Source organism: Lissotriton helveticus, chromosome 5_1 (genome assembly GCF_964261635.1).
Source record: "Lissotriton helveticus chromosome 5_1, aLisHel1.1, whole genome shotgun sequence".
NCBI classification, from domain to species: domain Eukaryota; kingdom Metazoa; phylum Chordata; class Amphibia; order Caudata; family Salamandridae; genus Lissotriton; species Lissotriton helveticus.
In genome coordinates this window covers 50,003,657-51,157,089 of record NC_136065.1, presented here as the reverse complement: position 1 = coordinate 51,157,089, position 1,153,433 = coordinate 50,003,657, and the positions used below count along the sequence as shown (strand labels likewise).

The following is a 1,153,433-nucleotide window of genomic DNA, read 5'->3' as shown; positions in this document are numbered from 1 at the left end:
TGACTTGAGGCACGCAGGCAGAGCCTAATGTGCTCGAGAAATAAGCACAGGGCTTGTATTGTCCTGCTTGGTCTTGTGTGAGAACAGATAATGCAGTACCATCTCGTTCTGTGACAAAAAGTGTAAAAGGCTTACTGTAGTTCGGTATTGCTAGAACAGGTGCTTGACATAAGGCTTTCTTTAACTCATTAAAAACAAGTGTATGTTCCTGGGTCCAAGGGAGGACAGTCGATACGGCTGCCTCCTGTGTCGTTAACTGTATCAGTGGCTTGGCTAGAAATGCATACTGAGGAATCCATTGTCTGCAGTAAGAGGTGAGGCCGATAAAAGCTCGTACCTCCTTCTGTGTCTTGGGCTGTGGAAGACGTGCTATTAACTGGATACGGTCAGGTGTCAACTGCCTACCCCTCTTGGACAGTAAGTGTCCCAAGTATACCACTTGCTGGACACAGAATTGTAATTTGGAAGGGGACACCTTGTGCCCCATCTCGGCCAGAAAATACAGAACTGTAAGTGACGCTCGCTCGCAGTCACGTTCAGAACGGGCTGTGATCAGTAGATCATCGACATACTGGAGCAGGGCAGTGTTAGTTGGCATGTGAATATTGTCTAGTTGTCTCTTAAGTGCTTGACTGTAAATACTAGGGCTTTCTGTAAAACCTTGAGGAGCTTGTGTGAATTGATAGCTTCTTCCATTTAAACAGAATCCGAAAAGATACTGGCTGTCTGGATGAATGGGGACACTGAAGAATGCGTTCTTGAGGTCGATAACTGTGAAGAACGTAGCTTCAGAATCAATGGCTGTCAAGAGGGATGAAATATCAGGGACTACTGGATACTGGGGTATGATACATTTCTTAAGTTCTCGAAGGTCAATCACTAATCGATATACTGGGGGTGCATTTGGATCAGTACGTTTCAAGACTGGAATGATAGGAGAATTACATACGTTGGAGTCAGTTTCTACAACCACTCCTTGAGCAATAAGCTCGTCAATAATTTTGGATAAGGCTGCTACAGCCTCAGGTGGCAATTTGTACTGTCTGATTCGTGGCAAAACTACACCTTGCTTTAGAGTCACACGATGGGGTGTGATATGCATACAACCTACATCAGTTGGACCTTGCGCCCATAAATGCTGTGGTACATTCAATAATCTTGGATCAAAATCACGTAATACATAATGACCTTTGAAGTCTCTCAAGAACAGGCGGACCCCCTCTGGGGAACAACAAATTACTGCTCCTAATTCTTTCAATGTTTTAATGCCTAACAAATTTTCTGGACAAGATTTCGTGAGTAACAAATCAGTAGTTCGGGACAATGGACCAACTTCTAGAGTAACTGGTTTCGATATTTCATTAACAATAGGCTTTCCTGAAAATCCAAGGGAAACATTTCTAGAGCCTGAGAGCGGAGCCCCTGGAACCTCGTCATGACTGATGGTAGTCCTACTTGCCCCTGTATCAATCAGAAACTTTCTGTCTTTCCCTAATACTTGACTGTGCACATAGGGACCCTCTTGATCTACAGGTATCTCGATGAGAGGCAAGCCTACCTCCCTCTCTAGGCTGTTTCATGAATACGGCTGATAATCTGGATACTCTGTCTGTGCATACTGGTACATCTGCTGTGTAACATGATGTGTTGCAGCGATAGGCTGCGGTGCTGTAACTGTCTGTTGTGCATTCTGTGGTGGCTGAGAAGTCTGTGGAACTTGTTCTTGTCTAGGCGGACGTGGTCTTTCTTTAGTTTTACCAGTAGCTATGTTGTGTTTCAGAACTGCACACTCGTTTATAAAATGACCTGGCTGTTTACAGTAATTGCAGGTCCCTCTAACGGGAGCTGCAGGATGACTGGCTTGATTCGGACCCCTCTTCTGACTGTCTTGTGGAACAGATTGTGCAACTAATACTTTCATTTTCGTGTCTTTCATACGTCTCCTTTCGTGTTCCTGCTCTTCCCTGATTCTGTTCTGGTGATACTGGAGCATTTGTAACATCTGTGACGGAGTATTAGCTTGCCAGGTACTTTCGACTTTCAATACTCTATTTTTAACTTGCGGACTTGAATTCTCGACTAGTTTGGTAACAAAAAGATGAGGGTATGATTCACTACTTGTTTTCAGACCACTGTTAATAATAAAACATTTTTCAAATCTAGAATAAAAATCACTAGTGTCTTCGTCTTGTTTCTGTTTACAAGCTGAAATGGCATCCCAATCTTCCTTTTTCGTGGCTAGTAATCTTGGCAAAACTTGTATCAATAACTCGGGCAAACCTTTAGCTTTTTCCCCGAGACCGGTAACTGGTACTCGTGTATTATCTTCAGCTTCTAAAGCTGTCCAATCTATCTTTTTCTCTCCCACCTCCCATTCTTTTTCCTTGAGTTTTTCATATATGCCTGCAGGCAACAGGACCTTTAACATTTTAATGATATCAGGATACGTGTATTCTCCCATACGGAGCATGTCTTTTAATTCACGGTGGAACCCTGCTGGATCTTTATCGTGACAGGGAATTAGCTTTTTCATCTCTAAGAGTTCCATCTTTGTGATAGGGGTGTAAACAAATACTCGTTCTAGATCACCACCCGTTGTCCTAACTGGGTGTACTTCTCGTAACGGATTCTGTCTATCTATGTAAAATGATTTACTTTCTGGGGGTGAGACGTGAACAAAATGTGGATTCAGAAACGTTCGATATTTGTGGCGCTGTTCTAGAATGATACTAATTAAATCAGTACCTAGACCTCTCCATCTATACTGGAGTAACTCGTTCAATACATCATGTAGCGGACCTGGATCAGAATGCTGTCCCTCATACAGTGTAATGAGGTGCTGGATCATATACATACCCACCAGTCGCTGCTCGGCTGGGGGCAGTTTCAGAAACATTTGTGCCACTATTTCGTCTGGAAAAGTGATAGAATCAGTAGTCCACCGGACTGCTGATCGGGCTAGTTCTTGTTCATGCATTGTACTAAGCTCACTATAGCCTATTCGTGATTTCAGAACGTAATCGGTAGCTTGGAATACTTGCTCAAGAGAACCCTGTTCTGGTGCTGGAGGAGGAAAAACTTTCTTGTGATCTAGGCGTGAATGTCGGTCGGAAAGTCTAGTTCTACCTACATACGCTATTCTGGAGGGATTCTCGTCGTCTACCTCTTCGGTAGGAGAGTCGTCTTCTTTCTCGGTTGCTTGTGTTGCTTCTCGTTTCTCGTGTAACTTTATTATTTCCCTACGAATTTTCTTGTACATACTCTCTATACAGTTCTGTGTCTTGTGTCTTCCCTCGGCTATATGGTCACTCCACTTGGTCAGAACTTTCATTTCTTCTTGATCTTTTTCTGGATAATCTTGTTCTCTAATTAAACAGTTAATTAAAAACTTTAAAAGCATGAGCTGAGTCTCGACTTTTCTTTGAATCATGGCGTCGCGAACACTTTCTGGATCCACTCCTGTACGGATAAAACGATATATTCTGTCTAGATGTTCTCTCATATCGGGCAGGGTGTCCAAATAGTCGGTCACCCGTCTTAAACGTAATGAATATATGACCATAGTACCCTCGCCTGGAACTGGATCATAACGACATTCGGTAAGTGCTCGCTTGATATCTGTGAATGTATGAACTTTTGGCGTATGCTGTAACGCTAGTTCATGTAGCGTCATACGTCTGTGTTGAGGCGGGGTACCAGGAGGACTTCCCCCCGCGGCTCCTAAACTAGAATCGTCGGTGGGTACTGTACGTGCTGGTAGAGTGACTGATGTAGCTGGTACATGTACTGTAGGCTGGGCCGGGGGTGCTGTAACAGATGTTGTAACGGGTGTGGTAACGTGAACTGTACCCACGGCCCCAGTGGCTGGAGGAACAGGAATTACATTATTTACGGGAGCTGGCGGAGCAGGATTTGCATATTCTGGGACTGTGTCGTCCAAATAGGACGAGAGAAAAATATCAGTTGCGGTCGGTTTGTGACGTAGCTTAATCGGGACTAATGGTGGCGGAAAATTACAGGGTGCTTCCGGGGTTGCTTTTGGCAAGCCCTCGGCAAGAAGAGGATACATACCCTTAATAAGGGCATTTCTCTGTCTGTCTGACTGTTCTGCTTTAACTCGTTCACCTACTTCGATCAATTCCCTTTCTTGGGCTCTTTCTGAGGATTCCCTACTTAATTCTGTTTTTCTGATCTCTTTTTCGGTTCTTCTATGAGATTCTTTGCGCCATAACTCGATGGCATCTTTCTGGGACTGTCTGGCTTTCTTTTTCCATAATGCTTCTTCTACTCGCATGATGCACTCGGCATCCCATGTACCTGATACGGGCCATCTATATTTCTCGTCTAACTCCTTGGTATAGTCCACCCATAAGTCTAGATATAATATGGCACCTAAGCCATGCTTATGATACATAAAATGACCTGGACTGTCCCTAGGCGGGACAGGAACTGCTTCCTCGAGTAACCCTTTTCTGGTCTTTAACTGACGTAACTTGGAGAATAGAGGCATTCTATACTTGAATCCGAACACAATACAATACACGAAAAACACAGTAATGACTAGAAAAACAAATCACTCATACCACGACACTGAAAACACATTGAATAACATTTAGAATAACAGTTCGGACAGAATATTACCTGGTATACTGAAAACAGAACACATGAATTTCTCGAGAACGAAACTTACTAGAATTACTAGATGTACTGCTAAAACAGTACGAAACATACCGGTCCCATAAAGAGACACGTCAGGACCCGTGTCCACCTAGGTGAACACTTCGGACTGGATCTGCGTACCCAAACCCACTGGACCAGAGACAAATTAATTGACCCTGTCTAGATACTACCCCAGCAACGGTACTCACCGGGCAGCAAGAACGGAAGGCCTCGGACTGGACTGGACTGCTACGACGTCGGACTACGAAACTTCGGACTTCAGTTACAGGTGGGCCTCCGGATACCTCGGACCTTGTACTCTCGGCTTGGGCTCTGGTCGGGACTCGCCGCGTTCCTCACCGCCTCGTCTGGATGCTGGACCGCAACCTCCGTCTCCTCCGTGGGCCTGAGGGATACTTGAAGCAGAAATATCTGCACGTGCACGGTATGGTTCCGTCGCGGCTGCAGAGGGTCAGGGGGCCTGCGTGGCTTCGCCGGCGCGTGGGGAAAGGGCAAGTCCCTATTCGGGCGCCATTATGTGGTAAATAAATAATTAATTACCGGTACTATTTTTGAATACAGTGAATAAAACAGATATCTCAATAAATAAGAGACAGGATTCGATGTATCGGAGTCTTACAGGCTTTAATCAGGCATAAGGGAAGGGACAGGAACTGGATAGCCTGCACGGAAATAGAATGAAGGCAGCTGCAATGCTTCATCGACATTGCAGCATATATATAGTAAAATACATTTCATTACATTGCATACAATAGGCGTAGCAGTAGGCGTAACTCGTAGCAGTCGCGAAAGATAAGAGTAAAATGGGTGTAACAAGAAGGCGTGTACAGGGCGTATGCATAGACATGTGATGTAAACGTAACAGAAGTGTCATGAACGGGGCGGAAACATGGAGGGGGCTACCTGAGCAGCTGGGACCTTTAACCTAGTGGTGCGCGCAAACGGGCAATGACGTGTTACCAAGAGGAACTGGGGGCTATGACTTCTGCGCTAGAAGAGGAGACTAAAGTCTGCAGTGTCAGAACGACTTGTACCTATAGTATATCTAGTATCTGGTGTTTGGAGTACATGTTGATAGAATCCAAAAGTTATCAGGGCAAAGGCTACTTGACACTAAGAATAGTGCGTGCATAATTCTACATGTATTGCATGTGCTAGGAATATTCTATGAATATTAATACAGTATTTCTCTTACATGGGGACAGAAAGGCTAGACCATGGCTGAAACTATTGATGCGATTCAGTAGCTTAGGAATGCAGAGAAGGAGGGCTGGACTGATAACTAGAAGCATAACATACTCTTGGCAGACTGGGAGGCAGAGCCAGGCCGGGCCGGGCACTGCGAGGCAGGAAGTAAGTGAAGGGTCAGGGATGCAGGTGGGGGCTGTATCGCTCCTCGGAATGGGTTCAGGAGACTGGAGCTGAATCTGATGTCCGGGCCCTTTTGAGGCCTAGGAACGGGGACAATTCAATGAATTAACGTGCACAATGTGGCAACATAGGCCTAATACTCGTTGTTTTCACGAGAACTGGAAACTGGCATACTAGAGATGGACACAACTATAATTGCGTCTTTAATCGATCATAGGGGGATACATGCATATCGATCATGCACATATAGCATAAAATGGGGAACACGTAGGCACATATAACATGGCAAAATTTACTTTTCCACAGCTTAATGAAAGTATAAAAAGCAAAACTACAAGATCCACAATGCTGTTGTCTGAAAAGTCAGTAATGGCAGATAATATCATATGTCATAGTGCTACTTGGCAGACTTATGACTGACTTTTTTCTTGTATGCTATCTATAGTAGGGGTGGGCGGAATTTGCGTAGTCACGCTATGCAAAATTCAGCGAAACGGTAAGAAATCTCAGCGAACACGCAGAAATTCTGCAAATTGCTTGTTCGCGATGCTTTTTTCCTGATCGCGATCGCTGTTTCCGAGCTCGGGGGGAAATATCTCACAAACGCACATTTTAAGAACGCGAACAAGGAAGAAATTCCGTGAAGCTGCGGAACATAGAATTTTGGGCATTTTTGGGTTCTCCGCGGAACGCGAAATTATCCAAATTCCACGAGCGGAACGGAATTTACTGCCCAGGTCTAATCTAATCGCCAAGTAGGTGAGAGGACAGAAATAGCCTTTCAAAGGCAAATACAAGCTTTTCACTACTAATGGGTTAACATTAACACTCCCTGTAAATGAACATGCTAACAAAGGATGCTATTTACCAGAACAGTGCAGCAGCAGCAGAAGGACGGCGTGTCCGCAGACACATTTGGAAAGAAAAAACAATATGCTGACACCATTCTTCCTGAGGGTAATTTCAAATGATTTAGAAGGGGCATCTGCATCTCCACTTTGATCGATGCAATCTGCCATGAACAGGTGCAACACTTGCTGCAGGAGTGCCATGATGATCTCTTGCACTAATGACATTCCAGAGTTATACCCTCAGCAGGGGTTGCGGGTGACCATGGCCGAGGGTGAGGTTGGTGATTATTGGGATGCCTCTGTCCTTCCTATCTGAGCACTGTCACTGTGCACGAGGAGGCCCAGCCTATGCAGCTTACCAGTTCAGAAGTAACAGCAGCACCAATTTATAAGTATGGCTTTAGTTTTATACTGCTCTGCTCTGCTGTCAATCAGTAGGTGCCTGTATGCCAGCCTGCTTCCTATCCACTCAACACCGACAGGCCAGTGATGGCATTCGCCAGGTCCTGTACTGTTATGCACTAGGGCTCAGCCTTGATTTGCTAAGTGAATGTTATAATGGATGGTGGCACTCATTAGGAATGACAATTGTCAGTGACTGTAAGTCACTTGTGCCTTCTGGGATTTCCAAGGCAGCACACATTGGTGATGTTCAGCGGCGGCTCCTCCATTGGAGCGGAGGGGCGTCGCCCCACAGCTTTCTCACAGTGCGAGAAGCAGAAACATCAAGTGGTAAAACTACCATTTTATGTTTTTGCTTCTCACACTGCGAGAAAGCAGAAGTGCCAGGTTGGGGGCGGGCGGGTGGGTGGTCCTGCTCGAGCGTAGCGGGGGAGCGGCTTGCCCACTGTTGTGGACCCTGACTGTTTGGTCCGCCTCCTGGGGCCGACCAATCCTGTCATGCGCACTCTCACTTTTTTTCTATGTAAGTTGCATGCATCGGGGAGAGGATGTAGCCGTACGCCTAGAGCGGTCGACTTCGAAGCTGGGGAATCGGGTTCGAGTCTCAACAACGACGATCAACATCCTGTGATTCTGGGCAAATCACTTAGGGCCCGATGTAGGTAATTCCGATTTACCGACTCTTAAATACCGAATCATACCGATTCAGTATTTTAGAGTCGGTAAATCGGAAGTAGGCAGATGTAGGTAATTTTACTTTCAAAATTACCGATTCTGTGTGATTCGGTATTTAACGAACCGGTAAATACCGAATCGGTATTTACCATTGATTCCTATGGGCCTTGAAGCCCATAGGAATCAAGGGGAAATACCGAATCGGTATTTACCAAAATACCGAATCCTGGCAGGGGGAACGGGGTGTCACTTTGACACCCTGTAGCACCCCAATGTCAGGCTTGTGTGCCATGTGGCACACATACATGCCCTAAGGGCATGTCTGTGTGTCACATGGCATATCTGTGCATATACACCTGAATTCGTTATTTACCATGCAATAGTATTACATGGTAAATAAAGAATTCTTAGGGGCCTGTGGCACTGTTGAAAGCGCCACCTACATCTGCATTTACAGATTCAGTATTTTTACCGAGTCTGTATTTACCAATTCGATAATTTTACAGATTCGGTAAATACAGATTCTGTAAAAATACCGAATCTGTAAATACATGCCCCCTACATTGGAAAAGTGGTACAAAAGGGGGTGGTGATGGACGGAGCATCTGAATCAATCAAACACTCACACCCAGTCAAAAGATCTGGGTTTAATCCATCACCGTTCTTTAGCCCACTCTGCCACCCCAGTTCAGACATGGCTATATGCAAATCAGATTGACTCTGTGCCTCATGGGAACAGTCCAGCCTGAACTGCCAAGCCATGTCTTCCCTGGACCGGAAACAAGCTTCCGAGGACCGGTTTCTGGCATTCAAGCCATCTTCAGCCCGGCTTGCTTGAATCCAGTGGCAAAGTGAGCAAGGGACTCACGTCTGAGCATACCCTGCCACACTTATGGCGGCCACAAGTGGTACAAAAGGGGGTGGTGATGGACGGGGCATCTGAATCAATCAAACACTCACACCCAGTCAAAATATCTGGGTTTAATGTCTGAAATGGGGTGGCTGAGTGGGCTAAAGAATGGTGATGGATTAATCCCAGATCAGTTGACTGGGCGTGAGTGTTTGATTTGCTCAAACACTCCGTCCATCATCCCCTTGTGTATCGCTTTGTTCGCCCTAAGTGTGACAGGGTATGCTCAGACGTGAGTCCCTTGTTCACTTGGCCACTGGATTCAAGATAGCCTGGCTGATGAGGATTATGAATCCGAAACCGGTCCCAGGATGCTTGTTTCCGGTCCATGGAAGACATGGCTTGGCAGTTCGGGCTGGACTGTTCTCACGAGGCACAGGGTCAGACTGATTTGCATATAGCCATGTCTGAAATGGGGTGGCTGAGTGGGCTAAAGAATGGTGATGGATTAAACCCAGATCAGTTGACTGGGGGTGAGTGTTTAATTTGCTCAAACACTCCGTCCATCATCCCCTTTTGTATCGCTCTGTTCGCCCTAAGTGTGACAGGGTATGCTCAGACGTGAGTCCCTTGCTCACTTGGCCACTAGATTCAAGATAGCCTGGCTGATGAGGAATATGAATCCGAAACCAGTCCCAGGATGCTTGTTTCCGGTCCATGGAAGACATGGCTTGGCAGTTCGGGCTGGACTGTTCCCACGAGGCACAGGGTCAGACTGATTTGCATATAGCCATGTCTAAACTGGGGTGGCTGAGTGAACTAAAGAATGGTGATGGATTAAACCCAGATCAGATGACTGGGGGTGAGTGTTTGATCTGCTCAAACGCTCCGTCCATCATCCCCTTTTGTATCCCCCTACATTGGAAAAGGCATTTACCGGTCGGTAACGGCCGAATTCCGCTGTTACCGACGGTAAATGCCTACCTACATCGGGCCCCAAATCTCCACGTGCCTAAAAAAAATGAATTGTCCTCATGTAACATAACTGGTGCTTATGTAAAGCGCTTTGATACTCGATGTCTCACGTATAGTTTGCGATATATAAAACTCTAAAACAAAAATGGCCTCCCTACAGGCGCCCGCTTGCCATTGCAGCATTGTGATTGGCTTGGGGGGGGAGGCTGCAGGTGGAAAACGAAAACGCAGAGCCAGCCAGGAGCAGCAGGAGCTGAGGCAGCGGCACGTGATCCGGGGAAGGTTAGTTTTTTTAATTTGAATTACCATCCCCCCGCCCCCGTGAACCCGCGCGACCCTCTCTCCCCCCCCACCCCCCCCACCCCCCGTCATGCCGCGTCTGGGGCTGTGTAAAATACAACCTGTCTGTAAAGTACTGCGATGTCGCAGCACAGGGGCTGTATGATGTGTAACGCGCCACGAGGCCCGAGGATTTCAAGGGCTCTGCAGCGTGGAACCTGCCCGTAAAGTGCATTGAGGTCTGGGGAAAGTAATGTAACGGTTGGGGTCAGAAGAGGGTGTTTAGCATTGAATGCGACTGTAAAGCGCATTGACATCTGAGGATAGAAGAAGCTGTCTGTATGGTACAGACCCTTTCCATATAGTGCTGCGAAGTCTGAGGATAGTAGTGACTGTATAATCAGAACTGTTGGATAAAGCGCCGTGATTCTGATGACAAAATGAGCGGTTCAACATTCCACATGCCCGTAAAGCGCACTGCTATCTGCGGATAGAAGGAGCTGTATGATACTGCACCTGTCAGTAAAGTGCTGTGAAGTCTGAGGATATAAGGAGCTGTTTTATCAATGAATGTCTCTGCACAGAGCTGTAAGAGCTTAGGATTGAACGATATGTCTAATGCAGAACCTGTCCAAAAGGGCTGTGAGGACTAGTGGTAAAAGGGAGTACTAGGGGTAATGAGGAACGTATACTGCAAAGCGCTGTGAGGACAAGCAGCGTTGTATAGTGTGAAATATGTAAAGGATGGGGCAGAGGGCTGAGGTAAGAATACACAACCGTCCTACTGCCACCCCAAATCCCATCTCCAGAAACATTCATTATAATATTGTAAAGCGTCCAAGACTGTAGCTGCACCCACTGCCACTGTATACTTACCCAATTGGTTTGCCTCTGCTATCCTTGGAATAACATCTGTTCCTATCAAGTTACACTTAGTCACTGGCGGGGAGCTCAGTTACCCTGGACAGGGGCCCCGGGGCCATACAGGCACTATCTGGAGGCTGCGGTGGCCCCTTGCAGTGCAGAGTTTCTCATGGTCTGGCGACTCCGCCGCTGTGGCATGAAGTGCCCGGGGCATGGGCATTTGCTTTGCTGTGAGGGTCGTCCCATCTCTTTGCTGCAGTCGCTGCTCTGCGGCCCTCTGAGGAATTCCATGTGGCTCGCGTCAACAAGTGTTAAAAGGTTCTCTTGTTTCTCTCCCATGGTGCGTTTTCTATTAAATTCCACGAGTAAACATGACTCTTTAAAAAGGAAATGCATGCTGGGGCACACGCCCTTCCGTCAGAGGGACGTAAGTGTCAGTCAGGGCATCGTGTGATCCTGGGCCCTGCTGCAGGGTCTCTATGGGCACTCTGGGCCTTTTGCCCTGCTGTGGGGTGAGGCTGGCATTGAAGGATCCCTCTGTGCTAGCGCGTGCTCTGCGATGGCAGAAGAGTTTACCAAGTGTAAGTGTTTATGTCCTGCTCTGAGACAGGGTTGGGGTGAGAGGGTCAGAGGACACTCTGGGTTTATTATGGCTTCTTCGGGGGGAACAACCTTTACAACGCTTCTTTTACAACGCACTACCTTTACAATGAAACTTTTACAACGCAACATCCATTACAACGCATGCCATTACAACGCAACCATTACAACGCATGTCACTACAACGCATACCACTACAACGAATGTCATTACAACGCAGTCATTACAACGCATACCATTACAACGCATACACATAGTACCCTTACACTATCCAACACTTACCCTACTGTTGCACCCCCTGGAGTTAGAATAGTAATTTTTACCCCTACACTATCCAACACTTACCCTACTGTTGCACCCCCTGGAGTTAGAATAGTAATTTTTACCCCTACACTATCCAACACTTACCCTACTGTTGCACCCCCTGGAGTTAGAATAGTAATTTTTACCCCTACACTATCCAACACTTACCATACTGTTGCACCCCCTGGAGTTAGAATAGTAATTTTTACCCCTACACTATCCAATACTTACCATACATGCCATTTTTATTGTAATGCGTAGTAATGGTAGTATGCGTTGTAGTGGAATGCGTGTAAAGGTAGTTTTTAAAGATGCGTTTTAATGGCATGCATTGTAATGGAATGCGTTGTAATGGATGTTGCGTTGTAAAAAATGTGTTGTAAAGGTATGCGTTGTAAAAGTATGCGTTGTAGTGACATACATCCTTTCTTCGGGGTGTGGTTGATTTCAGAGGGCATACTGTGAGGTAAGGTCCTACTCAAAGGGTGAGCTGGTTAGAGCGGACATCTCATAGGCTCGGCCTTTCTCTAAGTGACTCTTGGGTATGCAGGGTTGGAGCAGGATAAAAAATTGGTCCACATTTGCGGATTCTGTCTTTTTTTCAAAACACAGCTTCAGTGTTTTAAGTGTTTTAAAAGGGAGGGGGTTCGATTAAAGAGCCATGTTTCTCAACTTTACTAAGATAAAAAAAGAAAATGTTGCCAAGACTCTTTGTGCATGGATTAGCTCACAATGGTGAATCACAGCCAAATATAAGTGCTCAAGCCCCCTGCTAAATCTGCATACATTAATGGGCTGGCCAGCAAGAGACCGCGAATGACACCTCAGTGCAGTAATAGAGGCCCATCTGCCACCAGAAAGGCTGCTTAGGCCCCCACTGTGTCGGTGGCGTCATCTGAACTGCACAGACACATTCAAAATCGGCCACCCTGCTGGCCTAAAAAGCAGCCCTCATCTGAAACACGGATACCAGCCCATTGCCCCAGTGCCCACCTTCCCAGTTCAACCCTGGGTGTCAGAGAGCAAGCATTCTTTGGGATAAGGTTGTGCAATGGTGTGGGTTGGATCTTCTATGACATAGGCCCAGCTCAGGGGTGTGTACGATGTCTAAGGGTATCCTGTGGGTCTCGCGTCAGTGGGATATTTGGGGCTCAGGTGTTTCTACTGCCCTTTCTCTTGAGGGCCAGACTGGGCCCCTGCCTTAAGAAAGGACTGGAGGCGCGGATGAGGGATAGTGGGGCTTCCTGTGACTTTGACCCTTGGCACCAGAGGATAGATGGCCGAATTACATGCCACGCTGATGGCTCCGTTCACATATATAGTGGTACATCATGTTCGTCGCCACTCACCCAATCTTCCCTACCCCGCCTTTCCACAAGTGAAACGCATCCCCTTTGTTCCGGGGGGCCATGGCTCGTTCAATATTCCCGCCTTTTCTTCTCCGGGTCGCCTGTATTTGGAATCTCAGACACACCTATATAAACAGCTGTTCACATTTACATAAGAATACACCTCTATAGCTTATAAAAAGTGGCACATTTTTAAATGATAAATAATTCAATCGTATTGCTTTATTAACCTTCCTGCTTCCTCAAATTTGCTTGAAAATGCACCATTCATCCACTCTTTTATCAAAATGTTCTCGTCGGAGAACCCGGTCTGAAACCCCCCCACCCACTCCAACCACTTGCACATAAACAATCTATAAAAAAAATCACATTTTGTAACTTCCATGTGTGCTGCATTAAGCAGCACACTTAAAGGACAAAACGGCATTTAACGTTTGTTTATGTGCAGGAAGGGACTCCTTGCTACACATAAACAATCTTCCCTTGCAGGCTGACAACCTGGGCATGCATTGGCGCTAGGCAGCTAAGTGTAGCGCCAGCGCAAGAGGAAACACAAAGCTGCACTATATTCTTGTAACTATAGTGCAGCCTTGCATTTCTGAAGTGGTGGAGTGAGGCGTTAAGCCAAGACGGCTAACGTCTCACTCCGCCACTTCTTTGTACATATGCCCCTTGTGAGCACAACACCTTGAGCCACTAACATCTATATAAATGAAAATGTAAATGTTTGTTTGTTCAATATCGTAAATCTCTGAAAGTTCTTCACCGATAGCTTTGAAATTTTGACACAACGTTGGATTAGAATACGCGTGTGTTTTTATATACACAACGTTGGATTCGAATACGCGCGTGTCGAATACGCGCGTTTGTAATCGAAAGCACGACAAGACACATAAAATGGCAATGTTCGTTTGTTCAAATTTTTTTTTTTTTTTTTTTGGTAAATCTTTTTATTAAATACAAAATTACAAAAAACAGAAAAAGAAAACGGAAAACAAGGCAGTACATTACAATGCGGTGTTGGGGGGGGGGGAAATATCCTTCAAATCAAAAGTCAGTGATATACAATAAGAATGGGGGGATTTGTTCAAAATTTTAAATCTCCGAAGGTTCTTCACCGATTGCTTTGAAATTTTGACACAACGTTGGATTCGATTAAGCGCATGTTCATATATACACAACGTTGGATTTGAATGCGCGCGTGTCCAATACACGCATGTTTTTAATTGAAAGGCCGAACAGACCCTATCGATTTGGTTGCTGCGCAACAACTACAAGGGACGCATACAGACAATAGTCTACGACACCCAGCTGATCCTCTCCCTCACCAACGACCCCGCCACCGCCAGAACCAACCTTCACGAAGGGATGAAAGAGGTAGACGAATGGATGAAGAACAGCCGCCTGAAACTGAACTCGGACAAGACGGAAGTCCTCATCCTGGGAGCCTCACCCGCCGCTTGGGACGACTCCTGGTGGCCCCCCGCCCTAGGCAGCGCACCCAAACCAACGGACCACGCACGCAACCTGGGCTTCATCCTGGACTCCTCCCTCTCCATGACCAGACAAGTCAACGCCGTCTCCTCGTCGTGCTTCAACATCCTGCACATGCTACGTAAGATCTTCCGGTGGATCCTCACCGAGACCAGGAAGACGGTCACTCAGGCCCTCGTCACTAGCCGTCTGGACTACGGCAACTCCCTCTACTCGGGAACCACCACCAAACTCCAGAAGAGACTCCAGCGGATCCAGAACGCCTCAGCACGACTCATCCTGGACATCCCCCGTCACAGCCAAATCTCCAGACACCTGAGAAACCTGCACTGGCTCCCGGTCAACAAGAGAATCACCTTCCGTCTCCTCACCCACGCACACAAAGCCCTACACAACCAAGGCCCAGGATACCTCAACAGCCGCCTCAACTTCTACGCTCCCAAACGCCAGCTTCGATCGACCAGCCACGCCCTAGCCGCCGTCCCCCGCATCCGAAGAGCCACCACAGGGGGACGGTCCTTCTCCTACCTCGCCGCCAAGACATGGAACACGCTCCCCACCCACCTCCGCCTGACCCCGGACCACCTCGCCTTCAGGAAGCAACTCAAGACCTGGCTGTTCGAGCAGTAGCGGACCCCCCTCCCCCAGCGCCTTGAGACCCTCTGGGTGAGTAGTGTAAAAACAGGTCAAGGACAACCGATATTTGCCCGGCGGTATCGCCTCTTTAACCCACAAAATATTAATCAATGAAGAGGCAGGCGCTGGAGACTGGAAGGCAGGAAACAAGGTTTATTCTCTCCGGAGGAGAACACATCAGTTCGGACAGCCAGTATCGTCACGAGGTGCTCTAACCGCATCTCTGAGGCCTGGCCTCTTATACACAAGTTTATGAATTTTATTGCAGGTAACACATTCTTGCAATGCTTTGAAGTATGAAAGGACATCCTCGGAATCTCCACTTCAGGCCCGTTCCCACACACATTTACAGTTGAAGTCCCCACCCCGGTCACAACAGGTGATGATTATCGCGCAGCTGGACATTCCGCCGATTCACGGAATGTGTGGGGTTGATCGGATCTCATAGGGTGGGGGCTTTGATCAATTCGAGGGTCCTTTAATGGGGGAAGCTTCCTACTGTACGGGGGGGAGCAATAAACAGTGTCTGCAGGGCCAGGTGGCGGCCTGGGAACGAGGAAGACAAACGGGCACGCAGGAAAGGGGGTTTGTATCAAAGGGCCTGGGACCATGAAAGGAGTGAAGGGAGGTGTCGCACTGGGAACAGGATGGGGTTCTGAGGCAGAGCTGCGCTGAAGAGGGGTTTATGACCCAAGGCATGTGAGAGCGGGGGGGTGGCCAGTGCGTGGGGGCTTGTGAGGGCGAAGGGCTGTGCTGGGGGCCAGTGGTGTGCAGAGGGTGGTTCTGATCGAGGCACCTAAAATGGCGGGTGCGTATGACAAAAAGTGTGGCATCAGGGGAAAAGGCAAGATGGCGCAGATAATGTTTACCAAATCGTACTAATTTTCCACAGTCCTCCCTTTAACATTTCCAAGACATCTTGCTGGCCTATTTCCTATCCATGTCTACTGTGGCGGTCATAAGTAAAGAAGTAGGAACCCAGGTGAAGGAGCTATAAACATAACATTTAAAATCTTTCGTCTTAGGAGGCGGGCCTATCGATAAGCTCGTTTGCAGGAAAGTCATAGTAATGCAAAATCGGACAAAAACGATTCTGTAGTGAGAGCGTTGAGTACATTTCATAGATGCTTATAGTCATTCGGAATATGAACTGATAGGTTATTACATATGTAAGTTCTTTTCGCATTCGGTTGGAGCACAATCAATACAATGGTGGCTGGGAGAGAAATGAGACGTAGTAAAAACGATAATCAGGGGTGTCATTGTTCAAAGGGGAAGTCCTATTGTCATGGACCATTATTAGTGAGTTCTCAGCATTCTTTGTCGTCTTCTGTTGGCACTGTGGAGCACCGGCGGTGGAGCTATGTGTCCAGCTCTATTCTAGGTCCCGCGTTGCAGGGCATGACCTTTTCCTCGCTTTCCTGGTCAAAAAAGGTCCTTTTCGCCCTGTGTCCTTTTGAGTCGATTGTCAAAGAGTTCAGGTGGAAGAAGGGGGTGTGTGAGTAGTCCTTAGGGTAGGTCGGAGGAAAAGGGGATGGAGCAGGGCCAGATCGGGAACAGACCAGGGGGACGGAAAATTTTAGGTAGGTGGGCCCATGACCGAGTTCAGAGAGCTGGGACTTTTCGGCACATGTTGATCATCGAGCAGGGGCATCAGGTCAGCCCTTTCCTCTCATTTTGTCGGAAACAGTGCCTCGTCCTGCGACTCCTTACTGTTGCGGTCTCGCCTTGGCCAATGTCGCAGATGTTCCACGATCTGTAGTCAGGCCGCGTGCTCCCACATCCGGTCTCTCTCTCCTCCGACAGTGGTACCCTTAAATGAGTTTGAAAAGACAGTCTTTAGAGAATTGGCAGAGGAAGGTAATCACATAAGTCTATTTCTCTCCCAGTTCCAAGCAAATGAGAAACATCCGTTACATTGGGGTTCACAACCAACCTATAAATAATTGATGATGGGCTTGCTGGATTTCCTATAACTTTCCTTCGTAACTATTTCGTTGGTGTTTGTTGGTGTTACATTCATTGTCGTGGTACGAGATCTGGTACCTATTCATTGCATTTTGCTTATTACAGTTACGTCAGTTCTTCTGGCAGAGACCCACTTTCCTAGTACGAGCCTTACGAAGCTATACCATTCTCCAGGGTTTTATATTTTACGAAAAAGTGCAACGTGCTATCACCATGGTCTGATAGGTATCTTTCTGAGGAACGAACATAGGCTAAACAATTTTCCATTCTATCAATGCATCCTACCTTTCAGCTAAACATTTTACTTTTAACAGGGTTTATTGCAACAATTTCTTCATTTTGGTCTAATCTTAACTTTGCAACCATCATTCTAATTCCTACATAGTCTCTTATAACCTGACTACTTCATTAAAAAACCGGGGGCTTGCGATAACTATCTGACTCATTCCTTGGGGTGACCGGGGTCTTATGGAAAACAACTAGGAACATAGCAAACTGTGGTGAGGGACTATCGTCTTGCTTTGTGTCATGAGGGCGTTATCTAGCAGAAGGCCACAGTTCAGTTGGTAAGCGTTCAGTGACATTTCTCGAATTCTAAACTCTGTAGCTTGCTCATCAACAAATCATCTCTAGGAACAACGGCTGGCCTGGGTTAGTCGTAAGTCGACCCATCTCTTACAACCGGGGGTGAGGGACATTTTTTTAAAACTCTCGTCCGGGGCAGCTGATACAAAACTGGGGGTGTTCTGGGAAGATGGGGATGTTTCGATCACTTTTACTTGTTTGGGTATTGAGACAATTCGGGACGGGGAAGGTCGCGTTATCTGAGGCATTTTTTTTATCATAGAAGCCACTGACATGTAGTTCCCTTATTACGGGTCAGATTTAGGGAACCTCAGTCGTCTTACCTGTCCTTTCCCTTTTGGCCAATTCTAGGTTTCATCAATATTTAGCAGAAAGGAGAGGTAGTGACATGGCATCAAGGTGATTTTATTTAAGACAAATTTGCGCAAATACTTGCGGTAGTTGGAGCCAATTGGGTGGTGCACCAGGGGTGGCGGTTTGCCAATTAGGTGCTAGTTGTTCAGAAGAGTGAGAGTGTGGAGAGAGAGAGAGAGAGAGAGAGAGAGAGAGAGAGAGAGAGAGAGAGAGAGAGAGAGAGAGAGAGATGTGCAACAATAGGCTAAATAGTACACGTGCGACATGGGGAGTGGCCGTGTATTAAGATAGGCTATTCAGCGCACTACACAACATGAGACATTACGGGTCTGTTAGAATTTCGAAAGCATGCAGTTTGGGACGGACGAGCATTAGGCTGGGTACAGGGGACATGCATTGAGTAAAAGGCACCATTGTGTCGCACTTCTCGCACTCTCGGTCCTTTGACTAGTTAAGTCAACGCTTCAGTCGCATAAAAACATTTTCTCATAGTTTCAGACATACGTGACATGTGCCCATTCACGCAACACGGATTAGGGGTGATCGTGTTTCATCATATCATACAACTTATTGGCTCTTTCGTTACAAGAGCAGTTTGTGGGCGTGCTTAGGTGCCACCTTGCAGCGTTAGTCCGCTTCATGTATCAGACATGGCGAGGCTTCAGATCTTCACCATACCTCAGTCATGATTCCAGTGTAACCTGTAGAGGGAGGAAAAGAGGGGAAGGGAGGAGGACAACATTCGAGCATATCAAATGCATGGGCACGAAAGTCCTTTACTTACCACATACTCGTCTTATCTCCTCGGGATAGAATCCCTGGGGTCTTGGTTTCTGAAGCCAGGGGGGGGGGGGCAGTGTGTCCTTATAGGCCGGGTGTAGGGAAACGTTAAAAATCAGAGGCACTTAGTGCGAGGTATCTAGTTGGTAGATGTATCTAGCTATCGGGGTCCTTAAATCTTTTTCCAACGCTGTGATGTTCTAAGGCATATCAGCTCTTCGGCCAACTCTGTTCCCTAGTGCCTTTGAGTGCCGTACCTTTATAACATTCTATCATTTACACCGCTTCACTTTACCCGTCCTCAGAAGTCGAGGTCCTTCTCCATGCGTTAGTTCCTAAGCCAGTCGCATACTTGGAGGCAGAGTATCGTGTCTTAGATTCGATCCTCCATCCGGGGCTGAGCAACCATCTTCTAATAACCTTAAAAAGAGAACAAAACAGGGTGCACAGAAAAACTCTCCCGCTGATCCCACATTTAAAAAAGCATGCAATACCTGTTCATAGTTTGGAAAACCTTTATTTGCACAATCGTTCAGCATGTAGATATGAGGGTGCAATCGTATTTGGCCGGACACGGCGGTGGCTGAAGCACGTACAGTAAGGGGGGGTATTTTGCAGCATTAAAAACATTTAAAAGGGTTTATTTAGTCATTTGCAGGAAACTAAAAAGGTCTATCAATAGGTGAGGGATCAAGGGGCATTCATTTCATAATTGGAAGCACAGTCAGACTAGTTGTAATCAAATTTCCTAAATGCATACCGTGGGCGTGTGTCACAAGCGAGGTTATGTATCAGTTACAATAATATCATAATAAATCGTACATTGAAACCAACATTTTTAACGGGGTCCTTTTACATGTTCGTCGAGTGAACCCTCCCTCTTTTTCGTCAAGTGTACAAAGGATCATATACATATCTCAGAACATCAAGTCTTATAAGCTAAAAAAAAAAACACTACGAGGTGTTCGTAAGTTCTTATTGACACCGGTGCCATTTTGGGCGGGGCCGGGTTAGTCCGGAAGTAGCATCAGGGACAAAATGTTTCCCACAACCGGCGGTTGGACCAGAGTCCTTTTCGGCAGTTCAAAAAACTCGTGCTAACAGAAGGGGTGGCTATGTCGTGGTTATTTCGTTAGCGACCAAGGCAGTTGTTCCTCACCGGAAGCCTGCAGGGGCCGAGGGCTCCGGGGACTTTTGTAGAATCTTCAAGGCTGTGGGGATGCTGTCGGAGGTGGGGGCTCGTGCCCCGGTGGGCAAGCGTCCGAGTTACATTGCTGGTCAAAGTTACTCTAGCGGCCTAGACCCGCCTTCCAGGGGGCCCAGACGCCATTTTGAGACCCTGCAGCAGCCGCCCTTCGTCGAGTCTGCAAGAGTGGAAGAGACCCTTTGGGGTGAAAAAAATGGAACACCGTGCCGTAGGAGCAGGACATTCGGCTAGGGTGCAGCTCTGGTGCCCCCACCTGGGGGGGCGAGGGAGACTCGTTCGCGCCGTCTCCCTCTCCCAGTGCACCCCACGCCGCCCCTTCTCATGGGCATACATGAAGGCCACTCCACATCCCGTGCTCCACAAGTACACTTGAGGGCCATCGTATGTCTTGTGCTGCGCAAGTATGGCCGGCGCCATCCCATGTCCTGTGCTGCGGAAGTATGGCCGCCTGCGGTGCATGTCCTGTGCTGCGGAAGTATGGGCGCCGCCGTTGCATGTCCGGTGCTGCGCAAGTATGGGCGCCGCCGTTGCATGTCCGGTGCTGCGCAAGTATGGGCGCCGCCCGGCTGGAGGATTTCGGCGCCGGGCCGGGGGCTGGGAAACCTCCTATCCGGGGAGGTGGGAGAGGCTCGTCCGCGTCGCCTCTCCCTCCCAGCCCACCCTGTACCAATTTCAGCAGAGGTATTTGTGATGGCCGGACCGGGGCTGGGAAACCTCCTATCCGAGGAGGTGGGAGAGGCTCGTTCGCGTCGCCTCTCCCTCCCAGCCCACCCTGTACTAATTTCAGCGGAGGTATTTGCGATGGCCGGACCAGGAGATACGAGGGAGGGGGTCATCTGCACCCGCCCCCTCCCTACTCGTGGCCCGGGGGACGCCACCCCACGAAGAAGAGGATGGGACGGCCATTTCATGCCGGGCCCGTGGTGCCTCCTGGACATCCCACTGGCGATCTTTTCGATCGATGGCTGTCAGCAGGCCCCGCCCCACACGTGCTGTGTGTTTCACCTTCCGGATGGGCGTGACCGGTGACCTGCGGCATTTCGGGAACTTCCGGAGTGGGGGTAGGTATTTTGTTTGGACAGGCATGTCTGGGTAATGGGGGGTTGTCTATGCAGGCCTGTAATTGCTCTCTTTTTTACAGAGTGGGGGGGGCAGCAGAGAGTAATCAGTCCTATTGCACTCGAAGTTTGAGTTCATTAATGGAATGTATACTAATCTGTCCGAGACTACTCTGTGTATTGTTTCTGTAGGTTATCCGAAAAGGGTGGCTTTTTTTTTTGTGTTAGGGAACAGTAGCAGTAGTACGGGGTTCGTCACCGGGTAACTTAGAGCTAGACTGGGTTTCTCGTCTTAGCGTTGTTCGATCTATGAGGACTCAAACATGTCGCTGAAATCGGTCTGGCGAAATCTGTGCCATCGGGCATAATCAAACGTGGTGGTTCTATCTGGCCTGTCCGTGTCAGTCTGATTCATCTTTGTCTCACGCCTTTTCCCTTTCTGCCGGCCTGTTATTTCTGTCGGCCCTCTGCTCCTACCCTCGTTCAGTAGAGTCGGGCATTGGGCTTTCCAGTGCCCGGAATATTTACAAAAAGCACATTGGTTTTGCCCTAAGTCTGGTCGTCCTGTGCGTAGTGTCGGGGGATTACTTTCGGGTCGTTGTGTCTTGGGGTTGTCCTGTCGATATATTCCTTTACCTACTCTGACTTCGTCTCTTTTCTTTCGTTGCATTGCTTCTTTGCGCCACATACCGAGACTGTCGAGCATAATAGGCGTTGTCTTATTACTACAAAGGGCTATTTCTAACGTTTCTATTTTATCAAGATCGAAGGATCCTATCAGTGGCCACTGTTTCTCTTGATTTTCTTTGGTATACCTGTGCCACAGCTTACTATAGGCTATGGTAACTAATCCATACTTTGTGAACATGTCTTTATTAGGGGTGCCTTCCAGCGGAGCTAGATGGTCCACCTCTAATAAACGGTCCGGGCTGAACCAACTACCAATCAGTGGGGAGAAGACAGACATGACGGCTCGCAACGAGGACAAAAGTCAGCACTGCCTATCTTATCACTGCGTGCAAAGACTAGACAGAATATTTCTATTCTACGTTGTTTGCAGGCAGTGAATACCTCATGAACCAAAACAGTCAATAAACAATCAGTGGGGAGAATAAGTAGGCCCGCAAAAGGTCTGCGTCCTCTACCCTTTCACTATCTGCAAAGAGGAACCTGTTCTTTCCTGTTTGCAGACAGAGAATCTCCAGAAAACAATCCGCGAACAGTAGTTCGGGGTCAAAAACAATTAATCAGTGTGGGAGAAGGAAATCTCCCGAAAGTTCAAAACAATCAATCAGTGGGGGAGAAAGATAGGCACGATGGCTGCGTTACCTATCCTTCACTGTTTGGAAAGAGAGAGAGCCTATTGTTTCTCCGTTTGCAGACAGTGAATCTCCAAACAAGTCAACAAAGAGTAATACTAGTATTTTCCGATCAATCAATCAATCATTTCGCAATTCGTCGTGTTTACACGACCTTACCCGGACCGTATGGACAGTTTCTTATCTTCCGAATCCAGCGCCCGATCGTCCTCTTTTCCTCGTATTCCTCGCGGCACTCCTGATGATTCCCAGTCAGGACCGTAGATCACTCGAGAGAGGTCTGTTCGGAACCAGTGAAGTTCGGATGATCGGCTGCCAGACGAGGGTCTATTGGGCAAGAGCTCTCCCGATCGTTGCAGTCGTTCACTCTGTCGTCAGGACCTCTCCCACTGGATCCACGTGTCGCTGATGGGCCCCACGCTTGGGACGCCAATTGTAAAAACAGGTCAAGGACAACCGATATTTGCCCGGCGGTATCGCCTCTTTAACCCACAAAATATTAATCAATGAAGAGGCAGGCGCTGGAGACTGGAAGGCAGGAAACAAGGTTTATTCTCTCCGGAGGAGAACACATCAGGTCGGACAGCCAGTATCGTCACGAGGTGCTCTAACCGCATCTCTGAGGCCTGGCCTCTTATACACAAGTTTATGAATTTTATTGCAGGTAACACATTCTTGCAATGCTTTGAAGTATGAAAGGACATCCTCGGAATCTCCCCTTCAGGCCCGTTCCCACACACATTTACAGTTGAAGTCCCCACCCCGGTAACAACAGGTGATGATTATCGCGCAGCTGGACATTCCGCCGATTCACGGAATGTGTGGGGTTGATCGGATCTCATAGGGTGGGGGCTTTGATCAATTTGAGGGTCCTTTAATGGGGGAAGCTTCCTACTGTACGGGGGGGAGCAATAAACAGTGTCCGCAGGGCCAGGTGGCGGCCTGGGAACGAGGAAGACAAACGGGCACGCAGGAAAGGGGGTTTGTATCAAAGGGCCTGGGACCATGAAAGGAGTGAAGGGAGGTGTCGCGCTGGGAACAGGATGGGGTTCTGAGGCAGAGCTGCGCTGAAGAGGGGTTTATGACCCAAGGCATGTGAGAGCGGGGGGGTGGCCAGTGCGTGGGGGCTTGTAAGGGCGAAGGGCTGTGCTGGGGGCCAGTGGTGTGCAGAGGGTGGTTCTGATCGAGGCACCTAAAATGGCGGGTGCGTATGACAAAAAGTGTGGCATCAGGGGAAAAGGCAAGATGGCGCAGATAATGTTTACCAAATCGTACTAATTTTCCACAGTAGTGCGCTATATAAATGCGATGATTGATTGATTGATTGACATATATTAGGGTGGACAGTTGGTGTCAGGATGGCAGACCGGGAGGTGGGTGGAGGGAGGGGGAGGAGTTGGTTCACTCTGCAACATTAGCGCATGTTTATATATACACAATGTTGGATTCAAATACGCGCGTGTCCAATACGCGCGTGTTTTTAATTGAAAAGCCGAACAGACCCTATCCATTTGCTTGCTGCGCAACAACTACAAGGGACGCATAGAGACATTAGTCACAAAAACATATTGTATACCCACAAGCATTGTGAAATGAAACAAATTAGAAATGTGCGCTTACTCTTTTCTTTCTCTTCCATTTAACCAGATTGAGCCACAGCAACGCGTGGTCGGGTACAGCTAGTAGTTAATAAAAAGGAAACTCTCCTCTTCGACTCTTTTCATACAAAATCTTCTAAATCATTTACATTTGAAACATTTAATAAGCATCTCATTTGGTTTTGTGTGGAACTGCTAATCTTCAGGAGAGCTGGAACCTGCATGTCTCCATCTATTTTAAAACTCAAAATAAGACCCATAGGGGCATATGTATCACCCGTTTTTATTGTCGCAAACGCTGCGATTTGCAAAAAAGCAGCGTTTGCGACTAAAAAGTCAGAAAATGCGATGTATGATTAGAATCGCATCGCAAAATTAAGGAATCACAATATTTGCGATTCCTTAATTTTGCGTAAGTATTTAAGGAATCGCAAATTGCGATTCCTTAAATGCTATGTATGAAGCACCCAAGTTGTGCAATTTCTCATTGAATGGGAAAGTATTCCTTAATTGCGATTTTGCAATTTGCTAATCGCAATTAAAGAAAATTAAGAAATCGCTAAAAAATTGCGATTTTTTACAAACATCTCTTTTTGCAATTCTCAAATAGCGATTTCTAAAAAATCGCTATTTGAGAATTGCAAATAAGGGTGTTGATACATAGACTGTTGTTGCTTTTATTTACCAAAACTGGGCAGTCCAGAATATAATTTGGTACTTAAGGGCATATGTATCTAAAAAACCTATTTGCGATTCTCAAATAGCGATTTTTTGAGAATCGCTATTTGAGAATTGCAAAATGGTATGTATCTAAAAAAATCGCAATTTATTAGCGATTTCTTAATATTCCTTAATTGCGAATTGCAAATTGCGAATTCGCAATTAAGGAATACTTTTCCATTCATTTCTATGGGCCAGGAGGCCCATAGGAATGAATGTGAAGTTATTCTCAATTTGCAATTCACAATTTGAGAATCGCAAATTGAGAATAATTTCAAGGGTGCAAGAGTGTCATAAGGACATCCTGATGCACCCCTGAAATTTACATGTGTGTGCATATGGCGCACATACATGCCCGCATGTATGTGCGCCACATGGCACCTTCAACAAATGGCAAAAAGTGTATTTGTGAAAGAAATCGCAATTTACCACCAACTTCAAGTTGGTGGTAAATTGCAATTTCTTAATTAGAAATCGCACAACTTGGGTGCTTCATACATAGCATTTTTTAAGGAATCGCAATATGCGATTCCTTAAATGCTGACGCAAAATTAGTGAATTGCAAATTTTGCGATTCCTTAATTTTGCAATGCGATTTCAATCATACATCGCATTTTCCGAATTTTTAGTCGCAAACGCTGCTTTTTTGCGAATCGCAGCGTTTGCGACTAAAAAAACGGATGATACATCTCCCCCTTATATCTTAACTTTTAAGGATACATAACAGCAACCAACTCTGTACACGAGGCGCACACACACAACAACACACGCACTCACATTGCATGCAAACACAAACATGAACACAGAGACATGCCATTTAAGTCAAGGGCACACACTCATACACTCACACAAACAAAACAAAAGCATGCAAGTGCCCAAACACACACACATCCACCTAATGAATGCCCTCACATATGCACCCACAAACATGCACACATGCAAACACACAGAAAAGTGCCATTTAAGACAAATGCACAGGCACAGACACTTGCAGAAACAAGCGGAGGCAGGTGCTTGAATTAAAGTATGAGGATATAAGACATGCGGCCCTCCACAGCACACAATGAAAGTGACACAAAGGCATAAATGCTTTTTCGCAGACACACACACACACAAATATATGCTCACAAGTCACAACACACATATAGCCAGGGCTCGAGTCGGGGTACCACGCGGGTAGACGGCGTCCCCCCACTTATTTGCCAGGAGGGACGCCGTCCCCCCTGCTTACTTATTAAAACGCCGTCCACCCGGCTCCTTCAAAATGCCATGAAGCGCACACAGCGCGCACCGAGCGAAACACGCATTTCCAGGTGAAGCCTCGGACTGCATGCTAATCACCTTCTTAACCTTGCAGACGTCACTGGATGGATGGGTGTTTCTGCACCTCAGCAATCCCGCCCTTGTGCGCCATGCCCTTTATTTTTCGGGCCTTTCTTGCTCTGGCTCCTTTACTTTTTGACCGGATCCGGATATCGACGCGGTTCTCAGTCCTTGCCTGGCCTCGCCTGCTGGAGACTTCCCTTCCTGCATCTACCATCTACACCGTCACCTAGGAAACCATTTTTGGCTTGGTGACAGTTTCACTTTTAAGGTAAGTGTAAGTTTAATGGCTCCACTCGTTTTTCCCTTGTTTTTTTGTGCCTTTCTGCCCTTTGTTCCCCTCGTTTTTCCTTTGTTTTTTGTGCGTTTCTGCCCTCTGTGCCACTCGTTTGTCCATCGTTTTTTGTGCCTTTCTGTCTGCTGTGCCACTCGTTTTTTGTGCCTTTCTGCCCGCTGCGCCACTCGTTTTTTGTGCCTTTCTCCCACTGTGCCACTCGTTTTTTTAGGTCGAGCGACCTATCTCAATGCGCATGCGCATTGAGCGGGAGCTCGATATATAGTGGCTTAAACAGAGCTTACCGAGATCAGGCGATTCCCAGGCGATTTCTTGCAGTGCATGTGAAAGCGCGTGCACAATGCCACCAGCCGCTTGCCTCGCATTACCACATCAAAGGCGGCCGCGTCTCAGGCCCCTGCTGCTTCACACCCTCATGCCGCTCTCCCCGCTCCGCCCCCTCCCGCCGTGTCGCATTTCTCCTCCGCCGGCCGTACTTTCACTTTGACGGCCGCAGGCCGTCTCTCGTGTTTCTCCTTTTTTTTCACATTACTATAAGCTTTTCGCGGTCAATGCTTGTTTTAAACCTCATTGGACTGTTGCATTTTCAAATTGGGAACAAGCGCTGCACACGGTTCATGGAATCCTGCTTAATTTTATTTCATCATTGCGGCCGCATTGGAAGTATTATGGGCCTTTCTTTTATTTTCATCAGTTTTTGGTATTTTTAGCTTGGCTGCGTTTTCAGCACTTCCCACAACTGAACACGTTTTGCTTTATTTGATCAACGTTGATCTCGCTTCACAGCTGCTGCACTCCAACTTCCATTATTGCGGTCGCCATGGAACACTATGCCTTTTTCCATTTAATTCTGCATGTTGGCAACAAAAAGCGTTCACAAACGTGTATGTAACAAGCAGAACCACTTCAGAGACGTTTTCAACAGTGTAAAATGAAAAAGAAATTTGCGTATTCTTCACGTGGCATACATAGTTTTTGTATTGAACCCGTTTGGGAGTTTCAGCAAAAGTAATACAGTACAAAGGTGGAGTGGAGGTCGAAGACAAAATGTACAACTTTATTATAAACATAAGCTGCGCACTTGATTGAAAGCAATGCTTTTTTGCATCAAAATCGGAATTAACATATTAAACTCAGTGGTAAAGTTTCACTGCTGCTCAATCAGCCAGGATTTTGGTCCCAAATCCCAAGTCTCACAATTCTAAATTCCACAACGCACATTAGATAATAGCATAGAATGTATCTCACTCTCTCTCCCTCCCTCATCACTTCACAGATAAACACACGCGATTTCCATTTTACTAAGTGTACTTAATAATTTTGACCTCATTTATGTGAAACGCATAGTACACACCCATGCTGTCTCTCACTGCTACTTCACCCATCCTCCCCCGTGTCCATCACTCCTCCTCTTTCTAGTCATTACTTGTTTTGTTTGCTGCTAATTGTCTCCAGAACAGTTTCTGTACACGTGTCTGTTCCGTGTATGTCCCTAGACCGATTTAGGAAGATGACTTCCGATTTTCGTAAGCAATACCGGCTTTATTGTGGCCCTGATGTTTTTTCAAAATATAACACTTTCCTGTTTTAAAACGAACGTGTATGTTAATGTAAATTTACTGCTGAAGGGCGCACTGCAGACCCCTCCCGCCTCCCACCACAGCCTGCACCAGCGCCATCAGCAGTGCCTGCAGACCCCTCCCGCCTCCCACCACAGCCTGCACCAGCGCCATCGGCAGTGCCTGCAGACCCCTCCCGCCTCCCACCACAGCCTGCCCCAGCGCCATCGGCAGTGCCTGCAGACCCCTCCCGCATCCCACCACAGCCTGCACCAGCGCCATCGGCAGTGCCGTCAGACCCCTCCCGCCTCCCACCACAGCATGCCCAAGTGCAGCATGAGTTACATACACACGGATGTGGGATGTTCATAACTAAACTGCAACTAACAATCGTTTTCCAGTTTGTTTTAATAACATTATTTTTGTACCTTACAAGTTACGGAATTGGGGGTGTTTTGTTTGGATGCAATCACTAGCGCGCTAATGCTGCTAGAGTTAAAACGTGGGCGCTGAAACTGCATGCAAGCATCACGTTCTCAAGACGAATGGAAATGGAAGTGTGCGGCCGATCCCTGCACCCAGCCCATGTGTTTGAACCACAGCACGGTGTAAGGTGCAACACCCATTATTTTACTCGTTATAGCAAGTACGTAGCTGAATTTGAACAGACTCGTTCTTTTATTAGATGAATACATCTAAGTCACGTACATACAAAACATGTTGCATTACAAATGCTATAGGTGTCACATTTGAAAAAGTTTAAAGTATTGGCAATGTAAATGACAAAGCTATTAATTTTGCTATTTTCAAGACCAACACATTACAAAAAAATTGTCATTTACAAAACCAATAGCTCCAGCTTTTCTAATGCGAGACCTATTGCATTTCCAATGCTTGTTTGTGCTTTTCTGCCCGCTGTAGTACTCATTAGGTCTCGTAGAACCAACGCGCATGCGTTGTTCTTCGAGAGTATTGTACTCAAAACAACTCTTGAAACCAGCAAGGATTGTCCCCAATGCATGTGAGGTAATCAACCGTGACGCTTCGCCAGCGTGCGCCTCACTTCTCAAACTCGCTCGCACATCAAAGGCTGCTGCTCCCCCACCAATGCGCTCCCGTCCCGCCCCCCACAGCAATGCTAAGAGCTTGTTAGGCTTGTTTTATTTGCTGCTCAACACCTCAGTGTGCCTTCCTCAATGCTTTGCCCCACTACGCCTGTGTCTTGCCACATGTTCTGGAGCTCTGCCCACATCCCTAGCTGCACCTTTCAATAACCCTCGCACTGCCCCATACCGTGCACAACATAAGCCCATCCCCCTTTGCCCGCCTCCCGGCCCCCCCAAAGATTCTCAGCCAACAATACGTGGATGGTTGTGGTCGTTGTTGGCCGCAGATTTATTAATATTATAAATTCTACTGGTTTAACATTTGTCATTTGCGAACTGCCCTAGATGGGTCATAAATCATACATGTCATAACATAACAAATCCTGGCCCGCTGCTGGGCCGCTGCTCTTGTGATATTTGTCAGTTCGTAAATGGCACCCCTAAAACCAGTTCAGTTCCTTTCGTTAGTTCCTGGTAGTCCTCTTTCTTGGTTATTTTCGGGACCACCCTTTTTGGTTGAGCGCCCACGCCCTCTGCGTGTCGTGGAGGGTAGCTTCTGTCCGTGGAGTTAGGCCCCCAGCTCGCTACCTTTTTGTGCCCTGCCGTCCAGCGGGGTCTGGGCTGCGAGCGCCGTCTCCTTTTGCTACTCCCCTCCTTGGCGCGGCCACCTCACTCTGCCGTGCGGCATCCCAAAGTGAGTGGCCCCCATCCTGCCCACCGCCCGTCGGTGTGTCTTTTTAGCCAATCCTTGCACCAACTTCCCCAAACACCCTTGCCACTGACCAGCCCTGCGACGCTGCTGTTCCTTAGGTGTGGGTGGGTGGGTTTCAGCAGATCTTCCGTCGGTGCGCCACTCGCCCTGCTCCCCGAAGATGGGAGCCACCTGGGCGAGTGGCGGCTTATATCCCCAATTCCTCCAACCTGGGGTTCAGGTGATGCCCCCTGATTGGTGGGTTCGAACATCGCGGCTTGCTCCCGTTGGTCGCTTCCTGGCGCCCTCTTCCGTGTACCTGGGGTTCAGGTGATGCCCCCCCCTGATTGGGGGGTTCGAACGCCGCGGTGTCCGCCCATTGGTCGCCATTTGGCGCCATCCGCTGGTCACCAGATTTTGGCGGGAGGAGGATGCCTCCGCTCTTTTGCTTCAGGGCGCTTGCAAAGCGCCCTGAACCGGTTTGTCCCCTTGGGGCACGGCGAGGGTTATGGCGCCGGCCCCTGAGCCTCGCCCCCCCTTCGGGAGGGCGAGGCGGCCTCTGCAATAACCCTCGCACTGCCCCATACCGTGCACAACATAAGCCCATCCCCCTTTGCCCGCCTCCCGGCCCCCCCAAAGATTCTCAGCCAACAATACGTGGATGGTTGTGGTCGTTGTTGGCCGCAGATTTATTAATATTATAAATTCTACTGGTTTAACATTTGTCATTTGCGAACTGCCCTAGATGGGTCATAAATCATACATGTCATAACATAACAAATCCTGGCCCGCTGCTGGGCCGCTGCTCTTGTGATATTTGTCAGTTCGTAAATGGCACCCCTAAAACCAGTTCAGTTCCTTTCGTTAGTTCCTGGTAGTCCTCTTTCTTGGTTATTTTCGGGACCACCCTTTTTGGTTGAGCGCCCACGCCCTCTGCGTGTCGTGGAGGGTAGCTTCTGTCCGTGGAGTTAGGCCCCCAGCTCGCTACCTTTTTGTGCCCTGCCGTCCAGCGGGGTCTGGGCTGCGAGCGCCGTCTCCTTTTGCTACTCCCCTCCTTGGCGCGGCCACCTCACTCTGCCGTGCGGCATCCCAAAGTGAGTGGCCCCCATCCTGCACACCGCCCGTCGGTGTGTCTTTTTAGCCAATCCTTGCACCAACTTCCGCCACGCCGCAGGGGGGCGCACGTCTTCCTGCGGCTCCCCCTCCTCCGGTAAGGATTGTTTTTTTTTATTTATTTTTTTTTTTATCTGCAACCTGTGAGGGCCAGTGCTCCCCATAGGTTGTCCCAGAAGACCCTCATACCACTGGCGGAGAGATGGACCCCGTCCGGTCCATACAGTTCTGGACGTCCCGGGTGTATCAGACCGTGTCTGATGGAGTCCAGGCCATTGATCTGGCAAAATTTGTGCATCGCGGTGTTCAGCTTCCTCCTGGCGTTGTCCACCGCCTTGTTGGATTCAGCGCCTCTCCAATGTTTCCTGCTGATCATCTCGGACCATACAATTGTCGTGTCCCCGAACCGCGTGGCCGCCCTGGTGAGATCCGACTGGATGGCCAGCCCCAATGCCCTGCGCCCCATCTGGGCCAGGTCATTCCCCCCGAGGTGTATGAGCAGCACGTCCGGGTGCCATGCCGAGTCCTCCAGTAACTCGTCCAGTACTGCGGGTAGCTGGTTCCACTTCATCCCTGGCTGCCCCATCCAGCGGATGCAAGTTGCCCTGGGTCTGTTCTGTGCCTTGTGCCCTGTTTTTTGCCACCAGCGTTCCATCCTGGCCACGAAGGAGTGACCCACCACCCATACCAGCCGCGGGCGGCTCCCTGGAAAAAAGAAGAGGACGTACATAAGGTGGCCTGCTGCGCACCGATTATCAACTGTTTCAGTTTTACATCAGGTGTGGGCGCACATACGTTTTGTAAGCTTGTGAGCGCCACCTGCCCACAGCTCTGATCCCCTCCTCTGGCATGCCATGCTGCGATGCCGAGGTGGCTGCGCCGATTCTGAAAGAGTGCGAGGCAAAGATCTCCGGCTGTAGCCCGGCTCTCGCTAGGCCCTGGCGCATCACGGCTGTGAACTGGAACTTGCTCAAATTGCTGCCATTTTGGTGCTTGAAAAGTGGTCCCTCGCCTGCCGGTCGTGCTACCATGTATTTAACCAGGCAGCATACCGCACACACGCTGGACTCTGGGATGCACCGTAGACGAATGATCGCCCCCTTTCCTGACTTATCCGTTTTCGATTTTCTTAGTGTCATTTCCACCATGCCCCCCAGGGGTTTGACATCCGTGGCTTGGAGGCACCGGTGCGCAGCACCCTGCCTGCTAGGTGCCACCAGTTCACTGATGCGGAATGCGCCAAAGAATGCTGTTGTAAACGCTGCCCTGAAAAGTTTAAGTTCAAAACTGCTGTTTGTCACCTTCACCAGGGCCTCTAATAACTGTCCCAGTTTCTTGAAATCAATGGGGCGCCTGGAGTCTGCTCTCACCCCCTCTGCTCTTCTCCACCCCTTTAATGCTGTTTTGACATACCAGGATGTTGTGGGGTCCCCCCCTGTGTAGATTTTTGCAAAATGTGCCATGGCCGCCAGGTGAGCTTGAGCCCATGACCTGCTCTTTTTGTTATCAAATGCCCACTGGATGAATTTTTCCACTGCTGTCTGTGTCTGTGTCTTATCACCGAATGATTGCATGCCCCCAATTCTCAGTACAGTGGAGGCATATTTTTTGTATCTTCTAGTTGCCTCGGGGGTGAGGGACTGGTGTATCAGTCTAGACAAGTCTATCCCCCCAGGTCCCACAGGTATGCTGGAAAAGGGGTCATCTCCCTGTCCGCCCCTGGCACGAGCTCTCTGAATTGCTTCATCTGGAAGCGAGACAAGGCGTCCGCCGCCGTGTTCTCCGCTCCTGGCACGTGTCGTGCTTTCAGCTCCAGGTTCCCCTCCAGCTGCAATTTAATCAACTGACGCATTAGCCTCAACGTGTCAGGGCACCTAGCTGCGCCTCTGTTGATGGCCTGCACTACCCCTTTGTTATCCGACCAGAGGGTCAGCTTCATGTTTCTTAGCTCCTGTTTCCATATCGTTAGTGCCACTACTATTGGGAATAGCTCTAGGAATGTGATATTCCCCGTGGTGCCACGCCTGTGCCATCTTTCTGGCCATTGGCCTGCGCACCATCGGTTTCCCAGTATCGCGCCGAAACCCAAGCTCCCTGCGGCATCCGTGAACAAGGCTAGTTGCCTAGCTGTCACCCAACCCTCTCTCCAAATCAGGATGCCGTTGAAATGTGTGAGGAAATCCCCCCATATGAGTAGGTCCTGCTTCACCCCGGCTCCCAGTCGGATGCGGTGGTGTTTGTGCCTGATGCCAGATGTCAGCTGCGTCAGGCGCCGTGCAAAAACCTTTCCCGCGGGAATGACCCTGGACGCGAAATTGAGTTTTCCAATTAGACTTTGTAGCTCGCGGAGTGTGGCCTTGTTACGGCCGCACAACCCTTTGACCTCACCCCTGAAATCCTCCACTTTCTCTGGGGGGAGGCTCGCTGTCCCTGCAATGGAGTCTAGCTCAATGCCCAGGAACGTGAGTTTTGTCGACGGGCCCGTTGTCTTTTCGGGCGCCAGGGGGACCCCAAGTCTCCTGGCTACTTCCTCAAAAGCGGCCAGGGTGTCCCCGCATATGCTAGAACCCGCGGGGCCAGTAAACAGAAAATCGTCTAAGTAGTGCAGTTTTCCGCCCGCCGGGTGTCGGTCGTGTACTGCCCATTCCAGAAATGTGGCAAATTGCTCAAAATATGCGCACGAGATGGCACAACCCATGGGCATAGCCTTGTCAATAAACACGTCCCCGTTCCACTGGAACCCCAGGAGATGGAAACTGGATGGGTGTACCGGTAAGAGGCGAAAAGCGGATTCGATGTCCGCTTTGGCCATCAATGCCCCCTTTCCTGCTGCCTTTACTAGGTCAATTGCGTCATCCACGGACGCATATCCCACCGAGCAAGCCTCGGGAGCGATCCCATCGTTCACGGAGGACCCTTCGGGGAATGAGAGGTGGTGTATGAGCCTGAATTGTCCAGGTTCCTTCTTGGGGACCACGCCCAGCGGGGAAACCACTATCCTCTTGTGCAGCTGTGCGGGGAGGGGGCCCTCAATCCTGCCTAGGGCCTTCTCCTTATCCAGTTTTGTTCTCACCACCTCGGGTTGTTGTTGTGCTGACTTCAGGTTTTTGGCCCCTTCTCGGGGTAGCGGGCCCCTAAAAGGTATTACGAAGCCCTCCTCGAATCCCCTCAGTAAGACTGTGGCGTCGGTCCTGTTCGGGTATTTATTAGCTAATCTGCGCAGCTGCTGTGTAATGATTGGGGTTCTGGCCAGCTGGCAATCTCGAATGTCACTCAGGACCCCGCCTGTTTCCTCACTGCTACCGTTTTTTGCTCCTATCCTTCTTATCTTTTTTGGACTCGCGTTTGCTCCGACAGGCCGCAGCTGGGTGCCCTCCTCCGCAGCTTGAGCATATGTGTGAAAATTTACATGCGGCGCCCCAAGAGCAATCACCGGCCTCGTACTTCCAGCAGATGGCCGCGCCCCCATTGGGGGACGAGGGCTTCCCTGTGCTATGTTTTGATCTGTGAAATGTTCTTCCCTTCTCTTTGTGGTGCGGGCCCCGAAAGGACTGGTCGCCTTTCCCTGCCCATACCCTCGCTTCCTTCGCCATTAGCATCTTGTGAATAAAACCAGATACATCTTCTTCATTCCATTCCATCTCGGGGTGGCGCTGCATCTTGAGTCTGAAACCTTTGTCATACTCCAGCCACGCGTCCCCGGGGAATTGCCTTTGTGCCCAATGGATATTAGCCTCGTAAAGCCACAAATCCGCAGCGCAGTGTGGGAATTTCTCTACTATAATACAGGCCATGATTCTGAAAGCATCTAGCCAGTTGTCAAAATTTCTTTCCTTTCTCGCACCGCGCCTTTCCCTTTTATCCTCGTCCCTCTTGTCACAGGTGGTCAGATCCAAGCCGTCAAGCTGAATCTCGAGCAGGGAGAAAATATCTATGAATTCTTTTCGCCATATCCTCTCTTTGACTGGCAGAGGGATAAGGCAGGCTAGCCCAGTGGCCTTCGTGGTCAGCGACGCCGGGCCGGGGGATGGCCTGGTGTAGGGGTCCGTGACCGAACCCTCTGGTTGAGTGAGGCCCGTATTGGCACTGTATCCCCATGCTGCTACCGGTGACCCCTGCTCTCCTAGCCCTGTTTGTGCCCCCTGTCCCTGTATTCTTTCCTGACGCGCTTGGCCTGGGTCGAGTAGGTGCCATGGCAGCCCTGCCGTTTTCTCTGCGCGCTGCGCTTCTGACCTTGTTACCCCCCGAACTGTCCCCTCCTGTGCTGACAAAGACCTAAGGCATTCCTTCAACATGCTCGCAATATGCTCACCATTTGCCATGCTGTTGTTAGCGTCGTCAAGGTCCCTCGTCCTCGGTGCTGAGCCCCCGCTCGGTTGTTCCTTCCGTGGAGGCTTCTTCCTTGAATTCTTCTTTGGCGGCGTGATCTTGTGTTTCTTGGGCGCAGGAAGGGCCGTTTCGTCGGTTCTTTGCGGGTCTGGGCCGGCGCCGCCGGACCGCTCCCGGTGTGGCATCAACCACTCATCGCCGTGTATTGCCGATACCTCGCGGATTCGTTTCAGGAGTTCGGTGACCTCTTCCGGCTGACCCTCGGCCATTTCCCGTGCTGGGTTCCCCGCTTTGGGCTGAGGGCTTTCCGCCGCTCTGCCGGCCTGCCGCGCTCTAGCTGTTCCTGCCCCCGGCCGGAACGGTGATTTTCCGAATAGGAGCTGCCTCGATCGCTCTTTGCGCTGCCGAACAGCAGGCTTGAGGCGTGCAGTGCCCGTCCAGGCCTTTCCTGCCCACGCAGATTGCTCCGGCCTCTCGTCCGACGTTGTGGTTCTCACCTCCCTCCGAGCGGCACAATGCGCGCTGGGGAGGCTGAATACCGCGGAGGCCTACCGGGCTTGAAGCGGTCTTCCCGTGATTCTTTCCGGCGCACCGATGCCCCTCGATGGTCGTCAGCTGGTCCTCCTGAGCAGAGCCTCGCCTTCTTCTTTCAGCAGATCTTCCGTCGGTGCGCCACTCGCCCTGCTCCCCGAAGATGGGAGCCACCTGGGCGAGTGGCGGCTTATATCCCCAATTCCGCCAACCTGGGGTTCAGGTGATGCCCCCTGATTGGTGGGTTCGAACATCGCGGCTTGCTCCCGTTGGTCGCTTCCTGGCGCCCTCTTCCGTGTACCTGGGGTTCAGGTGATGCCCCCCCCTGATTGGGGGGTTCGAACGCCGCGGTGTCCGCCCATTGGTCGCCATTTGGCGCCATCCGCTGGTCACCAGATTTTGGCGGGAGGAGGATGCCTCCGCTCTTTTGCTTCAGGGCGCTTGCAAAGCGCCCTGAACCGGTTTGTCCCCTTGGGGCACGGCGAGGGTTATGGCGCCGGCCCCTGAGCCTCGCCCCCCCTTCGGGAGGGCGAGGCGGCCTCTGCAAGAACAGCGATTTCATCTTGCTCATTCCTAGTCGCTCCTTGTTCACCCTCGTAAATATTCAAATCTCCCTCTGCAGGGCTCCAAGTGCCCTCGGCAGTTATCCGGGTTCCCTCAGACTTCAGAAATGCTCTTCTGCCTTCATCTGTGCTTATCATAACTCAGAGGCGGGCTGTGCGTGCGCTCGGCTGCTCTCTACGGTGCCTCCGCCATGGGGTCCGTGCCCTTCCTTCTCGACGCTCCGTCATTCATGCCTCGCTCTCACTCACCCAACTGCCACCTCACCCGAGCCTGGCTCTTCATACCCTCAGCTGTACATGTAGCCACGCTGCACACTCATTTTACTTAATCCCCTCATCGCCGGTACTCTGCACCACCTCAGGTGAGTTCTGCGCTCATTTCATGTCTGCTGCTGTCAATCACCTCAGGTGAGAGGAGGGCTGCACGTCTACAGTTCGCCCACGTAGCCACGTCCTGCGTGCCCGGTGCATGCTCTCTGGGACCCGGGGTCACTCACCTGCGCTCTCCAAGCCTCCCCCTCCTTACGGCACACGGTCATCTAAGCCCTGCATGCCCACATTTTACAGTGAGCACCCCATCTGTCCTCTCTTGCACCCATACAGTTGCACCTCACACTTCCTCCCTGGCCGTTTGATACACAGACACATGAACACACCCATGATGTGTGCAGACACAAACAAATGTCTGCACTACCACAGCTGGGTTCTGTACGACCTATCGTGCATCATCAGTCGTAAAAAAAAAATTGTGAGGGCTGTGAAGGAATGTACAAAAAGAAAACAGTTGTCGATTTTATTTTGCCACTCCCAGACTCTGCCTTTGAGCTGCTGGGCGGTTACAGGTGTCTTGACGCATCTTCCTGTGTGCACAAATGCTTAAAACCTGCTACGCCGTACAACCGACTACTTCTAATTTTGACTCCCTGGTTCTCGAATCAGAACTAAACTATCTTGATGGACCCTTATATTTTTAATGTTCTTGCAATATATACTTAAAATTGTTTTCAAAGCTGAATATTCTGGAAACACGTGACAAGAACGTTCTTAAATATATTCTAACAGAAAATGTACTGCTTGTTCACCCCATTAGCATACATCTCTTAACATGAAAACATCTCACGATGTCTGCGCTCATTGTACAATGAAAATTATCGGCCCACCGGGCCCAGATGCAAAATATCACACTGTTAGCTACTAGAAGGGCACAAAAGCAGTTCTCCATTATTCCGTAATTGAGGTTATTCAGGAAAGTAAACAATGAATCAATCATGTACAAGACGCTCCACCCCCTAACTCCACCCCCTAACTCCACCCTCCAAATCCACCTTCCAAGTCCACCCTCCATGTCCACCCTCCAAGTTCACCCTCCAAGTCCACCTTCCAACTCCACCTTCCAAGTCCACCCTCCATGTCCACCCTCCAAGTTCACCCTCCAAGTCCACCTTCCAAGTCCACCCTCCAAGTTCACCATCCAAGTCCACCCTCCACCCTCCAAGTTCACCATCCAAGTCCACCCTCCACCCTCCAAGTCCACCCTCCAAGTCCACCCTCCAAGTCCACCGCCCACCTTCCAAATCCACCGTCCACCCTCCAAGTCCACCCTCCACCCTCCAAGTCCACCCTCAAAGTCCACCCTCCAAGTCCACCCTCCACCCTCCAAGTCCACCCTCCAAGTCCACCCTCCACCCTCCAAGTCCACCCTCCACCCTCCAAGTCCACCCTCCAAGCCCACCCTCCACCCTCCAAGTCCACCCTCCAAGTCCACCCTCCACCCTCCAAGTCCACCCTCCAAGTCCACCCTCCACCCTCCAAGTCCACCCTCCAAGTCCATCCTCCACCCTTGAAGTCCACCCTCCACCCTCCAAGTCCACCTTCCACCCTCCACCCTCCAAGTCCACCCTGCACCCCCCAAGTCCACCCTGCACCCCCCAAGTCCACCCTCCAAGTCCACCCTCCACCCTCCTCTTCCACCCTCCAAGTCCACCCTCCAAGTCCACCCTCCAAGTCCACCCTCCGCCCTCCAAGTCCACCCTCCACCCTCCAAGTCCACCCTCCGCCCTCCAAGTCCACCCTCCGCCCTCCAAGTCCACCCTCCACCCTCCAAGTCCACCCTCCAAGTCCACCCTCCACCCTCCAAATTCAAACCAGTGTTTGTAATATCAATACATGTAATTCACATAAATACAACACATATTGCATTACAAATGCTATAGGTGTCACATTTGCAAAAGTTATAATTATTAGCGTTGTAAATGACAAAGCAATTATTTTCACTATTTTCCACAACAAAACATTAAAATAAAATTGGTCATTTACAATAGCAATAGCTCAAACTTTCGAAATGAGAAACATATTGCATTGCATTTTAACTCCCTGTTAACTTCTGCTGATCTGATGCTCACTTTCACCACACCTCCTTCTCCACCTCCCTATTCTATTCTCTTCTCCTGTGCTGATCTGCTGCTCTCCTCCACCCCACCTCCTTCTCTAACTCTCTGTTCTCTTCTGCTGTGCTGATCTGTTCCTCTCGTTCAACAAACTCCTTCTCTAAGTCCCTGTTCTCTTCTCTTCTCCCGTGCAGAACTGCTGACTCTTCCACGCTGCCTCCTTCAATAACTCCATGTTCTCTTCTCTTCTCATGTGCTGATCTGCTGCTCTCTTCCAACCCGCTTCCTTCTTTAACTCCCTGTTTTCTTCTCCTGTGCTAATCTGCTGTTCTCTTCCACTCGCCTCTTTCTCAAACTCCCTGTTCTATTTTCCTGTGCTGATCTGCTGCTCTCTACCACCCAACTACTTCTCTAACTCATTGTTCACTTCTCTTCTCCAGAGCTGATCTGCTGCTCTCTTCAACACCACCTCCTTCTTTAACTCCATGTTCTCTTCGCCTGTGCTAATCTACTGCTCTCTCCCACCCACCTCCTTCTGTAACTTCCTGTTCTTTTAGGCTGTGCTGATCTGATGCTCTCTTCCACCCCGCCTCCTTCTCTAACTCCCTGTTCTCTTCTGTGCTGATCTGCGGCTCTCATCCACCCACCTCCTTCTCTAATCCCCTGTTCTCTTCTATTCTCCCGTGCTGATCTACTGCTCTATTACACCGCCTCATTCTCTAACTCCCTGTTCTCTTCTTTTAGCCCTCTGCTAATCTGCTGCTCTCTTCCCCTCTGCCGCCTTCTCTAAAGCACTGTTTTCTTCTCCTGTGCTAAATTGCTGTTCTCTTTCACCCGCCTCTTTCTCCAACTCCCTGTTCTCTTCTCCTGTGCCGATCTGCTGTTCTCTTCCACCCTGCATCCTTTTTAACTCCATGTTCTCTTATCCTGTGCTGATCTGCTGCTCTCTTCCACCCCGCCTCCTTCGTTAACTCCATGTTCTCTTCTTCTGTGATGTTATGCTGCTCTCTGCCACCCACCTCCTTCTCCAACTTCCTAGTCTCTTCTCTTCTCCCGAGCTAAACTGATGCTCTCTTCCAACTGCCTTCTTCTCTAGCTCCCAGTTCTCTTCTCTTCTCCTGTGCTGATCTGCTACTCTCTTCCACCCGCCTCAGTCTTTAACTCCCTGGTCTCTTCTCCCGTGCTGATCTGCTGCTCTCTTCCACCCCACCTCCTTCTTTAACTCCCTGGTCTCTTCTCTTCACCTGTGCTGATCTGCTGTTCTCTTTCACATGCCTTCTTCTCTAATTCCCTTTTCTCTTCTCCTGTGTTAAACTGCAGTTCTCTTTCACCCCGCCTCCTTATTTAACTCCCTGTTCTCTTCTCCAGTGCTGATCTGCTGTTCTCTTTCACCCGCCTCCTTCTCTAACTCCCTTTTCTCTTCTCCTGTGCTAAACTTCTGTTCTCTTTCTCCCCGCCCCTTCTCTAACTCACTGTTCTCTTCTCCTGTGCTAATATGTTGTTCTCTTCCACCCACCTCCTTATTTAACTTCATGTTCTCTTCTCCTGTGCTGGTCTGCTGTTCTCTTCCACCCGCCTCCTTCTTTAACACCCTGTTCTGTTCTCCCATCCTGATCTGCTGCTCTCTTCCACCCTGTCCCCTTCTCCAAAACCCTGTTCTCTTCCACCGCCTACTTCTCTAACTCCCTGTTCTTTTCTCTGCTCCTGTGCTGATCTGCTGCTCTCTTCCACCCGCCGCCTTCTTTATCTCCCTGTTATGTCTCCCATCCTGATCTGCTGCTCTCTTCCACCCCGCCCCCTTCTTCATAACCCTGTTCTCTTCTCCCGTGCTGATCTGCTGTTCCCTTCCACCGCCAACTTCTCTAACTGCCTGTTCTCTTCTCCTGTGCTGAACAGCTGATCTCTTCAACACGCATCCTTCTTTAACTCCCTGTTCTCTTATAATATGCTGATCTGCTGCTCTCTTCCACATACATCCTTCTGTAACCGCACACTCGCATACATACAACCATGCACGCACACACATACAACAACACACATACAACCACACACACACAACCACACACATCTATCTATCGCCCTCACTCTATGGCCCCCACTCTATCTATGGCCCCCACTCTATCTATGGCCCCCACTCTATCTATCGCCCCCACTCTATCTATCGCCCTCACTCTATCTATCGCCCTCACTCTATCTATCGCCCTCACTCTATCTATCGCCCTCACTCTATCTATCGCCCTCACTCTATCTATCGCCCTCACTCTATATATCCTCTATCTATCTTTCGCCCTCACTCCATCTATCTATCACCCTCACTCCATCTATCTATCGCCCTCACTCTATCTATCGCACAACAACAGCATCACGCAGTGGCACCACAACATCACTATGCGCTACCACAGCATCACTGAACGCACAGCATCACTTGTCGCCACCACAACATCACACAGCGCCACCACAGTATCAATCTGTGCAAACATTCAACAACTGGTTCAAATATGTTCTCTCAATGTTTCAAGCTTTATTACAAACGTCACAAAAAAATGTTGATATTTCACATCTGTTTAGTCACGATAAAATACACTGAACATAATCTTCACAAAAGTTATTTACAAAAGTTTAAGCTATTGCCATTATAAATTACAATAACTTTCATTTAAGTATTAATTATTTTTTTTATAAAAAAAATTGTTATTTGTAAAATCAATACTTCTAAGTCACGTAAATACAAAACATGTTGCGTTAAAAATGCTATAGGTGTCACGTTTTCAAAAAATAAAAGTATTACCATTGTACATGACAAAGCTATTAATTTCACAATTTTCTAAAATAACACATAAATAACAAATGTGTCATGTACAGGACAAATAACTCAAACTTTCCTAATGCGAGGCCTATTGCATTGCAAATGCTTGTTTTTTTGTGCCCTTCTGCTTCCTCTTCTCCTCATTTTTCCCTTGTTTTTTGTGCCTTTCTGCCCTCTGTTCCACTCGTCTTTCCCTTGTTTTTATTGCTTTTCTACCCTCTGTTCCACTCTTTTTCCTTTGTTTTCTTGTGCCTTTCTGCCCGCTGTGCCACTTGTTTTTTGTGCCCTTCTGCTCCCTGTTCCCCTCGTTTTCCCCTCGTTTTAGTGCCTTTCTGCCCTCGGTTTCCCTCTTTTTTTTGTGCCTTTCTGCCCACTGTGCCACTCGTTTTTTTGTACCTTTCTGCCCGCTTTGCCACTCGTTTTTTGTGCCTTTCTGCCCGCTGTGCCACTCATTTTTTGTGCCTTTCTCCCACTGTGCCACTCGTTTTTCCCTTGTTTTTTGTGCCTTTCTACCCTCTGTTCCACTCATGTTCCCTTGTTTTTGTGCCTTTCTGCCTGCTGTGCCACTCAGTCAATGGTCCTGTTGCGCTATTCAATGGCCCGCTGCACTATTCAGTCAATGGCCCGCTGCACTATTCAGTCAATGGCCCGCTGCACTAAACAGTCAATGAACCTGCTGCACTATTTAGTCAACGAACCTGCTGCACTATTCAGTCAATGGGCCGCTGCACTATTCAGTCAATGGCCCGCTGCACTATTCAGTCAATGGCCTGTTGCACTATTCAGTCAATGAACCTGCTGCACTATTCAGTCAATCGTCCTGCTGCACTATTCAGTCAATGGCTTGCTGCACTATTCAGTCAATGAACCTTCTGCACTATTCAGTCAATGAACCTGCTGCACTATTCAGTCAATGGTCCTGCTGCACTATTCAGTCAATGGCTTGCTGCACTATTCAGTCAATGAACCTGCTGCACTATTCAGTCAATGAACCTGCTGCACTATTCAGTCAATGGTCCTGCTGCACTATTCAGTCAATGGCCCTTTTGCGCTATTCAGTCAATGTCCTTGCTGCACTATTCAGTCAATGAACCTGCTGCACTATTCAGTCAATGGTCCTGCTGCACTATTCAGTCAATGGCCCTTCTGCGCTATTCAGTCAATGAACCTGCTGCACTATTCAGTCAATGGTCCTGCTGCACTATTTAGTCAATGGCTTGCTGCACTATTCAGTCAATGAACCTGCTGCACTATTCAGTCAATGAACCTGCTGCACTATTCAGTCAATGGTCCTGCTGCACTATTCAGTCAATGGCCCTTCTGCGCTATTCAGTCAATGTCCTTGCTGCACTATTCATTCAATGAACCTGCTGCACTATTCAGTCAATGAACCTGCTGCACTATTCAGTCAATGGCCCTTCTGCGCTATTCAATGTCCCTGCTGCACTAAACAGTCAATGAACCTGCTGCACTATTTAGTCAATGGCCCCGCTGCACTATTCAGTCAATGGCCCTGCTGCGCTAGGGGCCTGTTGCACAATTCAGTCAATGAACCTGCCGCACTATTCAGTCAATGGCCCGCTGCACTATTCAGTCAATGGCCCGCTGCACTATTCAGTCAATGGCCCGCTGCACTATTCAGTCAATGGCCCGCTGTACTATTCAGTCAATGGCCTGTTGCACTATTCAGTCAATGAACCTGCTGCACCATTCAGTCAATGGCCCGCTGCACTATTCAGTCAATGGCCCGCTGCACTATTCAGTCAATGGCCCCGCTGCACTATTCAGTCAATGAACCTGCTGCACTATTCAGTCAATGGTCCTGCTGCACTATTCAGTCAATGGCTTGCTGCACTATTCAGTCAATGAACCTTCTGCACTATTCAGTCAATGAACCTGCTGCACTATTCAGTCAATGGTCCTGCTGCACTATTCAGTCAATGGCTTGCTGCACTATTCAGTCAATGAACCTGCTGCACTATTCAGCCAATGAACCTGCTGCACTATTCATTCAATGGTCCTGCTGCACTATTCAGTCAATGGCCCTTCTGCGCTATTCAGTCAATGGCCCTGCTGCGCTAGGGGCTTGTTGCACAATTCAGTCAAGGAACCTGCTGCACTATTCAGTCAATGGCCCGCTGCACTATTCAGTCAATGGCCCACTGCACTATTCAGTCAATGAACCTGCTGCGCTAGGGGCCTGTTGCACAATTCAGTCAATGAACCTGCTGCACTATTCAGTCAATGGCCCGCTGCACTATTCAGTCAATGGCCCGCTGCACTATTCAGTCAATGGCCCGCTGCACTATTCAGTCAATGAACGTGCTGCAGTATTCAGTAAATGGCCCGCTGCACTATTCAGTCAATGGCCTGTTGCACAATTCAGTCAATGAACTGCTGCACTATTATGTTAATGGTCCTGCTGCACTGTTCAGTCAAAGGCCCTGCTGTACTATGCAGTGAATGACCATGCTGCACTGTTCAATTAATGGCCCTGCTGCACTGTTCAATTAATGGCCCTGCTGCACTGTTGAGGCAGTGGCCCTGCAGCACTATTCAGTAATTGACCTCGGGGATTCTTCGGGCAGTGCTGCGATGCCTGCCTTTGCACAGCACATGCCATGGGTTTCCGTTCGCGTGGCACTTGGCACTGTGAGGGGAATTCCGCATGCGCGCATTTTCCCTTAAGATGGTCGGATTCTTCCACAGCACCCGTGTCAGTGCTGCCAGATTCACAAGGAAGCACTGACTTGCATATTCGGATGGGAAGACACTGGCTCGCGCACTGGGACAGGGAGGCTGGGACAGGGAACAGTGAAGCACGCAGCAGGACAGAGAGATACTGGCTCGTGCGCTGGGACAGAGAGCTAATGACATGCAGGATGGGACAGGGATCAGTGAAACACGCAGCAGGACAGAGAGATACTGGCTCGTGCACTGGGACAGGGAGGCTGGGACAGGGAACAGTGAAACACGCAGCAGGACAGAGAGATACTGGTTCGTGCACTGGGACAGGGAGCTACTGACACGCAGGCTGGGACAGGGAACAGTGAAACACGCAGCAGGACAGAGAGATACTGGCTCGTGCACTGGGACAGGGAGCCACTGACACGCAGGATGGGACAGGGAACAGTGAAACACGCAGCAGGACAGAGAGATACTGGCTCGTGCGCTGGGACAGAGAGCTAATGACATGCAGGATGGGACAGGGAACAGTGAAACACGCAGCAGGACAGAGAGATACTGGCTCGTGCACTGGGACAGGGAGCCACTGACACACAGGATGGGACAGGGAACAGTGAAACACGCAGCAGGACAGAGAGATAGTGGCTCGTGCACTGGGACAGGGAGCTACTGACACGCAGGAAGGGACAGGGAGCAGTGAAACACGCAGCAGGACAGAGAGATACTGGCTCGTGCACTGGGACAGGGAGGCTGGGACAGGGAACAGTGAAACACGCAGCAGGACAGAGAGATACTGGCTCGTGCACTGGGACAGGGAGCTACTGACACGCAGGATGGGACAGGGAGCAGTGAAACATGCAGCAGGACAGAGAGGCATAAACGGTAAATGAAACATAGATTACCCGTGGTTTCACTCAGTACATCAAGTCACTTTTCATAAAAAAATATATTTCACTCATAATAACACTGAAAAGCACACAGGATAGTGAAGTCAAGTGTAGGTCACGCAAAACTGGTAAGAATTAGAATGACAGGGAATTGTGAAGCTGTTTGTAAGCAAAATATTTTGGGCATAATCACTGATTGAAATGCTTTTTAAACTCGACCAGAATTCAAGTGCTAACAATTAAAGGTACTATAAGTATTGATTACATGAGATGAAAATGTCACACCTCTGTAGGCAAGTGAGGGTATTTGGCAAATTCAGGCTAAATTGGATTAACTGCAAATGACTGTCCTCCTCACAAGTCAATATGAGGAAATGGCACATACAGATGTTTTTTTCCTCATATTACGAACAAAAAATCAAGCAAAATAAAACATTTGAAATCGTTTGCTAACAAACAAAATCAAAACATTGAAACAAATCCCATGGTAAAAAAGTGTTTTTTCCGCTTATGCAGATTCACAGAGAACATGAACAAAGGAATGCTAGAATGACAGCCATGATAAGTGTGGCCTTCAGTAGATGTAGACAATGGCCACATGAGTTGCTGCCAATGGTCTTTCCTTTCCACAGTGTTTCTAAGAGCTGCCACACACAGCGGTCACTTCGGTCACTTGGGGCCCGCGTTTGTAAGCTGAACAGTCACAGACGATTACCCAAACAGAATCCCGGTATAGAAAGCAAGACCACTAACCACGGATCGCCGTAATTAATTGAAGGACGATCTGGACATAACAGAGGGAACTAATTAATGAGAAATACCCGTCTTTTATGATCGCTGACTGGAATTGATAGACGGTCTGGGTACCACTATGTAAACGTACGGAATAAGAAACGTCGATCCAAACTAACCACCGGAGGTGCAATCTTGAATGCTACGGGGATTCATCATCCTAGAGGAGACCATAATCAACGTAGTTCCGTGGTGTTCAAATAACAAAGGGAACAGAGGCGCAACATCACCACCCTTCCCCCGTCCTGAAGAAGACCCGCCAGAGACCGACAATTAAGGCGTCAACAGGGTCGAAACGTCGACAAAAAACATTAGAGGACCAGCTAACAGAATCCAACATCACAGCCAATTAATATGGCACGCTGGATTCAATAACCATTAAATTATAGACTGGCCCCCGTGATTTCCCAAAAATTCCTTCCTTCCCATATCCTTCACTTACATGTATATAATTCACATATTATTATGTCACCCAGTCACAATGTTTTCACGATATGTCACGTTTTCACTTAAATGAATGCACGGTAGATTGTGATTAATTTCTATGCATAATTGGAGGGTCTCAATGAAAATTCAGTGAAAACCAAGTCATGAATGAAAAAAAAAATCAATGATTAAAACGTTTATTGACCCTCTCTTTTGTTTGGATTTGCACTCTATAACTTGGTCTAACAGTCATAATAAGTAATATAATTATGCCTGAATATAGATTGAAACATGTGTACATGCTCTGAAGCAATCAGGTTCACACCCGACAGAACCGCTGTTAATATTAACACACACAGCAGAGCAAGCACTGTCATAGTCAATATGCCTTGACATTTCTTTTTCGAGAGCTTTATATAGCATGAACTTGACCCGAAGGTATCAGGTATCAGAGCCCTTTACATGAGCACCAGTTACGTTACACAATGACACATTCATTTATTTGTTAGGCATGGGGAGATTTGCACATAAATGAGGTTGCCAAACTGTACATTTTCATATTTATTTCACTGATTGACGCAAACTCATACTTTGCTGTCTGTCAAGTTTTAGCTATTTAAGCTGGCAGTTATTATATAACAATCAATCCACTGCAATACCAGTCACAGGCTTAAGTACTGAGCAGCTTCAATTGTTAAATCTTGCAATATGTGCAAATGATAGATCTGCCTCACATGTCATGTCACTTCCTGCCGTGATGTCACTTCCTGCCGTGATGTCACTTCCTGTTGTGGTGTCACTTCCTGTTGTGGTGTCACTTCCTGCTGTAATGTCACTTCCTGCCGTGATGTCACTTCCTGTAACACCACCTAAATTGGAGAGTCCCCCCACTTCTTTTTTTAGGACTTGAGCCCTGCATATAGCGTACATACACTCAAATAAAATTCCAATAACGCTTTTACTGTAAATCACTTTTTAATTGTGTTTCATAAAATAACTCCCCATCTGGAGGCATTTCCTGCATATGAGGGGTGAAAGGTCTCCCAAGATAATAGCTATATCTTAGGCAAAGAATGAGTAATTTAAGGAGACACGTAATAGGTATATGTTTAGCGATCAGTAGGAGATGGCCGAGCAAGGAATCAGCTCATTTCGTTAATTATTCCCTCTCCTGTCTCCAAGAGGTAAGGGATTCAAGGCTGTTTATGTGTGTAAAATAACATACCCAGGCAGATAAACATTCAAGGCTGTTTAAACATCACCCATCTGTAAAGCGTGCTTTTCTAGCAGCAGCTCTGCTCGGAGCGCTGCTGCTTCTTCCTGCTGGAGCCGAGGGGCTCCTCCCCCGAGGTGGGCGCAGCTGCTCCTGCTGGAGCCGAGGGTCTCCTCCCCCGAGGTGGGCGCAGCTGCTCCTGCTGGAGCCGAGGGTCTCCTCCCCCGAGGTGGGCGCAGCTGCTCCTGCTGGAGCCGAGGGTCTCCGCTCCCGAGGTGGGCGCAGCTGCTCCTGCTGGAGCCGAGGGTCTCCGCTCCCTGGGTGGGCGCAGCTGCTCCTGCTGGAGCCGAGCGTCTCCGCTCCCTGGGTGGGCGCAGCTGCTCCAGCTGGAGCCGAAGGTCTCCGCTCCCTGGGTGGGCGGAGCTGCTCCTGCTGGAGCCGAGGGTCTCCTCTCCCTGGGTGGGCGCAGCTGCTCCTGCTGGAGCCGAGGGTCTCCGCTCCCGAGGTGGGCGCAGCTGCTCCTGCTGGAGCCGAGGGTCTCCTCTCCCTGGGTGGGCGCAGCTGCTCCTGCTGGAGCCGAGGGTCTCTGCTCCCTGGGTGGGCGCAGCTGCTCCTGCTGGAGCCGAGGGTCTCCTCTCCCTGGGTGGGCGCAGCTGCTCCTGCTGGAGCTGAGGGTCTCCGCTCCCGAGGTGGGCGCAGCTGCTCCTGCTGGAGCCGAGGGTCTCCGCTCCCTGGGTGGGCGCAGCTGCTCCTGCTGGAGCCGAGGGTCTCCTCCCCCGAGGTGGGCGCAGCTGCTCCTGCTGGAGCCGAGGGTCTCCGCTCCCGAGGTGGGCGCAGCTGCTCCTGCTGGAGCCGAGGGTCTCCTCTCCCTGGGTGGGCGGAGCTGCTCCTGCTGGAGCCGAGGGTCTCCTCCCCGCCGTGGGCGCAGCTGCTCCTGCTGGAGCCGAGGGTCTCCGCTCCCAGGGTGGGCGCAGCTGCTCCTGCTGGAGCCGAGGGTCTCCTCACCCTGGGTGGGCACAGCTGCTCCTGCTGGAGCCGAGGGTCTCCTCTCCCGAGGTGGGCGCAGCTGCTCCTGCTGGAGCCGAGGGTCTTCTCTCCTGGGTGGGCGCAGCTGCTCCTGCTGGAGCCGAGGGGCTCCGCTCCCTGGGTGGGCGCAGCTGCTCCTGCTGGAGCTGAGGGTCTCCTCTCCCTGGGTGGGCGGAGCTGCTCCTGCTGGAGCCGAGGGTCTCTGCTCCCTGGGTGGGCGCAGCTGCTCCTGCTGGAGCCGAGGGTCTCCTCCCCCGAGGTGGGCGCAGCTGCTCCTGCTGGAACCGAGGGTCTCCTCCCCCGAGGTGGGCGCAGCTGCTCCTGCTGGAGCCGAGGAGCTCCTCCCCCGAGGTGGGCGCAGCTGCTCCTGCTGGAGCCGAGGGTCTCCTCTCCCTGGGTGGGCGCAGCTGCTCCTGCTGGAGCCGAGGGGCTCCTCCCCCGAGGTGGGCGCAGCTGCTCCTGCTGGAGCCGAGGGTCTCCTCCCCCGAGGTGGGCGCAGCTGCTCCTGCTGGAGCCGAGGGTCTCCTCTCCCTGGGTGGGCGCAGCTGCTCCTGCTGGAGCCGAGGGTCTTCTCTCCCTGGGTGGGCGCAGCTGCTCCTGCTGGAGCCGAGGGTCTCCTCCCCCGAGGTGGACGCAGCTGCTCCTGCTGGAGCCGAGGGTCTCCGCTCCCTGGGTGGGCGCAGCTGCTCCTGCTGGAGCCGTGGGTCTCCTCCCCGAGGTGGACGCAGCTGCTCCTGCTGGAGCCGAGGGTCTCCGCTCCCTGGGTGGGCGCAGCTGCTCCTGCTGGAGCCGAGGGTCTCCTCTCCCTGGGTGGGCGGAGCTGCTCTTGCTGGAGCCGAGGGTCTCCGCTCCCTGGGTGGGCGGAGCTGCTCCTGCTGGAGCCGAGGGTCTCCTCCCCCGAGGTGGGCGCAGCTGCTCCTGCTGGAGCCGAGGGTCTCCTCCCCCGAGGTGGGCGCAGCTGCTCCTGCTGGATCCGAGGGTCTCCGCTCCCTGGGTTGGCGCAGCTGCTCCTCCTGGAGCCGAGGGTCTCCTCCCCCGAGGTGGGTGCAGCTGCTCCTGCTGGAGCCGAGGGTCTCCTCTCCCTGGGTGGGCACAGCTGCTCCTGCTGGAGCCGAGGGTCTCCTCCCCCGAGGTGGGCGCAGCTGCTCCTGCTGGAGCCGAGGGTCTCCTCCCCCGAGGTGGGAGCAGCTGCTCCTGCTGGAGCCGAGGGTCTCCTCCCCCGAGGTGGACGCAGCTGCTCCTGCTGGAGCTGAGGGTCTCCGCTCCCTGGGTGGGCACAGCTGCTCCTGCTGGAGCCGAGGGTCTCCTCTCCCTGAGTGGGCACAGCTGCTCCTGCTGGAGCCGAGGGTCTCCTCCCCCGAGGTGGGCGCAGCTGCTCCTGCTGGAGCCGAGGGTCTCCTCCCCCGAGGTGGGAGCAGCTGCTCCTGCTGGAGCCGAGGGTCTCCTCCCCCGAGGTGGACGCAGCTGCTCCTGCTGGAGCTGAGGGTCTCCGCTCCCTGGGTGGGCACAGCTGCTCCTGCTGGAGCCGAGGGTCTCCTCGCCCTGAGTGGGCGCAGCTGCTCCTGCTGGAGCTGAGGGGCTCCTCTCCCTGGGTGGGCGCAGCTGATCCTGCTGGAGCCGAGGGTCTCCGCTCCCTGGGTGGACGCAGCTCCTCCTGCTGGAGCCGAGGGTCTCCTCCCCCGAGGTGGGAGCAGCTGCTCCTGCTAGAGCCGAGGGTCTCCGCTCCCTGGGTGGGCGCAGCTGCTCCTGCTGGAGCTGTGGGTCTCCTCCCCCGAGGTGGACGCAGCTGCTCCTGCTGGAGCCGAGGGTCTCCGCTCCCTGGGTGGGCGCAGCTGCTCCTGCTGGAGCCGAGGGTCTCCTCTCCCTGGGTGGGCGGAGCTGCTCTTGCTGGAGCCGAGGGTCTCCGCTCCCTGGGTGGGCGGAGCTGCTCCTGCTGGAGCCGAGGGTCTCCTCCCCCGAGGTGGGCGCAGCTGCTCCTGCTGGAGCCGAGGGTCTCCGCTCCCTGGGTGGGCGCAGCTGCTCCTGCTGGATCCGAGGGTCTCCGCTCCCTGGGTGGGCGCAGCTGCTCCTCCTGGAGCCGAGGGTCTCCTCCCCCGAGGTGGGTGCAGCTGCTCCTGCTGGAGCCGAGGGTCTCCTCTCCCTGGGTGGGCACAGCTGCTCCTGCTGGAGCCGAGGGTCTCCTCTCCCGAGGTGGGCGCAGCTGCTCCTGCTGGAGCCGAGGGTCTCCGCTCCCTGGGTGGGTGCAGCTGCTCCTGCTGGAGCCGAGGGTCTCCTCCCCCGAGGTGGGCGCAGCTGCTCCTGCTGGAGCCGAGGGTCTCCTCCCCCGAGGTGGGCGCAGCTGCTCCTGCTGGAGCCGAGGGTCTCCTCCCCCGAGGTGGACGCAGCTGCTCCTGCTGGAGCCGAGGGTCTCGGCTCAGGAGGTGGGCGCAGCTGCTCCTGCTGGAGCCGAGGGTCTCCTCCCCCGAGGTGGGCGCAGCTGTTCCTGCTGGAGCCGAGGGTCTCCTCTCCCTGGGTGGGCGCAGCTGCTCCTGCTGGAGCCGAGGGTCTCCGCTTCCTGGGTGGGCACAGCTGCTCCTGCTGGAGCCGAGGGTCTCTTCTCCCTGGGTGGGCGCAGCTGCTCCTGCTGGAGCCGAGGGTCTCTGCTCCCGAGGTGGGCGCAGCTGCTCCTGCTGGAGCTGAGGGTCTCCGCTCCCTGGGTGGGCGCAGCTGCTCCTGCTGGAGCCGAGGGTCTCGCTCCCGAGGTGGGCGCTGCTGATCCTGCTGGAGCCGAGGGTCTCCTCTCCCTGGGTGGGCGCAGCTGCTCCTGCTGGAGCTGAGGGGCTCCTCTCCCTGGGTGGGCGCAGCTGATCCTGCTGGAGCCGAGGGTCTCCGCTCCCGAGGTGGGCGCAGCTGCTCCTGCTGGAGCCGAGGGTCTCCTCTCCCTGGGTGGGCGCAACTGCTCCTGCTGGAGCCGAGGGTCTCCTCTCCCTGGGTGGGCGCAGCTGCTCCTGCTGGAGCCGAAGGTCTCCGCTCCCTGGGTGGACGCAGCTCCTCCTGCTGGAGCCGAGGGTCTCCTCCCCCGAGGTGGGCGCAGCTGCTCCTGCTGGAGCCGAGGGTCTCTTCTCCCTGGGTGGGCGGAGCTGCTCTTGCTGGAGCCGAGGGTCTCCGCTCCCTGGGTGGGCGGAGCTGCTCCTGCTGGAGCCGAGGGTCTCCGCTCCCGAGGTGGGCGCAGCTGCTCCTGCTGGAGCCGAGGGTCTCCGCTCCCTGGGTGGGCGCAGCTGCTCCTGCTGGAGCCGAGGGTCTTCTCTCCCTGGGTGGGCGCAGCAGCTCCTGCTGGAGCCGAGGGTCTCCTCCCCCGAGGTGGACGCAGCTGCTCCTGCTGGAGCCGAGGGTCTCTGCTCCCTGGGTGGGCGCAGCTGCTCCTGCTGGAGCCGTGGGTCTCCTCCCCCGAGGTGGACGCAGCTGCTCCTGCTGGAGCCGAGGGTCTCCGCTCCCTGGGTGGGCGCAGCTGCTCCTGCTGGAGCCGAGGGTCTCCTCTCCCTGGGTGGTCGGAGCTGCTCTTGCTGGAGCCGAGGGTCTCCGCTCCCTGGGTCGGCGGAGCTGCTCCTGCTGGAGCCGAGGGTCTCCTCCCCCGAGGTGGGCGCAGCTGCTCCTGCTGGATCCGAGCGTCTCCGCTCCCTGGGTGGGCGCAGCTGCTCCTCCTGGAGCCGAGGGTCTCCTCCCCCGAGGTGGGTGCAGCTGCTCCTGCTGGAGCCAAGGGTCTCCTCTCCCTGGGTGGGCACAGCTGCTCCTGCTGGAGCCGAGGATCTCCTCTCCCGAGGTGGGCGCAGCTGCTCCTGCTGGAGCCGAGGGTCTCCGCTCCCTGGGTGGGCGCAGCTGCTCCTGCTGGAGCTGAGGGTCTCCTCCCCCGAGGTGGGCGCAGCTGCTCCTGCTGGAGCCGAGGGTCTCCGCTCCCGAGGTGGGCGCAGCTGCTCCTGCTGGAGCCGAGGGTCTCCGCTCCCTGGGTGGGCGCAGCTGCTCCTGCTGGAGCCGAGGGTCTCCTTCCCCCGAGGTGGGCGCAGCTGCTCCTGCTGGAGACGAGGGTCTCTGCTCCCTGGGTGGGCGCTGCTGATTCTGCTGGAGCCGAGGGTCTCCGCTCCCTGGGTGGGCGCAGCTGCTTCTGCTGGATCCGAGGGTCTCCGCTCCCTGGGTGGGCGCAGCTGCTCCTGCTGGAGCCGAGGGTCTCCTCCCCCGAGGTGGGCGCAGCTGCTCCTGCTGGAGCCGAGGGTCTCCTCCCCCGAGGTGGGCGCAGCTGCTCCTGCTGGAGCCGAGGGTCTCCTCCCCCGAGGTGGACGCAGCTGCTCCTGCTGGAGCCGAGGGTCTCGGCTCAGGAGGTGGGCGCAGCTGCTCCTGCTGGAGCCGAGGGTCTCCTCTCCCTGGGTGGGCGCAGCTGCTCCTGCTGGAGCCGAGGGTCTCCTCCCCCGAGGTGGGCGCAGCTGCTCCTGCTGGAGCCGAGGGTCTCCGCTCCCTGGGTGGGCGCAGCTGCTGCTCCTGCTGGAGCCGAGGGTCTCCTCCCCCGAGGTGGGCGCAGCTGCTCCTGCTGGAGCCGAGGGTCTCCGCTCCCAGGGTGGGCGCAGCTGCTCCTGCTGGAGCCGAGGGTCTCCTCACCCTGGGTGGGCACAGCTGCTCCTGCTGGAGCCGAGGGTCTCCGCTCCCGAGGTGGGCGCTGCTGCTCCTGCTGGAGCCGAGGGTCTCCGCTCCCTGGGTGGGCGCTGCTGCTCCTGCTGGAGCCGAGGGTCTCCTCTCCCGAGGTGGGCGCAGCTGCTCCTGCTGGAGCCGAGGGTCTCCACTCCCTGGGTGGGCGCAGCTGCTCCTGCTGGAGCCGAGGGTCGCCGCTCCCTGGGTGGGCGCAGCTGCTCCTGCTGGAGCCGAGGGTCTCCGCTCCCGAGGTGGGCGCAGCTGCTCCTGCTGGAGCCGAGGGTCTCCGCTCCCTGGGTGGGCGCAGCTGCTCCTGCTGGAGCCGAGGGTCTCCGCTCCCTGGGTGGGCGCAGCTGCTCCTGCTGGAGCCGAGGGTCTCCTCCCCCGAGGTGGGCGCAGCTGCTCCTGCTGGAGCCGGGGGTCTCCGCTCCCTGGGTGGGCGCAGCTGCTCCTGCTGGAGCCGGGAGTCTCCTCCCCCAAGGTGGATGCAGCTGCTCCTGCTGGAGCCGAGGGTCTCCGCTCCCTGGGTGGGCGCAGCTGCTCCTGCTGGAGCCGAGGGTCTCCTCTCCCTGGGTGGGCGGAGCTGCTCTTGCTGGAGCCGAGGGTCTCCGCTCCCTGGGTGGGCGCAGCTGCTCCTGCTGGAGCCGGGGGTCTCCTCTCCCTGGGTGGGCGGAGCTGCTCCTGCTGGAGCCGAGGGTCTCCTCCCTCTGGGTGGGCGCAGCTGCTCCTGCTGGAGCCGAGGGTCTCCGCTCACTGGGTGGGCGCAGCTGCTCCTGCTGGAGCCGAGGGTCTCCTCTCCCTGGGTGGGCGCAGCTGCTCCTGCTGGAGCCGAGGGTCTCCGCTCCAGAGGTGGGCGCAGCTGCTCCTGCTGGAGCCGAGGGTCTCCTCTCCCTGGGTGGGCGCAGCTGCTCCTGCTGGAGCCGAGGGTCTCCTCCCCCGAGGTGGGCGTAGCTGCTCCTGCTGGAGCCGAGGGTCTCATCCCCCGAGGTGGGCACAGGTGCTCCTGCTGGAGCCGAGGGTCTCCTCTCCCTGGGTGGGCGCAGCTGCTCCTGCTGGAGCCGAGGGTCTCCGCTCCCGAGGTGGGCGCAGCTGCTCCTGCTGGAGCCGAGGGTCTCCTCTCCCTGGGTGGGCACAGCTGCTCCAGCTGGAGCCGAGGGTCTCCGCTCCCTGGGTGGGCACAGCTGCTCCTGCTGGAGCCGAGGGTCTCCTCTCCCTGGGTGGGCGCAGCTGCTCCTGCTGGAGCCAAGGGTCTCCGCTCCCTGGGTGGGCGCAGCTGCTTCTCCTGCTGGAGCCGAGGGTCTCCGCTCCCAAGGTGGGCGCAGCTGCTCCTGCTGGAGCCGAGGGTCTCCGCTCCCGAGGTGGGCGCAGCTGCTCCTGCTGGAGCCGAGGGTTTCCTCTCCCTGGGTGGGCACAGCTGCTCCTGCTGGAGCCGAGGGTCTCTGCTCCCGAGGTGGGCGCAGCTGCTCCTGCTGGAGCCGAGGGTCTCTGCTCCCGAGGTGGGCGCAGCTGCTCCTGCTGGAGCCGAGGGTCTCGCTCCCGAGGTGGGCGCTGCTGCTCCTGCTGGAGCCGAGGGTCTCCGCTCCCTGGGTGGCCGCAGCTGCTCCTGCTGGAGCCGAGGGTCTCCTCCCCTGGGTGGGCGCAGCTGCTCCTGCTGGAGCCGAGGGTCTCCGCTCCCTGGGTGGGCGCTGCTGCTCCTCCTGGAGCCGAGGGTCTCCGCTCCCGAGGTGGGCGCTGCTGCTCCTGCTGGAGCCGAGGGTCTCCTCTCCCTGGGTGGGCGCAGCTGCTCCTGCTGGAGCCGAGGGTCTCCTCTCCCTGGGTGGGCGCAGCTGCTCCTGCTGGAGCCGAGGGTCTCCTCCCCCGAGGTGGGCGCAGCTGCTCCTGCTGGAGCCGAGGGTCTCCTCCCCCGAGGTGGGCGCAGCTGCTCCTGCTGGAGCCGAGGGTCTCCTCCCCCGAGGTGGACGCAGCTGCTCCTGCTGGAGCCGAGGGTCTCGGCTCAGGAGGTGGGCGCAGCTGCTCCTGCTGGAACCGAGGGTCTCCTCCCCCGAGGTGGGCGCAGCTGTTCCTGCTGGAGCCGAGGGTCTCCTCTCCCTGGGTGGGCGCAGCTGCTCCTGCTGGAGCCGAGGGTCTCCGCTTCCTGGGTGGGCACAGCTGCTCCTGCTGGAGCCGAGGGTCTCTTCTCCCTGGGTGGGCGCAGCTGCTCCTGCTGGAGCCGAGGGTCTCTGCTCCCGAGGTGGGCGCAGCTGCTCCTGCTGGAGCTGAGGGTCTCCGCTCCCTGGGTGGGCGCAGCTGCTCCTGCTGGAGCCGAGGGTCTCGCTCCCGAGGTGGGTGCTGCTGATCCTGCTGGAGCCGAGGGTCTCCTCTCCCTGGGTGGGCGCAGCTGCTCCTGCTGGAGCTGAGGGGCTCCTCTCCCTGGGTGGGCGCAGCTGATCCTGCTGGAGCCGAGGGTCTCCGCTCCCGAGGTGGGCGCAGCTGCTCCTGCTGGAGCCGAGGGTCTCCTCTCCCTGGGTGGGCGCAACTGCTCCTGCTGGAGCCGAGGGTCTCCTCTCCCTGGGTGGGCGCAGCTGCTCCTGCTGGAGCCGAAGGTCTCCGCTCCCTGGGTGGACGCAGCTCCTCCTGCTGGAGCCGAGGGTCTCCTCCCCCGAGGTGGGCGCAGCTGCTCCTGCTGGAGCCGAGGGTCTCTTCTCCCTGGGTGGGCGGAGCTGCTCTTGCTGGAGCCGAGGGTCTCCGCTCCCTGGGTGGGCGGAGCTGTTCCTGCTGGAGCCGAGGGTCTCCGCTCCCGAGGTGGGCGCAGCTGCTCCTGCTGGAGCCGAGGGTCTCCGCTCCCTGGGTGGGCGCAGCTGCTCCTGCTGGAGCCGAGGGTCTTCTCTCCCTGGGTGGGCGCAGCAGCTCCTGCTGGAGCCGAGGGTCTCCTCCCCCGAGGTGGACGCAGCTGCTCCTGCTGGAGCCGAGGGTCTCTGCTCCCTGGGTGGGCGCAGCTGCTCCTGCTGGAGCCGTGGGTCTCCTCCCCCGAGGTGGACGCAGCTGCTCCTGCTGGAGCCGAGGGTCTCCGCTCCCTGGGTGGGCGCAGCTGCTCCTGCTGGAGCCGAGGGTCTCCTCTCCCTGGGTGGTCGGAGCTGCTCTTGCTGGAGCCGAGGGTCTCCGCTCCCTGGGTCGGCGGAGCTGCTCCTGCTGGAGCCGAGGGTCTCCTCCCCCGAGGTGGGCGCAGCTGCTCCTGCTGGATCCGAGCGTCTCCGCTCCCTGGGTGGGCGCAGCTGCTCCTCCTGGAGCCGAGGGTCTCCTCCCCCGAGGTGGGTGCAGCTGCTCCTGCTGGAGCCGAGGGTCTCCTCTCCCTGGGTGGGCACAGCTGCTCCTGCTGGAGCCGAGGATCTCCTCTCCCGAGGTGGGCGCAGCTGCTCCTGCTGGAGCCGAGGGTCTCCGCTCCCTGGGTGGGCGCAGCTGCTCCTGCTGGAGCTGAGGGTCTCCTCCCCCGAGGTGGGCGCAGCTGCTCCTGCTGGAGCCGAGGGTCTCCGCTCCCGAGGTGGGCGCAGCTGCTCCTGCTGGAGCCGAGGGTCTCCGCTCCCTGGGTGGGCGCAGCTGCTCCTGCTGGAGCCGAGGGTCTCCTTCCCCCGAGGTGGGCGCAGCTGCTCCTGCTGGAGACGAGGGTCTCTGCTCCCTGGGTGGGCGCTGCTGATTCTGCTGGAGCCGAGGGTCTCCGCTCCCTGGGTGGGCGCAGCTGCTTCTGCTGGATCCGAGGGTCTCCGCTCCCTGGGTGGGCGCAGCTGCTCCTGCTGGAGCCGAGGGTCTCCTCCCCCGAGGTGGGCGCAGCTGCTCCTGCTGGAGCCGAGGGTCTCCTCCCCCGAGGTGGGCGCAGCTGCTCCTGCTGGAGCCGAGGGTCTCCTCCCCCGAGGTGGACGCAGCTGCTCCTGCTGGAGCCGAGGGTCTCGGCTCAGGAGGTGGGCGCAGCTGCTCCTGCTGGAGCCGAGGGTCTCCTCTCCCTGGGTGGGCGCAGCTGCTCCTGCTGGAGCCGAGGGTCTCCTCCCCCGAGGTGGGCGCAGCTGCTCCTGCTGGAGCCGAGGGTCTCCGCTCCCTGGGTGGGCGCAGCTGCTGCTCCTGCTGGAGCCGAGGGTCTCCTCCCCCGAGGTGGGCGCAGCTGCTCCTGCTGGAGCCGAGGGTCTCCGCTCCCAGGGTGGGCGCAGCTGCTCCTGCTGGAGCCGAGGGTCTCCTCACCCTGGGTGGGCACAGCTGCTCCTGCTGGAGCCGAGGGTCTCCGCTCCCGAGGTGGGCGCTGCTGCTCCTGCTGGAGCCGAGGGTCTCCGCTCCCTGGGTGGGCGCTGCTGCTCCTGCTGGAGCCGAGGGTCTCCTCTCCCGAGGTGGGCGCAGCTGCTCCTGCTGGAGCCGAGGGTCTCCACTCCCTGGGTGGGCGCAGCTGCTCCTGCTGGAGCCGAGGGTCGCCGCTCCCTGGGTGGGCGCAGCTGCTCCTGCTGGAGCCGAGGGTCTCCGCTCCCGAGGTGGGCGCAGCTGCTCCTGCTGGAGCCGAGGGTCTCCGCTCCCTGGGTGGGCGCAGCTGCTCCTGCTGGAGCCGAGGGTCTCCTCCCCCGAGGTGGGCGCAGCTGCTCCTGCTGGAGCCGGGGGTCTCCGCTCCCTGGGTGGGCGCAGCTGCTCCTGCTGGAGCCGGGAGTCTCCTCCCCCAAGGTGGATGCAGCTGCTCCTGCTGGAGCCGAGGGTCTCCGCTCCCTGGGTGGGCGCAGCTGCTCCTGCTGGAGCCGAGGGTCTCCTCTCCCTGGGTGGGCGGAGCTGCTCTTGCTGGAGCCGAGGGTCTCCGCTCCCTGGGTGGGCGCAGCTGCTCCTGCTGGAGCCGGGGGTCTCCTCTCCCTGGGTGGGCGGAGCTGCTCCTGCTGGAGCCGAGGGTCTCCTCCCTCTGGGTGGGCGCAGCTGCTCCTGCTGGAGCCGAGGGTCTCCTCGCCCGAGGTGGGCGCAGCTGCTCCTGCTGGAGCCGAGGGTCTCCTCTCCCTGGGTGGGCACAGCTGCTCCTGCTGGAGCCGAGGGTCTCCGCTCCCTGGGTGGGCACAGCTGCTCCTGCTGGAGCCGAGGGTCTCCTCTCCCTGGGTGGGCGCAGCTGCTCCTGCTGGAGCCAAGGGTCTCCGCTCCCTGGGTGGGCGCAGCGGCTTCTCCTGCTGGAGCCGAGGGTCTCCGCTCTCGAGGTGGGCGCAGCTGCTCCTGCTGGAGCCGAGGGTCTCCTCTCCCTGGGTGGGCGCAGCTGCTCCTGCTGGAGCCGTGGGTCTTCGCTCCCGAGGTGGGCGCAGATGCTCCTGCTGGAGCCGAGGGTCTCCGCTCCCTGGGTGGGCGCAGCTGCTCCTGCTGGAGCCGAGGGTCTCCTCCCCCGAGGTGGGCGCAGCTGCTCCTGCTGGAGCCGAGGGTCTCCTCTCCCTGGGTGGGCGCAGCTGCTCCTCCTGGAGCCGAGGGTCTCCGCTCCCGAGGTGGGCGCAGCTGCTCCTGCTGGAGCCGAGGGTCTCCTCTCCCTGGGTGGGCGCAGCTGCTCCTCCTGGAGCCGAGGGTCTCCTCTCCCGAGGTGGGCGCAGCTGCTCCTGCTGGAGCCGAGGGTCTCCGCTCCCGAGGTGGGCGCAGCTGCTCCTGCTGGAGCCGAGGGTTTCCTCTCCCTGGGTGGGCGCAGCTGCTCCTGCTGGAGCCGAGGGTCTCGCTCCCGAGGTGGGCGCTGCTGCTCCTGCTGGAGCCGAGGGTCTCCGCTCCCTGGGTGGCCGCAGCTGCTCCTGCTGGAGCCGAGGGTCTCCTCTCCCTGGGTGGGCGCAGCTGCTCCTGCTGGAGCCGAGGGTCTCCGCTCCCTGGGTGGGCGCTGCTGCTCCTCCTGGAGCCGAGGGTCTCCGCTCCCGAGGTGGGCGCTGCTGCTCCTGCTGGAGCCGAGGGTCTCCTCTCCCTGGGTGGGCGCAGCTGCTCCTGCTGGAGCCGAGAGTCTCCTCCCCCGAGGTGGACGCAGCTGCTCCTGCTGGAGCCAATCGTCTCCGCTCCCTGGGTGGGCGCAGCTGCTCCTGCTGGAGCCGAGGGTCTCCTCTCCCTGGGTGGGCGCAGCTGCTCCTGCTGGAGCCGAGGGTCTCCTCTCCCGAGGTGGGTGCAGCTGCTCCTGCTGGAGCCGAGGGTCTCCTCCCCCGAGGTGGGCGCAGCTGCTCCTGCTGGAGCCGAGGGTCTCCGCTCCCTGGGTGGGCGCAGCTGCTCCTGCTGGAGCCGAGGGTCTCCTCTCCCTGGGTGGGCACAGCTGCTCCTGCTGGAGCCAAGGGTCTCCTCTCCCTGGGTGGGCACAGCTGCTCCTGCTGGAGTGGAGGGTCTCTGCTCCCTGGGTGGGCGCAGCTGCTCCTGCTGGAGCCGAGGGTCTCCTCTCCCTGGGTGGGCGCAGCTGCTCCTACTGGAGCCGAGGGTCTCCTCACCCTGGGTGGGCGCAGCTGCTCCTGCTGGAGCCGAGGGTCTCCGCTCACTGGGTGGGCGCAGCTGCTCCTGCTGGAGCCGAGGGTCTCCTCTCCCTGGGTGGGCGCAGCTGCTCCTGCTGGAGCCGAGGGTCTCCGCTCCAGAGGTGGGCGCAGCTGCTCCTGCTGGAGCCGAGGGTCTCCTCTCCCTGGGTGGGCGCAGCTGCTCCTGCTGGAGCCGAGGGTCTCCTCCCCCGAGGTGGGCGTAGCTGCTCCTGCTGGAGCCGAGGGTCTCATCCCCCGAGGTGGGCACAGGTGCTCCTGCTGGAGCCGAGGGTCTCCTCTCCCTGGGTGGGCGCAGCTGCTCCTGCTGGAGCCGAGGGTCTCCGCTCCCGAGGTGGGCGCAGCTGCTCCTGCTGGAGCCGAGGGTCTCCTCTCCCTGGGTGGGCACAGCTGCTCCTGCTGGAGCCGAGGGTCTCCGCTCCCTGGGTGGGCACAGCTGCTCCTGCTGGAGCCGAGGGTCTCCTCTCCCTGGGTGGGCGCAGCTGCTCCTGCTGGAGCCAAGGGTCTCCGCTCCCTGGGTGGGCGCAGCTGCTTCTCCTGCTGGAGCCGAGGGTCTCCGCTCCCAAGGTGGGCGCAGCTGCTCCTGCTGGAGCCGAGGGTCTCCGCTCCCGAGGTGGGCGCAGCTGCTCCTGCTGGAGCCGAGGGTTTCCTCTCCCTGGGTGGGCACAGCTGCTCCTGCTGGAGCCGAGGGTCTCTGCTCCCGAGGTGGGCGCAGCTGCTCCTGCTGGAGCCGAGGGTCTCTGCTCCCGAGGTGGGCGCAGCTGCTCCTGCTGGAGCCGAGGGTCTCGCTCCCGAGGTGGGCGCTGCTGCTCCTGCTGGAGCCGAGGGTCTCCGCTCCCTGGGTGGCCGCAGCTGCTCCTGCTGGAGCCGAGGGTCTCCTCCCCTGGGTGGGCGCAGCTGCTCCTGCTGGAGCCGAGGGTCTCCGCTCCCTGGGTGGGCGCTGCTGCTCCTCCTGGAGCCGAGGGTCTCCGCTCCCGAGGTGGGCGCTGCTGCTCCTGCTGGAGCCGAGGGTCTCCTCTCCCTGGGTGGGCGCAGCTGCTCCTGCTGGAGCCGAGGGTCTCCTCTCCCTGGGTGGGCGCAGCTGCTCCTGCTGGAGCCGAGGGTCTCCGCTCCCGAGGTGGGCGCAGCTGCTCCTGCTGGAGCCGAGGGTCTCCGCTCCCGAGGTGGGCGCAGCTGCTCCTGCTGGAGCCGAGGGTCTCCGCTCCCGAGGTGGGCGCAGCTGCTCCTGCTGGAGCCGAGGGTCTCCGCTCCCGAGGTGGGTGCAGCTGCTCCTGCTGGAGCCGAGGGTCTCCGCTCCCTGGGTGGGCGCAGCTGCTCCTGCTGGAGCCGAGAGTCTCCTCCCCCGAGGTGGACGCAGCTGCTCCTCCTGGAGCCGAGGGTCTCCGCTCCCGAGGTGGGCGCTGCTGCTCCTGCTGGAGCCGAGGGTCTCCTCTCCCTGGGTGGGCGCAGCTGCTCCTGCTGGAGCCGAGGGTCTCCGCTCCCTGGGTGGGCGCAGCTGCTCCTGCTGGAGCCGAGAGTCTCCTCCCCGAGGTGGACGCAGCTGCTCCTGCTGGAGCCGAGGGTCTCCTCTCCCTGGGTGGGCGCAGCTGCTCCTGCTGGAGCCAATCGTCTCCGCTCCCTGGGTGGGCGCAGCTGCTCCTGCTGGAGCCAATCATCTCTGCTCCCTGGGTGGGCGCAGCTGCTCCTGCTGGAGCCGAGGGTCTCCTCTCCCTGGGTGGGCGCAGCTGCTCCTGCTGGAGCCGAGGGTCTCCTCCCCCGAGGTGGGCGCAGCTGCTCCTGCTGGAGCCGAGGGTCTCATCCCCCGAGGTGGGCACAGGTGCTCCTGCTGGAGCTGAGGGTCTCCGCTCCCTGGGTGGGCGCAGCTGCTCCTGCTGGAGCCGAGGGTCTCTGCTCCCGAGGTGGGCGCAGCTGCTCCTGCTGGAGCCGAGGGTCTCCACTCCCTGGGTGGGCGCAGCTGCTCCTGCTGGAGCCGAGGGTCTCCTCTCCCAGGGTGGGCGGAGCTGCTCCTGCTGGAGCCGAGGGTCTCCTCGCCCGAGGTGGGCGCAGCTGCTCCTGCTGGATCCGAGGGTCTCCGCTCCCTGGGTGGGCGCAGCTGCTCCTCCTGGAGCCGAGGGTCTCCTCCCCGAGGTGGGTGCAGCTGCTCCTGCTGGAGCCGAGGGTCTCCTCTCCCTGGGTGGGCACAGCTGCTCCTGCTGGAGCCGAGGGTCTCCTCTCCCGAGGTGGGCGCAGCTGCTCCTGCTGGAGCCGAGGGTCTCCGCTCCCTGGGTGGGTGCAGCTGCTCCTGCTGGAGCCGAGGGTCTCCTCTCCCTGGGTGGGCGCAGCTGCTCCTGCTGGAGCCGAGGGTCTCCTCCCCCGAGGTGGGCGCAGCTGCTCCTGCTGGAGCTGAGGGTCTCCTCCCCCGAGGTGGGCGCAGCTGCTCCTGCTGGAGCCGAGGGTCTCCGCTCCCGAGGTGGGCGCAGCTGCTCCTGCTGGAGCCGAGGGTCTCCGCTCCCTGGGTGGGCGCAGCTGCTCCTGCTGGAGCCGAGGGTCTCCTTCCCCCGAGGTGGGCGCAGCTGCTCCTGCTGGAGACGAGGGTCTCTGCTCCCTGGGTGGGCGCTGCTGATTCTGCTGGAGCCGAGGGTCTCCGCTCCCTGGGTGGGCGCAGCTGCTTCTGCTGGATCCGAGGGTCTCCGCTCCCTGGGTGGGCGCAGCTGCTCCTGCTGGAGCCGAGGGTCTCCTCCCCCGAGGTGGGCGCAGCTGCTCCTGCTGGAGCCGAGGGTCTCCTCCCCCGAGGTGGACGCAGCTGCTCCTGCTGGAGCCGAGGGTCTCGGCTCAGGAGGTGGGCGCAGCTGCTCCTGCTGGAGCCGAGGGTCTCCTCTCCCTGGGTGGGCGCAGCTGCTCCTGCTGGAGCCGAGGGTCTCCTCCCCCGAGGTGGGCGCAGCTGCTCCTGCTGGAGCCGAGGGTCTCCGCTCCCTGGGTGGGCGCAGCTGCTGCTCCTGCTGGAGCCGAGGGTCTCCTCCCCCGAGGTGGGCGCAGCTGCTCCTGCTGGAGCCGAGGGTCTCCGCTCCCAGGGTGGGCGCAGCTGCTCCTGCTGGAGCCGAGGGTCTCCTCACCCTGGGTGGGCACAGCTGCTCCTGCTGGAGCCGAGGGTCTCCGCTCCCGAGGTGGGCGCTGCTGCTCCTGCTGGAGCCGAGGGTCTCCGCTCCCTGGGTGGGCGCTGCTGCTCCTGCTGGAGCCGAGGGTCTCCTCTCCCGAGGTGGGCGCAGCTGCTCCTGCTGGAGCCGAGGGTCTCCACTCCCTGGGTGGGCGCAGCTGCTCCTGCTGGAGCCGAGGGTCGCCGCTCCCTGGGTGGGCGCAGCTGCTCCTGCTGGAGCCGAGGGTCTCCGCTCCCGAGGTGGGCGCAGCTGCTCCTGCTGGAGCCGAGGGTCTCCGCTCCCTGGGTGGGCGCAGCTGCTCCTGCTGGAGCCGAGGGTCTCCACTCCCTGGGTGGGCGCAGCTGCTCCTGCTGGAGCCGAGGGTCTCCTCCCCCGAGGTGGGCGCAGCTGCTCCTGCTGGAGCCGGGGGTCTCCGCTCCCTGGGTGGGCGCAGCTGCTCCTGCTGGAGCCGGGAGTCTCCTCCCCCAAGGTGGATGCAGCTGCTCCTGCTGGAGCCGAGGGTCTCCGCTCCCTGGGTGGGCGCAGCTGCTCCTGCTGGAGCCGAGGGTCTCCTCTCCCTGGGTGGGCGGAGCTGCTCTTGCTGGAGCCGAGGGTCTCCGCTCCCTGGGTGGGCGCAGCTGCTCCTGCTGGAGCCGGGGGTCTCCTCTCCCTGGGTGGGCGGAGCTGCTCCTGCTGGAGCCGAGGGTCTCCTCCCTCTGGGTGGGCGCAGCTGCTCCTGCTGGAGCCGAGGGTCTCCTCGCCCGAGGTGGGCGCAGCTGCTCCTGCTGGAGCCGAGGGTCTCCTCTCCCTGGGTGGGCACAGCTGCTCCTGCTGGAGCCGAGGGTCTCCGCTCCCTGGGTGGGCACAGCTGCTCCTGCTGGAGCCGAGGGTCTCCTCTCCCTGGGTGGGCGCAGCTGCTCCTGCTGGAGCCAACGGTCTCCGCTCCCTGGGTGGGCGCAGCGGCTTCTCCTGCTGGAGCCGAGGGTCTCCGCTCCCGAGGTGGGCGCAGCTGCTCCTGCTGGAGCCGAGGGTCTCCTCTCCCTGGGTGGGCGCAGCTGCTCCTGCTGGAGCCGAGGGTCTTCGCTCCCGAGGTGGGCGCAGATGCTCCTGCTGGAGCCGAGGGTCTCCGCTCCCTGGGTGGGCGCAGCTGCTCCTGCTGGAGCCGAGGGTCTCCTCCCCCGAGGTGGGCGCAGCTGCTCCTGCTGGAGCCGAGGGTCTCCTCTCCCTGGGTGGGCGCAGCTGCTCCTCCTGGAGCCGAGGGTCTCCGCTCCCGAGGTGGGCGCAGCTGCTCCTGCTGGAGCCGAGGGTCTCCTCTCCCTGGGTGGGCGCAGCTGCTCCTCCTGGAGCCGAGGTTCTCCTCTCCCGAGGTGGGCGCAGCTGCTCCTGCTGGAGCCGAGGGTCTCCGCTCCCGAGGTGGGCGCAGCTGCTCCTGCTGGAGCCGAGGGTTTCCTCTCCCTGGGTGGGCGCAGCTGCTCCTGCTGGAGCCGAGGGTCTCGCTCCCGAGGTGGGCGCTGCTGCTCCTGCTGGAGCCGAGGGTCTCCGCTCCCTGGGTGGCCGCAGCTGCTCCTGCTGGAGCCGAGGGTCTCCTCCCCTGGGTGGGCGCTGCTGCTCCTGCTGGAGCCGAGGGTCTCCTCTCCCTGGGTGGGCGCAGCTGCTCCTGCTGGAGCCGAGGGTCTCCGCTCCCTGGGTGGGCACTGCTGCTCCTCCTGGAGCCGAGGGTCTCCGCTCCCGAGGTGGGCGCTGCTGCTCCTGCTGGAGCCGAGGGTCTCCTCTCCCTGGGTGGGCGCAGCTGCTCCTGCTGGAGCCGAGAGTCTCCTCCCCCGAGGTGGACGCAGCTGCTCCTGCTGGAGCCAATCGTCTCCGCTCCCTGGGTGGGCGCAGCTGCTCCTGCTGGAGCCGAGGGTCTCCTCTCCCTGGGTGGGCGCAGCTGCTCCTGCTGGAGCCAAGGGTCTCCTCTCCCTGGGTGGGCGCAGCTGCTCCTGCTGGAGCCGAGGGTCTCCGCTCCCTGGGTGGGCGCAGCTGCTCCTGCTGGAGCCGAGGGTCTCCTCTCCCTGGGTGGGCGCAGCTGCTCCTGCTGGAGCCAAGGGTCTCCTCTCCCTGGGTGGGCACAGCTGCTCCTGCTGGAGTGGAGGGTCTCTGCTCCCTCGGTGGGCGCAGCTGCTCCTGCTGGAGCCGAGGGTCTCCGCTCCCTGGGTGGGCGCAGCTGCTCCTGCTGGAGCCGAGGGTCTCCTCTCCCTGGGTGGGCGCAGCTGCTCCTGCTGGAGCCAAGGGTCTCCTCTCCCTGGGTGGGCACAGCTGCTCCTGCTGGAGTGGAGGGTCTCTGCTCCCTCGGTGGGCGCAGCTGCTCCTGCTGGAGCCGAGGGTCTCCTCTCCCTGGGTGGGCGCAGCTGCTCCTACTGGAGCCGAGGGTCTCCTCACCCTGGGTGGGCGCAGCTGCTCCTGCTGGAGCCGAGGGTCTCCGCTCACTGGGTGGGCGCAGCTGCTCCTGCTGGAGCCGAGGGTCTCCTCTCCCTGGGTGGGCGCAGCTGCTCCTGCTGGAGCCGAGGGTCTCCGCTCCCGAGGTGGGCGCAGCTGCTCCTGCTGGAGCCGAGGGTCTCCTCTCCCTGGGTGGGCGCAGCTGCTCCTGCTGGAGCCGAGGGTCTCCTCCCCCGAGGTGGGCGTAGCTGCTCCTGCTGGAGCCGAGGGTCCCATCCCCCGAGGTGGGCACAGGTGCTCCTGCTGGAGCCGAGGGTCTCCTCTCCCTGGGTGGGCGCAGCTGCTCCTGCTGGAGCCGAGGGTCTCCGCTCCCGAGGTGGGCGCAGCTGCTCCTGCTGGAGCCGAGGGTCTCCTCTCCCTGGGTGGGCACAGCTGCTCCTGCTGGAGCCGAGGGTCTCCGCTCCCTGGGTGGGCACAGCTGCTCCTGCTGGAGCCGAGGGTCTCCTCTCCCTGGGTGGGCGCAGCTGCTCCTGCTGGAGCCAAGGGTCTCCTCTCCCTGGGTGGGCACAGCTGCTCCTGCTGGAGCCGAGGGTCTCCTCTCCCTGGGTGGGCGCAGCTGCTCCTGCTGGAGCCAAGGGTCTCCGCTCCCTGGGTGGGCGCAGCTGCTTCTCCTGCTGGAGCCGAGGGTCTCCGCTCCCAAGGTGGGCGCAGCTGCTCCTGCTGGAGCCGAGGGTCTCCGCTCCCGAGGTGGGCGCAGCTGCTCCTGCTGGAGCCGAGGGTTTCCTCTCCCTGGGTGGGCAAAGCTGCTCCTGCTGGAGCCGAGGGTCTCTGCTCCCGAGGTGGGCGCAGCTGCTCCTGCTGGAGCCGAGGGTCTCTGCTCCCGAGGTGGGCGCAGCTGCTCCTGCTGGAGCCGAGGGTCTCGCTCCCGAGGTGGGCGCTGCTGCTCCTGCTGGAGCCGAGGGTCTCCGCTCCCTGGGTGGCCGCAGCTGCTCCTGCTGGAGCCGAGGGTCTCCTCCCCTGGGTGGGCGCAGCTGCTCCTGCTGGAGCCGAGGGTCTCCGCTCCCTGGGTGGGCGCTGCTGCTCCTCCTGGAGCCGAGGGTCTCCGCTCCCGAGGTGGGCGCTGCTGCTCCTGCTGGAGCCGAGGGTCTCCTCTCCCTGGGTGGGCGCAGCTGCTCCTGCTGGAGCCGAGGGTCTCCTCTCCCTGGGTGGGCGCAGCTGCTCCTGCTGGAGCCGAGGGTCTCCGCTCCCGAGGTGGGCGCAGCTGCTCCTGCTGGAGCCGAGGGTCTCCGCTCCCGAGGTGGGCGCAGCTGCTCCTGCTGGAGCCGAGGGTCTCCACTCCCGAGGTGGGTGCAGCTGCTCCTGCTGGAGCCGAGGGTCTCCGCTCCCTGGGTGGGCGCAGCTGCTCCTGCTGGAGCCGAGAGTCTCCTCCCCCGAGGTGGACGCAGCTGCTCCTCCTGGAGCCAAGGGTCTCCGCTCCCGAGGTGGGCGCTGCTGCTCCTGCTGGAGCCGAGGGTCTCCTCTCCCTGGGTGGGCGCAGCTGCTCCTGCTGGAGCCGAGGGTCTCCGCTCCCTGGGTGGGCGCAGCTGCTCCTGCTGGAGCCGAGAGTCTCCTCCCCCGAGGTGGACGCAGCTGCTCCTGCTGGAGCCGAGGGTCTCCTCTCCCTGGGTGGGCGCAGCTGCTCCTGCTGGAGCCAATCGTCTCCGCTCCCTGGGTGGGCGCAGCTGCTCCTGCTGGAGCCAATCATCTCCGCTCCCTGGGTGGGCGCAGCTGCTCCTGCTGGAGCCGAGGGTCTCCTCTCCCTGGGTGGGCGCAGCTGCTCCTGCTGGAGCCGAGGGTCTCCTCCCCCGAGGTGGGCGCAGCTGCTCCTGCTGGAGCCGAGGGTCTCATCCCCCGAGGTGGGCACAGGTGCTCCTGCTGGAGCTGACGGTCTCCGCTCCCTGGGTGGGCGCAGCTGCTCCTGCTGGAGCCGAGGGTCTCTGCTCCCGAGATGGGCGCAGCTGCTCCTGCTGGAGCCGAGGGTCTCCACTCCCTGGGTGGGCGCAGCTGCTCCTGCTGGAGCCGAGGGTCTCCTCTCCCTGGGTGGGCCCAGCTGCTCCTGCTGGAGCCGAGGGTCTCCGCTCCCGAGGTGGGCGCAGCTGCTCCTGCTGGAGCCGAGGGTCTCCTCTCCCAGGGTGGGCGGAGCTGCTCCTGCTGGAGCCGAGGGTCTCCTCGCCCGAGGTGGGCGCAGCTGCTCCTGCTGGAGCCGAGGGTCTCCGCTCCCTGGGTGGGCGCAGCTGCTCCTGCTGGAGCCGAGGGTCTCCGCTCCCTGGGTGGGCGCAGCCGCTCCTGCTGGAGCCGAGGGTCTCCTCTCCCTGGGTGGGCGCAGCTGCTCCTGCTGGAGCTGAGGGTCTCCTCTCCCTGGGTGGGCACAGCTGCTCCTGCTGGAGCCGAGGGTCTCCTCTCCATGGGTGGGCGCAGCTACTCCTGCTGGAGCCGAGGGTCTCCCCTCCCTGGGTGGGCGCAGCTGCTCCTGCTGGAGCCGAGGGTCTCCTCCCCCGAGGTGGGCACAGCTGCTCCTGCTGGAGCCGAGGGTCTCCGCTCCCTGGGTGGGCGCAGCTGCTCCTGCTGGAGCCGAGGGTCTCCTCCCCGAGGTGGGCGCAGCTGCTCCTGCTGGAGCTGAGGGTCTCTGCTCCCTGGGTGGGCGCAGCTGCTCCTCCTGGAGCCGAGGGTCTCCTCCCCGAGGTGGACGCAGCTGCTCCTGCTGGAGCCGAGGGTCTCCTCCACTGAGGTGGGCACAGCTGCTCCTGCTGGAGCCGAGGGTCTCCGCTCCCGAGGTGGGCGCAGCTGCTCCTGCTGGAGCCGAGGGGCTCCTCCCCCGAGGTGGGCGCTGCTGCTCCTGCTGAAGCCGAGGGTCTCCGCTCCCTGGGTGGGCGCAGCTGCTCCTGCTGGAGCCGAGGGTCTCCTCTCCCTGGGTGGGCGCTGCTGCTCCTGCTGGAGCCGAGGGTCTCCGCTCCCGAGGTGGGTGCAGCTGCTTCTGCTGGAGCCGAGGGTCTCCTCTCCCTGGGTGGGCGCAGCTGCTCCTGCTGGAGCCGAGGGTCTCCGCTCCCTGGGTGGGCACAGCTGCTCCTGCTGGAGACGAGGGTCTCCGCTCACGAGGTGGGCGCAGCTGCTACTCCTGGAGTCGAGGGTCTCCGCTCCCGAGGTGGGCGCAGCTGCTCCTGCTGGAGCCGAGGGGCTTTGCCCCGAGGAGGGCGCAGCTGCTCCTGCTGGAGCCGAGGGTCTCCGCTCCCTGGGTGGGAGCAGCTGCTCCTGCTGGAGCCGAGGGTCTCCTCGCCCTGGGTGGGCGCAGCTGCTACTGCTGGAGCCGAGGGTCTCCTCTCCCTGGGTGGGCACAGCTGCTCCTGCTGGAGCCGAGGGTCTCCTCGCCCTGGGTGGGCGCAGCTGCTACTGCTGGAGCCGAGGGTCTCCTCCCCGAGGTGGGCGCAGCTGCTCCTGCTGGAGCCGAGGGTCTCCTCCCCTGAGGTGGGCGCAGCTGCTCCTGCTGGAGCTGAGGGTCTCCGCTCCCGAGGTGGGCGCAGCTGCTCCTGCTGGAGCCGAGGGTCTCCTCCCCCGAGGTGGGCGCAGCTGCTCCTGCTGGAGCTGAGGGTCTCCGCTCCCTGGGTGGGCGCAGCTGCTCCTGCTGGAGCCGAGGGTCTCCTCTCCCTGGGTGGGCGCAGCTGCTCCTGCTGGAGTCGAGGGTCTCCGCTCCCTGGGTGGGCGCAGCTGCTCCTGCTGGAGCCGAGGGTCTCCTCCCCCGAGGTGGGCGCAGCTGCTCCTTCTGGAGCCGAGGGTCTCCGCTCCCGAGGTGGGCGCAGCTGCTCCTGCTGGAGCCGAGGGTCTCCGCTCCCGAGGTGGGCGCAGCTGCTCCTCCTGGAGCCGAGGGTCTCCGCTCCCTGGGTGGGCGCAGCTGCTCCTACTGGAGCCGAGGGTCTCCTCTCCCTGGGTGGGCACAGCTGCTCCTGCTGGAGCCGAGGGTCTCCGCTCCCTGGGTGGGTGCAGCTGCTCCTGCTAGAGCCGAGGGTCTCCGCTCCCTGGGTGGGTGCAGCTGCTCCTGCTGGAGCCGAGGGTCTCCTCCCCCAAGGTGGGCGCAGCTGCTCCTGCTGGAGCCGAGGGTCTCCTCTCCCTGGGTGGGCGGAGCTGCTCCTGCTGGAGCCGAGGGTCTCCTCGCCCGAGGTGGGCGCAGCTGCTCCTGCTGGAGCTGAGGGTCTCCTCTCCCTGGGTGGGTGCAGCTGCTCCTGCTGGAGCCGAGGGTCTCCGCTCCCGAGGTGGGCGCTGCTGCTCCTGCTGGAGCCGAGGGTCTCCGCTCCCTGGGTGGGCGCTGCTGCTCCTTCTGGGGCCGAGGGTCTCCTCTCCCGAGGTGGGCGCAGCTGCTCCTGCTGGAGCCGAGGGTCTCCACTCCCTGGGTGGGCGCAGCTGCTCCTGCTGGAGCCGAGGGTCGCCGCTCCCTCGGTGGGCGCAGCTGCTCCTGCTGGAGCCGAGGGTCTCCGCTCCCTGGGTGGGCGCAGCTGCTCCTGCTGGAGCCGAGGGTCTCCGCTCCCTGGGTGGGCGCAGCTGCTCCTGCTGGAGCCGAGGGTCTCCTCCCCCGAGGTGGGCGCAGCTGCTCCTGCTGGAGCCGGGGGTCTCCGCTCCCTGGGTGGGCGCAGCTGCTCCTGCTGGAGCCGAGGGTCTCCTCCCCCGAGGTGGGCGCAGCTGCTCCTGCTGTAGCCGAGGGTCTCCTCTCCCTGGGTGGGCGCAGCTGCTCCTGCTGGAGCTGAGGGTCTCCTCCCCGAGGTGGGCGCAGCTGCTCCTGCTGGAGCCGAGGGTCTCCTCTCCCTGGGTGGGCGCAGCTGCTCCTGCTGGAGCTGAGGGTCTCCTCGCCCGAGGTGGGCGCAGCTGCTCCTACTGGAGCCGAGGGTCTCCTCTCCCTGGGTGGGCGCAGCTGCTCCTGCTGGAGCCGAGAGTCTCCGCTCCCTGGGTGGGCGCAGCTGCTCCTGCTGGAGCTGAGGGTCTCCGCTCCCTGGGTGGGCGCAGCTGCTCCTGCTGGAGCCGAGGGTCTCCTCTCCCTGGGTGGGCAGAGCTGCTCCTGCTGGAGCCGAGGGTCTCCTCTCCCTGGGTGGGCGCAGCTGCTCCTGCTGGAGCCGAGGGTCTCCGCTCCCGAGGTGGGCGCAGCTGCTCCTGCTGGAGCCGAGGGTCTCCTCTCCCTGGGTGGGCGCAGCTGCTCCTGCTGGAGCCGAGGGTCTCCTCTCCCTGGGTGGGCGCAGCTGCTCCTGCTGGAGCCGAGGGTCTCCGCTCCCGAGGTGGGCGCAGCTGCTCCTGCTGGAGCCGAGGGTCTCCTCTCCCGTGGTGGGCGCAGCTGCTCCTGCTGGAGCCGAGGGTCTCTGCTCCCTGGGTGGGCGCAGCTGCTCCTGCTGGAGCCGAGGGTCTCCGCTCCCGAGGTGGGCGCAGCTGCTCCTGCTGGAGCCGAGGGTCTCCGCTCCCTGAGTGGGCGCAGCTGCTCCTGCTGGAGCCGGGGGTCTCCTCTCCCTGGGTGGACGCAGCTGATCCTGCTGGAGCCGAGGGTCTCCGCTCCCTGGGTGGGCGCAGCTGCTCCTGCTGGAGCCGAGGAGCTCCTCTCCCTGGGTGGGCGCAGCTGCTCCTGCTGGAGCCGAGGGTCTCTGCTCCCTGGGTGGGCGCAGCTGCTCCTGCTGGAGCCAAGGGTCTCCTCCCCCGAGGTGGGCGCAGCTGCTCCTGCTGGAGCCGAGGGTCTCCTCTCCCGTGGTGGGCGCAGCTGCTCCTGCTGGAGCCGAGGGTCTCTGCTCCCTGGGTGGGCGCAGCTGCTCCTGCTGGAGCCGAGGGTCTCCGCTCCCGAGGTGGGCGCAGCTGCTCCTGCTGGAGCCGAGGGTCTCCGCTCCCTGAGTGGGCGCAGCTGCTCCTGCTGGAGCCGGGGGTCTCCTCTCCCTGGGTGGACGCAGCTGATCCTGCTGGAGCCGAGGGTCTCCGCTCCCTGAGTGGGCGCAGCTGCTCCTGCTGGAGCCGAGGGTCTCCTCTCCCTGGGTGGGCGCAGCTGCTCCTGCTGGAGCCGAGGGTCTCCTCTCCCTGGGTGGGCGCAGCTGCTCCTGCTGGAGCCGAGGGTCTCCGCTCCCGAGGTGGGCGCAGCTGCTCCTGCTGGAGCCGAGGGTCTCCTCTCCCGTGGTGGGCGCAGCTGCTCCTGCTGGAGCCGAGGGTCTCTGCTCCCTGGGTGGGCGCAGCTGCTCCTGCTGGAGCCGAGGGTCTCCGCTCCCGAGGTGGGCGCAGCTGCTCCTGCTGGAGCCGAGGGTCTCCGCTCCCTGAGTGGGCGCAGCTGCTCCTGCTGGAGCCGGGGGTCTCCTCTCCCTGGGTGGACGCAGCTGATCCTGCTGGAGCCGAGGGTCTCCGCTCCCTGGGTGGGCGCAGCTGCTCCTGCTGGAGCCGAGGGTCTCTGCTCCCTGGGTGGGCGCAGCTGCTCCTGCTGGAGCCAAGGGTCTCCTCCCCCGAGGTGGGCGCAGCTGCTCCTGCTAGAGCCGAGGGTCTCCGCTCCCGAGGTGGGCGCAGCTGCTCCTGCTGGAGCCGAGGGTCTCCCCTCCCTGGGTGGGCGCAGCTGCTCCTGCTGGAGCCAAGGGTCTCCGCTCCCTGGGTGGGCGCAGCTGCTCCTGCTGGAGCCGAGGGTCTCCTTACCCTGGGTGGGCGCAGCTTCTCCTGCTGGAGCCGAGGGTCTCCGCTCCCTGGGTGGGCGCAGCTGCTCCTCCTGGAGCCGAGGGTCTTCGCTCCCTGGGTGGGCGCAGCTGCTCCTGCTGGAGCCGAGGGTCTCCTCTCCCTGGGTGGGCGCAGCTGATCCTGCCTGCTGGAGCCGAGCGTCTCCTCTCCCTGGGTGGGTGCAGCTGATCCTGCTGGAGCCGAGGGTCTCCGCTCCCTGGGTGGGCGCAGCTGCTCCTGCTGGAGCCAAGGGTCTCCTCCCCCGAGGTGGGCGCAGCTGCTCCTGCTGGAGCTGAGGGTCTCCGCTCCCTGGGTGGGCGCAGCTGCTCCTGCTGGAGCCGAGGGTCTCCGCTCCCTGGGTGGGCGCAGCTGCTCCTGCTGGAGCCGAGGGTCTCCTCTCCCTGGGTGGGCGCAGCTGCTCCTGCTGGAGCCGAGGGTCTCCTCTCCCTGGGTAGGCGCAGCTGCTCCTGCTGGAGCCGAGGGTTTCCTCGTCCGAGGTGGGCGCTGCTGCTCCTGCTGGAGCCGAGGGTCTCCTCTCCCTGGGTGGGCGCAGCTGCTCCTGCTGGAGCCGAGGGTCTCCGCTCCCTGGGTGGGCGCAGCTGCTCCTGCTGGAGCCGAGGGTCTGCGCTCCCTGGGTGGGCGCAGCTGCTCCTGCTGGAGCCGGGGGTCTCCTCTCCCTGGGTGGCCGCAGCTGCTCCTGCTGGAGCCGAGGGTCTCCTCCCCTGGGTGGGCGCAGCTGCTCCTGCTGGAGCCGAGGGTCTCCGCTCCCTGGGTGGGCGCTGCTGCTCCTCCTGGAGCCGAGGGTCTCCGCTCCCGAGGTGGGCGCTGCTGCTCCTGCTGGAGCCGAGGGTCTCCTCTCCCTGGGTGGGCGCAGCTGCTCCTGCTGGAGCCGAGGGTCTCCTCTCCCTGGGTGGGCGCAGCTGCTCCTGCTGGAGCCGAGGGTCTCCGCTCCCGAGGTGGGCGCAGCTGCTCCTGCTGGAGCCGAGGGTCTCCGCTCCCGAGGTGGGCGCAGCTGCTCCTGCTGGAGCCGAGGGTCTCCACTCCCGAGGTGGGTGCAGCTGCTCCTGCTGGAGCCGAGGGTCTCCGCTCCCTGGGTGGGCGCAGCTGCTCCTGCTGGAGCCGAGAGTCTCCTCCCCCGAGGTGGACGCAGCTGCTCCTCCTGGAGCCAAGGGTCTCCGCTCCCGAGGTGGGCGCTGCTGCTCCTGCTGGAGCCGAGGGTCTCCTCTCCCTGGGTGGGCGCAGCTGCTCCTGCTGGAGCCGAGGGTCTCCGCTCCCTGGGTGGGCGCAGCTGCTCCTGCTGGAGCCGAGAGTCTCCTCCCCCGAGGTGGACGCAGCTGCTCCTGCTGGAGCCGAGGGTCTCCTCTCCCTGGGTGGGCGCAGCTGCTCCTGCTGGAGCCAATCGTCTCCGCTCCCTGGGTGGGCGCAGCTGCTCCTGCTGGAGCCAATCATCTCCGCTCCCTGGGTGGGCGCAGCTGCTCCTGCTGGAGCCGAGGGTCTCCTCTCCCTGGGTGGGCGCAGCTGCTCCTGCTGGAGCCGAGGGTCTCCTCCCCCGAGGTGGGCGCAGCTGCTCCTGCTGGAGCCGAGGGTCTCATCCCCCGAGGTGGGCACAGGTGCTCCTGCTGGAGCTGACGGTCTCCGCTCCCTGGGTGGGCGCAGCTGCTCCTGCTGGAGCCGAGGGTCTCTGCTCCCGAGATGGGCGCAGCTGCTCCTGCTGGAGCCGAGGGTCTCCACTCCCTGGGTGGGCGCAGCTGCTCCTGCTGGAGCCGAGGGTCTCCTCTCCCTGGGTGGGCCCAGCTGCTCCTGCTGGAGCCGAGGGTCTCCGCTCCCGAGGTGGGCGCAGCTGCTCCTGCTGGAGCCGAGGGTCTCCTCTCCCAGGGTGGGCGGAGCTGCTCCTGCTGGAGCCGAGGGTCTCCTCGCCCGAGGTGGGCGCAGCTGCTCCTGCTGGAGCCGAGGGTCTCCGCTCCCTGGGTGGGCGCAGCTGCTCCTGCTGGAGCCGAGGGTCTCCGCTCCCTGGGTGGGCGCAGCCGCTCCTGCTGGAGCCGAGGGTCTCCTCTCCCTGGGTGGGCGCAGCTGCTCCTGCTGGAGCTGAGGGTCTCCTCTCCCTGGGTGGGCACAGCTGCTCCTGCTGGAGCCGAGGGTCTCCTCTCCATGGGTGGGCGCAGCTACTCCTGCTGGAGCCGAGGGTCTCCCCTCCCTGGGTGGGCGCAGCTGCTCCTGCTGGAGCCGAGGGTCTCCTCCCCCGAGGTGGGCACAGCTGCTCCTGCTGGAGCCGAGGGTCTCCGCTCCCTGGGTGGGCGCAGCTGCTCCTGCTGGAGCCGAGGGTCTCCTCCCCGAGGTGGGCGCAGCTGCTCCTGCTGGAGCTGAGGGTCTCTGCTCCCTGGGTGGGCGCAGCTGCTCCTCCTGGAGCCGAGGGTCTCCTCCCCGAGGTGGACGCAGCTGCTCCTGCTGGAGCCGAGGGTCTCCTCCACTGAGGTGGGCACAGCTGCTCCTGCTGGAGCCGAGGGTCTCCGCTCCCGAGGTGGGCGCAGCTGCTCCTGCTGGAGCCGAGGGGCTCCTCCCCCGAGGTGGGCGCTGCTGCTCCTGCTGAAGCCGAGGGTCTCCGCTCCCTGGGTGGGCGCAGCTGCTCCTGCTGGAGCCGAGGGTCTCCTCTCCCTGGGTGGGCGCTGCTGCTCCTGCTGGAGCCGAGGGTCTCCGCTCCCGAGGTGGGTGCAGCTGCTCCTGCTGGAGCCGAGGGTCTCCTCTCCCTGGGTGGGCGCAGCTGCTCCTGCTGGAGCCGAGGGTCTCCGCTCCCTGGGTGGGCACAGCTGCTCCTGCTGGAGACGAGGGTCTCCGCTCACGAGGTGGGCGCAGCTGCTACTCCTGGAGTCGAGGGTCTCCGCTCCAGAGGTGGGCGCAGCTGCTCCTGCTGGAGCCGAGGGGCTTTGCCCCGAGGAGGGCGCAGCTGCTCCTGCTGGAGCCGAGGGTCTCCGCTCCCTGGGTGGGAGCAGCTGCTCCTGCTGGAGCCGAGGGTCTCCTCGCCCTGGGTGGGCGCAGCTGCTACTGCTGGAGCCGAGGGTCTCCTCTCCCTGGGTGGGCACAGCTGCTCCTGCTGGAGCCGAGGGTCTCCTCGCCCTGGGTGGGCGCAGCTGCTACTGCTGGAGCCGAGGGTCTCCTCCCCGAGGTGGGCGCAGCTGCTCCTGCTGGAGCCGAGGGTCTCCTCCCCTGAGGTGGGCGCAGCTGCTCCTGCTGGAGCTGAGGGTCTCCGCTCCCGAGGTGGGCGCAGCTGCTCCTGCTGGAGCCGAGGGTCTCCTCCCCCGAGGTGGGCGCAGCTGCTCCTGCTGGAGCTGAGGGTCTCCGCTCCCTGGGTGGGCGCAGCTGCTCCTGCTGGAGCCGAGGGTCTCCTCTCCCTGGGTGGGCGCAGCTGCTCCTGCTGGAGTCGAGGGTCTCCGCTCCCTGGGTGGGCGCAGCTGCTCCTGCTGGAGCCGAGGGTCTCCTCCCCCGAGGTGGGCGCAGCTGCTCCTTCTGGAGCCGAGGGTCTCCGCTCCCGAGGTGGGCGCAGCTGCTCCTGCTGGAGCCGAGGGTCTCCGCTCCCGAGGTGGGCGCAGCTGCTCCTCCTGGAGCCGAGGGTCTCCGCTCCCTGGGTGGGCGCAGCTGCTCCTACTGGAGCCGAGGGTCTCCTCTCCCTGGGTGGGCACAGCTGCTCCTGCTGGAGCCGAGGGTCTCCGCTCCCTGGGTGGGTGCAGCTGCTCCTGCTGGAGCCGAGGGTCTCCGCTCCCTGGGTGGGTGCAGCTGCTCCTGCTGGAGCCGAGGGTCTCCTCCCCCAAGGTGGGCGCAGCTGCTCCTGCTGGAGCCGAGGGTCTCCTCTCCCTGGGTGGGCGGAGCTGCTCCTGCTGGAGCCGAGGGTCTCCTCGCCCGAGGTGGGCGCAGCTGCTCCTGCTGGAGCTGAGGGTCTCCTCTCCCTGGGTGGGTGCAGCTGCTCCTGCTGGAGCCGAGGGTCTCCGCTCCCGAGGTGGGCGCTGCTGCTCCTGCTGGAGCCGAGGGTCTCCGCTCCCTGGGTGGGCGCTGCTGCTCCTTCTGGGGCCGAGGGTCTCCTCTCCCGAGGTGGGCGCAGCTGCTCCTGCTGGAGCCGAGGGTCTCCACTCCCTGGGTGGGCGCAGCTGCTCCTGCTGGAGCCGAGGGTCGCCGCTCCCTGGGTGGGCGCAGCTGCTCCTGCTGGAGCCGAGGGTCTCCGCTCCCGAGGTGGGCGCAGCTGCTCCTGCTGGAGCCGAGGGTCTCCGCTCCCTGGGTGGGCGCAGCTGCTCCTGCTGGAGCCGAGGGTCTCCGCTCCCTGGGTGGGCGCAGCTGCTCCTGCTGGAGCCGAGGGTCTCCTCCCCCGAGGTGGGCGCAGCTGCTCCTGCTGGAGCCGGGGGTCTCCGCTCCCTGGGTGGGCGCAGCTGCTCCTGCTGGAGCCGAGGGTCTCCTCCCCCGAGGTGGGCGCAGCTGCTCCTGCTGTAGCCGAGGGTCTCCTCTCCCTGGGTGGGCGCAGCTGCTCCTGCTGGAGCTGAGGGTCTCCTCCCCGAGGTGGGCGCAGCTGCTCCTGCTGGAGTCGAGGGTCTCCTCTCCCTGGGTGGGCGCAGCTGCTCCTGCTGGAGCTGAGGGTCTCCTCGCCCGAGGTGGGCGCAGCTGCTCCTACTGGAGCCGAGGGTCTCCTCTCCCTGGGTGGGCGCAGCTGCTCCTGCTGGAGCCGAGAGTCTCCGCTCCCTGGGTGGGCGCAGCTGCTCCTGCTGGAGCTGAGGGTCTCCGCTCCCTGGGTGGGCGCAGCTGCTCCTGCTGGAGCCGAGGGTCTCCTCTCCCTGGGTGGGCAGAGCTGCTCCTGCTGGAGCCGAGGGTCTCCTCTCCCTGGGTGGGCGCAGCTGCTCCTGCTGGAGCCGAGGGTCTCCGCTCCCGAGGTGGGCGCAGCTGCTCCTGCTGGAGCCGAGGGTCTCCTCTCCCTGGGTGGGCGCAGCTGCTCCTGCTGGAGCCGAGGGTCTCCTCTCCCTGGGTGGGCGCAGCTGCTCCTGCTGGAGCCGAGGGTCTCCGCTCCCGAGGTGGGCGCAGCTGCTCCTGCTGGAGCCGAGGGTCTCCTCTCCCGTGGTGGGCGCAGCTGCTCCTGCTGGAGCCGAGGGTCTCTGCTCCCTGGGTGGGCGCAGCTGCTCCTGCTGGAGCCGAGGGTCTCCGCTCCCGAGGTGGGCGCAGCTGCTCCTGCTGGAGCCGAGGGTCTCCGCTCCCTGAGTGGGCGCAGCTGCTCCTGCTGGAGCCGGGGGTCTCCTCTCCCTGGGTGGACGCAGCTGATCCTGCTGGAGCCGAGGGTCTCCGCTCCCTGGGTGGGCGCAGCTGCTCCTGCTGGAGCCGAGGAGCTCCTCTCCCTGGGTGGGCGCAGCTGCTCCTGCTGGAGCCGAGGGTCTCTGCTCCCTGGGTGGGCGCAGCTGCTCCTGCTGGAGCCAAGGGTCTCCTCCCCCGAGGTGGGCGCAGCTGCTCCTGCTGGAGCCGAGGGTCTCCTCTCCCGTGGTGGGCGCAGCTGCTCCTGCTGGAGCCGAGGGTCTCTGCTCCCTGGGTGGGCGCAGCTGCTCCTGCTGGAGCCGAGGGTCTCCGCTCCCGAGGTGGGCGCAGCTGCTCCTGCTGGAGCCGAGGGTCTCTGCTCCCTGAGTGGGCGCAGCTGCTCCTGCTGGAGCCGGGGGTCTCCTCTCCCTGGGTGGACGCAGCTGATCCTGCTGGAGCCGAGGGTCTCCGCTCCCTGAGTGGGCGCAGCTGCTCCTGCTGGAGCCGAGGGTCTCCTCTCCCTGGGTGGGCGCAGCTGCTCCTGCTGGAGCCGAGGGTCTCCTCTCCCTGGGTGGGCGCAGCTGCTCCTGCTGGAGCCGAGGGTCTCCGCTCCCGAGGTGGGCGCAGCTGCTCCTGCTGGAGCCGAGGGTCTCCTCTCCCGTGGTGGGCGCAGCTGCTCCTGCTGGAGCCGAGGGTCTCTGCTCCCTGGGTGGGCGCAGCTGCTCCTGCTGGAGCCGAGGGTCTCCGCTCCCGAGGTGGGCGCAGCTGCTCCTGCTGGAGCCGAGGGTCTCCGCTCCCTGAGTGGGCGCAGCTGCTCCTGCTGGAGCCGGGGGTCTCCTCTCCCTGGGTGGACGCAGCTGATCCTGCTGGAGCCGAGGGTCTCCGCTCCCTGGGTGGGCGCAGCTGCTCCTGCTGGAGCCGAGAGTCTCCTCCCCCGAGGTGGACGCAGCTGCTCCTCCTGGAGCCAAGGGTCTCCGCTCCCGAGGTGGGCGCTGCTGCTCCTGCTGGAGCCGAGGGTCTCCTCTCCCTGGGTGGGCGCAGCTGCTCCTGCTGGAGCCGAGGGTCTCCGCTCCCTGGGTGGGCGCAGCTGCTCCTGCTGGAGCCGAGAGTCTCCTCCCCCGAGGTGGACGCAGCTGCTCCTGCTGGAGCCGAGGGTCTCCTCTCCCTGGGTGGGCGCAGCTGCTCCTGCTGGAGCCAATCGTCTCCGCTCCCTGGGTGGGCGCAGCTGCTCCTGCTGGAGCCAATCATCTCCGCTCCCTGGGTGGGCGCAGCTGCTCCTGCTGGAGCCGAGGGTCTCCTCTCCCTGGGTGGGCGCAGCTGCTCCTGCTGGAGCCGAGGGTCTCCTCCCCCGAGGTGGGCGCAGCTGCTCCTGCTGGAGCCGAGGGTCTCATCCCCCGAGGTGGGCACAGGTGCTCCTGCTGGAGCTGACGGTCTCCGCTCCCTGGGTGGGCGCAGCTGCTCCTGCTGGAGCCGAGGGTCTCTGCTCCCGAGATGGGCGCAGCTGCTCCTGCTGGAGCCGAGGGTCTCCACTCCCTGGGTGGGCGCAGCTGCTCCTGCTGGAGCCGAGGGTCTCCTCTCCCTGGGTGGGCCCAGCTGCTCCTGCTGGAGCCGAGGGTCTCCGCTCCCGAGGTGGGCGCAGCTGCTCCTGCTGGAGCCGAGGGTCTCCTCTCCCAGGGTGGGCGGAGCTGCTCCTGCTGGAGCCGAGGGTCTCCTCGCCCGAGGTGGGCGCAGCTGCTCCTGCTGGAGCCGAGGGTCTCCGCTCCCTGGGTGGGCGCAGCTGCTCCTGCTGGAGCCGAGGGTCTCCGCTCCCTGGGTGGGCGCAGCCGCTCCTGCTGGAGCCGAGGGTCTCCTCTCCCTGGGTGGGCGCAGCTGCTCCTGCTGGAGCTGAGGGTCTCCTCTCCCTGGGTGGGCACAGCTGCTCCTGCTGGAGCCGAGGGTCTCCTCTCCATGGGTGGGCGCAGCTACTCCTGCTGGAGCCGAGGGTCTCCCCTCCCTGGGTGGGCGCAGCTGCTCCTGCTGGAGCCGAGGGTCTCCTCCCCCGAGGTGGGCACAGCTGCTCCTGCTGGAGCCGAGGGTCTCCGCTCCCTGGGTGGGCGCAGCTGCTCCTGCTGGAGCCGAGGGTCTCCTCCCCGAGGTGGGCGCAGCTGCTCCTGCTGGAGCTGAGGGTCTCTGCTCCCTGGGTGGGCGCAGCTGCTCCTCCTGGAGCCGAGGGTCTCCTCCCCGAGGTGGACGCAGCTGCTCCTGCTGGAGCCGAGGGTCTCCTCCACTGAGGTGGGCACAGCTGCTCCTGCTGGAGCCGAGGGTCTCCGCTCCCGAGGTGGGCGCAGCTGCTCCTGCTGGAGCCGAGGGGCTCCTCCCCCGAGGTGGGCGCTGCTGCTCCTGCTGAAGCCGAGGGTCTCCGCTCCCTGGGTGGGCGCAGCTGCTCCTGCTGGAGCCGAGGGTCTCCTCTCCCTGGGTGGGCGCTGCTGCTCCTGCTGGAGCCGAGGGTCTCCGCTCCCGAGGTGGGTGCAGCTGCTCCTGCTGGAGCCGAGGGTCTCCTCTCCCTGGGTGGGCGCAGCTGCTCCTGCTGGAGCCGAGGGTCTCCGCTCCCTGGGTGGGCACAGCTGCTCCTGCTGGAGACGAGGGTCTCCGCTCACGAGGTGGGCGCAGCTGCTACTCCTGGAGTCGAGGGTCTCCGCTCCAGAGGTGGGCGCAGCTGCTCCTGCTGGAGCCGAGGGGCTTTGCCCCGAGGAGGGCGCAGCTGCTCCTGCTGGAGCCGAGGGTCTCCGCTCCCTGGGTGGGAGCAGCTGCTCCTGCTGGAGCCGAGGGTCTCCTCGCCCTGGGTGGGCGCAGCTGCTACTGCTGGAGCCGAGGGTCTCCTCTCCCTGGGTGGGCACAGCTGCTCCTGCTGGAGCCGAGGGTCTCCTCGCCCTGGGTGGGCGCAGCTGCTACTGCTGGAGCCGAGGGTCTCCTCCCCGAGGTGGGCGCAGCTGCTCCTGCTGGAGCCGAGGGTCTCCTCCCCTGAGGTGGGCGCAGCTGCTCCTGCTGGAGCTGAGGGTCTCCGCTCCCGAGGTGGGCGCAGCTGCTCCTGCTGGAGCCGAGGGTCTCCTCCCCCGAGGTGGGCGCAGCTGCTCCTGCTGGAGCTGAGCGTCTCCGCTCCCTGGGTGGGCGCAGCTGCTCCTGCTGGAGCCGAGGGTCTCCTCTCCCTGGGTGGGCGCAGCTGCTCCTGCTGGAGTCGAGGGTCTCCGCTCCCTGGGTGGGCGCAGCTGCTCCTGCTGGAGCCGAGGGTCTCCTCCCCCGAGGTGGGCGCAGCTGCTCCTTCTGGAGCCGAGGGTCTCCGCTCCCGAGGTGGGCGCAGCTGCTCCTGCTGGAGCCGAGGGTCTCCGCTCCCGAGGTGGGCGCAGCTGCTCCTCCTGGAGCCGAGGGTCTCCGCTCCCTGGGTGGGCGCAGCTGCTCCTACTGGAGCCGAGGGTCTCCTCTCCCTGGGTGGGCACAGCTGCTCCTGCTGGAGCCGAGGGTCTCCGCTCCCTGGGTGGGTGCAGCTGCTCCTGCTGGAGCCGAGGGTCTCCGCTCCCTGGGTGGGTGCAGCTGCTCCTGCTGGAGCCGAGGGTCTCCTCCCCCAAGGTGGGCGCAGCTGCTCCTGCTGGAGCCGAGGGTCTCCTCTCCCTGGGTGGGCGGAGCTGCTCCTGCTGGAGCCGAGGGTCTCCTCGCCCGAGGTGGGCGCAGCTGCTCCTGCTGGAGCTGAGGGTCTCCTCTCCCTGGGTGGGTGCAGCTGCTCCTGCTGGAGCCGAGGGTCTCCGCTCCCGAGGTGGGCGCTGCTGCTCCTGCTGGAGCCGAGGGTCTCCGCTCCCTGGGTGGGCGCTGCTGCTCCTTCTGGGGCCGAGGGTCTCCTCTCCCGAGGTGGGCGCAGCTGCTCCTGCTGGAGCCGAGGGTCTCCACTCCCTGGGTGGGCGCAGCTGCTCCTGCTGGAGCCGAGGGTCGCCGCTCCCTGGGTGGGCGCAGCTGCTCCTGCTGGAGCCGAGGGTCTCCGCTCCCGAGGTGGGCGCAGCTGCTCCTGCTGGAGCCGAGGGTCTCCGCTCCCTGGGTGGGCGCAGCTGCTCCTGCTGGAGCCGAGGGTCTCCGCTCCCTGGGTGGGCGCAGCTGCTCCTGCTGGAGCCGAGGGTCTCCTCCCCCGAGGTGGGCGCAGCTGCTCCTGCTGGAGCCGGGGGTCTCCGCTCCCTGGGTGGGCGCAGCTGCTCCTGCTGGAGCCGAGGGTCTCCTCCCCCGAGGTGGGCGCAGCTGCTCCTGCTGTAGCCGAGGGTCTCCTCTCCCTGGGTGGGCGCAGCTGCTCCTGCTGGAGCTGAGGGTCTCCTCCCCGAGGTGGGCGCAGCTGCTCCTGCTGGAGCCGAGGGTCTCCTCTCCCTGGGTGGGCGCAGCTGCTCCTGCTGGAGCTGAGGGTCTCCTCGCCCGAGGTGGGCGCAGCTGCTCCTACTGGAGCCGAGGGTCTCCTCTCCCTGGGTGGGCGCAGCTGCTCCTGCTGGAGCCGAGAGTCTCCGCTCCCTGGGTGGGCGCAGCTGCTCCTGCTGGAGCTGAGGGTCTCCGCTCCCTGGGTGGGCGCAGCTGCTCCTGCTGGAGCCGAGGGTCTCCTCTCCCTGGGTGGGCAGAGCTGCTCCTGCTGGAGCCGAGGGTCTCCTCTCCCTGGGTGGGCGCAGCTGCTCCTGCTGGAGCCGAGGGTCTCCGCTCCCGAGGTGGGCGCAGCTGCTCCTGCTGGAGCCGAGGGTCTCCTCTCCCTGGGTGGGCGCAGCTGCTCCTGCTGGAGCCGAGGGTCTCCTCTCCCTGGGTGGGCGCAGCTGCTCCTGCTGGAGCCGAGGGTCTCCGCTCCCGAGGTGGGCGCAGCTGCTCCTGCTGGAGCCGAGGGTCTCCTCTCCCGTGGTGGGCGCAGCTGCTCCTGCTGGAGCCGAGGGTCTCTGCTCCCTGGGTGGGCGCAGCTGCTCCTGCTGGAGCCGAGGGTCTCCGCTCCCGAGGTGGGCGCAGCTGCTCCTGCTGGAGCCGAGGGTCTCCGCTCCCTGAGTGGGCGCAGCTGCTCCTGCTGGAGCCGGGGGTCTCCTCTCCCTGGGTGGACGCAGCTGATCCTGCTGGAGCCGAGGGTCTCCGCTCCCTGGGTGGGCGCAGCTGCTCCTGCTGGAGCCGAGGAGCTCCTCTCCCTGGGTGGGCGCAGCTGCTCCTGCTGGAGCCGAGGGTCTCTGCTCCCTGGGTGGGCGCAGCTGCTCCTGCTGGAGCCAAGGGTCTCCTCCCCCGAGGTGGGCGCAGCTGCTCCTGCTGGAGCCGAGGGTCTCCTCTCCCGTGGTGGGCGCAGCTGCTCCTGCTGGAGCCGAGGGTCTCTGCTCCCTGGGTGGGCGCAGCTGCTCCTGCTGGAGCCGAGGGTCTCCGCTCCCGAGGTGGGCGCAGCTGCTCCTGCTGGAGCCGAGGGTCTCTGCTCCCTGAGTGGGCGCAGCTGCTCCTGCTGGAGCCGGGGGTCTCCTCTCCCTGGGTGGACGCAGCTGATCCTGCTGGAGCCGAGGGTCTCCGCTCCCTGAGTGGGCGCAGCTGCTCCTGCTGGAGCCGAGGGTCTCCTCTCCCTGGGTGGGCGCAGCTGCTCCTGCTGGAGCCGAGGGTCTCCTCTCCCTGGGTGGGCGCAGCTGCTCCTGCTGGAGCCGAGGGTCTCCGCTCCCGAGGTGGGCGCAGCTGCTCCTGCTGGAGCCGAGGGTCTCCTCTCCCGTGGTGGGCGCAGCTGCTCCTGCTGGAGCCGAGGGTCTCTGCTCCCTGGGTGGGCGCAGCTGCTCCTGCTGGAGCCGAGGGTCTCCGCTCCCGAGGTGGGCGCAGCTGCTCCTGCTGGAGCCGAGGGTCTCCGCTCCCTGAGTGGGCGCAGCTGCTCCTGCTGGAGCCGGGGGTCTCCTCTCCCTGGGTGGACGCAGCTGATCCTGCTGGAGCCGAGGGTCTCCGCTCCCTGGGTGGGCGCAGCTGCTCCTGCTGGAGCCGAGGAGCTCCTCTCCCTGGGTGGGCGCAGCTGCTCCTGCTGGAGCCGAGGGTCTCTGCTCCCTGGGTGGGCGCAGCTGCTCCTGCTGGAGCCAAGGGTCTCCTCCCCCGAGGTGGGCGCAGCTGCTCCTGCTAGAGCCGAGGGTCTCCGCTCCCGAGGTGGGCGCAGCTGCTCCTGCTGGAGCCGAGGGTCTCCCCTCCCTGGGTGGGCGCAGCTGCTCCTGCTGGAGCCAAGGGTCTCCGCTCCCTGGGTGGGCGCAGCTGCTCCTGCTGGAGCCGAGGGTCTCCTTACCCTGGGTGGGCGCAGCTGCTCCTGCTGGAGCCGAGGGTCTCCGCTCCCTGGGTGGGCGCAGCTGCTCCTCCTGGAGCCGAGGGTCTTCGCTCCCTGGGTGGGCGCAGCTGCTCCTGCTGGAGCCGAGGGTCTCCTCTCCCTGGGTGGGCGCAGCTGATCCTGCCTGCTGGAGCCGAGCGTCTCCTCTCCCTGGGTGGGTGCAGCTGATCCTGCTGGAGCCGAGGGTCTCCGCTCCCTGGGTGGGCGCAGCTGCTCCTGCTGGAGCCAAGGGTCTCCTCCCCCGAGGTGGGCGCAGCTGCTCCTGCTGGAGCTGAGGGTCTCCGCTCCCTGGGTGGGCGCAGCTGCTCCTGCTGGAGCCGAGGGTCTCCGCTCCCTGGGTGGGCGCAGCTGCTCCTGCAGGAGCCGAGGGTCTCCTCTCCCTGGGTGGGCGCAGCTGCTCCTGCTGGAGCCGAGGGTCTCCTCTCCCTGGGTAGGCGCAGCTGCTCCTGCTGGAGCCGAGGGTTTCCTCGTCCGAGGTGGGCGCTGCTGCTCCTGCTGGAGCCGAGGGTCTCCTCTCCCTGGGTGGGCGCAGCTGCTCCTGCTGGAGCCGAGGGTCTCCGCTCCCTGGGTGGGCGCAGCTGCTCCTGCTGGAGCCGAGGGTCTGCGCTCCCTGGGTGGGCGCAGCTGCTCCTGCTGGAGCCGGGGGTCTCCTCTCCCTGGGTAGGCGCAGCTGCTCCTGCTGGAGCCGAGGGTTTCCTCGTCCGAGGTGGGCGGAGCTGCACCTGCTGGAGCCGAGGGTCTCCTCTCCCTGGGTGGACGCTGCTGCTCCTGCTGGAGCCGAGCGTCTCCTCTCCCTGGTTGGGCGCAGCTGCTCCTCCTGGAGCCGAGGGTCTCCCCTCCCTGGGTGGGCGCAGCTGCACCTGCTGGAGCCGAGGGTTTCCTCGTCTGAGGTGGGCGGAGCTGCTCCTGCTGGAGCCGAGGGTCTCCTCTCCCTGTGTGGGCGGAGCTGCTCCTGCTGGAGCCGAGGGTCTCCGCTCCCTGGGTGGGCGCAGCTGCTCCTGCTGGAGCCGAGGGTCTCCTCTCCCTGGGTGGGCAGAGCTGCTCCTGCTGGAGCCGAGGGTCTCCTCTCCCTGGGTGGGCGCAGCTGCTCCTGCTGGAGCCGAGGGTCTCCGCTCCCGAGGTGGGCGCAGCTGCTCCTGCTGGAGCCGAGGGTCTCCTCTCCCTGGGTGGGCGCAGCTGCTCCTGCTGGAGCCGAGGGTCTCCTCTCCCTGGGTGGGCGCAGCTGCTCCTGCTGGAGCCGAGGGTCTCCGCTCCCGAGGTGGGCGCAGCTGCTCCTGCTGGAGCCGAGGGTCTCCTCTCCCGTGGTGGGCGCAGCTGCTCCTGCTGGAGCCGAGGGTCTCTGCTCCCTGGGTGGGCGCAGCTGCTCCTGCTGGAGCCGAGGGTCTCCGCTCCCGAGGTGGGCGCAGCTGCTCCTGCTGGAGCCGAGGGTCTCCGCTCCCTGAGTGGGCGCAGCTGCTCCTGCTGGAGCCGGGGGTCTCCTCTCCCTGGGTGGACGCAGCTGATCCTGCTGGAGCCGAGGGTCTCCGCTCCCTGGGTGGGCGCAGCTGCTCCTGCTGGAGCCGAGGAGCTCCTCTCCCTGGGTGGGCGCAGCTGCTCCTGCTGGAGCCGAGGGTCTCTGCTCCCTGGGTGGGCGCAGCTGCTCCTGCTGGAGCCAAGGGTCTCCTCCCCCGAGGTGGGCGCAGCTGCTCCTGCTAGAGCCGAGGGTCTCCGCTCCCGAGGTGGGCGCAGCTGCTCCTGCTGGAGCCGAGGGTCTCCCCTCCCTGGGTGGGCGCAGCTGCTCCTGCTGGAGCCAAGGGTCTCCGCTCCCTGGGTGGGCGCAGCTGCTCCCGCTGGAGCCGAGGGTCTCCTTACCCTGGGTGGGCGCAGCTGCTCCTGCTGGAGCCGAGGGTCTCCGCTCCCTGGGTGGGCGCAGCTGCTCCTCCTGGAGCCGAGGGTCTTCGCTCCCTGGGAGGGCGCAGCTGCTCCTGCTGGAGCCGAGGGTCTCCTCTCCCTGGGTGGGCGCAGCTGATCCTGCCTGCTGGAGCCGAGCGTCTCCTCTCCCTGGGTGGGTGCAGCTGATCCTGCTGGAGCCGAGGGTCTCCGCTCCCTGGGTGGGCGCAGCTGCTCCTGCTGGAGCCAAGGGTCTCCTCCCCCGAGGTGGGCGCAGCTGCTCCTGCTGGAGCTGAGGGTCTCCGCTCCCTGGGTGGGCGCAGCTGCTCCTGCTGGAGCCGAGGGTCTCCGCTCCCTGGGTGGGCGCAGCTGCTCCTGCTGGAGCCGAGGGTCTCCTCTCCCTGGGTGGGCGCAGCTGCTCCTGCTGGAGCCGAGGGTCTCCTCTCCCTGGGTAGGCGCAGCTGCTCCTGCTGGAGCCGAGGGTTTCCTCGTCCGAGGTGGGCGCTGCTGCTCCTGCTGGAGCCGAGGGTCTCCTCTCCCTGGGTGGGCGCAGCTGCTCCTGCTGGAGCCGAGGGTCTCCGCTCCCTGGGTGGGCGCAGCTGCTCCTGCTGGAGCCGAGGGTCTGCGCTCCCTGGGTGGGCGCAGCTGCTCCTGCTGGAGCCGGGGGTCTCCTCTCCCTGGGTAGGCGCAGCTGCTCCTGCTGGAGCCGAGGGTTTCCTCGTCCGAGGTGGGCGGAGCTGCACCTGCTGGAGCCGAGGGTCTCCTCTCCCTGGGTGGACGCTGCTGCTCCGGCTGGAGCCGAGCGTCTCCTCTCCCTGGTTGGGCGCAGCTGCTCCTCCTGGAGCCGGGGGTCTCCGCTCCCTGGGTGGGCGCAGCTGCACCTGCTGGAGCCGAGCGTCTCCTCTCCCTGGGTGGGCGCAGCTGCTCCTGCTGGAGCCGAGGGTTTCCTCCCCCAAGGTGGGCGCTGCTGCTCCTGCTGGAGCTGGGGGTCTCCTCTCCCTGGGTGGGCGCAGCTGCTCCTGCTGGAGCTGAGGGTCTCCGCTCCCTGGGTGGGCACAGCTGCTCCTGCTGGAGCCGAGGGTCTCCGCTCCCGAGGTGGGCACTGCTGATCCTGCCTGCTGGAGCCGAGGGTCTCCTCACACCCTGGGTGGGCGCAGCTGCTCCTGCTGGAGCCGAGGTTCTCCGCTCCCGAGGTGGGCGCAGCTGCTCCTGCTGGAGCCGAGGGTCTCCTCACCCTGGGTGGGCACAGCTGCTCCTGCTGGAGCCGAGGGTCTCCTCTCCCTGTGTGGGCGGAGCTGAAACTGCTGGAGCCGAGGGTCTCCGCTCCCAGGGTGGGCGCAGCTGCTCCTGCTGGAGCCGAGGGTTTCCTCGTCTGAGGTGGGCGGAGCTGCTCCTGCTGGAGCCGAGGGTCTCCTCTCCCTGTGTGGGCGGAGCTGCTCCTGCTGGAGCCGAGGGTCTCCGCTCCCTGGGTGGGCGCAGCTGCTCCTGCTGGAGCCGAGGGTTTCCTCGTCCGAGGTGGGCGCAGCTGCTCCTGCTGGAGCCGAAGGTCTCCTCGCCCGAGGTGGGCGGAGCTGATCGTGGGCCCGTCCGAGAGGTCCTATCAGCAAGATCTCTGAAGACGGCCGAAGCCAAGGGATGCACGATCCCCTGGGGATACCAAATATTACACAACATAGGCTGTAGAGGATAGGAGCACTGGGTATAGAGAAGGAAGGGCAGCGGGGTACAGATGGGAAGCAGCTGAGAGGAGGAGACACAAGGAGATGAGGACTTGAAGAGGTCAAGGAGAGGCGAGCATGAGGACGGTGTGTTGAGGAAGGCACAGTACATGCAGTGGAGGAAGAAGGCATGGGATTCACATTCAGGGGAGGAAATAACCTGGAAGGATGGGGAGGGAGTAGAAAGTAGTAAGGGATGTAGTCGGGAGTATAAGGACGCTTAGTAGATGGTGATGAAGGGGAGAACCGTGGAAGATGTAAACTGTAGACCGTAGGGTGAGATGAGGGGGTCGAGGGTCTCACGTGGGCCGAACCAGGTATTCGTTGTACGTTCCCTTCTTTTCTTTCTCCTTCGCATGCGCGCATCCTCAAATGTCTGAATGAGCCCAGGCATGCGCCCTCGTTACCTGGGACCCTTGACACTCAAGAGTCCACACCAGACCCCTACTCTACCATCATCATATCCTCTTCTATCTAGGGGCTCACAACCACCCTATACCTTTTCGGGTTTCCCTGCCACATAGTCTTATCTTGGTATGAATCAGAGGGAATAGAAGGTGGTCTCTGTGATCGAAGGCGACTTTCGGCCAGCAGCCTTGGTGTTACCCTGGTTACAGGGTTGTGGTTCTTTCTTCTCAGGACATGGGAAGAATCCAACGCAAGAGTAACTGTTAGTGGTGGAAAACCTTGTAGTGGGACTCGAACCTTAGCATGGCTTTGCCACACTTCGCTTTTTATCGCCCTTCTGTTAAATATTCCACCGTGTGACTCCATAAAACATTCTTTACAAACCCTTCACTGGCTCCCTGTACATAAAACTGCTACATTCAAGTCCTTCTGCATCACTCAACGTGCACTCCATCTTAGAGGCCCTTCAAACACACAACGTACATTTTTCTGGTACATTTCACTCACCTGAACTGCTGTTCCCTGATTGTGCTCTGCGAGCTAAACGGCTCATTGCTGCCTGTTCTCTGCGCTGTCAGAGAGGATTCATCTACTCTTCGTGTTCCGTGTTGCTGCCTCCCCGTGGACTCGCTGGTGTGAGCGAGAGCTGCTGTCTGCACGCTCTGTCCTACGCTCCCAGCTCGAGTCTATAGGGTTGAGGCCAGGGCATAAAACTACATCTAGCCCGGGGGGCTGCGAGGACCAGCAACCCCTGCCTGGAGCAGCTGGTTCCTCTTCCCCCAGGCGACACGCCCACGGACACGCCCACCGGCGAACCAAGAATTTAACTTCGTGACACCCGCTTCGCGGGCGCCACTCACCTGAACTGCTGTTCCCTGATTGTGCTCTGCGAGCTAAACGGCTCATTGCTGCCTGTTCTCTGCGCTGTCAGAGAGGATTCATCTACTCTTCGTGTTCCGTGTTGCTGCCTCCCCGTGGACTCGCTGGTGTGAGCGAGAGCTGCTGTCGGCACGCTCTGTCCTACGCTCCCAGCTCGAGTCTATAGGGTTGAGGCCAGGGCATAAAACTACATCTAGCCCGGGGGACTGCGAGGACCAGCAACCCCTGCCTGGACCAGCTGGTTCCTCTTCCCCCAGGCGACACGCCCACGGACACGCCCACCGGCGATACGTATAAAATAACAACTAGTCCCCCGCGACGCGGGACGCGCGCGGGACCAAGCGCGGAGCGAAGCCCGGGCAAAGGGCGGGCCGTCTGTGGCCGTCCGAGGACGTACTAGGACGGGACGGGCCACCCTACCAACATCTGCTCCTAAAAAGTAAGGCTAAATTGTATTGGAACATATAAACAAAGCACATTTCTGTTCCCTAAGTACGAGGGAATTGAAGCTCGATAGTAACATCAGATTTTGCGCTAAAGGAAATGGGGCTTAAAAAATTACGATCACGGACTATCTTTATGAAACGTATGGGCACAGAGGATGCTGTACGGAAAACTAAAGACAAATCAGTAAAACAAGGTCGAATAATGCGGACCCCGGCAATCAGTGAATATTTTTCTGGCCTTACATCTAAGGATGAAACTGATAAAAAAATTATGGACACAGAAGAGACAAACATCTCTGTAGTACCCGCAGGGTTAGAAGCATGTTTTGAAATTGCATCTGGATCAAATCTAAATTTACATCTGAGTAATTTGGTTTCTGACAATAAGCAAAAATCTATCAATTCCTCTAACAAACTACAATCCCAGGATCAAGAGGAGATTCATCTAGTATCCTCTACACCCAAAAAAAGCTCTGGAAATATATGTCAACTAGAAGAACTTTGGGCTAATAAATCAAAGATATCAGAAAAACTATCAGAGCCCAAAATAACTAATAGTTCCCCTCAGTTAATAAACCAAGCACAACCTTTCTCACTTGAATCATCTGTAGACCCATTCAATATAAAAACCAACTACTCAGCTAACATTGTTACACCAATGTCAAAAGCCCTTTTCTCGCTACATGATATACTAGAGTCGGTCCTTTCCTTTCTGGGAAATATATTAGAAAATTCGGACCAAACCTTGGACGTTCAAATTGGAATCCTTAGGCATCTAGTGGAGGAAAAGAAGAGAAGAAAATCCCCTGAAATGGAAAATAAACATTCGAAACCCAACAATAATGATTCACAAAAGAACAATACAAGTAACTACAACATTGAAAAGGAGACACTAAAACACGACTGTGGTACTCAGACATCAAATGTACCAAAACGAAAAAAGGGAAAACAAGAAAGTCAATACGAAACACCAATACTCTCTCTAAAAAAACTGTTTACGGAAAAACCTCCAAGTGAAAGGCAATATCCAATTTTCACAAAAGCAATCAAATCAAATACACTAAATAACGATGATTTGATTGAAAATACTCAAGAAGTCAGTCTCAATAATACACTAGAAAATGAAAAAGGTGGTAAACCTTATATTAAGATAGAAACTGAGCAAGTAGAAGGTAAAAAAAAGAGGAAAAAGCCACTAAGACGCATCCACAAAAGGAAAAACCGCAAGTTGAAATTCCAAAAGTCCATAATTGTTAATAAAATACAAGAAGTACAAGAAGCTGAATCCGTAAAATCAGGATTGATTGAGAATATGGAAACCAGCTACAAAAAAAAGGAAGAGAAATTACAACTACTAGACCCGGTAGCAAAAGAATTCCATCCATACAAGCTCTTTGAAAAACCAGTACACCACGACACATGTGAAAGAAACAACGAAGAAAAAAATTATTATGGAGCAGAAATGCGTTATTCCAAAACATTACAACTTGAAGAACTTTTCCCAATGGATACGGTACCTCTTAACAGAAGCAGGGTCATCAATCTCCTTCACCATATAAAGTCACTGGAAACCCTAAATAGCAATGAAATTGATTTAGTAATTTTCCCGCAACGAGATAACAATAAAAAAGTAATAGTAACATTTTGGTCATATGTTATTCCTGAGATCATACTCAATGAAAAAGAGACATTACACAAACATGGATACGATGTTATCGCAGTAATGAATCCAAAAGAAAATAGAATCCCCACAGGATACGATGAACAAATACGATCATTCTCTAATTCTCAATATAAAAATCGCCTTAGACACATTGACGTGCCTAGAGCGTCGAATTCAGGAACTAATCTTTCAGGGAAAGACATTCTAAAAATAAAGGTGGAAAATGGAGAAAGGGCAGTATGGCACCAAGATTTAAAAGGAAAAGACTTCAGTGAAAGCATAAAGTCTTGGTCATGGGTATCTGAGAATTTGAATAGTAAGAAATTTTCTACAAATCTAGGACAATCTGTTTAACAACGGCCTAAAAATAACATCATGGAATATGGCGGGGAAAACTACGACCAAATTGAAGGAGGCAATAAGTAACCATCCAGATATCTTGATGCTACAAGAAACCTGGGCAACTGATTCATTTTTCCAGAAAAACTATTATGTCTATGACACCACAGCCATAGCCACCAATCGGGGCCATGCAAAAGGTGGTTTGGCCATTCTACTGACGGAGGAATACTTGTGGGGCCAGGAAGTTATTCAAACTAAATCATACCACCTGCAATGTATAAAGGTCTTTTTAAAAATACATAACACAGCATCCGAAAAGGCAATCTTGCTTTTCAATGCATATGCCCCTCCTGGCAAGAATCAAGATATCACATTCGTGGAGATAATGGACACCATTATGCAGATAGTAGAAGATCAATTACATATTCCATACATAATAACAGGTGATTTAAATGGTAAAATTTCCAATTTAGAAATTAGTAAATGGGTTCAACTATATAAAGAGGAATCTGTCGAATTCTCAGCCCCACAATTCCCTAAAGGTCTAAAATCTGATAAAAGAGGAAAACTATTACTATCAACATTACCTACTTTAAATGGAGTAATTTTGAACGGCAATATAGAAGGTGATATCCCGGCATCATACACCAGACGGGGTAACGGAAGACTATCCATTATTGACTACATCATCTGCAGTATGAATCTATCGGAGACTGCTACACACTTACAAGTAAAGCTAAGCCAAGAGAGTGACCATGCGCTGATGAATCTAACTACTGAATGGAAGCCTCAAACAGCATCAGATAGGCAATTAATTTTTCATAAAAGTTCTGTCTTGATAAATGGAGAACAGCGAAGAATTTTCTGGAGCTCTAAAATTCTGGACAGAATATCGACATTGATTGAGCACACTGAACTCCTAGCAAAAACAATTTCGGAAGACCTAATAGAAAATTTTGAATACATAATTAATGAGCTCAAGAATTTTCTATTGGATAAATTACATCGTGCTTCCTCAGGAGTTAACAGGTGGAATAATCAAAATCTCAATAAAAATAATATACAAAATACCCAAAATTCTATTACGAAGAAAAAATTTAACAAACTTGTACGTGTACAATACATGAATGCGTCTATATCTACTGAGAAAGAAATCAATAAATTAAAAAATAAACTCAGGAGAGAGAAGCAAAGAAATAAAAAAGAAATTCAAGACCGTAACTGGATTGACATTCAAGTAGCTGCAAAAGACTCTAATCAACGCAAATATTGGTCCCTCATAGCCAAATTAACCGGGACAAAAAAGAAACTTCAACCAATACCTGTTCCCCCAAAGGAGTGGGAAACTTATCTTTCTGATTTGTACAAAGCAAACCCGATTATATCTGATGGGATAAGTCAAGGAAAAAGTAAAAGAAAAGGTAAAGCTGACTTACAAACTTTCAGAGTTACAGCTATCTCAGTGGAATGGACAATCAGAAAAGCAAGAAAAACAGGTGCCTCTGGCCCAGATCAGATTCCTATAAAGATTTATCCAGCAAATCCAAGGGAATGGAGTAAGTTGTTATCGGATCTATTTAACTTCATCCTCAAAATCGGACAAATACCAAAATCCTGGCAGGGGAGTACTATCATCCCAATACATAAAAAGGGGAGTAAGACAATTGCTGGAAATTATCGGCAAATTGCACTAATGGATGCTGCGGGAAAAATCTTTGCAGCGGAAGTTCTACAAAGACTAAAAGATTGGGCTTTTTCACTGGATAAAATTCCAATGTTCCAAGCTGGTTTTAGGCCAAAACATTCAGTTACAGACAATATTGCTATCATCCAAACAATATTAGATAAATATGTAACAGGAAAATCTCAGACAGTATACGCAGTGTTTATAGATTACTCGACTGCGTTCGACCGTGTTGATCGACCTACTCTATGGCATAAACTCAGGGAACTTGGAATTCCAGATCAATTACTGCAAACTATTGTGAATCTTCATACCAATACCTGGTGCCAGGTACAAATGGGGGGAGAAAAGGGCCTAACAAAAAGGATAAAAACAGCTAATGGTCTAAAGCAAGGGTGCCTTTTGGCCCCACTACTATTTTCTTTATATCTCAGCGACCTGCCCAAACAGCTACAGCAGGGCTTAAGTTTATCACCTAAAATTGCTAAGCAAAGCATACAAGTATTACTGTATGCTGATGATATAGTGATGCTTGATCTTACCCCTTTCGGTTTGCAAAATTCTCTGGACATCCTTTACACTTACTCAAAAGCAAACTTCTTAATCCCGAGCTTAAAGAAAACACAAATTGTGGTTTTCTCGAGAAAGAAATTTAGTGATAAATACAGTTGGAGCCTAGGGGGAGAAAAAATAGAAATAGTGAACGAATATCCTTATTTAGGCAGGATACTATCAAAGAACATCTCAAATGTAAAACATATAGAAAATTTAATGAAGAAATCTGAAGTTCACACTGAGGCCCTCTTAAGACTCTATCGTTCTACTGGGAATCGGCACTTCTCCTCTCTGATAAAAATATATAAAGCAAAAATTCCACCTGTGCTATCATATGCAACCGAGTATATTCCGATAAAACAGTGGACCTATATGGACCGTAAAGAGGGGAAAATCTTAAAAAGAATAATGAAGGTCTCTGATTCCGTACCAGTTCAAGCATTACGTTTGGAATTCTCGATCACAAGTTCTTTCGCCACAGCGGTAGCCAACGTAATCAGGTGGAGCTACAATCTTCTCCATGCAAAGGAGGGCACATTAAGACACTTACTGAAAAAAGAAGTTTTCGATGGTGAAACAAAAAACCAGACTTTTTCAAACAATATGAAAATTATATTCCAAATGGCAGAAATTACCCCGGATATTTTATGTAGCTGGACAGCAGCTCAAATGAAACTCTTTCTAAAATGCTACACCCCGAAGTTAAGCTATGAATTAGACTATGATCACTGCAAAAAACTGAAAACATATAAATCCTTCGTGGACTCTTTGGAATACAAGCATATTCAACCATATATCGGGTTCTCCCTGACTCACGGAGCAAGGAGGTCAATTACTATGTTAAGACTGGGCATTCTACCAGTACTAACCTATACAGTAAGATGGTTGCCAGGAGGATCGTTGCTATGCCCCCTGTGTGAAGGGGGAGACCAAAACATTGAGCATTTGCTGTTTGTGTGTCCTAATACAAATGTATCTATTGCACGCACAAGATATCTCGCCCCGATTTATCAAATTTGTAGAATCATCAAAGTGAGTGAACTATTGCAGTCGTGTAAACAGCCACCAAATGAATTCGTTTGCTACAATTTCTTTAAGTTTTTAAAATCCTTTTTGCCATTGTACTGATTATATGTGAAATTTATCTTTTTTTTTACCTTTGTAAATTGTATATTTGTGGTCCTCTGTCGAGTACCAATACAAATAAAAATTTTTGACTACTTTGGTACATTTCTTTCCATACCTGCTGCTCCTCACTGATATATCCCAAATCAATCTCAGTAGGCAAGGTGGCAGATCTTTCTCATACCTTGCTGCAAGAGCTTGAAATCGCCTGTGTTGGTCCATCACCAACCATTACGTAACTCAAAACCTGGCTCTTTCAAAATTAATTATATCCCTGGAAGTAGAGCATTTGCGCTCTTTGCAAAATCAAGATCAATATATATATGCTTAAATCTTGCAGAATGCACTGCCTGCTTAGATGTTTGTGCTTTGCATCTTGAGTAGAAGCCTGCTCTTGTATTCACATGTAGCATGCGTTAGGTGGCATGTAGTACTCACAACTTTGTCATTTCATCCAGAATCTCTTGCGATTGTTGACTCTGGCACAAAATTGCTAGAGAGTGGGTATTGGAAATCTGAAAACCAGGCTCACCAGAGAAAGGCACAGGGAATCTTACATCATTTTTGCCCATTGACTGAAGGAAAAGGAAACTCTGGTTTACCCAATGTCTTAGATGTTGGACAGCACATTGGTGGGTGAAGGAGAATTGTTATTGTTTCTTGGACTGCTGTGTGGAAGGGAGATGATATGTTAACAAATTCTAAAGCGCACAAATACCCATAGGTGTCTCGGCGCTATCGACTGGAAGGATAAGCAGAGAGCTGGATGCTTATTGTTTAAAGAGCCAAGTTGTTGTGAAATGTTTTTGAACATCTTTCTCCATCCATTGGAGGATGGATCAGGCTCTGATGGTTTTGTTAGAGATGTGTCTGAGAGAGAGCTAGTCTAATTGGTAACCAGTTACCTAAAGGGCGCTCAGCAAAATATTTGGGAAAGTACTCTCGGTGCTACCAAGGGGGACGGGTTTGGTTTCCATACAAACCCAACTCAATCCACAGAAGTAGACAGTACTAAGACAACATTGTCCTCCCTGAGCACTCAAAATAATACATTTATAATGTCCACATATCAAAAAAGAAACATTCATCTGGTTGGCACAGTCCAGGTAATCAGTTCATACCCAGTTCTCATATAAATCCAATGCGCAAATTTCATGTATTCCAAATTGTCTCTTTATTTTCCCAAACATCCATAAACGCAGCCAACACGTGTTTCTTTGTGCTGCATAAAGCACTATGACTTCGTCAGGGCTGATCTATCAGTAAATTTTCAACACTAGATCGTCTGTTCCACCGCTTTATCTCTTCAAAAGTCAATTACCCTATAAAAGAAATCCACAGCCGTACATTCATATGTTTCCAATATCACTAAATCCGTTATTCAAACATTGCCGGTATATTGCCTTGGTTTCAAGAATCAAGTGTAAAACGTCCTCTTCACTCCATCAGTCCAAACAGTGTTCCAAAATCTCACTGAGTACGGGGTCCTGTATCCATGCGATTCAGCATAACCTCGTCCTCTCTCCTCTACGGCAGCTGGCTGCTTTATGCAGCACGACGAAACACGCGTGTGCTGCGTTTATGGATGTGAATTTGGAAAAATAAAGAGACAATTTGGAATACAAGGAATTTTTGCATTGGATTTATACGAGAACTGGATATGAACTGATTACCTGGACTGTGCCAACCAGATGAATATTTCTTTTTTGATATGTGGACATTATAAATGTATTATTTTGAGTGCTCAGGGAGAACAATTTTGTGTCTGAGAGAGACTTCTTCAGTCCTGCACTGTGAAGGAGAAGCTTCCATGATGGAAGAGAACACATCCACCCTTCACAGGGGGCTCCAGCCCCATCAGTGTAATACATGGGATAATGCACTTGAGGGGAAGACGTGTTAACGGGAGAGAGAGCTGGAGGAATGGGATATTAATGTTGCCAGAAACCTTCCCTCGCAGTTACTTCATTCACCAGCTCTATCTTTTCAACCTCTGCCTCCTATTCTGAAACATTACAATCCACCTTCCTCCTTCAGCTTCCTCTTTTCCCCCTTCCTATCATAGCCTTTCCTCTCATCCCCCTTTCAGTCTCTTCTCTCCCCCTTCCATAACGCCACTTCCCAACTTCGCCCTCCCCTTCCTTATTGCTATACTTGCCCGTACTTCTCTCACTACTTTTTCCTTGTTCCAACTTGACCTTTCTCTGTTTGCCTTATTTATTTCAGCATCCCTCCCTCTGTAGTCCCCACTTGCAGAACCCCCCTCTCCACTTCTCACCCTTCCTCATTCTCCCCTTTATCACACCTCACTATCACTGCTCTTATCTGTGAGCCTGCTTTATTTGCCTTGCCACCCACTCCCTCCTCCTTACACCTATCACTCCCTGCAGTTAGTATTCCTCTCCTTTTATTTACTCTTTTCCCACCATGCTTTCTTTTTGCCTCCTAATTCACTCTTGCTTCTTGTTTCCCCTCCTCCCATTGCGGTCTCCACTTCTGTTAGTTCTCCCTTTCACTCTTATGTTTTTTTGTTTACCCCTTTACACAGTTCTACTTCTGGGCTGCCATGGAGCCCCAGACCAGAACCATCCACATTCAGTTTCCGCACTACAGCGCGGGCCTCCGGCTGGAGGGGAAGTTATGCGACTTCAGTGTGCACGAGCCGCACGTGCAGGGCCGCGTCTTCCAGGCACCAAACCTCCTCCCCGTCCTTCCATGACAAGCTGCTCCTCGATGACCCAAGCTGCGCGGCGCTACCCGGCGCCATTGAGCCCGACGCCTCGAAAGCCTGCCGCAGCTCATCTGCTCAGGCCGGCTACGGCTGAATGTGGAGGCTTTGCCCAGTAGGGTGACCAACTGGCATGGGTGCAAATTCAGGACGGGGAGTGTAAAAATTCAGGACAAAGGGTCAAAATTCAGGACAAAAATTCAGGACAGAAGGTCAAAATTCAGGACAAAACATTGGGACAAAAGGTACGTTTTACAGACACATCAGAGGAGGTTGCACAATAATATATAAGGAAATAGACAACCAACATAAGTACAAGTCAAAATATTTTTATATTAGGTTGAGACAATTGTGCATGTCACAGTTTTTCCTGCAGCTTTGAGCAACTGGGTAGGTGTTTTTGTGGTATTTCATATGATCATGATCTATTTATATAGTTACTGCGCTGGGTTGTCCAGTCTGATATTTCATTTACAGTTCATGGTCCTGAGAAGGCATGTTTGGTGACAGAACTGGTTGGTTGGATGGTCTTCGTTACCAGCATCTCATATCGGAGTTCCATTGTGAGATGTAAAGCGGCACGCATAGGATGCAACTAATTGGGACCTGCAGTGCTGGACTAGAGTGCAGTCCTCTGAGTGGCCAGCGTTAGGTCAGATTGCTTCAGGTATTCCATTTCTGTTCAGCTGGTGATGATTGGTTATGGGGCTGGTACAGTACTGAGTGATGGATAAGACCTGTAGCGCACAGGTCTTATGTGAGGGTAAGAGCGTGAAGCAGGAAAACAGAGTTTTAACCACCCTGCATGAGCTATGCTTGGCTGCACACTGCTGAGTGGTATGGCATTATTGTGGGCCTGAACGATTCGATAGTAGTTGACATTACTATATAATGTCCTGGCTAGCCATATATTAGACCTCCTTATTTTACCTATATATGATTGGGCTGTTTCATTTCTGTAAGGTTTAAACTGCAGATTCTCACTAATGCACAGACTACAAACTGTATACGTTGTTGAGGCATTATTGTAGGTCAGAAGGAGACACTTTCTTTTACATACAGAACATTTTCTTTTGAAATTGAAGAACAATGCCAACATGCAGTTTTACTGATAAAACCAAAGAGTGCACAAATAATAATGTTTGGAAATGTGGTTTCAGCACATATGTATCATTTGTACATCACCAAGTAAAGTGCCTTGATTGTTTTATCCTATTAAAACTTTGTTGTGAGCACACTTCTGAATTACAAACAAGTGGTCCATTTGTGGTTTCCTAACTCTTGACATGTTTTGAGAAATTTGCACAATTCATTGACTCCACAGCCAACCACACAAAGGAACTCTTCAAAATAGTCAAAGAATTCTCCAAACCGACAGCCATGAAGACCATTCACCCCTCTCAGAGTACTTCCACAGCAAGACCACCATCTACAACAATTTCAACATCCAACCTACAACCCTCAACCACGACGACCTCAACCAACCAGCCAAAACATCACCACCTGGTCACCGCTCACCACCCTGACCACCTCAGCCATCTTGTCTACCATCCACTCAGGGACGCCTACCAACTGCAGCCTCCACCACCTCTGGAACCTGGCAATGAACCCAATCAACACGCAACTCACCAGCATCCTTAACTCATCCATCTTCCCAGACAGATGGAAACTCAGAGACCTCAAACCCCTCCGAGAGAAACCCTCCGCTGACCACAATGATCTCAAAAATTATCATCCAATCTTCCTACTCCCTACCTGGCCAAAGTTCTTGCGAAAGCTATTAACCAACAGTTCACAGAATTCCTGTAACAAAACCATTTACTAGACGCCTCTCAATCCGGATACCGTGCCAACCACAGCACTAAGCCCTCACTGATTGGCGCCACAGACAACGTCAGAGCACTCCTCAACCGTGGAGAAACCATGGCACTGATCCTCCTCGACCTCTCCACAACTTTCGATACAGTCTCCCACAACACCCTCAGAAACCCACTAAACACCTGCGGTCCTCTTCACTCGCCCTCGTACACACACCTCAAATCCGTTGCAGCCTCAGCAGTAGCCTTTCCCTCTCCTACATCGCTGTCAAGACCTGGAACCACCTTCTCCTCCAGCTCCGTACAGCCCCTTCCCTGGCACAATTCAGAATGAGACTCAAGACCTGGCTCTTCGACTGAGACACAGCGCCCATATACCCCTAGGGGTGACAGGGTTGCAATTTACAATTGCTGTTTTATTTGTATGATTTGATTTACAGGTATTCAAAGGTTGTTGAGTGTTACAAACTACTGACAGCTTACAGCCTTTGTTTTCACACCCCCAAGAAAATGTGGGAATGCATGGTGCATTCTACAACACATTTGTCATTAGATATTCAACTGTATTATCTTCTACAGCATAGTAAATGATGACCTTACTGTGCACCAGGATAGGACAATCTTTGTTGGGGCTCTTCAGCGATTCCCTCACTATCACCAACGTTACCTCCTAACTCTTCTTAGTCCCTCTCTCACATGCATTTAATTTGTTTTATGGCCCTTCTCCTACCAGTATAATGTGTCGGAGCACTTTACATCACACACACAAACAGAGACAATTAATCATACATGTGTAAATCAGTGTATAAAAAATGCTACATAGGGCAAAGGAGACTACAAGGTGTAGGATGCACATGTCACCCATACCGGTAGGCATTTTTAAAGTGTGTTTGGTCTGTAGAAGCACAAACTCAGGATTCAGAACATAACATCTTGGTTAGGGTTGACTTTAATTATATGAATTTATTTCAACCCAAACATGCATTTTTTAGCAACATCGGGCTAATGAAAGACTGGGAAGAAGCCATAACTTTCTAACCTATACAAAGCTGCTCTTTGATGGCAGTTCATAGCTCACTGTGCTAGATTATGATTGTAATTTATGAACTACACAATAACTAAAGAATCTCTGTAACAAAAGCAGTAACCCAGTGAGCTGCGTACATAAAATACTGTATTTTGATATGCACAGTACACATTATTTGCAGCAGGCATATTAACCCTCTGCACTACCTTATCAAAACTGCCTCTGGACAAAACTCCCATCTCTCCCCAGCAAGTACATTAATCACCATAGTTATTGTGACACTTTTATTGTTGCCTGAAAACTGCTGGATATACAAGGAAGTTAGCAATGCTTTCAAAACTACTACACTGTTACAAAACCGGCCCCCATAACAAAACCAGCCTCCTACCCTTCCAGCCTCCTGTGGAAAATCCTGATGCCTGGTACGGCCCATCTGCCAATGGTGCACTTCACCTTCACCTAGACCTTCTCTCATGGGTATTTCATTTCTTGTAATGTATTGTATCGTATTTGCATTTTATAGCGCTTACTACCCCTGTCAAAGCGCTTTTTCGGCGAGTAGCACGCTACTCTGGAACCCATAAAGGATTAGTGGTGAATTAGTATAGTGAAAAATTTGAAAGTAATTTGAGTGGTGGATATGTTTGTCAGTTATTTGGATTGAGAAGGATAGTGGAGGGATAGAGAAGGGAAAACGGTTTGCTTTCTATAGCGCTTGCTACCCCTATTGGGGTGTTAAAGCGCTTTTTTGGTGAGTAGCATGCTACTTCGGAACCCATAAAAGATTAGTGGTGAATTTGTATAGTGAAAATATGAAAGTAATTTGAGTGGTGGATATGTCAGTCAGATTATTTGGATTGAGAAGGATAGTGGAGGGATAGAGAAGGGAAAAAAGGTTTGCATTTATATAGCAGTTGCTACCCCTGATGGGGGGTTGAAGTGTTTTATTTCGGCGAGTAGCACGCTACACTGGAACCCATACATAGTGCTTGTCATGCCAAGTATGTAGGGCACGGTGTCAGAGCACGTTAAATCACACACAAATTATATTGAGACAATGACCCATATAAATGTGTAAGTCAATGCATAGGAAATGTTACATAAGACAATGAGGACTACAAGGTGTAAGAGTCGAATGTCATCTATATTGGTATTATATCTTAAGAGTGGGCGGCCTGGGTAACTGTAGAAACTCAGAATTTAAAACCTAACATGTTGGTTGAGATTGCCTTTACTAATAACTATTGTTTACATTGACCTATTTAGACTAACACAACAGATAGCAATGGTTTGCAAATGAAAAGATCAGGAATGGAAACATGGAGCCAGGAGGCAGGGCCAGCACTTCATAAAGCTAGGTAAGACAGGACCTAGCTCATGAACAAAAATGGCCCTCCATGAAAGGGTTTGGGACGGAAGGTGGAACCTACAACACCAAGATATTTTTTTTAACGGGGCCGACTTTTTTTTCTGCAAAAATTTTTCCTAAATATGTTCTTTGAAAATAGTTGCATTTTATAAAGCACACTAAAGATACATCTGGCACAGTGCCCATGAGCAGTGTGAAATAATGTGCCTACACTTTGCCTAAAGGTGATAAACTAAATCATTTAATGGTGGTGACCACCTGGACTAGCTTCAGTATGGTCGCTCCACCACGCTCCTCCTCATCATCTGCTGAGACGCTCCCTGGTATCGTTTTCTGCGCGTTTTATACAGCACTGTTGTAACCTGTATTATAGCGCTTTACACGCATAGCGCCACTGTAACTTTTTGCATAATTTAGCGCGACCTCGCTCAAGCTGTTGGAATAATATTTGCCTGGGTGTGTGCATTTGTCTCTACTGCTCACTCGATCATTCTTGTTTGGGTCTGTGCATTTGGTAGGATTGCATTTCTCTCTCGACGCATTAGGGTTTCTGCTGCCCCTGTCTGCCTTTCCCCTTTGACCCTCCATTTTGTTGTTGTTATCCCCTGGCCCGCCCCTCATCCACACTACCGCCTCCCTGCTGCCCCTCCCACCCTCCGCCCCCTCCAATGTCAGATGGTCCCACGCGCAGCGTCCACGCGCTACGGCCGCGCCGAAGGTGCGCCAAAGGTAAGCCCGTCTACGCCCGTCCGCGCCTGGACCGCGCCCAGCGCCCGTCCCCCTGCCCTATGCCGCTCCCAACCCCCCAGAGTAACTTATGATGCCGCTACTCTCCTCGCCTTCAACGCCGGACGCACCCCACTATGCTGCGAAGCTACCCCAGGACGTACCCACGGCCCATTCTCCTGCCTCTCCTGTAAGTTCAACTGCTTCAGGACCCTCACCAAACACACTTCCTCCACACTCAGCTCCGAACCCAACGACTTGAAATGCATCCTACTGAACACCCGCTCGGTCCACAGACACGCAACCGAACTCTGGGACCTAATCGACACTGTGTCACCTGACATCGCCTTCCTCACTGAAACTTGGATGAATGCATCTTCTGCCCCCGACATCGCCATAGCCATACCGGACACTTACAAGATCATTCGAAAAGACCGCACCGATCAAACTGGAGGAGGCATCGCCATCGTCCATAGAAACACCATCAAAATTACAACCAGCTCTGACGACAATCTTGCAACCGCCGAACACCTCCACTTTCAGATCCACACCGACCCCAGGACCACCCTTAGAGGCACCCTCATTTACAGGCCCCCAGGCACCCGATCTCAATTCAGCGAAGACATCACCGACTTCATCAGCCCGCACGCCCTCGCCTCCGAGAACTACATTCTTCTAGGAGACCTCAACTACCACCTTGACAACATTCTCGACAACAACACCACCACCCTTCTGGACAACCTGTCCAATCTCGGACTCAAACAACTTGTTGACACCCCCACTCACACAGCCGGACACACGCTCGACCCTATCTTCACCTCCAGCAAGCACATCTCCTTCGATCACACTACAGCTCTCCACTGGACGGATCACAGCTGTGTTCACTTCAGCTACAAAACAACCCTGACCCACAACCGTCCACAACCCATTCCCCGAAGAAAATGGAACAAAATCACCACCGACCAACTCCTCGCATCCCTCAGCCAAAACACTCCCACCCTAACAACGGACCCAGACCAAGCGGCCACAAACCTCAGGCAATGGATTACACACAGTGCGGACGAACTAGCACCCCTGAAAAAACACCAGTTGAAATCATTCAGCAAAAAGGCTCCCTGGTTCAATGATGACCTTAAAAAATCCAAGAAGACATGCCGCACCCTGGAGAAGAATTGGAGAAAAGAACCAACCTCAGACAACATGGCCTCCCTCAAGACAGCCACTCGCAAACACCACCAACTGATTCGATCCGCCAAGAAATCTGCATTTAAGGACCGTCTCGACAACAATTCTCATAACAGCAAGGAACTCTTCAATATCGTCAAAGAATTCACCAACCCTCCCGCAGCATCCAACGACATCACTAACTCCCAAGACCTCTGCGATGCGCTATCCTCCTTCTTCTACAACAAAACTGCCGACATCCACAACAGCTTCAAGAATACTCCCAATGACCAACTCACCCCACCCCCTTCTGATCCCACCCCTCCAACTAACTACCTCAACTCCTGGAACCCAATCACCATTGAAGATACCATTCGCCTCATGAACTCAATCCACTCTGGCTCACCTTCTGACCCCTGTCCCCACTACATCTTCAACAAAGCTAACTCCATCATCGCTCCCCAACTCCGCGATGTCATCAACTGCTCCTTCAACTCCGCCACCTTTCCAGAAATATGGAAACACGCCAAACTCAGCGCCCTTCTGAAAAAACCAACAGCAGACCCCTCAGAACTGAAAAACTACCGACCCATTTCCCTCCTCCCTTTCCCGGCCAAAGTCATCGAGAAAGCCGTCAACAGCCAACTCGCAGCCTTCCTTGAATCCAACAACTCCCTGGATCCCTCACAGAACGGCTTTCGAGCCAAACACAGCACCGAAACCGCCCTCATTGCGGCGACCGACGACATCCGAGCACTCCTGGACAACGGTGAAACAGTGGCCCTCATTCTACTCGACCTCTCCGCCGCCTTCGACACTGTCTGTCACAACACCCTCATACAACGCCTCAACAACATCGGCATACAAGGAAAAGCCTTGGACTGGATCATCTCATTCCTAGCCGGGAGAACACAGAGAGTCCGACTCCCCCCTTTCTACTCAGAGCCCACCGAAGTCATCTGTGGCGTACCTCAAGGCTCCTCACTCAGTCCCACCCTCTTCAACGTCTACATGAGTCCCCTCGCCTCCATCGCACGTCAACACAACCTCAACATCATCTCCTACGCCGACGACACCCAGCTAATCCTTTCCCTCACCAAAGACCCCAACACCGCCAAAAACAACCTTCACGAAGGTATGAAAGAAGTAGCCGAATGGATGAAACAGAGCCGCTTAAAACTCAACTCAGACAAAACGGAGGTGCTCATCCTTGGATCCTCCCCATCAGCTTGGGATGACTCCTGGTGGCCTTCCGCTTTGGGATCAGCGCCCACACCCACTGACCATGCACGTAACCTTGGCTTCATTCTAGACTCCTCTCTCTCAATGTCCAGACAAGTCAACGCCGTATCGTCCTCCTGCTTCAACGTCCTTCGCATTCTCAAAAAGATCTTCCGCTGGATCCCCCTCGAAACAAGAAAGACTGTCACCCATGCACTGGTCACGAGTCGACTGGACTATGGCAACACACTCTATGCCGGAATTACAACAAAATTGCAGAAAAAGCTCCAGCGCATCCAAAACGCATCAGCGAGACTCATATTAGACATCCCGCGCCAAGAGCACATCACCGGTCACTTAAAAAACCTCCACTGGCTTCCCGTCAACAAAAGAATTACTTTCCGCCTTCTTACCCACGCACACAAGGCCCTTTATAATCTAGGACCCGAATGCCTCAACACCCGACTGTCCTTCTACTATCCCACCCGCCAACTAAGATCATCCAATCAAGCCCTCGCCGCAGTCCCGCGCATCCGAAAAACCACCATGGGTGGCAGATCCTTCTCCTTCCTGGCTGCCAAGACCTGGAACTCACTCCCCACCCACCTCCGCCTTACTCAGAATCACATCTCCTTCAGAAAAGAACTGAAAACTTGGCTATTCGATAAACAGTGAACCCCTCCCTCTAGCGCCTTGAGACCCTCTGGGTGAGTAGTGCGCTTTATAAATGCCTAAACTTGAACTTGAACTTGTGGTGAATAAAAACAGCATGCAATCTGGAAAGACCCTTTCTTGCAAATTAGACCAAACATCGTGTTCAGCTTTATTATGATTTACTTGAACTGCACATGGGTCCCCACATGCCTTCCTTAACTGTCCAGACTTTCCCATTGTCATTCTGTGTGCGACAATCAGCCGGCATACAGAATGACAATGGGCCATCACAGTGTGTGAGAAGCTGGGGAGGGGCTGCTCTTGAGCCGAGAGGGGTGTGAGGTGGCCCCAGGAGGGAGCTCTCAGAACACTGAGGCGCCACAAAGGTGAGCAGTGCAGGTCGCAGTAAACCCCCAAATTACGGACAAACGGCGTCCGTAAGAGGGATCTTAACGGACAACGGACATGAGGTCCAATTTACGGACTGTCCGTGAAATTTACGGACGGTTGGTGTGAGAAGTTGGCCTGATAGGTGATGTTTCCAATTCTGGAACCACCTGTTATCAGACCAAACAATCCCTTATGGTGTCTGGTTGTAAGTCAACCTTATTAGACAAGCTATCCTAGGGGTAGCATGGACTAAGCAGCCTAAAGGCTTAACTTAAGAGGTCGTGTTAAGCGAGCTGTTTTACCAAATACAATCCTGTATATCAAATGAAAGGACACCACACAAGTATATATTATAAAAATATATGTATTTATTACTAAAAACAATCCCCAGTATTCTTTATGAATAAAGGGGCACAGGCGTTAAACCAAAAGCACAGTATAACATACAAAGTTGCACAATTATGGATGAGGGCGAGGGGCCACTCAGACCATATACTAAACAAGTGGTATAAGAGATACCAATCGAACAGTGGTTAGGCCTAGGGCCTAGGGAATCGCTGGGAGCAGTCGGGACAAGCAATGCTGAAGTCGGGAAAGGCCCACGGGATTCGGGTGCAGTGCGGAAAGCGCACGCATGCACCAATGTTAACCAATGGTGCGTAAAAGTTGTAAAGTTAAAGTTTAAGGACACTTCCGCTGAACCTAGAGGAACAAAACTTAAGACACAGACCCAAGAGATGTGTACCAGTGTGGGAACACCGGCGGAGCAAAGTTACCTCACCCACAGGAAGCGGGTGCACAGGGTCGAAGTTGAGTCGGGTTTCGTCGCGCAGGCTCTTGGTGCTTGAAGCTGAAAGGGCTGCAGGCGGGGTGAAAGAGAAGTGTCCGGTGGAGTCCAAGGGTGGACTCGAGTCGAAAAGTACCTGAAAGCAGAGGGGACAGAGTCTGGGTCACTCAGCAGTGACCAGGGTGGAACCAGGACGGAACCAGGCAATGTCGGGCGCAATCAGGTGGTCGTCGAGGAGCTTCTCTCCGCTGTCACGTGGGCTCTGGGGCATCTTCGACGTCCAGGAGCGGGTCACGATCTGTCCCACGAGGGCTCTCACCATCGGCGCAGTCGGCTTCAAGTTTGGAGCAAACAACACTTGGCAAGAGCAATCCACGTGGAACCGGGAGATTGCTTCTCACTCGAACCAGGAGGGTCAGAGTGGGGGCTCCTTTTTAGGGGAGCTGGTGCAAGTCTGGAGCTACCAGAATCGCAAGTCGATTTTCAAGTTTCGTCGGCACAGGGGCCACTAGCCGGCTGGCAAGTGACCGGGCCAACGCATTGAGCCAAAAGTAGCAGAAGGGCCCCACGCAGCACTCGGTGAGTGTAGAGGGGTGAGCTTCGGTGCAAGAGTGGCTCAGGGTTGGGGCTTCTCAAACCCCGGTGTACAGCTTCGAGGGTCACTCGTGGGCTGCACGGTCAGCGTCTCGTGGTCTTTCCAAGATGGCGTGCCCCACGCTTCCGGTCGCCTCCACGGGTCTCAGCTCTGCAGTGACTGTGGATCGGGCTGATGGAGGGCAGGCAAGCTTGATCTCGTCAATCTCTGTCGCTCGAGTTCCGGCGGGAAATGCAACAAAGCAGACGTCGATGGCTGGATGGTGCCTGTTTGCACAGGGTGGTCACTCCTTGACCACAAGGGAGATTCTTCGGGATTCTACGTCGAGTAGGATGTCGAAGGGTCCAGAATTTCGTTTCTTGTGTTTCTTCAGGATAATCTGAAGTGCATTGGCACTGCTCCCATTCTTATACCAATCTAGGGGGCTGGATTACCTGCTAGGTCCCCTCCTATGGGTGGGACCCAGGAAGTGGGTGGATACACCCCCTTCCTTTGATCCAGGCCGCCCTGGCACGAGGGCTGGAGTGCCCCAGAACCGGTTTGGCCGGATTATGCAAGGGGCAGCCTTGTGCGCCCCAAGCAGTGTCTGGTTTCTTTCAAACCTCCCTGCTACAATCCACTATCTCCTGTCTGGGGAGGTGGGACACCTCCCTGCGACAGGAAACCCTTTGTCCAGGCCCCCTTGGCTGAGTTTCGGTCAGCTGCAGGGGGTCAGACTCTTGTCTGTGGCAGAGGCATCCATTTTGTGGATCCAAGGTCCTTTTAGAAATTAACCGCATTTAAGTAAAGTAACATATCTTACCCCTCTAGAGGGGTGGAATGCTATCCCGGTCGCCAGAACTGGCGAGGGGATAGTATTCCAAATCGTATGACACCTTACACGACATGTTTTGATAAAGCCAAACCAGAGTTACTATATAACCGCGAGGATTATAAAGCACTTAAGAGTATATGGTATGGCATTATCCTGAAACAGCTTAGGGAGTTGTTCCCGACGGCTGCAGACAGGCTCAGCTCATGCTAGAGCTCCATCTCACATTAAACCACGCACTCTGCCTCCAGGATTGATGAGGCCTTCCATAGGAGTGGCTCACAGGTTTATATGTGTCCAGATATAGGTTTAGATATAGGCATACTATATCTAAGTAAGGGGTGATTACACCACCTTACCCCAGCTGAGTGATCAGCCAGTTGTGTCAATTTAAGAACCAGCCAGGGGTGGCAAAAGATATGCTGCAGCCCCTGGTAGGCCTTGGTGGCCCCTATGCCCTGGGCACCTATAGTGCATTATACAGGGGCTGACAAGGAGTCCATCTCCAATTGTGGTATGTACCTAGGGTACATGGAATCCATTTTACAGAGAGAGCAGATGGCCTGGGGCCCTGATTAGCAGGGAACCAGGTCAACTAAGTCAAAAACCAGCTAAACACTAGGCAAAAAATCTGGGGTAACCATACCCTAATATGCATCTTTCACACTTAGCTCGGGGACCGCCATTGCACACGCACCAGCGCACACCTCCACCAGCTCCGATCTCGTCCCAGAGAGGCCAAAAGACTGAAGTCCAGCTGTTTGGCAGGGGGGATGGCGTCCACCCAGTAAAATAAGTGGGGGGACGCCGTCCACCCGCGTGGTACCCCGACTCGAGCCCTGTAAAAGTGCCTGTGAATAGTGACAATTGCCAGCGAGGCGAAAGCGCACAAAAACACACGAAGGTACATTTCAATAGATGTGAATGTAGCTGTCAACAGTGACTTGTGAAATGGCTTGGCGAAGGTTGCAGACTGTGAAAGGACGAAGCAAAGGCTGATTAAAGTGACCATTGAAATGTTGTCCCCAGTGGGTTGCTCCATGTTACCCAGGGAGCGAGGGGTGTTCCACAGTTAGACCCTGTTACATAATGATGTGGGCTGGCCCGGTGTACGCTCGGCCAGCACGTATGTGCACTAATACATAGCCCATCGTTCCTGGGTGTAGTATGTTACTGGCCACTAACTGAAGCACCTCGTATGGCCCTCCGTGTCCTGGTGGCTAGGCCCTGTACCGCAACACTACACTGTCAACGAGGTGGTCTCTCCACCATGCAGTGACTCACCGCACCTGTTGTGCCTGCACCTTCACCGCGGAGATGCTCCGGCCGCGTCTCCCGCACCCCTGCTAGGCACATTGTGCGCTCTGTCAAGCACCCACTGCTGACTCCAAGAGTCCCTGCAAGAGCGCCGGCCACGGCCTGCTCTGGCAGCTGCGCCTGCACACACGCGTGTGGGCAGCTTCACCGGAGGCCTACCTATATCCGGCACTCTCTGCAGTGGATTTCCTGCAACCGTCATGCCTGTGGTAAGAGCGGCGATGCCTGCGGTAAGAGCGGCGATGCCCGCTCATGGTCAGTCTCCTCCCAGAGCGCTTGTGCCACGTGCATCCTGCCACGACCCCTGCTGGGCTCTTTTTCTCTCACCTTCAGTCGTGACCACTCCTGGCAGCTCCCGTTTGGCCTCACGTGGCGCCACATAGCAGCACACGCTGAGTTCACACAGGCCCACAGCGATTGGAAAAAGCTTACCTGAGCCCAGTTCTCGGCGCACTCCTGTGCCTGTACACACCCACCTCTTGTGACACGCCCCTGGCATCCCCCCAGCTGCCATCAAAGCCTGCGCTACTCTACAACGCCCACTCTACGCCTCGCCTGCCACATGCCCGGCCTACTAGTGTCTAAATGTAAGTGGTTTTCTACCTCTGGGGTGCCCACTACCTCACCCACATGTTGTCAGTCCCACGTTTGGAGCCATTCACCATAACAGGCCCCACACCCTCCCAGGCAGCGCGCTGGAAGGTGTGGGTTGAGCACCTTGAAATGTTTTTTGACGCCACAGACATCCCTGCTCCACAGAGAAGGCCCATGCTCCTTCACCTCAGAGGGGCAGACATCCATAAAATATCTAAGACTGTGCGCGAGGCGGGCCCCCAAGGAACTACGCCTCGATGCGTGACGCCATCATGGCCTATTTTGAGCCATTTGCCAATCCTGACTAAGAAAGTTTCTTGCTGAGACAGGCGCGCCAGCTACCAGAGGAGTACGTGGATATTTTCTACGCAAGGCTAAAAGAACTAGCAAGCAGCTGCACCCTCCCAGATGAGGACGACTAAATACGGGCCCACTTCATACAGGGTTGTGCATCCTCCAAGCTGCACGAACGAGTCCTGCAAGAACACAGCATGTCAATGAGGGACATCTTGACGCTTGGTCGCTCCAAAGAACTGTCTAAGGCCGAAGCAGCGCACATGAACCCCAAGCCAACCACCACGATCAAGGAAGAACCAGTATGTGCCCCTCTCACCCATGTGCAAGAACCTCGACAGAAGACAACGCGGCCGAAAACAGCGTCCCAGCTGAGCTCACGTAGTCGCCCATGCGGGTTGTGTGGAGGCCCGTTGCCCCACGATGGAGCCTACACCGCGCAAGGCAAAACCTGCAGCGCTTGTGGGAAAGTGAACCATTTCTTCAAAGTATGCCGAGCGACGCAGAGGAGGAGGCAAAATGGCCCGCCACTGCGAGTTTGCGCAATTGCACCGCCCCCGCCCCCGATGGTCCATCCGGCAGTGACATGGACGACGATGAGGCCGATGCTGCCACTGTCCACATTGTCAGAATGCTGAACACTCTATCGGCTACCCAACATGATACACCCATGTGTACAGTCAAAGTACAAGAACATGCTGTAGCTGCCCTCATCGACACAGGTGCTACCATCAATCTCATGACTGCCAGTGTCTATGAGACTTTGCCCAACCCTCCCACGCTACGATCTACCAGAGTACAAGTCTATGCCTTCAGCACCCGGACTCCACTCAAGCTGTGTGGGGTGTTCCAATCCAACCTCTCTCATGAAGCCGCATACCAGCAAGCTAAAGTCTACGTCTCACAGGAAGGTTCAGGGTTCTTACTGGGCTGCAGTACCGCACAAGACCTCAACCTGATACCCTTCGAATTCACCATCCATGCCAGCGACCTGCTGAAAGGTTTCGAAGTGTTGTTCGATGGAATCTGATGCCTGAAGGGCCCAGTGGTCCGATTGCACATCGATGAGTCAGTTGCCCCTATCGCCCTCCATCACAGGTGGATTGCATTCCGCCTCCGCCCCTAAGTGGAAGCTGAACTCCAACCTTCTGGAGAGATCAGGAATCATTGAAAGGGTGCGCGGCCCTACCCCATGGGTGTCACCCATTGTTGTTGCAAAAAGAAACGAAGCAACCAGATGCAGTCCACATCTGTGTGGACATGATGGTCCCGAACCTCGCCATCAAGCGGGAACGCCACCTGACTCCGACTGTAGACAATATCATCGAGGAGTTAGTTGGCTCCATATGGTTCTCAAAGATGGACCTTCGATCAGGCTACCACCAGATTCCCCTCCATCCAGACTCTCGCTCAATTACTACTTTCTCCACCCATGCAGGACTCTGGCGCTACACCCGCCTCAACTTTGGAATCTCTAGCACCACCAACGTTTTCCAAAACATAGTCAGGAATGTCCTCCAGGGGTTGGAAGGTGTGATCAACATGAGCGTTGACATTCTGGTACATGCACCCACCCTGGAAGAGCATATCCAGGGTCTCCAAACCCTGTTCTCCCGCATCCAAGACAGCGGACTCACCCTCCACCGTGAAAAGTGAGAATTCCTGAGGAGAGACATCAGTTTCTCCGACAAAAGCATTGGCCCGACCCTGACAAAGTAAAGGACATACAAGATGCCCCCGCCCGACGTCAGTGTCCGACATCTGCAGCTTCCTGGGCATGGTCATATATTGTAGACGTTTTATCAAAAATCTATCTGACCTGATCTCACCAAAACCACCAGCGACAGGGTGTGGGGAGCAGAGCAAGAAGATGCGCTCCGCCTCACGAAAGCAGCCCTCTCAGCGGACACGATGCTGGTGTACTTTGATCCCCGAAACGAGTCCCAGTTAGTAGTGGATGCCAGCCCCACTGGCTTAGGAGTGGTCCTAGACCAACAGCAGACCTGTGGAGAATGGGCCCCTGTCGCCTACGCTAGCAGCACCCTCACGCCCACGGAACAACGCTATTCTCAAATTGAGAAAGAAGCTATTGTGATGCTGTGGGGTTGCCGCCACTTCCACATTTATCTGTACGGACAACCTTTCACAGTTGTGACCGACCACAAACCTCTTATTACGCTCTTTCAAGGATCATCATCGCGTCCTCCCCCACGGATAGAGAAGTAGGTGTTGCAGCTAAAAGAATTTCATTTCACCGTGGAGTACAAACCAGGCACCCGGAATCCGGCAGATTTACTGTCTAGGGACGCCAGAATCTGCAGAAGCAGCAGCAAGTGAGGACTACGTGCAAATGATCATCGAACGGTTCAGATCGCTCCCATTCTTGCTAGATGAAGTGATACATGTCACAAAAGAGGATGACTGCATTCAGATCACCATCCAGGCAATCACCTCGGGAGATTGGAGGCTGTTGCAAAACCCAACACCCTTCCGCACAACTGAAACCCAGACCAACTTGAGGGCTCCACACCAAGTGCGCCACAAGTTGTCCGTATCTGCGGATGGTTACCTCCTGAGAGGTCCTCACCTTGTCCTGCCAAAATGCCTGACTCACCAAGCCGCCCTCCTTGCACATGGAGTGCACCAGGGAATTGTGAAATCGAAGAACTGCCTTAGGAGCAAAGTCTGGTTTCCCGGTCTAGATCAACAAGTCAAGTCGATCGTCCAGTGCTGCCCAGTTTGCCTCACAACCAGCCTGTCAAGCAGACCAGCGACTGTAATCATGGAGACAGGCCCCGAGGCCCCATGGGAAAAAGCCAGCGCAGATTTCGGCAACCTACCAGGAGGAAAGTACATGTTAGTAGTCATGTACGACTTCTCACGATGCCCGGAAACCGTAATCGTCTCCTCCACAGCAGCAGGAGAAGTCATTCCCGAATTGGAAAAAATCATGGCAACCCACGGCCTGATTGGAGAGCTTCGGACGGACAATGGTCCGCCATTCACCAGCACTGAACTACTAGAGTACCTATCGTCCCACCGGATCAAACACCGCCGCATAACCCAAAGGTGGCCCCAAGCGAATGGGGAAGTGGAGCACCTAATGAGAACATTAAACAAGACGATCCAAATAGCTCTAGCCGATGGATACAGCCTGGAACAAGAACTGTACCAGTTCCTCCGTGAATATCGCCTCAGGCCCCACTGCACTAACAGCATCTCCCCGAGCCGCCTGTGTTTTGCTAGAGCGGTCCGGTCACATCGAGACGCAGAAAGCGATCCAGCCGGCAGCTATAACTATGACAACAGGGAAATTTGAGCCATCTGCGGAAGCCTTTCATTTAACTAATTTGGCCACAGACCAGAGCATGCCGGCCTACCCTGCAGCTCCCCAGCCAGTCCTGGCATTGAAACTACAAAACCAAACGCCCGACCCGCATGGACAATGCGATGGGGAAGCAAATAAAGTCCCCCCAAGTGACCGCGAGCCTTGCCCAAAAAGTCACCAGCGCGCTGCTCACACAAAGACCAAAACGAGCAGAGTGACTCTAGCGCTACCAGTCGCTAATAAATCATCAGCGACCAACGTAACGTCGGAAACCCCTCAGCGTGCACCCCAAGGCACTCTTGGCCTGAAACCCGAGCAGGTTGGGGACCGGTCACTCTACACCAGACCACTTAGCCCACCCCTTGTGGTGGCACCTCAGCCAGCCTAAAATCGGTTTTATCCACACTATGTGTGGGAGGGTATACTCAGACGTGAGTCCCTTGCTCATTGAACCATCAGGATTCAAGCAAGCCGGGCCGAAGAAGGCTGTGATGCCAGAAACCGGTCCCAGGAAGCTTGTTTCCTTCCCAGTATAAGAATTGGCTTGGTAGTTTGGTTTGCCCTGTTCCCATCATGCACTGGGTCAGGAACAGACTAATTTGCATATAGCCAGGTTCTGAGCTGGGATGGTGCATTGAGCTAAAAAACGGTGATGGATTAAAAAAAAGATCTCTTGACTTGGTAAGAGTATTCTGCATCATTCAGAAACTCTGTCCATCACCACCCCCCTTTTCTAAAATCGGTTTTATCCACACTAAGGGGCTCATTAGGATGGCGGACGGACTTGCGTCCGTCCGCCACCCTAGAGTAGGAGGGACCGTCCGCATGGGCTGCGGCGGTCCCTCCGTGCAAATTAGGATGTGACCACCATCCTGGCGGTCACATCCTGGATATTTAACATTGCGGCGGGTGCAGCTTCAAGCTGCACCCGCCGCAATGTTAAAAAAGCATACATTGCATATGTATGCAGCAAGCAGCAGGCACCACGCGGTGCCTGCCGCTTGCTGCATACATATGCAGGGGGGTACCATAGGTACCCCCCATGTGCACCCCCCACCCCCCCTTCACCTAGGGGGCCCGCAACGGGCCCCCGCAGTGAAGCACCGTATGCTTTTACACGGCGGAATATCCGCCGTGTAAAAGCATTTCTTTCTGTGCATCCTAATATGGTGGACGGTGTCTGAGAGACACCGTCACCATATTACAGCTTTTCCGCCGCGGTTGTAAGCCAACCGCGGCGGAAAAGCTGCGGACGGAAACCAGGACCCACCAGCCATCCTAATGTGGCGGTGGGTCTTTGGTGGGTCCGCTGCGGTTTTTCCGCATCCTCCGGGCCGGCGGTGGATTCCGCCGGCCCAGAGGATGCGGAAAAACCGCAATCCTAATGAGCCCCTATGTGTGGGAGGGTATACTCAGACGTGAGTCCCTTGCTTATTGCACCATCAGGATTCAAGCAAGCCGGGCTGAAGAAGGTGCGTACCCCTGTGATCATGGGGGTACGCACTGTATCCGGGGGACCGTTCCGTACCTGTTTCAGCGCGAACTCTGCTTTTACGGCTGTTTACAGCTCCCGTAGAAAAAGGGTCGTACGGTGCGTACCCGACACGTATCGTACTTGCTGGGTCGTAAAAACCAGCCGCGAACCGTACAGATGTCGCGTACAGCGGGTTCCGAGGGAGAATCGTACAGAGATTAGAGTCGTACGGTGTCTTGTACGACTCGTACGGAGTACGGCTCCTGGTACGAATCGTACTTCGTCGTACGTACGGGACGTTTACAGGTACGATTCGTACGGGGAAAAAACACTCCGTACGACGATTCAGAGGGCTTCTTACCGGATCGGAATCGACCCCTATGTGTGGGAGGGTATACTCAGACGTGAGTCCCTTGCTCATTGCACCATCAGGATTCAAGCAAGCCGGGCCGAAGAAGGCTGTGATGCCAGAAAACGGTTCCCGGAAGCTTGTTTCCTTCCCAGTATAAGAATTGGCTTGGTAGTTTGGTTTGCCCTGTTCCCATCATGCACTGGGACAGGAACAGACTAATTTGCATATAGCCAGGTTCTGAGCTGGGATGGTGCATTGAGCTAAAAAACGGTGATGGATTAAAACCAAGATCTCATGACTTGGTAAGAGTATTCTGCATCATTCAGAAACTCTGTCCATCACCACCCCCCTTTTCTAAAATCGGCACCTCAGCAAACAACAGGGCCAATAAACCAGGTATTTAATAATTTGCCCAGGGCGGGACAGCCACCGTTCACTGGCACACAGGACATAATCTGGAAGGACGCGAACGTTGCCAATAACCCAGTTCAAATAACATCCCAGGAGCGGAAAATAATGTTGTACCCTGAATACACCACACAGGGTAAGTGGGACATCCTCAACCGTGGTAACATTTTAACACTATGCGCAAACATCCCAGGTCTGGAAGGGATAAAAACTACAGATATCGAGACTATTTCCTTCCTTCCGCCGGATCCGGAGGAGAAAAATGAAACTACGGAGCTAACTTTCTTCAGCCCAAACATGGTAGAGGCCCTGAAGAGACAACATACCCTATTGGAAAGTTGGGGCATAAAAATAAAGTCCTACCCCGTGTAAAAATACCCATTAATCTTAAAAACTCACCACCCACTCTTTGGCTCGGAAAACCAGGAACAGCCTACGGGGGGGAACACACGTTTGAACGCTCTCCCTGATCGCGCCCCCCAAGTGGCGTCAATTCTCCAGGGGTCCAAATGCAGCACGAGCAAAGGCTTTACCAACGGATCTCCGCTTAAGATAACAACAAACCTGAGTCAAGGCACACGCTTGTGCGTAACAAGGGGGTGTGTGAGTAAAGACTGGTCTTGGCTGCCGTTAACATTAAACCCCAGCTCCTAACACGCACTGTCTTGGAGAAACGGGCCGCTTTTCTCAGCACACGACTAATGGGCAAGTGAAATATATAAACCAACCCGCTACCATCAAGACCTTGAAAATCATGACCTGGAATGTCGCAGGATTTAAATCACTGTTACAAAATCATGACACAGTGACATTCCTGGAAGAGACAGATATTATCTGTATACAAGAATCATGGGCGACCAATCCTCTCTCACTAAGAGGATATGCAGAACATGGCAAACCTGCAACAAAGACCAACATATTCGGAAGACCATCAGAGAGGGACGTGTGTCTATATCAAGCACTCGCTGGAATTAGAATTCAAGGAAATAAATAGTTTGCCCAACATGCTCCAGGCGGGCATCCTGAAAGGCCCCCTTTTGATCAATGGAACCTCTTCCATTTTGGTGATCAACATCTACTATAACCCGCACGGATCTACAGCCGATTTGTCTACGCTAATAAACCATCTAGAGGCCCTGTTACTACAATTCCCGGCATTGGATTGCATCATTCTTGGTGACCTCAATATCCACAATATAGGAGTCATACCTACACAAAGTCACCAATCCGGGGCCACCAAGGCACTGAACGCCCTATTAATATCTTACAAACTGGCGACAGCACATTCTGTCCATCTAAAGAACCGGCCAGGGGCCTTTGTCGCTCCCACGTACAACAACCAGACCACGATTGACTACATCATCTTAAGTGGCAATCTGTAACCTTTGATGTCGGATTATTCTGTTCACCAGCGCGGCGACAGTGACCACGCCGCTTTAATAATTACACTGAATTTGACAACAAACACACGCCGTAGGCTACAACACATTGGGGCTGCAAACATCGAGGAACTGATAAAGCTACCTAGAAGAATTAAATGGGGGCAGGCAGCAATCACCATGTTCAATAATTGGACAGACTCGTGGGCAAGCTGGCCACCGAGTGACCATACAACTGGCGCTATAGCAACATGGGACGGAATCACCGGGAACCTAGCGGTGATACTTCTGTGATGTATTCCTATAGGTTCTGTATCGATCCCCCTATTTCTGACCCTGGTCTGGTTAATAATTAACTAGCAGCCATCCCACGGTGCAAAAACCGCTATCTGATTAAGCCACACCAAGGCACAGAAACGCGTTATCTGATTAGGTCATAACGCATGCCATCTAATTAGGCAAGCACTATTCCTCCAGCCCCTGATAAGGCATACGGAGTTCTCAAAACAAATCAAACCTATGACAACCTGGGAAAATCCCTACAGCCATTGTTTTGATTTCACCGAGAACTTCAGTAAAGAATGTGCTAACGACCAGTTCGTATGACATCCTTATTGACGTATATATGTCCATCCTTACGTCAATCTCGGCACCTTTCAGGTATAAATATTACCGACATTGCCTTAAGCAAACACACGCGGTGGTGACGAGATCGGAGCAGCGAGACTTGCCGAGGAGCCCAGCAGAGAGCGAAGCCCACTGGCGCTGCCCTGCCTTCCTGACGCGCTGAGAGAGAGACGCTGCCTTTCTCCTGCCGAGAAATCCGGCGCTTCCAAGCAGCCCTTGCAGGCAGCTGGAATATCAAGACCAAAGACAAGAGATACCAGCCCTCAACCATTCTAGATCTCAGGTACAGAACTGAATAACCCTTGCAGAGAATTCTTGAGTCAGTCCCTTGGCAAAACAAACTTAACTTAAACTGCTACTTATCTACTCCCGCCCACGTATTAGGCTTAGGTCAGGTACACCGGGGTAGGCGTGGTTAGAAGCACCAGTTGAGTACGATTAGTCAAATGTATATATGTATGTATCTATTTTATCCATTTTAAATATCATATGGCTTAGAACCCATATCAATGCTTTTACAGTATTATTTTATAATTCTGCTTTTACTGTATGCACTCTACTTAACCATAAGTATTGCAATAATATCGATTCATTTCGCTTGTACGAGAAAAGAGACTGATCAATAAATAACATCTTTTATTGAACACGCCCGTCTCTTCCTTTTCTCTACAATCTGGTGAAACTAAGAATGCACTGAACTGACTGAGTAAAATAAATGGTCTTTTGTTTTCACACGACTCTAGAGATACACTCTTGATTAGGGGAGAGCAAAGTTGTCATGTTCTATGGTTGTCAGAAACTAAATCCCTTCTTGTCTATCCAGGGAGGTTAAACTCCTCCTTGCCTATTCGAGAAAGTTTCTAGTGAACTCTGAGCTAGCTGGCAAACACAAAACTTTAAGTCTAATATCGTCAGTGCAAGACCTAGTTAACCTCTGCCCTAGGTCTATACTATTGAAGGTATTATTCCAATGCGCAGAGCCTATTGGGATAATAGGAACTACACTACATGGCGCCCAACGTTTGGATAGGCGATAAAACTATCGCAAGACATTAGAGTAACTCAGTCGTGCTTTTTCACACAGAACCCCTTTTTTCCCATAATACTCCAAAGACGTCTGGAGTGGGTGAAAGGTCATATCCGCCAAACCTCGCAGGAGGAGACTCCTATGTATGGTTCTTGGTTTATTCAACGTTGAAGGATGCACTGTTCCAAAATATTGTGCATCTAATCTTTGTTTCCGTGGAAACCTGATCTGCAAATATACAAAAACCTTCCTGTCGGTAAAATGTCAGACAGTGAAGTAGAAAGGGAGACAGTTAGAATAGCAGCTGAACTCCTAGCAGCTGACAATAGTCTCCTACAGCAAGACCCGGATGCAACTCTCATCCCGGTCAGCATAAGAAAATCTATAACCTTGAAACTTATAGAAAATGGACTGACACCAAGAGGTGGTACAGTCATATTCGTAATTGAGGAACACGAATATCGGCAGACAGAGGTATTCTATTCATGGATAAACTTTCCAGCAGCAAACGCTGTGACGAAGGAGTTCCACTATTACAAAACAGAGGAACCTCTTAATGAGTACACTCCTTTCGAGGAGGTGGAAGTACACTCAAATTCCAAGAGCACCTGCTCTTGTTTAATGGCGCCCTAAAACATAATAATCACATCACCAGGCTCGGTCCACTAGGTAGACAAGGAGCGACGTGGCCGGTCCTAGCCGGATACACACCACATCCAGACATTGAAGAAATGCCTGCAGCAGACCTTTTAGCACAGCTAAAACAATTAATCAAAATACATAGACAATTAGTCCAATATGTAATGCAGACTTCAACGGTACAACCAGTAATTAAACTTCCACAGCTGACCCCTCATCAGGGGAACACAAATAAAATTACACCACAGAACATACAGTCCTGCCTAGGTAAAGTACCAGCTAAACGGGAACAAATTCCATTCTGGTTAGCACAAAAAATCACTCAAATAGAGGCGGTATTTCCAGACACCACTCCTCTTGAGAAACACAGGATTCTGACTATCTGTCTTCCAATGGGAATCGCACCACACGTGGAGGACTGTGACACTTGGGGTACAGTCTTTGCTTCCATTTACACAAAAACACAAGGGGGCATATTATCAAGGAGGTTTATCTCCGCTTTTTTGACTTTAAAAGCCAAGAAAGCGGAGATAAAATTATCTCCCTATTACCAAGCTGTCGCTAACACCAGTTAGCGACAGCTAATAGGAGATAGCGACCATCTTGGGCCCCGCTTTGCATGTCAGTGATATTTATCACTAATGACATGCAAAGTGGGCGTGCCAAGATGTTAGCGACTGGAAACAGTCGCTAACATCGCTATCTCCTATTACCAACTTTTGGAGATATTCGCGCTAAGCGCGAATATCTCCAAAAGCTAATACCTGCCCTGAGCAGTTCTTAGCCATGTTAACCAATGGGAGGTGGAGAACATGGCTAAGAGCATTTGCTCGATAATGCATGAATATCGCTGACTTTTCAGCGATATTCATGCATTGCGGCCGTTTTTTAACGCATTTGCGATAAACCTTGCTAATAGCAAGGTTTATCTGCGATAAAAATCGCCGATGTGCGGCGATAATTTTTGTCTCTAAACAAGTTAGAGACAAAAATTATCTCTATTGGTTGGTAATATGCCCCAAGGTGTTCCATCCATGTCAGTAATACCAGATGTGCTAAAACAAATTCAAGATGAATACGGTCCAGAATCCGCTTTAACTCTTGGTATGAAATTACTGAAAGACTTCAAGCAGGTCTCGGCAATATTACTAGCCAACATAAAGGGAGAAGCAGCGAGTGTGGCGATCCGCCAGAGGTTAAAAGAGACAAATATAGCAGACCAACCAGCTGAAATTGCCAGAATTATAGAAAAATCCTATGAGGAACTAGGTAGAGATAGTTTGGGTGGGATACCGATAAAACCCCAACTAATAGAAAGTCCTGAGAAGGTATTTATTAAAAATACTTTAAACACTCAAAAAAAGAGCTGGGATGGAAACAAACAATCCAATCCTAAAGAAAAAAGATTCCAGTCCAGAGGAAGGTCTCCTCGGCGGAGAGAAAGATCTCCGAACCAAGGACGCAGGTCTCCCCAAAGTGAGCCCTCTGGGAAAAAATACAACCTTAGAAATAGGGATAATATAAAGAAACCTGATAGATATCAAGATATTGATACACGTCCCTCTCAATCTTTTCAGACTTCCTCGCAGAAATCGGAAAGAAGAGGACGATCAGAACACAGGGAAGAGCACGTCAAGTCCAAAGACAAGGAACCTGCTCATCCAAATAAAAAATTACAATTTCCAAAAAAGAAGGTAGCCAGCATTAAAATAATCAACGATGCCGAGAATTCTGAGGACACAGCTGAAAAACGGCGAATGGGCTCAGACAATGCTAGACAGCGCAGCAGAAGTGAGCATAGCTCGCAAAGTCCTTATGAATCATCTGGAGACAGTGGACACGAATGAATACATTCAGGTGGAAACTGCAGATACCAGAGTTAGCAAACCTCACAAAATATATGAAATAAAATTACGTATAGAGGGGGATAAGACTAGAAAAATAAGGGGTTTATTTTGGGATAATCTCTCCAAGGGCTATGACATCCTTCTAGCTGAAAAAGACAGGCCACCCGAGTTTGTCAGGGAGTGCCCACATGGCGAAGAAATAATTATGCCTGCCTTCTCAAATCATATTCCAATTCATAAAAAATATACACTTGCAAGAAAGTGGGCAGTAGCTCAAGCTCCTGCTTTATATAAAAATCATGTAGGATGGGATGAGGACTCTCCTCCTCACAAAATCCAGTTAAAATCACAACCTACTGCACAGAGGCAGTATCCAATTAAGCAAGAAGCTAAAAAAAAGGTAAAAGAGATCCTAGATCAACTTGAATACCAGGGGGTGATTGAAACTTGCACCTCACAAATGAACAACCCTTTGTTTCCTGTCTCCAAACCAGACAATTCATATCGACTTGTTTTGGACTACAGACACCTTAACTCATGTTGCAAAACTTTTGCAGTACAAAACTCGCATAGTGCTGCACTAATGAACAACATAGTGTGCAAAAAATACAAAACAACATTAGACATCTCTAATGGATTCTTTTGTCAGAATATAGCACCAGAGAGCAGATATTTGACCGCGTTCTCAATAAATGGCGCTCAAAAAAAATTCTGTCGGTTACCCAAGGGGTTCAAGAACAGCCCAGGATTATTCTCAGCGAGAGTAACAGAGTTATTACAAACCTATGATGACGAGGCATTATCTTATGTCGACGACATTTACCTAACAGATGATGACTTGGATACTCACTTGAAGAGAGTGAACACCATAATACTTGGGTTCGCAGCAGAGGGTTACAAATTCAACTTTAAAAAGTCAAGAATTGCCCATCTAACAGTCCTGTTTTTAGGATATGAATTATCAAGTGAAGGCAAAAGCCTGGCTGACAATTTCCTAGAGAAATGTGCTGTACTCCAAGCACCTAGAACACTAAAAAACTTACAATCAATTCTAGGCTTCCTAAATTTCGGAAGAACGTACATTGCAAATTACGCAGAAAGGGTCAAACCCCTTTATGATCTAATAAAACCAGATTTTAAAAGAATCAATTGGACTCAAAAACACACAGAAATTTTGAGATCCTTACAAACAGACATGTTAATTAAAACAAAATTACAAACACGTGATAACACACGCAACCTTGTGATTCGAGTCATCCCAGGAAGATGCATACCTGACCTCTAATGAGGGAGAAAAGGTACCAATTGCATACAAATCACACTTGGACACAGAAGCTGAAAAGAAGTTAAGTATTAAAGAAAATATTGTTCATGCAGTTCAAACGGCAATAGCTAGAGAAAAAGACAAAGCTGACGGTAGACGTATCATAGTCAGAACAGCAGAATCAGCCTTTGAGGCATTAACAACCCCATGTAATTTACCAACCACAGCATTGAATCCCACATGGATACAATGGGTGAATTCAATTACTACAGAGAAAGTATACTACTATTTTGATCCTAAATTGAAAGAATTAAAATATCTAGAATATGAAAGAACATACCCTCTGCCAATCAACATTCTGCCCTTACGACAGTACGCCTGTGTAATCTATACAGACGGCCATGCTCAACCACCAGGGTGGGGAGAACAAGCGTACAACCCCACATGTGAAATTACAAAAGAAGTGTGGCGCGGAGGGAAACTGAGACCTCTGCTAATAAAAACACACTCAGTAGAAACTAATTCAGAACAACAGACTGAAATAATAGCATTGAAAAAGGCGCTAGATAATGCCGATCGCGAATTCCCGACACTTATAATGTGCGATTCGTATTACTGCGTCAAATCATACAACATGATTTGCAGAAATGGATTCGAAACGGTTACAAAGATGACACAGGTACAACAATAAAGCAAAAAGTGCTTTGGAAACAAATAGTTATTTTACAGAAAGAACTACCAAAGACTCACGTGATACATACACTGAGTCATCAGCGTGATGGCGTTCACGTTGCAGGGAATTCATTGGCTGAGAAAGCCACAGCGGTAGCAACTGAATCGGCTTCCGTAGCTAGAAAAAAGCGTGCAGTAAAATACATTGACGGTGAAACAGTGCTGGCGGTGAAAACGTCATCAAAAGGCGACTGCTCAGCGCTACCGATCAACTATCCACTCAATTATACATACATAATCGATGCAAACTCCGTCCCTTTTGCTCGAATCCCTGGAGTGGGGGATAGAGTAATTCCAAACACGGACAGGAGAAGCTTGTTAATAGCAGACGCACATATGGGTGAGGGTCTTAGTCACCTCAAGCTTAAAGATTCTCTGGAAGAATTACAATCAGTATACTGGTGGCCAGGCATGAGCCTGCATCACCACATTTTTGTAAAAAACTTCCCAGACTGCAACAGAGATCGCAGCGGCGAGAGAAACGGTATATTACCATGGCGTTTCACTCCAGAAGGGCTAAAAAATAATCAATAAAACCAGTATGAATAATGCGTCAAATTAACATATAAAGACTAGTTTCCACTTGTAATGTAGACCCCAGCACTCGGCTGACGTCTGGACTGTTATAAAAAGATTTGCGAGTCTATAATGGCATATACGCTAGAAGCATGCTACGTTTGGCTAAAGTATTCCTTTAAGCCCTAAAGTTTATGGGGAGGCATGGGGAGGCATGGCCAAATGAGCATTGCATAGCAGGACTCTTCTCACTTCCTTCCTGAGGGATACGGGATGGTGTAAAGAAAAAACCAAGGCATAAAGCTATCTATAACGGAAAGGGTATTAGGTTCGGGAGCTGGGTGGGTCAAACATCTCATAAGTGTCCAACTTAGTCTAAATAACCTGCCAAGAAATTCTCTGAGGGGATTCAGTCCGTACGAACTATTGTCGGGACTAGGATGATGATCTTAGATCTTGATAGTCAGACTTCAGTGGTTAAACAAAAAAGCTTTGATATCAAAGATCGTTTGGCTATTTTGCAGGACTTAAACGAAACAAGGAAAGACCTGAGCAACATAAAGTTGAAACAACAGCCAACAACCACTGAAGAAAAACCACCTGTCCCAGCGAGAACTGTCTGGATTCCAAAAGTCGGGGATCTAGTCAGAGAAAAGATCGCGGTAAAGAAGGAATTTGGGCCTTCTTACAGAAAAGCAGTTCCTGTCTTGTCTATCAACGGGACAAGATCAGTAGTACTACCGCCCCTTGCTGGTAAAAAGGAGAACAGAGTTGTATCAATCGACCTGGTAAAACCACAATCATGTGGCCGATAACAAACAGTAGGCCAAGTGGACTCCCGATAAGTAGTAGAACACCAAGGTTTGCTACAAATACAGAGGTTCAAACTAAGAGGCTAATCACATTCGAAATGCCTACAGAACAACAACAAGGACTATGCAACAAAGCAATGGAACTTAAACCTCTAAAAACCCAAATAAAAACATTTAGTCGAGACACACCAACCTACAATGAAGTAACATATGACTATGCTGATGAAACAAAGGAAACTTCTAGAACAAAAAGTAATCCAGAAGCAATTGGAACAATTGACAGAACAGCATCCGGCTACTTCATCAACTTCCATGATTCCTCTGAAGATCTGAGTGAATCTAAGAAACAGTCATCAACAAAAACTTTTAAAGATAAAGCTAAGGAACTTTTTAAACAGCTGAAAGAAACCTACCTGATTTCTCCATGGATTGAATTTTGGGTGGCCTTAGGTGCATTTATCCTCATACTTTGGCTCATCATGGTACTATGTTTGGGACATTTCATTGAGGGAAAATATGCTAAAATGGACACAGCAAGCCAGAAAATCAACTTGGTCCTCAAACCACACACATCTTCACACGTCGAGAAAAGAGAACTTTCTTCAGTCAACTTCACAGCCAATCCTATACCCGGCGGGGTAGCATGGGACAATACTGATTATGAAATCTATGGTCCGGTTGAAATCCTGAAGTATCCACACCAAATTAAGATCTCATTAAGTGACTTTGTAAAACCAAGCTCATTTGCTGATGATTGGGACTTTGAAAGTATTAATGATATGATGTCTGACCTAGTGATGTCTGCTAAATTTACAGAACATGATTATTTGCAGGGTTCGTCTAATTATGATGAGATGTTCTGCTACAACCACTATGGTAACCATTATCTACATAAATCTGCACAACCTAGAAATGTTTTAAATTATAATCAATGGGAACATTGTGCAACCCCTCCAAAAGGTAGCTCAAGAACTTTTTTATGACAAATATTCATATTTTTCAGGGTTCAAGTAATGCAGAAACATTTTATTTCAAATTGTCAAATAAGACGGGTACAAAGACCATGCTTACAAACACAAAATTGATATATTCAGATTCATTTTTTGAGCAAATGAATACATTTGGTTTTGATTTCTGGAACAAAAATGTTGAAGCAAAAACTGTTTGGGGTACAAAAGAATGGCAAGTACAAGGTATAGAATCATTGTTTAGAGCCTGCACGATCCCAGAACAAATTATATTTTTGAATGACACTATTCAACAAACTACCTGTCTTGGCCTAGCCAAAATCAAAGATTTAAACAAACTGTCTATTCCAAAGCCAACAATGAACAGTAATAGCTCTATAGATGATGAGATAGACGTAAACCATATATTAAACCAAAACAGAACACATCCTGATTGGAAACAATGGTTGATCTGGCCCACAGATACAAATAACTGTCAAGACATATTCCTGAACAAAATACAGGGGTTCACGTTGACCAGGCCAGACCCTAGATATTCCCAAAGACAACACCCAGGGATAATTACCACGTACAGTGTGGGCAAGCTCTGCCTTCAATGGCTACAAACATCCACACTGGCAGAAATTAAGCAACACCTATCTTTACTTACTGAAGGTGCTGACTTGCGTGATTTCATTATGGGACCACGCAAACAGCGTCAAAAACGTTTCATAGCGGCCTCTGTATATGCAGCTTATAACGAAGCCTGGAAAATAACTCAAATTGAGACAGCAGAGAGAATACGGGAAATTGACCGTATTTATTTGGAAAAATCACTTTCTGTAGTGGACAATGGGTTAATGACTCTGCCCTCCAGAATATATTCTTTGAACAGCATTGTGTCTTCAGCAATCGACATAATATCGCAAGACTTACTGTTGTTACAACACGGTCAGTCCCAATTGCGTTCTATTGTACAGCTTGGCTGGACGTTACAAAATCTGCGTTCAGGCTATGTGCCTTGGCGTTTAATCAACACAACGTCACTATTCAATATCTTTAACCTTACTGATAAACAAATCAGTATGGCACAGAAGGGTGCTGATTATACAATCCTGAGCATTGAGAAACTCGAGAGATTACAATTGACAATGTCAGAACGACCTGTCATTGAATGGATAATACATGGGATAATTAATATTCCAATATCTACTTTCAGGTTTCAATACTGCCAAAAATATATACAGGCAGGCCAGTATGAAAAGATGGGTAAAGGGTACATTAAGTCAGCATGGAACTTGCCCTATACACATGCTTGTGTCAGTAATAAAGGCCAGAAAGTGTTTCTTAGTGGCAATAATTGTGCGATGTCACTAAGTGGTACACTTCTGTGTCAGGGTATTAGTTTGCATGGAGCCTGTGAAGGGTCTTCGAATAACCTTTCATGTCACCAGCTAGGCACACCTGCAACACAAATAGAACCATTCTTTAGGAGACTCTCGAACGGGAGTTACATTCTAATAGTAGATCGCAGATGTTGTAGTTTGCTGCCCAGAAAACCTTATCTCATAACTACGACTGCGAAGGTCATGTGCTGTGAACGGGTATTGTTCCCCAGCACTTCACCAGACAGGGAGGCAAGGTTATGGCCCAATTTGAAAATTGCTTCTATTCGAATTGATACTTTAAGCAGAATGAAGACAGTGCTCCTCCAGACGCCGACCAGGCTAACGTCATCAAAAGAAACGTATGATCTCCAAGTTGCAAGGACAACGGCAGAGATTCATTCACTGTTATCAACTAATTCCCCAATACATTTCGCAGAAATACTGAACGAAATCCTAAATATTTCTGATACCACTGGTGTCTCCAGTGTATTTAAAGCAGTGTTTTCGGGTGCTTTAACTCCATTCAAAGCCATCCTGGGTATTTTTCCAGACTTTGTCCATTCCATCTTTGGCGGACTTCCTCTCCTTTTGGGACTAGTGGCAGGAATCCTATTTTTGATCCTGTTATTTTGCTATGGCAAACCGTGTCACAGACAAAACACCTGCGACAAGAGAAGAAACAATCCTAGCCATTGGCTACCGGGACCGGATATCTAAAATCCTTGGACTTTCCCGGCTAAGAGACCTAAACATGACTTGGTTTCTTTCATTTAGACCGATGTGGCAACGTTGTGTTTTATCTGTATTAAGGTGCTTGCTATGCGGAGAAGACTGCGTGTTGGACACCTGTCTGACGCTACAATCGGATGTGCCAATGGACGCAGAAACCTTGTTGGGTCCGGTAACGGCTCATGCATTGTGCTGTCCCCAGCGGCTACCAATCCTGATGACGGCATTCGTGGAGACTCCACCACTACGATTGAGGGGTAGTGAAGTACGAGATGAAAGCAGCATCGATCAGGTACGACCTTCTGTCAGCTATGCTGATCAAAACATCAATGAAGGCAATCATGCTCATGAATGCATGGTAACAACTTTTTCCGAGTTAGTGGATCTTTCACAGGAAGCTGTTGACAGCTTTTTCGACAGTCTAAATGATATGATGTTCTCACCAGAGCAGAAATAATGACTTTTGAGCAAGCTAGCACACGGCGTTCCCAACACCCTGAATTTGGCCTTCAACTTTGATAATAAAATAACATGGACAATTTTTCTCCAGTTTACGGACAGCGGAACATAATTTTTTCAGCAGCCCCAAAATATTTTGCAATTTTTCAGGACACTTATCTTCTGCTTAAAGTAGAAACTATTCTTAGAGAACTAAATTTCTATTTTAGGAACTTTAGAGACATTAGCTGCCCTCTGGCATGTTCATAAATATTTTATTTTGTGATGAAATGGTCTCGCACTTTTTCTTCTGTATTAAGAGCCATTTCATGTGTTATTTTCATATTTTATTAATAATGATGTATGAATATGCGTAATTGGTTTAGCATTATTATACTGCTTGAGTGCATATAGTGCATATAATTATCTTTTCGTGTATTTCATGGTTTCAAAATGCATATGAATGTATTTTGGGGTGGTACGGTATACACATGCACTACTAGTATATTTACTATGCCTAGATTTGTAAATATGGACATAGTCTATGTGGAGTGGGTGTGATGTATTCCTATAGGTTCTGTATCGATCCCCCTATTTCTGACCCTGGTCTGGTTAATAATTAACTAGCAGCCATCCCACGGTGCAAAAACCGTTATCTGATTAAACCACACCACGGCACAGAAACGCGTTATCTGATTAAGTCATAACGCATGCCATCTAATTAGGCAAGCACTATTCCTCCAGCCCCTGATAAGGCATACGGAGTTCTCAAAACAAATCAAACCTATGACAACCTGGGAAAATCCCTACAGCCATTGTTTTGATTTCAGCGAGAACTTTAGTAAAGAATGTGCTAACGACCAGTTCGTATGACATCCTTATTGACATATATATGTCCATCCTTACGTCAATCTCGGCACCTTTCAGGTATAAATATTACCGACATTGCCTTAAGCAAACACACGCGGTGGTGACGAGATCGGAGCAGCGAGACTTGCCGAGGAGCCCAGCAGAGAGCGAAGCCCACTGGCGCTGCCCCGCCTTCCTGACGCGCTGAGAGAGAGACGCTGCCTTTCTCCTGCCGAGAAATCCAGCTCCGGCGCTTCCAAGCAGCCCTTGCAGGCAGCTGGAATATCAAGACCAAAGACAAGAGATACCAGCCCTCAACCATTCTAGATCTCAGGAACAGAACTGAATAACCCTTGCAGAGAATTCTTGAGTCAGTCCCTTGGCAAAACAAACTTAACTTAAACTGCTACTTATCTACTCCCGCCCACGTATTAGGATTAGGTCAGGTACACCGGGGTAGGCGTGGTTAGAAGCAGCAGTTGAGTACGATTAGTCAAATGTATATATGTATGTATCTATTTTATCCATTTTAAATATCATATGGCTTAGAACCCATATCAATGCTTTTACAGTATTATTTTATAATTCTGCTTTTACTGTATGCACTCTACTTAACCATAAGTATTGCAATAATATCGATTCATTTCTCTTGTACGAGAAAAGAGACTGATCAATAAATAACATTTTTTATTGAACACGCCCGTCTCTTCCTTTTCTCTAAAATCTGGTGAAACTAAGAATGCACTGAACTGACTGAGTAAAATAAATGGTCTTTTGTTTTCACACGACTCTAGAGATACACTCTTGATTAGGGGAGAGCAAAGTTGTCATGTTCTATGGTTGTCAGAAACTAAATCCCTTCTTGTCTATCCAGGGAGGTTAAACTCCTCCTTGCCTATTCGAGAAAGTTTCTAGTGAACTCTGAGCTAGCTGGCAAACACAAAACTTTAAGTCTAATATCGTCAGTAGAAGACCTAGTTAACCTCTGCCCTAGGTCTATACTATTGAAGGTATTATTCCAATGCGCTGAGCCTATTGGGATAATAGGAACTACACTACACTTCGAGGGGACACAGCAAGGGTAACCCGCTGGCACCCACCATCCACACTCGGATTCAATTGGGCAATCAAAGAAAGCACCCAAAATCTGAACAAAAAACGAAAAGCGCACCAGAAAAACGGCACAACCTCAGACAAAAAACAGCTACAAGAGGCCGTAAGAAGCCACTCGAAGAAGGTGTGGGCCGCAAAACGCAAACATTGCGAAGCACAATGGCTGAAAATCTTTGACCTGCTGAGCCCTGGGAAATCGCAAGAATTCTGGAGCTATTTAAGCACTCTCGGACGAGGTCCAAATCACAGAGAAAATTCTCTTGAGGCCTCCACTTGGGTCGCCCACGTACAAACCCTATACAATGAAGACCAAACCGCCCTTTACTCTAAGAATGTATTCACAGCAAGAGAAGAGTCAGATCCCATCACCCACAGAAAGGCCCCGCCTGGAAAACTACTAGTGTCCAAATAATTTTAAAAAATCAGGCACAACAGTGCCCTGGGCCCAAACGGCCTCCCAGGACTATTGTTTAAAGCGAACATAGAATTCTGGGCTGAAAACCTGACCCATCTATATGCCGAATGCTGGTTCCTGGGGGATGTGCCAGACTCCTGGAGAGGTTCGCTCTTACACCCAATCCATAAGAAAGGGCCTAAATCAGACCCGTCCAACTATCGAATGATTTCCCTCCTGGATATCGAGGGCAAAGCCTATGCCAGTGCCCTTATGACAGATCTCGCAGACTGGGTAAGTGAAGAAGGTCTTCTGCCCCTCGGCCAAACCGGATTCAGACCCGGGTCTTCAACCGTGGATAACATCACCACTCTTTCTTACCTGGCCCACCAAGCACGGTTGCGCAAGTGTCTCCCTTTATTCGCCTGCTTTATCGACTACTCTGCAGCATTCGATGGGGTAGACCGCGCTATCCCATGGAGAAAGCTGGCCCAATGGAACATCAACCCGACTCTGTTAAGAGCAATCCAGTCGTTGTATCAAAAAACGTGGGTCCGAATTAAACTCTCGAGCGATTTTGCATCCGAGAAGATTGACACGGATCGAGGTCTAAAACAGGGGTGCGTTCTAGCACCCCTACTGTTTAATTTATACACAGCAGACATGGAGATAGCCCTGTCCGGGGCAGCCTTAGCCACTCCAAGGATCGGTGGAACCAAAATCCAGTTCATGCAATACGCTGAAGATCTGGTACTCCTGGATCACACCAAGACTGGCTTGCAAAAGGCGCTGACCGCCTTGGCAACTTATAATGACCAGAACCGGCTGGTAGCTAACCCCACCAAGTCAAAGATAGTAATCTTCGGTCGCTACCCAAACAAAAAACTAGCCAAATGGAGGCTTGGTCATCTGTCTTTGGAAAGCACACAGCAATACACTTACTTGGGTGTCTGCTATCACGAGTCTGGGCTTTCCGGTGCTCATTTAAAGAAAATCCAAAGCAAAGGGAAAACAATCGCCTATGCGTTATGCAAATTACAAGCGACCTTACATAGCCCATCGACAACGGCCATCCAAAGAGTAATTAAGGCAAAACTAATGCCGGCCCTCAATTATGCCCAACAAGCGTTCCTGGGCAAATTCAACAAGGAACTGGAAAAAATCAACTGCAGAGCGTATAAGAAATTATTCTTATTACTGAAGTGCACCAGAAACACCCTTTTCCGCTTAGAATTTTCGCTCAAACAACAAAAACTGGAAGAGATGGCTGCCCTGTGCAAATATTACTATCAAATAACAGCGGCACAAGACAAGACACTGAAGGCAGTCCTGAAACATATTTTCACGGAACCCGGGAACCCTTGGTCAACCACCTTTAGCACGGCGAAGGCACTCCTCAATCTCGCCACCGATCATTGGAATCCTGAGCTAGTTAATTATACGGCAATTAAAAACGCCATAAAAAAACAAGTTTGTATCCGTTCCCAGGAACTGAATTTGGAGTCATTGGCAAAACGAGATTTCCCTGAGTCCCTATGCCTGCCGCACATAGTGCATAATCCCAAACACCATCTTACGCAGGCTGTGGGCCGCACAGCCCTTCACAAGATTTTAGCCTACAGACTACACCCCTTGCCCATTAAAGAACTATATGTACTCAAACGCACAGGACTGGGAGTCCCGGAATATAGGCTCTGCAATTATAAACGAGAGTCGCTGGCCCATCTATTACTCTGCTGCCCAGCCCTGCGCGCCACGCGTAGCCTTTATCTCAGGCCAATCCTACGACAAATGTGGACACGTACCGCAAAGGAGGCGGTCCATCAACTATATACTTTGACCATAGTAAAACAAATGGCCTCCTTTGGAAAGTTTATCCAACAGACACGGTCTAAGCTGATGGCTACCCAGAGCACAAACGATTAGAGTCTTCGCAGACGCATGTGGAGATGCCTTTGCATAGTCACTATTCGCTTGAGCTTACCAGTGTCTAGGGATCCACTACAAAGACTCACCAGCTGACTCACTTGCTGTTTTAATCCTTTTGTAATTTTGTACTCTGTTTTTTAATGTAATGGTTTTGAGTAACCAAACAATAAAATTAATCACAGTTGGTAGAGCGGTGACAGACACCATCCCACACCACCCAGTGTGGGCAGAGTCTCCGAACCCTCCGAACCTGTCCCTTGCCAAGCAGACGAAGACCAACCTTGAGGCGTCCCAGAGAAGGCATGCAACAGACAACTCAATCACCATCGGCGACTGAGTGCTTGTGCGAGACCACCATTCGGGTGGGAAGTTCAAGCTGCCGTTTGAACTGAATCCATGGACAGTGACCAAAGTGAAAGGCAAATGGTGACAGCATCCCGGGGACACGAACGCGTAATCCACAACGTGTCATTCTTTGAAAGGGACCCAGCAGATGACGCAGAAGAGTTTTCGCAACTCAGCGAGCCAAGGACGAATGAGCTGGACAGTCCTCGCAGATCCGAAGAGAGCAACGGCCATCCCACAGCCATCACCGAAGAAGTTGACCAAAGCACCCCAGCTCCTGAGAATGCCCAGGACCAAGACCTCCGGAGCTGTTGGCTAACACTAGAAAGTGACAACCCGGCAGAGACTTCACCGACCCCGCTGACAGAAGCAGCCAAGGTCGTTACAGCCTGCGGCCCCATCCCAAGCCGTCTCAGAAGTATCAGGACTTTGTAGCCTGCTGTCGACCGTCAGGCAAGAGGTACAGAGATGCCTGCAGACCAAGAAAGACTGATCCATAAGTACCTAATTTGTCATGGACTGATGCTTGTGGCTATTGGTTGTTTCTCAACGTTTGGTTATTGTTGTATTCTTTGGGTAAAGGAGGAATGTAATGTTGTCTCCAGTGGGTTGCTCCATGTTACCCAGGGAACGAGGGGTGTTCCCCAGTTAGACCCTGTTAACTAATGATGTGGACTGGCCCGGCGTACGCTCGGCCAGCGCGTGTGTGCACTAATAAATAGCTTAGGGTTCCTGGGCGTGGTTAGTACGTTACTGGCCCCTAACTGAAGCACTTTGTACGGCCCTCTGTGTCTTGGTGGCTAGGCCCTGCACAGCAACACTACAACCATGTCCTATGGTTGCTGAGAGTGAAGCGGGTGTGACTCACGACAACGATAGGTTAAGTGAAATATCTGTGGACAGTGAGTGGTGAATGCTTAAGGTATGGTTAAGGCCTTACGGTTGGTAAGCAACCCCTGAAATGACGCAGCATCGCTTGATTATGCGGCGTTCTCAGCAGTTACCGCACGTGCAGTGGGGGAGGCCAGTGTGCAAGTGCTCTGTTACTAGCACAAACCACCAGGACATAAGCGGGTTGCTCACACCACTTGTGTTTTCGTGTTGTTTACTGGGACATGCGCCCATGCACTGCGCCCGGAGGCGGGCTGCGTGGAGAGTGCGATGGATAACAAATGGCAGAGTAATGAGGGGGCTCTCCGCTCTCCCGTGACTAGACACACGTGCACTGTGTGAATACCGCTTGTTTTCACTGAAAAAAGGCCGCAAGCAACCTGGGTCCATTCGGCTGGAAAGGTCGGTGGGGGCACCGCATGCCTGGTGAGGGTGGCAGAGCTCCACAGTAAAGCTGGACAGGGTTGCCGAGCCGGTCATTGCAAAGGTGTGAGAGAAGGTAACAGGGGTTAGACTTGTAGAGTGCAGTGCACCCACCAGAGACCAGTGCTTCCCACAAAGAAACACAATTCAAAATCTAAATATGGGAAGCTGGGGGCATTTGACCTTCAATAAAACTGGCAATGGCATGGAGGTAAACAACAATGACTTCTGTCCAAGAATGGCTGGGCACAAGGGAGATGTAAAGATGCCTACGGGCAATTGTACGCGCTGTATAAATCTCAAAAATAAATAAATAAATAAATCCCTGGACGATTTGGAGCTGTTTCTCACTCAAGAGAAATCCCAGTTTATAGAGATGCTCCAGAAACTGAAAATCTATTCACAGCATATCGAAAACAGTATTAAAGTGATAAAGGCAATGACGGATGACGTCAAGAGCTGCATTATACCAAAGAGAAAGAAGTACACAGTATGGGCTGCTGGCTAAGAAAAGTGGAACATTCAGTGCAGAGTAAATGTTAGCTGGTTAGAAAACTGCATGTACGTCTCAACTTTGAGCGAGTATGGTGGACAGCACCCCTCAAATCTGCCCCAAATCTCTGCATTTACCTACCAAAGGTTCCAGTGGAAAGGGAGGAGGCCTGAAGACAGTCCCACGTGAGCTGTGGCATCTCCGATAGAGAGATCTGGGTAGAAAAAGCTGCAAAGAAGTGGCAAATGGAAGTGGGAGGCTCAAGAGTGGATCTATTCTCTGCACTGAGCCATAATACAATATGAGAAGGAAAGACTTGTAAGTGACACATAAGGACCTGCTGTCGAAGGGCCTTGCGCTCCTAGCCAGTTTGCTTCTATGAGACACAAGGTGGAGTTGTGAGTTTTCTAGTCCTTGGGGCAGTTCGCGATATTTTAGATTTTCTGATGGCTGAAAGGAGCCCATGAGCATGCTGCAGAGGGGACACTATTCGAGCTGGTCACAAACTGCAGGCACGTGGCTGTTAGTTCCACAGAGCAATGGATCCTGTAGTAACATGCTATGCAAAAAAAGGAGGGGACCCCCTCTGGAAAGGAACTTTTGAGGTCAGGGAGAAGAAGGGAGAGGCAACATGAATTCAAAATGGGCTGAGCATAAAGTTGTAACAACAGCAAAGTGCAAGAACATACACATGTTCATCTGTCTTAACATTGCTTATTTATTTTGTTCCTTTTATTAAAATAGTTTTTATAATTTTGTTTATTGCTATAAACAAAACGATGAAAACAATTTTGTAGGGAGGTATGTGAATTAATAATATGCCATCATAATTACATAAGAAATAATTATATAAGAAAACCGGTAGGACCCAGTGCGTCCAGAACCTGTAGATCGAGTTCACCAATGAACCCCTCGCATTCCCCTCTCAGAGGCTCACGGCCTCGTTTACAGAGTTTGTCTCTGCCTTGGACCTCGGAAAATCAGACTTTGTGCAATATATTTAAATTGGGATTTGTAAAACAGTACCTGCCCTTTCAGAACCAAAAATCACTCCAACTAATTAATAAGAGATGTTTTAATACATGGGCAAAGTGGGCAATTACCCAGGGCTCCCACCTTCCTAGGGGCCCCTGGGAAAATGACCTTTTTCTCTTTATCTCACCTCATCTATTTCATTTTCTGAAAAAGTCTCATTTTTCTGCCTGCCTTTACCTCTCTCACTCTCCCTCTCTGTAACATTTGTCATTCTAAGGAGTTTTTGACCCCAGGTAAGAAGTATTTCATCCGTTTTTTTAGGACCCCCCATTTGTGAAAGGATAATTGTTACATATTGCTCATGCTTTACATTTCCCTCACTTAGATTTCCCCATTGCTTAGCCATTGCATGTAATAGAATGTTTGATGTCACACTAGAATGTTAAGTACCTGACTGCTCTAGGTAGAGACAGTTGATGGCAGACAGGCTGAGCGAAAGAAGATCTGCTCCCGGTGGGACCTTCTCCCTTACTTCTACTTACTTTACTTTTATCTATTATAACCAATAAATACCAACTTAATAATACCAACGTCTACTGGATCTAATTACATGAATAAGTACCATATATACATTGCAACAATGGCGACGAGGACAAGCGAGAAAGAACTACGTGTGCAGAAATTACTTTTAAAACATGGAATTGAAGAAATGGAAAATGAGAACTTTAAAAGAAGACAAACAACGCTTTTGATGCCCCACCGGTGTCATGTCACATCAGACAGCCTACAGGAAACATCTACAAAGGTATGTTTCAAGCGTTGTACTTTGAAATTTAAATTGGCAGATTTATTAACAAAAGCATCAAGAATTCAAAATATGACGAGTGTCAGGGTAGAACGATATAGAACTTAAATATATTTCATACCGCTATATTCAGAGCCAAACTTGAATGACTGTATAGTTTGAAGGAGAGAAGATATAAACCTTCCAGCAATCTAAAATAAATATTTATAATTCAAGAACAAGGAAGAAAAATTTGAAAAATTATTTGAGACAGCTACTTTCAAATTGTCTAAAGCTAGTAAAGATGGATGTGACAGAAATCTAAAAAATTCAAAAGTGAGTTACAGCTATGAAGCAAGTGAGAGGCGATTTTGAGGAAAGAACGCTGTTTATAGACTAATTCCCTGCAGATGTATGTGCAAGCGACGAGCAGTATTAAGGAGGTGATTAAATGCTAGCCCGCTCAACTTGACAAAACATTTCATGTGAGACTCCGATTATTTCATGTGGAGCGCTGACACTCACCGTCCTGTTTGGAGATGACAGTTTAAATGTCGGTTGGTTCGCAGCCATCCTTGTCCTTTCCCTGCTTCAGCCTAAATGATGACGTATTCAGAGAGCTCCGAGGAGATGGCGATGTGAAGCTCTCCTCGCGCTCTGATTCAGACGTCAGCCGATGAGTCACCGCTGATGAGTCACCGCATCTACTGAAGCGCATTTCCGTCGCGCTCTGATTCAGACGTCAGCCGATGAGTCACCGCTGATGAGTCACCGCATCTACTGAAGCGCATTTCCGTCAAACCATCGAGCAAAAAACGAAACGGACAGCGTGAAATTACTACAAGATGCCGTCATTGATCAAATACCTCTAAATACTTTACTTCTGAAGTAATCTACCAAAAGCTTTCAATTATTCAACATTTCTGACCAAATACTTTACTATTGAAATTAATTACCATCGTATTCGTCTTCAAGTCACAGCGATTGACACGCTATGATAAAATTAAACCCTGCAAGTACCAGAGATATTTTCATTCATATTTCAAGAGACAAGGTACTGTTAATATTCAAGCCTCGAAATTCATTACCATTAATATGACAACGGTGACTACTTTTATTATTTTAAATTATTATTTTCCATCAGTCACTTTTATATATAAACATTAATCTACATGTTGCGTTATAATAATTTAAGGAACAGTTATGTATTGCAATTGAGAAATTAGTTTATTGATTTATTTAAATTCTTAATGACTCAATTAATTATATACAGCTTGGATAGTTAAATACTGAAATTGATGAATTAATTTATTTATATTATTTTCTTTAATGCTTAAATTTAAGAGTTTAATGAGTCCTGACAAAGTTTGAATTTATTAATATTAATGAACCACATTAGTGCTCAATTAATTTGAGGCGTTCATTAAGTGTTGAGATTTATTATACTGATTTTGATGAACCACTTATTTAATAGTGCTCTAATTTAGATAGAGGAGTTCACGTTATACTATAAAAAGTCTACGTTTATTACTTGAACTTTGAGGAGTTCACATTTACTGCGAAGAGTCTACAATCTACATTTATTGCTTGAACTTTGAGGAGTTCAATAATGGTGTATATTTTCTTAAACTTAGAGGAGTTCAATACCATACATTGAGGAGCCACATCAGTGCTCGTTTTGAGGTGCTCCATTAGTTTGATATAAACTCTGAGGAGTTCAATTGTTCTATTGTTTTGGAGAGCAATAGTTGCTAAATGTCTTGATATGGACTCTGAGGAGTTCCATTTTACAATGTTATTAAAGCCACAAGTTATTCTATTGGCCATTATGAACCACGAAAGTGCTCTATATTAAGAGATGTTCATATTGTATTTATTTTCTTGTGAAGAGCCACAAGTTACTCTATCTGGCTCTCATATTTTTAATTATCTAACCCATCCATCCCATTCTTATGGATATTATGGTGTTTTTATTCCACATTTTCCATTCCTGTGGATTTTATTAAGTTATACTTGTAATCCTTATTTTCATTGTAGTGGAAAAAAAAAATGTTACTCTTTAGGAAAGGGATGGGACCTTTAGATTAGGAAGATCATTAAATATAAAACTGGAATCCTTCTTGCATTTCAACAGTTAATTAAGAATGCTATATAATGTGTTCATTTAGTCATCATATTTTAAAATGAAAATGCAATCCACCTTATTGTTCAATTATTCATTATTGTTCAATAATTATATTTTTATGAATGCAATGCAATTTATTACATCATCATTATTTGTTGTTTTATAAGGAAGGGGGATGTGTTACATATTGCTCATGCTTTACATTTCCCTCACTTAGATTTCCCCATTGCTTAGCCATTGCATGTAATAGAATGTTTGATGTCACACTAGAATGTTAAGTACCTGACTGCTCTAGGTAGAGACAGTTGATGGCAGACAGGCTGAGCGAAAGAAGATCTGCTCCCGGTGGGACCTTCTCCCTTACTTCTACTTACTTTACTTTTATCTATTATAACCAATAAATACCAACTTAATAATACCAACGTCTACTGGATCTAATTACATGAATAAGTACCATATATACAATGCAACAATAATTCAATAATGTTTTGCATTATGTGTGCTGGAATTAGCAGAAAATGTGTAGTAAAATACAAAGTTGTTTGGAACGGGGGTGCCAAAATATATCTTGCCCATGGCCCCAATAATCCCTAAAATAACACTGGAATTAATAGCACACACGTGTACAGTTTCTTGGTCTTTGCAAGTGGCCAAGGCATACTATCTTTAGCCCTTGGTAAATAGTCATAAAGTTACATTAAAGGAGGAAACAAGTGATAAACTGATAATGGGCCAACAATCCAGATGTTTCATTCTGTAGGGGGTTTATTTAGCATCTTCCGCTACTGTTTGATCCAGTCGTTTGATCGCGGCAGAAAACTGGAAGGCATTTTTGTTCGCTTTTCATCCTCTGGTCTGCACCAAGGACTGTGAGGATCCGCCTGAGCTCCCGCACAGAGAGCAATTTGAGTCACAGCGCCCTCTTGTGAAAAGAAATCTTCCTGCACCAGCCAAGGTGTCGGTGCAGGGTGCTGAGCCGCCTTTGTCCCTTGTGTTTACTCTGGTTTGGCCTCCTCCTCCTCCATTTGAGGTAGTTCAGCTTCTTTTCGTACAGGCAGGGGCTTGACGGTGCCAGCGTCCTCTATGGCTTTGGGTTCATTTGCGTGGTACGAGCCCTTATAGTGCTGGAAGAACAGGAAGAGCATAGCAAGGAGCGCGATGAGTAGACGCGGGAGCAATATCACCACAACTGTTGAGGAGCGCGAGAGACAAAAACATGGTGAGAATACTCTTGAGAGCCTGGTGCGATGTTGCACTTTGGTCTACATAAGAATATCCCCGTTAACAGCACTCAAACCCTGTCATTGATACCTTTAATCTAGCTGATAGGTTTCTTTCCATCATCTTTCACTTTGTCTGCATCATGCAGCAAGGTCTTCGAGATCCATATGCAACTTTGCCTTGACTGTACCTGAAGGCAGCAGTCCAGCCTGCATTGCTAAGCCACATCCTCTCTGTACGAGAGCACAAGTCGACAAATGGACTGGGTGCCATGGAGTTTAATGTCCACTTCCAGTAGTTCAGAAGCATTGCCACATGTATTTCTATCCATCCCATTCTAGTCATCTTGGTGAGCCAAAGGTAGCTCCTGATATGGGCATCGAGCTCACTGTACCTATGAACGGAAACTGGACCACGCCAATGAGATTGAATGAGACTGAAGTGCACCTAAGGTTGCTTGTGGCCCCATGTCGAGGAGATGCTGCCTTACAGTTTAGACCAGACTGATCCTCATGGTCAGGCCTCCTTCTTTAATGGGGCACACACAGGTTAAAAACACAGGAATGGAATGGAACGACTGTCCATAATTGACTAAAGGGACTTCGATCCACCAAACGATTCATCATTGGTTCTTACAAGACACAATCAAGCATTCTAAGGCAGTGTAGAGGTCCATGTGTCATGAATCAAAAGTGTCATCTTGATCAATTGAAATAAGATTGCCTCCTGATAGTTCTTTCTGTGTGTCGCGAGGCTGTGTGGTAGAAGAGCAGCCTACAAAGCAATTAGGTATTTCTTAAAAGAATTGTATCACTGAAAGCCCAGTAGAGCTGAGGCAGAGTCAAGTAAATGTTGGAATAGTCCAATACAGGAAATTGATCATGTTTGTTTGCCATCTCAACTTTTATATATTATGAATAGCTTTAGACTTTACATACCTGTGATAATGATTATTAGGCTGTCATCATGAATGGAAAGAAACTCTGCAGAATAAGGGAAATGATAAAACCATACATCAAATGTGTCATATGTTGCATTTCAGCTGCTATGAAAAGCAATATTGCGTTGGTTTGTACAAGCTTGTTGAGAGTCAACATTGCGCAAACCAAATGCTGCTAAGGTACCTGATCAGAATTATATATAAAAACTGTGTTAAGCAATAAGGATTGGAACCCAAACTTTGAGGAATTCCAAGCTTTCTTCAAGATGTCCTTGTAGACAAAAGTACAAAAGTTGGATATTGGTGCTTCAAAGTAACCCTAAGTTGAGAATGTCAGAATTATATGAAACCCCAAATCGATAAACATACATTACATTTACTTCTCCTATTATTTTCAAACAACATAACTTGGTCCACCAATACTCTGTGGAAGAAGCTGAAGTAATTCATTCAGCCTGTCCTGCAGAATAATATTTCTTAGTGTCTGTTACAACCCTTGCCAGAATGTAATCCAAATACAGGGCTACAGAGAGTCGCGTCAATGAACACACAACATTTAATGAGTAAACCTTAGTCAAACATAGACAAAGGCAGAAGATTGGGGCCTTAGGCCCAGCTGGCCATCCAAGAGCTCTGGGTTTCCACCATTCACCCCTTCACTTTCTTAGTAAAAGACTCAGACCAAGCACCAGCCCTGGCAATCCTAGCCCAATCCTAGCCCAACTCATAAGTCCACACACCGCTCTTCCTTTCTTGCCCCCCTCCTGACAGCTTCTATCAGCAGCATTCCTCTCTAGAGAAGTCTTTCCTATGCTAAAACACTTTGTGGTCACCCTCCTTATTAAAACACCCTGTCTCAACCCTGCTGACCCTACCAAATACCGCCCCGTAACTGGCCTCATCTGAACACCTAAAATATAGGAAAAAGCAGTATCCTCCCAACCACAAACCTACCTTAAATCCAACCACATTATTAACTCCTACCAGTTAGGCTTTTACCCTAATCACTGGACAACAACTGCCCAACTGAATCTAAAGGAAAACCTGCTGCAATTTTCAGACAAGGAATTGCTACGCATCCTCATCGCTGCCTTGGCAGGTTGGCCATCAGCATTGTACTACGTCTTATCCAATCAGCAGCCCGTGTTTCTGCCCATTCTCTGCTTTGGATCAGATCTTTCCTCAAGGACCATTCCAAGTAGTTAGCTGGAAGAGTTCTCTTTCCTGTAAACCTGTAATGTAAATGCTCTCCCTCCTCTTTAAAATGTATGTAAGTCCTCTCCTAGACCTTATTCTTTCCGTCCATCTACATTTCCACTCTTGTGTTGATGACGCTCAAGTTTAAGAGTCAAAGATACCCAGAACCTAAAAATCCCACAGTAGTGCAAAAATGAAATTGCCAACAGTGAATTTTCCTGGGCAAAAGAGACGATTGCTTCAATTACCGAAGCGTATGGCGTGTTACACCTAAAGTGGGGCCCACTGGCGTAACGAAAATCAAGGGGGCCTCCATGCACAGCATGCAGAGGGGCCCCCTCCAGGCTCAATCAGGAGCTCTCTGGGCAGAGTGCAGTGCCGAGGGGGCCCTCTGGAGCTTAGGGCCCCCCCCCCGCACTGCGGGGGAAGCAGGGGCCTGTGTTACGCCCCTGGTGGGGCCCTCAGTCCCTTGAACCTAAGTTAGACAAGAAAGATCTTAGGAATCTGGGCTTAGAAGGTTCTCAAACCCTTGATCAAGAGTTCTTATCACAGAATAGTTCAGTCTCCCATATGGCTGCAGCATGGAAAAATGATCTACATTATCCGTATATCGACAGGTTACCTAGTTGCCAGCTAAGGCGCGAAGTGTTACATTTGGGAATTGGGATAAACCCTTGTTATATGAACAAAGGGGTAAAAACGTTATGATAAACAGTAATGGAAGATGCACTTGCACTTTAGGTACTGCGTGTGATATTTTACATATGTTGTCAGATTGCTGGAGGACGTTAGATATTCGAAGAGAGATTTTAGGCCCGATTTTTTAAAATATGATATTAAAAATAGGATGCAAGGTGTAAATCTCCTAGTGGGAAGGATGCATTTAGACATAGCCTGTGCCATTGGTAAATATCTAACTAAAGTTAAAGGGTTCCTTAAATGTACATAGTATTGATGAATTAGAGATCTTTTAAGCAATAGGGAGTATGAGGTATTTATGGATAGAAGTATGGTGTAAGACATACTCGAAGGTCGATATGACCCACGAAAGGACTGCTTGTTTTTAAAAGAATAGTTCTAAAGAAATTAATCTCTTAGTTTACGAATATGTGAAGTATAAGAAATGTATTGTACATTCTATGGTTCTAATTGCTATTTTATTGTTTGATATGCTGCTTAGTGTATACTTTCATGGTTGTAAAAAACTAATAAAGTTTTATTGATTGATTGATTGGAGTCAAAGATACCCAGAACCAATCTGATCATGTATCCAGTGGTCTCAACGAACCTGCAACACAGATGAGCAACGCAGACGACAACCCAAAGGCTCCAAGGCCAGACTCCTGGGCCTAGGATTCTCTCCATCGCCTGAAACATTAAAACCAGTGAGAGAGAGCACATTCTGGGATGCAAACATCACCCTCAAATTAGAGTAGTAGTTAAGTCCACCTGTCATCAACTCAGGATGCTCATAAATGCCTCACTTTTATCCCAAAAATTCACCACGCCCCTGCAGTGGGCACTGTTGTAATCTCCATGCTGGACTGCTGCGCCTCTCTATATTATGGTTTGCCAGCATACAAAGTGAATATACAAAAAGCACCAGCCTCTGTCTCATACATGGCCTGAGGAAAGCCTAATACATCACTCACCAATGTAGAAACCTCCACTGGCTTCCAGTCAAAGAGAGAATCGCATTCAATATCCTCTGTCTCACCATCAAAGGCCCCAGAGGCTCAGCTTTGACTTACATTCATGATAAAATAAAACAAAATGCAACCTCCAGGCCTTTACTGTCTAACAAACTTAAAAGACATATGCTTTTCATCAGCTTGGTCTTAGTTGTGAAGCAGCCTCCCGGTCCACCTGGAATACTCTGACAATCACCTCACTGTCAGGAAACAGTTGAAAAAATGTTCTGAGTCTTCAAGCTCCTCCTGCTCCCACCTTTTCAATTTCTTTCACACCTTAGGCAATTTACATATATTTGTGACAGAAGTCTGAATAAATAAAAATGAATAAACTTGGTGTCATATTGCCATGGGGAAATCTTTTCATCTAAACTACAAGCAGTCATTTGATGAGGGTCAGAGAGTGCAGCACACACACTGTTTTGTGAAGAGACCATATAGAACACCCTGTTCTTACCTGGACCAGTATAGCAGAGATCCAGTTCTGGAGGGGCACCCACCATGGTCATCGGCATGCATGTCGTACTCATGGACTCAGACGCCACCAAGGTCCAACCAGAGAGTACCCATGACTCATTGAGCACAGAGTTAGTGACACCAGTGCTGTTAGGGGATGCCACCTGCGATGAGGCGTGTCCAATGGTGTGGACTCCTCCACATATTACCCAAGACACAGTTCCACATCTGTGACCTCCTGGACCACAATGTAGGACTGAGGCAGCGGTCTGCACGGGCCATTCACCGAGTGTCTGCGGCTTTGGTTGGATGGCCCCACCAGCCTGCGTAATTCAGGTTAAGTGGCACCACGTGTCGCCGGCATGCGTTGAACTGGGTTAGTGGCACCGCGTGTCGCCGGCTTGCATTGAACAGGGTTAGCGGCAGCACGTGTTGCCGGCTTGTTCTGAACAGGGTTAGTGGCACCACGTGTCGCAGGCCTGCGACATGGAATTATGCCTCATTGATCGAAGGGTGTCTGGTGCTGTGGCCACTGCCACGGACTTGGAGTCACTGCCATTCAGGACTCAGGACACAGTTCCACATGTGGGACCTACTGGGCCAAAGAGGACGTCGTGGTGTATGCCAATGAGAAAGGAGTAATGTGTGCCAGCGTGGGGGGGCCAGCGATGATCTGCAGAGGTCGCGGGACTGGTGCTTAGAGCTTGCACCGACACGTGGTGGGCCCTCTTTGACGCACTCTGGTGTAGGCAGGTGAGGGGAGCCTTGGTGGTGAGCTAGGGTAGGCATGACAAGTCTGGGTACCTGCGGCCTGGGGTGCAGCAGGTGCATTGGGATACAGGCCCCGCCGTGCTCGGCACAGGACTCGTAGCGGGATGAGAGATGCGCATCCCTGGCAGATGCGTTGTACATTCCATATGGGAACCATGAACAGTGTGACGGGCTATGTGTTCATAACTCTAGGCAGGCCTGGCATACGCAGGTCAAACCCACTGTGCACGCGCATGCAGGAGGGGTCGGAACGTGTGCGACATTTCTGCGTTTTGCCCCACAGCCTGTGGGGACATGGTAGCGTCCACTGGCCACTACACTCCATGCACCAGCAGTTTATCTCCAAATGGCCATTTCCGTGGTTTGCACTCTGTGGTCTGTCTGGCATCTCCATGCCACACCTGGCAGTGGGTAGGTTCACATTCCTTAGTCACTTGCCGCTCTCGCACATGCCTGCTCCATGCCTCTCCTCACATCCTGCTATTGTGTGTCTGTGGTGCCATGCCGTGGCTGGGTTGTGTGGCACAAAAGGGGGTGGTGATGGACGGAGCATCTGAACCAATCAAACACTCACACCCAGTCAACAGATCTGGGTTTAATCCATCACCGTTCTTTAGCCCACTCTGCCACCCCAGTTCAGACATGACCATATGCAAATCAGTCTGACCCTGTGCCTCATGGGAACAGTCCAGCCCGAACTGCCAAGCCATGCCTTCCCTGGACCGGAAACAAGCTTCCGAGGACCGGTTTCTGGCATTTCAGCCGTCTTCAGCCCGGCTTGCTTGAATCCAGTGGCAAAGTGAGCAAGGGACTCACTTCTGAGCATACCCTGCCAACTTATGGCGAACAAAGTGGTACAAAAGGGGGTGGTGATGGACGGAGCATCTGAACCAATCAAACACTCACACCCAGTCAACAGATCTGGGTTTAATCCATCACCGTTCTTTAGCCCACTCTGCCACCCCAGTTCAGACATGGCCATATGCAAATCAGTCTGACCCTGTGCCTCATGGGAACAGTCCAGCCCGAACTGCCAAGCCATGCATTTCCTGGACCGGAAACAAGCTTCCGAGGACCGGTTTCTGGTATTTCAGCCGTCTTCAGCCCGGCTTGCTGGAATCCAGTGGCAAAGTGAGCAAGGGACTCACTTCTGAGCATACCCTGCCAACTTATGGCGAACAAAGTGGTACAAAAGGGGGTGGTGATGGACGGAGCATCTGAACCAATCAAACACTCACACCCAGTCAACAGATCTGGGTTTAATCCATCACCGTTCTTTAGCCCACTCTGCCACCCCAGTTCAGACATGGCCATATGCAATGCAATGGCTGGGTTGTGGGCATGGCAAGGCTGGATTCCCAATGAAGTTGTGTTGTCGTGTTGAATGTAGTTATGCTGAGTGCCCATTGGCAATGTCATGAGTTGCATGACTATGGGCTGGAGGTGTGTGGTATGTTTATTTTGGACTTACCAACTGGCACTGCGGGCACTGCATTTCCATGTGTGTCATCCTTGGGCGCTGGGTTATGATGGACTGTCAGGAGAGCCTGGAGAGTTGGCCACGACATTGTTGAGGATTCGCGGGCGGTCCACTATTGCCTGCACATTCATGGTATGCGTGTGATTTCTATTGTAGTAGTTCTGTGCAGTGTGGGCAGGGGGCACAAGGGGTACATGTGTGCAGTTGATTGTCCCTGACATGGGAGGGAATCCAGGTATGACGGGTCCTGGGGTGGTGGCAGGCCTGGGGTGGTAGCAGTGGGTGTTGTGGCCCTCATGGGTATCCGCATTGCTTGATCATTGTCTCCATGGCAACTGTGGGTCTTCAGGTTTGGCTCTTGGCTGGTCTTCATTTTATACTGCAGGTAGTCAGCCTGCTTAACACCAGCAAAAGGCTTGTATTAATTCCCTGCTGCTACCGCGACTTATCGCCTGTGTTTGATTCGCATCACAGATCTGGCAGTTCGTTGTGAAAGGGTTTTTCATGTGTTTTTCCACGGGAACGCCTACTCTGCATCTCATTAGGGTTTTTTGGTGGTGTCCACCGTGGAGATACATTTTTGGGCAGTTAGCGCAGGAATACTGGCGATGTCTGCAGTTTGCACCAGGTGATGAATGGGGTGTTAGATCTATCTTCACTTTTGATGCGTTAAGGAGGAGATAAATCAGACATAAGTCCTTGTGAATATCCCCTTTGTTTGTTATGTATTTCTATACCATAATGCTGAAATTGGTTTATATCAATTTGTTTTTGAATTTATAACTAAAATCCTTGAATTGGTTGAGTGAGTTAATATGTAGCCATTCACCAAATGGGGTCGCACACTGCTAATACACCAGCGAGATCGCCCCTAAGGACCATGGTAATTGTAGTACCGTTCTCTGCGATGCATCTTCTTTCGAATTCTCGCATATCTTCAAATCTTCGCCATCCCTGGACACGAGTTTCGGGGTATTTACCCCTCATCAGCAGGGATTAGGCTATCTTCTGGGGTTGCTGCGTGCTGCCAAATATTACCAGGTATAGTACCACACAAAGGCGCGCAGGTGCGGGGTCCCGAGCTCGTCAGCTCAAAGCTCCAAGGAGCATAAACATTCACCAAATGGGGTCGCACACTGCTAATACACCAGCGGGATCGCCCCTAAGGACCATGGTGATTGTAGTACCGTTCTCTGCGATGCATCTTCTTTCGAATTCTCGCGTATCTTCAAATCTTCGCCATCCCTGGACACGTGTTTCGGGGTATTTACCCCTCATCAGCAGGGATTAGGCTATCTTCTGGGGTTGCGACCCCACCCCCTTTTTGTAACATTAAGCTTCCTTGAGCCGCTGGCTGACGAGCCTGGGACCCCGCACCTACGCGCTTGAGTGGTACTATACCTGGCAGATATTTAGCAGCCATCGGCAACCCCAGAACATGGCCTATCCCTGCTGATGAGGGGTGATACCCCGAAACACGTGTCCAGGGATGGCAAAGACAGCGAAGACAGCAGAAGATCGCAAGATGATGCATCGCGGAACACATAACTACATTAACCCGAGTCCTTAGGGGCGACACCGCCGGTGTGTGAGTAGTGTGCGACCCCACCCCCTTTTTGTAAAATTAAGCTTCCTTGAGCCGCCGGCTGACGAGCCTGGGACCCCGCACCTACGCGCTTGAGTGGTACTATACCTGGCAGATATTTAGCAGCCATCGGCAACCCCAGAACATGGCCTATCCCTGCTGATGAGGGGTGATACCCCGAAACACGTGTCCAGGGATGGCGAAGAAAACGAAGACAGCAGAAGATCGAAAGATGATGCATCGCGGAACACATAACTACATTAACCAGAGTCCTTAGAGGCGACACCGCCGGTGTGTGAGTAGTGTGCGACCCCACCCCCTTTTTTTAATATGTAGCCAAATTGGTTACACTGTATTAAATTGAAATGGTGAATGTTTTCTCCCTCTTACCTCTGAAGCAGGTAAAATGGTCTTCAGAGTTATTGGGATTGTTTATATGGGCCAATGCTCTATCACATATCTGGTGCAGTTTTCATATAAAAGCTCTTTTTATGCAACATATTTCTGCAAATTTTCGGGAGATTCAGACAGAATGTTAAGTATCCTATACAACCCAACAATTTGTGTGTAAGTGTTTCCCCTTAATTTTTTACTGCACTACTTTCAACTCTGATTACTCTAAAACTCCCATTTCCACACTTTCAGTAGAAATTGATAATGTATATGATGACTATTTGGGTAATTGTATTTTAATTTGTATCTTTGTAACTCATTTAATGCCTCAACATTTGTCCTACTTAAAAGGTTTCTAGTAGGCGGTTTTGAAAACTACCAGTGCATTAGTACTCCGGATCACCCACACAATTTTCTGTTTACAATAGAATTGCATGAATGTCAACCAGTACTATTGATGTCTGTGGGGTCCTTCACATAATGTATCATTCTTGGTTGTCCATCTGACTGTAGAAATGTATTTGTGCTTTTGCAACTTGATGATGGGTTTGTCCATTGTCAATGTTTGCAAACCATTGTCTGTCATGCAATGCAGGACAAAGTGTGTCACTGTTAGGATAGGCATGTGCTTGGTGTAATAAGATGAATAAATGATGAATAGACAAGGTGTAGCATAAGTAGGATGCTTTATTCATCTTATGGCTGAGCAGCAAGAACTAGACCACTTCACTTGGCCAGCAGGATGGCTCTCTTATAGACAGACATACTTTTCAGGGAGGGGACCTGGTGGGCCTGACTTTGGTAGTTTGTCCATATTTTCTGTAGTAAGTCCAAACTGTTGTTGTCCTTGCATGAGGGTGAATTGCCTGTCTTGTCCTGCTAATGAAATGCTGAGCATGTTTCTCTTGTCAGTTACTAAAGTTTGTGAATTACTGATTTAAAACATAAATTGTATTGACATTTTATAACCAGTGTGTAGACCTGGCTCTTCAGGTGACTCGGACCTGCACTCCCCACCCCCAGCGCCTTGAGACCCTCGCGGGTGATTGATTGATTGATTTAGCGTGCTAATTTTAGAAATTCCATACTTACATCATGAAGGCAGTATCTCAGTGTAGTCATGTCAGTGGCATGATAAGCAGCGTTTCAATCAAGGCTAGGATGCCTGAAATTCTGATGTCTCAAGTCCTAACACAGTCTAATGATGTCTATGCAGCCTGGTCCTTGCCCTTTCCTGAATCATGGTTGGATTGTGAGCTTATCCAGGCATATGTGTACTATTGAATATTGACAACAACAGCATTTTGGTGCAAGAAAATCAAGGGACAAATTAAGTGTGTATAGGGAAGTGTAGACATATGTGGTAAATGAATCCTCTGTCTTTTCCCTCAGTACTTCTCCATCAGTATGTCCTGTGACATCATGTATTGTAATGTAATGATGTCTTGTAAAGCGCACGAATCACCCCACATGGGGTCGCTCCGTGCTGTAGACCGCTTGGGAACCCGTCCTGGCTTTCCCTGGCTTTCCCTGTGAGATGGTCCCTACTGGGTATCTCCAAGGTGATACCAGGCATCCCCGGCGTACGTGGGGGGCCGTTGTGGAGATGAGGCAAGCTAATGCCCAGAGTTGCCGAGTGTGATCCCTGGTTAGAGTAGGCACCGAAGCGAGAATTATTGAGTCCGCTGACCCTGGTCCACAACCCTGCCGCGTCGGGAATTGAACCCTGGCCCCGGGCCGTCCTCTGCTTCCGGGTCTGCCGCCTCTAACCAGTGAGCCACACCACTCCACATCAGTGAGCCACACCACTCCACTCATAGAATGTTGAGTGCCTTTCTGTGACTAGATTGCCAGTTAGCCATCTCAGGCTGAGCAGCTGGTAGCTCGCTCCTGGTGGGTTTTCTCCTTTATATCTTCTTACCTTATAACTTGCCACCTATCTACCTGCTAATAAAGAGGGATCTACTACTACACCTGGACTACGAATCATCTTTTATGTACCACAGTTTGGCGACGTTTTGAAGCGGATGAACCTACGTGTGAACTAAGGACAAGGGTCAACTAAGGAACTAAGCAACTTTAAAAGAAGGAATTTAAACTTCAAATTGAAACTAAAAGGTAACGCCCAGCTGACCCCAACAGTGTCCGTTTCAACTTGGACAGCCTGCACCCTGGGCGTTTGTGTTGTGAGAGAGCTAACTGCCATCTTGATGCCATCTAGAGACTGTCTGTCTCCAGCTACTGGAGCCACTGTCTCAGCGGGCCTGATCATCCTGTTGTGCCTTCCGTCTGCCCTGTGCGTCTTGACAGCTCGCCCTCAACATAACCACTGTGGAACTGGTGTCTTTTCCTACAGTGTGGGCACTTCTCCTCCTGTGAGCGCTTGCTGTGTTTGTTCTTCCGGAGGTGCCCTGGCGCTAGCAGTTCTCTTTATCACAACAGCCGTCATCTGTTAAGTCATGTCTCTCCCCTACTTCTATGTTGGTGAGTGTCTTTTCAAGTTCCTTTTAGTGAAGTTTTCCCTGAGTGCTACTACGGTCGTTGGGACTGACTTGCTCAATGTGTCACCTGTGTGTCACTGTGTCTTGGCGAGTCTTGGCGTGAGAGGCACCCTCTCGTCCAACATGAGTGGCTGCCCCTTCATCACCATTAAACCGACATGTTTTAATTTGAAAGTGCGCACTTGCCACGCGCATCTTACCTCTTCGCATTCATCTCACGTTCATCTCTCTATGACTTTTGTCTTCGTACGTCACGCCCTTGCTGCCCTGAGACGTTGTGGCGCAGCGGCGCGACGTGAGCCTCTCGGCGAGCGTCAGGCAGACACACCACCATCTTGGATTTGGTATTCCTTTGTCAGTCTGCGGCAGCTTCTAGTGCAGTTTCCTAACACAAGCGTTGCCTACCACAGTTTGTTTACGGAGTCAACTTTCCAGCGGTGTCGATGTATTCATGCAGCAGTCTTCTGGACCTCTTTGTCAACCCTTCGGAACTTGCCTTAACGTCATGCTATGTCCCTCATGGGAACATCTCATCTACCTACAGATTATGGACAGTCTTGGGTGAGAGACATGCATCACTGGAACACTGCAAGTGCCTTAACCACATCGCGCTGTGCATTCAGTGCTCGATATTTCCTGGAGCTGTCTATGAAGACCCCGGGTGAGAAATCGTTCACCGGAGCTGAACATCACTTTTTACTTTGGTGGCGAATTGCGGTGCCAACTGTGGAGTGCTGAGTATGGGGATCCCGGGTGAGAGATCGCTCACCGGAGCTAATGTCTTTTGTTTATTCATCTGCTTATGCTTGAACTTATTAGTATCTATGTGCATGTTGTGGGTGGGCGTATATTTGGAGCATAATCTCTTGTTCTGATTGGGAGGTTCTTCAAGTATTTTTTTGTTTTATTTTCACATTGTGTATTTTGCATATTGTATCTTCTGCTGTTGTGGTTGCATTGACATACACCTAGAGTTACACAGAACTCTCTCTAGGTGGTCTAGTACTTTATGTTGTACCCTTTTGGTGGGGAGTTTGGTTTCCTAGGGCAACATCTTAATCCTACGGTGTACCCTCGGTTGGGGAGGTTGTGGGGCCAGCCAAGGCCCGATTTTGGTTTCAAGGGTGATGTTGTTCCTTATGGTGTACCCTCTATAGGGGATGTTGTTCTCTTGGTCTTACAGGGTGTGAATCCTCGGTTGTGTTGTACCCTACTTTGGTAGCTAGGGTATCTTGTAAGGTGTACCCTTTTGTTAGGGGAGGTTATTGACTTGGGTCTACTTTGTTGTGTCACACTATTCTTGCGTTGTTTTGCAAGGTGTACCCTTTTATTAGGGGAGGTTGTCAGTGACGTGGTTTACCCTTTTATTAGGGGAGGTTGTTGTGTCTACTCTGTTGTGTCACACTACTCTTGCGTTGTGTTGCAAGGTGTACCCTTTTGTTAGGGGAAGTTATTAGGTTGTGTCTACTCTGTTGTGTCACACTACTCTTGCGTTGTGTTGCAAGGTGTACCCTTTTAAAGGGGGAGGTTGTCAGTGTGTGACTACTGTGTTTTTCCTTTCTTGGGGAGGCGCTGTGTGTGGTCAGCCCCACTATTTGGTCAATTTGCGTCAAACAATTTTAACATTGTTTGCATGTGGTACCCTTTTCTTAGGGGAGGTTGTTAGGTTGTACCTACTATGTTCCTTGTTCCAGGTGGTTAATATCCTTTGGGTACCCTTCCTTGGGGAGTTGTCTTTTGATTGCACCGTTGCCAAAATGTTTTTGGGAAAGGGGAGTTGTCTTTTGTTTGCACTGTTTCAAAAATATTTTTGGGTGCATCCTCATGCTTGAAGAGTGTGTGTTGGTTTAGTTTTAATTCTGCTGTACATTTTCATTGTGCCTTCTTACATCTGCACACTTCATCACTTGGTCGTCATACCCTCTTCGGACAACCAGGGTTTTTACCTTGTTTTTCTAAGGAGGGTGGATGGGCATGTAAGATTGTAATTTGCATTCTTGTGTTTCTCACCATTTGTGCATTTTATACATCTTCCTACATGTCTCTCTTATTTCTTTTGCTTCCGGTTTCACACGTTTGTTTCCATCATTTGCTCTTGTGTCTATAGCTTACTCTGAGTGCTTATATTCGGACTTCACATCTTTCCTGTTGTTGTTCCTTAACGAAGGAGGATGTGTGGTAAATGAAGTCTCTGTCTTTCCCCTCGGTACTTCTCCATCGGTATGTCCTGTGACATCATAGAATGTTGAGTGCCTTTCTGTGACTAGATTGCCAGTTAGCCATCTCAGGCTGAGCAGCTGGTAGCTCGCTCCTGGTGGGGTTTTCTCCTTTATATCTTCTTACCTTATAACTTGCCACCTATCTACCTGCTAATAAAGAGGGATCTACTACTACACCTGGACTACGAATCATCTTTTATGTACCACAGTTTGGCGACGTTTTGAAGCGGATGAACCTACGTGTGAACTAAGGACAAGGGTCAACTAAGTAACTAAGCAACTTTAAAAGAAGGAACCAAAACTTCAAATTGAAACTAAAAGGTAACGCCCAGCTGACCCCACCAGTGTCCGTTTCAACTTGGACAGCCTGCACCCTGGGCGTTTGTGTTGTGAGAGAGCTAACTGCCATCTTGCTGTCATCTGGAGACTGTCTGTCTCCAGCTACAGGAGCCACTGTCTCAGCGGGCCTGATCACCCTGTTGTGCCTTCCGTCTGCCCTGTGCGTCTTGACAGCTCGCCCTCAACATAACCACTGTGGAACTGGTGTCTTTTCCTACAGTGTGGGCACTTCTCCTCCTGTGAGCGCTTGCTGTGTTTGTTCTTCCGGAGGTGCCCTGGCGCTAGCAGTTCTCTTTATCACAACAGCCGTCATCTGTTAAGTCATGTCTCTCCCCTACTTCTATGTTGGTGAGTGTCTTTTCAAGTTCCTTTTAGTGAAGTTTTCCCTTAGTGCTACTACGGTCGTTGGGACTGACTTGCTCAATGTGTCACCTGTGTGTCACTGTGTCTTGGCGAGTCTTGGTGTGAGAGGCACCCTGTCGTCCAACATGAGTGGTTGCCCCTTCATCACCATTAAACCGACATGTTTTAATTTGAAAGTGCGCACTTGCCACGCGCATCTTACCTCTTCGCATGCATCTCACGTTCATCTCTCTATGACTTTTGTCTTCGTACGTCACGCCCTTGCTGCCCTGAGACGTTGTGGCGCAGCGGCGCAACGTGAGTCTCTCGGCGAGCGTCAGGCAGACACCCCACCATCTTGGATTTGGTATTCCTTCGTCAGTCTGCGGCAGCTTCTAGTGCAGTTCCCTAACACAAGCGTTGCCTACCACAGTTTGTTTACGGAGTCAACTTTCCGGCGGTGTCGATGTATTCATGCAGCAGTCTTCTGGACCTCTTTGTCAACCCTTCGGAACTTGCCTTAACATCATGCTATGTCCCTCATGGGAACATCTCATCTACCTGCAGATTATGGACAGTCTTGGGTGAGAGACATGCATCACTGGAACACTGCAAGTGCCTTAACTACATCGCGCTGTGCATTCGGTGCTCGATATTTCCTGGAGCTGTCTATGAAGACCCTGGGTGAGAAATCGCTCACAGGAGCTGAGCATCACTTTTTACTTTGGTGGCGAATTGCGGTGCCGACTGCGGAGTGCTGAGTATGGGGATCCCGGGTGAGAGATCGCTCACCGGAGCTAATGGCTTTTGTTTATTCATCTGCTTATGCTTGAACTTATTAGTATCTATGTGCATGTTGTGGGTGGGCGTATATTTGGAGCATAATCTCTTGTTCTGATTGGGAGGTTCTTCAAGTTTTTTTTGTTTTATTTTCACATTGTGTATTTTGCATATTGTATCTTCTGCTGTTGTGGTTGCATTGACATACACCTAGAGTTACACAGAACTCTCTCTAGGTGGTCTAGTAGTTTATGTTGTACCCTTTTGGTGGGGAGTTTGGTTTCCTAGGGCAACATCTTAATCCTACAGTGTACCCTCGGTTGGGGAGGTTGTGGGGCCAGCCAAGGCCCGATTTTGGTTTCAAGGGTGATGTTGTTCCTTATGGTGTACCCTGTATAGGGGATGTTGTTCTCTTGGTCTTACAGGGTGTGAATCCTCTGTTGTGTTGTACCCTACTTTGGTAGCTAGGGTATCTTGTAAGGTGTACCCTTTTGTTAGCGGAGGTTATTGACTTGTGTCTACTTTGTTGTGTCACACTATTCTTGCGTTGTTTTGCAAGGTGTACCCTTTTATTAGGGGAGGTTGTCAGTGACGTGGTTTACCCTTTTATTAGGGGAGGTTGTTGTGTCTACTCTGTTGTGTCACACTACTCTTGCGTTGTGTTGCAAGGTGTACCCTTTTGTTAGGGGAAGTTATTAGGTTGTGTCTACTCTGTTGTGTCACACTACTCTTGCGTTGTGTTGCAAGGTGTACCCTTTTATTGGGGGAGGTTGTCAGTGTGTGACTACTGTGTTTTTCCTTTCTTGGGGAGGCGCTGTGTGTGGTCAGCCCCCCTATTTGGTCAATTTGCGTCAAACAATTTTAACATTGTTTGCATGTGGTACCCTTTTCTTAGGGGAGGTTGTTAGGTTGTACCTACTATGTTCCTTGTTCCAGGTGGTTTATATCCTTTGGGTACCCTTCCTTGGGGAGTTGTCTTTTGATTGCACCGTTGCCAAAATGTTTTTGGGAAAGGGGAGTTGTCTTTTGTTTGCACCGTTTCAAAAATATTTTTGGGTGCATCCTCATGCTTGAAGAGTGTGTGTTGGTTTAGTTTTAATTCTGCTGTACATTTTCATTGTGCCTTCTTCCATCTGCACACTTCATCACTTGGTCGTCATACCCTCTTCGGACAACCAGGGTGTGGCATCTTGATGCTACACCTTTTAGATTAGAATGTTCTTACATCAGTGCCAGCAGCCTGATTAGAATGTTATGATTAGAAAGAGTTTGGAGTTGGAGCTGACTGGCTGTATTGGGATTTGTAACCTAATGGATGGGATCCTTTTATAAGAATAAATCATACTTTTAACTATTTACAAGAAGTGTTACTTCTTTACACTTGGCGACGAAGACGGGATAAAGAAGAAGAAAGGATCTCAACATCTACAAAAAAAATTTTTTTAAAACAAGGAGAAGAGATCAAGTTATCAAGTTTGTGCTTCCAATAAGCTGCTACTTTACAAGACCCCAACAAGGCTTCTGAACTTCAAAACGCCTCAAGGTACTGTCTTAAACTTCAAAAGTTTAAAACTCTTGCATTTACACTTTACAACTTTATTTAAATTAAGCGCTTTTATTTTACTCTTCTTATATCTTATGAACTTCTCCAGCGTTTGAATAATACCCATCACCTTGACCATCACTGTGACTGAGATTTAATTCTGTCAACCTTTGGCGCTGTCTACTTTATTTAGACCCACATGCGCTTATGTTGCTTTGGTCACAATTTGGTTGGAGTGGTTCTGTGCACTTTCACGAAGGGTTGTGCACTTTCATGAAGGGTTTTAAGTTCCTGTTACTGGCTTAGGCGGAGAGGACACTACATTTTTTTTTAAACTAATAAGCTATAACGCGGGTTTTGCGCTTCCCGTGTTACTCGCCTAAGTGGAGAAGCCAGTGCATCTTTTAAACTTACAAGCTGTGACGTGCATGCTGCAACGTTCAAGCGCGCGTCACTTACCAAACTACACGAGCGTCCTTCATTTCTTCACGGAAGCTCGAACGTCTGCAGTGCGGATATTGACAGCGCGTGTACAGCGTGTCTGCTTACATCATCGCGCTCAACGTTATGGCGGCCATTTTGGTAAAGTGTTGAAGGTTGAAGCGTGCTGTTTCAGTGGCACGCACACTTTGCTCAAAATCTTCGATCTCACAGCAGTTTGGCGTGCCGTTTCAGTGACACGCACACTATTGTCAAGTTTATCATTCCTGCATCACGACTTCCAATATTTCAGTGACACGCTCACTTACTTCAAATTTTTGCAACGTGCTGGACCTCTTTGCGTGTTACTATTATTTCAGTGACAGGCACACTGTTATCAAATACTCTACGCTATTCACATATATATTGATGTTAATATTAATATATTATGTTCTTTTTGGCAATTGAGTGACTTTTGGTTTAAGCACGTTCCGAATTCTCATTGTTCCAAGCGTATTCTTTATTTATAATATCGAAATTTATACTGTCATCTATAATATGGAAATTTGCAATTTTATATATAGCTCAAAGTGCTTTTTCCTTTAGTGAAGGTGATTTTAACAAATCGGTTGTATACTTTGGTATCATTTCACCCTTCTTCTTTGGTCTCAAACACATTACTGTTTTTCTTTACTGTAGTCTTCAAGGCTAGTGTGTATTTAATAATAACTTTGAGCATATAGTAATTGTTTATTTATTTAATTATTTTTTTTCTTCCCTTATCGACATGCAGAATGTCACATCACCGCCATTTTTTCTATCTTCTCCTGGAGACCCTCCCATTAGATGGCAAAAATGGCGCAAAGTTTTTGAGCGATATGCGAGGGTTTGTGGTTCCAGTCTTAGTGCTGAAAGGAAAACAGCTCTATTATTACACTGTCTTGGTTCTGAAGGACAAGACGTATTCGATCATCTTCCAGAACATGATGACAGTTCTCTAAATGAGTATGAAATTTGCATGGCTAAACTAGATAAACATTATTTGCCGAAAGTCAGTACCATTCTAGAAAGGTATCACTTTGGTCGCAGGGCTCAACAAGAGGAAGAGAGTATTGAAAGTTATATTACAGCTCTCAGGAAACTTGCTTCTAGTTGTAAATTTGGAGCATTAGTTGATGACCGTATAAGAGATCAGTTTATGTTAGGTTGTATTAGTGAAAAGGTTAGGGATGAGCTGTGGCAAAAGGATGAGCCGTGTTTGGATGATGTCATCTCAATAGCGAAAAGGATTGAACATTCCATTAAATGTGTAGAAGTGATTAAAAAAATGGCGAGACAAAAAGTAAAGATGTAATTCAAACTGTTAAGTTAAATCACAAAGTCAATACTGCTCCGAAGGTAAATAGAGAAGAAAATGTGTCAAGTAGTGTGCTTTCTAGAAAACCTCAGGGTAAATTCAATTTTTCTCAAATTAAATGCTTTAGATGCGGCAAAATGGGACATTTCGCCAACGACAGACAGTGTCCAGGTTGGAAAATGACCTGTGGTAAGTGTAAAAAAAAGGCCATGTATCCTATCACCCAGACTGGATTCCGTAAACAAATGGGTACAACATCAAACATGTTAGCTCTTTCACTCCTTATCGACGCCACAAAAGCAGCAAATCTACCCCTGTATGTATGCTTTATCGATTTCACCTCAGCTTTTGACACCGTTAACAGAAACTTACTATGGTCAAAGCTGGAAAAAAGGAACATTCCATCAGGCCTGCTCACCCAGCTGATCTTACTACACACGGACACATGGGTCCAAGTCAAGCTAGGGCCAGGTGACCTCCTCTCAAGGAAAATAAAGACCACGAAAGGGTTAAAACAAGGCTGCGTCCTAGCGCCAACATTATTTAACATCTTTATGTCCGACCTTGCCCAGCAGCTGGACAAAACTAACTCTCATGCTCCTAGCATAGGCGGTCTCACTCTTTCTAACTTAATGTACGCTGACGACATTGTCCTAATTAGTAGAACACCAATAGGGTTACAACATCTGATTACCAGTACGTATAAGTACTCATCAGATAATAGCTTAAGCATCAACCTATTAAAAACCAAAACAATGAGGATCAATGCAAAAACATCGTCAGCTGGATTTCACTGGCACATGGGAGGGACCACACTGGAAACAGTGGAGGAGTACAGGTACCTGGGGGTAATCTTCGACAGAAAGGGCTCATTCCACCAGCAAAAGGAAGCAATAAAACGGAGGGGAATTAGCGTAGGGATCGCGCTAAGGAGCCTTAAAACAAAGGCAGTTGGCCGAAGCTTCACCCCCCTGCTTCAAGTACTTCAGGCAAAATTAACACCGGCCCTAACCTACGGGAGCCAATGCCTCCGAGGAAGGGACGCCCAGCAACTGAACAGCACCATCGCGAAGGCCATGAGAATAATTTTCAGCCTGCCCAATTACACCTCTCAGGCGCAAATTAGGCTGGGATTTGGCCTGAGAAATCAAACATTTGAGCGAATGGGTGCCTACGCCAAAAGATGGCACAAGATCCAGAGAGGAGATGCCACAAGCCTAAATCACCATCTATGGAAAGAGATGGAAAGAAAGAGCAACAGTGCGGCTGCGATATATCTCAAGCACTCCATAAACTCCTTGTGCCTACAAGAAGCCTGGAAGATCGGTGGATCTCATAATACCTTTAAACAGTTAGTTAACAAATCAGTTAGATCTATGTCATTAATTGAGGACAAAGCAAGTCTAGCAACCCGGGCCCACGGTTGGACAGTTATTCGAAGCTACAAAAGCAGCCTCTGCCAAAGCTACTTAGTAGTTGGCTTTACCAGGCGCACAAAGGAGAAGTTTCTACGCCTACGGCTGGGCCAACTTCCCATACAAAACCATCTCCCTCCATGGAAAAGGCCCCAAGAAACAATCAATTGCCGAGTCTGTGGGAAGGAAAAAGAAGACATCATGCATCTACTATGTACATGCAAAGGACTGGACATAGAACGTAGATACCATCTAAAACAGCACCTCAACAGGCTGGGAATAAGAACACGCCGGCAGGCGGTAAAGGCCTGCTTTGATGGGACGAACACCCAGCTAGCAAGTCACGTTGTCAAATTCTTGGAGAAAGCAGAAAATAAACAAAAATGACAGAGGGCAGAAACAAGCTGACACCAACTTACGAAGTGAAACCCAAACGGACATTGACAAGGGATCAATCACTCGTTATGAGTATTGGACCGCCTCCTGAAGGATAAATAGCAAGGCGGTATATAAGTGCCTCACCTTTTTCTTCTACGCTTAGCCCGAAACAAATTCAAATTCCTGTACTAATTAATACTTTTATATGTAGTCATTCCTATTTTATATTTTTACACACTAACTGTATTTAGCTAATGGTTTTATTTGCTAACAATTGCAATGGTTTTAATTAACTGAGCAATAAAGATGATTACTTACTTACATATGTGTAAAGGGAAAGATTATAAAGGTAAAGTGAATGAAATCTATTATGACTTTGATGAATTAGCAGAAGATATTGAGGAAGTTGACTGTGGTCAGATTTTGGTACAAGTCATAAGCAGTCAAGATAGCAAAAATTGTCCTTCTGATGACATTTTTGTTGATGGGCATCAAACCAATGTCTTATTTGATTCTGGAGCCAAAATAACTATAGTTGCAAGAGATTTTTATTTAAAGAATTTAAAAGACAAGACAAGTTTGTCTCGCCCTGATATCAGACCTTTAGCATATGGTAATAAGCCCATCAAACTACTTGGCTATTTTATGGGACACATTAATTACAAAGAAAGGTTGACCACGACTAAAGTCTATGTGTCTCAAGAGGGTGACAGCATTATAAGTTGGTTTGCGCAAAGAGATCTTGGAGTTATGTTAGACCCGAATTTGTCACCTCCAATCATTTTAAAAGAACCTTTTAATCAAGATCTCAAAGCTGTTACGGTTGATGATCTGGAATTTAGTCGTGGTCTGGAGAAAAAATTCCCTAGTGTCTTTTCACAAAAATTAGGATGTCTAAGAAACTATACACATCATATTAAGTTGAGAGATAATCCTGTTCCGGTGTGTTGTAAGGTGCGTAATGTACCCATTGCTGTCAGGGATCAGGTGAAAGCAGAGTTAGAGAAACTTGTTAGGGAAGGCATCATAGAAGTTGTTGAGGGGACTGAATGGGTCGCCCCCATTGTCGCAGCGAAGAAATCGGATGGTTCTTTACGCCTCTGTGTAGATTTGAGAGAATTAAATAAGAGTGTAGTTAGTGATCATTACCCTTTGCCTAAGATCTCTGATATGTTGATCCTTTTGGAAGGTGCTAAAGTTTTTAGCACAGTAGATTTGAGATCTGTCTACCACCAGATTAGTCTGGATGAGAAGTCAAAAGATTTAACAGCATTTATCACACCCTTTGGTACGTTCCGTTTTGTGAGGCTGCCATTTGGGCTAGTTTCTGCTGCCTCCGTTTTTTAGCGAGCATTGGAGAATGTACTTAAAGGCTTGAATGGTGTCAAGATATATCAAGATGATATACTAATTTTTGGCTCAGACAATGAGGAACATGATCTGAGACTTATGGAAGTTTTGGAAGCATTATGTGTTGCTGGACTTACTGTAAAAATTGAGAAGTGTAAATTTAGGAAAGACTCCATTGAATATTTAGGTCACACTATCTCAGAGGGAGGTATTCTGCCAAAAGAGAGTTTAGTATCCACCATTTCCAAAATGTCTTCACCAACCAGCAAGGAGGAGTTAATGAGTTTTTTAGGAATGGCAGAGTACTATGACAAGTTTATCAAGGGTTTTGCTTCTCTTTGTGTTAATATGAGACTTTTGCTCAAGAAAGGGTGTAATTTTGTTTGGAGTGACAAGTGTGAGCAAGAATTTCTGTTATTGAAAGAAAAATTGAGCTGTGCCCCAAAACTCAATAGTTTTGATCCTGCTCGGAAGTCTATTTTGATCACTGATGCCAGTTTAAAAGGTCTGGGTGCTGTTTTGGTCCAAAAAAGTGAAAGAGGAGAAGTAGTCATTTTATTCTTGTCAAGGGGTCTAAGAGGTGCAGAATGTAGATAGTCTGTTGTTGAGAGGGAGGCATTAGCAGTGTATTGGTCTGTCAAAAAATTAAAGAAGTTATTGTGAGGAACTTCTTTTGAAATAAGGACAGATCATAAACCTTTATGTGAAATTCTAATGAAGAAAGGTATAGATGCTATGTCTAGTAGAATCACTAAGTGGGTTGTAGGGTTACAAGATTATGATTTTGAAGTTAAGTATCTTCCTGGAGTAGAAAATAAGGTTGCTGACGCATTGTCTCGCCTTGTTCCATCTGGAGAGTCTAGCGAGAAGGATGACTTTGATGAAGAAGATGAGTTGGTGTGTTCCATACAAGATAGTATTATTGACAGAGAAAAATGGGACAAAGCCTTAGAAGTTGATGCAGTTTTTGTGGAAGTCTTGAAACGAATTAATACAGGTTGGAGGTGTAGAAACAAAGGAGATGAGATGTTAGAAAAGTTCTGGCATGTCAAAGATCAGTTGGCGGAACATGATGGTTTATTAATGAGGGGAACAAGGTTAGTTCCACCACAGTCCATAAGGAATGAACTCATTTCTTTAGCTCACATTGGTCACATGGGCATTTCTAAGACTAAGGAAACGTTAAGATCTTCCTACTGGTGGCCAGGGATGGATTTAGAAGTAGAAAGGACAGTTAGGGATTGTGTTCAATGTGCTTTAAGTGACAGAGTAGCCAAGCCAAAAACACAATCCATGATCATTAGAGATCGTCCAGATTCACCTTGGAAAGAAGTAGGTTTAGATATTCTAGGGCCTATTTCATCATCAGGATCTGATTGGTATGTTTTATTCTTAGTTCATTTTTACTCAAGGTGGCCTGAGATAGCTATCACGCATGGAATTGAAACAAAACATGTTATTAACTTCCTTGGAAAATTATTTGACAGGGAAGGTATTCCTGACAGTATACTTACTGACAATGGTTGTCAATTTGTCTCAAAAGAGATGGAGGTATTTCTTTCCAAACATGGCATAAGACACAAGAAGTCATCTTTATACCACCCAGAAACCAATGGCATAGTTGAGAGGTTCAACCGAGTACTTAAAGAGACTATTAGGATGGCTAAATCTTCAGGTACCGACTGGAGGTGTGATATCTTTAAAAAGGTTAAAGTGTATAGATTGTCTCCACATGCCACAACCAATAAGTCTCCCTTTGAGCTTTTTAGATCTAGAAGAGCCAACACATTGGTAACACCAGCATGGGTTAATGATTTACAACCCAGGTTGAATTCTACCAATGATCCTGTTGACTGGAAATTACGTGAAGCTCAAAGAATACAAAATACGAAAAGACTTATTGATGTGAGGAAGAATGTTAAGAAAACTTGTGTTAAAGTGGGAGATTGGGTTCTCATAAAAAATCCATCTAATAAGAATAAGATGTTGTCTGCTATGTTCATGAAACCTATTCAAGTCATCAAGGTTTTCCAAAATGCAATTAAGACGGCTGATCATCGTATTTGGAATCTCAACAGAGTGGTGGTCATCAGAAAGGATTTGATCTACGGTGGTAACCCTTCTGATTTAAATCTTGATTCATCTTTAGATTCATCTCGTCATGATGGACCATCTCTGTGTCTTCGCAAGTCGTCAAGGATCACTCGTGAACCAGCACATCTGAAAGACTTTGTTAAGTAGTTTTATATATTACTTTATTGTAGGAAGGGAGATGTGTGGCATCTTGATGCTACACCTTTTAGATTAGAATGTTCTTACATCAGTGCCAGCAGCCTGATTAGAATGTTATGATTAGAAAGAGTTTGGAGTTGGAGCTGACTGGCTGTATTGGGATTTGTAACCTAATGGATGGGATCCTTTTATAAGAATAAATCATACTTTTAACTATTTAAAAGAAGTGTTACTTCTTTACACAGGGTTTTACCTTGTTTTTTTAAGGAGGGTGGATGGGCATGTAAGATTGTAATTTGCATTCTTGTGTTTATCACCATTTGTGCATTTTATATATCTTCCTACATGTCTCTCTTATTTCTTTTGTTTCTGGTTTCACACTTTTGTTTCCATCCTTTACTCTTGTGTCTATAGCTTACTCTGAGTGCTTATATTCGGACTTCACATCTTTCCTGTTGTTGTTCCTTAACGAAGGAGGATGTGTGGTAAATGAATTCTCTGTCTTTTCCCTCAGTACTTCTCCTTCAGTATGTCCTGTGACATCATAGAATGTTGAGTGCCTTTCTGTGACTAGATTGCCAGTTAGCCATCTCAGGCTGAGCAGCTGGTAGTTCGCTCCTGGTGGAGTTTTCTCCTTTATATCTTCTTACCTTATAACTTGCCACCTATCTACCTGCTAATAAAGAGGGATCTACTACTACACCTGGACTACGAATCATCTTTTATGTACCACAATATACTATAACTAACTCCTCATCTAAGTACCCTGAAGATATATGTACTATGTAGGTACATAAATGTGTCACATTCACTTCAAATAAGGAAATAAGTGCATACTGTATGCTATACTGGACTGAAATATGCAAGGTACGGGAATACAAGAAAAATCAAACATGAAAATATGTATCATACAAACAATAAATCCAGAGTCAAGCATGGACACTTTATTTTCTTTTGTTTTCAAAATCTGATTTGATTTTTGCAGTTACATATATTTAGTTGGCAGTGTCAGTGATGGATTCTACGCTACAACGCAATTTAAAGCGCAATTAACATTTTTCATCTCCCGTTCTCTGTTGCCTTTTGCAATGGTTACAATGAATGCGCCTGAAGGCTGCCGAATACAACCTCATATAACCAGCACATGTCATATTCTTTTGTCAGCAACAGAGAGAGCCTTAGGCATCGGCCCCCACCAGGCAGAAGGAGGAAAAAACATCAATTGATTTTGTTGCTGCCTCTAAGTATTGTATTGACTTTGAGCGGGCAACTCTGGCCAAATACAGCCCATTGGAAGCCCTCAGAGACACCTTATGACCTTTATACTCGAGCTCAAAGTCACAGTCGGGAGACGTCTTGTTTTTGGCTGCCCTGATGGCTTGATCCCCGGATCCTGGGCGCAGACATAGATACGCGCCCTGGTAGTCGGTGATGTCCACCTTCCCCCCGTTCACGACGCACACCTGCAGCCAGGTGCTGCTGTTCCTCTCCAGCTGACCCACGAACCCCCCGGACGTCGAGCTCCAGTACTGGCCGATGTCCAACTGCAAGGAGAGCCCCCTCGGGGTGCACATGAACCCACGGGAACCATCTGTAAGAGGAAAGATGGTTTATACTTCTCATACTTTTGTAAATAAATGTCATCTTACCTAATAGTGCATTTGTACAGATTATAGATGAGGCCGCTCATTGGTTAGTAAAATAACTCCGGCCTCACATCTAGGTGAATAGACCTAACACATTCGCACAGCCACCCAAGCATTCCAAGCATCACAGGCACCCAAGCATTCCAAGCATCACAGGCACACCGACATATCACGCTCAACACTCACACTGGCTGAGCAGCAGGGAGGGAGGTAAACTGGGATACATATACTTAAATAAACAGGATATAACACTTTCAACTTTGAAAAGGGATGCATGAACAATTACAATTTAAATCAGTGCACCCATTCAAGTGTCAAAAGCAGAACGGCCAATCACATTTCTCGGAATGTAGTCTTTAACTGTTGTGTAGGCCCACAGCAGACATCTGACAATTTAGAGGAATAGGAGAAAGGTGGGTGGAAGGAGGATGACAGGAAAATCTATCAATCAATCAATCAATCAGTACTTGTAAAGTGTGCTAATCACCCCGATGGGTATCCAGGCGCTGCGTGAGGCGGAGCTACTTCAACAGCCAGGTATTGAGTGCACTCCTGAATTTGGTGAGGGAGGTAGAGGTTTGGAGGTGGAAGGGGAGGTAGTTCCAGGTTTTGGCTGCGAGGTGGAGAAGGATTATCCCCCGGCTTGGGTACAATGGATGCGGGGGACAGTGGGAGGGCCAGGGAGGCTGACCGCAGGTGTCTGGTGGGTTGGTGAAAGATGAGGCAGTTGTCCAGGTATTCTGGTCCCATGTTGTGTAGGGCTTTGAAGGCGTATGTGAGCAGCTTGAAGTGGCATCTCCTCTTGATAGGGAGCCAGTGCAGGCTACGGAGGTGGGGGTGATGTGGGATCAGCTGGACAGGTCCAGGATCATTCTTGCTGCTGCATTCTGGATTGTTTGAAGGAGCTTGAGTAGGAGTGTGGTGGTACCTGCATAGAGGGCGTGCCGATAATCAAGTTGACTGGTGATGAGGTCTTAAGTGAAGGTTCTTCTGGTGTCGGTTGGGATCCATCTGAAGACTTTGCAGATCAGTCTGAGGGTGCTGAAGCAGGTGGAAGCAACCAAGTTGACCTGTCGTCTCATGGAGAATTTGCTGTCGAGGATGATTCTGAGGTTGCGGGTGTGGATGGTGGGAGAGGGTGCTGCAGGCCACCATCCCATAGTGAGGGGTGTTCCGAAGAGTAGAACTTTGGTTTTGTCAGTGTTGCGTTGGAGGCAGTTGGCTCTCATCCAGTTGGCGGTGTCGGTCATGGCATTCTGGAAGTTCGCCATGGTGGTGTCCGTGTCTTTATTGAGGGAGAATATAAGCTGGGTGATAAAGCTCAGGAGATGATGTTGAAAACGTGGCTGTGAACGATGGGTGCCAGCAGAGTCATATAGATGTTGAACAGTGTGGGGCTGAGTCAGGAGCCCTGGGGTAAGCCGCAGATGATGCTCTTGGGATCAGAGGTGTACGGCGGGAGACAAATTCTCTAAGTTTGTCCGGTGAGAAAAGAGGATAGCATCTTGAAGGTGTTGCCGTAGATGCCAATGTGGTAAAGTCTTTGGATGAGGAGGTGGTGGGAGACGGTGTCAAAGGCAGGTGACAGGTCAAGGAGGATCAGGGCTGCAGACTCACCGCATTCAAGGATGGCTCTGACGTAGTCCATGGCAGCTATAAGGGCGGTTTCTGTGCTGTGGTTTGAGCGGGTAGCCGCATTGGGAGGGGTCAAGCAAGTGGTTGGATTCCAGGTAGACTGTAAACTGGCGGTTGACTGCTTTCTCCAGTACCTTGGCTGGGAAGGGGAGGATCGATATGGGGCAGTAGTTCTTGAGGTCGGACTGCTCTCCAGGTTTCCGGGTAGGCAGCGAAGCTGAACGTCGAGATGAAGATTCCTTTGAGGGAGGGTCTGATTTCTGTCCGATGGTGAAGACGCGGTTGGGACAGGGGTAGTTTGGAACTCCGCCTAATAGCACCATGACTTTGGATATAGTCAATCATGCTAGTTAGTGCCCAGAACCTTGTTCCCACCTGCTACTCAGTAAGTCTGATAAGAGCCAGTTGTGATAGTTATTGGTTGGCTCTATATATACTAATGCTACATTAGAGGAGAGCTGTTTTCCCTACAAAATGTTTACGGGAAGCAGGTGTTGAACTCTTGCTGAAGGCATCAAGTCTGCCACCTTTAGTGTGCCCTAAAGTACCTCTTGTGATATTCAGGTACTCCTTAGACATGTTTGAGTGAGTAACAGTGCAAAGAGATCATTGTTGTGCTTATGAACTGTGATTGTCTTTGTGTTAGAGTGTATATGTTCTTCAGGATTCCAAAAACAGTTAGCCTACTTCAGTATGCAAGGTACATACATTACAATTGAAAACAAATATTATGATGCAAAAATATTGTGCCCTACATTATCATTGTCAAGGTCTCAATAAATTATTCTCTTGCTCCCCTCTTGGTAGTTGGTACGAGCATGCAGGCTCAACTTAGGAGACAGGTGTTTAAAGCATTTAAAAAGACTAATACATTAAATGAGTAAGATCCAACACATAATAAAAATCCAAAACCAATTTATAAAAATAGGAAAAATGTGTAAGGTTAAAATGGCACCGAAACAAACAAAATCCAATGTGGGGAAACAGAGAGATAAATGTTTAGTGTTTAAATGTTTTCTAGTGCCTAAAAACAAATTGCGATTCAGGAAAGGGGGTGGTGATGAACAGAGTGTCTGAATTAAGCAGACCACTCTTACCCAGTCCAAAGATCAGGGCTTGATCCATCACCGTTATTTAGCTCACTGCCCCATCCCAGCTCAGAACCTGGCTATATGCAAATTAGTCTGTCCCTGGCCCAGTGCATCATGGGAACAGAGCAGACCAAACTACCAAGCCAATTCTTCACCAGAAAGGAGACAAGCTACCGGGGACCGGTTTCTGGCATTTCAGCCTCGTCGGCCCGGCTTGCTTGAATCCTGATGGAGCAGTGAGCAAGGGACTCATGTCTGAGTATACCCTGCCACACCTATAGTGGCCAAAAACGATTCAGAAAAGGGGGTGGTGATGAACAGAGTGTCTGAATTAAGCAGACCACTCTTACCCAGTCCAAAGATCAGGGCTTGATCCATCACCGTTATTTAGCTCACTGCCCCATCCCAGCTCAGAACCTGGCTATATGCAAATTAGTCTGTCCCTGGCCCAGTGCATCATGGGAACAGGGCAGACCAAACTACCAAGCCAATTCTTCACCAGAAAGGAGACAAACTACCGGGGACCGGTTTCTGGCATTTCAGCCTCGTCGGTCCGGCTTTCTTGAATCCTGATGGAGCAGTGAGCAAGGGACTCATGTCTGAGTATACCCTGCCACACCTATAGTGGCCAAAAGCGATTCAGAAAAGGGGGTGGTGATGAACAGAGTGTCTGAATTAAGCAGACCACTCTTACCCAGTCCAAAGATCAGGGCTTGATCCATCACCGTTATTTAGCTCACTGCCCCATCCCAGCTCAGAACCTGGCTATATGCAAATTAGTCTGTCCCTGGCCCAGTGCATCATGGGAACAGGGCAGACCAAACTACCAAGCCAATTCTTCACCAGAAAGGAGACAAGCTACCGGGGACCGGTTTCTGGCATTTCAGCCTCGTCGGCCCGGCTTGCTTGAATCCTGATGGAGCAGTGAGCAAGGGACTCATGTCTGAGTATACCCTGCCACACCTATAGTGGCCAAAAACGATTCAGAAAAGGGGGTGGTGATGAACAGAGTGTCTGAATTAAGCAGACCACTCTTACCCAGTCCAAAGATCAGGGCTTGATCCATCACCGTTATTTAGCTCACTGCCCCATCCCAGCTCAGAACCTGGCTATATGCAAATTAGTCTGTCCCTGGCCCAGTGCATCATGGGAACAGGGCAGACCAAACTAACAAGCCAATTCTTCACCAGAAAGGAGACAAGCTACCGGGGACCGGTTTCTGGCATTTCAGCCTCGTCGGCCCGGCTTGCTTGAATCCTGATGGAGCAGTGAGCAAGGGACTCATGTCTGAGTATACCCTGCCACACCTATAGTGGCCAAAAACGATTCAGAAAAGGGGGTGGTGATGAACAGAGTGTCTGAATTAAGCAGACCACTCTTACCCAGTCCAAAGATCAGGGCTTGATCCATCACCGTTATTTAGCTCACTGCCCCATCCCAGCTCAGAACCTGGCTATACGCAAATTAGTCTGTCCCTGGCCCAGTGCATCATGGGAACAGGGCATACCAAACTACCAAGCCAATTCTTCACCAGAAAGGAGACAAGCTACCGGGGACCGGTTTCTGGCATTTCAGCCTCGTCGGCCCGGCTTGCTTGAATCCTGATGGAGCAGTGAGCAAGGGACTCATGTCTGAGTATACCCTGCCACACCTATAGTGGCCAAAAACGATTCAGAAAAGGGGGTGGTGATGAACAGAGTGTCTGAATTAAGCAGACCACTCTTACCCAGTCCAAAGATCAGGGCTTGATCCATCACCGTTATTTAGCTCACTGCCCCATCCCAGCTCAGAACCTGGCTATATGCAAATTAGTCTGTCCCTGGCCCAGTGCATCATGGGAACAGGGCAGACCAAACTACCAAGCCAATTCTTCACCAGAAAGGAGACAAGCTACCGGGGACCGGTTTCTGGCATTTCAGCCTCGTCGGCCCGGCTTGCTTGAATCCTGATGGAGCAGTGAGCAAGGGACTCATGTCTGAGTATACCCTGCCACACCTATAGTGGCCAAAAACGATTCAGAAAAGGGGGTGGTGATGAACAGAGTGTCTGAATTAAGCAGACCACTCTTACCCAGTCCAAAGATCAGGGCTTGATCCATCACCGTTATTTAGCTCACTGCCCCATCCCAGCTCAGAACCTGGCTATATGCAAATTAGTCTGTCCCTGGCCCAGTGCATCATGGGAACAGGGCAGACCAAACTACCAAGCCAATTCTTCACCAGAAAGGAGACAAACTACCGGGGACCGGTTTCTGGCCTTTCAGCCTCATCGGCCCGGCTTGCTTGAATCCTGATGGAGCAGTGAGCAAGGGACTCATGTCTGAGTATACCCTGCCACACCTATAGTGGCCAAAAACGATTCAGAAAAGGGGGTGGTGATGAACAGAGTGTCTGAATTAAGCAGACCACTCTTACCCAGTCCAAAGATCAGGGCTTGATCCATCACCGTTATTTAGCTCACTGCCCCATCCCAGCTCAGAACCTGGCTATATGCAAATTAGTCTGTCCCTGGCCCAGTGCATCATGGGAACAGGGCAGACCAAACTACCAAGCCAATTCTTCACCAGAAAGGAGACAAACTACCGGGGACCGGTTTCTGGCATTTCAGCCTCGTCGGCCCGGCTTGCTTGAATCCTGATGGAGCAGTGAGCAAGGGACTCATGTCTGAGTATACCCTGCCACACCTATAGTGGCCAAAAACGATTCAGAAAAGGGGGTGGTGATGAACAGAGTGTCTGAATTAAGCAGACCACTCTTACCCAGTCCAAAGATCAGGCCTTGATCCATCACCGTTATTTAGCTCACTGCCCCATCCCAGCTCAGAACCTGGCTATATGCAAATTAGTCTGTCCCTGGCCCAGTGCATCATGGGAACAGGGCAGACCAAACTACCAAGCCAATTCTTCACCAGAAAGGAGACACGCTACCGGGAACAGGTTTCTGGCATTTCAACCTCGTCGGCCCGGCTTGCTTGAATCCTGATGGAGCAGTGAGCAAGGGACTCATGTCTGAGTATACCCTGCCACACCTATAGTGGCCAAAAACGATTCAGAAAAGGGGGTGGTGATGAACAGAGTGTCTGAATTAAGCAGACCACTCTTACCCAGTCCAAAGATCAGGGCTTGATCCATCACCGTTATTTAGCTCACTGCCCCATCCCAGCTCAGAACCTGGCTATATGCAAATTAGTCTGCCCCTGGCCCAGTGCATCATGGGAACAGGGCAGACCAAACTACCAAGCCAATTCTTCACCAGAAAGGAGACAAGCTACCGGGGACCGGTTTCTGGCATTTCAGCCTCGTCGGCCCGGCTTGCTTGAATCCTGATGGAGCAGTGAGCAAGGGACTCATGTCTGAGTACACCCTGCCACACCTATAGTGGCCAAAAACGATTCAGAAAGGAGGTGGTGATGAACAGAGTGTCTGAATTAAGCAGACCACTCTTACCCAGTCCAAAGATCAGGGCTTGATCCATCACCGTTATTTAGCTCACTGCCCAATCCCAGCTCAGAACCTGGCTATATGCAAATTAGTCTGTCCCTGGCCCAGTGCATCATGGGAACAGGGCAGACCAAACTACCAAGCCAATTCTTCACCAGAAAGGAGACAAGCTACCGGGGACCGGTTTCTGGCATTTCAGCCTCGTCGGCCCGGCTTGCTTGAATCCTGATGGAGCAGTGAGCAAGGGACTCATGTCTGAGTATACCCTGCCACACCTATAGTGGCCAAAAACGATTCAGAAAAGGGGGTGGTGATGAACAGAGTGTCTGAATTAAGCAGACCACTCTTACCCAGTCCAAAGATCAGGGCTTGATCCATCACCGTTATTTAGCTCACTGCCCCATCCCAGCTCAGAACCTGGCTATATGCAAATTAGTCTGTCCCTGGCCCAGTGCATCATGGGAACAGGGCAGACCAAACTACCAAGCCAATTCTTCACCAGAAAGGAGACAAGCTACCGGGGACCGGTTTCTGGCATTTTAGCCTCGTCGCCCGGCTTGCTTGAATCCTGATGGTGCAGTGAACAAGGGACTCATGTCTGAGTATACCCTGCCACACCTATAGTGGCCAAAAACGATTCAGAAAAGGGGGTGGTGATGAACAGAGTGTCTGAATTAAGCAGACCACTCTTACCCAGTCCAAAGATCAGGGCTTGATCCATCACCGTTATTTAGCTCACTGCCCCATCCCAGCTCAGAACCTGGCTATATGCAAATTAGTCTGTCCCTGGCCCAGTGCATCATGGGAACAGGGCAGACCAAACTACCAAGCCAATTCTTCACCAGAAAGGAGACAAGCTACCGGGGACCGGTTTCTGGCATTTCAGCCTCGTCGGCCCAGCTTGCTTGAATCCTGATGGAGCACTCTTACCCAGTCCAAAGATCAGGGCTTGATCCATCACCGTTATTTAGCTCACTGCCCCATCCCAGCTCAGAACCTGGCTATATGCAAATTAGTCTGTCCCTGGCCCAGTGCATCATGGGAACAGGGCAGACCAAACTACCAAGCCAATTCTTCACCAGAAAAGAGACAAGCTACCGGGGACCGGTTTCTGGCATTTCAGCCTCGTCGGCCCGGCTTGCTTGAATCCTGATGGAGCAGTGAGCAAGGGACTCATGTCTGAGTATACCCTGCCACACCTATAGTGGCCAAAAACGATTCAGAAAGGGGGTGGTGATGAACAGAGTGTCTGAATTAAGCAGACCACTCTTACCCAGTCCAAAGTTCAGGGCTTGATTCATCACCGTTATTTAGCTCACTGCCCCATCCCAGCTCAGAACCTGGCTATATGCAAATTAGTCTGTCCCTGGCCCAGTGCATCATGGGAACAGGGCAGACCAAACTACCAAGCCAATTCTTCACCAGAAAGGAGACAAACTACCGGGGACCGGTTTCTGGCATTTCAGCCTCGTCGGCCCGGCTTGCTTGAATTCTGATGGAGCAGTGAGCAAGGGACTCATGTCTGAGTATACCCTGCCACACCTATAGTGGCCAAAAACGATTCAGAAAAGGGGGTGGTGATGAACAGAGTGTCTGAATTAAGCAGACCACTCTTACCCAGTCCAAAGATCAGGGCTTGATCCATCACCGTTATTTAGCTCACTGCCCCATCCCAGCTCAGAACCTGGCTATATGCAAATTAGTCTGTCCCTGGCCCAGTGCATCATGGGAACAGGGCAGACCAAACTACCAAGCCAATTCTTCACCAGAAAGGAGACAAGCTACCGGGGACCGGTTTCTGGCATTTCAACCTCGTCGGCCCGGCTTGCTTGAATCCTGATGGAGCAGTGAGCAAGGGACTCATGTCTGAGTATACCCTGCCACACCTATAGTGGCCAAAAACGATTCAGAAAAGGGGGTGGTGATGAACAGAGTGTCTGAATTAAGCAGACCACTCTTACCCAGTCCAAAGATCAGGGCTTGATCCATCACCGTTATTTAGCTCACTGCCCCATCCCAGCTCAGAACCTGGCTATATGCAAATTAGTCTGCCCCTGGCCCAGTGCATCATGGGAACAGGGCAGACCAAACTACCAAGCCAATTCTTCACCAGAAAGGAGACAAGCTACCGGGGACCGGTTTCTGGCATTTCAACCTCGTCGGCCCGGCTTGCTTGAATCCTGATGGAGCAGTGAGCAAGGGACTCATGTCTGAGTATACCCTGCCACACCTATAGTGGCCAAAAACGATTCAGAAAGGGGGTGGTGATGAACAGAGTGTCTGAATTAAGCAGACCACTCTTACCCAGTCCAAAGATCAGGGCTTGATCCATCACCGTTATTTAGCTCACTGCCCCATCCCAGCTCAGAACCTGGCTATATGCAAATTAGTCTGTCCCTGGCCCAGTGCATTATGGGAACAGGGCAGACCAAACTAGCAAGCCAATTCTTCACCAGAAAGGAGACAAGCTACCGGGGACCGGTTTCTGGCATTTCAGCCTCGTCGGCCCGGCTTGCTTGAATCCTGATGGAGCAGTGAGCAAGGGACTCATGTCTGAGTATACCCTGCCACACCTATAGTGGCCAAAAACGATTCAGAAAAGGGGGTGGTGATGAACAGAGTGTCTGAATTAAGCAGACCACTCTTACCCAGTCCAAAGATCAAGGCTTGATCCATCACCGTTATTTAGCTCACTGCCCCATCCCAGCTCAGAACCTGGCTATATGCAAATTAGTCTGTCCCTGGCCCAGTGCATCATGCGAACAGGGCAGACCAAACTACCAAGCCAATTCTTCACCAGAAAGGAGACAAGCTACCGGGGACCGGTTTCTGGCATTTTAGCCTCGTCGGCCCGGCTTGCTTGAATCCTGATGGTGCAGTGAACAAGGGACTCATGTCTGAGTATACCCTGCCACACCTATAGTGGCCAAAAACGATTCAGAAAAGGGGGTGGTGATGAACAGAGTGTCTGAATTAAGCAGACCACTCTTACCCAGTCCAAAGATCAGGGCTTGATCCATCACCGTTATTTAGCTCACTGCCCCATCCCAGCTCAGAACCTGGCTATATGCAAATTAGTCTGTCCCTGGCCCAGTGCATCATGGGAACAGGGCAGACCAAACTATCAAGCCAATTCTTCACCAGAAAGGAGACAAGCTACCGGGGACCGGTTTCTGGCATTTCAGCCTCGTCGGCCCAGCTTGCTTGAATCCTGATGGAGCACTCTTACCCAGTCCAAAGATCAGGGCTTGATCCATCACCGTTATTTAGCTCACTGCCCCATCCCAGCTCAGAACCTGGCTATATGCAAATTAGTCTGTCCCTGGCCCAGTGCATCATGGGAACAGGGCAGACCAAACTACCAAGCCAATTCTTCACCAGAAAGGAGACAAGCTACCGGGGACCAGTTTCTGGCATTTCAGCCTCGTCGGCCCGGCTTGCTTGAATCCTGATGGAGCAGTGAGCAAGGGACTCATGTCTGAGTATACCCTGCCACACCTATAGTGGCCAAAAACGATTCAGAAAAGGGGGTGGTGATGAACAGAGTGTCTGAATTAAGCAGACCACTCTTACCCAGTCCAAAGATCAGGGCTTGATCCATCACCGTTATTTAGCTCACTGCCCCATCCCAGCTCAGAACCTGGCTATATGCAAATTAGTCTGTCCCTGGCCCAGTGCATCATGGGAACAGGGCAGACCAAACTACCAAGCCAATTCTTCACCAGAAAGGAGACAAGCTACCGGGGACCGGTTTCTGGCATTTCAGCCTCGTCGGCCCGGCTTGCTTGAATCCTGATGGAGCAGTGAGCAAGGGACTCATGTCTGAGTATACCCTGCCACACCGATAGTGGCCAAAAACGATTCAGAAAAGGGGGTGGTGATGAACAGAGTGTCTGAATTAAGCAGACCACTCTTACCCAGTCCAAAGATCAGGGTTTGATCCATCACCGTTATTTAGCTCACTGCCCCATCCCAGCTCAGAACCTGGCTATATGCAAATTAGTCTGTCCCTGGCCCAGTGCATCATGGGAACAGGGCAGACCAAACTACCAAGCCAATTCTTCACCAGAAAGGAGACAAGCTACCGGGGACCGGTTTCTGGCATTTCAGCCTCGTCGGCCCGGCTTGCTTGAATCCTGATGGAGCAGTGAGCAAGGGACTCATGTCTGAGTATACCCTGCCACACCTATAAAGCCAAAAACGATTCAGAAAAGGGGATGGTGATGAACAGAGTGTCTGAATTAAGCAGACCACTCTTACCCAGTCCAAAGATCAGGGCTTGATCCATCACCGTTATTTAACTCACTGCCCCATCCCAGCTCAGAACCAGGCTATATGCAAATTAGTCTGTCCCTGGCCCAGTGCATCATGGGAACAGGGCAGACCAAACTACCAAGCCAATTCTTCACCAGAAAGGAGACAAGCTACCGGGGACCGGTTTCTGGCATTTTAGCCTCGTCGGCCCGGCTTGCTTGAATCCTGATGGTGCAGTGAACAAGGGACTCATGTCTGAGTATACCCTGCCACCCATATAGTAGCCAAAAACGATTCAGAAAAGGGGGTGGTGATGAACAGAGTGTCTGAATTAAGCAAACCACTCTTACCCAGTCCAAAGATCAGGGCTTGATCCATCACCGTTATTTAGCTCACTGCCCCATCCCAGCTCAGAACCTGGCTATATGCAAATTAGTCTGTCCCTGGCCCAGTGCATGATGGGAACAGGGCAGACCAAACTATCAAGCCAATTCTTCACCAGAAAGGAGACAAGCTACCGGGGACCGGTTTCTGGCATTTCAGCCTCGTCGGCCCAGCTTGCTTGAATCCTGATGGAGCACTCTTACCCAGTCCAAAGATCAGGGCTTGATCCATCACCGTTATTTAGCTCACTGCCCCATCCCAGCTCAGAACCTGGCTATATGCAAATTAGTCTGTCCCTGGCCCAGTGCATCATGGGAACAGGGCAGACCAAACTACCAAGCCAATTCTTCACCAGAAAGGAGACAAGCTACCGGGGACCAGTTTCTGGCATTTCAGCCTCGTCGGCCCGGCTTGCTTGAATCCTGATGGAGCAGTGAGCAAGGGACTCATGTCTGAGTATACCCTGCCACACCTATAGTGGCCAAAAACGATTCAGAAAAGGGGGTGGTGATGAACAGAGTGTCTGAATTAAGCAGACCACTCTTACCCAGTCCAAAGATCAGGCCTTGATCAATCACCGTTATTTAGCTCACTGCCCCATCCCAGCTCAGAACCTGGCTATATGCAAATTAGTCTGTCCCTGGCCCAGTGCATCATGGGAACAGGGCAGACCAAACTACCAAGCCAATTCTTCACCAGAAAGGAGACAAGCTACCGGGGACCGGTTTCTGGCTTTCAGCCTCGTCGGCCCGGCTTGCTTGAATCCTGATGGAGCAGTGAGCAAGGGACTCATGTCTGAGTATACCCTGCCACACCTATAGTGGCCAAAAACGATTCAGAAAAGGGGGTGGTGATGAACAGAGTGTCTGAATTAAGCAGACCACTCTTACCTAGTCCAAAGATCAGGGCTTGATCCATCACCGGTATTTAGCTCACTGCCCCATCCCAGCTCAGAACCTGGCTATATGCAAATTAGTCTGTCCCTGGCCCAGTGCATCATGGGAACAGGGCAGACCAAACTACCAAGCCAATTCTTCACCAGAAAGGAGACAAGCTACCGGGGACCGGTTTCTGGCATTTCAGCCTCGTCGGCCCGGCTTGCTTGAATCCTGATGGAGCAGTGAGCAAGGGACTCATGTCTGAGTATACCCTGCCACACCGATAGTGGCCAAAAACGATTCAGAAAAGGGGGTGGTGATGAACAGAGTGTCTGAATTAAGCAGACCACTCTTACCCAGTCCAAAGATCAGGGTTTGATCCATCACCGTTATTTAGCTCACTGCCCAATCCCAGCTCAGAACCTGGCTATATGCAAATTAGTCTGTCCCTGGCCCAGTGCATCATGGGAACAGGGCAGACCAAACTACCAAGCCAATTCTTCACCAGAAAGGAGACAAGCTACCGGGGACCGGTTTCTGGCATTTCAGCCTCGTCGGCCCGGCTTGCTTGAATCCTGATGGAGCAGTGAGCAAGGGACTCATGTCTGAGTATACCCTGCCACACCTATAGTGGCCAAAAACGATTCAGAAAAGGGGATGGTGATGAACAGAGTGTCTGAATTAAGCAGACCACTCTTACCCAGTCCAAAGATCAGGGCTTGATCCATCACCGTTATTTAACTCACTGCCCCATCCCAGCTCAGAACCTGGCTATATGCAAATTAGTCTGTCCCTGGCCCAGTGCATCATGGGAACAGGGCAGACCAAACTACCAAGCCAATTCTTCCCCAGAAAGGAGACAAGCTACCGGGGACAGGTTTCTGGCATTTTAGCCTCGTCGGCCCGGCTTGCTTGAATCCTGATGGTGCAGTGAACAAGCGACTCATGTCTGAGTATACCCTGCCACCCATATAGTAGCCAAAAACGATTCAGAAAAGGGGGTGGTGATGAACAGAGTGTCTGAATTAAGCAGACCACTCTTACCCAGTCCAAAGATCAGGGCTTGATCCATCACCGTTATTTAGCTCACTGCCCCATCCCAGCTCAGAACCTGGCTATATGCAAATTAGTCTGTCCCTGGCCCAGTGCATCATGGGAACAGGGCAGACCAAACTATCAAGCCAATTCTTCACCAGAAAGGAGACAAGCTACCGGGGACCGGTTTCTGGCATTTCAGCCTCGTCGGCCCAGCTTGCTTGAATCCTGATGGAGCACTCTTACCCAGTCCAAAGATCAGGGCTTGATCCATCACCGTTATTTAGCTCACTGCCCCATCCCAGCTCAGAACCTGGCTATATGCAAATTAGTCTGTCCCTGGCCCAGTGCATCATGGGAACAGGGCAGACCAAACTACCAAGCCAATTCTTCACCAGAAAGGAGACAAGCTACCGGGGACCAGTTTCTGGCATTTCAGCCTCGTCGGCCCGGCTTGCTTGAATCCTGATGGAGCAGTGAGCAAGGGACTCATGTCTGAGTATACCCTGCCACACCTATAGTGGCCAAAAACGATTCAGAAAAGGGGGTGGTGATGAACAGAGTGTCTGAATTAAGCAGACCACTCTTACCCAGTCCAAAGATCAGGCCTTGATCAATCACCGTTATTTAGCTCACTGCCCCATCCCAGCTCAGAACCTGGCTATATGCAAATTAGTCTGTCCCTGGCCCAGTGCATCATGGGAACAGGGCAGACCAAACTACCAAGCCAATTCTTCACCAGAAAGGAGACAAGCTACCGGGGACCGGTTTCTGGCTTTCAGCCTCGTCGGCCCGGCTTGCTTGAATCCTGATGGAGCAGTGAGCAAGGGACTCATGTCTGAGTATACCCTGCCACACCGATAGTGGCCAAAAACGATTCAGAAAAGGGGGTGGTGATGAACAGAGTGTCTGAATTAAGCAGACCACTCTTACCCAGTCCAAAGATCAGGGTTTGATCCATCACCGTTATTTAGCTCACTGCCCCATCCCAGCTCAGAACCTGGCTATATGCAAATTAGTCTGTCCCTGGCCCAGTGCATCATGGGAACAGGGCAGACCAAACTACCAAGCCAATTCTTCACCAGAAAGGAGACAAGCTACCGGGGACCGGTTTCTGGCATTTCAGCCTCGTCGGCCCGGCTTGCTTGAATCCTGATGGAGCAGTGAGCAAGGGACTCATGTCTGAATATACCCTGCCACACCTAAAGTGGCCAAAAACGATTCAGAAAAGGGGATGGTGATGAACAGAGTGTCTGAATTAAGCAGACCACTCTTACCCAGTCCAAAGATCAGGGCTTGATCCATCACCGTTATTTAACTCACTGCCCCATCCCAGCTCAGAACCTGGCTATATGCAAATTAGTCTGTCCCTGGCCCAGTGCATCATGGGAACAGGGCAGACCAAACTACCAAGCCAATTCTTCACCAGAAAGGAGACAAGCTACCGGGGACCGGTTTCTGGCATTTCAGCCTCGTCGGCTCGGCTTGCTTGAATCCTGATGGAGCAGTGAGCAAGGGACTCATGTCTGAGTATACCCTGCCACACCTATAGTGGCCAAAAACGATTCAGAAAAGGGGGTGGTTATGGACAGAGTGTCTGAATTAAGCAGACCACTCTTACCCAGTCCAAAGATCAGGGCTTGATCCATCACCGTTATTTAGCTCACTGCCCCATCCCAGCTCAGAACCTGGCTATATGCAAATTAGTCTGTCCCTGGCCCAGTGCATCATGGGAACAGGGCAGACCAAACTACCAAGCCAATTCTTCACCAGAGAGGAGACAAGCTACCGGGGACCGGTTTCTGGCATTTCAGCCTCGTCGGCCCGGCTTGCTTGAATCCTGATGGAGCAGTGAGCAAGGGACTCATGTCTGAGTATACCCTGCCACACCTATAGTGGCCAAAAACGATTCAGAAAAGGGGGTGGTGATGAACAGAGTGTCTGAATTAAGCAGACCACTCTTACCCAGTCCAAAGATCAGGGCTTGATCCATCACCGTTATTTAGCTCACTGCCCCATCCCAGCTCAGAACCTGGCTATATGCAAATTAGTCTGTCCCTGGCCCAGTGCATCATGGGAACAGGGCAGACCAAACTACCAAGCCAATTCTTCACCAGAAAGGAGACAAGCTACCGGGGACCGGTTTCTGGCATTTCAGCCTCGTCGGCCCGGCTTGCTTGAATCCTGATGGAGCAGTGAGCAAGGGACTCATGTCTGAGTATACCCTGCCACACCTATAGTGGCCAAAAACGATTCAGAAAAGGGGATGGTGATGAACAGAGTGTCTGAATTAAGCAGACCACTCTTACCCAGTCCAAAGATCAGGGCTTGATCCATCACCGTTATTTAACTCACTGCCCCATCCCAGCTCAGAACCTGGCTATATGCAAATTAGTCTGTCCCTGGCCCAGTGCATCATGGGAACAGGGCAGACCAAACTACCAAGCCAATTCTTCACCAGAAAGGAGACAAGCTACCGGGGACCGGTTTCTGGCATTTTAGCCTCGTCGGCCCGGCTTGCTTGAATCCTGATGGTGCAGTGAACAAGGGACTCATGTCTGAGTATACCCTGCCACCCATATAGTAGCCAAAAACGATTCAGAAAAGGGGGTGGTGATGAACAGAGTGTCTGAATTAAGCAAACCACTCTTACCCAGTCCAAAGATCAGGGCTTGATCCATCACCGTTATTTAGCTCACTGCCCCATCCCAGCTCAGAACCTGGCTATATGCAAATTAGTCTGTCCCTGGCCCAGTGCATCATGGGAACAGGGCAGACCAAACTATCAAGCCAATTCTTCACCAGAAAGGAGACAAGCTACCGGGGACCGGTTTCTGGCATTTCAGCCTCGTCGGCCCAGCTTGCTTGAATCCTGATGGAGCACTCTTACCCAGTCCAAAGATCAGGGCTTGATCCATCACCGTTATTTAGCTCACTGCCCCATCCCAGCTCAGAACCTGGCTATATGCAAATTAGTCTGTCCCTGGCCCAGTGCATCATGGGAACAGGGCAGACCAAACTACCAAGCCAATTCTTCACCAGAGAGGAGACAAGCTACCGGGGACCGGTTTCTGGCATTTCAGCCTCGTCGGCCCGGCTTGCTTGAATCCTGATGGAGCAGTGAGCAAGGGACTCATGTCTGAGTATACCCTGCCACACCTATAGTGGCCAAAAATGATTCAGAAAAGGGGGTGGTGATGAACAGAGTGTCTGAATTAAGCAGACCACTCTTACCCAGTCCAAAGATCAGGGCTTGATCCATCACCGTTATTTAGCTCACTGCCCCATCCCAGCTCAGAACCTGGCTATATGCAAATTAGTCTGTCCCTGGCCCAGTGCATCATGGGAACAGGGCAGACCAAACTACCAAGCCAATTCTTCACCAGAAAGGAGACAAGCTACCGGGGACCGGTTTCTGGCATTTCAGCCTCGTCGGCCCGGCTTGCTTGAATCCTGATGGAGCAGTGAGCAAGGGACTCATGTCTGAGTATACCCTGCCACACCTATAGTGGCCAAAAACGATTCAGAAAAGGGGATGGTGATGAACAGAGTGTCTGAATTAAGCAGACCACTCTTACCCAGTCCAAAGATCAGGGCTTGATCCATCACCGTTATTTAACTCACTGCCCCATCCCAGCTCAGAACCTGGCTATATGCAAATTAGTCTGTCCCTGGCCCAGTGCATCATGGGAACAGGGCAGACCAAACTACCAAGCCAATTCTTCACCAGAAAGGAGACAAGCTACCGGGGACCGGTTTCTGGCATTTTAGCCTCGTCGGCCCGGCTTGCTTGAATCCTGATGGTGCAGTGAACAAGGGACTCATGTCTGAGTATACCCTGCCACCCATATAGTAGCCAAAAACGATTCAGAAAAGGGGGTGGTGATGAACAGAGTGTCTGAATTAAGCAAACCACTCTTACCCAGTCCAAAGATCAGGGCTTGATCCATCACCGTTATTTAGCTCACTGCCCCATCCCAGCTCAGAACCTGGCTATATGCAAATTAGTCTGTCCCTGGCCCAGTGCATCATGGGAACAGGGCAGACCAAACTATCAAGCCAATTCTTCACCAGAAAGGAGACAAGCTACCGGGGACCGGTTTCTGGCATTTCAGCCTCGTCGGCCCAGCTTGCTTGAATCCTGATGGAGCACTCTTACCCAGTCCAAAGATCAGGGCTTGATCCATCACCGTTATTTAGCTCACTGCCCCATCCCAGCTCAGAACCTGGCTATATGCAAATTAGTCTGTCCCTGGCCCAGTGCATCATGGGAACAGGGCAGACCAAACTACCAAGCCAATTCTTCACCAGAAAGGAGACAAGCTACCGGGGACCAGTTTCTGGCATTTCAGCCTCGTCGGCCCGGCTTGCTTGAATCCTGATGGAGCAGTGAGCAAGGGACTCATGTCTGAGTATACCCTGCCACACCTATAGTGGCCAAAAACGATTCAGAAAAGGGGGTGGTGATGAACAGAGTGTCTGAATTAAGCAGACCACTCTTACCCAGTCCAAAGATCAGGCCTTGATCAATCACCGTTATTTAGCTCACTGCCCCATCCCAGCTCAGAACCTGGCTATATGCAAATTAGTCTGTCCCTGGCCCAGTGCATCATGGGAACAGGGCAGACCAAACTACCAAGCCAATTCTTCACCAGAAAGGAGACAAGCTACCGGGGACCGGTTTCTGGCTTTCAGCCTCGTCGGCCCGGCTTGCTTGAATCCTGATGGAGCAGTGAGCAAGGGACTCATGTCTGAGTATACCCTGCCACACCTATAGTGGCCAAAAACGATTCAGAAAAGGGGGTGGTGATGAACAGAGTGTCTGAATTAAGCAGACCACTCTTACCCAGTCCAAAGATCAGGGCTTGATCCATCACCGGTATTTAGCTCACTGCCCCATCCCAGCTCAGAACCTGGCTATATGCAAATTAGTCTGTCCCTGGCCCAGTGCATCATGGGAACAGGGCAGACCAAACTACCAAGCCAATTCTTCACCAGAAAGGAGACAAGCTACCGGGGACCGGTTTCTGGCATTTCAGCCTCGTCGGCCCGGCTTGCTTGAATCCTGATGGAGCAGTGAGCAAGGGACTCATGTCTGAGTATACCCTGCCACACCGATAGTGGCCAAAAACGATTCAGAAAAGGGGGTGGTGATGAACAGAGTGTCTGAATTAAGCAGACCACTCTTACCCAGTCCAAAGATCAGGGTTTGATCCATCACCGTTATTTAGCTCACTGCCCAATCCCAGCTCAGAACCTGGCTATATGCAAATTAGTCTGTCCCTGGCCCAGTGCATCATGGGAACAGGGCAGACCAAACTACCAAGCCAATTCTTCACCAGAAAGGAGACAAGCTACCGGGGACCGGTTTCTGGCATTTCAGCCTCGTCGGCCCGGCTTGCTTGAATCCTGATGGAGCAGTGAGCAAGGGACTCATGTCTGAGTATACCCTGCCATACCTATAGTGGCCAAAAACGATTCAGAAAAGGGGATGGTGATGAACAGAGTGTCTGAATTAAGCAGACCACTCTTACCCAGTCCAAAGATCAGGGCTTGATCCATCACCGTTATTTAACTCACTGCCCCATCCCAGCTCAGAACCTGGCTATATGCAAATTAGTCTGTCCCTGGCCCAGTGCATCATGGGAACAGGGCAGACCAAACTACCAAGCCAATTCTTCACCAGAAAGGAGACAAGCTACCGGGGACCGGTTTCTGGCATTTTAGCCTCGTCGGCCCGGCTTGCTTGAATCCTGATGGTGCAGTGAACAAGGGACTCATGTCTGAGTATACCCTGCCACCCATATAGTAGCCAAAAACGATTCAGAAAAGGGGGTGGTGATGAACAGAGTGTCTGAATTAAGCAGACCACTCTTACCCAGTCCAAAGATCAGGGCTTGATCCATCACCGTTATTTAGCTCACTGCCCCATCCCAGCTCAGAACCTGGCTATATGCAAATTAGTCTGTCCCTGGCCCAGTGCATCATGGGAACAGGGCAGACCAAACTATCAAGCCAATTCTTCACCAGAAAGGAGACAAGCTACCGGGGACCGGTTTCTGGCATTTCAGCCTCGTCGGCCCAGCTTGCTTGAATCCTGATGGAGCACTCTTACCCAGTCCAAAGATCAGGGCTTGATCCATCACCGTTATTTAGCTCACTGCCCCATCCCAGCTCAGAACCTGGCTATATGCAAATTAGTCTGTCCCTGGCCCAGTGCATCATGGGAACAGGGCAGACCAAACTACCAAGCCAATTCTTCACCAGAAAGGAGACAAGCTACCGGGGACCAGTTTCTGGCATTTCAGCCTCGTCGGCCCGGCTTGCTTGAATCCTGATGGAGCAGTGAGCAAGGGACTCATGTCTGAGTATACCCTGCCACACCTATAGTGGCCAAAAACGATTCAGAAAAGGGGGTGGTGATGAACAGAGTGTCTGAATTAAGCAGACCACTCTTACCCAGTCCAAAGATCAGGCCTTGATCAATCACCGTTATTTAGCTCACTGCCCCATCCCAGCTCAGAACCTGGCTATATGCAAATTAGTCTGTCCCTGGCCCAGTGCATCATGGGAACAGGGCAGACCAAACTACCAAGCCAATTCTTCACCAGAAAGGAGACAAGCTACCGGGGACCGGTTTCTGGCTTTCAGCCTCGTCGGCCCGGCTTGCTTGAATCCTGATGGAGCAGTGAGCAAGGGACTCATGTCTGAGTATACCCTGCCACACCTATAGTGGCCAAAAACGATTCAGAAAAGGGGGTGGTGATGAACAGAGTGTCTGAATTAAGCAGACCACTCTTACCCAGTCCAAAGATCAGGGCTTGATCCATCACCGTTATTTAGCTCACTGCCCCATCCCAGCTCAGAACCTGGCTATATGCAAATTAGTCTGTCCCTGGCCCAGTGCATCATGGGAACAGGGCAGACCAAACTACCAAGCCAATTCTTCACCAGAAAGGAGACAAGCTACCGGGGACCGGTTTCTGGCATTTCAGCCTCGTCGGCCCGGCTTGCTTGAATCCTGATGGAGCAGTGAGCAAGGGACTCATGTCTGAGTATACCCTGCCACACCGATAGTGGCCAAAAACGATTCAGAAAAGGGGGTGGTGATGAACAGAGTGTCTGAATTAAGCAGACCACTCTTACCCAGTCCAAAGATCAGGGTTTGATCCATCACCGTTATTTAGCTCACTGCCCCATCCCAGCTCAGAACCTGGCTATATGCAAATTAGTCTGTCCCTGGCCCAGTGCATCATGGGAACAGGGCAGACCAAACTACCAAGCCAATTCTTCACCAGAAAGGAGACAAGCTACCGGGGACCGGTTTCTGGCATTTCAGCCTCGTCGGCCCGGCTTGCTTGAATCCTGATGGAGCAGTGAGCAAGGGACTCATGTCTGAGTATACCCTGCCACACCTATAGTGGCCAAAAACGATTCAGAAAAGGGGATGGTGATGAACAGAGTGTCTGAATTAAGCAGACCACTCTTACCCAGTCCAAAGATCAGGGCTTGATCCATCACCGTTATTTAACTCACTGCCCCATCCCAGCTCAGAACCTGGCTATATGCAAATTAGTCTGTCCCTGGCCCAGTGCATCATGGGAACAGGGCAGACCAAACTACCAAGCCAATTCTTCACCAGAAAGGAGACAAGCTACCGGGGACCGGTTTCTGGCATTTCAGCCTCGTCGGCTCGGCTTGCTTGAATCCTGATGGAGCAGTGAGCAAGGGACTCATGTCTGAGTATACCCTGCCACACCTATAGTGGCCAAAAACGATTCAGAAAAGGGGGTGGTTATGGACAGAGTGTCTGAATTAAGCAGACCACTCTTACCCAGTCCAAAGATCAGGGCTTGATCCATCACCGTTATTTAGCTCACTGCCCCATCCCAGCTCAGAACCTGGCTATATGCAAATTAGTCTGTCCCTGGCCCAGTGCATCATGGGAACAGGGCAGACCAAACTACCAAGCCAATTCTTCACCAGAGAGGAGACAAGCTACCGGGGACCGGTTTCTGGCATTTCAGCCTCGTCGGCCCGGCTTGCTTGAATCCTGATGGAGCAGTGAGCAAGGGACTCATGTCTGAGTATACCCTGCCACACCTATAGTGGCCAAAAACGATTCAGAAAAGGGGGTGGTGATGAACAGAGTGTCTGAATTAAGCAGACCACTCTTACCCAGTCCAAAGATCAGGGCTTGATCCATCACCGTTATTTAGCTCACTGCCCCATCCCAGCTCAGAACCTGGCTATATGCAAATTAGTCTGTCCCTGGCCCAGTGCATCATGGGAACAGGGCAGACCAAACTACCAAGCCAATTCTTCACCAGAAAGGAGACAAGCTACCGGGGACCGGTTTCTGGCATTTCAACCTCGTCGGCCCGGCTTGCTTGAATCCTGATGGAGCAGTGAGCAAGGGACTCATGTCTGAGTATACCCTGCCACACCTATAGTGGCCAAAAACGATTCAGAAAAGGGGGTGGTGATGAACAGAGTGTCTGAATTAAGCAGACCATTCTTACCCAGTCCAAAGATCAGGGCTTGATCCATCACCGTTATTTAGCTCACTGCCCCATCCCAGCTCAGAACCTGGCTATATGCAAATTAGTCTGCCCCTGGCCCAGTGCATCATGGGAACAGGGCAGACCAAACTACCAAGCCAATTCTTCACCAGAAAGGAGACAAGCTACCGGGGACCGGTTTCTGGCATTTCAGCCTCGTCGGCCCGGCTTGCTTGAATCCTGATGGAGCAGTGAGCAAGGGACTCATGTCTGAGTATACCCTGCCACACTCTATAGTGGCCAAAAACGATTCAGAAAGGGGGTGGTGATGAACAGAGTGTCTGAATTAAGCAGACCACTCTTACCCAGCCCAAAGATCAGGGCTTGATCCATCACCGTTATTTAGCTCACTGCCCCATCCCAGCTCAGAACCTGGCTAAATGCAAATTAGTCTGTCCCTGGCCCAGTGCATTATGGGAACAGGGCAGACCAAACTAGCAAGCCAATTCTTCACCAGAAAGGAGACAAGCTACCGGGGACCGGTTTCTGGCATTTCAGCCTCGTCGGCCCGGCTTGCTTGAATCCTGATGGAGCAGTGAGCAAGGGACTCATGTCTGAGTATACCCTGCCACACCTATAGTGGCCAAAAACGATTCAGAAAAGGGGGTGGTGATGAACAGAGTGTCTGAATTAAGCAGACCACTCTTACCCAGTCCAAAGATCAGGGCTTGATCCATCACCGTTATTTAGCTCACTGCCCCATCCCAGCTCAGAACCTGGCTATATGCAAATTAGTCTGTCCCTGGCCCAGTGCATCATGGGAACAGGGCAGACCAAACTACCAAGCCAATTCTTCACCAGAAAGGAGACAAGCTACCGGGGACCGGTTTCTGGCATTTCAGCCTCGTCGGCCCGGCTTGCTTGAATCCTGATGGAGCAGTGAGCAAGGGACTCATGTCTGAGTATACCCTGCCACACCGATAGTGGCCAAAAACGATTCAGAAAAGGGGGTGGTGATGAACAGAGTGTCTGAATTAAGCAGACCACTCTTACCCAGTCCAAAGATCAGGGTTTGATCCATCACCGTTATTTAGCTCACTGCCCCATCCCAGCTCAGAACCTGGCTATATGCAAATTAGTCTGTCCCTGGCCCAGTGCATCATGGGAACAGGGCAGACCAAACTACCAAGCCAATTCTTCACCAGAAAGGAGACAAGCTACCGGGGACCGGTTTCTGGCATTTCAGCCTCGTCGGCCCGGCTTGCTTGAATCCTGATGGAGCAGTGAGCAAGGGACTCATGTCTGAGTATACCCTGCCACACCTATAGTGGCCAAAAACGATTCAGAAAAGGGGATGGTGATGAACAGAGTGTCTGAATTAAGCAGACCACTCTTACCCAGTCCAAAGATCAGGGCTTGATCCATCACCGTTATTTAGCTCACTGCCCCATCCCAGCTCAGAACCTGGCTATATGCAAATTAGTCTGTCCCTGGCCCAGTGCATCATGGGAACAGGGCAGACCAAACTACCAAGCCAATTCTTCACCAGAAAGGAGACAAGCTACCGGGGACCGGTTTCTGGCATTTCAACCTCGTCGGCCCGGCTTGCTTGAATCCTGATGGAGCAGTGAGCAAGGGACTCATGTCTGAGTATACCCTGCCACACCTATAGTGGCCAAAAACGATTCAGAAAAGGGGGTGGTGATGAACAGAGTGTCTGAATTAAGCAGACCACTCTTACCCAGTCCAAAGATCAGGGCTTGATCCATCACCGTTATTTAGCTCACTGCCCCATCCCAGCTCAGAACCTGGCTATATGCAAATTAGTCTGCCCCTGGCCCAGTGCATCATGGGAACAGGGCAGACCAAACTACCAAGCCAATTCTTCACCAGAAAGGAGACAAGCTACCGGGGACCGGTTTCTGGCATTTCAGCCTTGTCGGCCCGGCTTGCTTGAATCCTGATGGAGCAGTGAGCAAGGGACTCATGTCTGAGTATACCCTGCCACACCTATAGTGGCCAAAAACGATTCAGAAAGGGGGTGGTGATGAACAGAGTGTCTGAATTAAGCAGACCACTCTTACCCAGTCCAAAGATCAGGGCTTGATCCATCACCGTTATTTAGCTCACTGCCCCATCCCAGCTCAGAACCTGGCTAAATGCAAATTAGTCTGTCCCTGGCCCAGTGCATTATGGGAACAGGGCAGACCAAACTAGCAAGCCAATTCTTCACCAGAAAGGAGACAAGCTACCGGGGACCGGTTTCTGGCATTTCAGCCTCGTCGGCCCGGCTTGCTTGAATCCTGATGGAGCAGTGAGCAAGGGACTCATGTCTGAGTATACCCTGCCACACCTATAGTGGCCAAAAATGATTCAGAAAAGGGGGTGGTGATGAACAGAGTGTCTGAATTAAGCAGACCACTCTTACCCAGTCCAAAGATCAGGGCTTGATCCATCACCGTTATTTAGCTCACTGCCCCATCCCAGCTCAGAACCTGGCTATATGCAAATTAGTCTGTCCCTGGCCCAGTGCATCATGGGAACAGGGCAGACCAAACTACCAAGCCAATTCTTCACCAGAAAGGAGACAAGCTACCGGGGACCGGTTTCTGGCATTTCAGCCTCGTCGGCCCGGCTTGCTTGAATCCTGATGGAGCAGTGAGCAAGGGACTCATGTCTGAGTATACCCTGCCACACCGATAGTGGCCAAAAACGATTCAGAAAAGGGGGTGGTGATGAACAGAGTGTCTGAATTAAGCAGACCACTCTTACCCAGTCCAAAGATCAGGGTTTGATCCATCACCGTTATTTAGCTCACTGCCCCATCCCAGCTCAGAACCTGGCTATATGCAAATTAGTCTGTCCCTGGCCCAGTGCATCATGGGAACAGGGCAGACCAAACTACCAAGCCAATTCTTCACCAGAAAGGAGACAAGCTACCGGGGACCGGTTTCTGGCATTTCAGCCTCGTCGGCCCGGCTTGCTTGAATCCTGATGGAGCAGTGAGCAAGGGACTCATGTCTGAGTATACCCTGCCACACCTATAGTGGCCAAAAACGATTCAGAAAAGGGGATGGTGATGAACAGAGTGTCTGAATTAAGCAGACCACTCTTACCCAGTCCAAAGATCAGGGCTTGATCCATCACCGTTATTTAACTCACTGCCCCATCCCAGCTCAGAACCTGGCTATATGCAAATTAGTCTGTCCCTGGCCCAGTGCATCATGGGAACAGGGCAGACCAAACTACCAAGCCAATTCTTCACCAGAAAGGAGACAAGCTACCGGGGACCGGTTTCTGGCATTTCAGCCTCGTCGGCTCGGCTTGCTTGAATCCTGATGGAGCAGTGAGCAAGGGACTCATGTCTGAGTATACCCTGCCACACCTATAGTGGCCAAAAACGATTCAGAAAAGGGGGTGGTGATGGACAGAGTGTCTGAATTAAGCAGACCACTCTTACCCAGTCCAAAGATCAGGGCTTGATCCATCACCGTTATTTAGCTCACTGCCCCATCCCAGCTCAGAACCTGGCTATATGCAAATTAGTCTGTCCCTGGCCCAGTGCATCATGGGAACAGGGCAGACCAAACTACCAAGCCAATTCTTCACCAGAAAGGAGACAAGCTACCGGGGACCGGTTTCTGGCATTTCAGCCTCGTCGGCCCGGCTTGCTTGAATCCTGATGGAGCAGTGAGCAAGGGACTCATGTCTGAGTATACCCTGCCACACCTATAGTGGCCAAAAACGATTCAGAAAAGGGGGTGGTGATGAACAGAGTGTCTGAATTAAGCAGACCACTCTTACCCAGTCCAAAGATCAGGGCTTGATCCATCACCGTTATTTAGCTCACTGCCCCATCCCAGCTCAGAACCTGGCTATATGCAAATTAGTCTGCCCCTGGCCCAGTGCATCATGGGAACAGGGCAGACCAAACTACCAAGCCAATTCTTCACCAGAAAGGAGACAAGCTACCGGGGACCGGTTTCTGGCATTTCAGCCTCGTCGGCCCGGCTTGCTTGAATCCTGATGGAGCAGTGAGCAAGGGACTCATGTCTGAGTATACCCTGCCACACCTATAGTGGCCAAAAACGATTCAGAAAGGGGGTGGTGATGAACAGAGTGTCTGAATTAAGCAGACCACTCTTACCCAGTCCAAAGATCAGGGCTTGATCCATCACCGTTATTTAGCTCACTGCCCCATCCCAGCTCAGAACCTGGCTATATGCAAATTAGTCTGTCCCTGGCCCAGTGCATTATGGGAACAGGGCAGACCAAACTAGCAAGCCAATTCTTCACCAGAAAGGAGACAAGCTACCGGGGACCGGTTTCTGGCATTTCAGCCTCGTCGGCCCGGCTTGCTTGAATCCTGATGGAGCAGTGAGCAAGGGACTCATGTCTGAGTATACCCTGCCACACCTATAGTGGCCAAAAACGATTCAGAAAAGGGGGTGGTGATGAACAGAGTGTCTGAATTAAGCAGACCACTCTTACCCAGTCCAAAGATCAAGGCTTGATCCATCACCGTTATTTAGCTCACTGCCCCATCCCAGCTCAGAACCTGGCTATATGCAAATTAGTCTGTCCCTGGCCCAGTGCATCATGGGAACAGGGCAGACCAAACTACCAAGCCAATTCTTCACTAGAAAGGAGACAAGCTACCGGGGACCGGTTTCTGGCATTTTAGCCTCGTCGGCCCGGCTTGCTTGAATCCTGATGGTGCAGTGAACAAGGGACTCATGTCTGAGTATACCCTGCCACACCTATAGTGGCCAAAAACGATTCAGAAAAGGGGGTGGTGATGAACAGAGTGTCTGAATTAAGCAGACCACTCTTACCCAGTCCAAAGATCAAGGCTTGATCCATCACCGTTATTTAGCTCACTGCCCCATCCCAGCTCAGAACCTGGCTATATGCAAATTAGTCTGTCCCTGGCCCAGTGCATCATGGAAACAGGGCAGACCAAACTACCAAGCCAATTCTTCACTAGAAAGGAGACAAGCTACCGGGGACCGGTTTCTGGCATTTTAGCCTCGTCGGCCCGGCTTGCTTGAATCCTGATGGTGCAGTGAACAAGGGACTCATGTCTGAGTATACCCTGCCACACCTATAGTGGCCAAAAACGATTCAGAAAAGGGGGTGGTGATGAACAGAGTGTCTGAATTAAGCAGACCACTCTTACCCAGTCCAAAGATCAGGGCTTGATCCATCACCGTTATTTAGCTCACTGCCCCATCCCAGCTCAGAACCTGGCTATATGCAAATTAGTCTGTCCCTGGCCCAGTGCATCATGGGAACAGGGCAGACCAAACTATCAAGCCAATTCTTCACCAGAAAGGAGACAAGCTACCGGGGACCGGTTTCTGGCATTTCAGCCTCGTCGGCCCAGCTTGCTTCAATCCTGATGGAGCACTCTTACCCAGTCCAAAGATCAGGGCTTGATCCATCACCGTTATTTAGCTCACTGCCCCATCCCAGCTCAGAACCTGGCTATATGCAAATTAGTCTGTCCCTGGCCCAGTGCATCATGGGAACAGGGCAGACCAAACTACCAAGCCAATTCTTCACCAGAAAGGAGACAAGCTACCGGGGACCAGTTTCTGGCATTTCAGCCTCGTCGGCCCGGCTTGCTTGAATCCTGATGGAGCAGTGAGCAAGGGACTCATGTCTGAGTATACCCTGCCACACCTATAGTGGCCAAAAACGATTCAGAAAAGGGGGTGGTGATGAACAGAGTGTCTGAATTAAGCAGACCACTCTTACCCAGTCCAAAGATCAGGGCTTGATCCATCACCGTTATTTAGCTCACTGCCCCATCCCAGCTCAGAACCTGGCTATATGCAAATTAGTCTGTCCCTGGCCCAGTGCATCATGGGAACAGGGCAGACCAAACTACCAAGCCAATTCTTCACCAGAAAGGAGACAAGCTACCGGGGACCGGTTTCTGGCATTTCAGCCTCGTCGGCCCGGCTTGCTTGAATCCTGATGGAGCAGTGAGCAAGGGACTCATGTCTGAGTATACCCTGCCACACCGATAGTGGCCAAAAACGATTCAGAAAAGGGGGTGGTGATGAACAGAGTGTCTGAATTAAGCAGACCACTCTTACCCAGTCCAAAGATCAGGGTTTGATCCATCACCGTTATTTAGCTCACTGCCCCACCCCAGCTCAGAACCTGGCTATATGCACATTAGTCTGTCCCTGGCCCAGTGCATCATGGGAACAGGGCAGACCAAACTACCAAGCCAATTCTTCACCAGAAAGGAGACAAGCTACCGGGGACCGGTTTCTGGCATTTCAGCCTCGTCGGCCCGGCTTGCTTGAATCCTGATGGAGCAGTGAGCAAGGGACTCATGTCTGAGTATACCCTGCCACACCTATAGTGGCCAAAAACGATTCAGAAAAGGGGATGGTGATGAACAGAGTGTTTGAATTAAGCAGACCACTCTTACCCAGTCCAAAGATCAGGGCTTGATCCATCACCGTTATTTAACTCACTGCCCCATCCCAGCTCAGAACCTGGCTATATGCAAATTAGTCTGTCCCTGGCCCAGTGCATCATGGGAACAGGGCAGACCAAACTACCAAGCCAATTCTTCACCAGAAAGGAGACAAGCTACCGGGGACCGGTTTCTGGCCTTTTAGCCTCGTCGGCCCGGCTTGCTTGAATCCTGATGGTGCAGTGAACAAGGGACTCATGTCTGAGTATACCCTGCCACACATATAGTGGCCAAAAACGATTCAGAAAAGGGGGTGGTGATGAACAGAGTGTCTGAATTAAGCAGACCACTCTTACCCAGTCCAAAGATCAGGGCTTGATCCATCACCGTTATTTAGCTCACTGCCCCATCCCAGCTCAGAACCTGGCTATATGCAAATTAGTCTGTCCCTGGCCCAGTGCATCATGGGAACAGGGCAGACCAAACTATCAAGCCAATTCTTCACCAGAAAGGAGACAAGCTACCGGGGACCGGTTTCTGGCATTTCAGCCTCGTCGGCCCAGCTTGCTTGAATCCTGATGGAGCACTCTTACCCAGTCCAAAGATCAGGGCTTGATCCATCACCGTTATTTAGCTCACTGCCCCATCCCAGCTCAGAACCTGGCTATATGCAAATTAGTCTGTCCCTGGCCCAGTGCATCATGGGAACAGGGCAGACCAAACTACCAAGCCAATTCTTCACCAGAAAGGAGACAAGCTACCGGGGACCAGTTTCTGGCATTTCAGCCTCGTTGGCCCGGCTTGCTTGAATCCTGATGGAGCAGTGAGCAAGGGACTCATGTCTGAGCATACCCTGCCACACCTATAGTGGTTAAAAACGATTCAGAAAAGGGGGTGGTGATGAACAGAGTGTCTGAATTAAGCAGACCACTCTTACCCAGTCCAAAGATCAGGCCTTGATCAATCACCGTTATTTAGCTCACTGCCCCATCCCAGCTCAGAACCTGGCTATATGCAAATTAGTCTGTCCCTGGCCCAGTGCATCATGGGAACAGGGCAGACCAAACTACCAAGCCAATTCTTCACCAGAAAGGAGACAAGCTACCGGGGACCGGTTTCTGGCTTTCAGCCTCGTCGGCCCGGCTTGCTTGAATCCTGATGGAGCAGTGAGCAAGGGACTCATGTCTGAGTATACCCTGCCACACCGATAGTGGCCAAAAACGATTCAGAAAAGGGGGTGGTGATGAACAGAGTGTCTGAATTAAGCAGACCACTCTTACCCAGTCCAAAGATCAGGGTTTGATCCATCACCGTTATTTAGCTCACTGCCCCATCCCAGCTCAGAACCTGGCTATATGCAAATTAGTCTGTCCCTGGCCCAGTGCATCATGGGAACAGGGCAGACCAAACTACCAAGCCAATTCTTCACCAGAAAGGAGACAAGCTACCGGGGACCGGTTTCTGGCATTTCAGCCTCGTCGGCCCGGCTTGCTTGAATCCTGATGGAGCAGTGAGCAAGGGACTCATGTCTGAATATACCCTGCCACACCTAAAGTGGCCAAAAACGATTCAGAAAAGGGGATGGTGATGAACAGAGTGTCTGAATTAAGCAGACCACTCTTACCCAGTCCAAAGATCAGGGCTTGATCCATCACCGTTATTTAACTCACTGCCCCATCCCAGCTCAGAACCTGGCTATATGCAAATTAGTCTGTCCCTGGCCCAGTGCATCATGGGAACAGGGCAGACCAAACTACCAAGCCAATTCTTCACCAGAAAGGAGACAAGCTACCGGGGACCGGTTTCTGGCATTTCAGCCTCGTCGGCTCGGCTTGCTTGAATCCTGATGGAGCAGTGAGCAAGGGACTCATGTCTGAGTATACCCTGCCACACCTATAGTGGCCAAAAACGATTCAGAAAAGGGGGTGGTTATGGACAGAGTGTCTGAATTAAGCAGACCACTCTTACCCAGTCCAAAGATCAGGGCTTGATCCATCACCGTTATTTAGCTCACTGCCCCATCCCAGCTCAGAACCTGGCTATATGCAAATTAGTCTGTCCCTGGCCCAGTGCATCATGGGAACAGGGCAGACCAAACTACCAAGCCAATTCTTCACCAGAGAGGAGACAAGCTACCGGGGACCGGTTTCTGGCATTTCAGCCTCGTCGGCCCGGCTTGCTTGAATCCTGATGGAGCAGTGAGCAAGGGACTCATGTCTGAGTATACCCTGCCACACCTATAGTGGCCAAAAACGATTCAGAAAAGGGGGTGGTGATGAACAGAGTGTCTGAATTAAGCAGACCACTCTTACCCAGTCCAAAGATCAGGGCTTGATCCATCACCGTTATTTAGCTCACTGCCCCATCCCAGCTCAGAACCTGGCTATATGCAAATTAGTCTGTCCCTGGCCCAGTGCATCATGGGAACAGGGCAGACCAAACTACCAAGCCAATTCTTCACCAGAAAGGAGACAAGCTACCGGGGACCGGTTTCTGGCATTTCAGCCTCGTCGGCCCGGCTTGCTTGAATCCTGATGGAGCAGTGAGCAAGGGACTCATGTCTGAGTATACCCTGCCACACCTATAGTGGCCAAAAACGATTCAGAAAAGGGGATGGTGATGAACAGAGTGTCTGAATTAAGCAGACCACTCTTACCCAGTCCAAAGATCAGGGCTTGATCCATCACCGTTATTTAACTCACTGCCCCATCCCAGCTCAGAACCTGGCTATATGCAAATTAGTCTGTCCCTGGCCCAGTGCATCATGGGAACAGGGCAGACCAAACTACCAAGCCAATTCTTCACCAGAAAGGAGACAAGCTACCGGGGACCGGTTTCTGGCATTTTAGCCTCGTCGGCCCGGCTTGCTTGAATCCTGATGGTGCAGTGAACAAGGGACTCATGTCTGAGTATACCCTGCCACCCATATAGTAGCCAAAAACGATTCAGAAAAGGGGGTGGTGATGAACAGAGTGTCTGAATTAAGCAAACCACTCTTACCCAGTCCAAAGATCAGGGCTTGATCCATCACCGTTATTTAGCTCACTGCCCCATCCCAGCTCAGAACCTGGCTATATGCAAATTAGTCTGTCCCTGGCCCAGTGCATCATGGGAACAGGGCAGACCAAACTATCAAGCCAATTCTTCACCAGAAAGGAGACAAGCTACCGGGGACCGGTTTCTGGCATTTCAGCCTCGTCGGCCCAGCTTGCTTGAATCCTGATGGAGCACTCTTACCCAGTCCAAAGATCAGGGCTTGATCCATCACCGTTATTTAGCTCACTGCCCCATCCCAGCTCAGAACCTGGCTATATGCAAATTAGTCTGTCCCTGGCCCAGTGCATCATGGGAACAGGGCAGACCAAACTACCAAGCCAATTCTTCACCAGAGAGGAGACAAGCTACCGGGGACCGGTTTCTGGCATTTCAGCCTCGTCGGCCCGGCTTGCTTGAATCCTGATGGAGCAGTGAGCAAGGGACTCATGTCTGAGTATACCCTGCCACACCTATAGTGGCCAAAAATGATTCAGAAAAGGGGGTGGTGATGAACAGAGTGTCTGAATTAAGCAGACCACTCTTACCCAGTCCAAAGATCAGGGCTTGATCCATCACCGTTATTTAGCTCACTGCCCCATCCCAGCTCAGAACCTGGCTATATGCAAATTAGTCTGTCCCTGGCCCAGTGCATCATGGGAACAGGGCAGACCAAACTACCAAGCCAATTCTTCACCAGAAAGGAGACAAGCTACCGGGGACCGGTTTCTGGCATTTCAGCCTCGTCGGCCCGGCTTGCTTGAATCCTGATGGAGCAGTGAGCAAGGGACTCATGTCTGAGTATACCCTGCCACACCTATAGTGGCCAAAAACGATTCAGAAAAGGGGATGGTGATGAACAGAGTGTCTGAATTAAGCAGACCACTCTTACCCAGTCCAAAGATCAGGGCTTGATCCATCACCGTTATTTAACTCACTGCCCCATCCCAGCTCAGAACCTGGCTATATGCAAATTAGTCTGTCCCTGGCCCAGTGCATCATGGGAACAGGGCAGACCAAACTACCAAGCCAATTCTTCACCAGAAAGGAGACAAGCTACCGGGGACCGGTTTCTGGCATTTTAGCCTCGTCGGCCCGGCTTGCTTGAATCCTGATGGTGCAGTGAACAAGGGACTCATGTCTGAGTATACCCTGCCATCCATATAGTAGCCAAAAACGATTCAGAAAAGGGGGTGGTGATGAACAGAGTGTCTGAATTAAGCAAACCACTCTTACCCAGTCCAAAGATCAGGGCTTGATCCATCACCGTTATTTAGCTCACTGCCCCATCCCAGCTCAGAACCTGGCTATATGCAAATTAGTCTGTCCCTGGCCCAGTGCATCATGGGAACAGGGCAGACCAAACTATCAAGCCAATTCTTCACCAGAAAGGAGACAAGCTACCGGGGACCGGTTTCTGGCATTTCAGCCTCGTCGGCCCAGCTTGCTTGAATCCTGATGGAGCACTCTTACCCAGTCCAAAGATCAGGGCTTGATCCATCACCGTTATTTAGCTCACTGCCCCATCCCAGCTCAGAACCTGGCTATATGCAAATTAGTCTGTCCCTGGCCCAGTGCATCATGGGAACAGGGCAGACCAAACTACCAAGCCAATTCTTCACCAGAAAGGAGACAAGCTACCGGGGACCAGTTTCTGGCATTTCAGCCTCGTCGGCCCGGCTTGCTTGAATCCTGATGGAGCAGTGAGCAAGGGACTCATGTCTGAGTATACCCTGCCACACCTATAGTGGCCAAAAACGATTCAGAAAAGGGGGTGGTGATGAACAGAGTGTCTGAATTAAGCAGACCACTCTTACCCAGTCCAAAGATCAGGCCTTGATCAATCACCGTTATTTAGCTCACTGCCCCATCCCAGCTCAGAACCTGGCTATATGCAAATTAGTCTGTCCCTGGCCCAGTGCATCATGGGAACAGGGCAGACCAAACTACCAAGCCAATTCTTCACCAGAAAGGAGACAAGCTACCGGGGACCGGTTTCTGGCTTTCAGCCTCGTCGGCCCGGCTTGCTTGAATCCTGATGGAGCAGTGAGCAAGGGACTCATGTCTGAGTATACCCTGCCACACCTATAGTGGCCAAAAACGATTCAGAAAAGGGGGTGGTGATGAACAGAGTGTCTGAATTAAGCAGACCACTCTTACCCAGTCCAAAGATCAGGGCTTGATCCATCACCGGTATTTAGCTCACTGCCCCATCCCAGCTCAGAACCTGGCTATATGCAAATTAGTCTGTCCCTGGCCCAGTGCATCATGGGAACAGGGCAGACCAAACTACCAAGCCAATTCTTCACCAGAAAGGAGACAAGCTACCGGGGACCGGTTTCTGGCATTTCAGCCTCGTCGGCCCGGCTTGCTTGAATCCTGATGGAGCAGTGAGCAAGGGACTCATGTCTGAGTATACCCTGCCACACCGATAGTGGCCAAAAACGATTCAGAAAAGGGGGTGGTGATGAACAGAGTGTCTGAATTAAGCAGACCACTCTTACCCAGTCCAAAGATCAGGGTTTGATCCATCACCGTTATTTAGCTCACTGCCCAATCCCAGCTCAGAACCTGGCTATATGCAAATTAGTCTGTCCCTGGCCCAGTGCATCATGGGAACAGGGCAGACCAAACTACCAAGCCAATTCTTCACCAGAAAGGAGACAAGCTACCGGGGACCGGTTTCTGGCATTTCAGCCTCGTCGGCCCGGCTTGCTTGAATCCTGATGGAGCAGTGAGCAAGGGACTCATGTCTGAGTATACCCTGCCATACCTATAGTGGCCAAAAACGATTCAGAAAAGGGGATGGTGATGAACAGAGTGTCTGAATTAAGCAGACCACTCTTACCCAGTCCAAAGATCAGGGCTTGATCCATCACCGTTATTTAACTCACTGCCCCATCCCAGCTCAGAACCTGGCTATATGCAAATTAGTCTGTCCCTGGCCCAGTGCATCATGGGAACAGGGCAGACCAAACTACCAAGCCAATTCTTCACCAGAAAGGAGACAAGCTACCGGGGACCGGTTTCTGGCATTTTAGCCTCGTCGGCCCGGCTTGCTTGAATCCTGATGGTGCAGTGAACAAGGGACTCATGTCTGAGTATACCCTGCCACCCATATAGTAGCCAAAAACGATTCAGAAAAGGGGGTGGTGATGAACAGAGTGTCTGAATTAAGCAGACCACTCTTACCCAGTCCAAAGATCAGGGCTTGATCCATCACCGTTATTTAGCTCACTGCCCCATCCCAGCTCAGAACCTGGCTATATGCAAATTAGTCTGTCCCTGGCCCAGTGCATCATGGGAACAGGGCAGACCAAACTATCAAGCCAATTCTTCACCAGAAAGGAGACAAGCTACCGGGGACCGGTTTCTGGCATTTCAGCCTCGTCGGCCCAGCTTGCTTGAATCCTGATGGAGCACTCTTACCCAGTCCAAAGATCAGGGCTTGATCCATCACCGTTATTTAGCTCACTGCCCCATCCCAGCTCAGAACCTGGCTATATGCAAATTAGTCTGTCCCTGGCCCAGTGCATCATGGGAACAGGGCAGACCAAACTACCAAGCCAATTCTTCACCAGAAAGGAGACAAGCTACCGGGGACCAGTTTCTGGCATTTCAGCCTCGTCGGCCCGGCTTGCTTGAATCCTGATGGAGCAGTGAGCAAGGGACTCATGTCTGAGTATACCCTGCCACACCTATAGTGGCCAAAAACGATTCAGAAAAGGGGGTGGTGATGAACAGAGTGTCTGAATTAAGCAGACCACTCTTACCCAGTCCAAAGATCAGGCCTTGATCAATCACCGTTATTTAGCTCACTGCCCCATCCCAGCTCAGAACCTGGCTATATGCAAATTAGTCTGTCCCTGGCCCAGTGCATCATGGGAACAGGGCAGACCAAACTACCAAGCCAATTCTTCACCAGAAAGGAGACAAGCTACCGGGGACCGGTTTCTGGCTTTCAGCCTCGTCGGCCCGGCTTGCTTGAATCCTGATGGAGCAGTGAGCAAGGGACTCATGTCTGAGTATACCCTGCCACACCTATAGTGGCCAAAAACGATTCAGAAAAGGGGGTGGTGATGAACAGAGTGTCTGAATTAAGCAGACCACTCTTACCCAGTCCAAAGATCAGGGCTTGATCCATCACCGTTATTTAGCTCACTGCCCCATCCCAGCTCAGAACCTGGCTATATGCAAATTAGTCTGTCCCTGGCCCAGTGCATCATGGGAACAGGGCAGACCAAACTACCAAGCCAATTCTTCACCAGAAAGGAGACAAGCTACCGGGGACCGGTTTCTGGCATTTCAGCCTCGTCGGCCCGGCTTGCTTGAATCCTGATGGAGCAGTGAGCAAGGGACTCATGTCTGAGTATACCCTGCCACACCGATAGTGGCCAAAAACGATTCAGAAAAGGGGGTGGTGATGAACAGAGTGTCTGAATTAAGCAGACCACTCTTACCCAGTCCAAAGATCAGGGTTTGATCCATCACCGTTATTTAGCTCACTGCCCCATCCCAGCTCAGAACCTGGCTATATGCAAATTAGTCTGTCCCTGGCCCAGTGCATCATGGGAACAGGGCAGACCAAACTACCAAGCCAATTCTTCACCAGAAAGGAGACAAGCTACCGGGGACCGGTTTCTGGCATTTCAGCCTCGTCGGCCCGGCTTGCTTGAATCCTGATGGAGCAGTGAGCAAGGGACTCATGTCTGAGTATACCCTGCCACACCTATAGTGGCCAAAAACGATTCAGAAAAGGGGATGGTGATGAACAGAGTGTCTGAATTAAGCAGACCACTCTTACCCAGTCCAAAGATCAGGGCTTGATCCATCACCGTTATTTAACTCACTGCCCCATCCCAGCTCAGAACCTGGCTATATGCAAATTAGTCTGTCCCTGGCCCAGTGCATCATGGGAACAGGGCAGACCAAACTACCAAGCCAATTCTTCACCAGAAAGGAGACAAGCTACCGGGGACCGGTTTCTGGCATTTCAGCCTCGTCGGCTCGGCTTGCTTGAATCCTGATGGAGCAGTGAGCAAGGGACTCATGTCTGAGTATACCCTGCCACACCTATAGTGGCCAAAAACGATTCAGAAAAGGGGGTGGTTATGGACAGAGTGTCTGAATTAAGCAGACCACTCTTACCCAGTCCAAAGATCAGGGCTTGATCCATCACCGTTATTTAGCTCACTGCCCCATCCCAGCTCAGAACCTGGCTATATGCAAATTAGTCTGTCCCTGGCCCAGTGCATCATGGGAACAGGGCAGACCAAACTACCAAGCCAATTCTTCACCAGAGAGGAGACAAGCTACCGGGGACCGGTTTCTGGCATTTCAGCCTCGTCGGCCCGGCTTGCTTGAATCCTGATGGAGCAGTGAGCAAGGGACTCATGTCTGAGTATACCCTGCCACACCTATAGTGGCCAAAAACGATTCAGAAAAGGGGGTGGTGATGAACAGAGTGTCTGAATTAAGCAGACCACTCTTACCCAGTCCAAAGATCAGGGCTTGATCCATCACCGTTATTTAGCTCACTGCCCCATCCCAGCTCAGAACCTGGCTATATGCAAATTAGTCTGTCCCTGGCCCAGTGCATCATGGGAACAGGGCAGACCAAACTACCAAGCCAATTCTTCACCAGAAAGGAGACAAGCTACCGGGGACCGGTTTCTGGCATTTCAACCTCGTCGGCCCGGCTTGCTTGAATCCTGATGGAGCAGTGAGCAAGGGACTCATGTCTGAGTATACCCTGCCACACCTATAGTGGCCAAAAACGATTCAGAAAAGGGGGTGGTGATGAACAGAGTGTCTGAATTAAGCAGACCATTCTTACCCAGTCCAAAGATCAGGGCTTGATCCATCACCGTTATTTAGCTCACTGCCCCATCCCAGCTCAGAACCTGGCTATATGCAAATTAGTCTGCCCCTGGCCCAGTGCATCATGGGAACAGGGCAGACCAAACTACCAAGCCAATTCTTCACCAGAAAGGAGACAAGCTACCGGGGACCGGTTTCTGGCATTTCAGCCTCGTCGGCCCGGCTTGCTTGAATCCTGATGGAGCAGTGAGCAAGGGACTCATGTCTGAGTATACCCTGCCACACCTATAGTGGCCAAAAACGATTCAGAAAGGGGGTGGTGATGAACAGAGTGTCTGAATTAAGCAGACCACTCTTACCCAGCCCAAAGATCAGGGCTTGATCCATCACCGTTATTTAGCTCACTGCCCCATCCCAGCTCAGAACCTGGCTAAATGCAAATTAGTCTGTCCCTGGCCCAGTGCATTATGGGAACAGGGCAGACCAAACTAGCAAGCCAATTCTTCACCAGAAAGGAGACAAGCTACCGGGGACCGGTTTCTGGCATTTCAGCCTCGTCGGCCCGGCTTGCTTGAATCCTGATGGAGCAGTGAGCAAGGGACTCATGTCTGAGTATACCCTGCCACACCTATAGTGGCCAAAAACGATTCAGAAAAGGGGGTGGTGATGAACAGAGTGTCTGAATTAAGCAGACCACTCTTACCCAGTCCAAAGATCAGGGCTTGATCCATCACCGTTATTTAGCTCACTGCCCCATCCCAGCTCAGAACCTGGCTATATGCAAATTAGTCTGTCCCTGGCCCAGTGCATCATGGGAACAGGGCAGACCAAACTACCAAGCCAATTCTTCACCAGAAAGGAGACAAGCTACCGGGGACCGGTTTCTGGCATTTCAGCCTCGTCGGCCCGGCTTGCTTGAATCCTGATGGAGCAGTGAGCAAGGGACTCATGTCTGAGTATACCCTGCCACACCGATAGTGGCCAAAAACGATTCAGAAAAGGGGGTGGTGATGAACAGAGTGTCTGAATTAAGCAGACCACTCTTACCCAGTCCAAAGATCAGGGTTTGATCCATCACCGTTATTTAGCTCACTGCCCCATCCCAGCTCAGAACCTGGCTATATGCAAATTAGTCTGTCCCTGGCCCAGTGCATCATGGGAACAGGGCAGACCAAACTACCAAGCCAATTCTTCACCAGAAAGGAGACAAGCTACCGGGGACCGGTTTCTGGCATTTCAGCCTCGTCGGCCCGGCTTGCTTGAATCCTGATGGAGCAGTGAGCAAGGGACTCATGTCTGAGTATACCCTGCCACACCTATAGTGGCCAAAAACGATTCAGAAAAGGGGATGGTGATGAACAGAGTGTCTGAATTAAGCAGACCACTCTTACCCAGTCCAAAGATCAGGGCTTGATCCATCACCGTTATTTAGCTCACTGCCCCATCCCAGCTCAGAACCTGGCTATATGCAAATTAGTCTGTCCCTGGCCCAGTGCATCATGGGAACAGGGCAGACCAAACTACCAAGCCAATTCTTCACCAGAAAGGAGACAAGCTACCGGGGACCGGTTTCTGGCATTTCAACCTCGTCGGCCCGGCTTGCTTGAATCCTGATGGAGCAGTGAGCAAGGGACTCATGTCTGAGTATACCCTGCCACACCTATAGTGGCCAAAAACGATTCAGAAAAGGGGGTGGTGATGAACAGAGTGTCTGAATTAAGCAGACCACTCTTACCCAGTCCAAAGATCAGGGCTTGATCCATCACCGTTATTTAGCTCACTGCCCCATCCCAGCTCAGAACCTGGCTATATGCAAATTAGTCTGCCCCTGGCCCAGTGCATCATGGGAACAGGGCAGACCAAACTACCAAGCCAATTCTTCACCAGAAAGGAGACAAGCTACCGGGGACCGGTTTCTGGCATTTCAGCCTTGTCAGCCCGGCTTGCTTGAATCCTGATGGAGCAGTGAGCAAGGGACTCATGTCTGAGTATACCCTGCCACACCTATAGTGGCCAAAAACGATTCAGAAAGGGGGTGGTGATGAACAGAGTGTCTGAATTAAGCAGACCACTCTTACCCAGTCCAAAGATCAGGGCTTGATCCATCACCGTTATTTAGCTCACTGCCCCATCCCAGCTCAGAACCTGGCTAAATGCAAATTAGTCTGTCCCTGGCCCAGTGCATTATGGGAACAGGGCAGACCAAACTAGCAAGCCAATTCTTCACCAGAAAGGAGACAAGCTACCGGGGACCGGTTTCTGGCATTTCAGCCTCGTCGGCCCGGCTTGCTTGAATCCTGATGGAGCAGTGAGCAAGGGACTCATGTCTGAGTATACCCTGCCACACCTATAGTGGCCAAAAATGATTCAGAAAAGGGGGTGGTGATGAACAGAGTGTCTGAATTAAGCAGACCACTCTTACCCAGTCCAAAGATCAGGGCTTGATCCATCACCGTTATTTAGCTCACTGCCCCATCCCAGCTCAGAACCTGGCTATATGCAAATTAGTCTGTCCCTGGCCCAGTGCATCATGGGAACAGGGCAGACCAAACTACCAAGCCAATTCTTCACCAGAAAGGAGACAAGCTACCGGGGACCGGTTTCTGGCATTTCAGCCTCGTCGGCCCGGCTTGCTTGAATCCTGATGGAGCAGTGAGCAAGGGACTCATGTCTGAGTATACCCTGCCACACCGATAGTGGCCAAAAACGATTCAGAAAAGGGGGTGGTGATGAACAGAGTGTCTGAATTAAGCAGACCACTCTTACCCAGTCCAAAGATCAGGGTTTGATCCATCACCGTTATTTAGCTCACTGCCCCATCCCAGCTCAGAACCTGGCTATATGCAAATTAGTCTGTCCCTGGCCCAGTGCATCATGGGAACAGGGCAGACCAAACTACCAAGCCAATTCTTCACCAGAAAGGAGACAAGCTACCGGGGACCGGTTTCTGGCATTTCAGCCTCGTCGGCCCGGCTTGCTTGAATCCTGATGGAGCAGTGAGCAAGGGACTCATGTCTGAGTATACCCTGCCACACCTATAGTGGCCAAAAACGATTCAGAAAAGGGGATGGTGATGAACAGAGTGTCTGAATTAAGCAGACCACTCTTACCCAGTCCAAAGATCAGGGCTTGATCCATCACCGTTATTTAACTCACTGCCCCATCCCAGCTCAGAACCTGGCTATATGCAAATTAGTCTGTCCCTGGCCCAGTGCATCATGGGAACAGGGCAGACCAAACTACCAAGCCAATTCTTCACCAGAAAGGAGACAAGCTACCGGGGACCGGTTTCTGGCATTTCAGCCTCGTCGGCTCGGCTTGCTTGAATCCTGATGGAGCAGTGAGCAAGGGACTCATGTCTGAGTATACCCTGCCACACCTATAGTGGCCAAAAACGATTCAGAAAAGGGGGTGGTGATGGACAGAGTGTCTGAATTAAGCAGACCACTCTTACCCAGTCCAAAGATCAGGGCTTGATCCATCACCGTTATTTAGCTCACTGCCCCATCCCAGCTCAGAACCTGGCTATATGCAAATTAGTCTGTCCCTGGCCCAGTGCATCATGGGAACAGGGCAGACCAAACTACCAAGCCAATTCTTCACCAGAAAGGAGACAAGCTACCGGGGACCGGTTTCTGGCATTTCAGCCTCGTCGGCCCGGCTTGCTTGAATCCTGATGGAGCAGTGAGCAAGGGACTCATGTCTGAGTATACCCTGCCACACCTATAGTGGCCAAAAACGATTCAGAAAAGGGGGTGGTGATGAACAGAGTGTCTGAATTAAGCAGACCACTCTTACCCAGTCCAAAGATCAGGGCTTGATCCATCACCGTTATTTAGCTCACTGCCCCATCCCAGCTCAGAACCTGGCTATATGCAAATTAGTCTGCCCCTGGCCCAGTGCATCATGGGAACAGGGCAGACCAAACTACCAAGCCAATTCTTCACCAGAAAGGAGACAAGCTACCGGGGACCGGTTTCTGGCATTTCAGCCTCGTCGGCCCGGCTTGCTTGAATCCTGATGGAGCAGTGAGCAAGGGACTCATGTCTGAGTATACCCTGCCACACCTATAGTGGCCAAAAACGATTCAGAAAGGGGGTGGTGATGAACAGAGTGTCTGAATTAAGCAGACCACTCTTACCCAGTCCAAAGATCAGGGCTTGATCCATCACCGTTATTTAGCTCACTGCCCCATCCCAGCTCAGAACCTGGCTATATGCAAATTAGTCTGTCCCTGGCCCAGTGCATTATGGGAACAGGGCAGACCAAACTAGCAAGCCAATTCTTCACCAGAAAGGAGACAAGCTACCGGGGACCGGTTTCTGGCATTTCAGCCTCGTCGGCCCGGCTTGCTTGAATCCTGATGGAGCAGTGAGCAAGGGACTCATGTCTGAGTATACCCTGCCACACCTATAGTGGCCAAAAACGATTCAGAAAAGGGGGTGGTGATGAACAGAGTGTCTGAATTAAGCAGACCACTCTTACCCAGTCCAAAGATCAAGGCTTGATCCATCACCGTTATTTAGCTCACTGCCCCATCCCAGCTCAGAACCTGGCTATATGCAAATTAGTCTGTCCCTGGCCCAGTGCATCATGGGAACAGGGCAGACCAAACTACCAAGCCAATTCTTCACTAGAAAGGAGACAAGCTACCGGGGACCGGTTTCTGGCATTTTAGCCTCGTCGGCCCGGCTTGCTTGAATCCTGATGGTGCAGTGAACAAGGGACTCATGTCTGAGTATACCCTGCCACACCTATAGTGGCCAAAAACGATTCAGAAAAGGGGGTGGTGATGAACAGAGTGTCTGAATTAAGCAGACCACTCTTACCCAGTCCAAAGATCAAGGCTTGATCCATCACCGTTATTTAGCTCACTGCCCCATCCCAGCTCAGAACCTGGCTATATGCAAATTAGTCTGTCCCTGGCCCAGTGCATCATGGAAACAGGGCAGACCAAACTACCAAGCCAATTCTTCACTAGAAAGGAGACAAGCTACCGGGGACCGGTTTCTGGCATTTTAGCCTCGTCGGCCCGGCTTGCTTGAATCCTGATGGTGCAGTGAACAAGGGACTCATGTCTGAGTATACCCTGCCACACCTATAGTGGCCAAAAACGATTCAGAAAAGGGGGTGGTGATGAACAGAGTGTCTGAATTAAGCAGACCACTCTTACCCAGTCCAAAGATCAGGGCTTGATCCATCACCGTTATTTAGCTCACTGCCCCATCCCAGCTCAGAACCTGGCTATATGCAAATTAGTCTGTCCCTGGCCCAGTGCATCATGGGAACAGGGCAGACCAAACTATCAAGCCAATTCTTCACCAGAAAGGAGACAAGCTACCGGGGACCGGTTTCTGGCATTTCAGCCTCGTCGGCCCAGCTTGCTTCAATCCTGATGGAGCACTCTTACCCAGTCCAAAGATCAGGGCTTGATCCATCACCGTTATTTAGCTCACTGCCCCATCCCAGCTCAGAACCTGGCTATATGCAAATTAGTCTGTCCCTGGCCCAGTGCATCATGGGAACAGGGCAGACCAAACTACCAAGCCAATTCTTCACCAGAAAGGAGACAAGCTACCGGGGACCAGTTTCTGGCATTTCAGCCTCGTCGGCCCGGCTTGCTTGAATCCTGATGGAGCAGTGAGCAAGGGACTCATGTCTGAGTATACCCTGCCACACCTATAGTGGCCAAAAACGATTCAGAAAAGGGGGTGGTGATGAACAGAGTGTCTGAATTAAGCAGACCACTCTTACCCAGTCCAAAGATCAGGGCTTGATCCATCACCGTTATTTAGCTCACTGCCCCATCCCAGCTCAGAACCTGGCTATATGCAAATTAGTCTGTCCCTGGCCCAGTGCATCATGGGAACAGGGCAGACCAAACTACCAAGCCAATTCTTCACCAGAAAGGAGACAAGCTACCGGGGACCGGTTTCTGGCATTTCAGCCTCGTCGGCCCGGCTTGCTTGAATCCTGATGGAGCAGTGAGCAAGGGACTCATGTCTGAGTATACCCTGCCACACCGATAGTGGCCAAAAACGATTCAGAAAAGGGGGTGGTGATGAACAGAGTGTCTGAATTAAGCAGACCACTCTTACCCAGTCCAAAGATCAGGGTTTGATCCATCACCGTTATTTAGCTCACTGCCCCACCCCAGCTCAGAACCTGGCTATATGCACATTAGTCTGTCCCTGGCCCAGTGCATCATGGGAACAGGGCAGACCAAACTACCAAGCCAATTCTTCACCAGAAAGGAGACAAGCTACCGGGGACCGGTTTCTGGCATTTCAGCCTCGTCGGCCCGGCTTGCTTGAATCCTGATGGAGCAGTGAGCAAGGGACTCATGTCTGAGTATACCCTGCCACACCTATAGTGGCCAAAAACGATTCAGAAAAGGGGATGGTGATGAACAGAGTGTTTGAATTAAGCAGACCACTCTTACCCAGTCCAAAGATCAGGGCTTGATCCATCACCGTTATTTAACTCACTGCCCCATCCCAGCTCAGAACCTGGCTATATGCAAATTAGTCTGTCCCTGGCCCAGTGCATCATGGGAACAGGGCAGACCAAACTACCAAGCCAATTCTTCACCAGAAAGGAGACAAGCTACCGGGGACCGGTTTCTGGCCTTTTAGCCTCGTCGGCCCGGCTTGCTTGAATCCTGATGGTGCAGTGAACAAGGGACTCATGTCTGAGTATACCCTGCCACACATATAGTGGCCAAAAACGATTCAGAAAAGGGGGTGGTGATGAACAGAGTGTCTGAATTAAGCAGACCACTCTTACCCAGTCCAAAGATCAGGGCTTGATCCATCACCGTTATTTAGCTCACTGCCCCATCCCAGCTCAGAACCTGGCTATATGCAAATTAGTCTGTCCCTGGCCCAGTGCATCATGGGAACAGGGCAGACCAAACTATCAAGCCAATTCTTCACCAGAAAGGAGACAAGCTACCGGGGACCGGTTTCTGGCATTTCAGCCTCGTCGGCCCAGCTTGCTTGAATCCTGATGGAGCACTCTTACCCAGTCCAAAGATCAGGGCTTGATCCATCACCGTTATTTAGCTCACTGCCCCATCCCAGCTCAGAACCTGGCTATATGCAAATTAGTCTGTCCCTGGCCCAGTGCATCATGGGAACAGGGCAGACCAAACTACCAAGCCAATTCTTCACCAGAAAGGAGACAAGCTACCGGGGACCAGTTTCTGGCATTTCAGCCTCGTCGGCCCGGCTTGCTTGAATCCTGATGGAGCAGTGAGCAAGGGACTCATGTCTGAGCATACCCTGCCACACCTATAGTGGTTAAAAACGATTCAGAAAAGGGGGTGGTGATGAACAGAGTGTCTGAATTAAGCAGACCACTCTTACCCAGTCCAAAGATCAGGCCTTGATCAATCACCGTTATTTAGCTCACTGCCCCATCCCAGCTCAGAACCTGGCTATATGCAAATTAGTCTGTCCCTGGCCCAGTGCATCATGGGAACAGGGCAGACCAAACTACCAAGCCAATTCTTCACCAGAAAGGAGACAAGCTACCGGGGACCGGTTTCTGGCTTTCAGCCTCGTCGGCCCGGCTTGCTTGAATCCTGATGGAGCAGTGAGCAAGGGACTCATGTCTGAGTATACCCTGCCACACCTATAGTGGCCAAAAACGATTCAGAAAAGGGGGTGGTGATGAACAGAGTGTCTGAATTAAGCAGACCACTCTTACCCAGTCCAAAGATCAGGGCTTGATCCATCACCGTTATTTAGCTCACTGCCCCATCCCAGCTCAGAACCTGGCTATATGCAAATTAGTCTGTCCCTGGCCCAGTGCATCATGGGAACAGGGCAGACCAAACTACCAAGCCAATTCTTCACCAGAAAGGAGACAAGCTACCGGGGACCGGTTTCTGGCATTTCAGCCTCGTCGGCCCGGCTTGCTTGAGTCCTGATGGAGCAGTGAGCAAGGGACTCATGTCTGAGTATACCCTGCCACACCGATAGTGGCCAAAAACGATTCAGAAAAGGGGGTGGTGATGAACAGAGTGTCTGAATTAAGCAGACCACTCTTACCCAGTCCAAAGATCAGGGTTTGATCCATCACCGTTATTTAGCTCACTGCCCCATCCCAGCTCAGAACCTGGCTATATGCAAATTAGTCTGTCCCTGGCCCAGTGCATCATGGGAACAGGGCAGACCAAACTACCAAGCCAATTCTTCACCAGAAAGGAGACAAGCTACCGGGGACCGGTTTCTGGCATTTCAGCCTCGTCGGCCCGGCTTGCTTGAATCCTGATGGAGCAGTGAGCAGGGGACTCATGTCTGAGTATACCCTGCCACACCTATAGTAGCCAAAAACGATTCAGAAAAGGGGATGGTGATGAACAGAGTGTCTGAATTAAGCAGACCACTCTTACCCAGTCCAAATATCAGGGCTTGATCCATCACCGTTATTTAACTCACTGCCCCATCCCAGCTCAGAACCTGGCTATATGCAAATTAGTCTGTCCCTGGCCCAGTGCATCATGGGAACAGGGCAGACCAAACTACCAAGCCAATTCTTCACCAGAAAGGAGACAAGCTACCGGGGACCGGTTTCTGGCATTTCAGCCTCGTCGGCTCGGCTTGCTTGAATCCTGATGGAGCAGTGAGCAAGGGACTCATGTCTGAGTATACCCTGCCACACCTATAGTGGCCAAAAACGATTCAGAAAAGGGGGTGGTGATGGACAGAGTGCCTGAATTAAGCAGACCACTCTTACCCAGTCCAAAGATCAGGGCTTGATCCATCACCGTTATTTAGCTCACTGCCCCATCCCAGCTCAGAACCTGGCTATATGCAAATTAGTCTGTCCCTGGCCCAGTGCATCATGGGAACAGGGCAGACCAAACTACCAAGCCAATTCTTCACCAGAAAGGAGACAAGCTACCGGGGACCGGTTTCTGGCATTTCAGCCTCGTCGGCCCGGCTTGCTTGAATCCTGATGGAGCAGTGAGCAAGGGACTCATGTCTGAGTATACCCTGCCACACCTATAGTGGCCAAAAACGATTCAGTAAAGGGGGTGGTGATGAACAGAGTGTCTGAATTAAGCAGACCACTCTTACCCAGTCCAAAGATCATGGCTTGATCCATCACCGTTATTTAGCTCACTGCCCCATCCCAGCTCAGAACCTGGCTATATGCAAATTAGTCTGTCCCTGGCCCAGTGCATCATGGGAACAGGGCAGACCAAACTACCAAGCCAATTCTTCACCAGAAAGGAGACAAGCTACCGGGGACCGGTTTCTGGCATTTCAGCCTCGTCGGCCCGGCTTGCTTGAATCCTGATGGAGCAGTGAGCAAGGGACTCATGTCTGAGTATACCCTGCCACACCTATAGTGGCCAAAAACGATTCAGAAAAGGGGGTGGTGATGAACAGAGTGTCTGAATTAAGCAGACCACTCTTACCCAGTTCAAAGATCAGGACTTGATCCATCACCGTTATTTAGCTCACTGCCCCATCCCAGCTCAGAACCTGGCTATATGCAAATTAGTCTGTCCCTGGCCCAGTGCATCATGGGAACAGGGCAGACCAAACTACCAAGCCAATTCTTCACCAGAAAGGAGACAAGCTACCGGGGACCGGTTTCTGGCATTTCAGCCTCGTCGGCCCGGCTTGCTTGAATCCTGATGGAGCAGTGAGCAAGGGACTCATGTCTGAGTATACCCTGCCACACCTACAGTGGCCAAAAACGATTCAGAAAAGGGGGTGGTGATGAACAGAGTGTCTGAATTAAGCAGACCACTCTTACCCAATCCAAAGATCAGGGCTTGATCCATCACTGTTATTTAGCTCACTGCCCCATCCCAGCTCAGAACCTGGCTATATGCAAATTAGTCTGTCCCTGGCCCAGTGCATCATGGGAACAGGGCAGACCAAACTACCAAGCCAATTCTTCACCAGAAAGGAGACAAGCTACCGGGGACCGGTTTCTGGCATTTCAGCCTCGTCGGCCCGGCTTGCTTGAATCCTGATGGAGAAGTGAGCAAGGGACTCATGTCTGAGTATACCCTGCCACACCTATGGTGGCCAAAAACGATTCAGAAAAGGGGGTGGTGATGAACAGAGTGTCTGAATTAAGCAGACCACTCTTACCCAGTCCAAAGATCAGGGCTTGATTCATCACCGCTATTTAGCTCACTGCCCCATCCCAGCTCAGAACCTGGCTATATGCAAATTAGTCTGTCCCTGGCCCAGTGCATCATGGGAACAGGGCAGACCAAACTACCAAGCCAATTCTTCACCAGAAAGGAGACAAGCTACCGGGGACCGGTTTCTGGCATTTCAGCCTCGTCGGCCCGGCTTGCTTGAATCCTGATGGAGCAGTGAGCAAGGGTCTCATGTCTGAGTATACCCTGCCACACCTATAGTGGCCAAAAACGATTCAGAAAAGGGGTGGTGATGAACAGAGTGTCTGAATTAAGCAGACCACTCTTACCCAGTCCAAAGATCAGGGCTTGATCCATCACCGTTATTTAGCTCACTGCCCCATCCCAGCTCAGAACCTGGCTATATGCAAATTAGTCTGTCCCTGGCCCAGTGCATCATGGGAACAGGGCAGACCAAACTACCAAGCCAATTCTTCACCAGAAAGGAGACAAGCTACCGGGGACCGGTTTCTGGCATTTCAGCCTCGTCGGCCCGGCTTGCTTGAATCCTGATGGAGCAGTGAGCAGGGGACTCATGTCTGAGTATACCCTGCCACACCTATAGTGGCCAAAAACGATTCAGAAAAGGGGATGGTGATGAACAGAGTGTCTGAATTAAGCAGACCACTCTTACCCAGTCCAAATATCAGGGCTTGATCCATCACCGTTATTTAACTCACTGCCCCATCCCAGCTCAGAACCTGGCTATATGCAAATTAGTCTGTCCCTGGCCCAGTGCATCATGGGAACAGGGCAGACCAAACTACCAAGCCAATTCTTCACCAGAAAGGAGACAAGCTACCGGGGACCGGTTTCTGGCATTTCAGCCTCGTCGGCTCGGCTTGCTTGAATCCTGATGGAGCAGTGAGCAAGGGACTCATGTCTGAGTATACCCTGCCACACCTATAGTGGCCAAAAACGATTCAGAAAAGGGGGTGGTGATGGACAGAGTGCCTGAATTAAGCAGACCACTCTTACCCAGTCCAAAGATCAGGGCTTGATCCATCACCGTTATTTAGCTCACTGCCCCATCCCAGCTCAGAACCTGGCTATATGCAAATTAGTCTGTCCCTGGCCCAGTGCATCATGGGAACAGGGCAGACCAAACTACCAAGCCAATTCTTCACCAGAAAGGAGACAAGCTACCGGGGACCGGTTTCTGGCATTTCAGCCTCGTCGGCCCGGCTTGCTTGAATCCTGATGGAGCAGTGAGCAAGGGACTCATGTCTGAGTATACCCTGCCACACCTATAGTGGCCAAAAACGATTCAGTAAAGGGGGTGGTGATGAACAGAGTGTCTGAATTAAGCAGACCACTCTTACCCAGTCCAAAGATCAGGGCTTGATCCATCACCGTTATTTAGCTCACTGCCCCATCCCAGCTCAGAACCTGGCTATATGCAAATTAGTCTGTCCCTGGCCCAGTGCATCATGGGAACAGGGCAGACCAAACTACCAAGCCAATTCTTCACCAGAAAGGAGACAAGCTACCGGGGACCGGTTTCTGGCATTTCAGCCTCGTCGGCCCGGCTTGCTTGAATCCTGATGGAGCAGTGAGCAAGGGACTCATGTCTGAGTATACCCTGCCACACCTATAGTGGCCAAAAACGATTCAGAAAAGGGGGTGGTGATGAACAGAGTGTCTGAATTAAGCAGACCACTCTTACCCAGTTCAAAGATCAGGACTTGATCCATCACCGTTATTTAGCTCACTGCCCCATCCCAGCTCAGAACCTGGCTATATGCAAATTAGTCTGTCCCTGGCCCAGTGCATCATGGGAACAGGGCAGACCAAACTACCAAGCCAATTCTTCACCAGAAAGGAGACAAGCTACCGGGGACCGGTTTCTGGCATTTCAGCCTCGTCGGCCCGGCTTGCTTGAATCCTGATGGAGCAGTGAGCAAGGGACTCATGTCTGAGTATACCCTGCCACACCTACAGTGGCCAAAAACGATTCAGAAAAGGGGGTGGTGATGAACAGAGTGTCTGAATTAAGCAGACCACTCTTACCCAATCCAAAGATCAGGGCTTGATCCATCACTGTTATTTAGCTCACTGCCCCATCCCAGCTCAGAACCTGGCTATATGCAAATTAGTCTGTCCCTGGCCCAGTGCATCATGGGAACAGGGCAGACCAAACTACCAAGCCAATTCTTCACCAGAAAGGAGACAAGCTACCGGGGACCGGTTTCTGGCATTTCAGCCTCGTCGGCCCGGCTTGCTTGAATCCTGATGGAGAAGTGAGCAAGGGACTCATGTCTGAGTATACCCTGCCACACCTATAGTGGCCAAAAACGATTCAGAAAAGGGGGTGGTGATGAACAGAGTGTCTGAATTAAGCAGACCACTCTTACCCAGTCCAAAGATCAGGGCTTGATTCATCACCGCTATTTAGCTCACTGCCCCATCCCAGCTCAGAACCTGGCTATATGCAAATTAGTCTGTCCCTGGCCCAGTGCATCATGGGAACAGGGCAGACCAAACTACCAAGCCAATTCTTCACCAGAAAGGAGACAAGCTACCGGGGACCGGTTTCTGGCATTTCAGCCTCGTCGGCCCGGCTTGCTTGAATCCTGATGGAGCAGTGAGCAAGGGTCTCATGTCTGAGTATACCCTGCCACACCTATAGTGGCCAAAAACGATTCAGAAAAGGGGGTGGTGATGAACAGAGTGTCTGAATTAAGCAGACCACTCTTACCCAGTCCAAAGATCAGGGCTTGATCCATCACCGTTATTTAGCTCACTGCCCCATCCCAGCTCAGAACCTGGCTATATGCAAATTAGTCTGTCCCTGGCCCAGTGCATCATGGGAACAGGGCAGACCAAACTACCAAGCCAATTCTTCACCAGAAAGGAGACAAGCTACCGGGGACCGGTTTCTGGCATTTCAGCCTCGTCGGCCCGGCTTGCTTGAATCCTGATGGAGCAGTGAGCAAGGGACTCATGTCTGAGTATACCCTGCCACACCTATAGTGGCCAAAAACGATTCAGAAAAGGGGGTGGTGATGAACAGAGTGTCTGAATTAAGCAGACCACTCTTAACCAGTCCAAAGATCAGGGCTTGATCCATCACCGTTATTTAGCTCACTGCCCCATCCCAGCTCAGAACCTGGCTATATGCAAATTACTCTGTCCCTGGCCCAGTGCATCATGGGAACAGGGCAGACCAAACTACCAAGCCAATTCTTCACCAGAAAGGAGACAAGCTACCGGGGACCGGTTTCTGGCATTTCAGCCTCGTCGGCCTGGCTTGCTTGAATCCTGATGGAGCAGTGAGCAAAGGACTCATGTCTGAGTATACCCTGCCACACCTACAGTGGCCAAAAACGATTCAGAAAAGGGGGTGGTGATGAACAGAGTGTCTGAATTAAGCAGACCACTCTTACCCAATCCAAAGATCAGGGCTTGATCCATCACTGTTATTTAGCTCACTGCCCCATCCCAGCTCAGAACCTGGCTATATGCAAATTAGTCTGTCCCTGGCCCAGTGCATCATGGGAACAGGGCAGACCAAACTACCAAGCCAATTCTTCACCAGAAAGGAGACAAGCTACCGGGGACCGGTTTCTGGCATTTCAGCCTCGTCGGCCCGGCTTGCTTGAATCCTGATGGAGCAGTGAGCAAGGGACTCATGTCTGAGTATACCCTGCCACACCTATAGTGGCCAAAAACGATTCAGAAAAGGGGGTGGTGATGAACAGAGTGTCTGAATTAAGCAGACCACTCTTACCCAGTCCAAAGATCAGGGCTTGATCCATCACCGTTATTTAGCTCACTGCCCCATCCCAGCTCAGAACCTGGCTATATGCAAATTAGTCTGTCCCTGGCCCAGTGCATCATGGGAACAGGGCAGACCAAACTACCAAGCCAATTCTTCACCAGAAAGGAGACAAGCTACCGGGGACCGGTTTCTGGCATTTCAGCCTCGTCGGCCCGGCTTGCTTGAATCCTGATGGAGCAGTAAGCAAGGGACTCATGTCTGAGTATACCCTGCCACACCTATAGTGGCCAAAAACGATTCAGAAAAGGGGGTGGTGATGAACAGAGTGTCTGAATTAAGCAGACCACTCTTACCCAGTCCAAAGATCAGGGCTTGATCCATCACCGTTATTTAGCTCACTGCCCCATCCCAGCTCAGAACCTGGCTATATGCAAATTAGTCTGTCCCTGGCCCAGTGCATCATGGGAACAGGGCAGACCAAACTACCAAGCCAATTCTTCACAAGAAAGGAGACAAGCTACCGGGGACCGGTTTCTGGCATTTCAGCCTCGTCGGCCCGGCTTGCTTGAATCCTGATGGAGCAGTGAGAAAGGGACTCATGTCTGAGTATACCCTGCCACACCTATAGTGGCCAAAAACAATTCAGAAAAGGGGGTGGTGATGAACAGAGTGTCTGAATTAAGCAGACCACTCTTACCCAGTCCAAAGATCAGGGCTTGATCCATCACCGTTATTTAGCTCACTGCCCCATCCCAGCTCAGAACCTGGCTATATGCAAATTAGTCTGTCCCTGGCCCAGTGCATCATGGGAACAGGGCAGACCAAACTACCAAGCCAATTCTTCACCAGAAAGGAGACAAGCTACCGGGGACAGGTTTCTGGCATTTCAGCCTCGTCGACCCGGCTTGCTTGAATCCTGATGGAGCAGTGAGCAAGGGACTCATGTCTGAGTATACCCTGCCACACCTATAGTGGCCAAAAACGATTCAGAAAAAGGGGTGGTGATGAACAGAGTGTCTGAATGAAGCAGACCACTCTTACCCAGTCCAAAGATCAGGGCTTGATCCATCACCGTTATTTAGCTCACTGCCCCATCCCAGCTCAGAACCTGGCTATATGCAAATTAGTCTGTCCCTGGCCCAGTGCATCATGGGAACAGGGCAGACCAAACTACCAAGCCAATTCTTCACCAGAAAGGAGACAAGCTACCGGGGACCGGTTTCTGGCATTTCAGCCTCGTCGGCCCGGCTTGCTTGAATCCTGATGGAGCAGTGAGCAAGGGACTCATGTCTGAGTATACCCTGCCACACCTATAGTGGTCAAAAACGATTCAGAAAAGGGGGTGGTGATGAACAAATTGCAACAGCTTGAGACATCTGATCGCGCTTGACTGGGACAAATGCAAAGTTGAAGTCCACCGCTATGGAGCACAGGTCAGCTACACTGAGTAGGAGGTCTCTATCAAGTTTTTACTTTTGCACTTAATCATTTTTCTGGAGCTTTTCCCTTGTCAATGAGCGAGGCAACTCTTCGGGCCTGGTTTTAAGTTTACCACGGCGGCTTTCTTCAGATCGAGGCCTCTGTGAAAATTCTGGAAGTCTTGTCGATGTCAAGAGCTCCGGGTCTTTCAGCCGGACATACCTGAAATTCAGGCTGGATAGCGGTTTCGATAACGGCGGCTTGACTCTCAACAATGGGTCAGTCAACTCATTGAGTTTTTTATAAAAGTTGCTCAAACTTCTAGATCTTCTTCCATAAAATCTTTCTTCAGTTCAAAAGGGTCCACAACACCAACTCAAGGTTCCTGAAGCTCTGAGTTTCTCCTTGGGATATTGGGACTACGTTTCCCACAATCCTCCTGGCCAACACCTTTAAAATTCACTAGATGCTGTCCAGCTGGGTTCTTCTTGGTGGTGGTGATACAGAAGGACCTCTTTTCACCTGTTGCTTTCTGGGAGTTCACGCCTTACGCTTTTAGAGTCAGGCAAAGTCCTTGTGAATGCAGTCCTCCTGGTGCAGGCCAGGGCATCCCTTTTTCTTCTTGTTTCTTTCAGGCAGGGATCTCAGTTGCCTTGCAGCTCCCCCATATTTATCCAGTGTCCCTGGGCATCAAGCAGGGGAGCACCCCTGACTAATGGCATCCAGAGTGCCACATTAGGTATGACTACTTCCTCCAAAAGGTTTAGCAGGGCAGCCCTTCTTCAGATAAGGATCTCAGTTGCTGTGCAGCTCCCCCATATTTATCCAGTGTTTCTGAGAGCCAAGCAGGGGGACACCCTTGACCAATGGCATGCAGGGTGCCACCCTCAGGTATGACCACTTCCTCCAAAGTGTGCCATTTTATTGTCCCAGAAAACAATATTCGTGCAAAATCCAAAATGGAGAAACTTTCTCCTGAAGGATTAGAGCTGGCTAAGCCAACCCACTGGACTGGTGTGGCTAAGTTTGTTTAACACTTTCCTTCCAGCCCCTCTGCTAATCCAATTATTGGGGCTCCTGTCTCGCTGGGGGTGCAGGTAGTGGGGGTGAGCTTGTGCTATCTTAAACTGCCTTTCATCCTTTGAAGGGCAGTTTGGCTTCTCTACCCCATTCTGCCTTTAGCTCTGCAAGTGCAGATCTCCTCCCACAGGATGTCCTTTGTCCCTAGTCAGGCTGCTTGACACCTCATTAAGACAGCTTGGCTCAGCCTGGTAAAGCTGGCCAATTAGGAGAGGGCTGCTGGAAGGCTGGATTTTGGCTCACAGAAAAGAAAGTTCCATAACTTATTTTGTGTAATAGTTATTATAAATCTAACAGTGGCAAGTTGTTAGATTTATCGTAACTGTCATTTTGATACTTTGAAATAGATTTTTTAGCTAACTCCAGGATATTTTTATACTTTAATAAACTTTTCCCATGTTAGCCTATCAAGCTAATTCACTACAATAGGGAAAACTGAATTTAGCAGATTTTCTGTCATCAGGGCACATAAAATATCTTTTATAATGTACATGCTCATAGTTACAAGGCACCCTCCACTAGGGCACCTATGGGAAACCTTCCGGGGTGACTCAAATGTAAAAATAAGGTCGTTTGAGTCTCTGGAAGTACTTTTATAATTTCAAAGTTACATTTGCATATAATGTTATTTTTAAAGAAGCCTGCGAGGCAGCAATGGCTTTTAAAATGACAGCAGGTACCTCAACAGTACTTTAAATCTACTGGGCCTCTAAACCTACATGCCCTATTATATACTAGAGACTTACAAATAGTCTGTCAGTACCAATTGTAATTACACCTGTCAGTCAGTCAGTCAGAATACTTTATTTCTATAAATTAATATCATAAAAAGACAATGGTACAATACAGAATTAACATAAAATACAGTTGCAATAATTGTGCGTACTAAAAACAGAATTAATTTATACAAAATTTATTTTACACAAAAAGAATATCAAACATTTAACATTTCCATAAAATTCATAAAAAGTTTCATAAAATATCCTACAATGAGATCATAATGTAAAAAATTAAAAAAACTTTTTCGATTATTTAAAATGGATCTTTCATAATAATTATCCTTAAATGCTATGTCATATTGTGAATAGTTAGCCCAGATTTCAGCTCAGTTCATTTCCGTACGTTTACGGGTTTTCGTTCATGTTCTTGTTTCTAATCCTGACTGCCCCCACTAAAAAACTAGCAACATAGAAGATAATCCTGGGGATATGTAGTAGTTGCAGGTACAAAAGGGCAGGCTTAACCTGCAGAAGCCCAGCCTCCTTTAAAATAGGGACCAAAAATGTTAACCTTAGTTCCGTATAATGACCACAGAACATCAGGAAATGCATTGTGTTCTGGGTAGAAAAGTTGTCACAAGAACACAGAGTTGCATTTTCTGGGGTACTCCAGATGGGGAAATGTCCAAGGTTCAAGTGGATCATATTGAAATGGAATCGGGTTAAAAGAAACCTATGATATTGGCGATTCACTATTTTAAGATAGGTTTCAGGTCCTAGTTGACTAGAAATGATAAGATTAGCCCTCACAGTAGGTTTTTTCAGTTCCAGTTCTTCCCTTTCCAAACTTAACATGTGTCCCATTGCACCCTTAATTAGTGCAATGTCCTTTGATGTTATTGTCTCCCTAGTTTGACAAAACTGTTTTTAATAAGAGTAGACAGTCTTTCAGGATAATATGGTTCTGGGGAATCTCCTGGTTTAACCTGGTCTTCATCCAAGATATTAGAGGGGCCATTTTTATCCTGTCTGAAATAAAACCTTCCCCAAGTTCGGAATGGATAGTATATGAGGGAGTAGACTGTGGCACTGAGAGGACAGATCTTAAAAATGTATTTTCAGTAGTCTGCAGACAGTCCGGGGAGCAATATCCCCAGATTGAACTGCCATAAGTTGCCACTGCAAGGCATTTATCTTTATAAATTTTCATTAGAGCTACTATGGGCCTTGCCCTCAATCGTTTAGAAAAACCCTGGAGAGCAGAAGTAGTTCTTGCGAGGGAAATGTTTCTATTTTTTAACTGCGGTCCCCAGTTCCCTCTTTCATCAAACATTATCCCCAAATAGGGGAATGTAGTAACTCTGCAGAGTTCTTCTTTTCCACAGGTGAATGTCTTAAAGTACTTCTTCCTAGAACACTTTCCCATGATCATGATCTGGGACTTCTTAGCATTCATTTTAAGGTCCAAGGAGCCCATAGAACAGCTTCATCCGCGTAAAGGAGAACTGGTATTCCAAGTTCTCCTACACAGGGGATGTCAAGGGTGGCCTCCTTTTGTACGGGTTCCAAAGCGTTTATATATATCGTAAAAAGAAGGGGAGCCAGGATGCACCATTGCCTGACCCCCCTTTCTGATTTAAAATGGGTGGTACATCGGCCCTCTGTGGTGACCCTGATAGAAGCTAACAGTCCCGTGTGTAAGTCAGCCAGAAGGTTAACCAGGGCCCTATCAAGACCAATATTGAGTAAAATTTCCCACAGCTTTGACCGATTTACAATGTCAAAAGCTGAGGAGAGGTCCATGAACCCCAGGTACATGGACCCCTCCTTCGCCGTGGTGTTTTTATTCAGGAGCAGATGTAAGTTAAGACATTGGTCTAAAGTACCCCTTTTTGGTCTAAATCCATATTGCACATTTGGCAGGACCCCTTTTTTGTTTACCCATTCATTCAATTTAAACAAAATGACCCGAGTCAATTAATGAAATGGGTCTATAACAGGTCCTGTCTATTTTCCTTCTTGAAGACGGGGATGATGATCGATTTTTTTCCACGAGGCCGGTATGTTATCCTGGTTTAGAACATTAAAAACATTGCACAAAATCTTTGACCAAAATTTCGGTGCGCATTTAAATACATCTGCAGGGACCCGTCTGGGCCAGGAGCCTTATTTTTTAGGGTCAGGTCTATCGCTTTTTCCACTTCCGAGACCTCAAAGGTTACAGTGGAACCCTTGATTCTAAGAGGGAAGTCACCCCTTTGTGTATCATTGCTGGGGTCAGAGTATATTTTTCCAAAATGTTTTATCCATCCCTCATCTGGAATGTTGGCTTCAAGTGGGGAATTCTCCTCACCCGAAAATAACGGTTGGTTTACTTTTTTCCAACAGACAAAGTAAAATGTCCCTGACTCTTTAGATTGGCACAATTGAAATGGCCAACTACATATTTATGGACACGATCTAACTTTACTTTGTCTGTGGTCAATATCCCCCTCCCTGCCAGAAGATACAGGGGAACCTCCAATTTGTTTATTACTTTTTTCCAAAACAGGCCGCTATCTTTTAAGATATCTGGGGCAAGTAGTTGGTCCCATGCTTCATAGCTTTCTTATACGCCGCTCTTAGGCTAACTATTTGAGCTCGATCTTTGGGTATGGTCTTCAGGGCCCTAAGTAGGTCCCCATGTGCCTTAGAGCATGTTTTATTGAACCATCTTTTGCCATAAGGCGACTTCTGTCTTAAGCCTATAAGTAAACTTTTATTTATTTCCCTGCAGATATTATCAAAAGCAGAAACCACCTCTTGATTTTGCGTTTCGTTTGCTAGACATACAGCCACCTCGTCCTCAACCTTGTCCAGTACCTCTACTAGGAAGGTTTCAGGGACTATATTTGACCATTTAAGCCTGCGTCCTTGTCTTTTTTACAGTCACATTCAGACCACCCTTGTGTAACATTGTTTTCATTGAAAATATGTCCGTAGACATTATCTCCATGAACACTGGGTTATGATCACTGAAGACCGAGACCTCCGTTTTATATATTAAAACTTTGCAGAACAAAATAGAAGACATAAAAATATAATCAATAATAGTACCATCATCTATTCCCTTAAATGTAGAAGACCTGCACCCCCCGTCCCCGCAACCCGACTTGTATAAGTTCCATCTGGCCAAAAAGTTTTCAAGAGCCTCCCCCCATTTAGAATGTTCTAGATGCATAGGTAAAGAAAAAGGGGGACCTTCATCTTCTAGATTGGCACACGGTAGGTTACAGGGGTGTATGTTAAAGTCCCCAAGGAGTATTATTTCTAAAGTATTCGCGTTTACACTGTAGACTGACAAAAAAAATTCCAGTACATCCAAATTATAACTGGTGCACTCATTTGCATTTGAATTATAAAAGTTGATAAATAAGATCCTACTCTTGTCGGGAATGGATAATTCCACGATTAAACAGTTCTCACTGCCTGAAATACATTGAGATAGTGTGCCCTTTATATCGAGTTTGAATAAGCTTAGTAAGCCCCACCTTGGCTCTTCCTGCGGCACTACTAGTTGCTGGGATGCAAAAGTGTCTATAACCATCCAGTGAGAAACTGTTTAACTGGTCCTAAGTCTCTTGGAGAGCAATTACACCTAATTACCATATACCATTTAACCAGAGCACTGGCCCTGGGTCTGGTTAGCAAAGCCAAGGGCAAAATCAGAGTCAGTTACCACCAGTGTCAGTCAAAAATTGGGGGTGATCAGGGAAAAAAGGATGACTTTCTCACACAGACCCCTCAAATGAAAAGTGATGGGTAACTAACCTACACTCTGGGAGCCCTTATCAGCTAAGTGGAAAATCATGCAGAGTTCACCTGCTTTGACACGTCAGTCCCAGGTCTGTGTACCACTGTGAACTCGATCCCCTGCAGTGAAATTGTCCACCTCAACAGTTTAGGATTTTCTCTCTCTTCTGCATGAGACATCTGAGAGGTCTGTGTTCAGTTTGAACACGGAAGTGAGTGCCAAACAGGTTTGGCCTCAGCTTCTTCAGGGACGAGACCACAGCAAAGGCTTCCATCTCCGTTTTCTCTAGGGAGACGTTGCCTGCTGATGAAGGCAAATGGCTGACATAGGCCCATTTCATTTACTTGTGCCAACACTGCACCAAACTTGTTCTTAAGCATCTGCCTAAACTATGAATTCCTTTCTGTTGTCGGGGGGGGGGGCGCAGTAACACTGGGGCTAAACATAGAGCCTTTTTCAAAGTGTCAAAGGCCTTCTGATACTCTGGGGTCCAATTGACTTTCTAGGGCTGCTTTTTATAGGTGAATTCTGTCAGGGGGCACTATTGTCCCATAGTTCTGAACAAACCGTCTATAATACACAGTCAACAGGTGAGATGGGAAATAATATATTAGAGGCCAGAGTGCAGGAAAGCGGAATAAGAGACAGAGTGCAGAGATGGTGTGCATTTTTAAGGGATTATTGAGGATGCTTCCGGAGGTGTGTGGATGCACAGGAGTTTTTATTGTTCTCTGTGGTCATGGTTTGGTTGTTTTTTGGGGTTTGAAGTGGAAAGAGGGACTTCAGGGGGAAGACATTAGGTTTTGGATGGAGGGGTTCAGGTGTGGTCCCCCAGGCGGAAGACTGATCACTCTGGTAGAGTAAAATGTGCCAATTTACAGAGCTACACATATGAGAAGATTTGCCCTCTGTGCTGGTGGGAGTCGTTTTTTTGAGGGGGGAGCAGACAAAGGGAGGTTTTTCAGCTTGATAACTTGGCATCGCAAGTTCTGGGAGTAATGAGAAAGGCGTTGTTTGCAACGTGGTTAACTTGGTACTCACTCATTTTGTATTGGTTTGATGACAGCAGCGGAAGTCCGGGGTTGGTCTGCTGCCGAGAGTCAGCGTTTGGGGAGGTGAAGGTCAGACTGTTATAAGAGGTCTGTACATTTGGGATGGACACTGCAGAATGGTGGCTAAGAGTAATGTTTTTGTTTGTTACAGGATGCATTGCAGGACCTGTCATGATTTAGGGCATTCCTTCATAAAATGGACAGTCCATCATGCCGAATGATAGAAATTTGGGAAGCAAATGGGGTTTGATAACCTGACGGTGCAAAAAAAATGGTTCGGTAAAGGTGTAATGTATTGGCACAAAGCCCTATGAAAGTTAGAACTGATGAGGAGAGCGCCCGCTTGCCTACATTTGCTAGTTATACATTTAGGAGAAAATAGTCTCATGAACAGGAAAGGTTTGGCCCTATTGAAATGTACAAAAGAGGACCTTATGGAATAAAAAGTTTGTTTGGACTGAGCTTTTGCCCCATAGGGAGTGGAGAGGCACCAAGAAACCAGGGGCTATTGACAAAGCACTGAGGAAGTTTAATAGGGAAATGACCAGGGTTTGCAGAGTTAAAGGGGTTTTCTTGCCGGAGCATCCTGGCATTAGGTATGAGATTCTCCACTTTTTGAGGGATGATGGTGTGCATCTGACTGTTTTTGGTATGGAACTCCATCTGCTTCAGTTGCATGGTGCTAGGGAAGAGTTGTTGCACTTCCCTTGCTAAGGTTTGGGGAGAGCAGAAAAACGAGGAGTTTGTTCAGGGGTCATTTAGGTTTTTACAACTTTTCAAATTATTTTAAGAAAATTGGTGAGTTTGAGATCCATTTGAGAGAGAAGGGAGTTGGAAGGCAAGAGGAAGGCAACAGTTTGAGCATGCGCAGTGATGGTCGAATGCATGAAGTTGGGAGTGAAGACGTGATATGGGTTATTTGGGAGGGGGAGGTGGATGGGTAGGTTGTCTTAAAGACAAGTGAGGACAGGGTCCAATGCTAGTTCGTACGGCATATTGCCACGGGTGGTTTCAGTGTAATCCGCTCATCTGTCGCATTAAAGCAGACTTTTTCACATTTGACACTGTTCATGTGGTCTTTGGCTATGCTCTGGATATCGATGTACTCAGCTCTATAGTACAAGGTGTTACTCATTCATCACCTGTATTTATTTGTAAAATGAGTCATTCTGCGATGAGTGAGGCCTGCCTGGACCGCCTTTACTTTCTTATCCCATACATTGCACACCGCCTCCCAGAGTAGAAGAAACACGCAAGGAGGCTTCCTACCTGATGCCCCGCAAGGCCCGCATGTGGCGTTCTGTCCACGAGCCGCAAGAACCATGGCGACAAACACTGCCAGGGAATACATCAGCGCCATCCTGTAAAAGAAGTAAAGAGTTACTTTCTGAGATAAGACCTCTGACTCCCAAGGGTGCAGCTATCCATGGTGAGGTGGCAAAAGCTTCCAGAGGGGAGGGGTCGGTTCTCTCCTCCACAGGATGCACTCATTCTAACACACCACCCACTCTGACTTTGTTCACAACATCTGCCCAGGGCTTGAATCTAAGTTTACTCTGAGGAGAGGGTGGGAGGGCTTGAAAGATAAGTTACTGTCCCAAGCTCCAGACAGGCAGTGAAGAGAAGTCTTTTATGGCCATATATTGTAGCATGGATGACTACTGCTGTATCCAATCACAAAGCAAGTTAGCATCAACGAAAAAGTATCCCAAGGAAGTGCTCTGCCCCAAGGTACATCATTTCTGGAGCATGCAGTGTTCTTGGCTTCAGTTGTTCCTAGCTGGAAAGGAGATTCAGGAGTGGGGGTCAGCTGCCAGGCCATGCAGCAGAGGGCTGGGACATGCCCTAGTGACAGAGCGAGATTCAGTGACGTCGGACGTGTCTCCCTCTGATCTTCAGGTGCCAGGCCATGCAGCAGAGGGCTGGGACATGCCCTAGTGACAGAGCGAGATTCAGTGACGTCGGACGTGTCTCCCTTTGATCTTCAGCTGCCAGGCCATGCAGCAGAGAGCAGGGACATGCCCTAGTGACAGAGCGAGATTCAGTGACGTCGGACGTGTCTCCCCCTGATCTTCAGGTGCCAGGCCATGCAGCAGAGGGCTGGGACATGCCCTAGTGACAGAGCGAGATTCAGTGACCTAGGACGTGTCTCCCTCTGATCTTCAGCTGCCAGGCCATGCAGCAGAGGGCTGGGACATGCCCTAGTGACAGAGCAAGATTCAGTGACGTCGGACGTGTCTCCCTCTGATCTTCAGGTGCCAGGCCATGCAGAAGAGAGCTGGGACATGCCCTAGTGAAAGAGCGAGATTCAGTGACATGGGACGTGTCTCCCTCTGATCTTCAGGTGCCAGGCCATGCAGCAGAGGGCTGGGACATGCCCTAGTGACAGAGCGAGATTCAGTGACGTCGGACGTGTCTCCCTCTGATCTTCAGCTGCCAGGCCATGCATCAGAGGGCTGGGACATGCCCTAGTGAAAGAGCGAGATTCAGTGACGTAGGACGTGTCTCCCTCTGATCTTCAGGTGCCAGGCCATGCAGCAGAGAGCTGGGACATGCCCTAGTGACAGAGCGAGATTCAGTGACGTCGGACGTCTCTCCCTCTGATCTTCAGGTCCTGGGCCAGGCCATGCAGCAGAGGGCTGGGACATGCCCTAGTGACAGAGCGAGATTCAGTGACGTGGGACGTGTCTCCCTCTGATCTTCAGCTGCCAGGCCATGCAGCAGAGGGCTGGGACATGCCCTAGTGACAGAGCGAGATTCAGTGACGTCGGACGTGTCTCCCTCTGATCTTGAGGTGCCAGGCCATGCTGTCGTGTATTTCTATAGGTTCTGAATCGATCCCCCTATTCCTGACCATATTCTGGTTAACCTACCTAGCTAGTTAACTAACAGTCAGCCCATGAGGCAAGAAATCCTCCATGATGCAGATACCGTTATCTGACGCAGTCACACTACGGCACAGGAACGTGTTATCTGATTAGGTCATAACGCTTGAGATCTAATTAGACAAGCGACATTCCTCCAGCCCCTGATAAGGCATACGACGTTCTCATAACAAATCAAACCTATGACAACCTGGATAATCCGTGCGGCCATTGTTTTGATTTCACAGAGAACTTTAGTAAAGAATGTGCTAACGAGCAAGTCGTATGACATCTTTATTGACGTACCTATGTCCATCCTTACGTCAATCCCGGCACCTTTAAGGTATAAATATTGCCGACCTTGCCCTATGCAAACACACGCGTGGTGACAAGACGGAGCAGCCATACTTGCCGAAGCCGAGAGCAGAAGCAGACCCCGCAGGCAACAGCCCCGCCTTCCTGACGCGCTGAGAGACGCGCTGCTATCTCAAGCCGAGAGACCCAGCACCGGCGCTTCTGGGCAGCCCTCGCAGGCAGCCTGGAATATCGAGAGCAGAGAAAGAGATACCATTCCTCATTCATCCTAAATTCCAGGTACAGAACTGAATAACCCCTCCTAGAGAATTCTTTAGTTATTCACTTGGCAAAAACAAACTTAACTTAAACTGTAACTTTCTATTCCCGCCCACGCATTAGACTTAGGTCAGGTACACGGGGTAGGCGTATTTAGAAACACCAGTTGAGTACGTTTAGTCAAATGTATATGTGTATGTAAATATATTTTAATCATTTTAAACATCATATGGCTCAGAAACCATATCAATGTTTTTACAGTATTATTTTATACTATTGCTTTTGATGTATGCACTTTACTTAACTATAAGTATTGCAATAATATCGATCCATTTCTCTTGTACGAGAAAAGAGACTGTTCAATAAATAACATCTTTTATTGAACACGCCCGTCTCTTCCTTTTCTCTACATTCTGATGAGACTAAGAATGCACGTACTGACTGAGTAAAATAATTGCCTTGTGCTCACACGACTCTTGAGATTGACTCTTGATTAGGGGAGAGCAAAGTTGTCATGTTCTATGGTTGTCAGAAACTAAATCCCTTCTTGTCTAATCAGGGGAGTTAATCCTTCCTTGAACATTCGAGAAAGTTTCTAGCGAACTCTGAGCTTAGCTGGCAAACCCAAAAATTAAGTCTAGTATCGACAGTAGTAGACCTAGTTAACGTCTGGCCTAGGCCTTTACTGCTGTAGGTACTATTCCAATGCGCAGAGCCTATTGGGAAAATAGGAGCTACACTACATGGCGCCCAACGCGTTTGGAAAGGGCGATAAAACTAACGTAAGACATTTAGAGTAACTCAGTCGTGCTTTCTCACTCAGACCCCTTTTCCCAAATACTCCAAAGACGTCTGGAGTGGGTGAAAGGTTATAATATCCTCCAAAACCTCGCAGGAGGGAACTCCTATGTATGGTTCTTGGTCTAAGTCAACGTTGAAGGATAAACAGTGTTCCAAAATATTGTGCATCTAATCTCTGTTTCCATAAAGAAACCTGATCTGCAAATAAACATAATACCATCCTGTCAGCAAAATGGACAGCGATGAAGAACGAGAGGTTACTAGATTAGCTACTGAAATAGCAGATGCTGATGCTACCATGCAAGCAGCAGACGCGGATATAATACTCATTCCGGTCGCCAAAAGGAGATCTATAACCTTAAAACTTATAGAAAATGAACTGACACCTAGAGGTGGCACAGTCATATTCGTAATCGAGGCACACGAATATCGGCAGACAGAGGTATACTATACATGGATACATTTTCCAGCAGCTAATACTATAACAAAGTACTTCCACTATTACAAAGTAGAGGAACCTCCTAATGAGTACACTCCTTTCGAGGAGGTGGAAGTACCACTCAAATTCCAAGAGCATTTGCTCTTATTTGATGGCGCCCTAAAACATAATAATCACATTACAAGGCTCGGTCCTTTAGGAAGACCAGGAGCAACGTGGCCGGTCTTAGCCGGATACACACCATATCCAGACATCGAAAGAATGCCTGCAGCAGAGCTGTTAATACAGCTAAAACAACTACTAAAAATTCACAGACAATTAGTTCAGTATGTAATGCGGACTTCAACAATTCAGCCAGCGATTAAACTTCCACAGCTGACCCCTCACCAGGGGAACACAAATAAAATTACACCACAGAACATCCAATCCTGCCTAGGTAAAGTTCCAGCTAAACGGGAACAAATACCATTCTGGTTGGCACAGAAAATTACCCAAATAGAGGCGGTGTTTCCTGACACCACCCCATTAGAAAAACACAGGATTCTGACTATATGTCTCCCAATGGGAATCGCACCACACATGGAGGACTGTGACACTTGGGGTACAGTCTTTGCTTCCATCTACACAAAAACGCACGGTGTTCCATCCATTTCGGTAATACCAGATGTGCTAAAACAAATTCAAGATGAATACGGTCCAGAACCTGCTTTAACTCTTGGTATGAAATTACTAAAAGACTTCAAGCAGGTCTCGGCTATATTACTAGCCAACATAAAGGGTGAAGCAGCAAACGTGGCGATCCGCCAGAGGTTAAAAGAGACAGATATAGCAGACCAACCAGCTGAAATTGCCAGAATCATAGAAAAATCCTATGAAGAACTAGGCAGAGATAGTCTAGGTGGAATACCAGTAAAACCGCAACTGACTACAAGTCCAGAAAAAATGTTTTTTAATAATAATAATAATTCACCAAAAAAGAACTGGGATGGGAACAAACAATCCAATCCAAAAGAAAAGAAATTCCAGTCCAGAGGAAGGTCTCCTAGGCGAAGAGAGAAATCTCCAAACCCGAGACAAAGGTCACCTCAGAGTGAACCCTCTGGGAATAGATATAACCTTAGAAATAGGGATAATATTAAAAAACCTGATAGATATCAAGACATTGATACACGTCCCTCTCAATCTTTTCAGAATTCCTCGCAGAAATCGGAAAGAAGAGGACGATCAGAAGAGCACGCCAAGTCCAAAGACAAGGAACCTGCTCAACTGAAAAAGAAATCACAATTTCCAAAAAAGAAGGTAGCCAGTATCAAGGTAGTTAACAATGCCAAGAATACTGAGGACACAACTGAAAAACGGAGAGTGGGCTCAGACAATGCTAGACAGCGCAGCAGAGGTGAGCATAGCTCGCAAAGTCCTTATGGATCATCTGGAGACAGTGGACACGAATGAATACCTTCAAGTGGAAACTGCAGATACCAGAGTTAGCAAGCCCCACAAAATATACGAGATAACATTACGTATAGAGGGAGATAAGACTAGGAAAATAAGGGGACTATTTTGGGATAACCTCTCAAAGGGTTATGACATACTTCTAGCTGAAAAAGACTGGCCACCAGAGTTTGTCAGGGAGTGCCCTCATGGCGAAGAAGTAATTATGCCTGCCTTCTCGAATCAAATCCCGATTCATAAAAAATACACACTTGCTAGAAAGTGGGCAGTGGCCTTAGCACCTGCTTTATATAAAAATCATGTAGGATGGGATGAGGATTCTCCTCCTCACAAAATCCAGTTAAAATCACAACCAACTGCACAAAGGCAGTACCCAATTAAGCAAGAAGCTAAAAAACAAGTAAATGAAATACTAGATCAGCTAGAATACCAGGGGGTGATTGAAACTTGCACCTCACAAATGAACAATCCTTTGTTTCCGGTCTCCAAACCAGACAATTCATACCGTCTAGTTTTGGATTACCGACACCTTAACACATGTTGCAAAACTTTTGCAGTGCAAAACTCACACAGTGCTGCACTAATGAATAACATAGTGCGCAAAAAATACAAAACTACCTTGGACATCTCCAACGGATTCTTTTGTCAAAACATAGCACCAGAGAGCAGATATTTAACAGCTTTCTCAGTAAATGGCACTCAAAAACAATTCTGTCGGTTAGCCCAGGGGTACAAGAATAGCCCGGGGGTATTCTCAGCGAGAGTAACAGAATTACTACAACAATATGATGATGAAGCATTATCTTATGTCGATGACATTTACTTAACAGATGATGACTTGGAAACTCACTTGAAAAGAGTGAACACCATAATACTTGGTTTCGCTGCAGAGGGTTACAAATTCAACTTCAAAAAATCCAGAATTGCCCATCTGACAGTCCTATTCTTAGGATATGAGTTATCAAGTGAAGGCAAAAGCCTGGCAGACAATTTCCTAGAGAAATGTGCCGTAATCCAAGCTCCTAAAACACTAAAAAACCTACAGTCAATTCTAGGCTTCCTAAATTTCGGAAGAACTTACATTGCAAATTACGCAGAAAGGGTCAAACCCCTTTACGATCTAATTAAACCAGACTTTAAAAGATCCAGTTGGACTCAAACACACACAGAAATTTTGAGATCCTTACAAACAGACATGCTAATTAAAACAAAATTAGAAACCCGTGATAATACACGCAACCTTGTGATCCGAGTCATCCCAGGGAGATGCGGATTCACATACCTGACCTCTAATGAGGGAGAAAAGGTACCAATTGCATTCAAATCACACTTGTACACTAAGGCTGAAATGAAATTTAGCCCAACGGAAAAAATTCTTACAGCAACACAGACAGCTATAGCAAAAGAACGAGCCCTGGCACAAGGTAAACGAATAATAATCGTGACACCAATACCAGCCTTAGAGGCAGTAACAAAGGCAAGCATTCCAAATGCGAAAGCACTCCATCCGAGATGGATACAATGGGCTAACTCTCTTGCTGCAACAGACGTGGTGTACGAATTTGATCCTTACTTAAAAACACAAGAATTTCTACAATATGAATTCGAATGTCCTCTGCCAACCGAAATTCTGCCTCTAGACCAATACGGCTGTATAATATATACAGACGGATCAGCACAACCCGCAGTAGGGGGTAAACAAGCTTACAGTGCTGCGTGCGCGATTGTTAAAGGTCGTTGGCACGAAGGGAAATTTAAACCAACCCTAACTAAAACACAATCCCTAGGAGATTGTACAGCTCAGCGAGCTGAACTACTAGCATTCAAGATGGCGCTTGAAAATACGGATCGAGAATTCCCCACACTCATAGTGTGCGATTCATATTATTGCGTTCAATCTTACAATGAATACTTGCAGATCTGGCTTCAAAATGGTTTCAAGGATGCGAAAGGTGGCACAATCAAGCACAAAATGCTCTGGGAACAAGTAGCTCTTTTACAAAAAGAACTACCAAAGACTCACGTGATACATACACTGAGTCATCAACGTGATGGCGTTCACGTTGCAGGGAACTCATTGGCTGATGAGGCCGCGAAGGCAGCTGTGCAAACGGCTTCCGTAGCTGCCGTCACCCGGTCAAAAACAAAAATAGACAGTGAAATATTACAAGCTGTCAGCGCTTCAGAAAAGGATTCGATAGAACCACTCCCTAAAGGCTTTCCAGTAAAATACACATACATAACTGATGCAAACAATGTTCCTTTTGCTCAAATCCCTGGAGTGGGGGATAGGGCAATTCCAAACATGGAACATAGGTTAGGACTAATAATAGCGGCACACGAAGGGCTTGCTTCTACCCATGCTGGCGTCTCAGCCACAGTATCATTATTAAAACAGCGATACTGGTGGCCACAAATGAGAAGACAAACAAGGAACTATGTTCTAGCATGTGAAATATGTCAAAAAATGAAAGTATCAACTGTGAGACGTCCGGCACAGACGCCCCTTCTAATCTCGGATAAACCATTAGCCTGTGTTTATCTAGACCACTGCGGTCCCTTACAAAGGGATGGTAACTATAAATATATCTTGGTCGCAGTGGACTCATGCACGAGATTCATATGGATGTGGCCCCAGCGAACGGCTGACGCCAGAACTGTTATAAAAGATTTGCGGGTCTTTATCGGCACATACGCAATTGGCATTCTGCATTCGGACAATGGTCCTGCTTTTAGCTCTCGGGCTTATAAGGAGGCCATGGTCAGCATGGGCGTGCAATTGCGGTACTCTTGTCCATTTCACCCTGAGGGGAACGGAATTGTTGAAAGAAAAAACCGTGACATAAAGCAATCTATAACGGCAAAGGTATTAGGTTCGGGAGCTGGGTGGGTCAAACATCTAATAAGTGTCCAACGTAGTCTAAATAACTTGCCAAGAAATTCTCTGAAGGGATTCAGTCCGTACGAATTATTATTCGGAACTAGGATGTTGATCTCTGACCTTGATAGTCAGACTTCAGTGGTAACAGAAAAAAGCTTTGATGTCAAAGACCGTTTGGCTATTTTGCAGGACTTAAACAAAACAAGAAAATACCTGAGCAACATACAGTTGAAACAACAGCCAACAACCACTGAAGAATCACCACCTGTCCCAGCAAGACCTGTCTGGATTCCAAAAGTCGGGGATCTAGTCAGGGAGAAGATCGCGGTAAAGAAGGAATTTGGGCCTTCTTACAGAAAAGCAGTTCCTGTCTTGTCTGTCAACGGGACAAGATCAGTTGTACTACCGCCACTTGCTGGAAAAAAGGAGAACCGAGTTGTATCCATCGACCTGGTAAAACCACAACATGTGGCCAATAACAAACAGTAGGCCAAGTGGACTCCCAATAAGTAGCAGAACACCAAGGTTTGCTACCAGTACAGAGGTCCTAACAAAGAGGCTCATCACTTTCGAAACGCCTACAGAAGAACAACAAGGACTATGCAACAATGCAATAGAACTTAGACCTCTGAAAACCCAAATAAAGACATTTAGCAGAGACACACCAATCTATACTGAAGTACCAAGTGAAAATGCAAAAAACAAAAATCCTGAACCAATTGGAACAATTGACAGAACTGCATCCGGTTACTTCATCAACTTCGATGATTCCTCTGAAGGCTTCAGCGAACAAAAGACACAGCCATCATCAAAATCCTTTAAAGACAAAGCGAAGGAACTTTTGAAACAACTAAAAGAAACATATCTGATTTCTCCATGGATTTAATTTTGGGTGGGTTTTGGTGCATTTATCCTCATACTTTGGCTCATCATGGTATTTACTTTGGGACGCTTCATTGAGGGAAAATATGCTAAAATGGACACAGCAAGTCAGAACATCAACTTGGTCCTCAAACCACACACATCTTCACACGTCGAGAAACGAGAACTTTCTTCAGAACTTTCTTCAGCCAACTTCACAGCAATTCCAATACCTGGTGGGGTAGCCTGGGACAACACTGACTATGAAATTTATGGTCCAGTCGAGATCCTGAAATATCCACACCAAATTAAGATCTCTTTGAGTGACTTTGCAAAACCAAACTCATTTGCTGATGATTGGGACTTTGAAAGTATAAACAATATGATGTCTGACTTAGTAATGTCTGCTAAATTTACAAAACATGATTATTTGCAAGGTTCTACAAATTATGATAGTATGTATTGCTATAACCACTATGGTAACCATTTCTTGCATAAATCTGCACAACCTAGAAATGTTTTAAATTTTAATCAATGGGAACATTGTGCTACACCTCCAAAAGGGAGCTCTAGAACCGTTTATGACAAATATTCATACTTTCAAGGTTTTAACACTAGTAATGCTGAAACATTTTATTATAAATTGTCAAACAAGACAGGGACCAAAACCATGATAACCAACACAAAATTGATTTATTCTGATTCATTCTTTGAAAAAATGAATACTTTTGGATTCGATTATTGGGACAAAAATGTTGATTTGAAAAGTGTTTGGGGCACAAAAGAATGGCAAGTACAGGGTTTAGAAGCTTTGTTTAGAGCCTGCATGATCCCAGAACAAATGATATTTTTAAATGACACTGTTCAACAAACCACCTGTCTTGGCTTAGCCAAAATCAAAGATTTAAATAACCCGTCTATTCCAAAGCCAACAATGTTTAGCAATAACTCTGATACAGATGAAGGAATAGACATAAACCATATACTTAACCAAAACAGAACACATCCTGATTGGAAACAATGGTTGATCTGGCCCACAGATACAAATAACTGTCAAGATAGATTCCTGAATAAAACACAGGGTTTCAAAATGACCAGGCCAGACCCTAGATATCCCCAAAGACATCACCCAGGGATAATAACAACCTACAGTGTGGGCAAATTATGCCTTCAATGGCTACAAACTTCCACACTGCCTGAAATTAAGCAACACCTAACTTTACTTACTGATGGTGCTGACTTGCGTGATTTCATAATGGGACCACGCAACCGGCGTCAAAAGCGTTTCATAGCAGCCTCTGTATATGCAGCATACAATGAGGCCTGGAAGGTTACTCAAATTAAAACAGCAGAGAGAATACGTGAAATTGATCGTATTAATTTGGAAAAATCACTTTCTGTAGTGGACAATGGGTTAATGACTCTGTCCTCCAGAATTTTTTCATTGGACAGCATTGTGTCTTCAGCAATCGATATATTATCGCAAGACTTACTGTTATTACAACATGGTCAGTCACAATTGCGTTCTATTGTACAGCTTGGCTGGACGTTACAAAATCTGCGTTCAGGCTATGTGCCTTGGCGTTTAATCAACACTACGTCACTATTCCAAATCTTTAACCTTACTGATAGACAAATCGGTATGGCGCAGAAGGGTGCTGATTATACAATCTTGAGCATTGAAAAACTAGAAAGATTACCGTTGACAATGTCAGAACGACCTGTCAGTGAATGGATAATCCACGGAATCATAAATATTCCAATCTCAACCTTCAGGTTTCAATACTGCCAAAAATATATACAGGCTGGCATGTACGAGAAATTGGGAAAGGGGTACCTTAAAACAACTTGGAACCTGCCCTATTCACATGCATGTGTCAGTAACAAAGGACAGAAAGTGTTTCTTAGTGGCAACAATTGTGCTATGTCACTAAGCGGCACGCTTCTGTGTAACGGTATTAGTTTGCACGGAGCCTGTGAAGGGAATTCATACAACCTTTCATGTCACCAGCAAGGCGCACCTGCAACTGAAATAGAACCATTCTTTCAAAGACTCTATAATGGGAGTTACATTCTTATTGTAGACCGCAGATGTTGTAGTCTTATGCCCGGGACTCCTTATCTCGTCACTACGACGGCGAAGGTCAAGTGCTGTGGACGATCTTTGTTCCCCAGCTCCTTTCCAGACAGGGAGGCGAGGGCATGGCCCAGTTTGAAAATTACTTCTATTCGAATAGACACTTTAAGCAGAATGAAAACAGTGCTTCTTCAGACGCCTACAAGGCTCACGTCATCTAAAGAAACGTATGATCTACAAGTCGCAAGGACGACTGCAGAGATACATACATTATTATCAACCAATTCCCCCGTACATTTCGCGGAAATCCTGAGCGAAATCTTAAATATTTCTGATACCACAGGGGTCTCAAAGGTATTTAAGACAGTATTTTCGATGGCATTAACACCATTCAAAGCCATACTGGGTATTTTTCCAGATTTCGTCCATTCGATTTTTGGCGGACTTCCCCTGATCCTGGGACTAATTGCAGGAATCCTATTCCTAGTCCTTATTTTTCGTTATGGCAACCCATGTCACAGATCAAACTCTCGCGACAATGGAAGATACGATCCTAGCCATTGGATACCGGGACCGGATATCAAAAATCCTGGGACTTTCCCGGCTTAGAGACCTAAACATGACTTGGTTTCTATCATTTCGACCAATGTGGCAAAGGTGTGTTTTACCTGTACTAAGGTGTCTGCTATGCGGAGAAGAATGCGTGTTAGACACCTGTCTGACGCTACAATCGGATGCGCCGGTGGATGCAGATACACTGTTGGTTCCTACCAAGGTTCACGCACTGTGCTGCCCTCAAAGGCTGCCAATTCTGATGACGGCATTCCTGGAATCTTCACCACTGCGATTGAAGAGTAGTGAAGTTCAAGATGAAAGCAGCATCGAACAGGTACGACCTTCTGTCAGCAATGCAAATCAGAATGTCAATGCAGACAATCATGCGCATGAATGCATGGTTACCCCTATTTCCGACTTAGTGGAACTTTCCCATGAAGCTGTTGACATTTTTTTCGAAAGCCTGAATGATATGATGTTCTCTCCGGAACAGAAATAGAGACTTTTGAGTAAACTCGCACACGGCGTTCCCTGAATCCGGCCTTCAACTTAAAAAATAAAGTCACATGAACAATTACAATCCAGTTCACGGACAGCAACTTTTTTCAGCAAGCCCTTAAAATATTTTTCTATATATTTTTCCCCGGGACACTGACCTTCTGCTTAAAGTAAGAAACTATTCCTAGAGAACTAAGATTTCTATTTTTTTTAGATACTTTATAGACTTTATATAGACTTTAGCTGCCCACTGGTATGTTCACAATATATTTTATGTGATGAAATGGTTTCGACTTTTTTTCTGTATAGCCATATTAAGAGCCATTTCATGTGTATTTCTCATATACCAACAAGCAATAATGCATAACAATGCGTGTTTACTTTTGCATTTAATTCATAGCTTAAGTGCATACAATATATATGACTGCAATTTTTCAGTATATTTGAAAATTTCAAAATGCATTTATGTATTTTGGGGTGGTAAGGTATACACTATACTCTATAGTATGTTGTACTATGTTATACTATGCATAGATTAGTAGATATGACCATAGTTAGCGTGGAGTGGGTGTCGTGTATTTCTATAGGTTCTGAATCGATCCCCCTATTCCTGACCATATTCTGGTTAACCTACCTAGCTAGTTAACTAACAGTCAGCCCATGAGGCAAGAAATCCCCCATGATGCAGATACCGTTATCTGACGCAGTCACACTACGGCACAGGAACGTGTTATCTGATTAGGTCATAACGCTTGAGATCTAATTAGACAAGCGACATTCCTCCAGCCCCTGATAAGGCATACGACGTTCTCATAACAAATCAAACCTATGACAACCTGGATAATCCGTGCGGCCATTGTTTTGATTTCACAGAGAACTTTAGTAAAGAATGTGCTAACGAGCAAGTCGTATGACATCTTTATTGACGTACCTATGTCCATCCTTACGTCAATCCCGGCACCTTTAAGGTATAAATATTGCCGACCTTGCCCTATGCAAACACACGCGTGGTGACAAGACGGAGCAGCCATACTTGCCGAAGCCGAGAGCAGAAGCAGACCCCGCAGGCAACAGCCCCGCCTTCCTGACGCGCTGAGAGACGCGCTGCTATCTCAAGCCGAGAGACCCAGCACCGGCGCTTCTGGGCAGCCCTCGCAGGCAGCCTGGAATATCGAGAGCAGAGAAAGAGATACCATTCCTCATTCATCCTAAATTCCAGGTACAGAACTGAATAACCCCTCCTAGAGAATTCTTTAGTTATTCACTTGGCAAAAACAAACTTAACTTAAACTGTAACTTTCTATTCCCGCCCACGCATTAGACTTAGGTCAGGTACACGGGGTAGGCGTATTTAGAAACACCAGTTGAGTACGTTTAGTCAAATGTATATGTGTATGTAAATATATTTTAATCATTTTAAACATCATATGGCTCAGAAACCATATCAATGTTTTTACAGTATTATTTTATACTATTGCTTTTGATGTATGCACTTTACTTAACTATAAGTATTGCAATAATATCGATCCATTTCTCTTGCACGAGAAAAGAGACTGATCAATAAATAACATCTTTTATTGAACACGCCCGTCTCTTCCTTTTCTCTACATTCTGATGAGACTAAGAATGCACGTACTGACTGAGTAAAATAATTGCCTTGTGCTCACACGACTCTTGAGATTGACTCTTGATTAGGGGAGAGCAAAGTTGTCATGTTCTATGGTTGTCAGAAACTAAATCCCTTCTTGTCTAATCAGGGAAGTTAATCCTTCCTTGAACATTCGAGAAAGTTTCTAGCGAACTCTGAGCTTAGCTGGCAAACCCAAAAATTAAGTCTAGTATCGACAGTAGTAGACCTAGTTAACGTCTGGCCTAGGCCTTTACTGCTGTAGGTACTATTCCAATGCGCAGAGCCTATTGGGAAAATAGGAGCTACACTACAATGCAGCAGAGAGCAGGGACATGCCCTAGTGACAGAGCAAGATTCAGTGACGAAGGACTTGTCTCCCTCTGATCTTCAGGTGCCAGGCCATGCATCAGAGGGCTGGGACATGCCCTAGTGACAGAGCGAGATTCAGTGACGTCGGACGTGTCTCCCTCTGATCTTCAGGTGCCAGGCCATGCAGCAGAGGGCTGGGACATGCCCTAGTGAAAGAGCGAGGTTCAGTGACGTCGCACGTGTCTCCCTCTGATCTTCAGGTCCTAGGCCAGGCAGCAGAGGGCAGGGACATGCCCTAGTGACAGAGCGAGATTCAGTGACGTCGGACGTGTCTCCCTCTGATCTTCAGGTGCCAGGCCATGCATCAGAGGGCTGGGACATGCCCTAGTGACAGAGCGAGATTCAGTGACGTGGGACGTGTCTCCCTCTGATCTTCAGCTGCCAGGCCATGCAGCAGAGGGCTGGGACATGCCCTAATGACAGAGCTAGATTCAGTGACGTCGGACGTGTCTCCCTCTGATCTTCAGGTGCCAGGCCATGCAGCAGAGGGCTGGGACATGCCCTAGTGACAGAGCGAGATTCAGTGACGTCGGACGTGTCTCCCTCTGATCTTCAGGTGCCAGGCCATGCAGCAGAGGGCTGGGACATGCCCTAGTGACAGAGCTAGATTCAGTGATGTTGGACGTGTCTCCCTCTGATCTTCAGGTGCCAGGCCATGCAGAAGAGAGCAGGGACATGCCCTAGTGAAAGAGGAGATTCAGTGACGTCGGACTTGTCTCCCTCTGATCTTCAGCTGCCAGGCCATGCAGCAGAGGGCTGGGACATGCCCTAGTGAAAGAGCGAGATTCAGTGACGTCGGACGTGTCTCTCTCTGATCTTCAGGTGCCAGGCCATGCAGCAGAGGGCTGGGACATGCCCTAGTGACAGAGTGAGATTCAGTGACATGGGACGTGTCTCCCTCTGATCTTCACGTGCCAGGCCATGCAGCAGAGGGCTGGGACATGCCCTAGTGACAGAGCGAGATTCAGTGACGTAGGACGTGTCTCCCTCTGATCTTCAGCTGCCAGGCCATGCATCAGAGGGCTGGGACATGCCCTAGTGAAAGAGCGAGATTCAGTGACGTAGGACGTGTCTCCCTCTGATCTTCAGGTGCCAGGCCATGCAGCAGAGAGCTGGGACATGCCCTAGTGACAGAGCGAGATTCAGTGACGTCGGACGTGTCTCCCTCTGATCTTCAGGTCCCAGGCCATGCAGCAGAGAGCTGGGACATGCCCTAGTGACAGAGCGAGATTCAGTGACGTCGGACGTGTCTCCCTCTGATCTTCAGGTCCTGGGCCAGGCCATGCAGCAGAGGGCTGGGACATGCCCTAGTGACAGAGCGAGATTCAGTGACGTGGGACGTGTCTCCCTCTGATCTTCAGCTGCCAGGCCATGCAGCAGAGAGCAGGGACATGCCCTAGTGACAGAGCGAGATTCAGTGACGTTGGACGTGTCTCCCTCTGATGTTCAGGTGCCAGGCCATGCAGCAGAGGGCTGGGACATGCCCTAGTGACAGAGCGAGATTCAGTGACGTCGGACGTGTCTCCCTCTGATCTTCAGGTGCCAGGCCATGCAGCAGAGGGCAGGGACATGCCCTAGTGACAGAGCGAGATTCAGTGACGTTGGACGTGTCTCCCTCTGATCTTCAGGTGCCAGGCCATGCAGCAGAGGGCAGGGACATGCCCTAGTGACAGAGCGAGATTCAGTGATGTCGGACGTGTCTCCCTCTGATCTTCAGGTGCCAGGCCATGCAGCAGAGAGCTGGGACATGCCCTAGTGACAGAGAGAGATTCAGTGACGTCGGACGTGTCTCCCTCTGATCTTCAGGTGCCAGGCCATGCAGCAGAGGGCTGGGACATGCCCTAGTGACAGAGCGAGATTCAGTGACGTCGGACGTGTCTCCCTTTGATCTTCAGCTGCCAGGCCATGCAGCAGAGGGCTAGGACATGCCCTAGTGACAGAGCGAGATTCAGTGACATCGGACGTGTCTCCCTCTGATCTTCAGGTGCCAGGCCATGCAGCAGAGGGCTGGGACATGCCCTAGTGACAGAGCGAGATTCAGTGACGTCGGACGTGTCTCACTCTGATCTTCAGGTGCCAGGCCATGCAGCAGAGGGCAGGGACATGCCCTAGTGACAGAGCGAGATTCAGTGACGTTGGACCTGTCTCCCTCTGATCTTCAGCTGCCAGGCCATGCAGCAGAGGTCTGGGACATGCCCTAGTGACAGAGCGAGATTCAGTGACATCGGACGTGTCTCCCTCTGATCTTCAGGTGCCAGGCGATGCAGCAGAGGGCAGGGACATGCCCTAGTGACAGAGCGAGATTCAGTGACGTTGGACGTGTCTCCCTCTGATCTTCAGGTGCCAGGCCATGCAGCAGAGGGCAGGGACATGCCCTAGTGACAGAGCGAGATTCAGTGACGTCGGACATGTCTCCCTCTGATCTTCAGCTGCCAGGCCATGCAGCAGAGGGCTGGGACATGCCCTAGTGACAGAGCGAGATTCAGTGACGTCGGACGTGTCTCCCTCTGATCTTCAGGTGCCAGGCCATGCATCAGAGGGCTGGGACATGCCCTAGTGACAGAGCGAGATTCAGTGACGTAGGACGTGTCTCCCTCTGATCTTCAGGTGCCAGGCCATGCAGCAGAGAGCTGGGACATGCGGAAGTGACAGAGCGAGATTCAGTGACGTCGGACGTGTCTCCCTCTGATCTTCAGGTCCTGGGCCATGCAGCAGAGGGCTGGGACATGCCCTAGTGACAGAGCGAGATTCAGTGACGTGGGACGTGTCTCCCTCTGATCTTCAGCTGCCAGGCCATGCAGCAGAGGGCTGGGACATGCCCTAATGACAGAGCTAGATTCAGTGACGTCGGACGTGTCTCCCTCTGATCTTCAGGTGCCAGGCCATGCAGCAGAGGGCTGGGACATGCCCTAGTGACAGAGCGAGATTCAGTGACGTCGGACGTGTCTCCCTCTGATCTTCAGGTGCCAGGCCATGCAGCAGAGGGCTGGGACATGCCCTAGTGACAGAGCTAGATTCAGTGACGTTGGACGTGTCTCCCTCTGATCTTCAGGTGCCAGGCCATGCAGAAGAGAGCAGGGACATGCCCTAGTGAAAGAGGAGATTCAGTGACGTCGGACTTGTCTCCCTCTGATCTTCAGCTGCCAGGCCATGCAGCAGAGGGCTGGGACATGCCCTAGTGAAAGAGCGAGATTCAGTGACGTCGGACGTGTCTCTCTCTGATCTTCAGGTGCCAGGCCATGCAGCAGAGGGCTGGGACATGCCCTAGTGACAGAGCGAGATTCAGTGACATGGGACGTGTCTCCCTCTGATCTTCACGTGCCAGGCCATGCAGCAGAGGGCTGGGACATGCCCTAGTGATAGAGCGAGATTCAGTGACGTAGGACGTGTCTCCCTCTGATCTTCAGCTGCCAGGCCATGCATCAGAGGGCTGGGACATGCCCTAGTGAAAGAGCGAGATTCAGTGACGTAGGACGTGTCTCCCTCTGATCTTCAGGTGCCAGGCCATGCAGCAGAGAGCTGGGACATGCCCTAGTGACAGAGCGAGATTCAGTGACGTCGGACGTGTCTCCCTCTGATCTTCAGGTCCCAGGCCATGCAGCAGAGAGCTGGGACATGCCCTAGTGACAGAGCGAGATTCAGTGACGTCGGACGTGTCTCCCTCTGATCTTCAGGTCCTGGGCCAGGCCATGCAGCAGAGGGCTGGGACATGCCCTAGTGACAGAGCGAGATTCAGTGACGTGGGACGTGTCTCCCTCTGATCTTCAGCTGCCAGGCCATGCAGCAGAGAGCAGGGACATGCCCTAGTGACAGAGCGAGATTCAGTGACGTTGGACGTGTCTCCCTCTGATGTTCAGGTGCCAGGCCATGCAGCAGAGGGCTGGGACATGCCCTAGTGACAGAGCGAGATTCAGTGACGTCGGACGTGTCTCCCTCTGATCTTCAGGTGCCAGGCCATGCAGCAGAGGGCAGGGACATGCCCTAGTGACAGAGCGAGATTCAGTGACGTTGGACGTGTCTCCCTCTGATCTTCAGGTGCCAGGCCATGCAGCAGAGGGCAGGGACATGCCCTTGTGACAGATCGAGATTCAGTGATGTCGGACGTGTCTCCCTCTGATCTTCAGGTGCCAGGCCATGCAGCAGAGAGCTGGGACATGCCCTAGTGACAGAGCGAGATTCAGTGACGTCGGACGTGTCTCCCTCTGATCTTCAGGTGCCAGGCCATGCAGCAGAGGGCTGGGACATGCCCTAGTGACAGAGCGAGATTCAGTGACGTCGGACGTGTCTCCCTTTGATCTTCAGCTGCCAGGCCATGCAGCAGAGGGCTAGGACATGCCCTTGTGACAGAGCGAGATTCAGTGACATCGGACGTGTCTCCCTCTGATCTTCAGGTGCCAGGCCATGCAGCAGAGGGCTGGGACATGCCCTAGTGACAGAGCGAGATTCAGTGACGTCGGACGTGTCTCACTCTGATCTTCAGGTGCCAGGCCATGCAGCAGAGGGCAGGGACATGCCCTAGTGACAGAGCGAGATTCAGTGACGTTGGACGTGTCTCCCTCTGATCTTCAGCTGCCAGGCCATGCAGCAGAGGTCTGGGACATGCCCTAGTGACAGAGCGAGATTCAGTGACATCGGACGTGTCTCCCTCTGATCTTCAGGTGCCAGGCGATGCAGCAGAGGGCAGGGACATGCCCTAGTGACAGAGCGAGATTCAGTGACGTTGGACGTGTCTCCCTCTGATCTTCAGGTGCCAGGCCATGCAGCAGAGGGCTGGGACATGCCCTAGTGACAGAGCGAGATTCAGTGACGTCGGACGTGTCTCCCTCTGATCTTCAGCTGCCAGGCCATGCAGCAGAGGGCTGGGACATGCCCTAGTGACAGAGCGAGATTCAGTGACGTCGGACGTGTCTCCCTCTGATCTTCAGGTGCCAGGCCATGCATCAGAGGGCTGGGACATGCCCTAGTGACAGAGCGAGATTCAGTGACGTAGGACGTGTCTCCCTCTGATCTTCAGGTGCCAGGCCATGCAGCAGAGAGCTGGGACATGCCCTAGTGACAGAGCGAGATTCAGTGACGTCGGACGTGTCTCCCTCTGATCTTCAGGTCCTGGGCCATGCAGCAGAGGGTTGGGACATGCCCTAGTGACAGAGCGAGATTCAGTGACGTCGGACGTGTCTCCCTCTGATCTTCAGCTGCCAGGCCATGCAGCAGAGGGCTTGGTCATGCCCTAGTGACAGAGCGAGATTCAGTGACGTCAGACGTGTCTCCCTCTGATCTTCAGGTGCCAGGCCATGCAGCAGAGGGCTGGGACATGCCCTAGTGACAGAGCAAGATTCAGTGACGTCGGACGTGTCTCCCTCTGATCTTCAGGTGCCAGGCCATGCATCAGAGGGCTGGGACATGCCCTAGTGACAGAGCGAGATTCAGTGACGTCGGACGTGTCTCCCTCTGATCTTCAGGTGCCAGGCCATGCAGCAGAGGGCTGGGACATGCCCTAGTGACAGAGCGAGATTCAGTGACGTCGGACTTGTCTCCCTCTGATCATCAGGTGCTAGGCCATGCAGCAGAGGGCAGGGACATGCCCTAGTGACAGAGCGAGATTCAGTGACGTCGGACGTGTCTCCCTCTGATCTTCAGCTGCCAGGCCATGCAGCAGAGGGCTTGGTCATGCCCTAGTGACAGAGCGAGATTCAGTGACGTCGGACGTGTCTCCCTCTGATCTTCAGGTGCCAGGCCATGCAGCAGAGGGCTGGGACATGCCCTAGTGACAGAGCGAGATTCAGTGACGTCGGACGTGTCTCCCTCTGATCTTCAGGTGCCAGGCCATGCATCAGAGGGCTGGGACATGCCCTAGTGACAGAGCGAGATTCAGTGACGTCCGACGTGTCTCCCTCTGATCTTCAGGTGCCAGGCCATGCATCAGAGGGCTGGGACATGCCCTAGTGACAGAGCGAGATTCAGTGACGTCGGACGTGTCTCCCTCTGATCTTCAGGTGCCAGGCCATGCATCAGAGGGCTGGGACATGCCCTAGTGACAGAGCGAGATTCAGTGACGTCGGACGTGTCTCCCTCTGATCTTCAGGTGCCAGGCCATGCAGCAGAGGGCTGGGACATGCCCTAGTGACAGAGCGAGATTCAGTGGCGTAGGACTTGTCTCCCTCTGATCTTCAGGTGCCAGGCCATGCATCAGAGGGCTGGGACATGCCCTAGTGACAGAGCGAGATTCAGTGACGTCGGACGTGTCTCCCTCTGATCTTCAGGTGCCAGGCCATGCAGCAGAGGGCTGGGACATGCCCTAGTGACAGAGCGAGATTCAGTGACGTCGGACGTGTCTCCCTCTGATCTTCAGCTGCCAGGCCATGCAGCAGAGGGCTGGGACATGCCCTAGTGACAGAGCGAGATTCAGTGACGTTGGACGTGTCTCCCTCTGATCTTCAGGTGCCAGGCCATGCAGCAGAGGGCTAGGACATGCCCTAGTGACAGAGCGAGATTCAGTGACGTCGGACGTGTCCCCCTCTGATCTTCAGCTGCCAGGCCATGCAGCAGAGGCCTGGGACATGCCCTAGTGACAGAGCGAGATTCAGTGACGTGGGACGTGTCCCCCTCTGATCTTTAGGTGCTAGGCCAGTCAGTCAGGATCAGGTGTGAGTGAAGTGGAGCTTAACTGTCTCTCTATCCGGAGGTCTGTGTTCTTTCTGTATCTCTGCATTCTACAGAGTATGCTGCCCTTTTCTGAAAAACACATTTGTAGAATACATTCCTGACATATTTGAGGTGCAGTTCATAGCTTCTGTTTATTATCCCCAAAAGCTGGAGAAATTGGTCCAGTGACTAGTTCTTCTCTGTCTGCACCACTAAATATATGAACTGACTCCCCCAGGAGATCAAGGGGTAAGATGTCTACTGCAAATTTGAAAAAGTACTTATTTAGGCAACTCTTTTAATCTTCAGATTTTTAAAATTTTGTTGTTGACCTTTCTAGGATGTTTGTCTGTAACTTGTGTGTTGTGCCAGCGTGAGATAACACTCAGGGTCATTGTTTGTGCTCAATAAATAATTTCCATATTCATCTTCTAACCTTATGACTCTCATTGTAGCCTGCAATTCCTGTCCAAAATCCTGCTTCTGATTACCTTATTCCAGTCAAGTTGTGATGTTTCTGTATTAACAAAATGGCATTGCTGCTCAGATGCAGTAAGTTACCACAGTTGTGTCGCGATGTTGCATGCCGGAGCCAGCAGCCAAGATGAAAGGCAAGTCACAGAGGATCATTGCTGACAGATGATGGTGCATTATTTCAGCTGCTGTCTAAAGAAGGAAAATGCTAACTGATTTTTCATTCTAATGATCTCCTTTTCTAAAATAAACAGTGATCAGCAGAAAGAAAATATTTATGTTAACAAGTTTATTTTTAAAACGGTCTGGGTCATAACAGGAAAGATGGACTCTCTGCAGTTTGAGCTACAACATTTTTTATTCTGATGTAACATTTAACTGATTCTATTATATTTGTATTTCAAATTACTAACTGATTTGTGGTGTATTTATTTTTGCCCAACAGACTTTCCTTTCACTTTTTATGTCTGCAACCATACAATCTCATACATCATGTGCCCCCCCCCTGTATCCATAGGCTCAGAGGCAACAGGGGCCCCTAACTTAGTTTCCTCCACACCCGCATTTTCATGGCTTGAGCACTGCCACGAGACCATTACCAGTGAGGAAACTCGAATATGCTTTGCACTGCTGCAGCGACACCGCCAAGCATATTGTGGCTTCAGACCACCATGCCACCGGTTGCAGTGGTCCTATGGCGGTCTGACCACCTTAGTCGTAATCCGGCAGTACCTGACTGCCACTGCACCTCCACCGCATGTTTGGAGGTCCAATGGACCAAAAAGCACATAATTAGGCCCTTAGAATGAATAGTAGGGGGTACTCTATTCCATATAACTTTATGGAATGTAGCATAGGCTTGGCGATTGCCCTATCTTTATGCACCTGGGCATAGAAACAGTAGAACTTGCTGGCTCATTCATATCTCAGCAACACAGTACTTTTTAATATATGTTCACAAATTAAGAAATCATGACTTTCGTTCATGATCACTGCAACTTAAAATACATAAATGTATTAATGATAACAGCACAATGTTAGAAAGATTTATTGTAGTATACCGGAAGTGATGACACATAACCCTATGAATACAATAAGATTGTAAATACAAGAAATTGTTACGTCCTGATGAAGGTGGAAACTACACCGAAACGCTGCGTCGACTGTTTTTAACTAATTGCAACTGTCTCATTAAATGGAGACAAGATCTTTTATCTTTTTAGATTGTAACCACTAGGGAGGCCCCAGGTTCATGATATATGAAGAACAATAAATCTTTCTTTTAACCAATTTTTTTCTTAGATGTGATTTTATAATGCATTGTGATACCTAGAATTTTATTTGAATATTTTTTTGTTGCTAATTGCCATTTTGCCTACTTTAATACCTTATATGTTGATATTTGCAAATAAATATACTTTGCAACCAAGAGGTTGTTTGATGATGTAATATCGTGTGCCAGTGCCTCAACCTAAATTTGTTAATTGCCAAGTACACTGTGGCTAAGGAAGACCATCTTTACATGGCATTTATGGATCTATCATCCGCCTTCGATTGCATGGCCCACGATAAACTATGGGCAATAATGGAAGGTATGGGTGGGGAGAAGTCCATAATCAATTACGTTCGAGAGATGTACACTTCGGCTTCAGCGTGTGTCCATTACGGTAGACAGAGCGAATGTACAAGACACTTTGGAATCACCAGTGGGGTGAGACAGGGGTGTGTACTTGCCCACTTCCTAGTCTCACTATAGCTTAATGGTGTGAAAGCCACGCTGGTGGGTCTACCTCAGATGTCCCTTTTATTAACTCATCTTCAGTCCTGTTACTCCTATATGCAGATGATGCGGTGCTAGTGGCACGAACTGGCAACACACTGCAGACCCTCATAGAAACATATGCTAAATTCATGAAGAACCTAGACCTCAGGGTGAATTAATCTACGGCTTATGTGCTTGTGGTAGGAGCGAGACTTGAAAAACAGCCAAGACTAACTATAGAAGGAAGAAAATTGGAGGTGGTGGATACTTTCTCCCATTTGGGAGTACTAATTGACTAAAGAAATACATGGCAAAACATGGTGGAGAACAGAGAGCTTCTAATGGAAGGACGTAGAGGGGCTCCGTTTAGATTCATAAAAACGATTGGATCCAAAGATACAATTAAAAATATTTATGAGGCAAAATGGATATCGGTCACTACATATGGGGCAGTCGTGTGGGGATGACGAATACATCTGACTCACATCGAATGGCGGACAGCTTTCGGAAAAGATTGGTAGGCGTCCCCTAATCGTGCTCCAGCTAGAATTGTCCCTTTGACCTGGATGGCCCTTACAATTTGGATCAGATCCGCTCTGCTCCGACTCTCTTATGGCATCCAGATTGGAGAAGAGGATCCTTAAAGCTAACTCAAGAAATTCTGCTGGACTGCCCAAACCAACAGAGATAGGTGGGGCTCTAATGATATGAAATCTTGGGTCATACAATATAATTTTGCACCTAGAACAAATAAAATTGGCACTACATATCTATGCTTTGTTGTGAACGCACAACACAGATCTGTATTGCTGAGGTTTGGTTTGAAGTTCACTCCCCTCCTGTGAGGCTTCCCTTCCAGTTCTTACTCTGGAGATGCTCTTTCACTTGGCCCATGTGATGCAGGGTCCTCTCAAGGGGAACCTCATCTCTTGTACTTCTGTAGTCGGTATAATGAGGAAAGGAAAAGATACATCCTCCCGCTCATCCCTGGTTTTTATTTTAGACAATGTCGCCGCGCTCTCTATTTCTTGCAGTCGTTGCCTGGTCCTTTGTACATGCTATTGCCTGGCTTGTTTTTATGGTGTGCCTTAAAAAGGAGAAAACAACTTCTGTATATGAAATACAATGAAAGTAATATATGTATTCTTTATACTTATTCTCTCTCTTTTTAGCTGTGCTGTGCCAAATCATAGAGGTTTAATTGGAAATTGTGAAAGAACTGCAAACATATTTGTACTCTTAAAGTTTGTATATTAAGATGCTATGTGTATTGTTTGTCGAATACTTTATATGCTGTTTTGTTCTACTGGCGAAGTAAAGTGATGAGGAAGATGATTGGTTGACTATCAGCCACAAACATATTGCTCCTAAAATATTGCAGCAAGAGAACTGACAACACAAATATTGTAAAGGTAAGTGTGTTTTTAAGGAAGAGAGATAATAGATTGCAATGTGCTTACATACAACTTAATAATGCATATGACACTGCTGTATTGCGCGTTATTGATCGTTACTGAGCTAAGTCCCGCCTGCTGCTCGCCAGGAGGAGTTTCGCGGGCCTGTCAGACATACTCAAAACGTTCCCTGCTCTTGAGAGGGTTCAGTGTGCAGAGCGAGTCTGACACTGTTGCTGGATGTTGAAAATGCCATTTACATTGGTTTTGCCATGTCCAAGCGTTATTTTTTTTCAATATATTTTTAATAGATTTTACAACTTACCATTTTTCAATATATATATTTTTATTGATTTACCAACCTTCAGCAGCATCACAAGTCTACCAATCATGCTTAATTTGAGCTGGTGGTTGCAGGTAGGGGCCCCCAGAACTCTTTTGGGGGACCGACACTTATCCCTAGAGCAAGAGAAAGAAACACGCTCAAGGAGGAAGGAAGGAGAAACGGAAAAACAGTCACAAAGGGAGAAAGTAGGGATGAGTAAGAACCTGCAGGAGTGAGGTGGGGCAGGAAGCCCCTGGGTGGTGGATATGAGAGGCCTGAGGAGGAATCAAGGCAACGCAGCCTTCAGGGCTGGACTGGGAACCCAAACCGGCCTTGGCAAACTGCTCGGCTGCCCCCCTGGGGGGCTGAGGGGGTGTGGCCAAGCTGTTTGCATGCACCGGTTTTGGACGATTTTGTTACCAGGGGCCGGTACTGCAGGCCCTCAGTAACAAATACGGCCGCCCTGGGCCCAAATCCGGCACCCACCCTGGCGGTCAACTGGGGTAACGCCAGGTGCCCGCTACGGCCAGTCCGGCCCTGGCAGCCTCAGTATTTCACACTCCAAAGTTAGATAGCGCCAGATACTTCAGAGCAAACCATTGGACCCCAGCACTTATTTGTTTTACCAATTAAACACTAATAAGGAGAGGACGTGGCCAAATGACAAGAGCGCTCAGGTTGGGGTACTGAGTTTGAGTCTCTGCAGTGACCCTCAACATTCTGTAATTCTGGACAAAATCTCCCCGTGCCTAACAAAAATGAATGTGTATGTCTGTAACACAACTGGGGCCGTATTATGGAGAGTGACCCGGGGGCGCAATGGGTGGTTGCGCCCACTTTGCGATTTCCCGGGGCACTCTGGTATTACAGAAGGGGCCTCAGACTTGTGCGTCCCCTTCTGTAATACCGATAACGCTGGCGCACATAAAGCGCTAGTGCTATCTGCAGGGGTCGTGCCCCATTCAAATGAGGGAATCCTATTGCCTCTTCGCCAGCGCCATAGACGCAGGGACAGAGGCAAAGAAGCCCTCTGGAGGCGCACTGACAGTACGCCACCTTAAAGCAGTACACCCCGTGATGGCAGCCCGCTGGTGGGGATAGAGGGGGTCCCATGGGCCCCCCGGACACCCCTTACAGGGCTATATGCAAATCAGTCTGACCCTGTGCCTCATGGGAACGGTCCAGCCCGAACTGCCAAGCCATGTCTTCCTTGGACCGGAAACAAGCATCCTGGGACCGGTTTCGGATTCATAATCCTCATCAGCCAGGCTATCTTGAATCCAGTGGCCATCATCCCCTTTTGTATTGCTTTGTTCGCCCTAAGTGTGGCAGGGTATGCTCAGACGTGAGTCCCTTGTTCACTTGGCCACTGGGAAGACATGGCTTGGCAGTTCGGGCTGGACTGTTCCCATGAGGCACAGGGTCAGACTGATTTGCATATAGCCATGTCTGAACTGGGGTGGCTGAGTGGGCTAAAGAATGGTGATGGATTAAACCCAGATCAGTTGACTGGGGGTGAGTGTTTGATTTGCTCAAACGCTCCGTCCGTCATCCCCTTTTGTATCGCTTTGTTCGCCCTAAGTGTGGCAGGGTATGCTCAGACGTGAGTCCCTTGCTCACTTGGCCACTGGATTCAAGATAGCCTGGCTGATGAGGATTATGTATCCGAAACCGGTCCCAGGATGCTTGTTTCCGGTCCAGGAAAGACATGGCTTTGCAGTTCGGGCTGGACTGTTCCCATGAGGCACAGGGTCAGACTGATTTGCATATAGTCATGTCTGAACTGGGGTGGCTGAGTGGGCTAAAGAATGGTGATGGATTAAACCCAGATCAGATGACTGGGGTGAGTGTTTGATTTACTCAAACGCTCCGTCCATCATCCCCTTTTGTATCGCTTTGTTCACCCTAAGTGTGGCAGGGTATGCTCAGACGTGAATCCCTTGCTCACTTGGCCACTGGATTCAAGATAGCCTGGCTGATGAGGATTATGAATCCGAAACCGGTCCCAGGATGCTTGTTTCCGGTCCAGGGAAGACATGGCTTGGCAGTTCGGGCTGGACTGTTCCCATGAGGCACAGGGTCAGACTGATTTACATATAGCCATGTCTGAACTGGGGTGGCTGAGTGGGCTAAAGAATGGTGATGGATTAAACCCAGATCAGTTGACTGGGGGTGAGTGTTTGATTTGCTCAAACGCTCCGTCCATCATCCCCTTTTGTATCGCTTTGTTCGCCCTAAGTGTGGCAGGGTATGCTCAGACGTGAGTCCCTTGCTCACTTGGCCACTGGATTCAAGATAGTCTGGCTGATGAGGATAATGAATCCGAAACCGGTCCCAGGATGCTTGTTTCCGGTCCAGGGAAGACATGGCTTGGCAGTTCGGGCTGGACTGTTCCCATGAGGCACAGGGTCAGACTGATTTGCATATAGCCATGTCTGAACTGGGGTGGCTGAGTGGGTTAAAGAATGGTGATGAATTAAACCCAGATCAGTTGACTGGGGGTGAGTGTTTGATTTGCTCAAACGCTCCGTCCATCATCCCCTTTTGTATCGCTTTGTTCGCCCTAAGTGCGGCAGGGTATGCTCAGACGTGAGTCCCTTGCTCACTTGGCCACTGGATTCAAGATAGCCTGGCTGATGAGGAATATGAATCCGAAACCGGTCCCAGGATGCTTGTTTCCGGTCCAGGGAAGACATGGCTTGGCAGTTCGGGCTGGACTGTTCCCATGAGGCACAGGGTCAGACTGATTAGCATATAGCCATGTCTGAACTGGGGTGGCTGAGTGGGCTAAAGAATGGTGATGGATTAAACCCAGATCAGTTGACTGGGGGTGAGTGTTTGATTTGCTCAAACGCTCCGTCCATCATCCCCTTTTGTATCGCTTTGTTCGCCCTAAGTGTGGCAGGGTATGCTCAGACGTGAGTCTCTTGCTCACTTGGCCACTGGAATCCAGATAGCCTGGCTGATGAGGATTATGAATCCGAAACCGGTCCCAGGATGCTTGTTTCCGGTCCAGGGAAGACATGGCTTGGCAGTTTGGGCTGGACTGTTCCCATGAGGCACAGGGTCAGACTGATTTGCATATAGCCATGTCTAAACTGGGGTGGCTGAGTGGGCAAAGAATGGTGATGGATTAAACCCAGATCAGTTGACTGGGGGGGAGTGTTTGATTTGCTCAAACGCTCCGTCCATCATCCCCTTTTGTATCGCTTTGTTCGCCCTAAGTGTGGCAGGGTATGCTCATACGTGAGTCCCTTGCTCACTTGGCCACTGCTTTCAAGATAGCCTGGCTGATGAGGATTATGAATCCGAAACCGGTCCCAGGGTGCTTGTTTCCGGTCCAGGGAAGACATGGCTTGGCAGTTCGGGCTGGACTGTTCCCATGAGGCACAGGGTCAGACTGATTTGCATATAGCCATGTCTGAACTGGGGTGGCTGAGTGGGCTAAAGAATGCTGATGGATTAAACCCAGATCAGTTGACTGGGGGTGAGTGTTTGATTTGCTCAAACGCTCCGTCCATCATCCCCTTTTGTATCGTGTGGATTTTTGAGGCACAAATCCTTTGCTCGACCTGTGTGTTTGGACTGTTAGGGCAGATTTATTAATATTTCACGCAATGCAACACAGCCACCCACCTTGCTGCACTGCGCTGCGTGAAAGGACGAGGGCAGGAACGCCCCATATTTACCAAGATATAGCACATTTCTGCTCTCTGCCTGCGCTGGTGCACAGTCTGCTGCCTAGCAGCAACGCAGGCACGGTTGCATCACGGTGCAAGGTTTATCTATTGCAGGCAGGATGGTTTTGTGCATAAAGGGACACCTTGCTCTCTGCCTGCGCTGGTGCACAGTCCACTTACTAGCAGCAAAGCAGGCACGGTTGCATCACGGTGCAAGGGTGTATCCATTGCAGGCAGGATGGTTTTGTGCAGAAAGGGGCACCTTGCTCTCTGCCTGCGCTGGTGCACAGTCTCCTGCCTAGCAGCAACGCAGGCACGGTTGCATCACGGTGCAAGGGTTTATCCATTGCAGGCAGGATGGTTTTGTGCATAAAGGGACACCTTGCTACACAATATCAATCCTTTGAAGCTTTTTCTCTGAATGCAGCACACGTACAAAGAGCGAGGAGAAGGCGGAGCATTCTGACACATTCCCAGGTCCACCAGTAATGGTAAATCAAGGAATGTGCCAAAGTCTGTAGGTGGATGGGTGGAACGCCAACTCGCTACCCACGGAACGCCTTCCCAGGGCAGAGCAATGCAAGGCAGGGACTCGTACCGCCGTGCGTTACTCCAGATTTACCAAGCGACGCAGGGCCAGGCAATGCAAGGCAGGGACTCGCACTGCCTTGCGTTACTCCAGATTTACCAAGCGATGCAGGGCCAGGCAATGCGAGGCAGGGACTCGCACTGCCGTGGGTTACTCCAGATTCAGCAAGCGACGCAGGGCCTGGCAATGCAAGGCAGGGACTCGCACCGCCTTGCGTTACTCCAGATTGACCAAGCGATGCAGGGCAGGGCAATGCGAGGCAGGGACTCGCACTGACTTGTGTTACTCCAGATTTACTAAGCAACGCAGGGCCAGGCAATGCAAGGCAGGGACTCGCACTGCCTTGGGTTACTCCAGATTCACCAAGCGACGCAGGGCCAGGCAATGCAAGGCAGGGACTCGCACTGCCTTGCGTTACTCCAGATTTACCAAGCGATGCAGGGCCAGGCAATGCGAGGCAGGGACTCGCACTGCCGTGGGTTACTCCAGATTCAGCAAGCGACGCAGGGCCTGGCAATGCAAGGCAGGGACTCGCACCGCCTTGCGTTACTCCAGATTTACCAAGCAATGCAGGGCAATGCGAGGCAGGGACTCGCACTGACTTGTGTTACTCCAGATTTACTAAGCAACGCAGGGCCAGGCAATGCAAGGCAGGGACTCGCACTGCCTTGTGTTAGTCCAGATTTACCAAGCGATGCAGGGCCAGGCAATGCAAGGCAGGGACTCGCACTGCCATGCGTTACTCCAGATTTACCAAGCGATGCAGGGCCAGGCAATGCAAGGCAGGGACTCGCACTGCCTTGCCTTACTCCAGATTTACCAAGCGATGCAGGGCAAGGCAATGCAAGGCAGGGACTCTCGCTGCCGTGCGTTACTCCAGATTTACCAAGCGATGCAGGGCCAGGGAATGCAAGGCAGGGACCCGCACCGCTGTGTGTGACTCCAGATTTACCAAGCGATGCAGGGCCAGGCAATGCAAGGCAGGGACTCGCACCGCCGTGCGTTACTCCAGATTCACCAAGCGACGCAGGGCCAGTCAATGCAAGGCAGGGACTCGCACTGCCGTGGGTTACTCCAGATTCACCAAGCGACGCAGGGCCAGGCAATGCAAGGCAGGGACTCGCACTGCCTTGCGTTACTCCAGATTTACCAAGCGATGCAGGGCCAGGCAATGCGAGGCAGGGACTCGCACTGCCTTGTGTTACTCCAGATTTACCAAGCGATGCAGGGCCAGGCAATGCAAGGCAGGGACTCGCGCTGCCGAGTGTTACTCCAGATTTACCATGCAATGCAGGGCCAGGCAACATGGCCTTGCGTGCGTTGTTTGGTAAATCTGACCAAAGTATTGTGTTGCCCCTTGTGACACCATGAGAGATGCAAGAGCATTGAAATAGAATGATACATCCGGCCCTCACTGAGTACCAGCACGGATGCATAGTGGTTTTCAAATTGCAGGTTTGGATTTCTTTGGTAGCCTTCAGTGGTGGCTAGCAGGGAATTGGGGTGGACGGGCAGGGGGGAAAAATATATTTTTTAAAAGACTTATCTACTCACAGCCGCAGTCTCTCCTCCGTCGTTGCTTTGCTTCATGATGAGTCCTGGAAGCAGAAATCACACAGGCTCCCCTAAGCCAATCACAACTCTGCAATGCAGCATGGTTATTGGTCTGAGCACTGTGGTTCGGCGCTCAGAGAGGGACTGGGAGCATGTGCATGTTTTTTACCCAGACTGTGTATTACAGCCCGGTGGAGAACATGCTAAGTGCACATGACTGTTTGGCCGGCCCAAGACTCCTGGCGAAACCATTATGCGCACTTAAGTGCATGAACCATTCCTCCCCGTGTGACACCTGCCCTGCCCCGCCCTAACCCAGCCCCGTAGCTAAGAAAAACAAAACGATAATAACAATGTTATTATCCTTTTATTTTCCCTTTTTCCTGCTCTGAGAGCAGTGGGGCGACGCTCCTCCGCCTTAGCTGAGTAGCCGCCCCTGGTAGTATTTACCTGTTCCTCATGAAGATTGGTGACGAGCCGTAGAATTAGATTAAATCCTTTTTCATTAGATGAATATAACTGTGCACTTAAGTACTGTGCGGTTGATAGTTGCTTAGATGAGGACAAGGAGCGCCACTAAGGCTAACTTTAAATGTGAGTTCTAGATAGATGACGAAATTGATGAACGTTTTGTGTCGTGGGGTAAAACATTACCCTGAGGAAGTCACAGCCATTTAACTCAGAGAAACACGTGTCGGCCGGTGGTCATCCTAATAAAAACGATCCGCCTCTACTCATGATCTCATTACTTGAGAGTCAATTGTTTGTTTTCTTTTGCTGAAATATTTTGTCTCACTCAGGATATTTGTAAATTATTGTGAAATAATACTTTTATACTAATTAACTATATTTTCATGTTGTAATATATCCTTCTGACTCCCCTCAAGAATAATCCTGTGCTGGGGTTGCTACAGAGGAAGTATAATAAAGTTAGCAGGAGGAGAGTGTCAGAGGAAGAGAGTTTAATGGGATAAAACAGCTAAAGTTGGAGGAGGAATCAGGCAAGGTTAAGGTTGAGCGAGAAAGACTGGGAATGAGAGGAGGGCAAAGGAGGAAAGAAAGGGAAGGGTAAAGAGGAGAGCGAGGAGTGTGTAGGACGAGGAGTAGGTAGGCCTGATGAGTCTGACCTGGATCAGTGGGAGGAAGCCGCAGTAGGCAGGTTAGGGAGTGAGAAGTTACAAAGTGTTTGCAAGAGGACCCATGCAGGGAAGGAGCTTTGTCAGTAGGATTGGGTGGTAATGGGGGTTGGGCTTCAGATTTCCAAACAATCTCGCTGGTTGAAATACATTATATGAGGAGCATAAAGAGCAGCAGGAAGGGAGAGGACTGACAATATTGGGGGTACTTACAACTCAATATTTTGTAAAATAACCATATGTTAAGACCTTTAAAACAGAGACTAGAGAGTGTGGCTGGGTGTTTTCTACATGTATATGTAGAATCCCATGGGAAATCCGAACACCTCTCCAAATCCAACTTTAATCACCTGTAGCCAATGATTTACTACAATTTACTGCAGAACAGGGGCGGCTCCTCCACTAAGGCGGAGGAGGGTCGCCCTACTTCTTTCAAAGCATAGAAAAAAGAAGAAATAAAATGATAATAACTTCGCTATTATAATTTGGGGGGGTAACTGCGGGGCTGGGTTAGGGAGGGCGGGCTAAGGTCACAGAGGGAAGAGTGGTGGGCACACTCTAAGTGTTGGTGACTTTTTGCCCAGCCATTTGGGCGGCCAAACAGTCATGCACACTAAGCATGTTCCCCACCAGGCTACATTACACAGCCTGGTGAGGAGCATGCCCAGTCTGCCATTCCCCATTTGAATACCAAACCAGGGCGCTCAGACCAATCACAACCCTGCATTCAGTGTTGTAATTCGCTTAGGGAGGGAATCTGTGTGTGCTTCCAGTTCCTGCTTTTGTTCGGGGACGTCGGCAGGGAAGCGGAGGAGAGACGCTCCCAGCCGAAGAGGTAAGTGTTTTTTGGGGGGTGGTTTCATCCCCCCTCACCCACCGCGCCATCCCGTTCCCTGCCAGCCACCACTGCTACAGAATACATTTATTAGGGAGGTGTAACACCCTGAGCACCCCACCCGGAACCTACGCCCCTGGATCCTTGACATGCCACATCCCCAGCTGGTCTCTGGTTGTTCGCCGATGGCTTGTTACAGGTTGTAACTTCTTGATCGCCTAGATGCCGATTACAATTTGGGAGTTATCGGCTCCATCGAAATTGGGAGAAATACACTGAATCTGGGGATCTTTGTTAATTCAGCTTGAGTTTACCCTATTTAATACCAGGCCGTGTTCTTTGTGAAACTCCTTAATCAGTCAATCAATTGGATATAGCGTGACCAATCACCAGTAAGTGTATCTATGCGCTGGATGTGAACTTCTGGGAGAAATGAAGAATTACACAAGGAACTTGGTGCAGTATTCCCGATTCTTCAGTGCCCTCCCTTTTATAAGTGTACCCTTAGTATCCAACTTGTAATGGGGCAGTTTTTTCCTTTCTTCCCCTGCCCCCAATATCAGTAACAACAGTGGTGGTGAGGGGTAGATTTACCATGCCACATAGTGGCCCACCTGAATCGCCTTATAATGGCAAAAGGCAGGAGCGGGCTTGTGTGCCTCAAGGACAGTTTGTCCCTTGCAGCTTGTCCCTTACAGTATGTTCCTTGCAGCTTGTCCCTCACAGTGTGTCCCTTGCAGCTTGTCCCTCACAGTGTGTCCCTTGCAGCTTGTCTCTCACAGTGTGTCCCTTGCAGCTTGTCCCTCACAGTGTGTCCCTTGCAGTTGGTCCCTTACACTTTGTCTCTTGCAGCTTGTCCCTCACAGTGTGTCCCTTGCAGTTTGTCCTTCACAGTTTGTCCCTTGAAGCCTGTCTCTTACAGTGTGTCCCTTGTACTATGTCCCTAGTAGCTTGTCCCTAGCAGTATGCCCCCTGCAGCTTACCTCTCACCATTTGTACCTTGCAGCTTGCCACTCACTGTTTGTCCCTTGCAGCTTACCTCTCACTGTTTGTCCCTTGCAGCTTGTCCCACAGTGTGTCCCTTGCAGCTTGTCCCACACAGTTTGTCCCTTGTAACTTGTCCCTCACAGTTTGTCCTTTTGCTGCTTGTCCCACAGTTTGTCCCTTTGCTGCTTGTCCCACAGTTTGTCCCTTTGCTGCTTGTCCATCACAGTGTGTCCCTGGCAGCTTGTCCCTCACAGTATGTCCCTGGCAGCTTGTCCCTCACAGTGTGTTCCTTGCAGCTTGTCCCTCACAGTGTGTTCCTTGCAGCTTGTCCCTCACAGTGTGTTCCTTGCAGCTTGTCCCTCACAGTGTGTTCCCTGCAGCTTGTCCCTCACAGTATGTCCCTTGCATCTTGTCCCTCACAGTGTGTTCCTTGCAGCTTGTCCCTCACAGTGTGTTCCTTGCAGCTTGTCCCTCACAGTGTGTTCCCTGCAGCTTGTCCCTCACAGTGTGTCCCTTGCAGCTTATCCCTCTCAGTTTGACCCTTGCAGTTGGTCCCTTACACTTGGTCTCTTGCAGCTTGTCCCTTACAGTGTGTCCCTTGCAGTTGGTCCTTCACAGTTTGTCCCTTGAAGCTTGTCTCTTACAGTATGTTCCTTGTACTATGTCCCTAGTAGCTTGTCCCTCACAGTTTGGCCCTTGCAATATGTCCCATGCAACTTGCCCCTAGTAGTATGCCCTTTGCAGCTTACCTCTCACTGTTTGTCCTTTGCAGCTTGCTGCTCACAGTTTGTCCCTTGCAGCTTGTCCCACAGTTTGTCTCTTGCCTCTTGTCCCACACAGTTTGTCCCTTGTCCCACAGTTTGTCCCTTGTCCCACAGTTTGTCCCTTGCTGCTTGCCCCAGTTTGTCCCTTGCAGCTTGTTTCACACAGTTTGTCCCTTGCAGCTTGTTTCACACAGTTTGTCCCTTGTCCCACAGTTTGTCCCTTGCTGCTTGCCCCACAGTTTGTCCCTTGCAGCTTGTTTCACACAGTTTGTCCCTTGCAGCTTGTTTCACACAGTTTGTCCCTTGTCGCTTACAGTTTGTCTCTTGCAGCTTGATGCTCACAGTTTGTCCCTTGCAGCTTGTCCCTTGCAATATGTCCCTTGCAGCATGTCCCTCACAGTTTATCGCTTGCAGCTTGTCCCTTACAGTTTGTCCCTTTCAGCGTGTCCCCTACAGTTTGTCCCTTGCAGTTTGTCCCTCACAGTATGCCCCTTGTTCCTTACAGTTTGCCCCTTTTAACTTGTCCCTTACAGTTTGTTGCTTGCATCTTGTCCCTTATAATATGTCCCTTGCAGCTTGTCCCTCACAGTTTGTCCCTTGCAGCTTGTCCCTTGCAGCTTATCCCTCACAGTTTGGCTCTCGCAGCTTGTCCCTCAAAGTTTGTCCCTTGTCCCTTACAGTATGTCCCTTGCAGGTTGTCCCTCACAGTTTGTCTCTCGCAGCTTGTCCCTCACCGTTTGTCCTTGCAGCTTGTCCCTCACAATTTGCCCCTTGCAGCTCACTGTCCACATGAGCTCTGTAGAACTACTTTAAGTGTCCTGAATGTATTTACCTGGGAGAAGAAGCTGCAGCACAGAAGGTTTCATGAACAGGGCCAGTTAATAAACATGCTTATCTTTCATGATGCTAATAAGGTGGAATGGGATCACTTACAGTAAGGCAATCCTTAAACCAGAAGGCAGATTGCCTTAAAGTTTTTAATACCAGACCAAATGGGCAAGGGCTCAGTAAGGTTCTAAATGTCCTAGAATGCAAAGTACTTTTGTGTCTAAAGTCAGGACTAGCCAAAGGATGCAATGTTTCAACCCACACTCTAGACCTGAATCGTTGTGGTTTCTGGGTGCCATGCCCTCACAAAATAAATACTCCACCTCGCCCTCTTCTCACCTCAGCTTCACAAACGTCAGTTTATCTTCACAGTTGCAGCTCCTGTCCACAGCTTCTTCTGCCTTCCCTTCTAGCAGCCCTTCCTTTTATCCTCTTACCTCCTGCAATTACTTACTATGCCCAACCCATTCTCCTCCTCTTCCTCCTCTCGCCCAGTTAACCTGAGGTGAAGTGGATTCCCAGGACAATGCTGGCACCAGAGATCCAGGTGACATTTACTGGTGGGCCTCCAGGGCTCAGGTCAAGAGACTCCTTTGGCTCACAGCAATCTGTTCAGTGCCAAGCTGTTGCCTCATCACAGCTTCATGTACCCAAGGGCCAATCCACCATCACCTATTTCTCCAAACTTTCGATCCCTGCCACAAAAATTATTTGCCCACAATCCTAAACCTCTAAACTCACACTCTTTTGCAGGGTTTCCCCTCCTGAGATTAAGTTCCCCCTTCAAACAAGCAAAATCCCTCCACAATGCGATCACCTGCTCTAATGTAATGGGGAATGCATTGTAATGGATTGCGTTGCAAAGCCCCGTGTTGTAAAATATTTTGCGGTGTAAAAACTGCAGGGTAATGGCACGCGGAGTAAAAGTGTGTGGAGTAAAGTGTCCTATTCGGAGATATCACCAACCACCATTACATTACAATGGACACATCTGTACTCTTCGAAAGAATAGGTGTGCTATTGCTGCCACAGATGACTTTCATAATGCTGCCCTTGATAGAGGTGACAAACTAAGGGACAATATGTATTTTGCATAATCTTGTAGTGCTCATGTAAGTTCATATAGCCAGCGACACAGCAATAGAGGCAACTCCCAAGTGCGCATGGCCCAATGGGCTTAGACAGGCTCTACCCCTGCCGGGGCAGAATGAAGCGAGTCCAGGACTTCACCCCTGGGTGAGGAGGAGGAGCTGGAGGCACAGGAAGAAAGCTCCCACTCCCCAATGATCAGCCCAGACTGAATGACTGGGAGGAACTGATGAATGGAATATGATACTAGGATAGCACAACATGCGGAAATGGATCACCTCTAGGCACCCCTTGACCGAAAGAGTGAGTGCGCAATGTTTCAGCAAAGGTAGGCTGGTGTTTTAGAAAACAATAGGAATCATTTAAAATGCCTCACTGGGAGGTTTAAACACGGCCTGGCATGGGCCACATTATGACCAGCACAAGGACAGAGGGCCATATTATCAAGAAAGGGCATATTATCAAGCCCATTATCGCTGCTTTAGCGGCAGTTTCCTGCCAATAAAAGCGGCGATAATGTATCGCCCTTTCTTGATAATATGGCCCAGAGTTCCCCATAGTCTTCATCGCTGTCCTTACATGGTCATGCCTTCCCTGTCGGAGCAAAGGGGAAAGGATGTGTCGTAACAGCAAGAGCTGCCAACAGTGGAAAAACAAGGAAGGAGTCTCGGCATCGGCTCAACAACATCCTGTGATTCTGGAAATATCACTTAACCTCGCGGTGCCAAAAAACCATGAAAGTGTCCTTGTGTAATGTAACTGATTCCCATGTAAAGTGCGTCATTACCTTTGGGTTGAATTTGCGCAATCTAAAAAGAAATGCAAAATAAAACAAATGCGAAAACACACCTGGTGTGCCATTCAGCGGCAGTACTATATGGGGGCCTAGATGACCAGTAACTTCTTCCACACAATCCATACAAAGCTGTGAGGGGCATTTAGCTGGTGTATACTAACAACATGTTTTCCTAAACCAATCCCCAATGGGCGTGTATAAACATAGGGACATTTTCCGTCAAAAGTCCATCCATTTCTCTTTGGTGTGGGCTCTGGGGCTAGTCTGCTGCTGGGCTCTGGCTCAGGTGCTGCTGGGCTCTGGGGCTAGTATGCTGCTGGGCTCTGGCTCAGGTGCTGCTGGGCTCTGGCTCAGGTGCTGCTGGGCTCTGGCTCAGGTGCTGCTGGGCTCTGGCTCAGGTGCTGCTGGGCTCTGGCTCGGGTGCTGCTGGGCTCTGGCTCAGGTGCTGCTGGGCTCTGGCTCGGGTGCTGCTGGGCTCTGGCTCCGGTGCTGCTGGGCTCTGGGGCTAGTCTGCTACTGGGCTCTGGCTCAGGTGCTGCTGGGCTCTGGTGGCTAGTCTGCTGCTGGGCTCTGGCTCAGGTGCTGCTGGGCTCTGGCTCAGGTGCTGCTGGGCTCTTGCTCAGGTGCTGCTGGGCTCTGGGGCTAGTCTGCTTCTGGACTCTGGCTCAGGTGCTGCTGGGCTCTGGCTCAGGTGCTGCTGGGCTCTGGCTCGGGTGCTGCTGGGCTCTGGCTCCGGTGCTGCTGGGCTCTGGGGCTAGTCTGCTACTGGGCTCTGGCTCAGGTGCTGCTGGGCTCTGGTGGCTAGTCTGCTGCTGGGCTCTGGCTCAGGTGCTGCTGGGCTCTGGCTCAGGTGCTGCTGGGCTCTGGCTCAGGTGCTGCTGGGCTCTGGGGCTAGTCTGCTGTTTGACTCTGGCTCAGGTGCTGCTGGGCTCTGGGGCTAGTCTTCTGCTGGGCTCTGGCTCAGGTGCTGCTGGGCTCTGGTGGCTAGTCTGCTGCTGGGCTCTGGCTCAGGTGCTGCTGGGCTCTGGCTCAGGTGCTGCTGGGCTCTGGGGCTAGTCTGCTTCTGGACTCTGGCTCAGGTGCTGCTGGGCTCTGGTGGCTAGTCTGCTGCTGGGCTCTGGCTCAGGTGCTGCTGGGCTCTGGCTCAGGTGCTGCTGGGCTCTGGCTCAGGTGCTGCTGGGCTCTGGCTCAGGTGCTGCTGGGCTCTGGCTCAGGCGCTGCTGGGCTCTGGGGCTAGTCTGCTGCTGGGCCCTGGCTCAGGTGCTGCTGGGCTCTGGCTCAGGTGCTGCTGGGGCACATTGGGCTGCTGGGGCACTAGGGCCTCAGTGACCGGGATCTGCCTGCATGCCCTTCAAGCCTCCAATACCAGTCATGAGGGTCTGTACTTCAAGCCAGGAAAGCTTCATTCAGTCTTATGAGACCTGCAAGCAGCAAATAAAACTATAAAAACTAACAATGGCAATCTTGATGCATATTAATGTTACCAATACAACATCCTTATAGCACTCATGAATGATATTGACATCATGTATAGCCCATTCTTCAAAAGCATCCTCTCTCATCTTGGTATAATGTGCCACACCAACAAGGCCATATCCATGATAGTCAACAGCTGCTTGAGGGGGAGGAAATAATGAGCAGCTGGACTAAATCTGAACATGACCATCTGTGCGTGCGTAGCAAAGTACCCCTGCATGGGAGCTGGCGATGCCCAGCAGTGGGCACAAGAGAAAACAAACATGGAGAATAGAAAAGGAGTACACCTATGTGCTGTCAAGGTATCAGCCAGCTGGAACATGATTTACTATGCCACATTCTTATTAAAAGCAGACAGTAGTTGTTTGTTTGGAGTTTGTTATAGCTTACAGTAATGCTTTGTCTCTCAGGAGGAGGAACCCAACTGGCAGAAATAGGTTTCAATTTTTAGATTCATCAACTTCTTAATTAAGTTGTTGCTAATAAAGGAGTATTATTACGAGTTATGAATAACAGCTGGGAACACTTGAGCAGAGCGGTTCGATGTAAGTGCCAACGATTCTAGGAAAGCACTGAAGAAGGGTGTCTGCATGAGCACTGATGACCTGCAATATTTAATTTCACCAACCTTCCAATATCGGAATAAGTAATAATAACAAAACTTTGATTTTAAAGGGGGGGTGTTTACATTTGCAGCTCAAATGCATTTTAAAAAACAAATGTGGCTGTAAACTGAACTCTTAATACCCCCTGCTACGAGTCTGATAAGATGGGACTTGAATGAATGAACCCAAAGTCTTTAGTGCCAACTAATAATAAGATATCAATAGGACACTTTACAATGTTAAAATGATCAGAACACTGGACCTTCTGAAAATTGGATGAAAGACACTGAGCACCTGTATGAAAGTATATTTTCACTTTATTGATTTTGCACCGTATTATGGGTTATAAACATTGTACATTCAATCGGGAGTATGCACGAAGGGTACCCTTTGCCATGGGATAAGTCTCCACGGGACAGATGTTAAATCGGGCACTAGACCGAACCAAAAGTGAGGAAACATGGGGCGCTTTTGTTCCGGGAGACTGTGAGACCTAATCCTTGATTATGTCATTTTGTGGGCCAACCGGGGCACTAGTCCGAAAGAAATCTAGACCTGACAAAATGAGAAAATGTATAAAAATGAGGAAATATACTGTGTTGCCGAAATACAAGCAATGTAGTACAGTCAATACTAACTCAAACCATTCCAAGATGGTGGTTCCTCGGGGCTGTGTTAATAACAGTTCATATACAAATATCGCGATGGTGATAATAATTGTGGTTTTTACCTTACTTATCATAACGAGTTCTCTGACAATGCATGTAAATAGTATCGAGAATCAATGGTATTTGTAAATGATAATTTCATTGTAAATATGAAGGATGGTTACCACTCCAAGATGGTGGCGCCTTGTAACAGTGAAAATAACAGTGCAAGGGGACTTCCTCTATGTCCATGAATAACCGACAAAGTGTATATTATGTTGTGACCCACAGGGGTAATCACGTGTGATCAAGACAAGATTCATTGTCGAAACGCGTAGCGTGTTAACTGGGCAAATAAATTTATGCTGAGTATTCCTGAGTGCATCTCCTTGCTTGTAAGCAGAACTGTGGAAAATAATATATATATATATATATATATATATATATATATATATATATATATATATATATATATATATATTTATATACAGATACTTTCTGTTCCTCCAGGGTGGCAACACAGAAATAACGGACCACCAGGCAATGTAGAGCTTCTCAGTTAGGTTTATTATCCCTTCTCTCACTCAGCATGACGAGTTTCTGGTAACGAATACCCTTGTTCACATAACGGGCATGCAGTACTTGTCAGTTTATTTATACATGTTTTTTTCACCGTTCAAAACCACGTGATCATAAACAGTGAAGACACACTTCAGTGAAAAACAATCAATTTTGTGGAATCTTACGTTATTTTTAGTATCTTCGTTGTTATGCATGATTACAATTCTAGACAGTAAAACATTTTTGGAGTGTAGCAGCAATGTTATTGAAATATAGCAGCTTAAATGCTTAATAGTATGTGCAAAATACGCAATAAATACTATTTAAAAAATCCATACAATAATAATATATATTCTTGTAACATATCATTTAACATCAAGCTTATTTTTATAATCACATAACACCATATTATGGTTTGTGCAAAAAACGTAATTATTTCTTTTCCTTTAGTTTACATTGATGACTGAATGTGCAAATCACAGCTTAAATGCTGCCGCATTGTGCAAATCAACCAAGCGTACAATGGGCTTCTCTCTTATCAGAATAAGTCCATTTATCTGTGCAAAATGTGCAAGATTTTTAGTATGCTGCTAATATTTTAACTCAGCATCATGCAAATTTCCTGCCTCAATGCAGTCACATCTGTGCAAAAATAAGCCTATATAAGAATAGCTGCCACAAATTGTCCCCCAATAAAATCATTAAATAATTTCTGTTGTCCAGATTAAAATATCATTCTTGTCTATACCTGATCCCAAGTGTTAACCTCAATATATCTAATCGTCATGCAAATGATTCCATTAGCAATTGAAAAAGTGCTTAGTGCTGATCATATGTGCAAAAAGAATAATGACTTCTTTTTTTATTTAAAACCAATGAATCACATATAGAATTGGAGGCTGACTGATGGGGCTAAATGCATGTAAATACCCCATATCCTGTATCCATGTTATTGAGAGGCCTCACTCATTTACAAGCCTGTAAGAGTGAACTAGATGTTACAAGTTTCTTAAATGGTCTCCTAAGCATATTTAAATGATAAAGTCAAATTGATTGTTTAAAGAAACGTGTGTAAATCCTCCGTATTGTTGAGACCATTAGGATATTTACTATCCAAATTTAAAATATATCTTGTTTTTAATTGTCTCAACAATTTTTCCCTATTGCCCCCTCTACATGGCATAGGAACAGCGCCAATTACATAATAGGTTAAACAACTAATGTCCCTATTATGTACAGATTTAAAATGTCTTGCGACTGGATAGGCTGGATCGCAGTTCATGATGGCTCTAATATGTTGTAATATTCACACGTGCACCTGGAGCTTCGTACTTCCCACATACCTCAGCCCACAGGTGCACGTGAGAACATAAACTGCAAAATCCGTACGGCAGTTATATTTGCCCTTAATGTCAAGTTCCTTTTCTTTAAATGGAGTGCTGTATTTTGTTGTGTTTACACCAAATTTACAAGCACGATATGTAATGCATTTGAAGAAGCCCTGTTTAGTTGTTAACCAAGTTTTCATTGAAGCTCCTTCTAGCTTTGTATATATATTTGAGTGTATATGCACACACATACATATATTACCTACTGGCGGTTGCCTGTAGGTAGTTATAGTTAGATCCAAGTTTTCATAGGAAGAGCATTTTTTGTTTTGCTTACAACTTTGGCCTCAATTGATGAATCTGCATGAAATTTCCCGAACTAATTCTTTGTTCATATCAGCCCCTATGTTAAATTTTTGGGTGTAATTCATCAAGGGGGGGCAAAAAAAGAGGAGGTCCCACAACATGTTTTCTCCATGTTCATTTCCATAGGAAACTTTAGACAAGGCTACAGGTCGAACGGGTGAACAGAAATACCCCAAATTTGGCAGGGAGAAGAGTCTTGGTCTAGAAAGCACGCTTTTGTTTACTTGGTGTAAATACGTTCAGTAGTTTTGGAGAGATATATAAATTTACAGATATCGATATTTGGGATTTCTGCCATCTGATTAGCTGAGGCGTTACGAGCACGAGCTTGCTGCTTATTGGCTGCGAGCGGTGCGAGCTGTTGCAACTAGGAAGTGTTGGCAGCCAACAGGAGGATAGGAGCACTGTAACCTATGTGGGGGAGTATGAAACAAAGTAGTCACTCATACCGGACTGAAAGTGCAGTGTTGCTCAGAGTGACATGGTGCTGAGATGAGATGCTGCTATACTCGGGTATAAAACCGAGAGCCTAAATCGTGAGGTCATTGCTGTAAAGTGATGTGCTCTGGTGTTTGTAGCATACCTCTGGAAGTAGTGTTAGTAGGCGTTTATACCATAAAGGGAGTGGGAAGCAAACTACTGACCTCTACCGTGCGTTTATACTGTACCGGAAGTCGGAAGCGAAGTACTCACGCCTGCCGGTGTGAAGACTCAGGGATCAAACCGAGCTGATTGTTGTAAAGTGATGGGCTGTGGGCACTGTAGCATACTGGGTGCTGTAGTATAACTGTGTAAGTAGTGTTAGTATGCGTTTATAACTGTGTAAGTAGCGTTAGTATGTGTTTATAGTATACAGGGAGGGGGAAGGGAACTACTCACCCCTACTGGTCTGGGGGATTAAACCGTGAACTCATTGCTGTAAAGTCATGTGCTCTATGTAGTATTCCAATGTAAGTCATAGTAGAATGTTAGAATGTAATGCTACTATAATGTAAGTATATAATGTTAGAATGTAGGGCTGTCATGAGGGGAAACTCGGGGAGTTTGTACATGATGCTGGAGAAGACGGTTGCCTTGCTGTCTGGTCCTGTGGTGGCTGTTTAAGGTGTCTTCTTTTCCTGCAATAAATCTACTTATCGGATCCACTGCTGTCCTCCTCTTCACTACATAAATTTGGCAACGAGAGGCGAGAAGGTAAAAAGAAGGCAGCACTAACTAAGATTTTGAGCTTGCTTGCGTTCTGCTGAAGACCCGTTTTCTTAGTGAAGATGTTTCGACTCATCCCAGGGTCGTCGGCTGATCAAACTATGTAATCCTACTTCTGGTAGGATTTATATTTTTTGATTTGGGCTTCCTCTGCCTCTTCACTACACTCTGATTGCTGTTCTACACGTGTGCAACTAGTGTTAGTATTCGTTTAGACTAATTCTGTAGTTATGCATTAACCAATCCATCATGACCCTATGGAGCGCCACCTCCCAGGCGCAGGTCATACAGTGTCCCGGGGTCTGCATCCGCGGGACATTTATGTTTACTATTACAGGGCGGGATCATTGCTTCCACCCTGTGATAGTAAATTCTTGTTTGGCTCATTGAAGCGAGGAGGAAAACCTCATATTGCTTCAATAAAGCAGATCCGGATGGTAAAAATGGAGAAAAAAAATTAAGCGGGTCTCACCTGTTCATTTAAATGAGCCCACTGGTGGGTAATGTTCTGGGGCCAATCCTATTCTTATATTGCGTGGTCTCTGCAGCACTGGGGACCTTAATCTCATATGTAAATTAGGTGCGGGAGGGCACAGACAGGTTTCGCAGACTAGGGGATCGACACCTTCCCGGGTATTGTTTACGAATTGTTCGGGGGGCTTCGAGGCCAAGTCAAGACCGGGGAACAGCAACTCCGGGGCTTTACTTAAATATGCAGGGTGGACCTCGCCAGTCCTTGAAGCCTCAGTGGCCCTAGGCAGGGCCTTATTGGTTCTGAAATCACACGGGCAGTACTCATTGTGTTATAAAGTTATACACTCATAGAACCCTTGCCATTATAGAATTACCCAGGCTTCATTTATATAATAGTCTGTTGGTTTATATTTGGTAGGTGCACCGCAAAATAAACAATGTTTTCCGTCATAACCTACTATCAACTGCCGATTTTCACAATAAACTACAGACAAGTGTTATCAGAAAAAGAAGACCCATACACTCACTTATTTATTGGTAAAATAAAATAACTTTTATTAAAACATCACAAATAAATGGAAATTTAACTTTATTCGAGCAACAGTAAAACATGAAAGAAGTGGGTGAGACTCCTCCGGAAGCAGCGTACAAAGCATGCAAGAGAAAAAAGACACATAAATATGTGTGCCATGTCCAAGAGAACAAGTATTTGCAATGCTTTATGTCTCGCATTAACGCAAGTTTAAGCTTTTGGCATTGTAAATGCATTTTATTGATGTTTTAAAAAAAAAAAGGAATTGTTATTTGCATTGCGAATAGCTCAAACTCGCGTAAATGCGAGACCTATTGCATTGCAAATGCTTTTTAATTGCTGGCAGGTCTACGACCAGGAGGGACCATGCCCACTTAAAGCTCTGCGCACTATACGTTTCAAGCAAGCGCCCTCTGCACAAGACTAAAGGCTCCTTGCCCTTTGACCCAAGGGACCCTGCCCAGTGACACTGGCTCCTGCTCACAGTATGAGGTTCCTATCCCTAAAACTCACCACCATTGGCTCACCGCATGAGACCAGAGCCAGCCTTAAGCCGCGCTCATGAGCTGGCATCAGAAAATAGGCAATGCCAGCACGCACCCTGAAGTTCTCGTAAGGCACCACTTAGGTGCTCTAAAAACGTAAAAATAAATAGAATGAAATAACAAGCCCTGGAGTTGTGTGCGCGCTAAAAGAAAATTTTAAAAAGCAGGCGAGTACTGCTCAGAGGCGCTTGAGTGAGTGTGCTGGCGATGAGCGGGTGCGTGATCACCCATCCTGCTCTTTTTCAAAGCACATACTCGTGCTTGTGGCGCGTGGCTATGCATTCCTGCAAGCCGTATGCCGCCACAAGCACAAGTATTGGCTTTTTAAAAAGAGCTGCACGACGACTAAAGGTCTCCTATGCAGTGTATGCGCACTGCGTAGGTGAGACCTAAAAAGAAAGGTAGTCAGAATGAAAGGAAGAAAGTGAGAATGGGCCAGAGAGTGAGTGGGTGGAAGGTAGAAGGGGAGGGAGAGTCAAAAGAACAGAGGGAGGAGGAGACAGAGCGTCGGCCTACTGCACTCAGACCTCACTGTTCACCTCCCGTCACACGTGTGTCTGGGATCCGCGAGAAACAGTGTGGTCCAGCAAGTCTTTCAAATGAAACAGATATATGATTAAGGCCAGAGATTCTAGTATTATCTACGGCAACATTGCTTGTCTGCACCTGTGCACCCCAGCCCCTTCCCCCGCACTGTTCTCAATTGCAGCTTCTGCATACCGAGGCTTCACTGCTCACCTGCCACAACCGGTGTGTCCAATGACTTGCCGGTACGAGCTCTAACTCTAGGGTGCCGCTCTTAGGGTGGCACAGCAGGTCTCTGGTCGGGGATGGTGTCTTGATACCACAATGGAAGGCGTCAGTGTCTGAAAAGGGAGAAATAATATACTGGTGGAAACGTCTTAAGGTATATGAAGGTGTATTTCAAGCTTAAAAGAGAACACCAGTTGAGTGCATCCTTCCTTCTTGAAGCACGATCTAGCAACTGTTAGTGGTAATCGTGGTTCAAAGAGAAGTTGGAGTGCACAAGAATACACAAGGGTAAAAAATAATATATTATGCCAACGTTCACATACAAAAGGAACAGAGTTCATCCTAGAAGGATAATGTGCACGTGCAATGGAGTTGGGCAAGCCTGTGTGCATGTACACTTAGTAATCTGCTCCCTACAGTGCCCCAAAAGATAACGCCACATGTATGTAGGGCAGCCCTGCCCGCTGGCTCAGTCCTACAGTACGGTCCATCACGTCCTTAAAATGAGACAGAGATGTGACTGAATGAGGTCAGAGATCACATCATTACGCACAGCAACATCGCTTGTTTGCACCTCTGCACCCGGGCTGATGCACTCCATCCCTTCCGCAGCACCGCGCTCATTTGCAGCCCCTGTGCACCCAGGCCCCACTGCTCACCTGCTGTCATTGGTTTGTGTCCAAACACGATGGACAGAAGGGTTCACAATTCAGATGTAGTTATGATTGCCAGGATGATGTACACCTCATGGATCCCTTTTTTTTATTGCGCATTGTGATATGTTGAGTTGGATGCGGCCATATCACCTGAAGCAGTGTGGAAGAACTGGGACCTGTGGCGTTGTTGTTATCCTATTTATACATACGCAAAGTGGGCTGGGCTTGCGTACGCCAGGCCAGCGTAGGGGTGTGAATATTATTACAGGGACCTGGGCGTTGTTCAGTTCCTGCCTGGGCAGGAAGTGTACTTATGTGTGTGTCCGTGTTGCAGTTTTGATGTTGCACAATCCGCAATTTACATTAATGCAGCATGTGCCCGGAGGGCGGCAACTATCGCTAATGAGATGCTGTCCGAAAACATTGAACGGACAACATCACATGTTGTTGTGAAGCTTGTGGATATGCGCAGACACGCATGTCAATGGTGTATGGTATTATTGAAAGTGTTGCTATCGCGATGCTCGGATGGAGGGAGGATCAGCAGTGAGGCTACGTCATACACAGTGATAATGCTCATTACAGTCAAGCAATGCATGTCAAACGAGAATCTGAAAGTCTCACATATGACACACTACTATACTGGTAAAGCCTGACAACAGAGCATACTGCAACACAAATCTACACATTACTCTTTACTGTTTGTCACATGTGATCAAGGATTTGCACTCTGCCTGTGGCTGATGATAACCCTTCGAGCCACCAATACCCAGGCCAAAAGGCAGAACAATAATGCGCGCATACACACATCAGGGGAATCATGTAACACACATTTGTTTTTTAATGTAACGTTTCAGATGCATGGCTATCACACATGGAAGGCTACTGTACAGAGCATGATTATTGATCAAAATGATCATTGTATGTTGTGTGTACTATAATATATGTGTACACAGTAAAAAAGTTTGCAAAAAAACTCTGTAAGCAGAAGAGGTGTCTCCCATCAAACGCTGTAGAGAGAATGACTAAATTGGGTGGGGTCCTCCAACTGTTACAATGGGAAACGTTATGAACCAATCAAAGCTTTTTTTATGGTCAAATGGAAAGCGCGCACCAAGTGCTCAAGGAGGCCGCACCCGACGCGATTTTGAGAAAATATATTTACCATAATATAAGTTTAACACAGTTAGAAATATATAAATATGGAAAATATTTTAGATTATCGCTTGCTCTCATATACACTTTAAACTTATTTAGATATAGTTTGGAGACATAAAAAAATAAATGAGGAAATGGCGTACCCGGCGCAATATCATTTTTCTATGACGTAACACAGGGCCTGGCAGCGTGCACTCATCACAAACGGAACGCGCAGCTGGCACGACCCTATACGTAGATGACATAACAGGCGTATTGGTACCGCGCCGCCGTCACATAACAAAATAGGAGCTGGCGTGTCCTTATACTTATATGATGTTAGGGTTCCACGAAGCCGTCGGATACGAAATGCGCATCCTTAATGAGTTTCGCATTATCGTGGATAGGATTCGCGTGGTGATGGAGCTTGGTACACTACCGGTAAGGGTGTCTAGTTTTTTAAATAAAAAATATATATATACATACTTTTTGGGGAAGATATAAAAAAATAGATAATTTTTCAAAACAAATCAAAAGGATAATAGAGTTGCAAAATATTACAAAAAATATATATATAGGTTTTATAAATATTAACATATGAAATTAACATTTAAAAAAACATTGAAATTCACTGAAAAAAAACATAGATTTTACAGACCTTCTAGTTTGGAATTTGTATTTAAAAAACCTTAGAAATTCACTGAACAAACCATAGGTTTCAGGGACGTTATAGTTAATTGGATATTTGACTTATGTAAAACCAGAGAAATGAACCTGTTATAGATTGTTGAGCTAACTATAACACGCGCTCCCGCAATGCACTGGTGATGACGTGACATATTACATCACTCATGACATGGTCAATGACATCACTGATGACATCACTGATGACAACATCCCCTCAAGTTGTCCTGAAGAAAATGTGTAGGGAACACCTTGAAACATGTCGACAGGATATTAGGGATCATGACCACATAAAGTTTTTTTTTCCTTTATCTACCCCCTTTTTACCATACCGACTAGGAGCAGGAATACAACTTTAGCTTACTAGTTAGGTATTTTTAACTATCACTATTCACCACACCACCACCACACTGCACTACACATAGATTCACAAATCAGTGCTCCTACGTCTCCTTCGCAAGTTGCAGCAAGCCCCAAGCAGTAGATGCTTGGGATGGCCCCAATGATGAAGCATGTCACCTAGGGGCAACCTTGGGTGAGTGAGGGGACTCAAGAAAAGAATTTTTCTTTTCTACAAAGGTACGCCCAAAATCTGGACAAACCTTGCAACTTTTTCTGGCTGGGTTCCCACGATCCATCATGTATGGATTTTTGTGTTTTACTCTAATTAATGTCCATGTGCAATGGACATGTATTCTATTACAGACGTCATTGCCTCTTCAGCTAGAGACAGACCACAACACAATGCACAGCACAAATCATCAGAGAATGACTTAGACTCTGTGCTGCAAGCTTCAGAAACATGTGGCAAGGCACCCCACACAGTTCGTTGTGCCAGAAAACCATACTCGGGAAAGAATTCACGTGATACAACATATAGTAACATAGAATAATGGTTCACTGCCAACTGGGTACTAGGTCAGTGATTTCAAGTTGTCACATGTGAGGTGTATGGACCTTTGCTCTAAGCATTGCAAATACAAACTACAAGTATCACAAGGCAAAAGAAGGCTGACATTGGTACTCCAAACCTCCAGCTGAAAACCCAAATGTGAAAACTGGAATTCAAACATAGGCATATCCCACTTATCCAAAAATCACCCAGCCCTCCACATCTTAGTGACTTCACACCTCACTGCTGTTCAATGACCTTCCCTTGCTACCCTTTCACACCTGAAGCGAGGGAACCCATTCTTTCCTTTCTTCTGCCTTTACTCCCACAGGTAGTGCTCAGTGATGCAATAGGACTCACTGCAACACTGTATGGATGCCACACAAAACAAACATTGGTACATATGATAGGTCTAACCTTTAACAGACGGATACAGACGCATGGCCTTTGCCAGTGTTTGGTTTGACATAATGTATGACCAAAATAGTCCATGAGGACCATCCGTGCGTGTGCATGCATGCAGACACAAGGACGTCATTCTGGGATTTTATATGGTAAATGTCTTAAAAAATTGCGAGATTGCAGCTGTGCATGAACTCACATGCTCATGTGCTTGCGGATATCTTGCAATCAATTTGTTACAGATTGACAAGCTATTTCAAGGTGCTAGCCCAGCTCTCCACATGGAGATACATTTATGAGCACCCAGGTGCATCCATCAAGGAATCTTTTTAGTCAAACTATAACAACAAACATTGCAAGAGAGCCATGGGCATATGTGCATGCATATTCACACAGTTCATTGCAGCAATTATTTTTCATATATTTTATCCTTCATTTACCTTTCAAATATTGCCAACATCCATTTTGGAATGAAAAATTAAATAAATAATGCATGGAAGGGATGCCTAACAAATGGGCTCAATTGAGCACTAGGTAGCAGTGTGCAGCTGATTGACCGCTGCAAAAATAACAAGCAATGGAAATGCAACGGGTGTTGCTTGAGTGAGATATTGGCGGTTGTAAACAGCAATGTCTTTTACCCATGTGTTATGGAGTGTCTGTATGTGATATGTAGATGAATTGTGTGGTTGGTGTTGGAATTGTCAGTTGTGGAAATGTGTGTAGTGGAATTGTGCAGTGTGGAATGGATTTGTGTACTGAATTATGTTCCATGCTGTGCAGTGGAAATATGTGGCTAGCAGTTATGTGGTATTGGGTGTATTGGAAGTATGTGGAGTGGGATTGTGTGTTATGGTGTGTAATTATGTGGAATGGTATTTGGAAGTTGTATGTAGTGGAGTTTATTTATGTGGTGTGCTCTTGAATTTTGAGGCATCATGTGTAATTCAGTGGTGTATTTGCATGTATGTGATGTGTTGTGTAATTGTGTTGTTGAGTTGAATTATGTGGTTTGGTGTCAAATAATGTCATGTGGGTTGGAAATGTGTGGAGTTAAATTGTGTATGAGGAACTGTGTGGATAGCTTTGCCTTTTTGGTCATGAAAACAAGCATTGGCATAGCCAATAGGTCTCGCCTTTGGATCTTTATAAGTAAAAGAGACTGAAGTATAAGACTTGCGGGAGAGTAGGTGGATGATGTGTGAGGATAGTAGGGCTGGGTGTTGGATCTGGGGCTGGATTGGTGGTGGTGGTATTATGTGGGGCTCCGAGGGCATCAGGATTGTGGGGGATCTGTGTGGGGAGGTGCTCATCCTGGGATTGGGGGTTGCAGGACAGGAGTTGTGGTGCTTACCAGAGGCTTGGCTAAGCAACATAAAGATAGCTAGTCAAACTTTGCGAAGGAACTTCTGTTGTCTGGCAACACGTGTGTCTGCATTTTTGATCCATTTATGCTACAAACGTTTTTTTACAAATAAATATGTGGATTATGCAGCAAATAATGGATTTTGTGGCAAATTCAGGAAGATGCAGGAGTGGTAAAATCATATAATCCCACTGGCCCTGCTTGTATTGCATGTCTGGGAGTTCAAACAAATGCATAGAAAGAGGAATTCAATTACTGGCCAAGTGTCACGCGGAGTCACGTACAAGATTGTGCTGCATCAGTTGTTCTACATTCTATCCATCAACTGTGTTTTTTGCATTTTTTAGTTTTAGGCCAGGCCATGAATCGCATAGGCTGGGCTTCTTGTTAAGAATCCTTAGTTATGCTTCTTCTGCCATTTTCCTTTCAGAGATTCCCTCTCCTTTTTCATCCTACTTAAAGTACTGCCCAGGTGTAAATGCAGGTTCCCATCTGTGAATGAATTAAATGCAAACATACACTGAAGCAAGGTCTTTGAAAGAACTGACTACTGGGTGCTGCTGATAAAGAATGTTTTCGGTTGACAAGCGCAAAATAAAACAAAATAAGTGAAAACATATCTGACACAGAAACTATGTGGTCCTTGACCACACTGGCCTGCAAGATGGTTCCACTAATTAAATGGTCTCCCCTGACTTCTGTGCGACTTGCAGGTCACTATTTTGGTCCTAGGAATACATATTCACCCTCCCAGCCTTCTGTCATTAAATGGAATATCACTAATGGGTGTGATAGTTAACGTCTGTTATTTACAGTGCCTGGACACAACAGGAGGGATATAAGGGCTTAGCAAAGAGAGATTTTTGTTTAGAAAGTCGAGGAACTGCAATTCAGTGTCTTATTAATGTGCACACATTTTGGAAGGGAGCCGATAAAAAAAAAGTTTGCCATATTGGGCCATTTGGCTCAAATGAGTGTGTATTGACCCTTTAGAGATGAGATTTTTTTTGTCCTACCCGTCACACCCTCAGTCAGCCGGTTGGGCCGGTCTGCCACACCTGCCGGCCTCGCCCTTCAACCCAGCCGTCTCGCCTGGCTTACTAGCGCAGGGGGGTACTAGGCATGGCCTATCCTTTCAGCCAACCCCGGTCTGTCCTGCTACTACCTCCATCCAGCAGCCAACCAGTCCAGCTGAAAGCGGGGAACCAATTCGCAGACAGCCATTAGCTGGTTGGCCTTGTGCTGGTCGGACCTAGGAGGGTTCGCCTGGACAGGGGGGCGACTTAGCCTTGCAGCCATGCCGTTCGGCCCTGCCGTTCCGCCAAGGTCATCAGCCCGGTCTCCAGCCCAGTCCGGCCTGCAGACCTACGAAAAAATCACCATTCAGCCGGCCTGCCAGTCAGCCCCCTTTGGAAGGGCCGCCCAACAGTCCAGCATGCCAGGCTACTAAAAATGTTATCACATCGCTGTCATATGCGTTATGACATTTCTGTCATATTTCGTTACGGTACCATCACATTCCGTTCCGATACCGTCATCTCGTTTCACCGTGCTGGGAATATCATTGACCCACGAAGTTCAATGAAGACATCCCAGCTGACCACCCTCCCTCTAGGGGAGGCAAGTGATACTACACTTGATCTTAGCCAAAAGGCCCTTTAGAGATGAGTTGGCATACCTCAGTGCTTCTCCAAGGCCAGGGCCCTGGTGGGTCCCCTCTTGCTACCAGGCCGCCTTTAGATACAGCAGGCCCCAGAGGGCAGGGCATCCGTGACTCTTCCTGGAATGATCCAATTAAAGGGAGAACCAATCCAGGACGGTAGCCGACCAGATTAGCAGGATGCCATATGGCCCAGGGGGGAGGGGCTGTGAGCAAGGGGGCTTCTGCTGTCTCACACTGGCTAATCACGAGGAGGGCCGGCTAATCCCCTGGTATTCCAAAGTACGAGAAAGCCATGAATAACTAGACCCTATTTTGAAGTCAGAGGGTTGAGTTGCATCCAAAACTTTGTTTTTCGGGGTGTGGAATGGGGAAGATGGCTCGTCGGTGGCCGGAGCAACCCGGGCCATCTGCAGGGAAGCCCCTCCCCCACCGCCGAGCATCCTGGGCCTGCAGAGGCCGAATAGGGGCGGGAGAAGGGTCATTTAATGTCATTATCATGTACACCAGACAGGATGGAGAGGGCAGCGGGCGGGTGGAGAATTGAGGTGAAGGAAGGGACTGAGGGCGTTTAAAGGAAGCGAGAAGATAGAGGGTGCAGAGAAAGGACCAGAGTGTATGCAGAGGGAAGAGCACAAAGGTAGCGAGAGGCGGAGGGAGGCTGGGAAGGTAACGACTAAAAGGAGATGGACTTTGAGAAGGACTAACGAAGTGAAAAAAAAAATTGGAGAAATAAAAGCTGGCGTCTAGAGACGCATGCAGAAGAGGGGGTGAAAGTCACAGGCTTCCTTTGTGTACAATCCGCCTCCCAGTGGTGGCTGTTGGACCCCAAAAGTGGTAAGCAGAAATCCCATACCCGAGTGGGGCACGCACGTAAACCCAGTACAAGGATTCCACAAGTGTACACACATACAGGCCCACACACGCTTAGCAGAGGCACCGCTCACCTAGTCGCACCACCCGGATCCCAATAAATTCAGACCACACCAAATTCATGTTTTTATGGAAGAATTGAGGCCGCAGTTTATTAGGCATTTTTCAACTTACTATCGATCCTTTAAACACCATTAATTTTGTTATGTGAGCAGTTGTCTTTGACCCATAAGCTCCGCACTGTGCGTTCTATTCAGTGCCCGCCCCATTTTCCCGGTGACCTATCACCTCGGGACCCAACACTTAACTTTCACTCCGGGCAAGCTTCCGCTTCCATCCCGACCGAGTAACCTTTTACTTCTGATGGCCCACACTCCTCTCGTGTAAGCGTCTTCTTCCAACCCAACCGGATGACCTTTTCATTCCCGGGGCTCACACACTTCTTGGTAACCATCCGCATCCGACCCGGCCGTGTGACCTTTCACTTCCAGTGTCAACACATTTCCTTCCGGGTCAGCGTTTCCCCTCAACCCGACCGGGTGACTATTAACTTCCGGTGTCTAAACTTTTGTTACGTGGGCATGCATATGTACTTCTAGCCCACCAGACCCTGGTTGAATGTTCCCTCCACCCCTCTCTGCGAAGGCGACCCAGTAACCATTACCCAACTTCTTCCATGCCACAGGCTCTGCCCTTAATTGTGTACTTAATTGTTTGCTTCCGGTTCACATGAACAAAGGCCAATGGGGAGCTTGCCAGTCCCCCGTGGGTCCTGACTGTTCCGTTTGTGGTCTGTTCCCGTTTTGCAACCTGTTTTGTTCTTGTTGGATCACTGTGTAAGTACTGCCATGTCTTGCTGGGAGCTATCGATGCCAATGAGGCCCTCCCCGCCATAACTGTTGCCCAATTCTTCAGAACTACCAACAGCCCCTTGCATGCAATGCCGCTAGCATATTCCATAGCAGGACATCTGTTTCAGTATCAGATAGATACACCCCATCTGCACTGTAATAATGTGGATGACGCAATATAATCAGAGTGTGCCTAATGCTGCCTAAGTGGTACAAAAGGGGGTGGTGATGGATGGAGCATCTGAATCAATCAAATACTCACGCCCAGTCAACAGATCTGGGTTTAATCCATCACCTTTCTTTAGCCCACTCTGCCACCCCAGTTCAGACATGGCCATATGCAAATCAGTCTGACCTGTGCCTCATGGGAACAGTCCAGCCCGAATAGCCTTCGACTGGGTGTGAGTGTTTGATTGGTTCAGATGCTCCGTTCATCACCACCCCCTTTTGTACCTAATGATGTCTTAGCCTGCCCACCAAAGAAATCTGGCCATGAGGCTGTTTAGCCTCTTCCTTGACAACTCTATGCCCGTTTGGGAGTGAGTACTAGCCCAAACCCCTCTGGGAAAGATCTCGGACCATAGAACTTCCGTGGTATCCATGTTCCTGGCTAAAGTGGTGAGAGCTTTGTTTAGCATGTGAAGCAGCTTACCCCTCCCGATCACTGGAAAGTAATGTCCCCCCAGATGAATTACTAAAACATCCAGGTCCTTTGAGTGAGTGCGGAATGCTTGAATGACGCTCCCCAATTCTTTCAAAACTATCACACCTTTGTACGTTGAAACGGAAACTCCGCATTGCACCCAATGTTGGGAGCTCTGTTTGCAGCCATGAACACTTAAGAGTGCCCAATGACCCACATAATTTCACACTCTGTGGAGTGGAACAGAAGCACAGAAAGGTTGAGTAATGAGTCTTCAAAAAGCCCTTTATCAAAGTGTAACTTGGTGTACATAAGTGTAGAACGTCCCCTAAAACTCAATCACCCCCAAACCTGCCTCTTAATACTTATTCTGTTGGGTGTTTAGGCGAATGTAAACCTGAAACCTATCTGATTCCCATCTTCCTATTTGTTTTATTGTGTTTGCTGACATGCCCTCCTGGAAGGCTGTGGTAACTGCACCAATGCAAAAGCAATACGTAGTATAATGATGCCCTTGCAGCCCAGCTTTTTGGACAGTTGCTGCTAACACCCTTTTAAACTGATAAAGTATTACTGGGGTTCCATCTTTATGGGTGAGAAGGTAGTTGTTGCCGTTGACCCGTTCCTGTTCTTCCATGTACCCTGCCAGAAGCTTAACTGGGCAATGTGGGCTGAGCCCCTCCATCTTATTCAGTGTAATGCACTGTCCCCTTGCCAGTTGATCTGCCTTAGAACGTCTCGCCCGTAAGGATACCTTGTGTGTGCTTAGGCATATGTCCTTAACCAACAGGGCCCTGCTGCTTTTATCCCCTTTTGCTCTGGTTACTAGTTCGCTAATGCGAAAGGCCCCAAAGAAGGCCAGTGCAAAGGTTACCCGAAACAGTGTACTTTCAAAGTCAGAGTGGCAAACTAAAGGGAGGTGGTGAATTCAATTGTTCTGTGTGTTAAAATCAATTGGGGACCTGTGATCCTGTTTTTTGCTTTCCCCTTTGGTCCAACCTTTCAATGCTTCCCTAAGGACAAAACCTTTAGTCGGATTGTCAAAACCCGTTAGCTTTGAATGGTACGCTCTTGCTGATAGGTGCTCTGCAACCCATGACCTAGATTTACTGGCTCCCCTGGCCCATACCACAAACTGTTTGACCCGCATCACCAGTTTCTGAAAATTGTTTGGAAAATCGGAAACATCAGCTGTAAAGTTCCGAAAAGTGTCCACACAACCCCGTTACCGTTGCATTGTTCCCACAGCTAAAGCCTCTTCCGCCATATCTGTAGTTAAACTTCTAATGTATTAGTTTCCAGTATTCCTCTTTGAAGGGCATCATTTCCTGCTGCGCCTCTGGACATTCTGCCCAGAACGTTTACCACTGCAAGCGAGAAAGAGCATCAGCTGCTTTGTTCTGAACCCCTTGCACATGCTTTGCTCTTATCTGGATATTGTACTGGAGAAACATGCTCACCAGATGCCTTAATAAGCCTAATACAATGGGACATGACGCCGCCTGATTATTAATTGTGTGGACAGCTGCCATGTTGTCTGACCGGATCACTAATTTCTTGTTAGCCAAGGTATCCAACCAGAGTGACAATGATACTAGAATGGGAAAGAGCTCTAATTCTGTGATATTGTGTGTGAGGCCATATTTCCGCCAAGCAGGTGGCCACTGTTTAGCACACCCGGCAGCACCCAATATTGCCCCAAAGCCCCCCCACCTGGAGGCATCTGTGTACCGTTGCAACCGCTGATTTTCTGTCCATTGTGTTGGCCATATTCTGACTCAATTGAAACCTTGTAGAAAAGACAACCACATCCGCAAGTCTTGCTTCAGCCCCCACCCAACCTTACAAAGTGATGTTTCTGAGTAATGCCTGCTGTAGCCACTGCCAACCTTCTTGAAAATACTCTCCCTACCTGAAAGACCCTGGATGCAAAATTGAGCTTACCAATTAACTCTTGAATATCCCTTAATGGTGGTTTCTTTTTTGCTAATACCTTTTCAATAGCTGCTGCAAAGTCCTGTACCTTTTCAACTGGGAGGCGTGACACCCCCTCCAAGAATCCAACTCTATTCCCAAATTGTTAGCTTAGTTGTGGGACCTTCCGTTTTCGCTGCAGCCATTGGTATTCCTAATTTGTGCCACATGACCTTGAAGGCTGCCAATGCTTGGGCACACTTGGGGGAGTTTGCCTTGCCTACAAATAGGAAGTCATCCAGTTAATGGAGCTTGCCACCTACTGTCTGTACCTTTTTTGTTGCCCACTCCGAAAAGGAACTAAACGCCTCAAAATACGCACATAAAATTGAACATCCCATGGGCATGCACCGGTCATAGTAAAGCTTTCCTCTGAACTGGAACCCCAGAAAATGAAAGCTGTCGTGATACACTGGCAACAGCTCTCTTTGCTGGGCCCGGATCCCCGTAATGTGTCTGCCCCTTATGCACATGTTCCAGTAGAGTGAAAATATCAATGAATTCCCTCTTCCAAATTCTCTCTTTAACTTCCATTGGAATATGCCATGCTTGTGAGCGTGTCCCTCTGGTCCCCCCCGCCCCAGCCTTACTGGATGGTGTGGTGTTTGTATTGCTGGCTTGAGATGCAGTTGTCAATGGAGCCTTCTCCAGTGTAATGGTGTCACCTTTAACCGTCCGATTCTATATTTTCCTCCCTGCCCCTTCATGTGCCCCATGCTCCCTAACCCCCCCTCCCAGACTTGCATTGGGGACCCATCCTGTGTTCGTCCTGCCGTGATCCCTTTACTGCCCCCTACTGCCTCCCCATCACTTTTCCCAGTTTGCCCGTGCCAATGCTTGGAAAGTTTTTGCATTACTTCCGAAAACTAACCCAAGGGACAAATGTCAGTTGTTAATGCCACCTCCTTGTTTAACTGGTGTTTGTCCTCTCCCATTTGCCTACTTGGCACACAAGCCTGCAAAATTGCTTCTGCTGCCTGGGAGGCCTCCCCTGTTATCGCCCTTGTTATGTATTCTGGTGGCAACCTTGCCTTTTTCGCTCCTGCGACACACCCGCCCCTCCTCCTCGCTTTCTTTTCCATACACCGCTTTTCCTCCCATGTCGATGCATACGTATGGCCATTGGTTGCAAACACTTCCCCTTGCAACTCTTCCATGTCCTTGCATTGCTCCCCACCTCTGGGAGTGGGTGCTTGCATTTCAGCCATTGCCAACTCCCACCCCCCATCCAGTTCTTTTCTTTTACTGTTGCCACAAAGCGGGCCCAAAGCTGCTGTGCATCCTGGCCGCCGAGGAACTCAACTCCTGGTGCAACCCCACTGGGTCCATCCTCTTCATTTGCTGTGAGCTCCAGTGTACCGCTGTGATACAGTTCCTCATCTCTCATCATTGTCCGGGCGTGTCCTGGACCACTCCCCTTTAGTGGTTGACCTAAAATTGAAAATGGCGTTAACCTTACAGAAGGTGGCTGGGGTACTTTTACTGTGTGTGGTAGCCCTTAAACCCAAACTTATGCCAATGTGCGTGACCCAAGTGGGGAATATGCTTGCTACGGTCACCCCCAGCACTGTCTTGGCGGTGTTCCTTATACTTTGCAGCATGCCACCCATCCTGTTTTTTCTAAACGTACCTTCTGCTCCAGTCCCCGCCCCCCTTATGCTTGTTCCTGCCCCCTTTGTCCAGTCCGTGACCTCCGCCACTACTGACACCACTTTGCTCAGTACATTCAGTCCCTTCTACGTCCGAATAGACTGATTCCTTGCTTAAAATCTAAAATATAAACAACATGTTAGTCTTTTCTATGTGCTCCCCCTGTACCTAGTCTCTGACGCCCAAACCCTTGTCCACTGTACACACCGACATCTGTCGTTATCCACCTACTGCCACCGCCTAGTGTTGTGCCCCAGGCTTGTTTATCATTTGTTGTATGCCTACCCACTGTAGATACCTTTCCAATTATCTCTGGCATTACTACGAGAACCAGGTAGCACTGCCTCTCTGTGTTTGACCTTCCAAAACGCACTATCCTCCTTACTAACTGTTTACTAAATGCCCCCTACCACTGTATCCCCCCAGACCCATCCGGCATTGGTGGAGGTGTTCTGGGGAAGGGAGAAGAAGGTGTGAGGAGCGCACCATTCGCCCAACCACCCCCACCCCAAGCCCCCGGCGAAGAGCCCTGCACACCCTCGCCCAAGGCCGGAGGGGCCAGATTGAACCTCCTCCCAATACAAGGACACTGCTCTACTGTATTCCCTTAACCGGGACTTGGCGCGGTGCCTAGAGCTATAATTCTGTATGAGTCTACGCCTTCATCTTATAATCACTACCCCCTAGTTCTTGAACTTGTGGAAAAACACTGCTACGTCACCGCAGCATAGCTTAATACCTTAATATGCTCTACGAGAGAGGCTGCGTATGGCCAATGACTTGGGCCTGTTTATACTCCCCTGGCACCGAACTGTGCTGCATTTTACAGCATAATTATGGCTTTTGTTGCTGCATAATGTAAGCAACCCTGTCGCATAATTTAAACCTCCTCTCTTCCCCCTTAGCCCCCGCTATTATCTGCTATGAGAACCTTGTGCTCCCAAGCCCCATTACCGTCGCTGATATAGCCCCAACCAGCCAGCATTACCTGTATGCCATATCTCAATAAATAAAGAACTTTGTGAGGTACTCACTGCATTGTTATCTCAAAGTCTGTTATGCAGTTCTCTGGTTATACTGAATAAGCAGCTACCTACTTCATCATCATATAAAATCTCTTTATTGATCTTATAACTCCACTTTCACAATTGCCTTATTAATATTGTTGTTCCAAATTTGCTTGAAAATGCACCATTTGCCCACCCTGCCGCCGAGTCCCCCTTATGATGGCGGTCAAGCTCACTCACTCGCGTCAGGGAACTCATTACCAACTTTTATGCCACACCACTTTCAAATGTCACTAGCAGCCACTGCTCACCCTGCTCCTCATGCATGGCATCTGCTAATGTCTGGCCGGCAGCGTTTGTTGCGACTGGTTACAGAGTTATTTTTAACTGCTTGGTGCCATATGCCTTCCCCATGTGCCAAGATTCCCAATGGAGCTATCTTCTTCACACCACTTTGTAGTGACCTCCTTATGTCAGAGAGATTGCATGTCGGCTATTGTAATGTATTTTATAACCAAAGATGACGGCCAATGTGAATGGCTGTCTGACACTGGAGTGTCTGGCACCTCGTAGGTTTGATAAGAAAACCCTGACACACCAACCTAGTTGGTGTCGTGCTTCATCATCAGGTCCCAGCCGGGTAGCCGAATGCTACCCAGCTGTTCTACGACACCTGGTTACAGCGGAGCTGGTTGAGGTGTGTGTGTGAGTGTGATGAAGTGAATGTGAATATAAAAATACCTCCAGGAATCTACCTGTTACTTTATTCCTGGTGATCTGGGGTATATTTAAAAACAGGAGAGTGGGTAATGGGTTACAGATATTATGTGTAGCTTGCTATTACCCTATGATGGTCGACATGTTTCAGCCCTCTAAAAAAATATTGGGGGTTTCTTCAGGACCTCTCAGAACAACATTTTTCTAGGGACAAAGACGGCCGTCCTACTGTCCTAGCTCTCTAAACTTTGCTTTTTTGGGCTATTGTAATGTGCCAGACATCATGCTTGCATTCACTGACGATTAGTCTACTGCCACAAGACCCAGCACCCCACTGGCCTCCGTGCTTCTGCGCTCACCTAGAGCCGCATGGTCGGCATTTGTGCGCGCCGACGTCAGAGTGCCCCTGCTCTGTCCTCGCTCCCATTGTCCTGTGCCATTGCGTGCTGCTCGCTGAAGATGTCGGGGGATAATGAGCCGCAGGAGCATAGTGCCAAAATCGGCAACACTCCCCATCCCTCCCACAGCAATAATTTGGGGAAATAATCAGACAAGACGCATTCTTAGTGGAGAAAATTGCTGCAGGTTTATTTGCATAACAAATATGCCAACATGGTGGGTTATCTTACGGGCGATCCCAGGGCAGGCAGCCCCTCGCTGGCTGCCCGCCTGATGAGCCAAAATACACCGTGGCCCTAGCCAACCGGTGCTTGTTAGATTTGGGGAAGGGGATAGCCCCTCCCACCCCCTTACTCATGCCCCCCAGCTAAGGGCGGGCGGAGTGTTGCTCAGGTCCACAACCGCCCGTAGGACTAACTGGATGCCATCGCTCCCACAGGGCCCAACGCGAGGACCTCCCTGGGGATATTTGGCTTTAGCACCCTTACTGTGCTGCTGCAGCGGGTACCCTTCTGTACCTTACAGCCTCTGGATCGCCCTGTAACTCCGCCACAGCACTGGGTGTGGCCACCATCACCCCAGGGCCCTCCCACCACGATAAGCCTAGTTACCTACACCCTGCTAATTCCAAGGCCTCCCCCAGATCAAGCAAGAACAGGTCCATTCCCACTCTGGACAGGTGTATCCCATCTTCATCAAAACACCCTGTAGACTTGGCGTGCAGTAAACCATGCCGGAAGAAGCCAAACCCCCTTTGTTCAGTGAGTTTATGCATGGAGCTGTTAACCCTCCTGCGCAAGGTCTCCATCGCTTCTCCTGACCGTGCCCCCTCACTTTAGACAGGTGAAACCCCATCTTCTTCAAATGGAAAAAAGGAAACAAATTGAACAGGGACTTGGCCTATTCTTCACCCTCTGTGCAGTGCACTGGACTGTTATGCCAAGCGTCAAGAAGGCCTTACACTCACGTGTATCAGATCTTCTTGAGATACACATCCGCTGAGTAGCTGCTATGTTTCCTATCTGTAGTACCTTGTAGTTATTCAATGATGCCAACAGCGAGGCCATTGTAATGCCCTCTATCCTCCTGTGCATAGATCATTTGGCTAAGCCAAAAGGACCCTGGAAAGCTCTTTGAACCTCCTGTCCTCTGCCCAAATAGCAAGCCCCACCCACAGTTTCCCCAAGGTGCTCCCGTTAGAGAAGAGTGCAAAAATGTCTTGCTAGCTTCGCTGCCCCAGGCGGATATACCTTTGTGACCATCTTCCCCAAGGTAGGTGCATGCCCTGCTACTGTTGCTTCTCAACAAGAGGCCTTAGAAAAATGCCTGTCACAATACACAATATCAGGTGTGGCAACATTAATCGGGATCTAAACTGTGCAGTTTCATGTGATGATTCGGTCCCCCATTTTGTGATTCCACTGGACACCTCAGCCTAATGCGCGTGACCTAGGTACTTGATCCAGCTTGCTTGGCAGTCTGCCTGTGAGTCGATTCGATTCGATTCAAAAACTTTATTCGATTCCAACAAAGAATCATAAAAGTCAAGCAATACATTTAAAACATAGTTTGAAAATCATTTGAAAACAATTTTGACCTATAACACTTATTTAGTGAAAAAGACATTTGGTTATATAATCAAAATCAAAATTGTAGCCCATAGCTTTTCAATCCATTTAGGCTAAGTTAATCATAAGTTCCTGATGCCTATGAAAAAATCAATGGCAGAAAAGATCATAAACAACAATATGGATGGGCTATAAACAAATTCATAGAGCCAAGGTTAACCATACCGTTTTCTAATCATTAATGACACGCGTATAAAATTTAGCATTGCACAACAAACATCAGATGTGGACAAGGTTAACAAATGGTCATAACCCTCTTTATAATGGCATGGTTGCTTTTCCTTAAGGATCAGCTTAATAAACCTGATTCTCGGATCCTTATATAAGGGGCAAAAGAGAACAAAATGCATGGTACTTTGGCTAACCCTATTGTTACAGGGACAGGGGGGCAGTCTCTCACACCAACTCCCCTGTTTTGGAAACGCAAAAAGAAAATGCAAAATGTGTAACCTAAACCTTGTCAAATAGAATCGCCATTGCACATGATTTGTAAAGGTTAAATAAAACTGATGCTGAAAAGTAACCTTAAGAGCGTGAGGCCTAACCAAAGGATGCACAAGTGAGGATTTCCAATAACTTAATTTGATAACAGATTTAATATCTCCCCGAATATTTTCAGGGTTATCAAAAATGTCACCAAGGCCTATTTTGTGGAGTGTTGTATTAACATAGGATAGCCACGGGATCTTATTCGTGTTCGTCAATTTTAAACAATCCCGAAGGATGTCTCTGGATAATTGTAGATCCTCCGATAGCCATATTTTGCCCCATAATAATAGGGGGGAAAGGTGTATAATGTCACTCACATAACTCAGACCTATCTCCTCATGGGCAAATCTATTTGAAGAACTTAATGGAATAGCCAATAGACGCTTCAAAAATTTGTTCTCAGTGGTTTGTATTATGTCAGGGCTTTCAATTCCCCAAACCCCTGCCCCGTAGGTAGCTACCGACACACATTTCGCATTATACAAAGATTTTAGATGATCAACGGGTTTTTGACCCAGCTTCCCACAGAAACGAAACAGACCTTCAATAGAGCGACTAGCACTCTGTACTCGGGTCTTCATTAACGGGGCCCAGCTTAATTTATTATTGAAAAGGTTTCCCAAATAGTTAAAATTTTCCACCTTTTCAATAATGGCACTATCTACTACAAACTTTCTGGTTTTTGTGCCCTTTGGGCCGCAGACCATGACAAAGGATTTGGAGAAGTTTACCTTCAGGTCTAAGTCCAACATAAAGCTATGAAAAGCATCAAGACATAGCTGCATGCTATTTCCTGTGAGTGTCATTAATACCGTATCATCGGCATAAGAAAGCATCGGTATGCTCCTACCATTAACCTTAGGGAAATCGTGGCAGTGGTCCAACAGATATTTTTCCAACCCGTTAGTGTAAACTAGAAACAAAAAGGGGGCTAAAATACATCCTTGACGGACACCCTCAGTCGAGGGGATGGATTTAGTTTTCTCTCCGCCTGGGCCAAACCTTATGGCTACTGTGGTTGCTTCATGGAGTCTACGTAGCAAGTGGACCAATGGTTCCTCAAAACCCATAGCATCCATCATTTCCCACAGCTTGCTTCGACACACAGTGTCGAATGCACTAGAGAGGTCCATGAAGGCAAGGTGGATGGAAGAGTTCATTGCCTTCATGTATTTCCCTATAATCAGAGCCAGGTTCAGGCACTGTTCGACGGTGCCTTTGCCTTTTTGGAACCCATATTGGGAATCTACGATAAGGCCCACCGAGTCTGCCCATGTTTCTAGTCTGGCTAAAATGACCCTACCCAGTATCTTACATGATGCATCAATTAGGGAGATTGGACGATAGCATCGGGGATCAGATCTGTTGCCTTTCTTGAAAATCGGCACCACTACTGCCTCCTTCCATGAAGTTGGGATACGGCTGATAACAACTGCTCTAAATACATTTAACAAAAATGGAGCCCAAATCTTAATATTGTACTTAAAAAAGTCCAATGGGACTAAATCAGGACCAGGAGCTTTTAATGATATGCCTTTCAACAAAGCATCTTCCACTTCTTGCAGGTTGAGTGATAAACTCAGGGACAGAGAGGATTGTGGGACCACCAAATCCCTACGGTCTCCTATTAAAGGTTCATTAGATAAGATTCCATGTGGATTAAAAATATCCCCAAAATGTAACTCCCATGTTTCACATGCAATCTGCATCGTGATATTGTCCTTGCCACTACTTATAAAAAGGGGGCGATTAATTACATCCCAGAAAAGCCTACTATCCTTCAATTCTGAGGCCTTTTCTAGGTCTTCCCAAGCTTGATTTTTTAAATCCAGCTTCCTTTTTCTAATGGCTTCTTTATAAGCCACTCTAGATGCCCTAACCAAATCTATGTCCCTAGGTTTTTGTTTTAATGCCACCTTCAGGGATCTATGTGTTGCCGAGCATACAGCGTCAAACCATCTGGGCCCTTGCCTTTTATTTTTTCCAATTGGTTTTGTGAGCCGTTCAGCTACATGCCCACATAATAACTCAAAATTCTCTATAACCTTTTCAGGGTTAGCTATTGATGATAGACATGCTTCATATTCTGTGCTATATCTATTCATTATTTCGTCCTCTAGACCTGCTGCGTCTATTTTGCCCCACTTAAGAGTGATACCTTGATTTCTGTTATACTTTATAGGTTGTTCCCAGACAGAGTGTTTGGGTTTAACAGGACAAAAGAGGGATAGAGTCAAAGGATTGTGGTCACTGGCAGCATTAGCAATTACCTCCAGTTTGTCAACATAATGAGTATACCCACTGGAAATAAATGCAAAATCGATGATGCTCGTTGTGCCTCTACTTCCCTGAAAAGTTGGTATCGGAGCCAAATCTGGACCAACCCAGGGTTCTACTATAGATAAATCATTTAAAATAATGATATTGTTTAAAGCGTCCCCCTGTGGTGTATGTTTGAAGTGAGTCAAAGGAAAGTCATAAGAATCTCTCAAACCACACACCTTCGAGTCCCCATGGGTGCATAATGTACAGTTAAAATCACCCACCCAGATGACAAAGAGTAGGGGTTGGTCGTGGCGTGCCCTGGCTATGACCTCCTCTAACTTCAACATAACAGTTGTCTCATTGTTGTCAAAGATGTTATAATACCAATTAATTAATAGCAGTGGTACAGGAAACAAATTCACCAACATCATCACTTGAAACCATGGTGTATCAGTTATCTTAGTGATTACAGGTTTACAAAGTTTTAACGAAATTGCTGTCATTAGACCACCTTTGGCCCTACCCGCTTGTGAAGGTACCGCTAGGGTATTGATAGCACAAAAGCCCTCAATATTCTGAGTGGAACGGCTCCAAGTTGCCTGTGAGTCAATATCCGAGCCCCCAAATGGACGTCCTGCTGCTGGCAAAGTCTAACGCTAAGTGCCGCATTGCCCTTCCTGCACCACCTTAGATGGCCTTGACATTGCGTCCTGTAAGTTAATAGGAGACCGTTTTTCTGACCGGACAATAACTTTGCTGCCGTCTGAATGTATTCTGTGGTCTTTCGCTAGGTGTGAATACGCATGGGATCTACACACCCAGGAGTCAGTGGATGGCTTTGGGTGATGAATTCAAATTGCGCCTGACAGAAAGCTTGGTGCAATGTAGTTCCCCCAAACTAAATGAAAGTCTTTGTTGGGATGCGGGGGGAGGGAGGAGTGTAGGTAGCTAATGCACTTTGTCAACCAGAGTTCTCCCACCAGTGTACCCTGCACTCAAAGGGCCATGCCCCCCTTATTATGGTAGCCACTCCTGCACCACCTGGCCAGACCAGCTGTGGGGCATGCAGTCTCGTAAAATACAAGCATCCTGAGGTAACCACTGGAATGCAGAGGGACAATCCCTTTACCTAGCCACTAAGTTTGCCCCTCCTCCGGCATATTGATACAAATGTTTTTATTGCGTCACAGTCCAGTACCCTTGGTGAATTGTCTTTCTTCCTCCCCAAGTCAGTCCCCTGGATGGCTAGAATGAGGGTGGATGCGGTGGGAATATCCCCCCACCCACGTGCAGCAAATTACGGTGCCGCTCTGTCCCCATTCCCCGGTGTGTATAAATAGCGGTGTGAGTGGACCAAATGACATCAATGTCAAATCTTAAGATTCACAGGATCCAGCAGGACCCTCTGCCTCATTTAGTGAAACCAAGCTACTTTACACTCAGTGCACATGCCTGTCCCTGAGAGGGAACCTAGGGACAGCTAGGCACAGTGCTACTAAGGAAGGGTGCAATCTGTTTCCCCTGGCTCTATGGGAACGGGAGCGATAATGGTCAAGGGATGTCAGAAAAGGCCAAACATCCCCCCAAACTGAAAAGTATAGCATACAACGTAAATTATCTTCAGTACAAGTCGTCCCCCTCAGGCTGTCACGAGGTCGAACAAATATCCTGCACCATAGCACATGTGCCATCTGTCCGCTAAAACACACTTGTTTGAGCCACCCGGTGGCCCCAAGATTCTGGCTTGGATGAGGAGACTATCTTAAGCATTGATAAAAAATAGGCTGTAATCTTTCATGTCAGTATGCCGCACCCTTCTGGCACTTTTGTCCTGTGTCTGTCTATTTAAACAACAGAAGCATTGGACCTATCACCATCCCTACTATTACCTTTGTCAAAGGTTGATAGTTGCGCCAATATATAAGCACTGAGGTGGCTTCCTTGAAAGACTATTGAAAATTGCTACTATTCCTTCCCGCTAACATGCAATTCTTGTTGCCTTCCCCATACCAATTAGGGGAATGCGTGACCCGGTCGCCTTTCACCCAAGTATGATGGCAACTCAGTCTTCCCCCTAGTGCTCTCTCCATACTTGGCGCCACTGTCACCCAAACCCCCTCTGTGTAGTCTCGTCAATCTTCCTGCGACCAGGATGCTGTAAGAACGTGCTCCCAGGCCAACTGACTTGTTTGCTTCATGAAGAACAGATATCCCCCCTGTAGCCCGCACCAGATCAGCCCCATCTAACCAAGATGACCCCAATGTTAAGGAAGGGTGACACTCATCTTGTGGTGCAGCCCGGGGGAGGGGGGGGGGTGAGAGATAAGTGTGTAGGTATAGGGAGGTCAGTGGAGGATATAAGAAATTATGCAGGTCTTGTGCTGTGCCGTGCCTATTAAAACACGCATTAGAATCACGCGCTGGTTGCAGCGAGGAGCTCTGCCCAAGTCACTGCTCGCCCATGAAGAGTCCAAGAAGGAAAGGGCACATGACGCACCCAGCTATCCTGACCTTGGCTCCTTCTGTGCTGCCATTCATATACATCACAGCAGCTGCGCTATGGGGTAACCGCCTCAGCTAACCCTCCGCAGGCAACTCTTAACACCAAAACATTCAAAACTGCAGCTCACTAGAACACGGGCCGCGGCTGCATGCGGCTGAGACCCGATCCCAGGACTCGGGTGACGTAACTGGCGCGTTTCCACGTAGCATTAGAGGATCTGGTTAGAATATGTATGGCAGATGATATGGGATCCAACACATTGATCATAGCTACCGGAGATTTGGATTGCTATGTGTGACATTTTTGTAATATTCTTTGTAATGAGTGAATGTTTCACCAACATGAGTGACACTTTCTCGAGAGCATACTCAAGCAGTCAAGACGAAGAAAACAGCTGTCAGAGAATGCACCAGTTAGGGCACAGAACCCCTACGGTGACGTACCACTGCAGCGATGTACCAGGAACGGGAGGGCCCATTGCGCTGTACGTTTGCAGTTGAAAGGACAGACGCCAGAGCGCCTCCCCCCACGCCTCCCCCCACACACACCGATACAGCCTGTGGTGGGTGTAGAGTTATATGTTAGGATTTCCTAATCCCATGTTCTAAGCAATGGCCTAGTAATTTAACTGATGGAGGAAAGTGACTAGCTGCATGGAAGGGGTCCTTAAAGCTTCCACTTTATAGTAAAATCCTGTTTCGGGACACTACGAGTCCTCAGGAAAACGCTCGACCTCATGCCGGTATCAGTGCGCCAAACCATAGTACACAGCCTAATAACGTCTAGGCTGGACTACGGGAACGTCCTGTACCTTGGAGCCAACGAAAAAAGTCTTTCCAGACTCCAACGGATACAGAACGCAGCGGCCCGTCTGATCCTAAAATTACCCAGGAGAGCCTCATCAAAAAAAGCCCTGAAAGCCCTCCACTGGCTCCCGATCAGGGAACGGGTGACTTTTAAGGCCTTATGCACAGGCCATCGCATCCTGCATGACAAAGGTCCGAAATACCTTCACGGTTTATTGCAATGGTATGAACCTACCCGACATCTGAGATCACGTGGGACAGGACAGGTACATGTCCCGAGGGTCCAGACAGCCAAAATGGGGGGGAAATCCTTCAGAGTCCAAACGGCCAAGAAATGGAATCAACTCCCAGTGGAACTGCGAACTGAACCATCTGAGTCTAAATTCAGAAAAGACTTGAAAACTCTACTCTTCCCCAAAAACTAAAATCGTAGGAAGCATCAGCACTGAACATCATCATTAGCATTTACAGCGCGGGGACACACTTGCTAGTGTAACCAGGCGCTCTACAAAATACTAATAAATAAATAAATAAATGAAGCTGTAACTGTGACTGGAATTGCAAATCTTCACAACTGATACAATGCCAATGTAAGCTCCTCCCTTAATTGACGAGTATCGCAGTGCACCCTAAAGCTCGGGCTAGGGCAAACACTCCCTACTCATCGCAATACTTTTCTCAGTTGCAAAATAAAGCCGATTTGTGTGTTCAGCCAACATATCTTTACCACAGATACTGGCAACCCAGGACATATCCCTTACAAATTCAAGGCTGGCACTGGTTCCCACACCTACAACAACTTATATCTGCTGAAAGCATTTCTGCGGACCGCTCTGCTTCTGTGGCAGCTGCCCGCTTCACTGACAAGGCTCGCACAGAGCAGTAGGGATAAATCAATGGCTGGGCGCTGCCGCTATTATTCCTGAGTGGCTCTCGACCACCCACGGCACCTGCTGCACAGTCACAGCTGTCGCCACCCCATCTGAGTGGTGATCAGCAATGCAACTGAAACAAAAACAAAATCATAAAGCTGTACATTAACTGATGAGAGTGAAAATACATCAGACCCAGATCGCTTCCCATTTCCTTTGCCATTTACCTTCCGTGCAGCCCCTCCACACCTCATGGCAGAGCTGAAAGGGGCAAGGCTGTAAGTAATAAAAGTGTGGTAAATTGTTACCCTTGTATCAGATAGCGAACAGGTCTGTGCCACCACTGGCAGGGCAAGTTTGCAGTGCCCTGGCAACCAATGCGCGCCATGCCTTGTCGTTCGCCGGGCAAATGCACTTTAACCTAGTGGAGGAGCACTTGACCCTCCCTCTATGCCCCCCTTTCTGCCAAAGGCAACTCGGGGCACCCCCTGGAGGAAAATCTTGTTGTAGGCACAAGGAGAGGAGTGAATTGTGCAAAATCACACAATGAAGTACGGCCACTGCGCTTGAAACTTGCATTCCCACTCCCCGTCGACAGCCCACTGCTTGCAATAATACATGGGTATGAAGACTTCAACAATATAGCGGCAAGGACGGTGTCACGAGCAATGCTCTATTCTGTGCCTTTTGGTGCTAGACATATGTAGCCCGGATGAAGAGCGGGAAAGGCCACACTTGCCAATGGGGGGCAGGGTCAGGCTCTCGAGGTCAGCATACCCGGGTCCAGATAGGCAACTTGCCCGAATCTTCCAGAGGGTACCCTGGAATGTTACCACGGAACGCGGTGGGGAGCTCGGGACCGGCCCACACTCCCAAATAGTCCCTGTGGGCCGTGGATCGCAGCGCACTGACCCCGATGGGTGAACCCTGTTGCCACCGGGCAAAGCGGGGTCACGAAACTACCTGATGGGGCAAGCCTGACGCCGTGCAGGTCAGGGAGCACCAGAACACGAAAGGTGACTGACCTAACAGCTAACCTCCCCCGTGTCTCACCATGAAAAATGTCGAGCAGCAGCACTCGGAACACGACCTAAACGGCGTCAGGGCAGCGGTGTTGCTTTCCACAATAGCCCTCCTCACCTCCCATTGGGACCTGGGTACACCACACAACGGGCCCTCCGTCTGCGCCGCTCCCCTTGAACCCACCACCGGCAAAGACGACCAACCCATGGTGGACACAGCCTCCTGCTGGGCCTGAAAATTGTACTTACGACACCATCAGGGAGAGCACTGCTCCCTGCTCAGCCACAGACCCCTTGTCTGAGAAAGTGAGCCATGCACTGTATTCTTGAAGTTTTAAATGGCGCGGGCAGGACTTAATGACATGGAGTTTAGTTACACATGCCCGCGTTCAATTTGCTATGCACAGGGAGATTAAGAGACCAGTCCATATTCACAGGACTGAGGGTCAGTGCCACAACACTAAACCCAGGCCCCCAGGAGTGAGATGAAGTTGGCGGATCATTATCAAGGGGTGAAAACCCGCCCAGTGGACAGCACAGCCCTAGAGACACAGTGCTCCCCGCTGCAGGCAGAACATTGTCCCGGACACAGGCAGGCCACCCCTCCCCACCCCCGCGGGTTGCCTTTCCGCCTGGTGGCCACACCTGGTCCCAGGTACTGAGGCTGTTCAGGCCAGGGTTTGGTTAGGACACTCCGGGACAGGACTGCCCGGCGCTGCTTGCCCATTAGTCACCCCAAGCCGAATTCCTGTTTTTCGATACTGTGGGTGATTAATAATCTGCCCAGGATCACAGGATGTTGTTGAGCCACGCCAAGATATAAACATTATTCCCCCGCTCCAGCGTCGGCAGTTCTAAACCCAGGCCCCCTCCGCTCCTGCATCCAACCACCAAATGCACCACTCCCAAGCCGAGGCTCCCGCAGCAGCCCCCCCCCAGCTGCTCCCACTCAACCTACTCCCATGCTCGATTCTGAGATGACCAAATCATCTGCATAGGTTCACTGTAAGTTGATCTGCTCCAATACCTGGCCACTCCTTGCATAGCGCCACCTCTACCCCCTCGGTCTCGACATTGCCCACCGTTGCTTAGCAGGACCCACTGACCACTCCGCAACTCACAAAATTGTCCAGCATCCCGCTGCGCTGTCCTCCCTCTCAAGCTCCACCCCCCGCCCTCTAGTCCTTTGCCTCGCCACCGCCAAACCCCCCACACTTCACCGCAACCCACCCGCACCTACCCTCTTGAACCAATCCCACCGTGCCAGATCAATCCCCTTGTATGCCCAACCGCGCTCCAAGCTCGTGGCAAGCACCACAACACCTGTTCTCCAACCCCAGGATGCGCACCTTCCCACACATATCTTCTGCGATCCTGTCTCCCTCCGTGCCCAGCATGCCCACTACAAATTGCAAACTTCCCACCACCAGTACCAGACCAGCACCAACAACCCAGCCCCACCATTAACCCACACCATCTCCCGCACCTGGCTCCACTATTGCTGCCAGAGGAACCTCGAGCTGGGGGCAATGCCGTCCCACAGGAGCGCTACTGCTGGGTGTCAGACCTCCAGATCGAGTGTTGGCAGTAATAAGTACAGGTCCAACAATTGGGCAATGCTTGTTCGAAATCGGAATCTCAAGATGGCCGCCGATTTCGAAAGCAGGTCTGCGGTCTAGCTCATATGCCCACAGGTGCAGAGAGATTAGTTGGTGCGCGAGCGCTGAGACCAATGCACAGTTAACTAAAGGATTTTCGGCATACGCACCTATTTTGAGAACCTCCATGTACTTTGCCATAAATTAGTATTTTCGCCGGGTTTCCGTCCGGTTCCTCGTACGCAGGCTTTGTCGGGAGTAGAGAAGTCAGCACCAGCATTGGCTCCAATTTTTGGCAGTCACGGAGGAGTGAGCGTTTCCAGAGACCTACGTCATCGCTCCTCCTCACATCCTGCTGCGATTAAAGACTGTGATTCCTAAGCTGAGAAGAAGTTCTTCACACAGCGTTTCCTGTGAAGAGTTAAAGAAGAAACAACAAGGGAAAGAACCAGAGCTAAGTGAAAAGACGATACATATGTATAAATATCAGTAATGCTTGATGTTTAAGAAAAGACAACAGAGAAATGTAAATACATACCTATCAGTAAATCTGAGGAGAAAAACGACAATTGAAATCTGTAATGAAAAACAAAAGAATTTAAACATAATTGCTCAATAGGTAGAAATAATGTACAGATAGTTCGATAAGAAGAAGAATACATAGAAGGAAACATTTAGACGCCATATATAAGATAGCTGCACTAATAAGAAGTAAGTAGAGAAATAATTTAGAATAGATAATCGCTATATGCAATAGAGAAGATACTAATTGTTAAGGAAATGTTTGTTTTATAGGTTAAGGAACACAGAGTAAAGAAAAGAATATTAAATGAGGAAAAAAACAAGAAAAAGAAAAGAAGCATTATAAGAATAGAGAAACACAGTAGGAGAAGTAAGTAGAGCATCATACCTAGACATATGAATAAAGGAATTAAATAGGAAAGGTCAATAGTGTATACAAGATAAATTCTTGTATTATAAGTTTAGAAACACAGTGTGTGCAAAATAGATGTTAGGAAGAAAAGAACACTAACAGAAAAGACAGAAGAGAAGCACAGATCTTGGAAACTAAGGGTAAGTAAGAATAGAGTAGGTTTAGATAGGATAGAATAGTAGGTAATTCTTGTGTTTACATTTTAGGTTCTCAGAGAAGGATAAAGGTCTGCTGGACGGACTAAGAAAATAGAAGAAACAAGGAGAAAAAGTTCCAGGACCAGTCTCTTCTTTGTTTATTGTTTTATCCACTCCCCCCTTCCCCTTATGGGAAGTCTGGAGGCTAGGTATATTCTGACCTCTGGGTATCTTCAGGAGGGATTCGGGAACTTAGCATCTCTGTTCCTGTGCAAGATCATGGTAAGAAAATATATTGTGTTTTGACATAATTTTATAGAGTCTGACAGAGTGAAGTGCCCACGTAATATACTTGCACCCAAACTGAAATGGAAGAAGGAATAGACTTGCAGATCTTAGGAACGGTCTTAGATATAATACAGAAAGAGTTGGTCGCTGTTAGAGAGGAAAATCAGAGTCTTAGACAATAAGTAATTAACTCCAGGAAGAAAACCGCAGAACTAGCCCAGAGATTGACCTTTTAGTTCAGGCCGAGAAGCTTTGGCTTCTTCAATGGAAGGTACAAATAGAATGACAACAAAGGTAATCCATTCAGTGTCCCCAGTTATTCCGTTAGCCCCACCTAAGCAATTTATTGGGGATCCACAAAAAGCACAAATATTCATCAAACAGTGCTCCCTACACTTCATGTATCGCCCTTCCATTTTCCCAGTTGCGCAGTCTAGAGTGGCCTTTGTTCTGTCATACTTAAGCGACGACGCAGCGTCCTGGTCCATGCCCCTGGTTACCAGAGACGATCCTCTATTGCACAACTATGAAGAGTTCAAACAGGAATTTCTTTGGATTTTTGACAGACGAAGAATCTCTCAAGCGGTTGATAATGAATTGCTTGATTTACGGCAGGGAAACCGAGACCTAGTGGCATACTTGGCACAGTTTAACAAGCTGGTGGTGGGGACGGACTGACCCGAGAGTAAAAGAGCTGCAGATTTTTAATAATAATAATAAAGAAATTTATAAAGCGCATGGTTACACCATCTCGGCGTGTCTCCGGGCTAAGGGGGGGTGGCAATTACCACAGCAGTGCACCACACCGTGCTACGCAGTAAACAGGTATGTTTTGAGCAGCTTTCTGAATTTAGCTTCCGAGCTTTGTAGCCTTATTGTTAGAGGGAGTTTATTCCAGGTCTGGGCAGCCAGGACCCGAAAAGAACGACCTCCCATTTTAGCCTTCTTTACTTTAGGGATTACCAACTGACCAGTCCCGCTGGATCTAAGAGACCTTCTTGGAACATATCGTGGATTAAGGGACGAACTCAAAGATGTGTTAGCTCAAATACCAAATTGACCTACGGAAATTTCAGCGCTAGTGGACCTAGTGTTAGAAATTGACTTCCGCCAAGGTGAAAGGAAGGGCGAGAAGAGAAAAGAATTCAGACCTATAGTCCCAAGATTCTATAGAGTTCGATCAGACAGTAGTAGAAGCACGGAAGGACAACAAGGTTCAAAGCCCATGCAAATAGGAATGATAAGAGGTCCTTTGACAAAGGAAGAAAAAGAGAAAAGGAGAGCAGGCAATTTATTCATGTAATGTGATTCGGGTGGACATTTTGTTAGAGGTTGTTCGAAGAAACCGAAGTCCTCATTCAAGCGGAAGGAAAACGTGCAGCACCACCTGTAGAGGGAGTTGAACAGGCGGGTGCAAATCAAAAATCGACTCCAAAACAACATCAGGTGGCCAATACCTTACAGTCATCAGTCCCACATTTAATTTTGTCCATGGTAGTTAAGTTTCGACAAGTAACGCTGACAGAGGTTTCAGAAATGATAGATTCTGTAGTAGGGGATCTCTGTGTATGGTCATAATCTAGTGAATAGTCCCGCCCATGTGCATGGACCCCCGGAGCAATCAAAAATAATCTCTTAAATTGTCAACAAATGCAGACCTGCACAGACACTTAAGAGAGAATTTAAAGACAGATAATGCAGCCTATATCCATAGGCTACACTGTCCAGTACTTCAACTAGAAATTCCACCACAAAAAACAAACCACAAACAGCACAGCCTGTCCTGCTTTCCTCACAGAGAAAAGCTTTCCTTAACCAGAAAAAGCCTCTGGAATGATAGAGAGGAAGGAGTGGACAGACAAGCCCCATAGGCTGCCATTATGTGGCTCAAAACAGGATACTGTGCCTTTAAGAGAACTTTCCAGAACTCTCTCAGTATCCCACAATGCACAGCAGGTCCCTTTTACTTTCAGTTCTTTTTTCCGGCTCCTGCTAGCAGGACCCTGGATCATTGAGCTCTCCCTTTTTAGGGTTTCTTTAGGGAGTTTTTCACTTTTTCAAGTGTTTGAGTACTTCCATTTGAGGTACTTTGGTGTTTTCTTCCTTGTGTGTGTTTCTGAGCACCCTTTTATTTGTCAAAATCCCTGCTTTGTTTGACAAATGCCCAGAGTGTTCAAGGAAGAAGGCCAAGTCTGACCCACACGAGGGGTGCATCATCTGCCTTCCCTCATCTCATGTCCTAGAGGAGTGTGACATTTGCCAGGGCTTCTCTTCCAGGACCCTGAGGGACAGGATGAAGATCAGGCTCCAAGATCTGGAAGATAGAACACTGAAGGCACAAAGTGGTCCTGGGCATGTTCCATCTGCCCATGCTGAGGCCTGTGGGGGGCTCCCCGGGGGCAGGAAGACCAACAAGCGTCCGCATCCTCTGCCGCCGTCGATTGCGTCTACAACGGCGTCGAGAGGGATGACGGCAGTCTGTTACCCGTCTCCCCAGGGCTCTGGGTCGAAGCGGCGTCGAAGTTCGACGTCGAGGGGACTGAACAGGCCACCGTCGAGATCGCCGTCGTCGGAGTCATCGACGTCGTCGGCGGCGTCGAGTCATCGACGTGGTGAGAGTTCGGCCCGACGTCGGTGTTCGCCGTTGAGGCGACATCGCCGTTCGCGAAGAGGATGAGGTCGGCGTCGAGGGGCTCCTCGACGTCGAGAAGGACGTCGAATACTCGCAGGCGTTCGACGCCGAGGAGACGTTCGCCGTCGAGGATGAGACAGTCGACGTCGAGACAGAGACGTTCGAAGTCAAGAGGGCGACGGTCACCGTCACGGAGGAGACTTTCGGCGTCCAAGCGAAACTCAACGTCGAGACGATGGCACCGGTCGACGTCGAGACGGCGTTCCTTGACGTCAAGACGGCGTTCTTCGACACCAAGGAAGAGCGGAAGGAGTTCTGGTACCAGGGATTCTCCTGGGTCCGCTGGAGCGGGCCGGCGACGTTCGCCGATAGGCTCTCCTTTGCCTAAGAAGCAGAGGGGGTCACAGGGCTCTGTGTACTCCGAGGTATATACACCTCCTCAGCCGAGGCCAACTATTCCTCCTCCGCCCTTCCCCAAGGAACCTCAGCCGCGGACCCCTCCTCCGCCTCCGCTTCCACCACCACTGGTTCCTCCACATGCCCATCCTCTGCACCCCCCTCCTGGACCGCCTGTGATCCCACCTCGGTCGGCCTCACTACTACGGTACCCGGCGCCGCCTAAGGGGACTCCTCAGCCGATGCTCCCCGTCAGGCCGCAGTCACCTGCTCCTTTGAGACCTGTGGAGCGTCCAAAGCCGAGGAGGTCGCGCTCTCGCTCCTGCCGGAGAGGGAGTTCGAGGAGTCGTCATCAGTCATCAACAAGATCAAGAGGACGCCACGGGAGGCGCAGGTCCAGATCCCGCACGGATACTCTCCGTCTTTGTCGGAATCCCTGGTGTGGTGTTGGGTTCAAATCAGGCCTACATACTCTGTTAAACTCTCGAACGCCTTAGTATAGAAGTTGGCACGGACACTGGAAAAGGTAAAAGACAAGTTTATTAAGACCCCATGGGGTGGTGATACATTCCTACAGCACCCTTCGGTAATGTAAGAAGTAGCACACCGAACATCGATGCGCGACCCCTTTTATACAGTTTAATAGCAATAAAAAGATAGGCGGGTACAAGTTACACATTTTAGGTACATATAAGGTCATTTTTGGAACACAGCCAACATGTGGGAGGAGTTTCAACAGCACTGGTCAGTTAGTGTGAACATTCCTAAAGAGTGACCAATTGGTGCGTAATGCGCATGTGCGCTTGACCAGTACTAAAAATAGCCTGTTGCCGAGCAGACTAGTGACCATGGGTATCGAGAAAGGACGAAAGGGCACACTGACCACGAGGCAGCGTGTTTCATAGGAAACGGAAGTCAGAGGGATTCAAAATGGCCCCCGTTCGTTTTGGTCAAGTTAACAGAAAAGACCGTGTAGCTGTGCTAAACGCTAACTCAGGAGCTGCCAAAACACGACAGACGGCCCTTTTAGCGTTTAGCAAAAGCTACCTCATAGTGGACGTAGTCAGAATGTTCATCCTCAATGTTAATAGCCATTATTTTCAATACTTCATCATTGATCAGTTTCTCTTGCTTAACAAAAGCTCGTTTGGACGGAATACAGGCTGTGATACATACAGAACATAATGTAGGGCCACATTGAATACATAGACAAAGAAAAAATAGTACTCCAATAAAAACACAGAGAATCGTTAATAATTTCCAACCCCAAGTACTAAGCAGGGTCCAGAACCAACCAGAAAAGGTCCATGTTCCATTTTCTGGGTGGATCTCAGCAGCTATCTTGTGTAATTTTGTAATCGAATCATATACAGAAGGTGAGTTATCTGGTACGTACACGCAACAACTACTTCCGATGACACGGCATGCTCCACCTCTATCAGCTAGTATCACATCTAGAACCATTCGATTCTGGAGCGCCACAATTCTGGTAATTTGCAATTCCTCAGTAATATTCCCTAAAGCGGAGGCAGTTTCATTAGCGACGGCTTCCACCACACGTGTAAGCCGCCTTATCTTCCTGCTATTCAGTGCAGCTCCTACGAATGAAAATAACCCCAAATTGAAATCTACATATTGTTGTAATGTGGTATCAGTCTGGTCTATTTCATCAAAATCTATTGTTCGCTTGACCCTGTTCAGTATGAAATCATGGTACAGAACGCAATCATTGTGGTACATGGGAGGAGCAATAAATACAGGTGGTAATACAAAAGCTATATAACACGTTCCTAACCATCCCAATGGTAGACGATGGTATCCCTTATTTCCACAAATGAAATATGTGTTACGTGAAGCTACAAATGCAATTCCAGTTGGTGTATCAAAGGTAAGTGTAATATTACATTCACTGCGGCCTACAGGGATTGTACCTTTATTTCTAATACACAAATCTGCTTTTGTATCAATGACTGTTATCATATGCGAGCTCGTCACATTTATAAGTCTTTGATTCGTATATACACGAGGTGTAGAAACATTGTCCGGACGGTACTCTTCCCATTCAAATTTAGTTCCTTCAGCATGTGGATAGCCGTCTTTGTCGTTATAACATATTTTATTCAACCGAAAAAGTAGTCCACCTTTCGTTGGCCATCGCAGAGTAAAAAGAAGAGTGTACCAAGCATGACAAGAACCATTATGAGAAAACGGGAGAGGAATGAGTGGTGTTCCTCCCTTCTTCTGATGTCCGGGCAACATCCCACATACCCAACAATTGGACGTGTTGGTCATGTTATGAGTATGATGCAGAATCTTAATAAAGCTGTTATTCAAATAAGTCAGCCTATGTCTTTCTTCGTGAAAAGGCAGAGTGAAATGAAAATGTTCAGACGGACTTGGAGTGGTGGGCAGTAAATGTTCTCGTACAGGAAACAACAGTTCTATAGTCCAGGCTAATACTGCGATCACCACTACGGTCAAGACAAACAAAACAGCACCAAGAATTCTCCCTTTTTGTGTCGAAGGAGATGCCATAGTTCACAAAACAATACTCTTCACAAGCAACACTAAGCGAGAAAAAATAAAACGATGGTTCTGAACCGAGGCTGCCGTTGATTTGTTCTCCGGGATTCAAGACGGGTGTCGCTACACTGGGCAGAACTGATCCCCCCCCCTTGATATTCCCGGCTTCCGTTTCACAAACCTCAGAGCGGTTACCAACCAGTTTCAAAAACACAAAAGGAATCTTATTTCCTGGGGCGTAGATTGTACTTCACTTTATCAGAAACAACGTGGTCCGGGAAGGCTCCCTCCAATTCATCAGGCGTGACAGCTGGGCTCTTTTCTGTATCCAAAATCTTTCTGTAGTCGGATAGCACCACAGGGCTCACCAGATCCGGAGAGACACATCGGCAGTGCGTTGAATGTATCCACCGCTTCTTGTTGGTGACTCTCACAGCAGTTCGCGTAGCCAGCAGCACTTGCTCAGGGCCATGCCATCTCGGTTCCAAACTGCTGGATCGCTCAAATACTTTGACCATCACGTGGTCTCCAGGGCGGAGATCGTGAGCCTCACCAGTGGAGTTATCAGGGAGCGCCTCTCGAACCTGTTGATGAATAGAAAGCAAATCATTTGTCAATCGTGCCAGATAATCGTTCATCATTATACAAGGCATATCATGTATCAAACGAGGTTTTGGAACTCCCCAAATATTCATAGGCCTTCCAAACACCACTTCGTAGGGTGTGAGGCCAGATCGAGAATGTGGCACTGATCGAATGGACAGCAATGCCAGAGGCAAAGCGTCCGGCCATTTCAGAGATGTAGATGCCACTATCTTTGCTAACTTCAGCTTCAGAGTTGCATTGTATCGTTCTACTAAACCTGCTGATTGCGGATGAAAGACAGCATGGAATCGTTGTTTGATTCCCAATCCTTTCAGGACATATTCCACTACTTTTCCAATGAAATGAGGGCCATTATCACTCCACATAAGTTTACAAACTCCGTAGCGCGGGAAGTATTCCTTCAGTAACACCTTAGCTGTTGTCAATGCTGTATTGTCTTTCGTAGGGTAAGCCTCAATCCATTTGCTGAAGGCACACACCACTACTAGGACATACTTGAGATTATTACATCGCTCCAGCTGGATGTAATCCATTTGTAGTACTTCGAATGGTGCAGTAGGTGGAACAAACCCACCTTTAGGAGTATGAGTCCCTTGTCCAGGATTGTGCTGCAAGCATATCAGACAGGTCTGCACTACTCTCTTAGCCGTGCTAGCAATGTCAGCATTTTCCCAAACTCGTGTAAGCAATTTAGTAATTGCGAGAGCTCCAATGTGTGCCAGCCCGTGTGTCATTTGCACCATTGTTTGTAAATAGGCCATGGGTAGTTTCCATCTCTCCATATCTTTACTACGCCAGCAACCCTCATCATCTAATACTCCTTCAGTGGCCCATTTCACAAGTTCTGCCTCTGATGCTGACTTCTGTATATCTAGTATTTCTTCTCTAGCATCATGCCACCGCTCAGCTTGTGACTTCACCACATACATGGGGAAATTATTTTGCAGCATAGCGGTCTCTCTCGCAATGCGGTCTGCGAAAGCATTGCCTTGCCCTATTTTGTCCGTCACCTTTTTGTGTGCACTGCACTTGACTATTGCAACTTTCTCTGGGCATAACAGTGCATTAAGGAGATCGCGTACCAATTCTCCATGCATGATGTGTACTCCGTGTGAAGTCAGGAATCCTCGTTCCTTCCAAAGTAGGCCAAAATCATGCACTACTCCAAAAGCGTAACGACTATCCGTGTAAATGTTCACACATAGTCCAGCACTTAACTCACATGCCTTCGTTAAGGCTATCAACTCAGCCGCTTGAGCCGATTTTTGGGGTATCCGTGCTGCTTCTACCACGGTCTTAGGTGTCGTGATCGCATAAGCTGCGGAAGTCGTACCATCTGGTAACCTCACGCACGATCCATCAACCCACAGTTCCCCATCTACATCTGGAAATGGCGTATCCTGTAAATCGATACGACCCTTTGTCTGTTCCTCAGTCAGAAAAACACAATCATGTTGTTCTTCCTTCTGGGTCTCAGCAACAGGATCCGGCAGTAAAGTAGCAGGATTCAGTGTCGCACATCGCTTTAGTGTGATGTGCGGCGCCAACAACGTTAGCTCATATCCTGTCAAACGGGCACTGGTTAGATGCTGCGTTTTTGTTTGATTCAGTAACGCATCTACCGCATGGGGAACTAGCACCAACAATTTGTGTGACAAAACTATTCCCTCACTTTGTCGTATCGCAACTGCTGTTGCTGCAACTGCTCGAAAACATCCAGGCAACCCTCGAGCCACAGGGTCGAGTACCGCCGAGAAGTATGCACAAGGCCTCTGTTTGTCTCCGTGTGTCTGCACTAACACTGACAATGCACACCCATCCTTCTCGTGTACATATAATGTAAAAATCTTCGTGTAATCAGGTGTACCTAACACTGGTGCAGAACAAAGAGCTTGTCTCAATTGTTCAAAAGCGTTCTGACATTCATCCGTCCATTCAATGGTAATCGGTATATCTTTAGACAACAATGCTAACAATGGTTTAACAATATGCGAAAAACCCAATATCCATTGCCTACAAAAAGACGTCAAACCTATAAAGGCGCGAATATCCTTCTGAGTGCGAGGGACTGGAGTATCTAGGATTGCCTGAATTCGATCTGGTGTCAATGCACGGCCCTCCTTAGACAAAAGATGACCGAGGTAGGTCACCTTTGGTCTACAATATTGTAGCTTTTTCTTCGAAACTTTATGATTATGTTTAGCCAGGAAGGAAAGCAAGGAAAAGGTACTCTTCTCACATTGTTCTGGCGTGTCTGCAGCAAGTAAGATATCGTCTACATATTGAATGAGAACCACTCCCTCTTGTAAGTCAAAGGAATCAAGCTGTCTTTTTAATGCCTGACTATAAATGCTAGGACTTTCAGTATAGCCTTGAGGAACTCGACAGAATCTGTACGATTTATTATTTAATGTAAAGCCGAATAGATATCGACTGTCAGGATGTACAGGGATCGAAAAGAAGGCGTTCTTCAAATCGATGACTGTAAAAGTAGTTGCCGTCGATGGAACCAACGTAAGCAACGTGGTGATGTCAGACACCACCGGGTACTGAGGCACTACTATCTTGTTTATTTCCCTCAAATCAATAATGAAACGGTAAACCTTAGCATCTGTATCTCTTTTAAGGATCGGTAAAATTGGGCTATTGCAAACATTGTAGGGGACTTCCTCAACTACTCCTGCCAAAATCAAATCATTCACAATGTGCATCAAAGCAAGTTCTCCTTCTCTGGAAATCTTATACTGTGGGACACGTGGTAGAGAGACTCCCTCCTTTACAGTAATACGTACTGGAGGGATTAACATCTGCCCCACATCCGTGTCAGAAGTGGCCCACAACGCGTTTGGTAAGGAGGCCAATACTTCAGATTCATGGAGAAAACACACTCGCTCAAAGTCTGGGTAATTCTCATTCAACACAACTCGCACTCCTTCTGGGGCACAGCGAATAGTAGCTCGAAAGTGTTTTAACATATCGAGTCCAATAATATTATCTGGTGTATTTGGAGACAACAAAAAGGGACAAGGGGCAGCAAATTTATCAACATGAAATGCAACTGGTTGAGACAATGGGCTAGAAGTAGGTGTTCCATCGAACCCTATTGCTGTAATTACCTCGCCAGACAGGGGAGCCCTTGGAACCAAGTATTTGGACAAAGCGCTACGAGTAGCTCCTGTATCGACCAGAAATTGATCAGTAGAACCCAGAACATGTGCTTCTATGTATGGACCCCTCTGATCAACTGGTACCTCAACCGATTCCACACCCCATCCTACGCAATCCTATGCGTAATGCTCATCCCGTGGTTCAGCAGGACCACCCTCATTTATCTGATATTGATTGCGATTATCAAACGTATTATAATCTGACTGACCACGACCCCTTGCTCCATATCCTCCACGATCATTCGTGCCATAACCTCCTCTTGACCCTCCATAATAATTCCTAGATCTCCCACTTCCTCGTCCCCTCAAATTACGCTGCTCTCGAAACACCGGACAGTCTGCAATCCAATGCCCAAACTGTTTGCAGTATGCACATTGATTCACAGAAATGTCAGAACGAGGGGGAGGAGCATTACTGTATGATCCTCGCCCTCCTCTACTGTTTCCTCTCGTAGCCTGAACCTGAGCTAACATTACCTTCGTCTTCAAATCCTTCGCCTTCTTGTCACTACTTTCTTTCGCCTCTAATTCCTGTCTTTCATAATATTGAGCCATAGTCAATAAAGAAGCAGGGGTTGCTGTGGTCCATGAACTTTCACTCGCTTTTAATCGTTTCGCAATCTCCGGTAGGAGATTAGCTACATACTTATCAACGAATAGATGCCTGCCAGTATCTTCTGTCAATAATTGACCACTGTAATCATGGAACGCTTCCTCGAAGCGAGAGAAAAAATCGGAAACTGATTCATCCGCTTTCTGCTTACAAGAGGCTAATATAGTCCAATCAATCTTTTTAGCGGGAGCAAGAGTCTTTAGTTTTGTTAGTATGGCCCCTGGAAGGTCTAATATTAATTGACACGGCTTACATGCTGGTTCTCTATCTAAATCAGCCTGAACAAGATCTTTCCAAGTGGCCCCGAGAGTCGTGAGGTCATCAAACCTACGAATTACTCTCCACATATCAGGGGGCAATATCAACCCGAAAAATAGATCAATATCAACTAACGTCATGATACATGAAGAAATTGCACTTTCAACATTTTCATAAAAAGCCGCAGGGTTTTTACGGGGATCAGGTAAAGCATTCTTAAGCGCCATGACATCTGCTCTATTCCAAGGCGTATAAACCCAATTATATACAAAATACCCTTTCGCGTCTTTGGATCTTTTATCATCATCTGTGCCATCACCTTTATGAGGGACATATAAAGGCGCAGCTTCTCGCATAGGTCTAACATTAATCGCAGCGATCTTATCTGTTTCAAAAATAGGGCATTCTTTGGATATCCCCGTCGCTCCGGACGTAGACGAATTCTTCGACTTTTCCAACTCCCGTAGTCGTGTCGCCTCATTACGCAGTTCAATCAAACGCTTGAAGAAGTCGTCCGCATCTGAAAGAACAAAAAGACCTTTACGAAAATACTCACGACCCTTGGATATCTCCTTTGGTTCTAACTCGAGAGAATATTTTCTATACCGCTCAACAACTTCATCTCCAAAATGATCTAAAAAATACAGTCGTTCCTTATCAGGCCACTGTTCCATTTGTTCAGTAACGTCAGAAACAGTAACAGTATTAATATTTAGTTTTCGTGCAATTGAACGTAATTCCGCAGCTCGTTCCGCATGTAACCTGGTACGCTGTGTTCGATCACTATCCTCGTCTGATTCCTCGCTCGGAGCCGTTGGTGCGACGTACGGGGGCGGACAACGATCTAGTAATGAAAAATCATCCGTTTCATTAGTAAGGACTGGATAGAGAGGACGCCTGATAGGGAATTGACCATTAACCTGTAAATTGCGTTCTCGTCTCTCCCTCTCTTTCTTTTCCTGTAATTCCTTCTCCTGTAGCTGTAAAGCTTTGTCATGTGCAGCCTTCCGCTGCACTTTCTCCGCCAAGGCTTCCTCACGCTTCGCTCGTTCACGCACCTCTTTCTCCCACATACGCACACAATCAAACATATCTTGTCTAGACCTTCGCTGAAACAAACACTGCTCTACATATTGTACCTTTCGAAGGTCAAACGACCCATATAGTGGCCACTGTAATTCATGATCAGTTTTAGTATACTTATGCCATAATGTACTATACATTATAGGTGGAATACCGAATTTGACATACATTTCACGATTTGGAGTCCCCTCTGGGGGAGCCGGCTGTTTTTCACTTAATCGATAATTGGTACCATTTTCAGAACAGCACATCCTACGGAGTGTGCTAAAAACAGGCATGTTTCAAAAAGTACCATGAAAGCACGATACTACAAAAATGACACCTAACGCGGTGTACCGTTCAAATCAAATAAATCAGAGAAATATCCCTACATGCCTGCCTATGTGAGGTGCACTTCACATATTCAAATTCAAATTCAAAGATTCAAAACGTTAGCTAACAAATTCAAATTCAAATTCAAAGTTTCAAAAAGCCACAGTAAGTGTCAGTAGACTACCTCACCAATCAAAAGCTTACCAATTTTCTTTTCAAACGTCCAAAGTCCAACTGCCAAGTTCTGTGATCAAATCAGCCAAAACGGCACATCACGACAATCCAAGATCAGAATCTCAGTCGAGGACCGGCGCCACCTGGAAGGTCAGATCGGAAGGACGGGAAAACACACCGTGGGTGCCGAGACTCGGGTCACTCAGTGGCAGCGTACGCGTCCATGGCGAGTTTCCTGACCTTCGTCACGACCTCTCCTTCGGGCATCCGAGTCGCCGATGAGTCCCTTCGTGGTCGCCAATTGTGGTGTTGGGTTCAAATCAGGCCTACATACTCTGTTAAACTCTCGAACGCCTTAGTATAGAAGTTAGCACGGACACTGGAAAAGGTAAAAGACAAGTTTATTAAGACCCCATGGGGTGGTGATACATTCCTACAGCACCCTTCGGTAATGTAAGAAGTAGCACACCGAACATCGATGCGCGACCCCTTTTATACAGTTTAATAGCAATAAAAAGATAGGCGGGTACAAGTTACACATTTTAGGTACATATAAGGTCATTTTTGGAACACAGCCAACATGTGGGAGGAGTTTCAACAGCACTGGTCAGTTAGTGTGAACATTCCTAAAGAGTGACCAATTGGTGCGTAATGCGCATGTGCGCTTGACCAGTACTAAAAATAGCCTGTTGCCGAGCAGACTAGTGACCATGGGTATCGAGAAAGGACGAAAGGGCACACTGACCACGAGGCAGCGTGTTTCATAGGAAACGGAAGTCAGAGGGATTCAAAATGGCCCCCGTTCGTTTTGGTCAAGTTAACAGAAAAGACCGTGTAGCTGTGCTAAACGCTAACTCAGGAGCTGCCAAAACACGACACTGGGGACGAGTGTGTCGCCAGTGGACGACATCGTCTCATTCCAATAGGTTCTGCTGAGGGGTGCAGCTAAGCTAGGCATCACGGTGACGGTGCCCACGCCCACGACGTCCGTGATTTTCGAGACGCTCCATAAGAAGCACCTGTCTCGGCCGTCACTGCCTCTAGTACCGGGATTGGTAGAGCCCGCCAAGGAGTTGTTTCTCACTCCGGCGGTGATGAAGGCAGCACCCTCCAGGCTCCTTAAGAAGTACCGGGCGCCAGATTCTGACCTGGCGTTTCTCAGGATGGATCCGACACCGGACTCAGTCATAGTGACGGCAGCTAGGAAGCAGCATGCCACCACCCCGTCATCTACAGAGCCCCCTGATAAGGAAAGCCGCTGTTTGGACTCGGCGGGCAGGAAGGTCTGTGGGACGGCTTCTACTGCAATGAAGGCTGCAAGTGCCTCGGCTTTGCTAGGGCGGTACGATCGGGCCCCATGGGAGTCCCTCCAGCAATTCGCTGAGCAGCTTCCTCGAGAGAAGAAAGAGGACTTTCAGGAGATCCTGAATGAGGAGATGTTTGTGTCAAACCAACTCATCAGCGCGGCAGCGGATGCGTCTCTTCTGGCGGCACATGGGTACTGCCATGGTGTCAACCAACGGCGCCACGCCTGGCTTCACCTGACATCTCTCAAGCCAGAGGCTCAACAGAGGGTGGCCAACCTGCCTTTCTCGGGGGAAACCCTGTTTGGTAAGCATGCGGACGATGAGATGGCCCGCATGAAAGCGGAGGCCGAGACCCTGATGGCTGTCGGGTTGGAGTAGCCCAAGGAGAAGAAGAACTACCGCCCGTTCCAGAGACGGTTCGGTGCGCAAGGCAGAGGGCGAGGGCAGGCTTCAGGACAGCAGCAGCAGTTCCGGAGGCCCTTCCAGAAGCGCCAGAAGGGCAGAGGCGGCCAGCAGTCCGCAGCGGCGACCAAAGGCCCGGCTTGGTCTAGGCCCTGAGCGGTTACTTCCCCTGCATCCGTTACCCGCTCTGGTGCGGGGAAGCATTCAATTTTTTCTGTCAGAGTGGAGAAAAATTACTCAGGACAAGTGGGTGCTGAATATTGTTTGCAATGGATACAGTCATCGGTTCGCCAGCCCGCCTCCAGCAATTCCACCGGTCAGCTCGCAGTTTCAGCTGCGCGAGCTACAGGCGGAGGCCGATACCCTGTTAAGGAAAAGGGTGATAGAAGGCGTACCTCTGTCTCAAAGGGGAAGAGGTCTGTACTCAAGGTTCTTTCTGGTTCGCAAGAAGGACAAGAACGAGTTCAGGCCCATTCTGGATTTGCGACAAGCAAACAAGTGGATTCGCAGAGAGAAATTTCGCATGCTGTCGTTGCATCAGATTTATCCTCAGCTGCAGCGGGGAGACTGACTATGTGCTATAGACCTACAAGATGCGTACTTCCATGTACCCATTGCACACAAACACAGGAAGTTCCTGCAATTCCAAGTCAGCGCCAATCATTATCAGTACACAGTACTGCCATTCGGGCTGAAGTCTGCGCCCAGAACATTCTCGAAGTGCATGGCAGTCGTAGCGGCACAACTGAGAAAGTACAAGGTGTTTGTCTACCCGTACCTGGACGATTGATTGATCAAGGCCTCCTCCTTCTCGGAAGCTCAAGCGCATTTTCAAAGGGTGTGCATTCTCTTGAACAGGTTGGGTTTCACATCAACATGTCCAAGTCTGTCCCGACTCCGGTCCAGTGCATACAGTACTTGGGAGCCTCTATCAATACGCTGTCAGCAAGCGTGTCTCCTTCGGAGGAGCGACGATTATCACTCCTTTGGAAGGCTCAGGCTCTTATGACCGCTCCATCTACAACAGTGAGGACGGTGTCTTCTCTACTGGGGTCGATGGCCTCTTGTATCTTCCTCACGCCACATGCACGGCTGCACATGAGACCATTGCAGGAGTGCTTGGAGGATCAGTGGGATCAGAGGAAGGGGTCTTGGGATGACAAGATACGACGGTCTCTGCATGCTCTTCAGTCTCTGAAGTGGTGGTGTTCAGCGGAGAATCTCCTCAGAGGGGTTCCTTTCCACAAGGACATTCCCACACAGACTATTGTGACGGATGCATCTCTCCACGGCTGGGGAGCGCACTCCGGAGACTTACAGATACAAGGAACGTGGTCTCCGACGGAGTCCACGTATCACATCAACTTCCTGGAACTCAGAGCTGTTCACTTGGCACTGAAGACCTTTCATCCGTCCTTCCAGACCATCTCTCTGCTTGTACAGACGGACAATATGACCACGATGTATTACCTCAAAAAGCAGGGGGGCTCGAGATTGCGCACCCTGTCGCAGGAGGCGCAGGTGATCTAGCATTGGCTTCTAGCCAGAGGACTGACGATAACGGCTACCCATCTGTCAGGTGTGCAGAATGTTCAGGCAGATGCACTGAGCAGACTGATTCAGGAAAACCGCGAATGGGTCATAAATGACGAAGTACTAGGAGAAGTCTTCGCATGGTGGAGTGGTGTGGCTCACTGGTTAGAGGCGGCAGACCCGGGAGCAGAGGACGGCCCGGCACCAGGGTTCAATTCCCGACGCGGCAGGGTCTTGGACCAGGGTCAACGGACTCGATAATTCTCGCCTCGGTGCCTACTCTAACTAGGGATCACACTCGGCAACTCTGGGCATTAGCTTGCCTCATCTCCACAACGGCCCCCCACATACGCCGGCGATGCCTGGTTTCACCTTGGAGATACCCAGTAGGGACCATCTCACAGGGAAAGCCAGGACGGGTTCCCCAGCGGTCTACAGCGCAGAGATACTCCTTTGGGAGTCGATTCTAGCGGTTTAGAAACACACAATCAATCAATCAATCAAGGTGGGGGACTCCAGATGTAGATCTGTTCGCCACCGCCGAAAACAGCAAATGCCGAGACTTCACCTTCAGGTACTACCAGCAGGGAATGCTGGGGAATGCGCTATGGATCAACTGGTCAAACAGCTTTCTGTACGCTTTTCCACCCATTCCCCTGATTCCGGCGGTGCTCATCAAGCTGGCCCGATCCCGGGCGCAGATGATCCTCATTGCCCCGGAGTGGCCCAGATAGTGGTGGTTCACGGACCTGCTTCACTGGTCTCTCCTTCCTCACATACGGCTGCCGTGTCGGCCGGACCTTCTCACAAAGTTCGGGGGGCAGATGGTACACCCCAACCTCTCGTCCTTGAGTTTGGCGGCATGGCTCCTGAGATAGCGCAGTATGGTAATTTGAATCTACCAGAAGACTGTATGGACATACTGAAGGAGGCTAAGCGACCTTCCACTAGGACTTCCTATGCTTACAAGTGGAAGAGGTTCTGCATCTGGTGCAAGTCCAAGAACTATGATCCAACGACGTGTAAGGAGGATGTCATCCTTCCATATCTTTTACATTTGGCGCAGTCTGGCCTTAATGTCCATTCCATTAAGGTTCACCTAGCTGCATTGACTGCCTACAGGAAATGCCCTTCACAGACTTCCTTTTTCCAGATCCCTGTGGTCAAGGATTTTTTGGAAGGCTTGAAGAAAGTGTTCCCTCCTGTTCGGCTTCTTTCGCCTTCATGGGAATTGAATGTGGTGCTGCCCAGATTGATGAAGGAGCCTTTTGAACCTATTCATAAGGCTTCGTTGCAGCATCTGTCCTGGAAGGCGGCGTTCCTCGTGGCCATTACATCGGCGTGCAGGGTGAGTGAAATTCACGCGTTGTGTTGCCAAGAACCTTATACTGTATTTCATGCTGCTAAGGTTGTTGTGCGTACTCACCCTAAATTTCTTCCAAAGGTTATCTCGGATTTCCATGTTAACCAGACCATAACGTTACCTACGTTTTTTCAGAATCCTTCATCTCCAGCGGAAAGGTCTCTGCATTCCCTGGATGTTAGGTGGGTGTTGACATTTTATCTGGATAAAACCAAAGATATTCGTAGGTCAGACTAATTGATTATCAATTATGGATCAGTCAGGACAGGTCTTGCTACCTCAAAACAGTCCATCTCTAGGTGGATTGTGTCCTGTATACAATTGTGTTACCAAAAGGCTAATAAGACCTTAGGGGGTAAACCTAAGGCTCATTCCACCAGGAGCAAAGCTGCCACGACTGCTTTGCTGCGTAATGTTCCAATTGCAGAAATCTGCAAAGCGGCCACTTGGAAGTCGGTCCATACCTTTGCTAAGCCTTACTGTCTGGACACTGATGCCAGGGCAGACGCTCAGGTTGGGCAGGCTTCGCTGCGAAATCTGTTCGCACAGTAGTGGTGTTACTTCTCTTCTCTCCACCGCCGATTGGTGTGGGGATGGGCTTGCCATTCTATTCACTGGATTATGACTATACACAGAGATCCCCTACTACAGAAGGAGTAGTTTCTGTTCTGTAACTCCAGTTCTGTAGTAGGGGTATCTCTGTTATAGTCATAAGGGCCCGCCCTCCTCCCCGGTGGAGAAAGGTATTCATGTAAGGAATGCTACAGGTCTGGCGTGTTACGCCTTCAAAAAGAACTGAAAGTAAAAGGGACCTGCTGTGCATTCTGGGATACTGAGAGAGTTCTGGAAAGTTCTCTTAAAGGCGCAGGGCCCGATTCACAGAACTAACTTAAGACAAAATCCTAAACGTACTACTTTTGGTATTCACAGAAGTTAGGATTTTGTCTTAAGTTTGTCTTAAGACAGACTTAAGACAGACTTAAGACAAAATCCTAACTTAAGTCTGTCTTAAGTCTGTCTTAAGTTTGTCTTAAGACAAACTTAAGACAAAACCCTAACTTCTGTGAACAGGAAAAGTAGTAAGTTTACGATTTTGTCTTAAGTTAGTTCTGTGAATCAGGCCCACAGTATCCTGTTTTGAGCCACATAATGGCCGCCTATGGGGCTTGTCTGTCCACTCCTTCCTCTCTATCATTCCAGAGGCTTTTTCTGGTTAAGGAAAGCTTTTCTCTGTGAGGAAAGCTGGACAGGCTGTGCTGTTTGTGGTTTGTTTTTTTGTGGTGGAATTTCTAGTTGAAGTACTGGACAGTGTAGCCTGTGGATATAGGCTGCATTATCTGTCTTTAAATTCTCTCTTAAGTGTTTGTGTAGGTCTGCATTTTTTGAAAACATAAGAGATTATTTTTGATTGCCCTGGGGTCCACGCACATGGGCGGGACTATTCACTAGATTATGACTATAACAGAGATACCCCTACTATAGAACTGGAGTTACAGGACAGAAACTTCTTCTTCTGAAGCCACTGGAAACTTTTGTGATTTGAAGTTCGCGGACAAGGTGGGATTACAAGCAATCAAGAAATCAAAGAGTGAACCAGTCCAGCCTGTAGATGGAACAAATCTCTCCACTGGGCCTATCGTAAGTCATACGGAACAGATGTGACTAATTTCTAACGACGGCCACGAGGAAGTAATTCAATTTAACCTAATTGATGCATCCCAGTTTCAGCTCATATTAGATCTGTAGGAGAGTAAGGTCTGCTTCCTATGGTCACCCCCACCTTTTGCTCTGATATACTGGTTTTTCGACTCTAGTGTGGCTGTGGGCCTGCTAATCAGACCCACAGCCCAGCTGTTCTCTCTCTAAATTCATACCATGTACTTTAGGTACATAATCAATTGGGTATTGGGTCACCTTTGTGAGCCCCAGTATAGTGTACCATAGGTACCCAGGGCATAGGTGCATCCAAGGCCTACCAGGGGCTGCAGCATGTATTATGCCACCCCTGGCTGGCCATCCAAACTGACACAATGGGCTGTTCACCCAGCTGGGGCAAGGTTGTGTAATCACCCCTTGCTTAGGTATAGTAAACCTATACCTACCATTACATATAGACACATATATACCTATAAGTCACTCCTATGGCAGGCCTTAACAATCCTGGAGGCAGAGTGCTTGGTTTTATGTGAGATTGTGCTCTATCATGAGCTGAGCCTGTCTTCAGCTTTCGGAACCATGTCCTTATAGCTGTTCTATGATATAGCCATACCATATACTCTTAAGTGCATTATTATCCTCACGGTTAATGCTAACTTTGGTTTGGCTTTATCGAAACATGTTGTGTAAGGTGTCATACACTTTGGAATACTACCCCCCCGCCAGTCCTGCCGGCGGGGGTAGCATTCCACCCTTGTAGAGGGAGAAGACATGTAGTTGTAGCTTTACCCGATTAAAGTTAAACAGAGCCTCAGCATCACAAAATGGATGCTGCTGTCACAGACACGAGTCTGACCTCCTGCTGCTGGACAAAACTCCGGCAGGGGAGGCCTGGACAATAGGTTTCCTGCCTTGGGAGGTGCTAGCACCTCCACAGACAGGCTATAGTGTATTGGGGCACAGTGGGTTGAATGAAATGAGACACTGCCTGGGGCACACAAGGTGCTCCATGCGTAGCCCTGTTCAAAATAGTTGCTGGGGCACTCCAGCCCCAGCCCTGGTGCAAAACTGGACAAAGGGAAAGGGGTGTAACCACCCCCTGCCCAGATTCCACCCATAGGAGGGACCTAGCAGGTAATCCAGCCCCTTTCATTCGTATAAAGCTAGGAGCTGAGTCTAGAGACTTTAGATTATCCTGAACTGAAACTCTGAAACAAAACTCTGGACCTTCGACATTCTACTTCAACTAGAAGACTGAAGAATCTCCCTTGTGGTCAAGGAGTGACCACCCTATGCAAACAGGCACCATCAGTGACTTGCTGGTTTGCTTTGTCGATGCTCCCACCGGAGCCCGAAGACTTAGTGACTCAGCCTCTAGACTTCCAGACTTCTCTGACCCCGACCCACATCCACAGCAAAGCTGAGACCCGTGGCGGACACGAGAGACGTTGGACCGGGCAACCTGCAGTACCTGCTTTTTGCTAACTCTGCAGCTTCTGAGGCATCCTCAAAGTTGTGCATTGGACCCTGAGAAGTCCAAACCTCAAGCAATAAGTGCACCGAAGCTCAGCCCTCCTCACTCCACGACTTTCGTGTGGGGCCTGTACCTGCATTTCTCCTCAATGCGTCTTCGCGGTTGCTAGCCTGTTGGCTAGTGGCCATCTGTAAGACTTCATTTTGAATCAACGCTGCTTGCCTGGTTGCCCTGGGCTTGCTCCTGCTGTTCTGTAAAAGGGAAGCCCCACAGACCTTGCTAGTCTGTACAAGAAGCTGATCTTCACATCCTGCATGGGTTGCCTTTGCCAAGGCTTGTTGACTCCGATCTGGAAGCCGACACTGCCAACAGCGAAAGCCTTTGTGGGACAGTCAGTTTCCAGCTCCTGGTCATCGTCAACACCTCCTGGTCCACGTGGCTGCAGAGACAAGCTTCGCCTCTTCACCTGATTGCCTCTCAACATCACCTGGTTCCGTCCTGGTTCCAACCTGGTCACTGGCTAGTGACCCAGACTCTGTCCCCTCTGCTTTCAGGTTCTTCACTCCCTCAATCTACCCTTGGATCCACCCGGACATCTTCCTCCTGGTCGCCTGCAGCATCTTCTTGCAGCCCTCCATAGGATTCGACGACGAAACCCAACACAACTTCACACCTATGCATCCGGCTTCCCAGGGTGAGGTAACTCGAGTAATCCTGTGCTCCCATGGGTAATAACTATCCAAATGTCCTACTTTAACTGGGTGTTCCCGTAGTCCACCCGGAAGGTCCGAAATCAACTAGTTTCTAAACTTTACGTTCCCATTGAAAGTCTATGAGAACCTTTGTGTGTGTTTAAGCACTACACACGCATCCTGTGGGACTCCTGCTTCCTAACCTTTGGTTACTCTGTGTAGCCCCACCGATTTCCAAGGCCCTGGGCCTATTCACCTGTTCTGAAGTGGCTCTTATACCAATTGATTTTAAGGAACACATTTCTGAGGCCATGAGTCCAGGAGCCATGCAAGATTGGGTCAAGGAAGAAGCAGGAAGAAAGATTCAACATCAACTACCTTATCATAAGGAAGCCTTGTATTTGCCCACCCAAGAGTTACAAATTCAAGTAATGCACGAGTGCCATGAAAGTATGCTAGCAGGACACAATGGAGAAGCAAAGACAGACGAATTAGTTAAAAGACTTTATTGGTGGCCACGCATGACTAAGAATATTGAGAAGTATGTCAAGACCTGTGAAATTTGCGCTCAGGGATAATCCGAACGGCAAGCTCCTAAGGGGTTATTACAACCTTTGCCTACACCACCATATCCATGGTACACAGTCACCCTAAACTTCATAGTAGATTTACCTCTTAGTCAGGAGTTTAACACCATTCTAGTGGTAGTGGACACATTTTCAAAGATGGCACATTTTGTGACTATAAAAGGGGTTCCCACTGCTAAGCAACTTGCTACTCATTTCAGAACACAAATAGTGAAGATTCATGGGATTCCCAAGATTGTTATTTCAGACAGGGGGTCACAATTCGTGTCTCATTTCTGGAAGGCCTTTATGGAAGGGTTGGGAATTGAAGCCAGGTTTTCTACCAGTTATCATCCTGAAACAGATGGGCAGACGGAGAGGGTTAACCAGGAATTAGAACAGTATCTGAGGTTATTTCTCCTGAAGCAGGATGGGAACTGGTCAGATTATTTGTCGGCAGCAGAGTTTGCCCACAATAACGCAAAACACGTCTCCACTGGTTATTCTCCATTTTATCTGAATTATGGTCGTCATCTAAATTTGACAGTAAAACAAACTGATCTTTCGGTCCTATCCAGAATAGTAAACTGATCCGTAGGTTAACAAGAACCCTTGAAGCTGTAGTAAATGAGACTGCCTCTGCTCTAGGTAACTTAACCGAAGAGCAATCTGCTATGAGATTTGTCGTTTTGCAAAATCGTCTCGTCCTTGACGTCATACTGGCCGATAGGGGCGGGGCCTGTAGAGTCATCGGATCTAGTTGCTGCATTTTCATTCCAAATAACGCGCCGTCTGTTTATTCAGCTATAACCAGACTTCATAAAATTGCCCATCTGTTACACCAAGATCCAGGCACCTGGACATGGTCCGGTTGGTTCTGGAATATAATTTCCGCATGGGGATGGAAAATATTGTCCTTTCTAGGTATTGCAGTAGCGATCATATTCAGCTGCTGCCTCTGTATACAATGTAGCCCTGCGATTTGCGGCATTTGTGCTACCTCTTGTATTCCTAGTCCCAAGCCCCGTTCTAAATCCCGTTCCAAGACAATTCGAGACGAGCAAATGATACTGTATGAAATGATAGATGGTATCATGAATATTGATGTTTCCTGATGGAAACGTAGTGACAAGGAGGGAATGTGGAAAAGTAAATCCTGCCATGTTCTGTGTCCCTACGCCTCCTCCATCATATGTTATGTGTGCATGATTAATATGCATATGTATTCCCTATGTTTGATTAAAGACGCAATTATAGTTGTGTCCACCTCTAGTATGCCAGTTTCCAGTCCTCGTGAATACTACGAATATCAGGCCTATGTAAAGCTACGTTGCCACGTTTCTCAGTGTGCACGTTATTCCATTGTAAAGTCCCCGTTTCTAGGCCTCAAAAGGGCCCGGACATCAGATTCAGCTCCTGTCTCCTGAACCCTCGCTGAGGAGCGATACAGCCCCCACCTGTATCCTCGACCCTTCACTTACTTCCTGCCTCGCAGTGCCCGGTTCAGCCTGGCTCTGCCTTTGAGCCTGCCAAGAGTATGTTATGGTTCCAGTTATCAGTTCAGTCCTCCTTCTCTGCATTCCTAAGCTACTGAACCGCATCAATAGTTTCCGTCATTGTCTAGCCTATACGGCTCCATGTAAGAGAAATACTGTATTTAATGGTCATTTAATATTCCTCATCACGCACTACATGTAGAATAATGCATGCTCCAGTCTTAGTGTCTGTTAGCCTTTCCCCTCCTGACTTCTAGTTTATATCAACATGTTCTCTAAACATCAGATACTAGATACTGCTTAGGTACATGTCGCTCTGACTCTCCAGACTTTAGTCTCTGCTCCTAGCACAGAGTTCATAGCCCCCAGCTTCTCCTAGTAACACGTCATTGCCAGTTTGCGCGCACCACCAGGTTAGAGGTCCCGGCTCCTTAGGTAGCCCCCTCCAATGTTTCCGCCCTATTCGTGACATATTCTGTTACGTTTGCATCACATGTCTATGTATACGCCCTGTTACACCTCTTTTCACCCTTATCTTTCGCGACTGCTACGCGTCACGCCTATTGCTCCACCCACTGTTACGCCTACTGCAATGTAATGCTATGTGTTTGCGTTATGTATATATGCTCATGTATTGTTATTAAAGGTCAGCGCGCTCATCCTAGATCCAGCCCCGGCAGCTGCCGGGCCACGCTAGTCCAATCCTGTCATTCTATTCCTGTGCAGGTTGTCCTGTTCCTGTCCTTATGCTGTATTAAACCTGCAAGAAACTCCTACTACCTCGAATCTTGACTCTTATTTATTGAGCTATCTGTTATTCATTCATACATTCAAAAATAGGGTATTATTTATTTATTTACCACATAATGGCGTCCGAATAGGGACTTGCCCTTTCCCCACGCGTCGGTGAAGCCACGCCGACCCCCTGACCCTCTGCAGTCGTGACGGAACTCTTTTGCGCAGCGGCAGATATTTCTGCTTCAAGTATCCCTCAGGCCCACGGAGGAGACGGAGGAGGCGGTCCAGCATCCAGACGAGACGGTGGAGGAACGCGGCGAGTCCCGACCAGAGCCCAAGCCAAGAGTCCAAGGTCCGAGGTATCCGGAGGTCCACCCGTAACTGAAGTCCGAAGTTCGTCGTCCGTCGTCGAAGCAGTCCAGTCCAGTCCGAGGCCTTCCGTTCTTGCTGCCCGGTTAGTACCATTACTGGGGTAGTATCTAGACAGGGTCAATCTAATTGACTCTGGTCCGTGGGTTGGTGGTACCCAGACACACAAACGAAGTGTCCACTTCGGTGGATACGGGTCCTGACGTGTCTCTTTATGAGACCGGTAAGTTTCGTACTGTTTCAGCAGTACATCTAGTTTCTGTTCTAGTCAGTTCAGTTCTCGAGAAAAATTCATGCATTCTGTCTTCCTGTAGTCAGTATTCCAGGTGGTATTCTGTTCGAACTGTTATTCATAATGTTCTTCATGTATTTTGATGTTGTGGTATGAGTGAGAAGTGATTTTCGTGTTTATTGCGTATTGTATTGTGTCCAGATTATAGTTCAGTCATGCCGCTGTTTTCAAAATTACGTCAGTTAAAAACTAGAAAGGGTTTGTTAGAGGAAGCAGTTCCTGTCCCGCCTAGGGACAGTCCAGGTCACTTTATGTATCAGAAGCATGGCATAAGCGCCATATTATATCTAGATTTATGGGTAGAGTATACCAAGGAGCTAGAAGAAAAGTATAGATGGCCCGTATCAGGTACGTGGGATGCCGAGTGCATCATGAGAGTAGAAGAGGCATTATGGAAAAAGAAAGCCAGACAATCACAGAAAGATGCCATCGAGCTATGGCGTAAAGAAGCTCATAAAAGAACCGAAAAAGAAATCAGAAAGTCAGAATTAAGTAGAGAATCCTCAGAACGAGCACAAGAAAAAGAATTAATCGAGATAGGTGAACGAGTTAGAACTGAACAATCAGACAGACAGAGGAATGCCCTCATTAAGGGTATGTATCCTCTTCTTGCCGAGGGCTTGCCAAAAGCGACCCCGGAGGCATCCAGTAATTTTCCGCCACCACTAGTTCCGATCAAGTTACGTCACAAACCAACCGCAGCTGATATTTTCATATCGTCCTATTTGGACGACACAGTCCCGGAATATGCAAATCCTGTTCCTGCTTCGCCAGTCCCTGTAAACCAGGCAATTCCTGCTCCTCCAGACACCGGGGCACCCTTTGTAGTCCCCCCGGTCCAGCCCGCCATACAAGTCCAGCCCGCATTCCAATTTCCCACCCTGCCAGGACGAAAAGCATCAGTTGATGATTCTAGTCTAGGGGCCGCAGGAGGAGGTCCTCCTCGAACCCCGCCGCCACATAAGCGTTTAACGACAGCCGAATTACATATGCAAGCGTCACAACGTACGCCCAGACTGTCTGTTGCAGAAATAAGAAAATCCCTTGCCGAATGCTGCTATGACCCAGTCCCAGGCGAGGATGATATGGTTTTATATTCATTACGAGTAAGAAATGTGGCCGAGTATCTAGTCACCCTACCAGATATGAAGGAAGATCTAGACAGAATATATCGTTTCATCCGTACAGGGGAAGATCCAGAAAGTATTAGTGATGTCATGTCCCAAAGGAAAGCTGAGACCCAGCTCATGGTATTAAAGTTTCTGATTAATTGTCTAATAAGGGAACAAGATTACCCATCCACAAATCAGGCCGAAATGAAAGCCCTGATGAAGTGGAGTAATAGTATAGCCGAGGGTAAGCATAAGACTATTGGTGCTATGGAGAGTATGTACAAGAAAATCCGTAAAGAAATAATAAAGATACACGAACAACGTAAAACAGCACAAGCAAACGAGAAAGAAAGTAACTCTGATACTGAAGAGATAGACGACGAGAATTCCGCCAGAATAGCGTATGTAGGAAAACCTAGATTTCCAGATCGCCATTTACGTCTAGAACCCAAGTCTACTTTCCATCATCCAGTACCAGATCAAGGTTCTCTAGAACAAGTATTTCAAGCTACCGATCACATTCTGAAATCACGAATCGGTTATAGTGAGTTAAGTACTATGCATGAACAAGAACTAGCCCGATCAGCAGTCCGATGGATTACTGATTCTACCACTTTTCCAGACGAAATAGTGGCACAGATGTTTCTGAAATTGCCCCCAGCCGAGCAGCGACTGGTGGGTATGTATATGATTCAGCACCTCATTACTCTGTATGAGGGTCAACATTCTGATCCAGGTCCGTTACATGATATCCTGAACGAGTTACTCCAGTATAGGTGGAGAGGTCTAGGTACCGATTTAATTAGTGTCATTCTAGAACAGCGCCACAAATATAGAACATTTCTGAACCCGCATTTTGTTCATGTCTCACCCCCAGAAAGTAAACCATTTTACATAGACAGACAGAATCCGTTATGAGAAGTCCACCCAGTTAGAGGAACGGGTGGCGAAATGCAGCGAGTGTTTGTATACACTCCGATCACAAAGATGGAACTTCTAGAGATGAAGAAATTAATTCCCTGTCATGATAAAGATCCAGCAGGGTTCCATAGAGAATTAAAAGACATGCTCCGTATGGGAGAATACACGTATCCAGATATAATTAAAATGTTAAAGGTTCTGTTGCCCGCAGGGGTGTATGAAAAGCTCAAGGAAAAAGATTGGGAGGTGGGAGAGAAAAAGATCGATTGGGCAGTCCTAGAAGCTGAAGATAAGATACGAGTACCAGGTACCGGTCTCGGAGATAAATGTAAAGAATTACCTGAATTATTGATTCAAGTTTTACCCAGATTATTAACAACTAAAAAGGAAGACTGGGATGCAATCTCAGCCTGTAAACAGAAACAAGACGAAGATATTAGTGATTTTTATTCTAGATTTGAGAAATGTTTTAGCATCAACAGTGGCCTCAAGACGAGTAGTGAGTCATACCCTCACCTTTTTGTTACTAAATTAGTCGAGAATTCAAGTCCACCAATTAAAAATCGAGTTCTGAAAGTCGAAAGTACCTGGCAAGCTAATACCCCGTCCCAGATGTTGCAGATGCTCCAATACCACCAGAATAGAATCAGAGAAGAGCAAGAACACGAGAGAAAACGTATGAAAGACACGAAAATGAAAGTACTAGTTGCACAATCTGTTCCTCAAGATAGTCAGAAGAGGGGTCCGAATCAAGCAAGTCATCCTGCAGCTCCCGTTAAAGGGAACTGCAATTATTGTAAACAACCAGGTCATTTTATAAACGAGTGTGCAGTTCTGAAACACAACATAGCTACCGGTAAAACTAAAGAAAGACCACGTCCACCTAGACAAGAACAAGTTTCACAGACTTCTCAGCCACAGAATGCACCACAGACAGTTACAGCACCGCAGCCTATCGCTGCAACACAGCATGTCACACAGCAGATGTACCAGTATGCACAGTCTGAGTATCCAGAGTACCAACAGTATTCATGAAACAGCCTAGAGAGGGAGGTAGGCTTGCCTCTCATCGAGATACCTGTAGATCAAGAAGGTCCCTATGTTCATAGTCAAGTATTAGGGAAAGACAGAAAGTTTTTGATTGATACAGGGGCAAGTAGGACTACAATTAGTCACGCCGAAGTTCCAGGGGCTCCGCTCTCAGGCTCAAGAAATGTTTCCCTTGGATTTTCAGGAAAGCCTATCGTAAATGAGATTTCAAAGCCAGTTACTCTAGAAGTAGGTCCATTGTCCCGCACTACTGATCTGTTACTTACTAAGTCATGTCCAGAAAATCTACTAGGCATTAAGACACTGAAAGAATTAGGTGCAGTTATATGCTGTTCCCCAGAGGGAATACGATTGTTCCTACGCGACTTCAAGGGTCACTATGTGTTACGAGATTTTGATCCAAGACTGTCTAATGTTCCACAGCATTTATGGGCGCAAGGTCCAACTGATGTAGGTTATATGCAAATCACACCCCATCGTGTGACTATCAAGCCAGGTGTAGTGTTACCACGAATCAGACAGTATAGATTGCCACCTGAGGCTGTAGCAGCCTTATCCAAAATTATTGACGAGCTCATGGCTCAAGGAGTAGTTGTAGAGACTGACTCCAACGTATGCAATTCTCCGATCATTCCAGTCATGAAACGTACTGATCCAAATGCACCCCCAGTATATCGATTAGTGATTGACCTACGAGAACTTAATAAATGTATTATTCCTCAGTATCCAGTAGTCCCAGATATCTCTTCCCTATTAACAGCCATTGATTCCGAAGCCACATTCTTTACTGTAATCGACCTTAAGAACGCATTTTTTAGTGTTCCCATTCACCCAGACAGCCAGTTTCTTTTCGGATTTTGTTTAAATGGAAGGAGCTATAAATTCACACGAGCTCCTCAAGGTTTCACAGAAAGTCCTAGTATTTACAGTCAAGCACTTAAGAGACAACTAGACAACATTCACATGCCAACTGACACTGCCCTGCTCCAGTATGTCGATGATCTACTGATCACAGCCCGTTCTGAACGTGCTTGCGAGCGAGCATCCCTTACAGTCTTGTATTTCCTGGCCGAGATGGGGCACAAGGTGTCCCCTTCTAAGCTTCAATTCTGTGTTCAGCAAGTGGTCTACTTAGGACACTTACTGTCCAAGAGGGGTAGGCAGTTGACACCAGACCGTATACAGTTGATAGCGAGTCTTCCTCAGCCCAAGACCCAGAAGGAGGTACGTGCTTTTATTGGCCTTACTTCTTATTGCAGACAATGGATTCCTCAGTATGCATTTCTAGCTAAACCACTGATACAGTTAACGACACAGGAGGCAGCCGTATTGACTGTTCTCCCTTGGACATCTGAACATACACTTAGTTTCAATGAGTTAAAGAAAGCTTTATGCCAAGCTCCAGTTCTAGCTACACCGAACTACAGTAAGCCTTTTACACTTTTCGTCACTGAACGCGAAGGTACAGCATTATCTGTTCTCACACAAGATCAAGCAGGACAATACAAGCCATGTGCTTATTTTTCGAGCACATTAGATCCTGTAGCCCAGGCTCTGCCTGCGTGCCTCAAGTCAGTTGCAGCCACAGCACTAGCTATCAGACAAAGTGATTCCATAGTCTTAGGACACTCCCTGACAGTACAAGTTCCACATTCTGTGGAAGTTCTTTTAAACCGAACACAAACTCAGAACTTGACAATTGCACGTTTAACAGGTTATGAATTGACACTGTTTCAGCCACACATAGAAATTAGACGCTGCAACGTCCTTAATCCTGCTACACTGTTACCATCAGTTAATTCGAATCTTGCCACACATGATTGCGTGGAAGTAGTTAACATTACGACTAAACCAAGACAAGATCTGACAGATATTCCGTTACCCGATCCCGACCTGACACTTTATGTGGACGGTTCATGCATGAGAACTAGTACAGGAGAACTAGTCGCCGCGTATACAGTGACTACTGACACTGAAGTTATAGAGACACACCGCATTGACACTCTGTCCGCTCAAGCAGCAGAGCTAGTTGCTCTGACCCAAGCCTGCATACACGCCAAGGAAAAGAAAGTTAATGTTTACACAGATTCACGCTACGCATTTGGAGTCGTCCACGACTTCGGAGTGCTCTGGCAGGAGAGAGGTTTCATGACTTCTCATGGAACCAAGATTCAGCATGGTCTCCTTATTCAAGCTCTGTTAGACGCAATACATTTACCGACATCCATTGCTATCATGAAATGCAAAGCACATACGAAAGTTACTGACATTATTTCCCAAGGTAATGATCTAGCAGATCGCACAGCCAAGCTTACAGCACAGACTCCAGACATTCCAGTTAACCCGACACAGACACATACTCCAGATCCGACTCCATGTATGACAGTTAAGGACCCTACACAAGACGTCATAGACATACAGTTACATGCTACTCCTGAAGAAATTAAGAAATGGTCCGAACAAGGAGGGGTCCAGACAGATCAAGGATGGTTAACGAAGGGTAGAGCCACATGGTTTCTCCCCGACTCTATGGTTCAAGTCATTATTAATACCGCACATAGTCCTGCACATTTAGGAGAAAAAGCAATGTTAGACAGTATCCAGAACATTTGGTTCAACAAGCATTTACGAGCTGCAGCCAAGCAGAAAGTCCGCACCTGTATGATATGTTGTCAGTTTAATCCAGGTAAAAGTGTCCCGGTGGAACAAGGTGGATTCCAGCCTCCTGACCACCCTTTTGAAGTCCTCCAGATGGATTATATTCAGATGGAGCGATGTCGAGGTTTCAAGTATGTCCTTGTAGTTGTATGCGCTTTGTCCAGGTGGACAGAAGCATATCCAGTCCCAGATTACACAGCCGCGACCACTGCCAAGCAGTTGGTTCGTGAGTTCTTCCCTCGTTATGGACTCCCTAGAGTCGTATATTCTGATAACGGCCAGCCATTCTCATCTGAGTTGATGAAGCATGTTTCCCTGTTGTTAGGGTACCAGTGGAAGTTTCATTGTGTACGCCATCCTGAAGCAGCCGGTCTCGTAGAGAGACATAATCAGACTCTGAAAATCCGCATCGCCAAAGTATGCAAAGAGAAAGGTGTGGACTGGCTAGTAGCTCTGCCAGTCGCTTTGTTTTATATGCGCATGGTCGCACATTCCAGATCAGGTCTGTCCCCGTACGAGGTCGTTTTCGGCCGCCCCCCAAATATGTGGGGTACTCCTAGACCCCGAAGTATTACCGATGTTTCAAGTAATATGCTGACAGATTACCTAGCTTCCTTGATGTCTGCCCTCAACTCATGTCGTTCACAGGTTGCCGCCGCATTTCCAGACAATACCGAGGTGGCACCGCATGAAATCGTTCCAGGATCCATGGTGTTGGTGAGAAATTTCGACAGATCAAGTCCGCTGGAGCCTCGCTGGAAGGAGCCCCGACAAGTCCTCCTCACCACCCGTACAGCCGTGAAGTTGGAAGGTCGCAAAGGCTGGGTGCACCTTTCTCATATAAAAAAGTTTTATGGACTGAAACCCGTCTCAAAGAACATTTCCCAGGATTTGAAGGATTGCCAAAGTATTGTTCTCAAGGACTGTCCCGCAAAAGACAATGTTACTACACCCCCCCTGTTAGAGAAAACTCCGCAACAGGAGTATAAGTTGAAACTCCGGTCTAGTAAAATAAGTCAGCCAGTTTGATTGTCTAAGTCCTCCCCTAGGTGAAACGGTTAGACTGTTTCTGACATGTATAAAATAGACCCCCATAGTGAGAGAGTTAGTCAAAACTCAATCCGATGTATCGTTTTTCTGAGTTTCGTTTTATTTCTCAGCATTATGATTTCCTGCACCAGTTATGCATTTTACCTGTATCTTCCAGTTCCTCATGTAAATACGTCTTCTAATGCTACTGTAGAGCACACGTTTAGTGACCTACCTCCTCATGAACTCTCTTACCGCCTCGCTATGCGAAATAATTCCTTTATCCGCATGTTACATTACTCACACCAGACCAGCAATGCCACTAATTGTTGGGTGTGTGGTCGACTCCCCCCTTTCCAGACGTCGAAGGGAGTTCTGCCACTCTTTCCTTATCCTTTTTCACATAATGGTTCGTGTGGAGCATGGACCACGTTAACGTCATCCTCAACAGATATGTCTTTTCTTAACAGTACATGTTTCCCAGACAAGCAAGGTCTCCCCCACAGAACAGGTTTAGATCTAGAAAATGAAGTTTACAATTTAGGTAACTATTCGTCGAATTTCATGGTCCTGAATGTCCAGTCTGATACCACTCCAGACTTACCTGCTATTTCAGTATTACCAGTCAAAGGTGAATTATGTGTCCGAAATTATGGTTCTGTACATGTAGGACATAGTGATTGTACTACTATTGTCAAGTATAGTGACAGTGGGAAATCTATTTTCAAAGCTTCACGTCATTCTTATTTTATTTGTGGTCAAACTGCATATGTTCGTCTGCCCCTCGATTGGGAGGGAACCTGTTACATTGCCTTCCTACTGCCACCTGTTTTTCTAGCCCCATCTGATTATCACAGAAACACACATCTAGTACACATTAGACATAGAAGGGAGTCCCCAATTGTCGATTATACTGAAACTGCTCTAGAACAATATACAGATTTCAATAGAGGTTTCTTCTTCTTTATAGGACCTATCCAGAATAGTAAACTGATCCGTAGGTTAACAAGAACCCTTGAAGCTGTAGTAAATGAGACTGCCTCTGCTCTAGGTAACTTAACCGAAGAGCAATCTGCTATGAGATTTGTCGTTTTGCAAAATCGTCTCGTCCTTGACGTCATACTGGCCGATAGGGGCGGGGCCTGTAGAGTCATCGGATCTAGTTGCTGCATTTTCATTCCAAATAACGCGCCGTCTGTTTATTCAGCTATAACCAGACTTCATAAAATTGCCCATCTGTTACACCAAGATCCAGGCACCTGGACATGGTCCGGTTGGTTCTGGAATATAATTTCCGCATGGGGATGGAAAATATTGTCCTTTCTAGGTATTGCAGTAGCGATCATATTCAGCTGCTGCCTCTGTATACAATGTGGCCCTGCGATTTGCGGCATTTGTGCTACCTCTTGTATTCCTAGTCCCAAGCCCCGTTCTAAATCCCGTTCCAAGACAATTCGAGACGAGCAAATGATACTGTATGAAATGATAGATGGTATCATGAATATTGATGTTTCCTGATGGAAACGTAGTGACAAGGAGGGAATGTGGAAAAGTAAATCCTGCCATGTTCTGTGTCCCTACGCCTCCTCCATCATATGTTATGTGTGCATGATTAATATGCATATGTATTCCCTATGTTTGATTAAAGACGCAATTATAGTTGTGTCCACCTCTAGTATGCCAGTTTCCAGTCCTCGTGAATACTACGAATATCAGGCCTATGTAAAGCTACGTTGCCACGTTTCTCAGTGTGCACGTTATTCCATTGTAAAGTCCCCGTTTCTAGGCCTCAAAAGGGCCCGGACATCAGATTCAGCTCCTGTCTCCTGAACCCTCGCTGAGGAGCGATACAGCCCCCACCTGTATCCTCGACCCTTCACTTACTTCCTGCCTCGCAGTGCCCGGTTCAGCCTGGCTCTGCCTTTGAGCCTGCCAAGAGTATGTTATGGTTCCAGTTATCAGTTCAGTCCTCCTTCTCTGCATTCCTAAGCTACTGAACCGCATCAATAGTTTCCGTCATTGTCTAGCCTATACGGCTCCATGTAAGAGAAATACTGTATTTAATGGTCATTTAATATTCCTCATCACGCACTACATGTAGAATAATGCATGCTCCAGTCTTAGTGTCTGTTAGCCTTTCCCCTCCTGACTTCTAGTTTATATCAACATGTTCTCTAAACATCAGATACTAGATACTGCTTAGGTACATGTCGCTCTGACTCTCCAGACTTTAGTCTCTGCTCCTAGCACAGAGTTCATAGCCCCCAGCTTCTCCTAGTAACACGTCATTGCCAGTTTGCGCGCACCACCAGGTTAGAGGTCCCGGCTCCTTAGGTAGCCCCCTCCAATGTTTCCGCCCTATTCGTGACATATTCTGTTACGTTTGCATCACATGTCTATGTATACGCCCTGTTACACCTCTTTTCACCCTTATCTTTCGCGACTGCTACGCGTCACGCCTATTGCTCCACCCACTGTTACGCCTACTGCAATGTAATGCTATGTGTTTGCGTTATGTATATATGCTCATGTATTGTTATTAAAGGTCAGCGCGCTCATCCTAGATCCAGCCCCGGCAGCTGCCGGGCCACGCTAGTCCAATCCTGTCATTCTATTCCTGTGCAGGTTGTCCTGTTCCTGTCCTTATGCTGTATTAAACCTGCAAGAAACTCCTACTACCTCGAATCTTGACTCTTATTTATTGAGCTATCTGTTATTCATTCATACATTCAAAAATAGGGTATTATTTATTTATTTACCACAAGAAATCCAAACCTCAAGCAATAAGTGCACCGAAGCTCAGCCCTCCTCACTCCACGACTTTCATGTGGGGCCTGTACCTGCATTTCTCCTCAATGCGTCTTCGCGGTTGCTAGCCTGTTGGCTAGTGGCCATCTGTAAGACTTCATTTTGAATCAACGCTGCTTGCCTGGTTGCCCTGGGCTTGCTCCTGCTGTTCTGTAAAAGGGAAGCCCCACAGACCTTGCTAGTCTGTACAAGAAGCTGATCTTCACATCCTGCATGGGTTGCCTTTGCCAAGGCTTGTTGACTCCGACCTGGAAGCCGACACTGCCAACAGCGAAAGCCTTTGTGGGACAGTCCGTTTCCAGCTCCTGGTCATCGTCAACACCTCCTGGTCCACGTGGCTGCAGAGACAAGCTTCGCCTCTTCACCTGATTGCCTCTCAACATCACCTGGTTCCGTCCTGGTTCCAACCTGGTCACTGGCTAGTGACCTAGACTCTGTCCCCTCTGCTTTCAGGTTCTTCACTCCCTCAATCTACCCTTGGATCCACCCGGACATCTTCCTCCTGGTCGCCTGCAGCATCTTCTTGCAGCCCTCCATAGGATTCGACGACGAAACCCGACACAACTTCACACCTATGCATCCGGCTTCCCAGGGTGAGGTAACTCGAGTAATCCTGTGCTCCCATGGGTAATAACTATCCAAATGTCCTACTTTAACTGGGTGTTCCCGTAGTCCACCCGGAAGGTCCGAAATCAACTAGTTTCTAAACTTTACGTTCCCATTGAAAGTCTATGAGAACCTTTGTGTGTGTTTAAGCACTACACACGCATCCTGTGGGACTCCTGCTTCCTAACCTTTGGTTACTCTGTGTAGCCCCACCGATTTCCAAGGCCCTGGGCCTATTCACCTGTTCTGAAGTGGCTCTTATACCAATTGATTTTAAGGAACACATTTCTGAGGCCATGAGTCCAGGAGCCATGCAAGATTGGGTCAAGGAAGAAGCAGGAAGAAAGATTCAACATCAACTACCTTATCATAAGGAAGCCTTGTATTTGCCCACCCAAGAGTTACAAATTCAAGTAATGCACGAGTGCCATGACCGTATGCTAGCAGGACACAATGGAGAAGCAAAGACAGACGAATTAGTTAAAAGACTTTATTGGTGGCCACGCATGACTAAGAATATTGAGAAGTATGTCAAGACCTGTGAAATTTGCGCTCAGGGATAATCCGAACGGCAAGCTCCTAAGGGGTTATTACAACCTTTGCCTACACCACCATATCCATGGTACACAGTCACCCTAAACTTCATAGTAGATTTACCTCTTAGTCAGGAGTTTAACACCATTCTAGTGGTAGTGGACACATTTTCAAAGATGGCACATTTTGTGACTATAAAAGGGGTTCCCACTGCTAAGCAACTTGCTACTCATTTCAGAACACAAATAGTGAAGATTCATGGGATTCCCAAGATTGTTATTTCAGACAGGGGGTCACAATTCGTGTCTCATTTCTGGAAGGCCTTTATGGAAGGGTTGGGAATTGAAGCCAGGTTTTCTACCAGTTATCATCCTGAAACAGATGGGCAGACGGAGAGGGTTAACCAGGAATTAGAACAGTATCTGAGGTTATTTCTCCTGAAGCAGGATGGGAACTGGTCAGATTATTTGTCGGCAGCAGAGTTTGCCCACAATAACGCAAAACACGTCTCCACTGGTTATTCTCCATTTTATCTGAATTATGGTCGTCATCTAAATTTGACAGTAAAACAAACTGATCTTTCGGTCCCAGCAGTCAGAGATGTAGTCTCTCACTTAAGACAGGTCCACCAAACTGCCATAAAAAATCTGGAACAAGTAAAAAAGAAATATAAAAGCTATGCAGATAAAAAGAGATGTGAAGGCCCTCCTCTAGAGAAAGGACATAGTGTTTGGCTAAATACAAAGAACCTTAGGTTAAAAGGTAACAGGAAATTCCAACCTAGGTTTATAGGCCCATATCAGATTGAAGAAAAAATAACTCAAGTCACTTATCTGCTGAAACTACCTACTAAATTGAAAATTCATCCCGTCTTTCATGTTTCACTGGTAAAAAAATTCATCATCAGATTTGCGGAGAAACTCGCCCCCGAAACCAATCCAATTGGAGTTTAGAACTGAATTTGAAGTTAAAGAGATTCTTGATTCAAAAAGGTGGAAGGGAAAATTGTATTACTTAATAGACTGGAAAGGATATGGACCAGAGGAACGATCTTGGGAGTTGGAATCTGATGTTCATGCTCCAAGGTCGGTAAAGTCTTTTCACCAACTGTTTCCTATGAAACCAAGGTCTAGAGGACCTCTCTTGTTGGGGGTTACTGTCAGACCTCCAGATCGAGTGTTGGCAGTAATAAGTACAGGTCTTGGCTTAGCACGCAAAAGATGGCCAAGAACTAACAATTGGGCAATACTTGCTCAAAATCGGAATCGCAAGATGGCCGCCGATTTCGAAAGCAGGTCTGCGGTCTAGCTTATATGCCAACAGGTGCAGAGAGATTAGGTGGTGCACGAGCGCTGAGAGAAATGCGCACTTCACAAAAGGATTTTCGGCAAACGCACCTATTTTTAGAACCTCCGTGTACTATGACATAAATTAGTATTTTCGCTTGGTTTACGTCCGGTTCCTTGTCCGCAGACTTCGTTGGGAGTAGAGAAGTCAGCTCCAACATCGGCTCCAATTTTTGGCAGTCACGGAGGAGTGAGCGTTTTCAGAGACCTACGTCATCGCTCCTCCTCACACCTTGCTGCGACTAAAACTTTGATTCCTAAGCTGAGGAGAAGTTCTTCACACAGCGTTTCCTGTGAAGAGTTAAAGAAGAAACAACAAGGGAAAGAACCAGAGCTAAGTGACAAGACAATACATATGTATAAACATCAGTAATGCTTGATGTTTAAGAAAAGACAACAGAGAATTGTAAATAAATCTGAGGAGAAAAACGACAGTTGAAATCTGCAGGGAAAAAGAAAATAATTTAAACATAATTGCTCAATAGGTAGAAATAATGTACAGATAGTTCGATAGGAAGAAGAATACATAGAAGGAAACATTTAGAAGCCATATATAAGATAGCTGCACTAATAAGAAGTAAGTAGAGAAATAATTTAGAATAGATAATCGCTATATGCAATAGAGAAGATACTAATTGTTAAGGAAATGTTTGTTTTATAGGTTAAGGAACACAGAGTAAAGAAAAGAATATTAAATGAGGAAAAAACAAGAAAAAGAAAAGAAGCATTATAACAATAGAGAAACACAGTAGGAGAAGTAAGCAGAGCATCATACCTAGACATATGAATAAAGGAATTAAATAGGAAAGGTCAATAGTGTATAAAAGATAAATTCTTGTATTATAGGTTTAGAAACACAGTGTGTGCAAAATAGATGTTAGGAAGAAAAGAACACTAACAGAAAAGACAGAAGAGAAGCATAGATCTTGGAAACTAGGGGTAGGTAAAAATAGAGTAAGAATAGAGTAGGTTTAGATAGGATAGAATAGTAGGTAATTCTTGTGTTTACATTTTAGGTTCTCACTGAAGGATAAAGGTCTGCTGGTCGGACTAAGAAAATAGACTGATTTGCATATAGCCATCTTAACTGGGGTGGCTGAGTGAACTAAAGAATGGTGATGGATTAAACCCAGATTGTCCAGAATACTGAGGGTCTCTGGGGGACAACTAGCACATCAGGAACCTTCAGTATGCGCCAGGGAGCTGCGTTGCAGAGAGGTGTTCAGAGGCCATGCCCCTTTTTTACAGCTCTCTGAAACGCAGCTCTGTGGCGCAGCACTGTGGAAACGTGCCAGGGGTGTGTTTGCCCAGTGGTGCAGGGAGGGGGCAGGGCCAGACATAGCAAGTGTGCAAACGCACCCCCTGGCACATTGTAAATTGGGGGATTAAGTCCCCTTCAATCCAGGTACCGCCAGTATGTGCCAGGGAGTCCCGTTTACACCTCTCTGCAACGCAGCTCTGTGGCGCTTACTGGAGGTACCTGGTGGGCTAGTTGGCCCTCAGGGACCCTCATGACTCAAGGGGATTTAATCCCCCAATTTGCAACGCACCAGGGGGCGCATTTGCACAGTGGTGCAAGGAGGGGGCAGGGCCTGACATACCAAGTGTGCAAATGCATCCCCTGGCACATTGTAAATTACGGAATTAAGTCTCCTTAAATCCAGAGGGTCCCTGGGGGCCAACTAGCCCACCATGTACCTCCAGTAAGTGCCAAAAAGCTGCGTTGAAGAAAGGTGTAAAAAGGGGCATGGCCTCTGAACACCTACCTGCAACGCAGCTCCCTGGCGCATACTGGAGGAACTTGGTGTGCTATTTGCCCCCCAGGGACCCTCAGGATTCAAGGAGTTTTAATCCCCTAACTTAAATGCACCACAGGGCGCATTTGCACACTTGTCACATCATGCCCTCCCTGCACCACTGTGCAAACGCACCCTGTGGCCCATTTTAATTGGGGGATTAAGTCCCCTTCTATCCTAAGGGTCCCTGGGGTCCAACTAGACCACCAGGTACTTCTAGTAAGCGCCAGGGAGCTGCCATGCAGAGAGACGGTCTAAGGCCACGTCCCCTTTTTACACCACTCTGCATTGCAGCTCTGTGGCGCTTACTGGAGATAGCTGAATGGCTAGTTGGCCCCCAGGGACCCTCTGGACTCAAGGGGACCTAATCCCCCAATTTACCACGCACCAGGGGGTGCATTTGCACAGTGGTGCAGGGAGGGTGTGGCCTGATGTGACAAGTATGCAAATGCACCCTGTGGCACATTTTAAGTTGGGGAATTAAGTCCCCTTGAATCCAGAGGGTTCCTGGGGGCCAACTAGCCCACCAGGTGCGTCCAGTAAGCGCCACAGAGTTACGTTGCAGAGAGGTGTAAAAAGGGGTTTGGCCTCGGACCACCTCTCTGCAATGCAGCTTTGTGGTGCTTACTGGAGGTACATGGTGGGCTAGTTGGCCCCATGGACCCTCAGGATTCAAGGGGAATTAATCCCTTAAATTAATACCCACCAGGGGACCTGTTTACACAGTGGTGAAGGGAGGGGGCGGGCCTGATGGGACATGTGTGTACTTATGCTATCACTCCACCAAAACCCAAGCACTTATAATTTCACCATGCACTCGCCTTTCAGCACTCTAATTATCCAGTCACTACCCATGCACTCATGCAATGACCCATGCACTAACTCATGCACTTCTACAATACCCCGAGCAGTACCCATGCAGTCCGCCATTACCCTGTCACTACCCATGCACCCCTCCAATCACCCAGCGAGCACTATGTACTTATCCAATCACTCCGCCAAAACCCAGGCACTTATAAATTCATCATGCACTCTCCTTGAAGTACTCTAATCTTCTAGTCAGTAACCATGTATTCATAGAGTGACCCAGGCACTAACACATGCACTGCAACAATCCCCTGTGCATTACTCATGCAGATCTAACCACCTACACAGTACTGATTCACTCCTCCAATTACCCAGGTTGTACCCAGGCACTCCTAAATCCCTCTGTCACTACCCATGCAATCCTCCAATAACCCATCCAGCATCCTGTACTTATCCACTCACTCCGCCAAAACCCAAACAGTTATAAAATCACCATGCACTGTCCTTGCAGCATTCTAAACATCCAGTCACTACCCATGTACTCATGCAATGACTCAGGCACTAACTCATGGCAAATACAGAGGAGGTCATGCTCATTACAGGGGTACCCCAACGCATAGTGTTCCCTAGTGTATGTTGGTGTGTTCACGGTATTCTAAGTGTCTTTTAGCATAGCACTTGCTCCGGTCCTGGTTAGTCAGAGTCAGTTACCACCAGTACCCATCACTAAAAGGTTGGGGGCACAGGAGGACTTTCTGCTCCTCTGTTGGTTCTTTCTGAACATCTCTTGCTTCTTCCTGCTCTTTTTTTCGTCTTTCTGGACTTCTGTTGCCTCTTTCTGCATTTGTCTTGCTTCTTGCTGCGCGTTTCTTCCTCTTTCTTCACATGTCCTAACTCTGTAGGCATAGTTAGAAATTAGCATTTAAAAAACTTTAGAAATTTACTGAAAAAAACATAGGTTTCAGGGATGTTATAGTTAGTTGGACATTTCACTTGTACAAAACCATAGAAAATCCCCCGTTATAGTTAGTTCAGCTAACTATAACTCTGGTCCCCGCAATGCACTACTGATGACGTCACATATTACATCGTTCATGACATGGTCAGTGACATCACTAATGACATCACTGATGACATCTCAATTGAAATCAATTATATCACTGATGACATCATCCACGTGATAATATGATGCACCTCCTCATACTCTAATATAACCTCTGATACATCCACTGTAAAATCTCGAACTTTTGGCGACCTACGACTCCGGTGCCCGACTAAAGGTGCCGCAACTGTGTTCTTTATCAATTGCTGCACGTATCGGAGGTATCACTCTGGGAATGGCTCCAACCTAATTATTTTTGGAGCCTCGCACGATTTGAAGCGAGGTACTTTCTCTGTGAGGGAAACACAATTCCTTTCTTGGGTGCGAAGGTCTACTAACTAAGGTCTCTACTTTTCAACTTTCGCAATCACCGTTCACCTAAACAGAGCAACGAGCAATTCTGGCGCTTATCTGCTATTAATGGAACTGTATTAAAGAACAAATTGATGAAAACCCCGTGAAACACGAATGTGGTACCCTCAGAATTGTTTTAAAAAGTTCTGTATCATTGGGATGCTTACTACAAGGATATATTACTTTCCTAAAAACGTGACGATTGACTTTGTACCAAATATACTATTTTGCCCTGACGAAGTTCCCGTGGCACAAAGGGGAACGAAACGCGTTGGCTGTGCCTTTGATGATTGAAAAAAACTTTGATACTGAATAAAGAAGAGACTTTTAAAAATACTCTTTGCTCTACTGACTTCATTGGAGTGCACCTTCCCTTTTGTTTTTGTCTACTTGTCTAATTTAGACATCCTTAAACAGCGCATGTTGGAAGTGACTGCACTATCTGATAATTGGAAGATACAGGAATTAACGTGCTTGACCTTGGTCTGCTGTTTGTGCTTTCTTATTGAATCACTGTAAAATACAGTTTACCATTCTCAAAACCATCGACACACCTATACCAGTTACTACATACGCACTCACTGATTCCTTGGTCTACACACACATCCACTCATTCACCCATACAATCACTCATATATACATACATAGATACAACACTATCATATGTGCTCATACACCTATTCAGACACTCACACACCGCCACTCATCCATGGAGTTACTCACATACCTAGTCAGTCATGCAAATAATCAATCACACTCCCATTTCCTCACCTATACAGTTATACACACAACACCCCACTTATTCAAACATATACTAACACATACTTACTCTCTTATACAGTCACTGATACAAGTACACACTCATCCATACAGCCACTCTCACAATCACTGACTCTCACGTATAGGCATTTATATACTCCAACTCTGACATACATTGCCTTTTACATATGTAGTTACTTGGACATGAACACTGAGACATCCAATCTCTCACCAACACACTCATACATACACTCACTCGCCCATAAAGCTGTTTACACATGCACTCTTGAACTCATACACCCAGTGAATCAACCACTCACATATCTATGCACAGAGTCATACACCTCCCTGCCACCCACACACACATATTCAGTCTCCCATACAAATATTTAGGCAACCAATCAATAACCTATATATACACTCATGTATCTACTGGCCAACACATGCAGCAGTACACAACAACAAACCGACTGGTGCAAACATTCAGACAAGTTAAGTCACTAACCCATGCATTCAGCGAGACACATTTAATCACTCACTTATACAGTCAGTCACGCACCTACTAAATCCTTCATCCAGACACTTACTCATTCTTCAATACAACATGGCATATATATAAAACATATTTAAACTATACAGAAATACACAGTCACTGGATGATGTCCTCAGTGATGTCATCAGTGAAGTCCTTTGAAATGTCATCAGTGATGTCATCAGTGATGTCACTGACCATGTCATTAATGATGTAATATGTGATGTCATCAGCAGTGCATTGCGGGGTTGCGAGTTATAGTTAGCTGAACTAACTATACCGTGGGGATTTCTATGGTATTGTATGAGTGAAATGTCCAACTAACTATAACGTCACTGAAACCTATGTTTTTTTCAGTGAATATATATACATATAAATATATATATATATATATATACATATATATGTGTGTATGTGTAACCAAGTTCTAGTTAAACCACTCACCGGGTAAACGCCTGGTGCTGCCTAGGACCACAAGGTTCCAAATGCGGCCCACACTGGATGGGTCATGAGATTGATTTGTCCCGCACTGAGATCCGTGTGTGTACTATGGGTCTTGGTTTGTGCTCACAGGGAGATAGCTCAGTGGGTGTGGCTAAAGGTTCGAGGTAACTATAGCATGTGATCATTAGGGTGCGCCAGTGTTCTGACCATTTTAACATTGTAAAATGCCCTAATGAAATCATATTCATAATTGGCACTAAAGAGGTTGCTGTGCCTTTTATTTAGTGGGTCACCTTGGGTTCATTCATTCAAGTCGCATCATGACAGACTCATTGCGGGTGGTATTAGGGGGTTAATTTACAGCCACTTTTGTTTTCTAAAATGCATTTGAGCTGCAAAATTAACACAGCCCCTATTTAAAATCAAAGTTTTCTTGTCATTATTAATTATACCGATATTGGGAAGGTCTATAAAATTAAATATTGCAGGTCATCAGTGGTCATGCCAGACACACCTTTATAGAATTTTGCGAGAAGCGTTTGCACTTACATTGAACTGTTCTTTTCAATTCTTCCTAGCATTTAGGCGTAAGGTCCTCGTTGTGAAACTGTGCCTATGTGCACCCCTTTAGCACGCCCTTTAGTTAGCAGGATAGAGGTGGTGGCTGAAGTGTCGCTGCGAAGGCATTCAGTGAACGTCTAACTGAATTTTCTTATATGCACACATACCACGCATGCAACGCCCATAGGGCTAATAGGACTTCAGCTCCCCCCGTCGTGTGTCTCAGCCCGGACTTCTGCAGCTCCACCTGTTGGGGGCTCGGCTGGGCAGTGTCCGGAGTCTTATCTCTGGCACGCCAGAGTTTTTCACAGGTCTTTAAAGACAATTTGCATATTTACATACCTTTGTAAACTGGTTACCGAGGCTTAGTTCTTTTTCTGGTTCCAGTACCCCATGGCCCGCACTCTGCCTATTCCTTACAATTGTATTTTACATTTGCTGCCGTAGTCTGAGAAAGCATTTCATGAAAAAGAATATAGTAGAGTTACCAAAAGAAAAAATCCATCCATTTGTTATTCAAAGAGCCTGTAATAGTATGTATACATTTGTAATGTGACTTTTATGTCATAGTTCTTTTTAATTATCAGTCACGGATCATTCAGGCAGTCCTAGAACACAATTAAAAATGTGCTCTATTTATATTTGATGTTCCGAGTATGCACATATAAGGGCTGAAATCAGGCTTTAGGTGACTGCTTATTTTTGTACAGTCTGGGACATCAATATAATGATCTGGCAACCCTAATCATAAGTCTGGAAGTTTGTTGCAGGTTGAGCACAATATTTATTTCCTTCACCCTCAATCCCAGGACCCTGAATAATGCCATAAGAGCAATAGTTTAACATATATCTGAAACCCTACGCCAGCCATCAATAACATGATGAATTACTTCAAATGTCTGGGAATGCTCCCTGCATTCAGACAACTCACTCCTCATTCTTGCCTTTCACTTTCACCCTTGCCCTGCACGCACAGCAATCAGGATGTACTCTCACTGATCACCATGCACTCACACCCTTCACCCGCTCACCTTGCATTCACAGGGACCACTCTGCACTTATGTCACTCGCCATGAACTCACACCATTCTCCCTCCACTTACCCTGCGGTCACATGAGCACACTGCTCACTCTGCAATCACAGTGATCACTCTGCACTCATAATGCCCTTGCGCTCTTCACTCTGTACCTCAGCCTGCAGTCACACGAGCACACTATTCACCCTGCACTCATGTGACACTTCACTCACCTGTCCCCCTCACTGCTTACTCTGCAATCTCACTCAAACAAGCCCATCAGTAACCATACATTCATTTGTCCCACTCTGCACTTACATCTGCACCCAAATTCATATGGTGACCTCACTCACACTGCAGTCACTCCTCTCACCCTACTCTCACACTGTTGTATCGCTCACCGTGCACTCACATGGGCACTCCTGCCACCCACACAGCGCAGAGGGTTAATGTGCCTGCTACAAAGAACGTGTGCCATGCAGATCACAGAACTGAGTGTATTGGGCTACGGGAGCCCTATAAAAAAATGAAATGTCAGACCAGAAAGGGGATATGGAGAGATGAGGTGCATTGTTGGCGAACGGCAGTGAGGGAATTCATGGAGAAGGGGGAAATGGGGTAGGGGGCAGCGAAAAAACAACTGTTGCCCGGTGCGTCACCAGTGTTAAGGCCAGGCATGGCTAGGAGTCTAGTTCCGCCCCTAACACAAACTGTAGATGTTTCCGTGTGCTTTTTCTTTATTCATAATAATACTCCTTTATTAGCAACAACTCAATTAAGAACTTGATAAATCTAGAAATTGAAACCTATTTCTGCCAGTTGGTTTCCTCCTCCTGAGAGACAAAGCATTACTGTAAGCTATAACAAACTCCAAACAAACAACTACTGTCTGCTTTTAATAAGAATGTGACATAGGAAATCATGTTCCAGCTGGCTGATACCTTGACAGCACACTGGCGTGCTCCTTTTCTCTTCTCCATGTTTGTTTTCTCTTGTGCCCACTGCTGGGCATCGCCAGCTCCCATGATAGGGTGCTTTGCTATGCACGCAAAGTTGGTCATGTTCAGATTTAGACCAGCTGCTAAGTATTTTCTCCCCCCTTAAGCAGCTGTTGACTATCATGGATATGGCCTTGTTGGTGTGGCACATTATACCAAGATGAGAGAGGATGCTTTTGAAGAATGGGCTATATGTTATGTCAACATTGCCCATCAGTGCTATATTGATGGTTTTTAATTTTCTTAGTAATTTTTGTTATATAGCGCAAACTTGACCCGATGGTATCAGAGCGCTTTACATGAGCACCAGTTGTGTTACACAAGGACACGTAGGCACGGGGAGATTATGTGATTTGCCCAGAATCACAGTATGTTGAGAGTCTTTGCCGAGACTTGATTCTGGTTCCCCAGATTAGAGATAGACCGCCCTAGCTGTTAGGCTACATCCTCTATGTTGTATCGGTAAAATTAAGATGTATCAAGATTGACATTTTTGGCTTTTGAGTTCTATATGTTGCTTGCTGGTCTCATAAGACCGAATGAAAAGATCCAAATTTTGGAAATAAACAGCCGTTACAAGAAATAACTTATTAAACAAATATATGTTTGATTTCTTAGAAAAGATCTGGAGCTTAAATTGTTGACTGTGGAACCAGTAGCCCTGGGTTTTAATCCCGACTCTCTCCCTTGACTACATTGTGTAATCTTGGACAAATCGGGTAATCTTCATTAATGTGAATCCTATCTAAATAGTCTGAAGAAGATGCAGAATAAAGAAAATCAGTCCAATTGCCTGGGTACCGTGGGAATTCTTGTTTTCCTCTTGGATGAAGCAGCTGGGGAGCCTCCAGCCCCAGCGATCTCAAGTCACACTGGATATTATTTCTGCTTTCTGGACAGAGGGCATCTTAAATGTCTACCACTGGGCCTAACCCCATTCCCCCTTCCTTTCTAGCAGATGGAGAGGTATGTGAGAGTAAAGTATATAGCTCTTGCCTCATTCTTGTCGGCGGCTCGCTGTCTGAGCCCCTTACCTGGTCTGCAGCTATGTTCTAAACAAGGAAAGGATTCCTGCAGCTGTCCTAGCTAGAAGTACAGACCCTCATGACTGGTATTGGAGGCTTGAAAGGCATGCAGGCAGATCCCAGTCTCTGAGGCCCTAGTGTTCCAGCAGCCCAATGTGCCCCAGCAGCACCTGAGCCAGAGCCCAGCAGCACCTGAGCCAGAGCCCAGCAGCACCTGAGCCAGAGCCCAGCAGCACCTGAGCCAGAGTCCAGCAGCACCTGAGCCAGGGGCCAGCAGCACCTGAGCCAGAGCCCAGCAGCACCTGAGCCAGAGCGCAGCAGCACCTGAGCCAGAGCCCAGCAGCACTTGAGCCAGAGCCCAGCAGCACCTGAGCCAGAGCCCAGCAGCACCTAAGCCAGAGCCCAGCAGCACCTGAGCCAGAGCCCAGCAGCACCTGAGCCAGGGCCCAGCAGCACCTGAGCCAGAGCCCAGCAGCACCTAAGCCAGAGCCCAGCAGTACCTGAGCCAGAGCCCAGCAGCACCTGAGCCAGGGCCCAGCAGCACCTGAGCCAGAGCCCAGCAGCACCTGAGCCAGAGCCCAGCAGCACCTGAGCCAGAGCCCAGCAGCAGACTAGCCCCAGAGCCCAGCAGCAGACTAGCCCCAGAGCCCAGCAGCACCTGAGAGAGAGCCCAGTAGCACCTGATTCAGAGCCCAGCAGCACCTGAGCCAGAGCCCAGCAGCACCTGAGCCAGAGCCCAGCAGCAGACTAGCCCCAGAGCCCAGCAGCCCAATGTGCCCCAGCAGCACCTGAGCCAGAGCCCAGCAGCAGACTAGCCACAAGAGCCCAGCAGCACCTGAGCCAGAGCCCAGCAGCACCTGAGCCAGAGCCCAGCAGCAGACTAGCCCCAGAGCCGAGCAGCACCTGAGCCAGAGCCCAGCAGCACCTGAGCCAGAGCCCAGCAGCCCAATGTGCCCCAGCAGCTCCTAAGCCAGAGTCCAGCAGCAGACTAGCCGCCATAGTCCACTCCAAAGAGAAAAGGATGGACTTTTGATTGAAAATGTCCCTATGTTTATACACGCCCATTGGGGATTGGTTAAGGAAAACATGTTGTTAGTATACACCAGCTAAATACTTCTCACTGCTTTGTATGGATTGTGTGGAAGAAGATTATGGAGACGTGCATTATTATCCTGCAGCAGAGGCGTGTTTATGCATGTACAGCGAATCACGTCAACTGTTTCTGACGAACACATGTTGGCTTCCTTTGGGAGCTGAATAGCTATATTCTTGTTTTCTTGCATTCAATTTCACATAGCATTAGTGGAGGCACATGGTTATTTGTATTCTTGGGGTACAGGAGAGGTTTTTGTTTCAACTGTTTTTAACACGTATGGTAGTTAGGGATTCGGTGGCTGAGGTTGACAGTCTCCCGTGACTAACGTTAACACATTGTGCAATTAGCAAATTGACGACACAACTTGAAGGGTGTTCAATGCTCGACTTTCGGTCTGTGGTGCTATAACACGAGTCTCTGGTTCAATGGGCACCTTTCAAACAGGAAAGAGTCAACCAAAATGTTGTTTCAAATATTTGCTTTTACTTACAGACTCGGTCGGTGACATGTTTTAAAGGGTAAACAGCTTTTAGTGCATGGCTACTAGTGCGCATACCATTACTTCGCAAGCGTTACTACGCTTACAATGTTACTACGCTTACCATTAGTACGCAAGTTGTCACATCTCAAGCGTTGTTACAACGCATGGGTTGTGATGGTATGCACTATCCACATCGTTGTTTGGAAGGCGCTTCCATTTCCAAACAACAACGTGCAGATCTGACTTCGCTGGAAGCCGCTGGAATCCGGAGAAGAGAGTAACCACGGAGGAGAGAGAGGTAAGTGTAGTTTTTTTGGAGCATGCATGGGTAGTATTTTAGGTTGTAGGGTTGTGTTTGAGTAGTGTAGAGTAGTGTATTTGAGTTTAGGGTAGTGTCGGGGTCGTGAAGGGCAGTGTTGGGGTGTAGTGAAGTGGTGTTTGTGTAGGGTAGTGTTTTAGGGTTTAGGATAGTGTCTGGGTCATGCAGGGTAGTGATTCAGTGTAGGGAACGGACTGGGGTAAGGGCAGGGTCGTGCTGGTGCTAGACAGGGTTTAGGGTAGTGATGTGGTGTTTGTGTAGTGTAGATTAGTGTTTTAGGGTTTAGGGTAGTGTTGGGGGTGCCGTACAGGGTAGTGTTGGAGTGTTGGGAGCGGACTGGGGTAAGGGGGAAGGTCATGTAGGGGGTAGTATTTAGGGTTTAGGGTAGTGTTGTGGTGTTTGTGTAGTGTAGGGTAGTGATTTAGGGTTTATGGTAGTGTCGGGGGGTCGTGCAGGGTAGTGTTTAAGTGTAGGGAAAGGACTGAGGGTAGGGGCAGGGTTGTGCTGGGGGTAGTGTTTTAGGGTTTAAGGGTAGTGTTGTGTTGTTAGGGTTGTGTAGGGTAGTGTTTTACGGTTTAGGGTAGTGTCGGGGGTTGTGAAGTGTAGTGTTAGAGTGTAGGGTCCAGGCAGAGGGAAGGGAATGGGTAGTGTAGGGGGTAGTGTATTAGGGTTTAAGGGTTTTGTAGTGGTCTTTAAGTAGTGTAAGGTAGGGTAGTGTAAGTATGATTTTAGTGCTGTTTTTAATTAGTGTAAACAATAGTACATTAATGACCATTTGCATTATAAATGCATGCGCAGTTAAAACTTGCAAAGTAATAATTTATGCTAAGTAAAAACATCACACTAAAATCATGCCGAGTAATGGTATGCGAAGTATCAATATACATTTGTTTTAAAGTGTCCGGGGAGTTATTAAAGTGTGATGGTAGAGATAGCTAGAGACACATAGGAGGTGAGGTGAAGCCAGAGCATTGGCACAGTGGAATAGACAGAGTGTCCACTATGCCTGCTATCTACTGAAAGTAGTGTTGCAGGCCATGTACAGCTCATCTTTTATGGAATTGTGGATCTTGGCAGCTATGGATCGGCTGTGCTATAGCACTTAATCCCGTCAGTGACTCTGCCAGAGGCCTATGGTCTTCTCGGAGACACCGTCCTGTCTGCGACTCTCCCTTCTGACGTCCTTAATCTAAGTACCACTCACCTTGCTCAGATTTCCTCCACAGGGTCAATCCGCCTCTGCCTGGGCATCTGCATAAGCGATTTGAAGCATTCTAAGTGCTATGTGGCATTAGAGGGCCTGCGGTGGACAGGAGTGTATTACGAGTCGCCGGTTGCTCATGATATTCTTAGCCAGTCTGTTGTACTCCTTTGAGTGTCTCATTTAAAAAAAAAACAGTGACTAATGTCGCTAAGTGTTCCCTCTGCAAGAAGCAGGACTACGTTTTAGGATGGCCACATTTGAGTTGGTGAGCCGTACTGCAGATGTATGTATATGTGTGTGTGTGTGTGTGTGTGTTTATATATGTGTGTGTGTGTATATATGTATGTGTGTCTGTATATACACACATATGTGTGTGTATATATATATGTCTGTGTATGTATATACACACATATGTATGAGTGTATGCATATATATATATATATATATATATATATATGTATGTCATGTGATCAAGGCCCGGACGGGCTGAAACGCGTAATGGCAGACTGCAACAAATAAAATAATTTTGCACCCATTCAGAGTTCCGTGCTCATTTGTGTCTTGAATCTGTGAGAAGAAGCGAAGGAAATGCACATTACCTACTGGCCAGTAGGTAGTTATATTTAGGATTGGCTACCATAGGAAATCCGCAACATTCTATTGGGAATAACTCTGGCGCCGGTTGAGGAATTTGCCTGTAATTTTCCACAATTTTGGCCAGCTCCGCTCCGCTCCTTCCCTGGAAGTTTCGGGGGATTCGTGGAGTGGGGGCTGAGAAAAAAGGGGGGTCCCAAAACGTGTTTTCCCCATGTTAACTTCCATAGGACGGTCTGACAAGTCTACATCCCGAACCGCTGAACGGAATTACGCCAAACTTGGCAAAATTATAGGGACTGGTACGCAGATGTGACTTTGCTATATTTGGTGAAAATTGCTCAAGTGGTTTTTTTTAAAATTAACTTCAAAAACACATATATATCTATAGGCGCTCTCGAGCGCTCACAGGTGCGCGTACCGGGGAGCGCACCCGGCGCGCTACGGGAGTGCGCGAGCGGAAAGCTGATTGGCTGTTGGGTGTCTGTCAACATTCTAAACAGTCCGGAGAGTCCGCTATCTTGTGTCTCGGTAGAATCGAGACACAAGAGGTGAAAAAGAAAGGGGGAAATAATTAAAAGGGGGCAGAGTAGACACCCCCGGACGCCCTAGGTTTTCTGAGGGGGGTCTAGAAGGACCAAAAAACCTTTTTTTTGTGAAATTTTCATGGGGTAAGCGCTGGGTGCGTTCCCAGGTGCGCGCTCCGGTACGCGCACCCTGAGCGCACCACAGGGAAAATCAGTGTAAAAAATTATAGTAAAAAAATTATTTAGAGTGCTTAGAGGTAGGGTAGCTCTGAAAAGTGCTGTTGTGTTATGTGGGTGTTTTTTGTACCTACAAGTAGGTACCAATGCGGAGTCTTATATTCAAGAGTAAAACTCTATTCCCCTCATCTGTAAAATGCACACCATCTCTCCTATAGATGTCTTGCATGTTGTAATGCAAGTTGTTGTGGTAAATGGAACCCATACCATAGTCTCGGAGGAAAGCAGAAACAGATGTATTCACATGTTTCCTTGCTTTCTCAATCTGTGGACAAAATTGGTTGGACCAGTTCCATTTTTGCCTTTGGCATATATTAAAAAATACCAAGGCAGTTTTTGGAAAAAGTGACATCAATTGCCCAAAGATGTCCTTTAAATCCATTTCCAGACCTACCCCAGTCAAAGTGCCTAGGTCATTGCTACCACAGTGCACAATTATACGGGCAGGGTGTGGAAGATGCATAAAGGATTTTACCAATGGTATCAATTGGTGGCATCTTAATCCCCTCTGTCCAATCCATACAATGTCCACATTTGGTAAATCAAGGTTGTAAATACCTCTGTTAGCTGCGTATTTTTGACTCCATTAGACAAAGCTATGACCCACAAACCAAACTTTTGGCATCTTGAAGGTAGATGTGCTTGTATTCAGATGAGTTGTGGAAATGAAATGGCAGTTTGAAAGTAGGAGTTATGTAAAAAAGTGGTTCAGTTTCAGTGCACTTGAAAAATAAAAAATGATTGGTGCTTTCTTAACATTCTCCACTGAAAACTAGGGTGCATGCTTTTGTTTTTTGAAAGAAGTTATTTCATTGGTTGAGGAAAAGTCATTTCAAGAAACATTGTACATGATTAGCTGGTACATTGAGTGGTCAAACACCCTTGCTGCATTTTTTTGCAACATAGTATGATGAACTTCTGAACTGTGTGCTGGGTGAGGAGGGAGTTACCATGGTAACAGGGGAATTAGCACTGGGGGGATGGGTGAATGTTATGTGACTTTCAAAGTGTTCAAAAGTACAACCAATTAAAATGTGCAGTTTCTTACTCCACTTCATTAACTCCTTCTCTTTCTTCCTCTGTCCTCTTTATTCTACACTCCCCTTCCCTCAATCTCTCTCTGTTAGTCTCATTCTCTCCGTCCCCTTAGTCTCTCACTTCTCTTCTGTCACGCTCACTGCCTATAACTCAGCCATACTCCTACACTCGCCTTCTTTCAGACCTTTTCCTTTACTTTCCTTCCTCTCTCTTCCCATCCTTCGCTCCTTCACTCTTTTCCCTTCCCTTACTCCCCTTACTCCACTTCAGTAACTCCTTCTCTCAATCCCTCTGTCCTCTAACTTACTCACTCCCCTTCTCTCACTCTCTCTGTTACCCACATTCTCTCCATCCTCTTAGTCTCTCACTCCTCTACTATCACAATCACTCCCTATAACTGAGCCATACTCCCACACTCTCCTTCTTTCAGACCTTCTCCTTTACTTTCTTTCCTCTCTCTTCCCTTCCTTCACTCCTTCACTGTTTTCTCTTCCCTTACTCTCCTTACTCCACTTCACTAATTCCTTCTCTTACTCCTTCTGTCCTCTTACTTCTACACTCCCCTTCCCTCATTCTCTCTCTGTTAGCCTCATTCTCTCCGTCCCTTTAGTCTCTCACTCCTCTTCTGTCACGCTCACTCTCTATAACTCAGCCATACTCCCACACTCACCTTCTTTGAAACCTTCTCCTTTACTTCCCTTCCTCTCTCTTCCCATCATTCGCTCCTTCACTCTTTTCCCTTCCCTTACTCCCCTTACTCCACTTCAGTAACTCCTTCTCTGAATCCCTCTGTCCTCTAACTTACTCACTCCCCTTTTCTCACTCTCTCTCTGTTACCCACATTCTCTCCGTCCTCTTACTCTCTCACTCCTTTTCTATCACGCTCACTCCCTATAACTGAGCCATACTCCCTCACTCACCTTCTTTCAGACCTTCTCCTTTACTTTCCTTCCTCTCACTTCCCTTCCTTTACTCCTTCACTCTTTTCCCTTTCCTTACTCTCGTTACTCCACTTCACTAATTCCTTCTCTTACTCCCTCTGTCGTCTTACTTCTACACTCCCCTTTCCTCATTCTCTCTCTGTTAGCCTCATTCTCTCCATCCCTTTAGTCCCTCAATACTCTTCTGTCACGTTCACTCCCTATAACTCAGCCATACTCCCACACTCACCTTCTTTCAGACCTTAACCTTTACTTTCCTTCCTGTCTCTTTCCTTCTTTTGCTCCTTCACTCTTTTTTCTTCCCTTACTCTCCTAACTCCACTTCACTAACTCCTTCTGTTTCTCCCTCTGTCCTCTAACTTACTCACTCCCCTTCTCTCACTCTCTCTCTGTTACCCACATTCTCTCTTTCCTCTTAGTCTCTCACTCCTCTTCTGTCACGCTCACTCCCTATAACTGAGCCATACCCCCACACTCACCTTCTTTCAGACCTTCTCCTTTACTTCCCTTCCTCTCTCTTCCCTTTCTTTACTCCTTCACTGTTTTCCCTTCCCTTACTCTCCTTACTCCACTTCACAATTTCCTTCTCTTACTCCCTCTGTCCTCTTACTTCTACACTCCTCTTACCTCATTCTCTCTCTGTTAGCCTCATTCTCTCTGACCCCTTAGTCTGTCACTCCTCTTCTATCACACTCACTCCCTATAACACAGCCACACTCCCTCACTTATGTTTCTTTCCTCTCCCACTCAGGGCCTCATTTATGAGAAATGACGCATCTCTGCGTGAAAGCAGCGATGCATCACTTCTCAGTGCGCTCTCCTTGCGACATTCCTGATGTGTCATATTTAATGTAGACGCATTATGTCGCAAGGAGTTAAAGATACGTCAGTATTTCTGACGTATCTGTAAGCGCAAAAGTGATGCATTGCTGGAGTGTGTCACAAAAGTGACGCAACTCCAGCAATGCATCCTTTCACATGGGGCCAGCCCCATGTGAAAGGGCCTGCGTCAGTCTTACGCCTGCTGCTCATAAATGAGGCCTTCAGTCTTCTACTCTCACTTTTTCTTTCACTTTCTCTGTCTCTTCACTCCCTTACTCACCTTGTCTCACACTCACTTGTCTTTCTCCAGTCTGTATATCCACTCTTTCCTAAACATCACTGCTCTTTTCTTACCCTTCCACCCCCGTTCCTTTACTACATTTTCTTCACTTATCCTCATTCCCCATGTTCACTCTTCTTCTCCTCACTCTCCTTCCCCACACTCACCTTCTTTCAGTCCCCCTACTTCACTTCCCTTCCCCTCTCGTCCCTTTCTTTGCTTTCTCACTCATTTTCATCTCCTCTCTCACTGCACTCCACTTCAGTTACTCTTTTTCATTTTTTTAAGAATACAGCTCTTTTTTGAGAATTGGAGGTAGTTCTAAAAAGAACTTTTTGTTTCTTCTTTTTTTGTCGTTTTTTTCAACAAAAATCAAAAACAGGGAATGGCAAACTGCTCAACAGGAGCAAAAAAAATAATCAAAATTAGGGCTGGGGACGGCAGCGGTGGTTCTCTATTGCTCAAACAATGTTCATAACACTTTGTTCCCCATAACAAATTAGTTGATCACAGTGTTTGCATTTGATTGTGGCTTCATTAAAAACAGGCTGAATATTTGGGATCAGCTGTTCTGGTCGCCCTTTCACCGATACAGTTGCTCCTCCAGTTGAAGTAGAAGCACCATCCCTTGGAGCCTCTCGTGCCAGAGCCCTGACACTCTCCCGGGCATAGTTCTGGGGATGCCGGCGTTGAACATGGCGAATCATAGTTGAATTGCCGAAACTGCACTTCCTTGTGGGGTCTCCTCGGGAAAGTACAGTTTGGCAGATTTTGCATTCAACTTTTGGCGCATTTACTTTTTTATGTCCCTCAGGTATAGAATTTTTTTTCCAAATAAAATGTTCTTTCACCTTCGGCTGAGGAGGCTCTTCATCAATGAAACCATCTGAATCCTCACTGCTGCTGGATGGTCTGGCAGCCATTCTATCCACAAATTGTTAGCACAGAAAAAAAGAGGTCTTGCTCTCACTAAAGTGAAAGAAGAAGTGAAGGAAAAGGGTGGGGTTTTCATTAGTTGTAAAAAAAAAATGTTAACCAATGAAAAGAGTTATTTTAAGGTCACATAACTTGACATGCTTACGCTGCGCGCACCGGAGCGCTTCCGGGGGCGCTTACGCGGCGCGAACGTAGGCGCTTCCGGGGGCGCTTACGCGGCACACCTGAGTGACGTTTTGGTAGCTTTACGGAAATGCAAAATCATTTTCATTAGGAAAATCAAAAATACTACTTTTATAAGCATGGTACTGAATGTTTTGCATTATTATTTAGTTTTCATACATATTTTTTTTTACGAACGCAGAAATAGCGCTCTCGCTGCGCTCTCGCTGCGCTCTCGGGAGAGCTTACCGGTGCGCGCACCCTGAGCGCTCCAAGTCAAAATGATACGGGTAAGCTTACCGGTGCGCGCACCCTAAGCGCACCAGGAGAAAATCATTAAAAAAAAGAAAAATACTGTGAACAAATATTTTTTTTTTAAATAATTGTAATTAATAGTTATCAAAAACAGCTAAAAAAAAAAATCAAAAAAAATCGTAGGTAACAAAGTTGATATACAAAGGAATTAACTTTAAAAAAAAACTATGAAATTCACTGAAAAAACCATAGGTTTCACACACGTTATAGTTAGGAATTAGCATTTAAAAAACCTTGGAAATTCACTAAAAAAACATAGGTTTCACAATCGTTATAGTTAGGAATTAGCATTTAAAAAACCTTTGAAATTTACTAAAAAAACATAGGTTTCACAATCGTTATAGTTAGGAATTAGCATTTAAAAAACCTTGGAAATTCACTGAAAAAACCACAGGTTTCACACCAGTTATAGTTAGCTGAACATTTTACTCATACAAAACCATTGAAATTCCCACATTATAGTTAGTTGGACTCACTATAACTCGCGCGCCCGCAATCCACTGCTGATGATGTCACATATTACATCATTCATGACATGGTCAGTGACATCACTGATGACATCTCAAATGACATCACTGATGTCATCACTGACGACATCACTGATGACATCATCCAGTGAATGTGTGTTCCTATAAAGTTAAAATATGTTTTACATATTGAAGAATGAGTGTATGCATGAGTGTCTGCATGAAGGATTTAGTAGGTGCGTAACTGACTGTATGAGTTAATGATTAAATGTGTCTTATATATATGTGTCTTATATATATGTCTTATATATATATATATATATATATATATATATATATATATATATATATATTACCTACTGGCGGTCGCCAGTAGGTATATATAGGTAGGATTTTTTCTCTATGGGATTTTTGAAAATTTTATGTCTAATAACTTTGGCGTTTGTGGACGGAATTGGCTGAAATTTTCAGGAAAATTGAACATTTTGTTTCTGAGCAGCCCCTGATAATTTGGGGGGGTTTCGGCAAGGGGGGGCCGAGAAAAAAGGGGGGTCCCAAAACACGTTTTTCCCATGTTAATTTCCATAGGGCGGTTGGCCTCACTTTTAGCCCGAACGGCTGAATGGATTTGCACGAAACTTGGCAAAATTGTAGGGACTGTTAGCCCGAGGTGTAAATGGGGTAGCAGAAAGGTCCAAGGATTTCTCGGTAGGATCGAGAGACAAGAGGAGGCCAAAACAAAGGGGGAAATGACCATAAGGGGGCATAGTAGATCCTCCCTGACCCCCTAGGTTTGATGTGGAGGCTTTAAAAGGGCCCCGCGGGGCAAAAAAAAACAAAAAAAAAATCGTTTTTTGCGTGGGGAGCGCCCGGTAAGCGCACCGGGAAGCGGTCTGGGGAGCGTACTATGAGAGAAAAAGAATGATAGACTTTTCAAATATTGTATGTTTATTGATTGTTCATTTTGTTGTTTTTTTTTTGTTTTTTTTTATTTATTTATTTATTTCGGTTGTACTTCATGAATTAGATATAAAAATGAATAATGACTCAAACAATTTTTAATTATTAAATAAAAATTTATTGGTCAGAATTTTCATAGTTCAATAAAACTTCCAGCATTACATCATCTGGAATCTCCTCAAACATGCTTGTTTCTATGTCTTGTAAGCATTCAATAAATTGTTCATCCAAAGACTGATCCATAAAATCTTCATCTAAAAATTCTTCATTTAAAATCTCCTCAGATGTAATGTCGAAGGAAACATTGATATTTTCGTGCTCCCCTTCCATTTTTTTGCTGTAAATTGCATAAAAAATAACTATATCAGAAGAGTTAGGTCACTGTTGGGTTTAAGTTCAGACAGGTAGTTCTGATTTTTTAACAGTGAAGTTAACTTTGGGTAGTGTATGGTAACAGGCAGCAAGTAGAAATATAAAAAAGTACCTGTGAAGAAGTGTAAGTAAATTCATAATTATAGCAGAGAAGACTAAGTCAATCATTAAATATAACAGAGGAGCCTATCTGTATCTATAACTATAGCAGGGGGACAGTAAATAATTATCAAAAAACGTTTTTAGAAATTAACTTAAAGTGCCCCTTACAAATTATCAACTTACTTTACAGAGAGGTGAAAATGCTCTTGAAATGTACTTCAGGAAGTAGTAGTCAAAATGGCTGTGTTTCCCTCTCTTTCTTTATATATATTCAGGTATATAACCAATCAAATGTCAGGTAAAAAAAGTAGAAAATGAAAGTAACATTTTAATTGGTTGTCAATTCCAACACTTTAGATGTGTTTTGTGAAGTAATTTACCTCAGGGTATTTAGAGGGGTCTACAGGCTAAATGGCTGAATGGAATTCCAATCAAATTTGTGAAAATGGTAGGGATTGGTATGTAGTATGAGCTAATCTATATTTGGTGTAAGTGTCTCCAGTGGTTTTTCTGTAAATTACTTTTCCACCTTTTTTAAGCGAGCGCTTCCCAGTGCGCACCCCGGTACGCGAACCGGCAGCGTTACGGGAGTCCTCCATTTTGTGTTTCGGTAAAATTGAGATACAAGATGGAGGGCAAATAATGTTCAGAATGGATAGACGGGGGCAAGGTAGACGTATCCTGACCCCCTAGGTTTTCTGAGGGTGGCTGAGGAGGCCCATATGTGCGAAAAAACCCACATTTTTAAAAAAAATTCTCGCGGTTAGCGTCCGGTGCGCGTACCGGGTAGCTCTCCGGAAAGCGTAAATTGTGAAAATTAGTAAAAAAAAGTTACATTTAAAATTTGTTTAGAGTGATCATAGTTAGGGTAGCTCTGAGAAGAGCTTTTGGGTATGTGGTAGATTTAGGTACTTATAAGTAGGTACCAATACATAGTCTTAAATTCAGGATGAAAACTCTGTTCCCCTCATCTGAGAAGTGAACTCCATCTCCTCTGTAGATATCTTGCATGTAGTAACGCAAGTTATTGTTGTAGATGCAGCCCATTCCATGGTCTCTCATGTAAGCTGAAACAGACTTATTTACATGCTTCCTCGATTTCTCAATTTGTGGACAAAATTTGTTGGACCACCTCCATTTCTGTCTTTGGCATATATTGGAATATACCAAGGCAGTTTGAGGAAAAAGTGCCATCAAGTGCTCAAAGGTGTCCTTTAAAAGCATTTCCAGACCTACCACAGTCAAAGTGCCCAAGTCATTTCCTCCACAGTGCACAATTAACAGGTCAGGTTTTGGCAAATGCAAAAATGTTTTCACCAATGGTATCAATTGGTGACATCTTAATCCTCTGTGGCCAATCCACTTGATTTCCACATTTTGTAAATTGAGATTGTGTAAATTTCTGTTATCAGCATACCTTTGAGCCCAGTGGATGTAACTATGTCCAACAATCCAGACAGAAAACATGGTGAGAGGATGTTCTGCTGCAGTCAGATGAAGTGTGGGAATGAAATGGCAGTTGAAACAGTAGGAGTTTGTAATGAAAAAAACTGTGGAGTTTCTGTGCTAATGAATCAGTAACAGTGATTGGTGGATTTTGATTGCTGAAAACATTAGGGTGCATGGATGAGTTCTTTGAAAGATGTAATTTGAATGGTCAAGAAAAAATCATTTTATGAAAGATTGCACTGGATACGCAGGTGAACTGAGAGTTCAGAGTTCAATTGAAACATTGTTGTGTGAACTTGCAAACATCAGAGGTCTTTCAGGAGGTGGTTGCTATGGAAATAAGGCAGAAAGGGTAGAAGGGGGAAGGGTGTTGATTTGAAAAAAGTGAGGGAAGAGTTTTGATTGGGTGACATGAGAGATATGTGTGATGAATTACAGCATTTCTGTGTCATTGTTGGTTGCAGCCTCTGGAGTGCATACCCTTTGCTCTTCTGAAGACAAATTGGTGTGTGTCTGAGACTGTTTTGAAACTCAAAAAGTATTTGCTAAGGTGAGAAAAGATTCATTTAATTTAAATAGTGAATAGTATGCTTTAAGGAGAAAATTATGAAGAAAGTTGTGTATTTAAAATGTTGCTTTGTGTCAAGTGTTTTACAAATAGATTTTGTTTCTTTGAGTTACATAGCCATGTTACATAGGCATGTTAAAAGTGACGCAAAAATGGTGCAAGGGCCTTTAAAAAACGCTTTCATGTGTCTTAGGGCATTTTAAGTCACTTCCCCATGAATGTAGGTATATAATTACTTTAAATGATGTGTTTAAAAACGTTTTTTGAAATCAATTAGGTTTCTTGATATGTACTGCTAGAGTTTCATAGGTTGCTTGGGGCATATTTACAAGGCCTTTGAGTTCCTTTGATGTTATTTTTCCCATTTTAATTTAAGACATTTCCTTGTGGTGCAAGGTCCTTGTAAATACGCCCCCATGTGTGCTTGGCAAATTTAGATTTTGATTCTTTGAGTTACATAGCCATGTTAAAAGTGACGCAAAAATGGTGCTAGGGCCTTAAAAAAAACGCTTTCATGTGCCTTAGGGCATTTTAAGTCACTTCCCCATGAATGTAGGTATATAATTACTTTACATGATGTGTTTAAAAACGTTTTTTGAAATCAATTAGGTTTCTTGATATGTACTGCTAGAGTTTCATAGGTTGCTTGGAGCATATTTACAAGGCCTTTGAGTTCCTTTGATGTTATTTTTTCCATTTTAATTTAAGACATTTCCTTGTGGTGCATGGTCCTTGTAAATACGCCCCCATGTGTGCTTGGCAAATTTAGATTTTGATTCTTTGAGTTACATAGCCATGTTAAAAGTGACGCAAAAATGGTGCAAGGGCCTTAAAAAAACGCTTTCATGTGTCTTAGGGCATTTTAAGTCACTTCCCCATGAATGTAGGTATATAATTTCTTTACATGATGTGTTTAAAAACGTTTTTTGAAATCAATTAGGTTTCTTGATATGTACTGTTAGAGTTTCATAGGTTGCTTGGGGCATATTTACAAGGCCTTTGAGTCCCTCTGATGTTATTTTTCCCATTTTAATTTAAGACATTTCCCCGTGGTGCAAGGTCCTTGTAAATACGCCCCCATGTGTGCTTGGCAAATTTAGATTTTGATTCTTTGAGTTACATAGCCATGTTAAAAGTGACGCAAAAATGGTGCAAGGGCCTTAAAAAAACGCTTTCATGTGTCTTAGGGCATTTTAAGTCACTTCCCCATGAATGTAGGTATATAATTTCTTTACATGATGTGTTTAAAAACGTTTTTTGAAATCAATTAGGTTTCTTGATATGTACTGGTAGAGTTTCATAGGTTGCTTGGGCATATTGACAAGGCCTTTGAGTCCCTTTGATGTTATGTTTCCCATTTTAATTTAAGTCATTTCCCCGTGGTGCAAGGTCCTTGTAAATACGCCCCATGTATTTAAGTACTGATAGGGTGTGCTTCTACATAGGACCTGTGATGTGTTTTCAAATTATGACCAGAAAATGTTTGTTTTTAAAAAAAAAAAACACTTTTCACATTTATGAGAAGGTGATATTGGTGTCTGCTTCTTTAAATAAATATTGAACTGAGAAATATTAAACTGAGGCTTCTGTAAGTGTCAAGGGAGGTGAGTAATGTACATTGCTCTGTTGTATACAGTCCTCATCTTCTGCGTACTCTTGGATATGCTAGACTACATCTGCACAATGAGATAACTAAGCTGAGGAAACACAGGTGATGTGATTGTGAATTGAGCAAAAATATTTGCACGTTTTTCAATTACATCACCTGTGTTTCCTAACATTACGAATCACATTGTGCAGATGAGGTTTAGGCCTGTCCAGGAAGATAGAGGAGGTCTGGCCTTTGTTCAAGAGTGCAATGGACATGATTCACTTCATTGTTAGGCCTGCACATGTATCATCTCCTCTGTACTCTTCAATAAGCCTAAATTGCATCTGCAACCCTGAGTAGGCCTCACCTCAAACAAACCTCTGGATAGGCCACACCTTATCGTCATCTTGAATCAATCATTTAAAATGTTAGGGGCAGATTTATGATGGCCGTGTGCCTCTTTTGTGCCGCTGTTGCGTCACTTTTGTGACGCAGCAGCAGTGCAAAAGATGCACCATGTTGTAAGATAGGCCTCACTTCATCTGCAACAAGATACCGTCAGTTTAAACTGTATACATTTAGGACTGTGTAGGGGGCATGGAGAAGATGAGCAAAAGATACGCTATGTTGCGACATATTTACAACTTGATGCATCTAGGCAGATGTGTCATGCTGTAAAGTCCTGTGCCACATGAAACTTGCGTCAGGTTTCATGTGGGCGTTTTGTTGCAGGGTGGCCAGTCATTTAGGTGAAAGCCGTGTAAAACTAACACAGTAAAATTAAGAAGATTTTACTGAGTCAGCTTTATGGCATTGCTGAATCAAATCCTTACGCCTGTTTGAAACAGGCATAAGGAGTGATGCACCATGCAATGTGTGGCTTGCCCCTGTGCATTGCAGTAGATATGTTGCGCTTATGACGTGATTCCTGCAATGCGCCGTTTTTGTGGAACAGATGTGTGACGCATCTGTGCTGTTTTTGCTCAATGGTGCTCTGCATTGTAAATGCGGCACATCATGGGTGGCAGAGCAGTGGGGTACGTTAACTGGTGCATCCCTGGGGATGCGCCAGTTAACATAAATCTGCTCCTTTAAATTTAAGTATTAGCAGGGGACACAGTGTTGGTGAGGCTTATCCAAGGTTAAGAAGAGATGAGTCCTGTTCACTGAAAATTTGGACATAGGCCTTAACTCCTCAGCATCGCTGGACATGGTTAAATAATATCTGCAAATTGTTACTCTTGTTAAACAATTTTACTATTATAGTCTCTGAGATTTGTCTCTTAGTCTGCAACATCTCATTGTTGTTCTCTTTTTTTAAAGATAACGACAACATCAAGCATGAGTGATAATGAGCAATCTGTTGATCTCGATCTTATCATTGAACTTGTCATTGAAACGTCAGTGGAAGTAGATCCCTTGGATCATTTATATCCTGTGGATGATGAAGAATTTGATGAGGATGCTGATTTGTCAGAATTGTATGACATAGGGTGGGCAGCTGACCTGCTCGAGCCAATTAACCAATAAAGACTTTTAAAAATAAATTTAAGTTACTCGAAATGAAAAGTAACCATGTAAACCGTTTCATTTAAAATTAAATACAACTTCAAAAACAGATTGTGTGAAGTGTCTTTAATAAAATGGTGAAATATGCTAATAAAATTAGTTCAGATTCACATATAAAAGAGCACGGGTCAAATGTAGAAGCTTTCCATTTCTTTGCTACTATTTGTGAGTTTCAATTTTGCTAATGCACTAAAAATTATTCTATGTAGAATTGAGAACTAGTATGTTAATTTTTTGACGACTGTTATTGATTTACTGTTTGGTAATAGTGGTTAATAACATTTTCTATTATATTTTACCACAGATTCAACTGCAGATCATTTCAAAATTAGACAATGCCGTCTAAGGAAAGAAGCCGAAAGGCTACAAAACGTCAAAGACAGCAGATTACTAAATGCTTGCAGCAGTCCTCTACAATAAAATCTCGTCAAGTCACCAAGAAAGCTCCGGGTAAGAGAACGAAATCATTCCTTAGAAACATTTGTAGAAAAAAAAGTTTAACTACAGAACATGTTTTAGTCCAGAAAAAGAGAGCCAATTTAAACGGAAAGGAAAGGCCAATCAAAAATGTTACTGCTAGAGCAGGAGATAACTCTGTGCATGGTAGTAGAAGGAAAAATCAGTTTAGGGACATTCGTAGACGAATGTTCCGCAACAGGATAATTGGCAATTTGTTAAAAAATATTAAGAAAGGTCAACAGAAAGTGGTTTTTTATAGGAGAAAAAAAAAGTTGAGAAAATTATTGATCAGGCATTTGAAATTAAGCGAAAGTTATTTATTTTGATAATCAATAGAATTAGGAAACTAAACAAGGCATTTTATGATTTCAAAACAAATAGTAGATGGAAGAGAACAGTTAATCGTAGTAATTTTTGTGAAGTTTTTTCAGGAGAATGGATGCATAGTTCAAGTTGTGAGGCATTTTTTAATGAGGAGAGTTATTTCCAGGATAATGATTTGCTGCATGCAGTTGACACCAGTGGTCGAGCTTATGAGGTGAAAGATGGTTGTCCAGTTGAAAAAGAAAAACTTGTGACAACAGAGGCAGAAGAGGTGTTAGGTAATGAGGTTTTAGGAAGACGTCCTAAGGGACCAGTGTATACCTGGAAGTGTAGTAGTATTTGCAGTGTGCGACAGGATTCCATCAATTTGCTTTGTGATTTTGTACGGACATTTAATAAGAAAAGTTTAAAACAGAAAATGAAGTTGATGCAAGAATTAGATCCTTGCAGAGTGAGAGAAGTGACAGGTTTGGATGGTCATTCACTGGCTTGTCTTTCCAGGAGAGTATGCCAGAGTGTTTTTCATCATTTCAGGATGCTAGCAGTGCATCATAATAAAGTGAGGAAATTAGTTAGAATGTTGTATTATGCTAAGAGTCCAGCAATTATGCTTAAACAATTATGCACTGCTTTTTTGCATGGTTCTGAAGTAGATGTGAAGAATATTTGTGAAGAAATTGAGTTTTGTTACTTTGCAAGTAAAGAGGAGAATGCTGAAATTGACCCAGAAGAAGAAGGTAATGTGGAAGATAGTGTACAGGTTTCCAGTACAGATAATTTTCAGAAGGGAATTGCCACGTTTCAGGTGAAATCAAGTGAGAGGCCTAATTTCACTTGTGTGTGTTGTCGACGCACTTATTATAAGAATCAGACTAAGTTAGTGGATTTATATGCGAAAAGTGAAAGGGAAAATAATAGTGAATGGAAGGATTTTGCAACATACTTGATGGTAGAAAATTGTTTTGATTTGGGATTGGATCAACGTGTGTGTACTTATTGTTGTAACAAATTAAATCAAAACCGGATGCCTGCTAGAGCAGTTCATAATAATCTGGAATTGGTTGAGATTCCTTCTGAATTGAAGCATTTAAATACTTATGAATCTATTTTGATTCAAAGCATCCATCCCTTTCAGGCTATTGTAAGAATGGAGCCAAAGACAGGGAAATTGCCTCCATCAGATTTACAGAGAGGATTAAAGGGAAGAGTTGTTTGTTTGCCTCTAGATTTGAAGAAAAACATTAATACAATTGGAGTAGAGAAAGTGGAAGAGGAACCTCTGGTTATCTTAGTTAATGGGGTTCCGACAAAGAGTAAGAAAATCTGGCAAGATTTAGTGGATGTTAGGAAAGTCAAAAAGGCAACAATGTATTTGAAGAAAAACAATAAGTACTACAAGAATGTATATGTTGCAGAAGAGGAAGTAAGTGAAGAAGAGGATAGCGATTTGTGTGCTGGTCAAATTGAGAAAGTAGAACCCTCTAAAAATGAAGAAATATATGAACATTATAGTGTTCATCCTTTGCATTCCAAGGAAGTCATGGGGAATGCTATTGAGTTGTTTCAAATGAAACAAGCCAAAGGAAGTCCCATTAATGTTTGGGAGGAAAGTTTGGAAGCTCGGTGTTTCCCACAGCTATTTCCAACAGGTCAAGGAGGAAGATATGATGAGCGACCTGATCAAATTTCTGCTTCTGAATACCGGACTTTACGAATGTATGCAGAAGATCCTAGGTTTCGTCAATGCATTCCCTATTTGTTTCATCTACTGTTTGAAAGCGATCTGTCTGGACTGTCATATGCAGTGAACCACATCTTGAAAAGTGGTGTACAGATGCAAAACATCTCGGCAAGTGACTTTATGGATAAAGTCAATGTGCAAGACAGTATTTTGGATTCTCATCTGATTAATCTCATGGCGTGTCAGCGTGGTACTAATGAGTACTGGTACCATCGTCATGGTGATTTAAAATGTATGCTGAGGAACTTAGGAACTCCCACATGGTTCCTCACTCTCAGCTGTGCCGAGTATGGCTGGGAAGACTTACTTGAATTTCTACGAGAGGCAAATGGAAACATTGAAAATATCGAATTCAAGACACCCGGAGAACTGTGCTCTTTGGATCCAGTGAATGTATGCAGGTACTTCAATCATAGATTTGAAGCTATGATGTCTTTCATCATGAACAAGAAAAATCCACCTCTTGGAGAGGTGTTGGATTTTTTCTGGAGAAAGGAGTACCAAGCAAGAGGTGCTCCTCATATACATATGCTGCTGTGGATCAAAGATGCACCCAAATTTGGAACAGATCCAGATGACTTAGTGATGAGTTTCATAGAACAGTGTTCTACATGTGCTGTTACAAAGGCAAAGGAAGACAAAAGCCTAAGAGAACAAGTTTTACGCTTCCAAAGCCATCGTTGCGGAAAGTACTGTCGTCGTAAATTCAGAAACAAGGACAAGTTCTACACAAAATGTCGTTTCGGCTTTCCACGACCGGTGATTTCTAAAGGAAGAGTGAACAGTTTGATGTCTTCGCTGCGACATAATGTGATGAAGAAATCACCCAAAAATACATACAATTTGAAAAGGAACGAAGAGTCCAAGTACATCAACGACTACAACCCAGTGATTTTGTCCATGTGGAATGCTAACATGGATATACAGTTTGTGGCTGATAACTGTATGGCTGTGGCTCGATATGTGACATCTTACATCACCAAAAAAGAAAAGACAGAATTGAAGGATATGTGGGAGGACATTTTCCATGAAAAGAGCCTCAGTAAGAAGTTGTACAGTTTCAGTCTGAAGATGTTGTCGCATCGAGAAATCGGAGCTTACGAATGTTCTGACCGGTTGTCTTCAGCAAGTCTCTATGCCAAATCCAGGAGTATCATTTGGGCGAGTCTTGGTCTTGCTGCAACGCGTAATCGAGTTCTGAAACCTGTACGGGAAATTGAGTATTTGGCGGAAAAGGAGCGAAACAGTACAGATATTTTGAAGACCAACATGTTGGATACATATTATCCAAATAGAAGCAGTCACCTCGAGAATGTTTGTCTGTATGAGGTTCTGCAAAATTACATATTCAAGAGGAACATCAAAGAAGATATTGATAAAGGAGTGTATGCTGTAATTGGAAGTGAGGGATGTCTGGTCAAGCAAAGAAAATGCCAATTGGTAAATCATCGAAAATTGAGTGGCGAATCTCCTGAAAGAACAGAGTTTTTCTATTTAGCACTTTTGCAACTTTTCAAGCCTTGGCGTGCAGAAGAGGAACTGCTTGGAGATTTCCTCTGTTACGAAGACTCTTTCAATGCCGCCAAGGAGACTATAGAATGTCCTGTTCTTCCCAAATATCTAGAAATGTTGAATGTGGAAATCGAGCAGGAAGCAACAATTGCAGCCGAGATTGCTAGAGACAGTTCTCAGGACAGTCAGAGTTCTGTTTCATTGAGTCAGGATCCACTAGGAGGACCAGTTATCGAAAATGAAGCTGCCACTGCTATGATTGAAGTGGAAAGAGCCATGGCACATGCTCAGGAGGATGCGGTTAACTTAGAAGACTTGGAAAGACAACTCAACGTTGAGCAGGGGAAAATATATGACGAAGTTACCAACCAAATTGATCATGGATTAAGTCATGAGAAGAAAGAGTGCTCATGTACGTCGTTGAAGCCTGTCCGACTACGTGAGTGGAGAAGCGGGAACTGGAAAAAGTTTCCTCATTAAAGCAATTTCATGTTATTTGCAGAAAAGGACTGAGTCATCACTGTCTTGTGTTGTCACCGCTCCAACTGGACTGGCAGCACATAACATTAAAGGTATTACTTTGCATCGTCTACTGATGCTGCCAGTGGAGCATGATACCAAATTACAATACCTTAAGTTATCTGGAGATGCTTGTTGTGAAGTTTCAAGAGTCTTGAGGAAAATGAAACTTCTTATCATTGATGAAGTAAGCATGGTTTCCAATGTCATGCTTGCCTTTGTGCATTTGAGAATGCAAGAAGTTCTCAAAACAGAGTATGATGTGTTATTTGGTGGCAAACACATCATTGTTTTCGGTGATCTTCTGCAGCTGACACCAGTGAAAGGACAACCTGTGTGCAAAATGCTCACGCATGAAGATACCAGGAAGTGCCTAGGGAGCATTGGCAATGTCAATATATGGTTAAACTTCAATTATGCTGAACTGCATGAAAATATGCGTCAAGCGAAGGATGAAGATTATAAGAATATTCTACAAGATGTTAGAATTGGAAAAGTGACCGAGCATGGGAAAGAAGCTTTTACATGCACGATTACTGTCAAATTTGTATCCAGAAGAAGACGTTGTGCCTGAGAATATTTTTCGGAAAATTACTGAGAATAAATCTGGAATATGTTTGATGCCAACTCTTGCAGAATGTGCCATCTTCAACAACAAAATGTTGCATTTAGAAAACCAAGAGATTGTGAAACTGGAAGCTATTGACAGAGTAGAGCATATGGGAACAACAATTACTTTGTCTGAGAATTTGAAATCAAAATTGGATTCATTAGAGAAGACTATATCTAAAACTGCAGGTTTAGAAAAGACTCTGAATGTGTGCTTTAATTGCCGTATAATTTTAAGAAGGAATTTACATGTTGAAAGAGGTCTGGTAAATGGATCAATGGGTAATGTTGTTGATTTTGAGAAATACAGAAATAGAGATGGAATTGAATTTTTAAAAATTAAATTTGATGGCATTGAGGAAGTACAGCTAATTGGTCGTTGCTCTGCTAGGTTTTTGCTTGTAAAAGACTTATATGTTTGCCGTAAGCAGTTTCCTGTTGGCTTGGCATATGCAGTGACAATCCATAAATCGCAAGGTTTAAGTGTAGACAGTGCATTGGTGAATATTGGCAGTTCTGTGTTCAAGGAGGGTATGGCATATGTGGCATTGTCACGAGTCAGAACTTTATCGGGATTGTACTTGATTGAGTGTGATGTCACAAACATTTGTGCGGATCTAGATTGTGTTAAGGAATACAATAGGTTAAGAAGAGAGTATGCGCCACATTTGCCTCAATATCCTTTATTTGAGAAACGTGTGGTAGGCCGGAAACGAAGAAATGTGACCAATAGTAGGGAGGTTGTAGCAAAAAGACGAAAAGTCGATAAACCTGAAATTATAAGCAGAAAGAAAAAGGATTCTGTTGAAGATGTTGTTGGTTTTCAATTTGAAAATAGTTCTGGTGTCAACTGCTATGCTAATGTAGTGGTTAATGTTGTCTTTTCTCTAGAAACTTTAAAAGAACAGATTGTGATCAATTCGGATCAAAGTTTTTGCTGCTTGCTGAATTCAGTGTTAGAGAAATGTAGCACTGATAGAACAAAAATAGAAAGTGTGTCTGAAATTCGAAATCTCTTAGACAAATTTTCAGGTCAAACGCAATTCTCTCAAAATATTCAGCAAGATTGTCAGGAGTTTTTAATGTATATGCTTGATGTATTGCAAGATGAAGGTGTAGATGTAGATCACCTGTTTGGCCTTTCTTATCAATGGCAGCATGACTGCGAGAACTGTAGGGTATCAAGTACTACTAGTGTAGACTCAGAAAGATTTATATATTTAACTTTGCCAGACAGTAAATCAGTGTCCTTTAATAAGCTAGTAAAATCAGCCGATCACAACATGGAGTGTAGCCAATGTAAGTCAGCAATGCTGTCCACATTTTTTATACGAACATATGGCCAGTGTGTCATTTTAATGTTCCAACGATGAAGGCCTGATGGAACAAAATTGACAACTTTAATTAAAAATGTTGTGGCTTCCCAGTTGTCAATATCAGGAAGGACTTTTGTAACTGCAGCAATTATATATCATGACGGTCCTTCAACAACATCAGGACATTACACAGCTTATTTAAAGTCTAGAAACGGCTGGTCATTCTGCAATGATTCTGTTTTAACTTTCCAAAAAAAATTGCCTTTTGACCTTAAAAATTCTTACCTGGTGTTTTTAAAACCAAAATTTTAGGGAAAGAATCTCGGGATCTGCTCTGAGGAATTTCAAGAGGTTGTAATGGCTCCTACACTATTTGGCCTTGAGGATAAGTGTAGTACAGAGTCAAAAGTTAAATGTGGAAATGTGGAACATGAGTGAGCAAGAAGGGTGAGATATTACTAGTACAGGATTGTGAAAGTGATCTTGAACGTTTTCTTTCTAAAAGTTGCGGAAAAAGAAAATGACGGGATTTGCTTAGAAGAATTCCAAGAGTTATAAATGGCTCTTACACGATTTGGCCTTGAGGAAATGTGCGGTAGAGAGCGAGAAGTCATTTATTGTATGTAACATATTTGTCAAAACGATGGAGCTTTTCTTTCAGAAAGTGGCGGGCTGAAAATAATAGCAGCACAACAGAGTATAAGCTGTTCATAGGACATCCTTTGACGTCATGGAAAGTAAGTTACTTTTAAGGAGTTCTGATTTCTGATTGGTTATGTTATATGTTTTTTTTTAAACACAATCATTTTGAATGTGGGTTTTTTTCCCCGCTGTTATATGATGAATACCTTCAAGTCACTGTTTTTAGTGAAATTTGATACATTCTGAGAACAGCAAAAATAAACCATTTAACATGTATAATTAATTCTGTACTTTTTGTATTTATGATATATACATTGAGAACTGTGTAGGCGGCATGGAGAAACTGAGGCTTCTGTAAGTGTCAAGGGAGGTGAGTAATGTACATTGCTCTGTTGCATACAGTCCTCACCTTCTCCGTACTCTTGGATATGCTAGACTACATCTGCACAATGAGATACCTAAGCTGAGGGAATACAGGTGATGTGATTGTGGAATGAGCAAAAAAAATTGCACGTTTTTCAATTACATTTCCTGTGTTTCCTAATATTACGAATCACATTGTGCAGATGAGGTTTAGGCTTGTCCAGGGACACAGAAGAGGTCTGGCCTTTGTTCAAGAGTGCAGTGGACATGACTCACTTCATTGGTAGGCCTGCACATGTATTATCTCCTCTGTACTCTTCAACAAGCGTAAATTTCATCTGCAACCCTGAGTAGGCCTCACCTCAAACAAACTTCTGGATAGGCCACACCTTATCATCATCCTGAATCAATCATTTAAAATGTTAGGAGCAGATTTATGATGGCCGTGCGCCTCTTTTGCGCCACCGTTGCGTCACTTTTGTGACGTAGCAGCAGTGCAAAAGATGCACCATGTTGCAACATGGGCCTCACTTCATCTGCAACAAGATACCGTCAGTTTAAAATGTATATATTTAGGACTGTGTAGGGGGCATGGAGAAGCTGAGTCTTCTGTAAGTGTCAAAGTTGTTGCATACAGTGCTCACCTTCTGCGTACTCTTTCATATGCTAGACTACTTCTGCACAATGAGATACCTAAGCAAAGGAAACACAAGTGATGTGATTGTGGAATGAGCAAAAAAAATTGCATGTTTTTCAAATACATTACCTGTGTTTCCTAACATTACGAATCACATTGTGTAGATGCCTCACTCAGTCTGTATCTGATACTCTTTCCTTCACTTCCTCTGTCTCCTCTCTCCCTCACTCTCTTTTCCTTATTCACCCTTTCCTTATATAGTTTACCTTACTCACTTTCTTTTAGTAGCTTACACAACTTCAATTTAGTTTTCTCTTCTATCCTTTTCTGTCACTGAAAGTATCCTCCTTTTTTTTCTCTTAGTAATTTACTCTATTTAAATTTCTTTTTGTCTCTGACTGTCTATCACCGTTTCTTTCTCTTTTTTTTCTGCATGTTTATCTCTAACTTTATTTCTTTGTAAAATTGGATGATTGTCAATCTTTTCCCTTGTCTTTTCTAATTTTTAAATACATGTTTTAATATTTTTCAAATTTTTGTTGTTTCTTTCACAGATTGAAAGTATAAAAATAACAAGTGACTAAGTTAACGACAATTATAAGGTAAGTGTTTTGTACTCTTTTCTTTACATTTCTATCACATTTAACTTCTATTAGTTCCAAACCCTCAGTTTCCTGCCTTTGCTACTTCCCTCATTCCTTTTTCTATTACTTACTTACTCTACTGCTTCCACTCCTTTTCTCAGTCCCTCTGGGGCATATTATCAACACAGGCGATAAAATTATCACTGCTTTTATCGGCAGAAAACTGCCGCTAAAGCCGCTTTTGCGGCAGAAAACTGCCGCTAAAACCACTTTTGCGGAAGTTTACTGCCGATAAAAGCAGCGATAATTTTATCGCCTGTGTTGATAATATGCCCCTCTGTTCTCATCGTTCCTCACTCCTGTTCACTCACTCCGTCTCTATTACTCTCACTATCTCTGACTCATCACTCTTTCACTACTTGTTCATTATGCTTTCTCCCTGTAGTTCAAACACACTAAGGGGCATATTATCAACACAGGTGATAAAATGATCGCTGCTTTTATCGGCAGAAAACGGCCGCAAAAGCGGCTTTAGCGGCAGTTTTCTGCCGTAAAAGCGGCTTTAGCGGCAGTTTTCTGCCGATAAAAGCAGCGATAATTTTATTGCCTGTGTTGATAATATGCCCCTATGTTATTTATATTTCTTTGCTGTTTCAATCATTCCTTTTCTGTCACTTCTTCTTTTTTGCTTTCTGTTTTTTCTCTCTGTTATTCCACATGTTTTAACCTTAGTCACCATCATATATCTTGTTTTATTCCTATTTACTTTTGCTCACTGTTTTATTAACACTTTCCCTCAGGATTGTTCTTTTAGTCCGGTTCTATCCCTACCTCTCATTCCACATTCTTTACTGTTTTTCTTCTTATTTTGAACATTCACTCACATTCTCTAAAAAACTCTTGTTTATTATTTTTTTACTCTCCTTTTTTTCTTTCACTTCCTTATCTATTTTGTTTTTCACAATTATACCCACTTACATATTTTCTTCGGTAAATAGATCTATTAAACAGTATCTCTGTGCTACTCCCTCTAGCTGTCTTTCTTTTAACATTACTCTCTGTTTCCTTCCCTTATACTTACTTTTCTTTTTTTTTTTTATTTTTTTTTTTGTTCGCTTCCGGTTCGCGTACCGGCGCGCGAACCGGGAAGCGAACCAAAAGAAATAGAGTTTGCCAGAGTGCTAAACATTCTAGCAATATTTTATAAAGGGGAGGTAGTTCTGAAAAGAACTTTTTTTTAAATTATTTTTGTTGTTTTATATGTTTTTTTTATTTTTCTGAACATTTTTTTACTTTTTTTGTATTTTTTGAACGGTTTTATATTTTTTTTGTTTTTTTTGGGGGGAGAAACGAAAATGATTCATTGTAAAGGGCTCAACAGGAGCAACAAAAAAAAGATAATTTAATTTCTGGGACGTTTTGAACAATTATGATTCTCAATAGCTAAATTGATTAAATTAATGCTACTTTCTCTGTAGCAAATTACTTGGCCGCAATATACACACACTTGCTTCACTTCCCCAAAGTTCATCTGTATATTTGGGACCGTCTCCCTCGCCTCTGGTCCCGTCACTGCCTGTACATTTGATCTTCTGGCCACAGGAGGAGGGTTATCGTGCAGGTCACGTACTTGCGCAGCACTGTAGTTGATAGGATGCCACCTCTCCATATGGCGATGCATCGTATAGTTGCTATAACTATATTTTTTATCTGTCCCTCTGGACAGATCATTTTTACATATCAGGCAAGTTACTTAGCGGGCATTCACTTTTTTTAGGCCCGGGGATATTTAAAAAATTGCCAAATAAAATTCTCTTTCACTCGGGACCTCCTAGGATCTTCTGGCAAAAACTGCCTCTCTTCTTCCTCTTCCTCTTGTTCCTCTTCTTCCTCCTCTTGCTCAACCATAACCTGAGGAGGTGGTCCTCTCTTCCTAGGAGGTGGTCGTGGTGGTGGGGGTGCACCAGCTGAAGCTACAACACTTGCCATCGCTAAGTGATGAAAAAAGGTCTTCCTCTCACAAAGATGAAAGTCAGAGTGAGGAAACAAGGAGGGGTTTTCATCATTTGGGAAAAAAAATAGTTCTAAACCAATGAAAAGTGTTATTTTTAGGTCACATGACCTAGCCTTACATCATTAGGAAACTGAAAGTGAAATGAACCAATGAAAAGTGTTATTTACAGGTCACATGACCTGTTACGCTTACATTACGCGATCCGCGCCGCGTCCCGGATCGCTTCCGGGAAGCTGCGCTTCGCGCACCGGAGCGCTTTCGGGTGCGCTAACGCGGCGCGTCATATGACACATTACGCGACAACGCGATACGTCGCGCTTACGCGACACGTCACGATGTTGTTTTCTAACGCGGCAGTTGCACAAACGGAACGTTTACCGGTTCGGGGACCGAGGCGCGGCACCAAATTGAGCTAACGGGAAGCTGCCCGGTTCGCGGACCGGGAGCGAAGCAAAAAAAATTATTAAAAAAAAAATACATAAAAAAATTGTATTAAAAACATATAAAATATATTTTTCGATTTAAAGAAGAATACATTTTAAAGCTTTTGATATTTTTTATTAAAAAAACATTGAAATTCACTGAAAAAACCATAGGTTATAGACCATATATAGTTAGGAATTAGCATTTACAAAACCTTGAAAATTCACTGAAAAAACCATAGGTTATAGACCATATATAGTTAGGAATTAGCATTTACAAAACCTTATTTTACTCACACAAAACCATTGAAATTCCATATATAGTTAGTTGCACTAACTATATATCGCACACCCGCAATCCACTGCTGATGATGTCACATATTACATCATTCATGACATGGTCAGTGACATCACTGATGACATCACTGATGACATCTCAAATGGCATCACTGATGACATCACTGATGACATCTCATTTGACATCAATGATCACATCACTGATGATATCATTCATGTGACAATACAATGCATCTCCTCACACTTTAAATATAACCTCTGTTACACCCAGTGTTAAATACAGAGTATAATTTTTTAAACCATTGACACCAATACTAATTACTACATACGCACTTACTGATTCCTAAGTCTACACACACATTCACGAATTCACCCATACAATCATTCATACATACAATCACTCATCTTTACAACACTATCATATGCACTCATACACCTATACAGACACTCACACTCTGCCACTCATCCATGGAGTTACTCACACACCTAGTCAGTCCTGTAAAGAATCAATCACACTTCCATTTTCTAATCTATACAGTTAAACATAGAGCACCTTACATTTTCAAACATATACTAACACATACTTACTCTCTTATACAATCATTGATACAAGTACACATTGATCTGCACAGAGTCACACACCTCCCAGCCAGCCACACACACACTCACTCTCCCATACAAATACTTGGACAATCAATCAATAACCCATATAGTTACTCATATAGCTACTGATCAACACATGCAGCAGTTTACAGAACAACAGACATAATGATGCACAAATTAAGACAGTTTAATCACTAACCCATGCACTCAGTGAGACACATTTAATCACTCACTCATACATTCAGTCATGCACCTACTAAATACTTTGTCCAGACACTTATACTTCCACTCATTCTTCAATATGTAAGACACATTTTAACTTTACAGAAACATACAGTCACTGGATGTTGTCATCAGTGATGTCATCAGTGATGTCATTTGAGATGGCATCAGTGATGTCATCAGTGATGTCACTGACCATGTCATGAATGATGTAATATGTGACATCATCAGCAGTGGATTGCGGGTGCGCGATATATAGTTAGTGCAACTAACTATATATGGAATTTCAATGGTTTTGTGTGAGTAAAATAAGGTTTTTTAAATGCTAATTCCTAACTATATATGGTCTATAACCTATGGTTTTTTCAGTGAATTTTCAAGGTTTTGTAAATGCTAATTCCTAACTATATATGGTCTATAACCTATGGTTTTTTCAGTGAATATATATATATATATATATATATATATATATATATATATATATATATTCACTGAAAAAACCATAGGTTATAGACCAAATGACATCACTGATGACATCACTGATAACAACATCCAGTGACTGTATGTTTCTGTAAAGTTAAAATGTGTCTTACATATTGAAGAATGAGTGGAAGTATAAGTGTCTGGACAAAGGATTTAGTAGGTGCATGACTGAATGTATGAGTGAGTGATTAAATGTGTCTCACTGAGTGCATGGGTTAGTGACTAAAGTGTCTTAATTTGTGCATCATTATGTCTGTTGTTCTGTAAACTGCTGCATGTGTTGATCAGTAGCTATATGATTAACTATATGGGTTACTGATTGATTGTCCAAGTATTTGTATGGGAGACTGAGTGTGTGTGTGGCTGGCTGGGAGGTGTGTGACTCTGTGCAGATCAATGTGTACTTATATCAATGATTGTATAACAAGGTAAGTATGTGTTAGTATATGTTTGAAAATGTAGGGTGCTCTATGTTTAACTGTATAGACAAGATAATGGAAGTGTGATTGATTCTTTACAGGACTGACTAGGTGTGTGAGTAACTCCATGGATGAGTGGCAGAGTGTGAGTGTCTGTATAGGTGTATGAGTGCATATGATAGTGTTGTAAAGATGAGTGATTGTATGTATGAATGATTGTATGGGTGAATGAGTGAATGTGTGTGTAGACGTAGGAATCAGTGAGTACATATGTAGTAACTAGTATTGGTGTGTCAATGGTTTCAAAAATTATACTCTGTATTTAACACTGGGTGAAACAGAGGTTATATTAAAATGTGAGGAGATGCATTGTATTGTCACATGAATGATATCATCAGTGATGTGGTCATTGATGTCAAATGAGATGTCATCAGTGATGTCATCAGTGATGTCATTTGAGATGTCATCAGTGATGTCATCAGTGATGTCACTGACCATGTCATGAATGATGTAATATGTGACATCATCAGCAGTGGATTGCGGGTGCGCGATATATAGTTAGTGCAACTAACTATATATGGAATTTCAATGGTTTTGTGTGAGTAAAATAAGGTTTTTTAAATGCTAATTCCTAACTATATATGGTCTATAACCTATGGTTTTTTCAGTGAATTTTCAAGGATTTGTAAATGCTAATTCCTAACTATATATGGTCTATAACCTATGGTTTTTTCAGTGAATTTCAATGGTTTTTTAATAGCAAATATCATAAGCTGTCGAATGTCAAGTACGTGGTAAGTGAAAACATTTTCGTGTTTATGCACACTGATCTGCTTTGAATGGTGCCCCCCCCCCTCATTTCTATTAGGAGTACTCTCTCTTTGCACATAGTGAAGGGTAGTTAACGCAGGCCTTTGCCCCCGTTGTAATACGTCGTGCCTGCTTCTCTCTCCATTTGATTGATTGTTATCCAAGTATTTACTGTTTTAGAATTGGTTCTCTTTGGTTCATTCTCTATTTACAAACAAACACAGAGTCGCAATACTCTGTTTAGTCTTTGCAGATAACGAAAAATCGTGTAAAAAAAAAGAAAAGGAATCGAGCAAAATCAGTAGGCCACTAATGGGATCTCTTTTTGACCTCGCTAAAATAGAAACATTAGGAACAACCCCTCATGACAAATACAAAACTAGTGAAATGAACTGAACTCCACACAATGATGGCTGCAAAACAGCTCGGCTCCGCCACCCACCCCGCCCAAAATAACGATAAAGAGCGGCTGCCATGATTGGTTGCGGAATGGCCACGACGGAGCTACGAAATGGTGCTGCTCTCATGCTAACCCCAGCTTCAGTCTGAAACATCCAGAAACACTGTAGACTACCAATTCGATCAGTTCCGGTAGCGCCCCAATGTAACCCGGTAGAGAAGAACTAGCCCTCCCCTCTTTGACTAATGGTTCTTGTTGCCTGTCCCTTCTGTTGTCATTTAACAGAACTATTTAGCCTGCTGAAAGGGGTTGTGTTCCGACCGCTGGTTGGTGGAGACATTTTGACTATATTCTGGACCTGCGTTGTCGCGTAATGCGTCATATGACGCGCCGCGTTAGCGCATCCGGAAGTCATCCGGGGCGCGCAGCGCGTAACGTAAGCATAACAAGTCATGTGACTTGTTAATAAAACTTTTCATTGGTTCATTTTACTTTTCTTATTCTAATGATGAAAGGCTTGGTCATATGATCTAAAAATTACGCTTTTTATTACTTCCGAACATTATTTTTTCTTAAATATATGTTATAATGTTCCAGGCTAATGTACTTTCCCGGAAAATTTACAACTGTCCTGCAAGTAAAATATATTCTTTTTTCGAGAAAAAGAGCGTTTCTTCGTCCCATGACGGAGCCGTTGAGCAAAAGAGGGTCGACCTGCTGTCTTAGTCGCCGATACGCCTGAATATGAGATTCTTATCGATCACTTTATGTTGCAGGAATAGAAAACACAACAGCCCTTGACCATTTATCTTTACTGCGTTCCTTCGTATTATACCTTTTACCCTTCATGTAATTGGTCTGCTTTATTTCACTTGCCTTTTAATGATTCTAAAACAGTGACTATTATTAAAAACTTTACCAATGTATATACTACTACCATGTTTTCTTTTAAAAACCTTTATTGTGAAAATTTCATTATACAAATACGAGCCTATAACCACGTGGGCCGGCCACGGAGCAAACTGTAATCGTATATGATGAGTAGACATTTACACTGTAGAGGAACGTAACGGGCGGGCCATTAGGTTGCAAGAACTAAGGTGTCTAACAGTTACGGAATCGGTGAACGTACATTTTATAATTAAAATACGACAGGGCCAGTTACAATAAAATTATCTAGATATACATTTGCGGGCAAGTACCATGGGTGACGTTAATTCGAACTTTCAATAGTACAGTAATCAATAACACATCAGAACTTAATATCAATAGGGATGTCGAAATATTCAATCAATTCTCGTCCCCGCCCGCCATGTGCTTCAAAACTGCATACGTATCTCGTGATTTCAAGGTTCTGCAACCAGTACACAACAAGGAGTTACGAGTCCCATTTATTCCGGCGCCATTTTGGGCGAGGACGGGCAGGTCCAGGATATAGTCAAAATGTCTCTACCAACCATCGACTATGATGATGTTCATATGCTGTATTTATTAGAGTAACACTCATCTGTCCACATGAAATTAATTTGCCACAATCTAAACATGTCATTTTAATCTTTCCAAAGTTCTTCTAAATATTTGGGACCGTTTCCCTTGCCTCTGATGCTGTCAGTGCCACTTCTTTGATGAATGTACTAGCAGGTCAGGGGTTCCCCTCCAAATCTCTCTTTTATGCAGCACTATAATTAATTGGTGCCACCTCTCCATATGACGATGCATGGTATAGTTACCATAACTATATTTTTTTTCGGTTCCTCTGGAGAGTTCATCGTGGCAGATGAAGCGTGTAACGTACCGGGCATTTACCTTTTTTTGCATGTACAGGAAAGGAAAAAAAATCGAGCGTCCGAGTTCTAAGGTGTCCCAGGGCCATTTTAGTGGACCAGGCCCAAATCCAAAGAACAGGCCGCCATTTTGAGAGTCCTGTTGCAGCCGCCTGTCGCTGTAGCATCAAGAGCAGCCGAAACTCAGCTGAATGGCAACTGAAACGGTAAAGGGGGGCCCCACTACAGCAGACGAGCCTCCACCTAGGAAGGCCCGTTCACGCCACCTCCCCCCCCCCCTTCGGGCACCCCACGCCGTTATTCGGAGCAGTATTGTAGGATGGCCACACCAGTGCGGCAACTTGCTAGACATCACCTCGGTGGTAACCGAATCTCAACGCCTTGTGGTGTCTTCTATTCAGAAAACATTGTTATGCTGCCTTCGACCTATTCGCCGCAAGAGCGCACGCAACTCAGCTGCATAGCTTGCTAGACACCACCTCGGTGCTAACTGAATCTCAGCTCCTTGTGGTCTCTTCTATTCCCAAAAAATTGTTGCGCTGCCTTTGGCCCCATTCGCACATCGGTCCGCTACTGACGCCATCTCACAGGCTAATGGGGCGCCCCACGCCGAGTTTCAGCATTGTAGGATGACCACACCAGTACAGCAACTTGCTAGACATCACCTCGGTGCCATCCGGATCTCGGCGCCCCACTGCAGATGAAGTGCCTCTCAACTATGAAACCACCACGGTGACATCCGGATCTTGGCTCGTTGTGCTGCCTTCGGCCTATTCGCACATCGGTCCGCTACTGATGCCATCTCACAGGCTAATGGGGCGCCCCACGCCGAGTTTCAGCATTGTAGGATGACCACACCAGTACAGCAACTTGCTAGACATCACCTCGGTGCCATCCGGATCTCGGCGCCCCACTGCAGATGAAGTGCCTCTCAACTATGAAACCACCACGGTGACATCCGGATCTTGGCGCGTTGTGCTGCCTTCGGCCTATTCGCACATCGGTCCACTACTGACGCCATCTCACAGACTAATGGGGCGCCCCACGCCGAGTTTCAGCATTGTAGGATGACCACACCAGTACAGCAACTTGCTAGACATCACCTCGGTGCCATCCGGATCTCGGCGCCCCACTGCAGATGAAGTGCCTCTCAACTATGAAACCACCACGGTGACATCCGGATCTTGGCGCCTTGTGCTGGTTCCGGCCTATTCACACATCGGTCCGCTACTGACGCCATCTCACAGGCTAATGGGGCGCCCCACGCTGAGTTTCAGCATTGTAGGATGACCACACCAGTACAGCAACTTGCTAGACATCACCTCGGTGCCATCCGGATCTTGGCATCTCAACGCCTAGAGGTATCTTCCATACAGAAAATATTGTTGCGCTGCCTTTGGCCCCATTCGCACATCGGTCCGCAACTGACACCATCTCACAGGCCAACAGGGCGCCCCACGCCGACTTTTACCATTGTAGGATGGCCACACCAGTACAGCAACTTCCTAGACATCACCTCGGTGCCATCCGGATCTTGGCATCTCAGCGCCTTGTGGTGTCAGTCAGAAAATATTGTTGCGCTGCCTTTGGCCCCATTCGCACATCAGTCCGCTACTGACACCATCTCACAGGCCAACAGGGTGCCCCACGCCGACTTTTACCATTGTAGGATGGCCACACCAGTGCCACAACTTGCTAGACACCACCTCGGTGCCATCCGGATCTTGGCATCTCAGCGCCTTGTGGTGTCTTCTATTCTGAAAATATTGTTGCGCTGCCTTTGGCCCCATTCGCACATCGGTCCGCTACTGACGCCATCTCACAGGCCAACGGGGCGCCCCACGCCGACTTTCAACATTGTAGGATGGCCACACCAGTGCGGCAACTTACTAGACACCACCTCGGTGCCATCCGGATCTTGGCGCGTTGTGCTGCCTTCGGCCTATTCGCACATCGGTCCGCTACTGACGCAAACTCACAGGCCAACGGGGCGCCCCACGCCGACTTTCAGCATTGTAGGATGGCCACACCAGTGCTGCAACTTGCTGGACACCACCTCGGTGCCATCCGGATCTTGGCGCGTTGTGTTGCCTTCGGCCTATTCGCACATCGGTCCGCTACTGACGCCGCATCACGTGCCAACGTATTTTCTCCGCATTTTATACCCTATGCCGCATAACAGGTCATGTGACTTGTTTATAAAACTTTTCATTGGTTCATTTTACTTTTGGTTTCCTAATGATGGAAGGCTTGATCATATGACCTAAAAACAACACTTTTCATTGGATGAAAACTTTTTTTTTCCCCAAACGATGAAAGCCCCACCTTGTTTCTGGATGTTTCAGACTGAAGCTGGCGTCAGCATGAGAGCACCACCATCTCGTAGCTCCGTCGTGGTCATTCCGCGAGCAATCATGGCAGCCGCTCCCCACCAGAAGCCTACAGGAGTCGGGGGCCCCCAAAACTTTTGATGAATCCTCAAGGCGGAGGGGACGCTTTCGAGAATGGGGTCCAAGACCTAGCAGACAAGCGTCCGATTTCCAAGGTGTCCCAGGGCCATTTCAGTGGACCAGGCCCAAAAAGGAAACAGCCTGCCGCCATTTTGAGAGTCCTGTGACAGCCGCCTATCGCTGCACCGCAAGAGTGGGCGCAACTCAGCTGAATTGCGGCTTTTGACACAGTGGACCAAAAACGGACGGAATGGCAACTGAAACGGTAAAGGGGCGCCCCACTACAACAGATGAGACTCCACCTGGAGAGGCCCATTCACGCCGCCTCCCCCGGGGCGCCCCACGCCGTTATTCGGAGCAGCATTGTAGGATACCAAAACCAGTGCGGCAACTTACTGGACATCACCTTGGTGCCATCGTTCTGCTGCCTTGGAACTATTCGCACAACAGTTTGCTACTGATGACCCACCCCCCGCGACGCCCCACGCCAGAAATCTGGACGTTGTGCTGCGTTGGGACTATTCGCACAGCCGACCGCTACTTCGTTGTTTTTTCCTAAAAATGTTTATATGTTATTACTGTTTTTGTTTTCTTGTATATATTTATAAGTTATTAAATTTTAATAATCTTACTACTTTGTCGGAGTGCTATATATTTTTAATGTGACACATAATTGTAAAAACTTTGATGTACAAAGAGTCATCCCTGGAATCTTCTGCTTCAGGCTCGGTCCCCTCCCCAATCACAATACAGGATGGTTTTCAGATAATAGGAACGCGTCTGCTGTGACGGATCTCATCGAGTGTGGGCCTTGATCTACTATAACTACTTTGAAGAGGGGTGATTCTTTACAGCTGGGGCCATAAACTACATCTGCAGGGCTAGCTGATACCCTAGGACCGGCCTGGACAATCGGACACAGAGGAAAAGGAGTGTCAGAGGGTGCGGTAGTGAATAGGGCGAAAGGGAGGTGTCGGGCGGGCACAGGGTGTGATTCTCAGGGAAGAGCAGCGCAGATGGGGGGAGATTTATTACCCATGCATAAGACAGAGAGCGGGGGTGACCACTGCCTGGGGGAGATGCTTGCGAGGGTGGGGAGCCATGCTAAGGATCGACAGCGTGCACAGAGTGGGTCTGGTCAAGGCATCTAAAATGACTGCCGTGCACGACAAAAGTGTGGCATTTGAAAAAAGACAAGATGGCGCAGACAATGTTTTTCAACACTTCCTGATTTCCTTCGAATCGAACGTTAACAGACGTTGGGGCATATTACCAAAGTTAAGCGATATTTATCCCTAACGATGCTTAGCAACGATTTTTTTACCGCTAAGCATCGTCAGAAATTATCGCAGATAAACCTTGCTATTATCAAGGTTTATCGCAAATACGATAAAAAACGACCGCAATGCATTAATATCGCTGAAAACTCAGCGATATTCATGCATTACCGAGCTAATGCTCTTAGCCATGTTATCCACCTCCCATTGGATAACATGGCTAAGAACTGCTCAGGGCAGGTGCTAGCTTTTGGAGATATTCGCGCTTATCGCGAATATTTCCAAAAGTTGATAATAGGAGATAGCGATGTTAGCGACTGTTTCCAGTCGCTAACATCTTGGCATGCCCACTTTGCATGTCATTAGTGATAAATATCACTCACATGCAAAGTGGGGCCCAAGATGGTCGCTATCTCCTACTAGCCGTCGCTAACTGGTGTTAGCAACAGCTAGGTAATACAGATATAATTTTATCTCCGCGAAGCGGAGCGCTGTTACAGATATATATCTTGTTTTTGAACGTTAATTTCTCAAAATCCACTGAAGCACATATATTGAGACCTAGCAAAGGCACATCGAGCTACCAGTCCCTACAATTTTGCCAAGTTTCGTGCAAATCCATTCAGCCGTTCGATTATTATTATTATTTTTTTTTTTGCCCCGCGGGGCCCTTTTAAAACCTCCACATCAAACCTAAGAGTCAAGGAGGATCTACTATGCCCCCTTATGGTCATTTGCCCCTTCGCTTTGGCCTCCTCTTGTCTCTCGATCCTACCGAGAGACAAGATGGCGGCCGCTACGGACTGTTTGCAATGTTTACAGACGCCGGAGAACCAATCAGCTTCGCAAACCTCCGTTACGCGAAGCGGAGCGCTGTTACAGATATATATCTTTTTTTGAACGTTAATTTCTCAAAATCCACTGGAGCACATATATTGAGACCTAGCAAAGGCACATCGGGCTACCAGTCCCTAATATTTTACCAAGTTTCGTGCAAATCCATTCAGCCGTTCGATTATTATTATTATTATTTTTTTTTGCCCCGCGGGACCCTTTTAAAACCTCCACATCAAACCTAGGGGGTCAGCGAGGATCTACTATGCCCCCTTATGGTCATTTGCCCCTTCACTTTGGCCTCCTCTTGTCTCTCGATCCTACCGAGAGACAAGATGGCGGCCGCTACGGACTGTTTGGAATGTTCACAGACGCCGGAGAACCAATCAGCTTCGCTTCACAAAGCTCCGTACCGCGAAAAGTCTGCGAACCGGAGCGCTGCCCGGTCCGCTGTTACAGATATATATCTTTTTTTGAACGTTAATTTCTCAAAATCCACTGGAGCACATATATTGAGACCTAGCAAAGGCACATCGGGCTACCAGTCCCTACAATTTTGCCAAGTTTCGTGCAAATCCATTCAGCCGTTCGGGCTAAAAGTGCGGCCAACCGCCCTATGGAAAACTCAATGTTAAAAACACGTTTTGGGACCCCCCTTTTTTCTCGGCCCCCCCTTGACGAACCCCCCCCCAAATTTTCAAGGGCTGCTCAGAAACAAAATGTGCCATTTTCCTGAAAATTTCAGCCAATTCCGTGCACAAACGCCAAAGTTATTAGACATAGAATTTTCAAAAATCCCATAGAGAAAAAATCCTAACTATATATACCTACTGGCGACCGCCAGTAGGTAATATATATATATATATATATACATATATATGTGGGTGTGTGTGTGTGTGTGTGTTTGTAAACAAGTTCTAGTTAAACCACTCACCAGGTAAACGCCTGGTGCTGCCTAGGACCACAAGGTTCCAAATGCAGCCCACACAGGATGGGTCATGAGATTGATTTGTCCCGCGCTGCGATCTGTGTGTGTACTATGGGTCTTGGTTTACGCTCACAAGGAGATACCTCAGTGGGTGTGGCTAAAGGTTCAAGGTAACTATAGTATGAAATCTCATTCATAGTTGGCACTAAAGAGGTTGCTGTGCCTTCTATTTTGTGGGTCACCTTGGGTTCAATCATTTGAGTTGCATCATGACAGACTAATAACAGGCCCTATTTAAAATCAATTGGTTTTTGTAATTATTAATTATTCAGATTTGGGATGGTTTATAAAATTAAATATTGCAGGTCGTCAGTGGTCATGCCAGACACCCCTTTATAGCACTTTGCTAGAAGCGTTTGCACTTACATCGACCTGCTCTGCTCAATTCTTCCTAGCATTTAGGCGTAAGGTCCTCGTTGTGAAACTGTGCCTGTGTGCACCCCTTTAGCATGCCCTTTAGTTAGCGGGGTAGAGGTGGTGGCTGAAGTGTTGCTGCAGAGGCATTCAGTGAACGTCTAACTGAATGTTCTTATATGCACACATACCAGGCATGCAACGCCCATAGGGCTAATAGGACTTCAGCTCCCCCCGTCGTGTGTCTCAGCCCGGACTTCTGCAGCTCCACCTGTTGGGGGCTCGGCTGGGCAGTTTCTGGAGTCTTGTCTCCGGCACGCCAGAGTTTTTCACAGGTCTTTAAATACAATTTGTATTTTGCATACCTTTGTAAACTGGTTACCGAGGCTTTGTTTTCTTCTGGTTCCAGTACCCCATGGCCCCCACTCTGCCTATTCCTTACAATTGTATTTTACATTTGCTGCCATAGTCTGAGAAAGCATTTCATGGAAAGGAATATAGTAGAGTTACCAAAAGAAAAATTCCATCTATTTGTTATTCAAAGAGCCCGTAAAGGACTTGTTTTGACACTAAGTAGGGTTAGAAATATAATAGTTTGTATTCAAATGTAATTTGACTTTTCTGTCATAGTTCTATTTAATTATCAGTCATGGGTCATTCAGGCAGTCCTAGAACACAATTAAAAAGTTGTTATGCACCAATAAGTGCTGAAAATAGGCTTTAGGTGACTGCTTATTTTTGTACAGTCCGGGACATCAATATAATGAGCTGGCAATCCTAGTCAAAAGTCTGGAAGTTTGTTGCAGGTTGAGAACAATATTTATTTCCTCAACCCTCAATCCCAGGACCCTGAATAATGCCATAAGATCAATAGTTTAACATATATCTGAAACCCTTCACCAGCCATCAATAACATGCTGAATTACTTCAAATGTCTGGGAATGCTCCCTGCATTCAGACAACTCACTCCTCATTCTTGCCCTTCACTTTCACCCTCACCCTGCACTCACAGCAATCACGATGCACTCACACTGATCACCATGCACTTACACCATTCACCCGCTCACCTTGCATTCACAGGGACCACTCTGCACTCTCTGCAATCACAGTGATCACTCTGCACTCATAATGCCCATGCGCTCTTCACTCTGTACCTCACCGTGCAGTCACACGAGCACACTATTAACCCTGCACTCATGTGACACTTCACTCACCTGTCCCCCTCACTGCTTACTCTGCAATCTCACTCAAACAAGCCCATCAATAACCACACATTAATTTGTCCCACTCTGCACTTACATGTGCACCCAAATGCATATGGTCACCTCACTCACCCTGCAGTCACTCCTCTCACCCTACTCTCACACTGTTGATTCGCTCACCGTGCACTCACATGGGCACTCCTGTCACCCACACAGCGCAGAGGGTTAATGTGCCTGCTACAAAGAACGTGTGCCATGCAGATCACAGAACTGACTGTGAGTAAAGTACAGGTAGCCCTATAAAAAAATGAAATGTTAGACCAGAAAGGGGATGTGAAGAGATGAGGTGCATTGTTGGCGAACTGCAGTGAGGGAATTCATAGAGAACGAGGAAATGGGGTACAGGGCGCCGAAAAAGCTGTTGCACCATTCGTCACCAGTGTAAAGGCCAGCCATGGCTAGGAGTCTAGTTCTGCCCCTAAAACATACTATTGATTTATCCGTGTGCTATTTTTTACTCATAATAATGCTCCTTCATTAGCAGCAACTCAATTAAGAAGTTGATGAATCTGGAAATTGAAACCTACTTCTGCCAGCGGGTTTCCTTCTCCTGAGAGACAAAGCATTACTGTAAGCTATAACAAACTCCAAACAAACAACTAATGTCTGCTTTTAATAAGAATGTGGCATAGGAAATCATGTTCCAGCTGGCTGATACATTGAAAGCACGTGGGCGTGCTCCTTTTCTCTTCTCCATGTTTGTTTTCTCTTGTGCCCACTGCTGGGCATCGCCAGCTCCCATGATAGGGTGCTTTGCTACGCACACAAAGTTGGTCATGTTCAGATTTAGACCAGCTGCTAAGTATTTTCTCCCCCTTAAGCAGCTGTTGACTATCATGGGTATGGCCTTGTTGGTGTGGCACATTCTACCAAGATGAGAGAGGATGCTTTTGAAGAATGGGCTATATGTTATGTCAACATTGCCCATCAGTGCTATATTGATAGTTTTTCATTTTCTTAGTAATTTTTGTTATATAGCGCAAACTTGACCCGATGGTATCAGAGCGCTTTACATGAGCACCAGTTGTGTTACACAAGGACACGTAGGCACGGGGAGCTTAAGTGATTTGCCCAGAATCACAGTATGTTGAGAGTATTTGACGAGACTTGAATCCGGTTCCCCAGATTAGAGATAGACCGCCCTAGCTGTTAGGCTACATCCTCTATGTTGTATTGGTAAAATTAAGATGTGACAAGATTGACATTTTTAGTTTTTTGAGTTCTATTTGTTGCTTGCTGGTCTCATAAGACCAAATGAAAAGATCCAAATTTTGGAAATAAACAGCCGTTACAAGAAATGACTTATTAAACAAATATATGTTCGATTTCTTAGAAAAGATCTGGAGCTTAAATTGTTGACTGTGGAACCAGTACCCCTGGGTTTTAATCCCGACTCTCTCACTTGACTACATTGTGTAATCTTGGACAAATCGGGTAATCTTCATTAATGTGAATCCTATCTAAATAGTCTGAAGAAGATGCAGAATAAAGAAAATCGCTGCAATTGCCTGGGTACCGTGGGAATTCTTGTTTTCCTCTTGGATGAAGCAGCTGGGGAGCCTCCAGCCCCAGCGATCTCAAGTGACACTGGATATTATTGTGCTTTCTGGACGAAGGGCATCTTAAATGTCTACCACTGGGCCTAACCCCATTCCCCCTTCCTTTCTAGCAGATGGAGAGGTATGTAAGAGTAAAGTACATAGCTCTTGCCTCATTCCTGTCGGCGGCTCGCTGTCTGAGCCCCTTACCTGGTCTGCAGCTATGTTCTAAACAAGGAAAGGATTCCTGCAGCTGTCCTAGCTAGAAGTACAGACCCTCATGACTGGTATTGGAGGCTTGAAAGGCATGCAGGCAGATCCCAGTCTCTTAGGCACTAGTGCTCCAGCAGCCCAATGTGCCCCTTGTCCAGCAGCACCTAAGCCAGAGCCCAGCAGCAGACTAGCCGCCATAGTACACTCCAAAGAGAAAAGGATGGACTTTTGATGGAAAATTTCCCTTTGTTTATACACGCCCATAGGGGATTGGTTAAGGAAAACATGTTGTTAGTATACACCAGCTAAATACTTCTCACTGCTTTGTATGGATTGTGTAGAAGAAGATAATCGAGACGTGCATTATTATCCTGCAGCAGAGGCGTGTTTATGTACCATAACTCTTTGTGACGTAGATATTTTGGCTTCCATTGGGAGATGAAAACCTACATTCTTGTTTTCTTGCATTCAGTTTCACATAGCATTAGTGGAGGCACATAGTTATTTGTATTTTTGGGGTACAGGAGAGGTTTTTGTTTCAACTGTTTTTAACACGTATGGTAGTTAGGGATTCGGTGGCTGAGGTTGGCAGTCTAGCGTGACTAACTGTTAGACCTGACATCATTGGCGTGAGCCTCCCTTCCATTTTTGATGGATTGACTCCTCTGTTTTGATATGTTTCTGCTGGTTTTATGCTTTTGGCACTGTGCCTCTGCTAATCAGTGCCACAGTGCAAGTGCTCCCTATATTAAATTAATATACTAATTGGATTCCATGATTGGGTTATTTGATTTATCTGTCAGCCCCTAGTACAGTGCATCATGTGTGCCGAGGGCTTGTAAATCAAATGCTGCTGGTGGGCTTGCAGCACTGATTGTGCCACCCACAGAAGAAGCTTGTAAAGTGTGTTTCAGGCCTGCTATTGCAAGGCCTATGTGCAGTCTAGCACTGCCATGTCGACTTGGCCAAGTGCACCCACTTGCCAATTACTAAACCTTCCCATCGCTTCATATTAGACACCCCTATGGTGGGCCCAAAGGCAGGGTGCATTGTAAGTATAAGGTAGGACATGCACTGATGTGTGTAGCATGTTCTAATAGTTAATTACAGCCATTTTCATTTTTCACTATTGAAGGCTACCTGTTCTCATAGGCTAGAATGGGCAGTTAGATTATTACATTCCTGTAATCCTAACTGACTCAGGGAACATGATAGAAATTCGAATTTAGTATGCCTGAACTCAGAATAAAAAATATATCTTTTAGTAAAGTTGGTTTCAATAATCTGTGTTTGAAAATACAACTTTTAGAAAGTAGGTATTTTCTTGCCTAACTATCCAGGCCTGCCTCTGCTGGGTTGTGTATCACTTGTCTGGGTTTGTGAGTGACAGGGCTGGGGGATTCCAGGAGACAGGCTGGGTCAGCCCGGTGGTGAATAGAGAGATCTGCATCTAGATGGGAGGGAGGGCTTGCACCTGGTACCTGAATAGGGCTGGGCCTCCCCTCTACAATGCTGGCTCCACCCCCTGTGGCTTGTCTGATGTCTTTGCCCTGCACTGTGAAAGGAGAGGAGGAATCATGTCAATAGAGTGCTCCAGAGCTGTATCTTCCCTCCCCTGTGCTGGCTCCACCTCCTTTGGGGCGACTGATGTCTCTGCCCTGCACAATGAAAGGAAGAAGAGAGTCATGTAAACAAAGTGCTCAGGAACTGGTTTGGACTAGGAAGAGGCCTCTCTGCCTTCAGAGAACAAATGATTTTGGGGTATAAATATTGGGACCCTGATCCCAAGAAAAGAGATCACTTCTGGAACAAGAAACCTTTCTGCCAAGGAGAAGAACCAAGGAGGATGCAGGAGTTTGGACTGCCCCTCTGCCAGAGTGCTGTTTGATGGGTTGGTCTGCAGTGGTTGCTTCATTGCCAAGGGAAAGGAGAAGGAACTTTTTAAGGACTTTTATCATCTACAGAATATTCTCCTAGGGCTTGAACTGTGCTTGCCTCCTGCTGAAGTCTCAGGGACAAAAGACTTCACCTCCAGCTCCCCCTGTGAATTTCCTTGCTGTGAATTCTATCTACAGACATTTGCATGTCACTGGGAGCTGGAAGCGTGACGCATCGAGAGGAAGCGTGTCGCCGTCGCAGCTGAGATCGTCGCATCGCCGGAGAAGCGCACTGCCGTCGCATCTCCCTGGAAGCGTGTGTTCATCGAAGCTGCCTGCTATTGCATCACCGGAGAAGCGTGAGGCCATCGTGAGAGTCACAATTGCATCACCGGAGAAGCGTGTCGCAGGGCCTGTCGCGGCTCCAAAGTACAGAGTCGTCGCAAGGCTGCCAGGGCGTCATCGCATCGCCGCATCAAGGGCGCCATCTTCTCGCATCGCAACCCGATCATCGCATCGCATCAAGGCGCCACGTTGCGCACCGCAACGGGCCCGCAGGCCAAGAATCTACGCATCACCTCCACCGGTAAGGCTCATGACGAGTCCCCTACTCTACGCAAGCATTGAGGCAGGACGCAACCGTTCCCCCAGATCACGGATCCAACACATCTCCCCTTTTGTGAGCCTTTTGTATACTTTGCGTTACGCATCCAGGTACTTTGTTGAGAACTTTGTTGCATTTAACATCATCTTGAACTAAGCAACTTTAATCATCTTTAAGTCAACTTTTAGTATAGTATTGTGGATTTTTGTCGTTTGTGGTCTTGTGTTAAGTCTATATAAATAATACTTATTTTTATAAAACCTGTGTTGTGTCCATCTGTAGTGTTTTCACTGTATTACTGTGTATATTCACAAATGCTTAACACACTGCCTCTGAGATAAGCCTGTCTGCTCGTGCTAAGGGGGTGATCAGGGGTTATTAAGGAATGTATTACCCTTATCTTGACTTAGGAGTAAGGGTCCCTATTCGGAAAAAAATGGATACCATTGCCAACTAGAGACCCCCAGATCTAACACTAACGTTAACACATTGTGCAATTGGAAAACTGACGATACAACTTGAAGGGTGTTTAATGCTCGACTTTCGGTCTGTAGTGCTATAACACGAATCTCTGGTTGAATGGGCACCTTTTAAACAGGAAAGTGTCAACCAAAGTGTTGTTTCAAATATCTGCTTTCACTTACAGACTCGGCATGTGACATGTTTTAAAGAGTCTGGGGGGTTATTAAAGTGTGATGGTAGAGATATCTAGAGACACACAGGTGGTGAGGTGCAGGCAGAGCATTGGCACAGTGGAAGAGACAGAGTATTGACTGTGCCTGCTGCCTACTGTAAGTAGTGTTGCAGGCCACGTATGCTCCATAGTCCGCTCCATAAAATAGTATTGCAGCTGAATGGCACACCTGGTGTTCATTTGTATTTTGTTTTAGTTTGCATTTTTTTTAGATTGTGTGAATTTAACCCAGAGGTAATGACACTCTTTACACGAGAATCAGTTACATTACACAAAGACACTTTCATGTTTTTTAGGCACGGCGAGGTTAAGTGATTTGTCCAGAATCATAGGATGTTGTTGAGCAGATGCCCAGACTCCTTTTTTGGTCCCTGTTGGACTTGGCCCTTCTGGCAGGTTCACCCCTGAACTTTTTGCTTTTTATATGTGACCTGGGGAGGGTGATTCTTGGTTGATGTGTGCAGCATGTTTGTGTCTGATATGGAAGTGCCACTTCTAGAAGTGTGCCTGTCTGTGCAGTGAATGTGCAGGCTTGTGATTGGCTGGAGCTGGCTGGTGTGCCAGGCTCCATGAGTCCTGATGGGTCTGCCCCGGTGGTGAGTGTTGAGATCAGCATGTGTGATGTGAGGGAGGGGTGTACCTGGGACCTGAATAGGGCTGGGCTTTCCCCACACAATGCTGGCTCTGCCCCCTGTGGTGCGTCCAATGTCCCTAGCCTGGCCAGTGAAAGGAAAGGGTGGTTGAGCACATCACAGTGCTCCAAAACCAGCTGCCACTGGTTTTTTCCCCCACCCTGCACCCTGAGACAAAGGAATTCACTGTATAAAAAGGGGCTGTGTCCCCTTACAAAATGTTCTTGTTTCCTGACTTGAATCTACCAGGGGCGTGCTGCTGCTGGGGCCCAGGGGAAGGCTTGCCTCCCTGGGCCCTGCCCAGCCCCTGGATGCCCTAGAAGCTTATGGACCCCTTTTTGAACTTTTTGCCCTTAAAACCTTTCCCAGGACCTTTTGCCAGATGGGAGCGCTGTATTTTTACTTTTGGTTGCTGGGGCCCCTTTGCTATGGGAGCCCTTCTTTGGGGGCTTCAGAGCTGCCGTGTTCCCTAGGGCTTTGTGAGTGCTTTATTTTCAACCTTCCTGTTCCTGGTGCGCAGGTGGCCACCCTGCGTTTTGCCCCATCTATTTTGGGTGCTTTTCTTTTCAAATTTGCAAGAGCCTACCATGCGTTATGCCCCGATATTCGTAGGGTGCCTACCCCTTGTCTGTGCATTTTTACCCAGCCTATATAATTAATGAGCCATGCGGGTGCCACCCCGCTTATTGTTATTTTAATTCAGCAGGTGCCACCCTGCATCTTTCTTCTTTGAATAGACTAAGGCAGGTGGCCACCTGCAATCCCGTGGTATTTTTAAACTCCGAGGGAGCCTACCCCTCGTACTGTCCAGCAAGAAATCCCCGCCGGCCCGGGAGCACCCCTGTGACGTCACCAGCAACGCCTCACTGGTATTGGATCCAGCGCGGGGCGTTGCCTGGCAACGGGACGGCTCGCGGCCGGAGGGAAGGTTGATTGTTGCTGGAGGGGAGGACAGAAGCCTACCCCGCCTCCCTGAGTGCTGGAGAAAAGTCCCAGGTCCAGAGGGGGCCCGGGTGAAGAGGGAGGCTGCCGCGGGCAGTGAGGCACACACGGAGAGAGTCCCCGAGGAGAGGTGGGGGCTCTCCTGTCTATCCTGTGTATCCGAGCAGCGCGGTGACCTCCTGTGGAACCTGGTGAGTAATGGCTGGGCAGGGGGCAAGGCTGTATGGCGCTACCGCTTCTCAGAGGGGGCAATGTTATTTCTAGAGCCCCATGTGGCTCCGACGTTGGGGGAAAGTTCTCTCCCACCATTGGGACTACTTAGTTAAGGCCCCAGCGCACCCCACCTTCTGGGGGCCCGATTCCCCTTCATGATTCTCGTGGGCATGTTTTTTATCGCCAGTGGTTCATAGGGGGCGCAGTTATGGTGAGAGCCAGATGGCTCACAGGGGCACATTGTCTATTTTACTCGGTCCCACCGTGGCTCCCCCGCATTCCTGAGGAGGCCTAGAAGCCTGAGAGCTCCAACATTTGGGGCCATATTTGATTAGGTAAGGAGCCAGGGTGCTCCAGGTGCAAAGTTGATTCCAGAGCCAGAGTGCTCTAAGGACCCTACTTTTCGCTAGAGCCTGGAGGGCTCCAAAATGCACATTCTTCCTCCCGAGAGTCTAGATGGCTCACCCGCCCCGCAGCATGAGTCCTGGAGCCTAGAGGGCTCCAACCCTTGCGCAGTTTTGTCCCTGAGGGCTAGCGAGAGCCCCTGTCGCAGTTTTGTCCCAGCTGCCCAGCACTTAGTGGGCAGCTGCACCGCTTAGGTTCTTTCTTTTTCAGGGGACATGTACTTGTAATCCAGGAGTGAGACACACTCCTTTCTCCCTACCTTGGCCTTCCCCAGCTGCGCAGCACTTAGCGCCAGCTGCAGTGTTTAGGCCCTGTGCTGTCCCTGTCCTCCGCTGCCCAGCAAGTAGAGGGCAACTGCTACGTTTAGGACTTTAAAAGTGATTATGTGCTGTTATGATTTCTGCGCTAACTGTGGTTTAGGTATTATTATGATCTATGTCCTATTGCTTTTGGGTGCTAGGAAATGTACTGTGTGTTGTATGTTTTGCACACCCTGTGTTCTGTTACCTCTGAATGTGTTTATGCATCATGTGTTTTCTTCTCCTACACCTCTGAATATGGCGATGCATCATGTGTAATGTTCTCATGTTTATACCCCTAAATGTATAGTGATACTTAGGTGGTTGTTCTTCCTAGTACAGGTGTTGCTAGTGAGGTCCTGGTTTCCTGCGTGACATTCTCCTAATGTATGTATGTATGTATTGCGACTTATAAAGCGCACGTATCTCCCGAAGGCATCAAGGCGCTTGTCTTGGGAACCCGTCCTGGCTTTTCCCTGTGAGATAACCCCTACTGGGTATCCCCAGGGTGAAAGCCAGGCATCCCGCAGCGGGTGGGCCGCCGTAGTGGAGATTAAGCAACTATTGCCCAGAGTTGCATCGTGGGACCCCATGATTAGAATAGGCATGAGGCGAGAATTATCCAGTCCGAGGACATATTTGAGCCCAGGACCCTGCCGCGTCGGGAATTAAACCCTGGTCCCGGGCCAGACCTCTGCATCAGGGTCTGCCGCTCTAATCAGTGAGCCACACTCCTCCACTAAGGGGGTTAGGGTTGCGTAGGTGGTACTTACCTCTTACCAGTGATTACTGGTTGTGTGCTACATGATTATTTGGTGCTTAACTATCTCCAAGGGCTTGATACTGAGCTTCCCCCTGACCAGAGTCCCAGGAACAGTGGACTCTATTGTGCCTTCCCTGACAAATTGCTGGGCCTTGTCTGATTTCCTTGGGCCGCTGGGGACTCGCCTGAAGTGTGCCTCGCTCACTCCCCTGCAGCTCGTGCCTAGCCGCCCCCACCAAGAGCCGCACCGCTCCTTGTGAAGCCGTGCTCTGCTCCGCCTGGGCCGCCCGCATCCTGCACCGCGGCAGCTTGTGCCTGGGCTGCCCTCATGCCTCGAGCCACTCCGCTCTCCTCTGAGCCACGTCCGCTAATCTGGGCCGCCAGCACCCTGCCCCCCTCCTCCACTGAGCCCACACCTTGGTCGCCCCAACCAAACGCTTGTAGCGCGCGGTTCGCCACCGCCCTCTCAGGCCTACTGAGGAGATCACCCGCATTATCCCGCGCAACCAGAACGGAAGATGCGGTCCGTATCCGCCGCCAGTTATTATATGTTCTATATTCTAAAATTGTTACTTCTAAAAGTGCTTATTCCTGACAGTGGTCCAGTCCTGTACATATATCCCCTGTAAATTCTGCCCGTGCCTCTGGCACATTGTAAAGTGTGTGTTTACTGTCTAATGTGTTTTGTAATACAAAGGCTATTTTTACATATACCTCGTGTGGAGTTCCTTTTGTGGGGGGCCTGGGATGTTGTTGCTGGGGGTGCGTGCGCAAACACTTAACTCACATTGCCTCTGAGTTTAGCCTTACTGCTCGTGTCACATTACCAAGGGGGTGAGCAGGGGTTATCTTGGCGTGTAACTCCCTTGCCCTGACTTAGGAATGGTGGTTTCTGACTGACCTTAGCGCAAGCCTTGGCCAGCCGGAAATCCCATTTCTAACAGTCCCCGGTTTCACAGTCAGCAGCCAGCCATGGCCGGTGGTAGGTGTAACTGCAAGGCGGTGACGTAGAGAGGGGGTAGGGAAGGGTGGGGGGTTGTAATGTATGGATTATGGACTTTAACATGTAAGTAAACATATAAATAAATAAAACGAATTTCGTTGCGGGCACTGCATCGCATTTGGGGATGCAGTGCACACAACGAAATTCGTTTTATTAATTTATATGTTTACTTACCTGTTAAAGTCCGTAATCCATACATTCCAACCCCCACCCTGCCCCTCCCCCTCCCTACGTCACCGCCCTTCAGTTACACCTACTACCGGCCGTGGCTGTCAGCAGCTGTTGCTGTTACAACACTATCCTCTCCCTTTTGCTTCGACAGGGAAGGCATGACCATGTAAGAACAGCGATGAACAATATGGGGAGCTCTGTTCTTCTGCAGGACATAATGTGGCCGATGTGAGGGCGTGCTTAAACCTCCCAGTGAGGCATTTAAAATGATTCTTATTGTTTTCTAGAACACCAGCCTACCTTTTCTGAAACATTTGCGCACTCACTCTTTCGGTCAAGGGGTGCCTCAAGGCCATACATTTCCCAATGCTGTGCTATTCTAGTATCATATTACATTCATCAGTTCCTCCCAGTCATTCAGTCTGGGTTGATCCTTGGGGAGTGGGAGCTTTCTTCTCGTGGCCCCAGCTCCTCCTCCCCATCCAGGGGTGAATTACTGGAATGGCTTCATTCCATCCAGGCAGGGGCAGAGCCTGTCTAGGAGCACTGGGCCACAAACCTTTGTACCCGAGGCATCCAGGATGCCCGCTGCATCAGGGTGAAACTCCACCCAGCAGTGGAAGACGATTTGAGACAGTCCATATGAATAAACAAGCAACTTCAACACTGCCGACATGTATGGTCAGAGAATTGGAAAGTAAAGCCTGTGTTCGTAGAAGCAATCACAGGTAAACCAAGAGGAAGTGGCCGAGCCCAGGGAGGTTTGGAGGGCGGGGCCAGCTGAAAGGACTGCAAACTGAGCACAGCAGTCAAGATCGGCGCACAGAAGGCAATGTGGAAATAAGGAAAACAAGAAGATGAAGGCACTCAAGCAGCATTCCTGCTGCTGCTAGCTCCTGAAGCGGTACAAAAGGGGGTGGTGATGGATGGACCATCTGAATCAATCAAACACTCACACCCAGTCAAAAGATTCGGGTTTAATCCATCACTGTTCTTTAGCCCACTCTGCCACCCCAGTTCAGACATGGCTATATGCAAATCAGTCTGACCCTGTGCCTCATGGGAACAGTCCAGCCCGAACTGCCAAGCCATGCCTTCCCTGGTCCGGAAACAAGCTTCCGAGGACCGGTTTCTGGCATTCCAGCCGTCTTCAGCCCGGCTTGCTTGAATCCAGTGGCAAAGTAAGCAAGGGACTCACGTCTGTGCATACCCTGCCACACTTATGGCGGCCAAAAGCGGTACAAAAGGGGGTGGTGATGGACGGAGCATCTGAATCAATCAAACACTCACACCCAGTCAAAAGATCTGGGTTTAATCCATCACCGTTCTTTAGCCCACTCTGCCACCCCAGTTCAGACATGGCTATATGCAAATCACTCTGACCCTGTGGCTCGTGGGAACAGTCCAGCCCGAACTGCCAAGCCATGCCTTCCCTGGACCGGAAACAAGCTTCCGAGGACCGGTTTCTGGCATTACAGCCGTCTTCAGCCCGGCTTGCTTTAATCCAGTGGCAAAGTGAGCAAGGGACTCACGTCTGAGCATACCCTGCCACACTTATGGCGGCCAAAAGCGGTAAAAAAGGGGGTGGTGATGGACGGAGCATCTGAACCAATCAAACACTCACACCCAGTCAAAAGATCTGGGTTTGATCCATCACCGTTCTTTAGCCCACTCTGCCACCCCAGTTCAGACATGGCTATATGCAAATCAGTCTGACCCTGTGCCTCATGGGAACAGTCCAGCCCAGTCCAGGGAAGGCATGGCTTGGCAGTTCGGGCTGGATTGCAGCGTAAACAACTAGAAACGTGTTGGGCCCACTCGAGTTTTGAGCAGTCTGCCGAATAAAACGGGTGGCGGTCCAAGGGCGCTGATCGTTCGCGCATGCGTAGTCGAGATGATGTGCTGAGTAATCACGAGTTGGTGCAGTGCTGAGGTTATGCTGCACTGATGCTGAGGGGGTGCAGCGTTAGTGCTGAGGTGGGGCTGTGCTGGTGGTGGTGCACTGCCGCGGAGGTGGTGCTGTGCTGATGCTGAGATGGTGTTGTCTGATGCATTTTGGTTAATTGAAGCTAAGCGCCTGATCATGGGTCGAGAAGACAAACTGATGAAGATCGACAAAAAACTGGGAAAAAATGGTGTCCCTGAAGAATCCGGTGGGTAATACTAGATATTTATCAAACTATGATTCTTCCTCTGAGTTGCAAGCTAGTGCCTGGTCGAAAAATGGTATAACAATATTATTGAGCACTGTTGTATTGCACACCTGAGCTGGTCTTTTGTCACTTAATAATCAATGCATTACAACACTCAGCAGTACTCATAGTATCTGCATCAGAAGTCAGGAGGCTGACAGTTCTGCTGCAATAAATATCTGGCACTTGCTACACACAGATCTCTGCAGCAGGTGCTTTAACATGCAGAGAGAACTATGCTGATGAAATGTTAAGATGCCATTTAATTAACACACAGTGGTCAATAAATGCCACCCTTGATGCCACTTTCCATATACAACTTTTTATTTGGATCTTAATGTGGATTCACCTCAGCAGAGCTGATGTCTAATACGCATTGTCTGGTGTCCTCCAAGGCCCCCCTCGCCACACCAGTTGTTTCTCTGGAACTGTTGGGGTGCAAGCTGACATGGGACTTGAGTAGCTGAACATGTGCTTTGTGGAAGCCAAGTGAATATGGGATGTGTCCTAGCGGACTATATCCTGTTGGTATAAGGGTGTATGGGTAGAGCAAACAGAATTATGCGGTTCTGCAACAACGCTGTTTTCCGCATAGTTATGGGTTTACGACATTTGCCACATATTACATTGTCTCCAGCATAATTTGAAAATGTTTCCCGCCCAAAACATTTGTCTAGCTCAAATGATTTCAAAGCTATAAAAAATATGGCGATATTATTGCTATGCAGTGGAGAGCTGTTCACATAAGTGTACTTGCCACATTTCAGTCCCTTAGTTCTGTATTTGAGTGTAACACTGTTGCTACTGAGGTGGGACCTTTGCTTAGTCAGTGTTAACATGTATAAAATACAAAATAATGGAGTATTGCTGTCGCAAAATGTGACTCATTGCGCTGAAATTTTTTCCTTTTCATGCCACATAATTTAGTCAACATAGCAATATAATTTTGTCCTCCCCTGTTGCTTAGTTCTGGTAGCCGTTACCAGAGGCTTTTCTGAAAGGCCGATGGGTGTGGAGCTGCTTGGGCTCAATGGGGCTCTAAAAGGCCAGGAGGGTTGGGACATAGTCAGTTATACATGAAGCGTGTATCTAAGAAGGTGGGAGTGCTGGAGCGGTCAGACGAATGTCAGGTGCTGCTTAGCATGCCACTGACTCCATCTCAGCCTAATCAGCTTTGGAGAGGCAATGGTGTCGAAAATCTAAGCCTTGTATATTAATTGTTTTTTTCAAGCCCAGCCTTGCCACTTCGCACCATAACAGGTGCAAGTGTATCAAATGAATGTCCTCAGTTTAAATTAACACGTAAGGGTGAAATGCTGCATTTCCCACACTGGTACATATGTTACAGAACATAGTCAGTAAAACTGCATGGCCACGACTCATGGAAGGACAGAATCAGCCATGGTAGAATTTAACAAAATGTGTATTTTGTGAGTCTTAAACCAAATCTAATGTCTGAACAGGATGGTATGATTGGGCCTCTGGAAAGTTGGGTTACAATTTTGCTTATTTATCTTATGCAACTAACAACTATTGACAAAGCCAATAGTCCTGGCTTGTTGTAGGTGTAACATTAGTAGTTGTATATCTGGATGCAAAGACAGGAGCAGCAAAATACCAGTCTGCAGCACACTATGCTAAACGCAGATTTTAAGGTAACAGTTTAAGTCACGCCCGTAATTGCATCGGCCACACCCCTTTGAAAGACCCCTTGCTCCGTTTCTTTTATCACATTTAAAGCCCCTGTGTTTATCTTTTGCAAAGTGGAACTTTGAGCATTTATGACTACAGATGTATTTTACTGCCATAAAAAATCCACAATAAGAGGAGATTACCGGAAGTTTGAGCTTTAGAGTTACCGTAGGAAACGCTGATATTCTCGAGGGATGGGATGATACTTTGTCCCCAAAAGGTAGAAGGAAGCATCAGTGTAAGGTGAAGCAGGAACGTGTACAGAAAAGGAGTTTTTTAAACCAGTTATGTTGTGGCACTTGGCCTGTAGAAAAGGGCCTGAATGTTCCCCCCTTTAAGGGGATGGTCATATTACAACGGTTGTTTTGAGCACTCAATACATGAAGCGCGCATCTGTGACCAGGAGAAACCGTGAAGAGAAAGCGATGGCCGAACGGAAACAAACAACAATGTATCTTCTGGGCGCTGGTGTTTCACTGTGCAGTGTTTAACAGATGCTGCACTGCTATCATAAGCGTTGCAGAGCATAGTAAGTGCCTTGCTTTTGAAGCACATCTCCGTGGAGATGTCCGATGTTTTTAAAAGAAACATAAAACGGTGGCTCTCATGCCTGCGACGTCTTTATCCTAGGAAATGCTCTCTGCAATGCCAATCCCTACTGTGGCTATGAAAAGCACTCTTTTCAATTGACTGTGCCCGCAGAGCAGGAGAGACAGCAAAGGAGCGGGAGGCGAATAGAGAAAACAGTCCCGGGAGAGGTGCGCACACGTGCCCTGCATGGAATTTAAAGAATGCAGCTGGCACACTGCGGGCCGCTGCTCACTCCCGAGACCCCTAGGCCATGGGAGTGAAATTTTTGAGAAAAGGGGGGACATGCACCCGTCTTTGACCATTTGCATGCTCTCATTTTTGAAAGACACACGCAAAGGCCAATGGGATGTGTGGGAGGAGGCAGACCCAAACGGAGAAGTCTCTTGGAAGTCTGAAGAGATTCCAAGAGGCCCTCTCCTAGAGCAGCGCATGCACGTTGCACTAGGCGAGACCTCAAAAACAAATGCCCAGATTCGTTCACAGTGCTGAGCAACACATGAGTGCAAGTGAGACCACTTCTGCTCGGGCCACCTGCCCCCGCTCAATCAGCATACATTAATGGGCCTGCCCAGCGAGAGACAGGGAGTGACACCTCTGCCCATCTACCTCTGGAAAGGCCACTCAGGCACCCACTGGGCCGCTGGCAGCATCTAAAGGCACAGACAGCCCCCATGCTGCCCAGAAAAGCAGCCCACAGCTGGAACTCGGCTACCGGTTCTTCAGCAATTTTCCAAGTGCCCCTTTACCAATCCGACCCTGACCTTCTCCCCCTGTCAAGCCAGTCTGGCCTCTCCTCACCACCGCCTTCATACACTGGGGGCAACTTGTGAATGACCTAAGGGGTGAAGGCCCAGCGATAAGAGGAATCAAGGTCATTGTCAAGCTCTATCCACAGTACCCCTCCCCCTCCATAGAGAGTTATGCCAGCAGCACCAGGAGGAGGTACAAGAAGCCCACCCGAGCTAATTTCCCAACAAGTTTAACTTAGCAAAGGCGTGCCGGACACATGTCACTGGACATTGGGAAGTGGCACAATATCAGGAGCCCACAGAAACCAATCCGGCATTAACTCCTCAACACTGAAATTAACAATGAAAATCAAGTGCAAATATAACCAGCTGTAGCCGTGGTCAGTATTGAGCAAGCTCATACATATATATAACGTTAATACGCCAAAACCGAAAAAACATGAAGCGCTGGGACTAAGGAGCCCAATAAAATTTACATCTTTTGAATCCGAGTGAAAATTGTCCCATAATGTCTTTTCGATGAGGCACAAGTGAAAAAATTATAAAAAACCCGGAGGGCAAGGCAAACTAATAAAACTTCAGCAACAGGGGAATTATTATCTCGTAACTAACGGAAGCATCACTGCTTGAAATTTATATTTAAGGAACTTTATTCTGATACAAGCTCCCCCGTCGAAGACAACCAATTGAATAATCCAGGGCCTATACTAACCCAAACAAGTGCATAGTGTGGTAATGGGCCCTGCGTACCTACAGAAAAGACAACTGATACATATTACCGGTTAACCCGTTCGGTGCTCGTGACGGAACCACTCCGTCACGAGCCATGGACGCGCTGTGCTAATGACGGAGTGGTTCCGTCACGGCGCGGCCTCCCCGCCCACGGTGCAGGAATTCCGCGCCTGCGTGGCCGATCTAATGAGTGGGCAGGGCCGTGACGGAACCACTCCGTCATGAGCACAGCGCGCCCGTGGCTCGTGACCGAGTGGTTCCGTCACGAGCATGGCGGCGGCGCACAACCCCCCCTTATCCCCAGGGTTGCGGCGGAATTACCTTCGCGGCCAAGGGGTTAAAGGAGCAGAGAATTATTTACCGAAGAAGAACTATTATCTGTCCATTGCGCCCACGGAGGAAGGCACGGATGAACATAGGGGGACAATACCCTCCACAGGACGACAAATATTAGAAGCACATGTCCATTTCTTTGACAAAGAACTAGGGAAATTACAAGACTTATCAGCCATCAAAATATCTTCAGCCTCCGCTCAGGCTGAGAAACAAATGCAAGGAGCTAGAATACTAACAGGAAAGCATACAAAAACTTCTAAAAATACAAGAAAACGCATTCTAGGATCAGCTAGAAACTAACTGAGAAAGCGAAGATGGCAACCAGAGGGATGAAAAGATGAAATACTACCCAATTCTTGAAGAAAAGGAAGAGGCATGAGGAGTCACAAGCAAACATAAACATCGGAAACACTCTAAATAGCAAAACAAACTGTAAAGTAGGCACTATAAAAGAGAAAACCTGACCATAACAATGACCCAGGAGGCATAGTAATGGAAAGAGCTAAATATATTAACTCTACTATGGATTCATCAGAAGGACACAATACAAACACACAGTGGAGCCTGGACCAATTCTCTCAACAAACACGCAAAGTAGAGGTGAAACCAAAAAAGGAGAGCCCTGCGAAGTTAATGCATGGACTAAGACCTGCAATGGGGAGAGTAGTGCCCCTCTGGAATACAAAGGACCAAGTAAGGAAGCATGGCTCATGACCCACCAGCCCAACATCCAATAATCAGGGAAACAACAAACAGGATCAGTATGAGCCAGGCATGGATACATTGCCCCAGAACACCTTCCTCAAACAACCAGGTAACAAATAACCAGAATGTGTTCAAAATAAATATACCTCCAAGTTACTAAACATCAAAACTAAATATTAAAATGAGTACACCCAATAACCTGGGAATCGGACCACATTTATCAACAACACAGGACAGGCCAGGTGGGGTAAAAAGAGGGAAGAATCAGACTCCCTATGCTCTACCTGATATGTATACCAACATACATTTCACAAGGCAACAAGATACACCAAAAGTGGTGAAGTATAATATGGGGAGGTCATCATATACCTTCACTACACCACATAAGAATCGGAGTCGATTAGCAGAACAAGATTCGATTCATCCAAAAATACACCAAATACAGAAACTACAATAGTATCCTGGAAAACGGAAGAATTAAGAACACAGGTACTACGGGACGCGCCTACGCTTGACCAATGGAGGATTAACATCAAGCCTGTGGAGCCGGAGATATATCCCTCAGGGTGGCCAACCAAGAAAAAGACAGATGGATATTGTATACTGAAACACCCCCACGCGCTCCGTTACAATTAGGGAATACGCAAGTAAAAGTAAATATAAATAATGAAAGAATCTATATCCTATACAAGTACTCCTAATCCGTACTCCTAAAACGGACCCTCAAAACACGGACTGAAAACAAATCACTGGGCGCCCCAATAACATTGATTTCTTGGAATGTGGCGGGACTCAAACAGATCATACAGCATAAGGATACTCTGGATTGTTTTAATTTGAAGACATAATCGGTATACGAGAAATGTGGAGAACATGGTCGTTACCGATAGACGAATACCAGAGAGTGTACTTTCCTGCAAAAAAAATCAAGTATGCAAGACCATCGGGAGGGCGGGCAATTTATGAAGCCACAAACATAAACGCAAGGGTAACACCGGTGAAACGGAACTCAACGTTTCAAACAATAGTTTTTACACAACATAACCTTGGCATAACAAACACATTAATGCTCATTCTTAACACATACCTGAAGCCGTTTAAAAAAAATGCATGAGGAAAATTAAGAGATTCTGCGAATCACTGGAAGAAATACTTTGCGCCTTCCCCACATATGAGATCTCACTTCTAGGTGGCATCAATATAAAAAACCTCGCTCATTCTATAAATATGTCTGATTGCTCTGGTAGAAAGTCCAGTAAACTTCACAGTATTCTTCAGGTATAAATTCTGCACCCATTGCAGGCTAATGATCCTGGCCTGACTAGATTACATAATTCCATCTAAAGCCCTCAGGGAGTGTTGCAGAAATATCTCCATCCCAAAATGAAAACCAATCAGTCGCTGTCCCCTGCTTGCAAACTTTGGGATAATGCATGAGGATGGAACAACTCTACCCGTTATCGGTGCTTCAGATGGTTTGGAAAACTGTTAGCCAATTCAGAGATTAAATTGGGATAGCACATGGACAGCTCATTTGAAATAATTGCAACTTGAATTTAGTCAGGCAAATGTTGAACCTCCCATGGCCCAATGGACCCACCACATCAAAGGTTGGCCAGTAATGATCACCTCCATACACAACTCACTGGGGGAAAAAAGACTGGAAAACTGAACATACAAAGGCCTGGGGCGGCCACCCAAGGCAGAATCCAGGGTAGAAATGAATACTTAAAAAAATATACAGCATCATTAAGAAAAGCAAACTAAATTCATAAATTTAAACCAGCATAAGATGAAATGAAACTCAAGCTACCTATAGCAAGGAGATCTTATGGGAAAGCTCTCTGGGAGGCGTAAAAGACATCCCACGAAAACCAATTGTGCAGAGTGCACGCACCACTATAACACAAAACACAGTCTGCATGTTGGCAGTTTGTGAACACACTAAAGAATCCATGTATAAAAAGGTAACGTGTATACGGCAAGAAACGTGGATGACACATATAAAAAAAACAGGTACAGTTAGCTTAAGGAGAAAGCCAGGAAAGTTTGGAAACTTGGCCGAGCGAAGATCCATTACACTAATACTTATAATGATCTCGGAATATGGCAAACTGAAGCAATTAAACCACAATTCCATTTGCGATCCCTGGAAAAAAACCTGCAAGTTAATATTTGCAATTTGTCACCTAAATACAGAGCTATACAGCCCTTCAGCGGAAGCTACTGTGAGGGGGATAAGAGCGAAATTGGTGCCATCTACTTCATATGGCAAAGCAGCTCTCCCCTGTATAATGGCAGCATTACTAGGCAAGATGCGATGCGTTACCTACAGATGAGTATTCCAGCTACCACAGGATATCCAACCAGCACAGATACGCCTGGATTGGGTTTACGAAAACAAGATCTAGTTTGTGAATCCCAATGTTTTAAATATTACTACCAGATTATACATGTGAAGGAGGAGTGGTTAAAAATAGTACTGCAAGATGTTTTTAAGGGATCTCTGACAGAATATCGAGGCTGAAAATATCGACAGACAAAATATCGACGCTGGAATATCGAAGGCAAGTATATCGACACCCTATCTACAACATGGTAAGTACAAAAATATCGAAACAAAAATATCGATGTTAAAAATATCGTAAATAAAAATATCGTTTATTAAAAAAAAGGTAAAATTAAGTAAATAGTACTTATATATATTTTAAACTTATGTTAAAATGTGTTATAATGTTTAAAATGAATAAATAATAGATCTGAACTGCACATCTTACTTCACTGAGCCTTCTTCAACATCTGATATTACTAGAAGCGCCTTGAAAAATCTCTGTCTAAACCATCTCAGAGATTTGCGTCTCTCACACGAAGTATCAAAGCCAACAAATGTGCAGATCCTAATGATTCAGTCCTCCCCTGGTATCCAGCCTTATTTAACTTTTTATTTATCTAACCACGAAAAATACGTTCTAACCAGGTTTCGTTTTAATTCTTTTTTCCGCCTTGTTACATTTCCCAGTTAAACTGGTCCCACGATCTGGCCAACTGTCCATGTGATGGACTTTCACCCCAGTCGACAATACATGTACCCCTGTTTTGTCGCTATTACGAGCATCCTCGTAAGTGCTGGATTATTCCACTTCTCCGAGAAATGGGGTTGAGAACTTGTAGGCCAGCCTATCTGGCCCTTCAGTCATTAGATTCACAGCATGTTGCTAAATGTGTAGCTCGCTTTTTAAAATCATGTTTGAAAATTCGCTGTGAAGTTGAGCTATCGCCTACATGATTCCAAGTTTAACTGTATTAATTCCCATTATTGGTTTTATCAAAAGTTTTTAAACATTGCTCAGTTTTTATCTGTTTTTTAATACTGTGTTTTTATTACATACTGTAATTTCATGATGTACTTTTTATGATTTGCCAAATGCTAATCGAATAAAAGTTTTCTTGACTTGAATAAATAATACATATTTACTATTAAACATTTAATTAAAATTAATAATAAAATATATAATATATACTTAATTAATTATAATATATACATATTTTTTTTAACAATTATAAAATATTAACAAATACTACAATTTAAAAATACACCAACACTAATTATATTTAATAAATAACAACAATGAAATATACTTTCAATGTTTTTAAAATTAATTAAATACAACATTATGTAACATCTTAAATACATAAATAAATATAAATAATATTGAATAGCATAAGGGTAAAAATTACTATTCAAACTTCAGAGGGTGCAACAGTAGATAAAGCGTTGGATAGCGTAAGGGTAAAAATTACTATTCCAACTCCAGAAAGTGCAACAGTAGGGAAAGTGTTGGATAGCTTAAGAGTAAAAATTACTATTCCCACTCCAGAGAGTACAACAGTAGGGAAAGAATTGGATAGCGGGTGGGAAAAAATTACTATTCCAACTCCAGTGAGTGGAACAGTAGGGAAAGCATTGGATAGCGGGTATGTAAAAATGACAATTCCCACTCCAATGAGTGCAACATTAGGGAAAGCGTTCGATAGCGTAAGAGTAAAAATTACTATTCCCACTCCAATGAGTGCAACATTAGGGAAAGTGTTGGATAGCGTAAGGGTAAAAATTACTATTCCAACTCCAGTGAGTGGAACAGTAGGGAAAGCGTTGGATAGCGTATGGGTAAAAATTAATATTCCAACTCCAAAGGGTGCAACAGTATTGAAAGCGTTGGATAGCGTAGGTGAGAAAATTACTATTCCAACTCCAGAGGGTGCAACAGTACGGACAACTTTGGATAGCGTTGGGGGAAAAATTACTATTCCCACTCCAGAGAGTGCAACAGTAGGGAAAGCGTTGGATAGCGTAGGGAGAAAAATTACTATTCCAACTCCAAAGGGTGCAACAGTAGGGAATGCCAATTAATAAATATTTACAAACTATATTACACATAAAAAAAGTAATTAATCACAATTAAATTACTTCCCACCCTATTCCCCTATAAACCCACAACCCACTCTGGTACTAAAACATAACATTTAATAATAATTAACATTAATTACCAATTAAATAAATAATTTATCAATTAAAATAATTAATTGCCAATTAATAATTAAATAAAAAATTAATTATTTACAATTAAATTACTTCCCACCCTATTCCCCTATAAACCCACAACCCGCTCTGGTACTAAAACATAACATTTAATAAAAATTATCATTAATTACCAATTAAATAATTAATTTATCAAATAAAATAATTAATGGCCAATTAATAATTACAATTAAATTACTTCCCACCCTATTCCCCTATAAACCCACAACCCACTCTTGTACTAAAACATAACATTTAATAATAATTAACATTAATTACCAATTAAATACTTAATTTATCAATTTAAATAATTAATTGCCAATTAATAATTAAATAAGAAATTAATTAATTACAATTAAATTACTTCCCACCCTATTCCCCTATAAACCAACAACCTGCTCTGGTACTAAAACATTACATTTAATAAAAATTAACATTAGTTACCAATTAAATAATTAATTTATCAAATAAAATAATTAATTGCCAATTAATAATTACAATTAAATTACTTCCCACCCTATTCCCCTATAAACCCACAACCCACTCTGGTACTAAAACATAACATGTAATAATAATTAACATTAATTACCAATTAAATAATTAATTTATCAATTAAAATAATTAATTGCCAATTAATAATTAAATAAAACATTGATTAATTACAATTAAATTACTTCCCACCTTATTCCCCTATAAACCCACAACCCGCTCTGGTACTAAAACATAACATTTAATAAAAATTAACATTAATTACCAATTAAATAATTAATTTATCAATTAAAATAATTAATTGCCAATTAATAATTACAATTAAATTACTTCCCACCCTATTCCCCTATAAACCCACAACCCGCTCCGGTACTAAAACATATAATTTACTTAAAAATAAATGTATTAATATATAAAAATAATACACATATAATATAAATTAATTTAAATACTTAACAAAAACATATAACACATACATAATAAAAATAAAAAAAATACAAATATCGATATTAATAACATCGAAATTAGTTACATCGATATATATGCTATCGATATTACTAACTTCGATATTACTTACACCGATATAAATTATTTCGATATTACTTACCTCAGGGTCGATATTCTGTCCTACGATATTCTTGACATCGATATTCTGTACCTTCGAAATTTTTAACACGATATTTTGGTAGGTCGAAATTTTCAACTCGATATTTTGACTGTGTACCGTTTTTAAGGCTCAGATAACGACTGGATAAGATAGACCAACGCTAGTGCCGATGTAGAGCTGAATCTAGATACTCTCAGATGAAGCAACATTTCACACAAAGCTTTGAAAGAAATAATGAAAAAACAGGTTATTGCATAATCTAGAACAATAGGCAAAGAATCCCCCCGCACATGCGCACTTTACAACGCGATTCTGCCCTCTTTCGAAGTTCTGCATCCGCAGTGTTACCTGGAAGAAACTCAAGCCAGGCTTGCAGGAGAAATAGATTGTTCGTCAGCTTTTTAATTTTATCGTGATACGTTTTTTCCTTTGGAAATACAACTTGCCTCCCCGATTCACCAGTTGTGCTTTCAGACAACCAACATCTGGATCCGATGATCATGCGTCAAGCACTCGTCACCCCAATCCGGAAGAAGTGAGATGTTACAAAACATACTACATACTTGTATCACAGGGCTTCCATCGAAAATCAATCCATATATCGTTACACAAGATATTTATAAAAAACCTTCTTGCGCTAAAAAAGCATCACATCGAGAAAGTCATAAAAAGCTGTTTATAAAAAGGTGCATGAACTGAACAAATGACATAAAATCAATAATTGAAAAACAAAGTAAGAAAGAGAAGACACAGAAAACAATTGCGTCTGTCAGTGAATAGAGCTAGGGCCTCATTTATGAGAAATGACGCGTCGCTGCGTGAAAGCAGCGATGCGTCACTTCTCAGTGAGCACTCCTTGCGACATGATTGATGCGTCATATTTACAGTATGACGCATCATGTCGCAAGGAGTTACAGATACGTCAGTATTTCTGACGTATCTGTAAGCGCAAAAGTCACGCATTGCTGGGGTGTGTCACAAAAGTGACGCAACTCCAGCAATGCGTCCTTTCACATGGGGAAAACCCCATGTGAAAGGGCTTGCGTCAGTCTTACGCCTGCTGTGAGGCAGGCGCAAGATTTTGACGCAATAGCGTCCTAAAAGTGATGCAGTGAAATCTCATAGATTTCACTGCGTCACTATTACGAGGCTTTTTGCGGGGGAACGTCCCCTCTGCATACATTATACCTGACGCAGGTATAATGTAGCGCAGGGGTTTACAAAGTGACGCATCTGCTTAGTAAATAGTACGCATCAGGAGGCAAGTTTTACGCATCCGATGCGTCACAAAAAGTGACGCATCGGAAGCACAAAACTGACGCAAGGCCTCATAAATGAGGCCCCTAGGGCCTTCTTTATGAAAAGTGACGCATCGCTGCGTGAAAACAGCGATGCGTCACTTTTCACTGCGCTCTCCCTGCGACATGATTGATGCGTCATATTTATAATATGACGCATCATGTCGCAAGGAGTTAGATACGTCAGTATTTCTGACGTATCTGTAAGCGCAAAAGTCACGCATTGCTGGAGTGTGTCACAAAAGTGACGCAACTCCAGCAATGCGTCCTTTCACATGGGGAAAGCCCCATGTGAAAGGGCTTGCATCAGTCTTACGCCTGCTGTGAGGCAGGCGCAAGATTTTGACGCAACAGCGTCCTAAAAGTGACGCAGTGAAATCTCATAGATTTCACTGCTTCACTATTACGAGGCTTTTTGCGTATGAACGCCCCCTCTGCATACATTATACCTGACGCAGGTATAATGTAGCGCAGGGGTTTACAAAGTGACGCATCTGCTTAGATGCGTCACTTTGTAAATAGTGCGCATCAGGAGGCAAGTTTTACGCCGCCGATGCGTCACAAAAAGTGACGCATCGGAAGCGCAAAACTCACGCAAGGCCTCATAAATGAGGCCCCTAGTTTTTAGGAGTCAACGCTGGAGGCAGGAAGGCAGGTAGAGGTCCCATGAAGGCTCGCTCGGCTTGAGATGGTCTCGAGGTTCCAGCAGGATCTCGAGCCGAGCCGGAGCCGAGTCTCAGGCTCGAGCTTTCTGTGGCTCACCCATCTCTAGCAGGGGCGTAACACAGGCCCCTGCAGCCCCCGAGGCGCGGGGGGGAGCGTGGGGCCCCTCAGCACAATGCACAACTCTAGGACCAATAACCTTACATAATAACGCCATAACAGGCAGCCCGTTTCACTGGTCGGGGCACGCACCAGCTGGGTACAGTCTTCGAGGCAGAGGACTGTTATATTAATCACAATGGCCGGCCATTATTAAAGTGGAGTGGACCCTCGGCCTCAAAGACCGAGGCTAGGTGTGTGCAGCCGCAATGAAGCACGTTCACATCGTGTGCGCCGACTGCGCGTCATCAGCAGTGCTCTGCTCCCTCAACTCCCCTTTTTACACAAAATACACACGTGCCGTGTGTGTAAGTATGTCAGCCTTTTGGACTTCTTTTGTTAAGGCATCTTGAGAGCAGGCGCCAAGGAAGTTATATGAATCAACATCCAGGTGTAGAACAATTGTAGGCATATCAGGTAAAATGGGGATTTCCATACAGAGATTGCATAAAAAATGATTGACGTCTGGGCTAATATATTAGCGACAATGCACTGTAATACTCCTGAATTGGTAAAGTAGTCTTCCCACAAATGTAAATGTATGTATCTTGTAGCGCACTGCTGCCCTGAGGCGTCGTGGCGCTGTAGACCGCTGGGGAACCCGTCCTGGCTATCCCTGTGAGATGGTCCCTACTGGGTATCTCCAAGGTGAAACCAGGCATCCCCAGCGAATGTGGGGGGCCGTTGTAGAGATGAGGCAAGCTAATGCCCAGAGTTGCCGAGTGTGATCCCTGGTTAGAGTAGGCACTGAGGCGAGAATTATCGAGTCCGCTGACGCTGGTCCACGACCCTGCCGCGTCAGGAATTGAACCCTGGTCCCAGGCCGTTCTCTGCGTCCAGGTCTGCCGCCTCTAACCAGTGATTCAGAAAAGGGGGCAGTGATGGACAGAGCATCTGAATTAAGCAGAACACTCATACCCAGTCAAAAGATCAGGGCTTGATCCATCACCGTTTTTTAGCTCACTGCACCATCCCAGTTCAGAACCTGGCTACATGCAAATTAGTCTGTCCCTGGCCAAGTGCATCATGGGAACAGGGCAGACCAAACTACCAAGCCAATTCTTTACTGGAAAGGAAACAAGCTTCCGGGGACCGGTTTCTGGCATTACAGCCGTCTTCGGCCCGGCTTGCTTGAATCCTGATGGTGCAGTGAGCAAGGGACTCACATCTGAGCATACCCTTCCATGCTTGTGGTGGTCAAAACGATTCAGAAAAGGGGGTGGTGATGGACAGAGCATCTGAATTAAGCAGAACACTCATACCCAGTCAAAAGATCAGGGCTTGATCCATCACCGTTTTTTAGCTCACTGCACCATCCCAGTTCAGAACCTGGCTACATGCAAATTAGTCTGTCCCTGGCCCAGTGCATCATGGGAACAGGGCAGACCAAACTACCAAGCCAATTCTTTACTGGAAAGGAAACAAGCTTCCGGGGACCGGTTTCTGGCATTACAGCCGTCTTCGGCCCGGCTTGCTTGAATCCTGATGGTGCAGTGAGCAAGGGACTCACATCTGAGCATACCCTTCCACTCTTGTGGTGGCCAAAACGATTCAGAAAAGGGGGTGGTGATGGACAGAGCATCTGAATTAAGCAGAACACTCATACCCAGTCAAAAGATCAGGGCTTGATCCATCACCGTTTTTTAGCTCACTGCACCATCCCAGTTCAGAACCCGGCTACATGCAAATTAGTCTGTCCCTGGCCCAGTGCATCATGGGAACAGGGCAGACCAAACTACCAAGCCAATTCTTTACTGGAAAGGAAACAAGCTTCCGGGGACCGGTTTCTGGCATTACAGCCGTCTTCGGCCCGGCTTGCTTGAATCCTGATGGTGCAGTGAGCAAGGGACTCACATCTGAGCATACCCTTCCACGCTTGTGGTGGCCAAAACGATTCAGAAAAGGGGGTGGTGATGGACAGAGCATCTGAATTAAGCAGAACACTCATACCCAGTCAAAAGATCAGGGCTTGATCCATCACCGTTTTTTAGCTCACTGCACCATCCCAGTTCAGAACCTGGCTACATGCAAATTAGTCTGTCCCTGGCCCAGTGCATCATGGGAACAGGGCAGACCAAAATTTCAAGCCAATTCTTTACTGTAAAGGAAACAAGCTTCCGGGGACCGGTTTCTGGCATTACAGCCGTCTTCGGCCCGGCTTGCTTGAATCCTGATGGTGCAGTGAGCAAGGGACTCACATCTGAGCATACCCTTCCACGCTTGTGGTGGCCAAAACGATTCAGAAAAGGGGGTGGTGATGGACAGAGCATCTGAATTAAGCAGAACACTCATACCCAGTCAAAAGATCAGGGCTTGATCCATCACCGTTTTTTAGCTCACTGCACCATCCCAGTTCAGAACCTGGCTACATGCAAATTAGTCTGTCCCTGGCCCAGTGCATCATGGGAACAGGGCAGACCAAACTACCAAGCCAATTCCGTACTGGAAAGGAAACAAGCTTCCGGGAACCGGTTTCTGGCATTACAGCCGTCTTGGGCCCGGCTTGCTTGAATCCTGATGGTGCAGTGAGCAAGGGACTCACATCTGAGCATACCCTTCCACGCTTGTGGTGGCCAAAACGATTCAGAAAAAGGGGTGGTGATGGACAGAGCATCTGAATTAAGCAGAACACTCATACCCGGTCAAAAGATCAGGGCTTGATCCATCACCGTTTTTTAGCTCACTGCACCATCCCAGTTCAGAACCTGGCTACATGCAAATTAGTCTGTCCCTGGCCCAGTGCATCATGGGAACAGGGCAGACCAAACTACCAAGCCAATTCTTTACTGGAAAGGAAACAAGCTTCCGGGGACCGGTTTCTGGCATTACAGCCGTCTTCGGCCCGGCTTGCTTGAATCCTGATGGTGCAGTGAGCAAGGGACTCACATCTGAGCATACCCTTTCACGCTTGTGGTGGCCAAAACGATTCAGAAAAGGGGGTGGTGATGGACAGAGCATCTGAATTAAGCAGAACACTCATACCCAGTCAAAAGATCAGGGCTTGATCCATCACCGTTTTTTAGCTCACTGCACCATCCCAGTTCAGAACCTGGCTACATGCAAATTAGTCTGTCCCTGGCCCAGTGCATCATGGGAACAGGGCAGACCAAACTACCAAGCCAATTCTTTACTGGAAAGGAAACAAGCTTCCGGGGACCGGTTTCTGGCATTACAGCCGTCTACAGCCCGGCTTGCTTGAATCCTGATGGTGCAGTGAGCAAGGGACTCACATCTGAGCATACCCTCCACGCTTGTGGTGGCCAAAACGATTCAGAAAAGGGGGTGGTGATGGACAGAGCATCTGAATTAAGCAGAACACTCATACCCAGTCAAAAGATCAGGGCTTGATCCATCACCGTTTTTTAGCTCACTGCACCATCCCAGTTCAGAACCTGGCTACATGCAAATTAGTCTGTCCCTGGCCCAGTGCATCATGGGAACAGGGCAGACCAAACTACCAAGCCAATTCTTTACTGGAAAGGAAACAAGCTTCCGGGGACCGGTTTCTGGCATTACAGCCGTCTTCGGCCCGGCTTGCTTGAATCCTGATGGTGCAGTGAGCAAGGGACTCACATCTGAGCATACCCTCCACGCTTGTGGTGGCCAAAACGATTCAGAAAAGGGGGTGGTGATGGACAGAGCATCTGAATTAAGCAGAACACTCATACCCAGTCAAAAGATCAGGGCTTGATCCATCACCGTTTTTTAGCTCACTGCACCATCCCAGTTCAGAACCTGGCTACATGGCTACATGATGTGGCCTCTAACCAGTGAGCCACACCACTCCAATGTAGTAAATGTTCATAGACCGTATTACCATGCACTGCTCTCGACTAGGTTTAGAAAGTTGGAAAAATGAACCCCTTGCCGAAACGCTTTCATTGTATATTCAGACAAAAACAATAAAGTTGATTTGAGCGATTCGGAATAAATATTGGTGCCCCGCAAGTTATGTGTGTGCGCGCGCGCGCCCAGAGGCGTTTTCCTGGCGCAGTTTAGAGCCTACTCCTGTTTTATGCGCCTGCAGTCAGTGCATGAAGTTGATTCATTTAACCCCAGCACAGCTCAGAATCAGAAAGAGGCAAAAAGAATTAGAAAGAGGAAAACCTTGCTCACTCTTTCCGAGCTGTACTATCTGAGAAATATTAGGTGACATGTATCTCACTTTATGGACTGCACGCGCACTAAAGAGATGTTCGGGTCTCCACTGTTCTGACACAGACCCTCAGGATCGGGCCCCTAGTCTCTAGTTATCAGTTTCGTCTTCAAAACGTTTGGGTGATAACCAACTGATATTTATTCATCGATCTAATGTGCATTTGTTGATGGATGCATCACTTATCTGTACACATTTTTTGTGCTTCGCTTGCAAACGTTTTTAGGCGCAGCTTTTTTTGAGGTTGATAGACCCATAAACTGCAGCGCTCAAGGGCACATTCTGGAAGCAGAAACTTAGATTCATCTATGGAATTGTAATGAAGCAGAAATGTTGATTATTAATCTGTGGAATTGTAATGAAGCAGAAATGTTGATTATTAATCTGTGGAATTGTAATGACGCAGCAATGTTGATTATTAATCTGTGGAATTGTAATGAAGCAGAAATGTTGATTATTAATCTGTGGAATTGTAATGAAGCAGAAACTTAGATTCATCTGTGGAATTGTAGTGAAGCAGAAATGTTGATTATTCATCTGTGGAATTGTAATGAAGCAGAAATGTTGATTATTCATCTGTGGGATTGTAATGACGCAGCAATGTTGATTATTCATCTGTGGAATTGTAATGAAGCAGAAATGTTGATTATTAATCTGTGGAATTGTAATGAAGCAGAAATGTTGATGATTAATCTGTGGAATTGTAATGACGCAGCAATGTTGATTATTAATCTGTGGAATTGTAATGACGCAGCAATGTTGATTATTCATCTGTGGAATTGTAATGAAGCAGACATGTTGATTATTAATCTGTGGAATTGTAATGACGCAGCAATGTTGATTATTAATCTGTGGAATTGTAATGACGCAGCAATGTTGATTATTCATCTGTGGAATTGTAATGACGCAGCAATGTTGATTATTAATCTGTGGAATTGTAATGAAGCAGAAATGTTGATTATTCATCTGTGGAATTGTAATGACGCAGCAATGTTGATTATTCATCTGTGGAATTGTAATGACGCAGCAATGTTGAATATTCATCTGTGGAATTGTAATGACGCAGCAATGTTGATTATTAATCTGTGGAATTGTAATAACGCAGCAATGTTGATTATTCATCTGTGGAATTGTAATGACGCAGCAATGTTGATTATTCATCTGTGGAATTGTAATGACGCAGCAATGTTGATTATTCATCTGTGGAATTGTAATGACGCAGCAATGTTGATTATTAATCTGTGGAATTGTAATGACGCAGCAATGTTGATTATTCATCTGTGGAATTGTAATGAAGCAGAAATGTTGATTATTAATCTGTGGAATTGTAATGTTTCTCATCAGTCCCACAGCTGGTTGTCAGAAATATGAATGATTTTCTAAAACAAATTTTTATTCACACCTAGAAAAGCAGACGACATGCAGTATTAATCCAGAGTGTACATACAGGCAGTGCTAGAGGCGAATCTGAATCAGTAAGGCATTGGAGCAGAGTACCACGCCCCTCGCCTGTACGACCCGGTGTCCGCGCCATAGGGTCATTTTCAAAAACAAATATTGAGCCGAATGTAGAAGAAGAAAGCCCTACCCCCAACCCAACTGAAAACTCTCCGGCAGTGCTGTTGGAGGCACGGTACAAGTCCTAAGAAAAGATGTGGGGGCACTAACCTCATTTAACAAGCATTTGCAATGCAATAGGTCTCGTTTTCATTGGGGCACTAGTAGAAAACTGCTGGTGCTGGCATACTTTTGGAAATTCTTGGAATTGGGGGCACTCGTAGCAAAATACCGGCGCTGGTGCATTGAGGGTATTTTTTGGCATAAGGGAGAACAATTGTGGCACAAAGGAGGGGACAATCATGACTGAATGCCAGTCTTGACATAGAGGACTTAATAATCCCCTGTGGCTTAAGAAGGGCACCAATGGCAGGATTCTAGTAGTGGCATATTATGTGTAAGCTTGGTACTAAAGGGGCGCCCATGGCAGATGGGGAGCACCCATGACAGTATGCTGGACCTGGCACGATGGAAGTCATTTTTCGACCTATGGGGGCGGAGCCAACACGTTTTGGTAAAAATGGGGTCAACTCTTGGTGAAAGTGAGGTTGAAGTGTCCTGCCACACCATGAAGCAGATGAATATTCAATCAATGCGTGTCCCGTGCATGGTATTTTCAAGCAGAGTTTGGTGAAACAAAGCTTGAAAATGTACTATCTGGTCCGATATTTTCAAATTTTCTTAGCAGTGCTCCTCCTCTGACCCTCTGCCCACCTCCCCACCCCCACACACATCGGAGCCGTCCTTCACTTCTGGGTAAGTACTACGGCCCATCACTTACAAATATCACCAGCCACCACTCCAGGAACAGAAGGTAAACAGTGTCTTGCAATATTTACTTTCTGCAGCTTCCACTGGGACTGTGGCTAGGACATTACACTTTAAGTTTAATTACATTCATTTATTCAGCAGTGCTATGCGCTCTCTTCAGATTAAACAAAAAAAAACAAGTTGTTATCATGTATAATTTTTGTAATTATATGAAAAATTAAGTGTGTGAATAAAGCTTTCAGCTCTTTGGGTCACACGAGTGATGGGGCCTTGCAAACGATCTTAAAACAAAATGTATATAGAGTTAGGAATAATTGAGTCCAATAAACTAGTTCATATTCAATATGTGGACCACAACAATTAATACATTTGGAGAAACCTACTATTGCGGTATTTAAATCTCTTTTTTTCTCTTCCTATCATTTAGGAACATATTTCTCATCGAGGTTTAGAACAGGGGAATTATTAAATCACGATGACAGCTTGTGGTATAAAACACTGGGTTTCCAGTGCTGTTGTGTGTTTTGTGGCTCTATATGGTCTTCAGATGAACCCATCATTTTGCAGGTGACACTAAGAGAATCAATTAATGAACCCGTTTCTTATCACATCAGCTCCTAATACAGATGTTCTCTCAATCAGGCATTTACCTGTGATGTGTAATTATATTGATTATGGAACTTCAGAAATGTCAATTATTGTGATGTTGTCAGGGTTAAGAGCATGTGACATCACTTCCTGGAGGACTACGGGTCGTTATGCCACATGAAAGTTAAAGCGCAGGAGCTTGGGAGCAACGTAACCCCCCACAACCTGAGTGTCGGTTGCTCACAGCACTTGTGTGGTTCAAAATGCATCCTCGCATCACAAATAGACGCAAGAACACACTTCACACTAATGTATGACACTGAATGCCAAGTTAGCATTTTCTGAAATTTCCTGTATTTTTCAAAGAAATTCACATAATTACACAAAAGTAAATTACGTTAATTTCACACACTCCTAGTTCACAGTGGGGGGTATTTACATTTTCTGGCTCCCCTTGTTTCAGACTTTGTTCCTCTCTCTCTGCCTGTTTATTCCTCTTGTGTATTTAGCTCTGTTTTCTCTGAGCTGCCCTGTTTACATTTGCATATGTGGACATTTCTCAAAGGTCTGGCTTCAGACTTTGGCCCCTGTCGCTGCCCATAGACACCAAAGCTGCAGCCGCCTCTCTTGAGAGACGGTCCTTTGCTGTCGCTGCCCATAGACACCAAAGCTGCAGCCGCCTCTCTTGAGAGACGGTCCTTTGCTGTCGCTGCCCATAGACACCAAAGCTGCAGCCGCCTCTCTTGAGAGACGGTCCTTTGCTGTCGCTGCCCATAGACACCAAAGCTGCAGCCGCCTCTCTTGAGAGACGGTCCTTTGCTGTCGCTGCCCATAGACACCAAAGCTGCAGCCGCCTCTCTTGAGAGACGGTCCTTTGCTGTCACTGGTGACCTGAGAGGCAGAGAGGTGCTTGTCCAGCAGACAGGTGAGTTCTCTGCTGTTTATTTTAATATCTCATGCGTCCTCTTTCCTGTCTGATCTCAAACGAGAATACATTTAACCCTGAGCACTGCTCTCCCTCCCAGGCTACCCTCATCTCTCTGTTGAAACATGGTAAAGCGCCAACTGCGGCCTGGCGCCGCAGCAGCGCTTGAAATGCGAAAAAAGCAGAAAGGCAGAGAGGTGTGCGTGAGATGGTAGGTGGCTGTGAGTGTGTGGTGTTTGTGTGACTCTAGCAGAAAGTCAGTGGAGCACCGTACTTGATTGAAGGCAGATAGGTGGTTCTGAGATGGGAGGTGGCTGTGTATGTGAGTGTGTGGTGTTTGTGTGACTCTAGCAGAAAGGCACTGATGCAATGTACATGATGGAAGGCAGTGAGGTGGTGCTAAAATGGGAGGTTGCTGTGTATGTGAGTCTGTGGTGTGTGTGTGACTCTACAGAAAGGCAGTGGAGCACTGTACATGATCCAAGGCAGGGAGGTGTGCATGAGATGGGAGGTGTTTTTATGTGAGTGTGTGGTGTTTGTGTGACTCCAGCAGAAAGGCAGTGGAGCACTGTATATGATGGAAGGCACTGAGGTGGGTTCTGAGGTGGGAGGTGGCTGTGTATGTAAGTGTGTGGTGTTTGTGTGACTCTAGCAGAAAGGCAGTGATGCACCGTACATGATTGAAGGCAGTGAGGTGGGTTCTGAGATGGGAGGTGGCTGTGTATATAAGCCTGTGGTGTTTGTGTGATTCCAGCAGAAAGGCAGTGCAGCACTGTACATGATGGAAGACAGGTAGGTGGTTCTGAGATGGGAGGTGGTTGTGTATACAAGTGTGTGGTGTTTGTGTGATTGTAGAAGAAAGGCTGTGAAGCAATGTACATGATGGAAGGCAGTGAGGTGGTGCTGAGATGGGAGGTGGTTGTGTATACAAGTGTGTGGTGTTTCTGTGTCTCTAGCAGAAACGCAGTGGAAGACTGTACATGGTTGAAGGTAGATAACTGGGTTCTGAGATGGGAGTTGGCTGTGTATGTAAGTATATGGTGTTTTTATGAACCTATCTCAAAGGCAGTGGAGAACTGTACATGATTGAAGGCAGGGAGGTGGTGCTGAGATGAGAGGTGGCTGTGTATGTGAGTGTGTGGTGTTTGTGTGCCTTTAGCAGAAAGGCAGTGAAGCTCTGTACATAATTGAAGGCAGATAGGTGAGTTCTGAGATGGGAGCTGATTGTGTATGTAAGTGTGTGATGTGTGTGTGACTCTAGCAGAAAGGCAGTGAAGCACTGCCCATGATTGAAGGCAGATAGGTTGGTTCTGAGATGCAAATTTGCTGTGTATGTAAGTGTATGGTGTTTGTGTGACTAGCAGAAAGGCAGTGAAGCACCCTACATGACTAAAGGCAGATAGGTGGGTTCTGATATGAGCGATGGCTGTGTATCTAAGTGTATGGTGTTTGCATTACTCTAGTATAAAGGCAGTGAAGCACTGTGCATGATTGAAGGCAGACCGGTGGGTTCTGAGATGGGAGGTGGCTGTGTATGTATGTGTGTGGTGTTTTTGTGACTTTAGCAGAAAGGCAGTGGAACACTGTACGTGATTGAAGGTAGGGAGGTGGTTTTTAGATGGGAGGTGGTTGTGTATATAAGCATGTGCTGTTTGTGTGATTCTACCAGAAAGGCAGTAAAGCACTGTACATGATTGAAGGCAGATAGGTGGGTTATAAGATGGGAGGTGGCTGGGTATGTAAGTGTGTGGTGTTTGTGTGATCCTATCTGAAAGGTAGTGGAGCACTGTACATGATTGAAGCCAGTGAGGTGGGTTCTGAGATGGGAGGTGGCTGTGTACGTGAGTGTGTGGTGTTTGTGTGACTCTAGCAAAAAGGCAGTGGAGCACTGTATATGATGGAAGGCAGTGAGGTGGGTTCTGAGATGGGAGTTGGATGTGTATGTGATGTGTGGAGTTTTTGTGATCCTATAAGAAAGGCAGTGAAGCAATGTAGATGATTGAAGCCAGTGAGGTGGTTCTGAGATGGGAGGTGGCTGTCTATGTGAGTGTGTGGTGTTTGGGTGACTCCAACAGAAAGGCAGTGAAGCACTGTACATGACTGAAGGCAGATAGGTGGGTTCTGAGATGAGCTGTGGCTGTGTATGTAAGTGTATGGTGTTTGCGTTACTCTAGCAGAAAGGCAGTGAAGCACTGTACATGATTGAAGGCAGATCGGTGGGTTCTGTACATGATTGAAGGCAGGGAGGTGGTGCTGAGAGGGGAGGTGGCTGTGTATGTGAGTGTGTTGTGTTTGTGTGACTTTAGCAGAAAGACAGTGAAGCTCTGTACATAATTGAAGGCAGATAGGTACGTTCTGAGATAATTGTGTATGTAAGTGTGTGGTGTTTGTGTGATTTTAGCAGAAAGGCAGTAGAGCACCATACATGAATGAAGGCAGATATGTGGGTTCTGAGATGAGTGGTGGCTGTGTATGTAAGTGTATGGTGTTTGTGTGACTCTAGCAGAAAGGCAGTGGAGCACTGTACATGATTGAAGGTAGGGAGGTGGTTGTGAGATGCGAGGTGGTTGTATATACAAGCGTGTGGTGTTTGTGTGGCTCTAGGAGAAAGGCAGTGAACCACTGTACATGATTGAAGGCAGATATGTGGGTTCTAAGATGGGAGGTGGCTGGGTATGTAAGTGTATGGTGTTTGTGTAATCCTATCCGAAAGGCAGTGGAGCACTGTTCATGATTGAAGCCATTGAGGTGGGTTCTGAGATGGGGGGTGGCTGTGTATGTAAGTGTGTGGTGTTTGTGTGATCCTACTCAAAAGGCAGTGAAGCAATGTCCATGATGGAAGGAAGGGAAGTGGTGCTGAGATGGGAGGTGGATGTGTATGAAAGTGTGTGATGTTTGTGTGACTCTAGCATAAAGGGAGTGAAGCACTGTACATGATGGACATCAGGTAGGTGGTTCTGAGATGGGAGGTGGCTGTTTGTGTATGTGTGTGGTGTTTGTGTGACTCTAGGAGAAAGGCAGTGGAGCTCTGTACAGGATAGAAGGGAGAGAGGTGATTCTGAGATGGGAGGTGGTTGTGTCTATAAGCGTGTGGTGTTTGGGTGATTCTAGCAGAAAGACAGTGGAGCACTGTACATAATTGAAGGGAGTGAGGTGGTTCTGAGATGGGAGGTGTCTGTTTATGTCAGTACATGGTGTTTTTGTGAACCTATCTCAAAGGCAGTTGAGCACTGTACATGATTGAAGGCATGGAGTAGGTGCTGAGATGGGAGGTGGCTGTGTATGTGAGTATGTGGTCTTTGTGTGACTCCAGCAGAAAGGCAGTGGAGCACTGTATATGATGGAAGGCAGTGAGGTGGGTTCTGAGGTGGGAGGTGGCTGGGTATGTAAGTGTGTGGTATTTGGGTGAACCTATCCGAAAGGCAGTGGAGCACTGTACATAATTGAAGCCAGTGAGTTGGGTTCTGAGATGGGAGGTGGCTGTGTATGTGATTGTGTGGTGTTTGTGTGACTCCAGCAGAAAGGCAGTGGAGCACTGTATATGATGGAAGGCAGTGAGGTGGGTTCCGAGGTGGGAGTTGGCTGTGTATGTGAGTGTGTGGAGTTAGTGTGATCCTATCAGAAAGGCAGTGAAGCAATGTAGATGATTGAAGCCATTGAGGTGGGTTCTGAGATGGGAGGTGGCTGTGTATAATATATAAGCCTGTGGTGTTTGTGTGATTCCAGCAGAAAGGCAGTGCAGCACTGTACATGATGGAAGACAGGTAGGTGGTTCTGAGATGGGAGGTGGTTGTGTATACAAGTGTGTGGTGTTTGTGTGGTTGTAGCAGAAAGGCAGTGCAGCACTGTACATGATGGAAGACAGGTAGGTGGTTCTGAGATGAGAGGTGGTTGTGTATACAAGTGTGTGGTGTTTCTGTGTCTCTAGCAGAAACGCAGTGGAAGACTGTACATGGTTGAAGGCAGATAACTGGGTTCTGAGATGGGAGTTGGCTGTGTATGTAAGTATATGGTGTTTTTATGAACCTATCTCAAAGGCAGTGGAGAACTATACATGATTGAAGGCATGGACGTGGTGCTGAGATGGAAGGTAGCTGTGTATGTGAGTGTGTGGTGTTTGTGTGACTTTAGCAGAAAGGCAGTGAAGCTCTGTACATAATTGAAGGCAGATAGGTGGGTTCTGAGATGGGAGATGATTGTGTATGTAAGTGTGTGATGTGTGTGTGACTCTAGCAGAAAGGCAGTGAAGCACTGCCCATGATTGAAGGCAGGTAGGTCGGTTTTGAGATGCGAATTTGCTGTGTATGTAAGTGTATGGTGTTTGTGTGACTAGCAGAAAGGCAGTGACGCACCGTACATGACTAAAGGCAGATAGATGGGTTCTGATATGAGCGATGGCTGTGTATGTAAGTGTATGGTGTTTGCATTACTCTAGTAGAAAGGCAGTGAAGCCCTGTACGTGATTGAAGATAGGGAGGTGGTTTTTAGATGGGAGGAGGTTGTGTATATAAGCGTGTGCTGTTTGTGTGATTCTCGCAGAAAGGCAGTAAAGCACTGTACATGATTGAAGGCAGATAGGTGGGTTATAAGATAGGAGGTGGCTGGGTATGTAAGTGTGTGTGGTTTGTGTGATCCTATACGAAAGGCAGTGGAGCACTGTACATGATTGAAGCCAGTGAGGTGGGTTCTGAGATGGGAGGTGGCTGTGTACGTGAGTGTGTGGTGTTTGTGTGACTCTAGCAGAAAGGCAGTGGAGCACTGTATATGATGGAAGGCAGTGAGGTGGGTTCTGTGATGGGAGTTGGATGTGTATGTGAGTGTGAGTGTGTGGAGTTTTTGTGATCCTATCAGAAAGGCAGTGAAGCAATGTAGATGATTGAAGCCACTGAGGTGGTTCTGAGATGGGAGGTGGCTGTCTATGTGAGTGTGTGGTGTTTGGGTGACTCCAACAGAAAGGCAGTGAAGCACTGTACATGACTGAAGGCAGATAGGTGGGTTCTGAGATGAGCTGTGGCTGTGTATGTAAGTGTATGGTGTTTGTGTTACTCTAGCAGAAAGGCAGTGAAGCACTGTACATGATTGAAGGCAGATCGGTGGGTTCTGTACATGATTGAAGGAAGGGAGGTGGTGCTGGGAGGGGAGGAGGCTGTGTATGTGAGTGTGTTGTGTTTGTGTGACTTTAGCAGAAAGACAGTGAAGCTCTGTACATAATTGAAGGCAGATAGGTACGTTCTGAGATAATTGTGTATGTAAGTGTGTGGTGTTTGTGTGATTTTAGCAGAAAGGCAGTAGAGCACCATACATGAATGAAGGCAGATATGTGGGTTCTGAGATGAGCGGTGGCTGTGTATGTAAGTGTATGGTGTTTGTGTGACTCTAGCAGCAAGGCAGTGGAGCACTGTACATGATTGAAGGTAGGGAGGTGGTTGTGAGATGCGAGGTGGTTGGGTATACAAGCGTGTGGTATTTGTGTGGCTCTAGGAGAAAGGCAGTGAACGGTTGTTCATGATTGAAGGCAGATATGTGGGTTCTAAGATGGGAGGAGGCTGGGTATGTAAGTGTATGGTGTTTGTGTAATCCTATCGGAAAGGCAGTGGAGCACTGTTCATGATTGAAGCCAGTGAGGTGGGTTCTGAGATGGGGGGTGGCTGTGTATGTAAGTGTGTGGTGTTTGTGTGATCCTACTCAAAAGGCAGTGAAGCAATGTCCATGATGGAAGGAAGGGAAGTGGTGCTGAGATGGGAGGTAGATGTGTATGTAAGTGTGTGATGTTTGTGTGACTCTAGCAGAAAGGGAGTAAAGCACTGTACATGATGGACGACAGGTAGGTGGTTCGGAGATGGGAGGTGGCTGGGTATGTATGTGTGTGGTGTTTGCGTGACTCTAGCAGAAAGACAGTGGAGCTCTGTACAGGATAGAAGTGAGAGAGGTGATTCTGAGATGGGAGGTGGTTGTGTATATAAGAGTGTGGTGTTTTGGTGATTCTAGCAGAAAGACAGTGGAGCACTGTACATAATTGAAGGGAGTGAGGTGGTTCTGAGATAGGAGGTGTCTGTTTATGTCAGTACATGGTGTTTTTGTGAACCTATCTCAAAGGCAATGGAGCACTGTACATGATTGAAGGCATGGAGTGGTGCTGAGATGGGAGGTGGCTGTGTATGGGGGTATGTGGTGTTTGTGTGACTCCAGCAGAAAGGCAGTGGAGCACTGTATATGATGGAAGGCAGTGAGGTGGTATCTGAGGTGGCTGGGTATGTAAGTGTGTGGTATTTGTGTGAACCTATCCGAAAGGCAGTGGAGCACTGTACATAACTGAAGCCAGTGAGTTGGGTTCTGAGATGGGAGGTGGCTGTGTATGTGATTGTGTGGTGTTTGTGTGACTCCAGCAGAAAGGCAGTGGAGCACTGTATATGATGGATGGAAGTGAGGTGGGTTCTGAGGTGGGAGTTGGCTGTGTATGTGAGTGTGTGGAGTTAGTGTGATCCTATCAGAAAGGCAGTGAAGCAATGTAGATGATTGAGGCCAGTGAGGTGGTTCTGAGATGGGAGGTGTCTGTGTATGTGAGTGTGTGGTGTTTGTGTGACTCTAGCAGAAAGTCAGTGGAGCACCGTACTTGATTGAAGGCAGATAGGTGGATTCTAAGATGGGAGGTGGCTGGGTATGTGAGTGTGTGGTGTGTGTGTGTGACTCTAGCAGAAAGGCAGTGGAGCACTGTACATGATCCAAGGCAGGGAGGTGTGCATGAGATGGGAGGTGTTTTTATGTGAGTGTGTGGTGTTTGTGTGACTCCAGCAGAAAGGCAGTGGAGCACTGTATATGATGGAAGGCAGTGAGGTGGGTTCTGAGGTGGGAGGTGGCTGTGTATGTAAGTGTGTGGTGTTTGTGTGACTCTAGCAGAAAGGCAGTGATGCACCGTACATGATTGAAGGCAGTGAGGTGGGTTCTGAGATGGGAGGTGGCTGTGTATATAAGCCTGTGGTGTTTGTGTGATTCCAGCAGAAAGGCAGTGCAGCACTGTACATGATGGAAGACAGGTAGGTGGTTCTGAGATAGGAGGTGGTTGTGTATACAAGTGTGTGGTGTTTGTGTGATTGTAGCAGAAAGGCTGTGAAGCAATGTACATGATGGAAGGCAGTGAGGTGGTGCTGAGATGGGAGGTGGTTGTGTATACAAGTTTATGGTGTTTCTGTGTCTCTAGCAGAAACGCAGTGGAAGACTGTACATGGTTGAAGGCAGATAACTGGGTTCTGAGATGGGAGTTGGCTGTGTATGTAAGTATATGGTGTTTTTATGAACCTATCTCAAAGGCAGTGGAGAACTGTACATGATTGAAGGCAGGGAGGTGGTGCTGAGATGGGAGGTGGCTGTGTATGTGAGTGTGTGGTGTTTGTGCGACTTTAGCAGAAAGGCAGTGAAGCTCTGTACATAATTGGAGGCAGATAGGTGGGTTCTGAGATGGGAGATGATTGTGTATGTAAGTGTGTGATGTGTGTGTGACTCTAGCAGAAAGGCAGTGAAGCACTGCCCATGATTGAAGGCAGATAGGTCGGTTCTGAGATGCGAATTTGCTGTGTATGTAACTGTATGGTGTTTGTGTGACTAGCAGAAAGGCAGTGAAGCACCGTACATGACTAAAGGCAGATAGGTGGGTTCTGATATGAGCGATGGCTGTGTATGTAAGTGTATGGTGTTTGCATTACTCTAGTAGAAAGACAGTGAAGCACTGTGCATGATTGAAGGCAGATCGGTGGGTTCTGAGATGGGAGGTGGCTGTGTATGTATGTGTGTGGTGTTTGTGTGACTCTAGCAGAAAGGCAGTGGAGCACTGTACGTGATTGAAGGTAGGGAGGTGGTGTTTAGATGGGAGGTGGTTGTGTATATAAGTGTGTGCTGTTTGTGTGATTCTAGCAGAAAGGCAGTAAAGCACTGTACATTATTAAAGCCAGATAGGTGGGTTATAGGATGCGAGGTGGCTAAGTGTGTGGTGTTTGTGTGATCCTATCTGAAAGGCAGTGGAGCACTGTACATGATTGAAGCCAGTGAGGTGGGTTCTGAGATGATTGGAGGTGGCTGTGTACGTGAGTGTGTGGTGTTTGTGTGACTCTAGCAAAAAGGCAGTGGAGCACTGTATATGATGGAAGGCAGTGAGGTGGGTTTTGAGATGGGAGTTGGATGTGTATGTGAGTGTGCGGAGTTTTTGTGATCCTATCAGAAAGGCAGTGAAGCAATGTAGATGATTGAAGCCAGTGAGGTGGTTCTGAGATGGGAGGTGGCTGTCTATGTGAGTGTGTAGTGATTGGGTGACTCCAACAGAAAGGCAGTGAAGCACTGTACATGACTGAAGGCAGATAGGTGGGTTCTGAGATGAGCTGTGGCTGTGTATGTAAGTGTATGGTGTTTGCGTTACTCTAGCAGAAAGGCAGTGAAGCACTGTACATGATTGAAGGCAGATCGGTGAGTTCTGTACATGATTGAAGGCAGGGAGGTGGTGCTGAGAGGGGAGGTGGCTGTGTATGTGTGTTGTGTTTGTATGACTTTAGCAGAAAGACAGTGAAGCTCTGTACATAATTGAAGGTAGATAGGTACGTTCTGAGATAATTGTGTATGTAAGTGTGTGGTGTTTGTGTGATTTTAGCAGAATGGCAGTAGAGCACCATACATGAATGAAGGCAGATATGTGGGTTCTGAGATGAGCGGTGGCTGTGTATGTAAGTGTATGGTGTTTGTGTGACTCTAGCAGAAAGGCAGTGGAGCACTGTACATGATCGAAGGTAGGGAGGTGGTTGTGAGATGCGTGGTGGTTGTGTATACAAGCGTGTGGTGTTTGTGTGGCTCTAGGAGAAAGGCAGTGGATTTGGATTTGGATTTGGATTTGGATTTATAGAGCGCGTAGCTACCCTAAGGCATCCCAGCGCTGATAATAGACCTGTGTTTCTGGGGGGGGAAGGAAACTATGGGAAGAGCCATGTCTTTAACTGTTTTCGGAAGGCCAGGAGGTTATGTTCTCTTCGGATGGAAATAGGGAGGGAGTTCCACAGCTTTGGGGCATTGTAAGAGAACAAGCGCCCCCCAGAACGGGTCTTTTGTATTCTGGGAACGCTGGCCAATGAGAGGGAATCCGATCTGAGCTGCCTGTTCGACTGATGGGGTTTGATCAGGGAGCTCAGAATCGGCGGCCCTTTCCCATGCATCATTTTATGTGAAATGCATAGAGTTTTGAAGTTAATCCTCTCCTTGACCGGTAGCCAATGAAGGCTTTTGAGCGCTGGTTTGGCTGAGCATCTGGGATTGGTCCCTGTTAATAGTCTTGCCGCAGCATTTTGAGCACATTGAAGTCTGTGGATGACCGCGGCAGGTGCCCCTAGATATAGGGCATTTCCATAGTCCAGTCTGGCGTTTACCAAACCCTGCATGAGCAGTTTCCTGGATTGGAAAGGGACTAAATGGAGAACCTTCCGTGCAGTTTTGATAAGGCCTAGGCATGTGCCGGTGGTTTTTCTGGCCTGGGTTTTGAAATTAAGCTCTTGGTCTAACCAAATTCCAAGGCTCTTTACTTCTGATTTAGGGATGGGCCCATACAGTTTGGCCATATGAGGGATGGGGGGAGTTTGCGAGGGTTTCCCAGAAGAAGGATTTCAGACTTCTCGCCATTTAATTTCAGCCGTGACTCGCTCATCCATTTGAAGATGTTTTCGAGACAGGCTGCCAGGTTGTCTAGGTTTTTCTTTGATTGGCTGATAGACACCACCAGTTGTGTGTCGTCGGCATACATAACTGTTTTTATGCCGAACAGAGATGTGATGTCTTCCAGGGGGGACATATACACGTTAAACAGTGTGGGGCTCAGGGAGGAGCCGTGGGGGACCCCACACTGTAACGGGAGTGCTTTGGAAGTACTCGAGCCATCAGACACCTGGAAGGTTCTCCCTTCAAAGAAGGATTCAATCCAGGATAGGGCAGTGAACCGTTGTACATGATTGAAGGCAGATATATGGGTTCTAAGATGGGAGGGGGCTGGGTATGTAAGTGTATGGTGTTTGTGTAATCCTATCCGAAAGTCAGTGGAGCACTGTTCATGATTGAAGCCAGTGAGGTGGGTTCTGAGATGGGGGGTAGCTGTGTATGTAAGTGTGTGGTGTTTGTGTGATCGTACTCAAAAGCCAGTGAAGCAATGTCCATGATGGAAGGAAGGGAAGTGGTGCTGAGATGGGAGGAGGATGTGTAGGTAAGTGTGTGATGTTTGTGTGACTCTAGCAGAAAGGGAGTGAAGCACTGTACATGATGGACGGCAGGTAGGTGGTTCTGAGATGGGAGGTAGCTGGGTATGTATGTGTGTGGTGTTTGCGTGGCTCTAGGAGAAAGGCAGTGGAGCTCTGTATAGTATAGAAGGGAGAGAGGTGATTCTGAGATGGGAGGTGGTTGTGTATATAAGCGTGTGGTGTTTGGGTGATTCTAGCAGAAAGACAGTGAAGCACTGTACAAGATTGATGGCAGATAAGTGGGTTCTGAGATGGGAGGTGGCTGTGGATGTATATGTTTGGTGTTTGTGTGACTCTAGCAGAAAGGCAGTGGAGCACTGTATATGATGGAAGGCAGTGAGGTGGGTTCTGAGGTGGGAGGTGGCTGGGTATGTAAGTGTGTGGTGTTTGTGTGAACCTATCCGAAAGGCAGTGGAGCACATTACATAATTGAAGCCAGTGAGTTGGGTTCTGAGATGGGAGGTGGCTGTGTATGTGATTGTGTGGGGATTGTGTGACTCCAGCAGAAAGGCAGTGGAACACTGTATATGATGGAAGGCAGTGAGGTGGGTTCTGAGGTAGGAGTTGGCTGTGAATGTGAGTGTGTGGTGTCTGGGTGACTCTAGCAGAAAGGCAGTGAAGCGCTGTACATGATTAAAGCCAGTGAGGTGGTTGTGAGATGGGAGGTGGTTGTGTATACCAGTGTGTGGTGTATGTGTGATCCTATCTGAAAGTTAGTGAAGCAATGTACATGATGGAAGGCACTGAGGTGGTGCCGAGATGAGAGGTGGCTGTGTGTGGTGTTTGTGTGACTCTAGCAGAAAGGCAATAAAGCACTGTACATGATGGAAGACAGGTAGGTGGTTCTGATATGGGAGGTGGTTGTGTATACAAGTGTGTGGTGTTTCTGTGTCTCTAGCAGAAAGGCAGTGGAAGACTGTACATGGTTGAAGGCACATAGCTGGGTTCTGAGATGGGAGGTGGCTGTGTATGTAAGTATATGGTGTTTTTGTGAACCTATCTCAAAGGCAGTAGAGCACTTTACATGATTGAAGGCAGGGAGGTGGTCTAAGAGGGGAGGTGGCTGTGTATGTGAGTGTGTGGTGTTTGTGTGACTGTAGCAGAAAGGCAGTGGAGCACTGTATATGATGGAAGGCATTGAGGTGGGCTCTGAAATGGGAGTTGGCTGTGTATGTGAGTCTGTGGAGTTTGTGTGATCCTATCAGAAAGGCAGTGGAGCAATGTAGATGAATGAAGCCAGTGAGGTGGTTCTGAGATGGGAGGTGGCTGTGTATTTGAGTGTGTGGTGTTTGGGTGACTCTAGCAGAAAGGCAGTGAAGCACTGTACATGATTGATGGCAGATAAGTGGGTTCTGAGATGGGAGGTGGCTGTGGATGTAAGTGTGAGGTATTTGTGTGACTCTATCTAAAAGGCAGTGGAGTACTGTACATGATTGAAGGCAGGGAGGTGGTGCTGAGATGGGAGGTGGCTGTGTGTGTGAGTGCGTTGTGTTTGTGTGACTTTAGCAGAAAGACAGTGAAGCTCTGTAAATAATTGAAGGCAGATAGGTAGGTTCTGAGATGGGAGATAATTTTGTATTTATGTGTGTGGTGTTTGTGTGACTCTAGCAGAAAGGCAGTAGAGCACCATCCATGATTGAAGGCAGATAGGTGGGTTCTGAGATGAGCGGTGGCTGTGTATGTAAGTGTATGGTGTTTGTGTGACTCTAGCAGAAAGGCAGTGGAGCACTGTACATGATTGAAGGTAGGGAGGTGGTTGTGAGATGCGAGGTGGTTGTGTATAAAAGCGTGTGGTGTTTGTGTGGCTCTAGGAGAAAGGCAGTGAACCGCTGTACATGATTGAAGGCAGATATATGGGTTCTAAGATGGGAGATGGCTGGGTATGTAAGTGTATGGTGTTTGTGTAATCCTATCCGAAAGGCAGTGGAGCACTGTTCATGATTGAAGGCAGTGAGGTGGGTTCTGAGATGGGGGGTGTTTTTATGTGAGTGTGTGGTGTTTGTGTGACTCCAGCAGAAAGGCAGTGGAGCACTGTATATGATGGAAGGCAGTGAGGTGGGTTCTGAGGTGGGAGGTGGCTGTGTATGTAAGTGTGTGGTGTTTGTGTGACTCTAGCAGAAAGGCAGTGATGCACCGTACATGATTGAAGGCAGTGAGGTGGGTTCTGAGATGGGAGGTGGCTGTGTATATAAGCCTGTGGTGTTTGTGTGATTCCAGCAGAAAGGCAGTGCAGCACTGTACATGATGGAAGACAGGTAGGTGGTTCTGAGATAGGAGGTGGTTGTGTATACAAGTGTGTGGTGTTTGTGTGATTGTAGCAGAAAGGCTGTGAAGCAATGTACATGATGGAAGGCAGTGAGGTGGTGCTGAGATGGGAGGTGGTTGTGTATACAAGTTTATGGTGTTTCTGTGTCTCTAGCAGAAACGCAGTGGAAGACTGTACATGGTTGAAGGCAGATAACTGGGTTCTGAGATGGGAGTTGGCTGTGTATGTAAGTATATGGTGTTTTTATGAACCTATCTCAAAGGCAGTGGAGAACTGTACATGATTGAAGGCAGGGAGGTGGTGCTGAGATGGGAGGTGGCTGTGTATGTGAGTGTGTGGTGTTTGTGCGACTTTAGCAGAAAGGCAGTGAAGCTCTGTACATAATTGGAGGCAGATAGGTGGGTTCTGAGATGGGAGATGATTGTGTATGTAAGTGTGTGATGTGTGTGTGACTCTAGCAAAAAGGCAGTGAAGCACTGCCCATGATTGAAGGCAGATAGGTCGGTTCTGAGATGCGAATTTGCTGTGTATGTAACTGTATGGTGTTTGTGTGACTAGCAGAAAGGCAGTGAAGCACCGTACATGACTAAAGGCAGATAGGTGGGTTCTGATATGAGCGATGGCTGTGTATGTAAGTGTATGGTGTTTGCATTACTCTAGTAGAAAGACAGTGAAGCACTGTGCATGATTGAAGGCAGATCGGTGGGTTCTGAGATGGGAGGTGGCTGTGTATGTATGTGTGTGGTGTTTGTGTGACTCTAGCAGAAAGGCAGTGGAGCACTGTACGTGATTGAAGGTAGGGAGGTGGTGTTTAGATGGGAGGTGGTTGTGTATATAAGTGTGTGCTGTTTGTGTGATTCTAGCAGAAAGGCAGTAAAGCACTGTACATTATTAAAGCCAGATAGGTGGGTTATAGGATGCGAGGTGGCTAAGTGTGTGGTGTTTGTGTGATCCTATCTGAAAGGCAGTGGAGCACTGTACATGATTGAAGCCAGTGAGGTGGGTTCTGAGATGATTGGAGGTGGCTGTGTACGTGAGTGTGTGGTGTTTGTGTGACTCTAGCAAAAAGGCAGTGGAGCACTGTATATGATGGAAGGCAGTGAGGTGGGTTTTGAGATGGGAGTTGGATGTGTATGTGAGTGTGCGGAGTTTTTGTGATCCTATCAGAAAGGCAGTGAAGCAATGTAGATGATTGAAGCCAGTGAGGTGGTTCTGAGATGGGAGGTGGCTGTCTATGTGAGTGTGTAGTGATTGGGTGACTCCAACAGAAAGGCAGTGAAGCACTGTACATGACTGAAGGCAGATAGGTGGGTTCTGAGATGAGCTGTGGCTGTGTATGTAAGTGTATGGTGTTTGCGTTACTCTAGCAGAAAGGCAGTGAAGCACTGTACATGATTGAAGGCAGATCGGTGAGTTCTGTACATGATTGAAGGCAGGGAGGTGGTGCTGAGAGGGGAGGTGGCTTTGTATGTGTGTTGTGTTTGTATGACTTTAGCAGAAAGACAGTGAAGCTCTGTACATAATTGAAGGTAGATAGGTACGTTCTGAGATAATTGTGTATGTAAGTGTGTGGTGTTTGTGTGATTTTAGCAGAATGGCAGTAGAGCACCATACATGAATGAAGGCAGATATGTGGGTTCTGAGATGAGCGGTGGCTGTGTATGTAAGTGTATGGTGTTTGTGTGACTCTAGCAGAAAGGCAGTGGAGCACTGTACATGATCGAAGGTAGGGAGGTGGTTGTGAGATGCGTGGTGGTTGTGTATACAAGCGTGTGGTGTTTGTGTGGCTCTAGGAGAAAGGCAGTGGATTTGGATTTGGATTTGGATTTGGATTTATAGAGCGCGTAGCTACCCTAAGGCATCCCAGCGCTGATAATAGACCTGTGTTTCTGGGGGGGGGAAGGAAACTATGGGAAGAGCCATGTCTTTAACTGTTTTCGGAAGGCCAGGAGGTTATGTTCTCTTCGGATGGAAATAGGGAGGGAGTTCCACAGCTTTGGGGCATTGTAAGAGAACAAGCGCCCCCCAGAACGGGTCTTTTGTATTCTGGGAACGCTGGCCAATGAGAGGGAATCCGATCTGAGCTGCCTGTTCGACTGATGGGGTTTGATCAGGGAGCTCAGAATCGGCGGCCCTTTCCCATGCATCATTTTATGTGAAATGCATAGAGTTTTGAAGTTAATCCTCTCCTTGACCGGTAGCCAATGAAGGCTTTTGAGCGCTGGTTTGGCTGAGCATCTGGGATTGGTCCCTGTTAATAGTCTTGCCGCAGCATTTTGAGAACATTGAAGTCTGTGGATGACCGCGGCAGGTGCCCCTAGATATAGGGCATTTCCATAGTCCAGTCTGGCGTTTACCAAACCCTGCATGAGCAGTTTCCTGGATTGGAAAGGGACTAAATGGAGAACCTTCCGTGCAGTTTTGATAAGGCCTAGGCATGTGCCGGTGGTTTTTCTGGCCTGGGTTTTGAAATTAAGCTCTTGGTCTAACCAAATTCCAAGGCTCTTTACTTCTGATTTAGGGATGGGGGGTGGGCCCATACAGTTTGGCCATATGAGGGATGGGGGAAGTTTGCGAGGGTTTCCCAGAAGAAGGATTTCAGACTTCTCGCCATTTAATTTCAGCCGTGACTCGCTCATCCATTTGTAGATGTTTTCGAGACAGGCTGCCAGGTTGTCTAGGTTTTTCTTTGATTGGCTGATAGACACCACCAGTTGTGTGTCGTCGGCATACATAACTGTTTTTATGCCGAACAGAGATGTGATGTCTTCCAGGGGGGACATATACACGTTAAACAGTGTGGGGCTCAGGGAGGAGCCGTGGGGGACCCCACACTGTAACGGGAGTGCTTTGGAAGTACTCGAGCCATCAGACACCTGGAAGGTTCTCCCTTCAAAGAAGGATTCAATCCAGGATAGGGCAGTGAACCGTTGTACATGATTGAAGGCAGATATATGGGTTCTAAGATGGGAGGGGGCTGGGTATGTAAGTGTATGGTGTTTGTGTAATCCTATCCGAAAGTCAGTGGAGCACTGTTCATGATTGAAGCCAGTGAGGTGGGTTCTGAGATGGGGGGTAGCTGTGTATGTAAGTGTGTGGTGTTTGTGTGATCGTACTCAAAAGCCAGTGAAGCAATGTCCATGATGGAAGGAAGGGAAGTGGTGCTGAGATGGGAGGAGGATGTGTAGGTAAGTGTGTGATGTTTGTGTGACTCTAGCAGAAAGGGAGTGAAGCACTGTACATGATGGACGGCAGGTAGGTGGTTCTGAGATGGGAGGTAGCTGGGTATGTATGTGTGTGGTGTTTGCGTGGCTCTAGGAGAAAGGCAGTGGAGCTCTGTATAGTATAGAAGGGAGAGAGGTGATTCTGAGATGGGAGGTGGTTGTGTATATAAGCGTGTGGTGTTTGGGTGATTCTAGCAGAAAGACAGTGAAGCACTGTACAAGATTGATGGCAGATAAGTGGGTTCTGAGATGGGAGGTGGCTGTGGATGTATATGTGTGGTGTTTGTGTGACTCTAGCAGAAAGGCAGTGGAGCACTGTATATGATGGAAGGCAGTGAGGTGGGTTCTGAGGTGGGAGGTGGCTGGGTATGTAAGTGTGTGGTGTTTGTGTGAACCTATCCGAAAGGCAGTGGAGCACATTACATAATTGAAGCCAGTGAGTTGGGTTCTGAGATGGGAGGTGGCTGTGTATGTGATTGTGTGGGGATTGTGTGACTCCAGCAGAAAGGCAGTGGAACACTGTATATGATGGAAGGCAGTGAGGTGGGTTCTGAGGTAGGAGTTGGCTGTGAATGTGAGTGTGTGGTGTCTGGGTGACTCTAGCAGAAAGGCAGTGAAGCGCTGTACATGATTAAAGCCAGTGAGGTGGTTGTGAGATGGGAGGTGGTTGTGTATACCAGTGTGTGGTGTATGTGTGATCCTATCTGAAAGTTAGTGAAGCAATGTACATGATGGAAGGCACTGAGGTGGTGCCGAGATGAGAGGTGGCTGTGTGTGGTGTTTGTGTGACTCTAGCAGAAAGGCAATAAAGCACTGTACATGATGGAAGACAGGTAGGTGGTTCTGATATGGGAGGTGGTTGTGTATACAAGTGTGTGGTGTTTCTGTGTCTCTAGCAGAAAGGCAGTGGAAGACTGTACATGGTTGAAGGCACATAGCTGGGTTCTGAGATGGGAGGTGGCTGTGTATGTAAGTATATGGTGTTTTTGTGAACCTATCTCAAAGGCAGTAGAGCACTTTACATGATTGAAGGCAGGGAGGTGGTCTAAGAGGGGAGGTGGCTGTGTATGTGAGTGTGTGGTATTTGTGTGACTGTAGCAGAAAGGCAGTGGAGCACTGTATATGATGGAAGGCATTGAGGTGGGTTCTGAAATGGGAGTTGGCTGTGTATGTGAGTCTGTGGAGTTTGTGTGATCCTATCAGAAAGGCAGTGGAGCAATGTAGATGAATGAAGCCAGTGAGGTGGTTCTGAGATGGGAGGTGGCTGTGTATTTGAGTGTGTGGTGTTTGGGTGACTCTAGCAGAAAGGCAGTGAAGCACTGTACATGATTGATGGCAGATAAGTGGGTTCTGAGATGGGAGGTGGCTGTGGATGTAAGTGTGAGGTATTTGTGTGACTCTATCTAAAAGGCAGTGGAGTACTGTACATGATTGAAGGCAGGGAGGTGGTGCTGAGATGGGAGGTGGCTGTGTGTGTGAGTGCGTTGTGTTTGTGTGACTTTAGCAGAAAGACAGTGAAGCTCTGTAAATAATTGAAGGCAGATAGGTAGGTTCTGAGATGGGAGATAATTTTGTATTTATGTGTGTGGTGTTTGTGTGACTCTAGCAGAAAGGCAGTAGAGCACCATCCATGATTGAAGGCAGATAGGTGGGTTCTGAGATGAGCGGTGGCTGTGTATGTAAGTGTATGGTGTTTGTGTGACTCTAGCAGAAAGGCAGTGGAGCACTGTACATGATTGAAGGTAGGGAGGTGGTTGTGAGATGCGAGGTGGTTGTGTATAAAAGCGTGTGGTGTTTGTGTGGATCTAGGAGAAAGGCAGTGAACCGCTGTACATGATTGAAGGCAGATATATGGGTTCTAAGATGGGAGATGGCTGGGTATGTAAGTGTATGGTGTTTGTGTAATCCTATCCGAAAGGCAGTGGAGCACTGTTCATGATTGAAGGCAGTGAGGTGGGTTCTGAGATGGGGGGTGGCTGTGTATGTAAGTGTGTGGTGTTTGTGTGATCCTACTCAAAAGGCAGTGAAGCAATGTCCATGATGGAAGGAAGGGAAGTGGTGCTGAGATGGGAGGTGGATGTGTATGTAAGTGTGAGGTGTTTGTGTGACTCTAGCAGAAAGGGAGTGAAGCACTGAACATGATGGACGACAGGTAGGTGGTTCTAAGATGGGAGGTAGCTGGGTATGTATGTGTGTGGTGTTTGCGTGACTCTAGGAGAAAGGCAGTGGAGCTCTGTATAGTATAGACGGGAGAGAGGTGATTCTGAGATGGGAGGTGGTTGTGTATATAAGCGTGTGGTGTTTGGGTGATTCTATCAGGAAGACAGTGGAGCACTGTACATAATTGAAGGGAGTGAGGTGGTTCTGAGATGGGAGGTGTCTGTTTATGTCAGTACATGGTGTTTTTGTGAACCTATCTCAAAGGCAGTGGAGCACTGTACATGATTGAAGGCATGGAGGTGGTGCTGAGATGGGAGGTGGCTGTGTATGTATGTGTGTGGTGTTTGTGTGACTCTAGCAGAAAGGCAATAAAGCACTGTACATGATGGAAGACAGGTAGGTGGTTCTGATATGGGAGGTGGTTGTGTATACAAGTGTGTGGTGTTTCTGTGTCTCTAGCAGAAAGGCAGTGGAAGACTGTACATGGTTGAAGGCACATAGCTGGGTTCTGAGATGGGAGGTGGCTGTGTATGTAAGTATATGGTGTTTTTGTGAACCTATCTCAAAGGCAGTGGAGCACTGTACATGATTGAAGGCAGGGTGGTGGTGCTGAAAGGGGAGGTGGCTGTGTATATGAGATTGTGGTGTTTGTGTGACTCTCACAGAAAGGCAGTGGAGGATTGTACATGATTGGAGGCAGTTAGTTGGGTTCTGAGATGGGAGGTGGCTGTGTATGTGAGTGTGTGGTGTTTGTGTGTGGATCACTGTACATGATTGAAGGCAGGGAGGTGGTGCTGAGATGGGAGGTGGCTGTGTATATGAGTGTGTGGTGTTTGTGTGACTCTCGCAGAAAGGCTGTGGAGGATTGTACAAGATTGGAGGCACTTAGTTGGGTTCTGAGATGAGATGTGGCTGTGTATGTGAGTGTGTGGTGTTTGTGTGTCTCTAGCAGAAAGCAGTGAAGGACTGTACATGATTAAATGCAGATATATGGGTTCAGAGATGGGAGGTGGCTGTATATGTGAGTGTGTGGTGTTTGTGTGACTCGAGCAGGAATGCAGTAAAGCACTGTACATGATTGATGGCAGATAGGTGGGTTCTGAGATGGAAGGTGGCTGTGTATGTAAGTGTGTGGTGTTTGTGTGATCTTATTTGAAAGGAAGTCGGAACCGTCGACTGGGTTTATGTCGGTCCCATGACCGAGACCCTTTATCTCCAAGTAACAGGGACAATGTCGAATATTTTTGAATGTGTGGTTGCTTATGATGTCCTAGGTTGGGGGTGAAGATCGGGGATATAATCCTTGGTCAATGATTGTAACTTTCAGGTAACGGAAACATGCTAATAGGGTTGCTTTAATGACTTGCATAAAATAGATCTTATTAGCAACCATAACCCAACATGTTGAGGAATGATCTTCCTATAACCGTCTGACGGTATTTTAATCCATATTTCCTAAGTGTCCCTGATTCCACATAAAAAAATTGTGATCATCGGTTCTTGATAAACTTGAGTCGCATAGGTCCCTGTAGAAACACTTGTGCACCTACTGCCATCAGCGGATCTGTTAGGTGACACAGCTTCCAACTCCTGTTCATTGTAAGCTTGCGTAAATCGAATTGAACATAAATGGACATGGAAATTGTTATAGGTGCTGCAGGACAAGCTTTAAAGAAAATTCCCAGCCTCAAGAGAAATTTGCCAACAAAAATAAGGATAGGGACGGGTGCAGGAACTTTGATTGAGCTATTTGCGGTGTAGAGATATGAAGTCTATGAGCCCGCTGGACCTGGGACTTTACTGCCTGCTACAACACCAGAAATGACTGTTAACAATTAAATGAATAATTAGAAATAGCTTAAAATAAAACCTATATTTAAAAATATAGATGACAGCTATACAAATAATTGCGTGCTCTACAGGAAGACATGCTTGAAACAAAAAAGGTTCAAACTATGGATAACAAAACCAACATAGTTATCATAGTCTTAGCCAGTCACTATTTTTACACCTATATGACTTAGAACAAAGGACAGACCGTCCCTATTGCTCACAAGTCTCACGAGTATTCCTTAGCGGAAGCATGTTTTACTTCCATTGAAAAAATCCTTGCAGCTGTGCAAGCAGCTATTTTGAAGGAGCACACTTTAGCACAGGGGAATCATTGTTGTTTCTCCCATAACAGGCACAAGAAGTAGCCACCAAGGGAAGCATTCCTAATGCCTATGCCCTACACCAGAGATGGGTACAGTGGTCTTCTTCAAGTGCAGTGGATGTAAAGCTTCAGTATGATCCATGAACATGAACAAGATGTTGTTCCGACTCAAGCTACTTTACCCATCAATTGTTATCAGAGCATATGCTATATGGTTGGTTTTGCCCACAAAAGAACATATTTATAACAAAGGAGAAAGTCACATTCTTTAAGTTTATACTCCAAGGGCCTCATTTATGAGGCCTTGCGTCAGTTTTGCGCTTCCGATCTGTCACTTTTTGTGACGCATTGGCGGCGTAAAACATGCCTCCTGTTGCGCACTATTTACAAAGTGACGCATCTAAGCAGATGCGTCACTTTGTAAACCCCTGCGCTACATTATACCTGCGTCCCCCGCAAAAAGCCTCGTAATAGTGATGCAGTGAAATCTATTTTAGGACGCTGTCGCGTCAAAATCTTGCGACTGCCTCGCTGCAGGCGTAAGACTGACGCAAGCCCTTTCACATGGGGCTTTCCCCATGTGAAAGGACGCATTGATGGAGTTGCGTCACTTTTGTGACACCTTCCAGCAATACTGACGTTTCTGTAACTCCTTGCGACATGATGCGTCATACATTAAATATGACGCATCAGGTATGCCGCAAGGAGTACACACTGAGAAGTCATGCATCGCTGCTTTCACGCAGCGATGCGTCATTTCTAATAAATGAGGCCCCTGGTCTCAGTAACTTGCTATTGAAATAAGTAGTTTATATTTCCCAATTATGTTCTGTGAATGCCTTGCTGCATGGAGCGATTGGAGTCGGGGCAGAGGTGACAGATGAAAGTATTATACAGTTTTGTGAATAGATCGATGTAACAAACATTGACCTGTAGGACCGATTGCTGAACTTTGTGGAACTGGAGAGAATGTTTATACTGAGTATGTGCAGTATGCACAGTGAAATAAACTGATAATTTGAGGATTTTGCTTGATAAAGATCAATATGCCTGCACAAAGTTGGATGTATGGCTAAAGAGTTGAACATGGGCCCATTGGAGAGGAACTTTACCTTGTACATATTGTTATTGTTAAATTGTAATCAATACACAGTTTAGATCATAGTTATTGCTAATAGTGACAGTGAAGTGATATCTGTTCAAGCAAAACACTAGAAGTGTAGTTAGTAGCTTATTGGGGAGCTGTGTGTTAGGCATAACTTCATCTGTTATGAACACATTTCTTTCTTCTCTGTACATTTTGTTAAATTGTTAAGACATTGCATAAAATAATGTCATATTTTTGATTTTGTAAATTTTATGAATGAATAAACGTTTATTGTAAAGATTACTTTGGTACGCATACCTGCGTCTCATTGTGAAGTATAAGCACGACAACTCTTATCAAATATTTCAGTCTTCTGCACACAAACCTTAGTGAGAAGTGTAGCTATTTCAATCACTGCAATGTTTTGTTCCTCACTGTTATCTCTATGAGTAACTTGTGGGATTTGTTTTCCTCTTCACAGAATGATGGCACTCCTGTGCCTGCCACGACTCCCCCCATTGCTGCTACTGTGTCTGTACCATCAAATATATGTTTCAGGTAGGAGAACAACTCTCTTTTCCTATTTTATCATTTTGGCCCTTCTTTAAATTAACAATGATAGACATTCAATCAACACTTGTGGAAGAAAGTCCCTCATATTCAAAGAAGGCTCCCACAATGGAGGGGGATTTTCTCACAAGGTGGCTTTGGCTGCGAAGACTTGAAATCACCTTGAGGGAAAACACTGTCAGACTCTTCATCAGGCGACCACTGACACAATATTGTTGTAAACAAAATAGTTGTCAAAAATATTGTTTCTAAAATATGGTGTCAGTGTACTTCTAATATCAAGTAGAAAAATATAAAAAATAAAATATCGCTTCACACTAATATTGTTAAATACATACAAAATGTTTGTTTATAAATATATGGATGTATGACGTATTCACACATGCTTTTATAACTCATGCCTTTACAATGTGGGCATTCCATTACAACGCAAGTCTTTACAATGACTTGCCTTAGGGAAGCGCTGGACTTTGGATTATCATATTTTACTATTCCAACTCCAGTCTGTGCTACAGTAGAGAAGGTGGTGGATTCCCTAAAGCAATTCATTGTAACGACTTGCGTTGTATTGGAATGCATGGTAACAACATGTTCATTGTGGTGCCTGTGGTGTGATGGCACTGTGTAATTCTGTCTGCCTTGTAATATATATATTTATATATATCTTTTGCATCAACATACGCTAACCTACTCATGGCTGTATAGGAAACGGAAGTACTGAAAATTGAGAAATCCGGAAAAAATCAAATTTTAGTCAAGATTCATTGATGACCTCTTTATTGTATGGGAGGGTGACCACACTGACCTTCAAGACTTCATAAACTCACTCATTGTACATGAATACAATCTATCTTTCAAATCTACGATAGGTGCATTTTTAGATGTGGAAGTTTTTATTCAAAGCCATAGGATATGCACTAAAATGCACAGGAAACCCACTTCATGCAATAGCATCCTGCATGACAACAGTGGGAATCCGCAAATTCTAAAATAGAGCATACCCTATAGAGAGGTGTTGCAAGCGAAGAGAATCTGCTCTGAAACATCAGATCTGAACTCCCAAATAAACTAAATGAGCAACCATTTTTTAGAACAAGGATATCCCCTTGGTGTAATTGAAAATGCAAAAGCCAGAGACACCTTGAAAGCAAGTGCAGATCTCTTACGATCCAACAATGAAAATCCAGAAAGAAGAAGAAAAGATGACAGCATTACTCGACAAATCATTGATTTTAATAATCAAAGCAGAGAACTAAAGAACATCATCCATAAGAACTGGGGTATATTAATGCTTGATGGAACAGGCAAAGGATATTGTCTTCTCGATCAAATATCACGTACAGGAAAACAGCATCCTTGGAAGACATGCTAACACAAAGTCTTCTAGAACTGAAAAGACCAACCACATCATCTCGGGTGAATACTCCAGGTTTCTGGAAATGCTCTAAATGTAGAGCATGCAAACATGGTCAAAATCTGACATTGTATCAACTTAAAAATGGCCAAACTGAACATATTGAGGATCATATAACATGGGAATCAAAGTTTGTGGTATACCTGTTAGAATGTCCCTGCAGAAAACAATATGTAGGAAGTACCATCAATAAGTCTTACAACATTTACGAGCCATTAAAAACAAAGGGGCAGATGTATGTTAACTGGCGCATCCACAGGGATGCGCCAGTTAATGTGCGCCACAGTGCGCCACTGCTCCGCCATCCATGGTGCGCCGCATTTACAATGCGGCGCACCATGGTGCAAGGCAGTGAAGATGCGTGACGCATCTCTCGGCGAAGTGCGACATGACTCCTACAATGCATGGTGCGTCACCCTTACGCCTGCTTCAAGCAGGCGTAAGGAATTGACGTAGAAAGTGACTGAGTGAAATCTCATAGATTTCACTCCGCCACTTTTAGGAGGCGTTCCTGCGCAGGAACGCCCCCCCCTGCGCAGGAACGCCTCCTTATGGCGCAGGGGTTTCCAACGTGACGCATCTCCTAGATGCGTCACGTTGTAAATAGGGCGCATTGTTTGCGCCGCCGTTGCATCACATTACGTGACGCAATTGCGGCGCAAAGAGGCGCAAGGGCCTCATAAATCTGCCCCCAAGACTTCACTTACCCCATGACTAAACGCTTTCACAATTTCCATTCAAGTGATTGACAGCTTTTAAAGTACACTCGGATCAAAATTGTGAAACCAAAAGAAAGAGGTGGAGACAGAATCCTCTGATGTATGATGAAATGATGTTTTGATTGAGTATGGATGTATGTATTGTATGATAGGTAGCTTATGGTTGCTTGATTGAATGACTGAATTGCATGTCATGTTTTTTATTGTTCTATTTACCCTTTGGGCTGATGTTCCTTTTTGTCTTTTGTATCATTTAATGAAATTTCTATGTATTTGAAGTCACTGAACATGATGAATTTCTTGTGTGTTTTGTTATCAGAACTTTATTCAAAATGACCATATACATAAAAAATAAAAAAAATCTAAAATATAATTGATTTTCTGTGGGTGTTTGGTTGAATCCATTTGCTGGTTCTTTATCATTCGGGAGGCCCCTTTTGCATGTTGTTGTAATAAGAACCCTCTATCTACACAGAACAGAGTCAAGATTAATTCTAGCGATTGGCACCGGAAGCCGATTTGGCCATAATTTAGATGAAGAATTACATATCCATCTGTAGTGGAAGAAAGAGTAGGTTGAAAAATGAAAGGAGGTCCATCTCTATCACTATCAGTGATGAACATTAGAACTCAATGGTAGGACCTCGCATGAGAAGCTATCAAAATAATGACTAACTGTAAGGGACACAACAGAGGAAGATTGGTTTTGGTACACACTATGAATCATTGGTCCATCTGCGACTCATCTATTTGAAAACTAGGAAAACCAGCGAAGGCTGAACACATGGTACACTGCCTCTACTCACATGAACACTGTGAAATGACTATCTTTACTGCTGATTTTAGATATTTAATCAACTTTTTTACGGTATATTTTATGACTTACAAAGGCACTTTTTGCATATGAATTGAAAATTGTTATCTTGTAGGGGTCAATATAGTTTAATGTACTTTACAATTCATTTTTCTTAATGATAAACAATATAATGAATGCACTAGTCACGTTATCAACACATGGCTAAACCTCTCCTTGACCGCTTTTTAGAGATAGTTTGAAAAATACAAAAATAGATTGGTTTCTTAACATTTTTTACAAATGTACTTTACATCTGATGGATTTTGCACCAGCCACCTTGTATCAATTATGTACCTTATTGAAAGGGATTACATATATGTGAAGAACAACATCACAGCATGTACAAAATCATGGAGATTACAGGGAGAATGGGAATTTTATGGCAGTATCAAAATGATTACCCATCATGTTCACAACTTAATCAAGCACGAGGACAGGGACCTAGGGATATTTTCCCCCTTAAACCTTTCCCTACTTTTAGGGACAAGGTAACTAATTAATATGGGTCTCAGACAGCAGAAAAAAATATATATATATTTTTGTTTTTTTTGCACATCAACTAATAATTATAAAACAACTGTCTTAGTAAAGGAAGGTAGATTGTCACATTCATAGAAGTTTAATCAGGATTATATAAAGTCTAGTCTGTTTTCTAATAGAAAGGAATGTGGGTAATTGCACTGAGCACTTTAAAAGAGACACTCTAGTCGCTAGGCTCTATGGTCCAGTAGAAGGATGAGAGCCAAAATACGTAGACCGTCCTCTACCATTTGTACTTGCACTATAGTTTAAACAACAGCACTTTTGAAATTCATTTCTGGATGTGGTGCCGTGATCCTTCGCCGAAATCCAATAGTGGAACGGAACATCGGAGGAATTTTGTACAAATATATATATATATATATTACCTACTGGCGGTCGCCAGTAGGTAGTTATAGTTAGGACCTAGTTTCCATAGGAAATCCTCAACATTCTATTTGGATTAACTTTGGCTCTGGTTTATGAATCTTTGCGAATTTCTCAAAGAAGATGGCTCGGTCCGCTGCGCTCCTTCCCGGAAAGTTTGGGGGGATTGGTGAAGCGGGGGCTGAGATAAAAGGGGGGTCCCAAAACGTGTTTTCTCCATGTTATTTTCCATAGGACGTTTAGACACGGCTACAGGTCGAACGGCTGAATGGGTTTATAAGAAATTTGGCAAAACTGTAGAGTCCGGCTCGCAGATTACGCTTTTTTTGGAATGGTGTAAATCCGTTCAGTAGTTGCTGAGAAAATTAAAGTTAAAGTCAATTATATATCTGTAAGCGCGCACGGGTGCGCGCACTCAAGCGGCTGCGCGCGAGCGGAATTTTTTTTTTGCTGCGTGACGTGTGTTAACGTTCGATTCGAAGGAAATCAGGAAGTGTTGACCGCCATTTTGTCACTGCGAGTAAATATATTGTTCATTTGAAAGCGTTGGAACATGGAAAGGGGAGAAGGTAGAGATTGTTTTGCTGCGTAGGTTTTCTCAGGGTGTGCAGTAAGGTCCTTAAAGGCGAAAATATATATATTTTTATTTTTTTTAAAGTTGCGGGGTGCGCGCACTCGGGCGCGCACACTTATTTAGAAGAGTGTGAAAATGGAGATAAATCAGAAGTTTGAGTGCTTTGATATAAGGTGGCTCTGAAAAGAGCCCTTGTGTTAATTGAGTTTTTTCTGCATTTATAAGTAAGTAGCGATGCAGAGCCGGATGTTGCAGAGGAAGATTCTGTTTCTGTCTTCCTTCTTACTTAGTTATGGTTTTTTCACTCTCACTCCAGGCTTTTAGTCTGTGGATGGAAATCCATGAACCTAGACTCACCTATGAAAATCATACTATTGATGCTTGACTGAGGCCAAGGAGATCAGAGTGCATGTGTGTGTAAGGTGATGTACCTTTGGGGAGATGATGTTACGTTTAAACGTAGCCTCTGAGTGCTTAGTTCGGTTCTGTTCTCTCACTGTTGTTGATTTAGAGCCCCAAATACAAAGGCTTGTTGTTGCTTGTGAATCCCCAAGTGTATATTTGCTCATACTGATCCATAACGCCCCGGCGTATCCATGTCGTAGGCTGCACGAGTGGGCGAAACTCAGCTGGCCGAGCAAGACTTGGGGAGGGGGCAGGAGTCAAGAGGAAACAAGGAGGGGTTTTCATCATTTGGGACAAAAAATATTTCTAAACCAATGAAAAGTTTTATTAACAAGTCACATGACTTGTTATGCTTACGTTACGCGCTCCGCGCCGCGCCCCGGATTGCTTCCGGGAAGCTGAGCTTCGCGCCTCGCGCACCGGAGCACTTCCGGGTGCGCTAACGCAGCGTGTCATATGACGCATTATGCAACAACGCGATACGTCGTTGGGGCTCCACCGGAACTGATTGAATTGGTAGTCTACAGTGTTTCTGGCAGTTTCAGACTGAAGCTGGCGTCAGCATGAGAGCACCCCGTGGCTACGTCGTGGCCATTCTGCGAGCAATCATGGCAGAAGCTCCCCACTGGAACTCTGCGGGAGTCGGGGGCCCCGGTGACTCTTGTAGAATCTTCAAGGCTGATGGGACGCTTTTGGGAATGGGGCCCATGCCGTAGCAGTCAAGCGTCCGAGTTCCAGGGTTGTCCAGAGCCATCCTTGCAGGCCAGGCCCAAGTCTGTGGAGCCGAACGCCATTTCCTGAGCTCCGTGGCAGCCGCCTGTCGCTGTACCGGAAGAGTGGGTGCAATTCAGCCGGATGGCGGGTGAGACGCTGTAATAGCAAGAGCAGGCGTAATTCAGCTGGCCGAGCGAGGCACTGTGCCGCAGGAGCGGGCGCAACTCAGCTTGTCGAGTGAAGCGCTGGGGTGTAGCTGAGAAACCTCCACCTGGGGAGGTGGGGGTGGCTCGTTCGCGCCGCCTCTCCCTTCCAGTGCACCCCACGCCGTCTCCTGGCGCAGGTATATGTGATGGTTGGACCAGGGCACTGCAGGACGTGTCTTCAGGTCAAACGGATTGTGGGACAAGGTCCAGAATGGAAGAGTCACCAAAAGGCTAAAAGTTCCGCCGGACCCCGGGAGCCGGCCGCCTATGTCGAGTGAAGTGCTGGGATGCAGCTGAGAAACCTCCACCTGGGGAGGTGGGGGAGGCTCGTTCGCGCCGCCTCTCCCTTCCAGTGCACCCCACGCCGTCTCCTGGCACAGGTATATGTGATGGTTGGACCAGGGCACCGCAGGACGTGTCTTTAGGGGTGTAGCTGAGAAACCTCCACCTGGGGAGGTGGGGGAGGCTCGTTCGCGCCGCCTCTCCCTTCCAGTGCACCCCACGCCATCTCCTGGCGCAGGTATATGTGATGGTTGGACCAGGGCACCGCAGGACGTGTCTTTAGGTCAAACCCTCAATTATGACACCCAACATCCAGGACTTATGACATTTGTGGAAGGCAGTGACATCGAAGCATCTCAGGGACCAAGCATATGCAGAGTCCTTCCTACAGCCTCTGCGTTCCTTCTTACCTAGTTATGGTTTTTTCACTGCCACTCCAGGCTTTTAGTCTGTGGATGGCAAACTATGAACCTACACTCACCTATGAAAATCTTACTATTGATGCTTGACTGAGGACAAGGAGATCAGTGAAGCGCTGGGGTGTAGCTGAGAAACCTCCACCTGGGGAGGTGGGGGAGGCTCGTTCGTGCCGCCTCTCCCTTCCAGTGCACCCCACGCCGTCTGCTGGCGGAGATGTTGCAGCAGGCTGCCATGTAAATAGTTATTTAATTAAACGTTTTACCCTGTTACTTTGTTGGTGTGTTGTATATATTTATAACATTTGCATAGGGTTTCTCGTTATTTTGGGCGGGGTGGGCGGCGGAGGAATTTCACTGAAAAAACCATGCATTTGGATCGATGTTGCAGCAGGCTGCCATGTAAATAGTTATTTAATTAAACGTTTTACCCTGTTACTTTGTTGGTGTATCGTATATATTTATAATATTTGCATAGGGTTTCTCGTTATTTTGGGCGGGGTGGGCGGCGGAGCAAATTCACTGAAAAAACCATAGGTTATAGACCATATATAGTTAAATATCTCAAGTCCATCTCTGCACTCGATGGAGATACAGGTCGTCGATCAAAAAATGTGCTGGCCACCTCTAACGGTAATAGCGTGGCCAGGGCTTTTGTCAATCCCTCTGCAAATTGCACAGGGTGCTCTTGTTTGACATGCCGCACCATGGTATGTATTGAGAAGGAATATTTTTTTGTTGGATTTCCTCTTGAGAGAAACGAGTCACATATCGTGCAGGTTACTTTTGGTGCATTTACTTTCTTTTGATCTTCAGGATAAGTGAAAAATTGCCAGATGAAAGATTCTTTTTTCTTCTTAAAGGTAGTCGATCATTTTGTTCAGATTCGGAAGATGAATGAGATACGGTAGCCATTTCACCAAAGTCTTCCGAAAAATGTAGGACGTTGTTCTCTCTTGAGAGTAGAAAAGATAGTGAGAGAAGTGGGTGGAGTGCTGCGTGTAAATTCCAGAATAGAAACTGGTAAGAACCAATTGGAAGTGTTGTTTTCATGTTGCAGCAGGCTGCCATGTAAATAGTTATTTAATAAAACGTTTTACCCTGTTACTTTGCTGGTGTGTTGTATTTTTTTATAATATTTGTATAGGGTTTGTCGTTATTTTGGGCGGGGTGGGCGGCTGAGCCGAGCTATCTTGCAGCCATCATGGCGTTGAGCTCGGTTTCTCTCACTAGTTTCATATTTCTCATGAGGGGTTGTTCCTAATGTATCTATTTTAGCGAGGTGAAAAAGAGATCCTATCAGTGGCCTACTGATTTTGCTCGATTCCTTTTGTTTTTTCTAACGATTTTTAAGTTAAAGTTTGCTAGCACGATACAGCGGCTAGTCCGCATTTTATATATGTCTTTTTTATTAGGGGTCTCCTCCGGTGGAGTCGGACGATCTACCTCTAATAACCGGTAAGTGTTCCTCTGAAGGAATGCGTCTTGAAAGTGGCTGACTGTAATGTATGATATTTCACTCAGTGACTTTCAGGACCATGCTGTTTCAAAACTGTGCATGTGCTTGAAGCAGGCGTAGGTATTGACGCAGCATTGTGAATATAGTGCATTGGTGAGCCTTGCTGGAGCTGCATCACAGTTGCGATGCAACTCTAGCAATGTATTCGTTTTTGAGCACAGATGTGTTACGCATGTATGGTGTTTTTGTACCATGGTGCGCCACATTTCAAATGTGGCACACCATGGGTAACGGAGCACTACCATACTGTGGTGCACATTAACTGGTGCATATCTGGGTATGAAGTAGTTAACATGAATCTGCCCCATAGGTTACAAATCCGCGTTTAGTAGACTGTTTGGCCTTTGTAGTTTTATGTTTTTTCTGTTATTCTATGTAGGTATGTAATATTGCAAGATTTTTGTCACGAAAAAGAAGCCATGAGTATTGGGTTTGTGAAAGATGGCAAGATTTTTAAAATTAAAAAGGAAAAATCATGGCATTGTTTAATATAGTATTGTAAATACTTATCTTTAACAATGATGAGAGAGTAAAAAAAGGTTAACCTGATGTTCGAAAGTTATTCACAGGCTTCTTTAGAGGAAGTATTCTATATGATTGTAGCGTGGGTGTTTCACTTTTTTATAGGTAATAGAATGCATTCTGCAAGCATGTAGTACTCCTCCTGCTACAGCATAAATATTCTTCAGTGCTTATTTTCATTTCGTAAGTGGTATTGAGACCGACACAGAACTTCAATGGATCGGAGGGGCTGTTCCTGTGCATCTGGAGGACTGCCAAGCCGTTGCAGCAGTGGGAGTGAGGCCTCTCACGACAGAGAACTTCAATGGATCGGAGGGGCTGTTCCTGTGCATCTGGAGGACTGCCAAGCCGTTGCAGCAGTGGGAGTGATGCCTCTTACAGGGGCGTAGCGCAGCTCCTTTTGATGTTCACAATTGCAGATAACAGGGTAAAGATGTGAGAGAAGTGGGTGGAGTGCTTCGTGTAAATTGCAGAATAGAAACTACTAAGAACCAATTGGAAGTGTTGTTGTGAAGTCACATGACTTCACATTTGCGTCTCAGGACGTGTACGCGGTGATAGTATCTGGTCACGTACGCCATTTGGAAGTAGCGGTCTAATTCAGCGAAGTTTCAAAACGTGAAAAGGAGTAAATCCAAATATATCCGGATTTAATATATCTTCTGAGCTGGAATCAAGCATACAATTGTTAAAGTATAAAACCTTTTATATTTTTTTTTTAAAATACCAAGGTGTGTACATTCGGTCACACACGAAAGTTTAAAAAGACATTCGGCTCCATTTAATGAAAATTTTCATAATAATAAAAAAGAAGCCTAGGTTTACTGTCTTTGACGTAGTATAAGTTCTTTGATGGGTCTATGAAGAAATTTAATAAGTTGCAATCGCGAAGTTTTCCTGAAATATATAGGCGGGTGCGCGCACACGGTCGCGCACGAACGAAAGCCAAAAAAGGGGAGATAAACCCCCTTTATAATATGCTCCTGGAGCTGTTTTTGGTACAATGAGTTAGTTCTGAAAATAACTTTTTTTTTTTTTTTAAAACAAGTGTTATGTTGTTTGATTTTGGACCAGGGCGCCGCAGGACGTGTCTTTAGGTCAAACCCTCAAGTATGGCACCGAACATCCAGGACTTATGCCATTTGTGGAAGGCAGTGACATCTAAGAATCTCAGGGACCAAGCATATCCAGAGTCCTCCCCGGGGTATTTGCACAACGGTCCTCCACCCCTAGGCCGTCAGCTATGCTACCTTGACAGGAACAGTGTCATGCAGTTTTTGATTTTTTTAACTTGCAACAACATTTTCATGTGTGACACAGGATCAAAATGAAATGAAGAAATTTATCTTTTCTCAGGGCATTTATGACTCTCAATTTTTAGTTTAGTAAGAATGAGGCTCTGCTCTCCGTACAGAAGAATTTCTCCACACTCGTTGCATTTCATGTGCACCTTTGCAAGATATGGTCTCAAGTCCATCACAGCACTCGATGGAGATAGAGGTCGTCCACCAGATGATGTGCTGGCCACCTCTGATGGTAATAGCGTGGCCAGGGCTCTTGTCGATGCCTGTGCAAATTCCACAGGGTGCACTTGTTTGACATGCCGCACCATGGTATGTATGGAAAAGGAATATATTTTTTCTTGGATTTCCTCTTGAGAGAACCAAATTGCATATCGTGCAGGTAACTTTTGGCGCATTCACTTTCTTTTGTTCTTCAGGATAAGTGAAAAATTGCCAAATAAAAGATTCCTTTTTTCTTTTTAAAGGTAGTCGCTCATTTCCTTCAGATTCGGAAGATGAATGCGGGGCGGCAGCCATTTCAGCAAAGTCTTCCGAAGGGCGTTGAACGTTGTTCTCTTTTGAGAGTAGAAAAGATAGTGAGAGAAGTGGGTGGAGTGCTCCGTGTAAATTGCAGAATAGAAACTACTAAGAACCAATTGGAAGTGTTGTTTTCAAGTCACATGACTTCACATGCGCGTCTCAAGACGTGTACGCGGTGATAGTATCTGGTCACGTACGCCATTTGGAAGTAGCGGTCTAATTCAGCGAAGTTTCAAAACGTGAAAAGGAGTAAATCCAAACATATCCGGATTTAATATATCTTCTGAGCTCGATTCAAGCATACAATTGTTAAAGTATAAAACCTTTTATATTTTTTTTTAAAATACCAAGGTGTGTACATTCGGTCACACACGAAAGTTTAAAAAGACATTCGGCTCCATTTAATGAAAATTTTCATAATATGAAAAAAGAAGCCTAGGTTTAGTCTCTTTGACGTATTATAAGTTCTTTGATGGGTCTATGAAGAAATTCAATAAGTTCAGATTGCAAAGTTTTCACGAAATATATAGGCGGGTGCGCGCAGTCGGTCGCACACGAAAGCCTGGAAATGCGCTATCCATTTTATTGAGAACTGTTGCCGAGAGTGCGCACACCGGGTCGTGCACGAAAGTTTAGAAAGGCTATTTTTATTTACAGGCAAATTTTAATGCGTTGAAAAAAAGGCAAGGTACAGACTTTCTAATTCTGTATCGCTTTACAAGGAGTCTCTATGCAACTTGAACAGTGAAGAAAACGGCTTGTTTCTGAAAACAATATTGCCAGAACTTTATTGACAAAAGTATAGGTTGTATACACGAGATATTTCTGAATTAGCATTTTAAAAACCAATGAAATTCACTGAAAAAACCATAGGTTTTACACACGTTATAGTTAGGAAGTAGCATTTACAAAACCTATGAAATTCACTGAAAAAACCATAGGTTTGACACCAGTTATAGTTAGCTGGAAATTTTACTGATATAAAACCAATGAAATTCCACGTTATAGTTAGTTGGACTCACTATAACTTGCGCGTGTAATGCACTGCTGATGACGTCACATATTACATCACTCATGACATTTCCAGCTAACTATAACTGGTGTCAAACCTATGGTTTTTTCAGTGAATTTCATAGGTTTTGTAAATGCTACTTCCTAACTATAACGTGTGTAAAACCTATGGTTTTTTCAGTGAATATATATATATATATTCACTGAAAAAACCATGGGTTATAGACCATATATAGTTAGGAATTAGCATTTACAAAACCTTATTTTACTCACACAAAACCATTGAAATTCCATATGTAGTTAGTTGCACTAACTATATATCGCGCACCCGCAATCCACTGCTGATGATGTCACATATTACATCATTCATGACATGGTCAGTGACATCACTGATGACATCACTGATGACATCTCAAATGACATCACTGATGACATCTCAAATGACAACATCCAGTGACTGTATGTTTCTGTAAAGTTAAAATATGTCTTACATATTGAAGAATGAATGGATGTATAAGTGTCTGGATGAAGGATTTAGTAGGTGCATGACTGACTGTATGAGTGAGTGATTAAATGTGTCTCACTGAGTGCATGGGTTAGTGACTAAACTGTTTTAATTTGTGCATCATTGTGTCTGTTGTTCTGTAATCTGCTGCATGTGTTGATCATTAGCTATATGACTAACTATATGGGTTATTGATTGGTTGCCCAAGTATTTGTATGAGAGACTGAGTGTGTGTGTGGGTGGCTGGGAGGTGTGTGACTCTGTGCATAGATGTGTGAGCAGTTGATTCACTAGATGTATGGGTTCAAAAGTGCACGTGGAAACAGCTGTATGGGCGGTTGACTGTGTGCATGAGTGTATTGGTGAGTGAATGGATATCTCAGTGCTACATGTCAAAGTAAGTACATATGTAAAACACAGTACATGTGAGAGTTGACATATATAAATAACTGTGCATAAGAGCCAGTGAATGTGTGAGTGGCTGTATGGATCATTGTGAACTTGTATCAGGGATTGTATAAGAGAGTAAATATGTGTTAGTATATGTTTCAATAAGTAAGGTGTGTATAACTATATAGTTGAGGAAATGGAGGTGTGATTGATTCTTTGCAAGACTGACTAGGTGTGTGAGTAACTCCATGGATGAGTGACAGTCTGTGAGTGTCTGTTTACACTGAGTGTATCTAAGGTTATATTAGAGTCTGAAGAGGTTCATCGTATCATCACATGAATGATGTCATCAGTGATGTGATCAGTAATGTCAAATGAGATGTCATTTGAGATGTCATCAGTGATGTCATTTGAGATGTCATCAGTGATGTCATCAGTGATGTCATTTGAGATGTCATCAGTGATGTCATCAGTGATGTCACTGACCATGTCATGAATGATGTAATATGTGACATCATCAGCAGTGGATTGCGGGTGCGCGATATAATAGTTAGTGCAACTAACTATATATGGAATTTCAATGGTTTTGTGTGAGTAAAATAAGGTTTTGTAAATGCTAATTCCTAACTATATATGGTCTATAACCCATGGTTTTTTCAGTGAAGTTTCAAGGTTTTGTAAATGCTAATTCCTAACTATATATGGTCTATAACCTATGGTTTTTTCAGTGAATTTCAATGGTTTTTTATTAGCAAATATCAAAAGCTTTAAAATGTCAAGTACGTGGTAGGTAAAAACATTTTCGTGTTTATGCACGTTGATGTGCTTTGAACGCTGCCCCCCCTCCCCTCTTTTCTTTTAGGATTATTCTCTCTTTGCATATAGTGAAGTGTAGGTAACGCAGGCCTTTGCCCCCGTTGTAATCCGTCGTGCCTGCTTCCCTCTCCATTTGATTGATTGTTATCCAAGCATGTACTGTTTTGGAATTGCTTCTCTTTGGTTCATTCTCTATTTACAAACAAGCACATAGTCGCAATACTCTGTTTAGTCTTTGCAGATAGTGAAAAATCGTTAGAAAAAACAAAAGGAATCAAGCAAAATCAGTAGGCCACTAATGGGATCTCTTTTTGACCTCGCTAAAATAGAAACATTAGGAACAACCCCTCATGAGAAATATGAAACTAGTGAGAGGAACCGAGCTCGACGCCATGATGGCTGCAAGACAGCTCCGCCGCCCACCCCGCCCAAAATAACGACAAACCCTATGCAAATATTATAAATATATACAACACACCAGCAAAGTAACAGGGTAAAACGTTTTATTAAATAACTATTTACATGGCAGCCTGCTGCAACATCGATCCAAATACATGCTGCCGTTCCCGGGATTTCTCCCCGACTACTCTGCGGCCTACGAGATGGAGAGGCCGGGGCATTGACTATGCGGGGCCTCCGGCCGCAACCACAGCGCCAACGATCGCTGCTGACGGAGGGGAGCCTTGCCGGTGAGACCACTGATCTGAAGAACCGCTGCCTGCGGTGGCTCCCTGAGCCGCTTGAATGAGGCCCCCGAGGGGCGGTGTGGTGGCGCGGACTCGGAAGGGGCGCTTGGCTCCTGCCCCCTCCCCAAGTCTTGTTGCCCTGCTGTGGCTTGAGATCGTCCCCGACATAGGCGGCCGGCTCCCGGGGTCCGGCGGAACTTTTTGTCTTTTGGTGACTCTTCCATTCTGGACCTTGTCCCTCAATCCGTTTGACCTGAAGACACGTCCTGCGGTGCCCTGGTCCGACCATCACATATACCTGCGCCAGGAGACGGCGTGGGGTGCACTGGAAGGAAGAGGCGGCGCGAACGAGCCTCCCCCACTTCCCCAGGTGGAGGTTTCTCAGCTGCACCCCAGCGCTTAACTCGGCATCTGAGTTACGCCCACTCTTCCGGCACAGTGCCTACCTGCGCCACGAGACGGCGTGGGGTGCACCGGAAGGGAGAGGCGGCGCGAACGAGCCTCCCCCACCTCCCCAGGTGGAGGTTTCTCAGCTGCACCCCAGCGCTTCACTCGGCAGCTGAGTTACGCCCACTCTTGCGGCACAGTGCCTCTCTCGGCCAGCTGAGTTGCGCCTGCTCTTGCTATTACAGCGTCTCACCCGCCATCCGGCTGATTTGCACCCACTCTTGCGGTACAGCGACAGGCGGCTGCCACGGAGCTCACGAAATGGCGGTCGGCTCCACAGACTTGGGCCTGGCCTGCAAGGATGGCTCTGGGCAACCCTGGAACTCGGACGCTTGACTGCTAGGGCATGGGCCCCATTCCCAAAAGCGTCCCCTCAGCCTTGAAGATTCTACAAGAGTCACCGGGGCCCCCGACTCCCGCAGACTTCCGGTGGGGAGCGACTGCCATGATTGCTTGTGGAACGGTCACAACGTAGCCACGGGGTGCTCTCATGCTGACGCCAGCTTCAGTCTGAAACATCCAGAAACACTGTAGTGTCGCGTAATGCGTCATATGACGCGCCGCGTTAGCGCACCCGATGCGCGAAGCGCAGCTTCCCGGAAGCGATCCGGGGCACAGGGCAGAGCGCGTAACGTAAGCATAACAGGTCATGTGACTTGTTAATAAAAATTTTCATTGGTTCATTTCACTTTTGGTTTCCTAATGATGTAAGGCTAGGTCATGTGACGTAAAAATGACACTTTTCATTGGTTTAGAACTATTTTTTATGTCCCAAATGATGAAAACCCCTCCTTGTTTCCTCACTCTGACTTTCATCTTTGTGAGAGGAAGACCTACAGTGCCTCGCTCGGCCACCTGAGTTACGCCCGCTCTTGCGGCACAGTGCCTCGCTCGGCCAGCTGAGTTCCGCCCACTGTTGCGGCACAGTGCCTCGCTCGGCCAGCTGAGTTCCGCCCACTCTTGCGGTACAGTGCCTCGCTCGGCCAGCTGAGTTCCGCCCGCTCTTGCGGCACAGTGCCTCACTCGGCCAGCTGAGTTCCGCCCACTCTTGCGGCACAGTGCCTCGCTCGGCCAGCTGAGTTCCGCCCGCTCTTGCGGTACAGTGCCTCACTCGGCCGGTTGAGTTTCGCCTACTCTTGCGGCTACAGCGTCTCACCCGCCATCCAGCTGAGTTGCGCCCACTCTTGCGGCCTACGACATGGAGAGGCTGGAGCGTTGACTAGGCGGGGCCTCCGGCCGCAACCACAGCGCCAACGATCGCTGCTGACGGAGGGGAGCCTTGCCGGTGAGAGCCACTGATCTGAAGAACCGCTGCCTGCGGTGCCTCCCTGAACCGCTTGACGGAGGCCCCCGAGGGGCGGTGTGGTGGCGCGGACTGGGAGGGGGCGCTTGGCTCCTGCCCCCTCCCCAAGTCTTGTTGCCCTGGTGTGGCCTGAGATCGGCCCCGACATAGGCGGCCACCTCCCGGGGTCCGGCGGAACTTTTTGCCTTTTGGTGACTCTTCATTCTGGACCTTGTCCCACAATCCGTTTGACCTGAAGACACGTCTTGCGGTGCCCTCGCAATGCGGCCTGGTCCCTGAATGTGTGCAGGTGGACAGTATTAATTGGATCAAGATGGCGGCTTCACACAAAGCTGACTCAAGTGTTGCTGCTGATGCTATGCAGACAAAAACGGTTTTTCAGTTTGTACATTCTTCAGGATTTTTCCATCCAAGGCTGGTTGAGAGTTTGTAGAATGATGGCTTCATATTTTCAACATACTACTCTTCAACATTCTTCATAAATGTAACAATGTGAGACTCACTAGGAGAACGGCCGTTTATCTTTCCTTTCAAAATGCTGCCAACAATATTTTCTGAATGGAAGACACAATCTTGTAGCATAAAGGGCTGCGTCAAGGGTGGTATTGCCCAGAATGTCTTGTTTTCTAGAGCTCGTAATGACGAAGCCAGAACTGCCGAAAGGGATTCTGCTCCTGCCGCTACTTATTGGAGACATTGAACTATACTCTGGACCTGCCTGGCCTCGACCAAAATGGCGCCAGTATGGGAGCGACTTGCAACTCCTTATGACGTTCTAGTTACTTATCCTTGACGTTATGGGGGATGTATGCAGTCTTTGTGCACATGGCGGGCGGAGAAGGGTACTGATTGGGAATACGGACAACCCTATTGATGTCGATTTTTCATTATTGATTATTGTATTAATAAAGCTTCGAAATAATGTTACCCATGATACTCGCCCATGGTGTGCGTATGAACGATTTTATTGTAACTGATCCTGTTATACTTTCAATTAAAAAATCAACCTTCACTGATTCTGCAACCGTTTGTCACGTTTAGTTTTTTCAATTAAATGGCTCGCTTGTTACATACTCCTATACCCCTGGCTTTTGAAAGACACCATCTTGTAGAATAAAGTGCTGCGTCAAGGGTGGTATTACCCAGAATGTCTTGTTTTCTAGTGCTCGTAATGATGAAGCCAGAACTGCCGAAAGGGATTCTGGTCCTGCCGCTACTTATTGGAGACATTGAACTATACTCTGGACCTGCCTGGCCTCGACCAAAATGGCGCCAGTATGGGAGCGACTTGCAACTCCTTATGACGTTCTAGTTACTTAGCCTTGACGTTATGGGGGATGTATGCGGTCTTTGTGCACATGGCGGGCGGGGAAGGGTACTGACTGGGAATACGGACAACCCTATTGATGTTGATTTTTCATTATTGTTTATTGTATTAATAAAGCTAGAGATACGTCAAGTACGTGGTAGATCAAAACATTTTCGTGTTTATGCACGCTGATGTGCTTTGAACTCTGCCCCCCCCCCTCATCATTTAGATTACCACCGCCCATTCCACAAAAGCGTACCGGGCGCTCCCCACGCAAAAAAAACGATTTTTTTGTTGTTTTTTTTTGCCCCGCGGGGCCCTTTTAAAGCCTCCACATCAAATCTAGAGGGTGAGGGAGGATCTACTATGCCCCCTTATGGTCATTTCCCCCTTTGTTTTGGCCTCCTCTTGTCTCTCGATCCTACCGAGAGACAAGATGGCGGTCTCTCCGGACTGTTTAGAATGTTGACAGACACCGGAGAGCCAATCAGCTTCGCTTCGCGAAGTTCCGTTACGCGTCAAGTACGCGAACCGGAGCGCTACCCGGAGCGCTGTTACAGATATATATATTTTTTTGAACGTTAATTTATCAAAATCCACTGGAGCACATATATTGAGACCTAGCAAAGGCACATCGGGCTAACAGTCCCTACAATTTTGCCAAGTTTCATGCAAATCCATTCAGCCGTTCGGGCTAAAAGTGAGGCCAACCGCCCTAAGGAAATTAACATGGGAAAAACGCATTTTAGGACCCCCCTTTTTTCTCGGCCCCCCCTTGACGAACCCCCCCCCCAATTTTCAGGGGCTGCTCAGAAACAAAATGTTCCATTTTCCTGAAAATTTCAGCCAATTCCGTCCACAAACGCCAAAGTTATTAGACATAGAATTTTCAAAAATCCCATAGAGAAAAAATCCTAACTATATATACCTACTGGCGACCGCCAGTAGGTAATATATATATATATATATAACTTACTGGCGGTCGCCAGTAGGTAGTTATAGTTAGGTCCTAGTTTCCATAGGAAAAGCGTTCTTTTCCCAATAACTTTGGCGCCTTTTGACGAATGTTCGCAAAATTTTCAAAACTAGTGGGGCGCTCCAGTCGGCTCCTGTTATGAAAGCTTTGGGGTGATTCATCAAGCGGGGCTGAGGAAAAATGGGGGTCCCAAAACTCATTTTCCCCATGTTATTTTCCATAAAAATCTTTAGACAAAGCTACAGCCCAAACTGCTGAAAGGATTTACACCAAGTTTTGTAAAAAGGTAGCCCTTGGTTCAGAGAGTCCTTTATGTTAAATAGTGTAAATCCATTCAATAGTTCCTGAGAAATTCTAAAAAGTAAAAAAATATATATCTGGGCGGAGCCTAACCCGCGAGCTTGAGTTTGTCTCTGATTGGCTGCCAACACTTGAAACCAGGAGTGTTGGCAGCCATCTTGTGCTCAGACTGAGGGAGAAAGAAAAAGGTAAAATAAAGATATAAAAAATACAAGAAAAGGGGGCAGGGTAAAAACACCAGACCCCCCAGGCCTGCTCAGTGGGTCCCACAGGGACCTCCAGGCCCAAAAAAAGCATTTCAATTTTTTGGTTTCTGGCGGGGTCACGTCGGTGCGCGAATCCATCCCAAAAAACAAAGTGAGGTCTCTGGTGCTTCGTTTTCAATGCTCCCGGGTGGGCAAAGTCCTGGGTGCAATTTATTAATGTAGCGGGGGCCTGCGGGGTCCCCAGAGCCCCAGGGACCGCCACCTCCCTAGGGCTATGTTAATTATCTGCGGGAGGGCACGCGGCCCTCCCGCAGCCCCGGCGACTGCCACCCATCGGAGCTTGTATGTTTTAAAAAAAAAAAGAAAACCTGTGTGGGGTGCTGGAGGCCTCCCACACATCCTGGGGACTGCCACCTCCCCGGGTCACTAAAAATGCAAATGCAGGGTGCGTTATGGACCCCCGAGCCAAGGGGACCACCACCTCCCCGGGGCTTTGAACACATTGAGAGGGGGTGCCACGCGACACCCCTCCTGGAGCCCTTGATGGCCCAAAGGGCCGGCCCCTGCATGTCCTGGGGTGCCCACCCCGGGGACACTGCTGTTTGCAATGACAGCGGTACAAAAGGGGGTGGTGATGGACGGAGCATCTGAACCAATCAAACATTCACACCCAGTCAAAAGATCTGGGTTTAATCCATCACCGTTCTTTAGCCCACTCTGCCACCCCAGTTCAGACATGGCCATATGCAAATCAGTCTGACCCTGTGCCTCATGGGGACTGGGTGTGAGTATTGAAAGTCATTATGACCCTTGAGAATATTCCCAGAAGTGGTCCTTTCCTAGACACATGCAGAAGAAAGTGAGGATCAGGCTACTTGTCATGGCACTGTTCCTGGCCAAAGGATGCATCACAATGGCCTGAACGTCCGCAGTGGGAACGTAAGTGGTAACATGGGTACAGGACTTCACTGTGTGGGCCTGTGCTGAAGAAAGAGCATTGATGCAAGAAGAGGAGCGTCCGGTCTTTCGTAGGCCCATACCTCCCTGTGCAAATGAATGGGAGTTTCCCACAACTACAGACAAATGGGAAGACGATGAACATGAGCAACTGGGGAAAAGGGGATGACCTTGTTGAGTGAGCTGGAATGCTGTTCAAGGCTACCCTGGCTCCTTGAGCTCTTGGAGTAACTGGGCTCTGATGGCCTGGAAGATGGTGGTTGTGGCTGGGGTACCCCCCGCCCCACTTAGCCATGGCCCTTCCCTCTGCCACCATACCCTCCTGTTCTCCTGCTGACACCATAAAACCCCCTGGGACAGTAGATTATGCATGAATCCGGTTTAGGTCACTTATTGTTTCTTTCTTTAACCAGTTTTTCATATTCTGGCACTACAGTCCCATCCCCGACCCCCACATGGGTGTGCAAGCATACGATTGTACTCACAATGACTTTAATGATCACTAAAGGCTAGAGTACCCTGTCCCCATGTGGTACCTTGAGGGGCCCCCTGATTTGGGGCTGTAAATAAACTTGACCCCCAAACCTCCCTGAGGCGCATTAAGCCTTATTTCTGAACTCCCTCAGAGCACAAGTGACATAAGGCCAAAAACAAAAGCTCATTTTAAAGTTGGGAATGTAAGAACTGTTTGGGACTTTGGTAAATGTATTGTTCTATACAATGCTTTGCACATGCATTCATGATTGTGGATTCTGTCAGACCGTTCTTATTGAATATACCAATAAAACATGTGTTAAAAAAAGTCTAACTGACACCAAAAGTCTAACTTTACCAAGGTAAGTTACTACTAGTAACTCTACTACTAGTAATTTTAATAGTATTAACTTAACTTTACTACTAGTAAGTTTACTAGTAGTAAACTTACTAGTAGTAACTTACCTTTGTGAATACCTTAAAGTAGTAGAGTTAGACTTTTAGTCAAAATTAGACTTTAGGTCTAAATTTAAACTTCAGGCCTAAACTTAGATTTCAGGTGTACAGTTAGACTTCAGGTCTAAAGTTAGACTTTAGGTCTAAACTTAGACTTCTGTTCTAAAGTTAGACTTTAGGTCTAAACTTAGACTTCTGTTCTAAAGTTAGACTTTAGGTCTAAACTTAGACTTCTGTTCTAAAGTTAGACTTTTGATCTTACTTTACCTTTGTGAATCAGGCCCTTAGGGAGGAGTCTGTTGGAACATACCCCTTTCAGTTCCAACTACCTTAGGGTGCCCCACTTCCCCAGTGACAACCTGGCGATTACAGCCAGCTGCATTGGAGGATCCACTATTATGGGAATCAACAGATACTGCGCTGTCAATTACTTAACAGACAACTGGGGCAATGCTACCACATAGATTGACAGAATAAGAGCCATGAAGGTAGTGATGCAAGGCCATTTCATACACACAATCATAGGTGTGCGAGCTGCCATGCATCGTGATCTGGTTTAAATAGAGGCTTTGCTGGAAGACCCTGAGCCTGCAGCATGTGGTGACCCCGCTGAGAAGCCAGCCCTGACTGCAGCGAGACGGTGACATGTTATGGTATCTCGGTACTGTAGGACAGAAAGGTTAGAAAGTCGCAGTTAGAACAGCCAATATTTTTTGAATTCCACCAAGCTTGGGCATGTTCGAATGGAAAGAGGAAGTTTATTCCAGTGGAGTGGGGCAAGATAAGAGAAGGCACGTCCTCGGTGTTTGGCTGTGCGAATGCATCAGGAACATAAGAGTGATAGGTGGCTAGAGCGGAGGTTTCTAATTGGAATATAGGGGGTGAGATTATTGCGTAGGTATTTTGGCCCTGACCCTGATAAAGACTTGTATGTCAGGCACCACCTTATCGAATTGCTGAGATTCTTCGACTACAGAACATACCAAGCTAAGATGCATGTGGATGGCGACACACCAGGCCAACTATTGGCCAACTATTGCCCTGGTTATTAAAGACCACTTTGGTCTTTAATAACCATGGCAATGCGATTTTGCCCGACACGACTCATCACTAACCAAATTGATATACACATGGTGTTCACCACACATTACCGATCTCTTTGCGATCGTCGGACCAGATCTGTGAATTCCTCATTATGCTTACACTACCAGTTAATAAACTGATAGGGAGAGATGAACTTAACCCTATCATTACGGAGCAAGAAATCGAAGACACTGTCTGAGGAGCTGCTACATGTAGGGACCCTGGATGGATGGGTTATCCGTCGATTTTTACAAAGCGTATGAAGCTTTGCTGGTCCCAAAACAGTTAGAATTATATACAGCTGCTCTCACTGCGGGGCAACTGACCCCAAGAGGCATTACTAGTATTGCTTCGTAAACCTGGGAGCGATTCCTTAGAAATGAAGTCCTACTGATTCTTATCAATGCTAGGTACGGGAAGACATGGCTTGGCAGTTCAGGCTAGACTGTATCCATGAGGCACAGGGTCAGACTGATTTGCATATGCCCATGTCTGAACTGGGGTGGTGGAGTGAGCTAAAGAATGATGATGAATTAAACCCAGATCAGTTGACTGGGGGTGGGTGTTTGATTTACTCAAACGCTCCGTCCCTCATCCCCTTTGGTATCGCTGTGCTGCATTACATGAGCAGGAGATAACTGAAAAGTGCTGTATCTTCTAAGATATGGCACTCTGTAGCTCTCTTCTAGATCTTACACACTTGTGGCTGCCTTGTGCCAATGCAGGCACCCGTGCACCATAGTACAGGCGCCTGCATTACATGAGCTGGGGATAGCTGAAAAGTGCTGTGTCTACTAAGATATGGCACTCTTGGCTCTCTTCTAGAGCTTGCACACTTGTGACTGCCTAGTGCCAATGCAGGCACCCATGCACCATAGTACAGGCGCCTGCATTACATGAGCTGGGGATAGCTGAAAAGTGCTGTGTCTACTAAGATATGGCACTCTTGGCTCTCTTCTAGAGCTTGCACACTTGTGACTGCCTAGTGCCAATGCAGGCACCCGTACACCATAGTACAGGCGCCTGCATTACATGAGCTGGGGATAGCTGAAAAGTGCTGTATCTTCTAAGATACTGCACTCTTTAGCTCTCTTCTTGAGCTTTCACTCTTGTGGCTGCCTAGTGCCAATGCATGCACCCGTACACCATAGTACAGGCGCCTGCATTACATGAGCTGGAGATAGCTGAAATGTGCTGTATCTTCTAAGATATGGTTCTCTTTAGCTCTCTTCTAGGGCTTGCACACTTGTGGCTGCCTTGTGCCAATGCAGGCACCCGTGCACCATAGTACAGGCGCCTGCATTACATGAGCCGGAGATAGCTGAAAAGTGCTGTATCTTCTAAGATATGGCACTCTTTAGCTCTCTTCTAGAGCTTTCGCTCTTGTGGCTGCCTAGTGCCAATGCAGGCACCCGTGCACCATAGTACAAGGGAGCCTGCATTACGGGCATGATTTATTTTGGTGCAGGAAGAAATACCTTCCTCCACAAAAACAAACCAAATGATGCATTACGCATAGAAAGAGGAACTAAAGAGGAGAAATTAACATGTTTCTCCGCATTAACCCTCTTTGTGATAGGCGCACTGATTTCACTCAATTCCAGATTTACAAACCTAAGTGAATCTGTAATCGCGTGAAATCCATGGGTGGATGCACGGGAATGCCCATGCTCCCTGCATGAAACACATTTTAACTAAGAATTGTAACGCAACACAGCTGACGCTGCTGTGTTGCAATGCATTCCTTTACAAAGCCATGCAAATCCAGCCTTGCCTGGCTTTGTAAACCCCAAATAAGCATTTGCATTGCCCTGCGTCGCTTTGTGCAATGCAAGGGTGATGGAAAGGCTTAGTACATTTGGGCCTTAAATGTCTGGTTATATTGTGTGCATCCCTTCCCAGCTCAGAGTTAGTGGTGAACAACAGCGCATGTGGAAGGCAGGGGCAGAAGCCCTTTTATATAGATACAAATGTGGATTGGCACTGAAATGTCACTATGGCAATGTTCACCACTATCAGTGGCGGAACATGGTGTCTCCTTCCTGCTTGTGCGGTAGTGCCCTGCAACCTGTTGTATAACGATGCCTACTTTTCTAAAGAAATTGTCACTCAGGTGCAGAATATCCCAACTAACACATTGGATGTGGTTGTTCAGGTCATACATTGTTAAGTCTAATGACACAATGGCCAAATAGCTCTCTGCCTTTAACCGCATGCGCGCTAGCGGTTTACCCGCTGCGATTTCAAAAATCCCTCGTTACGTGACAAGGTCAGCTCATCATCCGCGTAGCGCAGGTTACGCCCATGACGAGCTGACCTTGTCATGAGCGTAGAAGGGGTTAACAAGACCTCTTAAAATGAAAGGAAACATACATTAGCATAGATTGCAAGAGTAGAAAATAAAACCCTTACAGAATAACACATGCCTGGGCTGGTTCCTTCCAGTGTGCACCCTGTGAGCAGAACCACATCTGCTTCATCATTTGTGCTGAAAGTTGTTATCTTCTGTTTTCCTTGACAGGTGCAGATGTGCAGTCTGTGGAGGCGGTTGGACCCAGCCAGCCCATTTGTGCCATTGTTGGTGGGGAGACCTTATTTTCCTGCCATCTCAACCCCCCTGTTAGTGCAGTGGAAATGGAAGTCTTCTGGAAAACAGAACATCAAATCTACCTCGTGCATCTCTATGACAATGGGACTGAATATGATGATAAGCCAGATGAGCAGTATAAAGGGAGAACAAAAATGATAAAAAAAGACATTGCAAACGGAGGAGTGGCCGTGTCATTGACCAATCTCACCCGCTCCGATGCCGGACGATACATGTGCGCCTTCAGAACTCGGGATATGGATAGCTATGCGGAATTTGAGCTACAGGTAGCAGGTCAGTGCCCATGTTGAGTCATTTGTAGTTTTGTAATACTATAGGATTTGAAAATCATCTGTACAGAATAGGATCCTTTGATAGAAAAGTGTTGTGCTAATCTTCACATTGGCAAGAATGTCTCCCCCCCATGCTCTTGTATAATGTTTTGTCATGGTTTTGTTTTAGTGCAATGTGACAATTCAGAGTAGCTCTTTTTGATTCCACCATAAGCTTCCATGGACGTATAGTACTGAGATCTGTGTTAAAGAGTGATTGGGGCACCTCTTATGCACTCATTCTAAGTGTCAGAACTGCTCTGGACGGTTCCTATGAATGGACCAGTTCATGCTTTTTCATTCTTTATCAATATGCAGTTTTAATATATGTATGCATGTATGTGTATATGTGAGTGTGTGGTCATTTTATAGCATAAACATAAGCAGAAGGCAGTAGTTTATTTAGTATTATCCTAGATTCAGTGTGATGGAAACTTGTGCCTCCTTTATATTCACTTCCCATATGGAGTTTTTGCTTGTGGTAGGGGCAGGGTAGGACTGGGACAAAAATAGGGTTGGACATCAAAATAATAGCAGCCCCTGTTAGAAAAACCAGATAGCTAAAATAGTTAACGTAGCAACAAAGGAGTATGCAGGTCCAATAGGGGAGGGAAATAAATGCCGGAGGCTGGGTTGGTCAACACCCCTGCTCTAAAGTAGAGTCAGGGTTGCTCTCAATATGGGACGTGGGGCCCTCACACATCCGGTTGAGTGGCATGCTTCATCATAGGGCTTGCTCCTCGTCAGGCTGGCACTGCAATGCCTGACGGGCACCCTGTGAGGGGCTCTTTGGCGGAGATCTTTTTACCAAGCCGAATGGGTGAAGTGTGGGTGAGGGGCCATGTGATGTAGATGTGATAGGAAAATGTGTGGGAGAATAAAATGAGGTGAGATGGTGCTCCAAAATGAGTCTAATATGCGATCCCACTCGTCTCAATGAAACAACATTGTATGCTGGACCTACAAGCGCCCCTTCCCCTTTTTGTACAAAAGCTAAAATAGTGACCCACATTTTGAATCAAGACAATTTAGAACTTTTGTATATGCGCTGAATGGGTATTTTGCAAGGTATTGGACACTGCATGCATTTGTGTTTGATGCAGAAAATGTTTGTGATAATATCGGGGACAATAACAGTCAAAACTGCCCCCTGGTCATCTGGCCCGAAAATGACTAAATAAAATGTCCCTACTGTAGAGGTGCTTCATGAACTACGCTTGACACTAACCGTTGCCTCCTAAGTGTGATGCTTTGTCGTTGCATTGTTACGGAGTGAGTATTTGCTGAACAAGTGCTTTCTTTCTTAGTGATTGATTCTTTCTATTTATTTCACCCATATACAGAGTGGCTGTGACAAGTAGAAATCTTTCTAAATGTGCCTTTCGCAGACCCCCTTTTCCCCTATTTCATCCTTTGCCTATCTGGAGTTGTTATGAGTGGTTGAAGTGCTTCCCAGGCTTTTTATGTCAGTACATATTATTTATTTCTACGTTTTCTAGAGCACTTCTAGAATCAAATTGGTGTTGGTGTGCTTTACATAAAACAAAAAATTCACCCACACCTCCATTCATTTAAGATCGGGGTTCCGATCACAACAGACAGACCAAATTAATTATGTCTATCTTGGCAATGATTTTTGCCTCTTATATTTTAATTTCATAGAAAAAAGTTTATCAATATTTGTTTAGGCCAAACTAGGAACACATCATCAACTTCACAAAATATCACATTAATGTGAACCAAGTAAATACAAAACTGAATTGTTTCATATCATACATAAATCTCCACTGAAATTGACGATACAATTAAACACATACAAGAAATCAATACATCAATATTAATACATTCAAAATTGTGAGCATGTCAAAAAAAGCTGTTTTCTGTGCAAACTATTTATATGCATATATATTCAAATTCATTACATTGTGATTCAAATCAAACAACTCGAGAAAAAATTCCTAACACCCAAATAGCAACTAATCCTGATATTTTAGGTGTTCAATAATCTAGTCAAGACTTGAATCTCACATAGCCGATGCGTTTCGAGTTCGGGCTTTACGGATTACTAAAACTCTCATCAGGGCGGGGTGAATCCTGTCTTTGACAACTGTTTTTGACAAAAAGAAAAACAATTCGAATTGTTTAGAAATAGCTTCTCAGGTGCCCACAGCACCTAGCTTCCTCATTAGATCGATATGTGGCCACATACCTGTGTGGTGCCAGAGTGGACTTCTGGCTTTTAATTATTTTCCTACGGAGTGGTTTAACAGTCTACAACAAAGTATCAAACCCATATTTAGTTTCTACACCGCCAGACTGCTGGTTATTAATCAACATTTACGTGAAGGGGAAAGGATTACCTTACGCAAACAGCATTCGAATCACTCCCAATACAGATCAGTTGTGGTCCTCGCAATTCTTAATTTCTAAAAACATTGAAACATTTTACTCTACTAGCGAACTGCTAAACATGCAGAATGCTTTGCGAATGAACGCAACGGTTACTCACTCAGACGTCGGTGTACACTTGCAAGTTGCACCCGGTCCGTGTTATTTCACGGCGGTCTTGATGGAAAGCTGAAACAAAGCACGGGCTAAGGTGAGTCCCGCATTCTGAAAGCTAACTTCGGAAATTGCCAGTACTTAAACTCGTGTCTAATCACTCACCGAATCCAGCATGCGACGCCAAGGCATTAAGTGGAGCTCATTCCTTGCTCGGTTGTTTGAAAGCAAAATGCCTTCTCAAGCTAAATTGTGTAATAACATGTGAACGAGTCACGTGGTGGCTCTAACCGCCAATCATGGAGGGGGGAAGAGCGACAGCAAACAAAGTGCATTCTGGGCATTGTATTTTTAGAGAGGCAAGTGAAATTCGGAATTAGTCATTCTGAGTTTAGATTCTATTTAACTCGCTCATACAGTTCAACCCCTTATTGATGCTGTTGAATTTCATGATCAAATAAGCCTATTTGCGCAATAATGCGCTTTCAATATTGAATGACCGATGTTTAGGGTCTATCCCAGCCAGCACTGTCCATTCGAAATCATTTTCAGAATGGTTGACGGACATAAAGTGCTCAACCATTGGAGCAGTTAATACCTTGCGCCTTATGCGAGATCTGTGTTGTGTGATTCTCGTGTTGATTTGTTGGCATGTTTTTCCAATGTATACCTTGTTGCATCTGCACACCACTGCGTCAATTACATTTTTACATTATCTGAAAAAACTGCTTAGGCATTCTAAGAAAAGAGCGAGATTCACCCCTAGGGAAAGCTTATTGCAGAAAAAAAGACAAGGCAGGGTTGGATAAACTTGTGTGTGTGACAACCTACGGTTCTCACACTAACAAGTTTAGGCAAATTATCTTGAAAAATTGGCACCTACTGGAGAATCTGGAGTATCCAATGCCCAAACCGATCTTCGCAATGAAGAAAAATCCTAGCATAGGACAACAGCTAGTGCGAGCTGACAGCTATGTTCCAAAACCAAAAAGTGATTTGATCACACACTGGAATTTGAAACCAATATGTGGGCACCACAAATGTGGGTGCTGCGTTGCTTGCCCGTCCACATTGGAGGGAAATATGTTTGAACACAATAACATCAAATGGAGACATGACAGTTTTACAAACTGTAAAAAAAAAATCTAATTTACGCAGTGGTGTGCAGATGCAACAAGGTATACATTGGAAAAACATGCCAACAAATCAACACGAGAATCACACAACACAGATCTCGCATAAGGCACAAGGTATTAACTGCTCCAATGGTTGAGCACTTTATGTCCGTCAACCATTCTGAAAATGATTTCGAATGGACAGTGCTGGCTGGGATAGACCCTAAACATCGGTCATTCAATATTGAAAGCGCATTATTGCGCAAAGAGGCTTATTTGATCATGAAATTCGACTGCATCAATAAGGGGTTGAACTGTATGAGCGAGTTAAATAGAATCTAAACTCAGAATGACCAATTCCGAATTTCACTTGCCTCTCTAAAAATACAATGCCCAGAATGCACTTTGTTTGCTGTCGCTCTTCCCCCCTCCATGATTGGCGGTTAGAGCCACCACGTGACTCGTTCACGTGTTATTACACAATTGAGCTTGAGAAGGAGTTTTGCTTTCAAACAACCGAGCAAGGAATGAGCTCCACTTAATGCCATACGTCGCATGCTGGATTCGGTGAGTGATTAGACACGAGTTTAAGTACTGGCAATTTCCGAGGTTAGCTTTCAAAATGCGGGACTCACCTTAGCCCGTGCTTTGTTTCAGCTTTCCATCAAGACCGCCGTGAAATAACACAGACCGGGTGCAACTTGCAAGTGCACACCGACGTCTGAGTGAGTAACCGTTGCGTTCATTCGCAAAGCATTCTGCATGTTTACCAGTTCGCTAGTAGAGTAAAATGTTTCAATCTTTTTAGAAATTAAGAATTGCGAGGACCACGACTGATCTGTATTGGGAGTGATTCGAATGCTGTTTCCGGAAGGTAATCCTTTCCCCTTCACGTAAATGTTGATTAATAACCAGCAGTCTGGCGGTGTAGAAACTAATTATGGGTTTGATACTTTGTTGCAGACTGTTAAACCACTCCGTAGGAGAATAATTAAAAGTCAGAAGTCCACTCTGGCACCACACAGGTATGTGGCCACACATCGATCTAATGAGGAAGCTAGGTGCTGTGGGCACCTGAGAAGCTATTTCTAAACAATTCGAATTGTTTTTCTTTTTGTCAAAAACAGTTGTCAAAGACAAGATTCACCCTGCCCTGATGAGAGTTGGGTAATCCGTAAAGCCCGAACTCGAAACGCGTCGGCTATGTGAGATTCAAGTCTTGACTAGATTATTGAACACCTAAAATATCAGGATTAGTTGCTCTTTGGGTGTTAGGAATTTTTTCTCGAGTTGTTTGATTTGAATCATAATGTAATGAATTCGAATATATATGCATATAAATAGTTTGCACAGAAAGCAGCTTTTTTTGACATGCTCACAATTTTGAATGTATTAATATTGATGTATTGATTTCTTGTGTGTGTTTAATTGTATTGTCAATTTCAGTGGAGATTTATGTATGATATAAAACAATTCAGTTTTGTATTTACTTGGTTCACATTAATGTGATATTTTGTGAAGTTGATGATGTGTTCCTAGTTTGGCCTAAACAAATATTGATAAACTTTTTTCTATGAAATTAAAATATAAGAGGCAAAAATCATTGCCAAGATTGACATAATTAATTTGGTCTGTCTGTTGTTGTGATCGGAACCCTGATCTTAAATGAAAGGAGGTGTGGGTGAATTTTTCTATTTACTGATTCTGTGGTCCTACTCCCCTCCTTCCCTTTCTGGACCAAACCCCTCCTCTTTTTTGCATAATTACATAAAACAAAGTCATCTAACATGGAGTTGTTCTGAGTGTTAGAAGCATTTCCCATACTTCCTGTGCTAGTAACCTCTTGTTCCCCCTTTATCTGGTACCACGGTGGAAGTTGGCTGTTACTGATGCATTTTATCCCACGTGTACAGTGATTTCTTTTGAGTAGTAGAAAGTGTTTTCCATACTTCTGGTGCTAGTAACCTCTTGTTCCTGCTTCATTCGGTTCCCTTGTGGATGTTTCCTGGTACTGATGCTCTTGATCTGCCTTCTCTTATGTGGACAGTGATTCCTTGTGGGTTGTAGAAAGTGTTTCCTACAGTTCCAGTACCTGCACCTGATGATTCTTGATTCATCCTCTGCTCAGATAGCCAATGAATTCCTTGTGCTCCCAGAGTTGCTTCTCTGTTGATGAGGATGCCCGTGTCTTTAAGAATCTGTGATTGACAGGTTGTATGTTCTGACTTGCTCATTCTTTGGTGTGGGACACATTGTGCTGTGTGGAATGTTGGGGGCATGGAATGGCATGGGCGCGTGGGTTTGAAGGTGGCAATAGGAAGTGACGTCCGGTGGATGTCGGAAGGTGCCTGTGCCGCTCCTTACGATCACTTCCAATGTTAAATGAGCTTTGTATGTACCTAGACTTACATGCATAGACGCATTGACTTCTTAACAATGGTGATGATGGTGGTTTGGTTTGCAGTGCCGTAGGTGGTCGTCCAAGTTTTCAGGTGTGCGCACCTTTACAACGTTGTGTGCTGCTTCGCACTGCGGCCGCATTTATTGGTAATCGACTGCTGCACCCTTAATTTATCTTGTGATCATGTCGGTGAATGGGAAGGCAATTGTAGAGAATTGTAGTGAGTGTGAGGTGGTTGTCACTTATGAGGGTGTTTGTATTGAGCAGTGCTTTAAATGGAACAAAATAAGTGCAGGTACTCATTAAATTGAGCTAGAGGAAGGGCAGTGGGCGAGGTTAGTGGTAAGGTGAGACATGAGGATACAAAACACTTCTGTTGAGTATTCATTTTTCCCTTGATAGTTGTCTAAAAATGTTCATATGTTCAGAGAAGACCATTTACACCAGTTGCAAGACATACCAAAACATATAAGAAATGTATGAAATTAAACAAAATGTGCTAATTTGTTACACAAAATGAATGACAAACACCACATGTTAGTATTTCCTTGTTTCACAATATTAGCAGCTTTTTAATGTCATACTGTTCCTACTTAATTGCATTTAATCCAATCCTTTTCTATTCAAGAGTGCACACATATACACACAAAATAAGTATTCACGCATTTCTTTTCAAATACCTCCTGAGTGTCCCCAATTCTTTTCTGCTCTGACATCATTTCTCTCTCACACACAAACAAGCAAACTCGCTATCAATCTTTACATCTCAAACCTCTCGATCCCTCCCCCTCACTTCTCTCCCATTTGTATCTAACTCCGTCCCTCTTTCTTCACCCCAAATGTATCCTATCATTCTCCACCATCACTCTCTCTATTTCTCTGTGCCTCTCTTACTCTTTCCATAGCTTTCTCATTTGCTTCCCCATCTCTATCTGTGCTTACCCCTTCTGTCTATCTTTTTCCCCTTTAAACTATTCTCTGCTTCTTTTATCTGTCCCTTCACTCTTTACCTTCTCTCACCCCATTATCCGTCCTCTCCTCTGGACAGAAGGCCCCACTGTCTGTAAGCTTTCAGTGGCAGACAGTGAGCACTGCTGGGTCATGAACATGTGCAGTGTCCAGCAGGGTAGAGGTCAGGGGCAGAACAATACTGGCCTCGGATGGGAAGGTCAGTAGACCGGCTCTCACCTCTCCTGGGCATGAGGGAGTCCGCCTAGGTACTCCCCACCACCTCATCCCCACCATCATGGACTCAATGTCACAGCAGGCAGTCGGGGTGGGGGTTGATTTGCAGGCAGGGTCAAGTGAGTCAGGGGAAAGACGGTCAGACCCCAGTGAGACGCCAAGGGGTGAAAATGGCCCTTGTTACCTGGGTTCTTATGTGGCCACTCATGAGCATCCCCCCCACCTGCCCCCCAACTCATTCAGTGTGCACACATCAGTGTGCCCCAGGTAGAAAATGTCCCATACACTACCTTACAAGACGCCTCAGCATGGAGGCTCGGCAGGGGCTGTTGAGGACAATGAGGGCTTCCATCTGGGTGGGGAGGGAGCAGAGGCCCACGTGCCGCAGCAGCAGGCCGCCGTTCAGGCCCCATCGTGCCGCTTGCCAGAGCTGAATGACACAGACAAACGGCAAACATGCTGCTAAAAAAACAGGAACACACCGGACCCTCGGCAACGGCCCATTGCCCAACCTTGTCAATTCGACCCTTTTCTACCGGTACTCTCCTTGGTGCTAGAGAAGTGCTGGTACTCCTCGGTACCAGTGAGTACCGGCCCATTTAAAGCTCTGGTATTGAGTGAGGGAGAAAAGTATGGTCAAGCTGTGTCTGAAACAGAGTGGATGCAGGAAATGGAAAAGGACATGATTTTGAACGTGGAAACTTAGCTGCATGAACACCTTCCATCACAACTTACAAGGTAAAAATCCAACTTCGGTCATCTATCTGTCCAGCACTTCCATATTAGTATGACAGCAATTTCAAACAGCAGAGTGACCGACACCACTGACTCACTCCAGAGTGACCAACACCACCAACTCACTCTAGAGTGACCGACACCACCGACTCACTCCAGAGTGACCGACACCACCAACTCACTCTAGAGTGACCGACACCACCGACTCACTCTAGCGTGACCGACACCACCGACTCACTCCAGAGTGACCGACACCACCGACTCACTCTAGAGTGACCGACACCACCAACTCACTCTAGAGTGACCGACACCACCGACTCACTCCAGAGTGACCAACACCACCAACTCACTCCAGAGTGACCAACACAACCAACTCACTCTAGAGTGACTGACACCACCGACTCACTCTAGAGTGACCGACACCACCAACTCACTCTAGAGTGACCGACACCACCGACTCACTCCAGAGTGACCAAAACCACCAACTCACTCTCTCATGGCGGCTTCAGAGTTAGAGCCCCTGGTGAGGCAATCTTTGTTGACCCCCCCCAATGACCTCCTTCGCCACAGATCTCCTCACTGCCACTCTCCAGTAGTGCCCCTCATCCCACCATCGCCCCTCTCTTCCATTTCATTTGTTTGAAAGGGCTAATCATACCAGCGTAGGGTGTCAGAGCACTTTACACCACACACACATTATATAGAGGGAATCAGTCATACATGGGCAAATCAGTCTACAGGAAACATTCATGAGAGAATGAGGATTTCAAATTGTAGCAATCACATGTCATCCATATTAGTAGGCAGTATATTTTTTGGTCTGGACTGGACTTTACTAATAAGAATGTATTTCTACTCAACTCAAACTAACCCTTTTTAGCAGTATTTGGATAATGCCAGACTGGGGGAAACATATTGTTCTAACCCATACCATGCAGTTTGCATGCAGCTCTTTTAAGGCTTCATAGCTCACTGTATTTTTTCAGGATTGTAACTTGTGAACTGCAAGTGACAAAAGGAACTCTGTGACAACAACAGTAACCCACTGAGCTATCCACGTAATATACAGTGCTGAGATCTGCGTGGCACACATGCTTTGTGGCAGGCATGTTAACCCTCTGTGCTACTTTATGTTGAGTCAAAACTGCCACTGAGCAAAACTCTAATCTCTCTCCAGCAGGAACATTTATCACCAGCGTTATCTTGAATTTTTGATAGTTCCCATGAAAACAGATGGACATACAAGGAACTCTGCAGCAGAATCTGTACAACCCATAAGTTATTTCTAAACAGCACCCCCCTCTCAGCTCAGCGCCAGGTGATGCCAGCTGCACTGCTGCTCAAAGAGTGATCTTTGCCATTCTGGAGATCACAGATGGAGCTCATCTCAGCTGATAAGCCCTTAGAAGTCCGGTTAGAGCTGTCCATCATAGCATGGTGCCTGCCTTCAGATCTGTCCATCTTGCCATGGCACCTGCCTTCAGAGCTGTCCATCAATGCATGGCACCTGCCTTTAGAGCTGTCCATCATAGCATGGTGCCTGCCTTCAAATCTGTCCATCTTGCCATGGCACCTGCCTTCAGAGCTGTCCATCATGCCATGGCACCTGCCTTCAGAGCTGTCCATCAATGCATTGCACCTGCCTTCAGGGCTGTCCATCAATGCATGGCATCTGCCTTCAGAGCTGTCCATCAATGCATGGCACCTGCCTTCTTAGCTGTCCATCAATGCATGACACATGCCTTCAGAGCTGTCCATCAATGCATGACATATGCCTTCAGAGCTGTCGATCAATGCATGGCACCTGCCTTCAGAGCTGTCCATCAATGCATGGCACCTGCCTCCAGAGCTGTCCATCAATGCATGGCACCTGCCTTCAGAGCTGTCCATCAGGGCATAGCGCCTGCCTTGAGAGCTGTCCATCATAGCATGGCACCTGCCTTCAGAGCTGTCCATCAATGTATGGCACCTGCATTCAGAGCTGTCCATCAATGCATGGCACCTGCCTTCAGAGCTGTCCATCAATGCATGGCACCTGCCTTCAGAGCTGTCCATCAATGCATGACACATGCCTGCAGAGCTGTCCATCAATGCATGGCACCTGCCTTTAGAGCTGTCCATCAATGCATGGCACCTGTCTTCAGAGCTGTCCATCAAAGCATGGCACCTGCCTTCAGAGCTGTCCATCATAGCATGGCACCTGCCTTCAGAGCTGTCCATCATAGCATGGCACCTGCCTTCAGAGCTGTCCATCAATGCATGGCACCTGCCTTCAGAGCTGTCCATCAGGGCATGGTGCCTGCCTTGAGAGCTGTCCATCATAGCATGGCACCTGCCTTCGGAGCAGTCCATCAATGCATGGCACATGCCTTCAGAGCTGTCCATCAATGCATGGCGCCTGCCTTCAGAGCTGTCCATCATGCCATGGCACCTGCCTTCAGAGCTGTCCAGCATGCCATGGCACCTGCCTTCAGAGCTGTCCATCAATGCATGACACATGCCTTCAGAGCTGTCTATCATGGCATAGCGCCTGCCTTCAGAGCTGTCTATCATGGCATGGCGCCTGCCTTCAGAGCTGTCCATCATGGCATGGCACCTGCCTTCAGAGCTGTCCATCAATGCATGGCACCTGCCTTCAGAGCTGTCCATCATGGCATGGCACCTGCCTTCAGAGCTGTCCATCAATGCATGGTGCCTACCTTCAGAGCTGTCCATCATAGCACGGCACCTGCCTTCAGAGCTGTCCATCATAGCATGACACCTGCCTTCAGAGCTGTCCATCAATGCATGACACCTGCCTTCAGAGCTGTCCATCATAGCATGGCACCTGCCTTCAGAGCTGTCCATCATAGCATGGCACCTGCCTTCAGAGCTGTCCATCATGGCATGGCACCTGCCTTCAGAGCTGTCCATCAATGCATGGCACCTGCCTTCAGAGCTGTCCATCATAGCATGGCACCTGCCTTCAGAGCTGTCCATCATGGCATGGCACCTGCCTTCAGAGCTGTCCATCATAGCATGGCACCTGCCTTCAGAGCTGTCCGTAAATGCATGGCACCTGCCTTCAGAGCTGTTCATCAATGCATGGCACCTGCCTTCAGAGCTGTCCATCAATGCATGGCACCTGCCTTCAGAGCTGTCCATCAATGCATGGCACCTGTCTTCAGAGCTGTCCATCAATGCATGGCGCCTGCTTTCAGAGCTGTACATCAATGCATGGCACCCGCCTTCAGAGCTGTCCATCATAGCATGGCGCCTGTCTTCAGAGCTGTCCATCATAGCATGGCACCTGCCTTCAGAGCTGTCCATCATAGCATGGTGCCTACCTTCAGAGCTGTCCATCCTGGCATGGCACCTGCCTTCAGAGCTGTCCATCAATGCATGGCAGCTGCCTTCAGAGCTGTCCATCATAGCATGGCACCTGCCTTCAGAGCTGTCCATTATAGCATGGCGCCTGCCTTCAGAGCTCTCGATCAATGCATGGCGCCTGCCTTCAGAGCTTTCCATCAATGCATGGCGCCTGCCTTCAGAGCTGTCCATCAATGCATGGCACCTGCCTTCAGAGCTGTCCATCAATGCATGGCACCTGCCTTCAGAGCTGTCCATCACTGCATGGCACCTGCCTTCAGAGCTGTCCATCATGGCATGGCGCCTGTCTTCAGAGCTGTCCATCAATGCATGGCACCTGCCTTCAGAGCTGTCCATCAATGCATGGTGCCTGCCTTCAGAGCTGTCCATCAATGCATGACACATGCCTTCAGAGCTGTCCATCAATGCATGGCACCTGTCTTCAGAGCTGTCCATCATAGCATGGCACCTGCCTCCAGAGCTGTCCATCATAGCATGGCACCTGCCTTCAGAGCTGTCCATCATAGCATGGCACCTGCCTTCAGAGCTGTCCATCAATGCATGGCACCTGCCTTCAGAGCTGTCCATCAGGGCATGGTGCCTGCCTTGAGAGCTGTCCATCATAGCATGGCACCTGCCTTCAGAGCATTCCATCAATGCATGGCACCTGCCTTCAGAGCTGTCCATCAATGCATGGCGCCTGCCTTCAGAGCTGTCCATTATGCCATGGCATCTGCCTTCTGAGCTGTCCAGCATGCCATGGCACCTGCCTTCAGAGCTGTCCATCAATGCATGACACATGCCTTCAGAGCTGTCTATCATGGCATAGCACCTGCCTTCAGAGCTGTCTATCATGGCATGGCGCCTGCCTTCAGAGCTGTCCATCATGGCATGGCACCTGCCTTCAGAGCTGTCCATCAATGCATGGCACCTGCCTTCAGAGCTGTCCATCATGGCATGGCACCTGCCTTCAGAGCTGTCCATTAATGCATGGCGCCTGCCTTCAGCGCTGTCCATCATAGCATGGCACTTGCCTTTAGAGCTATCCATCATGGCTTGGCACCTGCCTTCAGAGCTGTCCGTCAATGCATGGCACCTGCCTTCAGAGCTGTCCATCATAGCATGGCACCTGCCTTCAGAGCTGTCCATCAATGCCTGACACCTGACTTCAGAGCTGTCCATCAATGCATGGCACCTGCCTTCAGAGCTGTCCATCAATGCATGACACCTGCCTTCAGAGCTGTCCATCATAGCATGGCACCTGCCTTCAGATCTGTCCATCATTGCATGGCACCTGCCTTCAGAGCTGTCAATCATGGCATGGCACCTGCCTTCAGAGCTGTCCATCATAGCATGGCACCTGCCTTCAGAGCTGTCCATCATGGCATGGCACCTGCCTTCAGAGCTGTCCATCATAGCATGGCACCTGCCTTCAGAGCTGTTCATCAATGCATGGCACCTGCCTTCAGAGCATTCCATCAATGCATGGCACCTGCCTTCAGAGCTGTCCATCATAGCATGGCACCTGTCTTCAGATCTGTCCATCATAGCATGGCGCCTGCCTTCAGAGCTGTCCATCATAGTATGGCACCTGCCTTCAGAGCTGTCCATCAATGCATGGCACCTGCCTTCAGAGCTGTCCATCAATGCATGGTGCCTGCCTTCAGAGCTGTCCATCCTGGCATGGCACCTGCCTTCAGAGCTGTCCATCAATGTATGGCACCTGCCTTCAGAGCTGTCCATCATAGCATGGCACCTGCCTTCAGAGCTGTCCATCATAGCATGGTGCCTGCCTTCAGAGCTGTAGATCAATGCATGGCGCCTGCCTTCAGAGCTGTCCATCAATGCATGGCGCCTGCCTTCAGAGCTGTCCATCAATGCATGGTGCCTGCCTTCAGAGCTGTCCATCAATGCATGGCGCCTGCCTTCAGAGCTGTCCATCAATGCATGGCGCCTGCCTTGAGAGCTGTCCATCAATGCATGGCACCTGCCTTGAGAGCTGTCCATCAATGCATGGCACCTGCCTTGAGAGCTGTCCATCAATGCATGGCACCTGCCTTCAGAGCTGTCCATCATAGCATGGCACCTGCCTTCAGAGCTGTCCATCAATGCATGGCACCTGCCTTCAGAGCTGTCCATCAATGCATGGCACCTGCCTTCAGAGCTGTCCATCAATGCATGGCACCTGCCTTCAGAGCTGTCCATCATAGCATGGCACCTGTCTTCAGAGCTGTCCATCATAGCATGGCACCTGCCTTTTAGAGCTATCCATCATAGCATGGCACCTGTCTTCAGAGCTGTCCATCAATGCATGGCACCTGCCTTCAGAGCTGGCATCAATGCATGGCACCTGCCTTCAGAGCTGTCCATCATAGCATGGCACCTGCCTTCAGAGCTGTCCATCAATGCATGACACATGCCTTCAGAGCTGTCCATCATAGCATGGCACCTGCCTTCAGAGCTGTCCATCATGGTTTGGCGCCTGCCTTCAGAGCTGTCCATCATAGCATGGCACCTGCCTTCAGAACTGTCCATCATAGCATGGCACCTGCCTTCAGAACTGTCCATCATTGCATGGCACCTGCCTTCAGAGCTGTTCATCAATGCATGGCACCAGCCTTTAGAGCTGTCCATCATAGCATGGCACCTGCCTTCAGAGCTGTCCATCAATGGATGGCACCTGCCTTCAGAGCTGTCCATCATACCATGGCACCTGCCTTCAGAGCTGTCCATCATAGCATGGTGCCTGCCTTCAGAGCTGTCCATCATAGCATGGCGCCTGCCTTGAGAGCTGTCCATCAATGCATGGCACCTGCCTTCAGAGCTGTCCATCAATGCATGGCGCCTGCCTTCAGAGCTGTCCATCAATGCATGGCACCTGCCTTGAGAGCTGTCCATCAATGCATGACACCTGCCTTCAGAGCTGTCCATCATGGCATGGTGCCTGCCTTCAGAGCTGTCCTTCAATGCATGGCACCTGCCTTTCAGAGCTGTCCATCATATCATGGCACCTGCCTTCAGAGATATCCATCATGGCATGGCACCTGCCTTCAGAGCTGTCCATCAATTCATGGCGCCTGCCTTGAGAGCTGTCCATCAATGCATGGCACCTGCCTTCAGAGCTGTCCATCAATGCATGGCACCTGCCTTCAGAGCTGTCCATCAATGCATGACACCTGCCTTCAGAGCTGCCATCAATGCATGGCACCTGCCTTCAGAGCTGTCCATCATAGCATGGCACCTGCCTTCAGAGCTGTCCATCAATGCATGACACATGCCTTCAGAGCTGTCCATCATAGCATGGCACCTGCCTTCAGAGCTGTCCATCATGGCATGGCGCCTGCCTTCAGAGCTGTCCATCATTGCATGGCACCTGCCTTCAGAGCTGTCCATCATAGCATGGCACCTGCCTTCAGAGCTGTCCATCAATGCATGGCACCTGCCTTCAGAGCTGTCCATCAATGCATGGCACCTGCCTTCAGAGCTGTCCATCAATGCATGGCACCTGCCTTCAGAGCTGTCCATCAATGCATGGCACCTGCCTTCAGAGCTGTCCATCAATGCATGGCACCTGCCTTCAGAGCTGTCCATCAATGCATGGCACCTGCCTTCAGAGCTGTCCATCAATGCATGGCACCTGCCTTCAGAGCTGTCCATCAATGCATGGCACCTGCCTTCAGAGCTGTCCATCAATGCATGACACCTGCCTTCAGAGCTGTCCATCAATGCCTGACACCTGACTTCAGAGCTGTCCATCATAGCATGGCACCTGCCTTCAGAGCTGTCCATCAATGCATGGCACCTGCCTTCAGAGCTGTCCATCAATGCATGGCACCTGCCTTCAGAGCTGTCCATCAATGCATGGCACCTGCCTTCAGAGCTGTCCATCAATGCATGACACCTGCCTTCAGAGCTGTCCATCAATGCCTGACACCTGACTTCAGAGCTGTCCGTCAATGCATGGCACCTGCCTTCAGAGCTGTCCATCATAGCATGGCACCTGCCTTCAGAGCTGTCCATCAATGCCTGACACCTGACTTCAGAGCTGTCCATCAATGCATGGCACCTGCCTTCAGAGCTGTCCATCAATGCATGACACCTGCCTTCAGAGCTGTCCATCATAGCATGGCACCTGCCTTCAGAGCTATCCATCATAGCATGGCACCTGCCTTCAGAGCTGTCCATCATGGCATGGCACCTGCCTTCAGAGCTGTCCATCATAGCATGGCACCTGCCTTCAGAGCTGTCCATCATGGCATGGCACCTGCCTTCAGAGCTGTCCATCATAGCATGGCACCTGCCTTCAGAGCTGTTCATCAATGCATGGCACCTGCCTTCAGAGCATTCCATCAATGCATGGCACCTGCCTTCAGAGCTGTCCATCATAGCATTGCACCTGTCTTCAGAGCTGTCTATCATAGCATGGTGCCTGCCTTCAGAGCTGTCCATCATAGTATGGCACCTGCCTTCAGAGCTGTCCATCAATGCATGGCACCTGCCTTCCGAGCTGTCCATCAATGCATGGTGCCTGCCTTCAGAGCTGTCCATCCTGGCATGGCACCTGCCTTCAGAGCTGTCCATCAATGTATGGCACCTGCCTTCAGAGCTGTCCATCATAGCATGGCACCTGCCTTCAGAGCTGTCCATCATAGCATGGCGCCTGCCTTCAGAGCTGTAGATCAATGCATGGCGCCTGCCTTCAGAGCTGTCCATCAATGCATGGCGCCTGCCTTCAGAGCTGTCCATCAATGCATGGCGCCTGCCTTCAGAGCTGTCCATCAATGCATGGCGCCTGCCTTGAGAGCTGTCCATCAATGCATGGCGCCTGCCTTGAGACCTGTCCATCAATGCATGGCACCTGCCTTGAGAGCTGTCCATCAATGCATGGCACCTGCCTTCAGAGCTGTCCATCATAGCATGGCACCTGCCTTCAGAGCTGTCCATCAATGCATGGCACCTGCCTTCAGAGCTGTCCATCAATGCATGGCACCTGCCTTCAGAGCTGTCCATCAATGCATGGCACCTGCCTTCAGAGCTGTCCATCATAGCATGGCACCTGTCTTCAGAGCTGTCCATCATAGCATGGCACCTGCCTTTTAGAGCTGTCCATCATAGCATGGCACCTGCCTTCAGAGCTGTCCATCAATGCATGGCACCTGCCTTCACAGCTGCCATCAATGCATGGCGCCTGCCTTCAGAGCTGTCCATCATAGCAGGGCACCTGCCGTCAGAGCTGTCCATCAATGCATGACACATGCCTTCAGAGCTGTCCATCATAGCATGGCACCTGCCTTCAGAGCTGTCCATCATGGTATGGCGCCTGCCTTCAGAGCTGTCCATCATAGCATGGCACCTGCCTTGAGAGCTGTCCATCAATGCATGGCGCCTGCCTTGAGAGCTGTCCATCAATGCATGGCACCTGCCTTCAGAGCTGTCCATCAATGCATGGCACCTGCCTTCAGAGCTGTCCATCAATGCATGACACCTGCCTTCAGAGCTGCCATCAATGCATGGCACCTGCCTTCAGAGCTGTCCATCATAGCATGGCACCTGCCTTCAGAGCTGTCCATCAATGCATGACACATGCCTTCAGAGCTGTCCATCATAGCATGGCACCTGCCTTCAGAGCTGTCCATCATGGCATGGCGCCTGCCTTCAGAGCTGTCCATCAATGCATGGCACCTGCCTTCAGAGCTGTCCATCATAGCATGGCACCTGCCTTCAGAGCTGTCCATCAATGCATGGCACCTGCCTTCAGAGCTGTCCATCAATGCATGGCACCTGCCTTCAGAGCTGTCCATCAATGCATGGCACCTGCATTTAGAGCTGTCCATCATAGCATGGCACCTGCCTTCAGAGCTGTCCATCAATGCATGGCACCTGCCTTTAGAGCTGTCCATCATAGCATGGCACCTGCCTTCAGAGCTGTCCATCAATGCATTGCACCTGCCTTCAGGGCTGTCCATCAATGCATGGCATCTGCCTTCAGAGCTGTCCATCAATGCATGGCACCTGCCTTCAGAGCTGTCCATCATGGCATGGCACCTGCCTTCAGAGCTGTCCATTAATGCATGGCGCCTGCCTTCAGAGCTGTCCATCATACCATGGCACCTGCCTTTAGAGCTATCCATCATGGCTTGGCACCTGCCTTCAGAGCTGTCCGTCAATGCATGGCACCTGCCTTCAGAGCTGTCCATCTTAGCATGGCACCTGCCTTCAGAGCTGTCCACCAATGCCTGACACCTGACTTCAGAGCTGTCCATCAATGCATGGCACCTGCCTTCAGACCTGTCCATCAATGCATGACACCTGCATTCAGAGCTGTCCATCATAGCATGGCACCTGCCTTCAGAGCTGTCCATCATAGCATGGCACCTGCCTTCAGAGCTGTCCATCATTGCATGGCACCTGCCTTCAGAGCTGTCCATCATAGCATGGCACCTGCCTTCAGAGCTGTCCATGATGGCATGGCACCTGCCTTCAGAGCTGTCCATCATAGCATGGCACCTGCCTTCTGAGCTGTTCATCAATGCATGGCACCTGCCTTCAGAGCATTCCATCAATGCATGGCACCTGCCTTCAGAGCTGTCCATCATAGCATGGCACCTGTCTTCAGAGCTGTCCATCATAGCATGGCACCTGCCTTCAGAGCTGTCCATCAATGCATGGCACCTGCCTTCAGAGCTGTCCATCAATGCATGGTGCCTGCCTTCAGAGCTGTCCATCCTGGCATGGCACCTGCCTTCAGAGCTGTCCATCAATGTATGGCACCTGCCTTCAGAGCTGTCCATCATAGCATGGCGCCTGCCTTCAGAGCTGTAGATCAATGCATGGCGCCTGCCTTCAGAGCTGTCCATCAATGCATGGCGCCTGCCTTCAGAGCTGTCCATCAATGCATGGCGCCTGCCTTCAGAGCTGTCCATCAATGCATGGCGCCTGCCTTGAGAGCTGTCCATCAATGCATGGCGCCTGCCTTGAGAGCTGTCCATCAATGCATGGCACCTGCCTTGAGAGCTGTCCATCAATGCATGGCACCTGCCTTCAGAGCTGTCCATCAATGCATGGCACCTGCCTTCAGAGCTGTCCATCATAGCATGGCACCTGCCTTCAGAGCTGTCCATCAATGCATGGCACCTGCCTTCAGAGCTGTCCATCAATGCATGGCACCTGCCTTCAGAGCTGTCCATCAATGCATGGCACCTGCCTTCAGAGCTGTCCATCAATGCATGGCACCTGCCTTCAGAGCTGTCCATCATAGCATGGCACCTGTCTTCAGAGCTGTCCATCATAGCATGGCACCTGCCTTTTAGAGCTGTCCATCATAGCATGGCACCTGCCTTCAGAGCTGTCCATCAATGCATGGCACCTGCCTTCAGAGCTGCCATCAATGCATGGCACCTGCCTTCAGAGCTGTCCATCATAGCATGGCACCTGCCTTCAGAGCTGTCCATCAATGCATGACACATGCCTTCAGAGCTGTCCATCATAGCATGGCACCTGCCTTCAGAGCTGTCCATCATGGTATGGCGCCTGCCTTCAGAGCTGACCATCATAGCATGGCACCTGCCTTCAGAACTGTCCATCATAGCATGGCACCTGCCTTCAGAACTGTCCATCATTGCATGGCACCTGCCTTCAGAGCTGTTCATCAATGCATGGCACCTGCCTTTAGAGCTGTCCATCATAGCATGGCACCTGCCTTCAGAGCTGTCCATCAATGGATGGCACCTGCCTTCAGAGCTGTCCATCATACCATGGCACCTGCCTTCAGAGCTGTCCATCAATGCCTGACACCTGACTTCAGAGCTGTCCATCAATGCATGGCACCTGCCTTCAGAGCTGTCCATCAATGCATGACACCTGCCTTCAGAGCTGTCCATCATAGCATGGCACCTGCCTTCAGAGCTATCCATCATAGCATGGCACCTGCCTTCAGAGCTGTCCATCATGGCATGGCACCTGCCTTCAGAGCTGTCCATCATAGCATGGCACCTGCCTTCAGAGCTGTCCATCATGGCATGGCACCTGCCTTCAGAGCTGTCCATCATAGCATGACACCTGCCTTCAGAGCTGTTCATCAATGCATGGCACCTGCCTTCAGAGCATTCCATCAATGCATGGCACCTGCCTTCAGAGCTGTCCATCATAGCATTGCACCTGTCTTCAGAGCTGTCTATCATAGCATGGTGCCTGCCTTCAGAGCTGTCCATCATAGTATGGCACCTGCCTTCAGAGCTGTCCATCAATGCTTGGCACCTGCCTTCAGAGCTGTCCATCAATGCATGGTGCCTGCCTTCAGAGCTGTCCATCCTGGCATGGCACCTGCCTTCAGAGCTGTCCATCAATGTATGGCACCTGCCTTCAGAGCTGTCCATCATAGCATGGCACCTGCCTTCAGAGCTGTCCATCATAGCATGGCGCCTGCCTTCAGAGCTGTAGATCAATGCATGGCGCCTGCCTTCAGAGCTGTCCATCAATGCATGGCGCCTGCCTTCAGAGCTGTCCATCAATGCATGGCGCCTGCCTTCAGAGCTGTCCATCAATGCATGGCGCCTGCCTTGAGAGCTGTCCATCAATGCATGGCGCCTGCCTTGAGACCTGTCCATCAATGCATGGCACCTGCCTTGAGAGCTGTCCATCAATGCATGGCACCTGCCTTCAGAGCTGTCCATCATAGCATGGCACCTGCCTTCAGAGCTGTCCATCAATGCATGGCACCTGCCTTCAGAGCTGTCCATCAATGCATGGCACCTGCCTTCAGAGCTGTCCATCAATGCATGGCACCTGCCTTCAGAGCTGTCCATCATAGCATGGCACCTGTCTTCAGAGCTGTCCATCATAGCATGGCACCTGCCTTTTAGAGCTGTCCATCATAGCATGGCACCTGCCTTCAGAGCTGTCCATCAATGCATGGCACCTGCCTTCACAGCTGCCATCAATGCATGGCACCTGCCTTCAGAGCTGTCCATCATAGCATGGCACCTGCCGTCAGAGCTGTCCATCAATGCATGACACATGCCTTCAGAGCTGTCCATCATAGCATGGCACCTGCCTTCAGAGCTGTCCATCATGGTATGGCGCCTGCCTTCAGAGCTGTCCATCATAGCATGGCACCTGCCTTCAGAGCTGTCCATCAATGCATGGCGCCTGCCTTGAGAGCTGTCCATCAATGCATGGCACCTGCCTTCAGAGCTGTCCATCAATGCATGGCACCTGCCTTCAGAGCTGTCCATCAATGCATGACACCTGCCTTCAGAGCTGCCATCAATGCATGGCACCTGCCTTCAGAGCTGTCCATCATAGCATGGCACCTGCCTTCAGAGCTGTCCATCAATGCATGACACATGCCTTCAGAGCTGTCCATCATAGCATGGCACCTGCCTTCAGAGCTGTCCATCATGGCATGGCGCCTGCCTTCAGAGCTGTCCATCAATGCATGGCACCTGCCTTCAGAGCTGTCCATCATAGCATGGCACCTGCCTTCAGAGCTGTCCATCAATGCATGGCACCTGCCTTCAGAGCTGTCCATCAATGCATGGCACCTGCCTTCAGAGCTGTCCATCAATGCATGGCACCTGCATTTAGAGCTGTCCATCATAGCATGGCACCTGCCTTCAGAGCTGTCCATCAATGCATGGCACCTGCCTTTAGAGCTGTCCATCATAGCATGGCACCTGCCTTCAGAGCTGTCCATCAATGCATTGCACCTGCCTTCAGGGCTGTCCATCAATGCATGGCATCTGCCTTCAGAGCTGTCCATCAATGCATGGCACCTGCCTTCAGAGCTGTCCATCATGGCATGGCACCTGCCTTCAGAGCTGTCCATTAATGCATGGCGCCTGCCTTCAGAGCTGTCCATCATAGCATGGCACCTGCCTTTAGAGCTATCCATCATGGCTTGGCACCTGCCTTCAGAGCTGTCCGTCAATGCATGGCACCTGCCTTCAGAGCTGTCCATCTTAGCATGGCACCTGCCTTCAGAGCTGTCCACCAATGCCTGACACCTGACTTCAGAGCTGTCCATCAATGCATGGCACCTGCCTTCAGACCTGTCCATCAATGCATGACACCTGCATTCAGAGCTGTCCATCATAGCATGGCACCTGCCTTCAGAGCTGTCCATCATAGCATGGCACCTGCCTTCAGAGCTGTCCATCATTGCATGGCACCTGCCTTCAGAGCTGTCCATCATAGCATGGCACCTGCCTTCAGAGCTGTCCATGATGGCATGGCACCTGCCTTCAGAGCTGTCCATCATAGCATGGCACCTGCCTTCTGAGCTGTTCATCAATGCATGGCACCTGCCTTCAGAGCATTCCATCAATGCATGGCACCTGCCTTCAGAGCTGTCCATCATAGCATGGCACCTGTCTTCAGAGCTGTCCATCATAGCATGGCACCTGCCTTCAGAGCTGTCCATCAATGCATGGCACCTGCCTTCAGAGCTGTCCATCAATGCATGGTGCCTGCCTTCAGAGCTGTCCATCCTGGCATGGCACCTGCCTTCAGAGCTGTCCAACAATGTATGGCACCTGCCTTCAGAGCTGTCCATCATAGCATGGCGCCTGCCTTCAGAGCTGTAGATCAATGCATGGCGCCTGCCTTCAGAGCTGTCCATCAATGCATGGCGCCTGCCTTCAGAGCTGTCCATCAATGCATGGCGCCTGCCTTCAGAGCTGTCCATCAATGCATGGCGCCTGCCTTGAGAGCTGTCCATCAATGCATGGCGCCTGCCTTGAGAGCTGTCCATCAATGCATGGCACCTGCCTTGAGAGCTGTCCATCAATGCATGGCACCTGCCTTGAGAGCTGTCCATCAATGCATGGCACCTGCCTTCAGAGCTGTCCATCATAGCATGGCACCTGCCTTCAGAGCTGTCCATCAATGCATGGCACCTGCCTTCAGAGCTGTCCATCAATGCATGGCACCTGCCTTCAGAGCTGTCCATCAATGCATGGCACCTGCCTTCAGAGCTGTCCATCAATGCATGGCACCTGCCTTCAGAGCTGTCCATCATAGCATGGCACCTGTCTTCAGAGCTGTCCATCATAGCATGGCACCTGCCTTTTAGAGCTGTCCATCATAGCATGGCACCTGCCTTCAGAGCTGTCCATCAATGCATGGCACCTGCCTTCAGAGCTGCCATCAATGCATGGCACCTGCCTTCAGAGCTGTCCATCATAGCATGGCACCTGCCTTCAGAGCTGTCCATCAATGCATGACACATGCCTTCAGAGCTGTCCATCATAGCATGGCACCTGCCTTCAGAGCTGTCCATCATGGTATGGCGCCTGCCTTCAGAGCTGACCATCATAGCATGGCACCTGCCTTCAGAACTGTCCATCATAGCATGGCACCTGCCTTCAGAACTGTCCATCATTGCATGGCACCTGCCTTCAGAGCTGTTCATCAATGCATGGCACCTGCCTTTAGAGCTGTCCATCATAGCATGGCACCTGCCTTCAGAGCTGTCCATCAATGGATGGCACCTGCCTTCAGAGCTGTCCATCATACCATGGCACCTGCCTTCAGAGCTGTCCATCATAGCATGGTGCCTGCCTTGAGAGCTGTCCATCATAGCATGGCGCCTGCCTTGAGAGCTGTCCATCAATGCATGGCACCTGCCTTCAGAGCTGTCCATCAATGCATGGCGCCTGCCTTCAGAGCTGTCCATCAATGCATGGCACCTGCCTTGAGAGCTGTCCATCAATGCATGACACCTGCCTTCAGAGCTGTCCATCATGGCATGGTGCCTGCCTTCAGAGCTGTCCTTCAATGCATGGCACCTGCCTTCAGAGCTGTCCATCATATCATGGCACCTGCCTTCAGAGCTATCCATCATGGCATGGCACCTGCCTTCAGAGCTGTCCATTAATGCATGGCGCCTGCCTTGAGAGCTGTCCATCAATGCATGGCACCTGCCTTCAGAGCTGTCCATCAATGCATGGCACCTGCCTTCAGAGCTGTCCATCAATGCATGACACCTGCCTTCAGAGCTGCCATCAATGCATGGCACCTGCCTTCAGAGCTGTCCATCATAGCATGGCACCTGCCTTCAGAGCTGTCCATCAATGCATGACACATGCCTTCAGAGCTGTCCATCATAGCATGGCACCTGCCTTCAGAGCTGTCCATCATGGCATGGCGCCTGCCTTCAGAGCTGTCCATAAATGCATGGCACCTGCCTTCAGAGCTGTCCATCATAGCATGGCACCTGCCTTCAGAGCTGTCCATCAATGCATGGCACCTGCCTTCAGAGCTGTCCATCAATGCATGGCACCTGCCTTCAGAGCTGTCCATCAATGCATGGCACCTGCATTTAGAGCTGTCCATCATAGCATGGCACCTGCCTTCAGAGCTGTCCATCAATGCATGGCACCTGCCTTTAGAGCTGTCCATCATAGCATGGCACCTGCCTTCAGAGCTGTCCATCAATGCATTGCACCTGCCTTCAGGGCTGTCCATCAATGCATGGCATCTGCCTTCAGAGCTGTCCATCAATGCATGGCACCTGCCTTCAGAGCTGGGTGCCTTTTAAAGACGCCACCAGCACCTGCTCTCACTGTAATCGGACACAAAAGCTGACCTCCTATTCCCGCTCACGAGCAGAGCAGCATAACTGGAGGACACAACTGCAGAGTCAGAGAATCTATTCACTTCTCCTCTCATTTCTGCCGGGTTCTGCCCAGGCTGCTGCACGGATGACATCCTGGGGGTGGGGGGATGGGGGGGTGATGTCTATCTATTAGATAGCAGCTGGCTATACTGTACAGTGGTGCAGTGATCGACTACCATGAGGGATCACACAGAATAAACAAACAGTATCCCAACTGGTATTACTAAAAAGGCAATTAAACATGTATGAATAAAGCATTACGAGAACAGAAACAAGGAGACTCAATAAGTTTTTCAAAAGTGCTCATGGCATCGTATAATTAAAGGAATTTTTGGAGAATTTTAGTTGTAGCAGCAATGTAAGTAAATGAATAACAAAACAACCTGAATTGGACTTGGTGCTCAGCATGTGCAAGTGACACAAAAGGTGGCGACGCAAGTGACAGTTGTGGTCAGCATATATGGCGCATAGTGAATGGTGCATGAATATATACAGTGAATAGAGTGAATAGAGGAGAACAATGTGGCTCAAAATGAATAACTAAGCAAAAAATTGTTTTCAGTTGTGCTAGAATGATTTGGATGAGCCACACTGGGGGCTGCGCCATTTATTGCGATGAACGGTCGACGACGTTTCGATCCTCCTTGGTTGGGATCATCTTCAGGACCGGGTTGTAATTGGTAAACGGTGCTGGAGAAATTCGAGACAGTGTCAGGAACACTTAGATGGCTGTGATCGCCGAGGTAGCGTTCAGTGCATACCTGGTAGGATGACGAATCCTCCTGGATGGTAGCCGGTAACCAACTTGAGACGGCAGACAACCGGATCGGTACAATGATCGGTGTCTGGCAGGAGTGAATCATACGCTGAGTGAAGCAGCGAGGAACGGCTGCGACTAGCCAGTCCAAACACGAATGAGGCTAGTCGCAGCCTCGTTCTCCTCTATTCACTGTATATATTCATGCACCATTCACAATGCACCATATATGCTGACCACAACTGTCACTTGCGTCGCCACCTTTTGTGTCACTTGCACATGCTGCGCACCAAGTCCAATTCGGGTTGTTTTGTTATTTATTTACTTACAGAGCTGCTCCAACTGTAATTCTCCAAAATTTCTTTAATTATACAATGCCATGAGCACTTTTGAAAAACTTATTGAGTCTCCTTGTTTCTGTTCTCGTAATGCTTTATGCATACGTGTTAAATTGCCTTTTTAGTAATACCAGTTGGGATACTGTTTACTTATTCTGATTACCTACCTCAATCCCAACGTGGTTGACGGGTCACACTCCTGTAGTTCTTTACATGAGGGATCACACGGTGTGTGCATCTGAGAGGTACCAGCCCCATTCTCTATCAGCGGACTCCTTGAAACAAAGTTGTGTCCATCAGAATGTCCGCTACAGTAGGTTCAGTGACACTACACATGTTGGGAGGCACCAGTTGCCGGAAAAACAATAACAGACAAGGCTCCACCTCCCGGATTCTCGCCTAAGGACACTGCTGGGGTAATGACACTGACTCCATATCCATCTGATGATGTCATACAGGCAGGTCAGATGACACAGGTTGATGACACTGACTCCATATGCATCTGATGATGTCATGCAGGCAGGTCAGATGACACAGGGTGATGACACTGACTTCATATCCATCTGATGATGTCATACAGGCAGATCAGATGACACGGGTGATGACACTGACTCCATATCGGTCTGATGATGTCATACAGACAGGTCAGATGACACGGGGTGATGACACTGACTTCATATCGGTCTGATGATGTCATACAGGCAGGTCAAATGACACAGGGTAATGACACTGACTCCAGATTGAGGCCATACAAATAGAACAGAATCCTTGTTGTGTATCTAGCCGAAGGCTAAGTTGTATACCTGCAGGTTGATTGGCTGCCAGAAGAATAGTTTTATGGAGGTCTTTATTTAGCCTGTCATTAGGAAAGAAAGGACACAAATAATGGTAGGGTGGTGGCCATCTTGTAATAGGGATGTAACATGTGTGAGGTATTTGAATGTAAGTTCATAAGCAAACGTACAAAAGTGTGTACAAAGGTAAGTGCATACATTAATTACAGATGAAAAACAGTAACTGTAGGAACTGGGGTCTCCAATCCCACAGGGGGTAGCTTGACGCGAGCAGGTAGGCACCCGAAAGCTTAGGTGTAAAGTGCCATACAGCACACACATCCACTGAGACAGGAAAACGCACACTATAACGGACACCACACCTGCTGGTTAGAAAATCAGTACTTTTAGCTAAGATCAAGATCAGGGCAATCAATAATCAATAGTTACGGTAGCAATATCTCATTAGCACATCTCATCAGGGGAGCAAGAGGAACATTTCAGTAGATAACTGTCGGCGTTCATAAACCCCTTCCATGCTCATGACGAGCTCAGCTCGTCATGGCATATACCTCCCAGGTGCTCATGACGAGCTGAGCTCCCCTGCTGTGCTGGACAGCATGACCACACCCGTTTTCATTGCTGTCCAGCACAGCAGGGGAAACTACCAAGCAGCGATGTGGTTAACCACTGCATTGGGCAAGAGTAAAACATCTCATTAGGCAGGAGTAAAACATTTCCTTTAGCAGGAGTAAAACATTTCATTAAGCAGAATTAAAACATTTCCTTAGAGGTCTCTGAGCAATTCTATTCTCTTAGGGTGCATTCGATATTTCATAGGGCAGTAAACATGACATGTGGGCCCAGGTAACACCTCCTAATAACAGCTAAGGTATACAACTTCATTAACGGTGAACTCAAAGACACTTCATTAAGCAGGTGGAAAGATCACCATGGGACCTCAGCAATGTTTTGGCCCAGTTAAATAAGCGCTATGGCGCCACTAGGGCCAACGGGGCCCCAACAACAGTCTTCCCCAGGGGAGGGGTGATCTCAGGGCCTCCTCCTGGCCTTCCGCCCGCCCCCCAGGGGTGTTACCTAGCTCTTCGGGCCTACTCGGCCCCTTGCGGAGATTTGGTTGAAGGGGAGGGCTCCTGCCCTCCTTTAGACCTTACTCTGCCCAGCGCTGCGGTAGGGCCAGTCGCGGGGCACAGGCGGTCCCATCAGGGCCCCGCACCGGTGGAGGGGCTGGCCCCGAGTGTGCAGCAGGTCGGAGGGGGCTCTCACACCTCCCGGCCCTCTCTGCGACGAGTCTTAGACCAGGCCGGAGCTTCTCCCAGTGTCGGGCCAGGCAAGGGCCTTGCCGAGCGGGGTGCGGCCCGGCTGGCTAATCAAGCTGCAGCAGGGGAGGGGCACGGCCAGTGACGCGGCCGGGCGCCCCTGTCATGTGGTAAGGGTGGTGGGGACGTCGGGCCCAGCGTGGCCTTCTTGTAGTTCACGGCGGCCTCCCCAAGTCTCCGGGGGCCACCGGCGGGACTCCGCACAATCGGGCTGGGCTGCGGCGGTGACTTAGGGCCTCTCCTGATCACTCTCCTGGGCCAGGCGCAGCCCACAGCAACACAGCGGCGGCCCTCTCCTGGTACCGGGGGCCGCCGAGGGGGTGCAGATGTCCGTGATGTCGGCACCGCTGTGCGCACGGAGCCACGGCGGACCCAAAATTCCAGAGGGCCCCTCCTCCTCCCCCATGCGCTGCAGCGGTAAGTCGGGCGGTGCTTCAGTAATGCGGTCGGTGCTTCCAGGGCCACGGTGCTTAAATGGGCAACAGTGCTTCGGGCAGTCCAGCGAGCTGGAAGGCACCAGGGAGGTCTCTTGCAGCGGCACAGCGTAGGGGTGCAACAAGGCAGTTCTGGCAATAGCGCTGGTAACACAGCACCTCGGGGGCAACAGCAGTTTATGCCGGTTAGAAAGGAGAGGAGACAGGACAGCACGGGGGGGCACAGTCTGGCAGGGAGCGCTTGGATATAGCGCCAGTACCTGGTTGATCCCAGTGGTCCTGGTTGCACAGATAAGTACTCTTCTCGGCGCTAGATGGTTCCAGCGCTCTTTGGAAGAGGTTTCTTGAGGGGGGGTTGAGTTGGTGGCTGAGGACAGGGTAGTCTCAGTAGGTCACTGCAGGTGGTCCCTGGGTTCCCCTCCCGCCGGGCCAGATCAGTGGGCTAGATCAGAGTCCCTCACTCAACTTGGAAGGCAGCACCTAAGCCCTGTCACTCCCAGTGGTATAGGTCCCCCTCTAGGCCCTACCGCCTAAATCTCCTGCAGACAGATAGGTGGTTCCCCCAGGTCAGTGATGCCCCAACTGACTAAAAAGTTTCCCTCCATTCCTTATATATTCCCAGGTCAGGTGACCACTCTCTAAGGCGGCAAAAGCAGACCCCTCCCCTGTTCTGGAAGGTTCCAGGAGCTTCCCTAGTCTAGCTATAGGAGAAAAAGGCAGGCTGGTGTTCAACAGTATCTAAGGGTCCCAGCCAGCTCCTGGCAGCTAGGGTGCTATTAAAAAGACCACTCCGCAGTAGCAGGAGCCTGTGGCAGCCATGTTGGAAGAAGAGAGCACCTGCACCTTAGCATTGATTAGCAATAGTAAGGCGCTCGGAGACCTGGGGCCAACTAAAGAGAGGGTAGAAAAAATAAGGCAAGGGCGGAAAAAAACGGGGAAAGACCACCCTAGGGCTGACAGGTCTAACAGTAACAGTAAAATCTATTTTGAATAAAGATATCTATCTTATTTTCGTATTCAGATAAGAAATGTAGAAATCAAATTTCATTTTAAGAGCTTCAGGTTATGGCAGACAGATATTTAGATTACCGAGTATGGTTATACAGCATGTTACATAAATACTTTATTCAATCATGAGAATACATTGTTTTTTTATGTTCATGATGCTATTCAGGATGGACTTTTTGATGATTTTTGAGAGTTGGACAGTTTTTGGACTGCTTATGGTAGGCCTTCTGCCAGCACTAGGCTTCAATTTAAAGGGGGTTGTATGACAGAGGCACACACGTCTAAACCACGCATGCCTCTACTAGGCTGCCTAAACAACAATTGTGTCTCATCAACGCATTCCCTTACCTCGTATGGCTTTACCATGCATGCCTTTATCACACAATTTTGTGGTAAAGGTTTGGCTAGTAACGGGATGTGTGGTAAGGATCAAACAAGAGGCAACACGCCTGAGCCCTAAAAAGTACCCTGACCAACCCCTGAGCCCACAAAACTGCCCGACCCCACACTGAGCCCAAAAAACATCCCCAACCACCCTGAGGCCAAAAACTTCCCAACCCCTTCCCCCCCAGGCCTAAAAATGACCATGCCATAAGCCCTAAAAACTACTCGACCCACCCTGATCTATTAAAACTACCTTGACCCCCTGAGCGTCTGAAACAACCCACACTCCACAGCCCTAAAAACTACCCTGCCCCAGACCTGAAAACAACCTCAACCCGGGGTCCTAAAAACTACCTCAGCCCCACTTACCTGTCCACGTCATCTCCCAATCCTTCATCTTCCTTTGCCCATCCATCTCAGCATCTAAACCGTACACTGCCTTAACCACGCACATGCGTGGTTAAGGCAAGCATGGTTCCGCGTTTGGGAAACGGCACATGTGGCTCAGCCTCTGTTTTTATGGCTGTTTCCTTATAAGGAGGGTTGTGCTTGCTTAGTATTTTTAAATGTCGCCATGCAGAAGCAGTTGACAAACAGCAGCAAGCAGGTAATGCCGACAGATAGGTGGTATCTGGGCCCCAGAGGGAGTGGCAATTACCATAGGAAGTTGGTGCTTGGAGGCACAGTGCTTTAGGCCACTTGCAGGAGGCACATTGAGCATTGAGGCCTCTGTGGAATGGGAAAGTGATAGCAGGAGCCAGAAAAGTAATGCCCCTGGATAATTCACAGGAGGAGTTCACTCTGCTGCCTGTAAATAAATGCACTTGTTCATAGTATTCGCCCAGTGGAGTGGGTTACAGGCAAAGATCCATGTCATGAGTAGCCCCTTCAGACACACTGACATGTTTTTTCACCTGAACAATATATCTTGGGAATGGTAGTTTTGATTTTTAACATGCTAAACAGTGTTTAGGTGGACAAGGTCCTGTCTCTACGGAGTCCTCGTATCTATACTTGACAGTATTGTCTCAGCAAAACAAACATTTAAGCTACAAAAAACAAACAGAAAAATCTCTGTGAAAGGATTGGAGCTTTTACCAGAAGGACCAGAGGTAGAAGGAATAGAAGACAATGGACCAAAATGAAAAGGAGCACTAGAACAGCCTGGGAGCACCAACCAGGACTAGAGGAATTAGGATGACCAGGTCCAGGAGTAGCAGACCCAGGTAGAAAGACCAAAGAGGACCAGTACCAGGAGACCAGTGGGAGGAAGGGTCAGAGACAGGAGGGCCAAGACCATAGAGATCAGAACCAGGAGAACCAGAAGCAATTTGACCAGAACCAAGATGACTAAGACCAGAAATGACCTAGGCTAACAGGGCCTGGAGACCCTAGATTAGAATGACCGGAGGGATATAAAGGACCAGGAATTCTAGGCCTGTTGGGATCAACCTCAGAAAGTCCATTAGGATCAGACTCGGGAGAATCCTATAACGGGGAACAAGGACTGCATGAACCAGGGAGACACGCAACATCAGAAATCGGAGGACCCGTGCCAGAGAGATGAGTGAGAGCAGAGCCAGGAGGACCATTACTTCAAGTACCATGGTAGAGGGGATCAGGGTCAGATTCAGAAGAACAAGGTGGAACAGGCAAACTAGGACACCAGGAGAACTGTTAGGACTGGGATGTATCAGTCGGACTGGGGGACTGGGAGTGCTAGGGAAACCAAGGCCAGTGAACCAACATCAGAAGATCCAATGCACGAGGACACAGGCCCGGACAAAAGAATACCAAAACTAAAACCAGGACTTCATGGGCCTGGAGAACCAGGGGCAGAAGGATTAGGAACAGGCAAACCAGAGGGATAAATAAACCAGGGGTGCAGGACCTAGGAAGAGAAATAGGATAAGGGAGGTGAAAAGGTCCAGGACGGAAACCTGTAAAGCAGAGATGCGGGATACAAAAGACAAGGTGCAGGAGTACATGGGAATGATGACCAGACAGACCAGAATGTACACAGTCAAAACGTTCCAAGGCGAGCATACAGTACCATGAGGGTAAGGAGCAGGAGGACGAGGTGGATTGGGAGCAGGTTAAAGAGGATTGCGAAGATCAGGACCGGGAGGACAATAGCCAGTAGTACCAGAAAACCCAGATAAGCAGGGCAGGGACTATAAATAGTAAATTCTTCTATTCCTAAGTATAGCACGCCCCTTACAGCAAGTCATTGTAATGACTTGCGATGTAATCGTATGCGATGTAACAACGCGGTCGTTGTAATGACTGTGTTGTAATGGCATGCAATGTAACGCATGCGTTACAATGACATATATTCCGTAATGAGGCAGTTGGACCGAGTCCGTGATTGTTTTGCGGCTCACCACCAACAGCCTGTCGGTGGTGATTCGCCCAACATTATATTGAGCCCCTTGTATACGCTTCCTTCATAGAATTTTCCACAACATTTGAGAGTTGATCATCCAATCCTGTGAAAAAAATAAAAATGCAAGGCATGATCAAAAAAATGCCTGTCCCAGTACCTGACCCAAGTTAAGAAATTGGCTTAAGAAGTTATCATGTGAACGGCTGACTAGTGTGATCTGGTGGAGATACCAGTTTATGAAAGGTAAGGTGATTTCACTGAGGATTTTTATGCACTTAGAAATCCTTGAATCAACATTAGGAACATATTATCTTCATTTTTTTGCACTAAATCAAACTGATCTAAAGCTGAAACCGAGGGGTTAATTCTCTTATATTAAACTTGAAGCTTTTTAAAGCGCGGGAATCAAGTAGAATATGTAAGGTGTTAACCGCCTCCTGTCAGTGATGCGAAGCTCAGTAGTATCTATCTTGAGACCTAGAGCATGGAATCAATCATTTTTGGACAAAACAGCAAACTGGTCTAACTCCATAGATAAGGATGCATTGTGTAACCTTTGGAATAACAGTATTCAGGATCTTAATCATGCACTTTATGTTTGTTCTGCACTGCACGTTCCTCCGCATCATATTTTAGGACCACGTTATTTAAAAGTAATATTAAAACTGCAACTTAGGCTCTGCAAATTCTACTTTCTCCTAAGAATCTGCCAAATTGTCATAAAGTTTGACATTTTATAAATTGCTTTTTAAATGTATATTAATGTTATTCATGTAATTTGCTGTACCGTTCTATTTTTCTGAGGACCTCATTCGAGTTTCAAATCTTGAATAAAATTAATAGATTTGAACGGCGATGTAGTATCTATCCTGCCACAATTAAGGTCCGTGTTCCCTATTTAGATGCAGGAAGACTATAGGTTTAATCACAGCAGAGGCTTTTCCACCTTCGCCTTGATTAAAGCCTTGCAGAGTGGGGCTGTCGGAGGCAGCTTTTGCGTTCCGCCCACCTGATTCAGATGGAGGTAATTAGAGGTCAGTTGTCACTGCAAGGTAAACCATGGCTATAATAGGCATTAAAAACTGCTAAGCACCCCCCTTGCCATTGGAGAGAACTCCAAACAGTGAACTTCATTGACAGAAACCGCTGTGGCGGCACTTCCTGGCAATGCTTTATAAATGATTGGCAACTTAATGATCATTTATAAATCTGGCAGGTGGCAGGTGGACGCACCACCAAGGTGAAGGAGAAGTTTACAAACAATCCAGGGTGTGTGACCTGTAATCTGTAGGACACAATGCTGAATGCTGATGACCTCTCATGAGTTTTTCCAGCTCAGTTTGAAGCAGCAATTGATAAGTCCAACTTGGGAGTTAGTTTGGCAATCAGTGGCATCTAAAGTTTCACTGACCCAGAAGATATAGAGAATCTCTAAAACAGTTAGAGTGCCCTGGAAAAAGCAGAAAATGCTCAGTTGAAGTCTTAGCTGATGGGCACCACTCAATACAGTTGTACAGTTGCATAGTCGCATAGGGTTGTGGCTGAAAACAGCAATGAAGCTACAAGGTGGGCAATTGTGTAACAAAGAGGTTGCCTGCACTTATATCAAGTCAGTGTGGGATCTGCTGTGATCACGTTCTGGTAGCAAGTACAGCCCAGCCAGTGCACTGGTCATTTGGACCAGAATTGGATGAATATGTAAAGGGCTGCGGTGGCAAAGAGTGGCAGGCCACCAGCACTTGGAGCCTTGACTAGCATGTAACAGTTTTTGGTAGGTGAGGACAAAGATGTCGTCAGTCCTCTGTGACAGTGGTTGGCATGGTTTTGTGAGTTTCTTGAGCCAAGGCAAGATTGCAGGCGAGTTTAAGACAACCTTGGGATCGATGAAAAGTTTAAAATTCAGGGGGAACACAGAGTTTGGTTGAGAAAATCAGTGAAAATGTGTCATCCCAGCATTCTGGAGAAGCCTTTTAGCTGTAAGAAATAGTCAACTGGCAGCCGACAATGTAAAATCAGGATAGAGAGATATTGCATTCCCTTGATATTGCACATCTCTGCGCTCCCGGGCCGTTTTTAAGATGGTGTCCCTGCTCTTATAGTTCAGAAGGCAGGCAACTATTAGCTGGGCCAGAGCTCTGGAAGGCTACGGATTGGTGCCTCCATTCAACTGGAAATAACGAGGACAAGTGTTCACCAAACAAAGAATGCAGCATGGTTTCCACCAGGTGTCCATTTTGTCCATGGCAGTGGTTTCAGGGAGTACAACTATGCAGATGTTGTTCCGCCTGGATCTAACTTCCAAGTCTCTATTTTTGATGAGCTTCAAAACTTTTTTTAAATTTCAAAGATGTTCATTAGTGGCTGTATGAGCATCTTTAACCACAGAGACACTCCTTTCTAGCTGATCCAGGCACTCACCATGCTTCTTCTTTTATATGGTCTAATCTGGTGGTGATGTTCTCTGCACTTAGACTTTCATCACACAAGAAGTCTTACTACTGCATACATGCTACATATGCTGCATACAAACACAAACACTTAGAATGTCAGTGTAAAGATCTGGGGTTCTTTGGGCCATCTGAGACCACCTATCTCGTGCCTTTTTCCCCCCATGCCCATCAGAACCTTCTTATGATCCTGAGATCTCCTTTGCTGATGTCCCCAGCCCTTTTAGCCATATGTTAGCCATTAACTATTTTTCCTGACTTCAGCCATCTGAGCTTCTCAAACCCTTTCTGCCATCTTTTACAGACAACACTCATTTCTACCCATTCACCTTTAAACTCTCCTGCCAAGTTTCAGTCCCTAGGTCCTCAGAAATACCCTCAGAATGCTGCGCCAGCAGCAAACTCTTTCTTCTATCACTCAGAGGTCAAAGTGTAATAGTCCTGGCCTTTTATTCACTTTGCATTCTCTGATTTTTCAATATATTTTTACCAGTTTTACTACATGAGCTGAGCGGTTTCTTTGGATTGGCAGCATAGGAAGCATGAACAATAACAAAAGGGATACCCTAATGCATGTGGCCAAGACTCACATTGGTGTTTTCTTTTCCCGGTCTTTTTCCTTCTCTTTCAGGTCCTTCTGTGCCTTTAGATGTTTTGCTCCTCCTATCCCTGTTCAAAGTCCTGCATTTCTGGGATGTTTTAGCTCCTCTCATCATTATCCTGACCCTGGTCTAACTAGTTTTGGTCACCTTGGTACTGGTTTCCTGAATCTGGTGCTCCTTGTTGCAGTCCTACATGACCTTGCTCTGCCTGGCCCCGCTCCTGGCTCATCCTTGCATTAGCCCTTCCTGGATCACCTGATCCTGGTACTACTGAGCCGCACCCTAATCCTGCTGGGATGCTGGGAACTTATCCACCAAGCCCTGTTACCTGGTTCTATAGAACTAGCAGTCCTAGTGATCCTGTTTTGGGCCTTCTTGATTCTTCTTGCCCTGGTCATTTTTAACCCTGTGCGTAGATCGCGTAGTAGCGCTACGAGTAGCTATGCAAAATACACTTTGCACTACGCGAGCTACGCAAACTGCGTAGTGCACTGTGCAAAATGCTGTTTGCACTGATTACACAGTGCCAGATGCTTGTCCGCACGGTGCAATCAGTGAAAACTGCATCTTGCACAGTGCAAGTGGTCGTTTTCTGCGGCTCGAGTAGATTTCTACTCGAGCTGCAGCTTTCCCAATGCGGATTGGTAGTGTCTCATCACGAAACGTGACCTCCCCGCGTTGAGAATCTCATTTGGAGGTTTATTTTCCATGCTCGCAATCGCGATCAAGGAAAAAGTCTTGCCAGGATGTCATTTTGCTCGCTCTTGGTCGCCAACTTGATGCTGAGGACCACGAGCAAGCAAAAAATGACCGCTACTCGTGTTTGCACAGTGCTATGTGAAATTTACGTAGTGCGAAGTAGCGCAAACTTGCAAAACTACGCAAGCATAGCGTATTACTTCGCCCAGGGTTAGTCATTTTGGTCCACCTTGTACTGCATCCAGTGGTCCTGGTCCTGTTTTTTAGGTCCTCTTGGGCTGGGCTTAGTCACTTTGGAACCACACTAACCCCAGGGGAATCCTGGAGGAGGGAACTAGAGGCGCGGGGTGCTAGGAGCAGGCCAGCCTCCAACACAAAATGTTCAACACAAATGGGGCCACTCCCAGTCAGTGACCGAGGGTACTCTAAAACTGAATTGTGGACATCGCACAAAAAGTGAAGGACTGGCCTCACATACCATCAGGTGTCATGCTTCATCATCAGCAGTCCTTGCCCTCTAGAAACTCGGTTTGGTAGAGGTTGGGCCTTCACCTGACAACAGGTAGGCACTTCTAAACTAGAAGGGCCCGTGAAAAGAGAGTGAACTAAAAACCATTACAGTTACCAAATACATTTCAATAGGACGGGTAGCTATATGGTATGAAAAAGGTGGACGGTGAGATGGGGAATTTGTTGTCCCCTCACCCTAATGAAGGTGGTCAACATGTTTCTGCCGTTTGGCCCAGATGGGTCCATAAATCCAACACCTTCTGCCCCCAACAGCAAGTCGTAGTAACAACTTGCAATGTAATCGTATGCGATGTAACGCAGTGATTGTAACAACCGCGTTGTAATGGCATGCGATGTAACGCATGCAAAGTAAACAATGTCTCCCCTCATTTTGATGCAGGCGGTCGCAACAGAAACTGTGGAGGGAGAGACCACTGCTTTCTACAGGATCTACGATCCCTCCGGGGTGACGGTCGTAATCATATTCCCTTAATGGCTGTGGTGCTCACCAGGTACCACCATCTGGATTATGGTTACCATTTCCCACAGCCTTTTCATGGCAGTCCCACTACCATGGAAAGGCTGTCATTAATGGCAATTGGGCGTCCCAAACAGGGCCGAAATGTTGCCCTGGTGACACATGTAGTGCACCCACACACAACCATGAACAGTGTGCCATGCACCACATGGTGTATGGCACACAGTGAATGGATGGATGCGACATGTGCTGCAGCCCTTAAGCTGGACCTCAGCACAAGCCACAATAGAAAAGGACAATTTCTCACCATCACACCAGCGGTCATATCACAATTTGGCAGTCGGAACACCTGCATGTCAGGCAGTCTTACGACTGCCGTGATGTCGGGCTGCGGTCCCACTGCCCGAAATCATAATCAGGCCTTAGTTTCAGTATAAAGATGCTTTCTAGCATGCTGTAAATTCATCCCAAACCACGCTTGTTCAACAGGGAACATCTTTGATCCTCCACCCACACTGAAAGATGATCAAGTATACTTCTGTCAAATATTCTTCCTACCGCACCAAGTATGGCAATTTGACTGCATTTAGAGGGGCTATTTTGGGGCCCATTTTATGTAAAGGAACTAGAATGCTCCAGGCCAGAAAAGGGGAATTATGCTATGGTGGTAACAGTGTACAAAAAGAGGAGTAAGAAAAGTACCCAAAGTGAGTTTTCTATTTTAATTACTGAGAGGGTAATCTCATGGGGTACCATCTCCTCATCTCCCCAGAGACTCTCAGTCTCCCAATATTAGCCTCGATCTCCTTTGTTTGTTGACTCAGGGCCAAATGATGATGCAGGTATAGGGAGGAAACGAGAGAGGTAATAGGCAACTCTACATCATCATTCCTAGCATACAGATCACAAATGTAATTTGCGATTCATCTTCCATAATTGGATTTGGAAAAGAGTTTATTCTACAACCACAGCAGCTACAAATGATCTCCCAAAAATCTTTCTGTGTTCTTAAGGGAGGCACCTTCTTGAAGCTCAAACCGCTTTCACAAGTCTATTCAAATCCCTATTTAGGTGGCCAAAAGGAATATAATGTGGTCTCTTTGGGTAAAACAACCTGTTAATGCATCAAAGATTCTTTTACTTTAGCAGTTAGCTTCATATTCCAATGAGTTCTACCATTTGATTTAGCAAATTTTTACTGTTGTTTCTTTGAGGTTCCAAGACCCTACTCCCTTTTGAACAAAATTGTTCATAAAGGAGAGTGCTTTAAGATCACCAAGGGATTTATCATTGACATTCATTTCACAAATCATACTAAAAGTAACAATGCAATTCAATTTAATTCAATATCTTTATTTGGATACAAGAATATATCAATAAAACATATACAATAAAAATTAGCCAATACCAAAGGGGGCACAAAACGTTCCAGTTAAAACATAAAAAGAAAAGATATTGATACAAAAGAGAAATTCATCAGGGGGTTTATTTACCAAGGGTACAATTATGATTAAAACCAAAATAAAATTAGCATATTTCAGGGGGTGCACATTGAGTTACAGGTGCACACTGCCACTTTCAAAAAGGATCCCACCCGGAAGATTAGCTCTTCATCTTCCAAAGCAATAGCCTTCCCATATGCTGCCTTGTGATCAATCACAGGTACAGCCTTAAAATATGGTATCAAAAACCTTTTGGTATGTATTAAATAGTAACTACAAAAGAATAAAAAATGCAACATAGATTGTTTATATTGACTATTACAGGGACATGACAAATAATCAAGGTTAGGGTTGTACCCCACAGGAAAGCAGAGCATGAATTTCATTGTATCAATCCTCAACCGAAAAAGTAAACCCCTTTCCCAACGGCCAATAGGTTTCAGGAAATAGCTAGATGGAGCGTGGGAGATGTTCTCAATATGCATATATCTAGCAACAGGGGTTTTCTGAATCTCTTTGTCGTGTCTAACATTTCTATATGATGCATATAAAGCGGTTTGAAGTGTTTTCTTAGTTATAATGGCAGAATCTGAAGAATTTACGCTAGTTAGGCTTTTGTGAACAGCAGCTAACCAAGGTATTTCCATGCCCCTATCACATTTTAACCAGTCTAATATAAGCTCCCTAGTTAGTTGTGCCAATGGATGTTTCCAGGCTGTGAGCCAAAATAATGCAGGGCAAGCCTAAATATAATCTTCGATGTATGGCAAATTACGTTCACTGTGGCAAGCATACTGTGAGGAGGAAATGGATTTTACGGCAAAATCTGTTCTCTTCTCCCTAACAAAAGGGACAGCTACATAGTCAATGAGTGAACAGAAAACAGTAGATTTAAGTGTAAAATGTGTGGAAATCTCATTCTCAATTCTTCCATTGAGTATTACGAATGACTTTTTTCTTAGTACTTCAAAAGGAGAACACCTTTTTTATGAGTTTTACTATTGAGAGGGAAGATTGAAGGTCTAATTTTTAATGCTACATCTTTGTCCTCATTTTCAAATAACCTAAGGGCATGGGTGGATACTGTGGCATAAAGTCACCAACCAATATTATGTATTTACATTTAATTCACTCCCTAATGCCATAGATAAAGGTGAAAAATGTGGTTACTTGACATGCACCGAGTTGGTGGGGATATATGCGTTCACCACCAAAAGATACTCGTTGGTATCTTGACGTCCTTGTAGTATATTTTTATGGCAAGGATTAAATTCCAATCATGGACAAAATGACTGCAAGTCAATTGAAATTATTGTTCAAAAGAAATGCAACCCCACACTTTTGCATGCCCCCTCTTGGAGGGGATTGTGACACACCTTAAAACAAAGCACCTTTCTAGCACAAAACAGTTAGTTGACCAAGTTTACTGGGTGCTTATTGTATCGGCCAGCAGATTGTTCAGAAACACCATTTATTACCATCACTCAGATGTTCTGCTGTATTTCACAAAAGCAGTCTTTAGCTTTGGCCATTACTAGGTGTGTCTATTGCTGTTTAACCCCATGGCACTCTTACAATTAAGATTAACTTCTTTAAAATAGCATCTCCCTGTCTCATCTTCTGTATCCAGAGCGTTCCACCACCCCTCCTATCCTGGCAGCGATACACTCCTACCCTCTTTACCAGAGACAGCAGCAGAATTGTTATATTCTCATTTAGCATAGATTACAGTGATGGTGATACTGTGAGGTATGAAGGCCAAAATGTCTCACCAAAAGATTTTGGGGAAGAAGATTCTGCTATCCTTCTCCTCCTAAAGGGAAATTAAATTGATGACTTGACTGTGTAGCATGTCAACATTTTATAGGATTATTCTTAATACCACTTTTAAATTGAAAATTACTCTGCCCTCCTAGATGCCCATGAGTTCTCAATTGGCATGAGGCAAATAATAATTCTTTGAGCCATCTGCCATTCATCAATATTAGTAAAGCACTCTAAGATTTCTTGGTCAAGATGCCAATACATTTCAATGAAAAAGGCACATTCAAAACATTATACAAGATGTTAGCCCTCACTTTTTCTCAACTATAAAATATATTGTCCACCACATTGTAGGAAAATATCTTAACTTGTAGATTCAGGGAGAAGGAGGAGACAGCTGGGGGAAGATCTCCATTTGGAGAGGCCAGGATATCCTCAGCCTGTTGCCACGATGAATGGCTGGTAGCCTGTTGTGGGGAAGAACAACCATCCTTTCCAACATTGGAACATTGTCTTCGTTCTCAACTTTTTAAAAAGTTTTGTATAGCGCTAGCTAGACCCGCAGGTATCAGAGCGCTTCACATACATATTGTTCAAAACCGAAGGGCCTTACATTACCTAGAAGGCTGACAGTAAGTAGGAAAAACAAGGATAAAGAATACAGCATGAACAATAAATAAGTGTGCAACGGAGGGGGAGAGAAAAAAAGAAAACAAGGTGAATTAGTATAGTCCAATCACCAACAATCCTTGAATGGGAGTCAATTCGGGATATTGAGGTCTAGGTTAGTTGACGTTGTTCAGGCAAGTATTTGTTAAGGAGATGGAGTTTGAGGTCCCTTTTGAAACAGGAGAAGGAGGGGTTGCATCTGAGGACTCCAGGGAAAGCGTTCCATATCCTGGGAGAGTTGCCAGAAAAAGAACGGTATTTGGGTGGTTTTCTTTTTCATTTTTGGCGGAATGAGAAGGAGTGAGTTGGAGCTTCTCAGTGTTCTGGCTTGACCTGCTCTTACCAGTTTGTTGTTCAGGTAGTTGGGGGCCGGAGAGTGGAGAGTTTTGTATGCGATGCAGGCCAGCTTGTAAATACATCTCCCTTCCATGGGAAGCCATTTGAGGGAGTTGAGAGCTGGAGTGATGTGATCAAATCTTTTTACTCCAGATACAAGTCGAGTGGCCATGTTCAGCACTGCCCTTAGAGGGGCTAGGTGAGCTTTTGGAGTCCCTGTAAGGATGTCGGTCCCGTAGTCGATTTTAGAGAGAACCAGGGATTGAACTACTGTCTTGAGGTCATCATGGGGAAGAAAAGGTTTCAATTTCTTGAGGTGTTTTAGAGAGAAAAGAGCACTTTTTGCAGAGTTTTTGATGTGGGCCTCCATTGATAGGTTCTTGTCAAGGGTGATGCCTAGAGACTTAACTGAGTCGGATAGAACGAGGGGGCAGTTTAGGGCAACCAGATTCTTGAGCCACTCTTGGATAGGACAATGGCTGCTTTTTGGAGAGAATAGGATCAGTCCCGTTTTATCTGGGTTGAGCTTTAAGTGATTGAAGTTGAACCAAGTTTGGATCTCCGTTAGAGTGGTATTGAGGTGCTGGATGTCATCGGGGGACTTGATTTTGAAATAGATTTGGGTGTCATCCGCGTAAAGGTGGTAACTCACTCCAGCTTTTTTCAAGATGATTGTGAGGGGCTCCATGAAGAGATTGAAGAGGGACGGGGAGAGGATTGAGCCTTGTGGTACCCCAAGTGTGACTTTAGTTGGCTTCGAGAGACAGGATTTGATTTTAATATGTTGCGAGCGATGCTGGAGGAATGAGGTGAACCATTTGAGTAGGGTACCATTTATGCCGGAGCGCTTCGACAAGGTCTCTAGAAGAGCTGGATGATTAACTTTGTCGAATGCAACAGATAGGTCAATAAGGATGAGTAGGCAGGCATCACCATCATCTACGGCTTTGCGAATGTCATCCGAGACGTTGAGTATGGATGTTTCAGTGCTACAGCCTTTCCTGAATCCCGATTGAAAGGTGTGAAGGAGGTTGAACTCATCAATGTGTTTATTGAGTTGGTGGAGAACACATGACTCCAATGTTTTTGCAAGGAATGGGAGGTTTGAGATAGGTCTGAGGTTGTTCAGATCATTAGGGTCGGCCCCTGGTTTCTTGAGAATGGGTGTTATTTGTCCTAGTTGAAGGGAGTCTGGGACACAGCCTGAGGTGAGAGAGGTGAGCCCAGTTACTGATTCCATTGACAAAAGCTCTAAGAAATTTTTCAGGGAGAAGAACAGCTCATTCGCCTTCAAAATGGAGGCTTGTTGTTCCTTTTCTGATAATACAGAGAACCAGCTTATGGTCCAAACTTCCTGAATCGAGAGCTAGACAGAGGTACCCTACTTGATTTACCCTGTTGGACAACTGGTTGTGAGGGACAGCAAAAGATTCCCTCCCGCTTTCTTTACATGGAAGTGGGGGGGGGCACCAGGTAGTAATATCCGATAAAACCCTTTTATCCTGGGTCTAGGGGATCACTGACATAATATCGACGACACAAATATCGAGATACACAAATATCGAGTCAAAAATATCGATTGACAAAATATCGACTCCCTATCTTCAAACAGGTAAGTACCAAAATATCGACTCCAAAATATCGACTTACAAAAATATAGACTGTCAAAATATCGATTTTTTTAAATGTCTTAAAATTAAGTTAAAACTAATATAGTAATAAATATATTTAATATAAACTTAGAAATAATTATTAAAAAAATGTAATTTTAATAAATAATTTATATAATTAAAAAAATTATATCACCAAAAATTACACACACACATATACATATATATATATATATATATATATATATATATATATATATATAAAAACATATTATTAAATAAACATATATAACATTTTAGAAAATGTTTAAAATTTATTGTTACAACTATAGTGAGTTCAACATTAGCAAAAGTGTTGGATAGCGTAGAGGTAAAATTTACTACTCCCACTCCAGTGGGTGCAACAGTAGGGAAAGCGCTGGATAGCGTAGAGGTTAAAATTACTATTCCCACTCCAGGGATGTATGACGTTACAACGCATACTTTTACAACGCCTACCATTACAACAAAACTTTTACAACGCAAAAACTTTTACAACGCATACATTTACAACGCAAGATTTTACAACGCATATACCTTTACAACGCATACCATTACAACATAAGTATTGGTAAGTATATAATAATTTTTTTAATATAAATTAATAAAAAATATTATAATTTAATTTAATATAATTTAATTTTATTAAATAAATGTAATTTAAATGTAATTTTACTTTATTTTTACAAAGTACCCCTGTACCCCAAAAACCCAAAACTGACCCTGAACCCTAAAAATACCCCTTTACCCATAAACTGAAAACTGACCCTGAACCCTAAAAATACCCCTTTACCCGAAAACTGACCCTGAACCCTAAAAATACCCCTTTACCCCAAAAACTGAAAACTGACCCTGAACCCTAAAAATACCCCTTTACCCAAAAACTGAAAACTGACCCTGAACCCTAAAAATACCCCTTTACCCCAAAAACTGAAAACTGACCCTGAACCCTAAAAATACCCCTTTACCCTAAAACTGAAAACTGACCCTGAACCCTAAAAATACCCCTTTACCCAAAAACTGAAAACTGACCCTGAACCCTAAAAATACCCCTTTACCCAAAAACTGAAAACTGACCCTGAACCCTAAAAATACCCCTTTACCTACAAACTGAAAACTGACCCTGAACCCTAAAAATACCCCTTTACCCCAAAAACTGAAAACTGACCCTGAACCCTAAAAATACCCCTTTACCCAAAAACTGAAAACTGACCCTGAACCCTAAAAATACCCCTTTACCCAAAAACTGAAAACTGACCCTGAACCCTAAAAATACCCCTTTACCCCAAAAACTGAAAACTGTCCCTGAACCCTAAAAATACCCCTTTACCCCAAAAACTGAAAACTGACCCTGAACCCTAAAAATACCCCTTTACCCAAAAACTGAAAACTGACCCTGAACCCTAAAAATACCCCTTTACCCAAAAACTGAAAACTGACCCTGAACCCTAAAAATACCCCTTTACCCAAAAACTGAAAACTGACCCTGAACCCTAAAAATACCCCTTTACCTACAAACTGAAAACTGACCCTGAACCCTAAAAATACCCCTTTACCCCAAAAACTGAAAACTGACCCTGAACCCTAAAAATACCCCTTTACCCAAAAACTGAAAACTGACCCTGAACCCTAAAAATACCCCTTTACCCAAAAACTGAAAACTGACCCTGAACCCTAAAATTAAAATATTTATCAATTAATCAATTATAATTAATTACCAATTATATTTTAATTAATTACCAATTAATAATTAATTAACAATTAATTTTTAAAAAATATCAATAAATAAATTAACATATTTAATTAATTATAATTAAATTACTTCCCACCCTATTCCCCTATAAACCCACAACCCGCTACAGAAAATAAATTACTAAAATTAAAATATTTATCAATTAATCAATTATAATTAATTACCAATTATATTTTAATTAATTACCAATTAATAATTAATTAACAATTAATTCTAAATTATTATCAATAAATAAATTAACATATTTAATTAATTATAATTAAATTACTTCCCACCCTATTCCCCTATAAACCCACAACCCGCTACAGAAAATAAATTACTAAAATTAAAATATTTATCAATTAATCAATTATAATTAATTACCAATTATATTTTAATTAATTACCAATTAATAATTAATTAACAATTAATTCTAAATATATATCAATAAATAAATTAACATATTTAATTAATTAGAATTAAATTACTTCCCACCCTATTCCCCTATAAACCCACAACCCGCTACAGACTTATATTACACAAAAAATAAAAATTATTATTAACTTACCTTAAATTCGATATTTTTGTTGTCTATATTATGTCTAGTCGATATTATGTCCATTCTATATTTTTGATTCGATATTATGTCCATTCTATTCGATATTAATTTTCTCTAGTCGATATTTTTGTTGTCTATATTATGTCTAGTCGATATTATGTCCATTCTATATTTTTTACTCGATATTCTGTCCAGTCGAAATAATTGACTCGATATTATGACTGTACACCGGGTCTAGGACTTTAATATGGTCAGGAGAGAATCTAAAATAGGATCTGAATTGCTGACTGATTTTTTCTAGTGAGCCAAATTAGAGGGCAGAACTCTCTCTAAACACTGTAATGATTCAGAGTACTGATTGGATTAGAGCAGATTTATCTCCAGTGATAGAGTAGCAGACGTCTTTCAAGTGGTAAAGAGATTCTCAGTGTAATGTTAAAGAGTTGCATCCTAGGCTGAGGGATGTGGCCCAAAGGAGTGCTTACCTCACAGGTGATGCAGTTGATATGCAGTGGTGGCTGCTCCCGAGAAGCCGCAGTGGGGCGTGGATCGGGGAAGTGGGGAAGGCGGGTAAAAAACAAATCACTTATCCGCCAGCTGTCCATCCGGCCGCCACCTCTCCACCGTCCTCTCTGTCTACTTCCTGGCTTCTTCTGTGGAAACAGTAGACACCCGTGCTCCCAGCATCCCCATAGCCAATCACAACTCTGCAATGCAGCGTTGTGATTGGTCTGAGTGCCGTGCTTCGGTGCTCAGACAGGGAATGAGGGCCTGAGCATGTTCTCCATGCAGGTTGTAATCCAGCCTGCACGGAGAACATGCAAAGAACGCATGAAAGGCAGGTAAAACACTCATGTGCACTTACATAGTGCACCCCACTCCTCCCACTGCTCTGAGAGCAAATTCACCCCACTCCTTACTTGGAGTTATTATTAGTTTCTTTTTCCTTTTTTTCACTGCCAAAAGCAGTGGGGCAACGCTTCACCTCCTTGGCAGAGGAACCGCCACTGATTGATATGCTATGATGCTGGTTAAGGTCAATAACTAGGTCAAGGAGAGTAAAGTCTCCTGTCGGAGGTGCTTGTTCCATGATCTCAAGGCTCTTAGAGTTCATGCACGCACACTCGCCATCGGATATCTCTTTGAGTAGATATGTTTTCTGGATCCTCTCCACGCTGCACCGCCGGCTCTGCTTCCCAGTACCAGCATCCGCTCATGTGATTACCACATATAAATTGGTCCTTAGGTATGAACCTGGCATTAATAAGTTGCCACGTTGCCCAGACGGTAAAAACACATGTTAAGAAGGCCAAATAAAAGACAAAAAATACAGGAACATTGCCACTGTCACGTAAATTAGTCATCCCCGCCACATAATTCTAGTGGCCCGGGATATACACTGACAAATATCACTTAGAAGTACACTCTCCATTTTAGTGGTCCTCGTTTACTAGCCTGGATTCAGCGCGCGATTCAACATTATGTTCCTGTAAACTGAATTTCAGCATATCATTTATATCATCTCTGGTTCTCATTTATTGGCTTGGGGGGGGGGGAGGGAGGTAAAACTGTGCTCATATGAACAACATTTCACTATAAGAAAAATCCTTTTCCAGAGTGCTGTAAGGTCTGTGTAGGCAGGCAAAGCCCATGGGACTCATAACTACTTTAAAAGGATTGGAACACAGGCAAATGCCAATGAAAACAATACAATCTGTTGAATGGGAATTACTACTGAAAATAACTCTTTGCAGTCTTCTAGTTCATGACGTGGTGTTCATTATATCATTAGAGATAACAACCAACTTTATGAAAGACCTTCCTAATGCTTAAACAGCCCCCCTAAACTCCCCCAGACACACTTTGACTTTGATGGGTCTATCTGTTGAGGGGCAGCATGACTCTGGGGCGCAGCTGCATGGCAAATATCTGTCACACCAGGACCACATAGTAATATGCTGCAGTGATACTTCCAATAGTCCTTTGTTCTGATTTGCTGTTGGGGAGCTGTGAGCTTTACTCTTGTGAATTACATTTCAGTGTATGGTGTCTGTTGTCCATGGTTCCCTTTTAACTGTGGGGTAGAAGAAGGGAGATGATGACTCATATAAGTGTGAATTCAGTGGATGCTCTTAGCGTTCACCCCCAAATGGGGAAAGTGGCAATGCAACTAATGTGAATGTTGTGTTTGATATGTACCAGTGTGTGCTCACATCTTCATCATGAGATAGAAACATTCCAAAGTAGATTGTGTCTGATATTTCTCTTCTCCCCTCAGGAGCCTCAGCCTGTGACCTGGAGAAGGAAAGAGGTAAATGACATATTAGTGAATTTTAATATTTATGAGCTAAATATGAAATCTGTGGAGATGGGGTCAAGTGTAAGAACATATGTTTTGATATGCTTTCACACTGAAGGAAGGACTACTTTTTAGAGGTGTTAGAAACTCATTTAGTTTGCTTTTGTATAAATAAGTGGCATTTCATAAGAATCATGCAAGATTATGCATAATTAAATGATATACAAATCTGCTAATTTGCGCTAAATGTTAGGGTAAAATTAGTAACAGCGTAAATTTTTGTATGTGAGGGCATCATTTGTGCTAAAAAAATAGTGCCAAAAAAGCACCATGAACAACACCCATTGTGTTCTGTTGTTCCTGTGTTTTCACTGTATATTTTAAACAGGATTCGCATGACACCTCAAATGTAGTGGCATCAAAAAACAAAGTGATCGATGGAATGCTTGAATTACTCTCAGGCACTGGCGATCGCTCTGGGCCACATCCCAATCTATAATTTCCCCCCACCATGCCACCTCAGTTGGGACCCAATCATATGCAGATCATTTTTTACCCTCATCCAATCAGGACAGTCCAGCTGGAACTGTGAGGCTAGGACCTCCCTCAACCGGAAAACAAGCGGCCCAGGACCTGTTTTGCCATTATTATGGGCTCGACAGCCAGGTATAGCTTGATTCCAGTAGCACAGAGAGCACTGGACCCATGTCTGGGTATACCAGTCACACTTAGGGCATCAAAAGCAAAGCTTTGGATGAAAAGCTTGAATTCATCTAAGCCACTGGCTATCTCTCCGGGCCGCATCCCAATCTTTCATTTCAAGGCCGCCATGTCACTCTCATTTTGTACCCAGCCATTTGCAAACCAGTCTTGACTCTGCTTCAAACAGTCCAGACGGAACTGCCAGGCCAGTTCCTCCTGAGAGTGGATCTCAAGCAACCCAGGACCGGTTTCACCCTTATTATGGGCTCATCAACCATCAACACCTTGATTTCGGTGACACGGTGAGCACAGAACATCGTCGGGGCACACCTGTCACACTTAGGTCATCATATAACAAAGTGACTTATGGAATGCTTGAATTAATGCCATTCAGTGGCGATTATTCTCATCCATGTCCAAATCCATCATTTTTTACTCACCTGAGGCAAGACCCAAATGTGCAAATCAGTCTTGACCCTGCTCCAATCAGAACAGTCCAGTTCCAACTACCAGGGCAGGACCTCCCTTAACTGGGAAGAAAGCAACCGAGGACTGGTTCTGCCTTCATTATGGGCTTGTCAGTCAGGTATACCTTGATTCCGGTGGCACAGTAAGTACTGGGATCCACATTGAGGCATACCGGTCACATTTAGGTTATCAAAAAACAAAGTGATGGGTGGAATGCCTGAATCAATCTCAACCACTTGTGATCGCCCTGGACAGCATCCCAATCCATTGTTTTTCGCTCACCATGCCACCTCAGTTTAGACCCAGCCATTTTCAAATTAGTTTTGACCCTGCTCCAATCAGAACAGGCCAATCAGAATTGCCAGGTCTGCACTTGCCACAGGAAGGCGTTCCATGGGTGGAGCGTGGGTGCCTGCGTTGGCACAGTAAGATAGCAGTAATGCGTCTTATCTAAGTAGATATGTTGCATTCCTGTCATCTCCCTGCAACACTGTGTAGTAAGGTGTCTTGCTGTGTTGTGCTGTGTGACTTGTTAGCAAATCTGGCACTAAATACATACAGGCTAGGGATATAAAAAGAAACCTAGGTAATATAATCATACAGGCTAGGGATATAAAAAGAAACCTAGGTATTATAATCATACAGGCTAGGGATATAAAAAGAAACCTAGGTATTATAATCATACAGGCTGGGGATATAAAAAGAAACCTAGGTGTAATAATCATATAGGCTAGGGATATAAAAAGAAACCTAGGTATTATAATCATACAGGCTAGGGATATAAAAAGAAACCTAGGTATTATAATCATACAGACTAGGGATATAAAAAGAAACCTAGGTATTGTAATCATACAGGTTATGGATATAAAAAGAAAGCTAGGTATTATAATCATACAGGCTAGGGATATAAAAAGAAACCTAGAAATTATAATTGTTCCTAGTCCCTCATGCTACACATATGAGTTGAGTTGAGTTGAGGGAGAATTTGTATAGCGCTACTATGCCCAAGGGCGTCAAGGCGCTAAAGATGGAATAAAAGGCTGTGTGGTGGAGAGGTGGGGGGAAAGGTCAGTGGTAGGCCTCCCTGAAGAACCAGGTCTTCAGAGCCTTTCGGAAAAGGGGGTGGGAGGTGAGTTCCTTAATCTCAGCCGGAAGAGTGTTCCAGATTTTAGGAGCGCAGGAGCTGAAAGCTCTGTCGCCCCATCTGGCTTTGCTGGTTTTAGGAACAGACAAAAGATGTTTGTTAGCTGAACGAAGTGCCCTGCCGGGGGCATACGGGTTCACCAGGGGTTTGATGTCTTCAGAGCCGAACCCGATGGGTGAGACATAGAACCTTGAACTCTATTCTGGCCTGAATAGGAAGCCAGTGAAGGTCCTTCCTAATAAAGGTGGCTGAGGCGAGTTTCGGGGCATCAGTAACAAACCGAGCTGCTGCGTTTTGAACTGTTTGCAGACGCTGTATCTGGGATTTGTTAATTCCCAGGTACAACGAGTTACAGTAATCTAGCCTTGAGGAGATTAGGGCCGTCGTAACCAATTTACGGGCATCGGTGGAAAGATAATGTACTAATCTCCTCAAGGATCTAAGGACACCACAGCAGGTAGAGGTCGTTCTGCTGACTGGTTTTTGGAAGGAGAGTTTGGTATCAAAGATAACGCCTAGGTTCCGAGCAGACTGAGAGGGCGATGGACAGGCTCCAAGGGAGGAAGGCCACCAGTTCATTGACCAGATCTCCTCCTTGCCTCCGAAGATCAGCACCTCTGTTTTTTCCCCATTCAATTTAAGGGAATTCCTCACCATCCAGTTTGCAACCGCTTCCATGCAATTCTTAAAGTTTCCGGCTGTAATATCGACGGATTGAGAAAGGGAGACCATAATCTGAGTGTCATTAGCATAGGAGAGAACTTCCAGCCCAAAAGATCTAACAAGCCTGGCTAGGGGTGTAACGCAAATGTTAAAGAGCATGGGGCTCAGGGACGAACCCTGAGGCCCCCCGCATTGCACAGGTTTAGCTGGGGAAAGAAAGTCCCCCAGCTTGACCCTCTGTGCACGGCCGTCCAGGAAAGATTTTAAGAGACTAAGTGCAGGTCCGTCCACTCCTATCTCCTTGAGCCGTTCGACTAAGATGGAGGGGGATAGGGTGTCGAAAGCGGCAGTAAGGTCGAGCAGGACCAGAAGAGTAGTCTGGCCACTGTCGACCTTAGCACGGATGTTATTGGTGACAACTGTCAGGGCGGACTCGGTGCTGTGAGACCTGCGAAAGCCGTGCTGAGAGGGATCAAGAAGGCTGGAGTTCTCCAAGAAGGCACTCAGATGGTGATTTACGTGGGCCTCTAGCATTTTTGCGGGTGCTGGGAGTAATGAGATAGGCCGAACATGTTTAAGGATCCTAGGGTCGAGCGAGGCCTTTTTAAGAAGGGGCTTAACTATAGCCCTTTTCCAGAGGGTCGGGAAAGCACCTTGATGGATGGCCAGAATAATGACTTCCAGGAACACAGGAAGTAGAACATCTCTGCACTCTTTGAAGACCTTCAGAGGGCAGGGATCAAGGGGAGAACCTGATTTAAGCCTATCCAAATACACATTGAGTTGCTCTAACGTGATCAGGGGGAAAGTAAGAGAGCTACCCTGTGGTGACTCTGTAGGGTCTTCTGTGGCAGGATAAGGTAGTGGGGCAGGGGGGATCCTAGTTCTTGGTTGCGAGCTTCTAAGCTGGAGTGAATGTCAGCTATCTTTGTGAGGAAAAAGGTGGATATCTGGTCACAAAGCTCCTGGGATTCTGTTACCGGATTAGGGGCTTGCAGGACTGATAAAGAGTCAACAATTTTGAACAGTTCCCTGGAGGAGGTGAGGGAGGCAGTCAATTTAGAAAAATGTAATTTCTTTTCTGCGAGCACCGCAGTTTTATACTCTTTGAGTAAGAGTGTGTGTTTGGTCTACTCATCTGGATCTAGATTGACTCTCCAGAGCCTCTCTTGTCTCCTACATCCCCGCCTCAGTGATCTAAGACTATCAGAGTACCAAGGGGCCGAGGGACGCTTCCTAGTGGAATAAGTCTGTTTAACCGGAGCCAGTTCATCCACCGCTTTTAGAATAGCATTATGCAGATCAGAAGCTGCGGAGTCAATATCATTTGTAGGTAAATGGGGTTGGGTGGGCAAAAGAGGAGCTAATAGATGACTATTTAACGCTCTGAAGTTTCTTTTAGATTCCCACATACAGGAATTTGCTAAGGGGATGGGATGGCTGGGATGTGTAAAATCCAGAGGGATGGCCGTGTGGTCTGACCAAGACAGAGGAAGGGGGATCCCGGACTCTCCCCTGGGGTCATTAGTGAAGACCCCGTCCAGGGTGTGACCGGCTAAGTGTATGTAGTTTACAATGTGGGTCAGACAACTCCTATAGCTTAAAATTTACATTTGTGTTCCTCAGTCGAAGCCCACTTCACTCTCATAAAGAAAATTCTTGCTGTAGTGCACATGGCCAAATTGATGGAGTGCTGGGCTCGTCATGAGCATGGAAAGGGTTAACTAGCCAGTAGTCAAATCTATTTTTTCAATGTTATCTCCGTGAAAGTCAATGATGGCATGAAGTCATATTCAACTACCATTGTCAGAGCAGTTATGTTTGGAGAGTTCAGAATCTGTAATAAACTTTGAAAAGCAAAAATCTGAATTTGAGCGGTGCTCTTTTGACCTTTCCCATGAGTTGTGGATTGACCTCTTACAGCCATCCAAGCCCCTAGAAATTTGTAGGAAGAAGCCCTCTAGAGTTTCTTTGTTTAAAAACCATGAGCTATTTTCAGTGGAATCTAATACAGCACTTGTGATGTCTGAAAGACCTGTTGTAATCTCTTCTGTAGGTTTTTGACACACCCAGTATTGCCATTTGCTCAATGCTGGGCCATTCAGAAATACTGCCTTCTTATTGGTGCATTTGTTGTACTTGTCCCTCCTGTGGGTGTCTGGTTGACGCCCAGGCGATTTCACTCATTGTTCTTCCAGGTGAACCATCACTACGGGAGAATGGTTCCTCCTGGTCGGCCATTCCTTCTCAGGTGTGCTGTTCACTTTTATTTCGGCAGCTCGGCATCCGTGTGCATCATTTTGTAGTCCTTTGTTTGTTTCGTTTTTTGATGTTCAGCTCTGGCGCGTCATTCCGTAGTCCTTTGTTGGCTCCTACACGATTCTGGGCAGAGCTGGAAACACCCCACGGTACCAGGTACTGATGCTTCGGGCGGCTAGATGCTGCATTGCCACCCGCCTCTCTCTGACCCAGTCTCAGTCCCAGCCACCCTCTCAATGGGGTCCCTGCGAGGCTCGGATGATGTCTTTGTGGTGGTCCCTTTCCACAATAGGAGTCGTCACCGGTATTTAGACAGGCCTGCACACACACTTTACTGCAGGCCTTTTCAAAGGCGGACACGACAATAAACGTGGCGCTCTTACTGATCTCTTAATGAGACAGGAGACACATCTGCTCTCATCCCAGTGTGTCCTTTCTTATTTTCTGTAAATGTATTTGTTTTATTTATTTATTCCCATGTTCTGCTGACCACCTGTCGTCGGCTGCGTGTCAGTCAGCTCTCTTCCACACACACACTCTATTCCCCATTTGTGTAAAAAAAACTCAAAAAGGGGATTTGTAAACATAAGGCAACAGAAAGAGAAACATCCCCTCACTCAATTTCCTGCAGTGACGAGAAACATTTTACATTCTCGACAGAGGTGCCCTGCCGATAAGTTGAAGAATTTAAGCATCTTTTCAGTACATCATGGATTCCCTTTAAAACGAGAGCATTAAAAAATGCCATTTCTGCAGCTCGATGCCAGGTGGGAATTTTGTGGATGTCCAATAACAGGCAGCTCCCATGGCCCCAGCAGAGCACAAGAAAAAACAGCTCAACCTTATTCAAGAAGTCCATGTAAGGTCACGTTTACAAAAGGATCAGCTCCTCCGGGGAAGCAAAGAACTTTGCCTTTTCTTCCGGTTCAGAGCGGCTTTGCTGAATATTTAGTGAATGAGAAAGCTTCGTTTGAAGCATCTAGGGAACACCAGTGCAGAAAGCTTCCGTAGGAGGGGGATGTTAGACTCCCCCTTTCCACCAAGCCCTGGGACTGGGAGCCTGAAAGGAGCTCAGATGCTGACAGAGCCTGGCCAATGGGAGGGAAGGCAACTCAACATGACCTGCATCCTTCAGAAGACAACTCTAGACAGCCTCTACAAACAGAATAGGATATATTTCAAAGGCAGAAAGAACTGGCAAAAAACAGCAATCTGACACATTTGCAGTGTTCAGCAGAGTGATAATATTCAATATATCGCTCACAGTCGCTCACGTTGGTTTTTGTTTTGTTTTGCTGTACTTTACTAAGTTCTCTTAATTTATGTAGTTTCATAATCAAAACTCTGACATTATTAGGGTAACACGTTGCGTCGCATATGCAAAATTGAAAAATATAATCTAGGGCTTATGGGTGTCTCTCACTTTAGGCGCAGAGCATTCTATGTGTGAATATACAACACCTATGTAGAGCAAGGTGAATTTATACCGGTTACTGCCGAACTATTTGTAAAAGAAGGCTTTCTCATTAAGAAAGGGTAAGCCACTCTGAATGCTGAATTTCATTCAAAGAAAAGGGTGTGAGCTAATCATGTTTTTCTCTTGCTCTAATATTATTTTACACCGAGATTCAAGAGCCATATCAGAGCTGCTTCCTCTGAGTTCTCATGCTATATATATTTGTAGGCCGAGCCTCAACAGCGCTTGCGCTGTCTGTAAGACCTGTTGTAATCTCTTCTGTAGGCTTTTGGCACACCCATCATTACCATTCGTCCGTTGATGGGCTATTCAGACGCACCTTGATCTCTGTCTGAAAGATTGTATACTGGCAAATACCCCCTTTCTTGTTGCAGCATTTATGGGGTGCACAGCCACACTCAAGGCGTCAGTGCATTTATTTAGAGATTCTTTGTTCGGGGTAGGACCCCAAAGCTCGGTATACAATACTTACAGGCTGACTTTTTCCCCTTGCCACAGCTTCATTGCCTGCAGGCGAACAATATTCTTTCCAACACAATATCAAATAATCAGGTCCACTGTCATTACTCATGTGGGTTTACTTAATCTCTTGTGTACAACACACCCGTGCACGCCAGCAGCAGTGCACAGGCTGCAGTTAGTGTCTGCCTTGAGAGGCTTTGCAGTAGCTACTATGCTGAGATTGGGCCCGCAACCTCCCACAGTGCCCCTCTGCACCAGCACGCCAGCACTAGAGTCACTTCCGAGGCCTGTCAATGGAGATGCCAGGTTTTAAGCCACAGATGCGATCAGACCATGGTCTTCCCCCCGTTGTCATATAAAGAGCAGAGCTCAGAGTAGAACAATCAATTATGTTAGCATTATTGCACAATCATTTATCAACAGAGTAAATCAATAAAGGTAAAAAAACTGGACCCATTCATCAATTTTGAAGTATTTAGTATATATTAACAGTGTCAAAGGAATATTCAAACACTTTCTTTGTGTGCATATAGTAAAAGAAAATTCCATTTTCAATGCCAATAGCTCCAATTCTAACAAATGTGAGACCTACTGCATTTCCAATGCTTGTTGTTTAATGTTAAAGCAAAACAAGCACGAATCTTATTTAGCGTGGCCTATTTTGCAGTTACCTTACTCTTTAATCAGGTGTGTGAGTATATGTTTATTACAGTGTTTAGTAGAAGTGGTGGAATTCCCTACTTGGCCAAACTGGCTCACAGATGGCCTCCGACATTAAGAAATATTGTAAATCCAATGAATGGGGCGTATTAACATGAATAATGGTGATATAAAATGAAAAGGTAATGTGTATGTGGAGTTACAAGTAAAATGCCTGTTTTACATTTCTGTGGAGCCGTTGTTGTTAGCTGACCTTACTCCATGTTTAAGAGGGATGCTATGTTACATTTGAAATTATGTGGCACCACTGTGTCAGGCAAAATGAAGTTAAGGTATACTGTTTTGATGTTTAATTATGTAATTAAAGGTGATCCTTTCGAGTTGGAAAGTATGGCGTGTCACGTTCATGTATGACATGGCGTTTGCCAGACACTGAAACAACTATTTCCTCTCCAAACTTGATGAATAATAGAATTTCTCACTAACCTGAAATGTATTCTCCCAAAACTCAGATCATGGCACTGAGACACTATGAGAGACTCACTATTTAATGCTCCAGCAAGTTTAGCATATCATCTCAAAAAAGCATGAGGGAGTTAGTACGATAAGGACTCGACATTGATGTTCAAATTTTCTTGCTGTTTTCTCTCATCATGACAATATTTACCACATTTATTTTTATAGTCTGTGTTGTTAAATTTCAGATTTTATGTACTGAGTTACAAGTTTAAAATACATATTTTTCAATACATGTCCTGTTGCTTAGTAGTGTTGAGTGTGATATTCATTATTGAAGTGGAGGGGTTGGAATACACTGTGTCCTGAACTATCAGATATTGTAATGATTTGGCATTCCCCCATCTCAGGTTAGCATAATCAGAAACCTCAATTGGATTTCTTCCATTGGGTATTGGATAATGCTGCTGTGTTTATTAGCTAGCCTGATACCTAGTAGCTGAGGACTTATATTTTTATTGTGACTTTAATTTTAACATTTCTTTTCAGTTCTTGTAAGATTGATAACATTTTAGGGGCCGATTACGATGCAGTCTGTAAAGGCTCTGACCGACGGTCAGAACCTTCAGGGCTGCATTGTAATCAGCCCCTTGGTTTACTTTCCAACCGCCTAATTACAACCTATGTGGTCCGAAAGTTAACCGGCTTGTTGGCCCTCATAATCCTCAAGGGCAGGCATACCGGCCATTCGGATTACAATCCACAGTTCAGTTGTATTTCAACTATATCTCTTTTCAAATGCCCATTGTAACTAATTATAAAGTATTTCTTGTCAAGTTCTTATGGGTATTTTGACACTTGGATTTATTACAATTTAAAGGTACACTCCAATAAATATTTGAAATTTTGTCATGACATGACACAGCACAGTGTTCTGAATTTAGTTTGTCTGTCTCTAGTTTTACATATGTACTGTATATATTTAGTATGTATTGATGTACTTTTATGGTTGAAAACATTGAATAAAGTGTTTGATGATGAAACCTCAATTGAATTTCTTTCATTGGGTATTGGATAATGCTGCTGTGTTTATTACCTAGCCTGATACCTAGTAGCTGAGGATTTATATTTTTATTGTGACTTTAATTTTAACATTTCTTTTCAGTTCTTGTAAGATTGATAACATTTTAGGGGGCGGATTACGATGCAGTCCATAAAGGCTCTGACCGACGGTCAGAACCTTCAGGGCTGCATTGTAATCAGCCCCTTGGTTTACTTTCCGACCGCCTAATTACAACCTAGGTGGTCCTTAAGTAAACCGGCTTGTTGGTCCTCATAATCCTCAAGGGCATGCCTACCGGCCTTTCGGATTACAATCCACAGTTCAGTTTCCGGCATGGTTTCCATGCGGGCCTGTCCAACATGGAAACCATGTTGGAAAGTGTATTTGGAGGCACCCAGCAGGGCCCCATTGTACGTACGGCCTTCGGTGGAGGTCCGAGGAGGCACCTATGGTGCCCCTGTTATGACCTGCACCTTGTAGTGCCTGCCACAGGGTACAGGGATGAACAACACCTCACTTTTCTCAATGGGAGCTTGTGTTACGGCCGGTTTACACCATTGAGATAAGGGAGTATGTTACGGAACAGCGTTCGGTCGCATTGTAATTAGCCGATCGGGACTGCCAACTGGAAGTCGGTCGCTCCCAGGAGCGGGATGGCTCACTCAAGATGGCCGCCGCAAGCAGGGAGTGACTGGGACGAGCTCCGGTCAATGGTACACTCTTTAGTGTTTTTCCCTGACCGGAGCGACCCCACCGGAACCCCCTCGCTGGAAGACTCTAGAGGGAGAAGGCTCGACTGTCCCCACAGGAACGAGCCCAGAACAAGGAAGGCTCAAGGATCGCTAGCTGGCTGCTAGACCACAGATCCGGAGGCTGAAGGTACATGCCCTTGCCCGCTCCCGATCTGCTGCTCTGCTTCCCTACCGCGGCGCCCCCCCCCCGTGTTCAGTTGCTCACTTACCGGGGCGGAGGGGTACTTGATGTGGCTCCCGGACCAACGCAGGCTCTCCTGCCCGGCATCTACCCCATAAGGCAGCTCTCCCCTCTCCGGTCGATGCCTGTCCTCAAGATGGCGGCTCGACCCGAGTAGAAAACGTCTCAAAGCGACTCGGCCCATGCTGCCCTTCCTCTGGACCCCAGCAACGACTACCGGACGCCGCAATCACTCGACTCCCTCCTCAAATATTAATTAACTTTACCCGGCCCCCAGGAAAGTTCCTACTCGTCCCTCACCTCGGGATGCCTGGACCCAAGATGGCCACCATGTCAGACATCCCAACACATTCGAGGAGATTCCGATCGTGAATCGCACCACGGACAAGATGCAAGGACTTCCCTGCTTGACACCAGGTTCAGAAGGCACATTTACCCCTCTGCAGGCGCTTACCCACTCGACTTGCAAGCTCCAGCTCATTTCCCCCTTGCATAAGGCTGCCTGGCTTCAAGATGGCCGCCACTTTGGACATTACTACAAAGCAAACTAGCTTCTGACCATGAAGCATCACTACCGGCCCCCAAAACAGCAACTCGACATTAAAACAAAAGACATGTTGGCACGTTTAGAGTACTACGCACGCCCAATGCCACAAACGGAGGGTACTTTGACCGCTCTCTAAGGCACAACACGCTCTCCACACAATCTCCAATTCTGTTATCCACTGCTAAGAGCTGCCTAGCACTAATATGGACATCACCTCTGATCAAAGGAGCTTCGGAGCAAAACACACTCCTCTGGACCCCTGCTACGCCGCCCTTCGCCTCTGCCGCAACCTAAATATCACGCCTTAAGCAAGAAGCTCAACGCAATAGTGCATTCTCCAATCATCAAGAGCACCTTACTCTTTAGACATACAACCTCTAACCACCCAGGACACTCCAGTTGAACAACAAACCATTCCCCTAATTTGCTCCAGGATGCCTCCGACCTTGAGCTCAGTCATGCAGTCCTGCCTGTTACAGAATCCCCTTTCCCCTCTCGGTCAGAACACCTACACCATAACTTTCCCACAAAAACTCTCCTTCAAAGCAAAAAAACGCTTTAAACAGAATCTAATTAGGCAACATCCCGAAACACTCATTGTGGACACCTACCACTGCTCATCAAGAGGGCAAAGAAAAATGGACTTCATCTTTCACACCTTAAGACCGGACCTATGGGTTACCACTTTTAACTCACTCCTCCCTGTCTCAAAAACCACCCTCACAGAACATAACCGGAAACTAACTATCTCCCCCCTCAACCAACAGTCTCTCTCTGGAGACATCACCATCACCATTTTCCTGAATGGCACCATTCTTATTCAGGCAAAAGATGAAAACCTAGAGTTCTTTGGCTCCCTCTTCCCCACTCTAAAGACGGCTACTGCTCTCTACGCTTACCAGCCATGCACCTCCCCCCCAGTGGCTCCAGTCAAACCCCCAAGCCGCAAAGCAGGCTTCCCTCACCTCCTCGTGCACCACCACCCATGCCTACTCATGTCACCAGCCATTCACCTCCCCCAGCCTCGTCCTTTAATTCACCTCACCCCACGGCCACCTCCACTTCCTCCCTACCTCACAGAACTCTGCACCCCCCTCCCTCCTTTCCATCTTCCAATCCTCCGGACACCCCCTTCCTCCCTACCTCCCAGAACACTAGCGCGCACCATTCCACTCAGCGAAGATAACCACCTCTCCCAAAAAGGCTGCAACCCTCCTCCCTCTCGTTTCCTTGACCACATGATCTCGAAACCTGAACCTGATCCCCCCACCCCTGCTATCCCCCCAATCATTATCTCACCCCAAACCCTTTCCCCCTCTCTAGCCCTCGCCCATCTGAACACCAATCCTGACTCAGTCCCTCCCTCCCCAACCATCCCTCCAAACAGCATCTCGCCCCATTACCCCTCTCCCTCTCCAGTTCTCTTCAAACCGGAATCGGTCCCTCCTACCTCGTCTCTCCCCCCCACGAAGGCCCTGCCCCTTAGCCCCTCTCACTTAAGGCCCTGCTCCCACCTCTCTACCCCCCCCAGCTCCCATGATGACACATCGCTTGGACCTTCTTGAAGCCCAGATCGCCGCGCTGATCCTCGGACTAAAAGAAACCGTTTCCTCCCTAGAGAAACTCCAGCTACCCCCCCATCTCGTCTCACCTCCCCCCCTGCAGCAACCTCCCATTAGGAATGACACCCGCCCCCTGATCAGACCCCTGTCCCCCCCAGGCTCTCGGCCTCCTCTTACTGAACCCCAGACTGAACCACAAGTTGACTGTCCCGGAAGAACCTCTCCCTCCCCTCAGGAAGTGAGCTCCCGAGTCACATCCTATAAACCCCCTCCCAACCATTCTGCACAAGCTCTACTCCCGCACCTCTCACCCCTTTCTTCGATCCAAGTCATCACTGGTATGAGAAGAGACCCGCCTCACCGCAAAACTGCCAGACCCCCAGCCTATCTCGCATCCCTACCCAGAGGGAATTTGGTCAACCGGAACCCGGATGCTGAACCTCCCATCAACTGCATGCTCATCAACTGCAGATCAGCCGTCAAACACGCAACTGAATTAGCCGAAACTATCCTCTCCCATGACCTAGATGTAGCCTTCATCACTGAAACATGGCTGAACACCCTATCCCCTCCCATCTTGGACACGCTGGTGCCCCCTGGCTTCTCACTTATCCACAAAGACAGGCCCATACGCAAAGGAGGCGGAACAGCAATTATCCACAGAAGTGACCTCTCCATTACTGAATCCCCCTCCCTCCTCTACAACTCCTTTGAATGCCTCTCGGTCAACATCAATTCGCCCCACCACAGCCCACTCCAATGCCTTCTCCTTTACCACCCTCCAGGCAATACTACTGTATTTGGCGAACAGCTATCGGATCTGATCACTCAAACCGCTCTCAACAGTGACGTCAGAATAATCCTGGGCAACCTCAACCTAAGATGGAATGCAACCAAGAATCCGCTCATCCAATCTCTCACCTCCCTTCTACAAGACCACGATATGATCCAACACTGCTCAGAAGAAACACACCATAGAGGAGCGATCCTAGATGCAATCATTGCGGACAAAAAGACAGTCTCAATTGACCACATCATCCCTGTGGACTGGTCTGACCACCACGCCATCCTCTTTCACATCAACCACCCGGCTCCTTTCCTCCCATCCACTAAAACCTCCCCCAAGTGGGTCAGAAACTTATCGAAAGTCCCCCCTGACAAGTTACAAGATGCTCTCAGCTCACTCCTCCCGAGCTCGTCGGAGCTCCTCTCAACCACGGATCTCACCTCGCTCTATCACTCCAACCTGGAGTGCGTCCTGGACCAGCTGGCACCTAGAAAACTAAAAAAAAAACAGAAGCATCCCCTTCAGGTTTTGGTTCTCCATGGACATCAATGATGAGCGCAGACTAAGAGCCATGGAAAGATCCTGGAGGAACAACCCCACTGCCTTTAACCGGGACCAACTCAAAACAGCTCGCAAAACCTACCTTAATCATATCAAGAACCAAAAGTTATTCTTCTTCTGCTCTGCTCTAGACAAGGCTAAAAACCGCCCAATGAACTCTTCAATATCATCAGAAACCAAACCTCCATACCTATGACAGACAGCTTAACTGCGTCCAAATCCCAGTGCGACGAATTTGCTAACTTCTTCAACGAAAAAATTGCCTCAATTGACCGATCTTGCAGCAATCTTTCCGTCCTCTCAGAGTTGCGCCCTACTGCTTCTACCCACTCAAGACCTACAACTGCAGCCACTCGCTGGTCTTCCTTCCAACCCATCCAAACCGAAGCGATAAGCGATCTCATTGCCATCGCTAATCCCTCGTCTCACTCCCTTGATCAGCTGCCCTCGAGACTGACGAAAAGCCTGAAACTTACTCTAGCCCCTATCTGGGCCAAGATCATCAACAGCTCTTTGAGCGATGGCTCCATCCCTGACTGCCTTAAACTAGGTCAAGTCACGCCACTCCTAAAAAAACCTGGCCTTGACCCTACGGTTTTGAACAATTTCAGACCAGTGTCCAACCTGCCGCTCTTATCGAAAATTTTGGAAAAATGTGTGCTATCTCAACTAACCCATCACCTAGAGATCTTGAATGTTCTTGACCCACACCAATCTGGGTTCAGAAAGGGCTGCAGCACAGAAACCGCAATCCTCAATGTGATGGATGACCTACACATGTCTCTCGACTCCAACCAATGCAGCCTCCTCATCCTCTTAGACCTCTCGGCAGCGTTCGACACAGTGGATCACAACCTACTACTCAATGTCCTACAGAAGAGAGCGGGGTTGGAAAAAACTGTTCTCAAATGGTTCGCCTCCTTTCTCAACAACCGCACACAGATTATCAAAATTAAAAGCTCCAAATCAAACCCCCTCCCTATTACTAGAGGAGTCCCACAGGGGTCAGTACTCTCTCCACAACTTTTCAACATCTACATGGAGCCCCTCACTACAATTCTAAGGAACTCCAACATCCCCTTTCACCTCTATGCGGACGACACACAACTCTACCTGGAAACCACCTTGATCGCAGACATCCACAGACTAAATGACACACTCACAGAGGTTCAACACTGGCTCTCCTCCAACCACCTCAAACTTAATAAAGTTCTCCTCATCTCAAACAAAAGTGAAAATCCCCAAATACTCGAATGGCTCAATGCCTTAAACACCCTCAATGTTCCTCTTGTTCCTACAACCTCCGTCAAATCACTAGGGATCACTCTGGACCCAAAACTGGACATGAAAGAACACATCTCTAAAACTGCCAAAAGTGCTTTCCTTAACCTGAAACTTCTCTACAAACTTAAACCCTTCCTCCCCTTGAAAGACCTGAAACAGGCCACTCAGGCACTGGTACTCTCCAGGATCGACTATGGCATTGCTACTCTGACTGGAACAGCCAAATCTCATCTAGGTCCTTTGACTGCTACCCTTAATGCAGCAGCTAGGATGGTCACGGGAACTAAGAAATATGAGCACATCACCCCGGCTCTCAAGGACCTGAAATGGCTTCCTATTAACCTACGAGCAAACTTCCGCACAGCCTGACTCACACACAAAGCCCTGCATACAGGTAAACTGGAATATCTGGCCAATAAACTCAAGAGAGACGGTCAGTCCAGGACCCTCAGAAGCTCCAACATGCTACTACTCATACCTCTGAAATCACAGAAAAGTAAAAGATCTAACAGGTCCTTTGCGGCAAATGCTCCTAAGATATGGAACTCCATCCCCCCCCACATCAGATTGACCGTCTCCTTCCTGAAATTCAAGATAGTACTCAAAGCCTTCTTTCTTGAGTGGGCTGGTCCATAACGAGAACCATCGTATGACTTTGATAGTTCACTCTCTGGTCCTAGCGAAAACCTGATGACTCTCATTTGTTCTCTGCCATGTCGCCCTCATGCTGATACTGTATAGACTTTTACGTGCTACCATGTTTTCTCATACTCTTCCTACCCTGCTTCGACCTACCTGTTATGTTGTTGCTTATTTGTATACGTTGTGAAGCGCACTGATACCTTCGGGTCTAGCTAGCGCTATACAAAACTTAAATAAATAAATAAATAAATGGTGTTGACCCGTGGTCCATTACTGCAGGATTCGTACAAAGGTAGGTGGCTGAACAGCATCCATTCATTTTTCTTCATTGAGAAGGATTTGAAATATTGGCTACAAGTTATACCTTATTGCTCCTGATGTGAGTGGACATAAGCATTATCTAAGGCTTTGGCATATGTAAGAAACAAATAGAAGAATGAGGCAGAGACAGATATATGATGTACACGATTTGTACACGATCGCTTTTAATTTTTAAAAAAGTGTATGTAAATTGTGTTCTTTTAAAAACTGATTATTGTACTGTTCCTACCTCAGCTTCGCTCCACGCACAGCCGATCTGGTGCTGGGACGAGTGTAGGGTGGACGCCATTTTGGGTGTAGGCAGGGGTAGGGCTCTAGTTGCGGCTGCCTCCCGCCCTCCCAGACTATTTAAATTACTTCAGAACGCTACCACACAGATTACTTGTGTGTTACCCCTGAGGCGGAAGCCGGGGGCTGCTAGTGTGAAGGACGCTTTTATCTTATTATCGCTTCGTTTTTTAAGTCCTGTAATAATTTGTACACAATTGCTCTTAATTTTTTAAAAAGTGTATGTACATTGTGTTCTTTTAAAAACTGATTATTGCATTGTTCCTACCTCAGCTTCGCTCCACGCACAGCCGATCTGGTGCTGGCACCAGTGTAGGGTGGGCGCCATTTTGGGTGTAGGCAGGGGTAGCGCTCTAGTTGCGGCTGCCTCACGCCCTCCTCTCCTCCTATAAATGAACATCATTCCCCGACGGCGCAGCAGGCGGGCGCAGCGTGCGCGCTGGCGGCGCGCCGAAGGCAAGCCCGTCTGCGCCTGTCATCGCCAGGACATCGCCTCTCGCCTGCACCCCAGGTCGAGGAGTGGGGGAAGTCCAATTTTATGATAAAGAGACCCTACTTGCACTAAATGCAGAGCATACCTGTAGTGAGTTACAGGGTCAGCTCAGGCTCACACGCCTACAGTGTCACTCATGTCATTTTTCTGTCCCTAGACCCTGTTTGGCCAGTCAGAGATCCGGGTCTGCCAAACATGTCTTTCTCACGGTCCTTCAGTTGAATGTTAGATCACTCGCTAAGCACTATGTAGAAGTACGGACATTTATCTTAGAAGAACCTCCTGACGTTCTCTTCTTGTGTGAAACATGGATGCGTGATGATATGACCTCTTTACCTAATCTGACGCTTCCGGAGGGTTACTTGATTAGGTTCGTAAATAGGGAGGCTAGAGGCGGCGGCATAGCTGTCATTTTTAAAGAACAATGCGCCTGCTCCTTCATCAAGGAAGATATTCTCGGTTGTGAAGGTGCCCGTTTTAATATTACCATTAGTCCGCGCTTCTCGCTGTCAGGACTTTACATTTACCGACCCCCAGGACCTGCATTCAAGTTTATCGACTCTCTACTGGAGGTAGCTAGTTACTTGGTGGTGGGAGCGGCTAACTTTACGATTCTAGGAGATTTGTATCTCCATTCCGACCAGGTTCACGATCCTACCATCAAAAACCTCCTGGCTGACCTAGCGGCCCTACAATTGGATTCTCTAATTCAGGTCGCTACGCACTCGGCAGGGCATATATTGGACCCATTGTTTTCCAACATCCCGGTGATTAAAACGGAAGCGCCCAAACCTATGGGATGGACTGACCACTACCTGGTTAAAGCCACGGTGGAGGTTTTGGAGCCATTCAAAAGGGACGGGCTGAATCGGATCTTTAAGATACCATGGCACAAACTTAAACCTAACGATCTCCATGCCTTCATAGGGATGTTTCCCGACGGGGACACTTTGGACCCGGATACAGCATACTCCACCTTCCATGACTGGATCGTGAGGGGACTCGATGCCCTCATTCCGGCAAAGTGGACTAAGGGACGCAGTTCCCCCTCTAACCCTTGGTATAACGATGCCCTGAAATCCATGAGGAAAGATTGTAAGAGGGCTGAGCGAACATGGAGATAAAATGGTGTACCTAGCTAAATTAAAACTCTATCATAAGGCAATTTGTTCCAGGCGTGCCACATTCTATGCGGAAGAAATAAAAGCTAGCCTCAACCCCACTAAATGTATTTTTAAACTGGTACAGGAACTTCAGAGGAACAGAACCCCTGCCGCTTGTATTACTTCCACGCAGCAGTGTGAGGACCTTGCCATTTTCTTTGTGGAAAAGGTGCAAAAAATATACAGGTCTTTTCCACAGCACTCTCTGGATTTACACGCCTCCACTAATACCAATGTTGGTGGAGCTGTTCTGACTCACATACCAGAAATCTCTAATGAGGAGCTGGCTAAACTCTGCAGGAAAATTAAATCGGGCTCTCCGGCAGACCCTATGAAGCCGGCTCAATTTACGGAGTCTCTGACACATTTCCAGCAGCCTTTGAGTCTCATACTTAACCGGTCCTTTTCTATGGCTAGTGTTCCTACTGCCTGGAAACAGGCATGGGTCTCCCCTATCATTAAAAAGCCCACCCTGGATCCTTCCAAACCAGAAAACTTTAGACCGATTTCCCTGCTCCCTTGGGTGGCTAAGCTTGCTGAGGCCCCTGTTAACAATGTGCTGTCGCAATTCATGCACCAGACTGGCATTCTGGACCCATCTCAAAATGGTTTCAGGCCGGGCCACAGCACCGAGTCTGCCCTACTGGCCACGACCGAACAGCTCCTGACGATTCTTGACGCCGGTCAGAGTGCTGCGCTGATTCTTTTGGACCTCAGCGCGGCCTTTGACACGGTATCTCATGACATTCTGATACATCTTCTGCAGGCGGTCGGGATCACTGGCCTCGCTCTGGAATGGTTTCGTTCATTTTTAAAGGACAGATCCTTCAGGGTGTCAGCACCTCCGTACCTCTCTCAGTTCCATCATATTGGTCAGGGAGTCCCTCAGGGCTCTGCACTCAGCCCGTCCCTTTTTAATCTCTATGTGCAACTGCTTGCGGTGGTTGCAAAGGAGTGGGGTCTCATGCTGGTATCGTATGCAGATGATACTCAGCTAGTCATCACTCTTACTGAAGGACCATCTGCATCGGCCACGAGATTTAGGGATGGGATGGCTGCAGTTGCCCAATGGATGACTGACAACTGTTTGAAGCTTAATGCTGGCAAAACGGAGGTGCTGCTTGCAGGGAAGAACACCACCTATTGGGATCAGCATTGGTGGCCATCCTCTCTGGGCACCATGCCAGCACCCAAGGCATTAGTTAAAAACTTGGGAGTCTGGATGGACTCCTCGCTCAGCTTTCAGACCCACACCAAGAGAGTGGCAGCTACCTGTGTGGGTCTGTTGAGGGGCCTTAATCCAATATTGAAATTTTTCGACTCGAAAGTACGGCAGCTTATTGTCCAGGCTACCATTCTCTCACGTCTGTACTATGCCAGCGTGCTGCTCCTAGGTGCAAACAAAGCTGAGATAACACGTCTGCAGAGGGTTAAGAATTTGGCAGCAAGGACCATGGTAGGTCTTCCCCGTAGATGCTCTGCCAGAGTTACAATTAGAAAGCTTCACTGGCTTACAATGAACTGCCGAATCCAGTTCAAAGCTCTCTGCTTGGCGTTCAAGATTTTTAAATCCAGGTGCCCAGACCTCTTGTGTCTGCTTTTAACCCCATATGTGCCCCAGCGGAGTCTGCGCTCACTAGGTCAACACCTGGTGACCGTACCGCGTACCAAACTTTGCCGCATGGGTGGGCGCTCATTCCGGGTCTTAGGAGCCAAGCTTTGGAACTCCTTGCGGCTGGGCATCCGTGGCATGGAAAACCTGGTTTCCTTCCTGAAAGCGGTCAAAACCCTGCTGTTTCCTCCCCTTAAGGTTGCTCTCCCGACGTGGCCAGCCTTTTTGGTACTGCACTTGATCTACTAGCGCCGGTACGCCCCTTTGCTGGGGCAGCTGTCGCGCTTACACAAACTTTTAACATAACATGAAGGAATGGTTTCAAGTAGGAAAGTGGGACTTTATGTAAAAAATTCTTATATGCATCACATTATGAAGGCATCATGTAAGCTAAATGTGCACACAGGCGCAAAATCTTTACACAGCTGCTAAGATGGTGCACATGGTTGTAGGTCTTCTAATGTTCCAAATGCAGATTAATCTGTTCTGTTCTATCCTGACTGTCGAATGCTTATTGTGGTGGGTCATTTTCAATCTCATCATTTGTAACATCATACTAGTAGTTTTTGTGAATTGCTTGAATTTAAAGAATTTCACCCGACCACAGTTGCAGTATTATTGAACAACTCTTGAAAGTTTGCTTGTACATTTTTAGTAATGGAGTATTAAATCTGGGCAAGTAACACATTTGTTTTCCCTATTTCAGACACTCTCCAGAAGGAAAAAGGTATGTGAAATTGCATTGAAACAAAGGTGAGGACAAGGCCAAATCTAGTTAAGATAGAGTACATCTGTAGATCGTTACTGCCTGTCTTGCATCATTTGCTTTCAATGAAGTTGAGAATTATACTTTGCTCTACACAAACTATTAGCTGAACTGTGTTTCCTTTATACAAAACCATAAGTCCTTTACACAGTGAGCAAAGCAAGTCCTACTCTGCACCGCAACACTAAACACAAAGAAACACACACATGAATTTTACTCAATTTAAGACTCTTCAACTCCATCTTGAAAATATTCATAAATGACCATTTTCAAATTCATAAATCATTCATTAATTATTTAAGCAGGCATATCTAAAGAAATAACTTCCAAATGATAGTATATCTAAAGAAAGAATTTCCAAATGAAAGCAGTTTTTTTTACATTTTTTTGAGGTTTACCATAACTGAACATTTTGTTTGCTACATATCTTTGAAACTTTTTTATAAACTACATTGAATTTATTACTAAACTAGACCCCCTAACTATTATAGTGGAAGGCAGCTAATGTCATACACATCAAAAAACCATGCCAATAATTAAAGGGCTCTAGAAAAGTATATTAATTGTAAATGTGTTAGGTCAGTTTGAAATACATAAACTATATATGCCTATATTAACGGAAATATCTTATGGATATCACATCTTCAGATGTTTTGCAAAAAGTAATAAGAATATTTAGAAAATCATCCCAGATATATTATACTACCCTTTCTGAGTTTTCTTTGTCTGTCTAGTTTCCCCAGTAGGCAATGTAAAACAAATTGCACATCCTCAAAGCAAGATTAAGTTAGTCTTCCCTGTAGATTCTCCGATCGGTGATTTAATTCAAGCAATAGATGAGTTTATAAATTGAGCAATAATAGATGTATCTTCTGGAAAAGCAAATTAAATAATGCGCCTCACCTTGGTGGCCGCAAAAACCCTCTCCTATTATTTGCAGACGACACCAGTCTGATCTCAAGAACCTCTAGTGGACTACAATATTTGGTAATAAAGACTTTTTTACTCTGAACGGGGGCTTGTAATAAACCATTTTATGACAAAGTTTATGGCCTTTAGTCCTCACAAAACATTTAGGTTTTCAATATTGCTGGAGCGTTTGACCTCTGGATAGGGTATGTGAGTTAGACTCCTTCGGGGTTAGGTTAGCCAGATCTATGTCATGGCACCCCAGGTTGAGAAGGGCAGCCTAAATTTAACTCAGTACTCTGCTGCAATTGTAAGACATTATGGGATATCCCAGAATAAGTATATTTCTCCTGCACTTTACAGAGCCAAAGCAGAGGGCAGTGCAGTGGCAGAGAATACATTCTTGAGAGCACTGACTGACCTCCCAAATAATACTCCACTTATACTATTAAGACGAGATATTGGTCTCAATTCAATGACACGTGAGGCCCAATTGAAGCTGTTACTTTATTAGAGAAGGTTGAAACACTCTGCAGACCAGGACGGCCATCGTGGAACTTTGGAGGACGTAGTAACACTGGACAGTTGGGGTAAAATTAAGTGGTTATCTTACATCCAAAACTTGTTAGTACAATTCAGTTTAGGGGACTATTGGTCCTCCTCAGCATCAATGACCTATTCATCCAACACTAAACTTGAGGATGCATTCGGGGACCATGTATATTCCATTGAATTCCAGAATGTATCCGAAGGGTCACTTACTTTTCTTTTTTCAATTTTAAACTTGATTTTCAATTTGAGACCTTCTTGCATTCTATTAACCCATTAGCTGCAAAGTACCTTTACCTTAAATTCCTCTACGGCACTTTATCATTAATGTCTTTACTAGCAAAGTGGAACCGTTTGACTCCAATAAGCACTGTATGTCCAGTTTACCAACAGTCAGAGGAATCACTAGAGCACGTTATTTTTGTCTGTGCTGGTTATACCTGCCCAAGAAAAGCATGGATCATCCCTTCGTATAAGCAATTTGGATGCCGCCAATGAGAGGTTGCCAGATGGTTCCTCCGTACTGTACCTTCCTTGGAGATGGTTCCTCAGGTGCAGGGCGCTAGAGTGATTGGCAAGACTGGCTACCACATTATACCCTCTCTTTGTCTCAGGCTCCGAGTACCTATGTGTTTGTCATATGACGCTTACCTTTGGTGTCCGTTATTTGTTGTATTTTAACTATATCTCTTTTCAAATGCCCATTGTAACTAATTATAAAGTATTTCTTGTCAAGTTCTTATGGGGATTTTGACACTTTGATTTATTACAATTTAAAGGTACACTCCCATCATTTTTTGAAATTGTGTCATGACATGACACAGCACAGTGTTCTGAATTTAGTTTGTCTGTCTCTAGTTTTACATATGTACTGTATATATTTAGTATATATTGATGTACTTTTTTGGTTGAAAACATTGAATAAAGTGTTTGATGATGAAATATTTTACACATCCTGAAAACAAGATTAATTGAGAGTGCTCTATATTTTCTCTGATAGGTGATTTAATTAAAGCAAGAGGTAAGTTTATAAATTGAGCAATAATAAATAGATCATATGTAAAAGCAAATTCTAGTGAGCTCTTATTAATTTGTTTTTGTGTACACAGACAATCTCCAAAAAGAAAAAGGTGAGTGGGATACTCTTTCTATTAATATTGAGGCATTGGATCTCTTCAAGTGGTATTTTACTGTCACTGTACACAGTTGTTCATTTATGCAAGTTCATGCTTGGAAATAGTTTTTGTGGCCTCATAATCAGGGAACATAGTGGCTTCTTGCCTAAAGCTCTCAAATTTTGAAATCCTTCTATTCCGAGATGCTCTGATTCTGGAATATCGTCTAGAGAGACATTAACAGATGCTGAAATAAGTACTGTAATGAAAGACTGGATTGCGAGAGCTAGAGAAATACAATACAGATTCTATCTTCTCTTGATTGATTTCATGCTAAGAGTGATAGGGTACCAATGTTACTTTCATCTCCTGTCTTAACACCATTGAGATGTATTGACCTCACTAGGTTTTCTCTACTGTTTTTTTTTTAAAGCTTTTCATCAGACAATTCTTAAATATCATATCGGTTTAACTAGGCATAACTAACTAGTGTATCATAAAAAGGCCTAAAATCATAAACTTTAAAATGTTGTCACATGTACAGTTCTTATGATGTCATGACTCAATTAACTATTATTTTCAGCTCGCCACTTTAGGAGTAACCATTTTCCCTTGTTATTAATATAGTCCCATTTTGTAAAGTGCAAGAGCAGTGTGCAAATCTGCCATTGCCTAACTGTTTTCAGCTACTAGCTGTACACCAAGACGTCTTCAAATCCTGCCTTCTGATTCTATGGGCCCCCTTCCACTGTGTGGATGTCTCGTCTATGTATCTAATAATAAGCATTTACATGCCCTCGTAAACATGGCAATATCAGGCTTATTATGCAACGTCTTTCTGGTCACCTGCAGCATACAGCAGGACATTGGGAGGTGCGTAAAAGGTAATTGAACAGATCATAATACAAGCAGTGTAGGTGTCAATGATTTATTTAGCACTTGTGAGTATAGGGGCTGTAAAGATTTGTTTTTTTATAAGGAGGGAGGTAATACACATTTAAGGTTTATTCTTTTTAGGCAGTCCGGATTTACGTCACTCCATACTTTAGTCTTCATGCTCAGGGCTGCTTTTAGAGTGGTATCCCCTTTGTACAGTCCCTGTCAGGAAAGGCAGGCCCTCTGTAAGAAACAAAATGGTCCTGAGCACTAAATGTTCCTGCATCTCACGCACAGCAGTCTGACTTGGAAACTGCACTGCCGTTTGTTCACTCCCATCCTATCACCTCTCCGGTCTCGCATCACTTCTCTTCCTCATGGACTCGGCATCCCCTTTCTCCTTCTTGTCGTCGATCTTCTCTTTTTTTCCTGAAGGGGGCGGGCCTCCTGGAATCGCAGATTTTGAGTGCAGCTGATCAGCTACACCCGTACTCTCTATGTCGTTCTGGGAATCTATGGTAGCCATCTATAAGTTCTCATGCTGGATCTTTCACAGCTTTCCCAACCATTGCGATCGGGCTATGCAGAGCAGACTGTGCGGGAAAGGAAATCAATATGGGTTTGAAGGCAGCCAGCCCGACGAGTGTTGGTTGGAGTTGCCAAAAGCCATCTAAGAATCTGAGTGTTAGACTGTTTACTACGTGCCAACCATACAAGGAAGGGGCAGACGATCAGTATGAAGAACAAAGGAATGTCCCAACAAATAGTATTTGTTGTGCTCTCACCTGTATGTTGCCTCAGGAGTGCCAGGGAAGATGAAGTTAAGTCCACAACTTCACCCTATCACCATCATCTCGCTGTGCACGCTTTGCTCACTGTAGCGCCTACTACCTAACTTGCTTCACACTGCAATTTGATTGAATACTGTAGCGCCGTACCCCATCTCGTCCCGTAGCGCACTTTGGACCACTGCCATTTTGTTTGTTTGCTTGTTGTTGTTTTGGCCTCGCCTATCCGCCCCGCACCTGCCTCCCGGCTGCTCCTCCCTCGCCCCTCCCCCCTCCACTATCTATATATGACAGATGCTTTTACGCGCAGCGTCCACGCGCAGTGGTCGCGCCCCAGGTGCGCCGAAGGTAAGCCCGTCTACGCCCGTCAGCGCCAAACCCGCGCCCAGCGCCAGACCCCCTGGCCCCCGTCTCTCCCCACCCACCCGCATTACATACGACGCCTTCACCCTCCTAACCCTAAATCCCGGTCGACTCCCAAACTGCGCCCAAGCCGCTCCTGGACACACCCATGGACCCTTCACATGCAACTCCTGCAGGTATGACGGCACCAAGACCAACTCCTCTTCCACTAACACCAAACAGAGATCTGACACCAACCACCTGAAGTGCATCCTGCTCAACACCCGCTCCACAGACACGCCATCGACCTTTGGAATCTACTAGACACCATCTCTCCGGACGTCGCCTTCCTAACAGAAACTTGGATGAACGCCTCCTCAGCCCCAGACATCACCATTGCCATCTCGGAAGGCTACAAGATCATCCGGAAAGACCGCACCAACCAAACAGGAGGAGGCATCGCCATCGTACATAAGAATTCCATCCGCATCTCAACCAGCTTAGACGTCAACCTCGCTAGCGCCGAACACCTTCACTTCCAGATCCACACCGACCCCAAGACCACACTCAGAGGCACCCTCCTCTACAGGCCACCAGGACCCCGTGCACAATTCAGTGAAGACATCACTGACTTTATTACCCCACACGCCCTCCCCTCCGAGGACTACATTCTACTGGGAGACCTCAATTTTCATCTGGAAAAAAGTAACAACAGCAACACTTCCACCCTTCTTGACAACCTCGCCAACCTCGGACTCAAACAACTTGTTAATACCCCTACTCACTACGCAGGTCACACACTCGACCCTATCTTCTCCTCCAGCAAACATATCTCCTTCAGTCACACCACAGCTCTCCATTGGACGGACCACAGCTGCGTTCACTTTATCTACAAAAAAAACACAACCCACAACCATCCTCAACCTACTCTGCGAAGAAACTGGAACAAAATCACAATCGACCAGATCTCCTCATCACTTCTCCAAAACCCCCCTGCCCACTCTTCGAACCCCAACGAAGCAGCCATTAACCTCACTCAATGGCTATCCAACAGCGCCGACAACCTAGCACCTCTGAAAAAACATCAAATCAAACTAGGCAGCAAAAACGCCCCCTGGTTCAACGATGATCTTAAGAAATCCAAGAAATTCTGTCGCTCCCTTGAGAAGGCCTGGAAAAAAGACCCAAACACCAGCACCAGGGACGCCTTCAAAAACGCCACCCGCATACACCACCAACTGATCCGAACTGCCAAGAAAGCCGCATTCAAAGACTGACTAGACAGCAATGCCCACAACAGCAAGGAACTATTCAACATCGTCAAAGAGTTTACCAACCCCACTGCCAACTCCAACGACATCACTCCCTCTCAAGCCCTTTGCGACTCCCTAGCTTCGTTCTTCCACGACAAAATCACAGACATCCACAACAGCTTCGACAACCAACCCGGAGACCAACCCACCCAACCATATGCCCTACCTTCACCCCCCTCGAACATCCTTAACGACTGGAACCCAATCTCCACTGAGGACACCATCCGCCTGATGAACTCCATCCACTCAGGATCCCCCACAGACCCATGCCCTCACCACATCCTCAACAAAGCAGACTCCATCATAGCACCACACCTCCGAGACGTCAACAACTGCTCCCTCAACTCCGCCACCTTCCCGGAAAGCTGGAAACACGCTGAACTCAGCGCCCTTCTGAAAAAACCCACAGCTGACCCCACCGAACTCAAAAACTACCGCCCCATCTCGCTCCTTCCATTCCCGGCCAAAGTCATCGAGAAAACTGTCAACAACCAGCTCGCTGCCTTCCTCGAGACCAACAAATCCCTCCACTCCTCACAGTCCGGCTTCCGAGCCAAACACAGCACTGAGACCGCACTCATCGCAGCAACAGACGACATTCGAACTCTTCTGGACAATGGAGACACAGTCGCCCTCATCCTCCTCGACCTCTCCGCAGCCTTCGACACAGTCTGTCATAGCACCCTGTTACAACGCCTCAGAAACATCGGAATCCAAGGAAAAGCATTGGAATGGATCACCTCGTTCCTTACCGGAAGAACTCAGAGAGTCCGCCTCCCTCCATTCAAATCAGAGGCCACTGAAGTCATCTGCGGCGTGCCACAAGGATCTTCACTCAGCCCCACCCTCTTCAACGTATACATGAGCCCCCTCGCGGCCATCGCACGCCATCACAACCTCAACATCATCTCCTACGTGATGACACTCAACTGATCCTCTCACTCACCAAAGACCCTAACACCGCCAAAACCAACCTACATGAAGGAATGAAAGAAGTAGCCGAATGGATGAAACACAGACGTCTGAAACTGAATTCTGACAAAACAGAAGTCCTTATCTTAGGTACCTCCCCCTCCGCCTGGGACGACTCTTGGTGGCCAGAGGCCCTTGGAAAAGCACCCATCCCAATGGACCACGCACGAAACCTGGGCATCATCCTGGACTCCTCACTCTCGATGACCAGACAAGTCAACGCCGTTTCATCATCTTGCTTCAACATTCTTCGCATGCTCAAAAAAACATTTCGATGGATCCCCACCGAAACTAGAAAAACGGTCACCCACGCACTGGTTACAAGCCGCCTGGACTACGGAAACACCCTATACGCCGGGACCACCGCATAACTCCAGAAAAAACTCCAACGCATCCAGAACGCATCAGCCAGACTCATACTAGACATCCCGCGTAAAGACCACATCTCTGGTCACGTGAAAAACCTCCACTGGCTCCCCGTCAATAAGAGGATAACATTCCGCCTCCTAACCCACGCACACAAAGCACTCTACGAACTTGGACCCGAATGCCTAAACACACGACTTTCCTTCTACACCCCCTCCCACCAGCTACGCTCTTCCAACCAAGCCCTCGCTGCTGTACCTCGCATCAACAAAACCACCATGGGAGGAAGATCCTTTTCCTACCTGGCAGCTAAAACCTGGAACTCACTTCCCATTCACCTTCGCCTCACTCAGAACCACCTAGCATTCAGAAAGCAACTTAAAACCTGGATATTCGACAAATAATTCCCCACCCTTCCGCAAGTGCGTTGAGACCCTCTGGGTATGTAGCGCGCTATATAAATGAATTGAATTGAATTGAATTGAATCATATGCCAGGGTTCAGACTGGGAACATCTAATGGTGAATAGGGGGAAGCAGGGAAAACATAACAAGGGAAGGAGGGAATAACAAGTGATCTTCTCCTATCGCTGGGGTCAGGATATCGGCAAAGCTTCGGTGTGCGTCTACTTCATGGGGAGAAAGCATAAGATTAATACCTGCCCCAGCCTATCTAAATTGTATATTAGATGTGAGGTCTGTCCTGTGCGTATCTTCTATCTCTTTCAGCCAGATTCATCAAGGGAAATTGCGCTCGCAAAGGGGTAGATTCTGAGAATCTGACCCTTTGCGAGCGCAATTTTTGCATTTGGGATTCATCATCCCAAATGCAAAAATCCCAAATGCGAAATCGCTATTTTGCGAGGAATTGCATTTAAGGAATCTCTATTTGAGATTCCTTAAATGCAATTCATGAACCATTTAAGAATTGCGAATTCGCAATTTTTGGCCGCTATTTACGCGGAGGCTGACTTCGTGGTAAATAGCGAAAACTTAGAAAAATGCACGTTAGTGCATTTTTCTAAGTGGTATGTTACACACACACAGTCCTTTGGACATGTGTGTGCGCAACATCAGGCTACATTTCCATTTCATGGGTGCTACAGGGTGTCCTTTGGACACCCCTGGCACCCTTGAAATCGCATCCTTATTTGCGATTAGCAATTTGCAAATCGCAAATAAGGAAGCTGTAGGAATCGCAATTTATTTTGCGATTTCTACATGAATCCCGTTTTGCGAGTCTTTAATAGCGATTCCTTAATAATCGCTATTAAGGACTCGCAAAACGGGACAATGATGAATCTAGGGGTAAGTCTTCTTCTCTTGAGAATGATGTGACTGCGTAGCTTTCTTATGAAGATTTCTGACTGTATCATGAACACAACTCAGTACTAATGTATGTCTCATAAAGGGAATAAGTATCTCTAGACTTGAATCTCTAGCTTACCATATATGAACTGGAGATACCTCAACAAATAATCAAATAACCATGGTAGTGGACCATCAATGCTTACTTCAGCATTAGTACTTGATCCCTATTGTAAAGTTCATGGCATATTAGCTTCATATGACTTCTATGAAGAATGTTCTATGTGCTTAATTACACACCAAACAGCGCCCAAACCGCCATCAAGTATAAAAAGACAACGTGGAACAGAAAGACTCGTAACCAAAAGATAAGCTTTCAGAATGACATACAACTAAGGACTGAAAGAGACTCAAAACCCTTTCCAAAATGCACGAGGAGAAATGACAGGCTGCCCTGATAAAGCACCAAATAGCCCCGATAACACTAAATCAATAATACAGGCTCTACGGTCGCCGACGCTCCACTTACGACGCCTGAAACCGCCGCATCCACTGCGAAACGCCACCACCGTGACCCGGAAGATAATCTGGAACTGGCCCGAATGCAAATCGCTTCCGGAAGGAATAGGAGGGCTTAAGGCTCATCTCTTCTCCTCATGCGCATGCGCTAACCTTCGCGCATGCGTTTACAAAAACAGTGTCGGCTCTCTTGCCAACCACTTCTACGTCTTTTTGCCAACCCCGTATGCAGGCATGACAGTATTGTAGTGATTCCCCCATGTCCTTAATTGCTAGGTATTCCTTCTCTACCGCGGCATAATGAATTCACACGGTGGAAGATTCTGACTTATGTACACAACATGGCAAAGCAGGCCCTCCGCATAAGCCTGGGAGAGAATATCCTCCAGTCCATAACCGGATGCATCAGTCTGCACCACAAACAGGTTCCTAAAATCAGGACTGAACAATACAAGGTCATGACATAAAAACTCCTTCAAATGGGCAAAGCTCTGTTGACGTTTGCAGACCAGTCCCTGATTTCTGAGTGCTGTACATACTCTAGCAGTTCGGTAAGCGGGTGAGAAATATCTGAAAAGTGGGGAATGAACCTTCCACAGTAGCCTACCAGGTCTAGAAGGGACTTAACCTTTAATTTCGTGAGGGGTCTAGGTAAGTCTTTGATAGCTTTAACTTTATCCACCTGTGGCTCAATCATACTAGCGTTGATTCGGTACCCTAATTACCTGATCGACTCAGTGGCTAGTGTGGACTTTTTGGTGTTTACTACAAGGCTGGCCTCTTTCAGGGCAGAGAAGACAGATTCCAAGTGCAGGAGGGGAAAGTCCCAACCCAAAATAAAGATCATTATGTCATCCAAACATTTACCTGCGAACTTTCGATATGGTCGGCAGACCCTGTCCATCAACCTCTGGAAGGTTGCAGGAGCTCCGTAGACACCTAAGAAGATCACTTTGTATTGATACAAGCCTGAGGGGGTAGGAAATGCTGTCTTTTCCTCAGCTGTTTCAGTAAGCGGGATTTGTCAGTACACTTTCTTAGATCTAGGGTAGTAAGGAGCTTTGCTTTGCCTAACTATTCTATTAGGTCATCAATCTTCTGAAGAAATGGAAAGAGTCAAACACCCCTGAAGCCAGATAGCTGTTGTTAACTGATTCCCATCCATTAGAGATTAACTTCCCACCAAAGGGTTAAGCCACTAAAACAAGTGATTTGAAAATAGGCACACAAATCTCTACGAAAAAAGGGTGAGTTACATAAGGTCCTCCACAAATATAGAGGTGTGGTCTCAGGTAAACCAGGGAGAACTGTCCTTTTAGACCACAACATAATAGTTTAACAGAAGCAGGTGTTTCGGTTACACCCCAACAGGATACCTGAAGCCAGGAGGGCCACAGTAGAAAAGGAAGTAGAGCCAATGCTACAAGGTGACATCATACAACCATCCACTAGGGCCTAGTGTTCCCCAATCATATTAGTCCCCAAACCAAACAGCTCCATCTGATTTTGCATTGAGTTTCGACAATTAAACAATATCTCAAAATATAATACTTACCCTATGCCAAGAGTTGATGAACGAATAGAACAGTTAGGCAAAGCAAACCTCCTCTCTACCCTAGATCTCACGAACGTGTACTGACAAATCCCGCTTACTGCAACAGCTAAGGAAAAGACAGTATTCCCTACCCCCTCAGACTTGTATCGATTCAAAGTGCTGCCTTGGGTCTCAATTGAGCTCCTGCAGCCTTCCAAAGGTTGATAGGCATGGGCTCTCTGACCATATCAAAAGTTTGTAGCTGCCTATTTGGAAGACATAGTGATCATTAGTCTTGACTGGGACTCTCAGCTCCTGCAATTGGGATCTGTCTTTTAAGCCCTCAAAGAGGTGGGCCTTGTAGAAAATGCCAAAATTCCACACTAGCCACAGACTCCATCCGGTATTTAGAGTACCAAATCAACGCTAGTATGATTAGGCAACAAGTTTACAAAGTGAAAGCTATCAAAGACTTACCTAGACCCCCCACAAAATGAGAGGTTAAGTCCTTCCTTGACCTAGTAGGTCACTGTAGAAGGTTAATGGTTTGATAGGCTGTTTGGAGTTCACCAGACAGTACGGAAGCTATGTATTGTCCCGATCGTCCACGTAGCCAGGAGGCGCAGACAGGGACTCCCTCAAAGTATGTAAAAAAAAAAGAAATCTGGGTTTTCACTGGCCTGGTATTGTTGCAGGTATGAGCAATTAACATCTGGATTCACTTTTGAGTTCACTAGCACATCTGTTAATTTCAGAAGGGAGGCCTCGTGGGTATGCTGTATATTTGTAATTAACACTGCTTGCCTTTTTCGGGCTGTGTTCAAGTTCTCCCTATCCTGTTGTGCTGCCTGGGCTTGCTGTTTTATTACAAGCTGCAAAAGCCTCTGGCCCTCCGCCAGTGGTTGTACCATCTGTTCAATTGTGACTGGTTGTGTCATGTCCGAAGACTGTGGTCTCAGCCTGAGATCACACTTCTGACTCCATTTGTAGCAGGCTAGCGGAATAGATCACAATGCAAGTAGTGTAGGTGTCTGATTCATTTTGCACCTTGCAGTATAGGGGTTGTAAGGGGTTGTTAGTTATAAGGAGGGTGGTGATAAACATGTACGATTTATTCTATTTAGGCAGCCCGGATTTACGTCACTCCATTCTTTAGTCTTCATACTCTGGACTTCTTTTAGAGTTGTTTTTCTTCTGGCAGTCCACGGCAGGAAAGCTAGTTCCTTGGGAAGAAACAAAACATGTCCTGGGTATTAAATGATGGCAGTATAATCCCACCGCTGGTCACCAGTAAAGCTGCTGTCAATATACAGTGGTTTGTGGTGCTCCCTGGAATTCAACTTACCCCTGTGCACAGTATAGGATGTTTCCAGGCGGGAAACAACCATTACAACACAGTCTTTATGACGCACTACCTTTCCAACGCAGTCGTTATAGCGCAACATCCTTTACATCGCATGCCAATACAATGCATGCTATTACAGCGCATGTCACTACAACACATGTCATTACAACACATGTCACTACAATGCATGCCACTACAACGCACGGTAAGTAATTGGAAATAGTAACTTTTTACCCCTACACTATCAAACACTTACCCTACTGTTGCACTCACTGGAGGGGGAATAGTAATTTTTAGCCATACACTGTCCAACTCTTACACTACTGTGTATTATGCATTGTAGTGGTATGCGTTGTAGTGGTATGCGTTGTAATGGAATGTGTTGTAAGTGTAGTTTCTAAAAATGCGTTGTGATGGCATGCGTTGTAATGGTTGTTACGATGTAAAAACCGTATGCATTGTACAAGTTTGCGTTGTATCATCATATATTCCTCCAGGCCCTCCCCTGGACCGCTTGGGCTACCTCTGATGCCCAACCATTGTGACTCTACCGCCACTCAGACAGCATGAACCATAACACTTGTCTTTTACTACGGTTCATTTCCTGAGCGATAGCGGTCTGGAACAAAGCGTCCTCTTGCTTTAAGTCGCCTGGGGTACACAGTTCTCCTGCGTGTATGGTTCTCTCTTCTCCATGACGAATCCATAGTATTCCTGCATCTCTTACACAGCAGTCCGCTCTGGGAAACATACTGCTGGTTGTTCTTTCCAGTCCATGCAAAACTCTCAGTTTGGCGTGACTCTTCTTTTTGGCGGGCCTCATGGACTTGCACATCTGAGCACGGCTGATGAACTAGACCTGTATTCCCTACCTCTTCTGGGAATCTACGGTGGCTATCTTTAAATTCTTGGTGTCATGCACACCGGTCCCTTCACAAGGTGCAGTTTACAGTTTTGCAGACATTGAGAACTGTCATAACTTGGCAAATGCTTCACCCTATAAATCTTGCAAATCTCTCTGAGGTTCTTGGCCTGGTGGCCTGCCTGTCTCTGGGTCACCATATCATTGTAATGGATGCCACACTACATTTAGAGGTAGCTGCTGTATCTAAATTTGCTTTCTTGAAAGAGTCACACAAAGCATCACAGTCCACAGTGTGAAAATCCATAAACGACTCAGTACATAGCGAAAAATCCCCCTGTGCCTTATACTCAGACATTTTTCATTAACAAACTTTCACCGTTTGAGGGGTTTATTTAATTACTAAAATCTTTCATGAACAGGTTAAAAACGTACCTTGAAGCTCTATTGGGTTCTCTATCTTCAGTTAACAATCACTCAGGATCTGCACTGAAGGATTAAGATGGGTATTTCCAATTAGAAACAGTGGCCTTCCTTCTGGGGAGCCAAGGCCAGACTTGTATGCCACACATCAACCCTAGAAATTAAGAGATGCATAGAGAGTGCAACGAGTGAAGGTTTGAATTCCCAGCGCTGTCTCATTGGTCCTTCTTTTGGGTTGGTGTAAGTGTTTGGGGATGTGGGTGAAGTGATGCTATTTATTCTGGGAGTTTATCTTACGGCACATTTGGACTCTGTGTTTGTGTGAAGGCATTACCTCCCCGGATAGTTATCCCTCCGTGCCGTTCTTGTGGTCCCGGTCCCTGTTGGACTGAGTTCCATGTCTGTGGTTGCTTCTGCCACATTTTTGTCCAACTACTCGATCGCTGCTGTGGGGGTGCGGCAGTTGATGGAGCTCCCTCTGGCTGAACGTAAGGAGCATTCGGGTGTCCCTGTGCTGAGATTTGAGGATGAATATTCCCAGGGTTTTGCGGTGGCTGGACCTGGCCCATAGATCTCTGCTAATCATGATATGCTTGGCATCTGTCTGCCAGGTGGTCCATCCTCTGGCAATAGAAGCATTTCTTAAGGTTGCTGCCAACCTCCCTGGCCTCTGCCACCATAGCTAGGTTGAAACCCTCTGTATTTTTGCAGTGGACCTCTCTTAAAAGGCAGGTGACATTTGAATGCTCGTGGCCAATGCGACCCCCTCGAGGGCAGTCTTTTTCAATTTGTGTTGAACCAATTTAACATTGTCTCTCTGGGCTTGCTCTTGCTTTTCTCTATCCTTTTCTTGCTTCTTTTTGTGGTAATGCAATATATGGGCTTGTATCTTCCACCAGGGTTTGGTGCCTAACCCAACCACGCTGTTCAGTCCCCTTTGTATCTCTGTTGGCAGCCTCCTTTTGAGTATATTGTAAAAGAATGCAACTTATGGGCCTGCATCAGACTTCGGATGTCCTTTCTCTTGTCCCCATTATTCCCTCATTCTATCCAGAACATCAGTTATACCTCTCCCTGGCTTCAAGGTTTCCGCCAATAACCCTCCCACATCTGGGCAGCCAGGGAACATATACCTCATGGCTGTCCTAATCCAGTGCCTGTATGAATTGAATGTGGCTGTGTAATGCTTGATGGCTGTCAGCGTAATTGCTGGGATGCGAACTTGGGTGATCACTGCGTTAGTCTGTTCTCCAATGAGACCACTTAGCAGACTTTCCTGCAATGTTTTTTTCAGAGCATGAGGCTGTAACTTAACCCCTCCTTATCCATCTGAGCCTATGGCACATAGATGGCCCCTGACATACCCTTCTGTAGTCACTTCAGGTAGCTCTACAGGTTTCTCTCTGACATGGCATTCACATTTATTTAAACATTCCTGCATGTAGGGGAAGTTCCACTTGGGGTCTCTTCCCCCATGTCGGATACAATCTTCCACTATATCCATGTCCTCTAGTACAAAGTTTACTTCCTCCTGCCAAGGTCTATCGTACCGGTCTCTTTCCTTGATCCAGCAGGCTAACAGGTGGCAGAATGGGTTCCCACAGATCTCGCTTTTTTCTCTTGCTACTATCCCCTTTGGAGTCAGTTTATTCTTCTTGTGTGTTCGGGTGGAGCAGCGTATGTCCTTGTTGCTGCTCCCCACATATGTGCACTAAGGTGCCATCTTAATTGTCCTGTGTCTTGGCTGGGTCAGTACAAGGCTGCTCTGCTCTCTTAATTCCTTGTCAGCCTGTCTCCTAGGTTAAATGATTGGTGAGGCTCGGATCCCTCCCAGAAGCCTCTCATTTAGTTCTACCTCTGAGTTTTTCGCCAATCGTTGCTCTGTACCCTGTACCTTCCCCCACTTTCTTAATGTTTTCTTGCTGTGCTTCCTGGGTGCGAGCTCTTCCTCTCTTATCTAAGCTCATGCTTTTCTTCTTCATCCTGTGTAGTTTGCCTCCTTCTTTCTGAGCTATGCATTGTTCTTTGTAGTGGGAAGTCAACTCTTAATTTCACTCTCTGTTGTTTCCTTGGCTACCTGGGCAAATCCTGTAACCTCACCCTCGTCATCAGTCCCCAGGGGACTAGGGCTCCCTTCCTCAATCCCACTTGCTCTATCACTGTCTAGAACCAACACAAATCTCCCTCTCCCTCATGTATGTTTGCCTGAACCAGTGGGAGTGTGTGGTCTCCATGCTGCAGGGATTCTATGTGTGAGATGCGACAAACGGGGGGGGGGTTGATATCAAGGTTCTCGGGCCTTTTCACCGGTCTTGGCTTGCACTGGAAATGTCTGCCCTGTTAGTTTATCATGTGTGGACCTACCTGTTTGTCGTTCAGTGGGGGGCACGCCGGCTCCTGCTATTGGTGGATTAGAATATATGAATGCGGCGTGAAGTGGCGTGAGCACCTCGATACCTTCATATTGTGGTGTTGGATTATTGATCTGGGCCTCCTTGATGATGGTCCATTGTTCTAATAATGTTTCTCTCCTGGCTTTTTTTTTACCTGTTTATTACTTTCTTTCTGTGTTCTCATATATTCAATTGAGTTAGTTCAAAAGTTCCATCCTTTGGCCAGGGAAATATGTGTGTATGTCATTCTTGGCAAAACGTATACATTTTTTTTTGCCTCTATGTGGAACCTGGTGTGTATGTGTTTTAATGGGTAATCCATGATAAGTCCTGTTGTTTTAGTGGACAAAGTAAGACAGTTCCTTTTTGGGAGATGTTTGTTTTGATCTAATTGTGGGGAAAAATGCACGTGGTGCACTCTTATAATTTTGTTCTGTGAGCTCAGCACTATCTGCAGATTCATCAAACAATTTAATATGAACATTTCATCAACACAAATAACAATGCATGTGAATGGTTGCAGCATAGGTAAACAAGCATTTGCAAATCAATAGATCAGGGGACCTGGTCTGAGACTTTCTGACCGTGCGCGCCTCAAATCGAGCCCACCGAACCGACAACACAGCGGCTTGACTCCCCCAGATGGCCTGGTCCAAGCCTTCCTGAATGGCCAAGCCTCAAATGGAGTCCACTACACCGACGACACAGATGCCCTGCGGCATTCTCTGGTTTGCCCCTGGGTGCGCTGCTCTCCAGGCTTTGTGTCCTACATAGCGACCCTGACTCTACCAGGCGCCCCGGTGCCATTTCGGCGGCGCATTAGTCTTTATGAGTTATGTACCCTCTGTAACGGGCTCACGCTCAATTTGTCCTCAGGTCTAACGATTTAACGTCTGGGCCTCCAGACGCCTCAGTGCCATTTGGTCTGTCCTGATTTGCACTGAGCTAGGGCAGTGTTATGCCCCCTGAAGCGACGTACTGTGCAGCTCTCCTCCAGACCGGTCTGTGCCTTCCAGACCGGCCTGCAATTCGATCAGTGCTGTAGGGGTGCTCTCCCGATTGAGCTACCCCCTGGCATTGTGTGCCCTTGTGAACGGGCGTTCGGAGCTTTGTCTCTCCTCTCGAGTTCCCGCCATTGAGTGGCCTGAAGGTGGTGTTTGTTTACCTTTGTCTTGCCTCTTGGGGTCCACTTCGATCACCCGACTTGCAGGCGGTGCTCGGTGGCTGGTTGTACATCCTAGCATCCCTCCCAACCCATGACTCCTCAAGCTATCTTCAAGCTTGTCATTAAAACAGTTAATCACCCCTCAAAATTACGACAGGCCTGCCTAAACTGTGTCTGGTCTCAAACACTGGTCATGATAAACTGGCTTATCTTTGCATCAACCTCCAGATGTTGGTTACCTGCGGAGGTGCGTGATTGTTTTTATAAAATTTATCCCCAATGACTGGTCACAATCACTGGTCATGGCAAATTAGCTGACCTTTGTTCCAACTTCCTGATATTGGTAACCTTGGTGAGGGGTTTGATTGCTTTTGTAATCATAATACCCTTTACGCTTCTGAATGGGTGATACCTGTCTTACCAGTGACTACTGTTGCCCCAGGGTATTATTTCCTTCCGCCAGGCATCCTTAGTTCAAGTTGTTTCCACCACTCCTCCTTTCTCTTATGACGCCCAGCCTTGCCGATACCCTCTCCAAGCTTGCAAAGGTAAGCAGGAATACACACCGGAGATGATGTGTCTCAATCCCCCCTGGATGGTTTCCGACCTTGACTACGAAGTTGTTAGTTTTTCTTCTCCGGTGCTTTTGCCCTAAGCCGCTCCCTGACTTTGCCGCCCTTGCAATCTTCTCTGAACTGGTGTTTTACTACAGGATACACCCCACAGCCTTTCCTTCTCAATCCCGCCTTGATGAAACTGGTCTGGGCTCTGAAATATTGAATATTGACTACTACTTGATGCGCTGCTCTCTAACTTGACTACTCCCTCGCCTCCCTCATAAGACAATTTCTGTTCTGCTGCAGAATTCTGGGCCGTCCCATGATTTTCTCTCCCCTACTATAGACTTTTACACATTCTCCCCTGTTCAAATTTTTCAGGCACTGGTCAGTGCTGTCATGTACTGCCTTGTTACATTTTTGCATCGATGCCAAATTATCAGTGTTATTTTGTTTATTGTTTATGTGATTAGGTAGCCCACCCTTATCTGCTCTCTTGTTTTTTTGCAGTTTCCCCCCTTGTCTCATAGTTTAGACCCAGGTCTATGTAGTCTCTATAAGTCTATGTTGTTCTTGACCCTCTCTTAACTTGCTGGACCGCTGTCAATTAATCCATGTTAAATTAATTAGTATTGCACATTTCTCAGCTCTCACTCTCGATTGTATTCTACCGTGGTGGCTCTGCACCCCTCCACTCGTCTCGTACGATTGTCTCTCCAAGTGTACTACGTCCCTCCCCTCTGAACTTTCTCCTCATATCGTCCCCTATCCTTCTCGCCGCTTTTTCCCCACCTTACGATACAATCATCTCCCCCCCTTATCTCTACCTCACCCCTCCAGACCCTACTCTCACCCGACATGGCCCAAACTCATGGAAACATCTTATACCCCTCTAACCTTTCCAAAAATGCAAAGAAATTTTTCAATACACAAATTACTGATTCGTTACCCTGAAACATTAATCGCTGACACCTACCTCAGTCTCTCGTCACCCAACAAAAGTAACTATATCTTATTTTCCAAACGCCCCTCCAACGCCCCTCCAAATGGAAAAACATCTTCCTTTATCATCTCACAATCTCACAATCTCCAAATCCAGTAATATCCCTTTTGGTTTCAAATGGACTACCACCCCATCCCCAGACTTCCTCGAGGAAAATGACATCACCATGTTCAAATCAGGCAATATCCTCATCCAAGCACCTAATTACCACCTCAACCTCTTTGAAAACCATTTTAGGTCCTTCCCCTACCAACTCTCTCTATAGTCCCCAACCCTCCCCCAACCAAACGGCCTAATGCCTCTATGATGTCTACCACCCCACTGGGTCAGTCCCATCCTCCCTTCCATGTCTCTCCGGCACATTCCGTCACGCCTACCCTCACACCTCCCAATGACCAAACCTGCCAACCCTTTGCCCTAGCGCTAAACCCTCCCCTACCTCTGTGCCTCCACAACTGTACTCTCCTTTCCCCCGTTTGTCAATCACAATCTCCCCCTCTCACAACTGCTTCCCCCTAGACCCATATTAGCCTATCCTGACATCCCTCTCGCCCACCTACTTTCCCCTTCCACCCTGCCTGTCCCTACGACTGACCCTTCTCTCCCCAAGCTTCACACCTCACCTATCAGCCAGAACTCTACTCTTTTCCCCCTTCTAGCCTCTCCTCTCCCCTACCTGCCAGACTCCCCCCATATCTAATTCTAATTCTAATGCATCCCCCTCTCTTACAACGGAGGTCCCACTCAATTTATTTACTCAGTCATTAGCCATCATCGAGCAAGTTCTCTCAACCTTGACGACGGAACTTACTTAATTAAGAAATGATTTCAATTCACTCAACGCTGTCTCATTCCCGAACCACACTGACTCCCCCTGTCCTTACTCTCTTAACTTCCCCCGTTATAACAAATGGAGAACTACACCCCTATACAACCAAGCTCATAGGTCCCTCCGCGCAGTGAGCTATTTATCCTCATTCGACATCAGCAACCTTTGGAACTCCTACCTTCCTCCACCTATGAATTCTGACCTTCCCCCTCTCACTCTAAGATCCCAGTGATTGTAGGAACTAACAGAATTCCTCCTGCACCCAATTTACCTAGACCGCCAGTCCAACTTTCCACCATTCTACCTTGTAATCCTATCAATGATAACACTAAACCCCTCTCTAGCATGCTCGTCAACTGCTGTTCGGCTGTCTGTCACGCAATTGAATTATCCAAAACCATTATCAGGAAGCAATTGACATTGCCTTCCTCACGGAAAACTGGCTAAATGACCACTTGACGCCTTTTCATGACCTACTTACCCCCCCTGTCTTTCAATCCTTAGGAAAGATGGTCCTATCAGAATAGGGGGTGGTCTTGCTATAATCTATAAAAACGAACTGAGACTCTCCCTATTAAAAGACTTAGATTACCTAAACTTTAAATACCTGGGCACTGAACTCATTACCCAGGGCATGCCTCCGATCCGACTACATAATATCTATCACCCTCTGGGTGAACCTCTTCTCTTCGCCGATGAATTTTCCGACTTTCTTTCACAATCTGCTATGTCTACTACAAAAATCTCTTCCTAGGTGATTTTCCCATTCACTGGACTAATGTTGAGGATCCCACAGTCATGCGCCTCCTAGACCTCTTTGAGATTAACGACCTCAAACAAATATGAAAAAGTCCAACCCATATAAAAGGAGCCACTCTCAACACCATCATTTCCAATCAGGACACTTCCTCCCTATCCCACATCATCCCCATTGACTGGTCCGACCATCACTTCATTCTTTTAAAGATCATAACCAATTCCCCTCCCCTCCTCACAAATCACCAACCCCCTGAAATGGACCAGAAACTTGAGTCAAATCCCGCCAGACGTACTTGAGCCTAAACTCCAAGCCCTACTCCTTCTCACCCCCTCTCACAAAATGTCAATAAGCTCATGGAACATTTCAACAAGACCGTCAAAGATGTCTGGGACAATTTAGCCCCTCCTAAAGTAAGAAAACAACAAAATAATCCATCCAAATGGTGGTTCAACGCAGATCTTAACAAGGAAAGATGCTCTCTCAGACTGACAGAAAGAACTTAGGGCTAGATGTAGGTAATGTCCAATTACCGATTCCTTAATACCGAATTTTACAGATTCGGTATTAAGAAATCTGTATTTGCTATGTAGGAAAAAAATCGGTAAAAAATACCGAATCAGTAAAAATCGCCAAAAAATCGCGATTCCATTGAAATCAGTAAAAAATTACCAAAAACCCAATACCAAATCGGTAAATACTGATTCGGTAAATACCGATTCAGTAATTCAAAAATCCTGATTTTGTCGAATCAGCCAATCCTGAGCAAGCACATGACCTCCCAACCAGGAAGTGGCCAGATCCCATGCAGGTGCACTGAATGTGTGGCAGTTGGAGAGACAGGGAGCAGGAGCAACAGCAGAGGAGCTGCACAGCCAACACCCAGCTCACAGAGGAATTGCACCATGGCCACACCTGAGAAAGGGAAGGATGCTTCTGGGAGAAAAAGGAAGCACAAGTTTAATGAAAGGGAGTTGGAGGTCCTCATTGAGGAAGTAGTTAAAGAACATGACCAGCTCTTTGGGAAGAGATCACTAAACGTCCCAGAGTCCCAGAAAAGGAGCATTTGGATGGCAATCCAGGAGAAAATAAATGCAATTGAGGTCACACAACGCTCAATTGAAGATTTAAAAAAGCGATGGTATGACCTGAGTGGACGTGCGAGGAGAGGATGGCTGAGCGAAAAAAACAAGCGGAGAAGACAGGTGGGGAAAGCTCCACAGCACCTGCTCCTACTGCCCTGTACCAACTTGTAGAATCCACCCTCCAGCCAGAGAGTGTCAGTGGCATCGGGGATGTGGATAGCTCTGCCACACCATCCAAGAGACAAGGTAAGTCACATGCACAGCATGCTGTCTCCCTTCCCTACCCCAATCCCCCTGCAACAAGACCATGTTTCATGTAACACCAGCAATGCATCATGGGAAATGTAATCCCCATTAATGAGTAGCAAATCAGCCACTCCCCAATAAGAATAGGCAAGTCACACACAACAATAGATGAGATAGCAGAGGACAGACAGCGAGAATGTGTGTTGTGAAATTTATTAGCACACAGTTGCTGCAAGAAAAGTGAGTAATACAACATTCTGTATCCACAGGCGGAACAGCGCCACAGGCTGCAAGGGGGAGACTGCAGATGCCCCCATGGAGGAACACAGAAGTGAGGAGGAAGTCATGTCACCTTCAGACATTGCACCAACAACCCCACCACCACCACCACGGTCAAAGAGGTACACAGTGGCCCCACTCCATGAGATTGATGCCAGAGAGGAGGACAGGCAGGAAGCCCAACAGGCAAAACCGGGTGAAGACACACAGCCATTTGGGGCACCGTCCCCCGTGGTGGAAAGCATCACAGATGCCCGTAGACGGCGTCAACGGTCACAGACTCCTGATGCAGAAGGAAGTGTCTTCTCAGGACTGGAGGGCCAAATGCTGAAAGTCCAGCGCCTGCAGGAGAAGGCAATGAGGGCCATTCAGAGACAGATAGTGGCAAACAACAGGAAGGTCGACAACATGAATGAGGTCATCTATTGCCTCAACAATACTGTTGCTGGGGTACTGAAGGAGGTATCGGAGGCAGTGAGAGAGCTAAGTGGCAGGATGGATGGGGAGCGCGCTGCAAGGCGGAGGACCAGGCAGGTGATTGCAGGCTTCACCAAGTCCGTGAACAGGCTCTGCAATGCAACCCACGTGCTGAGTAGGAGATCTGTGGCCATGCAACTTGAGATGGCAAAGTGCAGCTGTGAGGTAACCGAGGGTCTGGTTACAGTCACCAGTGCCGTAGAGGTGATGCAGACTAACCAGATTGCTGCCGCTGGTTCAGGGGATGTGGAGGAGAGTGAGGAGGCAAGCAGTCGTAGCACTGAACCCCCCCCCTTGCCAGAGAGCAGGAGACGCAGTGTGAGGCATGGGTCTCCTGCAGGACACAGTGCTGCTGAGGCGAGTCTGCATGTAGGATGAAGCACTGGTGTACGAGGGTGCAGGAGATAGGCACGGCCCTCTAAAGTCATTCTGTTGTGGGTGAAGTAACCCTTTTGGACTCATAGCTGGTGTTATGGTGTACTGGACCATTGCCTGTTGTAAGGTATATTAAACACCCTGACACATATGCATCACCTGGCTTTGTCTCATTACTTACTCAGAAATTATTTTGTATGATCTCTGACCGTCTCTGTCTCCCATCTGCTGCTGCAGCACCGCCTGCTGCGCTGTGCTGTGGCTGTGTACCTTCCTCATCCTCATCCTCCTCTTCAGAATCACACATTTCCACAGGTGTACCCTTCTTAGTGGCAAGGTTATGCAGCATGGCACTTACAGCTATGATTTTGCAACACACCAGGGGCTTGTACTGCCGTGCACCTCCTCTTTTGTGCAGGCAGCAGAAGCGGCTTTTGAGGAGTCCAAATGTTCACTCAACCACACTGTGTGTCGTTCTATGTGCAACATTGTACCTCCTTTCACTTGGGGTGGATGGGTGCAGGTACGGAGTCAGGATGAAAGAGCGAACTGCATAGGCACTGTCACCTGTGTGTGAGAAGTAAGTATGTAATTCACAGTGTACAATCACAGCAAGAGGTGTATAGTTCAGGGGGTGTCACATGTACTTACCTAGCAGGTAGCCGTCTCCAAATTCACCAGCAACGAGACAGGCATATATCCCACTGTTCCTGAATATGTATGAATCATGGGTGCTCCCTGGAAATTTTGCGACTATGTCCGTGATAATGTTCGACGCATCACATATGACCTGAACATTCATGGAATGTGTGGACTTGTGATTGCGGTAGATGTACTCAGTCGCAGCCGGTTGGCAGATTGGAATATGTGTCCCGTCAATGCAACCAATGACGTGGGGGAACTGGGCCTTCTGATAAAAGTCCAACTTGGTCTTCAGCAGTTCTGCCTGTGTGCTGGGGAATTTGATGTAGTGTGCCATCCTTTGCAACATGGCACCCAGGAATTTCCTGAAGAAACGCGACAGGCAACTCTGTGAGGCTCCACCTGCCACAGCTATTACCCCTTGATAACTGCCAGATGCCAGGAGGTGCAGGCAACAGAGTACCTGTACATGAGTGGGTATTGCGTGCGCCCTTAGTGTCTGGTGCTCCAGGAGTGGGTGCAGGTCCCGTATCAGGTCCAGGATGGTGTTTGGGTGTAGCCTGTACCTCTCATGGATTTCAGCCTCAGTCAGTTGAAAGAGTGTTATACGCACTCTGTACACGCGCTCCTCCCGTCTCCAGATCCTCAGTCCGGCTGCTCGCAAACGTTGACGCCTTGCTATCACGTAGAGGGCCGCCATTGTGTTCACACTGTTGCATTTTGGGGCTGTTTTTATGCAGTGTACCTGATTACACCTGCTTTGAGTCAGTGCTAATTACCGATTCTTAAATACCGATTTTGAGCAAATTCGGTATTACCGATTTTTGGTACATCGCATTACCGAATTTTTACTGAATCTTTATTTACCGATTCAGTATTTTCATCTGCCAATCCATAAACAAGGAATCGGTAACTGGTTTTCCTTATTTTTACCGAATCCTTATTACCGATGCAGATCGGTAATACCTACATCGCACATGGCTAAATACCGGTCGGTAACGCTGAAATTGACCAAATTTCGGCATTACCGACCGGTATTTACCCACCTACATCTAGCCCTTAGAGACAACACCTCTCTCCCTCCCATCGTGCCCTCCTTAGATCCGCCAGAACTACTTACAAGAAGTAGCGGTGGGCGGAATTTGCGTAGTCACGCTACTCAAAGCTCAGCGAAACGGTAAAATCTCTGCGAGCACGCAAAAGTTCCACGAACACGCGGAATTGCGTGTTCTGCATGTTCGTAATGCTTTTTTCCTTTTCGCAAGAGCTGTTTGCGTGCTCGGGGAGAAACATCTCGTGAATACGAATTTTAAAAGCGCGAACAAGCAAAAAATTCAGCAAAGCCATGGATCGTGGAATTTTTGGCAATTCCGTGTTCTCCGCGGAACGCAAAATTACCCAAATTCCGCGAGCGGAACGGAATTTACCGCCCAGGCCTAACAAGAAGCACATCGTCATGAGGCACAGTGGCGCTGACAAGCTGAGCTCGTCTTAACCGCCGTGGAACGCCCACGTGGGGATAATTCCCCTGCTGTGCTGGCCGTTCCATTAAGCGGGCGTGGTCATGACGAGCTCAGCTCGTCATGAGCACAGCGCCACTGTGCAGCGTGATGAGCCGAGCTCGTCACAAGCACCGCGGCGCTGCGCGCGGGGATGCGAGCGGCCCCCTCCCCCGCGCCGCGGGGAATTAGCCCCGCGGCGAAGGTGTTAACAATCTCCGCCCTATCTCAAACCTACCACTTCTATCCAAAGTCCTTGAAAAATGTGCGCTTTGACAATTGGACAATCACCTCTGCAATTTTAACCTTCTTGACTCCTAACAATCTGGCTTCAGGAAAGGATGCAGCACTGAAACAGCCATGCTTAATATTGTTGATGACCTCCACCGGTCACTGGACAATGGTGAGTCCTGTCTACTTATTCTCCTTGAACTCCCTGCTCCATTTGATACTGTTAACCATTCTTCCTTACTTAACTCACTTAAAGCTCAATTTGGCCCTAATGGCCTTGTCCTCAAATGGTTCTCTTCTTGTCTCCAACACAGAACTCAGCATTTCAAAATCCTTGACTGCCTCTCAAAACCTACACCGGTCTCCCAAGGCATCCCTCAGGGCTCCATTCTCTCTCCCTTGCTCTTTAACCTCTTCATGGACCCCCTTACCCTTATTCTGAAACAAGCAGGAATCTCCTACCACCTCTATGCCAAAGATACACAACTTTACTACAAGATTAGATCCCGCTCGGATGTTCTCCATCTTAGCAACTCCTTGAAGAAGATCCAATCCTGGTTTTTCTCAAACCACCTCAAACTTAATCCCAAAAAAACAGAAATCATTCTCTTCTCTCCCAACAGCAATCAGCTCCCCATCCAAAGCTGGCTCTCTGACCTAAATGCTCTTAAATGCTCGATCTCCTTATCAAACGCAGCGAAATCACTTGGTTTCACTATTGACAACAAACTCACTCTCAATGACCACATAACATACTCAGTAAAAAGGAGCTCTCTTCACACTCTGACATCTTTAAAAAATCAAACCCTTCATTCCAGCTGATGACTTCAAAGGGGTTGTACAATCACTTGATCTCTCCAAAATTGACTACGGCAATGCCATCCTCGCCATCCCCCAAAGTACATCTTGCACCCCTCAGAGCTGTGCTCAACCTAGCTGCCAGGCTAATCACGGACTGCAAACGTTTTGACCATATCTCCCCTTCCCTCAAAGCCCTCAATTGGCTACCTGTAGAAGGACGAGCTCCTACAAGACTGCATGCATTACACACAAAGCTCTTCAGCAACAAACTCCCTTGTACCTTACAAACAAACTCAAAAAGCAGGCTGCTCCCGTATGATGAGAAGCACCAATGCCCTACTCCTTGTCCCCCCACTGTTAAAAATGAAAACCACACAATTTTGGTCTTTCTCCGGAAATGCCCCAATGATCTGAAATGCTCTCCCCAGGGATTTGCGGTGTGACCCTTCCTACCTCAGCTTTAAAAAAGGACCTCAAATTGCACATTATCAACAAATATTGGGGTTCATAATCCTCTCCTCTGCCCCCTCTTTCAAGCCCCATAACACTGGTTTTCCTCTCATCTGTCCTCCTGACTCCACCCACCCCCGAATCTCCCTTAGTACTTCACTTCCTTTCCTCCCAAACTGTCCTCCTCTTCTGTACTTATCAGTCTTTTCCTTCTCCCTCGCCAACCAGCCGCGTATTTTGTCGCCTCCCCGACACTCATTGAGGAGCTGTATACTGTGTATCTGTCAACGCTTCAAAACAGTTTCTCCTGAGAATCTTGACTCATGCATTTTATCTCCTGTTTAGTTTCATATCGTTCATATGTCTAAAAGCATTTCTTGATAACCCTTCCCCGGTGTAAATAGATTTTCTGTATCCTATTGTAAAACTGTTTGTGCTGTAACGATTAACGCTTTTTTACTTATGTGGAATGTTTTTCTATTTTATCCTTAAGTCTATGTTTTTATTCTACTGAACAACTGTCTTCTCTGTAACAAGCAACACTCTTGTAAAGCGCTCTGATATCCACGGGTCCAGCCAGCTCTATATAAAACCTCTTAAATAAAATAAAAATATATAACATAGATAAACAAGCATTTGCAATGCAACAGGTATCACTGTTGTATAGCGTTTTAGGACCCTAGTGTAATTTTCCCGATTCATGCCCTTATATAGATATAAAATACCATGGGGCATATGTAGGTAGGCGTTTGCGATTCGCAAACGACAAAATTCAGCGAATTTCGACGTTCGCGAACGGTGCTTTGGTATGTACGTGCACATTAGCAAAATAAGGAATCGCAAAAATTGCGATTCCTTATTTTGCTCAAGCATTTAAGGAATCACAATTTTGCGATTCCTTAAATGCTATGTAGGAGTGAATTTTAAAATGCAAATTTTGCTTAAGGAATCTCAAAATACCACCTACTCCAAGTAGATGGTATTTTGCGATTACCTTTCTAAATGCATTTTTTTTCAAATTCAAAGTGCCATGTGGCGCACAGACATGCCCTTAGGGCACGTATGGCGCCACATGCACTTAGAGGCACCTTCCAGGGGTGCAACAGGTGTCCTTTGGACACCCTGGCACCCTTGGAATTGCAATTCTCAAATTGCGATTTTCTCATAGAAAATCGCAATTTGAGAATGTATCCCCATTCATTCCTATGGGCCTCTTAGCCCATAGGAATGAATGGGACACTCATTCCTTAATTGCGATTCACAATTTGCTAATCGCAATTAAGGAATGTTAGAGATTCGCAAAAAAATTGCGAATTTTTACCTACATTCCATTTTGCTATTGTCAAATAGCGATTCCTTAAAAATCGCTATTTGGGAATCGCAAAATGGAAATTACCTACATATGCCCCCTTATCCTTATATAGACATAGAAATCATAACCATATTAAGACATAGCTCAAGTAGTCCTAATACGACTTGGCTACTTCCACCAGTTACGAAAATCTACAAAGATTTCTTGGAAAAGCCCACCTTCAGCAGTCAGGGACTTCCCCCTGCATGAATATTAAGTTATCCAAGAAATCATGGAGTTATCAGAGAATTAAGTCTCTGATGACGTTATTATGTCCAATCTTACGTCAAACTCGGCACCTTCAATGTATAAATATGCCCACACTTGTCCAAACAAACACACGGTGGTTTGGAGCAGTTCGACTATCTACTTGCCTGACGTGCCCTGCTGCAGCAAGTGCCGATGGAAGTCGACCCTCCACCTGCCGCACTGAGAGACGCTGTACTTTCCCTTGCAGGGAAAATCCAGCTCCAGTGTTTCCAGGCTACCCTTGCGGGTTGCTGGGAAATCGAGTCGTGAGAGAGAGAGATACAAGACCGCCTACATTCTAAAACCAAGGTACGGAGCTGATTAGACCCTAAGAGAATTCTTGGAATAGATTCTTGGCAAATAATACTGAAACTAAGCTACACCTCACTTACTTCTTCCCTTTTACTAGACCTAGGTTAGGTACACCGGGGTATGCGTATTTTAGAAGCACCAGTTGAGTACTTTTAGTCATTATTTATCACTGTATGTATTTTACGCATTTTAGGTATCTTATGGCTTAGAAACCATATAATTCTTTTACAGTACTTTTTTATAATACTCTTCGTATTACATGCTCTGTACTTTACAGCAAGTATTACGATTGCAGCAGTTAATTTCTTATGCTTGAGAAAGAAGACTGTTCAATAAATACACTTTTATTGAAAACGCCCGTCTCTCTATTTCTCTGCATCTCTGGTGAAGCAAAGCATGCACGATTGACTGAGTGAAATAACTATCTATTGTTTCCGCAACTCTAGAGATATATTTCTTATTCTTGGGGAACAAAGTTGTCATGTTTTAAGCGGTTGTCAGAAATTAATCCCTTCTTGTTTATTCGAGAAACTTTCTAGTGACCTCTGAGCTAGCTGGCACACACACAATTAAGTTTAGTATATTCGGTAGAGACCTAGTTGACTTCAGTCCTACGTCTTAACTACAGGATACACTATTCCAATGCGCAGAACTACACTACATGGCGCCCAATGTTTGGTAAGGCAATAATTTAACGCTAGATACTAGAGTAACTTAGTCGTGCTTTTCACACAGACCTCTTTTTCCCGTAAAATACTCCAATAGACTTCTGGAATGGGATAAAGGATAAAATATCCACTTTAAACTGAGTAGGACGGATAATCCTATGTATCCGTTTTTAGTTTTTCAACGTTGAAGGATACAGTGTTCCAAAATATTGTACACCTAATCTTTGTTTCCTTGAAAGCTCGTTTTGCAAAAACTTCCAGTCGACAAAATGTCGGATAGTGAAGAGGAAATGCGTAGAATTGCAGCAGCAGCTCGACTAGCCGTAGAAAACACAGGTCTTCAACAAAACAACGATGATGCTATAATCATCCCGGTAAATGTAAGAAAAACTATAACTTACAAACTCATAAATAATGGGGTATCACCAAGAGGTGGTAAAGTAATATTCATTATAGAGGCACATGAATATCGGCAGACAGAGGTATTCTAGTCATGGATTCAGTTCCCTGCAGCAGATGCAGGAACACACGAGTTCCACTACTACAAAATAGAGGAACCACCAGCGGAATACATTCCTTACAAGGAATGGTTTAAAAGCGCCCTACAACATGAAAATCACATTACTAGGCTCGGTCCACTAGGTAGACCAGGAGCAACATGGCCGGTACTAGCCAGCTATACACACATCCTGACATTGAAACAATGACACGTCCTGAACTATTAGCTCAGCTAAAACAGCTGATTAAAATACATAGGCAGTTTGTTCAATATGTCATAAGAACATTAACAGTCCAACCAGCTGTAAGAATTCCACAGCACATCCCTTATCAAGGGAACACAAACACAATTACACCACAGACTATACAGTCAGTCATTGGTAAATTGCGCGCAAAACGAGAACAAATTCCGTTCTGGTTAGCACAAAAAATTACTTTAATAGAGGCAGTATGCCCTGATAGTACACCTCATGAAAAACACATGATTCTGACAATCTAATTACCGATGTGGATTGCACCACACGTAGAGGACTGCGACACTTCTACACAAAAACACATGGTGTCCCGTCTTTGGCGGTAATACCAGACGTTCTAAGACAGATTCAAAATGAATACGGTCCAGAACCGGGCTTAAATCTGGGTATGAATTTACTGAAGGATTTCAAACAGGTCCCGGCTATACTATTAGCCAATATTAAAGGTGAAGCAGCATCAGTGGCAGTCGCCAAAAACTAAAAGAAACAGATATTACTGAGCAACCATATGAGCTTGCCAGAATTATTGAAAAATCCTATGAAGAATTAGGTAGAGATAGTTTGGGTGGGAAAGCATTAAAACCTCAACTAACTGAAAATCCTGAAAAAGTTTTTATTAAAAATAATCTCACTACTCCTAAAAAAAAAAGTGGGAAATCACTAAAAAGAAACTTCCTAAAGAGAAGAGTATCCAATCCAGAGGAAGGTCTCCTCAGCAGGACCCCTCCGAAAAAAGGTACAACCTTAGAAATAGGGATAATTTGAGAAAACCTGATAGATATCAAGATAATGATACAAGTTCCTCTCGTACCTTTCAGACTTTCTCGCAGAAATCCGAAAGAAGAGGACAATCAGAACAAAAAGAAGAACGAGTTCTTAGAGGGGTTGCTAGTAAAACCTTTAGTTTTATCTTCTTAAAGAATTTGGGATGTCCTAATTTAAACAGGAAGTGGTCAGTTTTGTTTGTTAATATTTGGAGGTATTGGGGTAAAGCTTGTAGATTTTCACAAGGGATCTTGCGTTCTTGAATTGGAAAGCTCTACAGTATTCCACAATATCTGGGCTAGCTATTCCTCCTTGCTGTTTTTTTCTTCTTATTTTATTCCAGGCAATCCTTGTACCTTTTGAGGCCCAAATGAATGTCGTTATATCTCCTTGAATTTTCTTCAGATTGTCTCTTTTAAACTCCAATGGTATAACATTAAAAAGGTATGTAAATTTGGGAAGGATCGACATTTTTACCTGGTTAGATCTTCCTATCATGTTTAGAGGTAATTTGTCCCATACCTTGAAAAGCTTTTTTGTCTCTAATGAAATCCTGTTGAGATTTAGTTGGGGGATTTTTTCAAGGTCTTTCACTATGGTTATACCCAGATATTTTATTTTATCCTTTGTATATGGAGTATTCTGTTGTGTGTTCCAGCTCATTGACTCAGTTTTTGCTTCATTTGTCAAGTACCCAGGTACCCTCCCGAACATTGTGATTGCCTTGTTAATTGCTGGGGAGGAATTTTGATAGTTTTCTGTAAAAATCATTAGATCATCCGCATAAAGCGCCACCTTTTTGGCCGACTCCTGATGTTTAAAGGGGGTTATTGATTCATTGTTTCTAATTGTAACTGCCAGAGGTTCTATGTAAAGATTAAAAAGCAGGGGAGACAGCGGGCACCCTTGTCTTGTTCCTCTTTGTATTGCAAAGTTATTGGTAAGACTCCCGTTAACTAGGATCTTTGCCCTTGGGTTTCTGTAGGTCTCAGTTATCAGATGACTAAAATTTTGACCAAGGTTGTATTTGTTGATAACTCTGTTTAAAAAGGACCAGTTAACCCGATCGAATGCTATGGCAGCATCAAAAGTTATTATTGTAAGGGGGATTTTTTCACAAGTTGCTATATCAATAGCTGCAAAAAGTTTGTGGGTAATTTCTGATATTTGCCTCTCTTTTATGAACCCCTTTTGGTCCGGGTGTATCAGTTTTGGCATTACCAGAGCTAATCTACCTGCTATTATTTTTGTGAAGATTTTGTAATCACAGTTTAGCAGGGATATGGGTCTATATGACTCACAAACTGTGGGGTTCTTCCCTGGTTTTAAAATAAGGCTGATAATAGCGTCATGCCAGGTATCAGGGACTTTATCTTTTTCCCTGTAGATCTTGTTTAGTAACCTCATTAGTGGGGGGCTATCGTTTTCCTTAGCGCTAAATACAGTTCATTTGGTAAGGAGTCGGGTTCAGCGGCTTTCCCTTTTCTCAAGGATTTCAAGGCTGTTTTTACTTCTTCCATTGTTATTTCTGAGTTTAGCTCTTCGATTTCTAACTCCGACAATTTCGGTAGGTTTAGAGAGTCAAGATATTCTCCTAATTGCTCTGAAGAGGAGGAGGAGTCTTCCAAATACAAATCAGAGAAAAAAAATCAAATTCCTGCTTGATTTCAGACTTATCAGAGGTTATACCGGTTTGATTGCTTAGTTGTATACTGGCTATTTTATTTCTAGTCTGTTCCGTTTTAGTTTTCCAGGCCAGTAGTTTTCCGCAGCCCTCTCCATACTCATGATTGGCTAATTTGCTGGCCTCCCACTTGGTTTTCACTCTATCTTCAAGATAGTCTGCCAGCTTTCCTTTAAGATCTTTTCTCTCCGCCTCCAATGTATTTCTTATTTCCAAGTTTTGTTCTGTATTATTCTGTACGTCGAGTTGACTTATAATTTCTTCCTTTTCTCTAATCTCTTGTTTAGTGAGTTTTGATCTATAAGCCCCCAGGCTTATGAGTTTACCTCTGATGACTGCTTTATAGGCATCCCAGGTTGTTTGATCAGATGTGCCTACTCTATTATCCTCAAAGAAATTGGCTGAGGTTATGCTCAGATCTTCCCTTATTTTTGGGTCCAAAAAAAGAATGCGATCTACTGTCCATCTCGGTTGAGGTTTATTTATTTATGAGTGTATGGTCAGTTGTACCGCTGAGTGGTCGGACAAATGTTCAGGCAAATGATCCAGAGCTTTGATGTTGTTGTGAAGGTTTTTACTATTCTAGACTTATGACCTAGTTTTTTGTTGTGTAGGGTAAATGGATGCTCCTTGTTTCCTTTCTCTCTCCACATGTCGATCAGTTCTAGATCCTTTTTATAGATGCTTAGCCATTCTCTAATTTTTGGCAAGTTAGAATGCCTTCCTGGGGGAGATCTATCTAAATTAGGGTCTATCATAATGTTAAAATCACCTCCCAACAGTATTGGATCAGATGTGGTTAAGAGCTCTGTATATAATTTTTGTAGGGGGTTTGGATCATCTATGTTTGGTCCGTAATATCCCGCTATGATAAAGTTGTTATCATATATTTTCACTCTTGCTAAGGCCCATCTGCCTTTGTTGTCTACTGCTTTATGTATGACTTTTACATTGAGCGATTTTTTGAAAAGTATTGCGATTCCTTTAATATTGCAGCTTTGGTTAGTACAAACGTAAGAGTCTACCCAGCACAATGATTTTATTATTTGTTCCCATTCTTTGTTTAGGAGATGAGTCTCTTGAAGAATGATCACTTCACTGTCCACTAATTTTAAATATTCAAAGATTCTCCTCTGTCTACTTGATGTTCTGAGTCCATTTACGTTCCATGATAGAGTTTTGAATTCTTTCGCTATTTTAGACATGATATTTTCTATATTATTGGTTATTTAGTTCCAGTTTCATTTTTACTTGTCGTTCTCCTGCACTCCCTGTTACTTCACTCTTGAGGATAATTTTTTCAGTTTGCTCCCCACCCACGGTGTCTTTTTTATTTGGCTTTATATTTTTCCTGTGTTTGTCTTTGCCCCCCCCGAGGAAGCCTCCTTTCTTTCTCTTGGGCGGTATTGTTCGCCCTATTCGAGCTCCACAGTTCATTATTTGTTACGTTACCTATCTTTAAATTTATGTTGTAGTCCGTAGCTGAATCTTTGTCTGTTGTACGAGATTTTCCACTTCGCTTGGCTCTCTGATATTGTGCATTTTATTCTGCCACATGATTCTCAGTGTGGCGGGGAATCTCATTTGGACTGTAGCGCCTAAGGTTTTTAATTCGGCCATGTATTGTCCTAATTCCCCCTGTCTGTCCTGGGTGGCTTTCGACATATCAGAGCGGATCCTGAAGGTCCAATTATCCTTCTTTAGTGAACTGCTCTTTAATCCTTCACTTAGAATTCTCTCTTTTAATGTGTATGTTTTGAAATTTATTAAAATCTTTCTTGGCGTCTTCCTGTCTCTACATTTTCTAAATGGATCTCGGTGCACCCTTTGAATGTCATCACTCAGATTTGTGTCCTTTGTCCATGGAAAGTATTCTTCAAGCAGGGAAATGGTAAATTTCTTTATGTCTTGCCCTTCCAGATTTTCTGGCACATTTAGAATCCTGAGATTATTTTGTCTTGCTTGATTTTCAAGTGATTCTAGTTTTTCCTTGGTGGCTTTGTCCGAGTCTCTTAATTTCCTGATTTCAGATTGTTAGAATCTACTTTTTTGTTGAGGGACACCATCTCTGACTCCACTGCAGATACTCTGTCACCCAAAGCATTCAGCTTTTGGTCTAGGGTCTCGCAGACTTCTTGGATCTTGGCCTGGTTGGACTCAGATACCAAAAATTTCTCTCTCATCTCTCTCAGAACCTTCTCCATGAGGCTTTCCATGAGTTTTCCAGTTTGCTCAAGGAGGGTTTGTGGTGAAGGACAGTTGGAGGCGCTTATACATGGTTCATTTGCGATTAGCTGAGTTGAATTCTCTGGAGTCTCTGAATTTTCGCTTTGTGGGTTTATATTACTAGATGTTTCTGTACTCATTTTCGGGATTTTACTGATCAGACTTTCAGAGATTTCTTCAGTTTGGGGTAACAGAGTGGGGGGGCTTTTTGCTGCTGTTTGCAGGGGTTGCTGCACTTTAAAAAAGGATCTCAGTGAAGGTGTGATTTTTAGTTTGTGTTCAGATGGGGCTCCTGCCTTGTCTGCTCTTTGTTTAGGCTGACGTTCTCTGCTGGTGGTACCTTTTTTATTCTTTTTTTTGTAGAGGCTGTGTTACTTGTTTAGAAGGCTGTGCAAAACTTTGCTTGGGGAATTGCCTGTTTCTAAGGCAGTAGCTCGATTTTATTCCACCCTCTTCCTCAAGTTCTAGTTTTTTTGTTTGGTCTTTTCCCTCTGTCTTACTTCTTGTCTTTGAAAGAAAGTCAAACACTTCTGCTCCACTGTCCCCTATGCAGCTAGCTTTTTTTACCTCTTATTTTTGAGCAGCCCACTGTTCGCCCTCCTTACACCCTTCAATTAAGTCAAGAGCAAACCTCCCCTGGTTTTTTTCCTCCCCTCGTACCTGGCTCATGTAGTTGCAGTAGAAGCTAGTGTCCGTCCTTTTTTCTTTGATTCTAGTAGTCCTCTTTTTGCCCAGACTCCGCAGCTCGATCTGCTTTCTCTCAGGGCAAACGCTCTGGGTGCCGGTCAGGAACGGAGCTACTCCTCTCTTGCGTGTCTCCCAGTCTCCCTGTCTGCTGGCGCTCCCTTGATTCCCCCGGAAATCTTCTTGTTTGAGTCCCTGTTGAGCCGGCTGGTATCCTCGAGTCCTTGGGCAGCCGTCACTGTTGCCGCTGCCGCTGCCGCTGCTACTGCCGCTCTTGCCCCAGAAGTAGAAGCACACTCTTCCTTGCGCTCTCCGGCAGTCGCGTTGAGCGCCTGAGGCTGCTGCTCATCTGTGTGGGGCGTCCGTTGTGGCCACTGTCCCGGTTACAGAGTTACAGGGTTTCAGTGTTCTTGGATTTTGCGGACCAGGATTTCCAGAGCAAAGAGCTGCTGGCACCGCCGACACTGCCGGAGCCGAAATTGACGCCGCCTGATGCCTGACGCCGCTCGTAAGTACCTCTGTCGTTTAGTGATTCTTGCACAGATTGTGTGTGGTTGCTACGGTCCCATTGAGATCATAACCAACAGGATAGGATTAGATCATACCTTCGGTCTTGGAAAAAATTGTGGAGCTCCCGACCGGACCTCCTAGCCGGCCGCCATCTTCCTCTCCCAACGGCAGGAATCAACAACTGGGGACAATTGATGACAGAGAATTCAATAGTGCCTTGGGAACACCTTACAGAAATCACTAACGGGACTCTTTCAAAATTTAAATACTACCAACTCACAAGCTGGGCAAGCTCTTTGACGGAGAAAAAAACTGGAAACATAGAAATAGAAAAAGAGATCATCAAAATCTCCCCAATAAAAAAGGAAATTTCAATATGGTACTGGGCCACAATCACCTCAGGAGACGATAATGCCTTAATATCGGAATCAATCTGGAGTAAAAGCATCATAGACCCGGAAATTCATAACTTATGGCAGAAATCATGTGAAAAATGTTGGTCCATTATTAAACCAGCGCGTCTAAAGAGAAATCACCTGTTTACACTGCATAGAGCATACTGGACACCGAAAAAATTGTCAAAATTTAAAGGAGCAAGCATAAAATCCTGCCCTAAGTGTGGATTGGAAAAAGCAGATGATATACACATGTTCCATAGATGCCCGCAACTGGAATTCTTCTGGCAGGAAGTAGGTAACACGCTATGTCGGATATTGGGAACAAACCTAAAAGTAAGTACAACATTAATTATTTTTGGGATATGCACCGAATTTAATGTAAGCAACGATAGGTTAAACAGAAAATAAGAAAACTTATTATTTGTTTTCATACTTCTTGCTAGAAGAGAGATATGTTTGAATTGGGTTAAAACAGTACCACCTTTGCAGGAAGACTGGCTAAACTCCATAATAACAACTCATGAATTAGATAGAAAGGGAAAATTCTCCAAAAAGTTTAACTTCTGGGAAATTTGGGAAAATCACTATACTAATAACATGTAAGGGAAACCGAACAAAACACCAATATGTCCGATGATTAAAGCGGTGACAATAATTCAGACGGGAATAATTTCCCGCCGAGTAGCCTAGGTGGCTAGCTCTTACCCTCTCCACTAAGAATGATTGAATATGGTAAAGGATATAGGAGGACTGAAACACGACAGATCCACCAAAGGGGTACTCTATGTGGCCGGCAAAGTATAGGAAAAGAGTGAAGGAATAAAAGTGGAAGTTCAAAAGTTCCCCGTTGTACTCCTTATACATTCATACGCAAAATGAGGATAAAAAAAAAAAAGAACGAGTGAAGTCCAAAGACGAACAGCACGTTCCAAAAAATAAGAAAAGCCAATTTCCAAAAAAGAAGGTAGCAAGTCTAAAAATCAGACATGCCGAGGATCTTGAGGACACAACTCAAGAACGGGAGTGGGCCCCATCAATGCTAGACAGCGCAGCAGAGGTAACCATAGCTCGCAAGATCCTGAAGTGTCATCTGGAGACAGTGGACTTGAATGAAATCATCCAAGTTGAAACTGCAGATACCAGGGTTAGTGTACCCCATAAGTTATATAAAGTAACACTCCGGATGGAGGGGGGACAAACCAAGAAAAATTAGAGCACTCTTTTGGGAGAAGCTCTCTAAGGGTTATGACATCCTGCTAGCTGACCAAGACTGGCCACCTGACTTTGTCAGGGAGTGCCCACATGGCGAAGATATAATTATGACAGCCTTCTCAAATCACATTCCAATTCCTAAAAAATACACATATTCTAGGAAATGGGCTGTAGCCCAGGCCCCAGCACTATACAAAAATCATGTAGGATATGATGAGTATTCCCCTCACCATAAAATCCTGTTGAAAACTCAACCAACAATGCAACGGCAATATCCTGTGAAATAGGAAGCTAAAAAACAGGTCAGGGAGATGTTAAATCAACTTGAATACCAAGGGGTGATTGAAACATGCACCTCATCAATGAACAATCATTTGTTTCCTGTCTCCAAACCAGACAATTCATATCGTCTACTTTTGGATTACAGACATCTAAATTCCTGTTGCAAAACTTTTCCAGTACAAAACGCACATAGTGGAGCACTGATGAATAACATAGTGCACAAAAAATATAAAACTACATTAGTTATCTCAAATGGTTTGTTTTGTCAAAACATTGCACCAGAAAGAAGGTATTTGAACGCTTTCTCCATAATGGGGGCACAGCGACAATTTTGACGTCTCTCCCAGGGATTCAAGAATAGTCCAGGGTTATTTTCAGCCAGAGTAACAGAGTTACTGCAAATGTACGATGATGAGGCATTATCCTATGTCGATGACATTTATCTTACAGATGATGATTTGAGCGTACATTTGAAAAGAGTGAACACCATAATAATTGGGTTTGCCTCTCAAGGGTATAAATTCAATTTCAAGAAATCACGAACTGCCCATCTCAACGTCCTATTTTTGGAATATGAGTTATCAAGTGAAGGCAAAAGCCTGGCAGCAAACTTTTTAGAGAAATGTGCGCTGCTCCAACCTCCAAAAACGCTGAAAAACTTTCAGTCAATTCTAGGTTTCCTGAATTTTGGAAGAACTTATGATCTAAATTACGCAGAAAGTGTTAAACCTCTCTACGAACTAATCAAACCTGATTTCAAACCTACTAATTGGACACAAAAACACACAGAAATTTTGTGTTCAGTGCAAACAGACATGTTAGCAAAAACACAGTTACAAACACGTGAAAACGTGCGTAACCTAGTGATCCGAATCATCCCAGGGAGATGCGTATTCACATACCTAACCTTTAACGAAGGTGAGACGGTCCCAATAGCATACAAGTCACACTTGAACACAAAAGCTGAAATGAAATTCACTTCAACAAAAAAAATACTGACAGCGGTTCAGACTGCAGTAGCAAAAGAAAGAGCCCTGGCACAGGGTAAACGCATAAAAATTGTTACACCTGTATCTGCCTTAGAGGCAGTGACAAAGGCAAGCATCCCAAATGCTAAAGCTTTACATCTGAGATGGATACAATGGGTTAATTCTCTTGCTGCAACAGACATTGAATAAGGTTTTGACCCATGTTTAAAAACACAAGAATTCCTACAATACGAATTAGAATGTCCTTTGCCGACTGAAATTCTGCCACTTGAACATTACGGCTGTATAATATATACAGACAGATCAGCACAACCCGCAATTGGGAGTAAACAAGCTTACCGTGCTGCATGCGCGATTGTTAAAGGTCGCTGGCGCGAAGGTAAATTCAGACCTATGGTCACAAAAACTCAATCACTCGGAGACTGTACAGCTCAGCGAGCTGAACCACAGGCTTTCAAGATGGCGCTTAAAAATACCGATCGTGAATTACCCACACTCATAGTGTGGGATTCATATTACTGCGTCCAATCTTATAATGAATATCTGCAGAACTGAGTTCAAAACGGTTTCAAAGACGCTAAAGGTGGGACAATTAAGCATAAACTGCTATGGGAACAAGTAGTTCTTTTGCAAAAAGAACTACAAAAGACTCACGTGATTCATACACTGAGTCATCAGCGTGATGGCGTTCACGTTGCAGGGAATTCATTGGCTGATGAAGCCGCAAAGGCAGCTGTGCAAACGGCTTCCGTAGCTGCAATCACTCATTCAAAAACAAAATAGACAGCGAAATAATGCAAGCTGTCACTGCTTCAGTAAAAGACAGTGGTAAGACACTCCTGAAAGGCTTTCCAGTAAAGTACTCATATATAACTGATGCAAACAATGTTCCTTTTGCTCGAATCCCTGGAGTGGGGGATAGGGCAATCCCAAACATGGAACATAGGTTAGGACTAATCTTAGCAGCATATGAAGGGCTCACCTCTGCACACGCAGGAATTTCCGCCACAGTATCATTGTTAAATCAGAGATACTGGTGGCCGCGCATAAGGAAACAAACTAGAAACTATGTTCCAGAATGTGAAATCTGCCAAAAAATGAAAGTGTCTACAGTGAAACGACCTGCGCAGACGCCCCTTCTAATTTCAGATAAACCATTAGCATGTGTTTACCTGGGCCACTGTGGTCCCTTAAAGAGAGATGGTAACTAAAAATATATCATGATTGCAGTGGATTCCTGCACAAGATTCATTTGGGTGTGGCCCCAGCGCTCGGCTGCGCCAGAACTGTTATACAGGATTTGCGAGTCTTTATCGGCACATACGCAATCGGCACACTACATTCTGACCAGGGTCCTGCGTTTAGCTCTCGAGCTTACAAGGAGGCCATGGCCAGCTTGGGCGTTGCATTGCGGTTTTCGAGTCCCTTCCATCCTGAGGGAAATGCGGTAGTGGAAAAAAAAATGTGACATAAAGCAATCTATAACAGCTAGGGTATTAGGTTCGGATAACGGGTGGGTCAAACATCTAAATAGCGTCCAAAGAAGTCTTAATAATCTGCCAAGGAATTCTCTCGGGGGAATCACTCCATACGAATTATTATTTAGTACTAGAATGCTTATCCAGGACCTTGATTGTCACACTTCAGTGGTGGGACAGAAACCCTTTGATATCAAAGACCGTTTGGCTGTTTTACAGGACTTAAATGAAACAAGAAGAAGTCTGAGTAACACAACACAAAGCACAATGACCACTGAAGATAAACCACCTGTCCCAGCAAGACCTGTCTAGATTCCAAAGATTGGGGATCTAGTCTGGGAAAAGATCGCAGTGAAGAAGGAATTTGGGCCTTCTTATAGAAAAGCAGTACCTGTCTTAGCAATTCTTGGAAGAAGATCAGTGTTACTACCGCCGCTTGCTGGTAAATGGGGGAACAGAACAGTACCAATTGACCTGATAAAACAACATCATGTGGACGATAATAAGTAGTAGGCCCAGTGGACTCCCAAGAAGTAGCAGACGACCAAATCTGGCTACTATTCAAGAGGTTCAAACTGAAAGACTTATCACCTTTGATAAACCTACAGTGAGAAAAGAAGGACTAAGCAACAAAGCTATGGAACTCGGCCCTCTTGATACCCAAATATCAGTTCGTCAAGAAACTCCTGTTTACAATGATGTAGCATCTGACTATACAAACATGTCAAAGGAGGAAGCAACTCCAGTGATTTCAAAGAATCCGGATGCAATACCAACTATTGACAGAACTGCCTCTGGCTATTTTATCTACTTCGATAACTTTTCTGAGGATCCCAGTGAACCTAAAACAACGCCAGTTAATAAAACTTTCAAAGAAAACATAACAGAACTCTTTCATCAACTTGAGAAAACATATCTGGTTTCGCCATGGGTTGAATTTTGGATAGGATTGGGTGTACTTTTTTTACTACTATGGCTCATTCTGGTTTTAAGTTTGGGACGAATGATAGATGGAAAATACAGTACAATGGACACAGCAAGTAAGAATATCAACGTACTCCTGCAACCTTACAAATCATCTCATCGTGAGTGAAGAGACCTGTCATCAGTGAACATCACAGCGGTTCCTATACCTGGTGGTATAGCATGGGACTCAACTGACTGTGACATTTTTTGGGCCCGGTGGAACTGTTGAAAATCCCACACCAGTTCAAGGTTTCTTTAAGTGATTTTGTTTCATCAAGCACCTTTTCAGATGATTGGGACTTTGAAACTGTTAATAATATGATGTCAGACTTAGAAATGTCAGCAAAATTTCAAAAACGTGAACACTTAGAAGGTTCAACAAGTTATGAAGAACTGTATTGTTATATTCATTTTGGCAACCATTATTTGCACAAATCTGTAAATCCTAGAAATGTTTTTACTTATAATCAATGGGAACATTGTCCAACGCCACCGAAAGGCAGCTCTAAAACATTTGATGAGAAATTTCCATACTTTACAGGTTTTAATGTGACAAACACAGAAACGTTTTATTTAAAAAATGTGAATAAGACAGGAATGAAAACGATGTTGACCAATATTAAACAAATTTATTCTGCAAAACGTTTATGGTCAGCTGTCTACATTAGGTTTTAACTTTTGGAAAGACAACATTGAGACAAAAACTGCCTGGGGCACAAAAGAATGGCAGGTGCAGGGTTTAGAAGCCTTGTTCAGAGCCTGCATTATACCAGAACAAATCATATTTTTGAACGACACCGTTCAACAAAAATCATGTCTCGGCTTAGCTAAGATAAAAGAGTTAAACAAACCATCCATACCTAAGGCCACACGTGACAGTAATGGCACTGAAGATGAGGAGGTAGACGTAAAACAAATTTTAAAACAAAACATAACCAATCCTGATTGGAAACAATGGTTAATCTGGCCCATAGACACGAATAACTGTCAAGATAGATTCATGAACAAAACAGAAGGGTTCAAAATGAATAGGCAGACCAAGGTACTCGCAGAGACAACATCCAGGGATAGTCACCACATACAGTGTAGGAAAACTATGCCTTGATTGGCTACAGAAATCCACACTCCCAGAAATAAACAACACTTGACTTTACTTAAAGAAGGTATTGACTTGCGAGACTTCTTACTCGGGCCTCGCAAACAACGATAAAAACTTTTCATATACGCCGGTATATACGCTGCGTACAACGAAGCTTGGAAAATAACGCAAATGGAAACTGCAGAAAAAAATACGAGAAATTCATTGTATTAATTTAGAGAAAGTACTCTCTGTATTGGACAATGGGTTAACGACTCAGTCCTCCAGAATTTATTCTTTGGACAGCATTGTATCATCTGCCATTGACATAATAGAACAGGATTTGCTAATGTTACAACATGACCAGTCTCAATTGCGTTCTATAATGCTACTAAGCTGGACGTTGCAAAATCTCCATTCAGGCTATGTGCCATGGCGTCTAATCAATACCACGTCATTGTTTACTGTCCTTAACCTTACAGATAAACAAATCTCTTTGGCACAAAGAGGAGCAGACATACGGTGCTTAGCATTGAAAAACTGGAAAGATTACCATTGACACTTTCTGAGAAACCTGTCGTTAAATGGATAATAAACAACAAAGAAACCTAGGGGTCTACAAAAGGAGGTATCAGAGAGCCTCCATCAATGATCAATGGTGTCTAACAAGATACATTGATGATCAAGCATTAAGCAAATTTACAAAGTAGGACATCAATTCAACACATACAGCCACAAGTGATTGTTTGAAACCCAAAAGGTGTTCCTAGGATTCCCATCAAAGTCTTGTGATGATCAATTTTATCATTTGATCATCCAACAGGGGCAATATGTCTCTTGATCATTGAGACCACTGTCTTACCCCTGTCCGGAGTTGGGTATTTACCCACAATCACACTCTGACCGTATGATATTGATCAGATGGGATCATGTGCTGTGCAAAAATCATAATGGTGGTGAATTAAAAAGGGATAGGGGGCAAAAAAGAATAAATTTTATTAGAAACTTGACCTCTTCCTCGTTAAAAACGAGAACAGTGCAAAGAAGCAGTTTGCCCCTGTTGGATGACCAAATGATAACATTGATCATCACAAGACTTTGATGGGAATCCTAGGAACACCTTTTGGGTTTCAAACAATCACTTGTGGCTGTATGTGTGGAATTGATGTCCTACTTCGTAAATTTGCTTAATGCTTGATCATCAATGTATCTTGTTAGACACCATTGATCATTGATGGAGGCTCTCTGATACCTCCTTTTGTAGACCCCTAGGTTTCTTTGTTGTTTATGTATTGATTGGGGGGTTGTAACCTAGGCTAGGTCTTTAAATATCCCTCAGACCCTTCGTCTACTGGTTTTTATGTTATTGTTGAATGGATAATACATGGCTCCATCTCAATATCAGTGACGATTTTCCAATTTCAGTATTGTCTACAGCACATACCAGCAGGCCTGTATGAAAGGTTGGGTAAAGGATACATTAAGTCAACCTGGAATTTACCATATACACACAAATGTTGGAGTGGGGGAAAGGAGGTATTTCTTAGTACAAAGAACTGTAAAAACTCACTAAGCGGTGCACTTTTATGTGAAGGTATTAATTTACATGGAGCCTGCGAAGGTTCTTTAAATAACCTTTCTTGCCACATGCACTGTACTCCAGCGGCCGTGATAGAAGCAATTTTTAGGCAGTTTTCCAATGGGAGCCACGTTATGCTCAACGATCACAGCTGTTGTAGCATGTTGCCAGGAGGAGCCTATCTGGTTAGTGTGTCAACCAGGGTCACTTGTTGTATGCAAGTATTGTATCCAAAGAGTACTACAGACAAGGAGACAGCGTTATGGCCTTTACTGAATATCTCTTCTATACAAATTGATACTTTAAGCAGAATGAAAGCCATTCTTTTACAAAAAACTGTGCCACTGACCTCATCTAGAGAAACGTATGATCTGCAAGTTGCAAGGACTTCTGCAGTGATACATGCTTTATTATCAACAAACTGCCCAGTATATTTCGCAGAAATGTTAGGTCAAATCTTAAACATGTCTGATACCAGTGGCATCGCACATATATTTAAGACAATCTTTTTGGGACTGTTAACACCATTCGAAGCAGTCCTCTGCATTTTTCCAAATTTCGTGCACTCTGGGGTCCATTACGATGTCGGGCGGATTGCCCCTGCCAGGCTGGCGGTGGCCACTGCCCGCCTGGCAGAGGCAATCCGCCCGACATCGCAAGCCCAAATCCCCCCGCCATATTAGGATGGCGGGCGGGATGGCGGCGGTGAAAAACACCGCCCACCTGTTTTCCGCCCCGGTCGCCTTGCGGCTGGGGCGGAAAACGAGTAATATGGTGGCGGTGTCTCTTAGACACCGCCCGCCATATTACTTTGTGCATTTTTCAATGCCTTTCTGTGTTGGCAATGCCGCCACGGAAAGGCATGCGGTGTTCACTCTGGGGGCCCCCTGTGGGTCCCCAGAGTGAAGGCCAAAGGGGGGTGGCACACGGGGGGTTCCTGTGGTACTGCCCTACATTTACATGATCGAAGCGGCAGGCACCGGGCGGTGCCTGCCGCTTCGATCATTTAGATGCGTGCATTTTTTTGTAAACATTGTGGCGGGCGGTGCAGCGAGCACCGCCAGCCACAATGTTTAAATTGAGGAATGCGCCCGCCACTGTGGCGGGCACATCCTAATACCAATGTCGAGACCCCCGCCCTTTCAGCAGGTGAACCCGATAGCCGATAGGGTGGCGGGCGGGCAAAGCCCGCCTGCCATCCTAATAGCCCCCTCTGTGTTCGGCGGTCTGCTTCTCATTTTGGGACTCATAGCAGGAATTCTATTTTTATTTCTCCTGCTCCAATATGGCAAGTCCAGTCACCAACGACACCCAGACTACCATGGAACAAGCTCTCCTAGGCATGCGGTATCGTGACAGAATTACACAGATTCTTGGCTTTACTCGTTTAAGAGATCTGAATACCACTTGGTTCCTTTCATTCAGACCAATCTGGCAAGATTGCATCTTACCTGTTCTTCGATGCCTGCCTTGCGGAGAAGAATGCGTGTTGGACATTTGTCTTACACTTCCGTCAGTTCTGCCAACGGATGTTGACGCCATGCTAGGTCCGGTAACGACTCATGCATCGTGTTGCCCCCAACGGCTGCCAATACTGATGACAGCATTCCTTGAGATCTCACCAGCGAATCCAGCTCTTGGTGAGGTACGTGGAACAACAAGCACACAGGTACCATCTACATCGAACATTGCTAATACGACTGACGCTGATGGCGATGCTTCACATCTATGCACATTTGATCTACTTGATGAATTAGTTCCACTTTCACCAACTATGGTAGATGGTTTCTTTGCCAGCATAGATGTTTTGATGACACCGAGAATAACTGTTGAAAGGGTATACACTCAAACTCGAGTTTTTAATATCGATAATTTCGAATAAAAAATATAGAATGGACACAATATCGAATGGACAGAATATAGAGTACAAAAATATCGAAAAGAATAGCAGTAATTTCGAATTCAAAATATAGAATGGTCAAAATATCGAATGGACAGAATATAGACAACAAAAACATCGAATGGAAAGAATATAGACAACAAAAATATAGAATGGACAGAATATAGACAACAAAAATATCGAATTTGAGGTAAGTAAGTTAATATAAATTCTTTAATAATATCCAAAAGTGATTTTTTATGTTAGTATATGTGTGAAAAGTGTATATTTATTTTATAATTTATTTTAATTAATTAATTTTATGGTTTTTAATTTTTGCGTAATATAATTCTATATTAATTAATTAATTGGTGATTAATGTTAATTAATTGATTGATGGATAAATATGTTAATTTTATTAATTTATTTATTTTCTGTAGCGGGTTGTGAGTTTATAGGGGAATAGGGTGGGAAGAAATCTAATTATAATTAATTAAATATGTTAATTTATTGGTATTTATTTTGAAATAATTGTTAATTAATTGTTAATTGGTAATCAATTAAAATATAATTGGTGATTAATTTTAATTAATTGATTAATGATAATTATGTTAATGTTAATAATGTATTTATTTTCTGTAGCGGGTTGTGGGTTTATAGGGGAATAGGGTGGGAAGTAATTTAATTATAAATAATACAATTTTTTTTTGGGGTATTTATTTTGAATTAATTGTTATTTAAATTCTTAATTGCTAAATATTTAAAATATAACTGGTAATGAATTTTAATTAATTGATTAATTTTCTGTTGCAGGTTGTTTGTTTATAGGGGAATAGGGTGGGAAGTAATTTAATTGTAATTAATTAAATATTTATTTTTTTTGTAATTTTTAATTATTTTTTAATTGTTAATTAATTATTTGTTAATTGGAAAATAATTTGTATTAATAGGCAATGATTTTTAAGAATTAATTTGTATATGTATTTTTAATTGATTAATTATTATATTATATAAAATTGTTAATTACTTTTAATTAATTTGTAATTGGTATTAATATTTAATTTATTTGTATTCATATATGAAGTATTTACTTTCCCTACTGTTGCACTCTCTGGAGTGGGAATAGTAATTTTTACCCCTACGCTATCCAACACTTTCCCTACTGTTGCACTCTCTGGAGTGGGAATAGTAATTTTTACCCCTACGCTATCCAACACTTTCCCTACTGTTGCACTCTCTGGAGTGGGAATAGTTATTTTTACCCCTACGCTATACAACGCTTTCCCTACTGTTGCACTCTCTGGAGTGGGAATAGTAATTTTTACCCTCCCGCTATCCAATGCTTTCCCTACTGTTGCACTCTCTGGAGTTGGAATAGTAATTTTTACCCCTATGCTATCCAACGCTTTCCCTACTGTTGCACTCTCTGGAGTGGGAATAGTAATTTTTACCTCTACGCTATCCAACGCTTTCCCTACTGTTGCACTCTCTGGAGTGGGAATAGTAAATATTACCCCTACGCTATCCAACGCTTTCTCTACTGTAGCACTCTCTGGAGTGGGAATAATAATTTTTACCTCTACGCTATCCAACGCTTTCCCTACTGTTGCACTCTCTGGAGTGGGAATAGTAATTTTTACCCTCCCACTATCCAACACTTTCCCTAGTGTTGCACTTTCTGGAGTTGGAATAGTAATTTTTACCCCTATGCTATCCAACGCTTTCCCTACTGTTGCACTCTCTGGAGTGGGAATAGTTATTTTGACCCCTACGCTATCCAACGCTTTCCCTACTGTTGCACTCTCTGGAGTGGGAATAGTAATTTTTACCCTCCCGCTATCCAACGCTTTCCCTACTGTTGCACTCTCTGGAGTGGGAATAGTAATTTATACCCCTTCACTATCCAACGCTTTCCCTACTATTGCACTCTCTGGAGTGGGAATAGTAATTTTTAGCCTCCTGCTATCCAAACTTTTCCCTACTGTTGCACTCTCGGGAGTTGGAATAGTCATTTTCACCCCTACGCTATCCAACGCTTTCCCTACTGTTGCACTCTCTGGAGTGGGAATAGTAATTTTTACCTCTACGCTATCCAACGCTTTCCCTACTGTTGCACTCTCTGGAGTGGGAATAGTAATTTTTACCCTCCCGCTATCCAACGCTTTCCATACTATTGCACTCTCTGGAGTTGGAATAGTAATTTTTACCCCTATGCTATCCAACGCTTTCCCTACTGTTACACTCTCTGGAGTGGGAATAGTAATTTTTACCTCTACGCTATCCAACGCTTTCCCTACTGTTGCACTCTCTGGAGTGGGAATAGTAATTATTACCCCTATGCTATCCAACGCTTTCTCTACTGTTGCACTCTCTGGAGTGGGAATAATAATTTTTACCTCTACGCTATCCAATGCTTTCCCTACTGTTGCACTCTCTGGAGTGGGAATAGTAATTTTTACCCTCCCACTATCCAACGCTTTCCCTAGTGTTGCACTTTCTGGAGTTGGAATAGTAATTTTTACCCCTATGCTATCCAACGCTTTCCCTACTGTTGCACTCTCTAGAGTGGGAATAGTTATTTTTACCCCTACGCTATCCAACGCTTTCCCTACTGTTGCACTCTCTGGAGTGGGAATAGTAATTTTTACCCTCTCGCTATCCAACGCTTTCCCTACTGTTGAACTCTCTGGAGTGGGAATAGTAATTTTTAGCCTCCCGCTATCCAAACTTTTCCCTACTGTTGCACTCTCGGGAGTTGGAATAGTCATTTTTACCCCTACGCTATCCAACGGTTTCCCTACTGTTGCACTCTCTTGTGTGGGAATAGTAATTTTTACCTCTAAGCTATCCAATGCTTTCCCTACTGTTGCACTCTCTGGAGTGGGAATAGTAATTTTTACCCTCCCGCTATCCAACGCTTTCCCTACTATTGCACTGTCTGGAGTTGGAATAGTAATTTTTACCCCTATGCTATCCAACGCTTTCCCTACTGTTACACTCTCTGGAGTGGGAATAGTAAATTTTACCCTCCGGCTATCCAACGCTTTCCCTACTGTTGCACTCTCTGGAGTGGGAATAGTAATTTTTACCCCTACGCTATTCAACGCTTTCCCTACTGCTGCACTCTCTGGAGTGAGAATAGTAATTTCTAGCCTACCGCTATCCAACGCTTTCCCTACTGATGCACTCTCTGGAGTTGGAATAGTAATTTCTACTCCTACACTATCCAACGCTTTCCCTACTCTTGCACTCTTTGGAGTGGGAATAGTAATTTTTACCCCTACGCTATTCAACGCTTTCCCTACTGCTGCACTCTCTGGAGTGGGAATAGTAATTTCTAGCCTACCGCTATCCAACGCTTTCCCTACTGTTACACTCTCTGGAGTTGGAATAGTAATTTCTACTCCTACACTATCCAACGCTTTCCCTACTCTTGCACTCTTTGGAGTGGGAATAGTAATTTTTACCCCTACGCTATCCAACGCTTTCCCTACTGTTGTACTCTCTGGAGTGGAAATAGTAATTTTTACCCTCCCGCTCTCCAACGCTTTCCCTACTGTTGCACTGTCTGGAGTGGGAATAGTAATTTTTACTCCTACGCTATCCAATGCTTTCCTTACTGTTGGACTCTCTGGAGTGGGAATAGTAATTTTTACCCTCCCGCTATCCAACGCTTTCCCTACTGTTGCACTGTCTGGAGTGGTAATAGTAAATATTACTCTTTCCGCTGTCCTACGGTAAAAATATTGTACATTTTTTAATAATATTACATTTATATACTTATGTATTAACAAATCAATTTGTATGTTTTTTTACTTACATTATTTATTTATTCATTTTAAGGTTATTTAAGTATTTTAAGTATGTTTAAGTTAATTATATTTATTATTTCATTAATTTGTAATTAATTTAAAGCATTTAAAAAAGTTAGATATTTTGACTAACTATATTTTTTACATCGATATTTTTGATTCAATATTTTTGTACTTACCTGTTTGGAGATAGGAGTTCGATATTTTTGTATTCTATATTTTTACCTCGATATTTTTGTAGTTCTATATTTTTGACATCGATATTGTTTCAGTGATCCTTTTGAAAGTGCACACAGCCTTCCATGAACTCTGAAATTTGGCCTTCGGTTTTTCAAAGCAAACCCTCTAACTTGGGAACTCTATGTTTCTACAATCTCCATTTGAAAACTTTTTTCTCTTCATCCCAGAATAAACCCTTTTTCACTTGGCACAAAGTAATCTGCTTAAAGTAGAACTATTCTTAGAGAACAAGAGATTCATTTGATACTCCCTATAGACAAATATTTGGCATTATCTCATGAAAACTTTAACTGTTTATGTATTATGCTATGGAATGGTCTCGACCTTTTTCTTCTGTAAATTTAGAGCCATTTCATTACTGTCATTTCATGTTTCATTTAGATAGCATTTTTATTGACAGCCATTGCTTGTAAAATGCGTACAAAACGAATACTCATGTGGGATTATGAACACATACTTTAGTTATGTTTCTTATGCTTATAGATTTAGTAATATTAGACATAATACGTGGAGTGGGTGTTGTATAGCGTCTTAGGACCCTAGTGTAATTTTCACGATTCATGCCCTTATATAGATATAAAATACCATATCCTTATATAGGCATAGAAATCATAACCATATTAAGACATAGCTCAAGTAGTACTAATACGGCTTGGCTACTTCCACCAGTTCCGAAAATCTACAACGATATCTTGGAAAAGCCCACCTTCAGCAGTCAGGCACTTCCCCCTGCATGAATATTAAGTTATCCAAGAAATTATGCAGTTTCAGAGAATTAAGTCTCTGATGACGTTATTATGTCCAATCTTACGTCAAACTCGGCACCTTCAAGGTATAAATATGCCCAGACTTGTCCAAACAAACACACAGTGGTTTGGAGCAGTTTGACTACTTGCCCGACGCGCCCTGCTGCAGCAAGTGCCGAAGGATGCCGACCCTCCAGCTGACGCACTGAGAGACGCTGTACTTTCTCCTGCTGAGAAAATCCAGCTCCAGTGTTTCCAGGCTACCCTTGCGGGTTGCTGGGAAATTGAGTCCTGAGAGAGAGATACAAGACCTCCTACATTCTAAAACCAAGGTAAGGAGCTGATTAGACCCTAAGAGAATTCTTGGAATAGATTCTTGGCAAATAATACTGAAACTAAGCTACACCTCACTTACTTCTTCCCTTGTACTAGACCTAGGTTAGGTACACCGGGGTAGGCGTATTTTAGAAGCACCAGTTGAGTGTGTTTAATCATTATTCATCACTGTATGTATTTTATGGATTTTAGGTATCTTATGGCTTAGAAACCATATCATGCTTTTACAGTACTATTTTATAATACTCTTCGTATTATATGATCTGTACTTTACAGCAAGTATTACGATTGCAGCAGTTCATTTCTTATACTTGAGAAAGAAGACTGTTCAATAAATACACTTTTATTGAAAACGCCCGTCTCTCTATTTCTCTGCATCTCTGGTGAAACGAAGGACTGAGGTCGACTAGGTCTCTATTGAATATGTTAGACTTAATTATGAATGCCAGCTAGCTCAGAGGGCACTAGAAACTGGAAGGAGTTAACTTTCCTGAATAGACAAGAAGGGATTAGCTTCTGACAACCGCTTAAAACATGACAACTTTGTTCCCCAAGAATAAGAAATATATCTCTAGAGTCGCGGAAACAATAGATAGTTATTTCACTCAGTCAATCGTGCATGCTTAGTTTCACCAGAGTGCAGAGAAATCGAGAGACAGGTGTTTTCAATAAAAGTTGTTATTTATTGAGCAGTCCTCTTTCTCGTGCAAGAGAAGTGAATTGCCACAATTGCAATACTTGTTATAAAGTAAAGTGCGTACATTAAAAGGAGTATTATGAAATAATACTGTAAAAGCATTTATATGGTTCCTGAGCCATATGATACTTAAAACGGATAAAATATATACATACATAAAATCATTGACTAAACGTACTCAACTGGTGCTTCTAAGATACGCCTACCCCAGTGTACCTAACCTAAGCCTAGTACGTGGGAAGACGTAAGTGAGCTGCAGTTTAAGTTAAGTTAGTTTTTGCCAAGAATCTGAATCAGGAATTCTCTAAGAATCTAATCAGCTCCGTACCATGGTTATAGAATGAAGGAGGTCTTGTATCTCGTTCTCAGGACTCGATCTCCCAGAAACCCGCAAGAGTGACTGGAAACACTGGGGCTGGATTTCTCGGCAGGAGAAAAGACAGCGTCTCTCTCAGTGCATCAATGGGTGGGTCGGCTTCCTTCGGCTCTCGCATCAGCGGGGCTTCGGGCAAGTAGATAGCCGCTCTGCTCCAAACCACCGTGTGTTTGCTTAAGGCAACGTTGGTATATTTATGCTTGGAAGGTGCAGAGTTTGACGTAAGGTTGGACATAAGACGTCACTAAGAACTTACAGTTCTTTCTGGACTCCAGGAGTTCTTGTTCAAATCAAAACAAAAGCAGGGGGATTTCCTGGGCTGCTGGAGGCTTGGTTTTTTTAAAGAACACGTTGTGCTTTCTAGGAGTCTATGGGAGTAGCCTTGCCGTATTTGGACTGCATTGGCTATGACTAAATATGGATATGATTCTTATGCCTTTATAAGGATATTATTTGTTATAACCACATAAGGGCATGAATCAGGAATATTTGATTAGGGTCCTAGATACGTTTACAACACCCACTCCACGTATTATGTCAATCATTACTAAAATACTAAGCAATACTTAACATATAACGATGCATGTGTTTTCCAACCCACCCCAAAATACATAAATTGCATTTGAAATGGCATATGGTATATACACGAAAATGAGTATTTGTACTGTACGGTTTTCAAGCAGTAGTATCATTCAGATAATGCATACATAAATATTGGCTGAATGAATTGTGAAAATTACATTTATGAAATGGCTCTTAATACAGAAAAGATGTCGAGACCATTTCATCACATATTTATAAAATACTGTACATGTGCTAGAGGCTGAATCAAAATAATGTCTCTAGAGTTTCAAAATAGAAGTTCTGTTCTCTAAGAATAGTTCTACTTCAAGCAGTGTGCCATGTGCCAGAAAAAAGGTAAATATTTTGGAAATGGAAAAATAATTTCGCTTTCAGGGGAAAATATAGTTCCAATTGTTTTCAGTATTCTTGTTTATAAACACTGAAGGACAAATTCAGAGTTCAGGGAACGCTGTGTGCTCGTTGTTTTTAAAAGTTATTCTCGGGAGAACATCAAATCAGACAGGCTTGCGAAGAATTGGTCTACAACAGTAGGTGAAAGTTCGACCAAATTCGAAAAAGCTGAAATAGTGCATATGTGAGAATCATTGCTATCATCGATGTCTGGATCAGCAATGCTCACGGAAGGTTGTACCTGTGTGGTGCTGCTTTCATCTCGTACTTCACCGCCACATAATCGTAATAGTGAAGTCTCAATGAATGCCGTCATCAGAATAGGTAGTCGCTGGGGACAACACGTTGCCTGAGCCGTTACCGAACCAAGCAAAGTATCGATATCCATGGGTACTGCTGATGGTAGTGTAAGATAGACGTCCAACACGCATTCTTCTCCGCATAGCAGGCATCGAAGCACAGGTAAGATGCAATCTTGCCAGATTGGTCTGAACGAAAGAAACCAGGTAGTACTCAGATCTCTTAGCCCGGCAAAGCCGAGGACTTTAGTGATCTGTTCTCGGTATTGTATAGCCACAATTGTTTCTTCCATTGTAACCTGAGTTTTATCTATGGCTTGACTTGCCATACCGGAGCAGAAGGAACAAAAATAAAATTCCTGCTACGAGTCCCAAAAGAAGAGGCAGTCCGCCAAATACAGAATGCACAAAATTCGGGAAGATGCCCAGAACTGTTTCAAAGGGTGCTAACAGTCCTGAAAAAATGGTCTTAAATACATGGGCGATGACACTGGTATCAGACATGTTTAAAATTTGACCTAACATTTCTACGAATTGTACGGGGCGATTTGTCGATAATAGGGAATGTATCTCTGCCGCTGTCCTTGCAACTTGCAGATCATATGTTTCTTTGGACGAGGTTAAAGGCACAGTTGTCTGTAAAAGAATAGACTTCATTCTGCTTAAAGTATCAATTCGAATAGAAGAGATATTCATAGAAGGCCATATTGCTGCCTCCTTGTCTGGTTTGCTGTTTGGATACGATACTTGCATACAGCAAATGACCCTGGAAGTAACGCTCACGAGATAGGCTAATCCTGGCACCATGCCACAACAGCTGCGGTCATTTTTTACAATGTAGCTGCCGTTGGAAAACAGTCTGAAAAAAGGCTCTATCTGTGTTGCAGGAGTGCCATGCAGGTGACATGAAAGGTTATTTGATGAACCTTTGCAGGCTCCATGCAAGTTAATACCTTGACACAGAAGTGTACCGCTTAGTGCATTTTTACAGTTATTACCACTAATAAATACCTCTTTTTTCCCTTCACTATAACATTTATGTGTATAAGGTAGTTTCCAGGTTGACTTGATGTATCCTTTACCCAACCTTTCATACAGGCCTGCTGCTATATATTTTTGGCAATATTGAAACTGGAAAGTTGTTATCGGAATTGTAATTGTACCATGTATTATCCATTCAATGACAGGTCTCGCTGACATTGTCTGTGGTAATCTCTCAAGTTTTTCAGTGCTCAGAATCGTATAGTCTGCTCCTTTTTGTGCCAAACTGATTTGTTTATCAGTAAGGTTAAAGATAGAAAATAATGACGTTTTGTTGATTAGACGCCATGGCACGTGACCTGAATGCAGATTTTGTAACGTCCAGCCTAGCTGTACAATAGAACGTAATTGGGACTGGCCATGTTGTAACATTAGCAAGTCCTGCTCTATTATATCAATAGCAGATGATACAATGCTGTCCAGTGAATAAATTATGGAGGACAGAGTCGTTAACCCATTGTCCACTACAGACAGTGATTTTTCCAAATTAATACGATCAATTTCTCGTATTTTTTCTGCAGTTTCAATTTGCATTACTTTCCAAGCCTCGTTGTAAGCTGCGTATATACCGGCGTATATGAAACGTTTTTGACGCTGTTTGCCAGGTCCCAATATGAAATCTCGCAAGTCAGCACCTTCTTTAAGTAAAGTTAAGTGTTGCTTAATTTCAGGCAGTATGGATTTCTGTAGCCACTCAAGGCATAGGTTTCCTACACTATGGCGTCGATTCCGATCCGGTAAAAAGCGCTCCGAATCGTCGTCCGGAGCATTTTTTTCCGTACGAATGGTACCCGTAACCGTCCCCGTACGAACGACGTAGTACGATCCACACCCGATACAGCTATCCGTACGAATCGTACCAGAGACCGTACAAATTAAATTCCCGTACGAATCGCCCTCGGAAGCCGCTGTACACGACGTTTAAACGGTTCGCGGCTGCTTTTTACGACCCGGCAAGTACGACCCGGGAGCTGGAAACTGTCGTACAGTCAGAGTTCGCCCCGAAACAGGTACGGAACGGCCCCCCCGGGTCCGGCACGTACACCCCATGATCGCAGGGGTACGCGCCGTACACCTGCGATCATGGGGGGTACGTGCCGTACCCCTGCGATCATGGGGGGTACGTGCCATACCCCATGTACGCTGGGTGTACGGCACGTACCCCCCATGATCGCAGGTGTACGTGCCGTACCCCTGCGATCATCGGGGGTACGTGCCGTACCCCATGTACGCTGGGTGTACGGCACGTACCCCCCATGATCGCAGGGGTATGGCACGTACCCCCTATGATCGCATTTGTACGTGCCGTACCCCTGCGATCATGGGGGGTACGTGCCGCACCCCATGTACGCTGGGTGTACGGCACGTACCCCCCATGATTGCAGGGGTACGGCACGTACCCCCATGATCGCAGGTGTACGGCGCGTACCCCTGCGATCATGGGGTGTACGCGCCGTACGGTGTGTAGGTGATCGTGCGTTTTTCCGTACGAATCACCCTTACCTGACGTGGACCGTACGAACCGCGTCCAGGTAGTCCGATCGGGATCGTAATCGTCCGGTCGTACGGCATCCGTACGAGTCGTACGGAAACGGCTCCGGATGCGAGTCGTACGGACGGTGATTTTGACCGGATCGGAATCGACGCCCATATGTTGTAACTATCCCTGGATGTTGTCTCTGGGAATATCTTGGGTCTGGCCTGGTCTGTTTGAACCCCTGTGTTTTGTTCAGGAATCTATCTTGACAGTTATTAGTGTCTGTGGGCTAGATCAACCATTTTCTCCAATCAGGATTTGTTCTGTTTTGGTGTAAAATATGGGATACGTCTATCTCAACATCTGTAGTGCTATTACTATCAGGCATTGGTTTTGGAATAGACGGGTTGTTTAAGTCTTTTATCTTGGCTAATTCAAGACAGGTTGTTTGTTGAATGGTGTCATTCAGGAATATTATCTTTTCTGGGGTCATACAGGCTCTAAATAATGATTCTAGACCTTGTACCTGCCAATCTTTTGTACCCCAGATGGTTTTTGTCTCAATGTTGTTTTTCCAAAATTCAAAACCAAATGTAGACATTTTTTCATAGAATTCTTCAGAATAAATCAATTTAGTATTTGTCAACATGTTTTTCATTCCTGTCTGATTTAACATTTTAAAATAAAACGTTTCTGGATCAGTTGTATTAAACCCTGAGAAATATGGGAATTTCTCATAAAATGTTTTCGAGCTGCCTTTTGGCGGTGTTGGACAATGTTCCCATTGGTTATAACTAAAAACATTTCTAGGATTAGCAGATTTATGCAAATAGTGATGACCATAATGATTATAACAATACATTTCTCCATAATTTGATGAGCCTTCTAAATAATCATGCTCTGTGAATTTTGCTGACATTTCTAAATCTGACATCATAATATTAATATTTTCAAAGTCCCAATCATCAGAGAAAGTACTTGGTGATACAAAGTCACTTAATGAAACCTTGAACTGATGTGGATATTTCACGAGTTCCACCGGGCCATAGATTTCGTAATCCGTTTTGTCCCATGCTACACACCCAGGAATAGCATTTGCTGTGATGTTCACTGATGGCAGTTTTCTTTTTTCAATGTGAGAAGATCTGTGAGGTTTTAGGGCCAAGTTGATGTTCTGGCTTGCTGTGTTCATTGTACTATATTTTCCATCAATAAATCTACACAAAAATAAAATCATGATGAGCCAAAGTAGAAGGAAAAGTACACCTAACACAATCCATAATTCAATCCATGGTGAAATCAGATATGTTTCTTTGAGTTGATGAAATAGTTCAGTCAATTTTTCTTTCAAAGTTTTTGTTGCTGGCGTTTCTTCATGGTCACTTGGATCATCCGAAAAGTCATCGAAATTGATGAAGTAGCCAGATGCAGTTCTGTCAATTGTTGGAATTGCTTTCGGATTTTTATTAATCTTTGGATATGTATGTTCAGAGGCTACATCATTGTAGACTGGTGTTTCTTGATGAACTGTTGCAATTTGGGTTTCAAGAGGCACAAGTTCCATGGCTTTGTTGCATAGTCCTTTTTTATTCACTGCAGATTTATCAAATGTGATTAGTCTCTCAGTTTGAACCTCTTGGATTGTAGCAAGGTTTGGTCTTCTGCTACTTCTTGGGAGTCCACTGGGCCTACTACTTATTATTGGCCACATTATTGTGGTTTTACCAGGTCGATTGATACAACTCTGTTCTCCTTTTTACCAGCAAGGGGCGGTAGTACTACTGATCTTGTTCCACTGATAGCTAAGACAGGTACTGCATTTCTGTAAGAAGGCCCAAATTCCTTCTTCACCGCGATCTTTTCTCTGACCAGATCCCCAATCTTTGGAATCCAGACAGGTCTTGCTGGGACAGGTGGTTTGTCTTCAGTGGCTGTTGGCTTTAGCTTTGTGTTACTTAGACTTCTTCTTGTTTCATTTAAGTCCTGTAAAACAGCCAAACGATCTTTGATATCAAATGTTTTTTGTTCCACCACTGAAGTGTGACGATCAAGGTCATGAATGATCATTCTGGTACCAAACAAAAGTTCGTATGGAGTGATACCTCCCAGAGAATTTCTTGGCAGATTATTAAGACTACGTTGGAAACTTGTTAGATGTTTCACCCACCCGTCACCCGAACCTAATACCCTCGCTGTTATAGATTGCTTTATGTCCCGTTTTTTTCTCTCCACTACCGCATTTCCCTCGGGATGAAATGGACTAGAGTACCGCAATGCAATGCCCATGCTGGCCATGGCCTCCTTGTAAGCTCGAGAGCTAAACGCAGGACCCTGGTCAGAATGTAGCATGCCAATTGCGTATGTGCCGATAAAGACTCGCAAATCTTTTATAACAGTTCTGGCGTCAGCCGAGCGCTGGGGCCACATCTAAATGAATCTCATCTTAATAATTATGGGATCGCCTTTTTTCCATCTGGATTTTTGCGTATAGATAGCCTAATGCTTTCTATTAGAGGTGTCCGAGCTGGTGTCTGGTCCGGTTCACAACTGCGATCTCTGTTGCAGTCCTGACAATTCATTGCAAAGTTGTAAATTTACACGTTCATCCCCGGCCACCAGTATTGTGATTGTAATTCTATTAGAGATTTCAAGATCTCTTGGTGCCTCAGACCCATTCCAATGTGTGCTTCTTGAATCAAGTAATCCCTCCGGTTCGTGTTTGGAATTACTCTATCCCCCACTCCAGGGATTCGAGCAAACGGAACGGAGTTCGCATCAATTATGTATATATTTCCGAGTGGATAATTTAGAGGTAACGCCGCATGGTTGCCTTCCATTGAGGCTTTTACTGCTAGTAGCGTTTCACTGTCTATCTGTTTTTTAGTACGCTTTTTTGTAGCTACGGAAGCCGGTTTGACAGCTGCCGCTGTGGCTCTGTTAGCCAATGAATTCCCTGCAACGTGAATGCCATCACGTTGATGACTCAGTGTATGTATCACGTGAGTCTTTTGTAGTTCTTTCTGCAAACCAACTATTTGTTCCCAAAGTTTTTTATGCTTTATTGTGGCACCAGTCTCATCTTTGTAACCGTTTTTGATCCATGTCTGCATGTCATTATTGTAAGAGTGGACGCAGTAATGCAAATCGCACACTATTAGTGTGGGGAATACGTGATCGGCATTTTCAAGCGCCATCTTTAAAGATCTTATTTCAGCTCGCTGAGCTATACAGTTTCTTATTGATTTCAGTTTTGGTGACCATCGGTCTGAATTTACCTAAGCGCCAGCAACCTTTAACAATCGCGCATGCTGCATTGTAAACTTGTTTTTTCACAACGTAGTGTTGTGCAAATCTGTCCGTGTAGATTACACAGGTGTATTGTTCGAGAGGCAGAATTTCGATCGGCAGAGGATATTCATGTTCGTATTCTAGATCTTCTAGTTTTAATTTTTTTGGATCAAAAGTGTGTTTCAGGTCTTCTGCAGCAAGAGAACTTTCCCATTGTATCCATTTTGGGTCTAATGCCACTGCATTTGGAATGCGTGGTCTCGTTACTGCCTCAAGGGCTGATACTGCTGTTAAAACAGATATGCTTTTGCCTTGAGCTTGGGCTCTTTCTTTCGCTACAGCAGTTTGAACCGCAGTCAGAATTTTTTCAGTAGAACTGAATTTCATTTCAGCTTGTGTGTACAAGTGTGATTTATAAGTTATTGGTACCGTTTCTCCCTCATTAGAGGTCAGGTACGTGAATCCGCATCTTCCTGGGATGACTCGGATTACAAAGTTGCGTTCATTTGCGCGTGTTTGCAGTTTTGTTTTAGTTAACATGTCTGTTTGTAATGTTCGTAAAATTTCTGTGTGTTTCTGAGTCCAATTAATTGGTTCGAAATCAGGTTTTATTAATTAATAGAGAGGTTTAACCCTCTCTGCATAATTTAGAATGTATGTTCTTCCGAAATTCAGGAAACCTAGAATTGATTGTAAGTTCTTCAGCGTTTTTGGAGCTTGGAGTACTGCACATTTCTCTAAGAAATTGTCTGCTAGGCTTTTGCTTTCATTTGATAATTCATATCCTAAAAACAGGACAGTTAGATGGGCAATTCGTGACTTTTTAAAGTTGAATTTATACCCTTCAGATGCGAACCCAAGTATGATGGTGTTCACTCTTTTCAAGTGTGTCTCCAGGTCGTCGTCTGTAAGATAGATGTCATCGACATAGGATAATGACTCATCATCATACATTTGTAGTAGCTCTGTTACCCTGGCTGAGAATAATCCTAGGCTATTCTTGAATCCCTGTGGGGGACGGCAAAATTGTTTTTGTGCCCCCATACAGGAGAAAGCGGTCAAATACCTGCTTTCTGGTGCAATGTTTTGGCAAAAGAAACCATTTGAGATATCTAATGTTGTTTTATATTTTTTGTGCACGATGTTATTCATTGGTGCTGCAATGTGTGAGTTTTGTACTGCAAATGTTTTGCAACAACAGTTTAGGTGTCTGTTGTCCAAAACTAGACGATATGAATTGTCTGGCTTGGAGACAAGAAACAAAGGATTGTTCATTTGTGAGGTGCATGTTTCAATCATCCCCTGATATTCAAGTTGATCTAAGATCTCCCTGACTTGTTTTTTAGCTTCTTGCTTAACAGGATACTGCCTCTGTACAGTTGGTTGATTTTTTAACTGAATTTTATGGTGAGGAGAATCCTCATCCCATCCTACACGATTTTTATATAATGCAGGGGATTGGGCCACTGCCCATTTTCTAGCAAATGTGTATTTTTTATGAATTGGAATTTGATTTGAGAAGGCAGGCATAATCATTTCTTCGCCATGTGGGCACTCCCTGACAAACTCTGGTGGCCAGTCTTTTTCTGCTAGAAGGATATCATAGCCTTTCGAAAGGTTATCCCAAAAGAGACCCTTTATTTTCCTAGTTTTGTCCCCCTCTAGACGTAATGTTATTACATATAATTTATGGGGTATGCTAACTCTGGTGTCTGCAGTTTCCACTTGAATGTATTCATTCATGTCCACTGTCTCCAGAAGATTCATCAGGATCTTCAGAGCTATTGTCACTTCTGCTGTGCTGTCTAGCATTGTCTGGGCCCACTCTCCGTTTTTCAGTTGTGTCCTCAGAATCCTCGGCATGTTTTATTTTAATACTGGCTACCTTCTTTTTTGGAAATTGTAATTTTTTACTTTGATGAGCAGGTTCCTTGTCTTTGGACTTGACGTGCTCTTCTTTGTGTTCTGACCGTCCTCTTCTTTCCGATTTCTGTGAGGAAGTCTGAAAAGATCGAGAGGGACGTGTATCAATATCTTGATATCTATCAGGTTTTCTTAATTTATTCCTATCTCTAAGGTTGTATCTTTTCTCAGAGGGCTCCCTGTGGGGAGACTTGCCTCCTCGTTCTGGAGATCTATCTCTCCATTGAGGAGACCTTCCTCTGGACTGAAACTGTTTTTCTCTGGGAGTAGTTTGTTTGTTACCCTCCCACTTCTTTTTTGAAGTATTGAGATTATTCTTGATAAATGTTTTTTCAGGATTTTCAGTTAGTTGTGGTTTTAGTGGTTTCCCACTCAAACTATCTCTACCTAATTCTTCATAGGATTTTTCTCTGATTCTGGCAAGTTCAAAAGGTTGTTCTGCTATATCTGTTTCTTTCAATTTTTGGCGGATCGTTATACCGTCAAGTGTTAATTGAACCAATTCTCTATATGCTTTTGTTAATTCTTGTAGCTGAACAAAAAGTTCTGCGCCGGACATTTTTTCAATGTCAGGATGTGGTGTATAGCTTGTTAGAACCGGCCATATGGCTCCTGGTCTACCTAGTGGACCGAGCCTGGTAATGTGATTTTGATGTTTTAGGGCGCCATTAAACTAGAGCAGGTGCTCTTGGTATGTTAGTGGAATTTTAACGTCCTCGAACGGAGCGTATTCATCTGGAGATTCCTCTATTTTGTAATAGTGGAAATCTTGTGTCACAGCGTGTGCTGCTGGAATATGTATCCATGAATAGAATACCTCTGTCTGCCGATATTCATGGGCCTCTACCACAAATATGACTGTACCACCTCTTGGTGATAGTCCATTTTCTATAAGTTTAAGAGTTATAGTTCTTCTTACGTTTACCGGAATGATTATAACATTCGGGTCTTCATTTTGGAGACTTGTGTCATCCGCTAAAAGTTGAGCTGCTATTCTAGCTTTCTCCCTTTCATCGTCACTCTCCACCATTTTTACTAACAGAAAGTTTGGTTTGCAGAGCAAGTTTCAAGGAAACAAAGATTAGGTGCACAATATTTTGGAACACTGTATCCTTCAACGTTGACTTAACCAAAAACTAATACATAGGATTCTCATCCCACTAAGTTCTGGCGGATATTAACCTTTCACCCACTCAAGACGTCTATTGGAGTTTTTACGGGAAAAAGGGGTCTGTGTGAAAGGCACGACTGAGTTACTCTAGTATCTTGCATTAGATTATCGCCTTACCAAACATTGGGCGCCATGTAGTGTAGTTCCTATATTCCCAATAGGCTCTGCACATTGGAATAACATAAACGATAGTTTAGACATAGGACTGAGGTCGACTAGGTCTCTATTGAATATGTTAGACTTAATTATGAATGCCAGCTAGCTCAGAGGTCCTTAGAAACTTTCTCGAGTAAACAGGAAGGAGTTAACTTTCCTGAATAGACAAGAAGTATTAGCTTCTGACAACCGCATTAACATGACAACTTTGCTCCCTCCAGAATAAGGAGAATATCTCCAGAGTTGTGTGAAAACAATAGACAACTATTTCACTCAGTCAATCGTGCATGCTTAGTTTCACCAGAGTGCAGAGAAATAGAGAGACGGGCGTTTTCAATAAAAGTTGTTATTTATTGAGCAGTCCTCTTTCTCGTGCAAGAGAAGTGAATTGCCACAATTGCAATACTTGTTATAAAGTAAAGTGCGTACAGTAAAAGGAGTATTATGAAATAATACTGTAAAAGCATTTATATGGTTTCTGAGCCATATGATACTTAAAACGGATACAATATATACATACATAAAATCATTGACTAAATGTACTCAACTGGTGCTTCTAAGATACGCCTACCCCGGTGTACCTATCCTAAGCCTAGTACGTGGGAAGGAGTAAGTGAGCTGCAGTTTAAGTTAAGTTAGTTTTTGCCAAGAATCTGAATCAAGAATTCTCTAGGGATCTAATCAGCTCCGTACCTTGGTTATAGAATGAAGGAGGACTTGTATCTAGTTCTCTGGACTCGATCTCCCAGAAACCCGCAAGGGTGACTGGAAACACTGGGGCTGGATTTCTCGGCAGGAGAAAAGACAGCATCTCTCTCACTGCGTCAATGGGAGGGTCGGCTTCCATCGGCTCTTGCATCAGCTGGGCTTCGGGCAAGTAGATAGCCGCTCTGCTCCAAACCACCGTGTGTTTGCTTAAGGCAACGTTGGTATATTTATACCTGGAAGGTGCCGAGTTTGACGTAAGGTTGGACATAAGACGTCACTAAGAACTTACAGTTCTTTCTGGACTCCAGGAGTTCTTGTTCAAATCAAAACAAAAGCAGGGGGATTACCCGGGCTCCTGGAGGCTCGGTTTGTTTAAAGAACACGTTGTGCTTTCTAGGAGTCTATGGGAGTAGCATTGCCATATTTGGACTGCATTGGCTATGACTAAATATGGATATGATTCTTATGCCTTTATAAGGATATTATTTGTTATAACCACATTAGGGCATGAATCGGGAATATTTGATTAGGGTCCTAGATACGTTTACAACATAGTGTCTGCCTTGAGAGGCTTTGCAGTAGCTACTATGCTGAGATTGGGGCCACAACCTCCCACAGTGCCCCTCTGCACCAGTATGCCAGGACTGGAGTCACTTCCCACGCCTGTCAATTGAAGATGCCAGGTTTTGAGCCACAGTTGGGCACAGACCATGCTCTCCCCACCTTTGGCATATAAAAAGCAGAGGTTCAGAGTAGAACAATCAATTTTGTTAGCATTATTGCACAATCAATCATCAACAGAGTAAATCATTAAAGATAAAAACAACTGGACCCATTCATAAGTTTTGAAGTATTTAGTTTATATTAACAGCATCAAAGGAATATTCGAACAAGTTCTTTGTGTGCATATAGTAAAAGAAAATTCAATTTTCAATGACAATAGCTCCAACTCTAACAAATGTGAGACCTACTGCATTTCGAATGCTTGTTGTTTAATGTTAAAGCAAAATGAGCAAGAACCTTAGGTAGCGTGGCCTATGTTGCTGTTACCTTATTCTTTAATCAGGTGCCTGAGTATACCTTTATTACAGTGTTTAGTAGGGGCGGTGGAATTCCCTACTTGGCCAATCTCGCCCACAGATGGCCTCTGACATTAAGAAATATTGTAAAACCAATGAATGGGGTGAATTAACATGAATAATGGTGATATAAAATTAAAAGGTAATGTGTATGTAGAGTTATAAGTAAAAGGATGTTTTACATTACTGTGGAGCCGTTGTTGATAGCTGACCTTACTCCATGTTTAAGAGGGATGCTATGTTACATTTGAAATTATGTGGCACCACTATGTCAGGCAAAATTAAGTTAAGATATGCTGTTTTGATGTTTAATTATGTAATTAAAGGTGATCCTTTCGAGTTAGAAAGTATGGCGTGTCACGTTCATGTATGACATGATGTTTGCCTTACACTGAAACAAATATTTACTCTCCAAACTTGATGAATAATAGCATTTTTCACTAACCTGAAATGTATCCTTCCAAAACTCATATCATGGCACTTAGAAACTAGGAGAGACTCACTATTTAATGCTCCAGCAAATTAAGCATATCACCTCAAAAAAGCAAGAGGGAGTTAGTTAGTACGATAAGGACTCAACATCGATGTTAGAATTTTTCTTGCTGTTTTCTCTCATCATGAAAATATTTACTACATTTATTTTTATAGTCTGTGTTGTTAACATTCAGATTTTATGTTCTGAGTTACAAGTTTAAAATAAATATTTTTAAATAAATGTCCTGTTGCTTAGTGGTGTTTAGTGTGATATTCATCATTGAAGAGGAGGGGTTGGAGTACACTGTGCCCCTGAACAATCAGATATTGTAATGATTTGGCATTCCCCCATCTCGAGGATGACATAATCAGAAACCCCAATTGGATTTCTTCCATTAAGTATTGGATAATGTTGCTGTGTTTATTAGCTAGCCTGATACCCCCAGTTGAGGATTTATATTTTTATTGTGACTTTAATTTTAACATTTCTTTTCAGTTCATGTTAGATGGATAGCATCTTAGGGGCCGATTAAGATGCCGTCCGTAAAGGCTCTGACCGTCGTGGACCTACCGTACGCTCGGATTACAATCCACAGTTCAGTTTCCGGCATGGTTACAATGCGGGCCTGTTACAATGCGGGCCTGTCCTACATGGAAACCATGTCGGAAAGCGTATTTGGAGGCCCCCAGCAGGGCCCCCTTGTACATGCTGCCTTCAGTTGGGGTCCGAGAAGGCACAAATGTTGCCCGCTATTATGACCTGCACCTTGTGGTAGGCACCTTGAGGTGCCTGTCACAGGGTGCAGGGATGAACAACACCTCACTTTTCTCAATGGGACCTTGTGTTACAGCTGGTTTACACCATTGAGAGAAGGGAGTATGTGACCGAACAGTGTTTGGTCGAATTGTAAGTAGCCGATCGGGACTGCCAACCGGAAGTCGGTCGCTCCCAGGAGTGAGCTGGTGTAGGCCCAACATCATAATGGTCCATTAGTGTAGGATTTGTACAAAGGTAGGTGGGTGAACACTATCCATTTATTTTTCTTCATTGAGAAGGATCTGAAATATTGGCCACAAGTTATACCTTATTGCTGCTGATGGGAGTGGACATAAGCATTATCTAAGGTTACAGCATATATAAGAAATAAATAGAAGAATGAGGCAGAGACAGATACATGATGAAGTGATGGTCTCGTGGTTATAATTTCAAGTAGTAATACAGCACTTTATTCAAAAATATCTTATATACATCACATCATGAAGGCATCATGTAAGCTGAATGTGCGCACAGGTGCAAACTTTTTACACAGCCGCTAAGATGGTGCACAAGGTTGTAGGTCTTGTAATGTTCCAAATGCAGATTCATTTGTTCTGTTCAATCCTGACTGTTGAATGCTCATTATGGTGGGACATTTTCAATCTTATAATTTTTAACATCATACCAGTAATTTTTGTGAGCTGCTTGAATTTAGAGAATTTCACCCGACCATAGTTGCCGTATTATTGAACAACTCTTGAAAGTTTGCTTGTAATTTTTAGTAATGGAGTATTATATCTGCGCAAGTAACACATTTGTTTTCCCCATTTCAGACACATTCCAGAAGGAAAAAGGTATGTGAAATTACATTGAAACAAAGGTGAGGGCAAGGACAAATCTAGTTAAGATAGAGTACATCTGTAGATCGTTACTGCCTGTCTTGCATCATTTGCTTTAAATGAAGTAGAGAATTATATTTTTCTCCACATGGACTATTAGCTGAACTTTGTTTCATTTATACAAGTCCCCTACCCAGTGAGCAAAGGAAGTCCCACTCTGCACCACAACACTAAACACAAAGAAAGACACACATGGATTTTACTTAGGCTTTCCTGTTTTCAGTTTCTATTTTTGGTAAATTCTGGTGGGGTTTTTTCAGTGTTTTCAATATCTTAAAAAACAGTTGTTCTCAGTGGTTACACATTTTCGCGCCACTAAAAACAAGAGAAAATGTGTTTTTCCGGTGTTTATGGAACATTTAGCTTTTATTATTGCTTGCTTTCTGCACTGAAAGAACATGGTATATAGACAGTGTACATAGTGTATATGAGTTCCAAATATATTTTTGCAAATTAATCTTATTGTAGTACACCATACAATACTTATTCAGTGAGTCTTTGGGTCATGTGCGCTCGCTCTTTCCTTCCTTCTTCTGTGAAAAGCCCCTCTCAGCATTCATAGCCCCTTGGGCTGAGAACCATCAGCTAAGGGACACAGTTGGGATGACTCTTTCTTTGATGCCACATAAAGCACGAAATGATAAATATTTGCATTTTAGTTCCTGTGCATAAGAAAACAGTGCACCAGGATGGACTAAAAAGTCAATAGCATCCCTTATTAACTCTGAAGATGGTAAAGATGCTTTCAGCATACCATCTAACAAGTGGCAAGGATCTCCTACAGGAAATCACTTCAGCTCGGGTATCATTTTTGACAGGTCATCACACAACTTTTTTATATACGTAGCTGAATCACTGCAAATACAAACAATATCACTCCAAACATTGTTGAACTTGGAAAGAACCTTTTTTGCAGAGCATTACAAGTGACACGGAGTTCAATGCTTTCCAAAAGTCTGGTGTCATGTTTTCACCACTATCCCAGATGCTTGGTGATATATATATATATACACTTGTCACTATACCTTGCATTGAATGTTTAAAGCCTAAGGTGTTGGCAATTCACCGACTATCAATACTGACCCACTAGAAACTATGGTCTGATGTATTAAGGGTTTTTACCCATTCTCTGTGGGTAAATGTGATGACACATATTAGGAAAGATTTTTTTGAAACCAGCCATTTGACCTATCAGTGAAAGAATAAAATGCAGCCAAAATATCAAATATGAGTTTGATATTTTCTGATTCTCTACAGTTTATACAATAATTAAACTAAACCTAAAACATGAAACATGAAACTAAACCCTGCATCTTTATACCAAAGGCCACAAAACTGAAAAAAGTAAAAGGAAGAAGAAACAACATTTTAGTGGCATCCCTAAACAACAAAACTCAAGCAGAATAATGTTAGCCAGTCTTCCTTACTGCTATAGCTTGTATAACAAAGTTACATTGTATTGACACCTTCAGGAAGAAAAAAAATACTCTTTCACTCTCTTTTTTCCTTTCCTTGAATGGCATTTAGTTTGTGGTTGTGCAGGTGTTTTTTCAGTGTTTATATGTTTTCACCGGTGAGGGATATTTATCTTTCAGTGGGGTTTTATCAGTTATTATAGGTTTAAACCTAAAACTCCACAGCCTAATTTTACTCAATTTAGACTCTTCAACTCCATCTTGAAAATATTCATAAATGACCATTTCAAATTCATAAATCATTCATTCGTTATTTAAGCAGACATATCTAAAGAAATAATTTCCAAATGATAGTATATCTAAAGAAAGAATTTCCAAATGATAGCAGTTTTTTTACATCGTTTTGAGGTTTAACGTATCTGAACATTTTGTTTGTTACATATCTTTGAAACCTTTTTATAAACTACATTGAATTTATTACTAAACTAGACCCTCTAACTATTGTAGTGCAAGGCAGCTAAATGTCATATACATCAAAAAACCATGCCAATAATTGAAGGCCTCTAGAAAAGTATATTAATTGTAAATGAGTTAGGTAAGTTTGAAATACATAAACTATATATGCCTATATGAACAGAAATATCCTATGTATATCACATCTTCAGAAATTTTGCAAAAACTAATAAGAATATTTAGAAAATCATCCCAGATATATTATACCTCCCTTTCTGAGTTTTCTTTCTCTGTCTAGTTTCCCTAGTAGGCAATGTAAAATAAATTGCACATCCTCAAAGCGAGATTAAGTTAGTCTTCTCTATAGATTCTCAATCAAACAATCAATTAGGTAATTTTTATAGCGCGCTACTCACCCGGAGGGTCTCAAGGCGCTGGGGGGAAGGGGTCCGTTACTGCTCGAAAAGCCAGGTTTTGAGTTGCTTCCTGAAGGAGAGATGGTCCTGGGTCAGCCGTAGGTGGATGGAGAGGGAGTTCCATGTCTTGGCCGCCAGGAAGGAGAAGGATCTTCCTCCGGCGGTGGCTCTGCGAATGCGTGGTACGGTGGCGAGGGCGAGGCTGGTCGATCGCAGCTGGCGGGTGGGCATGTAGAAGGTGAGGCGGTTGTTGAGGTACTTGGGTCCCAAGTCGTGGAGAGCCTTGTGTACATGGGTGAGGAGTCTGAATGTGATCCTCTTGATGACGGGGAGCCAGTGCAGGTCTCTCAGGTGGGCGGAGATGTGGTTGTTACGGGGGTGTTCCTGGACGAGTCGTGCGGGGGCGTTCTGTATGCGCTGGAGTCTTTTCTGTAGTTTGGCAGTGGTCCTGGCGTAGAGGGTGTTCCCATAGTCCAGTCGGCTGGTGATGAGTGCCTGGGTGACCGTCTTCCTAGTTTCGGTGGGAATCCAACGGAAGATAGGTGATGTAATTAAAGCAAAAGGTAAGTTTATAAATTGAGCAATAATAGATGTATCTTCTGGAAAAGCGAATTTAATGATGCACCTCGCCTTGGTGGCCACAAATACCCTCCCCTATTATTTGCAGACAACACCGTTCTGATCTCGAAAACCGCTAGTGGACTACAATGTTTGGTGAATACATTTGAAGACTTTTGCACTGAACTGGGGCTTGTAATAAACCATTTTATGATGAATTTTACGGCCTTTAGCCCTCACAAAACATTTAGGTGTTCGATAAAGATGGAGAGGTTGACCTCTGGATAGGGTATGTGAGTTTGACTCTTTGGGGGTTAGTTTAATCAGATCTATGTTATTGCACCACAGGTTGAGAAGAGCAGCCTAAATTTAACTCAGTTCTCAGCTGCAATTGTAAGACATCATAGGATATCCCGGAGCAGGTATATTTCTCCTGCACTTAAGGTGTACAGCGCTAAAGCAGAGGGCAGTGCCCTGTGTGGGGCCGAGTATGGGCTGCTTCAAATCTGACTAAACGTGCAGTAGCAGAGAATACATTCTTGTGAGCACTGCCTCACCTCCCAAATAATACTCCGCTAATGCCACTAAGACAAGATATTGGTCTCAATTCAATGACACATGAGGGCCAATTGAGGCTGTTACTTTATTAGAGAAGGTTAAAACACTCTGCAGACCTGTACGACCATCGTAGAGTCTTTTTTTTTTACAGAGATTTATATAGCACAAACTTGACCCAAATCGGGTATCAGAGTGCTTTACATAGCACCAGTTGCATTACATGAAGACAGATTCATTTTTGTTAGGCACAGGGAGATTAGGTGATTTGCCCAGAATCACAGGATGTTCAGCGTCATTACCAAGCCTCAAACCTGGTTCCCAAGATTTGAGGTCAACTGCCCTAACCGTTAGGCCAAATCCTCTCCCCGAGTCTTGGAGGACGTAGTATCACTAGACAGTTGGGGTAAGATTAAGTGGTTATCTTACATCCAAAACCTGATAGTACAAGTCAGTTTAGGGGACTATTGGTCCTCCTCAGCATTAACAACCTACCTATCCAACACTACACTTATGGATGCATTATGGGACCATGTGTACTCCATCGAATTCCAGAATGTATCCGAAGGGTTGCTTTCTTCCCTTTTTTCAATTTTAAACTTGATTTTCAATTCGAACCCTTCTTGCATTCTATTAACCTATTAGCTGCAAAGTCCCTTTACCTTAAGTTCTACTATGGCGCTTTACCATTAAAGTCTTTACTAGCAAAGTGGAACTGTTTGCCTCCATTAAGCACTGTATGTCGAGTTTACCAACAGTCAGAGGAATCACTAGAGCACGTTCTTTTAAAAACATGGATCATCCCTTCATATAAGCAATTTGGATGCCACCAGATGGTTCCTCCGTGCAGTAATTTAATTTAATTTAATTTAATTGCGGGTTTATATAGCGCTAGGAATCGACTCCCGGAGGAGTATCTCCACGTACCTTCCTTGGAGATGGTTCCTCAGGTGCAGATAGCTGGAGTGATTGGCAAGACTGGCTACCGCATTATACCCTCTCTTTGTCTCAGGTTCCCAGTACGTATGTGTTTGTTATATGACACTTACCTGTGGTCTCCTTTATTTGTTGTATTTTAACTATATCTCTTTTCAAATGCCCATTGTAACTAATTATAAAGTATTTCTTGTCACGTTCTTATGGGGATTTTGACAATTTAAAGGTACACTCCCACCAATCATTGAAATTTTGTAACAGCATGACACAGCGCCGTGTTCTGAATTGAGTTTTTCTGTCTCTAGTTTTACATATGTACTGTATATATTTAGTATATATATTTATGTACTTTTATGGTTGAAAACATTGAACAAAGTGTTTGATGATGAAATATTTTACACATCCTGAAAACAAGATTAATTGAGTGTTCTCTATATTTTCTTTCATAGGTGATTTAATTAAAACAAGAGGTACGTTTATAAATTGAGCAATAATAAATAGATCTTATGTAAAAGCAAATTCTAGTGAGCTCTTATTAATTTGTTTTTGTGTACACAGACAATCTCCAAAAAGAAAAAGGTGAGTGGGATGCTCTTTCTATTAATATTGAGGAATTGGATGCTTTCTAATCTCTTCAAGTGGTATTTTACTGTCACTGTACACAGTTATTCATCTATGCCAGCTCATGCTTGGAAATAGTTTTTGTGGCATCATAATCTGGAAATTTAGTGGCTTCTTGCCTAAAGCTCTCAAATTTTGAAATCATTCTATTCCTAGATGGTCTGACTCTGGAATATTGTCTAGAGAGACATTAACAGATGCTGAAATGCTTACTTTAATGAAAGAATGGATTGCGAGAGCTAGAGGAATACAATACAGAATCACTCTTCTCTTGATTGATTTCCTGCTAAGAGTGATAGGGTACCAATTTTACATTACTTTCCTCTTCTGTCTTAACACCATTGAGATGTATTGACCTCACTAGATTTGCTCTACTGTTTATTTTTTAATGCTTTTGAACAGACAATTCTTAAATTTCATATCGGTTTAACTAGGCATGACTAACTAGTGTATCATAAAAAGGCCTATAATCATGAACTTCAAAATGTTGTCATATGTACAGTTCTTATGATGTCATGACTCAATTAACTATTCTTTTAAGCTCGCCACTTTAGGAGTAACCATTTCCCCTTGTTATCAATATAGTCCCATTTTGTAAAGTGCAAGAGCATTGTGCAAATCTGCCATTGCCTAACTGTTTTCGGCTACTAGCTGTACACCAAGATTTCTTCCAATCCTGCCTTCTGATTATATGGCCCCCCTTCCACTGTGTGGATGTCTCGTCTATGTATCTAATTATAAGCATTTACATGCCCTCGTAAACATGGCAATATCAGGCTTATCATGCAACGCCTTTCTGGTCACCTGCAGCATACAGCAGGACACAGGGAGGTTCATAACAGTTTAATTGAATAGATCATAATACAAGCAGTGTAGGTGTCAATGATTTATTTAGCACTTGTCAGTATAGGGGCTGTAAAGGTTTATTTTTTATAAGGAGGGAGGCGATACACATTTACGGTTTATTCAATTTAGGCAGTCCGGATTTACGTCACTCCATTCTTTAGTCTCCATGCTCAGGGCTGCTTTTAGAGTGGTTTCCCCTTTGTACAGTCCCTGTCAGGAAAGGCAAACCCTCTGGAAGAAACAAAATGGTCCTGAGCACTAAATATTGCCAGTATAAGCGGTAAGCGGGTGAGCAATATCTGAAAAGTGGGGAATGAACCTTCTACAGTAGCCTACCAGGTCCAGGAAGAACTTAACCGTTAATATCGTGAGGGGTCTAGGTAAGTCTTTGATAGCTTTAACTTTATCAACTGTGGCCAAATCATACTAGCGTTGATTCGGTACCCTAATTACCTGAACGGCTCAGTGGCTAGTGTGGACTTTTCGGTGTTTACTATAAGGCCGGCCTCTTTCAGGGCAGAGAAGACAGATTCCAAGTGCAGGAGGTGAAAGTCCCAACCCAAAATAAAGATCATTATGTCATCCAAACATTTACCTGCAAACTTTTGATATGGTCGCAAGGCCCTGTCCATCAACCTCTGGAAGGTTGCAGGTGCTCCCTAGACAACTAAGAGCATCACTTTGTATTGATTAAAGCCTGAGGGGGTAGGTAATGCTGTCTTTTCCTCAGCTGTTTCAGTAAGCGGGATTTGTCAGTACACTTTCTAAGATCTAGGGTAGAAAGGAGCTTTCTTTACCTAACTATTCGATTAGGTCATCACTCTTCTGAAGAAATGGAAAGAGTCAAACACTCCTGAAGCCAGATAGCTGTTGTTAACTGATTCCCAACCATTAGAGATTAACTTCCCACCAAAGGGTTAAGCCACTAAAACAAGTGAATTGAAAATAGGCACACAAATCTCTACAAAAGAATGGTGAGTTACATAAGATCCTCCAGAAATATGGAGGTGTGTTCTCAGGCAAACTAGGGAGAACTGCCCTTATAGACCACAAAATAATAGTGTGAGGGAAGCAGGTGTTTCGGTTACACCCCACCTGGATACCTGAAGCCAGGAGGGCCACAGTAGAAAAGGAAGTAGAGTCAATGCTACAAGGTGACATCATAGAACTATCCACTAGTGCCTAGTGTTCCCCAATTGTATTAGTCCCCAAACCAAACAGCTCCATCTGATTTTGTATTGAGTTTCGACAATTAAACAATATCCCAAAATTTAATACTTACCTCATGCCAAGAGTTGTTGAATTATTAGAACAGTTAGGCAAAGCAAAGCACCTTTCTACCCTAGATCTCACGAAAGTGTACTGACAAATCCCACTTACTGCAACAGCTAAGGAAAAGACAGCATTCCTTACCCCATCAGGCTTGTACCAATTCAAAGTGCTGCCTTGGGTCTCAATTGAGCTCACGCAGCCTTCTAAAGGGTGATAGGCATGGGTACTCTGACCATATCAAAAGTTTGTAGCTGCCTATTTGGAAGACATAGTGATCATTAGTCTTGACTGGGACTCTCAGCTCCTGCAATTGGGATCTGTCTTCGAAGCCCTCAAAGAGGTGGGCCTTGTAGAAAATGCCAAAATTCCACACTAGCTGCAGACTCTATGTATTGTCCCGATCGTCCACGTAGACAGGAGGTGCAGGCAGGGACTCTCTCAAAGTATGTACAAAAATAAATCTGGGTCTTCACTGGCCTGGTATTGTTGCAGGTATAAGCAATGAACATTTGGATTCACTTTTGAGTTCACTAGCACATCTGTTAATTTCAGAAGGGAGGCCTCGTGGGTATGCTGTATATTTGTAATTAACACTGCTTGCCTGCTTGCCTTTTTCGGGCTCTGTTCAAGTTGCCCCTATCCTGTTGTGCTGCCTGGGTTTGCTGTTTTATTACCAGCTGCAAAAGCCTCTAACCCGCCGCCAATGATTGTACCATCTGTGGTCTCAGCCTGAAATCACACTTCTGACTCCATTTGTAACAGGCTAGCAGAATAGATCCCCATGCAAGTAGTGTAGGTGTCTGATTTATTTTGCACCTTGCAGTACAGGGGTTGTACAGGTTTGTTTGTTATAAGGAGGGTGGTGATAAACATTACGATGTATTCTATTTAGGCAGTCCGGATTACGTCACTCCATTCTTTAGTCTTCATGCTCTGGACTTCTTTTAGAGTAGTTTTCCTTCTGGCAGTCCCCGGCAGGAAAGCTAGTTCCTTGGGAAGAAACAAAACATGTCCTGGGTATTAAATGATGGCATTATAATCCCACCGCTGGTCACCAGTAAAGCCACTATCAATATACAGTGGTTTGTGGTGCACCCTGGAATTCACCATACCCCTGTACACAGTATAGGATGTCTCTAGGCGGGAAACAACCATTACAAGGCAGTCATTACGATGCACTACCTTTCTAACGCAGTCTTTACAGCGCAACATCCTTTTCATCGCATGCCATTACGTAGCATGCTATTACAGTACATGTCACTACAACACATGTCATTACAACGCATGTCACTACTACAACACATGCCACTATAATGCAAGGTAAGTAATGGGAAATAGTAACTTTTTACCCCTACACTATCAAACACTTACCCTACTGTTGCACTACCTGGAGTGGGAATAGTAATTTTTAGCCCTACACTGTCCAACTCTTACATTACTGTGTATTATGCATTGGAGTGGTATGCGTTGTAATGGTATGCATTGTAATGGAATGTGTTGTAAGTGTAGATGTACAACCGCGTTGTATCATCCTTCACGCGGACCGCTTGGGCTACCTCTGATACCCAACCATTGTAACTCTACCGTCACTCAGACATCATGCACCATAACACTTGCCTTTTGCTACGGTTCGTTTCCTGAGCGATAGGGGTCTGGAGCAAAGCGTACTTTTGCTTTAAGTCACCTGGGGTACACAGTTCTCCTGCGTGTATGGTTCTCTCTTCTCCATCGCGTCTCCAGAGTATTCCTGCAGCTCTTACACAGCAGTCCGATCTGGGAACCATATTGCTGGTTGTTCTTTCCAGTCCATGTAAAACTCTTAGTTTCCCGTGACTCTTCCTTTTGGTGGACTTGGTGTCCCCTCTCTCCTTAATATCCCCTATCTTCTCTTTTATTTGTGAAAGGAGCGGGCCTCATGGACTTGCACATCTGAGCACGGCTGATGAACTAGACCCGTATTCCCTACATCATCTGGGAATCTACGGTGGCCATCTTTAAGTGCTTGGTGTCATGCACACCGGTCCCTTCACAAGGTGCAGTTTACAGTTTGGCAGACATTGAGAACTGTCATATCTTGGGAAATGCTTCACCTGTCAATCTTGCAAGTCCCTCTGAGGTAGAGTTCTTGGCCTGGTGGCCTGCCTGTCACTGGGCCACCATATCATTGTTATGGATGCCACGCCATATTAAGAGGATAGCTGCTGTATCTAAGTTTCCTTTCTTGAAAGAGTCACACGAGGCATCACAGTCCACAGTGTGAAAATCCATAAACGACTCAGTACATAGCGAGAAATCTCCCTGTGCCTTATACTCAGTCATTTTTCATTAACAAACTTTCACCGTTAGAGGGGTTTATTTAATTACTAAAAACTTTCATGAACAGGTTAAAGAAATACTTTGAAGCTCTATAGGGTTGTCTATCTTCAGTTTAACAATCACTCAGGATCTGCACTGAAGGATGAATATGGGTATTTCCAATTAGAAACAGTGGCCTTCCTCCAGGTGAGCCAAGGCAAGACTTGTATGCCACACATCAACCCTAGAAATTAAGAGATGCATAGAGAGTGCAACGAGTAAAGGTTTGAATTCCCAGCGCTGTCTCATTGGTCCTTCTTTTGGGTTGGTGTAAGTTTTTGGGGATGTAGGTGAAGGGATGCTATTCATTCTGGGAGTTTATCTTACTGCACATTTGGACTCTGTGTTTGTGTGAAGGCATTACGTCCCCAGACAGTTATCCCTCTGTGCCGTAGTTGTGGCCCCGGTCCCTGTTGGACTGAGTTCCCTGTCTGTGGTTGCTTCTGCCACATGTTTGTTCAACTTCTCGATCTCTGCTGTGGGGTTGCGGCAGTTGATGGAGCTCCCTGTGGCTGAACGTAAGGTGCATTCGAGTGTCCCTGTGCTGAGATTTGAGGATGAACATTCGCAGGGTTAGGTGGTGGCTGGACCTGGCCCATAGATCTCTGATAATCATGATATGCTTGGCATCTGTCTGCCAGGTGGTCCATCCTCTGGCAATAGTAGCATTTCTTAGGTTGCTGCCAACCTCCCTGGCCTCTGCCACCATAGCTAGGTTTAAACCCTCTGTAGTTTTGCAGTGGACCTCTCTTAAAAGGCTGGTGCCATTTGAATGCTCACTGCCAATGCGACCCGCTCGAGGGCAGTCTTTTTCAATTTGTGTTGGACCAATTTAGCATTGTCTCTCTTGGCTTGCTCTTGCTTTTCTCTATCCTTTTCTTGCTTCTTTTTGTGTTTTTTTAAATTGTTTTTATTGTTGCTATGTTGCTGCTATCACATGCACTTCATCAATATTACAATATCCAGCATTATTGCAGTGCTTACCAGACAGTATAAACAAGACATCGCATTTTTCAATTTTCTATATATCCATTGAACACTAACTTTGTGAAAACTCCTATCCCCCCCTCCACCCCAGCACTTACGTAACAAACAATTCTCATTCGTGCAGGTAACGATCTTCAAATTAGATTAATAATGCTGTTACATTTGTCAGACTCCCTGTTTTATCAATACATTCGTTGTTAAATCGATTAGTTTCTGCTGCATCCCGCCCTGCAAGGGAACTGCAAGTGCTCCCCACATTACCAACAACTCAGCACTGCACGGTGATAAGGCTGTGTTGCCGAGACAGAAGAAACAGACATTACAGTATGCTATCAGTCAATGAATGTCGGGGTGTTTAACTCGAAGTCCAGCAATATCGAGATCCAGTCTAGTAAGATATGTGTTTTCCTAAGCCCCCTACGTTCCTCTCGTTGTAGTTCTAGTCCTTCCGCCTTTCCCCAGCGGATCACCTCCCCATGCCAGGTGGCTGTGTCTGGCGGTCTAGCTGATTTCCATTTCATTGCTAATGCTCTTTTCGCCAGCAACAAAGCCATATCCACAAATCTAGTGGCAACACTCCTCTTTTTTCTTTGTGACCCAGACCTAACATTCCATACAACATGGTCTCGTACGGTCTGCCTGGTGCCACTGTTGCCAGGGCCTTCCGTATCGTCTCCCAATAGTATCCAATCTTAGGACAGTCCCAGAACATGTGCAAGAGACCTGCGTCGTCTGCGTTGCACCGGGGGCAACTACTCGTCACTGCCGGGAATATCGCATGCAGCCTGTGTGGCGTTAGGTATGCTCTGTGAATTATCATTAACTGGATGTACTTGAACTTCTGGTTCCGCGCTACTTTCGTGGGGTACTGTAGTAAGTTTTTCCACTCCGTGTCCCTGAGTGCTCTGCCCATATCGGTTTCCCAGCGGGCCCGGAGGGGCTGCAAGGTCACCTCTCTGCCTACCCGTATCCCGCTTGTCAGCCACTTTGTCAGGCGACTGCCCGATTCCATTAGGTATTGCATCGTGAGCAGTGCGTTCGTGGCTGGTTCTGTTCTGTCAATCGCCCAGTGTGTGGAAATGTAGAGAGTCAACTGTGCGTGCATGAGGAATAGCCCACTCGGGGTGTGATGCAAATTAAGGAAGTCTGCATGCGTCATTAGGCTGCCCTCCGAGCAAAAATCCCCTACCTGTACCACCCCGGCATCATGCCACTGTCGTAGTTTACGCTCCGTGAGCATGCCGGACCCCAATGGGATTCCCAGTAATGGTATCGTGGGTGCGTAAGTAGAATTTCTATTGGCGTATCTCACCGCCGCTCTCCACAGTTTAAGGGCTAGTCGGAGCAGGGGAGGGGCAGCGTCCGGAGTCCTAGCCCGCGGAAGCAACAAGCTGTGTATATCTCCTCTCGCTCTATCCGAGTCTGTCATATTAAGTTCATGAAGGTTTCGACCCGCCAGCCAATAGGCCAGCCATTGGAGTTGGCACGCATAGGCATATGCGGTCAAGTCCGGGACACCCATTCCGCCCCTGCCCATCGGCAACTGCAGTTTGGCTGATGCGCCGCCTGAACATGCCCCAGATCAACTCCGTCAGTGCCGAGTTCAGAGCTTTAAAGAAAGGGGTGGGTATCTGCAGTGGTATGTTGGTGAAATAATACAACAATCTGGGCAGGACCACCATTTTCGAAATCGTGACTCTGCCTGCCACCGTGAGCGGAAGCGTGGTCCAGAAGCGGATCTGTGCCCTTAAGATGGTAAAGGCCCTGCCCAGGTTACCCTCTATCATGTCGTGTGGCTGTCTGTAGATCTGTAGTCCAAGATATTTAAATGTCACGGGCTCAACCCTGAAGCTATGAGGTGGAAATTGCAAGTACGGGTCACCCAGAGACTCCTGGAAACAGTACCCATAGGATTTATTTTCGTTGATCGTGAGGCCTGGTAAGTCCCTAAAATCTTGAAATATTTCTGGAAGTGGGGTCAGTGGGTTCGTTACGTCGTTGAGGAATAGCAATATGTCATCCGCATAGGCCGAGACGACATGCTGGGTGTGTAGACAGGTCACTCCCCTGTGAGCCGCCAAAGTTCGAATCTTTACCAGTAGGGGTTCTAACGCTATGATGCAGAGCAGGGGCGACAGGGGGCAGCCCTGTCTAGTACCCTTCTGAATTTCAAACTGCTCCGATATACACGCATTAGTTCTGGCACGTGCTGTGGGGCCAGAATAAAGCAATTTAATCCATGCTACGTATGTAGGGGGGACACCTAACCTATTCAGTACTGAAATCATATAGTCCCACCTTAGCGAGTCAAAGGCCTGTCTAAGGTCCAGGGAGATACACCCTTCCTTTCCCCCAATTCCAGCAACTGACATCATTAGTTGACTCAGTCTGCGTAGGTTTAGTGCCGTACTTCTCCCTGGCACAAAACCACATTGGTCTGGGTGTATGATCTCTGCAATGTATGGAGACAGTCTGGACGCTAACAGTTTAATGAGGATTTTGTAATCTGTATTTAGTAAGGATAGCGGCCTATAATTCTCCAGCAGTAAGGCGTCCCTACCTGGCTTCAGAAGGGATACTATCATTGCCTGTGACGTTGATCCCGGCAGCGTGTTGCTTGTCAGCGCCTCAGCATATAACGTGTGTAACCTCGGAGCTAGGGTGTCAATGTATGTTAGGTAAAATTCCGCCGGCAGGCCGTCGGACCCAGGGGACTTGTTTTGTGGCAGCGCCTTAATTGCTTGTCTAATTTCTGGGATCGTGATGGGTTTCGAGAGTTCGGTCTGTTGTGCAGATGTTAATTGTGGGAGTTGTATGTCTGAAAGGAAGAAGTTCAGTTTCTGTTCCTCAATGGGGGTATGTGGGCCATACAGCGTAGTGTAGTATGTCTTAAAGACAGTGTTGATATCCAATTGAGATTGTGTTATCCGCCCAACCATGTCCCTTATCTCCGTTATTGGGGCGTACTCAGGAGTGTTAACTGTTAATCGCGCCAATAGTGGACCCGCCCTGTCCGCCTGTGTGTGCTGTCGACATGTATATTCCCTATAGTCAATCACACGTAGCTCCTCTAGTAGCTCCGCGTGCCTGATCCGTGCTTCTTGAAGTTGGGTGAGATTACCACCCGTGCCCACCGCTTCGGTTTCCAGCCCGCCAGACCACCCTCCACCGCTCTAAGTTGTCTCATGCCTAACCCCCACCCTTTTCCCCATCGCAACCCCACGGATAGTTACTTTAAACGCGTCCCACTCTATTTGCCTAGTACTAGCCGCGTTTTCGTTATCAGTGAAATACTGGGTAGTGGCATCTTGCAGAGCTGAGCGGAAGACTGAGTCTTCCAGTAAGCCGGGCGTCAAGCGCTATGTCGGTATCGGGGTGGGGAGCCTTCCCCAACGTACAGTCAGTTCCACAGGGTTGTGGTCTGACAGAGTTTTCCCCATATGTAATACTCGTTATGGCCTCAGCCAATGGGCGGGAACAGAAAATGCGGTCTATCCTAGTATGTAGGTTGTGAGGTGGGGAATAGAACGTGTATTCTCTGTTGGTAGCATTCATTATCCTCCATGTGTCTACCAGGTCCCACCCCGTTGCCAAAGCAGCCAATGCCTCCGCCTGTCTCCTACTTTCTGTGGCGTGTAGTGGGGGGTGCGACCTATGTAGTGTGAGATCCAACACCGCATTGCAGTTTCCACCCACCACCCAACTGCGCCCTACCCAACCTGATAACACCCCACTTACATCTTGGAAGAACTGGGATTGTTCCGAATTGGGCGCATAAACACAGCCCAGGACTATACACAGGCCATCTAGTACTCCTCTCAGGAACACAAATCTCCCATCCCTGTCAATCTTTTGTTCTAATACTCTGAAGGGGACATTATTCCTTATCCAAATAGCGGCACCCCTAGAGAACGCTGAGTATTCTGTGGCATATAACTGACCCTTCCATTTTCGCAACATTTTGACACCCTCCCCTTTATTCAGGTGAGTTTCTTGTAGAAACGCTATGGACACTCGTCGCCTGTTCAGTTGTGCCAGAACCCTGTGCCTCTTATGTACTGAGCCCAATTCCCTCACATTCCAGGCGCAGATTTTATAATTATTAGGGGTCGACATTGGCAAGAATGCAGTTAACTATGGACGTTGCCCTGCTCATCAACAATTCTGACATATTCCAATATAATGTAAGTGCAAAACTTATACTGATCTCCCCAACTATAAGGTCCCCCTCTCTAAACTGTGAGGGACCAAACCATCGCACCCAACTGGGGTACAAACTGATTGTAGTGGTGCCCATGCCTGGGGGGGTGTGCCCAGCCAATGTCTTGTAGCGGTTGTCCACTTAAAGTCACACCTTCGTAACACCCCAAATGCAACATATTACTCAGTAACGGTTCCCGCCCTCCAAGTAGGCAGGCCGAGTTTGTGGTTACATTACCAAACTGCATGTCCAGAGTCAAAGTTCACATGTCTGCTGCCATCTGCGCCGTTATGTGTGGGAACAGTTGTACACTTGTGTCCGTGTCCGATGCGGCGGTGTGTGAGCCGGACCGGCTATTCGTCTCCACATCACAGATCGCATCATGTTCTGCCAGTGCATCTGATGTCAGAACTGCGCCTTTACGGGAGGACCCTGCGGCCCCCTGGTCTCGCCTACTAGGGTGAGAGTGCCCCATGCCCACCTCCATTGGTTGGTCCGTGTGCAACTGTGGGGTGTCCCGACCATGCTCATCCCGTTCCCGCAGGCCATCGTCTTCGGACTGGGGAGGCGTGAGTGATACCTCCATCCACTCCGAGGCATCTTCCGGAGTGTCAAAGAAAAGCGTCTTGTGGTCATGGACAACCCTAAGTCTCGCCGGGAAAAAAAGAGAGTATTTTATATTCCGTTCCCTCAGTGACCGTTTCACCTCCCAAGAGGATGCACGGGCCTTCTGCACTGCTTGGGTGAAATCCGGGTAGATGGAGATTGTCCTGTTTTCATATTTCAACCGGGCTTTCTCCCTTGCGGCTCTCAATACTGTGTCCCGGTCTCTGTAGTGCAGCAGTTTTGCTATTAGTGGACGAGGGGGCGCCCCGGCTTCGGTGGTCGAGGTGGTACTCTGTGCGCCCTTTCAATACTATACATCGGGGAGAGCTCCTCTGGATTTACAATCTTCTTCAGCCAGTCTTCTACGAAGCCGGTCGGATTAGTCCCCTCACTTCGTTCCGGCACACCTATAATGCGTATATTATTGCGCCGGGAGCGCCCTTCCGCGTCATCCACCCTGTCCCTTAAGTCTTTGATTTGTTTCTCCAGTACCTCCAGTCAGGTGGAGTGGGCCGTCTGCTGGGGGATCAGGTCATCAAGTGCAAGTTTATGTTCGGCCACTTTTTTGGATAGTTTTTTGTCGTCGTCTTTCAGTAGTGAGAGTCCTGTGGACATCAAGTCTATTCTGGATTCAAGGGCTTCTCTTGTGGCCCTAATTTCGGTTAGTATAAGGTCTAGTTTGGCATCCTGTGCTCCCATTCCCATCGGTGGGATGATATCTTCGGCGGAGGAGGCCAAGGGATCCTCCGACCCAGAGGAGGGGGCCAATGTGCGCGGGGCCGGTTCAGCGCGGCGGGGGCCGTTGCGCACCATCGCGCGGTGTCTCCACTCGTTCCACGTATAATATCTTAGCTCCACTTGTGAGCACTGGTTCCCGGCGGGCGACTCCGCTGTGTTCTCATCCAGTGGCACCTGGTGTTAGGACAGTAGCAACACGCAGCTCAAGGCCCCCAATGCCGCCTCAGATGTTGTGTGCAGCAAGCCCGGGGTGTCCAGGGACGGCAAAAGTGCGATGCTCAGGGGTCCGTCACTCACCACCACCGCCTCCGGAGAGTGTGATCTGATTCGCAGTGGTCACTGTAGCAGTACAGGTCTCTCCCGCTCCGAGAGGGCACGTGGCCCACCCCCCCTCCAAACCAGTCCTGTGTATGGGCAACACCCAGGGCGGATACCAGGTGCCAGATACAATGTGAGCGGCGAAGTCAAGCGTTGTCTGGGGCCGCCACTCAGGGTCCAATTCACTTGCAGTCGGTCTTAATGCAACTGCGCCAACTCATAATGGCCACCCTCGCCGTCTGTGGGTGTGCCCCTGTCCATCAGAGTCTCTCTGTACTGCCGCCTCCGTAGGCACCCAAGGCTCCCCTCGGGAGTCCGCCCGACTGTGTCCAACCCACCGCACAGTGTGGCCCTGCTGTGCCGCCGTCCGGGTAGCGTGCGGGAAGGGGTGGAGCCGCGCCCCGACTCACAGTCGAAGTACGGTCCAGGGTCTCGGGTGCTATCACCTCCGCGTCGGGTCACTGGAGGGCGGCGCAGTCATTCTTCTCGGCCCCGCAGACACCCGGTGACGAGGGGCGGTGGACACAAACCCCGCGGGTTGGCAGCAGCAACCTCCGACGGATGCCTCGCGGGAAGCGGCGGACGCGCCCTCCCGCCCGCCGGGCACAGCTCACTTCTGGCCCGTCCCCGGTCTTACTGTGGGTCGGGGTACTGCCTGCGCACAGGCCCAGCACACGTCCCAGGACGGCGTCAAGCAGAAACGAACGCCGGACCTCAGATCTTCTCACCGCTCACGCCGACAGGTGTTCCGTGCCCGGTATGCACAGGGGAGAGGGTACTGAGTTACGAGTAGTCAGGATAAATGCCAGGAATGGGGGTTTTTAGACGGAGCGAGCTCGGCTCACGTCTTACAAGGACGGCTGCTAGCCATGCCCCCCCTTCTTGCTTCTTTTTGTGGTAATGCAATAAATGGGCTTGTATCTTCCACCAGGGTTTGGTGCCTGTCCCAATCACGCTGTTCAGTCCCCTTTGTATCTCTGTGGACAGCCCCCTTTTGAGTATATTGTAAAAGAATGCAACTTATGGGCCTGCATCAGACTTCGGATGTCCTTTCTCTTGTCCCCATTATTCCCTCATTCTATCCAGAAAATCAGTTATACCTCTCCCTGGTTTCCGCCATTAACCCTCCCACATCTGGGCAGCCAGGAACATATACCTCCGGGCTGTCCATATCCAGTGCCTGTATGAATTGAATGTGGCTGTGAAATGCTCAATGGCTGTCAGCGTAATTGCTGGGATGTGAACTTGGGTGATCACTGCGTTAGTCTGCTCTCCAATTAGACCACTTAGCAGACTTTCCTGCAATGTTTGTTTCAGAGCATGAGGCTGTAACTTAACCCCTCCTTATCTATCTGAGCCCATTGCACATAGATGGTCCCTGACATACCCTTCTGTAGTAACTGGTACATTCTTACTTCAGGTAGCTCTACAGACTTCTCTCTGACATGGCATTCACATTTATTTAAACATTCCCGGGGTTCTATGTGTCAGATGCGACAAACGGGGGGGGGTATCAAGGTTCTCAAGCCTTTTCACCGGTCTGGGTTGCACTCGAAATGTCTGCCCTGTTAGTTTATCATGTGTGGACCTACCTGTTTGTCGTTCAGTAGGGGGCCCGCCGGCTCCTGCTATTGGTGGATTGGAATATATTAATGCGTGGTGAAGTGGCGTGAGCACCTCGATACCTTCATATTGTGATGTTGGATTATTGATCTGGGCCTCCTTGATGATGGCCCATTATTCTAATAATGTCTCTCTCCTGTCTTTTTTTTACCTGTGTATTACTTTCTTTGTGTGTTCTCATATATTCAATTGAGTTAGTTCACAATTTCCCTCCTTTGGCCAGGAAAATGTGTGTGCGTGCCATTCTTGGCAAAATGTATACTTTTGTTTGCCTGTGTGTGGAACCTGGTGTTCATGTGTTTTAATGGGTAATCCATAATAAGTCCTGTTGCTTTAGTGGACAAAGTAAGACAGCTCCTTTTTGGGAGATCTTTGTTTTGATCTAATTGTGGGGAAAAATGCTCATGGTGCACTCTTATAATTTTGTTCTGCGAGCTCAGCACTATCTGCAGATTCATCAAACAATTTAATATGAACATTTCATCAACACAAAAAAATGCATGTGAAGGGTTGCAGCATAGGTAAACAAGCATTTGCAAATCAATAGGTCAGCTGACCTGGTCTGAGACTTCCTGACCGGCCGCGCCTCAAATCGAGCCCACCGGACCGACAACACAGCGGCTTGACTCCACCAGATGGCCTGGTCCAAGCCTTCCTGAATAGCCCTGCCTCAAATCGAGCCCACTACACCGACAGCACAGCGGCTTCTACACCACCAGATGGCCCGGGGCCTTCTCTGGTTGCTCTGCTCTCCAGGCTTTGTGTCCTACATAGCTACCCTGACTCCACCAGGCGCCCCGGTGCCATTTCGGACGTCCCCCGGCGGCGCTTTACTTTTTATGGGTTATGTGCCCTTTGTAACGGGCATGCCGCTCAATTTGTTCTCAGGTCTAACGATTTAACGGCTGGGCCTTCAGATGCCTCAGTGTCATTTGATCTGCCCTGATTTGCACTGATCTAGGGCAGTGTTATGCCCCCTGAAGCGACGTGATGTTCAGCTCTCCTCCGGACCGTTCTGTGTCTTCCAGACTGGCCTGCGTTTCGATCGGTGCTGTAGTGGTGCGCTCCCGATTGCGCTGCCCCTGGCGTTGTGTGCCCTTGTGAACGGGCGTGCGGAGCTTTGTCTCTCCTGTCGAGTTCCCGGCCTTGAGTGGACTGGAGGTGGTGCTTGTTTACCTTTGTCTTGCCTCTCGGGGTCCACTTGGATCACCCGACTTGCAGACGGGGCTCGGTGGCTGGTTTTACATCCTGGCACCCCTCCCAACCCATGACTCCTCAAGCTATCTTCAAACTCTTCATTAAAACAGTTAGGACCATATGTATAAAAAAACAAATGTGCGATTCTCAGAATGCGATTTGTAGAGAATCGCATGTTGAGAATCGCAAATCGGTATGTAAATAAAAAATCGCAAATAGTTAGCGATTCCTAAAAATCGCATAATTAGTTGCGAATACCCAAATAGCGATTTCTTAATTGCGTATTCGCGGATTTTGCGAACTCGCAATTAAGGAATCCCAAATCTGCTAATCGGAAACTCAGGGCAAGCTTGATGACATCACAACCAGGAAGTGTGACTACCCATGCTGCACCTGAGTTTCAGAAGCAGAGTGAGAGGCTGGAAGGAGGGCTGAGGCACCAGTGCACTGCTACAGAGACAGGAGAAATGGCCACACAGGAGCAGCAGCAGGGTGAAACAACCAGAAAGAGAAACAGAAGTTTTCTGAAAGGGAGCAGGAGGTGCTCATCCAGGAGATGGTGGTGAGCCATGAGCTGCTATTCGGTAAAAAATCCCTTAGAGTGCCAGAGACCTGCAAAAGAAGAATATGGGCAGAGATACAGGAAAAGTTCAACTCAATTAGCGTCACCCACCGCAGCATGGAAGAATTGCGCAAGCGGTGGTACGATCTGCGCCAGCGCTCAAAGGGAAAGGGTTGCTGCCAGGCTGCAGGAGGCAAAAGAGACCGGTGGAGGGACTTCCACTGCCACCGCTTCCACGCCGCTGGAGGAAGTGGTCGAGGGGACTTTGGTACCGGAGAGTGTGAGCGGCATGGCAGACCTCGATAGCTCCGACTCACCAGTACCAAGTCATGGTAAGAAGTATGCCATCACACCCCTGATAGCGACCTACTACACCCCCACACCCAGGAGAGACCCAGGAACACAGCATAAATGTTAATCCAGTGCAGACACACAAGCAACCACAGCAATGCATTAAGGGAGATGTAGTCACATGAACCAAACAGTAGAGCACTGAAACCCAGCTAGGCACAAGCAGTATGTGTGTATCAATGAAGGCAAAATACAGGATCCATGTAACAGACAAAATAGTGTAATTTATTGCATTACCAATGCACGGCAGAACAGCAAATTAATGTGTGCATTTATGTCCACAGTACCACAGAAAACACAGGGACAGAGGCCCAGAGGGGAAGATGAGTCCCACAGTGCAGCAATGCCAGGGCAAGTGGAGGAGGAGGAGGAGGAGGAGGAGGGCAGCCCTGTCCTCCCACCAAAACACCCCCGGCGCATTGCAGTGGCTCCTTTGCCACCGCTGGAGGATGAAATCTGTGACACAGATGAAGAAAACAACCAAGTCCAGGGACAGTCTGAGCCACAACCCAGACCTCGAGCACTTCCAAGTCCCATCCCAGTCATTCCATCCAGGCGCAGGTCATGTCCATCCCCAAGTACATCTGCGGCAGGAGAGGAGACAGTGCTCAGCGGCCTAGAAAGAGAACACAGAGGCATCTTTTTCCAACTTCAGGCAGTGTCTGCTTAATATCGCATCTTGGATGACAGACAACTGCCTGAAGTTAAATACGCGCAACCTCCAAGAGCAGAGATGTGGTGGCCGAGAGAGCTGAACCCTCCACCTGAACCTACGCAGGTTGCAAGAAACCTCGGCTTTAAATTTGATTCCGCTCTCTCGGGCAAAGCTCAGGTTAATTATGTATCCTCACAATGTGAGGGGAGAGGAGTTGGCCTAACGGCTAGGGCGCTCGACCTCGGACCTGTGGATCTGGATTTGAGTCTCGGTAACGACGCCAAAAAACCTCCTGTGATTCTGGGCAAATCACTTAATCTCCCCGTGCCTAAAAATGAATCTGTGTCCGTCCTCATGTAACGTAACTGGTACTATGTAAAGCGCTCTGATACCTGATTCGGTTCGGGTCAAGTTCGCGCTATATAAAACAAATGTTTCTGGAAACTTAAAACGCTCTGTAGATTTCTTCACTTTCTTCCGATGGACAGCAGGAAGACAGTGGTACATGCCCTGATCACTTCGCAATTAGATTACGCCAACAGTCTTTATCTAGGCCTCCCTGCCTATTTAATCAGGAAACTTCAGATTATTCAAAACTCAGCTACAAGGCTGATCAAGAACATCCCACTTCGTCATCATATCTCCCCTCACCTATGGAGCCCACTGGCTCCCAGTAAAGCGAAGAATTGAATTCAAAGCTCTAACAATAGCACATAGAGCTCTGGCAGAGAAAGGTCCTAAATATCTCAAAACGAGAGTACAGAAATACTCCCAGACCAGATCCCTAAGATCTAATAATCAAGAACTTCTATCAGTTCCCCGATATAAAAAAGCCCGCTTTGGTGGCAGTTCATTTATGGTTAAGAAAGCTGCACTGTGGAACACCATGCCCACACATATCAGGAAAGCCAAGACAGAGAGACTGTTTAGGAAAGATCTGAAAACCTGGTTATTTAACCTCCCATGATACCTTTAGCGTCCCCCCCTCTGCTGCTGCTAGCGCCTGGACACCCCCGTTGGGGGTAGCCGCGCGCTCTATAAATGATAATAATAATAATAATAATGCTTGAGGTGCAGCGCCTGCAGGGGAGAAGCATAAGGGCAATTCAAAGACAGCTTAGGGTTGGCTTCAGGGGCATGACGGGTGCCCTGGAGGTACTCTGTGCGGAGATAAGGGCAGACCATGCAGCTAGGCGCAGGGAGAGGCAGCGCCTCCACACACGCCTTGACCTATTCACAAGGGCTGTAAACCGTCTGGCCTCAGCCACCTCTGTGCAGTCACGGTGCAGCATCAGCATGCAGCGTGAGGTGGCACACTGCAGTCAGGACCTGGCCAGGGGACTAGTCTTGGTCACAAGTGCTGTGGACCAGCTGCGGACAGTTACTACTGCAGATGCCACTGAAGAGGGCAATGTGCACTCGGGCGCGGACCTGTGGGACGTCAGCACCGCTGTTGAGGTGCCCTGACTAACTAAAGGCAATGGGTGGATTAACCCATTACACACAGACAACTGTGAACAATTGCTTTTTTTTGCACTGTGCAGCCAAAATGTGCGGGACATTACAACCTACATTGTGTGCTACACAGGCTATGTGACGTTATTAATCCTGAACTCAAGGATATTAAACACAGTGTAGCATGAATACATAGCATTGTGTCATCATTTCTCACCTAGAAATAGTTCTGTGTTATATCATCTCGCCTCTGGCTCCCGGCTGCCGCACCAATGACACCAGCTGCCCTACATCCCCTGGAACTGGCCCCTCCTCATCTGATGTTTCTGAATCGGTGAGCTCCACTGGGGTGCCTTTACTGGTGGCGATGTTAAGCAGCATGGCACGCACAACTACAATCTTGCAGCAGGTCTCAGGGCTGTATTGCAGTGCTCCTCCACTCTAATGCTCACAGCGGAAACGGCTCTTGAGTATACCAAAGGTCTGCTCAATGGTACTGCGGGTGGCAGTGTGGGCACTGTTGTACCTACGCTCCCTACCATTAACAGGATTTAGGTATGGGGTCAATATGAAGTCCCGGACAGCATACGCACTGTCACCTGTGAGGCAAGAGGAAATAGGTTAAACACTGTCCTGCCACCGCTGTACTTTATTGTGTTACTGTTTCCTATGCAATTACCTAGCAGGTAGCCCTCTCCAAATTCCCCATTTGTGAGTCAACGGTGGATCCCACTGTGGCAAAAGATGAATGAGTCATGGGTGCTGCCTGGGTATTTAGCTACGATGTCAGTGATAATGTGCTTGGCATTGCACACAACTTGTATATTCAGGGAATGGTAGGACTTGCGATTCCTGAACACTCATTCTGGGAAGGGGGAGATAGCGACATGGGTTCCATCAATGCAACCGAAGATGTGGGGAAATTGTGCAATTTGATAGAACTCCTGCTTGGTCTGTTCTAGTGCCTGTGCTGTGCTGGGGAAGTGGATGTGGTGAGGCAGCTCCTGGACCATTGCATCCAGGAATGCATGGGAAAAGCGCCAAAGTGCACTCTGTGAGACCCCTCCTGCTGAGGCTATCCCCCCTGGAAGCTCCCTGATGCCAAGAGGTGCAGTGAGCCCAGGACCTGTAAATGGGTGGGGATGGTATGTGTCCTGCGTGTGGGGTGTTCAAGTATGGGTTTGAGCTCCTCAATTAATTTTTTGCACAATCGCTAATCGCTAATTTAGCGATTAGCCATTATACCATGCGAATGTTGCTTATACATAGCATGGCTGTGTTTTGCGATTGAATACACCGTTTGTTTGCGATTCGCAGTGTTTGCAATCACAAAACAGCTTCATACATATGGCCCTTAATCACCCCTCAAAATGACAACAGGCCTGGCTAAACTGTCTTCTAAGATGGTGAACGGTGACTGTCCACTAAGATGGTGAGTGTCTGACCTTGCTTTCTGTTTATGCCTCCCTCAGCACTGTGCCCCTGATCCCTAATTCTCTGCGTCACAAACACTGGTCATGATAAACTGGCTTATCTTTGCAGCAACCTCCAGATGTTGGCTAACTGCGGAGGTGCGTGATTGTTTTTATAAAATTGGTCCCCAATGACTGGTCACAATCACTGGTCATGGCAAATTAGCTGACTTTTGTTCCAACTTCCTGATATTGGTAACCCTGGTGAGGGGCTTGATTGCTTTTGTAATCTTAATACCCTTTACGCTTCTGAATGGGTGATACCTGTCTTACCAGGGACTACTGTTGCCCCAGGGTCTTATTTCCTTCCACCAGGCATCCTTGGTTCAAATTGATGACACCACTCATTCCCTCCTTTCTCTGATGACGCCCATCCTTGCCGATACCCTCTCCGAGCTTGCAAAGGTAAGCAGCAATACACACCTGAGATGATGTGCCTCAATCCCCCCTGGATTGTTTCCGACCTTGACTACGGAATTGTTGGTATTTCTTTTCCGGAGCTTTTGACCTACGCCTCTCCCACCCTCGAAATCTTCTCTGAACTGTTTTTTTACTACCCCCCACAGCCTCTGCTTCTCAATCCCGCCTTGATGAAACTGGTCTGGGCTCTGAAATATTGAATATTGACTACTGCTTGATGCGCTGCTCTCTAACTTGACTCCTTCCTGCAGAATTATGGGCTGTCCCATGATTTTCTCTCCCCTACTATAGACTTTTACCCATTCCCCCCTGTTCAAATTTTTCAGGCCCTGGTCAGTCCTGTCATGTACAGCCTTGTTACTTCTTTTGACTGATGCCAAATAATCAATGTTATTTTGTTTATTGTTTGTGATTAGGTACCCGACCCTTATCCGCCCTCTTGCTTTTTTGCCGTTTCCCCCCTTGTCTGAAAGTTTAGACCCAGGTATATGTAGTCTCTTTAAGTCTATGTTGTTCTTGACCCCCTCTGAACTTGCTGGACTGCTTTCAATTAATCCATGTTAAATTAATTTAAAGTGTTTATTGTTTATACAATTAAGTAGTGCACCTTTCTCAGCTCTCTCTCTCGATTGTATTCTACCTTGGTGGCTCTGCACCCCTACACTCGTCTTACACAATTGTCTCTCCAAGTGTACTTCACCCCTCCCCCTGAACTTTCTCCTCATATCACCCCCCCCATCCACCTTACGATACAATCTTGTCCCCCCCTTATCTCTACCCTCACCCCTCCAGACCCTGCTATCACCCGACATGGCCTAAACTCATGGAAACATCTTATACCCCTCTAACCTTTCCAAAAATGCAAAGAAATTTTTAAATACAAATTACTGATTCATCACCCTGAAACATTAATTGCTGACACCTACCTCAGTCTCTTATCGCCCAACAAAACTAACTATATCTTCTTTTCCAGACGCCCCTCCAAATGGAAAAATATCTTCCAGTTCCTTCATCTCACAATCTCCAAATCCGGTAACATCCCTTATGGTTTCAAATGGACCACCACCCCATTCCCACACTTCCTCGAGGAAAATGACATCTCCATGTTCAAATCCGGCAATATCCTCATCCAAGCACCTAATTACCACCTCAACATCTCCAAAAACCATTTTAGCTCCTTGCCGTACCAACTCTCTCTAGTAGTCCCCAACCCTCCCCCAACCAAACGGCCTGATGCCTCTATGATGTCTACCACCCCACCGGGTCAGTCCCATCCTCCCTTCCATGTCTCTCCGGCACGTTCCGTCATGCCGTCATGACCAACCCCCGCCAACCCCTTGCCCTAGAGCTAACCCCTCCCCTACCTCTGTGCCTCCACAACTGGACTCTCCTTTCCCCCCATTTGTCAATCTCAATCTCCCCCTCTCACAACTGCTTCCCCCCTTAGACCCATATTAGGCTATCCTGACATCCCTCTCGCCCACCTACTTTACCCTTCCACCCTGACTGTCTCTTCAACTGACCCTTCTCTCCTCACGCTTCATACCTCACCTATCATCCAGATCTCTCCTCTTTCCCCACCTTCTAGCCTCTCCCCTCCTCTGCCTGCCCCATGACTAATTCTAATTCCCCCATGACTAATTCTAATTCTAATACACCCCCCCTCTCTTACAACTGAGGTTCCACTCAATTTTTTTACTCAGTCATTAACCATCATCAAGCAAATTCTCTCAACCTTGAGGACAGAACTCACTTATCTAAGAAATGATTTCAATTCACTCAACGCTCATTCCCGAACCACACTGACTCCCCCTGTGCATACTCTCTTAACTTCCCCCATTATAACAAATGTAGAACTACACCCCTACACAACCGAGCTCATAGGCCCATCCGTGCAGTGAGATATCTATCCTCGTCCGACCTCAGCAACCATTGCAACTTCTACCTTCCTCCACCTATGAATTCTGGCCTTCCCCCTCTCACTCTAAGATCCCAGTGATTGTAGGTACTAACAGAATTCCTCCTGCACCCAACTCACCTAGACCGCCAGCCCAACTTTCCACCATTCTACCTTGTAATTCTATCAATGATAACATTAAACCCCTCTCTTGCATGCTCATCAACTGCTGTTCGGCTGCCAGTCACGCAATTGAATTATCCAAAACCATCCTCAGGAAGCAATTGACATTGCCTTCCTCACTGAAACCTGGCTAAATGACCACTCAACGGCTTTTCTTGACCTACTCACCCCCCCCTGACTTTTCAATCCTTAGGAAAGATGGTCCTATCAGAATAGGGGGTATTCTTGCTATAATCTATAAAAACAAACTGCAACTCTCCGTATTAAAAGACTTAGACTACCTAATCTGTGAATACCTGGGCTCTGAACTCATTACCCAGGGTGCGCCTCCGATCCGACTACATAATCTATTATTCTCTGGGTGAACCTCTTCTCTTCACCGATGGATTTTCTGACTTTCTTTCACAATCTGCTCTGTCTACCAAAAAAATCTCTTCCTAGATGATTTTACCATTCACTGGACTAATGTTGAGGATTCCACAGTCATGCGCCTCCTAAACCTCTTTGAGATTAACGACCTCAAACAAATATGACAAAGTCCAATCCATAAAAAAAGGAGCCACTCTCAACGCCATCAGGACACTTCCTCCCTATCTCACATCATCCCCATTGACTGGTCAGAACATCACCTCATTCTGTTCAAGATCGTAACCAATTCCCCTTCCCCTCCTCAGAAATCACCAAACCCCTGAAATGGACCAGAAACCTGAGTCAAATCCCTCCAGACGTAATTGAGCCTAAACTCCAGGCCCTACTCCTTCTCCCTCTCTCTCACAAAATGCCAATAAGCTCAAGGAACTTTTCAAGAAGACCGTCAAACATGTCTTGCACAATTTAGCCCCTCCTTAACTACGAAAACAACGAAATAATCCATCCAAATCATGGTTCAACGCAGATCTTAACAAGGAAAGATGGTCTCTCAGACTGACTGAAAGAACTTAGGGGCATATTACCAAGCAATAGCGATAATTATCGCTATGCATGGTTAGCGGCTAAAATTATATCGCCGCGCTCCGACGATTTTTACTGCTGAGATACCTTGATATTATCAAGGTTTATCTCAAAAGCGGTAAAAATCGGCCGAAATGCATGAATATTGCTGAAAAATCAGCGATATTCATGCATTGCCGATCTAATGCTCTTAGCCATGTTATCCACCTACCATTGGATAACATGGCTAAGAACTGCTCTGGGCAGGCGTTAGCTTTTGGAAATTATCGTGCTAAGCGCGATTATCTCCAAAAGTGGGTAATAGGAGATAGCGATGTTAGCGACTGTTTCCAGTCGCTAACATCTTGGCATGCCCACTTTGCATGTCATTAGCGATAAATATCGTTGACATGCAAAGTGGGCCCCAAGATGATCGCTATCTCCTACTAGCTGTCGCCAACTGGTGTTAGCGACAGCTAGGTAATAGGGAGATAATTTTATCTCCGCTTTCTTGGCTTTTTAAGCCAAAAAAGCGGAGAAAAACCCTTTTGATAATATGCCCCTATGTATTCTGCAGGCACAACACCATGTCTCATGAGGTCCCAATTACTGAAGTGTGATTTGTGGGTGCCAGTTGGTTTAGTGGGAAAAATTCCCGCTAAAGCGGCAATAAGGCCCTTGGTAATATGCCCCTTAGAGACAACACCACTCTCCCTCCCATCTTGCCCTCCTTAGATCCGCCAGAACTACTTACAAGAAGCACATATTCAATGAAAAGGCAACCGTCTTTCGAGCACAACTTGAGTGTGCCAAAAATCGGCCCAGAGAACTGTTTAATATTGTAAGGAAACTGTTTAATTTAGCACAAAGGAAAATAAACAAATTGTTTAGTACTAATTGATGTCGCACAACATTAAATTCTAGCTGAAATTGTAATAGACTTGTGCAATTTGATTAAGAGGAAGTGTTGATGTAGCTAGTAGTCAAATCTATTTTTTTAATGCAATCTCCGTGAAAGTCAATGATGGCATCAAGTCATAATCAACTACTATTGTCAGAGCAGTTATGTTTGGAAAGTTCAGAATCTGTACTGAACTTTGAAAAGCAAAAATCTGATTGTGGGCAGTGCTCTGTTGACCTTTCACATGAGCTGTGTATTGACCTCTTTCCTCCACCCAAACCCCTAGACATTTGTAGGAAGAATCCTTCCAGAGTTTCTTTGTTTAAAAACCAAGAGCTATCTTTAGGTTAAACCTAAGGCAGCACTTGCACTGTCTGCAAGACCTGTTGTAATCTCTTCTGTAGGTTTTTGACACACCCAGTATTGCCATTTGCTCACTGCTCGGCCATTCAGAAATGCTGCCTTCTTACTGGTGCATTTGTTGTACTTGTCTCTCCTTTGCTTGTCTGGTTGACGCCCAGGTGATTTCACTCATTGTTCTGTCGGGTGGACCTTCACTACAGGAGAATGGTTCCTCCTGGTCGGCCATCCCTTCTCAGGTGTGCTGTTCACTTTCATTTCTTCTGCTTTTTATCTGTGTGCATCATTTTATAGTCCTTTGTTTCTTTTTTCGGTGTCAGATCCGGTGCGTCATTCCGTAGTCCTTTGTTTGTTTTATAAATATTGCTTCCAGTAAGCAAAGAGGGCTGCTACATGACTCAGGGCAGAGCTGGAAACACCCCACGGTACCAGGAAGTGATCCTCCAGCTGGCTAGATGTTGCATTGACACACACCTCTCTCTGACCCAGTCTCAGTCCCAGCCACCCTCTCCATGGGGTCACTGCGAGGCACGATGATGTCTTTATGGTGGTCCCTTTCCACCTCAAGGAGTCGTCACCGGTATGCAGACAGGCCTGCACAAACATTTTACTGCAAGCCCTTTTCAAAGGCGGACACAATGATAATATTGGCACTGTTATTGATCTCTTAATGAGACAAGAGACACATCTGCTCTCATCCCAGTGTGTCCTTTCTTATTTCTTATTTTCTGTAAATGTATTAGTTTTATTTATTTATTTATTCCCGTGTTCTGCCGATCACATGTCTTGGGCTGCATGTCAGTCAGCTCTCTCTTGGTTTCCCACACACTTACTGTAATCCCCATTTGTGTCAAAAAACTCAAAAAAAGCAGATTTGAAAGCATAAGGCAACAGAAAGAAAAACATCCCCTCACTCAATTTCCTGCAGTGACGAGATACATTTTACTTTCTCGACAGAGGTGCCCTGCCGATAAGTTGCCGAATTTAAATATCTTTTCAGTACATAATGGATTCCCCTTAAAAACACATCATTAAAAAATGCCATTTCTGCAGCTCGATGCCGGGCGGGCATTTCATGTCTGTCCTAGGACAGGCAGTTCCCATGGCACCAAGAGAGCACAAGAAAACACGGCTCAACCTTATTCAAGAAGACCGTGCAAGATCACGTTTACAAAAGGAACAGCTCCCCCGGGGAAGCAGTGAACTTTGCCTTTTCTTCCGGTTCAGAGAAGCTTTGCTGATTATTTACTGAATGAGAAAGCTTCGTTTGAAGCATCTAGGGAACACCAGTGCAGAAAGCTGCCATGAGAGGGGGATGTTAGACACCCCCTTTCCATCACGCCCTGGGACTGGGAGCCTGAAAGGAGCTCAGATGCTGTCAGAGCCTGGCCAATGGGAGGGAAGGCAACTCAACATGACCTGCATCCTTCAGAAGACAACTCTAGACAGCCTCTACAAACAGAATAGGATATATTTCAAAGGCAGAAAGAACTGGCAAAAAACAGCAATCTGACACATTTTACATTCTTCAGCAGAGTGATAATATTCAATATATCGCAGACAGTCGCTCATGTTCAATCAATCAATCAATCAATACACTTTTAGAGCGCACTACTCACCCGTGAGGGTCTCAAGGCACTGGGGGATAGGGGGAAGTGCCGCTACTGCTCGAAAAGCCAGGTCTTGAGGTGTTTCCTGAATGTGAGGTGGTCCTGGGTCAGACGTAGGTGGGCGGGGAGGGAGTTCCATGTCTTGGCCGCCAGGTAGGAGAATGACCTTCCTCCGGCGGTGGTTCTGCGGATCCATGGGACGGTGGCGAAGGCGAGGCTGGCGGAGCGGAGTTTGCGTGTTGGAGTGTGGAACGTGAGGCGGTTTTTGAGGTATTCAGGGCCTATGCCTTGGAGCACTTTGTGTGCGTGGGTGAGGAGCCTGAACGTGATCCTTTTGCTGACGGGGAGCCAGTGCAGGTCTCTCAGGTGGGCTGATATGTGACTGTGGCAGGGGATGTTGAGAATGAGTTGTGTTGTAAAAACAGTTTCAATCGGGTCGGGGACAATCGATATTTGCCCGGCGGTATTGCCTCTGTGACCCTCTAGTTATTTAAATCAATGAAGAGGCAGGCGCTGGAGACTGGAAAGCAGGAAACAAGGTTTTTTTATTCTCTCCGGAGGAGAACACAACGAAACGGACAGAAGGTATCGTTCTGAGGTGCTCTAACTTACGTTTGAGGCCTGGCCCCTTATATACAGTGTTTATGGTTTTTATTACAGTTTACATACATGTGACAAAGCTTTGATATACGGAAAGACATACCCGGAATCCCCCTTTGGGGCCCGTTCCCACACACATTTACAGTTGAAGTCCCCACCCTAGTCACAACAGGTGATGAGCATCGCGCAGCTGGATAATCCGCCGATTCACGGAATGTGGGGGGTTTGATCGGGTCTCATGGGGTGGGGGCTTTGATCAACCCGGGGATTTCTTTGATGGGGGAAGCTTTCTATTGTACGGGGAGGGGCAAGGATGGTATCGGCAGAGCTGGGTGTCGGCTTGGGAACGGGGAGGACAAAACGGGCTCACGGGGAAAAAGGGGGTTTGCATCTAAGGGCCGGAGATCATGAAAGGAAAGCAGGGAGGTGTCGCGCTGGGAACAGGATGAGGGCCGGGGGCAGAGCAGCGCCGAAGAGGGGTTTATGACTCAAGGCAGGTGCAAGCAGGGGGTGGTCAGCGTGCAGGCTTAGTGAAGGCAAAGGGCTATGTCAGGGGCCAGCGGCATGCAAAAGGGTTTGTTCTGATCGGGACATCTTAAAATGGCGGGCGCGTACGACAAAGTGTGGCATCAGGGGAAGAGGCAAGATGGCGCAGATAATGTTCACCAAAACGCACTAATTTTCCACAGTTCTCCCTTTAACATATTCAAGACATCTTGCTGGTTCATTTTCTACTCGGGTCTATTGTGGTGGGCATGAGAGAGAAGACCGGTAGGAACCCTAGAAAAAGAGTTGTAAACAATACATTTTGAGGTTTCTAGTTTTTAGGAGGTGCACCTATTTGATAAACTTTGATAAATTTGTTCAGCAGGAAAGTCATAGGAATGAAATACAAAAAACGGCGAGCAGCAAGTACATATCATAACGTGAACTGGCAGGTTAATACATATTTCAGATTCGGTTTGGAGCAGGCTCAATACAATGGCGGCTGGGAGAGAAATGAGGCAAAAACGGTGATTGAGGATGTCAAATGTTCGAAGTTTACGAGTTCTCATTGTTCTTTGTGGTCTTTCGTTGGCGCTGTTGAGCACCGGCGGTGGAGCTACAAGTCCGGCTCTGTTCTAAGTTCTGCGTTGCAGGGCACGACCCTTTCCTCGCGTTTCTGGTCGGAAAGGTCCTTTTCGCCCTGTGTCTTTTGAGGTGATTGTCAGAAAGTTCCGATGGAAGAAGAGCGTTCAAAACAGTCCATAGGGTAGGTCAGAGGAAAAAAAAAGGGGGGATGGAGCAAGGCCAAATTAGGGACAAACTAGGGGAACGAGAGACTTCAAATAGGCGGGCGTGTGACGGAATTCAGAGAGCGGGGACTGGTCGACAGGCACTGGACGTCGAGCAGGGGCATCAGGTCGACCCTTTCTTTTCATGCTGTCGAAAACAGTGCCTCGTCCTGCAGCTCTTTTCAGTCGTGGTCTCGCCTTGGCTAATGTCGCAGGTGTCCCTTAGTCTGCAGTCGGGCCTCGTGCTCCCACATCCGGTCCTTCTCTCCTCCAACAGCAGTACCCTTAAACAAGTTTGAAAAGACAGTCTTTTAGAAAATTTTCGGATGAAGATAATCAAAAAAGTCTATTTCTCTCCCAGCTCCAGGCAAAGAATGAAAATGTCCGTCATTTTTAACGTTCACAACTGGCATATGAATGACCGGTGGCGGACCTGCTGGATTTACTATGACTTTCCTTCATAATCATTTATTACAGGCATGACAGTTCATCTGATGGTAACCCACCTTCGGGAGACAAATCTGGCAAAGATATGCCGTTCTCTAGAGTTTCATATTTACAAAAGGGTACAGTGAGTCATCAACATGGTACTACACAGGTATTTTGCTGAGAGACGAACATGGCTAAACATTTCCTTTCTATCGGTGCATCCTGTTTTTCAACTACTGCGGGGTTCATTTTGATGATTTCTTTACCTTGGTCTAGTCTGTTAACCTTGTAAAACATCATTCTGGGTCCTACGTAACCTTTTACAGCCCGGTTACTTAACTAGGAAGGACAGGGGTTTTATGGGAGACAACCAGGGACATAGACAGGGGAGGTAGCGGGGGTGATCGTTTTTCTGGTTTGGGTATTGCGACGATTCGGGGAGGGGAGGGTCGCGTATTCTGAGGTCCTTGTTTTATACTATAGGAGCCGTTGACATGTAGTTCCCTTATTTCGGGCCAGATTAGGGAACCTCTGTCGTCTTACCTGTCCTTTCCCTTACGGCCCAACCTGGGTTCATTGACTTCTAGCGGAAAAGGAGAGGTAATGACGCGGCCTCAGGGTGATTGTATTAAAGACAAATGTTTGTGCAAATACTGACGGTATTTGAAGCCAATTAGGTGGTGTGCTAGGGGCGGCAATCTGCCAATTTCGGGGCTAACCACTCGGAAGAGTGGTAGTGCAAAAATAGAGAGAGAGAGAGAGAGAGAGAGAGAGAGAGAGGGGGAGAGAGAGAGAGAGAGAGAGAGAGAGAGAGAGAGAGAGAGAGAGAGAGAGAGAGAGAGAGAGAGAGAGAGAGAGTGCAACGGCAGGCTAAATAGTGCACGTGCAACGGAGAGGGCGGCAGTGCATTCAAGAAAGGCTATTTAGTGCATTACACAGTAAAGGGTATTCACGAGTCCACGGTAGAATCTTGTAATCACGCAGTTTGAGCATTAGACAGGGTAGAGGGGACGTGCTTTGAGAAAAGGAAAGAAGAAAAAAGGAGGTACCATTTTGTCGCACTTTCTCGCATTCTCGGTCCTTTGACCAGTTGGGTCAACGCCTCAGTCACACACACACACACATTCCCTCAGTTTCGCATCATACGTGACGTGGGTTCATTCGTCCGGTCTGGTTTAAGGGTGATCACTTTTTATCAGGTTGTGCTAATTTTTCGGGTTTGTTCGATACGTGAGTAGTTTGCAGGCGTGCTTAGACACCACCTCGCGGCGCTAGTCCGTTTCGCGTATTTAGACGTGGCAAAGTCTCAGATCTTCGCCACACCTTGGCTGTAATCTCTGATGTAACCTGCAGAGGGAGGAAAAAAAGGGGGGTGGGGGAGACAGCATTCGCGCGCATTCAAATACATGGATTCATAAGTCCTTTACTTACCTCTTACTCGTCTTTCCTCCTTGGGGCAGGGTCCCCGGGGATATGGTTTTCGGAGTCGAGGGGGGGGTAGTGTGTTCATGTAGGGCGTGTGCGGGGAAACATAAAAAGGAAACCAGAGGTGCCTAGTGCGAGGTATCTAGTCAAAGGATATATCTCACTATCGGGATCCTTAAACCTCTTTCAACGCCGTGGCGTTCTAAAGTTCTTCGGTTCTTGGGTCCCTGCTACTTCGGAACGTTGTACTTTACAATATTTACATTATTTCATTTCACCCTCCTTTTACATTCCCTCATTTACACCATTCGTTTTACCCATCCTTGGAAGTCACGGTCTTCCTCTACGCGAGAGTTCATGAGTCAGTCGCGTACTTTTAAGACGGAGTGTCGTGTTGTCGATCCGATCCGTCCTCCAGGGCTGGGCAACCATCTTCCTTTAACCTTAAAGAGAGAGCAGAGTAGGGTGCACAGAAAAAGAACTTTCCTACCCATCCCATATTGTTTTTAAAATAAAGCATGCAATACCCGTCCATAGTTTCAAAGACTTTTATTTTGCAAATTCATTTCAGCATATGGATTAGGAGGGTGTGGTCGTATTTGGTCGGTCGTGGCAATGGCTAAAGTGCGTACAGTGGGGGGTGTCGTTTGCAACAGTAAAAACATCGGAAAAGTTTTACTCATTCATTTGTAAGAGACTAAAACGTCTATTAATTGGCTGGGGGTTCGGGGGCATATATTTTCATAATTTAGAAACATAATCATAACAGTTGTAATCAGATTTCCTATATGCATACCGTACGTATGCATCGTAAATGAGGTTTACATCAGTTATAAAAATATAATACATTGTATATTCGTAGTCGACATTTGTAACGGGGATCTTTTCATACTGTTCGTCGAGTGAGCTCTCCTTGTCTTTTCTAGCCAAGTGTACAAAGGATCACAAAAATCTCAGAACATCAAGTTTATATTAGTGCGAAGGAACACCACGAGGTGTTCGTAAGTTCCGATTGATACCAGCGCCATTTTGGGCGGGGCCGGCACAGTCCGGAAGCAGCATCAGGGGGAAATGTTTCCATTACTGGCAGTTTGGACCAGAGTCCTTTTCGGCAGTTCTAGAATTCACGCTAACAGAAGGTGTGGCAATGTCATGTTTGTTTCGTTGGCGATCGAAGCAGCCGTCCCTTACCGGAAACCTGCAAAGGCCGAAGGCTCCGCCGGGGACCTTTGTATGATCTTCAAGGCTGCGGAGATGCTGTCGGAGATGGGGGCTCGTGCTCCATGGGACAAATGTTCGAGTTGTATGGCTGGCCAAAGTTACTCTAGTGGCCGGGGCCCGCCTTCCAGCGGATCCAGACGCCATTTTGAGGCCCTACAGGGGCCACTCTCGTCGAGTTTGCAAGAATGGAAGAGACCCTTTGGAGTGAAGGGAAGAGGTCCCTGTTTTGTGAGAGCGGGACGTTCAGCTGGGGTGCAGCTGTGATGCCCCCACCTGGGGGGGCGAGGGAGACTCGTTCACATCGTCTCCTTCTCCCGGTGCACTCCATGCCGCTCCTTTTCATCGCCCTGCATGAAGGCCTCTCCACATCCGGTGTTCCCCAAGCGTCACCATTGTACGTTCGGTGCTGCGCAAATACTGGGGTGCCACCATTGTGTGTTCGGTGCTGCGCAAGTACTGGGGTGCCACCATGGTGTGTCCGGTGCTGTGGAAGTATGGGCACCATCGCCTGACTGGGGGTGTTCGGCGCCGGGCTGGGGGCTGGGAAACCTCCTACCGGTGGAGGTGGGAGAGGCTCGTCCGCGTCGCCTCTCCCTCCCAGCCCAACTTGGACAAATTGTTGTGGAGGTACGTGCAGGACATCCCGCCGTCCAGGACTGCTGCGGCTGTGACGGAAGAGAAAAGGAAGAGGTGCCTCGCTCTCCTCTTGACATGTGGCGGGACTACCTTAGTCTTTCCAGGCCCGTTGCGGCCGGCCAAGGAGACATGTGGCGGGACTACCTGCAAATGCCCAGGCTGCGGGCTCCTGCCTCTCCTCCGACTCCCCCATACGTTAAGATTTCCTGACCAAGAGTTGGCGGCGGGGCTCGCCTTATATGGGTTGCCGTTGGTTGGGCGTAGCCGTAACCCTGCCCTACTTTGGAAGGTTCCAGAATGGGGGGGGGGCGAATGTTCTGTTTGACTTCTACTTTCTACAGTTTATCGTTATTATTCCTTGTTTGTTGTGTTAAATTAAAAGTTCAAGTTTATTAATGGTCTACGGATTTTGTTTTATCATTTCTTTCTTTCCAGGTTGCTTTTATGCTAAGTTTCTGCTAACAGGGGTCGAGTAACACGGAAACACGTGTAGAGGGATGACGCAGATTTGTACATTACATACACACGAACTCAGACGGGGGACAGTACAAGTACGACATACAAAGACCCAAGACAAATATAAAAACAGTTATCGGTCATAATTATCTCTTTCCGTCTGTGAGTTTTTAAACGAGGCTGGGTTCCCGTCTTGACATTGCCCGACCTAGGAGAACTTGATCATGCCGCTGAGATTTTCCTGGCGAAATCTGTGCCATCGGGCATAATCAAACGTGGTGGTTCTGTCTGGTCTGTCTATGTAAGTCGGGCTCTTCTCTGTCTCGCGCCTTTTCTCGTACTGTCGGTCTGTCGTTCTTGTCGGCCCTTTGCTTTTACTCACGCTCAGTAGAGTCGGGCATTGGGCTTTCCAGTGTCCGACATACCTACAAAAAGCGCATTGGTCTGACCCTAAGTCTGGTCGTCCTTTGTATAGTGTCGGGGGATAAGTTGTGGGTAGCGGTGTCCTGGGGTTGTCCTGTCGGTATATTTCCCTACTTGGTTTATCCTCGTCTTTTCTCTGTCGTCTCGTAGCCTCTCTGCGCCACATACCGAGACTGTCGAGCATAATTGGCGTCGTCTTATTATTTCGAAGGGCTATTTCTAACGTTTCTATTTTATCAAGGTCAAAGGATCCTGCCAGTGGCCACTGTTTGTCTTGGCTATCTTCGGTATACCTGTGCCATAATTTATTATAAGCTATGGTGACTAACCCATAGTTTATGAACATGTCCTTATTAGGGGTGCCTTCTAGTGGAGCCATATGGTCCACCTCTAACACCCGGTCCGGGCTAAACAGGCTATTTATCAATGGGGAGAAGACAGACATGACGGCTCGTAACGAGGGACTAAAAAGTCAGCACTGCCTATCTTATCACTAGGTGCAAAGACTAGACAGAATATTTCTATTCTACGTTGTTTGCAGGCAGTGAATACCTCATGGATCCAAAAAAAAACCAATAGACCAACAAAATAACAATGGGGAGAATGAGTAGGACCGCAAAGATCTGCGTTACCTACCCTTTTCACTATCTGCAAAAAGGATGGTCTCTTCCCTGCTTGCAGACAGAGAATCTCCAGGAAACAATAGTTTGTGAACAACAGTTCAGTTTCAAGCAATTATTGAGTGGGGGAGAAAAAGAACAAGCACGGCTGCTACCCTACTTATCCTCCACTGCTTGCAAAGGGAGCGAGAGCCTGTTGCTTCTCCGTTTGCAGACAGTGAATCTCTAAATAAAAATAAACAAGGCAATACTAGTATTTTTGAACAATCAAGCAATCAAAACAAATTCTTTCGCAACTTGTCGTGGCAACACGACCTTACCCGGACCATGTGGACAGTTTCTTGTCTTCCGAATCCAGCGCCCGATCGTCCTCTTTTTCTCGTATTTCTCACGGCACTCCTGATGGTTCCCAGTCAGGACCGTAGATCACTCGAGAGAGGTCTGTTCGGAACTAGTGAAGTTCGGATGATCGGCTGCCAGACGAGGGTCTATTGGGCAAGAGCTCTCCCGATCGTTGCAGTCGTTCACTCTGTCGTCGGGACCTCTCCCACTGGATCCACGAGTCGCTGATGGGCCCCACGCTTGGGACGCCAATTGTAAAAACAGTTTCAATCGGGTCGGGGACAATCGATATTTGCCCGGCGGTATTGCCTCTGTGACCCTCTAGTTATTTAAATCAATGAAGAGGCAGGCGCTGGAGACTGGAAAGCAGGAAACAAGGTTTTTTTATTCTCTCCGGAGGAGAACACAACGAAACGGACAGAAGGTATCGTTCTGAGGTGCTCTAACTTACGTTTGAGGCCTGGCCCCTTATATACAGTGTTTATGGTTTTTATTACAGTTTACATACATGTGACAAAGCTTTGATATACGGAAAGACATACCCGGAATCCCCCTTTGGGGCCCGTTCCCACACACATTTACAGTTGAAGTCCCCACCCTAGTCACAACAGGTGATGAGCATCGCGCAGCTGGATAATCCGCCGATTCACGGAATGTGGGGGGTTTGATCGGGTCTCATGGGGTGGGGGCTTTGATCAACCCGGGGATTTCTTTGATGGGGGAAGCTTTCTATTGTACGGGGAGGGGCAAGGATGGTATCGGCAGAGCTGGGTGTCGGCTTGGGAACGGGGAGGACAAAACGGGCTCACGGGGAAAAAGGGGGTTTGCATCTAAGGGCCGGAGATCATGAAAGGAAAGCAGGGAGGTGTCGCGCTGGGAACAGGATGAGGGCCGGGGGCAGAGCAGCGCCGAAGAGGGGTTTATGACTCAAGGCAGGTGCAAGCAGGGGGTGGTCAGCGTGCAGGCTTAGTGAAGGCAAAGGGCTATGTCAGGGGCCAGCGGTATGCAAAAGGGTTTGTTCTGATCGGGACATCTTAAAATGGCGGGCGCGTACGACAAAGTGTGGCATCAGGGGAAGAGGCAAGATGGCGCAGATAATGTTCACCAAAACGCACTAATTTTCCACAGTGTGGATGCGTTCTGTATGCATTGGAGTCTTTTCTGAAGTTTGATTGTGGTTCCTTCATATAGGGCGTTCCCGTAGTCAAGTCGGCTGGTGACGAGGGCCCGGGAGACCGTCTTTCTAGTTCTGGTAGGGATCCAGCGGAAGATCTTACGGAGCATGCGCAGGGTGTTGAAGCATGAAGATGAGATGGTGTTGACTTGCTTGGTCATCGTGAGAGAGGAGTCCAGGATCAATCCCAGGTTGCGTGCGTGGTCAGTGGGTGTTGGTGCGGTGCCTAGTTCTGCAGGCCACCAGGAGTCGTCCCAGGTGGATGGGGATGGTCCGAGGATGAGGACCTCCGTCTTGTCTGAGTTCAGTTTCAGACGGCTGAGTTTCATCCATTCCGCGACGTTTTTCATTCCTTCCTGGAGGTTGAGTTTGGCAGTGGCTGGGTCTTTGGTGCGGGAGAGTATCAGCTGGGTGTCGTCGGCGTATGAAATGATGTTGAGGTTGTGTTTGCGTGCGATGGTGGTGAGAGGGGCTCATGTAGATATTGAAGAGGGTTGGGCTGAGTGATGAGCCTTGGGGTGCGCCGCAGATGATCTCGATGGCTGCGGAGCGGAAGGGAGGGAGGCGGACTCGCTGGGTTCTGTTGGAGAGGAAAGAGGTGATCCAGTCCAGTGCTTTGCCTTGGATCCCGGCGTTATGGAGGCGGGTTATTAGGGTGAGAGGGCGGCTGAGAGGTCTAGGAGAATGAGGGCAGTGGTTTCCCCGTTGTCGAGTAGGGTCCTGATGCCATTGGTGGCTGCGATGAGGGCAGTCTCGGTGCTGTGGTTGGCTCGAAATCCAGACTGGGATGGGTCAAGGGACCAATTGGCTTTGAGGAATGCGGTCAGCTGCTTATTGACGATCTTCTTGATCACTTTCGCCGGGAAGGGAAGAAGAGAGATGGGGCAGATGTTTTTGAGGTCTTTGGGGTCCGCTGTGGGTTTCTTCAGTAAGGCGTTGATCTCTGCGTGCTTCCAGCTCTCTGGGAAGGTGGCGGACGCGAGGGAGTTGTTTATGACGTTCCGTAGGTGGGGAGCGATGATAGTGTCGGCTTCGTTGAAGATGTTGTGAGGGCATGTGTCGGAAGAAGACGCGGAGAGGATGGTGTTCATATCGTGGGCGGTGTCTTCGGTGCTGATGGGAGTCCAAGAGCTGAGGGTGGTTTTAGGGGGCGTTGGTTTGGTGGCTGGGGGCGGAGTCTGGGCACCGAAGCTGTTGTGTATATCGGCGATCTCGGGGTGGAAGAACGTGGCGAGGGATTTGCAGAGGTCTTGTGACGGTGTGATGTCGTTGCTGTTGGCGTTGGGATTGGAGAGCTCTTTTACGATGCTGAAGAGTTCCTTGCTGTTGTGTGTGTTGTTGTCCAGCCGTTCTTTGAAAGATGTCTTTTTGGTGGTGTGGATCAACTGGTGGTGTTTGCGGGTGGCGTTCTTGAGGGCTGTCATATTTTCTGTCGTCTGTTCGCGAGGGATCTGCAGGATTTCTTTGATTCTTTGAGGTCATCGGTGAACCATGTTGTTTTACTGTTGCCAGGCTTGCCTGGAGGATTCTTTAGTGGTGCAAGGGCATCGGCGCAGTTGACTATGCACTGGGTGAGGATGCTGGCTGCGTCATCGGTGTTCGTGGTGGTGATGGGGGGTTTCTGGCTCAGTGATGTGGTTAGCTGGTCTGCGGTGATTTTGCTCCAGGATCTATGGGGGATCTGTTGCGGGCTGTGGTGGGATGTGGTCTTCTTAAAGGTGAAGTGGATGCAGCTGTGGTCGGTCCAGTGTAGTCCTGTGGAGTGGCTGAAGGCAACGTGGCTGCTGGCAGAGAAGACGGGGTCGAGCGTGTGGCCGGCGTTGTGTGTGGGGGTGTTCACCAATTGCTTGAGTCCGAGGTTGGCGAGGTTGTCAAGCAGGGTGGTGGTGTTGTTGTCATTGTTGTTCTCCAGGTGGAAGTTCAGGTCCACATGGAGGATGTAGACTGATGAGACGAGGGCGTGTGGGCTGATGAAGTTGGCGATGGCTTCACTGAATTGTGTTCGTGGGCCTGGGGGTCTGTAGACGAGGGTTCCTCTGAGGGTGGATCTTAGGGTCGGTGTGGATCTGGAAGTGTAGGTGTCCGGCGGTGGTGAGGGCATCTTCGGATTTGGTTGTGGCGTCAATGGTGTTCCTGTAGATGATGGCGATTCCTCTTCCGGTTTGGTTGACGCTGTCCTTTCGGGAGATCTTGTAACCGTCCGGGATGGCTATGGCGATGTCAGGAGCTGAGGAGGCGTTCATCCAGGTTTCTGTGAGAAAGGCGATGTCTGGTGCTGTTGTGTCGAGGAGGTCCCAGAGTTCGACGGCGTGCTTGTGGACGGAGCGGGTGTTGAGCAGGATGCACTTGAGGTGGTTGTTGTTGTTGCCTGGTCTGGGTGGTGGGACGTGGGTTCGGACGCAGGTGAATATGCAGGTTTGGCAGGAGAAGGGTCTGTAGGTGCGCTTCAGCGTGGCTTGGTAGCATGCGGCTGGTCGGCCGGTGTTGAGTGCGTGGAGGGTTGTGGTGTTGTATCTCAGTCGGGGTTACTTGGTTTCGGTGGGGGCCAGGGGTTCTGGCGCTGGGCGCGGTCCAGGTGTGGAAGGGCACCGACGGGCATGCCTTTGGCACGCCTTCGGCGTGCCAGCAGCGCGGCTTCCATAAGTAGGGCTAAGGGAGGGAGGAGCAGCTGGGAGGCGGAAGCGGGGTGGCGAATGGGTACCAGGGGGGCAGGGCCGCAGGGTGGCAGTGGCGGGAAGTGCAAGGGAGGGGAGCGTGTGGGGTGCAGAGGGGGTCGGGCACGGGCACTAGGGTCGACGGAGACAAGAAGAGGAGAAAAACTACAGGAAAAACCAAAGACGGCAGTAAAGGCACAGAAATTAAACTAAAAACCAGACTGGGAAATCACAGGTGGCACAGCGGGCAGCGGGGCAGGGGGACCATGTGGCGGCTGAGGGGGCGACCTACCTGGTGACAGGGTCAAAGGTCGCTCCCTTCACCACCGCGCGGCCTCCATAAGAAGGGCTAAGGGAGGGAGGAGCTGCTGGGAGGTGGGAGCGGGGTGGCGAATGGGGTACCAGGGGGGCGGGCCACAGGGTGGCAGTGGCGGGAAGTTCGAGGGAGGGGAGTGGAATTGGGGCAGGGGGAGTCGGGCACGGGCACTAGGGGCGAAGGGGACAAGAATAGGAGAAAAACTACAGGAAAAAAACAAAGACGGCAGTAAAGGCACAGAAATTAAACTTAAACCAGACTGGGCAATCACAGGTGGCACAGCTGTGGTATTGGGTTTCGTCAGGTCTACATACTCTGCAAAAACCCTCGAACACCATAGAATAGAAGTTGGCACGGACACTGGAAAATGCAAAAGACAAGTTTATTAGGACCCCATGGGGGGGTGGTACATTCCTACAGCACCCTTCGGCAATGCAAGAAGTATCACACCGAACATCGGTGTGCGACCTCTTTTATACAAGTTTAACAGTAATAAACAGGTAGGCAGTATACTTTTGCACAGTTTAGGTACATATAAGGGCATTTTTGGAACACAGCCAACATGTGGGAGGAGTTTAGTACCACTGGTCAGTTTAAGAGAACATTCCTAAGAGGTGACCGCTCATTAATCTAAATGTTCGAGTGCGCATGCGTAAGCATGACCAGTGCTAAAAATAGCCTGTTGTTGGGCAAGGTACATGGTCATTGGTACAGAGAAAGGACAAAAGGGCATGCTGACCACGAGGCTGCATGTTCATACAAAATATAAGCCAGGAAATACAAAATGGCACCTGCACATTTGGTCAAGTTAACGAGGAAAGTTTGTGTAGCTGAGCTAAATGCTAATTCAATTTACTGCCAAATTACGACAGACGGCCCTTTTAGCATTTAGCTGAAGCTACCTCATAATGGAAGTAGTCAGGATACTCGTCATCAATATTAATCATCATTATTTTCATAATTTCTGCGTGAATCATTTGCTCGCTTTTGGCAATAGCTCGTTTGGATGGAATACAGGCTGTAATACATACAGAGCATAAAGTAGGGCCACATTGAATACACAAACAAAGGAAAAAGAGTATTCCAATAATCATACCTAGGATAGTCAGCAATTTCCAACCCCAGGTACTAAGTAAAGTCCAGAACCAATTAGACAGTGTCCATGTACCATTTCCGGGATGGATTTCAGCAGCAATTTTGTGTAATTTAGAAATGGCATCATACACAGAAGGCGAATTATCTGGGACGTAAACACAACAACTACTTCCGATGATGCGGCATGCACCCCCACGATCAGCTAGTACTACATCAAGAACCATTCTGTTTTGGAGCGTTACAATTCTGGTAATTTGGAGTTCCTCAGTTAAGTTCCCTAAAGCAGAGGCAGTCTCATTAGCAACAGCTTCCACAACACGCGTTAGACGTCTTATTTTTCTGCTGTTTAAGGCAGCACCAACAAAGGAAAACAGACCTAAATTAAAATCTACATATTGCTGTAAGGAGGTGTCGCTTTGATCTACACTTTCAATCTCTAATGTTCTCTTAACCCTGTTTAATATAAAATCATGATATAGTGCAAAATCATTATGATACATAGGCGGGGCAACAAGTACAGGGGGTAGTACAAAAGATATATAGCAAGTTCCTAACCACCCAATGGGAAGACGATGATATCCTTTATATCCACAAATGAAGTATGTATTTCGTGAGGCTACAAAAGCAATACCACTTGGTGTGTCAAATGTGAGAGTAGTATTACATTCACTTTTCCCTACCGGAATTGTACCTTTATTCCTCACACATAGGTCAGCCTTGGTATCAATAACCGTAATCACATGTAAACTGGACATTTTTATAATTCTTTGATTAGTATAAATACGAGGCGTAGATACATTGTCCGGTCGATATTCTTCCCACTCAAATTTAGTTCCTTTTGCTTGTGGATAACCATCTCTATCATTATAGCATACTTTATTGAGTCGAAAAAGTAGTCCACCTTTTGTTGGCCATCTCAGGGTAAAAAGAAGAGTGTAACAAGCATTACAAGAACCATTATGAGAAAAAGGAAGAGGAATAAGTGGAGTTCCTCCTTTCTTTTGATGTCCAGGCAACATTCCACATACCCAACAGTTCGAAGTGTTCGTCATATTATGGGTATGATGTAGAATTTGAATGAAACTATTATTTAAGTAAGTCTGTCTATGTCTCTCTTCATGGTAAGGCAGAGTAAAATGAAAATGTTCAGATGGGATTGGAGTGGTAGGCAGTAAATATTCTTGTGCAGTAAGCAATCGTTCTACAGTCCAAGCTATTACTGCTATTACTACTATAGTCGTAACAAAAAGTACTGCACCCAGAATTCTTCTGTTTCTGATCGTCGTAGGTGCCATAGTGCAAAGAACAAAAAGTTTCAAAACCAACTAAAAAATAAAAAGTGAGTGCTAAGATCCGAGGTAGCCGCTGGTGTCTTCTCCGAAATTCAATACGGGTGTCGCTACACTGGACAGAACTGATCCCCCCCTTGATATTCTCGGCTTCCGTTTTCGCAAACCTCAGAACGGTAACTCAACCAGTCTCGCACAAAACAACTGCTTTCCTCGGCCGCAGGTTATATCTCGATCCACCAAAAACAGTGTGGTCCGGGAAGGCTCCCTCCGACTCGTGAGGCGTGACAGCTGGGCTCTTCTCTACATCCAAGATGTCTCGATAATCAGACAGCACTGCAGGATTCACCAGATCCGGAGAGACACGACGGCAGTGAGTGGAATGTATCCACCGCTTCTTATTCGTGACTCGCACAGCCGTCCGAGTTGCCAGCAATACTTGTTCAGGGCCACGCCACTTTGGCTCCAAACTGATGGCTCTCTCGAACGCGCAGACCATAACGTGATCCCCAGGATGGAGATCATGAGCCTCTCCAATAGAATTGTCGGGGAGCGCTTCTCGAACCTGTTGATGTATAGAAAGTAAATCATTTGTTAATCGTGCCAAATAATCATTCATCATTATACAAGGCACACAATGTATTAAACGAGGCTTAGGAACTCCCCATATATTCATAGGCCTTCCAAACACCACTTCATAAGGTGTGAGGCCTGATCGGGAATGTGGCACTGATCTAATAGACAGTAATGCCAAAGGCAAAGCGTCCGGCAATTTCAGAGACGTGGATGCCACGATCTTTGCTAGCTTCAGCTTCAGAGTTGATTTATCCCTTTCCACTAGACCTGCTGACTGCGGGTGGAATACAGCGTGGAATTTTTGTTTAATTATCAAGTCCCACAATATTATCTGGTGTGTTTGGAGATAACAGAAACGGCCATGGGGCAGTAAATTTGTCAATGTGAAATATAAGGGGTTGAGACAATGGGCTAAGAGAAGGTGTTCCATCGAACCCTATTGAAGTAATTGTTTCGCCAGACAGGGGAGCCCTTGGAACCAAGTGTTTGGACAGAGCGCTACGAGTAGCTCCTGTATCAACCAGAAACTGATCAGTAGAACCCAAAACATGTGCTGATATATATGGACCCCTTTGATCGACTGGTACTTCAACCGATTTCACACCCCATCCTACGCAATCCTATGCATAATTATTATCCTGAGACTCAGTAAACTCTCCTTCAGCTATCTGATACTGATTTCGTCGATCAAAAGTATTATGATCAGCCTGACCACGACCCCTCGCTTCAAACCTACCACGATCATTCGCTCCACCCCTTGGTCCTGAATAACTATTCCGTGACCTTCCACTTCCTCGACCCCGCTGATTACGCTGTTCTCGAAGCACCGGACAATCCGAAGCCCAATGTCCAAACTGTTTACAGTATGCACACTGATCCTCAGAAATATCGGAACGAGTAGAAGACGCACCATACAATCCTCGTATACCCCTATTGTTCCCTCTCGACTGCGTAGCATAAACCTGAGCCAACGTCACCTTCGTCTTTAAATCCTTCGCTTTCTTATCACTACTTTCTTTAGCCTCCAATTCCTGTCGTTCATAATACTGAGCCATAGTCAATAAAGAAACGGGGGTTGCCGTGGTCCATGAACTTTCACTAGTCTTTAAACGTTTTGCAATCTCCGGTAGGAGATTAGCCACGTACTTATCAACGAACAAATGCTTGCCCGTATCTTCTGTTAATGATTGCCCACTGTAATCATGGAATGCTTCCTCGAAACGTGAAAAGAAATCAGAGACCGATTCATCCGACTTCTGTTTGCAAGAAGCCAACATCGTCCAATCAATTTTTTTAGGAGGAAAAAGCGTTTTTAATTTATTCAAATAGCCGCCGGGAGGTCTAATATCAATTGGCACGGCGTACATGCAGGTTCTCTATCTAAATCAGCTCGGGCTAATTCCTTCCAATCTGCACCTAGAATCGCTCGATCATCAAACTTACGAATCGCCCTCCACATATCAGGAGGCAATATCAACCCAAAAAAAAGATCAATATCAACTAATGTCATAACACATGAAGAAATAGCACCTTCCACACTTTCATAGATGGCTGCTGGATTTTTACGGGGGTCAGGCAAAGCATTCTTGAGCGCCATAACGTCTGTTCTATTCCATGGCGTATAAACCCAATTATACACAAAATAACCCTTCGCATCTTTAGACCTCTTATCCTCATCTGTGCTTTGCCCTTTAGGAGGGACATACAAAGGTGCAGCTTCTCGCATAGGCATAACATTAACCCCAGCGCTCTTATCTGTTCCAAAGATAGGACACTCGTTGGATACTTCCGTTGATCCAGACGTAGACAAACCCGATGCCGTTTTCTCCGCTCGTAGCCATGTCGCCTCATCCCGTAGCTTAATCAAACGCTGGAAAAACTCATCCGCATCTGTAAGAACAAAAATACATTTACGAAAATTCTCACGACCAACTGATATATCCTTAGGTTCCAACTCAGGTGAATACCGTCTAAACCGTTCGACAACTTCATCTCCAAAATGATCTTGAAAACACAATCGTTCTCGGTCAAGCCACTTACACATAAGGCCATCAATCTCTGAAACAGTTATAGAATTTACATTAAGTTTACGAGCAAACGCGCGCAATTCCGTAGCTCGATTAGCAGTTAACCTGGTGCGCTGATCTCCCTGATCGTCCTCGCCCAAGTCCTCATCCGGGGCCGTAGGCGGAACATACGGAGGCGGGCAACGATCTAGTAATGAAAAATCATCTGAGTCATTAGTAAGGACAGGATAAAGAGGACGTCGAATAGGAAACTGACCATTAACTTGCAAATTACGTTCTCGAATCTCCCTCTCTTTCTGTTCCTGCAATTCTTTCTCTTGCAACTGTAAAGCTTTATCACGAGCAGCCTTTCGCTGCTCCTTGTCCGCCAAGGCTTGTTCACGCTTCATTCGTTCACGCACCGCTTTCTCCCACATACGCACACAATCAAACATATCCTGTCTAGACCTGCGCTGAAACAAACACTGCTCCACATACTGAACCTTTCGCAGATCAAACGACCCATGTAGTGGCCATTGCAATTCACGATCAGATTTTGTATATTTGTGCTATAATGTACTATACATAAAAAGGGGGAAGGCCAAATTTTATGTACATTTCACGATTAGGTGTCCCCTCTGGGGGAGCCGGCTGAGATTCATTTAATCGATAATTGGTACCATTTCCAAAACAGCACATTCCTCGAAGTGTGCTTAGAACAAGCATGTCAAAATATCACAAAAACGCGATATTAGATAAAATGGCACTTAAATATGTTTTCACACACGGTGTGCCGTTCGAAAAAATACAAAGTCAGAGAAATATCTCTACATGCCTGTCTATGTGAGGTGCAATCCACATATAACTCAAATCATAGGTCCAAACGTTAGCTAACTCAAACAAATCCAAAAAGCCACAGTAAGTGTCAGTAGACTACCTTACCAATCACAAGCTTACCAAATATTCTCAAACCTCCAGGTTCCAACTGCCAAGTTCCTTAATCGAATCAGCCAAACGGGCACTGCACGACAACCCAACCGATCAGGATCTCAGTCGAGGACCGGCGCCACCTGGAAGGTCGAGTCAGAAGGAAAGGAAGAAACACCGTGGGTGCCAAGACTCGGGTCACTCAGTGGCAGCGTACGCGTCCATGGCGAGTTTCCAAGCCTTCGTCACGACCTCTCCTTCGGGCATCCGAGTCGCCGATGAGTCCCTTCGGGGTCGCCAATTTGTGGTATTGGGTTTCGTCAGGTCTACATACTCTGCAAAAACCTCGAACACCATAGAATAGAAGTTGGCACGGAAACTGGAAAATGCAAAAGACAAGTTTATTAGGACCCCATGGGGTGGTGGTACATTCCTACAGCACCCTTCGGCAATGCAAGAAGTATCACACCGAACATCGGTGTGCGACCTCTTTTATACAAGTTTAACAGTAATAAAAAGGTAGGCGTATACTTTTGCACAGTTTAGGTATATATAAGGGCATTTTTGGAACACATCCAACATGTGGGAGTAGTTTAGTACCACTGGTCAGTTTAAGAGAACATTCCTAAGAGGTGACCGCTCATTAATCTAAATGTTCGAGTGCGCATGCGTAAGCTTGGCCAGTGCTAAAAATAGCCTGTTGCTGGGCAAGGTAAATGGTCATTAGTACAGAGAAAGGACAAAAGGGCATGCTGACCAGAAGGCCGCATGTTCATACAAAATGGAAGCCAGGAAATACAAAATGGCCTCTGCACATTTGGTCAAGTTAACGAGGAAAGTTCGTGTAGCTGAGCTAAATGCTAATTCAATTTACTGCCAAATTACGACACAGCGGGCAGTGGGGCAGTGGCGGCACAGGGGGATCGTGTGGCGGCTGAGGGGGCGACCTACCTGGTGAAAGCGTCAAACGTTGGTTTTTGTTTTGTTTTGCTGTATTTTACTAAGTTCTCTTAATTTATGTTGTTTCATAATCAAAATACTGACATGATTAGGGTAACACATTGTGTAGCATATGCAAAATTAAAAAATATATTCTATGGTTTATGGGTGTCTCTCAATTTAGACGCAGAACATTCTATGTGTGAATTTACAGCAATTGTGTAGAGCAAGGCCAATTTATACCACTTACTGCCGAACTATTTGTAAAAAAGAAGGCTTCATCATTAAGAAAGGGTAAGACACTCTGAATGCTGAATTTTATTCAAAGAAAAGGGTGTGAGCTAATCATGATTTTCTCTTGCTCTAATATTATTTTACACTGAGATTCAAGAGGGGAATTGCGGCCATACCAGAGCTGCTTCCTCTGAGCTCTCTTACTATACACATTTTTAGGTCGAGCCTCAACAGCGCTTGCGCTGTCTGTAAGACCTGTTGTAATCTCTTCTGTAGGCTCTTGGCACATCCATCATTACCATTCGTTCGTTGATGGGCTATTCAGATGCACTGTGATCTCTGTCTGAAAGATTGTATACTGGCAAATACTCCCTTTCTTGTTGTAGCACTTATGGGGTGCACAGACACACTCTAGGCGTCAGTGCATTAATTTAGAGATTCTTTGTTCAGGGAAGGGCCCCAGAGTTCAGGATACAATACTTACAGGCTGACTTTTTCCCCTAGCCATGGCTTCATTGCCTGCAGGCGAACAATATTCTTTCCAACACGAGATCAAATAATCAGGTCCACTGTCATTACTATGTGGATTTACTTGATCTCTTGTGTACAACCCACCCGTGCACGCCAGCAGCAGTGCACTCGCTGCAGTTAGTGTCTGCCTCAAGAGGCTTTGCAGCAGCTACTATGCTGAGATTGGGCCCACAACCTCCCACAGTGCCCCTCTGCCCCAGCACACCAGAACTAGAGTCACTTCCCAGGCCTGTCAATGGAGATGCCAGGTTTTAAGCCACAGTTGGGCACAGACCGTGTTCCTTCTGCCGTTGTCATATAAAGAGCAGAGATTCAGAGTGGAACAATCAATTTTGTTAGCATTATTGCACAATCGTTCATCAACAGAGTAAATCAATAAAGATTAAAAAACTGGACCCATTCATCAATTTTGAAGTATTTAGTTTATATCAACAGTGTCAAAGGAATATTCAAACAAGCACTCTGTGTGCATATAGTAAAAGAAATTGCCATTTTCAATGCCAATAGCTCCAACTCTAACAATGCGAGACCTACTCCAATGCTTGTTTAATGTTAAAGCAAAACAAGCAAGAATCTTAAGTAGCGTGGCCTATCTTGCAGTTACCTTACTCTGTAATCAGGTATCTGAGTATAAGATTATTACAGCGTTTATTAGGGGTTGTGGAATTCCCCACTTGGCATGTCTGGCCCAGAGATGGCCTCTGACATTCTGAAATGTTGTAAAACCAATGAATGCAGTGTATGAACATGAATAATGGTGATATAAAATTAGAATGTAAGCCCAATCTGAATGAAGAGTTATAAGTAAAAGGCCTGTTTTAGAATTCTGTGGAGCCGTTGTTCTTAGCTGACCTTACTCCATGTTTAGGAGGGAAGCTATGTTACATTTGAGATTATGTTGCACCACTCAGGCAAAATGAAGTTACAGTATGCTGTTTGGACATTTAATTATGTAATTAAATGTGATCCTATTGAGTTAGAGAGTATTGTGTGTCATGTTAATGTATGACATGGCGTTTGCCTTACACAGAAACCAATATTTCCTCTTCAAACTTTACGAATATTAGCATTTCTCATAAATCTGAAATGTATTCTCTCAAAGCTCCTCTTGTAGGCCAGCTGCAGCCTCGCTGGAGTGCCAACGTGCAGAAGTAGCGCTGTATCTAACCCCTGCACAAGTAGCACCACATCTAACCCCTTTCAGAAGCACAAATATTGCCAACATCAATCTCAAAGGGAGCAAACATAAGAGTTGTAAGTGGAATCCCTCAACGCCCTATTTAGAAGTAGAATCAGATACACATGTGTGCTGTAGACAGGACGCTATTGTAGGGCGGCAAATGTAGCCTAGGAATGACGCACGTTGGTTAAAGACTGTAAAAACAAGCATAATCAAATCCCAGCACCATCTCTCATTCACCATCCAGAGAAAACTAATTTAAAAGCCGTGTTTTTAAAGAGCGCCTACAATTGAACGAGAGACCATTTTTCATTAAGACACCCGTTGCTAGTTGATGATTTAAGAAGTTAAGAAAGTCTCTGTCCCGTCGCGTTTGACTCAAGGGTGAACCCGGCAGCGACTCTGAGAATATGAAGTCCATTGCACTGCACTAGCGGGGGCCACCAGGGGCGCCAATACAGGCAGAAGAACATGGAGGAAGCCGCTGAGAGGGCAAGTATGCACAGACAGTGGCGTCGCAGTGCGCATGCGCCTTCTACGTAGCCAACCATAGGGAGCTGAGGGAAAATGAGATGACTATTCCCATGGCCATGTTTGTAGAGTTTGGACATGCAATAATTTGAGTTGTTGTAGTTCGGGAACCGAGTCTTGTGGCATATGCCCAATGTTGATCCATCAAGAACCACGCCCTGTGCGTAAATAACTGTTCTTGTAGACACACTTAATGCCAATTGCATGATGCAGATGGGGTAGAGGTGCCACCCAAACAAACTCCTGCCGGGTAAACGTGACACTTAGAAAATATGGAGATGGGGTGGAGGTGCCGCCCAAATGAATCCCGTCAGGCGAACGCCACATTTAGAAAATATGGACAGGAAGCGAGGCGTGGAAAGCAACATTTAAAAATCAGATGAGGTGGGGGTGCTGAGAGAAGTCCGCGATGGGTGGAAAGTAACAATAAACAAAAGAGTTTCACTAAAGAACAGGTAAGGAACGCACGTGTAATTAAACTATACTTGACTGGTGCTAATCTGCCCTAAACAGAAGTGAGGTATTGACTGTGGGGGAAAAGTTAGGAGACAGCAGAAAAGAGTGACACTGAGTGAACATATGTCAAGCAGGAGGTGGGAAAGAGTATCTTGTATTGAACACAGCAGGTATTGCATACAGCGCATGTGCGCTGCGAAGGCTCGACAAATGTCAAAAAACAGTATCTGAACAATACCAGTTTATGGTGTCAAATACAGTTTGTGAGAAATAACAGCACCCTCATATGAAACATTGAGTTATTCATGAAAAATGTCAATTTTGAGGACAACCTTTAAACAACTTTTGCACAAAATACAGTTTGCAATAAATAACAGAACCATAACATCACATATACATTACATCAATCTCAACTAAAACTTTGACTCTCTTAGCCCACTCCTAACACAGGCTATCCTGTGACCAGGGGAAGCTCTGCGTGGTACACAGAACTAAGGGGCATATTTACAAGCCCCTATCGCCACAGGAACGTTAATTGTTTTTGACTTTCCTGCGGCGATAGGAGCATAGCCTTATTTACAAGGCAGCGTTAAACCACTTAATGTGGCTTAACGGCACGCTGCCTTGTGAATAAGGCACCCTTTCATGCTATGCTCAGTGTGAAAGGGGAGGGCAATGGGTGTTGCTGTGGGCATTCCACCACAACACCTATTAGTTCTGACATTGCCCACTATTTACAAGGGAGGCATAATTAGGAGGCAGCGCCAGAATTAGGACCAGGGAAAACCTGGTGGTTTCTCCTCGTTTTTTGCTGTTTTCATTTGTGCTACGTTGTGCAGCACACATGAAAACAGCAAAATGTCATTGATTGTTTATGTACAGGCAGGTCTCCCTTTATGCACATAAAAAATAATTTGAAATAATATGCTGTTTTGCAACTTCTATGTGTGCTGCATTAAGCAGCATGCATAGAAGTTACAAAACGGCATTTCAAGATTGTTTATGTGCAGGAACGCGGACCTTCCTGCACATAAACAATCTTCCCCTGCAGGCAGATACCCTTGCACCATAGTGCAGGGGGCCTGCCTTGGCGCTAGGCTGCTAAGAATGCTTAAGGTTTTGCATCCAAGAAGCTACCTTTTATCATACACTGTAGGAGTGCCCCAAGATTCAACCCTACTGGGAGGGAATCATTACTAAAATGAAAGAGGTTTGCGAGAATGAAATTGCTTGCTCCCCACAACTATGTCTGCTCAACGTATGGGAGGCTACTGACCTAACCAGTACCAGTACAAAAGGGGATGGTGATGGACGGAGCATCTGAATCAATCAAACACTCGTACCCAGTCCATCACCACCCCCTTTTCTACCGCTAACCAGTACCAAGCAGACCTGGGTATCCCTGGGACTGGCCATAACTAAAAGAAACATCGCCTGGAAATGGGGAGTAAGCGATAAGCCTCTAATTGGGGACTGGGCAAAAGACATGGATAGATCCATGATAGCAGAAAAGGAGCATCTATAAGAATAGGGGATGCCCAAAGAAATGGGATCAAAAATGGGCTAAATGGAATACATTCCGGGGCGGACTCTGCATTTCTCCAACAGAGGAACTGAGAAGGGAGAGGGACGAGATTGATCATTGATAACTGTTATATATGTAACTGTATGCCTGAGCTTATATCGGGACTCACTGAGACGCTAACTGCAATGTAAATTTCCAAATATGGTGACTTGCCTTCAACAAATTGTTTTGTTTAACACATTAAATAAAAGGACTTTAAAAAACAAAACAAAAAAAAAACAAAGAGTTTGTGGTAGTGAAATCACCATCTTCCCAGTTTCAGGGACAGGCAGACTTTTGTCAGAAAACCACAATTTTTTACACTGTTTTGGCATTTTACTGGAACATAGCCTATTTTTGCTACGTTTTGTGCTATCAACCTCCTTCCAGTTAATGGTGGAAATGGGTGTTTAAGCAATAATAGATCCCAGAAATCTATCAATTTCTTGGAAGCAGACAATTCTAAATTCAGCAAGGGGTCATTTGTGTAGATCCTTTAAGGTTTTTTTTTAATAGAAACTAACAGTTGAAATTTAGAAAAATTGAAAATGAGTTGAAAGAAACAGCTATTTGTGCCAACATTTTCACCTTTAACTTCTTCTTCAAAGTATGACAGATATTTAAAAGCAATATACCATTACATTTGCTGGACCCTTTTACTTGTGGGCATATATAGGCCTTGTAGGTTCACCAAGTACACTAGGAACCCAGAGCCAATAACTGAGCAGCACCTTGCAATGGTTTTTCATTGTGTAAATGGTTTATAGCAATTCATTTGGTAAAATATAAAGAGTAAAAACTAGGTATCAAAGACACCTATGAATTTCTGAAATGGTAACAAAATATAGAGTTTAGAAACAGTAGCTATTTGCACATCTCCAAAATTGTGGGTACCCATTACTAGCATGTGACTTATAGGACAATTTTCAAAGTGACTTCTTTTTTACATATTGTCTAAAATTTGGAAGGCAGAAATGCATCAAAAGTCAGTAGGTAATAACAGTTGCTCTACAGTTCTGTGTCCCACTAAGTCTCCAGATAAAAATGGTATCTCACTTGTGTGGGTAGGCCTAGCCCCCGAAACAGGAAACGGCCCAAAATGCAACGTGGCCACACCACATTTTTACAGTAAAAACTGACCCTTTTTTTGCAAAGTGGCCAAGCTGTGGATTTTGAAGCCTACCTCTGCCGGCACCTAAGGAAACTCCAGCAAATCTATACATGTTTGAAAGCTAAACACCCAGAGGAATCTAGGAAGGGGGTGAGTTGTGTGTCTCTCACCCCGCATTTTTCCTAAAGTCTTCCAATAAAAATGGTTCTCCACTTGTGTGTGTAGGCTTAGTGCCTGCAAAAGGAAACGGCCCAAAATGCAACATGGACACAGCAGATTTTTACAGTGAAAACTGACCCTTTTTTTGCAAACTTTGGGGAATTCGGGGTGGGTGGAAGTTTCGGATCCACACAGATTCCAGAACTTTCCATCACAGAAATGTGAGGAAAATGTTTGTTTTTTACAAAGTTTGAGGCTTGCAAGGGATTCTGGGTAACAGAATCTGGTGAGAGGCACACAAATCACCCCAATCTGGATTCTCCTTGGTGTCTAGCTTTAAAAAATGTACAGGTTTTCTAGGTTTCCCTAGATGCCGGCTGCTCTAGGGCCCAAAATCCACAGCTAGGTGCATTACGAAAAAAGGTCAGCGCCTAATGGCCTTCTGCCGCCCTGGGGGGGGGGGGGGGAGGACAGATCAATGACTATCTTTTTGGGGGGTAGGGGCATTGATATGCCCAATCTGGTAGCCCCCACCCCTAAGTACAAAAAAGCCAGCATAATCCCTGGCGATCAGGGCCTATTGCCCCAAACTGCTTCCTTGGGGGGGGGGGGGGGGGGGGGGGGCAGAAAATCTGTGGCATTTTTGAGGGGTTTGGGGGCATTGGAATGCCCATTCTGGGCAGCCTTTCCATCCGAACTTTGGAGAAAAAAAACCCTGGTACCAAGTGGACCTCCTGCCCACCCTGGAGGAGGCAGATAAGGGGCTATTGCTCCATCTGCCTCCCAGGGAGGGGGGGGCGAAAGGTTCAGGCAATTTCTTTGGGGTGGGGGAATTGGTATGCCCATTCTGGGCAGCCCCCACCCCTATGTATAAAAAACACATAATAATCCCTGGTGCTTAGTGGGCTTCTTGCCCCGCTGGGGGCATATCATGGCCTACTGTCCCAATCTGCCTCCTGGGGGGGCAGAAAGACTCTGGTATTTTTGTTGGGGGGGTGCGGACATTGACATGCCCATTCTGGGCAGACTCCACCCCTATGCATAAAAAAAACAATTATCCCTGGTGCCGAGTGGGCTTTCTGCCCCCAGAAGTGCAGATAAGGGCCATTGCCCCATCTGCCTCCCGGGAGGGCTGAAAGACTGTGGCAATTCTTTCTGGGGTGAGGGAATTGGCATGCCCATTCTGGGTAGCCCCCACCCCTATGCATAATATCCCTGGTGCCTAGGTGCTTTCTGCCCCCTTTGGGGGCACATCATGGGGTACTGCCACCACTTGCCTTCTGGGGCAGAAAGACTGTGGCATTTTTTGGGCGGGGGTGGGGCATTGACATGCCCATTCTGGGCTGCCTTCATACCGAACTTTGAAAAAGAAATCCCTGGTGCCTAGTGGGCTTTCTGCCCTTTTGGGCAGATAAGGGGCTATTGCCCCATCTGCCTCCCAGGGGCGGCAGAAAGACTGTGACAATATTTTTGGGGTGGGGGCATTGACATGCTCATTCTGACCAGCCCCCATCCCTATGTATTTAAAAAAAATCCACGGTGTCTAGTGAGCTTTCTGCCCCCCCCCCTCTGGGGGGCAGATCAGGGGCTATGGCTCCCATCTGCCTCCTGGGGGGACACAAAGTATTTTGCCTTATTTGGGAGGAAGGGTGGGGGCATCGGCATGCACATTCGGGGCAGCCCACACCCCTGGCTTTGAAAAAAGATAAACCCTGGCGTCTAGGGTGCTTTCTGCCCCCCAGGGGGGCAGATTGGGGCTTCTTATTTGATATCACCGTAGAGAGCCAAATTATATTTATTGCTGAAGTAGCAGATAAAGTCAGAGACCTTAGGCTTGTGAGCTGTGGAAAACATCTGTGTAGCTGGGAGTTGGGATTGCTTACCATGAAAGAGTGATCTGCTGGGTAAGAGCATTGTTTCAAACTCAGGAGAAAGGTGGCACTTTATCTGGACACACTAAGGGGCATTTTACCAAGCAATATCGATAATTATTGCTTGGTTAGAGACAACAATTTACCGCTGAGCTGCGGCGATTTTTATCGCAGATAAACCTTGGTATTACCAAGGTTTATCGCAAATGCGATAAAAAACGGCCGCAATGCATGAATATCGCTGAAAAGTCAGCGATATTCATGTATTACCGAGCTAATGCTCCTAGCCATGTTATCCACCTCCCATTGGATAACATGGCTAAGAACTGCTCAGGACAGGAGTTAGCTTTTGGAGATATTCGCGCTTAGCGCGAATATCTCCAAAAGTTGGTAATAGAAGTTAGCGATGTTAGCGACTGTTTCCAGTCGCTAACATCTTGGCACGCCCACTTTGCATGTCATTAGTGATAAATATCACTGACATGCAAAGTGGGGCCCAAGATGGTCGCTATCTCCTACTAGCTGTAGCTAACTGGTGTTAGCGACAGCTAGGTAATAGGGAGATAATGTTATCTCCGCTTTCTTGGCTTTTTAAGCCAAAAAAGCAGAGATAAACCCTTTTGATAATATGCCCCTAAGTATTCTGCAGGCACAACACCATGTCTCATGAGGTCCCAATTACTGAAGTGTGATTTGTGGGTGCCAGTTGGTGGCAATTTTACACATCATGATGTAGGCAAACACCCCACCATAGGGTCTTTCCGTAGCTGTCTTGGCCTGTGGTTCAGGCAACACAGAAGAAGGGAGAGTGTAAGACAGCACAGAGTGAGACAGGCCATGAGATAAGGATGCAGTTGGGGAGGAGAGTTGTCCTTAACTTCAGCAGTAGACACATTTTCCTTCAAAACTGCCCATTCTGTGCCAGAGATTCAAATCTCCTACAAACCCAGTTGCCAACTCATTTTGTAGATCTCGTGCACACTATTTTTGGTTCATCAAACATGACTGGCATAGCACACTTTTTCACAGATATTGAATCTGGCTTGTTGAGTGGTTTTTAGACTACTCTGTGGTTCTTTGTTCTCGGGCCAACTTGGTGGATTTTCAGCAACTCTTTTCCTCACTGATGGTGATGTTTTGGTCTCTTACTAGTGAAGAAAAAAATGAGTCCAACCAACAACATGAATTACAACTATCCACCAAGAAGCAGTGGCAGAATAATGTGCCATTTTACCTTGGATTGGAACAGGTTATTTATCTAAGTGAACATCAAACTCTATCATTTCATAAGTTAAATGCTCCACAAGTGAGACCGGTCTTTTGGTACATAAACTGTTTACAAGACAATCTTAGAAATACTGCAAGTGATGCCCCCGATGGCATCCATCAAGGTGAAAGAACTTCTTCTGCCATCAAGCCTAGTGTTGCTCATTACAATTGGCAATATTTAAATATGCTTAGCGGGATTGGCCAACTATTTTTCCATTGTTCGAGCACTGAGCCACCTTCTGACAGAATTGGTTCACTGGCAATGGCTCCATCACTGGATTTCCTCTACAATGATGATCTGTTCCACTGCATATACACATCCACCCCATTGGCGATTACTGAATCAAGATTAGAAGGGCAATTTATAGACCATTCCTATGTCATTCAACCAAGCACGTATTCTTTTCTGGCAGTAACACTTGGATTTCATGAACATTTCATGACATCACCATCATTGATTAGGAAAAAGTAGAAATGAATAAATTGCCTTCTAGTACAAAAGTAAGAGACTGTTCCCTACATTTTGGAGATAAAATGATGAAAATTGTGCCAAAGGACAGCTATTACCTTTTTATTTTTTAACCATTCCTTTTTCACTTCACGTCAATAGCGAAAAACAAATTAATTTTATGGCAAGACCGGAGACTAAGATTATGCAGTCTTCCCTGATTGCGCCACCCACAGCAGCACCTTTGAAGAATATAGAACACAACCAAACTTCTAAGAAATCTAACAATGTGCCTCAACCTGCAGTTAGCTTCCTTCTTTTTTTGCTGTTGCCCTTAAGATAAGTCTTGCGCGCGTTTGCTCTGATACTGATCCAGCGGGTTACCAGCTTGGATTATTTACAAACCATATACTCACCTGGGCCCATAAACATTTATACAAATAAGCTAATAATTTACCACTGGGATTGATTTTGATACTCCGGTGTGATGTATTTACCTTTACCAATTCTTACCAACCCTATCTCATTTGGGTATAATTTTCCTCTGGTCAATGGATCTAATTAGTAGTAGAATAGGTAGAAATAACATTAAATGTATCCTTCAAATGACCACAGACTCAAGAGAGTTTTAAAAGTTTATCTGATCAATAATTTTGTGAGTCAAACATCAAATACATGTTAATACACCGATTTCATCAGGAATTAAATCAAATTAGCTCAATATCAGTCACAGTTAGAATTCCTGTAATGACAGTACCTGAAGAGGGAGAATCAGAGAGCAGTACAAGGACATACTACACAGAATTATAGTCACCTAGAATAGTGTGAGGCCAACCCCTGGCCAAGGAGCTGGATAAGGACCCCAGGACAAGTCAGGAGTCAAAGGATCAGGACAGGTTCAGGACAGGATAGGTGACCTCTTCTGAAAGAGGTGTGGCACAGCGACCAAGACGACTAATGCTGGACGCTGGGGATCACGGTTCAATCCCCGGCTCCAGCAGGAGGGGTCTGCCCAGCACTATGTGACTCTGGGCAATAACTCGCTTTATCTTCCCAACGGCCCCCAGTGCCTTTACACCTTCGGGTAATTGTTTGCGCGATACAAATACTGGACATACTGGACATTTAGATGCAAAGCCAGCGTCGCATCCCGCTCTGGCACTACTCTCCTCGATTCTCTTCTACAGGCCCTTTCTTGTATCTGCCTCCTCGATTTTCTTCCACGATCCCCTTCTAGATGATTAAATTCTTCGATCAGCTCACGGGCATGCTCGTTTAGGGTCTGTGTCATGTGCAGCATCACCGTCATCTGTGTTTCTAACTAACTAAACTACTATTCTATCTGTATGTTCCACCCCCAAATGTTTCAATATCGTGAAAACCCCTACTTCTGATTGTGCCAGGCAAGGGAAGAGGTCATCACACCATTCTAAATGTAATGCTTTTTCTTTAGTCCTTTGTTTAATATTCCCGCCCCTTAATTCACTTTCCCAAGCTTTATTTCCCACCTGCATTTCACAGTATGATCAATACATTGTATGCAAATTTTATATTTCTCCTTCCCCTCTCGAGTCAAGAGGTAATGTTCCCATGAGATTCTTGCTTGCACGACCTTGGCTGAGTTTCAACGAGTGCGCATAAGTCAGGTGGGGTAGGTATTTCAGTCATATCCAAAGCCCAAGTCCGAACTAATAATAACGTCAGAAAAATACATATTAAAATACGAAAATAAATGAATCCACTGTATACCACTTATCTCTACTCTAATCCCATTTACTTGTATATATCTTTTGCATTAGCAATTTGATAAAACTTGCAAAGTTTAGTTCAAGCATAGCATGAGCATTAACATGTGAGTTTCAAGCGGCCATTTTGAGAGGTATTGCGCAGATGCAAAGTTTTCCCCCAAGCATAGAAAACGTCGTGCTACGTAGATGCAGTAGACACATGCGCAGTAAGAATCCCACGTTTTTGGCGGCCATTTTAGTGACACTCGTGTTACTGGTTAGTAATACACAAGCTTCCCCTAGATACAGTATAATGTTTGTAATGCAATGTTAGTATTTACAAACAGGTTGATTATAGTGTTACACGTTATTTGAGAGGATTGCGTCCGAGCAAGTCTCTTTTATACGAGACCTTGCTCCATCAATCCCCTCTTTGATGGCATTTCATGCCATCACTAAGTTCCACTACTAAATCAGATGCCAACTTTTAGCACTTTTCCATTTTAATTTCTTCTTCAACTCTTTCATTTCTTTCCTTCGCCTTTTTGTATTGTAAACCCCCATTCTTTTGTAAATATCTCCTTTTATTTCTTTAAGCTGTATTTCATCATATGTTCTTTTCTTTCCCTTTTCATTCACTTCATACTTCTTTCTTTTCCTGCAACATTTGTGCCAGAACAATATTACCAAAATTAATAAAGTTATGCCCATTTTTGGCATTAGTATTTGACCTAAAATACTCTTACCTATGTTAGAAAACCAACTACCTATGGTGGTAATACTATTAGTTAGTTTCTTCCATACACTGTCAACTTCCAGTGGTTTCAAGTCTTCCTCCAAATTTGTGATATTTTTGATATATCCTCCAATTTCAAAACTTTTGTCAGGAATGTAAGTGCAACAATGTTGAGCTTTCAACAATTTACCAACTCCACCCTCTTTTGCCAATAATTTATCAAGGGAATGTCGATTTTGTAAAACTATAGATCTGACTGCAACTAATTCTGTGTTGATCATTAAGAATCCTCTAGCAGTGTCAGTTGATAACCGATCAACTACTGTTTACAATTGACAGATTTCTCATGAATTTAGCATAACTCCCACTGAAGGTATCAATGCACCAAATATGTCACCTACTATTTCTTCAAAACTAGCCCATTTGTTGTATGTTATTCCTCTATTGTCTGCATTGCTTCCAGTGAAAACAATTCCAAAATAGCAACTCCCATACCAATGACCAGGTTGCCTAAAATAGGCTTTGTTACCACACACATAATAGATTCCAGGAAATGCTGGATCTGTTCCTCCTTTTAGTCCCCATCCCCCGATTACTAAGAAATTATGTTCACACTCACTGGAACCAATAAATGCATTGTTATATTCTGTCTTTAACCTATGGAGACATATTTTCGCTTTCTTCTCAAAGTCCAGGGACATAGTAGCATGGGTCTTGACTGATGCCCTAAGGTATTCCTTCTCAGCCCATTTAGGTGTCTGAGGTTTCCGTTCAGAGGCCCTTCTTTGGAAATCCTGTCTCCTTAGCTCAACTACATTCAGAAATATATTTTCTTCTTCAATAATTTACATGTTAAATTGTGCTTGTGTGCTTCAGATATATCTATTGTTTTCATTGTTAGAAAGTATTCACTCATGAATTGTGAGTCTCTAGTGCTAAGAACTGGGTTCATGCTCTTTCACATAATTAACTTGGAAACAATCACACCTACATTTGAATAATAATATTGTAACTTTCCAGTTCTATAAAACAAACTAGCTAAAACACTACATGAAATACCATATGTCAATGGGAAATGATGATATGTTACACCTTCTGTTACTGATGTTGGCAGTTTCATACACACATAGCAGTCACTAACTTCCATGGTTTCTACATAATTTACAAATAAATTTGAAAAAACAATTAAATCAGTCATTTTAATTTACAGTGTGATGTAAATCTGACTCATCTGGTGTTTCTAAGTTTACTCTATCTCCTTTAGTGTTAGCTACCCTTTCATGTGTGTTAATACTATTCTGTTTGTTCATAAATATCAAACAGGGAATGGCCACTGTTAGTACTAACCACAATATAAGTACTAAAAATATGCTACATACACATATTGTACAACATTTCTTTATACAGCTTTGTTTCAGTGTTCCAGCAGCTCTATTATCAGACATTACTGGGATAGTAATTCAGAAATGTAATATGAGATAACACCTTGGGTCTTTTCTTTTTTTTAAAGTGATTCTCACTTATTCGTCAATCCCCTCAGCATTCAATTCTTCATCACTTTCTTCATTTATTTCAAGATTTTCGAAATCTTCAAGAATTACGTATGTCCATTCAAGACACCTGAATTTCTTATTTAATGTTTTCAATCTTTGGCTTCTTCGTTTGGGAGTTTCAGTTCAAGGTCCAGACTGGCTGGATAATTTGTTTACTTGATCAGGTTCTTCACTTATTGTTTTAAGGTGCTGTTTTATTCTTTTGATAATAATGGACCAATTATCGCCTTTTCTGACTCTTTTAGCTGGCACTGCACTTTCAGTTTCTTCAAGAGTTCTTTTGTTTTCATTTAATTGTGGCATAACTTGATCACCTTCATCTTCAGAACTCCTCTCTATCTGACCCAGTCCAGGGCTTATTACCTTAGCCTTTTTTCTGCCCAGATGCGGTCTTCTACCCTAATCTGACCCTGTACAGGATTCATTTCAATTTGTTTTTCTTCTTCTCCCTGAACTCGTTTTTCTTTGCCTATCTGGTCCTGTTCCGGTCTTTCTGCCTCTTGGTTATCTTCTGCCTGAACGTGTTCTCTAAGTTTTATCTGTCCCTCCTCAGAATTATGGATGGGGCTTTTATTTTCTTCTGTCTGAGTAGATTGCTCTTTGTATTGTCTGTTCCTGCTCAGGTTTATAGCTGTATTTTTACTCACTTGAGCTCGTTCTTCTAATCCTAACTGGTCCTCACTCTCTTCCTAATCTGGTTTGACTTCTTGTTCTTACGATTACTTCAGGTATGTCTCCTACTGGAACCCAATCGTCCTGACTGGTGCTTGGTTGTTCTTGGTCAGCTACTTCAGGATCTCTTTTTCTAGATCCTTCAACTACACAACCTTCATCAGCCCCAACTGCTTGAGTCAGTTGAGGTTCTTCCTCATTAGGAGCTGGCACTCTTTTTGTATGGCTTGCATGAATCCAAGTAGACAAGCCTGCACATTTTACTGCTGTTGTTGTAACCAATATAACCTGATCTGGTTTGTCCCACCTGTATTCTCGGGTGTGATTCTTCACAACTACCCAGTCACCGGGATTCAGATCATGCGCTTGGTTCGGCTGCATGGTGACTGCGTCTTCTCCAACCTGGTGAGAGATAGAACGCACTCGTTCAGCCAACTCTTTGCAATACTCCAAAACCAAATCATCAGGTATATTCAACAGCTTGTGTCCTGGTATACATGCTTACCTCATTGCTCTTCCCATGAGTATTTTATGGGGACTCAATCCGGTATTTTTGTCAGGAATACTTCTGAGTCCCATCATAACAAGAGATAAAACATCAGGCCACTCCAGTGGGGTGGATGCACACACCTTTCCCAGTCTTGACTTGATTGTGCCATTCAATTGTTCTACCACTCCAGCAGCCTATGTGTGATATGCGCAGTGCAATTTTTGTTCGATTTTGAATGCTTCACAAATGGATCGGATAATTTCATTATTAAAATGAGAGCGTCTATTTAATTAAATCGTTACTGGAAAACCGTACCTCGGGAGGAGTTCTCTTAGTAGGAGTTTGGCCACTGGCAAGCTGTAATTTCTTCGGGTCGGGTATGCCTCCACCCACTTTGAAAACAAACAAACTATGACAAGTACATATTTCAATCCGCGACAGACAGGCAACTGAATGAAATCTATTTGGAGTCTTACAAATAGACCTTCTGCTTTTCCAATCTTTCCCATACTGACCACTGTTTTCCTGCCTGGATTAATTTGTTGACATGTTAAGCATCTCTGGCAAAGACTCTCTGCGACATTGCTGAACTTTGCATTAAACCAGTCTTGTCTGCAAAGTCTAATCATAGCATCACTGCCTATATGGGTGTCTCCTTGATACATCCTAGCCATAGGTGCAAGCATACAGTCTGGCATTACTGGTCTGCCATGTAAATAGACCCACACACCATCTTCTGCCCTTCTTTTACAACCAACTTTTACCCACTCCTCTTTTTCCTTTATCTACACTTCATCTTGTAGATCGTTTACCTCCTCCCATGTTCCCAATCCTGAGAGTAGGATAAGTTTGCAGCTGATTCCACATGTTTCCATTTTCTTGTTTAATGCTATTTTGTGTTTAGCACAGTGCTGGGCAACCTGGTCAGCATATCGATTACCTGCTGTCACATAGTCATCTCCTAACTGGTGAGCAGCACACTTGATCACTGCCCCTTCTTTTGGCATTTGGATTGCCTCAATCAATTCTTTTACAAAATGACTGGCCAAAGTCATGCACAACCCTGCAACCATACTGACTGTCAGTGTAAATGGTTACTTTCCAATTGTTCCCAATTTGACATGCTTAAATTAAAGCTATCAATTTGGCTACTTGTGCAGACTTGACTCCTGGTAAATAGGATGCTTCGACTATTCCAGCCAATGTACACACAGCATAAGCAGCACTCAACCCTCCGTCTTCATGGCGCATACACGAGCCATCGACAAAGAACTCATGTTCGGCATCTTTCAAGGGTTCTTCCTGTATGTTTGGACGGGGTTTGGTATTGAGTTCTGTCACTTCGAGACATTCATGTTCGACTTCATCTTTTACCTCTTCTTGGTATGGATCCGGCAACAAGGTAGCTGGGTTAAGAACAGTACACCTGACTAGGGTCACGTTTTCAGCCCCTAGTAGAATTAGTTTGTACTTTCTTCATCGACTAGGGGTTAGATACTGAGTTTGAGTTCTTGTTAAAAGAATGACAACTGCATGAGGGACGTACACTTTTACAGGGTGTCCTGTCACAATTGATTCGCTTTGTTCCAGACTCATGCACAATGCGGCTACAGCTTTTAGACAACCTGGCAATGCAGATGCGACACGGTCTAGAGTAGCTGAAAAATATGCCACAGGACGTCGCATTAGACCATGTCTCTGTGTTTGGACTGTTAGTGCACAATTCTCTCTTTCGTAGCATAATAATGCTAATTCTTTTGAATAATCTGGCATACCTAAGGCAGGTGCTTCAAACAAACAGCTTTGCAATTTCACAAAAGCTCCCATGCTTTCTTCATCCCACTCTATTGGGTCTTTTGCTCTCTTCTTGGTCATCTGTATCAAGGGTTTTGCCAGTAATGAAAACCCCACAATACACTGCCTGCAATATCCTACGACTCCAAGAAACATCCTTATTTCTTTTTGGATTTGTGGCAATTGTATTTGTCTTATTATTTTTATTCTTTCAGAGGTCACTCTCCTAAGTCCTCATTCTATTTGATGTCCCAAATATTTGACCACTATTCTGCAAAATTGTAATTTCTCTGGAGACACTTTATGTCCGCCCTCAGCCAGGTGATTTAGCATGCATGAGAGTCAGTAACACTGCCTTCTCGTGTATTTGATGTGGTCAATAGATCATTAAGATATTGCACCAGGACTGACTGTCTGGGCAAAGTTAGAGATTCAAGACATCTTTTCAGAATTTGGTTACAAATTGAAGGACTTTCAAAATACCCTTGAGGCACACGATTCCACACGTAAACACGATCTTCAAATTTGAAAGAAAATAGAAAAACTGGCTATCAAGATGCAATGCAATAGAGAAAAATGCATGGCATAAATCAATTACAGTAAACCATCCTGCCTTCCATGGTATCTGGTACAGAATCACAGCTGTGTTGGGCTCTACAGGGCAATATGGCACAACAATCTTGTTGATCTTTCGCAGATCCTTAACCACCCTATATTTCCTGTTAGGTTTCTTAATGCCAATTATGGGTGAGATACAAGGACTGCTCATTATCTCTTTTAAAATGCCTTGCTCAACCAATTGATCAATTTCTGCTGCAACTCCTGCTTTAATTTCAGGACTAATTTTGTATTGTGGAGTATTTGGATAAATGTCACCTTCTTTCACAGTCAGTCTCACAGGATCTACATTTGCCATTAATTAGACTTCTCTTCCTGTAGAATCCCATACGTCAGGATTTACGGTTGCTTTGACCTCATCTGGTAACTCATCTTTTGTCATCAGGGTAAACATTTCATCTACCTCTGTTTCTTGTTTGGTTAACATGAATTTGTAGACTCCGTCTTCATCTGGGGTCTGAATTGCAACACTGTCCGGCGTGCAGAATATCACGCAAATCATTTTGCACAGTAAATCTCTTCCTAGTAAATCTACAGGACTAGAGTCACATACTACAAACTTGTGCATTTCTTTAAAATTACAAATTTGTACCACCATTGGTTTTCTAATAGGGGTCCTAATTTGTTTATTAAAAACGCCCACTACTTGGATCGTTTCTCCTGAGAGGGGTAAGTTTGGGATGTCTGATGTTCTCACAGTAGAAGGAGTAGCACCAGTGTCCAACAAGAAGGTGATGTAATTTCCTTGGACTTTACCCTCAATATATGGACCTGACTGATCTACCGGTAGGGATGCGCCAAGTACGTACTCCCCTTCCTCCCCCCTCAGGCACCGTCATTGGGTGTCACCGTCAAAATATGAATCCTGCAAAAGAAACTGTGATGTTACAATATTTTTCTCACCACTACTTTCGTGAAATCCTGTGTCCACACTGTGCGTGGCTTGACTCACAAAATTTGGCATAGGGGCAGGTGAAAATTGGCTCTGTAGATTTACAACCTGCTGCGGTTGACTCATTATCTGTGGATTTAAATTTTGATTTGGGCCATTATTATTCTGTATGTTTTAACACTCGTTTTTCCAATGCCCCAATTTTACGCACCTTGACATGGAAACTTTTTTTTTGCCTCATCTCTGCTCAATTGCACTCTTGGTTTACCCCTACTAATTTCACCTTGGCCTTGCCCCTTTCCTTGCTTTCCTGCCTGATTATTTAACTGGAGGTCTTGCTGTTCTGCTAATTTTACTTGGGCCCACATTACCTTTTCTTCTTAAGTCTTTAGTCTATTATCAATTTCATCTCCACAGTACGTTGCGTACATGAGGATCTCATCTATGGGTTTTGATTGCCAGCACAGCATGTGCTGCTTAATAATATGAGATATAGCCAACCTTAACCTAGGCCTAGACACAAACCGGTACACGAAATGTGTCCTGTCCTGTCTCCAATGCTCTGAAAACCATTGTACTCTTTGAACACCTGTAAAAGGCGCTCATAGTAGGCATGTACGGACTCAACTTTTTCCTTGGTTTTTCTGTCTATTTTTATCCAATCAATTTCTTTTGGGGGAATTTTCCCATTCAGGAAAGAGATCACCTGGTGATATTTTTTCATTACCTCTTCTGACAGGGCTCCTGTCTTTTCATCCCTCGGCTACTCATCATTGGGCCAACCTATGGAAATTTTACATTCTGACCACAAATCAGCAGGTACCACTATATTGAATAGACCATCCAGGTCTTTGAGCAAAACCTTAAAAACCTTTAGAAACCTTTTGACTTGCCTGTACCACTCCACCAGTTTTTCTCTCAACTTTGGAAAATCATCTGTAAAAGACAAAATATCCTGTCGGGTCCATGGGACATGTACATATCCCCCTCCTGGTACCTCTCTCATTGGACACAGTCTCCCAACCTTATCTGTTTCTCTTATGATATATTCAGATGTCGTTCGATTTCCCTGTGCTTCTTCCTTTTTCTTAGTCAACCTAGCTTTCTATCTGTCTAAATCTCCCCATTATTTCAAGAAAGACAATAATTCTTTAATCTGTAACTTTCTTCAAGACACATTCATGTTTTCCAAATCTGTATCAGAAAATTCTGCTCTATAGGGTTTCTGCAACACTTTAGATCTCCCTATTTTAATTCCCATTTTAGAGGCCAAATTTGTCAATGTTTCATGAAATATTTTCGTATTTCGGCTGACGCTTCTGCAAATGAACAGTACTTCTTCCTTACTATAGGTGTTTATCCTTTCGAATCCCACATTCCCAGCTATCATCTCTTCCAATTCCACTCTTAATTTAAAAATGTCTAGTTTTTTTGGCTGGAGTCTTGGTTCATCTATTTCTTGTGCCCATCTTTCTATTTCCTCTGGGGTTACTATTGTGACACTTTTCATCACTATGGATGTCTCAATTTGCACTCCTTTCGAGCACCCTGGTGTGACTCTTCTGGGTATTTCATTTTTTTGCCCTCTTATCGGTAAGTCCATTAGTGAAATTACTGATTCACATTCACTGGCTTGGTCATCAATTATTATATATTTTTTTTCTAGGGTCAATGATGACAGTAGTCATGACGAGTTTTAGGACAATTTAAGCTATTCCCATATAATGGGACTACAGGACCTATAGTCACTGGTAATGTCAGTGCTTCAGGGCATGTACTAAAGTGGGTTATTTTCTGTATTATTTCGCTTCTATTCTTATTTATCGCTTCCCTTTCTCTTTCATGAAGTACCCTCTCCATTGTGGTTTCATGTACAACCTGTGGAACTAAAGGTGTTTCCAGAATCGGAGCACTCAGGGAAGTTCTATTTGGTCCCTCTTGATAAGGCGGAGGATTTTTCATTAAAAATATCTTCTAAATAATCCTCTTCTGATTCTCCACTATCTGTCATGGTTAAATGTTTTGTTTTCTCTGTGCATTTACCTCCAGCCTGTTCCTCTGCCATTAGTACAGGATATAATCATTCAGCCACCATGGCTTATCTCCACTGTTTCATCTGAGTATCTTGGGTTTCACTGGGAAATTTTGGATAAAATCTACTGAGGCTTCTGTTACGTTCATGATCTATCATTCTCAAATGCTTCGGTCTCCCATTCTTCTAAGGCTTCGTACTGGGTCAATCTAGGTCTGGGTTCTAATTCATTCATTCGAGTTCATAGATTATGTAGAATTCTCCCATTAAAGGTTCCGAAGTCAGGGAACGCTAACACTCCTGACCTAGAGTACGCTGCATTTGATACCTCTGCATCGCCTGACTCAAGAGGCTTTTTTAAAAATTTCCTGTTTTGGATTTCATTTGTGTTTTATTTTCGTTTTACCCTGTTCTTAATATCTTTGGCCACGTTCTTGCACTATAAAAACTACTAAAACACCGCTGTTGGGCGGATCCCGCGTCACGAGCACACTTCTTACTGGCATTGAAGTACTTCGACGGCCATATTGGAGTAGTAGAGGCACGCCCGAAGGTGCTAGGAGGTAGTTGGATGGTCTAGGTGTCACAAGGGCGCTAGTCGTCTATTTAAGGAGGCCATGCTGACGCGCAGCGGTCACGCGCAGCGGGAACACCGGGTAAACGCCGGAGTTACGCCAGAGTTCAGCCCGTCTGCGCCCGTCCGCGCTGAGGGCGGGCTGCAGGACGGGCTGCGCTCCGGTTACCCCGAGCCACCTCCTCAGGTATTATATTCTTATACTTCGGAGGAAATGTCAGTCTTGAAATCGAGTGATCTCCTATGCCATCATAGTTACACCCCTGAGGAATTACTGCTCATTGCCTCACACAATGCCTGTACTCGGGGCCCAGATACTTCCCCCCTGCTTACCGATCCACCTCAAACTATTTGCTCCTCGTCTAAATGCACTCACTCGGAGAAAGGATACCTTATTAATGCTCGCTCCATAATTAAAAACAATGTAGCCTTCCATGACTTTGTGATGTCTAGAAGGCCTGTATGGGTTTTTATTACGGAAACCTGGGCCACTGAAACCTCAGGACACGACCTTCTAATGGCAATCCCGGAGGGCTATGCATTGCACAGATTTGACAGAGCTAAGCAAAGGGGTGGAGGATTGGCGATTCTCTACCAGTCGCACCTTACCTGTCGTATTAATGCTCTGTCTGAACCATCTGACCCCTTCCAGGTACTGCATTTCTTTTTTTCCTCATCTCCATCAGCATCCTTGGTAGACCTTCTTATGTATAGGCCCCCAGGCCCTAGATCAAATTTTAGCAGTGACCTGTTCAGAATCTTGGAACCATATGTTGGCAAGCTCCACTTTACTATTTTAGGGGACTTAAACTTTCACCTAGATGACCTCACCTCTAAAGACACCTCTTCCTTGGTTGATCCCCTAGAAGCTTGTGGCTTTTTTCAACTGGTAAAAGGTCCAACTCACCGGGCAGGCCACACGCTGGATGGGGTTTTCTCCAATGACCCCAGGGTTAAGACGGGTACGCCTGAACCTCTCGTCTGGACAGACCACCTGCAAGTACCTATAGAACTGACCCTTTCTCACTCAGACCCATCCAAGAAGGGACAGGCTCAGGGAGAGGGTAAAAGGAACTATAAAAACATCACTAATGATTCCCTAGCCACTCTCATTAGTTCTGTCTCCCTGCCGTCAGACCCAGAGAAGGCAGCACAAAAACTTGCCAATTCCATCGTTGGAGCAATAGATATTCTAGCTCCAGCTATACGCCGATATTCAGCGAGGCACAGGCACTCCGCCCCCTGGTTCACTGAGCCACTTAGGCTGATGAGACAGGGTTGCAGGAGGCAGGAGAGAAAATGGAGGAAAACATGGGACACTATGGACAGAGAGACTCATAAACGACTGTTAGGTGAATATAAGGCCACGGTCATCAAGACAAAGCAAGAATTCTTCTCTGACCTCACAACTTCCCTCACCTCATCGAAGGAGCTGTTTAAGGTAGTAGATTCCCTCTGCTCACTACAAGTTCCCGATCCAGTGATAGGATCGCAGGAGCTCTGTGACAAGATCTCAACCTTTTTCTTTGCTAAAATCGATGAGATCGCCGTTAATCTGGAAATGCAGAAAAAATCACTTGGGAACCACATTATCCAGGCTCTCACAAACTTAGAAGCCTGGTCTAAAGATCCTGCCAAGACCCTCTCTAACTTTCCACCGATCACCCTTGATAACCGTAACTCACTGTTGAATAGGACCAAATCTTCCTCTCCTTTGGACCCCTGTCCTCTCAAAGTGATGAAGGAGTGTAGGGACACATTACTCCCTCCCCTATTGGAGGTAATGAATAGTGCCCTCTAGCAGGGGGTTTTTCCTTCAGTCTGGAAAAAAGCGATCGTCAAGCCGCTACTTAAAAAGCCCTCCCTTGACCCCGCAATCTTAAAGAATTTCAGACCCATCTCCCTACTTCCTGCCCCCGCCAAAATGCTTGAGGCCCACCTGAACTCGCACTTGTCCATAGCACGGAGTCTGCGCTCACCATGGTGACAAACAACATCAGAATGAAAGTGGACCAGGGACAGACAACGCTGCTGGTCTTACTCGATCTGACCGCAGCATTCGACACCCTATCTCCCTCGATCTTAACATCTCGTTTGAGGGAGATAGGAGTGGAGGGGCCAGCTTTGAGCCTTCTGTCCTCTTTTTTAGACCTTAGAGAACAGAGGGTCAAACTGGGAGAATACCTCTCCCCTGCTAAATCTCTGCAATGTGGGGTACCACAGGGGTCGGCTTTAAGCCCTACCCTATTCAACATTTACGTGGCCCCTCTTGCGAGATTAGTAAAAGCGCAGGGAATGGAGGTGGTGTCGTACGCAGACGACACTCAGATAATGGTGTCGTTGACCCAATCGGTTAGCGCCTCCGCGTTCAGCTTCAGGAGTTGTATGCAATCAGTCTCTGACTGGATGATACTCAACTCCTTGAGGCTGAATGGCGATAAGACCGAGGTGCTGATCTTTGGAAGGGACCAGGATGTGTGGTCAAATGAATGGTGGCCTCCATCCTTGGGAACCTGCCCGGTCCCCTCTCATCCAGCTAGAAACCTTGGGGTCATTTTTGATACCTCACTGGCAATGACCCTTCAGGTCAATAGAACGGTGGCCACCTGTTGGGGAGTTATCAAAATTCTCCAACGAATAGTGCATTATCTTTCCCCGCAAGCTAGGAAACAGACAGTGGTTGCGTTGGTCGGTTCAAGATTGGACTATTGCAACGCACTGTATGCAGAGATCAATAAGGGACTGATTCAACGCCTCCAAACAGTACAGAATGCGGCAGCAAGATTTGTACTAGACATTCCCTACTCTTCCTCTGCGACACTAGCCAGAAAGAGCCTTCATTGGCTTCCAATAGAGCACCGTATCTCTTTTAAAATCATTTGACTAGTGCATAGGGGTCTGAGAGCTGGAACATCTGATGGGTTGGGATCGCTTCTCTCTGGTTATGTCTCCAGCAGATGTTTACGTTCATCACAACTGAATCTCTTTGTGATCCCTCGGACTAAAAAGACTAGATGGGGAGGAAGAGCTTTCTCTACAGTTGCCCCTCGTCTTTGGAATGCACTCCCTTTGGAGCTTAAGTCCCTATCCTCACTGCCCCTCTTCAAAAAAGCCCTCAAAACATGGTGTTTCAGGAAAGCCTACTAGTAGTTAGCTCTCTGGTCATGTAAACATTTTTTGGTATGCGCCTTGATGCCCATTGGGCTGAGTACACGCGTTATAAATTTGCTTTCATTTCATTTCATTCATTTCACTCCATCATCTTCTGTATATTCTATCCAATTTTCTAACCATACACAGGTATGATAGCCTCTCTCCATCATCGTGTATGATTTAGGCGTTTTCGAGGGAGGGATAAGAATTCGTTCTCTAGTCTTAATGGGTTTATCCTTATTAAAATAAATTTAAATTTTCTGCATAAATGACATTTTTTGATTTCCTGTACATTGCGTGTGAATTCTGGTTACAATACTGTTCGTAAGTAAAACCTATAAACCTTCTATCTGGACGAGTCCCTATTAATGCCGGATCGTACATAGAAATTCCACCATCAATTATTATTCTTGGCGATTCTATGTTTATTACCAATCAGGTGCTCCTTTTTACTCTTATGTGTTTCCTATACCGGTGCGTTTTCTATTTTTATGACCAATCAGCTTTTGTCTTGCGTATTCACTCAACCAATACTTGTGCAGCTTTTTTGTGACGTCTATATCACTCCTTACTAATGACCTCTCCATTACAATTTTGCATCAGTTACATGCCCGCTGTCTCAACCAATCCCAGCGCAGCTCTCTGTGACGTTAGTGTAGCACCCGCAACTGACCCCTCTTTTACAAGGTAATGTGAAAATGTACTTTCTCACAATACTTTTCATTAATTAACAACGTAGAAACATTTGCTACTTTGTCAGATTCTCTAAATTCATAGACTAGTCAATTTCTTTTGCTGTTAGTAAACCCTTCCGCTTACTCTACACACATTACGAGTGAAACCTTTCCGCTTACCTTTCACACAAGCATCAACGAACCTATTACTCCTTCAGTATTACCCTTTCTAGGTGGTATAAGACCAAAGTTTCACCAGCGAACTCCTTTGCTACAATTATTCTCACTTTCAAATGAAAGAAAAATAATCCCTAAATCAGTGCTTTTAGTTCTGCATAACTTTTCAACATCTTCTGAATCATGACAAGTAACCTCACTACAGTGTGGCTTCCATTCACCACCCGCTATTCAATATTCCCGGAAATTTCCAGACAACATGAAACAGTACATACGGGTTTGGTTAAAACATAAATCAATAATTCAATTCACAATAATATTCTACCTAACTAACTAAAATTCATAACCATCATCTGCTACCAAGAAAACTGATCCAGCGGGTTACCAACTTGGATTACTTACAAACCATGTACTCACCTGTGCCCATAAACATTCATACAAATAAGCTAATAATTTACAGCTGGGATCGATTTTGATACTCCTGCGTGATGTATTCACCCTTACCAATTCTTACCAACCCTATGTCATTTGGGTACAATTTTCCTCTGGCCAATAGATCTAATTAATAGTAGAATAGGTAGAAATAATATGAAGTTTATCCTTCAAATGACCACAGACTCAAGAGAGTTTTGAAAGTTTATCTGATCAATAATTTTGGGAGTCAAACATCAAATACATGTTAATACACCATTTTCATCAGGTGGTAAATCAAATTAGCTCAATATCAGTCACAGTTAGAATTCTTCTGATGACAGTACCTGAAGAAGAGGGAGCAACAGAGAGCAGTACAAGGACATACTACACAGAATTATTGTTACCTAGAATGGTGTGAGGACCAACCCCTGGCCAAGGAGCTGGATAAGGACCCCAGAACAAGTCAGGAGTCAAAGGATCAGGAAAGTTTCAGGACAGGATAGGTGACCTCTTCTAGATGAAACGCGAGCGTCACATCCCTCTCTGGCACTACTCTCCTCAATTCTCTTCCGCAGGCCCTTTCTTGTATGTGCCTCCTCGATTTTCTTCCGCGATCCCCTTCTAGATGATTGGATTCTGCGATCAGCTCACGGGCAGTATTCTGGCATGCTCTTGTAGGGTCTGTGTCATCTGCAGCATCACTGTCATCTGTGTGTCTAACTAACTAAACAACCTCTGTTATACTATTCTATCTGTATGTTCAAACCCCCAAATGTTTCAACATCGTGAAAACCCCTACTTCTGATTGGGCCAAGCAAGGGAAGAGGTCATCACACCATACTAAATGTAATGCTTTCTCTTTAATCCCTTGTTTAATATTCCCGCCCCTTAATTCACTTTCCCAAGCTTTATTTCCCACCAAATTATGATCAATACATTGTAATCAAATTTTATATTTCTACTTCCCCTCTCGAGTCAAGAGTTAATGTTCGCAGGAGATTCTTGCATGCGCGACCTTGGCTGAGTTTCAACGGTGTCATCATAGTTCAGGGCGGGTTTGGATATGCATGTGCATACGTCAGGTGGGGTAGGGATTTCAGTCACCCTCCAAGGGACAAATACGAACTAATAATAAAGTCAGAAAAATACATGTTAAAATATGAAAATAAATGAATTCACTGTATACCACTTATCTCTACTCTAATCCCATTTACTTTTATATATCTTTCGCATTAGCAATTTAGTAAAACTTTCAAGGTTCAGTTCAAGCATAGCATGAGCATTAACATGTGAGTTTCAAGCGGCCATTTTGAGAGCTATTTTACAGCTGCAAAGTTTTCCCCCCAAGCATAGAAAACGTCATACTACGTAGATGCAGTAGATGCAGGCACATTAAGAGTCCTGCGTTTTTGGCAGCCATTTTAGTGACAGTTGGGTTACTGGTTGGTAATACACATAGTCAAGCTTTCCCTAGATACAGTATAATGTGTGTAATGCAATATTAGTATTTGCAAACAGGTTGATTATAGTGTTACACATTATTTGAGAGGATTGCGTCCAAGCAAGTCTGTCATACAAGACCTTGCTCCATCAATACTAACTTAATTAGAAACTGTTATGTTGCATTTTTATTGGCCAGGGTTTGTAGAGTCTTTTATGACCATATATATGAGATCACGAATATCTGAAATTCATCTATTGGCTTTCAAAGCAAAAGTAATGCCGGATTTCAGCACAAACCTCCATTGGAGGTCTTAGTGGGGAGAAGTGGCATTCATCTGGACACTGTTTAAGTTCCAACCTCGCACAAGCTGCTAGACTGTGAAAGGAAATAGCTAACTTGCTATTCCATAACAAACACATGTTGTGTGCACCATCTTCGAAACTCAAGAAGAGACTCTCTATTTACTGCTCCAGCAAATTTAGCATATGTCCTCAAAAGTACAAGAGGGAGTTAGGATAATAAGGACTCAACATCAAATGTTTCCCTGCTGTTTCATCTCACCATGACAGTACATACTACATTTATTTTAACAGTCTTTGTTGTTAACCTTCAGAGTTTATGTTATAAGTTTAAAATAAATATTTTTAAACATGTCCTGTTTTTTTTTTAGAGTTTTTGAGTGTGTTACTCATCAAAGAAAGAGGGGTTAGAGTTTGACTGTATCCCTGAAAATATCAGATATTGTAATGATTTGTTACTCCCCCATTTCGAGAATGGCTTAATCAGAAACCCCAATCGGATTTCTTCCTTTCAGTATTAGATAATGCTGCTGTGTTTATTAGCTACCCTGATACATAGTAGCTGAGGATTTGCATTGTTATCCTGACTTTAATTTTAGCATTTCTTTTCAATTCCAGTAAGCATAATACCAACTTAGGGGTCGATTATGATGGCGGACGGACCTGCGTCCGTCCTCCACCCCAGAGGTGGAGGGACCGTCCGCAGGGGCAGCGGCATTACCTCCATTACAATTAGGATGTGACCGCCACCCTGGCGGTCACATCCCGTATATTTAACATTGCAGTGGGTGCTGCTTTAAGCAGCACCCGCCGCAAAGTTAAAAGTGCATGCTGTGCCTTTGCACGCACAAAGCGGCAGGCACCGCGCAGTGCCTGCTGCATTGTGCATGGAACTGCAGAAGGGTACCATAGGTACCCCCCATGTGCACCTACCCACCCCCCAACACCCTGGGGGCCCGCAAGGGGCCCCCAGAAGCAAAGGACCACATGCTTTTCCACGGCAGAAAAGCATGTTTCCGCACCCATCGTAATGTGGCTGGCGGTGTCTTGCAGACACCACCACCATATTGCAGTCCACACCCTGAGGATCAGTGGCGGTGGACCTGCTGTCCACCGCTGATCCCACCGCCATCATAATCTGGCGGTGGGTGTTTTCTGTGCCGCGGCGGTGAATCCGCATCTTCCGGGCCGGCGGTGGCTTCCACCGGCCCGGAGGATGCGGATTCACCGCCATCGTAATCGACCCCTAAGTGTCGGATTCGTACAAGGGTAGGTGGCTGAACAGCATCCATTTAATTTTCTTCATTGACAAGCATCTGAAACATTCTACTATTTCACAACACACATCTGAGCAATACCTTATTGCTGCCGATGTGGGTGGACATAAGCATTACCTATGGTTACGACATACATAAGAAACAAATAGAAGAATGAGGCAGAGACAGATCTATGATAAAGGGATGGTCTCATGGTTATGATTTAAAGTAGTAATATGTGGCATTATTTAAAAATATATTTTCTGCATCACATTATGAAGGCATCATGTAAGCTAAATGTGCACACAGACACAAAGGTTTTACACAGCCTCTAAAATGGTGCACATAATTGTAGTTCTTGTGGAGTTCAAAATGCAGATTCATCTGTTCTGTTCAATCCTGACTGTCGAATGCTCATTGTGGTGGGCATTTTCAATTTCATAATTTTTAACATCATGCCTGTAATGTTTGTGAATAGTTTGAATTGTGAGAATTTCACATGACCACAGTTGCCATAACATGGAACAACTCTTGAAAGTTTGCCTTTTACATTATTAACAATGGAGTATTTAATCTGCCCAAGTAACACATTTGTCTTAATTTTTCAGACACTCTTCAGAAGGAAAAAGGTATGTGAAATTGCATTGAAACAAGGGTGAGGACAAGGGCGCATCTAGTTAAGCTAGAGTACGTATGTTTAACAACTTGTCTGTAGATTGTTAGTTCCTGTTGTGCATCATTTGCTTTTGATGAAGTTGTGAACTATATTTTGCTCCACAGGGACTATTCGCAGAACTTTGTTTCCTTTATACAAAACCATAAGTCCCCTACACAGTGAGCAAAGCAAGTCCCACTCTGTACCGCAGCACTAAACACCAAGACACACACCAATGGATTTTACTGAATTTAGACTCTTTGACTCCATCTTAAATATATTCATAAATTCCATTTTCAAGTTCAAAAATCATTTGTTTGCTATTTGAGCAGACATATCTAAGAAAATTATTTCCAAATGATAGTACATCTGAAGAAAGAATTTCCAAATGAAATAGTTTTGAAGTTTACATCATGAACATATTGTTTGTTACATAACTTTGAAGACTTTTTATAATCTACATTGAATGTAATTACTATTTTACAAACCCCCTAACTACCCGAGTGACAGACAACTTTATGCCATATACTTCAACAAACCATGCCAATAATTGAAAGGCTATAGAAAAGTATAATAATTGCAAATGTGATAGGTCAGTTTGAAACATAGAAACTATTTATGACTATATGAACAGAAATATCTTATGTATATCACATTTTCAGATGTTTTGCAAAATAAAATTTGAATATTTAGAAAATCCTCCAAGATAGATAATGCTACTCTTTCTAAGTTTTCTTTGTCTGTTTAGTTCCACCAGTGGGCAATGTAGAAATAAATTGCACATCCTCAAATCAAGAATAAATGAGTCTTCTCTATAGCATCTCAGATAGATGATTTAATTAAAGCAAGAGGAACGTTTCTAAATTGAGCTATAATAGATGGATCATATAGAAAAGTAAATTAAATGATTCCCCCTGCCTTGGTAGCTGCAAAATCCCTCTTCTATTATTTGCAGACAACACCCTCCTGATCTCAAAGACCCTAGTGGACTACAACGTTTGGTGAATACATTAATAAATCTAAAGACTTTTGCACTGAACAGTGGGCTTGTAATAAACCATTCTAAGACCAAGTTTCTGGCCATTACCCCTCACAAAACATTTAGGGGTTTGATAATGCTCGAGAGGTCGACCTCTGGATAGGATATGTGAGTTTGACTCTTTGGGGGTTAGGATAACCAGATCTGGGTTGTGGGCACCACAGGTTGAGAAGAGCAGACTAAATTTAACTCTGTACTCAGCTACAATTTTAAGACGTTATTGGATATCCCGGACCAGGTGTATTTCTCCCATACTCTGTTGAGAGGTGTGGTGCAGGGGCCAGGGCAGCTGACTTCGGAGCACAGGGTTCATGGTTCGATCCACTCTCCTGCAACAGCTCAGCTCAGCGCCATGTGACCCTGGGCAATAGCTCACTTAATTTCCACAACGGCCCCAGTGCCTTGAGACCCGTAAGGGTGAGTAGTTTGCGCTTTACAAACACGGATTTACTTTTGGTGTCCAGAGTTAAAGCAGAGGGCAGTGCCCTGTAAGGGACCGAAGTATGGGGCACTTCAAATCTGACTAAACTTGCGGCAGCAGAGAATACATTCTTGAGAGCACTGACTAACCTCCCTTATAATACTCTGCTAATACAATTAAGACAAGATCGGGCCTCAATTTATTTGACATATAAGGCTTAATTAAGGCTGTTACATTATTGGAGAAGGTTGAAACACAATGCAGACCTTGACGACCATCGTGGAGCCTTGGAGGACCTAGTATCACTGGACAGTCATGGTAAAATTAAGTGGTTATCTTATCTCCAAATGTTGCTAGTACTCATAGGCTTAGGAGACCCAATGGGCCTGCTCGGCATCCCCGACCTATCTATTCAAGACTACACCTAATAATGCATTCTGGGACCATGTATATTCCAGCATATTCTAGAATGTGTTCGAAGTGTTGCTTAGTAATTTTAGTGAGCTCATATTATTTTGTTTTTGTGTACACAAACAATCTCCAACAAGAAAAAGGTGAGTGTGATGGTCTTTCTATTAATATAGCGGCATTGGATGACAACTACCCACCACAGCACTGTGGTTAGTTGCCATCACTTTTTTAACCAGGGTAGGAGGCAGGATTATTAAAGAAGTGGCCCTGACCTCGTCCCCTGTTTTAACCCACTATCAGTGCACACACTACACTTTTACACCTTAGGGCCCCACACACGCACTCACCTAACGGCAAGGATAAAAGAACTCCGCCAAAGAACCCCCACTGAGGGTGCCCGTCTGAAATTGCACCGCCGTCCCGATGAAGAGCACGCCCAATGATGAAGCATGACACCGGCTGGGTGTGTGAGGCCATTCTACTCGAAAGGAGGAAATTCCCCTTCCTCCTTTTTGGTTACTTAACATCAGTCAGTTTCTCACATTAGTCACTATACCCTTATCCTTTTTAGGAACTGCATACCAACCTTTGTTGCTTTTTGTCTACTAGAGGTTACCACATGGTTCCTCTGTACAGTATCCTCTCAGTTAGTAGCTTTGCGGTATCCAAGTACCTTCCTTGGAGGAGGTCCATCAGATACAGGGTGCTGGAGTTATTGGCTTTCGCATTATGCTTTCTCTTTGTCTCAGTCTCCCAGTACCTATGTATTTGTTATATAACGCTGTTAGATTTGGGGGTCTCTGGTTGGCACAGGTAGGTACTTGTGACAAGCTGGGACCCTCTCCTCTAGTCAGGACAAGGGGATTGCCCTCCTAAAATAACCCCTGCTCACCCTCTAAGTTGTGTGGCACGAGCAGTCAAGGCATATTTCAGAGGCTTTGTAAGTTGAGCAGTTGTGACCACATTCAGTAACCCAGTGACAAGACTACAAATGGACACCACGCAGGTTTTATATCAAAAATAAGTATACTTTATATAGAGTTACCACAAGACCATAAACGACAAAAATACACAACACTATTACTTTAAGATGGTAGATTTAAGCTTAGTTCAGTTCCTAGATGCGACACTGTGCGTCAATGTACCTTAGGTTGCGTTGCGCTTCCACGACAAGCAATGTCGCAGCGATGGGAATGCGGCAAAGTTCAGGTGCAAAGAAATAAAGACGTGAAGATTTTCCAGATGCGGCACGCTTCTCGGGTATGCGAGAAGTTCTTGGTTTGATGCGTGAACTACAGCGGCGACATCCAAGATACGATGGGAGCAGCTCCAGCGGCAACGCTCTTCTCCTGCGATGCGTGAAGCTTCAGCACGATGGACAACTACAGCGGCGACATCCAAGATGCGTCGGAAGCAGCTCCGACGGCGAGGCGCTTATCGGGGATGTGAGGTGCTCTTGGTCGATGCAGTGCAATGCGACAGTTGCAGTGGTGACACCCTCCTTCGGAGTTGCGACGGCAGGCACAGCGACGGCGACATGGTCCGACCTCGTCGCAAGATTCTTCTCCTGAGGCGGTGCAGTGCGACAACTACAGCGGCGACAACCTCCTTTGGAGTTGCGACGGCAGCAGCAGCGACGGTGACAGGCTTCCTCTTCACTGCGGCAGGCTTCTCTCCGATGTGGTGCAGTGCGACAGTTCCAGCGGCGACACCCTCCTTCGGAGTTGCGACAGTAGGCACAGCGACGGCGATACGCTTCTTCTCGTTGAGTCGCGCTTCCAGCTCCTTGCGACAAGCAGTTCCTCAGAAGGCCCAAAACAGCAACAGGCACTTCAACAAGAACTCTGGGGAGCTGGGGGGTGAAGTCTGTTGTCCCTGAGACTTCAGCAGGAGGCAAGCTCTTTTCCAAGCCCTTGGAAATCCTTCACAAGTTGAAAGCAAAGTTCACAAAGTTCCTTTCTCCTTCCTTTGGCAGTAAGGCAACCACTGCAGGCCATTCCCCCAAGTAGCACTTCAGTATGGGAATAGTCTCTCCTAAGTTTCTTCAGGTTCCTCTCCTGAGTCAAGGTTTTTTCTTGTAGTCCAAAGTGATCTAATTTCTTGGGATCAGGGTCCCAATAGGTATACCCCAAAATCCTTTGTTCTCTGAGGGGAGAGGGGCCTGTGCCCAGTCCAAACCAGATCGGAAGCACTCTGTTTACCAGACTTCTCCTTTCCTTTCACAGTGCAGGGCATGCACATCAGACGCCCCACAGGAGGTGGAGCCAGCATTGTGGAAGGCAAGTACAGTCCTGGAGCACTTTTTTGACAGGACTCCTTCTCTTCTTTCAGTGTGCAGGGCAGAGCCATCAGCCGCTCCCCAGGGGGAGGAGCCAGCATTGTGGAAAGCAGGCACAGCCCTATTCAGAGTTCAGGTGCAGCTCCTCCCTCCCATCTAGATGCAGATCTCTCTATTCACCACTGGGTGACTCAGCCTGTCTCTTGGAATCCCTCAGCCCTGTCACTCACAAAACCAGACAAAGGAAAAAACAACTTAGCAGAGGCAGGTTTGAATGGTTATACAAGCAAATACCTACTTTCTAAAAGTGGTATTTGCAAACACAGGATATTAAAATAAACTTTACTAAACTATGTATTTTATTATTCTGAGTCCAGGCATACTAAACTCAAATTTCTACCATGTTCTCAGAGCCTGTTAGGAGTATAACATGTAACAATTCTAACAGCCCATTCTGGCCTATGGAGTACAGGTAGCCTTGCAATAGTGAAAAACGAAAATGGCTATAATTCACTATTAGGACATGCCACACACATCAGGGCTTGTCCTATCTTTTACTTACAATGCACCCTGCCCTTGGGCCTACCATAGAGGTGACTAAAATGAAGAAAAGGGTAGGTTTTAGGGACTGGCAAGAGGGTGCACTTGCCCAGGCAGCATGACAGTACCAGACTGCATGCAGGCTATGGAATGGCAGACCTTAGACACATTTTACAAGGCTGCTTCTGTGGGTGACACAACCAGTGCTGCAGGCCCATCAGCAGCATTTGGATTTACACGCCCTGGGCACACTCAGTGCACTAGACTAGGGTCTGACAAGTAAACCAAAAAGCAAAACATGGAACCACTGATTAATACATCAATTTACAGTAGGGAGCACCTGCACTGTGGCACTGTATAGCATTGGCACAGTGCCCAAAGCATCTAACACCAGCGAAAATTCATGAGGCAACAGCAAAAATTGAAGGGAGACCGACGCCAATGGTGCCAGGTCTAACAGACGCTTAGCATCGGTGTCCTGTATTTGTTGTATTCTAACTATATATCTTTTTAAATGCCAATTGTAACTAATTATAAAGTATTTTATTTATTACAATTTAAAGGTACACTTCTATTGATCATTTAAATTTTGTAATGGCATGACACAGCGCCGTGTTGTAAATTGAGTTTGTGTATCTTTAGTTTTACATATGTACTGTTATGTACTTTTATGGTTGAAAACTCTGAATAAAGTATTTGATGTTGAAATATTTTACACATCTGAAAACAAAATTAAATTAGTTTTCTCTACATTTTCTCTTATAGGTGATTTAATTAAAGAAAGAGGTAAGTTTATAAATTGAGCAATCATAAATGGATCTTATATAAAAGTAAATCTGAAAGAAACATGCTAGTTATAGATTCCTTACCTTAGAATTACCCCCAGGTGTCAGACTGGATCCGGAAAGTTTCTTCGTCAGCAGTACAGCTGCGCATCGAAAGGTGGCGTCGGTCAGCTCCTCGATCATCATTGGCATTGTGGTTGCCAGGATGATGTTGCAGAAGCTACTTAGATGCCGTCCTCACGGGCTGATATCAGTCCTTTCTTTTCCTGAGCTAGCCAGTGCAGATCATGGAAGAACGTTACCTCTAGTCCATTTTTTACTAATCTTTTTGCGACTTTTGTGGACTTCTTTATACTACGACTATTAAAGATTGGGCCCCAAAATGGGGTAAGATCTTTGGCAAAATCTTCAAACTGCTGTAAGGAAGTATCAGTTTGATCAGTGCTATCAGTGTCAAAACTCCGAACACTTTGGTTAGATTCTATCTCTCTTTTAACTAACCGATGTGTCTTGTGATAATCAGATGGGGCAATGTAAACTGGGGGGTATAGAAATGAAAGATAACACCGTCCTGCCCATCCCCGTGGAAGCCAAGTATATGCATTTTCCCCACATACAAAATACACATTAGGGGGAGTGATCACGGGGGGAGTACTATATGTCTGCAGGGTGTAGGTATAGTTACACTTACTACTCCCTACCTTAACATGACCTCGTCCCTGGATGCAAAAGGGGGAAGTAGTGTTTATAATAGGAATAGGCAAGGCTTTGTCATTCGTGACGTTTCGTTCCTTAAAATGCTGAAAATATATGGTAGAATTAAAAAGTTCAAAATCCTGCATTTCTTCTTCTAACCAGGAAGCATTCTTGTATTCAGTATATACATTCATACATGCGTTTGGGTCTAAGGATCCCTCTCCTCCATTTCCTTCGGCATCAAATCCCTGATGCTGCTCTATGTACTTTAGAATCGCCTCATAATCCTTTTCAGTATATATTTTGGGATTGGCTACATAATGGGAATACATTAATGATAATAATTGGAACCAGGCTTCACAGCTAGCTAAGTGGGACATCGGCAAGGAAATAAACAATTCATGCTGATGCATTACTGAAGGGAGTAACCCACAAACCCAACAATTCGTTCTATTTGTCGTGCTGTGGGTCTGATGCAACATTTCAATAAAAACATTTTTTGCATATGTTTCTCTATGCCTAGCCTTATGCGGGGGTAAGGAATAAAAGAGGTGTTCCTCTGGAGCAGGGGTGGTTCCTAGCAGTTTCAGTACAGGGTGATGGAATTCTAGGTACACAAATACACACATCATAATTACAGTGATATAACAATGAAAGCAACGAATGCCACCTTCACTCTGGTGGGCCATCCGGAAAATAACTGCATAGAATCAATATTCCGCCGAGGGGCAAGTGGTCTTTCATCCTCCATTGCAAATCGGGCAAAAGGAAACATACTCTCTAAAAGTCCAAAATCTAACTCAGTCACTCTCTAAAAGTCCAAAACTAATCTTGTATCCACAAAGCACGCACACCACCAGAGGGGTTCTTCTTCCCACCAAGGGATCTTCTCCCTGTGTCCGTTTAGAGCCTCACAGGTAGACTCCTATCGTTCATCAAAAGGAAAACTATTTTTATTCTCCAGTGGAACAAACGCGGCCCTTAACTCAGTCTTTCTTTCTGAACAGAGCTATTTAGCACAGTGTTCCAAGCTCTCAACGAGTTCAGTCCAGTGTCTCTCTCAGTACCCCAGTAATTCTATCTGATGTTCCTCAACTCAAGTCTTTGTCTTGCTCCTACCATTGGAAACTGGGGTACCGCGCTGTTTTCGGGGCCATAGGTCGTATTTGCAACGGCCAGGTTGCTCCTGGTCAGAAAACAATTCTGTTGCAAGTGCATCTGATACATTCGAAACCTGTGATGCACTAGGAACAACAGCCTCCGCTGGTTGAGCCGCCGCCCTTTCACCCGTGGGCAACACTTCACTTGGCTGCCCCTTCTCCTGGGCGTCTGAAAAGGGCATGAAGCTTTTAAGCAACTCTCCTTCTTGGCTCGGGATTCCTTCGCGGTTTTGCAAATCAAAAGGCAAAGGTAGCGGCAGGCGTTTCAAATGACTGATATGGATCCAGTGTTTTCTCCCATGCACTTTCACCACCGACCTCGTCACCAAGATGATTTGGTAAGGGTAGGACCACTTCGGTTCTAAACTCGATTTCCGTTGATAGTTCCTCACCAACACCCACTGACCCGGTTCCAGACGATGTCAAGGACCCTCTGGTAGTGGCCGCAGTGTGTCCGATACCTGTTGATGAATAGAACGCAAATCTTTAGTCAAAGCATACAAGTAGTCTGTCATTAGAGGATAATCAATATCCCTAAAGGATCGGGGTCTGGGGACTCCCCACACATTGGCGGGACGGCCAAAGATCACTTCGTAAGGTGACAAACCAGTTCTGGTATGGGGAGTTGTCCTTAGAGACAATAATGCTAAGGGAAGGGCATCGGGCCACTTCAATCCAGTACTTGCACAGATTTTGGCCATCTTTAATTTTAACGTGCCGTTATATTTTTCAACCAGACCAGCTGACTGGGGATGTCTGGCGGCATGAAACTTCTGTTTAATTTGTAAACCATCACAGACACTTTGAACTAACAGTGAATTGAAATGTGACCCATTGTCGGACCAGACAATCCGAGGCAAACAATAGCGGGGGAAATATTCCTTAATCAGGGCTTTGGCAGTTGCAACTGCGGTGGCTTCTTTGGTGGGGTAGGCTTCGACCCATTTACTAAAAGCGCAAACCACCACCAATACGTACTTTAAATTATTTACTCTTTCCATTTGAATGTAATCAATTTGTATTACCTCGAAAGGCAGAGATGGTGGTGCAAAATTTCCAGTCAGGACAGACTCTCTACCCCTGGGATTATAACGTAAACACACAGGGCAATATTTGACTACGTGTGCTGCTGTCTTGGGAATGTTTGGGTTATTCCAGACTGGGTCCAACACTGCACAGATACCTTTCGCTCCTATGTGGGCTGGGCCATGGGCCATAGTCACTACAGCATATACCAATGCATTAGGAAGTAACCATCGCTGCTTCTCAGATTGATCTATCCTACATTCATTTTTGTCTAATTTTCCTACTTTCTGTTCCCATCTCTGTACCTCATCTATAGTGGCCTCCTTTTGTAGTTCTCTCACACTTTCAATGGTATTATCAAACAAAGATGTTTCCGCCACCCACCGAGCCGAAGCACTAGGAAACATGGGAGTCATTCTAGTTTGAGCCGTTTCTTTCGCTACTGAATCAGCAAAAGCATTTCCCTTTCCAGTAGAATCAATGACTTTTTTATGTGCGCTGCATTTAATGATGGCTATTTTTTCTGGTAGTGTCAAGGCAAATAGCAATCGATCAATTAAAGGACCATGTTGAATTTTCTGGCCATGTGTGGTAAAGAAACCCCTCTCCATCCACAACCTCGCAAAGCTATGGGCCACGCCAAAGGCGTACTGGCTGTCTGTAAAAATATTCACCCTCAGCCCTTCACTCGACTCGCATGCTCTTAACAGGGCTATTAGTTCAGCTGCCTGAGCTGAGTGATGAGAAATCCTTGCGGTTTCCACCACCGTCTTTAATGTCGTAACAGCATATGCAGCTGTTGCAGTACCATCTGATAACTTAAAACAAGAACCATCTACATACAGCTCTCCTTGGGGTTCTGGTAAAGGGGTGTCAGTGAGATCTACATGGCCTTTTGTTTCTTCTTCAGTTCTAAATATACAATCATGGGTGTCGTCCTTTCCATCATTTGAAGGGAGAGGCAATAATGTGGCTGGATTCAAAGTAGCACATCTTTTAATCGTGATATGGGGTGCAAACAAGGTTAACTCATATCCCGTTAGTTGAGCACTCGTAAGGTGCTGGGTCTTAGTTTATTTATTTAGAAAGTTTTATATAGCGCGAACGTGACCCTTGGGTATCAGAGCGCTTCACAGATACAAATGCATGAGGTAGATTAGAAATACAATTCACATAGCATTACCATATAGGGAATGGGGTAGGTAGTTATAGTTCCATATAGTAGGAGTAACATACTGCTACAATTCACATAGCATTACCATATAGGACTGAGGTAGGTAATTATAACTCTAAATAGTAAGCGTATCACACTGATAAGAGGTAGATTCGGCATATGTCAAACATTTGATATATTTTGACTATGTACACTGGTTTGTTACAATTAGGCTAGTATTAACAAGAGATATATTCTGACTATGTACACTAGTTTGTTAAAAAATTAGGGTAGTACTTACACCGCGATTACACAGTGCTACATTTTTTCAACCTACGTCTATCCCCCAAGTTGTCATAAATGTTATAATGTTATTCAGGTGGGAGCCAAGCACTTCTGGAACTTCCGGCAACCACTCTAGTGGGTAGCGCTCTAGTGGTTTTCTTCTGGGGCTATTTAGCCCTCGCACCCTATCGAGCGCGCAGCGATTGCGCGCAGCCGAACACACGCCGAAGAGCAGCCAAAGAGCTGCCCGTCTGCGCCCGTCCGCGACAGGATGGTACCAGGGGCCTTGGCTCCACGCGCTTGTCCAACTCTGCTATGAAGAACTCCACAATTAGGTATTCTGCCCAAAATCTTTTAAATCTCAGACTACCATCATTGCCTGGCTGTGTCAGTGATAATTGGCCTTGCCCGGAGGGCCCTTTTTCTTGCCTTAATTGTCATTTTCAAGCGACCTATTTAAATACTATTTGTAAGGTAAATACTGCAACCAACGTACCAACAAAAGGGTTAAAGTGTTTTCTTTTAAATGTCCGCTCTATGCCCAAGCACCAATTACAAATATGGGATTTACTACAAACATCACAACCCGATCTGGTTTTTTTTACAGAGACCTGGCTCAAACCCCACACAACACCTGCCATAGCTTTAGGAGTACCTCAAGGGTATACGTTTTTACATATGGATCGTTTAGATAAAGTAGGCGGTGGAATAGCCATCGTATACAAAGACTATTTGAAAGTTACTGTCTTGGAACAAAAATGTAGTCCACATATGGAAATAATTGTTTTTAGAGTAATTACTGCTACTAGAGCATCCTGGAAGGGAGCATTAGTTTATCGTCCACCAAGACCTAGTTCAGGTTTTACTCTCTCTCTCCTGGAGCTTCTAGCTCCTCACCTTAGAGCCAATGAAGATTTTTTGCTCCTTGGTGATTTTAACACTCACATAGATATCCTAGAGCTTCCTGAAACTAGGTCCTTACTCGCTGACCTGTCCACTCTAGGTCTGGAGTTGCAGAACAATGGACCCACACCTAAGGGAGGCCACTCCCTAGACCTGCTTTCTCTAACTGCACCAAAATTCAGTGCCAATCCACTGTCCAGCTAGATTGGTCAGATCATTTCTTGCTGGACTTCTGCTTATCGGAAGTGGATAAACGCCCTAAAAAGAATACTCTTCCACCAGTATGGCGTCGACAGTGGCACAGGGTAACGGTGGAGGAGTTACAAAGGGTTTGGGAAAAACCTAACCTTATGGCAACAGATGATGTGGAGGGTGCCCTGGCTAAATTCAATGATTCCATAATTGTAGCAATAGATACACTGGCCCCCCTGAAGCTGCATAAACAATTCCCTGCAAGCAAACAAGAAAAATGGTACACCGAGGCACTGAGAGCAGAGAAGCAGAGCTGCAGGAAGATAGAGAAAAAATGGAGGAAAGCACGCACAGAAGAAAATAGTAGAGCACATCATGAAGCTCAGTCCAATTATTATAAGAACATTAAGTTGGCGCGGAAGAACAGCATTATTCAGCAGCTCGCAGAGGCGGGCAATTCCTCTAAGGAATGATACAAAATTTTACAAGCATTTGTAAAACCGACAGCTTGCGACAGCCCAGATGACTATTCCCAATCTTTATGCGACGACATCTCTCTGTTCTTTGAAAATAAAATCAACTTGATTTACGAGAAAATTTTGAATGCTTCTAGCCATCAAAGTAGCATCTGTGCTCCTATTCCCCCACCTATACAAAGAAATGCCTCCTTGACAGTCTTTTCACCAGTCGGTGAATTAGACCTTCCTTCCCTTATTAGCCACATAAAGTCAGGATCTCCCGACGACTTCCTACCAGCTAAAATCATGGCCCCCCTGAGTACTTTTCTTGGACCACAAATCCAAGAGATAATCAACCACTCTCTCAGAGAAGGACACGTGCCAGGGGAATGGAAAAAAGCGGTGGTGAACCCTATCCGGAAGAATGCTGCACTTCCATGGACGGACCTCTCTAACCTCCGACCCATCTCCCTTCTACCATATCTTAGCAAAATGACCGAGAGGCATGTGAACACCCATTTGTCGAATTACATCGAGACAGCGGAGGGCCTGGACCACTCTCAATCTGGATTCAGGCCCAATCACAGCACCGAGTCCGCTCTCATCTCAGTGACCGATAACGTCAGGATGTCACTGGATGAGGGGGGGTCAACAATTCTGGTGCTGTTAGATTTATCCGCTGCCTTCGACACGGTGTCACATGAAATACTTCTCGGTCGTTTGAGGGAGGTGGGTATAGGAGGCACGGCTCTGTCCTGGCTGGAAAGCTTTCTTTCGGGTCGTCTACAAGGAGTCAAGCTGGGTCCCCATAATTCCATCTTAAGGGAGCTCACCAAGGGAGTGCCACAGGGCTCATGCCTAAGCCCCACACTTTTTAACGTGTACGTGGCCCCCTTAGCGGACATTGTAAGAAAACATGGGTTCACCCCGGTGTCGTATGCTGACGACACCCAACTTCTATTCCCCTTCCAGACCCTCACGCCCGCAATTCAAAAATCTTTTGCAGATGGGATGAGAGCAGTGTCAGACTGGATGGCACGAAACTGCCTCCAGTGTAATGTAGCCAAGACAGAAGTCATGTCGTTCGATGGGGCTACTCTCCTCTGGTCCCTAGAATGGTGGCCTTTGGAGCTGGGACCTGTTCCTAGTCCGAAACAAGTAGTTAAAAATCTTGGTGTACGTCTGGATCAAGCACTCCTATTTAAAGAACACACCAACCAAGTTACAGGAGCATGCTTCCACATTATCGGGCTGCTACGGAGTGTTTTTCCATTCTTGCCCGATAATTACAGGAAAACACTAGTCCAGACACTAGTAATCAGTAGGATGGACTACTGCAATGGCCTGCTTATTGCGGCCAATGAGGAGCAAATAAAAAAACTGCAAGTGGTCCAAAAAACTGCGGCGAGACTGGTCCTTAATGCCCAACCTAGAACCCCTTCTCGTCCCCTTCTTCACCAGCTTCATTGGCTGCCAATAAGACAACGCATAGAATTTAAGACGTGTTGTACAATACATAAATGTCTGTTTGGCATAGGACCTAAATATTTTGAAGGAAAAGTTTATACCATACACTCCTGGACGCACTCTATGCTCCAGTAGTCACCAGCTACTTCAGGTCCCAAGGTTTAGAAAAACCAGACAAGGAGGTCGTGCCCTTTCCTATAGAGGCCAGTTCTCTGGAACTCTCTCCCCCCTATGCTGAAGCAAAACACTAATTTAGAATCCTTCAGGAAAAATCTTAAAACCCATTTATTCACTCAGTTTTAACAAACATTTTCTGCCAGCAGCATATGATCATGTTTGAGTCTATTCAGATAGGAGCACAAGCGCGGAGATATCCCTATCGATTCAGGCGTTATAAAAAAATATAAATAAATAAATAAATAAATTCAATATCCTACTATATTGAATGCTGTATTCCTGTATAAACCGTTCTTACTTGGCTTTGTTTGTGCGATCTTCTTCTAGTTCTAAGCGAGTGTAGCGCCTCTAGGTTGTTTCCGCTTACTGGACATTGTTTCTTGTTTCCATTCGATGATCCGTTTTGGCACCTTTCAGATGCGGTGGCGGTGAAGTCCGTACTTGACTATGTAAGAAACTTACTCATTAGGAAGATCTTAGCTTCCTTTTTGAATGAAGACAAATGATGAATGTGTGGTTAACCGGGCCATTCTAAAGGACATTTTAGCATTAGACAATATCAATGATTTTAAATGGATATGTTATGTCAAGAACTTTCTCAAGGAAGTAAATTGTGCCCAATACTTTGAGGACCCGCCAACAATGGCATACATATCGAGAAGAGATCTGAAAAATTTGTGCATTGCCTATCTCTGGGATAAAAGACACTTAGAGGAGGCGAGAAAAAAGACTGTTTCCGCTCACCAGGACATTTTATGTGGAGAGAAACTACAGCCATATTTATCATTATATATGTCTAATCATGAACGCTTCCTTTTAACCCGGTTTAGACTCAACATTGTTTTTAGGGTCTTATCTTTTCCTGTGATGAATTGTTGGTCGAAAGAACTATCCTTTTGCCCATGTGATGATGTTTCCCCACAGTCTGATATACATATTTTATTTTTTTGTAAATTTTATATTTTCTTTCGAAAGAAACTTATCATCCCTATTCTCAAAGACTTAAATATACACAGATGTCGCTTAGCGTTTTTAGAGTGCCAGAAAATGGAAACTGTTTTTATGGTAGCCTCATTAGGTGAATTTTTTTAATCTGTTTTTAAATGTCGTAAATTGATCTAAATGAATTAATCTCTATGTTGCACATATGTATTTTAAATAATGAACACATGACTCCCCTGTAAACTGTATTTTCTTCATGCTACTTTTATGGTTATTTTTGCTTTTTAACCGAATAAAGTATTTTGAATTTGAATTTGAATGAAGATATGTTAGTAATTTTCCTGATATTCAGAGGGAGTGAGTTCCAGACTCTGGGGGCTGCCCCAGAGAACGCTCTGTCGTATGTTTTCTTCTTCCTGAAGATGGGTGGCCTCAGCAGCAGCTCCTTGGCACTTCTGGCAGGTCTTCAACCTCCCGAGATCTCAATATTCTGGGCCAGGTAACTCGGTGTTTTGTAATGGAGTGCTTTGTGGGTGATACATGCCATTTTAAATTGGATTCTGGCTTCATAAGGTAGCCAGTTTAACGCTTTTAGGTGTGGTGAAATATGGTTGAATTTCCTCGAACCGGTAATGAGCCTTGCAGCTGCATTGAGGCATGCTTTTAGTGGTGCCGTGGAAATTTTTGGTAGGCCTGCTAAGGTTGTAAATCCGTATTCAATCCTTGAGCTAACTAAAGATTGTATTGCCAGTTTGAGATCTGCCGACGAGATGAAAGGTTTCACTTTCCTTAAGTAGTTCAGATGAAAGCGTGCATTTTTTTGCCATTAATTTGATGTGTGCTTTCATGTCTAGATTCTTATCCAATGTGATGATTTGGCTGAGTCCACTAGCGTAGGGGTGCATTTTAGTGCTGTGATCATTTTGGTCCATTCTATCGCCTCTGTATTGTTCTATGGCGGTGAAATTAATAGGAATCCAGTTTTTTGTGCATTCAGCTTCAGGTGATTACTGGTTAACCAATAAATTGTCTTTTTTAAAGCCTCATTGATTAACTTGATGTCCTCTAGAGATGCTATTTTGATGTAAATCTGCGTGTCGTCTGCGTACATGTGATAGGATATGTTTGCGTCTCGGAGGATTTCTGTCAAAGGTTCAACGTATAGGTTAAAGAGTGAAGGAGATAGTGTAGATCCTTGAGGGACCCAGATCGAGTTTGGACAAGATAGGGATAATGAATGGTTGACCAAGAATCTTTGCGATCTGTTCTGAAGGAAGGATTCAAACCATTTCAGTACAAGTCCCGACAATCCCATCCTCTTGTGTAGTCTGTCCAGTAGTTTTTCTTGATTTACCGTGTCGAAAGCAGATGATATGTCGAGAAGGACTAGTAGGCATGTTCTATCAACGATATGTAGGATCGCTGTTTCCGTACTGTGTCCTGTTCTGAATCCCGATTGGCAGTTGTCCAATAGCCTGAAGTTTGTGATGTCATGGCTTAGTTGATTTTGTACACATTTCTCGATTAGTTTGGCCAGTAATGGAATATTGGTAACTGGGCGAAAGTTATTAGGATCTGCTGGGTCCCCTGTTGGTTTCTTGATGATCGGTGTAACTTGGCCTGCCTTTAAGCATTCTGGAAGGACCCCTTGCGATAGCGAGGCATTTATTATTTTTGTCCATATTGGGATGATGATGTGGTTGATGTTTTGTAAACATTTGGTGGGGAGTGGATCATTGTAGTGGTTATTTGGTTTGATGTCCGCTAGTGTTTTGGCCATGGTATTCTGATCATATATCTTGAAGGTATCCCAATGCGCTTTGTTTTTAGTTTCCTCAAGGTCATTTGTCTGATTGTTATTGTACAGACTGTGTGGTTGGATGTGCAGGTTGTCCGCTTCAGATTTGAGCTCTGTATCCAAAGTGATGGCCTTGTCGGTGAAAAAATTAGAGAATTCTTGACAGCTCAGATGGGTTTTAGTGGTTTTTTGGGCCGATTTTGCCGATTTGTTGGATTGTTGCTTTAGTATCTCAAATAGTTTCCTTGGTCTGTTTTAGCGTTATCCAATTCTGATCTAATATATTCCTTTTTATACTTTAGGATCTTTTTGTTGTATTCATTTCTTATTTTTCCTAATGATTTCAGCTCTGGTGTTGCCGGATGTTGTCTCCATTTCCTTTCGACCATTCTTAGTTTCCGTCTATCCTCGTTCAGTGAATTATTAAACCAAGTGTTTTTGTCCTTTTCCGAAACTCTTTTTACCTTTAGTGGCATAGTGGTGTTAACTATATTTGTGACTGTTGTGTTGAAGTGGTCTATTAGGTCATTCACGTTCTGCGCGTTATTCGGTAACTTAAGTTCTTTCTCACAATCTTCTACTAATCGTTCAATATTCGACTCTTTAATCTCCCGGGTCCACTTTTTGAGTTTAATAGGCTGCCTAATCTTTCCCCTTTTCAGCCTTGGCATAACTGAGTGGATCTGTATGTTATTGTTTCTTGAAAGTATCCAATCTAGTGTTCCTCCTTTTGAGTGTGTTGGTTGTGTGCAGGCTTCAGTAAAGTTTAACTCAGTCAAGAAGTCTTTCAGAGTGTTGATCAGTTTGTCCTTACTGTCGTCCCAGTGTAAGTTAAAATTACACAGGACTATGTCGTTAGAGTGAATGTTAGAGTTATCCGTGATAATCTCCATTAACTGGTCTATAAAGGTAGCATTATTTCCTGGAGGATGATATATGGCATGTAGGATGCAACTTTGAATGCCTGTTGATCGTACATTAAGGCCTAGGTATTCAAAGGATTCCAAAGGATCGGATTGTATTTGGTTGATTTCTATATCTGATCGATGGATGCAGGCTACCCCCCCCCCCTATCTTTTTTGGTCTATCCAGTCTTACTATGTTATACTGAGGGGGCACTAACAGGTCCATGCATGGAGATGATGATTCCGAAAGCCATGTTTCTGTTAGGATCGCTGGATCAATTTCCTGGTTAATGATAAGAGCAGCGACGTCTGATGCATGTTTTACAGCTGACCTACAGTTGAGCAACAGACATTTCAACGTTTTTCTTGCATTACTAGATTCCTGTTCAATTAGGTTCATGGATAGTTGGACTTGCTGCAAGTTGTTGAGGTCTGGTTTCCTTCCATTTTGTCTGGATGTTCTGTTAGCATCAATCAGAACTGTTCTAATGATCTCCCCTCTACTGTGTTCTTTGGGTTCGTAACTATTTAGTAAGGACAGGGTTTCTTCTTCTGTTATGTACCTAAGGATTCTCTCTGGTCGATTGTGCCTGCTCGACTTCTGCATTAATTCTTGCATGTGCTCAACTTTGGAGTGTGTGTCTACCATGAATTCCAGGATCTTTTCCATTGTTTTCAGTGTGTTTAGTATGTCTTTTGACATGTTGTCAATTTGTGTCTGTATTCCTTTAATTTCTTTTTGAGACTGAGGCCCTGTATTCGTAGTGTTCCTCCTCTCTGTTCGGTGCTCATCGTTTGTTTTCCCATGTGTAAGCTCCGTTCCTTTCCTCAGATTCCTTTCCTTGGTGCCCTCAGTTCTGCTGACCGTGCCTCCATTGTGTGGGATGAGTGAGGCATTAACTCTGTTGTGTGATCTCTCTGTCGGTATTGGGTGACGACTATTTTGTGTGTTCCTACCTGATCTTTGGCTTGTACATGGGGCGTTTACTGGGGTGGTGGCGTTTTCCAAGTCACTTGTGTTTAGATTCCTACTGAGTGGCCTATTTAAAGGCGAAGTCATAGCCTGTGAGAGCAGCCTTGATTCTTCCCACAGTGTTTGCTGCGGGGCATTACTACTAGTGCTTATAGGTATTTCTTCTCCGTTTTCAGTCACTTCATCCAGCCTGTCTTCTCTCTCCGTTGAGTCTTCTGGTGTTGTTAGGCGTTGCGGCTCAACTTCCTGGTGGGGCAGTGATGCTTCTTCCCTCTGTGCTTGTGCTGGAGCTGTGATAGCCCAAGGTATCCGTGTTTCTGAGCTCTCTGTACCCTCTCTGTTCAGACTATCTTTTGTCTCAGTTGTGTCTTTTAATGGCATTGATTGTTGGGGGTGTTGAGATTCATTAGGTCGAGCAACGTCTGTGTCACTTGGAGGCGTTACGTGTTGCGAGTCCTGTAGGTCTCTCAGTAGAATGCTGCCTGTGTTGGTAGACTCGATGGAGTCTGGACTGTCTACTTGCGCGTTCTGAAGACAATGTTGTTTCCTTGTGTTCTCTACACATTCTTTTAAAGTAGGGAATATGTGGTCAAATTTCTCTAAATCGGCATTGGCTGCTTGTATAAGCACTATTCCATTCTTATATAACGTTATGCACAGGTCTGCCTTGAATCTAGGTGACGGTATGATCAATAGTTTAGTGCCATGTGGTATATTGCTGACAGTTTTTATGTTGAGCTTCTATGTAATGACGGTGCGCCATTTAGCCATTTTTCTGGTAAAAAATATCATGTCGTTTACGATCACGTTTAGGTCTCGATTACAGCAAGGGTCCGAGATCAATGTGTCTGGGTTTTTCCTCAATAGATTGTGTTTACATTTTTTGGCTGATGTGTTGGATAGAAAAGATGGATATTTTATGATATGTGCGTTTATGCCTGCCGCTTCTAAGTTGTTATCGGCCATTTTTGCAGTTTGGTGTCACGCTCTTTGGTGTTGCTGTCTTTTAAGTGGTGAGAGCTCTATAAAATGACTTCCAATGAGTTTCTCTATTGATTATTGTCTATCTTTTCTTCTTGTAACCAACGTAGTGAACCGTTATGTGATCTCCTTCACTGTCGTATTTTGTTTTGATTTCTTAGTAAGATTATATTCATGTCCCTAAATGTCTTTTCTCATCTCTAACCAGGATTGTTTTCTCAGTTCTCCTTGATGCAAACCTTTCTCCTCTTAAGTATAATGCAGCAATATAGCCTTGTTTGCGAGACGCAAATTTGTTCATGTGCTGCTGGTGTAGGGTTGTTTTCCACTCAGTCCTCCTTTTTATGTTCAGTCGGGCCCAGGTCTTGTTTTTACCAGTTGGTTGTGCTTGCTTTGGGATATTCTCTACTCCAAATGTCTTTTTAGTCGCCATTTTAGTGTCAGGCAGGGCAAGATCTGTTCTTAGCTTGCGAGCAGTGATCCAACAGACTCCCCCTGTTTTCTAGCATCGTTTTCTGTTCAGTAAAGATGAACTGGTGAATGGGCAGCCCTCAATTTAGATTTAAGCCGCAATTACGATCTAATTGTCTGCGAAGGCCGCCATCTTAAAGACGATTCAGAAAAGGGGGTGGTGATGAACAGAGTGTCTGAATTAAGCAGACCACTCTTACCCAGTCCAAAGATCAGGGCTTGATCCATCACCGTTATTTATCTCACTGCCCCATCCCAGCTCAGAACCTGGCTATATGCAAATTAGTCTGTCCCTGGCCCAGTGCATCATGGGAACAGGGCAGACCAAACTACCAAGCCAATTCTTCACCAGAAAGGAGACAAGCTACCGGGGACCGGTTTCTGGCATTTCAGCCTCTTCGGCCCGGCTTGCTTGAATCCTGATGGAGCAGTGAGAAAGGGACTCATGTCTGAGTATACCCTGCCACACCTATAGTGGCCAAAAACGATTCAGAAAAGGGGGTGGTGATGAACAGAGTGTCTGAATTAAGCAGACCACTCTTACCCAGTCCAAAGATCAGGGCTTGATCCATCACCGTTATTTATCTCACTGCCCCATCCCAGCTCAGAACCTGGCTATATGCAAATTAGTCTGTCCCTGGCCCAGTGCATCATGGGAACAGGGCAGACCAAACTACCAAGCCAATTCTTCACCAGAAAGGAGACAAGCTACCGGGGACCGGTTTCTGGCATTTCAGCCTCTTCGGCCCGGCTTGCTTGAATCCTGATGGAGCAGTGAGAAAGGGACTCATGTCTGAGTATACCCTGCCACACCTATAGTGGCCAAAAACGATTCAGAAAAGGGGGTGGTGATGAACAGAGTGTCTGAATTAAGCAGACCACTCTTACCCAGTCCAAAGATCAGGGCTTGATCCATCACCGTTATTTATCTCACTACCCCATCCCAGCTCAGAACCTGGCTATATGCAAATTAGTCTGTCCCTGGCCCAGTGCATCATGGGAACAGGGCAGACCAAACTACCAAGCCAATTCTTCACCAGAAAGGAGACAAGCTACCGGGGACCGGTTTCTGGCATTTCAGCCTCTTCGGCCCGGCTTGCTTGAATCCTGATGGAGCAGTGAGAAAGGGACTCATGTCTGAGTATACCCTGCATCACCTATAGTGGCCAAAAACGATTCAGAAAAGGGGGTGGTGATGAACAGAGTGTCTGAATTAAGCAGACCACTCTTACCCAGTCCAAAGATCAGGGCTTGATCCATCACCGTTATTTATCTCACTGCCCCATCCCAGCTCAGAACCTGGCTATATGCAAATTAGTCTGTCCCTGGCCCAGTGCATCATGGGAACAGGGCAGACCAAACTACCAAGCCAATTCTTCACCAGAAAGGAGACAAGCTACCGGGGACCGGTTTCTGGCATTTCAGCCTCTTCGGCCCGGCTTGCTTGAATCCTGATGGAGCAGTGAGAAAGGGACTTATGTCTGAGTATACCCTGCCACACCTATAGTGGCCAAAAACGATTCAGAAAAGGGGGTGGTGATGAACAGAGTGTCTGAATTAGTCAGACCACTCTTACCCAGTCCAAAGATCAGGGCTTGATCCATCACCGTTATTTATCTCACTGCCCCATCCCAGCTCAGAACCTGGCTATATGCAAATTAGTCTGTCCCTGGCCCAGTGCATCATGGGAACAGGGCAGACCAAACTACCAAGCCAATTCTTCACCAGAAAGGAGACAAGCTACCGGGGACCGGTTTCTGGCATTTCAGCCTCTTCGGCCCGGCTTGCTTGAATCCTGATGGAGCAGTGAGAAAGGGACTCATGTCTGAGTATATCCTGCCACACCTATAGTGGCCAAAAACGATTCAGAAAAGGGGGTGGTGATGAACAGAGTGTCTGAATTAAGCAGACCACTCTTACCCAGTCCAAAGATCAGGGCTTGATCCATCACCGTTATTTATCTCATTGCACCATCAGGATTCAAGCAAGCCGGGCCGAAGACGGCTGAAATGCCAGAAACCGGTCCCCGGAAGCTTGTTTCCTTCCCAGTGTAAGAATTGGCTTTTGTAGTCTGGTCTGCCCTGTTCCCATGATGCACTGGGCCAGGGACAGACTAATTTGCATACAGCCAGGTTCTGAAACTGGGATGGTGCAATGAGCTAAAAAACGGTGTTGGATCTAGCCCTGATCTCCTGACTGGGTGAGAGTATTCTGCTTAATTCAGAGACTCTGTCCATCACCACCCCTTGTTGTAAATTATTTTGTCCACCCTAAGCGTGGAAGGGTATACTCAGATGTGAGTCCCTTGCTCATTGCACCATCAGGATTCAAGCAAGCCGGGCCGAAGACGGCTGAAATGCCAGAAACCGGTCCCCGGAAGCTTGTTTCCTTCCCAGTGTAAGAATTGGCTTTTGTAGTCTGGTCTGCCCTGTTCCCATGATGCACTGGGCCAGGGACAGACTAATTTGCATACAGCCAGGTTCTGAAACTGGGATGGTGCAATGAGCTAAAAAACGGTGTTGGATCTAGCCCTGATCTCCTGACTGGGTGAGAGTATTCTGCTTAATTCAGAGACTCTGTCCATCACCACCCCTTGTTGTAAATTATTTTGTCCACCCTAAGCGTGGAAGGGTATACTCAGATGTGAGTCCCTTGCTCATTGCACCATCAGGATTCAAGCAAGCCGGGCCGAAGACGGCTGAAATGCCAGAAACCGGTCCCCGGAAGCTTGTTTCCTTCCCAGTGTAAGAATTGGCTTTTGTAGTCTGGTCTGCCCTGTTCCCATGATGCACTGGGCCAGGGACAGACTAATTTGCATACAGCCAGGTTCTGAAACTGGGATGGTGCAATGAGCTAAAAAACGGTGTTGGATCTAGCCCTGATCTCCTGACTGGGTGAGAGTATTCTGCTTAATTCAGATACTCTGTCCATCACCACCCCTTGTTGTAAATTATTTTGTCCACCCTAAGCGTGGAAGGGTATACTCAGATGTGAGTCCCTTGCTCATTGCACCATCAGGATTCAAGCAAGCCGGGCCGAAGACGGCTGAAATGCCAGAAACCGGTCCCCGGAAGCTTGTTTCCTTCCCAGTGTAAGAATTGGCTTTTGTAGTCTGGTCTGCCCTGTTCCCATGATGCACTGGGCCAGGGACAGACTAATTTGCATACAGCCAGGTTCTGAAACTGGGATGGTGCAATGAGCTAAAAAACGGTGTTGGATCTAGCCCTGATCTCCTGACTGGGTGAGAGTATTCTGCTTAATTCAGAGACTCTGTCCATCACCACCCCTTGTTGTAAATTAAGCCATCTTAAAGACAGTCTGTCGAGGTCGTGGGCCAAGCGAGACCCCTTTTTGTTGTTTCTCTGTTTTACTTGCAATACGATGGGGTGGTGTCAGCTGCCGCCCTCGGTTTGCTTCGTATTCCAATTTTTAACAGTTTGCGAAATTTACGGACTAAATGTCCATTACGGACGCCATTTTGAGGTCAGGCGGGGCGGATTCAGCCTTACTCGTCTTCCCCTTCCTGTTAGACCCGCTTTTTTCCCACCGGTAGCAGAAAAGGGGGGGGGGAGAGAGAGAACTAAGGCTGAGGTTAGAAATCGCCAGCCTATCCGTATTTAGAGCGCGGCGTTTCCTCAGAGCCTTTCCCTACCTCAACGCGTTCTGAAGGCACCTCCAGCAGCACCTCTGATGTCCCGTTTCCGCTCATGAGCGTTGCAGCCATCATCTCCTGATATATTTCATGGCAGCGCAGCACACAAGGGGGGCATCGGCTCCTCAGCAGGCGGCAACCCTTGATGGCTATAATGCTTTTTCTCCGCTATTCACCGCTCGCAGTCCACTTTGCTGTCGCCTTCTCCAGATGCTGTCCGAGGCAATGTAACTGCAGGCGATGCCAGAGAGAGATCCTCCGTGCCTGTAGTCTTGCAAGGAGAGGTTATCGTGCCGCTGATCAGGTAGGCTGTTTTCTTCTTTCCTGATTAGCTTCTTAGGTAGGTAGTTTTCCTTCCCGACTAGAGCTTTCCCAGGTATGTTCTGCTTCAGATGGCCGGTCAGTCACTGGGGGGGTTAACTTCGGGATTTATACCGTTTGGTAATCCCTAACCCCGGAGCTCTTGCCTAGAGCTCCTACTTGGTGGCCATCTTGTGTCATCACCGCTACTGCAGCAGTGGCCCTCAGACAACTCGGGAGAGCTTGTGCAACAGTATCCAAGACTGATGAAAATAACTCACAGGGTCTCTTCTTTCGCCGAAACCCTGTGTTAACACTGAAAGTGAACAACCGTCCACCTCGTGCACATAAAGTGAAAAAGGCTTCCGGTAATCTGGAGTACCCAAGACAGGTGTAGAACAAAGAGCAGACTTTAAAGAATCAAAGGCTTCTTGACATTCATCCGTCCAGGGTAGGGGTTCATACACATCTTTGGTCGTCAAATACAACAAGGGTTTAGAGAGGAGTGAATAGTTAGGAATCCACTGGCGACAGTAAGAGGTTATGCCAAGAAAAGCACGAACATCACGTTGAGTACGAGGTACAGACATGTTAATAATCACAGATATTCGTTCTGGAGCCAATCGTCTCCCCGCTTTCGACAGTAAGTGGCCAAGGTAGGTCACTTCCTGTCGACAATATTAGAATTTAGAAAGGGAGACTTTGTTACCTTTGTCAGCCAAATGTTGCAACAATTTAACCGTTGCATCTTTACAGCCTTCCTCAGTATCGGAGGCCACCAAAATGTCATCCACATACTGGATAATTGTATTCCCTGGTAGCAATATTAATTCATCAAGAACTGCCTTCAAAGCCTGGCTATATATGCTAGGACTTTCCGTATAGCCTTGAGGTGCGCGTGTAAATCTAAAGCTTCGGCCAACTAATGAGAATCCGAAGATATGTCTACTATCAGGGTGAATCGGGATGCTAAAGAAAGCGTTTTTTAGATCAATTACTGAAAAATATTTAGCCGTAGGCGGAATCATTGTTAGAATTGCAGTAATATCCGGTACCACTGGATATTCTGGGAGCACTATTTTGTTAACCTCCCGGAGGTCAATTACAAAACGATATGTATTCTTATAATCTGGAGCACCATCAACCAGTGTCTTCTTCAAAATCGGTAAAATCGGACTGTTACAAATGTTAGCAGCTGTCTCTTCTACTACGCCCCTTTTAATGAGGTCACAAATAATGTGCAACAAGGACTGTTCACCTTCTGGTGAAATTTTATACTGAGGAATGCGGGGCAGCTGGGCATTAGGTTTCAAGGTTATTGACACGGGGCTATTCTTAACAGACCAACATCAGTGTCTCCTGTAGCCCACAGTGTCCGGGGAATTGTAGAGAACTCAGGGGGGAGGGTCTCATTTTTAGCAAAGTATTGAGCTGCTTTTACAAATGGTTTCTGCATAGTCAAATAAACACCATCAGGGGAACAATAAATCCGTGCATTTAACTTCTTCAAAATGTCTAAACCCAAAAGGTTTTCGCCACAGTTAGAAGTCAAGAGAAAAGGCATATGCATGGAAATGGGGCCAATGGTAAAAAGGCAGGGGTTTCGAAACGGGTCTTACCACCGGTATTCCAGAAAATCCTACTGATACGTTATTTTGGCCAGACAGAGCAGCCCCTGGGACCAGTGTATGGGCAACTGAACTACTCATTGCCCCAGTATCCACTAGAAATTTACCCGATGTACCCAACAGTTCTCCTTGTACGTAAGGTCCCTCCTGGTCAACTGGTACTGTAATATGGCCCCCGCTCTGTCCATGGCTGTCTCATGCATAGTCTTGTCCATCATACACATCATCCCTATAAGTCTCGTTGTAATACTGTCTGTTCTGGGGCTCATCAAAATAATTCTTTCGAGAACCCTCATGTTGCACATCCTCTCTTCGCATACTATTTCGGTCAATATTTCCTCGACCCCTTCCTCGTCCTCTACTGGGACCATTCCTTGCCAACAACAGAGGGCAATCCGCCCTTCAGTGCCCTTCCTGTTTACAATAGGAACATTGATTTATACCAATGTTCGGGGGACCTCCTCTACCTCGTCCTGCTACTGCCCCCCTGTGAAATGAGCAACGCACTCCCCGTCCTCCACTTTGTCCTCTACTGACTTGCTGCAACAGTACTCTGGTTTTTAAGTCTTTAGTCTTCTTCTCTGACTTTTCTTTGCTCTGATTTTCTCGATGTTCATAATATTGGGCCATGCTGAGAATTACGGACGGAGCAGCCGTAGTCCACGTACTCTCAGCCGATTGGAGATGGGACATAACTTCTGGGAGCAAATTTGTAACAAATCTGTTTACAAACAACCGTATCCCCCCTTCTGTGGATAGGTCCTGTCCACTCAAATCTATAAAAAACCTTTTCAAATCTAGTAAAGAAATCTGACCCACTTTCATCTTTCTTCTGTTTACATGCTGGTAACTTATCCCAATCCACTTTTCTAGGAGGGAGAAGAGTCTTCATGAATGTGACAATTTTATCTGGTACTGCTAAGACTTCATCCCTAGGTTTCTCACCAGGCTTCCATTCCTTGTCCCAATTCTTCAACTGGTCCCATGTACCTCCTAATTCGGGAACATGGTCCGTGTCGTGTATTTGTCTCCAGATGTCTACTGGGATCAAGAGACCAAAAAATAACTCAATATCAGCTATGGTCATAATAGCGGAATTGGCGGCCTCAGTCAATTCTTTATAATAGGCAGTAGGATTTTTACGAGGGTCGGGGAGCTGAGCTTTTAGAGTGAGGACCTCGCTTCGTTTCCAAGGGGTATAAACCCATTGTTCCTGGAGCATAGCATCCACACGAGCCCTAGTTACTACATTATTAGCATCTTTTATTTCAGGTACTTCAGGGAAAAAGAGGGGATGCACCTCTCTCATGGGGTGCTGTGTTCCCCAATTGGCGCGCTTTCGGTGCATCCACTCCCGATAATGCAAAAGCGTTGTTACATTTTGATATACTCCATCAGCTTGTAAGTGGAATTTATGAGCTCGATCCCTTATGTCACGCAGTATTTGAGGAGGGAGTCCTTCCTCAAAGCACTGTTCCCATATTGGAATTAGTCGGATCGCCATGCTCTCTAAAGCCAGCTGTTGTGCAACTGGTTCAAAATCTTTCATGGTGCTCCAAATATCTTCCAAAGTGTAAATAGCGTTCCACATCCATTGGGATGCCTGATCTATTATAGCCCTCCTTTCTTCCGCTCCCAACAACGACCGAGTATAAGCTCGTTGATCACTCAAGTCGGATATAGGTCACTTGGGCGTGGTATCTAAACAAACTGTATTTTGGAGATCTAGAGCAGTCTGAGTCGGAGGGGAGAGAAATACAGGGTGCAAAGGAGAGGGAACAGCCACGTCCGGCTGTAAGGAGATCAAGGGTGAGGTAATAATAGTAATAGTAATTCTTTATTTAGATATATAAAAACATATCTTTAAAAGATTCTTCCAACACATTAAGTACAGTTTTACAGATTTAAAAAAAAATAATAAAATTGGCCTTTCTTATCAGTGCTTACTGCAACCTGTCAATTTAAATATTAACACTCCCGGACAATGCAGATGAAGTTAAAATACATATCGTTCTACACAGTTATCAGCGAAGCCTTAGCCGTTTCCAATTTTTCTAAAATACTGTAAACTTGCTGAACGAATTTGGTCAATTTTATATTTAAAACAGTGTTCTCTAAAGACAGCACAGCAATAAGGGCGTGCCTGCAACTCCGAACTCCCAGCCTATTCCATTCGCGCCTGAGAAGGTGTCTGCGTTGAAGAATAAAGAAAGGGCATGTACAAAGCACATGCAGAATAGTTTCATTTGCTGCCCCACACCCTCTGCACATTAAATCGTCCCTTTTTCGACGCCATACTGGGAGATTTTGAAGGAAACGCCAGTCTCCCAATCTAAGGGCAATCAGGCATCGCTTTAGATAATGAGAAAATGTTATCGAAAGGTAATTGGCCGGGGATAATCGTTTATAAGAATTGGCTACTGCCCAAGCATGACTGCGTTTCGCAAGAAGAGCTTTGTCCATGATCAGGGATTTCAATCTTATACCTTTTTTAATTGTATTTTTAAAGACAGTCTGGCTTGGATTAAGAGCCCAGAGATCCGCAGCAGACATTTGTTGAATGTGGTCATTTAGGAGGCGGCCAAATGATCCCCCCGGGTTGTTCACACTGATTTCCTTCCAGACTAGGAATTCCAGGGTACCTGCTTCTGCCTGTCTTAGTTTGTGGATCAGCTTAAGATATGAGCCAACATTGGAGGCTTCATAATTAATTAAGCCCAGCTCTAGTCTGACCTGTGCTGGCGAGGAAGAACTCGGCAAATGAAGCAATTTCTTGTAGAGTTTAGTTGTAAGTTTATTTAAGGTATTATTCATTTTACCCTCAAAAATCTTTATGCCATACGAAAGTGTGGGCCCGATCTTTGCTCAAGCACGTCCAGTAAGGGCAAGACAGTGGGGCCTGAAAGTCTCCTCGATAGCTTAGCCAAGGATACCAATAAAGCTGTAGCCTTGGCTGCAATCACAGTGTTCTGTTTGGTGAAACTGCCCCTGGAGTCCAGATGGACCCCTAAGTATTTGTAAGATTGGCCAATTGAGAGGATTTCTTTATCTATTGACCAGCCTCCACCGCTGTAGCGTTTTTTGCCAAACGGGACAATCATGTTTTTTTTCATGTTGATTTCTAACTGGTTGTTGGCCGTGTATTGCATTAAGGCATCAAGGAGTCTTTGTAGCCCCACTCTGGTGAGACTGAACAGTGCCAGGTCGTCGGCAAATAAGAGATTGCATAATGCCGTACCTCCTACTTTGGGTGATGGCTGATTACCTTCTCTAGAGTGCTTGACGGGTCAGCAATGAATAGGTTGAAGAGGAGGGGGGCCAGCACGCATCCCTGTTTGACACCACGAAAGGTCGAGATTTTCTGGGAGAGATGCGAGCCAGACCCTAACTTCACTCGAACCCATGTATTGGAATACAGCAGGATGATTGGATTCAGGATGTTGTCTGGAATTCCCCACTGCCTCAGTTTTTGCCAGAGTGCTGCCCTGGGCACCCTGTCAAATGCTGCTTTGAAATCGACAAAGCAGCAAAAAATCGACCTGGAGTTTGAAAGAGCTTTGTCAATGATGGTAGAGATTGTCAATAGATTTGTCATTGTACCTGATTTGGCAACAAACCCAGTTTGATTCAGGGGAATCAGATTGTTGTCCTTTGCCCATTGTCTAAGATCCTCCAAAATGAGGCCTGCAAAGTGCTTTGCCTCTATATCCAGCAGGGCGATTAATCTGTAATTATTCGGGTTGCCTCGTGCTCCAGCTTTATAGATGGGATGAATGATAGCACCTCTCCAAGAATCCGGAATTATTTGAGAGCTCAGGGTGTAGTTAAAGAGGTTTGATAGCACCATAGACCAAAAGGGGACGTCGGACTTGAATAGCCTTTGTGGCAGGCCATTCGGGCCCGGTGCTCCTTCTTGTCTCCCTTTTGTCATTGCTTTAGCTACTCTTTCTTCAGACAATTCATCAAGTGGGGTAAGCCCCTGCATTGAATCGGGTGGGGTATTCGGTGCTACGCCCGTGCCAGTGTCAAAAACCCATGTTAATCCAGGGCGGTCAGGGTGGTCTTGTGACTGGAAATGCTCTGTTAAGTATGAAATACAGTCTGCTTCCTGAATGTTCGCTGATCCAAACGATGTTATGTTTGGATCGGTGCAGTTGACAAGTGACCAGAATTTCCTTGAGTTCTTTTGCTTGCTTTCCCATACCAGCTTGACCCAGAATTGAGATTCCTGGGCCTTTTTCTCTTGAGTGACTGCCCTCCTAAGTGCTTTTTGGGCGTGATGGTATGTAACAAGAAAGCTGCTGTTCCCTGGAAATTTTGATAGCAACCTCAGTGCGTTGTTTCTCGTTCTTTTTAGTGTTTTTATGATGGGGAGGGCTGTTGCTCCTACTAGTGAGGTGGGCCCTGCCTTGTCACTGGGTAGATACTGATCAGATGTGCGCATAACTGCGACCATTTTACTGTTGGGGAAGCCGCTTGATCTGGAACATACGTGATAAAGTCCTTGCTTGTTCTTAAGATACTCTGACAATTGGACTCACTCCATTTCAGGCGTTTTAAATTATCGGAATGTATTCCTTTGTAGGTAAATGGTGCCTTTTTATGGAGAACTAAATTTGTGGTGAAGGAGACAACCAACGGCCTGTGATCGCTTTAGGACCTTGGCAGGACGGAGAAGGTATCCAGATTAAACAGGAATTCCGAATTGCAAATAGTAAAGACCAGGTAGGACTTTGTTCTTCCATTTGACCAGGTCCAGTTTGGAGGGGAGTCGCTGGCCGATCTTCCATTCACCACCAGGTAACCTGCGTTGTAGAGTCTCATCACGGTGACCTCGCCTAATATAATGGAAACTTGCACAGGAGGTTTGGGTTGGGGGACATCCTCAATAATGCTGGTCATGTTGGGTCCTTCTGTGTCTGTTGTGTTCCCCTGAAATAGATTCGTATTAAAGTCCCCTGTAATAATGCGGTCCGAGTTGGGATATTCTGTGGCTATGTCATTCATAATTTCACAGAGTCTGGCCAGGTGGTCTTTTTTTGTGCGGGTGTTGGGGTTAATGTACACATTTATAAGTAAGAGCAATCGCTGTCTGCTCCGCAGATTAATTTTGACCCCCAGTAGCCAGTCTTCTTTCAAGTAAAATTGACTGAATTCGTCTTTTAGGTTATTGGATATGTATGTGGACAGCCCGCCTTTGGGGTGGCCGAAGCGGCTGTCCCTAAGTGCCGGTTTCCGATATTCGATAAATCCTTCTATAGGGCGGCCCTCTGGTTCCCAGGTTTCCTGTAGGGCAATTGCCACGTGTTCCCCCAGGAAAGCCATGGTGTCTTTATTTAGGTTTTTTTTATGTAGGCCGCTGATATTCCATGAGCACAGTGAAAAGAGTAGCCCCCCTTTGCTGTTATCCTCATTGTGCTGTGGTGAGGTAAGGTTCTGTTAAGGGTGAGGTAAGGGTGAGGTAGTTTGTCGAAGAGTGGGAGGAGAAAGTAAATATTTCGTACGGATCCGTCAGCCGGGGCCGTGGCAACTGTTCCTATCGGTGCTTTAGCGGCCGATACTGCTCCTAATGGATCGGCTCTTAACAAGGGCAAAGCTGGGTATAAGCCCTGAGGGGCATAGGGGGAGGTGGTCAAGCTTCCAATAAATCTTCTAACTCGTCTCCTGTCTCTGGTCGTGCCACATAACTTTTGTCTGTTTCTAAACAAAACTGCCTATCCATTCGTTCAATGTTCTGTTCCACCTTCCCTTTATCGTAAGCTACGGCCTTCTGAGTAACTGTCTGTCCCGATTTGATCTTTCCCAACTTTTCTTCTCTAATCCGTCGTCGTTTTGCTTCCTTTAACCATAGGTTCAAGGAATCAAACATTGACTGACGGCTTTTCTTCATAAACAGTTTATTCTGTATGTAATTCATTTTCTTCTCATCAAATGACCCTGTTAGAGGCTATTGCAAGTCAGAATTATCCTTTGTATACTTGTGCCCAAGGGTATTAAACAAAATTGGCTGTAGACCATGTTTGACATGCATATCGAAACTGGGACTGCCCTCGGGAGGGGCCGGCTGTCTTTCTTCCAGCCGACAGCAGCACCGAAAACATATTTTGCTAAAACAAGGCATTATGATGATAATTACACAATTCTATTCACAAACTTCAACACCCATTCACATTCGTACGCATCCTTCTCATCACTCACTCTCTTTCCTCCACTTGTTACAATAAAGTGCTGTAAAACAGTGCAAGGCAATAATCCCTTGGTACCTGTTCTTTACAAATTACGTCTTCAGCACAAAACGAACAGAGCACGTTGACTCTTGTTCGGGGAATTGATTCAAAAAGAATTCCGGCCCAAAAAAATTCAACAACAAAGAAAACAGTCACCAGAGTGTTCTGAGATCATCTGGCAGGCGAACCGCGAACCCTCTTGCAGGACATCCCATGGTACTGTTCTGGTTGGGCCGGGCGCCTGGGCACGTAGCTCCAGAGCCCTAGCTTACCCAGTTGCTCCCAGGGCTTTCCCGAAGAGGATTCGGCCGAGCGAGTAACTCCGTACACCGCTAAGGCACCAGATGTAGTCTCAAAGTTTCACCAAACAAGTCCGTGAGGTATCTACCCGTACGTTGCTTGTTTTCATACCACAAACGGGTGTTTCAAATCAGGACCCTCTTTCTGTCCACCCACTTGGCCAGAACTCCTCCTTGTCCCTTTACTCCTGTTTACAGGAGGGGACGACCCTATCGCGGAGTCCCGGCGGAGTCGCCAACTGAAGGATTCAAAATTAATACTAATGGACCGTACTCACCAATAGCCCATATACCAATATCATTAAGAAGAATTCAGTCGGCAATGGAGAAGGTTCAATCGTTTATTCATACAAAATACAAGCCCTGAAAGGGGAGCCTCAGTCTACACGACCCTCGGAGGTGCGCAGAGGAGACTGACTACATTCAGATGATACAAGGCATATATACGTTTTACACACCCCACGAAGTCGCCTTACTAGGAAAGATACAACTTGTCAGTGAGCCAGCAGGAATACCCATATAAGGCACAATTGATTGCAAGTAGCCTAGGCCTAAGCTATTCCGGGGGCAGGTCAGTAAGGTGCCTCCCTGTCTATCTATCACTGCTCGAGCTCTGCTAGAATGTGCACATCCCACAAGAAGGGCAGGTGTGACCTTGGGTTTCCCTGAGCTACAAGTTAACAAGTAGAGTAGTCAGCTAAGCCAGCCATCGTGGTTTCATGCAGCAAGCTTAATCACATGATTTCAGGGAAACAGTATCTGCACATACAGAAACGAAACAGAATGGCTGCGATCATATCAATAGGCCTGGGTAAGCTAGTGTGATTTATCTCACAATACATTAATACAATGAAACAATGCAATGCTAAACATACAGTTATACGGTTATATTGAATATATTAGGCCAATAACATGTGTTTATAGAATTTATATCCCATCAGACGCCAGATCTGGCACTGATTGGTAATTTTGTGTCTGTGTTCAGCCCTGGGCCTTATCAGCCATTTTGGCAGCCAGGGGAGGATGATGAGGACTGGGATGGTTATGGTGTACCTTTATCTGACCAGATCGTGGATGAACAGGACTGGAGAGAGGAACTGGGGGAAGCGAATGGTCAAGCTACATCCCCAGACCTTGGCATTTTGTCTCCTCCTACCGTGGCTACAGAGGAGGGAGCGTCTTACCCAGTAGTGTTGCATAGGGCGGCCGAGGCCCTAACCCTCAAACTTCCTACGGTGGCAGTCAGGACTAACCCCCTGACAGAGGTGCTTCAGCCATCAGCGAGCTCTTTGGAGTCCCTGCTGCTGTTCAATGATCCCTCACCAACATCCTTTTGAGCACCTGGTCCTAGCCCAACACAGGGGCTCCTGTGGATAGGATTGCTTGGCTGATGCCACCACCCTGCTCCAGACGACCCCAATTTCCTCTGCCAACATCCCACGTGAGAGCTTGGTGGTCCAAGCCTCAATTTCCAAAGGCGCATTCCCTAACACACCACCTGATAGGGAATCCAAGGAGCTGGATCAGCTTGGGAAGAAGATGATTTCTTCCTCCAGCTTAGGACTGCAGTCCTCAAACACCGCATGTTTGTTGGGCCATTATTCCCACTCCTTGTGGGATACGGTGGTGCAGGTGCTGCCCAGTGTCAATAGGAGGCCCAGGCCGTACTCTGCCGTACTGTGGCAGAGGGGAGAGAATCGGCAAAGTTTATGATCCGTTGTGGACTGGACACTGCCGACTCACTGGGTAGGACCATTTCAACATCGGTGGTGCTTCGCCGTCACGCCTGGTTGATATCGACTGGCTTTTCAGGGGATATCCAGAACTCTCTCATGGACACTCCCTTAGAAGCAAACATATGGAGGGTCAAATGGGGATATAATTTAATGACCTGTCACCTTATGCCCCAATGATTAATGCAAAACACAGAAAGGAGACCAGGTCAATTGATGGTGTGCTGTCCTAGATGGAGGGCAGGAATCACCAGGACACCCGTGTGAGTAGGTATGTTAGGTCACAGTGGGCTGAAAAAGTCCCATCAGACCACCCTCTTGGCGGTTTATCATCATCTGGGAATGGCAGTAATACCGTTGCCCGCCTACGTGATAGTGCGGGAAAAGGACTCAGTGTGTTATGCCATAGTAGTGCCCAGAATAAAGTGTGAAAAAGAAAAAATGCAGTGCTATGAAAGAAGACTTAAAAATGACTACCTAAACTCAAGCAATGACTTGTCAACATAAGTGTAAGTGTCGTGATAAAAACACGCCTGGTAGCGAATGAGTGGAGCTACGTTATGGCGCTGCGTAGAATGGTCAACTAGTTTCAGCTAGATGGAGTAGTGCTCCAGCTTTCATCAGGACCTTTGGAAATTGATACGCTACTGCAACATGAACTCAAGGGTGTACAAGTATAAGACAGCATAATTTTCATCAAAATACTTTATAAAAGAAGAAGTATCACCCAATACTTGTAACCTCTATGTCCTCTGAAGACAGGAAGGAATTGTTCTACCTGTCAAAGAAAAAGGTACCATATGTGTATTACCCCACAGGAATCCACGTGGCCCCATATACACCATCAAGACAACAGCACACCTGCATGAACATTTTGCGTCCTGCATTTCAAAAAAGCATATTAGCTTTATCACAAAGAGGCATTTCCTCACAGTGATACTTACCCAGCTTTGTGTGGGTGAAAACCTCACCTTTGCCCGGCAACCGCTCGGGAAATTGAGGCCCCGCTCTAATGTGTGAAAGAAAGGGGGAAAACACAAATAACATTCAGTTTAAAGGTGTCCAACCCACTAACTATACACATAAACCCAAAAGACGTGTGGTAGAATCCTCATTGCCCAAACATTACCTAACTCTATAGCTAAGCCCGCACCGGTTGTTTGTGATGAATAAAAACTAGCCCTCAAAGATAGGGTAATAGTAGTGCCTATGGTGACCATGTATCACACTTAAACTCTTGTTGTGAAAAGCACTGTGGAATGGTTATAAGGGAATGCTGCCAAGCCAAGGTATGACCAGACCTCCAATGTGAGACCTGGGTATTCAAGCTAGTGCAAAGATAGCCCTAAGAAAACAATCCCAAGCAATTATACATGGATTGCCAATATTATCCATTGAAGTAATCAAGCCTGTTCATTCCCAGCATAGCCTATGCACATGCTAGATAATAAGAGATTAACCTACCAGCCTCTATCAGCTAAACTTTCCGATCTACCCTGTCTGAACTCACCTGTCCGTCGGTACCTCTGCTCGAAACCGAGCGGAAGGGAAGGTGTCCGAGGACAAGCCCGTTACGTTTTAAATATAAGATTGGCTGTCTGGTCAACCAATTGCAACCAATGTTGAGACCAATCACCAGGTGTGGCTTGAAAACCACGGAGAATTCACCCGCGTTCGTCAGGGAATGAGCCCAATGTAGCGCACCCGGCACTGATCTCACCGCGCATGCGCGCAAGTGCTCGACTACTATTGAGAGAACACTATCCTGATGCGCATGCGTGAATCCGCGTCAGAACGGCCGAGATTGCACTACGGAGAAAGTATCCAGATCTAAGGGATGACACAGAATAACATGTGTTCTGTGATATAAGGGCTCGATAGGCCCTTTTCCTTTTTAAATCCCCAGAAAAAACCTTTTGTGTATGTATATGTCCACATGGATTGGACATAGAAAAATAACTCATTGATGTGAAATGACAGATTGGGATGCTGCACACTCCATGTGTGGTGAAGCGGGCAGTTAGAAACTACACAAGTACTTGGTGCTTCATGTTATACGGGGCAAGAGACAGAAAGGGAACCGTGCCCGGTTTAGCTATAGAGAATTCAACATGCCAGAAAGCTGTTTAGGTATAATAACTGGCAGGTTCGAGAATCACAGTTATGTTAAATAATCCAAGTGACTAGACTGGAGAATTCCAGCAGAACAAGGGTCAGACAGAGGCCAAGAGTGTCGGCATATAGGCATGAGGAATCGCACACAAATCGTTTGGGTGAGCTTGTGTGATGCAAATAGCGAATTCATTTGCATCTGAAAAAGACCCGCAACAAGAAGTTGCTCTATATACTAACAAACAAACATATGGAGGGTCAAATGGGGATATAATTTAATGACCTGTCACCTTATGCCCCAATGATTAATGCAAAACACAGAAAGGAGACCAGGTCAATTGATGGTGTGCTGTCCTAGATGGAGGGCAGGAATCACCAGGACACCCGTGTGAGTAGGTATGTTAGGTCACAGTGGGCTGAAAAAGTCCCATCAGACCACCCTCTTGGCGGTTTATCATCATCTGGGAATGGCAGTAATACCGTTGCCCGCCTACGTGATAGTGCGGGAAAAGGACTCAGTGTGTTATGCCATAGTAGTGCCCAGAATAAAGTGTGAAAAAGAAAAAATGCAGTGCTATGAAAGAAGACTTAAAAATGACTACCTAAACTCAAGCAATGACTTGTCAACATAAGTGTAAGTGTCGTGATAAAAACACGCCTGGTAGCGAATGAGTGGAGCTACGTTATGGCGCTGCGTAGAATGGTCAACTAGTTTCAGCTAGATGGAGTAGTGCTCCAGCTTTCATCAGGACCTTTGGAAATTGATACGCTACTGCAACATGAACTCAAGGGTGTACAAGTATAAGACAGCATAATTTTCATCAAAATACTTTATAAAAGAAGAAGTATCACCCAATACTTGGAACCTCTATGTCCTCTGAAGACAGGAAGGAATTGTTCTACCTGTCAAAGAAAAAGGTACCATATGTGTATTACCCCACAGGAATCCACGTGGCCCCATATACACCATCAAGACAACAGCACACCTGCATGAACATTTTGCGTCCTGCATTTCAAAAAAGCATATTAGCTTTATCACAAAGAGGCATTTCCTCACAGTGATACTTACCCAGCTTTGTGTGGGTGAAAACCTCACCTTTGCCCGGCAACCGCTCGGGAAATTGAGGCCCCGCTCTAATGTGTGAAAGAAAGGGGGAAAACACAAATAACATTCAGTTTAAAGGTGTCCAACCCACTAACTATACACATAAACCCAAAAGACGTGTGGTAGAATCCTCATTGCCCAAACATTACCTAACTCTATAGCTAAGCCCGCACCGGTTGTTTGTGATGAATAAAAACTAGCCCTCAAAGATAGGGTAATAGTAGTGCCTATGGTGACCATGTATCACACTTAAACTCTTGTTGTGAAAAGCACTGTGGAATGGTTATAAGGGAATGCTGCCAAGCCAAGGTATGACCAGACCTCCAATGTGAGACCTGGGTATTCAAGCTAGTGCAAAGATAGCCCTAAGAAAACAATCCCAAGCAATTATACATGGATTGCCAATATTATCCATTGAAGTAATCAAGCCTGTTCATTCCCAGCATAGCCTATGCACATGCTAGATAATAAGAGATTAACCTACCAGCCTCTATCAGCTAAACTTTCCGATCTACCCTGTCTGAACTCACCTGTCCGTCGGTACCTCTGCTCGAAACCGAGCGGAAGGGAAGGTGTCCGAGGACAAGCCCGTTACGTTTTAAATATAAGATTGGCTGTCTGGTCAACCAATTGCAACCAATGTTGAGACCAATCACCAGGTGTGGCTTGAAAACCACGGAGAATTCACCCGCGTTCGTCAGGGAATGAGCCCAATGTAGCGCACCCGGCACTGATCTCACCGCGCATGCGCGCAAGTGCTCGACTACTATTGAGAGAACACTATCCTGATGCGCATGCGTGAATCCGCGTCAGAACGGCCGAGATTGCACTACGGAGAAAGTATCCAGATCTAAGGGATGACACAGAATAACATGTGTTCTGTGATATAAGGGCTCGAGAGGCCCTTTTCCTTTTTAAATCCCCAGAAAAAACCTTTTGTGTATGTATATGTCCACATGGATTGGACATAGAAAAATAACTCATTGATGTGAAATGACAGATTGGGATGCTGCACACTCCATGTGTGGTGAAGCGGGCAGTTAGAAACTACACAAGTACTTGGTGCTTCATGTTATACGGGGCAAGAGACAGAAAGGGAACCGTGCCCGGTTTAGCTATAGAGAATTCAACATGCCAGAAAGCTGTTTAGGTATAATAACTGGCAGGTTCGAGAATCACAGTTATGTTAAATAATCCAAGTGACTAGACTGGAGAATTCCAGCAGAACAAGGGTCAGACAGAGGCCAAGAGTGTCGGCATATAGGCATGAGGAATCGCACACAAATCGTTTGGGTGAGCTTGTGTGATGCAAATAGCGAATTCATTTGCATCTGAAAAAGACCCGCAAAAAGAAGTTGCTCTATATACTAACAAACAAACATATGGAGGGTCAAATGGGGATATAATTTAATGACCTGTCACCTTATGCCCCAATGATTAATGCAAAACACAGAAAGGAGACCAGGTCAATTGATGGTGTTCTGTCCTAGATGGAGGGCAGGAATCACCAGGACACCCGTGTGAGTAGGTATGTTAGGTCACAGTGGGCTGAAAAAGTCCCATCAGACCACCCTCTTGGCGGTTTATCATCATCTGGGAATGGCAGTAATACCGTTGCCCGCCTACGTGATAGTGCGGGAAAAGGACTCAGTGTGTTATGCCATAGTAGTGCCCAGAATAAAGTGTGAAAAAGAAAAAATGCAGTGCTATGAAAGAAGACTTAAAAATGACTACCTAAACTCAAGCAATGACTTGTCAACATAAGTGTAAGTGTCGTGATAAAAACACGCCTGGTAGCGAATGAGTGGAGCTACGTTATGGCGCTGCGTAGAATGGTCAACTAGTTTCAGCTAGATGGAGTAGTGCTCCAGCTTTCATCAGGACCTTTGGAAATTGATACGCTACTGCAACATGAACTCAAGGGTGTACAAGTATAAGACAGCATAATTTTCATCAAAATACTTTATAAAAGAAGAAGTATCACCCAATACTTGTAACCTCTATGTCCTCTGAAGACAGGAAGGAATTGTTCTACCTGTCAAAGAAAAAGGTACCATATGTGTATTACCCCACAGGAATCCACGTGGCCCCATATACACCATCAAGACAACAGCACACCTGCATGAACATTTTGCGTCCTGCATTTCAAAAAAGCATATTAGCTTTATCACAAAGAGGCATTTCCTCACAGTGATACTTACCCAGCTTTGTGTGGGTGAAAACCTCACCTTTGCCCGGCAACCGCTCGGGAAATTGAGGCCCCGCTCTAATGTGTGAAAGAAAGGGGGAAAACACAAATAACATTCAGTTTAAAGGTGTCCAACCCACTAACTATACACATAAACCCAAAAGACGTGTGGTAGAATCCTCATTGCCCAAACATTACCTAACTCTATAGCTAAGCCCGCACCGGTTGTTTGTGATGAATAAAAACTAGCCCTCAAAGATAGGGTAATAGTAGTGCCTATGGTGACCATGTATCACACTTAAACTCTTGTTGTGAAAAGCACTGTGGAATGGTTATAAGGGAATGCTGCCAAGCCAAGGTATGACCAGACCTCCAATGTGAGACCTGGGTATTCAAGCTAGTGCAAAGATAGCCCTAAGAAAACAATCCCAAGCAATTATACATGGATTGCCAATATTATCCATTGAAGTAATCAAGCCTGTTCATTCCCAGCATAGCCTATGCACATGCTAGATAATAAGAGATTAACCTACCAGCCTCTATCAGCTAAACTTTCCGATCTACCCTGTCTGAACTCACCTGTCCGTCGGTACCTCTGCTCGAAACCGAGCGGAAGGGAAGGTGTCCGAGGACAAGCCCGTTACGTTTTAAATATAAGATTGGCTGTCTGGTCAACCAATTGCAACCAATGTTGAGACCAATCACCAGGTGTGGCTTGAAAACCACGGAGAATTCACCCACGTTCGTCAGGGAATGAGCCCAATTTAGCGCACCCGGCACTGATCTCACCGCGCATGGGTGAGCTTGTGTGATGCAAATAGCGAATTCATTTGCATCTGAAAAAGACCCGCAACAAGAAGTTGCTCTATATACTAACAAACAAACATATGGAGGGTCAAATGGGGATATAATTTAATGACCTGTCACCTTATGCCCCAATGATTAATGCAAAACACAGAAAGGAGACCAGGTCAATTGATGGTGTGCTGTCCTAGATGGAGGGCAGGAATCACCAGGACACCCGTGTGAGTAGGTATGTTAGGTCACAGTGGGCTGAAAAAGTCCCATCAGACCACCCTCTTGGCGGTTTATCATCATCTGGGAATGGCAGTAATACCGTTGCCCGCCTACGTGATAGTGCGGGAAAAGGACTCAGTGTGTTATGCCATAGTAGTGCCCAGAATAAAGTGTGAAAAAGAAAAAATGCAGTGCTATGAAAGAAGACTTAAAAATGACTACCTAAACTCAAGCAATGACTTGTCAACATAAGTGTAAGTGTCGTGATAAAAACACGCCTGGTAGCGAATGAGTGGAGCTACGTTATGGCGCTGCGTAGAATGGTCAACTAGTTTCAGCTAGATGGAGTAGTGCTCCAGCTTTCATCAGGACCTTTGGAAATTGATACGCTACTGCAACATGAACTCAAGGGTGTACAAGTATAAGACAGCATAATTTTCATCAAAATACTTTATAAAAGAAGAAGTATCACCCAATACTTGGAACCTCTATGTCCTCTGAAGACAGGAAGGAATTGTTCTACCTGTCAAAGAAAAAGGTACCATATGTGTATTACCCCACAGGAATCCACGTGGCCCCATATACACCATCAAGACAACAGCACACCTGCATGAACATTTTGCGTCCTGCATTTCAAAAAAGCATATTAGCTTTATCACAAAGAGGCATTTCCTCACAGTGATACTTACCCAGCTTTGTGTGGGTGAAAACCTCACCTTTGCCCGGCAACCGCTCGGAAAATTGAGGCCCCGCTCTAATGTGTGAAAGAAAGGGGGAAAACACAAATAACATTCAGTTTAAAGGTGTCCAACCCACTAACTATACACATAAACCCAAAAGATGTGTGGTAGAATCCTCATTGCCCAAACATTACCTAACTCTATAGCTAAGCCCGCACCGGTTTACTGTGCTCCCCTTTGGCCTTACCAGTGTCCCTTGGGTGTTCACAAAAGTGATGGAGGTGGTCGCAGCTCCTCTGCGCAGATCAGAAAGTTCCAGTCTTCCCCAATCTCAACGACTTGTTTTTTGAAGGCAGGCTTGCCCCAGGCAGTCATCTCCCACCTCCAGACTACATCCGACCTCCTGCATTCGCTGGGGTTCTCACAGCATCAGGGAAACCTGTCAAATTGCGTCCAGATCTCAGAGGGCACTGCACACCAACTTCAGTGGTGGCTCACAATCCAGGATTGGGTCATCAGCAGATCCCTCTCCCTTCCCCAACCAGAGTTCACAGTGGTGACTGATGCATTACTTAAGGGATGGGACGGCCACATGGGGGAGGTGCAGATCAGAGGACTCTGTCTCCAGCGGAGTCCGGGCTCCTTATCAACCTTCTGGAGCTTCGGGCGATTCGTCTTGAGCTCAAGGCATTCCTTCCCTCTGTCCGGGGAAGAGTAGTTCAGGTGTTCACAGACAACACCACCGCATATGGTAAGGTAACAGACAAGGCAGGGTGGGGTTGTGCACCCTCTGTCAAGAGGCCCTCCGCCTCTGGATATGGCTGGAACATCAGGGCATTGCCCTGGTGGTTCAACACCAGGCATGTTCACTGAACACCAGGGTGGATGAACTCAACCGCAGGTGCATGATGTATCACGAATGGCTTCTGAACTCGGAGGTGGTGCAAGGTCTCTTTCGACAATGGGGAGAGGCTTGGTTAGATATATTCACCACCAAAGAGAACGCGCAATATCAGCAATTCTGTGCGTTGGAGTTTCCAAGGCGGCACTCGCTCAGTGACACTTTTCGTCTCGAGTGGAGTTGCGGTCTTTATACGCCTTTCCACATATACCACTTCTGCCCAGAGTGCTGAAGAAGATCAAGTGCGACCGGGCCCAAGTCATCCTTGTGGCTCCAGACTGGGCATGGAGAGTCTGGTATCCCGAGCTCTTGAATATGGCCATCGATCTCCCGACTGGACTGCATCTTCGGGAGTATCTTCTGTCGCAGCAGCAGGGGACGGTCCTTCACCCGAACCTGTCTACCCTCCACCTACTTGCATGGAAATTGAGTGGCGACAGTTGACAGCTTTCGACCTTCCTCCCAAAGTCTGTGATGTTATCTTGGCAGCCAGGCGTCCTTCCACAAAAACGGTATACGCCTGCCGATAGAACAAATTTGTGGCATGGTGCAGAGCAAATGCTGTGGATCCTCTTTCTGACCCTCTTTCTGAGGTTCCCTTGTTCCTCCTTTCTTTGGCCCAGCAGGGCTCTACTCTGGACATATATATCAACAACAAGAGAGTAAGGATTATTATAGGTCACTCCTATATCCCTGATAAGTATACAACAACAACTAAAGAGTGACTCTAAGGTGCTGTAATCATATTACTACACCAAGCAACCTAGAAAAACTCAAACCATAAGTGAGGAGACGTTTGTCAAGGAACCTAAAAAGTGCTACACACATGGCAAAAAATATACCCTATTGGTAAGAAGAACCCTCACTCACCCTAGTGGTGACATGCTTCATCATAGGGTTCCCACTGGAGGAACCGAATGTTCCTCCAGTGTGCTTCAACGCCTGATTTACAGCTGAGCTGGTTGTTGTGAATAGGGTTTTTCGTGTTTGTTCAGTGTGTAGTGAATAGTGAGGTTAAAAAATACTAGCTGTACCCAAAATAATTTTATTCACAGGTCAGGTAGTATCAATAAAAATGTGTGCTGGATACCTTAGGGGCTATTTTATTGACCCCTTCTATCTCCAAAGGTGAAGGTCGACATGTTTCAGCTGTCTTTTCAATTTTATGCAGCTTTCTTCAGGACCAGAAAGTGAATATCCCCAGTGGTCCACACTCCTAAGGCGTGTCCTGTCCGTGCGGATATATTGTGTGAAAAATATAACAAAATTTAAAAACAACAACTCACGGTGATACCCGTGTTGGCACTCCTAGAATTTCCAGGGGCCACAACCTGTGGAATGGTAAATCACAGTGTTAAGAACATACAAAACAGTTATTTGCTTTACAACTACTTATTCTGTGAACAGTTAGTTCCCATGCATCACAGGCACTCTCCATTATAGCACCTAGGTTCACCCTTAAGTGGTAAGATGTATGGCATCCACCCAATGAATTTATAGTCCAATTATTGGACCCTATGCCCCATATTGTGGACACGATATGCCTTATTTGACATCGCTATTGTCAATAATTATGCCCGCTCAGTGTTGCCAGCAAAATGCTCAAATAACGCCAATGCGGCCAAAGCACTTTTTTGAGCGTCAGCAGGGTGATCAATTCCTGACCCTTTAGTGCAAAATGACCCACTTGTGAAGACAAACAACATAAACATAAAAACCAAACTTCCCCGAGCGGAGAATGATTGGGAGGCTGCAAAAGTTTTAAAAGTGTAAAAATGAAAACGGAAAGTGACTTGGCTCACTTACAACACTGGTTACTAGTGCTATCGTCATGGGCTAGCGGTGGGGGTATTCTTCACGCTACTGTTTCACTGTAAAATAGTTTGAGAGATGGCGTTAGCAGCGTGGTGATCAAGCAGACTGCACTCTCAATAGCCAAAGTATCCACTATGTCTCACGCGCACCATTATCTCACTACTTACTTGAAAGTAATGGCTCCCCGCCCGCAACCTACTTCGTTCGCTTCCGCCGCTCGAATGATGACTCTACGGGGGCAAAGCGGAAGGCAAAGAGGGCTGAAGTCTGATCACGTGACTCACGTAGCTGACGTACTTCAACCGTTCTTAAAGGAACATACTGAACTGCTCGCCCGTCTTGTGAAGTGGTAATCGTAAAGTATGCTACAAATAAATAAGACAGGACATGGCTTCCTGTTTGTTAACATGTCAGCATGGTTTAGAATTACCACGAACAGTCTGAAATAAAATTAAAGCACTGGATCCCCTCACTATCTATAGTTGGGACCACAGCCTTTTTCTTAAAACACAAAAAAAACGTTATTGAGCACTCTGAGTCGTATCACATGGGACAAAGCTAGCTATTTCGGGACTGGTCTTAGTAACAACATTTAGTTTGGACACCCTAAAGGGCTACCTCTCGGCCATTTCAGCCTTTCTTAGGCTTACTGATCAGCCTTCTCTTTTTAAGTACCCTGTTGTATATCACTTTCTTAGTGCATTACTCATCTCTTTCCTCCTATCCCATTCGTAATGCCTCAGTGGGACTTGAACTTAGTTCTTACCTACCTTATGTGCGCTCCCTTTGAGCCGCTACATAACTGTCCTTTTAGACTTTTGACACTAAAAACTGCCTTTCTGGTGGCCATCACCTTTGTACGCAGGGTGAGTGAGCTACAGGCTCTCTCTTCAAAACCTCCCTTTCCTGCTGTTCATCCAGACAAGGTTGTCCTTCGGACCTGTCTTTCCTTCCTACCAAAGGTGGTCACTTCTTTTCACATTGGCCAAACCATCACTTTGCCCACTTTCTGTCAACCTCTTCACCCTTCAAAAGAAGAAGAGCGACTCCACTGTCTGGATCCAAAACGTGCGCTTTCATTTTACTTGGATCGCACAAAACAATTCCAGGTGGATGACATACTCTTTATTGTCTTCCCGGGTGCCATGAAAGGTCGGGCAGTGCCCAAGCAGACCATTTCTCGATGGGTCGTCTTGTGCATCAAGGCTCGTTTCTCTTTGGCTAAGAAGGAGCCTCCAGTGGGGTTAAGAGCCTATTCCACCAGGGCTACTGCAGCTACCACTGCTCTGGGACGTGGAGTTCTCCTTAATGACATCTGTCAGGCAGCTACGTGGGCATCACTGCACACGTTCACTAAACACTACTGCCTGGACAGCTAAGTCCGGAGAGACGGCTTCTTTGGCTGTTCTGTTCTCCAGGACTTTCTGGTGTGAACTTGGTTCGCAGACCCACCTCCAGGGTTGGTATTGCTCGGGTATCTATTCTAAGGTAAGGAATCTATAACTAACATGTTTCTTTCAGATGCACAAGTTACTTACCTTTGGTAACGATATTTCTGTAAGAAACATAAGTTAGTTATAGATTCCTTACGGCCCCACCCATCCTCCCCGTTCTACGAACTGATTTCTAGGGTTAAGGTCTCTCCTTTTCCGGGCACTAGTATTGTGCACCAGTGGTCATTGTCTTGTATGGCTCAGAGCCACTGACGTGGAAAGTCATGCACAGAACTGATGTCAGCGCACAAGGGCGGCATCTAAGTAGCTGCCACGCCGCCATCTCGGCGACCACGATGCCAACGACGATCGCGGAGCTGATCAACACCACCTTCCGACGTGCAGGGGTACTGCTGACGAAAAAACTTTCCGGATCCAGTCTGATGCCTGATGGTAATTCTGAGGTAAGGAATCTATGACTAACTTATGTTTCTTACAGATATATTGTTACCGAAGGTAATTAACTTGTGCTTCTTCTTCTTAGCTCATATTAATTTGTTTTTGTGTACACAATCTCCAAAATGAAAAAGAGGAGTGTGATGGTCATTCTATTAATATAGTGGCATTGGATGTTTTATGAACTGTTCAAGTGGTATTTTACTGTCACTGTACACAGTATTTCATCTATCCCAGTTCAAGTTTGGAAATAGTTTTTTGGGCATCAATATCAGGAACCTTAGTGGCTTCTTGCTTAAAGCTCTAAAATGTTGAAATCCTTCTATGCCTTGATGATCTGATTCTGGAAAGTAAGGATAATGCGGGGGACCAGGCAGGGATGTCCCCTTTCGCCCCTTTTATTTTCCCTCTTTATCGAGCCATTGGCAATAAAGATCCAAGTGAACACATCAATTCTGGCTCCTCTACCAGGGATGACAAAAATTAAGCTCTTTGCAGATGATTTCATATCTGAACTCAGATAAGGCAAATATCCAGTTGGCGCTTGGGAAAATTCAAGCATTTACAGATTTAGGGGAATAAAAGGTCAACCAGTCCAAAATGGAGCTCCTCCTTTTTAATTCACCAGAGGTCGATCTTCCTTAATGGTTAAAAATTCGGCCATTAGGGGCGTGGCTTGGCCGGGTGCAAGATGGCCACACCTTGAGTGGGCTCTGCCGGCCAAGCTTTCCATCGGACATAATCCTGCAGCCTGAGTAACATTTTCTGCCTTTCTGTACCGCCTACATGATTGTGGGGACGTCTGGAACCTGCTGCCGCCGTTCCTGTTTCTTCCGGGGCTCCCAGGGCCGAGGACAGGGCCGCTGGACTGGAGCCGGGCCTTGTGTCCTCTGCCATCTCTTTCGTGGCGCCTGGTCGGGAGCCACGGCGCTGAGGAGGCACCCGCGGCGGGACATCCATCGCCCTCTGGTGAGTGGCACCCCCCGGGGGGGGTCAGCTGGAGGTGGGCTGTGGGCTGCCTGCTGCCCGTCCCGCTCCTGGGGGTTCGCGGCCTGTCTGGGGGCCTAGTGCCAGCATCGGCTTTGCCCGGCGGCCTGGTACCGGCCTGGGCGCGGGCCTGTCTAGTCGGCAGCGGTGGTCCCAGGCCCCGCCTGATCCGCGACTTCCTCCGTGGGACTCGGGACTCTGGGCACTGCGGGCTGCGGTTGGGTGGGGCTGGAGGTCCTGCCATCATGGTGTGTGAGCGGCTGGAGCTTCTGGCAGATTCCTGGCTGGGGCGGCGCAGTTGCTCTGGCGGCTACGGGGCCCCGCCGGGTGAGGCCCTCCGACACGTCCTTCAATCCTCCTGGGAGGCACAGAGGCACAGCATCGGCGGTACGGCGCTGGGGGGCACCGGCCGGCATCCTCTCCCCTCTGACTGCTGCCTGCAGCTTATCCCTGGCTCGTATCTCACGAGGAGGCCCTATTTGGTGACGCTGTGACTCACCTGCTTGGGCCCCAGCTCACTGGTCACGCGACTTTCTCACTGCAACTAGCACCGCCAGGACTCATCTCTGCCTGTGAGCCTCCTCATCTACTTTCGCCTTCTGCTTGGGTGTCCAGTGGGTCCCTCGTGCTGTGGTGATCGTCCCCGTCCCTGGTGTTGTGGCTCTGGGGCCACCTCTGGTGGTGGAGCCCGGCGCTGAAGTCCTGCTGTGGCCCTGCCTGGTCTGGTGGCTATCGTCCTAGGTGCTGGGCCTGCGCTGATCGGTGTTGACGCTCTCCAGGGGTCCATCCCTGGCCCTATCTGGTCAATCAGTCAATCTTCAGTGCTTTCACCCCGCGCCCCCGGTGCCGCCCCGGGGCCCCTGAGACAGCTGGTTTTGTGCGATTGGCCATGCCGGTCTAGCTCTGCTCTTCCTCAACTGTGCGGATTCGCGGAGTGGCGGGTGCTGGTGCTTGGTGGCCTTGACTGCTCCCTGGGTCCCCTGGCTGCGATCCTGATCACCCTGCGCTTTCTATCTCATCTTGAGCCCTGACGCCTCTTCTGTTGCCTATTGGCTCCACGGTGCTCGGTCGCGCCATGGGTAAGTCGGATCCCAAGGAGCCCAAAATCGCCTTTGACCTGCGCAGGTCCTCCTGCCAGGATGGCGCGGGCCCTGAGATGACGGATTCTGGAGGGGTTCCAGAGGCTCCCCTGGGCCGGGATGACGATCTCAAGGCGATTATGCTGGAGGTGAAGTCAGCGGTTACCGGCATCGCTTCTCAACTAGAGCAGCTCTCAGCCCGCCTCAACACGGTTAAAGCCCGGGTGGACTCGTGTGACAATCGTCTGCTTCACGTCGAAACCAGGGTCTCGGATGCTGAGGACGCTGCCACCCAGGCAGATAGAAGCTACTCCAGATGGACAAAATCCTGGCTATCATCCGTGAGAAGAACGAGGACCTGGAGGCGCGCTCCCGTCGGAGCAACCTCCGCCTGACGAGTCTTCCGGAATCCACAAATATCTCTAAGATGGAGGACTACATGGAGGACCTCCTCAGAGAGCTGTTTGGTGACGTCCTCTCATCCTTCTTCGTGGTGGAGCGGGCACATCGCTCGCTGGGGCCACGCCCGTGTCCTGGCATGCCCCCACGCCCCATCATGGCTAAAATATTGAATTTCCACGACCGTGATGCCATCCTCCGGGCGGCCAGGGACAGGGGCACTATCACCCACCAGGGCAACACTCTTTCTTTCTATCCCGACTACACCATGTCAGTGCAAGCTGCAAGAAGAGAATTCCTACCAGCCAAGAAAATCCTCCAGAAGCACAAGGTTTCTTACTCCCTAGCTTATCTGGCAAAACTGAGAGTTCGCCAAGGCACTAAAACACTGATTTTCCCTGACCCAAGGGAAGCCCTCGCTTTTGCCAAGCGCCTGGACAAGTAATCCAGACACTCTCCTGCCGCATCTTCATGCGAGGCCACCAACCAGCTGAGTAACAATGACTGATGGGCTTTGCAGGCTACATTATGCTCCTTATTTTCGCTATTGCTATTTGCTCCTCCTCTGCTGACCGGGGTTTGGCCTCGCCTTTCCCCATCTCTATTTCATTCCTGCTGCTCCTGGGACCTCTCCTTTTTGTTGCATTGTGTATAATGTACTCTCAGATGCTATGTCGTTGCCGGGCGCAGCCCTTTTCATTCTTTGTATCTCCTCCGCCACAGATAGACTTTACCTTTGCCTATGTTTGTGGTGCCTGGGCAGTGTTGACATACTGCTAGCTCTTTGCTTGCTAATAGGCTGCTGTCCTTCTCGAGCTGCTTTACCGCGGGGGTGTTCGCCGAGTACTGCCATGCCCCACCAGGGATGATTCCCAACTCATTTGTTCTGCTTCCCTGTCCAAGTTTGGGGTCCCTGGGGTGGGGGGGTTTCTAAACCTGATTGGAGGGTTGAAGTGGGCGGTGGAGGGGGGAAACAGGAGTTTTTTCTGCTTGTTCTGTTCTGTGCGGACCTAGGTCTGCGAACTGTGGGGGGTGGGCGGGGGGTCTTGTTCTTTGGTCGCCTTTGTGACTCCATTACATTGTTCTTTTACTGTTCCTCTGTGTTCATGCACGCTCTGACGCTCCTGGCATGCCAGGTTTGGGGTTATCTCTGATCGGCGGGTTGGTGGTTTTGTTCTCTTGATAGAACTGAGGCTTTGTCGCGCAGCTTGCTTATTGATGCTCTGTGTTACCGGATGTGCTTCTGCTCCCCCTCTATGCCATGTTTGAGGTTACGTCTCCCTTTTCTCTTCGGTGAGTGCATTGTTGCGGGGAGGGGATTGGGGGTGGGGTTGTTTCCTTGTGTGATGGTCGACCTGTCTAATTGTCTCTATGTTGCCTCTGTTTAGCTGTGAATGCTCCATGATATATGCCATGTTGCGCTTGCAACTCTGCTCATTTCTGTCTGGCTTGGGTGGCTCCCCGATGTGGTCCAGCACCCGATAGCCGTGGCGTTGGCTTGGCCCCTTTCACCCCTCTGCAGCATCACACTGGCGCTCCTGTTACGGCCCTAGTCCTCTGCTCCACAAGTGCGAGACCATGCCTCCCCCGGAGTGGCCTGTTTTACATCAGGCTGCAGGCTGTCATGCTCCCTTAATTGGATCCCCAGTTTGCTCCGCGGTCCCCAGCCCCGGCCTGGTTAGTCTCCCTGCTGCGCTCCTCCCCAAGCGGTGTCTGCTTTTTTACGTCCCCTCATGGCTAATTTGAAGTGTTGGACATAGAAAGTCCGAGGCCTGAATGACTATTGTAAGGACCGCCTAACCCATGCTCATTTACAGAGCCGCCGCGTGGATGTTTGTCTATTGCAGGAAACCCATTTCCTTCCCAGCTCAGTTTCTTGGCTCCAGGCGTGCTACTGGGGAGAGACCCACTCCTCAATGTACTCCTCATACGCCAGAGGCGTCTCCATTTTGCTGCGCCGCGGCCTTCCTTGGCAAACCTCTAAGGCCTGCATAGACCCTGTGGGTAGATATGTGATCTTACATGGCCTCCTGCTAGCGCAACCGGTTACCATCACCGCAGTGTATGGCCCGAACTCTGACGACCCCGACTTTTTCCACCACATCTGGCACTTGATTTCCTCTTGCGGTCCTGCTGCAGTTATCTGGGGTGGGGATTTTATTGTTACCCGCTGCGCTGGACAGGTCGGGCGTCTCCCGGGCTAGCCCGCAGGCCGCCTCCGCTCTCCTTGCCGATAATGCGCTCTCAGATATTTGGCGCCATCTGAGCCCGGACGCCAGGCAGGGTACTTGTATCACGGGGTGCGGGGCTGCTGGTCGAGAATAGACTTCTGGGTCGCCTCACCAGACGTACTGTCCTGGACGGTTGATGCCACTCCTATTGCTCGCACCCTTTCCAATCCCGCGCCGGTCCAGCTCATCCTTCGGCCACCTGGTTCTCAGCGTCGGCCTTTCTCCTGGCGTCTTTCCCCGAATGCCCTTAGAGACGCGGTATTCTGTGACGAAATTCAGTCCTCCATCACTACCTTTTTTTAGCTCAAAGTGGGATCGGTCGACTCTGCCTCTACCCTCTGGGAGATTCGTGTTGAACTGATTTCCAAGCAATCGGGCATCCTTAGGTCTATTCATTCTGCGCTTGCTCGTCTGGAGGGTGAGATCATTGACTTGGACGCCGCTCTGCTGCTCAGTCGCAGCCCTGAAACGCTTGCGCATTTGCGCCAAAAACACTTCAAATTCTCTGATGAGGCGGGTAGTGAGCTGTCTTTTTTGGGTAGAGAGGGCCGTGCCCGCTGATTCAGGGACGGGGATCATCCTGGGCGCACTCTCGCCAACCTTTTGCAGCCCCCGCGAGCAGCTTCGTACATTACCGCCCTCAGTGACGGTGGCCCGGATTGCACCACGTCCTCGGAGGAAATCAGGACCCGGTTTGCTAAGTTTTGTTCCAACCTAGACTCCGCGGGCTCTTCCCCCTCCTCGGCGGATTTTGACCAATACTTCGAATCTATAGAATTGGTTTGGCTAGCGGACTGCCGTCGAAAGTTTCTCGATGAGCCTTTCTCGAGGGAGGAGATCCTGGCAGCAATTAGCAGCCTCCCCAGCGACAAGGCACCTGGCCTGGATGGTTTGCCCGCAGCCTTTTATAAAGCGTTCGCCGCTCTCTTGGTCCCGCATCTCACCGCAATGTTCAATGAATCCTTCAATATGGGTGTGTTCCCACCGTCTCTCCGTGAGGCCTCGCTGACCCTCCTTCTCAAGCCTGAAAACCTGCTGATCGCTGCGACTCCTACCGCCCCCTCTCCCTCTTTAACATTGACGACAAGATCTTTGCAAAACTGATTGCCTCCCGTCTTCTATTACTGACGCCCACCATTGATCTGCCCGATCAATCAGGCTTCATTCCGGGCAGGGCCACCTCACATAATCTTCGTACCATCTTTTCTGTACTGCACCAAATTAACCCCGACCTTCCGGCTATAGTGGCGTTGCTCGACGCCACAAAAGCATTCGACACCCTGGAATGGCCCTTTCTTTTTTACATCCTATCCCGAATGGGTTTCAGTGCCCACTGTCTGCAGAATATTAGTTTACTCTACACTGCTCCGACGGCTCGACTTCGGGTAAATGGACTGATGTTGGATCCCATCGCCATCTCGCGCGGTACCAGGCCGTGGTGTCCGTTCTCACCCATGGTTTTAGCTAACGCAATGGAACCCCTGGCAGCACCATACTCACAGGGGTATCGGTTTTTCATCTCGCTCCCTTATGGTCTTCATGTATGCCGACGACGTTACTCTTTATGTTCGGCACCCTCAAGACAATCTTAGTCCCTTGGTGTGGGAGGTGATCCGGTTCGGCGGCCTATCGGGCGTGCAGATTAATTGGAACAAATCAGTGCTCCTTCCCCTGACTGACGCCACTCACTCATTTGGGTCAGATTACCCTTTTGAATGAGCGGCTGGCCCCACAAACTATCTGGGGATTTGGCTGAGCAGGGACCCGGACGAGCTTTGGCTCTCCAACTTTGGCCGGGCGATGGATTGGCTAGAGTCTAGGGTCCCCCAATGGAGCCGGCTCCCACTCTCCCTGGTAGGCCGTGTAGCCATAGCCAAGATGGTGGTACTCCCCAAATTCCTTTACCTCTTTTCTAACATACTTATTCCTCTCACTTCCTATTTCTTTCGCCCTCTTCGGTCACTAATTGTGTCGCTGGTCTGGGCCGGGCGACAACCCAGGATCGCTTACGATGTTCTCACTTTGCCTGTGTCGGCGGGCGGGCTGGGCGCTCCGGATTTTAAACTGTACGCTCTTTGTGTGCAGGCTAGTTTCCTCCATGTTTGGTTGCATCCTATCCCTTACCAGCCCCACGTTGGCAGTGGAGCTTGATGTCGCCTCCCCCTGGCCTCTATCCACGGCACTTTTCGCTCCTGCGGTTCGCCCCCGGGCGGAGATAAACACCGTTGAGACGCTGCGCTGGGCATGGCTATACCTTTGCCGTCTGTTAGGGCTTTCCCTTCTATCCGCTAACGCCATGCCCATCATCAATCACCAGCCTTTCCGCCCTTGCAGGCGTCCAGCATGTCTCACCACACGACATCTCGTGGACTAAAGACCATGGCGGATCTGTATCCGAATGATTCCTTTTACACCCTCCCTGAGTCCCCCTCCTTGATGGATACGCCTCTATTCTATCAACTGCGTGCCACCTGTCGGAAATTGCACCCGACCTTCCCGAGCCCTCCACCCACCTTCCCGGCACTGGACTTCGTATATACTTCGGAGTCCCCGCGTAAGCTTGTCACAGATTACATTCCTTCGCGCTGGGAGCCTCCCCATCTCATCAACCCGGGCGAGGGATGCGTGGAGCACAGACCTCGGCATGGACATCTCTGATGCAGACTGGTCACACTGCTGCAATCAGATCAAGCTCTCCCCGAATTACCGGCTCCGCCTGATTCACTTCAAGTTCTTGCATAGGTTCTATCGCACTCCAGCGTTTCTTCATCTCTTGGGACTGAGTCCGGAGGACTCCTGCAGGCGATGCTCGGCGCCAGCTGCTGACTTCGCTCACTTGTCCTGGCTCTGCCCGAGGGTGCAGAGGTTTTGGATAGAGGTTTGCTCTACAACATCTGAAATCTCAGGCACCGCTGTGGGCCCTGACCCCCTCCTATGTCTCCTCGGATTTGTCAAGCCGTGTCCAGGCGCATCCCGTCGGCTCATAGCTATGCTCCTGCTGCTGGCGAGATGCAGGGCTGCGATGTGCTGGGGCCGCCGGCCCGCCCCGGTTGCTGCGGACTGGCTTGCAGATGTATCCCGTTGTCAAATGCTCCTTTCCGAATTTTGGGATCTTATGCCTGCTAAATCGCATCCTGTTGACATTTGGGGTCCCCTGGTTGCCTATCTACTCGCCCGATCCTCCTCGAGTGGTACTGTATCACCTGTGCTCCCCGCCTGCCCTGGGTCCGCGGCGGCCGCGGAGGCGGCCAATACCTGATCTCCCCCTTTGTTCCCACCCCATGCATGCGCTGCCTGCTCTTTCCCCTCGCTGTTGTCGCTCTCGCGTTCCCTGCCGGCCCCTGGCCCACGGCGGCCGCTGGTGCTGGCAGCTGCCTGACTTCTGCCCATTCCCTTTCTGGTCAAAGCTGCACCTTTGATTCTGGAGCTCCCACCGGGCTTCTGGTCATGCCCAGTGGAGAGGACAATTCGTTGGCATAGTGCCACCACATCATCGTCTGATCGGAATGCCGGCTGCCTCTTCACCACCCACTGTTTTTGTGCATGGCTGTTTTTGGGAATGCTATTACACCCTGCGCGGTGTCATATTTCGGAGCTCATGACTTATCAAGTGATGTTGTACTGCATCTGTTTTTTTTTCTCCAGAAATTGACATATAAAGTTAAAAAAATAATAATAAATCGCCCATTAAGACCTATTAGATATCTGGGCTTATTTTTCAATGCATATCTCTCTCAACTGTTTCAATTAAACTACATAAAAACGCTCAATAAAATTTAAAATGTTTAGAAAAAGTGTTGCTATTACCTCTGACAATAGTAGGCCGAGTCTCTTTAGTGAAGATGTCAATTCTTCCTCTGCTGATATTCTGTTTTTTAAATCTCCCCTTAAAAATACTGATTTCTTATTTTAACGAAGTAGACAAAACTCTATGGCAGGTTGTATGGACAAAAAAAAGCCCCAGAAAAAGCTTCTATTCTCCAGGTAGAATGGGAGCAGGGAGGACTTGCCTTGCCTCATTTATCTATCTATTATCAAGCTGCATTGATGAGCTTATTAATGTAGCTGATGGCTCCTACCTCGAAATTTGACAACATTGTTTTTTAATCTGATGCTGGCAGAAACTGAAATTAAGTTACCAGCATTTCTGCGTACTGCAAAGCTACCCAAAAGAACAAGGTATATAGTGGTGAACACTATGGCTAACCACAATCAACGGATCCATAAAGCTTACGATATTCCACTGTGCCACACATTTACTCCCCTTAAAGACTGTGAGTTGTGGGGTCTCCAGGTTTCACAGAATGCATTGCAGTCCTATAATAGGCTAGGATTCCGTAAACTTGGAGATTTCTACAACGGTACCATTCTTATATCATGGGAGGTATTTGTATCACATTGTGCACTTCAGAGTGGAAATCTCTGGTTAAGTTTTGGACAGACAATTTGTTTCCTTACGAATAAGTATAAAATAATCAATGAGAGGGAAAGAATAATTTTGAAAGCGGCACAAGAGTTGAATTTAAGCAGAACTGGTAATTGGTATTGTTTATTAAGACAAGGTTTGAATCAGGAGCTCATTGAGGTAATGCTTTCAAAGATTGCCCAGGAAACCAACTGCTGGTCTAATAAAGGAATCGTCTGCATCTGTCGAAATACCCCCCCCACCCGACCACACCACCCCACTGCTCTTCCCTGCATGGGCTGCGGCTTCTAATTGATGCCTTCCTTGTGTGTCCCCAAAGTAAACATCCTCTACACTTCTCTTTCCTTGTGATATCTGTTGTCTTCACATCCTGTAATCTGATGGATCGCCTCCAAAATAGTTCATTTGAAGCAATTTTCAGAATGTTCAAGTTGCGTACAATGTTGTACTAGAGGGGCAGGGATCTTATTACTGTGTTTAGCCAATTTCTGTTTACAGAACCTTACCCTAAATTCAGATCCCGCCTTACCTATATATCCCAAAGCGCATGAGCATGGACTCACTATATTAACAAAATAGGGCAACCCAATCATAACCAAGGAATTGTGTAAAATATAATTTTATATACAAAATATCCCTTGAGGAATTGTTTATATCACAACCAAGATTGATTTTTCTCAAGGTCAATGATGTGATCCAAACCTTTAAAGAAGGAAGATTACATTCAAGGATGTATTCAAATATAAATGTATTTACTTCATTCATATTATATTTCATTCATTTTACAAAACACCCATAATTATAGACAATATATACACAATATACAAATAAGACAAATATATATGTCGCAACACTGCCACTACCAAATCAATCTCATTGAGTTTCTCAATATTGTAATGGGATAGCAGGAAGTGTAATCACCCTTTTTCCAAAATAATATGGACAGGAAATATAAAAGCCCATATACTCCAAACATCGAATATTTACATCAGATAGAGAATGTTCACATAATGATATTCAAAAGAAATAAGGTTGTTTTGTCGACGTCTCAGTCTGTCAAGGCCATACTGGTCCGCAAGACTCTTCTCAGGACTCAGCGTTGCACAAAAGATGATGACTTCTGAAAATACTAACAAAAGAAAATAATCAATACATCCATGATCTAATGTATCAGCTGCTCACAAAAAGAACCACCATTGACCATCATACCAAACCGTGTATCCATGATACTACCAGCATATTCTAAAGAAACAAAAACAAACATCATGAGTGTCTATTCGTGTTAAACACCACATAGAGCAAGTTTGACCTAGTACATCATACCCAAAAAATATTTTGAAACAGTATACCTTGCTGCCTTCTCATAAAGATTCAATGAGACTCCAATAATAAACAAAAACAACAAAAGAAAAACAGAAGAACTACAATCAGTCAAATTGAACTGCCACAGAATGTGCTAGAAAGACTCACGGAAAATTATTGACTCTATGGGCCCGATTCACAGAACTAACTTAAGACAAAATCCTACACTTACTACTTTTGGTATTCACAGATGTTAGGATTTTGTCTTAAATTTGTCTTAAGACAAACTTAAGACAAAATCCTAACTTCTGTGAATACCAAAAGTAGTAAGTTTAGATTTTTGTCTTAAGTTAGTTCTGTGAATCTGGCCCTGTGTCCTTACCCGACTTCAAGGAAATTACAGTCATCTCTTCTACAATTTATAACAACAAACATGAAGTGACCACATGCTGCTAGTTAGATGTAATGCAATCAAAGACAGGTTTTAAATAACTGGCATAGTTGGCATCTAGGGCGGTATGTACTTACTCGATTTACTTCAAACCACAAATGGCTTACGGCGTCCAACTACTTTATATGATCAGCACACATTGTGCTTCTACAAGTCCAATATTAATCGACTGAGCTAACGTGCACAATTAGTAGGTCTTGTGCCCAGGCGGCACAAAAGAGTCCGCCATCTTGATATTACCAGCGTAATATACCAAACCAGTGTGTGGTGGTCTCCCAAAAAGCTATGTTCACACAAAACTCCCAACAGTTACTGTTAATACCGAGATTCCAAAAAAGTACTGCATCTATAATCAAAGCAGCAACAAATCTTCACAGACACACCGTAGCGGAACTAAAAATGGTGGCCATTTTGACTTGGGACCAAAGATATAATTCACAGTTTATCACTACAGACAATAAATGGCCCACTGAACATCCAATTAGAACAATATTAAAACAATAATAATAATAATGATAAATGAAACTAAAACTAAACATACACAACAAGAGCTCCAGATCTCATATAAGGAGATATTTTTCTCAATGGCCTGAACATACATGCTAGTGGAAAACAAAAAAGCACAAGGGCACATTAAGGTACTCACCAATTCAGATAAGGTTCCTCAATACTGCCACAATACCATTAAGTTATAAAGCGGTAATTGTCTGCCATTCAACATATAAACTAACAGCCTGATTCATGTACGGGCCGTTTTGCGTGTCCCTAATAGCGATCAATAGCGACTCGCTATTGAGGAAACGCAAAACGGCATTCATGTACTTTTCTGAGAAAAAATAGCGACTCGCATGCGGGCGCTAAAGCCGTTAGCGACCCACAAAAAACGCAGAATAATCGCTATTTCCGGCTACCTGCGATCGGGATTGCGACTCGCAATCCCGATCGCACGAGATTGCGCTCGCAATCCCGATTGCACGGGATTGCGAGTCGCATTCTCGCGGGATCAGGAAAACGGGAAGACGCATTCCGAGCACCGTGATGACATCACAACCAGGAAGCAGCCAAATCCCACCCCCAAACACCACAGTGACGCTAACAGTCGACTGTCCACGACGGAAAGCTGCCACCAACCCGCCGTTTGCGCATCCCGACCCCGCCGAAATAGCGACCGCTATGTCAGACGACCCGCAGCCCGGACCCAGCAACAGCGCTGGCCGAAAGCGCAAATTGAAATTTTCTGAACAGGAGCTGGAGAACCTCATAGAGGGTGTGGTGGCCAACCACGACCAGCTGTTCGGTGCAAACTCCCGGAGGGTCCCCGAGCAGGAGAAGAGGAGGATCTGGGTGGGGATTGCCGCAAGTGTGAACTCTGTGGGAGTTGCGGACAGGTCCCTGGAGGAATTAAAAAAGCGGTGGTACGACCTCCGAGGGCGTGCCAAGGAGAGGGTTGCGGAGCGCCTTGGTGAGGCATCAGGCACCGGAGGAGGTGGCCCGACTGTCCCACCCAACACCCCCCTGGAGGACCGGGTAGAGGACACGTTGGAGAGGGAGGCGTGTGTTGGCGTCACCCCTCTGGACTCCTCCCGCCCCACCCAAGACACCCAAGGTAAGTGGCATGCGACTGCGACCCTGTCCCTATGACCGCCCATGACCAAATAGGCTCACTCATTGGCCCTTAGTCATGCCGTGCATCAGGAAATGCCCTGAAGCATTGTGGGAGACGTAGTATGTCCACAATGTAGTACTACCACAATGCGGCCCGAAAGGTTACAAAGTGCGCAAATACACAGCCACCCAGGGAATGACACCCAGCATGCATGTAACATCTGCACGTCTGTCAGTCACATGCACCTAATGAGTATCCACTTACCCTCACAGGTGCAGGAGACAGCAGCGACAGTGAGAGGCTGCTGATCGACGAGGAGGCCCAGGAGGAGGAATCCCTACCTGCCACCCAGCCACCAGCCCCTGCGCCAGCGCCAACACCAGCAGCCAGGCCACCCACCTTGCCTGCAGCATCCGCCTCAGGCCCACCGGCTGCCAAGGCCAGGCCACCCACCTTGCCTGCTGCATCCGCCTCAGGCCCACCGGCTGCCAAGGCCAGGCCACCCACCTTGCCTGCTGCATCCGCCTCAGGCCCACCGGCTGCCAAGGCCAGGCCACCCACCTTGCCTGCTGCATCCGCCTCAGGCCCACCGGCTGCCAAGGCCAGGCCACCCACCTTGCCTGCTGCATCCGCCTCAGGCCCACCGGCTGCCAAGGCCAGGCCACCCACCACACCTGCCGCACCTGCAACACCAGCTGCTGCAAGACCTGCAGCTCGTCCACCACCATCTGGGCCAGCCACATCGGCTACACAGCGGCCGACCACCAGGAGGGGCAATGGCCACTTCCACGCATGCATGAGTGTGGAGCGGCGCATGCTGCGTTTACACCAGCGCCAGTCGCAGCAGCAGGGAGCCATCCAGCTCCAGCTGCAGAAGATCGGCCGCAATGTTGCGGGAGTGGGCGACAGGGTGGACCGCATGACGGCGGCCATTGACCGCATGACGACGGCAATGGAACACAACACTGCTGCGCTGGTGAAGCACCGAAGTGTTGCTAGCAGGCGCCACCACCAGTTGCTGAGCCGGCTGTCCACCAACAGCCGCTCCAATTATGCCTCGGCAAATGCCACCGCCCTGCTTGCGCGCCGCTCCTTAACCCAGCAGCACCAACTCGTCCAGTGCTGCGAGGATATTACCCGGGTGCTGGAGCATTTGACAACCGCGGTCACCGCACTGCACGCACCTGTGATTCCGGCAATTGTGGGGGGTGATGATGCTAGTGAGGGTGCCTCTAGTGTCAGCAGCCACTCTGCCACGCAGGCCCCCCCACCTAGGCGCAGCGCAAGGGCTGCCCCACCTCCAGCTGCCCAGGAAGAGGAAGAGGCTCCCAGGCGCATGGGAATGGTGCGCCGGAGACGCCAATGACATTGTGACAGGGACACAGGCGCAGGCTGAACTTAAGCCTGCAATGGAGCGTCTCATGCAGTATGCATGAATACTGCTTTTTGTATATAGTTGTTACGAAGACCCATTTATTTTTTTGTGATTCAAACAAATACATTTATTTTGGTGCACACATACGCCTTGTGTAATCATTACAGTTTGCATGCAATTGTGATATGTGGGGTGGGGGAAGGGGGTGGGCTAGAAATTGTTAGCTGTGATGTGGTTGCGACGTCTGTGGCCTTCAGCTGGGTTCTCCCCGCGTGCATGGTGCGCATGTGCTGGTGGCCGGTCGTCCCCCTCAGATTCACTGCCTGAGATGTCAACTGGTATCCGGCGCTTGGTTGCAATGTTATGAAGCATTGCACAGACAGCCACAATGCGGCAGCACGCTGCAGGACTGTAATACATGGCCCCACCTGTCTTGTGCAGTATACGGAACCTGCTCTTGAGCAGGCCAAATGTCCTTTCAATACAGTTCCTTGTCCGGATGTGCGCAACATTGTAGCGGCGTTGCTGATGTGTGGCAGGGTTGAGGTAAGGGGTCAGGAGGTATTCCCGTAGGGCGTAGCCACTGTCACCTGAATGAGAGGATGCAGATGTTGATTGCCTGTGCAGCGCAGTTACTTCATAGCAATGTGACATTGTCGACAAAGTGTACTTACCAAGTAGGTGTCCTTCCCCAAACTCTCCCCTGATCAGTCGTGTGTGGAGTCCGCTGTGCCTGAAGATAAAGGAGTCATGGGTACTCCCTGGGTACTGGGCCACAATGTCAGTGATGATGGTCTTGGCATTGCAGACCATCTGTATGTTGAGGGAGTGGTACGACTTCCTGTTGCGGTACATATACTCCGTGGCAGCTGGTGGGCAGATGGCGACGTGGGTACAGTCTATGCAGCCAAGGACATGGGGAAAATGGGCAACATTATAAAATTGAAGTTTTGTGAGGTCCAAATCCTGTTGGCTCGTGGGAAATGTGATGTGCCGGTGGAGCTGGGTGAGCATGGCGTCAACAAAAGTGTGGAGGCAGCGTGACATGGTGGGCTGGGAAATCCCCCCAGCAGCGGCTACTATGCCCTGGAAACTGCCGGATGCCAGGAGGTGCAGGCTGCACAATACCTGCACATGTGTGGGCACGGAATTGTTTCGCCTTGTTGGGTGCTGCATGATGGGGTCGAGTTCTTGTATCAGCCAGGTGATCATTTCCCCATTCAGCCTGTATTTAGCATAAATCTGTTCTCTGGTTTGCCCCAGCAAGGTGACCCGCTGCCGGTAAATCCGTGCCTGCCTCATGCGTCTCCTCCGTGCTGCTCGCTGTAGCCTTCGCCGCCTCACCACCATGTACATCCCAGGCATTGTGGAACGCCTATTGCTGCTGCTGAATGTCCTTATGTGTGATTGGTCAGGCCTGGACCTGTTGGTGATTGGCTAACAGTTTTTCAAAATTTGGTTAATCATGGCTTTTATGGTTACCACCTGCTTTGAGTTGTCCTTAAATTGCGCCGCGCTAATGTGCGATTTAGCGCTTTTTCGCTAATGTATTTCTTTCATGAATGCCGATTGAGTCAATATTGCGTTTCGCTATCCAATTCGCAGATTCCGTGGTTGGTCGCTATTTCATTTTCGCTAATGCTCGACTTCCCGGAGTCTGCGACTTTTACAGCGTAATCGCTATTCCGGTCGCTATTATTTTTTAGCGATTTCGCTATTTCGTACTTGAATGCCGATTCCGTGTTTTGCACCCGCAATTGCGTTTTCGCAGCCATTGCGGGCGCTATTTCGCTTCATGAATCAGGCTGTAAGTCCTTTCTCCACAGTTTTAGCTGACCAGATCCACCTGTTTTCCTTCAGTGTGAGCTGGCGATCAATATCACATCTACGTCTAGAACATTTAACCACCTTTAGTACAAACGATTTCATCTCATTCGGGCCGGAGCCATACTCATGTAATGTTCAACTAGGGATGCAGTAATTATTTTACAACGTACACGCGACTGGTGTTGAATTATATGTTTCTTAACTTCTTCTCTTGTTTTTTCCATGTAGTACAGTGAACACAGACATTCAATGCAATACATTACATTCTTTGACAGACAGTTTGAATGATGTTTCAAAATCCACTTTTTATCATTGATAATACATATTTTTACTACTGATGTGGTAGCCAAGCTGTACAATGGCCACTCGGATAATGACCCACTACAGGTGTCAAGCCCCAAAGCTGTTGTAATGAATTAGGTTCACAATTGTTGTAAGCCCTGACCAGATGATCTCTTAGATTTTTAAAATGCAAACAATTGTTTATCTCTCTGTGTGTTCACTTTCTGTATTAAATGCCAATTTTTCATTATACTCTTTTTTATTCTGTTGGATTCTGTTCCAAATGTGGTCACACAAGTTAGTCTCTTTGATCAGATCCCTGATGTTCTTTTACTTTGAGCAAGGCATCACGATCATAGTACCAGGCGCATTTGAATGAGCGTTTCACAAAAAGGTAAGGATAACCCCTCAAAACCAATTTGGACTTGAGGATTTTTAGCCTTTTTGAAATAGTCTTTCCTTTAGATATAGTTGTGTTTGATCCACAAAAACTGACCAAAAGAGAGATTATCTTTCAGATTACGAAGATGATAACTCGTGTATTTCAAAAGTGTGTTCCCAGCTGTAGGTTTTGTATATAGACTAAGTGATAAAGATTCTGAGTCATAACTAATATTTAAATTAAGAAAGCTTATTGACTGGTTAAGGTAGTCAATAGTAAATTGAAAGTTATTGTTGTATCTATTCAACCACAGATCGAAATCCATAAATTCATCCACGGAACCATGCCAAATCAAAAAGGCATCATCAATGTATCTTATATATTTCTTCAAATTATTTATAAAAGGGTTGTTATTGTAGATAACCTTTTTTTCAAAGGAGGAGACATACAGATTGGCTGGGTTTTCTGGACATTGATGATCTGTTCCACTGCATATGCACTTCCACCCCATTAGTTATTACTGAATCAAGAGTAAAAGGTCAATTTATAGGCCATTCCTATGTCATTCAACCAAGTACTTACCATCAACTGGCATTAACACTTGGATTTCATGAATGTTTCATGACATCATCATCATTGAATCGGAAAAAGTAGAAATGCATAAATACCTTCTAGTGCAAAAATAAGAGACTGTTCCCTACTTTTGGGAGATAAAATGAAGAAAATTGTGCCAAAGGGCAGCTATTACCTTTTTATTTTTTAACCATTCACCATTCCTTTTTCACTTAACATCAATTGTGAAAGTCAAAATAATTTGCTTAGCTTGCATTTTTATTAACAATGTTTGTAGAGTCTTTTATGACCATATATATGATATCACGAATATCTGAAATTCACCTATTGGCCTTCGAAGCAAAAGTAATGCAGGATTGCAGCACAAATCTCAATTGGAGGTCTCACTGGGGATAAGTTGCCTTAATCTGGTCACTGTTTATGTTCCAGCCTTGCACAAGTTGCTAGGCTGTGAAAGGAAATAGCTAACTTGCTATTCCATAACAAAGCCATGCTGTGTGAACCATCTTAGAAACTCAAGAAGAGACTCACTCTTTCCTGCTCTAGCAAATTTAGCATATCACCTCAAAAAAGCAAGAGGTAGTTAGGGTGATAAGGACTCAAAATCCATGTTAGAATTGTTCCTGCTGTTTCAGCTCACCATGACAGTATTTACTACTTTTTATAGTCTGTATTGTTAACATTCAGAGTTTATGTATTGAGTTATAAGTTTAAAATAAATATTTTTAAATACATGTCCTGTTTCTTAGTGGTTTTGAGTGTGTTACTCATCAATGAAAAGGGGGTTGGAGTTCGACTGTATCCCTGAAAATATCAGACATTGCAATGATTTGTCATTCCCCCGTCTCTTGAATGGCATAATCAGAAAACCCAATCGGACTTCTTCCTTTCAGAATTATATAATGCTGCTGTATTACTTAGCTACCCTGATACCGAGTAGCTGAAGATTTCCATTTTTATACTGACTTTAATTTTAGCATTTCTTTTCAATTCAAGTAATAATAATAAATTCTTAGTGTAGGAGTAGTACAAGGGTAGGCAGGTGAACAGCATCCATTTCCTTTTCTTCATTGAAAAGCTTCTTATTTCCAAGGGGTGGTGCAGACTGAACGAGTTAGGGCCATGCACCTGTGACAACTTTTCAGTCCAGGATACAATGCACCTAATAATGTTCTGCGACTTGTATAGTGACATCAGAAAGAGGTTTCTTTTCCCATTACTAAAAAGAAAGGGTTTTATCCAAGTAAAGCCAGCCTTATTATATTTACAGCTACTAAATGACCCAAAGGAGATCTTCTATATAGCCAGTTTCCTTATGGCAGCTGTTAGGTCAAGAAATAGCCGCAAGGATAGCCCATAATTATTGAGGTTTTAGAGCATTTGCTTTTATCTTTAAAAAATTTTTTTTTTTAATGATTGATATTTTTAATGAGGTCCATATCAAATTTCTTGGATGCACTGTCACTTTTGCCCTGGAATGCACTTTACCTGATTAGTACTGTATCATGTCTTTTGTACATAGACTGTTACTGCCAGATTGCATTATATTGTTGACACTGTATTTTGTACTTTTGCACATATATGTTTGTATTTTTGTGTCTGTACTTTTATGGTTTTAACTTAATCGAATAAAGTGGTTTGTTGATGATGACAAGCTTCTGAAATATTCCAGAATTCCACAACGGACACATCTGAGCAATGTAGGCTTGGCCCACAGGTTATACCTTATTGCTGCCAATGTGAGTGGACATAAGCATTACCTATGGTTATGGCATAAATAAGAAACAAATAAAAGAGTGAGGCAGAGACAGACCTATGATGATGGGATGGTCCAATGCTTATGATTTAAAGTAGTAATATGAGACATTATTTAAAAATATCTTATCTGCATCACATTATGAAGGCCTCATGTAAGCTAAATGTGGGCGAAGGCACAAAGGTTTTACACAGCCTCTAAGATGGTGCACATGGTTGTAGGTCTTGCAATGTTCCAAATGCAGATACATCTGTTCTGTTCAATCCTGACTGTTGAATGCTCATTGTGGTGGGCATTTTCAATCTCATCATTTTTAACAATTTTTGTGAATAGCTTGAATTGTGAGAATTTCACCCGACCACAGTTGCCATAAGCATGGAACGACTCTTGAAAGTTTGCCTTTTACATTTTTAGCAATGAAGTATTTAATCTGCACAAGTAATACATTTTTCATTCTTTTTTCAGACACTCTTCAGAAAGAAAAAGGTATGTGAAATTGCTTTGAAACAAGGGTGAGGGCAAGGACACATCTACCGTAAGAGTACGTATGTTAAAAAACTTGTCTGTATATTGTTACTGCTTGTCGTGCATTATTTGCATTTGATAAAGTTGAGAACTCTATTTTGTGATGTACAGGGGCTATTAGCTGAACTGTGTTTCCTTTACACAAAACCATAAGTCCCCTACAAAGTGTGAAAAGCAAGTCCCACTCTGCACCGCAACACCAAACACTAAGACACACACCAAGGGTTTTTACTCAATTTAGACTCTTCGACTCCATCTTAAAAATATTCATAAATGACGATTTTCAAGTTCAAAAATCATTTGTTTGCTATTTGAGCAGACATATCTAGGAAAATATTTTCCAAATTATAGTACATCTAAAGAAAGAATTTCCAAATGAAATTTGAGGTTTTCATCATTAACATTTTGTTTCTTACATATATTTGAAGCATTTTTATAATCTACATTGAATTTATTACTATTTTACAAACACCCTAACTACTATAGTGACAGATAACTTTATGTCATTTACTTCAACAAACCATGCCAATAATTGAAGGGCTATACAAAAGTATAATAATCATAAATGTGATAGGGTAAACATATAAACTATTTATGACCATATGAACAGAAATATCTTATGAATATCACATTGTCATAATGTTTCAAAAATAAATTAGAATATTTAGAAAATCCCCTTAGATAGATAATGTTACTCGTTCTGAGTTTTCTTTGTCTGTCTAGTTTCACCAGTGGGCAATGTAGAAATAAATTGCACTTCCTCAAAGCAAGATTACATTAGTCGTCTCTATAGCTTCTCAGATAGGTGATTTAATTAAAGCAACAGGTAAGTTAATAAACTGAGCAATAATAGATGGATCTTTTTCTTTTTTTTAACTAGATGTTGAGAAGAGCAGCCTAAATGTAACTCCGCACTCGGCTGCAATTTTAAGAAATTATTGGATATCCAGGACCAGGTGTATTTCTCCAGTACTCTAGGTGTCCGGAGTTTTTTTTTTTTAAATATCTTTTTTTATTGGCAGTTATACATAAACCAGCACAGTTACTGAAGAAGAGCACGTTCACTACAGCACGTTTGGATTACAGCTAGAATAATATTTCAGGTGCATCCTGCAAGGCAATGTTAAGTTTTAAGCTCAGCATCGCATACACACACAATAATACTGGAGGCAAGAATTCCTGGCAGATACAAGCATCTTCGTAACAGTCAATTGTTATTAACTCCTATTCAGTGGGGAGCTGGTGAGCATCTCATTTTGTATCTTGTCGCACATATACATATGGTTGTTGTCTACCTTACCATCTCTGCAGTATACGCTCAATCAGCGCCAGGCTGATAAAAGACGGCATTCAAAAAAAGATAAACCATACAAAACAAAACAAACTTTCAACTACAACTAAATCTAAACCACCTCTGTCTGTGCATTTGAAATACTATTGTCATTTAAAGAATCTCCATCAGTGTCTAACAGAAGAGGGGCGGGGGGAAGCAGGTCCCAACATAGATAGGGGAAAGTGAAGAGTCATGGTATCTAAGTAAATACTTCTAGCTATCCGTCCCAGTCGGTCGAGGATGAAATCTGGGTCTGATCCAGTGTGTGTCTTTGTTCCCACATTTGTACCGTATCTGCCAAGGGTTCTGCCAGCGGTTTATGCCGTTTTGTAATCCTATCTTCTTGAACGAAGCTTGTTTCTCTGCTCTAGCCCAGCGAGTAACCTCCTCTTCCCAAACCACCACCAGCGGGGCATGTTTTGTCCACCCAAGAGTTATCCGTAGTCAGGCCAGGATGAAAGCCAAGTCTATAAACCTATGCCCTATTCTCTGTGGCTTGGGTCTCGGAAATAATCCCAGCAGACAAATCTCCAGGGAACACGCTAGTGATATAGAGAAGATACCATTAAGCATACCCACAATTATGCACCAGAAGTCTACTAGCTGCCCACTGGACCAAATCATATGGTCGAAGTCTGCATCCAGTTGTGAGCACCAAGCACAACCTGGTCCTCCGTGCCATATACCACATTTAACCTATGTGGGGTAAGGTAAGGTCTGTGTATAATGTGAAATTGCACTAGTTTAAAAGCTGTATTCCGGGATATTTTTTTGGAGCGCCCAAAACTCTCCCCCATTCTTTCTCAGTCAATTGTCTATTTAGCATGCTCTCCCATCGCTCTAGCAGTCTAGGCAATAATGGTGAAGCTAGTTCCCTTATTGCCAGATACAACCGTTTAACCAAATGCCCTGTCAAACCCAGAGTCAATAGTGCCTGTAGGGTGGGGTGGGTACCCAGTTCATTCTCTGATATATCCATAATTCTGTCATCGCCCCTCAAATTATATGGTAGTTTAAAAATTGTACTGGTGGGAGTTTGTGATATTCAAGAAACTCATCTAATGGTAGCAATTCGCCATCTCTGTAGTAATCACCAACTGTCCGTATGCCCGCCTCTTCCCATCCCACCAATTGTCTGTCAGTAAGAGGAGGACCTCTTCCCACCTGATGGATACCTGTAAGTGGAATACCGGGTGTGTAGAGCAGAGTTCCCTTGGAACGTGCTATGCATCTATCCTAGCAAGTCACCGCCACAAATAGCAACACGCCCATTCGATTAATTCTCTGATGACAATTAAGCAACCTAGGGAGCAGAGACATGTGTATAGTCTTAGAGGCAAACAATGATATAGACAGGTCTCTCCCATCCAACCATATAGCAAGCTACTGAAGCTGAGCCGCAAGATAGTAGGCCTCAAAGTCAGGGGCCCCCAGTCCGCCCACCAACAGGAGCCTCATGGTCTGCAGCGACACTCTCTTCCGACCACCATCCCACACCAAATCCCGCATTATCCCATCGAGAGTCTGGAACCAGTGTTTGGGCACCACAACTGGCAGGTTGACAAAGTAATATAAAAGTCATGGCAGTTTTACCATTTTGGATAATGCCATGCGAGCCATGACTGGAAGTTTGAGCGTACGCCACCAAGGTCACATTTGCCCGACGTCTTCTCAAGGCACCCCCTAAATTACCGTCAAATAAATCAGTTTCTGTGTCATAAATTTGTATCCCCAAGTGTTTGAAGGAGACCAAAGCTTATTGTAGGCTAGGCGGTAATACTTGTGGCCTCGGGAGAGCGGGGTGCAGCGGGGTGCAGCGGTAACAGAGAAGTTTTCCGCCGATTCAAGCGTAGACCAGGGAGTCCCGCAAATTCTTCCATTATGCGTATCGCTGTGTGGATCCCACTGAGGTCAACCCGCAAATATATTAACACATCATCAGCATATAGAGATATAATGTGTTCGGCCCTTCGAGGGGGATCCCCAATATACTCCCTTCTTGTCTAAAGTGTTCCGCCAGTGGTTCCATCGCTAGTGCGAAAATCTGGGGCAACAGGGGACATCCCAGTCTGGTGCCTCTATGAATAAGATACGGAGTCGTTATTACGTGGCCAGTACGCATACGTGCTCAAGGTTTTGTGTATAGAAGACAAATCCACTTCTGCCATCCTTCTCCCATCTGCATTTTCTCCATTACTGCTAGTTAAAAATCCCAGCGCAAAGAATCAAAAGCTTTTTCCAAATCTATCACAATTACTAGTGCATCTGGGAAGTTCCCTATATCCGAATGGAACATGACGTGGTACAGTCGCCGAAGGTTGTTGGACGTGGATCGTGTAGGAATAATACCTTTTTGGTCCTCATGAACCAAGCACCTCATATGAGGCAAGAGCCTAGTTCCCAGCGCCTTGCTCAGTATCTTAAAATCCATATTTAACATGGATAGTAGTCGAAACTCAGTCAATTGGGCATGTGTGTTTTTGGTTTTAGGCATTATTAATTGAGGGCAGCAGGAGCTGTTATTTAAGTGCAATGGCATACACCTGTGCTAGTTTTGGGGTTAGAATATCTACAAAGGTAGCGTAAAATTCAGCAGGGAGGCCATCAGGTCCCGGTGTTTTCCCTCTAGCCATATCTCTGATAGCCTTTCTAACTACTCCCGCTGTAACTGGTAGTGCCAACGAGTTTTCAGTGTCGCGGTCTAAGCTTGGCAGTCTCAAGCCTTCGAGATATAAAAGGGGTTCACCCTCCCGGCTCACCTCCAGCAACCCATAAAGCGACTCATAATAGGTATGAAACGCAGCTTTAATAGCCCTTGGAGAGGAAATTATCTGGCCCTGTGCCTCCGTTATAATGGGGATAGGTGTACCCTTACTTTCCTGCCTAATCAACCAGGCCAGCAAACGTCCAGCTTTACCTCCCTCCATGTGTTGTTTCAATTGGTAGGTTTTGTGGTCTAATGCCCTCAATCTATCCCATGTGGAATTATAGAGGCTTTTCACTTCTGCCAATTTACCCTGCAAACAAGAATCACCTGCAAATTCCCTATCCAGTGTCAGGATTTGTCCTTCTAATTCATCTAGTTCCTGGGTCACCATCCTTCAGATCCCCACCTTCTGTCCCATACAGTGTGCCCGGATCACCACTTTAAACACTTCCCATTCCACTAATGGGGAGCTTGCTGTCTCTTGATTTTCGGCAAAGTAGTGTCCCAAAGCTGCAGAAAGGAGTTGGCGGAAACCATCATCCTCCAACAACGCTGGGTCCAACCACCACAAGGGAATGGGGATCCTCTCAGGGGTGGGTGTAAATCGCAAGAGTAGGGGACTAGGATCAGAAAGGGATCTACCCAGATATTCCTCCTGTCACCACATTGGACAATATCCAATCTTGTGTGTAAATCATATAAATGTGAATAATAGGAGTATTATCTGCATTGTGTATTTTGTAACCTCCATATGTCCAGCAAGCCCCATCCCACAGTCCAGATGTAGTGAAGGAGTCGATCGATCCTACTCCACATCATACACACAATTGATGTCTTCTCCCACTACTAAGTTTCCAGGTGATATTCCTGCCAATTTACCCAATAAATGCTTTGAGAAAGGGAAGCTGCTCCCAGTTAGGTGCATACACACTGCATACCGCTATCTCTTTCCCATTTAAAGTGCTGGTGATGGCTACGAACCTCCGCTCTGTGTCTATTATTTTCTGAGTGAGGGAGAAGGGAAACCCCGGGTGGATCCATATTAACATGCCCTTGCAAAGGCCGAGTACGTGGTTGTAAAGAGTTGTCCTCTCCACCTACGTCTGAGTCTAGTGACCTTGATCTCCGTAAGGTGCGTCTTCTGTAGGAGGACCACATGTGCACCCCTGCGTCTGATATAATTCTGGATACTCTAGCGTTTCAAGGAGGAACCCATACCTCTAATATTCCAAGTTAGAAATCTATACTCCTCCACTCAATCAGCATTGCCAGCCATTAGCATGTACAGGCCCCTTCCTTCCACCCCCCATCCGCCCACAAAATCATGCCATATCATCCGGTGTATAGCAACAATCCCAACCATAAAACTCCCCAACCCACAAGCGGTCTGATAACTGTCAGCTTCCCAAATTTACAGTAATACTGCATAACAGTTACCTACAACAGGCAGTAAAGGCACTAGGCTACTAGCACCAGTGCTTACGGGGAAGCGTGGTCTTCCCTCTCAGCTTATTTAATAGTGAAAGAGGCAAGAAGGCGTCACAGCCTGGCGGGCCGTTCTAACCCCACCCAGGTACGCCCACCCAACCATTCCCCAACAGAGCAGAAACATAAAATAGAAAGAGAGAAACTTATCACAGGTCACATGAGCTCATCAGCCATTTGAGGAGTAACTACAGGCATAGAACCACTATCAACGAGTGAGTCATCAGTCTCAGAGTTCTCAGTTCTATATTTCGCTTCCGAGTCCCTGTCCAGGGAGGCGTCTCTGCTACGTATCATGACAGACATGGCCTTCAGTGCTTCTGCTCCTTCTATTGCTGTCTTAGAAGGACTTGGTTTCATTGTGGTCTATCGTCTGTTGTCTCCTCAGTCATTTCTCGTGGGTTACCGATTCAGGTCTGTGTTCCGAGCGCGGTCTGGGATTACCCTCTGTTCTGTAGGCCTCAACCCATTCCTAGGCCGTCTTGGGATCCTCATAGAAATGAGTTTTCCCATCTAGCATTATTTTGAGTTTAGCCGGGAACATCAGTGCATACTGAATACCCTCAACCCTCAGTGCTCTTTTTACTTCCAAAAAGGAGGTATGGAGCATCTGGACTTCCATGGTGTAGTCCGAGAATAGGAACACCTGTCTCAGAAATGGAGAAATTTGGCCACCACAGCTCGCAGTGGCCACCCAGGAGCCGGTGATCTGGCTGGCACTCTGTGCACATGCTCCAAAGTATAGAGTCCTTCAGACGCCTCTACCTCCCGGAGCCATGTCTCCAGATATTGGGCCATGTCCGATCCTTTCACTCCTTCCGGAAGTCCAAGGACCCTTACATTGTTCCTCCTAATGCGTCCTTCTGCATCCTCTGTCCGCCTTTCTAGGACATTGACTCTGGTGGTCAAGTCTCCGACCTGTGCAGCGAGGGTCTGATGCGCAGGAGTAAGTGTACTCCAACCTACCTAGTACCCCTATTTGATATCGACACAGCGCACTGATGGATACAAACCAATGACCTTTAGTCCATGGGGGCCTTTGGGTAAGGGTGAGCAATGTAACAGTCCCACCTCAAGACAGCAGCCAGTTTGTGTGTGTCTGTCCCACTCAGACTGGAACGTCAAGTAAGACTATGAGCAGCGGAGGGCGACGGGTGACAATTTGGGCCCAAATCCTGCAGAAAAGTACTTCAGGCAATTTCCAAACTTACTCACCCCAGGATAGTCCCTCCTCCACCTGACTGGCCAACGCAAAGGTACTCAAGCTCACCCGTTTTTGCAGTTCGTGGTGGCGGTGCAGGGAACGGAACCCCCTTCTCATGGAACGGCACCAATCACGGTGAGGGGAGAAGGTCGAGCAGCAACACCTCTCTCAATCGTGCAGATTGTCAACCCTCTCAATTGCTGGGGGAAGGTGTGATATTAGCCATCTTCAGGCAGGTCCAGGTCGCCCTGCTCCTCGATCCTGACTCCCCCCACTCCACAAGGCCTCAGGAACCATGGGGATCTCGGCAAGCTCTGCACAAGCCAGCATACGCTTCCCACCGACTGTGGCCCGCCGGTCTATTATCCGCTACATTCTCTTCAAGCTATGGCGCACCCAACCAATCCTCCGACTGCGCAGCTAAGCGCTCATCTCATGCGCCACCCCAAGGCTGACGATCCTCCCGGTGCCTGTACTTCACTCACCGCTCTTCACTGAGGCCGCAGCGCTGCTCCCCGTTGTGGGCTTTCAGCTCCCGTGTGATGTCTGAGCACACTTCAAGGCTCGCCGATCTCGCAGTCCCAAACTCAGCCTCGGCATCACACCAACTTCAGATGTAGTCCGTTTTACTTTAATGTGCCTCCAGGCCATTGGATATGCCTGCCGGTCACCGCTGCCAGCCGGTACGGGTGACTCCGTCCGATGTTCTGTAGTCCATTTCTCCTCAGGCCGCCATTTTACTGCAGCGATCTCCACTTGGTTACGATTGTTTGGAAATTCTCAGCAGGTACTCGGGGTCAGCATACGCCAGCAGCCTCTAATAGTTCTCGTGATGTGGGCCCCCAGCATTGCGCCGCCGGGACCTGGTGGAGTCACCTATATTCAGGATAATTAACCTGGCTGGTGCGGAGGTTTCAGCTCACGTGTCCGCCATCGTTGGCTTCAAAGCCACGCCCCCCCTTTAGGTGTCCAGGGTTAAAGCCAAGGGCAGTGCCCTGTAGGGGGCCAAAGTATGGGGCACTTGGAGTCTGACTAAACTTGAGGTAGAGGAGAATACATTCTTGAGAGCACTGACTAACCCCCCGTATAATACTCCGCTAACACAATTAAGACGAGATCGGGGCCTCAATTCAATGACATATGAGACCTAATTGAGGTTGTTACATTATTGGAGAAGGTTGAAACACTATGCAGATCTTGCCGACCATCGTGGACCCTTGGAGGAGCTAGTATCACTGGACAGTCATGGTGAAATTAAGTGGTTATCTTTTGTCCAAATTTTGCTAGTACACATCGCCTTTAGGGAACCCATGGGCCTACTCGGCATCCCCGACCTATCTATTCACGACTACACCTAAGGATGCATTCTGGGACCATGTAAATTCCAGCAAATTCCAGAATGTGTTTGAAGGGTTGCTTAGTTCTCTTTTTTTTTTTAACCTTGATTTTCAATTTAAACCCTTCTTGGATTTTATTAACCCATTTGCTGCAAAGTCCCTTTACCTTAAATCCCTCCTGGAAACTTTACCATTAATGTCTTTATTATCAAAGTGGAACCATTTAAATTCAATAAGTACAGTATGTCCAGTTTGCCAACAGCCAGATGAGTCACTAGTGAACGTTATTTTATTCTGTTCTGGTTATACCTGGCCAAGAAAAACATGGATCATTGCTTCTTGGAAGCAATTTGCATGCCGTCTACTAGAGGTTACCACATGGTTCCTCTGTACAGTATCCTCTCAGTTAGTTGCTTTGCGGTATCCTATTACCTTCCTTAGAGCAGGTCCATCAGATACAGGGTGCTGGAGTGATTGGCTTTCAGATTATGCTTCTCTTTGTCTCAGTCTCCCAGTACCTATGTATTTGTTATATGACCCTTAGCATCGGTGTCCTTTATTTGTTGTATTTTAACTACATATCTTTTTAAATGCCAATTGTAACTAATTATACAATATTTTATTTGTTACATTTTAAAGGTACACTTCCATTGATCATTTAAATGTTTTAATGGCATGACACAGCACCGTGTTGTAAATCGAGTTTGTGTATCTTTAGTTTTGCATATGTACTGTATATGTTTATGTACTTTTATGGTTGAAAACTCTGAATAAAGTATATGATGATGAAATATTTTACACATCTGAAAACCAAATTAAATTAGTTTTCTCTACATTTTCTCTTATAGGTGATTTAATTAAAGAAAGAGGTAAGTTTATAAATTGAGCAATCATAAATAGATCTTATATAAAAGTAAATCTGAAAGAAACATGTTAGTTATAGATTCCTTACCTTAGAATTACCCCCTGGCGTCAGACTGGATCTGGAAAGTTTTTTCGTCAGCAGTACCCCTGCACGTCGGAAGGTGGCATCGGTCAGCTCCGCGATCGTCATTTGCATCGTGGTTGCCGGGATGACGTTGCGGTAGCTACTTAGACGCCGCACTCGTGCGCTGACATCAGTTCTTTCTTTTTCTGCGCTAGCCAGCGCAGATCAGGGAAGAACGTTACCTCTAGTACAGTTTTTACTAATCTTTTTGCGACTTTTGTCAACTTCTTTATCGAGTCGTATGACACCTGGTGTACGAGGGATGCCCAAAGACTTTGCGGGAGCGGTCCCATAAGTTACTCGAGACTGGGCAGTTGGCTCCATGCCACTCCAGGTCCTGGTCCCGTGGGAGGTCGAGGGACCGGTCGCGGAGTCATCATCATCATCACTCCTCGTCGAAGTCTTTGCACTCGGGGTCAGGAAAGTCGAAGCACAGGAAGAAGTCAAAGAAGCACCGTCGCTCTTCGACTTCCCCTTGCCTGTCAGCTGGCGCAGCACAGGGTGCGGGTGGTGCCAATCCCACAGCTCCGCGTGCAGAACCTCCAGGGTCAACTCCGGGCTTCCCTCCCTTTCCGGGATCGAGCTCGACATGAGATACAAATAGATCCCACCCTCTGCTATGGTAAAAACACTGACTTTGTCTGGCCAGAAGAGCCCAAGAGGTAAAGGCTGCTGCTCCATTATCCCTTTCTGGCTTTGAAAACTCTTTTTATTTACCTATAGTCAGCCTGCAATGATCCTGGAGAGGTCCATCAGAAGCTCCGCAGTGGTTCATAGCTGTTGGAGAATGTGTCAGGAAACCTGGGACAATCCCATTCAGACTTTCCTATTTCCATCACGTTGTCCTTTCAGACGCTACAATTTAAACTTTTTTGGCTAATTTTAGTCTTTTTTTTTTTTTCTAGAAAGCGTGAAGTTTTAGAGCTGCGAAAAAATACTAGAAATGTCTGCACCATATGCACCTGCTATCTAGGATTGTATCAAAATGTTATCAATATCTTCTCACTATGATGATCGACATTAGTGCATTTGCAACAATGAGCGTTTGTCTTATTTTGATATAATCAGCAATCAAATACTATAAAAACCAGATATCAGACTTTAGCTAAATAGTAGCTTCACTCCAGGGATATTGAGGCAGACGTCATGCAGTCGGGTAGCAGAAACCTCAGGTGGAGGCAACCGCTGTGAGAAGTGACCTTCAGACAGTTTCTGTTTATGTTCTAGCTTCTGCTGCAACTCTATCTAGGATTGTATCAAAATGTTATCAATATCTTCTCACTATGATGATCGACATTAGTGCATTTGCAACAATGAGCGTTTGTCTTATTTTGATATAATCAGCAATCAAATACTATAAAAACCAGATATCAGACTTTAGCTAAATAGTAGCTTCACTCCAGGGATATTGAGGCAGACGTCATGCAGTCGGGTAGCAGAAACCTCAGGTGGAGGCAACCGCTGTGAGAAGTGACCTTCAGACAGTTTCTGTTTATGTTCTAGCTTCTGCTGCAACTCTGAGGGGGCCAGCCCAGACGGACTACCATATTAGCACACATGGCAGGGCTCAGAATACCTGGACCTTTGAGTTGTTTTTCATGACACACTCAAAAAAACAATTACTACAGTATAAGGGAAACCTTTGTTGTAATATTGGGTACTTCCTTCAAGTGAGATGGGTATTCCCCATTCACTGTAGCTCTTCGGAGTTTCACTTATAATAGGCATAAAAAAGTAATCTCCTTCTGTGATTTCTAAGTTTTGAATCCCATGTTTATTTAATCTGTTCAATATTAATGACACAACCTCTTGCAATAGGTATAAATTACAGTGTACAAGTTACAAAACATCTTGTTAACAGTGGCGTCCTTTAAAGAGGGCTTACAGTATCATACATTTCCTATACTAGAACGTGAGAAGTATTTGAGATATCTAGAAATATCAGAAATTCCTGTACCATAAGTACCTGCTGTGCAGGATTGTTTATAAATGTTAACAGTATCACTATGATAAAGGAGTTGGCTCATTTGCTTCTTGGTTGTCTTGTCCAATTCTTACTTTAATGTCTGAAAAACCTGTCATTGTTTTCAAAATAAAAAGTAGGATAAGATAAAATCGGACGTCAGATAATATAGAAACTCAGATATCGTATCATGCATAAAGAACGCCTTCCAGCCATGGGTATCGAGGCAAATATTATGTGTCAGTGAGGAGATGTGGCCTTCAGCTGGTGACGGTTTATGTTCTAGCCTTGCACACACTGCTAAGCTGTGATAGAAAATACCTAGGGGCATATTCTCAAGGACGTATCGCAGAGTTATCGCAACTTTAGTGCAGCAAACGTTGTGATAAGTTTTACGCACCATTCACAAGCTGGTGCTCACAGCCGATATCACCACTTTTCCTGCGGTAGCATCCACAAAAAACATCGCCACAGATGACACCAGCAACTAAAGCTAATGAGATGCAGAGTAGGAGTTCCTGGGGTCACAGCTCACTCAGAGCAGTACGCCGTGAGGGCAACGGCTTACACCTTGCTTCTACCTTCCTCTACATCTCCGTGAGGGACACGGAACCTTGCCTGGCCGTGCTGAACATCGCGCCGCCGCCGGGTAAACTACACTACCCAGCTGCCCCAGGCTGCAGGCACGGCTGTGACGACATCGACGCGCCCGGAGGCGCCTTAACTGGAGGGAGCGCCGAAAGCTCTCGGGGGTCACAGCTCACTCAGAGCAGTACGCCGCGAGGGCAACGGCTTTCACCTTGCATCTACCTCCCTCTACATCTCCGTGAGGGACACAGAACCTTGCCTGGCCACGCTGAACATCACGCCGCCGCCGCCGGGTAAACTACACTACCCAGCTGCCCCAGGCTGCAGGCACGGCTGTGACGACATCGACGCGCCCGGAGGCGCCTTAACTGGAGGGAGCGCCGAAAGCTCTCGGGGGTCACAGCTCACTCAGAGCAGTACGCCGTGAGGGCAACGGCTTAAACCTTGCATCTACCTTCCTCTACATCTCCGTGAGGGACACGGAACCTTGCCTGGCGGTGCTGAACATCGCGCCGCCGCCGGGTAAACTACACTACCCAGCTGCCCCTGGCTGCAGGCGCGGCTGTTCCGCCATCGACGCGCCCGGAGGCGCCTTAACTGGAGGGAGCGCCGAAAGCTCTCGGGGGTCACAGCTCACTCAGAGCAGTACGCCGTGAGGGCAACGGCTTACACCTTGCATCTACCTTCCTCTACATCTCCGTGAGGGACACGGAATGTTGCCTGGCCGCGCTGAACATCGCGCCGCCGCCGGGTAAACTACACTACCCAGCTGCCCCAGGCTGCAGGCGCTACTGTGATGACATCGACGCACCTGGTGGCGACTTAACTAGAGGGAGCGCCGAAAGCTCTCGGGGGTCACAGCTCACTCAGAGCAGTACGCCGTGAGGGCAACGACTTACACCTTGCATCTACCTTCCTCTACATCTCCGCGAGGGACACGGAACCTTGCCTGGCCGCGCTGAACATCGCGCTGCCGCCGGGTAAACTATACTACCCAGCTGCCCCAGGCTGCAGGCACATCTGTGACGACATTGACGCACCCGGAGGCGCCTTAACTGGAGGGAGCGCCGAAAGCTCTCGGGGGTCACAGCTCACTCAGATGAGTACGCCGTGAGGGCAAAGGCTTACACCTTGCATCTACCTTCCTCTACATCTCCGTGAGGGACACGGAACCTTGCCTGGCCGCGCTGAACATCGCGCCGCCGCCGGGTAAACTACACTACCCAGCTGCCCCAGGCTGCAGGCGCGGCTGTGACGACATCGACGCGCCCGGAGGCACCTTAACTGGAGGGAGCGCCGAAAGCTCTCGGGGGTCACAGCTCACTCAGAGCAGTGCGCCATGAGGGCAACGGCTTACACCTTGCATCTACCTTCCTCTACATCTCCGTGAGGGACACAGAACCTTTCCTGGCCGCGCTGAACATCGCGCCGCCGCCGGGTAAACTACACTACCCAGCTGCCCCAGGCTGCAGGCGCGGCTGTGACGGCATCGTCGCGCCCGGAGGCGCCTTAACTGGAGGGAGTGCCGAAAGCTCTCGGGGGTCACAGCTCACTCCGAGCAGTACGCCGTGAGGGCAACGGCTTTCACCTTGCATCTGCCTTCCTCTACATCTCCGTGAGGGACACAGAACCTTGCCTGGCCATGCTGAACATCACGCCGCCGCCGGGTAAACTACACTACCCAGCTGCCCCAGGCTGCAGGCACGGCTGTGACGACATCGACGCGCCCGGAGGCGCCTTAACAGGAGGGAGCGCCGAAAGCTCTCGGGGGTCAGAGCTCACTCAGAGCAGTATGCCGTGAGGGCAACGGCTTACACCTTGCCTCTACCTTCCTCTACATCTCCGTGAGGGACACGGAACCTTGCCTGGCCACGCTGAACATTGTGCCGCCGCCGGGTAAACTACACTACCCAGCTGCCCCAGGCTGCAGGCGCGGCTGTGACGCCATCTACGCGCCCAGAGGCGCCTTAACTGGAGGGAGCGCCGAAAGGTCTCAGAGGTCACAGCTCACTCAGAGCAGTACGCCGTGAGGGCAACGGCTTACACCTTGCATCTACCTTCCTCTACATCTCCGTGAGGGACACGGAACCTTGCCTGGCCGCGCTGAACATCGCGCCGCCGCCGGGTAAACTACACTACCCAGCTGCCCCAGGCTGCAGGCCCGGCTGTGACGACATTGGCGCGCCCGGAGGCGCCTTAACTGGAGGGAGCGCCGAAAGCTCTCGGGGGTCACAGCTCACTCAGATGAGTACGCCGTGAGGGCAACGGCTTACACCTTGCATCTACCTTCCTCTACATCTCCGTGAGGGACACGGAACCTTGCCTGGCCGTGCTGAACATCGCGCCGCCGCCTGGTAAACTACACTACCCAGCTGCCCCAGGCTGCAGGCGCGGCTGTGACGACATCGACGCGCCCGGAGGCGCCTTAACTGGAGGGAGCGCCGAAAGCTCTCGGGGGTCACAGCTCACTCAGAGCAGTACGCCGTGAGGGCAACGGCTTACACCTTGCATCTACCTTCCTCTACATCTCCGTGAGGGACACGGAACCTTGCCTGGCCGTGCTGAACATCACGGCGCGCCGGGTAAACTACACTACCCAGCTGCCCCAGGCTGCAGACGCAGCTGTGACGACATCGACGCGCCCGGAGGCGCCTTAACTGGAGGGAACGCCTCTCGCCCCGCCAGTCGCGCGCGGGAGCATCCCGGGCTAAGCCCGGGCAAAGGGCGGGCTGTCTGAGGCCGTCCGAGGATGGCAGAGGCCGGGCTGGGCCACCCCACTGACACTCGCTATGGGGAAGCGAAAGCAGCTATGCCGGAGCGAACACGAAGGTAAATATGCTAAGATTCCCAGGAAATCGGAATCCATAATTTCTTACTTGACCTCTGCTGTAGGTGTTTTGAGCAAGGAAATAGCATATGCTGAGAAGGAACTGGTGCTGGGTTCTGCCAACACTGACCCAGTATTAGAAACTGATTATACCCCAAGTGTACCATTGGAACCTACAATTGTGATTGCAAACACCCTTTCCACAATTGAGCACTTTATTGCTCCTTCAAGTCCCCCGCACTCTCAACCCTCCCAAAAGGTTACAACCCCATTGGCCCTCCCCCTCAAGAATACTCGTAGGCGAAGGTCTTTGATAAAAGCTTCTAAGAGGAAAAATCTTCCGAGCAAGGCTACTTATCGGGATCCCAGCATAAGGGATCATGTTCGTAACATTGTAGAAGACCTGTTCACATCAAGACTTGAACCCACACTGGTGGCCATTGCTAAAGACATTGTGGACACTCTAAATGTATGTGTAGCGGGACTTTTGGGAAAATGTGAGAAAATGTATGTTTTTCTCAAACAACAATCAGGCCAAATGGAGAACTTGGTCAACTCTCAAAATCTAAATGTTACTCAATCTAGGGCTAAAACTATAAATAAGGCCCCAGAAGATTTAAGGGAAAGAAGCCTGGTTAATGGGGGTGTCCAGGAGGGACGGGGGCCCACAAGGGTTGGGACACCGAGCATTAACTATGGAGTTAAGCCGGCTCTCTGTAGGGATATTTGCCTGGAGTTGCCTCCGGAGGCTGCCCCCTTTAGTGCCCGTTTTTACAGGGGTTCCCCCAGCAAGGGCTGGCCCAGGCGAGACTACCCATGACCTCATGGTTTCTGCCGGGGAATGTTGTTCCCAGTTTAGTAGTGGAGGAACAGACATTACAAGCACCGTCATCATGGCAAGGAAGGTTAGCTGGGTAGGGCGCCACCCAAAATGTATTCCAGGAGATTGCCTAGTGGTAAATTTCAACAATCAGGCCAGCGCTCAAAGACTGTTCTGGGATGCTTCAGACCTGACAAATGATGGTATTAGACCTCTCCCTCTTGGCTTTTTTTTATCCCCCGGATAGGCCTACAAGGCCAATTAGGAAAACCATTGTGATAAATCAGGAAGGGCCCCCTCGCACCATCTTGCGCCCGTCACACTATCAGGCTTATAATACCACAGAACAGAGGTCTACACGAGAGTTGTCAAGGAGGGCAGAAAGGGGATCCCCCAACAAATTTGTTGTTGCTCAGCAGGGTGGTCCACCCTCAGTAGAGATAGGTTTCACTAATCGTTTCTCTCCCTTGGCCTCAATGGACACGAACGATTGACTACCTTGCAGCTCGGTAGAGGAGAGGGTTGAGGTAGGACCCCAGAGGCCCATATGCAAAATCTTGACCTGGAACGTGGCAGGCGTTAGATCTAAAGCCACGGATCCCATTTGGCTGGAGTTCATTAAGCAGTATGATATTCTTGCCCTCCAGGAGACCGGGGACACCTATTCCAGTTTTTTATTGCACGGGTATCTTAGTTTTTCCATCCCTGCAGTCCCTGGATTAGTGGGAAGACCTTAAGGGGGATTGCTCGTTCTTTTTTCGCTGAATTTGGTAGGGGCTTTTAAGAAACTGGAAACTGCCTCAATGAACTTCCTCATATTTGAATGGATTATTTCCGAGCAGCAGAATTTTTTACTTATTAATTTTTATAACTCTAGGGAGGGCTCATCTTTGACCGAGCATCTGAGCGCCCTGGAGCAATTTTTGTCAGTCTATAAACAAGATCTTTCTTCTGCCCCAGAGGTGGTTCTTCTGGGAGATTTTATTATACATCCTTGCTTGTGGGACTGCTATAATGGCATTTATGGAGGGTCACCATGTGAGGGGGTGCCCCACTTTGAGCACAGTAAGGAGGGAGAGGCCCTGGAAGTTCTCCTCTCCAATATGAATCTATTTGAACCAGGTATTGGTAATGGTGAGGCGAGAGCTCCTACCTTTATAGGGAGAGGGGCAAACACCGTTATTGATTACATTTTTTTATCCCCTGGAGTCTTGGCCAAAACTATGGTCTATAGCGTAGTGACTTCAACTTTCAGCGACCATAACCCGGTTTTGCTGGAAGTTGATTTTGTAATTTTCAGGAACCAGAATGACTTAAGAGGGGGGGCGCCTAGGCATCTGTCGACCACAGACTAGGGGAGACGGATTAAATGGAACAGGGTTGTCACAGAAGCTTTCTTTGAGGAACTCGCACTTAAAACTGAGGCCAACCTGGCTGTCTGCTTGGACGACACTGCTGCAGGAGTTGATGTTGTTGATGCTTATGTAGCAGTGTGTAAGCAGATCTCCAAAGATCTAGAGGGTGGCGACACCGCCCACACAAGGAGGGCCTATAAATGGTTCGACAAAAACTGTTCAATTGCTCACGGTGCCTTACTTAAGGCTCTTAAACGTAGACCGAGGAATAGAGCCCTAGTTGCTGATCTCCGTATGGAGTACAAAATTGCAATTATAACACGCAAGCGTCAAATTAAGGAGGAGGCTTGGGAAAACCTGCAATCCATGGATGTGAGAAGGGACAGCAGGAAATTCTGGGCTGTTATTAATCAGCCGTTCTTCTCGGACCAGGAGAATCTGGACATGGACTATGTGATCCCGGATGAGAGTTGGCTGGTACACTTTAAAAGCATTTTAGATCAGAGGGGTCCAGCATTTGCCGACTTTGCTACTGTTCGGCATGCTATGCCCGTCAGGTTCTACTTGGCTGAGGTAGAAAGGGCGATTAAAGAGACAAGCAGAAATAAGGCCCCAGGCCTTATGGGGTTCCTGCAGATTTGTACATCCTGTATTAACAATTTTGGGCAAAAAGTCTGAACAATGTGTTTAACGCGGTGTCCACTGCGGGTTTCCCGTCCTCTTGGTCCTCTTCGGTCATAGTTCCTATTTTTAAAAAAGGTTGAATAGAGGGGACCCCGCCTGTTATAGGCCAATCTCATTGTTGGACTCTGCAGTTAAAATCTTGGACAGGGTCATTTTACAGAGATTGGGGGATTGGCTTACAGATAGGGGGGTCCTCTCCAACCTCCAGTATGGTTTTAGAGCACACAGGGGTACCATGGACCAATGTTTAAATTTATACTTCCTTATAAGTAAATACACTGTCGTGAAGGAGGGACTTTTATATTTGGGTTTCATGGACCTATCGTCGGCATTTGATTTAGTTAACCGTTCAAAATTATGGTTTATTTTGCGGGAGATGGGTTTGGATGCGTCCTTGGTCAATTTTTTAAGTGATCTTCCTCAGGACCTGTCCGCCTCTGTCAGGGTTACAAGGGAAGGCCGGTGTACTGGGCAATTTAGCTCTAGAAGGGGGGTCAGACAAGGCTGTATGATGGCACCTTTTTTTACTATTTAAATCAATGCCCTTGAAAAATCAATGGACTTGGCTACACTGGATATTCCGCGTATAGGTGGGTCGGGTATCCCGGTCCTCCTGTACGCGGATGATGCCATCCTACTTGCACGCACGGGCATGGGTCTACAGAGTCTGTTGGATCACTTTGGCAGTTTTATGGAAGCCCTGGATTTAAAGGTTAATACCACAAAATCCCATGTAATGGTTGCCGGAGCACGGAATTAAAACATGAAGGTTAAAACCTTCACGTGCAACGGTACCGAAATGTCGAGGGTGCCGTTTTTCTCCTACTTGGGAGTTCTATTTGACGAGAAGGGGAACTGGGGCCCTCAGATGAAGCTAAAGAGCAACGTAGTAGCAAGATCTACTACAGCTCTTTTGAACTTCTCCAAGAGATTGGGAGCAAGACCCATGGAAGCAATGCTAAAGATTTATAAATGAAAGTGTTTGGCAATTGCCTCCTATGGTTCGGATATCTGGGGTTACGTAGTATCGTCTAAGATACAAACTGCAGAAAATAGATTCCTCAGATCCCTTCTGTCACTCCCGCAATCATCCCCTACATTCTCTATACACTGTGAAGTGGGACTGGGTTATGTCTCAGACTATTTGAAAATGGCTCCGTTGATTCGTTGGGTCAAAACCTAGCTGACCGAAGAGATCACTCTTAACCACCTGATATTGAAGGATTGTGTTGCCCTTGAGAAGGCGGATAGGGTCCCATGGCTGTCATATGTCAGAGCGGCATGCGGCAGGTTGGGCCTACCAGAATTGTATTCATCGCCACAGGACATTAAGAAGGAGGACATAGGGTGGATCAAGCATAATTTTCGCAACCTGCTGGAGGCGGAAAGGGAGGAGGAAGAACTTAGAAAACCTATGGTGAGATCCATTTACGGTTTATTAATCTCCCCAGTGATTGAACCGTATCTGAAGTATGTCACCAAGCCCTTCCACCGCTTTCTTTTGGTCAGATTCCGGTTCAACCTTATTCATCTCACATTAGGTATATATCCTAAATGAGGGAAACCAGAAGACACAACACCATGTACTTGTGACAGCTTTTCCTTACAGGATACGCTCCACTTGGTAATGTTCTGCGAGCACTACATGGTGGCGCGTAAAAAAAAATTAAATCCAATTCTGTGGGAATCTGTTTTTGTACAAGTAAGGCCTGCCCTCCTTTATTTACAAATGCTTAGTTCTGTCCAGGTTACCTATAGTGTAGCCAGTTTTTTGTTGGCAGCAGCCAGGTTAAACAAAAGGAGACTTCTTTAACTGTAATCATTGTGCAGGTTCAAATGGGGTTATGGCTATTAATTGATATACTAAATGATACCAAATGATGCACTTTATACTGGATTCAAATTGCCGTTAGATAAGGAACTCTCGTACATTTTATACTGTTTTAAAGTATCTTAAATCTTGTTTATATGAATTGTAAGAATCAAATGTGTTCTTAATCTTTTATATAATTTTAACGTGCGGAAGATGATTTTGTATTGTCTTTTATGATTTTAATTAATCGAACTAAAGAACTTTGACTGACTGACTGAGGAGTTCCCGTGCAAAAAACAGCGACAACACCACTTCACAACATTCTCAATGACCAGCCCGATCTGCGATAACAACACAAAACATGCGATAAGGCGCGTTAACAGCAGGGATTTAACATCTGCCTGTTACTGGTGGTAAGCAGGATGACTACCTGCAGCATGAAAGGGAGCCCAGCCCAGAGCCACATCTGAAGACCAACACAAGCAATGGAGACACTGATCATGCAGCTCGGACACCCCAGAGGGCCACAACACCCAACGCCACCACCCCCAGGACCCCACCCCATCCTCCCCCGTGGCCCTACCCCGGGCACGCCCCCCCCCCCCCCCCGGAAAAAGATATTTCACATAAACATTACAAAATCATGAACAAAACAATTCCCATGATGTTGCACAATTACAACAGTTAGCAGTCATGTGTGGTCAGAAAAAGGAGAATCATTCATCCATCATTAAAATTCCAAACAAAATATTACATTCAAATTTAACTCAAAACAACTATTTAGAAGAGTCATGGCGGGTCTTCCCTGGACAATCTGTAGGTCACAGCCTGCAAGACAAAATTCAAGGTAAGAAGGAGTGTCATGCGCTCATCAAAAGACAGCGAGAGAGAAAGAGAAAGAGAGAGAGAGAGAGAAAGATGGAGAGATAAAGAGAGAGAGAGAGAGGGGGAGAGAAAGAGAGAGAGAACGAGATAGAGATAAAGAGTGAGAGAGGGAGAGCGAGAGAGAGAGAAAAAGAGAAAGAGGGAGTGACAGAGAGGTAGAGAGAGGGAGAGACATTGTACAAGGAGCACAAGGCCAATCGGGCTCTTGGCTCATACATTCCAATTGTTGTGTGTGTATCCCTATTGGTGCACCATAAGCCCAAGGCCTGGCCTCGATTGCAGCACGAAAGTTACATCACATTTCCAGACTAATATTAGGGATGAAAGCTCCTTTGTCTCAATACATAAGGCAGAAGGACATCTGCACCTCCTACCTTGGTCTTGAATGCGGCTAGCGCCCCAGAGAGAGATACCATACCAGATTATTACGACTCCCTCACCACGCAAAGAGCTAATGAAAGACAAACGTATCCACACCACACACACGGAAGTCCCTGCAAGAGGTACACTTGCATCTGATGCCCTTGACACTTACATACACAACAACCCATACGTCCAATCATTGCACACACATATGACTCATTGCTCCGTGCTGTGACATATCATCCAATTAACTGCCGCAGATCGTAAGAGTGCTTGTTCTACAAGACCCATCAATACAATGGCAGGACATCCCAGGCACATGCACAACCCCCATCACGTGGAACTGTACAGAGCACGTATCCTGCATCTGTTGGGAGCACTGCCACTGGCAGTCTTGTGCATCAGTTACCGTCTGAGCTTCTGTCTTGCGTACGTCACCTGCATCCAGCCCAGGTTCCACTGTTGATCATGCATATTTGAGTGGCCCATGGATGTCTGCCTATTCAACACAACGGTAGCTGAACTGGAGTGATTTCCTCGTTCACCTGGGTGCTATAGACCTTTGATAAAAAGTCTACCCATGTTTTCCGTCTTTTGTGACCGCTATTGTCGCGACATCTTTGGTTTTAAAAAACAGCGCGTTCACTGTCCACCAAAATATAGAATAATCTTTACTCAGTGATGCTTCGTAGAGTGCCACCCATGCTTGATTTTTGAGCTCTTTCTTTCGGGTTCTTCGTGCCAAATTATAACACTTTCTACACTCTCTAAACTCGCCTTGGTCTCTCTCTGTCCCATGAAGGACCTCTTTTAATCAAGAGTATGAGTTTGAGCAACTTGAATCAAACCACCCATTTTTGCGATTTCGTGTGCCCTTATTTTCAACTCTGAGCAGATTTTGAATAGTCGAAGTAATCTTTGAAAAGGCATTCAAGGTTCTTTCATGAGTGGTACCTTCCTGCAAGCATACTAAAATTGAGTAATAAGCCTTAGATCTGATTTGCTTATTCAGCTCGACCGAGTCACAACTGTCCCAATGCAAGGTGTATCCATTTTGACGGGAGAGGGATACGCCCTGGGTCCAGACCAATTTATTATTTATTTGCTGATCAATGACGTCTGACAGTGCTATGTCAATACTTAGGGGCAAGTGGTCACTCATGACATTTGAGTGGATTTTATCATTTGCTACCCAGTTTGCATAACAATTTGGAACAATTATAAAATCTATTATAGATTGGAAGCCTCTGCCTATAAAGGTATAGTCAAAGTTCACTCTAGGGGTACACAACCGGTTTGCAAAACCATAGTCGTGAGAAAACAGAAATTCATGGAATTTTTCCTCCCTTTCTGAATGATCAAAATGTGTTAGTGGGTCGTCCTCTTCTGACGTTAAGCCAAAGACATCTAGCCCTGCTTTTGAGCATAGGTTAACATTAAAATCTACCCCCAGATAGTAATCATATCTGTATCTTTTGGAATCCTTAATTTACCAACATCATCACTAAGCTGTCTTAAAATGTCCCCCAGCTGGCCCTTCTCTATATTAAAGTAAAAATGTATTACAGTTAAAATACAATTTGGGTCCACATGTATGGATACTATCTGGTAATAAATAGCAGATTTTATCAGGGTAATTTTTTGTACCTCCAGCAGATTTGAAATGTAAAGGCAAGCCCCCTCTTGTGTCTGCCATATTTTAAGTGTATTGCTGGTGTGTGGTATGTCTTATATCCTTCAATGTGGACTTCCTCTGCCAACCAGGTCTCCTGGAAACACAGGATTTCAAATGTATTGATAAAGTCAAGCCAAGCTAAGTTATTTTCTTTACACCAGAGGCCTGCTATATTCCAAACGAACACACTAATAACCTTCTGAGAAATCTGTTTGTCCGGAATCATTATTTCCGGGGGAGAGTTGGTCTGACAAGCCCGCTCAGGCCCCATACTCTCATCCCAATTTGGGACACTGGCCAGACTTAACTTTAATGGTCCACTGGTTCTAGGCCCCGACCCAATATCTCCTTCCTTTATATCCATGTTCTCCCCCTACCTGTCTTCTGGGTCTTTTTTATGATTGGTCCTGCGTGCCTCATAGTCCATTAAGTTATCATAGTCCCTCAAATCAAACATCTGTTCTCTATTTACAGGTAGTCAATCGTTCTCATATAGTGATTGGAGGGGCCCAAATCTATTTGACACCTCCAGGTTATAGTACATTTGGGCAGTACTCTAAGTGCTCTTGGATGACTCTCATTGTGCCTGTTAATCCAATTGGGTTGCTAAAAGAAGCCCAAAGGGAGGACATTTATGCCTGTATCAGTGATGTTTTTATCTCCTACTCTTTTCAACACTTCCCTAACCAGGGAGGGTAAACCAAAGGAGAGATCAACACAATCCCCCAACAAAGGTTTTTCTACCTTTTCCTACCCAAGGTACATGTCTTACCATCTTAAAAGCCCTAAACATTTCAGTAGTCAGACCTACTCCGCAGGCAGTGAATGGCCTTTTTCCTCAATGTGATCCATGTTTCAACTTTTCCTGGCTGGGGATCGGGGACATTTGCCAAAATCACTGCAAAGGGGGTTGCTGCCGGGTGAAGATCTAGGTTATATACATGTTGGTGGCTTTCATGGGAGCTAGGTGTAATTGAGCGTGGTTTTATTTGCGTTTCGTATGCTAGACTACCCCCCTGAGGTCTCTCTGGTGTTCTCTTCCCTAAAATACGTGGTGCTCCAGCCTCTCTTGTAGTGCTACTATGTGTGCATACAGCGACATTATTTTGTACCCCACCCCTTTTAGCTGTTCTTCGGGCCGTTCCTGAAGAGTTATCAGTAGAATTTGGGCTTTGGCATCTAGTTATGGTAAATGCACTATTAATAATGCCTGGTTTGCGTGGGCTCTCATTCTGTAGTATAGTGTTCTGGTTTTTAATAACCTTCTCTAGACCTATTTCGATTCGGTCTAATCTAGCTTCCAGACTGCCTATATAGTATTTAACATAACTTGTTAGCTCTGTAAATAGATTTTCAATTTTTTTACTATCAGTATTGGATTGTGCGTTGCATTTATTTTATGAATGTGGAACATTGTCTTTTCCCTTTTGGGTCAGTAAGCTACCCTTTTCCCTTGTTGTTTAATCAGAATAGTCTTAGACGGGCCATTCACGGGGGGCCTGATATGTTTCTACCTGGATAGTTTCGGGGTTCTTTGACAGCTTTGGGTTACTTCGGTCTTTGGGGGGTAGGGTATCAGTATCTTGATCACTGTTTGAGACATCATCTATATCATCAATAACAACTTGAATGCAACCATTTCTACATTGCCCTAGACTCGGGTTTTCTGGTGGGCATTCCTCCACTGTCCCTTTAACAGGTATAGTTTTTTCTTGACTATTCCCTGTTAGCCCCTGCGATTCTACACTTAATGACTCTTCTACTGTGAAGATCTGTTTTTCGATGGCGCCCACTGCGCCCGTGAGGTAGTTTAGCAGGGTCATTTTCACATCTTTTGGATTGCTAAACTGTTCCTTTAATTTAGTACTGGGTAATTTCCTTTTCACCATTTTTAACATCCAATCTGCATGCAACGTCCCACTAGTAACTTTCTTGATGACCACAAATTTCAGCGACCAGTAGCTATTGTTAGTAGTAACACATACAGTTCAGATAATATCCAGAACAACACCTCCACTCACAGTGTAATGAGACCAAGAGAGGGGGCCCAGCCCAGCCCAGCCTCCTCCTGCCGTTGACAGCCAGTGCGTGTCCCGTATCGGGGTGAATGTTGGCGCGCTTTGAGTGTGCGGTTGCAGTCTTACTCCTCCCCCTGGGAGTTGAGTGGATTCTGGGGCTAGTAGTCCCCCCTGGGTGGTGCTGCATGGCTCCTGGCGAGACGGTGGTGCATCCCACGCCGCGGTGATCGTTGGCACGCTTTGAGCGCGCGGGTGCAGTCTTACTCCTCCCCCTTGGGAGTTAAGTGGATTCTGGGGCTAGTTGTGGTGCAGCACGGCTCCCAGAGAGTTGGTGGCAATCAATGACCCTACATTCATCCATACTTTTATACTTGATTGAACATTGATGTTTGACTTGGCCCTTTTTGCAGGGTCATCCCTGAACTTTTTGCCTTCCTCCTGTATTTTGTCTGACCTATTTTTGTTGGTTTTATGACTCTGGGCACTTTACCACTGCTGATCAGTGCTAAAGTGCATATGCTCTCCCTATTGTAAATTGTTGTATGGATTAGTGATTCCATGATTGGCTGATTTGGTTTACTTATCAGATTCTAATGCAGTGCACTGAGTGTGACCAGGGCTTGTTAACCAAGTGCTGCTAGTGGGCATAAAGCACTGGTTGTGCCATCCACAGAAGTAGCCTGTAAAAGTGTGTCTAAGGCCTGCCATTGCAGATCCTGTCTGCAGTCTGGTACTGTCATGCTAACTGGGCAAGTGCACCCACTTGCCAGTCCCTAAACCTTACCTTTTCTTCATATCAGACACCCCTACGGTAGGCCCAAGGGCAGGGTGCATTATAAGTATATGGTAGGGCATGCCCTGGTGTGTGTGGCATGTCCTAATAGTGAATTACAGCCATTTTCGTTTTTCACTATTGCAAGGGTAACTGTTCTCCATAGGCCAGAATGGGTAGTTAGATTATTACATCTTATAATCCTAACTGACTCAGGGAACATGGTAGGAATTCGAGTTTATTATGCATGATAAAATACATCTTTTAGTGAAGTTGGTTTAACATTCTGTGTTTCAAAATACCACTTTTAGAAAGTAGGCATTTTTTTGTCTTACTATCTAAGCCTGCCTCTTCTAGGTCGTGTATTCCTTGTCTGGAGTTCGAGTGACAGGGCTGGGGGATTCCAGGAGACAGAATGAGTCAGCCCAGTGGTGAATAGAGAGATCTGCATCCTGATGGGTGGGAGGAGTTGCACCAGAACCTTGAATAGGGCTGTGCCTGCCTTCCACAATGCTGGGTCCACCTCCTGGGGTTCTGCCCTGCACAGTGAAAGAAGAGAAGGAATACTGTCAACAAATTGCTCCAAGGCTGTGCTTTCCCTCCAAAATGCTGGCTCCACCTCCTGTGAGGTGTTTGATGTTTCTGCCCTGCACTGTGAAAGGAAAGAAGGAGTCATGTAAACAGAGTGCTCAAGAACTGGTTTGGACTAGGCAAAGGCCCCTCTGCCCTCAGATGAAAAAGGATTTTGGGGTATAAGTATTGGGACCGTGATCCCAAGAATTTAGATCACTTTTGGACTACAAGAAGAAACCTTTGCTGAGGAGAGGAACCTGAAGAAACTGAGGAGAGACTATCCCTAAGCTGAAGTGCTGCTTGGGGGATTGGCCTGCAGTGGTTGTTTGACTGCCAAAGAAAGGTGAAAGGAATTTTGTGTACTTTATTTTCAACTTGTGAAGGATCTCTAAGGGCTTGGAAAAGAGCTTGCCTCCTGCTGAAGTCTCAGGGACAACAGACTTCAACTCCCAGCTCCCCAGAGTTCTTTGGAAGTGCCTGCTGCGGTTTTTGGGGCCTTCTAAGGGACTGCGTGTTGCAAGGAGCTGTAAGCGAACTCAATGAGGAAGAAGCGTGCTGCCGTCGCGGCTGCTGCCATCGCAACGTGAATGTCGGCGCTGTCGCTGTCGTATTGCACCGCATCGAGAGAAGCGTCTTGCAACGAAGAGGAAGCGTGTCGCCGTCGCTGCTTCTGATGTCGCATCGTGGATGTCGGCGCTGTAGCTGTCCTATTGCACGCATCGAGAAAAGTGCCTCGCATCCCCGGAGAAGAGCGCAGCTATCGGAGCTACCGCCGTTGCATCTTGGATGTCGCCGCATTGTGCAGAAGGCTCTCGCAATGTCAGAGAAGAGTGTTGCAGCCAAGGCTGTTGCCGTCGCATCACTGAACAAGGGTGTCGCCGCTGCAGTCAACACATTGAACCGAGACTTCTCGCACCCTCGGAGAAACGAGCCACATCTGTAAGATCTTCACGTCTTTATTTCTTTGCACCGGAACTTTGCCGCATTTCCATCGCTGCAACATTACTTGTTGTGGAAGCGCAACGCATGGTAAGGTACATTGACGCAAAGTGTTGCATCTTAAGACTGAACTGAACTGAGCTAAAACTACCATTTGTAAGTATAGTATTGTGGATTTTTGTCGTTTGTGGTATTGTTTTAAGTCTATATAAAGAATACTTATTTTTAATATAAACCTTGTGTGGTGTCCGTTTGTAGTGTAGTCACTGGGTTACTGTATGTGGTCACACATGCTTTACACACTGCCTCTGAGATAAGCCTGTCTGCTCGTGCCAAGCTACCAAGGGGGTGAGCAGGGTTTACAAACTATTTGATTTTGTCTTCCTTAACAGAACCCGGCTGGGATTCCTAGTGAGTATTTTAATTCACCTGCACACGGTTGGTCATGAACACCACCTATATTCCAGCAATTCCCAAATCAGGTATATTTCCTGCCCCAACCTTTAAATGCAGCATCTCATAATACATCCCAACTCTCAAATCTAAACACATATCTGAATTTCCCTAGATGTCCCCCACATCGTAGGTCCTGAAGAGACCCTATATATCAGGATCGAAACGCCGTCGACATTTGAGAAAAGGCGAACCATTGTAACTGGCATTCTATCATCATATAGATGTTATGTATTTTGAAAAAAGATAGTGGTCGCTTTTGTAAACCACAACGTTTATTTGAAACCTTGCACATACTGTCACACAAATGTTATTCTTATGTTTTGGTTCATACTTTCACTTGGGACACACTACACAATTGTAAATAACCTTTGTTATTCGTAAAAAACTGTTTCACTGCAAAACTTAATTTCAACATAATCATTGAAGAACTGAACCAGTGTTCCTGAGTCTCTTTCTATCTGGCATCTCACTTCAATCCCTGCATATGTATGCACATTTTTGCCTGTTTTTTGAATTACTATTAAGTATCTTTCCCACAGGAGCCGCTGTTTTCCTTAAAATACTGACACATCAGGGGGTAGAGATGTGGGTGTCAAAGTTCCTGCAGCAGGCATCTGAGACAGGCTCTGTGGCAGCAATGGAAAGATGAGTATCTGCAGGGCGTGGAAGATCCCAGCTACATCTCGCTGGTGTTCAGCCATGGTAGCCATCCTTCCAGCATGCATCCGCTCCATGGTCTCCATTGTCCTCCGCATCTGTGCCAACTCTGTGCTGGCATCGCTGGAGACTGTCTGACTAGACAGTTCTCGTATCCGAGTGATGGCCCCAGCGAGGTCAGCCAAAGATTGTTGTAGAGCATGCAACAGACTGTGGGTGTCTGTTAGGGAATGTAAGTGGTCCCTGATGGCAATTATGCACCCACGTATGTCATCTAGTTTGTCTGCCATGAGTTTGAGACCCACCCGCACCTGTTCAGCCTGCTCCCTCTGGCAGTCTAACAGACGGCGTTGGAAGGCCATGTGTTTTTCTGTGAGGTGCTGGGAGCCAGCCGTGGTGGTGGGTGCTTCCTGCTTTGTGGTCTTTGCAGGGGGTGGTGTCACCTTGATGCAGCTAGGCTGCCCTGCTCCTGGAGGTGGGGTGCGGAAGCTGTCTACGAGCCGTTGGAGGGTGTCGGAGCAGATGGCAAGGTTGTCCTCTTGATCACCACTGAAGAGATGTCGGGTCTGCTCTTCAGGAGGTGTTGATTGCCCCTGTGCAATGTTAATGGGAGATGCAGGTTAAAAATGTGTTCCATGTATGTTGGCGCATTGTACATGTTTACATACAGACTGCATGACAATGTACATTGTGACTGTTTTTGAGGAGCTGGCTATTTGCGGGGAGGCAGTGGAAATGTTGACTACATGACGGATGTGAGGTTGTATTCGTACATTATCTTCTTACAGTTTCCTGCAATGCCAGATGTGATTGGCCACTTTCTACACACAAGGGGCAGCAGTTGTGTCCTCTGTTAATCGATGAAAGTGATGCACTTTGTACCACATTGTCGTCGATGTTGATGTGCTGTGACTTGTGTGCTTTTACAGTGCTGAGATGTTGGTTGCTTGGGTCATTTGTGCTCTTGGACGCTTTTTGTACTCTTGTACATTGTCTGCTGATGTGTCGTTGAAGTCAGGGGTTGTATGTGCACATGCATGTGTGAGAGTGTGACCTGCTCCTTTGAGGATGTGATCCACACTGGGCCACCTCAGTGTCGTGTCATGTACCATGTCATGTATTTTGACTGCAGCCATGCTATCAGTCATGCAGTGTCACTTGCATTGGCAGTGTGGCTCACAGAGTCGCTGCTTTGCTGTATACAGCACATGTGCATGGGTAGGTTGTGGGATTGGTGATAGGGAGGGGTGCCCCTTTGTGCCCATCTCGCCCCATCCCCCAGTCCCTGGTCGTTACTCACCCAGTTGTTGTTAGATCAGGTCATATCGAGCTCTGCCCGGACCCCCAAACCGTCTCCACACTGATGACTGGGGCCACCATTTCCTCCAGCTCATCCAGCTCCTCCTCCTCCTGTGGGGCAGGACTCCCATCTCCAGTCCCCTTTGCTGCCTTCCAGTTGTCAGTGAGTTTCTGCTTGGTTTGTCTTTTCACATCATGCCAGCACCTCTTGACCTCCTCCATTGACCTCCTCAACACTCCAACGGCATTCACGTTGTTCACGATGGACCGCCATATTTCCGTTTGTGTTGCAAATGACACAGTGGAGGTGACGAATAGTTGTTGGTAGTGTTCTATCACCTACGTGGCGACGATCCGGTTTTCCTGCGGACTGAACACCGTCTTCCTCTTCTCCTTACCCTTCCCCGACCCCGGGGTTCCTGGCTGGCCCTTCGTGGAGCTTGTGGGATTCGAGTGGCCCTCTGCACTCGGTCCGGGTGCATCCATGGTGCTACACAGTTTATTTTGGTATATTTTTTTGGGTGCTTTTATTTTATTTTTATTTTTTTTACTTAATGGTGAATATTTATTTATAAAAAATGCAATTACCAACAGATTTTACCAAGCTCAAACTCTGCTCCCCTAAAACGAACAATGAATTATGTGTCTCGCGACATCTGATACGGAATCTGATGCTCTAATGAAGTCTTTTGGAAAACGGCAGAGGATAGCTGGACATTGTAGACGTTTCTCTGTATGAGGGGTGAAGGTATAGTTATTATTTTTTTTTTAACACCTTTATTAACACAATCAAGGACATACACAGCATATCGCCTACATCCACCTCGGGCCGGCAATGCGATAATAATATATGAGTGCAACAAACAGTGAGCCAATATTACACTGCCACATGCCGTCCACCCTGTGGCACTGCGGGGAATGGAGTCCTCAGGGAAGGAATTTAAACCGCCAGAGACAGACGGTGTCACAACGGCATACTTGTGAATGCTCCCATCTCCTCGAACGCGGCCCGAGGAGGCTGTGTCCCTCAAAGTCAGAAATGTAGGTGTATTTCATGTTATAAGATACCCCCCCTCCCACCCAACAAAGAACTCTTCTCTACCCCCTTACCCAAAAACTCCCCAGAAACCCCCCTCCACCCCAGTTGGGCAACTAGTTCGCTAACCTATGTGCAGCAAGAAATGCCACGTAGTATTCCGTGTCAGTGTCCCCCACTCCAAGTGTAAACTCTTCCGAGTGTCTCTAGTGTATCCCATACTCTCCCTGAACAATATCTTGTGCGTGCTACTGCCTACCTCACATCGTGGAACAGCAGGGCATCAATACTCCGCCCTGCCATCGTCATTTCCCCCAGGTCTCCACCTTACCCCCCACTACCTGGTTCCACCGGGTTCTATCGGCTATGTGCAAGTTCTGGCGTGTCCTCCACCCCCTCCCGCTGTGCGTCCTCCATGTCATCCCTAGTGTGTCTAAACGTATTGTATAGGCCCCAGAAGTTTTTCGGCCTGCTCGTGGGAGGGAGGAGCTCACTGTAGTGTTCAGCTTGCGTGCAGCAGTATACCATGTCTCTAGCCCACCGTTCTTTGGTCGGCGTCGGCCCTCTCATCCAACACTGCGCCACTGTGCGTCTTGCCAGTAACAGTCCCATATCTACCAATCGCCTGTAAGCCACAGGTAAGGTCCTCGAATAGCCCAATAGTGCCAGGGCCGGGTCGACCGGTAGTTCATGGTCCAGTATCTCACTTAGTTCCGCGATGATCGCCACCCAGAACCCGTGTATCCTACGACAACCCCATGCCACGTGGAGGAAATCCGCCACAGGCGCATGGCAACGCTCGCATTCTGGGGACTGCTGGAGACCGTTTCGATGTAGGCGCTCTGGAGTGTAATACACCCTCTGCAAAAATTTAAAATGTATCAACCTGTGGCGCCCATTCAGTGACAGCTTCCTAGAATTGACACAACAGTATGTCCACATACGGTCGTCTATCTCGATCCCCAGGTCACTCTGCCAGGCCGATCGGGCCTTGGATGGTTCCTGCGCTCTATAGGAGACAATGCTCTTGTATAGGTGCGCTGTCATATGTCGCGGAGATGCGGTGACAATTACATGTGAGAGTTCTGGAAGGTTCGGCGGCTCCGCCAGGTCTGGGCCCAGGGCATCCTTCAGGGCGCCCCGGACTCTGTGATATTGAAACCGCTGTAACGGCGTTGGGCTATCCACACCCTGGGCTATTTGGTCCCACGTTTTAGCTTTCCCTTCCGTAAACAATGCTCCCGCCGTCTCAATCCCCAGCCCGTGTAGGGCCCGGATCACGTTCCTGTCCCCCATGGGGTCCAACCACTGCAGCCATTCTACTGCCATCGAGGGGGAGTAGAGCAACGCTCCCTTCCTGGCCTTCAGTAACTCGTTCCAGGCGTGCTTTGTAGCCGTTATTGAGTCCAGCACTCCGACCCTACGGTCCACAGGGGTGCAGATCGTGGCTGGTAGCTGAAGAGGGTCCGCAAAAAGCTGCTCCATCCGCACGTGCGGGATGTCCCTATCGCCGTGGATCCACGTGTGCAAGTGAGTGGCCTGAGCCACCCTATAGTATCTCTCTAAGTCAGGCGCACCAAGCCACCCCAACTCGTACGGGAGCGTGAGCGTGGTCCACCTAACCAGCGGTTGCCTACCACCCCAGGCCAATCGGATCATGAGTTTGGTTAAGTTCGCAAAGAAGGCATTCGAGAGTATAATGGGCAGAGTGTTAAACAGAAAGAGAAACCTCGGCAGAAGCACCATCTTCATGATGGCTATGCGGCCCATCAGGGAAAGTGGAAGCTTACACCATCTATCCACATCGTCTTCACATTTATTGAAAGCAACCCCATAGTTCTCCCTGAACAGCACCTCCGGGTCCGTGTGAATCATTATGCCTAAGTATCTCACTGGGTCCGTTGACCAGTGTAAAGGATATTCCATCTCAAAGCTACCCATCACTGGGGTAAGTGGAAACACCACCGATTTCTCCCAATTAACCTTCAGGCCAGAGAGAGCACCAAAACGCACCACCTCTCGTAAAACAGGGGACAAGCTCATTTCCGGATTTCGCACATAGAGTAAGGTATCGTCCTCGTACGTCGAGATGACTATTTTATATGTCGGGAAACTAACCCCCCAGTGCCAGTGGTATTCTCGCAATGCACATGCCAGTGGTTCAGCAACAAGGGCGTACAGCAGCGGAGACAGGGGGCAGCCCTGTCTCGTGCCCCTGCTAATGTTGAAAGGGTCCGAAACACGATCCCCTAGTCGCACCCTGGCCACAGATCTCCAATATAGCGCGCCAACCATTTGTAAAAACGCCTCTCCCAGTCCCATTCGCCGCAGGACCCTCAGCATGAACGGCCATTCTACAGAATCAAACGCCTTCTCCATATCCAAGAAGACTGCGACTGCCTTCGCATCCTGTCGCACATGTTGCATAGTGCCTAACACTGTGCGTATATTGTATGTCAAATTCCTTCCAGGCACAAAGCCAGACTGTTCTGGGGCCACGATTTTCGGCACAAGAAGGGACAGCCGCGTAGCTAGGACTTTGGCGAAGAGTTTAGCATCTACGTTCAATAGTGACAGCGGTCTGTACGAGCTGCAGGCAGTAGAAGGTTTGCCCGGCTTTAAGATGGTGACCAATAGGGCCTCTCTCATCGTTCGAGGCATGCTGCCATCCTCACATATCTCGTCAAACAAGGTCGACAGGTGAGGTATAAGTTTATCTTTAAAAGCTTTGTAGAACCCCAGAGTCAAACCGTCTATCCCAGGGGCGCTGTGCACTCGCATGCTAGCTAGCGCATCAGAGATCTCTTCTGCCTGTATTGGGGACATGAGGAACTCCCTGTCTGACTGCGCCAAAAACGGTAGCTGTATGTGTTCCAGGTAGTCGTCAATGTAATCTTCTAGATCTACTGTTTTAGTCGTGTACAGGTCGGAGTAGTAGTCTCGGAATTCCGCGATAATCTCCCCGTCTGTATTGACCGTGCACCCCCCCGAGGTGACAAGTTCAGTCAGTTTTGGGGCTCTCCTGGTGTTGCGCAATATTCTGGCTAATAGTGAGCTAGGTCGCTCGCTCTCGCCATATGTTCTCGCCGAGGCATACTTCCCCATGTAACAAACCTCTCTATCCGCCTCCTCATTGAATTCCGAGATAAGGGATCGATGTCTTTCTGCTATAGAGGGGTCCGGGTCAGTCAAGAGTAGAGTCTCCAGGTCCGCTAGTTGGGATTCCAGAAAGCGCAGTCGCTGTCATATGGCCTTCAAGACACTGGAATGTTTGGCCATAGCAATCCCGCGAATAAAGACCTTGAACGTCTCCCACACCGTGTGGAAGTTGTCCACAGATCCCAAATTCTTCCCAAAGAAAAAGTTGATTTCCGCAGCCAGTTCCCCTCGAAAGGCGTCATCTAGTAGTGCGTACGGGGGGAATCGCCAGGTAAATGGGGGGATCCTGCGAGCCGGTGTCTCAAGAACCAGCAGCACCGGTGAGTGGTCAGATAGTGTGCGTGCTAGGACAGTGCATGCCACGAGTCGGTCAGTGATGGAGTGAGAGGCCAGCCAGTAGTCGATCCTGGTGTGTATATCATGAAAAGAAGAGTAGTGAGTGTACCCACCCCTGCCCGAGTTCCTGCTTCTCCACACATCCACCAGGTCCAGTGTCAGTAGCTCAGCCTGGAGAGCCACCGCTGCAGCAGCCGGCTTCCGCATGGGCCCAGAGGACCTGTCCAACCCCGGGTCCAGCACCAGGTTAAAGTCACCCCCCCAGAGCATGTGTGCCGTGATATATGTTCTACATCTCAGGGCTAACTCGGCGTAAAAATCAGGGGAGTCATAATTCGGACCGTAGACATTAACTACAATTAAATCATGTCCTTTGCCCTCACATCTCGAGATTAGATAGCGGCCCTCAGGGTCAGCTTCCATCAGCCGCAAATCTAAATTGGAACGTGGATTTACCCATGTCAAGACACCCCTAGCGTGTGTAGTGAATCCTGCCACCGTAGAATTCCCCAACAGGCCTTTGTGCTGTAGTATCTTACTTGTGAGTGGTAAATGGGTTTCCTGTAAGAGGGCCAGATCTATATGGTGTCTCTGTAGATAATGGAGCACCTTCCTCAGTTTTCTGTGATTGTTTAGACCTCTGACATTCCAGGTTAACACTCGCAAATTATCAACAGGATTTTCCGTGTTCAACACCAGGGCACTAGACATCGAAGATAGCATAATGCGATACAATAACACGCGACCACAAGCATTTTTCAAGTCATCTGAATGTGTCAGCGAACATCCTGCGAACCGTCCCTTTCCCCCCCCCGTCCCCCACCCTGCCTACCCCCCACAAAATAGCAAACTCCCAAAGTACCACACTCCATCCCCCCGCCCACAGCAGACCCACCCCAACCCGGTCTGTCAGTAGTCCACCCACCCCGCTCCCCAGCAATCCCACCCCAACTGTACTCAACCACCATAACAGTATGCTTAACGCGCGGGGGCCTAGGTAGCCAAGTGTCATAGTCTCTACCTATGTCTCAGAACGCTTGTATGCCCCTCCACCCGCTCCCGCCATGCACAGTAACCACAATTAGTGCAACGTTTCATGTCTGTGAAGATTATCAGTATCGCGCCTCGCCTGTGCGATGCGCGCAGGACCTTGTCCGGTAAATGTTCCCAGTTCCAGGCCTTTCGCCCCTGAGTGTTCATGACAGAGACGCATGTGTGAGATCCCCGTGACCGCAAGGACCAATCGCGCACGGATATGTAGCCAGAAGAGCTCCCTCGCCATGCACCACCTCCCTCCCAGGACCACTAATCTGTATAGCTTGCAGTCTTCATAAGGTGTGCCAACTGTCTCTTTTCTTCACCAGGTGGGACCGCTCTTGTCTGTTCCAGGACAGCGTTGCTCACACGTAAGGCTCGTGGTCGGGCAATAAAAGGGATCAATCCTGAACTACCAGCCGGCTGTCTTGCTCGTCATCCTCGGGGTTCTTTTCAGAGCTCGCTTTCTGTTCCTTCGACCATCGCTTCATCGCTTGCTGCAGCGCCTTGGGATCCGTGAAGATATGGGAGTGACCTCCTCTGTTGACGCGCAATTTGGCCGGGTACAGCAGGGAATAGTCCAGGCCCATTTCTCTGAGACGCTTTTTGTGTGGGATGAACTGTTTCCGCTCCTCCTGCACCTTCGCTGTGAAATCTGGGTACAGCGAAATGGCGGACCCCTCATATTGGAGTTGTTGTTTTGACCTCGCCAAACGGAGCGCAGTGTCTCTGTCCCTGTAGTTAAGTAGCTTCGCTATTATAGGTCGAGGAGGCGCACCAGGCCGCGCTCGAGGAGCTAACGATCTATGCGCCCTCTCCACCGTAAACATAGCTGAAAACACTCCATCTCCCAGAAGCTTCGTGAGGAGCTGCTCCACGAAGCGCTCCAGTTCCCCCTTCTTGGCACCACGCTTAAAGAACACTCCCATTTGTTGACAAAAGTCTTTTAGCTGGGCCACTGAATAAGTGTCCAGTTTTTCCAGTGCAAATTCCATTTTGCTAAAGGCAATTCAAGGTCAAGCACACAAAAAGAATAGAGTTACAAGGGCAACCTGAAGCTACCTCCACCCCACCACCAGGAATACATTTGGAAAAAGCAAAAGTAAAAATTAGGAAGGCCGCCAGGAGAAAACTCCAGGTGTAGGTTAGTGGATTTCACTTAGTTACTGCAGAGTAGTCGCAACCACAGTTTTCATCCCACCGCTAGACACCAATATGTTGGACCTAGAGTTGTCAGGTCACCTAGGGTAGCCTGGCCTAGGGTAAGACAGTCAACTATCAGAGGCAGATATGTAAAGATTGCATACCACCCAGCAGTAACTCAAAGCAATTCCACTAAAAAATGACGCTACACCAATGTCTTGGAAAAATATGAATTAATTTATAAAAATAGATTTGTTTTACTCTGTCTCCTTTACACCAGTATTTCTCCTTAATCGTTTTCACCTTGAGTGTTGGGTCACATTTAACAATTCCAACTTATTCTTCTCGGTACATTTACATCAAGATACAGTACTAGTTTCACCCCTCCTTTCTAACAATATAATGCAGCTAGAAAAGGATATCAGTGATTATCCTAGAATATCCTATGCACCCGTAACTATTATGAGGTCTTTACACTTTTCTTTGACAGAAGGTACTTTTACCAATACTTCGACGGATAGGACTACCCCCAGATCACTGTTCTGTGTCCGCTCTCCTCTGAACCTGAAACCAAATAGATTACTTCATCTCATCAGTTACCAACTTCTAGGACTCAGCATGGGGAGCGAATGGGTTTCCTGGGGAAATCTCAAGGGCACAATGACTGAATTTCCCCTCACAATGAGACCTTCTGGGAGGAACCGCTCCTCAGTCCCTCTTGGCGGTAAATCTCTGGGTTTTAGTCTTCCCCCACCACGCACTCCTTACTTGTCAGTTGGGCCCACTAGGCCAAAGTCTCAGATCGCTGAGCGGAAAGGGAGTCCACGACAGAAGTCTCAGCCGGTAACCTCTGGCTGCTCGATCCGCCTCTCCCGCCCGACCAGCCACTCGATACCAGAGCTGGCGCGGGGCGAAGGGCCACACCGGCTGACGAGAGCCGATTCTCGCCTCCCGCCCGTGTGCTCTTTTCCAGCCGACTCCGCCTCTCAAGGACAATCGGCCCAACCAGGCATGCGCGGGAGTGTAGTGACTCCACACCCGAGCCCGCTCTGCTCCGACGGCTCTTCTTTCTCTGCTCCGCCCACTCCAGGACCGGCGGCTGCCGCACCAGATCTGCACCGCTCAGGGGAATGCTTTCCTCAGGCAAAGCCACTGCCTATCTCACACTGGCCCAGGAAAGGATGAGATCGCCTCTCCTGCTCGTTCACGCTACCGGCGATCTCTGCCCCCTACCAGACAGTTCCTGCTTTCCCCCCTTTGGTGAGACGCTATCCACACCAGCAGCCTGACACCATAGGTATGAGGGGGGAAACTCCGCTTGGGTAAATTGCAGAGGGAAATCAAAGGCAACTACGTCCCCAGTCTATTTTAAGGAGCCAATCGAGGGGGTCACAATCAACGATCCCTCCACATTAACCCTTCCTTCTGCTTGGCAAAACACTGCTAGAGTCTCACTGAGGCTTCCCACTGGACAATGGACTGTGCTCCTCAGCAATACAGTCACCCTCAACCATTCATAACCCTTACTTCTAGGCTAGGGGTTGGTCAGGCGCCCAGGGTCTCCAGGATTCCCACGCAGCGGGGTCAGGTCAAGTAACCACAAGGGAGGAAGGGTGGTGAATCAATAAGGAAGCGTCCCTAGACTGGGAGGTCAACCCTTTGGCTATCCTACCCCCACCTTATGCTTCAGCCTGTCCTCCAGCTGACTCTCTCTGGCAAGACAAAATGGCTGCCCAGCATTCCGCCTTATATAGGCTGACCCTCAGAGGTCCAGAAAGGGCCAGAAAGTTCTGGAATGCCCTATTCTGTCCTATAGGTGAGATCTCAGGTGTGACAGTTGTGGCAGTTGATGGCGACCATTTTGTGGGTCCCATCTTTTCCAGTCAGAAAAGGGCACCTAGGCCTGAGGTGAAAAACTATGAGGGCAAAAGAGCATCTAACCCCTTGGCCGACACCGTAAAACTAGTGGACACAAAAAAGAGTAAAAAGGTATGAGGGGCAAAAAGGGGACAAAATAAATAATACATTGGAGGGACTACCCACAGGCAGACAGGTCTAACACGCGTCCCCTCCAGCTGAAAGTGGGGAGTGCTACCCAACCCCTTGGGAGTCCTCATCACTAAGGTGGAAATACCTAGAGAGACCGTCTGCATTAGCGTGGTCCACTCCAGGCCGATGTTCCACCCGGAAGTCCGTTCCCTGTAGGGAGATGGACCATCTCAGCAACTTGGGATTCTCCTCCTTCATCTGCATCAGCCAACGAAGGGGTCGGCGGTCAGTCTGAACCAGGAAGTGCGAGCCAGACAGGTATGGCCGCAACTTCTTCAGAGCCCACACCACCGCAAAAGCTTCCCTCTCAATTGCACTCCACTTCTGTTCCCGGGGAAGCAGCCTTCTGGATAGGAAAACTACAGGCTGATCTAGGCCCTCTTCATTCAGTTGCGATAACACTGCCCCAATGCCATGTTCTGATGCATCTGTCTGGACAATGAACTCCTTGGAGAAGTCTGGGGCCTTCAGGACCGGTGCTGCACACATTGCCTGCTTCAACTTTTCAAAGGCTTGCTGACAAGCCTCTGTCCAAACTACCCGTCGAGGTTGTTTCTTTGAGGTAAGCTCTGTGAGGGGCGCTACAATAGTGCCATATCCCTTCACAAAGCGACGGTAGTAACCGGTGAGGCCCAGGAAAGCTCGGACCTCGGTCTGGGTCTTGGGGGGTTCCCAGGCCATGATTGCCTCAATCTTTGCCTGGAGGGGCTGCACTGTTCCCCTACCCACCAAGTATCCAAGGTACACAACCGACCCCTGCCCAATCTGACATTTGCTGGCTTTGATTGTCAAGCCAGCTTGTTTCAGGGCCTGGAGAACTGCTTGCAAATGTTGCAAATGGTCCTCCCAACTGCTGCTGAAGACAGCAATGTCATCCAGGTAGGCAGCGGAGAAACCCTCCATTCCGGAGAGGACCTTGTTCACCAGTCGCTGAAATGTAGCAGGGGCATTCTTGAGCCCAAAGGGCATCACACAAAATTGGAAGTGTCCCTCAGGCGTGGAGAAGGCTGACCTTTCCTTTGCTCCATCTGTCAATGAGATCTTCCAGTACCCTGAAGTGAGGTCAAAGGTACTGAGATATTGGGCAGCTCCTAGCCGGTCAATTAATTCATCCGCCCTAGGGATCGGATGAGCATCAGTTTTGGTAACTGAGTTCAGCCCCCGGTAATCCACACAGAACCTCAGTTCTGGAGTGGTGCCTGGTGGAGCGGCTTTTGGCACTAGAACCACCGGACTGGACCAGGGGCTGCTGGAAGGTTCTATAACTCCTAGCTCCAGCATCTTGATAACCTCTCCATGGATGCTAGCCTTCACGTTGGCTGACAGCCGGTAGGTCTTTGACTTCACTGGTGGGCTGTCTCCTGTGTCCACATCATGGGTACACAGGTGAGTCCTTCCCGGGACAAGGGAGAACAACCTAGAGTACTGCTCCAGTATCTGGCGGCAGTCCTCCCGCTGTTCAGGAGTTAGGGATGGGGAGAGAATCACTCCCTCCACTGACCCATCCTTTTCTTGAGACGAGAACAAGTCTGGGAGAGGTTTGCTTTCCGCTTCCTCTCCTCCATCAGTCACCATCATTAAGATGACCTCGGGCCTCTCATGGTGGGGTTTGAGTCGGTTAGCATGTAGCACCCGTAGGGGCTGTCGAGGGGTCTTAAGGTCCACCAGGTATGTGGCCTTACCCTTCTTTTCTAACACCTCAAAGGGGCCTGTCCAGCGATCCTGGAGGGCACTTAGCTCTCCAGGCTCCATCACCCACACTTTCTAGCCAGGCTCCAACTCCACCGGGTGAGCGTTGTGGTCATACCACTCCTTCATTACTGCCTGACTGGCCTCCAAGTTGTCAGAAGCTTGCTTCCACAACTTTGCCATTTGGCTCCTGAAGGCCAGCATGTAGCTCACCACATCCTGGGGGTGTTTCCTGGGAGACTTTTCCCATCCATTCTTCACCAGGCTGAGAGGACCGCGTACAGGGTGCCCATACAGAAGCTCAAAGGGGCTGAAGCCCACTCCCTTCTGTGGCACTTCCCTGTAGGAGAATAGCAAACAGGGTAGGAGGACGTCCCATTTCCTCCGCAGGCTTTCAGGCAGACTTCTGATCATGCCCTTCAAGGTCTTGTTGAACCTTTCTACCAGACCATTGGACTGGGGGTGATAGGGAGTGGTGAACCGGTAGGTCACTCCACACTCCTTCCACATTGCCCGCATGTACGCTGACATAAAGTTGGTCCCCCTGTCGGACACAACTTCCTTGGGGAATCCCACTCGGGTAAAGATCCCCATCAGGGCCCTAGCCACCACAGGTGCAGTGACAGTCCTCAGAGGAATTGCCTCTGGGTACCGTGTGGCATGATCCACCAGAACCAGGATGAACCTGTGACCAGCTGTTGTTGGTGGATCCAATGGCCCTACAATGTCGATGCCCACCCTTTCAAAGGGGGTGCTAACGACAGGAAGTGGTTCCAGGGGAGCTTTCAGCTTCACCCCTGTTTTCCCACTGGCTTGGCAGGTTACACACGTCCGACAGTAGGTGTTAGACGCCACTTTCATCTGAGGCCAGTAAAAGTGGGGGCCAAGCCGAGCAAAGGTCTTGTCCTGACCTAAGTGTCCTGCCAAGGGAATTTCATGAGCCAATTCCAGCAGAAAGGCTCGGTACCGTTGCAGGACTACCAAGGCCTTTGATGAACCAGGTAAGGGTACCTTGGATTCACTGTAGAGGAGTCCATCCTCCCAGTAAATGTGGTAGTGTCCCGCAACGTCCCCTGCTGCCTGGGCTTCAGCCTGTCGCCTCAGTCCCTCAAGGGTAGGGCACTCCTTCTGGCCCTTACAGAACTCTTCTCTGGTAGGCCCCCCCTCCACATGCCACTCAGCAGGGAGGGGCAGGTCCTCCAGAGAAACTACTCCCCCCTCCACGGACTCCTGGTCCACCACCGCAGGTGGCCGATCTGTCACATGGGGTGTGGAAGCCGAAGCAGGCTTCTCCTGTCTTCGGGTCTGTCCCTTTTTGGCAGCGGGTTGGGCCATTGTTCCAGGCTCCAACCCAGGCGAACTCCCTCTCCGGGCAGTCGCAGACCTTGTGCTTACACAGGCCCAGTCAGGTGTACCTAGCATCGCTGAATGCGTCCGGTATTCCACCTCTCTCCAAGCATTGTGCTCCATGTCATTCCCCAACAGACAATCAACTGGCACGGCAGGGCTTACTGCAACTCGAAGTGAACCTGCAACCCCTTCCCACTCAAAGGGAACCTCGGCCACGGGGTAGTGGCCCATTCTGCCGTCAGCCATCGCGGCGGGTTGGAGTACATTGGGAATCACCTGCTCTGGAGACACCAGATGACTTCTCACCATAGTCATACTGGCTCCTGTATCTCTCAGAGCCTCCCCTCTCTGGTCATTGATGGTGATCCACTGCCCATACTTGGTAGTATTTGGGGGCACCTGGATCTTAGGAACCATCTCCCGTTCTCCCAGGGACACTAAGGTGACACCCGCCCACTCACGCCCCTTATCTAAGGGCAACTCCTCCCCGAGCGCTACACTAGCTACTCCCGGGGCTTTTCCTCCGGTGGGAGGGGGTGGTCTCTTTGGGCATCTGACATCTCCCTTATAATGTCCAATACCACCACACTCAAAACAGTGAATAACCCTTGGCTGCTGGCTTTGGCCAGGATGAGGGTTTCTGGGCGGGTTAGCCTTAGGGGTGAAACCTGTTCCTTTTCCCTGGAAACTGTTTTTGGGACCTTTAGAGAACTCCCGCTTTTTATCTCCCCCCTCCTTCTTCTGAGGGGCGCCCTGTCCGGCCTTTTGGGAATCCCCTCCAGTCCCCTTTGAGGACACCCGGGTACTTGCCCAGATGTCCGCCTCCTCTGCAAGCTTCCGGGGGTTGGTCAGCTTGCTGTCCACCAGGTGGTGGCGCAGCTCGGGAAAACATTTCTCGAGTAGATGCTCTTTAAGAAAAAGGTCATACAACCCCTCATAATCCTTCACCTCACTGCCCTGTACCCAGCCCTCCAATGCCTTCCTTGCATAATCCAGGAAATCCACCCAGTTCTGGGTGCTTAACTTGTGGCTCCCCCTGAACTTTTGGCGATACTTTTCCGGGGTTAGTCCAAATTTTCTAATCAACGCTAACTTCATAGTGGGGTAGTTGGTCTGCTCCTTTGGTTTTAAGGCTAACAAGGTGTCCCGACCAGTAGGAGGCATGTACTTGTACAACCCACCCCCCCAGTGTTTCTCCTGGATCCCATGGGCTCTTAAGGAGACCTCATAGGCAGCCAGCCACTTGGCTATGTCATCCCCCTGACTATAGCTGGCAATTATATCCTTAGGCAGGTAGGGTCTGGACTCCCTGGTTGGTTCTGTGGTTTCGCTGCCACCATTTGGAGAGTTGGCGAGTCCTAACTGTAGAGCCTTGAGTTCTAGCTCTTTTAGTCTAAGCTCATGAGTCATCCTCTGTTCCTCCTTCTCCTGTTCTAACCTGGCTAACTCCCACTTCAGCTTCCTTTTTTCCCTCCTGTCTGTGAGTTCCGCTTCGGTCAAGCTTCCCCCGGAGACACTACTGCCCCCCCTAGAGGAGGTCATTGGTCCTGGGAGTAGGTTTCCCACCTCAGGGTGGAATAATCCCTCTACCTCTATGACCGTGTCCCGGTCTGTCCCCTCATCCCCCTCCTTCCCTTCTCTGCGCGCTTCCACCCAAGCCCTCAAACTGGTCTGGAGTTCCCCCTTCTTGGCACCACGCTTAAAGAACACTCCCATTTGTTGACAGAAGTCTTTTAGCTGGGCCACTGAATAAGTGTCCAGTTTTTCCAGTGAAAATTCCATTTTGCTAAAGGCAATTCAAGGTCAAGCACACAAAAAGAATAGAGTTACAAGGGCAACCTGAAGCTACCTCCACCCCACCACCAGGAATACATTTGGAAAAAGCAAAAGTAAAAATTAGGAAGGCCGCCAGGAGAAAACTCCAGGTGTAGGTTAGTGGATTTCACTTAGTTACTGCAGAGTAGTCGCAACCACAGTTTTCATCCCACCGCTAGACACCAATATGTTGGACCTAGAGTTGTCAGGTCACCTAGGGTAGCCTGGCCTAGGGTAAGACAGTCAGCTATCAGAGGCACATATGTAAAGATTGCATACCACCCAGCAGTAACTCAAAGCAATTCCACTCAAAAATGACGCTACACCAATGTCTTGGAAAAATATGAATTGATTTATAAAAATAGATTTGTTTTACTCTGTCTCATTTACACCAGTATTTCTCCTTAATCGTTTTCACCTTGAGTGTTGGGTCACATTTAACAATTCCAAGGTATTCTTCTCGGTACATTTACATCAAGATACAGTACTAGTTTCACCCCTCCTTTCTAACAATATAATGCAGCTAGAAAAGGATAACAGTGATTATCCTAGAATATCCTTTGCACCCGTAACTATTATGAGGTCTTTACACTTTTCTTTGACAGAAGGTACTTTTAGCAATACTTCGACGGATAGGACTACCCCCAGATCACTGTTCTGTGTCCGCTCTCCTCTGAACCTGAAACCAAAAAGATTACTTCATCTCATCAGTTACCAACTTCTAGGAGTCAGCATGGGGAGCGAACGGGTTTCCTGGGGAATTCTCAAGGGCACAATGACTGAATTTCCCCTCACAATGAGACCTTCTGGGAGGAACCGCTCCTCAGTCCCTCTTGGCGGTAAATCTCTGGGTTTTAGTCTTCCCCCACCACGCACTCCTTACTCGTCAGTTGGGCCCACTAGGCCAAAGTCTCAGATCGCTGAGCGGAAAGGGAGTCCACGACAGAAGTCTCAGCCGGTAACCTCTGGCTGCTCGATCCGCCTCTCCCGCCCGACCAGCCACTCGATACCAGAGCTGGCGCGGGGCGAAGGGCCACACCGGCTGACGAGAGCCGATTCTCACCTCCCGCCCGTGTGCTCTTTTCCAGCCGACTCCGCCTCTCAAGGACAATCGGCCCAACCAGGCATGCGCGGGAGTGCAGTGGCTCCACACCCGAGCCCGCTCAGCTCCGACGGCTCTTCTTTCTCCGCTCCGCCCACTCCAGTACTGGCGGCTGCCGCACCAGATCTACGCCGCTCAGGGGAATGCTTTCCTCAGGCAAAGCCTCTGCCTATCTCACACTGGCCCAGGGAAGGATGAGATCGCCTCTCCTGCTCGTTCACGCTACCGGCGATCTCCGCCCCCTACCAGACAGTTCCTGCCTTCCCCCCTTTGGTGAGCCGCTATCCACACCAGCAACCTGACACCACAGGTATGAGGGGGGAAACTCCGCTTGGGTAAATTGCAGAGGGAAATCAAAGGCAACTACGTCCTCAGTCCATTTTAAGGAGCCAATCGAGGGGGTCCCAATCAACGATCCCTCCGCATTAACCCTTCCTTCTGCTCGGCAAAACACTGCTAGAGTCTCACTGAGGCTTCCCACTGGACAATGGACTGTGCTCCTCAGCAATACAGTCAACCTCAACCATTCATAACCCTTACTTCTATGCTAGGGGTTGGTCAGGCGCCCAGGGTCTCCAGGATTCCCACGCAGCGGGGTCAGGTCAAGTAACCACAAGGGAGGAAGGGTGGTGAATCAATAAGGAAGCGTCCCTAGACTGGGAGGTCAACCCTTTGGCTATCCTACCCCCACCTTATGCTTCAGCCTGTCCTCCAGCTGACTCTCTCTGGCAAGACAAAATGGCTGCCCAGCATTCCGCCTTATATAGGCTGACCCTCAGAGGTACAGAAAGGGCCAGAAGGTTCTGGAATGCCCTATTCTGTCCTATAGGTGAGATCTCAGGTGTGACAGTTGTGGCAGTTGATGGCGACCATTTTGTGGGTCCCATCTTTTCCAGTCAGAAAAGGGCACCTAGGCCTGAGGTGAAAAACTATGAGGGCAAAAGAGCATCTAACCCCTTGGCCGACACCGTAAAACTAGTGGACACAAAAAAGAGTAAAAAGGTATGAGGGGCAAAAAGGGGACAAAATAAATAATACATTAGAGGGACTACCCACAGGCAGACCGGTCTAACACTCTCTATCTTTTTTTGCGCCGTGTCTATCTCCGTTTGCGCCTCTTCGACTTCCGTCATCCTCCTTTCCGCCATATCGTGTCTCTCGGCATGTTTATCCAGCCTTTCCGCCATCCGGTCCATTCTGTATGACATGGCGTCTATTTTGGACCCCAGGGCAGAGATGCTGGTCTGTATGCCCTGCTCCATGGAGAGCAGCAAGGTCTTAAGGTCTGAGTCAGTGCCCCGAGGCTCCCCCGAACGGGTCGTAGGGCCATCTTCCATGATCGAGCTCTGTTGGGACAACCGCTTCTGCGAAAAGGGCAACTTACTTTGAGTTCTGTCTCCTTTGCCCATCTCTCCTTGCTGACCGCCTGCTGTCTGCGAGGAAGCGCGTAGCACGTGGGGTAGGCCGCAGAGCGTGCTATCTCTGGCCTATTCGGTCCACGGTCGTCTCCGCACCCCAGGTCGCTTGCCAGTGTGGGCCAGAGAGGTGAAACTGCCAGCCGTATGTAATCGCCGTCTCTACTCAGGAGTCGGGTACAACCTTGGCCCGGGGCCAACAGGGCGTGCGCCTCAGTAGCCGAGCAGCGTGGATTGCCCCTCCAAGGGAAAAGCTTGCCAGGGGGGTGCGTGGCTGAAGAATCCAAAGCTCAGTCCTGTCCCCAAAGAAGCCAGCCGTATACAAACCAGGGGGCGCACTGTGTGCCGGGCGCGTTGTTGCGTTCAGCCCAGGTAGCGCCGCACCGCACGGCCCTACCAGGCGCGGGCTAGAAAAAAGGCGCGAAGACCCTCCGGAGGATAGTACGCCTCAGTCTTTGCACCGGTCGGGGTGTGAGTGCGCAGTTCTTCCCCCTGCGGTGCCTAGCCCGCTGGCAGTCTCCGGCGCCAATTCAGGACGGGCCACCGTCCGCTCGTCAGTTCTGGAGCGGGCCAAGGTTCTCCTCCGCTTTGCTGTACGATGCCTTAGGCTCAGTGGCAGTCCCCATGGGTCCCGCGCCGATGGTCAGTGGCTTGCGGGATACCACAGTCCTTCAAATCCCTTCCAGTATGCTCCCCATCTTGGGCAAGGGGAGATCGCCGGACCGGCACTGTTCGTAGCTCACGGCCGCACGTCTCGTTACGTCGCTCGGGCGTTGCGCCAACTCTGGGCCACGGCTTCCCGGCCTGTCTTCTTAGGGTCTCGCTCGCGGCTCCGCTCAGCCGTGTCTCCTCACTCTCGCCACCGCCGGGACGCTCGCTCTTTCCTTGCATGCTGGATAGTGTGTGAAACCTGGAAGCAGTCCTCTTACGTTGCAGGTCGCGGATTTTGTAGGATATTATGGTCCGTGCACCGCGGAGCCACGGGATCAGGCAGCCATCTCACTCGCCGGCTAGCTCCGCCCCCTTATTGGGTGCTTTTATAGTGCATTTTCCCGCATGACACGTGTGAATTGCAGGCCTGGCGAAGATTAACACTGATTTTCTTATCGCGTTTGGGCTCATCGCAACTTTTTTCACGTTGGGGGTTTAGATTTTTATCTCCGTACCGGTGACTTTATCGTGGAGATTCGACGCATTATTGTGAGACTATCACATGGTACCGCCGTGTTGAGAATAGAACATTAACACAGTGCTATTTTCCCGCGATGGACGGCAGTATGCAAAGTTGTGTTAAGAAAATGTTTTTTAATTATAACACGATCTCGATAATATGTCCCCTAGCTTGCTATTGACTACCAAAACCACTGGTATGTTGTGTGAAGCGTCTTAGAAACCCAAGAATAGTCTTGCAATGTAGTGCATTAGCAAAGTTAGCATAACACCTCTAAAAAGCAAGGGGGGCTCAATAACGATGGTAGAGATTTCCTTGCAGTTTTTTCTGACCATGACATGGTTCGCTACATTTATTTTTATATTCTGTGTTTTATGTACCAGGTAAGTAGTTTAAAATAAATATTTTAAAAGATATGTCCTGTTTCCTAATGGTTTTGAGTGTGTTATTCATCAACGGAAGAGGGGTTGTACAACCATTGTGTTCCTGAACTTATCTTGTCATACATTTTATAACCATAAAACACTTCCTACCTACTACTGCTCACTGGGTTATGCATGGGATACAGTCCAACTGTACATATAGTTCATACTGACACTGTAGTGTAGTTCCTATATTCCCAATAGGCTCTGCGCATTGGAATGATATCTCCTATAGTTTAGACGTAGGACTGAGGTCGACTAGGTCTCTATCGAACATATTAGACTTAATTGTGAGTGCCAGCTAGGTCAGAGGTCACTAGAAACCTTCTCGAATAAACAAGAAGGGATTTGTTTCTGACAACCGCATAAACATGACAACTTTGTTTCCAAAGAATAGGAAATGTGTCTCTAGAGTCGTGGAAACAATAGTTAGTTAGTTCACTCAGCCAATCTTGCATGCTTCGTTTCACCGGAGGTGAAGAGAAATGGAAAGACGGGCATTTTCAATAAAATTTATTTATTGAACAGTCTTCTTTCTCATACAGAAGAAATGAACTGCTACAATCGTAATACTGGTTGCAAAGTACAATGCGTACAGTATGAAGAGTATTACGAAATAATACTGTAAAAGCATGATATGGTTTCTAAGCCATAAAATACATAGAATACATACATAAATAATAAATACTAAAATTACTCAACTGGTGTTTCTAAAATACGCCTACCCCGGTGTACCTAACCTAGGTCTAGTATGAGGGAAGAAGTAAGTGTGGTGGAGCTTAAGGTTTAGAATTCTTTTGCCAAGAATCTCTCCAAGATTTCTCTTAGGGTCTAATCAGCTCTGTACCTTGATTTAGAATGAAGGAGGTCTGTTATATCTCTCTCAGGACTCGATTTCCCAACAACCCGCAAGGGTAGCTTGGAAACACTTTAGCTGGATTTCTCTGCAGGAGAAAAGACAGCGTCTCTCTCAGTGCGTCTGCTGGAGGGTCGGCTTCCTTCGGCACTTGCTGTAGCAGGATGCGTCGGGCAAGTAGATAGTCGAACTGCTCCAAACCACTGTGTGTTTGCTAAGGCAAGTGTGGGCATATCTATACTTTGAAGGTGCCGAGTTTGACGTAAGGTTGTACATAATAACGTCATCAAAGGGTCTCAGTTCTTTGAAAACTCCATAAGTTCTTGGATAAATCAATACTGCTGAAGGCGGGTTTTTCCAAGAAATCGTTGTAGATTTTTGGAACTAGTGGAAGTAGCCATGCCGTATTAGGACTGCATGAGCTATGTCTTAATATAGTTATGATTTCTATGCCCATATAAGGATATGGTAATTTATACCTATATATGGACATGAATCGGGAAAATTACACTAGGGTCCTAAAATTCTATACAACACCCACTGCACTTATTATGTTCGACATTACTAAATCTGTAAGCATCTAAAACATAACTAAAGCATGTGTTCACATTCCCACCCAAAAATACATAAAATGCATTTGAAAATGGTTGTAGACATAAATGAGCATTTGTACTGCACGCATTTTTAAAAGCTATAGCTGTCATTCAAAGCATATTTAACGACATTGGAAATGCTATCTGAATGAATCATTAAATTACATTCATGAAATGGCTCTAGGTTTACAGAAGAAAAAAGGTCGAGACCATTCCATAGCAGAATAAATCAACTGGTATTGTTTTTGAGGACATGGCCATATATCGTCTCTAGGAAGGGTTCAAAAGAATTTCTTGTTCTCTAAGAATAGTTCTACTTTAAACAGATTACTTTGTGCCAAAAAGTTTCAATTTTTCTGAAAAAAGTCAAATCAAACAAAGGCTAGAAAAAATAGAGTTCCAAAGTTAGAAGTTTTGTTTTGAAAAGCGATGGTCGAATTCAGATTTTCCGGAACTCTGTGTGCTAATTTCAAAAATTATTCTTGGTGTCAGGAGAAAACATCAAATCGTCTAAGCTGGCAAAGAAATCGTCTACCACAGTAGGTGAAAGTTGAACCACTTAATTAAGTAGATCAATTGTATGCAGATGAGAATCATTACCGTCAGCGTCAACCGCGTTAGCAACGTTCACAGTATATGGTACCTGTGTGCCTGTTGGTCCACGAATCTCACTAGCAGTAACTTGCGTCTGTGAGACTTCAATGAATACCGTCATCAGGATCGGTAGATGTTGGGGACAACACAATGCATGAGCCGTTACCGGACCTAGCAAAGTGTCAACTTCCATTGGCTGTGCTGATGGAAGTGTCACACACAAGATGATGGAAGGAATGTTGTACAATGGCAAGACATTCACCCCCAGTCACAGATCTGGTTTTAATCCATCGTTATTTTGCTCACCATGCCACCCCAGTTCAGACATGGCCATATGCAAATCAGTCTTGACCTTGTGCCTCATGGGAACAGTCCAGCCTGAACTGCCAAGCCATGTCTTTCCTGGACTGGAATCAAGCATTCTGGGACCGTTTCTGGCTATCAGCCCTGTTCAGCCAGGATAGCTTGACTCCAGTGGCTTAGTGAACAAGGGACCCACGTCTGGGCATACCCTTCCCACATAGGGTGAACAGCAAAACACACAAGATGATGGACAGAATGTTGTACAATGGCAAGACATTCCCCCCCCCGTCACAGATCTAGGTTTAATCCATCGTTATTTTGCTCACCAAGCCACCCCAGTTCAGACATGGCCATATGCAAATCAGTCTTGACCTTGTGCCTTATGGGAACAGTCCAGCCCGAACTGCCAAGCCATGTCTTTCCTGGACCGGAATCAAGCATCCTAGGACCAGTTTCTGGCTATCAGCCGTCTTCAGCCAGGATAGCTTGACTCCAGTGGCTTAGTGAGCAAGGGACCCACGTCTGGGCATACCCTTCCCACATAAGGTAAACAGCAAAACACACAAGATGATGGATGGAATGTTGTACAATGGCAAGACATTCACCCCCAGTCACAGATCTGGGTTTAATCCATCGTGATTTTGCTCACCAAGCCACCCCAGTTCAGACATGGCATATGCAAATCAGTCTTGACCCTGTGCCTCATGGGAACAGTCCAGCCCGAACTGCCAAGCCATGTCTTTCCTGGACCGGAATCAAGCCTCCTAGGACCGGTTTCTGGCTATCAGTCATCTTCAGCCAGGATAGCTTGACCCTAGTGGCTTAGTGAGCACGGGACCCACGTCTGGGCATACCCTTCCCACATAGGGTGAACAGCAAAACACACAAGATGATGGACGGAATGTTGTATAATGGCAAGACATTCACCCCCAGTCACAGATCTGGGTTTAATCCATCGCTATTTTGCTCAACAAGCCACCCCAGTTCAGACATGGCCATATACAAATCAGTCTTAACCCTGTGGTAAATAAATAATTAATTACCGGATCTATTTTTCAGAATAATCAATAAACGGGTAGCTCAATAAATAAGAGTCAAGATTCGAGGTAGCTGAAGTTTACAGGCTTTAATCAGGCATAAAGGACAGGAACAGGACAGCCTGCATGGGAATGGGATGGCAGCTGCCGGGGGCAGGATCTGGGAGCATAAGGGAATACGGGTAACTTTTAATAACAGTGCACAATATATATAGTTAAACAGAATACATGACATTCAATACAGTAGGCGTAGCAGTGGGCGTGGTTTGTAGCAGTCGCGAAAGATAAGGGCAAAATGATGTAACAAGAAGGCGTGTACAGGGCGTATACATAGACATGTGATGTAAACGTAACAGAATATGTCATAAAAGGGCGGAAACATGGAGGGGGCTACCTGAGCAGCTGGGACCTCTAACCTAGTGGTGCGCGCAAACTGGCAATGACGTGTTACCAGGAGGAACTGGGGGCTATGACTTCTGCGCTAGAAGAGGAGACTAAAGTCTGGAGTGTCAGAGCGACATGTACCCAGACATATCTAGTATCTGGTGTTTATAGTACATGTTGATAGAATCCAAAAGTTATCAGGGTAAAGGCTAATAGACTCTAAGACTGGTGCATGCATAATTCTACATGTAGTTCGTGTGCGAGGAATATTCTATGAATATTAATACAGTATTTCTCTTACATGGAGACATAAAGGCTAGACCATGACGGAAACTATTGATGCAATTCAGTAGCTTAGGAATGCAGAGAAGGAGGGCTGGACTGATAACTAGAAACATAACATATTCTTGGCAGACTGGGAGGCAGAGCCAGGCCGAGCCGGGCACTGCGTGGCAAGAAGTAAGTGAAGGGTCAGGGATACAGGTGGGGGCTGTATCGCTCCTCGGAGAGGGTTCAGGAAACAGGAGCTGAATCTGAGTCCGGGCCCTTTTGAGGCCTAGAAACGGGGACAATTCAATGGATTAACGTGCACACTGTAAAATGTGGCAACGTAGGTTTACATAGGCCTAATATTCGTTGTTTTCACGAGGACTGGAAACTGGCATACTAGAGATGGACACAACTGTAATTGCGGCTTTAATCGATCATAGGGAATACATATGCATATTGATCATGCACATATAACATAAGATGGGGAACAAGATCATCAACTCAAAAAAGGAATTTATAAGAGCAGAACTGGATAATGCCAAAAACAGGCCACGAAAACTATTTGAAATCCTAAAGGAGCAATCAAACAAACTAGCCAAAACAGTGCAAGAAAATTCAAAAACATCTCTAAGCTGTGATGATTTCTCCACATTTTTCATGGAAAAGGCCAAAGCACTCGAAATAGAGCTTAAAAACTCGGCGTTAAACCTTCCCAACGAACCTTGGCCTACTAACGATGCCAACTCTACAACGGATTGCACTAAGGCAAAAAACAAGGCGAGCTGGGAAACATTTGAACTGTACGACCAACACACGATTGCCAAGACGCTCTCAGGAATCAAACCTAACAACCACCACCAAGACCCTCTGCCTGCAAAATGCGTAAAAGAAATCAATCACATCTTGATTCCAATATGGACCGAAATAATAAATGCGTCACTGTCACAAGGGATCCTCCCAGACTGCCTAAAAACAGGTCAAGTCGTTCCCATAATCAAAAAACCCACAGCAGATACATCAGATCCAAATAACTTTCGCCCAGTGACCAACATCCCTTTACTGGCCAAGTTGACTGAGAAATGTGTGCAGAACCAATTGTGCCAACACATCAACAAATTCTCCTTGTTAGATGAATGCCAATCAGGATTCAGAGCAGGGCACAGCACTGAAACAGCGATTCTCCACATTACTGATGACGCATTACAGGCCCTTGACCAAAATCAAGCATGCTTACTGATTCTCCTTGACTTGTCATCGGCATTTGATACGGTAAATCATGAAGCATTACTGGCCAGGCTACGGGACAGGATGGGAATATCGGGAACAGTGCTGAAATGGTTCGAGTCCTTTTTACAGAACAGAACACAGCGCTTCCTGGTTAACCAATCAATCTCCCCTCCGTGCCCTACCACAATTGGAGTCCCTCAAGGATCGACACTATCCCCAGATCTGTTTAACCTATACGTCGAGCCACTCACAGAAATTCTCCAAAAATCTAAAATATCCTATCACATGTATGCTGACGACACGCAAATATACGTAAAGATCGGATCCATAAAAGAATTGGAATTAATGAATGAGACACTAAAAATGACACTTCAATGGTTAATGGCAAACCACCTGAAGCTGAATGCACATAAAACAGAGTTCCTACTAATCTCTCCACCAAAGAGGAATACAGAAATAATGGAATGGATGAAAGTCGTGACTGCGCTAAACTGCACCCCTACCCTTGTCAACTCAGCCAAATCTCTAGGAATCATCTTAGATGAGAATCTAGACATGAAAGCCCACATTAACTCAATGGCGAAAAGTGCCCGCTTTCACTTGAACTACCTAAGAAAATTGAAACCATTCATCACAGAGTCAGACCTCAAATTGGCAATCCAATCCTTAGTTATCTCGAGAATTGAATATGGGTGCACCACCTTGGCTGGATTACCAAAAATGTCCACAGGACCATTGAAAGCCTGCCTTAATGCTGCAGCAAGACTTATCACCGGAACTAGGAAATATGACCATATATCCCCACACCTGAAAGCATTAAACTGGCTACCATATGAAGCAAGAATCCAAATGAAGATAGCATGTATCACACATAAAGCATTACACGACAACACCCCAAGATATCTAGCAAAGAAAATTCAGTTGTCCGGTGGCAACCGACCATCTAGGAGTGCTGGGGAGCTGCTACTACGACCAGCATTCTTCCGAAAGAAAAAAACATATGACAGAGCGTTCTCAGGAGCGGCCCCCAGAATATGGAACTCACTCCCTCCAAACATCAGGAAGATCCAGAATCTGGTAACATTCAAACGGGAAGTGAAGAGCCTGCTGATGAATAGATACATTACTTAATGAAGACCACTGATCATGGATCTGCTATAATACTGCCTTAGTACAGATCATGTACGCCATCAAAATGGGAGGCTCAGACAATACTATAATGGAATACGTATCCTATGATATGGGAACAACCCAAAGGCCAACAGGAATGGAGATTTGATTGAACAGGAGAACAATATCTTTCATGAACCTATACCGTGCTACCTCATACATGAACCTATACCGTGCTACCTCATATTTTTTATATATACATGTTTTGTATTTTATTTAATCATAGCATATTTACTTTTGCTAACGTCACATGTGTTACGAATTTATATGTCATCTACCTCACTGCGATTGCTTGCTAACGGCTTATACATATGTTAACCTTGTTTCCTTTTCCTACCTCATGTTAAGCGCTCTGATACCCACGGGTCTTGTTCGCGCTATACAAAACTTTATAATAAATAAATAAATAAATAAATAAAACACGTAGGCACATACAACATGGCAAAATTTACTTTTCCACATTCCCTCCTTGTGCCCTACGTTTCCATCAGGAAACATCTATATTCATGATACCATCTATCATTTCATATAGCATAATTTTCTCGTCTCGAATTGTCTTGGAACGGGATTTAGGACTAGGAATACAAGAGGTAGCACAAATGCCGCAAATCGCAGGGCCACATTGTATACAGAGGCAGCAACTGAATATGATCATTACTGCAATACCTAGAAATGACAATACTTTCCATCCCCAGGCAGATATGATACTCCAGAGCCAACCGGACCATGTCCAGGTGCCTGGATTCTGGTGTAACTGATGGGCAATTTTATGAAGTCTGGTTATAGCTGAATAAACAGACGGCGCGTTATTAGGAATGAAAATGCAGCAACTAGATCCGATGACTCTACATGCTCCTCCTCTATCGGCCAGTATGACGTCAAGAACGAGACGATTTTGGAGCACGACAAATCTCATAGCAGATTGCTCTTCGGTCAAGTTACCTAGAGCAGAAGTAGTCTCATTCACTACTGCTTCAAGGGTTCTGGTTAACCTACGGATTAACTTACTATTCTGGACAGGTCCTATAAAGAAGAAGAAACCTTTATTAAAGTCTTGATACTGTTCTAGAGTAGTTTCAGTTTGATCGACAATCGGGGACTCGATCTCCCTTCTAGGTCTGACGTGTACTAGATGTGTGTTTCTGTGATAATCAGATGGGGCTAGAAAAACTGGTGGCAGTAGGGAGGCAATGTAACATGTTCCATCCCAATCGAGGGGCAGACGAACATATGCGGTCTGACCACAAACAAAATAAGAATGACGTGAGGCTTTGAAAATAGATCTCCCACTGTCACTATACTCAACAGTAGTAGTACAATCACTATGTCCTACATGTGCGGAACCATTCTTTCTGACACATAATTCTCCTTTGACTGGTAGTACTGAAATAGCAGACAAATCTGGAGTAGTATCGGACTGAACATTCAGGACCATGAAATTCAAAGAATAATTACCTAAATCATATACTTCATTTTCTAGATCTAACCCTGTTCTATGGGAGAGTCCTTGCTTGTCTGGGAAACATGTTCTATTCAGAAGGGACATATCATTGGAGGATGACGTTAACGTGGACCATGCTCCACACGAACCATTATGTGAAAACGGATAAGGAAAGAGTGGCAGAACTCCCTTCGGTGTCTGGAAAGGGGGAAGTCGACCACACACCCAACAATTAGTGGCATTGCTGGTCTGGTGTGAATAGTGTAACATTCTAATGAATGTATTATTGCGCATAGCAAGACGATAGGATAACTCGTGAGGAGGCAGATCACTAAATGTGTGCTCTACTGTAGCATTAGAAAACTTATTTACATGTGAAACTGGAAAACATAAATGTAACGCATAACTTGTGCAGGTAACCATTAAACTTAGAAACAATAAGAAACTTAGAATGACGATACATCGTATAGAGTTTTGACTAACTCTCTCACTATGGGGGTCTATCTCATACATGTCAGGGACCTGTCTAACCGTTTCACCCGAGAGGGACTTAGACAATTAAACTGGCTGACTTATTTTACTAGACCGGAGTTTTAACTTATACTCCTGTTGCGGAGTTTTCTCTAACAGAGGAACTTTACGTTCCGAATCAAATTCAGAGTCTGGTTTCAGGCAGTCCTTAGAAATGTTCTTTGCAAATGTTTTTTCTCGAAGTCCATGGAATTTCTTGATGTGGGACAGATGGACCCACCCCTTGCGGCCCTCCAACTTCACGGCCGTGCGGGTGGTCAGAAGAACAAGTCGCGGCTCCTTCCAACGAGGCTCCAGTGGACTTGAACGATCAAAATTCCGGACCAACACGAGGCTTCCTGGAATGACTTCATGCGGTTTCACCTCGGTATTGTCTGGAAATGCGGCGGCAACCTGTGAACGACAAGAGTGTAGGGCAGACATCAAGGAAGCTAGGTAATCTGTCAGCATATTACTGGAAACATTTGTAATACTGCGGGGTCTAGGTGTACCCCACATGTTTGGGGGGCGGCCGAATACGACCTCATAAGGGGACAGACCTGATCTGGAATGTGCGACCATTCGCATATAAAATAATGCAACTGGCAGGGCAACTAGCCAGTCTACACCTTTCTCTTTACACACTTTTGCAATGCGGACTTTCAGGGTCTGATTATGTCTCTCTACGAGACCGGCTGCTTCAGGATGGCGCACACAATGGAACTTCCACTGGTACCCTAACAAAAGGGAAACATGTTTCATTAACTCGGATGAGAATGGCTGGCCGTTATCAGAATACACGACCCTAGGGAGTCCATAACGGGGCAAGAATTCACGAACCAACTGCCTGGCAGTGGTCGCGGCTGTGTAATCTGGGACTGGATATGCTTCTGTCCACCTGGACAAAGCGCATACAACTACGAAGACATACTAGAAACCTCGACATCGCTCCATCTGAATATAATCCATCTGGAGGACTTCAAAAGGGTGGTCAGGAGGTTGGAATCCACCTTGTTCCACCGGGACACTTTTACCTGGATTGAACTGGCAACATATCATACAGGTACGGACTTTCTGCTTGGCTGCAGCTCGTAAATGCTTGTTGAACCAAAGGTTCTGGATACTGTCTAACATAGCTTTTTCTCCTAGATGTGCTGGACTATGTGCGGTATTAATAATGACTTGAACCATAGAGTCGGGGAGAAACCATGTGGCTTTTCCCTTCGTCACCCATCCCTGATCTGTCTGGACCCCTCCTTGTTCGGACCATTTCTTGATTTCTTCGGAAGTAGCATGTAACTGTATATCTATGACGTCTTGTGTAGGGTCCTTAACTGTCATACAAGTAGTCTGTTCTGGAGTGGATGTCTGTGTCGTGTTAACTGAAATGTCTGGTGTCTGAGCTGTAAGCTTGGCTGTTCGATCTGCTAGATCGTTACCCTGGGAAATGATGTCAGTAACTTTTGTATGTGCCTTGCACTTCATGATAGCAATAGCTGTCGGTAAATGTATTGCGCCTAACAGAGCTTGAATGAGGAGACCATACTGAATCTTGGTTCCATGAGAAGTTATGAAACCTCTCTCCTGCCAGAGCACTCTGAAGTCGTGTACAACTCCGAATGCGTAACGTGAATCTGTATATATGTTTACTTTCAGGTTCTTGGCACGTATGCAGGCTTGGGTCAGAGCAACTAGCTCTGCTGCTTGAGCAGACAGGGTGTCAATACGGTGTGTTTCTATAACTTCAGTTTCAGTAGTCACTGCATACGCGGCTTCTAGTTCTCCTGTACTTGTTCTCATACATGAACCATCCACATAAAGTGTCAGGTCGGGATTAGGTAATGCAATGTCTGTCAGGTCTTGTCTTGGCTTTGTCATAGTGTTAACAACTTCCACACAGTCATGTGTGGCAGGATTTGAAGTAACTGACGGTAACAGTGTAGCAGGATTTAGAACGTTGCAGCGTCTGATTTCTATGTGTGGCTGGAACAGTGTCAGTTCATAACCTGTTAAACGTGCAATGGTCAAGTGTTGAGTCTGTGTTCGGTTTAAAAGAACTTCCACGGAGTGTGGAACTTGTACTGTCAGGGAGTGTCCTAATACTATGGAATCACTTTGTCTGATAGCTAGAGCTGTGGCTGCAACTGACTTGAGGCACGCAGGCAGAGCCTGGGCTACTGGATCTAATGTGCTCGAAAAATAAGCACAGGGCTTGTACTGTCCTGCTTGATCTTGTGTGAGAACAGATAATGCAGTACCATCACGTTCTGTGACAAAAAGTGTAAAAGGCTTACTGTAGTTCGGTGTAGCTAGAACAGGTGCTTGGCATAAGGCTTTCTTTAATTCATTAAAAACAAGTGTATGTTCCTGGGTCCAAGGGAGGACAGTTGATACGGCTGCCTCCTGTGTCGTTAACTGTATCAGTGGCTTGGCTAGAAATGCATACTGAGGAATCCATTGTCTGCAATAAGAAGTGAGGCCAATAAAAGCTCGTACCTCCTTCTGTGTCTTGGGCTGTGGAAGACTCGCTATTAACTGGATACGGTCTGGTGTCAACTGCCTACCCCACTTGGACAGTAAGTGGCCTAAGTAGATCACTTGCTGGACACAGAATTGTAATTTGGAAGGGGACACCTTGTGCCCCTGCTCGGCCAGAAAATACAGGACTGTAAGTGACGCTCGCTCGCAATCACGTTCAGAACGGGCTGTGATCAGTAGATCATCGACATACTGGAGCAGGGCAGTGTCATTTGGCATGTGAATATTGTCTAGTTGTCTTTTAAGTGCTTGACTGTAAATACTAGTACTTTCTGTGAAACCTTGAGGAGCTCGTGTGAATTTATAGCTCCTTCCATTTAAACAAAAACCGAAAAGGTACTGGCTGTCTGGATGAATGGGGACACTGAAAAATGCATTCTTGAGGTCTATGACAGTGAAAAACGTAGCTTCAGAATCAATGGCTGTCAATAGGGATGAAATATCTGGGACTACTGGATACTGGGGTATGATACATTTATTAAGCTCTCGAAGGTCAATCACTAATCGATATACTGGAGGTGCATTTGGATCAGTACGTTTCATAACTGGAATGATAGGAGAATTACATACATTGGAGTCAGTTTCTACAACCACTCCTTGAGCAATGAGCTCGTCAATAATTTTGGATAAGGCTGCTACAGCCTCAGGTGGCAATCTGTACTGTCTGATTCGTGGCAAAACTATACCTTGCTTGAGAGTCACACGATGGGGTGTGATTTGCATAAAACCTACATCAGTTGGACCTTGCGCCCATAAATGCTGCGGCACATTCAATAGTCTTGGATCAAAATCACGTAATACATAGTGACCTTTAAAGTCTCTTAAAAACAATCTGACTCCTTCTGGGGAGCAGCAAATAACTGCACCTAATTCTTTCAGTGTTTTAATGCCTAATAAATTTTCAGGACATGATTTCGTAAGTAACAAATCAGTAGTTCGGGACAGTGGACCAACTTCTAGGGAAACTGGTTTTGAAATCTCGTTCACAATAGGCTTTCCTGAAAATCCAAGGGAAACATTTTTAGAGCCTGAGAGCGGAGCCCCTGGAACCTCGTCATGACTGATAGTAGTCCTACTTGCCCCTGTATCAATCAAAAACTTTCTGTCTTTCCCTAATACTTGGCTGTGTACATAGGGACCCTCTTGATCTACAGGTATCTCGATGAGAGGCAAGCCTACCTCCCTCTCTAGGCTGTTTCATGAATACTGTTGATACTCTGGATGCTCTGACTGAGCATACTGGTACATCTGCTGTGTAACATGCTGTGTTGCAGCGATAGGCTGCGGTGCTGGAACTGTCTGTCGTGCATTCTGTGGCGACTGAGAAGTCTGTGAAACTTGTTCTTGTCTAGGCGGACGTGGTCTTTCTTTAGTCTTACCAGTAGCTATGTTGTGTTTCAGAACTGCACACTCGTTTATAAAATGACCTGGCTGTTTACAATAATTGCAAGTCCCTTTAACGGGAGCTGCAGGATGACTGGCTTGATTCGGACCCCTCTTCTGACTGTCTTGTGGAACAGATTGTGCAACTAATACTTTCATTTTCGTGTCTTTCATACGTCTCCTTTCGTGATCTTGCTCTTCCCTGATTCTGTTCTGGTGATACTGGAGCATCTGAAGCATTTGTGACGGGGTACTAGCTTGCCAGGTACTTTCAACTTTCAAAACTCGATTTTTAACTTGTGGACTTGAATTCTCGACTAGTTTAGTAACAAAAAGATGAGGGTATGACTCGCTACTTGTCTTCAGACCACTGTTAATAATAAAACATTTTTCAAATCTAGAATAAAAATCACTAGTGTCTTCATCCTGTTTCTGTTTGCATGCTGAAATTGCATCCCAATCTTCCTTTTTCGTGGCTAGTAACCTTGGCAAAACTTGTATCAATAACTCGGGCAATTCTTTACATTTGTCCCCAAGACCGGTACCTGGTACTCGTATATTATCTTCAGCTTCTAGAGCTGTCCAATCAATCTTTTTCTCTCCCACCTCCCATTCTTTTTCCTTGAGTTTTTCATATACCCCTGCGGGCAACAGGACCTTTAGCATTTTAATGATATCTGGATATGTGTATTCTCCCATACGGAGCATGTCTTTTAATTCTCGATGGAACCCTGCTGGATCTTTGTCGTGACAGGGAATTAATTTCTTCATCTCTAAGAGTTCCATCTTTGTGATAGGGGTGTAAACAAATACTCGTTGCATTTCACCACCCGGTGTCCTAACTGGGTGTACTTCTCGTAACGGATGCTGTCTATCTATGTAAAATGGTTTACTTTCTGGAGGTGAGACATGAACAAAATGCGGATTCAGAAACGTTCTATATTTGTGGCGCTGTTCTAAAATGACACTAATTAAATCGGTACCTAAACCTCTCCATCTATATTGGAGTAACTCGTTCAGAACATCATGTAACGGACCTGGATCAGAATGTTGTCCCTCATACAGTGTAATGAGGTGCTGGATCATATACATACCCACCAGTCGCTGCCCGGCTGGGGGCAGTTTCAGAAACATTTGTGCCACTATTTCGTCTGGAAAAGTGGTAGAATCAGTAGTCCATCGGACCGCTGATCGGACTAGTTCTTGTTCATGCATAGTACTAAGTTCACTATAACCGATTCGCGATTTCAGAATGTGATCGGTGGCTTGAAATATTTGCTCTAGAGAACCTTGTTCTGGTGCTGGAAGAGGAAAAACTTTCTTGTGTTCTAGACGTGAATGTCGGTCGGGAAGTCTAGATTTACCTACATACGCTATTCTGGTGGGATTCTCGTCGTTTACCTCTTCAGTATCAGAGTCGTCTTCTTTCTCGCTTACTTGTGCTGCTTTGCGTTTCTCGTGTAACCTTATTATTTCCTTACGAATTTTCTTGTACATACTCTCTATACAACTTAGTGTCCTGTGTCTACCCTCGGCTATATTATCACTCCACCTTGTCAGGACTTTCATTTCAGTCGGATCTTTATCTGGATAATCTTGTTCCCTTATTAAACAATTAATTAGAAACTTTAAAAGCATGAGCTGAGTCTCAGCTTTCCTTTGAGACATGGCTTCGCCAATACTTTCTGGATCTATTCCTGTACGGATGAAACGATATATTCTGTCTAGATCTTCTTTCATATTCGGTAGGGTGTCCAAATACTCGGTCACCCGTCTTACACGCAATGAATATATGACCATATTATCATCGCCTGGGACTGAATCATAACGGCATTCGGTGAGAGCTCGTTTGATATCTGCAACGGACTGCTGTTTGGGCGTACGCTGTAACGCACGTTCATGTAACTCAAGTAGTGTCACACGTTTGTGTGGCGGCGGGGTACGAGGAGGATCTCCCCCCGAGGCCCCTTGACTAGAATCGTCGACGGGTACTGTACGGGCTGGGAGAGTGACTGATGTAGCGGGTACATGTACTGTGGGCTGGACCGGGGGTACCGTAACAGGTGCTGTAACAGGTACCCCGGTGGCTGGAGGAACAGGAATTACATTATTTACAGGAGCTGGCGGAACAGGATTTGCGTATTCTGGGACAGTGTCATCCAAGTAGGACGAGAGAAAAATATCAGCTGCGGTCGGTTTGTGACGTAGCTTAATCGGAACTAATGGCGGCGGAAAATTACATGGTGCTTCCGGGGTTGCTTTCGGCAAGCCCTCGGCAAGAAGAGGATACATACCCTTAATGAGGGCATTTCTCTGTCTTTCTGACTGTTCGGATTTAACTCGTTCACCTACTTCGATTAATTCCCTTTCTTGGGCTCTTTCTGAGGATTCCCTACTCAGTTCTGTTTTTCTGATTTCTTTTTCGGTTCTTTTATGAGATTCTTTGCGCCATAACTCGATGGCATCTTTCTGGGACTGTCTGGATTTCTTTTTCCATAATGCTTCTTCTACTCGCATGATACACTCGGCATCCCATGTACCTGACACGGGCCATCTATATTTCTCTTCTAGATCTTTAGTATACTCGACCCATAAGTCTAGATATAATATGGCACTTATGCCATGCTTATGATACATAAAATGACCTGGACTGTCCCTAGGCGGGACAGGAACTGCTTCCTCGAGCAGGCCTTTTCTAGTTCTTAACTGACGTAATTTCGAGAACAAAGGCATAACTTAGGCTGGAGTCTGGACACAATACAATACACGATAAACACAATAATAACTTAAGAAACAAATCACTCATACCACGACATTGAAAACACATGGAATAACATTTATAATAACAGTTCGGACAGAATACTACCTGGAATGCTGAGAACAGAACACATGGACTTCTCGAGAACAGAACTTACTGGAACAGAAACTTACTAGAATGACTAGATGTACTGCTAAAACAGTACGAAACTTACCGGTCCCATAAAGAGACACGTCAGGACCCGCATCCACCTAGGTGAACACTTCGTGTTGGATCTGTGTACCCAAACCCACGGACCAGAGACAAATTAATTGACCCTGTCTAGATACTACCCCAGCAACGGTACTCACCGGGCAGCAAGAACGGAAGGCCTCGGACTGGACTGGACTGCTACGACGACGGACGGACGAACTTCGGACTTCAGTTACAGGTGGGCCTCTGGATACCTCGTACCTTGGACTCTCGGCTTGGGCTCTGGTCGGGGCTCGCCGCGTTCCTCCACGCCTCGTCTGGACGCTGGACCGCAACCTCCGTCTCCTCCGTGGGCCTGAGGGATACTTGAAGCAGAAATATCTGCACGTGCACGGTATGGTTCCGTCACGGCTGCAGAGGATCAGGGGGCCTGCGTGGCTTCTCCGGCGCGTGGGGAAAGGGCAAGTCCCTGTTCGGGCGCCATTATGTGGTAAATAAATAATTAATTACCGGATCTATTTTTCAGAATAATCAATAAACGGGTAGCTCAATAAATAAGAGTCAAGATTCGAGGTAGCTGAAGTTTACAGGCTTTAATCAGGCATAAAGGACAGGAACAGGACAGCCTGCATGGGAATGGGATGGCAGCTGCCGGGGGCAGGATCTGGGAGCATAAGGGAATATGGGTAACTTTTAATAACAGTGCACAATATATATAGTTAAACAGAATACATGACATTCAATACAGTAGGCGTAGCAGTGGGCGTGGTTTGTAGCAGTCGCGAAAGATAAGGGCAAAATAATGTAACAAGAAGGCGTGTACAGGGCGTATACATAGACATGTGATGTAAACGTAACAGAATATGTCATAAAAGGGCGGAAACATGGAGGGGGCTACCTGAGCAGCTGGGACCTCTAACCTAGTGGTGCGCGCAAACTGGCAATGACGTGTTACCAGGAGGAACTGGGGGCTATGACTTCTGCGCTAGAAGAGGAGACTAAAGTCTGGAGTGTCAGAGCGACATGTACCCAGACATATCTAGTATCTGGTGTTTATAGTACATGTTGATAGAATCCAAAAGTTATCAGGGTAAAGGCTAATAGACTCTAAGACTGGTGCATGCATAATTCTACATGTAGTTCGTGTGCGAGGAATATTCTATGAATATTAATACAGTATTTCTCTTACATGGAGACATAAAGGCTAGACCATGACGGAAACTATTGATGCAATTCAGTAGCTTAGGAATGCAGAGAAGGAGGGCTGGACTGATAACTAGAAACATAACATATTCTTGGCAGACTGGGAGGCAGAGCCAGGCCGAGCCGGGCACTGCGTGGCAAGAAGTAAGTGAAGGGTCAGGGATACAGGTGGGGGCTGTATCGCTCCTCGGAGAGGGTTCAGGAAACAGGAGCTGAATCTGAGTCCGGGCCCTTTTGAGGCCTAGAAACGGGGACAATTCAATGGATTAACGTGCACACTGTAAAATGTGGCAACGTAGGTTTACATAGGCCTAATATTCGTTGTTTTCACGAGGACTGGAAACTGGCATACTAGAGATGGACACAACTGTAATTGCGTCTTTAATCGATCATAGGGAATACATATGCATATTGATCATGCACATATAACATAAGATGGGGAACACGTAGGCACATACAACATGGCAAAATTTACTTTTCCACAACCCTGTGCCTCATGGGAACAGTCCAGCCCAAACTGCCAAGCCATGTCTTTTCTGGACCGGAATCAAGCATCCTAGGACTGGTTTCTGGCTATCAGCCGCCTTCAGCCAGGATAGCTTGACTCCAGTGGCTTAGTGAGCAATGGAAGTGTCAAACAAACGTCTAACACACATTCCTCTCCACAAAGTAGGCATCGTAGAACAGGTAAGATGCAATCTTGCCAGATTGGTCTGAACGAAAGGAACCATGTGGTATTCAGATCTCTTAAACGAGCCAAGCCAAGAATCCGTGTTATTCGGTCACGATACTGCATTGCCAGAGGAGCACTTTCCATGGTAATCTGGGTATCACTGGTGACTGGACTTGCCATATCGGAGCAGAAGAAATAAATACAGTATCCCTGCTACGAGTCCCAAAATGACAGGCAGACCATCAAACACAGAGCGCACGAAATTTGGAAAAATGCCTAGGACTGCTTCAAAGGGTGTGAACAGTCCCGAAAAAATCGTCTTAAATACATGTGCCATACCAATGGTATCAGACATGTTTAAGATACGACCTAACATTTCTGCAAAATGTATTGGGCAGTTTGTTGATAATAAGGCATGTATCAGATCATACGTCTCTTTGGACGAGGTCATTGGCACAGTTTTTTGTAAAAGAATGGCTTTCATTCTGCTTTAAGTATCAATTCGAATAGAAGAGATGTTCAGTGATGGCCAGAGCAATGACTCCCCGTCGGTCTTCGATTTTGGAAACAATACTTGCATACAACAAGTGATCCTGGCTAACACACTAACTAGATAGGCTATACCTGGCATCATTCCACAACAGCTGTGATCATTCAACATTATGTAGCTACCATTGGATAGCTGCCTAAAAACTGGGAGCCTGCATGTGGAAAGAAAGGTTATTTGAAGAACCCTCACAGTCTCCATGTAAATTAATACCCATACACAAAAGTGTTCCGCTTAGTGAATGTTTGCAATTGTTTCCAATAAGAAATATTTCCTTTCCCCCACTCCAACATGTGTGAGTGTATGGTAAATCCCAGGTTGACTTAATGTATTCTTTACCCAACCTTTCATACAGGCCTGCTGGTATGTGTTTCAAGCAATACTGAAACTGGAAAATCATCACTGGTATCGTGATGGTGCCATGTATTATCCATTCTAGGGCTGGTTTCTCAAAAACGGTTAATGCTAATCTTTCCAGTTTTTCTATGCTCAGCACCGTATAGTCTGCTCCCCTCTGTGCCAAAGAGATTTGTTTATCTGTAAGGTTAAATGCAGAAAACAATGACATGTTGTTGATTAGACGCCATGGCACGTAACCTGAACGGATATTTTGTAACGTCCAGCCTAGCAGCATTATAGAACGTATTTGGGACTGACCATGTTGTAACATTAGCATGTCTTGTTCCATTATGTCTATTGCAGAGGATACTATGCTGTCCAAAGAATATATTGTTAACCCACTGTCCACTACAGAGAGTGCTTTCTCCAAATTAATACGATCAATTTCTCGTATTCTTTCTGTAGTTTCTATTTGCGAGATTTTCCAAGCTTCATTATAAGCAGCATATATACCAGCGTATATGAAATGTTTATGACGTGGTTTAGGAGGTCCCAATAGGAATTCTCTTAAATCAACTCCATCTTTAAGTGAAGATAAGTGTTGTTTAATTTCTGGAAGTGTGGATTTCTGTAGCCATTCTAGGCATAGTTTTCCTACATTGTATGTTGTTACTATCCATGGATGTTGTCTCTGGATATACCTTGGGTCTGACTTGGTTATTGTAAATCCTTGTGTTTTGTTCAGGAATCTATCTTGACAGTTATCGTGACTGTGGGCCAGATTAACCATTTTTTCCAATCAGGATTAGGTATTTTCTGTTGTAAAATATAGATCACGTCTACCTCCTCATCTGTAGTTCTATTACTGTCAGTTGTGGGTTTAGGTATGGACGGTTTGTTTAAATCTTTTATCTTAGCTAGGCCAAGACAAGATGTCTGTTGAATAGTGTCATTTAAAAACATTATTTGTTCCGGGATGATGCATGCTCTAAATAAGGCTTCTAAACCTTGCACCTGCCAGTCTTTTGTGCCCCAGACAGTTTTTGTCTCAATTTTGTCTTTCCAAAAGTTAAAGCCTATTGTAGACAGCTGAGCATAAAAGGCTGCAGAATAAATTTGCTTAGTATTGGTCAACATACTTTTCAATCCTGTCTAATTAACATTTTTAAAGAAAAAAGTTTCTGGATTTGTAACATCGAAGCCTGAAAAGTATGAACATTTTGTATAAAATGTTTTCGAGCTGCCTTTCGGAGGTGTTGGACAATGTTCTCATTGATTCTAAGTAAAAACATTTCTAGGATTTGCAGATTTATGCAAATAATGATGACCATAATGATTAAAACAATACATTTGTTCATAATTTGATGAACCTTTTAAGTATTCATGTTTTGTGAATTTTGCTGACCTTTCTAAGTCTGCCATCATGTTATTAACAGTCTCAAAGTCCCAATCAACAGAAAAAGTGCTGGGTGAAACAAAGTCACTTAAAGAAACCTTAAATTGATCTGGAATCTTCAACAGCTCTACAGGGCCATAGATGTCATAATCAGTTCTGTCCCATGCTATACCACCTGGTATAGAAACGGCTGTGATGTTCACTGATGACAAGTTTCTTTTTTCACGATGAGATGATTTGTGTGGCTTCAGGAGCAAGTTGATATTCTTACTTGATGTGTCCATTGTACTGTATTTTCCATCAATCAACTGTCCCAAACTTAAAACGAGAATGAGCCATAGTAGGAGAAAAAGTACACCTAACACAATCCAAAATTCAACCCATGGAAAAACCAGGTATGTTTTGTCAAGTTGAAGAAAGAGTTCTGTTATTTTTTCTTTGTAAGTTTTACTTGCTGGCCTTGTTTCCGGCTCACTGGGATCCTCAAAAATGTATCAAAGTTGATGAAATAGCCAGAGGAAGTTCTGTAAATTTTTGGGATTGCATCAGTTTTTTTTTTAACTCTCTGGGGCTGCTCCATCCTTTGTCAAGGGATGTATGTCGTTACTACGCATGCATTTACAACGCATGCCTTTACGACGCAACTTTTACAACGCAAGTCGAAACAACGACTTGCGTTGGGGGGCGCTGAATAGTGAATAGTTTAATTTACTATTCCAACTCCAGTCCCCGTGGATAGTAGGGAAGGAGTTGGATAGTAAATTAAATTATTCCCTATCCTGGAGCGCCCCCCAGCGCAAGTCGGTGTAACGACTTGCATTGTAAAAGTTGCGTCATAAAGGCACAGCGTTGTAAAAGTTGCGTAGTAAACGCTGTTCCCCTTTGTCAAGTTGGTATAGTCAGACGCTATATCATTGTAGACAGGTGTTTCATGACAAACTGATATTTGGGTTTCAAGAGGCACAAGTTCCATGGCCTTGTTGCATAGTCCTTCTTTTCTCACTGCAGGTTTATCAAAGGTGATAAGTCTTTCAGTTTGAACCTCTTGGATTGTAGCCAGATTTGGTCGTCTGCTACATCTTTGGAGTCCACTGGGCATACTACTTATTATCGGCCACATGATGTGGTTTGACCAGGTCGATGGACACAACTCTGTTCTCCTTTCTTCCAGCAAGGGGCGGCAGTAAAACTGATCTTGTTCCTTGGATTGCTAAAACAGGTACTGGTTTTCTGTAAGAAGGCCCAAATTCCTTCTTCACCGTGATCTTTTCCCTGACTAGATCCCCAATCTTTGGAATCCAGACAGGACTTGCTGGGACAGGTGGTATTATTTCAGTGGTCGCTGGCTTTTGTGATTGTGTTGCTTAGACTTCTTCTTGTTTCATTTAAGTCCCGTAAAACAGCCAAACCGTCTTTGATATCAAAGGGTTTTTGTTCCACCACTGAAGTATGACGATCAAGATCCTGGATGAGCATTCTAGTACCAAACAGTATTACATATGGAGTGGTTCCACCCAGAGAATTTCTTGGCAGATTATTAAGACTACGTTGGACACTTATTAGATGTTTGACCCACCCGTCACCCGAGCCTAATACCCTAGCTGTTATAGATTGCTTTATGTCACGTTTTTTTCTTTCCACTACCGCATTTCCCTCAGGATGGAATGGACTTGAGTACCGCAATGCAATGCCCAAACTTGCCATGACCTCCTTGTAAGCTCGAGAGCTAAACGCAGAACCCTGGTCAGAATGTAGCATGCCGATTGCGTATGTGCTGATAAAGACTCGCAAATCTTTTAGAACAGTTCGGGCGTCAGCCGAGCGCTGAGGCCACATCCAAATGAATCTTGTCCTAATAGTTGTGGGACCGCATCTGTCCATAAGGACATCCGCATGTAGAAAGTCTAATGCTGTCTAACAATGGTGTCTGTACTGGGCTGGCTACATTGCTGTGATCTCTGTTGCAGTCAGGGCAATTAATTGCCAATGTGTGAATGTGGGCATTCATCCATGGCCACCAGTACTTCTCCGTTAATTCTGTTATAGATTCAGAGATCCCTCGATGTATCAGACCCTCTCCCATATGTGCTTCTTGTATCAAAGCACCTCTCTGTCTCCTGTTTGGAATTACTCTTTCCCCACACTCCAGGGATCCGAGCAAAAGGAACGGAGTTTGTGCCAATTATGTATCTGTATTTGAGTGGATCATTTTGAGGTATCGCTGCACCGCTGTCTTTACTTGTGGCATTGACAGCTAGCATTGTTTCGCCATCTATTTTTTATTTTGAACGAGTGATTGCAGCTACGGAAGCCGTTTGCACAGCTGCCTTTGCAGCTTCATCAGCCAATTAATTCCTTGCAACGTGAACGCCATCACGCTGATGACTCAGTGTATGGATTACGTGGGTCTTTTGTAGTTCTTTCTGTAATAGAACTACTTGTTCCCAAAGCAAATTATGCTTGATTGTGCCACCTTTTGTGTTTTTTAAACCATTTTGAATCCAGCTCTGCAAGTGTTTGTTGTAAGATTCTGATAAGGTTCTGAGCTGGGATGGTGCAGTGAGCTAAAAAACGGTGATGGATTAAAACCATGATCTCTTGACTTGGTAAGAGTATTCTGCATCATTCAGAAACTCTGTCCATCACCACCCCCTTTTCCAAAATCGGTTTTATCCACACTATGTGTGGGAGGGTATACTCAGACGTGAGTCCCTTGCTCATTGCACCATCAGGATTCAAGCAAACCGGGCCGAAGAAGGCTGTGATGCCAGAAACCGGTCCCCGGGAGCTTGTTTCCTTCCCAGTATAAGAATTGGCTTGGTAGTTTGGTTTGTCCTGTTCCCATCATGCACTGGGACAGGAACAGACTAATTTGCATATAGCCAGGTTCTGAGCTGGGATGGTGCAGTGAGCTAAAAAACGGTGATGGATTAAAACCATGATCTCTTGACTTGGTAAGAGTATTCTGCATCATTCAGAAACTCTGTCCATCACCACCCCCTTTTCCAAAATCGGTTTTATCCACACTATGTGTGGGAGGGTATACTCAGACGTGAGTCCCTTGCTCATTGCACCATCAGGATTCAAGCAAACCGGGCCGAAGAAGGCTGTGATGCCAGAAACCGGTCCCCGGGAGCTTGTTTCCTTCCCAGTATAAGAATTGGCTTGGTAGTTTGGTTTGTCCTGTTCCCATCATGCACTGGGACAGGAACAGACTAATTTGCATATAGCCAGGTTCTGAGCTGGGATGGTGCAGTGAGCTAAAAAACGGTGATGGATTAAAACCATGATCTCTTGACTTGGTAAGAGTATTCTGCATCATTCAGAAACTCTGTCCATCACCACCCCCTTTTCCAAAATCGGTTTTATCCACACTATGTGTGGGAGGGTATACTCAGACGTGAGTCCCTTGCTCATTGCACCATCAGGATTCAAGCAAACCGGGCCGAAGAAGGCTGTGATGCCAGAAACCGGTCCCCGGGAGCTTGTTTCCTTCCCAGTATAAGAATTGGCTTGGTAGTTTGGTTTGTCCTGTTCCCATCATGCACTGGGACAGGAACAGACTAATTTGCATATAGCCAGGTTCTGAGCTGGGATGGTGCAGTGAGCTAAAAAACGGTGATGGATTAAAACCATGATCTCTTGACTTGGTAAGAGTATTCTGCATCATTCAGAAACTCTGTCCATCACCACCCCCTTTTCCAAAATCGGTTTTATCCACACTATGTGTGGGAGGGTATACTCAGACGTGAGTCCCTTGCTCATTGCACCATCAGGATTCAAGCAAACCGGGCCGAAGAAGGCTGTGATGCCAGAAACCGGTCCCCGGGAGCTTGTTTCCTTCCCAGTATAAGAATTGGCTTGGTAGTTTGGTTTGTCCTGTTCCCATCATGCACTGGGACAGGAACAGACTAATTTGCATATAGCCAGGTTCTGAGCTGGGATGGTGCAGTGAGCTAAAAAACGGTGATGGATTAAAACCATGATCTCTTGACTTGGTAAGAGTATTCTGCATCATTCAGAAACTCTGTCCATCACCACCCCCTTTTCCAAAATCGGTTTTATCCACACTATGTGTGGGAGGGTATACTCAGACGTGAGTCCCTTGCTCATTGCACCATCAGGATTCAAGCAAACCGGGCCGAAGAAGGCTGTGATGCCAGAAACCGGTCCCCGGGAGCTTGTTTCCTTCCCAGTATAAGAATTGGCTTGGTAGTTTGGTTTGTCCTGTTCCCATCATGCACTGGGACAGGAACAGACTAATTTGCATATAGCCAGGTTCTGAGCTGGGATGGTGCAGTGAGCTAAAAAACGGTGATGGATTAAAACCATGATCTCTTGACTTGGTAAGAGTATTCTGCATCATTCAGAAACTCTGTCCATCACCACCCCCTTTTCCAAAATCGGTTTTATCCACACTATGTGTGGGAGGGTATACTCAGACGTGAGTCCCTTGCTCATTGCACCATCAGGATTCAAGCAAACCGGGCCGAAGAAGGCTGTGATGCCAGAAACCGGTCCCCGGGAGCTTGTTTCCTTCCCAGTATAAGAATTGGCTTGGTAGTTTGGTTTGTCCTGTTCCCATCATGCACTGGGACAGGAACAGACTAATTTGCATATAGCCAGGTTCTGAGCTGGGATGGTGCAGTGAGCTAAAAAACGGTGATGGATTAAAACCATGATCTCTTGACTTGGTAAGAGTATTCTGCATCATTCAGAAACTCTGTCCATCACCACCCCCTTTTCCAAAATCGGTTTTATCCACACTATGTGTGGGAGGGTATACTCAGACGTGAGTCCCTTGCTCATTGCACCATCAGGATTCAAGCAAACCGGGCCGAAGAAGGCTGTGATGCCAGAAACCGGTCCCCGGGAGCTTGTTTCCTTCCCAGTATAAGAATTGGCTTGGTAGTTTGGTTTGTCCTGTTCCCATCATGCACTGGGACAGGAACAGACTAATTTGCATATAGCCAGGTTCTGAGCTGGGATGGTGCAGTGAGCTAAAAAACGGTGATGGATTAAAACCATGATCTCTTGACTTGGTAAGAGTATTCTGCATCATTCAGAAACTCTGTCCATCACCACCCCCTTTTCCAAAATCGGTTTTATCCACACTATGTGTGGGAGGGTATACTCAGACGTGAGTCCCTTGCTCATTGCACCATCAGGATTCAAGCAAACCGGGCCGAAGAAGGCTGTGATGCCAGAAACCGGTCCCCGGGAGCTTGTTTCCTTCCCAGTATAAGAATTGGCTTGGTAGTTTGGTTTGTCCTGTTCCCATCATGCACTGGGACAGGAACAGACTAATTTGCATATAGCCAGGTTCTGAGCTGGGATGGTGCAGTGAGCTAAAAAACGGTGATGGATTAAAACCATGATCTCTTGACTTGGTAAGAGTATTCTGCATCATTCAGAAACTCTGTCCATCACCACCCCCTTTTCCAAAATCGGTTTTATCCACACTATGTGTGGGAGGGTATACTCAGACGTGAGTCCCTTGCTCATTGCACCATCAGGATTCAAGCAAACCGGGCCGAAGAAGGCTGTGATGCCAGAAACCGGTCCCCGGGAGCTTGTTTCCTTCCCAGTATAAGAATTGGCTTGGTAGTTTGGTTTGTCCTGTTCCCATCATGCACTGGGACAGGAACAGACTAATTTGCATATAGCCAGGTTCTGAGCTGGGATGGTGCAGTGAGCTAAAAAACGGTGATGGATTAAAACCATGATCTCTTGACTTGGTAAGAGTATTCTGCATCATTCAGAAACTCTGTCCATCACCACCCCCTTTTCCAAAATCGGTTTTATCCACACTATGTGTGGGAGGGTATACTCAGACGTGAGTCCCTTGCTCATTGCACCATCAGGATTCAAGCAAACCGGGCCGAAGAAGGCTGTGATGCCAGAAACCGGTCCCCGGGAGCTTGTTTCCTTCCCAGTATAAGAATTGGCTTGGTAGTTTGGTTTGTCCTGTTCCCATCATGCACTGGGACAGGAACAGACTAATTTGCATATAGCCAGGTTCTGAGCTGGGATGGTGCAGTGAGCTAAAAAACGGTGATGGATTAAAACCATGATCTCTTGACTTGGTAAGAGTATTCTGCATCATTCAGAAACTCTGTCCATCACCACCCCCTTTTCCAAAATCGGTTTTATCCACACTATGTGTGGGAGGGTATACTCAGACGTGAGTCCCTTGCTCATTGCACCATCAGGATTCAAGCAAACCGGGCCGAAGAAGGCTGTGATGCCAGAAACCGGTCCCCGGGAGCTTGTTTCCTTCCCAGTATAAGAATTGGCTTGGTAGTTTGGTTTGTCCTGTTCCCATCATGCACTGGGACAGGAACAGACTAATTTGCATATAGCCAGGTTCTGAGCTGGGATGGTGCAGTGAGCTAAAAAACGGTGATGGATTAAAACCATGATCTCTTGACTTGGTAAGAGTATTCTGCATCATTCAGAAACTCTGTCCATCACCACCCCCTTTTCCAAAATCGGTTTTATCCACACTATGTGTGGGAGGGTATACTCAGACGTGAGTCCCTTGCTCATTGCACCATCAGGATTCAAGCAAACCGGGCCGAAGAAGGCTGTGATGCCAGAAACCGGTCCCCGGGAGCTTGTTTCCTTCCCAGTATAAGAATTGGCTTGGTAGTTTGGTTTGTCCTGTTCCCATCATGCACTGGGACAGGAACAGACTAATTTGCATATAGCCAGGTTCTGAGCTGGGATGGTGCAGTGAGCTAAAAAACGGTGATGGATTAAAACCATGATCTCTTGACTTGGTAAGAGTATTCTGCATCATTCAGAAACTCTGTCCATCACCACCCCCTTTTCCAAAATCGGTTTTATCCACACTATGTGTGGGAGGGTATACTCAGACGTGAGTCCCTTGCTCATTGCACCATCAGGATTCAAGCAAACCGGGCCGAAGAAGGCTGTGATGCCAGAAACCGGTCCCCGGGAGCTTGTTTCCTTCCCAGTATAAGAATTGGCTTGGTAGTTTGGTTTGTCCTGTTCCCATCATGCACTGGGACAGGAACAGACTAATTTGCATATAGCCAGGTTCTGAGCTGGGATGGTGCAGTGAGCTAAAAAACGGTGATGGATTAAAACCATGATCTCTTGACTTGGTAAGAGTATTCTGCATCATTCAGAAACTCTGTCCATCACCACCCCCTTTTCCAAAATCGGTTTTATCCACACTATGTGTGGGAGGGTATACTCAGACGTGAGTCCCTTGCTCATTGCACCATCAGGATTCAAGCAAACCGGGCCGAAGAAGGCTGTGATGCCAGAAACCGGTCCCCGGGAGCTTGTTTCCTTCCCAGTATAAGAATTGGCTTGGTAGTTTGGTTTGTCCTGTTCCCATCATGCACTGGGACAGGAACAGACTAATTTGCATATAGCCAGGTTCTGAGCTGGGATGGTGCAGTGAGCTAAAAAACGGTGATGGATTAAAACCATGATCTCTTGACTTGGTAAGAGTATTCTGCATCATTCAGAAACTCTGTCCATCACCACCCCCTTTTCCAAAATCGGTTTTATCCACACTATGTGTGGGAGGGTATACTCAGACGTGAGTCCCTTGCTCATTGCACCATCAGGATTCAAGCAAACCGGGCCGAAGAAGGCTGTGATGCCAGAAACCGGTCCCCGGGAGCTTGTTTCCTTCCCAGTATAAGAATTGGCTTGGTAGTTTGGTTTGTCCTGTTCCCATCATGCACTGGGACAGGAACAGACTAATTTGCATATAGCCAGGTTCTGAGCTGGGATGGTGCAGTGAGCTAAAAAACGGTGATGGATTAAAACCATGATCTCTTGACTTGGTAAGAGTATTCTGCATCATTCAGAAACTCTGTCCATCACCACCCCCTTTTCCAAAATCGGTTTTATCCACACTATGTGTGGGAGGGTATACTCAGACGTGAGTCCCTTGCTCATTGCACCATCAGGATTCAAGCAAACCGGGCCGAAGAAGGCTGTGATGCCAGAAACCGGTCCCCGGGAGCTTGTTTCCTTCCCAGTATAAGAATTGGCTTGGTAGTTTGGTTTGTCCTGTTCCCATCATGCACTGGGACAGGAACAGACTAATTTGCATATAGCCAGGTTCTGAGCTGGGATGGTGCAGTGAGCTAAAAAACGGTGATGGATTAAAACCATGATCTCTTGACTTGGTAAGAGTATTCTGCATCATTCAGAAACTCTGTCCATCACCACCCCCTTTTCCAAAATCGGTTTTATCCACACTATGTGTGGGAGGGTATACTCAGACGTGAGTCCCTTGCTCATTGCACCATCAGGATTCAAGCAAACCGGGCCGAAGAAGGCTGTGATGCCAGAAACCGGTCCCCGGGAGCTTGTTTCCTTCCCAGTATAAGAATTGGCTTGGTAGTTTGGTTTGTCCTGTTCCCATCATGCACTGGGACAGGAACAGACTAATTTGCATATAGCCAGGTTCTGAGCTGGGATGGTGCAGTGAGCTAAAAAACGGTGATGGATTAAAACCATGATCTCTTGACTTGGTAAGAGTATTCTGCATCATTCAGAAACTCTGTCCATCACCACCCCCTTTTCCAAAATCGGTTTTATCCACACTATGTGTGGGAGGGTATACTCAGACGTGAGTCCCTTGCTCATTGCACCATCAGGATTCAAGCAAACCGGGCCGAAGAAGGCTGTGATGCCAGAAACCGGTCCCCGGGAGCTTGTTTCCTTCCCAGTATAAGAATTGGCTTGGTAGTTTGGTTTGTCCTGTTCCCATCATGCACTGGGACAGGAACAGACTAATTTGCATATAGCCAGGTTCTGAGCTGGGATGGTGCAGTGAGCTAAAAAACGGTGATGGATTAAAACCATGATCTCTTGACTTGGTAAGAGTATTCTGCATCATTCAGAAACTCTGTCCATCACCACCCCCTTTTCCAAAATCGGTTTTATCCACACTATGTGTGGGAGGGTATACTCAGACGTGAGTCCCTTGCTCATTGCACCATCAGGATTCAAGCAAACCGGGCCGAAGAAGGCTGTGATGCCAGAAACCGGTCCCCGGGAGCTTGTTTCCTTCCCAGTATAAGAATTGGCTTGGTAGTTTGGTTTGTCCTGTTCCCATCATGCACTGGGACAGGAACAGACTAATTTGCATATAGCCAGGTTCTGAGCTGGGATGGTGCAGTGAGCTAAAAAACGGTGATGGATTAAAACCATGATCTCTTGACTTGGTAAGAGTATTCTGCATCATTCAGAAACTCTGTCCATCACCACCCCCTTTTCCAAAATCGGTTTTATCCACACTATGTGTGGGAGGGTATACTCAGACGTGAGTCCCTTGCTCATTGCACCATCAGGATTCAAGCAAACCGGGCCGAAGAAGGCTGTGATGCCAGAAACCGGTCCCCGGGAGCTTGTTTCCTTCCCAGTATAAGAATTGGCTTGGTAGTTTGGTTTGTCCTGTTCCCATCATGCACTGGGACAGGAACAGACTAATTTGCATATAGCCAGGTTCTGAGCTGGGATGGTGCAGTGAGCTAAAAAACGGTGATGGATTAAAACCATGATCTCTTGACTTGGTAAGAGTATTCTGCATCATTCAGAAACTCTGTCCATCACCACCCCCTTTTCCAAAATCTGTTGTAAGATTGAACGCAGAAATACGAATCTCACACTATGAGTGTGGGGAATTCGCGATCGGCATTTTCAAGCACCATCTGAAAGCCTCTAGTTCAGCTCGCTGAGCTGTACAGTCTCCTAGTGATTGAGTTTTTGTGACCATTGGTCTGAATTTACCATCATGCCAGCGACCTTTACCAATCGCGCATGGAGCACTATAAGCTTGTTTGCCTCCAATGGCGGGCTGTGCTGATCCGTCTGTATAAATTATACAGCCGTAATGTTCTAGAGGCAGAATCTCAATGGGCAGAGGACATTCTTGTTCGTATTGTAGAAATTCTAGTGTTTTCAAGTAAGGGTAAAAAACGTATTCAACGTCTGTTGCAGCAAGAGAATTAACCCATTGTATCCATCTCGGATGTCAAGCTTTAGCATTTGGAATGCTTGCTTTTGTCACTGCCTGTAAGGCAGGTACAGGTGTAATGACCAGTATGCGTTTTCCCTGTGCGAGGGCTCTCTCTTTTGCTACTGCAGTTTGAACCGCTGTCAGAAATGTTTCTGTTGAAGTGAATTTCATTTCAGCTTGTGTGTACAAGTGTGATTTATAAGCTATTGGTACCTTTTCACCTTCGTTAAAGGTTAGGTATGTGAATCCGCATCTCCCTGGGATGATTTGGATTACAAGATTGTGTACGTTGTCGCATGTTTGTAACTGTGTTTTTGCTAACATGTCTGTTTGCACTGAACGCAGAATTTGTGTGTTCTTGAGTCCAATTAGTTTGTTTGAAATCAGGTTTTATTAGTTCGTAGAGAGGTTTAACCCTTTCTGCGTAATTTAGAATGTAAGTTCTTCCAAAATTCAGGAACCCTAGAATTGACTGTAAGTGTTTCAGCGTTTTTGGAGTTTGTAGCAGAGCTTGGAGCAGAGCACATTTCTCTAGAAAGTTTGCTGCCAGGCTTTTCCCTTCACTTGAAGGTTTGTATCCTAAGAATAGGACGTTGAGGTGGGCAATTCGTGTTTTCTTAAAATTGAATTTATACCCTTCAGAAGCAAACCCAAGTATTATGGTGTTCACTCTTTTCAAGTGTACGTCCAAATCATCGTCTGTAAGATAGATGTCATCGACATAAGACAATGCCTCATCATCATACGTTTGTAGTAACTCTGTTACTCTGCCTGAAAATAACCCTGGACTATTCTTGAATCCCTGAGGGAGATGTCAAAATTGTCGCAGTGTCCCCATTATTGAGAAAGCGGTCAAATACCTGCTTTCTGCTGCAATGTTTTGACAGAAGAAACCGTTTGAAATATCTAACGTAGTTTTATATTCATTCATTCATATTCCTTGCGAACGATGTTATTCATTAGTGCTGCACAGTGTGCATTTTGTACTGCAAAAGTTTAGCAACAGGAGTTTAAGTGTCTGTAGTCCAAAACTAGACGATATGTATTGTCTGGTTTGGAGACAGGAAGCAAAGGATTATTCATAGACGAGGTGCATGTTTCAACCACCCCTTGGTATTCAAGTTGATCTAAGATCTCCCTGACCTGTTTTTAGCTTCTTGCTTAACTAGATACTGCCTCTGTGCAGTAGGTTGATTTTTTAACTAACTGGATTTTATGGTGAGGAGAATCCTCATCCCTTCCTACATGATTTTTAGGTCTCGGCTAGTAACGCGCTGAAAGCGCGTTCTCGCCAGAGAACTATAGTCGGCATCTCAGCAGTCTGAGAACGCCGAACGGAGACAAGACCTGGCGGCGCGCAGCGTTTCCCCATAGGATAACGTTGTGCGTGCGGCCAGGTCTTGTCTCCACATCATTGCAGGGCATACCGGATTGCGTCGCGAGCCTCTCGGGAATGCAGGGGGAGTCTCCAGAGAGGCGCGCGGCGCTGTTCACGAGGCTGACATCGGAGACTGAGTGCTGGAGAGGCGGAGGCAGAGGAGGGCTGGAGCCGGTAGGCTTCATTCGGGAAATGTTTTTAAACCAGCGTGCAAAACGGAGGCATTATGACACTTTCCTCCTTATCTTGTAGGATTTGTAGGGCATGAAATAATGTCCATATTTTAGCAGGCCGATTCATTTGGCCTACAAATGGTCCCACAATGATAAATGTTTATCAAAGCAAGCTATAGTCGTTCACTTTAACATTTAAACAGAGAATTACTTTTAAAAATGCTCCTGTGAAAGGCCTTGAGAACGAAACCAATCTAAAACTAACAATGTTGTTTTGCTATTGTGTTACATTCAACCCCATGGACTGATCTCTGAAAAGAATTGCATATTTATTTAACACAGAATTTGTTTTTAAATTGCGACTTTTTGAAATCCACTCATTTTGATTTGATAATCAGCTGTTACTGTACTTGTACCAGTCTAGGTAAAAGTAAATGTTTAATACAGCTGACAAAGCATGATTTGTTGTGAATCGATCAAAAAGACAGCAAGGAAGTAACACTGCCAGTTGTTTTGTTTACTTTTTGACTGTTGTGAATACACGTTTAAATACAGGGAGAAATCACTCTAGCATTCGCACTGTTGAATGCTGTCATCACCTTGAGTGTAGTGCTTAATTAATTGCAGCTTCCGTTTCGAAGTGATGTAACTAGTGCCCAATTTGTTTAATCGACGTAGAAAGGGATAGAGAGCTGGGGTGTCCTTAGTGGGGTTTGAATACTGATCTACAGCCGTCTTGCTTTCAGTACCGTAGAATGGGCTGTATTTGAATTCCTAAACTAAAGCAACAAGATGTTTGTCTAAAAAAAATCAAAATCGCAATAAACTTAAGCGCAACACGTTTTTTTGTTTTCACTTTGATGGATCGTACTTTAAAGCCATTGGAAGAACTGAGAATAGACTTTTAATTGGATTCGTCTTGTAGAATGCAGGCTAAATTGACACAGAAAAGTTATGAAAGCGTGTTTTGTTGAATCCCAGTTTACACTGTGACATAAATTATGCTTATGCAATGTTTGAATTGCGTGCTGAGTTTCTCTTTTCCTGCATCCACCCGTGCACACCCAGAAGGTGCACCCAGTGTGAGTGAGTCGCAGAAGGCTAAAAACTGCCGGCAGGGAATGTGCTTGCATTCCTTAGTCTTGAATCTTTCGGCACGAGGGAAGGTCAGAAGTGGAGTAATGCGTGAGTCAGTTTATCCGAATTTCTTCAGCATTGAAAGTCAGTCTTTTAGAAGAGAGGTTACCTTGTGGTAGTGAAGAGTAAATATCTAGGCTAATTGTTTTGAAAAGTTTGTGTGCTATTACCTGTAGGCACCGTAACTGTTATGCAGAGCACAGCTGCAGTTCATCTTACACGACAACCGGTGCTCGGTTCAAGCTGTAGAATGATAGCATTGGAAAAATATCTTCTATTTTGACTGTTAAAAAACTGAATTATGTTAATGTCTCTTCCAATAAGTGACCGAATGATATTGGTAGTGTTAATGAGCTTGGTACAGAGTATAACATGTCTTCCTAATCCTTCATTTAGTGTTCTGATCTTTAATAAGCATCACACAACATGTCTTCAAAGTGATGCGCTTCCTGAAAACAGGACGGCGTCGGCCCTTCCAGACAGACACCGCCCCGCGTGCCTACATCTCCGCGCACGAAAGTTTGCCAAGAAACGCTGTTCTTTGCACGCTGATCACCACCACTGCCATGCACACACAGACACCACCGCTGCCATGCACACACGGATACCACCACTGCCATGCACACACAGATACCACCACTGCCATGCACACACGGATACCACCACTGCCATACACACACGGATACCACCACTGCCATACACACACGGATACCACCACTGCCATGCACACACAGACACCACCACTGCCATGCACACACGGATACCACCACTGCCATACACACTCAGATACCACCACTGCCATGCACACACGGACACCACCACTGCCATGGACACACAGACACCACCACTGCCATGCACACACCGATACCACCACTGCCATGCACACACCGATACCACCACTGCCATGCACACACAGATACCACCACTGCCATACACACACGGATACCACCACTGCCATGCACACACAGACACCACCACTGCCATGCACACACAGACACCACCACTGCCATACACACACGGACACCACCAATGCCATGCACACACAGACACCACCACTGCCATGCACACACGGATACCACCACTGCCATGCACACACAGACACCACCACTTCCATGCACACACGGATACCACCACTGCCATACACACACAGATACCACCACTGCCATGTACACACAGACACCACCACTGCCATGCACACACGGACACCACCACTGCCATGCACACATGGACACCACCACTGCCATGCACACACGGACACCACCACTGCCATGCACACACAGACACCACCACTGCCATGCACACACGGATACCACCACTGCCATACGCACACAGACACCACCACTGCCATGCACACACGGATACCACCACTGCCATGCACACACAGACACCACCACTGCCATACACACACGGACATCACCACTGCCATGCACACACGGACACCACCACTGCCATGCACACACGGACACCACCACTGCCATGCACACACGGACACTACCACTGCCATACACACACGGACACCACCACTGCCATACACACACGGATACCACCACTGCCATACACACACGGATACCACCACTACCACCACTGCCATACACACACGGATACCACCACTGCCATGCACACACTGACACCACCACTGACATACAAACACGGACAACACCACTGCCGGGCACACACAGACACCACCACTGCCATACAAACACGGACACCACCACTGCCGTGCACACACGGACACCACCACTCCCATACACACACGGACACCACCACTGCCATGCACACACGGACAACACCACTGCCATGCACACACGGATACCACCACTGCCATGCACAGACAGACACCACCACTGCCATGCACACACGGATACCACCACTGCCATACACACACGGATCCCACCACTGCCATGCACACACGGACACCACCACTGCCATGCACACACGGACACCACCACTGCCATGCACACACAGACACCACCACTGCCATACACACACGGACACCACCACTGCCATGCACACATGGACACCACCACTGCCATGCACACACGGACACCACCACTGCCATGCACACACGGACACCACCACTGCCATGCACACACGGACACCACCACTGCCATACACACACGGACACCACCACTACCATACACACACGGATACCACCACTGCCATGCACACACAGACACCACCACTGCCATACAAACACGGACACCACCACTGCCGTGCACACACGGACACCACCACTCCCAGGCACACACGGACACCACCACTGCCATGCACACATGGACACCACCACTGCCATACACACACGGATACCACCACTGCCATATACACACGGATACCACCACTGCCATGCACACACAGACACCAACACTGCCATGCACACACGCACACCACCACTGCCGTGCACACACGGACACCACCTCATTATGCAGGAGCTGCGCCTCTCGCCCCGTTATGATGTCTCGGGGGCGTAAAAGAAAAATGTTATTACATCGCAACACCTCGCAAGTTGTGGTTTTTAAATTATTTGTTATCCTTTTTACGTTTTTTTTGGCATATTGAATTTTACATTGTCTTTTATTTTATTAACCTATGTCCTGTCCCCCCCCCACTTCAAATAAGGCATACAATCTACGACATATTACTCTGCACTGCTACAAGTTAAACACTTGAGGTCATTGACTATGTCTGTTGACTTCCATTACAAAGGCGTAGCGAACAAGGCCTATATTTATTCAGAACAGCAAAAATAGCACTCTATATTACTGGCAACTTTGCTTGGCATAAGCAACAGCTAATCATTCACAAACAATGTTTATATACCAATTGCAAATAAAAAAAAAGTTCATGCAAAGCATTGTCATTTACAATGCCAGTAACTCAAATTTTGCGTATTGGCAATCCGCGGATTTGCGTATTTGCGTATTTTGAAAAGACGCAAAATCCGCGGATCCTAGCGTATTTTTTTTTTTTTGTGTTCGCACGGGTTTCTGCAAGTTCGCGAGGGTTTTATTGTACAAAACGCTCGCGAACGTGCAGAAACCCGTGCGAACACAATGTGCCTGGGTATTGCGCTCGTGAAAGTCAAGGATGCAAAGTCTATCCAGCATCACAGCTGATTTTCGACGGTAGATTTGGGAAGAAGGCACATCTGCCCAGCCTTGACAACGCTTACGATTGTTTTTGGGCTGATGAATGAGTCACTGAATTTAAGCTTCAACTAGGGCACATGCTTTATTGATATCTGTAAGTGCTTCCTGTTGAGGTTTAATTTTTGTGCCAGGACCATCGTGCCAGAATGAACCCTGCCCTTCATATTTATTCAAGAAGACGCCACCGTTTTGTGCCATACCTCTACTCAACTGGAGTACTTTCTACTGGATAATCATCAGTAAGTGCTACCTCGTTGGGTAAATGTATAGTGCTTTTACTATACTACAGCTTACTAAAGTGCCAGAGAGTTGTCTACAGCGACCATGTGTGTGTTACTATGCAATCGCCCGAAGGGCGCAGGGGTCCCTTGGGTGAGCTGCTGCTGTAATTTACAATGGCGCCAGCAAGCTGCCAGCGCCGTTGTAAAAGAGTTACAAAAAGTTAGCTTGCACAGGAAGCACTTAGATAAAATAAAGCAGCACCTGCTTCGTTTTATCTAGTGGTTCCTGTGCAAGCTAACTTTGTAACTATTTTACAACGGCGCTGGCAGCTTGCTGGCGCCATTGTAAATTGTGGGGGTTCAACTTTTGAACCTGTTACGTCCGCGCGGATTTTTTTTCGGATTTTGTGGGAAATCCGTAAAGTACGCGTATTGCGGATTCCCCAAAAATCCGTGGGCGTAACGGATTTACCGCTCACACTTAACTTTAATGCTGCGAGACCTATTGCATTGCAAATGCTTGTTATATAATGCTGGAGCCTGGGGTACTGCCCATTTTCTGGCATAGGTGTATTTTTTATGAATCGGAACAGGATTTGAGAAGGTTGGCATAATGATCTCTTCACCATGTGGGCACTCCCTGACAAATTCAGGTGGCCAGTATTTTTCAGCTAGAAGAATGTCATAACCCTTAGATAGCTTCTCCCAAAAGAGTGCTTTTATTTTCCTAGTTATGTCCCCCTCCATACGAAGGGTTACTTCGATTAACTTAAGGGGTACATTAACCCTGGTGTCGGCAGTTTCAACTTGAATGCATTGATTCAAGTTCACTGTCTCCAGATGATCATTCAAGATCTTGCGAGCTATGGTAACCTCTACTGCGCTGTCCAGCATTGTCTGGGCCCACTCCCCGTTCTTGAGTTGTGTCCTCAAGATCCTCGGCATGTCAGATTTTTAGACTTGCTACCTTCTTTTTGGTGAATTGGGTTTTCTCATTTTTCTTAACGTGCTGATCGTCTTTGGACTTCACGCGTTCTTCCTTTTGTTCTGACTGTCCTCTTCTTTCTGATTTCTGCAAGAATGACTGAAAGGTACGAGAGGAATGTGTATCAGTATCTTGATATCTATCAGGTTTTCTCAAATTCTCGCTATTTCTGAGGTTATACCTCTTTTCAGAGGGCTCCTTTTGAGGAGGCCTACCTATGGATTCAGAACGCTTCTCTTTAGGAAGGGTCTGTTTAGTGTTCTCCCACTTCTTTTTAGGAGTAGTGAGATTATTTCTAATAAAAGTTTTTTCAGGATTTTCTGTTAGTAGTGGTTTAACTGGTTTCCCACCCAAGCTATCTCTACCTAGTTCTTCATAGGAGTTTTTCAATAATTCTTGCAAGTTCATATGGTTGCTCAGTTACATCTATTTCTTTTAGCTTTTGGCGGATTGCCACAGATGCTGCTTCACCTTTAATGTTAGCTAATAGTATAGCCGAGACCTGTTTGAAATCTTTTAGTAATTTCATACCAAGATTCAAAGCAGTTTCTGGTCCGCATTAATTTTGAATCTGTCTTAGGACGTCTGGTATCACCGCCATAGATGGAACACCATGTGTTTTGTGTAGATAGAAGCAAAGACTGTACCCCAGGTGTTGCAGTCCTCCACATGTGGTGCAATCCCCATTGGTAAACAGATTGTTAAAATCCTGTGTTTCTCATGAGGTGTACTATCGGGAAATACTGCCTCTATTTGAGTAAATTTTTGAGCTAACCAGAACGGAATTTGTTCCCGTTTTGCGGGCAATTTACCAATGACTGATTGTATAGTCTGTTGTGTAATTTTGTTTGTGTTCCCCTGGTGAGGGATGTTTTGTGGAATTCTTACAGCACGTTGGACTGTTAAAGTCCGCATGACATGTTGAACCAACTGTCTATGTATTTTAATTAACTGTTTCAGCTGAGCTAACAGTTCTGGACCTGTCATTCTTTCAATGTCAGGATGTGGTGTATAGCTGGCTAGTACCGTCCATGTTGCTCCTGGTCTACCTAGTGGACCGAGCATGGTACTGTGATTTTGATGTTGTAGGGGCGCCTTTAAACCAGAGCTGATGCTCTTGGTATGTTAATGAAATTTCAATATCCTCAAAAGAAATGTATTCCGCTGGAGGTTCCTCCACTGCATAGTAGTGGAACTCATCTGTTACTGGATTTGCTGCAGGAAACAGAATCCATGAATTGAATACCTCTGTCTGCGATATCCATGTGCCTCTATTACAAATATTACTTTACCACCTCTCGATGATACTCCATTATTTATAAGTTTGTAAGTTATAATTTTTCTTACATTTGCCGTGATGTCTATAGCATCTGGGTCATTTTCATTAAAACCTGTACTGTCTAGGTTTTGTGCAAGTCCTGCTGCTTCAGCTCTAGCCAAATCTTCGTCACTATCCGTCATTTTGTTATATGAAGGTTTGCAGAGCAATTTTCAAGGAAACAAAAGATTAGGTGCACAATATTTTGGAACACTGTATCCTTCAACGTTGAACAAACCAAAAACTAATACATAGGATTTTCTTCCTACGCAGTTATGGCGGATATTATCCTTTCTCCTACTCCAGACGTCTATTGGAGTTTTTACGGGAAAAAGGGGTCTGTGTGAAAAGCACGACTGAGTTACTCTAGTATCTAGCATTAAATTAGTGCCTTACCAAACGTTGGGCACCATGTAGTGTAGTTCCTATATTCCCAATAGGCTCTGCGCATTGGAATAATATCTTCTATAGTTTAGACATAGGACTGAGGTCGACTGGGTCTCTATCGAACATATTAAACTTAATTGTGAGTCCCAGGTAGCTCTGAGGTCACTAGAAACTTTCTCGAATAAACAAGAAGGGATTAGTTTCTGACAACCACATAAACATGACAACTTTGTTTCCCAAGAATAAGAAATGTATCTCCAGAGTCGTGGAAACAATAGATAGTTAATTCACTCAGTCAATCGTGCATTCTTTGTTTCACCAGAGGTGCAGAGAAATGGAAAGACGGTCGTTTTCAATAAAAAGTATTTATTGAACAGTCTTCTTTCTCATTTAGAAGAAATTAACTGCTACAATCGTAATACTGGTTGCAAAGTATAATGCGAACAGTATGAAGAGTATTATGAAATAATACTGTAAAAGCATGATATGGTTTCGAAGCCATAAAATACATAGAATACATACATAAATAATAAATACTAAAAGTACTCAACTGGTGTTTCTAAAATACGCCTACTCCGGTGCACCTAACCTAGGTTTAGCACGAGGGAAGAAGTAAGTGTGGTGTAGCTTAAGGTTTATTATTCTTTTGCCAAGAATCTATCCAAGATTTCAGCTCCATACCTTGGTTTAGAATGAAGGAGGTCCGGTATCTCTCTCTCTCAGGACTCGATTTCCCAACAACCAGGCAAGGGTAGCTTGGAAACACTGGAGCTGGATTTCTCGGCAGGAGAAAGGAGAGTGTCTCTCTCAGTGCGTCTGCTGGAGGGTTGACTTCCTTCGGCACTTGCTGTAGCAGGATGCGTCGGGCAAGTAGATAGTCGAACTGCTCCAAACCACCATGTGTTTGCTAGGGCAAGTGTGGGCATATTTATACCTTGAAGGTGCCAAGTTTGACGTAAGGTTGGACATAATAACGTCATCACAGGGTCTCAGTTCTTTGAAAACTCCATGAGTTCTTGGATAAATCAATACTCAAGCAGAGGGAAGTTCCTGACTGCTGAAGGTGGGTTTTTCCAAGAAATCGTTGTAGATTTTCGGAACTCGTGCAAGTAGCCAAGCCGTATTGGGACTGCATGAGCTATGTCTTAATATGGTTATGATTTCTATGCCTATATAAGTATATGATAATTTATACCTATATAAGGGCGTGAATCGGGAAAATTACACTAGGGTCCTAAAATGCTATACAACAACACATTGACTAAGTCTTTGCACCTTAGGGTGATAAATTCGACCTCTGTAACTCTGGGGTAGAAGAGACGCCGTGGAGAATGCTAAATCGCTAGGGAACATATCGATATTGTGGCGATCTAGTGCCCCTCCATATCTAGGATGGTATAATCAGAATCCAACATCTGACTTCTTCATTTGGGTATTGGATAATGTTTGTAGGTCCGATTCACAAAGTTCCTTTGCATTTGTGGCAGGGGCCCGCAGTCGTGGCAGGTTCCCGTACTTGTGGCGGAGGACCGCACTCCCGGTGGGACCTCCACAATAAGTAACGGCAGACCAAAGTTTCTGCCACGAGTGTGGGACCCAGCCATGTCCGTGGGCCCCTGCCACAAGTGTGGGGGTTAGTGTGAATCGGGCCCTGATGCAAAGGATATACATTTTGATCCTAGCTGTGATTGTAGCATTTTTATACAGTTCAAGCCAGCACAATAGCATCTCAGGCCCAGTTTTACAAACATTGTGAGCGGTGTTTGTGTCATAAAATTGAACCAGACCAGAGCAAAGTTGGTTTTTTTGTTATTTACTTTCCAGCACAAAACTTGTTTTGCAACGAAAAGTTGCCTAAAAGTGACGCAAATCAGAGCTAAGTGCCGCTTTGCGTTACTTACCTTCAAGGTGGAGTTACATGGGTGGTACATAGGCATTCCCATGCAACCATCCATGCTTTTAGATGGAAAACCCTATTTACTAACATCAGAAGACAGGGTTTCACACAACAAAGTACACCACTTTGAAGCAGGTGCTAAAAAGAATAAATGCCCTAATTTCTCCTAAAACTTCCCACTTTTCAAGTGTGCTGTACAGTGCAGCACACATTCAACGTGGGGCACTTTTTTAGAGTTAGTCTAACCATAGTATAGGGTAACCTACCAGTTCAAAAGAAACCTACACTATTCTCACTCACGCACCCTTGCACTATGGCACAAAAGTGAATGTTTGGGGGTCAGCACCCTGAATGTGCACCACTGGTAAGAAGAGGGGAAGAGAGAGCCATGTCTCTGTAGATATGGCGCTGTCCTTCTCTCTCCCTCTCATGCAAAGCAGGGTTTTATGGGTGCTGGCCTGATTGTGCACATGTTTTGTAAATCTGGGCCTTAGTGAGGGACTTCTGCACGGCTATGCGGCTGAGCAGCATCCAGATACCTTTCTTTATCAATAAGGTTATGAAACTTACAGGACATCCCAACTGACACATCTGAGAAATATTGGTAAATCTGAGGAATATATGTGTGAGCTAAAAGTATACCTTATTGCTGCTGAATGAAATATATTTAATTATCATTTATGCTAGGGGATACTTAAGAAGCAAATAGAAGAATGAGACAGAGACAGATCTACGATGAAGTGATGTTTTCATGGCTATGGTGTCAAATGTTAATATGGGACTTATATTAATGTTAAATCCCTTAGAGACTGTGTCTGTGTCACTTCTGAGGTCTCTTACAGAATCTCCATCAGGCAGTGTTGATCACACAGATAAGGATAGTATTCCCCTTCCTGTCTAAGTCTAGAACTTTCCTAGACATTAATCCCTCTGCTTTTCTGGTTGGATTAGGCCAGAATGCTGGAATTCTTTTAGACATAAAGAGAAATGGCCATGTCCACAGAAGCGAAACAGAAACAAATGCAAATTGTTTTTTTAATGTGTTGGGTTTGATGACGCTATTTGAAATCAAGAATGTAAGAAGGGCAGCTATTTTGGGATTTCTGAGTAGGCCTGGGTTCAAAATTCGGCTCTGCTTGCTGAATTTATTTATTTATTTATTTATTTATACTGAGTTTATAGAGCGCCTGGTTACACTAGCCAGTGTGTCCCCGCACTATTCAGTGGCCTAGGCCAGTACAGCTCACAAAGCTAATGCAGTTAGCATTTTGGGAACAAGTGTGTTTTAAGTTCCTTGCGGAAGACTTTTTCCGAAGGCTCCGTCCGGAGTCTAAGAGGGAGAGTATTCCAGCTCCGGGCCGCCAAAAGGCGGAAGGATCTGCCACCCATCCCGGCCCTACTGGTCTTCGAGATGCACATTAACCCAGTACCCTCAGACCGGAGCAGCCGTGTGGGTTTATACAGTGTGAGCAGATTCCGCAGGAAGCTGGGGCCCTTCCCATGAGCGATCCGATGGCCTACACAAAGGATTTTAAACTGGACATGCTCCTTGATCGGCAGCCAATGTAGCGTCCCCAAGGCCTTTTTGGAAGACGATCATTTAGGCAGAGTCAATACTAGGCGTGCGGCAGCATTTTGAATATGCTGCAATCGCTGGAGACATCTCGCATTGGCTCCCAAATATAAGGCATTCCCATAGTCCAGCCTGGAAGTAACCAGGGCATGGACCAGGGCCCTCCTATCTGACACCGGGAGCAAATCAAGTGTCTTTCTCAAACAGCGGAGGATGCCAAAACATGTTCCGGCTACACGTCTAGTATGATACTCGAAAGATAGTTTCGAGTCCATCCAGATACCTAGGTTCCTGACCTGATCTTTAGGTTGGGGTAAAGGACCCAGGGTCTGGGGCCACCATGCGGATGTCCAAACAGACGGAGACTTGCCTACAATAAGCACCCCGTCTTGTCCCCGTTTAATCTGAGACAGTTATTCGATATCCAATTGGCCAGGTCCTGGAGGCAAGACGCAAATTGACTGGCTGCCTGCTCAGCTGGCTGTGAAAGAGCCACAACCAGCTGAGAGTCGTCAGCGTAGGTCACCACATCAACCCCATGTTTCTCCGTGATTAATGCCACTGGAGCAACATAGAGGTTGAATAAAGTGGGGCTGGAGCCTTGCGGGACTCCCTGGGTCAGGGCAATAGCCCTGGACCTATGGGGCCCCTGCTCCACGCAAAAACTGCGTCCATGGAGGAAGGACTCCAGCCATTGCCACGCTTTACCAACGACTCCCCCCTCCCTCAGGCGCTGAAGCAGAGTGTGATGTGCCACTGTGTCAAACGCGGCACTGAGATCAAAAAGAATCAGTGCCGCAGTTTGACCTTCATCCACATGTTTCCGCAGCATCTCCGTGGAGTAGAGTAGCGCTGACTCCGTAGAATGGAGAGCGCTGAAGCCTGCCTGAGTGGGATGTAAAAGTTGTTGGGTTTCGATGTAAGCCGAAAGTCGTTGATTAACCAATTTTTCCGCTATTTTGGAGATATAGGGGAGGAGTGAGATAGGCCGTAGGTTGCTCATTTAAGTTATACTAATGTGTGGTTTCTTCTTAAGTGGGAGTACCACCGCCTGTTTCCACACCGTCGGAACCCTACCAGAGTCAAACAACAGTGTCAAAAGATGCCTGACATACGGTGCTAACGTCTCCATGTTGCCTCTTAAAATTTTGGCTGGGGCCGAATCTCTAGGAGAACCAGATTTTACACTTCCGGCCACCTTTATTAGTTGGTCTATGTCCGGGGCTGTAAAAGCACACAGATTGTCTGTGACCAAAAGTCCCTCGTCCGGCGATATTTTGCCACCTGAACGAACTCTGGTCGTGCTGGGAAAGGTGGAGTAAATATCCTGCACCCTATTGTGGAAAAAGTCGGCTATCTGATTGCAAGATTGCACAGAGGTCGCCACTCATTCTTCCAGAGAAGCCAAAGAGGATAACTCCTTATATACTACAAAAAGTTCTTTTTCCAAGCAGTCAGCCTTGATAATCCTCTCAGTGTAATAATCTGCACGAGTTTTCCTTATCAAAGCATGATACCCTCTAAGATTCAATTTATATGCCCTCTTGTGGTCTGACAAGTACCCCTGTCTCCAAGTTCTTTCATAACGCTTGCAGGCTGTCTTAGCCATTTTTAGGTCCTCGTTAAACCACGCTGCGGATTTAGTTCGCCGCGTGGGTCCCCTATTAGACCAAGGGGCTGTTTCATCCAGGGCAGCTTGGATGCGACGGTCAAGTGTTTCGCAGGCCCCGTCAATTGTTGAGCCAAGGCCTTCGGTGGTCCACCCTGCACCAAACGGGCCCTAAAATCTGCAGGGGAAAACCTAGCCCATCTCCTCTGTTTCTTAAAAGTGCCATCCCCTTTCCCTTGGATAGTTCCCAAGGAGCAATTGATCTGAAATGGCACCAAAAAGTGGTCAGTCCAGACCATTGGTTCTGGGGAATCAACTGTAAGGGAGTCCCAGTTACAAAAAATGGGGTCTAACGTATGTCCGAGTCGATGTGTAGGTAATTCAGATTTAAGAACTAATTGCAGGGTTAATAATTTGTTACGAACCTCTTGGGGCCGAGATGTCTATTTAACCTGCGAATACCGTAATCTGGAGGGAGCGCTTCCAGCACTTCGGGGGACGAGTCCTCGTCTAACCAAGTTTCGGTGACGAAAAGGATATCTAATTTGCTATCCTCAAGTAGATCCCGCACTTCCATACTGTGCTTCCTAAGGGATCTACAGTTAATTAATGCGCAACTGAGCTTTCTGTTGAATCCTCTAGAAATCTTCCAGTGGCTGAATGAGTAACCACAGAGACTGCATGTGTTCCCGGGGCCATCTGCATCAAAATCCCCAACATGCAAGCAACTGCACTCGGTACCCACACGCATATCAAGTAGCTCCTGTCGAGAATAACAAAGGTCTACCTGAGGTCGAGCAGGGGTCCTGGCCCCAGGCCCCAGCCTGCCGCGGACAGGCGCAGACGTGCTTGCCTTTGGCGCGCCTTTGGTGCGTCTGCTGCACGGTTGCTGGGGCATGTGAAATTTATGGCAGAGTCTCCCTCTGCAGCTAGAACGCTGACCCACCAAACCGGAAGTGCCTGACTCTACCCACCACTCCCTCCGCGCAATGGTACCAGTTACCACATCGGACCGGGGCAGGTGGGAAAGGTCACTGCGTGCAGGCAAGCCCCTTCAGGTAAGGCGAGCGCTAATGAGCGCAAATACAGTTGTAATCACCGCAAATGCATACGTTTAAAATGTCACATTAAAATGCCTTCGAAATTCAGTTTTTTAAAATTGCAATAAATCAGTGATCGAGTGTAGGAAATCACCTCAGCCACCAAGCGAGCGCGGGAGGAAGCTGCCACCAACCCCCTTTGCTCACAGCGCCGCCGCAGGACCAAGCGATATTTATGGCCGAGTCTCCCTCTGCAGCTAGAACGCTGACCCACCAAACCGGAAGTGCCTGACTCTACCCACCACGCCCTCCGCGCAACGGTACTAGTTACCGCGTCGGACCGGGGCGGGTGGGAAAGGTCACTGAGTGCAGGCAAGCCCCTTCAGGTAAGGTGAGCGTTAAGGAGCGCAAATACAGTTGTAATCACCGCAAATGCACACGTTTAAAATGTCACATTAAAATTCCTTCGAAATTCAGTTTTTTAAAATTGCATTAAATCAGTGATCGAGTGTAGGAAATCACATCAGACACCAAGCGAGCGCGGGAGGAAGCTGCCACCGACCCCCTTTGCTCACCATTGCTCAATTTATTTTAAGTTTGTGCTCTTGATCTGTGATTTTGCGAGCGCCTGCAAGCACCGGCGAGATTTCCTGCCCGCCCACTGCCGTCAATGAGATTTGCTGGCCGCCTGCAAGCACTGGCGAGACTTGCCAATGGCCAGCAAGTGCTTGTAAGACTTGACAGTCGCTAACGCAGCTTTATACCGTGCATGCGACATCCACACTGCACGCAATTACACGCACTAGAACGCCCGATGTGGTGCTAAATGTCAAAAACGTCTCTGCAATGAATTACCTCCGAGACCATGAATTACCATAATTTTTCGAGCCGGGATCTAAAACAATATCCCTACTCTGGTACTATCATTGAACTCTTTTAACTTTGGTACCGTTTTTTACGATCTCTACAAGTCCCCGTTTCAAAGTTTTTGAGAAATAGAGAAAGAACTAAAGAAAGAGAGAGTGAGAAAGAGAGAGAGAGAGAGAGAGAGAGAAAGAGAGAGAAAGAGAAAGAAAGAGAAAGAAAGATAAGGAGAGAGAAAGAAAGAGAAAGCGAGAGAGAGAAAGAAAGAAAGAGAAAGAAAGAAAGAAATAGAGAGGAAGAGAGAGAGAAAGAAAGAAAGAGAAAGAAAAATAAAGAAAGAGAAAGAGAGAGAAAGAAAGAGAGAGAAAGACAAAGAAAGAAGGAAGAAAGAAAGAGAAAGAATGAAAGAAATAGAAGGAAAGAGCGAAAGAAAGAGAAAGAAAGACAAAGAAAGAGAAAGAAAGAGACAAAGAAAGAGAGAGAAAGAGGGACAAGGAAAGAGAGAGAAAGAGAAAGAAAGAGAAAGAGAGAGAAAGAGAAAGAAAAAGATAGAAAGAGAAAGAGAAATTAAGACAGAGGAAGAGAGAGAGAAAGAAATAGCAAGAAAGAAAAAGAAAGAAAGAGAAAGAAAGAGAGAAAGAGAAAGAAAGAAGGAAAAAGAAAGAGAATTATTTATTTATTTATTTAATTAATTATTTTTGTGTTTTAGAGTGCACAAACTTGACCCGTGAGGGTACCAGAGCTCTTTACACGGTGTACAGTGGTGAACAAACAAAACGTTTAAAGTGCAGAAATATACAAAATCAACAAAAAGGATGGCAAGGGGGAGGGGTGCTGAGAACATAGGGGAAAAAGGGGATACAGGTGTATGGTTACAATCACAGTTAGAGTCAGTATAAACAAAGGTGCCACATAGTCTCGGCAGGGAGAATTGGTGATCTGGTAAGAAGCAAAAGTCTTAGATTCATCTGGCACAATGTGGTGGTTGAGGGCAGGCCTTAGACAAGGGATTTACCCATGAGGAAGATTTTGGCCTCCTTTTTGAAACGTGCTAGGGAAGGGATTCTTCTGATGGTGGGTGGGACAGAGTTCCAAATTCTTGGTGCTGCTGCGGTGAACGCCTTTTTGTAGGTTCTTTTTTTTCTGAAAGAAGGCAGGTTTGAGTAAGAGATTTCTAGCGGACCGGGAGTTCCTGCTTCCTCCAGATACCACTAGTTTCTGTGCCAGATAAGCGGGGGAGTTTGTGTATAGCGCCTGGTGTGTAATGCATTCCAGTTTCAACTGAATTCTGGCCTCTAGAGGTTGCCAGTTCAGCACTTTTATGTGTGGGGAGATGTGGTCGAATTTCCTGGTGCCTTTGAGTAGTCTGGCGGCCGCGTTGAGGCAGGCTATTAGAGATGCTAGGGAGATCTTCGGTAATATATAAGGGTGGAACATCCATACTCCAGTCTAGAGATGACTAGTGCTTGAACTGCCATTTTTAAGTCCGGAGCATCGATGAAAGGTTTCAGCGTCCAAAGGTAACTCAGGTGGAATCTGGCTGCTTTAGCCATCAAGTTAATTTGGTCTCACATGTTCAGTTTACAGTCGAGGATTATGCCCAGGGATTTGGCAGAGTCCACTATGGTCGGCGGGCATTTCAGGGCTGTGATGGCCTTGATCCACATCTGTTATGTTATGTGATGTTATAGAAAGCTTGTATCACGCACTAATACTCTAGAGTGTCCTGGAGCGGAAGTGAACTGGGGAGGAGCAGATGGAAACCAGTTAAGAGAGCTGACTGAACAGGTGTGTCTTTAATCATTTTTTAAAAAGTTGAAAATCTTGAGTAGGCTGAAGATCCGCAGGAAGCGAATTCCAAGCCACTGCTGTTTTAGCAGAAAGAGACTGGCCTCCCATGTGAGCTCTGCAAAAACGTGGCATTACCATCCGGCGTAAAGAAGCAGACCGCAGAGATCGATTGGGAAAATACAGAGCGAAGCACTTCCTGAGGTACAAAGAACCAGAACCATGAAGGGCCCTGTGCGCGAGGGTGAGAGCTTTGAATTGTACACACTGGGCCACAAGCAGCCAGTGCAGATCTCCTAGAGATGTTAAAAAGGAGCCTAGCTACGGCATTCTGTATGGATTGCAGTTTTTTCAGCAAATACCCGGGAATGACAATGAACAGAGCATTGGCATAATCAAGATGGGAGAGAATCAGAGCACGGGCTACCATCTCTTTGGCCTCTCTAGGGAGCAGAGGGAAAAACTTTCTAAGTGCCTTGTGGGTCCCAAAGCAGACACCAGTCAGTTTTTTCACATGATCAGCGAACCGAAGATCCTCACTAAACCATACCCCTAAGTTCTTTGCCGGGGCTCCCACAGAGAAGGGCACAGGAAATCAGGGGGCCACAGAGATTGTCTAAAGGTCAGAGAAAACTGGCCATACAAGAGGACCTCTGATTTGTCCTCTTTGCACTTCAGAGAGGCATGGGCAAGCCAGCGAAATATGGATGCTAGGCACGTCTGGGCGATGTTGGTGTCCAGATCTGAGCCCCTCCAGGTGAATAACAACTGGGTGTCGTCCGCATACGCTAAACTTTTTGGCCCAAGCTCCTCTGCCAGATAAATCAAAGGGGTCAAATAAACATTGAAAAGCAGAGGGCTCAGAGTTGAACCCTGTGGCAACTCCGTAGCGAGCTTCCTGACAGAAGATAGACAGGGAGCCATGCAGACCTGCTGCAAGTGAGGATCCAGAAAAGATTCAATCCACTCCCAAGCCAGGCCAGTGATGCCAATGGAGGAGAGCCAGGCAAGAAGCATCTGGTGAGGCACCGTATCAAAGGCGGCAGAGAGGTCAAGTAAAATCAGGGCTGATCTGAATCTCCGGATTGGCTTTTGAAGGGGAGATTAGGAGAAATTCAGTTTCTTTGCGTTAACTTTGAGTTGGTTTTTGGCTAGCCATTGGGCAGTCAGTCTCATTCAATGAGAGGATCTCCTCGAGTGAAGAGATATTGATGTATATTTGGGTATAGTCCGCATACATGTGGTAGGAGATGTTGGCTGTACGAAGAACTTCGGTAAATGGCTCTAAGTAAAGATTAAAGAGGATCGGGGACAGGGTTGAACCCTAGGGGACTCCAACTGTGACCGGGGTGGGAGCTGATAGGTTGCCGTTGATGAGGAATCTCTGAGAGCGGTTGTGGAGGAAGGACCTAAACCATTCTAGGACCACGCCATCCAGACCCATCCTGAATTTGAGGCTTTCAAGTAGGTTTTCATGGTTGACCGTATCGAAGGCGGAAGATAGATCAAGGAGGATTAGAAGGCAGGTTTTGCCTTGGTCTAGGGCTGGAGGGCATCGTCCACGAGGTGGAGCATAGTAGTTTCAGTGATGTGCCCTGGTCTGAATCCAGATTGGAAGTCATCAAGTAGGTGGAAGTTGTTGATGTGCTGACGTAGTTGCTGTTGTACACACTTCTCCAATACTTTGGCTAATGGCTGGATATTGGAGATAGGTCTGAAATTGTCAGAGCAGGCTAGATCCAGTGATGTTTTTTTCAAAATCGGGAAGACTTGGCCAGCTTTCAAAGGGTCTGGAATCGAACCCTGCTGGAGAGAGGGATTGATTATTGCAGTCCAGCAAGGAACGATGGATTGGAAGTCGGCAGCAAGCCAATTGAAATGTAGTGGGTCATTAAAGTGGTTATTTGGGTTTAAGGATTCGAGAGGGTTTTGGAGATGGAGTTTTCGTTACAGTATTCGAAGTCAGTCCAGCGGGCTTGGTTTTTAGATGAGGCCAGTGGGGGTGGTGCGGAAAAAGGGGGCAGGTCAGGAAGGGGTTGAGAGTAGGTGGCGGTACTGAGTTCAATTCCTAATGCAGTGATTTTATCAGCAAAGAAAGAGGAGAATTCCTCTGACGATATTAGAGATTTGGGGGATTCTTTCAGTGTTTTAGCCAATTTATTAGATTTGTGTTTGACCAGTTCAAAGAGCTTGCGTGTCTATTCTTGGTGTTCCCCAATTCCGATCTGAAATATTATTTTTTAGAATTGAGGATGTGCTTGTTACAGGCGTTTATCGCCTGGCAGAGAATTTTAAGATGCGTAGCAGAGGGGTGTTGTCTCCAGATTCTTTCAGATTGCCATAGGCATCTCCTCTCCCTGTTGATGGTACCGGTGAACCCGGGGTCTCTTTCTTTGATTTGTGTTCTTTTTAGTTTTAGAGGGGCAAGGTCAACCAGAATGTTTGAAATGGACAATGAGTAATGGTCATTGAGGTCGCTGGCTGTGATTATGTGTGAGGGGGGGAGGTCAGATTTGCAGCGAGCCTCTTGTTTCATAAGGTGGACGTTCTTCGTGTCTTTGGTCTAGCATTTGGGAATCACCTGTTGCGGCGTCTTTGTCTTGCTGGTCCCAGGTAAAATGAAGGAGATGGAGTGGTGGTCAGAACAGTCACATGGGTCTATGGAGATACGCTTGACTGAGGATTCCTTAGAAATGATCCAGTCAAGAATGGCCCCTTTTGAGTGGGTTGGCAGAGAGCAGGCTTGAATCAGGGCTTGGTCGGTTAGGAGGTCTTTGATGGCGTTGACGTAGGGATCTTTAGTGACATTCCAGTGCAGGTTGAAATCACCCAGGAAAATCTCTGTGGCATTGGAGGAAATGTTAGTTGTGATGATTTCCAAGAGGTGATCGGTGAAAGAATTGTTAGTGGTAAAAAATGTGCAAGTTGCAAAGATGTAATGAGTTGGTGAAGATGGAGAGTGCGAGGTATTCGAATGAGTCGGTGGAGTCCGCCTGACGTGTTGGGTTTTAACAGGCCTACATACTCTGCAAAAGCTCACGATACCTTAGAACAGAAGTTGGCACGGAAACTGGAATACAAAAAAGACAAGTTTATTAAGACCCCATGGAGTGGTGGTACATTTCAACAGCACCCTTCGGTATCACGCCGAACAGAGAGCGCATGGCTCTTTTATACCCATAAAAGGGTTTGAAAAAAATAGGCGGTACACACATAAGATGATTTCATGTACATATAAGGTCATTTTTGGAACACAGCCAACATGTGGGAGGAGTTTAACACTTTTGGTCAGTTGGGGGAACATTCCTTAGCAGTGACCAATCATTAACAGATGTGGCCTGAGTGCGCCTGTACGAAGCTTGACCATAAGCTAAAAATAGCCTGTTGCTGGGCAGACCAAGTCGTCATCTGGCAGAGAGGAAGGACAAAAGGGCATGCTGACCATGAGGCAATGTGGTCACTCAAAATGGAGGCCGGGAATACAAAATGGCCTCTGGAACATGGTCAATATAACAGCGAAAACTCTCGTAGCTGAAGCAAATGCTAATCCAATCGCTGCCAAATTATGACAGACGGCCCTTTTAGCATTTAGCCGAAGCTACCCTTATATTTGAAGTAGTCTGGGTGCTCATCATCGATATTAATAAGCATTATGTTTGCTATTTCTTTAATAATCATTTGCTGATCTTTTGCAATATTTCTTTTGGACGGAATACAGGCAGAAATACATACAGAACATAGTGCAGGGGCACATTGTATACACAAACAGAGCGTAAAGAATATTCCAATTATTATACATAAGATGGTCAGTAGTTTCCAACCCCAGGTAGTAAGTAAAGTCCAAATCCAACTTGAAAATGTCCAGGTACCATTATCGGGGTGAATTTCAGCGGCAATTTTATGTAACTTAGAAATTGCACCATATACAGAAGGCGAATTATCAGGCACAAATACACAGCAGCTACTACCGATAATGCGACATGCACCCCCACGATCAGCTAATATAACGTCTAGGACCATCCTGTTCTGAAGGGCTACAATTTTAGTAATTTGGAGTTCTTCTGTAACGGTGCCTAAAGCAAGAGCAGTTTGATTGGCTACAGCCTCCACAATACGTGTTAGCCGTCTTACTTTTCTGCTATTCAGGGCTGCACCTACAAACACGAATAGGCCTAAATTAAAATCAACATACTGCTGTAATGAAGTGTCCGTTTGGTCCACAGTTTCGATGTCTATAGTTCTCTTCACTCTATTCAGAATAAAATCATGATATAATACAACATCATTGTGATACATTGGCGGTGCTATGAATACAGGGGGCAATATAAAGGATACATAACAGGTTCCTGACCATCCTATTGGAAGACGATGATAGCCCTTATCCCCGCACACAAAGTAAGTATTTTGTGATGTTATAAATGCAACATTATTTGGTCCATAAAATGCTAATGTTGTTGTACATTCACTTTCTCCAACTGGGATAGTTCCTTTATTTTTCACACATAGGTCAGCTTTTGCTTTAATGACAGAAATTATAAATAAACTAGACATATTCGCAATCCTCATATTAGTAAAGATACTTATTGAAGATACATTGTCCGGTCGATATTCTTCCCATTCCAATTTAGTCCCTTCTGCTTGTGGGTGACCATCTTTATCATGATGACAAACTTTATTAAGCCGAAAAAGAAGTCCACCTTTTGTTGGCCATCTTAGAGTGAACAAAAGCATATACCAGGCATTTCAAGAACCATTGTGAGAAAAAGGAAGAGGAATAAGAGGAGTTCCTCCTTTCTTTTGATGTCCTGGCAACATTCCGCACACCCAACAGTTCGTTAAGTTCGTGGTATTATGGGTGTGGTGCAGAATCTCGATGAAACTGTTATTCAAGTAAGTCTGTCTATGCTTTTGTTCATGGTAAGGCAAAGTAAAATGAAAATGCTCAGACGGAGCTCGAGTGGTAGCAAACAAATATTTTCTTGCTGGGGCCATTCTTTCTACAACCCAAGCTGTTATTGCTATAACCACTATAGTGACAGCAAAAATTATGATGCAAATGATCTTCTTGTTCTTCAACATTTTCAATAACACAGTAAATGTTTTCTTTCAAAACTAAAAATAAAATGAGCAAAACTTAAAAAAAATAAAAATGAGCGCTGAGCCCTAGGCAGCAGTTGTTTTCTTCTCCGAGGTTCAAGACGGGTGTCGTTACACTGAGCAGAACTGATCCCCCCCCCTTGAAATCTCGGTATCGGTTTCATTAACCCCAGGCGGTAGCTCAACCAGTCTCGTTCAAAACAGATGCTTTTTTTGGTCGTAGGTGATATCTCGATGCACCAGAAACAGTGTGGTCTGGGAAGGCTTCCTCAGATTCGCTGGGCGTGATGGCTGGACTCTTTTCTTCGTTCAAGATGTCTCGGTAATCAGACAATACAGCAGGTTTAATCAAATCAGGAGAAACGCGGCGACAATGGGTGAAATGGATCCACCTCTTTCGATTCGTCACTCGCACTGCTGTTCTCGTGGATAGAAGAACCTGTTCAGGCCCACGCCATCTCGGCTCTAGACTGTTGGACCTCTCGAAGGATCGGACCATCACGTGGTCACCAGGTCGGAGATTATGAGCCTCACCCGTTGATCTGTCCGGAAGAGCTTCACAAACCTGTTGATGAATAGAAAGCAAATCATTTATCAATCGTGCCAGATAGTCATTCATCCATATACAAGGCACATCATGTATTGGGTGTGGCTTAGGAATGCCCCAGATATTCATAGGCCTTCCAAACACCACCTCATAGGGTGTGAGGCCAGATCGAGAGTGCCGTACTGATCTTATGGATAATAACGCCAGGGGCAAGGCGTCCGGCCATTTCAAAGATGTGGATGCCACAATCTTTGCTAGCTTCAACTTCAATGTAGCATTGTATCGTTCTACCAAACCTGCTGACTGCGGATGAAACACAGCATGGAATTTTTGTTTTATTCCTAATCCTTTGAGGACATATTCCACAATCTTCCCTACAAAATGGGACCCGTTGTCACTCCATAAAAATTTACAAACACCAAATCTAGGGAAGTACTCCTTTAATACACCTTAGCTGTTGTCAACGCTGTATTGTCCTTCGTGGGGTAGGCTTCTATCCACTTACTGAAAGCACACACCACCACTAGGACATACTTCAAATTATTACAGCGCTCAAATTGGATGTAATCCATCTGTAGTGCTTCAAATAGTGCAGTCGGTGGAGCAAACCCTCCTTTAGGAGTGAGTTTCCCTTTGGCAGGATTATGCTGTAGACATATCATTTCCATTTCATAACTTTATTTCGGTCATAGACCATAAAAGTGCAATAAAATACATACTCAGATGCACGGTCAATAAAACAGATAAATAACAAGTCTAGATAAAAAAATTAATTAACTAGATATTTATCAATACTAAGGCTAAAATTTGCATGATAAAACATAGTTGCACATACAAATTATCCATAACTTTTCCTTCCACGCCACATACCATATAAGAAGCGCGAGACAGCAAAGACAATAGGCGGGTGAGTATCATACGTTAAAACCCTACAAGCCTGTCTATAATATCTAAAACCAAGGTTTCTACATAGCGGGATTAGCCAGCATTTTCTTATGGCCTCATATGCAGTACAAAAAAACATTACATGACTAACATCTTCACATTTGTAATTACATGCCGGGCAGACAATATTTTTGGATTTTGCCCATTTGCACGTAAATGATCTAAGTGGTAGAGTGCCGTGCCTTAGCTGTATATAAAGCTTCCTCGCGAGCAATGGGTGAATTACATTTAAAAATTCCTCCGCTCATAATTCAGGTTTCACCAGGAGGAATTCTACTGAAAGTCTTCCAAGGGAACCTGAGCTCAGTAGAGCTAATAGAAACTGCTGTTTAAACTGACTTTTGAGTGCTATTTTTGATATCCTCGGGCAAGACACGTCCGGCATTTCCCAAAGCTGGGGCAAGCCAATCCGAATGCTAAGAGACTTGATATGACATAGCCACGGAATGTTCTTGCCTTTTAGGAGAGCCCAAACCTCTAGAAATTCCTCTCTATACGGGGCTAGTTCAGGCGCTGACCAAAGCCTTTTCCAATAGAGCAGTGGCCGGGCTGATACTAATTCTTCATTAGATTCCAACCCAAATTCAAATCGTAGAGGGATAAGTGGTGTACTAATTGGCAACCCCAGGATACTCCTCATGAAGCCTTGCTCAGCTGTCAGTAAGTTTGGTATATTTTTATGGCCCCAGAGTTCTGCACCGTATATTGAGGCCGTTCTTGCTTGCAGTCGGTATATTTCAATAAGCGGGGCTGCCGGCTTGAAATCCGAGGCTCTATGAACTTTTTTAATACCCCCCATTATTTGGGATAGCCTGAGGGCTGGTTTGGACATTTGGGAACCCCAATCAAAGTTTTCCATCAGGGTAATTCCCAAATAGACAAAGGTCTTAACTCTCTCTAAGGTAGACCCGTTGAGGATGGGATTCGGGCGCATCTGCTTTGGGGGATTAAAAATCATGAACTTGGTCTTGTCCAAGTTGATCTCCAAACCACGTAGGGCGCAAAATGCTGAGAAGCCATCCAGGGTGCGCTGGATGCCCGATGATGTTTTGGATAACAACAGAGTGACAACCGCAAACATCAGAGCGGGCACCCGCCTGGCAGTCAACCTGGGAGCATCATTGTCATATACACCGGTTAAATGGTCAACAAGACCGTTGATGTAAAGGCAGAATAGTGTGGTCGCCAGGACGCACCCTTGGCGTACACCCTTGGACACTGGGAAACGTGCCGAGAGATCCCCATGCCTCCCACACCTGACTTGGGCATAGTTGCTAATATCGAGCCTAATTAAGATTGTCAATAGATAGGATGGGAGACCAAGTTCTGATAAGACTTTCCACAGTTTTTTTCTTGGAACTAAATCAAATGCGGCCCGCAGGTCAACGAAGATGAGATAGAGGCTGCCACCTTCTATACTCACCATCTGCCAGAATAAGACCTGGAGTCGAAATATTTGATCTAGTGTGGAAATACCCGGCCTGAAGCCGGCCTGGAATGTGGTTAATATGTCCCATTCTTCCATCCACCCCTGAATCCTATCTAATATGACCCTTCCCATTAGTTTCTGTGTGGTGTCTATGAGGCTTATTGGCCTATAATTTGATGGTATTAGTGGACAGCCCTTCGTAAAAATGGGGACAATCTCAGAACCAAACCAAGTGTCTGGTGCATCAATTCCCCTAAGAATTGCATTGAATAAGACAACCAGATATGGTGCCCATATTTTGGGTTGAGATCGAAATAAATCCCCGGTGATTTTATCTATGCCGGGAGCCTTGTCTGGTATAAGTCTAGCTATTGCAGACTCAACCTCCTTCAGGGTAATTTCTTCTAACTGATGTAGGTTATACACTTCCCCGGGAATCCAGGTGGTAGGCCCCCGCTCACCATCCAAGGACCCAGCCAGTCGATACTCGTGGCTGGGTCCCTAGACAGAGGACAGGGGACATACCGCGGCTTCCTTTAGTACCACCAGAGTATGCTCCTGGGGGAGATCAAAATTAGGAGGGAGGATAGCCTCTTCAGCCGAATTGGCATATATCGCTTCAAAGTGCGCTTCCCACACAGCGGGCGCTATATTTGGGGTTGGGGCCAGTCCTCCCCCGCCTACTCCAGAGCTCACAAAATTCCAAAACATTTTGGAATCCCTGCGTGAAAGTGCCAGACTTAGCTCCTCCCATCTATTCTCCTCCCATTGCTTTTTCCCCCTAATAATTGCCTTTTTATAATCAAGACAAAGTTTCTTGATCTTGCTTTTGTCTTTGGTTTTTATTACAGAAAGCAAGTCCTTTTTGGATTTCCTACAAGCATCGTCGTACCAGGGGTGTGTCCTGGCCTGGTAGATTTCTTCCCTTCCCATGGGATTAAACACATCCTTAAGCATGGCAGCCAGCTGCTTGTATATTTTAACAGCTCTGCCTTGTTTGCTGATGTTCAAATTATCATTAGTTTTATCCCCCATGTCTACTGGGAACGGTATTGCTATCTGGTAGATTTCAGCTAGTTTAGTAGGGGAATCCTGAAGATAGGGCCATTTTACTCTCCGTCTGTTATTGGAGGTCAAGGGTAGCAACAATGAACCATTAGACCTAGGAGGAGGGTTTGTTAGCCCGAAACTCCCCGGTTTGAGTGTTAAGACAAGGGCATGATGATTGCTGTCTTTTCGTGGGTGAACCCGAAATTCCAACAGTTTGTCCAAATGCCTGAGTTCCATCATGATGTAATCAATAATAGACGTTTGCCCTAATCTATTGAATGTAGCTAGACCTGGTTTGTCGGGCTCCAATCTCCCATTACACGCCCGCAAAGACGTTGAGAGGGAGAATAATTTAATTTGCAGGACCAATGGGGTCCAGGCTCTGACAACCGGGATTGACGGGTCGGGGACATGCCAGATCAGATCCTCGTCGTCCAAATCGCCCGCATTAGAAGTCACAAGGGGCTCAAACTGGCAATTAAAATTGCCACCTACTATTAGAACGATCAGAGGGTCAAGGGACTGGACAACCTGTTGTAATGTATCGATGGTGTCTGATTCCTGGCAGCTCCTAAATGGCCGGGAGTAGATATTTAATATGGCCACTTGGGGCCTATCCTGGGGTGTTTGAAGCACGCATTGAACATCAAGAGAGCCTGTTGGAATCTGGACAGCCTGGACACCCAGGTGCGTGCCCACCCATATTGACAGGCCACCTGATGGCCTCCCCCTACCTGTAGTTGTCACCAGGACATTAAAAGTGGCAAAGCCAGTCATTGCACACTCCTCCAATGCCCATGTTTCCTGCAAGAGACAAATATCATGCATTGCCATGAAAGAACCCCATTCAGGCAAAGCCAGTTTACTTTACATTCCAGCCACATTCCAGGACAGTATTTTTATACCGCTATCTACTGGGCAATTATTAATGAATGGTTCGCCCGGGTTCTTTACTTGCCCAAGGCTACACGCTTTGGGCTCTGGTACTTATCCAGTGCCTCCACTATTGACATCTCCTCGGGGGAGGCACCATCCCCCACCCACATAGTACCGACCCCCAGGTCCATCCCAGCATCCATAAAATTGACATCTGTTGCAGTGTTATCAACGGGACTGTTGCCATCATTACCCACCCACATCCCCGCTTGGATATCCCGGCTACTCGGGGTTTGGGGCAAGAGGCTCTGGCACACAGGGCGTCAATCAACCTGTTCTAGCATGCTGAACCTGTTTCTCAGTGGAAATATTGAGAGTGGGGAGGTGAACTGCTGGAAGCCCTCCCTGACTGTTCCTCCCTGCTGGGATCTAGATGGTACAGTACTCCAGCCCCCGTCCTGTCGCATACCTCTATTCCGTCCAATCCTCCGAAGAGGAGTAGAGTAGAAGTATGACAGGTGTAGAGGGAATATTTGGGTATTAGACCAGAATGATGACCTATTGCAGATGTATTCTACAGAGCATGGGTCCCTAAAATTGATCACCACACAGTTCCTTGCAATGGTTTTAGGACCAGTTCCAATCCAGTCCACTCTTCTGACACACAACATTTCACCAGAGATATTAGGGGGTAGGGGCCTGTTGGTATTAAGCCTCTGCATGCATTTGTTTTTTAATTCTGAATAATCTTCACTTTTACTCTTGGCTAATGGGGGTACCCTAGCAAGCACCACAACATAAGACAAAGACTCAGGAGGTAAATCAAGGGTAGGCAGAGGGACTGGAGAGCCCTCCTCAGCACAGTTTCTGCTTGATTGGGCTTGCTGGTTCATTGGATGTGTTCTGGATTCAGTGATCCCCCTCGGCTCTGTATCATTACTAGCGTCAGCTTTTCCAGCCCTGAGTAGGGGTAGAGTAGAATCAGGAATAGAAGTACCAGTTGCCCTAGCCGATGTGGCTGGTAGGTTTTTGCTAATTGATGGATTCACAGAGTTAGAAATAGAGGTGGGCTTATGAGTTGCAGAATTCCCCGGGGGACTAATTGTCTGGGTTCTCCCTAAATCTAGATTATTAATAATAGTAACCAATCTATCAAGCCTAGATGTCATTGGTTTAAAATATGAGCCAATAATCTGTCCCATATGGGCTTCAAAATCGGATAAAAGATGAGTAACCCAAACGGGAGCTCCCACATTTGATCTAAAAGAACCAGCAACTGCCCCTGCATAATCGGGAGGTGTCATAATACTTTTAGCTATGTTTTTTTTCCCTTTCTTTTTCTTACTTCTCGGTCGAGATTTTGGGGCTTTGCTAGCTAGGGAGTGGGAAGGGAGATTAACAATCTCTAAAAAATCATTAGCATCATTAACATCAGGATCGTTCTGCGCACAAGGCAACTCTGCAAAAGAACACATGAAGGAGGAACTAAAATCAGGGGGATTTACGGTAGCAACAGTAGAGTCCCCGGCAGTCTGTAAGATAGGAATGGCCGAGGTGATCAATAGACGTCTCTCCGTATTCTCTATTGCTGATGCCACAACCCCAATTGTCTTTTGTAACCTCTTATCGATGGCGGTGAGGCTTGGGAGAGGTTGTGCTGATGCAGCCTGGCGTCTAGTCATGGGATGTGAAGTAGTAAGCTTGCTATTTTTGGCTTTGTCACTCATTCTTGCTGATCCCACAGTACACAAAGCTTGTTTTTTACGACCACACAATATCCAATAGGAACTGGTAACTGGAAAACAAAATGCTTAACAAAACAGTCCAGCAGCAGTTAGGTCAAAGATCTGATATTAAGTGATTTTGACAGTACCTTTGGATATCACGGTGATCCTGGGGAGTGTCGAGGATGTTAAGGGGGTGGCCCAGCCCAGCCTCAGCCAGCCCCGTATGGCCACAGACGGTCCCGCCCTTGTCCCGGGCTTAACCCGGGCTTGGCCCACGCGCGGTCCCGCAGATTTTATGCGCCCCCTGGCGCGGATTTGCTGTTGGCGGCTTCCGGGATCCGGCTGCAAAGGCTGCCGGTGTTAGTAGTCCTTCTCGGGCCCCCCCCCCTCCACTGCGGCCACACTCTGCAGAAAGTGAGCTGTGGCGGCAGGAGGAGACCGTCTGGGCGCAGAAGGATGTGGGCAAAAGTGGCGGCAGGAACGGGCAGAAAAAGGTAACAACCCCCACTCCACCCGGGGTGTGCACAGATTTTATGCGCTTCTTGGCACGGATTTGCTGTTGGCGGCTTCCGGGATCCGGCTGCAAAGGCTGCCGGTGTTAGTAGTCCTTCTCGGGACCCCACCCCACTGCGGCCGTGCTCTGCAGAAAGTGAGCTGCGGCGGCAGGAGGAGACCGTCTTGGCGCAGAAGGATGCGGGCAAAAGTGGTGGCAGGAACGGGCAGCAAAAGGTAACAACCCCCGCTCCACTGGGGGTGTGCACAGATTTTATGCACCTCCTGGCGCGGATTTGCTGTTGGCAGTTTCTGGGATCCGGCCGCAAAGGCTGCCGGTGTTAGTAGTCCTTCTCGGGTCCCCCCCCCCCACTGCGGCTGCGCTCTGCAGAAAGTGAGCTGCGGCGGCAGGAGGAGACCGTCTTGGCGCAGAAGGATGCGGGCAAAAGTGGTGGCAGGAACGGGCAGCAAAAGGTAACAACCCCATAGACATATCAAGCAGGTTTGTACTACTCTCTTGGCCGTACTGGCAATCTCAGGATGCTCCCAAACTCGTGCAAGTAACTTAGTAATTGCGAGAGCTCCAACATGTGCCAGCCCATGTGTCATCTGAACCATTGCTTGCAGATAGGCAGCAGGCAATTTCCATCTCTCCATATTTTTGCTACGCCAACAGCCCTCATCATCCAACACTCCCTCTGTAGACCACTGTTTAAGTTCCGCTTGAGAAGCAGAGTTCTGTTTATCCAATATTTCTTCTCTAACATCATGCCATCACTCAGCCTGCAATTACACCACATACATGGGAGAAGCATTTTTCAACATCGCAGTTTCACGAGCTGTTTGGTCTGCAAAAGCATTTCCTTGTCATATGTTGTCTGTCACCTTTTTGTGCGCGCTACATTTGACTATCGCTACCTTCTTTGGACACATTAGCGCATTCAAAAGATTATGTACCAATTCACCATGCATAATTTGCATCCCATGTGATGTCATAAATCCTCGCTCTTTCCAGAGTAGGCCAAAATCGTGCACTACTCCGATAGCATAGCGACTATCAGTGTAAAGGTTCACACACAGACCAGCGCTAAGCTCACATGCTTTTGTCAGCGCTATTAGTTCAGCTGCTTGGGCTGACTTTTGTGGTATGCGGGCTGTCTCTACCACTGTCTCAAGTGATGTGATTGCATAGGCTGCGGAAGTTGTACCATCTGGCAGCTTTAAACATGATCCATCAACCCACAGTTCCCCATCTACATCTGGATGGGGCCTATCTTGCAGGTCAATTTGACCATTTGTTTGTACCTCAGTAAGGAAAACACAATCGTGTGATTCTTCCGCCTGAGACTCAGATGCAGGATATGGCAACAACGTAGCCGGGTTTAAAGTTGCACACCTTTTCAGTGTAATATGAGGCGCCAACAGTGTTAACTCGTATCCTGTCAGACGAGTGCTAGTTAAATCCTGTGTTTTTGTTTCATTTAATAAAGCATCTACCGCATGGAGTACTAACACCAACAATTTGTGTGACAAAACTATCCCTTCGCTCTGTCGTATAGACACAGCTGTTGCTGCCACTGCTCGAAAACACCCAGGCAGCCCTCGTGCTACGGGATCAAGTACTGCTGAGAAGTAAGCACAAGGTCGCTGTTTATCTCTGTGTGTCTGCAATAAAACTGACAATGCACACCCATCCTTCTCATGTACGTAAAGTGTAAAAATCTTCATGTAATCTGGTGTACCTAACGCTGGTGCAGAACAAAGGGCTTGTCTTAAGTGATGGAAAGCATTCTGACGTTCATCTGTCCATACAAGTGGAGTCGGCGTGTCCTTTGACAACAGAGCTAACAAAGGTTTTACAATATGTGAAAATCCTAATATCCATTGCCTACAAAAGGAAGTCAAACCAATGAAAGCACAAACATCTTTCTGAGTGGAAGGAACTGGTGTGTCTAGAATTACTTGAATTCGATCTGATGTCAATGCACGTCCCTCCTTAGACAGAAGATGACCGAGGTAGGTCACCTTCGGTCTACAATATTGTAATTTCTTTCGTGACACTTTGTGATGATTCTCAGCAAGAAAAGAAAGCAGGGAGAGAGTACTCTCCTCACATTGTTCAGGGGTATCTGCTAACAAAATATCATCGACATATTGACTGAGAGTCACTCCAGACGGTAACTCAAATAAATCAAGCTGTCTTTTCAAAGCATGGCTATAAATACTTGGACTTTCCGTATAGCCTTGAGGAACTCTACAAAATCTGTACAATCGATTATTCAAAGTGAAGCCGAAAAGATATCGACTATCGGGATGAAAAGGGATCGAAAAGAAAGCATTTTTTAGGTCTATTACTGAGAACATGGTAGCTGTAGGTGGGACCAAAGTATGTAAGGTAGTAATATCAGACATCACGGGATATTGGGGCACTACAATCTTGTTCACTTCCCTCAAGTCAATAATAAAACAATAAATCCTAGTATCAGTATCTTTTTTCAAAATTGGAAGGATAGGACTGTTACAAACATTATAGGGAACTTCTTCCACTACTCCTACATCAATCAAATCCCTCATGATATGAGTCAAAGCTTCTTCACCTTTTCTGGAAATATTATATTGTGGCACCAGTGGCAACAAAACACCCTCCTTAACAGTGATATGAACGGGAGGGTTAATCATCTGTCCTACATCTGTATCAGAAGTGGCCCACAAAACACTTGTGAGGGAAGCTAGCGCATCATTTTCCTTAAGAAGACACGACCTTTCAACCTCTGGATAATTCTCATTCAAAATAACACGCACCCCTTCGGGGGCGCAGCGTATCGCTGCCCTAAAATGTTTAAGCATATCAAGACCCACAATATTATCTGGTGTATTCGGAGACAACAAGAATGGACATGGAGCAGTAAATTTATCAATGTGGAATGGAAGAGGCTGTGACAATGGGCTAAGGGAAGGTGTTCCATCGAACCCTATCGATGTAATTGTTGTGCCAGTCAGGGGAGCCCTTGGAACCAATTGTTTGGACAGGGCGCTACGAGTAGCTCCCGTATCGACCAGAAACTGATCAGTAGAACCCAAAACATGCGCTGAAATATATGGACCCCTTTGATCTACTGGGATTTCAACCGATTCCATACCCCATCCTAGGCAATCCTATGCATAAGTAGCGTCCTGAAGCTCAAAAGACTCACCCTCAGCTATCTGATACTGATTTCGCCTGTTAAAAGTATTATACCCATTCTGTCCATGGCCCCTAGCTTCAAACCTAGCATGATCATTTGCTCCTCCCCTAGGGCCTGAGTAACCATTTCTAAATCTATTGTTACCTCGACCAGGCTGATTACGTTGTTCTCGCAGCACTGGACAATCTGAAATCCAATGCCCAAATTGCTTACAATATGCACACTGATCTGCGGAGAGATCAGGACGAGAAGAAGGCGGGCCATAAGACGCACGTCTCCCCCTATCATTTCCTCTCGGCTGTGTAGCATAAACCTGAGCTAACATCACTTTCATTTTTAAATCTTTCGTCTTTTTATCGTTACTTTCTTTAGCCTCTATTTCCTGCCTCTCATAATACTGAGCCATAGTTAGGAGGGAAGCGGGAGTTGAAGTGGTCGACGAACTTTCACTAGCTTTTAATCGTTTGGCAATCTCTGGTAAAAGATTAGCTACATACTTGTCGACAAATAGATGCCTACCCATGTCATCTGTTAATAATTGACCACTATAATCATGAAACGCTTCTTCGAAGCGTGTAAAGAAATCGGATACTGACTCATCTGATTTCGGTTTACAGGATGCTAACATCGTCCAATCATTCTTTTTAGGAGGAATGAGTAATTTTAATTTATTCCAAATAGCCACAGGGAGGTCTAAAATCAATTTACACTGTTTACATGCGGGTTCTCTATCTAAATCTGCTTGTTCTATATCCCAGTCTGCACCCAGAGTTTGTCGATCATTAATTTTACGAATCGTCCTCCACATATCAGGAGGTAATATTAAGCCAAAGAAAAGGTCAATATCTGTTAACGTCATAACACACGAATTAATAGCCCCCTCTACCTCCTCATAGAAAGCCGCTGGGTTTTTACGTGGATCAGGCAAAGCATTCTTAAGGGCCATAACATCTGCTCTATTACAAGGAGTATAAACCCAGTTATATACAAAATAACCCTTTGCATCCACAGACAACTTATTATCATCTGTGCCTTGACCCTTAGGAGGAACATACAAAGGTGCAGCTTCCTGCATGGGCTTACATTGACCACATGACCCTTATCTGATCCGAAGATAGCGGATTCCTTCTCCTCAACCAACGACTCAGGCACAGTCGGAGCCGCTGCCTTTTTCTGCTGTCGTAGTCGTGTCGCATCATCCCGTACTTTAATCAAACGCCGAAGGAAGTCATCTGCGTCTGCTAGAACAAAAACCGCTTTACGTAAATTGTCATAATCAACCCCTACGTCCTTAGGTTCTAACTCATTTGAATGTTTCCAAAATCGCTCAATAACTTCCTGAGCCAAATTCTCCAGAAAATAAAAGTGCTCTTTATCTGTCCACCCACTCATAGTGGTTTGAACTTCATGAACAGAGGCGGTATTAAGATTGATTCTACGAGCCATAGCACGTAAGTCAGCAGATCGAGCAGTAGTAAGCATGGAACGAGTATCCCGTCCTTTATCCTTTCCGTCAGGAGAATCCGTGTCCTCGTCCGGAGCCGTAGGTAGGACATACGGAGGCGGAGAACGATCTAGTCATGAAAAATCATCGGGTGTATTATTAAGGACAGGATAGAGAGGACGTTGAATAGGAAACTGACCATTAATCTGAAAATTACGCTCTCTTATCTCCCTCTCTTTTTGCTCCTGCGTTTCCTTATCCTGTAGCTGTAATGCTTTAACATGGGCAGCCTTCCGTTGCTCCTTGTCCGCCAAGGCTTGTTCACGCTTCATACGCTCACGCACCGCTTTCTCCCACATACGCACACAATCAAACATATCCTGTCTAGACCTGCGCTGAAACAAACACTGCTCCACATACTGAACCTTTCGTAAATCAAACAACCCATGTAGTGGCCATCATTTATTTTATTTATTTATTTATTTTATTTTATATTCTTCTATAGCGCCTGAATAGACCCCCGAAGGGGTATCTCCGCGCTTTGCCAGTAAGAATATCCTCAGATAGATGTGGGTAGTACATATAAACAGAGAGGGATCAAATGCTGGGGAATAGGTACGTTTTTAAGACCTTACGGAAGGTCAGATGGTTAGTGAGTATTCTCATCTCAGAAGGTAGGGAGTTCCAGAGCTTTGGTCCAAGATGGGCCAGAGCTCGCCCTCCTTGTCTGGACCTCTTTATTCTGGGCACCTGCAGAAGCTGCTGGCTGCCGGAACGAAGGGTGCGTCCAGGGGCATAGGGCAGGAAGATGTTGGCCAGATATTTTGGGCCTTTGCCTATCATGCTTTTGTGGATAGTGCATAGGGTCTTAAAATGTACTCGTGCCCTCACTGGCAGCCAGTGGAGCCTAATCAGCAGAGGGAGGGAGGGAGTCCTAGGAGGGGCATTGAGGACTACCCTCGCTGCCGTGTTTTGAATCACTTGCAACTTTTTGAGCTGCCCTTCGTTCGCTCCTAGAAGGAGGCCGTTGCAGTAATCCACTCTGCTGATGACTAATGCCTGCACGAGTGTTTTCCTATGGCAGTCTGGCAGATAGGGGAACACTCTTCTTAACATTCCAATAGCTTGGAAGCAGGTGCTAGCCACCTGGTTTACATGGTCCTTGTAGGTGAGTGTCTGGTCTAATAACACTCCAAGGTTTCTCACCATGCTTTTAGGGCTGGGAACAGGGCCTAATTCCAGGGGCCACCAATCCGGTGTCCAGTGTGTTGCTGCATGCCCAAACAACATTACCTCAGTTTTTCCGATATTACATTGGAGGCAATTTAATGACATCCATGTGGATATTGCTTTCATCCCCTCTGCAAAAGATCTTTGTATTGCAGGAGTTAGATCTTTAAAGGGAAAGAGGAGTTGGGTGTCGTCAGCATACGACACTGGTGTAAACCCAAATGATCTTGCTAAAGTGGCCAAGGGGGCCACGTACACGTTGAAGAGTGTAGGACTTAAGCAAGAACCCTGTGGCACTCCCTTGTTGAGCTCTCTATAGATGGATTTGTGGGAGCCCAGCCTGACCTCTTGAGAACGGCCTGACAGGAAGCTCTCCATCCATGTCAGTGCCACTCCCTCCAGTCCTACGCCCTTTAGTCGCTCAAGAAGCACTTTGTGAGACACCGTATCGAAAGCGGCGGAGAGATCCAACAGCACCAGAATCATAGAGCTACCTCCATCCAGTGCCATTCTGATGTTATTGGTCACTGTTTGGAGGGCTGATTCGGTGCTGTGGTTCGGCCTGAAACCAGATTGGGAATAGTCCAGGCCCTCCGTCGCTTCGAGATGTTGTGACAGATAGGTGTTCACATGCTTCTCAGCTATTTTGCTGATGTATGGCAGGAGCGAGATGGGGCGCAAGTTGGAGAGGTCGGTCCATGGGGATGCAGCTTTCTTGCGTATTGGGTTTACCACCGCCCACTCAGAGTCAGATTTCATGCACTTATGCCACAGTGTACTGTACATAATAGGGGGGAGGCCAAATTTGATGTACATTTCACGATTAGGCGTCCCCTCTGGGGGAGCCGGCTGTGATTCATTCATTCGCGAACTGGTACCATTACCAAAGCAACACATCCCTCGAAGCGTGCTAAAAACAGGCATGGCAAAAATATCACAAAATATGTAATATTCTCCGCAAATTGGCACTTAAAGTATGTTACACACGATGTGCCGTTCAAACAAATACAAGGTCAGAGTCAGAGAAATATCTCCACATTACCTGCCTATGTGAGGTGCACTCCACACAGAGTACAAAACATAGGTCCAAATGTTAGCTAACTTCATACAAATCCAAAAAGCCACAGTAAGTGTCAGTAGACTACCTTACCAATCCAAAGCTTACCAAGAATTCCAAGTGTCCAGGTTCCAACTGCCAAGTTCTCAAATCGACCAACGATCACTCCACGGCAACCCAATGATCAAGATCTCAGTCGAGGACCGGCGCCACCTGGAAGGTCAGATCGGAAGGAAAGGGGAAACACCGTAGATGGGAGACTCACGTCTTGCTTCGGCAGTGATCACGCCCACAGCGAGTTTCCAATCCTTCGTCGCGACCAGTCCTTCGGGCATCCGAGTCGCCGATGAGTCCCTGTTCAGGCGCCTATTGACGTGTTGGGTTTCAACAGGCCTACATACTCTGCAAAAACTCACGATACCTTAGAACAGAAGTTGGCACGGAAACTGGAATACAAAAGACAAGTTTATTAAGACCTCATGCAGTGGTGATACATTCCAACAGCACCCTTCGGTAATGCAAGAAGTATCACCCCGAACAGAGAGCGCATGGCTCTTTTATACCCATACAAGGGTTTGAGAAAAATCGGCGGTACACACATAAGACGATTTCATGTACATATAAGGTCATTTTTGGAACACAGCCAACATATGGGAGGAGTTTAACACTTTTGGTCAGTCGGGGGAACATTCCTTAGCAGTGACCGATCATTAATCAATCAATCAATCAATCAATCATAACACTTGTATAGTGCGCTACTCACCCGGCAGGGTCTCAAGGCGCTTGGGGTAAGGGGTCTGCTATTGCTCAAACAGCCAGGTCTTGAGTTGTCTCCTGAAGGCGAGATGGTCCTGGTGTGGAAAAGTAAATTTTGCCATGTTCTGTGTCCCTACGCCTCATCCATCATATGTTATGTGTGCATGACCAATATGCATATGTTATTCCCCATGTCCGATTAATGACGCAATTACAGTTGTGTCCACCTCTAGTATGCCAGTTTCCAGTCCTCGTGAATACTACGAATATTAGGCCTATGTAAAGTTATGTTGCCACGTTTCTCAGTGTGCACGTTATTCCATTATAAAGTCCCCGTTTCCAGGCCTCAACAGGGCCCGGACCACAGATTCAGCTCCTGTCTCCTGAAAGCCTCACTGAGGAGCGATACAGCCCCCACCTGTATCCTCGACCCTTCACTTACTTCCTGCCTCGCAGTGCCCGGTACAGCTTGGCTCTGCCTCTGAGTCTGCCAAGAGTATGTTATGATTCCAGCTATCAGTTCAGTCCTCCTCTTCTGCATTCCTGAGCTACTGAACTGCATCAATAAGTTTCCGTCATTGTCTAGCCTTCTCGTCTCCACGTTAGAGAAATACTGTATTTAATGGTCATTTAGTATTCTTCATCACGCACTACATGTAGAATAATGCATGTTCCAGTCTTAGAATCCAGTTAGCTTCTCCCCTCATGACTTCTAGTTTATATCAACATGTTCCCTAAACATCAGATACCAGATAGGGTTTAGGTACATGTCGCTCCGACCCTCCAGACTCTAGTCTCTGCTCCTAGCACAGAGTTCGTAGCCCCCAGCTTCTCCTAGTAACACGTCATTGCCAGTTTTCGCGCACCATTAGGTTAGAGGTCCCGGCTCCTTAGGTAGCCCCCTCCAATGTTTCCGCCCCATTCATGACATATTCTGTTACGTTTGCATCACATGTCTAAGTATACTCCCAGTTACACCTCTTTTTACTGTTATCTTTCGCGACTGCTACGCGTCACGCCTTCTGCTCCACCCACTGCTACGCCTACTGCAATGTAATGCTATGTGTTTGCGCTATGTATATAAGTCAATGTATTATTATTAAAAGTTAGCGCGCTCATCCCAGACCAAGCCCCGGCAGCTGCTGGGCCCCAGTTGTCCTGCTGGGCCCTGTTACCTCTGTTCCTATGCAGGTTGTCCTGATCCTGTCCTTATGCTGTAATAAACCTGCAGAAACTCCTACTACCTCGAATCTTGACTCTTATTTTATTGAGCTATCTGTTATTCATTCATTCATCCAAAAATAGATCCGGTATTATTTATTTATATACCACATAATGGCGCCCGAATAGGGACTTGCCCTTTCCCCACGCGTCGGTGAAGCCACGCCGACCCCCTGACCCTCTGCAGCCGTGACGGAACCATACCGGCCACGTGCAGATATTTCTGCTTCAAGTATCCCTCAGGCCCACGGAGGAGACGGAGGAGGCGGTCCAGCATCCGAACGAGACGGTGGAGGAACGCGGCGAGTCCCCGACCAGAGCCCAAGCCGAGAGTCCAAGGTCCGAGGTATCCGGAGGCCCACCCGTAACTGAAGTCCGAAGCAGTCCAGTCCCGTCCGAGGCCTTCCGTTCCGTGCTGCCCGGTGAGTACCATTGCTGGGGTAGTATCTAGACAGGACCAATCTAAATTGACTCCTGGTCCGTGGGTTGGTGGTGCCCAGACTCACAAACGAAGTGTTCACCTAGGTGGATACGGGTCTTGATGCGTCCCTTTATGGGACCGGTATGTTCCGTACTGTTACAGCAGTGCATCCAGTAACTCTAGTCTGTTCCGTTCTCGAGAAAATCTGTTCTGTTTCTGTTTTCAGTATTTTCAGGTAATATTCTGTTCGAACTGTTATGTTATGATACTGTTTAATGTAATTCCAATGTCGTGGTATGCCTGAATTGTTTTCCCAATTGTTATTGTTCTTCGTGTATTGTATTGTGTTCCGATTCAAGTTAATATGCCGCTCTTTTCAAGGTTACGTCAGTTAAAAACTAGAAAGGGTCTGTTAGAGGAAGCAGTTCCTGTCCCGCCTAGGGACAGTCCAGGTCATTTTATGTATCAGAAACATGGCATAAGCGCCATAATGTATCTAGATTTATGGGTAGAGTATACCAGACAGTTAGAAGAAAAGTATAGATGGCCCGTATCGGGTACATGGGATGCCGAATGTATCATGCGAGTAGAAGAAGCATTATGGAAAAAGAAAGCCAGACAGTCACAGAAAGATGCCATCGAGTTATGGCGGAAAGAAGCGCACAGAAGAACGGAAAAGGAAGTCAGAAAGTCAGAGTTAAGTAGAGAATCCCAGGAACGAGCCCAAGAAAGAGAATTAATCGAGATAGGTGAACAAGTCAAAGCCGAACAGTCAGACAGACAGAGGCATGCCCTAATTAAGGGTATGTATCCTCTCCTTGCCGAAGGTTTGCCAAAAGCGACCCCAGAGGCATCCAGTAATTTCCCGCCGCCATTAGTTCCGACCAAGCTACGTCACAAACAGACCGCAGCTGATATTTTTATTTCGTCCTATTTGGACGACACAGTCCCAGAATATGCAAATCCTGTTCGCGCTCCGCCAGTCCCTGTAAATCAGGCACTTCCTGCTCTTCCAGACACCGGGGTGCCCTTAACAGCTCCCCCGGTCCAGTCCGCCATACAAGTCCAGCCCACGTTACAATTACCGACTCTGCCAGGACGAAGAATGTCAGTCGACGATTCCAGTTTAGGGGCCGCGGGAGGAGGTCTTCCTCAAACCCCGCCGCCACACAAGCGTTTATCAGCACTCGAATTACATGCCCAAGCATCACAGCGTACTCCTAAAAGTAATAAGTCTGTCACAGAAATCAGACAAGCCCTTGGCGAATGTGTCTATGATCCAGTCCCAGGCGAGTATAATATGGTTTTATATTCCGTACGTGTAAGGAGAGTGACCGAGTATCTAGTCACCTTACCGAATATGAAAGAAGATCTAGACAGAATATATCGTTTCATCCGTACAGGGGATGATCCAGAAAGTATTGGCGAGATTATGTCTCAAAGGAAAGCCGAGATTCAGCTTATGATATTAAAGTTCCTGATCAATTGTCTAATAAGAGAACAAGATTATCCGTCTAAAGATCCCGCCGAAATGAGAATCCTGACAAGGTGGAGTGATAATATAGCCGAGGGTAAGCACAAGACCGTCGGTGCCATGGAGAGTATGTATAAGAAAATTCGTAAAGAAATAATAAGGTTACACGAACAGCGTAAAGCAGCACAAGTAAGCGAGAAAGAAAGTATCTCTGATCCTGAAGAAGAGGACGAGAATCCCGCCAGAATAGCGTATGTAGGAAAATCTAGATTTCCAGATCGCCATTTACGCCTAGAACACAAGTCTACTTTTCATCATCAAGCACCAGAACAAGGTTCTCTAGAACAAGTATTTCAAGCTACCGATCACATTCTGAAATCACGAGTCGGCTACAGTGAATTAAGTACCATGCATGAACAAGAACTAGCCCGATCAGCAGTCCGATGGATTACTGATTCTACCACTTTTCCAGACAAAATAGTGGCACAAATGTTTCTGAAACTGCCCCCAGCCGAGCAACGACTGGTGGGTATGTATATGATCCAACACCTTATTACTCTGTATGAGGGTCAACATTCTGATCCAGGTCCGTTGCATGACATCCTGAACGAGTTACTCCAGTATAGATGGAGAGGTCTAGGTACCGATTTAATTAGTGTCATTCTAGAACAGCGCCACAAGTATAGAACGTTTCTGAACCCGCATTTTGTTCATGTCTCACCCCCAGAAAGTAAACCATTCTACATAGACAGACAGAATCCGTTACGAGAAGTCCACCCAGTCCAAGGGGCGGGTGGCGTAATGCAACGAGTGTTTGTATACACTCCAATATCAAAGATGGAACTTCTTGAAATGAAGAAATTAATTCCCTGTCATGACAAAGATCCAGCAGGGTTCCATAGAGAATTAAAAGACATGCTCCGTATGGGAGAATACACTTACCCAGATATCATTAAAATGTTAAAGGTCCTGTTACCCGCAGGGGTATATGAAAAGTTAAAAGAAAAAGAATGGGGGGTGGGAGAGAAAAAGATCGATTGGACAGCTCTAGAAGCTGAAGACAAGGCACGAGTACCAGGTACCGGTCTTGGAGATAAATGTAAAGAATTACCAGAATTACTGATTCAAGTTTTACCCAGATTATTGACAACGAGAAAAGAAGACTGGGATGCAATCTCAGCCTGTAAACAGAAACAAGATGAAGATATTAGTGATTTTTATTCTAGATTCGAGAAATGTTTCAGTATTAACAGTGGTCTCAAGACAAGTAGTGAGTCATACCCTCATCTTTTTGTTACCAAATTAGTCGAGAATTCAAGTCCACAAATTAAAAATCGAGTTTTGAAAGTCGAAAGCACCTGGCAAGCAAATACCCCGTCCCAGATGCTCCAGATGCTCCAGTACCACCAGAATAGAATCAGAGAAGAGCAAGAACACGAGAGAAAACGTATGAAAGACACGAAAATGAAAGTGCTAGTTGCACAAACAGTTCCTCAAGACAGTCAGAAGAGGGGTCCGAATCAAGCCAGTCATCCTGCAGCTCCCGTTAAAGGGAACTGCAATTATTGTAAACAGCCAGGTCATTTTATAAACGAGTGTGCAGTTCTGAAACATAACATAGCTACTGGTAAGACTAAAGAAAGACCACGTCCGCCTAGACAAGAACAAGTTTCACAGATTCCTCAGCCACAGAATGCACCACAGACAGTTACAGTACCGCAGCCTATCGCTGCAACACAGCACGTTACATCGCAGATGTACCAGTATGCGCAGTCTGAGTATCCAGAGTACCAGTCATATTCATGAAACAGCCTAGAGAGGGAGGTAGGCTTGCCTCTCATCGAGATACCTGTAGATCAAGAAGGTCCCTATGTTCACAGTCAAGTATTAGGGAAAGACAGAAAGTTTTTGATCGATACAGGGGCAAGTAGGACCACAATTAGTCACGCCGAAGTTCCAGGGGCTCCGCTCTCAGGCTCAAGAAATGTTTCCCTTGGATTTTCAGGAAAGCCAATAGTTAATGAGATATCAAAGCCAGTCACTCTAGAAGTAGGTCCATTGTCCCGTACTACTGATCTGTTACTTACTAAGTCATGTCCAGAAAATCTATTAGGCATTAAGACACTGAAAGAATTAGGTGCAGTCATTTGCTGTTCCCCAGAGGGAATACGATTGTTCCTACGTGACTTTAAGGGTCACTATGTATTACGAGATTTTGATTCAAGATTGTCTAATGTTCCGCAGCATCTATGGGCGCAAGGTCCAACAGATGTAGGTTACATGCAAATCACACCCCATCGTGTGACTCTCAAACCAGGTGTAGTGTTACCCCGAATCAGACAGTACAGATTGCCACCTGAGGCTGTAGCAGCCTTATCCAAAATTATTGACGAGCTCATGGTTCAAGGAGTAGTTGTAGAAACTGACTCCAATGTATGCAATTCTCCGATCATTCCAGTCATGAAACGTACTGATCCAAATGCACCCCCAGTATATCGATTAGTGATTGATTTACGAGAGCTTAATAAATGTATTATTCCTCAGTATCCAGTTGTCCCAGACATCTCATCCCTGTTAACTGCTATTGATTCCGAAGCCATGTTTTTCACTGTCATAGACCTCAAGAATGCATTTTTTAGTGTTCCCATTCATCCAGACAGCCAGTTTCTTTTCGGATTTTGTTTAAATGGAAGGAGCTATATGTTTACACGCGCTCCTCAAGGTTTCACAGAAAGCCCTAGTATTTACAGTCAAGCACTCAAGAGACAACTAGACAACATTCACATGTCAACTGACACTGCCCTGCTCCAGTATGTCGATGATCTACTGATCACAGCCCGTTCTGAACGTGCTTGCGAGCGAGCATCACTTACAGTCTTGTATTTTCTAGCCGAGATGGGGCACAAGGTGTCACCTTCGAAGCTTCAATTCTGTGTCCAGCAAGTGGTATACTTAGGACACTTGCTGTCCAAGAGGGGTAGGCAGTTGACACCAGACCGTATCCAGTTAATAGCGAGTCTTCCCCAGCCCAGAACCCAGAAGGAGGTACGTGCCTTTATCGGCCTTACTTCTTATTGTAGACAATGGATTCCCCAGTATGCATTTCTAGCCAAGCCACTGATACAGTTAACGACACAGGAGGCAGCCGTATCGACTGTCCTCCCTTGGACATCTGAACATACACTTAGTTTCAACGAGTTAAAGAAAGCTTTATGTCAAGCCCCAGTTCTGGCTACACCGAACTACAGTAAGCCTTTTACACTTTTCGTTACTGAACGCGAAGGTACAGCATTATCTGTTCTTACACAAGATCAAGCAGGACAATACAAGCCCTGTGCTTATTTTTCGAGCACATTAGATCCAGTCGCCCAGGCGTTGCCTGCGTGCCTCAAGTCAGTTGCAGCCACAGCACTAGCTATCAGACAAAGTGATTCCATAGTTTTAGGACATTCCCTGACAGTACAAGTCCCACATTCAGTAGAAGTTCTTTTAAACCGAACACAAACACAGCACTTGACAATTGCACGTTTAACAGGTTATGAATTGACACTGTTCCAGCCACACATAGAAATTAGACGCTGCAACGTTCTGAATCCTGCTACACTGTTACCATCAGTTAGTTCAAATCCTGACCCGCATGATTGTGTGGAAATAGTTAACATTACGACTAAGCCAAGACAAGACCTGACAGACATTCCGTTACCAGATCCTGACCTGACACTTTATGTGGATGGTTCATGTATGAGAACTAGTACAGGAGAACTAGTCGCCGCGTATGCAGTGACTACTGACACTGAAGTTATTGAAACACACCGTATTGATACCCTGTCCGCTCAAGCAGCAGAGCTAGTCGCTCTGACACAAGCCTGTATACATGCCAAGAACCTGAAAGTTAATGTTTACACAGATTCACGTTATGCATTCGGAGTTGTACACGACTTCGGAGTGCTCTGGCAGGAGAGAGGTTTCATGACTTCTCATGGAACCAAGATTCAGCATGGTCTCCTTATTCAAGCCCTGTTAGATGCCATACATTTACCGACATCCATTGCTATCATGAAATGTAAAGCACATACGAAAGTTACAGACATTATTTCCCAAGGTAACGATCTAGCAGATCGCACAGCCAAGCTTACAGCACAGACTCCAGACATTCCAGTTAATCAGACACACACTCCAGATCCGATTACATGTATGACAGTTAAGGACCCTACACAAGATGTCATAGATATCCAGTTACATGCTACTCCCTCTGAAATCAAGAAATGGTCCGAACAAGGAGGGGTCCAGACAGATCAGGGATGGTTAACGAAGGGTAGAGCCACATGGTTTCTCCCCGATTCTATGGTTCAAGTCATTATCAATACCGCACATAGTCCAGCCCATTTAGGAGAAAAAGCTATGTTAGACAGTATCCAGAACATTTGGTTCAACAAGCATTTACGAGCTGCAGCCAAGCAGAAAGTCCGTACCTGTATGATATGTTGTCAGTTTAATCCAGGTAAAAGTGTCCCGGTGGAACAAGGTGGTTTCCAGCCCCCTGACCACCCTTTTGAGGTCCTCCAGATGGATTATATTCAGATGGAGCGATGTCGAGGTTTCAAGTATGTCCTTGTAGTTGTATGCGCTTTGTCCAGGTGGACAGAAGCATATCCAGTCCCAGATTACACAGCCGCGACCACTGCCAAGCAGTTGGTTCGTGAATTCTTCCCTAGATATGGACTCCCTAGAGTCGTATATTCTGATAACGGCCAGCCATTCTCATCTGAACTGATGAAGCACGTTTCCCTGTTGTTAGGGTACCAGTGGAAGTTCCATTGTGTACGCCATCCTGAAGCAGCCGGTCTCGTAGAGAGACATAATCAGACCCTGAAAATCCGTATTGCAAAAGTTTGTAAGGAAAAAGGTGTGGACTGGCTAGTAGCTCTGCCAGTCGCTCTGTTTTATATGCGCATGGTCGCACATTCCAGATCAGGTCTGTCCCCGTATGAGGTCGTATTCGGCCGCCCCCCTAACATGTGGGGTACTCCTAGACCCCGAAGTATTACCGATGTTTCATGTAATATGCTGACAGATTACCTAGCTTCCTTGATGTCTGCCCTCAACTCATGTCGTTCACAGGTTGCTGCCGCATTTCCAGACAATACCGAGGTGGCACCGCACAAGATCGTTCCAGGCTCCTTGGTGATGATCAGAAATTTCGACAGATCAAGTCCGCTGGAACCACGTTGGAAGGAGCCACGTCAGGTCCTCTTGACCACCCGTACTGCCGTCAAGTTGGAAGGCAGGAAGGGGTGGGTCCATCTTTCTCATGTAAAACTTTTCAATGGATTGAAACCAGTCTCCAAGAACATTTCCAAGGATTCCCAAGATTCGAAAGACTGTCAAGACATTATTTTAAAGGACTGTCCCGCACAAGACATTATTACAACCCCTCCCTTGTTAGAGAAAACTCCGCAGCAGGAGTATAAGTTAAAGCTCAGGTCTAGTAAAATAAGTCAGTCAGTTTGATTGTATAAGTCCTCCCCTAGGTGAAACGGTTAGACTGTTTCTGACATGTATAAAATAGACCCCCATAGTGAGAGAGTCAGTCGAAGTTCAATCAGATGTATCGTTTTTCTGAGTTTCATATTATTCATCAGCATTTTGATTTCCTGCACCAGCTATGCGTTCTATCTGTATTGTCCAGTTCCTCATGTAAATATGTCTGCTAATGTTACAGTAGAGCACACGTTTAGTGATCTGCCTCCTCACGAATATTCTTACCGCCTCGCTATGCGCAACAACACATTTATCCGTATGTTACATTACTCACACCAGACCAGCAATGCTACTAATTGTTGGGTGTGTGGTCGACTCCCCCCTTTTCAGACACCGAAGGGAGTTCTGCCACTGTTTCCTTATCCATTCTCACACAATGGTTCGTGTGGAGCATGGTCCACGTTAACGTCATCCTCAACAGATATGTCTTTTCTTAACAGTACATGTTTCCCAGACAAGCAAGGTTTCCCCCACAGAACAGGTTTAGATCTAGAAAATGAAGTATATAATTTAGGTAATTATTCGTCGAATTTCATGGTCCTGAATGTTCAGTCTGATACTACTCCAGACTTACCTGCTATTTCAGTACTACCTGTCAAAGGCGAATTATGTGTCCGTAGTTATGGTTCCGTACATGTAGGTCATAGTGAATGTACTACTGTTATCCAGTATAGTGACAGTGGGAAATCTGTTTTCAAAGCTTCACGTCATTCTTATTTTATTTGTGGTCAAACCGCATATGTCCGTCTGCCCCTCGATTGGGAGGGAACCTGTTACATTGCTTTCCTACTGCCACCTGTTTTTCTAGCCCCATCTGATTATCACAGAAACACACATCTAGTACACATTAGACATAGAAGGGAGTCCCCAATTGTCGATTATACTGAAACTACTCTAGAACAGTATACAGATTTCAATAAAGGTTTCTTCTTCTTTGTAGGACCTGTCCAGAATAGTAAACTGATCCGTAGGTTAACAAGAACCCTTGAAGCTGTAGTAAATGAGACTGCCTCTGCTCTAGGTAACTTAACCGAAGAACAATCTGCTATGAGATTTGTCGTTTTGCAAAATCGTCTCGTCCTTGACGTCATACTGGCCGATAGGGGCGGGGCCTGTAGAGTCATCGGATCTAGTTGCTGTATTTTCATTCCAAATAACGCGCCGTCTGTTTATTCAGCTATAACCAGACTCCATAAAATTGCCCATCTGTTACACCAAGATCCAGGCACCTGGACATGGTCAGGTTGGTTCTGGAATATAATTTCCGTATGGGGATGGAAAGTCCTGTCCTTTCTAGGTATTGCAGTAGCGATCATATTTAGCTGCTGCCTCTGTATACAATGTGGCCCTGCGATTTGCAGCATGTGTGCTACCTCTTGTATTCCTAGTCCCAAGCCCCGTTCTAAATCCCGTTCCAGGATAATTCGAGACGAGCAAATGGTACTGTATGAAATGATAGATGGTATCATGAAAATTGATGTTTCCTGATGGAAACGTAGTGACAAGGAGGGAATGTGGAAAAGTAAATTTTGCCATGTTCTGTGTCCCTACGCCTCATCCATCATATGTTATGTGTGCATGACCAATATGCATATGTTATTCCCCATGTCCGATTAATGACGCAATTACAGTTGTGTCCACCTCTAGTATGCCAGTTTCCAGTCCTCGTGAATACTACGAATATTAGGCCTATGTAAAGTTATGTTGCCACGTTTCTCAGTGTGCACGTTATTCCATTATAAAGTCCCCGTTTCCAGGCCTCAACAGGGCCCGGACCACAGATTCAGCTCCTGTCTCCTGAAAGCCTCACTGAGGAGCGATACAGCCCCCACCTGTATCCTCGACCCTTCACTTACTTCCTGCCTCGCAGTGCCCGGTACAGCTTGGCTCTGCCTCTGAGTCTGCCAAGAGTATGTTATGATTCCAGCTATCAGTTCAGTCCTCCTCTTCTGCATTCCTGAGCTACTGAACTGCATCAATAAGTTTCCGTCATTGTCTAGCCTTCTCGTCTCCACGTTAGAGAAATACTGTATTTAATGGTCATTTAGTATTCTTCATCACGCACTACATGTAGAATAATGCATGGTCCAGTCTTAGAATCCAGTTAGCTTCTCCCCTCATGACTTCTAGTTTATATCAACATGTTCCCTAAACATCAGATACCAGATAGGGTTTAGGTACATGTCGCTCCGACCCTCCAGACTCTAGTCTCTGCTCCTAGCACAGAGTTCGTAGCCCCCAGCTTCTCCTAGTAACACGTCATTGCCAGTTTTCGCGCACCATTAGGTTAGAGGTCCCGGCTCCTTAGGTAGCCCCCTCCAATGTTTCCGCCCCATTCATGACATATTCTGTTACGTTTGCATCACATGTCTAAGTATACTCCCAGTTACACCTCTTTTTACTGTTATCTTTCGCGACTGCTACGCGTCACGCCTTCTGCTCCACCCACTGCTACGCCTACTGCAATGTAATGCTATGTGTTTGCGCTATGTATATAAGTCAATGTATTATTATTAAAAGTTAGCGCGCTCATCCCAGACCAAGCCCCGGCAGCTGCTGGGCCCCAGTTGTCCTGCTGGGCCCTGTTACCTCTGTTCCTATGCAGGTTGTCCTGATCCTGTCCTTATGCTGTAATAAACCTGCAGAAACTCCTACTACCTCGAATCTTGACTCTTATTTTATTGAGCTATCTGTTATTCATTCATTCATCCAAAAATAGATCCGGTATTATTTATTTATATACCACACTGGGTCAGCCGAAGATGGATTGGGAGGGAGTTCCATGTCTTGGCCGCCAGGTAGGAGAAGGATCTGCCAGCAGCGGTGGCTCTTCGGATGCGTGGTACGGCGGCGAAGGCGAGGCTTGTCGAACGTAGCTGGCGGGTGGGCGTGTAGAAGGTCAGGCGGTCGTTGAGGTACTTGGGTCCTAGGTTGTGGAGAGATTTGTGTGCGTGGGTGAGGAGCCTGAACGTGATCCTCTTGCTGACGGGGAGCCAGTGCAGGTCCTTCAGGTGGCCGGAGATGTGGCTGCGTCAGGGGATGTTCAGGATGAGACGGGCGGAGGCGTTCTGGATGCGTTGGAGTCTTTTCTGTATCTTGGCTGTGGTTCCGGCGTAGAGGGCGTTTCTGTAGTCCAGTCGGCTGGTGACGAGTGCCTGGGTGACCGTCTTCCTGGTCTCGGTTGGGATCCAGCGGAAGATCTTGCGGAGCATGCGTAGGGTGTTGAAGCACGATGAGGAGACGGCGTTGACTTGTCTGGTCATCGAGAGGGAGGAGTCCAGGATGAAGCCCAGGTTGCGTGCATGGTCCGTTGGTTTGGGAGCGCTGCCCAGGGCTGGGGGCCACCAGGAGTCGTCCCAGGCAGAGGGTGATGATCCAAGGATGAGGACTTCCGTTTTGTCTGAGTTCAGTTTCAGGCGGCTGTTCTTCATCCACTCGGCTACTTCTTTCATCCCTTCGTGTAGGTTGGTTCTGGCGGTGGCAGGGTCGTTGGTGAGGGAGAGGATCGGCTGGGTGTCGTCGGCATAGGAGATGATGTTGAGGTTGTGCTGGCGTGCGATGGCTGCGAGAGGTCTCATGTAGATGTTAAAGAGGGTGGGGCTGAGTGATGATCCTTGCGGTACGCCGCAGATGACTTCGGTGGCCTCGGATCGGAACGGGGGAGGCGCACTCTCTGAGTTCTGCCGGTGAGGAATGAGATGATCCACTCCAGTGCCTTCTCTTGGATACCGATGTTGCTGAGGCGTTGAACTAGGGTGAGGTGGCAGACGGTGTCGAACGCTGCAGAGAGGTCCAGGAGGATGAGGGCCATTAACAGATGTGGCCTGAGTGTGCATGTACGAAGCTTGACCATAAGCTAAAAATAGTCTGTTGCTGGGCAGACCAAGTGGTCATCTGGCAGAGAGGAAGGACAAAAGGGCATGCTGACCACGAGGCAGCGTGGTCACTCAAAATGGATGCCGGGAATACAAAAAGGCCTCTGGAACATGGTCAATATAACAGCAAAAACTCTTGTCGCTGAAGCAAATGCTAATCCAATCGCTGCCAAAATACAACACACCGAGAGTTCTGTGACAAGAAGGGAGGATCGGTAGATGCAGGCAATGCCTCCTCCTTTCCAGTCTGGCGATGTTGTAATTGGGCGGGACTAGTAAGTCCAGGCAAGGGGAAGAGTATTCATTGAGCCAAGATTCAGTTAGTATAGCTAGGTCAAGGTTTTTGTTCAGGATGAGGTCAGCAATATCAGCAGCTTGCTTGACTGCTGAACGGCAGTTGATTAAAAGACCAGTTGGAGGAGGATCTGGGGGAGTGTCATGAGTCTGGATGGACAGAAATACAGGCGGAAGGTTGCTTTTTACCACACTTCTGTTGTGGAGCGAAGCTGGCCTGTTGGGGTTGATGGTGACCGTGTTGATGGGGTGTTCAGGACTCGACTGACACGGCCACCTCTGAGCAGGAAACAATGAACCAGAGAAAGGAGAGACCCCTCCTGCCTTCCAAATGTCATTGGACCCCTGATGCTCGACTCCCCAAGGCAATCCGTGCATCCGGCTCCACAGGGATCACTGCCACCTTGGTGCAGCAGGTGCAGGAGCACCAGGGCCCCCGTGACCCGACAAATGCTCCCCTTCTGCACCCCAAAAGTAGGGGGCACCTCTTGCTTGCACCTCTAACTCTCGCAGCAGTGCTAATACTAAAGATTTACAAACACATTCTTGCCTCTTGTCTAGCATATCTTATATTGCACATAGGGTACAAGTTCCTCTTTCAATGGTGCTCCTGTTACTCCATTAAAGTCCGGGCCCTCTCGAATGTTGCTGCCTGATGCTCGTCGTCTCACCACAGATTACTCTACACTCCACAGTCTTGTGCTTAGCAGTGAGGGTGAGGAGCAGTGAGAAGAGGGCAGGACTGACCCAAGCACGGTAGGCCCCGTGGCACTGAGCCCACGGGAGATGACCGGCAGGCGCTCACCGCCCTACAAACATTACACGCCCTGCATAACTCTCAGCAGTGCTGGGGTGTGCGGGGCCTATCCCACACACACGCGCGCACGAACGAACGCATGCGCACACACACACACGCGCGGACGCACGCACACACACGCCATGTTCTTTCGGGGGAGCTCCAGGCTTAGTGCTTCAGCAATAAAAGCACTACATCTACCACACATCTACAACATCACTATCCTAGGGCGGTCACTCCTCGATTTTTGCTCCTCCCACCTAATGGCCTCTGCACCTCTAACCACGTCCCATTCTGCCATCTCACCCCAGCACCTTATAATATGCTATGGTCACCACTCCCTGCATTGTTTTGTATGGTCTCCAATCACACTCGCAGGCAGTAGCCCACTCTCTCCCCTGGACTGATTCCAACTCTTTCTCTGAACCAGGCAAAAGTTCAAAAATATTCCGTCCTCGTCAAGAGGCAGTCATTGGTTCCGGCTGATCTCAAGGGCTGTTGGCACCCCCAGGCTTGCCTCAACTCGTTGTTTTTGGGTGTCAAAATTGCTCCAAATGAGGTAGTGTTAACCTGTAAAATTGCCAACGTTAGGAGTTAATACTAACACAAAATGTGCTGCCTTATGCTGCAGCATTTGCCTTTTCTTTGTGCCTAATTTAGTTAGACCTAACGCATAATTTGGACCTCCCCTAACTCATATTTTCAGTGGCCCTACTCATAGGTAATGTAAATACCAACTCTGGGGCACTCACCATTTTAAATGCTGCAGTCCTGTCACTGCACCACCTGTTATGCACTCCTGCACTGCACCTATGTGTCATGGAAGTGAGCAGTGCTTGTAGACGTTAACCCTAAATGAATGTCACAAAATACCCATAATCCAACACAGCTGTTAATTAGCTAAAAAAGGAATTTTCCTCGAGGCACTGCAAATTTAACAGGACGCTTGGCCACAGCATTGCTGCTCGCTTCCTAAGTTTTCACCTATCACTTCTAAGTTTAGACAACATAGGACATAAAGGAAATGCTAAATTAAATTGTGGATGAGAACCTAATTTCTAGGGATATTTATTTGTCAATATCTTTGCCTCTTATGCAGTTTCTATAGTTCCACTATGTCTGCTGGTTTATATGTTGTGGCTCTGATCTCAAAACTAATTCAGAAACAGGGCTTAGACATGGCATATAGTTAAACTTGGGCTTAAGTTTTGTGAAAGTAAGATTTAGAACTGGAGAACCGATATGCCAGCCTAAAAACAAAAATCATAGTATGAAGCACAGTACTCGTACAGCATTACTTGCCTCCTTCTGCCTCCACTCCACTCCTTTCCTGCCTTTCTATGATACAATCTTCTAGTCCTCTTTTCTCTCTCATTCTTCTCCATTACATCCACGCTCTAACACATTATGTCCTTCCTTTTCACCAGATATTACTTGCTTACAGTCGCTTCATTCCTCGCTCCTTCTCTTCCTTCTCTTCCTTCACTCCTTTCACTTTTCCTTACCTCCTTCCCTTCTCTTCATTACTTACATCACCTCAACCCCACTCTTCTTCTCCTCATACTCCCTGCCCATCTTGTTCACCAATTCCTTCTTTTGTCTCCTTTCTTTTCTTCCTTCGCTAAACCTCTTCATACACAAACTACCTATCCCTCTCATTCTTACTTTCTATGTATTTTATACAGCTCTCACCCCATCTATTCACCATACCACATATACACAACACACAAAGACACTACATGCCTCAGAATTCCACCCGAATTCACACAGTTTAACAACTAATAATTCCACTTCAAACAACATCCATCCACTCCACTCCAAACAACTAAACATAAATGCAAAAACAAAATCATTTACAACACCAAAAAGTCAAACTTCCACAAATGCGAGACCGATTGCATTGTAAATGCTTGTTTGGCGATGGCGGCTATCGAAACCTTAGTGTGTGAGTGAGACTGCAACTCCCAAGGACGCGTGAGATCCAAATCTTCTACATATGCCAGACATCCGGCCCCGGGTATGTGAGACCACAACCCACAAGCATGGCGCGAGGTCCATATCTATCGAGGATGTCGGCCAAGGAGCCCTATACATGTGAGTGAGACCTCAGCTCCCACGGGTGGCGTGAGATTCACATCTCTTACATATGTCAGACATCCAGCCCTGTGTGTGTGTGTGAGAAAGACCTCAACTGCCAGGAGTGGTATAATATCCACATCTACTACATACATCAGCGATTCAACCCTGGTTTTGCTACGTGAGTGAGACCCCAACCCATATCTCTCAACAGTGCCGGTCATCGAACCCTGTGTGTGTGTGTGTGTGAGACTGCAACTCCCCGTGGGGAGCGAGGCGTGAGAGACACTTTTACTGCACATCCCAGAAATGCAACCCTGGGTGGGTGAGACCCAGGTCCATATCTATTCAGAATGTCAGCCATCTAGTCCTATGTAAGAGAAGACCTCAGCTTCCACGGGAGGTGTGACTTCCACACCTCCTACATATGTCAGACATCCAGCCCTGGGTATGAGACACCCCCATCCCTCAGGGGTGTTGCGAGCTCCACATTTCCTGAGGGTGCCATACACACTGCCCCGGGTATGTGAGTGAGACACCTACCAACAGAGATGGCGTTAGATACAAGTCTACCACGTATGTGAAACATCCAGCCTCAGGTATGTGAGGCTTTATTCCCCAGGGATGACGCAAGGCCTATAGATCCCGAGGATGTCAGCTATCGAACCCAGTGTATGGATTGAGATCCACATCTCCTACATGTGCCAGACATCCAGCCCTGGGTACGTGAGTGCACCCACCCCCAGAGATGTCAAGAGATCTACATCTCCTACATATGTCAGACACCCAGCCCTGGGTACGTGAGTGCACCCACCCCCAGAGATGTCAAGAGATCCACTTCTCCTACATGAGTCAGACACCAAGCCCTGGGTACGTGAGTGCACCCCCCCCAGACATTTCATGAGATCCACATCTCCTACATATGCCAGACACCCAGCCCTGGGTACGTGAGTGCACCCACCCCCAGAGATGTCAAGAGATCCACATCTCCTACATATGTCAGACACCCAGCCCTGGGTACCTGAGTGCACCCACCCCCAGAGATGTCAAGAGATCCACATCTCCTACATGTGTCAGACACCCTGCCCTGGATACGTGAGTGCACCCTCACCCAGAGATGTCATGAGATCCACATCTCCTACATGTGTCAGACACCCAGCCCTGGGTACGTGAGGGCACCCACCCCCAGAGATGTCATGAGATCCATATCTCCTACATATGTCAGACACCCTGCCCTGGGTACGTGAGTGCACCCACCCCCAGAGATGTCAAGAGATCCACATCTCCTACATATGTCAGACACCCTGCCCTGGGTACGTGACTGCACCCACCCCCAGAGATATCAAGAGATCAACATCTCCTACATATGTCAGACACCCAGCCCTGGGTACATGAGTGCACCCACCCCCAGAGATGTCAAGAGATCCACATCTCCTACATATGTCTGACACCCAGCCCTGGGTACGTGAGTGCACCATCACCCAGAGATGTCAAAAGATCCACATCTCCTACATATGTCTGACACCCAGCCCTGGGTACGTGAGTGCACCCACCCCCAGAGATGTCAAGAGATCCACATCTCCTACATATGTCTGACACCCAGCCCTGGGTACGTGAGTGCACCCACCCCCAGAGATGTCAAGAGATCCACATCTCCTACATATGTCAGACAGCCAGACCTGGGTACGTGAGTGCATCCACCCCCAGAGATGTCAAGAGATCCACATCTCCTACATATGTCAGACATCCGATACTGGGTATGCAAGACCACAACCTCCAAGGATGACGGAAGGTCCATAGCTCCTGGAGATGTCGGCCATCGAACCGTGTGTAATGTGAGTGAGACCCTTACCCGAGGGAGTGCATGAGGTCCATATCTCACAGGGAGGTCGCTCATCGAGCCATGTCTGTGAGAGTGAGACATACATGCCAGGGTGTTGCAGAGGGATAGATGCGAAAAGGTTAGTCCGGGAGTCAGAGCCGGATCATTGCATTTTTGAAATTTGTAATGAGTTTGAGATTAATAATCGGCCATTAATCTTGGCGTAAATATTCCACTACATGATATTTTGTTTTTTCGATAATTTCTGACCATCTTGTTTTGGGAAAATGTAACAGATATCTTTGATATTCATTTTTTCTTCTATTCCCAAGGGGAGACTGCCATACCCCACATCCGTTACCTAACCCTACATTTCAGCATACCTCTCATCCTGGCGCTATTCCTACGGGGCAACCTATCACAAATTGTCTCTTAGCATCGCCATCTGCCCCCCCCAAACCGTACTTCGAAACCCACTTTTCATTTTTCCACACCCCACACCCCAGTAGAATGGATAATGCTATCACCTTAAGCAGAGAGATGGCGGTTCTTACTGAAAGGCCAGAGATCGCGGTGTCTCACCCTGCTCCCTCGTGTCATCCTGCTCCCTAAGATCTCACCCTCCACTACCACCGCCCCAGTGATGGGGAACCAGAATCCTCCCTAGTGACGGCCATCTTAGCCTTCTCCCCTCCTTCCACTAGTAATGTCTCACCCTTCCTCTAGCGTGTGGGGCTCCTTTCTAGCAATCCTCCCGAGTGATTGGGGTCTCACCATCATGGCCCTTAGTTAACGTATCGTCCTCCTCCCCAATCCCATCCTCGTTACCAGTAGTTGTGATATTATTCCTACACAGACTAGGGGAGAAGCTACAGCGCCTTGAAGACGGGGTTCAACAATGCACTTCTGGGCATCCGCGTCCTCAGAAATTTCGATCCCGCTTTGGTGCGGGCAATACATCGAGCGATAGCTCGGTGGGTTATAGCGCCTTCCGCTCACTCCTCAGGGTATCTCGAGGGAGACGGGATAAAAATTCTGGCAGGGCTGTTTCACGCGGAAATAAATAAAATATAAGCGCAATTCCTGCTATTCCTTAGCAACGCCATCAAACAGCGCATGGATGTCCAGGACTATAGCGCCAATTAAGAAGGCGAGGCTTTCATAATTTCCACGTTCATAAAATTGATGACATTTTGTGAGTGAGCATTTCAAGGCTTCAGCCCTGAGGCAAGATTGGATGTGTGCAGCAAAGGAATTTTGATATTAAACCCACAAACTGTGGGCGTCTCCAGCAGAGTTTGATACAGTTACGTATTTCATGTATTTTTTCCAAGCACTCTGGGAGGCATAGAGAAGCCAGTAATGGCGACGGACAATTGTAACCATCTACAATCCAGTGCTTTATGTTTAGACGGTTTTGTACAGCGCTGTGCACTGCAGCTTCAGGGCGCTCGACTGGTTCGAGCGTATGTGCCGAACAATAAGGATTGATATGCGTGTTGTGTCCTGCGAGATACGTTCTAGTGTCTCAACAGGCACTGGTTTAATAAGCACTCCCCCTATGGGACTTGGCACACCCACCCCACACCGGCGTCACGAGTGACGTGACCCGGCTAATAAATGGGCCCGGGTGCACGTGCTTGTGGCCAGTTGAGTGATCACAACCACGGTGTCTGTGTCATTCCTTAAGCAGTAAGTGTGCCTAGAGCCCACAACACCACAATGCGGACTGACCCCCGAGGCAGGCGTGCCTATATCACTCTCTCATTGTGTCACGTGATTATGCGAAAACCAGTGCGCACGGCCAGTTTTCACCGGTCCCTCGAGCCTAAGACAGCTTGGTGGGTTCAGCCGAAGATGTAGTTATCGGTGTTCCACTTCCAGAGGCCCAGACCCCATCTAGAACCATCTCAAGAACCCTCTCCAATCTGCATATGATTCTTGAACCTCCGCGCGTCCCTGCAATGCTCAGGCGCCTGGAAGACACATATTTGAAAAGAAGAGCTTCTTCCGACTGAGGGCTCGATCCTCCTCGGACCTATGAATCAATGTATTTTTCCTTTGTGATGTGTACATGTACCCTATATTGAGGAGTTCAAAGTTCATCAGAGCCATTTCCTCACCCAGCTAGAGAGAAAATAAGCATTGATCTCTTGCCTTTATGGGGCCATGTGTTTAACCCCTTGGCTGCGGGACTCATTCCCTTGCCGCGCTGGGCGGAGGGGGACCGCGCACACCGCCCCAGTGCTCATGACGAGCTCAGCTCGTCATGAGCCACGGTTCTCGTGTGCTCATGACGAGCTGAGATCATCATGACCACGCCAGTTCCTTAGAACGCCCAGCACAGCAGGTGAATTAGCCCCGCGTGTGAGCGTTTTAACAGTCATGACGAGCTCAGCTCGTCATGAGCCACGGTTCTCGTGTGCTCATGACGAGCTGAGCTCATCATGAGCGTGGGAGGGGTTAAACACATGGCCCCCTAAAGGTAAGAAAGTGCTTCACAACAGCCGTGAAGCAGGGAACCCAGTCCGATCGCAAGCCAAAGGGCGGCAACCAAAAACCCTCATTTGCAATGGCAGGCCACCATTTAGCATAAACGGTGACGACGGCCAATGGAAATGAGGGGGCGAGGCTTAAAGCCCTCTTCTGAAAATCCTCTCCTAAAAAATCTCTCGTGGAGGCGGTGCAGGGCTCTGCCCTGCAACACACGCGAGACCTAAAAATGAAAAAAGTGTATTTTTCTAGGGAATTGCAAATTACCACCAACTTGAAGTTGGTGGTTATTTGCGATTCCTTAAAGTTATATCACAATTTGCGATGGCTACTAGAATGGTATTTAGGGAATCGCAAATTGCGATCCTCTAAATGCATGCGCACATAGGCAATTGCAAATTTTGCGATTCCTGATTTTGCAAGTGGGTTTTTTCTTCCCTACATTGCACACTACGATATTGAGATCGTAAATAATGAAATTGTGCAAATTTCACGATTTGCAATTGCAATTTTGCTTGATATATATTACCCAAAAATATTAAAGATAAACTGATGCGAGCAAACACCCAAGTGAAGAAACCAAAGCACTCTATCCAGAGCATTAGTCCCTTCCCCCCATTAAAGGGCATCACTGATGCGGAAATTGTACCTTGTGCGTGAATTCAATTGAAGGCGACAAATTTGAATATAGAGGAAGAATTACCCACATGAAGAGTTAACCAACTGCAACACGTCTAATGTAATCTATTACGTTTGTGGTAGTTCATGGTCTGGGAGGAAATTAATTGCAGAGACGTTATTTTGATTCCAGCCTCTTCAGTCCGTAACAGAATTACTCCCCTTTAGGAGATACAAATGTTAAAAACGTAGCATGAATGGGCTTGTTGAGCATCTCCGCCCACACGTTGGATTCCGCAGAATCTCGCTGAGTTTTTGGCCCGCTCTACAGAATTCTTGTTAGTAGAACTCCTTGAGCTCCCCCCAGGCCTATTTCTGAGTATCAGAATTTCATTGTGAGTGTTATTTATGTCATGTATAGCTCTTTTCTTATTTCAATCTTTCATAATATTGTACAAAATATGTTTCTAGGTGTAATTTTATGCATGCATCATGTAAGTTGATTTTGCGCACATACACAACTTTCTTTCACAGTCCCTGAGATGATGCACACTGTTTAGGTCTTGTAATGTTCCAAATGCAGATTCATTTGTTCTGTTTAACCCTGCCTGTCAAATGTTCATTGTGGTGGGAAGTTTTCAATCTCATCATTTTTAACATCATACCGCAATGTTTGTGAATAGCTTGAGTTCAGGGAATTACACTCAAACATTGTTGTCGTAATATTCAAGTGTGAAATTACTCTTGCATTTTTACCTATGAAATTGTGAATAATGGAGTACAAAATCTGCACAAGTAACACATTTGTTGTCCCTATTTCAGACACTCTCCAGAAGGACAAAGGTATGTGATATTGCATTGAACGAAGAGTGGGGGAGAACTATATTTTGCTCTATAGAGAGACTATTAGCTAGACTATGTCTCCTATATACAACAACAGAAGTCCTCTATCCAGTGAGTAAGGCAATGCCTACTCTGCACAGCAACACAAAACAAAAAAGGCTCTTTGACGCCAGTTAGAAAATCTTTCGAAATGCCCGCTTTGAAATTCATAACCTATTGTTGTCTGTCAGAGCAGACATATCAAAAGAAATAATGTGAAAATGACAGTAGGGTGTTTAAAAAATAGCTGTAAGGTTTATAAATTCTGCACATATTGTTTATTACATATCTTAGAAACCTCTTTATAATCTGCATTGAAATTGAATTTACTTCTATTTTACAGACTTCTAACCAATATAGTGCAAGGCAACTGATATGATATACTTCAATATACCATGCCAATGGTTGAGGGATTTTAGAAAGGTATACTTAATGTAAACATGATGGGTTTGTTTGAAAAGTGTCAAATATATATGGCTTTATGAACAGAAATATTTTATGAATATCACATTTCAGACATTTTGTTTGGCAAAAAGTAATTGAAATATTTTAAAAAACCCTCCCAGATAGCCAATACAACCTTTTCTGGGTTTTCCTTTATCTGTCTAGTTTCAGTGATAGGCAATGTAGAAATCAATTGCACAGCCTCAAAACAAGATTATAATATTCTTCTCTATATATTCTCTGATAGGTGATTTACTAATAAAAGCAGCAAAAGGTAAGTTTATATATTGAGCAAAAATTGATAGATCTTATATAAAAAAAAATTCTAGTGAACTCATATTAATTTGATTTTGTGTACACAGACCTTCTCCCAAAAGAAAAAGGTATTTCTCTCAATATAGCAATTATGATCTCTTTAAGTGGTATTTTGCTGTTACTTTAACAGCAAAACATCAATCCCAGTTCATTTTTTCAAGCTTGGGAGCAGTTTCTGTGGCATCATAATCAGGAACCTTAGTGGCTTCTTGTCTAAAGCTCTAAAATGTGGAAATCCTTCCATGACTAGATGCCCGTTGCCTGAAGTATATTTTTAGAGAGTTATGGTGTCGTGTATTTCTATAGGTTCTGATTCGATCTCCCTATTCCTGACCCTATTCTGGTTAAACTTACTAGCTAGTTAACTAACAGTCAGCCCATGAGGCAAGAAAACCCCCATGATGCAGATACCGTTATCTGACGCAGTCACACTACGGCACAGGAACGTGTTATCTGATTAGGTCATAACGCTTGAGATCTAATTAGACAAGCGACATTCCTCCAGCCCCTGATAAGGCATACGACGTTCTCATAACAAATCAAACCTATGACAACCTGTAATCCGTGCGGCCATTGTTTTGATTTCACAGAGAACTTTAGTAAAGAATGTGCTAACGAGCAAGTCGTATGACATCTTTATTGACGTACCTATGTCCATCCTTACGTCAATCTCGGCACCTTTAAGGTATAAATATTGCCGACCTTGCCCTATGCAAACACACGCGTGGTGACAAGACGGAGCAGCCATACTTGCCGAAGCCGAGAGCAGAAGCAGACCCCGCAGGCAGCAGCCCCGCCTTCCTGACGCGCTGAGAGACGCGCTGCTATCTCAAGCCGAGAGACCCAGCACCGGCGCTTCTGGGCAGCCCTCGCAGGCAGCCTGGAATATCGAGAGCAGAGAAAGAGATACCATTCCTCATTCATCCTAAATTCCAGGTACAGAACTGAATAACCCCTCCTAGAGAATTCTTTAGTTATTCACTTGGCAAAAACAAACTTAAACTAAACTGTAACTTTCTATTCCCGCCCACGCATTAGACTTAGGTCAGGTACACGGGGTAGGCGTATTTAGAAACACCAGTTGAGTACGTTTAGTCAAATGTATATGTGTATGTAAATATATTTTAATCATTTTAAACATCATATGGCTCAGAAACCATATCAATGTTTTTACAGTATTATTTTATACTATTGCTTCTAATGTATGCACTTTACTTAACTATAAGTATTGCAATAATATCGATCCATTTCTCTTGTACGAGAAAAGAGACTGATCAATAAATAACATCTTTTATTGAACACGCCCGTCTCTTCCTTTTCTCTACATTCTGATGAGACTAAGAATGCACGTACTGACTGAGTAAAATAATTGCCTTGTGCTCACACGACTCTCGAGATTGACTCTTGATTAGGGGAGAGCAAAGTTGTCATGTTCTATGGTTGTCAGAAACTAAATCCCTTCTTGTCTAATCAGGGGAGTTAATCCTTCCTTGAACATTCGAGAAAGTTTCTAGCGAACTCTGAGCTTAGCTGGCAAACCCAAAAATTAAGTCTAGTATCGACAGTAGTAGACCTAGTTAACGTCTGGCCTAGGCCTTTACTGCTGTAGGCACTATTCCAATGCGCAGAGCCTATTGGGAAAATAGGAGCTACACTACATGGCGCCCAACGCGTTTGGAAAGGGCGATAAAACTAACGTAAGACATTTAGAGTAACTCAGTCGTGCTTTCTCACTCAGACCCCTTTTCCCAAATACTCCAAAGACGTCTGGAGTGGGTGAAAGGTTATAATATCCTCCAAAACCTCGCAGGAGGGAACTCCTATGTATGGTTCTTGGTCTAGTCAACGTTGAAGGATAAAACAGTTCCAAAATATTGTGCACCTAATCTCTGTTTCCATAAAGAAACCTGATCTGCAAACAAAAATAATACCATCCTGTCAGTAAAATGGGAGACAGCGATGGAGAAAGAGAGGCAATTAGATTAGCTACTGAAATAGCAGATGCTGATGCTACCATGCAAGCAGCAGACGCGGATATAATACTTATTCCGGTCATCAAAAGGAGATCTATAACCTTAAAACTTATAGAAAATGGACTGACACCTAGAGGTGGCACAGTCATATTCGTAATTGAGGCACACGAATATCGGCAGACAGAGGTATACTATACATGGATACATTTTCCAGCAGCAAATGCTGTAACAAAGTACTTCCACTATTACAAAGTAGAGGAACCTCCTGAAACGTACACTCCTTTCGAGGAGGTGGAAGTACCACTCAAATTCCAAGAGCATTTGCTCTTATTTGATGGCGCCCTAATACATAACAATCACATTACAAGGCTCGGTCCTTTAGGAAGACCAGGAGCAACGTGGCCGGTCCTAGCCGGATACACACCACATCCAGACATCGAAAGAATGCCTGCAGCAGAGCTATTAATACAGCTAAAACAACTACTAAAAATTCATAGACAATTAGTTCAGTATGTAATGCGGACTTCAACAATTCAGCCAGCGATTAAAATTCCACAGCTGACCCCTCACCAGGGGAACACAAATAAAATCACACCACAGAACATCCAATCCTGCCTAGGTAAAGTTCCAGCTAAACGGGAACAAATACCATTCTGGTTGGCACAGAAAATTACCCAAATAGAGGCGGTGTTTCCTGACACCACCCCATTAGAAAAACACAGGATTCTGACTATATGTCTCCCAATGGGAATCGCACCACACATTGAGGACTGTGACACTTGGGGTACAGTCTTTGCTTCCATCTATACAAAAACGCACGGTGTTCCATCCATTTCGGTGATACCAGATGTGCTAAAACAAATTCAAGATGAATACGGTCCAGAACCTGCTTTAACTCTTGGTATGAAATTACTGAAAGACTTCAAGCAGGTCTCGGCTATATTACTAGCCAACATAAAGGGTGAAGCAGCAAACGTGGCGATCCGCCAGAGGTTAAAAGAGACAGATATAGCAGACCAACCAGCTGAAATTGCCAGAATCATAGAAAAATCCTATGAAGAACTAGGCAGAGATAGTCTAGGTGGAATACCAGTAAAACCGCAACTGACTACAAGTCCAGAAAAAATATTTTTTAATAATAATTCACCAAAAAAGAACTGGGATGGAAATAAACAATCCAATCCTAAAGAAAAGAAATTCCAGTCCAGAGGAAGGTCTCCTAGGCGAAGAGAGAAATCTCCGAACCCGAGACAAAGGTCACCTCAGAGTGAACCCTCTGGGAATAGATATAACCTTAGAAATAGGGATAATATTAAAAAACCTGATAGATATCAAGACATTGATACACGTCCGTCTCAATCTTTTCAGAATTCCTCGCAGAAATCGGAAAGAAGAGGACGATCAGAAGAGCACGCCAAGTCCAAAGACAAGGAACCTGCTCAACTGAAAAAGAAATCACAATTTCCAAAAAAGAAGGTAGCCAGTATCAAGGTAGTTAACAATGCCGAGAATACTGAGGACACAACTGAAAAACGGAGAATGGGCTCAGACAATGCTAGACAGCGCAGCAGAGGTGAGCATAGCTCGCAAAGTCCTTATGAATCATCTGGAGACAGTGGACACGAATGAATACCTTCAAGTGGAAACTGCAGATACCAGAGTTAGCAAGCCCCACAAAATATACGAGATAACATTACGTATAGAGGGAGATAAGACTAGGAAAATAAGGGGACTATTTTGGGATAACCTATCCAAGGGCTATGACATCCTTCTAGCTGAAAAAGACTGGCCACCGGAGTTTGTCAGGGAGTGCCCTCATGGCGAAGAAGTAATTATGCCTGCCTTCTCGAATCAAATACCGATTCATAAAAAATATACACTTGCTAGAAAGTGGGCAGTGGCCTTAGCACCTGCTTTATATAAAAATCATGTAGGATGGGATGAGGATTCTCCTCCTCACAAAGTCCAGTTAAAATCACAACCTACTGCACAAAGGCAGTACCCAATTAAGCAAGAAGCTAAAAAACAAGTAAATGAAATACTAGATCAGCTAGAATACCAAGGGGTGATTGAAACTTGCACCTCACAAATGAACAATCCTTTGTTTCCGGTCTCCAAACCAGACAATTCGTACCGTCTAGTTTTGGATTACCGACACCTTAACACATGTTGCAAAACTTTTGCAGTGCAAAACTCACACAGTGCTGCACTAATGAATAACATAGTGCGCAAAAAATACAAAACAACCTTGGACATCTCCAACGGATTCTTTTGTCAAAACATAGCACCAGAGAGCAGATATTTAACTGCATTTTCAGTAAATGGCACTCAAAAACAATTCTGTCGGTTAGCCCAGGGGTACAAGAACAGCCCGGGGGTATTCTCAGCAAGAGTAACAGAATTACTACAACTATATGATGATGAAGCATTATCTTATGTCGATGACATTTACTTAACAGATGATGACTTGGAGACTCACTTGAAAAGAGTGAACACCATAATACTTGGTTTCGCTGCAGAGGGTTACAAATTCAACTTCAAAAAGTCCAGAATTGCCCATCTGACGGTCCTATTCTTAGGATATGAGTTATCAAGTGAAGGCAAAAGCCTGGCAGACAATTTCCTAGAGAAATGTGCCGTAATCCAAGCTCCTAAAACACTAAAAAACCTACAGTCAATTCTAGGCTTCCTAAATTTCGGAAGAACTTACATTGCAAATTACGCAGAAAGGGTCAAACCCCTTTACGATCTAATTAAACCAGACTTTAAAAGATCCAGTTGGACTCAAGCACACACAGAAATTTTGAGATCCTTACAAACAGACATGCTAATTAAAACAAAATTAGAAACCCGTGATAATACACGCAACCTTGTGATCCGAGTCATCCCAGGGAAATGCGGATTCACATACCTGACCTCTAATGAGGGAGAAAAGGTACCAATTGCATTCAAATCACACTTGTACACTAAGGCTGAAATGAAATTTAGCCCAACGGAAAAAATTCTTACAGCAACACAGACAGCTATAGCAAAAGAACGAGCCCTGGCACAAGGTAAACGAATAATAATCGTGACACCAATACCAGCCTTAGAGGCGGTAACAAAGGCAAGCATTCCAAATGCTAAAGCGCTCCATCCAAGATGGATACAATGGGCTAACTCTCTTGCTGCAAAAGACGTGATGTACGAATTTGATCCTTATTTAAAAACACAAGAATTTCTCCAATATGAATTTGAATGTCCTCCGCCAACCGAAATTCTGCCTCTAGATGACTACGGCTGTATAATATATACAGACGGATCAGCACAACCCGCAGTAGGGGGTAAACAAGCTTACAGTGCTGCGTGCGCGATTGTTAAAGGTCGTTGGCACGAAGGGAAATTTAAACCAACCCTCACTAAAACACAATCCCTAGGAGATTGTACAGCTCAGCGAGCTGAATTACTAGCATTCAAGATGGCGCTTGAAAATACCGATCGAGAATTCCCCACGCTCATAGTGTGCGATTCGTATTATTGCGTTCAATCTTATAATGAATACTTGCAGATCTGGCTTCAGAATGGTTTCAAGGATGCAAAAGGTGGAACAATCAAGCATAAAATGCTCTGGGAACAAGTAGCTCTTTTACAAAAAGAACTACCAAAGACTCACGTGATACATACACTGAGTCATCAACGTGATGGCGTTCACGTTGCAGGGAATTCATTGGCTGATGAGGCCGCGAAGGCAGCTGTGCAAACGGCTTCCGTAGCTGCCGTCACCCGGTCAAAAACAAAAATAGACAGCGAAATATTACAAGCTGTCAGCGCTTCAGAAAAGGATTCGATAGAACCACTCCCTAAAGGCTTTCCAGTAAAATACTCATACATAACTGATACAAACAATGTTCCTTTTGCTCGAATCCCTGGAGTGGGGGATAGGGCAATTCCAAACATGGAACATAGGTTAGGACTGATAATAGCGGCACACGAAGGGCTTGCTTCTACCCATGCTGGCGTCTCAGCCACTGTATCATTATTAAAACAGAGATACTGGTGGCCACAAATGAGAAGACAAACAAGGAACTATGTTCTAGCATGTGAAATATGTCAAAAAATGAAAGTATCAACTGTGAGACGTCCAGCACAGACGCCCCTTCTAATCTCGGATAAACCATTAGCCTGTGTTTATCTAGACCACTGCGGTCCCTTACAAAGGGATGGTAACTATAAATATATCTTGGTCGCAGTGGACTCATGCACGAGATTCATATGGATGTGGCCCCAGCGAACGGCTGACGCCAGAACTATTATAAAAGATTTGCGAGTCTTTATCGGCACATACGCAATTGGCATTCTGCATTCGGACAATGGTCCTGCTTTTAGCTCTCGGGCTTATAAGGAGGCCATGGTCAGCATGGGCGTGCAATTGCGGTACTCTTGTCCATTTCACCCTGAGGGGAACGGAATTGTTGAAAGAAAAAACCGTGACATAAAGCAATCTATAACGGCAAAGGTATTAGGTTCGGGAGCTGGGTGGGTCAAACATCTAATAAGTGTCCAACGTAGTCTTAATAACTTGCCAAGAAATTCTCTGAAGGGATTCAGTCCGTACGAATTATTATTCGGAACTAGGATGTTGATCTCTGACCTTGATAGTCAGACTTCAGTGGTAACAGAAAAAAGCTTTGATGTCAAAGACCGTTTGGCTATTTTGCAGGACTTAAACAAAACAAGAAAAGACCTGAGCAACATACAGTTGAAAGAACAGCCAACGACCACTGAAGAATCACCACCTGTCCCAGCAAGACCTGTCTGGATTCCAAAAGTCGGGGATCTAGTCAGGGAGAAGATCGCGGTAAAGAAGGAATTTGGGCCTTCTTACAGAAAAGCAGTTCCTGTATTGTCTGTCAACGGGACAAGATCAGTTGTACTACCGCCACTTGCTGGAAAAAAGGAGAACCGAGTTGTATCTATCGACCTGGTAAAACCACAACATGTGGCCGATAACCAACAGTAGGCCAAGTGGACTCCCAATAAGTAGCAGAACACCAAGGTTTGCTACCAGTACAGAGGTCCTATCAAAGAGGCTCATCACATTCGAAACGCCTACGGAAGAACAACAAGGACTATGCAACAATGCAATAGAACTTAGACCTCTGAAAACCCAAATAAAGACATTTAGCAGAGACACACCAATCTATACAGAAGTACCAAGTGAAAATGCGAGAAACAAAAATCCTGAACCAATTGGAACAATTGACAGAACTGCATCCGGTTACTTCATCAACTTCGATGATTCCTCTGACGGCTTCAGCGAACAAAAGACACAGCCATCATCAAAATCCTTTAAAGACAAAGCTAAGGAACTTTTGAAACAACTGAAAGAAACATATCTAGTTTCTCCATGGATTGAATTTTGGGTGGGTTTTGGTGCATTTATCCTCATACTTTGGCTCATCATGGTATTTACCTTGGGACGCTTCATTGAGGGAAAATATGCTAAAATGGACACAGCAAGTCAGAACATCAACTTGGTCCTCAAACCACACACATCTTCACACGTCGAGAAAAGAGAACTTTCTTCAGAACTTTCTTCAGCCAACTTCACAGCAATTCCAATACCTGGTGGGGTAGCCTGGGACAACACTGACTATGAAATTTATGGTCCGGTCGAGATCCTGAAATATCCACACCAAATCAAGATCTCCTTGAGTGACTTTGCAAAACCAAACTCATTTGCTGATGATTGGGACTTTGAAAGTATAAACAATATGATGTCTGACTTAGTAATATCTGCTAAATTTACAAAACATGATTATTTGCAGGGTTCTACAAATTATGACAGCATGTACTGCTATAACCATTATGGTAACCATTTCTTGCATAAATCTGCACAACCTAGAAATGTTTTAAATTTTAATCAATGGGAACATTGTGCTACACCTCCAAAAGGGAGCTCTAGAACCGTGTATGGCAAATATTCATATTTTTCAGGTTTTAACATAACTAATGCTGAAACATTTTATTACAAATTGTCAAACAAGACAGGGATGAAAACCATGATAACCAACACAAAATTGATATATTCAGATTCTTTCTTTGAAAAAATGAATACTTTTGGATTTGATTATTGGGACAAACATGTTGATTTGAAAAGTGTTTGGGGTACAAAAGAATGGCAAGTACAGGGTATAGAAGCTTTGTTTAGAGCCTGCATGATCCCAGAACAAATGATATTTTTAAATGACACCGTTCAACAAACCACCTGTCTTGGCTTAGCCAAAATCAAAGATTTAAATAACCTGTCTATTCCAAAGCCAACAATGTTTAGCAATAACTCTGAAACAGATGAAGAAATAGACATAAACCATATACTTAACCAAAACAGAACACATCCTGATTGGAAACAATGGTTGATCTGGCCCACAGATACAAATAACTGTCAAGATAGATTCCTGAATAAAACACAGGGTTTCAAAATGAACAGGCCAGACCCTAGATATCCCCAAAGACATCACCCAGGGATAATAACAACCTACAGTGTGGGCAAATTATGCCTTCAATGGCTACAAACTTCCACACTGCCTGAAATTAAGCAACACCTAACTTTACTTACTGATGGTGCTGACTTGCGTGATTTCATAATGGGACCACGCAAACAGCGTCAAAAGCGTTTCATAGCAGCCTCTGTATATGCAGCATACAATGAGGCCTGGAAGGTTACTCAAATTGAGACAGCAGAAAGAATACGGGAAATTGACCGTATTAATTTGGAAAAATCACTTTCTGTAGTGGACAATGGGTTAATGACTCTGTCCTCCAGAATTTTTTCATTGGACAGCATTGTGTCTTCAGCAATCGATATATTATCGCAAGACTTACTGTTATTACAACATGGTCAGTCACAATTGCGTTCTATTGTACAGCTTGGCTGGACGTTACAAAATCTGCGTTCAGGCTATGTGCCTTGGCGTTTAATCAACACAACGTCACTATTCCAAATCTTTAACCTTACTGATAGACAAATCGGTATGGCTCAGAAGGGTGCTGATTATACAATCTTGAGCATTGAAAAACTAGAAAGATTACCGTTGACAATGTCAGAACGACCTGTCAGTGAATGGATAATCCACGGAATCATAAATATTCCAATCTCAACCTTCAGGTTTCAATACTGCCAAAAATATATACAGGCTGGCATGTACGAGAAATTGGGAAAGGGGTACCTTAAAACAACATGGAACCTGCCCTATTCACATGCATGTGTCAGTAACAAAGGACAGAAAGTGTTTCTTAGTGGCAACAATTGTGCTATGTCACTAAGCGGCACGCTTCTGTGTAACGGTATTAGTTTGCACGGAGCCTGTGAAGGGAATTCATACAACCTTTCATGTCACCAGCAAGGCGCACCTGCAACTGAAATAGAACCATTCTTTCAAAGACTCTATAATGGGAGTTACATTCTTATTGTAGACCGCAGATGCTGTAGTCTTATGCCCGGGACTCCTTATCTCGTCACTACGACGGCGAAGGTCAAGTGCTGTGGACGTTCTTTGTTTCCCAGCTCCTTTCCAGACAGAGAGGCAAGGGCATGGCCCGGTTTGAAAATTACTTCTATTCGAATAGACACTTTAAGCAGAATGAAAACAGTGCTTCTTCAGACGCCTACAAGGCTCACGTCATCTAAAGAAACGTATGATCTACAAGTCGCAAGGACGACTGCAGAGATACATACATTATTATCAACTAATTCCCCCGTACATTTCGCGGAAATCCTGAGCGAAATCTTAAATATTTCTGATACCACTGGGGTCTCAAAGGTATTTAAGACAGTATTTTCGATGGCATTAACACCATTCAAAGCCATACTGGGTATTTTTCCAGACTTCGTCCATTCGATTTTTGGCGGACTTCCCCTGATCCTAGGACTAATTGCAGGAATCCTATTCCTAGTCCTTATTTTTCGTTATGGCAACCCATGTCACAGATCAAACTCTCGCGACAATGGAAGATACGATCCTAGCCATTGGATACCGGGACCGGATATCAAAAATCCTGGGACTATCCCGGCTTAGAGACCTAAACATGACTTGGTTTCTATCATTTCGACCAATGTGGCAAAGGTGTGTTTTACCTGTACTAAGGTGTCTGCTATGCGGAGAAGAATGCGTGTTAGACACCTGTCTGACGCTACAATCGGATGCGCCGGTGGATGCAGATACACTGTTGGTTCCTACCAAGGTTCACGCACTGTGCTGCCCTCAAAGGCTGCCAATTCTGATGACGGCATTCCTGGAATCTTCACCACTGCGATTGAAGAGTAGTGAAGTTCAAGATGAAAGCAGCATCGAACAGGTACGACCTTCTGTCAGCAATGCAAATCAGAATGTCAATGGAGACAATCATGCGCATGAATGCATGGTTACCCCTATTTCCGACTTAGAGGAACTTTCCCATGAAGCTGTTGACAGTTTTTTCGAAAGCCTGAATGATATGATGTTCTCTCCGGAACAGAAATAGAGACTTTTGAGTAAACTCGCACACGGCGTTCCCTGAATTCGGCCTTCAACTTTAAAAATAAAGTCACATGAACAATTACAATCCAGTTCACGGACAGCAACTTTTTTCAGCAAGCCCCTAAAATATTTTTCTATATATTTTTTCCCGGGACACTGATTTTCTGCTTAAAGTAAGAGACTATTCCTAGAGAACTAAGATTTCTATTTTAGATACTTTATAGACTTTATAGACTTTAGCTGCCCGCTGGTATGTTCGCAATAGATTTTATGTGATGAAATGGTTTCGACTTTTTTTCTGTATAGCCATATTAAGAGCCATTTCATGTGTATTTCTCATATACCAACAAGCAATAATGCTTAACAATGCGTGTTTACTTTTGCATTTAATTCATAGCTTAAGTGCATACAATATATATGACTGCAATTTTTCAGTATATTTGAAAATTTCGAAATGCATTTATGTATTTTGGGGTGGTAAGGTATACACTATACTCTATAGTATGTTGTACTATGTTATACTATGCATAGATTAGTAGATATGACCATAGTTAGCGTGGAGTGGGTGTCGTGTATTTCTATAGGTTCTGATTCGATCCCCCTATTCCTGACCCTATTCTGGTTAAACTTACTAGCTAGTTAACTAACAGTCAGCCCATGAGGCAAGAAAACCCCCATGATGCAGATACCGTTATCTGACGCAGTCACACTACGGCACAGGAACGTGTTATCTGATTAGGTCATAACGCTTGAGATCTAATTAGACAAGCGACATTCCTCCAGCCCCTGATAAGGCATACGACGTTCTCATAACAAATCAAACCTATGACAACCTGTAATCCGTGCGGCCATTGTTTTGATTTCACAGAGAACTTTAGTAAAGAATGTGCTAACGAGCAAGTCGTATGACATCTTTATTGACGTACCTATGTCCATCCTTACGTCAATCTCGGCACCTTTAAGGTATAAATATTGCCGACCTTGCCCTATGCAAACACACGCGTGGTGACAAGACGGAGCAGCCATACTTGCCGAAGCCGAGAGCAGAAGCAGACCCCGCAGGCAGCAGCCCCGCCTTCCTGACGCGCTGAGAGACGCGCTGCTATCTCAAGCCGAGAGACCCAGCACCGGCGCTTCTGGGCAGCCCTCGCAGGCAGCCTGGAATATCGAGAGCAGAGAAAGAGATACCATTCCTCATTCATCCTAAATTCCAGGTACAGAACTGAATAACCCCTCCTAGAGAATTCTTTAGTTATTCACTTGGCAAAAACAAACTTAAACTAAACTGTAACTTTCTATTCCCGCCCACGCATTAGACTTAGGTCAGGTACACGGGGTAGGCGTATTTAGAAACACCAGTTGAGTACGTTTAGTCAAATGTATATGTGTATGTAAATATATTTTAATCATTTTAAACATCATATGGCTCAGAAACCATATCAATGTTTTTACAGTATTATTTTATACTATTGCTTCTAATGTATGCACTTTACTTAACTATAAGTATTGCAATAATATCGATCCATTTCTCTTGTACGAGAAAAGAGACTGATCAATAAATAACATCTTTTATTGAACACGCCCGTCTCTTCCTTTTCTCTACATTCTGATGAGACTAAGAATGCACGTACTGACTGAGTAAAATAATTGCCTTGTGCTCACACGACTCTCGAGATTGACTCTTGATTAGGGGAGAGCAAAGTTGTCATGTTCTATGGTTGTCAGAAACTAAATCCCTTCTTGTCTAATCAGGGGAGTTAATCCTTCCTTGAACATTCGAGAAAGTTTCTAGCGAACTCTGAGCTTAGCTGGCAAACCCAAAAATTAAGTCTAGTATCGACAGTAGTAGACCTAGTTAACGTCTGGCCTAGGCCTTTACTGCTGTAGGCACTATTCCAATGCGCAGAGCCTATTGGGAAAATAGGAGCTACACTACAATGGCCCCTGGCTATGTCCAATCATTAAAAATGTGAACTGTTGGTACGTACGTTCTTACCCAAATATCTGTAGAGAAAAAGGACATTATTCAGGGTTTTAAAGCACACAATACTTTTTGGTCATTGTTGATGTACTTATATTTGAAGGAATACATGGATTTTTTAAGGTACATTTCAGAGCACACTCAATCAACTTTCCAGGCTCCACCCTGAATTATGCAGCACACCATAGCCCTACAGACAGTAGATTTTTAGCCTTGAGAAAGCCTCAGGCCTGTGTGCCTAAAAGGGCAAAACATGTTGACTTCTTTTCCCATGAGGCTCCAAAATATTTTTGTTAGAACTATGAATGTCAAATGTGCAAATAAACAACTGAAAAAATATAAAAGTCACTAAAATTCACAGAAACAAATTTCTTATTAACTTCAAAGCACAATATGGACATTGTCAAAAGTGTCTACAACTATAGTACCGACTACCTGATATCTTTTTTTTATAATGTACTGTTTTTTGTTTGCTGTTCATGCCATATATAGAGAAGCAGGGAGTGACCCCACTATCCAAGAGACAGGGTATCACAGGTAATAATCAAAGCAAGCTCTCTTGGATCAGATTAAAGAAATATTTTTCTCGAATTTCACTCAACAATATTCCTACTGCCAAATATAAAGACACTTCAGTACCTCACATTGATCACAAACATTGACCCAGAAAACAATTGTAAAAACACAAATATAGAACCTATAACTGTTATTACAAAAACAATGTCTTTTTTTAATTATCAATAGTTCATCATAGAATACAATTCTCCTTGTTAAAATATATGAGAGACAAATGACATGTGAAACATTAAAAACATCATAGGGTAGTTATCCCAACAAGAATCAATAGAATGTCTAGAGGTCCACTGTTCAGTAATTAGGTAGGACCACGAAAGTTCCTTGGATATAACTCTCAACACACAAAGCGTTTCGGTGTTAACAAAACAGTTTATACGACCACCTTCATCAGGACCCGGTTAATAAGTAGTCACTCCTATTGTTGACACAGTTTTATTGCACCTATTTAAAAACACAAAAATTTAAAAATTATAACTATATATTGTTACATCAATCATAGTTATATCTGATCAAAAAACAACTTTCAACCTATGCAGACTCTCTTTACAATGTGTGGTCTCTAAGCAAAAAGAACAAGCATTTGTCAAAGTGTTCTCACAATTGTTTATTTTCGGTGTGTGAGAGCTTCCCTTTGGAAAGTGGGAATGGTGTTGGAACTCTGGCAAACCCGGGGTTGTGTACATGAAAGGATTTCCCCAAGAGCAAATATATTTTTCTGGTGGAGAAAAAAGGCAACAAATTCTTCATTATGAAAAAGAAGACCAGTTGTTGGGTAAATACTTTTTAATGTAACTAGTGCCTTCATTTACCTTTATTCTTTTCTTCCTCTTGTGACAGGTAATATCTAAACCCAATGTTAGTTGAGCTCAGAAAATTATCTTATCTGCTTGTAGGAAGAGCTAAAGGAAGAATCATAGACCTTGATTGTCCAAAATACAAGAGGTAGCAGAAGTGACATATTGCCCTTTGACTTCAGTGACTTCAGTGACATCATAGGAATTGTCATCATATGACCTTTGGCCACAGTCATCCCAGAAAATGACTTCACGTGACCTTTGGCCGCTTGCTATCACAGAAATTGACATACATATTAAGAACTGCATAATAAGAGCCATATTAGTAGTTAGTAAGGCACAATGCATTTTTCAAGACTCCTACATTTTAACTAGGGTATCAACATGATATTCCAGAGACTCAGTAATCACATGCCCAGATACAGCCGCTCTATGCCTGAAACAGGTATTTACAGTTACAGCCTAAAATACCTAGACACAGCCATATTATGTCCAACCTTTTATTGCTCACTGGTTCTTGCCAGTATTTAATTGTAATTCAGGTGCTACTCCTTCATCGAATGTTCAGTACAACCTAAGCTCCAGCCTTCATTGCTCAAGTCCAACATCCAGAGCCTGGTACATCAACCCCATCCTTTCAGAAGTGGGGAAGCAAACAGTCCACATGTAACAAATAGAGTACTGGAGACCATCACGGCCTGATTCACAAAGGTAAAGTTAGACCAAAATTTTAACTTTATCACTTTTCGGTATTCACAAAGGTAAGTTACTACTAGTAACTTAACTAAAAGTAAACTTACTAGTAGTAACTTTTCAACTAGTAACTAGTACTAAAGTTACTAGTAGCAAAGTTAGACCTATGGTCTTAGTTAGACTTTTGGTCAAACGTTATCTTTGTGAATCAAGCCTTAGACCCAGGTCTAAACTTAGACTTCAGGAGTAAATTTAAACTTGAGGTGTATGTAGGAGAGTAGGGTCTGCTTCCTATGGGTACCCCCACTTTTTGCTGTGATTCTCTGGTTTTTCGACTTTAGTGTGGCTGTGGCCCTGCTAATCAGGCCCAGAGCATGGCTGTTCTCTCTCTAAATTGATACCATGTACTTTAGGTACATACCTGATTATTTACTGGGTCACCCTTGTGAGCTCCTGTATAGTGTACCATAGGTACCCAGGGCATAGGTGCACCCTAGGCCTACCAGGGGCTGCAGCATGTATTGTGCCACCCCTGGTTAGCCTACCAAACTGACACTACAGGTCTGTACTTACAGCCTGGGTAAGGTGGTGTAATCACCCCTTACTTAGATATAGTATACCTATATCTATATATACATATAGACACATATTAACCTATAAGTCATTCTTATGGCAGGCCTTGACAATCCTGGAGGCAGAGTGCTTGGTTTTGTGTGAGAGGGTGCCCTAGCATGAGTTGAGCCCCTCTGCAGCTTTCAGAACCATCTCCTTATAGCTGTTCTATGATATAGCCATACCATATACTCTTCAGTGCATTATAACCCTTGCGGTTAATGCTAACTTTGGTTTGGCTTTATCAAAACATGTCGTATAAGGTGTCAAACACTTTGAAATTCTACCCCCCTGCCAGTTCTGGCGGCGGGGATAGCATTTCACCCTTCTAGAGGGAGAAGCCATGTAGTTACTGGTTTACCCGGTTAAAGTTAAACAGAGCCTCAGCATCACAAAATGGATGCTGCTGCCAAAGACAAAAAAGTCTGCCCTCCTGCACGAAACTCCGGCAGGGGAGACCTGGACAATAGGTTTCCTGTCCAGAGAGGTGTTAGCACCTCCCCAGACAGGCTTTAGTGTATTGGGGCAGGGTGGGTTGCATTCAGTGAATGCTTTTCAGACACTGCCTGGGGCACACAAGGTGCTCCATACATTTCCCAGTTCAAACCGGTTGCTAGGGCACTTAGCCCCAGCTCTGGCATGAAACTGGACAAAGGGGAAGGGGTGTAACCACCCCCTCCCCAGGTCCACCCATAGGAGGGACCTTAGAGTTAGTCCTACCCCTAAACCTGCTATAAGTATAGAACACCAGTCCCCAGGACTCTAGATTACCCTGGATGAAACTCTGCAACATATATCCTGGACCTTCGACATTCAATATCGACTGGAAGACAGAACACATCTCCCTTGTGGTCAAGGAGTGACCACCCTGTTCAAACAGGCACCAACTGCATCTTTGCCGGTCTGCATTTTCGAGGCTCCTGCTGGATCCCAAAGAATCAGGTCATGGACTTCCAGACATCTCTCACGCGTGCTCCCAGCAAAGCTGAGACCTGAGGTGGACACGAGAGGCGTGGGACCGGAACTCCAGGAAAACCAGCATATTGCAACCTGCGCCTACTTCCCGAGGTATCCCGAAGTTGTGCATTGGGGTGCTTGAAGCCCCCGCCTGAGCTACTTTTGCACTGAAGCTCAGAGGCCCACACTCCACGAGTGTCCCGTGGACCCGCTGTGTGCATTTTAGCTTGACGCGTCTTCGCAGTTCCTAGTCCGTTGGCTAGTGAGATAACCAGGAAGACCAATCTTGAAACTACTTTGCTTTCTTGGTTGCTCCAGGCTTTCTCCAGCTTCCCTGCAAAGGAGAAGCGCCCCAGACCTTGCTGGTCTGCACCAAAGCCAATCTCGACCTCTTGCGTGGATTGCGTTTCCCAAGGCTTGTTGGGTCCAATCCGGATACCAACACCGCAGTCAACTAGATCCTTTGTGGTACATCTCGAATACAGCTTCTGGTCATCGTCGACACCTCCTGGTCCTCAGGGCTGAAGAGACAAACTTCACCTTTTCACCTGAAATCACCCGACATCTGGTGGCATCTTCCTATCGCCGCCCTGGTCACTGGCTAGTTATGTTATGTTATGTTAGGGGGAGTCTTGTAGGGTGCTCAGCTACTGGGGCAGAGTGTCCCGGCGCTGTCAGACCTGTCGGGCCACAAAGACCAGAAATCGCAGAAAGCTACTGACCAAACAACCAAGTTTTGAGCTCCTTCCTGAAGGAGAGCAGGTTATCTAACTTCCTCAGACAGAGACAGAGGCAGTTTGTTCCACCATTGGGGTGCCAGAAGTTTGAAAGAGTGTCCCCCAATGCGCGCTCGTCTGATTGCCGGGACAGTAGCCAACGCTAAGGAGGCGGAACGTAGGGATCTGGAAGGATGGTAGAAGTAAATTATTTTCCTTAAATAGAAAGCACCAGTGCCATGAAGAGCTTTAAATGCCATGGTAAGAGTATTAAAAAGGATGCGATTACGCACCCATGGTGTCTGTGTCATTCCTTAAGCAGTATGTGTGCCTAGAGCCCACAACACCACAATGCGGACTGACCCCCGAGGCAGGCGTGCCTATATCACTCTCTCATTGTGTCACGTGATCATGCGAAAACCAGTGCGCACGGCCAGTTTTCACCGGTCCCTTGAGCCTAAGACAGCTTGGTGGGTTCAGCCGGAGATGTAGTTATCGGTGTTCCACTTCCAGAGGCCCAGACCCCATCCAGAACCATCTCAAGAACCCTCTCCAATCTGCATATGATTCTTGAACCTCCGCGCGTCCCTGCAATGCTCAGGCGCCTGGAAGACACATATTTGAAAAGAAGAGCTTCTTCCGACTGAGGGCTCGATCCTCCTCGGACCTATGAATCGATGTATTTTTCCGTTGTGATGTGTACATGTACCCTATATTGAGGAGTTCAAAGTTCATCAGAGCCATTTCCTCACCCAGCTAGAGAGAAAATAAGCATTGATCTCTTGCCTTTATGGGGCCATGTGTTTAACCCCTTGGCTGCGGGGCTCATTCCCTTGCCGCTCTGGGCGGAGGGGGACGGCGCACACCGCCCCAGTGCTCATGACGAGCTCAGCTCGTCATGAGCCACGGTTCTCGTGTGCTCATGACGAGCTGAGATCATCATGACCACGCCCGTTCCTTAGAACGGCCAGCACAGCAGGTGAAATAGCCCCGCGTGTGAGCGTTTTAACAGTCATGACGAGCTCAGCTCGTCATGAGCCACGGTTCTCGTGTGCTCATGACGAGCTGAGCTCATCATGAGCGTGGGAGGGGTTAAACACATGGCCCCCTAAAGGTGAGAAAGTGCTTCACAACAGCCGTGAAGCAGGGAACCCAGTCTGATCGCAAGCCAAAGGGCGGAAACCAAAAACCCTCATTTGCAATGGCAGGCCCACCATTTAGCATAAACGGTGACGCCGGCCAATGGAAATGAGGGGGCGAGGCTTAAAGCCCTCTTCTGAAAATCCTCTCCTACAAAATCTCTCGTGGAGGCGGCGCAGGGCTCTGCCCTGCAACACACGCCAGACCTAAAAATAAAAAAAGTGTATTTTTCTAGGGAATTGCAAATTACCACCAACTTGAAGTTGGTGGTTATTTGCGATTCCTTAAAGTTATATCACAATTTGCGATAGCTACTAGAATGGCATTTAGGGAATCGCAAATTGCGATCCTCTAAATGCATGCGCACATAGGGAATTGCAAATTTTGCGATTCCTGATTTTGCAAGTGGGTTTTTTCTTCCCTACATTGCACACTACGATATTGAGATCGTAAATAATGAAATAGTGCAAATTTCACCATTTGCAATTGCAATTGTGCTTGATATATATTACCCAAAAATATTAAAGATAAACTGATGCGAGCAAACACCGAAGTGAAGAAACCAAGGCACTCTATCCAGAGCATTCGTCCCTTCCCCCCATTAAAGGGCATCACTGATGCGGAAATTGTACCTCGTGCGTGAATTCAATTGAAGGCGACAAATTTGAATATAGAGGAAGAATTACCACACATGAAGAGTTAACCAACTGCAACACGTCTAATGTAATCTATTACGTTTGTGGTAGTTCATGGTCTGGGAGGAAATTAATTGCAGAGACGTTATTTTGATTCCAGCCTCTTCAGTCCGTAACAGAATCACTCCCCTTTAGGAGATACAAATGTTAAAAACGTAGCATGAATGGGCTTGTTGAGCATCTCCGCCCACACGTTGGATTCCGCAGAATCTCGCTGAGTTTTTGGCCCGCTCTACAGAATTCTTGTTAGTAGAACTCCTTGAGCTCCCCCCAGGTCTATTTCTAAGTATCAGAATTTCATTGTGTGTGTTATTTATGTCATGTATAGCTCTTTTCTTATTGCAATCTTTCAAAATATTGTACAAAATATGTTTCTAGGTGTAATGACCTGTCTCCCTGGGTGTTCTGGTTCCATGTTGGAACCTAGAGCTTGGAACCATGTCACACCAATGTTCCTTGTCTTGTAAATTCCATATGTGTCAGTTGCCAGCTGACTGTTGGTTGAGGCTGAATAAATATTACTTGAGAAACACATCCTGTGGAAATCCTACATTATTACACTGGCGACGTTGGAGGATGGGATCCACTCGTGAAAACTAGCCTCAACAACAGGAGATTAGCTGAATATCAAGAAAAGAACTCACATGTCTGCTGTTTCGATGAAGGGAGATTTATCCACATCTTCAAGGGTCAACCGTGGATCAGCGAAGGAAACGCGGTGAAGAGAGTCCAGGAAGTCGAAAACGCGATGAAAATCGGCAAAGGTAGTCACTTTCAATGTTTTTTTGAAAGGGAATTGAGAAAAAACGGAGTGTGAAAGTGACGTCGATTTTCGTGGGCAATCTCCCTAAGAAAAAAGACCTTTTGGTTGGAGAAAAGTTAGCTGACATCTTTGAATGGGAGCGTTTCAAAAAAGAGAAAAACAAGCGAGATTGGCAACAGAAAGTGACTCGATTGTTTCTTGGCGGCCATTTTGAGTCGGGAGAAAGGAAACAAGCTCGATTTGTCAAAGAAAGAAGCGCTTTGGTTTCGTGGCGGCCATTTTGACTTGGTCTAAAAAAAAATTAAAAAAAAGAAGCTCAACCCACTTTGAAAACAAGACTGAATGTTGGTGAAGGATTAGTGGCGGCCATCTTGAATATTTTTTTCTCTCGTTTTTTTTTCGTTTTTTGTATTTCGAGAAGACTGCAACGTGTGAGGCGGAAGTTTGGCATTGACATTGTAAGAGCACCAATTCTTGTGGTAAAGGAGAACTGAGAGATCTGTCCTACATAAAAAAACGAGTGAGCATGGGAGGAAGAGCGATGTCGGAGGAGCTGATAGAGTAAGTGACACACACTTGAAGTAGTGACGTGAGGTGCTGGAAAGGAGGACCGGACTTGACTCTTTTATTCCTACATTGACATCTTTGAGCCTGTCAACGGTGATGGGCACACCTTAAAGAGGGAAGGGTTGTGGAACATTGTTTTAAAAGTACAAAGGTGAATAAGATTAGAGTATATTAAGTGGAATAGGGGCAGCAAGATGCAGAATGTAACTGCACCCCCTTTCTTTCTAATGGAACCTGGCGAACCACTTATTAGGTGAAAAAAATGGAAGAAAATTTTTGAAAATTACGCAAGGGTGTGTGGTGCAAATTTTAGTGGTGAGAGGAAACATGCCTTATTGATGCATTGTTTAGGCGGAGAAGGCCAGGAGATTTTAGAGACTCTTCCAGTTATCCCACAAGCAGAACAAAGAGGGTTGAATGAGTATGAGGTATGTGCTAGGCAGTTGGATTTACATTATCTTCCTAAAGTGAGTACCATCATGGAAAGGTATTATTTTGGCTTACGAGAGCAGGGCAAGGAAGAGAGTGTTGAAGAGTACATAACTGCACTAAGAAAGTTGGCATCTAGTTGCAAGTTTGGGGGTTTGGTGGAAGAACGAATTAGGGATCAGTTTGTTTTGAGATGTGTGAGTGATAAAATAAGGGAAGAGTTGTGGCTAAAGGATGAACCTGCTCTAGAAGAAGTGGTAGGTATTGCAAAAAGGGTTGAACACATGTTAAAATGCGTTGGAGAACTGAGCAAGGAGAAAAAGGAAGAAAAGCCAAGTAGTTCTTCAACACAAGAAGTGGTGTGTCAGGCTGTAAAGAGAGATGAAGAGAAAAAGAAAAAAGAAGTGTGCGAGGGTGAAAAGTTGAAAGGGGAGATTGAAGGTGGTATTCCTAAAACACAGTCAGGTAAAAATTCACAACACCTTTTCAAGGAACTTGTTATAGATGTGGGAAATATGGGCATATGCAAATGCGAGAGAGTGTCCTGCTCTTAAGTTCAATTGTAATGTGTGTGGTATGAAGGGACACATTGGTAGAAATTGCAGGACAAGAGTTGGGAGAGATATGAGGACTGAGACTAAGTTAGTTAGTTTTCAGATTAATGATGGTGTGGTAGAACATCCTTCTGATTTTGTGTTGATTGGGGAAGCAAGTGTGTTGATGAAGTTTGATTCTTGCTCACATGTTACTCTCATTTCTAACGAAGTGTTTGAAAATGTGATTGGAAAGAAAAAGACTTTGTGTAAACCTGATATTAGACCAACAGGTTATCAACCCATCCCATAAAATAATGGGTTACTTTTTTGACTGCATTGAATATAAAGGGAGGTATGCTGAGGCAAAAATGTATGTGGTAAACAGAGGAGACAACTTGTTAAGTTGGACTCATCAGGCAAGATTGGGTGTGAGTCTCAATCCCAATGCACATCCTGTTATTCAAGTACAGGCTGTAGACAATGGTGAAAACAAGTTCATAAAGAATTTTAAAGAATTGTTCAGTGAAAAACCAGGATGTATAAAGGGCTACAATCACAACATCAAACTGAAGTTGGGTGCGGTGCCTGTTGTTGCTAAAGTAAGGCGCATTCCAATTTGTGTAAAGGATGCTGTGGGTAAAGAGATTGAAAAGTTGTTGTCAACTGGGGTCATACAACCAGTAGAAGCTACTGAATGGCTCGCACCAATTGTGGTCGCGAGGAAGCCTAATAATGAGATTCGGCTGTATGTTGACCTCCGCGCTTTAAATAAGGAGGTTATAGTTGACAAGTACCCTTTGCCAAACATAGAGGAGTTGGTTTCTACACTAGATGGAGCATGCTATTTTACCACCTTGGATATGGCTTCGGCCTATCACCAGGTTCCGTTAAAAGAAGAGTGTCAAGAGCTTACTAGTTTTATCACACCAATGGGCGCATTCAAGTTTTTAAGAATGCCTTTTGGGCTGGTTTCGGCAGCCTCGGTATTCCAGAGAATTATGGAAGATCTGTTCAAAGGAATACCGGGGGTAAGATGTTACCAGGACGATGTGCTTATCTCTGGTAAGAATGAGCAAGAACATGATGAGAGAGTTTGTCTGGTGTTGAAGAAAATGATGGATGTTGGATTAACTCTGCGACAGAGCAAGTGCAAGTTTTGGTGTCAATGAGCTGGATTATTTGGGCCACCACATTTCAAGGAAGGGCATTTGTCCAAAGAAGGATCTTGTTGAAACAATCGAAAAGTTGAAGGAGCCATGTTCAAAAGAGGAGGTGTAATCATTTTTGGGCATGGCAGAGTTCTATAATAAGTTTGTCAGAAATTTCGCAGATAAGACTGTTAATCTTAGGAAAATCATGTGTAAAGGCTCTGTTTTTAATTGGTCTGAGGAGTGTAGCAGAGAGTTTGATCAAGTGAAGATGGATCTGAGGAATGCACCAAATTTGCAGGCGTTTGTTCCAGGGGATCCGACGTTTATTGTAACTGATGCTAGCAGTAAGGGTCTGGGTGCTTTGTTGTTACAGGTGAGGAGAGGCAAAGAGGTCCTAATAGCTTGTGCTTCGAGGTGCTTGAAGGGGGCGGAGTTGAATTACTCTGTCATAGAGAAAGAGGCGCTAGGTATATATTGGGCTGTGAATAAATTCAGGAAGTTTGTTTGGGGTTCCTCCTTTACCGTAAGATCTGATCACAAGCCACTAAAGGAGGTGTTTGAAAAGAAGGGGTTAGACTCAATCTCAGCGAGAATTAGGAGATGGGTAATTTCTTTGCAGGAGTTTGTGTTCAGGTTTGAGTATATTCCAGGAATAACTAATGTTTCGGCTGATTATTTGTCTAGGCTGGTGGATGTTGTAGAGAGTGGTGAGGAAACAGTGGCTGACGATTTGGAGTCTCAGTTAAAGGTGTGTGACGTTACTTTGGGGGCGGTGAAGGAAGATGCTTGGAGAGATGAGCTGAGTAAGGATGAAGATTTAAAGGATGTCATTAAATTGTTGGAAGCTGGAAAGTCTCGTTCTTTAAAGAAACCTTGGTATTTGATTGCTGATGAGTTGGCAGTGGTGGATGGTTTACTCATGAGAGGTACTAGGCTAGTCCCACCTGTTAATGTCAGGAGTGTTTTGGTGGACATGTCCCATGAGGGACACTTGGGGATCTCAAAAACGAAAGAACGTATACGAATGGACTTCTGATGGCCTGGTATTGATTTGTTGGTGGAACGCACCGTTAGGGATTGCTCTTCGTGTCAGGCCAGTGATAAAGTTTTGAGGACAAGGTCTTCTCCAATGGTATGCAGGAGATTACCTAGGTCCCCCTGGGATGAAATTGCAGTTGATATTGTGGGGCCTTTACATGGTGAGCATCAAACTCCATTTATGTTGGTTTTATTGGATTTGTATTCTAGGTGGGTCGAGGTTACTTTGGTAAGGGAGATTACAAGTGAGTCTGTTATTTCTTTTTTAGAGTCTGTATTTAAACGCGAGAGTTTCCCGAACTCCATTCTTTCTGACAATGGGCCTCAATTTTGTTCAGGGAAAGTTGAGGAGTATTTCAGTAGGTGTGGCATTATTCACAAGAGGATTTCTTTGTATCATCCTGAGGCAAATGGTGCTTTGGAGAGACTCAACAAAACTTTGAAGGAAAGCATTCAGTTGGCAAGGGTTAACAATTTGGACTGGAGACTGGAGAAAGGAGTTACAGAACAGAATTTCAGCATATCGTTTCTCTCCCCACTCAACTACAGGAAAAACTCCATTTGAGCTTTTCAAGGGTAGAGCTCCTAACACTTGTTTATGTCCTGCTTGGATGGCTGCAGAGAAGGGTGTGAAAAATAATGATCTGGGTGCATGGAGAGAAAGGGAATTGAATCTACAAAGGAAAAGGAAAATATATGTAGACAGGAGAAATTCTGCAAAGGATTCTAAATTCATGGTGGGGGAGGTAGTAAAGATCAGGGCTCCTGTGGGCTGTCAAAACTGGTCGAAGTTCTCTGTTCCCAGAACCATTGTGAAAATTTTCAAAAATGTTGTAAAGACGGTGGATGGTCGTATCTGGAACAATAGTCGTGTTTCTCACTTTGGGGGAAAAGGGAAATGTGATGACTTTGTTGTTGCTCCTGACCCGGGTTCTAATTATTCTCATAAGAGTGTGAGAGTACGCAGGCCTCCTCTTCACTTGCGTGATTATGTCTAGGTAGTTTCTTCTTTGTTTGTCCTGTTGCCTATTTTATTGCTGGACATGTAAACCTGTTTGGTGGTTAAGAGGTAGAAGTGTAATGACCTGTCTCCCTGGGTGTTCTGGTTCCATGTTGGAACCTAGAGCTTGGAACCATGTCACACCAATGTTCCTTGTCTTGTAAATTCCATATGTGTCAGTTGCCAGCTGACTGTTGGTTGGGGCTGAATAAATATTACTTGAGAAACACATCCTGTGGAAATCCTACTTTATTACACTAGGTGCAATTTTATGCATGCATCATGTAAGTTGATTTTGCGCACATACACAATTTTCTTTCACAGTCCCTGAGATGGTGCACACTGTTTAGGTCTTGTAATGTTCCAAATGCAGATTCATTTGTTCTGTTTAACCCTGCCTGTCAAATGTTCATTGTGGTGGGAAGTTTTCAATCTCATCATTTTTAACATCATACCGCAATGTTTGTGAATAGCTTGAGTTCAGGGAATTACACTCAAACATTGTTGTCGTAATATTCAAGTGTGAAATAACTATTGGAATTTTACCTATGAAATTGTGAATAATGGAGTATAAAATCTGCACAAGTAACACATTTGTTGTCCCTATTTCAGACTCTCTCCAGAAGGACAAAGGTATGTGATATTGCATTGAACGAAGAGTGGGGGAGAACTATATTTTGCTCTATAGAGAGACTATTAGCTAGACTATGTCTCCTATATACAACAACAGAAGTCCTCTATCCAGTGAGTAAGGCAATGCCTACTCTGCACAGCAACACAAAACAAAAAAGGCTCTTTGACGCCAGTTAGAAAATCTTCAGAAATGCCCGCTTTGAAATTCATAACCTATTGTTGTCTGTCAGAGCAGACATATCAATAGAAAGAATGTGAAAATGACAGTAGGGTGTTTAAAAAATAGCTGTAAGGTTTATAAAGTCTGCACATATTGTTTAATACATATCTTAGAAACCTCTTTATAATCTGTATTGAAATTGAATTTACTTCTATTTTACAGACTTCTAACCACTATAGTGCAAGGCAACTAATATGATATACTTCAATATACCATGCCAATGATTGAGGGATTTTAGAAAGATATACTTAATGTAAACATGATGGGTTTGTTTGAAAAGTGTCAAATATATATGGCTTTATGAACAGAAATATTTTATGAATTTCACATTTCAGACATTTTGTTTGGCAAAAAGTGATTGGAATATTTTTAAAAACCCTCCCAGATAGCCAATACAACCGTTTCTGGGTTTTCCTTTATTTGTATAGTTTCAGTGATAGGCAATGTAGAAATCAATTGCACAGCCTCAAAACAAGATTATATTATTCTTCTCTATATATTCTCTGATAGGTGATTTACTAATAAAAGCAGCAAAAGGTAAGTTTATATATTGAGCAAGAATTGATGGATCTTATATAAAAAAAATTCTAGTAAACTCATATTAATTTGATTTTGGGTACACAGACCTTCTCCCAAAAGAAAAAGGTCTTTCTCTCAATATAGCAATTATGATCTCTTTAGGTGGTATTTTGCTGTTACTTTAACAGCAAAACATCAATCCCAGTTCATTTTTTCAAGCTTGGGAGCAGTTTCTGTGGCATGATAATCAGGAACCTTAGTTGCTTCTTGTCTAAAGCTCTAAAATGTGGAAATCCTTCCATGACTAGATGCCAGTTGCCTGAAGTATATTTTTAGAGAGTTATGGCCCCTGGCTATGTTCAATCATTAAAAATGTGAACCTTTGGTACGTACGTTCTTTCCCAAATATCTGTAGAGAAAAAGGACATTATTCAGGGTTTTAAAGCACACAATACTTTTTGGTCATTGTTGATGTACTTATATTTGAAGGAATACATGGATTTTTTAAGGTACATTTCAGAACACACTCAATCAACTTTCCAGGCTCCACCCTGAATTATGCAGCACACCATAGCCCTACAGACAGTAGATTTTTAGCCTTGAGAAAGCCTCAGGCCTGTGTGCCTAAAAGGGCATAACATGTTGACTTCTTTTCCAATGAGGCTCCAAAATATTTTTGTTAGAACTATGAATGTAAAATGTGCAAATAAACAACTGAAAAAATATAAAAGTCACTAAAATTCACAGAAACAAATTTCTTATGAACTTCAAAACACAATATGGACATTGTCAAAAGTGTCTACAACTATAGTACCGACTACCCGATATCTTTTTTTATAATGTACTGTTTTTTGTTTGCTGTTCATGCCATATATAGAGAAGCAGGGAGTGACCCCACTATCCAAGAGACAGGGTATCACAGGTAATAATCAAAGCAAGCTCTCTTGGACCAGATTAAAGAAATATTTTTCTCGAATTTCACTCAACAATATTCCTACTGCCAACTATAAAGACACTTCAGTACCTCACATTGATCACAAACATTGACCCAGAAAACAATTGTAAAAACACAAATATAGAACCTATAACTGTTATTACAAAAACAATGTATTTTTTTTAATTATCAATAGTTCACCATAGAATAAAATTCTCCTTGTTAAAATATATGAGAGACAAATGACACGTGAAACATTAAAAACATCATAGGGTAGTTATCCCAACAAGAATCAATAGAATGTCTAGAGGTCCACTGTTCAGTTATTAGGTAGGACCACGAAAGTTCCTTGGATATAACTCTCAACACACAAAGCGTTTCGGTGTTAACAAAACAGTTTATACGACCACCTTCATCAGGACACGGTTAATAAGTAGTCTCTCCTATTGTTGACACAGTTTTATTGCACCTATTTAAATACACAAAATTTTTAAAATTATAACTATATATTGTTACATCAATCATAGTTATAACTTTCAACCTATGCAGACTCTCTTTACAATGCGTGGTCTCTAGGCAAAAAGAACAAGCATTTGTCAAAGTGTTCTCACAATTGTTTATTTTCGGTGTGTGAGAGCTTCCCTTTGGAAAGTGGGAATGGTCCTGGAACTCTGGCAAACATGGGGTTGTGTACATGAAAGGATTTCCCCAAGAGCAAATATATTTTTCTGGTGGAGAAAAAAGGCAACAAATTCTTCATTATGAAAAAGAAGACCAGTTGTTGGGTAAATACTTTTTAATGTAACTAGTGCCTTCATTTACCTTTATTCTTTTCTTCCTCTTGTGACAGGTAATATCTAAACCCAATGTCAGTTGAGCTCTGAAAATTATCTTATCTGCTTGTAGGAAGAGCTAAAGGAAGAATCATAGACCTTGATTCTCCAAAATACAAGAGGTAGCAGAAGTGACATCTTGCCCTTTAACTTCAGTGACTTCAGTGACATCATAGGAATTGTCATCATATGACCTTTGGCCACAGTCATCCCAGAAAATGACTTCACATGACCTTTGACCGCATGCTATCACAGAAATTGACATACATATTAATAACTGCATAATAAGAGCCATATTAGTAGTTAGTAAGGCACAATGCATTTTTCAAGACTCCTACATTTTAACTAGGGTATCAACATGATATTCCAGAGACTCAGTAATCACATGCCCAGATACAGCCTCTCTATGCCTGAAACAGGTATTTACAGTTACAGCCTAAAACACCTAGACACAGCCATATTATGTCCAACCTTTTATTGCTCACTGGTTCTTGCCAGTATTTAATTGTAATTCAGGTGCTACTCCTTCATCGAATGTTCAGTACAACCTAAGCTCCAGCCTTCATTGCTCAAGTCCAACATCCAGAGCCTGTTACATCAACCCCATCCTTTCAGAAGTGGGGAAGCAAACAGTCCACATGTAACAAATAGAGTACTGGAGACCATCACGGCCTGATTCACAAAGGTAAAGTTAGACCAAAATTTTAACTTTATTACTTTTCGGTATTCACAAAGGTAAGTTACTACTAGTAACTTAACTAAAAGTAAACTTACTAGTAGTAACTTTTCAACTAGTAACTAGTACTAAAGTTACTAGTAGCAACGTTAGACCTATAGTCTTAGTTAGACTTTTGGTCAAACTTTATCTTTGTGAATCAAGCCTTAGACCCAGGTCTAAACTTAGACTTCAGGAGTAAATTTAAACTTGAGGTGTATGTAGGAGAGTAGGGTCTGCTTCCTATGGGTACCCCCACTTTTTGCTGTGATTCTCTGTTTTTTCGACTTTAGTATGGCTGTGGCCCTGCTAATCAGGCCCAGAGCATGGCTGTTCTCTCTCTAAATTGATACCATGTACTTTAGGTACATACCTGATTATTTACTGGGTCACCCTTGTGAGCTCCTGTATAGTGTACCATAGGTACCCAGGGCATAGGTGCACCCTAGGCCTACCAGGGGCTGCAGCATGTATTGTGCCACCCCTGGTTAGCCTACCAAACTGACACCACAGGTCTGTACTTACAGCCTGGGTAAGGTGGTGTAATCACCCCTTACTTAGATATAGTATACCTATATCTATATATACATATAGACACATATTAACCTATAAGTCATTCTTATGGCAGGCCTTGACAATCCTGGAGGCAGAGTGCTTGGTTTTGTGTGAGAGGGTGCCCTAGCATGAGTTGAGCCCCTCTGCAGCTTTCAGAACCATCTCCTTATAGCTGTTCTATGATATAGCCATACCATATACTCTTCAGTGCATTATAACCCTTGCGGTTAATGCTAACTTTGGTTTGGCTTTATCAAAACATGTCGTATAAGGTGTCAAACACTTTGAAATTCTACCCCCCTGCCAGTTCTGGCGGCGGGGATAGCATTTCACCCTTCTAGAGGGAGAAGCCATGTAGTTACTGGTTTACCCGGTTAAAGTTAAACAGAGCCTCAGCATCACAAAATGGATGCTGCTGCCAAAGACACAAGTCTGCCCTCCAGCTGCTGGACAAAACTCCGGCAGGGGAGGCCTGGACAATAGGTTTCTTGTCCAGAGAGGTGTTAGCCCCTCCCCAGACAGGCTTTAGTGTATTGGGGCAGGGTGGGTTGCATTCAGTGAATGCTTTTCAGACACTGCCTGGGGCACACAAGGTGCTCCATGCATTTCCCAGTTCAAACCGGTTGCTAGGGCACTCAGCCCCAGCTCTGGCATGAAACTGGACAAAGGGGAAGGGGTGTAACCACCCCCTCCCCAGGTCCACCCATAGGAGGGACCTTGGAGTTAGTCCTACCCCTAAACCTGCTATAAGTATAGAACACCAGTCCCTAGGACTCTAGATTACCCTGGACGAAACTCTGCAACATATATCCTGGACCTTCGACATTCAATATCGACTGGAAGACAGAAGAAATCTCCCTTGTGGTCAAGGAGTGACCACCCTGTTCAAACAGGCACCAACTGCATCTTTGCCGGTCTGCATTTTCGAGGCTCCCGCTGGATCCCGAAGAATCAGGTCATGGACTTCCAGACATCTCTCACGCGTGCTCCCAGCAAAGCTGAGACCTGTGGTGGACACGAGAGACGTGGGACCGGAACTCCAGGAAAACCAGCATATTGCAACCTGCGCCTACTTCCCGAGGTATCCCGAAGTTGTGCATTGGGGTGCTTGAAGCCCCCGCCTGAGCAACTTTTGCACTGAAGCTCAGAGGCCCACACTCCACGAGTGTCCCATGGACCCGCTGTGTGCATTTCAGCTTGACGCGTCTTCGCAGTTCCTAGTCCGTTGGCTAGTGAGATAACCAGGAAGACCAATCTTGAAACTACTTTGCTTTCTTGGTTGCTCCAGGCTTTCTCCAGCTTCCCTGCAAAGGAGAAGCGCCCCAGACCTTGCTGGTCTGCACCGAAGCCAATCTCGACCTCTTGCGTGGATTGCGTTTCCCAAGGCTTGTTGGGTCCAATCCGGATACCAACACCGCAGTCAACTAGATCCTTTGTGGTACATCTCGAATACAGCTCCTGGTCATCGTCAACACCTCCTGGTCCTCAGGGCTGAAGAGACAAACTTCACCTTTTCACCTGAAATCACCCGACATCTGGTGGCATCTTCCTATCGCCGCCCTGGTCACTGGCTAGTTATGTTATGTTATGTTAGGGGGAGTCTTGTAGAGTGCTCAGCTACTCGGGCAGAGTGTCCCGGCGCTGTCAGACCTGTCGGGCCACAAACACCAGAAATCGCAGAGAGCTACTGACCAAAACAACCAAGTTTTGAGCTCCTTCCTGAAGGAGAGCAGGTTATCTAACTTCCTCAGAGACAGAGGCAGTTTGTTCCACCATTGGGGTGCCAGAAGTTTGAAAGAGTGTCCCCCAATGCGTGCTCGTCTGATTGCCGGGACAGTAGCCAACGCTAAGGAGGCGGAACGTAGGGATCTGGAAGGATGGTAGAAGAAAATTATTTTCCTTAAATAGAAAGCACCAGTGCCATGAAGAGCTTTAAATGCCATGGTAAGAGTATTAAAAAGGATGCGATTACGCACTGGCAGCCAATGGAGTGAGTTTAAAAGCACCGAAGTTTTGGACCTACGACTGAGGCCAAAGATTGCTTGCGCTGCTGCATTTTGGACAGTCTGCAGTCGGGTGAGGAGATACTCCGGGAGGCCTAAATATAAAACATTGGCATAATCCAGCCGTGACCCGATCAAGGCCTGTACCGTGATCCTCCTATGGGCAGTGACAGGAAGGGAAGGAATTTCCTAAGAATTTTTAGCAGGCCAAAACATTGTCCCACTAAATCCAAGATCTGGGGTTTAAGAGTGAGCCCATTGTCCACTTTCACACCCATGTTTTTTGCCATGGAGGTGGCAGCTGATGGAGGGAACATATCAGCAGGCCACCAGGATTTCCAGTCGGCGTCCGGGGGGCAGTCAAAAAAGAGAACCTCTGATTTGTCAGAGTTGCACTATAGTTGATTCGATTGGCACCAAGCGAAAACGGCCACGAGGCAGCTCTTGATGTTGTCGCCGTTAAAAGCAGTGTTTTTATTACAAGTAAAGAGAAGCTGCGTGTCATCAGCATATGACACAATCTGGGCTCCAAAAGACTCAACCAGTGCTGCCAAGGAGGACATATATATATTAAAAGGAGTAGGACTCAGAATTGATCCTTGAGGGACTCCCACTTCCAGAGGTGGAACCGGAACTGAGAATGGTGGGGCCCAGATTGCTTGTTGGCGGTCAGATAGAAAAGACACAAACCAACTGAATACCGCCCCTCTCAGACCAATCTCCTGGAGTCTTAGAAGTAGACGGCTGTGAGGGACGGTATCGAACGCCGCCGATAGGTTGAGCAGGACCAGCATCGCCTTCCCTCCGTTGTCCAGAACCTCCTTAATAGACTCAGTAACCTCCAGCAGCGCCGTTTCCGTACTCATATTGGAACGGAAACCGGACTGAGTGTAATGGAGAATATCATGAGCCTCAAGAAAATTGGAGAGGGAGGAATGGACATGCTTTTCCACGACCTTAGCAAAGGCCGGAAGAAGCGAAATTGGATGATAGTTAGCATGGGCGAGGGTGCCAAGGTTGGGTTTTTTCAAAAGAGGGAGGATATGAGCCTTTTTCCAGGAACTAGGGACAATGCCCGTGTTGAGAGAGTGATTGAGGACCGGATTAATTATGGGATTGATGACATGCGCTATCTTGGCAAGGAACTTAGCAGGGCAAGGGTCCGTCGGCGACCCAGATTTTAGTTTGGATAAAAGTTCCAATGATGCTTGTGAGGAAAGGGGAGGAAAATTAGTGAGCAAATTACGCTCAGAAAGATAGGAAGGGGCGTGGGAGAAGGAGCTAGGATCACCTGTTGGGCATGTCATCTTGAATGAAGCCTGGATGTTTTTAATTTTACTAGCAAAAAATTAGCCAATTGTTTAATCCAGAGTTCCGAAGGAGAAAATTTGGATATTGAGGTTAAAGGGGAGGTCAATTCCTTGACTATAACAAAGATTTCCTTGCTAGTGTTAGCAGCTGCTTCAATTCTTTTAGCATAATAAAATTCCTTGTGATAGATTTTAATGCGGTCCCTGCATGCCTCCTTTAGTGGCACATCATAGTTCCTGCGCCATGCTCTCTCAGCTTTCTTACAGAGCCTTCTACTTTCGTGTAATGCCGGAGTAATCCAGGGAGCAGAGGCACGTGAATTGTTTTTTGCGGCCAATGGAGAGAGGTACCAGCTCATCAAGGCGGTGCGTAAGCCAGGTCTGAAAAAGTTCTAAATCAGCCTCCAGATCGCCAGTGAGCTGGCACGGGTGCGAGGCAAGAGATTGAGCTAGAATGTCAGACGACACTCGATGGTAGGAGCGGGTGGCAGATGGCTGCAGACTAGGACCACTGTTGGTCGATTTGAGCACGCGCAGGATATCAAAATTCACTAAATAGTGATCAGACCACACCACAGGTAGAGGAGGGGCCGAGGCGATTGGAATATTAGAAAAAAATTGATCAAATATGTGGCCTTTATTGTGGGTGGCAGTACTAAGATAAGGGATCGGCCCAAATGGATTAGTGACGTCGAGGAGCTTAATGGTATCTACCGCGTCTGCCACATCCATATGGATGTTGAAGTCCCCCAGAAGCAAGCAGTGTTTAAACTTCATAATTAATGAGGAGACAGCCACATGAAGTTCCTCGTAGAAAGAGCCGGCATGGCCCGGTGGCCTATAAACTAGTAACCCAGAACATGAGTGATGGGGTGAAAAAGATAGGCAGAAGCCTAGGGACTCCGCCCCCTGAATATCTTCTGTAGGAACAATTGAGCAAGTGTAGCGGCTATCCACCACAATTGCATCTCCTCCACCCTTGCCCTTTGCCCGGTCCCTTCTAAGAATATAGTAGTTCTGGGGGAGAGCATTGAATAAGTCGGGACTAGAGGAATCTCCCATCCAAGTCTCCGTCAAAAAGAGACACGCGGGCTTGGACTCTGTTAATAAGTTAAAAAGATCAAGAGCATGTTTGCCCAACGACCGCGTGTTGAGGAGCATACATGGGAGATTCTTTTGGAGGTTTTCCCCGGACTGGTCTGGGACAATGGGATTAAAGGAACCCGAAATGTCTTTACTAGGTGAACCAATAAAAGGTGTCCATCCGCAGCTGGAACAGCGAAAGACACCCTTCAAGCTATCGGGGGACACCGGACAACAACAACCAATGTTGTCCCTTACTGTTTTTAAATGCTCTGACTCATAGATGAGCAAGTTATCGGTGGAAATTCTATAGGATCCATCCACCTGCCCGGCACCCGACGCCTCCGGGACGCTGACGGGTGCAGACGGGCTTTCTTTTGGCGCTCTTTCGGCGCGTTGGAGGTGCGTCCGCTGATCGCACCCACTGCGCGGAGACATGACCATTGTCCTTTATAGTGACGCCGAGAGTGTCACAAAGACTAGCCTGTCCCCCTATGTACCTTCCCAAGATAGCCGCTTGAATTTATCGGCTGCCTCTGAGGTCGAGTATCAACTCATTGCCTACTCGGCTGAGTGGGGAGATCGCGGCACAGAGAATTAAAAGGTGAGCAAATTGCCAACAGAAATGAAGTTAAAAATACACTGCAACAAACAAACACAGCTTCCGGCTTCCGCCTCAGGAGTAAAGTAGGTCTGCTGCCTTCGTGCTGGAAACGCCCTTTATAGTGACGCCGAGCGCGTCACAAAGACTAGCCTGTCCCCCAAGGTAAACAATCTTTACAACAAAACTTTTTCCACGCAGTACCTTTACAAACAGGTTTTACAACGAAAGCCATTACAACGACTTGCGCTGGAGGGCGCTCTAGGATAGGGAATAGTTTAATTACTATCCAACACCTTCCCTACTATACACGGGGACTGAAGTTGGAATAGTAAATTAAACTATTCACTATCCAGCGCCCCCAACGCAAGTCGTTGTAACGACTTGCGTTGTAAAACCTGCATTGTAAAGGCTTGCGTGAAAAAAGCATGCGTTGTAACGACATACATCCGTCCCCCTATGTACCTTCCCAAGATGGCCGCTTGAATTTAACGGCTGCCTCTGAGGTCGAGTATCAACTCAGCGTCTACCCGGCTGAGTGGGGAGATTGCGGCGCAGACTCTGTCTCCTCTGCTTTCAGGTTCTTCACATCTCCGATCCACCCTTGGATCTACCCAGACACTTTTCGTCTGGTCGCCTACAGCACTTCTTTGCAGCTCTCCATTGGCATCGACTACGAAACCCGACACGAAAAGACACCTATGCACCCGGCTTCCCTGGGTGAGGTAACACGAGTACTCCGGTGCTCCCGTGGGTATTGATTCTCTAAGTGTCCCAGTCTAAAAGGGTTCCATCGCAGTTCACCTCCTTGTACCCTTAATCTTTAAAATTGTAACTTGTTCGTTCTCCATAGAAAGTCAATGGTAACCCGCAGCTGTGTTTAGATACTGCACGCGTCTCCCGTGGGCCTCCTACATCCTAACCTTTGGTTGTTCCTAGAAGCCCCAGCAATTCCCCAGGCCCTAGGCCTGCTTTCTATTCCCCATGTGGTTCTTATACCACTATTTTAGTATATGGTTTGTGAGGCCCCTAGGACAAAACATATACTGTGCAACTTATCGTATGCTAATTAAGTTCCTTGTATTGTACTTTTACCTCTGACCTCATAAAGAGTGCAGAGGGGTTGTGTTTAGAATAAATACATATATATTTGATATATATACCTTGAGTGGTGTGCTTTCATTTGGTACTCATGAGATTATAAATGGTAAAACAACTTGCTTAACTCGTCTCCAAGTCTTAGCCTGAGGGCTGCTCTCCACAGCTACCACAAGGATAGCTTTCTATATGGTTGACTTTATAACCTACCATCAATAAGGGTCGATTGGACTGGTTCAAGGTGCTGACTGGAATAGTGGACATCCTATACCAGGCCAACTTCTCACATTGGTGTACAGCGGGTGGGATAAGAGCTTGCACTTGTTTTACCAAATAATCTTGAGAATATCGTTTGAAAAATCACATTAAGGTACCTGTAGGTACATATAAATCAAGACGTATAATACATAAGTTCTACTGAACTTAGAAGTTGTAGGTGGTAAGGGCTTAGCACACCCTGACTACAACTTCTAGAGAGGTTCTAGTAGGTAACATGTAGTGTAGGTAGGTGCACACACCACACCTCACTAGTCATGGCTTTAAAGGCAGGAGCTAGTGCCTCTCGGCCAGATGTCAGCAAAGAGCAGACATCTAAATATGACACATTCACTTTCCAAGAATTGAGAGGATTGTGTGCCATAAGAAAATTAGAGCAAGGACAGAGTCCCACCACCCAACACCTGATAGATATGTTAGTGGCAGATGACTTAGCAAAAGCATCAGATGCAGATACTCAGGCTAATAGGGATGGGGGCCATCCATCATCAGAAGAGGATACTAGTGGGGCTCCCCACCAGGACTCTGATGATGATGATGATGAAGACCAGAATGTGGTTCCTGAAACCCATATGGAAGACACAGGACTACCTGGAGATGGAGATGGCCACAGTGGACCTTTCTTCATCCCCCCAAGTAGGCCTACTGGTGTACCTAGAAGACAGAGATCTCTCTCAGGAGAATCGCACCATTCTGGTTCATCAATAGGGCCCACTGCCTCATCTCACAGGAGGAAAACATCCCCTGAGAGAAGAGAGCATGAAGCTAGAATGAGAGAGGTCAAGCTTAGGATCAAGAGGCAAGAAGTTGCCCTTGAAAAAGAGACTCTAGCTCTTAAAAGAGAGAGAAAATTAGCAGGCTTAGAGCCCTCTGGTGGCAGCAAAATCCCTAGTGGTAGATAGGGATAGGTCTTATGACCATAAAAACCTAAGCAAGATTGTCCCTCCCTACCAGAGTGGGGATAACATCCACAAATGGATAACTGCTTTGGAGAGGGCCTGCAAAGTACAGGAGGTACCCCGGAGTAAGTAGGCAGCAATCTTGTGGCTCTCCTTTGCAGTCAAATGAAGAGACAAGCTCCTCACTATCAGAGAAGAGGATGCTGACAATTACAAGGTCCTGAAGAGTGCTCTAATAAATGGGTTTGGCCTAACCACTGAGCAGTATAGGTTGCTGTTCAGAGACACCCAGAAGACACAGACTCAGGACTGGACAGACTTTGTAAATTGTGCTACTAAGGCTCTGGAAGGCTGGTTACTGGGCAATAAAGTAAGTGACTATACAGGACTGTATAACCTTATAATGAGAGAACAGATTCTAAATAATTGTCAGAACCAGTTATTGCATCAACACCTGGTTGACTCTGATTTGACCTCTCCACAAGAATTGGGAAGAGGGCAGACAAATGGGTCAGAACCAGGGTGTAGCAGAAGGTACAGAACCAAGGTGGTGACCAGAAGAAGCAAGACCAAAAGGGTGGGGAGAAAGCAAAAGACCGGAAGTCTTCTCAAGGTCCCCAAAAAGCTTCTAATGGCGAGGGTGCTCAACAATCCAAAAAGAAAGAAGGCCCAAAGAAACCCTGGTGCAAGATTTGTAACGTTAATTCTCACTGGACCAGTGATTTCACCAAAAAGGAGATAGCTCCAGCCACTATTGCCCCTAAGGTAACTGTTCCCCCTAGTTCAGCTCCACGTGGTGGTTCTCAACAGAAGGGTGTAGTAGGGTTAACCTGGGAACTGAGATGGACTCTGGCATAGTCAGAGTACCAACTCAAGCTGTTTTGATCGGTACACAGACAAAATATCGAAAATAAAATATCGATATGCAATAATATCGATGTTTTAATATCGATGGTACAGTATATCGATGTGCCATAATATCGACAGACAGAATATCGAGATTAAGGTATGTATGTTAGTAATATCGAAATTTTGTTGTTTAGTGCTATGTATTTTATTTTGTTGTTTATATGTTTGCTAAATATGTTTAGAAATGTATGTTTGAAAATTAGTCATTTTGTCAACATTTTGCGTTTTAGTATTAGAGCGGGTTGTGGGTTTATAGGGGAATAGGGTGGGAAGTAATTTAATAATAATTAATTAATTAATATATGTTTGTACATATTTTTAATTAATAATTAATTGGTAATTAATTAATATTCATTAGTTAATTAATTAATATAATTTTGTACATATTTTTCATTAATAATTAATTGGTAATTAATTAATATTAATTAGTTAATTGATTAATATAAATTTGTACATATTTTTATTTAATAATTTATTGGTAATTAATTAATATTAATTAGTTAATTAATTAATATAATTTTGTACTTATTTTTAATTAATAATGAATTCGGAATTAATTATTATTAATTAGTTAATTACATTAATTAGATTAATATTTTTAATATATAATTTTTTATTGTTAATTAATTATTTGGGAAAAATTAATATTAATTAGTAAATTAAATTAATTATAGCTAATGTGCTAATATATTTACTTTATTGTTATTGTTAATTAATAATTAATTGGTAATTATATAATGTTAATTAATTTTGGGTAAAGGGGTATTTTTAGGGTTCAGGGTCAGTTTTCAGTTCTTGGGTAAAGGAGTATTTTTGGGGTTCAGGGTCAGTTTTCAGTTTTTGGGTAAAGGGGTATTTTTAGGGTTCAGGGTCAGTTTTCAGTTTTTGGGTAAAGGGGTATTTTTAGGGTTCAGGGTCAGTTTTCAGTTCTTGGGTAAAGGAGTATTTTTAGGGTTCAGGGTCAGTTTTCAGTTCTTGGGTAAAGGAGTATTTTTAGGGTTCAGGGTCAGTTTTCAGTTCTTGGGTAAAGGAGTATTTTTGGGGTTCAGGGTCAGTTTTCAGTTTTTGGGTAAAGGGGTATTTTTAGGGTTCAGGGTCAGTTTTCAGTTTTTGGGTAAAGGGGTATTTTTAGGGTTCAGGGTCAGTTTTCAGTTTTTGGGTAAAGGGGTATTTTTAGGGTTCAGGGTCAGTTTTCAGTTTTTGGGTAAAGGGGTATTTTTAGGGTTCAGGGTCAGTTTTCAGTTCTTGGGTAAAGGGGTATTTATAGGGTTCAGGGTCAGTTTTCAGTTTTTGGGTAAAGGGGTATTTTTAGGGTTCAGGGTCAGTTTTGGGTTTTTGGGATACAGGGGTATTTTTAGGGTTCAGGGTCAGTTTTGGGTTTTTGGGGTACAGGCGTAAAGGGTAAAAATAAAATAAATTTAAATTTAATTTAAATCAATTAAATGAAATTAAAAGAAATAAAATTACTTTAAATTATTACATTTTTAATTTATTTTAAATGTATATGTATTACTTTTATTTATTTAATTATGTTTTAATGTTTTTATTAATATTTGTTAAATTATATGTATTTTAACATTATTTTTACATTATTATTAATACATTTAAAAAAACGATATTTTTAATTTCGATATTTTTGTACTACGATATTATTTTTTCGATATTTTTGTACTTACCTTTATGAAGATAGGATCCCGATATTATTGTCCTCGATATTTTTGCTCCGATATTTTTGTACGTCGATATTGTGAATCTCGATATTTTGTCAGACATTCGTTTTGATCTGTGATGGAGGCATGGATTTGTCCTTCTCTGTGAGTCCCAATAACTTGGGCAAGTACAGACAAACTCCTTTAGTCAATGAGAAAAAGGCTCAGGCCTTCAGGGATACAGCTTCCAGTGTCACAATGGTGATACCTGACTTTGTGGACCCTGGACAGATTGTAATTGGTGAAACCTACCAAGTGACCAATGCGAGCAATGTCTCTACCACACATAGTATGGCAGTTGTTAATTTCTCCTGGAGAGGGGTAACTGGCCTTAAGAATGTTGTTGTTAGTTCAGACCTCCCTGTAGAATGTTTGCTTGGCAATGACCTAGAGGCTTCAGCCTGGTCTGAAGTGGAGTTTAGGACACATGCAGAAATGTTAGGTATCTCAGCACATGTTCTTGCAGTGACTAGGTCACAGGTCAAAAATTGCAACACTATACAGGCACTGGATTCTGGAATAATGGACCAGTTGCCTACCAAGAAAAGGAGCAGTAGTGTTAAGGCTGTGCCTTTCCCCCTGCCTCAGGATGAGGATCAGCCTTCTGAGGAAGCTGATTGTGAGCCTGAAGAAGGAACTATCGTACAAGAGCTTGAACCTGATCAGGTTGAGTTTCTTGGGACAGGGGGACCTTCCAGGGCAGATTTGAGGCAGGCGCAGTTGGACTGCCCTTCTCTTGAACCCCTCAGACAGCAAGCTGCTGCTGAGGCTTCAGGGAATGCTAGTGGAACCCGTAAAGTTTACTGGGATGAGGGGCTCCTGTATTCAGAGGCTAGAGACCCCAAGCCTGGTGCTACCAGTAGGTTGGTCATACCTTTGGCATTCAGGGGCTTCCTTTTGACACTAGCCCATGATATTCCCTTAGCAGAACATCTTGGCCAGAACAAGACTTGGGACAGGCCTGTCCCTCACTTTCACTGGCCCCACATGTCAGAAGACACCAAGGAGTTTTGTCACTCATGTGTAACCTGCCAAGCCAGTGGCAAAGCAGGTGGCACCACAAAGGTCCCCCTTATACCACTACCTGTGGTGGAGGTTCCTTTGAAAGAGTTGGGATTGACATTGTTGGACCAATGGATCCCCAAACAGCCTCTGGGCACAGGTTTATTCTGGTGGTAGTGGATCATGCCACCAGATACCCAAAACACTTAGGACCACTACAGCACCTGTTGTGCCAAGAGCCCGCTGGGGAGTTTTCTAAAGAGTGGGTTCCCTAAGGAGGTTGTATCAGACAGAGGTGCAAACTTTATGTCTAGTTACTTGACTGCAATGTGGAAGGAGTGTGGAGTGAACCATAAGTTCACCACACACTATCACCCACAGTGCAATGGTTTAGTTGAAAGGTTCAACAAGAACTTAAAGGGTATGATTAAGGGTCTCCCAGAAAAGCTCAGGCGGAGATGGGATATCCTGCTACCCTGCCTTTTATTTGCATACAGGGAGGTTCCTCAGAAGGGGGTTGGCTACAGCCCATTTGAACTTCTGTTTGGGTACCCAGTCAGAGGTCCATTGTGTCTAGTGAAGAAAGGATGGGAGTTACCTCTCAAACCGCCTAAACATGGCATTGTGGACTATGTACTTGGTTTCCGCTCCCGGATGGCTGAGTACATGAAAAAGGCATCCAAAAACCTTGAGGCTAGTCAGGAATTGCAAAAGGCCTGGCATGACCAAAAGGCTGTACTGACTGTTTACCAGCCAAGAAAGTGTGGGTGTTGGAGCCTGTGGCCCTAGCAGCTCTCCAAGGCAAGTGGAGTAGACCCACACTATTGTTGAACAAAGGGAGAGGTCACCTATTTGGTGGATCTAGGAACTCTCAGGAGCCCCCACAGCGTGCTTCATTTCAACAGACTGAAACCATATGTTGACAGGGCAGACAAGGGCTTGCTCATGGCTATTGATGAAGGACAGGAGGAAGAGAGTCACCCTCTCACAGACCTTCTCTCAGAACCCTGATGATGGCTCAGTTGATGGTCTAGCCTTGGCAGGCAGCCTCACTGACCAGCAGCAGAGTGACTGAAGACAAGTTCTGCAGGCATACAGACATAGGTTTTCACTGACTCCAAGTCAGACTACCTGGATCCTGGTTGGATAACTTATGTTAGGCAATTCCTGGTAATTTGTTTACAGGAAACATGGTCAGTAGACTGTGACCTTTTCCTGGAAGGCTATAAAGCCTTCTTTGTTCCAGCTAATCCCACATCAAGGGGGCGACCAAAGGGAGGATTGGTCATCTATATCTCTGTGAAAATCGCATGTAAAGTAGAGGTAACTCCAATTACACATCCTGGAATCCAAGCTTTATCGCTATGAAAGGGGGTCAAAAGTTGGGGACTGGTTAACTTCTATAACTCTGTCTCTTTCCCGTATGAGTCTAGTAATGTATCAGCCCTCAGTGAAATTATAACTCAATCCCTGAGACAAAGTCTATCCAGTCTCGTGGTTGCCGGTGACTTTAATATACATCCCTGTGGCGAGCCGCTGATTTCTTGTATACCTGACATGGGCTGTCCTCGCATGCACGGTTTCCATTTCGAACACACGTCTGTAGGAGAGTTGCTAAACCCTGATTAATAAACTAGATCTGATGGCCACGATGGTTTTAACTGACCCCAGCTCCAACTTCACCGTACCTACGTTTAAGGGACATGGAAAGGGGTCATTTATTGATTATGTCTTAATCTCTTCTTCCCTACAATCCTCAGTAAGCACTTTAAAAATATCAGAAAGTGAATTTAGTGATCACAACCCCATAACACTTCACTTGACGGGTCCCCTTGCCGAAACAATAGGGGTTGCACCTAAACTGGGCTCACTAAGACCCGCTGACGGTATGCTTAGATTGAAATGGTCGCAAGTGACCCCAGACACAATTTTCGATAGAATAAAAACTGATTGTGCTGACGAACTACGCCTTTGCTCAATGGAACGGTCCTCGCCTAAGGGGGTTCTGGCTGCCTTTAAATCCATCTCAGCTAAGGTTGAGGGGCTGATATCTGCCCCAGCAACAGGTAAAACCCTGGCTGGTCCCAGATGGTTCGACACCCACTGCTCTAAAGCAGCTAGGAGGCTTAGGGAAGCTCTGGCATTTAGACCAAGAGTGCAAGCTGACGTTATCGCTTGCCGTAGGGAATATAAGTTGGCCCTTGCAGTACGAAAGGGTACATTGAAGGAGGAAGCGTGGAGGGAGTTGTTGGACCATGGCACTCTCAGAAGCAGTTCAAAGTTTTGGGGTGTGATTAACAAACCGCTGTTTGATCAGGACGGGGGGGCCTCGATTGTCACATAACAGAGGAGGAGTGGGAATCACACTTTGAACTTATGTTTGACTGCCCGCCTGAGCACAATCAGGGAACTCCTCATGGTATTCAGGAGGCAGCTTTAAGATTCGAGAGGGGTGCAATTCAGAAAGGCATAATAGGTCTAACTGCTGGAAAAGCACCCGGCCCTGATGGGATCCCCCCAGATCTTTTTAAGGCAGACCCCTCCTTTTTGGGTGCCGATCTTGGAGTCCGTTTTTAATGCGGCGGCCCAGTATGGATGCCCCCGTCTTGGGCAACCTCTACAATAGTCACTGTATTTAAAAAAGGTGATAGAGGCAGCCCTAATTGTTATAGACCCATCTCACTCATAGACTCAGTGGTAAAAGTGGTGGGTAGGGTCCTCCTCCAAAGACTATCATCCTGGGCATAGATAATAGGATACTGTCGGAAGCTCAGTATGGGTTCCGACAGGGACGGTCTACAGCTGTTTAATGTTTTAACCATTATCTAATACTGAGTAAATATACCGTTGTCCGCCCCGGGACCATTCACCTTGCCTTCATGGACTTGTCTTCGGCTTTTGATTGTGTCAATAGGAATAAGTTCTGGCAGTCCATGAGGGCAATGGGCGTGGAGACCTGTATTGTAAATTTTTTGGAGGACTTACATAAGTCAACCAAAGCCAATGTTAGGTTTTCACAAGACCTGCGTGTTACGAGGGATTTTAACATAAAGAAGGGAGTCCGGCAAGGCTGTATACTGGCCCCTTTTTTATAAAATTTTTATATAAATGAATTGGATAATATTTTACAGGCATCTGGGGCTGACAGCCCAAGGGTAGGTGTCGTGCCTGCCGTCGTGGTTGGCAAAACCGGGACGACAGGCTGGTTGGTAAGATGGCCGCTGCCCTCCTAAGTGCATGCACAGTCAACAACGCAAGCGCATGAACAGAGGAGGTAGTTCTTAAGCCCTCCTCTCCTCAACAACAATGCTTCGCGTTCAGGTTTCGTTTCCGGGGCCTTCCTCGTTTGAGAGTTCATGTGCCGTCCTGAGTACAGCGTCGAGTTCGGAGCTCACTTCTTTGCTTTAGTAAGTGTATCGATGTCCTGATTGCAACGTCGGGGTTTCGGCGTCCTGCACATATGGTTCTTGACTTTTTGGTTCAGGATCACTGCCTGATTATGTCCTGAACTTAAGAATACGATATTTAGTTTGCATTTTGACCCTTTTATTTATGTGTAGCTATTGGTGAATTCATATCATTGGTTCTCACAGGCATCGAGATTTGTTTTGGCTCTCTTCCAGTTATAGAGAGTGTATTCCTGTATATTGAAGCACAGTGTTTTGAGTGCTTTCCTTTTGCGTTACTTTTTATGTGCATCAGGCCACTTATAAGGTGAGAGTACAATCAATGAGAGACTTAGTTCATATATTCCTATACATCCCTAACCATTGACATTTAGACTGTCATTCATACAGATAGTTCCAGGAAGTCCTTTGTTCTCTGCAGTCAATTCTCCTTTGAGTGAAAGAACCAGAAGAAGAGGTATACTAACAAGTAATAAACATCACTTAGTTAAGTGTAGTATATGTGGGACTTGATTTTGAATGTCATGTTGTTTTCTCTTTAGATAGCTGACACATGCTGGAAGTATACCGGCTTCCTGAAGACATATCCTCTACATACTTCCTGACGACCTATCCGAAGAAAACTTTCTTTTCCCTACTTTCCTTGTTTTGTTTTCCCTTCTTCCCCCTGGTCACCACTACTTGTTTACCAGTTCATACTCTGGTATTTGGTGGTGCCCTGGTGAAGTTGTGGACCTGTCTTCCCTTCTGTGGCACTCCTGAGGCAACATAAGGTGAGAGCACGACAGTAGGAAGGCAAGGGATCCCTGTCCTGTTACATGCGGACGACGCTGTCCTCATATCCAGGACTGAAAGGGGTCTACAACTATTGCTAACCGCCTTCGCAGGATTTATGTCTGACAGGGATCTGGCAATTAATAGTGCCAAATCCTACGTCATGCAAGTGGGGCAGCCCGCAAAGATGGATTTTCAATTTAGAGTGGGAGACTCAAAAATTCCCCACACAAATGTGTTTTCATACTTAGGGGCCCTCTTCGATAATAAGCTTAATTGGGGCCAACTAATATGGAAAAAAAAGGGGATGTTGTCAGTGCGAATGCCGCAGTTTTCAATTTTGCTTCCAAATTAGGGAAGAAACCCACTGGAGCTATGCTTCAAGTGTACCAGGCTAAAAGCCTGGCCATAGTTACATATGGCAGTGAAATTTGGGGATACAATGTGGGAGAATCCCTTCAAACAGTGGAAAACGATTTCCTGAAACGGCTTTTATGTGTTCCATGAGGTACTGCCAATCTAGTGGTTCACGAGGAATTGGGGGTTCCGTATGTAAACGATGTATTTCCCTACGTCCACTTTTGTTAAAGTGTTGGCTGAACCCAGACATCCTGCTGACTCACCTGATTATGAAAGACTGTATGTTACTTGACAACTCAGCTCGTATTCCGTGGCTGAGGTATGTCAAGGAAAACCTTGATAGGTTAGGGCAGGGGGGTTTTATTTTCTAACCCGGAAAACATTACTTAGAGAGATGTGGAGGAAATTAAAACTGCCTTCCTGGCAGGTAGAAATCTGGATAGAGAAGCAAAGGAGGTATAGAAACCAAGGGTGCGGATGTACATAATGCGTAAAACAACCCCTAGAGTAGAGCCTTATCTTACGGGGTCATTGTCAACGCACGAAAAATTCCTTTTAACCAGGTTTCGACTGAACCTTTTTCATCTTCTGCTTGCCTGACCTAAATGTTTTACTACAGGTACAGTGGCAGCTCCGTGCGGCTGCGACGGAAAGTCTCCGCAGGACATGCTGTATTTTATGTTTTTATGTTAACTGTATGAATTTCCTCGTAAATGCTACCTGGTTCCGCTTTTAAAAAGACTGAATTTTAGGCAGATTCGACCTGCATTGTTGTATCTCCAATTATTGAAAGAGGACTGTATATTTTTTATCGTGGGTTTTTCAAAAGCAACTGTCAACTGTAAACATTATATGGACCAGTAATGAGTGTCTTTCAGGTTTTTTAATTATTTATTCACGTGTTTTTGCTAGTCTGGATTTCTTTTTAACAATGCACTGTCACTTATATTGTATTTTGATGTGTAACTTTTATGGTTTACATCTTTAAACCGAACAAAGTTTTATTGATTGATTGACAACCTGGTGCACTCATGAAGTGGACACTGGGGACAGTCTGCCTGTTAAAAGTAAGATTTACAGGCATCCTAATCATGTCAGGGACTGTATCAGGGCAGAAGTCCAGAAGATGTTGGAATTGGGAGTTATTGAACCTTCAGATAGCCCTTGGGCTAGTCCAGTAGTCCTGGTGCCAAAACCTCACACCCAAGATGGTAAGAGAGAGATGAGGTTTTGTGTAGACTACAGAGGTCTCAATGCTGTCACTAAGACAGATGCCCATCCAATACCCAGAGCAGATCAGCTCATAGATAAGTTGGCCTCTGCCAAATATCTGAGCATATTTGATTTGACAGCTGGCTACTGGCAAATCAGGTTAGCTGAGGTGGCCAAGCCAAAGACAGCATTTTCAACCTCTAGTGGGCATTATCAGTTTGTGGTGATGCCCTTTGGTCTGAAAAATCCACCTGCCACATTTCAAAGGTTTGTGAACAAAGTCCCCTCAGGCCTGGATGACTACTGTGCAGCTTATCTTGATGATATTGCTGTCTTTAGCTCTACCTGGGAAGATCACCTGATCCACCTAAAAAATGTTTTGGAGGCCCTGCAAAAGAAAGGCCTAACTATCAAGGTTACTAAGTGCCAGATAGGGCAGAGTCAGATTGTGTACCTAGGCCACCTTGTAGGTGGAGGCCAGGTTCAACCATTACAGAGCAAAATCCAGACCATAATGGACTGGGTTGCTCCAACCACCCAGACTCAGATCAGAGCTTTCTTGGGCCTGACTGGGTACTATAGGAGATTTGTTAAGGGGCATGGTTCCATTGTGACACCCCTGAATGACTTAACTTCTAAGAAAATGCCTAAGAAAGTTCAGTGGACAGTCAGCTGTCAAAGGGCATTTGATGACCTGAAGCAGGCCATGTGCACTGCTCCCATTCTGCAAAGTCCTAACTACTCCACATAATTCATTGTTCATTGTGCTTCTGAGTTGGGGTAGGGGTTGTGCTATCACAATTGAATGATGAAGGTCAGGACCAGCCAGTAGCTTTTATTAGCAGAAGGCTGACCCCTAGAGAGAAACGTTGGTCAGCTATTGGGAGGGAGGCCTTTGCTGTGGTATGGGCCCTGAAGCAGCTGAGACCATACTTGGTTGGTACTCACTTCACAGCTCAGACAGACCATAAGCCCCTCTTGTGGCTAAAACAGATGAAGGGTGGAAATCCCAAACTGCTCAGGTGGTCCATTTCCCTACAGGGGATGGACTATACAGTGGAACATAGACCTGGGAGTAACCATGCCAATGAAGATGCACTCTCCAGATACTTCCACTTAGAACATGAAGACTCAACTGGTCAAGGTTAGTTTGATGTCCTTGCATTTGGGGGGGGGAGGGTGTAGGAGAGTAGGGTCTATGGTTACCCCCACTTGTTGCTGTGATTCTCTGGTGTTTCAGCTTTACTATGTCTGTGGCTCTGCTAATCAGGCCCACAGCCTGGCATTTCTCTCTAAATTGATACCATGTACTTTAGGTACATACCAGATTATTTACTGGGTCACCCTTGTGAGCCCCTGTATAGTGTACCATAGGTACCCAGGGCATAGGTGCACCCTAGGCCTACCAGGGGCTGCAGCATGTATTGTGCCACCCCTGGTTCACCTTCCAAACTGATACCACAGGTCTGTACTTACAGCCTGGGTAAGGTGGTGTAATCACCCCTTACTTAAATATAGTATACCTATATCTATATATACATATAGACAAATAACCTATAAGTCACTCATATGGCAGGCCTTGACAATCCTGGAGGCAGAGTGATTGGTTTTGTGTGAGAGGGTGCCATATCATGAACTGAGCCCCTCTGCAGCTTTCGGAACCACCTCCTTATAGCTGTTCTATGATATAGCCATACCATATACTCAAATTCAAAATTAACTTTATTTGGTTTTCATTTTTTTTGCAAAACCATAAAAGTACAATATGATTAAAATTCGATTCATCATTACAGAGGAAGAAATTTCATGATTTTTAAAAGAAAATGTATTCGTTAAAATCTTTTAAAAAAATTCAATATGAATATTAAGAAAAGGTAAGTTAAAAAGACACAAAGTAGTTGATAACAGTACAGTACGATTATTTATTATCCCGAGCAATTTGGTGTTTGCTGTGCGGTTAGTTTTGTATCCTAAGCAGGTGAGTTGTACTCTATTCCAAGTTTAGTCTGTGTCGTACAGTAAATTTTAAATATTTAATTACAATCTTTATTACCCATTCCTCCTCCAGAAACTGTAAGAATAACATTGCAGGTCGGCATCTCCTGAATCCCATGTGTTTTAGTACCGGAAAAATCCAGGTCTTTCTAGGTTAACTATAAAATTTGCAAAATAAAATGGTGTGTATAGTGGTTTGGTGGAGAGGCCATCGCATGGGCAAGGTGGTAGGACTGTTGACCAGTCGTTTCTTTTTGGGAAGGTGACCAGTCGATGGAAAAAGTTTAATCTGAACCGGATGAGCAAAAATCTTTCATAACTGGTGGTGTTGATGGTTAGGTAGGGTTGGATTGAAAAAGTGGTCTGAATTGACAAACTGTGCGCAGTTGTTGGTTTAATAACTTCTTTGGCCAGGCGCAGGTCGCCTAGGTGTGTTAGACACTGCGTCTGGAATGCTTTTCTTGATGACTCATGAATTAGGGTCGGAGGGTTGTAATATTTCTCCAGCCCAATGTCATGCAAGAAGGCTTTGATATAGCGCAAACAAACTATATTTATTTTGCATGTTCCAGCGAAACACAGTCCATAATAAACCCCTGGGAGAATGTAGTTCGATCAGAGAACCATATGCAATGCCACAATAAGAGTGGTTGTATTTTTATAGTATCTACCAGATAGGATAGGCCTAATTCCAAGTGGCATGAGAACGTTTGACTACTCCGAGGAAGGGCTAATTGTAGGGAAGCAGTATTCTCATAGCCCCACACGCCAGCCCCGTATGTCGCCACAGTTATACATTTGGCTTTATATATTGCTATTATTATCAAGGGGTGGCCTTCTACCCAGCCTTCTGGCAAAGTTTACCAGTGCGGAAGTGGCTCTCATAAAGAGCAGCTTCCTGGACTCTATGGCTGGTTTCCAGGTGATTTTATGGTCAATAATGATCCCTAAATATGGATATTTTTCAGTATGGTCGGGTTTTTCATTTTTCAGGAAGATGCCTTTTATTCCTTTCTTTCTAGTTCCCGAGGACATGACAAAAGTCTTTTTGATATTGATGTTTAGATTCAAGTTGGCCATGAAAGAGGCATATCTGTCAAGGGCTCTTTGCAACTCTATGGGGGTGCCGGCAAGTATCACCACGTCGTCCGCGTAGTGCAGGGCCGGGATCGGGAGGCCGTTGATGTGCGGAAGGTCCCGGCACCCTTTAACCATGGCCCACTCTAAGCCGTTGGTATAGAGTGTAAAGAGAATTATTCTCATTTGGTACGTGGTTGAGGATCTGAGGGGGGTTGGGACAGTTTATATTAAGTGTGTAAGTTTGTGGTGAAGCTGTGATTGGTTGATTTCAAACCTTTCCTAGGTGTTCTTCAATAGATATCAATCTTTGATCCATCTGGTCTAGCCTGACTCTTAGTTATAGGTCGAGCCTCTCTATTAGTAGTAATAAATTCTTTGGTTCTGTACCCTGTGTGTCAGATGGTTTCCTGGCCCTTGCCCTCTCTTTTATATGGGTTTTTATTGGCCCTCTTTTTTTCTTGATGTTATGGGTGGAATTGGTTTTCAGTGGGGAAATTTCCGGACAAATTATGGCTTCAGTCTGTGACGCATTTGTAACGATAGCGGGATTTTGTAAAGATGTAGGAAGCCCTTGTTACTTTCGAAGTGACTGGGATGGTTGGTCAGACTCGATTGGGTCGATGTTATCATTACTGTGTTGGACACACGCTTTAGCTGACTTTTTTTGTGTGGAGATATGTCCTGAGACGGATGAGACCTCCAAGTGAGTCACATCTTCATTGTCCCGTACTGTCGCTCTGGCGTTGGTCCGGTTGTTAACTTTTTTAACTCATAAATTCAGGCAGTGCTGCACGGGCCACAGAATCAGAAGAATTAGAATAACCTAAATATAGCATTTGGACATACAGTCATGCGCCAATACACTACCAGCTGTCTATACACACCTAAACAACAATAACCAAAAGAACACAGAGTCGCCAAGGAGATGGCACAAATGTTTATAACTGCATTGCCCTTCATGACGTTTAATCTTGCACTGGTAAATCATTTGTTTTTCATAATAAGTGATAAACCAATCACCAACCGCGTTATCTCAAATTCCATCCCAGGACAGCAGAGATGGAGCAGACTCTGGAATGGCCTTTAGTAACTGATGGGCTGTTCTGTAACTCTATGGTTGTGATACAAAGAGGATCAAACCTGGAGCGTCATCACTCGTGACAGATCAGCAGTATGCCTGAGTCTGGATGACCAGAAATGCTGAATAAAAGTTGAACACAGATGCAGCTCTAGTTTAGAGCAATAACAACAAATATTTATGGTTTATTCATTGTCATTAAGCACGCGCGGCACATATTAACGCTACTTCATAGTGCAGTTCGAAGGAGCATCAGGTCAAGGCAGCATCCACGCGGCATCTGCTGGCCGTTCTTTCCAACTAAAAGTGCAATGCGACACCAAATAGGCAATTTGAACCTTTCTAGGCTTCCTTTTTGCTTCCTGAGTTAATCCGCCATTAATGCTGTTTATTTTCCGGCATTTGCTACTGTAATGTGAATGTCCCTTGTAAAGTGCTCCGACACCGGGAGTCTGGTATGTGCTATGCCCCTCTATGTGACCAATGCACCAGTTACTTCCTCTGCAGCATCATCTCCTTCAGACCCATAATCTCTTCATTCCAGGAGCCGGTAACAGCAACAGGTTACTGGCCCATCGCTAATATTAAAGTCGCACAAACTTCGTATTTCTTTACTGTGACATATAGCCAGTCGCGGCCGGCATTACGGTCAGGTGGAAATCTTGGGGTTGTTGCGCTGCGGAAGGGATGGTGGGGAGGCGGGAGGGGTTTAATGGAAAAAAATAAAATAAAGTAAACTTACCGTTCCAAGACTCCCACCTCCCGCCGTCGCTGCGTTTGAATTCGTCTGGGCTCATCGTCATCAGGAAGGCTGAAAGCAGCCTCCCTCCCCCTCCACCGCAGCAGCGTTGTGATTGGTGCGGCCGCTGCCTCACCAGCGTCATTTTCTCTCTGTATGCTGCAGCATACAGAGAGAACAGGGAGAGTGGGCGGTGTTTCTCGAGGGCAGGGGGAACTGGTTTGTCCACTGTTGTTCACAATGACTCTTTGGTGGCCTCAGGCTGCCCAAGCAGACAGTATGAAGAACAGTGGGCAAGCCACTCCCCCCTGCCCTTGAGAAACTCCGCCCACCCCCAACCAGGAACTTCTGCTTTTTCGCCGTGCGAGAAGGCAGAAACAAATGGTAGTTATTACGGCAATAACTACCATTTGTTTCTGCCTTCCTGATGTTTTATTTGAAATGGGACAGAACGTAGTGACACAAGCAATTCTGTCAGTCTGTGGTGTCTGATTAGACTCCAAAAGCTCTTTGTTATTATTCTTCACCATTTTACATGCCTTCCTCACTGTCTTTTTAGGGTAGTGGTCTGCCAGTAGTTTTTCTTTAAGAGTGGTAGCCTGTGTTTCAAACGTTTCTAGAGTGGAGCAGTTGCGCTTTATTCGCAGGAACTGTCCCACTGGGAGATTCTCACGTGGGGCCCTAGGATGAAAACTGTCATATAGCAGCAGGCTACTTTTGTCTGTGGCCTTACTTTGAACCCTTGTTTTAATGCCACTCTGCCCTACGCTGATCACTAAATTCAAAAGCACTACCTCTTGTTTACATATTGGTGAGTGAACCTCAAGTGTTTGTCTCTGGAGTTAATCCAATTAGCGAAATCCTCGACTGCTGCGCACTTTCATGCCATACTATCAGTATATCATTGATGCACCAACACCACAATTTAATATTATCTTTGTAAGGGTTCTCCTGTGTGAAAATATGGCTCGCATCAAATTGGTGCACATAGAGGCAGGCGATGCTTGGGGCAAAGGTACTCCCCATTAATGTTCCCTGTATCTGATGGATTATCACTTCCTCAAACTCAAAGAAGTTCTCAGTAATTACTGGCTCAGCACATTCCATCATGATGCTCTTTGGAGTCCTGATATTCCTCTCTTTTTCTGTCAGAATGCCCTCTACAACCTCAGAGACAGAGACGCCGGCCAGTAACGATTGTTCGCCTTTCGTTACGGACGCCAGAAGGCTGCCACGAGGAAGCCGTGAGCCGCTGTACGGATTACTACAGGCGTTGTAGGGTCGTTGCAGTGTCGCGGAGGCTGCGGAGACATACTAGCGCAGCGGTGGTCGTGCACCTTCCCTGTTTCCGGATGTTTATTAGAGGCGGTAAGGCCCCGCACCCGCACCAGCATGGAGGCACTGCAGAGGTAACCTGGACCTTGTAACAGGTAACCTGGACCCGCGCCTGCGCCTGCACTTGCACTCGCCTGCACTTGTACTTGTGCGGTTTTGGTCCGCACCCACCCCTATACCCCCTGTACTCTCGACCAGGGAAAGGACCCACAGCCGAGAATTGGGGGATACTTACTAAAGCGCCGAGTAATAGCGCTGCAGACTTTCCAGGCAGGAGTTCTTCTTTTGCGCTTTGGGACGCGCTGACCTCCGCCACAGTACCCGGTACCCGGTCTCCTCCTGCCGCCGCAGCTCGTGCTTCCCAGAGCCCGGCCGCAGCTAGGGGACCAGAGGACTACAGCCACCGGCAGCCCTTGCGGCCGGAACCCGGAAGCCGCCCACAGACAATCCGCGCCAGGAGGCGCATAAAATCTGCGCATACCCCCCGCGTCGCGGGACCGCGCGCGGGCTAAGCCCGGGCAAAGGGCGGGCCCTCGGTGGCCAAGGTAGGCTGGGCTGGGCCCCGTCATTTTCATTTTGTTTGGCATACCAGTGACTGGAAGTGTGTCCCTGTGAAGGGGATATATCTGAATACTGGCCGAATATCTATTGACAGCTACTCTGAGGATTCTTTTTTATGGACTAATAATTGGACTAATAATTGTAATTTTAATACATATATTTTCTGTGCAATAGCCTGCTGCTTGGCTGGTTACCTCTTCATTTAACATGACAGCAAAGAAATTACGCTCTGGGAGAGTCCTAGGGGGGAGGTCATGTATAAAAACCAGATCTAACCCCCTGAGGAATAAACATGATAACAGTGTGTTATTGAAGGGACAGATGCAGTTATTGAAACTATGGGAAAAACCGCTTGATAAGATTGTGGCAGCCCCGACAGTTGCCGGTTCTGAGATAATGCTTTTGGTGGATGTACCGCCCGAAGTGGAGAAAGATCCTAAACTTGAGCCAGCCACTATAAAAAACTTGCCTTCCCTGTCAATAACTACTGACGTTAATCTCACAGTAGGTACTTTAAGGGGAGAACACTCTGATAATATGATAGCTGATACGAAAGCCTCTCGGCCTACTATTCTCAAAGTTGTAGAAAGCCCGGACGTGACTATAAAAGGAGAGTCTTTTTTGTCCAGCATTGATCTTGAACTATGTGGTCGCTATATGGACGATAGAATTTTGAAATGTCCTGATCCTAGTAAAATACCGAATGGGGCCACGCCGTCAGGATTATTACTATATAGTAGTACACCCTCTATAACTTCTAATGACATTCCTTCATTGCAGAATGATTCGAGGTCTCTACCACTTAATCTATCTGGTATCTGCCCCTTTACTGCTTCTGGGTTTCCTAAAGACGATAAACCTATTTCTGAGTCCCTGATAGCATTAGAACATTTATTGGCTTCCATATTGTCTCTATTGGGCAAATTTGTTGGTAGCTCTGATTGCATCATGGACTCAGTAACACAGATATTGAAAGTATTACTGGCAAAAAACACAGAAAATGGTAACACTCTACCCCCGGAGATTGTTCTGCAGAATGTCCCGGATAGCAGAAATTTATTGGTAAAAAATGCCCTTGTGGGAACGCCAGTAGCGGATGAGAAACATGAGCCCCTACGGATGCCTTTTCTATCCGTTTCAAAATGTATGAAGGATTTAGATCCTTCTTTGAAGGATGTAAGTTTAGCGGATGTGAACTTAAACGCTGGGAATGAATTATTTCCAATTTTCAACCTAGATAAAAAAGAGCCTGAAGCGAATCTCGATGTAAATGGAATAGTAAAAGAAAATAGCAGAAAGAGCAAAGGGAAAAATAGGAAACCAGTTCGTAAGTACAAGAAGAAAAGACAGAGGCAAATTATTTTCCAAAAACATATAAATACTGAAGTACTTGATGATATAGATATTGAAGAAAACTTTCTATTAGACACTTCTTCAAATCAGGCTGCTGTTGTTACTACTGCCTCTGCAGTTGAAGGTCATTGTGATGTGTATGCTAATGTTGGGGGAGCCCATTGTCAAGAGGATAATGGATTAGTGCCCACAATTTCATTAGAAGAGGCGACAAGAACTATTCCTGTTGCATCAGGGATACTTAATCCATCAGCGCCTATTTTTCATTTGCCGGCTGTTGTTGCCATGAAGTCGCCTCCTGTACATTTTAAAGCCCCTAATTCTTATGTGGATACTTTGACTCTGGACTTTTTGCCCTTATTTGACTTTGACGTATACCTAAACAGGTCATGGTTGCTTAACTGTTTTAAGGATATTGAAAGTTTGAAACTTATCCAGTCGAGTGACATTGACTTGGTTTCTTCAGTAGGGGTTGAAAATGGGCTATGTGTACGGGCAAAATTCTATTCTAAAATAATAGCTAACCTTGTACTACAACAGGCAGAATCGTTTCAACGTAGAGGGATTGATGTATTACCTTGTTTCCATAATGGAAAGGATATTTCCCATAGAGAAGGGGTTACAAAGTTGAGCTGTAGGCAGGTAGATCCATCTCCATATAATAAAGATTAAAAAATCTGGGTCTCTAGTGGTAAACGTTTAGTTTCCCAGGTATTACCTATCCCCTTGAACCTGACTGCTCCTACAACTGAGGATAATCATCGGTGGAATTGGCTTCCAGGAGTCTTATCCAATAATATATCGGATAACCCAAGACTGTTTCAGCATCTTCAACAGTCACTTAAAAGTCATATCCTGGAATGCAGCAGGTTTACATAATAGACCGGAAAAACTGGATTTCTTATTTTCTCTGAATCCAGATGTGATATGCATTCAGGAAACCTGGTGTAAAAATATCCTATACGGGGGGAAAGATTATTTTGTGCTTGAGGCTGCAGCTACGCCATCGAAAAAAGGTCACGCAAAAGTGGGAATTGCCTGCTTTCTGTCTAATTCATTACAATGGCAATTCTCCCATTATGTCGACACAAGTAACCTTTTTCAAGCAATAAGCATTAATAAATTAGCTAGGGTAGGTAGCCAGTACTCCCTGGTAATTATCAATGCTTATATCCCGCCTGAAGATGTTTTTAGTACTGTGTTGAAGCGAATGTTTTTTATGTTAAACAGCTATTAGAGCTTGATCAGCCACCTTATATTCTACTCATGGGTGATCTGAATAGCAAAGTCTCTAACTTAAGTTTAAACCTGTTTAGAAATAAGTTTAAAGAAGAGGCATATAATATACCCCAATCCATCTTTCCAAAGAAAACAAAAACTAGCAAAAGAGGAAAGATGTTGTTAGAGGAACTTAGCAATCTAGAGGGGTTAATTGTAAATGGTAGAATGCCATCTGATACACCCGCTAAATTTACTCATAGTTCTCCTAAAGGTGAATCTATCCTTGATTATGTCATTACGGACTATGATACCTTCTCCTTTATTCAGGATATAATGATCTCTCAAACCCCCATGAGTGACCATAACGTAATCAGTATAACTGTTTCATTACAACCTCCGTTCACTGATCCCTGGTCTTTAAGTAATAGAGGAGTCTCTTTCCATAGTAAGTCTGACAGATGCTTCTGGAACCCTACCACTATGAAAGATGTGCAAAATATTCTTGCACAAACCTTACTTGAATTAAAAGAATGGCAGGGTATGGAATTTTTTCATTTCGAAAATTTTATGAAGAAGCTTACTGCGATTGCAAAGAAGCCAAGATACACTATGAAAGAGAATTTTGTTCCTAGTTTATTGGTACCCTTAAATAAAGAAATAAATAAACTAGTGAGGCAACAGTTTCTTTTTAGAACTAGGGAAAATGCTAATAAGTTATCCTTACTAAAAAGAAGGAGGACCAGACTGAGAACAAAACTAAAAAAAGAAAAAGAAGACTCACTCTGGATTAGTTTAAGGGAGGCTTCCGTCTATGGTAAATCTAGAGAATTCTGGACCATAATTGGTAAGGGCTGTGGTGCTAGAATTACCCCTATTCCTATCTCTATTCCTGAAGATGTCTGGATTTCATTTATATAGAATTTGTATGCGTCTAATGGCGCAGAGGGTGAGGATTGTGACCTTGTTTTGGACAGGGTGTATAATATGGAGCCTCCATCTGAGAAATTCATTGCTTCAGTGATTAAGAGTATGCGCTCCTCCGGAGCAATGGGCCCGGACGAGTTGCCCATTTCAGTACTGAAGCAGGATGTTACCTTATGGAGTAGGATTCTTTTTCCTTTGTTTAAAGCCTGTTTTTTAATGAGATCAGTTCCTACATCTTGGAGGGGAAGTATATTAATTCCCATATTTAAGAAGGGAGAGCGGGATAAACCCATGAACTACCGCTTAATAGCTCTATTGGATTCTATCGGTAAAGTTTTTGCTAAGTGCCTATTAATATTAATCACTGATTGGGTGGAAGCAAATGGAATCCTACCTTTAGAACAAACTGGGTTCCGTAAAGAGCATGGTACACTTGACAATTTAACAGCTCTTCATGTGATTGTGGACAAGTATGTAAGAGTGCGAGGAGGTGGAGTATATGCGGCGTTCATAGACTTCTCCACAGCGTTTGACAAGGTGGACCGTCCAACGCTGTGGAGAAAGCTTGCTGTACTGGGTATGCCACCACAGCTACTGGAACTAGTAAAATCCCTCCACTCGAATACCTGGCGTAAGGTGCTACAAGGCGGAGAAAGGGGGCTTTCACAGACTATTTTATCCTTGAACGGACTAAAACATGGGTGTATATTGGCCCCCATGTTGTTTTCGTTATATACAGCGGACCTACCTGCTACCATTGCTGCATGTGGTGGGTTAGCCCCGGTAATTGGAGGTTCATCCATTTCGGTCTTAATGTACGCGGATGATATCCTCATTTTAGACCTAACTCCGAAAGGCTTGTCTAACCGCCTGCAAGCATTACATTTACTTGCAGAAGCACATTTTATGAAGATCAATACTTCTAAAAGCAAAATCATGTGCATCTTTGGAAGGAAAAAATGTAGGTCTGAAAACTTCGGATGGGCTATAGGAGGCCAGACACTAGAGGTAGTTAAAACTTACACCTTTTTAGGTAAAATAATTTCGGCAAATCTAAGTGAGAAACCCCACATTGAGCATAATTCGCGTAAAGCATTGGCTCATGGTACAGGGTTATGTTCCTTGTATTCTGCTACAGGAAAGAGACACTTTGCTCGCTTTTTGGAAGTATATAGAGCAAAAATCCCTGCAACTCTGCTATATGGAATCGAACTGGTGGAGTTAAGGCATTGGGGTTTTTTGCAACTAATGGAAGGAAAGATATTAAGAAGAATTTCTTCCCTTAATACAGCTTGCTCCGTGTCTGCATGCAGGCTGGAATTTGGCCTCCGGAGCTGCTGGGTACAGGGGTTGATTGCCCTGGTAAGATGGGTGGCCTGTTTGGCCAGAGGTAAATCGGGTTCCCTACGAGCATATATTAAAAATGAACTACTGGGCCATCTAAACGAGTTTTCATCACTAGTAAAAAATGTTAGAAAAGTGGTAACAATGTTAGAGCTGGATACAAGTACTTTGTTCCTACTTTCTCCTTCTCAGCTAAAGTCTCAGCTGAAATACGCATCTTGGAAACTCTGTTTTAAACTGGATAGGACTGCTCTACATGAAAAGAAGGGTGGTGAGCTACTCTTAAGCACGTACTCGGTAAAGCAGGCCCAGCAGTATGTTTCATGGAATATCCCGCATAGAGTCCGTAGGTTATGGTACCTATTAAGACATGATTTGCTTCCTTTAAATTCACTCTTAGCAAAATGGTATGGGACATCTCCAGTATGTAACCTTTGTAATAAGGCAGTGCAGGACCGAAATCATGTTTTGTTTATTTGTCCTGCATTACGTCCATTGCGCTTTAAATGGCTAAAATCCATTTGTCTACAATTAGGAATTCTTAATGTAAATACTTTCATCCATGCCCTTTATTGTCCACCTAATGAAATGTTTTGTTTTAAAATTTTTAACTTTTTTAAGGGATTTTTAGATATTTATTAATGATACCTAGAGATGTTGTTTGACGATTGTCCGGCCAGTGTTGGAGATGTGATCCTTTATTCGGTCTTTTTTCTTATTGTTATTATTATTGCTTGTATGTAACAGTGTATAATTATGTGATTGATTTATGTGGCCCTCTTTTGAGAGCCAAAACATAATAAACTTAAACTTAAACTCCTGGGTGCTACTGCTCCTAACATTGCCTGAATTGACGGTCCAGTTAAGAGGAGATGGTCTGAATGATTGACGTCTCTGTAATTGCAAGGTCTGTGGTTTTTCGTAATACTCATCAGTTGGATATAGGAACACTCTCTAATGACTGAATTTCTGCACATCGTTCCTCAACTTTGTGAGTTTAGGATGAGTAAGTTTAGTTTAGTTTAGTTTTTAGTTTTTGGTTTATTGCATTGATCAATTAAAATCTTAGCAGTCCACACATCAATATAAAATGTATAAATGAAATACATATATACCTTGATTTCATATTTCCTTAAAAACGTGGTGCACATGTTTTAATATCGAACAATTACTAAGTGAATTACATACAATATATTTACAATAGGAGTAAAAAGGGGTAAAGCCCAATCTGGGGGCAGCCCCAGTGTCCATAGCTCTGACAGTCTGTTGTATAGTCTTGAACGACTGAAGTTAGGGTCAGGGCGTGAGGGGGGTCGGGGAGAGTTGCCGGACAAGGTGGCTTGGGCGGGCGCAATTAGGCTCAGACTGTGGCGGAAAGCTTTATTTGGGCAGGGTTCATGAAGCGGACGAAGCTGCAGGTTAATTTAACATTGGTCCCGCTGAAACAGGCCTTTACTGCCTGTCGACAAGACCTAATATGCATTTCGTTTATATGTGGTTTTAACAGCTCTCTCCTCTCCCGCTCTAGGAACTTGCATATGCATAGGAGATGCAGCATGTCTTCTTTAGTTTCGCCGCATAGTCTACATACTTTAGATCCAAATGTGCGTTTCCACGGGGGCATGTGAGGTTTGGCGGATAAAATCCCCATCCGCAGTGCCAAAAATCCTTCTTTTAACGATCCTGAAAAACTAGTGCCGAGATACGGTTGTGGTGAGCATTTTAGGTAGCTTTGTATCACAAACCAGCTGTGTGCCCTCTTATTTAGACATTCTTTGTTGTTTTCAGTAGAGACAAGCCTTGTTGACTTATTTACCAGGTCTTTGACGTTGTTGAATGGAAGTCCAATCTCCCAAATGTTCTCCAGGGCTAACATGCTAATCCCTGATTCAAGGTAGGCTTTGGCCGGAGAGGCATTATTCCTTGATATTTCCTTCCATAGGACTGAGTTGAGTGAGCCCACCTCTGCACACTTTATTTTGTACCAGCTTTTTACGTACGCCGCCTTCCTGCTTATGTTCTGATTTACTACTCCAAATCCGAGTCTTAATTGAGCTTGGGAGGTGTGTTTGGGAAGCTTAAAAATTATTCTTAAAGCTTTGACTACCGTTTTATTTAGGGTTTCTTCATCCATCCCTCGCATGGCCTCACTGCCGTATGTGAGCGTTGGTATTAACTTTGCATGGAGCACTTCAAGCAGCGGAAGCAGCTTTGGTCCTGCTATTTTGCTTTTAAGATTTTTCAAAGTGATCGCTAGGAGGGTTCCTCTTCTTTGAATCACCTCTTTTTGTTGGTCATTTGACCCTTTCTGGTCAAAAATTATCCCAAGATATTTGTAGTTTTGAACGACTTTGAGTTCTCTCTCGCCCAGCTGACATTTCAATCGCTTTTTTGTGTTGCGTTGGTTTAGCACCATTAGTTTCGATTTTTCTAGGTTAATTTCTAACCCGTTTTTTGAGGCAAATTTGTTCGTGGTGTGAAGTAAGTGTTGTAAGCCGACTGGTGTTTGACTAATTAAAATCAAGTCGTCGGCGTACAATAGGTTTGAAAGCGGGAGACCTCCCAATTTTGGTGCATGATGGTTACTGTTGTCTAGGTCGGTTGAGAGATCGGCCACAAAGAGGTTGAATAGGGTAGGGGCCAGAACGCAACCCTGCTTTAAGCCTCCGGAGGTTGGGATCTGCCTGGATACGATTGTGCCATTCCCCAGTTTTATTTGGACCCACGTCTCAGAATGTAATAGAATGAGTTGGCTCAGGAGGGCAAAAAGTATTTCTCATCGAGATAGATTTGACCATAACTTTCCTCGATCTATACTGTCGAAGGCGGCCTTGTAGTCGATGAAACTGACAAATAATGGTTTTCTTGCTGCTTTTGTAGAATCGGCTAGAAGGGAAAGAGCCAAGATGTTTGTGGTGGGTCCCAGGTTTTCCTGGAACCCTGTTTGATTGATTGGGATTAAGGACTTTTCCCTTGCCCATTCCCGAAGGTCGGCTAGGACAAGGCCCGCGTAATACTTGGCCTCGATGTCACTAAGAGCAATGAGCCTATAGGTTTTTGGGTCGCTCTTACAGCCTTTTTTATAAATAGGCGAGATGATGGAGCCTTTCCAAGATTCTGGGATTGTTCGTGTTATGGTGATATTGTCAAAGAGCAGTTGTAATGCGCCAGGCCAGTACAGTCGGTCTTGTTTGTATAAGGTTGGAGGCAGGCCGTTTGGCCCAGGGGCACCCTTGTGGTGACTTTTCTGAATTCTGCCCTCAATCGCTTTTAGAGAGGAACTGGGTCATTGTTCGTTCCTGTGGGAGGGGGGTGGAGGGAATGCAAAAGGAGGCTCGACTGGTTTTTGCAAATTACTTTGGAGGTCTACATTGAAGTAAGTTTGCAGATGGGTTGTCCAGACGTCCTCCGCTATATGTGAGTTGATCCTGGGGGCCGATGGGTTTTCAATGCTCTTGACCGTTTGGCAGAATCTTGCACTATTTTTCGTTTTTACATTGTGAAGTAGTTTGGCCCAGAGTGATTCAGTGTGATCCTTTTTTGCAAGCCAAATGATTTTATTTTTCCTTGTTCGGAGATTTCTTAGTACATCTAGTGTCTTAGTTCGGCGTGCAGGCTTGATGTCAAATAGGAGCACTCTCTTGTTCTCTCCCAAATGTTTTGTTTTAGTTGGGGCCCTCTTTGTGCTGAATGGGTAGGGGCCGGTGGAGCTGGATGGCCCAAAGCTTTGGGAAAGATTTCCCATGCATGGGCGGTGCTTCCTTCGCTGAGTTTGATTTCTTCCCACAATGTTTTTGCAGCGACTGATAGCTTTTCTGGATCGCGTATTTTGCATCGAATTCTGTTGCATTGATATCTCGTAGTTTGGTGGGGTTCTGGGTTGGCGTATGTTATGGCGGTACCTTCGATACCAAGAGTGAGCTCTTGGGGTTGATGGTCGCTGTGGTCTGACACCCCAATCCTGAAGTCTTTTACTAAATCAAGAAGTGGGAGGGCGAGAAAGGTGTAGTCGATTGCGGTGTTAGCTGAGTTCCTGTGGAAAGTTGGGGCTTGAGGCCTGTCCCCTGGCATACGACCGTTTAGTGCTGCCATAGAAAGACTTTACAGTTCACTATGCAAGTCCTTAGAGATTTTTGTTGGTTTGCCCCACTTATATTTATCCTGGGAGATGATCCCCCATGCTTGATGTTTATCGTCTTCTACGTTGCATTCATCCGTTATCTCTCCTAGGAACATGTTGAAATCTCCTGTTAGGATGTAACTCACACTTTCGTCCTCCGTTATTAGCTGGGTGAGTTCGCGTGTCAGCTGCCTAGCACTAGTCCTCTTGCTCTGGGGGTTAATGTAGATGTTTACCAGAGTGGTATGTTGTTGGGTGTTTTGGCCCCGTGTTTCAAATTGGATTGCCATGATTTCGAGGGATGTAGTGGTTTTGCTTGTGCATTCTTTCCCTACTGTTATGGCTTCGATCGAGGCGAAAACGGTTAGTCCTCCTTTGCAGTGACCCTAGTTCGATCGTCGGGTTGCCGGAAGATGGTAAGTCATATAGCCTTGAAGATGTGGCGGGTCCTCCAGCCAGGTTTCCTGCAAACAGTCAAAATTTTGAAGATATAACAATAGAGACGGGTCATTGATTTTGGTCCCGAGACCGTTGATGTTCCATGAGCAGAGTTTTAAGTTCCTTCGCTTGTTTCCCTATTCAAGGTTGGGTCATGGATTGTCAGTTCTTAAATTCATAGTTTTGGATATCCAAGACCAGTTGGTTGGGGGGTAGATTTCTTCAGACCACCTTCCCCTCCTATTTGTAGGGCTGGATCCATCGGGCCCTGTGACCGAGATGCTGCGCGCTCCTTTGAGGAATGTGCTGGTTTGATTGCGTACGCTCCGGATGCTTAATAGCCGCTTGTTGGAGTTGAGTTGGGTTTGGAGCAGCGGGGTCGGGTACCCAACTGGTCGGTGCTGGTGCACTCTGATCTCCCAGGCTTCTAGTTGAGAAGCTTCACTGAGGATTTTTTCTGCTAGCTCGGGTGTAGCCCATTCGTTCTTGGTCGCCTCTTGTTCCGAGAAATGCTTTAGGATTTCAAATTCTACTGACAGCAAGTCTTGGGTTTTGATCTCGGGCAGACTTCTGGTCGCTTTTAGAATTTGGAGGATATTGCCACGGTTTAGAATGTCCCTTCTGCCTTTGGACATATATTCTGGGATGAACAGAATTGTTTTTGAGGTTACTTGTTGACGTTGATTTACTGAATTGCTACTGCCTAAGTCATTACAGTCTTGTTCTTCGGTCTGGAGTTTCTTTCGTGTCCATGGGTTGACTCCCTGTAGTAAAGTCGATCTGCGGTGTTATTTAGAGGAGTTAGAATTGTTTCGGTTATTGCTACTAAGTTTGGTTGTACGACTGGGGGTTGATGGTGATTAGTATCGCATACTGAAGGGGGTCTGCCCATTTTTGGGTCGTCGCCTCCGGGTGTGCTGGGTTTTTGGCTGCAAATAACTTTATCCTGAATATTTTTTAGGATTTGTTTATGATCCTTGGGGGGGTCGTCTTCTACTCGGACTAGGCTTCTTGGTGTCTGAGGGCTGGTTGAGCTTTGGTTCAGCTGTTGACTTTTTGGCTTGGTGGATTCTTTAAGATCCTGCAGGAGGCCATTCAGAGGGGTTGGTCAGATTTGAAGGTATGCTTTTATAGGTGAATTCTTGTACCTCCCTTTCCTCCTTTGTTTCCTTCGCTGCTTGGAGGATTGTCCTTTATTTTTCTAAAGTTATTGCTTCCTGCGTTTTTGGCTGGCTGATGATTACTGCCTTTGATTCCATGTGCTTGACCTCAGCTCTCATTGGGGACTTTGAAGGAGACGATTTGAGGACCATGAAGCAACTTTGCATTCCGGTTTCCAGGTCTTGGCCTGCCTCTTGGGCGTTTTGGGCCATCGAGTGGGTTGCTTCTTCCTTTGTTCTTTTCCCTTGACCTTCGCTGGGGCCAAGAGGGTTGCGGGTGATAAATGGATTAAGATCTTGGGTAGCTGGTTTGTGCGCCTCTTTTTGTGGCCTCATCTTGAGGCCTTTTTCAATGCTGGCTGCAGGTCCTCTAATACAGGTAATCGTACTTTCAATCTCAGACTTCGAACCGGAACCTATGGTTTTCAGGTCGGTAAGGAGGTCACTCGTCACTGTGGGTAACAAGGCGATTTATTCCACGATTAGGTGGCAGGTGCAGCTTGGTGGGAGTATGGTTGTGTCCCATTGGGCCCTTTCGATAAAGTTGTTCATATCTGAAAGCTTGCCGTCAATGCTGGTAACATGTAATGCAAGACAGTTGAGAAGGGTGAGTTGGATGTCCAATTTGTCAGAGTGGTATTTCAGAGCTTTGGTGGAGAGTTGCATGGTGTTTAAGAGGGAAGCCCATACTCCTGATTCACTTGGCTCGGTATTAACGTCTGCCTTTTTGAGAGGGGTTCCCAAACCTTGTGGTGCCACTGCCTTCTTTTCCTCAGATGAATAAGTGGTGACTAGATTTTCCAATTCTTCCATTGTGAGGGAAGCGAAATTGGTGCCTCTTAAAGTTGTGTCATCTGGGTCGCCCTCCTTGTTAATCGTTGTAGGGTAATGATTAGATAAGGATGGTTCAGGGTAGAGTTCCCCCGTGGTGGATTTTGAGGACTTGTGGTCTGAGCTGTTTCGAGTGGGAAAATGATTCGCTGCCGGCTGTGTGAAGGCAGTATCTTCCTTGTTGTTTTATGCTCCTGTTCGAGTTTGTACTTATTGGATTTGTGGTTACAGTTGATGATGTTGGAAAAGTTATTTTTCAGAGGTTGTGGGGGAATTGGCTCGCCTTTGTAGTGGTTGTGTCTTTGAGTGGGACAGTCATGGGGCCTGTGAAATGAAATACGTCAAACACTGTGGGAAGAAGGGCAGGGGGTCCGATGACTAGGGGGAGACTTGATTGCTGGCGATGAAGTATTCTGATTTTGGGCTCCAAGGGAACCCCAGATGGATCTGCTGGTAGTTACGTTTCGTTTACTAGGGGAGACTGAGGAGTTGAAAAAGCTGGAGGGGCCGGTGAGGGTTTGCTTTCGTCGCTTGACATGGTCTCTTCTGGGGCGCTTCCAGTCGCTAATTTGAATTTGATTGTGGGGGATACAGTAAGTATCAGTGGTCCCATGACGTCTTTTGGGGACTCTACAGTTGAGTTGATCGGCGTGTCTGAGGGTTTTTGTCTCCTCTCCCCTGGATCAGTTGGTAGAGATGACAGGCCGGTGTCATTGTCGGGTGGGGCCGGTGAGGCCACGAGGTATCCTGGAGCGCCATCTGACAGCTGGGGTGTAGCGGGGAAGGGAGATTCGGTTGGTGGCTGGCATTAAGGTGGAGTAGCGCACCTGCGTCTTTGATGAAGGAGAATTTGGAGTAAATTTTGGGTTGAAATGTTTTTCTCCCCTGGGGGCACAGGTTGCTCCCCAGTGAACCCATTTCCTGCCTCTCTTGAGCTTTGGGCTAGATCCACTAGCAGGGTATCGGGCGATTCTGGATTGACTGCGACAGCCGTGTTAAAGGCATTCTCCCTTCCAGTCGGAGTGGTTGAAGTAGACAAGGTTTGTATATTGTTCTCAGGTAGCTCGTTTGATACCTTAGGGTTCTTTGTTTTCTTTATCCTGGCTTTAGTAGTGAAGATTGCAACTCGCCTCACCCTGCCGGACCGCATTGTCAACTTGGCCCCTTATGTGATGGATTAAATTGAGGTACTTGGATACTTGAGGTACTTGGCGGGTTTTCGGGTAGTTCGTCCTTTTGTGGCCTTTGCTGTCTTTTGTTGTCTTTTTACCTTATAGCCTTTCCTGGGTGTTGGTATAGGTCTGCGTTGCCTTCTGATGTTTTTGGCGATAAATTGACATTTTTTGGGGGGGGGGTTTTTGGTGACTGATTCTGATTCACGGCTTATGTCATTCTGAGTTGGTTGTTAAAGTTGGTGCCTGTCTACTGCCGACGGCAGAGTTTTAAGTAATTAGGCAAGGTTTAGGGCAACTTTGGATTTGCCTGGCGTGGGCTCCTTTCTCCTTCCTTTTCTTTGGAGTTCAAGAGGCCTTCTTTATTCTGGCGGGTGGGTAACTAAAGGTCGCTCAGGTTGAGGGATTACTGCCTCTCAGGGTATTGGTTGCCAGGTCTCTCTTACAGGGGGGCAAGGACGGGGGGTGCTGGGTGCTGGGAGCAAGAGACAAAGAGCAATGTGGCCCCCGCAGCCCGACCGCCGGTCTCCCCCTCTTATGCCCGTTTTTTTACCTGGGTGTTACAGCCGGCTATTTTCCACAGCCCCCCCTACGCAGCTCCTCACCTCACCTCCCGGAACGGCGGAGCATGACGCGGTGATGTAGCACGAGGAGTTCGGGATTTTGTGTGAGCTGCCAGTCGCCGAGTGCTGATCGCGGCTCTCCCCCCGTGGTGCTCCCCGGGCTCTGGCTCCGACTTGCGGGGGAAGGAAGGGGAGGAGGAGGGGTAGTTTGTTGCTGACTGCCGGTAAAGCGGTAAAGCAGTAAAGTGGAGAGAAGCGGAGAGAGCTGCGTGCGTGGTGCCTCTGCTTTCACAATCTCGGTCTAGCGTTCTGCTCAACTACGCCACCTGGTGCTAGACTGCGCAGATTCAGGATGAGTAAGGCTATCCCTATACTGTGATTGATCTGTATTCATTTCCTCCAATTTCTTTTTGAATACCAAGATGTGTACAAAGGATTTCAGATTATTTTCTCTGGGCTGGATTTCAAACAGCATGAGATCTTCTAGCTTTCTCGCTGTATTTATGATCTGTACCAGCCGATCGCTTGTACACTTCCAGGCAATGAATGACCAGTTCCTTCTAAATTAATTGCTGTTTGTTAGAAATGGGGGTCTCTAGTTGGCAGAGGTAGGTACCTTTGTCCAAATAGGGACGCGTGCTTCAAGTCAGGGTAAGGGGGACACACTCCTAAAATAACCCCTGCTCACCCCCTTGGTAGCTTGGCACAAGCAGACAGGATTTTCTCAGGGCAGAAGCAGTGTGTAAAGCATTTGTGAACACAGACATTAATACAGTGAAAACACAACAAATGGACACCACACCAGTTTAGAAAAATAAGTAACCTTTATCTAAACTAAAACAAGACCAAACGACCAAAACAAGACCAAACAGCAAAAATCCACAATACAGTAATAAAAATGTGACTTTCAGATGGTATAAATTGTTCAGTTCAAAGCAAATTGCAGATGCGACACTTTTCACATAAAGTACCTGGGACACGTCATGTAAACAAACAAAACCGGCTGCAGGGAAGGTGATGCGTCGGTTCTTTACGCTCAGGGAAGGTGATGCGTCAGTTCCTTGCTTCTGGGGAGGTGATGTGTTGGTTCCTTACTGCTGCGCAGGGGATGTGATGCATCTGTTCCTTATTGGAGAGGAGGTGATGCATCGGTTTCTTACTGCGTGAGGAGGTGATGCGTCGGTTTATTACTGCGTCCCCCAATGATGCAACAAACTTGGCGCCTCGATTTGACGATCCGGGACAATGCATGGATTCTTCCAGCTCCCAGCGGAAAACAGTCTCTAGAGGTCCAAAACAACTTAAGGCACCTCTTTGCAAGTCGGAACTCCCAGCATGGAAGTAAAGGGGAGCTGGTGGTGAAGTCTTTGTATCCCTGAGACTTCAGAACAGGAGGCAAGCTCAGTTTCAAGACTTTGGAGATCTTCCTCAAGCAGGGCACACAGCAAACAGCAAAGCCCTGTTCTTCCTTCCTTGGCAGCAAGTAGCCACTGCAGGCCAACTCCAGACAGCAAACAGCACAGGGGCAGTATTCCTACTCAGCTTCTCCGGCTCTTCTTCTTGGCAAAGGTTCCTTGTGATTTCCCATAAGTGATCTTTGAAGTCTTTTCTATCCCTAAGACTTCCAACAGGAGGCATTCTCTACTTCAAGCCCTTGGACAAAACTCAAGCAGCAGGATGATGAAAGCACAGTCCAGTCCTTTCCCTACCCAAGACAGAAGCAACCACTGCAGGCCAATCCCAACAGCACACAGCACAATGGCTGTACTCCTCCTCCAGCTTTACTGGTCCTTCTGCCTGGCAGGTTCCTTAGTTCAGCAGTGATCTAAAAGTCTGGGGTCTGGGGTCTGGGCCCCTCTTTTTCTATCCAATAATCCTTTGTTCTGTGAAGGCAGAGAGTGTCTGTACCCAGCCAAAACCAGTTCTGTGGGGCACTTTGCAAGTGCACAACAACCTCCATTGTCAGTGTACACCCTGGCTCCAGACAATCCACAGGGCGCCAGAGCCATCATTGTGTAAGGCAGGCACAGCCAATATTCAGGTGCAGGTGCTACTCCTCCCACCACTCCAAATGAAGACCGGGCCTAATCAGCCCAGATCTGACTCATCAGGCTCTCTGGAGCCAGCACTCCTCCCCAGCACCTGACACTTGAGAGCCAGACATGCAATACACAAACCTAGCAGAGGCATATGGATGGCTAAGCAAGAAAATACCTACTTTCTATAAGTGGTATTTTCAAACACAGAATGTAAAAATCACCCTCACTTAAAGATGCATTGTAACATTCTGAGTTCAGGCATATCAAACTTCATTTTCCTACCTTGTTCCCAAGGGTAGTTATGTTTATAAGATGTTCTAAACAAACTCCCCATTCTATCCTATGGGAGCAGGTAGCCTTGCTATAATGAAAAACGAAATTGGCAGTATTTCACTATCAGGAAACGCCCCACACATCAGGGCAAGTCCTACCTTTCACATACAATGCACCCTGCTCAAAGGGGAACCTTGGGCCTACCTTAGGGGTGACTAACATGTAAGAAAGGGGAAGGTTAGGGACTGGCAAGTTTGTGCACTTGCCAAGGTGACATGGCAGTACTGGACTGCACATAGGCTCTACAATGGCAGGCCAGAGTTACATTTCACAGGCTGCTTCTGTAGGTGGCACAATCAGTGCTGTAAGCCCACTAGCAGCATTTGCTTTACAGGCCCTGGGCACATACAGTGCACTGTATTAGGGTCTGACTAGTAAATCAAATAGCCAATCATGGAAACACCAATTCATTACAACAATTTAAAGGGAGAGCCTATGCACTTTAGCACTAATCAGCAGTGGTAAGGTCCCCAGAGTCATAAAACCACCAACAACAGGTCAGACAAAATACAGGAGGAAGGCAAAAAGTTATGGGATGACCCTACAAAAAGGGCCATATCCAACACGATTCATAAAAAACCGGGGCTCATTAGTGGCAATCAATCCCCCGGGTCAGCATTCTTCCTCAGATACACAGTCATAAACGCTCCTCATAAAGATGTTCCAATCTGTTTGTTCTTAATGTTGGTGAGTGATTCCAAGTCGCCCGATCACATCCAAGACTGAGTGACTACAGACTCTGATAGGAGTGATGGGGCTCTTACAATTTCTGTCACTGCAGCATCATCAAAAGACAATTTGCTGCCTCCATGCATTATAACCACAAGGGTTGGTAGTCCCACGTTCTGGGCTACAACCAGTGGCAATGAATGCCTCTCTTGGCTTTACCCTGATAAAGAGTAATACCTGTTTCATATTTATTGCCCCAAAAATGTTCCCGCAGCCCACTGTCTGTACTCAAGCATAAACACACAAAACCCTGGACACTATGTTCGGTAGGGAACTAGAGGATATGGGGCCTCAAGGGTGAGCTGGCCTCCATGTGACGGGATTTCAATACTTAGTGGTATCCCACTTACCATAAATGTCAGTTTGGCATATCACATTGTTTTTTAATTGTATTATGTCACAGGTCCATAACTAGTTAGGTGTGTCTCCTGACCCCAGGGGGTAGGCCAACTCTTCATCAAACCAGGTTTTTGATGAGCGAGGGAGTCCTATGATGAAGCATGACAGCTGGGTGTGTGTGGGGAAATACTGTCACATTTTTGTGTTTGCCCAGAGATAGGCTGCTGTAAGATGAAGCAATGTTTTTTAATATTTACTCAGGTGGTTTAGTTGTGTTAACACAGTTGTGACTTGAGGCCACCCCCACCCCCCCTTGAGGCCTCATAGCCTCTAGTTTCCTATCATGGATAGTGTCCTGGGTTTTGTGTGTTGAATCTTGTGTAATGTAGTTGGTGCTCCTGTCGACTGCTCTTTATTCCCCCATGAAATCACATTCAATATGTGGATGCAGAATACCAGTTGTAAAAAGCCTGGTGTGCTTGATTTAATAGACTATAATGTTGGTGAATGTTTGTGCCACATACAGGGTTTACATGACAGCTTTCTTGCCTCTTTGTTCATTAAGACATATTACATTATAGGTTATAACTTATGTCATGTCCCAACCTCTCTGTGTTGCTTCTTCCCGCTTCCACCTCCCTGGTCCGCTTCTTATTCCCTTCCCTCTTCACTCCATCTTGCTTCGCCCTCTCCTAAACTTTGTGTTACTTCTTTCCCCTCCCACCTCCCTGGTACTTTTCTTCTTTCTCCTCCTACTCCACTCTTTCTTGCCTTACCCCTCCCAGCCTCTGTCTGTTGCTTCTTCCATCTCCTACCTCCCTGGACCTTTTCTTCTTCCCCTTCAACTCAGCTCTTCCCTGCTTCACTCCCCCAACCCTTGTCTGTGTTGCTTCTTCCTCCTCCCACCTCCTTGGTCTGTTTCTTCTTCTCCTCCCACTCCACTCTATTTTGCTACACCCCTTCCTACCTCTATCCGTGTTGCCTCTACCCCCTCCACAGCTCCCTGGTCTGTTTCTTCTTCTCTTCCCACTTTACTCTTTTTTCTTCTTCCACTTCCATTCCACTCTTTCTTGCTTTGCCCCTCCTAACCCTTGTCTGTGTTGCTTCTTCATCTCAAAACCTCCATCCCTCACCGTCTTGTTTCTTACCCTGAAAACTGCCCTCTATGCAGCACATTAGCCTGGGTGCTGAAACATCTACTGTTCTTTAACACAGAGGAAAAGTAAGCACCAAACTGCATGACACGCCAGGTATAGGAACTCATGGAGAGAAATATTGTCTGTCTATCAGCTAGAAATGGTAGAGTCCAAAGCCCTGTTTTTAATAGAAAATTAGGGCCTTCAGTTGTCATATCACTGAAAATACAAGATTTGAAGAAAATATTATTGTCTACGGGTGCTCGTGGACGACAATGTCTAGGGACTGGAATCTAGAGAATGCTAAAGTTATTCTGGTATTTTACAGACCTCTGCTGGTCGTTTTCTATCAAGCAAGTTAGATAAAGGCGGTTGCCAGAAAAATAAAAATAAGAATGTCTCTCAGCAGAAAGCAATTCTGGTATTTTACTGACCTCTACTGGTCGTTTTCTATAAAGACCATTAAAAAGAGGCAGTTGAACAGACAGAAAGCAATTCTGGTATTTTACTGACCTCTACTGGTCGTTTTCTATAAAGACCGTTAAATAGAGGCAGTTGAACAAGCAGAAAGCAATTCTGGTATTTTACTGACCTCTACTGGTCGTTTTTTATCAAGACAGTTAAATAGAGGCAGTCGAACAGAAAATAAAGTCCCTAAGCAGAAGCAGACAAGTCATAGGGCTGATCTCCAGAGCCCCCAAAATACATACACATATATAATATATACTAAAGTTTATACAAGAGGTTCGAATGCTCGACCTAAAAATGTAATATTACGAGATCGACTGTTACGTTAAATGTATAAATGTCATATCTATATTAGGCATTTCCTACAGCACAAAAGTTGCAAAACAACTCAGCACACTAGGGTTCATCGACACTCCTTGTAATTAACACTCACTTCTAAATAATTCCATTTAATGTTAAGGAAATTACTGCTCAACCGTTGAACCTGACCGCTTAGTATGTATATATTATCCATCTGACCTTCGTATGTTAGGTGATATTCAGCCTATAGTTGTGTCCTTAAATGTCACACACATACCTGGAGAGACTTATGTCCCCAAAAATTGGAAAAGGGAGCTTGTCAGACCCATAAGGAAGAACACCGCCCTATTGTGGTCTGACCTGACGAATCTTAGGCCCATTTCCCTGCTACCTTTTGTGGGAAAAATTATTGAAAAGCATGTAAACCACCATCTATCAGCACATGTGGAACTGGTAAAGGCCTTGGATGAATCCCAATCGGGTTTTCGCCCCAAGTACAGTACAGAATCCACTCTTTTGTCTGTTACTGATGATCTCCATGCCTTCCAGGACAAGGGCCTTTCAGTCATCCTGGTGTTATTAGACCTATCAGCAGCGTTCGACACCGTGTCTCATACCATCTTGATGCAACGGTTGTCGAACGCTGGCATTCAGAATAAGGCTCTTGACTGGCTAAAGAGTTTTCTGACTGGCCGCACCCAGAGAGTCACCATGGGTGCATACCGCTCAGTGGAAACAGAGATTTCTAAAGGGGTGCCACAGGGCTCATGCCTGAGCCCTACTCTCTTCAATATCTATGTGGCACCCCTGGCAGGAGTTTTGCGTAGATATGGCTTTATCCCCATATCTTATGCTGATGACACACAGCTCCTTTTCCCCTTTAAAACTCTCACCACTGAGGTCAGAAACTCCTTTTTGACAGGCATGAAAGAAGTGGCAAAATGGATGGCTACCAACTACCTCCAATGCAATGTCACCAAGACAGAGATCATGCTATTTGGAGACGCGAAAACACTCTGGACTCCTGAATGCTGGCCGTCAGAGCTTGGAACAGTCCCTGAACCTAAACAGGTTGTGAAGAATCTGGGAGTCAGATTCGATCATGACCTGTCATTTAAACAGCATATCAATTACATATCTGGGATCTGCTTCCACACCATTGGACTCCTCCGTAAGGTCTTTCCGCTTTTACCCGACGCAGTAAGGAAAACGCTTGTTCAAGCGTTGATCCTCAGCCGGATTGACTACTGTAACGGTTTGCTACTATCAGCTAACGAGGGTGTATTAGATAAACTGCAGGTGATCCAGAACACGGCGGCTCGCCTGGTTCTAAATGCCCCTCCGAGAACTGCTTCCAAACCCCTCTTGAACCGCCTACATTGGCTTCCAATACGGCAGAGGGTCAAATTTAAAATATGCTGTCTGATCCACAAATGCCTAAATTCACAGGGACCCATCTATCTTGAACGAAAATGTATTCCTTATGCTCCAGTACGGTCTCTTAGATCTAGTAGCAATTTCCTTCTGGTGGTCCCCCACATAAAAAAAGCAAGACATGGAGGCAGAGCCTTGTCGGTTACTGGCCCTAAGTTGTGGAACAAGTTACCCCTGGCCTTAAGACAATGTAAAGAACACTTGACATTTCGCAAACTTTTAAAAACAGCTCTTTTTAAAAATGAAGTTTAACCCTTTCCCTCACTGTTAATCTGCTGCTGATTTCTGGTCAAAAGCGCAGAGATACTCCTGTCGGAGTGATTCAAGCGCTATATAAACGTATAAATAAATAAATAAATAAATGTCAGACCCCAGGTTAACACTGAGGAGATGTGGAAGCTAAGGAAAGTCATATCTATCTGGGAGCCACAGGCAGTTATCAACCGGATACAGAAAGCGTGTGCTGTAGATTGCATACAGTCCACAGTGAGGCAGCTATATCTATCTACCACATGGGTACTGGCAAACATTTTCCCAAGGACCACAAACTTTGGTCTTTTATGTGACGAGGGCTGCATCGATGGCAGCAGGGTGGCAATCGGGGGCAAAGGGGGGGGGGGGGGTGCAGTTTTAATGCAAGATGGCTTTGAAACTCAAGTTGTTACTAAGTTAAGTGGTGCATTTCCTTCCTTCACCTTCAATTAACCAATAAATAAAATCTTGCCTGTCTATTTAACATCTTTTTAATGTTAGTGCTGACCCGATTGAACAGCAGCCCAGTGCTGCTGTTGTTCAGCAGTCTGCATGTAAATGTCAGGAGGGAGACACGCGGCCCCCGGGCTGTACTTAAGAGTATCACTGGTCTAAAACCTTGTAGGTCACATCAAAGACAGGCATGCACTCTGTGTTGTGCATCACAGGCACAGCAGATGCAGTCTGCAGCCTGCCATGTCTAAGAATCTTGATACCCGTTTATTAGAGGGACAGCAGACAATATACCAGAAGACTCTGAAAAGGGCAGTGTATCACAAGACATGGCTTACAGAGAGCCAAGTCCAGTGCTTACCTTGTACAAGAAAGTGTTGGTGCCTGAAGCTCTGGCCAGACGTCGGTGACTGTTACAATGAAATGTCTGCACACAGCATAGCAAGACTGAAAGTCTTAAAACCACCAAATATGTCTTTTATCCATCACCAGATACTCTTTGCCGCTTTATCTCTCAGCTGCAGTGTGGAAAAGTAAATTTTGCCATGTTCTGTGTCCCTACGCCTCATCCATCATATGTTATGTGTGCATGACCAATATGCATATGTTATTCCCCATGTCCGATTAATGACGCAATTACAGTTGTGTCCACCTCTGGTATGTTAGTTTCCAGTCCTCGTGAATACTACGAATATCAGGCCTATGTAAAGTAATGTTGCCACGTTTCTCAGTGTGCACGTTATTCAATTATAAAATCCCCGTTTCTAGGCCTCAAAAGGGCCCGGACCCTGGATTCAGCTCCTGTCTCCTGAAAGCCTCGCTGAGGAGCGATACAGCCCCCACCTGTATCCTCGACCCTTCACTTACTTCCTGCCTCGCAGTGCCCGGTGCAGCTTGGCTCTGCCTCTGAGTCTGCCAAAAGTATGTTATAGTTCCAGCTATCAGTTCAGTCCTCCTCTTCTGCATTCCTAAGCTACTGAACTGCATCAATAGTTTCCGTCATTGTCTAGCCTACTCGGCTCCACGTTAGAGAAATACTGTATTTAATGGTCATTTAGTATTCTTCATCACGCACTACATGTAGAATAATGCATGGTCCAGTCTTAGAGTCAAGTTAGCCTCTCCCCTCATGACTTCTAGTTCATATCAACATGTTCCCTAAACATCAGATACCAGATAGGGTTTAGGTACATGTCGCTCCGACCCTCCAGACTCTAGTCTCTGCTCCTAGCACAGAGTTCGTAGCCCCCAGCTTCTCCTAGTAATACGTCATTGCCAGTTTTCGCGCACCATTAGGTTAGAGGTCCCGGCTCCTTAGGTAGCCCCCTCCTATGTTTCCGCCCATTCATGACATATTCTGTTACGTTCGCATCACATGTCTATGTATACTCCCAGTTACACCTCTTTTTACTGTTATCTTTCGCGACTGCTACGCGTCACGCCTTCTGCTCCACCCACTGTTACGCCTACTGCAATGTAATGCTATGTGTTCGCGCTATGTATATAAGTCAATGTTTTGTTATTAAATGTTAGCGCGCTCATCCCAGACCTAGCCCCAGCAGCTGCTGGGCCTCTTTTCCCCTGCTGGGCCCCAGTTGTCCTGCTGGGCCCTGTCATTCTGTTCCTATGCAGGTTGTCCTGATCCTGTCCTTATGCTGTAATAAACCTGCAGAAACTCCTACTACCTCGAATCTTGACTCTTATTTATTGAGCTATCTGTTATGCTATAAGTCTAGTCAAAAATAGGGTATTATTTATTTATTTACCACATAATGGCGCCCGAATAGGGACTTGCCCTTTCCCCACGCGTCGGTGAAGCCACGCCGACCCCCTGACCCTCTGCAGTCGTGACGGAACCATACCGTGCACTGGCAGATATTTCTGCTCCAAGTATCCCTCAGGCCCACGGAGGAGACGGAGGAGGCGGTCCAGCATCCAAACGAGACGGTGGAGGAACGCGGCGAGTCCCGACCAGAGCCCAAGCCGAGAGTCCAAGGTCCGAGGTATCCGGAGGCCCACCCGTAACTGAAGTCCGAAGTCCGAAGTCCGTCGTAGTCCAGTCCCGTCCGAGGCTTTCCGTTCCGTATTGCCCGGTGAGTACCATTGCTGGGGTAGTATCTAGACAGGGTCAGTCTAAATTGACTCCTGGTCCGTGGGTTGGTGGTACCCAAGCCCACAAACGAAGTGTTCACCTAGGTGGATACGGGTCTTGATGCGTTCCTTTATGGGACCGGTATGTTCCGTACTGTTATAGCAGTGCATCCAGCAACTCTAGTCTGTTCCGTTCTCAAGAATTCTGTTCTGTTTCTGTTTTCAGTATTTTCAGGTAGTATTCTGTTCGAACTGTTATGTTATGATATTGTTTAATGTATTTCCAATGTCGTGGTATGCCTGAATTGTTTCCCCAATTGTTATTGTTTTTCGTGTATTGTATTGTGTTCCGATTCAAGTTTAGAATGCCGCTCTTTTCCAAGTTACGTCAGTTAAAAACCAGAAAGGGTCTGTTAGAGGAAGCAGTTCCTGTCCCGCCTAGGGACAGTCCAGGTCACTTTATGTATCAGAAACATGGCATAAGCGCCATAATGTATCTAGATTTGTGGGTAGAGTATACCAAACAGTTAGAAGAAAAGTATAGATGGCCCGTATCGGGTACATGGGATGCCGAATGTATCATGCGAGTAGAAGAAGCATTATGGAAAAAGAAAGCCAGACAGTCACAGAAAGATGCCATCGAGTTATGGCGTAAGGAAGCTCATAAAAGAACGGAAAAGGAAGTCAGAAAGTCAGAGTTAAGTAGAGAATCCCAAGAACGAGCCCAAGAAAGAGAATTAATCGAGATAGGTGAACAAGTCAAAACCGAACAGTCAGACAGACAGAGGCATGCCCTTATTAAGGGTATGTATCCTCTTCTTGCCGAAGGTGTGCAAAAAGCGACCCCAGAGGCATCCAGTAATTTCCCGCCACCATTAGTTCCGACCAAGCTACGTCACAAACCGACCGCAGCTGATATTTTTATTTCGTCCTATTTGGACGACACAGTCCCCGAATATGCCAATCCTGTTCGCGCTCCGCCAGTCCCTGTAAACCAGGTAATTCATGTTCCTCCAGACACCGGAGTACCTGTTACGGTACCCCCGGTCCAGCCTATAGTTCCACTTCCCACTCTGCCAGGACGTAGAGCCTCAGTAGACGACTCCAGTTTAGGGGCCGCAGGAGGAGCTGCTCCTCAAACCCCGCCGCCACACAAGCGTTTATCAGCACTCGAATTACATGCTCAAGCATCACAGCGTACTCCTAAAAGTAATAAGTCTGTTACAGAAATCAGGCAAGCCCTTAACGAATGTGTTTATGATCCAGTTCCAGGCGAATATACTATGGTTTTATATTCCTTACGTGTAAGGAGAGTGACCGAGTATCTAGTCACCTTGCCGAATATGAAAGAAGATCTAGACAGAATATATCGTTTCATCCGTACAGGGGATGATCCAGAAAGTATTGGCGAGATTATGTCTCAAAGGAAAGCCGAGATTCAGCTCATGATATTAAAGTTCCTGATCAATTGTCTAATAAGAGAACAAGATTACCCGTCTAAAGATCCCGCCGAAATGAGAATCCTGACAAGGTGGAGTGATAATATAGCCGAGGGTAAGCACAAGACCGTCAGTGCCATGGAGAGTATGTACAAGAAAATTCGTAAAGAAATAGTAAGGTTACACGAACAGCGTAAAGCAGCACAAGTAAGCGAGAAAGAAAGTATCTCTGATCCTGAAGAGGAAGAGAACGAGAATCCCGCCAGAATAGCGTATGTAGGAAAATCCAGATTTCCAGATCGCCATTTACGCCTAGAACCCAAGTCTGTTTTTCATCATCCAGCACCAGAACAAGGTTCTCTAGAACAAGTATTTCAAGCTACCGATCACATTCTGAAATCACGAGTCGGTTATAGTGAGTTAAGTACCATGCATGAACAAGAACTAGCCCGATCAGCAGTCCGATGGATTACTGATTCTACCACTTTTCCAGACGAAATAGTGGCACAAATGTTTCTGAAACTGCCCCCAGCCGAGCAACGACTGGTGGGTATGTATATGATCCAGCACCTCATTACTCTGTATGAGGGTCAACATTCTGATCCAGGCCCGTTACACGATATCCTGAACGAGTTACTCCAGTATAAATGGAGAGGTCTAGGTACCGATTTAATTATTGTCATTCTAGAACAGCGCCACAAATATAGAACGTTTTTGAACCCGCATTTTGTTCATGTCTCACCCCCAGAAAGTAAATCGTTTTACATAGACAGACAGAATCCGTTACGAGAAGTCCACCCAGTCCAAGGGGCGGGTGGCGTAATGCAACGAGTGTTTGTATACACTCCGATTTCAAAGATGGAACTTCTTGAAATGAAGAAATTAATTCCCTGTCATGACAAAGATCCAGCAGGGTTCCATAGAGAATTAAAAGACATGCTCCGTATGGGAGAATACACTTACCCAGATATCATTAAAATGTTAAAGGTCCTGTTACCCGCAGGGGTGTATGAAAAGTTAAAAGAAAAAGAATGGGAGGTGGGAGAGAAAAAGATCGATTGGGCAGCTCTAGAAGCTGAAGACAAGGCACGAGTACCAGGTACCGGTCTTGGAGATAAATGTAAAGAATTACCAGAATTATTGATTCAAGTTTTACCCAGATTATTGACAACTAGGAAAGAAGACTGGGATGCAATCTCAGCCTGTAAACAGAAACAAGATGAAGACATTAGTGATTTTTATTCTAGATTCGAGAAATGTTTCAGTATTAACAGTGGTCTTAAGACAAGTAGTGAGTCATACCCTCATCTTTTCGTTACCAAATTAGTCGAGAATTCAAGTCCACAAATTAAAAACCGAGTTTTGAAAGTCGAAAGCACCTGGCAAGCAAATACTCCGTCCCAGATGCTCCAGATGCTCCAGTATCACCAGAATAGAATCAGAGAAGAGCAAGAACACGAGAGAAAACGTATGAAAGACACGAAAATGAAAGTGCTAGTTGCACAATCTGTTCCTCAAGACAGTCAGAAGAGGGGTCCGAATCAAGCCAGTCATCCTGCAGCTCCCGTTAAAGGGAACTGCAATTATTGTAAACAGCCAGGTCATTTTATAAACGAGTGTGCAGTTCTGAAACATAATATAGCTACTGGTAAGACTAAAGAAAGACCACGTCCGCCTAGACAAGAACAAGTTTCACAGATTCCTCAGCCACAGAATGCACAACAGACAGTTACAGTACCGCAGCCTATTGCTGCAACACAGCATGTTACATCGCAGATGTACCAGTATGCACAGTCTGAGTATCCAGAGTACCAGTCATATTCATGAAACAGCCTAGAGAGGGAGGTAGGCTTGCCTCTCATCGAGATACCTGTAGATCAAGAAGGTCCCTATGTTCACAGCCAAGTATTAGGGAAAGACAGAAAATTTTTGATCGATACAGGGGCAAGTAGGACCACAATTAGTCATGCCGAAGTTCCAGGGGCTCCGCTCTCAGGCTCAAGAAATGTTTCCCTTGGATTTTCAGGAAAACCCATCGTTAATGAGATATCAAAGCCAGTTACTCTAGAAGTAGGTCCATTGTCCCGTACTACTGATCTGTTACTTACTAAGTCATGTCCAGAAAATCTGTTAGGTATTAAGACACTGAAAGAGTTAGGTGCAGTTATTTGCTGTTCCCCAGAGGGAATACGTCTGTTCCTACGTGACTTTAAGGGTCACTATGTGTTACGAGATTTTGATTCAAGATTGTCTAATGTTCCGCAGCATTTATGGGCGCAAGGTCCAACTGATGTAGGTTACATGCAAATCACACCCCATCGTGTGACTCTCAAGCCAGGTGTAGTGTTACCCCGAATCAGACAGTACAGATTGCCACCTGAGGCTGTAGCAGCCTTATCCAAAATTATTGACGAGCTCATGGCTCAAGGAGTAGTGGTAGAAACTGACTCCAATGTATGCAATTCTCCGATCATTCCAGTCATGAAACGTACTGATCCAAATGCACCCCCAGTATATCGATTAGTGATTGATTTACGAGAGCTTAATAAATGTATAATTCCTCAGTACCCAGTTGTTCCAGACATCTCTTCCCTGTTAACAGCCATTGATTCCGAAGCCATGTTTTTCACTGTCATTGACCTCAAGAATGCATTTTTTAGTGTTCCAATTCATCCAGACAGCCAGTTTCTTTTCGGATTTTGTTTAAATGGAAGGAGCTATATGTTTACACGCGCTCCTCAAGGTTTCACAGAAAGCCCTAGTATTTACAGTCAAGCACTCAAGAGACAACTAGACAATATTCACATGCCAACTGACACTGCCCTGCTCCAGTATGTCGATGATCTACTGATCACAGCCCGTTCTGAACGTGCTTGCGAGCGAGCATCACTTACAGTTCTGTATTTTCTTGCCGAGATGGGGCACAAGGTGTCACCTTCAAAGCTTCAATTCTGTGTCCAGCAAGTGGTATACTTAGGACACTTGCTGTCCAAGAGGGGTAGGCAGTTGACACCCGACCGTATCCAGTTAATAGCGAGTCTTCCCCAGCCCAGAACCCAGAAGGAGGTACGTGCCTTTATCGGCCTTACTTCTTATTGTAGACAATGGATTCCCCAGTATGCATTTCTAGCCAAGCCACTGATACAGTTAACGACACAGGAGGCAGCCGTATCGACTGTCCTCCCTTGGACATCTGAACATACACTTAGTTTCAACGAGTTAAAGAAAGCCCTATGTCAAGCTCCAGTTCTAGCTACACCGAACTACAGTAAGCCTTTTACACTTTTTGTTACTGAACGCGAAGGTACAGCATTATCTGTTCTCACACAAGATCAAGCAGGTCAATACAAGCCCTGTGCTTATTTTTCGAGCACATTAGATCCAGTCGCCCAGGCGTTGCCTGCGTGCCTCAAGTCAGTTGCAGCCACAGCACTAGCTATCAGACAAAGTGATTCCATAGTTTTAGGACATTCCCTGACAGTACAAGTTCCACATTCAGTAGAAGTTCTTTTAAACCGAACACAAACTCAGCACTTGACAATTGCACGTTTAACAGGTTATGAATTGACACTGTTCCAGCCACACATAGAAATTAGACGCTGCAACGTTCTGAATCCTGCTACACTGTTACCATCAGTTAATTCAAATCCAGACCCACATGATTGTGTGGAAGTAGTTAACATTACGACAAAGCCAAGACAAGACCTGACAGACATTCCGTTACCAGATCCTGACCTGACACTTTATGTGGATGGTTCATGTATGAGAACTAGTACAGGAGAACTAGTCGCCGCGTATGCAGTGACTACTGACACTGAAGTTATTGAAACACACCGTATTGATACTCTGTCCGCTCAAGCAGCAGAGCTAGTTGCTCTGACACAAGCCTGTATACACGCCAAGAACCTGAAAGTTAATGTTTACACAGATTCACGTTACGCATTCGGAGTTGTACACGACTTCGGAGTGCTCTGGCAGGAGAGAGGTTTCATGACTTCTCATGGAACCAAGATTCAGCATGGTCTCCTTATTCAAGCCCTGTTAGATGCCATACATTTACCGACATCTATTGCTATCATGAAATGCAAAGCACATACGAAAGTCACTGACATTATTTCCCAAGGTAATGATCTAGCAGACCGCACAGCCAAGCTTACAGCACAGACTCCAGACATTCCAGTAAACATGACACATACTCCAGATCTGATTACATGCATGACAGTTAAGGACCCTACACAAGATGTCATAGATATTCAGTTACATGCTACCCCCGATGAAATCAAGAAATGGTCTGTACAAGGAGGGGTCCAGACAGATCAAGGATGGTTAACGAAGGGTAGAGCCACATGGTTTCTCCCCGATTCTATGGTTCAAGTCATTATCAATACCGCACATAGTCCAGCACATTTAGGAGAAAAAGCTATGTTAGACAGTATCCAGAACATTTGGTTCAACAAGCATTTACGAGCTGCAGCCAAGCAGAAAGTCCGTACCTGTATGATATGTTGTCAGTTTAATCCAGGTAAAAGTGTCCCGGTGGAACAAGGTGGTTTCCAGCCCCCTGACCACCCTTTTGAGGTCCTCCAGATGGATTATATTCAGATGGAGCGATGTCGAGGTTTCAAGTATGTCCTTGTAGTAGTATGCGCTTTGTCCAGGTGGACAGAAGCATATCCAGTCCCAGATTACACAGCCGCGACCACTGCCAAGCAGTTGGTTCGTGAATTTTTCCCTAGATACGGACTCCCTAGAGTCGTATATTCTGATAACGGTCAGCCATTCTCCTCAGAACTCATGAGACACGTTTCCCTGTTGTTAGGGTACCAGTGGAAGTTCCATTGTGTACGCCATCCAGAAGCAGCTGGACTAGTCGAAAGACATAATCAGACTCTGAAGATCCGTATAGCAAAAGTCTGTAAAGACAAGGGTGTGGACTGGTTAGTAGCTTTGCCAGTCGCTCTGTTTTACATGCGTATGGTCGCACATTCCAGATCAGGTCTGTCCCCGTATGAGGTCGTATTCGGCCGCCCCCCTAACATGTGGGGTACTCCTAGACCCCGAAGTATTACCGATGTTTCATGTAATATGCTGACAGATTACCTAGCTTCCTTGATGTCTGCCCTCAACTCATGTCGTTCACAGGTTGCCGCCGCATTTCCAGACAATACCGAGGTGGCACCGCACGAGATCGTTCCAGGTTCCTTGGTGATGATCAGAAATTTTGACAGATCAAGTCCGCTGGAACCACGTTGGAAGGAGCCACGTCAGGTCCTCTTGACCACCCGAACTGCCGTCAAGTTGGAAGGCAGGAAGGGGTGGGTACACCTTTCTCATGTAAAACTTTTCAAAGGACCAAAGCCAGTCTTCAAAAACATTTCCAAGAACATTTCCCAGGATTCAAAGGATTGCCAGAACATTGTTTTAAAGGACTGTCCCGCACCGGACATTATTACAACCCCTCCCTTGTTAGAGAAAACTCCGCAACAGGAGTATAAGTTAAAGCTCAGGTCTAATAAGTCAGCCAGTTTGATTGTATAAGTCCTCCCCTAGGTGAAACAGTTAAATTGTTTCTGACATGTATAAAATAGACCCCCATAGTGAGAGAGTCAGTCGAAGTTCACTTCAATGTATCGTTTTTCTGAGTTTCATATTATTTCTCAGCATAATGATTTCCTGCACCAGCTACGCATTTTTCCTGTATTTACCAGTTCCTCATGTAAATATGTCTGCTAATGCTACGGTAGAGCACACGTTTAGTGATCTGCCTCCTCACGAATATTCATACCGCCTCGCAATGCGTAATAACACATTCATCCGTATGTTACATTATTCACACCAGACCAGCAATGCCACTAATTGTTGGGTGTGTGGTCGACTCCCCCCTTTCCAGACACCGAAGGGAGTTCTGCCACTGTTTCCTTATCCATTCTCACATAATGGTTCGTGTGGAGCATGGTCCACGTTAACGTCGTCCTCAACAGATATGTCTTTTCTTAACAGTACATGTTTTCCAGACAAGCAAGGTTTTCCCCACAGGACAGGTTTAGATCTAGAAAATGAAGTATATAATTTAGGTAATTATTCGTCGAATTTCATGGTCCTGAATGTTCAGTCTGATACTACTCCAGACTTACCTGCTATTTCAGTACTACCAGTCAAAGGCGAATTATGTGTCCAAAGTTATGGTTCTATACACATAGGTCATAGTGAATGTACTACTGTTATTCAGTATAGTGACAGTGGGAAATCTGTTTTCAAAGCTTCACGTCATTCTTATTTTATTTGTGGTCAAACTGCATATGTCCGTCTGCCCCTCGATTGGGAGGGAACCTGTTACATTGCCTTCCTACTGCCACCTGTTTTCCTAGCCCCATCTGATTATCACAGAAACACACATCTAGTACACATTAGACATAGAAGGGAGTCCCCAATTGTCGATTATACTGAAACTACTCTAGAACAGTATACAGATTTCAATAAAGGTTTCTTCTTCTTTGTAGGACCTGTCCAGAATAGTAAACTGATCCGTAGGTTAACAAGAACCCTTGAAGCTGTAGTTAATGAGACTGCCTCTGCTCTAGGTAACCTAACCGAAGAACAATCTGCTATGAGATTTGTCGTTTTGCAAAATCGTCTCGTCCTTGACGTCATACTGGCCGATAGGGGCGGGGCCTGTAGAGTCATCGGATCTAGTTGCTGCATTTTCATTCCAAATAACGCGCCGTCTGTTTATTCAGCTATAACCAGACTCCATAAAATTGCCCATCTGTTACATCAAGATCCAGGCACCTGGACATGGTCCGGTTGGTTCTGGAATATAATTTCCGCATGGGGATGGAAAGTCCTGTCCTTCCTAGGTATTGCAGTAGCGATCATATTCAGCTGCTGCCTCTGTATACAATGTGGCCCTGCGATTTGCAGCATGTGTGCTACCTCTTGTATTCCTAGTCCCAAGCCCCGTTCTAAATCCCGTTCCAAGACAATTCGAGACGAGCAAATGGTACTGTATGAAATGATAGATGGTATCATGAAAATTGATGTTTCCTGATGGAAACGTAGTGACAAGGAGGGAATGTGGAAAAGTAAATTTTGCCATGTTCTGTGTCCCTACGCCTCATCCATCATATGTTATGTGTGCATGACCAATATGCATATGTTATTCCCCATGTCCGATTAATGACGCAATTACAGTTGTGTCCACCTCTGGTATGTTAGTTTCCAGTCCTCGTGAATACTACGAATATCAGGCCTATGTAAAGTAATGTTGCCACGTTTCTCAGTGTGCACGTTATTCAATTATAAAATCCCCGTTTCTAGGCCTCAAAAGGGCCCGGACCCTGGATTCAGCTCCTGTCTCCTGAAAGCCTCGCTGAGGAGCGATACAGCCCCCACCTGTATCCTCGACCCTTCACTTACTTCCTGCCTCGCAGTGCCCGGTGCAGCTTGGCTCTGCCTCTGAGTCTGCCAAAAGTATGTTATAGTTCCAGCTATCAGTTCAGTCCTCCTCTTCTGCATTCCTAAGCTACTGAACTGCATCAATAGTTTCCGTCATTGTCTAGCCTACTCGGCTCCACGTTAGAGAAATACTGTATTTAATGGTCATTTAGTATTCTTCATCACGCACTACATGTAGAATAATGCATGGTCCAGTCTTAGAGTCAAGTTAGCCTCTCCCCTCATGACTTCTAGTTCATATCAACATGTTCCCTAAACATCAGATACCAGATAGGGTTTAGGTACATGTCGCTCCGACCCTCCAGACTCTAGTCTCTGCTCCTAGCACAGAGTTCGTAGCCCCCAGCTTCTCCTAGTAATACGTCATTGCCAGTTTTCGCGCACCATTAGGTTAGAGGTCCCGGCTCCTTAGGTAGCCCCCTCCTATGTTTCCGCCCATTCATGACATATTCTGTTACGTTCGCATCACATGTCTATGTATACTCCCAGTTACACCTCTTTTTACTGTTATCTTTCGCGACTGCTACGCGTCACGCCTTCTGCTCCACCCACTGTTACGCCTACTGCAATGTAATGCTATGTGTTCGCGCTATGTATATAAGTCAATGTTTTGTTATTAAATGTTAGCGCGCTCATCCCAGACCTAGCCCCAGCAGCTGCTGGGCCTCTTTTCCCCTGCTGGGCCCCAGTTGTCCTGCTGGGCCCTGTCATTCTGTTCCTATGCAGGTTGTCCTGATCCTGTCCTTATGCTGTAATAAACCTGCAGAAACTCCTACTACCTCGAATCTTGACTCTTATTTATTGAGCTATCTGTTATGCTATAAGTCTAGTCAAAAATAGGGTATTATTTATTTATTTACCACAGCAGTTTCCCCTTTTTCAAACTTTGTGACATTTTTTCTGTCTTTCACTTCCTACGTATATTTTTACCTCTCTTGCTTTCTGGGAATATCTGATTTTCCTCCCCAAAAATGAGTGCTGGGGTGCCCCTCTTGCACAAAATAAGCACTGGTCATGTCTCTAGGGAGCCAACAAGTATTGTAGTGTATACCAAGTGATACAGGTCTCTGCAATGGCCTACTAGGCTTTACTACTTGTCAAAACAGGGAAACTAAGGAATCAATGCAAACATTAGACAGGACTTTTGGGATGGTGACGTGGATTATGACATAAATGAGAAAGGTGTCACAACTCTCACATTCACTCACTCATCCACCTATGCACTCCTCTCAGTGAATGAAAAAACAGCTCCAGATATCATTCTTTAATGCATACGTCACTTATGCCATAGCTGTATATATTCTGAACTTGCTGCCTTCCGTGAGAGAGGAAAGCTTGCTTTCCTACTGCCATGTTGCAGGAAGCACAGCTTGCACTGCTGCTGCCTGATGTGTGCATGTTCAGTGATCGGAAAAGCTTGCACTGCTGCTGCTCTAGTTCTACCTTTCCCCTGAAGATAAGAAGCTTGTACTGCTTTTGCTCTAGTTCTACTTGTCCCCCTATAGATAAGAAGCTTGTACTGCATCTGTCAAAAGTGTGCCAGTTTGTGAAGAAGGGGTCTTTCCACTGTTGTTGCCCCATCTAATAAACAAAGGAAACATTGAATGCACTTGTATAACATATCCTCTAAACTTAGTATTGTTTCACAAAGCCTGATGGGAGATTCCCAGACCTATAGTCCTGAGGAATGCGCCTGACCCCACAGGTGCAATGAGAAGGGTCCAATGCTTGACCCTCTTATTAGGTCGAGCCTAGACAGCGCATGTTGTTTAACAGAGGGGCCAGGAGCCTAATCCTACAACTGCTTGGCTCAGGTGGCGCAGAGAGGGACCTGGTGTTCCCTGTTTGAGTGATATCTGTATATCAGGGGTCAAGAGTGTGAGATGTATATCACATGGACAAAGGAGTGCCTGCAGCCTTAAGTGTCCAATAGGACCCCAAGATGTATTTATTGCAGAGACAGGACACTTTGCTTACCTCATCAATGACATGTAAACAAGGACAGAGGCTGACAAATACATTTCACAGGAGCATGTCAAATTACAACACCTCAAGAGGCATTGACAGGCGCCGTGCATGGGGCATCAGAGGGTCTGGTCAAAAAGCAGCGTTGATTTATGGCTGTCGAGCATGGGCACCAGGGGTTCCATGAGTCCCCAAAAGATCAGCAGTGCAGGGGCAGGGGCCCATCTAGCACTGGGGAGAGGGGTGTCATACACAACAGATTATTCTATATCAGGAATGGTGACATCAGACTCAGAGGTTTCTATCTGGAACTTATCGGTTTCATAAACAAGTAACTGTTGTATGTTTTGTCGTAGACAGAGGAGATTACACCTATAGCCTAACCTTACCATAAACACTAGACTGCCAGCCATAAATCTCTGTGAGCAGTGTACCTGCCTACAGCTCGTTACCATGGACCAGAGAAGGCAGGACATATATCACAAAGATTTCGATCTGTAGCCTAACCCTACAAAAGTCCTGAGACTGTGGCTTGTGTCTGAGAGGAACATGTGTTTACATAACTTAATCCAGGCCCCCCCTAGCCATATATTAGAGTGAGAGGTGTGTCTGTCTATAGGGAATTACAATAGAGCAGTGGTTATGGGACATATCACACCGAAAACTGTGCATCATGAGGTCGGTGATTACACTTATATCCCAACATTATCATAAACCAAGAACTATCAATAATTCATCTCTGCAAAATGTATGTCTGCACGCATTACCATAAATCAGTGTGTGTGGGATGAACATCAGAGAGGTTTATGTCTATAGTCAAACATTAGCAGACATTTACAGTGACTGTTGATTGTGCATTACAGAGAGGGGTGTTGTCCCCTAGCCCAGCATCACTGTGAACAAGGGACAGTCAAACATGAATCCCTGTCAGTGGTGTTTAAGTGTTAAACGCATCCAGGAGTGCAGGGCCTCAATCACATGGAAAGCCTGTCTATTAATACCTTAATAACAGCCTGTGTGCATTCTACGGAGAGGCATCTCCATCCACAGCCCAATATTAAAACAACTCAGGGGCAGCCAGACGTGTGTGGAAAGGACTGCGGACTCCAGATGCCTCACACTTCCATAAACCGCTCCCTCCATCTATTGCCCACATTATCATAAACCAGGGACTACGGACCATTGGCAGAGACCAGCATGGTCTAATAAACAAGCGCGAGGGCTGCACATCTAAGCTGCACGTGCCTCTCTGTAGCCAAACACCTCCACACAGGGGAGACTGATGGATCGATATCACAGGAGGAGAGTTGTCAAGTACAGGAAGCCGCAAGAACACAGCAGCAAACACTGCACGCTGTGTGTCAGACTACGGAACACTATCTTAAAAGAGAGTCAGGGGTGTAACGAAACTTGAGGGGCCCCCCTGCAAGGTACGTGGAGGGCCCCCCTCCGGACTCTATCAGGAGCTCTCCGGCCAAAGTGCTGTGCTGAGGGGGCCCCCTGGAGGTTGGGTTGGAGGTAGGAACAAAGTCCTTCTTAACCACCACCACCCTATTCAAATTCCAAATGCGGTGGTCAGCAGTTTTGACAGCATTTTTGAAAATCTTAATGATTTGAATGGGTTTCAAAAATTTAGATGAGCTCTTTTTCTTGGAAGGATTTTGTATAAGAACCCAGTCTCCAACTTTCACAGAGGTTATTCTTACACTTTTTCTTACATCATGAAACCTTTTCCTATCTTCAATTTTCTTGGACTGAATCATATTCCAATTACTTTTTAATTCTGTGAACATTTGTCTGGTTGCATATTATTGACCCATAGGGGTGCAACAAAAGTGTTAGGACATCTAGCCCTAAAAAGTTCAAACGGGGTTCTTTTTGTAACAGCATGTGGTGACAACCTGTAGCCCTCAACCTTTTTCCAAATCTGAGTACGCCAATCACATCCTGTTGACCTAGACATATCTATAGTTTCTTTTAACACACGGTTAAATCTCTCAACCATTCCGTTGGTGTCTGGGTGATAAAGGGAAGATTTATTGTGTTTAATACCATGGTTAGACAAAAAAGACTCTTCAATCATTGAGGAGGGAGAAGGAAATTAATTGTGATCCATCCAGTTTCCTTGAAATATAATCTTATAAATCAGTTGTGGGGGGGGGGGGGGAGGATCACTTGTCCTGCTAACCTGGATTTTACAGGTTGGTGGAACGTCCCTTGGTAAAAAACCCTCATGCACATGAGTAGATGTTTTCCAAGCGGTATATCATGATTCTCCGCTATGTTACTCTCATGTCTGCATAATCATAGGGTTAGTAGGTATGCAGCCTCCGCCTGGAGGTAGTTAACCCAAGGTTAAAAGCAGTAGTGTCCAGTGATAAGTGGTGGTTGTGAGATTAAAATAACTCGGACAGCCAGATTGCGGTATTTATTGTTCTGGATTCGAGTTAGATGATGAAAATATATAATGGATATGCGTAAGGAGAAGTATTAGGGTTCTCACACTGTCAATTTTCAAGGTTTTAAAAGGTCGACATGTTTCAGCCCTATTCGCCTTGGAGAGGTCAGTGGGCTTTCTTCAGGACCAGGTGGAAAGTGAATTGCAAAGCGACGTGTTAGTCCTTTACACTTTTGAGGTGAATTTAGTGCCTGTAAATATAAATGGTGTAGGTAACCTTGGGGAAGGTAGTGGGACATGGGACAACAGTGAGCATTTCTCTATTACTGTACAATTTAAAAATGGCAATACTTTTTCGATCACTACATCTTGCAGTCAAAACCACGTACTCAAATCACCGGTTGACCACCTTGTTTCTTAGTCATTATCAAAGATCTGGCGCCAAATTCTATCTCTTGATGGGTGTTACAGGTAGTCCCATCCTGTGCTATTCATGTCTATATGTTAACTTGTCACTTTATCGTGATCTATGTTCAATTGTTAATTCATGGTTTCCCTTATAGGTGCCATATTTAACTAGACATTTGTGAATGGCACTGAGAGGCTAGTTATTCACGTGTCACCGTGCACTGTTTTATTGTAGGTGTGCACTCTGTCTATTAAGGTCGAGTGTATCTGTGTTCAAAATTCTGGTGCAGCGTAATGACTAATAAGTTTGTTGCTAGCATATGATTTAAAGCTGGCGTGTATTTTTTGTCAGAAAATAGTTCCAGTCATAGCGCATTCGCAAACAAGCCTCAGTCTTGTCATACTGTTTATACTTTTAAACGGCGACTCCACGTACCTCTGCACTGTTATTACATGCTTCCTCAGGTACCAGGGAGTCTCTAGGAGGGGAGCCTTTTTCTAAAAACAATGGTAAGGAATTAGTAAAGGGGAAAGGTACTTATCTTCTAGGACGCCGGTCTTTGCCTTGACATCACTCGGGTAAACAACCTTTACCACGAAGTTTTTACCACGCGGCCGTTACAACGCAAGTCGTTACCACGACTTGCGCTGGAGGGCGCTGTGGGATAAGGAATTTTATATATGTATATTCCAACACCTTCCCTACTGTTACGGGGACTGCTGTTGGAATATAAAATTATAAAAATCCTAAATCCGCGCCCTCCAACGCAAGTCGTCCACGACTTGCGTTGTAGCGGCCGCGTGGTAAAGGTATGCGTAGTTACAACCTGCGTTGTAACAACATACATCCCATCACTCGTACCTGTAGCTCCTCGCCTCCCGCGCCCTTTGTGCTGACTCTGCCATCCTGGACCCGGTAGGGTTCCTGGGCACAGAGGGCTGTTAAGAATGCTTCCGCGATGATAGACACTGTGGATAGACTATCGATTTTGGGGGATTCTCTGTATATATTTCGACTTCGTTGTATATTATAATGTTAATATTTTATACCTCCGTGGAAATTTCTGTATCTCCAAACCATCCTTGGCATTTTGTTATAATCATTGTGAGCTGGAACAGCAGTTATACATGGAAATCACATTATTGACTAGGTAATTAGGCTGTACTTTAATGGCGTCTTTTGGCAGTATGTAGTGTCCAAATATGCGCCAATAAACATAAGAATATATTAGAATATATTAGAATATTCTCCGTCGTTTGTGATCTACATTTTTAGTCATCTGGCAATAAAAAAAGGATTTTGGCGTGTCATCCTTATTTATTGATATGGTAGAAATTGGTGTTCCTCTGTGTTCTGGTCACCTCTCTTGTCTATTTCTTTTTCTTATCTGTTCAGGCTGACCCATGGGATGTTATCATTAAGGCCCCGTACATCAGTGCCCAATCTGTGAACCCACCTTTGTTCTTTTTCAAAAAGAATACGCTCAGCATTGTGGTCCTTAGTTTTTAGGGTTTCCAAAATCACCCACTTCAGGTCGTCCACTGAGTGGCCTTTTTCTAAGAAATGTGTTGCCATTTTTGTCGTTTCTTTTTTGCAGTTGACATTGCTTCGGTGCTCAATGATTCTCTGTTTTGCCTTTCTGCACGTCATGCCTATGTAGGTCAGATTACATGGGCATGTAATCATGTATATAACATGACTTGTGTTGCAATTTGTATGGTTCCGTAAGGACCATTTTATATGCGGTAAGAGCTGTAATTCTTTAACTGGTCTAGTTAATGAGCAGACTGAGCAGGCTCCACAAGGGTAATGTCCCGTGACTGGTGGAAGGTTCCATAAGGTTAATTTATTCTGTGCTACAAGGGGTTTTGGTCTCGTGTGGATCAGTAGGTCTTTGAGATTCCTCGTTCGTTTATTAGCAAAACGTGGTTTGGGCCACGAAATGTTCGCAGAGGTGAGTATTCTCCAGTGTTTATTTATGATTTTTTTAACTTTATTCGAGACTGGGCTGTAAGTTGTTACGCAGATAAGAAGATCTTCTTCCGGTGTTCTCATGGATGTTTCCAATAAGCCTTCTCGATTTTGATTCCTGGCTCTCTTTTTGCATGTGTTAATGACCTTCTCAGGGTAATGATGTGCTTCTAGCTTCTTGCAGAGGTCGTTTGCTTGGGACTTATATTCTTCAGTCTTACTGCAATTCCTCCGCAAGCGGAGAAATTGGCTGTAAGGGAGATTCTCTCGCAATGGGCGTGGATGATAGCTGTTAAAGGATAATAGACTGTTCTTTGCAGTCGGCTTAAAAAAGGTCCTGGTGTGGAGATGATCATTCTCGACATAGATGGTTATGTCTAGGAAGTCTAAGTTCTTTTTATCGGCAGTGTAGGTGAATTTCAACCATTCATCTTGTGCATTTAGCCAGGTGTGGAAATTTCTTAGACTTTCCATGTCGCCTTTCCAGATGAGGAGAATGTCGTCTATATAGCGCTTCCAGAAATAAATCTGGTGCTGGTAAGGATTTTGTTGGTTGTTGACGATCGATTTCTCAAAATTGCTAACATATAGCCCTGCCACGCTCGGGGCAAATGTACTGCCCATCCAAGTTCCGTGGCGCTGTCTGTACAGGGTGGTATTGTACTCAAAGAAATTTTCAGTTAAGGCAAGCCTGCAGCATTCCAGGACGAAATGTCGTGGAGTTTTGTAGTGCCACTCAATGTCAAGGAGAAGAGTTTCTAGTGTGTTAAGGGTCTTTTCTTGTGGCAAACTTGTGTAGAGGCTCTCTACATCAAGCCCTACCAAGATCATTTTGCTCTCTGAATAGATTACTTGCGTCAGCTGGTTAAGAAGGTCCCTCGTATCTTTTAGGTATGTTGGAGTCTGTTGTGTTAACGGTTTTAGGTATTCGTCAGCAAATTGAGAGAGAGGTTCCAACAAAGACCCAATGCCGGAGACAATCGGTCTTCCGGGCGGAGGATGACGTGCCTTGTGGGTTTTAGGGAGGGAGTAAAAGTAGGGTATCCTTGGAGTTTTTGTCTCCAGGAACTCTCCTTCTTTTTTTGAAATCCAATTGTTGGTTGTAGCTTCCTCAACCATTAGTGAGATTGTTCGTTGTAACCTAGGCGTGGGATCAACTGTTATAATTTCATTCAACTTGCGGTCTGAAAGGAGATCTAGACATTGCCTATTGTAGCCCTCTTTGCTAAGGAGGACTACTCCACCCCCTTTGTCCTCTTGTTTGATTACTATACTGTCATCATTTTTCAATGCAATGCAATTTGTTCTGACTTAGTTATGTTCTGGAAAGGTTTTACCGTTTGATCAGTTAATTCATCCAATTCCTTCATCACAGCTTGTTCGAAGGTGCCGATTTCCATCGGTACTTGAGAGTTTAGTGGACAGAATTTTGATTTTCGTCTTAAAGATGTGTCCCCATCTGCTGTCGGTAAAGCTTGGTTGGAAAAGAAAGCCTTCAGTTTCAATTTTCGGCAGAATTCAGATATTTCACATTTGGTTTGGAAAATGTCAAGGCTGGGGGTAGGTACATAGCCTAGGCCTTTGTTTAGGACTCTGGTTTCATCGGAGGATAATATTCTGTCTGTCAAATTTACGATGGGGGAGCTGTGCTCAGTCCTGCCTTCACTTTCGTGACACTTCTGGTCTGGACCTGGTGTGTCTGATATGACCATGTTACTCCTCTTCGTCTTTGTCTCTGAGGTGCATGGCCTCCCCCTAAAAAAGGAACCCTTGGATTAAAGTTTGGTCCTGTTTGGGGTTGGTGTTGATGGGTCATCGGTGGTGGTCCCTGGAAGTATGGATTCATCCAGCCTTGAAAATGAGGATTGAATGGTTGAAATGGGATATTCGGGGGGCCCATCTGGTAATGTGACCACATATTGCGTCCTCTTCGATTGCCTCTTCGATTCTGAAAGCCTCGTTAGACAAAAAAAACTCCATCTCTCTGGATACAAATTGGACACCATTGTCTGTAAGCACAGTTGAGGGTATGCCTTCCCTGGCAAATAGCTTTTCTAAAAATGAAATGACATGTTTGGTTTCAGTGCCTCTAGTGATGCCTATTTCAGGCCACCTTGAAAAAAAATCAACTAATACAAAAACATACCATTCAGAACCAGAAGATTGTATTGGGCCAAGAATATCAAGCCCAACCTCTTTCCAAGGTGCATTAGGTCTATCTCTAATGATCATGGATTGAACCTTTGGTTTAGCAACTCTCTCAGTCAGAGCACACTCAACACAATCTCTTATTTTGCGTTCCACATGTAAATCTATCCCTGGCCACCAATATGACATTCTGAGTGCTTCTTTTGTCTTAGAAATGCCTTGATGTGTCATAATAGCTAGTGAGATAAGTTCTTCTCTAATGGAAAGAGGTGGAACTAACCTCAAACCTCTGAAAAGCAAACCATCACTCTCAGACAATTGTTCTCTTACGTGCCAATATCTCTCCATGTTCTCATCATCCTTGGGTTTACCCTTCCAACCCATATTAATGTTCTGTAGAACTTTTGTCAAAATCCCATCTTCAGATAGGGCATTTTCCCATTTAACCTTATCAATTATGCTCTCATCAATCGCACAAACCATTTCATCATTTTGTTGAAGGTCATCATTGTCGTCCAATTCATCTATAATAACTAGTCTAGACAAAGCATCAGCCACTTTATTTTCTACACCAGGAAAGTATTTGATGTCAAAATTATACTCTTGCAAACCAACAACCCGTTTTGTTATTCGACTTGAAACAGCATCAATGCCTTTCTTAGTAAAAATCTCACACAGAGGCTTGTGGTCAGTCCTAACCTCAAACTCAATGCCCCAAAGAAAAGTCTTCAATTTTTTAACTGACCAATACACTGCAAGGGCTTCCCTTCACACTACTAAGTACCGAAACTCAGCACCTCGTAAACTTCTTGAAAAGAAGCGTATAACACGTTCTTGAGAATCATATCTTGGAACAAGCACTGCAACAAGCCCTTTTAGACTTGAATCTGTAATCAAAATGGACTTCTTTTTTGGGTCAAAACTACATAATCTAGGAGCAGCTTTGAACTTTTCCTTAATACTACAAAATTCCTGTTCACATTTATCATCCCATAGAAAATATATAATCCGCATTTGTAAAGCGCACAATCACCCGTAAGGGTCTCTAGGCGCTGGGGGCCGTCGGGAAGATTAAGCAAGCTATTGCCCAGAGTCACATGGTGCTGGGCTAATCTGCCACCAGTGCCGGGGATCGAACCGTGATCCCCAGATTCCGGAGTCAGTCGCCCTAGCCACGGCGCCACATCTCTTCCTCTTCCACTTAGAAATTCACACCCTTTTCTGAGTAAAGACGTCATGTGAACACAAAAAGAAGCAAATCCACCTATAAATTTACTATAATACTCTGTCTTGCCTAGGAAACTCATTAATTCCTATTTGTTAGTGGGAGGGGCCATCTTCTGTATAGTCGCAATCAAACTATCTTTAGGTAAGACACCACCTTCTGAAATGGTATGGCCTAAATATTCCATTGAACTCTTCCTGAATTTGCATTTTTCAATTTTTACTGTTAGATTGAATTCATTCATTCTATCTAACACCTTAAAAAGTTTCTCATCACGGTCACTGTCATCTTTCCCAAAGATCAAGATATCATCTTGGTAGACTCTTACACCTACAAGTTCTCTCAAAACATTTTCTAGAGCTCTTTGAAACACTGAGGCAGCTGATACAAGACCAAAAGGTAGTCTTGCAAACCAAAATGTACCAAAAGGGCTAAGAAATGCTGTTAGGTCCTTTGAGCTTTCATCTAATTTGATCTGATGGTATGCGGACCTTAAATCTATAGTACTGAAAAGTTTAGTCCCTTCAATAACATCAACATATCATTGAGTTTTGGAAGCGGTATCTATCCACCACTACATTTTTATTCAATTCTTGAAGGTCCACACATAGACGAAGAGAACCATCCCCTTTTTTGGCTGCGACCACCGGAGCGACCCATTGGGTAGCTTCAACATCTTCAATAATACCTTCATTTTTTAGCCATTCTAACTCCTTCTTTACTTGTTCCCTAACCATAACAGGAATATTGCGAACTTTGCTACATACAGGTTTGACGTTGTTATGCAAACGAATGTGATGTACATAACCTTTGAGACATCCTAATTTTTCTGAAAAAACTTTGGGAAATTTACATTTCAAATGATCAGAGAACTCCAAATTACAATTTTCACTTACAACAGAACTCACACTTGATCTGAAATCATTTTTTTAAATGATGGGTGGTGATGAATTTGGATCTAACATCACACCTAGACCTCTTTGGTGGAACCAGCTCAAAATGTTGTCACCCTTTGGTGAAATATAAACGTTTGCACTAGCTAACCTTTGTTTATAGTCAATCAAACCCCAGAAATACCCAAATAGTTTAATGGGTTCTCCCCCAAATGCAAAAGGTCTTATATATGGCTTAACATTTTTAACTTTGCCTTGTATTTCATTGATGTAAAATTATTTTGAAATGATGGTTATTTAGCACCTGAGTCAAAAAGAACTTTAGTGGGTTTTCCCTCAACTAAAATTTGATCCATAGGACAATTCTTTCCTTCCGCATTTTGAACCACTTGTACTTGAATTTGCCACAATCAACATTTTCTTGAGATTCACATGTGTCATCAATATCATAAAACACTTCATTAACTCTACCTTTGTAATTCTTACCTTTGCACATAGCTGTGAAATGGTCCTTTCTTTTTGCATTTAGTACACATGGTCTTCCAACCAGGACATGCTCTGTCATTTGCAAGATGACCCATTCTGCCACAACAAAAACATTTTACTTTTGTGAAATCAAATTTTTTAAAAAGTTCTTTAGATACAGTACTTTTTGTGGCTTCTTTATGGTTTGAGCTCACTGGGGGAACAGTTTTGACAATTTGAACAGAGCCTTTCTCTTTACACTCCCTATTTTTCTTTATAACATCAACACATTTGAGAGAGTGCTCAATTCTCTTTGAAATTACAATCACATCCTCTAAATTTGGATCATCCTTTTGCCAGAGTTCTTCCCTGACACGTTCAATGCCGCAACCCAGCATGAACTGATCATGTATCCTTTCATCTAAGGTTGCCCCAAATTTACAGGAAGACGCCTACTTTCTGAGGGATGTGACATAATTTTCGACACACTCTTCTTTCAACTGTGCCCTGCGTCCAAAATGATACCTCTCAAGGATCATACTCACCTTGGGTAAATAGTGTTTGTCTAACTTAGCTATGCAAATTTCATATTCTTTGAGGCTACTATCATCAAGCTCAGGAAGGTGGTCAAAAACTTCTTCACCTTCCGTACCCAAACAATGTAAAAACAGGGCTGTTTTTCTTACTGCGCTTAATGAGGATCCGCACACTCGTGCGTATCTTTCAAAGACCTTACGCCATTTTTGCCAGTTATTAGGTGGGTCTCCTGGAGATGACAAAAAAAATGGAGGTGCAGTGACTTTTTGCATGTTGTTGGTTTTTCCTCTTTTTAAAAAAAATGAAAAATAAAGTTATACAATAATGGAAAAATAGTAACCAGGCTAAAGCAATGAAAGAAATACACCAAAATACTCTCTAAATTCAAGTGAAATGAGATAATAAAATGTAAAGCTTAAAGCAGATAGTAAATAACCCTACAACATGTCATGTGAAACAGAGCTTAATGCTTCCCCTTATTATTTAAAAAAAAAAATAGTAGTCTAAAAAGTGTGTGTGCGACTGTAATGATACACTTTTATAATGATCAGGAACAACCCGCAAATAACAGGTATACAAGTAGGGGGACAGGCCTTTAAACTGGCTGCCTATGCCGATGATATCCTGATCACCACCACATGCGACCCAGAAACATCAATAGAGGCCCTGATGCACACTATTGAGGAGTACGCGCAGGTCTCCGTATATAAGCTAAACCGCGATAAATCAGAGTGTAAACCGATGAACTGCCACACAACAAGGTCGGTCCTAGGTACGTCCAGACTTGCGTGGCAAACAAAACCCCTGAAGTACCTGGTCCTCCTCTTCGGTAGAGACCTCAGGACGACCCTAGAGCACAACGAGGAGGCGATGCTGAGGAAGATCAGGAGCAAGCCAAAAGCTTGGAGCCCCAAATTCATCAGCTGGTGGGGACGAATAGAGTCGATCAAGATGATGATCACACCAATGCTAAACTATCTGCTGAGCATGCTGCCATTAACCCTGACCTCAGATTTTCACAAAAATTTAGATAAAGCAATCAACTCATTCCTCTGGGGGGGCAAAAGGGCCAGAATCAGCCTATCAAAGCTTAGACTCAAGAAAGACCAAGGGGGGCTAAACCTTACGAACTACAAGGCCTTCCAGACGGCCTGCATAGCAAAACAAGGCATACACTGGATCTCCCGGACACCAGAGTATGTGCCGGTCTGGCTCGACTTTGAAAGAGGCATCCTGGGGGGGGGCAGATCCAATCATGGCGCTAACAGCCAATAAGCACCCTGAGGCAAAGAATGCAATCATCAGGAACACAAAGATGGCGCTACTAAGGGTAGACAAGGTACTCAGAGTCAGCATAAAAGGCTCCAAATGGGAATCAATATGGTACAACTCCAAGATAACATACAAAGGGAGGACACTGGAAAACAAAAAGTGGTACAGCAGCGGCATCACGACACCAACTCAACTAGGGCTGGGCAACAATCCACTCACGTTGGAGGCCCTGCAACGCATGCACAAACTCCCAAACAAGGAGTTCTACGTCTTCCTCAAAATCAAGGCAGCCCTCACAAAAGCTAACCTCTCGAAGCACAAACCAACCATCATAGAGTTCTCACAAAATCTAAACAAATTAGGCCACCAAACCGCCCACATTTACAAACTCATTACTCCACGCACCACAACACTAAACAACAAAACACTGACATTCTGGGAAGGGGAGGTACAGAAACCACTGAACGAGAACGATAGGGCCAGATTATGGACCTCTGCTTCCAAAAACAAGGTAACCCCACAACTGGCACAAACTAAATACTGGCTACTACACAGACTACACTGGACCCCGGCCAAACTAGAAACAGTAGGAGCTTGGGACAGCGATACCTGCTGGAACTGTCACAAAGCTAGGGGAGACCTGGCCCACGTCCTATACGAATGCCCCAAGGTCAAGTCTTTCTGGCATAAAGTATACAACCTCATTGACACGATCACAGGCTGCCGCATACAACGAGGCCTAGCAGGCATAACCATGGCCTTCCTTGACACGGAGCTCGACTCCAAAGAGAACCGAGAACTAGTTGATGTCCTGCTAACGGCGGCCGCCAAAACAGTTCTAGGGAACTGGAAAAAACACGAGCAAAGCTACGTTCAAACGTTGGTTCAACTGGATAACATTCCTAAGAGGAGCAGACAACATCACGGCCAATCACCAAGCCGCAAACCACAAGGCCAGAGGTGAAATGTGGGCGGCCTTGGATGCTCACTTGGGGCGATAACCCCCCCCTTCTTCTCCCTCTTTCACTCTTTCGTTCTTCTTCTCTCTCGTGCTCCACCACAAACGACACAAATGATACAGTATACATGTCGGAGAAGCCAAGAATTGTGACAAATGCCTTCCTTGTATCTGTATATGTCAAAAATTTACTCCAATAAAATTATATTGGAATAAAAAAAAAATAAGGTTAAATTCCATGAGATAGTGTGTGTATCACTGAGAAGATACACCAACATTTGATTTGCTGTTGTTTTGAAATTCTATAATTCCAACTACAAACTTCTAGTCAATTTGTGGAAACTTATCTGTGTCGATCGTTGTGTTACTTGTCTTTTTAATTTCACCGATCTTTTGTTGCGCTGTGCTGTAGTTTCGGCTTCTTTACGTCAATAATTTATTGTTGCCGATGCTTTGCCGAAGTTTTTGTGTGGGGGGCAAGTTGCTTAGCAACCCCAAAATGGCCACCACGTCGACGTGCTACACGTGGTGATGTCCGATGCGTCCCAGAATGCACCACAGCAATGACGGGCAGGAGGCAGGAAGATGAAGACAAAAGCAGCATTCCGGACGCTGAAGAGCCAGCTTACTTGAGGAAAATAACTCGCTCGCTCAAAAGAATACAACGTTCGCACCAGACAAATGAAGTTGGCTTTGAGGTAAGCGTTATTTAAAAATGTTGAATGACGCTAGTTAACAGCATTTGGAAATGCGAATTCGCAAGTACATCCTCGCTTTCCCTTGTGTGGAGACAGCTCAAAATAGAATTTAAACATTCAGCATAAACTGGAGAATAAACAGATTTTCGAGTGAAAAGACACATGAACCTTCAACTGTAATGGTAGAATAGAGTCAGTTGTACGGTTGGCTTTCACTTCGAACTTGAGACTGTAACTTGAGACTGTTGTTAATTTGGCATAAATAGAGAAAATCACAGTCTGAATTTTCTTTTAAATATAATAAAGATAGTTAATTAAATTCTGTGCAGATTAAGATATTAGAAAATCGACTGCTATGAGGTTTAGCCTTCAATCCAAGTGCTGTCTCTAAAATATATGTGGCTATTGTCTCTTGTATCTCAAAAAATTGTCCGGAATTAGTGCTGAAAATAGGGAAAGTACCTTAGGCTTGTAGAGATGAAATAAGGTAGTGGGTCCAATTGTTAATGGAAGAGGTGATGTTGAGATCCGTCCATTGAGACCATCCTCTGTCTCCAAATGTAAGGATGACTCTTGAAAGTAGTCTTTGGTATGTCAAGAATGATATTTCAACAGAAAGAATGGTGGATTTGCTATTTTGATTCGCACATCAACCTTAGTTCTCAATAATAATATATCAATACAATGTCATACACACTAAACAATACGGAGTGCTGCTTGGCATTAGATGCACATCCACCTTGGGCATCAAAACACGACCCCCTTCCCAAACGTCCGTTCAGAATTGAAGTCCCCACAATAAGAAAAGAAACACCAGTGCACTTCCTAAACAGTCTCTTTGATCCTTTCGCTATTTTAGCGTTTCATCAATAATCCAAGTCTTTGGTCAAGCAGTCAATTTCACAGACACCAGATGTTGTGGAAATTTCAAGCCTTTATTTGTTTCACTTTATGGTCCACATAAACTTAGTCTGAGACTTCATTAATGTTGTTGCAGGATCCTAATGTTTTCTTAAATCGTGGTATCAATTTTCCCATAAACTGTCTTAGTGTGGAGCCATGTTACGTTCCACAATCTCAGCACGAGTCTTAGTCTACCGTGTACGCCGTCCCTGCAACCCGGTGCTGAGATTGTGGAACGTAACATGGCTCCACACTAAGACAGACGATTTAAGAAAACATTAGGATCCTGCAACAACATTAATGAAGTCTCAGACTAAGTTTATGTTTTAGATCGATTGGATAAAATGTTATGAGTATTATCTCAAAAAGTGTACATATATATTGGAATTGAGGATTACTTGCACACAACACAAAGCCTTGAGAAAGCCCGAAGGGGGCGAAACGCGCGTCGGCTGTGGACCATAAATTGAAACAAATAAAGGCTTGAAATTTCCACAACATCTGGTGTCTGTGAAATTGACTGCTTGACCAAAGACTTGGATTATTGATGAAAAGCTAAAATAGCGAAAGGATCAAAGAGACTGTTTTGGAAGTGCACTGGTGTTTCTTTTCTTATTATGTCAAGAATGATGTTTATTTCTCAAATGGATCCCATCCAGCTCAGACCTCTTAACAGCACTAACAGGAAGCTTCAACTGCCTGCTCACAATCCAGATCATCATGCAAGACATCATAGCATTCTAAAGCACCTGGCATCAGGCATCTCAGAATGCCACAAAACCCCATAAATTAAGAGATGCACAGAGAGTGAAACAAGTATTTAATACTTCAGATGTCCGAAACGAAAGGGACAATTGCCAACGATGGCCTTTGCAGTGTAATCAACAACGCTCCGAATCATTGAAATGTTCTCAAGGATAGTCTTACCCAGGGGTTGTGCATACAATCTGTGTGTGTGAACAAATCCTCTCACTTATTTCAGATGTCAACAGTGTTTAGAAACCAGTAGCACTGAGAAAACCCCTTTAGACTAAAAAGTAAGATTAAAGTGCCATCCCTATATCACAACCAGGGCCCATGTGTACAATCTGTATGACGCCCAGCCGTCCAAGCAGTGAGGCCTCAACCCTGTATCACCCCCAGGGAACAAGTGTACCATCTGTATGATGCACAGTGGTCCAATCGAACAACACATTCACTGTATCACACTTAAGGGACAAGCATACCATCTGTTTGATGCCCAGCAGTTCAAACGAACAACCTCAACTCTGTATCACACTCAGGGGTCAAGCATACCATCTGTATGACGCCCAGCATTTCAAACAAAGAACCTCAACCCTGTAACACACCCAGGGCCATGTGTGCCATCTGTATGATGCCCAGTGGTCCAAGTGAACAATACTTTTACCTTTCCTAGCCTTGCTAACTATCGAAAAAAGTGACCTGCACCAGAACGCCTCTGAGGCCTTCATGCGACTACTCAATTGGAAACACATGGAGCGGGTGCTATGCCAGATTTATTTCAGTGGCAGGGCGCTCAGGTTCAATTTTCATGCTTCCCCCTAGTTTGACATGCACCAATTGCTGGATCCAAGGCTCTGATGTAGTCTCTTACCCTCTGACAATGGCTTAAGGATGGACCTCCGACATGCAGATTAAACTTCCAGTCAACTGTGGCGTCTGCTCACCTTCCTTTCTGCTCAAATGTGAATCAGTTGGGGCGGTGTCCCTTTCCTTCGGCTGCAGGTGGGTTTGTGGTACCAATCAGTTCCTATTTTGCTCACCAAATGTTGCTGAAATGGGAATTTACCTTGAAAGAATTAAAGAGAGGAGGCGTTTGGCAAACAGTTGGCTTAATCAAACACTTTGGCTGGGACACAACGTCAGAAAAAGGTCTTTGACTGCCTCAAAGAACAATTGTTCTGAACACAGTTTTATACATTTTCCTGTCATCATAAAACAGTATCAGCATTCCTTTTTAGGTAAAAGAATGTGGGCAGTTGTATTTGTGTCGTAAAAAAGGTCCCTGATAACAAATCCGGGTGGGCTGAGGCCTTGCGTGGACACATTGAGAACCAATGGGTTACATGTCCAGATGTCCAGCATGGAGGGTGCGTGATCACTCCGTGTACTGTGTGTGTTGTGTTCTAAGTGTCCCTAACTACATGTGGTGTCATGTGTTCCCTGCATGGCCCCTTGTAGTTTTACCAATATAAGCCTAATTGCGCATGTTGTAGGCCTTATTTTCTTTTGCACATTTTACAAAAAACACGCCTGCCTTAGTGTCACATTGTACCTTCACACGAAACCTGCATATGTTTTCGCATTCTGTTCTTTTCCTGGGATTTAGTCTCAGCACCACCGACAAGGTCAAACAATGTTAATTGTTATTCGTTCTAGCCAGACTCTAGCACCTGCACATAACACAAGAATGCAGCTGTTGTTTATGTGCAACATGACCTAGCATATAGATGAGTACATGAGCTACAAAGAGACACATGGATAGAGAGTTCTTAGACAAGAGCACTGCATCTGCTGAGATGTAGAGAATCCATCTGTGTATGCTAAGGTAGGGGAGTTAGGGTACTCTGTCCTATAAACTGATAGGGATTTTCACAGTACGTTGATTATTAACCATGCTGACAGTATTTTTATTATTCGCTTGTTTTCTAATTGTGGCAAGTAAGCTGCATTTCAGAGCACGATAGTTTGAATAAATACTCAAAACTTTCCTCATGGCTCCTTACTATCTCATTGTGGACAAGTACAAGTGAGCGAAAGGATGTGTCCTGTTACTGCGATTCCAGAGATGGTCGAGCGTGCTGTTTTCTGGGGGTGCCAATTCATGTGTTTCTCTAGTATCTATAGGAGTTCAAGTGAGGCACTCGGCTTATAGATACTGAGGTTGCATGGTGATTCTGTCCCTACGTACTGATGTTCTATGGTCTCAAGCATAGTTTTGTCATAGAGCAGATTCCCTGCAACAGTGGAATCTGACTTTAAGGTGTTCTAGGAACAAATGCCCCCTCCGGCCATGTGTGCTCTATTGGGGAAAATCTCCCCGGACCATTGTGGTGTCGCTGCGCCCATCTGTGGGATTGATCTGAGTTCCATGTTCACACGTTTGTCTGTTGGCTACGTGACATTCCACCTGTGACCTGTCAACCAGGAATCGTAGACCTAGGCCTCGGAACTTGCTAGACCACTTACTTCTGAGTCAGGATTGATGGAGAGTTCATGAAAGGTGAATTAGAAAAAAGAGATGCAGATTCACTTATATACACACGTATCATTGTGCACATCAGCACCGATTTTTCTAATATCAACATTAATACAGTGTACTGACAGATACAGTAAACCATGGAGTAACGGTCACTCAGTACCACCTCCTCATAGGTCTTTCACTCTGTACATATATTGCAGTGTACTGACAAGTTCTGTGTACCATGGAGTGGCTGTTGGTTACTCTCGGTACAAAAAGGGGTGGTGATGGACGGAGCATCTGAACCAATCAAACACTCACACCCAGTCAACAGATCTGGGTTTAATCCATCACCCTTCTTTAGCCCACTCTGCCACCCCAGTTCAGACATGGCCATATGCAAATCAGTCTGACCCTGTGCCTCATGGGAACAGTCCAGCTCCGAACTGCCAAGCCATGCCTTCCCTGGACTGGAAAGAAGCTTCCTAGGACCGGTTTCTGGCATTACAGCCATCTTCAGCCAGGCTTGCTTGAATCCAGTGGCAAAGTGAGCAAGGGACTCATGTCTGAGCATACCCTGCCAACTTATGGCAAACAAAGCGGTACAAGCGACCACTGGAATCAAGATAGCCTGGCTGATGAGGATTATGAATCAACCAGGCCAGTGGTGTAAATTCAAAAAGAAGTCTTCAGAGGGCTAACTAGCCAGCGGGCTAGCAACCGGGAAGACCCGTTGAGCTGAAATTCAGGAGCAGGCCCCACACAGCACTAGTGGAGTGTGGAGGGCTGAGCTTTGCTGCAAATGGCGCTCGGGTCTGGGGCTTCTCATACCCCAATGCACAACTGTGAGGGAACCTCAGGAGTCGAGCAGTTAGCAAAATGCAGGAAGTCCAGGGTGTCCGGTCCCACGTCTCTCGTGTCCGCCATGGGTCTCAGCTTTGCTGTGAATGTGGATCAGAGTCGGAGAAGTCTGGAAGTCCAGTTCCTGAGTCACTGAGTCTTCGGGTTCCGGCAGGAGCGTCGACAATGCAAAACGGGAAGTTACTGGTGGTGCCTGTTTGCACAGGGTGGTCACTCCTTGACCACAAGGAAGATGTCTTCAGTCTTCTAGTCGATATAGAACGTCAAAGGTCCAAGAGTTTCATATCAAGTTTAATTCCAGGATAATCTAAAGTCTGTAGACACAGCTCCTATCTTTATACTGATTTTAGGGGCTTAATTACCTGCTAGGACCCTCCTATGGGTGGACCTGGGAAGGGGATGGTTACACCCCTTTTCCTTTGTCCAGTTTCACGTCAGAGCGGGGATGGAGTGCCCAAGCAACTGGTTTGAACCGGGCTATGCATGTAGCACCTTGTGTGCCCCAGGCAATGTCTGGAAAAGCATCTTTCCATTCAACCCACCCTTCCCCAATACACTTCTAGCACCTCCCTTGACAGGAAACCTATTGTCCAGGTCTCCCTTGCTGGAGTTTTGTCCAGTAGCAGGTCAGACTCGTGTCTGTGGCAGCAGCATCCATTTTGTGATGCTGGGGCTCTGTTTAACTTTAACCGGGTAAAGCAGTAACTTACATGCCTTTTCCCTCTAGAAGGGTAGAATGCTACCCCCACCACCAGAACAGGTGGGGGCGGGGGGGGGGGGGGTGGTAGTATTTCAAAGTGTTTGACACATTACACGACATGTTTTGATAAAGCCAAACCAAAGTTAGCATTAACCGTGAGGATTATAATGCACTTAAGAGTATATGGTATGGCTATATATAGTGCAGCTATAAAGAGATGGTTCCGAAAGCTGCAGATGGGCTCAGCTCATGCTAGGGCACCCTCTCACATAAAACCAATCACTCTGCCTCCAGGATTGTTAAGGCCTGCCATAGGAGTTACTATGTGTCTATATATAAGGTAGATATAGATATACTATATCTAAGTAAGGGGTGATTACACCACCTTACCCAAGCTGAGTGATCCGCCTGTGGTGTCAGTTTAGATGGCCAGTCAGGGGTGGCATAATACATGCTGCAGCCCCTGGTAGGCCTTGGATGCACCTATGCCCTGGGTACCTATGGTACACTATACAGGGGCTCACTAAGGTGACCCAAAACCCAATCAGGTATGTACCTAAAGTACATTGTATCAATTTAGAGAGAGAACAGCTGGGCTGTGGGTCTGATTAGCAGGCCCACAGCCACACTAAAGTCGAAAAACCAGAGAATCACAGCAAAAAGTGGGGGTGACCATAAAAAGCAGACCCTACTCTCCTACAATCGCGGCCTACTGTGATTGCTGCCTCAGCCTCTCGGGGGCTGCATGGGGTGGCCGCAGCCAACGAAAGTAAATTACATGCCCAATGAATTGTTTTGCACATACCATCAGATTGGGGCCTAATCTGATGGGCTGTGCAGAAAAAAAAGAAACGTAGCAAACACTATTCATGGCATGTGGAATCGTTGTCAATTATTACAAGAAAGAAATGAGTTCGGGAGACGCATGGTAACACACAGCCTTTCTACAAGCACATCTTGAATGTAAGGGTCTCCCATGTTTCTGGACAGGCATCGAGCAAGTAGACGGCTCCCTTCTGTAAATGGCTGACCTTCCCACTGGAGGCGAGCTTAGAAAAAGGAAAATAGCAGCGGCTGTTTTGCCCCAGGCAGAAAACCTAGTGTTACGTCAATCGGTTCAGAAGAAACAAGCTATAGCCTTTTGCAATATTTGTCGCCCTGTTGCACAGCAGCACGGCTTCTGTGCATCGGATTCATGGCTGAACATTGAGAAGAAAAAAAGCTATATATATGTAGCCTGCTTGTGAGAGAGCAGGGAGAGAGACATCTCAGAGGGAGGGAAGAAGTGCAGCATGGAGGCCATAATGACTTCCACCCCTGACCCCGCATTCCCACCATCAAAATGTGATTTGCGCCCAGCATGGCCGCCCACGGTCACTCCACTCCACTGTGCAGCGCAGAACCAGGATGAATCATTTCCACAGACAGGACCAGGTGCTGAGATGTTCCCAGGAATCATTTTCACAGGCAGTAACAGACCGGGGCTGTGGATAAATGTTCCCAGAGCATTAATAATCTTTTCCACAGGCAGGAACAGGCCAGTCGGAGGTCTGGTAGTGAAGGTGTGGCTGTGGTACACTCCTGGGGGCATATTATCAAGCAGGGCCATAGGCAAATATCACCGCTTTAAGCGGCGATGATTCTATTGCCCCATTAGCAAGCTGTCGCTAACTGATGTTAGCGACAGCTTGTAGGTGATAGCGAGCGGTTTGGGGCCCGCTTTGCATGTCAGCGTTGTTTATCGCTAATGACATGCAAAGTGGGCGTACCCAACCAGTTAGCGACTGAAAGCAGTCGCTAACGTCGCTATCGCCTATTAGCAAGGCAGGCGTAGCGATGGAAATATTTGCGCTAAGCGTGAATATCTTCAAATACTAACACCTGCCCAGACCAGTTCTTAGCCATGTTATCCAATGGGAGATGGATAACATGGCTAAGAGCATTTCGTCGCTAATGCGTGAATATCGCTGTATTCTCAGCGATATTCACGCATTTCGCCGCTATCGCTGGATATTTTAGCACAACGGAGAAAAACCTTGCTAATAGCATGTTTTCTCCACTAACATGTCCAGCGATAGGCAACAATAAAAAAAAAACGCTAAGCGCATTTAGCGATAAATATCGCTATTCCTTGGTAATATGCCCCTGGGTGTGTTAGATGTTATTGTGACAGTGGTGTCTTTGGCAGCAACAGGTGTGTGCATGCCACAGATGTGTGTTTTGCTGTGATGTGGCCTCTGCTGCATCCCTGTGCTGTTTGGTGTCCATCGCTGTCCGTGCTGCACGTCATGACTTATGTGCTTTGTACCGCTATGCGCCTGCCCTGTACTGTGTGTTGTGCGACTGTTATCTGTGCTATATCATTGTGCTTTTGATCTGTGTTGCACTGTATCTGTGCTGTATGCTGCGGTGTCACCATGTGCATGTTTTATGTCATTGTGTATGTATTGTGTGACACTCTGTCTTTGCTGTGTGTCACTTTGGTTCTGTGCTGTATGTACATCTGATTGACTTGTATACCACTGTGCCATTGTGTGTGTTGTTTATGCATATTAAGAGTAAGTCATGTATTCGATCAATTTATGATAATTTACATCACCAAGTAAAACATACTCGTAAAATTAACATTTTAAAGCATCATTAATTTCAAAATTACTATACAAAATAAAAAATAAATTTTACTATGTGATTAAATATAAAATTCAGCTATACAAAGAAGACAATTGCAGTAGTTTCCAAACTACTTAATAGCCATGAGGAGAGCAGTTCTCTTGGGTAGCTAACATTGTCCTTACTTACATATTAATGTATTTCTTGGGATATAACCGATTCACGGTTTTTCTGGCTGTGACGTGTTTGTGTGTCTGTTACAGTGTGTACACTGTCTCTGTGTGATTGCATCCGTCTGGATCTTTGTGTCTAGCTTCATTGTGTGCTAAAATGGCACCACCATGACTTTGTTTGCCTCTGTGGCAGTGTCTAAATGCTTGTCTGACAGAGTTTCCATTTGTAATGTAATTAAATGTCTGATTGTCTCTTGTTTGCCTTTCTGCACGTGTGGTTATTTTTGTGTATCTGTCTGGTGCCGTCATCTCTGATTGTTTAAGCACATTTGAGTGGGATGATAGTATAGATAACGAATATTTGATTGATGGTATTAGCCGATACTCAACTTCTATACAGCTATGGCTACATTCTCCAGTACAGCCATGGGAACATTCTGTGGTACAATAATGCACATATACTACAGTAGGATACCAGCATGTTTTGCGGTGCATTAATGCCTATTCTGTAGGGCAATAATAGCCATTCTCTGAAGTGAAATGATGGCATAGTCTCTAGCACAGTTGTGGCCTCTTTCCTGTAGGAGAGTGATTGCATTAGTAGTACACTTATACCATATTCTGTAGAGTACAGTCATGGGACCATTCTGTAGTGCGATAATGAACATATACCATAGTACGAAACATCATTACATTAATGCCCATTCTACAGTGCACTAATAGCCTTATTCTTTAGTGAAATTATGACATGTTCTGCAGTACAATAGCCTAATTCGGTAGGGAAGCAAGAACATTCTATAATACACTTATTGCATATTCTGTACTACAATCATTGCATATTTTGTAGAACAGAAGCACAGAGATGGTGGTCATATTCGGTACAAAGTTGGCTACACCCGGAAGTACAGTCAAGGGGACATTCTGTACGGGACATTCTGTACTACATTAATGGGCATATACTGCCGTACCTTAATGACATGTTATTCAGTAAGTTGTTACCCGTTTTGTTATAATACAATACGATCTATATTATCTACTTCAACTATTCCTTTATTCTGTGGTGAAGGAATATTGCATGATGTGGAATAACAATGGCGCTTTGGTGTAGTGAGTGTAAAATTATAAGTAAACTAGCAGCCCGTCCCGGCGTTGTCCGGGTATGAATTGCTGCCGCCAGTAGTATATTGTTTTGTAGGATTTCGTTTTGATACCATTTCTTATCTGTGACAGGCCTGTGAAACGCTCCGATTCACAGTGCACTGCTGATGTACTTAAGAGTGCACGTTCAGTAGTGTGTGAACTCAAGTTTCCCTACTTTATTTTACCTTGCAATATTATATAGCGCGAACTTGACAACATGGCATGAGCACAATTTACATTACAGAAGAGCACATTCATTTGTGGTAGGCACGGGGAGAAAAAGTGATTTGCCTGGAATCACAGGATGTTGAGCTGATGCCGAGATTCGAACGTAGCTCCCCAGCTCTAAAGTTCGCAATTCTAGAACTTGTGGCGGGAGGTGTGTCTAAAAGTGTATGTCGGTGCTGGCCATCAATGAGAGAGACCTGTGCATTTTTCAAATCGGTGGTGAAAAAATATGAGTATGTTGCTGGAGATGTGGGCCGCCGTGCCACCAATGTACTTACCGGGGGAGGGTGAACACCCATTATTCCGCAACTTTCTTTCCGCATACCATCACTCTGCATACTTTCATTACGAAAGTCATATGACTCCGCAATGCCATTATAACGCATGGCATTACTTTTTATATGCTTTTACCACGCATACATTTACAACGAAATTCGTTGTAAATACATGAATGGTAAAAGCATGTTTTTTTAATGTTTGGATAAGGTAAGTATGGGTATAGGGGTATATGTTTTGGGGTACTGAGGTATATGTTTTGGGGTGTTTGGGTATTTTAAGGGTTCAGATATCGTTTTGGGTTATGGGGTACAGGGGTAGTTTTAGGGTTCAGGGCTAGGTTTGGGTTTTGGGGTACAGGGGTATTTTAGGGTTCAGGGGTAGGTTTGGGTTTTGGGGTACAGGGGTATTTTTAGGGTTCAGGGCTAGGTTTGGGTTTTGGGGTACAGGGGTATTTTCAGGGTTCAGGGGTAGGTTTTGGGTTTTGAGGTACAGGGGTATTTATAGGGTTCAGGGCTAGGTTTGGGTTTTGGGGTACAGGGGTATTTTTAGGGTTTAGGGATAGGTTTGGGTTTTGGGGTACAGGGTATATTTATAGGGTTAAGATGGGTTAGTGTTTAATGGTGTTGTGATATTTTAAGGAGTAAGGGTGGGTTATGATTATGGGGTGCAGGGGTATTTAAAGGGAGCAGGGTGGATACCCAGAGCTGGAATGTACAGTACCTGGGAAGAAAAAACAATGAAATATTGGGCACAACGCTCGCTTTTCTTTCCGTAATCCCGCACCCCGCACACCCCCACACCCACAGCACACGCCCACAGCACATGATATGAGACATGGCATGAAGGGCGGAATGTACCACACACCCCCAGCGTTTGTCACGCCCCCAGCACACGCCCACAGCACAACGCAGACACGTCCACAAGGGACTACTTGTCCTCCACGTGAACCGACTCAAACCCCACTTCGAGAGGTCCGAAGTGAGCATGCTCTTGGCGACAGATGACAGGGCGGAAGAGGATAGTGAGCCTCTCCCTGATCTCCTGTCGGCCAAGGGAGGTGATGGGTCAGTGCAAGGTGTGATCGTCTCCCCGACACTGACCGCCGAGCAGCAGAGCGATTGCCACCAGTTGCTGGGACAGTTTGCCCAGCTGTTCTCCCTGACCCCTGGTGTTACTCACTGCAGTACCCATGACGTGGACACCGGTGACAGCCCCCCTGTGAAGCACAACATTTACAGGTTGGCTGGCCGGGTCAAATCCAGCATCAAGGAGGAGGTCTCTAAGATGTTGGCGTTAGGGGTGGTTGAGCCGTCCTGTAGTCTGTGGGCCAGCCCAGTGGTCTGGGTCCCAAAAGCTGCTGCACCCAGGACCACTCCAGAACTGCGGTTTTGTGTGGACTACAACGGGCTCAATGCCGTCACCAGAACTGAAGCACACCCCATCCCCAGAGCTGATGAGCTCATTGATTGGTTGGGAGCTGCCAAGTTCCTCAGCACATTTGATTTAACGTCCGGGTACTGGCAGATTGCCTTAACCGAAGGGGCCAAGAAAAGGTCAGCATTTTCAATCCCAGAAGGACATTACCTGTTCCGGGTGATGCCCTTTGGGTTGAAGAATGCCCCTACCACCTTTCAGAGGTTGGTTGGGCTGGAGGATTTCTGTGCCGCCTACCTGGATGACATTGCAGTGTTTAGCTCCAGCTGGGAAGAACACTTGCAGCACCTCGGTGAAGTGTTGAAGGTGCTGCAGAGGGCAGGCCTCACGATCTAGGCCAGTAAGTGCCAGACCGGGCAGGGTTGTGTGGTGTACTTGGGACACCAGGTAGGGAGCGACCAGGTGGCACCCCTACAACCCAAGATTTACACCATTCTGGCTTGGAAGCCCCCCAAGACCCAGTCAGAGGTGAGGGCCTTTTTAGGACTCACCGGGTACTACCGGAGATTCGTTAAGGGTTATGGCACCATTGTTGCCCCCTTAACCGAGCTGACTTCCAGGAACTAGCCAAAGAAGGTGATCTGGACTGAGTCCTACCAGAAGGCTTTTGATGCCCTGAAGGCTGCCATGTGCACGGCACCGTGCTCAAGGCACCCGACTTCTCCAAAGAATTCATCATGCAGACTGACGCTTCAGAGCATGGTGTGGGAGCGGTGCTCTCATAGCTGAACGAAGAGGGCCTAGACCAGCTTGTAGTCTTCCTTAGCAGGAGACTACTCCCCAGGGAACAGAGGTGGAGTGCCATAGAAAGGGAAGCTTTCGCTGTGGTCTGGGCACTGAAGAAGCTGAGATCATACCTGTTTGGGACTCACTTCCGGGTTCAGACAGACCACAGACCCCTCAGGTGGTTTATGCAAATGAAGGGTGAGAATCCAAAACTGCTGAGGTTGTCCATCTCCCTACAAGGAATAGACTTGACGGTGGAACACAATCCTGGTACAGAACATGCCAATGCAGATGATCTGTCCAGGTTCTTCCGCTTTAGTGAAGAGAACTCCCAGGGGGTTGGGTAGTTCTCCCTACTTTCAACTGGAGGGGAAAGGCAGACAGTCATTGTGAAGAGGAAGAAGCGCTGGCAGCAACACCGGCAGGGGCCCAGGCTTGGCACCTCCAGGGGCCGCCCGGTCACAACCCCTGCCACGAAAGGGCTGTGCAGCACCCCGAGCAGTAGGTACGACGGTAGCCAAAACCACGCCCCGAGAAGGAGAGCGGACCGGAGCCACAAGCTTGCGGTTCTCTGCTGACAGCTTGACCATTTCTTCAAGTTGAGGCCCGAACATTTTGGAACCCACAAAGGGCAACTTCAGCAGGACCAACTTCTGAGAAGACTCAGCTTTCCAGGACCGCATCCAGATGTGACGCCTCGCAGCTATCAAAGCACCAGAAGTAGCCGCAGCGGCACTCAAATTGTCAAAGGAAATATCCGACAAGAATCGCACCTGCAACTCCATGAGGGCCACGAGAGAGGAGGCATCCTCCCCATCCTGCAAAAGAAGAGACAGTGCCAGAAAATCCTTGAGGAGGGACTGGACCATGTAATTAGAATAGGCAGTCACCCTGACAGAAAAATTGGAAGCAGCATAGGAACGCTTGACCGCCCCTTCAAAATGCTTATCCACAGCATCCGCAGGAAGGGCATCATCTGACAGGACCAAACCTTGAGAGGAAAAACCAGCCATCAAATTGTCAACCTTGACGGCCTGCTTAAATTCAGCAGCAAAACCCTCCAAAGGATAACGCTTAGACAGAAAGCGAGGAATGGCGGATTTATCCACCTCCTTCCGCTCATGATCCAGCACCTTGCGCACAGCACCATGCAAGGGGAAGGACTCAGGAGTCAGCTGGTGATATTGCGTCCTCCAGGACATTGGACACAGGAGGAGGGAACCCCAAATTATCCCGCACATGGGCGAACAAGTCAGAGAGCTCCGCACCCTGAACAAAGCGTCTCCGGACACATTATTCCTCATCAGGACACAACTCGCCATCAGGAGCGTCCAGCGGATCTACAGACCCAGAAGGCACCTTGGCAGGAGGTCCAGCAGCCTCCCGAGCCCAGAAGGCAGCAGCCACCGCCTCATTAATCAACAGGCGCAGAGAGACAAGAGGAGGAGCGGATGAAGAGACACTTCGGGGATCAGCAATGCTTAGAAACGCAGCAAAATGCCACCAGAACAGGCACTCACAGAGGACGGGTGCATGAGGAAAAGGACCCCATTTAAAACAAACGAAGTTCTGAGGTCCTGAGCTCACGCGGGACCAGGAAAAGGGGCCGCCAAATAAAAAAGCAGCCAGCAGCCCAAATTTTTGCCCCAGAGAACCAGCATCAACGTGGACCACTCGCGCCGCATTAAATCACCGCCAAGATTTCTAGTAGTTCTATTACTGTTTACCATCCAATGGAGTGTACTGATTACTACTGTATGCCTTGGAGTGTTTTTTAAATAAATCTGTTTTTAATAAATTGTTGTTGTTTTTTACCAATATTCAGCAACTATTCAAACATACATAGTATATCATAAATTCAGCATTGGTTTTGTAATGGACCACAACAACAACATTTGTATAGCATTGAAAAGATTAACAGGTACTGCCTGTACTCGCCAGTGTAGCATATATCCATAGGCAGTGTCTGCTTATGAAGTACATTCATGTATTATCTATGGTCATTCATGCATATTGTTGCCTTAGTGAATAGCATTTGCCAGCGCTATTGTTTGTAGTTGCGCATTGTCTCGTGACTTTGGAAGGCGGGTGATAAGTTAACAGGGACTACTTAAATCATAACGGGTGTTATATAACAGGTTCAGAGCCTTCCCCCGATTCCCCCACCTAATTCACTTCGTATGCTGGTATGTGTAAAGATCAGTTTAACATCTATTTGTTAAATGGATGTGACTGGGATGCAATCATGTTTGTCACCTACTACTTCTGCTCTGCCTATTGCGTTAGGGTTTTCCCTGCTTTTTGTGCATGCATTCCTAATCTGCAGCACTATGAACTTGCGAAATCTCTGCCAACATTGCATCCCAGCTTGGGGCAATCAGAGTCTTACGCATACCCGTGGTGTTCTCTATGTGGAGCGCTATACTCTCTGCTTTGGCCCACATGAGCATGGAGTGTCTCCATGCTAGTATATGAGGTGGGTCCTGAGCCTTCCATTTCCTAGTGATTAGTCTCTAAGCTACCATTTCCTAGTGATTAGTCTCTAAGCTACCACCATACCCAGTGCTTGGATAATCCTGAAGTTGAGTCTCTGTTGCCCCCTTCGGAGCCTACTGGGGCACGTACAGCACTGGCAATGCGGGAAGACAGGATGTCTCGCTCCACGCAGCCCAACACGATAACGCAATACACCACCCAGTGACTGCCGTCTCAGCGGCTCACGAGACAGTCGGGTCAGGATGAGGGGGCGGAGGCCACAGGAGAGCCTTCCCGGGCGGAACTGCTAAAGGCGATCCAGGGCTCCCACTCTGCGCTGGAGCGCCAGATAGAGACTGTGTCCATCGATGTCAATCTGTTGCGGACTGACCTGTGGAAAGTGGCAGACAAAGTGTCAGAGGCGGAGGGCAACATAGAACAGTTGCAAGGCGAGGTGGCCTCCTATAAGAAGACGGTCTCACAACTTACAGCTACGACGGGAGCCCTGGAGCGGAGGGCGGAAGACGCGGAAGGACGGGCGCGCCGAAGCAACATTCGAGTCCTTGGCGTGCCAGAGCGGGCGGAGGCGGGTAACGCAGAGCGCTACCTTGAGGACTGGATATGTACACAATTGTGCCCGAGGGGTCTATCGGAGGTATTTGTGATCGAAAGGGCCCACCGGGCACTGGTCTCGCCGCCACGATTTTGAATTATCGAGACAGAGACTGTATTCTGCGGGCGGCACGGGAGTCGGCAAACCTCACCTTTGAGAACAGCAGGATTTCCATCTATCCAGATTACACCCAGCAATCCAGGAGCAGCGGAAGTCCTTTCTGGGAGTTAAGCAGAAACTTCGGGATATGCACTTGCAATACATGCTCCTATACCCAGCCAAGCTCAAGGTTCTGTCCCAGGGCAGGGTGCACTTCGTCGAGTCCGCGGCGGAGGTCCGGGAATGGTTGGAGATAAGGGGAGATGATCTCCCGCCGGGTGAACGTGGCGTACCCCGAGAGAAGTGGGGAACTCGACAGCCGAGGAGGCGCAACAGTAGGCGACGACGCCGCTCCGAGGCAGCGGAAAGTCAGGAACGACGCAGAGTTCTGGTTGGAGACGATGGGGCCCTGCACCTGGAACTGACTGACGCAGGTGATGAGGCGGGGGCCTTACAGCCCCATGACCCTGTGGACATCCTGGTCCCGGATACACTTCAGGACACGGCGGAGGGCGCACCACTAACTGCTCCAGTGATCCTAGAGACTGCAGGGATCGGGACTCCAGAGGTGGGGGGTCCTTCCTGAGGTGACCGGTAACTTGAATGAGCTGCATGGTTGCCGCGTGATTGGGTCTGTTTGAATTCTGTTGGGTCGCCCCCAGTGTGTGGGTGCCGTGTAGTGGACCGTAAATGGATGGGGGGGGCTGGTATTCTTTAAGGAAGGTATGCATGTAGGGGGGTGAGAGCGGGAGGGAGAATGAGTGTGTATGGTCCTGAGCCGGTTAGTTGAGCCCGAACTTATGGTGTTGACAATGGGTCTGGTGGGGAGTCGGGGTGGGGGGGATAGTAGTTTTTTCTTGTTTCTTGAGTGAGTTTGCCTCGTTGGGCGAATGGGGTGGCTGTGCACGTCCTGGCACCGGCAGGGTAAGGGCAGATTGGCGTGTGTGGTTGTTGCTGATATCTTGCTCGTGGGAGGGGGCGGAGGGACTGTTTGAAAGGGAAGTTGAGGGGTAATGTTTTAGGCATCATTTGTATTACAGGTCGGGCACTGGAGGGGACTTACTCTGAACATGGAAGGGTACGGCAGGCTAGGCTTTATTGGAAATCATGGGCTATAAGTTTTTGAGCTGGAACGTGCGGGGGCTGGGTACATGCACTAAATGATATAGAGTCCTCTCTTTCCTTCGAAGACATAAAATATCCATTGCTTGTCTACAAGAGACCCACTTGGTAGATGAAGGGCACAAAAGCTGGGGAAAAAGTGGCGAGGACAGTTATTTCATGCGCCCTTTTCTACCTACGCCAGGGGGGTTCTGATCTGGGTGGCACCAGGGGTACCGTTCGCTATGCACTATATGGAAGCGGACATTCAGGGTCGGTACCTGCTTCTTAGGGCCAAACTCGATGGCAGGGAGATGGTTGTCTTAAATTCTTACGCACCCAACACTGACGACCCGACATTCTTTGGGGCTTTGCAGGACACCTTGATACATGACCTGTGGACCCCGATCGTTTGGTTTGGGGACTTTAATTGCATCCTTGACCCAGTGCTGGATAGATCTTCATCCCAGGAGGGCACGAAACCCCGTATGACTGCTCAGCTTAGGGAGGTCATGGACAACGTAGGGGCGGTGGACGTTTGGCGCCTCGGGAACCCGACTCAAAAGTTGTATACCTGTTTTTCACCCACGCACAACATGTATAGTCGCTGGATAAGATCTTAGTGGTGAATGCTGGGTCTGGTCTGTCAGTAGACGTAACGCACCAGGCCCTTTTCTTGTCGGACCACTCACCAGAGGCTTGTGTGGTTCAGTGGGGGTCCCCGGCTGTCCGGCCTCGTACGTGAAGGCTCCCGGTTGATATCCTTCGCGTCAGGTAGGACGGGCGCACGTGGAAAAAGCGATCGGGGATTTTACGGACATCAATTGGGGGAGAGAACTGTGTCCTTGGCCACCAAGTGGGAGGCCCTTAAGGTTGTAGTACGCAGCGCCTGTATGGGGCTTACGTACGGCGTCCGGAAGCAGCTCCTCCTAGATCTCCAGAGAGAGGAGGACACTCTACTGCGGGCCCAACTGGTGGTGGACCCTAGCGGTCCCCAGAGGCAGGAGGATCAGGCAGCTCGAGCTCGGTTGCACGATGTCCTTGATAGGATTGACAAGTACACCCTGGGCCAATATAGGCAGCGCCTCCACAGGGAGGGGGATAAGTCGGGGAGGCTTCTGGCTTGGATTCTGAGGAGGGAGCAGACCCCCGAACGTATCATAGCCCTCCGGGACCGGAATGGTGAAGTGGTTTACTCAGAGCGAGCCCTCCTTGGGGTTCTCCAGTCCCATTTACAGCAAGTGTACGAGGCGGACCAGGATATTTCCGAGGCCTCTTATCTCCCCTATTTGCAGGGGTTGCCCATGCCGACCCTTTCGGACTCGGATCAGGAGGACCTGGACGCGGGCCTGTCATTGTTTGAGGTACAAGGGTCTTTAGCCCGATTGCCGCGCGCAAAATCGCCAGGGAGCGATGGGTTTCCTCCGGAGTTCTATCATGAATCCTGGGACAATTTAGCTCCGCTCCTGTTACAAGTCTACCTTGAGGCCTTTGAAAGAGGGGTTCTTCCACAGAGCATGGCTCAGGGAGAAATCTGTATGATACTTAAACCAGGGGGGACAAGCATGACCTGTCCTCATGTCGGCCGATTACTATGATAAACACAGACGTAAAAATTCTGACTAAGCTGTTGGCCACTCGGCTAGCGCCACATATTGAGCACTTGGTACACCAAGACCAGTGTGGTTTTATCCCTGGACGGAACACGGCGATGAACTTAAGACGCTTGAATCACATTCAGCATGATGTGAACGGCAGGGACGAACAGACGGTGTTGGTCTCCATAGACTTGGCCAAGGCGTTCGACACGGTCGACCTGGGCTATCTGCACGAGGTCCTTCCGACGATGGGCTTCGGGCCCATCTTTGCTCGCTGGGTCGGGATCTTATATAATTCCCCATGTGCCCGGTACGGGTGCGAGATCGGAGGAGTGGCGGCTGGGGCGGGGAACGAGACAGGGGTGCCCCCTCTCGCCTCTGCCTTTTGCCCTAGCTATAGAACCGTTCGCAGTCAGGGTTCGCACTGAACTGCGGCAAAGGGGTATCAAGGTGGGCGACACGTGCAATGTCCTGTCGCTATATGCGGATGACGCACTGTTTTACCTGACCACCCCAAGGGAGGCACTCCCGCAGTTGCTACAGCTCCTACATTGTTTTGGTTAGGCGTCGGGCTTGTGGCTTAATCGCAATAAGTCCCTAATTTTCCCGCTCTCCGGCTTTGACACGGTACCTCCAGAGGACTTGCTGGAGCTTGGGTTGAGATGGAAATGAACCAGCTTCCGATACTTGGGCATCCACGTGCCCTCGACGGAGGAGCAGTCCCTCGCTCGTAACGCGGATAGGGTGCTTACATCTCTGCGCCAATCGGTAACATTCTGGAATACACTGCCACTGTCCCTAATGGGGCGGCTGCCCATTGCTAAAATGGTGATGCTGCCAAGGTACTGTATATCCTTCAGAATTCTCTGTGCCCTCTTCCACCAAGGGCTTTCCGAACCCTAAATACACTGCTTACCACCCGGCTGTGGGCGGGGCAGCGTAGCAGAGTGGCCCTCGGCACCCTCGTGCGCTACTTTGAGGAAGGGGGATTGGAGGCCCCGCGCTTCGATCTCTATTATTATGCAGCACTGTTCCTCCCGGCAGCTAGATGGTTTGCGGACATGGAGGTGTGGGAGACGCGATTGTTGGCAGATCGGGCCATGGTGCGGGGGCTCCAGATGGCACTGATGCATGGGTCGGGGGCTCAGGCCGAGCTCCCCATGTGGTGCGGCAGACAGCTAGTGTGTGGCAACGAATTGTAGAAAGGGTCCTGCGTTCAGCGCCATTCCATAGAGAGTTACCGATTTGGATCTTGGCCCCTATGGTGGATGTGGAGAACCATATGTCCTTTCGTGAATGGAGGGAGGGGGGTTGTGAGCTCCTTACAGACCTGTACCCCTCGGAGAGCTTCCTGACATACGAGCAGGCGGAGGAGTCATTTGGCCTTAGCGGCGGACAATATCACCAATACCAGGGCTTGCGCTCCATTGTGCGATCGGTCTGGCCGCAGTGTCCGGAAATACCCCAGACGACCCATACTCTACATATATTGTTGTCCTGTGGCAGGGGACGTAGACTGATTGTCTTATTATATGCGGCTATGAAACGTGATTCCGCCCCTCCAGTCCCACCGGCATGGGCGGCCTGGGAGGACAACCTGGGTGCGCCTCTAGACCAAGGACAGCGCAAGCGCATAGGGATCTTGACACGGCGAGTGTCCTGCAATCCTCGTTTCAAGCTCATTCATTTCAATTTCCTCCATCGCACCTTCCTCACCCCGAAAACGGTGAGTCGGTACTTGGCAGACAGACAGGATAACTGCCCCAGGTGTGGCACTGGGGGGGCGGGATTTCGACATATGGCCTGGGAATGTCCGTTGGTGGGGAGCTTTTGGACTGGAGTTGTGGGTCGTATAGCGGCCACTACTGGCCTCCAAATTGATTTGTCCCCCTTACACTGTATGTTGGGGATTGATACCCAAGCCCAGGAAAAGGAAGCTTCCATATAAATTGCTGCAGCTGATGTTAGTACTGGCTAGGCGCAGGGTCGCTATCACATGGATGGGACAGAAAGCCCCTGAGGTAGCTATTTGGCTTAAGGATGTGAGGGAATGGACACTCGCAGAGGAAACACACATGCAACACACTAGAAAGGATGAAAAATTGCAGGATGATCTGTTGGCATGGCGTACCATGTGTATGGTAGGACTCGCCGAAGAGACACACTCTGATTCAGAGGGGACCAGTGCCGAATTATTTTCAGCGCCTGACTCAGAGCCTGAGGGGGAGGGGGGCGTAGACCACTGAGCAGTTGCCAGCGGTGTGCATGACATGAGTCCTGGCCTGTATTCCTCACGAGTCTCGTAATGTGCTGCTCAATATACTACTGTGCCACATGACCTTCCTTGTTTTCAGATGCTGTCCTATTCCGTGATGTGACATAATGAGTCCGTCGATCCGTATGCAATTGTTTTTAATGATGCCTGTGTGGGGGGTGGGGGGTTTTGTTTTTAGTATTTTGCAAAATTGAAAATAAAGTTTACATTTTCTTTTTTTAATGAACTGACTATTACAGTACACCTCTAGTAGCTCTATCAAGCTGAATCATCCGAGGCAGTGTACTGACTAGTACAGTATAACTTCTGGTAGCTCTGTCCCTCTGTAGCATCTAATAGAGTGCACTAATTAGTACTGTATACCTTGGAGTAGCCCAGTCATTCTGTGGCATCTAATCACATGTACTGAACAATATCTTCCAGAACCTCTCTTACTGTTCAAAATCTAATATAGAGTACTGACTAGTAGAGTATGCCTTGGAGTGAATCTCCTACTCTGTATGATATAATGCAGTACACTGACTAGTACAGTTAACCTTCTAGTAGCTCTGTCACACTTTACCATCCAATACAGTATACTGGCTAGTACAGTACATCTTCTTGCAGCTGTGTCACTCTGTACCATCTAATGCAGTGGACTGAGTAGTACAGTATTCCTTAGAGTAACTCTGTTACTCTGTACCATCTAATACAGTGTACTGACTAGGACAGTATACATTGGGGCAGCTCTGTTACTCTGTACCATTTAAAACAGTGTATTGAATAGTACAGTATACCTTCTAGTAGCCCTGCTACTCTGCATAATCCAATGCAGTGTACTGCGTAGTACTGTATACCTCCTAGTAGCTCCGTTTGAGTAGTACAGTATTCCTTATAGTAACTCTGTTACTCTGTACCGTCTAATACAGTGTACTGATCAGTACAGTGGACTTTCTAGTAGTTCTCTTACTCAGTACTATCCAATGCAGTGTAGTGACTAGTACAGTATATCTTTGAGTAACTCCGTACCATCTAATTCAGTGTACTGACTAGTACAGTATACCTTGTAGTTACCCTGTTACTCTACACAATCCAATGCAGTTTACTGATTAGTACTGTATACTTTCTAATAGCTCTCTTAGTCTGTACAATCTAATAAAGAGCACTGAGGAGTAGGGCATACCTTGGAGTATCTCTGTCACTCTGTGCCAGGTAGTGCAGTATATTGACTAGTATTGCATACCTTCTAGTAGTTCTGCCACTCTGTACCTTCTAATACAGTGTACTGATTAGTACATTACATCTTCTAGTAGCTGTCTTACTCAGTACCATGCCATGCAGTTTACTGACTAGTACTGTATACTTTCTAATAGCTCTCTTAGTCTGTACAATGTAATATAGAGTACTGAGGAGTAGAGCATACCTTGAAGTATCTCTGTCACTCTGTGCCAGGTAGTGCAGTATACTGACTAGTACTGTATACCTTCTAGTAGTTCTGCCGCTCTGTACCTTCTAATACAGTGTATTGATGAGTACAGTACACCTTCTAGTAGCTCTCTCACTGAGTACCATGTCATGCAGTGTACTGACTAGTACTGTACTCATTCTGCTAGCTCTGCCGCTCTATACCATCTAATACAGTGTACTAACGTGTACAGTATACCTGTGAGTGCTCTGTCATTCTGTACCAAGTGATGCAGTTCACTGAGAAGGACTCTATACCTGGGAGTAGCCCTGTCACTCTGTGGCATCTAATGCAGTGTATTGACTAGTACTCTATACCTTCTTGTAGCTCTCCTACTGTGCAAATTATAATTAGTACAGTATACCTTACTATCTAATGCAGTGTACTGGCTAGTACAATGTGCCTTGCAGTAGATCTGTTACCCGGTATCATCTAATACTGAGTACTGATTGGAGCAGTATACCTTCGAGTATCTCTGTCACTTTGTACCGTCTAATGCATTGTACTCACTAGTACAGTGTACCTTCCAGTAGCTCTGTTACTCTGTGCCATCCAATGCAGTGTACTAATTAGTACTGTATACCTTGGAGTAGCTCGGTTACTCTCTGGCATCTAACATTGTGTTTTGACTTGTACGGTATACCTTGGAGTAGTTCTGTCACTCAGTACCATCCAATGCAGTCTACTGACTACTACAGTGCACCTAGGAGTATCGCTGTCACTCTGTACTATCTAATGGAGTGTGCTGACTAGTACAGTATACCTTTTACTTGCTCTGTCACTGTGTACCAACTAATGCAGTGTACTGAGTAGTAATTTATACCTTGGAGTAGCTTTGTAACTTAATGCCTTCTAATGCAGTGTACTGACTAGTATTGTATACCCTCTAGTAGCTCTCTTACTCTGTACCATCTGATGCAGTGTACTGACTAGTACACTACACCTTATAGTAGCTCTGTCACTCTGTACCATTTATGTCAGTGTACTGACTACTACAGTATTCCTTCTAGCAAATCTACCGCTCTGTACCATCTGATGCAGTGTACTGACTAGTATAGTATATCTTTGAGTAACTCTATTCCAGTCTATGCAGTGCAATCACTAGTACAGTACACCTTCTAGTAGCTCTTTCACACTGCAACACCTAATAAATTGTACTGCTGACTAGTACAGTATACCTTCTAGTAGCTCTGTCACACTGTGCTACCTAATGCAGTGTACTGACTAGTACAGTATATCTTTGAATACTTCTGTACAATTTTAAGCAGTGAACCCACTAGTACAGTACACCTGCTAGTAGCTATGTCACCATGTACAATCTAATGCCATGTACTGAGTATAAATGAATAACTTGGAGTGGCCCGGTCAATCTATACAGGGGCTCCTTTGGGAAGGTCTCTCACTCTGTGCCATCTGATGCAGTATAATGAATAGTACTGTACACCTTCTAGTAGCGCTCTCATTCTGTATCATGTAATGCAGTATACTCACTAGTACTGTATATCGTGGAGTAGCTCAGTTACTCTGTGCTATCTATTATAGAGTACTGACTAGTACAGCATGCTTTGGAGTAGGTCTGCCACTCTGTGCCATGTAATTCAGTGTACTGACTAGTACTGTTTACCCTGTTGTAGCTCTCTCACTCTGTGCAATCTAATCCAGTGTACTGGCTAGTACTGTTTTCCTTGTAGTAGCTCAGTTACTCTGTATCATTTAATGGAGTGTACTGACAAGAACTGAACACTTCTAGTACCTCATGTATTGCAGTGTACTGACTAGTACTGTATAACTTGGAGTAAATCTGTTACTCTGTGCCATCTAATGTAGTGTAGTGAATAGTACAGTATGCCTTCCAGTAGCTCGGCCACTCAGTACCATCTAATGCAGTGTACTGACTAGTACTGTAAATCTTCTAGTAGCTCTCCTACTCTGCACCATTCAATCCAGAAAAGTGCCTAGTACTGTATACTTTGGAATAACTCTGTTACTCTCTGTCATATAACACAGTGTACTGACTAGTACAGTATGCCTTGGAGTAGCTCTGCCACTCTGTGCCATCTAAGCCAGTGTACTGACTGACTAGTACAGTACACCTTTGAGTAGCTCTGCTACTCAGGACGATCTATTGCAGGCTACCGACTAGTAATGTATACCTTTTAGTAGTTCTCTTACTTTTCACCAACCAATACAGTGTATTGACTAGTACGGTGCAGTGTATTGACTAGTACGGTATACCTTGGAGTAGCTCTGTCACTCTGTACCTTCTAATGTGGTGTACTAACTAGTGCAGTAGACCTTCCAGTAGTTCTGTCACTCAGAGCCATATATTGCATTGTACTGACTAGTAAGAGATGCCTTGGAGTTGCTCTGTCACTCAGTACCATCTAATGGAGTGTAATGACTAGTACAAAACACTTCTAGTACCTCTGTCACTTTGTGACACCTATTTCAGTGTACTGACTAGTACAATATACCTTCTGATAGCTCAGTCACTCCGTACCTTCTAATGTAGTGTGGTGAATAGTACAGTACACTTCAGTACCTCTATTACTCTGTGCCATCTAATGCAGTGTACTGACTATTACTGTATACCTGGACCCTGGAGCAACGAGCAGGCCCCAGCAACCTAAGAGCTTAATTACTAACCTTTCCACAATGGTTTTGAGCATGGCTGAGACATCCCTTTTGGAAAAAGGCTTGGGGTTCATCCCCACAGCTAGGTTGGACCGCTTCAAGCTTCATTGCGAATTAGCGGAGTTCTATCGCAAATTGAAACTAAAAAGTTTCTTTGAAAATCAAAATACGGAAAACTCCCAAATGAACACTAGTGATACCGGCTTTAGACCCAAGTCCTCTTTCACACCTCCTCCTCACACGATTCCTCCTGAGCTGATAGCTTTTGAGCAAGCTGTTTTTAACGAAGTGGAGAGGATACCTGATCCTTCACCATACAAAAATCTCAAAGCGCTTGAATACAAAGCTTTGGAGAAACTTCAAAACAATTCCAAAGTCGTTATAAAAGCCGCGGACTAAGGCAGAGTCCTGGTCATACAAGATGCGGAGGATTACGACAGAGAATGCAGACGACTATTGAGTAACTTGGATAAGTATGTTATACTACAGGAAGACCCTTTCCCAGTAGTACGAAATGAAATCTCAGATTTGGTGACAACCGCAGAAGAAGCAGGTCATATCACCAGACAAGGAGCCGCTTTTCTGTTGACATCGGAAGAAAAGATTCCATATTTTTATACATTGCCCAAGACGCATAAATACAGGCTACCACCACCGGGACGACCTATCGTATCGGGCATTGGCTCACTATTGGAGCCTCTGTCGAAATACTGTGATTTCTTCTTGAAACCCCTTATACAAAGCACGAATACCTACATCAAAGATACTAAGAGCCTTTTGGCCATGCTCCGAGATATCCAGATGCCAGAAGAGCCCAGTTTCTTGGTATCCTTTGACATCGAAAGTCTCTACACCTGCATCCCCCAGGATGACACCATAAGGGTGATAACAGAGACTCTGAATCACGCAGTGTGGGAGTACAGAACATCAACGGACTTTGTGGTACAGTGCGCCACCCTGGCACTAAAAAGCTATTTCTTCCAATACCAGGACAACATCTACCTGCAGGCCACTGGCACTTTGATGGGCAGCACATTTGCTCCAAGTGTCGCTGGCCTGTATGTCTTTGATTTCGAATGTAAGTACATTCTAGTACCTACCAATCCTTTCTCATAGAACATCACGTTCTGGCAAAGGTACATCGACGATGTCCTAATGATATGGAAAGGATCAGAGGCCCTGCTTTAGTCGTTCTTCCAGTCGGTCAACACTTGTGATCCTCATCTGAAGTTCACGCATGACCACAACATGGAGGAAATTCTTTTTCTGGACGTGTCTATTAAGAGAGTGGGGAACCAACTGAAGACTAAGACCTACCAAAAACCCACCGCCAAGAACAATTTACTGCATTTTACAAGCTTCCATCCTCGCCCACTGAGAGAAAATTTCCCGTTTGGGCAATATTTACACTTAAAACGAAATTGCAGCGACTTTTCTGATTTCAAAGATTAGGCCCAACAACTGACTGAGAAATTACAAGAAAGAGGCTACCCAAAAATAATCCTTGAAAAAAGCCGGAAGAGGGCCAGGAATCAAAACCGGGATGCCCTCCTTGAAGACATCCCTAGGGTACCAGCAGACAGTATACCTTTGACTTGTGTGACAACATACAACCCCATTTCAAATTTGGTCAGTCGTGCTATTAATAAACACTGGAAAATTCTTACCAGCAATAATTACGATTGGACTAAACCTTTGTTCTCCTATAAACGGGCACGTAGCTTGAAGGATTCCTTGGTCCATACGCGCCCCAATGACCACAGAACAGAAAATGAACGCACAGTCCTGAATGCGTGGGGCTTTCCTCCAATTACAGGACATTACCCATGCGGGGGCTGCAGTATATGCCACCTTACATCGGCAACTAAGTCTCTGAATCTTGAACAGGGAAAACAATGGATTCCATTATACGAATTGCAATCCCCAAAATGTGATATACATGATTACGTGTCCCTGCGGGTCAAGATATGTGGGCATGACCACAAGAAAAGTTAAACAACGTATTGGAGAACATCGCAGCAACATACTTTGCCAAAGGAACACGACTAAACTAACTGCCCACTTTTTTCAAATGAAACACACCACTGAAGATGTCTGCTGGACCTTAATAGAACAATTTGAGAATTACGCAGGCACACAGGACCGCCTATTCGAGAAGGAACAATGGTGGATTTATCGTTTGTCGCCACATCTAGTAGGGTTGAACGATAATATTCCATGGGGCTCAGCAATGCGACGCTGAGAAGTTACACTCGCTATGCTCCATTCTTTTGAGGATATACCCATACATAGCCCAATCCTTCACTGACACCTGCTCTTATTTCCAACTTAGAAAGGATTGCAGCAAACAGGATGTAATTAGATATTTTAATACCCAGTTTCTGGATAACATACTTTTCTTCTGGAACAGGGGGCCAACCAGATAAAGTTTCCAGCTGGTTATTGATCCTCAGAAAAATATCACCTGACTAGCATGTCCCTTATTCAGCCTCTGCGGGTCTGATTCCCCCCCCCCCGCTCTTTTTTCAATGTCAGTGTAAAATGGAATGTTCAATAAAGTTACAGGTAGCCACTATGAGCTTCTGGCTTACAAACCTTTCAGCTGAAATAGGGCGCCATCCCGAAAAACCTGCCAGCCGATCTTTGATATCAGTGTTAAAAGAATTGTTCAATAAAGTTGCAGATAGTTATAACGAGTTTCCCTTTTAAGAAAGCGTCACCGACGGTATGAATGACGAGTTAGTCACATGACCGCCGGAAAACACTTCTGTTTCCGCGATCCCCTTTTCCCGGCAACATTCGGGCCACGGACGTGTCAGAGATAGGTGTATTTGAGGGGAGTCGCCAGGATCGAAGTAAGTTGAGGGTCCTTATGGGGAGACTATTCGTCATGCGCTTTTGTTTAATGCTACGACCTAAGCGCGTCTGTTCAAACTACCACCGACTCACTCTTAATAGAATATTCCGGTATTTAAATCACTACCGGTTGTTCTAATAATAGAGTAGGCGGCTATGTATAATAAGGGGCAACATACGCGAACGCACCAGATGAGGGCTGTGATTGGGAGAGCCGTATTGAACTTCCCGGTGGAGACGCTTAGGAGCGCTAAGGGGGCAGTCGGGGAATCCACAAGTCCCAGGAGGCAACAGGGACCAACAAGCGCCACACAGCCCCTCGCTCTAGCCCTACAACAACGGTTCGTGCCTCCTGCCCCGCGGGAGACGTTTCAGAGCGCTAAGGGGGCAGTCTGCGAATCCACAAGTCCCAGGAGGCAACAGGGACCAACGAGCCCCACACAGCCCCTCCCTCAAGCCCTACAACAATGGCTAGCGCCTCCTGCTCCGCGGGAGACGCTTCAGAGCGCTAAGGGGGCAGTCTGCGAATCCACAAGTCCCAGGAGGCAACAGGGACCAACGAGCTCCACACAGCCCCTCCCTCTAGCCCTACAACAACGGCTTGCGCCTCCACGCCGGTCTAAGCCCGTGCAAAGGGCGGGCCGTCCGGGGCCGGAGAAGGCCAGGCTGGGCCACCCCCCTAATTTCCCCTTAAGACTCGCAAAGGTACTGTTGACTTTCTATTACAAACAATGGGGAAAAGGAAAAGTATGGAAGGGGGGCCTAATGTGCTGATAAAAGGGAAAAGCCAAGGAAGTCTAAGAAAGCCCCAAAGCACGCGGGGGAAAATTGTATCATGAGCCGTATTGAAGGCTTGGTGGAGGATTGTGGAGCTTTACTTATGTTAGATGACCCGCCAAATTGGAACGCTGTTGATAATGTGGGGGGAGTGGTAGAAGAGCAAAGGAGGGCTGGTAAACAGGCTAGCATAGTTGTCCCTGATATGTTTTTAGGGAAAAAGCAATGTAATCGTACTCTTGGTGAAGGGAATGACACTCTCAGATGTAATGAGAATGGTAGTACTGATTTAGAACCAGGAGTAATTTGTCCACCAGTAATTGAGCCCACTATACTCTGTAAAAATAGGTTTTCTGCGTTAGCAAACAATGAAAGCCTTGATACCGAGATTGTGGGCCATATAAACCAGCCACCTTCTCAAGATATTGCACCAGGAACTAGTGACATGGAACGGGGGGGGGCCGATTCTTCTACACCTTCTGTTCCCCTAGGGGGTGATAGTGCTGTCTTGACTAGTGTAGTCAATCAATTGTGTAAGCTAATTGAGGGCATGCAACTCAAGATTGAAGTTCCCACTACCCCAGTAAATAAAGTTATATCTGGCAGTGGTACATGCCCTAATTGCTGTCTGGCCATGAAACCACAGTTTGATAAACCGCTAGTTCGGTGTAAGGAGGCAGCCCAAAGCACTATGATTAACGGGGGTAACAGTAGTGTGCAAAAAAAGGCTGGTGTATTATACAGCGATGTGGTTGAAGAAAGTAAGGGTCCTCAGCAAGCTGTGTCTAAGGAAACTGCTGGGTACTTAAATGTAAAATCTAGAGAAACATCTGGCATTCCTAAACCAGGATTGAGTATTAACATATCTGCCCCTACTGTAGGTCAACTTTTCTTGCCACCAGAAGCAAATAATTTAATGGTTGTTCTCACTGGTGTACCACCGCTGAAAGTTAATACCCACAAATCTACTGCGTATCTATTAAGAAAAGCAAAATATTGGCTAGATTGTAACCAGTGGGAAAATAGCTTCAAAGTATCGCCTCATATTATTATGGCAAGACGCATAGCTTGGGTAGGACCAAAGCCAAAGGAAATCGAGGGCGACTGTGTGGTTGTAAATTTTGATAGAGATGATCTAGCAGGGAAGATATGCAGGACTGCCCACCTTGGGGTTCAGGGGGCCATTAAGGTTTTCCCCCTGGCCTTTTTTATCCACTAAATAAAGGGAAAACTAAAAAACTTGGGACCCCTAGGGATAAGATAGGTTTCGGGGGTACCTCTACAAGATTCAGTCAATATGTAAATAACTCAAACAATGGAAGATTACCATCTGGTGCACAACTGACAAGGAGTCTAGTAAATGCACAGGGGGGAGGACCCAATCTTTTGATGTCAAGTGCAGAGGGACAAAATAATCACAGTGTAATTAGATCACCACCCGACTACATTGGATTAAAATGATTGACTGAAAACAGTTACTTCTAATCAGAGTATTAACCTTGAGAATATTAATCCCTGTGGACTAAGTAATCAAAATATGTCCAAGTTTGGTATCTTGAGCTGGACTATTGCTGGCTTAAGTTCTAAGAAAGATGATCCTAAGTGGCTACAGCTGATTAACTCATATGATATGGTGGGGCTTCAGGAGACCTGGGACACGGAGGGAGAATGGTGGCTGGATGGCTATACATCTTTCCCAGCCAGCGGAATTTGCTTCCTCTGGTAGAGCCAGAGGGGGGCTTCTTCTATTATTCTCTGTTAAATTGCAGTGGATGTATAAAAGGGTTCATTTTTATAACTCGGCAGATTGCTCAATTGGAAATGAACATCTGTTAATTTTAAAATCCTTTTTAGAGGAGTATAGGGAAAATCAAACCACTTACCATCCGATTATTATTTTGGGTGATTTTAATATACATCCATGCAGGCAGGATTGTCAGGGGAGATTGACGAATGGTGATTCTACAGTATATGCCGTACCCCACTTTGAGCGTAATAGACAGGGGAATGCCTGGAAGAGGTCCTAGCAGTAGTGGATCTCCATGAAGCTAGTACAATCAAATCAATTAACAGGATCCCTACTTTTACAGCCAGGGATACTGTGATTGATTACATTTTTTTGTCCCCCCTCCTGTTGTCCTGTGTTTATTTTTATAGTGCGAAATATTCGCATTTTAGTGATCACAATCCGGTCATTCTGGAACTAAATAAAGATTGTGGTTTGGGGCAACCCACGAGTCACACGAGGGTGGAGGTCAGTCAGTCAGTCAGTCAGTCAGTCAAAGAGCTTTTATTCCGGTTAAAAACCATAAAAAGACGAAATACATACAGCAAAAAAAATGTTCATCATCAGATTAACATTAAAAGCACAAAAGAAGGAATAGCAGTTTAGTAAATACAGGTTGAAATCTTGGTTAGAAAGTACAAAAATCTAAGCAGCTCAAGACTACAGGGTTACCGATCGACCAGCACAATTAGGGCAAGGTTGGTGGGGATGCCTGTTTTAAAATAGCACACCTTATGATCCACATAGATAAAAGAAATTTAGATGTAGCAAGTACAGTCAAAAATTCAGTGTCGGTTTTAAGGATTCTAAACACCTCCCTGTAATCCCTAATTCCCCTAGACCGACAGAGTAGTACTATCCATCTGGCTCTCGGCCGATGGTATGAGGGGCAGAAGAGTAAAACATGCTGGGCTGTCTCCTTACCCCCCGAAAACCCCGGGCAGATGCCAGACATCGGGGACGCTGGTTTTAACCATTTGTCTGTTATGTCCCGTAGGGGAAGTGAACCATGCCTGAACTGGACATATAATTTCCTGGCTAAAGGGGGCTTTATGTCGTCCAGCCAGCTCTCGACTTTAGGATGGGCCTTAATTTCTAGGAAGGTTTTAGTTAGCCTACCCGAGGAAGAGTTGGATATTAGAAGGGATAAACCGTACTCTCTCAGTGCCGCATTCAGATTTTTCCTAGGAAGCAAGGCACTGGACTCCTCGGGTGAGGACCAAAGATCTCCCCTACCTATGGCCCGAGAAAGCTTCCGGACGTAATTGAGCCAGGGAATTTTCTCAGCTCCCCTACTATCTAACAAATCCTGTAGATCTTCCCTATAGCTCTATAGGATTGTGTGAGCTTAAGATTGGCTTTGGTAATATGCGAGGCCCAGTCCATTCTGTCGGTTATAGAGACCCCTAAGTACTCAAAGGTGGACACCCGGTCCAGAGGCTTGCCCCCCAGGTGCGGATGGGGACAATTAGGGTATTTCATGTTAAAAGCCATATACTTAGTTTTAGTAAGAATTATTTCTAAATTCCTCAACAAAACCCAGAAAAAGCCTCTAGAGTTCGCTGGATACCCTCCACTGTTTTAGACAGTAGGAGGGTATCATCAGCAAACATCAGAGCCGGTATTTTCCGACCAGCTAGGCTCGGGGAGTCGAGATCTTTAGCACCCAACAAAAAAGCAATCAAACCATTAATAAAAAGGGAAAATAGGGTGGGGGGCTAAAACGCACCCCTGCCTCACGCCCCTTTTGACAGAGAACAGGGTAGCCAGCTCACCTCCCCTCCCCTACCTAACCCTGGCATATGTACCCAGATGCAGGCGCTTAAAAAGGTCACACAGATAAACTGGGGCACCCATCTCCTAAAGAACAATCCATAGCTTATCCCTCTGGACCAGGTCAAACGCGGACCGGAGGTCTACGAAAATCAGGAACAGGCTACCCTCCCCAATAGTGACAGTCCTCCAGAAGACCAGCTGGAGCCTGAACAGCTGGTCAGTCGTTGAAACCCCTGCCTGAAAACCTGCCTGCAGGGAGGTTAGGATGTGATAGTCATCCATCCAACACTGCAACCTGGAAAGGAGGACTCGGGCGAAGAGCTTCTGAAGGACGTCAATCAAACTAATGGGGCGGTAGTTGGCCGGGTCCAGAGGGGAAGCCTTTTTGTAGATGGGTATAATTTCGGCACCCAGCCAAGTCGGTGGAATGGCCAAGCCCTGCATAATGGCATTGAAAAAAGTGCATATATATGGCGTCCAGACCCTTGGCTCGGACCTGAATAGGTCACCTGGTATCCTGTCAAGGCCTGGCGCCTTCCCCGGAATCAGACTCCTAATGGCTGCTTTAACTTCCAACAACGTAAAAGGTTGGGTGCTGGGGTCATCAACCTTCGGGGGCACTTGATCGTAAATGGTTACAAGTTCATTTGGTTCAACCAGGGAAGCCTCTCCTCCTAAGGAATAGAGTGGCTTGAAGTGAGCGAGCCAAACCTTCTCACTAAGGTTAGGAGTAACAGCGGGGAGCCCTGTAGCCGGGCCTCCACGTACCAAATTCCAAAAAGCCCTGAAGTCCCGGGCTTCAAGTGCTGCTTTCAGATGCTCCCATCTGGAAGCCTCCCACTCGGCCTTGGCCGCATTGATCAAAGTTTTATAGGTCTGTCGTGCTTTCCTAATTGTCTGCTGAGAGCCCGATTTCACCTCCTTTAACAGGGATATTTTCGACTCCCTGCAGCTTTTATTAAACCAGTGTTCAGACCTTGGCCTGGGCCTCCTACCAGGTACTGTGACTGAAAAAAGATCAGCCAGTGAGGAAAAAAATGAATTTTGGATAGACTGGAGGGCTATGAAGTATGAGGGCTCAAGATTACTCCTCAGGTCACTGACCTTCATTAGGGCCCCTACTACCTGATTATATAAGTTGGCCACCTTGACCGGATCCTGCGCCACCCTATCCCATCTTACCCGCCTACCACCTGCTATAAGTAAAAGATTACGATAAGTGGGAGTGCTGGGGCCATCCTGTGATGTTGGTTTCCCAAGAGGTTTAACTAATTCAAGAGACAGTAAGTTGTGGTCACTGTCCACTCTTGGGATAACAGTAAATGATTTAAGTTGGGGCCAAAGTCCTGAGTTCACCAGGATGTAATCGATAGTCGTGGACTTCCCTGTTCTGTTAAACGTACGCAACCCAGGTATATCTGGGGAGAGCCTGCCATTGCAGGCCCTAAGAGAGAATGCCACTACCATCTTATTGATTGCAAGTGACATCGGTGAGAGAAGTTTAGCGGGATACATAGAACACTCTGGTATTAAATGAATCTCGTCCTCGTCCGAGGTAACGTGGGGAATCCCGATAAGCGGCTCAAAATGACAGTTTAAGTCCGCCCCAATTATTATGTTGTACGATGATGGAAAGGAAGATAAGAGAACTTCCAATGCCTCAAGGATGGATAGACCTTTAAGTTGAGGTGTAATTCGTAAATAGATATTAATCACTGCCAATACCATACCACCATCAAATTTCAGTAAGAGGCACAAGACATCCAAACAATTGGTGTCTAATACTTTGACTGCACACCCCAGATGGACTGCCACCCAAGTACACAGCCCACCCGAGGGTCTTCCCCGAGGTCCCTGAATAGCTGCTTGATGGTAAGATGCATACCCCGCCCTAATTGGAGCAGACAGGAGCCAGGTCTCCTGAAATAAACAGAGATCGTAATTGTCCACCAACTCCCCCCACTCAGGGTTTTTGAGCTTTGACCCCAAACCGGCTACGTTCCAAGACGCTATCAAAGAGGGACGGTGTTCCGATGGTCCTGGGACAGCGCCAGAGGGGGTAGATGTTGGCTTTGTCGGGATAACTAGCTCCTGCCCAACATTGATGGGTGTGCCCTGCGCAGGAGAAGGAGCAGTAGGTGAGTCCGTAGTGGGGGCAACAGAAGGTAGTCAACCCACAGAACTCAGAGCCCTAAATCTGTTTGCCACTGGGATATTGTACTCAAGGAAGGTGTTGCATTGAGGCAGGGGAGGTTCGTACAGAGTTGCAGAGGCCAAACTTTGGCAGTAGAAGTATCCCAGGTGGTGGGTATTAATGGTACCTGGGAGAGCTGGCCCACTAAACCCCAAGAGATACCTAACAGCAGAGGGATCCCAAAAATTCACCACAATACAGTCACCCTCAATGTCTTTTGGTCTTTTCCCCAACCAGTTAACTCTGCGTGAAAGGAGAATCTCCCCCTGAGCGCGTCCCTTAAGGGGGCGATACCTAGATAGCCAATGAATTACCTTATTCTTGAGCTCAGAATGGGTTTCACCTCGTGCACTGGTCAATGGTGGAACACCTGTCAGCACCACCACGTACGGTACTGCCTCAGGGGGGAGCTGCAAGCAATGGCTAGCGTCTGTAGTTTCAGGGGAGAAAAGGGGATTATGAGGGTGCCCTGCTGAGAGTGGAAGCGCGGTGGATATCGGCAGGGGTTGCATACTAGCGTCTGTCCTCCCCGGGGCAATAGAAAATGTGCTAGTGCTCCTAGCCTACTGGTATGGTAGACTTCTTAGTCTGGATGGCGATCAAAGGTTGGGGTGGAATAGCCGAATCAATGGCGGTAGTTAAAGTAGTAGTAGACGAGAATGAGCCATGACCTACACTTATCTCAGGATTATCTGGGACATTGGGTGCCTTTTTGGGTTTCGCCTGCCGAAGGCTGCGCTCTGCGCAGCTTTTCGGCGCAGGTGAAATCCTATGTTGACCATAAGCACTTCGGGAACATCCCCCGGCTCTCATTGGCTAGCTCCATAAATGGAGGCTAGCCATTGAGTGCCGGATCTGTCCCTCAAGGCCGGACCAGATTCGGGGGCGTTCCCGAGATTTTTTCCCAGGGCGGAGTTACGTTTTTTCCCGTTCCCTCCCCTTTCACTGAAAGTCTGTCCATTCCCGCCCCCTCCGTGTGCCTTTCCGCCCCCCCTCGCTGTCCTGTGCACGTTTCCCGCCGTCCGTGTCCTCTCCCGCCCCCTCCCGCCGTCCGTGTCCTCTCCCGCCCCCTCCCGCCGTCCGTGTCCTCTCCCGCCCCCTCCCGCCCCCTCCCGCCGTTCGTGTCCTCTCCCGCCCCCTCCCGCCCTCTCCCGCCCCCTCCCGCCGTCCGTGTCCTCTCCCGCCCCCTCCCGCCGTCCGTGTCCTCTCCCGCCCCCTCCCGCCCTCTCCCGCCCCCTCCCGCCGTCCGTGTCCTCTCCCGCCCCCTGTGTCCTCGTAGGTGCTTGTTTCTATCTGCAGGACCCAATACTGCTGCTTTCCCCTGTGCAGACTTTGCAAGCTGTGTCTGAGCCGCCAGGTCTATTAACAGTTCTCAAGGGAAAGAAAAACCAGAAACACGAGGCCAGCACGCCCAGGTAAATATATATTTTCTTAGGCGGCCCCCGTGTCCTCGTAGGTGCTTGTTACTCCTTGAACTGACGGAACCGCAACGGAAAGCAGGCGGTTACACAAGACCACTTGTAGTTAAAGAAGCGCTGCTTTCATATGCAACTCCGGGGCTGGTATTGCTGTGGGAGGGGGGATTGCAACGCCAGAAGCCCCTGTGGGGAGGGCAGTGCACTGCAGCTGGTTCACTTTGGCATGCCGTGGCACGCGTTTTTAAGGCTCTCTGCCTTGTATGCTCACACTTCTGTTATCTGGTCAGCCGTGTGGGTATTTCAGTCTGGTTGAAAATACTGCAGCTTCAGGTGTCTGTGTACGCTAGTGAAAGATCTTTTGGGTAGAGCGCAGTTACACGTGTAGCTTGCAGGCAGGGTTAGATGCCTGGTGTGTCTGCTTCGCGTTTTATCCTTCCATGTAATTTAATTACTGTGGCATTCTGCCTATAAACCGCCCTTATTTCACAGGCTAATTTCCGTTAGGTGTTCAAGCTTCTCTAAGCATTGCCCTTTGAGATAATGTCCAGAGGTTAGTTTTACATGCACTGCTTTGATTACATGCTATATAATAATCATGCCATGTTTTTTTTTTAGAAAGGAACAGTTCGTGAATGACTGTAGATACTACCCAGAGTCACTCAAAAGGAGTTTGATTTAATTACTCAATGCGTGACTAGTTGTCCCGTTTTCCTGCAGTATTATATACTCATTCTATTAGTTTTGGCCAACTTTATAGGCATTTTAAAGATAACAGCTTGTGATGAGCAGAGATCTGTGATGAAGAGCCCCCCGACCACCCCCACCAACCTCCTCTGTCCCAGAGATCTACTGGCTTTTATGTGTAAATGTGGTTAGCAGGAGTCTGACCAAACTAGCTGCAGAGGCCCCATGGGAGAGGCCTGGCTCCTCGCTGATACCAGGCAGGCCCAGGAGCATATTGGGACTGGAGTGCGGATGGCAGGTGACCATATGTTCTGTTCGACCCCACTTATCACAATCCCAGCAATCTGTATCCCTTTGCTGTGCTTACAATACATGTTTACCCTCGCAGCATGCGCTTTTAGCGTATCCCTGCCAACTCTTGCTAGTTTCCTCCTCGCACTGGATGTTTTAATACCATCTGTTATAAGTGTGCTTAGAACTGTAAGGCTTAACCGACAAGCACAATTATGTATGCTGACCATTGTATACATTGAGGTACGATTTGTGCAATTTTTCTCTCAGGGCGTTTTATTAATACTGTCGGACTGAAATTGACTGTGCAGCCTTTTCCCCACAGTTTATTGCCAGGGTTTGTCCACAACTCCTTCGCAGCGGTTCCTTCTAGTTGGGCATCCCAATGCGCTTTCAAGGCAGCTCAGCTTTCTTTAACAACTACATTGGTGCACGATTGATGTGTGCATTTATATTCCAATGTGCACTGCTTACTAAAGGAAGCACATTTGTTATATTTTCTGGCCAGGGAGGCACATATGATATATGTATACATTTCCTTAATTGTGTGTTGTTTCTACAGCCATGTATCCCTGCGAAGCAGTTACATTATTTCTCCTGTCGCCAAAGAAACCTTGGAATTAAGTGACAGCTTATTAATCATTTCAATACTTAACTTCTCTACAAGAGAGCTTAAAAATATTGGCAAAGCCAATAGATCTGCCTAAACGTTTGTTTCTGTTTGCCTCTCCTGGGCCCTGTTCCTTTCCACCCACTATAGTTTTAGGGGTGTGGGCGTTCTATTATTAAAAGAATATTACTGTACCTACCCACTGCTGCTGCTGGCTTTTCGTTAGTGTACTTTTACAGTTTCCTTGAAATACCATGCAATGTTGATTCCCTGTGATGGATTAATGATCACAATTAATGCCTTGGTTTCATACTGGAACTGGTTAATGTGCAGAGTGGTGAGTGCAGAGTGGTGAGTGCAGAGTGGTGAGTGCAGAGTGACTAGGGAGTGCAGAGTGACTAGGGAGTGCAGAGTGACTAGGGAGTGCAGAGTGACTAGGGAGTGCAGAGTGACTAGGGAGTGCAGCGTGACTAGGGAGTGCAGCGTGACTAGGGAGTGCAGCGTGACTGCAGAGTGCTAGGGAGTGCTAGGGACTGCAGAGTGACTGCAGAGATTAAGCTAATGGCAATGTAAATGACAATGCCATTTATTTATCTGTTTTCAAAACCAACACATAAATACAAATGTTGTCATTTACAATGCCAATAGCTCTAACTTTTCCAAAGGCGAAACCATTGCATTGTAAATGCTTGTTTTAATAGTTGATGAAGGAAGCCAGTCTATCTATCCTAGAGGGAAGTGTTTTAAAGTGAGAAGCAATACACTGTTCTAGGTGAGCCTGGAGATCAGTTAGCAAGTGTGTTGCCCACAGTGGAGGTCCAGAAGGACTGAACTCCTCATGTGGAGCAACACTGGCTGGAGTAGATTTTTTTCCCCAAGTTACATGCAGAATGCGTCTTACTTCGCCTAGTTCGGGGTTTGGGGGCCTTTTTCACACCTGGGGATATGTGGGGCGGTGCATCTACTAAGGGGATGGGGTCTTCAGGGGCGGGTTGGGCACAGGGTAGGTCAGCAAAGGACATAAGGAATGAAACAGAATCAGAGGGATTTATCAGGGCTTCAGAGGTGCCCCCTAAGGCTTGAGTTGGAGCGAACGCCGGGGTTAGAGAGAGTCGTCTCTCCGTGTTTTCAATAGCTGTAGCAACAACTCCAATCGTTTGTTGAAGCATCTTATCGATGGCTGTGAGCGTTGGAATAGGTTGGTTGGCTGCTGCTAACTGTCTGGTCATTGGCCGTGCTGCAGTGGCCTTGCTAAATTTACCCATGATGCTCGTGTATTAATGGTGGGAAAGGGCCCTACAGAGCATCAATAAAAATAAAAACTGGTTAGGGCAGTGACGATGAAGTCAACTAAAAAGAAAAAAATATATATAAAAAAAAAACAGTCACTATAATAACTGGCACGATAATGATAAGACCTTAGTTACTAAACCAAATAGAAATAGGAGCAAACTTTGACCACAAGCTAAATACAGCAATAGTAAAAAGGAAATGAAAAACATTTAAAATGGGTGCCCATGGGGCGTGTTAAGTCAAATGTGTACCAGTCTAGTTTGGAGAAAACGAAAGAGAAATGGCCCAGCCTGGCCTTGTTCGACCCCGGACGGCCACAGTCGGTCCCGCCCTTGTCCCGGGCTTCGCCCGGCGCTCGCCCGCGCGCGTCCCGTGCTACGCGGGATCTCTCTGGCTAAATAAAAAACAGGGAGGGGCCTTGATGCTGGCAGCCGGGAGCTGACAAGCTGCAGGTGAGTCCGGGAGGCAGGGCAGGCACGGGGCTGATGGTACTTGTGGTCCTTCGTACCACCACCAACGCCGGAAACACAAGGGCAGGGGTCAGGTACAAAGCGTTGAGCTGCCCCGGCAACACACTCTCCTCGGGTCGCCAAATGACCCACTAGATCCGTCCAAAAGCGGGGTCAGCACCTCTCCCCACAGCACAGCGGCACCCGCGCCAGCGGGTGCAGCAAGGTCTTCAAAGCGCTTGCAGGCGGGAGCTGACAAGCTGCAGGTGAGTCCGGGAGGCAGGGCAGGCACGGGTCTGATGGTACTTGTGGTCCTTCGTACCACCACCAACGCCGGAAACACAAGGGCGGGGGTCAGGTACAAAGCGTCGAGCTGCCCTGGCAACACACTCTCCTCGGCTCTCCTCGGGTCGCCAAATTACCCACTAGATCCTCCAAAAGCGGGGTCAGCACCTCTCCCCACAGCGCAACGGCACCCGGGTGGAGGTCAGTATTAAACCGACTGATCAGGGTAGAAGGCTGAAATGGACTAAGATTATTCCTGAGATTTTTTTGGATACACTTTTCTTGTTGGTAAATGACATGCTGAATGTATGTTTAGATGTAACATCTGAAGGCACAGCGGTTATTGAGGCCTTTACAGCCATCTGTAAACAAATATCCTTGAATCTAACGGCCCCGGTAAAAATGGTGCAACAAATGGCAGAGAAATGGTTTGATACTACATGTTCACGGGCACATAGTAAGTTAATGAGTGCTATAAAACAGATCCCACAAAATAGGATTAAATTGGCCATACTCAGAAAGGATTACAAGTTAGTTGTAAGAGCCAGGAAGAATGATATCAGAAAGGAAGCCTGGGAGGCCTTGATGTCGGTTGACGTTCTAAAAAATAGTTGCAGTTTTTTTGTAAATCGTCAATAAGCCCTTTTTCTCTGATAGTGGTAATACTGTGGCTGAATGTAACACCACCGAAGTACAGTAGTTAGCACATTTTGAGGCTATATACGAGACTCCCCCATCTACAGATTTTGTACCCTGTGCTGTCTCAAGAGACTCAACCTCGCCTTTGAGTTTTAATGCAGAGGAAGTAGTACTGGCCATTAAGGCTATGTCCAGTAATAAGGCGCCAGGCCCAGATGGTTGTTCCAGCCGATTTATACAAAACGTATCACGTTTTTTAGGCAGAAGTTCTGACTAAAATCTTTAATACTGCAGCAAAGGGAAACCATCCACCTTCTTGGGCTACATCTATTATAGTTCCCATTTTTAAAAAAGGTAGTAGATGTTACAGACCGATCTCCCTAATCGATTCTGCTGTAAAGGTTCTGGGGAGGGTGGTCTTAGGAAAATTGACGGGATGGTTAGACGAGAATAAGGTAGTATTGAATTTTCAATACGGTTTTGGAAGTGACGGGGGGACCCAAGACCAGTGCCTTAACTTATCCCTGTTAATTGGTAAATACACCTTAGCTAAAGGGGGAATACTCACGCTGGCGTTTATGGATTTATCGTCAGCTTTTGACCTGGTATACAGGTCAAAGCTCTGGCAGGTTCTTCTAGAGATGGGAATGGAAAAGAGTCTTGTTTATTTTTTAGCTGACCTGCATCAGAACCTTTCTGCATGGGTACAGATTGATCAAGATGGTAATTGCACTAGGCACTTTAGTTCTGGTAGTGGAGTCCGACAAGGTTGCATTTTAGCTCCATTACTTTTTACTCTTTATATTAATAATTCAGGCAAGTTTTTAAGATGTAGCTAGTTTAGATGTCCCTAAAATTGGTCAGGAGCGTTGCCCTGTGCTTCTGTATGCTGAAGATGCTGTCTTGATACGTGCACATCAGTCGGCCTACAGAAGCTGCTAGAGGGATTTGGAAATTTTATGAAATTATTGGATTTAAGGGTAAACATAGCTAAATCACATGTGATGAGTATAGGTCGCCAGAGTAAAAGAAATTGCAGGCCTTTTTATTGCGAAGGCTCCGAAGTTACCAGGGTAACCTCTTTTATGTACCTGGGGGTTCTTTTCGATGAGAATGGTACATGGGCTGCTCAACATAAAATTAAGGCTAATGGTGTGGTTAGGGCAATTGCGGCAGTAAATGGGTTCTCAAAATGGCTGGGGGCCAAACCTGTAGAGGCAATGTTGAACATTTATAAATCAAAATGTATTGCAATCGCCACATATGGTTCTTCGATTTGGGGGTACAGACCCATGGAGGGATTACAGACAGAGGAGAATAAATTTCTGCGGGGAGTATTATCGGTCCCCCAGTCAACACCTACCTATGCTGTTCATCAGGAATTGGGGATGGGCTATATAACAGATAAACTTAGGCTGGCTCCAGTTATTTTCTGGCTTAAATTATGGCTTAATCCTGAATTAGATCTTAATCATAGACTGATCAGGGATTGTCTCATTTTGGATCATGTACATAAGATTAGGTGGCTTGTTTACGTAAAGGAAACTTTGGCAACAGATGGCCGACATGACCTTTTTGAAGACCCTGAGAAAATTACAAGAACAGATTCCAGCTGGGTGAAAAAACAGCTTTTAAATCTATGGGCCGTACAACGAGAAGAATTGGAGTTGACAAAAGTAACGGTAAAAGCATATTACCTTTTAAAGACTTCACCCACGCTGGAACCCTATTTAAAAATCGTTACTAGGCCTTTAATACGTTTTCGTTTTAATTTCATTTACCTCTCTCTAGGAAGCTCAAAGGGGTGGTGCAGACTGAAAGAGTTAGGGCCCTGTACCTGCGATAACTTCTCAGTTCAGGATACAATGCACCTCATAATGTTTTGTGAGATCAGAAAGAGGTTCCTATTCCCAATACTAAAAAGAAAGGGTTTTATTCAAGTAAAGCCAGCCTTATTGTACTTACAGTTATTAAATGATCCTAATGAGATTTTTTATATAGCCAGTTTTCTTGTGGCAGCTGTTAGACTGAGGAATAGCCGTGAGGAAAGCCCGTAATTAACGGGGTTTTAGATTACTTGCTTTTTAATCTTTTCTAAACTATTTTAATTATGGTCGAAATTTTTATGATGTGTATATTGAATTTTTGGGATGCACTATCACTTTTGCCCTAAAATGCACTTTATTTGACCAGTACTGTATTGCACCTTTTGCACGTAGACTGTTGTGGCCGGATTACATTACATTATATTGTTGGTCTGTATTTTGTATTTTTGCACTTATATGTTTGTATGTTTGTGCTGTACTTTTATGGTTTTAATTTAACTGAATAAAATGGTTCGATGATGATGATGAACTTCCCGGTGGGAAGTTTTAATTTTAATTTATTTTATTATGCAATCGGCAAATCAGATTGCCACAATGGGCCATAATCAAGTGTGGGTAAAATGGGGGTGGGGATCCACCTTACTTTTTAGCACCCTAACAAGGACAACCTGGGGACACGTTTTTGGTCAGTTCTACCATTTTTATGGATGCCTCATTCATGTATCTCGCACTCCCTGACAGGCTGCGTGAGGCCTTTAGTTACGTCATTGATAACGGAGGGTTCTAATCAGGCATAGTTCCCGACTAACGCTTTCCCTAGGCTTTGTTGGCAATCATTTCAGTGGGTTGATACACACGATGAGATGACCTAGCTGGATCATGACACACTTAGATACCAGCCCTCAGGTCATTTGCCGATAAATTCTTAACCAACGTATTCAGATATAACATGGGCTGGGTCAATGATTAACAACTTCCTCTTGATTTTTGACTGCTGCCACAGCAAAATACCTGACGGGAAAACTAAACCCCTGCCGTTAGCCCACGGGAGCGGGACATTTCGCTGTGACATGTGAGATTCTCAGAGCAATTAATACATAACCTTTTTTCCATACTACGGTGGCTGCTTCCGTTTCGGGATGCGACTAATACTCAATTGAGTATTTAGGGGCCCACACTGTTTGATCACATGAAACTAGTTGACAGGCCCATAACTCTAATGAGCACTGCCCTAGCAACCACTAAACTATGAGTCTTATGAATGCATGCTCAATTAAGTATCTTTGCATGCCACACCACGCAATGTTTGCGCTGTTGATAAACTATAAAAAGTTGAAGTTACTTTAACCACAAAGATAGCACATTGAGGTTCTGTTAAAGGTGGAGGATGGCACAGCAACTACCCACGTTATTGAGAGTAAGCGTGTGTATGCATTTACCACGTCGGAAACAATAGACTAACTTTGATGTTGCTGCGCGCCGTATTTTACCTTTCTTTTCTTCCCAGGGTATTGGACGCTGGGGAAATTCCAGGACGGTCAACCAAACCGTGAGTCTGGTTGATTGATTTAACATACCCTGAGGTTAGGATACACCTTAGCGAGTGTATACCACCCGGGGTACTTACTGGTCCTGAAGAATGCTCAGCTGACCTAGCCAAATTGAGCAGAAACATGTCAACCAACACTTTTTCACATTAAGGACACTACTGGTTCAAACTTATCACCATTTGGCGTCTGCCCCACTGTTTTTAACGAATGCAATCTGGTCCCTGAATAAAATATTTTTTGAGACACAGACTGCTTTCTTTTAACACCACGCAAACCCTTTTCTTGCACCATTCACGAACACAAAAACCAGCTCCGCTGTAACATCAGGCGTTGAAGCACACCGGGCAGACATTCGGTCGACCTGGTGGGAACCCTATGATGAAGCATGTCACCGACCAGGTCGGTGAGTGAGGGTTCTTCATACTAAACTGGTAGTTGTCCCCTCACTAATCCTTCCCCACCTCTTTTGTTTGTCTTCCGCCACTTAATCTTCTTGGGAAGTATAACCTATAGTTTGGTTCAAACGTACACTCTTGATCACTCTTTTGTTGTTTGAATGTAGTTAGTAGGGGTTGAAGAGCGATTCTTTACCCTCACTCTCTCTTTGTTTACACGTATTACTGTATACCTTCTAGCACTTCTCCTACTCTGCACCATTGAATGCAGAAAAGTGCCTAGTACTGTATACCTTGGAGTAGAGCTATCACTCTGTACCATCTAATGTGGTGTTCTGTCTAGTAAAATACGTCCTAATGGAGTGTACTGACTAGTACTGTATACTTCTAGCACCTCTGACACTCTGTGACATGAAATGAAGTGTACTGACTAGTACTGGATACCTTCTAGCACCTCTGTCACTCCGTACCATCTAATGCAGTGTATTGACTAGTACATTACACTTCTAGTACCTCTTGTACTCTGTGCCATCTCATGCAGTGTACTGAATAGTACTGTATACCTTCTGGCAACTCTCTCACTCTGTACAATATAACCCAGTGTACTGACTAGTACTATTTTCCTTGTAGTAGCTCTGTTACTCTGTGACATGTATTGCAATGTACTGATTAGTACCGTAGACCTTGGAGTAGGTCTGTCACTCTGTACCATCTAAAGCGCTGTACTGACTAGTGCAGTGGACCTTCTGGTAGCCCTGTCACTCATTACCTACTAATGCAGTGTACTGACTATTACTGTACATTTCTAGTACCTCTGTCACTCTGTACCATCTAATGCAGTATATTGACTAGTACAGTACACTTGTAGTACCTATCTTACTCTGTGCCATCTCGTGCAGAGTATTGACTAGCACTGTATACCTTCTAGTACCTCTGTCACTTTGTGACATCTATTCCAATGTACTGACTAGTATAAGATACCGTCTAGTAGCTTTGTCACTCCGTACCTTCTAATGTAGTGTACTGAATAGTACAGTACACTTCAGTACCTCTGTTTCTCTCTTTCATCTAATACAGTACACTGACTAGTACTGTAAACCTTCTAGTAGCTCTACTAGCCTGCACCATCCAATGCAGAGAAGTGCCTAGTACTGTATACTTTATAGTAACTGTTACTCTCGGTCATACAGCACAGTGTACTGACTAGTACAGTACTCTTTTTAGTAGCTCTTTCACTTAGTACGATCTATTTCTATTTCAGGCTACCGACTAGTACTGTTACCTTTTAGTAGTTCTCTTACTCTTCACCATCCAATGCAGTGTACTGACTAGTACTATATAACTTGGAATAGCTCTGTCACGCTGTACCTTCTAATGCAGTGTACTAACTAGTACAGTGAACCTTCAAGTAGCTGTGTCACTCAGAGCCATATATTGCAGTGTACTGACTAGAAGGAGATGCCTTTTGAGTAGCCCTGTCACTCAGTACCATCTAATGGAGTGTAATGACTAGTACAGTACACTTCTAGTAGCTCTGTCACTTTGTGACACCTATTGCAATGTACTGACTAGTACAATAGTCCTTCTAGTAGCTCTGTCACTCCGTACTTTCTAATGTACTGAATAGTCCTGTATACCTCTAGCAGCTCTCTCACTCTGACCAATCTAATACAGTGTACTGAACACTTGTTTTTCCTTGTAGTGGCTCTGTCACTCTGTACCATCTAATGCACTGTACTGAGTAGTACTGTATACCTTGGAGTTGCTTTGTTACTCTGTGCCATCTAATCCAGTGTACTGACTAGTGCAGCATACTTTGGAGTTGCTAGTACAGTGTCCTGCCTGCTGCAGTGTTCAGTCTAATGTGTTATGTAGTATGCTGTATGGTGCAGTGTAGTGAGTAGTGCAGTGAGCACTGTGTGTGTGTGTGTGTAATATGCTGTGTGATGAAGTGTGGTGTTAAGTAGAATTTCCTGTCTATTTAGTGCTGATTGGTGTAGCGTGTGCTGTAAATGAATGCACGCTGCAGTATAGTGACTGCGAGCAGTGTGTGTAAATTGGTGCAGTGTCGTGTGCTGTAGAATGTCCTCTCTATGTAGTGCTGTTTGGTGTAGTGTGTTCTCTGGATGAATGCGCGCTTTAGTGTAGTGAGCGGTGTAGTGCTGCGCTCTTTAGTGTAGTGAGCTGCCTAGTGCTGCACGCTTTAGGGTAGTGAGCAGTCTAGTGCTGTGCGCTTTAGTGTAGTGAGCAGTCTAGTGCTGCGTGGTCTCTAGTGCCGCATGCTCCTTTCAGATGTGGTGTAAATTAATCATATGTAAAACAGAAGCAGTAATTACAGCCTTTCTTTGTGTCATTAAATCTCTAATTGTGAATCTCTTCTCTGCAGTGATGGTGATTCTGGATCCTGACACGGCTCATCCAGAGCTCCTCCTGTCTGAGGGGGGGAGACGAGTGAGACGGACGTACACAGAACAGACCCTGCCGGACACCCCCAAGAGATTCACCTACCTCTGGCCCTGCGTGCTGGGGAGCGAGGGGTTCACCTCTGGCAGACATTACTGGGAGGTGCAGCCGCTGCAGGAGGGGACATGGTGGCATGTCGGGGTCGCAGCAGAGTCTGTGAACAGGAAGGAAGACTTCACATGGTCACCTGAGGGGGGAGTCTGGGCTGTGTGGGGGTGGAATGGTCAGTACTGGGCTCTCACCTCCCCTAAGACCCCTCTGTCCCCTCGTGAGAAGCCCCTGAAGCTGGGGGTGTATCTGGACTACGAGGGGGGGCGGCTGTCTCTGTACAATGCTGACTCCATGGAGCTTCTTTACTCCTTCCCGCAGGCCCCCTTCACACAGAGGCTCTTCCCGTACTTCCATCTCTGGGGAGAAGCGGAGCTGAGGCTGGTGTGAGAGCTGCAGGGAGCTTCAGACCCTCATCCTTCCCTCCCACCCCCCGCTACAAGGGAAGAGTGGAGCTGAGGCTGGTGTGAGCCCCCCCCTCCCTCCCCCTCAACTGTCATCTACGGTTTAAACTCCAACATTCCAAGAACCTTCTTCACAATGACCCTCTCACCTGTTTCCATGACAACCAGAAGCCTCACCTGAAACTATGTATCTCTTTTCCTTGTACATTTTTAAAACGAGGGCAGACAATGTTTGCCGTGAATCATGCAGCAAACATCATGTAACATATGATAAAGTCTCTGCAGAATCAAACAAGCATTGGCATAGCCAATAGGTCTCGCCTTTCAGACCTTTAGTCTTTAGCCAGACTATTGGCTTTGGCAATGTTTCTAAGGTATGTTGTGCAGCAGTGTGGCTGCTGTGCTCCGTACTACAAACTTGTTGTCTAGTACAGTGACGTGGGGCAGTGGCATGCTGTGGTGTGTTGTTATAATGTGTGTTTTGGTGGGATGCATGTGGGTAGTGTGCTGGGGTGCCATATGCATCTTTACAACAAAAATCACCAATTGTAATTAGATTAATAATGCTTGTCTGCAAACTATTGAAAGGGCAACAAGGGTAAATGTAATATGCATGGCCCCATGGCCCAATCTAACATGTTTATAATAGTAAAATATCGATTGAAAACAACGAAACTACCGGCCTGTTGGTAACTTTACTGTTTGTGTTTCCAAATTTTTAAATCCCTAACCACATTGATTGGCGGCCATTTCTCACAACCCACAGTCACTCATTGCAATGATCTAGCAACTTTTTTTTTTAATCTCTGAAATGTACTGTTCCCCATGAAGTACAATAAAAAAAACAAATTCTACCCCAAAGGGACAGACTCTGGACTCACCCACCAATTGCCTCACAAACTCCCCCTCCCCATTACCAAATAAACTCTTCCAACAATTTTTAGTAAAGGGAAATCTAGTTCCGCTGTAGACCCCGCACCTCCCCACATACTCCTTCAAGGATACAGCCACTAGATACAACTTCCTTCTCTCTCACGCAGGAACCTTAATCGCCAAAGTTACATTTACATTTTTACTGTCACCTGAAAGCCTCTGAACACACAAGGAAATGTTCTTTGCAGCAGGCATCTTAATCCTCTGCGAAACTTTAGCATCAGTGGAAACAGCCACTAGATAAAACTCCGATTTGTCTCCGGCAGGAACATTAATTTCCAAAGTTAACTTTACATTTTTATTGTTGCCTCAAAAATCACAGCAAACACAAGCACATGTTCTTTGCAGCAGGCAGGTGATCGCACTACAGGACTCTTGCGCCTGGTAGTGCATAAAAGCAGAGCTCCCCTATCGACAGGTCAGACTTTCTTGACCATTGCGCGCTGCTGTACCTATTGCTGCATTGTTGTTTTAATTTTTTTAATCTATTCATTATACTGCGCGCTCGCACTATTGCTCTTGGCGCTAGGCGCTACCTCGCTTATCGCGTTTTATCTAGCATTATTCTTACCCTCTTACCTGCACTATAAATTGTGACCTCATTCCGCATTTTGCGGAAAATCGATCGCTTCAGGGCACTTAGGGCTCCCGGGGACATCGCGTTGCGGTGTTGGTAGCCGCCATCTTGGGTGAGTGAGGGAACCGGGAATTGCCGAATTGCTGGCGCCATCTTGGTTGGGGGGATAGTGATCGCACTACAGGACTCTTGCGCCTGGTAGTGCATAAAAGCAGAGCTCCCCCATCGACAGGTCAGACTTTCTTGACCATTGCGCGCTGCTGTACCCATTGCCGCATTGTTGTTTTAATTTTTAAAATCTATTCATTATACTGCGCGCTTGCGCTATTGTTTTTGGCGCTAGGCGCTACCTCGCTTATCGCGTTTTATCTAGCATTATTCTTACCCTCTTACCTGCACTATAAATTGTGACCTCATTCCGCATTTTGCGGGAAGTCGATCGCTTCAGGGCACTTAGGGCTCCCGGGGACATCGCGTTGCGGTGTTGGTAGCCGCCATCTTGGGTGAGTGAGGGAACCGGGAAGTGCCGAATTGCTGGCGCCATCTTGGTTGGGGGGATAGTGATCGCACTACAGGACTCCTGCGCCTGGTAGTGCATAAAAGCAGAGCTCCCCCATCGACAGGTCAGACTTTCTTGACCATTGCGCGCTGCTGTACCTATTGCCGCATTGTTGTTTTATTTTTTAAAATCTATTCATTATACTGCGCGCTCGCGCTATTGCTCTTGGCGCTAGGCGCTACCTCGCTTATCGCGTTTTATCTAGCATTATTCTTACCCTCTTACCTGCACTATAAATTGTGACCTCATTCCGCATTTTGCGGGAAATCGATCGCTTCAGGGCACTTAGGGCTCCCGGGGACATCGCGTTGCGGTGTTGGTAGCCGCCATCTTGGGTGAGTGAGGGAACCAGGAAGTGCCGAATTGCTGGCGCCATCTTGGTTGGAGGGATAGTGATCGCACTACAGGACTCTTGCGCCTGGTAGTGCATAAAAGCAGAGCTCCCCCATCGACAGGTCAGACTTTCTTGACCATTGAGCGCTGCTGTACCTATTGCCGCATTGTTGTTTTAATTTTTAAAATCTATTCATTATACTGCGCGCTCGCGCTATTGCTCTTGGCGCTAGGCGCTACCTCGCTTATCGCGTTTTATCTAGCATTATTCTTACCCTCTTACCTGCACTATAAATTGTGACCTCATTCCGCATTTTGCGGGGAAATCGATCGCTTCAGGGCACTTAGGGCTTCCGGGGACATCGCGTTGCGGTGTTGGTAGCCGCCATCTTGGGTGAGTGAGGGAACCAGGAAGTGCCGAATTGCTGGCGCCATCTTGGTTGGGGGGATAGTGATCGCACTACAGGACTCTTGCGCCTACGGCTATATAGCATGGACGCCCCTAAAGCGCGCAGCGTAGGCGCGCAGCGGGCGAGCCGGCAGAGCGCCGGAGGTGCGTCAGAGGTAAGCCCGTTTGCGCCCGTTCGCGCACAGGACGCGCCGGGCACCGATAGTACTACCTCGTGGAACCAAGATGTACCCATGTACTCCTATTCCCGTGACGAACATGTACGCCTCAATCTTGGTCTAGTCAGTAACCAAAAGAACAATCCCGCAAGTAATCACCCAGCCACCTTGTCTCGTGGTTTGCTGAATGTGCGATCACTCATCAAACATTGTGATGAAATTGCATTACTTATTGAGTCCTCCCATCTTGACGTTCTCTTCATGACAGAGACTTGGGCAACACCGACTAGTTCAGTGGAACTAGGGACAGCATGTCCCCCTGGCTTCAAAATAATGCACAATCCTAGGGTGGGAGGCAGAGGAGGTGGAACTGGGATAATCTTCAGACAGACTCTTCACTTCACTCAGCTCAACATCAAGGCTATTGCCGGGTGCGAAATATTGGGCTTCTCCATCAAAGACCATGGAAGCGTGCTATTGACAGGTTTACTATCTTACAGACCCCCGGCCAGCTTGCTATGTGCAGTACCTGAACTCATAGACTTAATATATGATCTCTCCCACTCCCACTCAAAGTTGATGGTGTTGGGAGACTTTAATCTTTGGTCAGAGGGATCGACCAAGACGGCTTACGCAGAGTTGGTCCAAGCTTGTCACAACATTGAGTTACAACAACTGGTACTTTCCAAAACCCACTCAAAGGGCCATATTCTCGATCTACTTTTTGCTGTCGCTGGGCGAGTTTCGATACTCGACGTCCTGCCTCAGTGTTGGATGGATCACGCCCTCGTCCAGTTCTCCCTCTCGTGCACTAGTGCTCTCCTAAAGAAAGGGAGCGTGGCCGGCACTAGAATGGGGAGACAATGGTCTAGACTGCTCAAACAAACCGTCTTGCCTTCTCTGTTGCCAGATGGCTTTGTACTGGGAGTGAATGTGGATGTGAGCTATGAGACTCTCTATCAGCAAATCTTAACTTCTCTGGACTCTTTGGCCCCGCTGCGGAAAATCAAAGACAGGACTAGTCTGGCTATGCCATGGTACTCGGAAGAACTTCGGCAGCTCAAGCTCCTATGCAAACAGGCTGAGCGGACCTGGAGGAAACAGTACCTGGATTCACACAGAGTACTCTTTAGACAAGCGTTGGCGTCATATAAAATCCAGATCAAGTTGGCCAAAGCTAGATTCCTAGAAGACTCTTTGTTGGCAGCCGTAAGCAAATCTCAGGCCTTATTTAAGATCGTAAAGGACCTGGCCCGTCCGGGCTGCACCAAACATGTCATCCCGGCCTCTCAAGCTCTCTGTGATTCACTAGCACAAGCCTTTGAGGACAAGATTGCTAACATCTTAAACAATCTTTCCTCCTCGTCTGGCTGTGCTGTGCATGATTCCACCTCGCTAGAGAATAGGAAGGAGTGCACTAAATCAGGTGAGCTGAGTAACTTTCCTCTACCTTCTTTTGAGGACTTTTGCTCTTTGGCTGACGGGGTGTCTTCTGGTTCACCCTTTGACCCGCTCCCACCCAAGTTTTGGAAACTCTGTCGTGAAGAGCAGTTTCCTCCACTTTTTTCCATCTGCTGTCAGTCTCTTACCTCAGCACGGGTTCCAGATTGCTGGAAACTGGCGGTGGTTTCTCCACTGCTTAAAAAGGAAAATCTGGACCCCACATGCCCAGCCAACTTTAGGCCCATCTCCCTCTTGCCTTTTCCCATTAAAATTCTAGAGAAACTGGCCACAAGACATCTCTCCAACTTTCTTGAGATTAATGATTGCTTGGATGTGGCTCAGTTTGGGTTTAGACCGGCACATGGGACAGAGTCGGCACTGGTGACTGTTCTTGATGACCTTCGGACGCGGGCAGACCAGGGTCAAGCAGCGTCCGATAAGTGCTGCTTGACATGTCGGCCGCGTTTGATACGGTCAACCATGCAATATTGATCAGGAGACTAACGGAGGCTGGGGTGTTGGGCCCGGCCCTTGAATGGCTGGTGTCATATCTCGATCAAAGGCACCAGGTAGTTGCATTGCCACCCTTTCAATCGAACATCAAGAGGGTTGGTCAGGGAGTACCCCAGGGCTTAGCCATCAGCCCCATTCTTTTCAATCTCTACCTCCGCCCCCTGATCATGCTGATCAAATCGTTTGGCATTACAGTCATCAACTACGCCGATGACACCCAACTTATCTTCTCGTTTGAAGGTAAGGCTCGGGTGTCACAGGAGGTCTTCCATCGATGCATGAGCACCACGGCAGAATGGTTAGGTAACAACTCCCTACAATTCAACAGCTTGAAAACCGAGGTGCTACACTGCTCCATGGACTGGACCCCAGACCCCTACCGCAGGGTTTTTGGCCTCCTGATTTCCAAGGTACCAGCTTGCCTGCTGATTCGGTTCGAAATTTGGGGGTAATGTTCAGTTCCGAGCTTCAGCTGGACACATCAGTAAATAAAACGGTGGCCATATGTATGGCTCTACTTGGATCCTTGCGAAAGATTTTACCCCTGCTCCCGGCACAGGCAAGACCAGAGGTAGTGCGGAGCATAATCCTAAGTCGTCTCGACTATTGCAACGCGCTACTGCTAGGGGCTCCAGCTACTTTGCTAGAAAAACTCCAACGAGTACAGAATTTCGCGGCCAAACTGGCACTCTCACGTCGCCTTTCAGACTCCTCGGCCAAGGCTCTTAGGGACCTCCATTCGCTGCCAATCGTTCAACGGGTGAACTTTAAGGCATTGTGTTTGGTCTTCAGAGCCTTACACAGACAAGGTCCGTCTCCCCTGCAGGATCTCTGTTCATGGTACATCCCTTCACGACCACTCCGGTCGGCCTCAGCTTACCTGGTGGTAGTACCCAAGTTTCTGAGGTCCCGGATGGGTGGTCGGTCCTTCAGGTCTACCGCAGCGCGGCTGTGGAACACTTTACCATTAGGCCTGAGGGGCTAGGAAGACCTCTCCTCCTTTAAAAAAGCATTAAAGACTCACCTGTTCCCCAGAAAAATGTAAATAGAAGGAAGCTGGTAACATCATGTTCTGCGTCATAACAGTCTAAGCGCCAGGATGCCCGTCGGGTGACAGTTACAGCGCTATATAAAAATGCCTATACATACATACATACATACATCTTAATCCTCTGCGCTACTTTAGCATGAGTGGAAACAGCCACTAAATTAAACTTCCATCTCTCTCCCGCAGAAACTTTAATAGCCAAAGTTACCTTTACATTTTTATTGTTGCCTGAAAACCTCTGGACACATAAGTAAATGTTCTTTGCAGCAGGCATCTTAATCCTCTACGAAACTTAGCTTGAGTGGAAACAGCCACTGGATAAACTCTGATCTGTCTCCTGCAGGAACATTAATTTCCAAAGTTAACTTTATATTTTTATTGTTGCCTCAAAATCTCAGGACACACAAGAACATGTTCTTTGCAGCAGGCATCTTAATCCTCCGCGCTTGCGTGGAAACAGCCACAAGATAAATCTTCCTATCTCTCTCTGGCAGGAACATTAATTGCCAAGGTTACCTTTATATTTTTTATTGTTGCCTGAAAACCTCTGGACACACAAGGACATGTTCTTTGCAGCAGGCATCTTCATCCTCTGTGCTACTTCAGTATGGGTGATAATAGCCACGAGATAAAACTTCCATTTCCGTCCTTCAGGAACTGTAATCGCCAAAGTTACCTGTACATTTTTATTGTTGCCTGAAAACCTCTGAAAACACAAGAGCATGTCTCTTGCCGCAGGTATCTTAATCCTCTGCGCTACTTCAGCATGAGCGGAAACAGCCACTAGATAAAACTTCCTTCTCTTTCCCGCAGGAACATTAATCGCCAAAGTTACCTATACATTGTTATTATTGCCTGAAAACCTCTGGACACACAAGGACATGGTCTTTGCAGCAGGCATCTTAGTCATCGCTGCCACCGATGACATCCGAACCCTGATGGACAATGGAGAAACAGCGGCCCTCATCCTCCTGGACCTCTCCGCGGCATTCGACACTGTCTGCCACCGCACCCTAGTGCAGCGCCTCGGCAACATCGGAATCCAGGAGAAGCCACTGGAATGGATCACCTCCTTCCTCGACGGAAGAACACAGAGAGTCCACCTACCACCGTACAAGTCAGAGGCCACCGAAGTCATCTGCGGCGTCCCTCAAGGATCCTCGTTGAGTCCCACCCTCTTCAACGTCTACATGAGCCCCCTCGCGGCCATCGCACGCCAACACAACCTCAACATAATCTCCTACGCCGACGACACCCAGCTGATCCTCTCCCTGACCAACGACCCCGCCGCCGCCAGAGCCAACCTGCACGAAGGGATGAGAGATGTAGCCGAGTGGATGACGACCAGCCGCCTGAAACTGAACTCAGACAAGACGGAGGTCCTCATCCTGGGCTCCTCGCCCTCCGCCTGGGACAACTCCTGGTGGCCCCCCGCCCTGAGCACCGCACCCAAACCGACGGACCACGCACGCAACCTGGGCTTCATCCTGGACTCCTCCCTCTCCATGACCAGACAAGTCAACGCCGTCCCCTCGTCATGCTTCAACATCCTGCGCATGCTACGGAAGATCTTCTGGTGGATCCCCACCGAGACCAGGAAGACTGTCACCCAGGCCCTCGTCACCAGCCGACTGGACTACGGCAACGCCCTCTACGCCGGAACCACCGCCAAGCTCCAGAAGAGACTCCAGCGGATCCAGAACGCCTCAGCCAGACTCATCCTCGACATCCCACGAAACAGCCACATCTCCGGACATCTGAGAGACCTGCACTGGCTCCCCGTCAACAAAAGAATCACCTTCCGTCTACTCACCCACGCACACAAAGCCCTACACGACCAAGGCCCGAGCTACCTCAACAACCGAATCAACTTCTACGCTCCCAAGCGCCACCTCAGATCAACCAGCCACGCCCTCGCCGCCGTCCCCCGCATCCGAAGAGCGACAACAGGAGGAAGGTCCTTCTCCTACCTAGCCGCCAAGACCAGGAACTCCCTCCCGACCGACCTGCGCCTGACCCAAGACCACCTCTCCTTCAGGAAGAAGCTCAAGACCTGGCTGTTCGAGCAGTAACGGCACCCCCCCTCCTAGAGCCTTGAGACCCTACGGGTGAGTAGTGCGCTCTATAAATGTATTGATTGATTGATTGAGTCCTTAGCTGCTTCAGCATCAGTAAAAACAGCCACTGGATAAAACTCCCATCTCTCTTCAGCTGGAACATTGATAGCAAAATGTATCTTTGCATTTTTATTATTGCATAAAACTCCCATCTCTCTCCAGGATAAACATTAATCCCAAAAGTAACCTTAAACATTTTCATTGTTGCTTGAAAACCTCTGAACACACAGAAACATGTTCCTTGAAGCTGGCATCTTAATCCTCTGTGCTACTTTAACAGCCACTAGAAAAAACTTTCGATCTCTTTCCCACAGAAATATTATTTGCTGAGGTTACCTTTACATTTTTATTGTTGCCTGAAAACCTCTCGATACACAAGGACGTGTTCTTTGCAGTAGGCATCTGAATGCTCTATGATCCTTTAGCACGAGTGGAAACAGCCACTAGATAAAACTTCCATTTCCGTTCTGCAGGAACCTTAATCGCCAAAGTTACCTCTACATTTTTATTGTTGCCTGAAAACTTCTGAACACACAAGAGCATGTTCCTTGCAGCAGGCATCTTAATCCTCTGCGCTACTTTAGCATCAATAGAAAAAGCCAATGGATAAAACTCCCATCTCTCTCCAGCTGCATCAATGATAGCCAAAGTTACCTTCACATTTTTATTGTTGCACAAAACTCCCATCTCTCTGCAGCATTAACATTAATCACTAAATTTACTGTCAGATTTTTATTGTATCCTGAAAACCTCTGTATTCACAAGGACATGTTTCTTTGCAGCAGGCATCTTAATCCTCTGCCCTAATTTAGCATGCTTAGAAACTGCCACTAGATAAAAATCCGATCTCTCTCCATCAGGAACATTAATCACCAGTTACCTTTACATTTAGATTGTTGCTTGAAAACCTCTGAACACACACAAACAGAAAGCACATGGGAATCTTCTTTGCAGCAGGAATCTTAACCCTCTGAGATACTTTAGCATGAGTGAAAACAGCCACTAGATAACAATCAGATGTCTCTCAAGCAGGAGAATTAATCGCCAAAGTTACCTTTATATTTTTATTTTTGCCTGAAAACCTCTGGACACACAAGGCATTGTAATCCTCTGCTCTACTTTAACATGAGTGGAAACAGCCACTGGATAAAACTCCGATCTCTCTCCCGCAGGAACAGTAAACGCTAAGTTACCTTGACATTTTTGTTGTTGCCTGAAAACTTATGAACACACAAGGATATGTTCTTTGCAGCAGGCATCTTAATCCTCTGAGCTACTTTAGCATGAGTAGAAACAGCCACTAGATAAAACGTTTGATCTCTCTCCCACAGGGTGTGAGTGTTTGATTGGTTCAGATGCTCCATCCATCCCCACCCCCTTTTGTATCGCTTTGTTCGCCATAAGTTGGCAGGGTATTCTCAGACATGAGTCCCTCACTTTGCCACTGGATTCAAGCAAGCCGGGCTGAAGACGGCTGAAATGCCAGAAACCGGTCCTCTGAAGCTTGTTTCTGGTCCAGGGAAGGCATGGTTTGGCAGTTTGGGCTGGACTGTTCCCATGAGGCACAGGGTCAGACTGATTAGCATATGGCTATATCTGAACTGGGGTGGCAGAGTGGGCTAAAGAACGGTGATGGACTAAACCCAGATCTCTTGACTGGGTGTGAGTGTTTGATTGGTTCAGATGCTCCATCCATCACCACCCCCTTTTGTACTGCTCTCTCCTACAGAAACAATAATTGCCAAGGTTACCTTTAAATTTTTATTTTCACCTGAAAACCTCTCGATACACAAGGACATGTTCTTTGCAGCAGGCATCTCAATCCTCTCCGATCCTTTAGCATCGTGGGAACAGCCTCTAGATACAAATTCCATTTCTGTCTTGCAGGTACCTTAATCGCCAAAGTTACCTTTACATTTTTAATGTTGCCTGGAAACCTCTGAAGACACAACAACGTGTTCTTTTTTAGCAGCATCTTAATCCTCTGCGATACTTCAGCATGAATGGAAACAGCCACTAGATAAAACTCCCATCTCTCTCCAACGGAACTTTAATAGCCAAAGTTACCTTTACATTTTTATTGTTGCCTGAAAACCTCTGAACACACAAGGACATGTTCTTTGGAGCAGACATCTTAATCCTCTGCGCTACTTTAGCATCAGTGATAACAGCCACTAGGAAAAACTCCCATCTCTCTCCAGCTGGAACATTGATAGCCAGAGTTAATTGTGACTCAAGAAGTTAGGTGGGTTCCATGAGCAACAGTATGCGGTGTCGAAGACTAATGGCGGCGGTGAAGCTGTACATGCGATAGACATCGAGCAGCCGGGGGAGGTGCACTTAAGAGACCATCGAACTCCAAAGCGTACTAGGAGACCTGACTAGAATCTAGTATGTGGGGGGGCTGGAGGTGTAGTACCTGCCTGTGATGCGTGAAGCGTGCGTTGTAAGTACGTGCGATAGATGCACCAAAAGTCACAGGATCTGGAGGTTGGAGTGAGACGTAGATTTCAGATTGTACATTGCAGTACGCCATGCTCCGCAGCCAGGCCCCCATTGAGTAGCGATCTCGCGCTTCGCCAGTAGTAAGGCAATGGCTGTAAAACACCTGTAGCACAGGTTAATTCGATAAACCAGTCCCAGCAGTCCCAACCCCGGAGAGAGTACCCGAGCAGCTTCTATTATCTGAGCCAGCACAGCAAACACTTCCTGCCAATATGATCAAATGAGGGGACACGACCAGGACATGTGCGCAAAATCGGCGTTCAGGGTCTTACACTTCGGACAATTTGTTTGCTTAGAAGGGTCAAATTTGGCCGGTTGGATAGGGGTTACGTAAATTCCATGGATACATTTAAAATGGAGCAATTTATGACTGTATTAGGGGGAACCCTGTGGGTTTGCTCTAGGCAGTAGGCCCCGTCTTTGTCATTCAATGGATGCCCAAAGTCAGCCTCCCAGTGTCCGCGCCCGTAGGAACATTAATCGCCAAAGTTAACTTTACATTATTTTTTTTTCTGAAAACCTCTGGACACACAAGGACATGTTCTTTGCAGCAGGCACCTTAATCCTCTATGAAACTTTATCTTGAGTGGAAACAGCCACTGGATAACACTCAGATCTCTCTCAAGCAGAAGCATTAATCGCCAAAGTTACCTTTACATTTTTATTTTTGCCTGAAAATCTCTGGACACACAGGGACATATTCTTTGCAGAATGTCCTTGTGTCTCTCTCAAGCAGGAGCTGAGAGAAGTTGACCTGGTATATGCTGTCCACTAGTTATAGGGGGCACCTTGTACCAGTCCAAACAACCCCTTATTGATGATAGGTTAAAGACAACCTTTATTGAAAGCCATCCTGGTGGTAGCTGTGGAGAGCAGCCTTCAGGGTAAGTCGTGAAGAAATGTAAAGCAGCTTGTTTTACCAGTCTAGAATCTATTGAGTGGATAAATGAAAGACAACCACACCAGGTATTTATATAAAATATATGTATTCATTTCTAAACACACCGTTCTAGTCTCTTTATGAGGCTAGAGGTCAAAACACAGAAGTTACACTTCAAATATAACAGTAAAATAACACAAATACATGTCAGGCCCGATGGGCGAGCTTAACCATATTCCAAAATAGTGGTATAAGAACCACAACTGAACTAGACACAAAGCCTAGAGCCTGTCAAAGTGCTTGGACCACAAGGAACTACTCAAGGAAGTGACACAAGGGACCCACGGGGGATGCGTGCAGTGTGAGAACACAGCCGCAAATCACCGTATCTTCTATGGGGAAAGTCGTGGTTGGAATTTTAAAGTTTAAGGACACTTAGGTGATTACTAGAAGCAAACCCTTTTGGACTTAGAGGTGTCTAGGGATAGCACCCACAGGAGCACCGGAGTACTCAAGTTACCTTACCCAGGGGAGCCGGGTGCATAGGTGCCAAATGGTGTCGGCTCACGGCGTCTTTTCCAATGGAAGCTGGCAAAGGAGTGCTGCTGCCGGTAAGATGCAAAGTGTCCAAAGAGATCTAAGCAGAGGGGACAGAGTCTGGGTCACTTGCCAGTGACCAGGGGCACGATAGACATATGCCCACCGATGTCGGGTGCTTCAGGTGAGTTGACGGGAAGCTTGTCTCTTCAGCTATGAGGACCAGGAGGCATCGATGACAACCAGGAGCTGGTTTCAAGCTGTCGCACAAAGGATGTCGAGTGCTGCAGTGTTGGTGCCCCGATTGGACACAGCGAGCCTTGGCAACAACACCGCACGCAGGAAGAGAATGAAGGCTTCGGTGCAGACCAGCGAGGTCTGAGGGACTCAGCCAGTGAGGGCGAGTGAGGGCACGTCTGGAGCAATGAGGAAAGCCCAAAGGAAAGCAGAGTTGCCTTCACAGGGACCCACAAGTCGACGGAGAAGGGATCGCAAAGGTACCTCGAGCGGAATCACAAAATGGCGGCCCATGTGTCACTCGGAGTGGGTAGGCCAGCAGTCTTTGGTGGATTCTCTGCTCAGGGTCTGGGCTATGAATAACCCAAAGCACAGCTTCAAGAGTCGTCAGGAAGGTGATGCACTTGCAAATGTGCAAGGTGTCCAGGGGTTCCGGTTGCACATCACCCACGACAGCTACGGGCCTCCGCCCTGCTGGGGACTCAGGACAGGCTCGGAGAAGTCTGGAAATCCACCTCTGGTGGCGCAAAGTCTTCGACGTCCGGTGGGAGCTTCAGCGATGCAGACCGGACAGATGCTTTGTTGGTGCCTGCCAAGCAGGGGAGTCACTCCTTGACTCCAAGGGAGATTCTTCAGTCCTCTAATCTTGTGTAGAGCATCAAAGGTCCAGGACTTACATTCAGAGTTTCGTCCAGGGCTATCTAAAGTCCTAGGGACTGGGGTTCTTTACTTATACCTAAGGAAGGGGTTGGACTAACTCTGGGGACACACCAATGGGAGGGTTTGGAAGGAGGGGTGGCTACACCCATTTCCTTTGTCCAGTTTTGCACCAGAGCCGGGGCTGGTAGCCCCTGCATTCGGTTTGAACTGAACTATGCACAATGACACCAAATGTGCCCCCAGTGCAGGACTTCAAAGCACTCTGAGAATGCTCCCACCCAGCCCCAATACACACCATTCTGTCTGGGAGGTGGTTACACCTTCCTGTGACAGGAAACCTATTGTCCAGGCCTCCCCTGACGGAGTTTCGGTCAGCAGCAGGAGGCCAGACTCTTGTCTGTGGCTGCAGCATCCATTAAATGATGCCCAGTTAAGCTGGTACCGGGTATACCGGTGCTGTCATGTCTTTCCCTCTAGAAGGGTGGGATCCTACTCCCACACCAGTTACCGGTGTGGGGTGGGATTCCAAGGTGTTTGACACTAAACACAACATGTTTCTGTGCGGCCAATCCAAAGTTAGCATTTACCACGAGGCTATAATGCACTTAAGAGTATATGGTCAGGCTGCACCACAAACAGCATCAGAGGATTGACTCCGAATGCTGCAGAGCGTCTCTGCTCATGCAGGGGCACCCTCTCACATGAAAACCAAGTACTCTGCCTTCAGGATTGATAAGGCCTGCCATAGGAGTGACTTATAGTTTTATATGTGTGTGTATTTGTAGTGATATAGGTAACCTACATCACAGTAAGGGGTGCATGCACCACCTTACCCAGGCTGCAGTAGCAGACCTGTGGTGTCATTTTGGAAGGCTGTCCAGGGGTGACACAATACATGCTTCAGCCCCTGGTAGGCCTCTGGGGTACCTATGCCCTGGGTACATAGTATACCATGTACTAGGGACTTATAAGGGCACTCCAGAATCCAGCCTGTAGTGTACCTAATGTGCATGGAATCCATTTTTAAGAGAAAGCAGATAGGCTGGCGACCTGAATAGCAGGTTCCCAGCCAAACTAAGCAAAAACCATCAAAACACCAGGAAAAAAGTGGGGGCAACCATATAGTCAGATTCCACCTTCCTACAGGAGCATTAATCACTAAAGTTATCTTAAAATTTTTATTTTTACCTGAAAACTTCTGGACACACAAAGACATGTTCTTTGCCTGGCCCCGTCATCCCGCCCCACCGGACTGACATGCACGCCTTATACAGTTTTGTGACCAGATGTGATCCAGTGTCGTCAGTTATGAGAAAAGTGAGTGGGGGGAAGTCATCATAAGGGGCAGGGTAAGTGGAAAAGGCAGTGCGGAGTGTCCCCTGAAGTCGGGCCACATTAAGAGAGTCCACATCAGTGAGCCCAGGGAGCTGTGTCAAATTAGACAGTTTACGCGCCCAGCCATCCGGGAACAAGGACCCTAAGGTGTTGTGCCGTAACTTAGTGAAAGTGGCAAGCACCCCTTTATCAGTAGTAAGAGGCTAAAAGGGGTTTATTGGCGAGTGGAAGCGCAGGCCGGTAAAGGGGGCCAGACCAATATAATCGGTTCAGTTTACGCCAGGCCCAACAGGTAGTGGCCAGAGGCTGAATGTCATGTGCATCAATCAAGGGGGACTCTCTTTGGGGGTAGGGACGCCAGAGGAGTTGGGGCTGCTAGTTCCTTGTCTGTTTTGGTGTTTGGTATTCTCGTGCTGGTGCTACCAGAAAGTACAGTTGAGGATCTGGGACTGGGAATCCCCCTCGGGTGTATAGGAGGGTAAGAGTTTCCCAAGCCCCTCTTGGTCTACGGCCTGCCCATATCAAGCGGATAAGGAGGGCGCATAAGTGGGCAAAAAACGCGTTGGTGAGCGGGATACGTATGGTACGAAAATAGTAGGGGTAAGGGGGCAGTACCTTCATCTTAATGAGGGCGATAAGGCCGGCCATAGAGAGAGTAAACTGTATCCACCTTTCTATTTGCGAGATAAGTTGGTCAATAGCAGGCCCGTAGTTCAGCTGTATGGCCTGGCCCTTGTCTATGTTCAGTTACACCCCAAGGTATTTAGTGGTCTCCCGGTACATTCGCAGGGGGTACTCTGCCCCATCAGTTGCTGCTGCTTCCGTGATGGGGAATAGTACCGATTTCCCCCAGTTGATCTTAAGACCTGAAACAGAACTGAAGCGTTCAATCTCGTCAATTAGTGGCAGAAGATTGGTCTGAGTGTGGCGTATGAAAAGCAAAACATCGTCCGCATACAGGGACATCAAGAGCGGACCGGCTGGAAATTGCAGGCCACGGAGCAGGTGTTTTTCCTGGAGGTGACGGACCAGGGGGTCTATTGCGATAACGAACAATGGACATCCCTGACGCGTGTCACGCGTAATGTGGATGGGAGGAGAGAAGGACCCATTAACCCGCAGGCGGGCCGTTGGGGATGAAAATAGAGGGGCAATTAGAGCTATAAAGTTAGAAGGGAGGCCAAGTTTACGAAGCGATGCCATAAGGAAGGGCCATTCGAGGGAATCGAAGGCCTTCTCTGCGCCCAGTAACGCAATTTCAGCTGGTGTGGTGGGCTCTATACGGTTAATGACAAAGAAGACTGTGCGAAGGGTGAGAGCTGTAGATCGATGCGGGATAAACCCAGACTGTGCCGGAGACAACATTTTAACCATTAATAGGGAAAGACGCGAGGAAAGCATATTAGCAAGCATCTTATTGTCAAAATTAATGAGGGATATGGGACAGTAGGACGAACAGTGGGAGGGGTCCTTTCCAGGTTTAAGTAACAGGGAGATGGCCTCCTCACGCATGGTATGGGGGAGTGTGCCTCAGCAAACACCTCCAGGAGCTGAGGCACCAATATTTCTTTATACGCCTTGTAGAATACTCCAGTCCAGCAGGAACCTTATTCGCCAAAGTTACCTTTACATTTTAATTTTTGCCTGAAAACCTTCAAACACACAAAGACATGTTCTGTGCAGCAGGCAACTTTATCCTCTGTGCTACTTTAGCATAAGTGGAAACAGTCACTAGATAAAACTCTGATCTCTGTCACCCAGAAAAACATTAATTGCCACGGTTATCTTTCAATTTTTCTTGTTGGCTGAAAACCTTTGGATACACAAGGACATGTTCTGTGCAGCAGGCATCTTAATCCTCTGCGCTACTTCAGCATAAGTGGAAACAGCCACAAGAGAAAACCCTGATCTCTCTCCAGCAGAAACATAATTTGCTAGGGTTACCTTTACATTTTTATTGTCGCCTGAAAATCTCTGAACACACATGGACGTTTTCTTTGCAGCAGGCATCTTAATCCTCTGTGTTACTTTAGTATCAGTGGAAACAGCCATTAGATAAAATTCCGATCTCTCTCCAGCAGGGACATTAATCACCAAAGTTACCTTTGTCAGGTGCCCATGGGGACATTGTCGTGTTCGATACGTTGGCATGAGCACGCCGCAGAATGCCCACTGCTTTGCGCACGTTACTAGAAGTCTTTATTTTTGCTACTGTTTCTATTGTCGTTTTCACATGAGAACTCATCGCTGTGTACAAACTCTGCAGGTTCCTAGGATTTTGTCTGAACATTGTGGACAAGGTCGAACAACAATGCCCCATATTATTCTGTTCTGGCCAGGCCTAGCACCTAGACAAAACATACCAATGCAGCTGTGGTTTGGGACAACAAACTTTGGTCTTATTGGGATGTACAAATAGGCAGCACACATTTGGAGATAAGACCTTTCCAGGGAGAAGAGCGAGACAGCACCTATGATGTAGATCTACTCTCAATAAGCTAAGGTCTGGAGTCTGCAGACAAAGCCCAGAGATCTCCTAATATATAATACTATTCCTGTGCAAGGGGAGGGAGGTCAGGCTGTACTGTCTTTTCACAATTACATCCCCGTTCATATGTATGGACTAACTGCAATGCTGACCTCATTTGTATTATGGCTTTTTCTGCTTGTGGCACAGATATAGCATATTAGAGCATGTTAGTTAAAATAAATATTTTAAACTTTTTTGTGTCTCTGTCAAATCGTATTGTGGACAAGTACAAGAGTGCGAGTGAAAGGGTGTGTCTTGTTACTGCGATTTCTGAGAGATCTGGGAGTGTTGTGTTCTCCGGTGTCCAATCACTTGTTTCTCTGTGAGTGAGTAGGAGAGCAAGTGAGACACTATTAAGCATGGGCGGAAAATCCGTTCCGCTCGCGGATTTTGCGGATTTTCGGTAAATTCGCAATCCGCGAACGCTCGCAAATTTACAGAAAATACGCAAATTCGCACGCAGCGGATTTTTTTTCTTGGTGATACAATTTTGCGGCGTAAGTTCGCAATTGCGAACATGTAGGTGCGGCGGGCAGCAACAATCTCGCACTCGCGAAATTACAAAATTTGCAATTCTGCACAAGAAATCCACTAGCAAGCAGCATAGACCTTCTGAAAATGATGATTTTTATCAGAATAACTCCTCAGGTTGACATTTGCCTGCACTTTTTTGGATTTTAGGCCTTTTGACTTTCTTTGGATCACTTTTGGATTAGAAATCAACTTTCACAAGTAAGTTTGTTTGGGCATTACAGTTGCTGTTCTGCAGAAAAATGAGTTTTGCTTAACTGAAAGCACTCAGCAGGTGCAAAAGTTCAAATTCATCATTAGTAACCATTCCCTGTAGTGCTTCCTGACTGGGGCCCCTCCAGAGTTCAGTTGCTAGTTGCAACAATTGTATGACCCTGCTCTGACCCTCACAGCCGGATAATAGAATAGCTACAAGTAGGCCACAAAGGTCCTGGAAAAAAATTGCACTGCAACAGAAAGCAAATTACAGATAAGGAAGGAAGCAGGTGCCAGCCAGACTGGAAGTTTAAAAATAAGTGACACATTAATCAACCCCAAATTAATTCATGGCAGTTGAAGCAGGGCAGGTGTGCTTGCTTTTTTTCACCCCCATAATCTACAGTGATAAACCAACCAGAGGGTGGCAGTGAGGATGTACCAGAGGATGGTATGGGTATACCAGAGGGTGGCAGTGGTGAAACAGAGGGTGCTGTGAACCTGTGATGATGAACCAGATGTAGAAACAACATAGTCGTGGCCGTTGCGAGCTGACAAGTAAGTTCGCAATTGCGAACTGGTACAAAATCCTCGCGAACTGGCAGAAACCCTTGCAAACACCCCCAAAAAAAAAAAATCTGCAAATTCGCGAGAGTTTGCGGATTTTGCCGATTGCGAATCCGTAAATACGCAATTTCGCGGATTGCCAATTCGCAAAATCCGCCCATGCTTAGACACTATAGCTAGTTCTGTTTTTGGACAGAATCCCTACAGCACCTTTACATTTTTATTGTTGCCTGGAAACCTCTGAACCAACAGAGACATGTTCCTTCAAGCAGACATTTCAATGCTCAGCGCTACTTTACCATGAGTGGAAACAGCCACTATGCTAAAACTTCCATCTCTCTCCCGCAGGAACATTAACCGCCAAAGGTACTGTTACATTTTTATAGTTGCCTGAAAACCTCTGAACACGCAAGGATATGTTCTTTTCAGCAGGCATCTTAATACTTTGCGCTACTTTAACATGAGTGGAAACAGCCACTAGATACATTTCCCATCTCCCTCTCCAGCAGGAACATTAATCGTCAAAGATACCTTTACATTTTTATTGTTGCCTGAAAACCTCTGAACACACAAGGATATGTTCTTTGCAGAAGGCATTTTAATTCAATGCACTACTATAGCATGAGTGGAAACAACCACTAGATAAAACTCCGATCTCTCTCCTGCAGGAACATTAATCACCAAAGTTACCTTTACATTTTTATTGTCGGCTGAAACACACAAGGACATGTTTGCAGGAGGCATCTTCATACTATATGCTACTTTAAGATCATCGAATAAATGCATGATTATTTGGAATATGGTATTGTACGCACATGGACCTATTGTTAAATTTTTTATCTACACCAAATATGTTTTTATTCTTTGTCCTACTCAGATGATCCCTCCTTGTCTTCCCCCACCCTCCACGGCCTTGTGGTTTCTCTAGCTTTGTGACTGTGGCTACTTGACCATATTGTATGTTTGTTTTATTCCTTCAAGTTGCCTTTTTCCAGAAGGTGCAAACTCTAACCTCTTGTTTTCACCACTAAATCGGACTACAGTTGGAGTCCAGGCTTTAGGGGACGTGACTTCATTTCTTTTTTTATATAGTCAATGCCGTCCCTCACGAGTGGATGAGTATACTTTGGTCATGAAGAAATGTCTAGATCTGCTTGGACTGTAGAGGGTATGAAACATGTCGATCCCCTGCACATCTTACGCATTGGTTTGACCTGAAGAGGGCAGAATTCCCCCTCTCCACTCCACAACTTATCATTCGGTGTTTTTACTCATGGCACAGGAACCCAGTGAATAAACTACACTTGGAGATCCTCGTAGCTATTTTTAAGTCACACTTACACCATCCCACCTCTACTCCCTACACATAAGAACCCTCCAAGAATTATTTAGCTTCACAATGGCAACCAGAGAAGACCTCTGGCAAAGAGCACCCTCGCGCGGCCCGTCGGGCATTGCACCGCCGGCCCAACGAGGAGCTGCTCTATGATGAAGCATGATACCGTTGGGGTCTGTGAGGACCCTTGCTCCATACTGGAGCTGCCCTGTGATGAAGCATGACACCCTTCGGTGTGTGATGGCCCTTGCTTCTTATTGGAACTAGCCCCTATGATGAAGCATTACACCCCTCTGGGTGTGTGAGGGCCCTTGCTCCTTATTGGAGCTGCCCTATGATGAAGCATGACACCCTTCGAGTGTGTGAGGGCCCTTGCTTCTTATTGGAGCTCCCCTATGATGAAGCATGACACCCTTGGGTTGTGTGAGGGCCCTTGCTTCTTATTGGAGCTCCCCTAGGATGAAGCATGACACCCTTCGGGTGTGTGAGGACCCTTGCTCCTTATTGGAGCTCCCCTCTGATGAAGCATGACACCCTTCGGGTGTGTGAGGACCCTTGCTCCTTATTGGAGCTCCCATATGATGAAGCATGACACCCCTCTGGTGTGTGAGGGCCCTTGCTCCTTATTGGTTTTTATAAAACAAAATGATGCCTTGGACTCGATTAGAACAAAAATTATTTCAAGAATGGGATCACTTAATTATCTCATTCTATACCTGATGTATTTGTATGAATCTAATTCTTATATTTCACAGATAACCTCACCCTGCACAAAGAACACCAAATATTTTTCTTTTGATTTTCAATTTATTTGAAAGAAAAAAATAGATTTTTTATTTATCTTTTAGAGTCTCTTTTTACCTTATTTCAACCAACAAATATATATACACACACATATTGTTTTTTACACAGACATATACAATATATACAACGATGAACAGATACTACAGAGTTTTTTTGTAGTTAGCCCAACTTGTTACACAGGATGCTTTGCTTTTACTATAGCCTCAGCATTCCTTTCAAACAATAAGTAAGTACCCCAAACCTTTTTGCAAGGAGTCTATCAGATCGTATATAGTTTTTGATCTGTCTCAAGTCTTTTTTTACTCCTTGTAAAGCCAATTGTTCAATTTACAGTTTTCCAGTCTTTTGGTTGGGGTCTTCTTTTAAACAAAGGTGTCGACGCGTTTCAGCCCTCTCATTATGGGCCTCATCAGGACTTGGGCCAATACAATATTTCGTTCTACTGAGGCTTCTCTAAATCCCCCAAACGCTACTTCCATGGGTGTTAACCCTCTTTAAAGATCCGTCATGGCCACGTATTTCTGGATATAAGGTTCTAGTTGTCCGATCCAAAGGGCTATTTTCGGCGTGGAGCGGCTTCTCTGCCTCTTTCTTCCCGACTCCTATTCTACCGACCGGAAACAGATTCTCTGCCGGTCACGTCACGATCCGGCCGGTCACGTCACGATGAAGCATGACACCCTTCGGGTGCATCAGGGCGCTTGCTTCATATTGGAGCTATCCCGTTGCAATCACGCATTCTCTCCTTTAAGCACCTGGTAGTAACTTGCATACCATCCTCATTCCTTTTCCCTCCTTCCCCCTTTTTCCTTCCCCTACTCCCACATAGGAGCAGCATTCTCTTCTTGTTTTACCACAATGGACACTCTAGTCACCGAGGTCAAAACATTCAACTTATCTGGTAGAAAATAGAAGGGGATGAGTAATTGTGGGCGATGCTTCCACTCCTCATTATGGATTGATTGGCCATATTTAAGATCGCGGCCCTGCCACGTCTGATATCTGCTCCATAATTTTCTCTTCACTATTCCACACTCTTTTGTCCAAAGCATAAATTCCACATTACAGTTCTTACTCTTACTAAATGCTATATGCCCACTTATGGTGGGGAGATGTGGGGAGGGGGGGGGGCGGGCAGAGAACTGCCGTCCCTGATGATATATCTTACTACAGGGTGACCAACCTACAGATAATTCATGAATGGTGGTATGATACTGGAGGCAACCCCGACTTTACCTCTGAAAAGTGGGCTATGCAGGGGGTGTTAAATACTTTGTCCATGGTGTTAAATTAAAAACTCTGCTTGACCCCAGCAATTATGCAGGTCATTAATATTATGGAGAGGCCCCCTAGAAGACATAATCTGGGGACTTCAGCGCACAAAGGAAATACCACTGTGGGAAGAGACACAGCTGCCACACATAGCAAAACTAAAGGGATTTAAACAGTGGGATCTATTTGGGGTCTCCACTTTGGGTGCAGTGATGCTGGGAATGACCCATAAGTCCTTCCAAGACCCACAGAAGCAGTATGACCTTGAATCCCCTGGAAGCAGAGTTTTGATTGATATTAAGCTAGTGGTTGTCCACAGAACTCTTCTAAGATCTGGTCAGACTGGAGGCATTACAGAGGGACTGTGCTGGATCCGATCGACCCATTAACACTTTATTTGACTCTAAGGTTAGAGTATGACAAATTACGCTCTGTCCCAGGTCTGGTCTATTTTGACAGACTCCAGTGGACTTAAGTCCTCTGCCGGGGGTCAACACTATGGTTTTGGGGGGAGTGTCGAGGAATGTAAGGAGGACAAGATGGCTTGATTTTTTAATCTGCATTTTCTGTTTGTATTATTATTGCTTCATTACTTATTATTATTGCATTTTGCCCACAATGTTGTGGGAATAAACATCTATACAAAAGTGCTGTTAAAAAGTAATGACATTTCCACTGATGGAGTGGAGTATAACCAACCATCAATAAAGAATATTAGAAATGGGGGGTAGTTCATAAAACAGTCTTCTCCTTCCAGGACCTGATGCAGAAGAGGGAAAGATGGAGTTACATACTAAGAATGATGGTTAGTTCCCAAAAGATATTGATGTTTCCACAAAGAAATAAACAATTGAAGGTGCAACTGCAAATTTCCTGGTCTGGTTGTCTGTATGGATATGTGGCAGATAGCCAGGAACTTGAAAAGCACCCTTTTCGCTACAGTTAGCCAAAATAATCCTTTCACACCAAGAAAGACCTAGTACAAAATGGGATATCACATTCTGAAAGACTTGTAGTTTCCCTTGGTGGAAAACAACAACAAAATATATAACGCATGCCATTACAGCCCTTTTTTTACATCACAACATCCATTGCAATGCATGATTTTACAGCACAAGCCATCACAACGCATTTTTAAAAACTACACTTACAACGCATTCCATTACAACGTATACCATTACAAAGCATTATACTTTTAGGGCAACAGTAGTGTAAGTGTTGGATAGTGTAGGGCAAAAAAATACTATTCCCACTCCAGTGAGTGCAACAGTAGGGTAAGTGTTGAATAGTGTAGGGGTAAAAATTACTATTTTCCATTACTTACCTTATAATGTGTTGTAATGGCATGTGTTGTATTGGCATGCGTTGAAGTGACATGCGATGTAATGGCTGCGTTGTAATGGCATGCAATGTAAAGGATGGTGCGTTGTAATGACTGCGTTGTAAAGGTAGTGCATTGTAATGACTGCGTTGTAATGGTTGTTTCCCATTCATGAACAGAGGAAGAATTTTATAAAGTGTTTTTAGAACTGTAAAATAGTTTCAATAGAATCAATTGATTAATCTGCATAAGTAAAAGATCTAGAACAAATACTAAATTCTCTGCAGGTTGAGTTGATGTAGGAGAAAATGGCATGTACGCTATCAAGAATACGTCTAGTGGAGATGGGGGGTCACAGCACTCCCATCTTGTGCTTATTGCTGTTAATCATTAACCCCTTCCATGCTCATGACGGAACGGTTCCGTCATGAGCATCGGTTGGCCTGTGCTCATGACGGAACCGTTCCGTCATGAACCCGTTGGCTCATTAGAACGCTCAGCACAGCGTGAAAATTCGCGTCGCGCTGAAGCGGTTAAGGATATCTAGTTTATCCATTGCTAGATGGCTGCCTGACAACAGTCATTAAAACAATGTTGCATGAATCCCAACTTAACATTGATCCTTATGCCAAGCTGGGTATCTATAGTATTACAATAAAATATAAAAATGCAAGGATCTGATGAATGGCGTTACTTTGGAGATAAATACGGTGGTGCCCCACACAACACAGGGTCATGATAGGACAGAGAAACTCACTGTATGTGCTTTTCAAGAAAAGACCTCAGCCATGCTGGCACACTTACTCACCCCAACATAAAACAGTTGATTTGAGTATAGAGTAAAAGACAGTACAGAGACACCTGATTGAACTAAAATGGCAAGGGCAACCATTGTCATGCAGAAGCATGCATCAACTCATCCATGGCTGCCAGCAGGGTGGACTCTCCACCATGAAGGGGTGGAACCAGACTGAGATACATCCAAGAGTTTCTTATACTCTACATAAGAGTAAAGATTGAAATGCGCTCTGGTCACTATTCCCCCACCACCTCTCCTGACATGAGCAGTACGATGGCATAGTTTGTGGAGTTTCGCTATGTGGAACTCTGCGAAGTGACAAAAAAACTCTGCAGAGTTCCGCAAGTGGTGGAGTGCAGTGCAAACTGCGGTTCACGCTGATCTTCCTGCCATTCTGGTGGAAATTCTACTTGAGGGGTAGCTCGCGCTCGCCAACTTACTGTTCACAAACACTAGCGGGGAAAATCCTCCGCTGCACTACGTGGAGTGGAGTTTTCTGCACTTCATAAGTTTGGCGGAGCACGAAGTGCAGAAAACGCCACAAACTCTGCAAACGGAGCGGAGGTCACTGCCCAGGCCTAGCAGATAGTTGGTATGCTAATGAGGATCTGTATTAAAAAATTTCATAAAACAGAGGGTCCACTGTGGCCCTTTTCCACATTATTGAAGCAACTCCTGAATGTAGTGATGTTTGTACTCAGAGTGGGAGTTACAGCATTTATCCCCGTTTTAAAATGTTCGCTGCATGGGGGTCTAGAGGAGAACCAGACAAACAAGAAACTGACAAATTTGAGGAATGCCATGTAAGGGATGCAAACAGATGCTATACTATTAGTAGTCTCTGGATGCCACCATATTCTCATTGTGTACATGTTAACGAGAAACGCCACATTCACACAAAAGAAATTCTGGTTGAATTCCAGGGAGTGAAGATGCCGAACGACATTGAAGTATTCCCTGGTAGCCTCGCAGTCAGAGAGAATTTTATTGATGCAAAAATGAGTTAGTAAAACTTTAACAGTTCATTAAAAACACCAAATATTTTTCTTTTGAAATAATAAAATATTTAAAACTATCAACTGCTGTTGCTCACTGTAAAAGGGGAAACGGCTTGATAAAAGTTAACGGAAGGCCCCTGGAAATGATTGAGCCTAGAACACTTCAGTACAAGCTTCTTGAGCCGGTTCTTCTCCTAGGCAAAGAGAGATTTGCTGGTGTTGACATCATAATCCATGTGAAGGGTGGCGGTCATGTTGCACAAATCTACGGTGGCAGGATCATAATGACCCAGGGTCTGGCACCTTGCAGAAGATGTGGGATATAAACATTTGGCAACGAGGAAATGAGAGACCGAGATGCAGCCCTTAGAGAGCGCCGCCGTCGGGTTTCTAGAAATGGTGGGCACGAGCCTCTGAAAACTACCGTTCCTACTCCTGGGACCTGCAACAACCGCCCACCAAGCTAAGTACCTTGTGTCTCGGCACCGGAGCTCACCTGACTGACGAGCTGCGCTCCACTGGCTTTGCGGCACCTGAAAGCCTACTGCCGCTGCTCCTGTTCCTGGGGGGGGGGGGCAGTCCACAATGCACCTGTGGTTTGAAGTCACCGGCAGACCCTGTGGCAATTTCGACCTTTCTGCTGCCGCGACGTGAGTCTGACATCTAGACCCTAAAAGTCACCACTGTTAATGTAAAATCACTTTTGCAGTAGTTCGAATGATGCCTTTAAGTGCGAGGGAAGTTTTAGATGCAGCCTGACCCTAAGATGATAGCCATTTAACGTGATTCTGCGAAAGCTTCAACCTTCGCCTAGAGAGTCTTGCCTTAGATCTTATCAACTCAACACTGACTTTTAAAGTGGCGACCGCTGGGTGAAATGGTGCATTCTCATGGGGAACTACGTTTATCACCCGGCGTCCTATCACTGCGTGTGGCCTGACCCTAATATGGCGCCCTAGTTCACTCGTAGCTGCAGCCTGCTTTACACTTTTCTGGTGCCCACTGCAATTTATTGCCACCCGAGTCAGTCACCAACCGTTGTGAACTCAACCTATCCACCAGATAGCCAGCATTGTCTGAAGAACTTTTCTGCCATTTGTTTAGGAGACAAAGCATTGTTGGTCATATAGTTACTTCTGCATGCCAAATCAAAAGGAATAGCCTAATCTTGATAGCTTAGAGGTCCGGAGCATGACCGCGCAAACCCACATGAATCTTGGGTGGCCAAATCAAATGCCGAGCGCATGATTCCACAGATATACAGCAGATGCGCGTTGGAGGCGGGGAATGGGTGAGCAGAGGGTGGCCTCTAGTGATCACAATTGGAGCTTGGTGGACTTGCTGGCGCCTAGTTTGGTCCCATGTAATAATGGGGACTAGCCGAATATAACATCAAGGTCAAAATTCCTTTGCCCGACCACAAGATGGCTGACACAGTGGTCCCTACCATGTTATAATATTACTTTAGGAGAAAAACCGGACATCGAATTGACCTTCACCTGTCCCCCATCAAGACGTAGAACCTGCTGAACTTACCTCCGACTGCTACGAGACCTAGCTATCTGGCCGATGCCCGGTGGAGCTACCTGATAGCTATAGAGGAGATGGGTTGTGGACTTCCCCCTCGGCCTTCACCTACCCAGCCGGACTTTGGACAGTCTTTACTTCATCTCTCCATTGTACCTCCCTCTCACCTCTTTACCCTAACCCCCTTCCCCTCTACTCTCCTTTCATCTCATCTTCTATGCTCTGTTTTTCCATAGAGACCTAGCCATTTGGCCGATGCCCGGTGGAGCTACTGGAAAGCTATTTAGGAGATGTGCTGTGGACTTCCCCCTCGACCCTCACCTACCCAGCCGGACCTTGGGCAGATTTTCCCTTCACCTCTCTGCCGTATCTCCCTCCTACCCCTTTTACCCTACCCCTTTCCCTTCCTTTTCTCCGTTTCCTAGTCTTCTATGCTCTTTAAATGTTTTTGTCTGTGACTAGTGACCGTGGAGACCTAGTTTTCTGGCCGACGCCCGGTGGATCTACCCGGTAGCTGAAGAGGAGATGGGCTGTGGACTTCCCCCTCGGCCGTCACCTACCCAGCTGGACGTTGGCAGATTTTCCTACATCTCGTTGTCATTGGCTCCCTCCTACTCCTTTACCCTACCCCATTACCCCCCCACGCTCCATTTATTTCATCCTCTATGTTCTCTAAATGTTTTCCCATTGAGACTTAGCTAATTGGCTAATGCCCGGTGGAGCTACCTGATTGCTATAGAGGAGCTGGGTTTTGGAACTTCCCCCTCGAGCGTCATCTACCCAGCCGGACTTTGGTCAGTCTTTCCTTCGCCTCTCCGCCTAATCTCCCTCCTACCCCTTCACCCAAACCCCCTTCCCCTCTACACTTTCACTTATTTCATCTTCCATACTCCTGTAATGTTTGTCTAGCAACTGATGTAAATTGTAACTGATGTAATTTTGTAATTTTGTGGAACCTCATGTAAAGCGCTCTGATACCTCTGGGCCTAGCCAGCGCTATATAAAACTCTTAACATAAATAAATAAATAAAATAAATAAATAAATAAATAAAAATAAAATAAATGTTCGTTTTTTTTTAAACTTCAAGATGTACTCTAAACCGAATAAAAGCTTTTGTTTGATCCTTTTAATAGGGTCAAATTCTTTGATGTACTCAAAATCAATAAAAACTTATCGAAATGAAAACGAGAAAATAGAGGCAATTTCATAAAGTGACTATTCTATCTAATTATTAAAATTCGCAGCATCACTTACTATCTCGACCACGAATGCAGTTTCTTTTCTTGTTCAATGCTGAGTCCAATGAGATGCTTTCACTTTAGCTCAGACACTTCATTTTAGGGCCCAACATCTGCTTTTGAAACCGCGCTGCCATAATATTATTATGAAAAAAGACCACCACATGGGAGGTCCATCTTAAACGGCAAATTATGGACCACAGAAAGGCATGAGTGACGAGCAACAACTCCAGAACGCGACCTTTCGGAGAGCAGGTGACCAGATAAACGAGTCTTTGAACCAAAAAAACGTGTAGCTGGTAACTTCTGGTCTTGACGGGGAGAAAAATTCGGAGCATGGGCAAGATGAAGGCAGCATCTTTACCCCTCAGGCATAGCACGGGCAAGATGAAGGCAGCATCTTCTCCCCCTCAGGCATAGCACGGGCAAGATGAAGGCAGCATCTTTTCCCCCTCAGGCATAGCAGGGCAAGATGAAGGCTGCATCTCTCCCCCTCAGGCATAGCACGGGCAAGATGACGGCAGCATCTTTTCCCCCTCAGGCATAGCAGGGCAAGATGAAGGCAGCATCTTCTCCCCCTCAGGCATAGCAGGGCAAGATGAAGGCAGCATCTTTACCCCCTCAGGCATAGCAGGGCAAGATGAAGGTAGCATCTTTACCCCCTCAGGCATAGCAGGGCAAGAGGAAGGTAGCATCTATTCCCCCTCAGGCATAGCATGGGCAAGATGACGGCAGCATCTTCTCCCCCTCAGGCCTAGCAGGGCAAGATGAAGGTAGCATCTATTCCCCCTCAGGCCTAGCAGGGCGAGATGACGGCAGCATCCTCTCTCCCTCAGGCATAGCGGGGCAAGATGACGGCAGCATCTTCTCTCCTCAGGCATAGCACAGGCAAGATGACGGCAGCATCTTCTCTCCCTCAGGCATAGCAGGGCAAGATGATGGCGGCATCTTCTCTCCCTCAGGCATAGCAGGGCAAAATGAAGGCAGCATCTATTCCCCCTCAGGCATAGCATGGCAAGATGATGGCAGCGTCTTTACCCACTAAGGTATAGCAGGGCAAGATGAAGGTAGCATCTATTTCCCCTCAGGCATAGCATGGCAAGATGATGGCAGCGTCTTTTCTCCCTCAGTCATAGCAGGGCAAGATGACAGCAGCATCTATTTCCCCTCAGGCATAGCAGGGCAAGATGACGGCAGCATCTTCTCTTGTGGTTTCTGACCATCCAGACCTACGCGCAGGGAAACCAGGATCCAGGAAATAGCGGAGTACCTACCCTTACCTATCGCCCTAAATATTCCGAAATACTAGCTATAGAATCACATCCGCCCTCCGATAAAACATACAAGTAGATACGTGATGACTTTGATAACCCAGAGCACGAGCACGTTCGATTCTCCTCAGGAATCGTGGGAGTGAAACACTCTTTAGTATTCTCATACCTGCCCACAACAGGAATTGCAAGAGTCACTGAGATAGTTCAAAATGTTTATTTTATCTATAATGATCTGCAATATATTATGTGGCCCACTACCATAAGCAAAATACACAGGATTAAGACTGTCAACATGGTTACAATGCCATAGAATACAAAAGGGGAAATCATTTTGTATTGATTGGGAAAACATTAGGATCTCCCTCCCCTGGCTAGTGAGATATTTATATGATATAAGGGCGATCTCTGGGCATTTCTTACCAGACCCCCTCACCTGCAAGCATCAATGACTCTATCCCATCCTAGCGACCCCACAGGACAGCTCCAGGGAAAGGCTCTTTGCAAGTGTCCCCAAAACAGAGTGTCTGCAATATTAAAGGCTTAACTTTGTCAGGAATGCGTCTATGCTGCTGAGAGCACAATATTATGGCTGTGTACGGAAGGCTAACCGGAAATAGAATCATCAGTGTAAGACAACAAGAACAGTGCTATCGGTTTGTACCCACATCTACCGAGAGTTTTTCACGGGAACGCTATGAACAGAAAAACAAGCATTTGCAATGCAATAGGTCTCGCATTTACGCGAGTTTAAGCTATTGGCATTGTAAATAACAATGCCTTTTTTAATATTTTAAAAACAAAAATAAAAGGCATTGTTATTTGCAATGTCAATAGCTCAAACTCCTGTCAATGCGAGACCTATTGCATTGCAAATGCTTGTTATAGCCTAGAGACTAATGTCTTTTGATTGAAGTATATACAGTAGCAAAAAGCTGTACTTTTAGTGTATTGGAATTATTTATTCCCCTCGTACGATAGATGTCTACATAACCTAAGATGTCCACAGTCCGCTATTGAAGGAAGATTCTTCCACTTGCTCACCAAGAGGGACCGCGGCTGCCAAGCGTGCATTGGGCTCGGCAGTTGACTTCTAGTGATTTCAGAACTTTAAAGAAACACAGATGTTTTAAAAATAATTGTGCATGCAGAAATGTCCAGCCATTAATGTAGTAGGCTCTAAATTTGGCAAGCACTCTGTTTAAGAGGTACACATTATTCTACGTGACGTATCAAAGTTTAATGACAAAGGTTTATTGTTGCTTGTAAAAGAATAAGCAGACTAGTTCGGTTTCACCACCAGTCGGTTTCCTTTTTCTCGTGAGCCAAGGATCTCTTTGAATGTTTTTTACTGATCATATCCCTCTCACAGGCATTGTTTCGATTCTGCCCTATGAAAGGTTTATTTAACCTCAACAATAGCTTGTGAATGAGAGCAGTTCGCTGTATTTAGGAAAGGGGCCGTCTCAGTACAGAAGGCAGTGGCAATGGTGATAACCGGTTGCATTATCCCTGGTACCTGCACTGTATTTGTAAAACATTTCTGTGTTTGTCGGAGGGCGTCACCCGTTTCTCGCCATGTGTATGGGCTCATTAGTACAGTTTTTACACCTTGAAAGACAGTATCTCACTTGTCTACCACTTGGACATGACTTCAGTCCAGTGATTCTCACAAGCAGTAAACGCCCTCAAGGGTGGCAAGCAGGCTCGGATTGGCCAACTGGGCAATCGGACATGGGCCGATTGGCCTGTTGCGGAGCCAGTTGGTGGGCCGTTTTTGGGTGGACTAAGCAATCCAATCAGCTAGGGCCATCCCTTTCTCTATAGCAAGTGCACAACGTAAAAGGCTGTTATCAGTTATTACAGCAGGGGCGGCTCTAGGCTCTCTGGGCAGGGAGCGTAGGTAGGGGGCCCCGGAAGAGGGGGTCCGGGCGGGGCAGAGACCCCCCACACCCCGGAGCTCAGGAAGGTGTTTGGAAGTGGAACAGAGCCGGAGGCCACCAGATCCCTGCCAGGGGCCGCGACGTAAATATGTATCCATCCTCAGAGGAATATTATATTAAGGATATATATTGGCATGGTGGCCCCTGGGGTTTGGTGGCCCTGTGCAGGTGCACAGCTTGCACATGCCTAAGTCCGCCCCTCATTACAGCCTTTGCGTACATCTAGTGAGCCTGACCCACCTCAGGCTGGCTAATTGTCAGAGGCAGAGGGACACGGCTGCTCCTTCTGACACTGCGTGAGGTGTCCCTGCCCCCTGGCCCCCTCCAGGAGCGACAGAAGCCTCAAAGTGCTGCTAATGGGAAGCCATTAGCACTCGCTTTGCAGAGGACTGGGGTAGGGAGGGGGGCTGGAGGTGAGGGTTGTGGGTGCTGGTTAGGGCCTGTGAGGGAGCTCCTCAGCCTATTTGTGTCCCTCTCCCCTCATGGAAGAAGGGGGGGATACATTAGTCTCGGTTGTTCTCCTCCTTTCCCTGCAACAGGTTGTGTTCACACTATATAAAACTCAAACAAATAACGATTCTGGAATATGGGCCACTTTTTGGGGAGTGCTGGGCCTAATTGTGATCCCAATCCGACACTGGTGGCAAAATATGTGCACCCTCAAGGCTGCTGCTTTGAAAACTGGTTAAGAGTATGTATTTTATACCTGGAGGTAAATAGACAAATGTCTCACGTATTCATAGCTCTCTCTGGTTAGTAGGTCTAGCAGAAGTTAGCTAATTGTAAAAACAAATAGAAGAGGAGTGGCCCGGGATGGCGTAGCCGGACCAGAGGAGGCCTGCAGCTAACGTGCCCTGTAGGGTGCCAGGAACACATGGGCCAGTGCACAGCCACGCCCCCAGAGAAGGTCACGTGGGCATTAGTCAAAGTGGATTGAACTGACCAATATGGAAGAGAAGGCGTGTCCCTCTGCGAGGCCAGAAGTGGAGACCAGCTGGGGCAACGGTCATATGTTGACTGCGAGCATTGTCACCACCACCTGAGATGCTGCACTAAGGAAAGGAATCAACGCATCACCTCCACAGGCCATTAACTACTGGGCAGCAGTACATGAATGCGGTCAGCAAGCCATGGGCACACGATATGGCAGTGAGCAGGTGGCGGTGGTTTGGGGCCTCCACCTGCAACGACGACAGTGAGGCCAGAAGTACAGACATACTAAAGCGTGGGAGGCGACAACAAAGAATCTCAGTGAAGAAGAATCGCAGGAGCATCACTCTTTTTCCGCCATACCAGCACCTGCAGCCAGAACGGTGGTGCTCAGGAGCAGCGACAAACAAAGAACACGACCGAGGAATCACGGAAGGAGCACATGTCCCACCATATTAGCACCTGCAGCCTGGACGGCAGTGCCAGGGAGCAGGCAGCGAGAGCTTGGAGGCAACGAGGATAGCATGACCAGAGCAGGCGTGTCAGAAGCACCTGGAGCCAGCAAGGCGGTTCTCAGGGAGAACAGCCTACCCAGCGGCTGGACACGCGGATCTAGCCGGCTGCCTTTAGTGAGGATGGCCGGCTTTGTCAGGGCTAGTAACCAAGAGGTGCTGCATGATGGCAGCACAGCGAGTGGCGGTAGAGGCTACGGGTAGTTGTGTCAGTCTGATGAGGTGAGCGCGGGTCTGAGGCATAGGCTCCTTTTACCATGAAATGGTTCAGGTGGCGTGGAGAGCATTGTAGCCTGTTACTTCCACACTGCTCTGAGCGTAGAATGCAAGTGCGGGTAATATTATATAGACCTTCAGACTCCACCTGAGGCTACAGGGTCACATCCCTGTGCGGTCCAACCTGCTTTCTGTAGGCTAAAGTACTGTTTCGGGAGGCTATGTGGCTAGTGAAGCAGACTTTATACGTGGGAACAAGGTTCGACTCCTGGCATCGCCTTAACAACCTGTGATACTCTCCTGTGCCTAATAGAGAGGTGCTCATGTAACACACTCTAAATGTCCGTGAGCTACATTTGCATTATCCCTGTGTAGCCTTTGTCAATGCGACTGGTAGTAGTTAACACTGCTCCGCTGCAGGTTATCTAGTGGCAAAAAAACAAGCTGTATCAGTGGAGCCCACGGGGGACGGAAAGTGAAAACACACGATGCACGTGTAAGCGCGCGGTGACAGCCAGAGAGGAGACATCATGCGCGCGCACATCGGATAACCGTGCGCGCACATGGTTAGTCTCCCTTCCAGCAGCAAAGCGACAACAATAGAGTCTCGCCAAGGCAAAACAGCGCATGCACTGCGTTCGCTAGGCGAGACCCAACAATTTACATTAGGCAGAAGCTGAAGGCCACAGTGAGACTGTCGACAAGGGTGAATGCATGTAACATGTCCAAAGCAAAGGCACAGGCAGAAAAAATTCACACCAACTTAGCAATGTCAACCCGGAACCCCAGAACCACAATATCCATATGTTAGACCTGGCACCTTGGCGTGAGTTTCCCTTCCACTTTTTGCTGATGTGCCTCAGATGTTTTTGCTGGTGTCCGCCGCTCAGGGCACTGCGCCACGGCCAACCCATGCCGCAGTGCAAGTGCTCCCTATGAAAAGTATAACTGTGATTGGTATACCTGATTGGTTCATTGGATTTACTGTCAGTCCCCAGTAGAGTGCACCAGGAGTGCCAGGGCTTGTAAATGCCAATACTGCTAGTGGGCCTGCAGCACAGGTTGCGCCACCCACAGAAGCAGCCTTAAAGTGTGTCTAGGGTCTGCCATTGCAGAACCTGTGTGCAGTCTGGTACTGTCATGCTGGCTGGCCAAGTGCACACACTTGCCAGCCCCTAAACCTTCCCTTAACTTCATAGTAGCCACCCCTATGGTAGGCCTGAGGGCAGGGTGCATTGTAAGTGTAAGGTAGGACATGCTCTAATGTGTGTGGCATGTCCTAATAGTGAATTACAGCCAAATTCGTTTTTCACTATTGTAAGGCTACCTGTCCCCTTTAGGCCAGATGGGCTGCTGGAATTATTACACTCTATAATCCCAGCAGGCTCAGGGAACATGGTAGAAATTAATGTTTAGTATGCCTGAACTCAGAATAATAAAATACTTCTTTTAGTAAAGTTTATTTTACTATCCTGTGTTTGCAAATGCTACTTTTAGAAAGTTAGCATTTGCCAGCCTAACCATTTCAGCCCGCCTCTGCTGGTATGTGTATCTGACTGTCTGGGATGTGTGAGTGACAGGGCTGGGGGATGACAGGTGGTGAATGCAAGGATTACACCTTAGTGGGAGGTAGGAGTGCCCCTGGACTCGTCATCAGGCTGTGCTCTGCCACCACAATGCTGGCTCCGCCCCCCTGGGGAGCGACTGATGACTCAGCCTGCACCTGGCCCAGGAAGGGCGAAGCACTGTCATCAAGGTACTCCTGGCTGCCCCTGTCCACACAATGCTGGCTCCACCCCCCTGTGGAGCGTCTGAAGTGCCTGCCCCTCACACTGAAAGAAGAAGCCAGAACACACCAACAAAGTACTCAGAGACTTAATAAGGTTATGCAGAGGCCCCCCTGGCCTGCAAGAACAAAGGAAATGTGGTATAAAAGTAGGAGCCCTGCTCCTTGTAAATCAGATCCTGCTTGTGAATCAAGACGCCCCTCTGCCTAAGGAGAAGGAACCAAGGAAGCTGTAAGAGGAAGACTGTCCCTGTCCTGGGGGACTGGCCTGCAGTGGGACCCTTGCTGCCAAAGGAGAGGAAGAAATCCTGAAAGACTTTACTTTTTACTTTCTACAAACTCTTGTGCTTGCTAGCTGATCTCCAAGGGCCTGGAAGTGAACTGGCCCCCTGACCTGAGCCCCAGGACCATTGGGCTCTTCCCCCTCCTGCGACCCAAGCTGCTGGGCTTGCCGAGTTCGTGCCCCGCTGAAGGCCGTCATTTGTATGCACCCCAAGGATTATCTGCCTTGAAGTGCTTGGAGCCGTGCCGTGGCTGCCCTGACCCGTGTGCCGCCGCTGATCGCAGCCGCCGCCACACCGTGTACCCAGGGGCCGTCCCGCACCCTGCCTCCACCCATCTCCGAGGACGAAGTGCACCGCCCGCCTTGCAGCCCCCACAAGCTCCCGGGACCCGAGTGAGCAGATTGAAAGGTGCGTGCCCTTGAGCGTTTGCTCGGCACCGCACCTTGCCCCTGAGGCTGCGCCGCCCCAGCTGACCGGCCGGTACAAGTTGTGCCCGCTGCTGGGTGCCACCGCGCCGCCTCCCCTTCTTGCCTGCTCTTCCCCGGTATCCGGCCAGTGCCACAAAGCACGTGAAGTGCAGTGACCCGCTCCGCACCAGAGGGAATCCCAGAGGCTGTGCCACAGTGAGAGGAGCTGCCCTGTACAAAGGAGTACGGGCCGCTCTAAAGTGCACTTCCCCACCGAAGGATTTCCCTGCCAGCTTCGAATCGAAGACGCCAGGACACAGACAGCGCCCCTGACAGTTTCCAGAGCCCCTCGGAGGCCCCGCTCCAGCACTGCACCTCCTAAAGCCGTCACGAGCCGAGCCCCCCTCAAGGTGCCCTGCTGAGCCTGTCCCGGTCCACAGCTGTTCCCCGCATTTGTCCGTGGCAACCCCCCCCCCCTTCTGCAAGGTACTGTAAAGTGTGTGCTCGAGGGTGCAGTCGAGGACTCAAAGGTCTGCCCCTCGTGGCATCTGTTTCTGGATGTTAACCCCTTGCAGGGCCTGATAAGCTGCTGGTGCCCCAGTAACACAAAGCGCACAGAGCAGCGCCTTGAAGCCAAACATCTTTGAGTGAAAGAATCTGACCCACAGCAGCATTTAATCCAGAATTCTGTCGCAATTGCTTTTGAGGGCATTTAAACCTGTCTTCCCCTTTTTTTTTATGAAAGACGCTTTGCTGACAGAGCCTGGTTTTAAGGAGATCTGAACCCCCTTTGTCTCCTTCACTGATTTCAAGACGCTTTGCTGAGGGAACTGTATTTTTAAGTAATGCTTCAATTGAAATATTGAACAGCCAAGAAAGTATCCATTCCAACACTGAAAAAAAGTATTGTGTGCATCCTAATTTAATGTTATTTAAGGTCTTGTGATAAGTCTACAAAACTGCTATCTTTTACATAAAGTCTACGTATTTTTATATAAATACAGCCTGGTGTCCTTTTGTGGGGGGATCAGTGTTATTTATTGTATGTGATTGCGAATGCTTAACTAATGCGCCCTGAGGATTAGCCTTGACTGCTCCCGTTATTGGCTCTCAGCAGCTGTGTAATAACATAGCCCTTTTCTTTCAGGCAAAGATTGCTGACATCTATTCGGCCTTAGAACTACAGAAGGCCTTAATCTCTGACTCCTCTGGTCCCTCTGATTCTGCCTTAATGTTGGCGGAGGATATTCCCTCGGGGCGCTTGGCCTCTTTTCCACCTCTCTCACTTCAGGAACTAGAGAACCTTTTAAGTAAGACCAGGTCAGGCTCCCCCTTAGATCCCTGTCCTCTTAAGCTCCTTAAGCAGTGTAAGGAGACTCTTCTGCCCCCCCCCCCCTTTAGATATCATGAATAGGGCAATGAGGGATGGCACTTTTCCTCAGCAATGGAAGAGGGCAGTGGTAAAGCCACTGCTCAAGAAGCCAACACTGGACCCAGGGGTACTTAAAAACCTTCGCCCTATCTCCCTGCTCCCTGCTTCTGCGAAGATGCTAGAAACCCATCTCAACAAGCATCTCGCAGTCTTTCTGGAAAACTCTGGTCATTTGGATCATTCGCAGCACGGATTCAGGAGGGAACACAGTACTGAGTCGGCCCTTACCATAGTGTTGGACAACATCCGCACCCGAGTTGATAAGGGCCAGACCACCCTCCTCATCCTGTTAGACCTTACGGCTGCGTTTGATACCCTTTCTCCCTTGGTTTTAACATCTCGCCTGAGGGAGATTGGGGTTGAGGGGTCCGCTCTTAGTTTGCTGACCACCTTTCTTCACCAGAGGGAACAGAGAGTGAAGCTGGGGGAGTTTCTATCTCCATCCCTGTCTGTGGATTGTGGGGTCCCTCAGGGGTCGGCATTAAGTCCGACCCTTTTTAACATCTATTTGCCCCCACTTGCCAGACTGATAAGATCTTTTGGGATGGCGGTAGTCGCCGACGATACCCAGATCCTGGTCTCCCTCTCCCAGCCTGTCAGTTCGGCTGCCTCCAATTTTAGATCCTGTATGGAGGCAGTCGCTCAATAGATGATTTACAATTCATTGAAACTAAATGGTGAGAAGACGGAGATCTTGGTGTTTGGAGGAAAGGAGGACATTTGGTCGGTGAACTGGTGGCCTGCTTCATTGGGAATCTGCCCGGTACCTGCTGCTCTAGCTAAAAATCTAGGAGTCCTGATCTACCCTACCCTCAGTATGCGTCAGCAGGTGAATAGAACGGTCTCCACCTGCTGGGGCATAATCCACGTCCTGAGGAAGATTAAACACTATCTTTCCCAGCAGGCGAGAAAGCAAGTCGTGGTGGCACTCATAGGCTCCCGACTGGATTACTGTAATGCGCTGTATGCAGGACTCAACAAGGGGTTGCTGCAGCGACTACAAATGGTCCAGAATGCGGCGGCCAAGTTTGTGTTAGATTTACCCAAACGTGCGTCAGCCACTTCCGCAAGGAAATCTCTACACTGGCTCCCAATTGAGGACAGGATTTCCTTTAAAATTATGTGCCTGACCTATGGCGCCTTAGCTAGAAATAGGTCAGCCGGGATTGGAGCTCTCCTGGCTCCTTACTGTCCTTCTAGAAATTTGCGTTCCGCAAATAAGTCTCTGCTATCAGTGCCCCGCATTCGCAGAGCTAAATGGGGTGGCAAAGCCTTTTCAACCGTAGCACCAAAAATGTGGAACGCTCTACCTGTGGAAACTAAGTCCCTTCCCACTATGCAGTCCTTTAGAAAGGCCCTGAAGACTCAGCTATTTGCGAAAGCCTACTTGTAGTTCTGTTTTGCCTTCTTTGTGAATTATTTTGATGGGCGCCTTGATGCCTTTGGGTTTTAGTTGCGCATTACAAGTTTTCTTTCATTCATTCATCAGTACCAGAAATGTTAATGGACGTGTTGGCAAGCATAGCTTGTAGGTCGACTATAATTAGCAAGGGATGGAACTGACGGTGTTTTAAAGTTTTGAACAGAAGCCAACCCGAGGCAAGATGCCTGGTAAATGGAATTATTAAAAAATAAAATTTGATTAGGAATGAGGCAGGCACGATGCAAGGCTTCAGTGCCGCTAACCTGTCAATTACGGGAAACCCCAAACAGTTTTCAAATCAACTGAGTCTTTCCAGTGATCATAACCTTTTTCAGTCAACTCATTCCTAAAAGAGGTGGCATAAATTAATTTGGTATGAGTGAGCATAAATTTAGTAGACACTATTTTTGGAAGTTTAAAGAAATAAGAGCCCCGATTTGCAGCGTTATAGTCTGTAAAATATGTAAATGTATTCATTAGTGTTTGAGAAGTCCTCTGTACGGGAGTAGGGCAGTGTTCCCCTTGGGTATAATTAAACACAGGTCGTACATTGTTTGTTTTGTGTAAAAAATGATGGACATAGTGTTGGTAGCAAAACAAATCTTCGTAGTTGACCGAGTTGAAATAGAAATCTTCAGTTTTAAATGCGGCATAATATTTCAAGTCATTAAACAATGCATGCACAGCTTTAACATCACAATCATCACAATGTATGTCAGAAGAAACCACATCTCAAGGAAACTCAAAACAGATATGGAACTCTAACTTCCTCTGTAGGACGATGAATCGAGAAAGGCACTTTATCTCAGACTATGACATCAGCAATGGGAGAGGCCAAAATGTTGACATAGGTATTGTCTTGTTTCATTTTATGGGACGATGTAAGTGGGGACAATGTTCTATTGACATGTTGGAAAGCTGAACAGTCGGGTAGATAGTGTCCTGTGATGATTAAAAAGAAATAAATCACAAAACCAATCAACATAAAAATGAGCAGCAGCCAAGTATAACTCCACGGAGGGACTAGGTATGTTTGTTTGAACCAAGAATATAATACTGTGTATTTGGATGGGGCATCAGTTACGCTCGATGATAAGGAAGCTTGGTCAGAAAAAATGTGGCTTGGACGTTGTCAAATGTACTCAGTGGCTGACCAAGCAAAGGTGATGAAGATCGATCAGCTAAATGCTCCTGTTGGGAAGATGTTAGGTCAGTGGTTGATTGTACGTCAGGGACTTTAGAACGGACTTCCACAGCAGTAGTTATACGCTGAACATCAACGATGGTGTCCAACATAGATGCTGGGTTGCGATTGTCAAAGGTGGAATTCATAGACAAGGTGGACAATGAGATGGCGCTGCAGGAAATCAAAGGCTGCAGACTATGTTGAATCGGCCAGATGGTGTAACTTGACATTGTCCATGGAGATGTATCTGTTGTCTTTCGACGAGGTAAAGGTGGTAAAATGACTGTTCGTGTACCCTGGACACCAAGCACGGAAACTGGATCACGGTAAGAAAGACCAAACACCCTTTTATTTTCAAGTTTTTTCACGCACCAGATTACCAACTTTAGGCAGCCAGCCGGCAACAGGAATAAATGCAGCTGGATCAGCAGAGGGGAAATGTTCAGTGGCAAAAGAGTCTCTTGTTTTTTGTAAGTCCTGTGACAGAGCAGAATGATTATCAACGTCAAAAGTCGCAGCAGCCGCTACAGTGTCCAGACCATCAAGGTCGGGTACATACATATGAATGCCAAAGAGCATTTCGTAAGGGGTCCGCCCACCCAGAGATCGTCTAGGGAAATTATTAAGTGACAACTGGACCCCTGTTAAATGAGCTAGCCAGTTCCTGCCAGTACCCAAGACTCTAGCTATCAGGGATTGCTTTAAGTGACGGTTCATTCTCTCTACAATGGAATTGCCCTCAGGCCTGTATGGAGAAGAAAACTGCACCTGTACCCCCAAAGACATCTTCGCATCCCTGTAAGCTTTAGAAGCAAATGTAGGACCCTGGTCTGAGTGAAAGGTACCACAGGCAAACATCCCAATAAAGATATGCAAATCCCTGATGACAGTTCGAGCGTCAGCACTGCGTTGTGGCCAAACCCAGAGGAATCATGTACACGAGTCAACTGCGACTAAAATGTATTGGTACGCAGTATCAGAAGTAAGAGGACCGCAATGATCAAGATAGACACAGCCATAAGGTTTGTTAGAAATACACAACTGTGTTTGTGGTGGACGTGTGACCGAAGAGGGCTTAATTTGCTGACAAATGTCACAAGATAAGACATAATTACGTGTCTGTTTGTACAAACCACGCCACCAGTAACGTTGTTGCAGAATAAAGACTGTTGCCAACACTCCAGCATGGACAGAAGCAATGACTTTGTGAGCGGCCTTGATCAGATCTGGCCTGCGGTCAGCGTTGGGAATCAGTCAATCCCCACCTTAGGAACAGTAGTAAAATGTACATTTTTCGGTAGTAACTGATAAGAGTAAGAAGAAGGGAAACCCCGTAGGTAATTAGAGACTCCTTAGTTGCAGCAACCGCTGCCCAAATGTCCTCCTCTATTTTAGACTTGGATATTGTAACTGCTGCTACGGTATAAGTGGCAACCGCTGATTTGGCCGCTTCATCAGCCAAAGAATTACCCACAGCATTTACTCCTACATGCTGATGTCCAAGAGTGTGAATCACAAGCGTGAGAGGCCGATCCCCCACCTTAAGAACAGTGGCAAAAGGTCCATTTTTGGGAGTTTACTGATAAGAGTAAGAAGAAGGGAAACCCCATGGGTAATTAGAGTCCTCCTTAGTTGCAGCAACCGCTGCCAAAATGTCCTCCTCTATTTTAGACTTAGATATTGTAACTGCTGCTACGGTATAAGTGGCAACCGCTGATTTGGCTGCTTCATCAGCCAAAAAATTACCCACAGCATGTACTCCTACATGCTGATGGTCAAGAGTGTGAATCATAAGTGTGAGAGGCAGACGTGTTTAAGATCTGCGACTCGAACTCAAAGCGTTTTATGCTTAATTGCACTGCCTTTGGAGTCACAATAGTCATTCTGAGACCAAAAGAATAAGTTGTCATTATAAGATTGCACACAGTATAAAGAATCGCATACAATAAGTGTATTCACATTAGGGACAGCAAACTCAAGTGCTAAGATAAGTGCACACAGCTCAGCTAATTGTGTGGTACATTCACTACCAATCCATCTGCAATGGAACCAGCGACAATCGCACAGGCTGCTGAATAAGCATGCTTAGGAACTGTGGCCGGTTGCGCCGAGCCATCAGTATAAATGAAGCATTTGTACTCAGAATGTGGTAGTAGTGACAACGGAGGAGGATGCACAAATTCGTACTGAAAGAACTCCTGAGTCTGTAGGGAAGCGTCAAATATAAAAGTGACATCAGTAAACGTCAGAGAAGTAGCCCAATGAATCCAATGTGGATGTAGTGCTTTTGCGTTAGGGACACTAGCTTTAGTCACCACTTCCAAAGCAGGGAAGGGAGTGACCATGATAATGTTTTTGCCCTGCACCAGTGAGCGTTCATTCAGAATCGCCATGAGCACTACCATTCAAATGTTCTCAATAGAAGAGAAACGCATTTCCGAAGCTGTGTATAAATGTGATTTGTATGCAATTGGTACTGTGTTTCTCTCATTGAACGTCACATAAGTGAAACCCACCATGCCTGCAATGATTCTAATCACGAGGTTGGTGGTGTTGTCACGTGTCAACAAGAAGTTAGATGCAAGCAAATCTGTTTGCAAAGAAAGTAAAATTTGAGTATGTTCCGGTAGCTAGCAGGCAGAAGAAAACTTTGGTTGAATCAAAGCATAAAGTGGTTTAATTCGCGGGGCATAATCGGGAATATAAGTCCTCCCGAAGTTTAAAAAACCCAGCAAAGATTGTACTTTCCTCAACGAGGAAGGTGGTTGCAAATGTGCACATTTCTCTAAGAAGTGTGCGGCTAAGCCTCTCCCTTCATTATTGAGTTCATAACCCAAAAAGAGTACTGCCAAATGGGCAACTTGACTTTGCAAAATTAAAATTGAATCTGAGGTCCGAAAAGCAAATTATTATATTGCCCACTCGGAGGAGATGGTGGTTGAGCTCATCGTCAGAGAGGTAAATATCACCTGCATACAAGAGTGCATCGGGGTCAATGTCATGTAATAAAGACATGATCCGTGCCGAAAAAGCCCCAGGGAAGTTCTTATATCCTATTGGAAGCCCTAAATATTTTTTTCTGATTTCCGATCGCAGTGAATGCAGTGATGTCACTGCTCAGAGGAGAAAGATTGTGACTGAAAAAAATGTTTGAAATGTCTAAGGTAGTTTATATTGTTTACAAACAATATTATTGACCAGTGCAGAGCTGTGTGCATTCTGCACTGCAAAGGTATGACTGTGACTGTTTACATTTCTGTAATCCAATACAATCCGAAAAGTACCATCAGCTGTGGGGACAGTAAAAAGAGGATTATTCATGTAAGAGGTACAAGAAGTGATTATCCCTTGGTACTCTGAGTCAGAATGTCACTAATAGAAGCTTTAGCTTCACGCTTGATGGGATATTGAGGTTGTGGTTGTGGCATAGAACTCAAAGGTATTTCATGGTAAGGTAAATCAATATCCCACCCCACCTGATTAAGATATACTGCCGGGGCCAAGTTTAAAGCCCACTCCTCTGCCAAAGCTTGCACCTATTCCATTGGGACATAGCCAAAGAAATTGTGAAGGATTACTTCTTCCCCACGAGGAGCTGCTAAGACAAAGGGTGGAGGCCAATTTGCCTCTGCCAACAAAATGTCATATGTAGAGGTTAGATTTTCCCCCAAAAACACTTTGATAATATGTGAAACATCACCCTCAATTTGAAAAAGGACTTCATAAACTCTTTCTGGGGGGGCCACCCGAGTCTCAGCAGTCTCAATTGTGACTATCATGTCAGTTGCTGTCACATCCAGATGTGGATCCAGAGTTTCCCGTACAATTGTAATCTCCGCCGTACTGTCGAGCAGAGTTACTGCCCAGGACTGGTTCAGGAGCCGTGTCCTCACCGTCTGTGGCATAGCGTGCTGTCAAAGCCGCCACTTTTTTCTTAGATGCGAAAGGTGGTTTAGTACGAGGAAAAGTTGCTTGCTGTTCCTTGACCTGTGGTCGAGGTTTATTACAAGACTATGTAGCAGGTTGACCTCTGCCCCTTTCCTGGTGAGCCTGATGAGTTCTGTAAAGAACGAGGAGAACGCTGTTCAGGCACATAAAATCTGTCAAGGGACCTAATTTTCAAGTGATCACGCAAATCATATGTGCACTCAGAAGCTGCAGGAGCCGGTGACTCTTCACTCACCCATCGCTTCTGTCCTGGCTTCCCCTGTTTTTTGGAAAGCCTCCACAATTCTTTTTAGGAAAGAACGGACAGCCATCTTTATCCTGCTGTTCGGACTGTTGTCTTTCAGAGTTTTTAGGAGTAGGAAAAGGCTTATTGCCCAAGCTATTACAGCCAATAGTTTGATAGGCCTTTGCTATAATTTTTGGTAACTCTCTTGGTTTGTCAGCATCAGCAATGTCTTCCAAGCTATTAGCTACTTGAAAGCTTACTGCATCACCTTTGACATTTGCAAGAATCACGTCTTCCACTATGTCAAACGCCCCCACATGTTGCATACCCAGCTCAACAGCAGCCTCAGCGCAGTGCTCATCCTGAACACGTTTAATCACAAAGGGGAGTAAGGTCATTGAAGGGGTGCCAAACACCTTCCCACAGGTGTTACAATCAGCAAGATTTGAAACTAAATTCTTAGTTAAACTTGTCAGAATCCTGTGTTTATCATCAGGAGACGTGTTAGGAATAACAGCCTCAAGCTGACTGAATTCATCAGCAAGCCAGTAAGGCAAATCTTCTTTATTCTGGGGCTTATTGCCCATGATATAATGTACCATAACTGGGCTGATACTTACACCAGCTGGACCCGTAGGTTGCGCCACAGCACCAGGTGGTCCCACCTGATAGTTGCGTGCAACAAACTGTATAACTACACGGTGTATGCAAATTAAATTCGTATGCAACACTCGAAGCGGTGCAACATCTAGATTCAAATACGCCGGATAAGGGGTATACCAAGCCAACATGGGCCAAGTAGCCTGGAAATTGACAAAGGTCCTAAGCAAACCTATGGGAGTGAATGGAGTAGGGTGCCATTAAACGAAATTGTGTGTTGCCAAGCTGTTAGCTGAACCTCAAGAACCCTATAGGGGGCATAGTCATTAGGGACGGCAGCCGAGCTGTATTGATGAAAGAGCTTGTCGTTGCCATTCACCACTGGGAACGTAACCCGTGAGTAGAAAATCTCAAAGCAGTACGCAGCATCGGCTTCGACAACAAATATAAAGTCTGCACCGTCCTCTGGTACTCCAGAGGTGGTCAAATCCTGCTTTAGAGCAGTTCTGCATGGAGCAGCAATAACGACTGCCGTTTTAAATGGAAGTAACAACTGATATGCGTGGCAGCGCAATTATGCGTTAATGAAAGAAAGTACCTTTTTTACTTTTTTCAGGCTTGAAAGAACCTATAAAAATATCAACATAGGAGGTTTAACCGTCGCAGCTGCTTCCGGAAACAGAAGTGAGAGGTTTGTGGACAAGCTAGAAGACTACACAAGTGTCTCACTGATAAGAACCAAACCAAAAACACACGTTGGTAGCACCATGTCGTGTGGTTTCTGCACATACAGACCTACACGCAGTAAAACTAGGACCCAGGAAATAGCGGTGTACCAGCCATTACCTATCGCCCTACAGATTCCGACCGACTAGCTATAGAATCACATCCGCCCTTTTATAAAACATACAAGAAGATACGTGATGACTTTGATAACCCAGAGCATGAGAACTTTCGATTCTGCTCTGGAATCGTGGGAGTAAAACACTCTTTCGTATTCTTATACCTGTCCACAACAAGAATTGCAAGAGTCACTGAGATAGTTTAAAAAGCTTATTTTATCTATAGGAGAAAGAAAGAAAATTATTTATTTGTTTTTTTACAACCATAAAGTATGACACTAAAAATTATTAAAATAATAGTTAAAAACAGTTTCACATAAAGTGCATCATTATGACTGGGTATATACAAGATTTTCCAACTCATTAGTAACCATATCCACAGGTTCAATGCCCGATTTTTTTTAAAATGAGTCAATCAGAGTTCAAAAGTTTACCCCTCGATCGATTAAGATGTTTGATGATCCCCCCGCCCAGCGGGTGATGCTCTGTCTACTGGTACGGATGTTAATTTCTTTTAAAATTGGTTTTAAAAGCATCCTTCTGGCTTTGTTGACTATAGGATAGACACACATCACGTGGCATAGGGATTCATTATAATATCCACATAGTCTACAAGTTGCGTCTTGATATTTCCCTTTCCGCAAATCCTTGGTTTTGTGTACTCCAAACCGATACAGCATATACTTCTTTTTTAATAACAATCTGAAGTGAACTGCTAGGTAGTCTTGCGGTTTGAGTTTTATATAAGAATTTATCACTGTTCAAGAATGGCGCAGTTTTGCCACTGTATTTATTGTCATCTAAAAAAGATAAATTCTTTGCGGCGCCATTGCGCACACTGTTGAACGCCACCCTCCTCATTTTACCATCCCAAGCCTCTTGGATGTCCAGTTCCACCAGAGCTGACCTTAGATGTTCGCCCCATGAGTGCGGGGTTGTTTGATCAAACTGGGCCTTTATTTCTGTCCAGCATAGATTGTTCAAAGTGCTGGGTACCGAGGAGCGAAGTTTCCAGCACAGATTGTCTCTGGAATTTCTGGTTTTGAAGACCAAATTCCAGGCGGACCTGTGCTGGTGACGCTGCTCTGGGAAGGTTAAAAACAGCTTTATATACCTTTGTCTGTAAATCATTTAAAATTCCAAATTCACGGCCATGCCATATTTCCAATCCGTATGCCAGCGCTGGAAGTAATTGTGCTGCCATTGTTTTTAAAAGATGGCTATATGACGGGCAGCTCAGTTTCAATTGTAGCTGTTTATATGCAAAGGTTAAGGTTTGAGCTTTTGCTCTTATTGCACATTTTTGATCAATAAAGGCCAAGCCTCGCCCTAAATTAATGCCCAAATACTTGTAAGTGTCAACTTCCTCTATTTGATTGCCCTTGGCGAACCACCTGAATTGTTTGGGTCTTGGGCACACTATGCGCACCACCTTTGTTTTTTTCCTGTTTATCTCCAGCCCTTGATGGTCGAAGTAGTTTGTCAGGCCGTCAATGACTCTTTGTAAGCCAATTGTGGTTTGGCTCAAGACCACTATGTCATCTGCATATTGCAGATACTGTATGTGGTCTTCTGCCAATTTCGGAGGATGGCCATTTAGTTTTGACAAATAGATGTGCAAGTCAGCAAGGTACAAATTAAAAAGGCTTGGGGCCAAAACACACCCCTATTTCAGGACATTATTTATATTGATCTTTGAAGATACTATGCCCACTCCCAGCTTCACCCGGGCCCAGGTTTCACCATGGAGGGCAACTATGGAGTTGATTAGTTGTTGTGATACACCCCATCCTTTCAGTTTTGTCCAAAGTCGATCACTTGGGACAGTGTCGAAAGCCGATTTTAAATCGATATAACATGCAAATAGAATAGACCTGATTTCTTTGAAATTGCTTTTTCTGTAAGGATTGGTATTGCTGCCAAGTTCGTACTAGTACCCATTCCTTGCCTAAAACTGGTTTGATATTTGGGAATTATACCTTTCTCCTCCATCCATTCTTGTAGATGTAATAATAATCAGGAAGCGTAAAGTTTTGCATCAACGTCCGTCAGGGCTATGAGCCTGTAATTACTATGCTCATCACGATTACCATTCTTATATATGTGATGAAATATGCTCCCTCTCCAAGAATTGATGATCTTGTTTTGATTGTACAAATAATTAAAGAGCGGCGTAAGATAGTTTGCCCAAGAGTCTAGTTTGTGTTTAAAAATTGCATTTGGAAGCCCATTTGGCCCTGCAGCTCCCTCCATGTTTAGTTTTTTTATTACTTCTTTTAGTTGATTGTTGTTAATTAGGATTTTTAAGCCTTTATGATTTGGTTCCTGTGCTTTATCTTCAAATTGTACCTTATCGTAGAGGAGTGAGATTTCTTTAAGTTGTGCTATTTCTTGGGAAGAGTTACTGATTTCAATTATTCTATGCTTTTCCTCCTGCAGAGCGTCCGGCTCAGATTCCAAAATCGCAATCAATTGGTTATTTGTATTATTGTATACATTTGTATGTGTTGTTCCCATGTTTTCTTGCTTATTCCTGCTTGTTGAGACATTCCTGATCTCTTTGTTAGCTTGTTTATTATGCCCCAGAATTCACAACTGTTAGGCAGTTTACTGGCCCAAAGTAATTTCTCCCAGAGCTTTTCCATGCGTTCCTTTTTTTCCACTCTACACCTCTCCCTATATTTCTTCCTCATGTCTGTGATATTGTTGCTTGTTACTGATTTTCCAGATCTTACGGCAAAAGCTGTTTTTCTTTCTTCCCTTGAATTTCCCTTTTTAGGTCGCGAAGCTGTATATTGAACCATGGTTCGTATGTTCTTCTTTGTGTACCTTTACGTCCCGGGAGTACCGGAAATGTATTTAAAAGAAATTTTACTACGTTTTCCCAAATTTCTTCTGGTGATTCGGTTCACTGTGACCCGCCATCATTTATATATTTATGTACAGCGACCATTATTTGTGCGACATTTATACCGTGCCATTTTAGTTTCTTCAGATTGTAAGTTACCCGGATTTCTGTTAGAATAGTTATTTTCTCTTTCTGAAACAGCCTTGCATTGATGGTCAAAACATGCGGCAAATGGTCACTTTCCGGCCGGGATTGTATGTAGAACGAATCAACTGTGATGTAAAGTTTAATACTGACCATGGTATAATCAATGATTGATTGATTCTTCCCACTTAAAAAGGTTATCCTCACCGGTTGATCTCCTTTTGTTTTACAGTTCAGAATGTATGAACTCAAAGTGTCAAGGTCGTTTTTCAGTTTGTTAAACTCCAGCTCCTTTTGACACATTCTCTTATTTATCTTGCTCCCTATTAGGTTGGAATTGAAATCACCTGTGATTATCATCTCACAAGTTTGATGGCTTTTTCTTCAGAACCTTTATTAGTTTTATCAGGTATACCAGTTTTATTGGGGTTGATATATATATTTAAATTCAGTAGCTGCTAAAGCATTTTGTTTGCAAGGTTGTTGCCCATCGGTTTCACAACCTGTAACCAGTTTTCACCAGTGTCAAGTTCTTCCATTTGCCAAACTAATTTTTCCATTACATAAGTAGACAACCCTTCCCTTGGGTGCCCATTTTTATAATTTTTTCCGCTGGGGCATGAATTTCTTCATATCCAAAATTAGGTTTTGGTGTCAGGTTCCACGTTTCTTGTAACAAGATGATGTTGAAACTTTGTAGAAAATCTTGGGTCTCAGGATCTTGGCCCATTTCACTTAACCTGTGAATGTTCCATGAACAGATTCTAATTTTATAGTCCTTTGTCGTACCTGGGTGTGCCGCTATTGGCTTTATCCTGTGAGGATTGTTGGATTCATCAGGGTCTTAGACGGCTCAGGAATTTTGGCACCCACGACCAATCGTGAACTTCTTCTGACTGTTGGTCTAAACAGGCTTGACTCTGATTTGTTAGCTCTAGTATGTTGTTAGAAGAGTTTGTGTATTTAGGAGTGGTGCTTCTAGCCTCCCTTAAGTAGGTTGGTGGACGAATCTCATTTCCTGATGTATTGGCGGGTCTCTATACCAGACAAAAGAGGGTAAAGATATTTTGTTTTTTTTGGATAGGACAATGTAATACCCCATGCTTCAAAATTTGATCTTACTGAAAAAATCAGAGCTGTTAATTCCTTTGAGAACCAAGATGTAAGAGTCACCTCTTTTGCTGATCCTTTTTCAATTTGCCGAAATTCTACTGTCAAGAGATCAGCTGATGTGATGTTATGCAGCTTTGGTATCTCCTTAAACAGTCTCATTAGGTTTCCCCTGTTTAAAGAGTCCAATGTGCCCTTAATTTGGTATTCTGGCTCAAAGATCACTTTATTAGATGACTCTTCCGGTTCACTTTGTCAAATCCCCATTTGAAGTGACCTATTCTGTTCCATGTGTGCATTATAGACCTTATTCCCATTATGCGCTACGTTGTCAAAGGTAATCCTTTCTTGTTGTAATGCATTCACTTTTCCATCACTTATTGTTGTACTTAGAGTTTTGTCTGTTTTTTTACTTGCTTCTGTACTCACAAGATTTTGTAAGATAGATGTGACTGTTGGAAACTCACAGACCCATCCCTGTTTATCTAGGAAGATTTTATAATGTGTTCCAATTTTCCTTACCCGGATTTTCTCTTAAACTACCCAGAGAGTTTTTTTAATTTGTTAATATCCGCCTGACCTGTTTTATTTTATTTTGGTCATCTTGTACTGTAATTCGAGAGCTTACCACACTATGTTCATTTGAATTCCCCTCACTATTCGAAGATATAATTTGTAAACTTAGTGAAGTTCAGTTTTCACCATCTTGTCTTTTGGTTGCTTTTCTGTGACCAAGCCGAGTTTTTGGGATAATAGTATCCTCATTGTCATTTTTTTTGTTTGTATCCTTCTTTTGAAAAATCTTTGATTTTTTCTTGTTTGGAATCCGAAATGTTATCTTGAAGGAAAGCTCTGAAGTTAATTGAGGAGTCCTGCTTTATTACAGTTGCTATGCACTCTTTGTTACATTATTTGTTTAGGACCTTCACTTAAGTGTACTTTGTTTGTTTGAGGGCATAAGGGTGAATCACTTTGGAGGAATTTATTAAAACTTACAATTGGATCTCGCAAATGTGACATAGAACCAAATGAGTCCCCAGGAGGATTTTATTGCTTTGCTTGTTAGTTTTAAGGCTAAACAGTTGTGAAAATATTGGGTAAATTTGCTTCTTTTCTTGGCCAGTTTGCTTACTCACATTTAGTCTGGCCTTACGTGCTCTTTTTCGTTGTCTTTTTGTTAATACACCCGTTGTATAGGCTAAGTGTGGACGTTAATTGCTGGGCAGTTTGTCCTTCCCCTATTTGGTTTAATTCCTTGATTTTGTCTTTTTTGTAGCACTGCCACCATGTTGAGTGCTATGAGTCATAACTTCGGCTTTATCATTTGTCTCATCTTTTCTTCCGGTCATAACAAATTGTTCCTTGTTTACCTTGTTTTCTATTGGTTTAACGACATATAGGATTTCTGTTAATATTTCTGGAAGGGATGCTAATTTATCTATTATCTGGATGCATCCACAATTTCAGTTTGGTAGGCATCCACTGCCTGGAGCTTTACTTAGATTTTCCTTGGTGATCAGTACTGTCAATGTGTCCAGTTTGGTGTTAATACCTGCGATATGAGTCGCAATCAAATTCATTAGACCAATCTGAACATCGAGTTTATCTGATTGAAAATGTAATACAACTATGGCTCGCTGTAAAGATCTTAATAAAGTATCACTCCATTTTACAGAGTGTGAGGATTGCGTCAGGAACCCTGAAATTAAATTGATTCCACTAACTGAAGAGATTGTAATTGGGGGTGACTGGGATGATTGACTACCCATAGGGCTAGTATTTAGCGTGATATTTTCCACCTCCTGCTGGTCTCTGCATGCTAAGTTTTTTATTGGAGTGGAGGCTGCCCCCTCTTCCTCCCTAACTTGCCGATCCGGAAGTGTGCCAAAGGCTGGAGTCTTTCCTAGATCTTGTATATGAGCATCCTCATTAGGTTGTGTATTCAAATCCAGTGCTTGAATGAGGTCTGCATCATCTGATATAGAGAAAGAACTAATCCATTCGTCAGTTTGTACTTTGTCATTGACTTGGACTGTAGCTACCCCAGGATCTCCTTTTTCATTTTGATGTTCTCCATATTTCCCTACTTTATTTTGATCTAGCGAAGCCTTAAACAGATACACCTGCGCTATTGTAGTTATACACCCTCTATTTGAGGGAGCATCATCACTGGCCGCCTCGCTTTTTTTACTTCTTGGTTTGCCTTTCTTATGTCATCCTCACTTTTGTTTGTTTCGTAGCTTGTCATCCTTATGTGTGGGGAGCTTTCTCTTAAAAAACTAGGTTGTATTAGTTTAGTATTGGAACTCGGCCATCCCGGTGACTGGAGAATTCTTTTGTCCTGCGTTTTTTGGGGTTATTGGACTTGGCAAACCTTGGGTCCCATCTGAGGCATAAATTGCAGCCATCGCATCTTTTAAAAAGTGAAATCTCTGGTTGTCGTTTTTTCCCCCCAAATTTAAAAAAGCACGTTTCAGCGTCAATACTGAAACCAACTTTTTCTTTTGTGGTATTGAATTTACTTCTTTTTTTGTTTGAGGTGGTGTTTAAATCTGTTGTTCACACTCTCTTTTTGGGTTTTCTCAGCGGTGTCTGTCAGATTTTTCCTGCACTCATAATCCTTAATGTTTAACTCAGCCCCCTGATGAATCTCCTCTCTTTAGAAACAAAATTTAAACAAATTGCCCCAGAGATATGTGAATACGTAGATATTCCGGTGAGTCTGTGCGTGGCACTTTTATTTTGCTTTCTGATCACTGTTTTCACTGCTGCTGAGAAGACTATCACAGAGGGGAGGTGTTGGAGGGAGTTGAAGTGCCTTCTTGCAGTTTCTACCGCTGTCAGGTGGGACCCGTGGCAACTGCCATTGCTGGGGAGATTTTTCCTGCACCAGCTACTACACGGGGACACACGGGGACACATGCAGAGACTCTCGCGCCTCCTGTCGCTGCGGTACTTTACACGTGGCACCTGGGGTATCTCCCACTGCAGAGAGACACACACGCTGCAGCAATCCCCGCAACGTGGCTCCAACCACCACCGATATCGCTGCCGCTGGGGGTAGAAAAGGGGACTCGCAGCTAGTGGTTCCCGGTGGTGGCAGGGGTGGCTTGCGGCTCGCTTGCACTGCGGGGACACTGCGTGAACACTCAATCACTTCTCTTGTTATGCGTCTCCTGGGCTGTTTGGCTGTTTGGCGGCTCCCGCAGTGACTTCGTGGTACTGCTATGAAAAACCCTCACGACCACTATCAACCGCTTTCCCGGTTCCATAGTAGCCGGTCCCACACTGCTGTGAGAGACCACAAGAGACCGGGAGACCAGGCGGGAGACCAAGATCAACTACAACCAACCAACAGGTGAGCAGGCAACCGGCAGTCAGTCAGTCCTGTTGCCTGTTGCGGAGGCTCGCTCCTGGCGGTGGCCCTGGGGCTATTCTAAGCCCACTGATGCTACTGCTGCTGTTGTTTTGATGCGCCACTGCACCCTCCGTGGGTCGAAGGAGAATCTGAATCCACGCACTGTGTAGGGCCTCTGTGCGGGGGGCTAAGACTCGAGGCTGTTGCTCGGTCCTCAGCCGCGCTCCCGCCTCACTTCCCCCGTGCTTTTTCCGTGAGTTGATGGGTCAATGAAGCGCCCCCGCTGTATGTGAGAAACATGGGGGGCCATAAGGTGGGGCCGTAAGCTGGCAGGGAACTGGGAGCGGGGGCTCAAGTCTAGAATCACCAGGAGCAGCCGGCGACCTCCTCACAGCTTAGTGCCCTCCTCGCGCGTCCACACGATCAGTGCGAATACATGGAACGGAACCCAGGGATTAAAACAGAAGTAGATGGACCACTGGTTCTTCCGAGTCTCTTCAGCAATAGGGTTGGAAAGAGCTAGAGCTTCAAGCAAAATACTAAAGGAAAGAATGGAATGATCTGTAATATATTATGTGGCTCACTACCATAAGCAAAATACACTTGGTTACAATGCCATAGAATACAAACGGGGAAATCCTTTTATATTGTTTGGGAAAACATTAGAATCTACTTCCCCTGGCTACTTCCCCTGGCTAGCAATATGCTTATATTATATAAGGGCATCTTTGGGCTTTTCTTAGCAGACCCCCTCACTTGCAAGCATTAAGGACTATCAGGCACATGCATCAAAGCCTTTTGAGATAGCAAACATTGCTATTCGCAAAAATCGACCATTTGAGATCGCAAAATTAGCTTTTGCGATGCATCAAGGGTCAATGCTCTCGCAATTTGAGAATTTGCAATTAATTGCGAGTTCTAAAATTGCGATTGCATTTAAGGAATCGCATTTTGCGATTCCTTTAATGCAATGCAAGAACCACTTTGAAGTAGCGATTTCCCTACTAGGGAGCACAAATTACCATGAAGTTGAACTTCATGGAAATTTGCAAAAACTTTGAAAAATGCACTAAAGTGCATTTTTCAAAGTTCCATTTTGCACACACACGTGCCCTTGCAAGATGTACTCATATGCAGATTTCAGGGGTGCGTGATAACAAATTGAGAGAGAGGGAAAAGGACACTCTTGGTCCCCCTGTTAAATCTTGTAAAACAACAAAAGAGTGTCGTAAGAGAAGAGTGTAAGCACTAGACACAGAGAAGAAATCTCCCTGAAGAAGTCACAGTGGAAATCAGCGGGGTTTTATTTAGGAAGCCCTCACTCACCACCCTGGGTGGTGACATGCTTCATCATCGGGCCCACCAGGAGAAGCCGAATGCCTCCCTGGTGTGCTACAACGCCAGATTACTGCGGAGCAGGTTCTTTGTGGCAAACGTGTCAAAAAGAAATGTGAATTAAAAATGTCAGAAACTGTACCATACAGAATTTTTTTTATTCAATGGTCCGTTTGGCATAAGTAAAATATGTGTGGGAAACTTACCAGTTAATGATTCGGTTGTTTCCACTTAAAGTGGGGTCAACATGTTTCTGCCCGTCTATGTGTCATTTACTGGGCTTTCATCAGGACCGTCAGGTGGTGTACCTTGGCGGTATGGGCGCGCTAAGGCCCACCCTTACATGAAAGTTAAAAACAAGTGTGTAAAATAAAGTGCAAAAACCAAACAAAAGTGATTGGAAACCTTCAATTTGAGGTCCCTGTACTGTCTGAAAGAAAAGGACATACATACACAAAAGACAAACAACACACAGTTAGTGCGATTCATCTCAAGGGTTTTTTGCAGCATAAAAACTCTGTGTGGACGTGCTTGAGACTACTGAGAAGGTGATCATGGTGCCATAAACGCTATTTTAGTGCAAGAAAATGCCGTCCTATAGGTGGGAACAGCGTAGAAACATGCCCTATGTCACGTAGAAATGGCCGTTAGACAGATCGGCCGGTAACACAACACTCGTGGTTAGGCGATCAAACTACCCCGAAAATGGGGCAAAAGGTGATGTAAAGTATGGCGTCAAAAAAGAAATAATTGACAAATACTGGACAGGGTTCTCACTTGATTTCAGGGGTGCAACATGGTGTCCTTTTGACACTTGAAATTGCATTCTCAATTTGTGATTCTCTAATTGAATTGAGGTGTTCCTGTGGTTTCCAACCTCTATAAACAAGCATTGGCAGAGCCGCTGGGTGTCCCCTATGACAGCTGTTATATTTTACAATGCTATATATATTTTTTTGCTATATATATATGTGCACTTGGTAAAGGTTCTTCTGAGTAAAATGGAGCTCGGGACGGCGTCGAAATCATGGAAAAAAGGGAAGTGACATTGGCACGACAGCCTGAGAGATGGAGGAGGTTAGCAACGTCAGAGACATCCCTTCCAGGGTGAACAGAGCAGGCATCCATCACTGCCAGAGGAGGACAATGGGGAAAAGGGTTCCAGTTCAGACTGGCCCCTGCAGGGGTGTTCAAGAGGGGGGTCCGAGGCAGAAACTGCAAACTGTAGAATAGAGAACACGTTTAGAAGGACTCCCCTCTTCAAATCTGCTCCTTGGTTTGCTCCCTCACTGACAATCTGTGTAGTTCGGCAAAGGCTGTGCAGGCATGGCTGTGGTCATCTAGTGGTCCTGGTCCCTCCCAGCAGGGCTTTAGACATCCTCATAGAAGCAGAAACAGACTCATTGGAACTTGGATCAATGTTTGCAGTTGAAATCGGGTTTTAGCAAGAAGTGCAGAATCTGCCTGAGAAGCTTTAGCTGAAAGGAGCAGTCTTGCATTCATGTCTCAATCTGAGCTCCAGGGGTCGCTGCTGAATCTATGTTCACTACAGGGGTCTTCACGGCTGCTGCTAGAGGTGGGGGTGCCCAGCGGCATATGGAAGTCTCATCGAGTGTTTAAGCTTCTTCAGGGTCACACATTCCTGTCACGATGGCACTTAATTGTAAGAGACCCAGACTGCCTGCATATTAGCAAGGATTACAAGTAATCCGTGCACATGAACAAACGAGTCAGCACCAGGGAAACTCTAAAAAGATAAAACCGAAAAACTGTGCTGCCAAAGATCATAAATAAATGTTAAAATGAGAGAAAGAGGGGAGATGCCTGTACGATGCCACAGAGGACCGGGGTGGACATTTCAAAAGGGGTGCAGAGGGCGTGGAGGAGCTGAAAGCCAGGGGGCAGCGGTCACTCACAATGGAACCATCCAGGCTGCAGCCAGATGCTCTGTGGGATGAAGGCAGAACTCAGGAATAGATGCATCAACTGTGTCACGCGACGCTGAGGGATCAAACATGCTCATGATGATACAAGACAGCCTCAAAACCCAACTCAGCAAAAGCTGCCACGACCACAGGATAAGCACAGCAGCCAGGACAAAACCCAGCGTGTGTATGAAGGACAACACCACTGCTCTGATGGACAGCTGTAGGGGGCTGCAGAAGCCACCCTGGGGGGTCTGGAGGAAAGAGACAAGTATAATATAGACCCTACGTCCACTAGGACTGTGGTTTATTTATGGAACCAAACTGCCCTTACCCACAGAAAGGAAGCACCGACTCTTCTGGCCTCGTGAGATGTTGAAAGGTGGACAGACAGCACTGAGGGGGCGGGGCTAGGTAACAGGTGGGAGGAGTGTTGGGGCAATGACCCGAAGGGGAGGTGGTAAGTTACCCTAGTGTCCTTCTTGCTCCACCGCCAGCCTAGCCTCTTGCAATCCCTATGAAGTTATTTTGGTTGCGGCTGGCTTTGCGAATTCGATCCATTGGGCTGCAGGCGATTGAAGAGATGCCCGTTCTGCCTGCCAACTCTACCTTTGAACCAGCTGAGAGTGTGGTGGATGTAATAAACCTCACGGGTCTATGAAGATCTCAGGGCGAAGGTGAAACCCCTCCAAGTGCTGAGTTATATCTTCTGTCTGCCACAGGTCAGCGGGGACTTGAAGGGAATGGCTGCCAGGGCGGTGAGATATGACTGTCGTCACTCATCAGTACTGATAGGGTCTGTGCAGAATATAGGGTCACCTTTATCTATGCCGGCTGGGGCCTGTAATCCATCCATGGGGCAAGACCCCTGAGCGTCAGGGAACCAAGAGCAGCTGTGAAGCTTCAGCCCGGGCATTTGTGCCCCACAGTGGAGTGGAACCGGTGCCAACAACAGCGAGACAAGTGACAGGCACCACAAGATTCACCAGCTTCAAAGGAGGAGGGAGGAAAAGATACCGAACAAGACTCCATGAGGAGTTCATTCAACAAGATGAGTCCATCAGCATCAGCTTCACTGCGGAGCTTCAATACATGATGTGGAAGCCAAGCCCGGCCTCTCCTCCTCATCACTTCATGACTGATGGGGACCTCTGATGATTCACTGATGCACACAAGATCCTGGCTATGTTGTGGTATCAGCTTGTGAAGCACCCGCAGTCTTTTCCTTTTAAGCCAGCATTCTTCAGCACAGCAGTCCGGTGCAGGATTCAGAGGCAGCACAGAAGAGCTTTAGATTGAAATAATGTTTTTCCAAACACTGCCTATGCTTAAAAGATAAGAAATAAACGGTGCAGATGTTCATATATGTGCGATTTTATTGCATTGAATCTGGTTTCTGCACTAGCTTAGGGAAAACAGATCGATCACTATGATAAGGGAAGGTAGCAGCAGAAACATCAAGCATTTGCAATGCAATAGGTCTTGCAGGTGTGAGAGTTTGAGCTACTGGCATTGTAAATGGAAAATCCTTTCATTTATGTGTTGCTTTTTAAAACATAAATGAAAGGCATTGTCTTTTACAATGCCAATAGTTTAAACTCTCGCAAATGTGAGAACTATTGCATTGCAAATGCTTGTTAAAACGATGCCCTGGTGTCCTCAGAAACCCTCCTTTGTAACAGTGGCTCGGTGAATTAAACATTTATAAAGTCATTTTACTCTTGATAAACTGCAGGAAATGTTTGGGGAATTCATTTTCTTTGTATAATTTGTAGCACCCCTCGCATACGTTACAACACAAGAACTCCAGAGAGCCGCAGCCTCTGTGCAGCAAGAATGTATCCCAATGAAACAGCAGATATACCGAATAGATGACACACTTCAGGCCCCCTCCCAGTGGGGTAAAACAACTGACCTGGGTCCCGCACGGATACAGTGATGGCTTCAGACACACAACACTATTCCTGGAGTTACAGATGCTCTGCGTCGCCATGGAAACAGTGTGCAGTAGCGGGATGTGCCCTTGTAAATTATTGTCATCTCAGTTGTCACGATCTACACGTTCCGGACACTCCCTGTGAGGTGAGGGAATGTTGGGTGTCACTAAGTGAGGGACAGGCCTGCACTAGTGGCAAGGGTCTTGTGACGGAGGGCGATGTGTTGGATGGAGGGTGTGTGTCTGTGGGGTCTAATGATGTAGCCTCCTTCCGAGGGAGGGAGAGAGTCGTGTGTGTGTGTGTGTGCAGGATTGGTGCAGGAACTAGTGAACTGTTGTGCGTGCGAGGAACATGGTCCACGCTGATGTGCACGTCCAGTAGCCTCTGTGCAACCATTGGTGCAGCAGCAAATGCGCTGTAGTGTGCACCGCAGCGCTAGCCGGTGGGATATTGAGAGGCTAGTAGCATGTGGCTCAGATCACTCACAGCTGAGCAGTGGAGCTGGAACCAGGGGGGCAGCAGCCCCATAAAAAGTGAAAGATGGGGAGCGAGCATTAAGGGGCTGTCCACATGCCTTTCTTCTGGTGGCATTTGTGGTGTTCTCAAAGACAGCGGGCCATACGTTGTCCCCTCGGCCTTTAGGGAGGTGACGTCCCTGGCAGCACCCCTGCAATGGAGTGCAGCGCACACGATAGAGATCTGTCTGATCTTGTCTGGAGTATATCAATGTGTGGGTGGGATCTGTGTGTGTGGTGTGCGGAGGAAGGTGTATTTTGTATCACGTGCCTTCTCGGTAGGACATGTGTCACAGTGGACAGGTTTGGCATCACCGTGCTAAGACTAGTCGCTATGGTGTTGCTGTGTAAAAGGAGTGGGGGTGCAGTGCGAGAAAAGTTGTCCAAACAGTAAATGTGTGACTTCCTTTTATTTGTAAGTGATGCACCTACCAAGATAAACGAGCATTGACATAGCCAATAGGTCTTGCTTTTGAGCCCTTATAAGTATTTAGTTATGCAGCACAATATCCTTGGGGCAACAACATCAACTGTTGCATGGCTAGATACTCATAAGGTCCCAAAGGCGAGACCTATTGGCTATACCAATGCTTGTTTTCAGTGTTGTGGTCTCATCAGAAACGTAAAATAAGTGTATCGCGTCTCTGGCCGATTTGACATTAGGCTCTGCATGATACAAACAAGCACTGCTTGGATTTTCTGTATCTGAAACCAGATATTCTCATTTTTTAGAAGAAACCTCAGCTGGAGGGATATGAAAAAACACAAAGCACCCCAATAATTATCTTTTAAAGGCCTTTTGCTGCTCTCTGTGCAGTGCTTCATTGAGCAGGAAAACACTCTCCATTTTCAAAATCTAGTGTTGTAAAGCGAGCAGTCCTTGCAAAGGATGCTGGTGATAGCGCACTACCCGCGCCCACAGAAGGGTCTCACAGGAACTATAACAACAACTCCATTTGCAACTGGATTTTTGATCTGCAGGAGGGAGCCTTCCTAAAGGCCTCGAGCATGTAGTCTATGGGCAAGATGGCCCCTCTTCCCACTTCCTGCCCAAGACAAAGAAACCCTTAATGAAGTCCGGAGTAAGGGGGAGCCGGAGACCCCAGTGAGAAGCCAAATACCATAATTTAGAAATAAAACAATCAATACTGTCCTAAGCCCAATGGTTCAATGGCGTTTGATTGAAAGGGTGAACTGGTGGTTTTGGATCTTCCATTATCACCTGTACAAAGAAACGTCCTTGAAGTGCCCTCCATTCACCCATTGTATTGCCTCATAGATCTAGGGCAGGTGGGGGTCCCGAGCGTGACCTCTCTGACACTCTGTGTATAGAAAACAATCTTCACCATGACAGACAAATCCATTTATACTCCTGATAACAGCGGCTGGCAATGCCGCGATTGATCTTTACATTGTAGATGTCCAGAGAGAGGTTTAAAGGGTCTCTTTCACTCCGTGCTTGAACAATGTGAGCCTGATGCTGGCGAAGGCTTCTTGGCTGCCGACCCAAACAATGGCTTCCCCAGCAGCCACGCACACAGTTGGAACACATGGGAAGCAGGACAGGAGCAGGACTGTAAACATGGGCCTGGGCATAGGTGCATCAGGTTTACATTTTATCACAGGAATCGCTAATTCAGGAAATTACATATTGAAATTAAACATAGGTGTTATTATAATAGAGCCAGAGCTTAATTTCAGCAAGTGCTTGCAGGTGCATACTTTGACACGAAGCAAGAAAGTGGAAAAAACACGAGGGGGGGAGAACGGGGAAGAGAAAAACGGAGAACAGTAATAAAAAGCAAAGGGGGAGGGGAGAGAGGAGAGAGGAGGTGGCCTGCGCCTGTTTCCCTTGCGAGAGCAAGCAGGAACCATCTGTTAATTACAAACAGATGGTTTCAAAGCTCGCTCCCGCAAGGGAATTGCCAAACGTGCATGCGTTGCCATTGAAAGCAATGCAATGCTTGCACATTTTTCAGCCAAAAACTGAATCGATTCCTAAAGGTCTCCTCCTATGCAGCGCATGCATGCTGCGCAGGCGAGACCTAAAAACTGCCTAGTGCCAAGAGACTAGTTGTAAAAGTGTGCTCTACAAATTCTCAATAACATAACATATTCTAATAGCCATCCAAAGCTTTTTTTTTTAGGTCTTGCCTAGGCATCGTATGCACTGCATCTTCGAGACATGCTGTATCTACTCTGTGGGCTTCGAGCACACCCATTGTTTTTCATTCATTATTTTCTGTGCCCTTCTGAAAACCTGGATTTTTATTGGTGCACTTACTGTATATGCCCCTCCTTTTGGTCTTTGATTCCATACCATGGCTACTACCCTGTTACATGTACTCCTCCCCTCCTGTCTATTTGGGTTAGTTTTGGTGCACAATTATTTATTCTTCTCATTTTCAAGGAGGCGCTGGGAGGCTCTCCTTATGCACAGCTGCTCCCCTGCTTTTGCATTTGGAGCACATGTGAAAACAGTTCTGTAAATCTTCCCACAGAGCCCACTTTCATGGTTCACCGTCACACTCCTTTTATTTGTTCAGCACGGTGCCCCACAGCTGCTCTTTGACACTGCAAAGACTCCGGTATAAGAAGCCTCGAGCACAGCGCACAATGATCATTCCTCCCTGTCTGGCCTTCGCAGCCTACTTGCATAATTCAAGTCTCACAGAAGCACCGCCTCTTCCTGTTGGCTGCTTCATTTAAACAACTCTCTGCTCTATTCATAATCACTTGACTGGAAGGAACTCATGCCAGGATCCATTGCAGCCTACTTGTGGAATTCACATCCTGTCAAAGCCCCGCCTCCTCCCACTGACTTTTTCACGTAAACAACCCTCGACTCTATTTACAATAACTTGTTGCAGATTCCTGTGACAGATTTCTGGGATGTTCATTTTCAGAGAGGGTGATGGCAGGGTTTATTCTATCCGTAGGTAAATGTCTTTCAGATAGGGGGAATGTGGTGCTCAGCTCAATGAAAGGTGGGTCTGAATGTGGGAGTGCCAAAAGTACTGCCCTCCGTGGCTGCTCGTGGGGCCACAGCAATTTCTCTGTGTGATTGGTTAATCTTGAAAGGGTGGGCCAAGGGTTTATTTATTTATTTATATAATTTATAGAGCGCCCGAATCACCCCAACCGGGGTAACCCCGCGATGTAACTGCCTTTGCCTACCAATGGAAGAAGACATTAAAACAGAGTGGTTTTTAGCAGATTTCTGAAGACTAGATAGTTGGAGCAAAGCCGTAGATGGGTGGGCAGTTGGTTCCAGTAAAGTGGGGCCAGATAGGAGAAAGCTTTACCCCCCCAATGAGTTTGCTGTATATGGGGCATGTGGAGGAGTTCCTTGCACCCAAAACGAAGGGTCCTGGTTGGTATATATCTGACCAGCTTATCTGTCAGATATCGTGGTCCCAGGTTGTTTAGGGATTTAAAGACCATGCAGAAAATCTTCAATTTGATCCTTTTGCGGATAGGTAGCCAGTGTAGCTTTTTGAGTAAGGGGAGGGAGGCTGTTCTGGAGGGCGCACTGGACTGACGTATTCTGGACTACCTGCAATTTGTTCAAGGATGATTCCTTGGCTGAAATCAACAAAGCATTGCAGTAGTCCAGACGGCTTAGGACCAATGCTTTCATTAGGGTTTTCCGAGTGGAAAGTGGTAAGTGTGTGGAAGCAGGCCCCAGCTGGTGTGGTGGCATGCTCCTTAGTGTGAGCTTTTGGTCAATTCAGGCACCTAGATTCTTTACCACTCGTTTTGGGGCGGGCCGGGCCCAGTTCCTCTGGCCACCAGTTGGGTGACCACCTTGCTTCTGCTTCTCTAAATAACATCATTTTGGTTTCACCTGCATTCACCTGCAGGAAGTTGTTGCTCATCCAGTCTCAGAGGGCAGCATGGAATATTGGATTCATTATGGGGTGCTGATTATAGGGCCATTCGCCAGTGGAGGCGCTCAAAAGCTGTGTCGCGCTGAGATGGCCATCAGTGGTCCCATGGCTGGCAGTGGTCACCTGCGGGGCTGCAGGAGTAGTCCTCAAACTGTGGTAACAAGTACGATGTCATAATAACAGGGCACTGACCGCACTACACAGCTACCGCCAGTAGTGAAGACTACAGCTGTAGTGATCAACAACCACAAACCCCATGCTCAAGTTCTGGGTTATTACAACCCTCCACTCACCTTGCCCGTTATACTGGCCTATACCACCACCCCCACGCTCGAGCACCAGGCTGTCACAACTCACTACCTCGCCTTTTCTAACTACAGGGCAGTAACAATCCATACATTCCCAGGAATGTCTCATATCGTTCCACTCCCCCAATTCCCAGTGATTTGATGTTGCAACCCTAAAGTGCAGGACTGTAACAACCACAGTACGCCAAGTTTCCTGGCATCGTGAGAAGGTAAATTATAGCATTATTTCTGCAAACAACAATTTAAAGAAGGCATGGCAGCTGTTAATTATATAAGAAAAGAAGCTGATGCAAATCTGATGAGGGACCCTTTTGACTTGATGATAAACATTTTCTGTCAGATCAAGGAAGTTTTCCATTGTGCCCATTGCTGAAGGTGCCCCTTCCCCCCATACCACTGACTTCGCCTAATATATCCCAGCTCATGGGAAGAGAGGGCTTCCCCTTAGCAAAAAATGATAAGCAACATTAAGTAAGAGACGTTTTTGGCATCAAACCCACACCAGCATGGCTGGAATTGGCATTCTACCCCTCGGCACTCCCTGGTGGACTGCAGGCAAAAGGCACAATTTCAACACAGCATACGGTGCCATGTCCCATCCATGCTCCCTTGGCCCCGTTTTAAAGCTGCCTGCTGCATAGTCTGTTTGCAGGTCTTATGCTGATTTACAGTCAGGCGCTACATAACTTTCCAGTTGGCTTCCCTTTACCTCGTGAATGTCTGACCAGTCACCGAATTCAGTTGTTGCTGACGGCACTTGGGGTAAAACTGTAGTTAAAGCCACAAAGGAGGTTGAACTGACTGCTTATATATTCTTAAGATAAAGTATAATATCACTATTCCTTACCTTGTATTTTGTTTGCTGTTTTCCACACTCTTCTGAGACTCACTAGGTATGCTGATTATTGTATGGGTTTACCATGCTCACATCTGTATTTTGGTATTAACTTGTATTGTCCAGTATTCAGTTGGCTTAGACCTGTGCTTAACGTGTGTCCAAAACAACGCTTTGTGTTCAAAGAAACCTGCGCCCTCCCACCATGCAGCACACTGCAGTATGTCCCCTGTATGTCTCCTGTCCGCTCATACTCCACATAATTCTAGTGCAACATAATAACTATGCACATATTTCCACTGCATACCATGCCACATATATCCACTACACAAATCCACTCCACACCACACAAATTCCACACCGCACAATTCTACAACTAATAATTCCAATCCAACCCACATAATTCTACTACACACCACATACATACACTTGATAGCATATGAGTAAAACACATTGACATTTACAATGTCAATAGCTCTAACTCAAGAAAATGTGAGACCAATTGCATTTCCAATTCTTGTTGATTATATGTGGTCCAGCGCCAAACTCTGCACTTCATAAGTCAGGTACAGTCGCCTGCTTAATCTGCAGAATTCCTCCAGACATTCTGTTAGTGACTGAGGATTATCCATGTGCCTTTTGTGTGCCCTGAAAGCTAATATTTTGTACTCTTGCACTTCATCTCTTTGCTCCTCCTCTCTCTGCAGTTAACCCCCTTCAGCTAGATCAGCATTTATCCCTGGAGCAGGAAGCTGAAGGGCGAAAGCAGTCAGACTTGTATTCTCGACGTTTTCTTTTTCTGTGGTTTATTTCTAGATTCTGACAGCTGCCAATATAGTAAGCTACACTTTTTCCTACCAGCCCTTTGTTCTTTGATGCACACTGTTGTGACCTGTATTGTATTTATCTGGTTACTTTCTCCCTAGCTGCTCAGCCAGTGTCCATGTGATGCATGGAATGTTGGTGTGAGAGTTTTGAATGGAATGTTTGGGTGCCTGGAGGCTTGCGTGCGTCACTTGGAGTATGGTCTGAGCAGCAGGCAGACTTCTCCTGCTGGGGCTGTATCCCTACAACTCAACTACCTGTAATTGAACTCAATAAATCTACCTGAAACTACATCCTGGCTGCGGACTTCGTTACTACACACATTGAGCCTTTTTTGGCGTCCGTTTTTGTTGTTGCTTCTAGGAGCGGTGAGTGTGGTGAGAGAATGCAACTATCCGCCATGTTTGAATGCAACTATCCGCCATGTTTGAATGCAACTATCCACCATGTTTGAATGCAACTATCCACCATGTTTGAATGCAACTATCCGCCATGTTTGAATGCAACTATCCACCATGTTTGAATGCAACTATCCACCATGTTTGAATGCAACTATCCGCCATGTTTGAATGCAACTATACGCCATGTTTGAATGCAGCTATCTGCCATGTTTGAATGCAACTACCCACCATGTTTGAATGCAACTATCCACCATGTTTGAATGCAACTATCCACCATGTTTGAATGCAACTATCCGCCATGTTTGAATGCAACTATCCACCATGTTTGAATGCAACTATTCACCATGTTTGAATGCAACTATCCGCCATGTTTGAATGCAACTATCCGCCATGTTTGAATGCAACTATCCGCCATGTTTGAATGCAACTACCCACCATGTTTGAATGCAACTATCCGCCATGTTTGAATGCAACTATCCGCCATGTTTGAATGCAACTATCCGCCATGTTTGAATGCAACCATCCACCATGTTTGAATGCAACTACCCGCCATGTTTGAATGCAACTATCCACCATGTTTGAATGTTCCTGCATGAAATCCCTTCATGTTCATATCATCGTGCATCACGCCTGGTGCATGTCAGGGATTCACAAATGCTATTTCCTCATTACATACATGTCCCACCATGTTGTACAATATGGAAACAGCTACCGAGGAATAAGTAGAATGTTCTGAGGAGCTCCGGGGCAGCCTGCAGTTGTCATTGTGTTATTTACCAAGACCATTCTGCAGATGAGAGCACGCATACTGCAGGAAGCCATCTTACCCAAGAAGACTATCTCTGATGCTTTAACATCTGTCAATGGGAACAAGGGCTGAACCTCCTGTGTCGTCATCAGTGGCACAGACCTTGGGATGCTTCGCCCCAGATGCCTTGCTTGCGAGTGACCAGAGCCTCAGAGCACCTGTGTGCAGGACTCCTGCGTCACACTGAAGAACAGGAATATCTTGTGTGCAGAACCTGCTCAGGAATTATCTAGATAATCAATTTCACCTTATAGACCAAACTGTTCATATAATTGGTACTGCTTTCAACTGACCACAAAACAATTGGTGGTTATTGAGTGCTGTGGGGCAGTGTGATGTATAATAATTCTACATTTGAACTCAGTGACAATGAGTAAAACCTGGAGGATGTATTTGTGCCAAATGTAAGTAAAGATGTTTCCTCTCCAGCTCCAGTGGGGGAACAGGTTCAAAGCTAAAGGAAATGATTGAAATGCGGATTTCGTTAGTGCAGGTTATCACCCAGGAGGGTATCCAGGCGCTGTCCATAGGCACGGGGTGATTATGTGATTTGCCCAGAATCACAGGATGTTGATCCAGCCCCAAGACTCGAACCTGGATCCCCAGCTCCCGGCAACTCTAGCCATTAGGCCACATCGTCTCGCCTCCCAAAACAAGAGAAGAGCCCAACCTCCGGAGGAAAACATGAATTCCTGAATCAGACTGCATGCCCCAGTGTGTAGTAATTGTACAGCTCTTCAATCCCTGGAGGCGCAGCACCCAGGATAATGTGTTGCATGGCTAAACACTCATAAGGTCCCAAAAGCGAGACCTATTGGTCATGCCAATGCTTTTTATTTTTGGGAAGGCTGTCCCTCAGTCTCCGTCTTGTGTCACGCTTTACCAGGAGTGATATTAAATGAATTGCAGAGGCCTTAAAATCACACATGTGCATTCAACATGGAGACAAACTACCTCTCATCATATATACAGCTCCTGCCCACAGCATTAAATCAGGGACGTTAGTCCAGGGCCGAGGCACATCATGGAGGTAGAAACGTGCCTGAGTGCAGCCTGTAGGCATCTCACTCTTAGAAACAGGAGAAAAGCCTACACTACAGATCACAAAAACAATATGCTCTGATCACCTCTCCCAAACTCTGCAGCTGAACACCGTGCACACGGACATCAGTTCGGTGCCTTCGGATGGCTCGCTGAGTGCACCTCTCCAGGACACAGAACCACACTCTGTACCTCAGGCCGGTCAGACAGCCTTCACCTCAGCGAGCACGGAACCACACTCTGGACCTCAGACCGGTCAGACAGCCTTCACCTGAGTGAGCACGGAACCACACTCTGTACCTCAGACCGGTCAGACCGCCTTCACCTCAGCGAGCACGGAACCACACTCTGTACTTAAGACCGCTCAGACTGCCTTCACCTCCAGGACACAGAACCACACTCTGTACCTCAGACCGGTCAGACCGCCTTCACCTCAGCAAGCGCGGAACCACACTCTGTACCTCAGAACGGTCAGACCGCCTTCACCTCAGCGAGCGCGGAACCACACTCTGTACCTCAGACCGGTCAGACCGCCTTCACCTCAGCGAGCGCGGAACCACACTCTTTACCTCAGACCGGTCAGACCGCCTTCACCTCAGCGAGCGCGGAACCACACTCTGTACCTTAGACCGGTCAGACCGCCTTCACCTCAGCGAGCACTGAACCACACTCTGTACCTCAGACCGGTCAGACAGCCTTCACCTCAGCGAGCACAGAACCACACTCTATACCTCAGACCGGTCAGACCGCCTTCACCTCACCGAGCACAGAACCACACTCTATACCTCAGACCGGTCAGACCGCCTTCACCTCAGCGAGCACGGAACCACACTCTGGACCTCAGACCGGTCAGACCGCCTTCGCCTCAGCGAGCACGGAACCACACTCTGTACCTCAGACCGGTCAGACAGCCTTCGCCTCAGCGAGCACGGAACCACACTCTGTACCTCAGACCGGTCAGACCGCCTTTACCTCAGCGAGCACGGAACCACACTCTTTACCTCAGACCCGTCAGACCGCCTTCACCTCAGCGAGCGCGGAACCACACTCTGTACCTCAGGCCGGTCAGACAGCCTTCACCTCAGCGAGCACGGAACCACACTCTGTACCTCAGACCGGTCAGACAGCCTTCATCTCAGCGAGCACAGAACCACACTCTCTACCTCAGACCGGTCAGAGAGCCTTCGCCTCAGCGAGCACTGAACCACACTCTGTACCTCAGACCGCTCAGACCGCCTTCACCTCAGCGAGCACGGAACCACACTCTGTACCTCAGACCGGTCAGACAGCCTTCGCCTCAGCGAGCACGGAACCACACTCTGTACCTCAGACCCGTCAGACAGCCTTCACCTCCAGGACACAGAACCAAACACTGGACCTCAGAGTGGTCAAACAGCCTTCACCTCCAGGACACAGAACGACACTCTGGACCTCAGACCGGTCAGACCGCCATCGCCTCAGCGAGCACGGAACTACACTCTGGACCTCAGACCGGTCAGACAGCCTTCACCTCCAGGACACAGAAACACACTCTGTACCTCAGACCGGTCAGACCGCCTTCACCTCAGCGAGCGGAACCACACTCTGTACCTCAGACCGGTCAGAGAGTCTTTGCCTCAGCGAGCATGGAACCACACTTTGGACCTCAGACCGGTCAGACAGCCTTCGCCTCAGCGAGCACGGAACCACACTCTGGACCTCAGACCGGTCAGAGAGCCTTTGCCTCAGCAAGCACGGAACCACACTCTGGACCTCAGACTGGTCAGACCGCCTTCACCTCAGCGAGCACGGAACCACACTCTGGACCACAGACCGGTCAGACCGCCTTCACCTCAGCGAGCACGGAACCACACTCTCTACCTCAGACCGGTCAGACCGCCTTCGCCTCAGCGAGCGCGGAATCACACTCTCTATCTCAGACCGGTCAGACCGCCTTCGCCTCAGCGAGCACGGAACCACACTCTCTACCTCAGACCGGTCAGACCACCTTCACCTCAGCGAGCATGGAACCACACTCTGTACCTCAGACCGGTCAGACCGCCTTCGCCTCAGCGAGCACGGAACCACACTCTGTACCTCAGACCGGTCAGACCACCTTCGCATCCGCGAGCAGGGAACCACACTCTGTACCTCAGACCGGTCAGATCGCCTTCACCTCAGCAAGCACAGAACCACACTCTCTACCTCAGACCGGTCAGACCGCCTTCACCTCAGCGAGCACGGAACCACACTCTGTACCTCAGACCGGTCACATCGCCTTCACCTCAGCGAGCACAGAACCACACTCTCTACCTCAGACCGGTCAGACCGCCTTCACCTCAGCGAGCACGGAACCACACTCTGTACCTCAGACCGGTCAGACAGCCTTCACCTCAATGAGCACGGAACCACACTCTGTACCTCAGACCGGTCAGACCGCCTTCACATCAGCGAGCACGGACCCACACTCTGTACCTCAGACCGGTCAGACAGCCTTCACCTCAATGAGCACGGAACCACACTCTGTACCTCAGACCGGTCAGACCGCCTTCACATCAGCGAGCACGGACCCACACTCTGTACCTCAGACCGGTCACATCACCTTCACCTCAGCGAGCACAGAACCACACTCTCTACCTCAGACCGGTCAGACCGCCTTCACCTCAGCGAGCACGGAACCACACTCTGTACCTCAGACCGGTCAGACAGCCTTCACCTCAATGAGCACGGAACCACACTCTGTACCTCAGACCGGTCAGACCGCCTTCATCTCAGCAAGCAGGGTACCACACTCTGTACCTCAGACCGGTCAGACCGCCTTCACCTCAGCGAGCACGGAACCACACTCTGTACCTCAGACCGGTCAGACAGCCTTCATCTCAGCGAGCACGGAACCACACTCTGTACCTTAGACCGGTCAGACCGCCTTCATCTCAGCGAGCACGGTACCACACTCTGTACCTCAGACCGGTCAGACCGCCTTCACCTCAGCGAGCACTGAACCACACTCTGTACCTCAGACCGGTCAGACAGCCTTCACCTCAGCGAGCACGGAACCACACTCTGTACCTCAGACCGGTCAGAGAGCCTTCGCCTCAGCGAGCACAGAACCACACTCTGTACCTCAGACCGCTCAGAGAGCCTTCGCCTCAGCGAGCACGGATGAGGGTCACCAGTGAGCCCTGCAGATGGGTCAACTCTGGCCAGGGATTCATGTCTGTCAAGTTATGCAGGGGACATCTAATCTCGACTGTGAGTAACCCCAGCTCTGCCAGATCACTAGTGACACACATGAGCTATATAAATAGAAGCGATGTGTACACGTTTCATAAAACTGGAATCCAAGCTTTGGGGTAAATTGCCAGCATTTCAGATGGGCATTGACGGTAATTACAGCAATGAAGGGGTTTGAAAGTCACATTGCCTGGGCCCTTCTTACCTTGGGGCTGGACCCAACAGTAAGGGAGCCCTTGCATTAAGGGGGCCCCGCCCCCCGGTGTCCGCACCCTTACTGTGCATGCAACCAGCTGTCAGTGTGTGGCCTTGAAGGGGCTACAGGTTCCTGCTGCATAGGACAGTGCACGTCCGCCAGCATTGACAAGAGGTTTCTTTTTCACTCTGTACAAGAGACGGAAGCAGAGTTGTGTCGTTTGTGGACCATGAGTGGTGTCGTCGGTTTCTCCCTCTCCTTTAAAAACTGAACACAATTGACAAATGTAAACATATCTACGACACATGGCTTACAAGGTGAGCTTAAAGATCGTGCCGGATGATACGCCACCCCTCCCACCATGCTAAGGGGCCCTATGTACGAACGACGGCATTTGGAAAGAGAGTGCAGGCAGGAGCTGTGCACTTCACAGGTGCTCGCATCCTGGACATCTCTTTTAATTGCAAAATAGTGATTTTAACTCGGCAGTTGTACGCCTAGATCATCCTCAGAGGCTGCAAGCAGTGATCCTCGAGTGAGCCGAGAGCAGCATGGGGTACAGATGGAATCACCTGGCATTACAGGTTACACTTAATTACAGCACCTGCAATGACAGGCACTCTGGCTATGGAGATTTTGGGGTGGGGTATTCCTACTCCATTCCAGGTTTTAGCTCCTGGGTTGTTACCCTGGGAATTAGGGTTGTGTGATGATTTCTACACGTTTCCCTACTTCTTGGCCCTTTTCCCAATGCACTTTTCACCAATTTCGTTTCAAGTGAAAGTGGTGTGAGAGAAGAGCTCAGGAGCGCGTTGTAATCCTGTTTCGGCTGTTAAGCAAATTGGGATGAGCGCCCAAACAGTGCTTAATTTTAGCCAGCGCTTGCAGATGGGGACTACTGGCACTCATTTTGGGTACAAAAGGGGGTGATGATGGACGAATCATCTGAACCAATCAAACACTCACACCCAGTCAAAAGATCTGGGTTTAATCCATCACCGTTCTTTAGCTCACTCTGCAACCCCAGTTCAGACATGGTCATATGCAAATCAGTCTGACCCTGTGCCTCATGGCAACAGTCCAGCCCGAACTGCCAAGCCATGCCTTCCCTGGACCAGAAACAAGCTTCCTAGGACCGGTTTCTGGCATTTCAGCCATCTTCAGCCAGGCTTGCGTGAATCCAGTGGCAAAGTGAGCAAGGGACTCACATCTGAGCATACCCTGCCAACTTATGGTGAACAAAGCGGTACAAAAGGGGGTGGTGATGGACAGAGCATCTGAACCAATCAAACACTCACATCAAGTCAAAAGATCTGGGTTTAATCCATCACCGTTCTTTAGCCCACTCTGCCACCCCAGTTCAGACATGGCCATATGCCTATCAGTCTGACCCTGTGCCTCCTGGGAGCAGTCCAGCCCGAACTGCCAAGCCATGCCTTCCCTGGACCGGAAAAAAGCATCCTGGGACCGGTTTCTGGCATTTCAGCCGTCTTCAGCCAGGCTTGCTTGAATCCAGTGGCAAAGTGAGCAAGGGACTCACGTCTGCGCATATCCTGCCAACTTATGGCGAACAAAGCGGTACAAAAGGGGGTGGTGATGGACGGAGCATCTGAGCAAGGGACTCACTTTGCCAACTTATGGTGAACAAAGCGTGGTGATGGACGGAGCATCTGAATCAATCAAACACTCACACCCAGTCAACATATCTGGGCTTAATCCATCACCGTTCTTTAGCCCACTCTGCCACCCCAGTTCAGACATGGCTATATGCAAATCAGTCTGACCCTGTGCCTCATGGGAACAGTCCAGCCCGAACTGCCAAGCCATGTCTTCCCTGGACCGGAAACAAGCTTCCTAGGACCGGTTTCTGGCATTTCAGCCGTCTTCAGCCAGGCTTGCTTTAATCCAGTGGCAAAGTGAGCAAGGGACTCACATCTGAGCATACCCTGCCAACTTATGGTGAACAAAGCGGTACAAAAGGGGGTGGTGATGGACGGAGCATCTGCACCAATCAAACACTCACACCCTGAACTGGGGTGGCAGAGTGGGCTAAAGAAAGGTGATGGATTAAACCCAGATCTGTTGACTGGGTGTGAGTGTTTGATTGGTTCAGATGCTCCGTCCATCACCACCCCCTTTTGTACCGCTCATTTTGGGGGTCAACACTTATTTTTCTTCATTAGATTGTGGCCAAGAACAAGAAAGAGATAGCCAGAAAAGGAGAAAAGAAAGAGAAAGGTAATAAACAGAGGAAATGAGAAATTGAGAAAACAGAGGAAGAAGGACCCTGGAAGAATGAGCTAAAGGATCAGAGAGCGGATGAAAGAAATAGGAGGTGGACTCAAGACTAAGCCGACTTGGCATTCGGCACCCCAACATTCGACAGCGCTGCTTCTGAGCAAAACTCGCCCTAGCGCTTATGCTTCTACTAATTAAACACTGGTACTATCAAGCAATCATTAGGAATGTTTGAAAGGTCACCCCTTGATGGTTAAAGGATGGTGTCAAGGGAACTGCAGATCTGTGTCCAGTGTATGACGAATGGGCCTTGGAGTGACAGGGCTGTCACAAGGTAAAGCATTCCTGGTTCCAAGGCGGCATGACGGGGCAGGGCACGGATGAGGAGAAGCAACCTTGACATCATTGACTGAGCTTAGAACGATCAGTTGCTCCCAGTACAGAAGGTGTGGTCTTGGTGGCAGACTTATTTTCGTAAAAAAAATAGTAGTAGCAAAACATACAACTAATTCATAGGAGCATGAATACAATTTAATTCAGGTTAGAAGAGGGATAAAATCCCCAATGTGATTTGATTCAAAGCATTGACAAATAAAGGCAACCCTGTTGCTCAATATGATTCTTAGTACAATATGTTACAGTGCTCTGTGTGCAAATGGGAAGGTAGGAAGGGGATGGGTGTTAAGTGATAACGTGTTGGGGACAGGGAAAAGGTTATTGTGACATATGTACATCAATATTTCATGGTATCAGCTTTTCCAGCCTCAAATAGGTCAAGAGTTCCAAACAATACACATAACTCTGATGGACAGGTTATTATTTACAAGCAATGTCACTGGAGTTTGTGTTGTGTGGGTGTTGTCGACGTTTCGACCCCTTAGGGCAGGACTGAGTGTGGTTGTCGCGTCGGGGTCTTCTTCAGGACCGAAAGGCGCACCGGGGGAATAATTCGGAAAGTGGGTGTAAATATGTGTATTTGTAAAATTATGTGCTACTAATGTGAAAAGGTGAACACTACCTACTATGTATGAAAACGACGGGTAACCTCCGCCGGTCAATCCAAAGGGTGGATGTAGGAGAGTAGGGTCTGCAATCCTATGATCACCCAGATTTTTGCTTTTTGCTGCACTGGTTTACGACTTTCCCTGGCTGTGGGCCTGCTAATCAGACCCACAGCCTAGCTGTTCTCTCTATCCAAATTGTACTCAGGTACTGAATTGGCCCTGGGCCCTCTCCAAGTCCCTGTACCCAGGGCTGAGGTGCACCCAGAAGTCTCCCAGGGGCTGAAGCATGTATTGTGCCACCCCTGGATTGGCTAACTAAAACTGACACAACTGGCTGCTTGACAGCTGGGGCAAGGTGGTGTAATCACCCTTTGCTTTAGATATAGTATACCTATATCTAACCCTAAAATGGACACACAGATCTCCTATCAGTCACTCCTATGGCAGGCCTTAACAATCCTGAAGGCAGAGTGCTTGGAATCGTGTGAGATGGTGCTCTGGCATGAGCTGAGCCTGTCTGCGGCTTTCGGGATCCATCCCTTAGCCGTTTCCATGATATCGCATACCATATACTCTTAAGTGCATTATAATCCTCGCGGTTATGTGCCAACTCTGGTATCGCTTTATCAAAACATGTCGAGTAAGGTGTCATACGAATTGGAATACTAACCCCTCGCCAATTCTGGCGACGGGGTTAGCATTCCACCCTTCTAGAGGGACACGACATGCATGTAACCTATAACCCGGTTAAAAGTCAGACAGAGCCTTAGCATCCACAAAATGGATGCTGCCACCGAGACACAAGTCTGCCCTCCTGCTGCTGGGAGTCCTCCCAGAGCAGGAGATAAGGACAAAGGGTTTCCTGCCAGGGGCGGTGCCAGCACCGTCCCAGACAGGGTTTTGTGTATTGTAGGTAGGCAGGGCTTTAGAGGAAGGTGACTGCACGTGGCACCCCGGTGCTCACTGTGCATAGGCTGGCTGGAACCAGTTCCAGGGTCACTCCAGACCCTGTGCTGGGGAAAAGCCCGCCAAGGAAGTGGGTGTAACCACCCCCCTCCTAGTCCCACCCATAGGGCAGGACTTAGTCGCGTGCCAGCCCCTTTTTACAGGATAAAGGTAGAGACTGGCCCCCTTCCAAATCAGATCATCTTTTGAATCCTGAAACTACTTTCTACGAAAGGAACTCAAGACTTCTTCCTAAGATTTCTCCCTTGTGGCTAAGGAGTAGTCACCCTGCATCCGCAGGCACCATCTAAAGAACACTGCGGTCTGCTGTAAGTCCTTCCTCCGGAATCCGACTGCCCAGCTCGACGAGAACCGGCTTCCCTGGCACCTCTGACCTCTACCCACCTCTACAGCCCAGCTGAGAACCGTGGGTGCGACGAGACCTCAAGGGACCGGCCATCTGCAAGACTGCACGACTTCTTTCCAGCAAGCCCGCCGAGTAATCTACTGGTGAGCGCTTTGGGGTCCGAGAAGCCCCGACTCTGAGCAGCCCCAGCTCCGAAGTGCAGCCCCCCAGCATCTCCACGATCTGCGTGGGGCCCTTCTGCTTTCCGCTGCTCACCGCGTTGTTTGGCTACTAGCCCGTTGGCTTGAGGCCTTCCTGACGACGCCCGACGACATTTCTGCTGCTGGTCTGGTTGCTCCAGACTGGCCCTTGCTCCCTTCCAGAAGAGGAGCACCCCGGACCCTCCTGGTCCACTCAAGACGCCATTTTGAGTCCACCGCGTGGGCTTGAATTAGCCAAGGCTTGTTGCCCAATCCTGGGTAACTTCGACGCCGACGACTTCTTCCTTCGTGGGACAGCTCGCACCTCCATCCTGGTCGCCGACAACGCCTCCTGGTCCGAGAGACTGCAGAGCCCAGCAGCGCCCACTCACCTGACTGCGGTGACTTCGCCCGGTGCCATCCTGGTGCCCACTTAATCACTGGCTAGTGATTCAAGAACTTGGTCCCCTCTGCTTTCAGGTTTTCTTCTTCCTTGATCCAGGCTTGGATCCATCGAACTTTTCTTCACTGGTCGCCTGCCAGCAACTTCTTCCTTCCAGGCTCCTGGTCCGGCAACGAGATCCCCGACGTCTTTTCAGACCTATGCAGCTGCAGCCCCTGGGCTAGGTAACTTCGGCACTCCGGTGTCCCAGCATAGCCTCACTATCCAAGGGTCAGGATCCACTGTCGTTTTCTCCCTACCAGGTCGGGTTCGCCCGTGAACACTAACTTTGTGAATTCTAGCTTCCATAGACTTTGTCCCGCATCCCGCGTGAGAGTGCACACTCTGCACCCGAGTCCCCTAGGCCTCCTAGTAGTAATCTAACGATTCCCTAGTCCAGTCCTAGCGATTCCAAAGCCTATTAGAACTGTTACTTACCTGCTAGTAATTCGCATTCCACTTTTAGCGTATATGGTTTGTCGTGCCCCTCGGGCATTTGTGTAACGTGCTAACTTAAAAGTATTTTCGTAAGAGTTTTGTTGTGTGCTTAGCTCCCTGTCTCATAAAGAGCCCGGGTAGTCTTGTTATAAATAAATACACTGTTTATTTTCATAACAACTTGTGTGGTGTCCTTTCACTGGGTGTTCAAGGGGTAATGTGATGGTAAAACAGCTGGCTTAACACGCCCTCTAGAGTCTTAGCCTTAGACTGCTCGTATCCATGCTACTAGGATAGCTGGTCTATAAGGTTGACTTACAACCAATCATCAATAAGGGTTGTTTGGACTGATATATAGTGGTCACTAGAATAGTGAGCACTGCACATCAGGCCAACTTCTCACATTGGTGAGCAGCGGTTGGGATTTGAGCTTGCTGTTGTTTTACCACACATGCCCTAAGAATATCTTGTGAAAGATCACATAAGTACTAAAGGTACATATAACTTAGCTTAGAATACTCTGAGTTCTACTGAACCAGCTGTTGTAGCTCCTAGGGCCTAGCACACCCTAAGCTACAACTCTAGCAAGGGATCAGTAGGCAAACATATAGTGTAGGTAAGTGCACCACTTACACCTCACTAGAAAAGCATGTCGACTCAGGAGGACTCTACTGAGACTCCCCTGGTCAGTGTTGACCCTCCACAGGTCACTTCAAGATATGCAGCTCTCAGCTTTCATGAGATGAGACAGATCTGTGTCTCCAGAAAACTGAAGCAGGGGTCTAACCCCACCACTTCCTTTCTGATAGGTCTCTTAGAGACATATGATGCCAGAAAGCTTTCTCAGTTACATGAGAACATGCCAGCCTTAGAGGGAACCTCTGGGGATCCAGATCTCCACAACACTGATTCAGCAGTTGAGGAGGAGGATCAGGAGCTACTCTCTGGGGATGAGGTAGACAAGGGTCTTGTGGTAGTCAGAAGGCTAACTAGGACCAACTTAGACTTACTTGGGCTAGGATCTGGGGGCCCCCCAGTACTAACCCGAAGTGGGCCTAACCTTGGAGTTAGGAGAGATAGATCTCTTTCTAGGGACTCCAATAGATCTCTGCACTCTAATGCCTCTTCTCAGGGGAGAAGGAATCCTCCACAGAGGAGATTTACTTCCCCTCAGAGAAAGGAGCATGAGGCTAGGATGAGACAAGCTGAACTGAGGATTGAAAGGGAAGAAATTGCCCTGGCCAAAGAGAAGCTTGCCCTGGCAAGAGAGCAGCAGATGAGTGGGCTAGCTCCCACTGGTGGCAGCAATCTCCCAAGAGATAGAGAGAAGGGTTTAGATACTAAACACCTGACTAAAATAGTGCCCCCCTTTAAGCAAGGGGATGACATCCAGAAATGGATGGCTGCTCTGGAGAGGGCCTGCACTGTGCAGGGCATTCCCCAGAGTCAGTGGGCAGCTATACTGTGGCTCTCCTTTGATGGTAAAGGTAGAGATAAGCTCCTCACTACAAGAGTGGAGGATGCTAACAATTACCAGGTCCTGAAGAATACACTGGTTGATGGGTTTGGTTTAACCACTGAGCAGTACAGGTTGCTGTTCAGAGACACCCAGAAAACTCAGTCTCAGGACTGGTCTGATTTTGTGGATTGTGCCACTAAGGCTTTGGAGGGCTGGTTGCTGGGTAGCAAGGTTACAGATTACACAGGATTGTATAATCTAATGATGAGAGAACAAATTTTAAACAATTGTCAGAACCAGTTGCTGCACCAGCACCTTGTTGATTCAGATCTGACCTCTCCCCAAGAATTGGGAAAGAAGGCAGACAAATGGGTCAGGACAAGGATCAAGCAGAACCAGAACCAGAACCAGGGTGGTCAGAAGAAAGCAGACCAGAAGGGTAATGTTAAGAATGAGCAAAATGACCAGAAGTCTTCACCAGGTCCCCAACAAACCAAAGAGGGTGGGGGTCAGGCTTCCCAGAAGAAGAAGACTCAAGAAGGCCAGTCAAAAAGGTGGTGCCAGTACTGCAAAAGTAAATCTCACTGGTTTAGTGAGTGCACCAAAAGAGGAGGAGGACAAACTCCTGCCACTACAGCTCCTAAAGCAACTGCACCCCCTAGTACAGTCAGTAGTGGTAGTGTCACTCCCAAGGCATTAGTTGGGTTAACCTTGGGTACTGAGGGGTCTGACAACTTAGTTGGCACACTCACTCAGGCTGTCCTTGTCTGTACAGGGGATATGGATATGTCCCCTGAAATAAGTCCCAATACTTTGGGCAAATACAGGCAGACACCTTTGATTAATGGCAAGATGGCTCAGGCCTATAGGGACACTTGTGCCAGTGTCACCATGGTGACACCTAACTTTGTGGACCCTGGACAGATCATGCCAGGTACTGATTTCCTGGTGACCAATGCCAGCAATGTCACTACTAGTCATAGTGTGGCAATTGTGGCTTTCTCCTGGGGTGGAGTGAAGGGACAAAAGAAAGTTGTAGTCAGTTCAGACCTCCCAGTTGATTGTTTGTTGGGCAATGATTTGGAGTCATCACAATGGTCAGAAGTGGAGCAGAGGACTCACATGGAGATGTTAGGCTTGCCAGCACATGTGCTTGCTGTGACTAGGTCACAGGCCAGAAGATGCCCCACTGAACAGGTGCTGGATCCTGAAATTATGGACCAGACACCTTCCAAGAAGAAGAGCAGTAAGGGTAAGGCTTTGCCTTCCCCCTTGCCCCAGGTTGAGGATCAAGTCTCTGAGGAGGCTGATCTAGAAGAGCTGAGGGAAACTGAGCCTAAAGAGCTTGAACTTGATCAAGTTGAGTTTCTGGGCTCAGGGGGACCCTCCAGAGCAGACCTGGGGAAGGAACAGTTGAGCTGCCCTTCCCTTGAACCCCTCAGACAGCAGGCTGCTGCTGAGGCTGCAGGGAATGCCACAGGTGCCCACAGGGTATACTGGGAAAATGGACTCCTGTACTCTGAGTCAAGAGACCCCAAGCCTGGTGCGACCAGGAGGCTGGTCATCCCCTTGTCTCTGAGAGGTTTCCTTCTCACCTTGGCCCCTGAGATTCCCCTTGCAGGTCATTTAGGTCAGACAAAGACTTGGGACAGGCTTGTCTCACACTTTCACTGGCCCCATATGAATGAGAATACCAAGGAGTTTTGTCGTTCATGTGTCACTTGCCAAGCCAGTGGTAAGTCAGGTGGCACAACAAAGGCCCCCCTCATACCACTACCTGTGGTGGGGGTTCCCTTTGAAAGAGTGGGGATTGACATTGTTGGTCCAATGGAACCCCAGACAGCATCAGGACACAAGTTTATACTGGTGGTGGTGGACCATGCCACCAGGTATCCTGAGGCTATTCCCCTTAGGACCACTACAGCCCCTGTAGTGGCAAGAGCCCTAGTTGGAGTGTTCTCCAGAGTGGGTTTCCCTAAGGAGGTCGTTTCTGACAGAGGTACAAACTTCATGTCAGGATATCTGACTGCCATGTGGAAAGAGTGTGGTGTGAACTACAAGTTCACCACACCCTATCATCCACAATGCAATGGGCTTGTTGAGAGATTCAACAGGACCCTGAAAGGGATGATTCATGGACTACCTGAACCTCTTAGGAGAAGATGGGATGTCCTGAACCCCTGCCTCTTGTTTGCTTACAGAGAGGTCCCACAGAAGGGGGTTGGCTACAGCCCTTTTGAGCTTCTGTATGGGCATCCTGTAAGGGGACCCCTGTGTTTGGTGAAGGAAGGATGGGAGAGACCTCTCAAAAAGCCTGCAACCAACATAGTGGACTATGTACTTGGCCTCCGCTCCAGGATGGCTGAGTATATGGAAAAGGCATCTAAAAACCTTGAGGCCAGCCAGGAACTTCAAAAAGCTTGGCATGACCAAAAGGCTGTACTGACTGTGTACCAGCCAGGACAGAAGGTGTGGGTGCTGGCGCCAGTGGCCCCAGCAGCTCTGAAAGACAAATGGTCTGGGCCCCACACCATCATTGAGCAAAAGGGAGAGGTTACCTACTTGGTGGACCTTGGAACTCCCAGGAGCCCTCTCAGAGTGCTCCATGTTAACAGGCTCAAGGCATATGTTGACAGGAAGGACATGAGCTTGCTCATGGCCACAGATGAGGGACAGGAGGAAGAGAGTGACCCTCTCCCAGACCTGCTCACTCAGAATCCTGATGATGGGTCAGTTGATGGTGTTGTCTTTTGTGGCAGCCTCACTGAACATCAGCAACAGGATTGCAGGCAAGTTCTGCAATCCTTTCGACATATGTTCTCTCTGACACCCAGCCAAACTGATTTGTGTACCCATGATGTTGACACTGGAGACAGTCTGCCTGTCAAGAGTAAAATCTACAGACAGCCTGATCATGTTAGAGACTGCATCAAAACTGAAGTGCAGAAAATGTTGGAACTGGGAGTCATTGAGCCCTCAGATAGCCCTTGGGCTAGCCCAGTAGTTCTAGTGCCAAAGCCTCACACCCAGGGTGGTAAGAGAGAGATGAGGTTTTGCGTAGACTACAGAGGCCTCAATGCAGTCACTAAGACTGATGCCCACCCAATACCAAGAGCAGATGAGCTTATAGATAGATTGGCTTCTGCCAACTTCTTAAGCACATTTGATTTGACAGCTGGGTATTGGCAAATCAGGTTAGCTGAGGAAGCCAAACCTAAAACAGCATTTTCTACCCCTGGAGGGCATTATCAATTTGTGGTAATGCCCTTTGGACTGAAAAATGCACCTGCCACCTTCCAAAGGTTGGTGAATCAAGTCCTCACTGGGCTGGATGACTTCTGTGCAGCTTATCTTGACGATATTGCTGTCTTTAGCTCCACCTGGGAGGATCACCTGGTCCACCTGAGGAAAGTGTTAGAGGCCCTGCAAAAGGCAGGCCTCACTATCAAGGCCACAAAGTGCCAGATAGGGCAGTCACAGGTTGTATACCTGGGCCACCTTGTAGGTGGAGGCCAGGTTCAGCCACTGGAGAGTAAGATACAGGCCATCAAGGACTGGACTCCTCCAATCACCCAGACTCAGGTTCGAGCTTTCTTGGGCCTGACTGGGTACTATAGGAAGTTTGTCAGAAATTATGGGTCCATAGTGACCCCCCTTAATGACCTGACAAGCAAAAAGATGCCAAAGAAAGTTCAGTGGACAGCAAGCTGTCAGAAAGCATTCAATGACCTAAAGCAGGCCATGTGCACAGCACCTATCCTCAAGAGTCCAGATTACTCCAAGCCATTCATTGTCCAAACAGATGCTTCTGAGTTGGGTGTGGGAGCTGTTCTGTCTCAACTGAATTTTGATGGTAATGATCAGCCTATTGCTTTCATTAGTAGAAGGTTGACACCCAGAGAGAAAAATTGGTCAGCTATTGAGAGGGAGGCCTTTGCTGTGGTCTGGGCCCTGAAGAAGCTGAGGGCCTACTTGTTTGGCACTCACTTCACCATTCAGACAGACCATAAGCCCCTCTTGTGGCTAAATCAGATGAAGGGTGAAAACCCCAAACTGCTTAGGTGGTCCATTTCCCTACAGGGGATGGATTTTACAGTGGAGCATAGACCTGGGACTGATCACAGCAATGCTGATGGGCTCTCCAGGTATTTCCACTTAGAGCAAGAAGACTCACCTGGTCAAGGTTAGTTTATTGTCCCAAAGTTTGGGGGGGGGTCATGTAGGAGAGTAGGGTCTGCAATCCTATGATCACCCAGATTTTTGCTTTTTGCTGCACTGGTTTACGACTTTCCCTGGCTGTGGGCCTGCTAATCAGACCCACAGCCTAGCTGTTCTCTCTATCCAAATTGTACTCAGGTACTGAATTGGCCCTGGGCCCTCTCCAAGTCCCTGTACCCAGGGCTGAGGTGCACCCAGAAGTCTCCCAGGGGCTGAAGCATGTATTGTGCCACCCCTGGATTGGCTAACTAAAACTGACACAACTGGCTGCTTGACAGCTGGGGCAAGGTGGTGTAATCACCCTTTGCTTTAGATATAGTATACCTATATCTAACCCTAAAATGGACACACAGATCTCCTATCAGTCACTCCTATGGCAGGCCTTAACAATCCTGAAGGCAGAGTGCTTGGAATCGTGTGAGATGGTGCTCTGGCATGAGCTGAGCCTGTCTGCGGCTTTCGGGATCCATCCCTTAGCCGTTTCCATGATATCGCATACCATATACTCTTAAGTGCATTATAATCCTCGCGGTTATGTGCCAACTCTGGTATCGCTTTATCAAAACATGTCGAGTAAGGTGTCATACGAATTGGAATACTAACCCCTCGCCAATTCTGGCGACGGGGTTAGCATTCCACCCTTCTAGAGGGACACGACATGCATGTAACCTATAACCCGGTTAAAAGTCAGACAGAGCTTTAGCATCCACAAAATGGATGCTGCCACCGAGACACAAGTCTGCCCTCCTGCTGCTGGGAGTCCTCCCAGAGCAGGAGATAAGGACAAAGGGTTTCCTGCCAGGGGCGGTGCCAGCACCGTCCCAGACAGGGTTTTGTGTATTGTAGGTAGGCAGGGCTTTAGAGGAAGGTGACTGCACGTGGCACCCCGGTGCTCACTGTGCATAGGCTGGCTGGAACCAGTTCCAGGGTCACTCCAGACCCTGTGCTGGGGAAAAGCCCGCCAAGGAAGTGGGTGTAACCACCCCCCTCCTAGTCCCACCCATAGGGCAGGACTTAGTCGCGTGCCAGCCCCTTTTTACAGGATAAAGGTAGAGACTGGCCCCCTTCCAAATCAGATCATCTTTTGAATCCTGAAACTACTTTCTACGAAAGGAACTCAAGACTTCTTCCTAAGATTTCTCCCTTGTGGCTAAGGAGTAGTCACCCTGCATCCGCAGGCACCATCTAAAGAACACTGCGGTCTGCTGTAAGTCCTTCCTCCGGAATCCGACTGCCCAGCTCGACGAGAACCGGCTTCCCTGGCACCTCTGACCTCTACCCACCTCTACAGCCCAGCTGAGAACCGTGGGTGCGACGAGACCTCAAGGGACCGGCCATCTGCAAGACTGCACGACTTCTTTCCAGCAAGCCCGCCGAGTAATCTACTGGTGAGCGCTTTGGGGTCCGAGAAGCCCCGACTCTGAGCAGCCCCAGCTCCGAAGTGCAGCCCCCCAGCATCTCCACGATCTGCGTGGGGCCCTTCTGCTTTCCGCTGCTCACCGCGTTGTTTGGCTACTAGCCCGTTGGCTTGAGGCCTTCCTGACGACGCCCGACGACATTTCTGCTGCTGGTCTGGTTGCTCCAGACTGGCCCTTGCTCCCTTCCAGAAGAGGAGCACCCCGGACCCTCCTGGTCCACTCAAGACGCCATTTTGAGTCCACCGCGTGGGCTTGAATTAGCCAAGGCTTGTTGCCCAATCCTGGGTAACTTCGACGCCGACGACTTCATCCTTCGTGGGACAGCTCGCACCTCCATCCTGGTCGCCGACAACGCCTCCTGGTCCGAGAGACTGCAGAGCCCAGCAGCGCCCACTCACCTGACTGCGGTGACTTCGCCCGGTGCCATCCTGGTGCCCACTTAATCACTGGCTAGTGATTCAAGAACTTGGTCCCCTCTGCTTTCAGGTTTTCTTCTTCCTTGATCCAGGCTTGGATCCATCGAACTTTTCTTCACTGGTCGCCTGCCAGCAACTTCTTCCTTCCAGGCTCCTGGTCCGGCAACGAGATCCCCGACGTCTTTTCAGACCTATGCAGCTGCAGCCCCTGGGCTAGGTAACTTCGGCACTCCGGTGTCCCAGCATAGCCTCACTATCCAAGGGTCAGGATCCACTGTCGTTTTCTCCCTACCAGGTCGGGTTAGCCCGTGAACACTAACTTTATGAATTCTAGCTTCCATAGACTTTGTCCCGCATCCCGCGTGAGAGTGCACACTCTGCACCCGAGTCCCCTAGGCCTCCTAGTAGTAATCTAACGATTCCCTAGTCCAGTCCTAGCGATTCCAAAGCCTATTAGAACTGTTACTTACCTGCTAGTAATTCGCATTCCACTTTTAGCGTATATGGTTTGTCGTGCCCCTCGGGCATTTGTGTAACGTGCTAACTTAAAAGTATTTTCGTAAGAGTTTTGTTGTGTGCTTAGCTCCCTGTCTCATAAAGAGCCCGGGTAGTCTTGTTATAAATAAATACACTGTTTATTTTCATAACAACTTGTGTGGTGTCCTTTCACTGGGTGTTCAAGGGGTAATGTGATGGTAAAACAGCTGGCTTAACACGCCCTCTAGAGTCTTAGCCTTAGACTGCTCGTATCCATGCTACTAGGATAGCTGGTCTATAAGGTTGACTTACAACCAATCATCAATAAGGGTTGTTTGGACTGATATATAGTGGTCACTAGAATAGTGAGCACTGCACATCAGGCCAACTTCTCACAGTGGACCTATGGAGGCTCCTGTGGGGAGAAAGGAAACACAAGTCTGCTGGTAAGTCCTTGCCAGTACGGACAGGGCTTATGGGTACTTACTCATATGGATGAGTAACAATTGCAGCACAGTTAGCTTGCAAAAAGTGGGAAGATAATTCCAACGGTTCTGTAATGAAAGAAGGGGAGGGAGAGGTGTCTGTCATTGAGACATCCAGAATGGAAACTTCGGATTAATGGAACCATGAACTTTGAAAAATGGAACTTAGAACTGTCTGCCTTGAAAATACCATTCTCACCGTACTCGTGACTGGAGGGCCAAGATGTGAGAGGCCTAAGCGGTTACACAAGTGAGTGCTCGTGTCGTGCTATGCAACCCAGTAATTATTCCGGGATGCCGGCAATGACGGCATTTGAGGAAGTTATGGGTAACATCATGCCCGGGGAAGTCACTGTACACGTGTGCGGCAAGTAACAGATAGAGCCCCAATGCTAATCAGGTCAGGCACAGCAGGTTCGGATTTAAATACAGCTTTGGACATGGGAGCTTGGTGAGACTAAATTCAAAAGCTGTCAAAAACAACCAGGGTCGGTAACAATGAAAACAAGCATTGGCATAGCCAGTAGGTCTCGCTTTTGGGACCTTATAAGTATTTAGTTATGCAGCACAATATCCTTGGAGCAACAACATCAACTGTTGCATGGCTCAGCACTTATAAGGTCCCAAAGGCGAGACCTATTAGCTATGCCAATGCTTGTTTTAATTTACCGAACTTTCTGCTAGCAGTTTCGATCTTATGCTCAAAGTTTAATTTGCAAAACCTATGGAAAACATTCTCCCGTTTCAACTTGGGCACAAAATTCTAATTTTATGAGGCAAATTGTTCAAGGGGGTTCAAAGTTACTCATATGGAGTGAGTTCCTGATACAATGTTATTGCTTTGATCTCGGTGACACCAAATAGGTTATCAGTTTTCATAATTGCATCCATACATGCTCGCACAGCCTAGAGTGTGCACTTACCTCACACAAATAGGTAAAATAATTCAGAAATAACAAAACGCAAAACGTTTAAGAGAAAAATCCTGCAGACAAGAATTCTTATTTAAGTCGCATGCTATGCCTTGCTTCTGGCCTTAATGTTAGGCTTCAGGTAAAGCTAAAGAGGGTTCTCAAAATATGGCCGTTCAGTTTCTGGCAATCTCAAGTGTTGCTTTCATCTATGTGTTTTGACTCCACGTTAGATTTTTTTTCCAGAGATCTTATTTCTGTGTCATGCAGCATGCCATGTTCTGATATGATATGATATGATAAAGTTATTTATTAAGCGCACGTTCACCAGCGGTTTCTTGGCGCTTGGCACTGTTCTGCACAGCGCTGTGTACTTAAAGCAAGGTTTCTGCTTTCCAAATATATTAATTCAAATAAAGACATAATAGAAAGCAGGTCCACATGAAGAGGATCAACTCCTGAAGTCCAGCTGCATGGTTTGAGACATGAAGGTACACTTTCAACATCCCACTGCCACGCAATCGCCATCTGTTTCTGGGCATCCTCAGTCGGGCCTAGAGGGTCACTTGGAGCAACAGGAGACCCTGAAGAACATTGCTCATGGTGGCACAAAACCAAGCTGTGATTTCATGAACTGAAGAGACATTGAGTTGCCGAAGAGCCATAATAATCTTTAAAAGACAACAGGAGCGTCATACTATGGTCTGCACAACAGCCCCAGTGAACGTTTGCATGCACCGGTGTGCAAAAGGGCCTCTAGCCCCAGCTCAACAAAGGCTCCACATCAAACACAATCTAAGGACCAGTAGAGTTTTACCTTCAGGAATGGCCCACTGCCACCACAGAATCAGACCTCAAAGAAGGGCACGCGACCTGTTGCTTTCACACAGGGAATAACGCACAAGTTAAGGGTGACTGACACATGCATTAAGTTGGGATGACTGACAGGGCGGAAGGGAAGGGAAACACTGGGAATACCCCAGGCACATAAGGGTAAGAGGGAGTGTTCAAGCACACCAGGCAATGCAAGTGATTGGTGATGAGGGTACATAAGCAGCTAAGCAAATACCTGGGTTAGGGGCCTGAGCACATGAGGCAAAGGAGTGGAGAGTGGCATAAGCAAGGTAGGCAATGGGGCAGTTGAAGGCTTGGTCTGTATAGCATAATGGACTAAGCACATGGGCCATTAGGGTCGGTGAGGTAAACAAGAACACAAGGCAAGGGGTGGGTGAGGCCTGAACATATCAGTGGAAGAAAGCACAATACATGTATTTTGGAGGGGAGTACATAGTGGAGACCAAAGGTGTGAGGAAAAAAATCAAGATATGGGGGAGAGTGCATGCTATAGGAAAAGTAAAAAGCTCTGCGTTGGGGAACAGCAGAATGAACCGCACCAGGGAGGAAAGCAAGGCACCCTGTTTGGAAACATGAGGTGTAGCAGGGAGCTGAGGAAGGAGCCTTGTGGCGAACAACTTGGGACATGGTCTGGGTAGGGGATGGGGGTAAGGACTCTGGGAAGGCAGCAAGGTGAGAGGAAGCAGGCAGAAATAAATGAAAACACTGGCAAAGCAAAAGGGCAACTGACAAAGCCAGTAAGTCTGGTGTTGGCTTTGTCAATGTTTGTTTTGTGTTTTTTAGAAAACATTGTTGGTGAAGCTGGGGGGGCTCTCAATCTAAAAAATAAAATAAAAATGGCTAAAAGCAAAAACATTTGACACAATGAAGGGAATATCTGATGGATTTAAGAGGGAAAAAGGAGACTAACGCTTCCGATATTAGGAGTACAGTTCTTAAACTAAATAATAACAAGTATTTAGTGGAATTCTGCAATAACATTCCTCGCGTTTGCCACTGTTTGGTGCCCAATTAGCATCTCTAAAAAATATTTCTAGATCAAACGTATAAAAGTTATTAAAAAGTGGGGGAAACGTTAAAAGTTTTGGAGCTGCCCAGTGGCAGGCCCTTTGCAAAGTTTACCTGGTCACCAGTAGGGTGGTGATTGCTCTAGTCATGTGCAGAAACTGGTGCTAATGAAGTGACACTTTTGCGTAGTCAGTATAAATGGGATATACGTCCTACAGTCAGAAACTGTACTTAATTGTCATGTGGGAAGGAGGAGAGAGAAGCACCGACGAATGCAATTACAAATGATAAGGACTTGCACTTCCTGTTACTTGCGGGGATGGGATTCCTTCAAGGGACATTTCTTACCTGCACAGAGCTGTAAATACATTGTGATAGACATGACGCGGTGCTTGTGACAAGCAAAAACATGCATTTGTGAATGTATGTACAAGCGATGTTCATTAAAGATGTGTTTTAAACTGAGATAATTAAATGCGTATGCATGCACTTCCGTTTCCTTGTGAAGGAGGTAGTTTATATGAACACCACGTGTCACACCTACAGATTTGCAACAGGCTTGTTAAGCGCACTGTTTTCGGATTAGCTTGAAATTTGCACTGGCGACAGTGGGAGAGCTGCACTTACTTGTGATAAGCAGCCAGCTCAACAGACCTGTAAGGAAACACGCGGACACAGGCAGTGAAGTTCCCCTTCCAATAAGCGGGTGCCTTGGCAGCAGGGGAAGGGGCATGCGCGATTCCCTTGCGGGAGCATGTGCGCGCGCTCCCGCAAGGAAATCGCCAAAATGTGCACTCGTTGCATTGAAAGCAATGCAAAGCGTGCACAATTTTGCCTAGAATGCTGAAGCGATCTCAAGAGGTCTCTTACCTATGCAGCGCACGCGCACTGCGTAGGCAAGACCTTAAAATTATCTGAGCGTAAATGCCCGTGGACCCGGGATTGCTGCCGCTGGAGTCAACTAAATGCGGTCAAAAACGGCATTTCAAAACAACACACATTTGGCTTTCTATTCTGAGATGCGATTGTGTAAAGGAATTGGGGTAGCGCCGGAGTCACTGGTGCCTGGAAAACTGTGAAAAAGCGGAGATTCGCTCTCCTGAATAAAAACAGCTAAGCGGTTCTTACTAAAAAGAAAGCAATGCGGAGAGCCCCCCTCAAAGAATGACATAAAGGCCGCATTGAGTCCTGCTGGAGGAAGAAGGTAATCTGCTTACCTGACTTGTTAAGGCATGACGCTCTTGAGGCAGACTCCAGAAAACGCCACAGGGCCTTGACTCGACTCAGTAAGTATATCGCAATAGTGAACTTGACCCCTACGAGGTATTTTTGTATGAATGTTGAGTGAGTGTGTGCGTTTAGTGTTTGGCCAAATTGTGAGGTGTATGGATGTTGGTGCACATTGAGTGGATTTAGGTGTCTTACGAGGTTGTTGTCTAAGTAGTGTATATATTGTGAATATTGTGATTTTTGTATTTCATTGGATACAAAAGCACAAATTTCTTGTATTGAAAAAGTATTTTTTACAAAGTGCATCATACATTTAGGCATGTTGCAATAGAAGAGAGGACCTTTTTGTTTGATTCAGATGGTCTATTAATTATTTGTGAATTACAGCTCAGTACTGGCAATTGTTTTGTTTCTTGAGGCAGACTGGCATCAGAGAGGTGCTGTGATATATAGGACATGCTTGGCGTGCACAAGGACGCCTAACGTTCATCGTCACTGTCTCCCGGTGTGGCAGAGTCAGAACATGTATGGAATGTTCCGGGGGACTTTCTCAAAAGAGGAGGCCCTGGTGTAAGGGGTAATGTGAAAAGGTGACCTGTGTATAGAGTACGTGTAGTAGTGGAGAATATCTCAGTTGTGAGATCTAGTCCGAACACGAAAAATATCTACCGTTAATACAGATGTTGTCAGGAATAAATGCAATGAAACAACTGGTAGCGACCAATCTCTTAAAAAATACACCAATCTCTTAAAAAAGACACACATGAATGTTAAACACCAATATCAGCCTGACGGTGATTACACATCTCTTACACTTATGCACAAACCATATGTCACATTGAGTATCTAACCTGCACAGGTATATAGCATCATACATTACGGTTATATTTAAAAGGCACAGGGTACAATGTATCTAATTGTAAAACCCTGTTATGTAGTCAATGATTCAAGACCTAACAAATGTCATTGCGTTTGCTGTAGTTGATACTCATGTGCTATGGTTCGCCTGGCGGCATAAGTTCATGTTTGGCCCAAAAGACAGTGTGTTTAAGAAGACATGATTGTGGAGTGCTATCATACGAATACCTCCTATTCTGTCATGAGGCCAGCCAAATGGGTATTAGTACCATCCAATTTGTTTAGCCCATTATTAACTGTGTCTAAAAGGTACATCATCTTACACTCTCTGACATTCAAGATAGGTCTAATGTCACCACCCCTTGGTCCCAAGGATACCTTCTCTAGGACCAACCATCCAATGGAGCCTGGTGGGTGTGCATGTGTGTTGAAATGTTCCACCAATGGGGCCCCTAGGGTGTCACAGCGAATCCTGCTGCAATACTACTGTATCCTGGTCTTAACCTTTTGTCTGGTTTGTCCCACATATAGTAGATTGCATGGGCACAAAATGGCATAGATAACGTCACAAGAATTGCAATTTGTGTGGGGATTAAGTTGGATGGTATGGTGTTTGTAGTTGAAAGACTTGGTTTCGATCTCCATTTTACATGCCTTACAACTTGTGCACTTGAAATGTCCCACAATTTGGGGTAAGTTCCACAAAGTCTGGATAGTCAGTTGCGGTGGTGTGTCGAGCAGTGAGCGAACTCCATGATCTCGAACACTCTTTGCTTTCTTGAACGCATGCATTGGCGGAGCCTGTATGTCCAGATCCTCAGATATGAGTTTCCAGTGTCTGTTGATTATTTTCCTAAACTCACTATTTTGTGTACAATACGTTGTCACACAGATCATTCTGTTGTTGCCCAGTCTTTGTGCTTTTGGTGTCAAAAGGGTTTCTCTGTTTTGGTACCATGCTCTTTTCCTGGCTCTTTTGACAAGTCGCCTGGGGTATCCTCTCTCTATTAGCCGATTGATAAGGTCGTCTGATTCGTGGAAGAAGTCCTCCTTTAGGGTACAGTTCCTCCAGATCCGGAGGAACTGGCCGAACGGAAGGTTGTCTTTAAGGCTTCTGTTGTGGTGACTGGTGTATCGTAGTAGTGAGATCCTTCAGCTGGCTTCCTATACAATGTGGTGTACAGGTGATTCTCCAATCTTTTGATCGTAACATCAAGAACGTCTATTGTTTGCCTGTCACAATGGATCGTGGAACTTGATATCCGTGGAGCATGTGTTCGGCCACTCGAATAACTTGTTGAGATCGACTTTGTCCCCTGACCAGATCAAGAGTATATCATCTATATATCTGTGCCATTGTGTGACGTTTGCCATGTATCTTCAAAATTATCCATATACAGGATTGCTAGGTCCGGGCGAATGCTGCCCCCTTCGCCACTCCTTTGGTCTGGATGTAAAAGTAATTTTGAAAAACAATGACATTTTGCATCATAGTCACTTCCAAAAGATCCACTATGAATTTGGTGGGTACCTTGGATGATTGTGGTCTTCTATTCAGGGTTTGTCGCATCACATCAAGAGCTTGTTGTTGAGGTATACTTGTGTAGAGTGATACAATATCTAAGGTAGCCAACAGTTGTGACTCCGGGTCGAAATCCAATGCATTCACTATGTTTATGACCTGCATGGTATCTCGTAGGTATGTTCTAGTTACTTGTTCTAACGGTTTCATGAAGAAATCACACAGGTTCCAAGAGTGAGCCACATCCTGATATAATGGGTCTCCCAGGTGGCTTCTGTAGGTTCTTATGTACTTTTGGTAAAGTGTATATGGTGGGGAGACATGGTTGGACGTTGTTGAGCTAGTCAAATTCGTGTTCAGACAGAAAACCTGCCTCCTTACCCTCTGTAGTTATGCGCTGTATGCATTTTCTTACTCCTTTGGTATGGTCAATGGATACAGATCTATAACTGATCCCATCTCTTAGTTGCAAGTATGTTTCATTCTTGTAGTCACCAATTGTCTGGACCACAATCGCCCGCCCTTGTCTGCGGGTTTGATGACTATGGACTTGTTGTCCTTGAGTGTGTGCAGGGCTTCTCGTTCTCCCCTGGTTACATTGTGTCTAGCATATGACTTGGTTGCACATCTCTTGAGAATATCCCGGATGACAACACTTTAGAATGTTAGGATCTTGTGCGACATCATGTGGCTCGGTGGCATGAACGTAGAGAGTGATCTCAATCCAGTGGTAGAGGTCAATGGCGATAGGATGGAGTGTCTATAGAAGTGCCGCAGTCGCACTTTCCGAAAAAAAACAATGGAGTTCTGCCTTAACATTGAAGCGATTGGGGAATGAAGTCGGTACGAAAGATAGTCCCTTTGTCAAGATGGTGATTTTGTCATCTGACAAGGTATATCCAGATAAGTTAATGATAGGGCTGGTCTCTCTTGTCACCATCTGTATGTTTTCCATCTGGTGTTGATCTCGCTGTGGTTCTCCAGGTGGAACATGACTTGTTTGGGGTTCTGTCCCCGGGGCCAGCCCGTGTCCCATGTCTGTTGGTGTTGGCTGCATCGTGCAGGTCCGTTCCAGTTGTAGCCGCGTCCCCTGGGCGGTCTCCACTGGGTATCTTCTAAAAAAGAATTTCCAGGTTGGTATTGGCCTTGTGGTGGTTGGTACCATGGATCATTTGTTGATGGTACTCACTGCTTGGTCCTGCTTGCTCACTCCCGCTTCCTGAGCTGTGCGATGAATCAGAAAAATTGGTGGCACGCCTGTTACCTCTATATCAGCCTCTACTTCTGTAGAAGAAGCGTCCTTGTGTGTCCTGTTTCTAATAATCCTCTTGGAGGTAGGGATATGTGATCTTTTTGTTGTACAGGCATACGTCTTTGGATAATTTGTCAAGTTTCTTGGTTTGTTTAGTTGTTTCAAAGTCCTTGATGGTTTTCTCAAGTCTTTCAAGTATTTCCTTCACGTTGGTGAGTGCGGAGTCTCCGTTAATTTCCAATTTGAGATCGTAGATCTCTTTGGTGATCTTCTCAACTTGCTCGAGTGCCGTTTCCACACCAAGGACCATCCAATGGCGCGAACAGTTGTTCTCGAAAAAGCTTAACCCCTCTTTGAATTTTGGATGGTCTACAAAGATTGCCGGTCTGTTGCGGACCTGTAGTCCTGTTGGTATTATGTTAGCTTGCAAGTATTTAGTGAGAAGGTGACCATGGAGTCTGGTGCGGATCAGTTTCTTTTCAAAGCGTTCCAATCAAGTTATCTTCTCATTCAGGGAGAAGTCGATGTTATGGGTGCTAGGTGTGAGAAATGCCGATGTTGATTCACCTTGTATCAAGTAGTTTATCTAATCCTCAGTGTAGGAGAGTGTTTCCCTCTCTGACATGTTAGGACCTACACGGTTCCTAAGTGAAAAAAAACCTCGCAAGTATGCACTTGCTCTAAGAGTGTTGAGCATATAGGGGGCAACCCATCTATACTACCTGACCTAGGTCAATAGATACAGTACAAAAGGTGTGGTCTTGGTAGCAGACTTATTTTCGTGAAAAAAAGGAATAAAGTAGCAAAACATACAACTAATACATAGGAGCATGAATACAATTTAATTCAGGTTAGAAGAGGGATAAAATCCTCAGTTGCTCCAGGCATACCCTCGCGGTGAGCTGTGCGTCAGGTAAACATATGTTTTAGAATTATACATGCAAATAGGCGTGTGCTGACAGATATGGCGATATTCTCATTTTTTTGCAGGCGTTATACTACAGTATTATCTAATATGAACGAAATGGCGTTGCCGCCCTAAGTGACGTAAAAAAAAATATATTAACCAATAGGAGCACCTGTTTCCACAAAGTCACTAGTCACCACTGGCAAGTGTGAATGAGACACATATGCGGCCCTCATTGTCCTGACAAGGTGGAACATTTTTAACCCGTGTTTCTTTGCAGTTTATACACCATATCTGTGTTTTTGTTCTCTGTTTATGTGAGTTTCTTAGAGAAGAGAGGACCTCGTGTGAATCCAGGATTGTCACTGGTAAATGCATGTAGGAATGGTGCAAAGATGTTTAGCGTCCCAGTCAAAAACAGCATTTTAACAGCTGTAGCACTCGCAATAGAAAGAAAAGGAGCATTTTTTTGGGGAGCGTTCGCATATATATATGCCATTCTTTCTGGGGCCGCCTAACAAACAAGCATTGGAAGAAAGCGATCATCTAAATTAACAAGCATTGGCCTAGCCAATAGGTCTCAGTTTTGGGATATTATAAGTATTTAGTTATGTAGCAAAATATCCTTGGTGCAACAACATCAACTGCTGCATGGCTAAACACTTTAAGGTACCAAAGGCGAGACCTATTGGCTATGCCAATGCTTGTTTTTTAGGTTGACAATGGTTTACTAGGGTCGTTCAACAATAAAGATATGCAAAAGTCATGACAAGATAAAATAAACATTAACAAAGCCAAAAGGCTGACAGGTGGGCAACGCACGACATATAGACTTTGCCAACGCTTGATAACGTGTTTACTTTCCAGATTGTAAAGTGATCTGTTGACCTTGCAGCTAGGGGCGTGGTACATGAAAATAAAATAAAATCAGTTTTGCAAGTGCATTCATTTAATACAGAGGAGTAAGCGTATGTACAACATTTTGAAAATCTAATAACAGAATCGATGAATTCGACAAAATGTTTGTTTCTACTTTCCGAGTCCTTGTGAACCACAAAGTTTTCTGACGTGATTCTATAATTTTGTTCATTAAATTAGTCACCCATATTCTTAAAACGCGCCAGCTAGGCGAATTCCACAAACGTCCTTTATTTTTCCATGTTAGACTGTTTTCCTTGCCCGGCCTCCAGATGCATTGTGCGGAGTAATCCGGAGGGCGGAAGGCGAGGGATGTCTTGCTCGGCTGGAAGCAGACGAGCAGCTCAGACGGAATGAGAGCGAGCCCGCTGCATGTGGTCATCAAAGGGTAAACGCGCGAGTTATTCGAGAAGGATGACGCGTTTCTGCAGCATTAGCAGTCACTTACTCAGCGCTAATCTCCCGCGCATACTTGGTCTGGTGAGCACACGGCCCTCGGGCTTCGAGTTGGTTTGCTGTGTGATCACAAGACTACTCTCCTGAGCAGGCGCCCCCGTGACTAGAGAAGGGGCGGCCTTAGTTGCGCCATGGGACCGGACATCCCACTGAGAGGCTGGTTGAGGAGTGGGCTGGCTAATGACGTGCAGTTGTGGGATCGGTGAAAGAGGAAACAAAACCAATTCCTAATATATGTGGTATTTAAGGCAGGGTCTCGAGGGGATCGCCCTCTTTTGTCTCCTTGGACCTAGCCGCAGAGAGCCGGAAAACCACCCACCCGCCCGGCATTAAAATATAGCGGAGCAGGCGGAGCACTGACAGTTAACAAAGAGGCATGCTCAACAAGGGAGGTGGAGCGACTGGATGGACCCTCAGGACGGGGTAGGAATGAAGGGTGCACTGGAGTGGCGGGGAGATGGACCGGCCTGCCAGTGGTCCTCAACTCTACTGCCTTAACACGTCATTGAAGGACTGAGTTGATTTTTTGGGAGGCTGCCTGTGTTCAGGTACCTCGGAGGGCCGGTGAGTTATGTGGTGCCCTGGATTTCAAGTAAGATAACTGTTTGTTGTACCACGTTGTGGCCTGCCGGCACAATGTGCACAGCAGAGGATTCTAGACTATGAACAACTTGATGCTGTGTCACCTGAGACTGCAATTCTAATTTCATTGTGCATTTGATATGTGTATGCCCGAAGGTATAGCCATTGGTCAGGTACCTCTGAGGGCTGAGCCATTAGGCGATGCCCTGGTTCAGGTAATGTAATTGTTACTGTTAGCGCCTTGTGGCCTGCCGGCATAATGTGCGCAGTTGAGTGTTCCAGAGGATGGTCAGCTTAATGATATGCTGAAATGTAATATATATTTTACCACATTAGTGCTTTGACATATGAATGTCACTAAAGTGTGAAGCATGTATATCTTCCGTTTACCAAGTAGTATACCTATATTCATGTAGTGGTTATGTGGAATTAACCGGTTTTGATGTTAATAAAATCTACGCCCTGGACAATATAACCGCATTATGGGATTTCATGGGCATGACAGGGAGGTGGGGTGAGAGAGATGTTGGCAGTGGTAGTGGTGGAGAGATGTGAGTGTCACATTGTGCGCACACTATATGTAATCCTAGCCTGGGGCCAATTTATTTGCCATCATTCCTGAAACTACTGGGAACAAAGCCTTTCTCAAAAGTCACGATGGGGCATATTAACATGGGCGATATCTCCGCTTTAGCGGGACTTTTTCCCGAGAAAGAGGCAATATTTGTATTGCCCTTTTAGCAAGCTATCGCTAACAGCAGTTAGCGACAGATTGTAGGCGATAGCTACAGGTTTGGGGCCTGCTTTGCACGTCAGTTATATTTATCGCTAATGAAATGCAAAGTGGGCGTACCCAACCTGTTAGCGACTGAAAGCAGTCGCTAACACAGCCATCGCCTATTAGCAAGGCAGGCGAAGCGATAAAAAAAGTGCGCTAAGCACGAATATCGCCAAAACCTACCGCCTGCTCGGACCACTTCTTAACCTGTATATCCAATAGGAGGTGGATATTCAGGTTAAGTCCCCATTAGCGATAATGCCTGAATATCGCTGGATTTCCAGCGATATTCACGCATTAAGCCGATATCGCCGGATATTTTGTCGCTTTGGAGATAAACGTTGCTAAGAGCACGTTATCTCTGCGATAATATCCGGCGATAGCCGGGGCTAAAAATAAATGCGCTAAGCACATTTAGCGATAATTATCGCTATTTGTTGCTAATATGCCCCCCAGTTCATTAGATTTAATTACGTATGTTACTAGTTAATGCATTCATGGTATTATATCACACGTCACAATTAAAAGATGCACTATATGCCCATTAAATGTGAAAGTGAATGGAAAAAAACTGTCATTTAAAAGCACCCAAATAAATCAAATATTTAACAAAATCGTTTTTATTTGTCTTGTATGTTTAAATGTCTGACAGCATGACTCTAGGCCAAAAGACCAACACGTATTTTCCACGAGCAGGATGCAGTCACATTAACCTGATAATATGCACATATTAAGGAAACATTAGCAAAAGCAAACGCATCAGCCTCACCCAGGCTCTTTCATGCGTTTCACATGTCCACCGATTTTGAGAGAACTGTGTATAGGTCTTCTCTGGACCTAAGTAAAGATGGGGTCAGTCCTAAATCAATTGGAAGGCCCCTCCACTCCAGAGACGAGGCCCACGGAACAGGTCGATTACTTACCAGTAGGTTTTAGTACTTCGATTACATCAGTCCTTGAGACTTTCAATCACTTCTCACTGGAGCCCTATCACTACCTTTAGTACTGAAAGAATTGTGCATAAGAAGGCAACAAACGAGAGGGAGAGGGAAGCGGGCCTGGATGGCCTGGAGTCAGAATATGAAGATTACAGGTAAATATTGGACCATGACCTCCATTACTCAAAGCCGTCTTTAGTTTTGAGAACAGACCAACCCTATCTTGCATTCTCATGCATTGCAGATCAGAACTAAATAATTCGTAGACACCAAATTGCTACGGTATATTTTACACTACAGAGGACAGGAACAACAAGCATTTGCAATGCAATCAGTCTCGCCTTTGGGACCTTATATGTATTTAGCCGTGCAGCACATTAGCCTGGGAGCTGAAACATCTACTGTTCTTTAACATGGAGGGATACCAGAAACTTCAATGGAAGTGACAAATACAGGCGGCCTTACAAGAGGTGGGAGGCCAAAGTAGGCATGAAAAGGAGTGGGGTGGACACGCAACCTTGAATGGGAAGGTAAAGTGCTGAGACACAGAGGAGGGAATTGGTATGCAGAACTAAAGGAGAGTGCTGGAATTCCAGATATCTATAGCGAAAGTGACCACTTAGATTTGTTTTCTTTAGCCTACACCAATACCATTAATTTGCCCAAGCAGTCATTCATTTACCCCAGTCACGACACCTTTTAATTTACTTGGCTATCTTTTTATTTTATTTTTATTTTTTTTAAGTTCAGAAAAATGTTATTGAAAGAATATGACATAAGCTGACAAAGTAAGACAAAGAAAATAACAAGCAAAAGTATACATCAAGAAAATTAAAGGTATTAATATAAGCTACAAAGAGAAATATCAAAAAGTAAGAATAAATATAAGCAAAATTGGCAACTGGTATGATACAAGGCAATATAAGACGTCCTAAATATACATTGTAATTACAAGAAAAGCTAAAATAATATTAATATGTTTAACAAAGTACAGGAATTCATGGAGGTTTAGGAACTTCTTGTTGTAACGGGGACAAAGTCAGAGAACTCTGAGCACTTAAATAAAAAAATAGTGTAACTGGACTCCACAATTCTTTTAGCTTGGCAGCTAAAGCCAAGGGGTATACAAAAGTCGTATCTAACCTGTGATTATTGCAAACAGCATACCACCAAGCCTGATACGATATTTTGGTAAAATCCTTCCAATTTTTTGTTATTTGCTGAAAGCCACTGCCAACAATAAGTCAATTATTCTAACACTAAAAGTGTAATGATCCCAGATGGGGGAAACACTCCCTAAGAAAATGTGAGATAAAGAGAAAGAGTGATTACAGGAAAATATCTTGTTAATTTGAGACCAAACTTGCCGCCAAAAATTATGAACATGAGGACAACTGAAAAGCATGTGGAAAAGATCTGCACATGGTAAGGAGCAGGAGCAACACTTATCAGAAGTATCTGGGTATTGTTTACTAAGAACTAGTGGTGAAAATAATAAACGGTTATAAATAAAAAATAGTGTTTGAGTAGTATTAGCAGCTCTGGAAGATCTACGAATCTTAAGCCATAATTTGTCCCATAGCTCAATAGGCCAAGAGACTTCTAGGTCTTTTTCCCAGGATTCCTCAGTTGTGGTTTTTCGTGCGAGATGAAGACTGAGTCTGAAGAAAAGAGTAGATTTTTGAAGCTTTAGGTTGTTTAAGAAGTAAAGAACTTAGTGAAGACATATCGGAGGATATGTGATTTGATGGAAGAGGTGCAGCAAGGGAAGCATCGTAGGAAAGTGTGACAATAATGAATATTTAACTCGAAAAGTGGGAGGTAGATTGAAAGAAGTAGCAGCTAATGCAAATGGGATGATCTGATTTTGGTCAAACAATTGATGTACCCAGATAAGGCCACGTGATCTCCAGGATTTCCAAAAGATCGGCTTATTATTAATTAATATAGATGTATTGTGCCAAATAGGTTGATCAAAAAAGGATGAAACGGGAAAGGAAGGAAGGATTTTGGAGGTGTACTTAAGAATAGGAGTAGATAAAGATTGAGGTTTACGAGAAAACATAAGATATTTGTTGAAAGAAAAGGGAGATATAAAAGATTTTTCTAAGGCCAACCTGAGAGGAGAGGATGATGCGGAATCCGTAATCCAGTTCGAGACTTGATTCAATAAAAAGGATTTATGATACAAGGCAAAATTCGGAAAGTTTACCCCACCCTCTCTTTTAGAACGCATTATTTTGGACAAAGACATACGAGACTTTTTATGTCCCCACAAAAAGGAAGATAACATAGAGTTAATTTTCTTGAAACATTTCAAAGGGATAGAAAACGGTATGTTAGATATTGTAAATAGGACAATGGGAGAGAGCATCATCTTGATTGTATCTAATCTCCCCCACCACGATAGATATAGAGGATGCCATTTGCTAGTGAGAGTAGTCAATTTTTGTAAACAGTCATTCATACAGTTAGTAACTGTGCCCAAAAGAGAAGAAGTAAAATGAAGACCCAAATATTTAATAGAGTTAGGGCTCCAAGTAAAGCCCGAAGCAGAGAAATTGTCCTTGAGAGTGAGTTTGGTAAGTGGCAAAATTTCACATTTATATTTGTTTAATTTGTAGCCAGATACTTGTGCAAATGAGTTAACTTCATCCAAAAAAGCAGGGAGGGATGCGTCTGGTTGGGAGAGAAATAATAATACATCATCAGCGTATGCTGTCATCTTAATATCAGAGTCGTGGAAATTAAAACCATGTATATTAGCATTCTGACGGATTCTCAAAAGGAAAGGTTCTAAAGCAAGATTAAATAAAAAAGGTGAAAGTGGGCATCCCTGTCTAACCCCTCTAGTAAGTGAAAAGTAAGAAGATAAGGTATCGTTTGATGAAATTGCTGCTCTGGGGTGGGAATAAAGGAACGAAATCAGGGCGGAAATCTTTGGACCAAAACCAAACCACTTGAGAGTACTAAACAGATATGGCCACTCAACTCGATCAAAAGCTTTCTCTGCATCTAGGGCTATAGCTGCAAGGGGATGAGAGCTATGCGAGGTCTTAGAGAGAATGTCAAAAAACAATCTAGTATTATCTGTTAGCAGTCTACCTTTAACGAAACCGGATTGCTCTTTCCCTAAAAGCTCGGGTAAAAAAGATTCTAAACGCAATGCTAAAGCCTTTGAAAAAATGTTATAATCGATATTTACTAAAGAGATAGGGCGATAGTTTTTACAATGTTGTGGATCTTTACCTGGTTTCGGGATAATGCAAATAAGGGCATCAGAGAAAGAGACAGAAGCGGAACCAGTTTGAAGGAAAGTGGAAAGAAGAGTATGTAATTTGGGAATAAGTAGTTTTGAGAAACAGGAGAAGAATTCAACAGTGAAACCGTCGGGACCTGGAGCTTTACCATGTTTGAGAGAATTAAGAGCTTGAAGGAGATATTTCTGCGTAAGGTCTGATTCCAAAGAGGAAAGGTCTGGAAGAGTGTCAAAAGGAGAGGAAATTTTGGACAAAAATTGGGAAATGTCTTGTTCAGAAGAAGAAGATTTAGACGAATATAATGTTTCATAAAAATGTAAAAACTCCTGTAGGATATCTTCACTTTTGTGATTCAGTCATCCATCACAACTATAGATGGATTTAATATTGACCTTGTTCTGCTTTACCTTTAGATAGTTGGCCAGTAATTTCCCAGCCTTATTCTGTCCACCATAAAACTTGGCGCTAGATTTTAAGAGGAAATTGGAGGCATTGTACGTGGAATCTTTATTAAATTGAATTTTGGTGGCGATAAGATCATTTAAACAATCCTTTGATTTGGAAGTGTAATATAAGTGCTCTAATTGTTTAATTTTAGAAAGGAGGTCATTGGTGGCTTGTTGGGCTTTTTTCCATTTGCGAGAAACATAGTGAATGATGAAATCCCTAGCTGATGCTTTGAAATCCGTGTGATTGAACCAACAATATTCATGAAAAAAGGATGTGAAAGAAGAAACAAACTGTGCATCAAGAAGGAGAGCCTTATTGAAACGCCATTTTTTAATAGAAGTAGACTTTTGTAATACATCTAAAACAATGGAGACTGGGGCATGATCAGAAATTAAGATGGAGCCAATGTCAGAAGAAATAAGGGATTGGGTAAGTTGATGAGAAATAAAAAAATAATCCAAGCGTGATTGAGTTTGATGAGGGGGTGCAAAGAAGGAGTATTCTCGCAAAGTGGGATTGCAGAGTCTCCATGCGTCAGTAAGTTTGTATTGTGTAATGAGTTGTGTAAAAGATTTTTGTGACTTATGAGAAATGTATGTACTGACTGAGTGCCTATCTAAAAATGGGTCAAAAACTTCATTACAGTCACCCACAAGGATGAAATTATCAACGTAATATTGAGTGATAAGCGGTGCAAGGGAGGTCCAAAAAGTGGCGTCTCCAATCGTAGTGTGGTAAATAAATAATTAATTACCGGTACTATTTTTGACTATAATCAATAAACGGTTAGCTCAATAAATAAGAGTCAAGATACGAGGTAGCTAGAGTATACAGGCTTTAATTAAGCATAAAGGACAAGAACAGGACAGCCTGTACGGGAATGGGAAAGATGCGCATCGGGGGCAGGATACAGGCTACAGGGAATAAGGGTAACTTTTAATAACAGTACATTGGTATATATAGTTAAACAAAATACATGGCATTCAATACAGTAGGCGTAGCAGTAGGCGGAGCTTGTAACAGTCGCGAAAGATAAGGCATGACTGATGCAACAAGAAGGCGTGTTCAGGGCGTATACATAGACATGTGATGCAAACGTAACAGAATATGTCATAAACGGGGCGGAAACATGGAGGGGGCTACCTGAGCAGCTGGGACCTCTAACCTAATGGTGCGCGCAAACTGACAATGACGTGTTACTAGGGAGAACTGGGGGCTATGACTTCTGTGCTAGAAGAGGAGACTAAAGTCTGGAGTGTCAGAGCGACACGTACCTAAAGCCTATCTAGTATCTAGTTGTTTAGAGAACATGTTGATAGAATCCAAAAGTTATCAGGGTAAAGGCTAACAGACATTAAGACTGGTGCATACATAATCCTACATGTAGTGCGTGTGCGGGGAATATTCTATGAATATTAATACAGCATTTCTCTTACATGGAGACATAAAGGCTAGACCATGACGGAAACTATTGATGCGATTCAGTAGCCTAGGAATGCAGAGAAGGAGGGCTGGACTGATAACTAGAAACATAACATACTCTTGGCAGACTCGGACGCAGAGCCAGGCCGAGCCGGGCACTGTGAGGCATGAAAGTAAGCTAAAGGTCAGGGATACAGGTGGGGGCTGTATCGCTCCTCGGAGAGGGTTCAGAAAACAGGAGCTGAATCTGAGTCCGAGCCCTTTTGAGGCCTAGAAACGGGGATATTTCAATGAATTAACGTGCACACTGTGAAACGTGGCAACGTAACTTTACATAGGCCTGATATTCGTTGTATTCACGAAAACTGGAAACTGGCATACTAGAGATGGACACGACTATAATTGCGTCTTTAATCGATCAGAAGGGAATACATGCATATCGATCATGCACATATGACATACATGGGGAACACGTAGGCACATATAACATGGCAAAATTTACTTTTCCACATTCCCTCCTTGTGCCCTACGTTTCCATCAGGAAACATCTATATTCATGATACCATCTATCATTTCATACAGCATCATTTGCTCGTCTCGAATTGTCTTGGAACGGGACTTAGAGCGGGACTTAGGACTAGGAATACAAGAGGAAGCACAAATGCCGCAAATCGCAGGGCCACATTGTATACAGAGGCAGCAACTGAATATGATCATTACTGCAATACCTAGGAATGACAATACTTTCCATCCCCAAGCAGATATAATACTCCAGAGCCAACCGGACCATGTCCAGGTGCCTGGATTCTGGTGTAACTGATGGGCAATTTTGTGAAGTCTGGTTATAGCTGAATAAACAGACGGCGCGTTATTAGGAATGAAAATGCAGCAACTAGATCCGATGACTCTACATGCTCCTCCTCTATCGGCCAGTATGACGTCAAGAACGAGACGATTTTGGAGCACGACAAATCTCATAGCAGATTGCTCTTCGGTTAAGTTACCTGGAGCAGAAGTAGTCTCATTCACTACTGCTTCAAGGGTTCTGGTTAATCTACGGATTGACTTACTATTCTGGACAGGGCCTATAAAGAAAAAGAAACCTCTATTGAAATCTGTATACTGTTCTAGAGCAGTTTCAGTTTGATCGACAATTGGGGACTCAATCTCCCTTCTATGTCTGACGTGTACTAGATGTGTGTTTCTGTGATAATCAGATGGGGCTAGAAAAACTGGTGGCAGTAGGAAGGCAATATAACATGTTCCCTCCCAATCGAGGGGCAGACGAACATATGCGGTCTGACCACAAACAAAATAAGAATGACGTGAAGCTTTGAAAATAGATTTCCCACTGTCACTATACTCGACAGTAGTAGTACAATCACTATGTCCTACATGTACGGAACCATTATTTCTGACACATAATTCGCCTTTGACTGGTAGTACTGAAATAGCAGGTAAGTCTGGAGTAGTATCAGACTGAACATTCAGGACCATAAAATTCGAAGAATAATTACCTAAATTGTAAACTTCATTTTCTAGATCTAACCCTGTTCTATGGGAGAGACCTTGCTTGTCTGGAAAACATGTTCTATTCAGAAGGGACATATCATTTGAAGATGACGTTAACATGGACCATGCTCCACACGAACCATTATGTGAAAACGGATAAGGAAAGAGTGGCAGAACTCCCTTCGGTGTCTGGAAAGGGGGGAGTCGACCACACACCCAACAATTGGTAGCATTGCTGGTCTGGTGTGAATAATGCAACATTCTAATGAACGTGTTATTGCGCATAGCAAGACGATAGGATAACTCGTGAGGAGGCAGATCACTAAATGTGTGCTCTACTGTAGCATTAGAAAACTTATTTACATGAGAAATTGGAAAACATAAATGCAATGCATAACTTGTGCAGGTAACCATCAAACTTAGAAACAATAGAAAACTTAGAAAAACGATACATCGGATAGAGTTTTGACTAACTCTCTCACTATGGGGGTCTATCTCATACATGTCAGATACCTGTCTAACCGTTTCACCCGAGGGGGACTTAGACAATTAAACTGGCTGACTTATTTTACTAGACCGGAGTTTTAATTTATACTCCTGCTGCGGAGTTTTCTCTAACAGAGGAACTTTCAAATCGGGATTGAGATTAATGTCTGATTTGGAGTCTGTTTTCAGGCAGTCTTTAGAAATGGAACAGTCTTTGGAATTGTCATTAAAAGTCTTGTTTCGGATTCCGTGAAATTTCTTGATATGCGACAGATGGACCCATCCCTTGCGGCCTTCCAACTTCACGGCCGTACGGGTGGTCAGAAGGACTAGTCGCGGCTCCTTCCAACGAGGCTCCAGCGGATTTGAACGATCAAAGTTCCTGACCAACACGAGGTCGCCTGGAATGACCTCGTGCGGTTTCACTTCAGTATTGTCTGGAAATGCGGCGGCAACCTGTGAACGACAAGAGTGTAGGGCAGACATCAAGGAAGCTAGGTAATCTGTCAACATATTACTGGAAACATCTGTAATACTGCGGGGTCTAGGTGTACCCCACATATTTGGGGGGCGGCCGAATACGACCTCATAAGGGGACAGACCTGATCTGGAGTGTGCGACCATTCTCATGAAGAATAAAGCAACTGGCAGGGCTACTAGCCAGTCTACACCTTTCTCTTTACATGTCTTAGCAATACGTATTTTCAGTGTCTGATTATGTCTCTCTACGAGACCGGCTGATTCTGGATGGCGTACACAATGGAACTTCCACTGGTACCCTAACAAAAGGGAAACATGTCTCATTAGCTCAGATGAGAATGGCTGGCCGTTATCAGAATACACGACCCTAGGGAGTCCATAACGGGGGAAGAATTCACGAACCAACTGCTTGGCAGTGGTCGCTGCTGTGTAATCTGGAACTGGATATGCTTCTGTCCATCTGGACAAAGCGCATACAACTACAAGGACATATTTGAAACCTCGACATCGCTCCATCTGAATATAATCCATCTGGAGGACTTTAAAAGGGTGGTCAGGGGGCTGGAATCCACCTTGTTCCACCGGGACACTTTTACCTGGATTGAACTGGCAACATATCATACAAGTACGGACTTTCTGCTTGGCTGCAGCTCGTAAGTGCTTGTTAAACCAAAGGTTCTGGATACTGTCTAACATAGCTTTTTCTCCTAGATGTGCTGGGCTATGTGCGGTATTGATAATGACTTGAACCATAGAGTCGGGGAGAAACCATGTGGCTTTTCCCTTCGTCAACCATCCCTGATCTGTCTGGACCCCTCCTTGTTCGGACCATTTCTTGATTTCTTCAGGAGTAGCATGTAACTGTATGTCTATGACATCTTGTGTAGGATCCTTAACTGTCATACAAGTAGTCTGTTCTGGAGTGGATGTCTGTGTCTTGTTAACTGGAATGTCTGGTGTCTGTGCTGTAAGCTTGGCTGTTCGATCTGCTAGATCATTACCTTGAGAAATGATATCAGTAACTTTTGTATGTGCTTTGCACTTCATGATAGCAATAGCTGTCGGTAAATGTATTGCATCTAACAGAGCTTGAATGAGGAGACCATGCTGAATCTTGGTTCCATGAGAAGTCATGAAACCTCTCTCCTGCCAGAGCACTCCGAAGTCATGTACAACTCCGAATGCGTAACGTGAATCTGTATATATGTTTACTTTCAGGTTCTTGGCACGTATGCAGGCTTGGGTCAGAGCAACTAGCTCTGCTGCTTGAGCAGACAGGGTGTCAATACGGTGTGTTTCAATAACTTCGGTGTCAGTAGTCACTGCATACGCGGCTACTAGTTCTCCTGTACTAGTTCTCATATATGAACCATCCACATAAAGTGTCAGGTCAGGATCAGGTAATGCAATGTCTGTCAGATCTTGTCTTGGCTTAGTCATAGTGTTAATGACTTCCACACAGTCATGTGTGGCAGGATTTGAAGTAACTGAGGGTAACAGAGTAGCAGGATTTAGAACGTTGCAGCGTCTGATTTCTATGTGTGGCTGGAACAGTGTCAGTTCATAACCTGTTAAACGTGCAATGGTCAAGTGCTGAGTCTGTGTTCGGTTTAAAAGAACTTCCACGGAGTGTGGAACTTGTACTGTCAGGGAATGTCCTAATACTATGGAATCACTTTGTCTGATTGCTAGAGCTGTGGCTGCAACTGACTTAAGGCACGCAGGCAGAGCCTGGGCTACTGGATCTAATGTGCTCGAAAAATAAGCACAAGGCTTGTATTGTCCGGCTTGATCTTGTGTAAGAACAGATAATGCAGTACCATCACGTTCTGTGACAAAAAGTGTAAAAGGCTTACTGTAGTTCGGTGTAGCTAGGACAGGTGCTTGGCATAAAGCTGTCTTTAACTCATTAAAACTAAGTGTATGTTCAGATGTCCAAGGGAGAACAGTCGATACGGCTGCCTCCTTTGTCGTTAACTGTATCAGTGGCTTTGCTAGAAATGCATACTGAGGAATCCATTGTCTACAGTAAGAAGTAAGGCCAATAAAAGCACGTACCTCCTTCTGTGTCTTGGGCTGTGGAAGACTCGCTATCAACTGGATACGGTCTGGTGTCAGCTTCCTACCCCACTTGGACAGCAAGTGGCCTAAGTAGATCACTTGCTGGACACAGAACTGGAGCTTTGAAGGGGACACCTTGTGCCCCATCTCGGCTAGGAAATACAGAACTGTAAGTGACGCTCGCTCGCAATCACGTTCAGAACGGGCTGTGATCAGTAGATCATCGACATACTGGAGCAGGGCAGTGTCAGTTGGCATGTGAATATTGTCTAGTTGTCTTTTAAGTGCTTGACTGTAAATGCTAGGACTTTCTGTGAAACCTTGAGGAGCTCGTGTGAATTTATAGCTCCTTCCATTTAAACAAAAACCGAAAAGGTACTGGCTATCTGGATGAATCGGAACACTGAAAAATGCATTCTTGAGGTCTATTACAGTAAAAAATGTAGCTTCAGAATCAATAGTTGTCAATAGAGATGAAATATCTGGGACTACTGGATACTGGGGTATGATACATTTATTAATTTCTCGAAGGTCAATCACTAATCGATATACTGGGGGTGCATTTGGATCAGTACGTTTCATGACTGGAATGATAGGAGAATTACATACATTGGAGTCAGTTTCTACAACTACTCCTTGAGCAATGAGCTCGTCAATAATTTTGGATAGGGCTGCTACAGCCTCAGGTGGCAATCTGTACTGTCTGATTCGTGGCAGGACTATACCTTGCTTGAGAGTCACACGATGGGGTGTGATTTGCATAAAACCTACATCAGTTGGACCTTGCGCCCATAAATGCTGCGGAACATTTGACAATCTTGGATCAAAATCTCGTAATACATAGTGACCTTTAAAGTCTCTTAAAAACATACGTATTCCTTCTGGGGAACAGCAAATAACTGCACCTAATTCTTTCAATGTTTTAATACCTAACAAATTTTCTGGACATGATTTCGTTAGTAATAAATCAGTAGTTCGGGACAATGGACCAACTTCTAGAGTAACTGGCTTTGATATCTCGTTTACAATAGGCTTTCCTGAAAATCCAAGGGAAACATTTCTAGAGCCTGAGAGCGGAGCCCCTGGAACCTCGTCATGACTGATAGTAGTCCTACTTGCCCCTGTATCAATCAAAAACTTTCTGTCTTTCCCTAATACTTGACTGTGTACATAGGGACCCTCTTGATCTACCGGTATCTCGATGAGAGGCAAGCCTACCTCCCTCTCTAGGCTGTTTCATGAATACGGTTGATAATCTGGATACTCGGACTGTGCATACTGGTACATCTGCTGTGTAACATGCTGTGTTGCAGCAATAGGCTGCGGTGCTGGAACTGTCTGTTGTGCATTCTGTGGTGACTGAGAAGTCTGTGAAACTTGTTCTTGTCTAGGCGGACGTGGTCTTTCTTTAGTCTTACCAGTAGCTATGTTGTGTTTCAGAACTGCACACTTGTTTATAAAATGACCTGGCTGTTTACAATAATTGCATGTCCCTTTAACGGGAGCTGCAGGATGACTGGCTTGATTCGGACCCCTCTTCTGACTGTCTTGCGGAACAGATTGTGCAACTAGTACTTTCATTTTCGTGTCTTTCATACGTCTCCTTTCGTGTTCTTGCTCTACCCTGATTCTATTCTGGTGATACTGGAGCATCTGTAACATCTGGGACGGGGTACTAGCTTGCCAAGTACTTTCGACTTTCAAAACTCGATTTTTAACTTGTGGACTTGAATTCTCGACTAGTTTAGTAACAAAAAGATGAGGGTATGACTCGCTACCTGTCTTCAAACCACTGTTGATAATAAAACATTTCTCGAATCTAGAATAAAAATCACTAGTATCTTCATCTTGTTTCTGTTTACATGCTGAAATTGCATCCCAATCTTCCTTTTTCGTGGCTAATAACCTAGGCAAAACCTGAATCAATAACTCGGGTAATTCTTTGCATTTCTCTCCAAGACCGGTACCTGGTACTCGTATCTTATCTTCAGCTTCTAAAGCTGTCCAATCAATCTTTTTCTCTCCCACCTCCCATTCTTTTTCCTTGAGTTTTTCATATACCCCTGCGGGCAACAGGACCTTTAACATTTTAATAATATCTGGATACGTGTATTCTCCCATACGGAGCATGTCTTTTAGTTCTCGATGGAACCCTGCTGGATCTTTGTCGTGACAGGGAATTCATTTCTTCATCTCTAAGAGTTCCATCTTTGTGACAGGGGTGTAAACAAATACTCGTTGCATTTCACCATCCGGTGTCCTAACTGGATGTACTTCTCGTAACGGATGCTGTCTATCTATGTAAAATGGTTTACTTTCTGGAGGTGAAACGTGAACAAAATGCGGGTTCAGAAACGTTCTATATTTGTGGCGCTGTTCTAGAATGACACTAATTAAATCTGTACCTAAACCTTTCCATTTATACTGGAGTAACTCGTTCAGAATATCATGTAACGGACCTGGATCAGAATGTTGACCCTCATACAATGTAATGAGGTGCTGGATCATATACATACCCACCAGTCGCTGCTCGGCTGGGGGCAGTTTCAGAAACATTTGTGCCACTATTTCGTCTGGAAAAGTGGTAGAATCAGTAATCCATCGGACTGCTGATCGGGCTAGTTCTTGTTCATGCATGGTACTAAGTTCACTATAACCGATTCGTGATTTCAGAATGTGATCGGTAACTTGAAATACTTGTTCTAGAGAACCTTGTTCTGGTGCTGGATGATGAAAGACTTTCTTGTGTTCTAGGCGTAAATGTCGGTCTGGAAATCTAGATTTACCTACATACGCTATTCTGGCGGTATTCTCGTCTTCTACTTCTTCAGTATCAGAGTTACTTTCTTTCTCACTTACTTGTGCTGCTTTACGATTTTCGTGCAACCTTATTATTTCCTTACGTATTTTCTTGTACATACTCTCTATACTACTGAGGGTCTTGTGTCTACCCTCGGCTATATTATCACTCCACCTGGTCAGAACTTTCATTTCGGTCGGATCTTTAGTCGGATAATCTTGTTCCCTTATTAAACAATTGATTAGAAACTTTAATAGCATGAGCTGGGTCTCAGCTTTCCTTAAAGACATGATTTCGCCAATACTTTCTGGATCTTCTCCTGTACGGATGAAACGATACATTCTGTCTAGATCTTCTTTCATATTCGGCAGGGTGTCCAAATACTCAGTCACCCGTCTTACACGCAATGAATATAAAACCATATTATCATCGCCTGGGACTGGATCATAACAGCATTCGGTAAGAGCTCGTCTGATTTCTGCGACGGACTGATATTTGGGCGTACGTTGTAACGCACGTTCATGTAACTCGACTAACGTTATACGTTTGTTTGGCGGCGGGGTGCCAGGAGGACCTCCTCCCGCGGCCCCTAAACTGGAATCGTCGACTGATACTCTTCGTGCTGGTAGAGTGACTGATGTAGCGGGAACTTGTATTATGGGCTGGACCGGGGGTACGGTAACAGGTACTGTAACAGGTGCCCCGGTGGCTGGAGGAACAGGAATTACATTATTTACAGGAGCTGGCGGAGCAGGATTCGCATATTCTGGGACTGTGTCGTCCAAATAGGACGAGAGAAAAATATCAGCTGCGGTCGGTTTGTGACGTAGCTTAATCGGAACCAATGGCGGCGGAAAATTACATGGTGCTTCCGGGGTTGCTTTTGGCAAGCCCTCGGCAAGAAGAGGATACATACCCTTAATGAGGGCATTTCTCTGTCTGTCTGACTGTTCGGCTTTAACTCGTTCACCTACTTCGATTAATTCCCTTTCTTGGGCTCTTTCGGAAGATTCCCTACTTAATTCTGACTTTCTGATTTCTTTTTCGGTTCTTTTGTGAGATTCTTTGCGCCATAACTCGATGGCATCTTTCTGGGACTGTCTGGCTTTCTTTTTCCATAATGCTACTTCTACTCGCATGATGCACTCGGCATCCCACGTACCTAATACGGGCCATCTATACTTTTCCTCTAATTGTTTGGTGTACTCCACCCATAAATCTAGATATAATATGGCACTTATGCCATGCTTTTGATACATGAAATGACCTGGACTGTCCCTAGGCGGGACAGGAACTGCTTCTTCGAGCAGACCTTTTCTAGTCTTTAACTGACGTAACTTGGAGAACAAAGGCATAACTAGACTGGAGTCTGGACACAATACAATACACAATGAACACAATAATAACTGCAATACGAATCATTCATACCACGACATTGAAAACACATGGAATAACATTTAGAATAACAGTTTGGACAAAATACTACCTGGAATACTGAAAACAGAACACATGATTTTCTCGAGAACAGAACTTACTAGAATGACTGGATGCACTGCTAAAACAGTACGAAACTTACCGGTCCCATAAAGAGACACGTCAGGACCCGCATCCACCTAAGTGGACACTTCGTGTTGGATCTGTGTACCCAAACCCACGGACCAGAGACAAATCAATTGACCCTGTCTAGATACTACCCCAGCAACGGTACTCACCGGGCAGCAAGAACGGAAGGCCTCGGACTGGACTGGACTGCTACGATGACGGACGGACGAACTTCGGACTTCAGTTACAGGTGGGCCTCCGGATACCTCGGACCTTGGACTCTCGGCTTGGGCTCTGGTCGGGACTCGCCGCGTTCCTCCACCGCCTCGTCTGGACGCTGGACCGCAACCTCCGTCTCCTCCGTGGGCCTGAGGGATACTTGAAGCAGAAATATCTGCACGTGCACGGTATGGTTCCGTCACGGCTGCAGAGGATCAGGGGGCCTGCGTGGCTTCTCCGGCGCGTGGGGAAAGGGCAAGTCCCTATTCGGGCGCCATTATGTGGTAAATAAATAATTAATTACCGGTACTATTTTTGACTATAATCAATAAACGGTTAGCTCAATAAATAAGAGTCAAGATACGAGGTAGCTAGAGTATACAGGCTTTAATTAAGCATAAAGGACAAGAACAGGACAGCCTGTACGGGAATGGGAAAGATGCGCATCGGGCGCAGGATACAGGCTACAGGGAATAAGGGTAACTTTTAATAACAGTACATTGGTATATATAGTTAAACAAAATACATGGCATTCAATACAGTAGGCGTAGCAGTAGGCGGAGCTTGTAACAGTCGCGAAAGATAAGGCATGACTAATGCAACAAGAAGGCGTGTTCAGGGCGTATACATAGACATGTGATGCAAACGTAACAGAATATGTCATAAACGGGGCGGAAACATGGAGGGGGCTACCTGAGCAGCTGGGACCTCTAACCTAATGGTGCGCGCAAACTGACAATGACGTGTTACTAGGGAGAACTGGGGGCTATGACTTCTGTGCTAGAAGAGGAGACTAAAGTCTGGAGTGTCAGAGCGACACGTACCTAAAGCCTATCTAGTATCTAGTTGTTTAGAGAACATGTTGATAGAATCCAAAAGTTATCAGGGTAAAGGCTAACAGACATTAAGACTGGTGCATACATAATCCTACATGTAGTGCGTGTGCGGGGAATATTCTATGAATATTAATACAGCATTTCTCTTACATGGAGACATAAAGGCTAGACCATGACGGAAACTATTGATGCGATTCAGTAGCTTAGGAATGCAGAGAAGGAGGGCTGGACTGATAACTAGAAACATAACATACTCTTGGCAGACTCGGACGCAGAGCCAGGCCGAGCCGGGCACTGTGAGGCATGAAAGTAAGCTAAAGGTCAGGGATACAGGTGGGGGCTGTATCGCTCCTCGGAGAGGGTTCAGAAAACAGGAGGTGAATCTGAGTCCGGGCCCTTTTGAGGCCTAGAAACGGGGATATTTCAATGAATTAACGTGCACACTGTGAAACGTGGCAACGTAACTTTACATAGGCCTGATATTCGTTGTATTCACGAAAACTGGAAACTGGCATACTAGAGATGGACACGACTATAATTGCGTCTTTAATCGATCAGAAGGGAATACATGCATATCGATCATGCACATATGACATAACATGGGGAACACGTAGGCACATATAACATGGCAAAATTTACTTTTCCACAGTAGGAGCATAAACATTTAAAATAGAAATAGGGACGTTATATAGAGTGAGATTCACTAGCACCCATCTACCTGAAGTGTCTGCAGAATGCGTTACTACTTTAATTGGAAGAGATTTTCTAAACAAAATCAAGACTCCATTACGCTTACCATCACCTGGGGAAAAATAAACGTCCCCCACCCAACCCCTCTTCAATTTAGCAGACTCATCAGCCGACAAATGTGATTCCTGTATACAAGCTATATCTGCGTTGAGCTTGGCCAAGTGGGATAATACTCTCTGGGCCAGATGCATCAAGGGGTTTTGCCCATTCTGCGTCTATGGGAAAATGTGTTGATGCATATGGCCCTCTGTCTTTTGATTGGTGAATGTAAACCTCTAACATTCCAAGACAATATTTTCAAAGGCATAACATATTTTCAGAAAAGCATATCAAAAAACCAGTTGAGGGACACTTATGAAGCAGAAAAGTAATTAAGGCATATAGGCATATTAAGGAGAAACACCAGAAGTGAAAGAGAAGAAATGCATTAGAAATAGCATAGTAAAAGTCATTTAAATAATGGCTGAAAAAGTTAAGAAGAAAAAAGAAAAAGTATAGGAAAGAAGTCAGCGAAACAGAAGGAAAATGAGAAAACTGAATCAATAAAGCGATAAATAGAGCAATAGAAGGAAGTCAAATGTAAGACGAATAGGAAGATAATAAGAAAGAAGTTGAGAACTGTAGGAACATGAGAAGAGGAAGGAAAGAAATGAAAGAAATATGAGAAAACAAAAATAGAATAATGAGAAGAATGAACAACTTACATATTGATGAGAACATACAAAAGGGGGGAGGGAGGACGAAGGCCACATAGAACATTGACGGGTCCTAAGCTCCAAAGGAAGGCAGGGAGGGAAGACGACCGCAACGGACTCCAAGAACATAGGGATGGGATACAACGTGAAGGAAGAGAATCTGTGCAAAAGGGAAAAAAGAGTAAAGCTTAACATTGGGAATATAAAAATAGTACAAGCAAACAATTAGCGAATGAGGCTAGATATAACAATCTTAAAGAACAATAAAACAGAAAACATATCAAGAATGCAATATTATAATGTCAACATGAAAAGATAATCATTTTGATCTTGATGAAGCACTGGTATCCATTGTAGCAGTACTATGGGAGTAGAGGAAACTTTTAAGCTTTAGTGGATCATCGTAAGTAGTAGTTTTGTTATTGAAAGTCACTCTGAAAAGACACGGATGGAATAGCCCATATTGTGCTCCCATAGAACGCAGCTGTGGTCTAAGTGAAAGAAATTCTTTACGGCGGTCGGCAATTGCTTTTGCATAATCCTGTGAGAAGAAAAGAGTTTTTCCAGACCAGGTGATTCGAGGCATGGCTCTGGCTGCTGATAAAACTGTAAGGAGATCCGTATATTCAAGGAAATAAATGATGACACCTCTTGGCCTTTAGACAGTGGAATTAGATAGCCCAGCAGGAGGAGGACCTAAGCGATGAGCTCTTTGTATGTTGAGGTTAGTGCTCTCAGGCAAGTGAAGAATTTTCGGCAAGAAGGATTTGAAAAAAGAAAGGGCATCAGAGCCTTCTGAATTTTCCACAAGGCCATAAATGCGGAGGTTGTTTCTCCTGTTCCTGTTTTCCAAATTTTCAATTTGTTTGTGGAGTGCTGTCACTTGTACACAAAGCGGATCAACTTTGGAAACAGAAGAAGTGAGAGCATCGATGTTTTGTTCCAGAAGAGTAACACGTTCGTCAACATTTGACCATTTGTGAGATAACAGCTGAAGAGTAGATTTAGTTTCCTCAATGAAGGGGCGCAGGGCCCTAATTTCCTCCAAAATAATGTCCATTGTCACTGAAGAATTCTGTTTGGGAGGAGAAGGTGGATCCTTTTTTAGCCTTTTAGTAGAACCTTTAGTAGCTCCAACCAGTAGCGGGGCTGAAGACGAGGAGGAGCTTTTAGAAGATGTGTCGAGAGAGTCATCCATCGTAAGACACTGATATCGAGAACTGGTATGAAGGAGAAATTTACGTGGAACTGGAGAAGGCTGACGAAGATCCTTAGGCAATCTACCCATGAAATGAATGAATGAGTACAGAAGTATAGAGAAAAATTAATAAGCGCAATCGCAGTCAACTAGCAAATACATAATAGGAATGCGACCAAATGAGACTGTCTAATATAGATGAAAGCAGCATATGAATCGATCATGACATCAAACAATGACACCCAGGAACCAAGGTAAAGATGCTACCAAACCAGAAGGTAGTAAATTCAAAAATAACTTCTGCAACGAAGAAGTAGCAGGTCACAAACGGCACAAAAAAAAACGAATATCCTCAAAACATAGGTAACATTGTAGGTGAGCAATGACAAAACATCTTAATACTGTAAAATAGAATTGGTATAAAATGAACCATGAATAGAAACCATTTAAATGTGAACCACATTGAAAGATCAATTAAAGAAATGCTAGCTGGAAAAAATAAGGGAAGCACTTCACCAAAAATGCATATAGTGAAACAAGTTATTGTGTGAAGTTTACAAAAACATTAGGGTAAAAACATTTGTATGCCTAACCTCAAGACCCAATACGCACTATATTATAGCACCAATCTGACCACTTTGACAAAAAAGTTACTTACAGTCGCATGAATGTATATTAGTATGAGCACTATTAATAAGAAGCAAATGTAGAGCAAGCATTTAGTTCATGAGAAGGTACAACCTTACAAGAATTGGATGATACACTGCATCAACTTGAAGAGAACACGCTTGCAAAAACTTTTCAAAATTATGATATAAGTGCCAGTGGTACAGAGTCAGTGAATTCAAACATAGAATATACACATAGTTAGATGAACGTAGAGCATGACAAAACACTTTGTCTAAATATATAATAGCAATACCCAGGCAGAGCTATAGAAAAATTAGTCAAACATGCATGAAGTGGAAAAAAGCAGCAAAGATATACAGTATCTATATCTAAACAAAATAATATAAAAATGAGATAAACATGCATGAAATGGAAAAAACGCCAAAGATATAGAGCCACGGCAAAAGAAAACAATGCATGACGCAGCTTCTAGTAAATATGGAAAAAACAGTCCTGTCAACTGAAGGTCGCTTAGGCAGGAGACGTGATGTTAGCGCCACCCAGAAGTGAAGAAAGTCATGAGGTGTCAAAATATGAAGAATGACACCAGGGGTATGCACCAATTGAAAATTAATAACAGAGAGTCTGCTGCGGCAAGTGTTAATAACGATGTGCCCAGCAAAGCGTCTCCAAAGGAATAAGGTAGCGCATGGAGATAGAGAATATTAATGAACTCACTGGCGTCTACAGCAACATGTGAAGAGCCGCACTGGAGTATAAGCTTTTGTGGGGACAAAACTAGAAATGGCGGGAACAGCCCATGAGTAGAGTCATTGCAAGTAAATTACCCCATTGCGCAGGCACCTCGAAGAGAAACCTCAAGGGAGGGCACAGGAGTGAGGAGAAAACAGCAATGAACAAACGCGTAGCACAGCACACGTGAAAACCAAGTTGCCGCTTAGAGCAAAGCTCCGTCAGCGGGACAATGAAAAGGGCGGCCGCGCCCTCACGGACCTACGCGTCACTCACTTCTGGCATAATGTACGTGCTGCTGCTTCAAAAGTTCCTGAAACGAGAGCTAGTCAAGTCAGCAAGGCTTCCCACAGCCTTTCCCGCAATGGGGCCGCAGAACACGAAGGAAGGAGTCACGCCAGGCCGCCTCTCATCCCCGCCTCCCGGGAGAGCTACGGGAACACCGCCATCTTCCGCGGGCGCAAGCCACGCCCCTACTTGGCTATCTTTTAAAGTACCTTAACATCTCCTTTCCGCCCCAGCACCTTTGACTGAACCCCACTAAGGAGCCCCTAATCTTCTAATTCAGCCCTCCCTAAAACTCTTAACCGACACTAAGTTGCCTGACATGCGGCAGCATCTCTTATCTCTCAGCATTCCTGTAAACTGAAAGTTATTTTAATTATGCAGAATTTAAATGCAGAATTAATCTTCTCATGTAATACTGTATGATCTTGCAGAATCTTTTCGTAACTCCTCAAGCTTACTTTACAAGGAATTAAACTAGTTACGTCCACCCCTAATTCCACGCTTCTCTTGCAGTCTTGAAATACAGTTACCGGAGTGCATCCTCACTTATAATTTATGATGTAGAAATTATTATTGGCAGCAAATTGTGCACTTTGTGCCACATTCTATGTGCCATACATGCCACATAGCAGTAGAGTAGGACCTTTATGCCACCCTCCGCCAAATCAACAGTATATTGCAAAAGATTAAATGTTTTGTGCATTAGAAACCTATATCAAGCATGGCACATGCCAAAGACGACTGGCTTGGTGCATCTGTGCATTTTCACAACCATAGAGGTACGTACTCAGGAGCATATTATCAAGGATCGTGTTAAAATGATCGCAGTTTTATCGGCAGGAAACTGCTTCTTGTGTTAACATGGGCTACTATGGGAATTAACAAGGGCATATTATCAAGCCCATTATCATTGTTTGATCTGCGATAATTTTAACACCGGTCCTTGATAATATGCCCCTCAGTCTCTCTGTCTAATACACCAGCAGGACACAACATTTGCTAGTGCATTGTTTACTAACCAGATTAAGGTCTTGATTTTGAGCTTGGTGTGTGAAAATACCTAGTCTTCCAAACTGAGAGTAAGCTCATTCTGTTAGGAGTTGGGTGGACCGCCATGTACCTGATGGAAGCACCCGGGCTGGCTTTGCCTTCGGAAGTCCTACCCTGAAGGCATGATGGAGCTTGGTCATTAATGTAAATGCATCAACCTGTTTTAGAGTGGACCCTGGTGGCCTTAATTGAAAAAAAATTTTTAAAACACCCTATGAAAAAACACCCATAGCATCAGGGCTGTTTATATTTTGTTTTTCAAAAGTATTCCCGAGTTAATTTTTGAAAAACAAAAAGGTTTGGTGAGCGACTAACTAATACAGGATTCTCCAAAGTCAGTCCTGAAGGGCCGGAACCATGCCCGATTTTTAAGATAACTAAATTTTTCTAAATAGGGATATGCTAAAAATCTGGCATGAAACTGGCCCTCCAGGACTGACTTTGGAGAACTCTGATCTAAGACATGGAGGCTGCCAGCTAAACTCCCCTTGCGTTCACAGGAGCCACCAGGGCAGCAGCTCCTGTGAAGGCACAGAGATCACTGCAAGGCTGGTGGTTAGCCTGCGTTATGGTGGGTAGTAGTGCATCAGAGTGGAGGATGTAATGTCCTCAGCCACCCTTGCCAATGACAGGCCATAAGAGTTGTCAATATGAACACTTTAGCATGACCACACTTACTCATGCATGGAAACACGGCAACTGAAAAAAGAAAAGAAGCTGTGATTTATCCATGACTGCAAATATAATAGGCATTGCATCATATTGCTATGTGTAACCCCAGCATGCCAACATTACTCCATGGATGCCCACAATATGCCAGTAATGACTTCAGTATTCCAGGCCCAGCATTTTGCCAGTTTTGGACACCATCATCCCATAGAGGTCCATACTCGGTATACACAGAAACTCACACATCTGAATGGACAGGTGCACACAGGCATCCATGCACACATGCACGTGTCTATGCACGCGAGCACCCCACGAGCACCGAACACGTTGCCATAGAGATCTGCAGTGAGAGCCCCTTTCGATGTCTCATCTCTCCCGCATGATGGTCTGCGTGACTCAGGGTTCTGGTTCCACCCCGCATGGCAAGCCTTTCATCCCACTAAGAGTAAGATCACCTGCACAGAGCCTCATTGGAGCCCCGCCTTTCATCCCAATAAGAGTACGATCACCAGCTCAGAGCCTCATTGGAACCCCGCCTTTCATCCCACTAAGAGTAAGATCACCTGCACAGAGCCTCATTGGAGCCCCGTCTTTCATCCCAATAAGAGTACGATCACCAGCTCAGAGCCTCATTGGAACCCCGCCTTTCATCCCACTAAGAGTAAGATCACCTGCGCAGAGCCTCATTGGAGCCCCGCCTTTCACCCCACTAGAGTAAGATCACCAGCAAGGAGCCTCATTGGAGCCCCGCCTTTCACCCCACTAAGAGTAAGATCACCAGCACAGAGCCTCATTGGAGCCCCGCCTTTCACCCCACTAAGAGTAAGATCACCAGCACAGAGCCTCATTGGAGCCCCGCCTTTCATCCCAGTAAGAGTAAGATCACCAGCACAGAGCCTCATTGGAGCCCCGCCTTTCATCCCACTAAGAGTAAGATCACCTGCACAGAGCCTCATTGGAGCCCCGCCTTTCACCCCACTAGAGTAAGATCACCAGCACAGAGCCTCATTGGAGCCCCGCCTTTCACCCCACTAAGAGTAAGATCACCAGCACAGAGCCTCATTGGAGCCCCGCCTTTCACCCCACTAGAGTAAGATCCCCAGCACAGAGCCTCATTGGAGCCCCGCCTTTCATCCCACTAAGAGTAAGATCACCAGCACAGAGCCTCATTGGAGCCCCGCCTTTCACCCCACTAGAGTAAGATCACCAGCACAGAGCCTCATTGGAGCCCCGCCTTTCATCCCACTAAGAGTAAGGTCCCCAGCACAGAGCCTCATTGGAGCCCCGCCTTTCACCCCACTAGAGTAAGATCACCAGCACAGAGCCTCATTGGAGCCCCGCCTTTCATCCCAGTAAGAGTAATATCACCAGCACAGAGCCTCATTGGAACCCCGCCTTTCATCCCAGTAAGAGTAAGATCACCAGCACAGAGCCTCATTGGAGCCCCGCCTTTCATCCCAGTAGAGTAAGATCACCAGCACAGAGCCTCATTGGAACCCCGCCTTTCATCCCAGTAGAGTAAGATCACCAGCACAGAGCCTCATTGGAGCCCCGCCTTTCACCCCACTAGAGTAAGATCACCAGCACAGAGTCTCATTGGAGCCCCGCCTTTCACCCCAGTAGAGTAAGATCACCAGCACAGAGCCTCATTGGAGCCCCGCCTTTCATCCCAGTAAGAGTAAGATCACCAGCTCAGAGCCTCATTGGAGCCCCGCCTTTCATCCCGGTAAGAGTAAGATCACCAGCACAGAGCCTCATTGGAGCCCCGCCTTTCATCCCACTAGAGTAAGATCACCAGCACAGAGCCTCATTGGAGCCTCGCCTTTCATCCCACGAGAGTAAGATCACCAGCACAGAGCCTCATTTTAGCCCCGCCTTTCATCCCACTAGAGTAAGATCACCAGCACAGAGCCTCATTGGAGCCCCGCCTTTCATCCCACTAGAGTAAGATCACCAGCAGAGAGCCTCATTGGAGCCCCGCCTTTCATCCCACTAGAGTGAGATCACCAGCACAGAGCCTCATTGGAGCCCCGCCTTTCATCCCACTGGAGCAAGATCACCAGCACAGAGCCTCATTGGAGCCCCGCCTTTCATCCCACTGGAGTAAGATTACCAGCTCAGAGCCTCATTGGAGCCCCGCCTTTCATCCCAGTAAGAGTAAGATCACCAGCACTGAGCCTCATTGGAGCCCTGCCCTTCATCCCACTGGAGTAAGATTACCAGCTCAGAGCCTCATTGGAGCCCCGCCTTTCATCCCAGTAAGAGTAAGATCACCAGCACTGAGCCTCATTGGAGCCCTGCCTTTCATCCCACTGGAGTAAGATTACCAGCTCAGAGCCTCATTGGAACCCCGCCTTTCACCCCAATAAGAGTAAGATCACCAGCACAGAGCCTCATTGGAGCCCCGCCTTTCATCCCACTGGAGTAAGATTACCAGCTCAGAGCCTCATTGGAACCCCGCCTTTCATTCCACTAGAGTAAGATCACCAGCACAGAGCCTCATTGGAGCCCCGCCTTTCACCCCACTAGAGTAAGATCCCCAGCACAGAGCCTCATTGGAGCCCCGCCTTTCATCCCACTAAGAGTAAGATCACCAGCACAGAGCCTCATTGGAGCCCCGCCTTTCACCCCACTAGAGTAAGATCACCAGCACAGAGCCTCATTGGAGCCCCGCCTTTCATCCCACTAAGAGTAAGGTCCCCAGCACAGAGCCTCATTGGAGCCCCGCCTTTCACCCCACTAGAGTAAGATCACCAGCACAGAGCCTCATTGGAGCCCCGCCTTTCATCCCAGTAAGAGTAATATCACCAGCACAGAGCCTCATTGGAACCCCGCCTTTCATCCCAGTAAGAGTAAGATCACCAGCACAGAGCCTCATTGGAGCCCCGCCTTTCATCCCAGTAGAGTAAGATCACCAGCACAGAGCCTCATTGGAACCCCGCCTTTCATCCCAGTAGAGTAAGATCACCAGCACAGAGCCTCATTGGAGCCCCGCCTTTCACCCCACTAGAGTAAGATCACCAGCACAGAGTCTCATTGGAGCCCCGCCTTTCACCCCAGTAGAGTAAGATCACCAGCACAGAGCCTCATTGGAGCCCCGCCTTTCATCCCAGTAAGAGTAAGATCACCAGCTCAGAGCCTCATTGGAGCCCCGCCTTTCATCCCGGTAAGAGTAAGATCACCAGCACAGAGCCTCATTGGAGCCCCGCCTTTCATCCCACTAGAGTAAGATCACCAGCACAGAGCCTCATTGGAGCCTCGCCTTTCATCCCACGAGAGTAAGATCACCAGCACAGAGCCTCATTGTAGCCCCGCCTTTCATCCCACTAGAGTAAGATCACCAGCACAGAGCCTCATTGGAGCCCCGCCTTTCATCCCACTAGAGTAAGATCACCAGCAGAGAGCCTCATTGGAGCCCCGCCTTTCATCCCACTAGAGTGAGATCACCAGCACAGAGCCTCATTGGAGCCCCGCCTTTCATCCCACTGGAGTAAGATCACCAGCACAGAGCCTCATTGGAGCCCCGCCTTTCATCCCACTGGAGTAAGATTACCAGCTCAGAGCCTCATTGGAGCCCCGCCTTTCATCCCAGTAAGAGTAAGATCACCAGCACTGAGCCTCATTGGAGCCCTGCCTTTAATCCCACTGGAGTAAGATCACCAGAACAGAGCCTCATTGGAGCCCCGCCTTTCATCCCACTAGAGTAAGATCACCAGCACAGAGCCTCATTGGAGCCCCGCCTTTCATCCCACTAGAGTAAGATCACCAGCAGAGAGCCTCATTGGAGCCCCGCCTTTCATCCCACTAGAGTGAGATCACCAGCACAGAGCCTCATTGGAGCCCCGCCTTTCATCCCACTGGAGTAAGATCACCAGCACAGAGCCTCATTGGAGCCCCGCCTTTCATCCCACTGGAGTAAGATTACCAGCTCAGAGCCTCATTGGAGCCCCGCCTTTCACTCCAATAAGAGTAAGATTACCAGCTCAGAGCCTCATTGGAGCCCCGCCTTTCATCCCAGTAAGAGTAAGATCACCAGCACAGAGCCTCATTGGAGCCCCGCCTTTAATCCCACTGGAGTAAGATCACCAGAACAGAGCCTCATTGGAGCCCCGCCTTTCATCCCACTGGAGTAAGATCACCAGCTCAGAGCCTCACTGTAGCCCCGCCTTTCATCCCCCTGGAGTAAGATCACCAGCTCAGAGCCTCATTGGAGCCCCGCCTTTCATCCCAGTAAGAGTAAGATCACCAGCACTGAGCCTCATTGGAGCTCCGCCTTTCACCCCACTAGAGTGAGATCACCAGCTCAGAGCCTCATTGGAGCCCCGCCTTTCATCCCACTGGAATAAGATCACCAGCTCAGAGCCTCACTGTAGCCCCGCCTTTTATCCCACTGGAGTAAGATCACCAGAACAGAGCCTCATTGGAGCCCCGCCTTTCATCCCACTGGAGTAAGATCACCAGAACAGAGCCTCATTGGAGCCCCGCCTTTCACCCCACTAAGAGTAAGATCACCAGCTCAGAGCCTCATTGGAGCCCCGCCTTTCACCCCACTAAGAGTAAGATCACCAGCAAAGAGCCTCATTGGAGCCCCGCCTTTCACCCCACTAAGAGTAAGATCACCAGCACAGAGCCTCATTGGAGCCCCGCCTTTCACCCCACTAGAGTAAGATCACCAGCACAGAGCCTCATTGGAGCCCCACCTTTCACCCCACTAGAGTGAGATCACCAGCTCAGAGCCTCATTGGAGCCCCGCCTTTCACCCCACTAGAGTGAGATCACCAGCTCAGAGCCTCATTGGAGCCCTGCCTTTCATCCCACTAGAGTGAGATCACCAGCTCAGAGCCTCATTGGAGCCCCGCCTTTCACCCCACTAGAGTGAGATCACCAGCTCAGAGCCTCATTGGAGCCCCGCCTTTCACGCCACTAAGAGTAAGATCACCAGCACAGAGCCTCATTGGAGCCCCGCCTTTCACCCCACTGGAGTAAGATCACCAGCTCAGAGCCTCATTGGAGCCCCGCCTTTCATCCCACTAGAGTAAGATCACCAGCTCAGAGCCTCATTGGAGCCCCTGGGCTGTAAGTTACACAGAAGCGTGGCGTATACCTGGCACTGGGTTGTGTTATAAAGGTGAAGGCTGTGCTTCCAGAAAGTGCTAAGTGCTCTAAACATATATAAACTGGCTCTGATGGGCGATTTATGGACCGCCAGTACGAATAACACAGGAGACCTGTACCTTTTGAAAATGAAAGCAGTACAGCGGCAGAGGATGTGGCGCGACGACTGAGCAGCAACATTCAGCATTAGGGAACAAGGTTTATTTTTGGCATCGACTTAGCATCCAGTGATTCTGTGCAAGTTGCTTCCTTTCCCCGTTCCTATGACAACATTAAATGTGTCCTTGTGTCATGTAACTGGTGCTCAGTTAAAGCCGCCAGTACTTTTGGGTCATGTTTGTGCCGAGTAAAACTGCAAAAGTCATGTTATTTACTTAGCAACGTCGAAAAGTCCAACTATTCACAGCTCCACAGAACTATTATTGCTGACCCGGCAGGCATCAGCAGTTGTAACATAATCTTTCATGGAATACTAAGCAAGAAGAAATGAGATTAAAAAAAGAAGTAAACAGCATGGGGCCATTCTAATATGTACTGTATATAGTTCCTGCCGTCGCACAACGCGTTCTGGTGTTGGGGGCTGCTGGTCAGCTGCTGCGGGGGAGTGTAATGTTGGGCCCTAGGTCCGCATTAGGTGAATGAAGTGGACGCAGACACCTGGATAGTGGGCTCGTTAATGGGCCACGAGCGCTCGGCCTCCTTTATTGACAGGGTCACCTGACTAGTGACGCCGGTGGCGGGTGGGTGTATAGTGTAGGTTACACTTACAGAAAGACTAGAACGTGTCCAGCAGGACACTACAGGGAGGAGGGGAGGCGGCAGGCGGAGCCCGGCACAGCTGCTGCTCCCCGTGGCCTCTGCGGCTGTAGAGGTGACCCTGAGCCCGGCCGCTGATGAAGACACAGCCTCCTTACCCCGCTGCAGGGATGGGAGGAGCCTGTCGTTGGTGGTGGGAGGGGGATTAGATGCAGCTTCACATACAATTAAAGTGCAGCACTTGTAAAATGGACACCGCGCTGAGTTAAAGTTGAGCGTTATAAAACAATGGAGGTGGACGAGGATCGTTATGCTGAAAAACAGTGCAGCACCGTGCATGGCTGCCAGGGAAGCAGGAATGATGAAACAAAGCGCTGCGCCCGGTGTGTGCTTGGCTGCGAGTGAAGCACCCAAACATGCCGGCACTGCAGCGCGCTTCTCGTTGTGCGCAGGAGCGTGAATAGGAGCTGCTGGACGCATGCTTATTATAGCCATCTGGACCGGTCAGGCAAAATATAGTGCCAGTTCACCCAGCCAATCCAAGGAGAAAACAAGCATTTACAAATGTAATAGGACTTGTCTTTACGGGAGACCTATTGCATTGTAAACAAAAGTGTGGGCATCCAAGAACATACGAACAGGAGTGGGGTGTGTGGGGGTGGTTGGCAGAGAAGTTACAAACTGAGAGAGGGAACGGGGAGAGGCAGGGGAACAAAAGAGTTTTAATAGTAAAGGGGCTGATAGCCGTGGAAGGAGAAAAATGACAACATGGATGTCAGGAGGAGGGACTAACAAGCTGAAAATCAATGGGAATGCAGGATTTACAATTTAAGCCAATGAAAGAGATGCTCCGAAAGTGGGCGGAGCTTCCCCACTATACTGTATACTGCATGCCTCACAAAGCAATGCTATGCGAGACCTAAAAACTAAGAGTAAGCAGAACATTAAACCCCACCTTCTTAAAACAAGCTGATCGCAGCAAAAAATAGTTGATGCGTGCTTGTTTTTGCTGTCAATTCCCCCGAGGCACAAGCAGGCATCCACATCTGTCAGGACCGCTGATCGCAGCAAAAAAAGACAGAAGTAGATGCCTGCTTGTGCCCGGGGGGGACTGTCAAAAAAACAACCACGTAAAGCTTATTGGCACCAGATGGCACGCTGGGGCCAAAGTGAAAGTGATTGCGGAAAAAATGCTGCCGCCGGCCACAGCTTGCAGTGCATGTGCGCGAGTGGTGCACGGGCAGCAGTAATAATGCCATATGGGCCTCTGCTCAAGCGCGGGCGCTCTGCAAGCTGTAGCCGGGGTAGCGTTTTCTGAATCACTTCTTACTTAAGCAAAACAGAAAAGAGCAACAGCGGGCCTTCGATGCAGCACCTCAACACCAGTTCCAATAGTAATTTAAATACAGTCGTGCTACGTCAGCTGCTGAATGACGTCACTGCGCTCCAGATCACTCGATAATTCGAATAACAATGGGGGTGCACAACTTAAAAAGTCCACAAGGCAGGAAGTATATGAAAATGTTTCTTCTTTATTTTGTCAAGATGTTTCAGTTAAATATCAGTTTCATCAGAAATTAGCCAACACGTTTCCCTCCCACACTGGGAGCTTCCTCAAGGCTGAAAACAAACATACAAATATATAAGAAAATAAGTATAAAAAACATCGAATATGATGTGCAGACAAACATAAAAAATTCAAAAACACAGAAAAGCAGCACAAGGGGAAAAACATTACAGGATGAGCAAAGGATAATCAGACCACATCAAAATATTATTTTGAGTTGGACAAAGTGCTAGCTAAAAGAAACAAAAACAGCACATAGCATATCCATCTGTGATCATGACTGAGTTGGACAACCAAGTTGTTAGGTTCATCATACTGTGAGCATATGTTATTTCACCCTCTTATTGAATAAGGTTACCAATTCTCAAGACTCTGAACACCTGTCAAGACTCAAAAGGAAAAGGGGGAAAAAGACATTTTGAACTCTCAAGAAGGAGAGCAGGTCAAGAGAGATAATGAAGTAAACAAAAGAACATACATGATTAAACGAACCACAATAGGGGTAAGGAGAGGAAACAAAAGACAAACAAATTCATAAATACAAAAAGGAAAATATATAGCACAATAGAATCAACTCATTCCACCAAAGATGGAGGAAAAAGCCCTAGGACAAGTTAGCCCGCAATTTTAAGATGAAAAGAACCTGGCCACTTACCAAGAAGAGTAACTACAATCAGTCTCTTACGCCGAAAAGAGAGTGCAAATGTGGAAAGTGCAAGTGCAAATAAAAATGGCGGGATAGTTGATACTGGAACCTGATGTCGTTCCGTGGGTCCTGTAAGATGTATCCAAAAAAAAGGAAAAACAAACACAAAAAATGGAAATACTATGCCGAAAAGAGAGTGCAAATGTAGAAAGTGCAAGTGCAAATAAAAATGGCGGGATAGATGATACTGGAACCTGGTGTCGTTCCCTGGGTCCTGTAAGATGTATCAAAAAAAGGAAAAACAAAAACAAAAAATGGAAACACATCAGCAACAACTGACAGCATGTAACAGTACTAAAGCTCAATAGCGGACAATCGACATGAGCGAACCTGATGGTCATACAGAACCAGTTAGTGTTCTTATAGTCGAAAACAATGGCGAGGAAAGGATCCTGTAATCACCAATTCCATACCTCTGGAAAATACAAGAATAGTAGATCTAAATGGCATACATCCACCCAAATATTTGAGCCGTATATGGACCAAAGTTCAAAGAAATACTAGCAAAGGGATCTGTCATATCGTTGTAGATATGACGCATCCCTTTGCTACTGAGTAAACGCAGCGTGGCGCAATCAAATGGCGTGCTGCACCGCTCTGTGTCAATTCCTTGTAAATAAGGCCCTTAGGTCTGGATGTATGTAGGTAAAAAGGTTTTACCGATTCTAAAATACTGAATTTTACCGATTCGGTATTTTAGAATCGGTAAATCCTATCCAATGTAAATTTTGGTTGTTGTAATGTCTCTCTTGGGACGGCAGTCCATAATATTTGCCTCTTTAATAGATAGTAAATCATTCCTTTGGCCGGATGAGAGGATAATCTCTCCCTCCACTTCATTGGAAACATTACCTTCTTCCTTTCTATTACTATCATTTACATCCAACAAATCCCCTTCATCACACAACGAGTGAGATCACTCACATGCACCGGGAGATAAAGTTTCAAGGGATAATTTGACATTAGAATCTGTGAGAGGAGAAAATTGTGAACCAAAATCAGCATTATCAGCATCAAAGCATCTCTCGCTGAGGTTCCGTGAATCCTGAACCCGTTTCATAAAGGTCATGGTTTCGTTACGAATTTGATATTAGCGAACCGTAACCAGTTAGTACGACAAGTATGAGTGTTTTCGTCGCATTACACCGATGGATTCACTACGTATTGAGGGATTCGTTCTGAACCTTGGGTTCCATTTTGTGTATGGCAGCCATTTTGTGGTTGCCCTCACATAGGCCGATGACCACGGCAGAGCGAGTCTTTTAGCACACGTACACTTTAGCTGACTTCTGAATGACCCGAGCGAACGGACCCTCTTGCCTGAAGCCAAACTCGTTAGGCCAGTTCTTTTCCCAGTAGCTGATCAAGATTAGGGATCGAGGCACAGGACATCATAAACCTTTATTGCACACAACTATGTCTTATCTTACTCACACCTGTCTCTGCTCCTTTCTTTATGGCCTGTTTACGATGGGGATGTGCCCGTTTTTATTATGGGTTCGTTCGACCTGTCTGATGAAGAATGCTAGGTTCGACCAATAATTTATGATGGGCTGGGCAACTGAAAAGTGGGTTTTACCGTCATGCGATACCTCTGATTTGGATGTATGTGATTGGACAGTTCGTAAATGTAAGGTATTTGTCTGGAATGTGATTTTTGGCATAAAAAGGGATGGCTTGCGTTGTAAAATTGAGCAGTCTCCTGAGAACTCATACCGTGTTGACTTCTAGGACTTCTGTTACTGGCTGCAGCCAATAAATTTGATCTCTGACGTCACCAAGAAGTATCCCGTGTCTCTGTATGCCAAGACAGGTGAACTCTGAGACTTCGGGCGTTTCCCCTGGTGCCGCTGGGTTCTAAAACCCGGTTCTTCATTTGGCGCCCCACGTGGGGCGACTTCAGCGGTACCGGTCAAAGCCTGAAGATCGTGAGGAGCTTCGTGTGGAAATTCTGGAGGAAGGCCTGCCACTTCATCGACCCCTGTATGTCGTCGTGGTCCGAAAGTCTTTGCTGCGAGGTTCCTCGCTTTCCGACGGCTACGAAGGACTGCTGCCCTGACTGTCGCCCTGTCTTGGAGCCTTTGATGATTTGTAGAGCGAGACGATAGACGGGTCTTCTGGCGACGTCATCGATACTTCAGTTAAGTATGAGTGGAGCGTCTCCCAGTCCTTAGTTTTTGGGTATCCCCTTGGGATCTTTGATTTGGGACTTGCAAGCACCAAAGCCGAGGGACTTGTGTATTCACGAGACTATCGTATTCGGTACTCCCTTGAAGTTTGAAGCTAGACTAGTGAGCGAAGATGCCTGGTCTTAGCAGACTTGGAAGGATATTTTGTTGTGGTCTAAATAGGGATTCCCGATTGGAGGACTCGTGTCCGGTCCCTCCGATTGGAACTCCAACCTATGAGCTCTATGTGAAACATGGCGTGGGCCCCATCACGTATAATGAAGTATGGATTCGGTACACTAGAAAGGATGGTGTCCTCAAATGGCCCCAATATGGTAGTTTTGACACGGAAGTTTTAGACAATCTAGAGGTTAGACTTTTTAAGAAGAAAGTCCGGCCGGCGATGTTTGACTCTTTCCGCCTATGGCGAAAGGAAGCCAAACAGAAGGAAATGAAATTAGCGAAGAGAAACAAAAGAGAGAAGGGTATCTCGATAATGCAAGCTGCTATACAGTTTAAAGATAACGAAGAAGAACAGGCGAGTGAACAGTTGCACAGACAACGTAAAATGTCGATTGACAAATGCTATCCAGTTCTGCCGCTTCTTCAGCAAGATGCAGCGAAGGAATTTGAGAAAGATCCTTTGATGTCGCATTTGTTGAGTTCACCACCCCCTTATATGCAGAGTGCTACAGCACCTCCGCAACCTCTGGTTGCTTTGCCTCCGGTTATTCCACAGCCGCCAGCTCCTTTTCAGTTGGCTCCTATAACTTTGGCGCAGCCTCCTCAAGGGCCGCCGACTTCGCTAGGTGCTCCGTCTTTAATTCCTACTACTTTCCCACCTGTTTTCGCTGACTCCTCTGCTACTACTCCTACATTAGCTTCCTCTCAATCCGCTTTATCTCCTGTCCTGTCATCTTCTCCTTCTGTTCGACAGAGAATGACTGATACTGTAACTAGTCTTTTATCTCCTCTCTTTGGGTCATTGAGTATGACCCCTGTTTCAGCGCTTAAACAGTTGTGTAGCCAACTGCCTGATTCCCAAGAGCGGGAAGTATTGGACCATTTGGCGCGTAAATGGGTTACTCGTTCTTTAAGATACGATTTAGAGTCTGTTATGGATGTCTTCCGTCAATGGGAAGAACCGAAGCAGAGGTATGTTTTCGATAAGATGTGTACCCTACTTCGTGGAGAATGGGAAGATGGTGATTTGGGACAGACTCCGTCTGAGTTGTTCCGTGTACAGTTCGAATTTGCGAAAGGCACGATTGTAGGTCTCGACGTTGAAAGAGCGGTAGCGACACTGCTTTCGTTCAGGAGCGAGTCTCCTTCTCAGCCGTTGTTTGAGCCTGACCCTTCTGTTAGGAGAAAGGTGTGACAACATCCAATGAGAGAGGTTCCTCCGGTGTGGAAGGAAGCAGTTCAGGCTGATGCTGTTCGTGGTATTGTAGCTGCACCGGCACATTTTCAGCGTGTTTGGGTACATGTTCCATGGAAGTGAGCTGAATTTTTGGCTCTTAAGCAGACTTTACCTGACCCCCGTAAAAATCCTGCAGGGTACTATAAGGATTTGTCACAGACTGCAGACTCGTGTGTTATGAATCTAGCTGATATAGACATGTTGTTTGGGAATGTGGTCCCGCAACCTTTATAGGGTTTGATTCGTCATACGGATCATGCGCAAGAGTTGGGCGATACATGGGTTAATATTAGTGCAGCAGATGGACGACAAGTTGGTGGTGCTAAACCGGAGCCTTTAGTTGCAGAACTTCCTGCTAGGATAATTACTTATATGAAGACTTTAATGCCTGCTATGCGAGTAAACTGGGACAAATTGTCTGCGTGTAAGCAGAAGAAAGATGAAAGTGTATCTGATTTCTTCACTAGGTTCTAAGAAACATTTATTGACCATAGTGGTTAAGACATGAGTACCGAGGGTAGTCAACGGTTGTTTGTTGATAAGTTTGTGCATAATTTACTTCCCGAGTTGTGTACCAAGTTAAAGGATTCAGAGAGTTCTTGGGCTGTTTCCTCGTCAGCACAGATATTGGCTACTGCACAATACTACGAAAATAGGGATAAGGATGAGAAGGATAAAGCCGAGAAGAAAACTAAAGAGTTGAAGACAAAGGTTCTTTAACAGCAAGTGTATCCGCCTCGTAGTGGCCAACGTGATTATCAACAACCTCAGCAGTTTCAGCGAAACTCGCAAAGGTTTGAGCCCTCTCAATCGCGTTTTCCGGTAGGTCCTAATCAATGTGCATATTGCAAAGAAGAGGGTCATTTTAAACATAGTTGCCCTGTTTTGTTACAGCGTATAAATGGTGTTTCTGGGGTAAGAGGTCGAGGTGTTCCGCGAGCTTCTAGAGGTAGGGGACGTGGAGGATTCCCCCAGAACGCGCGTTCCTTTCCTCCACAAAATTCAATGAATTGTTTTGATCAGCAAAATAATACGTCTGGTAGGACGACTCAGTACTATGCTGACAACTACTATGTCGAAGGCGAGAATATGGATGGTAATGATTGCTAGGACAGCCACGGACAAAGAGAGGGAGTTGTTTCAGTTCCAGTAGATCAGACTGGACCTTATGTTGAAGTGATTACATCAGGTGTGTCAGAGCCTTTTCTGTTGGATACTGGTGCTGCAAAGAGTTCTATTATGCACTCTAGACTCCCTGGCGCACCTTTGTCTGGCTTAACGAATGTTTCAGTAGGTTTTTCTGGCGCCCCAGTTAGAAACCCGATTTCTAGTCCTATATCTCTTTCTGTTGGACCTCGTGAATTCGAAGCACCCCTTATTCTGACGACAGGTTGTGGTGAGAACTTGTTGGGATTGGATCTGTTGAAAAGATTGAATGCAACGTTGTATTGTTCTCCTTCGGGAGTACAACTTACATTGGGTAAGAAAGTGGTCTCCCCGATGTATTTGTCGAAGGATAAACTTCCGACAGAATTGTTTTCTCTTCCTGATGCTATTTGGGCTACTGGTCCTAATGATGTGGGTCTTTTGGAGATACCACCATACGTTGTGACGTTGAAAGCGAATGTTAAAATGCCACGTATTCCCCAATATAGGATCTCTAGTGATGGTGAAAGGGTGTTGCTAGCGATTATCCATGATCTAATTGAGAAAGGCGTGATAGAGGAAACAAGAGGTAATGTGTGCAATAGTCCTGTTTTGCCTGTCTTGAAACGCACTGACTCTTCTCAGCCGCCCGTTTACAGGTTTGTGATTGATCTTAGAGAGGTTAACAAAATCGTCGTGCCACAATTCCCTGTTGTTCAGGATATCACTGCCTTATTGACAATGATTCCAGCTTCGGCCACTTGGTTTTCGGTGATTGATTTGAAGAATGCTTTCTTCAGCATCCCGATTGCCGAGGAGAGTAGGGATATTTTTGGCTTCTCTTTAGGAGATCGAAGTTTCCGGTTCAAGCGCGCTCCTCAAGGCTATTGTGAGAGTCCGTCGATATATAGTCAGGCTTTGAAAACACAGCTTGATACGATTGTCTTTCCTGATGGTGCTGCTCTTCTTCAGTACGTCGACGATTTGTTAGTCGCTGCCGATACTGAGGAAATTTGTAAAGTAGCTACTTTGTCATTGTTGCGTCATTTGTCTGACTTCCACCACAAGGTGTCTTTTTCGAAGTTACAGTATTGTCGACAAGAAGTGACCTACTTAGGTCATCTCTTATCGAAGGAGGTAAGAAGATTGACCCCAGAACGAATTCAAGCGATTGCGAGAATGAGTGTGCCAATTACACAGAGAGAAGTGCGTGCTTTCCTGGGTATTACGTCATATTGTAGACAGTGGATCCCAAATTTTTCGCTTCTTGTGAAACCTTTGATAGCTCTTACTGTTAAGGATACTCCGAATCCTATTCCTTGGAGTGACGAATGTGAAAAGAGCTTTTCTGAATTGCGTGATGCATTGTGTTCGGCTCCTGTGTTGGGTACTCCCGACTACAGTAAGCCTTTTACACTCTATGTCCACGAGAGATTGGGATGTGCGTTGTCAGTTTTTACACAACAGTTCGGCGATAAGCAACGTCCATGTGCGTATTTCTCGTCGACCTTGGATCCAGTAGCTAGAGCGTTGACGAGTTGTTTGAGAGCCACAGCGGCAGCAGCTGTTTCCATTCGACAGTCTGCTGGTTTGGTGATGAATAATACACTGGTCGTGATGGTTCCACATGCAGTGGATACTTTGTTAAACAGGACCAAGACACAGCACTTAACTAGTGCTCGATTGTCAGGTTATGAGTTGACACTTTTAGCGAGTCATGTGCACATAAAGAGATGCAATACGTTGAATCCAGCCACGTTGTTGCCGATTTCAGTAGAGACAGATGTTTCTGAACAGCATGATTGTTTTCTCAGGACAGAAGAGGAAACGAAAGGGAGAGTAGATCTTAGGGACACTCCTCTTGTAAAGTGTGATGGTACCTTATGGGTGGATGGTTCATGCTTCAAGCTCCCAAATGGTGATACGACTGCGGCATATGCTGTTACGACTTTACATACGATTGTTGAAGTTGCACGTATCCCACATAATTCAGCCCAAGCAGCAGAGTTGATTGCACTTACGAGAGCGTGTGTGTTATCAAAAGGAAAGAAAGTGTCCATATACACCGACAGCCAGTATGCGTTTGGCGTGACTCATAGTTTTGGACGTTTGTGGAAGGAACGTGGGTTCCTCACGTCTCATGGAACAAAGATTCAGAATGGTCAGTTGGTGAATGAGCTTCTTGAATCACTTACCTTGCCGTTGCAAGTTGCGATTGTGAAATGCAGTGCACACAAGAAGATCACCAATGACGTTGGTCGCGGTAATGCGTTTGCGGATGAAGTTGCGAAAGATGTGGCGAGGGATGTGATGAGTCGAATGTATGTTTCAGGCCCTGCAAGATGGATTGGTGACGTTGGAATGTGTGAGGATACGATAGAAAGTATGAAGTCTATTCAAGCTGAAGCTACAGAGAAAGAGTTGAGTGTGTGGAGAGAGAGTACGGGTAAACTGGATTCAAATGGTTGTTGGGTTGAGTTGTCAGAGCATCAGCGATGGTTGTTACCCAATGCGTACGTGCTTGCAGTGGTTACGATGGCGCATGGAATGGCTCATATCAGTGTGAAAGGGATTTGTAAGTTGCTGGCTCCAGTATGGCAAAATGCTGGAATTCCTAAGTGTGCAGAGAATGTGGTCAAGAATTGTATGGTTTGTCTGATGTACAATCCTGGTAAAGCAACTCCAACTCCAGCTGGTCATTTTGCGCCTCCGACTTATCCGTTTGAGGTTTTGCAATTAGATTTTATCCATATGGAGAGATGCAACAACCTGAAATACGTACTCGTGGTTGTTTGTGCCTTTTCGAGATGGGTAGAAGCATATCCCCTGAAAGATAATACTGCCTTGTCCAAAGCTAAAGCCCTTGTTAAGGAGTTTTTCTCTAGGTATGGTTTGTCGAGAATGGTCTGGAGTGACAATGGGAGTGAATTTGAGGGTCAAGTGATGAAGAGAGTGTGTGATGGCTTAGGAATCCGACAAAAGTTCCACACTGCAAATCACCCCCAATCAGCTGGTTTAGTTGAATGCTATAATGGCACCCTCAAGTTAAAACTTGCCAAAATACAGGCGAGCTCTGGTCTTAAATGGCCTGACGCGTTGCCATTAGCACTTTTGTCGACTAGGATGACTGTACATTCTCGAGTGGGACTTAGTCCCTATGAAATAGTTTTTGGTCGCCCGGCAAACATATGGGGAGTGCCGAGGCCGACGAAATTCAGCGAGATAGAACACCCTGTATTGCTTGACTATCTGTATGATTTGACGGCTAAATTGCCTGTCTTACACCAACAGGTTCATGATACATTGCCTCAGGCTTCTGAAGATCCAGGACATGCCATCGATCCCGGCACCTGGGTACTGATCAAGAATTTTCAGCGGACAAAGAACGATCAGCCTCGTTGGACTGGTCCCTACTTGGTGCTATTATCTACGCGATCTGCTGTGCGAGTGCAAGGAAAGAAGAACTGGATCCACGGCGTACATTGTAAGAGGGTTCCTTTGCCTCTGCCGTACGACCGAAGGGTCCAGGAGGGTATTCCTGATTCGGAAACTGACACTGTGCCTCGTTTTCTGCCTTTTAGCGATGCACGGTTAATTGGGACAAGTTCTGAGCGTGAAAGTAATGATCTTCTGCAAGAAGCTGTGCCACCGTCAGTTCGACTGGACACTACTGAGCCTGAACTTTTATTCCGCGATCAGACATTGCCTGATAAAGGCCGTTATAATTTGCGACCAAGAATCATGGGACAAATAAATTAAGAGATTTTCTTTTTGCTATTTTTTAAAATTCAGCTCTCCCATCTGTGAAACTGTTTTGACCGATTTTTGTTTTTCGAACCGCCATCCGGGTTCAGCTGTAGGGTCGCGGTGCAAAGACTTGGGAGTGCAAGCCGAAGACACAAGGTCGAGGTTCTGGTTGGTCCTAGGGCGTTCCATGGACTGACATACGCATTCCTTAGCACGGAACACCCAACCGCCGCGAACGGCACGGTTAGAGGATGGAGTTTTTCAAGATGGAGAGACCTGACGAAGAAATAAGTTTTAAGAGCAAAATGTGTCGAATTATGAGTAGAAAATGTTTTTTAATATTATGTCTTTTTATGTTACTTAGCTTGATGATGTTTTTGATGGGATATATTATATTCTCTTTTCAAGTGACGTTTGCACCCACTACACAACCCATACTTTCTTCTACGATTTCTTTGCATTCTTTTCATCCTCTGCCTGAACATGAATCCATTAGAAGATTGGAATTCGTTAATAACTCCTTTGTTCAGCTTCTGCACCAACACCAATTAGTAGTGAACACAACTAACTGTTGGGTGTGTGGTCTTATGCCTCATACTACTGATAAAGGTATTCCCTACCTGGTCCTGCCATTCAGCTACAATGGTTCTGTGTGGGCATACAGAACGATGTTCATCTATGCCCGTGAAGTCCACCCCCTACGTTCTGTGAAGGACAATCCAAAGAATAGTGCTTTAGTTAAGGGTATAGTCGACATGATTAGAGGAGCTAGTTCTTAGGAGACAATCCCGAGAGATGAGACACTAGCGTATATTGGATGGAACGTGACTGGATATGGAGTTAGTCTGAGTGAGAACCAGCGAGCGAAAAGATCCTCTCCAATTTGGATCGTACCCCATCAGGGTCATCTTTGTCTGCAAGGTAATGGCAAGAATCCGAGAGCTCAGTTAGGGAATAATATCTGCACTGAGACGTATGTTTTTGCGTCTCAGACTTCCCCATCGTTTCTAGCAGCTAAGGGTACCTATTTTGTCTGTTACGACAGAGCGTACACATGGTTGCCCCCTGATTTCTCTGGCACGTTTTGTCTTGTTCCTGTTGCCTCCCACCTACACAGCTGTGGCAGATTACCACAAGACAAGAGTTGTTAGAGGTGTCTTCAGTAAGGAAGATACTGCAGGACAAGAATTAGGAGATTTCTTGAAGGGTTTTCTGCCATTTTGGGGACCTATGGTTAACAGCAGGAACATACGGCAATTGACGAGAGTGGTTGAGTCCACCGTAGTTGAAACTGCCGGTGCCCTTAGTAACTTGACTGCTGAGCTCCAGGCGGATTGCCTTATGACTCTCCAGAACAGGGTTGCGTTAGATGTCATACTTGCAGATCGAGGTGGGGTATGTAAAGTGAACCAATCAAGTTGCTGCGTTTTCATTCCAGACAACGCTCCGACAGTATACCAGGCGATTTCCAAGTTACATAAGATCTCCGAATCTATACACGTGGATAAAGGAGATTAGTCGTTGATGGGATGGTTCTGGGAACTGTTATTGACCTGGGGATGGAAGATTCTGATGATCATTGGGATGGCTTTAGCGATTCTTTTCCTGTTCTGTCTTTGTGTGCAGTGCGCTTCTGCTATATGTGGCCTTTGTGCTACTATGTGTGCAAGGAGCCCTGTCCCAAGAGAGGTACTAAGCAATAGGATTATGCTTCAGCAACATCTTAATAATCTGATGAATATAGACCTGGACTCAGATTGACGTGAGTGTAGGTTATTGCCTATGTAAGGGCAAAAGGAGGGTCTGAGGTTCCGTGAATCCTGAACCCGTTTCATAAAGGTCATGGTTTCGTTACGAATTTGATATTAGCGAACCGTAACCAGTTAGTACGACAAGTATGAGTGTTTTCGTCACATTACACCGATGGATTCACTACGCATTGAGGGATTCGTTCTGAACCCTTGGGTTCCATTTTGTGTATGGTAGCGATTTTGTGGTTGCCCTCACATAGGCCGATGACCACGGCCGAGCAAGTCTTTTAGCACACGTACACTTTAGCTGACTTCTGAATGACCCGAGCGAACGGACCCTCTTGCCTGAAGCCAAACTCGTTAGGCCAGTTCTTTTCCCAGTAGCTGATCAAGATTAGGGATCAAGGCACAGGTCATCATAAACCTTTATTGCACACAACTATGTCTTATCTGACTCACACCTGTCTCTGCTCCTTTCTTTATGGCCTGTTTACGATGGGATGTGCCCGTTTTTATTATGGGTTCGTTCGACATGTCTGATGAAGAATGTTAGGTTCGACCAATAATTGATGATGGGCTGGGCAACTGAAAAGTGGGTTTTACCGTCATGCGATACCTCTGATTTGGATGTATGTGATTGGACAGTTCGTAAATGTAAGGTATTTGTCTGGAATGTGATTTTTGGCATAAAAAGGGATGGCTTGCTTTGTAAAATTGAGCAGTCTCCTGAGAACTCATACCGTGTTGACTTCTAGGACTTTTGTTACTGGCTGCAGCCAATAAATGTGATCTCCGATGTCACCAAGAAGTATCCCGTGTCTCTGTATGCCAAGACAGGTGAACTCGGAGACTTCGGGCATTTCCCCTGGCGCCACTGGGTTCTAAAATCCGGTTCTTCATCGCCTTCTTTAATATGAACATTGGTATTACTGTCGCGATTCAGCAGGCACCCCTCCACCTTGGCAAGCCTGTACATACTCCACCAAGAGCCATGGTTAAGTCTGACCGATGATTCTCACCCTAATAATTTTAAACGTTTTGGGAAATTAGAAACTTGAAACGGAAATTTAATTTTGACGGAAACTCCCACCACCAACCTGACCCTAGTATGATTCAAACTAGCTTTATCGCTCATCCCAGCTTTAGACTTCCTTCTGACAGAAACATAACCAAAATGAAATCCAAAATGGGTAAATCTCGCTTGATCTAAAAAGGAGTGAAGTCCTTGGCACTTGTTCCTTAAGCATGGAAAATGGTGAGAATCCTGTGCATAAGTTGGAAAAAAAATGATAAGCCCATATCTTTTCCACAACAAACTCCTTAACATTGGCTAAAGCCACCTGCACAGCATCAACAACAACTCTGTTTGACACGTTACTTACCTTTGGTCCCACCTTATCTGGTAGAGATATCAAAAGTTATGTTTATTAAGATCATAGTCTTTAAACAAATGTAAAAAGCAATATCATGAGTTTAAAATGTCCACATAAAAATTGATAAAATCATTAAATCAATGCTCCAGTGTTGATTAGAGACTCTTAACCACCCTCATACATTTCATATCATCCGTATAGATTTAAAAGGATAAAATTACTTATCTCATTTAAAACACTCTCATTTCATTACATCAAGTATATATTTCATTATTTGGGAAACATAAGATCCTACCGATTACTCCTGTCCTCTTACTAGGGTCTGTACCTCCTTTATGTATTTACCTATAGCAATTGCAACATCAATTGTAGGCATTTTGGTTAAGAGGATAGCCGCCTGCGCCCTTGTTCTTATATTATGTTTTAAAAATATTGGGCGCAGCCATAATTTCTGCTGTTCTATTAAAATTTGGCAGTCAAGAAGAATATGTACAAGGTTGCCTTTGGAGCCCAGGTTACACCTGCAGCATCCTTTATGGTCTAACATTGTTGATTTTAGGTTTTTGTTTATTAACCAGGGATTGATCCCAATCCCTAACCTTAATATCTCCTGCCTATAGCAGCGGTTTGGTAAGATGTCAAGGTAGGGAAACCCACTCTCATTTGACCAAGCATTCAACATGAATTCTACTGATTTTTTCTTTACCAAGTAGGTCATGTCAATCATCCTCGAGACTTCCTTACCATTCAATTTCAGCTCACTCTTTGAACAGACTAGTTGGTACGTGTCCTGGTTTACCTCCACCTTTAACCTTTTGCAGATCTGTGTCATTTTTTCTCTACAAATTTTTGCCCAATTTAGGTCGCTGTTATGGATTTCCTTCCTGCACCATTGTGCTATTTTTTGACCTTCTGTCTCTTCTAGACGTTTCCAAAATCTAATTATCGCAGATTGTATTTGTACCTCCCAAGAAATTGTGCCTATCTCTATTCTTATTGCTTGGACCATAGATGATTGCGGTAGAGATAAGAGGTTTTTGAGGCATTTCCCTTCTATCAGGTCCCAGACTCCCTTACCGCTCAAATAAAGGATTTCTGCTCCGTATAAGACCTGTGCGGGTAACATTGCGTTAAAGACTTTCAAAAGTGGGCGGTGCGACATATCACCGTAATCCTGGTTAAACATTTTTAGACCACAAATTGATGTACGAGCTTTTGCTCTTTGGGCTTCCAAATGAGTTCGCCAATTTAGTAATTTATCGAACCATATACCTAGGTAACGATATTCTTTTACCGTCTCCAGTTTAAGATCCCCTAGGTACCAGGTGAACTTACTTGTCTTTTTCCCAAAGCATAAGGTTTTTGTTTTATCTAAGTTTACTGTTAAGAATTTTCTCACACAGTATACCTTAAATGCGTTCAATTTTCTTTGGAGGCCAATCTCGGTCTGGTCTACTATTACCAGGTCATCTGCATAAAGTAGGCAGGACACCTTTTTTCCGTCCATTCTTGGGCTTGCACTACCATCTACCTCAAGGTGGGCCGGTAGGTCTGACAGAAATATGGAGAACAACTGTGGTGCCAGAACGCAACCCCGTCTTAGGCCGTTTTCAATGGGTATTTTTTGTGTCAATGTACCCACGGTATCTCTAATTACTTGCGCCCAGTTTCCTTGATGTAATTCCTTTATTATAGTTAGGAGATCTTTGGGAATTTTTACCTTCGTTAGTGTTTCCCATAAGCAGTCCCGATCTACTGAGTCGAAGGCGGCTCGGAAGTCAACGAAACAACAGCATAATTTGCCGTTTTGTTCCGTTGACTTCTTTGCCATTGCCCACAGTGCGAATCCATGATCTATTGTGGAGTGTCCCTCCCTGAATCCACCTTGTTCTGTTGGTATGATTTGGTACTCCTTGGCCCAGGCGTTCAGTTTATTTAGCACAATTTTTGAGAAGACCTTCTCTCCTATATCTAGGAGGTTAATCAGTCTGTAGTTTTGTGGTGCCTCCATGCTCCCTTTCTTGTGGATTGGCCGAATTACTGCGCCTTTCCAGTTGGATGGCATTTTACCCTCTGTTAATATTATATGGAACGTCTGGGCAAAAAATTTTGCCCACCACTTTACTTCTGACTTTATTATTATTGCGGGCAGGTTGTCTGGTCCTGCCGCTCGAGTTAGATTAAGATCTCTTATTACCTGTTCTACTTGCTTCTCATTGAACTCGGATTTGAGGTCCTCAGATATTTCCTGCCATTGTTGGGGCTCTACATGATTTTGAGGAGTTGGTACCCCGTACAATTCCTTTATGTACTCCTCCCAGGCTGCCTCACTGACTACACATTTCATTTCTCCGTCTATCGGACCAGAGGCTGCCTTTACAATTTTCCAGAATTTCCTTAAGTTTTTTTCCTCAGTTGCTTCTAGCAAGTTTAACCAGCATTTTTCTTTATATGACCTCTTTGCATCATTTACCATTTTTCTAAAATCTGCTTTCAGCTTGTTTATCCGTTTCTGTCTCTCAAAGGTGAAATTCTTTTTTTGTCCTCTTTGTGCTGCTCGTAACTCCCTTTTTTTAGCTTGGCACTTCGCCGAGAACCATTTCACTCGGCTGACCAGGGGTTTTGGGCTGTTCTTTTTGTCCTTTTTTATTTCTATTTTTAGGCACTGGACTACTTGATCTAACTTTTCTATGTACCATTCCAGATTTTTACCTTCCAAATTTCCTAGTTTCACCTTAGCTTGCATTGCCTTCAGTTTTTCTTGATATTCCTCGGTAAGTCGTGTCGTTACCCGTTTAGGGTACTCGACATCCTGTGGGATCACTTTGCTTCTAGGTATCTTATTTCCCCCAGATATCCTTAGGAGCAGGGCATAATGGTCACTCAGTTCTTTCTGTTCTATTTTAAAATCCTGTACTAGATGGAAATTCCAGGCTGGCATAAACATATAGTCAATTGGGCAGTTCTGTAGGCCTATTTTAAAGGTCTTTCCTGCTGGGCAGTCTGTCTTCATTCTGCCATTCAGACATTGGAGACCCCTGCCTCCTAGGTGATGTATTAGTTCTGATTCCTTTTTCGTGGGTTCACCTGCTGGGAAACTGGCGTGGTTTATTCCATACGCTTCTAACAGCTCTCTATTCCAACGATCAACCTTCTTTGGATTTAACTTATGATTAAAATCTCCCATAATTATTAATGTATCTGAAGCATATATTTCTAAAAGAAAATCCATGTCCTCCTTAAAATATCCCATCTCCCTCTCATACTCTACTGTGTTATCCCACTGCATATATACATTCATCAGTCAACATTTTGTAATTCATTTCCAAGGTCAACAGTTCAAGTCTACAAGCTAGAATCCATTTACATTTCATTTTAAGTGGAGTTACTTCTCTCAATACATTTGTTGAGACTAGTGTCATTAAACCCCCAGACGGGCGACCAAACCTTTTTCTCGTGGCTGGGCGATTTAGTTGTAGATAACCCTCAATGATTGGGGTTTCGTCGCATGTCCAAGTCTCTTGTAGGCAGGTAATTTCCACTTTATTTACTACTTCTTTAATGTATTCACGCTTTAGTTCATTGCCTAAGCCATTTATATTCCATGTTAGGAGACTTAGACATTGCGACTCCCCCCCATCCTATTCTACCTCACTTAGGCAGCCATCTTCTACCCCTTCCTCCGTGTAATACTCGTGTAGATCTCCCATATTACTACTACTTAGAGACCAGTTGTCCCATGTGGCATCGTTTCCTGCATTGTTTATCACTATATTCATGCGGCTCCGGTTTTCTGGATTTTCTCTACATAACTTTACTTGTCTCCTCCCCAGGCCTGCGTGGTATTTTAGAAAGGTACTGCCCTGAGGGCCTTTTACTTCTCTCTCTGGTATTACCCTTATACCCATTTGGTTTATCTCACTGGTGGCTTTTAAGATTGCCGTTTTTACCAGGTCTGAGTGTAGTGACACTTTAGTTATTTCTTTGCCATTTCTATTTTCTTCGAAGCCAACTTGCCTTAGATTCCTTGTACTAATCTCCCTCAGGCTGCTGCATTTGGCAAAGGTGGTCAGAATCTGTGCCCTATTTAAGGGATTCGTATTTCTAACCGTATTTCCTGTTTTCCCAGCTTGTAGTACTTCCAAGTATACCCATTTGTTATTATCCTCCTCTAATATTTTCCTGGGAGTTTCATAATTTAACTGTCTGCACTTTATTTTCCCTGGTGACGGCCCATGGCTTTCCACTTCTAATAATTCTCGCGAGTGTGGACTAACTACTCTTTGGCCATTTTTGGGTTGTCCTGGAGCTATCCTTACTTTCTGCTTTTTGGTATAAGTCGTCGGAGATTTATCCTTCAATCCCTTACTTCTCCCATTTTTCCTAAATACTAGCGGGGTCGTTGTTATTTTAGATACTGATTGCGGGGGTTCAGTCGGTACATAAATTCGGGCTAATGCATTTAGGCCTGGCTTTGAACCCCCCTCTGGATTCTTCCCTTGTCTTTTTGTCAAAGGAGGCAGGGCCCGCTTCTTACCATCCCTATTTCTAATGGGGGCTACTGCATACCCTCCTCGCCTTTTTATCAGCATAGGGTGTCTAGAAATATATACATTATTTGTTGCCTTTGCCACTTCATTTGCTATTTTTTGTTCTATTGGTTGGGGTATGGCTGCTAAATTTGCCACAGCAGCGTCTGCGGGGTCACTCTCTGTATTTTCTTCTCTAGGCTGGAGAGGGGCTGTCATATTAGGTAGTCGGCTCTTAATCCCCACCAATTCTTCACCAATCTTTTTTAGGAACAGTTTCTGTGCTTTCAACACTCCATTATTTGATAATGTTACTTCTAAAATTCCTTGGAGTGTCTTCTGTAACATCAATATTAGTTCCAACAGGGAAGATGCGGGGGTTACAGAGAGGATCGAGTCCTGGGGGTTGTTTATTTCTGGGTTTGCTTGATTTTCCGTTCTTCCAATGTCCTGCTCTGAGTGTTTTTTTTGGGGATTCACCTCCTGCCGTTGTTGATCTCTTGCGTCTCCCCAGACCAAGCTC

General features: G+C 46.7%; 2 protein-coding genes and 2 long non-coding RNA genes across 11 annotated transcripts; 1 reads left to right on the top strand and 3 right to left on the bottom strand.

Annotated features, from left to right (window-relative positions):
* Positions 1-163,487: 163,487 nt before the first annotated feature.
* Positions 163,488-259,017, bottom strand: LOC144754123 (uncharacterized). Its single transcript, XM_078641697.1, has 3 exons — positions 258,974-259,017; positions 223,934-224,025; positions 163,488-164,148 (listed from the first exon to the last, which is right to left on the bottom strand). The coding sequence occupies exons 2-3, from the start codon at positions 224,022-224,024 to the stop codon at positions 163,736-163,738; spliced, it is 504 nt and encodes a 167-aa protein (XP_078497823.1). The 5' UTR covers position 224,025; positions 258,974-259,017; the 3' UTR covers positions 163,488-163,735.
* A 153,732-nt stretch (positions 259,018-412,749) lies between these two features.
* Positions 412,750-1,012,868, top strand: LOC144754122 (butyrophilin subfamily 3 member A3-like). 7 transcript variants are annotated; one of them, XM_078641689.1, is made up of 19 exons: positions 412,752-413,072; positions 434,705-434,781; positions 458,590-458,949; positions 505,475-505,507; positions 525,749-525,769; positions 528,267-528,287; positions 528,376-528,396; positions 591,268-591,288; positions 596,116-596,136; positions 596,225-596,245; positions 668,096-668,116; positions 673,597-673,617; positions 731,891-731,911; positions 740,865-740,885; positions 866,644-866,664; positions 867,395-867,421; positions 892,194-892,214; positions 892,945-892,971; positions 1,011,665-1,012,868. In XM_078641689.1, the coding sequence occupies exons 2-19, from the start codon at positions 434,706-434,708 to the stop codon at positions 1,012,177-1,012,179; spliced, it is 1,290 nt and encodes a 429-aa protein (XP_078497815.1). In that variant the 5' UTR covers positions 412,752-413,072; position 434,705; the 3' UTR covers positions 1,012,180-1,012,868. The 7 variants fall into 7 exon arrangements, with proteins under 7 accessions (XP_078497818.1, XP_078497822.1, XP_078497817.1 ...); XM_078641692.1 differs by lacking the exon at positions 892,945-892,971 and having other exon boundaries at positions 412,750-413,072; XM_078641691.1 differs by lacking the exon at positions 866,644-866,664 and having other exon boundaries at positions 412,751-413,072.
* On the bottom strand, positions 461,348-461,701 carry LOC144752940 (uncharacterized). The gene is made up of 3 exons (XR_013594149.1): positions 461,655-461,701; positions 461,497-461,564; positions 461,348-461,413 (listed from the first exon to the last, which is right to left on the bottom strand). It is a non-coding gene; the product is annotated as an uncharacterized LOC144752940 (long non-coding RNA).
* Positions 880,693-1,127,066, bottom strand: LOC144754124 (uncharacterized). 2 transcript variants are annotated; one of them, XR_013594667.1, is made up of 4 exons: positions 1,126,902-1,127,066; positions 1,124,075-1,124,225; positions 962,511-962,606; positions 880,693-880,931 (listed from the first exon to the last, which is right to left on the bottom strand). It is a non-coding gene; the product is annotated as an uncharacterized LOC144754124 (long non-coding RNA). The 2 variants fall into 2 exon arrangements; XR_013594666.1 differs by lacking the exon at positions 880,693-880,931 and adding an exon at positions 894,095-894,356.
* Between the last annotated feature and the right edge of the window lie 26,367 nt (positions 1,127,067-1,153,433).

Excerpts from the sequence above, each read along its gene's own strand:
- LOC144754123 (XM_078641697.1), bottom strand. The coding sequence starts at position 224,024 with ATGGCGCTGATGTATTCCCTGGCAGTGTTTGTCGCCATGGTTCTTGCG. Across the intron at positions 164,149-223,933 it reads CGGGCCTTGCGGGGCATCAG|ATGGTTCCCGTGGGTTCATG; the intron begins GTAGGAAGCCTC and ends TTCCTCTTACAG.
- LOC144754122 (XM_078641689.1), top strand. The coding sequence starts at position 434,706 with ATGATGGCACTCCTGTGCCTGCCACGACTCCCCCCATTGCTGCTACTG. Across the intron at positions 668,117-673,596 it reads CACTCTTCAGAAGGAAAAAG|GTGATTTAATTAAAGAAAGA; the intron begins GTATGTGAAATT and ends TTTCTCTTATAG. Across the intron at positions 867,422-892,193 it reads ACTAATAAAAGCAGCAAAAG|ACTCTCTCCAGAAGGACAAA; the intron begins GTAAGTTTATAT and ends TCCCTATTTCAG.